The sequence below is a fragment of the Pleurodeles waltl genome, chromosome 11, assembly GCF_031143425.1.
Source record: "Pleurodeles waltl isolate 20211129_DDA chromosome 11, aPleWal1.hap1.20221129, whole genome shotgun sequence".
Lineage (NCBI taxonomy): Eukaryota > Metazoa > Chordata > Amphibia > Caudata > Salamandridae > Pleurodeles > Pleurodeles waltl.
The window spans coordinates 919,867,643-921,016,617 of record NC_090450.1 but is presented as its reverse complement, the minus strand read 5'-3'; the positions used below and the strand labels follow the sequence as shown (position 1 = coordinate 921,016,617).

Below are 1,148,975 nucleotides of genomic sequence, written 5' to 3'. Positions count from 1 at the left end.
TGTACCTCACTCTATACCAGTCCACTGTATCACTCCATTGTATGCCACTGCACTGTAAATCACTCCACTGTACACTGTTCCACAGTATGCTGCTCAGCTGTACGCCACTTCACTGTACAGCAATCTACTCTACACTTTTCCACTGTACACAACTCCACTGTAAAACACTTCACTATTCCACTCTGTCATTCCACTCTAATATACGCTATTAAACTCTGCCACGCCACTCCACGTTATTGTACTGTATGCCACTACATTGTAACGCACTCCAATGTATGCTGCTCCAATGTGTGCCACTCACACTACTGTGCCACTAATTCCTCTGTACTGTATGCTATTCTACTGTATGCCAGTCCACTCTACAACACTTCACTGTACGCTATTCCACTCTACGCCACTCCATTGTAATCCACTCTGCGCAACTCTACTGTACACCACTTCACTCAACTATACGCTGTTCCTCTGTATGCAACTATACTGTGTGCCACTTACTAAAACGCTATTCCACTCTACCACACTCCCCATTCAATGCCATTCCACTCTACAGTGTTCCTATCTATAGCCGTCAACGGTGCGCCACTCCATTGTATGCCGCTACACTACTCCAGTTTACGCTATTTCTGTCTGCTGCTATACTTTATACTACACTGTATGCCACACCACTCTACACTATTCCATTCCACTTTGTTTCTATGTACACTCCTCCTCTCAACAGTCTCTCTCCACTGTACTACACTATACTTCACTATATAGCACGACACAACAATGTATTCTTCTCAATGCCACTGTACAGCACTCTACAGCACTTGACCACTCTACCGCAGTCTGTGCAACTTCTTTTCTGCAGTTCCACCCCAGTTAATACACACTATTCTGAGACAGTACTCGCTGTACTCCACTCCTATACTGTATGCCATTCTATGCTACTTTATGCCACTTTACTCTAAAACGTTCTATCCCACTCCACTCATTGTACAACACTGTAATCCACTAAGTGACACTCTGCTTCCCGACAGTTTCCTACAACATACCAGTTCACTTTACTCTACTACACACCACTCAACTCTACAACACTTTACTCCACTGTATACAACACCACTCGACTGCATGGCACTGTACTATATAACACTCTATTCCACTCTGCTACGCCACTCACCTCCACTACACTTTGCCCTACTGTACAACACTCCACACCCCACTGTACCACATTCTATGCAACTCCACTCTACACTATTCTACACTTGTGCCACTATACAACACACCCCACTGTATGCCCCTACGCTATACTGTGCAACCCTCTCTTCCACGCCACTACACCCCAGAGTACAGCACTCTACGACACACCACTCAGTATACTGTGCAAAATGCTACCTCGGTTTATAAAAATTTACTCGAGACTATGCCTGTCCACTGTAGTGCACTCCATGTCACTATATTGTACAACATTCCAGTGCACTATGTAACAATTTACTCCAATGTATGCTGCGCCACGTCACTCAATGCCACTGTTCCACCATACATTATACTCTAAACAGTACACTGTATGACACTCCTCCTCTACCACACTACTTTACGCGCAGTTGTAAAAATAGAAGTATAAGGTGACAGTTTTTAAGGTTTTTTTCTTACGTAGTTTGGTTTGTAGTTAAACAATAAAAAACATAATTTATGGTTCAGCTGCACTTTCCTGTTCAAGGCCTTCAGCTGTGTATGGTTAATGTTAGCTGCAGGCCCAGGCCTTCTTCAACTCCTCATGTGTGCAGCAGTAGTTCACTGAATACATATATATGTTCGATGGCATGTGTAGCTGCAGATACACATGCTGTGCACTGTTCATGCCATCTAGTATTGGGCTCGGAGTGTTACAAGTTGTTTTTCTCTGAAGAAGTCTTTTTGAGTCACGGGACCGAGTGACTCCTCCCTTTCGGCACCATTGCGCATGGGCGTCGACTCCATCTTAGATTGTTTTCTTTCTGCCATCGGGTTCTGATGTGTTCCGCTCCGCAATTCTAATCGGGAAAACATATAAAAACATCGAAATCCATCAGTATTGTTTGCGTTTGGGACCGGTTTAGTATAAATACATCGCACCGACAACAAGGCCCCTTCGGGGCTTCCACATCTGAGGCCTGGTCGGCCCGACCACACCCGTTGTCGAAGACTCATGGACTGGACCCCCTTCCATTTCTGTCCGACGTGTCACGCCAAGTATCCTTATACAGACCAGCATCGGGTCTGTAACGTGTTTGTTGCCCGAACACAGAGAGGATACTTGTGAGGCCTGCCAAGCTTTTCGATCCAAGAAGACCCTAAGAGATCAATGCGCAAGACGTTTGCCGATGGCAGCGAAGCAGACACAACACCTCGATGTCGAGGAGGAAGAAATTAGAATTTCCATTCAAGGTTCGGACTCGGATGACTCCGGGGATCGACCACCGGCGGTGCAAAAAGTGAGTACACCTGCCCCCGTCCCAGACCCAAGGTCAGATAAAGAAACAAAAGGCCTCAGGGACGCCACTGCCGGAAGGCCATGGCTCGACCCACAAAAAAGGTGGTGACCAAATACCATCATCGGCACCGAAAAAGGCCAAAATAATGCTGAAGTCTTCCGACTCGGGTCGAGAAACCGGCACTGAAAAGAGTCGACATCTATTGGTCGAGTCGAGCAAACCTCGGAAAAGCCTCTCTGAGCTGAGACCGACAGTATCCATCGGGGTTTCGGTACCGAAAAAAACGGCTTCGGAGCTGAAAGAGACTTCCTATACGGAAGAGCACGGGCTCTCTCAACAGCTCAAGGGAAGGCACAGATTCGAGCAGGAACTGGATTTGGAAGAGCTTGACCAAACTCAACCAAGACTACAAATCCAAAAAGACACAGGGAAAATACAAACCATCCCTCCACTCAAGTTTAAGAGAAAACTGGCTTTTCATGAGACGAAAATGCAACCAAAAGCCAAAGTGGTTAGAGAAAAGTCACCACCACCACATTTCTCACCACAAACGTCCCCACTTCACTTGCCGCAACTGTCACCAGTGGGTACACCAATGGCACAGTCACCCACACATACTGGGATGATGCAGGACGATGCGGACCCCTGGGATCTATATGACCCACCAGTTTCGGACAACACTCCTGAGTGTTATCCTTCAAAGCCTTCACCTCCAGAGGATAGCACGTCTTACACACAGGTACTGGCCAGAGCAACAACATTTCGCAATGTTACAATGAATGCAGAACCACTGGAGGATGACTTTCTGTTTAATACTCTGGCATCCACGCATGCTTCGTAGCAAAGCCTGCCAATGTTACCGGGCATGCTTAAACATGCACAACAGGTTTTCCAAGAACCAGTAAATGGAAGGGCTATCACCCCCAGAGTCGAGAAAAAATATAAACCGCCCTGTCAGACCCTGTGTTTATTACACAACAGCTCTGTAAAGAAATGGCTCCCTGTTGCAGTTACCCCCCACTTTTTGCCTGATACTGATGCTGACTTGACTGAGAAGAGTGCTGGGTCCCTGCTAACCAGGCCCCAGCACCAGTGTTCCTTCACCTAAAATGTACCATTGTATCCACAATTGGCACACCCTGGCATTCAGATAAGTCCCTTGTAACTGGTACTTCTAGTACCAAGGGCCCTGATGCCAAGGAAGGTCTCTAAGGGCTGCAGCATGTCTTATGCCACCCTAGAGACCCCTCACTCAGCACAGACACACTGCTTACAAGCCTGTGTGTGCTAGTGAGAACAAAATGAGTAAGTCGACATGGCACTCCCCTCAGGGTGCCATGCCAGCCTCTCACTGCCTATGCAGTATAGGTAAGACACCCCTCTAGCAGGCCTTACAGCCCTAAGGCAGGGTGCACTATACCATAGGTGAGGGTACCAGTGCATGAGCATGGTACCCCTACAGTGTCTAAACAAAACCTTAGACATTGTAAGTGCAGGGTAGCCATAAGAGTATATGGTCTGGGAGTCTGTCAAACACGAACTCCACAGCACCATAATGGCTACACTGAAAACTGGGAAGTTTGGTATCAAACTTCTCAGCACAATAAATGCACACTGATGCCAGTGTACATTTTATTGTAAAATACACCACAGAGGGCACCTTAGAGGTGCCCCCTGAAACTTAACCAACTATCTGTGTAGGCTGACTGGTTCCAGCAGCCTGCCACACTAGAGACATGTTGCTGGCCCCATGGGGAGAGTGCCTTTGTCACTCTGAGGCCAGTAACAAAGCCTGCACTGGGTGGAGATGCTAACACCTCCCCCAGGCAGGAACTGTGACACCTGGCGGTGAGCCTCAAAGGCTCCCCCCTTTGTCACAGCCCAGCAGGGCACTCCAGCTTAGTGGAGTTGCCCGCCCCCTCCGGCCACGGCCCCCACTTTTGGCGGCAAGGCTGGAGGGAACAAAGAAAGCAACAAGGAGGAGTCACTGGCCAGTCAGGACAGCCCCTAAGGTGTCCTGAGCTGAAGTGACTCTAACTTTTAGAAATCCTCCATCTTGCAGACGGAGGATTTTCCCCTATAGGGTTAGGATTGTGACCCCCTCCCCTTGGGAGGAGGCACAAAGAGGGTGTACCCACCCTCAGGGCTAGTAGCCATTGGCTACTAACCCCCCAGACCTAAACACGCCCTTAAATTTAGTATTTAAGGACTACCCTGAACCCTAGAAAATTAGATTCCTGCAACTACAAGGACTGCCTAGCTGAAAACCCCTGCAGAGGAAGACCAGAAGACGACAACTGCCTTGGCTCCAGAAACTCACCGGCCTGTCTCCTGCCTTCCAAAGATCCTGCTCCAGCGACGCCTTCCAAAGGGACCAGCGACCTCGACATCCTCTGAGGACTGCCCCTGCTTCGAAAAGACAAGAAACTCCCGAGGACAGCGGACCTGCTCCAAGAAAGGCTGCAACTTTGTTTCCAGCAGCCTTGAAAGAACCCTGCAAGCTCCCCGCAAGAAGCGTGAGACTTGCAACACTGCACCCGGCGACCCCGACTCGGCTGGTGGAGATCCAACACCTCAGGAGGGACCCCAGGACTACTCTGATACTGTGAGTACCAAAACCTGTCCCCCCTGAGCACCCACAGCGCCGCTTGCAGAGGGAATCCCGAGGCTTCCCCTGACCGCGACTCTTTGAATCCTAAGTCCTGACGCCTGGGAGAGACCCTGCACCCGCAGCCCCCAGGACCTGAAGGACCGGACTTTCACTGGAGAAGTGACCCCCAGGAGTCCCTCTCCCTTGCCCAAGTGGAGGCTTCCCCGAGGAACCCCCCCCTTGCCTGCCTGCAGCGCTGAAGAGATCCCGAGATCTCCCATAGACTAACACTACAAACCCGACGCTTGTTCTAACACTGCACCCGGCTGCCCCCGCGCCGCTGAGGGTGAAATTCCTGTGTGGGCTTGTGTCCCCCCCGGTGCCCTACAAAACCCCCCTGGTCTGCCCTCCGAAGACGCGGGTACTTACCTGCTGGCAGACTGGAACCGGGGCACCCCCTTCTCCATTGAAGCCTATGTGTTTTGGGCACCACTTTGAACTCTGCACCTGACCGGCCCTGAGCTGCTGGTGTGGTAACTTTGGGGTTGCTCTGAACCCCCAACGGTGGGCTACTTTGGACCAAGAACTAAGCCCTGTAAGTGTCCTACTTACCTGGTTAACCTAACAAAAACTTACCTCCCCCAGGAACTGTGAAAATTGCACTAAGTGTCCACTTTTGAAATAGCTATTTGCCAATAACTTGAAAAGTATACATGCAATTGAAATGATTCAAAGTTCCTAATGTACTTACCTGCAATACCTTTCAAACAAGATATTACATGTTAAATTTGAACCTGTGGTTCTTAAAATAAACTAAGAAAATATATTTTTCTATAACAAAACCTATTGGCTGGATTTGTCTCTGAGTGTGTGTACCTCATTTATTGTCTATGTGTATGTACAACAAATGCTTAACACTACTCCTTGGATAAGCCTACTGCTCGACCACACTACCACAAAATAGAGCATTAGTATTATCTATTTTTACCACTATTTTACCTCTAAGGGGAACCCTTGGACTCTGTGCATGCTATTCCTTACTTTGAAATAGCACATACAGAGCCAACTTCCTACATTGGTGGATCAGCGGTGGGGTACAAGACTTTGCATTTGCTGGACCACTCAGCCAATACCTGATCACACGACAAATTCCAAAATTGTCATTAGAAATTGATTTTTGCAATTTGAAAAGTTTTCTAAATTCTTAAAAGACCTGCTAGGGCCTTGTGTTAGATCCTGTTTAGCATTTCTTTTAGAGTTTAAAAGTTTGTAAAAGTTTGAATTAGATTCTAGAACCAGTTGTAGATTCTTAAAAAGTATTCCAACTTTTAGAAGCAAAATGTCTAGCACAGATATGACTGTGGTGGAACTCGACACCACACCTTACCTCCATCTTAAGATGAGGGAGCTAAGGTCACTCTGTAAAATAAAGAAAATAACAATGGGCCCCAAACCTACCAAAATACAGCTCCAGGAGCTTTTGGCAGAGTTTGAAAAGGCCAACCCCTCTGAGGGTGGCAACTCAGAGGAAGAGGATAGTGACTTGGAGGAAAATTCCCCCCTACCAGTCCTATCTAGGGAGAACAGGGTCCCTCAAACCCTGACTCCAAAAATAGTAGTCAGAGATGCTGGTTCCCTCACAGGAGAGACCAACACCTCTGAAATCACTGAGGATAACCCCAGTGAAGAGGACATCCAGTTAGCCAGGATGGCCAAAAGATTGGCTTTGGAAAAGCAGCTCCTAGCCATAGAAAGGGAAAGAAAAGAGATGGGCCTAGGTCCCATCGATGGTGGCAGCAACTTAAATAGGGTCAGAGATTCTCCTGACATCCTAAAAATCCCCAAAGGGATTGTAACAAAATATGAAGATGGTGATGACATCACCAAATGGTTCACAGCTTTTGAGAGGGCTTGTGTAACCAGAAAAGTAAACAGATCTCACTGGGGTGCTCTCCTTTGGGAAATGTTCACTGGAAAGTGTAGGGATAGACTCCTCACACTCTCTGGAAAAGATGCAGAATCTTATGACCTCATGAAGGGTACCCTGATTGAGGGCTTTGGATTCTCCACTGAGGAGTATAGAATTAGATTCAGGGGGGCTCAAAAATCCTCGAGTCAGACCTGGGTTGATTTTGTAGACTACTCAGTAAAAACACTAGATGGTTGGTTAACTGGAAATGAAGTGTGTGACTATGTTGGGCTTTATAATTTGTTTATGAAAGAACACATTTTAAGTAACTGCTTCAATGAAAAGTTGCATCAGTATCTGGTAGACCTAGGTCCAATTTCTCCCCAAGAATTGGGAAAGAAGGCAGACCACTGGGTCAAGACTAGGGTAACCAAAACTTCCACTGGGGGTGACCAAAAGAAAGGGGTTACAAAAACTCCCCAGGAGAAAGTGGGTGACACTAGAAACAAAGAAAAAGAGTCCTCTGTAGGCCCCCAAAAACCAGAACAGGTGGGTGGGCCCCAAGACACAACCCAAAACAAAGGTGCGTACCAGGGTAAGAACTGGGATGCCACTAAGGCATGGTGCCACAACTGTAAACAGTCTGGGCACCACACCAAGGACACTTCTTGTCCCAAAAACAAACCCCAGAACAAAATTCCAGGGGTAACCAGTGTAGCCATGGGAGATGACTCCTCAGATGAGGAGGTCTTCATAGCCTTCAACTGGAAACAGGGCCCAACAGGTGAGTTGGAGATTCCAGAGGGAAGTAGACACTTCCACCACCTACTGGTGAATGGAATCCCAACCACTGCCCTGAGAGACACTTGTGCCAGTCACACTATTGTGCATGACAGGCTGGTGCTCTCAAACCAGTACATCCCAGGTGAGACTGCCAGGGTAAGAGTTAGCCTAGACAGGGTCACTAAGAGGCCTGTGGCTTTAGTACCCATAGAAGTGGGTGGCACTCTTAGCTGGAGAAGGGTAGTAGTCAGTACAGACCTCCCCCTTGATTGTCTCCTTGGAAATGACTACCCAGAGGTTAGTCAGAGCCCAAGAGAGGAACTGGTCCAGTGCCAGTCCTCTCCCAAGGATTCTGGAAGTCCTGCCTCTGCAGTAAATGCAAGCAGGCCCCAGAAGAAGAAGAAAAGAAAACAGAGTAGGAAGGGTGGACAACCTTTAGCCAAGGTTACAGCAAGCCAAGGAGATTCTGCTCCAGTAGGGGAGAACTCCAAAAATGGCCCTGATAAAGTCCAACCTGACCCACAAGAAGTCCTGGCTAGTCAGGCAACTGTTAAACCTGAGTGGGTGGCTCCTCAGCTAACAGAAGAAAGAGTGGAAGAAGGGTGTTTACTACAAGATGTGGTAACCCCCCACTCTAATACAGCAGACAGGCAACCTGAACCCAAAGAGGCCTGTAACTTAGCCCCTTCCCTTTTAGGTGAAGAGCTAAAGGTGTGGTTCTGGGCACTGACAGCTGTCAGTGGCCTCTGCTGGGTGTTAGCCTTTATGGCTGCACTATCCTTAGCATGGTGGTCTGACCCCATGCCAATAGCAAGTTAGGCCCCCTGACCCTATTGGTCATGGTGGGGTTACTCCAGCTCTGGGTAACCTCTCTGGGTAAGCTAGGGGTAACCCTGGCCAAGATAAGGTTAGCAGAGGTGGATACCTCTAAGACCAAAATAGAAAGAATGGGTGGAGACATTGAAGAGGCAGACAAGAGGCAATTCAGACTAGGTCCTATCACTGTGGAAGTAGGTCAGTTCCCCAAAGGGAATGACCTGAACAGAAGGATGTAAGGCAGAGTAGGCCCTGCAACTAACCAGCCTATTTCTCCTACTCTTCCTCGCCTGACAGACTAGGAAGACTCTCCCAGCTTGGGCTGAGTCTCCTGGCCTGTGGGCTGGGGGGGGCTTGTGTAAAGAAATGAATCCCTGTTGCAGTTACCCCCCACTTTTTGCCTGATACTGATGCTGACTTGACTGAGAAGAGTGCTGGGACCCTGCTAACCAGGCCCCAGCACCAGTGTTCCTTCACCTAAAATGTACCATTGTATCCACAATTGGCACACCCTGGCATTCAGATAAGTCCCTTGTAACTGGTACTTCTAGTACCAAGGGCCCTGATGCCAAGGAAGGTCTCTAAGGGCTGCAGCATGTCTTATGCCACCCTAGAGACCCCTCACTCAGCACAGACACACTGCTTACAAGCCTGTGTGTGCTAGTGAGAACAAAATGAGTAAGTCGACATGGCACTCCCCTCAGGGTGCCATGCCAGCCTCTCACTGCCTATGCAGTATAGGTAAGACACCCCTCTAGCAGGCCTTACAGCCCTAAGGCAGGGTGCACTATACCATAGGTGAGGGTACCAGTGCATGAGCATGGTACCCCTACAGTGTCTAAACAAAACCTTAGACATTGTAAGTGCAGGGTAGCCATAAGAGTATATGGTCTGGGAGTCTGTCAAACACGAACTCCACAGCACCATAATGGCTACACTGAAAACTGGGAAGTTTGGTATCAAACTTCTCAGCACAATAAATGCACACTGATGCCAGTGTACATTTTATTGTAAAATACACCACAGAGGGCACCTTAGAGGTGCCCCCTGAAACTTAACCAACTATCTGTGTAGGCTGACTGGTTCCAGCAGCCTGCCACACTAGAGACATGTTGCTGGCCCCATGGGGAGAGTGCCTTTGTCACTCTGAGGCCAGTAACAAAGCCTGCACTGGGTGGAGATGCTAACACCTCCCCCAGGCAGGAACTGTGACACCTGGCGGTGAGCCTCAAAGGCTCCCCCCTTTGTCACAGCCCAGCAGGGCACTCCAGCTTAGTGGAGTTGCCCGCCCCCTCCGGCCACGGCCCCCACTTTTGGCGGCAAGGCTGGAGGGAACAAAGAAAGCAACAAGGAGTCGTCACTGGCCAGTCAGGACAGCCCCTAAGGTGTCCTGAGCTGAAGTGACTCTAACTTTTAGAAATCCTCCATCTTGCAGATGGAGGATTCCCCCAATAGGGTTAGGATTGTGACCCCCTCCCCTTGGGAGGAGGCACAAAGAGGGTGTACCCACCCTCAGGGCTAGTAGCCATTGGCTACTAACCCCCCAGACCTAAACACGCCCTTAAATTTAGTATTTAAGGACTACCCTGAACCCTAGAAAATTAGATTCCTGCAACTACAAGAAGAAGGACTGCCTAGCTGAAAACCCCTGCAGAGGAAGACCAGAAGACGACAACTGCCTTGGCTCCAGAAACTCACCGGCCTGTCTCCTGCCTTCCAAAGATCCTGCTCCAGCGACGCCTTCCAAAGGGACCAGCGACCTCGACATCCTCTGAGGACTGCCCCTGCTTCGAAAAGACAAGAAACTCCCGAGGACAGCGGACCTGCTCCAAGAAAGGCTGCAACTTTGTTTCCAGCAGCCTTGAAAGAACCCTGCAAGCTCCCCGCAAGAAGCGTGAGACTTGCAACACTGCACCCGGCGACCCCGACTCGGCTGGTGGAGATCCAACACCTCAGGAGGGACCCCAGGACTACTCTGATACTGTGAGTACCAAAACCTGTCCCCCCTGAGCACCCACAGCGCCGCCTGCAGAGGGAATCCCGAGGCTTCCCCTGACCGCGACTCTTTGAATCCTAAGTCCCGACGCCTGGGAGAGACCCTGCACCCGCAGCCCCCAGGACCTGAAGGACCGGACTTTCACTGGAGAAGTGACCCCCAGGAGTCCCTCTCCCTTGCCCAAGTGGAGGCTTCCCCGAGGAACCCCCCCCTTGCCTGCCTGCAGCGCTGAAGAGATCCCGAGATCTCCCATAGACTAACACTACAAACCCGACGCTTGTTCTAACACTGCACCCGGCTGCCCCCGCGCCGCTGAGGGTGAAATTCCTGTGTGGGCTTGTGTCCCCCCCGGTGCCCTACAAAACCCCCCTGGTCTGCCCTCCGAAGACGCGGGTACTTACCTGCTGGCAGACTGGAACCGGGGCACCCCCTTCTCCATTGAAGCCTATGTGTTTTGGGCACCACTTTGAACTCTGCACCTGACCGGCCCTGAGCTGCTGGTGTGGTAACTTTGGGGTTGCTCTGAACCCCCAACGGTGGGCTACTTTGGACCAAGAACTAAGCCCTGTAAGTGTCCTACTTACCTGGTTAACCTAACAAAAACTTACCTCCCCCAGGAACTGTGAAAATTGCACTAAGTGTCCACTTTTGAAATAGCTATTTGCCAATAACTTGAAAAGTATACATGCAATTGAAATGATTCAAAGTTCCTAATGTACTTAACTGCAATACCTTTCAAACAAGATATTACATGTTAAATTTGAACCTGTGGTTCTTAAAATAAACTAAGAAAAGATATTTTTCTATAACAAAACCTATTGGCTGGATTTGTCTCTGAGTGTGTGTACCTCATTTATTGTCTATGTGTATGTACAACAAATGCTTAACACTACTCCTTGGATAAGCCTACTGCTCGACCACACTACCACAAAATAGAGCATTAGTATTATCGATTTTTACCACTATTTTACCTCTAAGGGGAACCCTTGGACTCTGTGCATGCTATTCCTTACTTTGAAATAGCACATACAGAGCCAACTTCCTACAAGCTCCCTCCGGACTCAGTTGTAGTGGGGGCTGCAAGAAAGAGGGTCAGGGGATGCGCTACCCCCTGATAAAGAAAGCCGTATGTTCGACGCGGCCGGGAAAAGAGTGGCATCGCAAGTGGCCAATCAGTGGCGTAGCGCCAACTCACAAGCCCTCCTTGCCCGTTACGACAGAGCACATTGGGACGAGATGTAGGACATTATTCAACATCTGCCAAAGGAGCATCAAAAACGTGCTCAACAGGTGGTGGAGGAGGGACAGGCCATCTCCAACAACCAAATCCGCTGTGCACTAGACTCTGCTGATACAGCGGCACGGACTGTCAATACAGCAGTTACCATCAGAAGGCATGCATGTCTGCGAAGTTCTGGTTTTAAGCCAGAGCTACAGCAGGCGGTATTAAATATGCCGTTCAACCAACACCAACTATTCGGGCCGGAGGTGGACACCGCAATAGAGAAAATGAAGAAGGACACGGCCAAAGCCATGGGCGTGCTCTATTCTTCTCAATACAGGGGAACATTTAGGAAGCCACAGTTTAGGGGATGGTTTAGACACCAACCCTCATAGCCATCCACCTCCCAAACAAAACCCACTTACCAATCTCAGTACCAGAGAGGGGGGTTTTGTGGTTCCTACAGAGGACAGTTCACAAGAGGAAGATGAAAATTTCAGCCTGCCAAACGGACACCTAGTAGCAAGCAGTGACATCAATGTCACACTCCCCCAACACACATCATCAGTGGGGGGAAGATTAACAAAATACCACAACAATTGGGCAACCATTACCACGGACACATGGGTTCTATCAATTATCCAACATGGTTACTGCATAGAATTCACAAAAATCCCTCCAGATGTTCCCCCAAGAACGCACAAAATGTCGGTACAACACCTAGACCTTATACAAATAGAGGTCCAAGCACTACTAGCAAAACAAGCCATAGAACTAGTACCTCATCATCAGAAAGAAACAGGGGTTTACTCCCTATATTTCCTTATTCCAAAAAAAGACAAAACGTTAAGGCCAATTTTTAGATCTCAGAACGTTAAATCTCTTCATCAAATCAGATCATTTCCACATGGTAACACTACAGGATGTAGTTCCCTTACTAAAACAAGGGGAATACATGGTAACACTGGATCTAAAGGATGCGTATTTTCACATACCCATTCTTCCATCTCACAGGAAATACCTCAGGTTTGTAATACAAGGCAAACATTACCAATTCAAAGTGTTGCCTTTCGGGATAACAGCACCCAGGGTATTTACAAAATGCCTAGCTGTAGTAGCAGCTCATAAGGAGACATCACATGCCCTTATTCCCGTATCTGGACGATTGGCAATGGTGTTGAGTGTTGGCTTTTATTAGCCAAAGTCACGCGCACTATGTAATAGATACTCTACACAAACTAGGGTTTTCTATAAATTACCGGAAATCTCACTTGCAACCATCCTAAATACAACAATACTTGGGAGCCACACAACACACAAGGCGATTGCCACTCCAAGCCCACAAAGAGTTCAATCGTTTCAAAATATAAGATCAAGCATGCAACCAAACCAACAATACACGGTCAGGTTTGTAATGAAACTATTAGGCATGATGTCCTCATGCATAGCTATTGTCCCAAATGCACGACTACACATGTGGCCCTTACAACAGTGCCTAGCAAAACAATGGACGCAGGCACAGGGTCAACTCCAAGATCTAGTGTTGATAGACTGCCAAACACACTCTTCGCTTCAATGGTGGAACCCTGTAAATTTAAACAAAGTACGGCCATTTCAAGACCCAGTGCCTCACGCCATTACCGCAACAGACGCCTCCATGATTGGGTGGGGAGCACACCTCAACAATCACATTATACAGGGTCAATGGGACAGTCAACAAAAACAGCTTCACATAAATCTCTTAGAACTGCCAGCAGTCTTTCTAGCACTAAAAGCCTTTCAGCCCCTTCTAGTCCACAAACACATTCTTGTCAAAACAGACAATATGACAACAATGTATTATCTAAACAAACAGGGAGGGACACACTTGTCACAACTGTGTCTCTTAGCACAAAAAACTCGGCATTCGGCAGTTCACAACATCATTCGCCTCATAGCACAATATATACCTGGCATTCACAATCAGCCGACAATCTCAGTCGAGATCACCAGCAAACTCACGAGTAAGAAATACATCCCCACATTCTACAAGATTACTTCTACCGCTGGGGGACACCAAATATAGATCTGTTTGCAACAAAACAAAACGCAAAATGCCAAAACTTCGCATCCAGGTACCCACACCCTCAGTCCAAGGGCAATGCTCTATGGATCAGCTGGTCAGGGATATTTGCTTACGCTTTTCCCCCTCTCCCGCTCATTCCTTTCCTGGTCAACAAACTGAGTCAAAACAAACTCAAACTAATACTTATAGCACCAACGTGGGCTCGCCAACCGTGGTACACCACACTGTTGGACTTCTTGGTAGTACCGCACATCAAACTACCAAACAGACCAGATGTGTTAACGCAACACAAACAACAGATCAGGCACCCCAATCCAGCAACGCTTAACCTAGCAATCTGTCTCCTGAAATCTTAGAATTTTGCTATCTAAACCTTTCAAATGAGTGTATGTAGGTCATTAAACAAGCAAGGAAACCGACAAGGCATTGTTATGCTAATAAATGGAAAAGGTTTGTTTTCTACTGTCAAGCAAATCAAATCACGCCGTTAGAGGCCTCCATACAAAACATTGTGAGTTACTTACTACACCTACAAAAAGCAAATCTCGCTTTTTCTTCCATCAAAATTCATCTCACTGTAATATCTGCTTATCTGCAGACTAAACATACAAAGTCACTTTTTAGAATCCCAGTTATTAAAGCCTTTATGGAAGGACTAAAAAGGATCATCCCTCCAAGAACCCCACCAGTACCCTCGTGGAATCTTAATATTGTACTTACACGACTCATGGGCCCACCATTTGAACCCATGCATTCTTGTCAAATCCAATTCTTGACTTGGAAAGTAGCTTTTCTAATAGCCATCATTTTACTACGAAAAGTTAGCGAAATACAGGCGTTTACTATCCAAGAACCCTTTATACAAATACACAAACATAAAGTGGTTCCCCGTACAAATCCAAAATTTATACCAAAAGTCATATCACTGTTTCATCTAAACCAAACAGTTGAACTCCCAGTCTTTTTTCCACAACCAGACTCAGTAGCAGAAAAAGCACTGCATACATTAGACATAAAAAGAGCGCTAATGTATTACATAGACAGAACAAAAGCATTTAGTAAAACTAAACAATTGTTCGTAGCTTTCCAAAAACCCCATGCCGCTAACCCTATATCCAAACCGGGCATAGCCAGATGGATAGTCAAATGTATTCAGACCTGTTACCTCAAAGCTAAAAAAGAATTACCCATTACACCAAGGGCACACTCCACTAGAAAGAAAGGTGCCACAATGGCTTTTCTAGATAATATACAAATGACAGATTTGTAAGGCAGCCACTTGGTCTACACCCCATACATTTACTAAGCATTACTGTGTAGATGTGTTAGCAACACAACATGCCACAGTAGGACAGGCTGTATTGAGAACATTATTCCAAACAACTTCAACTCCTACAGGCTGACCACCGCTTTTGGGAGGATTACTGCTTTGTAGTCTATGCACAGCATGTGTATCTGCAGCTACACATGCCATTGAACGGAAAATGTAATTTACCCAGTGTACGTCTGTTCGTTGCATGTTGCGCTGCAGATTCACGTGCACCCTCCCACCTCCCCGGGAGCCTGTAGCAGTTTTAGTTGCATTTAAATTGTATATATGTGAATAAATATTCCTTTACCGCAAACTATGTACATACATATCTACTCCATTGCATGGGCATCTTTAGTATCCTTATCCTATCAACTCCTACCTCACCCTATGCGGGGAAAACAGTCTAAAATGGAGTCGATGCCCATGCTCAATGGAGCCGAAAGGGAGGAGTCACTCGGTCCCGTGACTAGAAAAGACTTTGAAGAAAAACAACTTGTAACACTCCGAGCCCGTCACTAGATGGCAGGAACAGTGCATAGCATGTGTCTCCAGTTCCTGTCCAAATCTATGTGTTCATTTGTGAGGACAGGCCTTGTTCCTCTGTGTAGGAATTTGATTTCGGTTCCGAGGCCGGATGTTTCGGTATCAAAACCTTTTCGGCTGCCTTTCTTGGTTCCGACGACACTTTTTTGCTCTTCGGCGTACATATTTCTCAGTGCGACTTGGTTCGGTGCCGCTCTCTCGGTGCCGAGATTGCTCTGACCCGGTGACTCGGGGTCGAGTCTGCTCTGACCCGGTGTCTCGGGGTCGAGTGTGCTCTGAGCCGGTGTCTCGACCCGGAGTCGGATGACTTCGACACATGCATGCCCTTTTTTGGTGCCGATGCCCGGTCACCTATTTTTCGGGTTAAGCCATGGCCTGTTGGCAGTGGCATCCCCTGGGCTTTACTGGTTTTTACGTGAGTCTTCTGTATTGACGTCTTACTCACGGTTTTCGGCGTCTGTTCAGGATCGACCTCTTCCGAGTCCGAATCCTCGATGGAGAAGGCTTCCTCTTCTTCCTCCATGTGTTTTTGTCCTGTCGGCACCGACGCCATCTGTAATCTCCTTGCTCTTCGGTCCCTTAACCTCTTAAGTGCGGGCGTCGGCCACTGGCCGACGCCCACACACCCTCCCTGGTGCGGGTCACGACCAGTGGCCGACACCAGGAAGGGCATTAATAAATCCTCGGGTGCGTCGCACCCGAGGATTTTTTATTTTTTATTTTTTCCCCGGGAGACACGGAAGCTACCGTGTCTCCCCCCGCCCCCCACCCGCCCCTTTGTGACGTCAGCGCGCCACGAGGCGCGCTGACGTTGCAAAGGTGTTTTCCCCATGAAAGCAGGAAGCAGCCTTGCGGCCGCTTCCTGCTTTCATGGGGAAAACGGCCTTTTACACGTTCGGGAAGGCCTCGTAAGAAAGGGGAGTGTCTCCCCTTTCTTACGAGGCCTTCCTGAAAGTGTTTCCTGGCCCCCGGTCGCAGCACAGCTGTGATCGGGGGGGTCAGGAAACATTTTGAAAAGGCCTCGTAAGAAAGGGGAGACTCTCCCCTTTCTTACGAGGCCTTCTGAAACTGTTTCTGGCCCCCGATGGCAGCTGTGCTGCGATCGGGGGCCAGAAACAGTTTCAGAAGGCCTCGTAAGAAAGGGGAGAGTCTCCCCTTTCTTATGAGGCCTTCTGAAACGGTTTCCTGGCCCCCGATCGCAGCACAGCTGCGATCGGGGGCCAGGAAACCCCACTAGACACCAGGGATTTCACTTTTGGGGGGCGGCCCCCCCGGAAAACGGGCCGCCCCCGGCATAATTTTCTTTAAAAAAAAAAAAAAAGGTAGGTGCCCCTGGGGAGGGGGGGGCGCAAACGGCCCCCCCCCCCCCCAGAGGATTTTTTTTTTTTCAAAAAAAAAAATACAAAAAAAAAAAATGAAATGACAGGGGGTCGCCCGTGGGCAGGGTGACCCCCTGTGGGGGCAATTTTTTTTTTAGATGTTGTAGGGTTTCCCTGGGGGCCATTTTGGCCCCCAAGGAAACCATACAACAACTAAAAAAAAATATATGTATATATCTATATATATATATCTATGTAGATAGATATATCTAGGTACATGGATATATCTATAGATATATCTATGTAGATATATATTTATATATATATATAGGTAGATCTGTATCAAAGAGATTTATAAAGCGCGCTACTCACCTGTGAGGGTCTCAAGGCGCTGGGGGGGGGGGGACGGGGGGGAGGGAAAGGGGCTAGGAGGTTCACTGTTCAAAAAGCCAGGTTTTGAGGCCCTTCCTGAAAAGAAGTAGGTTTTGGGTCTTGCGAATGTGGGTTGTGAGTGCGTTCCATGTTTTGGGTGCAATGTAGGAGAAGGATCTGCCCCCGGTGGTGGTGTGTTTGATGCGGGGGTCAGAGGCGAGAGAGAGGTCAGCTGAACGGACGTTTCGTGTGGGGGTGTGGAAGGTGACTCTCGTTGAGGTAGGCAGGGCCTGTGTTGTGGAGTGATTTGTGTGTGAGGATGAGGATCTTGAAGGTGATCCTTTTGTCAATGGGGAGCCAGTGGAGGGATTTGAGGTGTGGAGAGATGTGTTCGTGGAGGTGGAGGTCGAGGATGAGTCGTGCTGCTGAGTTCTGGATGCGTGTAGTTTGCACTTGAGTTTTAGAGTGGTGCCGGTGTAGAGGGCGTTTCTGTAATCAAGCCTGCTGCTGATGAGTGCGTGAGTGACAGTTTTTCTGGTCTCTGTGGGGATCCATTTGAATGTTTTTCAGTATACGGAGTTTGTTGAAGCATGAGGAGGTAAGAGCGTTGATTTGTTGGGTCATAGAGAGGGAGGAGTCTAGGATGATGCTGAGGTTGCGTGCGTAGTTGGCGGGGGTGGGTGCAGGGCCTAGCGTGGTGGGCCACCATGGGGGGTCCCAGGTTTTTTTGGTGAGGGCCAAAGAGGATTATTTCAGTTTTGCTTGAGTTGAGTTTCAGGTGGTTGGCTGTCATATATACATCACTTTTGTCAATATGTGTGTGGTTTCCCTGGGGGGAAAAGGGTCCGACTTGTCTAGTGGCAGTTTTAGTGCCATAAAGAAGCGCAGAAGGTTTATATGCCTACTGCAAAGAGCACATCTGTATTTTATGTAAATAGCTGAGTACATTAGTAAAGTCTATGGAGAGATGAAGGGCACTTTTGCTGGGTGGTAATGAGGGAATCCGAGGAGGAGGGAGTGGGAGCACCAATAATGATTGTTGGACTGGGCGCAGGAGGTGCTAAAGACTGTGACGAATGGTATGTGACAAGGTGTTTTTTGAGTGTCTTGAAAGTACGTGCTGATTGAGGGAAGAAGCGCAGGTAAGGTGGCCTCTACTGTTGCACGTATCTCACACACACCATCGATTTTGTGACTGTCTACGTAGGCTAGTGTTTTAGAGCAACAGTTTAGCCAATAGCAGAGATGGCATCTTGATGGATGACTGCTGCCTGCACTCGGGTTATAGAGGACCGCTCTGACATAGGATCAGACACTGAGACATCAGATACTGAGACAGCATCTGAGGGATAGGACAATGGCGCAGACTCTGGGAGTGATTTTTCAGTCAGAGGAGTCCCATTCGAAAACTCCTCTTCCAGTACATTATGAGGGAGGTGATGAGGACAGTCCTGCTGTCCCTTCGCAAGCTGTTCGTGCAACTGGGTAATAGTGGGTTAGGCCAACCCAGAGAGCAGGTGAATGCGGCAGCAAGCAGAGAGAGAGTGCTCTCTTGGGAGCTCACCAATTTAGTTCAGCCCCAAATTCCACCACCCAAATCATATTGTGGAGACATCAAAATTGTCTATGGCAAAACAAACTGGTTTTGTAAGGCAGGCACCTGTGTTTTTGGTCCTGGATTCGGCGGCCATTTAGAGAAACACACTAAACCCAAACATTTCTGGAAACTAGACATTCGGGGGAGTCCACAGAGGTGTGACTTGTGTGGATTCCCCAAAGTTTTCTTACTCAGAATACCCTGCAAAGCTGAAATGTTGAAAAAAAACTATTTTTCTCGCATTTCTGTCACACAAACTACAGGAATATGCTGGGATCCACAACATTCCTACCACCCAGTGACTCCTCACCTGTCCTGATAAAAACACTACCCCACTTGAGTGCCTACACCTAGTGCCTGTGTCAGGAATGGATCACCCCAGGGTCAACAGCTGCCTCACGTAAGGACCAACATTGACCGTTGTGTGATCTATTCCTGTCGCAGGCACCAGGCCTAACCACACAAGTGAGGTATCATATTTATCGGGAGACTTGGGGGAACGCTGGGTGGAAGGAAATTTTTGGCTCCCCTCAGATTCCAGAACTTTCTGTCACCGAAATGTGTGGAAAACGTGGTATTTTAGCCACATTTTGAGGTTTGCAAAGGATTCTGCGTAACAGAACCTGGTCCGAGCCCCACAAGTCACCTCATCTTGGATTCCCCTGGGTTTCTAGTTTTCAAAAATGTGCTGGTTTGGTAGGTTTTCCTAGGTGCCGGCTGAGCTAGAGGCCAAAATCTACAGGTAGGCACTTCTCAAAAAACACCTCTGTTTTGTTCCAAAAATTTGGATGTGTCCACGTTGCGCTTTGGGGCGTTTCCTGTCGCGGGCGCTAGGCCTACCCACACAAGTGAGGTATCATTTTTATCGGGAGACTTGGGGGAACGCCGGGTGGAAGGAAATTTGTGGCTCCTCTCAGATTCCAGAACTTTCTGTCACCGAAATGTGAGGAAAACTTGTTTTTTTAGCCACTTTTTGAGGTTTGCAAAGGATTCTGGGTAACAGAACCTGGTCCGAGCCCCGCAAGTCACCCCTCCTTGGATTCCCCTAGGTCTCTAGTTTCCAGAAATGCACAGGTTTGGTAGGTTTCCCTATGTGCCGGCTGAGCTAGAGGCCAAAATCTACAGGTAGGCACTTTGGAAAAAACAGCTGTGTTTTCTATAAAAAAAATAGGATGTGTCCATGTTGTGTTTTGGGGCATTTCCTGTCGCGGGCACTAGGCCTACCCACACAAGTGAGGTATCATTTTTATCGGGAGACTTGGGGGAACACAGAATAGCAAAACAAGTGTTATTGCCCCTTATCTTTCTCTACATTTTTTCCTTCCAAATATAAGAGAGTGTGTAAAAAAGACGTCTATTTGAGAAATGCCCTGCAATTCACATGCTAGTATGGGCACCTCGGAATTCAGCGATGTGCAAATAACCACTGCTCCTCAAAACCTTATCTTGATCCCATTTTGGAAATGCAAAGGTTTTCTTGATACCTCTTTTTCACTCTTCATATTTCAGCAAATGAATTGCTGTATACCCAGTATAGAATGAAAACCAACTGCAGGGTGCAGCTCATTTATTGGCTCTGGGTACCTAGGGTTCTTGATGAACCTACAAGCCCTTTATGTCCCCGCAACCAGAAGAGTCCAGCAGACAAAACGGTATATTGCTTTCAGAAATCTGACATCGCCGGAAAAAGTTACAGAGTAAAACATAAAGAAAAATGGCTGTTGTTTTCAGCTCAATTTCAATATTTTTTTATTTCAGCTGTTATTTTCTGTAGGAAAACCTTGTAGGATCTACACAAATGACCCCTTGCTGAATTCAGAATTTTGTCTAGTTTTCAGAAATGTTTAGCATTCCGGGATCCAGCATTGCTTTCACACCCATTCCTGTCACTAACTGGAAGGAGGCTGAAAGCACCAAATATAGTAGAAATGGGGTATGTCCCAGTAAAATGCCAAATTTGTGTTGAAAAATTTGGTTTTCTGATTCAAGTCTGCCCGTTCCTGAAAGGTGGGAAGATAGTGATTTCAGCACCAGAAACCCTTTGTTGATGGCATTTTCAGGGAAAAAACCACAAGCCTTCTTCGGCAGCCCTTTTTTCCCATTTTTTTGGAAAAAACTAAATTTTCACTGTATTTTGGCTATTTTCTTGGTCTCCTCCAGGGGAAACCACCAACTCTGGGTACCATTAGAATCCCTAGGATGTTGGGAAAAAAAGGACGCAAATTTGGCGTGGTTAGCTTATGTGGACAAAAAGTTATGAAGCCCTAAGCGCGAACTACCCCAAATAGCCAAAAAAGGGCTCAGCACTGGGGGGGGGAAAGGCCCAGCAGCTAAGGGGTTAAAGTCTTTCTGGACCGAAATGCTCGACAGGCCTCACAGGTATCCTCTTTGTGTTCTGGCGACAAACACAAATTACAGACCAGATGTTGATCTGTGTAAGGATACTTGTTGTGGCATTCGGGGCAGAAGCGGAATGGGGTCCGTTCGATTAGCCTTGAACACGCACGCAGTCAAGCCGACCAGGCCCCGGCGGGGAATCGAAAACCCCGAAGGGTAGCCGGAGCTCTTCCGAATTCGGTGTCGATCTGTTGTAGCTAACCCATACCGAACGCAAACAATACCGTCGAATTTTCCGAGTTTTTCACTAACTTTCTGAACCGAAGCGCGGAGCGAAAAGGAACACATCCGAACCCGATGGCGGAAAGAAAACAATCCAAGATGGAGTCGACGCCCATGCGCAATGGAGCCGAAATGGGAGGAGTCCCTCGATCTCGTGACTCGAAAAGACTTCTTCGAAGAAAAACAACTTGTAACACTCCGAGCCCAACACTAGATGGCGGGATGTGCAAAGCATGTGTATCTGCAGCTACACATGCCATCGAACATATATATATATATATGGAAAATGTCACTTACCCAGTGTACATCTGTTTGTGGCATTAGTCGCTGCAGATTCACATGCTGTGCACAGTCCGCCATCTGGTGTTGGGCTCGGAGTGTTACAAGTTGTTTTTCTTCGAAGAAGTCTTTTCGAGTCACGAGACCGAGGGACTCCTCCCATTTTGACTCCATTGCCGCATGGGCGTCGACTCCATCTTAGATTGTTTTGCCCGCAGAGGGTGAGGTAGGAGTTGTGTATGCTAGTAATAGTGCCCATGCAATGGAGTGAATGCGTATGTACATAATAAAGTTTTAAATAATATATTTACAAATGTTTAAGATCTACTTCTAAACGGCTACAGGCTCCCGGGGAGGCGGGTGGGCGCATGTGAATCTGCAGCGACTAATGCCACGAACAGATGTACACTGGGTAAGTGACATTTTCCGTTCGATGGCATGTGTAGCTGCAGATACACATGCTGTGCATAGACTAGTAAGCAGTTATCTCCCCAAAAGCGGTGGTTCAGCCTGTAAGAGTTGAAGTAGTTTGAAATAATGTTCTTAATACAGCTTGACCTACTGTTGCTTGTTGTGCAGTTAGCACATCTACACAGTAGTGCTTGGTAAATGTATGAGGCGTAGACGATGTTGCTGCCTTACATATTTCGTTCATTGGAATATTTCCTAGAAAGGCCATGGTAGCACCTTTCTTTCTGGTTGAGTGTGCCTTTGGTGTAATAGGCAGTTCTCTTTTAGCTTTAAGATAGCAGGTTTGAATGCACTTAACTATCCATCTAGCAATGCCTTGTTTTGAAATTGGATTTCCTGTATGAGGTTTTTTGAAAGGCGATAAATAATTGTTTTGTCTTTCGAATTAGTTTTGTTCTGTCAATGTAGTACATTAGTGCTCTTTTGATGTCTAATGTATGTAGTGCTCTTTCGGCTACCGAATCTGGTTGTGGGAAGAACACTGGTAATTCTACCGTTTGATTTAGGTGGAACGGTGAGATTACTTTTGGTAAAAATTTAGGATTGGTCCGTAGAACAACTTTATTTTTGTGTATTTGAATAAATGGTTCTTGAATGGTAAATGCTTGAATCTCACTCACTCTTCTTAGAGATGTGATGGCAATTAAAAATGCAACTTTCCACGTTAAGTATTGCATTTCACAAGAGTGCATGGGCTCAAAAGGTGGACCCATGAGTCGTGTTAGGACAATGTTGAGGTTCCATGAAGGAACTGGTGGTGTTCTTGGTGGTATAATTCTCTTTAGGCCTTCCATAAACGCCTTTATGACTGGTATCCTAAACAATGAAATTGAGTGCGTAATTTGTAGGTAAGCAGAAAATGCCGTAAGATGTATTTTAATGGAAGAGAAAGCTAGGTTAGATTTTTGCAAATGTAGTAAGTATCCTACTATTTCTTTTGCAGATGCGTGTAAAGGTTGAATTTGATTATTATGGCAGTAATAAACAAATCTTTTCCACTTATTTGCATAGAAGTGTCTAGTGGTAGGTTTTCTAGCTTGTTTTATGACCTCCATACATTCCTGTGTGAGGTCTAAGTGCCCGAATTCTGGATGCGAAGTTTTGGCATTTTGAGTTTTCTTTTGTTGCAAATAGATCTATTTGAGGTGTTCCCCAAATTTGAAAGTAATTGTTTAGTATTTGGGGGTGAATTTCCCATTCGTGGGTTTGTTGGTGATCTTGAGAGAGATTGTCTGCCAACTGGTTCTGAATCCCTGGAATAAATTGTGCTATTAGGCGAATGTGGTTGTGAATCGCCCAATGCCATATTTTTTGTGTTAGGAGGCACAACTGTGTCGAGTGTGTCCCTCCTTGTTTGTTTAGATAATACATTGTTGTCATGTTGTCTGTTTTGACAAGAATGTATTTTTGGGTTATTATGGGTTGAAATGCTTTCAGCGCTAGAAATACTACTAACAGTTCTAAGTGATTTATGTGAAACTGCCTCTGATGTATGTCCCATTGTCCTTGGATGCTGTGTTGATTGAGGTGTGCTCCCCACCCTGTCATGGAAGCATCCGTCGTTATGATGTATTGTGGCACTGGGTCTTGGAAAGGCCGCCCTCGGTTTAAATTTGTACTGTTCCACCATAGAAGCGAGATGTATGTTTGGCGGTCTATCAACACCAGATCTAGAAGTTGACCCTGTGCTTGTGACCATTGTGATGCTAGGCACTGTTGTAAGGGCCGCATGTGCAATCTTGCGTTTGGGACAATGGCTATGCATGAAGACATCATGCCTAGGAGTTTCATTACCATTTTGACTTGTATCTTTTGTGTTGGATACATGGCCTGTATTACCTTGTGAAATGTTTGAACCCTTTGTGGACTTGGAGTGGCAATCCCTTTTGATGTGTTGATTGTCGCTCCTAAGTATTGCTGTGTTTGACACGGCAAAAGGTGTGACTTCGCGTAGTTGATCGAGAAACCTAGCCTGTGAAGGGTCTGTATGACGTAGTTTGTGTGCTGTGCACATTGTCTTAGCGTGTTGGTTTTGATTAACCAGTCGTCTAAGTACGGGAACACATGTATTTGCTGCCTTCTGATATGTGCAGCTACTACTGCCAGGCATTTTGTAAAAACTCTTGGCGCAGTTGTTATTCCGAATGGCAACACTTTGAATTGGTAATGTATTCCTTGGAATCCCACCCTATCCTCCACCCATAGCCAGTACCAAAGCCTTCCCATGCTCCCAGGAATGCTAAAACATTCAAAGCAAATATTTCAGGATCCAGTTAAAGGCAGAGCCATAACTCCAAGGGTGGAGAAAAAGTACAAGCCACCGCCAACAGATCCAATCTATATTACAACACAACTAACACCAGACTCAGTAGTTGTCGGGGCAGCTCGTAAGAGAGCCAACTCTCATACCTCAGGAGACGCACCACCTCCAGACAAAGAGAGCCGCAAATTTGATGCTGCGGGAAAAAGGGTTGCAGCACAAGCAGCAAATCAATGGCGTATTGCCAATTCACAAGCACTTTTGGCAAGATACGACAGAGCTCATTGGGATGAAATGCAACATTTCATCGAACACTTACCCAAGGAGTTCCAAAAAAGAGCGCAACAGGTGGTAGAAGAGGGACAAAGTATCTCAAATAATCAGATACGGTCTTCCATGGATGCAGCAGATACAGCTGCAAGGACAATAAACACTGCAATCACGATACGAAGGCCCGCATGGCTGCGCACTTCAGGGTTCAAGCCGGAAATCCAACAAGCTGTGCTCAATATGCCATTTAATGAACAGCAATTGTTTGGGCCGGAGGTTGACACTGCCATTGAGAAACTCAAAAAAGACACTGATACAGCCAAAGCCATGGGCGCACTCTACTCCCCGCAGAGCAGAGGCACATTTCGGAAAACACCTTTTAGGGGAGGGTTTCGAGGTCAACCCACAGAAACCACAACCTCACAAACAAGGCATACTTACCAGGGTCAATATCAGAGGGGAGGTTTTCGGGGACAATATAGAGGGGGCCAAATCCCAAGAAATCGAGGAAAATTCCAAGGCCCCAAAACTCCTCAAAATAAACAGTGACTCACAAGTCACACAACCCCATCACATAACACCTGTGGGGGGAAGACTAAGCCAATTTTACAAACTTTGGGAGGAAATAACAACAGACACCTGGGTCTTAGCAATTATCCAGCATGGTTATTGCATAGAATTTCCCCAATTCCCTCCAAACGTCCCACCGAAAACACGCAATATGTCAAAACAACATATAGATCTTCTAGGACTAGAAGTTCAAGCATTGCTACAAAAGGACGCAATAGAATTAGTGACAAATCTACAAAAAAACACAGGAGTTTACTCACTGTACTTTCTAATACCCAAAAAGGACAAAACTCTGAGACCAATACTAGATCTCAGAACACTAAATACCTACATCAAATCAGACCACTTTCACATGGTCACGTTACAAGACGTAATCCCACTGCTCAAACAGCAAGATTACATGACAACATTAGACCTAAAAGATGCGTATTTCCATATACCAATACATCCTTCACACAGGAAATACCTAAGGTTCGTATTCCAAGGAATACATTACCAATTCAAAGTGTTGCCATTCGGAATAACAACTGCGCCAAGAGTTTTTACAAAATGCCTGGCAGTAGTAGCTGCACATATCAGAAGGCAGCAAATACATGTGTTCCCGTACTTAGACGACTGGTTAATCAAAACCAACACGCTAAGACAATGTTCACAGCACACAAACTACGTCATACAGACCCTTCACAGGCTAGGTTTCTCGATCAACTACGCGAAGTCACACCTTTTGCCGTGTCAAACACAGCAATACTTAGGTGCGACAATCAACACAACAAAAGGGGTTGCCACTCCAAGTCCACAAAGGGTACAAGCATTTCACAATGTAATACAGGCCATGTATCCAAAACAAAAGATACAAGTCAAGATGGTGATGAAACTACTAGGCATGATGTCCTCATGCATAGCCATTGTCCCAAACGCCAGATTGCACATGCAGCCCTTACAACAGTGCCTAGCATCACAATGGTCACAGGCACAGGGTCAACTTCTAGATCTAGTGTTGATAGACCGCCAAACATACACCTCGCTTCTATGGTGGAACAATATAAATTTAAACCAAGGGCGGCCTTTCCAAGACCCAGTGCCTCAATACGTAATAACTACTGATGCCTCCATGATAGGGTGGGGAGCACACCTCAATCAACACAGCATCCAGGGACAATGGGACACTCAGCAAAGACAGTTTCACATAAATCACTTAGAACTACTGGCAGTATTTCTAGCGTTGAAAGCATTTCAACCCATAATAAGCCACAAACACATCCTTGTCAAAACAGACAACATGACAACGATGTATTATCTGAACAAACAGGGAGGAACACACTCAACAAATCAAAGAGCACAGAGAATATGGCATTGGGCGATTCACAGCCACATTCGCCTAATAGCACAGTTTATTCCAGGGATTCAGAATCAGTTAGCAGACAATCTTTCTCGGGATCACCAACAGGTCCACGAATGGGAGATTCACCCCCAAATACTAAACACTTACTTCCAAAGATGGGGAACACCACAAATAGACCTATTTGCAACAAAAGAAAACGCAAAATGCCAAAACTTCGCATCCAGATACCCACAGGATCAGTCTCAGGGCAATGCGTTATGGATGAGTTGGTCAGGGATATTTGCATACGCTTTTCCACCTCTCCCTCCATATCTGGTAAACAAATTGAGTCAAAACAAACTCAAACTCATACTAATAGCACCAACTTGGGCAAGACAACCTTGGTACACAACACTACTAGACCTCTCAGTAGTGCCTCATGTCAAACAAACCAGATCTGTTAACTCAACACAAACAACAGATCAGACACCCAAATCCAGTATCACTGAATCTAGCAATTTGGCTCCTGAAATCTTAGAATTCGGACACTTAGACCTTACACAGGAATGTATGGAGGTCATAAAACAAGCTAGGAAACCAACCACTAGACATTGCTATGCAAATAAGTGGAAATGATTTGTTTATTATTGCCATAGTAATCAAATCCAGCCATTACACGCATCTGCTAAAGACATTGTAAGCTAATTACTAAATTTGCAAAAGTCAAAGCTAGCTTTTTCATCCATTAAAATACATCTTACCGCAATTTCAGCTTATCTGCAAATTACGCACTCAACTTCATTATTTAGGATACCAGTCATAAAAGCGTTTATGGAAGGCCTAAAGCGAATTATACCACCAAGAACACCACCAGTTCCTTCGTGGAACCTCAACATTGTTTTAACTCGACTCATGGGTCCACCTTTCGAACCTATGCACTCATGTGAAATGCAATACTTAACATGGAAAGTTGCATTTCTAATTGCTATCACATCTCTAAGAAGAGTAAGTGAGATACAAGCATTTACCATACAAGAACCATTTATTCAGATACACAAGCATAAAGTAGTCTTACGAACAAATCCTAAATTCTTACCAAAAGTCATATCACCGTTCCACTTGAATCAAACAGTAGAACTACCAGTGTTCTTCCCACAGCCAGATTCGGTAGCTGAAAGAGCACTACATACATTAGACATCAAAAGAGCGTTAATGTACTACATTGACAGAACAAAACAAATTCGGAAAACAAAACAATTATTTATTGCTTTCCAAAAACCTCATACAGGAAATCCAATTTAAAAACAAGGCATTGCTAGATGGATAGTTAAGTGCATTCAAACTTGTTATCTCAAAACAAAAAGAGAACTGCCTATTACACCAAAGGCACACTCGACTGGAAAGAAAGGTGCTACCATGGCCTTTCTAGGAAATATTCCAATGACTGAAATATGTAAGGCAGCCACATGGTCTACGCCTCATGCGTTTACGAAACACTACTGCGTGGATGTGTTAACGGCACAACAAGCCACAGTAGGCCAAGAAGTACTACGAACATTGTTTCAAACAACTTCAACTCCTACAGGCTGAACCACCGCTTTTGGGAGGTAACTGCTTACTAGTCTATGCAAAGCATGTGTATCTGCAGCTACACATGCCATCGAACGGAAAATGTCACTTACCCAGTGTACATCTGTTCGTGGCATGAGTCGCTGCAGATTCACATGCGCCCACCCGCCTCCCCGGGAGCCTGTAGCCGTTTCGAAGTTGATCTTGAACATTTGTAAATATATCACTTTAAACTACATTATGTACATATTCACTCCATTGCATGGGCACTATTACTATAATACACAACTCCTACCTCACCCTCTGCGGGGAAAACAATCTAAGATGGAGTCGACGCCCATGCGCAATGGAGCCGAAATGGGAGGAGTCCCTTGATCTTGTGACTCGAAAAGACTTCTTAGAAGAAAAACAACTTGTGTCATGACCACACAAACTTGCCAAGTCAAATCAAAGAAGTGCATGAGAAAAGCAAAGAGATATCCTCAGTGGAGACCGCAAAGCCCAAACTGGAAGAAGGTTTGCACAGTAATCTTGCGCTTATTTCAAAGGAAGAATCAAGAAGAGAAGATCCAAGATGGCCGCTGTGAGTCCTGAAGGTTAGTTACAGTTCTAGTCTTGCAATCGGTTGGTTGCTAAGTTACGAGCTCTCCAGCTGGAAGCCTTGCACTTCAACTGAGGTCTGACAGGAATCAGCTGTGTGGAGAGAGAGCGCGCTTCAGAACAGAAACTCCTGTGAGGTAAAATTACATTTGAAGATTATATTACAGAAAACTGATAAATATTGTCAAGGTTTATTCGAAGAGTTTTATAGTAGACCGTTCCCGTGGAAGTCGGCAAGGCTACAGAGTTAATGTATGAATTAACCTTATGTTTACAAGGTTCTTGTTTAAGATATTAAAGTCAAAGAAAAAACGAACTTTAAAAGAGCAAGTATCTACAAATGTCAAGGTTATAAACGAAGGCCAAGTTTAAAGGAGAAACGAACTGTTAACAAACAAGCATTTACAAATTCAATGGTAATAAACCAAAATAGAGTTTGAAAGAGAAACGAACTTAAATAAACAAGCATTTACAACCACAAGTTATCGACAGATGTCGAAGTAAGGAAGGAGAAACTAACTGTAATAAACAAGCATTTACAACCACAAGTTATCGACAGATGTCGAAGTAAGGAAGGAGAAACTAACTTTAATAAACAAGCATTTACAAATACAAGTATTGACAAGTCACAATAAGACAGGAGAAATTAAATAACATCAGCTGATTTGAAGAACGCATTATCACCAACTATATATATATATATATATATATATATATATATATATATATATATATATATATATATATATAGCAACATAAAACCAATCTCTAACAAAGGTTGAGAAGTTCTTCCAGAATCAGTAATAAGCATTTTTTTAAGAAGAGCTATCATTTATAGAGAGAAGCAAGGCTACAGAGAACTCAGGGTGAGTGAAGAAATAATAGAATTAAAGAGAATTAAGTGTTGAGAGTAGAAAGTGAAAAACTGATGTTGTATGTCCCTAGTAATTGCGACTGTGACTCTTGCAGGTGCTGTATCCAATCTTAGATGTGAAGAGGCAGACTGAGTACTGGCGTTCATCATCTCTGTGGCAGTCTCTCTACCATCCCATTCCCCTTCCCCCCTCCGGGGTACTCAGCACGAAGGATTAATATTCGTTGTGAGTAGCTCGGGTCGGGACTGAGGAGTTATCTTCTGCTTCTGAGGAAATCGAATTGAAGTATCCTGACAGATTGAAGTGCCATCACCCTAATTTTAGGGAAAAAACAGATTTCCTCCTGAGCAGAATGGCAGAAGGAATTGATATAAAAGCATTAGCCACCGTTTTGGAAGGGTTACAGAAACAATTGAATAACACCATAGAAGAAACAGTCCAAATAAAACAGCGAATAAATGAGTTAGGGAACACCGCTAAATCAAATGAATCTGTGTTTTCACAAATCCCTAGCCCTTCACAGTCTGCAGGTATATCCACTCAAGTAATTCATGCAGTTTCCCCTATTATTGCTTTGGCTCAACCCGAGCGCTTCAGTGGGGATCCAAATAAGGCGCAGATTTTTCTGACCCAATGCTCATTGCATTTTTTATGTAGACCAGTCATTCTTTCCGAAGACCAGTCCAAAGTGGCATTTATATTGTCTTATCTGACAGGAGATGCGGCTGCATGGTCCATGCCAATCATTTCCAGAAATGATCCTGTTTTATATCATTTCCAAAATTTCAAGGAAGAGTTCTTAAGAATATTTGATCGGCGAACTGCAGCTCAAGCCACTGACAATGAACTACTGGAAATCAGGCGAGGTAATAAAGATCTAGTAGCCTATCTGGCTCATTTCAATAAACTCATTGTAGAGACTGCCTGGCCGGAGTCAAAAAGAGCCGCCATATTTTATCGTGGACTGAGAGATGAATTGAAAGATGCCTTAGCACAAGTTCCAAATAGACCCACCAAAATTTCGGAGTTAATTGATCTTGTGTTACAGATTGACCACCGGTTAACTGAACGAAGAGCAGAAAAGAGAAGAGAGTATCGACCATTTCCCCTGAGAATTGATCGTGTAAGAAATTATCATACGAGAGCCGGAGAAGGGATAACGATAGAAGAACCAATGCAAATTGGTTCCATCCGAGGTCCTTTATCTAAGGAAGAAAAAGAGAAAAGAAGAGCGAATCAACTATGTTTATATTGCGGTGCATCTGGGCATTTTGTTAAAAACTGTCCCAAGAAACCCAAAGCTCTTCAGTCGGGAAAAGGCCAGCTTCATCAGTAGAGGGAGTTGCCCTGATGAAAGCAGAACCCAAGACAACTCCTTTAGATCAACGAGCGGCGAATACCTTACAAACCGCAGCGCCACATTTGGTACAAACAGTATCAGTTAAGACCCTTGAGAAGGAATTTCAAGGGATCTCAGTTATGATAGACTCTAGAGCTACGGGCAACTTCTGTGATATCAAATACGCTCGTAAAATGGGTATTCGATTTATCAAGAAATCTACTTTGGAAGTAGTAAGAGCTGTGGATGGAACCAATCTTTCTTCAGGACCCATTTCCCATGAGACCGAACCAATTCAGATGCAAGGTTTTGGTGGACATCAGGAGCAGATAATCTTTAATTTGATAGATGCTCCACAATTTCAACTCATTTTGGGTCTGCCCTGGTTTACAGAACATAATCCACAAATTGATTGGAGCAAAAGAACGATCAAGATGAATGCCTCTTACTGCAAAGAGAATTGCTTTCATGATGGAGTGGAAGTGTCCACCAAGTCCCAAGCGGCCTGTTTATCATCACACTCTTCAGTGATCTGTGCACTAAAGACAGCAGAAATCCCAAAAGAATATGAGGATTTAGTCGCCGTTTTTGATGAAAAGGAGGCTGAGAAATTGCCACCACATCGACCCTACGACTGCAAAATTGAACTAGAGCCAGGTGCGATATTGCCATGTAGCAGAATATACGCATTGACCGAAGCAGAGAATCAACATTTAAAGGATTATTTGGATCAATATCTTGCTAATGGTTTTATTCGTCCTTCTGAATCTCCAGTGTCATCCCCACTATTTTTCATACCAAAGAAGGATGGGAGTCTTCGAACTTGCATTGATTATCGAGCCCTCAATCAGGTTACCATCAAGAATCGATACCCACTGCCTTTAGTGTCAGTTTTATTAGATCAAGTAAAGAATGCTAGAATCTACACCAAATTGGACCTGCGAGGAGCATATAATTTGATTCGAGTGGCTTCAGGGGATGAATGGAAAACCGCTTTTCGGACTCGATACGGATTATTTGAATATCAAGTGATGCCTTATGGAGTATGCAATGCTCCCGCTGCCTTCCAGCATTTCGTTAATGATATATTACAAGAATTCCTCGACCGGATTGCCGTGGTTTATATAGATGACATTTTAATCTTTTCCGACTATCTACAGGAGCACATTTCCCATGTTCGATCCATCCTCACAAGGTTGCAAGAAAACCATCTCTATCTAAAATTGGAGAAGTGTGCATTTCATGTGGAACGAGTTGAGTTCTTAGGATTCATTTTGTCACCAGAAGGAGTTAGTATGGATCCTGCCAAGATAAAGACAGTGCAACATTGGCCTTCTCCTTGCAATGTCAAAGAGATGCAGAGTTTCTTGGGGTTCGCTAATTTTTATCGAAGATTCATATCCAATTTTTCTCAAACAGTTACACCCATTACTCGATTGTTGAAGAAAGGAGTGAAGTTTGAGTGGACAAAAGTAGCTGAAAATGCTTTTAATTTTTTGAAGAATTCCTTCGTCTCAGCTCCAATCTTGCTCCACCCCAATCCAGATAAGCCATATTATGTGGAGGCAGATGCTTCAGATGTTGCCATAGGAGGTATCCTTTCCCAGCGTCATAAAGATACAGGACAATTACATCCAGTGGCCTATTTCTCTCGAAAATTAACACCACCAGAGATAAATTATTCAGTTGCGGATAAGGAGCTATTGGCAGTCAAAGAAACTTTTTGTGAGTGGAGGTATTACATTTTGGGAGCTAAGCATAAAGTGACCGTTTACACGGACCACCGAAATTTACAGTTTTTAAAATCAGCTCGAACCCTAACAGCTAGACAACTGCGTTGGTCCCTATATTTTGCAGACTTTGATTTTGTTATCACTTTCAGACCAGGAAAAGTAAATGGGAAGGCAGATGCTCTATCTCGAATTCATACCGGTGCAGTTAAAGAGCCTCCAGAAAAAGAATTGATTATTCCACAAGAGAAGTTCATATCTGCCATATTGTATGAAAATGTAACCAAAGAAATTCAAGAAAACTTAACATTCGAAGGAATGCTGAAGTGGTCCAAAGAAGGCCAAGGAAGAGAAATCCAAAAAGGTTTGCCATACTTTAAAGGTGCACTGTATGTTCTGACTGTGGAGCTGCAAGAAAAAATTCTTCAGGCTTATCATGACGATCAATTGGCTGGACACAAAGGAATTCAAAAGACTCAAAATCTAATACAACGAGAATTTTGGTGGCCAAAAATGAAAACTCAGATAAGACAATATGTGTCAACTTGTGACAAATGTCAAAGAGGAACATCAAATAGAACAGCTTCACAAGGTCTGTTAAGACCTTTGCCCACTGCACCCCATGCCTGGCATACTGTTACTATGGATCTTATAGTGGACCTCCCTAGTAGCCAAGGTTTTAACACTATCCTAGTTTTTGTAGACACTTTCACTAAAATGGCGCATTTCATTCCTTTGAAAGAAATCCCTCGAGCCCCACAGGTTGCTCAGTTGTTTACACAACACATAGTACGCGCCCATGGTATCCCAAAAATTCTAGTTTCAGACAGGGGGTCCCAATTAGTTTCTCGCTTTTGGAAGGCCTTTAGTAAAAGATTAGGAATTGATTCTCGTTACTCTACCAGTTACCATCCTGAAACTGATGGGCAAACAGAGAGAGTGAATCAAGAGTTAGAACAGTATTTAAGACTCAATTTATTCGATAAAGAGAAGGAATGGCCCGAGTTGATGTGGGCAGCTGAATTTGCTTACAATAATGCTGTTCATTCCACCACTGGGTTCACCCCTTTTTATCTGTACCATGGTAGACATCCTAATGTAATGTTGGGTAAAGAAGATGATTCAGTGCCTGCAGTAGAAGAGATGGTGAGGGATTTGCAGACCATGTTAGTTAGGGCTAGAAAAAACATCATTCAAGCAAAAGACTCATATAAGGCTCCGGCTGATAGAAAAAGAAGGGAGAGCCCCATTTATTCGAAAGGAGACAAAGTTTGGTTATCCACTCGTCATTTACGTCTCAAAGGAAATCGCAAATTTCAGCCACGATTTATAGGCCCATTCAAAGTTGACAAGATGATCAATCCAGTGGCAGTTAAATTGCAGTTGCCAGCTCATCTAAAGATACATCCTGTTTTCCATGTCTCCTTGTTAAAGAACAGTCCTCCAAATTTACGTCAAAACTCCCCTCCAATTCCTATCCAGATTAGCTCTGCAGAATAGCATGAGGTCAATCAAATCTTAGATTCCAAAATCCATAATGGCCAGCTTTATTATCTAATTGATTGGAAAGGTTATGGTCCAGAGGAACGATCCTGGGAGCCGCACGAGTATGTACATGCTTCAAGATTAGTGAGAAACTTTCATAGAACCTACCCAAGCAAACCTAAATTGGAGAACTGTTCCGTGAGGGGGAGTACTGTCATGACCACACAAACTTGCCAAGTCAAATCAAAGAAGTGCATGAGAAAAGCAAAGAGATATCCTCAGTGGAGACAGCAAAGCCCAAACTGGAAGAAGGTTTGCAGAGTAATCTTGCGCTTATTTCAAAGGAAGAATCAAGAAGAGAAGATCCAAGATGGCCGCTGTGAGTCCTGAAGGTTAGTTACAGTTCTAGTCTTGCAATCGGTTGGTTGCTAGGTTACGAGCTCACCAGCTGGAAGCCTTGCACTTCAACTGAGGTCTGACAGGAATCAGCTGTGTGGAGAGAGAGCGCGCTTCAGAACAGAAACTCCTGTGAGGTAAAATTACATTTGAAGATTATATTACAGAAAACTGATAAATATTGTCAAGGTTTATTCGAAGAGTTTTATAGTAGACCGTTCCCGTGGAAGTCGGCAAGGCTACAGAGTTAATGTATGAATTAACCTTATGTTTACAAGGTTCTTGTTTAAGATATTAAAGTCAAAGAAAAAACGAACTTTAAAAGAGCAAGTATCTACAAATGTCAAGGTTATAAACGAAGGCCAAGTTTAAAGGAGAAACGAACTGTTAACAAACAAGCATTTACAAATTCAATGGTAATAAACTAAAATAGAGTTTAAAAGAGAAACGAACTTAAACAAGCATTTACAACTACAAGTTATCGACAGATGTCGAAGTAAGGAAGGAGAAACTAACTGTAATAAACAAGCATTTACAAATACAAGTTATCAACAAATGTCGAAGTAAGAAAAGAGAAACGAACTTTAATAAACAAGCATTTACAAATACAAGTATTGACAGAAGTCACAATAAGACAGGAGAAATTAAATAACATCAGCTGATTTGAAGAACGCATTATCACCAGCTATATATATATATATAGCAACATAAAACCAATCTCTAACAAAGGTTGAGAAGTTCTTCCAGAATCAGTAATAAGCATTTTTTTAAGAAGAGCTATCATTTATAGAGAGAAGCAAGGCTACAGAGAACTCAGGGTGAGTGAAGAAATTAAAGAGAATTAAGTGTTGAGAGTAGAAAGTGAAAAACTGATGTTGTATGTCCCTAGTAATTGCGACTGTGACTCTTGCAGGTGCTGTATCCAATCTTAGATGTGAAGAGGCAGACTGAGTACTGGCGTTCATCATCTCTGTGGCAGTCTCTCTACCATCCCATTCCCCTTTCCCCCTCCGGGGTACTCAGCACGAAGGATTAATATTTGTTGTGAGTAGCTCGGGTCGGGACTGAGGAGTTATCTTCTGCTTCTGAGGAAATCGAATTGAAGTATCCTGACAACTTGTAACACTCCGAGCCCAACACTAGATGGCGGGATGTGCAAAGCATGTGAATCTGCAGCGACTCATGCCACGAACAGATGTACACTGGGTAAGTGACATTTTCCATATATATATATATATATATATGTTCTATGGCATGTGTAGCTGCAGATACACATGCTTTGCACATCCCGCCATCTAGTGTTGGGCTCGGAGTGTTACAAGTTATTTTTCTTCGAAGAAGTCTTTTCGAGTCACGAGATCGAGGGACTCCTCCCCTTTTCGGCTCCATTGCGCATGGGCGTCGATTCCATCTTAGATTGTTTTCTTTCCACCATCGGGTTCGGACGTGTTCATTTTCGCTCCGTGTTTCGGTTCGGAAAAATAGTTCGAATCTCGGAAAATTCAACGGTATTGTTTGCGTTCGGTATCGAGTTAGTTACAACAGATCGACACCGAATTTTGAAGAGCTCCTGTGGCCCTTCGGGGTTTTCGATTCCCCCATCGGGGCCTGGTCGGCCCGACCACGTGTATCTTCAAGGCTAATGGAATGGACCCCATTCCGCTTCTGCCCCAAATGTCACAACAAGTATCCTTCTACAGATCAGCATCTGGTCTGTAACTTGTGTTTGTCTCCAGAACACAAAGACGATACTTGTGAAGCCTGTCGAGTGTTTCGGTCGAGGAAGACATTAAGAGACCGAAGAGCGAGAAGACTGCAGATGGCGTCGGAGCCGACAGGACAAAAACACTTGGAGGAGGAAAAAGAAACCTTCTCCATCGAGGACTCTGACTCGGACGAGGTCGATCCCGAACAGACGCCGAAAACCGTGAGTAAGACGTCGACACAAAAAACTCACGGAAAGATCGCTAAAGCCCAGGGGACGCCACCGCCAGCAGGCCATGGCTTAACCCCAAAAATAGGTGACCGATCATCGGCACCGAAAAAGGGCATGCATGTGTCGAAGACATCCGACTTCGGTCGAGATACCGGCACAGAGCAGACTCGACCCCGAGACAGCGGGTCAGAGCAAGTTCGGCACTGAGAGGGCGGCACTGAAACGAGTCTGCACCGAGAGACCGGAATGCCGAAAATTTAAAAAGTGTTGTCGAAGCCGAAAAAGACTGCCGAAAAAGTTTCCATTCCGAAACATCCGGCCTCGGAACCGAAAACAAGTTCCTACAGAGAGGAACATGGACTGTACTCACAAATGCAAGGACACAGGTTCGGACAAGAACTAGAGTCAATAGAGCCGGACTACACCCAGAGAAGGCTCCACATCCAAAAGGACACAGGGAAGATAAGTACTCTTCCCCCAATTAGGATGAAAAGAAGACTTGCCTTTCAAGAAAAAGACAAGCAGCCACAGGCAAAGGTGGCAAGGCAAGTAACACCGCCACCGTCTCCACCACGCTCAACGCACACATCACCGGTAGCCACTCCACCACTGATGCAGTCCCAAACTCATACTGGAATGAGTCAGGATGATCCCGACGCATGGGATCTTTATGATGCGCCAGTATCAGATAACAGCCCAGACTGTTATCCAGCGAGACCGTCGCCACCTGAGAACAGTACAGCCTACACACAGGTGGTGTCAAGAGCAGCGGCGTTTCATAATGTCACCCTGCATGCAGAGCCTATTGAGGATGACTTTTTGTTTAACACGCTATCCTCCACACATAGCCAATACCAAAGTCTCCCTATGCTACCTGGAATGCTAAAACACTCCAAACAAGTGTTTCAGGAGCCTGTAAAGGGCAGGGCCATAACGCCAAGAGTGGAGAAGAAATACAGGCCACCGCCAACAGACCCGGTATACATCACGCAGCAATTAACACCAGACTCTGTGGTAGTAGGGGCAGCTCGCAAGAGAGCGAACTCACACACCTCAGGAGACGCACCACCTCCAGACAAGGAGAGTCGCAAGTTCGACGCTGCGGGGAAAAGGGTTGCAGCACAAGCAGCCAACCAATGGCGTATTGCCAATTCATAGGCGTTGCTGGCGAGATATGATAGGGCTCATTGGGACGAAATGCAACATTTCATTGAACACTTACCCAAAGAGTTCCAAAAAAGGGCATAACAGGTGGTGGAGGAAGGACAGAGTATCTCGAACAATCAGATACGCTCGGCAATGGATGCAGCAGATACAGCTGCTAGGACAGTAAATACAGCAGTAACCATAAGGAGACACGCATGGCTGCGTACATCCGGATTCAAGCCGGAAATACAACAAGCTGTGCTGAATATGCCATTTAATGGACAGCAGTTGTTTGGGCCGGAGGTGGACACTGCTATCGAAAATCTTAAAAAGGACACTGATACGGCCAAAGCCATGGGCGCACTCTACTCCCCACAGAGCAGAGGCACATTTCGTAAAACACAGTTTAGAGGGGGGTTTCGAGGACAAAGCACAGAACCCACAACCTCACAAACAAGGCCCACTTATCAAAGCCAATATCAGTGGGGAAGTTTTCGAGGACAATATAGAGGGGGCCAATTCCAAAAGAGTAGAGGGAAGTTCCAAAGTCCCAAAACTCCTCAAAACAAACAGTGACTTCGACGTCACAAATCCCCAACACATAACACCTGTGGGGGGGAGACTAACCAAGTTCTACAAACATTGGGAGGAAATAACAACAGACACTTGGGTCCTAGCAATTATCCAGCATGGTTATTGCATAGAATTTCTCAAATTCCCTCCAAATGTCCCACCGAAAACACACAATATGTCAAAACAACACATGGATCTTCTAGAAATAGAGGTCCAAGCGTTGTTACAAAAACATGCAATAGAACTGGTACCAATTCATCAGAAAGGAACAGGAGTTTACTCGCTGTACTTTCTCATAGCCAAAAAAGACAAAACTCTAAGACCTATATTAGATCTCAGAACATTAAATACCTACATCAAATCAGATCACTTTCACATGGTAACATTACAGGACGTAATCCCATTGCTCAAACAACAAGACTACATGACAACACTAGACCTAAAAGATGCATACTTCCATATACCGATACATCCTTCACACAGAAAGTACCTAAGGTTTGTATTCCATGGGGTACATTACCAATTCAAAGTGTTGCCATTTGGGATAACAACTGCGCCAAGAGTTTTTACAAAATGCCTGGCAGTAGTGGCTGCACATATCAGGAGGCAGCAAATACATGTGTTCCCGTACCTAGACGATTGGTTAATCAAAACCAACACGCAAGAACGTTGTTCACAACACACAAAGTACGTCATAGAAACCCTCCACAAACTAGGTTTCTCACTCAACTACACAAAGTCACACCTTCAGCCATGTCAAGCACAGCAATACTTAGGGGCGACAATCAACACAACAAAAGGGATTGCCACTCCAAGTCCACAAAGGGTACAGGCATTTCATAATGTAATACAGGCTATGTATCTAAAACAAAAGATACAAGTCAAGATGGTGATGAAACTACTAGGCATGATGTCCTCATGCATAGCCATTGTCCCAAACGCAAGGTTGCACATGCGGCCCTTACAACAGTGCCTAGCATCACAATGGTCACAGGCACAGAGTCAACTTCTAGATCTAGTGTTGATAGACCGCCAAACATGCACCTTGCTTCAATGGTGGAACAATATAAATTTAAACCAAGGGTGGCCTTTCCAGGACCCAGTGCCTCAATACGTAATAACAACGGATGCCTCCATGATAGGGTGGGGAGCACACCTCAATCAACACAGCATCCAAGGACAATGGGACACTCAACAGAGACAGTTTCACATAAATCACTTAGAACTATTGGCAGTATTTCTAGCGTTAAAGGCATTTCAACCCATAATAAGCCACAAACACATTCTTGTCAACACAGACAACATGACAACTATGTATTATCTGAACAAACAGGGAGGCACACACTCAACACAGTTGTGTCTCCTGGCACAGAGAATATGGCTTTGGGCGATTCACAAACACATTCGCCTAATAGCACAGTTTATTCCAGGGATTCAGAATCAGTTAGACAATCTCTCGGGATCACCAACAAATCCACGAATGGGAGATTCATCCCCAAATACTAAACACTTACTTCCAAAGATGGGGAACACCACAAATAGACCTATTTGCAACAAAAGAAAACGCAAAATGCCAAAACTTCGCATCCAGGTATCCACAAGATCAATCTCAGGGCAATGCGTTATGGATGAGCTGGTCAGGGATATTTGCATACGCTTTTCCCCCTCTCCCACTCCTTCCGTATCTAGTAAACAAATTGAGCCAAAACAAACTCAAACTCATACTAATAGCACCAACCTGGGCAAGACAACCTTGGTACACAACACTACTAGACCTCTCAGTAGTGCCTCATGTCAAACTACCAAACAGACCAGATCTGTTAACTCAACACAAACAACAGATCAGACACCCAAATCCAGCATCGCTGAATCTAGCAATTTGGCTCCTGAAATCTTAGAATTCTGACATCTAGACCTTACACAAGAATGTATGGAGGTCATAAAACAAGCAAGGAAACCAACCACAAGACATTGCTATGCAAATAAGTGGAAAAGATTTGTTTATTATTGCCATAATAATCAAATTCAGCCATTACACGCTTCTGCTAAAGACATCGTAAGCTACTTACTGCATTTACAAAAGTCAAAGCTAGCTTTTTCATCCATTAAAATACATCTTACCGCAATTTCAGCTTATCTGCAAATCACGCACTCAACTTCATTATTTAGGATCCCAGTCATAAAAGCATTTATGGAGGGCCTAAAGAGAATTATTCCACCAAGAAAGCCACCAGTTCCTTCGTGGAACCTTAACATTGTCTTAACACGACTCATGGATCCACCTTTTGAACCCATGCACTCATGTGAGATACAATATCTAACATGGAAGGCAGCGTTCCTCATTGCCATTACATCTCTAAGAAGAGTAAGTGAAATACAAGCATTTACCATACAAGAACCCTTTATTCAAATACACAAGCATAAAGTAGTTTTACGAACTAACCCAAAGTTCTTACCAAAAGTCATATCACCGTTTCACTTAAATCAAACAGTAGAACTACCAGTGTTCTTTCCAGAACCAGATTCTGTAGCTGAAAGAGCACTACATACATTAGACATCAAAAGAGCTTTAATGTACTACATTGATAGAACAAAACAAATACGGAAAACAAAACAACTGTTCGTTGCTTTTCAAAAACCTCATACAGGGAATCCAATATCCAAACAAGGCATTGCCAGATGGATAGTCAAATGTATTCAAACCTGTTATCTCAAAGCAAAAAGAGAACTACCTATAACACCAAAGGCACATTCAACAAGGAAAAAGGTGCTACTATGGCCTTTCTAGGAAACATTCCAATGACTGAAATATGTAAGGCAGCCACATGGTCTACACCTCATACATTCACCAAACATTACTGCGTGGATGTGTTAACAACACAACAAGCCACAGTAGGACAAGCAGTACTACGAACTTTATTTCAAACAACTTCAACTCCTACAGGCTGAGCCACCACTTTTGGGGAGATAACTGCTTACTAGTCTATGCAAAGCATGTGTATCTGCAGCTACACATGCCATCGAACGGAAAATATCACTTACCCAGTGTACATCTGTTCGTGGCATGAGACGCTGCAGATTCACATGCGCCCACCCGCCTCCCCGGGAGCCTGTAGCCGTTTCGAAGTTGATCTTGAACATTTGTAAATTTGTAAATATATCACTTTAACCGCTTTGGTGCGGGCGTCGGCCACTGGCCGACGCCCACACACCCTCCCTGGTGCGGGTCACGACCAGTGGCCGACACCAGGAAGGGCATTAATAAATCCTCGGGTGCGTCGCACCCGAGGATTTATTTATTTATTTTTTACTTCCCTGGGGAGACATGGAAGCTACCGTGTCTCCCCCCGCCCCTTTGTGACGTCAGCGCGCCGCGAGGCGCGCTGACGTTGCAAAGGTGTTTTCCCCATCAAAGCAGGAAGCAGCCTTGCGGCCACTTCCTGCTTTGATGGGGAAAACGGCCTTTAACACGTTCGGGAAGGCCTCGTAAGAAAGGGGAGAGTCTCCCCTTTCTTACAAGGCCTTCCTGAAAGTGTTTCCTGGCCCCCGGTCGCAGCTGTGCTGCGATCGGGGGCCATGAAACACTTTCAAGTTTCCTGGCCCCCCCGATCGCAGCTGTACTGCGATCGGTGGGGGCCAGGAAACACTTTGAAAAGGCCTTGTAAGAAAGGGGAGACTCTCCCCTTTCTTACGAGGCCTTCTGAAACTGTTTCTGGCCCCCGATCGCAGCACAGCTGCGATCGGGGGCCAGAAACTGTTTCAGAAGGCCTCGTAAGAAAGGGGAGACTCTCCCCTTTCTTACGAGGCCTTCTGAAATGGTTTCCTGGCCCCCGATCGCAGCACAGCTGCGATCGGGGGCCAGGAAACCCCACTAGACACCAGGGATTTCAGTTTTGAAAAAAAAGGTAGGGGCCCCCTGGGGGGGGGGGGGTGCGATCGCGCCCCCCCCCAGGGGATTTTTTTTTTTTCCAAAAAAATAATAATAAAAAAAAAAAAAATGAAATGACAGGGGGTCGCCCGTGGGCAGGGTGACCCCCTGTGGGGGCAATTTTTTTTTTAGATGTTGTAGGGTTTCCCTGGGGGCCATTTTGGCCCCCAAGGAAACCATACAACAACTAAAAAAAAATATATGTATATATCTATATATATCTATGTAGATAGATATATCTAGGTACATGGATATATCTATAGATATATCTATAGAGGTAGATCTGTATCAAAGAGATTTATAAAGCGCGCTACTCACCTGTGAGGGTCTCAAGACGCTGGGGGAGGTGGGGGGCCGGGGGAGGGAAAGAGGCTGGGAGGTTCACTGTTCAAAAAGCCAGGTTTTGAGGCCCTTCCTGAAAAGAAGTAGGTTTTGGGTCTTGCGAAGGTGGGTTGTGAGTGCGTTCCAGGTTTTGGGTGCAAGGTAGGAGAAGGATCTGCCCCCGGTGGTGGTGTGTTTGATGGGGGGGACAGAGGCGAGAGAGAGGTCAGCTGAGCGGACGTTTCGTGTGGGGTGTGGAAGTTGACTCTCGTTGAGGTAGGCAGGGCCTGTGTTGTGGAGTGATTTGTGTGCGAGGATGAGGATCTTGAAGGTGATCCTTTTGTCAATGGGGAGCCAGTGGAGGGATTTGAGGTGTGGAGAGATGTGTTTGTGTCGGCGGAGGTCGAGGATGAGTCGTGCTGCTGAGTTCTGGATGCGTATAGTTTGCGCTTGAGTTTTAGAGTGGTGCCGGCGTAGAGGGCGTTTCCGTAATCAAGCCTGCTGCTGATGAGTGCGTGAGTGACAGTTTTTCTGGTCTCTGTGGGGGATCCATTTGAATGTTTTTCAGTATACGGAGTTTGTTGAAGCATGAAGAGGTAAGAGCGTTGATTTGTTGGGTCATCGAGAGGGAGGAGTCTAGGATGATGCTGAGGTTGCATGCGTGGTTGGCGGGGGTGGGTGCATGGCCTAGCGTGGTGGGACACCATGGGGGGTCCCAGGTGTTTTTGTGTGGGCCAAAGAGGATTATTTCGGTTTTGCTTGAGTTGAGTTTCAGGTGGTTGGCTGTCATATATATATCACTTTTGTCAATATGTGTGTGGTTTCCCTGGGGGGAAAAGGGTCCGACTTGTCTAGTGGCAGTTTTAGTGCCATAAAGAAGCGCAGAAGGTTTATATGCCTACTGCAAAAAGCACATCTGTATTTTATGTAAATAGCTGAGTACATTAGTAAAGTCTATGGAGAGATGAAGGGCACTTTTGCTGGGTGGTAATGAGGGAATCCGAGGAGGAGGGAGTGGGAGCACCAATAATGATTGTTGGACTGGGCGCAGGAGGTGCTAAAGACTGTGACGAATGGTATGTGACAAGGTGTTTTTTGAGTGTCTTGAAAGTACGTGCTGATTGAGGGAAGAAGCGCAGGTAAGGTGGCCTCTACTGTTGCACGTATCTCACACACACCATCGATTTTGTGACTGTCTACGTAGGCTAGTGTTTTAGAGCAACAGTTTAGCCAATAGCAGAGATGGCATCTTGATGGATGACTGCTGCCTGCACTCGGGTTATAGAGGACCGCTCTGACATAGGATCAGAGACTGAGACATCAGATACTGAGACAGCATCTGAGGGATAGGATAATGGCGCAGACTCTGGGAGTGATTTTTCAGTCAGAGGAGTCCCATTCGAAAACTCCTCTTCCAGTACATTGAGGGAGGTGATGAGGACAGTCCTTCTGTCCCTTCGCAAGCTGTTCGTGCAACTGGGTAATAGTGGGTTAGGCCAACCCAGAGAGCAGGTGAATGCGGCGGCAAGCAGAGAGAGAGTGCTCTCTTGGGAGCTCACCAATTTAGTTCAGCCCCAAATTCCACCACCCAAATCATATTGTGGAGACATCAAAATTGTCTATGGCAAAACAAACTGGTTTTGTAAGGCAGGCACCTGTGTTTTTGGTCCTGGATTCGGCGGCCATATAGAGAAACACACTAAACCCAAACATTTCTGGAAACTAGACATTCGGGGGAGTCCACAGAGGTGTGACTTGTGTGGATTCCCCAAAGTTTTCTTACCCAGAATACCCTGCAAAGCTGAAATGTTGAAAAAAAACTCTATTTTTCTCGCATTTCTGTCACACAAACTACAGGAATATGCTGGGATCCACAACATTCCTACCACCCAGTGACTCCTCACCTGTCCTGATAAAAACACTACCCCACTTGAGTGCCTACATCTAGTGCCTGTGTCAGGAATGGATCACCCCAGGGTCAACAGCTGCCTCACGTAAGGACCAACATTGACCGTTGTGTGATCTATTCCTGTCGCAGGCACCAGGCCTAACCACACAAGTGAGGTATCATATTTATCGGGAGACTTGGGGGAACGCTGGGTGGAAGGAAATTTGTGGCTCCTCTCAGATTCCAGAACTTTCTGTCACCGAAATGTGAGGAAAACGTGTTATTTTAGCCACATTTTGAGGTTTGCAAAGGATTCTGGGTAACAGAACCTGGTCCGAGCCCCGCAAGTCACCCCTCCTTGGATTCCCCTAGGTCTCTAGTTTTCAGAAATGCACAGGTTTGGTAGGTTTCCCTAGGTACCGGCTGAGCTAGAGGCCAAAACCTACAGGTAGGCACTTCGCAAAAAACACCTCTGTTTTCTTCAAAAAATTTGGATGTGTCAACGTTGCGCTTTGGGGCGTTTCCTGTCGCGGGCGCTAGGCCTACCCACACAAGTGAGGTATCATTTTTATCGGGAGACTTGGGGGAACGCTGGGTGGAAGGAAATTTGAGGATCCTCTCAGATTCCAGAACTTTCTGTCACCGAAATGTGAGGAAAACATGTTTTTTTAGCCACTTTTTGAGGTTTGCAAAGGATTCTGGGTAACAGAACCTGGTCCGAGCCCCGCAAGTCACCCCTCCTTGGATTCCCCTAGGTCTCTAGTTTTCAGAAATGCACAGGTTTGGTAGGTTTCCCTACGTGCCGGCTGAGCTAGAGGCCAAAAATCTACAGGTAGGCACTTCTCAAAAAACACCTCTGTTTTCTTCCAAAAATTTGGATGTGTCCACGTTGCGCTTTGGGGCGTTTCCTGTCGCAGGCGCTAGGCCTACCCACACAAGTGAGGTATCATTTTTATCGGGAGACTTGGGGGAACGCCGGGTGGAAGGAAATTTGTGGCTCCTCTCAGATTACAGAACTTTCTGTCACCGAAATGTGAGGAAAACTTGTTTTTTTAGCCACTTTTTGAGGTTTGCAAAGGATTCTGGGTAACAGAACCTGGTCCGAGCCCCGCAAGTCACCCCTCCTTGGATTCCCCTAGGTCTCTAGTTTTCAGAAATGCACAGGTTTGGTAGGTTTCCCAAGGTGCCGGCTGAGCTAGAGGCCAAAATCTACAGGTAGGCACTTCGCAAAAAACACCTCTGTTTTCTTCAAAAAATGTGGATGTGTCGACGTTGCGATTTGGGGCGTTTCCTGTCGTGGGCGCTAGGCCTACCCACACAAGTGAGGTATCATTTTTATCGGGAGACTTGGGGGAACGCTTGGTGGAAGGAAATTTGAGGATCCTCTCAGATTCCAGAACTTTCTGTCACCGAAATGTGAGGAAAACTTGTTTTTTTAGCCACTTTTTGAGGTTTGCAAAGGATTCTGGGTAACAGAACCTGGTCCGAGCCCCGCAAGTCACCCCTCCTTGGATTCCCCTAGGTCTCTAGTTTTCAGAAATGCACAGGTTTGGTAGGTTTCCCTAGGAGCCGGCTGAGCTAGAGGCCAAAACCTACAGGTAGGCACTTCGCAAAAAACACCTCTGTTTTCTTCAAAAAATTTGGATGTGTCAACGTTGCGCTTTGGGGCGTTTCCTGTCGCGGGCGCTAGGCCTACCCACACAAGTGAGGTATCATTTTTATCGGGAGACTTGGGGGAACGCTGGGTGGAAGGAAATTTGAGGATCCTCTCAGATTCCAGAACTTTCTGTCACCGAAATGTTAGGAAAACTTGTTTTTTTAGCCACTTTTTGAGGTTTGCAAAGGATTCTGGGTAACAGAACCTGGTTCGAGCCCCGCAAGTCACCCCTCCTTGGATTCCCCTAGGTCTCTAGTTTTCAGAAATGCACAGGTTTGGTAGGTTTCCCTATGTGCCGGCTGAGCTAGAGGCCAAAATCTACAGGTAGGCACTTTGGAAAAAACAGCTGTGTTTTCTATAAAAAAAATAGGATATGTCCATGTTGTGTTTTGGGGCATTTCCTGTCGCGGGCACTAGGCCTACCCACACAAGTGAGGTATCATTTTTATCGGGAGACTTGGGGGAACATAGAATAGCAAAACAAGTGTTATTGCCCCTTATCTTTCTCTACATTTTTTCCTTCCAAATATAAGAGAGTGTGTAAAAAAGACGTCTATTTGAGAAATGCCCTGCAATTCACATGCTAGTATGGGCACCTCGGAATTCAGCGATGTGCAAATAACCACTGCTCCTCAAAACCTTATCTTGATCCCATTTTGGAAATGCAAAGGTTTTCTTGATACCTCTTTTTCACTCTTCATATTTCAGCAAATGAATTGCTGTATACCCAGTATAGAATGAAAACCAACTGCAGGGTGCAGCTCATTTATTGGCTCTGGGTACCTAGGGTTCTTGATGAACCTACAAGCCCTTTATATCCCCGCAACCAGAAGAGTCCAGCAGACAAAACGGTATATTGCTTTCAGAAATCTGACATCGCAGGAAAAAGTTACAGAGTAAAACATAAAGAAAAATGGCTGTTGTTTTCAGCTCAATTTCAATATTTTTTTATTTCAGCTGTTATTTTCTGTAGGAAAACCTTGTAGGATCTACACAAATGACCCCTTGCTGAATTCAGAATTTTGTCTAGTTTTCAGAAATGTTTAGCATTCCGGGATCCAGCATTGGTTTCACACCCATTCCTGTCACTAACTGGAAGGAGGCTGAAAGCACCAAATATAGTAGAAATGGGGTATGTCCCAGTAAAATGCCAAATTTGTGTTGAAAAATTTGGTTTTCTGATTCAAGTCTGCCCGTTCCTGAAAGGTGGGAAGATAGTGATTTCAGCACCAGAAACCCTTTGTTGATGGCATTTTCAGGGAAAAAACCACAAGCCTTCTTCGGCAGCCCTTTTTTCCCATTTTTTTGGAAAAAAACAAATTTTCACTGTATTTTGGCTATTTTCTTGGTCTCCTCCAGGGGAAACCACCAACTCTGGGTACCATTAGAATCCCTAGGATGTTGGAAAAAAAGGACGCAAATTTGGCGTGGTTAGCTTATGTGGACAAAAAGTTATGAAGCCCTAAGCGCGAACTACCCCAAATAGCCAAAAAAGGGCTCAGCACTGGGGGGGAAAAGGCCCAGCAGCTAAGGGGTTAAACCACATTATGTACATACATATTTACTCCATTGCATGGGCACTATTACTATAATACACAACTCCTACCTCACCCTCTGCGGGGAAAACAATCTAAGATGGAGTCGACGCCCATGCGCAATGGAGCCGAAAAGGGGAGGAGTCCCTCGATCTCGTGACTCGAAAAGACTTCTTCGAAGAAAAACAACTTGTAACACTCCGAGCCCAACACTACAGGGAGTGCAGAATTATTAGGCAAATGAGTATTTTGACCACATCATCCTCTTTATGCATGTTGTCTTACTCCAAGCTGTATAGGCTCGAAAGCCTACTACCAATTAAGCATATTTGGTGATGTGCATCTCTGTAATGAGAAGGGGTGTGGTCTAATGACATCAACACCCTATATCAGGTGTGCATAATTATTAGGCAACTTCCTTTCCTTTGGCAAAATGGGTCAAAAGAAGGACTTGACAGGCTCAGAAAAGTCAAAAATAGTGAGATATCTTGCAGAGGGATGCAGCACTCTTAAAATTGCAAAGCTTCTGAAGCGTGATCATCGAACAATCAAGCGTTTCATTCAAAATAGTCAACAGGGTCGCAAGAAGCGTGTGGAAAAACCAAGGCGCAAAATAACTGCCCATGAACTGAGAAAAGTCAAGCGTGCAGCTGCCACGATGCCACTTGCCACCAGTTTGGCCATATTTCAGAGCTGCAACATCACTGGAGTGCCCAAAAGCACAAGGTGTGCAATACTCAGAGACATGGCCAAGGTAAGAAAGGCTGAAAGACGACCACCACTGAACAAGACACACAAGCTGAAACGTCAAGACTGGGCCAAGAAATATCTCAAGACTGATTTTTCTAAGGTTTTATGGACTGATGAAATGAGAGTGAGTCTTGATGGGCCAGATGGATGGGCCCGTGGCTGGATTGGTAAAGGGCAGAGAGCTCCAGTCCGACTCAGACGCCAGCAAGGTGGAGGTGGAGTACTGGTTTGGGCTGGTATCATCAAAGATGAGCTTGTGGGGCCTTTTCGGGTTGAGGATGGAGTCAAGCTCAACTCCCAGTCCTACTGCCAGTTCCTGGAAGACACCTTCTTCAAGCAGTGGTACAGGAAGAAGTCTGCATCCTTCAAGAAAAACATGATTTTCATGCAGGACAATGCTCCATCACACGCGTCCAAGTACTCCACAGCGTGGCTGGCAAGAAAGGGTATAAAAGAAGGAAATCTAATGACATGGCCTCCTTGTTCACCTGATCTGAACCCCATTGAGGACCTGTGGTCCATCATCAAATGTGAGATTTACAAGGAGGGAAAACAGTACACCTCTCTGAACAGTGTCTGGGAGGCTGTGGTTGCTGCTGCACGCAATGTTGATGGTGAACAGATCAAAACACTGACAGAATCCATGGATGGCAGGCTTTTGACTGTCCTTGCAAAGAAAGGTGGCTATATTGGTCACTGATTTGTTTTTGTTTTGTTTTTGAATGTCAGAAATGTATATTTGTGAATGTTGAGATGTTATATTGGTTTCACTGGTAATAATAAATAATTGAAATGGGTATATATTTTATTTTGTTAAGTTGCCTAATAATTATGCACAGTAATAGTCACCTGCACACACAGCTATCCCCCTAACATAGCTAAAACTAAAAACAAACTAAAAACTACTTCCAAAAATATTCAGCTTTGATATTAATGAGTTTTTTGGGTTCATTGAGAACATGGTTGTTGTTCAATAATAAAATTAATCCTCAAAAATACAACTTGCCTAATAATTCTGCACTCCCTGTAGATGGCGGGATGTGCAAAGCATGTGAATCTGCAGCGTCTCATGCCACGAACAGATGTACACTGGGTAAGTGACATTTTCCATATATATATATATATATATATATATATATATATATATATATATATATATATATTCCTTTTTTTTTTTTTCTAAGTTGGTGAATTCTCTGGCGGTCCAGGATTCACAAATCCAGCATCTGATTCAGCAGTTTCACAAGAAAAATATTTTTTTTTCTACTTGATTTCCAGAAGTGTCTCTTCCGGGCTACTCCACATAGGTCTCTGGGTTTCACTATATCCCTCGTGCCCTCTCTCTTTTTATTTTTCCTGACAGTGTTTCAAGTAAAGTCACTTCCTTGGTTAAAGTTCGGTTTACATGCCATGTTTGGTTTAATTCCCTCCAGAAAGAATCCTATGTAAGTTAAAATTTGAAATGTCACTGTTGTAGAACTCTTACCATGAGGGTACAACTGCTCAGTTTAGGGCATCAGCACCACTGCCTGTTGGTGACTGAGTCATTTCCATAGCAACTGGAAGCTGTCGGCCTGATCCAGTCGGCTAGATAGCAGTACCTCACCCAAACCCAGAAAGTAAAGGTGATTTGTTGCAGCCTAAAAACATGACACACTGTCTCATCAGGGAAATTGTGGTGGAACAGATCACACCCCTTTCTCTCAGTTGCATAAAGTATCATACATGCAAAGGCAGACAAAGAGATACAGGATAAGTTTCAATACATTTATTGAAGAAACTGCATTTTATGATTAAAGGCATGAGCTGCGATTATTAGGAAGATGAAACATAATAGTGATGATTGTGACCATTAGAGTGAAACAGATAAACTGTCCCAGCGTCCTGACATAATCATGAGCCTACAAATTCCTACCTACACGCTAGCATCTAACACGAGAGCATAGCAGCGTTAGCCCTTCTGCCCACCCTAGGCTTATTGAAAGAGTTCTGACCCCATACCTGAAATAAGGCAAGGGTCTGCCTGTTGTTCTGCTGGCAGTCCTCCCGGTTGGCTGGAAAGACCAGGCCAAGATCAGCAAAGCTGTCAATGAAGTGGTGCACATAATAAGATGTCAGGCTGGATGTCCCCAATATCCTTCTTCGAATTGTGTGGTGTTTATATAACAAAATGTGTTGTGAGAACAGGCCTGAAGTGATAATGTCTGTGGTTAGAAGGTTCTCTCTGTAGTTCTTGAATCAGCACTACCTGGTAAACTATCATGCACAGCCTTGAGCAGGGCACAGAGTGAAATGTGTGCAAGGGCCAGATAAATGTGGGAGACACACAAGCATGTTTTCTAAGTAAAGCAGCTGATAAAATATAAAACAAAAAGCTAAAAGCGAGCTGTGTTAAAATAAAATGAATAAAAGAGAATAAAGTGTTACTGCTTCTTAAAAGCACAGACTATGGGCCTCAGAACTAAAACATGGGTGCCTAATTTAGACGCTAAAAGGAACCAATGACATCACTTTTGGAATATTCCACCCCGTTCCCTTGAACTGCATATTTAACAAATCTGTCAAGAACCTGTGATCCACGGAGAGTTGAGTCTTTGAAGAATGTGTGTAGGAAGTTGGCTCTGTATATACTATTTCAAAGTAAATAGTGTGCACAGAGTCCAAGGGTTCCCCTTAGAAGTAAGATTTTGGCAAAAGTAGCTAATTCTAATACTCTGTTTTCAGGTACTGTGGTCGAGCAGTAGGATAATCAGAAGGTAGTGGTAAGCATTTATTGTACACACACAGGCAATAAATGAGGAACACACACTCAAAGACTTACTCCAGGCCAATAGGTTTTTATTTTGAAAAATATATTTTCTTAGTTTATTTTGAAGAACCACAGGTTCAAGATTTACATTAAACACTTTAAATGTAAGGTACTTCACTTAAATACTTTAGGAACTTTGAATAAAAGCAATATCATATACAGTCTTTGTAAAAATGGCAATAAGCTATTTTCAAAGTGGACACAGTGCAAAATTCAACAGTTCCTGGGGGAGGTAAGTAAAGTTTAGATTGGGAGGTAAGTAAAAAACTTACAAGTCTCAGTTCTGGGGCATAGGCAGCCCACTGTTGGGAGTTCAAGGCAACCCCAAAGTTACCACACCAGCAGCTCAGGGCCGGTCAGGTGCAGAGGTCAAAGAGGTGCCCAAAACACATAGGCGCCTATGGAGAAAAGGGGTGCTCCGGTTCCAGTCTGCCAGCAGGTAAGTACCTGCATCCTCAGGGGGGGCAGACCAGGGGGATTTGTAGAGCACTGGGGGGGGAAACAAGTAGGCACACAAAACACACCCTCAGTGGCACTGGGGCGACCGGGTGCAGTGTGCAAAGCAGGCGTCTGGTTTCAGGTAGGAAACAATGGAGGAACCTGGGGGTCACTCTGGCGGTGCAGGCAGGCACAGGGGTGGGGGGGGCTTCTCGGGACAGCCACCACCTGGGCTAGGCAGAGGGTCGCCTGGGGGTCACTCCTGCGCTGAAGTTTGGTTCCTTCAGGTCCTGGGGGCTGCGGGTGCTTTGTTGGTTCCAGGCGTTGGGTCCCTTGTTACAGGCAGTCGCGGTCAGGAGGAGCCTCTGGATTCTCTCTGCAGGCGTCGCTGTGGGGGCTCAGGGGGGTCATCTCTGGTTACTCACTGGCTCGCCGTCGCCAGGGAGTCCTCCCTGAGGTGTTGGTTCTCTGAATCTCGAGCCGGGGGTGTCGGGTGCAGAGTGAGAAGTCTCACGCTTCCGTCGGTAAACATGCAGTCTTTGGAAGTGGTTTCTTTGTTGCAAAGAAGTAGCTGGTTTTGAACAGGGCCGCTGTTCACAGGGGTTTCTTGGTCCTTTAGTCCAGGGCAGTCCTCTGAGGCTTCAGAGGTTGCTGGTCCCTGTCGGATGCGTCGCTGGTTGCAGGTTTTCAAAGTTGGAGACAGGCCGGTAGAGCTGGGGCCAAAGCAGTTGTTGTCTTCTTCCTCCTCTGCAGGCTTGTAGGTCAGCAATCCTTCTTGTTTCTTCAGGTTGCAGGAATCTGATTTCCTGGGATGGGGAGCCCCTAAATACTGAATTTAGGGGTGTTTTTAGGTCTGGGAGGGCAGTAGCCAATGGCTCCTGTCCTTGAGGGTGGCTACACCCTCTTTGTGCCTCCTCCCTGTGGGGTGGGGGGTGGGCACATCCCTAATCCTATAGGGGGAATCCTCCAAACTCAAGATGGAGGATTTCTCAAGGCAGGGGTCACCTCAGCTCAGGACACCTTAGGGGCTGTCCTGACTGGTGGGTGAAGACTCCTTGTTTTTCTCATTATGTCCTTCAGCCTTGCCGCCAAAGGTGGGGGCAGTGGCCGGAGGGGCAGTCATCTCCACTGGCTGGGATGCTGTGGGGCGCTGTAACAAAAGGGGGTGAGCCTTTGAGGCTCACGGCCAGGTGTTACAGTTCCTGCAGGGGGAGGTGAGAAGCACCTCCACCCAGTACAGGCTTTGTTCCTGGCCACAGTGTGACAAAGGCACTCTCCCCATGTGGTCAGCAACATGTCTGGTGTGTGGCAGGGTGGCAGAAACTGGTCAGCCTACACTAGAAGTCGGATTGGTATTCAGGGTGCATCTCTAAGATGCCCTCTGGGTATATGTTACAATAAATTGCACACTGGCATCAGTGTGCATTTATTGTGCTGAGAGGTTTGATGCCAAACTTCCCAGTTTTCAGTGTAGCCATTATGGAACTGTGGAGTTCGTGTTTGACAAACTCCCAGACCATATACTCTTATGGCTACCCTGTACTTACAATGTCTAAGGTTTTGCTTAGACACTGTAGGGGCATAGTGTTCATGCACATATGCCCTCACCTGTGGTATAGTGCACCCTGCCTTAGGGCTGTAAGGCCTTCTAGAGGGGTGACGTACCTATGCCACAGGCAGTGTGAGGTTGGCATGGCACTCTGAGGGGAGTGCCATGTTGACTTTCTCCCCACCAGCACTCACAAGCTGTGAGGCAGTGTGCCTGTACTGAGTGAGGGGTCCCCAGTGTGGCATAAGACATGCAGCAGCCCTTAGAGACCGTCCCTGGCATCAGGGCTCTTGGTACCATTTACAAGGGACTTATCTGGATGCCAAGGCTGTGCCAATTGTGGGACCAAAGGTACAGTTTAGGGAAAGAACACTGGTGCTGGGGCCTGGTTAGCAGGGTCCCAGCACACTTTCAATCATAACTGGCATCAACAAAAGGCAAAAAGTCAGGGGGTAACCATGCCAAGGAGGCATTTCCTTACATACACGTGGAACATCAGGACCAAATTGAGCTCCCACTGTGGCATCACAAATGGTCTGTGAAGACAAAAAGGTGTCAAACCTTAAAGAAACTGCATTACAACAGGTGATTTAAACAAAGACTGAAGGATCTTACTGGGCTGATATCAAAATGCCAAAAAAAACCTCAAAAAGTTTGGACTCTAAAGGTCTGTTTTGCAGAGACCACACCAGGCCACACTTTTGTCTCCGCATCCGATGGGCCCAGACTTCGCTGACAACTCCACAACTCAGGTTGTAGACTGAACACAGTTAGCTGCAGCTGCTCAATCTCCATGCATGCAGGAGACTGCAGGTTCAGGTAAAGAACCCTGCCTGATGCCAGGGAAGGTCTCTAAGGGCTGCTGGATGTCTTATGCCACACTGGGGACCCCTCACTCAGCACACACACACTGCTTCACAGCTGTGACAAAACAAGATGGAGGATTTCCTAAGGCAGGGGTCACCTCAGCTCAGGACACCTTAGGGGCTGACCTGGCTGGAGGGTGACTCCTCCTTGTTTTTCTCATTATCTCCTCCAGACTTGCCGCCAAAAGTGGGGGCTGTGTCTGGGGGGTTGGCATTGCCACTAGCTGGAGTGCCCTGGGGCATTATAACACAAAAACTGAGCCTTTGAGGCTCACTGCTAGGTGTTACAGTTCCTTCAGCGGTGCTGCACCCAGAGCATGCTTTGTTTCTGGCCTCAGAGAGCACAAAGGCTCTCACCCAGTGGGGTCAGAAACTCGTCTCAGTGGCAGACTGGCACAGACCAAACAGTCCTGCACTGAAGGATTGGGTAAAATACAGGGGGCATCTCTAAGATGCCCTCTGTGTGCATTTTGTAATAAATCCAGCACTGGTATCAGAGTGGGTTTATTATTCTGAGAAGTTTCATACCAAACTTCCCAGTATTCAGTGTAGCCATTATGGAACTGTGGAGTTCGTTTTGACAAACTCCCAGACCACTTACGTAATATGGCCACACTGTACTTACAATGTCCAAGAATAGACTTACACTGTAGGGGCATATTGCTCATGCAGCTGTGCCCTCACCTGTGGTATAGTGCACCCTGCTTGAGGGCTTTAAGGCCTGCTAGAGGGGTGACTTACTTATGCTACAGGCAGTATTTTGTTTTGTGTGCATGACATCCTGAGGGGGATGCCATGTCGACTTTGCCTTTTTCTCCCCATCAACACACACAATCTGCAATGGCAGTGTGCATGTGTTAGGTGAGGGGTCCCTTGGAGTGGCAAAACACATGCTGCAGCCCTTAGGGACCGTCCCTGGTCACAGGGCCCTTGGTACCACTGGTACCTTTTACCAGGGACTTATCTGTGTGCCAGGGGTGTGCCAAGTGTGGAAACAATGGTACATTTTTAGTGAAAGAACGCTGGTGCTGGGGCCTGGTTAGCAGGGTCCCAGCACACTTCTTATTCAAGTCAGCATCAATATCAGGCAAAAAGCGGGCGGTAACTGCAACAGGGAGCCATTTTCCTATACTAATGTACTGAAAAGTCTATTTACCGTCTTTCTGCTTCTCTTTCTGATATTCTTCTCTTCATTCTTACCCTTGCCCAGCAGGGTTTTGCTCTGGGAACTCTCAAGAGTTCTCTCTGCTCTGTCCACTTTCCTGCGGCTGCCTGACCAACCCTCTTTATTTAAGTCTCCTACTGTAAATAGGTTTCTCAAAGGGCTTGTACATGTTTCCTCCTTCGCCCTTTATCATGCCTCAGTGGGATCTAAACTTGGTTCACACCAACCTTATATGTGCTCCATTTGAGCCGCTGCACAGTTGTCCCCTCCAGCTGTTTACCATCAAGACAGCCTTCCTAGTTGCAATGACATCTGCACGGAGGGTGAGTGAGATGCAGGCTTTATCATCCAAGCATTCCTATATTACTTTGCACACTGGCATCTTTCCTCCCGAAAATAAGGACCCCATTCCATCTGGAACAATCTCTCACCCTCACAACCTTTTTTGGCTCCTCCACCTCCCTCTAAAGAAGAGGAGTGACTCCACTGTCTGGACCCAAAAAGAGCATTGTCGTTCTACCATAATCGCACAAAAGAGTTCCGGGTGGATGACCAACTCTTCCTGGGGTATGTTGGAGCGAAAGAAAAGTCAGGCAGTGCAGAAACTAACCATTTCGCACTGGGTCGTTTGCTATATTAAGGTCTGCTATGCCCTTACTAAAAAGGAGCCTTCTAAGCACGTAAGGGCCCATTCCACCAGAGGAAAAAACTGTGACCACGGCATTATTTCATGTAGTCCCAGTCCTGGACATCTGCCTGGCAGCAGTTTGGGTGTCCTTGCACACGTTTGCCAAACACTACTGCCTGGTTAGTCAGGTTTGCAGTCAGGCATTTCGTCCTTTCGGTCCTGCAGGACTTTTTAGTCTAGTTCAGTTTGTCCACAGCCCACCACCAGCATGGTATGGCTTGGGTATCTATTCAAAAATAACTAATCTGCAGCTAGATGTCTCTATCAAATGAAAAAGTTAGTTACCTTCGGTAACACATTATCTGGTAGAGACTGTCAAGATGCAGATTCCTTACACCCACCCATGCCTCCCTGCCCTGCGGATAGATTGCCAAGGTTAAGGTTGATCCATTTCAGGGTCCTAGTTTGGACACACACTCATCAGTTCACTTCCTGGCTCTGCACTCCTGGCGTGGAAAGTTGTGCAAAGTAACTGACGTCCGCTCGCCTGGGAGGCGCCTATATAGATGAATGCAACATAATTTCCCGGGCCAACGACGATGCACGGATCTGAACGAAGCTCACGCAGACATTTCCAGATCAGTCTAACGCCTGGGAAATTCAAAGGTAAGGAATCTGTAGCTAGATATAGTCTCTACCCCATAATGAGTTACCGAAGGTAAGTAACTTGTTCATTATGCCCTGGAACACTTCAAAGGGAGCTGGTCAAGGCACGTTCCTTAAGCCTCTCAACCCCTGCCAGACAGTTTCCTCAGTGGTTTTGTCTCTTTTGGGGGTACTCTAAAGGTCTGGTGCTCAGGCAATATCTAGGCCCGCAAGACCCTCATTTTTATCTCCGCTCCTCTCCTTTGAAAGCTTGATGGTGCAGGGTATCTACAAGCAGGACAAACCTAAATACATTTTCAACTGCTCCCCTTACTAGGGAGTCAAAACTGGTAAAGACATGTGGAAAGATAGCCTTCTCATCAACCAACTTGCCTCTTAGATCAGTGAATGCTAGGTGCCTCCTAAGGTGCTATTCTCAAGCCATTGGGATTCAGTGGCTCAAGTTCTCCAAGGGGTTCTTGAAGATCACTGACCGTTCCTCGCCCAGGCTGTACAGGGCGATTGTTTCTCAAACAAGTTCAGAATTCGTTGTGGCTTGGGCTCCATCGATTCCTTTTAACAGACAATTGGCAGTAGTGTAGCCATTCACTGCCACAGTTGGTTGCTGTCCACTTGTTTTTAAGGTGATGTCCAGTTGTCCCTCATGGACATGCCCTTTGACAGGACTTACTTTTTGCGGGGGGACAAGGCATCACTGCTCTAAAATGGGTGGAGAGTAGAGCCATGGCATGTTCCCTGGGCTTACTTTCACTGGCTCGCCAACCTCATCAGGCATATAGCTTCTTTCACAGATTTGACAGTGGCACCCCACATGTCAGCCTATCCAACCTCAACAAGGTGCCCAGGAGGTTTATGGTCAAGGCTGTGGCACCTACCGCCTCTTTAGAGAATATCAACAGGACAGCCTGCCTACTGACCCCCGCCCCCTCGGCAGTCCCACCTGCCAAACCCCTAATTGTGCCCTTATTGGAGCACAGCCACTCGGTGGGAAGGAGGATCGGCCGATTCTTGCCAGGTAGGCAGGCCATAACATCAGACAGGTGGGTCCTTCAAATTGCTCTTAAGGGGTATGCCCTACCTTTTCTTTCCATGTTGTAGCACATTTCACTGCCCCCCAACGACTAATGGAGGCCCATCTGTCTGTTTTGCAGCAGGATGTACAAGCACGTTTGGCCAAAGAGGCAAGCCATGGTTGTTATTCCTGTTACTTTCTGGTGCCAAAGAAGGACAGTGGCCTTCTTCCTTTTTAGAGCTGCACCCTTTCAATACCTTACTCCAGAAGTAACAATTCAAGATACTCATGCTGACCTAGGTCTTATCTGCCCTCGACCCTAGAGACTAGATGAAGGTGTTGGACCTACAGGATGCCTTTTTCCATATCCCCATCTTGCAGGCCCGTTTACACTACCTGCAGTTCTTTGTGGGACAGGAGCATGGTGTTCTCTCCGTTGCTCTAACCAGTCTGCACATGTGTTCACGAACGTTATGGTGGTGGTAGCAGCACACCTCCGGAGGTCAGGGTTTCCAGTCTTCCCCTACCTTGATGATTTGCTGTTGAAGGCGTGCTCGAGCCAGGCAGGCGTCAACCACCTTCAGACAATAGCAAATCTCCTGTCATCTTTGGGGTTCATTATCAACGTGCCAAAGTTCCACCTGACTCCTTCTCACATGCTATTTTTGATTGAAGCCGTTCTGGAACCTGTTGGGTTTCATTCCATTCCATTCCTCCAGCAAGGAGAGTCCAGGACATTTATCCTTTGATCCTATCAGCCATGGTCCTGGATTCCAGTGAGGTTGACTCTAAGGCTGCTGAAACTGATAGCCTAATGCATCCTGCTGGTCAGGTATGGCAGATGGCACATGCTGGCTCTGCTGTAGGATCTGAAGTCTCAGTGGGCCCTACATCAAGGGACCTCTGTGACTGCATCCAAATCTCAGAGGAGACTGCGAATGATCTGCAGTGGTCGTTGGTGGACCGCGATTGGGTCAGTGGCACACGCCTCTCTCTAACCAACCCAGAGGTGACAGTGGTGACTGATGCATCCCTTCTGGGAGAGGTGGAGATCAGAGGCCTCTAGTCTCTGGCAAAGGCCTGGCTCCATATCAACCTTCTGGAGCTGAGGGCCATTGTCTGAAAGCCTTCCTTCCCTCCATCGATGGCAGGCTGGCACAGGTGCTCACGGACAACACCACCGCCATGTGTGCAACAAATAGGGCAGGTGTTTTGCTTTCATTAATGACCGAGCTGACAAAAAAAATCTCTGGAATGCACTTCTTAGTTCAAAGAAGACATTTATTATTACTTCACCACGAGGTTCCTAAAAAGAGATTAGTAGGTTGAAAGCACACGTTTAAAAATAGTCACAGCAATGAAAGCAAAGTATATCAAAATGATTCTCAACTGAAATGTACACAGCAAATAGGCCTGTGTGGGTAGGCCTAGCGCCCAGGAAAGGAAATTGACCAAAAAACAACTTGGACACATCACATTTTTTCACAGAAAACAGAGGTGTTTTTTGCAAAGTGCGTACCTGTGGATTTTGGCCTCTAGCTCAGGCGGCCCCAGGGGGGGCAGAAATGGCCTAAAATAAATTTGACCCCCCCGCCGGGAGCAACCGTTGCCTACGGGGTCACTCCCCTTGCGTGACATTTGCGCAAAACAAAAAAAAACAATCCCCGGTGCCTAGTGGTTTCTGCCCAGATTGACCTAAAGTCGACCGATCTGCCCCCGAGGGGGGCAGAAATGGTCTAAATACAATTTGCCCCCCAGGGGAGCGACCCTTGCCTAATGGGTCGCTCCCTATCTCTAAAAAAAAAAGAAATTTGCCCTGGCGCCGAGGAGATTCTGCCCCCCCCCCCCTCGGGGGCAGATCGGCCTAATAACAATAGGCCGATCTGCCTGCGGGGGGGGCAGAAATGGCCTAAAATAAATTTGACCCACCCCCGGGAGCGACCATTGTCTACGGGGTCGCTCCCCTTGCGTGACATTGGCGCAAAAAAAAAAAAGGCCCGGTGCCTAATGGATTCTGCCCCCCAGATCGGCCTAATAACAATAGGCCGATCTGCCCCCAGGGGGGGCAGAAATGGCCTAACATAAATTTTACCAAGCCATGGGTTAGTTCCAGTGGAAGAATGTAATCAAACAGGTTGACAGAACATTCATGGTACTCTGTATTATTCCCATGTAGAACTTGAATCAGTGAAGCGCAATTTGCTCAAAATGGATCCATAGGTTTTGTACTTTAAAAGCAGCTGGAGCGTTGCACAAAGGTTATCAATCAGGTTCAGGTTGGGGTTGCGGTCCCTCCCCCGGCCCCACACGCAAACGCCCGCAGGGAGACCACACAGCACACTCATGGTCAGTGGCAAGTCGTAGTAAGATCTGCAAAAGAAACAAGTATGACTTTTCTTGCAAATAACATTTGTCATCTGAAATGTGCTCTCCTTTTTCCTGTCCTTGTTTTATAATCAGCAGGACGTTATTGGGGCCCTTTGCTATGATTTCTGCAGATTCTGGAGGGCCATTTGGGGATTCAACCCACACCTTAGCACTGAGGTTTTTATGTGCTGAACTTCCCTCTCCTTGCACTGTCAGAAGGGCTGGGGCAGTCCCCTTCCTTACCAAACCTCATACACTGCACTTATGACAAGTTGGGCAATTCTGTCTCCAATTTGAATAAATAAATCAACTTCTCCACTATTTAACAGAGTAACTTAGATTTTTCCTTGGTAATCTGCATCAATCACTCCCCCTAAAACCTGAATATCTTTAAGGGCCAACACAGATCTGGAAGCAATCAGTCCAAAATGCTCTGGGGAAATCTGTATTCCAACACCTGTTTCACACAACGCTATGTCTAGGGGTTTTAGTCTGTAAGCTTGTGAAGCATGCAAATCAAGACCTGCAGATTCAGGTGTGGCTCTGTAAGTAGTTAACGCTCCAGGTTTTATTTCCCAGTATGTGATGGTATTGGTGGCCAGATGTGGTTGTATTTGCAAAGCTGGAGTTAACATTTGCATCAAAGGTGTTTCAGCATTTAAAGGTCTATTGTTCAGAATCTGGAGGGCTTCATTTAAATTGTTTCTCCAGTTTGTCAAAGTATCATCAGATAATTTTCGCAATTGAGCTTTCAGTAAACCATTCATTCTCTCAATCAGTACTGAGGCCTGTGGATAATAAGAAATATGTTATATCCACTCAATGTTTTCCTGGGAATAGTAGTCCTGTACCAATTTGTCTTTGAAGTGTGACCTAGTGTCACTCTGGATCTGGAGTGGTACTCCATAGTATAACATTAACAAGTACAGAGTTCTGATAGAATTGTGCTGAGTAGCACGTTTGCAAGGGGCAGCAATCAAGTATTCAGAATAAGTGTCCACTACGGTGCAGGCGTATTGACACCTGCAACTAATCGGTAGTGGTCCAATGTAGTCAATTTGCCATATCTGTCCTGGTAACTTCCCCTCCCCAATTTATCTGTCACTGTTTGTTGGACAGATCTCTGTTGTGTGTGTTGACAAATAGGACATTGCAAAATCACAGTTTTTATCAAATCTAGGGGAATGTGCATCCCTCCAATCTCTGCCCACCTGTAAGTGGCTTTTTCTCCTTGGTGTCCACATTTCTGGTGCGCCCACTTAGCCATCCCCACCAATGCAGAATTCTGGGTTGACACTTCTGCCTCTGAACGTTTGTCTTTGACGGCTGAAAAGGAATTGAACCAGCGTTCCAGTGAGTCAATGGGACAATGAGCCTCTATGACTTTACTCTGTTTTAACATTTCCCAAATTTCCTGCCACAACTCTTTGCTCCACATCCCCTTTGAATGAATGAACCAGTTATGTGCAAGCCATGTGGAAAGCCAAACGGAGAATCCATTGGCAGTGAACCAAGAATCAGTGTAAAAAATGACAAGTCCAAAGCAGCTCTTGCTTTAGAACCTTACACACAGTGTACAACTCTGCATACTGGCTACTTTTTCCTTCTCCTGTGGTAGACAACGACTTTTCAGTAACTGGATTGTATAACACTGCTTTCCATTGTCTTTTAGTACCCACGTATTTCAATGAATCATTAGTAAAACAAACATGCTTTCTATCCTCCGGGGACAAGCATTCAAATAGTGCGCTTCATTTCACTGGTGACTTTTACCTGTGGTACTCCCCGCACCCTCTCCTCATCCTGTACAGGGGCTTGTGACACCTGTTTATGTAGGGCTACAGTGCCTGTCGGTCCTACTCGAGCCCTGTCTTGTATGTACCAAAGCCAATGTATGATACTAGTCTCTTGTGCATGTCCTATACAGTGAGATTTAGGTGAACTCATCACCCACTGCATGATTGATAGTAACAGGTTTAAGAATGACATTATAACTTAATGTGATGTGCTCAGTAGCCACTAGAGCCCAATAACAAGTCAAATGCTGTTTTTCAAAAGGAGTATAGCGCTCCACAAAGTCAAGCAGTTTTCTAGTCCAAAGCCCCAGGGGCACCCGTGTCCTCCCGTTTCTGCAACACACTCCAGTTTGCATATTATCCCTGAACAGTTACATGTAACTCAATGTTTCCCTCTTACACTGTACACATATCTAAAGTCTGTTGGATTATTTCATTTGCCAAATCAAAAGCACACAGCAGCTCTTCACTCCATTCAAACTCATGTTTTTTTTTCGTTTATACCAAAGCATTAAGATTTTGCTCAGATGAGGGCTATACTGTTTCCAAAAATCAAACAATTTCATGAAACTCTGTCTCTTGCTCAGTGCAAATAGTTGCAAACTCCAAAATCTTTTGTTTTACCTGTAACAACAGCTCTCTATATTCTGGATTCCACTGAATTACCAGAAACTGCACATGTTGCAACAGTACATGTTTCTTGTCTGAATTAATTGTACACATTGTACTCTGGAAAAGTGGTCTAAACATACTGGTAACATCGTCAACTTCTTGCTCAGTGTAATCTTTTAAAGAATGCATTTCAACTCCTGCCAAAAACTGTGGGCTGCTCTGTGCACGGAGAACTATGCTCTGCTCATGAGGCTCACACTGGCCCCCACCTTTTTTAACCTCCTCATTATTGGAATGTGAAAAGCCAGATTCTTCTGTAACAACTTGGTAGATTTCAGTTTTACCATACAATAATTTGTTCTCGCTAATTTGCTCACATAAATTCTTATTTTCATGTTCTAACTGTTTGCATCTCTCATGCATTTTTCTGTAAGCAGACAAAAGTATCCAAACCCTCCTGTCAAGAACAAAAGGGACATTATTCCGTTCAAAAAGCACCTTTTCTAAATATGACAACACTTTAGTTTTATCCAAGCACCCATCCCAAAACTTAGAAAGTCCTGATAAACAAGAAAACATGTTTGTCACAACACCATAAGGCAGTTTAATTTCACATGCATTTTCAAACATGGTTTGTGGTGCCTCCTTTAATTCTCTAACCAAAAACATATTTACACTTTTAAATCGTGCACTTCCAACCCCCCCTTTTTTCTTTTTTTTTTATCCTGCCGACTACGCCAAAATGTTTTGCTTTCACTAATGTCCGAGCTGACACAAATCTCTGGAATGCACTTTTTAGTTCAAAGAAGATATTTATTATTACTTTACCACGAGGTTCCTAAAAAGAGATTAGTAGGTCGAAAGCACACGTTTAATAATAGTCACCGCAACGAAAGGAACATATATCAAAATGATTCTCAACTGCAATGTACACAGCAAATATATGTGATTATCCTTTGCTTTGCAATTATGCTATAATATAAAGTAAAAATTCATCACCTCTTGACAAGGCTACAGGCTTCACTGAAAGACGCTGACTAGCCAAGACAACACGCCGTCTCATTTGGCACTCTGGTTCCCCCCTCTGGGAAGTAGTTTACATGCGGACTAATGCCGCTGATCCCAGCGAGGCTCGCCTGTGACAAGGCTATTGAATCGAAACGGGCGTGCCTAAGTTACTGACGCATCACAATACCAGCGGCTGTTTCCTGCGGCGAGAACCGCCTATAACTTTTCCGTTTGAAACCAGGCCTTCTAAGACGCTGCGATCCCCTGCCTGGAGACTGGCTGTAGCCTTGTCAAGAGACCACGTTGTCCCTTGATAGTCCTGATGAGGCCCAGACTGGAGAGGCCGAAACACGTTGACGAGATTGGGTTCTCGATTTGTATTCAATCCTAAAAATGTTTTGCCTCACATGGATAGATACCTCTAAAAAATACACAGGTATTCTAAATAGGCATATACAACCACAAATACTAGCTGTTACCACTATTTCCTGCCAAAGAAATTGAGTTGGGGACAACCCCCGGTTGACAGTCCGTTTGCTTCCTAGGCTCCAACAAGTCTGCTGTTGCCCTAAAAAAAATATATATATATATTAGGCTATGTGTAATGTAGTGTCAATAATGTTTGTGCTATGTGTTGTTATTTGAATAGTTATTGTCATAAAATATTTTTTTTATGAGCCACTGTCGACCTTGCAAAAGTTATTTGTAATACATTTTGGAAAGTAATTGAACCACAAAGGAAGTACTTATCACGTTTCTTTGAAAAAATTCAGAAAATGTATCCCAACCTTTTTGACCAACCCTTTGTTGTGCTATGCACTGGCCAAGAAGCAACCACCTGAAGGTTTGCATGCTCATTCTACCAGAGCGACAGCTGCAACCAATGCATTTGCATATGGAGTTCCAGGCCTTGACATCTGCCAGGCGACCACGTGGGCACCTCTGCCCATTTTTACCAAATGCTACTACCTGGTCAGTCAGGTCCATATGTATGGGTTATTTGCCCGTTTTGTCCTGCAGGACTTTCTAGTTTGATCTTGGCTCGCAGACCCACCTCCAGGGATGGTAGTGCATAGGTATCTATTCAAAAGTCAAGGAATCTGCAACTAAACATTTCTATCAGGATGAACAAGTTACTTCCTTCGGTATCGCTTTATCTGGTAGAGATATATTCTATTTGCAGATTCCTTACTGATCACTAATCTTCCCCTTCTCCCTGTCAGGGTCTTAGTTTTGACACACCAGTGGTCAGTGTTCCTCATGGTTCTGCACTTTTGGTGTGGAAAATCCTGAAAAACTGACATCAGCGCACTGGGGTGGCGGCTATATAGGACCCACAACGTCATATCTGGCATGGATAGCGCCGATGATGGACATAATGCCAATCGATTCCACCTAATGGCACGCAGGGGTACTGCTCAACAAAAATCTCCGGATGCAGTCTGACGCCAGTAAGGAGCCTGCAGATATTACTTATAAGAACAATGTAAAATGATAAGTACATCTAACACTTCAGTTCATCAACAAAGCCGAGCAGAACTGCATATAAACACCACCACTGTGCACTGACATCAGTTACTTTGTTTTTGCACCTTCCGACATTAATCCAGCGGTATAGTACCAATTACATCAGCCTTTTGACAACTCCAAAACAGAAAAATCCAGTGTACTAGAGAATGATGCCCCCTTTTAAGGCTACAGGTTTCAAAACATGCCAAGACCATAGAAAACAGATTTCAGCTTCAGACCCATATGAGGTGTATCACCGATGTTTGAAGTCTGGATGCAATTCGAAGTCATGACACAAGTAAGCCCTCATGCACCCGAAGGTGATCCTGGATCAATAAGTGAAGCTCAGTAGGATGCGTGGGCCTAAGGCTACATTTTTCAAACCGTGCTGTGACTGTAGAAAACAGATGCTGGTCATAGACTGGGACAAGGTATCTGTCTGGTGTTTGGTGTAGGGACATAATTGAGTCCTGTGGCAAGTAAGCCCTTATACACCTAGGGCAATCCGGGACCAAGAAATGAAGCTGTATGTCACTGAACACAGAGGAACTCCCAAGTCTAGGGCATTGATGCTACCACAGATGGTCTACTTCTCAGTTGAAGTCCTCAGGTAAGTAAAAATGGTAGCGCAAACATAAGCACAAGAAAGAGTATCAGTGTTAGGCAGTCTACTTTCAGATCTCCAGTTGCGGAGTAGATTCCACAGTTTGTTCCTGTGTGCGTAAAATTACCTGGGTCATCGCTGATGCTGCAGGAAATTAAACCCATCAAGGAGGCTGTGCCGCAGATATTTTGAAGTCCTGCAGCCAGTGCTTAATTTGTGCCTGTTGTTTCTGGTGCTGAGCACCGGCACTTATTTTTGAGGGCCGGGGCTTAGTCTTCTGTGTAGGAAGTTGGCTCTGTATATACTATCTCAAAGTGAGAGATAGTGGGCACAGAGTCCAAGGGTTCCCTTTAGAGGTTGATAATGGCAGAATTAGATAATACTAATGCTCCATTTTGTGGTAGTGTGGTCAAGCAGTAGGCTTATCAGAGGGTAGTGCTAAGCATTTGTTGTACACACACAGGCAATAAATGAGGAACACACACTCAAAGACTTAACTCCAGGCCAATAGTTTTTTATAGAAAAATATGTTTTCTTAATTTATTTTAGAACCACGAGATTCAAGATTTGAGGTAAGTACATAAAATGCAAGGTACTTCACACAGGTAAGTATAGAACTTTGATTTAAAACAGTAGTACATACAGTTTTGGTTAAAATGGCAATAAGCTATTTTAAAAGTGGACACAGTGCAAAAATCAACAGTTCCTGGGGGAGGTAAGTTTGGTTAGGTTTCTCAGGTAAGTAAATCACTTACACAGTCAGTCTCCTGGGCATAGGAAGCCCACATTTGGGGGTTCAAGGCAACCTCAAAGCCACAGCACCAGCAACACAGGGCCGGTCAGGTGCAGAGGTCAAAGGAGGTCCCAAAACACATAGGCGCCTATGAAGAACAGGGGTGCTCCGGTCCTAGTCTGCTTACAGGTAAGTACCTGCGTCTTCGGGGAGCAGACCAGGGGGGTTTTGTAGAGCACAGGGTAGGGGGGGACACACAAGCCCACAAAACACACCCTAAGCGGCACAGGTGCAGTAGGCAAAGTAGGTGTCGGGTTTGCTATAGAAAGCAATGGAGGGACCCGGGGGTCACTTAGGCGATGCAGGCAGGGCACAGGGGGGCTTCTCGGGCCAGCCACCGACTGGGCTAGGATGAGGGCCGCCTGATTGTTACTCCTGCACTGGTAGGTGGCTCCTCTCGGTCCTGGGGGCTGCGAGTGCAGTGCTTGGTGCAGGCATCGGGTTCCTTTGTTATCAGGCAGTCGCGGTCAGGGGGAGCCTCTGGATCCTCTCTGCAGGCGTCGCTCTAGGGCGACTTAGGGTGTCCACGTTGTTGGAGTCGCCTGGGAGTCCTCTCTGTGGTGTTGGTTGTCCTTGACTCGAGTCGGGGGCGTCTGGTGCAGAGTGTGAAGACTCACGCTTCTGGCAGGAAGTGAGTCTCTTTAAAAGTTGTTTCAAAGTTGCAAAGTTGTTGCAGTTTCTGAACAGTGCTGCTGTTCTCTGAAGTTTCTTGGTCCTTTAGGTGCAGGGCAGTCCTCTGAGTCATCAGAGGTCGCTAGTCCTGCTGGATGCGTCGCTGTGCAGGTTCTTTGAATCTGGAGACAGGCCGGAAGAGCTGGGGCCAAGTCAGTTGGTGTCTCCGTCGTCTCTGCGGGGCTTTCAGGTCAGCAGTCCTTCTTTCTTCAGGTTTCAGGAATCTGATTTTCTGGGTTCAGGGTCGCCCCTAAATACTAAATTTAGGGGTGTTTTTAGGTCTGGGGGGCAGTAGCCAATGGCTACTGTCCTTGAGGGTGGCTACACCCTCTTTATTCCTTCTCCCTGAGGGGAGGGGGTCACATCCCCTATTCCTATTGGGGGAATCCTCCAAACTTCGATGGAACTAGCTGGGATGCCCTGGGGTGCTGTAACAAAAGGCATGAGCCTTTGAGGCTCACCGCCAGGTGTTACAGTTCCTGCAGGGGGAGGTGAGAAGCACCTCCACCCAGTACAGGCTTTGTTTCTGGCCACAGAGTCACAAAGGCACACACCCCATGTGGCCAGAAACTCGTCTGGTTGTGGCAGGCTGGCACAAACTGGTCAGCCTAGCACTAGGAGTCGGACTGGTATTCAGGGGGCATCTCTGAGATGCCCTCTGGGTGTATTTTATAATAAATCCCACACTGGCATCAGTGTGCATTTATTGTGCTGAGAAGTTTGATACCAAACTTCCCAGATTTCAGTGTAGCCATTATGGAACTGTGAAGTTCGTAATTGACAGACTCTAAGACCATGTACTCTTTATGGCTACGCTGCACTATGCAACTATGCCCTCACCTGTGGTATAGTGCACCCTGCCTTAGGTTTGTAAGGCCTGCTAGAGGGGTGACTTTCTTATGCCGTAGGCAGCGAGAGGTAGGCATGGCACCCTGAGGGGAGTGCCATATCGACTTATTCATTTTCTCCCCATCAGCACACACAAGCTGTGAGGCAGTGTGCATGTGCTGAGTGAGGGGTCCCCAGGGTGACATTATACATGCTACAGCCCTTAGAGACCTTCCTTGCCACAGGGCCCTTGGTACCAGGGGTACCATTTACAAAGGACTTATCAGAGTGCCAGAGCTGTGCCACTTGTAGGAACAAAGGTACAGTTTAGGGAAAGAACACTGGTGCTGGGGCCTGGTTAGCAGGGTCCCAGCACACTTTCAATCATAACTGGCATCAACAAAAGGCAAAAAGTTAGGGGGTAACCATGCCAATGAAGGCATTTCCTATCATTCTGCCCAAAGCATTTGCTGTGAGCAAAAGACATATATGGGAAAGACAGAGGAAGGGATCAATGAAAAAGCGTCACAAAGGGTGAAAGTTGAAAGCTGCAAGAGTGAGCTGAAGGGGCAGGCTGTGGCTTTACATGGATTGAAGCGGCCTGAAATGGCTTCAGGATTACGCCGCCTCAGTATTCCGTGTTCACACATTTACTGACAGCAGCCGCATGTTTAAAAGGAGGGCTTTAGGATCCGGCACATTTTTATTTACAAACTAAGCACTGCCTGCAGCTCCCCTCTGGCATGCCTTCAGGCCCAAAATATTCGCAGGGGCCTTCAGTCCAGTGACTGGCAGCGAATAAATCGTCTGCCCTATGTGAGCCCATTGAATTCTTTGCCAGCTCCTTATTGGCTCTGGGATAGACTTTCTCCCTGGCTGAACAACCTTAGTTTGTTGGTCCCAAGCCAACTCTGGTGCAGGTGCAGCCAGATGAGGATCCAGTGCTTGTTCTGATGTCTGAGCCTGAGCTGACTTTAGCATGACCCTGACTGATGCCACACTATAAAATTACTAAGATTCAGGTAGTCACCATAACCTTGATGCTGATCCTGTGCTGCTTCTAGATCGGACACATCATCAGAGGCTTCATTATCTTCTTGGGTCTGATTCGGACCACACATTGCCACCACCCAGGGAAGATGGTGTCTATGGGAATAATTTGCCCCTTCATTATGATAATGACATTTAGAACATGGACTTATAGGAGGTTAGTGGGCTTCGTATTTTCCCTGGTACAGGGTTGAACTCGGAATTTAGAGTCCTGTGGAAGAGAGTGCATCATTTGTAGTGGTCATTTGATGAGCAACTATGGTCTTGTACCTACAACTGCCCTCAGTCGAGGTGAAATGTATTTACAGAAATCTTTAGACATGGGCCAGCCACATTTGAGTTCTTGCTTCCTTTCAGAGAAGTCGTCAATGACACCTTGATGGGCACCTGGTCAAAGACCTGTTCTTGCCCACTGGTGAATAGGCAATGGTCAGAGGTCACAGGCTGGCATCTAAAAGCCCGGTTTTTCTCACTAAACATCCTACTCCATAGATTCTGGTTGTTCTGATGGATAGCTATACCTGTGGATTCCTCACCTTTTGAATATCCCCAATGCACCTGCATTCCACTGAACCTTTTCTTCATGGCTCTCCATGTCGACGAGGATGTCATAATGCCACGGCTCCACAGGCGACTCTGTCTGATGTCATCAGAGCCATAAGAAGCCCTCGTCGGCATGCTGACGTCAGTTCCCTTTTTTCTGCGCAGTTTTTTTCTTCTCTCCCTTGGGTTACTGTTGGTGATAGTATTTCGATTAGGAAAAATAGTGGGTATGTTTTTTTTCTGCAACTATGTCTCCACCAAGTAAGTCCAGATTTAAGCCTTGCTGGTAGTATGAGGAACAAATGTCTATCACGGTCCCTCATGACAACTGCCTTTAGTGTCTCAGCTCTGACCACATCGTCTGTTCTTCGTGCCAAAAGATGAACCCAAAGGCCTTGAATGAAAGAAGCGAAGCTCTTCATGTCCAAGTGAAGGAAGGAGAAGAGAAGTTTTCGAAAGTTTCAACCTCGTTCTAAGTCCCTGTCCTCACTCCTCAAAGTCATCCAAGAGGAAGCACTAGAAGAGATGTCACAGCTCTCGATGTCGATCTTTGAGAGAGGTATCTCCGATGTTGGTGTCTCCATGTCCTAGGTCGGCTGAAGGCTCTCTAGTTCCATCTCCTGTAACCTGTCCTACTTCACCTTCGAGCCCAGTAAGACTACCGACTTCACCTGTGCCTCCCGATCTGGAGCCCGAAGTGGTCCCTCCAACTCCAGTTCTTCCTCAGCCTCCTCAAAAAGGAGCAAGAATATCCAGCTTTCCCTGCTCTTGGAACAGATCCTTCCAGCTTCCTCAGTGCTATGTATAGCATTTTTAGAAGGGCCATGACTATCTGGTGTGCCTGGACTCATGGGTCCAATGTATTTTTCTCTGGAAGGCTTACTGGCGCCATATCAGGAGGCTCTGTTCCTGCATTTCATGCCAATGGCCTAGGTGCCCTTGCCTTCTCCAGCGCGGAGGAAAGTGACTCCTTCACCGACAGGATTCGGCTGGGCTGATTGCACCCTCCCTGACGTCGGAAGGCTCCATGCCGGTGTTGCATCATTAATCTTCAGTTCCTTTAGATTTGGTTGCTCAGGTGTTATTTCTCTGGCGCCGATGCCTGCATTGCCGATTCAGTCTCCACCAGCACCGCTGCTGGAGTCTAGGCATAGATCACTTAGGGATGTTCAACGCCTTCTAGAGGAGGAGCAATATCTGTACACTCAGCAGGATCCTGACCTGGAAGAAGATGAAATTATTGCACATTATCCTGATTTTGAGGGACTGGACCTCAGAAGTGGCTTGGACACTTCATCAGAATGGAAATTGTTGTCTTTAGAGGGTATGCCTCCTCCTGAAGTCACATCATACCATGCAGTGTCAAGGAAGGTGGCAGACATGTTGGAGTTACCCCTTCCTACAGCAGAACTTATGTCTAATTTGTTGACAGAAGTACTTCATTCAACTTCTTCTGTGTCAGGACCACTATTGCCTTTTAATGAGGCCTTGACCGAACCTGTCTTAGACATTTGGCAAAAGCCTTTGTTGACTCCTGCAGTATCTAGACCCACTGGCAGAAGGTAAAAGATTGCTTCAGGGGATCCTGTGCTCTTGAGTAGTCCTCCTTCTCCGGAAAGTTTGATGGTTCAGACTTTGTGTTCTTGGAAGTTGACCCCGGGGTCTTACCCAACTTCTCCAGTGGATAGGAAGTCTAAAAAGATGGAGCAATCTGCGAAAAATATATTTTCTTTGGAAAGTATGGCTTTGAAATCTGCTAATACCACATATCTTTGGGGCTTAAATGACAGCAGCAAGGCAAGTTAGCCAGTCTGGCCTGGATACAACTGATTCGGTGGTTAGGGCAATGGGAACTTCATTCGATACGAGAAAGCATGCCTAGTTAAGAGGATCTGGATTTTCACCTGATGTGCTAGCCACTCTAATGGATTTGCCTTTTGATGGTGCAAGACTGTTTGGCACCAAAGCTGATTCTGCCTTGGAAAGGTTTAAGGGCAGCAACGTGACAGTGAGGTCTTTAATTGCTGCTTGCACTTCACAAAGAAGACTGGATGTATTCAATCAATTTGCAGGATGTGTATTTTCACATGTCCATTTTGCAGTCACACAGGAAGTATCTCCATTTCACAGTGGGATCTCAAAACTATCAGTTTGCGGTCCTTCCGATGTTCTTACTTCTGTGCCTCGAGTCTTCTTGAAGGTGATGAAGGTGTCCTGGCACATCTCAGAAGGTGGGGAGTTCTGGTATTCCCTTACCTGGACAATTGACTGATCGAAGTCAAGTCTCCAGACTTGGTGTTGCATCACTTACAGTCAACAACTCATTTGTTGTACAACCTGGGCTTTTCTATAAACATGCCTAAATCTCACCTAAAGCCTTCTCAGAGTATTCTGTTCATAGGGGCAGTATTGGACACCACAGTGAATTGTGCCTACCCATCGCAGAGAGTTTGGAACATTCAGGCTATGATTCCGATTTTTCAGAGTGGAGCGATGGTTCCAAAGTGGAGCATTGGTTCCGTCTGATAGCTTCCTGCATTCTGTTGGTCGGACATACTTGCTGGCACATGAGCACCATTCGGAGGTGCCTCAGCAGGCGGTGATTTCAGCACAACACCGATCTCAGAGAGTCAGTAAAAATCTCAAGAGGCAGTGCAGCTGATCTTCAATGGTGAGCTGTGGACAGCAATCTATCTCAAGGGAAGAAGTTTTGTCCTCCACCTCTGGTGGCCACAGTGATAACAGATGCCTCCATTCTAGGGTGGGGGACACATTTGGGGGATCTGGAGAACAAAGGACTGTGTTCTCCAGAGGAACAGTTGTTGCACATCAGTCTGTTGGAATTGTGGGCGATACATCTGGCTCTCAAGGCTTTCCTTACTTCCGTTTGCGGTCAGTCAGTGCAGGTTCTGACAGACAATACTACCACAGTGTGGTATGTCAACAAACAAGGAGGTGTAGGGTTGCATCTTCTTTTCAAAGAAGCTCTATGACTCTGGGCCTGGGCTCAGGACCATCAGATCTGCATCATGGCAAATCACTTGGCCGGAGTTCTGAACGTACCTGCAGACAGTCCCAGTCTGCATTTTTTAGTTAATCACAAGTGGGGTCTCCATCCATAAGTGGTGCTTCAAATCTTCTGGCTGTGGGAGATCCCTCAGATAGACCATTTGCCACTCACAAGAACGTGACTACCCATCTTTGTGCAGCCTCTAGTATCCGCTGCAGGGGCCATTGAGGGACACGCTTCAATTGGACTGGGGCTCCCGGGTGCTTCATGCTCCCCTCCACCCCATCCTCCGAACTCAAGGAATTATGGGTAAGATTTGCCAAGACCAGGGCCAAATCATAATAATAGCCCCAGTTTTGCCAAGAAGGATGTGGTACACAGACCTACTTCACCTCTAACTGTGCCCCTCTGCTCTATCTCCCTCACAGGGAAGATCTCTCCCAGACGCAGGGGCAGGTTCTACACCGTTACCTCCAGAGCCTGCACCTACATGCCCGGAAATTGAACAGGGCAACCTGAGCTCTTTTGCTCTCCCCTCTGACATAGAGGATGTTATTTTATCGGTCAGACGACACTGCACCAAGTCTGTGTATGCTAGCAAATGGCCTAGGTTTGTAAAGTAGTGTGGTGAGAATTCTATAGACCCTATAAAAGCCCATTTGTCTGATATTTTAAGTTTTGTGCTTCCCTAGCGCAACAAGGTTGTGCAGTTGCAACAGTTAAGGGTTATTTATCTACCCTTTCAGCATTCCTTTGTTTACCCGATCAGCCTTCCCTGTTTAAGTCCCCTATAAGTGCTAAGGATTTACTAATAGGTATCTTCCCACTCCCTTTAAAATGCCTCAGTGGGACCTTCATTTGGTATTAACTTACCTTATGGATACCCCATTTGAACCCTTACATAGTTATCCTTTGGGGCTATTTACTTTTAAATCTGTCTTTTTGGTTGCCATAATATCAGCTAGAAATGTTAGTGTGTATTACAGGTGTTAAGTGTGAAACCCCCCTGTCACAACTTTTTATGCAGATAAGTTGGTGTTGAGAACCAGAGCTGCTTTCTTACTAAAGGTGATTACTCCCTTTCACTTGGGCCAATCTATCACCCTTCCTACTTTCTATCCACCTCCACATCCATCTAAAAGACTTCATCATTTGGACCCTAAAAAGGCCTATGTGCTTTTGAGGACAGGACACAAGCTCTCTGACTGAACGATCAACTGTTATTGGCTACATGGGAAAAATGAAAAGAAAGGCTGTACTTAAGAGGATATTGTCCAGATGGATTATCCTGTGCATAGATATCTGCTATGCCATGGCTAAGAAAGAGCCAACTGAAGGTATTAGAGCTCACTCCATTAGAGCTAAATCTTCTACTTCTGCTTTAGCTAGAGGTGTCACTGTAGTTGACATCTGTAAAGCGGCAGTTTGGGGTTCCCTCTACACTTTTGCAAAGCACTACTGCTTAGACTCTGAGGTGAGGAGGGACGGTCACTTTGCCCGTTCTGTCTTGAAAATTATTTTTGTCTAGGCAGACAAAGACCCACCTCCGAGTGTGGGGCTGCTTAGTTACACTATTCCAAAGGTGCAGAATCCATAGGAAGATGTATCCATCAGAAGAACAAGTTACTTACCTTCAGTAACACTTTTTCTGGTGGATAGAGTATATATACCTGTGGATTTCTCACTGACCCACCACCTCCCCATTGCTTGTCTGTATATACCAAACAGAAATCTATTTGTATATTATCTATATATTTTTCACTTCATATGCATATTGGTGTATATATGTAAATCTTTGATTAAAGTTTACAACATGAAGTTGTAGTTGTAATGTTGATTTCACCCGTTCACCTCTAAGGCACAAAAAAAGTGGATGGAAACTGACGCCAGCACACCGATGAGGGCTTCTTACGACTCCATTGACATCAGATGGAGTTGTGTGAGTAGTTGTGGCATTATGATGTCCTCATCGACGTGGAGAACTATGAAGAAAAGTGTCTGTGGAATGCTGGCACATTGGGGACATTCAAAAGGTGAGAAATCCACAGGTAGATACTAAATCCACCAGAAAAAGTGCTACTGAAGGTAAGTAACTTGTTCTTCTGGCATCCACCAACAATGTGAACCCCAATTCATCTCCCCCAGATCAGGAGTCCAAAGCTAAGCCTAACGTTGAGGTCATTCAGTGTTGTCCATTTATTTGCCCAATCAACGCATCCTCTCTGGGACGATGGCAAGATCTTGCCTGCAGTCCCAGAAGACCTTAGGGTCTCACTGGTTCAGACCATTCAGGATGGTCAAGATGCAGCCAGATATGTGATTCATGCTGGCCTTGATATTTGTGATTGTCTGGAAAAGGTAGTTCACTCCACTGTGGTGCTGCGCTGCTATAACTCGATGCACTCCATAGGATTCTCTTGAGTCGCACAACCTTCTCTAGTAAGATATGCTTTTTGATGGCTCACCACTGTTCAGTAAAAAAAACAATTCTACCTTGGAATATAAAGAAGAAAATACAGCCACAGCACTCTCCCTGGGTCTGTTGGTGCCTGCCCAACAATGTCCTCACCAGTTTAGGAATTTTTTGGCTACCCTAGGGAGCTGGCGAACGGACAACATCAGTCCCCTTAGCACCTGCTGCAGTCACACCTGTCTTTTTGGGGAGATGGCTCTGGCAGGCAACATACAGGCCCACAAAGTGCATCTTAGTCCCCTTGCCCTGTTATAACAACCACCAAGCTCCTTTACCTCGCTGTTTGTGGCACACAACAACCATGTGGGACTTGGCTCCATATCAATCTGTTGAAGTTGTGGGAAGCGAGACCCATCTAAAGGGTTCATATGCTTCTCAATGGTCACAGAGCATCTGCTGGAAATGTTAGTTGGCAGTGATTTGCACACTGTTGCAAATGGCCCTTTCTGCAGGGTTATCCCCAAACTTTTTGCCTTTCTCCTCCTATTTTTCTGACCCTCTTTTTTTGTTGTCTTTAGGACTCTGGGCACTTTATCAGTGCTAAACATTGCTAAAGTGCATGCGCTCTCTCCCCTAAAACTTGGTACAGTTGACTTACACCTGTGTGGATTATTTAATTTACCTGTAAGTCCCTTGTAAAGTGGTATACCATATACGCAGGGCCTGTAAATTAAATGCTACTAGTGGGTCTGCAATGCAGATTGCGCCACCCACAAAAGTAGCCTTTTAAACCTGTGCAGTTTACTGCCACACTGACTTGGCTAGTTAAACTACTTGCCAAGGCCTAACCTCCTTTTTTGCTACACTTATGTTGCGCCTAAGGTAGGCCCTATATAGCCCTATGGGCAGGGTGCTGTGTATGTAAAAGGTAGGAGATATGTCTTTGTGTTCCATGTCCTTGTAGTGACAAACAGCCTATTTAGTTCTTCACTACTGTGTGTGCTGCTCTTCTCATAGATTTGCATTGGAAATGTCACTACATATGTCTAAGTGGTATCTTGTGATCTACGGGGAATAACGTGGGTATGTTTGGAATGGTGATGAGAAATCCTTCTTTTTGGTGTAGGTAGATTTTTGTATTACCATTGTAGAAATGCCACTTTTAAAAAGTGGGCATTTCTCTGTGCTTATATCTTTAGTGCATTGCAGCCTGACTCCAATCCACGTCTGGGGAACAGTGACAGCTCCACTTGGTGCATACTTTCCAGACAGCCATCACACAGGAGGGGGCTGAGTGTGACAGAAGAGGCATCTGCATACTGATAGGCTGGGGAGAGGGAGGGTTGTTTACACCTTATGTGTTACTAGGCTGTGTCTTGCCCTCACACATTGGACTGATTACCCCCTACTGATGTCTGGAGACAAGGCTGGGTTGAAAGGACGTTGTGCTTCACTTGAAAGGGCTCTTTTGAAGTTACTCCCTGAATAAAGGCATCTCTGAGTATAAGTAGAGGGGTTGTAGCCCCATGATTTTTAAATCACTTGTGGAATTGGGAATTAACCTCTGTCAGAGGGACTGCAGGACTGCACAAAGTACTCATCTCAACTGCTCTTCTTGTGTTGCCCTGCTACCTGGTGTCTGCTGGGTGGCCCAAAGGACTCATCTGGATTGTTTTTCTGTATGTTGTTCTGCCACCCTACTGACTTTGGCTGCACTAAGCACACCAAGAACTGCCATGAGGAACCGCCACCTCAATCCTTGCTTATGTGTGCAGGCCTGCCTGCTTCTATTGTGCCCCCTTTTTGTGCCTCCCAAGCAGCCCAGTGCAAGGAGAGCGTTTTCCTCCTCTGTTATAACCTATAACCAGTGCGTGGGCAAACACTGCGTAACTGTTAATGCCTGAAGAATGCTTCATGTTTTACTTCTATAGTGCCTGGGAAGTGCCTCGACTTTGGAAGCTTATGCATGGTGAGCGCCTCTGATTTCACCAGCCTGCTTAGGGAGAACGTTGTTTTCCTCATCCCCTTTGCCTGCTCATTTCTAGCGCCTGGTGATTACTTCATGTGTTTTCTTTTCTTTGTTGGTCATGCGCATTAAGCACTCTGGGCACCTTACTCTTAAGAAGGGAATGTGTGCTGCAGTCCAGATCCAGCAATCCTGCCTAGTTTTTTAAAATTTATATTTACACTGCTAGGATGTCCTGTAATATGACAGTCCTTGCAATATGTGCACAGTTACCAAGCTCCAAGACTGTCTCATGCTTTATATGTGTCTCCCCCAATAGGATACATTTCATGTTCTCAGTGGGTAGAAATGTCACTAAGGATTACTGGATGCTTCAGTATAACGTGTAACTACCCAGTCATTTTAGAGTGTGCACAACGTTGATTAGGTAAGTCAGTTTGGTCATTGTTATATGAACCGGATTGGGGAACCTATGCACACTGCTTATAGCCAATGTTGTTTTTGGGCTAAGATATACAAATTTACAATATAAGAAGTATATTTTTTGTATAATTCTGTGTGGAATCTCTTTTGTGGTGCTATTGTGTCACAGGTATGAGTGCGTTGTGCAAACAATTTACACATGATCTCTGAGGACAAGCCTGACTACTCTGTGATAAGCTACCGAGGGTGAGTGCATGTTATCTTTGTTGTGTAGCTTACCTGCCCTGACTAGAGTGGTGGTTTCTGTCTGGCTGAGATACCTACCTTAGCAAACCAGAAACCCCATTTCTCACACACCCTGTCCAAGCAGGGATCCTCACTCTAGTCAGGGCAAGGGAGCTACACAGCTAAATAATCCCTGCTCACCCCCTTGGTAGCTTGGCTCAATCAGTCAGGCTCATCTAAGAGGCAATGTGTAAAGTAAACACACTCACACTCTCTGTCTCTACTACAAAAGGAATCCACACCAGTTTAGAAAAATAGCCACTATTTATCTGAATAAAACAAGAGCAAAACGCCAAAAATCCAACATGCACAAGTAAATATATCGCTTTTTAAAAGATGAAATGAGTCTCAATCCACAGGAATCAATGAATGTATCTTTTTAGCACAAAGTACCTGGGATGCGTTGAAAACAAAGACGATGCGAGCCACAGGAGGGTGAGGCGCCAAAAAGCAAAATTATGCATTGGTTCCTTACTGTGCAAGGGAGGTGATGCGTCAATTCTTTGCTTGCAGAAGAGGCGATGTGTCGATTCCTTACTTGGCAGGGTAGGTGATGTGTTGATTCTTTCCTCGCAGGAAAGGCGATGCGTTAATTTCCAGACACAGAGCCTTGGTTCCATTCTGCGGTGCGGGTTTGATAAGAAATTGACATCCTGGGGACAATACGCAGAAAATCCAGATGAACTGTGTGGATGCAGCTGTGGTAAAACAGGTGCTGTGTTGATTTTGCAACTGCGGACAGGCACTGCATCGATTTTCCAGCCTCAGACCAGGTGCTGCATTGAGTTTTTAAACCACGGTGCATCAGTGCATGGATTTTCTCCTTCAGGTCACCAGCTTACACTTCTGAGGGCCCAGTGACTGGAACTGTCACCACTGGCAAGTCAGGACTCTCAGCAGAAGTGCCCAGGCACTGGCAGATGAAGTCTTTGATGTCCCTGAGACTTCTTAACTGGAGGCACGCTCAGTTCAAGCCCTTGGAGAACTTTGGAAAGCAGGATGTAGAAAGCAAAGTCCAGTCCTTTCACTCCCAGGACAGAAGCAGCAAGCAGCAGGTCAGCAACACAAAGCAACAGGCAGAGTGGCAGTCCCTCCTACTGCATCCAGCTCTACTTCCTGGCAGAATGTCCTCAGTCCAGATCTGTGCTATATACTTGGTTTTAGAGGGCCAATACTTCTACCCATTTCTGTCTTTGAAGTAGGCAGACTTCAGAGAAAAGTCTTTGTAGTGCATAAGACCCTTCCCTGGCCCCAGACACACTCCAGCAGGATGGAGGACTGCTTTGTGTGAGGACAGGCACAGCCCTATTCAGGTGCAGGTGTCGGCTCCTCCTTACCATTCTAACTCAGAAAAACCCATCAGCATATGCAGTGCACACCTCAGCTCCCTTTGTGTGACTGTCTAGAGTAAATACGCAAACAGCCCAACTGTCATCCTTACCTAGACATGTATTCCACAGACAGGCAGAGGCACAGAATAGTAAAGCAAGAAAATTCCTACTTTCTAATAGTGGCAATTTCGAACTTAGAATTCAAAAAAATAACTTTAGCAATTGATGTATTTTTAAATTGTGAGTTCAGAGCCCCCAAACTCCACATCTCTATCTGCACCCGATGAGAAATTACACTTAAAAGATATTTGAAGACAATCCCCATGTTACCCTATGCGAGAGATAGTCCTTGCAATAGTGAAAAACACATTTAGCAGTATTTCACTATCAGGACACATGAAAAACACAAGTACATGTCCTACCTTTTAACTACACTGCACCCTCCCCATGGGGCTGCCTTGGGCCTACTTTAGGAGTGACGTACATGTAGTAAAAGAGAAGGTTTGGGCCTGGCAAGTGGGTGCACTTGCCAAGTCGAAATGGCGGTTTTAAATTGCACACACAGACACTACAGTGGCAGGTCTGAGATATGTTTACAGGGCTACTCATGTGGGTGGCACAAATAGTGCTGCAGGCCACTTAGTAGCACTTGATTTACAGGACTTTACTAGGGACTCACTAGTAAATCAAATGTGCCAATCGTGGATAAACCAATCACCAATACATTTTAGACAGAGAGCATATGCATTTTAGCACTGGTTAGCAGTGGTAAAGTGCCCAGTGTTCTAAAGCCAACAAAAACAGGTCAGGAAAAAATAGGAGGAAGAAGGCAAAACGTTTGGAGATAACTCTGCAAAAAGGGCCAGGTCCAACAGGATCCTTTTCAGGATGCACAAGCCCTCATCCACGAGGTGGCATGCTTCATCTTCGGGCCGTGCTTCTCGTTTGGCGACTGCTGCAATGCCCAACGAGCCACTCAGTGGGGGCTCTTTGCTGGAGATCTTTTCTCGTGTCAGAAATGAGGCACAAAACTTCAACCAACAGCCCTGTGCCCTCCGGAATTTTTTCGGTATGGGTGATGGTAGATTGGAGAGCAAAGGTGATCAGTTAAAATTCACTAAGGACTTTAAACCTAAGTTTAATGTATATTGATGTCCTTGTTATGATTAAAAGCAGTGATAGAACCAAGCTGGAAATTATGGGGCCTGATTTGGAGTTTGGGGGAGAGGTTACTCTGTCACAACGGTGACTGATATCCCATCCGCTGAAATCTAAATCCTGTAGGATTTAATGGGATTTATATTTGAGCGGACAGGATATCTGTCACCATTGTGATGGAGTAACCCTGCTGCCAAACTCTAAATCACGGCCCCATGTTCCTTAGGTACACAATGGAGTCAAAATGTTTCTTGCCCAGGTGTTCCACCAGTGAGCAGTGGCACTTCATCAGAACCAAAAGGTATATTCCTAATCTACTTGGTGAAGCTCCTATATATTGTTTTGTGGTGCTCACCCACAATGTTTTCTGTTCCAAAATGGAAATCCTAATTTAGAAATAATCCATGTTACTTGCATGAATTAATAGTAGCCGTTAGTAGGGGATTAAATGTAGAGTTTATGACCTGTAAAGATAAAATAACAAAATAAAAGCATTTTGATATAAGCATCAACTTGTGTAGTTGCTGTTGTATTGGTCATCCAGATTGCGAGATAATAGATCGGTAAGTGTGCACCCTTCATTGTTAGCATGCATTTGCATGTCTAGTGTCATCCAAATACATGTCAACATCACCCCCACACACAAAAATAATAGAGATAATAGACTTGTAGCGGAATAGAAATAATAAATGGAGTTTAAGAGGTGCACAAAGGATGGGTTTACCCCAAGCCCTTGTTAATTAAGCCCCTTGGGTAATCGTGGAGCACTTCCTTATTTTGGCATCTGGTAAGTAAATATGGTAAATTAGTCAATAATGAAATTTGATGGTCTAATAAAAACCGCCGCTATCAAAAAGCCACTTACTTGCCCCTTTTGGAAGACTGCGTAGAGCCTACCCACGTCCAGGACCCTCGGAAGTGAAGTGCTTGTTCGAAGTGAAAATAGGCTAGGATGGAGGTGGAGGATGCTGGCGTGTCATCATCCCGTATGCGTGTTGTCAACACTGTAGGAGGCTAGCCTGGTGTGCAGTGGACACCTATGGTATTGGTACCTTATACCAGGTCCAGGCAACGCTTGTTGGTAAATGAAGACAGTGTCTAGGAAGCCAGGGCTCTCTAGAGGTAGCTGTGGATGAGTAGCCAAGACTTATCTAGGAGGAGTGCAAAGCACTTGCAATACCACAGCATTCACACAGTAGCTTATCACACCTGAAATACCCACACATTGTTGCAAAAATAAAGGTACTTTTTTTATAGCATCACTGAACTAGATTACTTATAAGCAGTCCCCCAACTATTGACAAGTACACACTATATATATATATATATATATATATATATATATATATATATATATATATATATATATATATATATACAGTTCTTATTAGGAATTAGCACAAGAAACAGCAAGCATTGGCAAGAATTAGTGAAAAATAGGACCCTATGGGAGGACCAAACCATATACTAAAATAGTGGAATGCAAAGTGAAGTCCCCCACCCAAGGATATGGAATAGTTAGAGGGAAGCTGGAAGAACTTGGGGCCCCAAGAGGTGAGTACCTAAGTCACCCTCATTGACCAAGAGGTAAGTACCTGGTCTTCCCAAGGACTAACAAGAGGACTTAGAAATTGGATTGTGCAAGGACCAGACCAGAAGAAACCAAAGGTGGATTCTGGAAGAAGATGCCTTGGAAAAGCAGGGGACAGAGTCAGCCCGCGATGGAGAATCCAGATGGGGCAGGAGCCACTACTTACGCTTCTGTGGATGAAGATCGTGGTCGATGGGGGAAGGAGAAGATCAGCTGTGGAGCCCAGGAGCTGCAGAGAGTGGTGCAGATGATGTCCCACATCAGTCACCAGGATACATGATCCGCATAGTTCCAGAGGAAAGCAGATCCACGCAGCCAGATATTGTTGCTGTAGGTGCCTGCAGAGGGAGGGGAGTGACTCCTTTACTCCTAGGGAGATTCCTTTTTGCTTCTTGGTGCAAGCTGAAGTCTTGCTGACCCCAGAGGATGAACAGCTGGGGAAATTTTGAAGTTGCAGGAAGGAGCCGGTGAAACAATGTTGCGAGGTGAGGTCATCTCAGGAGTTGCAGTCTTGTTGGTTCCTGAAGTGTCCAGTTGTGGTTCCGGTAGCCAGGGGCAGAAGTAGATGATGCAGAGGGGTCCTGGTGGAGTCTTGCACACTGAATCTGGGGACCTACCCGCAAAGGAGTCCCTAAAAAGCCCTCAAAGGGGGTTTGGTCTCCTTGCGTGGTGACCATCTATGAGGAAGGGTCTCTGATGTCACCTGCTGTACCTGGCCATTCAGATGCTCCCAGGGGGTCTCTGCACATCTTATTTTCAAGATGGCAGAATCAAGGCACCTGGAGGAGTTCCGAGCACCACCACTGGTGTGATGATGGACAGGGGAGTGGTCACTCCCCTTTCCTTTGTCCATTTTCACGCCAGAGCAGAGACCAGGGCGTCCCTTGACTGGTGCAAACTGGTTTATGCAAGGAGGGTACCAAATGTGCCCCTCAAAGCAAATCGGTGGTTTGGGGAGGCTACCCCTCCCAAGCCTTGTTACACCTATTTCCAAGGGAGAGGATGTTGCCTTCCCCTCCCACAGTAAATCCTTTTTTCTGCCTTCCCCTGCTTGGGCTGGTCAAGCAGCAGGAGGGCCGAAACCTATCTGAGGGGCTGCAGCCGCGCAGGCTACCTAAAAAAACCTGGAAGACTGGTCGGAGCAATACTGACCCCTCAGAATGCATGGAATCATACATTCTGAGCTGGCATTAGTATTGGGGTTGGATTCCGACATGTTTGATACCAAACTTGTCCAGGTTCGGAGTTACCAATATGTAACTGGACACCTGTGTCCAGTATATGGGTAAAATGGCTTCCCCACACTTACGAAGTCCAGTGCAGTGGAACTGGAGTTCATAGGGGCATCTCTGCTCATGCAGGGGTGCCCTCAAACACAGGGACCTGCACCCTGCCCTCTGGGCTAGGAGGGCCTACTATGGGGTGACTTACAGTGACTTGGTGTAGTGATCTGTGGTGAAAGGGCGCATGCACCTTTTCACGCAGGCTGCAAAGTCAGTCCTGCAGATACATTTTGCATGGACTCCCATGGGCGGCATAACGCATGCTGCAGTCCATGGGGGACCCCTGGTGTCCCAATGCCCTGGGTACCTAAGTACCATATACTAGGGACTTATAAGGGGACACCAGTATGCACAAAAGTCCAAGGTAACCAAATTCAGAGGGAGAGCACAATCGCTGGGGTCCTGGTTAGCAGGACCCCCGTGAAAAGTCTAAGCACACTGATAGGCAAAAAGAGGGGGTAACCATGCCAAAAAAGGGTACTTTTCCTACAAACCCGACATCATGATTACGTGAACCATGTGACTTGTTATTACAAGTAGTCCCTTTGTTCCAACTAGTGCTCCAAATGGGAGCAATATTGAGAGGAGAAAATAGAAATACACACCACATCAAGTTGGGGGTATACCACCCATCACAAGTCACTTCCCTTGCAGGAACTGCAATATCTGCATCTTAACAATCACATCAATGGAGGTAGACCTTGGGCTTCATGGAAAAAGGATTGTCTAGGGACATACAAACTCCAGTACAAGGAATTGTATATACCTCATATAGTGTCCCGGCAACCAATGATTCTTTGAGATGTCTACCAGACCTTTAAAGACCAGGATTAATGAACATCAGAGCACCATCAGATGTGGAAGGATTGTGACTAAACTTACAAACCATTTTTAGACAAAAAACATAAACCATGGATCATTTTGGAACATCTACATACAACAGAGACAGTCCAACAATGTTTGTTCTTGAAGGAACATAGAGGGATCTTTAACTGCGCACTCATAAAATAGGCCTGAACAAAGAAATTATTTGGCCCCTAGTCATGCGAGCATAAAGACTCCATTTTGTGACTGAGGGACACAATATGATATTGAGTATGGTGTAGTCTACATAAAACCCTGTACATACATAAGAATGTATTGGCACGCATAACTTGATTCTCAGTAGCCACTAGATCCGGGATACATGATTTTTGCACCCATTGTTTTCCAATATTGCAGTAAAGATAATAAAATTCTAGTCTCTAATAGAGATAAAACAATTGAAGTTAGTATGGCTAAGAACTTCATAGCCTCTATATTCAGCATCCTAGTATCTGAAGGACAGACCAACTTTGCCTGAGCCACTATAAATAAATTACGACAGACTATTCTGATTGACTCAGATTAAGATATCCTTATTAAAATTTAGAAGGTTTGTAAGGAGGAATATTTCATTTTTAGCAAACATTTAGTAAACACACTCCAAATAGATGATAACTTGCACGTATTCTTACAATGAAGTATTTGATGATAGATATATCGACTGCTTATGGGGGAGTAGTCGCTTCCAATATTTGTGTGGGTGGGTGACGCTGGCATGTAATTGGATTACACTAGGCATGCAGTTGAGATTTCATGGCTGGGCCGCATTAATAGTATTAAAATGAACTACCTACCTCAACTACTATATGTGACACACACTGTTCCTTTGTGGATCTCTGGGGCCACTATTTTCCAAACTCAAAAACAGTTGCTATAATTTGGTGGCACAATTCCACGCCTAGAATACCTGGAGCTACATTTTATAGGAGAACGCCTGACGGAGGCTCGGGGTTAACTAACATAAAGTACTATATTCACGCTTCCCAATTACAATCAGCTCTAGATTGGCATAACTCCCTTATACCAAACCATGGGTGCTTTTCAAACAAGGATTGTCCGCCATTCCCCTGGGCACAATGTCATGGGGAAGAAGCCCTGCCACTGCTTCCCATTCCCACAGGCACCATTGTGCGCTACGGCTGATCTCCTGAGACAATCGGATAGAATCAACCACCACCAGTCAGCCATCACATATCCTTCTCCAATCTGTTCTATTGCACGAAATCCAGATTTTATGTTGGGCACGATGGATACACATTTGGAAGACTGGAAGGGGGGGTGCCCCTGCTATTAGGGGACCTTTATAAGGATGGGGTCACGTTAGGTAGGCATATATTTAGGCAGATCTTCCACCTGACCGTAGCAGACAAGTTCCACCTCAGTCAACTTCTATACTGGGCGAATACACTGACTGTGTATAGGTGACAGTGCTGAACACATCTGGAACAACCTTTTGCCCAGGAGTCTACAAAGAAGGGGATCGCCCGCCTCTATCTGGCCCTGTGCAGCCTCTCCCAGACGCAGAGACACCCCTACCAGTCGAGATTGGAGAAGGACATGGATGTCACGATAACAGATGACAACTGGCTAGGAGTCCGGCCCCTGCGCAGCGAAGACCTCCATTTGTTTACAGCATAAAACTAACCCCTACAAAATGCTCACTAGCGGATATTTCACTCCGGCCTACCTTTACGCCATGATTGGGACTTCCGACCTATGCTGGAGGGGCTGTGAAGCCAGAGGTCCTTACCTGCACGTGTGTTGAAAGTTCACCCTTGAAACGATTCTGGTCGAAAGTGCTCCCCCTGAACCATCAAATCAATTTGGTGACTGTCAATGGACCCACTGGTACTTTTGTGGGGCCAGGCTGAGGAGGACCCAGTTTTCCCATGCACTCCCCCTAGGGGAAAAGCGCTTACCCTCTTCCTGGCCAGTAGCACACCCTTGGAAGAGCCCTTCCCTCCGAGCCTTGCATTATGGTGGGCCAAGACGTGTCACAGGTACGTTATGGAACACTTGACTGAGGCAATTACAGTCAGGATGTGTGACCTATTCCAAGAGAGGCAGGGCTGGGGTGAATCTGACCACTAGCAGGCCAGACACCCTGCAAGGGCTCGGTTGGGGGACTCTTCTTGAACAGTACGTCCGAGAGGGATTAAGATGATCTTCAGTGACGTGCTTGGATCACGTGATTCTGTTACAGCAGTTTATTTGTTCAGTGCTTTCATTTTCTGTCTTTGTATTTGCACTGTGAGACCCTGTATAAAGTCCACGCTGCCAATATGATAACAAAGCTATTTTCCTGTGCTGTAATCACCCTGGATCCCATTTAAAATCTATAAATACAATGTTTTAAAAACTCTATAAATGAATGTTGGCGAAGGAAAGGTAAAAGCCCTGAGTGGTGACGCTAACATGGGTTTTAAAGCTTTTCTATTAGTTTACGAGAAGTGTTGCTTATGACCGAGTTCACAAGCAGATATTCCATTCTGCTGTTTGAAAAATATATAAAGATATTTACGAATGCTTTCTGTTTCACCTAGGCATTTCCGTCTTGAACTGTGCTTGGTTTCAGTTGCTCAGTGAATTTGCATGCTCGTTAGACTTTTATGTTCTTTTTTTTTTTTAACAACTTTTCCATTTGTGAAATAATATATATATATATATATATATATATATATATATAATTCACATAAACACTCGGACTGCAGGAACACCACACAGCGGTCCCGGGTGGGCTCCGAGAGGCCCTAATAAATCCTCCAACTCTCCTCCAAATAACAGGAGACCCAGGACACCTCCAAGGTGCAAATCAATTTATTTCAGCACACAAATCCAACGCGTTTCGGCAGCAGCCTTACTCATGGATACATCATTGTTACAGTGCCCCAAGTTAAAAACCATACAATCCTAGACATAAAAAACAGACAACATCTCAAATCCCCACCAAAAGACACAAAATGTGGCGGCCATCTCAAAGTGCATCTATAAATAAGTTTCACAGTAGTTTATACCATAGTCCTATCAAAATACAACTCAAATTATTGTTCAAATCCATCAGAATCTTTAAATTAATGTGATATCATAATTCGCATAATAAATAGAGTAGAATTCAATTGCCAAAATACAAAAATTGTAAATAGAATAATTCATTGCATTATAAAAGTTTGTCAACTATAAATGTTTTCAAAATTTTAAAATTCAATATATCACTTAAATCCTGAACATTATTAACTATGCTTGAATTAATTACATATCATCCTATACCATCCAAATAGACCTGTACACCTACACAAAACTTTTGGGGGATCTCATATTTTTGGGGAATCCCATATTGGTATATGGAGCTTCTCTACCCAAGTGGGTAGACAAACAAATTCTTCTATTGTAGAAACCTTATAGACCCCAACACCTGTACCCTTCTACTAAGAATCAAATAGGATTCAAAAAATCACCCCTACTTCACATTCTGTATCAGATGACCACCCACCAAACAAAGTATCGATTACCCTAGATGGATGCTCAGCTCCTCACTCGAATTTAGCCCTACAGGTTCCAACGTTTCGAAGTCTATTATATATTTAGACTCTAAAACACGTAGCAATCTCTCTCTATCGCCTCCCCTTTTACTCATCCTTACTTGGTCTATAACTACAAACTTCAGCAGATTCTCATTGCCAAAATGATGGTTGAAGAAGTGCCTAGCTACTGGATAGTTTTTATCCTGATTTCTAATGGCTCGTCTGTGTTCTAGAACTCTTTTCTTTGCATTATGTATCGTGCTGCCCACATACAATTTTTCACATGGGCATATCAGACAGTACACACAGTAAGATGTATTGCAATTGTAATTACCTCTAATTACAAAGCTGTCTAACCTTCCTGGAACATATAATGTCCTGCAACTATTGCTGGTCTTGCAGGCTTTACACTTCATACAACAGAAGAAACCTTCCATTCCCGTATTATGTATCCGTCCTACTGATGTTATCTCGTTGCGACACAAATTGTCCTTGAGAGATCTATTTCTCCTAAAGGTTATTTGGGGATTATCACTGATCCAGTCTGCCAAAACAGGGTCCGTCTGCAAGATATGCCAACTCTTACTAAGTAGTGAGCGTATTTTGTACGACTGATTACTATAGGTTGTAATGAATCTAATGGACTCACTTTCCTTCTCTTGCCTTCTGTTAGTTCCATACAAAACATCATCTCTACTTAATGTCACCACTTTGCGTTTGGCTTGATCGATCACTTTAGCCCCATAGCCTCTGTTCCTGAACCTTTCACACATCACATTACACTCTTGGTGAAAATCAGCTTCTTCGCTACAGTTCCTCCGGGCTCTCAACAATTCTCCAAACGGAATACTCCGTATTAGAGTCCCCGGATGTGCACTGTGAGCACTTAGTAGACTATTACCGGCTGTTGCCTTCCTATACAATTTGGACACTAATCTACTGCCCTTCACAGAAATTTCCACATCGAGGAACTCTATACACTTTGAATCCAAATGCTCAGTAAATCTTAGGTTGCACTCATTGGTGTTCAGATCTCGCACAAATTGCATAGCTGCTTCTTCATTACCCCTCCAAATTACAAAAATGTCATCAATAAAACGACACCACAAGACCACATTGGTATCGAATTGGGTAATTTCTTCTGACACCTGTTCCTCCCACCAGCCCATAAACAAATTTGCATAGCTGGGGGCAAAACAGGTGCCCATAGCTGTCCCTTGAAGCTGTTTGTATAGTTGACCATCAAAGATGAATACATTGTTCTTAAGACAGAACTCTATCATAGTGCATAGCATTTCCGAATGGAAGAAAAAAGACAATGACCTTGCTCTGAGAAAGTGTCTAATAGCTCTCACCCCCAAGCCATGATCTATGCTCGTATACAGACTAGTCACATCTAGGGTTAACAGTAAGAAGTCATCTTCCCATACAATATCCTCAATGATTTTTAAAAAATGTGTGGTGTCTTTAACATAAGAGGGTATTGACTCCACAAAAGGACGTAGGAAGAAGTCAATATATTTTGATGTACTTTCCAGGAGCGATTCCATAGCCGAAACTATAGGCCTCCCTGGTGGGTTAACCGCATCCTTGTGAATTTTGGGGAGAAGATACAGAACTGGAATTTTCGGATGATCACATTTAAGAAACAGGAATTCATCCCATTCTATCAACCCTTGATCTTTCCAATCAATGAGCATATCAATATATTTCTCATTCATTGATTTGACATCTCCCCAACTCACTTCTTCATAACACAGAGTATTGCTTAGCTGTTTCATTCCCTCTGACACATATTTGGTGGTATCTTGAATGACTACATTGCCCCCCTTATCGGATTGTCTAATCACAATGGTATGGTCTTCTTTCAATTTCCGAAGGGCTTGCCACTGTTCACTTGATAAATTGCTGTTTCTCACATTCGTCACACTATATCTTAACTTCTTCAATTGTTTGGTCATTTCTCGCTCAAAAACCTCAAGGGCATCACAATGAATGGCAGGTAGAAAGGTAGATTTTGGTTTGAAATTACTCGGACAATTGCTGTTTAAAGCAATACCAGTTCCCATCAGATTGAGGATAGGGTCTTCATGGGGAACCATCCCCTCACATAAATCCATTGCTGTATGTAATACATCAATATCAGAGATACATAGATTGCTCACATTCGTTTCCACCCCCACTTTCTTATCCTTTCTAACCTTAGTGTGGTACCACTTTTTCAATTTTAACTTCCTAATGAACTTAAAGGTGTCAATCCTAGTCTGAGTGTAATTGAAACAACTAGTTGGGCAGAATGACAGGCCCAGAGATAAGAGGTCCTCTTCAACAGCAGACAACACTCTGCTGGAGAGATTTATAATATTCATGGTTTTCACTTGCGTGCTCGAGTTATCATTCCCTGGGGTCTTGTATCGTCTCCTGCGCCCCCTCTTCTTGGCCTGTCTGTTCCTCTCCCTCTTCCTCTGACTCCTCGTCCTCTGCCTCTCTGGGGGTGAGTTCCCTTGTGTTGATCCATCCTTCCCTGGTTCAACAGTCTGAATTGCTTTAAAAAATTCAATCTGTCCACTTCTTTATCTGATGCCGGAGCCCCAGCCACAGCAGTGTCTGAAACATCTGAGAGATTCCCATCCGAAATGTCACTTTCTTCCTGTTCCTCAATTGGTTGGCTAATTTGTTCAAAGTCCCTTGAATTTAGTTCAGTAGCTTCCTCATTGTACATATGATCATATTTCCGCTGAAATGTTAAAATGCGGCCAGCCTGATAATCCTTAAAGTCCCTTATGAATTTTCTCTGCTTTTTGGCAGTGATCTCTTCCTCAAATTTGCAGAGTTTTTTCTCTAAATTTTTCATATACTCATCAAATGTTTCCTGCGTGATTATTGCCAATATCTCCAATCTTACTTTCTCCATCTCTTCTAGGGTCCTACTCCTATCTTTCATTGCATATTTCGTCAATATACGCATCATATTCAATGAGCTCTGTTTCGAATTCTCAGCCCACTCCTCGAGCATTTCTGGATCAGGATCCTCATAAGTAGGTACAGTATAAATCCTCAACCCCCTAGGGACACGCTCCACCTCAATATATCTCTGTAGTGACTCAACTTCCCACCATTTCGACAATTCTCTTCTATGCAGTTTTTCCATTTTTTCATACAAAGTTTGTAGTTTCACTTCCACCTTCAAATTACTACGACTGGGCTGTGTACTGGGCCCCTCATTCATCTGGGCAAAGAATAATTTATTCGATTTTTCCTTTCGTTGGGCTTCCCATCCGGAAGCCATAATTGCTGAAATAAATATATATATATCGGGTAACTATTTAATACGGTCCAGTATTTATATTGACTGGTTCGAGACCAAAGGGCCGTGGCTTGCAAATGTCAACAGGACCCCAAGATGACAATATAGGACTATATTACACGAGTTGCTCACTTATTAGTTTTACATTAAAGGCTTAACTTGCGGTAGCTAGCTTGAAAAAGCTGTTTTCCAGATGCAGCTAACAATGGCCACTGGTTGGACTTAGCATGTTTGCGTTTTGTTTAACTTTCAAGAATACATTTTTGATAAAAACTATGGACAGTGGATTTATGTGATTTTGTGGCTGCAGGGTTTACCATATTTGCAGTACAACATGCAACATAAGTGCCATCACTTTAATTTCACAAAAAGTATTTTTATTTTAAATAGATGAAGATAATACTTTTAGAGAATTTTCCACATACTTTGTGTATTTTGCTGCATAATTTAGATAGACCACAAAAAGAGGGATAGAGGGGTGTTATGGTCCAGTGTATGTCCCCAGATAAAGCTATAAAAAGTATTGTGATACACTGTTCCAGAAGGAAAAAATGAAATGAAAACACACAAGAGGGTCCTCAATTGTAGGAGCAATTAACCTCACACATCCAAAGGATGTCATGCTTCATCATTGGTACAGCTCCTCGTCAGACCGGCGCTGCAATGTCTGACGGGCTCCACCCCAATTGGGGGGGCTCTTTGCCGGAGATCTTTTATGATGATGGTGCCATGCCCCAGAGTTGAGTGGGGGGAGGACAGAGTGTGTAGGAGATCAAAAAAGTGAAAGAGATAAAATTGGCTCTCACAACCCCCAATGGTTAAATACTTTATTGAGCCAGTTGGAAGGTAGGGACCAAGATTAAAAACGTGAAGTCAGACGAGTGAAGTAGAAACAATGATCAATCACTCTAATGAGATCTATGAATCAACGGGAGGTTTTTACACAATTTGCGAACCAACCCTTTACATCGGTCAACATGTTTCGCATCCTAGTGGCCCATACGGGTCCATTGATGCTTCGTCAGGATACCTGTTGATACCTGTTCTATATAGATCTGTGTAGTTACCTGTAATTACTGGTACTCCGATTTAGAAGACACATTAGTTCTGCTTGACTAGGAGATATAGCAAGTCAATTTTGGTCCTGACGAAGCATCAATGGACCCGTAAAGTATTTAACCATTGGGGGTTGTGAGAGCCAATTTTATCTCTTTCACTTTTTTGATCTCCTACACACTCTGTCCTCCCCCCACTCAACTCTGGGGCATGGCACCATCATCATAAAAGATCTCCGGCAAAGAGCCCCCCCAATTGGGGTGGAGCCCGTCAGACATTGCAGCGCCGGTCTGACGAGGAGCTGTACCAATGATGAAGCATGACATCCTTTGGATGTGTGAGGTTAATTGCTCCTACAATTGAGGACCCTCTTGTGTGTTTTCATTTCATTTTTTCCTTCTGGAACAGTGTATCACAATACTTTTTATAGCATAATTTAGATAACCTTGCTGCATAATATGATCCTTCTTGACACAAAATTCTAGTAGCCTGTCAATGGCAAAGCTCTGCAGAGTGGGTCGCTATCCCGACATGCAGTATGTATGTGTGTATATGCATCCTGGTTGTTGGTAAATATTTTTTTAACAACTACACATTGAAATGCCATCACATAAACCATATATGGCCATTATGATGTCATGTTCCAAAGACAATCATTAGGAAAATCATATTGTATTGGTAGAATAAATAATTCCTCCTGACAAAGAATGTCACATGAAAATCAGTGCAAATAAAATTCAGAATAAATTATTGGAATAATCATATTCAAAACTCCTCATATAACAATTCTAACAAATATCAGATTGCTACATGTGACGGCGCAGTGCAAAGGTGATCAGGTGAGATGTGCATGAATATTTGCAGTGCACAACACACAGAAATAAAAAAAGAGAAGAATCAACCAGCAGGACATAAATTGTGTCTACGAGAATAACAAATCCCGTAGTAACACAGTATTGATGGTCCTTCCAATAAATGAACACGTGGTTTATATAAGGTCAACGTTTAAACCCTATAGACACCCAAATATTTTCTGCATACACCACATGCAGATCCCATGCCCTCCCAACCTGACACAACATACATAATTATAGATGAGTAGCTGAGATTTATGGGGGATGTTTTTCGGAGAGGTGTTCTAAGTGACTTGAAATAGACAATGAGGGTAATGCTTCAGTTGTTTACAATGTCATTCAGAACCTCGCGGAGAAAAACACCCATTATTCACAGCTACCCATCTACTGTTTTTAGGGTTGAGGCTGCGAGACACTTTAGTAATTAAAAAGGGCTCGGAGCCCTGCCCACGTCACGTCAGTGGTTGTCATTGGCTTGTGGGCTTGCCTATTAGAATCTGCTTGATTTCATTAGTGGAAGGCATGCATGCGTCATGCCTTTTCCGGTGGATAGCCCTCCTCGAGCGCATCGACCAAGTACAGAAAACATGCAAGGCTCGCTGTTTTCTGTCCGGCTCGTGGACTACTTTTTCTCTATTTTCCCAGCGCGATCTCACTTGGCAGAAGTCGAGCGCTTTACATAATACCGACCCTGTTACACAGTTAATTGCACTTTTCCGGTTAGTACATAAACGCACTTTTGCAGATAGGTTTCATTACCAGTGAAAAGTCGGGTTAGGAGTTTACAACGCTATCAGGTCTAACACTAGCAAACGCGAGACCCGTTGCATTGCAAATGCTTGTTATGTTCTGTATGGGCTCCAAACCCATCCGCTATTGCAACTAGGTTTTTCAGATTGTATCATTATAAATATATATATTAAAAACAGAGTGCAGAGGGCAGACTCCGGCTCCAGTACTGAACATTATCACATCACAGAAGTTAAAAGCAAGCTTGTTTTTCACTCCTGTGACATACTTGCAGTACCTAGTAGCATTTTAAAAAGCCTCTTCACAATAGTAAGACAGCAAGGGAACACATATATAAAAATAGAATTATAGATGGTTAAGAGTAATTTACAGGGATTTTATTTTAACCAAGGGGCTCTGAGTGAAACCAAACAGACATAGCGCTCGAGTTGTCAGTGCTATTCAGTGCCTGAGCTGAAAAACATTCCTGTTATTCACACTCATCCATCTTAATTTTATGTTATGTATGGCCTCTCCAATTGATCTCTCACTTCTGTCATTAGCTGTGAAGGGATAGAGGAGCCATGGGGCATCTGCACTCCCCTTCCCTGTATTGAATTAGTATCCTGCCACCCACCCCTCTTGCCAACGCTTTCCCCCACCACCGAAATCTAACAAATAGTACTTGGCATCGACCCATACTCCACTGGCCCTCTCAAATACCTAAAAAGCACACCTGGTGTCTTATCCTCAACCCCACTATCATCCTCTCCATTTATCTTCCCCTCACCCACTCAAGTTTTAAGAACAAAACACTGATGTGCTGCCACCCCCACCATTTCTGCATGTACCGCCCACTCTTAAACTGAAAGAGTCCTCCTCCCCCAACTTTCCTCAATCCATGACTCCCTAACAAAAATAAATACAAATATAAGAAAGGTACTTGTTCTTCTGCTACTCATCTTAACCACCTTTTATGCTTTCCCTTGTCGGAGCTGTGTTATGTACTAAACGTCCTCTCCAAGCCTGAATGTGCTTTCTGCTTGTTATTGGCACCATTGGTATGCTGATAGTCTCTCTGAGAGACATGCCAACCTGGCCTGGAATTCCCTTATGACGCAGGAACAGTGAGAAGCAACTTTTGTGTCTCACTGTTGCTACATCACAGCTGTGCATAATCAGATTTAGACCCCTCTGTTGAAACCATGTGACCGCTATTGATAACAATAATGTAAACCTCAAGTGTTCTATCCATCCCATGTCCTCATTCCGCCATACATTTGACACAGCCGCAGATGACTGGATAACAGCTGCACTTTGATCGCCACCCCAACACTAAAATATTTTCCATTAAAATCCAACACCTTTTAAAGTAAGTCCTGTGGTGTAGTTTGCTGCCTTTCCACTATACTTTGGCTTCTTGTCTTGTATAATGTGCTATACAACTGCCACTACTACTATGTGTTTTTGATGTGGGTAGCGGGAAACGTCCTTGACATTGCATTGCGAACAACTCGGACCTTTAGTACGCAAGCGTAACCACACTTGCCGGAACAGCGCATGGCTTTTTCTGTGCCTTAATCACGCATGTGCCAAACCACACACATGCGTGGTTAAGGCACAGAAAAAGCCAGAGCGGAATGGGAAGAGGATGCAGTGACGTAAGTGGGGCTATGGATTAAGGGCTTGGGGTGGGTGGGGCTTCGTTTTGGGTTTTTTCAAGGGGCGGGGTGTGGAGTTTGGGTATTTTCTTTAGGGCTTGAGGTGGTGGGGTCGGGCAATTTTTTTTTTTTTTTTAGGGGGTGGGAGTGGGGGGTTTGGGGAGTTTGAGTATTTTTTTTTATGTATTTAGGGCTTAGTGGGCAGGGTAATTTATAGAGGAGAGAAGAGGAGGATGGATCTGGAGAGGATGCTGTGAGGGAAGTGGGGGTGGGTAGTTTTTAGCGGTGGGGGTAGATTTAGGGCTTAGGGTAGGTTGGAGGTGTCGGGGTTGTTTAGTTTTTAGGGGCAAGAGTGCACAGGTCAGGGTAGTTTTTTATTAGGGCTCTGTGTGGGGAGGTCAGTGTAATTTAGTTTTTAGTGGCAGGGTTTGGGACAGGTGGGGTGTTTCGTGGTGTTTAGTTTTATGGGGGTAGTGGTTGGGGTAGGTTTTTTTTGTAGTGTTCAGGGCTGGTGGGGGTATCGGGGTACTTTAGATTTTAGAGGTGGGGGTTGGGATAGTTTTTACTAGGCATGCTTTTTCAACGAAATTCTTTATAAAGGCATGCATGGTAAAGGCATGCATGGAAACAACGCGGACGTGTTTCTGTCCGTGTTGTTAAGGCATGCGTTGTTCTGGCATGCGTGGTTTTGTCACACAACCATCGGTAGCTATTACCTGTTTTCCCAATTCCCCCACCTCCTTTGATCCCAGTCCTGCGTTCCTCAGTTTTGTTAACATGGTGTTGATTATGCTCTTTGCTTTTCTCACCTCCCATACTTTATCTTAAAGCATTGACAACTCTTTGTACTGAATACCAGTTTAGTGCACCATGCTGCATTTGCGCTAAATATGGAGCTTATGCTGCTGCAGAAGCCAAGATAGAAATAAATGAGCATTGGCAAAGCCAATACATCTGAGTTTAATGTTCTAATACATGCAATATTATCCCATTATAGCTGGAGAGGGAGCCAACAGAAGCAGACAGAAAGAATTATAGTTGTAAAGTGGTCCCTCCTGCAGTTCAATGCAAACACAGCAGTGGAGGTGGTAGGATGCACCCAAACAGTCACTAGTATTAGGAGAGAGGCTACTTGCCGAAATGTAATACAAAAAATGTATTGTAATGTGTCTTCAGTGATCGTCAGCGGCTGAGATTAATTCAAGCATTTTTTCCATCACCTTGGTTTTTGATTAAGTTTAATAGCAAGAATGATTTTATCTTTCAATTTACGTTATTAAAGAAACAGGGACTGTTGAGACAGAAAAGTCATCTCCACTGTAAGATACGTGCATCCATGTCCCGAATGCCTAACTGTACTGTTGTCTGGATCCCTAATGCTGATTTTTTTGTCATAGACAAACACGGATCATGCAGTGGGACATGCCATAGGTCTGTCTCGCAGATTGCGGGCTTATTGGACAGAGTAGGGTTCCCAAAGCGCTACTGTCATAGTGGTGGAAGGCTGCTGACTTTAACAAGAGTTAGGCAGCACAAGCTCTGTTGTGGCAGCATGCCATGTACTGATCAGTAGTAGTAAACAGGTCTCTTTTACCTTGTGTCACTGTAGTGAGGCCTGCAGGCTGACTCACCTTTTTAAAAGTTCCTCTGATGTGTGCTTAGCTCACCCTTGGCCTACATCAGGTAGATGTGGAGTGCTGCCCAGCGCACGAGTAGTGATTCTGCGCTGAATGTATGTGTGCCTGGGAAGGATACAATGCAGGGATAGAGCAATACTGTGAAGTATATGTGTGGTTTGTGCATGTACTGTGTATGTAGGCCTGCCAGAAATACATTACATGATAAATGTAGTGCTGTGCGTGTGCAATGGAAGCATGTGCTGGGTGTATGTGTGCTTGTGTGAAGTACAATACATGAGGGGTGAAGTGTTGTACAGCGTATGGTGAGCTTGTGTGTTTGTAGATAGCTCACCCTAGTACAGTACTGGAAAGCTACACTAATGTACAGAGTGCGCAAATTGAATGTGTGTGAGGAATGTATGTTTGTAATGGCACAATGCATAGAGGTAATAGGACAAGAGAGTGTATGTGCTGTGAAAGTACACTTAGAGTAAGTGTGCCTGCAATGATACATTACATGGAGGGCCATGGGTTCTATTTTGGAAAGCTCAGACACACCTGCAGAAGATATGAGGATTAGAGTAATCTACCCAGACAGAGCTGTGTATTGCTGCATTCTTGTGAGCTGGGTGGGGGACACCCTGAAGGAAGGGACTCTCCTTTTACACATCAAAAGGTTGCTCTTTGATTCAAGGATAGATCACAAAGGAGGCGCATTGACACATCTCAGGAAAGAGATGGAGTTGAAAACAGAATCATAAAGGGTAGGGCTGGGAGCCGAAGATTAACCTTTTGAGGCACATATCACTGTTGCTCACATCTAGTTGCGAACTCTGGTCACTGCCAGGAACTATGTTGTAGGGTAAACTACTTTAGAGTTGTGCCTGCTGTGACAGACAAGCTTTCATGAGGAAAGAAGAAAAAAAAGTACAGTTCAAAGAAACCCCATATAAAACTTCAAAGACCAATACCCTAAATCATATTTTGTTGTCTGCAAATGGACTATAAGAGGGGGATTTTGAAACCCCAACATTTGTAATCTGCCAAGCAGGGAGACCTGCTCTGTGAGGAGGGGAAGCTCTGCAAGATTCCTGCCTGTGACCAGGACTGGGGGCCAAAGCCTGCTAGTCTCCCTGCAGAGTGAGGGAACATCACACGGGGGATCCAGGATCACCTTCCCTGGAGCACCAGCCCCTGCCTGTTTGCAAAAAGACCAGTGCGACCTGTGAGGAATTGGAGCCCATTGGAGGGAGCAAAGTCCAGTAAGGAGCCCTACTGAGAAGACTACCCGAATGAGGTGTCAGAAGAATGGCTGTGCACCGATCAGATAGCTGCCCGTGTGCAGGAATGATCCAGCAATCCCCGTATGCCATGGGAGGGCAGTTTTGATCTGAGCCATGCAAGTAGCGCTATGTGGGAAATGCCAGGCCCACACCGCCTCACTGCAGTGACCCCATATGCCAGAGGGGACATGTGACCGGGTAGGTCAATGATGACACAAAGGTAGTGGTATATGAGTTCAGGTGAGTTTTATTTAGTCTGTTAATTCTGGCGTGACATATAAGGGATTTATGCTGTACTGTTCACTCTGCGTCTGTCTTCTGCTGGCTTTCACATCTCCTTCTGTTTCTCTTTCTTACAGGGGCTCCCAGGAGGCGCATGTGGGAAAGAACAAGATAAAGTATCGGTAAGTTCCTTTCCTTTATCCCCTTGTCCTTTGTTTTCCTAATCTTCCCTATTTCTTCTCTCAGGTCTGAAGAGTTTTTCTCTCCCTCTTCTCTAGTACTTTTCCTGTTCTTTATCGTCTAATTGGGTCTTCTATGTAGCTTGTTGCTGGTTCCTGTGTTGTCTTTCTCTCTATGCACAACTTCCTGTTGTACTGTTTTCTTTTATTCTTTAGCTTAACCCTCTTGGGTTGTCTCTCCTCTCTATCTTTAGCCTCTTGGGTCTTTCTCTCTCGCTTTCTGACTCATTCTGTCTCTTATTATTTCTTCATCTGTTGTTGGGTTCCTTTCTATTTCCTTGTAATCTCTTGTCTCTTTCTCGTTGTCTTAATTTGCTCTCTCGGCTTCCTCCTTGTTTCCTCCCCACTCCCCCCTGCCTTTCCTTCCCACTCTCCCCTTATTTTCCTTCCCACACTCCCCTTATTTTCCTTCCCACTCTCCCCTTATTTTCCTTCCCACTCTCCCCTTATTTCCTCCCCGTTCATCCTCCCAACCGCCCTGATAGCCACAAGCCAGTTTCAGGACGCACCTGAGTGTGCCACGCTTCTCCTGAAGCGTGGCTGGAAGCTTCGCGGTGTGCCTCCTGCGCCACCGTCGATGCTGCAGATACCTCCGGGCACTCTTCTGGTTCCCGCCTCCGTTCGCATCCTTGCTCTTTACAGGCTGCCGTGTCGGTCGTTCCTCCTCGTTCTTCCGCACTCCTGCTTCTTCCGCTCCTCTCTCCTCCCTCACCGTCTGTCCTCTTTTCCTTTTCTGTCTTCTCCGGCACGCGAGTCAGTTCCGACTGCCCCTTTGACTCCGGAAGTTCAAAGGGATTGGCTGCTCTGTCCTTCATGCCCCAGGTAGAGACGGCAGCGACTGCACATGTTGCCATTACGGACGGGCCGAGCAGCGCTGGCCCGTCACAGGACCACTGTTTAACTTATTTGGGCCAGGAGCGTGAAACTTGTGTCCATCTATAGCAGCAACTCTGTATTCCAGGAGGGGTCGCATAGTGAGGGCGATCGCACCAAATGATTCTGTACCCAGACCATGAGTAATCCACCAACCCCATATGCCAGGAGGGGCTCCTGGTACAACTGACCACATGTTCAGGTTGTTGCCCAGACAGGAGGACTACTTCTGTGACCAGTGGGTCTAGCCCGCACACTGTGATCTGCACTTGAGAGATTCGCCAAGGACCAGAAAGACACCACCCCTTGCTGTGGTTCCAATCAGGACCTGGAAGATCAAATCACCCCTCCTGCAGCCATGAGCTCCCCCACCTCCTGTTAGGGGAAAAGTGGCTTATCTCATGTTTGTTGAGCGGGAGTAACTCCAATCGCCGGAACAAACTTGCAGTGCTACTGGAATGAAAGAGTCTGCGCCTGCCGGGTGCTGCCCAGTATACCGAAAGCAGCCTGACTTAGCCAAACAGGATCAGAACTTAAAAGCACCTGTGGAGAGGGCACTCGCTGCAACACTGGATACTTCCATACCGCTGGAGCAGCTAAGACTGGAAATTGAGTTTTGGTGCCCGGAGTACTTTCTGCTAATTATGCTGCAGCACCATAGACATTTTTTACTAAACCCTAAGGACTCTAAGCGGAACTCTTGAATACAGCCTAGTAGTAAACATTTCCTAGATGCCGCCACCAGTGAATGGTGAATAACCTGATCATGTTATAAGAAAGAGGGTGGGGCAGGGATTTGCTTAACAACGAGTAGTGCCCTGACCTCAAGGGGGTTGTGTTATTGCTCACAAATGTCATTATTCCTTTGTATGTGTATCATTAGAAATAAGATAATTATTTTTATTTTCAAAAGTAAGTATTTGGCTGGACATTGATTTATTGTCAGGACTGTGTGCACTTTGATTTATGAATGTGTATCTACCCTACCACCCCACCGAGGGACCCTTTGACTGCTCGTCCACAGCTACCACTCAGATTCAAAAGCAGAAGGAGTAGAGTACTTGGCTCAGTTGCTCAGGATCTGTAGTAAGTTGGGCCCTGGGACATCATGAGTAAAATGCCTCCACCATTACGGTTATGCCAAATAGCCCTTGCGTGCTCTGTGACCCTCTGAAAGATGTTCTGACAGAGACCTAGTCACAAATGCAAATTTACACAGGAGTAAGCCTACACGTGTTAATTGACTCTTGAACTTTGTAGTAAATTTACTTTTGGCTGTTCATTATTTCCGAGGTAACATTTACTACTAAGTATAAAAGTACATGTCTCCACCTGTCAGAAAACCAAATGTAGTTCAGCTCTCCCCCCCCCCCCCCCCCCCCCTCTGCTCCATATATTGGGGGTGGTTCAGAGTGGATGGTCTGAAGGTTTGAAGGCCTTGTCGTGGAGAGCCTTATGAAAACTGCAATCTCTCAAGATGGCGGCTGCCATGACTCGAAGTTGCTGTAGAAGGAGGTCTCGAGAACTACAAAACAGTGTGAAGCGCCCTCAGCCTCTCTAGTGGCGCACTTCACTGAAGAGAATTTCAGAGACAGTAGAGCATTTTGAAGCAGTCGCGAATTAGAGTAGAGTTTTAGGGATAGTGTTCGTAGCACTTGTCCGTCGAGCAGCTTACGGTTCTGCCCTTGGTGACAATGGTGTTCCGGTGGAAATTCATCATTTTTTCGGAAAAACTTAAAAGAACTATTCATTCCTGATGTTAAAGCTGAGGTGATATTCCTGCTCTTGTGGAGAATTAAGACTACGAAGTGTTTTCCTCATATACTTGTTTCCAGTCACGCAAGTATTTCTATATAAAGAAAGAGAATGGAGGGCATAGTATTAAGGTTGCAGTCTTGACCAAGAAGTTTGATATTTATTCACTACATGTTATTATACTGTTACTATATTATAAAAACAATTGAATGAACAGAAGAGAAGCGACTGCCTCTCTACACTGGGATAGGTTACAGAACAGTCTTTCTTAGAATGTAATGTTTTGTTAAAAATAAATAGAAACTAGTGAAGAGTGTATTAATGTTCTAATTAATTTTACAGCTCGCGCAACATTATCACTGAGTCCCTAAGAAAATAGATGAAGTGACAGAAGAGCGCAACGTAGAAGACAAGGCAGTCTCTTCTCTTAACCCTAACCTCTTTCCCCTCCTGGAGCCTTTTAGTCTCCTTACATTATTATTAAGAATATTGGAGGAGACTGAGAGCTTGGGAAAGGCATTGGGTCTCTGCATCATTCTGCTCCTCTGAAGTCTGGAAAATTAAGGTACCACTCGTGACACCACCCCCTGTGGCAGGCGGTGGAGCCAACACTATGATTGTAAAGTTGTTACAAGTACTCCACCATTCTCCACCAACTGGACGGAGATTTACCTATAGTAAAGTATAGGGAACATTTTAGAAGTTTATTAAACTTCAAAAATAATTTAGTAAAATATTCTGTTTTAAATGTTAATGTAAATTCATTTTATATATTTGAAATTTCTAACAAAATGATAAAAGCTACAGCACAGGTAACTTAGCACCCCATTTAGAGCTCAGCGGATGGGTTATTACTCCATCACAAAAGTGAAAAGTATCCTTTCTTCCATATTACAAGTGCCATTGGATATACTGCATTTGTATTATTGCAGACTGGATAGCCGACATGGTTGTGACAGAGTAACCCGCCTCCCAAACTGTAAATCAGCCTCTAATTTTTCATTAAATATATCATTAATTTAGATATATTAAAGAAAATTAAAATGTTAAAGTTTTATTAAAAAATGCCACTTAAAGGAAAATGTTTATATTTATTATGTATTTAAATAATACAAAATTTATACATATATATATATATATACGAGAGAGAGAGAGAGAGAGAGAGAGAGAGAGAGAGAGAGATGGAGAGAGAGAGAATGTTAATGGATCCAATTATTTCACAGTCAAAATTACATTTATTTGTAAATGAAAGGGTTATCAAAGTGATTTATCATAAGCATATATATATTTATATATATATGTAAACATTAAATGTAATGTATATGTACAAAATCTAATTGATATGTATTTATTTTAGCATTATTTCCTATGGGGTTCTATTTTAAGTCCCTGCCTCCATTACTTTTCTTGTGGGATGGTGTTGCAATGCCAGTGGTTGGTCATGTGTGGTACTGGACTTACTCCATGTCTGAGCTAGAGTACGTTTTCTACTGTTGAGGTCCTTTTTAGCTGTAGAAACTTTAGAATGGCGCTTGCGAATAACAATGGGTTTACTCTTATGTGGGTGGGTGCCTGGTTTTCCCTAAACCCCTCCCTGTTAATAGTAAGCATGCCCTGTTTTCCAGCCACCCCCCTCCATCCCACATTTCTCGGCTAAGTACTAAACTTACATGTGTGAGTATCTCTCTCTAGAAAAAATATGAGGGATGGAGGTGGATATTTCTACTGTTAGGTATGTACATTTTGCAGTAAGTACTACAAAATGCAATTTGTGAATTAGGCCCACAGACTTACTTCAGTGCTCATTTTTGAAAATAATAAATAAAAACTAGCTTTTTTCTGAGACCAACCACGAGATGGCAGTCACAGCATGTAAATCTAGATTAGTCTCGAGACAGAAAAAAATTATCTTAAAGGGCCTCACAATGTATAATCTACAAATATGCTAACTGCTGCACCTGTTGCTCTACAAAAACATGCTGGTGCTCTGCAAAGCTGTTACACTTCAAATGCAGTATAGAGGTACAGTCACAAGGTTGATTCTCCTGTGAAGCAATGTATATTAGCAAACTTTATCAAATGTGTACACCACAAATCTACTATTATTATGACCTCTGAGTATAAAACAGAGAGTTTAGGGATCCATTGCAGTAATACAAACGTAATTTAACACATTGGGTTGTACAGCACTGGGTTGTACAGAAACAACTGCATACTTGTAACAGAAATTTGTATAATAACCCAATTGTGTGCATAGTTGCACATGGAATTATATAGCATTGGATATTAATATATATTTCTGCATAGTAGCTCATTTTAGTATAGTCACACAGATATCGCCACATAAGAAAAATACGTGTACATTAATGTGGTGATATAAATGTATACTGTAAAAAATGTACTTTAACGTAGTCATTTGTACTGTAACAAAAGGTGTAAACAGCAACACAAATGGACACTTTTGGTCCGTGAAACCATTGTGGGTTGGGTAATACTAGTTTTTGTACGCAGTACCACAGTTCTATGGGGGTAACATAAGCGTATCTATAACTCCAGGAGAGAGAGAGCCCTTGATAGTAGTTAACTGATAATTTAAACACAGTGTGCATTCACACCTCTCGCTTCGCTGGACAGTGGCACAGTGGTACTCTGAGGGCATTTTCATCTGCCCTTGCCCACCAGGGGAAGGCACAAACAATGCTGGTGAGCCCCAGGCTGGGTAGTGGTGCACACCAGTGGCCTCTTATTTTACATAAATAGGATGAAAGTGCATTACACACACGCTAATATATCAAAGTAAACAAACAGCAGCTCGCAGACCTTAAAAATATGATTGTTTTAATAGTATTAGCCGATGCCATTGTATAGCATTAATTAAGCTAGCATACTTGGGTAATAAGTAAACAAAACTTCTGGTAGCCGTTGTCATTGAGATAAGCAAGGTCACCTTCTCGCTATGACCTCCTGGCATCCATAGATTGGCATCTACCTAATCATTGTTCTGTAGTATATGGAGGATATTGTCTTCTACGAGTCCAAGAATTCCTGATGAAACTCGGTGTTTGATTCTGCAAGGTTGAAATGCATTATGTGCCAGTCTCCCATTGTTGTATGTAACAGTTAATCATTTTGACGTAGCAGTTCGGTGCCACTGATCCCCATTGTCCTTGTAGTACCGTCATGTTGGGCAAGCATGCAGAGTACACTCATGATTGTGCCTCTGAAGCACATGCCTACTGCAGTACACATCCACTTTAATGCAGATTGCCATTGCTCCTTTAAGCCATGGTGGCTGGGCCTTCGCAAATGGGGAGTAACCGGAGTGGTATGCTCCAATCGCTGCGGTTTTCACGACTCCCACTGCCGCTGCTTTTATGATACATTTATAATGAAAGAGGTAATGTCAGCCACCAGCACCAGTGCCTTATTCTGGGTATGACTCAAAATGTGTCCCATGATGCTAGCTTTTTAGACGCATGAGCAGCGCATAAAAAAAAAACAGAGTGGTACCCCCCCAAAAGGCTCCGACAGGGCTGCGGGGATGGGGAGCGGGCTGATACAAATGGTATAATTACGAGTCTGGCGGTCTACTGACTGCCAGATTTGCTGTGGCAGTCGGACCGCCGCCAATTCAGCGTTCTGAATGCCACATTATGACCACAACGGTTGCGCCGCGGTTGGATCGCCAGCAACACCAGGATTAGTGGTCCCGGCGGAATGGCGGCCCTAGCCCGCCAGGGCAGAGCTGCCCCCCTTCTCCAATTTCAGGGCAGAAACACTGCCATGAAAAGGCTGGCAGAGACAGGGTGCAGGGGGCCCCAGGGTGGCCCCTGCATTGCCCATGCACTTGGTATGGGCAGTGCAGGGGCCGCCCTGGCCAGCACTGTAACAATGTTCAATGGCTGCTTTGCAGACAGTGAACACTGCGATATGTGCTGGTTCACCCTACGCACTACAGCATTGCCACCGGAAGTACCTCGTAGAAAGCACTGGTGGCTGCCCTGTGCCATGTTGGTATGACTCTTCTCCCTGCTCATGTTTTCCACACAAACCCCGGACAGATTGTTAGATTTGAGACTGCCCGCTCCTCTTCCTCACTTCCTACGACCGTGGGAGGACAGCAGGTGCTATTCTCAGCTGCCACTTGTGTAGCTTGAATATTGAGCCACTGATCCACGACAAGCATTCACACGAGTTCTCTTGAGCCCCCAGCCTTCCCAGGACCTTTGTGAGCCCCGCCGTAACCAGGGGAGGGGAGGCAGGTTTTTGTGATCTGGCCTTTAATCCCTCAGAGGTTATATATCACACAGTTCTTATGACCACATTAACCTGTTTTGTGTTGTGCATATTGCACCCTGAATGTGTCCTGATGAAGACCCTCTTAAATAACGTCAAATGAGACAATGCTTCCTCTTTTGGGCTGCTTTACATATATATTGACCACTGAGGACTAATGGGCGCGTTGTGCCTCCATTACTACCGTACTTGCTGTAGTCAAATTATTGTTGTCTCTTGGAGTTGTTACTTCTCACTCACTCACCTTTTTAACTACTCATGTGTAATGTGCCATCTCACACTTGTTTTTCTTGGAGCACCTTGTCTGCTATGTGATTGTAACACAAACATTTTGTTCGTTTATTATGTTTGGTAGTGACCATGTTCTGTTAAGGATTTTATTCCTTTGAGAGCCTGTACCTAGACTCTCCAAACTAAGGTGAAGGTTTTTTTTAAACAAGAAATATTTTTTTCCTTACCGTTTAACATACCCAGGTTCTGAGAAATAGAGGGTTGCCCCATAAAATGTTAATGTTATTGTCAAGGGCATACCTGTGAGGGTCATTTTTCTTCCTTGAATGTTTAGTGGACAGTTCTTTCTGCCGTTGGTAAGATCTCCTAAATATGTCAGAAAATGAGACTGTTCCCTACACAAAGGATTATATAAGTAAATTGTTCTAGGGTTCTTCCTCTGTCTTTTCAGGACCCCATCATACACAAGTGGATGACGCTCTACAGAGTTGCCTGAATCATTTGGAAAATGTAAAAAGAAATTGGTTAGAACACACACTTATGGTCATTTAGTTACTCAACGCTTACAATCTAATACCATTCCTTTGGGATTGCAGGTTAGGAACAGCAAAATTTGTGAATGATCTAAAATTCAGGGAAAGATTAAGGCCCTCATTATGACCCTGGCAGTCCATGGACCCCCATGGCTGCTGTGGCAGTCTCACCGCTGTGAGACCGGCAGTGCAGATCGCCATTTTACGACCGCAGCATTTTGGCCACTGCCAAACCGCCATATCCCCCCCGTCCCGCTGCTTTACTGCGGCCTGCCAGGCTGAAGATTGCCACCTGCAGCCGAGGTCATTCCGACTATGAACATAGCCAGAACTTTCCTGCCGGTCTCATCACCACAAAATGCTGGTGGTAAGGAGGGATTACCTCCTTACCAACACCTCCGCACGCATGCACCCACACACCCACACACAATCACACACAGAGACACCCCCACTCACAGACGCACTCACAACATTCACCCCCATAGACACACATACATACCCATACACATCACACACACACACGCATACACACTCACCACCCCCTTCAACTACATACATACATACACAACCCCCACCCCCTCACTCATCTTCACACAACCACACCCCCAATCGTACCTCACCGCATGCACACACACATGCACACACCATATACACATCCATACACACATCCATACATTCGTGCACATGCACGCACTCACTCACACCCTCCCTTACCCCTTACACATTCACTCATGCCCGTCCCTTGGCAGATGACACTTACCTCATCCAACGAGGTGCTCCTCCATGAGGGGACGGGACCCGGTGCTCCCACCACCGGCACCGCCACGCCAGAAGAAGACCACCACACAGAATTACTGGTTGTCATTCTGTGTGCAGTCTTTTTCTGGGATGACGGTGTCGACAGTGGGACCACCTAAGCACCACCGACCGCCATGATGAATGCTGCCGGATATCCAACCGCTGGCAGTGTGGATATCCGATGGCAGTCATAATACAGTGGTTAGAAGACCGCCGCAGTCATAATGAGGGCCTAAGTTTTGAACACTAGGCAGATTGCTGGACCATTTCTGTATCTGAGAAAAGTGAGTACTGCTGCTGTGTTCAATCTGTTTTGTCATGAAGAAACATTGATCTTCTGCCATCAGTGCTGCACATCTTCTGTAGCAGCAGTATAAATTTTATGTCAAGAACGGAGGCTCATATTATGCTTCTCTAACTTGCTTTAATTCAAATAGCAGCAGTCAAGAACTACAACTCCCAAAAGGCTTAGAATAAAGAAGCCAATGGGAGCGAAAAACGTAAGTAAAATTGCACCAATCAGAACAATGGAAGCTACGTATCAACTAAGCTTGACTGCGCCCAGCCTTCTTTCTTGCTGCTCGCAGTCAAGATAAGTCATACACTTTTCCTTTCCTACGTTTAATTCTTATTTTCTTATGTATTGTATTTATTTTTATGGTATTTAAGTCTGCGCGTTCGTTTTTCATGTAATTATTGTTACTCCGCTTGCTTCGGCTTAGACGGCTCGGATTTCGACCGTTTAAGCCGTTGAGCGCTCACGCGTGTTCCAGGCAGCGTTGCTGCCTCGAGCGTTCTAACGGTCGCGTTCGTATCGAGCACGTCCGTTTTTCCTCACCTGCTCCTCCGCGGCTTTCCTCTACCTCAGCCGGCCACGTACTGCGGTATTTCGGCGCCCGGGAGTGCCGGGCCATCACACTCAGCTCCTCACCTCGTTTGCGAGGTTTGCAACTCTCCGGTCTCCTTTTCCCTCGGTCATAGGCATTCGGCCACGCCTCCTAGGGCATGTTTATTGATTTTTTCAGCCTGCCCACAGTATTAACTGTTTCCTCTCAGGTTTTTTCATCGCCTGCTATATATTTTGCCCTGCCCTTCGCCCCCTGGTGGTTTTTAGCTAGTATGGAAGGTCAAAATCCCTTTTCTGAAATTTCAGGCAATAAAGATTTTGGAGCCTTTATTAATGAGGCTATGACAAAGGCTATGGCAGCCACTATGTCTAAAATGTCAAAGAACATTGAGAATTCTGTTCAGAATATGTTCTTCAAATCATTTATGGCCCATTCTGCGGGGGATAGCAGAAAGAGAAAGAACAAGGATTTGTCACAAAATTATGGCGCTTTGCTGACTGGTGAAGTCTCTTCACCCATGACTGAGATGAAATGCCTCCCGGGCCTCCTTCACAGGAGGGGAATTCTGAGCAAGTATCTGGTAAACGTAAGGCCAAAACAAGAAATATTTTACCAGCGCCAAAACAAATTGTAATTTCACATATTTCAGATACCGACGATGATGTCGGCGATATGGATGATATGGATGATGATTGCGATGTGTGGGGTTCGCTCTCTCAGGCTTCCCCTCCTAAAAAGCCTAAATTGGAAGTTTCTACCCCTTTTTCCGCAAAAATTGTTCTGGACTCTGAAGGTAACCCCATGTTTGACCCTTCCTATCTCCACCATCCCAACTCCACTGAGTGGATTCCCGCGGCCCATGTGGGTCAATATATAACCTCCAGGTTAAGACTTCCCCTGGATAAGCAAACGAGAGCTAAAATGCGATCAGAATGTCCCAGACCTTCTCTCTCTTCTAATATTACCACAACCCCCGTGATTGACGAATCTCTCTTAACCTTTTTCTCTAAATTTGGCAAAGACCCCCGCAAAGGGGTAGACAAGGCCTGGTCAAATTGCCAGGATAAACTACTAGATTTAGTGGGTCCGTTGGCTCGCATTTTGGACTTGGCAGAAGCAGCCAAAACAGACAATACCGACATCGACCCTTCCGAACTTTCTCTCTGGACCCAAAGGACTTTTTGCATGTTAGGCAACACCAATGCGGCCATCACTCATGAGAGAAGGAAGGGGCTTCTACTCAAATTGGATCCCAAACTATCCAATCTGGCTTCCATGGATCCTGGAGTGAAAGCTGGGGGTCATCTCTTCGGGGACTCATTTGTTAAACACCTTGGAAAGTTCGTAGGCACTTTTTCCTCAATTGACAAGGCACATCAGAATATTAAAAAGGTGTTTAACCAACGGGTTTTCGCCAGGGCCGGTACAGGCAGGAGCCGCTCTACTGGCCGTTTCACTCATCCTCAAGGAATCAGAGGCTCCTCATACGCATACTCCAACTACGGATATCAAGCCTACAAACCCCAGTTTTACCCTCAGAGAGGCAGGGGCTACAGGGGCCGTGGACAACGCGGTTTCAGAGCCAACAAAACTCAAGGTAAGCCTTACCTCTGGCCTTCTTCCAGTGGGGGGAAGGCTAAGTTACTTCATTCAAAATTGGCGCTCCTTAACTTCCGATCCATGGGTTCTGAATACCGTTCAGGGTTACCAAATAGAATTTTATTCCCATCCTTGCCAGGTTTATTTTCCCCCACCGCTGATCTTTTCAAAAGAAATGTCTCTTCTCATCTCAGAAGAAGTGAATTCTCTCCTTTCCAAAAACGCCATTCAAATTTCGATGCCAGATCCCGCCGGGTTTCTCAGTTCACTATTCTTGGTTCAAAAGAAGAACAAAAAGTTCAGGCCAGTCATAAACTTAAAATTGTTCAACCAGTTTGTCATATATCGACATTTCAAGATGGAAACAATTCTCCATTTACGGGATATACTCCTCCCTCTAGATTTCATGGTACGTCTAGACCTTCAGGATGCGTACCTTTCAGTTCCCATTCATCAGGACCACTGCAAGTATCTTCAGTTTCATTGGCTCGGGCAAACTTACCAGTTTTCTTCCCTTCCGTTCGGTCTGTTGTCAGCACCATGGTGCTTCACAAAGCTGATGAAGCCAATAGCGGCGCATCTCAGAGCTTTGGGCATCAGACTGCTGATTTATCTCGACGATATCCTTATCTTGCACCAGAATCGCGAGACCCTTCTTTCCCATCTACAGTTAACTTGTTCTCTTCTCTCCCAATTGGGCTTTCTTGTCAACGAAGAAAAATCAAGCATGGTCCCTTCTCAAAGAATTCAGTTCCTGGGATTCGAAATAGACTCCTCTTCTTCCTCTCTTCACCTTCCCTTACACAAAGTAAATTCTATCAAATCGGAGATCCGAAGAACACTTCGGAAAACCCACATCTCTCTGAGATCTTTGGCCAGGATTGTGGGCCTTTTGTCATCTTTGATTCAGGCCATATTCCCCGGCCCTTTGCATTATCGAGCCCTTCAAAGATTAAAAATCCGTCACCTCAGAAAAGGTCTTGCCTATTCGGACCTGATTGTTCTAGATCAAGAATCTTGCCTAGAGCTCCAATGGTGGATAGACCATTTAGACGCCTGGAATGGCAGAACCATCTTTCCGTCAGCCCCAGATCTTGTGTTAGAGTCCGATGCAAGCCTGACGGGTTGGGGCGCCCGTAGTGGACCAATCTCGACTGGCGGTACATGGTCACTAACGGAGTCCAGATTGCACATCAACTATTTAGAGATGCTTGCAGGTTCCTTTGCAATAAAGAGTCTGGCAAAAGGCAGGGTCAGTGTACCATCCTCCTCCGTATGGACAATGTTTCGGCTGTCCGATACATAAACCATTTAGGAGGAACCAGATCGAAGCCGTTAGCAGACCTGGCAAAAAGCCTCTGGGAATATTGCTTAGACAACGGGATTTCCCTCACGGCAGAATATCTCCCCGGCTCCCTCAATCAAACAGCGGACTGGCATTCTCTTTTCCTCAGAGACTACAGCGATTGGAGACTTCACCCCTCAGTCTTCAAGTCTATCCTCCACAAATGGGGCCCCTTCAGTATCGACCTTTTCGCCTCTCGCCTCAACGCCCAACTTCCCCACTTTTTCAGTTGGCGTCCGGATCCTTAGGCATTGGCCTCCAATGCGTTTCTGCAGGATTGGTCACAAGCAGTCAACTATGCTTTCCCTCCTTTTATTATGATCTCCAGAGTCCTGGCCCAGGTCAGGCGTCCGAAGGCAACCCTGGTCTTGGTGGTACCGTTTTGGCAATCTCAAATTTAGTTTCCTCCTCTCTTGGAATTGGCAATCGATTTTCCCTTTCTGCTCCCCTCCTTTCCCTCCCTTCTCCTAGACCCATTGGGGAATCCTCATCCCTTAGTTCTCAACAAAACTCTCATCCTTTCAGGCTGGAAGGTATCGGGCCTCCCCCATCTACCATCCCAATTTCGGACGAAGCTACCGACTTCATCAATAAAGCCTGGGCTCCCGGCACCAGGAAAGCATATTCTTCCGCCTGGTCTCTTTGGTCTAGCTGGTGCATGGCAAGGGACCTCGATCCCGTTTCAGCGGATATAAATTATATAATTAACTTTCTGGCTGCACAAGCTAGCGAAGGTAAGTCTTAAAGGACAATTATTTTATATAGATCTGCTAATTCCATGCATCACCCCTATGTCAACGGAAAACCGGTGGGTGAACACCCTCTTCTTTGCCGACTGTTAAAGGGAGTAAAATTTTCAATTCCTCCTCTACCTAAATATTCAAAGTTATGGGATGTAAATGTTGTTTTGAATTTGTTTCTCTCTTGGCAAGATAATTCTGACCTATCTTTAAAAATGCTTTCAGCAAAACTTACTATGCTGCTTTGTTTAGTGTCCATTAATCGTTTATCAGATGTTAGAGCACTTGACATTACCTCCCGACAGTTCGCCCCGACGGGGGTACTATTTTCCATTACGAAACGTACTAAAACTAATTTACGCACAGTTTTTACCCATATTTTCCCGATCAACCTAAACTATGTGTAGGACAATGTCTCAAGTGTTACGAAGAACGTACAGCTAATCTCAGAAAGTCCTCTGTTTCTCAGTTGTTAATTTCTTTTCGTAAACCACACAGTCCCGTGTCTGCTGCGACTCTAGCCAGATGGGTTCGTTGGGTAATGTCCCTGGCGGGTATTGATACCTCCATTTTTGGAGCTCACTCAGCTAGAGGGGCCATGGCTTCGAAGGCCTTTTGGGTTGGATCCAGGTTAGAGGACATTCTGAGATCCGCTGATTGGTCCAATGATAATGTTTTCAGGACGTTTTACTGTAAACCAGTTCATACTGCTACATCAATTGTGATTAATGTGCTTTAAAATAGCATAATATGAGCCTCCGTTCTTGACATAAAATGTAGATTTTCCTAGTAATTTATGACTGAAAGTCTTAATTTTATTAAAGACACGGAGGCGAGTATTATCCCACCTCAACAAGGAGATACTTCTGATTTTTTCTCTTGTCTTTCCCTCCCTGCAGCAATCTCCGCTCCAACTCCAACCTCTACCTGATCAGAAGATGGTTTTGTCAAGCAGCAACATATCGTCTGGACGGCCGGATCCTCTTCGATGCAGTTCCGTTACTCCCTACCGGATATCTTCCTCACTTCGTTTATGTTTGGATCTGATCCAGGACTTTTGTTCTTTGTCTCTAGCAGTTGCCATAGTCTTGGTCATTTTACCATTGTTTTCTCCTAATTACTAGCCTTCTCGCATCAAGAAAGAGGGCTGGTCGCAGTCAAGCTTAGTTGATACGTAGCTTCCATTGTTCTGATTGGTGCAATTTTACTTACGTTTTTCGCTCCCATTGGCTTCTTTATTCTAAGCCTTTTAGGAGTTGTAGTTCTTGACTGCTACTATTTGAATTAAAGCAAGTTAGAGAAGCATAATACTCGCCTCCGTGTCTTTAATAAAATTAAGACTTTCCGTCATAAATTACTAGGAAAATCTACATTATACTAACACACAGGTGTGCAACATGGGAAGCATCAATGCAAATATCCTTCAGATTCTGTTAAAGTCCAGCGCAAGCAGCAGCAGTGTAAGCTCTGTTGTCCGGAGATATGCAATTTGCTACAGTTGCTCTGCATGTGAAAGAAACTTGTACTGATGGTCCCTGTACTGTGCTGCCATGTCTGTGTACAAGAGAAACTTGCCCTGCTGGAGCCCCTTGCCATACGTTTCCTTTTTGAGGAAGGATTCCTCTGCTGGGGTTAGTATTGTGTTTCATATACATATAACATTGAAAGGTATGATTTTCGAGGGGAAATCTTGTTTTTATACCCCTGGGATAGAATCCTTAAAAACTTCAAAAAAACTTTTTGCCACTGTCAAAAAACTGACGGGGCTCGCAAAAAAACAAAATAAATTATAGCTAAGCCTTTTGCAATTCACTAGCCTTTTTCTTTCAAGACAACATGAAGGCAGTTTTTCATCTTTTTACGATAAACCACTGATCCATCCATACTGTGGCTGCCCCGTTAGGCGATCCAAGAGCCAATGTCCCCTTAAACAATTTAACCAGTTCCCAGATCGTTCTGGAGGATGATCCTGTTACTCTGTCCACCTTTTCTCCACTTTCCCCAGCACAAGTCATAACTTTACTTGACCAAACTAGATCTGGCTCCCTGTTGGATCCCTGCCTCCCCAAAAATTATTAACCTTGTACCTGAAATCATCTCTGCTCATCTTACGGATATCTTTAATCAAATGTTCAGCACAGGCTACTTCCCCCCCAAAAAAATGGAAGTTAGCCTCAATCCTTCTTCTCCTTAAGAAGCTCAATGTGGATGCCACAGACCCCAATAATTACTGTCCCATTTGCTGCTAAAATCATTGAGAAAGCCATCAACTCTGCGTTGATATCTTTAATTGAGAATCAGGGTCACCTTGACCCTACTCAGTTTGTTTTCAGAAGTCATCATAGCCCAGAACTTGCTCTAATTACAGTATCAGAGCAAATCAGACATACCATTGGCGCAGGAGCCAATGCTGCCCTGATTTTGTTGGCTCGCTCGGAAGCATTCGTCACAGTTAACCACGATACCCTCATTGATCGTCTCTTTTCCAATGGTATTAGGGGAGGAGCACTTACTCTTCTTAAATATTTTCTCTCTGATCATGAACAATTAGGGCCAGATGTAGGAAGCCGTTTGCATGGTTCAAACTGCGAAAATCGCAGTTTGCGCCATTGTAGTGCTTTCCTCTTATTTAGTTTCTAAGCACTAACATAACACAACAGAAATGCACTTCTGAGGTCAAAGAAGACTTTTATTGTTATTTTATTCTTCCCCAACCACAATGTTTATGAATGAATGACGAATTAGTAGCTTTCAAGTCCGCGTTAATCAAACAAAATATATCAGTTTGCAATATACACAGCAGGTTATATTTATAAGATATTGAATGCAAAGCAAAACAAATACTTCACCGTGTAGGAACTATTTACAGCTACATCTTTCTAAGGTCTGCAAGCTGGGGACCCCTGTCAGCCGCGAGAAAGAGTGTCATCTACCCACACGGGATGCTGGCAACTGGCGCCAAGCTCCAGCACGAGGTCCGGCAGATTCGAATCTGACTCTCTGCAGCCTGTTACATTCGTTACAAAGGTGTGCCCCCTCCTCTCAGACCTGGGAAACTGAGCAAGCCCTTTGGAGACTGGCCAGGTCTCCAAGACTACTCCTGTTCCCAAGCTCAAGGGAAGAGAAACAACGCCCATGTACTCTCTCTTATCAGGTCTAGTCTACTGTGAGAGCAAAACATCTTGGTTCTCTGGTGCAAAAACACAGCTTGGAAAAATACAGAACTATTCTCAACTGCAATGTCTAACTCCACGTTAAAGGCAATGGGCAGCTAACCTAAATATCAAATGCAATGTCATGTTAAAGGCAATAGGCAGCTAACCTAAATATCAAATGCAATGTCTAGTGTCATGTCAAAGCCAATAGGCATCTAAGCTGAATACAAAATGCAATGTCTTATATCATGTCAAAGCCCATAGGCAGCTGAGCTGAATATAAAATGCAATGTATAATATCATGTCAAAGCCAATAGGCAGTTAAGCTGAATACAAAATGTAATATATGATATCATGTCAAAGCCAATAGGCAGAATATCTAATAGCATGTCAAAGTCAATAGGCAGCTAAATTGAATACATCATGTCAAAGTCAATAGGCATGCAATGTCAAAGCCAATAGGCGGCTAGACTGGATACAGCATGTCAAAGCCAATAGGCAGAATACAGAATGTAATGGCTAATGCAATGTCAAAGCCCATAGGCGGCTAAACTGAATACAGAAAGCAATGGCTAATGCCATGTCAAAGCCAATAGGCACAATACAGAATGTAATGACTAATGCAATGTCAAAGCCCATAGACGGCTAAACTGAATACAGAAAGTAATGGCTAATGCCATGTCAAAGCCAATAGGCGGCTCAACTGAACAAAACATACCATGTGCTACTGGTGAACATTGAGCAACTAATATGCGCAGTGGTGAAACACAAAGTCATTGGTCAAAACAAAACTCCATCAAATAGCAGGACATTCCGCCCTTTGACCAATGAATTTTTGTTTCACATATCTCATATTTCAAAAAAACAAAAAAAACATCAGCACAAAAAAAACATTATGATCAAAGCAATCCCTGTAAAGCAATAGAAGTGAATTAACACATTGATTTCATAACCTTTCACATCAGATACATCTACATAGAAAAGACTGGGCAATTTTTTTTTTTTTTTTCTCTGAATGAGTCTCTAATTCAACAGTGTTAGCAATTTGATGTGGCATGAGTTCTGCTCATGTAAAGGTGCACGGTCCACCTGAAAGGTTTTCTGGAAGGTAAGCAAAAGTCAGAGTTCCATACGAGAGGGAAAAAAAAAAAAAAAAAACACAGCAAACAAGTTGAACTTGAACTGAAGGCGCAGTTTGCGCAAAATGGATCCATGGTGCTGGCACTTTACTCAGCCAGGTTCAGGTTGGGGATTCGGTCCCTTCCCCGACCCCACACGCACACACCGGAAGGGGGACCACACAGCGCACTCAGGGACAGTGGCGAAACGTGGTCGGATCTGCAAAAGAAACAAGTATGACTTTTCTTGCAAATAACATTTTTCATTTAAACTGCACCCTTTCTCTTTCTTTCCCTGTTTTATAATCAGCAGGACGTTTTTGGGGCCCTTTGTTATATTTTCTGCAGGTTCTGGAGGGTCACTTGGGGCTTCAGCCCACACATCAGTACTGAGGTTTTTATCTGCTGCGCCACAGCTCCCCTTTTCTTGCACTGTCAGAAGGGCTGGGGCAGACTCCTTCTTTACCAAACCTCCATTCACTGCACTTTTGCCAATTTGGGCCATTCTGTCTCCAATTTGTATGAATGAATCAGATTCTTTTCTAGGTATCAGCATAATTTCGATTTTTCCTTGGTAATTTGCAGCAATCACTCTCCCTAAAACCTGATCAATTTGCCATTTCTGTTCTGGTAACTTTCCTCTCCCCAACTGCTCTGTGACTGCTTGCATGACAGATTGCTTTTGTGCGTGCTGCACAGTTTTTATCAAATCTAGGGGAATGGGCATCTCTCTCATCTCTGCCCACCTGTAAGTGGCCTTTTCACATTTCTGGGGCACCCACATAGCCATCCCCACTAAGGCAGAATTCTGGGTGAACACTTCTCTCTCTGCATTTTTCTCATTAACATCTGCAAGGTAATTGAACCAGTTAGGTGCTAAAACATTATCAAAGAACCAAAAATCAGCGTAAAAATGACACATCTCACGTAGCTCTTGCTTTAAAATCTGACACACATTATACAACGCTGTTCCTTCTACTGTGCCAGAAAGCAACATTTCAGTCAATGAATCATTAGTAAAACAAACATGCTTTTTATCTTCAGTGGACACGAATTCAAATGGTGCACACAATTTCATTGATAATTCTTTTATCTGTGGTACTCTAGCCCTGTCTTGCAAGTACCAGATCCATTGTATGATTCTAGCTAGGGGCACTATTTTCTTTCCTTGTTCATGATTTAAATATACATAAGTATTTCCTTCTTGCACTGCGCAGAAACCTAAAGTCTGCATTATTTCATTTGCCAAATCACAAGCGCGCAGCTGCATATTATTTTTCACAGTGACCATGTACAAAAGTGTTAGGATTTCTCTCAAATGAGGGCTATTCTTTTTCCAAAAATCAAACAAGCTAATGAAACTCGGGGTGTCTTGCTCTAAAATCCTTCCTTTTACTTGTGCATTTTGCAACGGTAACTCGTCGTCCGTGTTATCAGTTAAGGAATGCACTTTGGCTGCCAAAAACCCTGGCTCACACGGAAACTCAATGCAGCTCGGAGCTGTCTTAACCCCCTCATTACTGGAATGGGACAAGAAAGATTCTTCATTTTTATAACTTTCAGCATTATTTTGAATTATCGTATCCTGGCTAATTTGCTCACGTAAATTCCTATTTTCATGTTCCAACTGCCTACATTTCTCCTGCATTTCTCTGTAAGCAGATAAAGGTATCCAGACCTTTCTGTCATCATTACTTCCAAAACACACGTTTTCTACATATATACAACAGGAATTATTTCTCAAAACATTATCAGGCCTTTTAGCTACACATGCATTTTCTTCTGTAATTCCCCAAACAGAAAACAATTCACAGTTTTTCTTAGCACCATCAGGCAGTTCATCAACACATGTATTCTCAGACATGGTCTGCCGTGCTACTGTGATTCTCCAAACAGAAAACAATTTCTGTAATTCTCCAAACAACAAAAACAATTACACTTTTAAAGTGTGCACTTAGAAATCTACTAACTCGTCAAACCCCTTTAATCACCTCTTAATGACCGACTCCACGACTCCTGGTACCAATTGTAGTGCTTTCCTCTTATTTAGTTTCTAAGCACTAACATAACACAACAGAAATGCACTTCTGAGGTCAAAGAAGACTTTTATTGTTATTTTATTCTTCCCCAACCACAATGTTTATGAATGAATGACGAATTAGTAGCTTTCAAGTCCGCGTTAATCAAACAAAATATATCAGTTTGCAATATACACAGCAGGTTATATTTATAAGATATTGAATGCAAAGCAAAACAAATACTTCACCGTGTAGGAACTATTTACAGCTACATCTTTCTAAGGTCTGCAAGCTGGGGACCCCTGTCAGCCGCGAGAAAGAGTGTCATCTACCCACACGGGATGCTGGCAACTGGCGCCAAGCTCCAGCACGAGGTCCGGCAGATTCGAATCTGACTCTCTGCAGCCTGTTACATTCGTTACAAAGGTGTGCCCCCTCCTCTCAGACCTGGGAAACTGAGCAAGCCCTTTGGAGACTGGCCAGGTCTCCAAGACTACTCCTGTTCCCAAGCTCAAGGGAAGAGAAACAACGCCCATGTACTCTCTCTTATCAGGTCTAGTCTACTGTGAGAGCAAAACATCTTGGTTCTCTGGTGCAAAAACACAGCTTGGAAAAATACAGAACTATTCTCAACTGCAATGTCTAACTCCACGTTAAAGGCAATGGGCAGCTAACCTAAATATCAAATGCAATGTCATGTTAAAGGCAATAGGCAGCTAACCTAAATATCAAATGCAATGTCTAGTGTCATGTCAAAGCCAATAGGCATCTAAGCTGAATACAAAATGCAATGTCTTATATCATGTCAAAGCCCATAGGCAGCTGAGCTGAATATAAAATGCAATGTATAATATCATGTCAAAGCCAATAGGCAGTTAAGCTGAATACAAAATGTAATATATGATATCATGTCAAAGCCAATAGGCAGAATATCTAATAGCATGTCAAAGTCAATAGGCAGCTAAATTGAATACATCATGTCAAAGTCAATAGGCATGCAATGTCAAAGCCAATAGGCGGCTAGACTGGATACAGCATGTCAAAGCCAATAGGCAGAATACAGAATGTAATGGCTAATGCAATGTCAAAGCCCATAGGCGGCTAAACTGAATACAGAAAGCAATGGCTAATGCCATGTCAAAGCCAATAGGCACAATACAGAATGTAATGACTAATGCAATGTCAAAGCCCATAGACGGCTAAACTGAATACAGAAAGTAATGGCTAATGCCATGTCAAAGCCAATAGGCGGCTCAACTGAACAAAACATACCATGTGCTACTGGTGAACATTGAGCAACTAATATGCGCAGTGGTGAAACACAAAGTCATTGGTCAAAACAAAACTCCATCAAATAGCAGGACAGCCATGCAAACAGCCTTCTGCGATGCACATTCACAAATCGGTACCGACTCGTAAATTGTGAATGCGACTCGCAAATAGGAAGGGGTGTTCCCTTCCTATTTGCGACTCGCATCGCAATGCAGAATTGCTTTGTGACCGCGAATGCGGTCGCAAAGCAATTCGCAGTTACCACCAGTGTCACACTGGTGGTAACTCATTCGCAAAAGGGAAGGGGTCCCCATGGGACCCTTTCCCCTTTGTGAATGTTGGCAAAAAGGTTTTTTCAGAGCAGGCAGTGGTCCAATGGACCACTGCCTACACTGAAAAAACGAAACCAAATGGTTTTGTTATTTTTTTTAGTTTGCAACTCGTTTTCCTTTAAGGAAAACGGGCTGCAAAATAAATTAAAAAATGCTTTATTGAAAAGCAGTCACAGACATGGAGGTCTGCTGACTTCAGCAGGCCACCTCCCTGTGAGTGCAGGAACTCGCTATGGGGTCGCAAAATGCGACCCACCTCATTAATATTAATGAGGTGGGTCTTTGCGACCCCATAGCGAGTCGCAGACGGTCCGTTCTGCATCCAAATTTGCGATTCGGACCTGGCTACATCTGGCCCTTAGTTACTCTTGAAGAGTTCAATTCACTATACCCTGAGGCGTCTCCTACAGTTCCTTCCCTTTTTAGTATCTACATAACTCCACTGGCCAAACTGATAAAATTGTTCAGGTTCTCAGTGGTATCCTACTCTGATGACACCCAAATTTTGGTATAATTTGCCCGTGACCCAACTGACTACACAATTGCATGCTCCAGGTTGGAAAATGGATGTCCCATAATTGTTTGAAGCTAAACTCCAGTAAAACGGAGGTGCTGCTTTTTGGAAGGAACCCTTCCTTCTGGTCTCAACCGTGGTGGCCCCAGGAACTCTGCGCTCTCCCTACGCCTGTCACAAAGGATAAGAACCTTTATGTAGTGTTCGACAATAAACTGTCTTTTGAGGGCCGTGTCAACTCCATCACCGCACCTTCTTTTTATACCCGTGAAGCTTCTTAAAAAGATTTCCCCCTAAATCCTGCTGAACCTACAGAATACCGTGATATCAGCCCTCATCCTCTCAAAAATTGATTATTTCAATGCCTTATTTGTTAACATCCGGAAAAAGTACCTCAATAAAATTCAAGTTCTTCAAAATGCAGCTGCTCGCCTACTCTTAGGTATTCCCCAGGACACATCTGCATACTCTGCGCTCACCCATCTCCATTGGCTCCCGGCCAAGAAGCAGGTAGATGTGAAGGCCCTGTGTATGGCCTGTAGGGCACTCTACGTCACTGGCCCCGCCTACCTCGAGTAAAGTTCCCACTGATAGGCCCTGCAGAGACTGCTCCGCTCTGCTGCATCCTACAATCTTATTGTGCCAATATTTTAAATATCCCAATGGGGTAGATGGAGCTTTGCGGGTGGCACATCCAGACTTTGGAACTCCTTCCCCCTCAAATGAAAAGAAAGACTGATCTTCTTGCCTTTACTAGGTCCCTGAAAACCTGGCGTTTTATTTTGTAGTTCCATTTTTCCCAGTTGCCACTTTACTCCAGTAGGCTACCTTTCTCTGAGCTTAGCGCCTAGACACCCAAGGGTATTAGTGCACTCTATAAGTCGCATTACTGTCTGCAGGAGAAGCAAGTGCTGCAGATGTCAGTGTTATACTTCTCTGCCTGTATGCCCATGGAGCACATGGCCTTTGAGGATAGTCCGCATTCCTGCCTGTGTTGTACCTTTTTTGTGTCCAGCAGATGTTTGAAGTGCTACTTCAGTGCTGGCCTTGTGTATGAAGTTTACAGTCCTGCTGTTTGCGTTGTTCTGGTATGTTTCAAGAACGTTTTCATAACTATCATGCCTGCACTACTACTGCCTTGGTGTGTGTGTCCTGCATTCTTGCTGAAGATATTTGTGTTCTTTGAAGGATGAAAGGTTTCAGTGCTGCTATGTGTGCTGTGCCTTGTCTATAAGTGAGGGAGGCTTTACTACTGCTGCACATTTTGTACCCATGTGGCGTGTGAAGGAGGATTGAGAAATCCTTTTTACTGCAAAAGCCACCAATATGGTCTTTATCATTACTTGAGTTGCGAAGCACTGTGTGTTTCGTGTCATGTGTTGTGAACTCTAACATTGTCTGTAATTGGTTGATGCACGGGTTATTTTGAGTCTTTCACAGTCCATCGAGATGGAACAAATGCTGGCTGAGATGCTTGTTGACATTCGGGCCCCATTCACATGCTGTATTTTGTAGTACATAAAGTAGCACTACAGTAGTAGAACCTACTGAAAAAGCAATTGACAAACCTGCAAGTGGATATCTCTACCTACATCCCTCCTGTATTTTCTATGGGAAGATCTCCACAAATGTATGTTTACCTGGTAGTAGTAAATGTGGGAGAGACCAGGAGGAGAGGTGGGGAAATGGGGAATATCTACTACATAATGGGAGATGTTTGTGAAGTGTAAGAAGAGCCTTAAGACACAGGCTACTCCAAACACCCGCCCACAGAAGAGTGAGCATGTTGCTTCTTACTGATTACACTTCTAGGGTTACTACACCCCTAAATATGAAAATACAGTAGTAAAGGTACTCCAGCCCAGCCTTGTAGTAAATCAAGCACCGCACATGGTCGTTCAGGTACTTCAGCACAATCTCATAGAAAGTAATGGAGACAGGGAAAGTACACCCTATAGGAAATACTATTAAATATACATTCTCTTTAAATTTAAACAAAAATTAGACATCATTTTTATAAATCTTACTTTAAAAATACAGTTCAATTAAATGCTTACACTTTTTGTGAAACATACATAATGTAAATTAGTGCAATACATCTTTTAACAAAACGTAATACACATTCAATTAAAAAAATACTGTGGATGGGTGTTTTAAATTATTCTGCAAGAAATATTATTTATGAATTAAAAAAATGAATTCAAGTTAATTACTTAATACAAATTTAATGTAATGTTATTTTATTTTTTAGTTGTATTTATACATTACATTTTAAATTATTTACATTTATTTATATTTTATTATATATTTTTTTTAAATGTAAAACAATAATACACTTTAATAATTTTCCCTATATTTTCCTGTAGGTATCTCTCGGACACGGCTATGAGTAATATAGTCATAAATTCAATTTGATATGTCTCCATCCCCTGAACTGAGGAGGTGAAGACGTGTAAATCACACATAGATGTAAATCTACTCTCGGAAACACTGACTGCCCCAACAGTGTATGTATACATAGGTGCACGAGTAGAAGCACACATGAGTAAATATACAATTTGCCTTTGTGATAGGTCCCTAATTATACATAGATCCCTATGCAAACTGCACAGATCCAAGTTCTAGTTCAGTTCATGTACCCAAATATAAAAAATGAATGCATTTGATACGCTGAGGGAGCGTTGTTAATCCTGTTATCCAGTTTGGGTATACAAACTTTGTCAGGTTTGCAGGACTGAAGGCTCTGATTGGCTTTTGTGTCCTTTGTGTTTGCCATTACTGGACATAAGTCAGAGTCCCTGCATCATACAAAAAATAACAGTGCCCACAAATGGGGGCAGGGTGGATAAATTCTGCCCACCTGACTTAAGTAAGTTTGAAATTAAAAAAAAAGTTTATTTGCAGGGCTTCATTTGAGCCAGTGGTTGCCAGTGGGTTCCACTAGCACTCATTTTTGTAGACTGGCTCTTCTATTTTTTATCAGATATTGATTGCAAGCAAGAGAGAGAAAAACACACTAGTGGGAAAGAAAAAAGAGGAGAAAGATGGGAAAAAGCAGGAACAAACAGTTGGGACACGTTTTTTGGTTTGGAATAGGGCACATTGTTTTGGGTTGGAGTGGGTCAGATTGTTTTGGACTGGAGAGGGTCAGATTGTTTTGGATTGGAGTGGGGTAGATTGTTTTGGATTGGAGTGGGGTAGATTGTTTTGGATTGGAGTGAGGGAGATTGTGGTGGATAGGACTGCTGTGGAATCGGTGAAGTGGGACGGATTGGATTGGGGTGAGGTGGATTGGAGCGGCCCCAACTGGAGTGGGGCAAATTGTTTTGGGTTTGTATGGGACAGATTGGAGTGGAGCAGATTGGAGTTGAGCAGATTGTTTTGGATTGGAGAGGGGAAGATTTATTTGGATTGGAGTGGGGAGAGTGTTTCGGATTGGAGTGGGACCGATTGGAGTGGGGCAGATTGTTTTGGATTGGAGTGGGTCAGATTGAAGGGGAGCAGATTGGAGGTGGGCAGATTGTTTTGGATGGGAGTGGGGCACATTGGAGTAGGACAAATTGAAGTGGGGCAGATTGTTTTGGATGGGAGTGGGGCAGAGTGTTTTGGATTGGAGTAAGGCAGATTGGAGTGGGACAGGTTGTTTTGGATTGGAACGGGGCAGATTGTTTTGCATTGGCATGGGGCAGATTGTTTTGAATTGGAGTGGGGCAGATTGTTTTGGAGTAGGGCAGGTTGTTTTGGATTGGAGTGGGCAGACTGTTGACTGAGGCAGGTTGTTTGGATTGGAGTGGGGCAGATTGCTGAGTGGGGGCAGATCATCTTGGATTGGAATGGGGCAATTTACTTTTCTTGGAGTTGGGTAGATTGTTTTAGATTGGAGTTGGGCAGATTATTTTGGATTGAAGTGGGGAAGGTTGGAGTGGGGCAGATTGTTTTAGATTGGAGTGGGGCAAATAGTTTTAATTTAGAGTTGGGAATATTGTTTTGGATTTGTGTGAGGCAAATTGTTTTGGATTAGAGTGCAGCAGATTGGAGTAGGGCAGATTTTTCTGGATTGGAGTGGGACAAATTGGAGTGGGTGGGCAGAGTGTTTTGGATTGGATTGAGATTGGAGTGGGGCAGATTGTTTTTGATTGGAGTAGGGCAAATTCTTTGGATTGGGGTGTGGCAGATTTCTTTGGATTGTTGCAGATTGAGGTGGCGCAGATTATTTTAGATTGGTTTAGGCCAGTGGTTCCCAATCTGTGCGCCGTGGCTCCCCTGTGCGCCGTCAAAACCAGCCAGGGGCGCCGCACACAGTTTGGGAACCAATGCATACATATATTGCCCTCCACATTGAGTTAAATGACAATAATAAAAAAAATACATATCAGTGGAAGATCAGTATCAGCAGCCTGCAAAGGGCATAGCCACTTAGGAAGGCTCGCTCGATTTCGAGCACTAAAACAGAATTGTTTAATCTGCATTCCGTTGATTTTCCATTTTATGATTCGGACCTAAATAATGAAAACTAGTTTGTGGTGGATATACGCACTGTCTCCTATTTAGTAAATCCTGCAGCGCCCTCTAGTGGCCATGAACTGTCACGCATAGTCCTGGTGTGCTGCACTTTTCTGGGGTGCTAATTCAGAACACTGGCTCAATCAATGTAAATTTAAATAAAAGCAGTGGCCTAGCAAAGGTGTAATTAGCCCTAATGCGAACAAGACAATGGGAATCCCTTTTCCTCCCCGTTGGTTACTAAAAATAACCATGCTTGGGGTACAGTCCCCCTAGTATCCCTGTGCACCAGCTGCACTTACTGCACTAATGCATCATCTTACAGGGCTCTGAGGTCCTTTTGATTTGAATAATTTAATCATTCTGTGGGCAAATAACGAGGTGCCTTTTAAATATTTTTTTTTAGAATCTGCTCTGTTTTTCAGGTGATAATTTTCCACTTTTAAACTATTGAGACATTTGCAAACCACTGAACCAAAGATAACAAATATAATATTTGTTGCAAACATGCCAACCCGATTTTGACGAGATACTCCCAAATTTAAAAGCAAAATTAACTTTTTTTAGCAGTCTCCTGTCTGAAATTGCTCTCACCTTAAATATGTCAATGAGGAAAATACATTTGCCCGATTTTGTTCTTAAAATTTCCCACTTTCAGTTCTACAATGTTGGCATGTATGGTATGGCAATCATTATTGTGTAATATATGAAATGACCTCACGATGAAGAAAACCGGACAAATGTCTATCAGATATTTGTCAAGTTGCTGTAGGAGGGGAGGAAGGAGAGGAGACAGCTCACTCTACTCGTGAGAATGGGGGTGCTCTTCTCATCAAATGATCCCCGCCTCTTTCACTTATCTCCTCGGCACCATGAATTTCAAGGTCTTACGTTTTATTTTGTAGAAGTGACTTAGCAAATCGACACCTATATGATGCCTCAGTAGGAGGGAGCCTAAATCTTGGTGAGCTGCCTACGTAACGTATACTAGTGGGGAGCATAAAGAGAGCACAGATTTTACAGACCTGTATAGTAATCCCTCAGCATTAGTAGGCCGTGCTCAGCTCTTAGTGAAGCCTGATTAAGGCCTTTCTAGTAAAGAGCCCAAATATCATTTATTGCTCTGCACAAGGAGTCAAGTGCTTAGTATTATTTCCAGTGGAAAAAATGGTAGTACTCCCGAGGCCGTGCATACATCCCCCCCACCCATGAAAAATAAAGTAACATAATGGGGAGCCGCAGCCCACAGCCAATAGGTCAAGGGAGCCACAGGTCAAAAAAGTTTGGGAAACACTGCTGTAAGGAAATGCCTCCTTGGCATGGTTACCCCCTAACTTTTTGCCTTTGCTGATGCTAAGTGATGATTTGAAAGTGTGCTGGGACCCTGCTAACCAGGCCCCAGCACCAGTGTTCTTTCCCTAAACTGTACCTTTGTCTCCACAGTTGGCACAACCCTGGCACTCAGGTAAGTCCCTTGTAACTGGTACCCCTGGTACCAAGGGCCCTGTTGCCAGGGAAGGTCTCTAAGGGCTGCAGCATATCTTATGCCACCCTAGGGACCCCTCACTCAGCACATGCACACTGCCTCACAGCTTGTGTGTGCTGGTGGGGAGAAAATGACTAAGTCGACATGGCACTCAGAGTGCCATACCAACCTCAGACTGCCTGTGGCATAGGTAAGTCACCCCTCTAGCAGGCCTTACAGCCCTAAGGCAGGCTGCACTATACCATAGGTGAGGGCATATGTGCGTGAGCACTATGCCCCTACAGTGTCTAACCAGACCTTAGACATTGTAAGTGCAGGGTAGCCATAAGAGTATATGGTCTTGGAGTTTGTCAAACACGAACTCCACAGTTCCATAATGGCTACACTGAAAACTGGGAAGTTTAGTATCAAACGTCTCAGCACAGTAACTGCACACTGATGCCAGTGTGCAACTTATTGAAAAATACACCCAGAGGGCATCTTAGAGATGCCCCCTGAATACCTACCCGACTTCTAGTGTAGGCTGACCAGTTCCTGCCAGCCTACCACACACCAGACATGTTGCTGGCCACATGGGGAGAGTGCCTTTGTCACTCTGTGGCCAGGAACAAAGCCTGTACTGCAGTGGTTCCCAATCTGTGCGCCGTGGCTCCCCTGTGCGCCGTCAAAACCAGCCAGGGGCGCCGCACACAGTTTGGGAACCAATGCATACATATATTGCCCTCCACATTGAGTTAAATGACAATAATAAAAAAAATACATATCAGTGGAAGATCAGTATCAGCAGCCTGCAAGGGGCATAGCCACTTAGGAAGGCTCGCTCGATTTCGAGCACTAAAACAGAATTGTTTAATCTGCATTCCGTTGATTTTCCATTTTATGATTCGGACCTAAATAATGAAAACTAGTTTGTGGTGGATATACGCACTGTCTCCTATTTAGTAAATCCTGCAGCGCCCTCTAGTGGCCATGAACTGTCACGCATAGTCCTGGTGTGCTGCACTTTTCTGGGGTGCTAATTCAGAACACTGACTCAATCAATGTAAATTTAAATAAAAGCAGTGGCCTAGCAAAGGTGTAATTAGCCCTAATGCGAACAAGACAATGGGAATCCCTTTTCCTCCCCGTTGGTTACTAAAAATAACCATGCTTGGGGTACAGTCCCCCTAGTATCCCTGTGCACCAGCTGCACTTACTGCACTAATGCATCATCTTACAGGGCTCTGAGGTCCTTTTGATTTGAATAATTTAATCATTCTGTGGGCAAATAACGAGGTGCCTTTTAAATATTTTTTTTTAGAATCTGCTCTGTTTTTCAGGTGATAATTTTCCACTTTTAAACTATTGAGACATTTGCAAACCACTGAACCAAAGATAACAAATATAATATTTGTTGCAAACATGCCAACCCGATTTTGACGAGATACTCCCAAATTTAAAAGCAAAATTAACTTTTTTTAGCTGTCTCCTGTCTGAAATTGCTCTCACCTTAAATATGTCAATGAGGAAAATACATTTGCCCGATTTTGTTCTTAAAATTTCCCACTTTCAGTTCTACAATGTTGGCATGTATGGTATGGCAATCATTATTGTGTAATATATGAAATGACCTCAAGATGAAGAAAACCGGACAAATGTATATCAGATATTTGTCAAGTTGCTGTAGGAGGGGAGGAAGGAGAGGAGACAGCTCACTCTACTCGTGAGAATGGGGGTGCTCTTCTCATCAAATGATCCCCGCCTCTTTCACTTATCTCCTCGGCACCATGAATTTCAAGGTCTTACGTTTTATTTTGTAGAAGTGACTTAGCAAATCGACACCTATATGATGCCTCAGTAGGAGGGAGCCTAAATCTTGGTGAGCTGCCTACGTAACGTATACTAGTGGGGAGCATAAAGAGAGCACAGATTTTACAGACCTGTATAGTAATCCCTCAGCATTAGTAGGCCGTGCTCAGCTCTTAGTGAAGCCTGATTAAGGCCTTTCTAGTAAAGAGCCCAAATATCATTTATTGCTCTGCACAAGGAGTCAAGTGCTTAGTATTATTTCCAGTGGAAAAAATGGTAGTACTCCCGAGGCCGTGCATACATCCCCCCCACCCATGAAAAATAAAGTAACATAATGGGGAGCCGCAGCCCACAGCCAATAGGTCAAGGGAGCCACAGGTCAAAAAAGTTTGGGAAACACTGGTTTAGGCAGATTGGATTAGGGCAGACTGTTTTGGACTGGAGTGGGGCAGATTGTTTTGGATCGGAGTGGGGCAGATTGTTTTGGATCGGAGTGGGTCAGAATATGGGGTGGATTCAAGTGGTGTGGGTTGAGAGGATTGGAGTATATTGGGTGAGTGGTTTGGATTGGAGTGGGTGGATTGGAGTGGTCTGAGGAGGACTGGATTGGTTTCCGGTGGATTGGACTGAGTGAGTGGATTGGATTGTGTGGGGTGGATTTGTGTGGGTGAGGTGGGTATATTGAGGTGAATTGGAGTGGGGTGGATTGGAGTGGAGTATGGTGGTTTGGAGTATTCTGCACGAATATGGGTTAAAACATAATTTCGGAAATTACACACAAGAAAGAAACAATGTTGCCTTGCAACATTTAGAACAAGATAGTCGTCATCTTTTGAGAACATTGTCCACAAGCAAACAAAATGAGTGCAAAGTGAGAAAAGAAGACTTTGCAAAATAAAAGAGAAGAGATAACTATAGAAAATAAAACTTTGCAGTTTTGTTTGTCCTGCTGGGCATGTTTTTGCCAGTAGTACCTTCTCTTTGCAGGTCCCTAGAAGTTAAAAAAAAAAAAGTACCTTGGGAGCAGCTGACAGGTACTGATTAAGTTGAATCAATCAGTGTTTGGTCCCTGCTCCACCGACAAGAATGGAAATGATGCTAGGCCTGCAGTGACCAATTACGAGGCTGTAAAGAAAATGCCACACAGGTCAACAAAGGGATACAAACTCCAATGCAAAGACCGCCTCAACAGTCCAGGTGGTGGCATCACCATCTTACACAGGGACACCATCAAAGTCACCACCAGCTCCCAAGACACTATCGACAACACAGAACACATGCACTTCCTGATCCACATTAACAACAACTCCATCCTCAGAGGTACATTAATCTACAGAACACCAGGATCACGCCCCGCCTTCTGCGACACCATCGCCGACACCATCAGCTCGCACGCCCTCACCTCCACAGACTACATTCTCCTCGGTGATTTCAACTTTCACTTGGAAAACCTACAAGACCACAACTCTACCTCCCTCATAGACAACCTCACCAACCTCGGACTCAAACAACTGGTCACCGCACTGTGGAAAAATAGTTTCTCACCCTTCGTGCAACCACTGTTCATTTGATATCAGGACAACCATATTGAATATGGCATCCATTTTGTGAGTGTTTTAAACACTCCGTCGCAGAGGAAATAGGCAGAAAAAGATGCAGCTTGAAAGCAGCTACATCATGTAATATGCCTAAGGCCGAATACCAGACCGGCCACATACCTGCGGTTAAGCCAATTTTGAGAAAAACTAATTTCCACGGAATAACCTGCAATTGGAACAAGGTCATACCTGCCATTTACTACACACTATTATACGCTTCAGCTGTTTGCACATTTTTTTTGTAAGCAATCTCCCACTCCTCTCCCCTGAAACATACAAATGTTTTTATACCTAACTAGTGGAAAATGATTGAACCTCTGCCATTTGTTTGCATGTAGTAGAAAAATGTATAAAAGCTCTATGCTGCGCGAAGTAAGACAGACTACTCCCTAACCCGCTTGGTGAAGGAGCTCTCCCTTAACTCGAGTTATTGAATAAATCCCGATTATTCTCTACATCTCGGACCCCGTCTCTTTCCTTTTTTTTATTATTTATTTAACTTACAAGGCAAATTAAGAGGTATTTTAAATTATTTACCACATTTTGGCGCCCGAACAGGGACTTTCCCTTCTCTACACGCGCCGGTTTTGCCGGTCGCGGGTTTTTCCCCTACTCTCTCTCGCGACGGACTTTAGGTGCACCCGGTGGGGATTTCCCTCCGCCGAACTCCCTCGGAGACCCAGGGGCGGACCAGCGCCCGGCATACACATGAGGCGGTGAGAGACGCGGAAAGTCCATACCCGAGTGCGACAACGAGGAGAAGAGGAGTCCGAGACATCCGAGATCCCTCAAAACGCGCAGCGTCTGGATTCGATCGAAGAATAACGAGTTTGCTTTTCGGTGAGTACTGCTGAAAAGTATCAAGACGTTTTCTGTTTAAACAGAAACGGTACAGATATATATTAAGAATGTCATTATTTACTAAATTCAAGTATCGGGCAAAAGAGAAAAAATTGTTAGAGAAGGCGATTGCACCAAGGACACTCCAGCTAGGTTCATGTATAACAAACATGGTATGCCCGCCATTGTATTTTGGGACCTATGGGTAGAATATACTAGTCAATTAGCGGAACGATTCAAATGGCCAAGTACGGGGACTTTTGATATAGAAAATGTCCAAAGTAGAGGAACAGTTGTTCAGGAGAAAAGCAAGACAGGACCAGTTAGAGGCCATAGAATGGTGGAGGAAAGAAGTCCAACGGAGGCAAGAGAAAGCGCAAGGAAAAGTTGAGAAAGCCCAGAGAATGTCAGGAAAAAATAGACAGGAGGAACTACAAGAGAAAGGAAAAGAGGTAGTTCTCGAGCAGATGATAAGAGAAAGTCAAGGAAATGTTACATGTTTATACCCCGTACTGCCAAGTAGTGAAAATCCCTGCCCCGATAAATCAAAAAAGAATCCTCTCCTTCCCAGTGCACCTATGCCCCATGATGATTCGGCGCTTATAGACTTATTAGATGTGCCACCCCCATATTCTATCAATACACGACCACTCTTACCTGTACATAATCTACCACTATCGGTTTCTCCTGAAACTGTTGAGGATCTCTCCGAAGCCGCGAGATTTCTCTCTATAGCAGAAAAGGATAAGAAAGAAGAAGCGGTAGGGGGAGAACCAGAAGGACAGTGCCCACACGATCCGTTATCCACGATATACCCCGCCTTAGGTGACGAGGGAAAAAGACTAGTTGCCATTTGGAAAAAAATAGAAAAGATCCCCGCTGTACAAAATAATATCAATGGTATGCTAGAATTCATGTTAAGAGGGGGCGACTCTACTCCCTATCAAGATGTTCTGAAAGGAAGAAACAGAAAACAACAAATGTATATATATACCTTCATGTTATATCTATTTGCTCGATACTTCCAATTTAAGAGATTAGGAAATCCGGCGAAATTAGAAGATTTAATGGAAGAGGTGGCGGAGGAAGAGGAAGGGGGGGATAAGGGAGAAGGAGTGGATTCCAAATGAAACAAATTATTAGATCTCATGAGGGAACATAGACATAAATTTAAAGAAGGAACAGTAACTCCCGAGAGGAAAATCAGTAAACAGCACCCTGTACGATGCGTACCACCCCTAAGGGATAGGTTTGCTTCCCTACTCGCGTTCCCAGAACCTCCCAGTAGCGAAGAATTATATGAGGAAACTGAGGAAGCTCTCGACTGGTTCTTTGAACAAGAACCGCCATTGACAGCCGAGGAACAAGAACTGGTCCGTACTGCTACCCTATGGACTTCACAACCGAAGATTTATAATTCGGACATTATAGCCCAGTTATACTCTAGTTTACCCCTCATCCAGCGTAGGTTAGCAAGTCTGTACATGACACAACACTTGATGACACTGAATAGTCAATAGAGTTTTCAGATCCCATCAATCAGCCCTTGAAGACTTGTTATCCAAATGCACCTCCTTGGCCTTCTTGCAAGATCCTGCACACTTCCTTAACATATTTTTAGATGCACGACAGGAATATCATGATGAAGTGGCTAGGACACTCCTTCGGGCCCGCCATACTGATTATCGGGAGAAAGAAATGTATCGACAATACCCTCTCAGAGAGGTCCATCCTAGAGTAAACGCTGCAAATGAATTGCAGAAAGTTTTTGTGTATACACCTCTTACTAAATTAGAAATAATGAAAATGAAAGAAATGGTACCACCGCATTCTAAGGATCCTGTTGGGTTTTTTAAGGAACTCACAGACGTCCTTACTATGGGAATATATACCTTAACAGATCTAACAATTATACTAAAAAATTTGCTGCCCCCAGGTATATATGAGAAATTAAGGGGACAAGACTGGTTAGTGGATAACGCTAATTTGAATTGGGACGCCTTAGAGACAAATGACAACGCCAGGACAGCTGAAGCCGACATACCAGATGATGTGAAATTAGCACCGACCCTCATTCTTAAAGTGTTGCCCCAACTTCTTACCACAAGGAAAGAGGATTGGGATGCTATCTGTGCCTGTAAACAAAAGCCAGGTGAAGATATAGGGGATTATTATACGAGATTAGAGAAATGTTTCACTGCCAATAGTGGTCTTAAATTAGAAAGTGATTCATATGCACATCTTTTTGTATCCAAATTGGTGGAAAACAGCCTCCCGAAGTTAAGGGAAAGAGTTCAGAAGGTAGAGAGCTCCTGGCAAGCACAAAGTCCCTCCCAAGTCCTACGAATATTACAATACCACCAAAACAGGATAAGGGGGGAAGAAGAAAGCGAAAAGGTTAGGGTAAAGGAGACTAAGTTAAGAGCACTAGTGGCACAAACAGTGATGCCCAAATCAGGGCCACAACCTCAGGTACAAAGAAAGGGTAATAATTCTAAAGGTGTTTGTAACTATTGAAAAAAACCAGGACATTATGTTAAAGATTTACAAGGGAACGTTACGTGTCCAGTTCTAAAACATAATGTGGCCACTGGGAAAACTACACCAAGAATACATGTTCCTCGAGATCAGTACAGACCTCAAGAAGGAACGCCCCAAGAACAGAATCAGGGAATACCAAACACAACGCAAATGTACATATCTGATGAAAATACTGGATATGCCGATTTTCCCAGTTTTTTATGAGGCTGCCCAGGGGGGTTGAAGATAAATTGCCCCTTATCCCTATACCTGTGGACCAAACTGGTCCATATGTAGACGTTCACCTCCTGGGACAAGACAAGAAATTCCTATTGGATACAGGGGCAAGTAAGACAACGATAGATCATAACGAGCTTCCGCAAGCTCCACTCTCTGGGAATAAAAATATTTCACTGGGTTTCTCTGGTCAACCCATTACAAGTAATACATCAGAGCCACTACCCTTACAAATTGGCCCCCTTACCACTACGACAGATCTTCTCTTAACTGATGCTTGCCCCGAGAATCTATTAGGAATAAAACAATTGAAAGAATTAGGAGCCATAATAGTGTGCTCCCCCCAGGATGTGCGTCTGTTCCTTCGAGACTTCAAGGGCCATTATACAGTCAGAGATTTAGATCCTCGATTGACCCACCTCCCAGCCGACTTGTGGGCCACCAGTCCCACATCGGTCGGGCGGATGGTCATTACGCCCCACAAGATCATTTTAAAGGAGGGAGCCATACTACCACGACTCCGTCAATATAAAATGCCTCCACAAGCTGAGAAAGACCTTATTTCCATTATAGAGGACCTCATCACTAGTGGAGTGGTGATCGAAGTACCATCAAATACCGTGAATTCACCCGTATTACCTGTGGCAAAGAAAGTACAACAAGGAGAAAATACCAACTATAGACTTGTGGTAGACTTACGGGAATTAAATAAATGTGTTGTGGCACAACATCCTGTCGTACCAGACATATCTACCCTTTTAACAACAATTGATTGTGAAGCCACACATTTTACCGTTATCGATCTCAAAAATTTGTTTTTCAGTGTACCAATACATGAAGACAGTCAATATTTGTTTGGGTTCTCATTATCCGGAAGGAGTTTCCGGTTTACCCGAGCTCCTCAAGGATTTACTGACAGCCCGAGCATCTATAGCCAAGCACTAAAAAGACAGCTAGACACTATACAAATGCCTGATCAAACAGCTCTTCTGCAGTATGTCGATGATATACTCATTACGGCCAGATCTGAACAGTCATGTGTCGAAACTTCATTATTGGTATTAACATTCTTGGCTGAAAATGGCCACAAAGTGTCGCCAAAGTAATTGCAATTCTGTCAACAGCAAGTGACCTACTTAGGGCACTTACTGTCAAAGGAGGGAAGGCAGCTAACAAAGGAGAGAATACAATTGATACAAAATATACCACAGCCAAAAACACAGAGACAGGTACGCGAATTCATAGGACTAACATCCTACTGCAGACAATGGATACCCCAATTTGCACTAATATCAAAACCACTTGTAAAATTGACGACATTAGAAGCCAGCACGTCACCCCAGCTTCCCTGGACAGAGGAACACACGCTCGCTTTCAAAACATTGAAAGAGGCGATGTGTCAGGCCCCGGTGTTGGCCACCCCTGATTATCATAAAGATTTTACACTATTCGTCACTGAAAAGAATGGGACCGCTCTATCGGTCCTGACACAAGAGCAAGCTGGAAAACAAAGACCATGTGGATATTTTTCATCCACCTTAGATCCTGTAGCACAAGCTCTTCCCGCATGCCTGAAGGCTGTAGCAGCAACAGCTCAAGCTATTAGACAAAGCGATGCTATAGTATTGGGACATCCTTTGATAGTACGAGTTCCCCATGCAGTAGAACTATTACTTAACAGAACACAGACACAACATCTAACAATAGCAAGACTGTCAGGGTATGAACTAACACTTTTTCAACCTCACATACAGATCTTAAGATGCAATACCCTGAACCCTGCTACACTTTTACCCATTCACGAGAACATAGATGAAGTACATGATTGTATGGAAGTGATTGAACAAGTGACAAAACCACGAACAGATTTAAAAGACACTCCATTACCAGATGCAGAAGAAAATATTTACGTGGATGGTTCTTGTAAAAGAACAGAAAAGGGGGAGATAAGGGCCGCCTATGCTGTTACCACAAATACTCAAATTTTAGAAAGCAAACAGATACCCATTCTCTCAGCACAAGCTGCCGAGTTGATAGCATTGAGCAGGGCCTGTCGATTGGGTAAAGGAAAAAAAAAAAAAATTTATACTGATTCACAGTACGCCTTTGGAGTAGTACACAATTTTGGAACATTATGGAGAGAAAGAGGATTCATGACATCGCATGGATCAAAAATACAACATGCAGACTTGATAACACAATTGTTAGATGATATACATCTACCAGAACAAATAGCTATAATAAAATGCAAAGCACACACAAAGGGGACAGATCATGTTATATTAGGAAATGCATTAGCAGATCAAACAGCTCAAGACATGACACAGAAAGACGTAGAGAGTACGCTGCATCACGGTCCCGAATTTATGCATATGCAGGTCACACGAGATATAACTATGGACATCCGAGACATACAGAGCCACGCCACAAATGAAGAAAAAGAAAAATGGAAAGAGGAAGGAGGAAGGAGGAAGGAGGGATACTAACTGATCAAGGATGGATGACACCACATAAAGCAGTATGGTATCTTCCCGATGCCATGGTGCAGATTATTATAGATACAATACATGGACCAGCCCACCTTGGGGAAAAAGCTATGCTAGACGCAATACAACATATATGGGACAATAAACATCTTAGGGCAGCAACCAAACAAAGAGTCCAAACATGTATGATATGTTGTCAGTATAATATTGGAAAAGGCTCAACAGTAGGGGCAGGAGGATTTCATCCTCCTGAACACCCTTTTGAAGTTATACAGATGGACTATATACAAATGGAAAGGTGCAGAGGACAGAAGTATGTACTCGTAGTAGTATGTACATTAACACGATGGACCGAAGCTTATCCTGTACCGGACTATACTGCCAGCGCTACAGCTAAACAATTGATTAAGGAGTATTTCCCTAGGTTCGGTGTGCCCCGAGTTATATATTCTGATAATGGTCAACCATTCTCGTCTGAATTAATGAAAAAGATATCGCTCCTGTTGGGATACCAGTGGAAATTTCACTGTGTGCATCATCCACAGGCAGCAGGCCTGGTTGAGCGACATAACCAGACTTTAAAAAACAAGATGGCAAAGATATGTGCTGAAAAGGGAGTTGATTGGATAACTGCCTTACCAGTAGCTCTGTTTTACATGCGTATGATTCCTCATTCCAGAACGGGGCTCGCGCCCTTTTGGTAGGCCTCCTAACATATGGGGAATACCACGTGCGAAAGCTATAACAGATATTGAAATACCTGTACTGACTGATTACCTGGCTTCCTTGATGTCTGCACTTCAATCTTGTCGTTCACAGGTTACAGCCGCATTTCCTGATAATACTGAGCCCAAAGAGCACCAGATCAAACCAGGCGATTGGGTTTATATTCGCAATTTTGATCGAGCAACACCTCTTGAGCCTCGATGGAAGGGACCGAAGCTCGTTCTACTGGTTACCAGGACAGCTGTAAAAAAGTCGAAGGTCGTAAGGGATGGCTCCATGCCAGTCACTGTAAGAAACATTTTCTCAAGGAAAAAAGTGGACAGACATCGCCACTTCAGACACAAAAGAACGCAGAACAATTGACATTACCCACAGAAGAAAGTCTCCAGCAGACTTATAGATCTAAACTCAGGTCATCTACTCGAGCCCAGGTCAATTAAGTCCAAACAAGCTCTACTTGTTGGTGAAACGGCAGGGGCTCTGAGAAGTGTACCTGACAAAAATGACGACGGAGACAGTGAAGCAGAAGATGTTGAGAGACAAATATAGAAAGAAAATGTGTGCGGAAAGAATTTTTTGTATAATGATGTTAATGTTGTTTCTGGCAGCAGCAATGTGTTTAGGTTAGGTTTTACATTTAATTTTTCCATCTAGTCAACTCCCTATATTCTCACCCAACAGTACACAAGAACATACCTATTATGATCTTACGCCTCATGAACGGGCCCACAGATTAGCTATGCAAAATAACTCCTTTGTACGGATGTTACACTATACTCACCAGGTTGCCAATACTACCGATTGCTGGATATGCGGACAGATCCCCCCTCATCAGAATGACGGAGGGATGCCATTGGTACCTTTTCCATTTTCATATAATGGTACCTGTGAGGCTTGGTTTGCCTTAATAACAGCGTACAATACCTCCAATTCCGCATGCCCTGAAGGAGATGCTCGGATATGTAAGAATGGGTGGCCATGGGGAGATCTGAATACCATCCTTAATCAAGTCTGTTATCCCGACGATAATGGAATACCACAGGCTAAGGGGACTATATTCGAAAGTGAAGAGTATAAACAGGAGTATTGGTCTTCCAAATTGGTAAATACCAAGCCTAAAAAGAAAGGTGGACCAACCTCCATATCTGTTTCCAAAATGAAAGGACAGCTGTGTGTCCAGAAGACTGGTATAATCCAGGTAGGACACAGTGAATGTAATATTACTGTGAGTTTCGAGGATAAAGGCCAATCAACGTTTCCAGCGTCTAGACATAAATATTTTGTCTGTGGAGAGATAGCCTATATACGTCTTCCCCTCGGATGGGGAGGAAGATGCTATATATCTTTCCTATTGCCTCCCGTTTTCCTTGCCCCTCCGATGTATCATAAGGATCGCCTACTCCCTAATGAAAGGCATAAGAGATCTATAGATACTTCGGGGTTAGACCAAACAGAGACTACCCTGGAACAGTATACAGACTTCAATAGAGGTTTCTTCTTCTTTATTGGACCGATTCAGAATAGTAAGCTTATCCGTAGGCTTACTCGAACAGTAGAAGCAGTTGTAAATCAGACTATAGCCACTCTGGGAAATTTGACACAGGAACAATCCGCTATCAGAATGGTAGCGCTTCAAAATCGTCTTGTTCTTGATGTCATACTAGCAGAGAGGGGCGGAGCATGTAAAATTATCGGGTCGAGCTGCTGTGTTAATGTGCTGTGATAATGCCCCCTCTGTCTATGAGGCTATTTCTATATTGCACAAAATTGCGTCCAGCTTACACCAGGATCCTGGCAACTGGACCTGGTCAAGATGGTTTTGGGGACTAGTCTCCACATGGGGCTGGAAATTGATTTCTGCTATTGGCATAGCATTGTTTACATTAATGGGATGCTGCCTGTGCATCCAGTGCGGCCCGCCACTCTGTGGATTGTGTGCTACCATGTGCATTCCTAAACCACACATCCAGAAAAAAGAAAATGTTAAGATTATGCTCCAAGATCATATCGATGATCTTATGGCCATTGAGATAGAGGACAATGGTTGCACTCTGGTGCAAGGAGGGAATGTGGAAAAATAGTTTCTCACCCTTCGTGCAACCACTGTTCATTTGATATCAGGACAACCATATTGAATATGGCATCCATTTTGTGAGTGTTTTAAACACTCCGTCGCAGAGGAAATAGGCAGAAAAAGATGCAGCTTGAAAGCAGCTACATCATGTAATATGCCTAAGGCCGAATACCAGACCGGCCACATACCTGCGGTTAAGCCAATTTTGAGAAAAACGAATTTCCACTGAATAACCTGCAATTGGAACAAGGTCATACCTTCCATTTACTACACACTATTATACGCTTCAGCTGTTTGCACATTTTTGTTTGTAAGCAATCTCCCACTCCTCTCCCCTGAGGCATACAAATGTTTTTATACCTAACTAGTGGAAAATGATTGAACCTCTGCCATTTGTTTGCATGTAGTAGAAAAATGTATAAAAGCTCTATGCTGCGCGAAGTAAGACAGACTACTCCCTAACCCGCGTGGTGAAGGAACTCTCCCTTAACTCGAGTTATTGAATAAATCCTGATTATTCTCTACATCTCGGACCCCGTCTCTTTCCTTTTTTTTATTATTTATTTAACTTACAAGGCAAATTCAGAGGTATTTTAAATTATTTACCACAGCACCCACCCACTCAGCAGGACACAGGCTTGACGCAATTTTCACCTCAAGCCAACACATAGCCTACACCCAAACCACTGAACTCCTCTGGACTGACCACCACTGCGTCCACTTCTCCTTCACCAACCCCCCCCCCACACACCACTAACACAACACACCCTACCGCATGTGGGACAAGATCCCCACAGAACACCTGAACTCCCAACTGGCTCACAACCCCCCCACACCAGCGACCCCAACACAGGAGCACACAACCTCTCCAAATGGATCACCACCTGCGCAGACACACTAGCCCCCCTCAGAAAACACATCGCCACCCACAACATCAAGAACGCCCCATGGTTCACCCCCGAACTCCAAGGGCAAATGCCGCCAAGCTGAGAAAATATGGCGGCTAGAACCCTCTACAACCAACTTCTCCACCCTCAAAACCACCATTCACACCCATCACCAACTCATACGCACCGCCAAAAGAGATCACTACAAGACGTGCCTTGACAACAACTCTCAAAACGGCAAAGAACTCTTCACCATCATTAATGAACTTGCCAAACCCAAAGCCAGCAACATAGACCCCTCACACACACAGCCCCTATGTGATGCCCTCTCCAACCACTTCCACCACAAAATCCTGGACATCCACAACAGCTTCATACCACACACACCCACCACACACACCCCTCACTCACCCAACCCAACCCCCACTTATGACCCCCCACCACACTCACCACCTGGGCCCCCACCACACACAAAGAAACTGAAATAACCATGAACTCCATCCACTCCGGATCCCCCTCCGACCCCTGTCCACATTGCATCTACAACAACGCCAGCCCAAACATCGCCCCCATACTCCGCGACATAATCAATTCCTCTTTCGACTCCGCCACCTACCCAGACCCCTGGAAGCACGCAGAAATCACTGCTCTCCTAAAAATAAAAAACAAAGCCGCCCCGAGGAAACTCTCCAACTATCGCCCCATCTCCATCCTCCCTTTCCCCGCCAAGGTTGCAGAGAAACTAGTCAACGCCTGCCTATCCCACTTCCTCGAATCAAACAACACTCTTGACCCCTCACAATCCAGGTTCCGCAAGAACCACAGCACGGATACCGCCCTCATCGCATGCACTGACGACATCAGGACCAAAGTCGACAAAGGCGAGACCGTCGCACTCATCCTCCTAGACCTCTCCGCAGCCTTTGACACCCTCTGCCACCACACACTCTGCACACGCCTCCACAACATAGGAATGCGCCACAAAGCCTTAGACTGGCTCACCTCCTTCCTCACCGACTGGACCCAGAGAGTCCGCCTTCCACCTTTCCACTCCACCGCTACCAAGATCATCTGCGGAGTCCCCCAAGGGTTCTCCCTCAGCCCCACACTCTTCAACATCTACATGATCCCCCTAGCCAACATCCTCCGAGCACACACAATCAATATCCTCTCCTACGCAGATGACACCCAACTCATCCTCTCCCTCACCAGCAACCCCACCACCGCCAAAACCAACCTACACGCTGCTCTCCTCGACACCGCCAACTGGATGACTACTAACCACCTCAAGCTTAACTCCAACAAAACCGAGATCATCATCTTCGGCCCCAACAAAACCACATGGGACGACTCCTGGTGGCCCACCGCCCTTGGCCCCGCAACCAACCCTGCACGCAACCTCAGCATCATCCTGGACCCCTCCCTCACACAGCAAATCAATGCTCAAACCTCCTCCTGCTTCCACACACTCCGCACTCTAAAAAAAATCCTTCAAATGGATTCCCCCAGAGACCAGGAAGACAGTCACCCGTGCACTCATCAGCAGCAGACTAGACTACGGTAACGCCCTCTACGCCGGCACCACACTCAAACGCAAACTCCAGAGAATCCAGAACACAGCCGCACACTGCGTCCTTGGCCTCCCCTGCCACAAAGGAATCTCACCACACCTCAAATCCCTTCACTAGCTCCCCATACACAAGAGAATCACATTCAAGATCCTCATCCACGCACACAAATCCCGCCACAACACCGGCCCAACCTACATCAACGAAAGAGTCAACTTCCACACTCCCACACGCAACCTCCGATCAGCCGACCTCGTCCTAGCCACAGTCCCCCGCATCCAACCCACCACCACAGGAGGCAGGTCCTTCTCCTACCTCGCCCCCAAAACCTGGAACTCCCTCCCCACCAACCTTCGCAAATCCAAAGGCCTCCTGCTCTTCAGAAAGAACCTCAAGACATGGTTGTTCGAACAGTGACCCTCCCTGCCTCCCCTTGGCCCCCTCCCAGCGCCTTGAGACCCTCACGGGTGAGTAGCGTGCTCTATAAAAAAAAAATTGATTGATTGAACAAATGGTAAGCAACGAGCGTGCTCTAAGACCACTGTAAGATAACATTAGTCTCGAAGAGACAGCACATGCACTGTCTAGCCGAGACCTAAAAAGTCCAGTGGTAAATTCAACACCATACCGCCTTGGTATTTAGCACGTCAATTTTTATTAGCACCGCCAGGGCAGAGCTTTGGGCACTGGACCTCATTCATTTGCAAATTAAGCACTGGTTGTTTGTGTCCTGGCATCTATGAGTTCCTCTTGGGCTTGTAAAATGTGACAGGCAGATAACCCCCTGCAATTGAGAAAATAGTCTGCTGTCTCAGTATCAAGAACTGTGGACTGGGGAACTTGTGAATCCTCCTGGGGTCACCTACCAAAACAACCAACTATGCAACTGCAGGACCCTTATTGGATCTCTTGCCTTAGGTGGACAATACAATTCCTGGACTTTTATTGGGTCCTCTACCATAGTCCATGGTCTTGGTATTGAGACCATGGGCAACAAGTGCCATTTTGGGTGTTATATCCTCATAATACTGTCCACATAAGTGTAGGGCTTGCATTAGGTTAAATTTTAGGGGGCAGAGATGGCATTAGAGGGGCACAACATGCCCATACTTTTTTGATTTATGGAAAACCGTTCCCCTGCTTTTCGTAATAAGACAACCCACCTGGGACGGTTAATTCTGACAGTTTATGCTTCAACTTAAGTGTCATTTAGTGAGTCTTCTGTGCTGTGAATCTGAAGCTAGGTGGACAGGTAAACAATAAACAAGCCTTCCTGCCAGGGTGCCTGGTTGCCTGAAAGAAATGCAAATGTGCACTACGAGTTAATCTGCAAATATAAAGGGTAATCTGCAAATGTAAAAGATGCTTGGGAGCAGTGCTGGCTTTAATTTATCGAATCACTTGAGGCTTTGTGATGACAAAGATTTATTATTTTTCAGTGGTAGTGCAAAGAGTTAACAAATGAGCTGTGAAGTTTGTGCTTTTAAATAAAAACACTGTTAGTCAGTGGTAAATGAACTATAGTACATTTGAAACCTCTCTTAGTTAATACACTGCAGAGGTCTGTGTGTAGCAGAAAGCCACCAAATTAAATCTTGGTTGGTGCAGTGGAGAGTAGAGACGTGCATTTTTAGTGCTACGAGGCCACAGCCTGTGACAGAAAGTACTGTGAATATGTAAGTCATTATTTTAAGCTTGTGTTACAACCACTATAAGATAGACTGCAACAAAATGCGCAGAAAGGTTTAAGATGAAATGGTGCTTCCAAAATATTTATTTTAGTAATACCCAGACTGTACGTAATGCCATTTTTTTACATTACTGTCCCTTCAACACCTCCAGGAGTAATAAGCTCTATAAAAATATAATTACAATTATTTTTATTTCAAGGTGCACACTGTTTTTATATGTAGTTACTTGATGGTAAAAGACAAAAAAAGTCCAGAATATTTTGTTTTTTAGCCACACCTTTGACCCTGCCCAAACGCTCACTGACCCCGCCCCCAATGCATCCACCATTACAGTGCACTTTGACCACTGTTAGGGGGTGTTTGTAGTGAAGTCAATTTTACTGTGAACAAGGCCCTTCCTCTATAGACTGAGGGCTTCCAGACAAGTGTGCTGACTATTTAGCAAGTTAATGAGTATTCTGAGCTTTCTTTGTCTGGAAGTTCACATGCTTTTACACCACAAAAAGAGTGCTAGCAAAGGAGGCCTGGTCTGTCCTTTGTTCTTTCAGAGGAAGTAGGCATTGTGGCTTGAGGAGATTATAGGAGGCAGAAAAATACAACTGAGTTTCAGACTTGTGGGAGTTCTTCACACATCCATTGGAGCAAAGAACCTTAATGCGAGGAGGGTCACCTGCAAGCTTTTTGAGAAAAATCTTAGCAGAAGGCAGAGATTACTTGAATTCTTCATATCATCAACACTGTGATGGGCTGGAAAGTGTACATCAGTTGATCTGACTTAGCAAAGAAGACATGAGTTGTTGCTACAGCAAATAAAACAGTTTAAATGGTGTTGCATAGCTGTTGCTTTGTGAAGACTCTCTGTGTCGCTCGGCTTCCCTTGCAACTCCACAGTGCCAGGCTGGCAGTTCTGCTTTGACTCTGTAATAGGCATTAAGATATATATATATATATATATTTTCACTGAAAAAACAAAGGTTATATAACATTATAGTTAGGTGAAATGTTCAGTAGCCATGTAACGTTTTTAAATTCTAAAAACCAAAGAAATTCACCTATTATGGTTAGCTCAAGTAACTATAACTAGGGCCCTAAGGTAACAATATAACACACCCTCGCCATGCACTGCTAATTACCCTATATTTTACATCACTCATGACATCATCTATGACCTTATTGATTATATCACTGCAACATTTGCAATGAAATTATTGATGAGAAAACTATGCTTGGCAGGGGCACGAGATTATAGTTACTTGAGATTACTGTAACTGGTTAATTTCTGTGTTTCTTAGAGTTTACAACATTACGTTGTTACTGAACGTTCTTTTCAGTAAAAAAAAATGTGTGTATATATATATATATATATATATATATATATATATATATATATATATATATATATCAATGCCAATTCAAATTTTGCATCACAGAGTCGAAGCAGGGCTGTGGAGCCTGAAGGGACACTGAGTGAGACCGTGAGTCTTTTGAAAGCAATAGCTGTGCAACACCATTTAAACTGTTTTATTTGCTGTAGCAACAACTCGTGTTGTCTTCGCAAGATCAGATTAATTGACGTACACTTTCCAGCTCTGCCTTGTTGGCATCGGAGGCAATGACTGTTGGTGAGCTGTTTGTGGGAGGTGACGTGCATTCTAAATTGTCCTCTCCTTACTCCTCTGTTTTCGTCATTCCGCAGTGAGATAGGCTCCTTGTGTTAGCTGTGCGCTCATGCTGTTCGCCATAACTTTATGCAAGGTCACGTGTTCGAATCGTGGCACCGCCCGCTCCGATTTCTTTGGTCTGTAAAGTTCAATAATTTGGGTAATAATAGCGCCTAATGTATGCGACTAAAGCTGTGGGATGACGTGGTATTACAAAAAAAGTATATTGTAATATTATATAACGCTTTGCTTTTATAATGTTTCTCTGTTCTTTCGTCTGAAATGGAAACGTGACAGACGGGATGTGTGAGTTGGAGCCTTGAAACGTATATCGTATGCCGAATCGTCACGTGCGTCGCGTAACACTTTTTCGCGCAAATTTACAGCTGTGTACCAACCAGTGGCTCAAAGGAACGGCCGTGCTTTACACATAAAAGTCTAACTTTTGACCTTAGATACTTTTGAAGAAACGTCTCGCAAAGTGCAATTTCTGGAAATCTGAGATTAACGGGTGTATCGACTACAAATGCCATCAGCACTATTTTGAAAACTTAGCATCTGTGTAAATAATTATTTTGTTTGGAAGACCTGCACATTATTAGTGGCGTGGGCTCAGCAAATAAAAAAAAACGTACGTGTTGGTTATCAAGGAGAAAGAAGAACAAAAGGCTGCAGTGTTGTTTCATCGCTCATCTCCCATCTCTAGCATAGTGACCTCTTTTCCTGTTAGCAGTCTGGAGATTTCACAAATGGTTCCAGTTTACCATCTCAGACCAGACTCTGATTTGTCTTGTGAAGATGTGCTTCGGTGATTGTCTTATGATCATAGTCTCGGTTAGGTGACTACCTCTTATTCACAGAGGTGAGGGTGGACTAGGTGAACAGAATCCAGACCGGACAGCAGTCAGCATACATTTTTAGGTTTCAGCCTACCAGACAACACAGTTGTCTGGTTTGCTAAAGACATCTTGGGGACTTCAGAAAGTTGACCTAGACATGCATTCTGCTTGATGATTACCTTTGGCTTTGTAACTTACACTTTCTGGCTTTCCATTTGCTGGCTTTATTTGCTTTAAGCTCTCAAGGTTCAGTTTGTCCCTCTCTTGTCTCAGCTGTGTTTTCTGCCTCCTTCCACAAACTCGCTTTCTGTTAACAGGCCTTTAAATCTTGTTCTCATCTCGTCACATTTGCTGTGCATTTAAAGACCAAGGCCAAGTGTCCTGTGCTGTGTTCCAAGGGCACTTGTTTACTTTTCTTTCTCTGACTTCAGAGTGAGAGGATTTATGCAACAATCTTGCTCGATAGGGTGGGGGGTAGGAAAGATTATTTTCCTAGCACACAACAACGTTTAAATGATCTGTGTAGGTATTTCAGAATAATGAACTATGAACGCACAAATGAAGAACATTTTCTGTCATTTCTGGAGTGTGTTGGAAACAAATACTTTAGTATGATCAAAATGAATCATTAAACTAGGTGATGCAATTTTCACACATGTATGTCTTTGCACTGTGTAGTTTTATTAGTAAAACTGGATGTCTGTGCAAATGTAAAGGTAATTGAAAATGTGTTGTCTGTAATGGCAGTGTGCTACCACACCATGAATACTCCACTCTGCATCACTCCACTCTACACTGCACCAAACCAGAACACTGCACTCTACTCTGCATCATTCCACTTTACCGCACTCCATGCCAGTGCACTCTGAACAACTCCACTCTCGGCCACTGCACTCTTCACCACTTTATGCTATGCCTCACTACTCTACTCTTTACTACTCTACTCTGTACCAATGCACTCTTCGCCACTCTACTCTACACCACTTTGCAACACTGCACTCTATGCCACTACACTGTTTGCCAATACACCATAAGCCTAAGAACTTTACTGTGTAACACTCAGATCTATACCCCTGCACTCTAGGCCAATCCACTGTATGCCACCCTAATCTACTCAGAACCACTGCACTCTACATCACTTCCCTCTACACCACTGCACTCTACACCACTTTACTCTATGCCATTATACTCTATGCCACCCTACACAACTGCACTTAACCCTGCACCACTGCACTCTATGCCTCTACTCTTAAACAATCAACTTTGTCACTCTACTCCACTCTGCACCACTCTGCTCCACTGTACTCTTAACCACTGCACTCTACTCCAGTGCACTCTACATAGCTGCATTCTGTGTCACTGCACTCTACACCACTGCACTCAACTCTGCATCACTGTATTCTGTGCCACTGCTCACTATGCTACTCTACACCACTGCAGCCTGACACTACTTTGCAAAACTGCACTCTCCGCCACTGAACTCTGTGCCACTGCAATTTATGACACTATAGTCTACTCTGCATCACTCTATGCTACTCTGCACCACTGCACTCTGTGCCACTTGACTGCACTCTGCACCACTGCACTCAATGGCACTCAACTCCACTGCCCTGTGCATCACTCAACTCTGCGCCACTCCACACTACTATACCCCACCCCACTCTACTCTGCGCCACTCTACTCTGTGCAGCTCTACTCTGTGCAACTCTACTCTGCTCCACTCCACTCTGCTCCACTCCACACCATTCTACTCTACACCACACCACTTTACTATTCACCACTCTAATCTAGGCTACCGCATTCTATAACACTGCATTGTACGCAGCTGAACAGTGCCACTGCACCTAATGCCACTGTACTCTACGACACTATACTCTGCAATACTCTATGCAAATGCACTCTACACCAGTCCACCTACTCTATGCCAGTCCAGTGTATGCCACTCTATGCGACTCCACACTATGCCACTCCAATACACAACACTCTCTGCCACTCCAAAACATTCTACTCTCCATCATTCCACTCCTACTCCTGCAGATTTGTAGCTATGGATAGAGTGCATTTTTGATTTTTTTTATTCTTGAAAAAATCCTGTGAATTTGTTGAAACAAAAAGTCTTCTGCATGGCTCTAGAGAGCATAGTTTCCTGCCTTTGTTGATCCCATAGCAGTTCACTGAAAAGTTGCTGGTATCTTGTCCACTTATTTTCTCCCTGTTTATATGGATGAGACCCTATAGTTTAGCTCTGTGGTCAAAGGGACATGCACAGTGCACCCCTCTTTTACTTAAAGTAGCCATTGCCCTCTCTGCCCAGGCTGTGGCAGACTGACAGTGGGGGAAGCAATAATCTATACATAGGATGTGTTGCCTACCAGCTCCCTCCTAGTAAAGGCTGTACAGTCTCCTTTATCTGGGTCCTTTTTACCTTTATCCTGTTTGGGATGGGTTTTGACAGCCAGAGGCTTCACTGAGTGAGGATGGTGAGCCATTGTATTTAATGTAAGCTGAACTGGTGTCCTTTCCCTGCCCTCCTTCGTCCTTGTAGAAGTTTGGTTGGTTCATGTAAACACCAACTCTTATTTGTGTTTAGCTAAGAGTCCCACAGGTGGCACAATCCCCCTTTTTGTTGAGCGATGGTCAGGGCCTACTCATATAGAGTTAATCAACGTTCCTCTCTGGGGGATAGCCCAGACAGATACCAAGAGACTAGGAAGGGGGACAGCAGGCCCTCTTCATGCACTAATAATGCAGCGAACATGCAGGAAATATGCCCTGATATCTGAGGGGCATTGAGGATTCAAAAGTAGCCAACTCCTTCATTACATCAGCCTGTCAGGGAAATATAAGTCTACCTATTTATTCAAGGCTGTACTTATTTTCTGATCAGCCACGAAAAGTGTGTTGGAGTAAGCAGGGGCTAGGAGTGGCATCCAAGAGTTGGATTGCTATTTCCTGTGCCAGACCTGAGATGGTGTCTTTCTAAAGGATTACCCATTAAAGGAGTTTGGCAGTCTGATGAAAAGAACTGGGTTGGGCGACATCCCAGCAGTGGTTGGAGTTAGAGAAACAGGGCCTATTGGCCTTTGCAGTCAGGTCACTCCCTCTACTTCACAACACTTGACAAATGTTGGGTATTACATATCTGTAGGTAGACTGCATCTAGGTGTTAGCATACATTTACATGTTGAGACATATCATGATTCCTGGGATTATTTTTTGATATGGAAAGACTTACATACACCATTTTGACTTATGGAATGTGATGGGCCTTGGAAGCTGTGCTGTTGGATGCAACATTACACATTGCCAGTGTTATATCTCAGATACTATAGGTATTGAATGTTGGTGAAGTACATGAACAACACAATGGCAAAAGCTGAGTTGTGGGCATGCAGGACATTGCATTTTTGTGATGGTTTTTGTGTGGTCACTTACCAGACTCCAGTCCCCTAGGTATTCCTGTCACTCCCCCAGGATGCAGGATGACCTAGACATTCTTCTCCCATTTAAAGAATCTAAATGGGGCATGGGGAGGGCCACCGGCAGTCGTGTTGACCCCCATCTGTTGCCTGGAGGCCAGGGAACGGACCTTGCCCCTCAGATCGTTCCACCCCTTCCTAGTGACCTTCGTTGTGTGCAGGGTGGTGCCTACAGCATTCACTCTGTCAATGATCCATTGCCACAGTTGCATTTTCCTACTGAGAGGAGTATGCTGGACGTGGGCTCCAAGCAATTGTGGCTCTACTCTTATGATTTCATCCACCATGACTCTCAACTCATCTTCTGAAAAATGGGGATTTGTGGGATGTGACATGGTGGACAGTGACTTAATTAACAAGGGAAGTGCAGTAGGGAGTGAATGCCAAAAGTGTGTGCAAGGTGTTCTGTGGGATGGTGAAGAAAGGGGTGCCTACTTTTTGAAAAATACCAAAAACGGTGCTCAGGGTTCTTTGGCTTCCAGCGGAAATGCAAAGGTGTCTGGTCTGTGAAGGGGTGTGTTTTATAGTGCGATTTACAGGTGCGTCCACCGGACCAACGTGTCAGCAGTGTCGTTTTTTAATTCATCCAATGTGAACTTGGCTGTTACCATTTGAGAAGTGCTGTTAAGAGGTCACCATTTCCATCATCATTCAGGTGTAATTTTACATGGCAGCAAATCAGTTTACGACTGTAAATCCACATATTTTGAATTACACATAAATCATACCTTTTATGGCAAAGTTGAACTTTGGTGAGAAAATAGCTTTGTGAATCAGACTTGACATATACAGCCTGAACCACCATTTTAATATATGATACATACAAATATACAATGGTGAGTTCAGTTTGTTTAAATCTACTAATAGGCAATAAAATCGCACACCCCTTTCTATTCACGTTTAAATCCCTCACTTATAAGCTTCTTTGGCTGTACTAACCAACCCGCATGTGGAATAGTCTTTACGTGTCGCTTTCTCATTGATGACTCTAAAGTCGAAATGTACACTCATGAGCAAACACATTTGGTTTTTTTTTCGTATATTTGCAAATTTCCTGTAATTCTTTTCTAGGAGTACTTTTTGGATTAAGCTTCCCGTTGATATACATGCACATTTAGTTATGTTTCTACACATACTTTTCCACAGGCAGAAATGCCAAACTAAAGCCCAGTTTCACGTAGTAACTTTCCACCTGAGAGACCACATCCACTACACTGCCAAACAATGCATTTAAGTATGTGGTATTTGTATTGCCGAAAGGCAGCGGAGAGCTGCATAGCGTCAAAAGAAATGAAGGAGTACAGTTTTGAATTTTATAGGTGGGAAATTGATAACTAAAAGTTTTTGTATGCCCCCAAAGCTGTTAGTATGTGGTCTCCTTAGTTTGTTTTAGCCAAATAAGAGAAGGATTAGCCACAAGCCTGGCACTGAAATCCAGGGAACCTGATGTAGGTTCTAAGAAGCTGATCTAAAATACATGCCTAAGGTTATGGGGTACAATACGATTCTGTAATAAGGGGAGGAGCAGTCCACTATTGGCCTTATGGGTCTTAAACGGATCCTTGACAATGCCTCTATTCCGTATTGACAACTAGCATTGAAACTGAAAATGAGGCGAAGCATGAGGACTATGTCTGACTGCAGGAGAAGTGTTCTGGACAGCTAGCAAGCACCGTAGAAGATAGTCCCTCGAAATATACTAAGAGTTGCCATTACCCAAGTTGGATGAGATAGTGCTTAACATGAGTGGGCATCAGCACTCATTTGTGGGTATTTGGGCTTATTCTTTATTATCTGACTTTGACACAGAGAAATCAAGAGAAAGACAAACAGGGAGAAAGAAAAAGGAAGAAAAAAAATAGGAAAATAGTGACATAGGGAGAAAGCAGGAATGAAAAAGAACCTGTAAAAGTGAGCAAAAAAGTTACTGCACCTCTGCCATTTCTAGATAGAGCAAATGTATCATGATGAAAGAGACATCAGGTGGAATCAAGACTAGACATCCTTGATATTCGACATATGGCAGTGCCCGTGATGGCTATTAAAACGTTTGCTCCTGCGCACCTGTTTTCCTACAAATAAAGCACTGATGGAGGGAACGCCTAAATCACACATTTGCTTGTTGAAGTGTCCTCTGTTTAACCTCAGGGTTCCATTTATCCCTGGTAATTTCATCCCCAGAGTTAATGGTTCCTGCAATATCATTGACTCAGGTTTTACAAAATGATCACCCTTCTATTTAGGGACCTCGTGAGGAGATGTCCTACGAGAATAAGATGGGCGAGGTCATTTAGCTGTTCTGTTGTTGCTGACCTACTCTGATATGTCGGTTGCTCACATCTTTACACTCTACTGGTGAAATGTAGTTGGTCAATGCACTCACCAGCGTCAGTGTCTCTTTTTTCAATGCCACTTGCTAGTTCCTCTAAGTTGCTGGGATTGACGATGGTTTAGACCACTTTTTCTCAGATCTCCAGCTGCAGGTCAGGATCTGGTGCTCAACCTGTAGACAAATGACTTGTGGAAATGTCATGCCATTTGGCCACAAACCCACCTCCTAACAGCACTAATTTTGTTTGTACAGCCCTCCCATGTTCTAGCAGGAGAGGATTCTACATTCACTTTGTCAGCATTTGCCTTTCACAGGTGAGCCCTTTATATTTCCAGTAATTTTGCCAATGTGGTGACCCATGAGGCATGGCGTATAAATGGGCTTTGATGAATTGTGTGCAGCGGCGCCCCCAGGAAGGCGCGGCACAGAGGGAAGTTGTGGAATATCTATGTCAAACTGTTAGTAGATCAGGGGGATCTAGGGTCCGCTTTTGTGGCTCCCTGCAGGTCAATCGACATTTCATCCCAGCGTCTTGCTATAGGGGGCTTGCAGAGACCCCTGGCTGCCTCTGTGCAGTGTTGTACTCTCAGCCTCCACCCACCGCACTACTGCCACCAGACACTGCTGCACCAAAGGAGGCAGCTGCTGTTCTAATTCAAGGATATAGTTCTCTTGGCAATTCGAAGAGGCAAGTCCAGAAATTTGGATTCAGTCCTGTGGGTTTTTGAGCGCTTGAAGAGGCCCAGTAGGTTGTGCTAAGCAACCATAGTGCAGGTTAGTCCGGTAATATCAGACAAAAGCTGAAGCACCTTATTCCAGAACTTGGACAAATGTGGGCATCCCCAGAACACGTGTAGCTTCGGGAGTGTGATATCTCAGAGAGCCAGTATTGGGGAACCATTTTAGCATCAGTTTGAGAGTCAGGTATGCTCTATAGATTATGTTAAATTGGATATATTGAAAACGTGAGCTGCATAGAACTTTATAGGGATATTCTACAATCTTTACCCACTCAGACTCAAGAAAGACCCTGCCCAAGTCAAGCTCCCATTCGTATTGTTTCCCGGAAAGGTCCATTTGTCAGGAGTGCTGCGTAAGTAAAAGTAAGGCAGCTGCAGCATGCAACTCCAGGGCTGTGGTAGGCTAGGAGGAGAGGTGGGGCAAAATGGCTTTGGTGTGTGTGCCAGGCACCACTGGTGCGAGGTGAAGTCATCACAGGGCTGCAACGATCTTCTGCATAGGTCCCACAAAGCACCATCACAACCTGGTGCAAGGAGACCCCGGCCGTCCCCTCTGGGGCCATGGCAGAGGTGCAGTAACTTCACTGGAAGGGTCTATGGGAACGGCTCAGACGAGTACAGGTACACCACAGTACGCAGTGCTGGGACCTGGGCAGCATCATATGCCAGGGCCAAAATGGGTCCTCAGACATGAGCAGTGCTAGCACGAGGAGAAGATGTCACAGGGCTGGGATGGTCACCATCGTAGGGCCTCTGGTGTGCTGTCACAAGCTAATACAGGGGAGCCTGCAGCAATCTGCGCTGTGGTAGGGGTGCAGTCATTTCACTCTGAGGCCCAAGGTCCAGAGCTTTGGTGAGATACCATGCAGGAATAGGCAGCCAAAAGCAGTACTGGTGTGCCACAACAGGCCACAATGGAGCCACCACGACCCTTGCAACAGCAGCGGGTAAATCAAGGGTGATGGCCTCGCTCGGGCGACAGATGGAAGGAGATTGGGCAGCCCGGCTGGGAACTCAATGAAAGTGCCGCCGCCATCATGTAGTCAGGCACGCCCACCTGATGAGTCATGTTATAAAGCCTGGATTTTCAACAAGCATTTGCAATGCAATATATCTCACATTTGCTTGAGTTAGAACTTTTGGCATTGTAAATTCATTAATGGATTTTTCTTGCCACATACATTGGTGATCCCTGCCTCATAATTTCACTTTTTCCTCCCATATAATTCCAGTGGCCCTGCATATAACGAAAGCACTTCCATATACCTTATTTCTCTATCTGCAGCAAAAAATGAAAATGTTGCCTTTTAGCATCCTAATTTAAATCTACCATACCAAATCCAATAGAATATCACTTTCACCACTGCACCATCAGAGTTGCCGGGTGGCTAACACAATTTCCCAGAACAAGACACAAGACAGCCACATAGGAGAAATAAACTAGAAGGGTCACGCAAACATATCAAGAGTGTTCAAACAGTCATAGTGTAATAAGGATGTTAAGTGGGCCTGAGCTATGGTCATAATTGTAATAAGAGAAATTACTAAAACATATACAATTATCATATAAACCTTTATTAAAAATAAACTTTTGGCATTAGAATGTAATGCTCAAAACAGCCCCTAGAGGGCCTCATAACAAAAATATAATTTGTAAGAAACATGGTAATGTAACCATATTGTTAGCCCTAAATGAGATAACCCCATGAAAAAAAACAGGAGAAAGTAATGCAGTGTAACCATATGTTCAGCCCCTAGAGAGCATTTTTTAGAGCTAGCAGACCTACTGCAATGATATTACAAACAAAGCCTTTAAAACAATACTTCTCCCAGCTGTAAAACAAAAGTTGTAGCCATGAGAAAGCTTAAACGACACTGAATGGTGGGAGGGGTTATTATATTAGGGTCCCCATTAACCTATTGACCCAAAGATGATGTAGTCACATTTTGGTGGTGGTCCCATTGTCCTAGGACCACCACAGGTTGAGTTACGAGCAAAAATGTTTTGTAAAAGTAATGCCCTGGAAAACATTATGGGTCGAGTTTTCCTGAGTGCAGTGAATATTGTAGTATTAGCTCTCCCGCTGTGCCGGGAGAGTTGCTTTGAGGATTTATGTTTTAAGTTAAGCATTTGCCAATTTCAAGTGTTTTAAGGGGAGAGCCACAAGAAATTACTCTGATTAGGTAACTGTGAACAATGTGACCAGCGCTCCAATACCCCGATTGAGTTCACGCTGTTCTGCCTGTTCGCGCTGTGAGCACCATTGCTGCCATGCAGCATGAAAGGGAGAGACAAAAGAAATAGTTCGCCTATGCTGAAGTATGTTGGCAATCGTGCAATAATCCATGTAACAGGGGCAGACTGCAAGGCGTGACAAAAACAGCTTCAAGGCAAACTTAAAGCATTTATCAATGGCATCAACTGATTTTTTAAAGGCAAGCCCACAAATGAGTGAAAGGGATGAGAGTGGCATGGGAGTGGTTAAAAGCCCACAGTACTTACAACAGGTCAAAGCGCTTGCACGCTCAACCTAAAAATGAGATCTCTCTAAAGTTCTAGATGGTAAGAAATTTGGAGGTGAAACCATACATCCCAAATCCTCTTGTCATCTCTAATAAAAAATAAAATACTACTACTAGAAAATAAAATTCCTTATGACCCCCCGCTATCTGAACTGGCTTCTATGGTGGCCAAATAATAATCCTCAAAATTCGGCAAAGTTCTGCACTCTTTATCTAATTTGATGCAGAACTTTCACTTATACAGGCTACTGGCAAATATTTTTCTGCCCATATTAATGAAGTTATTAGCCCGTTCACTTTCTCATGAAGCAGAGGCTAGTCTGGTAAAACAAGGGTAGTGTGACCATTTTCGCGAAGTTGATACATTTTACTAGTGAAAAGTGGACATCCCTGCACATTTATAATTACTGCTTGATTGTAGAAAATATCTGGACCTAATCCCACTGGTATATCTGTTTGACTGAGTAACCCTCATTCCTATTGTTTAAGTAACAAGTAGTTTAGGCCCTGTAGTTCCAAATGATGTTTTCCATCTGTAGCATAGCTTAATGTCTTATTTTTGTTAATATAGTAACCGGAGGCAGTTGGAAATCTCAATATTGTTAACTTCTTGGCCTTTAAACAAAAAGCTAAATCATCTGCTTAAAGCATACCCTTTGATGTACCCAGCAAACGTATGCCCCTCTGATCTCCACTGCCGAGCTTGAACCGCCATAAAAATAAACCTTAATGGCAAATAACCAGACAAACTGTAGAGTGCGCTATATAACTGAATTAATTACCATTATTAATTTATTATTTTATTATGTAATATTAATTGTGCAATATTTATTGTTATGCATTTGCTATTTGTATTACAGGTATTATTTTTATGTAGTTGTTATTTCTTTTTTATTGATAATTTATTGCACATCTTCAGCTTCCACCAGTCTTACCAACACAAACCACAGTCATGGTTTCCTGTCTTCTTCTTCCCTAAGGTAGTAGACCTTGTTTTTACAGCAGCAGGAGGTTAATACATAATCATCTGTGAGTTCTGTAGACCTAGCTTCAGACAGCAGCAAATGATTACAGACATTTTCGTTGTAGCTTGGGCTTCCAGAACATAAGGAGGTGTACATTGACTATTACGGTGTGTGGAGTCCAGTTGAGACCTGTTTTCATAAACCACGTTGTGATATCGAGGAGATGTGGGGAAATGTAGCCTAGAAAATACATTGTACAGTTATTTGTTACATATTACAGCCTGTGGTTCAGGGCGATAATGACCTTTATACTGAATAAAGTTAAGATTTTTACTCTTCCTTGTACTTAGTAGGCTTGTCCATCATGTGTGAAATGGTGGAGTATGATTGCGTGTATGTATACATTGGGCTGAACCACTATTGCCCTTTAGTTGTCCTGAGCCAGGCCCAAGCTCATGTCTGGATTCCCTTTCAAAAAGCGGGTGGACTTACGTGGGGAGGGTGAGGTCAATGGGAATGGCCATTGCCCAATGCAAGATGCACCTCGCTGGTCCCCTCAGACGCACTAGGCCTGAGCCCAAAGGAGCCTCATCAATAAAAAGAATTTGCCAGACTCAGCAAGAGCTTGGGCTCTTTGATCGTGCCCCACTCAATAGTGAAGGTACACATACTACGAAAATTGAAAGATTGGTATATAAATGGGAAGATTGGTATATCTCATATTATGATGAATGACTGAAACAATTTGCACAGATTATAACATATGAGAGGTCTTTTTTTTAGAGAATGCCAGTTCAAACCACTGTTTCTGAGAAGATACAGGGACCAACACTAGCACACATGTGGAAAGCTTCCATTCATACACCGAATCTTGAAAGCCTAGAAGATCAGCAATACTTGTCACAGTGGCAGTCTTCGTGTGGACTCGCCCTCTGATGAACTGCCTTGCTTGCAACTAGCAATGCCTACTTTTGCATGCTTTTTGATGATTTGTATATAGGTTATAAGTAGAGGATCATTGTGCTTACTGTGATTACCTGCACCCTCATACTACCCACCCCTTATGTCACATCGTCTGCCTTTATCCCCCACCAGACCTCCATTCCACCAATCCTCTAACGCCCCACCTACCCCAACCCTGACATGTTTGTTAGGTGGTAGAACAGTCCATCCAAAGTAATTTCTCAGTTTACGGTTTAAAGCTATATACTGTACCTGGACTTACAGACCGTATGGCCTTTACTTATCAAGACAGTTCTGTTGTATGGTAACGGGGCCCATTGGACCCTAATATGCTAGTCATAATTCATGCAGTTTCAGGCCCATTTTTATGAGTTAATCATTATTCATTGCTAAAACTGACTTTTGTTTTGGCACTGATTGCTCCCTAATCTGTTACTGTGAATTCTATACCAGATAACAACAAATAAATGTTTACAAAATTCTTGTCATCTGCTAACTAGGGGAAGAGAGACATAAGCAAATCCAACGAAGTTTTAGGCTGCTCCTTAAGCTCAGATGCAACAGGATCATGTATATTAGGCTGCTCCTAGTTCACACAAAGTCTTTCACTTGCATATCTGTCGATGCTGATTTCAGTTGCGATACAAGTACCAGGCCCTCAGAAGATGTCAGCAGATAATCTGAACAGAAAATATTGCAGATGATGTTGGCGACCATGGTGGCAAGGAAGTCAGCTCATTCTTTGGACAGGCCGGGAGGTTTGTCATCATCTGAGCAGTGCTTACTTTGTAAATAAGTGCAGGAGCCCAATGTTTTTCTTAGGATCCTGCAACTGGCACTCCCAAATGCGGAGGTTGCTGAATACCAAGGCTACCTATTCTTGACTCCACTTCATGCTGTTTCTTCACACCCTCCCATCACGTGACTGCATCTCACTCTTTCAGGTCATTTTTCATTTGTTTCCATTCTCACTATTTTCTGTTCTTCCACCTTCTCCTCCCTTTTCTGCCTCCTTTCTCTCTTTCTCTGAGTCAAAAGTTATTTGTTAAGCGCGCTACTCACTCAGTATGGTCTCAAGGCGCTGGGGGATGCAACTGCTTGAAAAGCCAGGTCTTGAGACACTTCCTGAAGGTCAGAAGGTCCTTGGTCAAACGTAGGTTGACGGGGAGGGAGTTCCAGGCCTTGGCAGCGAGGTGGGAGAAGGATATGCTGCCGGCTGTGGTACGGTGGATGCGGGGGACGGTGGCGAGGGCGAGGTTGGCGGAGTGGAGTTGGCGTTTCGGGACGTGGAAGTTGAGACGCTCGTTGAGGTAGGCAGGTCCAGCGTCGTGGAGAGCCTTATGAGCGTGGATAAGGAGTTTGGAGATGATCCTTCTGTTGACGGGGAGCCAGTGGAGGTCTCTGAGGTGGGCTGCGATGTGTTTGTGGCGAGGGAGGTTAAGGATGAGTCATGCTGAGGCGTTCTGAACGCGCTGGAGTTTTCTCTGGAGCTTGGCCGTTGTTCCTGCGTAGAGTGGGTTGCCGTAGTCCAGTCTATTGCTAACGAGGGCGTGGGTGGCCGTTCTTCTGGTTTCAACGGGAATCCATGATAAGTACCAGTAGCCACAGATGAGTGCTGGCGTACACCACCTGCAACCACCTGTACAAATTAACCAGTGCAACTGAGACCTGAGATGAGAAATTCTTCAAATAAATCTGACATCAGTGACCTAAGCAAACTTCCTGCTCAAAAACGTTCAGACGCTGAAGCGAGGTGCTTCATGTTATTATAAATGCGGCTTATTTGTACCAAAGCAGTACCTTATGGCAAAAAAAATTAGTCATACAAGAAAGCCATTACTCTCTCTCCTCCTCTGCTTTCATTCCCTCATCTAAAAATAATGACAATTCAGGAAGATTTTACAACAGCGTCTGAGAGATCACGCATGGCCTCCACCTATGTGCCATCATTAACACTTATAGCTGCTTTCTTCCTTTTAATAAAATATTTTTCTATTAAAACAAGCAGGCTTTAATGTGCCAACACGTGTAAAAAATGGCTCACAAATATTGTTTACACGTCTTGCAAGCATAAATGCTGTTTGTTAGCTTAAAGTCAGCCCTACTGACTTTGCCAATGCAGGGTGAAAAATAGAAAACAAAGGATTGTTTTCCGTGAGGTTCCATATACTTGCCCTTTCCGTTTCTTATGTAATGCAGTGACGTCCTCTCTATCAAGGATGTGTCTCCTGTAACTGGGCTATACTAACCCTGTAGTGTCTGAGACATGAATGTAGGAGACAAAATATTCGATGGGAGAGTGTAATGATTGAGTGTACTTTTCAGATACAAAATAGTCTGGTGCATTCTACTTGTTATGGAAACACATTCTAGAAGGCAGCAGGACACCCCTGCCAAAGCATGCAGGGAGAGCGCAGGGCTCTTCTGGGCGGAGCCAAAGCCCACGTTATGTGTATCCAGAGCCCACGTTGTGTATATTTTAAAGAATTGGTAACAATAGGCCTTGGAAAGAATGTCCCTGTTAAGACGAGACCTAAAAAAAAAAGGCATGTTGACTCTTGATTACAAGGCGTGCATGCGTCTTTGACTTTTCACACAGTCAGCCCCCACCCTAGGGCACCCGCCCTTGACCGACGCCTGTCTGTGTCAACCTCTGACTCAGCAGAGGCACCCTTGCTTGTGTGCCTTGCTTGGCTGCAGGTCGGTGCTTGAAGTCGGTGTTTTCAGGACAAAGTAAATGGTAATGTTACCTTCTTCCTATCCACCAGCCTGGAAGCATTTCCTTCAAGAGTGAATGTTTGATTCAACAGTAATATTGAGTTAGAAACATTAACATCGAACCACAAGTTACACCCAAAAAAATTCTTATTTGGAATTCTGAGGTTGGCTCAGCCAATCAGCGTTGTACAAACTCCTGTGGTTTACCTCCATTCTAAGCTCAGAGAGAGCAAGGACAGGGTCGGCTGACATGTTTCCTATGTTGAGTGGAAGAGCTGTGCTTAGGTTGTCAAACAAGGAGTGCCAGTGCCCAAAGTTCTGCTCTGAAACCCGTGGTCGGTGCTATTAAATGTTGCATGCCTAATACCAAGGCTGCATAGACTTTATTCTACCTTATGCCACTTTAATCCACTACCAGACACCCCTCCCCTTTCTCTCACTCTTGCAGGGTCGTGATTTCTTCCTTTGTGACGGTTTTTTAAGTCTTTCTCTTCCTCAGTATTTCCCCTTTGTGTCCTTTTCCCTCTCTTGCGCTCAATTCATTTCTGATGCAGAAAAATAAGCGCCAGTCCCTAAAAATGAGTGCCAGTGACCCCCATCGGCATCCACCATCTTAAATGAAACACTGAGTGACAGTAGAGAGGCGGGTTCTAATAGCTGTGTTGCTCACTTTCTGTTTGGCAATAACCTCTAATAACTGCCTTTCCCCATGTAATATGCCCTCGGCTTGGATCCATAATGAGGAGCAAGCATTTAATATAGCCTTATAGCCCACTGTAAGGAAATGCCTCCTTGGCATGGTTACCCCCTGACTTTTTGCCTTTGCTGATGCTAAGTTTTGATTTGAAAGTGTGCTGAGGCCTGCTAACCATGCCCCAGCACCAGTGTTCTTTCCCTAACCTGTACTTTTGTTTCCACAATTGGCACACCCTGGCATCCAGGTAAGTCCCTTGTAACTGGTACCCCTGGTACCAAGGGCCCTGATGCCAGGGAAGGTCTCTAAGGGATGCAGCATGTCTTATGCCACCCTGGGGACCCCTCACTCAGCACAGACACACTGCTTGCCAGCTTGTGTGTGCTGATGAGGACAAAACGAGTAAAGTCGACATGGCACTCCCCTCAGGGTGCCATGCCAACCTCACACTGCCTATGCAGTATAGATAAGTCACCCCTCTAGCAGGCCTTATAGCCCTAAGGCAGGGTGCACTATACCATAGGTGAGGACACCAGTGCATGAGCACTGTGCCCCTACAGTGTCTAAGCAAAACCCTAGACATTGTAAGTGCAGGGTAGCCATAAGAGTATATGGTCTGGGAGTCTGTCATGCACGAACTCCACAGCACCATAATGGCTACACTGAAAACTGTGAAGTTTGGTATCAAACTTCTCAGCACAATAAATGCACACTGATGCCAGTGTACATTTTATTGTAACATACACCCCAGAGGGCACCTTAGAGGTGCCCCCTGAAACCTTAACCAACTACCCGTGTAGGCTGACTGGTTTTAGCAGCCTGCCACACACCAGACATGTTGCTGGCCCCATGGGGAGAGTGCCTTTGTCACTCTGTGGCTAGTAACAAAGCCTGTACTGGGTGGAGGTGCTTCACACCTCCCCCTGCAGGAACTGTAACACCTGGCGGTGAGCCTCAAAGGCTTACCCCCTTTGTTACAGCACCACAGCGCACTCCAGCTAGTGGAGTTGCCCGCCCCCTCCGGCCACGGCCCCACTTTTGGCGGCAAGGCCGGAGGAGATAATGAGAAAAACAAGGAGGAGTCACTGGCCAGTCAGGACAGCCCCTAAGGTGTCCTGAGCTGAGGTGACTCTAACTTTTAGAAATCCTCCATCTTGCAGATGGAGGATTCCCCCAATAGGATTAGGGATGTGCCCCCCTCCCCTCAGGGAGGAGGCACAAAGAGGGTGTACCCACCCTCAGGGCTAGTAGCCATTGGCTACTAACCCCCCAGACCTAAACCCGCCCTTAAATTTAGTATTTAAGGGCTCCCCAGAACCTAGGAAACTAGATTCCTGCAACCTAAGAAGAAGAGGACTGCTAAGCTGAAAAACCCTGCAGAGAAGACGGAGACACCAACTGCTTTGGCCCCAGCTCTACCGGCCTGTCTCCCCCCCTTCTAAAGACACTGCTCCAGCGACGCTTTCCCCAGGGACCAGCGACCTCTGAATCCTCAGAGGACTGCCCTGCTCTAGAAGGACCAAGAACTCCCGAGGACAGCGGCTCTGTTCACCCAAGACTGCAACTTTGTAACAAAGGAGCAACTTTAAAACTACCTGCGTTTCGTGCCGGAAGCGTGAGACTTGCTACTCTGCACCCAACGCCCCCGGCTCAATTTGTGGAGAACAAACACTTCAGGAAGGACTCCCCGGCGACTGTGAGACCGTGAGTAGCCAGAGTTGCCCCCCCTGAGGTCCGACAGCGACGCCTGCAGAGGGAATCCAGAGGCTCCCCCTGACCGCGACTGCCTGCTTCCCAGATCCCGACGCCTGGTAAAGACTCTGCACCCGCAGCCCCCAGGACCTGAAGGATCCGAACTCCAGTGCAGGAGTGACCCCCAGGAGGCCCTCTCCCTTGCCCAGGTGGTGGCTACCCCAAGGAGCCCCCCCCTTGCCTGCCTACATCGCTGAAGAGACCCCTTGGTCTCCCATTGAAACCTATTGAAAACCCGACGCGTGTTTGCACACTGCACCCGGCCGCCCCGCGCTGCTGAGGGTGTACTTTCTGTGCTGACTTGTGTCCCCCCCGGTGCCCTACAAAACCCCCCTGGTCTGCCCTCCGAAGACGCGGGTACTTACCTGCTGGCAGACTGGAACCGGGGCACCCCCTTCTCCATTGAAGCCTATGCGTTTTGGGCACCACTTTGACCTCTGCACCTGACCGGCCCTGAGCTGCTGGTGTGGTAACTTTGGGGTTGCTCTGAACCCCCAACGGTGGGATACCTTGGACCCAAACTTGAACCCTGTAGGTGGTTTACTTACCTGCAAAAACTAACAAACTCTTACTCCCCCTAGGAACTGTGAAAATTGCACTGTCTAGTTTTAAAGAAGCTATATGTGATTTATGTGAAAACTGTATATGCTATTTTGCTAATTCAAAGTTCCTAAAGTACCTACCTGCAATACCTTTCATTTGAAGTATTACATGTACATCTTGAACCTGTGGTTCTTAAAATAAACTAAGAAAATATATTTTTCAATACAAAAACCTATTGGCCTGGAATTGTCTTTGAGTGTGTGTTCCTAATTTATTGCTTGTGTATGTACAACAAATGCATAACACTACTCCTTTGATAAGCCTACTGCTCGACCACACTACCACAAAATAGAGCATTAGAATTATCTCTTTTTGCCACTATCTTACCTCTAAGGGGAACCCTTGGACTCTGTGCATACTATTCCTTACTTTGAAATAGTGCATACAGAGCCAACTTCCTACACCCACCATAGCGGGCTCTACCGGCCATTAAAGGCTGCTCCAGCGTTAAATGCCTGAGCTGAAATTGGAGAGCCTTTAACAAGGGAGTGGGACTTTAATGCCAGTATAGCCCAGCTACTGAGGGCTATAAGCAGGGCCACTGGAATTATGCGGCAGGAGAGGACCAAATTATGCAGCAGAGTTCAGTAAATTATGTAGCAAGAAAATGCAAATTATGCGCCATAATGCGGCACAATTTGTAATAGTATTACTTCATTATTTTATCATTTGTAAGTGTGGTAACACTGTCTGGGCATTGGTTGCACCTCATTAGTACCAGTTTAACACCAAAATATAACAAGAAGCAACAAGAAGGTGACCAGTCTTGCTATGCAAATAGCCTTACATGGCATGGCTAGACATGTCGTTGCATTTTTAGTCACTTTTGAACCATTTGAGCTAGAAACATTTTTTTGTTTAGTAAAATCTGCAGATAATGCAGCAGATGACAGATTATGTGGCAACTGCAGCAAATCTATAATCATGAGAAGATTGCCGCATCCGCACAATCGCATTGTTCCAGTGGCCCTGGCTATCAGAACATTCTGCCACTAGAGGGCAGAATGTTCTAATAAATAAAACAAAGGCCTCAAGGAGCCTGACGGATTTGAAGTCCTCTCGGACTCCGTGAGGCAGTGCTTAATTTTAGCCGATGGTTTCCAGTGTGGAGCACCGGCACTTAGTTTTATGTATCAGGCATTTACAGGGAGCAAAAGATACCAATAGGAAAGACAGAGGAAGAGAAAAACGAAAAAGCGCCACAAAGGTAGAAAGCTGCAGGAGTGAGCTGAAGGGGCAGGGAGTGGCTATAAATAGATTAAAGATGCCAGACATGGCTTTAATAATATGCTGCCTCAATATTTGGTGCTCGCACATTCACATGCAGCAGGCATGTGTTTCAAACAAGGTCACCAGCACATTTTTATTTACAAATTAAAGTGAACAAAAACATTGGAATGTTGGAGCTCCGGGCTTCTACTGGCCATAAGAAGCCCAGAGCGCTCTTGTTTTCAGTGGAGCTCCCAACATTCCAATATTCTAATATAGCCTTAGAGCACGCCGTAGCGGGCTATACCGGCCATTAAAGGTCCGCTCCAGCGTTAAAGATTTTTAATAATTTTAGCACTCCTACCTCCTACCAACATTGCATGTTTTAAGCTGCCCACGTGGCCTTTCATCAGGAAATCATGGAAGTTGAAGTGCTAGGCATTAATATAGCCTAGACTATATTCCAGGCAATATAGTGCCCTTAGTCTCTTTCATTTATGTAATTTTAAATTGTTTGGTTTCTTTGTTATTTGCAACCTTGCACCCCTCTATGCCTTGGCAAGACAGTTGCTGTGTGTTTTCTTTATTTTGTTTTTGTTTGGCACTGAATATTGTTTTATTTTAATTGATTCATTGAGTTGGCAGTTTCTTTCCACTTTTCCTGTCCTTTTCCCTCATAGGTTTATTTTTGTGGTTTGCTGGTGGTGAGTATCGCACACCAGAGATCAACTTCCATCTGAAGCCCACCTGATGCCAAACGAAACCAGGTCCTGGAATGTTGGAGGAGCTCCAGAGGTACATGATTGCTGGGTACTAAGGTATGATAGGAGTACCCTTTTTAGGTCTCGTTTCAAGACAGCTCGCATGTGCTGTCTCGAAAAGAGACCTGTTGTATGTACTTTGTGGGTTTGAGCCCACCGATAGGCATGCCATTTACTGGCTCCCACGTTGCTCTATTATTCTGTCTCCCCATTTATCCATGGCATGCATGTGTCATGCCTCTGCCCTTCTTTAGCCTTACCCAAGAGCAGGAATCAAGTAATACTATTCATACACGGCGGCCATGTAAAGAAATGTTTTTGAGCCTTTTTTAATTTGGTTTAACAGCACCCTAGACCGTGCTTGTGCTTTCTGCAGCTGCTCACTTTTTTTGCTTTTATGAGCACTTAAACAGTTCCAGCATGCCAGCATAATGTTGATGCTCCAGTTTATTCAACGTTTCCACATGGCACACTAGTCATGGTCTTTCCATCCACTCCAGCCTGGAAATAAGCCCATCCGAACCTATGGCCCCCATTACCTATCCACTAGTCCCCATTCAGGGAAGCTTTTGGTGCAAGTATTATTGTCTGCTCGCTACCCTCCAGTATACTCCCAGATTTTAGCTCAATCTTCACAGTGCTTCTCCCGTTCAAGGGAGCCTAGTATCAGGGAGGTCTGCCACGGCCTGTATCAAGTGTGTCCATTCAGTCAAATCATCTGCTAATCCCTTATGATATTTTTCACCCCTACCTCATCTGCCGGTGCGCACTCTAGGACATCCTGGACCGAGGCCTCCTTCTGAGCCACCAGCGGGCTAGTGCAATTGATTACAGTGCATTGCTTTGCTATTATTGTGCCCCGCCGAAATAATTAGTTTCATTCGTTTCCATCTCCCTACTGTCTGCATGGCTCCCAATATATAGTATTCAAGGGTAGGTGTCCTCCCCCAGCAATGCATGAGTCAATGTGTCAGCAGAAAGCGTGTAAAATGGGGCAGTGCCAAACCATGTGTAAAAAGTCAGCCTTTAAGTATCTGCACCTGTCACAGTTTGAGGAGGCAGTGTAGTTAATTCTGTGCAGAACAGGCGGGGTGTAATAAGTCATATGAAAATAGTTATACTGCACCACCTTAAACCGTGCGTTACTCAACACTGTCTTCACCCCTCAGAGTCCCTTGTCCAGTCTTTTTCAGTGAGCTTCCACAGTAGATGTGTACGCCACCGGTCCTGTACTGCCAATGTTTTTGTTGGTTTACCTGCTCGCAGTGAGCAAAATATATCGAAGATCAGGCGGTGACATCCGGGTAAGGTCAGCAGCATTGTGGTTTTTGCCATGTGTTCTAAATTGGCGTACTGGAGGAACTGCCCAGATCCCAAAATTCTCCTGCACTTCTTCAAATGACAGGAATCTATTCTCAGTGTACAGATCTGCCACCACTAAACAGCTCCCTTTTTTCCAGTGGTCCATCAACATAACTGCTGAAATTTGCCCGAAGGGTGGTATATGCCACAGACACATCTTGGCCGCTGCTGGTGCTTACTTAAGAATGGTCTCAGTCACTCTTCCCCACACCAGGCACACATAACTAATCACATAAGTTAGACGCTCTAAGAGGCCCATGTCCTGCATCAACAAGGCTGGGAGTGGTCAATCACTGTGCATATTCTGGAGGAGACATTTCTCCCAAGAATCCCCATTCTGCCAATGGACTGTATGCTGCAGCTGAGTTGCCCTATAGTATAACTCTAAATCTGGTACCTCCAGCCCCCTAAGCTCCCATGTTCTTTTCAGTGTGTTTAATTTAGCCTTGCTCTTCCTGTCCACCCATATCACTTCCTGCATAAGTCTATCCAAGGTCGCAAACACCAGTCGTGGGATAACAAAAGGTTGTCTCCTGAAACATATAGAGGCATCTGGGCAGTACAACCATCTTGGCTGCTGCTATCCTTCCCATGATGGACAACTGGAGTGCCTTTCAGAACTTTACGGATGAGTGGAACTCTTCCTCTATCCTATCCATATTTAATCTGTGACTATTTTCTTCGTCTAATGTGATACAAATATTTAGGTATCGTAAATCCAGTTTTTCCCAGGGATTCTCCAGCTAAGGCAGTGAGTCGGTTGTCTGTCCCTGAGGGCACCCATTGGAAACCATTTTGATTTGCATTGATATGAAAGCTCAACACTTTGCCATATTTTCTCAGGAACTTTGGTAGAATTGGGACTGAATGGTCCAGGTGTTTCAGATATATTAACGTTTAATCCGTGTACATGAACCCCACATGCATATTATCCCCAATTGTTATACCCCACAGGCGAGCACCTCCCTGAGCCTGCAAGCTAAGGGTTCTATTGCGAGCACAAAGACTAAAAGTGATATTGTGCAGCCCTGCCTCATTCCGCGTTCCATCCAGAACCACTCATAAACCATTTCACCTGTCTGAACCCTGGCCACTGTCTGCATACACAGTAGGTTGATCCATTTAATTAACGGTTGCCCTAGATTCATCACCTGCATCACCTCCCACAGGTAGGAGCAGTTGACCTTGTCGGAAGCCTGTTCATAATCCATTAGTGCCAAGGCATAGTCAGGATCTGAGTTTCCTGTCTCATGCAACACATGTGTGATCTGTCTAATGTTCTGCATAGTGCTCCTCCGCAGCATGAATCCACACTGATGCTTATGTACCACCCCTGGCAGTACCTCAAGGAGACAGTTAGTAAGCACTCAGTATTGTGGCATCTACATTGATTGTGGAAAGTGGGCGATAACATTTAATAAAACCAGGATCTCTTTCTGACTTCGGTATCAAAACTATATGAGCCTCTCTCATCATTGATCAGAATGTGGCCTGCCACCTACGCTTCATTATACACCTGTAACAATTTGTTCACCAGTAGTTTCCTGTATTGTTGGTAAAATTCCACTGGCAGCCCATCCATCCGGTGTTTTCCCTTTAGGCATCTCTTTTATAACTGCCAAGAGCTTGTCTCTGTTTAAACAGACAGAGAGGACCTCTTGTTGCTCGGAAGTTAGTCGGGGCAATGATAGGGCCGGCAAATAGGCAGTTGTGTTCTGCTCCTCTCCCCTCCCTTGGAGCTTTCTCCACAATATGTTGGGCAAACGGTCCATTTATGCCTTCTTGGGTACAACATTTGCACCCCTTTGCATCTCGGCAATCGGTCACCAGCACTCTGAGAATTTCCCTTTTGGAGCAGCCATGCCAGTAATTTACCAGTTCTGTCACCCTCTCTATTCAGATATTGTCTGTGTGTCCTGCTATTGTATTCCTCTAGCCATTCCCATGTTTCTATCAGCGCTGCCTTGCAAGCTGCCCAGTCAGCTAATGTTTGTGTCTTTGTAGCAAGGTTGGCCTCCAGTGCCTGTAGTTTGTTCTTCTGCCTCCCTATCGATTGCTTTAGTTCTGCAGTTACCCCACATATATTCACCTTAAATTCACCACGGACCCCCACCTTCATAGCCTCCCATTCCACTGTTCTGTTGCTAGCTGTGTTCACATTGACTTCAGGATATTCCCTGATGGCCAGCCCCCTCAGAAGAAGTGACATCCGTCAGCACCTCCGTATGGTGGTGCCACAGCAGCCGTCTTTTGAAGGACCCACTCTGTTACTATACTCATTAAAAACAGGGGTTGTTCTGATAAGTATCTGGCTAGAAATACTAGGTAGGCATGTAGCATGACTATGTTTTGGTTGTTGGGTTCAAAAGTCTCCAAAGGTCCACCAAAGCCAAGCCAGAGATCACCCTCACCACGGATAAACTCATGTGTGGTTTACCCGCTAGTCTAGCGGGATGCCTACCAAGATCCCCGTGTAATATGCAATTAAATTCACCTGACAGGTTAATATCTGCCACTAGGTAGGGGGAGAACGTCCAAACAACATCTGCGATAAAGCTTCCTTCATCCATGTTAGAGACATACACATTTACTACACAAATATTATGCGATTTATGTGATCTGTTCACCTCTAGATATCTGCCCTCACTGTCTACAACCAGGTCTTTCAGAAGGAACAATACTCTGGGTGCCACCCACATCAGCAGCCCCTCACATATTTGGAGTAGGTGGTTCCATATACTTGCCCTTTCCGTTTCTTATGTAATGCAGTGACGTCCTCTCTATCAAGGATGTGTCTCCTGTAACTGGGCTATACTAACCCTGTAGTGTCTGAGATATGACTGTATGCAATAGCACTTTATGGGGTTATGTAAACAACGGATGTTCCAGGTGAGCAGTATGCTTGCCATGCCCTACTCAATGTCTATATCCTGTGGGCCCCCCTGTGGTGTGTCATTGTCTGCCTTCTTCTCCTATGCTGTAATATCTGTACTTCAGCGATGGACATAAGGCTGTAAAAACATCCCCAACACCCACCCTCAGGTAGTGTTATGTGCCCCCCTCTGTCTCCACAACAAAACATAATATGCTAGGGAAATCAGTACTGCCACCCCCCTAAACAATAAGAAGAACCCTGTTGGTTGCACCTCAGAGGAACACTTTCCTTCAGCAGCCACACTGTCTCCCGGCACTTGCAAAGTGACCAGGGTGCACCATTCCAGGTCTTGCTACACTCAGCCCTCCGTCCGTGAGGCGCATATCTTACCAAACTTGTTTTGAAACATCAGTTTGAACATTATTGAATCCAGAGCTTTCCAGGCACTAACCTAGACACTGCATCTCTTCACTCATAACATTCCTCCCCCGAAATCCTGTCCTAGTTGCTGATCGGCATGGGACTTCCCACTCTACAAACAGACCACCATCAGTGCTTGGCAAGTCCATCTAGCCGCTGTTCCTTCAGGGGTCCCCCTGTGTCGGGGTGACCTCTTTTCCAAGTTCTTCTCTTATCCACTTTCCTGGGAAGACCGACTTCCCTCCAGGTTTCAATCATATTCTCTCAGTGTACCATTTACTTGCACTCAGATCCAACCCATTGCTGTCCAACTGGTCTACGCTCTCGATATTCCATGACCCCCTGGGGCAGCAAAGTGTTCAGTAACCCAGTTTGTGAGGGTCTTGTTGTGACTCCTGCAGTTGCCCCTGCCACAGAGTCCAACCACTCCCATACCTGCTCAGGGAAATTGAAAATACGGGCCCTCCATGCAGTACTCAAATCTTTGCTGGGTAAATACGGATATACTTAAAAGTAAGCTCTTGCAGCTCTCTCTTTATCGCAAGAAACATGTTTCTCTTGTCCTGGACCTTTTTGTATAGTCTGGAAAGATCTGTATCACTGCATTCTCGTATTGCAATAGCCTGCCTGTTTTGCCTGTTTTGCATACTGTTTTGCATACTGCAGTATGACGTCATGGTCTCTATAATTAAAGTGTCTCACAATTAAGGCCATGGAGGGGTCCCAGGCGGTTGGGGCCACCAGTGACCTGTGAGCTCTCTCGATCGTAAAAATTGTAGATTGCCTTGGTGGGCTCAATACCTCCGTGATTGACTCCTCCAAGAATAACTCAATTGAGGGGCCCTCCACCCATTCCGGGAAGCCTGTGAACCGTAGATTATTCCACCGTGACCTCCCTCATATATTCTCAAGGCACTCACCCATCATAGCTATTTGCAATATCAGCGAAGCAAGCCTCATTTTCAGGGTTTTCACAACCAGTTGCAGTGTTCCAATCTGGTCCTCTGTTTCCGATATACAGTTGGCTCCTTTCCGCTCATCGGTTCTCATCAAATTCAGCCATATTATCACTGTGTCCATGTTGCATTCAAGTGCAGTTCTTTTGTCCCTGATTGCCGCTATGATGTCTGCTGGGCATGGCTCGCCCCACCTCACCTTGTCCTATTTGGCCACTTCCCCCTTGTGCCTCTGTCATGTCCATCCTGTGAGTGCCATATTGCGGGATTTAGTTGGACTGTGGGGGCCTGGATATTTTGATCTTCCCCATCTCGTGATGTGCAAGTGGCCCCCAGCCCATTAGCCCTCACACATAGCTGCTCCACTCACCAGGCGCTCCACCACCGGGGGCGGGGATCTGCTGTATGCTTTGACTCTGGTGCTTTGCAGGGACCTGGTTCTTCTTCAAGACAGGAGGCGCTGCCAGGACAGTGGTTCAGTCCAACTCTACAGCCACTTAACAGTATCTTGGCATGAGCCACTCACCACAGCCCTCCTCCAATGCTGCCGTGGGGGTTCTCACAGCCTGCGGCCTCCTCCTCCTCCTCACCAGCAGGGGGTATATAGATGTCAGTTCCAGGGGGCAGGCACCCCTCCTCTTTCCACGTGGCCGGAGGTGTCCACTCCACTCTTCCATGGCCTCCCTAGACCTGCTCCAGCCACGCGGTGTCACCCTCCCGGACAGTTCCGGTCATTACACATGGTTCCGGCATGCTCCTCTTCCAGGGTGCTGTGAGGCTCCAAATTGCCCCGGCTGCCCGTTGCATTGCTGACACACTCTTCGCAGCGCCACCGGGCACAGCCTCACCAGGTCAAACCAAGGCTCCTCCTGTGCGGGCTCTCCCCTGGGCCGCCTGCGCTGCAGCTCCAAGGCCGCAGGTCCCAATTTATCACCCGCTGCAGTCCTCCTGCACTTGATTCTTGGCTTGCAGCAGGCTCCTCCACCACCCGCAGACTCTCAGGCCAGCGCGACCACTGAAGGTGGTGTCAGGGACTCTCTGAGGACAGGATTTACCAAGCGTTTATGCCTTGAGGAGCTGAGCAAAGTCAAGAGGCGTCTACAATGCCATTTTGGCGGGCCATTCTCTCCAAGTTAATTAGATTAGAACTTCCATTAGACAAGGTGTTTTTTTCCTCCCCATTCTGTAGCCGAATTTCTGCCTTACTTCCTGCATGCCTTTGCACCTTTGGAGAAATCTGACGTTTTGTAAACACTATGGCCCGTATTTATACTTTTTTTAGCGCCGCATTTGCGCCGCTTTTTGACGCAAAACGGCGTAAACCTACAAAATACAATGGTATTTTGCAAGTTTGCGCTGTTTTTGCGTCAAAAAACGACGCAAATGCGGCGCAAAAAAAGTATAAATACGGGCCTATAATCTCTTAAATTGGGCACGACTCTGGTCCGGTGCTCTACCTGTACTTTTAGAGATTTGACACAGAAATTCTTAATCATTTGTGTGAAATTGTAAACTCTTCTCTAAGTAATGGAACAGCATTTGCTGAATTTAAGAAGGTGATTGTTCTTTCCTTAATGAACAAAACAAGGGCCAACCTAGCCAATGCTTCTATCAACTGATTTACTCCAGATACCTACTAATCACTTAGAAAATATGTTTTGAATCATCTGTCATCTTAGGCTGGAAAGAACTACATTCTAGACAATGTCCAAACATGCTTCAACCTTCTCCGAAGCACAGATGCACTCTTGGTGTTCTGGATGATCTAAATCTGTTTCCTGAAGTAAGCAGTGTCAGTACACATCCTTTTGTTTTTATCAACAGCATCTGGCACAATTGACCATGGGTATTACTAAGCAGACTCTTTGAAATAGCACTGAAAAGATTGTGCACCAATTGGCTTTAGCTCCTTCTTCGAGGGACTCCTGATGGCACGTTAAAATCATGTGTGGATCCCTCAGGGTAGTGCGCTATCACCACATTTGTTTAACCTTTAGGTTCCCTCTCTAGCTGGCCTCATTTGTTCCAATGGCCTTCAGTATCCACCTATGTTAGACAATACACAGATTCTTCTGCATTTATGAGACATTGGATTAGCACGTCAGATTTTCCAAGATGTCTTCTGAAGGTCAGGTAGGTGGATGGGTGGGCCAGAATGATAGAATTAACTTCTTTCCCAGTGAGAGTGGTGAAGAATCTGGACATTAATATCGATGACAAACTGCAAGTTGATGTCCAGTTTAAAGTCTTGATATTGTCCTCTACTTTTTATCTAAGAAATGTATGCAGACTTGTTTCTTATCTGATTCGAGTGGAACTGAAGATGGCTGTGTTGACTTTTATAAGCACATCTGATAGGGACATCTAGTTGCAGATTCCTTCCCTTCGAATTTCCCCCAGGTGTCAGTCTGGATCCAGAGATTTTTCTCAAGCAGTACCCCTGCAAGCCGTTAGGTGGCATCGATTGGCTCTGCATCCGTCACCAGCACCGTTCCTGTATAGGTGCCATCTCGGCACGCTGACTTCAGTTCTTTTCTTTCTGCACCAGCCAGCACTGATCCGAAGAAGAGCTATCCCTCAGTTGCTTTTTGAATTGTCTTTTTTGACTTTTTGTCGAAGCTTTTTGAGTGTCTACACTCCTAGTGTGTCAAGGATGTCATCGCAAAAGACCGGGTTCAAGCCCTGTGGGTCCTGTCACCGGGCGATGTCTATGACGGATCTGCACCTCGTGTGCTAGTGATGTCTGGATCGTCACCACAACCCAAAGTTGTGCTTCGAGTGCCGGACCATGAATCTGAAGGCTTTGAGGGAGCAGTCCTTAATGCTCCTTGTGGCCCGGTGATCGGCTACGCATAGGTCCCCATCTTGATCGAGAGGAAGGTCCTGGGATCAGTTGCGGAGCCTTCCACTCTTTGTCGTCCCACTTCAAGTCCTCAGGACAATCGGGTAAGTCAATGCAGAAGAAGAAGTCAGAGAAGAATAAACGTTCTTTGACTTCACCCCATCCGTGAGCCGGTGAGACAATGGAAAGGAGCCTTGTCGCTCTAGGCCTCCGTCCACTGAGCCTACGTCTGGGTCTGCTCCACGCCTCCCTGAGTTTTCGGGTGCCGGAACAACCCCTGTCCAACTCAGAGTTTTGATGATGCCAATGCGCCTCATTTTTGGGCAGTCTGACCCCACTGGAGAGCCCTCTGGCCCCACAGGGTAGGGGAGGCCCCCTGGGGTTCCGCACCAGTGGCTTCAGCCTTGGCTCTAGGGGGACACCCACAGATGCATCCCTGGATCTGAACTTACATCAGTTGTGCCACCTTGACCTTCCCCGACGCCGGTTCCGACATCGACGCTCCAGACGCCATCCGTCCCCTGGGTGGCATTGACCCCATCCTCATTGCCAACTCAGACACAGAGCCGTATCAGCGTCGCACTATGCCAATTCCGACTTCGACAGGGGCCTTGCCACCCTATGTTGGATACTGACCATTATTCTTATGGGTTGGGGTACGAGGAGGAATGGGAGGGGTTGCTGGACCATTTAGAATACCAGTTTCAAGATCCTATGGACTAGTGGACGGACCTGGGTGAAGCCAGTGGTCTGGATACTTCCCTACTGGCTATGGAGAGGGGAGCATCCTATTCCATGGTGGTGGGAAGAGTGGTCGAGGTCCTGGGCATCGAGCTGTGTTCAGTGGCAGTAAGGACTAACCTCCTGACAAAGGTGCTTCAGCCTGGGGGTTTCATCCTCTGAACACCTATTGCCCTTGAATGAATCCCTTACTGATGTCCTGCTGGGTACCTGGTCCAAACTCAGCACAGGGGCTCCTGTGAACAGGACAATTGCCCGCCACCATCGCCCTGCTCCAAACTGACCTAGCATTTCTGATGCAACACCCCACCCCTGAGAGCTTGATTATCAAAGCCTCTACATCCCAGGGCGAGTTCCCTTCTGTACCCCAGGATAGGGAATCCAAGACGCTGGACCAAATTGGGAGGATGTTTTCTTCCTCCAGCCTGGCATAGTGGTCTTTGAACACTGCATGCCTTTTGGGCCATTATAGCCCTACCCTATGGGATACAGTTTTGCAAGTGTTGCCAAAGGTCCTGGAGGAGGTCCGTGCTTTACTCTCTCAAGCTGTTGCTGATGGGAGGGATGCAACAAAGTACATGATCCGATGTGGACTGACAGAACCGACTCACTGGGCAGAGTGGTTGCATCGATTGTGGCGCAGGGGCACTGCTCGAGAAAAATCTCCAGATCCAGACTGACACCTGGAGGAAATTCTAAGGTAAGGAATCTGCAACTAGATATTGTCTCTTCCAGATAAGGCGTTACCGAAGGTAAGTTACCTTTTCCTTCAATACAAAAGACTATCCTACAATCCGTGATCCAGAATGATGTTTTTTTTTAGCACAGTGAAGCTTAATAGCAGGTAACCCTCACTTGCTATCATAGACCCTCACCCACTCTAATAGCGGCATGCTTCATCATGGGGTCCTCACATACTCAAACAGTGATCTACATAAACATATAAACCATGACCAGCTCTAAGCCAAAATGCACCAAGTATGCTCCATTAGTCCAAACATACTATTAGCCCACCTTTCATGTGCATGCCATTACTATGCAAAGCAGAATATACTTGCTTGAACACCGTCACACACGAGTGGGTTTTGTGCACGAGGTGTCATCAACAATGCAGATGTGTGGCTGGGGTAACCCCCTACTGTTTCCAGTAAAGTGGTACGTTCCAAGAGGTCCCTTAGGGATGCTTTCCTGGGCAGGAAATCGTTTTCCCATCCAATGTTGATGTGTTTGTTTCTGTATTGCTGCTGTCCCCTCTTGGGCATGTTTTTTTCCAACTGCTGCATAATTGTGGAGCTACAGTCATGCAAGTCTGCATCTTATGTTGGCTGAGTATACTTACCTTGAGTGGAGAACATGGATGTGAATAAGGCAGCAGCAGCTCCTCCGCTATGGGGGAGGAGCGTTGTCCCCCCTGCTGTCAGCAGCAGCTGCAAACCTTTAACCCATTTGGGTGCTGTGGACGTAATGGTTACGTCCTGGGCAGCACCGCTCGGGTGCCCAGGGCATAACCATTACGTCCTGCACCAGGCCCAAGGGGGGAGCGCCAGTGCTTCCCCCATGGGCCTCCCACCCACCCCCCAGGGCAGGGTTGGAAGGGGAATCGCTTCCCCTTCCACCACTACCCCCCAAATCACGCTGGAAGCTCGGCTGGGGTTTGCTAGGTTTTCCTAGGTGCTGGGTGAGCTAGAGGCCAAAATCCAGAGCTAGGCTGTTTGTGAAAAACAGGTCTGTTTTCTTTGGGAAAATGTGATGTGCCCATGTTGTGTTTTGGGGCATTTCCTGCCGCGGGCACTAGGCCTACCCACACAAGTGAGGTACCATTTTTATCGGTACACTTGAGGGAATGCTGGGTGGAAAATAATTTGTGGCTCCTCTCAGGTTCCAGAACTTTGCAGTACCGAAATATGAGGAAAAAGTGTTTTTTTGCCAAATGTTGAGGTTTGCCAAGGATTCTGAGTAACAGAACCTGGTGAGAGCCCCACAAGTCACCCCATTCTGAGCTAGAGGCCAAAATCCACAGCTGGGCACTTTCCAAAAAACACGTCAGATTTCAATGTAAAAATGTGATGTGTCCATGTTGCGTTTCCTGTCGCGGGCATTAGGCCTACCCACGCAAGTGAGGTACCATTTTTATCGGGAGACTTGGGGGAACACAGAATAGAAGAACAAATGTTATTGCTCCTTGTCTTTCTCTACATTTCTTCCTTCCAAATGTAAGACATTTGTAAAAAAGACATCTATTTGAGAAATGCCCTGTCATTCACATGCTAGTATGGGGACCCTGGAATGCAAAGATGTGCAAATAACCACTGCTTCTCAACACCTTATCTTGTGCCCATTTTGGAAATACAAAGGTTTCCTTGATACCTATTTTTCACTCTTAATATTTCACCAAATGAATTGCTGTTTATCTGGTATACAATGAAACCCCATTGAAAGGTGCAGCTCATTTATTGGCACTGGGTACCTAGGGTTCTTGATGAACCTACAAGCTCTATATATCCCCACAACCAGAAGAGTCCCGCAGATGTAACGATATATTGCTTATAAAAATCTGTCATAGCTGGAAAAAGTTTTAGAAGAAAGCATGGGCAAAATGGCTCTTTTTTTCAGCTCAATTTCAATATTTTTTTATTTTAGCTGTTTTTTTCTGTAGGAAAACATTGAAGGATATACACAAATGACCCTTTGCTGAATTCATTTTTTAAATACTTTTCAGAAATGTTTAGCTGTCTGGGATCCAGCATTGGTTTCACACCCATTTCTGTGACTAACTGGAAGGAGGCTGAACGCACAAAAAATAGTAAAAATGGGGTATGTCCCAGTACAATGCCCAAATTGTGTTAAAAAATGTGGTTTTCTGATTCAAGTCTGCCTGTTCCTGAAAGCTGGGTAGATGGTGATTTTAGCACAGCAAACCCTTTGTTGCCGTTTTCAGGGGAAAAAACCACAAGCTTTCTTCTGCAGCCATTTTTTGCAATATATTTAAAAAAAAACTCAATTTTAGCTATATTTTGGCTAATTTCTTGGTCTCCTCCAGGGGAACCCACAAACTCTTGGTGCCTCTAGAATCCCTGGGATCATGGAAAAAAAGGACGCAAATTTGGCATGGGTAGCTTATGTGGACAAAAAATTATGAGGGCCTCAGCGCAAACTGCCCCAAATAGCCAAATGGCAGCGAAGGGGTTAAAAATAACATGATAATAAACAATGTTTATTATTGTTTTATTTTTAAATAGTCGGGCCATGGGGGATGACAGGGACAGAGGGGGAGTTCTGTGCACTCCCCTCAGTGTGCATGTGTGTTTGGTCAGCCGTCTAGGGGATGGTCGAACACACATGCGCACTGAGCTCTCTCCAACCCGTCACTGTGTTGCTGGGTTGGAGACAGCAGGCCCAGGCTCGCAGTCTGCCTGGGAGCGCAAAGCCAGGGCACTCCGGCCTATCCTAACGCTGCTTTCATGCTGTCAGCAACATGAGAGCAGAGTTAGGATTGGCCGCAGGGCAAGCTGGGAGCCTGTGCCTGCAAGCGGAGCCAGAAGAGCGCACGGTGGTGGCGAGTCAGGTAAGTTATATATTTTTTAAATTTAATGTTTTCCTTCGTTTTGTCCTCCCGCTAGGCCCCACACCACCCCGCCCCTTTACCGTGCTGCACCTTGAATTAGGAAGTTTTCCAGTGTGCTACAAAGTAACCATCTCTGTAGGTTTACTGTGTCCTATAGATAGTGCAAAACCTAACTGTGTCTTCAACATAAACAACCCCAAGGCTCTGCTTCTTTCTCACATAAAACGTTAAAAGTCACTTATTTCCAAAATTATTTAAAAAGAATAATTGTAAGTAATTGGGACACTATTTTCCTTAACTGCTGAAGAATTTTAATAATTTCAGCACTTCTACGTCCTACCAACATGGAATGTTGTAAGCCGCCCCGTGGCCTTTCATCAGGAAATTAAGTAAGTTTTAGTGCTGGGCATTGATAGCTGTTATTTGTCCGCCCCTTGATCATGCAACCTTAATTTCGGTTCTGACCTCTATTTTCGTGGCATAATTCTTCTTTTGCATGGCCCTTACACCTCACGCTGTGTTAGTTTAAACCACAGCATGTAAACACAGCCTTTAAAATAGTCCCCAGAGTCAATTCTTGACAGGACCAACATCTGCACCAGTATTCTAAGGTCATGGCAGTTCAGGCCACGGGCACCCCTCTACCTCGACCCTTACCACCAATTGCCACCACTCCAGGGTGTTGGGTCTGCACGGTGGATCAAAAGCTTCAGGCTGGACTGGGCTTTTATGCAGAACAGGGAATGGGCATATGCCACATCACTTTGTGTTCCTAACATAACTCTCCATAGGTATCTGGTATACTGATGCACAAGCATTTGTTGGTCAACTCCTTGACGAATCATGCTCATTGGGAAACGCAGTGCTCATGACATCTGTAAACCTTGAGAACGATAGGGGTCATGAGTTAGGAATATCTAATAAGCAATGTCCTGTTAATATTGGGTCGTACTTCTACTGGGCAGGTAATTTCTGGATGGGAGGGCATTTTGTTTAACTTCAGTTCATGAGTGCTTCAAGGTCACTTCAGGCGTTTTGAGTCAGTGACATCTCAAAGAGGCTTCAGGGATGGATACCCACGCCACCAGAGAGAAAGAAGGCTTCATCAACAGATATTTAAATAGATGTTATTTTACCTTCACTTGAAGGTCACAGTGGGCTTCATTCTGTGATGCCAGTAGTTTGAGTCGGTAATTTAGTGATGCTGCCAGTATACCAGGTCTGGTACTACCTCTTCGCCCTGCACCTCATTTTTTTTTTTTTGTAAACAGAATTTATTGAAAAAAAAGGCTGAATAAAATAAGTCTTAGTCATCCATACAGAAATGGGAAGGATAGCACCAGCAGATCTATGTTACATAGCATGAAGTACTTCAGCCAGTTATGTCACAATTCCACATCAATTTCCGCTTGCTGTTGTTTATACAGTCAATATTGCTATACCCTTCCGTTGGTGTTTATTCTGAACCAATTTTCTCCCCTCCCCACTAAGTTAGTAGATAAATACGTGTAGTATGGGGTAGAGATCTTAATATGGCTAATCCTAATCACTGTGCCCTTCTAATTTAAGAGTCATGAAACTCAACTTATGTGTAACTACTACCCCTACCCCCCTTCAAACTTGCCTCTTGTAGGAGTGATATGTAGTGTCCGTGCATATGAGGTCGCGTGAGCCACGTAAGATATTCTAGTCTTTGTGTCTCAGGGTTCCGCTCTGTTTGTTCCAACTGCAATTCTGCAGCTGTGTGGATGTCAGCCATTAGATGTGTCGATCTGCGTGACTCCCCTCCCGCTAGGGGCTAGTTGTTCCCTTTGCAGCGCTATAGTGATCTGTTCCCAGGCCTCCTTCAAATAGGGGGGATCCCCTTCCCTTTTTAATTTCGGTATGCAGTGCCGATCCTTCACTATAAGCCTATTTCTTTAGTTCCCTTCTACAGACCCAGGGGTTGGGGCCACCCAGGCTTTTCCAACTCCTCTTCAGCTCTCTCCTAGCCATAATAAATGCAAGATCTTGGAACCTGATAGTGGCCTTATTTTTGGGGGTGTGGGGAAACCAATGCAGCAAGCATCTAGCGGGAGTGCGTGCAATCTCAATTTCCGTGATGTTCGCCACCTCCGCCACCACCATGTCCCAGTAGGACTCCAGTCGGGGGCAGGACCACAGCATGTGGAGAAAGTCCGCTGCCTCTGTGCCACATCGGGGGCAGCTCGCGTTCTTTACCCCCAAATGGTCCCGCAGTCTCCATGGGGTAAGGTAGGCCCTATGAAGCACATAGAATTGGATGAGCTGGAATCTAGCGTTCCTGGATATTTTGGGCGTTCTCTAGAGGATACACCCCCAGTCCGAATCTGCTATCTGATTCCCCAGATCCAGCTCCCACCTGCACTTCAGGTCATCTAAGGGGGTCACTACTCCGGCTCTAATGGTCTTGTAGAGTCTGGTGACTGCTTTGTGTGTGCTCCCTGTAGATAGTAGGTAGGCGCTGAGACTGTGAGGGGGGTTCAACCGTACCTGACCCCCAGAACTTCCCAATGGAGCGGGTGAGTGCGTGGTGCAGTAAGAAGTGGCCCTGTGGAAGATCATGTTCCTGTCGATAGTCCTCGAAAGGTAATAAGCTGCCCTCCTTATACAGGTCCCCCATCCGTGTGGCCCCAGTATCTATTCATGTAAGCAGCCCCCTCCACTCTCCCGCTCTGGGCAACCAGCGAAGCCAGGACATTGGAATATAGGGGGAGTACGGCGCAACCAGGCCCGCCTTCCGGAGGCATCGTCTCCAGCACCGACGAATAACAGTGGCCTCAGTTTCGCCCTGCACCTCATAATAGAGATAGCATGGTAATACTGAATGAGGTCCTTATTCAAAACTGGAAAACAAGGAGATTCTGGTCTTTTCCCAGCACAAATTCTCCCAGGCTTTACCTCCCTACAGGAGTTAGGGCCTGATTTCTGAAAAGTTAGCACCACCTTTGTGTAATTTTTTGATTTGGTGCAAACTTACAAAATATAATTATATTTTGTAAGTTTGCGCTGCTTTTGTGTTAAAAAATTACGCAAAGTGGTGCTAACTTTTCAGAAATTAGGCCCTGAGTTTGGTTTGGCCAAGGTCTCTCAGCACTATCACAGCCACATAACAGAGAGGCAGCAAATGCACAGTTAGTAAGGTCTTATGGCTCTCACGCTTGGTAATGGTCTTACCTGAAACCAGATGGTTTCAAAAGAGTTGCTAGATGTGGACAGAGTTGAGCGTCCAGAAGTGAAAACAGCAGAACTCCTAACAGAGAAGCATCAGATTACTGTAAGTATCTGGCAGAGGTCTAATGATGAAATGTTTTTTATAGGCACCAAATCTTTCAAAATGTCTTTTGCTTGGAGTAGGCGAGTGATCTTCTACAATAGACCCACACATATGACCTTGAGGATGACCCAGCATAAAACATGACAGCTGTGAAGGATTTTCAGATTTAAACAACCTTCCATGGGCTTAAACAAAAATTTATATCTAAAATGAAATGTTAAGATTGAGATTGTGTCTTAATGAGCAGTGAAGAAAAAGAGCCGCAGAAAAGAAAACAGGTACTGCTGCCCGCCTATGTCTGCACATCTTCGTGTGTGGACATCTCTTCTGGCTTTGTTATATCAGTCTCAAAGGCATAGCTATTGCAATTATGTGGCAAATACAGAAAACAATTATTAAGCAGGGTCGACTAAATAATGTGTCAAAGGAAAGACAAATTATCCATCAGAAAAAGATAAATTGTGCTGCATATTATTCAGTTAAAAGCAAATTATGTGCTGTTCTGTGGCATTATCAAGTAGCTATATTGACATTTAAACACGCTCAAAAGGGATCCCAGTGCAATAGAACATAGAGTTTTAAGGAACATGCACATTCAGCAGACCCTTTTCAAAATGTTATTCATCAACAAGTAATGATTTTGTCTTGCACAGAAGCAGAGGAACAACCTTTTATGAGCAGAAACCTTTCTACCTACATGTACATCGATCCTGTAAGAAAAGTAGTGCCTGTTTTGCTTAGCATAGAATCACATTAAAAAAACTGGCTTCTGTTTTGGTTGTTCTCTGTATACACAATAGGGCCCATAAAAGATCCTAATTCCAGCCTGGATGAACAGCTTTGTATATTAAATATTTAGGCCCTCATTACAACCTTGGCGGTAAATGCCACCTACCGCCGTGCTGACGGCCGCCAAGACACAGTGACCGCGGCAGTATACCGCTACTGGTATTATGACCCACACAAAGAAATCCGCCACTATACAGACACCCACACAAGTCCGCCAGACCAAAGGTCAGTGATAAACTGGCGGTACCAAAACCCACACCGTTACGCCAACAGGAATACGCCCACAGTATCAGGACCCACGAATCACTGCGGCAGTCTTTCAACCTGCAGTATTCTCTCCGTATTGAGGCAGGATTCAAGTGTGGGCTTGGCCTATGTGATATGGCCCTGTGGTCCACGGACATTTTGAGTGGACAATGTACCGCCTTTTGTACATATTGTAAATACTGTTTTTGAATTTGTAACGTATATCTGATTATTTCTAATATGACACTCATTTTACTCCTTGCGTTATTCCAGAGGGTTACAGGGTGTATATGTAATGTTGTTGCATGTGTTTGTGTGTATGGTGGTGGGGGTGGGGGTGAGGGTGGGGGTGTTGCATGTGTGTCACTCTCCTTTTCCTCCCCCCTCCCCTGTGTGCTAGGTGCAGTACTCACTGTGGTCGTTGCAGATGACGTTTGTACTCCTGGTAGATGGGAAGATACACCAACATCGGAAACACCTGTAGTTTGGGCTCCATGGTGTCCTAGTTCTTCATTGGGTGTTGAGAGGTGAGTGGTTTCCCTTCTGTGTACTGTTTCCGCCGTGCTTTTGATGGCGGCCCCGGAAAAGCTGGCGGATGGGCGGGTTGTAATGGGGTGGGCGGTAAATTGACTTCCGACTGTCTGTTGGCGGTTATTGCTGCAGTGTTTGTTGCTACCGCCGTGGGGGTCGGAGTGTTAAAGTGTCTGTCTGTGTTGGCGGTTTCCGCCATGGTGGTGATTCCATTTTTATTACCGCCCGCCTGTTGGCGGTATTACCGCCGCTTTAACACCGACTGCTGTAATGAGGGCCTTAGTATCTTTCTGCATGTGTCCCACTAGACGGCACATTAAGATTGAAAATACCGCATCTTAAAAAGAAACGCAACATTCTTTTAAATTCTAAAGGTCTTATTTAGGGTTTGTCAGAGGAGGAACCTTGCCGAAAATCAACAGGGCGGCTGCTCGGTAAGTGTGTGGTCCCCATCTCCGTTTAGAGATGAGCAAATCAACTCTTTGTGGGTGGAGCAAGGCTGGCACGCAAGCATTCACAGCAGTCTGTCCGCCAAAAAAACAGCTGCCTTTAACGCATCTGGAGGTCTGGCGTATTTAGGGCAGCCCTTCTGATGCTGAGTTTCCCTGACAAGATCTGCCACGGAGAGCATGGTGGACCTTGGCAGAGAAAGTGCACAAATACCCAAAAATGCAGGAAAATAACTCCATAGATTTCATGACCATTGTTTTTTTGTTTTCCAGAACTGAACCACGGATTTGGGAGTTTCTTTCTGAAAAACATATATATATAATATGTATATATATATACATACTGTAGGAAGTTGGCTCTGTATATACTATTTCAAAGTAAGAAATAGTGTGCACAGAGTCCAAGGGTTCCCCTTAGAGGTAAGATAGTGGCAAAAAGAGATAATTCTAATGCTCTATTTTGTGGTAGTGTGGTCGAGCAGTAGGCTTATCAGAGGGTAGTGTTAAGCATTTGTTGTACACACACAGGCAATAAATGAGTAACACACACTCAAAGACTTCCTCCAGGCCAATAGGTTTTTATATTGAAAAATATATTTTCTTAGTTTATTTTAAGAACCACAGGTTCAGGATTTACAAGTAATACTTCAAATGAAAGGTATTTCACTCAGGTATTCTAGGAACTTTGAATAATCACAATTTCATGTACAGTTTTGACAAAAATGGCAATAAGCTATTTTAAAAGTGGACCCTGCGAAAATCAACAGTTCCTGGGGGAGGTAAGTAAATGTTAAGTTCACAGGTAAGTAAAACTCCTACAGGGTTCAAAGTTGGGTCCAAGGTAGCCCACTGTTGGGGGTTCAAGGCAACCCCAAAGTTACCACACCAGCAGCTCAGGGCCAGTCAGGTGTAGAGGTCAAAGAGGTGCCCAAAACATATAGGCTTCAATGGAGAACAGGGGTGCCCCGGTTCCAGTCTGCCAGCAGGTAAGTACCCGCGTCCTCGGGGGGCAGACCAGGGGGGTTTTGTAGGGCACCAAGGGGGACACAAGCAGGCACAGAAAGTACACCCTCAGCGGCACAGGGGCGGCCGGGTGCAGAGTGCAAACAGGCATCGGATTTCGGATAGAAAGCAATGGGGAGACCCAGGGGTCTCTTTAACGATGCAGGCAGGCACAGGTGGGGCTCCTTGGGGTAGCCGCCACCTCGGCTAGGCAGAGGGTCGCCTGGGGGTCGCTCCTGCACTGGAGTTTGGTTCCTTCAGGTCCTGGGGGCTGCGGGTGCAGTGTTGATTCCAGGCGTCGGGTCCCTTGTTACAGGCAGTCGCGGTCAGGGGGAGCCTCTGGATTTCCTCTGCGGGCGTCGCTGTGGGGGCTCAGGGGGGTCGTCTCTGGCTACTCTCGGGCTCGCAGTCGCCAGAGAGTCCTCCCTGTAGTGTGGGTTTTCCGCAGGTCGAGCTGGGGGCGTCGGGTGCAGAGTGGAAAGTCTCACGCTTTCGGCGGAAAACGTGATTTCTTCAAGTTCGTTTATTTGTTGCAAGAAAGTTGCAGATTGTTGAACAGGGCCGCTGACCACAGGAGTTTCTTGGTCCTTGGTTGCAGGGCAATCCTCTGAGGCTTCAGAGGTCGCTGGTCCCTGTTGGATGCGTTGCTGTTGCAGTTTTCTTCGAAGTTGGGAGACAGGCCGGTAGGGCTGGGGCCAAGCAGTTGTCGTCTCCGACTTCACTGCAGGCCTTCAGGTCAGCAGTCCTTCTTCTTGTTCAGGTTGCAGGAATCTAGTTTCCTAGGTTCTGGGGAGCCCCTAAATACTGAATTTAGGGGTGTGTTTAGGTCTGGGAGGGCAGTAGCCAAAGGCTACTGTCCTTGAGGGTGGCTACACCCTCTTTGTGTATCCTCCCTGTGGCGAGGGGGGCACATCCCTAATCCTAGTGGGGGAATCCTCCATCCACAAGATGGAGGATTTCTAAAAGTAAGGGTCACCTCAGCTCAGGACACCTTAGGGGCTGTCCTGACTGGTGGGTGACTCCTCCTTGTTTTTCTAATTATCTCCTCCAGCCTTGCTGCCAAAAGTGGGGGCAGTTGCCAGAGGGGCGGGCATCTCCACTAGCTGGGATGCCCTGTGGCACTGTAACAAAGGGGGTGAGCCTTTGAGGCTCACCGCCAGGTGTTACAGTTCCTGCAGGGGGAGGTGAGAAGCACCTCCATCCAGTACAGGCTTTGTTCCTGGCCACAGAGTGACAAAGGCACTCTCCCCATGTGGCCAGCAACATGTCTGGTGTGTGGCAGGCTGGCAAAAACTAGTCAGCCTACACTCGAAGTCCGGTATGTTTTCAGGGGGGCATCTCTAGGATGCCCTCTGGGCGTATTTTACAATAAATTGCACACTGGCATCAGTGTGCATTTATTGTGCTGAGAAGTTTGATACCAAACTTCCCAGTTTTCAGTGTAGCCATTGTGGAACTGTGGAGTTCGTGTCTGACAAACTCCCAGACCATATACTCTTATGGCTACCCTGCACTTACAATGTCTAAGGTTTTGCTTAGACACTGTAGGGGCATAGTGCTCATACACTTATGCCCTCACCTGTGGTATAGTGCACCCTGCCCTAGGGCTGTAAGGCCTGCAAGAGGGGTGACTTACCTATGCCACAGGCAGTGTGAGGTTGGCATGGCACCCTGAGGGGAGTGCCATGTCGACTTAGTCATTTTCTCCCCACCAGCACACACAAGCTGTGAGGCAGTGTGCATGTGCTGAGTGAGGGGTCCCTAGGGTGTCATAAGACATGCTGCAGCCCTTAGAGACCTTCCTGGGCATCAGGGCCCTTGGTACCAGGGGTACCAGTTACAAGGGACTTACCTAGGTGCCAGGGCTGTGCCAATTGTGGAAACAAAGGTACAGTTTAGGGAAAGAACACTGGTGCTGGGGCCTGGTTAGCGGGGTCCCAGCACACTTTCAAGTCATAACTTAGCAGCAGCAAAGGCAAAAAGTCAGGGGGTAACCATGCCAAGGAGGCATTTCCTTACACATACATACACAGTATGCCCCCTTGTTGTTGTTGTTGTTAAGGCATTTGTTTTTTGTTTTTCAGAAAGAAATAGCAGACACACTCTTGGCAAAATGATCCCTGCACACATGGCAGGGATCTCTAAATGGGGACGACTGTCAGGACTAAGGGTAGGAAACACTCAGCACAGGAGAAGAAACAGTCTTATCCATTATTCCCATATTGATCCACACTCATACAAAGGGGAAGGAGTTGGAGGCTTTGGAGAACTACTCAGTGGAGACGAGGGAGAATAGACTAGACCACTAACCAGTTTTAAGATACTTACTTCTGGGTTGGTGTTTCGCTTCCGGGATGACAGAGGTAGCATAAGTATTTAAATGCTTCAACTCTAAAGGGAGGTGCCTGGCAACACTTTGGTTAGTTATAAGGGTTCTTCGCTTGCCATTTAGTTTGTCACCCTGCCTCCCCTTCCTCAACTTTGTTGTTGTGCATCCCTACTGGTCCCCTCACATCCTAGTGTTCAATAAAATTTGCCTCTCTCTCTGTTTATATGTTTGTCTGCTTTCTCTTGTTGTCTTTTGCTTCAGCCTGTTTTTTTGGAGAACTTGGGTCCTTTGCTAGTTCACAGTTGGTGGGAGGGATCCTCAATGATTCATCAGACTTTCACATCATATGTATAATTTAACTATAATCTTCTTATAACATTGTGTTGACTTTTTCCTACTGTGTTACCCCATATTCTGAAGACCCTATAACTGAACTGCCTCCCCTTACAACTGGCTTCTGTGTTGTCTTCCCTTACCCATTTTCTTCTTGTGTTAATTGACTTTAATCTCTTCTTGGAGAGTGGGTGGGAAGGCTCTGCAAATCCATCTTCTTCAGCCAAGCTTCACACAAATGGCCTGGAGGGCGGAGATGGGACTCGTCAAAGGGCTTCCACTGCGCCGATGGCCTGGTCGGCTGCCTGCCCAGTGTTTAATGAGGTCCTGAGGGTCCCCTTGAATTAACTGTAGGTTTGAGTGTCTGTGAAATATCTGCTGCTTTCAGAACAGTGGCTGTGATGTAAACATGAATTTGTGAGACTAGTGAAACAAAGCATTTTAATGACAAAGGAAGGATTGTAATAGTACTTATATATCGCTTACTACCCCTGACGAGGCGTTTATGCGCTACTCCGGAAGCCAAGAGGAATTAGTGGTGGATTAGTATAGGGAAATATGAGTACAGTTTTAGCATTATTATGAGTTGATTTGAGCTGAGGATATGTGAGTTTGTTAGTTGGATTGACTAGAGTAATGGAGGGGTAGAGGAGGGAAGAATCCAGAAGTGTTAATTGGACGTTTATAGTAATAGGATGAGGCTTGGGATGATAAAGGAGAGATGGAGGAGGGAAGAGTCTGTGGAAAGGGTTAGGGAGATCATAGTAGCAGGAGGGGTTTTGGATGAGTCAAAGGTGAGATAAATGAGGGGGAATTTATTAGGGTTGTTTGGGAGATCGTTGTAGTAAACTGAGGCTTGGGGTGAGCTAAATGTGGAAGAGGAGGGAAGAGCTCAGGCAAGGTTATTTTTTAGATGAAAGTTTGGGATGAGTCAGAGTGGGGATGGAGGATAGACTGATAGAGACATGACAGGGTGATGGGTAGACAAAGTAAAGCTTACAAGCGAGTACATTTATTTAATATTTATTTATATATATACATTTTTTAATCATTTTTGTTTTTCTTTAATGCAGTTATTCATTTTTTACTTTAATTAACTTATTTATAATTTGAATGTTATTTATAGATTTTTATTTTTATTTAATTTTCTCTAGTACAGTAGGACTAGAGTAATACATAATTAGATATGTAAATACATAGTAAGGGAATATTTGTTCAAGGAATATAATAATGGGTACAATAATATGAGAAGAAAAGTAGAATTATATAAACACAGACTTTCAAGATTTGTAATATTTGTGTTTAATTAATAAGTTTACTTTTCTAACATTTATTTATGTTTCCTCAATTTTAAATAGCAAAATGCTTATGATAAATATAAAAACGAGAGCAGGGATTCATAAGTAATTAATAGAACAACTTATCTGGGAGCTATGCAATGACCTCTGAACGTGTCAAGTATAGAATGGCATACACATATATATGTATATACACACACATATATACATACACACACATATATATTTAACTATGAGTAAATATACATTTGTTAAACAGGTTTAAAGAGTATGTGTATAATTTATTGTTATGACATAATAGCGATACATATTTCCTAAATAACTATATTAGTCTAGAATATACACTTAATCAGATTACAAATATTTATCAACACAAGCATATACAGTCCATTGCTGTTTGAATATGGTGATTATTCACAAATAGCCAACCCTTGAGTAGTCTTCTGAAGATAAGCTAGTTATCTGTGGATCTTATATTTGGGGGTAATGAATTCCATAGTTTGGCTGCTTGAAATGGAGAAGGATGTACGACCTATAGTCTCTTTCTTGTATGGTGGTGTTCAAAGGCTGGGTGCCAATCTTGAACAGAGTTTTCTTTGTTGAATGTAGTTGGTTATTTTGTTTCTGGTAATAAGCGGTCCTGATAGCTTTGTGGGTGATACAAAGCAGCTTGAAGGTGGATCTTCTGGCAATGGGTAACCAGTGTAGTGCTCTCAAGACAGGAGAGATGTGGGCTTATGGCTTTACATGTAATAGTCGCCTGCCAGCGGAGTTCTCAATACGTTGTAGTTTTTTCATAATAGATAGAGATGATCCATGGTAGAGGACACTGGCATGATCCAGTTTGGATAGTACAAGAGAGATAGTAGTCTGCGCCTTGTGTGGAAATCCGAGGTGGGGGAAAATGAGTCGCAGAGTCTTCAAGGTGATGAAGCTTGTTTGTGCTAATTTGTCCACTTGGGCATTCATTGTTAACTTGGAGTCCATGGTAATCCCAGGGTTTTTAACTTCCTTGGATAGTTGAGGAGGTGGTCCGAGACAGTGGGTCATAATTTTTCCAGTCACCCCATGAGTATTTCCGTTTTGGAAGCATTTTGTTTGAGATGGCTCCAAGTCATCCACCGATCAACGGCTCTGAGGCAAGAAGATTTGTGAGTTTTCAATATCTTTGAGGCATTCCAATTTAAGTAGTATTTGTGTGTCATCTGCATAGTTGTAGCATGTGAGTTGGAAATCATTGATCAGTTCTGGTAATGATATCATGTAGATGTTGAAAGCAAAGGTGAGATGATTGACCCTTGGGGGCTCCCTGCTTTTGTGAGGTAGGGTTTGGACGAGAAGGGGGAGAATAGATAATATAGATAATATTAGTTCTGTTTTGAAGGTAGGATGTAATCCAGTCGAGAGCAGTCCTTTCTATGCCGGCTTTGTGGAGTCTTTGAATTAGGGTGTCATGGTCAACCGTATCAAATGCAGCCGAGAGGTCCAAGAGAAGCAGTGCAGCAACTCCATTGCAGTCAACTGTGTTCTTAAGATCATCCCAGATTGATAGTGCCAATTCAGTGCCTCTTCCTGGGCGAATCCAGTTTGGTAGTCTGAAAGTATGGAATTGTCTTCAATGAATTGTGACATCTGGGCGAGTGCTGCTCTTTCTATCAGTTTGCCCAGGAAAGGTCCATTTGTGATTGGTCTGTACTTGTTGGGGTCCTGTGGGTTTAGGTTTGTTTTCTTTAATACCGGACATATGTATGCTTTTTTCAGGTCTACAGGAAAAGTTCCTGTAGTTATATAGTTATTGATGATTCTTTTTTACAGGTGTGGCAGCAAAAGTAGATACAAAAATGTTCTTGAAGATGTGTGGTGGGCAAGGGTCAGAATTGCAACCAGAAGGCCTGCTTGCTTTGACCATATTCATAAATTCACCTTGTGATATTTGTTTGAAGGAATGTAGAGGCTGAGTTGGTTTATTCTCAATGGGGATTGTAGGAAAGGGTTTGGTGCTGATGGTTTTCTTCTGTCTTAAATAGGAGTCCAATGTGTTTGCCTTGGTTGTGTAATGAGTTGCCAGTTTGTTTGTGAAATCTTGAGTAGTGGGATGACTTCCTTCTGTGCATTTAGGTTTTTGAAATTTATTGGGAATTTTATAAAATTCTTTGGTTGCAGATTTAGCTTTTTTGATTGATTATTTGTATATTCTGTTAAGTTTGTGTAGCTGCGATTTGTCTTGAATGTTGTTTGTTTTGAGCCAAGTCTGCTGCAACTCTCTTATTTGCTGCTTTATCTTTTTATGTTCTGTGTTTCTCCAAGGTGTTGGTTTTCTTTTGTCCTGTTCGGTTTTTCTTAAGTGGTATTAGGATATCAAAAGCTTCTTGTAGCCACTCAGAAAGTTTTGGAACAGAATTAATTGTATCTAGATTTGTGTTGGCTGTTAATTGTGTTTCTAAGTCTTCAAAATTGAGTTTGCTCCATAGTCGATAGGTGCATGTATGTAAGTTGCTGTGGGGTGTGTTGATTTGTGGTGTTTTATGTCGGAAAGTTATCAAATGGTGGTCTGACCATGTGATTGGCGTGATGCAATGAACGGTAACTAGTTCAGGCTTTGCAAAAATGACACCTAGGATGTGTCCAGCGATGTGTGTGGGATTGTGTACAATCTGTTATAAGTTCAATGCGACTAGGCCAGTGGTGATAGCTTTTGGATGGGGCATATTGGGTTTGTCCTTTCCACCCAGTTTGAATTACATTTACCAATGTATGTTTCCTGCTACAAACAAAACCCCTTCTGTTCCAGTCTATCAATTTGGGAAGTTGACCAATTAACTCTTGCAAAGTATTGAGCAATGTGTTGCACCTGAAGGACTGCAATTTAAAGAACTCTTGGTCCATTTGAACTAGAAACAATGTTTTATTGAGGCATGCAGATTATGCAGTGGATAGTTGATTATGTGGCAAGTGGATAATCAATTTTTATGATATGGCCAAGAAATCAGGTCATTCCTGGGGCCGTATATCTCTTTTACACTGGGTAGTCCTAGAGGGTTTCAGAGCACAAGCCAGCAACTATTTAATCGGATGGCCAGCCAATCAGCACATAGAACAGCAGTTCCTTCTCCTATAGGGACAACATACTGTAACCGTTGGTAAATTCTATCCTAAGGAATCTATTGATCCGTACATACAGGCAAGCAAAAGTTCTAGGACTGCACCTAGTGGTGGTGACAAATTACTGGAAAAGACCCCGTAATTCTCTTTTGTTCAGTGTTGGGACAGCTAAGGCTATTTAAATTCTATTTTGCCTGGAGTCGGGCGGCTCCTTCACAATGGCGAAGGAGCGACGCCGCACTGGCTGAACCAGCAGCTGAAAAATAAAACAATAGTTTAATATTTCTTTATTTTTCAGCTGCTGCCAGCGTGTGCAGGGAGGTGTGGGGCTGGACCATGTGAGCGGGAGGAGGGTGGAGTGAAGTGAGTGCAGTAAGTGCGCATGTCAATTTGGCCAGCCATCTTAGACATGCACACTTAGGTTTCTCCAATCCCGCTGTGAGCACAGACTCCAGTGCACTGTCTGAGTGGCAGACCAAGCCGCTCAGACCAATCCTGACACTGCTCTCATGCTATACATGCATGGGGAGCCTGTGCTGGTGTCCCAGGGACTGCTGGCACACCAACACCATCGGAAGAAGAGTGAGGCGGGTAACGGTGGTAGGAACAGGTACTTTTTTTAAATGTTAATATTATTTTATTTCCCCCCGGTACCCACCGACCTGTCCCTCCCCTTGAGATTTGCGACAGTCGCCGCTGCCTGGAGTGCGGAAAACCCTGCTCGTTCCTGCAGACTGGTAGTAACTCAATACTGAATGCAGCCTTGAAGCTTTTTTTTTATACACTCCAGTGACCCTCTGAAAGTATCTGTGACTTTAGACTTTCATGCATTGAGACAGCAGCATCAGCACCTATTGAATTACAGTTCGTAGGAGCTGGGTCTGGAATGCTGACTCTGTGGTCATTATTATTTCATGAAGTCTAATGATGACAGGAATGTAATCAAATCATAGCAAGGTTACTGATGACATATCACTACAGCTGAACATTGTAAGTGCCATTTGGCTAATATGAACTGTAATAAAAATGCACTGCTTGATAAAAGGTGCTGCCGCGGCTCCTTATTTAAAAGCTTGTTCACTGCACCAGCCTGCCATAGGTAGGATTGCTCTTCTTGACAGCGTCTGTGTATCTGCCAAGATGAGAAACTGAGCGTGAATAGATTCCAATGAGCGCCGATTCTCATTAACTAGATGATTAATACTCTGGCTACTGAGCGGGTAGGGGCATGCCCATTTTTAAATAACTTTCAAATCATTTTACTGGTCCACTGAAAGAGAATTCTGCACAAACCACAAAACTAAAAAAAAGTACACTAAAACATATTTCACGGTTAAAATGCAAAGTAAGAGCATTATTAAAGACCAACTATTGGCAAAGCAAATAGTTATCTCCTTGTACACTTCTATGCTATGCCAATGTTTTTCGCTGATGCTGCATAGTATCAGTAAAAAAGAAAGAAAGAAAATGTGCCATGACATGGCCCTGTCGCGTGTAGCATCATTCTGTAGGCATGTGCATACTCTATGATGTATACATGCATGTGTCACCATGCCTTTAGACAGACGCAGGCACCATTTTCTTTTTTTTTATCACTAATCTAAGATGGTGGGCACCACTTAGTTTGATTAAAAAAATATGTGAGCAAAATCATTTTTATTGTAGTGGAGCCCCCGAGAGTATATGGAAACTACTGGGCACTCCGAAAAAAAGGTTTAAGTGTCCATGAGGAGTGGGGGAACAATGGAGGATCGGTTAGAAAAAGTAACTGGGAGTAAGGGGTAAATTAAAAATAAAGCTGGGTGTGATGAGGGGAAAGCAGCACACAAGTTTGACAGCAGTGGGGGGCAGGATTTTCGTGGGGGAGAAGCACACGTGAGCAGCGCACAAGGGGAAAAAGCACAAAAGGGAGAGCCAGAAAACACATGCACTCTCATGGAATGCTTAACGAAAAAGAAGTAAGTAGTTCCCTAAATGAGAGCCGTGGAATGATACAAGTCAGCCAGTCAAAAGGTTGGTAAAGAGGCATTGCTCCAGGGGAAGAACAAACAGTAGAAGAGAAAGGAAAGGTATTTAATAAGAAGCAAGCAAATGAGAGTGACAACAAAACCAACTAAGGAGCATTGGGTGGGCTCTAAGCCCACTGTAAGTGTGTTAGTTAACGCTGTGAGTTGCAGTCTCAAAATAAACGTTCATTTATGCCTCCATCACACACTGGATCCTGAAAATATTCCAACACTGACTCGTACATCTCCCACACCTGAGTCACAAATACAAGAATTTATTTTGACGTTGCAACTTACAACGTTAATGTAAGGATTTAATTATATTTTGCACACAGGCTTGTACGATGCCTATATTTAAGCTCTAACACAGGGGTTTACTTTAATGCGGAAACTGACAACACTTACATACAGTTTACAAAATATTTTAGTTATTGAAGGTGCCAGTACTTGGCGAAGTCGATTTCATTCATAATAACCATACACTGACAAACTTGGTTATCTTCTTCTTTTGTATTACCAATTCTCTAGTTTGAAATCAAACTCAGAAGAGACTGAAAAGAGACAGCTTCTATGACTTCTTATTTTTGGTAGACATATAAGCCCTGCTGAAGTCAAGGCAATGCACGGCCTGACAAAACATGTGTTGGCAATGGTGGCTAGATAGGTCTGATTAAAATTAATGAAAAAAGAAGCTTCATTTTATGTACTACAAGAAGGACTCATCGTTGTACTTTGGTGTGCTTGCAAGAACTGCCTTCTTGGAATTCTGGTTTTCTGCAAACATTCTCTGAGTGCCAGCAGAATAGAATCCGGATCTGTAGCTTGTACACAGTTTGGAATTTATTTCGTGTTTTTAATTCTCTTGTTATTTAGGCCAGAACTTTGCCATCTTTGTCTCTAAATTCAAAGCATTTTTGTCATGTGGCTAATACTGCTTGTGATTGTTTAGCTTTTAAATAGGTATTTATTGTGGCCTTAGTTGACATTAATTCTGTGTATGGCTTTGTTTTAGATTTTTGATCTAGATTTTTGATCTTCATTCTGTATAGCTTCTACATGTAACTTTTCTAACGTCTCGATATGTCATTCATTAACTTTGCACTTCTTGTGTTAGTATGAGATAGGCCTCTTAAATGTACTATGAACATATTCCAGGCAATATTTATAGGAATTGTTGCAGTGAAGATTTTCATTTTTATAACCAAATAAGAAATGTATTTGTTTAAATATAATAGTGAGCATTTCAAGGTTGAAGTCGAAGTTGGGACTGTAGGCATTGTTTACCCACTGTCAAAGACAATATAGAATACAGAATGGTCGGATACTGTAGTATTTACTATGGCCATTTCTCAATTCTCTGCCCTTATTAGAGGAACTAGAAAAATGAATTCTTTAATACTGATCATGTTGAGCAGAATAGAATGTATACTACTTCATTGGAGGGTGCTTACACTTCCAAGTGTGTGCTATATTTAATGATTATTTAAGATAAACTTGTGCTTTTACTTCTTTTACAGCCTTACCAGACTGAGGCACCCATTTGAACATCCTGGATACTCTTACATTCACTGTTTACTGTCACAGACTCCTCCCAATTGGAAAGCTGTAATGTTAGTTGAACAAAAGATGTAGAAGCATCTGCGTACAGACCATAGGGGGCACATACTGTTAAGAACATGTTCTTGACTTGTAGCTAGGCACTGCCATCAACCACTAGGATCTTCTTGTGATTTGACAACATTGTTCAAACCTCTTACGAATTATAATTGCTACTCCACACGTAATGCTCTTTTGTTAGGTTGCAATATACCAATGTAAGGGTTTGTCTGCTTGTTTGTTTTGCATAGCTCTCATGATTCCCCCCATTTGCCTTTATTCTTGGGTCCTTCACTTGTTTTTGCCCCTTGCATTCCGCTATCGAACCACCTTTTATCCCTGTGAACCTTCCCTCCTTCTCACTGCATAGCTCCCTTATCCTTCCCTGACTTAGTGTGGGAGAGACCTCTGTCTATTTGGGCTTTGCCAACAGCTCACACCCAGCAGTAGAGAGGGCTCTACTAGAAAGCCTCATCCAACATATTTCCTAATCTTATACTGTTCGCCAGTACTGACATTCTAGCACTGTACAAGCATTTCACTGTGCCTTTTCCCCCAAGGCTCCTGAATCCATTGTCCCCTCAGTGTTCTTAGCATAGTTAACTATTTGTGAGAATCTCCAGCATACATTTAGGGTTATTCTGTGTTACTATCTATCCGAGAAACACATGTTCTGATCCTTGCATTGTGGCTTGGATACTTGTGTTTCTTTCAGATATCTAATTACCACATTCTTGAATTGAAAATAGTCTGTTGTTCCTTGAAATTCCTTTCTTTACTTTTGTGGCATTTTCTACCAATTGGTCTATCAATTGTAAATGCCACCCCCTTTCTAGCATATTTTTAAAGCAATGTGGGTGAACGAAAATATTGTCACGATTTATGTGATTTTTTTCGATTAGCAATTTGATATAGTAACTCATCCAAGTGAGAAGTTTAGGAAATTCAGTAGAATTGGCCTAAGTTTATATGAGATCCTGCAAAGTTGCAAAATTTAAATGAATTTATGTGGGCTCTTTGTACCTTATTGTTGAATTTCAATTCATTTTTTGTTGTGGATTAATTTTCACCAACAGGGTCTTAGAAAACTCAAAGAATCAGAGCTCTCTGTGCCTTCTGGAATGACAAAAAAGTACAAATTTGTAGTTGATTTTCCAAATATTCTAACTTCTCATTGATCTCCATAATCTGTTCTTTAGCTGTTTTGTTGTTCTTGCTGATGTACTTGCCACTACGTCCTCTTCTGCTATTCTTCTTCTATTTCTGAGATTTTTTAGCTCATCTGTTCTATATTCCGGTATGTATCAGTTAGAGATTTATTTTTCTTCATTCCTGCTATCAGTGTTTTTTTTAATTTCTTTTTATTTCTTCCTGTAGTGTCTTTATACTCTCCACAATAGCCAGTAATTATGAATTGGGTACTGATACTGGATGTTCAATGCTGTTTTCTGGATGTCTGTGCATTGGTCTCACATGTATAGCAATTAAAAGCCAGGGTCATTTGTGAGGAGCAATTCATCCTTCATTTGCAACTTCGTCTTTGACCTCAGTTTCAGACAAAGGTTTAGACCTCAGAGTATCCTTACCAATTTCTTTGTCTGATGATTCTGGCATAACTGAATCTTTTGAGATCTCTTGCAGAGAGTAGACATGTTCCTCACTTGTCAAAACTGAATATAGCTTAGTGGTGGGTAGACTTGGGCTCAGATATTCCCATTCCTGGTCCATAAGGAGACAAGGTTTGAGCACATTCTCAGCAGGGAATCGTCTATTTCTTCTGGAATTAATCCTACATCACTTCCCCCGTGAGACTGTTTTCTGCCAAGAACTCAAGGATTGGGGTTAAGCTTAGTCTGCTGAGAGAATCTCCCCTGAAACATCGACCACAAACTCAGAGTATTGTTTGTGAAATGGCACCAGCTCTTGCATAGCGCTCCACAAATTCAAAGGGAACTTTGTGAGGGGGGCCATGCAGCCCCAGATATGCTCAAATACTACTGTGCAACACAACTGGTAGTAGTCAGTGATTGTATGTTCTCTGACCAAAATGAACTGGCCAACCGAGTGGACAGAGAGGCAGTGGGGCATAGGGGCCCGGTTGCGGTCCTTTATCAACGGTAGAAGGAACGGGTCTTGCTGAGACACACTCAAGTACTGGTTAGTTCATGGAGAAATGCCACTAATTTATATGGCTGGGGGGGCAAGCTCACTAGTCGAACCCCACAAGGGGACAGCGACCTCCTCTGGGAGGTAGGCAACCTGGAAGTTTTTTCCAAATGGGTCCTGACTGAAATCAAACACTTAGGAGAGATGGAGAGAGCAAACACATTACATTTGAGGACTTACACAGGGAATATGTTATGGCTGAAACTGAAAGATACATGTATCTACAGCTCCGGCACACCTTTAAAAGACACATAGTAGTGGGAGAGCAACTGCCAAAGGCTATGCTGCTCAAAGACCGCTTACTGGCAGATCCCAAAGCAGAAAAGGCAATCTCCACTGTTTACAAAAAGCTTGTTAATAACCCCCCTGACCCCACTAAGAAACTGAAAGAAGCCTGGAAGGGAAACCTGGGTGCACTGGATGATGATGATTGGGCTGAAGCCTTACAAAGCTCCCGGAAGGCAGCGATATGTATCCATTTCAGGCTGATCCAACTTAGAACCCTGCACAGGTCATATTCCTCAAGGATACTACTTTAAAACATGGGGAGAATGGATTCTGCATTGTTACTCTGAGGTTGTGGGCAAGACGCTAGCTTTTATCGCATACTTAGGGAGTGCCCAGTGGTGCAACACTATTGAGGAAAGGTGGTACGGAAAATGACTCAGGTGCTTGCAACAAAGGTCCCCCTAGACATGAAGTGGCTCCTACTGACTGTAACGGGGAAGGCCTCCTGGACACAATATCAAAAGCTATTGTTAATGATTGCAGCGGGAGTGTCTAAATGCAATATTGAATGAGCCTAGGGTGCAGCAAGTCCACCACAGGTGGAAGATTTGGAAGCTGACCTCGAATGGTGCTGCCCAGCAGAACTGGTTGTCTATCAAAGTTGAAGATGCACTAAAAATTGGGAAAAGGTGTAGGCAATTGGCACTCTTTCTGAGGTTACTGAGTCAGGGGTGTGGGGCTCGGGTGGGAGGGAGGGAGTAGCAGGGTTTCTTTGAAATGTTTCAAGTGGTTGAACAAAACTGCATATATCCACGATGATCATGCTCCAGATGTACAAACCTGTCCCAAATGTAATGTTCCTTATTCCACTAAACATATATAGCACCAAACTTATGCAAGTCTGACTCCATATCTACTGTGTATTGAGCATTGTTTGACTGCTGAGAAGAATATTTTGGTAAGGGCGCTCTTAGCTTGTTGAAAATTTGAGCTTCATCTTGTAGTATATCCGTGGCTATTACTTAGGCTGATGGTGGGATTCTTTTATTTAGTTTGTGGGCTGGCGATACACCTGAGAGTGTCTAGCTCTCACTTTCAACAGAAACAGCACTTTTTGCTTCAGCCATTTCCTCTCCCCGCCCATCTGCAGGGTTTCTTAAACCTCAGTTATACAAAACACATACAAAACTTCGCTCTTTTATGATTTTTGCCCAGTTGAGATTTTCATTATTAGATTCTAGTTTTGAATTTGGGAGTGTACTTGGTCTCACTATTTTCACTCTGTTGCCTATGCTCCTTTGCACTTGTTTGTGGGGCAGTATGGTCCTACATAAAGGATTGAATGTGCTTGGCAGCTAGTTTATTATCCTCACTAACTGGTGTGTATACAGGATCTACACCTCTTTGGTCCTTGGGTATTAATGAGATCCATGTTAGTTGATATCCTTTATTTACTCCTTGATTTATGTTGTGATAACCACCAATTTGAAAGATTTGAGAGATTTACAGGTTACATCTGGGTGGGGTTCTGCTGTTAAGGGAGAAACCACACTGAGTCTAGTATAATTTCCTGCCATGACCTTGGGTGGCATGTTATTATATTAGATGTACTGCTCATCGGAGCTTACCGAACAGTTTACAGACTTAGGGCCTGATTACAGCTTTGGAGGAGGTGTTAATCCGTCCCAAAAGTGACGGTAAAGTGACGGATATACCACCAGCCGTATTACGAGTCCATTATATCCTATGTAACTTGTAATACGGCTGGTGGTATATCCGTCACATTTGGGACGGATTAACACCTCCTCCAAAGTTGTAATCAGGCCCTTAGACTCAAGTTTAAATGTTTCACCTGATAGTGCTAAAATATTAGATGGGGGAGTTGGTAAGAAGCCATGGTGAGTGTGGGTGCTTTAAACATAATTAATGCTTTTTCAGCCTGCTTTAGAGCCATACCCCACCCCACTTTCCACTATCCTTACCTTTTCATAGCACAGTTGCCTGGCGCGTCTCTTCTGGTCCTGTAGGAAAGAAGTTGGCAGTGCTTTCAAGTCCATAATGTTTTTTCAGTGCCTCTTTGCTTTTCCTGGTATTTGGCCTTTTCTTTGGGGAACTCTTTAGGATCCTGTCATGAGCAGTAGGACATTTTGAGGAACTGGAGTTCACTGGACAGTAATGTGGGTATCGCTGCTCTTTAAGTCTTGCCTCAGGTTCTGTATTCTTCACAAGGTTGCCTCTGGGTTGCGGACTGCAGCACCACCACCAGCAATGCCAAGGTGTGTAAGACGTGATTATCGGCCTCTCACGTCAGCAGGAGTTTCTGGTTGCTGGTGGATTAGGAGGGGTGGCTTGAGGCAGGAGCAGTGGATTAAAGATTTTCTAGCTAACGCGTCAAGAATTTTAGATTCTATTAAGAATACGGAGGTGAGAATTATGCTTTCTCTTTTCTTTACTGGCAAAACAGCAGCCAATGAAATGTAATAACATTTTAAACTATATATTCCATGAGTACTTTTCGTCATCCAATCATCCCCCTTTCCTCATTGATATATAAGCTCCAAACACCAGAGTTCATCCTCTTTCTTTGCGATAGAACCATAAGAACAGGAAGTCAACTTTAAAACAACTTGCAGACAGCTGCTCTGATCCATTCGATCCTGGGAGAACTGTCAGCCACTGATGAAGCCAATCTCTTTTGAGGACCTCCACTGAAGACTAGAATTCTTTAACTTTAGCAAATCGACACAGCGGATACTGATCCCAAGAAGAGGTAGTGGTTGTCCCTGAGGAAGATAACAAAGAATAACTAATATCCACACTTATATAGGGATGGGTAATTTCACCAACAATCAACATATCTTGGAATACAAAATATTCATAAGAATTTACATGCACAACACAGTTTTCTAGGGTGGGATAATCCTCGCCTCCGTGTTCTTAATAGAATCTAAAATTCTTGACGCGTTAGCTAGAAAAAGTTAAATTCTATGGCAGAACCGTAGGCTTCGGATTATGCTAGTTTAAAGTTTATTCAACACCTCTGACACTTTAGCCACAATCGGTTTATGATAAAACACCTTAAAGGTAGAATCATTTGACCAATCTGCTGCAGCCATGATATCCTCCAGTCTTGACCCAGTTGAAAAAGCTTTAGAAGCCATAGCTCCTCTGATAGAGTGAGCCACAAAGATAGTCACATCTATACCTGCTTCAGCCAATAGCCATCTGACCTAACGTGCCAAAGTTGCTGCCATAACTGGGTGGAAAGGTTTCTGCAAAGTAATAAGTAATTGTCCAGAAACACCCTGTCTGAATTCTTGAGTACAATCTTCATAAACTTTGATACAATTAACCACACATAACTTGTCATGCGGAAAAGACGGGTATGCAATACAACGTGATGATGTTTTTGTACGACTTGTAATGGAAAATGATAAGCCTGAGGGAGTAAATACTCTACCTGCTAAATCCAATGCCCGGTCATCAGAAACTCGTCTACAGGAGAGTAAGCAAAGCAACATTGTAAGTTTTGCTTAGAGTTGCTTACGTGAAAAATTCTCATTACAAGGCCAGTTCTTATTAAAACGAAGCACAACATTAACGCCCCATAATGTAGAATATTTCGGCTGAGGGTGTTTAACCATATGAATGCCCCTAAGAAGCTTACAAATTAATGGGTGTTCCCCCACAGGTTTACCTTGAATATGGGGATGACCTGCAGAAATAGCCGAGCAACATTTATTAATCATCCTGTAAGCCAAACCTTGCGAGGCTAAATCTGAGAGAAAATTGACTATGACATGAATTCCTGACCCCAAGGGATCCAAACTCCTTTTACCGCACCAACATAGCCACTTCCTCCAGGCCTACTCATATCTTTTATGAGTGAAGGGGGCCCATGATTGTGATCAGAAAAACAATGCTGATTCCAAAACGCCAGCGTCTCCATAAGTGACAACTGATCCTGTGGAATCAGAGGGTGCAGACAGCCTGACGGATCCGTTAAAAGATCCGTGCATACCAGAAAAATCACCAGAGATTCGCATGAGAGAGCCATCGCTGATGGGAACCAAGCCTTCACCCTCAAATACGGAGTCACCAAATCATTTCTGTCGCTTGCCGAAATAACTGGGCCAGATCTCGCGGAATCATGGCGAATGGAGTAAATGCACACAAAAGACCCCCTAACCAGGGTTATAGAAATGCATCCGTTCTTGCTGCATGAAGGTCCGGCCTCCAACTGAAGTAAGTCGGTAGTTGATTGTTTAGCCGGGAAGCAAACAAGTCTATGAGACATCGCCCCCAATGCGTTGAAGTGCTTAGAAAGTATGTGGTTTGAGCTTCCAATTGCTGAAATCCAGAAAGAAACAAGAATTCCAATCCGCTGTCGTATTGCAACAAACCAGAATATATTCCACTATTACTGAAATTTGTTGTTGCAGACAATAATGCCAAAAATCCTTTGCGATCTCCGCCAACAGACGAGATCTGGTACCTCCCAGGCGATATATATAATTGACTGCAGACACATGGTCCATCCGGAGAAGAATACAACAGTGGACTTTGAGTTGGAATACCGCAAGATCTCCAGGCAATTGATGTGATAGTTCAACTCTCCCAGGGACCAACAACCCCCCCGTCTCTACTGAGCCGCAACGTGATCCCCAGCCCCACCGGCTGGCATCTGACTCTATTATTACATCTGGAACTGAGGTAAAAATTGCTCTGCCGTTCCACGCTTCCATGTGGGAGAGCCATCAGGAGATCTCGGTCTTGGCTTCCTCTGAAAGCAAGACCAATTCTGAATACTGTAGACCCTTCTGAAGATGCAAGGTCTTCAATCTCTGAAGAGTTCTGTAATGCAGAGGCCCTGGAAATATAGCTTAAATTAAGGACGCAAGAAGACCCACTAACTGTGCCAACGTCCTCAGTGATATAGTTGGAGAGACAAGGACTGTCCTCAACTCTTTCTTGATCGATGCTCGTTTGTATAGTGGGAGAAGTAACTGGGCTTTAACAGAGTCTATCTGAAAACCCAAGAACTCGATAATTTGGGATGGCAGCAGTCCCAACTTCGTCACAGAGTGGGATGGGGTCAGTGAGACTTCTGACCCCACCCCACTCTGTGACGGGGTGTCACTGATTGACAATCGCCCTGGGCGCTTCATGGATTAAACCTGAAGCACCCAGGTCGAAGTCAATGGGCGACGCTTCCCCTCATCACCGATGGGGAGGGCCTTGAGGCACCTTTGCTGAGCTGAGGAGGTCACACCAATAGGAGCTGTGACCTTTTCAGCCCTCTAAAATTCAGCTCAGGTAGCCAGTAGCCTGCGCAAATCGTGCATGTCCAGCTCCTGGCTGCCTGATGTGAAAATGAAGAGTGTCTGTCAGGCTGACCTTTGCTCAGCCTGACAGACACTCTTCTTGAGGGGCAAAAGGTGGTGGGGGCATGGCCCCTCAGCCCCAATGGATGGGCCGCGGCTGCTGTAACACTCATGGATTTTGTGTGATAGTCTGCCATGCGGTCAGAAACTAACGAATGTTGCCCCCCAATACCACCTCCAAAATGGGAATAATCCTTACCTGTGATATTGGTGTCAGGAGTGAAACCACCTCCACAGTAGCCTCTGGAGGAACGTCCACGACCACCTCTGTAGCGGGTAGGGTAGAATGTTGAACCATAGGTACCTCCTCTGCCTCTTTGAGTGGCAATTCGTGAAGCCTGGAAACCACAGCCTGGCGCTCGGCTCTTGAAGCATCCGGCCCGGGCAAAAAGAGCGTTACTGAAAACTTTCTGTATGGTAATTTGTGCTTTGTCTAGCGCTGTGAATGTTGCTACATACTTGCCGAGGTCCTTGTCGAACTTGTCGCCAAAAAGAAGGCCATTAGCTAGGGTCCCGGACTCATTAGAGGCCAAATCTGCCAACTTAGGGTCCAGGCGCATGAGGAAAGAGCACCGACGCTCAGTGGACATAACGCAGTTCGCATTGCCCAAAAGGCATATAGCTTGTTGCGCCCACTCCAAAATGACCTCTGGATCCAGGATCGTATTTGGTTCTTTAGCCTGGATTGCCAAATCAAATATTTTTGTTAGGGGTCCTGACAAATCTAATAATTGATCAACTACAGAGGTGGTCGTGGACGTTCCTCCAGAGGCTACTGTGGAGGTGGTTTCACTCCTGACACCAATATCACAGGTAAGGATTATTCCATGCGTGGTCCAAACCTTTTACGAATTTCTTCAAAAACATCGCCATACTGGGATCCAGCTCTGGAGGGGAAACATCCTTTTTTACGACTTTTTAATTACAAAAGTCGTGGTTAACGAAAGCGTAACAACGCTTTTTTTAACCACGACTTCGTATTTTTGTGCCTTAACTACGTATGTTCTGAACAACGAACATGCGTGGTTAAGGTACAAAGAAGGGAGTTGGCGAAGGTAAGTGGTGGGTTTAGGTTTTGGGGTGGGGGTGGGGGTGGGGGGTCAGGGGGTTTTAGGTTTTGGGGTGGGGTTGGGGGGGTGGGGCGTTTTTGGTTTTGGGGAGGGGGTGGGGGTTAGGGGGTTTTAGGTTTTGGGGTGGGGTTGGGGGGGTGGGGCGTTTTTGGTTTTGGGGAGGGGGTTAGGGGGTTTTAGGTTTTGGGGTGGGGTTGGGGGGGTGGGGCATTTTTGGTTTTGGGGAGGGGGTGGGGGGTCAGGGGGTTTTAGGTTTTGGGGTGGGGTTGGGGGGGTGGGGCGTTTTTGGTTTTGGGGAGTGGGTGGGGGGTCAGGTGGTTTTAGGTTTTGGGGTGGGGTTGGGGGGGTGGGTTGAGGGATGTAGGGTGAATGGTGCCTATTGCTAATGATTTTATCAGGAATGCCTTTACAACGAAATATCGTTGTTAAGGCATTCGTGGTAAAATCATTAGTAGTAAGGACGAGGTCGGTGTTCCGACCTCGTTGTTAAGGTTAGTAGTTGTTTTTAATTCGGTGTTCCGTCATATAATCGCTCTGGAGTATCTGAGACTTTGCCTACCAAAGATGGCCGAGGGCATTCAGATCTGAGTGTTGCGAACTTCTTTTTTGAAGCTTTTGCGCAGTCTGTTCCGCACATAGTGAGCCAGCTCAGGACTCAGAACCCACTCAGTGGAGCGGGATGAATGATGTCCTGTGGTTTAAAGAGAAGATTCTGACCACCCGGAGCCAGTATGTCTGAGGATACGTGATGAGACTCCCCCCGTTTCTTCTTCAGCGGGGGAGAGTCTTTTTGCAAGCCCTCTGATTCAGAGGTAGAAGAAGAACGCTCCTGTGATTCAACCTGAGGCTGTGAAAGCATGGGGAAACAATTTGCAACCTCACAAGGAGTAAATCCTCCATATTCATGATCATGCGCCACTGAAGCTGCCATTTGTGCCAAGATCTCAGCTGATGACGATCCCCCTGAGCGCTGCAGCTGAAGGTTGGGGGCTCGTATAGGATCATATGATTGTGAACGTGCTGGTTGGCTGCCCTCACCCAGCAGTTCTCTACTGCCAAAATTAGCCAAGGGTTGAGTGAATGTCCTTAAGGCTTTTCTCAACATGATGACCAAGTGCCTCCACTAATCTCTCCTCCATTTGGTGCTCCAGGGGCACCTCCTGCAATTCTTGAAATTGATACTTCTCATCAGTGTAGTATGCCAGTATGCTGTGACACGGAGGTATGGAGGAGTTCAAGGGCGGGGAACCCTGCAGCAGGTGTAAAATGGATTGCAATAAGGCAGTAATACAACTGCTTGGCCAGGTCAAAGTAAGTAAGCGTGGAGGGAGCCACCTGATAAAATGAAAATGATCAGTTTTCCTCTGGGCCAGGCCCTGACACGTTTATTGCAGCCCTGTCGGGCGATCACTGAGGCGCATGAATTGCCCTCGCTCTGCAAGCACGACGAGCCGATCGGAAAGTGAAAGTATTCTGAAATGTCTCGACACGCATGCGCGTCAAGCGCAATAGAAAGAGGACTCCGTCCTCAAGAACAACATGCAGAGAAATTCCGCAATCCTCACTCCCGCTCCTCAACTGGCCCGGCGCAAGGGATCGGAGATCCCAGTGACCGCGATGTAAGCGTGATGCACACACATATCAGAAATGAAGCAAAACAAATAAGAAATCACCACAAAGCCATATAGTATAATGAATATTAAAACACTTAACTGGCTGCTGCAGCAGCAAAGAAAGAGGATGGACTCTGGTGTTTGGAGCTTATATAGAATTGAGGGAAGGGTCATGATTGGATGACGATATGTACTCACTGGTTATGTAGTTTAAAGTTTTATTACATTTAACTGGCTGCTGTTTTGCCAGTAAAGAAAAGAGAAAACATAATATGAACCGCCCGGTAATGCCAAAGCATCATACTCCTGTGTGGCCGCCATCTTCCCTTAAATCATTTTTTAAAAGCAACAACTTTATCAATACGATTCTTTAAGGCTACAGGTTAAATTGAGTACCTAAGACACAAAGTCAAGGTAGCGGGTGACAGTTTGAGTATAAAACAGTACTTAATTTGCAAAAAAAAATAGATGCCAGGGCCCTCGTCAGGAGGACACCACAGACTGCACCACACATTGCCACTGCCAGCCCTGCCAGTGACAGTACTTACACAACTACAAACCATCACACTGCAACAAGTGTGACAATTTAGGCTGCTCAAGGCCCCCAAAGCTTTAAGAATAGCTTGGGTGGTAGGTTTTCGTTATTTTATGTGTATTGAATTAATAAACAACTGTTGTTCTGCTCATCTTTAAATTACACAAACAGCGCCACCATGTTGCCACTGTCATAATTGCCGGTGCTGGCAATTAAGTGCGGTGCCAAGTACCGGAAGCCACAGGCTCAAATTAAGCACTGGTATAAACATTCGGATTAAGAGCCTGTTTTGTAAGGAGTCTTCTTGACCCATCCCACAAGAACACCACCTATTATTGGTGGTTATGTCACCTGGTGTTCTCTGAAACGCCGTTTAAGGGAGACCTAACCACAATCTATTTGGGGTTAGACACAAGTATTAAGGGCCCTGTTCACAAAGGTAAATTCTGTCTCAAACGTAACTTTACATCGCTGAGTGCACAGTCCATCCTTCTTTCTGCAACTGCTTGTTGTATAGCGTGCACACTTATCACTGTGCTTTAATAAACGTTCACTGTGCGCACTGTTCATTGTGCAATGTACGTTGATTGTTGTGTACAGCCGATTGCTTGCTTCACGTGCTTCATTGGTCATTGCACACTCCATGTGGTCTGCATTGCACACAAGCCAGTGCGCACCAGGGCAGGACTGGGAATCGAGAGCAGTTTTGGCGAAAACGTTCAACAGCCCCCTCCCCTCCTCGCCTCTTTCTCCCTTTCCCTCATTTGTCTTCCCCTCCCCTTTTTCTCCTTTCTCTCTCGTGTCCCTCCTCGCCACTGTCTGTCGGTCTCTCTTCCTCTCTTTTCTCTCTCTCTGTTCTCCTTTTGCTCCCGCTGTGCCTCAGGGAGCTGCGTAAAGGGACAGAAGCGACAGCAGCCGCGCAGGGCATGGGCGTAGGAAGTGTGGGGGACGCGGGGATGTATCCCCCCCAGATTTTGGAGGGTGGGGGACACGGGGGACGAAGGTGGGGGGGACAAGGGGACAAAATAATTTCCCCTTTTACATATATTATTCAGAGGGCCATTAGCGCACAAAAGCGCTACTTATAATAGCCCTGTACCGACCATCCTCCAATCTGATGGTAACAGTATGAAGGTGAGTCAGGAGGCCCCCTGCGCCCTCTGCCCTTTTGTTTGTCCTGTTTACAGCTGTGGGCATTAAGGGTGCTCATAAGAACAAAGGGCACGAGGAGGAGAAGAGTTTTGGATGATTACTATCTGCATCACCTGCTGCCGCCTTGAAGAGGAGCACTGCAGGAGGCCTTTAAGAGGAGCTGCAGGACAATGAGGAAGATCTAAAGAGGAAACAGAGTCCCACTCAGCCTGGTGCCTGCAGGCTAGAAAGGAGACTCTGTGAAACACAATATTTGTATTTGACTAAGATCACACCAGTTGGTGAAACAGTGAAGTCGAGATTGGGCCCAGATTTTTCCTTTTCACACAACAATTTAGCTATTAGAAGGGTATATTTTTCTAAGATTTATGTTTAATGTTTTGTTATCTAGGTAATGAAGGGCATGGCTAACAGGGAGAAGCCATATTTTATTTTGGCCCGTTATGCCTAGCATTATTATTTATGTTGTTGTTATTGTTACATACTTCAGCATATTGAAGTATATTATATTTTCTCTATCTTTTCTTTACTGTACTCTGAAACAATCTACCCTATGCCACTGCACCCTACACCACTTTTCTCCACTCTGTGCTGCTCTACGCCACTGCAATCTATGCTGTACCACTCCACTCTACATCACTCTACTCTGCAGCACTCTACGCTACGCCACTGCAATCTATGCTATTCTACTCTAACCATTGTACACTACACCCCTGCACTCTCCCAGTGCACTCTTCACCACTTTACTCAAAACCAATGCACTCTATGCCACTGCACTCTATGCCAATCTACTCTGCTCCACAACACTCTATTCCACTGCTTTCTATGCCACTGTACTCTGCGCCACAGCACTCTAGGCGACTGCACTCTATGCCACTCTACAATACACCACTGTACTCTGCGACCCTCTAGTCTGCAACATTGCACTCTGCCACTGAACTCTACGCCACTCTACTCTGCACCACTGCATTCAATGCCACTGTACTCTGTCCCACTGCACTCTTTTCTGCACCACGGCACTCTAATCTACTCTACTCTACACCACTCCAATGTAGGCACTTCACTCTACTTTGAAATCATCTCCTCTATGCCACTGCAATCTACGCAACTCCACTCTATGCTATGCCAGCCTAATCTACCCTGCACCACTCCAATGTACCCTGCACCACTCCAATCTGCTCTGCACCGCTCTATGCTACTGCACTCTACATCACTATGCTCCACTCTGCAACAATCTACTCTTCACCACTATACTGTACTCTGCAGCAATCTACTCTATGCCACGGCACTCGATGCAGCTCTATTCTACTCTGCACCACTGTACTCTAAGCCACTCTTCTCTACTCTGCATCACTCTACATCACTGCACTCTACACCAATTCATTCTATGCCACTCTACTCTACACCACTGTCCTTTATGACACTCTACTCTGCAACACTGCACTCTGCCACTGAACTATACTCCTCTCTACTCTGCACCACGGCACTCTACTCTGCACCGCTCAACTATATGCCACTCTACTGCACTCTACACCAATGTACTATATGCCACTACACTCTATGCCACTCTACTCTGCATCACTGCACTCCACCACTGCACTCTACACCAGTCTACTCTACCTTGCACCACTCCACTCTACCATGCACCGCATCACTCTATGACACATCACTCTGAACCACTGCAATCTATGCTGTGCCACTCCACTCTGCTCCCATCTACTCTTCACCACTCTACGCTACTGCACTGTACGCTAAACCAGTGCAGTCTTCGTCAATGCACTCTACACCACTTTACTCAAAACCAACGCACTCTATACCACCACACTCTACACCAATCTACTTTGCACCACTGTACTCTATGCCACTTCACTCTAGACCACCCAACTCCACTCTATGACACTTCACTCTGCCATTATACTCCACGATACTAGACTCTGACACTCTATTCCATTAAACTCTAACACTTTCTCCACTCTGTAACTCCCTACACAACTCCCTATACGCCACTCCATTCCACTTTACTCCACTCTATGCCACTCCACACCACTCTATGCCACTTCAATCTATGATACTCTACTCAACACCACTGCACAACCCTCTATGCCACTCCACTATACAGCAATGTACTATGCTCAACAACTATCTACCCAACTTTCTCTATGCTAGTTCACGTTACTTTACTTCACTCTACTCCAGTTCACTCTTATTTATGCCTTTGCACTCTACAACACTCTGCCACTCCACTCTCTGACACTCTATTACACTGTGACACTACTCCACTCTACTACTACTTTATGGCACTGGCGCTTGATTAGAGATTCAGATCTCCATTGATTGCCTTCTCACTCATATGAGACGTGAGTCAGATTTATCCTCACCGTTTTGGTTACAAGCACTCTGTAACCCCCTTTAACTCAAGCTTAGCGAAGGCTTAGGATGATCCTGATATTTGTCTAGGGGATCGAAATATCGTCGGCCAAAGTACCTTGACTTGAATTTGTGATATTGTACATAAGTTGGCATAAGCATAGGCACTATGAGCTAATGACTTCTTGATTCACTATTTGAGTCATTCATGTAAAAGTGGGTGTATAAAAGCTTGTAAATCATTACTGTGGATGCTAACCTTGTAGGAAAGTAGCCTCTTTCTAGCTTGGTTACCCCACATTTGGTCTGTTTTCCAGTGTGTTTGAGTGGGTCTACTGGGATCCTGCTAATCAAGACCCCAGTAGTTATGCTCTCTCCCTTAAATTATGGTTGTTGCATACTGGTAACCCAGTATTTCACCCAAGATTGGCATACTGGTGCCCCCTTATAAGTCCCTATTATATGGTACTTGGGTACCCAGAGCATTGGGGTTCCAGGAGATCCCTATAGGCTGCAGCATTTATTTTGCCACCCATAGGGAGCCCATGCAAAGGCTTCTGCAGGACTGCCATTGCAGCCTGCGTGAAAAGGTGCATGCACCCTTTCACTGCCAGTTAAACTGCACCAGGTCACTTATAAGTCACCCCTATAGCAGGCCCTCCAGCCCTGAGGGCAGGGTGCAGAGTACCTGTGTGTGAGGGCACCCCTGCACTAGCAGAGGTGCCCCCACAACCTTCAGGACTATTTTCCCAGACTTCAGGAGTGCGGGGATGCCATTTTACACATGTACTGGAAATAGGTCACTCCCTATTTCCAGCTACATAATGGTAACTCCGAACATGCTGCCACCTCTCAGACAGGTTTCTGCCCTCCTGTTGCTTGAGAAGCTCAAGCCCAGGAAGGCAGAAAAAAGGATTTCCTTTGTGGGAGGGGTGTTACACCCTCTCCCTTTGGAAATAGGTTTGGAAGGGGTAGCTTCCTTCCCCAGGCCACTGGAAATGCTTTGAAGGGCACACTTGGTGCCCTCCTTACATAATCCAGTCTACACCGGTTCAGATACCCCCAGTCCCTGCTCTGGCAAGAAACTGGACAAAGGAAAGGGGAGTGACAACTCCCCTGTCCATCACCACCCCAGGTGTGGTGCTCAGAGCTCCTCTAGAGGGTCCCTGGGTTTTGCCATCTTGGATTCCAAGTTGGCAGCAAACTCTGGGAGCATCTGAGTGGCCAGTGCCAGCAGGTGGTGTCAGAGCCGTCCCCTGATAGGTGCTTACCTGTTTAGCTGACCAATCCCCCTTTCAGGGCTATTTAGGGTCTCTCCTTTGGGAGGTTCTTCAGATTCAGATTTCAAGACTCCAGCAGGAATCCTCTGCATCCTTTACTTTACCTTCTCACCGAAGAAACTGCATCTGGACCCTCCAGGAACTCCACAAACTGCAACAACGAAGCAAAGACGACTTCTGCAATATTGTAACTTCAGCTCCTGCCAGCAACTACAGCTGTTTCCCGGTCGTGCATCCTCAGAGGACAGCCTGTCTTCAGTCTGCACCAGAAGACTGAACGAATCTCCCTTGGAGTGAAGGAGTCACTCCCCTGCTTCAGCAGGCACCTCTCTGCAACGATGACCATCTGCATAGGTCCCCTCTCCTGACGAGTTGCATGGATCCTGCATCACGGGTGGTAGAATGCAGTGGTCCTGATGGTCCTGACGTCCTACTGTCCAACTTTGGTGGAGGTAAGAGCTTGCCTTCTCACGCAAGACAGTACCCCGTGCACCACGTGTTTTTCAGTTGCCAAGGCGTGTGGCATCCTTCTATGAAATTCTTTGTGCACAATGTAGCTCCGGCCCCCAGCACTCCTTCCTGAGATGAACAGCTTCCTGAGTGGTTCTCTGGCAGCGTGGAATCCTTTGTTTTTGTGCTGCGTGGGCCTCCTTTTGCAAATCCTTTGTCCCCGTGCTGGGGGACTCCTGTGTGCGCTGGCTGGTATTCTGTGGGCTCTCTGAATTGCTGAGAGCCCCTTCTGACTCCTCCTCCTGGGTAGAGTCCACCAGATCCCTCCTGGTCTCGGGCAGTGCCATTTTCCGCTAACCATGAGCTTTGCCTGTGCCAAGGCTTGTTGGTGGAATCCAGCGATGCAAACCAGACTGCAATCATCCATCCGGTGTGGGATATAATCTGCACCAACCACGAACCCGCATCCATCTTCTTGGGTGCAGTACTGACTGTTGTTCTTCACCAGTGGTTCTTCTTTTGCACCTTGATTCGGGTTAGCAGGGGCTCCTGTCCTCCCTGGACTCTTCTGTGCTTCTTGGACTTAGTCCCATTCTTCCACAGGTCTTTAGGTCCAGGAATCCACCCTTTGTGTCTTGAAGTATCATCTGGTTCTTGTATTTTCTTCTTTCTCGTGTTCTTGTGTGTTCTAGGAAAGTTACTGTGATTTACTCCTGCTTTCCTGGGCTCTGAGGTGGGTTCTGTTACTTACCTTTGGTGTTTTCTAATACTCCCAGCGCCCCTCTACACACCACACTTGCCTAGGTGGGAAACTGACATTCGCATTCCACTTTCTTAGTACATAGTTTGCGTTTCCCCTAGGCCCATTTCTAAACATTGTGATTTTCACTAATTGCACTGTTTTCTAAATGTTTTTATTGCTATTGCTGCATACTAGTGTATATAATTGGTGTATTACTTACCTCCTAAGGGAGTATAGTCTCTATGGTATTTTTGGCATATGTGTCACTAAAATAAAGTACCTTTATTTTTGTAACACTGAGTATTTTCTTTCATGTGTGTGAGTACTGTGTGACTACAGTGGTATTGCATGAGCTTTGCATGTCTCCTAGATAAGCCTTGGCTACAGCCACGCCTAGAGAGCCTGGCGTCTAGACACTGCCTACATTTCACTAATAAGGGATAACTGGACGTGGTATAAGGTGTAAGTACCATAGGTACCCACTACAAACCAGGCCAGCCTTCTCCAAACCACTGTACTATATAGGTTACTTTTTACATTTTTCTTGTAATTGGCGACATTGGGTCATCCAGATAACTTGTGTAATGCTTGAATACCAGTCTTTCTCTATTTCCCCTGTTGATGTTTTCCCACTACATTTGATCTTTTATATTTTGATTGAATAAATGCATAAAACATTCCATTTGCATACTACTTTAATATCATTGTTTATGGGAGTGGTGTTGCATTTTCTTCAAGGGACCCCTGTTCCTTTAAAGTTAAGTTTACTGCTCCATTATAGGATACTCTACTTACTCCATGATACTACGCCACATCTGATGACACATCATTCTCCTTTATGCCATTAACTTTGAGCCATGCTGAATAGTAGTCTCACTAGTGTACAGCATGGCTAAAACACATTGGCAAAGGCAATAGAACTTGCATAGGCGAGACCTATTGGCTTTGCCAATGCTTGTTTATAAGGTATGAACTTTAAGGTGACTTGCAATATCCTTATGTACACAGTGGGTATTTTACCCCATATAATACATGGTCACACCACCAACTTTCCCACAAACCACTTAAGACCTTAGTTCATAGCTTCTGTCATTCCAAGCTATTAAAGTAGAGCAGAAGAAAGAAAAGCAACATTCCATTTTTTGCTTTAAACTGCTGTATTAATTATGCTCCGTGACCTGATCTGCCTTTTACCTTGGCTGCGAGCTCTGGCAGAAGGCATTGTAATGTCAGAACTCTACTGTAATAACCCTATCATAGTCATTTTCTGATGTCTTTTCTTTATAATCAGCGAATGGCTTTTCTTTACACGCTGTGACTTGCTGTGACTTGGTGCATCACAAACAGCCGTTTCTAAAGAAATTAGTGACTGCAGTTTATACAGAGATTAGAGAATCCATGTTTATAGCCTGTAGCTCCAAGAGCTTCTTCAGTTGAAATGCTCCTAGTTATGACTGATGTGGAGCTGAGCTTCCCAAGATCACACACAGGAGTAGAAGTGTCATTAGTATTATGGTTTCCGAGCACAGTTTACAACTATTGTACCTAATCGCTTTTGATCTCTCCAGTGCGGTTCCAATTGGCATGAGGTGAAGGGCATGATGGGTGTGGGGTGCAAAGGGTATGTTCTTCCTCTTTACCCTCCTACCTTGATTTGCTTGGTGCATGAAGATGCAAGGTTAGTCAACATGTTATTTTCACATATGAGCTAATTACTTTGTGAATGTAAATAACAATAAAAGATACTTTCAGACTGTGAAAACATGCCTTCCTTTCTCCCTATTTCACTTCCAATATATATGATTGTGTATATTTATCGGAGCCTGCAGTTCGTAAACAACAAGCGATTTGTGTAGGGTTGATTGAAAGTCCCCAAGGCTGTCCCTGTCCCCCCCAGATATTTATGGTCTCCTACGCCCCTGGCGCAGGGCATCCCGAGACCGTCCTCCAGGGGCCCCCGGAAGTGCCCAATAGGACAAGTGGTCAATCCGACCCTGTGCACCGTACCTACGCCTCGTTGTGCACTGATCAGTGCTTACTTGCTCACAGCACATACAATATTACTACTTTTAGTGCTATTCACAACCCCCAGAATTGGCTCAGCCAACAGGAATCTGTATTGACTCTTTGGTCTCAATTTCTCTAGGCACTGGCTGCCCCTTCCACAGGGCTTAATTTGAGCCGGTGGTTGCAGGTAAGGCCCATCGTCACTCATTTTGGGGACAGGCACTAATTTGACCTCATCGGACATTGACACATAGCAAGAGACAAAAACACACACAAGGCCACAAGAAGGAGGAAGAAAACAAACTTTAAGCTCCAGCACTGATTATTGCCCAAATTAAGCACTGCTTCCACCTTCTTCACTCCTTCCCATGCACTTGCCCACATATCCCAGTTTGACCTCCTCACTTTGGTTTGACAGTCCTGCGCCATCTGCTGCAGGATGAGCCTGTTTCCCAGGGGATGCTCCGTCTGCCAACACTACTGGTCCTATAAGCCCATTGGTGCCTGCACCAACTGCACTCCTTCGTCCCTGCCGGGCCGTGCTTAATTTGTAAGTAAAAACGTGCCACTGCCCACAGCCCTCCTCTTAAACACGCGGCTGCTGCAATTAAATGTGCGAACACGGAATACCGAGACAGCATAATCCTGAAGCCATCTCGGGCCTCTTTACTCCATTTATAGCCACTCCCTGCCCCTTTAGCTCACTCCTGCAGCTTTCTACTCTCGCCCTTTGTGACTGTTTTTCGTTTTTCTCTTCCTCCATCTTTCCCAAATGTGTATTTTACTGCAATAAATGCCTGAAGCAGAAAATTAAGCGCCTGCCCTCAAAAATAAGTGCAGGTGCTCCGCACCGGACACAGCAAGCACAAATTAAGCACTGCCTGGGCCCTCAATCCTGCCTGGGAGGAGCGATGTTAGCAGCAAAGAATGCCCAGCCCAGTACTGGCCCAGCCCACATGACGTCTCCTCTTTGCCCACACTTTGTTTCTCTGTTCTGCCCATACACTGTATTCCTGCTCTGCCCATATAATGCATCGCTAACCTGCCTGCAGCCTGTGTCACTGATCTGTTCGCATTCTATCTCTGACCTGCCTGCGTTCTCTGATCTGCCTGTACTTAGTATGAATCCCCCATCAGTACTATCTTTCTAGTCCCAATTATGTATGATTATTGCTATTATCATCATTAGTTGTAGAATAATTATTCTGATCATTATTACCTAAATAATAATGATAACTTTCATTGTGCCCACCACAGACTAAATAGTTTCTTGGGTCTCTCATTGCATCATCAATTGTGAGTGTGTTAATCCAGATCGAATTTGAATGGTTTTGACAGATTTTGGCAGTATTACAAATGAATGATCATGTATTCCTCTTTACATATCATAGGGTGTTTATTACAGTGTGGAGCAGCGCATGCAATATAATGAGGGTAGGTGTAAAAAATGTACCTCACCTATGTCGCCAAAGTATTTTACCGGGGCCTTTACTACCTGTAATGAGCAGTAAAATGAAAAGAGAATTCGCGAACAAACAATGGAGCCACTGGACGCCAAGTACAGAGCAGCTGAATTAAGTGTGAGCACATCCTGGGACAGTATGTTCTGCTCTGCCAGCCCAGTCTGCCTGGTTTGCTGCCCTGCCTGTGTAATGAGGTGCATTGGAAATGTTGACGTCACTCTTGGTGAATGTTTTGACCAGTCATTCTACTTGCTAAGTTTAGCATCCGTCTGCTGGCCTGAGTTTACTCTGCACAGGAGGCCCAGGCAGCACCCACTGCAGGCAAACACAGGCTGGCGTTTAGCACAAGCAGACTGGCTGCTGGGGAACTGGGATATTTGATGTCCAGCCAGTGCATCTCCAAGCAGTTACAAGCACGTCATTCTGTGAAATCACAAACCTCAACACTACACTAGTGTCTAACAAGCACTGCCAATGGTCTGGCTTTAAAATAATGTTGTGTGGTAATGTGAAGCATTACAAAAAGATAACAAGTGAATTGATAAGTATTTGTGTGGAAGCAAAGAAATGTAGATTATTATTGGTGTATGTTAAAAGGTCAGGTGACAGTTGCCTTGTCAAACCAGACCTAAACATCCATGCAGGTTAATGGCTGCCCTCCTTCCCCCCATGCTGCTGCCAGGGAAAAACACCATAAATGATCTAATTATGTAAGAGACTTTAAATTCATTGCATTGTAATGTGTGTGTATGTGTTTGAAAGTTCAGCTCAAGCAGCTGGGTAAGCACTTATTTGTGGTGGCATTCAACTTCTTCCCCATCGAAGCATGTGCTCCTGGCTTCCAACATGTGGATAAAGCCTAAACCCCTCTCTTGTGATGCTCACATAATTGTTTGCAGACAGCTCAGCTGTCAAACCAGACAATAACAAGTATTGGCAAAGCCAATATTTCTCACCTATCTAAGAGCTATTGACTTTGCCAATATGTGTTAGCCATATTGCACACCAGTGTGGCTGCTGGTTAGCATGGCTAAAAGTTAGTGGGGTAAAGGAGAGTGGCATGGAGTGAAGTCTCATAAAGTGAAGTAGAGTGAAGTGTTATGGAGTGGCATAAAATGGTGCAAAGTTAAGTGGCATAAATCAATCAGGAATTTGTAAAGCGCACTACTCACCCATGAGGGTCTCAAGGCACTGAGGGGAGGGGGGGTTGGGGGGGTGCTGTTGCTGCTCGAGCAGCCAGGTCTTGAGAAGTTTCCTGAAGGTAAGGAGGTCTTTGGTCTGGCGCAGGTGGGTGGGAAGAGTGTTCCACGTTTCGGCGGTGAGGTGCGAGAATGATCTACCGCCGGTTGTAGTGCTGTGCATGCGTGGGAAGTTTGCGAGGGCGAGGTCGGCAGAGCGGAGATGCCGGGTCGGGGTGTAGAAGGAGAGCCATCTGTTCAGGTATTCTGGTCCGGGGTTGTGCAGTGCTTTGTGAGTGTGGGTGAGGAGATTGAAGGTGATTCTCTTGTTGACTGGGAGCCAGTGCAGTTTTGTCAGGTGGTCTGTGATGTGGCAGTGGCGGGGGATGTCCAGGATGAGGCGTGCGGAGGCATTCTGGATGCGTTGCAGCCTCTTCCGGAGTTTGGCCGTGGTTCCTGCGTAGAGGGCAATGCCGTAGTCCAGTTTGCTGCTTACGAGGGCTTGGGTGACTGTTCTGGTTTCAGTGGGTATCCATTTGTAATTCCTTCGAAGCATGTGCAGGGTGTTAAAGCAGGAGGGGGAGATGGCATTGACTTGCTGGGTCATGGATAATGAGGAGTCCAAGATGAATCCTAGGTTGTGTGCGTGGTCGGTGGGAGTCGGAGCGGCTCCGAGAGTGGCAGGCAAACAGGAGTCATCCCATGCGGAGGGGTGGAGCTGAAGATGAGGACTTCCGTCTTATCGGAATTGAGTTTGAGGCAGCTGCTCTTCCTCCATTTGGCGATGCCCTTCATTCCTTCATGGAGGTTGGTCTTGGCGGAGTCCTTGGTGAGGGAGAGGATCAGCTGGGTGTCGTCGGCGTATGAGATGATCTTGAGTTTGTGGGATCGGGCGATGTTAGCAAGCGGGGCCATGTAGATGTTGAAGAGGGTCGGGCTGAGGGACGAACCCTGCGGACCGCCGCAGATGATTTTGGTGGCCTCCAAATGGAATAGGGGGAGGCAGACTTTTTATGGGTTCTGCTGGTGAGAAAGGAGGTGACCCAGTCTAGAACTCTGTTGCAGATTCCTGCATTGCTGAGGTGTGAGCGTAGGGTGTGGTGGAAGACGGTGTCAAACGCGGCCGAGAGGTCCAGGAGGATGAGGGCCACAGTTTCGCCATTGTCCAGTATGGTTCAGATGTCGGTGGCAGCGATGAGGGCGGTTTCGGTACTGTTGTTGCTGTGGAATCTGGATTGGGAAGGGTCCCGGGTGCAGTTCTCCTTGAGGAAGCAAGTTAGTTGTATGTTGACAGCCTTCTCGATGACTTTTGCCGGAAAGGGGAGCAGGGAGATAGGCCGAATGTTCTTGAGGTCCTTTGGGTCCGCCTTGGTTTTTTTGAGGAAGGCGTTGATCTCAGCATGTTTCCAGCTCTCCGGGAAGGTGGCGGAGTCGAAGGAGCTGTTGATGATCTTCCGTAGTTGGGGTGCGATGACAGAGCTTGCTTTGTTGAGGATGTGGTGAGGGCAGGGGTCAGAGGGAGAGCCGGAGTGGATGGTGTTCATGATTTCGATGGTGTCATTGTCATTGACGGGGGTCCAGGAGAGCAGGAGGTTGGTCGGAGGTGAATCTGTGGTGTTGGTGGTTGCCGGGGGGGGTCTGGGTGCTGAAGCTGTCGTGGATGTCTGCAATCTAGCGGTGGAAGTAGGAGGCTAGGGAGTCGCAGAGGTCTTGGGATGGTTGGCGTTGGAGCTGGAGCTGGGGTTGGAGAGTTCCTTCACGACGTTGAAGAGCTGCTTGTGGCTGTGTGCATTGTTGTTGATTCGGTCTTTGAAGGCGGTTCTCTTGGCGGCTCGGATGAGTTGGTGGTGTCTGCGGATGGTGTTTTTAAAGGCTATGTGGTTTTCCAGAGCCTGATCTTGGCGCCACTTTTTTTCGAGTCTTCGGCAGGTTTGCTTAGATTCGTGGAGGTCAGCGGTAAACCAGAAGGTCTTTCTGTTGGTGCGTCTCTTGGATGGATTCTTGATTGGGGAGAGAGTATTGGCACAGGTGTCGACCCATTGCCTGAAGGTGCGGGCAGCTGCATCAGTATCTGTGGTGTCAATGGGTGGGTTCCGGGAGAGGGTCGCGATAAGTTGGTCTTCGGTGATCTTGTTCCAACTGTGGTGGGGGATGCGTTGTGGGTGGTGGTGTGTTGTGGGTTTCTTGAAGGAGAAATGGATGCAGCAGTGATCTGTCCAGTGGAGTTCGGTGGTGTGGCTGAAGGAGACGTGATTGATGGCGGAGAAAATAGGGTCGAGTGTGTGTCCTGCGGAGTGGGTCGGTGTCGTGAAAAGCTGTTTGAGGCCGAGGTTGGAGAGGTTGTTGAGCAGGGTGGCGGTGTTGTTGTCATTGGTGTTCTCGAGGTGGAAGTTTAAGTTCCTGAGGAGTATGTAGTCAGTGGATGCAAGAGTGTGCGTGCTGATGATGTCGGTGATGGAGTCGCTGAACTGCTGTCGGGGACCGAGGGGGCCTGTACACGAGGGTCCCTCAGAGGGTGGTGTTTGGGTCAGTGTGGATCTGGAAGTGCAGGTGTTCGGCAGTTCTGAGGGTGTCTTCGGCATGGAGTAGAGTGGAGTGTCATGGAGTGGCGTGATGTGTCATGTAAGGAGTAGAGCATCAGTGGAAGGACATATAGTGGAATAGATTTGAGTGACATAGAGGGTCAGTGTGGAGTAGTGTTGTGGAATGGAGTGGCGGAGAGTGGTGTATAGCAGAGTGGAGTGACGTAGAGAGCTTTGCTTGGAGTGGAGTAAAGTGTTGTAGAGTAGAGTGGCGTAAAGCAGAGTAGTTTGTGGTTGAGTAGAGGGGCATAGAGTGGAGTAGTGTAGGAGAGTGGAAAGGCAGAGTGGAGTTGAGTGTTATAGAGTGGAGTGGTGTAGAGTACAGTAGAGTGGCATAGAGTAGATTGGTGTATAGTGGAGTGGCATACATTGGAGTGGAGTGGCATACAGTGGAGTGGAGTAGAATAGAGTACAGTGGCATAGAGTAGAGTGGTGTAGAGTATAGGGGTATTGGCATAAAGTAGAGTAGAATGGGGCAGACTAGAGTGGCGTGGCATAGAGTGGAGTGAAGTTAAGTGTCATAGAATAGAGTGGAGTAAAGTGGCATGGTGGGGCATAGAGGGAGTTGTGCAGGGCCTCATAGAGTGGAGTAGTGTTTTAGCATGGCATAGAGTGGAGTAGAGTTTAATGCAGTAGAGCATCATAGAGTGGAGTACCGTAGAGTGTAGTGTTATAGAGTGTTGTAAAGTGGCCTAGATTGAAATGGCATAAGTGCAGTTGTGCAGAGTAGATTGAAGTAGAGTGCAGGTGCATAGAGTGCATTGGTTTTGAGTAAAGTGGTATTGAGTGCATTAATGTAGAGTGCAGTGACATAGAACGGTGCAGAGTAGAGTGCAGTGGCGTAGAGTAGATTGTTTTATGGATCAAATCTGTTTATTGATTTAAACATATCAACATATAAGTACAACACATCATGGTGTGATAAACACAATGCAAGACCTGTTATTCAAAAGCTCTCAATCGGCCCCCATGAAACCGTCCCTCTTGTGGCCATATCAAAAGGGATCCGCTATCAGTCTCTTCCTTCCCACCCAAAGAAAAGTTGGGCACTACGCAAAGGTCTGTATCGTTGCGAAGCAAACCTCATACATTGTAGTACATAACAAATACTTAACAAATAAAACATTAACAGTGCTTCCCTTGAAAGGCCTCGTCCTTTCATCTCTCTGTTCCTCCACCCCACCCCCCCCGCATTGCCCCCACTCTCCGCAGGATCCCGCCAGACAGGCACACACCCAATAGTTCAGGTCAGCCCTAGTACTCGCAGATAAGCAGGGCATGTTAACTCAGTAAATTCTGTGGATAAAATCTGAAGGAACGGCCTCCACAAAGTGGTCAGGCCACCTATCCTCTGCTGAGAGGCCAGAGTAAGCTTCTCCATCGCCAGTATAAACCACAGTTTCTGCAGCCAAGATACATATGTCGGTACTCTGTCTGTGCCCCACAAGGCTAGGATCAGCTGCAGCGCCGCATTAAGGGCCAAGGCCATCTGCCGCCCTTTCAGCGATCACAGGGGAAAGGTGAGGGGATTAGGCAGACCCAGCAGTATATACAATCGAAATCTAGGAATCGTAGTGTCGAACGCTGTATCGACCCCGTCCATAATACTCTCCCAAAATCTATGGAGCTTGGAGCAATGCCATAATAAATGCACAAGTGTACGCCTCTCCCCACAGCCCTTCCAACAGAGGTTAGATCTAGTGGGGTCCCATGTGTGCATCCTTGCTGGAGTGTAGTACCAGTAGGAGGTCACCTTATATGCTGTCTCCATCCCTGCCGCATTATAGGCCGTATGATGTATTCTATAAAAGATACTGTCCCAAACTTCATCAGAAAGCTCCCTTCCCAGCTCCTGCTCCCATCTCAACTGTCCCTTAGATTTGGGCGGGCCTGTAAAGCTCTGAAATTACTCGTTTATCATCCTTCTACACCAGGAGCCATTTCTCAAACGGTGTTAATGGCCTATCTATTAATGCCCTATTAGCCGGCAACAGGGCCCAGTGCCGGACCTGATAGTACATCATCCTATCCGCCTCTGTCAAGCCATATGTCTCTCTCATCTGATCAAAGGGAATCACCCCCTGCTCATCAAAAATGGTCCCCACCCTTTTACAGCCTCCCTCATGTCAACGTCACAAACCCTCCACGTGTAGCCCCGGTTCAAAGTCAGGATTCGCACCTATGGAGGTCATCGGAGACGGAAACGTTGTCAACCCCAACCGGCCCACCACCGCGTCCCATATGCGTAACGTCGCTCCCGTGATCGGGGAAGAATAGAGTCCCCCCGCCCTGTGCCGACGCCGGAGCCAGGGCTCCTTCCATATATGAGAGCCCGCCACCGCCTGATCCATAAAGCACCAATGTTTCTCAGTAAGTGGGCGACTCCACTCTAAAAGGAAACGCAACTCTGTCGCCTGATAATATCGCAGGAGGCAGGGAACCGCCAGTCCCCCCTGCCCCTTGGAGCAATACAGGACTCGTCATGGGAGACGCGCCGGACGACCCTCCCAGACAAATCTCATAACCGCCGCTTGAAGAGTCACTATCGTCCAGGGCGGTGGGGTCAGGGAAAGCACCTGGAACACATACAGTATACGCGGCAAAACTGTCATCTTTACCGCTGCCACCCTGCCCAGCCAGGACAGTTTTAGTCTCCCCCAAGCCTCCAGGTCCCGCTTCACTTCACAAACTAACTTCATATAGTTCAGGCTCACCGTCTTTACAGCAGAAGGTGCCAGTTCAACCCCTAAGTAAGAAAGCCGCGAAGACGACCAAAGAAAGGGGTAACGGGCCCTCAGCACCTCCTCATGCTCCAGGCTTATAAATCGACTAAGGACCTGGGACTTCTGCATATTCACTCAAAATCCTGAGACCTGGCCAAACTCATCAAGTATCTCCAAAAGCGCAGGCAGCGATGCCACGGGCTCCGCTAGGGTAAGGATCACATAATCTGCATATAAGGTGATGAGATGGTGATCGCCACTAAACTTTATGCCAGAGACTGAGGAGCTATCTTGCAGGCGCTGCGCCAGAGGCTCCATGTATAGCGCAAACAAGAGAGGAGAGAGCGGGCACCCCTTTCTCGTCCCTCGGCTGATTGGAAACGGCAAGGAAAGCGTACCATTGACTCGGACCGCAGCCCTGGGGGACTGGTAGATACAACGAATCCATGTCATAAAGCCGGGGCCCAGTCCGAACCGCTCTAACACTCTAAAAAGATACGGCCAATGAACCCTATCAAACGCCTTCTCTGCGTCAATAGAGAGGAAGAGTGCTTCCCGGCAAGAACAATCCGTTTTATCTAGCAAATAAAGCAGCCGCTTCGTATTATCACTGCACTGGCGGTGCGGTAAGAAACCTGCCTGATCTGGGTCCACAAGACCTGGCATATAGAAATTAAGGTGATGGGCGAGTATGCCTGTAAACAGTTTAGCATCTATATTCAGGAGCAAAATCGCCTATACGAAGTGCACTCCTCTGGGTCCTTCCCTGGCTTATGTATAACTGCAATGGTAGCATCACGCATACTGGGCGCTAGGGTTCCCGACGCCCGGAAGGAATTAAAGAGTCGCACTAAAAGCGGCACGAGTTCTGCACAGAAGGTCTTGTAAAAGAGTGCCGTAAAACCGTCTGGACCGGGGGGCTTCCCCACCTTTAGGCGTGAGATTGCCGAAATGACCTCTTCCGCCCTTACCGGTTCATCCAATAAAGACGCATCCCGCTCCCCAAGAGGGGTAATTGCTATGCCATCCAGAAATGGATCTAGAGCCACGTCACCCCGGTCATCCGCCGTATAAAGCCCCCGGAGTAGATTGTTTTAGAGTAGAGTGAAGTGGCGTAGAGTGGAGTGGTTCAGGGTAGAGTAGGGTGGTGTAGAGTGCAGAGGTGTAGAGTGGCATAAAGTGTAGTGGTGTGGTGTGCAGTGGTGCAGAATAGATTACAGTGATGCAGAGTGTAGTGGCATACAGTGCAGTAGAGTGACGTAGAGTTAGGTGGTGTAGAGTAGAGTGCAGTGGCATGAAGTACAGTGGTGCAGAGTAGAATAGAGTGGTGTGGAGTGCAAATGGTGTAGAGTGGAGTAGTGGAGTAGCATGCAGTGACATAGAGTGGAGTGGTGCAGACTTGAGTGAACTGCCTAATAGGATGAAATAGGGAAATTGCGATTGTGCTACTAGCAATAATATAAAAAGAAAGTGCAGAGAATGAAACAGGTGACGCTGGAGCGAACGTCCCTTGTTGCAAAACGCCAGTGGTTCACCTCAGAGGAACAGGCCACAGTATGGCCTGAACTAGGGAGAGGTGCCGAGGAGGAGGCAGCACAACATGGACAATACAAAAAATGGGAGCAACCCGAGAACCCCAAGTATTCAATGGCACTCAAGCATTTACGTTTTGCTCAGAGGATGAAGCTAGAGGACAAGAAACATCCACAAGCAGTGAGCAAGGCACCTTATAACTATGACCCCCACAGGAAGTCATGGTCCACATTCAGGAGGAGGGGAAACAACTTCATCCTCATTGATGAAGAGGCTGCAATAGACTAGGATGGCAAACTAGCACCCTAGGTTTGAGCTGTCCCTGTAAAGACAACATTGATATCAGAAATCACAGAAAAGGCTCCCTAGAAGGGAGACAAGTGATCCAATGAAGTTCTGCATTACAGATGTCCAAGTCCGAAGGGAAAGAAAGATGGTACCCTCTGGAGCGCAACATGTATAGCTGTCTAGGAAATCTGGGCAGGGCTCCATTGGAAGGTCTGAAAGGTTTTGCAAACACCAGAACGGGCCAAGGGAAAATACATTTCAGTAATAGGCTGTGGCTCGTCATGCATGATTGCATACATGTTTGTGTAAACATAGTGGGAGTAAACACTCACTATAGATTGGGGCCTTGAGCACATGTAACAGAAATTGTCACCTGCATGCTACAGGCTCCAGTCCTGACGGGACAGTGCAGGAGATTTGGCCTCTGTTTTCATGATCTCTATATAAGATACTGGTTATTGGTGCCAATGGCAGTAAGACAACTAAGCGGGTTAGTGCAGCTGTGGCTGTTGTAATAATTAGAGTGTTTGTGGTTTTTGTATTCTGTGGGTTATTTGCATGGACCTTACTCCAAGGAGCCACAGAGTGCCCTACATTGAGCATCCTAATGTCAGCACGAGCATCTGACCCCTAGGATGGTCTACATAGAAATGTTTTCCAGAAAACAGAACGTAACGAGATGAGGGATGATAAAATTGTATTGCAACATTACTAGGCAGCACAATGCACAGTTAGCTTTAACATTGCACGCATTTACAAGCCCACAATCACAAGATTTTTGTTCACATGATGAAACAGATTAAAATCATAAAAACTGCACGTTCCCTAGTCAGAATGGGTACATTTGATTATAGTGGTAATTAAAAAATAAGTCCGAATGTCAGGATAATCTTACTAAAGATGGACGGGTGGGTTGTATAGGCCGATATAATGAGAGCTCTAAGAACATGTTCTACTTCTCTCTATAAAAGTACAAATGCAACAAAAATGATGCGATATAAGTTAGTTCTGCTATTTCACTCCACTGCCCATTCACCTCCCCCTCTAAAGTACAGATGTGCTGCCAAACCTGAAGCTTTTGGTATTTCTCTTCCCTATTTCCAGCACACCAAACGTAATTCAACACTGTGGGGCTAATTTAGAGTTTGAAGGAGAGGGTACTCTGTCGCAACAGCAACTGAGTACCCTCGCCATCAAACTGAAGGTACAACCATCTGATGTACAAATAGACAGATCTTAAGCATCCCTTTCGGTCACTGACATACTCCTCCAACAGCCCGACGGGGTAAGGTCTGTAGGTGAAAGGGCAGTCGAATGGCCAGTTTTCATCATTACTTTCCACCACGCAAAACCTGGCAGTAAGGGGCATTGAAAATTGCAAAATGACCCCCAGAACATGGCATACAACTCTCAGGGTAAGGGAGTCTTATGTTTTTGTATTTTCAAAAACAAAATCCAGCTTTGGGGTTTTGTTTTTGAAAATACAAAAACATGTTAAATGTTTGACATGCAATACCTTCATTTTGGGGGTACCAGCAATCAAACGTTTAATACATTGGAAGGAACCCCCTTGATGGGAGTTCCTTCCAATGTTAAATGATGCCTGCTGGGCCAGTGGACATCTCTAAATTTGGTTAGCGAAGGGCCCTCAGTTTGGCGGGAGTACAGTACTCCACCATACCAACAGTTTACCTCAGTCTGCCAAGTCTAAATCAGGCCCTGTGTATTTGTGCTGCCCTCTAAAATGCTAAACAAAAAGCAGGTGAAAAGGAGGAGACACATACTTTTAAAATATTAAAGATTTACAGACATCTGCTGGCTACCAAGCTATCAGTTTCCCGTGCTTGGGTATTATCCCACTTGTTTCCCCTAGCAGATTTTGTATATAACAAGGAAAGGAGTATTGGGTCAAAACAAGAGCACCCATGGTTCACGGGGACACGCTCCTTTGGTGTGAATACCCATCCCAGTGAAAATTCAACAGAAACTACCCCACCAGATTCTCAAGCCTCAGACCTACCCGCTATGGAGGAGTAAGGAGGGGAAGGGTCTAACAGATCATCCATAAACTCAACATCCTAAACAGGAAACCCACCATTATTGACAGCGCACAATCCCTAGGAGTCATCCTAGATAAAAGATGTAATCTTCAATTGCAAATCAACACCATGGCTAAAACTGTGCAATAACAACTATGCCTTTTCTGGGGAATCCGCCGCTTCGTTCCAGAGCAAGACTTGAAAACTCTAGTACTTTCCTTGTGCTCTCAAGACTCGACTCCTGCAACTCTCTCTTGACACGTCTACCCAAGACATGTCTCTTTTCCCTTAAATGTATCCTACATTTTGCTGCATGCTTTATTTACGAGACCAAAAACATGATCACATCACACCAATGCTGCGTTTTGCCCCCTGGCTACCCTTCGAAGCCAGGGCCTTAATCAAGGCTGCTTGTATTACACACAAGGCTCTACATCAGTGGTTCCCAACCTTTTGACTTCTGTGGACCCCCACTTTATCATTACTGGAGCCCGGAGACCCCCACTGACTCTTTATTGGAATCCGGGGACCCCCCACTGAGCCAGTACTGAAAGTTGGGGACCTAATCAATTTTTTTTTTTTTTTTTTTAAGCAGACATGGGACCCCCTTAGGAGGCTTCGCGGACCGCCAGGGGTCCCCGGACCACAGGTTGGGGACCACTGCTCTACATACTTCCACTCCATTCTACCTGCCACCTGGCTGACAAACTGAAGATCTGTGGAGCACCAGACCATCGCAAAATGCAAAAGCGCTGCTACTTAAACCCCAACCTTTAAAAAGAAATGACTCTTGGCATAATCATTCTCAGGAAGCGTGACACAAATTTGGAACTCCTTACCTCCAAACCTGTGCACCACCAATTCGACTGTTGTCTTCAAATCAGAATTGAAAGCCCTCCTCCTTCAAAGACATCTTTGTGTAGTTTTAGTAATGACCTTTCATGACTTTAACTACTCTTCTTGATTTGGGCGTCTTTTGGCAAGCTGATACCGCCAGTACAGTACATACATCTCAGAAATATCTAATCTTCACCTTTTGTATGACTTTATAATCATGTACCTTTGTAACAACCCTTATTCATTGTAAAGCACTCTAGCACCTTTGGGTGATGTCTGCGCTATGTAAAAATACATCAATAAACAAATCCATGATTCAGGGGGGCGTGCTTCTTTGCCGCAAATGATGCCCATCCCAGGGAAAACCCAAAACCTTATTACCCCCACCAGACTCACAGGCCACAGAACCAATTACCAACCCTTGAATACACTGATTAGGGGGCTTCTGTGTCTGTTCTGTGTGTCAGTGAAGGTTACTGATGACCAAATGGTCTCAGTATCTTGCTGAAGATTCAAAAAACATTTACTTTGTACAAAACCCAATAATTGCTCTTGTAAAGATAGAAAGTGGTCTGCCTCTGGACTGACGCTACACCTTGCAGAGTATGCCCCTTGGTTCTGCCCCTCACCTGAAGGGGTGGGAGATATGGCTGGACCAGGGGCTTTAGTAGAGGTCACCCCAAGAGCGCAGACCCAGGACTGGTAAGGGGTAATGAGGTTGAGAAACGAAGCAGGGAAGTTATTTGGTGGTGGAGGAGGACACTGAGTTAAGCTGAGCTGCAAATGTATCTATTGGAATGTGGCCTCGGGGTAGAAGGTATGTAACTGCAGGAGAGGACAGAGTGCCCTACAGCATTGAAGTTGATCTGGCCACGGGGGAGGAGGCAGGAATTAGCAGGGGAGCCTCTGAAGGTGAATCCCCTGGCTGGAGAGATCCAGAGCAGTTTTGGACCCGTTTTGCAGCAAAAGTAAATGTTGGAAGGGGTGGGAGCTGGTCATGGCCCATATGTGGGTGTCCACCTCCCACGGAAGTGGACATTCCAAGGAAAGGGGGAATTACAAGACAAGGTTGGGCTCTGGACAAGACAAGAAGAGCAAGGATGGGAAGAGGGTTAGACCAAAGGAGAATATAGTGAACTGATGCATTTGCTTTGTTAGCAGCCATAATTTTAGAAAAATACCCTGAGCAGTGTCCAGCTTTAGGTACAACCAGGCTATTCAGGAGAGATTCGGGCGTTTTGCGGAAATGGGTTGGCTGCAATATGATTTAGCCTTCCACCAACACATGGAGGGGGCTCTGGCCATGTCTTGGGATCAGAGAGAGCCTGAAGAATGGATGGAGCTTATGGGGTCAGGTGCAGGATATGGGGTAGGGTTATCTGGGGTAGGAATTGGTTTACAGTAGTGGCCCATGTCACTATAGGGGCATGGATTGCAAATAAGCAGTACGCCAACCCAGACTCTTGCAAACACACAGGTCTGGCACCTCAACTATTGGCTACAAACCTAACCACCATCTGTTGAATATGCACTCAATCCGTGGGGGGGTTCTCAACACCAGGTATTGGGGATTGGCCTAAGTCATCCGTCTTCTTTAGTGGGCCAGGAGCACCACCACACCACACCACACTTGGATGGCTTCAGCACAACAGCAGCCATTTGGAGAGCAGGCCCAACAGCAATGGTTAGGGATGGCGGGAAGTCAGCTGGTACAGGGGGTTCCCAGCCAACAGCTAGGTAATCGATTGCAAATGTCCGCACTGCAGGACGGGGAACAGTTACAACAAGTCGTAAATGGCCAGCTCAGTTTGCGGTTCAACTGAAATAGAGACCAACAGCCGTTGGCAGAGGTGAGACTGCCATCTGGATCGGTGCAGGCACCACCAATGCAGTACAGTGATTAACCTCAGGATGGTTTGGCAGCGCTGGCAACTACTCAAGGCAAAGCTGCAAGCCAAGGGCAGTTAATGCCAGGTCACGCACAGCCACCTCAGGAACAAGTGCAGTCATTTTGGACATCAAAAGTGGCAGACAGGTTCAAGCCTCAGCTTCAACGGAAACCACAGGACAACACCTGCCAACAGTTCCTGGGGTGTGGCATGTATATTCCAACATCGGTGCACACAGTATGGGGTGAGCCACCTGGTCTTTTCTTGTAAATCCCTAGCCAGATCTACACCAGGCTCCATATTCGATAGCCAGCCGCAGTATTGGTCCATTAGGCCCATTACTGATTCACTTTGGCATCCTAGCAACACTTTTGCATGAGTACCCAAAGGAAGAGGAGATCGAATTACTTTTTTGGAGTTTTAAGGAAGGGTTCAGAATCCCCTTCTCTGGCCCCGTGTCAGGAAGGTCATCCAGGAACCTCCGCCCAGCTGACGACTTGCCAGATACAGTGGCAGAAAAAATTGAAAAGGATCTACAGTTGGATAGGGTAGCAGGAACGTTTGGCAAACCTCCCCTAAAGAATGTTATCATCTCTCCACTAGGGATCGTCCCCAAAAAAGTCAGGCAAATATCAAAAGATCCATCACCTTTCTTATCCCAAAGGGAATTCAGTTAAAAACTGGCTGAACCAGGACATGTGTTCAGTCTCTTCTGCTTCATTTGATGAGACTATCGAATTAGCCAGGGAGGCAGGAGTGGGTGCCCTCATGGCTAAAAATAATGTGGAATCTGCTTTCAGGCTGTTTCCAGTACATCGGGAAGGCTTCCACTTGTTGGGGTTTCATTTTAAGGGAAAAATATACCACAACAGTTGCATGCCCATGGGATGTTCAATATCAAGCACCAATTTTGAAGCATTTAGTTATTTTGTGGAGTGGGCAACAAACAGGATACAGCCAGTGGGGGGCAAGCTCCACTACCTTGATGATTTCTTGTTGTGGAGAACTCAAACTTATATTAACTTCATGCAAGCATTGGCTGTCTTTGAGGTCACTTCTCAACAATTGGGAGTACCTTTGGTAGCAGGGAAGACAGAGGACCCAACAACTAGAATGTCATTTTTGGGGATCGAGCTTGACTCTATGGAAAGGGTCTCACACCTCCCAGCTGGAAAGATACAGGAATTTGCAGAAGCCATTAAGAGGGTACTAGCACAGCAGAAAGTGACACTAAAAGATATACAAGTGCTTCTTTGGAGGCTCAATTTTGCATCCAGGGTCATTCAGGTGGGGAGAGTCTTTTCGAGTGGTTGGCATGTGCAACAGCAGGCATTACTCATAAGCATCATTTTGTAAGGTTGGGGGCAGGGCTGAAAGAGGACCAGCAGATGTGGCTGTCTTTTCTAGCAGGTTGCACTGGAGTTAGAATGTGGCCATCACCGTGGACAACAAATGAGCAGTTACAACTGTACACAGATGCTTCCAGGCATGAAGGGTTTGGAGCAATAGTGGGTACCGCTTGGTGTGCTAGGGCATGGCCAGCTGCTTGGTGCAAGTCTAGCTATACAGTGAATATCACAGCATTCTGGTGTAATTGCTGCTTTCCTTGGATCACCAGGCCAACAAGAAATTAGTCATATGGTCCGACAGCATGGCAGCTGCCCATGCCATGAATGTGCAAGCAGCATCATGCCCCACTATATTGGACTTGTTAAAGCATCTGATGCGCACATGTCTCCAGTACAATATCAAAGTTAGGTCAAAGCATGTGCAGGGTGCTTAGAATCAGGCAGCTGATGCTCCTTCTCGCTTGAGGTGGAAAAGGTACTGGGCAGAGTGGCCGAAGGCAGAAGAGAAGATGATGCCCTTCAAGGAAGAGTTCTGGGAAATAATGCTCTAGAACTGAAACTTCAGAGCATGGCGAAGGCTCTAGCTGTTGGAAAAAGACAAGAGTTCTGTAGAGTTTTGCGGCCATTGACCTGTGGTTTCTAGTATGGAAGAGGATTTTGAGGTATTGGTGGTGCGGGTCAAACAATTTGTTGTGTAGGCGAAGGGTGCAAAGAAATCCAGGGGTTGGGTCTTTGCGGCAACCTAACTATTATGGTCCAGATGGCAGACATTGGAGTGAATGTGTTTCCAGGGAGCAGAAGGGAAACACTGAATGCAAGGGGTTGTTGGTAGATTGAAAGAATTAAGGCACATCTATGGTGTCAGGGGAGCGATCCTAAGAAAAGATGCCAGGTTGCCAGAGGGGAACAGGTCACAATCAGGTGACAGTCAGAAACCAGAGGGTATTGGCAGGCTTCTGCAATGGCCTTATTGGTTGAAAAGCAAGAAGACAATCAAGGGCAGAGGATGTGGCCCAGAAGAAGTTAGTATATGGGTGACTGGGTCACCTGGCAAGGAAGGGTGGAGACGTTCACCCAGGATATCATTTCATGCATGGACTGGAAGCAGATGCTTGCCCGGAAACGAAAAGGTTTGGTTATGCCAGAAGTGAAAGGTCATCCAGCTGGGTTGGAAGCCGATGCTTACCCGAAAGGAAAAATGTGGTTGCACTCGAAGTGAAAGGTCACCCGGTTGGTTTGGAAGCAGACTCTTGCCCAGAATGTGAGTGAATAGTTACACCAAAGGTGAAAGGTCACCTGGGAGACTTGCCTGCACTGAATGTAGGGCACACTGCTTGTGGCTATAGTAAGGAGAGCACAGGCTCTGTGAATAAAGAAAGAAATTGTGGTTGACGGATCGCTTGTAAGTTGAAAAAATCCCTAATAAACTGCACTCTCAATTCTTCCATAGAAGTGAAATTGGTGTGGTCTGAGTTTGTGGGATCTGGGAGGGCGACCAAGTGGGGGTTGCCGCAGAGACGAGGAAGACAGACAATGATGCATGGTCCAGTGGTAACCTTTCCCACACAAACACACAGACTTCAGTAGTTTGTTAGAGTGAAGCACTGAGCCTGTGCTGTGTAGGTGTTGGAGGGCGTTGGAAAAGCTGTTCTGTTTTATCACTGGGCTGGGCCTAGGGTGAAACCACATTCCAAAAGTTCCTGCCTCCTGCTGGAGCACCGTGGCGTGTAATAATATGTGAGCTGCACACTAGCATCTTTGTTTCACTCCTTGGCAAAGTCCCCATTTCCCTTGTAGACTGAAAAAGTAGGTGACTAAGCCGTGTCACCCTAAGGATTTTGGTGCACCCCAGCAAGAAATATATTGGGGGGCCTTGTTTGGAACAATTTTTTTTACCCATCTTTTGCTAATTCAAGCCCTATGTTGCCTAACTATGTGTTAAAGATTAGATACAAAAACACACAGAAGTGAGCTAGAGAGAAAGTTCCCTTTCCCCGGGGTGGACCTTGGAAGGCGGGGGCCCTGGGCAATTGCCCACTTAGCCCATGCCTTAAAACGTCTCATTGAGTGCGTGTTTATTGTAAGTAGAATTATACAGGAAAGTGCAATAACCCGTCTGTAGTTTGTAATCCAAGGCTCAAGTCAGCTAAAAGATGGCAAACCCATATTCTTATTGTGCATGAGAGTAGAGGGCGCCTGAATAGACTCTGGAAACTCAGGGTGCCTTGAATGAGACATGACAGGCGCCTGGAGGGAATGCATCGAGGCGTGGATGGGGGTGGGGGGCACTGAAGGAGGTTGTTTACTTCAGACAACACGTTACACCAGTTTCCATAGAGAGGGCCTGGCACACAAAGGTATTCCGCTTTCGTAACGCGTTTAAAAGCCATTAGCGACAATACAAAGTGAGCTTGTAGTTCACAAAGACTTGCGAAGTGTGAAATGTAGAAGCATCAAAATGCTACGGTATGATTGTGCTGCAAGCTCCTGTCCGAAAATACAAAGTAATTAGCAGGTACTACTGGCTTCATTTACTCACTTGTTGACACAAACAAATGCAATAATTGTACATTTCGCTAAAATAAGGGGAAAACAAAATAGAAAAAAACCGGCACAAGCCCAAAGGAGGGGCAAAACACCGTAAATGATTAAAATATATCCCATCCATGCATCATGTAGCAAGCTCAACATGGGCATTGAAAATTTGGTGGAGGATGATGGGGGGACAGAGAAAGACGACTAGGATGAAAGCAGCTCCTGTGCGTGATTGTGACAGAGCCCTGGTAGCACGTGCAGGCAGAATGAAGTTACGCAGAAAAGGGTTACGTGTCACAGATCTTGCTGCCTTAAATTATCCAAATGAACCTGTGCATCTTTCAAAAATGGACCTCACATGAGCTGAATCCTGCACTGCCATAGCCTGTCATCCGTCTACACGTCTATGATGGCACGTTGAAATTGACCAATTTGCCATCCTAGGCATTACCTAATCTATGCCCCATCTTCCTTGATATACATTATGCATGTTTATGATGTCATCTCACCTAAACAGCACCTAATGAAATTTATTTCACACAACATTTGCTACTATACACATAACTTTGATGTTTGACAAGCAGAAAGCTTTTGCTGGGTAACATTTTGCTCTTGCACTCTTGGGACCAGGGCAGTTAACATTGGTGTATGCTATTTTTGCATGTGTTCCATTATGTGGTGTTTGTGAGCTGACCCCTACCTACCTCGGCTTGTTCGGTTCAAGAAGTGGGTCAGCACCTAGTGGAGTGATGCCTTTAACTTCAGGGTTCCTTCATCCATGGTTTCATCGTCTGGTGCATTCTCAGACAAGGAGCATTGACTTGAAAGAAAGTGTAACATTTTGAGTGACTTGCCGTATGCGGCACATGTTTTGGATAACTGTGCGGCACATGTTTTGGATAACTGTGATTTACACAACAGTTGTTTGAAGGGCAGTCATTGTGGATGTGAACATTGTCTTTTTTCAACTGTAAATACCAGAATGCATTTCATTGACACCCTTACATCCTAGATTTAACAAACCTTCTGTGATTCAGAAATGTATTTCACATGTATTCCTTATGCATCTAATTTGAATACACTATTGTTAGACCCGTCAGCCTGAGGGTGGTCTTCCCCCCGACTTTTTGCCTTCACCCCTCTTATTTTTCAGAATTTGTTGTTGTTGGCTTTAGTGGGGGGAAGCGTCTAGAAGTTTCTCCCATTTCAAAGTAGGTACCCGGTGTAAAAAAGGGAGCCTCAGACCCACCCTTCAGTTTGCTTTCTCAACCTGCTGAAGGTCTCTTAGAGGACTGCCCGTTTCTGTGGCTTGATGAGTACTTCAGAAGGCTGCTTTGCTGCACCAAGAAAGACTGTCTTCTGCCTGAAGCCTGCTCTGAGCCCCCAGAGGACTGCCATGTGCTTGATCCCTGCATGTCTACTTGAAACCAGGACTGCCAGAGTGACCCCAAGGTCTAGTTTGCTGGTCTTGTGATAAGAGCCACAGGGACATATCGCCTCCAACCATCTTCAACCTGCCCCTAGATCCTGTCTGACTGAGCAATACCTCTCTCAGTGGTGCCTCTCCAGTCATGTACCCTCAGAAGTGCTGCTAAAGGTGTCCATATAGCCCAAATCGAAAACTTAGGAATTACATTTTTTTTAACCAGAAGTGCTCTGAGAACCGAGACGAGACCAGGACCTACCTGCTTGCCAATCCACCCAAAGGGCAATGTCGGTTGCCTGACTTTGCACCAGCTCCTGCTACATTCTTCTCCACAGCAGCAAATCCTGTTCAGTGGCTCCTGCCAGAAGAGGTATCTGGCCGCTTGGAGCCTTGTCAGCTACAGCCTGCAGCTTCGCCCCTCTGGAGATCTTTGACTTCTAAAAAGGAGATTATGTCTGAATGAAGGAATCTCCACCCCGACTTCACCCGGCAACTCCCTAACAAGGACACCTCCTCCTCAGACAAAACCTTCTGCCTTGCCCCACTGAGCGTTACCTTGTTAGAAATTTTCCTTCAAAATTTCTTCTAAGTCCAAAGTTAAGCAGAGACTGGGCCCAATCTACTTCGTGTATCCGACTTGCGCTCCATCGCAGTCGGCAATAACTAATTTTTGCCCTAGTCTCATGCAAGCAGTTGTCCGCGGGTGGTTTTTTGTTCTTTTAGGTACTATATTCCACTTTAAACTTTAAAAATTCATAACTACAGTTCTGCTGATTGGATATTTGTTGTTTTTGTGTCATATAATGTATTAGATTTTACTCTATTTCTAAAAATTGGAATGGGATTTTTCTTGAGTGTGCTTCCACTTTATGGCTGTTTGAGTTGTGCATAAATACTTTACACATTGCCTCTAAGTTAAAACTGACTGCTTTTGTGCCAAGCTACCAGAGGGATAAGCAAAGGTTAATTTAGTATCTGTTTGTGATTCACCATGGCAGGAATTGTGGTTGGGGCTTGAGAAAGGTTCACACACCCCTCAACCAAAAACCCAATTTTTCAACACTATAGTATATGCTCTACAGAAAATGAACACCACACTCAGCTTGTGTGTCAGCTGTTATCTCAACTTGTTCCATGGCAGTTGAAGCCACATCAGAGTAACCTGCATGACTGCCTCTTTGGATATGAATGTAATGTTCTGTGAGGGACCGAAGCCCGTGAGGGAAGTGGAAAGTGAGCAAGCCCACCCCTCTTTGGGAATATCTGGTTGAGGGTACTCCATAAGAACGTTTTGAAACACATACAGAGTTTCGGTAGGTTCCCTACATAACTTGTCATTTAATTTGGTTAGACGGCTATATGTATTATAAAGGCATTTAAGAAAACCTGGGAAGGTAAGTTCATGTTTTATCACAATACCTGGACAGCAGAGCAAGATAAACCTTACATCCGCATAAAACAGTGCTACAGTTCAATGTTTACTTATAGATTACTGGATCAAACACGCTACATCAATCGTATATACCGAGGGCTAAGACAGCATTAGTGATGTGCTAAAAGCTTTATCAGTATAGATGGTGATATGCCTCTATGCAAGACACTATAAAACAGCCATAACAATAAGTGCAATTTAGTACCAAGAAACCACAATCGGCAATAAGTCTCCTAAACTCAGCATAACGTATCACTCGCATATCAGCTTTAAATATATTTCAGAAATACTGTTATTTGGTGTGAAGCATCAGTGTGACAGTTTCTGTAACTACAAATACTACATTAATATTACCTCTTTTGGATAAATATGCTCCATTCCCCTAAATGGAGGTGTGTATTCGCATTGGAGAAGAGTTTTGTCCCAAAATATCAACATTTCGTTTTTAGTAAATATGTTTTGTTTTTCAAGCATCAGATTTTCATTTTCACTGTAACACCTGCACAGATTTCACCATGTCCATTCATCATCATCATCATCATAAAATGCAACGACACTTCATCATATGGTAAGGTGTTTCACCACCACCCTGCCAGAAACAGCCAGTATTGTGCCAAGAATTGCACTATAAGTCAAGGGTGGGCCACTGTTATGCCACAGATAGTCAGAATGTTGCCAGCAATGGCCATATCTGGCAAGGATGTTAGAATGTCACACAGAATGAGCGCATCAGAGCCACAGTGGGCCACTGTTATACAGAGGTAGCGTCCAGTAAGCAAGAATGGCAACAAGGCAAGAATATGCCATAGATTTGGCAAAAATGCCCACAACATGCCATGGCATGTCTATCATAAAGGTATGGCCAGCATGTTGCCCCGAATGACAACAATATATCAATGAGGAGCCAGTATTATACAAGGACTGGCAGCAGGTTCACAATAATGCCACAATATGTAATGGGTGGGTCACTATTACAGAGGGATGTGGCAAAGAATGCCCTCAATATGCCATGTATGTCCCTCTATTATACAGGGATGAGCAGCATGTTGCCCTGAATGGCAACAATATATCATTGACAGACCCATATTGTACTGGGATAGCCCGCTAGTTACCATGGATGCCTACGGCATATCATGGGCAGGCCACCATTTGTTTGGCTATCCAGCATGCCCCTAGCAGTACTCTGCAGCCTGCAGAAAAGTGCATAAGGAACAGCAAAGCTATGAGCATTATCAGTGTTCACTTTATTGTTATTGCTTGTCGCATACCTGTAAGGAAAGGGTCACACACCTCTAAATATGTAGCTTTGCTCTCTCTGTGGTGAAGACCTCCTCATACTGAAGGCCTGATTCACAAAGGTAAATTTACACTGTTGTGTACGTCTATGATTGTTTGCCGTTCACAAAGGTGTTTTATGAGTAGTATCTTTACGACTGTGGAGTCTCCACACATAAAAAGATAGAAACGTTACCCTTCATGTGGCTTTCAGTTTTCTTGTTGTTTTCTCTAAATGGAGAAAATACATATCTCAGGATACTAACCCCGCAGAGCCTAGGGCTGTAGAGTAGATGGGCTGTGAGATGTGCAGAGGAACAAATGGAATGTGTTGTCTACCAAGTACAGGTGATGCATTTATCTAGCAAGTCCTTATATAGACTATAAGATCGTAAGACTTAGGGGGTCATTATGAGTTTGGCTGGTGGAAAAGGCTGCCCACCAAACTCCCGCAGTCAGGTTGTCGCCAGGGCTGCTGCCTTCCCGTGGGCCCCATTACAAACTCCCCACTGGGTCAGCTGGCGGAAATGGTGTTTCTGCCCACTGGCCCAGCGGGGAACAGCCCACAACATTGATGCCGGCTCATAATTGAGCCGGTGGTAATATTGCGGTGCGTAGGGTGCAACAGCACGTGCTGCGATTTCTACTGTCTGCAAAGCAGACAGTGAAAAGCACGATGGAGCTGTCCATGTGGGCCCCCTGCACTACCCATTCCAAGTGCATAGGCAGTGCAGAGGCCCTCATGGGGCCCCCTGCACCCAGTCTCTGCCAGCTTCTCATGGCGGTGTAACTGCCATGTAAAAGCTGCCGGAGAGGAGGATCGTAATCCCCAGGGCGGTGCTGCATGCAGCGTTGCTCTGGCAGATTAGGACTGCCAGCACCGCCAATCCCTCCTGTGGAGGAAAATTGGCAGTGCTGGCGGTCCGATCATGGCCAACTGCCATGGTCATAATGTGGCGGTCAGACCGCCGCCAAAGGAGTGGGAAAACTGCTCTGGCCGTGGTCAGACCGGTCGTAATGATCACCTTAATGTGTCCCTATTCGCATTCCAGACCTACCAAAAAAAAACGCCACGGCTGCCTAGTGCCTTCAAACCTTTCCATTTAAAATAGCATGGAGATCAGATTCTAAAGCACAAGCACAAACACACTCACTCTCTGCCCCAACACATTATGAATGGTGTGACCAGAATATATTCTGAAAACATGAGTTACCGTTGGCAGCATCGTTAGCACCCTTAAAGCTTATTAATACCTTCTCCCGATGGGATTTGTACTGCAATTTGCACATGCCCCCTCTTTGTAACAGAAACAAACGAGATTAATAGATTTCCGTCACGTGAGTAGCTGGAAAATAAAATACCTCCTATTTATACAATATGGCTCACAGTGGGCGTTACTAAACCAGTGGAACTTTTGTTACCCTCGGAAAGGATGATCCCATATTGCCACCTCGTTTTCCACTACGAGTTATACTCGGTGCTGGCCAATATTCCATTCCAATGCTTTATTTGTGCTTGTTGCTTCCGGTGCGGAGCACCGGGAGGACCAGCACTTATTTTTCTGCCTCAAGCATTTACTGCGAGCAAAAGACACATAAGGGAAAGACGGAGGAAGAGAAAAACGAAAAAGCGTCACAATAGGAGAAAGCAGAAAGCTGCAAGAGTGCGCTGAAGGGGCAAGGAGTGGCTGTAAATGGATTGAAGAGGCCGGAGATGGCTTCACGACTACGCTGCCTCAGAATTCCATGTTCGGACATTTATTGGTAGCAGCCGCATGATTACGAGGAGAGCTTTGGGCACCGGCACGTTTTTATTTACAAATTAAACACTGTTCCATTCAAAACTTTGCTCTCGTCTTCTTTCTTCTGGTTTTCTCCTACTACTCTCTCTCAATTGTAGGGTGAAATATGATTACATTTCAGTGCCTTGGCTGGTGTCTCCATAATGCAAGGCACGGCAGCGGGTTTAGAGTGCTACAAGCAGTCGAGAGAAAAGGACTGACATTTGTTTCTTTATTGCGAAACAGCAGGCCCCTTACCTGCAAAATGTTATATTTCCTGAAGCACTGAAAATCCTCGCACTATTCCTATCCACCGTTTTAGCCCTAGAATCTAAACTGTGCATGTGACACTGGATTAAATGCGGCCCCAGGTGATCCTCGCGAGTGTGGTCCTGCAGCAGGTGTAAAACTGTTACATTACAGAGTACATGTCAACATCTGAGCAGACTGACCAAGGAGGTGGTTGAGAAAAATGGCTCCATAAACAATGCAACAGGGAACTAATAACCGCAAAACAGGAAGATAGAGAGGAAATGGAGACCGGCCGCAGGGATGATGAGGGGTCCAGGCTGCACCACAAGAAGGAGGAACGGATCTACATCAGAGGAAGTCGTGGAGAGGAGCACATTACTTACATTTGGTCATGTTTTTTCGATGGATGCATCCTTCATCCTACAGATGTTCTATTTCATGAAATAGCTCTCAAGCACAGGTTGGATCTGCAATGTTCAGCCCTGCCTGCAGGAGGCATCATGGTGGCTATTGAGTAACACTGGGCCTGATCTATGTACAGGCAGGTCGCAAATAGGGGGTGCAAATTGTGCACTGACTTTTGGCAACCTCCCTGTCAATTTGCAGTGAGAAATATGTGCTAATAGGATGAATTGCACAACAGCCATTCAGAGCTGGTGGCAAAATGGCCAGTAAATTAATATTGAAAGAAGAGTGGCCAGGGCACACCAGTAGCATGAATCCTGATCCTGATAATGTTCAAGAATAAACAGAAAGTTCGTTCTTGGAGGATGATGTGTAGATATTTATTATAAGTGCAGGTAGAAAGTAGAAATCTCAATCAAAAGACTGCGTTGTACAAAATGACCATGAGTCCAGAGCAGCCAGATGGTGATAAATGGTCAAAGTTACAATAGGATGTTTGAATGTAACAATAAGTCCATACAGCAAAACAGCCAACACATGTTTCGTCTTCAAGACTTTGTCAAGGCTGTGGGAACATAGATGAAAAATACATACATGTCGGTATAGTATAATTGCGCAAGGTGACTTCACAACGTCTAAAATTCTTTGTACAGAGGTAAAGAGAACAATCCGAGCGAAGGTGTAATAGAATTGTGTGAATTAAGTGCAGGGATGCGTATAGTTAATGTGACGACCAGAATGTAGTGTGAATGCCTCAATAGGTCTTATAGGTGACTAATTGAATCACGTTCCAGAAGAAAAAGGCAAACAAGTCAGTCTAGAGTGGAATAAAACGGCAACATCATGCAAGGTGAGATTGTCATAAACGTATCTACACAGTGTGATACAGTACATGTGCTTTAAAATTTTAGAAAACATTGAATCTTAGTGGTGAAGAAACAAGGGGGGATGCAAAGTGTGTTGTGATGTGGATAGAAGATCTATAAACAGTGTGAAGAAAAAAGTGTAAAGAAAGAAGTAAGAAGTAATTGAAAGGGGGTAAGGTACCTTCAGATGTATATAAAACGTTATATGTAAACACGAAAGGTACATAGATCAAGCTGCTGGTAGTCATGAGTCCTTGGGAGAAGTCAAATAGTATTGGCAAATGATGGCCATGATAAGCCTGGGGTATAAAACAACAAAAAATAAAATGTAATGTAAAGCAGGTGTTATGCAGGAGAGTAGAATGCAAACTGAGTAGGTCTGGTAATGAAAACATTTGTTGGGCATCCGGGGAGACCAAGAATCAGTGGCCCCTATATGGAGTAAAACATACCTGTTGGTGTAATGTGAGACAAAAACTATAAGTCTAAGCTGAGAAAGAACTAAAATTCAATTTAAAATAGAGCCTGTTATTCAGAAGCTGTTGCTCCAGGGTTAAGCCTAATAAGGTCCATGTGACTGTGTGAGTTTTTCCTGTCATATGCTATTCCCAGGAGTGGTATGGAGTAAAAGGTGAAATGGAGCGCGAGGTGAAACCAACGTGTGAGCAGCGGCGCTCCATGTATCATGGCAGCCAGGATACAGGTGCGGTCTGTGCACCGTAAGGAAAAATTGTCCAAAGGGTGTTGCAGGCAAGCGGCACAGCGGAAAAGGTAAAGAGTGAAAAGTAAAAGGCAGCGCGATGTATGACATGGCATGTGCGGCTCTCTGTTAGATGGCAGTACAAAGTGTAAAGAAAAGTCTGTCAGGAGACGCATAAAAACGCGTCAGTTCCCCGTAAGTGGGAGAAAGTAGTGAGACAAGCCAGCAACGCTGGCAGTACCTTACCTCGAGTATTTGTGGAGCGAATAGACCCGTGCCGTGCGCGTCGGGGTTTTGGCAGAGTGTTTGGCCCATGTGTGTGTCAGCCTCTTTTTAAAGGTTAATCGGTTCAGGCAAAAGAGAGTCAAAATAGAAAAGCGACTCTAATTAAGACGGCGAGCAGTTTGAGCAGCCCAAGGTGGGGGCCATTTTGAAACGGAGTGAGTCCATATAGAGACTAGTGCTACGGGCAATGAAGGCATTCAGAAAAGGAGAATGGTGTAGAGATCAGACGTAAGAGTCATGCAGAAAAGTGTGTATAATAAATATAATACAACTGTAGTTTGTTAGAAGTACCATTGTCGCAAGGTAAAGCATAATACACAAAAGGTGGTATGAACTACCGTCAAACAATGTATAAGTATATAAAACAGTAAGCATGATACAAGACCAAGATGAGTGGGTTACAGAATCATCTTGTAAGTCAGAGAACTTACTAATATAGAGAACAGAAGTTATAGCTGGACACATAAAACTACATCTTAGTGTATAAAATATATGGAGGTGAGTGTTTTTATACAGCTGAGTTTTAAAGAAAGGTGTATAGATCCTTGTCAATGTTAATGCCCTGCTCAACAGCTCTGAGTCTAATAATCCAACTGCTTTCCAGTTGTCTAAGCCGTAGCGTTTTATTACCGCCTCTGGGTAGTGAGTTCACTGTGCCAATGCCATGTACACTGATGCCCAGTATCTCTTGTTGTCTATGCTTGGCATTGTAGTGAACCGCGAAGGGGTAGTTGACATCATTGTTGCGGATGGCCCTGATGTGTTCTTGCAATCTCTCCTTAAGAGGTCGGATAGTGCTCCCCACATAGATGAGACTGCAAGTGCAGATAATGCAATACACTACAAATTTGGTGTTGCAGTTAATTAATTTATTGATTTTGTAAGTAACTGGTGAGTTGTATTGGAACTCTGTAAGTTTATCTTTGATGAAGCAGCAAATATTGCAATGCCCACATTTGTAGGATCCATGTGGGGCTGTTGGTAACCAAGTGTTTGCTTGTTCAGGTGGCAGAAAGCTGCGACACAAGTGATTTCGAAGGGCGGGCCCCCTGCTATATGTGATGTTAGGTTTGGGAGGAAGGCTGGTTTTAAGGAATCCATCAGCTAGGAGAAATGACCAATGTTTATGAAGAATCCTATATATGTTTGAACTGAGTGCATTGTAGGGGGTAATGAAGGATGGAGGTCTGGGTGGGTTATTCTTGTTGGTGGAAGTAACCAGCAGATCTGATCTTTTAACATGCTGTATTCTGTTGTTAGCTCGTGATAGTGTGCTGGGTGAGTAACCCCTCCGTACGAATCGTGTGTTCATTACTTTGGATTCTTCATGGAAGATGATATCTTCACTGCAATTTCTCCTGATCCTGGTGAGCTCTCCATAGGGAATGGCCTTAATTTGAGAGGCAGGGTGTGAACTGTTAGCATGTAAGATGGCATTGCATGCTGTAGGTTTTCTGTATAGTTTAGAGCAGATTTCATTACCTCTTATGTAGAGTGTTAGGTCCAAAAAATTGACCTGCGATGTACTGTGTTCCCCAGTAAAAGTAATGTTAAAGGAGTTGGTGTTGAGATGTTTTAAAAAAAGGTCAAATGTATCTAAACTGCCTGACCAAAAAAGTAAAACGTCATCAATGTATCTGCCCCAGTATAGTATGTGTTGAGTCAAGTCCGGTGGGCAATCTCTCCATATATGTTGCCATTCATAAAAGCCCATGTACAAATTTGCAAAAGAGGGGGAAATTTGCCCCCCATTTCCACACCTTGGATCTGTTTGAACCATGTGCCTTCATGGACAAAAAAGTTGTTATCCAAAACTAGCACTATTAGATCTAAAAGCATATTGGAGTGTTCTAGGAGTGAAGCTTCACGTGTATCAAGAAAGTGCTGGATGGCAAGTAGACCCTTGTCTCTCGGTATACAAGTGTATAGTGAGGTAACGTCTAGGGTTGCTAGGATGTGCCCCCCTGTCCATTCAAAGTCACTAAGTTTGCTGAGGCATCCGTGCTTCTTGAGGAAATTTTTCAAACAGGCACTGGCCCATCTACCAGCCATAACGCACCCATTAAAAAAGAGGGCTTGAGAATGAAATTTGTTAAACTTGAACGCCTCAAAAAACAAGAGCTTTCAAGATGGTGGGACTACATCATCTTACAAAAATATATTGACAACAAACAAATTCCCAGGGGCTTACGTGTGATTCTGTTCCCCTCATTCGAAGACCTCAGTCCTGAACTCCTAAAGGAGTGGGAACACCTTTTGGTTACCTCTTCCTTTGGTATGATGGACACACTAATCAGGGATGCCCGGGCCAAAAGAGAGAAACTCATTGAGGAAATTCTCACCTTGGAAAAAGAAATGAAAGAAATTAACCTACCTGAGGCCAAAGAAAAAAACTATAGAATCCTTAAGGAAATATTACTTAAACACCAAGAATACATTAAAGAGAAAAAAACACGTAAATTTAAGAGGGATGAAGGGGATTACAAGAATGTGAGCGTTTTCACCTACTCGCGTAAATTTGATAACATCAAACTAGATAGACAAGTTACCTCTTCACACCCACCTGACAACGGGGCCACCTCCACCTACTCTACAAGTGATACGGATCATTCTAGCACCTCTAGTATCAGTGGAAGTGACACTTGCATCTCCACACTACAAACTACGGTATCAACCACTCACAAATCACCTTTTTAGTGGAATTAGAGAGATACAGAAAGGGCCAAATATTCAACCGAAGGAGAGAGGACTCTCACACCATCCCATTAGGAGAGGCAAGAGAAAGGCATACAGACACAACAAGAGAAAGAGAAGGGGTTACAACGAAATCCACCACCCGCAATCAGAAATGACTGACTCTATCTCGAGTACCAATAATAAGATTTCTATTGTAAACCTGACAAACATTGAATTGAATATGCAACAAATAAATATTTTGAGCAAAGGTTTGGGTTTTGTGCCATCAACTTTACCTAACTTGACTGAACTGCATATCAATCTCTTTAAATTCGTTCGTAAATGCCTGTATTTCAAAAGCGAAGGATGTCCCATGGTCCCAGCTTCTTCCTTGTGATCAGATACCCCTCACTCTGGGGTCAGTACCTGATGAATAGTTTTCTACCACAAACCACTGATAAATGTCATTGCTAATTGCAATTAAGAGAGAGAGTGTTGGATATTTGATGAGTGTTGTGAATGGATGTGCGTGTGTGAATGAATGAGTGTGTGTGCTTCCCTTCCTCCTAAAATTACAGGCTGTCACTGCCATCAAGAGAATCAAAACTAAACTCAAGTCCCAGTGTGGGAGCACAAACTGTGGGTAACATTATTTAGTACCCCAGTCTTTTAAAAAATTGTGCAACAGGAAAATAGTGACAATGTACAGTACTCTGATTTAGACTTATAGAGATGTGCCAGCTGACCTACAGAAGTGCCTATATACAGGTTTGGGGACCCAGAGGCATCAGTAAATGCACATCTGTAGCCATGAGAGGTAAGAAGGAGAGAAATTATTTTAGACGCCACCAGCTAGAGGAGTATCTGTGCATAAACTGCTGTTGTCAACGACAAGAGAGCAAAACATCCCTCAGGTCCTCCATGAGATAGCATTCCTAGTACCTGGACCTCTCCGAAGTCAGGCATGAGGCGTAAAGAATCTGACCTCATCTGCAGAAACCCAGCATCCCTTCCGGATGGTCCAAGGCCATAAATCGAAGTTGTGAACCTAAAATATGTCTCCAATGATGCAATATGGCAGGAAGGAGGGTCTAGGAGTCCTAGGGATACCCAGGGGCCATAGGAAAAACTAGAAGAGTGAGAAAAAAAAAGAGAGGGAGAGACTCAGTTTGTTTACTTGATATCCAAAAGGCGCAGCCTCTGAAAGTGGAAACAATTGTGCAGCCTGCCCATCTCGGTTGGGCTACAGGTTTGTGAACGCCTTGTCCCTTACCTTAGCTCGGCTCACTCGTCCCACAGATAATTACATTGGACTTTGCACTCTTCCCTTCAACGAGGTGTGTTCAGGCTGTGGTACATTCACAGTGATGAGACTCTCCTTGGAATTCTCTGCCGCGGCTGAGGCCTAAATTAAGGATCATCCTTTCTCTCCGCCTCTCACTGTGTTATTTTAAGTGCACGAGGTGCTCTATAAAGCAGATGTTTTTATAACTTCCAAACTCATCCTTCACTTGGAGGCTTCTAATCTCGTCGAAGTGTCGAGGGGTGTTTTTAATGTAAGAAACTCTGTTCGGACCGGTTGGTTTTAAATGCATTGCTAGTTGGGCTCTCTGAGGCATCCGTGCTGTGTGCAGGGTTGGCATGGCACTTCCAAGCCATCAGTGGTCATTTAAATCAGGCCTGGGTGAGTTAATTGTGCTTACCTGCTTGTTTGGATTTCTCACTGCTCTAAAAATACCATCAGTGACAATATCTGGAATATATGTGTGTACCTCCCAAGCTAAACACAGCGTGCCAGCACTGTGGGACTGTTGCGTCACACGGATGGAGTTCACCAACGCATGTTCTTTGGGTGGAGATGCGAGCAGGATTTCTAATTTATTCCTTCACTATGTCAAGTATCAGAGATTTGTCGGAGTATTTATAGCAGTGAAAGAGATCTAAGTGTAAGGTATTTTATTCATTCCCTTTGCAGTGGTAGTTTGTGTAAGATATTGGCGTGGGTACAATAGGACATAAACTACTATTGTGAATAGTTATTTCTGGTTTTCGTTATGTGTAGCATGTTCTAAGCAGTGGGAGGTGTAGGAGGCTGGCTCTCTATACAGTGTACAAAAAATGATGTGCACTGTGCAGAGAGTCCAAGCAACCCCATCTTGGTATTCAGAGGTAATAAATAGACCAACTAATGCTCTATTTTTAGTGATAGCTTGGTCGATCAGTTAGGCTTATCTTGGAGATGTGCAAAGCATTTGTTGAACCCCTTGTATCAATAAATGTGTTCACACACTCAAAAGAATAACGCGAAACCAGTTTTACAAAAATACTTCAAATTTTTATATAATATTAAGACTGAGATCATCAAAATTGGGTAAAGTTATGATTTTTCAAAGTTTAGCACCATTGGAATCAGTGGGAAAAACTTTAAAAAATGCATATAAAATAAGGCAATGCTCTCACAAGTGTCACCTTCTGTTTTTAGGTCGAGGTCGTCAAGATGTCCTGTGGGCCAGCTGGAGAAGATTTGGAGGTTCCCGTTTCGAGCGGGAGCAGCGGTTGAAAGTCAAGGAGCTGGTGCAGAATGAAGAAGGGGACCACTTGGAAAAACACTACACAGGAGGAAGGACTTAAAGATAAGTCCAGTGGGTCCCCTTGGAGAGTAGAAGTTGCAAGGCGTTAAGGACCCCTAGAGCACAGCTGGTTGTCCAACGCAGCAGCCAGGGAGGCCGTGTGCAGTGCAGATAGGTCAGCCAAGGGTTGTGCGTCGTAGGGTCCTTGGAGCCAGGTGCAGGTCACTTTGAGGGTGGATTGCAGGTTGGAAGGCCACTCTGGGGGTGGTTCTTGGGTGTCCTGAAGTCCCTCGACTGGAGCTTGCTTCTGGTCCTTGGAGAGTCCAGAGTGGACTTTTCTTCTGGGTGTCCGACACTGGGGGTTAAGTACCCTCGGCTATGGCACATCTCAGCCACTGGAGGTTGCAGTGCCACCAAACTTGGCACACTGACAGGGTTTGTCCTCTAGGTCAGTTGAGTGGAATTTGGTTGGGCTGCTATGTCTGATTTGTTGGTCAGCACCTGGTCAGTGAACTGGACTTCACTGGTTTCATGCCTGGGGTGTGCAGGAAGTAAAACCTTCACTCAGAGGGAGGTTCTTGGTGATTTTCAGAAGGTTGGAGGTCCTTCAGGCTTTCTTGGAGTCTGTCCAATGTCTAGTTGACCCCTCAGCGGTGATTGTCAAGTCCTGGGTGCAACACGCAGGGTCTGGCGCCTATATCTTCTTGCAGCAGGACTTCTGTTCTTGAGCCTTGCGTATTATTTGTCGCTGGTCTTCTTGTGTCAGTTGGATCTGATCAGCAGGTCTATGGATTCCCTCTAAATACTGCATTTAGTGGGTATTAAGGGCAGTACCTGGTAGTGGCCAATAGGCCCCTTACTTTAGGATGGCTACATCGACTATGTGCCCACTTCCTCTGGGAAGAGATCACATCACTAACCCTGATAGGCTATTTTCCTGTCATTCAAGATGGAGGAAAATTAAATGGAGTGGTCACCTTGCCTGCCACCCCTGGGGGGTGGTGCAGGCTGGGGGTGGTCACTCCTCCTACTCTGGCTAAGTTTTCCCACCGGTTTTCCCACTCAAAGTGTGGCAAAACCATTGGGCAGCCATCTGCTGCTGGCAGCAGAGTCAGAGGTCAGATTTTAAAGGTGGTAAAGCCTTTGAAGTTTACCGCTGGGCCTGGGTGCCTGCCTGGGGGAGGAGGTGCAACACCTCCACCAAGGAAAGGCTTTGTGTTCTGGCCCCTGAGAGCAAAAGGCCCTCACCCCAGGACAGTGGCAGGCTGGTAAAAAACAGTCAGCAACTATGCCAGGGCTGTTAGGTTTTTGCGGGGGCACCTCTAAGGTTTCCTCTGGGTACATGTTATAATAAATCCAACACTGGCACCAATGTGGGTTTATAATTCTGAGTTGTTTGGTACCAAACAACCCAGTACTTCAGAGAGGCCATCATGTAGCTGGGGAACTTGTAATGACCAGTGTCCAGCATATGTATTTGCTATGGCTTCCCTGTGCACTTACTATGTCTTAAGGTTTTGTAGAGACATAGTAGGGGCATATTGGATCATGCAAACATATACCCTCACGTGAATTATAGTGCACACTGCCTTAGGGCTGTAAGGCTTACCAGAGGGGTGACTTACCTATAGTGCATGCAGTGTTAGTGAGTTTGCACTTTTAAATACACCTTATCATGTATTTGCAATGGCAGTCAGCATGAGGCTGGTGTGGGGCCTCACAGAGTGGCACAATTGGTACTGCAGCTCTGGGGGCCCTCTTCAGTACCCATGCCCTAGGTACCAAGGGTACCATTTACTAGGGACTTACAAGGGTGTCTTAAGTGCCAATGCATAGTATAGTTTTGGGGAAAGAGATCTGGCCTTGGGAACTTGTGTAGCAGGGGCCCAGGGCACTTATAGTTTGAAACCACATCATTTTCCAGGCACAAAGTAGGGGACTAACCATGCAAAAAGATGCCCTTCCTCACAGAAGGACATGACAGTGTTCAAGTCTACTCAGCTTTGCACCAGGCTTGTTGGCTGATGGATCTAGCCTTATAAACATCATGACAGGAGCCACACATAATTCTCTTATAGCCACATCCATGATTTTCTTCTGCAGTAATAATAACGTTCCTTGGTATTGTACCACACCATTAAATATTGAAATATTTAATTCGTTTTTCTTCAGAACTATCTGTAAGAGCTATACAGTCTTTTATCGGCGAATAATGGAATTGTGTGCTGTAAAATTAATCATTAAGATCCAATTTTTAGAACGATAGAATTATTGAACGGAAGTCTCCCAATCAATATCCCTCCATACCTTCTCGAGAGGGTCAGATTAGTTATGCTCACTTGTTCGGTACTGTATGTGGTTGATATTAAAACACTGTGGCTCCCACAGCCCTGGAGCAACCTTACAAATACGTCATCAGAAACTGCAAACAGACACACAAGTCACTTTCTGCATTGAAGATCAATGTGCTCAACGAGCTGAATGTGTTTCTGCAAGCCAGACGGCTGCCTCCTTTGTAAACTCTGGTATCGCCTGGCAAAGCTCAATAATACATATATTTTCATCTGGTGTAAAAATGTGAATTCTCCTGGAACCTTATTTTTGTCATAAGGTATAATTTCTCCCGGTGCCAAGAAATAGAGGGGTGACATCATATGTTATATATAAAAATACTTAGGACTTGCCAACTGGGAGCGGATTAGATGCTGTTTTTGTGGTTAGTGGCAAAACAACAAGACCATGCCACGTACTGGTGATTGTGTTGATAGTTCAATCCACATGACTGAGTAGGAGATATTAATTGTTATGTTATTGGGTACCTAAAGCAACTAAATCAATCCCATGTAAATAATTCAGTCTTAACCAGCCTGCATGCTCTATAAAATCTTCTTTGGAAACAGCCCCAAATGTTTTACCCAGAACTTTGTAAAATATGCTCCATCCAGCACTCTTAGACCCACCAACAACCACGATTTTGTGGTTAAAAGCATACAAATGTGAAAAGGTGGTGGTAGAGCTTTCCAAATTCAAGGACCCAATCTGTGGAACTTCTAACCCTTACCCTGATATCTGAAACTAAACTTTTCAGATTCAGGAAACTTCCAAACCTGAGTTCTTCCAGTTTACCCGTCCATTTGGATATCATACTATGCGCTTGGAGACTCTGACTTGAGTGACACAAATAAAAATAAAAAATTGAACAGGTGCATGTAGTGAAAACTTCAGGGATAGATGAACAAGGGAATGTGACGTGTCATAGCGCTGGTGTGTAGCACAATAGTCTCAGTTGTGTCATGTCATTGTGTTCCATGCAATAGTCAATAAAAGGGTGTTCCTTCTGTATTAACTCAGTACACATATAGGTGGTCATTCTGACCCTGGCGGTCTTTGACCGCCAGGGCGGAGGACCGCGGGAGCACCGCCGACAGGCCGGCGGTGCTCCAATGGGGATTCCGACCGCGGCGGTAAAGCCGCGGTCGGACCGGCACCACTGGCGGGGTCCCGCCAGTGTACCGCGGCCCCATTGAATCCTCCGCGGCGGCGCAGCTTGCTGCACCGCCGCGGGGATTCCGACCCCCCCTACCGCCATCCAGATCCCGGCGGTCGGACCGCCGAGATCCGGATGGCGGTAGGGGGGGTCGCGGGGCCCCTGGGGGCCCCTGCAGTGCCCATGCCACTGGCATGGGCATTGCAGGGGCCCCCGTAAGAGGGCCCCTACATGTATTTCACTGTCTGCTGCGCAGACAGTGAAATACGCGACGGGTGCAACTGCACCCGTCGCACAGCTTCCACTCCGCCGGCTCGATTCCGAGCCGGCTTCATCGTGGAAGCCTCTTTCCCGCTGGGCTGGCTGGCGGTCTGAAGGCGACCGCCCGCCAGCCCAGCGGGAAAGTCAGAATTACCGCCGCGGTCTTTCGACCGCGGAACGGTAACCTGACGGCGGGACTTTGGCGGGCGGCCTCCGCCGCCCGCCAAGGTCAGAATGAGGGCCATAATGTTTTTTGCGAGAGGCTACTGTGTCCCAGAGTGACAATGGCTATGACTTAGCTTTACACAAAGCATAGAAAATATCTTCCTTTAGGCAATCCAAATGATCAATTTTGCATTTTCCTTCAAGAGTTAATTCTCAAGAAACCCCTTTTTAGGTCTGGAGTTAGCCAAGACCTTTTAATTTCCCCAAAAATGAATGTTTGATATACTTACTTACAGGGGCTTTCAGCCAGCCTACTTCAACCGTTAGACTGTTTTTATGTCATTAAATGTTTATCTTCTGTCCACTACAGCAGACAGCATAGGGAATGGGACACCCCAGTTCATCTGCTGGGTAACTTCATTGTGAATGGTGCCATTCTGTTCTTTCACAAGCAAGAAGTACATTATTAAGCAAAGTAGTTCCATGCAGTGCCAGGAACTACTAAGGCAATGTGTTGTTTTTCAGACCAAAAAATATTTTGGATTTTAGATTATAAAAAAAATGTGGGGGCAAGGCAGCTCCTCAAACAACAATGTTTGATTAAACAAGCATTGACAAAGTCAAAAGGCTAGCAGCCAACTCCAGGCCTATTACCCTAGCTAATGCTGTTGTTATGCGGTTTCCATTTTAGTAATAGGACTGTGTGTTTAGGAAGGCAGCATCACCGAGCGTGGGGGACTGAGTGCACCCAATTCTACTTGGCAGCTGTCAGCCTAACTCCTGGCTAGCTCGCAGTGCCTTACCCTGACCACCAAACCTGTTGGGGGAAAAGGTGATTATAGCAACCTCAACATGACACTCTGACTCCTCAGGAAGTCGTGGAAACACATCGTACCACTTTTGCTAAGTTACTCATGCATGCTAAGATGAAACACAAAATGCAAAATGGATTTCAATGCATTTATTGAAGTAATCACATTTGAGTATAAAAAGCATGTGTTGCAATAATTAGGCAGATGAAACAGAGCACAGTAGCCAACATGACAGCAATAGTGAAGAAGATCAACAACCCCACCATACTGTGTGTTGCCACAGAGTCTAGATGTTCCTACCAAATCCCCATCTCTAAATCTGAGACCATAATGGTTGTTACCTAGTCCGACCTAAAGGATTTTCCCCACCCCGTACCTGAATAGAATGGCACGGATCTCCCTATGATGCAGATGGCAATCTCCTCAGGAGGCTGAGAAATCAGCACCAGCGTCAGCAAAGCTGTTGTTCGTAATTAAAGCGTCCCAGGATGGTCATGACCAAAATGCCTTCTACCCCCTTTGGGCCCAAATGTAGTTTATATAATGACCCATGCCTCATTTGGGCAGCAGCTCTAGGGTAATGCTGTGTCCCGGAGATGGAAGCTGGCTCCTGGCCTGGCAAATACAAATTAGCATATAATGTCCTGTACGTCCCAGCCTTGAACAATGAGTACAGATTATATGTAGTACAAGGCTGATTAAACGTGCAACTTGAACTCGGTCCTCCTAGAAGAAGCAGCTGATAAAATATATAAAAACAATTGCTAAAAGCAGATTTGCTAAAATATGAATAAAATTGCATGTAATTGTGAAATAAGTCACGAGCTGTGAAACCAAGCTAAGACTGGGGTGCTCAACCCGGGTCTTTTAAAGGGCCTTATGACACTGTCTAACCATTGATTTTTAAATGGTCCAGATTCCCTTGGTTTATGGGGAACCCAATCACATAAGAATATTTTCTGTCATGCAGCATAAGAATAAAGGATTTGGAAGTCAGCAAAAGAGTTGGAAAGGATCATATCTGTGCAGTTGTAACAGCCAACATTGTGATGCATTCTATACTGTGGAGGGTAGGGGGGAGCTCTGGCGGACTTGTTTATCCCACGGTGGAATAGGGGGTAAGCAATCTTGATTACACTGAGTAGGCCTTGGTTGGAATTTTTGCAAATACGTTGAATTTTAAAAATATTAAATAACCTTTGCAAAATTTGGTTAATTTAATCTTTTCTTCTTTTAAAAATGTTGATGGATTGAAAAATATTTTTTCTATTGATTTGTGTAAAGAAAGTGTAATTGTGTCAGAAAAAAAGCACATTTCTGATTTATCACAGCAGGATTTTATCTGGCATTCAATTTTCTGACAAATTCAGTCAGGAATTTTTTTTGTTTCCGTTCCGCTGAAACGTTTGTGGAAATTTCAGAACATCTGAAAACACGACCTCTGATGCTTAATGTGAAAAAAGAGATGACATAGCACAAAGCTTCTTAAAACGAAGTACATATTACATTTAAAAAAGCATTGTGGGATAGAAATACTGCACACAACAGACCTCTTTGGGAACTATGGCCATCTGCATATTTGCCTTTTTACTGTCTACTTGGTACACAAAGGTATTTTGAAGTATGTAAAGTACTGCTCATTGTATTTTTAGGTACTCTTTCATACATTTATGAAATGACCCTCAAACATCTAAAATGTAAATAAAATTGGAATATTCATATACAATTGGTACAATTAGGAAGAACTGTGACCTCTTTCCACTTTTACTATTAGGAAGTAGGCGGTTTATGAGCTGCTTCACAAAGTACTCAGTGGCGGCAGCCAGGAGGGAAAAGTGCTGGGGCAGTGCGGGGACAATAACAAATATATTTGAAATAAAACTTACCTGCTGCCTCGCTGCCTGCCACCTTGGTGCTCTTCTGATAACAGGCTACCAGACTTATCTGCGGAAATCCAGATGCTGCTCTTATGTTGGTAATACTATTACCCAGCATGAGAGCAGCGCTGGGATTGGGAGGTGTGTGCCTAGGAGTCTGTGCCTGCTGATCTCCAGCAAAAGCCTGGAGACATCTAAGTGCGCATGACGGTTTGTCCGTCCTAAGACAGCTAGTCAAACCGTCATGCGCATTTGCAGTGCCCACCACTGCAAGTGCCCGCCACGCTTGCCTAGGCCCCGCCCCCATGACTCAGCTCGGCCCCGGCTCTGGTGATGTAAAATAAAATGATAACAAAACTGCTTTATTATCATTTTATTTTACATGTTTTTATGCTGCTGAGGCAACGCTGGACTACTTCCCATATTCATTAATACTTTTCGGAGTCGGCCCCTAAATGTGTTCTACATACCCAAGTGTCACTTGCAGCTTTTACTGAGACTGTTCAAATGGGATTGGGTTGCACGGCCCCTCCATCAGCCCTCTTCACATCTGCAGTGCACATGCGTCAGCAAAGTGAAACATTTCCTGCCCCTTCCCCCGTAATTCCCATTCTTCCACATCCCCTTCTATGGTCCTTCGGCTCCATGTGTTACACCGATGCAATCACTGCAGAATGTGCTGTCTGTTCCCTGCCGGCCCTCCGTGGAGGACCGCCAAGGGTGCAGCTCAGCTGTCAATTAGAGACATGTGGAAAAGTCGAGTTTGCCCTGGTCGACTAGCCGCCCACCTGGAAGTTAGAATCTCAGATCACAACAAGCCTACTCTACATTCCATCCCTAAAGGTTAGCAAAAGAAGTTCCACTATAATAATAATACCACCATTAACGCCCTTTATGAAATGCTAAAACTGAGCCAGCCAACCAGAGTATTGAAATGATGTTCTTAGCTACTAATTATTATTTCTTCTAGAGTGTGAACCAGACATGGGCAAAAGGGTGCTTGTCTATTTGGCATAAGATTAAAGGGAAGAGTGCTAATAATATCTTCCCACGTGTTATTGGGCATTAACAGTTGTTAATTGGATTTTGCTCTCCTTGTGCCTTCCTACTTTTGACTAGGCCCATAATTGAAGACTGGCCAATAACATCAGTTAAGAGTCTGAATGGAGGGCATTAGTAATCACTGGTAATGCCCCAATTAGACTGAATTGACGCTTAATCATTCTAACAGAAGTACACAGTTCAATTTGTGATGTGTGCTACTTAACTAGTCAATATTGTTATTTTAACTTCATGGTGGAAAACCACAGCTATCCACTGTAACCAGCAAACTCCACACAATTTTGCGTCGGTACCTAGTAGAGTGACGGCACCTATGCTTGATGGCATATTAATCATTTGAGCTTCTGACCAGTACACACCAGCGATCAAATCCTGTTCTTAAGCAAAGGCATGGATGACAAGTTATCTATCAATACTGTACCGACAGAGGAGAACCAGGCTGCCTCGTTATGTAGCAAATGTTGCCCTTGTGTCAGGAATCTAAGGTCCGAATTTATACATTTTGCTGCAAAATTGCGAGAATGGTAAAAGCACATGGGTGGTTTGTGAAAATAATTTACTGGTCGGTTACAAATTTCGACCAGTATTTTATAACCAGTAAATAGTAGACCTGGCCCAGGTTTGCAGCTACCATCATGCAGCCTGTAGATAAATTGTTCTTTGGTTGAATGGTGCCAGAATATCACAGACTAATATTTTCAGGCAAAGGTATTGTGTCCTAAATATTGTTTACAAAAATATTACTGTACTCGAGTTTATAACCGAAAAGCTATACTCAATGGAATGATACCATGGCCAACAATATTTAGGACGCAATAAATTTGTCGGACATTATAGTCAGTGATATTCTCACATACGTCCACCATCAGTCTTTGGTTTGAATGCCAGGTAGTATGGAGTGGCACAACAAGTGGGTGCTGTTGAAGCCGACAAACCCCAGGAGTGGGCAGAGCAACGAAAGTTTCAAAAATATACCTTACTTAAGACTCAAATAGCATAGCAGCATAACCCTAAACAAAAAGGCAACATCTTAGTGGAATGGCGGAGCTGCAGCTGAGAGAGGGGATTGGGTGGGAGTGTGAACTATTCAGAGGGTGATTACCCTGTGATAAGGTGTTGCTTGGAGGTGTGGGTCCTCAGCTGCTTCCAGCAGTGGGAAAGGGAAGGAACCTGGAGAAGAACTGAGATGGTGCTTCTTGGCCTATCAGAAAGCAGGAGGGAGAGAGGGTGTAACATCTTGTTTTTTCTGTCCTGCAGTTGCTGATTTTATTTACAGAATGGCAATGCTGCTGTCTGCTCCAAATGAGGTCTAACTCTTTATTGTCAGACATAGAACAGTGTCAGAGATGACTAACTTGGAGGCCTCAAAGATGATGATCTTGTAGCAAGCAGCCGTGACTTCTGTGATGAGCTACGCAACCGACCGTAAGGAAACACACCTACCTGTGTCATTGTGCTCAAAAAAAGATTGTTGCGCCGTCATCCACATGATATGGGGGTCACGCTATGGGCACCAAGAACACATGTCCCAGTCCAGAATCTTTCACAAAAAAGGACACATTCACATTCACAAAACACCGCCTTTGGGCAGGTCACTCACACTGCACCGCAATGCTACACACAACACGCTCATCTCAGGCACAGGGACAGTGAAGTGTACACAACATTGTGTCACACAACACCAACAACACACCAACAACACACATCTACAAATAGAACTGACACACTCACATTGCACACATGCCATGGACTACTGTCACATTCAACACAAATATCTATGGATGTGTGATGGAACACAAACACCACTCGCATGAATCAGCCCTGCAAAGGACACACACATCACCCACATTGCAACACAATGGAAGGACGATGGGAGCACAATAGTCAGAGACACCTCTATCCCAAACTCAGTATGCAAACAATACCTGCACAATAGCTAATGGGGGCATCAGGATCACTCAGGAAGGGATACTGCACTGGGACACATTACACTTTGCACATGCCCCTTAAACAACATTTGCACAGGAACTGGCCTTTCAGGTATCTCAGGGATGCATAATACTAGAGTCAAGTGACATGCTTATCTGCACAATGTGGAGATGCAAGTCAACAAAGCAATTACAACTCCAACTCATGGGACATATATCTACATGAAGTAGCTGCAAGGTACACACAGCTAAATGGACACATGCACAATGAAATGTAAATAAAGGTAGCACAATTGAACACACTCCATGTCTGCACAAAGCTCAAGCTGCCACACAGATTAATCTATAATCCATATCAGGGGGACAAGTCTAACACCATACATGCGCACATTGGACAACACAAGATAAAATACTTACCATACCAAACAGAACACAATGCAGTGACACCCCAATCACATTAACACAGTCAACAGCTACCTTTGTCTTGGGTGACACCAGCACTGCCCGCAAAGCCAGATACTGCAAACAACAGCAAATGGATCAGCAAGCAGGCTGAAACACACACACACACAACTGTAGACAGACAACACAAGTTACTCAGGAAGAACATAAAGGTAGAAAAAGAATTGCAGGACAAATATGTACCCAAAAACAACAACTGTTTGGGTTTATTTTAAACAAAATGAAAATGAGCAAAGGCCATTGACCAGTAAATTTTTTCCATTGTACATGCACATCACTGTGCTCAGACTTGACTCCTTTACTGTCAGGGAACTTCCATAGGAAGGGCTGTCCTTGGGGTGGAGTTCAAATTTGGGGGGGGTGTTGGGTTTAGGTTTGGGAGGGGTGGACTGCTTCTTTGGAGGGGTGGGCTTCTTCTTGGGGGTATGGGTGCTTGCAGGGGGGACAGGTGTGACAGGGGAGGACTTGGAGGTGGAAGGGATGGGTTGAGAGGTGGGTCGGGCCTCTTGGGTTTGGGACAGGGGTGGAGGGAACAGGGGAAAGGGCAAGTTAAAAATAAAATTCCTTAGGAACACAGGGATGGTCATCAGTAGGGGGTGGGGATTTGGAGGTTGAGGGAGTGGTTGTCTGCTGTGTCGGTGTGGATATCTTGGATGTGTGTGTGAGGTATGCTTCTATTTGGGTGGTGTCTGGTGCGTGTGTGAGTGTAGGCATTTGCATGTCTTGAGGGTCTGAGGGATGGAGGTGCTGGGTGATGGAGTGGTGGATGTGTGTATGTCTGTTGGGGTGGTATCTGCAAGTATGCTTGTAGTGGTGAATATGTGTGTGCCTGTTGGGGTGGTGTCTGCAGTTATGGTGGATGTGGTGGTTGTCTGTGTGTCTGTTGGGGTGGTGTCGGCGGGTATGGTGGGTGTGGTGGATGTCTGTGTGCTTGTTGGGGTGGAGTCTGTGGGTATGGTGGGTATGGTAGATGTCTGTGTGTCTTTTTGGGGTGGTGTCTGTGGATATGGTGGGTGTGGTGGGTGTGTCACTGCCTATTGTGGTGGTGCCTGTAGGTATGCACTGATGTGCTGTGTGGGCCGGTGGTGGTAGTGGGGGTGTCTGGGAAAGTGGTGGCTGATATTATGTGTGTGGGTGTATGTTGAGTGCTTATGTGCCAGTGTGTCTTGTGGTGTTTGTGTTTATGGGTGCTACTTTTGTGTGTTGAGGTGGGTGCATGCACATCTGTCTGTGTACTTGGGATAGGTAGGGGATTTGGATTTGGATTGGGAAGAGGGAGTTGTAGGTGGGACAAGAGGTGGGGGGTGTAAGATTGCTGTCAGTGAGGAGGCCAGAGCCCGAAAAGATCTCTGGCAGTCTGAACCTCAGAGATATTCCCTAGGAGGTCAATAACCTCTTCACTCAGGGTAGCAGGGGTGTCAGGGTCTGTGGCGGAGGTGCCTGTGGCAAAGGAGACACCCACCTTCTTGGGTAAGCAGACAAGGCCAACTGGGTGGGGAGCAACAGGGAGGGTGGCGATAGAACTGGGGGCAGTGGACAAGGATGGTACAGGAGTACCTCCCAATGGGTCCACCTCCACTAGGGAGTGGCCACTGGAGGAAGAATCCGATGATGATGACGATGTAGATCATGTCTCCCCTGTGGCACTCCCCTCATCCTCCTGGCCACTAGGTCCCTCTGTGTCGGTGGTGTCTTGACCCGAGGTCCGTGGCCAGATGCATCCCCAATTGGCTGTGCTCTGTCTCCTTCACTTCCTTGGGCTGATGCTGCAAATGCAAAGAGAAATAGGGTCATCACATGTCCATGATCACATTTGAACAACAGCTCTGATTAACAAACATTACCATGATGTCAACTTGGCCCCAGCAACAAACTCCACCTAAGTGGCCCCTACAGGTACCATATCATATGCATGCATGCATGCCATCTGAACTGTCAACAGTCGCCCACAGGAAAATCAGGATCTCAGACAACTACAATTGCATGGCTGAAGTTGTGCAATCACAGTAACCATTGAACAAGTAGGAGACCACATCACCTTCAATGTTTTGCCTCATGGAGCATACATCACTTACCTGTTGTCAAACAATAGTAGGCCAATGCCAACTGCGTTCCCACAGATCCTACACAAGGCCATGCAGACATCTATTTGTTACATACACAATCACACAACATTACATGATGCTCCCAAAACCTGCTATGTTGCTGACAACAGTACAATGGCCTGGAGAAGGTGACATGGAAATACTCATATCACACTGGAAACATATCAACAATGCACACTTCACCAAGTGAAATATGTCCCAATGGAGTAATGGAGGTAATACTAATGTTGCTCAGATATGCCACATATTTAGGATGGAAATGTACACTGTAGACAGAATGTGCAAAATGTCAGGGAGGAATGTCTCTAAAATCCACAACACAATGAATTAGCAAATCCCAGGGAAATCACCATTAATGTCTGGCACCCCTCACAATGACATATTCAGAGTGCATCATAAGACGCCATTAGTCCTTTGGATGTTGGAGAGGGCCAGAGATTTGCAAGTACTTGTAGAAGGACCGCAACATGTTGTCCAATGGGAAGCTATACCATTGTCTCTATTTTGGTCATGCAAACCCAGATGTCTGTGAATGAGTGCTTGTACCCAACCACATGTGATTCCAACATAACTGCAAGTCACTCCATGTTGCATGTCAACAGTCAGGTTACAAACCTTATCCACTTCACATGTGCTAAACATTTTGCTACATGATTCTACATCAATGGCATTGAAAAACATATTGTGGTTAAAAACTTTATGCCTACCTGTCATTTCCCTCATTGCTACTGCAGTTGTACATGCCAAATGGCATGCTATGATGGTTGAGGGTGTGTCAGTCAATAATTAATGGTGACACACTCCTGTCTGTGGCATCACATGGAATGTACCCCCATTGTGAACGTCCTATTCCACACACAGGTTGGCATGCACATATACGTGAGGGAATACAGAAATTATCCCATCAACACAGGTAAACCATGTATGAAACAGCAGCTTACAAATTATTTTCAAAAGAGAAAGGGACACATGCTGCCATGTGGGCACAAGGAATGTTGGCGACAGTAATGGCACATAAAAACATTTATGCACTGTCACATGCATCATGGCCATCTTCACATTACAGACAGTAGTGAGGCACCAGCACCCGTCATTTGCTGAAGACAAGTAGCCTGTGGGTTGCAGATGACAATATACTCATTTCACCAGACGCCTGGCTGAGGACAGTGATCCATCACTACCTTTCTTTTGGCCTGTAACACTGAAGAGTAGTGTTCTGTTGTATAGAATTCACACCCACTACAACAACAAACAGTACTTGATTGGTAGGTTTATCACCTGGCAGGAGGCACAGGGATCGTTTCATCTAGGCGGAGGCCAATTTCTACAATACACGGATATTGCTGCAACAGCCAGGTAATTTTAGTCTTCATTCCCAGAGGCTCCAACACTGTCTCATACACTGGTCACCTTACTGACAATGGCTTGGGTGCATAAACTCATCATACACCTACATCGGGAGTTACATGCTCTTAAAAAAGCACCTTCACTACCAACAGAGGACACCTGGCAAAATCTTACTGAGGGCCCCTTAAGTCCACAGGATTGTGGAAAAATACATTTGGGGTACGGAAAATAGCTGTAAGTGCCCACTTTAAACAAATTAATTACAATTGTATACACATGACCTATCTCTCCCCTAAACGCCTACAAACAATATATTCCTCCAGAGTTCAAAGTTGCCCTAGGTGTTCCGTAGAACCCTGTGACTTTATTCATATGACATGGTACTGTCCTCTCATAATTAATTACTGAACAGAAGTTCTTGCCCAACTCCACAGTGCCAATGGATGGGAACTTACGCAAATGATTGAGATTTGTCTCTTGAGTTTCCTCCCGATTAATCTACAGAAAAAACTTAGCAGATGCTACGCCCTCTCAGGTCTGATATTAGCGAAACTGCGTATAGCTATTCACTGGTTAAGCTCTCGTGCCCCAACTAGGAAAACCTGGGAAGGTGATTTGGTGGAAGAGGCAGTGGCAGAGGAGGTACATATGAGGCGAACAGGGACAGATAGTAAAGCCCAGGAAGTCTTGATGACATTGGCCCAGATGACACACACCTTGCTGGAATACAGAAGTCTGCAAGATGGGGATACACACATGCCGCATGATACGAATGATTGAATTCCCACCAGAGGGGGCAGACTGATCCCAGCTCCTGCCTACAGGTCACTAATGACGCATTGCTGTAATGGCTACGACCCACATGTGATAGCAATGATGACAATACTTTTCTGTGTCTCTTATGTCGAAGCTCGGGGGGAGGGAATGGTTGATTGTTAATGGGTGTTGACTATATGATTGCGGGATCGCACTACTCGCACAACAATGTAGTTCCATTGAGACTTATTGTTGCCATATTGTGATAACCAAAAGATTGCTGTGTGTCTGTGTATCCTTCTTTACAGTTAATAAAATTAATTACAAATTTAAAAAAACAGTACTTGATTGATCAATGTACACAACCATATGTTGTCCCTGGAGAGGAAATTGTTTGTGAATTGTACACAGTGGTGTCCTAGGTCCCTACGGCCAATCAATTAATCAATCAGGGAATTTGTAAAGCACGCTACTCACCCGTCAGGGTCTAAAGGTGTGGGGGGGGCTGCTACTGCTTGAACAGCCAAGTCTTGAGAAGTCTCCTGAAGGTAAGGAGGTCCTTGGTCTGACATAGGTGGGTGGGAAGAATTTTCCACATCTTGGCGGCAAGGTACAAGAATTATCTGCTGCTGGTGGTTGTTCTGCGGATGCGTGGGACAGTGGCGAAAGCAAAGTCTGCGGAGCAAAGCTGTCGGGTCGGGGTGTAGAAGGAGAGCCGTCTGTTGAGGTATTCTGGTCCAGTGTTGTGAAGTGCCTTGTGAGCGTGGGTGAGGAGTTTGAAGGTGATTCTCTTGTTGACGGGAGCCAATGCAGGTCTCTCAGGTGGGCTGTGATGTGGCAGTGGCGGGGGATGTCCAGGATGAGGCGTGCAAAGGCCTTCTGGATGAGTTGCAGTCTTTTCTGGAGTTTGGCCGTGGTTCCCGCATAGAGGGCATTGCTGTAGTCCAGTTTGCTGCTTACGAGGGCTTCGGTGACTGTTCTTCTGGTTTCAGTGGGGATCCATTTGTAGATCTTCCGCAGCATGCGGAGGGTGTTGAAGCAGGAGGAGGAGATGACATTGACTTGCTAGGTCATAGATAGTGAGGAGTCCAGGATAAATCCCAGGTTCCGTGCGTGGTCGGTGGGTGTCGGTGCAGTTCCCAGCGTGGCAGGCCACCAGGAGTCGTCCCATGCGGAGGGGTTGGAGCCGAAGATGAGGACCTTAGTCTTGTCGGAATTCAGTTTGAGGCAGCTGTTCTTCATCCATTCAGCGATAGCCTTTATTCCTTCATGGAGGTTGGTCTTGGCAGTGTCCTTGGTGGGGGAAAGGATCAGCTGGGTGTCATCGGCGTATGAGATGATGTTGAGGTTGTGAGATCGGACGATGTTAGCAAGTGGAGCCATGTAGATGTTGAAGAGGGTCGGGCTGAGGGACGAACCCTGGGGTACGCCGCAGATGATTTTGGTGGCTTCAGAGCAGAATGGAGGGAGGCGGACTCTCTGAGTTCTGCTGGTGAGAAAGGAGGTGATCCAGTCCAGGGCTCTGTCGCGGATTCCTGCTTTGCTGAGGCGTGTGCGTAGGGTGTGGTGGCAGACGGTGTTGAACGCGGCTGAGAGGTCCAGGAGGATGAGGGCCGCGGTTTCGCCGTTGTCCAGTATGGTTCTGATGTCATTGGTGGCGGCGGTGAGGGCAGTTTTGGTGCTGTGGTTGCTGCAGAATCCGGATTGGGATGGGACCAGAGTGCTGTTCTCCTCAAGGAAATGGGTCAGTTGTTTGTTGACAATTTTCTCTATGACTTTTGCCGTGAAGTGGAGCAGGAAGATGGGCTGGAAGTTCTTGAGGTCCTTTGGGTCCGCCTTAGGTTCCTTGAGGAGGGCGTTGATCTTGGTGAGTTTCTAGCTCTCTGGGAAGGTGGCGGACTCGAAGGAACTGTTGATGATCTTCCAGAGTTGGGGTGTGATGACGGAGCTTGCTTTGTTGAAGATGTGGTGAGGGCAGGGGTCGGATGGTGAGCCGGAGTGGAAGGTGTTCATGATTTTGATGGTGTTGTTGTCCAAGAGAGCAGGAGGCTGGTGGGTGGTGAGTCTGTGGTGTTGGTGGTTGACAGGGGGTCTGAGTGCTGAAGCTGTCATGGATGTCTGCGATCTTGCGGTGGAAGAAGGTGGCTAGGGAGTCGCAGAGGTCTTGTGATGGCGGGATGTCGTTGACATTGGAGCCGGGGTTGGAGAGCTCCTTCACGATGTTGAAGAGCTCCTTGTGGCTGTCTGCGTTGTTGTTGATGCGTTCTTTGAAGGCGGTTCTCTTGGTGGTTCGGATGAGTTGGTGGTGTCTGGGGATGGCGTTTTTGAAAGCTGTGTGGTTGTCCAGTGTCTGATCTTCGCGCCACTTCTTTTTGAGTCTTCGGCATGGCAAGGCACATCATGTCCACACAAACAATCACTCATCTACTGTGTTACACATGGCTCTTCCCTAATTGTCAGGGGGAGATGTCAGAACCTAACACCTCCCCTCTTGGCAATATGACAGTCAGGAATATGCCCTGTTCTTACCCCCTTGTGGCTGCTGTGCTGTCCTCAAATACCCATCAAGGCCTGGGTAGGCCACTGCCAGAATGCGGGCCATTTGGGGGGATCATGGCCTGACATGTGCCCCCTCCACGTTGGGAGGACATCCACAGCTGGACCTCAGCGATCTTCTGGGCCCAGTGTCTCAGGTCCTCCCACCTCTTCCTACAGTGGGCGCTCCGCTGGCTGTGGACCCCCAGGGTCCGCACCTTCCAGGTGATGGCTCTCCGTAGCTCCTTCGTCTGATGGATACAAAAGACAAATCAAGAGATTACAATCACAAGTTTTGGCACAAATTGTTGAGTCACATACATGTCAGAAACACCAAGCTAGAACCTTTCAATGTGTTAACACTCCACAATTGTGAAACACACAAGCCAATAAATGCAGGGACATTAGTACAGACATATGTATTTCCATCTGCAGACTAACTCACTACCTTGCTCAGGGCCTACAATGACTAAACAAGCTTACTGACACTGAGTAGCCCATGCTCCAGCAACATGTACTCTGATATGAGCCACAATGAAACACTACACACCTATGTGGCTTTTGAAGAGTAAACTCCTTAGGCCTGAATGGACCAACACATTCACACTCTCTGCGATTGATTCACTGCATACAGTCTCTATAGGCAACTGCCATAGTACAAGTTTCACCATTACACTTGAGTGAAAATCAGGGGGCTGGCATGGTGGGTACAGAAAATGTATTCCTTGTCCATGTGTGGACATGCGGCCTACCAAATGCAGACTCATGCCTCTTCAGGAGGTGGGTTCTGTAGTATGTACCTCAACCACAAAACAGTCCTTTGGACATATGTGTCTGTCCTACAGAGAAGGCACCCCACATTCAAAGTCATGCGTTGTACAATTTCTGCTATGTGGCCAAGCTATTGACTCACATATCATGGCCTCCCAGGAATCAACGCACTGCCTGGGCAGGTTTTGCCACTTGAGCATCGTATTTTCCACATGCCAGGGTCTGCTGGTGTACAGGTAGTGGGGACAGTGCTCCAGATGCAAAGCCATAGTGATTCTCCCACAGCCCGGAAAAGTTCCCATACTGGGAGATACATTTGACAGGCCCTGGTCTCTGCAGGCTGAGCAGACAGAACCTACATGACACTCCATTTCCATCACTTCCATGCATGACATCATGTGCCAATCAGCAATTTGGCATGTGGCGTGTGTGTGAACCTGAAGGGCAGAATGAGTCATGCTATGCCTTCCACACAATAGTTTTGCAAGGCCAGATCTGGTTTGAAAGATCTGTGGCACTATACACATTGCTCACATGATCTCAAATGACTCATACAAGATGCATACACAGCTCATGCTGTCATGCACATACATGTTGTCCAACATTTACAACAGTCATGGAGAAAGAGATGTCATTGTATGTCAGTAATGTGTTCTTAGTTATGTGCATCCAACACAAGGATGATCTTGGACCCCCAAAACCTCACAAAACACAAGGTGACTGAACTTAACATATGGTACTGGCCACCAATACCTGCAGATCGTACATCCTATTGATGACACACAGACTGCAACAACAGGCACTCAAGAAGTCTGACTGGCACACAGGGGCACATTGTAGCCTGTGAGGAGGGAAAGGATGGTAAAGTACAGAGAAAATTGTGCACTTGAGGTACTTACCTGCTCCTCTGGTGAGCCACAGAGCTGTTCATACAGGAGTAGGACCGCATTAACAAGCCTCTCCTGCTCTTTTGGAGAGAAGGCAGGGGCCCTATCACCTGCTTGACGTGGCATGATTGCTCCCAGAGGCGGAACACAGCAGCTCAGGTTGCGAACGTGTTGCTGGCAGCAGTGTCAGGAATCAAGAGAGTGAATGTGCACAACATGGTGGTCACATCCTCCACATCCGCGGTCCTCACCACCGGCGGACACAGTCATTGGGCCGCGACTGCCACTGATTACAACGTTAGCCTATGGCTGTATCCGCTGTGGCTGCAACCGCCTTCCGCCAAGACAACTTCCACTGACGGTCGCTGGCGGCTCCTAATGTCCAGTGGAGTAGGTCACTAGGTCAGTAGGGCTTTATATACTGTGTCACACCTACAAAACATGTTTTGTTACCTCATAAACATCCTTTTCCTGTCTTGTACTGTAGGTCCTCCTACTCAACCAACATTGTAGTATGTTGCAGGACACAGATGGCATTTAACAACAGCTCACAATCAGCCACTAAAGACGGTAATTTTGGCGGTCGGAATATACAGTCACATTTCTAGGGGCTATTGTGTTGCACATCTTTGAGTTTGGTCCAAATCCATGTTGTGGACACGTGTTGAAAACCATGGGGGTCATATGTGACCTTTGTGTAGTTGCCAGGTGGGATGTGTACTGGGTGCCATGTCTATACAGTCAGAAATGCTTTGTCACGTGATATTATTGGCATGCATCATGTATGTTGCTGTGGACACACTGACTAATGTTACAAATCACGTCTTGTCACACATAGGTAAGAGGAAGGATGGGACAACCTCCTGTCTACTGTTCACTGCCAGACCTTCAGACCATGGAGCAATACTACATTATCATGAACTACCGCCTGGATGGGCAAACAATAGTGGACTTATGTCGACAGTTGGAGCCAGATCTGATGCCAGGTATTAGTTATCCAACCAGCATGCTACCAATTGTACAAGTCATGTCAGTTTTGCACGTCCGAGCCACAGGGCCCTTCCAACATATAGTGGCTCTAACTGCTGGTATGGTATGTCCCAACCTATGTTCAGTTTGGTGTTGAAGTATGTCCTCTCAGCAATGTTGAAACACCTTGACAGCTATATCCAGTTTCCTGAACATGAGGATTTAGCCAATGTGAAGGCTGACTTTTATAGTTTTATCCGCCTCCCACATGTGGTGGGGCAATTGATGGCACAAATGTTGGCTTGGTGCCACCATAGGCCAATGAACAAGTTTATTGTAAAAGAAAGAACTTCCATTCCATCAATGTGCAAGTTGTCTGTATGGCCGATCTCTACATTTCACATGTCTGTGCCCGTTATCTGGGTTTAGTCCATGATTCCTTCATAATGCAGAACAGCACCATACCCCAGCTGATGTCGCAACTGTATCCAGAGAGGGCCTGGCTCGGTGGTAAGCCACATCTGTCCTGATCGTGTGTGTACAATGTCAGGTGCTACAATCATGAATTGAGTGACTAATTGTTGCACATATAACCCATTCTTGAACAGGAGACTCCGCATATCCAAACTGTCCTTGGTTGTTGACACCACTTAGGAATCCAACTACGCCTGGGGAAGTCCGCTTCAATGAGGCCCATGAAAGAACACTGCGGGTAGTGGGGTTGGCTTTGGGCTCCTGAAGGGCAGATTTAGGTGTCTGGACAGGACTGGTGGAGCCCTACTCTACTCACTCAGAAAAGTGTGTCAGATCACTGTGGCATGCTGCATGCTCCACAACAGAGGAATATCCTGTAAATCCCAGAGGAGGGGGAGCCTGCAGTGCCATCGGGTGAGACCCCTGAAATGCCAAGCGAGGGTGGCAGTGGTGAAAAGGAAGGAGCTGACGTGCTGGAAGATCTCATCAACAGCTACTTTTCATGAGTGTAAATATATCATGTTATATAATGACTGTGACTGTACAATGAGCTGTAGTTGTGAGAACGCGTGGAGTTTATTGTTTTACAAATAGGTAGGGAGCTGATACTCTGCAATATTCAGCCAAAGGCTGCTTGATGAGATAGCTTTTGACACATCCCCACCTTGATGATGTTGCTTTGTTTGTGTCAATTTCCTTGCAATATTTTTTTTCCAGATGCTTGCTATATAATTTGTGCAATAGGTATGTTTCAAGCCTATGCTCCTTGTTTTGTCTTTGTACAGGTACCTTTACCATGACATCCTCATGTGGGCATTTCAGAGTTGTGACATTGGCAGGTATCTGGTGCTGTTCTGACATACAAAGTGGACATGGACTGTTCCAGGTAATGCAGGTTACAAGGTTTGGGTGTATGAGACTTGTGCCAAAACAGCTTGCACAGTGTTTGGGTGGAAGGTCAGAAGTGCCCATTGGACTTGTTCTGTGTGCTTTGGTGGGTCGATTGCATCATATATGTCATCATGTGGGCATGAAATATGTAGTCATAGATTGTAACCAAATCATTTTACCTTCACATAGGCAAAACACTTTTTGTATGACCGGTATGTAGGCGTAGATGTGTTTCATCATTACAGGCCACAGTGTCTGTGTCACAGCACTGACATATGTTTGCGTCATGCAACCAGATGCATGGTAACTAGATTATGATGGGCCTGTGAACAGGGACTGTTGTACTGCCATGAGTTTGCATCTTGGATTATGCGATGTTGGATTACTTTGGTGTGGTATGTGACAAGGCTCAAGCTGGTGACATCCACTTTAATGTTTGCCTGTTCTAGAGGACAATGTCAAACAAATCCCTTCCTTCAGTGGTCTTAGGGGCTATACCTTGGAATATGCAATTTTTGGTGTGACCAGACACTGTGTTGGTGTGTCATGGTTATAATCCTGAGCAGAACACTGTGTGCCTGTTACGTATCCCTCCTTGCACAAGTAGCTTGTGTCTTCATCATATGGTTCACATGGCCTTACATCTCTACATAGCAAAATGTGGAAATTAAGCAAGCAGACAATGAGTTTGTGATAGGTGAATTTATTACAATTCTAATGCAGAAAATACATTTTGGACAGAAAGGAACAAAAATGTAAGGTGAAGGGGTCAGTCATGGTGAATGAAATCATTGGAGTAGATGCCACACCATTGGGATTCCAAAGTCCAGAGCATGCCTCCCATTGGAACTGGTAGGTGTATGAGGCTCAGTCAACAGAGTGAATGTGTGGCACACAAAGGAGGTCCTTTAGGAAGAGGTCACTTGCTGGCAGTGGTGAGTGTCTTGCCATCTGCATCTCCTGGATTCTTTGCTGGACGTCCCCGTTTGCCCTGGGGGGAGGAGTCTGCTGCCACATAGGCAGGGGTGTCTGGTTCTTCCTCTAGCAGGTCTCACTTCCAGTGGCTGACACCGATGTTGATGGGCCTGATATTGGTGAGCCAAAGGAAGGGGAACATTGGTTTTAAAAAGCCCTGCTCAGGGCTGTGTGAATGTCACTCAGCACTTCTGTTAGGGAGTACATGTTTGTATTGTGGGCCTCCATCTGTTCTCCTAGGTCCCTGTATTGCTACATGCACTACGTGGAAGTGCACTACGTGCAAGTTGAACAGTGGTGCAGGGTAAGAACAATGAAATATACTATGGACCATTGGCCTTTGCTTCCATTTTACATTGGTTCACAACTCAATTTCGTCGAGTCTGGTTCTGGCAGTAAAGCACTGCTCTGTGTTTTTCCACAAGCTATGTATATATAATATATGTATGTGTATCTACATAAAAAAGCATTGCCACTTTATTTAGATGTACCGTCACATTATAATTTATTTTTTCAAATTTGTAAAATTTGCAATAAGTTGTGGAATTAATTAGAAATAGATTGATATCCCAATTTACTACGTAGAATTAGTGTAATTTCAAAGCATTGCAGAAGTGTACTTTATAGCTAAAAGATTATGGGCCTCATTATGACCCTGTCGGTAGAGAACCGCCAGGGCCAACGGGGGCGGGAGCACCGCCGACAGGCCGGCGGTGCTCCCTTGGGCATTCTGAACGCGGCGCTTTGGCCGCGGTCAGAACGGGAAAACCGGCGGTCTCCCGCCGGTTTTCCACTGCCCCTAAGAATCCTCCAAGGCGGCGCAGCTCGCTGCGCCGCCGAGGGGATTCTGACAATCCTTACCGCCATCCTGTTCCTGGCGGCTCGCCCGCCAGGAACAGGATGGCGGTAAGGATTGTCGTGGGGCCCCTGGGGGCCCCTGCAGTGCCCATGCCAATGGCATGGGCACTGCAGAGGCCCCCATAAGAGGGCCCGCTAGTATTTCACTGTCTGCGTAGCAGACAGTGAAATACGCGACGGGTGCAGTAGCACCCGTCGCACCTTCCCACTCCGCCGGCTCGATTACGAGCCGGCATCCTCGTGGGAAGGGAGTTTTTCCCTGGGCTGGCGGGCGGTCTTTTGGAGACCGCCCGCCAGCCCAGGGAAAAACTCATAATACCCTCTGCGGTCTTCTGACCGCGGAGCGGTATTATGGAGGGCGGCATCCTGGCGGGCGGCCTCCGCCGCCCGCCAGGGTCATAATGAGGCCCAATGTGTGTAGTCTGGATTATGAAACAAAGTTTTGATTCAGGCTTGCCCACAATCAATATGTGTTTGAAATTAATCATGTATCATAACTCTTGCGATTGTATTAATGAGGATCAAGAAGTTTACATAGGCACTAGTCACTTTACCATACTGAGATTTAGAAACAAGGTAATTGGCAGCTATGACAACAGTAATGTTTGCATAAATAGTACTGTTACTTTTATGCATAGAAACACTGTCACTTTAAGGGAGCACTGGCAAAGAAAACCTTAACTGTATCCCACAAGTGAAAATATATGATGACAAGGTCACTTTCAAGGACAGTGTGGACTATATAATATAAATACACATACTTGTTTATGTATTAAGACAAGTATTGTACAGTGTGCTTTTAAAAGACTTTTCCATGCTCTAGTCATGATGATGATTGCTATGCTAATAGCATAAATGTTTGGACCACACATTGATGGTGAATGCCTTTTGGAATGAATGGTTACTGCACATTTCTTTATCCAAATATGATATATAAAAATGTGTGGGTCCCACTTGCTTTGATTAAAACACCTGCGTGATCAGAACAAATTAGAAATGTTAAGGTTCACGATGCCCTGATGTGTTCTCTGCTTCTATTAATGGGAGGGGCGGTCAGCCTCTTTTTAAACACACTTGCACTTTATTGGTTTCAAGGCCGGTTGAAGGCTATGGCCAAAATGCGTCGCCATGTTCTTTTGGATGGCACCACCCGCATGTTTTGATTAAAAAATAAATAAAATAATAAACTGCACCTGACTCTGACGCATTTTGTCTGACAGTCATTCTGGGCCCCTGAAGCTGAAGCGGGCCCAGGCAGGAGCGACCCAAGAAGAAAAATATATGTATGTGTGTATGTAGATAGATAGATAGATAGATAGATAGATAGATAGATAGATTGTTTATTAATGTGGACCCCCCCCCCAAAACCTTCGAATCTTTTCAATTATTATAAAAATAAATATACTCTTTTTGGGTTGGGACCCCCCACCTTACCATCATATTCCCTAACCCACCCCTGACCCTAAAAACACCCTTACCACCCAATACCCTTACCCACCCCGAAACCCTAAAAACACCATTACGAACATATATCCTTACACAAAAAAGTAGAGGGCTCACTTGCTTTATATACACTTATCCTGCATTGTAAGAACATGCATGGTAAAGATATTTGCATGGTAAAGGCAATGAGTAGTAAAGCCACTGATTGGTAAAGGCATATTGTTGTAAAGACAGCATTGTAGAGGCTGTCTCCCATTATGGCTCTACTATGGAAAAACCCAATAGTCACCAAACCAACGACTGACTGAATGCACTGTAGCAGACAGCCTGCGGGCAGGGTAGGACACCAAGACATCATTAGAGAGTTGGATTGAAGCAACAGGACAACAGGAGTAGATGCAATAACGGTCTGTGTAGACCTGGGCAAGTCACAGCAAAGGGCAATGAAGTTGTAAGTCAATTGTTGAACCTGAAACATTTGGTCACCGAACTCAACATCAAAAAAACGTTCACCTCCCTGTGTCCAAGGTGCTGGAGTTCAGTGCTGAGACTGGAGAGAGCTTTTGGCCGTCACTAGACATAGGTTACATGGGCAATTTCTTGTGGTGTCACTTGCTGGGGGCTTCAGGGCCACAGAACTGTGTATTGGCAAAAATGATACCTGCAACGTTTACTTTTTTTCAATTCTGAAGTGTTCAGTAAATGTGTACTTGTAGCACCTTCTGTTGCCAGAAGCAGAACACTTATCATGCACCAAAATGATCAACAAACATTAACTTATACCTGTCAATAGTTGCTCTTTCATCATTTTAGATATTTGCTCAACTAACCTACTGAGCAGCTCAGCTCCTTGAGAAATGATTTGCTAGATCCTATTATGACTGTTTTTGATTGAACTTATTCATGACTGCTTTGTGGTCCAACTGACATCTGACATCTTAAGTCAGTCCTAACTTTTCAGCGAAGTCACATGTGACGTCTTAACTCGCTTCTAACTTTTCAACTAACAGCACTTTGCATTCAGGTATTTGTAAGCATATATTTGTAAATACAAAAGCAAACCTCAAAGCCCTAGCATACAAAATGTGTGGAACATGTAATATGCCCACTATACAGCCATGTAAAAAATACGATAGCACTAAAGAAAATGTAAAGACATAAAGAGCAAAACATATCTCTCAGCCTCTCAGGTTTATTTGAAGCTTTAAAGCGGTTCAAACTTGAACTTGGTATTCAGCTAAACTTAATAAAATCTTTGGATCTCTGGTCACACCTTTGTATCTTCTCAAGTAACATTCAGCCTGGTCAGTGGGTTAAGGTGTTGACTGCAGTTTTCTGTGTAGCTTACAGCTCACATGCATCAAATCAACAAAGGTACCTCAGTGAGTTCATTCCATCAGTGTTCTTAAAGATTCTTAAACTTTTTTGGTGGAGAATCCAGGCTTGTTTTGATATTGGCAAGCCGTTGGAGCTTCCACTGCCAGATATTGGAGACTGGAGGATACCTCACTGAGTGTAAGGTTTTGAGATTGCTTGTGATGGGCATGTGGTAAATATTTAGAGCGTTTTCATCCATAAGGGAATTCAAATTACTCCTTTCTTTTTTCTTTTTTTTTAAATGGCCCTGCGGATAAAGAGGAATATTCTTTAGACAAGCCGACAACAGGATCTTAAGAGAATTAGAAAGAAGAAATGCCTGAAATAGGGAGTTTGATCATCTGGAAGTGGAATTGTCTCCTTAGATGATTATAAATTCTCAAGTGGATTTAAAGTAAAGACACTGTAATGCTTTCAGTGAGCTTTTTTGTGGGAACGCTAAGTTAAGAGTTATCTGCAGCAGTTCATTAAGATATGACCGGAAGAAGGTGAGTTACACCAGCAGAACAACCAAAACGAAGAGTAAAGGGTTTGGATCGTTTCATCACTGCCATTTATTTGTAAAAAAAAAACCTTGATGATTGATTAATCACATGTTGTACTATGATAGAAACAGCAAGAGGACACTGAAGGTATCATGTTCTGATGCCTGCACTTCCAACCATTGTAAGAAAGGAATGGAGGGGAATTTTATGTATTGTCAAATTTGATATATGTCAACATACATAAGTAACATTGATTTTGTGATAAATTATTGTATTAGAGTATTTACGTTGTAATACACAGTGGAAACATTTTGTGTAGGATATTTTACAAATTGAGGGAAAAGGCAAAAGGCTCTATAAAAATGAAAATAGGCTGGACAAAGCAGATGCACTGGGAGCAGCCCAAAGTCAACATTTTTCAGGAAATCTAATGATTTGTTTTAAGAGGTTTACGTTATGGAGCTTCGGTAACGCTGGGTATAAAGGATTCTGTGTTTCACCTTCCGACTGGCTTGCATCTATCACCTTTTTCAGATTGTCACAACGTCATTGGTGGTTCTGGAATCATGACACTTCAATGGGCTTGCCCTGTCCCCAGTTCCCAGTGGGTACTTTGAGCATGGATAACAGGCACTGAGCCTGGATGCAGAACATATCTTGTGCCCACTAGGCATGTCTGCAGACCATACACAACAGCTTCTAGGAAGAGGGGTAATGGGTTTAAGACAGCGATTACGAATGGTAGTTGTATCTTAGATACATAGCATGTCTCAAGTGCGTGAGCAGTCAATTGGGAGTGGTGTGGTAGCATAGATAAACTACCTGTTGATGAAAATCAATGTTTTTCAAGGTTTTGAATCGTAAATGCAACATCCTTTCAGCAGTGCTTTCAGAGTGCTTAATTCACAGGAATTATATCATACCAAGACTTTTTTATTTTCCATGATACACAAAAGTACACTATCCACGTGAATTACAGATCTCAACTAATCATAATGATTCAAAAGAGTACTCTAGGAAATACAGCAGTATTATGTAGTATGGTTTTCAGTACACATTTATTTAAAAAACATACAACATAAAATATATAACAAATAATATTAGGGGATGCTGATGAAATTTACCAATCATTTGCCTCAAGGTTGAGCAAGCAGCTGCCTGCAGACCATGTCTCTCCTGCATGAGCAATGAAATAGTAGATGCTAATGTCTTGGAGCTAATTCTACCTGAAGAAAATCAATATTCTAAAGTTTTAGATTGTAATTATGAAGTCATTTCAACAGTGGTTTCAAAACCTTTATTTCACAGAAATGATGCTTTACCATGAATTCATTATTTTCTATAATCTGCAGAAATTACACTATTCCCATGAATTGCAGATTTCAAACACTGAGAAGGATGGAAACTAGCATAGTATCATAAATAATTATACGTATTATTAATATAATAAATAATACATAACAAGTAACTTCTTTTGGAGTTTTGGTTGCATTTGCAAACCACTACTCCTCGTGGTTGATTAGCATCATTAAAATCTCACTTTGGCATTATAAAACTATGAAAACAGATCGCCTTTTGTATTCCTCTATGTATTCAGACACAGTATTATAGTGGCACAATCAAACCAATGTATTTAAGATTAATATACACTTTCAAGAGTGGATTCAAATTCCATTTTTGAATATACCTTTGAAATCCTCAAATAACGATCACCATATTTCGAATAGCCTCCTGAAAACCAGAAGTGTTTACACATATGAAGTTTGGTGAACATTGAACAAGGATTTTACTGTCTAAAACAGTGGCTGCTAACCTGTGGTCTGGGAACTTCGAGGATCCACAACCGCTACTTAGAGGGTCTGTGACTGTTTAGAAAATAAATTAATTTTTACAGAATAATAAAGTATACATAAATAAAGAAGCAAAATGCCTAAATTATTTTTTTTAAACGATCTGTAAATGTGGGAACTTGGGAGGCTAAAAGTTAAATTGGTATTAAAAAATGTGGTATTGAGCTTGATTCCTGGGAGCGGATAAGTACTAAAAACCGAATAGAGTATGGACGATAAGTTGCCTCTATTGAAGTTCCAACATAAAGAGAGCATGCATTAGGATAAAAAAATAAATAAAGTGATATGTTAGAGTCTAGAATTAAAACTTGAATTCAGAAAAGCTCCTACCTTCCCAATTAAATAAAATTTTCTTTATTAGTTTCTACATATGTTAGTGAATTAAAGAAAATATTTAGCCATTTATGTATTTGTTTGATGTATACTTATTTATGTACTTCTGTGTATTGTTTTGAGGTTCAAGTAGCAGCACAGGATGGGGTTCCCGGCTTCCGCTAAGGACTGTATTCTAGTGTGGGAGTTCACAGAAGTGAAAGGGTTAAGAACTGCTGGTCTAAAAAAATATTTTTCAGTCAGTTTTGAGCACTATTTGATGATGATTATTGTTCATATTGCAGCATAACTGTGTGCATGAAAAAAGTACTGTGTTTTTAGGTCTCATGTACAGACAGTTTTAGTTGTCTTTTGTTGAAGATCTATTGCCTACAACAAAATTTAGGTCAGCTTCTTGCTCATGATTGGATGACTTTCTTGTCTCTGTCCTTTCCCTGCTCTCTAAATGATGGTTCCCCTCCCTAGTCCTGTGTTTGTCCCGCCCATGAAATATTTCTACTTTCCATTGTTTTTGATTGGATGAGTTGTATCTGCCCACTGCTGATTTAAGAAGACTATTTTTTATATTTAGCACTTCTTGGCTTTCCTTCTCTGCCATCTCCCTCCTCCTGCCTCCTTTATTTTTTTCCTTATAGCACTTTATTGGAGTGGATTGCTTTCTTGTACTCTTTCCCCTGTCTCCGCCTCCCCTGCCTTCTTTCATCCCACTTCCCTCAATACCCAACACCCATGTACCCAATCAACTCCTGCCTCCATCTGCTGGACACCCACTCTCTATTTTTTTGTTTGTTTGTTCTTTTAAAAGTTTTAGCAAGGTCACTGCAGCTGCACACTACTATTGAGCTACTAAGTTCAAATATTTTTGCTATAGCTTCACAAAAAATGTGAATGAATATGAACTTATGTGATAAATTATTACAGCAACATTTTAAAGCAAATGGTTAATTCTCTCAAATAAAACAGCACATTTTATTTACTTTGCATAGCAGTTCAGGTTTACTACACAGTGATATTTGGCCTGTAGGTTTGTTGTGGTGAAGAGCAAGCTGACATCCAGTTGACTCAAAATCACCCAACAATACCTCTTATGCCCAGCTATCGAACTGGCATGGAGTAAGGTTTGTTTGATCCAAGAAACATCCCCCGACTTATCTCCACTTAGAGGAAAGCAGTCCCGAAACTCCCTACAGAAGAGACAAGATGGTGCCCCTCCACTGCTACTAGTAATTGTGGAGATTGCTAACACCCTCTAATGCACTCTGGACCTCACCCTCTACTTGGAATGCAGGTAAACCATATAGCGGTAAGCAAAACACTCTGAGTAAGATATCCTGGATTTTTCCTGCACCCTCCAGTCTCCAGTTGTAACCGCAATGCCACTCTGTGGGGGCCACGCACTAGAAACTAAAATAGCAACCCCCCCCATGCTTAAACAGTGAGCACACCATTAGTAGGAGAGGCACCCAGATAACAGCTCTATACAAGCTGTCCTCCCATTGCCAGACAGGATGTGGCCATACTTCTCAACAATGCACATCGCACATTGTGGGCAGGAGCAGGAACCAAGAGTGGGAGTGGGAACCGTTACCTAGATGATCCCGACACAGTCTTCATTGCTCCCCAGTCCTATCTCCCACAACGACCTCCACTAAATGACGTACCGCAGCACAGTGGCCCCCTATTTAGTCCTGCTAGCTCATACGCTGACCTGTTTGTTTGGCAAGCATCATCATCCAATAAATCATTAAGGGTCAAAATAGACATAATGGTGCCTTATCAACGAGTAATCGCAGCACCCACCACTAGCTACTAAATCGCTCTAATTTCAACCATCACACGGCCTCCTGGTTTTATGGATGAATAGCAGCAACCAGGTATCTACCACAGCATAAGCTCCAGTCGTACAGGAATGTCTCTGATGCCATATGAAGCCAGACCAGCTCTAACCCCGGTGATGAAGGCTACATGTGATATGAGTGAGTACAACAGACCAGGAACTTCATGACACGCATGTGTAACTAGCAGCACAGAGCACAACTAGCGCCAAGACCGTCAACTCTCTCTGTGGGCCCTCCTCTTCGCTTCGTCTGCCGCCCAAGTAATAAACCAGACCTTTGGCCTGTGAAGACAACCTTGATCCCTGCGTGTACTGCCCTGAAACATACAGCTATCCATAACAATACACCAGCTCTTCAGCAGAAACCCATCCTATTCACCTATAACATGATCAACTCAAAGGACAAAGAAAAAAAAACAAAGACAATAGGGAACAAAATTCAGCACAAAGAAGGATCAAACCTGATCCACCAATCTTTTATTCTCCAATTAAAAGCAGGTCTGACTCAGGGGAAAACATGGATTTTCATTCTGGAGAGGTTGAATGTCCTACACGATCTAACTAGCTCAATCCAAACTAACAATGACATCCTACAAAGGGAACTACAAGGCCTTAGGATAGAACTTCAAAACAAAACATAACCTCCAGAGTTGATGAAGCTGAATCCAGAGTGAGTAAAGGCTAAGACCAGACCTCAGCTCTCCTGAAGAAAGCCAACTCCAACCAAAAACAGATCACAATCCTCTAGAAAGAGATCACAAACCTGGAAGATAGGAATTGTAAAGGAAACCTTAGGATTTTTGGCCTGACCGCCGAGAATGAAGTCGACAAGAGTGTGGCATTCTTAGAATCTTGGATACTTCAAACACTTTAAAAGAGAGCCCACAGAGTCCCAACCAGAGTCTTATACCATCTAAAAACGCTAACCAATGATCTTCAGACCACTGCTTTATGAACATTCTCATAGAATCCTAACCCAAATAAGAGCCATGAAATTTATCAAATGGGAAGGCCACAAAAATTGGTATACTGCAGGACTATGTTCATAATACCTGTAAGATTGCACGAGCAGTGCAATCAAAGCAGATCGAAATAACACACACGCAGCCTGGTTGGGGTCTCAAGGGGAACTGCGTCAGCGCAGCCCCAACTTTATTACTAGACCTCGGTTCCGCCCTACGTCAGGATGTGCGGAACCTGGTCCCAACAAAAGGAGAGCCCGGGTGGCTCTCTACATCCCTCCCATGTTTTACTTCACACAGAAGGGAAAGAAAGAATGCAAGAAAACTAGAAACACAAACATGAAACAGAACAGACTAGTACCAGAACAGATGCAAAGAACCAAAGTCTCAGGGGCAACACCCCTCTGTCAAACAGGCAGCGATGATTTGACGTCACTCCTCAGGGATCCAGGGTACACACAAAGTCTTGAAGCTGACTGTTCAGCACCGGGTTGGGGCACAGATGATAGTGTCCACCTCGGGGAAGTGACTGTCCCCGACCGACGCTTTCAACCGGAGAGTGTTGTACACGGGGCGTCGCTATCTGAGCCCCCTCGGCCTGCATCTCCTCACCCGGTGACTCAAGCAGCAAGTCATCACTCTCTGCCTCCTCCTCGGATGTGATCGCAACCCCTGCCTTTCTGAAGTGTGATACATTCCTGGTTACCCTCTGCCGGCCTCGAGCAGCTGTTATCGTGGTATCCCGGACACTGACAAACTGCCACAGTTCAGGCTCAAATGGAGTTTGGAATTTCCCACCTGGCCGGCGATTCTTCACTACAACCACATCTCCTTCCTCCAAACCCCTGTATCGACACCGTCTACGTTCAGTGGCTTTCCGATTAGTGCGTTCTCTGCACTGCTGAGTGGCTTCAACATCCAGCTCTGGTGGTGTCCACTGAGGACCAGACGGGATGTAATCCCGCGGCGGAACTTTAAACATCAGGGCAGCCGGGGCACACCCTGTAGTGCTATGAGGGGTCTGGCGATAAGCACTCAAAAAATCTTGTAGACATTTCTCACTGTCTTCTCTTTGATCAACTCCTATTCTGAGGGCATGGTTTAGAGTTCGCATAAACCCTTCTACATCCCCATTAGCCTGTGGCCAATAGGGCATGACCCTGCGATGACGTATAGCCAAACTATCAAGGTAAAACCGAAACTCCTGTCCTTGGAAGGGCGAGCCATTGTCTGTTCTAACTTCATCTGGAAGGCCAAACATGGCAACAGTTTTCTGAAGCACCGGCCTCACATTCTCAAATGCCGTGGAAGATACGACGTCAACAACGGGAAACTTGGTGCAAGAGTCAATGAGGACAACAGACAGCCCCCCATCCGGAAAACTCCCAAAGTCCATGCTCACTTTTGTCCATGGCTTCACACTAGCTGGCTCAGTGACCACGGGACAGCAGGGTGGTTTCCCTGAGGTGATTACACAGGAATGGCATTTTCCCACCAATTCGTCCACTTGACTGTCCATGCCAGGGAACCACACCTTGGCCCGCAATCTTGCTTTAGTCTTTGCAGCGCCTTGATGGCCTGGATGTGCTAGCTCCACTAATTTGGCCCATAAACTCTGAGGCAGCACAATTCTCCTCCCACGCAGGATCAGTCCTTGCCCATCTGTAGACAATTCATCTCGCACCCTCCACATCCCTTGATTTGCTGCTTTACATTCATGATTAGCCACGTTAGTCTTTTCCAGGAAGAGCTTCCATTTCCTGTGATCAAGTGCTTCTTTGACCTGGGTGAGTGTTGAATCCCCCTTGGTGGCGTCCACAATTTATCCTACACTCAGGGCATTAGGGCATGCCGACTTCACCACCATGTTGACAAATATTTCCGTGTTCTCTTCATCTTTCTCTTGAGAGTCATCGGGCGTGGTTAGCGACGGGTGACGAGACAAATAATCTGCTGGGTTGTTCACTCCCGGGCAGTAGACGACAGTAAACCAGTACGGTTGCAGCAGAACAGTCCATCGTTCTATCCGCGGGTGTGGCAGGCGAGGACAACCTTCAAACAGTGCGACTAAAGGCTTGTGATCGGTCACCACCTGAAATTCTTGGCCATAGAGATACAGGTGAAAATGCTTGCACGCCCACCGAATCGCCAAAGCCTCTCATTCTATTTGGGCGTATCGTGTTTCGACCGACGACAATGCTCTAGTGGCATACGCAACCGGAACCCACTCCTGCGGGTTCTGCTCCTGGAGAAGAACAGCACCCAACCCCACTGGACTTGCATCTACCACCACCTCCGTTCGTCGGCGAGGGTTAAAATACGCCATCGTTGACTTGTCCAGTAAAGCAGTCTTGATGTCGGCAAACGCCTTGTCTGCCATCGGGCTCCACTCCCACTGATGCCCAGTTTTCGTGAGCTGCCTGAGAGGTTCTTCCATGGTTGCCAGCTGTGGGATAAACCTTCCACAATAGGTTGCCATACCCAGGAAGCGTCTAACTTCTGTGGTGTTTTTCGGAATTGGGGCTTGACGGATAGCATCTGCTTTTCGAGGGTCCACTTGTAGACCATCCTTTGAAAACACATAGCCAAAAAACTCTACTGACGTCTGATAAAACGAACACTTTTTCTTGTGGAGTGTTAGTCCAGCCTCTGATAACCTCTGCAGTGTAGCCCTTAGGTGTCGATGGTGTTCTTCTTGTGTTTTGGAGTAGATGAGAATGTCGTCACTCAAATTGATTACCCCCTGCAGTACTGAGAGCGTCTCCCTAATCACATTTTGGAATACTTCAGCGGCCGAGGATACCCCAAAGCTTAGTCTCTTGTATCGCCTAAGTCCCACATGTGTTGAAAAAGTAGTGATGTTTCTACTGTCAGGCTCCAGCTGATGATACCCAGCATTGAGATCTAATTTCGAGAACCACTGGGCAACATTCAGATCCGTTATGATATCATCCATCGTAGCAGTTATGTGCCGCTCTCTTTTAATAGCCTTATTGGGTAAGCGCATATCGACACACAAACGGATAGCTTCAGGTTGCTTAGGTTTCGGTGCTATCACCAACGGCGACACCCACGGTGTGGGCCCATCTACCTTCTCAATCACTCCCTGGTCTTCCAGCAACTGTAGTTCCTTCTCCACAGCTGGTCGTAGGTGAAATGGAACGCGTCTGTGTCTGAGGGCCATGGGCGTAACTCTATGATCTATGTGTAGCTTGACCCTTTTACCTTTGAGTCGCCCCAGGCCTTCAAAGAGCTGTGGAAACTCGTTAATCAAACGTTCAGCGTGGGAGTCATACACTTGTCTATCAAAGAATACCAATTCGAGCTCTTCCGCGGTGTGACAGCCTAACAGCGTACCTCGATCTACATCCACCACGTAGAATCTTGCCAGCGTTGATGCCTGCCAGCTGGACACCGACACCTCCACAGTGCCCCTCAGAGGCAGTGGTTTCCTGCCCCCATAGTTGTAAATTCTAGTGGTAGTTGGGGTAGGCGATGGTGCTGGGGTCAGCTGCCTGAACAGAGTCTCGTCCATCACATTCACTGACGCTCCAGTATCTATGAGTACTGTTGCCGACCTGCCGTTGATCTGGACATTGCTCATGGGTGGAGATCGTTTATTTTGTTGCCTCCCACCGGTGAACGAGATCACAAAGATGTCTTCATCTTCGTCCTCTTCAAAGACTGGGGTATTCTGAGTGGTGGTGTCACCAGAATCATCAGCTTCTTTAGTCACACTTCAGATTTTTGTGTCCCTTGCCTTCTAGTTCCCTTGCCATCCTTGGCCAGACCGGCATACTTTCGCAAAGTGGTTATCTTTGCTGCATTTGATACATGTTTTCCCTTTCGCTGGGCACACCATTGATGGTTTGTGATCATATCCACAGCTTCGGCAGGTGCGTGCGTTTTGTCTGCCAGAGTTCACCTTTCGTCCAGGTGGTTGACGAGTTTGGATGGCCTCTACCTGCTCTTCCTTCACCTGTACTGGACGTGTATTTGACGCAGCGGCCAGTGATTGTCCTCTTACTGCCGCCATGGCATCCGCGCGCACTGCTGATAGTTCGTGTGACCGTCCCAAAACCAGGATGTCGTCAAGGGGCATGCCTTGCTGGCGTAGAATGAGTTTCCTTAGTGCGTTCGACCGGCATCCTTGAATGATCTGTGCCCTAATCTCTTCCTGTTGATTAAGGCCTACGCACGAGCTTGCTAGCTTTCTCAGTCGTGCATAGAACATATCCATTGACTCAGCATCCATTTGCTGAGCCTGCATAAGTTTGAAGCGTTCAAAGTCTGAGTTCAGATGTGGGTCGAAATGCTTGTTCAGGGCTTCCACTGCTGCATTGAAATACGCCTTATCACCTGTGTTTGGGAGTGCATCAAACAGCTCTTGCAGTTCGTCTCCCCCCATGAGCAACATGAGAGAAATGCGCACGGCCCCATCTGTCTCATGAGTGGCGCAAAAGTAATTTTCTAATCGGTTTAGCCACAGGCGCCATCTTGGGGATGCTGTGGCCGGATCAACCAGTTGGCTGAACGGGGGCAGCGCAGTGACTGAGGAGTGGGCACTTGCGCCTGCTTGCACGGGCAGTTGGGGGTTTTCTTGTGGTGGGGCACTCATGATGCCCCTAGTTATGTAGGCGCTTTTGCTGTTATGATTACTGTTGAGTATTATCTTCCATTCCTCTTTTTTTTTTTCTCAGGGAGCCGCAAGCGCCGGAGATAAGCTGCCTCCTTTCTCTTGGTTGCTGCGCGCCGTTCAGGCCGCGGCAGGGCTTTCCTTGTCTTGTGTCACGGCTTTCCTTGTCTTGTGTGGTTGCCGCGTGCCGTACAGGCCGCGGCAAGGCTCTGTGGGGCGCCGGGGCTTTCCTTTGTTTGTGTGGTTGCCGCGCACCATTTAGGACGCGGCAGGGCTCAGTGGGGCGCAGGGCACAGCCGGGGAAGTCAGGGTGGCGTACCTTTGAAGTTGGGCGCAGGGTGCCTCTTCCACACTCAGTCGGGTTTCGCCGGGCCACGTGCCCTTGTGCGCTCTTCCGGCACAGCACTAGGTCATGGAGTCGGTAACGGTTTCGCCTTCTTTTTTTTTTCTCTACCGTGCTCAATGTTGTTTAAGTGCGACGCGGAGTATTAATCCCGCTCGTCGCCATTGTAAGATTGCACGAGCAGTGCAATCAAATCGGATCGAAATAACACATATGCAGCCTGGTTGGGGTCTCAAGGGGAACTGCGTCAGCGCAGCCCCAACTTTATTACTAGACCTTGGTTCCGCCCTACGTCAGGACGTACGGAACCTGGTCCCAACAAAAGGAGAGCCCGGGTGGCTCTCTACAATACACACTAAAGTTAACGGATTTTAATGAAACATTATTTTATTTTAATCTCCACAAACAATATCACAAACCGAAACAAACTCTAACACTGTCTACACAAATGCACAAACCTTTTCACTGCCTGGATGGCCTCAATGAACCACACGTAATGTTGAAACATTCAACACTGGTCTGATACACTTTCTACATTTACAGAATATGTACCGCCTAACATACCTAAGCAACCATTTGCTCAATAATGACAAAAGTCTGTCCACAAAACTATGTTCTGATATACCTTACCATCTTATGCTGTGCAATGCTATACTCTTTACTATATATGCAATGTTATGCTGTTTACCAAGATGCTGATCAATATGTTTATAATTGCAAATTGATAAATATTTTCACTAAACTCCTCACCACCTCTACTGCATCTTAATACTGATCACTTTCAAAATAAGTTCCCAACACAATTCAAACACTGATGTCTGCTCTCTCCTCATAGCTGCAGCCTCGTCTTCCTCATCCAACCACACAGGCCTTGGCCTTCAGTGTCCTCCATTGCATCATCTATTCCAGGAAGGTTTGGACTGGGTGGGATGTAGGTTCTATTTCTTGGTTTATCCCTACCCTTACTCTTGTTTGACATCTTTACTCTCCTCAGATACTCATACACTGAGCATCTGCCCTATGCACACCATCACAATACTCAGCAAACTATGCTGTCCATACAGCAAATACTTTCTGCCCTGACATAATTGCACACTGCCTTATTATTCTCTTTGGGATATACCACTCACTGCCCTTCCTCTCCCAATCCAAAAACCAAACACTGGATATACTTGTTTACGACCACGACAGAAGGACATCCTCTACACTCACTTATACCATCTCTCAATCTCACATGGTCTCGACCAATAACAAGCAATTTATGAGCACAGAGGGATTGAATCCACTCCCTTAAAACTGTGGCCGATAGCACGTTCAAAGTTCTCTCCCTCAATACAAAAGTATCCATCACCCTGTCAAGTGCAAGAAAAGTTTGGACCACTGTGCCAAACGAAAAGGTGATGTAATTCTCCTACAAGAGACCAAAATTGGCCCTTCTGATTGCAACTCCATACTTCATCACTCTATACACAGCACTTCCTTCTCCCCTGACACTAAGAAAAAGGTCCGGGTCATTACCCTTGTAGCTAGAAAAGCTGGACTCGAAGTTCTGGACAACTACCACAACAATGAAGGCTGATGGCTAATCACAAAAGTAAAGAACACCACTGCAACATTTTACATAAGTAAGGCTTCCTGTTTTCCGTTTTTACTGATTTTTACAGATAAATACAGACATAAAAAACATTTATTTCCCTTTCTGTATTTATTTTTAAACGTGGATAAAAACAGAAATCAGGAACATTTCTGAGCAATTCTAAATACTGTCAGTCATGACTGTCAAGCCAATAGTTGTGCAGACTGACAGGTAAGTAAGTTTAAAATAAAGACATTTTAATAATGCTTAAAGAGTAGTATATATGCATAAGATTGATACTAAAAGTATCATATTTTCATAAGAGTGTACTGATTTATCATCTACTGGTCTTAATATAATTTTGAACCAGCAGACATTAAAATAAGAATATACATTTTTTGGTTAAATAAATATGGAAATATATCAGTTTCAGCTTCATTTTTTCACACAACCTAAAACAAATACGAATAAATATAGATACAATTATTCCCAAAAAATATGGATAAATATAGACAGAAATGCCAAACAGATAAATACCATAAAACCGGGAGCCCTATACATAATCAACCCATATGCCCCTATGGCCAGTGAACTCCAGCTCTGTATTACCTTAAATAAAAAAATATGCAAATTGTCAAATGATTCTGGCATTATAGTTGCAGGTGACTTCAACCTTGTAGGAAGTTGGCTCTGTATGTGCTATTTCAAAGTAAGGAATAGCAGGCACAGAGTCCAAGGGTTCCCCTTAGAGGTAAAATAGTGGTAAAAAGAGATAATACTAATGCTCTATTTTGTGGTAGTGTGGTCGAGCAGTAGGCTTATCCAAGGAGTAGTGTTAAGCATTTGTTGTACATACACATAGACAATAAATGAGGTACACACACTCAGAGACAAATCCAGCCAATAGGTTTTTGTATAGAAAAATATCTTTTCTTAGTTTATTTTAAGAACCACAGGTTCAAATTTAACATGTAATATCTTGTTCGAAAGGTATTGCAGGTAAGTACTTTAGGAACTTCAAATCATAAAAATTGCATGTATACTTTTCAAGTTATTGACAAATAGCTGTTTTAAAAGTGGACACTTAGTGCAATTTTCACAGTTCCTGGGGGAGGTAAGTTTTTGTTAGTTTTACCGGGTAAGTAGGACACTTACAGGGTTCAGTTCTTGGTCCAAGGTAGCCCACCGTTGGGGGTTCAGAGCAACCCCAAAGTCACCACACCAGCAGCTCAGGGCCGGTCAGGTGCAGAGTTCAAAGTGGTGCCCAAAACACATAGGCTAGAATGGAGAGAAGGGGGTGCCCCGGTTCCGGTCTGCTTGCAGGTAAGTACCCGCGTCTTCGGAGGGCAGACCAGGGGGGGTTTTGTAGGGCACCGGGGGGGACACAAGTCCACACAGAAATTTCACCCTCAGCGGCGCAGGGGCGGCCGGGTGCAGTGTAGAAACAAGCGTCGGGTTCGCAGTGTTAGTCTATGAGAGATCTCGGGATCTCTTCAGCGCTGCAGGCAGGCAAGGGGGGGGTTCCTCGGGGAAACCTCCACTTGATCAAGGGAGAGGGACTCCTGGGGGTCACTTCTCCAGTGAAAGTCCGGTCCTTCAGGTCCTGGGGGCTGCGGGTGCAGGGTCTCTCCCAGGCGTCGGGACTTTGGATTCAAAGAGTCGCGGTCAGGGGAAGCCTCGGGATTCCCTCTGCAGGCGGCGCTGTGGGGGCTCAGGGGGGACAGGTTTTGGTACTCACAGTATCAGAGTAGTCCTGGGGTCCCTCCTGAGGTGTTGGATCTCCACCAGCCGAGTCGGGGTCGCCGGGTGCAGTGTTGCAAGTCTCACGCTTCTTGCGGGGAGCTTGCAGGGTTCTTTCAAGGCTGCTGGAAACAAAGTTGCAGCCTTTCTTGGAGCAGGTCCGCTGTCCTCGGGAGTTTCTTGTCTTTTCGAAGCAGGGGCAGTCCTCAGAGGATGTCGAGGTCGCTGGTCCCTTTGGAAGGCGTCGCTGGAGCAGGATCTTTGGAAGGCAGGAGACAGGCCGGTGAGTTTCTGGAGCCAAGGCAGTTGTCGTCTTCTGGTCTTCCTCTGCAGGGGTTTTCAGCTAGGCAGTCCTTCTTCTTGTAGTTGCAGGAATCTCATTTTCTAGGGTTCAGGGTAGCCCTTAAATACTAAATTTAAGGGCGTGTTTAGGTCTGGGGGGTTAGTAGCCAATGGCTACTAGCCCTGAGGGTGGGTACACCCTCTTTGTGCCTCCTCCCAAGGGGAGGGGGTCACAATCCTAACCCTATTGGGGGAATCCTCCATCTGCAAGATGGAGGATTTCTAAAAGTCAGAGTCACCTCAGCTCAGGACACCTTAGGGGCTGTCCTGACTGGCCAGTGACTCCTCCTTGTTTTTCTCATTATCTTCTCCGGCCTTGCCGCCAAAAGTGGGGCCTGGCCGGAGGGGGCGGGCAACTCCACTAGCTGGAGTGTCCTGCTGGGTTGGCACAAAGGAGGTGAGCCTTTGAGGCTCACCGCCAGGTGTGACAATTCCTGCCTGGGAGAGGTGTAAGCATCTCCACCCAGTGCAGGCTTTGTTACTGGCCTCAGAGTGACAAAGGCACTCTCCCCATGGGGCCAGCAACATGTCTCGGTTTGTGGCAGGCTGCTAAAACTAGTCAGCCTACACAGATAGTCGGTTAAGTTTCAGGGGGCACCTCTAAGGTGCCCTCTGTGGTGTATTTTACAATAAAATGTACACTGGCATCAGTGTGCATTTATTGTGCTGAGAAGTTTGATACCAAACTTCCCAGTTTTCAGTGTAGCCATTATGGTGCTGTGGAGTTCGTGTTTGACAGACTCCCAGACCATATACTCTTATGGCTACCCTGCACTTACAATGTCTAAGGTTTTGTTTAGACACTGTAGGGGTACCATGCTCATGCACTGGTACCCTCACCTATGGTATAGTGCACCCTGCCTTAGGGCTGTAAGGCCTGCTAGAGGGGTGTCTTACCTATACTGCATAGGCAGTGAGAGGCTGGCATGGCACCCTGAGGGGAGTGCCATGTCGACTTACTCGTTTTGTCCTCACTAGCACACACAAGCTGGCAAGCAGTGTATCTGTGCTGAGTGAGAGGTCTCCAGGGTGGCATAAGACATGCTGCAGCCCTTAGAGACCTTCCTTGGCATCAGGGCCCTTGGTACTAGAAGTACCAGTTACAAGGGACTTATCTGGATGCCAGGGTCTGCCAATTGTGGATACAAAAGTACAGGTTAGGGAAAGAACACTGGTGCTGGGGCCTGGTTAGCAGGCCTCAGCACACTTTTAATTGTAAACATAGCATCAGCAAAGGCAAAAAGCCAGGGGGCAACCATGCCAAGGAGGCATTTCCTTACACAACCCCCCCCCCAAACGAAAGAGGATGAGACTAACCTTTCCCAAGAGAGTCTTCATTTTCTAAGTGGAAGAACCTGGAAAGGCCATCTGCATTGGCATGGGCAGTCCCAGGTCTGTGTTCCACTATAAAGTCCATTCCCTGTAGGGAGATGGACCACCTCAACAGTTTAGGATTTTCACCTTTCATTTGCATCAGCCATTTGAGAGGTCTGTGGTCAGTTTGAACTAGGAAGTGAGTCCCAAAGAGGTATGGTCTCAGCTTCTTCAGGGACCAAACCACAGCAAAGGCCTCCCTCTCAATGGCACTCCAACGCTGCTCCCTGGGGAGTAACCTCCTGCTAATGAAAGCAACAGGCTGGTCAAGACCATCATCATTTGTTTGGGACAAAACTGCCCCTATCCCATGTTCAGAGGCATCAGTCTGCACAATGAACTGCTTAGAATAATCTGGAGCTTTGAGAACTGGTGCTGAGCACATTGCCTGTTTCAGGGTGTCAAAGGCCTGTTGGCATTCCACAGTCCAGTTTACTTTCTTGGGCATTTTCTTGGAGGTGAGTTCAGTGAGGGCTGTCACAATGGATCCATATCCCTTCACAAACCTCCTGTAATACCCAGTCAAGCCAAGGAATGCCCTGACTTGAGTCTGGGTTTTTGGAGCTACCCAGTCCAGAATAGTCTGGATCTTGGGTTGGAGTGGCTGAACTTGGCCTCCACCTACAAGGTGTCCCAAGTAAACCACAGTTCCCTGCCCTATCTGGCATTTGGATGCCTTGATAGAGAGGCCTGCAGATTGCAGAGCCTTCAAAACCTTCCTCAGGTGGACCAGGTGATCCTGCCAGGTGGAGCTAAAGACAGCAATATCATCAAGATAAGCTGTGCTAAAGGACTCCAAGCCAGCAAGGACTTGATTCACCAACCTTTGGAAGGTGGCAGGGGCATTCTTTAAACCAAAGGGCATAACAGTAAACTGATAATGCCCATCAGGTGTGGAGAATGCTGTCTTTTCTTTTGCTCCAGGTGCCATTTTTATTTGCCAGTACCCTGCTGTCAAGTCAAAGGTACTTAGGAATTTGGCAGCACCTAATTTATCAATGAGCTCATCAGCTCTTGGAATTGGATGAGCATCTGTCTTGGTGACAGAATTGAGCCCTCTGTAGTCCACACAAAACCTCATCTCTTTCTTTCCATCTTTGGTGTGAGGTTTCGGGACTAAGACCACTGGGCTAGCCCAGGGGCTGTCAGAGCGCTCAATTACTCCCAATTCCAGCATCTTGTGGACTTCCACCTTGATGCTTTCCTTAACATGGTCAGATTGTCTAAAGATTTTGTTCTTGACAGGCATGCTGTCTCCTGTGTCCACATCATGGGTACACAGGTGTGTCTGACCAGGGGTTAAGGAGAAGAGTTCAGGAAACTGTTGTAGGACTCTCCTACAATCAGCTTGCTGTTGGCCAGAGAGGGTGTCTGAGTAGATCACTCCATCTACTGTGCCATCTTTTGGGTCTGATGACAGAAGATCAGGGAGAGGTTCACTCTCTGCCTCCTGATCCTCATCTGTTACCATCAACAGATTGACATCAGCCCTGTCGTGGAAGAGCTTAAGGCGGTTTACATGGATCACCCTCTTGGGGCTCCTGCTTGTGCCCAGGTCCACCAAGTAGGTGACCTGACTCTTCCTCTCTAGTACTGGGTAAGGGCCACTCCATTTGTCCTGGAGTGCCCTGGGAGCCACAGGCTCCAGAACCCAGACTTTCTGCCCTGGTTGGAACTCAACCAGTGCAGCCTTTTGGTCATACCAAAACTTCTGGAGCTGTTGGCTGGCCTCAAGGTTTTTGGTTGCCTTTTCCATGTACTCTGCCATTCTAGAGCGAAGGCCAAGTACATAGTCCACTATGTCCTGTTTAGGCTCATGGAGAGGTCTCTCCCAGCCTTCTTTAACAAGGGCAAGTGGTCCCCTTACAGGATGACCAAACAGAAGTTCAAAGGGTGAGAATCCTACTCCCTTCTGTGGCACCTCTCTGTAAGCGAAAAGCAGACATGGCAAGAGGACATCCCATCTCCTTTTGAGTTTTTCTGGGAGCCCCATGATCATGCCCATTAAGGTCTTGTTGAATCTCTCAACTAAGCCATTAGTTTGTGGATGGTATGGTGTAGTGAATTTATAAGTCACCCCACACTCATTCCACATGTGCTTTAGGTATGCTGACATGAAGTTGGTACTCACAGTATCAGAGTAGTCCTGGGGTCCCTCCTGAGGTGTTGGATCTCCACCAGCCGAGTCGGGGTCGCCGGGTGCAGTGTTGCAAGTCTCACGCTTCTTGCGGGGAGCTTGCAGGGTTCTTTCAAGGCTGCTGGAAACAAAGTTGCAGCCTTTCTTGGAGCAGGTCCGCTGTCCTCGGGAGTTTCTTGTCTTTTCGAAGCAGGGGCAGTCCTCAGAGGATGTCGAGGTCGCTGGTCCCTTTGGAAGGCGTCGCTGGAGCAGGATCTTTGGAAGGCAGGAGACAGGCCGGTGAGTTTCTGGAGCCAAGGCAGTTGTCGTCTTCTGGTCTTCCTCTGCAGGGGTTTTCAGCTAGGCAGTCCTTCTTCTTGTAGTTGCAGGAATCTCATTTTCTAGGGTTCAGGGTAGCCCTTAAATACTAAATTTAAGGGCGTGTTTAGGTCTGGGGGGTTAGTAGCCAATGGCTACTAGCCCTGAGGGTGGGTACACCCTCTTTGTGCCTCCTCCCAAGGGGAGGGGGTCACAATCCTAACCCTATTGGGGGAATCCTCCATCTGCAAGATGGAGGATTTCTAAAAGTCAGAGTCACCTCAGCTCAGGACACCTTAGGGGCTGTCCTGACTGGCCAGTGACTCCTCCTTGTTTTTCTCATTATCTTCTCCGGCCTTGCCGCCAAAAGTGGGGCCTGGCCGGAGGGGGCGGGCAACTCCACTAGCTGGAGTGTCCTGCTGGGTTGGCACAAAGGAGGTGAGCCTTTGAGGCTCACCGCCAGGTGTGACAATTCCTGCCTGGGAGAGGTGTAAGCATCTCCACCCAGTGCAGGCTTTGTTACTGGCCTCAGAGTGACAAAGGCACTCTCCCCATGGGGCCAGCAACATGTCTCGGTTTGTGGCAGGCTGCTAAAACTAGTCAGCCTACACAGATAGTCGGTTAAGTTTCAGGGGGCACCTCTAAGGTGCCCTCTGTGGTGTATTTTACAATAAAATGTACACTGGCATCAGTGTGCATTTATTGTGCTGAGAAGTTTGATACCAAACTTCCCAGTTTTCAGTGTAGCCATTATGGTGCTGTGGAGTTCGTGTTTGACAGACTCCCAGACCATATACTCTTATGGCTACCCTGCACTTACAATGTCTAAGGTTTTGTTTAGACACTGTAGGGGTACCATGCTCATGCACTGGTACCCTCACCTATGGTATAGTGCACCCTGCCTTAGGGCTGTAAGGCCTGCTAGAGGGGTGTCTTACCTATACTGCATAGGCAGTGAGAGGCTGGCATGGCACCCTGAGGGGAGTGCCATGTCGACTTACTCGTTTTGTCCTCACTAGCACACACAAGCTGGCAAGCAGTGTATCTGTGCTGAGTGAGAGGTCTCCAGGGTGGCATAAGACATGCTGCAGCCCTTAGAGACCTTCCTTGGCATCAGGGCCCTTGGTACTAGAAGTACCAGTTACAAGGGACTTATCTGGATGCCAGGGTCTGCCAATTGTGGATACAAAAGTACAGGTTAGGGAAAGAACACTGGTGCTGGGGCCTGGTTAGCAGGCCTCAGCACACTTTTAATTGTAAACATAGCATCAGCAAAGGCAAAAAGCCAGGGGGCAACCATGCCAAGGAGGCATTTCCTTACAAACCTCCTGGGGACACTATTAGACAGAAGCTCCTCATGTAAATACAGGCCCGATAAATCACATAAACAAATGAGCAACCTATGCAAAAACACTGTCTAGATGACATAAGGTGGTCTCCACAACCCTACAGCAAGCAAATTTACCTTCTACTCACATACTCACAATACACTATCCGGATAGATTACATACTCACCAACAACGTTCTTACACCGAAAGCCTCAACACCGACCATCAAACCTATATGAGTATCAGATCATGCATGCAAATTATCCCATAATATCCCCAAAAGGAAACATTGGTGATTAAATGACGAAATACTACAGGACCAAGCACTCATAGACAGAATAGGGTTAGCCACCAGTAAGTTCTTTCACAAAAGCGACACCAACGAAATCCCGCAAGGAACCCTACGTGATGAAATGAACACTACGATTAGAGGAGAACTCATTAACATTATGTCTAACATAAACAAATGTAACAATAAAAGGCTAAATTAACGAGAACACTCAAATTTTAAACATTTAGAAAGCAAATTAATTGAATTAAAAAAGCAGGAGTTCCTATTCTAACTACGATAAATTATGAGTACACACAACATTATAAACAGCAGGGTCCACACCTGGGTCCAAAATAATAAAATGAAAGCAATGAAAGTGTCCAAAAAAGCAGGCAAGCCACTGGCAAACCATCTAAAATTTACAAATAACAACAACCATTTCTTCACAATTAAGAGTAAAATGGGAGTAACCACCCTCGACCCACTGAAAATAGTCAGGATCTTCTAAGAATACTACAAAGATTTATATAACCCAGAGATTATGTCCTCTCCTGATAAATGCCTAAGTTATCTTAACAAAATTAATCTTCCAATTCTCAAGGACTCCAATAAAATAACAATTAACCAGCCCATTTCCACTACTGAGATCAAATGTGTGATTGATTCTGTAAAACCTGGAAAGGCACCTGGGCCTGACGGCTTCCCAGCCAACGTTTATGAAACTTTTCAGAACAACCTATTAGCTCATGTGGAGTCCTTTTTTCACCACTTTAATATTTTCTCAGTCTTATCAGGCACAACCTCAGAAGCCACTATTACAGTGACTCATAAAGAAAGGGAAAAGGCCCATCTCCCTTTTAAATGTTGATTGTAAAATCTGTGCAAAAATCTTAGCAACAAGATTGGAAAAGGTCCTTCCTTTCCTCATATGCCATACCCAAACTGATTTTGCGAAAGGCAGACTAGGATCAGACAATATTAGACTGTTCTTCAACATCACTGAAAGAGCAAAATCACTACTGTTCCCCACAATTGCCATAACCACAGATGCAGAGAAGGCCTTTGACAAGGTTTCATGGCCCTTTCTACATGCAGTAATGCGCAAACTAAATCTAGGTAAAATCTTTATTTCCCAGGTCTTTGCCCTATACACACAACCCTCAGCCTGCATTCGAGTCAATGTCTATCTATCAGATAAAATTAATCTGGCACAAGGGACATGACAAGGCTGTCCCTTAACCCCTTTACTCTATCTTCTAACCATAGAACCCATTCTAGTTGCAATCCGATCCAACCTAAATATTGAAGGATTACCAATAGGGAATGACACATACGCAGCGACGTGCTGATCTTTTCAAAAGATGCTGAAACAACTAACCCTATAATACTAGATGAAATCAACTCATATGCGCTAGCCTTTGGTTACTCCTTAAACTTCAAGAAAACAGAAGTTTTTCTATTGAACAACCTAACCATGCCCTACATAGTGAAGAATACAAAACTAGGTTGGCAGTCATCTCAAATTAATTACATAGCGATTCAGTTAAAAAACAACTTACAAGACACAAGAAAATTAGCTGAAGAAACCCTTATTTAAAAAATTAAAGATCTACTTTCAACATAAACACCTACATTTATGACATGGTGGGGACAAACTGAATGCATGATGGTTGGCCCACAAATAAAGTTTATCACCTCCTTGCTACCCCTACAACTATCAATCAACTTCTTTGACAGCATAAATCCCTTTTATGAAAGGGGAAAGTAAGCGAAACCCCCCTAAAAAAACCTGAAACTAGACAAACCCAATTGCGGCTTAAATATTTCCCATTTTCACAAATTTCAACTTGCTTTTTTTAATCAAACAAGCTGCTTGGTGGTCCCGCCCTCTCCCCGAAGACAAACCTCTTTGACTACACAATGTAGAATTCCTCACAAAACCTTTCACCATACCATCAACGCTAACTATGAAATTGATCAATATACAACACTTTCAGACTATAATCAAAGACACCATCCCTGCCCTCAAAACCCTTGATGAAAAATTTCCCAACAAAATCCAACAATCAGACTTTGCATCTCTCTGGAACAACACTAAATCAAAATATAAGAGAAATACCCCATATGGACATCCTGGGTAATACAAAACATTTGATATTTTAATGACCTAGACCCCACAACCGAACCCAAATCATTTGCTAAGTTGAAGACATCCTACAACTTATATAACATTGACTTCTATAGTTTCCTCAAGGTCACCATGAATAAGTGTAATAAATCACACAAATCTGATCTCATTCCCTTGCTTGCAAAATTGTCCAAACTTTCGCATTCAGCAGCCGTAACTGACAAGATTTTAAACTCCTCCAATATCAATAATAGACTCACTGCTGAAATCCAAAACAAATGGCTAAAACCATACCCGAAACTTAATCACACACCTATAACTGATGATGCATGGATGAAAATCTAAACTGTTGCACCTGAAAATAAAATATTCCTCATCCTCTCACAACGCAAATTCTGGACCTTACACAAGTCTCACTGGACACCAGAAACACTCTTTAAGCGGGGTCTCCTAGTGTCATGACCACACAAACTTGCCAAGTCAAATCAAAGAAGTGCATGAGAAAAGCAAAGAGATATCCTCAGTGGAGACAGCAAAGCCCAAACTGGAAGAAGGTTTGTGCTTATTTCAAAGGAAGAATCAAGAAGAGAAGATCCAAGATGGCCGCTGTGAGTCCTGAAGGTTAGTTACAGTTCTAGTCTTGCAATCGGTTGGTTGCTAGGTTACGAGCTCTCCAGCTGGAAGCCTTGCACTTCAACTGAGGTCTGACAGGAATCAGCTGTGTGGAGAGAGAGCGCGCTTCAGAACAGAAATTCCTGTGAGGTAAAATTACATTTGAAGATTATATTACAGAAAACAGATAAATATTGTCAAGGTTTATTCGAAGAGTTTGATAGTAGACCGTTCCCGTGGAAGTCGGCAAGGCTACAGAATTAATGTATGAATTAACCTTATGTTTACAAGGTTCTTGTTTAAGATATTAAAGTCAAAGAAAAAACTAACTTTAAAAGAGCAAGTATCTACAAATGTCAAGGTTATAAACAAAGGCCAAGTTTAAAGGAGAAACGAACTGTTAACAAATAAGCATTTACAAATTCAATGGTAATAAACCAAAATAGAGTTTAAGAGTTTAAAAGAGAAACAAACTTAAATAAACAAGCATTTACAACTACAAGTTATCAACAGATGTCGAAGTAAGGAAGGAGAAACTAACTGTAATAAACAAGCATTTACAAATACAAGTTATCAACAAATGTCGAAGTAAGAAAGGAGAAACAAACTTTAATAAACAAGCATTTACAAATACAAGTATTGACAGAAGTCACAATAAGACAGGAGAAATTAAATAACATCAGCTGATTTGAAGAACGCATTATCACCAACTATGTATATATATATATAGCAACACAAAACCAATCTCTAACAAAGGTTGAGAAGTTCTTCCAGAATCAGTAATAAGCATTTTTTAAGAAGAGCTATCATTTATAGAGAGAGGCAAGGCTACAGAGAACTCAGGGTGAGTGAAGAAATAATAGAATTAAAGAGAATTAAGTGTTGAGAGTAGAAAGTGAAAAACTGATGTTGTATGTCCCTAGTAATTACGACTGTGACTCTTGCAGGTGCTGTATCCAATCTTAGATGTGAAGAGGCAGACTGAGTACTGGCGTTCATCATCTCTGTGGCAGTCCCTCTACCATCCCATTCCCCTTTCCCCCTCCGGGGTACTCAGCATGAAGGATTAATATTCGTTGTGAGTAGCTCGGGTCGGGACTGAGGAGTTATCTTCTGCTTCTGAGGAAATCGAATTGAAGTATCCTGACAGATTGAAGTGCCATCACCCTAATTCTAGGGAAAAAACAGATTTCCTCCTGAGCAGAATGGCAGAAGGAATTGATATAAAAGCATTAGCCACCGTTTTGGAAGGGTTACAGAAACAATTAAATAACACCATAGAAGAAACAGTCCAAATAAAACAGCGAATAAATGAGTTAGGGAACACCGCTAAATCAAATGAATCTGTGTTTTCACAAATCCCTAGCCCTTCACAGTCTGCAGGTATATCCACTCAAGTAATTCATGCGCTTTCCCCTATTATTCCTTTGGCTCAACCCGAGCGCTTCGGTGGGGATCCAAATAAGGCGCAGATTTTTCTGACCCAATGCTCATTGCATTTTTTATGTAGACCAGTCATTTTTTCAGAAGACCAGTCCAAAGTGGCATTTATATTGTCTTATCTGACAGGAGATGCGGCCGCATGGTCCATGCCAATAATTTCCAGAAATTATCCTGTTTTATATAATTTCCAAAATTTCAAGGAAGAGTTCTTAAGAATATTTGATCGGCGAACTGCAGCTCAAGCCACTGACAATGAACTACTGGAAATCAGGCAAGGTAATAAAGATCTAGTAGCCTATCTGGCTCATTTCAATAAACTCATTGTAGAGACTGCCTGGCCAGAGTCAAAAAGAGCCGCCATATTTTATTGTGGACTGAGAGATGAATTGAAAGATGCCTTAGCACAAGTTCCAAATAGACCCACCAAAATTTCAGAGTTAATTGATCTTGTGTTACAGATTGACCACCGGTTAACTGAACAAAGAGCAGAAAAGAGAAGAGAGTATCGACCATTTCCCCTGAGAATTGATCGTGTAAGAAATGATCATACGAGAGCCGGAGAAGGGATAACAATAGAAGAACCAATGCAAATTGGCTCCATCCGAGGTCCTTTATCTAAGGAAGAAAAAGAGAAAAGAAGAGTGAATCAACTATGTTTATATTGCGGTGCATCTGGGCATTTTGTTAAAAACTGTCCCAAGAAACCCAAAGCTCTTCAGTCGGGAAAAGGCCAGCTTCATCAGTAGAGGGAGTTGCCCTGAAGAAAGCAGAACCCAAGACAACTCCTTTAGATCAACGAGTGGCGAATATCTTACAAACCGCAGTGCCACATTTGGTACAAACAGTATCAGTTAAGACCCTTGAGAAGGAAATTCAAGGGATCTCAGTTATGATAGACTCTGGAGCTACGGGCAACTTCTGTGATATCAAATATGCTTGTAAAATGGGTATTCGATTTATCAAGAAATCTACTTTGGAAGTAGTAAGAGCTGTGGATGGAACCAATCTTTCTTCAGGACCCATTTCCCATGAGACCGAACCAATTCAGATGCAAGGTTTTGGTGGACATCAGGAGCAGATAATCTTTAATTTGATAGATGCTCCACAATTTCAACTCATTTTGGGTCTGCCCTGGCTTACAGAACATAATCAACAAATTGATTGGAGCAAAAGAACGATCAAGATGAATTCCTCTTACTGCAAAGAGAATTGCTTTCATGATGGAGTGAAAGTGTCCACCAAGTCCCAAGCGGCCTGTTTATCATCACACTCTTCAGTGATCTGTGCACTAAAGACAGCAGAAATCCCAAAAGAATATGAGGATTTAGTCGCCGTTTTTGATGAAAAGGAGGCTGAGAAATTGCCACCACATCGACCCTACGACTGCAAAATTGAACTGGAGCCAGGTGCGATATTGCCATGTAGCAGAATATACGCATTGACCGAAGCAGAGAATCAACATTTAAAGGAGTATTTGGATCAATATCTTGCTAATGGTTTTATTCGTCCTTCTGAATCTCCAGTGTCATCCCCACTATTTTTCATACCAAAGAAGGATGGGAGTCTTCGAACTTGCATTGATTATCGAGCCCTCAATCAGGTTACCATCAAGAATCGATACCCACTGCCTTTAGTGTCAGTTTTATTAGATCAAGTAAAGAATGCTAGAATCTACACCAAATTGGACCTGCGAGGAGCATATCATTTGATTCGAGTGGCTTCAGGGGATGAATGGAAAACTGCTTTTCGGACTCGATACGGATTATTTGAATATCAAGTGATGCCTTATGGGTTATGCAATGTTCCCGCTGCCTTCCAGCATTTCGTTAATGATATATTACGAGAATTCCTCGACCGGATTACATTGGTTTATATAGATGACATTTTAATCTTTTCCGACAATCTACAGGAGCACATTTCCCATGTTCGATCCATCCTCACAAGGTTGCAAGAAAACCATCTCTATGTAAAATTGGAGAAGTGTGCATTTCATGTGGAACGAGTTGAGTTCTTAGGATTCATTTTGTCACCAGAAGGAGTTAGTATGGATCCTGCCAAGATAAAGACAGTGCAACATTGGCCTTCTCCTTGCAATGTCAAAGAGATCCAGAGTTTCTTGGGGTTCGCTAATTTTTATCGAAGATTCATATCCAATTTTTCTCAAACAGTTACACCCATTACTCGATTGTTGAAGAAAGGAGTGAAGTTTGAGTGGACAAAAGAAGTTGAAAATGCTTTTAATTTTTTGAAGAATTCCTTCGTTTCAGCTCCAATCTTGCTCCACCCCAATCCAGATGAGCCATATTATGTGGAGGCAGATGCTTCAGATGTTGCCATAGGAGGTATCCTTTCCCAGCGTCATAAAGATACAGGTCAATTACATCCAGTGGCCTATTTCTCTCGAAAATTAACACCACCAGAGATAAATTATTCAATTGCGGATAACAAGCTATTGGCAGTCAAAGAAACTTTTCGTGAGTGGAGGCATTAAATTTTGGGAGCTAAGCATAAAGTGACCGTTTACACGGACCACCGAAATTTACAGTTTTTAAAATCAGCTCGAACTCTAACAGCTAGACAACTGCGTTGGTCCCTATATTTTGCAGACTTTGATTTTGTTATCACTTTCAGACCAGGAAAAGTAAATGGGAAGGCAGATGCTCTATCTCGAATTGATACCGGTGCAGTTAAAGAGCCTCCAGAAAAAGAATTGATTATTCCACAAGAGAAGTTCATATCTGCCATATTGTATGAAAATTTAACCAAAGAAATTCAAGAAAACTTAACATTCGAAGGAATGCTAAAGTGGTCCAAAGAAGGCCAAGGAAGAGAAATCAATAAAGGTTTGCCATACTTTAAAGGTGCACTGTCTGTTCCGACTGTGGAGCTGCAAGAAAAAATTCTTCAGGCTTATCATGACGATCAATTGGCTGGACACAAAGGAATTCAAAAGACTCAAAATCTAATACAACGAGAATTTTGGTGGCCAAAAATGAAAACTCAGATAAGACAATATGTGTCAACTTGTGACAAATGTCAAAGAGGGAAATCAAATAGAACAGCTTTACAAGGTCTGTTAAGACCTTTGCCCACTGCACCCCATGCCTGGCATACTGTTACTATGGATCTTATAGTGGACCTCCCTAGTAGCCAAGGTTTTAACACTATCCTAGTTTTTGTAGACACTTTCACTAAAATGGCGCATTTCATTCCTTTGAAAGAAATCCCTCGAGCCCCACAGGTTGCACAGTTGTTTACACAACACATAGTACGCGCCCATGGTATCCCAAAAATTATAGTTTCAGACAGGAGGTCCCAATTTGTTTCTCGCTTTTGGAAGGCCTTTAGTAAAAGATTAGGAATTGATTCTCGTTACTCTACCAGTTACCATCCTGAAACCGATGGGCAAACAGAGAGAGTGAATCAAGAGTTAGAACAGTATTTAAGACTCAATTTATTCGATAAAGAGAAGGAATGGCCCGAGTTGATGTGGGCAGCTGAATTTGCTTACAATAATGCTGTTCATTCCACCACTGGGTTCACCCCCTTTTATCTGAACCATGGTAGACATCCTAATGTAATGTTGGGTAAAGAAGATGATTCAGTGCCTGCAGTAGAAGAGATCGTGAGGGATTTGCAGACCACGTTAGTTAGGGCTAGAAAAAACATCATTCAAGCAAAAGACTCATATAAGACTCAGGCTGTTAGAAAAAGAAGAGAGAGCCCCATTTATTCGAAAGGAGACATAGTTTGGTTATCCACTCGTCATTTACGTCTCAAAGGAAATCGCAAATTTCAGCCACGATTTATAGGCCCATTCAAAGTTGACAAGATGATCAATCCAGTGGCAGTTAAATTGCAGTTGTCAGCTCATCTAAAGATACATCATGTTTTCCATGTCTCCTTGTTAAAGAACAGTCCTCCAAATTTACGTCAAAACTCCCCTCCAATTCCTATCCAGATTAGCTCTGCAGAAGAGTATGAGGTCAATCAAATCTTAGATTCCAAAATCCGTAATGGCCAGCTTTATTATCTAATTGATTGGAAAGGTTATGGTCCAGAGGAACGATCCTGGGAGCCGCACGAGTATGTACATGCTTCAAGATTAGTGAGAAACTTTCATAGAACCTACCCAAGCAAACCTAAATTGGAGAACTGTTCCTTGAGGGGGAGTACTGTCATGACCACACAAACTTGCCAAGTCAAATCAAAGAAGTGCATGAGAAAAGCAAAGAGATATCCTCAGTGGAGACAGCAAAGCCGAAACTGGAAGAAGGTTTGCAGAGTAATCTTGCGCTTATTTCAAAGGAAGAATCAAGAAGAGAAGATCCAAGATGGCCGCTGTGAGTCCTGAAGGTTAGTTACAGTTCTAGTCTTGCAATCGGTTGGTTGCTAGGTTACGAGCTCTCCAGCTGGAAGCCTTGCACTTCAACTGAGGTCTGACAGGAATCAGCTGTGTGGAGAGAGAGCACGCTTCAGAACAGAAACTCCTGTGAGGTAAAATTACATTTGAAGATTATATTACAGAAAACAGATAAATATTGTCAAGGTTTATTCGAAGAGTTTGATAGTAGACCGTTCCCGTGGAAGTCGGCAAGGCTACAGAGTTAATGTATGAATTAACCTTATGTTTACAAGGTTCTTGTTTAAGATATTAAAGTCAAAGAAAAAACGAACTTTAAAAGAGCAAGTATCTACAAATGCCAAGGTTATAAACAAAGGCCAAGTTTAAAGGAGAAACGAACTGTTAACAAATAAGCATTTACAAATTCAATGGTAATAAACCAAAATAGATTTTAAAAGAGAAACAAACTTAAATAAACAAGCATTTACAACTACAAGTTATCGACAGATGTCGAAGTAAGGAAGGAGAAACTAACTGTAATAAACAAGCATTTACAAATACAAGTTATCAACAAAAGTCGAAGTAAGAAAGGAGAAACGAACTTTAATAAACAAGCATATACAAATACAAGTATTGACAGAAGTCACAATAAGACAGGAGAAATTAAATAACATCAGCTGATTTGAAGAACGCATTATCACCAACTATATATATATATATATATAGCAACATAAAACCAATCTCTAACAAAGGTTGAGAAGTTCTTCCAGAATCAGTAATAAGCATTTTTTAAGAAGAGCTATCATTTATAGAGAGAAGCAAGGCTACAGAGAACCCAGGGTGAGTGAAGAAATAATAGAATTAAAGAGAATTAAGTGTTGAGAGTAGAAAGTGAAAAACTGATGTTGTATGTCCCTAGTAATTGCGACTGTGACTCTTGCAGGTGCTGTATCCAATCTTAGATTTGAAGAGGCAGACTGAGTACTGGCGTTCATCATCTCTGTGGCAGTCTCTCTACCATCCCATTCCCCTTTCCCCCTCCGGGGTACTCAGCACGAAGGATTAATATTCGTTGTGAGTAGCTCGGGTCGGGACTGAGGAGTTATCTTCTGCTTCTGAGGAAATCGAATTGAAGTATCCTGACACCTAGGCTCGGACCGAAGCTGGAACTGTCAGAAATGACCAGAAACCCCCAGACACATGCTGTTTCACTGTAGGATGTTAAATTCATTTTGGAAAGAGATTTAAAAAATAATAAATTACATTTTTAACATTGAGATCAATCTTAAATTCTATACAGTGAAAGTAGGACAATTGTCTCACACCCCTGTTCTGAAGCTAAACACCCAGGACATGAGTCTCTTAGACCTCTTACTAATAGAGTCAAAAATAGTCTATGTGAGTCGAAATCGTTACAAATCAAGCCCACAATACCTGGTTGGCGTGTTTTTTGTTTTTTCACAAGGAGTGCGGACAACCCAATATTCAATAACAACTTCAAATCCCACAGCCCACATAAGCCAAGCCTATACATCCGAAATTTTAAGCCACCCTAAACACACATTTTCAATCTTTCTTCAATTCTACCGTGAAATGAGCACTGAGGTATACAAACTACCTATTGAGCAAAACAAAGCACATACATACATTTTTCAGAGAAGTACCAATACTTTCCTCCATTTACATAACACTCTGCCTTCTGACTTTACTCTTCCCCTACCCGCCTTCTTGCCTGATTTTACTTCCATTGGGACTTTAATTCTTCCCTTTTCCTGCCCCCTCCCCTTTTTCCCATACCTCACTTACGGCCTTGTTATGACATTGGTGGTCCTAGGACTGCCAATGCCACAGTGGCGGTCAGACCGCTGCACTCTAGGCAGACTGACTGCCACATTACGACCCTGGTGGGATCGCCGTCCCTGCCAGGAACATGGTTCCCAACAGGTTGATGGCGGCCAGAGTCATGGTCAGCCATCGCAGGGGCTGAGTTCAGCGCTGCTGCGCTGACCAGGAGTCCAGTTTCCATCAGCCTTTTCATGGCAGGGTCTCCAACATAAAAAGGCTGGCGGATACACGGTGAAGGGGCCCACAGGGAGCCCCCGCACTGTCCACAACAATGTCATGGGCAGTTTAGGGGCTCCACTGCCCAGCACCCTCGCAATGTGCACTCTCTATTTTGCAGACAGTGTGCATTCCGAGGGTACTAGTGTGCTACGGTATTGGCCTTGGCACTCTTACAGGAACTGATACCAATACCGTAGCACTGTTACCGCTGGGCAGACCAGCAGGAAAGTCATAATACGATGTTCCCGCTGGTCAGCCTGGTGGGAACATCGTAATACGGTAGGTGTGAGGCAGCCGGGTTTGACGGTCGGCTCCTCTGACCGCCAAACTAGTAATGAGCCCCATAATTCTTTCAACAAGTGGTTATAATCAACAATGCTTTGCTCTAGACAGCAGTCCCTGTGCCACACTGATGAGTATTACATTGTGCCACCTCATGTTACATGTGTTGTAAGCATTGTATACATCATGAATGTATTTCTTTCTTTTTTTTCTGTACAATTAAAACCAATAAAATATTTTGAAATTAAATAAGCAAATATGCAATGACACATGTTCTCTTCTCATTTTTGTGCAATCAGGTTAATCTGCTGTTTTGCACACATGAACACAGGAGGACACTTCAATGATCACAAATCTCGTACACTATGCCACAAGTTCAATATATTGCAAATATTTACCTTTAACCTAATATATAATCCCTGACATCCCTCACACCATGTTGATTGGTTCTGAGTATAAATGATGACCTTAATATCATGTTGCTTCTTAGTCAATATCTGTGTTTAACAATGTATTTACACATCAGGACCTGTGTTACAAATAGTGTGCACCTTCCCTGTTTGCACCATGGCACACGCTTAAACAGCTGCGCCATGTCCAAGCAGAGAAAATGTGCCTGGCACCACAAACTTGCTCTGCCCTGGGGTTGCAGAATCAAGTGAAATTCTTAGCAGCTACATCAAACAGGCTCCATGTTTCTCTGAGCAGGTGGCAACCCACATGCACTTTAAAAAGGGGGGGGAGATCATCCTGCAGGTGGGTGCAGTGAGTGACTGCACCTGCCTGCAGGAGGATGTCTGGGGGTCCATGGGACCGCCTTTATACTTTACAGAGGGCTCCTTTCAGGAGGCACATTGGCAGTGCACCACCTTTTTGTGGTGCACTGTTGGTGCATCTCCCAAGGGTATATTTGCCTCTGTGCTTGTGTCTGTAATACTGTGCGGGAGTAGAGGCAAAGTGACTCATGGAAACACAGGAAAGTTCTCTCATGATAGGGCAGGTGCTACATGTACAACAGCACTATCAGTATTACAGAAGGGGCCTCATGGGTGTCTGTGGTCCCTTCTGTATTACCAAAGTGCACCAGTGGTGCCCTAAAGCAGGCGAGCGCCCCCGATGCAGCCCCCTCCCCCATCACTTCCCATAATACATCCTCAGGTATATATATATATATATATCCACTATTCAAATGAGTAAATGTTTATAAATGCATGGATTATGCTTTAAACAGAGACTACCATATTGTCTAAATTATGCACTATTTTGTATTCACAGACAAGTAGATGCACATGTAAGTTTGTTTAGCTATGCATACAAACGTATACGTTGCACAGTGGCAGTCACTCAGTCACACTTTCCCGAGCTGCCCGAGGGCCCGGACTGCGGCACTGAGGGCTGTGTCTGCTGGAGTGGGCTGCACGCGCTGTGCCCCGACCAGACCCGGCCGCGCCCCAGCCCGGCGACCTAGGAGAATACGTGCCGCGGTCGGGCACACGCGCGTGGCGTGTGGGACCCGGCTCCTCGATCTCCTTGCCTGACCGACGCGCTTTCGTGGGGACCGCGCTGGGCTTCTTTCGACAGGACGCGACCTCCTGCCCCCGTCTGGACCGGACGCCGCCCGCACCGGGGCCTAGGCCGAGCACTCGGGAGCGGTGTCGGGGGCCGACCTCCAGGTTGCAGTGGAGACCCAGGCAACGGAACATACAACAAACGGACACCAGTCAAATCAGTGGCTGCAGACACTACTAGAAGTTAAACAACCAGTGGCAAAACGCGCAGCCTGAAAGGATGATAAAAACCACAGGATACCATGAAGGATAGGAGGAAGGCAACAAGAAGGAAGGTGAGCCGGGAGTGGAGCGGGCTCATACACTAGATGCTCCTTGGGTGTACTGGGCTGAGGGCGCAACAGCTACACAAGGTGAATTGCCGGTAACTCTCCAAGTAGGCGCATAATCTGCTTTCTGAGGCACTACCTCCGGCCCACAGATCCTAAGCGCTACCAGCCGCATTAACAGAGCACTCCCTCTCATTCGGTGCATTGCAGGGGATACATCTTACATGCCTGATCGTATCCCGTAATACGGCAACGACGACTAGTCGCTGAGGAAAGCCGTGAAGAATCAAACTAACACATGGGAGACCCAAGTGGCCCTCATCAATCCAAAATCGACAGTAAATACAAGGTCTTTCCCTGGGACACATATCAAGTAGAAAGCCGGTATCCTTAATTAACACGATTCGGAAGGCCCAGCAGTGAGCTTAATCAGCGCAGAACATATCTGCACTTCTGACAGTTCTGAATTGCCTGCTTGTTGCGCTGGGGCCCCCGCAGACGTCCTACCTGTACCCCCTGGCATCTTCATCCAACTGGGCCTTGACTCGCGGATCGGGCGGGGCAGCACTCGGGAAAAGACATGGTTAAGCCAAAACACCCCAAACCAGGGATATACATGGGTGGGGACCCACCCCCGCCTGCAGCTCAATCGGACATGCAATCAGCAACACTTCTCCAATTGAATGAAACTCTGCGCATGCATTCCCTCCAATTTGATAAAATCATGCAAGCAATAATGGACACTGAGGGCCGGATGTAGCAAGCAGTTTTGCCCATTCTGTGTCTGTGGGAAAATGTGTTCGTACATATGGCCCTAAATCCTCATTGGAGGGGAAAATCAACGCTGCGGTACTGGAAGTCCCACTGCTCCGCGCTGACCACCGTAAATTGACAGAAAGGGTACACAATACAGAATCAGCATTAAAAACCGTCCAACCAGAAGTGGCAGACATGAGAACCAAAATCCAACAAATGGAAACGGATTTAGCTTAACTGCAACGTAGGGCTGAAGATGCGGAACGTCGATCAAGACGCAACAACATCAGATTCCTCGGCATACCAGAACGACTTGAGTCCCCTAAAGCAGAGGAATTCATAGAGAATTGGCTGCAAAACATACTGAACACACAAGACTCCGCTAAAGCCCCAGTGATAGAGAGAGCTCACAGAATTCCGGGCATACCCCCTCAGCCCGGAGCGCCACCTCGCCCCTTGATAGTGCAGTTCCTAAATTATAGAGAAAGAGACACGGTCCTCCAACACTTTAGAACCTCAAACCCAATTAGCCTGGAAAATAGCAATGTAATGGCTTACCCAGACTATACGATGTAAGTACAGCGTAAAAGAGTTGCATATGTTAAGATCAAACAACTATTGCGTGAACACAATATCACCTACTCTCTTATGTTCCCAGCACGCCTGCGAATAGTAATAGATAAAAAAAACTCTTATGTTTTCCACACCAGACGACGCATGGACATGGATCCATGCTAAAGGATTGGTAGACCCAGCCAAGGAAGATGCAGCGAACGAAGAATGGACCACCACCAGCTCCAGAAGGAAAAATAAATCGAAAGCAATGTCGCGCCCAACCTAATCACAAATGGCAGCAGATCAAGCACAAATTTTAAAGGAAACCAGCTCTTTCACCCGATCATTAATGGATACCAGGAGCGAAACAGATACTAATGACACAAACTCACATGGAGGGGACTCCAGCCCATCCCCCTCCCCGCTGCTGGTCGGCCCTAGCCTCACTCCGCGCTCGGCTGATGAACTCTAGGGGACCGGAGTGGGTGCCCGTCGTGCCTGTCCAGGCGTGGCGGAGACCGGGGCGAGATCTCCCCCCCCCTCCGCAGGTGCACACCAGGGTTTGTGGCGGTCTTGAGAGGGGAGCCAACTGATAGCCGATCTGGCAGCATTAACTGTCATCCACCATATGACACGGCCACACACAGGATCACGCAGGGAAAACATCATCCTGGAGGTGGGCCAACCAGGGACCCGACCTCAGTCAATCTACGTCCCCCATTACCTGAACGGTACCCGAATGGAACTGAACTGCCAGGACGCTAGCTTAGGCACCGGTTGTGCCACTCTGTTTAAAACCGGGATCTGCCCGGAATATCCTTTTTGTTGTTATTCCTTTTCTTTTTCTTATCTTTCTCTCTCCCATCCTGGGATTATTCCTCCTCTTTTGGGATCGGAGTTGGGGACAGGCAGGTGCAGGGGGGCAGGTGGGACAGCTGGGGCGCGCACTTTGGACTGGCGGCAAATGGCGGATGAGTGCAGGACTAGGATCTTGGGAACATCCCACATAGTTCTTCATAACACCACTCAAAATGATGAATAAAGAACCAGTATATAATATAATAACGTGGAACGTGAAGAGTATGGCAGGAATAAATAAAGGTAGTAGGATACACGCATATCTAAAACGCCACCATATTCACATAGCAATTCTCCAAGAGACTCACATTACCCCAGAAGATATTATACGGCTAGAAAAGAGATGGGCGGGACGAATCTATGGCTCTGGTAACTCGTCCTTTGCCAGACAGGTGTTGATATGGATAGCCCCAGGGGTTCCCTACACGGTACAACGCAGCACAACAGATAAGGATGGCAGATTTATACAACTGCTGGGGCTGCTAGACAGGGAGGCATTAATGATAAATGGCCTATATGTCCCGAACGTTAGACAAGGTGAATTTCTACAAAAAACGATATCACAAATAACAAATGATCTAACCATGTCTTGCATATGGGGAGGGGACATGAATTGCGTACCGCAAATAGAGATGGACAGATCACATCCCCCCTTGGTGACTACCCCAATAGCGAAAAATTCTCAGACGCTACAATCATGGATGACAGATCGACGCCTGATAGTTATATGGAGACACCTGCACCCACATGATAGAGAATACTCCATACTCTAGAGCTGTTGAGTGGGATGCACACAAGGCTGTCATAAGGGGGATATGTATATCAACAACAGTGGGAGTATGTAAAACATTGACACGCGAGCTCCGTAAATTAGAGCAAGAGGTACATTCCTCAGAGTGCAACTTTGCAAAAGGCACGACCACACAAGTGGAGCTCGCCGATATTCGTGGTCAATGAAACGAGACACACAACCGACTCAGGCACTTCGACCATCGACATTACATGGCCTGCACGCACGCAGAAGGGGACAGATCCGGCAAATTACTAGCTTGGCTCATAAGCAATGAGCGTCGGAATTCCCCTATAGGCGCCATCCGCCTAGATACGGGATTAATAGTCAATACACAAGCGGAGATAAACAGTGCCTTCAGAGAGTACTATGACTTACTATACAAAGCGCGACCCCCTCCTACAGCAACACAATTAAGCGAGTTCTTTAACGGCATTGCCCTAAACCGTTTAACGGATAACCAGGTGGCAGACCTAGATAGACTGATAGATCTTACGGAAGTACAACAGGCGCTACAACAATTAACACATGGCAAGACGCCCGGTAACAACGGTATATCCATCGAATATTATAGTACGTTTTCCTCCCATATCTAGCAATGTTAACAGAAGCCCTAAGACTAGGCCAGCTTCCCGACACTTGCCGAGAAGCACTGATAGCGGTGTTACCCAAAGCGGGACGCGATCCATTGGATGTACACTCATACAGGCCATTATCGTTGCTAAACATAGACTGCAAATTACTGGGTAAAATTCTAGCCAATCGACTGCTCCCATACATATCAGAACTGGTCCATCAAGACCAATCTGGCTTTATTCCTGGCCGCAACACTTTCAGCAACATTCGGAATTTACTGCACCTAAAGGAAAACTGCCCAGTGGGCGATTATCACCAGGTTGCAGTATCGCTAGACATAGAAAAAGCGTTCGACACATTAGGATGGCCCTTCCTGATTGAAACGCTCCGTTGCATGGGATTTGGACAGACTTATATTGACTGGGTGAAAGTATTATACGCTAATCCAATGGCGAGGGTCAAGACAGGCATAGAAAGAGGTACCAGGCAGGGATGCCCATTATCCCCGCTCCTGTTTGCTCTGGGCATTGAGCCACTGGCTGCTTGTCTCCGTACATTGGCCCCGTCCTGGGGAGTCCATGATGGCCGGTCACATCGGATAGTGTCCTTGTATGCGGATGATGCACTAATTTTCCTCCGCGATCACACAGAATCCCTACCTGACCTATTGAACCTACTTCAGCGATTTGACTCTGTGGCCGGGCTGAGGGTGAACTGGTCAAAATCATGCATATTCCCCATGCGCCCGGTTCCTGAAACTCACAGGATACCCTCCATACCGGGTGACTTGTAGTGGTGTCACGCCACCTTTAAGTACCTAGGAATAAACATATATCACGAAAACCGGGACCTAAGGGACGGCAACCTCGGCCAAGCGATCAGATCCATAAGCCTTTCTGGTGCTCGCTCCCACTATCGCCTATGGGCAGAGTGGCCATAGCAAAGATGATAATATTACCACGCCTCTTGTATTTCTTTATGGCCCTGCCGTTGGTACTACCTGCTTCTTTCTTCAAACCCCTGAATAGTTTACTGACTGCTTTGATATGGGGCAATGGTCGAAGACAGGTAGCATTATCCAAAATATATCAACCACTTACTCTGGGGGAACTAGGGGCCCCCAGATTTGAATGATATTATGCAGCCGCTCAACTGCAATGGATATCTACTTGGCTCAGGAACCCCACCAACGCAGAAACACAGATGATTCTATCGGATCTCTGCAATACCGAGGTACTGCATTATCTCTTGAACCGCAAGTGCCCTAAACACCCACACAGTATCCTACTGACTATTGCGCACTGGATATGGGGCCGATTCGCATTATTAGGCGATAAAACTCCACAATACTCCCCTAAGATTCCACTGTTGGCTCTCCCGAAGCTTGCAAAAATAGCAACCAAGGTGGGTTTGCGCGCATGGGGAGACAAAGGCGTACGTACAATCGGTGACATATATAATGACGGGCAACTCCAAACATACGAGAAACTGGACGACAAATATACCCTAGGACAAGGTCGCTTCATAGCCTACGGAGCAGTGCGACAAGTAATACAGTCTCGGTGGAGAAGTGGCAATGCGGAACCTAATGTCTCCCCCATTCTCCACGACTTGTTAGAAAGCACAGCCGCTCCAATAAGCGTATCAAATACGTACAAAACTCTCACCACACATATCGAACATACACAGGAACAAGCAAAAAGCAGATGGGACCATGTGCTATCAGCACCCCTAACACAACACGCATGGAACCAAGCCATGAGAATGATCTATAAAGTATCCCGTAACCCCCGCTTCCGATACACACAGTTCAATTATGTGCACCAAACATACCAGTCACCGCACCGCATAACGCCCATGTTTCCTCAATCACCGCAAACATGTCCCAGATGCGGAACCACAGAAGCGACTTTCTTTCACATGACATGGGACTGTCCCCCAATTTGAAACGTATGGAATGACATAATAACCCTGCTAGCCGAATGGACAAACACTACACTAACTCCCAGCCCCGAATTATGCTTATTGGGAATAGGGCCGTGCCCCAAAAAACACAAACACACGTTTCGATGTATCGCCCTAGCACTGGTGATGTATAGGCGCCTTATAGCCATGCAATGGAAAGCACCGAGCGCCCCAAGTATTGCCCAGTGGCGGGCTGAGCTGTTGCGGTGGGTAAAGGCTGAAGCACAGACGCTGCAGCTCCTATTGGACAAAGGAATCCTGGTCAAGGGCCTGGATACTTGGAACTCTTTTGTGACTACTGTAGAAAGCAAGGATGACGAGCGTCCTCCCTGAAAAGAGTAAATATCAGATAATACCCGACACTTAACTTATGACTCGAAGACGCCAACACAAGTGTTCATTGACACACACACCACAAGCCGTAAACCAACTTACGTAACTAAGAGATGAGATACGAGGACATCCCAAGTACACTGCTAAACAAAATGTGAAAAAAAAAAAAATATATATATATATATACCCATAATGGGTCTCTAGGGATGACCTAAACTAAGGGGACTGAGCACCTACTTATACTATTTGTGCGGGTGGAGCCGGCTGCCGCGGGTGCTTCCTTTACTTGGGGACTGCCATACCACCGCCTTCTCTCCGGGTGGGAACCGGACCCCCGGCCCCTCCCTGAACTACTATGGGACTGCAGGTATTGTCGTGCGGCCCTGGCTAGGGGGCTGACTTGTCGGACCTTAGATGGGGGGGTCACATTCCCCCTGTATCTCGTCCTTCTCCTTTGCTTTCCACCCCTCCCTCCTCCCCTACGGTTCTCGCTCGACCCGCTCCCACACTATTCTTTATGTTTTTCCTCTGTACCTTAAGTTTTTCTATCACTATCTCACATGGTGTGCCAATTATGCATTACAAATGTACATTGTCTCCTTGCCCTTTGGCCCGCGCGAACGGGGGGCCAAGCGCCTGGGCATGCATGGGGGGGGGGGGCTTCTGCATTGGAGCAGGAAATGTGGCAATCAAGAAAACTTCAATGCACCTATTCCCTGGAGCAAATTGTATGCACCTGTATCTCTCTTAAGTGTTGCCTGTTGGCAGATATAACAATAAAAATATATTTAAAAAAAAAAAAAAACTTTGCTGGTCACGGACAGACCTCAACCAAATTTGGCATTAACATAGAAAATGCAAATTAGATCTGACATTCCAATTTTTCAATTTTTTTGAAGTTCCATACAAAGCAAAAAAAGATAAAACAAGGGACGAAAAAGACATGTTTTGCATGTAAACCCGACACAATATTTTGGTTGTAGCTCCAGAAAAAAATGCTAATTAGACATAAGACAAACTTGGCATGAAAATAGACATTTTCTCAGAAAGCGTGCTATTTGTGGTTTGATGTAAATCTGTTCATTCGTTTTTGAGATATTAGCATTTGAAAAAAGGTACTTAGTGTGCTTTAAAGGGTTAACACTTTTCCATAATTTTGTTCTTTAAATTGTGATTTCCAAAAACCGAATTTCTGTAAATCAAATTTGATTTTTTGGGGGTAAATGGGGATTTATTTTTTACAGTCATCTTGAAAATCATGATTTTGTACTGAATCATGAATTTCATGCTTTGGAAATAAATTTCTACAGCAAAGGGTGGGTGGGCACTAAGAAGGATACCTGACCCCCACAAAGAAAAGTTAGGGGACACTCAGATGAGTGGAAAATTGTGACAAATGCACACTTAAAAATTGCTGCAGTAAAGGAGCAATTTTCATTAAAATATGTGTTTGCTATTTTGTATCTGTAGTAAAGGCACTATTTAGTCACAAACTCATGATTCTTACAAAACTAGGCTGCAGTTAATAAAAACCATGGTAAAATGCACAGGGTGGTGAAGGTCTGGCTGAAGATCAGGCCCTGCAGCCACCTCGTGCTGCACACAACAAAGGTTGTGTGTAAAGGAAGTAAGCTGCAGGATCTGACTCAGGCCAGGCTTTGCAGCCTACCCCTATGCCAAATGGGTACATGACAGGAGAAAGAAGTACATACTAAAAACGAAAATATACAAATTCACTGAAAAATCAAGCTGAAGAGTTAGTTAGGGTTCGGCTAATGCAAACCCTAAAACATGAAATGTGTCAGTTATGGCATGCAACGCACACCATACCTCACTCCACCACCATGTTTTCCTCTTGGTAGTCAGTTGTTTTTCCCTCTATACCAATGGTAAAGTGTACATTGAGCATGATGGGCGGCATGAGCTATGGTGTGTGTTGGCTTACGCAACTGGTGAATTTCAATGATTTCGGGTTTGCATTAGCTGAACCATAACCAACTTCTAAGTGGGTTTTTTTCAGAGATCACATTTACATTCTAAGATTTAGCAAGTACTTTATCTCAGATGTGACTGCAAAACCAGACCAGTTCCTTTTAGAGTATCAATGTCTTGGGGTGTGACATCACTTTTGTGCTGTCACTGCATCTGATGTCATTGCAAATTGCTTATGATATTCAGTCCCCCACTATGTTCAGTAAGCTGAATGTGCGTGTTGTTAATGTAAGCAGGAGTTGTGCTGGGATTTGGTGTGAGTTAGGTAGTGTTCTGTGCATTGGAGAATATGGTTTGCCATCTTTCACAGAGAAAACTATCAGCCATTTGTTACGTTTTTAAGATTCTGCAAAGGCCGGTCATGATATTTAAATATTACTTTATATAAAATCACCCTATATTAATTTTCAATATGGCTTTTCTGTCTTTGTTTACTTCAACTAGCAGTCGTGGATCATTAAGGCTGCTCTAAAGCACTCCTTAAAGTGCTTTCTTCTTTTATTTGCTATTTTAAGTATGTACTGATAAGAGGATAAATAACAGCCTTAGGTAACTTAAATAATATTTGTACTGCTAATGCTAATTAAAAAAAAAAAGGTCAACGTAGAAACCTATTTATTTTATGTGGTTCTCTTAAACCTTGAATATGACTAATAACATTTAGAATCCATTGCTATCTAATAAAAATGCCTCCATCAAATTAACTCAGTCAAGTATTTCTTTATTCATCACATTTCTGTAGCATAAAAGGTTAAAGCATAAAAGCACAGCAATACATACATAATAAATATAATTCATTAAAAACGAATATACATCTTAACTGAAAGCAAAAATTCACAGTATTACACATTTTTTTAGTTTTAGTGCATGTCAGATAAAAAAGGCAACCGAGCAGCAAATCAAAGAGCAGTGTCATTGTGGTAAAAAATAGTTGGGCTGGTCTGCATTGCAAAAATGTAAAAGCTTTAAGAATTGGCAACAAAACCTTCCTTCTGTGTGCTTGATAAAAGGAACATAAATTATGTGCATTGTAGACTGAATAGAGCTCCCGTCACAGGGGCAGGGGGGCAGATTTCATAAAGTGCAACATTTAGCAGGGAACCTAACCAGCAGGGGTAAGAGACTGAATCAAAACCTGGTAAGAACATACCGCTGCTGTCTGTTTAGGATAAAAGAAAGATACTGTTGAAGGCCATCATGTACATGAACTAAGTTGTAAGAACACACTGTTATTTTTTTATTGTCAGATGTAACTCTGCACCATGTAGTCTAGTCATAAAAGAGTTGTTTTACTTTCCTTGTATCTAGTCTATGACAAGACTCAGGAGTGGCAAATAGTTTTGAGTGACCAATCTTCTCACAGGCTGTTTTCAAAGACATCAGCCAAGAAATATCTCCGGCAGATGGGAGGCAAAGACAATCCTCTATAATTAACTTATCAAGAACAGTCTCCTCCCTTACCCAGATGGTGCGCCACCATAGGAGGGGAGCTAATTTAATTCTGTCATATATATAGGGGATACCCAATTCAGCATGGCACATGGCATTAGGGCAACTACGTGGAACCACCAGTAAGTTCTTCAGAAAGCTGTTGCATCTAAAAGGGATATGGGGCTATAATTCTTTGGCTGGGCTTTATCCCCTTTTTTAAGGATGGGAACTATGACAGATCTATTCCATGTGGCTGGAAGGTGAAACTTGGCTACAGCATTAAACACATTAGTTAGCAAGGGGCCCCACAAATCCAATGTATCCACAAAGGTATCAAGGGGAACCCCGTCTGGGCCTGGTGCCTTACCCTTCATACTTTCGGCCACTGCTCAACAGACCTGAGCATACTCAAACACCAGTGGTGGATTGGTGACCTCCGAATTTTCCCTTGGACAGTTAGTCCGCTGGAGGACATGAGTATAATAAATATTACTGAAATAGTCAACCCACAGGTGTGCCAGAAATGTAGGCATCTACAGATGGGCCTATTCTGTTACTAAAATATGGAGCATTAACCACCTGCCAAATGGCCTCACTAGCTTTTTGTAAATTGGCCTTGCGTAAATCTTTCCAAGCGTCCTCCTTAATTGCATTTTCCTTGGAGCCAAGGCATATTTATAAAAGTGCACATGTTGCCTGATTGCTTCCCTTGTCCGATTAACTGAGTCAATTAGAGTAGCTGTGCATGGTGTACAGTTCTGCTCGGAACTCACTTGAAACAGTATAACTTCAGAAGAGTGGATCAATGTGTTCAGCCTTTTTTTCTACTTTTCATTAAACATCTGTTTCAAGTTACATAATTTTTACTTTTTTTTTTTTTTTTTGCGATTTTCGGGAAAAAGAAATAAATAAATTCTTCCCAGAGTGGCCGCCTACTATATGCTGCACACGGCCGTGTGGATTTATGAGGTTGCACGTCACTTTCAATAAATTATATTAGAATGCAATCGACAGTAATGATAGGTAGTCAAATAACTAAAATATAAAAAATGCAATCAAACAACAATGGGTACCCAGACAGAAAAGGCATTCCAGAGAACACATGCCAGTGTTTGCACAGATTTGGTAATCAATATATAGCATACTTACTTCATCTAACTGGTTGTTTACACCTTCTTAACCCTAATATCCTCCTGAAACTGTTCAAGAAAATAACATTAAAGTGATGAACGTTTGAAATCAGCTTGACCTGTGTTAACATAATTTATTTGCTGTAGATCAGTGGTTCCCAAACTTTTGACTTCTCTGGACCCCCACTTAATGATTACTGGAACACGGGTTCCCCACTGAATCATTATTGTAGTCTGTGGACCCTCACTAAGTCATTACTGAAAGCTAGGGACCTAATCTGTTGATATTGTTTAATTTTCTAAGCAGTCGCGGAACCCCAGGGGTCCCTGGACCACAGGGTGGGAACCACTGCAGTAGATTCTTAAGCACGTTCATAGAATCGTTTGGTAACCGTCTTTCGTACTTGAAAGTTGCTTTCTAAACGTTAGGTCGAATGTTCGGTCTGATTTTGTGTTGCAGTTGTTGCTTTTGTCCGTCCTCTAGACGAGGCTGGCTTTCACTTTCCGTCCTTCTTTTGTTTCCACGGCCTGCCTGCCTACACAGCCTTTCGCGCGCCGCCTTGCGGAATGCCGCGATGACGACACGAAGAGCCAGCCCCTCTGCTGGCAGCCTGAGGGGTGGGCGGGGCTTGGTGGCCGGGGGGCGGGGCGTTCCATCACTCCTGGAGACAGTCTGAGCACTGGCTCAGGGAGGAAGAGGCGGCGGGCGGAGGAGGAGTAGAGCCCGGCGGAGTCACAGCCCGGGCACCAACGGTAAGCAGAAGGTGCTGTGAGCCGGTGACAGGTGGGTGGGGACCTATCAAGTCTCTAGGGACTGCTGGCGGGGTCCGGCGAGGTGACCCTCCCCATGTGGGCGCTCACGTTACCTCTGACAGGTCTGGGCCTGAGACAGGATAGTACCCTTGACCGCCAGCTCCCAGGCCAGTCACACCAGCGTAGTGCCACGCTGGACATGTATGTGCTTCCTGTAACTGCACAATGCCTCCATGCGAACTTGCCACCTCTCTCGTCGACCAGCTCCCCCAAGGCCTCGGTAAACCTACACAGTGCCCCCAGGCCACCTTCGATCTGATGCATAGCTTGCCATTTACTCCCGTTTCAGGAAGATACTGTGTAACACTGCACACAGTAGGGCAGCGTCTTGCTCCCGCTCCTTCCAGTACGTGCGTAGCGTTTCATATGTCACCCCAAGTCTCTGAAGGAGCCTCCGTGCCAAAGAATGTACTTGATGCCAGCACATTTCATTACTCTGTTAATAGCATACCTGGCCTCCCTCTCGTCATGGAGACAAGCAGTATACACGTCCGTTGCCTCCAATCGCCCTTACTCCCTGCCCTGGCCTCCTATAATCAGTGGAGATACCGATCCTTCAGTCTTCTACTCGCAGATTGCTCCCAGCGTTCCCTGTACCAGCAAAGACGACCGGTTCTTTTTCTTCTGTCACATGACGGCATCATACCAGCAATGCCTTGGCATCCGTGCACCGGCATGGAGCCCCTGCTCGTCTCTTGCCAACAGATATCCCAGAATCATGCTCCCCGTGAGATGAAAACATTTTTCACTCTCCGTGCCTGTGACTTCCGTGTATCATCATGGTGCCCCTGCGATCTTTATACCAGCAGAGATCCCAATATCCCCTTCCTGTTCTGTAGGATTGCAGCATTATAGACGCAGCACCGCGGTCCTCCTTATAGTGAGTGACACGGTGCTCCTGTCCTCCCTGTAACCCGTATTTGTGAAGCGCTTGCCACACACTTGATGCGTCTTGGCTTTAAAGACCAGGAGTTTGTTGTTACCCAACTCAGTAGTACTGATTTTATCGATCTCGGGAAGGGTAAGAGGCCGAGCAGACTCTCTGGGGTTTGAACCAGTGACCATGACATACAAAGGTTCGTAGGGTCGATGCGTTAGTCCACAGAGCTGCTACACCCACCGAAGATCCTCCAACCTTCCCCCTATCAAATGATAACATTACATTAGCAGTTACCGGTGCCTCTTTATATTAGGACCGCACAGGTCTGAGGCCTCGCGTGTCTTTATTTTTTATGTTGGGGCTCATTATACTACCACTGTATGTACCAGTATAGTCTCACTGGCCTTTCTGAACCAACTAAGTGCAGCTGCACCCCATTCCAACAGCGGTGCCTGGACCGTCCTTTTTTTCTTTTCATTAGAGAACCGTATTGTATACCAGCACCTGAAACAGCCCCGCATGAGACCAGAGTGCACCCTCTGTCCTTGGTGCTGGCACAATTTTTAGAGTGGAGATGCTGGCTGATAAATCACCTCAATGAAGCTAATAAGGAATGCGTGACGGTCTGTATTTGAAAATACAACAAATGACGCTTATGAAGGGCCTCGCAATTGTCCTTTCTCCACCCATACTCCCAGTAGTTACGGAGTTACTCCAGCATCCCACGCGCTAGTCTCACCGCCACTGCCATGTGTCATTAATGATAAGACCTCCTTATGTTGGCAAATTGACATTTTTCCTCAGACCAACACTCTGCCTTAGTAGAAACTCTATCTGCACAATTCAGACAGCTTTATATCGACGCTATACTTGGGCCTTGTTATACTGTCGCTGTGTCCTTGCTTTTCTTGCAAATAATCTGAGTCGTTCTACTCTATCAAAGGACTGTATTATAGTATCAGTCCTTGGACATCCACATAGTAGCTGGGTTCCACTGCAAATCCCATGTCAGTGTTAGTTAGGCTACACTATATCAGCACATGTACCTTCACTCCGTGGACCAACACACTGTTTCCTGTCTTCCATTAATTGTCAGTGACACCTTTGCATCAGCACAGTGACCTGGCCTTTTAACATTGGTATGGTGTTTGTCCTGTATGTGCTGGTGTAGTGACAATCCTTCCCTCTTGTCTCAGCAGAGATCCCAGAATCTTCTTCCTATGACAGACGATCGAATTACTCCAGGTGTACTTGCGGCGCCTTCCCCGTATCGGGACAGTCCCTATACCAAGTGATTCTCCCCTAGAACCACCTCTTACCACAATTGCCTGTGCCAGATTTGCCAACCCCAGCATATTTTTTCTGACCAACAGAGGTGCTCAGTACCACCTTTCTTTTTCAGATTAAAACATTATTAGCACTGTCTAGACCCATGCCAACCATCATACCAACACAATGACATATTCTCCATGTAGCAACATACTTCCTCATAGGTTCTGTTCTGTCAGTACCAGTTCTACACCAATACAATGCCATGTCCTCCGCATACCGTCACAGAGCATCTTGGCCTTCCGGTACCACTTTCGAACCCGTGCCTCCTTCCTCTATTATTCTGCCCCACTGGTCTGGCCCTCCCTCCCTGGTTTGTGGGCAGCATTATCCAGGGTCTTGCAGTACCTTCCCCACATCAGCAGAGGCCCATTGCTTCTTTCTTGGTTTGTGGCCAGCACCGTGTCCTATCCCCAGTTACATGTTTCACACCTGGAGGATCTTTCCAACACGGGACAGTGAAAACAGTACTTCCATATTTTCATAAGCACACTTCTGCCCCCTCATCCGATACCAGCACTATGCCTCGAAGCAGTCCATGGTATCCTACTGCCTTCTTTTCCTCTTCTCCAGCATAGTGCCATCCGTCACTTCTGTCATAGCAGTTGACCCCTAGTCATTACTACACCAACACAGTGCACTCCTCATAATGCAGCATAGCACTGTGTGTCCTTACATGCTACACCATCATTAGACCCCCATGTATCTCTGTTCTAGCACAAACCACCCCCAGACAATTATCTCATGGCAACAGTAAGCTGGAGCCTCCGAGTCCAATATGTAATATCCGGATACTCTGAGCAGTTACCATATTCAATGACTAAGCAATGTTCCCTCTTTTTTATGTGTTTCTAATAAAACATGATATGCACCAATAGCACTGAGTAATTTATGCATAGAATAGATAGTTAACAATCCACCCTATACGTTTTTTTCTTGTTATGATCATGAACAATTAATGAGTAGGCCCTGACATATACGGTAGGAATACCACAATGTGTGGGTAAGCATGAACAGCTCAGTACATTATTGTTTGGAGAAGGTGATATAGTAAGTCAATCTCCGTTTACTGTGACTTGATACAATTTGCGTTTTAAGGAGTGGTCCTCTACACTGAAGTTAAATAACTCGTGTTGCGGGGCTTAATGTTGACATGAAAAGGTTATGCCCTGCACAGTATTACATATCCCATGTCTATCAAGCAACTATAATGATGCAGTGGTAAACAAACTGTGTACAACAATCCACAATGATGTGCACAGTGGTGCATACGTTAATGTGCTTAAGACAAGGAGAATGTTTCTTTGTAGTGCCTTTGTGTTACTCGAATCCATATTGTGCGCATAGGATCAGATAACGTCTTGAATTATACAATACCAAGCCACATGTTTCTGACAGTCACAATTGTATTGTAATTTTATAAAATGAGCATTATTAGGTAGCGATGACTTTGAGATTTCTTATGCACGTTTGGATATTGCTTTTATATGATTCGTAAAGTTAGTAATCATACAACCTTCAGGCCAGGAATGCCTCCAATGCTCCTCAATGAAAAGATGCAAATCAACTCAAATGCTATTGTTATTGGTGTAGACCTCTGCTGAAGTCAACAACAGTACAAAATATCATAATTATATAAAATACACCCACGAAAAGATGCAGCTGTTTTGAAGATTATAGAATGTCAACATCACTTTTATAAATACAATGAGAAATACACACTTCCCTTTACGTACAAGTTTCACACGGCCCCAACTGTTTGTTTGGTCGGAGGTGGGTGCATTTAAGTGGGCGCATTTAAGGTCCCTGCTTCTAGGCCTTTGCTTTATTCTCCATGTAGAAGTGTGTTAGCGCCAGTCGAAGAAAATACTGAACTGATATTTCAAGAAGTATGTCCAAGAACAGAAGTGATGCATCACGTGTGCCGTCACTGTAATCATGACGCACTGCGGTTTTATTTACGTCAGTGCTTGTCTGGAAGCAGCATGATGTTGGAAGTGTTAGAACGTGAGGGAACTGACGAATGAAGTCTATTTTTTTTTTTTTTTTTAACCTTATCGAACAACTGTTTCTGACGTAAGCCCATTCATTCGTGGCATCGGCCCTCAAGCTTCTAGTGCCTCCTGTGTTTGCGTTTTCCCCGCTTCTTCCCCCAAAACGGCGTCCACTCGTCCTCCATTGCTTCCACTCTCGCTGACATTAGTGATTAGTCTTGGATTGCACCTTCACACGTGTTGTGGACTTGGACAACTGCATTTGTGCCTTTCCTTTTTAGCCTTCCTTTCCATTACTAAAGAATAAGCTGTGTATGCGCTTTGAATAATATTGGAACTGAGTAAAGGGTTTTTAAATTGAACTGTTTCATTCGTCAGTACAGTTTTCATTTTGCTGTGTGGAGGGGAGCAGTTTGTGTAAGACGTGGTCGATTGATAGGAACATGTTATGACTGGCTTCCTGGACCCACGCCGTGGAGGAAAGAGAGGCTCTAAGCACAGAAACTGCAGTACTGAGCATTCCACGGCAGCCATAATCTACAGCATTTACAACATAATAGTTGAGTTCTGACCTACAGAACTGGTATCATTACACTAGAGATAGCATCCCGAAGTGCACACATGTCCGAATGGAACGCAGTACACAAGAGGTAACCCACCTGAGCTTGCACCACATATCTAGCTAGACACATTATATCTGAACTGTACACATCACTACAGATGTGAGCATCAAAACTAAGCCCAATACTCGAGATTAGGCCTCCAGAACTGGGATCTGCCTCTGATAAGAAGATAGTGCTTCAGAGGTAGCCTCCTGAGGTGGGATCAGTATCTCGGAGCTTCCCCTAGGTCTGGGCACAGTATACCACAACTGAACACATATTCCAGAACTAGATCTATCACTGTCGATGTGAGCTTCAGAACTGAACACAGTACCCAGAGGGGTCTATGGAACTAGGTGAAATGTTTAGAACAGGACCAAGTACCTTGGAGAAGGGCTTCAGACTTGTGTGGAGTTTAGCAGAAGTGGTCTTACCAATGACTAGTTTAGTGGTAACACGCATCAGTTTTCTGCTGGCTGTCTCTCTCTCCCGGCACACTTCCATTCCTCATGCTTTCCATCAGTCTCTTTGCATGAGCATTTTAAGGTCGGTGCATGTGAGAATTTGTATATGATCGTGGACAATGGTAGTCTACATTTATGCTTTCTGTGCCCTATATGTTCTGTCTCACTGTAACACACTTACACCTCTACTGCAGATGCTGTGCCTGTCTTGTGCGTTTGGATAGCTTGCACCACCACTACTCTGCTATTCTATAAATTATGTTGGTAAAAGATAATCTTACACTGCTACTGACTATGCATGTGCTGTGTTTTCGGAAAGTTTACGTTTATAAAGTATAGGCGCATTTTAATTTATAGAGGAGCATTGCATGTGCAAAATAATATAGCATGAAAAGCCCAAAAACATTTCTTGGTAATAATGGGCAGTTAAAACGTAAGTGAGCCCCCATCCTCCATGCATTTAATTCTGCTAAAAGGTAATGGCAGCAAGTGCTAACTTCTGCATAGCTCACCTTATAAAAGGTGACCGCCTCCGATTTGTGGTAGCGTGTATCTTGTTTGTACTTGCAAACAATACAGGGGTTGGCACCCTAAAGCAGCGTGCGGGTGGCACTTAAGAAAACAGCCACAAGTAAACAGCTTCTTTGAAATTATGTTGATTGTGTAGTGCAGATATTTTGGAGAAAATATTCTAAAACGAACCTTTCCCTTATTATTAAAATGTTCAATGTTAAATGGGCGGCCGTTATGGACGTCTCAGCAATCGCCTCCATGATGAAATGCTTCCAGCCGCATCCATATGGATTATAAACCCGCCTGTAGGTGTACACCTTTTACTGAAAGTTATTTTTGTGCTGTGAAAGCAGGTCACGGGACTTGGGACCTTTCACCAGTGAGGTAATGACTGCGTAGAAATTGTCCCTTTTGACCCTTGAGGTGATTTCTGGTGAGAGAAAGAAGGCATGGACAGTCCTTGTAATCTAGTTAATCCGCGATTATTGTTCGCCAAAACTGAGCCTTCTCTTTTCACCCTAAACTATTATTTCTTGTGGTGTACCCGCAGATCCAATTTATGTGTTTCGGTCCGCCTTTCAGTTCCCTGGTTGAATATCTTCAAGATTTCCCTCATTGAGTTTCCTGTGCTGCCTTGCTGGAAGGCTGCCAGCATGGTCAGATGACACCCAGATGTTGCCAATTCACAGGGGCCAGTGTTGTGCCAGAAGCTACTGCCTTTATTTAGAGTGGGAAACAGTCATTCTTTCTCGGAAATAGTCGTTGCTTCTCTGGTAGTAATTGTTGTTTGTGCTTTAGTGGCATATTATTTCCACTTACTTTTCATTCGGCATTCGAAGTGATGCAATAAGTAGGATTGCCAAACATAGCTACAAATTATCCCCGAGTCCCTTCCCTGTTATGACTCTGCTATTAAAATATTTTGTCAACGTTTTCTTGGCTTAAATATATCCCGTTTATAAGCATCTAAACCGAACTGTTCGAGGGGGAAAATAAGTCAGTTTATGTAACTAAGCAAACAATTCAGTTCTTTCGAAATAAAGATCAAGTCCTTTCATAAGGAACCAGTGGGCGATATGTTGTGAAATATTAATCTTTATTCTTTGTCGTTGTATACCAGCCGCGTAGAGAATCTGAGAGCCTGTGTCTGTGTACAGTGCAGTGCTTTCTTTTACATTTTAGAGGCCTGCAGTGTTTGATTAGGTTTGGAGTTCCAGGTTTTACTAAACGAGTTTGTTGGATGCAGAACATCTGCAAAAAACAACAAAAAAACTGCAGATGTCCCTTCTTTAGCAACACAGAAGGATGATGGATGGAGTGCTGAAACTTTTCAAACACTCCACCAAGTCACAGATCTGGGTTAAATCCATTGTTCTTTTGCTCACCATGCCATCCCAGTTTGACCCAGTCATATGCAAACCAGTCTTTTTTTTTTGTCCTCATACACCTCACAAAACTCCTATATCAGCCCCATAGTTGATCTTTGCATCCTTTCCAGAGTGAAGCTGATCATGCCAAGGAGCCCCATTTCCTCTCATATAGACATCGAATGGTAGATAGAATACCCACACCAGCCAGTCTAACCAAATAGGGGGAGGAGGAGAAATAATCATTGGATGTTAGTATACAAGACCTCACTTTATACCCTCCCTATTGCAATAAAGCTGTACTTAGCCTCCTCGCCACTTGAGCAAAGGGGCCCACATTTCCTCTTACTTGAGCCTCCCACCGCCAAATCCATTCTTGCAATATAGAACAGGGCCTGCAGCCAATCCTTGGGAAGAGGACGGGTATTCACCATCCATTTTCGACATATTTCCCTCCTGGCCACCAAGATAGAATAGAAAATTAAGTTCTTATGAGCTTTATGTCTGTTGTGACTTTCACCACCTACCCCTTGTGTCTGCCCAAAAATAATCAGAGGGAGATTTACCGGAATTTCCTGTCCCAACACGCTAGAGAGAAAGTTACACACTCATCAGTCTTGATCCTGCTCTCCATGGGAACTGTCCAGCCTGAGCTTCCAGGCCAGGTCCTCCCTGAACTGGAAACAAGCATCCTAGGACTGGTTTCAGGGTATCGCCCCTCATCAGCCAGGCTAGCTTGAATCCAGTGGCACAGTGAGCAAGGGACCCATGTCTGGGCATACCCTGGCTACTTAGGGCGACTTTAGAACACAAAAGGATGATAGGCGGAGTGCTGAAACTTTTCACTCACCTCCAGTCACAGATCTGGATAAAATCCCTCCTTTCCTATTTAGAGTGTATAAACAGGTATACAATCTAAAGAGGGTGGACAGGACATTCCCGTTATTTGACAGATGTCCTGAGTCCACCAGACACATAAAAAAAGGCCCCTTGCTCTCAATACGGTGCAGTAGTATGGAAATATTTATTTGGTTCAGGAAATCTTTGGACCATCATGAAGAATGCACTGGTTTAGTTTATTTCTGTACCTGTTCCTCTTTGATAATTAAACCTTAATTAAATCTTATTTCTTTATTGAAAGAGTCATGGATATTAATTAAGTATTAAAAAACATTAGTTGGAGACCATTTTTGAAGTTTGCGCTTTGCATTCCCCAACAGAGGGCCTTTAATTTCACAAGATATATAAAGCTCATGCTGTCTGTAGAGTGTCAGTTGAAGTGCCTTATTTAGCAATTCCCTAACTTTTAAGTTGTCACTGAATATCTAAAATGTAAATTTTATCACCTACTGTCACAGTTTCTCGCAAGTGTTATACTCTTAAACGTCACACTAAAGCAACATTCCAGCAAAAATCACAAATTAGTTTTTTTTTTGTCACAAAGGAATTTTTTGTCAAACTTTCTTTACTGAATGTTCAAATTAGAACATATGCAGGTGGTACACTTTCCATGAATTGACATCCGCATTAGGGTTCATTGCTAATGAGTCTCAGTTTCGAATACAATCTATGTCAACAATCAAGTGAATAATAAAAGTGTTACCTGTACAACATATCGTTTCACTCTATTTTACCTTGTCACTGCTTCATTGCAACCCCTTTGGGGGTCTCAAATATATGTAAATTACAATAAAAGTGAAAGAACAGAAGACCGAAACATAGAAAGCAAATCAAGAAAAGAAAACAACTTAGACTATGAGTGCTAAACAGTTGGTAGTTGATCATGTAGCACACTAGAGCTTGCACTTGTTTAAGAAAGGAATTTTTAAACAACAAAATCCAGACCAATTAGCAGTTCTGTCACTCTTTTGCATGCTGAAAATTGCACATTGCTTTACTTCACGGCAAACCTAGAGCTGGTCTAGAGATTTGAACAAACGAATGTTTGGGTTTTATCGCTTAAGCGAATATGCAGCTATACCTTTTAATGCTATGGTCCATTAAAAGATAATGGACATTGGACTCGCTGTTCATGCAATCCTATTTGATGTTGACGCAGACAATTTAGTACATCTGTACCTTTCAAGCACATTGCTTGAAAATGCCCATTCGACCCTCACAAATATGCACGCAGTGAAAAAAAGAAGTAATGATGTTTTGGTTTGTTTTTCAGCTAGCTTGATATTTTTTTACGTTGTGAAATCTTGTCAAGCAATGTTAGATTTTATGGACGCTTGCTAAAGTAATTCAGCACATGTGCTATCAGAATTGCTATATTTTCAAATAAATCTGTTTTGAAAAAAAAAGCTATTATCGGAGATCAGCCTGGACTTAACTTGTCTAATGTTGCTAAACAGAAATAAGCAATTAGTCTCCCTGATCATATTTCTTCTTTTAGCTGAAGCTCAGCGGATTTGAGCTTTAGCGGGTACTAAGGCTGTGAAAGTCCATGAAATTCTTAATTACGGTAAGATGAAAAAGTAATGCCATTGACTAAAACAATTGATGTTTTCAAAGCACATGGTAGTGTGTACTATTGTTGAGCTAGAAATATCGTCCTACGTTTTGTTTGACTGTCTCGCTGTTGCATCAGGCAGAAGAATAGTCACCTATTCTATTTATACTGAGTGCCTCGCAGTACATGTCTGCTGCTTCTAAGCACTGCAACCAAGAAGTGTTGTCACTCACATTATGGTGCATCATTTGCTAACTGATGTAAAAATGAAAGGTAGGTTGGGCTTGCTAGGAAGAGCTGAAGCTAAGTCTTTTTTGGTGTCGAACATTCAGCTCACTGAGCCATCCTGTTAGCACGATGGTGAATATTGACGAGTCAGCTCAGAAAAGGGTTGAATATTTTGCATACTTAAGAACGGATTTTCTAGGGAGGTCTGTAAGTTTTCAGTACCAGACCTTTGTCTGTGTTGTGTAATATTTTCAGTCCTATCACCCTTAATAGCTTTTGTATGTTGGAAATGAAAGCTTACAGCATTATTGCAATTACTGAATACAGATGAGCAATCACATCTGATATCTACTTTGCATGCATTTTAGCTATATGTCTTGCACATAAAATGAATGTTCAGAGCCTTTAATCCAAACCACTTATAATTAAATTAATTTGAAATGCAAAAGGGAACATAGCACCGGTGTTCCCACCTACCGCTGTTTGTTTAGTGTTGTGTTTGGATATCTTACTGGAGTATAGAAATATATTCTAGTATAAAATGTATCAGTGGAGTCTAAGGGAGCAAGGTTTTTTCTGAGATTTCTGAATGTAAGGAGCATAGTTTGCAGCTATTTTAGGATACACAATCAACTCTACATTCTTTACACCAGTCTCAAGAATGTGAATCTGCAAAAACGACTTTCAACACTGCAATTTGTATAGAATGGTGGAATCTGGTATGTGGGACTGTCTCTTCACGGATAATCTTCCAAGGTATTCCACTAAAACCGGAAACATCCTGTTAAGTGAAATGAAGTAAGATATGGAAAGGTGGAATTGTATGAACTTAGTTTTAAGAGGAAAATAAACCCCATTAGGGTAGTCTTTCATCATAACCTGTGTATTTAACAAAACATTCTTAAGAATCTTTTATTACTTTTGTACATGATTTTAGTGGGCCAGTGCCCTTTTCCCAGCTTCACTGAGTGTCTGTGTCTGCAGAGTTAAAATTCAGGGTTCTGTATGTGCGAGCAATATTCCCTCAAGTGAGAACTTGAGATATGCTCGGTTTTGCCTCACGAGCACTGAAGTCAGGTAGGCCTTTTAAGGCTGTAGCGTGTGAGGTAGTGATAGAACTGTATTTATAGAAGTCCACATTCCTCCTTGAAATGAAGTGAAGGAATTTAGGGCCAGATGTAGCAAAGGGTTTTTCCCATTCTGTGTCAATGGGAAAATGTGTTCGTACATATGGCCCTTAGTGTTCTTTCTCATTAATGAGATCCAAGTTATTCCCAGCCCTCAAAACCCTACAGTGAGGCAACCTCTGATAAGGTGGTAGCCATCTGTAGGGGAGTTTGGCCTATTGTACTTTTCTGGACCAAGTACTTAGACTGTATGAGGCCATTCACATACCCATCGCCACCTTTGCTGCTGGGAGTACTCCTGGTGGGAATTTCACTCTATAAAAATATTGGATTGGAGAGCCCTCACCCATTGACCTTAGTTGGGTCGCATATGCAGGCTCTGCAAGAGAACCTACTTCGGATGAGTAGTTCCATTTATTTTATGTGGATCACAGGCTCTCAGCTCTTTAGTATGAGGCAGGATCAATCCTTTCCAGGCAACAGTCAAATGTTGATTTGCAGGACATGGTGAATGGTATTCAAGGTTGGTTCTTGTGCCACAATAAGGTCCTCAGCAGGGATATCAACGTAGATAGCAATCAGAGTGGGAGGTCAGAGGGATAGTTCTGTGGTGTGCAAAGGCTTTTAGGGAAGATAATCCTCTTTAGTAGTGCAATTCTGCCCAATATTGACAGTGGTGAAGATGGCCAGACATATATATCACTGCAGATGCATTACTTTAACTGAGATATGTCATCTGTTTGTGTTGTCTCCTCTATATGAGAAAGCTGAACACCCTCATATCTGACACTTTGCATGTTCACACGAATCCCGATGGCCTCAGCCCAGTGTGAATATCTGTTGGCGGGAATAGGTGGAAAAGCCTAGTTTGGACCAATTAGCTATCACCCACAAGTAGTGACCACATTCCTCTAGTGTCTCTGTCAAGGCTGGGCCAAGGTCTAGTGGATATCTTAAGTATGTATGTAACTGTCCATGTATCACAATACTTTGCTCTCCAAAAACTCAGGCCATCTGAATACAGGTATCCATTTGTTCTGTATAATCATGTGAGCCAAAAGTTGAATGGCAATAGCAAATAATAGTGGATGGAATGGCTGCCTTGCCTCACCCCTTTTTCTAACAAGAAGTTGTGGGTCAGTGTCACTCCAGCTCAAACTTGAACCCTAGAGTAGAGCATGCAGGTGTAGGCTAGAAAGCATAAGCCAAAGCCCATATGGCCCAATATGGCGAAAAGGTAATCCCAAGAGATGTTGTCAAAGGATTTCTCAAAGTCCACCAATAAAATGCTACGGGTTTCTTCAGTTTGCTGCCCATTGTCAGGGCTTTAAAAGTGCAGCCTTGCCGCTTCAATAAGGGTGTATTAGGTTTGCTATAAGTGTGGTCAAGTAAGTCACCAGTATCTGAGCAAGGATTTTAGCCTTGATATTGTATCAGCAAAATTGATCGTTATGGCTCACTTTCTTCTGGAGGCTGGTCTGGTTTCAAGATAGTCACTATGTCCACCTCGCTCAGTGCAGACAGGAAGCTACCAAAGACATGGCTTCTTTGAACAAGTCTAAGAGTGGCTGCGCCAGTAGGGTGACCAGACATTTGTAGAACTCTGCTTGGAATCCGTTGGGGCTCAACTATTTGCTTGAAGAGAGTTGTTTGATTGCCTCTAGAATCTCCTATACTGATATGGGATTGTCAAGTTGTATTTTTCCTTTCTCAGACAACCCTGACATTAACATGGAGGTCACGTAGATGTTGAAGTGAATGTGTGGCATACACTTTATACATAGAGCTAAAATATTGTGCAAACCCATTGGCACCATCCTGTGATTGGGTAAGGATGGTTCCATCTCTTTCTGATTTGTTTAAGTTGCAGTTTTATGTGGGTAAGCTTGTGCAGGCAAGCCTCGGTTGTGTTAGATCTGCAGTCCTTCTCCTCCTCTTGGACTGCCACCTCTGATTTGTTGAGTTTGTGCAGTTGTGCCCCTTTGATACTTTACTGTACAGATCGATTGTCTCTTTATAATCACTTTGTAGACCTCATGTAACACTGTTGGTGATTTCAGTGTACCATTATTGACAGCTTGTAGGGAGTCACTAACCACTTGCTTTTTAAGCCACTACAGGCTCATTCGTCATCTGTATGGGGTAATTTACCATGAAATTGAAGTTTGCTATGGGTGTGGTCCAACAAGTTCCTAGGAGTGTATTATTCTTATGTTGCCTTAAACCATCAGTGGGCCCTAGAAAGTAATCTCCTTAGGAAAAAGGCCTAGGCTTACTGGAGAAAAAGTTGTATTCCCCTTGCAGAAAAACGATGGTGTTGCTATACATTGGTGAGCCTCATGTATCCCAGGAGTTGGCAGGGTGTCGTAAAAAAGTGGTGGGCATGATCTCTCTCTCATTTAGTGCTTGAGCCTATTGAAGTCTCCTCCCACAACAGTTAAACCTGATTGAGCCTCCAACAGGACAAATCCTACAGGGGAAAGAAAACCCTTGGACAATAGGGGTGGTTCATAAGTGTTGCATAGTGTGTTCTAATTACCGTGAAAGGTACCTGTCGCCGTATTCGGACATCCCCTGGTATCTCTTTATATTTGTGCAACTTCTAGTGGGAGGTGTTTGTTTGCCAGTATCGCTATACCTCTTTGGAGCCATGCCAGAAGCAGCATGTGACAGTGTGAGGAAGCAGCAGATATTAAGGCATCTACAATGATGACCTTTTAAATGTGTTTTTGGCGGCATGAGTATTCCAGCCCCATATTGTCTAGCACCACAAAGCATTCTCCCTCTTTATACCTTGTCCAAATGGGCATTTACATTTCAAGAAATGCATCTCTCCAGGGCCTGGGGTTGTGATTATGTGGAGTCCTCTGCCACGGAGCATTGCATTATATGTAGGTGCATTTGGTGTCATGTACCCGTGTGTTAGGTGTCTAATCAACTTCAGCCAGATAAGTAATGAATAACCACTTTATCCCCCCCCCCCATACCTAGGAACATGAACCATCTGCCACAAATTGATGGTCTACTTACCATGCCAGAGGGAAGTGGAAAAGTGCAGAAAACACGGTCTTCTCCCTTCAACCCAAACACAACTCAAGAACCAAAAAAGAGGAGGGGAAAAATAAAAACAGAGCTGGCTGAGCCAGTCCTTAACTCCTGCAGAAGGGTGGTGGACCATACAGGCATGAAGGTCACTATCTCAATTGGGCCATTGTAAAGAATAATGTTCTGGCAAATCACTGCAGTTTTGCTGTGGAGTATGTGCTTTTACCTCTCCCTGCAGTGTAGCTGTTCATTATCGCTGGGATTGTTTCTGATCTTTTCTTTACTTCTCATACTGGAGAGTTCCATCTTATCCATGTCTTCTTGCCTCTCATGAGGCCCCAGTTACAACTGTGAACTGTCTCCTTCTGAGGCACTGTCCGCTTCAGATTCTGTTATTTACTGTTTGTTTGGGTCGACTTCTGCTCCTCCTGATCCAGCGCTGTTCCCTTGGTCAAGTTGCTGTCTCTCTCCTTTGCTCATCTCATACTTACTACCCCATTGAAAAAAGCAGTCTATGCTCTACTCCAAGATAGCATCAGTGCTAACCAAATCCTGGACGATAAAAGTCTGGCTTCAGATCACGCTGCAGCATGGAGACCACCACCTTACACATTGTGTACCAATGATGCCCTCTTAACACTGATGAAAATGACCCCTGCCTTCTGATATTACTGGACCTGTCAGCTGCCTTTGACACAGTTGACCATCCCACCCTCATACTCACCCTGGAGTCGCATATGAGTTTCACAGACTGTGTCCTTTACTAGTTCCTCTCCTACCTTTCCAACCAACACCAGTTTGTGCACATGGATGCCTCCAAGTCACAAAATATCCCTATTGCATCTGGACTGTCTCAGGTTCCATAGTGTCTCCGGTCACCCTCAACCTTTACATTGAGCCACTTTGTGCTCTACTCACAAATAACAGTATTACAATTCACCAATATACTGATGATGCATAACTTTACTTGAAAGTCTCATCTGTTTAAGACATTCTTCACCTCAAATACAGAATGCACATCATCCAGACCTGGATGTCCAGCACCTAGCTGATGCACATCTCACCCAAGACACAATTCCTTTAACAAGATACTGTACAGACCTGGCTCAATGACATGGACCTTGGCTGCTACCTCCGATTTGTTGAATATGTGCAGTTGTTTACATTTGTGATACTTTACTGTACTGATCATTTGTCTCTCTTCATAATTGCCCTGTAGCCCTTCCATATGGTTGGTGCTTCCACTGTACCATTATTGATTTCAAATTATTGTGTCAAGCTGGTAGATGGGAAGTCCCTATCCTCTTGCTTTTTAAGCCACCACAGGCTCATTCGCTGTCTGTGTGGGTGGTTGCCACTCACTAGAGGTATGGTCCATCAAGCTCCTAGCAAGGAGTGTAACATTCTCATGCTGGTTTAAATGTCAGTGGTCCCTAGAAAGTAATCTATGCAGGAGAAAGACCTGTGCAGCCCAGTGAAAAAGTTGTATCCCCCCCCTTAGGAGAATTATGGTGTTGCCATACATTGGTGAGCCCCATGTATCCTAGAGATTCAAACAAAGGAGTTGACAGGGGCATTGTAACAAGCAAGTTCACCAACTTGCACCAAATGCTGAATCACTTGGATTCCCTATGGACACCAACCTCCCCCTTAAAAAGTACGTTACGAAAAAATATAGGTAGAGCTCTCTTCTAATAAAAGTCAAACTGCTTCATCCAGAATGTGGCTTTAGAACTGTTGTTCAAGTCGTTGTCCTCTTGTATCTGGATGGTGGTAAAGACCTATTCCATCGCCTCCCAAACTCCACACTGGCACCCCATAAGAACATCCTACACGCTGCAGTAAGTTTCCTCCAGGGCCTGAAGAACTGTGATCATATCACCCCCCCACCCAGACGGCAATCCATTGGCTTCCCATCTTCAAAACTAACTGCATCATTTGCGAAGCCATCACCCCTGCTTATCTTGCAGATAAGCTCACCATCTTTGGGGGTTCTTGACACTATAGCAACCAGGACACCACCAGTCTGCAGACTAAGAAGTGTAAAAAAGGAGAAAACAAGACAGCAGGCCTTTTACATGCATGCACCTAGCTCCGCTGACTTTTGGCTAGGTTTGCGTTATATAAATATCATATACATACATACTCTCGTGGGGACGCCAAGGTTTCCAACTCACTTCCAAGCTTATTGAGGGATTTCCAAGAAAAAGGTACATTTTTGGACTATAACTTTAAGCGTAGGAGGATAAATCAACATTTACCAGATGTCCATTTCCTTTAGCTTCTGATTTGCTTAGTTCTTGAAGGTTCTTAATGAAGTTACTAAATATGAGATAGATTGTGATTCTGTAGAGTACTGTTCCCTTTCCTCTGGCCACTGTCAGAATTTCAAACCCATCTTTATAGTTCAGTATCTGGGTGATAAGCTGAGGAAATGAGTTGCTAATCTGCTAAACTAAGTCATTTGTGTGTGTCCCAGTGTTGGTGTTCTGTCCTGCTTGCAACCTGTCCAGACTAGAGTCTCAGAGTCCGGCTGAGTGGTTTTCACCCCAGGGGGAGGTGTCTGGAGAAGATCAACTGCTCGTCTCTTAGGTCAAGTCCTGTTGTGTGTCCCCCATGCTGTCCATCAGGGTCCCAGTCCAATCTAGGGTCGCTTGGCTAAGTTGGGTGGTTGTCACCTCAATCTATGCAGCCCTGTTTGCTGGGTTGCTGGGTTTCGCGTCCCAATCTGTCCTAAGTGTATGCTCCAATCTGTCCTAAGTGTATGCTCCAATCTGTCCTAAGTGTATGCCCCTTACTTCTTGGGAGGAGGGCAAAGATCCACCTCACCCCTGACTGAGAAACCCTCAACAGCCAAGAAGAATTTCAGGGACGGGATGAAAGCAGTCACCACCTGGATGAAGAAGAGCTTCCTTAAGCTGAACTCTGACAACACCAAGATCCTCATCCTGGGACCTTCCTCCTCAGCCTGGAACGACCCCTGGTGGCCCTTAACACTCGGCAAGACCCCCACCCCCATCCCCACAGACCGTGCATGAAACCTTGGTGTTATCCTCGACTCAGCGCTCACCGTGACCAGACAGGTCAGCTCCATCGCATCCACCTGCTTCCACGACCTCCGACTTCTACAGAAGATTTTCAAATGGATACCAACGACTGCTGAAAAAAACGTGACATGCGCCCTAATCACGAGGAGACTTGACTACGGGAAGGCCCTCTATGCCGGAATCTCCAAGACAAACATGAGCAAGCTGCAACAAATTCAGAATGCCGCCACCAGACTCATCCTGAACATCCCCCACCGCGAACACATCACAGAACACCTGAAAGACCTCCACTGGCTCACCGTTGAGAAGAGGCTCAACTTTAAACTTCTTGTACACTCCTACAGAGCCCTCCAGAACATTGGACCCAGCTACCTCAAACACCGTATCACCTGTTACTCTCCTTCAAGACCTCTCCACTCCTCCCAGCAGTTGCTTGCCAACGTACCCCACATGAAGTTCTCGCCTGGAGGAAGATCTTTCACCTACCTGGCAGCAAAAGGTTGGAACACCTTACCTCTTGACCTCAGACAGCCGCCATTGCTACCTCAATTCAGGAAGGACTTCAAGACCTGGCTCTTCGACTAAACTCTGCGCCTTGAGACCCTGTGGGTGAGTAGCGCGCTTAAAAAATATTTGATTGATTGATTGACTCCTGTCTTGTTTATTCAGTTGGCATGGTACCCCTATCTACTTATTCATTAATCTTTTGGCACCATGCCTCTGAGAAAGCATTGTACCCTTCCCTCTTTTCATGTCTTCTTTTCCTGGGTGTTAAGCTCTTGTGAAACAGGGGTCGATCAGCAGTCATGCTCCTCTCTCACAAGGCTACCCCAGGCAGTCAGAGACAGAAACGCCTTGCATGTTTGGATCCTCTGCATCCAGATCAGCACACTCCTTCTGGGCATCTCACCTGTTGCAGTGCCCCTGGGCTCTCCACCTCACCGAGGGTCCCTCCTTTCCCACCCCATGACCACCTTTTTATTACACTGGGCCTTCTGACACTCTAATCCAATTGTCCCCCCAACCCCCTCCCCCTTGCCTCCCCCCTCATTGCCGATCTGACTCTAGCCTTGTCCTGGGTCCAGGAGGGAGCTTTAGGGTCACTTTGGTCTCTCAGCTTCCAAGGTCCTCCAAAATGGCCCTCACAACTGCCCAGTGCTGCTGCGTTCACTTCTACTGCCCCCCCCCCCCCAATTTCACAGGATCACTGAGGTCCTTTAGGTCATTGTCACTGGCCCATAAGGTGACTGATACCCTTGTGCAGATGCCCAATACAGGATGATGTTAGATTTATTTGTGCACTACGAAGAGCTCTACAATAGTGCATCCGCCATGATGGCTTCCCTTGCCACGCCTCAGTTTATTGAAGAAATTGATAATATTGTACAACAGCTTGAATGCTTTACTGGAAAACATCAATTGGGAGTGCAAAATATTGCAGCCTCGTTAGAGAATTTATACTCTTTTTATACAAGGGCTGTCGTAGAGCATCTTTTATTAAGTAATAACTGATGATGATTTATTCAGTTGGGGGCAAACATTGAATCATACAGGAGAATCTGGGCTGACTTTAGGTTTGAAACTCTCCTGATATAATTTTTTTTCATTTTCGTTCTAATTTGTTATTGAAGGAGCTGGATCAGGGTTAACATAAATGAAGTCCATATGAAACAACAAAGACTTGTATGAACTTATGTGACAGGTTTATAGAGCAACATCTATTGCACCAGTTTCACTATGTGTCTTTTTAAGTGGTGCCTGCAAGTACCCTCAGGGTGTGTACATCAATCTAGTTGTGTCAGCTTCTCTTCCTTGAGTCCTGAACGACTACTGTTTGTGGTGGGAATCTTTATTTCATATCAGCTTGCAGCACTGCTTCAAAATGTTTTTTATATGGGTATGCTTCTGAAAATCTGTAATTAAATTGTTTATAAATTCTTATTTTTCATGCACATCTACGGAAGGTACAGAGCTACAAGGTTGGCTGGTTAAATGTTAGCCTTATTTTATGTATAGAATTTTATGGGCAACCGTGAAGCATCATTTTTGCATTTAACTCTCAGTTGAAGCAGAAGTTCAGCATCTTCCACTTTCTTTTATGTAAAGAAAGCAATATCAAAAGAGTAGCAAACCAGAAAGTGACTTCTTAGATCCCTCAGCAGAACAAAAAGTAGATAATGTTCCTGCATAGTAGCAGTATGGTAAATACTCTACAGCATACTTGACCAACCTGGAGCATGAAAAATGACAAATTAGAAAGGATTGTACACTAGAGTGAACTCTTTCTTCAATACAATTAGGATTCTTCATCATGGTTTACTAGGATTATCTGGGGTATTTGGCAAGAGCAGAGGACTTCACATTTGACATGTTTTTAGGCATAGTTATTACTGACCCTCACTTGTGCAGTTGGACGTGTCAACTTCAATATATTTGGGACAACTTTACTATTATAGCTTCTGTTAAGGAGCAGTCAATTAGTTGTTTTGCAAAACAGAAGTGTCCTGCAAAAGAAGCACTGTGAAATAATGTTGTTTGAGGGATATATCACTGAATTTAATTGGAACCTCTGAGATTGGTAGTCGTGCTGCAAACACCATTAAATGCTTTGGTACACACAATTGTAAATTATCACAAGGTAAGAGATGTAATTAGGAAAATATCTAGAGCCTTACAGTATACCAAAACTAGCCCATCTGGGAAGAAAAATCAGTGTAATACCATACAAAAATAAATTTACCATAGTCACATAGGTTATATTTTTTCTAAGGGTAACCTGTGAGTTTCTGGCCAGCAAAAATATGTATAAGACGACAATAAAATCTTTTGGGATCTATATGTTAGGCAAATTATGTTCTTGACTCTGACAGTTTTCATTAGTCGATCTGTCAACAAGCATTTTCCTAGCGTCTTTGTTGATTTTGTTTATTATGATAACACTGAAGTCTTTCTGCATGTTGCTCACAATATAAATGCTGAGGTGTTTATTTCCTACAGCACAGTGTTAATAATCAAGGGCAAAAATAAGTGAACACAAGGATTAAAAAAACAGATTCAACACGTTGTTTTAGGTCCATCCTATCATAAAGGCAACTGATAATCAGATACATAAATAGGGAGCTAAGTGTGAAATCTTCCACCTGTTTTTTTTTTTTTTGTTTAACTCTGATAAGCATTTAGGCTTTTGTGCTTTCAGCCTCCTTCCAGTTAGTGAGAGAAATGGGTGTGAAATCAATGCTGGATCCCAGAAAGAAACATTTCTGAAAAGTAGACAAAATTCTGAATTCAGCAAGGGATAATTTGTGTAGATCCTACAAGGGTTTCCTAAAGAAAATAACAGCTGGAATAAAAAAAATATTGAAATTGAGGTGAAAAAAAACCAGCCATTTTTCTCCCTGTTTTACTCTGTAACTTGTTCCTGCGATGTCAGATTTTTTTAAAGCAATATACTGATACGTCTGCTGGACTTTTCTGGTTGCAGGGATATATAGGGCTTGTAGGTTCATCAAGAACCCTAGGTACCCAGAGCCAATAAATGAGCTGCACCTTGCAATGGGTTTTCATTCTATAACGGGTATAGAGCAATTCATTTGCTGACATATAAAGAGTGAAAAATAGGTATCAAGAAAAAATGTGTATTTCCAAAATGGGCACAAGATATGGTGTTGAGAAGCAGTGGTTATTTGCACATCTCTGAATTCTGGGGTGCCCATACCAGCGTGTGAATAACAGGGCATTTCTCAAATGGACATCTTTTTACACACTGTCTTACATTTGGAAGGAAAAAATATAGAGAAAGACAAGGGGAAATAACACTTGTTTTGCTATTCTGTGTTCCCCCCCCAAGTCTCCCGATTAAAAATAGTACCTCACTTGCGTGGGTAGGCCTAATGCTCGCGACAGGAAACACAACATGGACACATCACATTTTTACATTGAAATCTGACGTGTTTTTTGCAAAGTGCCTAGCTGTGGATTTTGGCCTCTAGCTCAGTTGCACCTGCGCATTTTTTAAAACTAGACACCTAGGGAAATCCAAGAGGGTGTCACTTGTGGGGCTCTCACCAGGTTATGTTACCCAGAATCCTTTGCAAAACCCAAAATTTGGCCCAAAAACACTTTTCCTCACATTTCGGTGACAGAAAGTTCTGGAATCTGAGAGGAGCCACAAATTTCCTTCCACCCAGTGTTCCCCCAAGTCTACTGATAAAAATGGTAGGCCTAGTGCCCGCGAAAGGAATTGCCCCAAAACATTATCTGGACACATCAAAATGATCAAATACAAAACTACCTGTTTTTGCAGGGGGAGGGGGGGAGCACCTGCATTTTTGGTCCTGGGCTCAGCAGCCATCTAGGGAAACCTACCAAACCCAGACATTTCAGAAAACTAGACACCCCAGGGAGTCCAGAGAGGTGTGACTTGCGTGGATCCTCCTATGTTTTCTTACCCAAAATCCTCAGCAAACCTCAAATTTAGCTAAAAAAAATCAAATTTTTCCCACATTTCTGTGTGGGATCACCACACCGGGACACATTTCCTACCACTCAACATTCCCCTCAGTCTTCCAGTAAAAATGATACCTCACTTGTGTAGGTGGGCCAAGTGCCTGTGACAGAGAAGAGCCAAAAACATGTCAAAATTAACGGGGAACCAAAGCGGGTCCAAAAGGGTAGTTTGAAAAAAACAAACATTTTTAGGCTGAATTTTTATCGGTATAGATGAGACAATGCTGGGTGGTAGGAATTTGGTGGATTCCTGCAGATTCCGGAAGGTTCCATCACAAAAATGTGGGACAAATTTGTGATTTCCAGCAAAGTTGGAGGTTTGCAGGGCATTGTGGGTAAGAAAATGGTGCGGGTGCATGTGAAGCACACCACCCTGGAATCACCCAGCTGTTTAGTTTTCAGATATGTCTAGGTCCTGTGGATTTTTCTACGTGGTAGCATCCCAAAGTCCAAAAAGTGCAGCCCCCTCCTTTTCGAGTGGGATGATTTTGAGAGTCAGCCTAGCTCTCATGGCCCAAATGTAAAACCAAAAACCAAAATAATCAAATGTCCTCTTGCTTGCAGTGGGATAAGATGTTTGTGTGCGGGGGGAGAGCTGAAAGACTGTTACCCAATTCAGTTGAGGAGGGGGCATAACCAGGCCCATACTGGTTAGTAGCCACCACCCCACTATTTTTTTTTTCTTCTTCTTTTTTTTTTTTTTTAATTCCCTGGCCATACCCCGCCCTCTTATTTTGGAAAAAAAAATCTTCCCTGGTCTCTGGTGGGCTTTCTGCCCCCATTGGGGCAGATGGGCCTTCCAAAAATAGGCCGATCTTCCCCCATGGGGGGCAGAGATGGCCAACAGTAATGTGCCCCCTCAAACAAAACACACACATACACAGAAACCAATCCCTTGTGTCTGGTGGTTTCTTCCCCCTTTGGGGGCAGATTGGACTAACAAAAATAGGCCGATCTACTCCCACGGGGTAGAAATGACCTAAATATAATTTGCCCCCCAGGAGAGTGACCCTTGCCTAAGGGGTCACCCCCCATACATAAAAGCATAAAGTAAATAAAAATTATATATATATCTCCCTGGTGTCTAGGGGTTTCTATTTTATATTAGGCTGATCTGCCCCCAGGGCAACAGAAATGGCCTAAAAATAATTTGGCTCCCTGAGGAACGACTCTTGCCTAAGGGGTCGCTCCCAACATATAAAAAATAAACAAACAAAAAATTATCCTGGTGTCTAGGGGTTTTCTGTCCTCCATAGGGGCAGATCGCCCTAATTATATTAGGCTGATCTGCCCCTGAGGAGGCAGAAACGGCCTAAAAATAATTTGGCCCCTGGGGAGCGGCCCTTGCCCAAGGAGCCGCTCCCCTCATGACAATTACCAGCATAAAAAAAATTACCTGGTGTCTAGTGTGTATTTCTGCTGCCAGAACGCATCGCGATCGGGCAGCAGAAATGCTGAGAGAGACATGAAAGGAGAGGAAAGGCTTTTCCGCTCCTTTCATGCCTCTCTGCCCCTTCCACGTGATCGGAGGAGAAATGCTTTTTTTAATATGCGGTGTTCAGTTTGGATGAAGGGCGGTATGAGGACATTGCCCAGGGGGACCGCCCAGGTTTTAATAGTGATGTCACCAATGCTTCCCTGTTAGTAGGAGGGAGCCATTTTCGCGGGTCGAATTAAATAGTCGTACTAATTGTGGACTCAGTTCAGTGGCGTATGTGGTATAAAACTCCACTGGGAGCCGATCAGACTCCGGTGTTTTATTGCATGCCATTTCCTTGAGGGCTCCCCTGATCTAATTTACCGTGATGGGAACGGAGAGGGCTTCTTTGTCGGTGCCCTATACTTTAGGAAGTTGTGCCCGCTGCAGGTACTCCTGCATAGTGTCCGTGTCAAAAGGATCGTAGGGTGAGTATAACTCGGTGTAGTAGACTCGAAAGGTCGTAATAATCCCTAGCTGGGTCATCACCGGGCCCGGGTTGGGGTGTTGATTGCCAGGATCAGTGTAGGGATGAGTCGACAACGTATTAAGCGTGCAAGGAGTGTGACCAATCTATCTGCTTCAGCATGCACCCTTTGTATCTATATATAGACAATACTCTTTCACCCGGAGATGTTCTAATAATTCAGCATACTGTTCTCTAGCTTCCTGTAATTGGGTCACCATGTCTGCATTACTAGACATTGCCTTTTCCAGGCGGTAAGCAAATCCTTTTTGTCTTTTTTTTGCATTATCCCCATGCCCCGTTTAATCCATGTCATTAAATTATACTGTTTAGTTATCAATGTCGTGTATTCTTGAGTGTTGGTATAAGACACAGAGCTCTTCTCACCCAGCATTTCCCCTATCCCTCCACTCCCGGTGACACAGCCAAAACAGTTGTAACATTCTCTAAATACTCGGTCCGGCAATTGTCCGTCGTTCAACCAAACCTGTAAACAAAAAAATAAGGATACAAACAATGAAAACCAGTGGCATGCGCTTTGGGGTTGCATGCAGCAAGATTTACAACAGTCGTTACTATAATGTTGCCTACATTAAAGGCTACTCTTGAGCCACCCGGTGGCTGGGCCTCAACCCAGTACAATTCCGAAATAAAAGGATATATATCAATGTTTTGTCAAGGCTTCTCAAATGGCCAATTATTAAAGATCAGCAAGCACTGTGTGTAGGAGCATGCAGTGAACAGCATCGGCCAGGAGTAAACGATCTTTGAGGGGCAAGTAATGGATCACCATTGGTTATCAGTATGGTACTGTTTTTGATATCTACGCCCCTGGGTAGTAAATATGGTGTGGAGCCTTCTTACAAATCCTCCGCAGAGTTACTGTTTGGAACAGCACCACAATCCCATTTATTTCAGAGCCAGAGGAACTTTCTTATGATGAACTGGAACTGATGGGCTGTCATGGGGTCCTCAGAGTAGTCGTCAATGGTATAGCCTCCAGTTGTCCTTCCATCACCAGCTGGGTGGGAAGGAACCCCCCCGTCCAGTTCCACCAGGCTGTGCCATTATGGTTCATCTTTGGTGCCTAGTGGCGTGTTTTGCTTTAGATGACGTGGGGCCTGACTGCTCTTGTTTGAAGGAATCAGTAAAGTGTTGCTCTAACCAATGCACAGCGTCCTCTGGAGTTTGTAAAAAATAGCACGTTGATTATGAGGTACTTTTTAGTTTTGCAGGGAAAAGGCGTGAATATGTCAGGCCCACTATTCAAAGCATCCTGTTGACCTTCTGAAAGGAGGCCAGCTTGTGTTGCATGACAGTGGTGTAGTCTGGAAAGAGGGAGACGTTCATATTCTCCACTAAGACAGGTGCTCGCTCTCTGGCGTCCTGCAAGAGTGTAGGAAAGCACCCTTTTTGACATGGATGCCCCCCACTTTTTGCCTGGTTTCTGATGTGGGTTTGACTGTTAGTGCACTGGGTTCCTGCTAACCAGGTCTGCAGTCCCAGATCTCTTTCCTCAAATCAGCACAGTTGTTTTGATCAATTGGCAAACTCTTTAGCTACCACTGTAAGTACCTAGTGAATGGTACCCTTGGTACCTAGGGCCTGGGGTTCTAAGGAAGGCACCTTAGGGCTGCAGCACTAGTTGTGCCACCCACAGAGACCTTTCACCAAACCCCCACAGTGCTGCCATTGCAGACTGCTTGTGTTGGTACAGGCTAAATTGAAAACATGACCTGTTGCACACCCCTGTGTGCCAGGCCCCCTATCACTGCATGGGCCAAGCGTAAGTCACCCCTAAGGCAGGGTGCATCAAGGCACATGTGAGGGCGTATATGCATGAGCAGATATACCCCTGCTATGTCTCTGTCGATTCTGAGACCTAGTAAGTGAACAGAGAAGCCATTTTAAATTAATACGCTAGACACTAGTCATTATGAGTTGTCCAGCTACGTGATGGCTTTTCTGAATGCTGAGATGTTTGGTATCAAACATCTCAGAATAATAAACCCTAACTGATCTCAATAATGGATTTATTAAGAAATGCACACAGAGGGCACCTTAAAGGTGCCTCCTGGAAACCTACCAGCTACTAGTGTGCTGACTGACTGGTCCTTACCAGTTCAGCCATCACAGACACTTCCTGTCAGGGGTGAGAGCCAACGCTCTGAGGGCTTGAGACAAAAGTTTGCACTGGGCAGAGGCGTTACCATTTCACTCAGCCAGGATGGATATTCCAGGGCGGGGAGCTTAAAAGGGCTTGCAGCCTTTGTGGTGCGACCCAGGTCTCTCTAAACAGAGGAAATGACCAACCCCCCTGCCCTGACCCCACTTTTTTGTCAGCAGCACCGGCAGGAAAATTAGTTAAACTAGGAGGAATGCCCACTTCATGCCAGTTCCTCCCCTAAGGTGCACGAGCTTAAGTTGACCCTACTTTCCAAATTCCTCCATCTTGCTTGGAAGGAATTAGGTTGCTAGAATTAGGTCTATGCCCACTTCGCAGCGGAGGTGGTTATAAGAAGGGCGTAGGGTGAAGGTGGTCAGCTCATTGGCTACCACCTGGCACTCCCTGTAAGACCCCTAAATTGAGTATTTAGGTGGCACCCCTGAACCTTAGTACTCAGATTTCGACAACCTAAGACCCAGACAAAGAAGACATGCTCCTGCAGAAGAGGAAAAGCAGAAGCAGATGACCATGCCTGCTGACCTCAAAGGACTGTGCCCAAAATGCCAACTCCTCCAGCCTTCAACAAAGGCTCAAGTCTCCTGTGAGCAGCGGACCTGCTCTGCAACAAGGAGCACCAAAGAAAAGACACTGCAGCTTCTGGACCACAGAAACCCGACATCAGAAGTGACCACTGCACTCTATGTCCACCACCGGAGGTGAAGCCAACCAACTGGGTCAACATGGGTCCCCAGCTGCCTAGAGACCAAGTCCAGTGTGGTTTCACCCATCTTGGACTCACCAAAGACGCCTGCAGTCTCTGCACGCAGACCCCCTCTCACACATACTTGTGGTGAGAGAAAAACCCGACACCCCCGGCAACCACTGCACCTGTCACCCCTGACCCCATCTGAGGTGGGTGACTGGTTCCAACAACGACCTCCAGTTCCTGAGAGCTTGAGTTTACCCTGGGTCCACCCGTGCCAGAGTCCCCGACGATGCTTGCAGTCTCAGCACGCCAGACCCCCTGGCTGCAAGTGCTCCTGGACAAGAAAACCCGGTGTCTACAGACACCCCTGCATCCATCGTCCCTGGGCACAGGAGGAGAGGACCAAAGGTGCACCCGCGTCCCTCAGCACCCCAAGTTTACTACTTACCATCTTGCTGTCCCTGACTGGCTTCCTAGCCAGAGCCTGCAGCCTGTTTGTCACGAAGTCCAACTCTCATAGAGAACCATTGGGCACCAGAAGCTTCACTGCACCTCTGCACCCGGCCACCCCAGTGCAACCTGGTTTGACCTGTTGGTGTGGTTCTGATCAGTGCCCAGTACTTACCTTTGCTCCCTGAGATTGGCTTTGTATGCCGTTGTTAACCCTGTTTGCTGAACACAGTTTTTCCTCCTTAGTGCAACTTTCAGAGTTTTCTCAAAGTTATCCTAAGTGTTGTCCTGTCTTTTTGTTTGGGAATTAAATCTAGTTGTTGGAGCATCACTCAAGTGACTTCTTACTATCTGCTATCGTCTCTCCTTCCCATCCATCTTCTTTCCTCCAATTTCTCTTCCTGTTGTAAAATAATTTTTACAACTGCTAGTCTTGTAAGTTCCGTTTTTCCTTTCATGGTTTATTATATTAATTGTTTTTGTAGAAAACCCAGCCCCATTTGAGCCCCCTCCTGTTTTTGCCATTCCTTCATAACCTTGGATTCTGGATATCAATTGTCATTTTCCCCACTATTTCAGCACTGTGACCTGCAGTTTGTGCATCCTGTCTGCATTATTTTTGTGTGAAGTAGAATTTTCATCGAAGGAGAGACTCTTTATGTTCCATGATTCTCTGCTTGACAGCTGAGTTTCTCTCACATGGAAAAAAACATATGTTGCTAGCTCCTGGGAGATCATGTATCCCTAAGTCAAGGGCTAACGTGGGGTCTCCAGATGAAACACAAATATAGGAAGCGTATTCTGACTCACTTACTCAGACTGTTTAAGTCTTCACAAATTGCACCTGTTTTATTGTTTCTGTAATGTGGACGAGGAGGATTTCCAAATTACTACCAAGACTCTGAATCTGGCATCCTCACAACAATTTTTAATTCCTGTTGTCCTCTGTAGCATGAGATGCAGCTTTCCTCTCTGGAGTTTCTGCAAGGTCCTTTCCAGTTTGGCCCTGTTCTCCCTCCAGCAACTCCTCAAAGTCATGCATTTACTATTGTGGAATGTTCAACATGGCTACCACCAGCTAATTCTCCATCCCCATTCCCGATGACTGCCCACATACTATGGGCCTGATTCTAACCTTGGCGGACGGCGGAGGCCGTCCGCCAAGGTTACGCCGCCAAATGACCGCACCGCGGTCACAAGACCGCGGCGGCCATTCTAACATTTCCTCTGGGCCGGCGGGCGCTCTCCAAAAGAGCGCCCGCCGGCCCAGAGGAAATGCCCCTGCAACGAGGACGCCGGCTCAGAATTGAGCCGGCGTAGTTGCAGGGGTGCGACGGGTGCAGTTGCACCCGTCGCGTATTTCAGTGTCTGCATGGCAGACACTGAAATACTTTGCGGGCCCTCTTATGGGGGCCCCTGCAGTGCCCATGCCATGGGCATGGGCACTGCAGGGGCCCCCAGGGGCCCCGCGGCACCCCCTACCGCCATCCTGTTCCTGGCGGGAGACCCGCCAGGAACAGGATGGCGGTAGGGGGTGTCAGAATCCCCATGGCTGCGGAGCGCGCTCCGCAGCCATGGAGGATTCCCCCGAGCAGCGGAAAGTCGGCGGGAGACCGCCGACTTTCCGCTTCTGACCGCGGCTGAACCGCCGCGGTCAGAATGCTTGTGGGAGCACCGCCAGCCTGTTGGCGGTGCTCCCGTGGTCGGTGGCCCTGGCGGCCACCGGCCGCCAGGGTCAGAATGACCCCCTATGTGTTGAACAGAAGGGAAGTTGGTGCATCATTAGCTTCACTTAACTCCTTCAGCTGCATATGTTCCCATCTACAAACCCCACCTGGCTCCTGCTCTATTCCTCTTAATCTTTGCTTCTGATCTCTATGCAGTGTTTTGTCTCTAATCTCTCAGTCAAAACCTAGGTTCTCAAGCAAACACCCACTATTTCTGGTTAATGAGAGAAAGAGTCCTGGATAGTACTGTTGGTTACTCTGAACACAGGCATCATGCCAGCCCCTACCGATAACTAGACACAAAGGGGAGGATTCCAGTACTTGAGCAGATTTGCAGGTGCACACCATATCTCTCTTGGTTAATTATTGCCAGCACCTGTACCATACTGCTCTCAAGGTTACCTTTCATATACATTTTACCTTCATGGTACAGCAACATTCATTTGTGTAATGCTTGTTAAAGAAGTAGTGGTGATGGGGTAAATGGAGTGCCACCTCATGTGCCAAACTTTCAAGTCAGTGATGTCTTTGAGCTTGGCGCATCCCACCACTGTGAATCTATTCAAGTAGGTTTAGTCCATTTTAATTTCATTTGTTAGATACATCATTCCAGCTGGTGGGATGGGGGGGTGGGCAGAGAGGGAATTGTCAAGGGAATTCACAACCCCCAGGACTTTGCTTTTGCATCCCTTAGTGTCTACCTTTTGGACCATACCTTCTTTATGGCATGTTTACTATGTCCTCTGAGGATTCTGTACCAGACGATACTGTGTTACTTAGTGTGAAGCCCTTCTTTCAAATTTTAGAGGGTTAGTGGTAAATGTAGTACATGGTGAGCACAATTGAAAGAAAGACTTAAAGAGAAAACAGGGTTGAACTTGTAATATTTCAATGAACTGCGAGTAATTAAATAGCTATCAGATTTTGGCTTGGAAGAGACATGATAAGCTCCGTAACAAAAACCTGAGATGTTATATTAATAGCTATTTCGTAAATACTGCTCTTCTGCCATGCCTCAGATTAGAGGTGCTGATATTAAGACATTTTACCAATCTTGAAAATAAGTCGGAGTAGCCTTGTCGAGATTCAGTTTTGTGTTTTGCGGCTCACACAGTTTCCATCAGCAAGCGTTTAACTCTCTGAGGCATCTTGCTTTTTGTGCAGGCCCTGTATGAGTGGTGGGAGAGTTTTGGGGTAATGCTGTGCCTGAAAGTCTTGTTTTCCTTTCATTTTAAATTAGTATTTGGCGAGAACGTAATGGCCTGCGAGTGGGTGAGCTGGGAGGTGGTGCAGGTGTTTGCCTTGGGAGTGAAGTGTCTCACTGTGGTGCACAGGCACCTTGATTCTCCTCGCTGAGCAGAAGTACCAAAATAAATGAGAAGAGCATGACTTTATCAACATAACACTTGAAAGATCATCACTGCAACAACTGTATAAAGAGGGAGGAGTTGGAATGGTCTGATACGGTTGCAGTAGTTCTCAAGAGCTCTTGCTGCTTACTATCAAGAGGCAGTACATCTCATGACCAAAAGCAGGGCCAAAATTTGGATAGGAAGTGCAAGTACAATTGCAATGAGAGCAAAAAGAAACCAGGTGCGACAAAAATAAGGGCAGGTTAAAAAACACATCCAGGTTAATCGGATAACTTTCAAGGCCTCGAAGTTGTGGTCCTCACTGGTACAAGACCTACTGTAGGCGGCACCTCAGCAATCTAGAACCACTTCTCACCATTTAAAGGATAAGTTTATGCTAAATGTCAGCAGTATTGCACCAGAGAACAAAACCATGCCGCTGGAGAGTAAAATGCACTGCATGGGTAAACGAAAATCACACAGAGAGCTGAGTGGCAGAAGCTTTAAAAAGTTGAGTTCAGTGTTAAGAGAAAGCAGAACCATGCCAACCCTAGCGTTTCTGACTCTTTAGATTATTTCCGGTAGACATACACACAATGCTCCATTGGCTCTGAAAGGTAGATATGAGCTTTGCAAATTTACTAAATAAAATAGAATAAACATTAATTTCTGAACTTCTGAGTAATATATTATGTATCCTAGTGAATTACATCATCCGGAGTACTGTGTCTTCCTATTTCTCTGTAATGCCCAAGAGCGGCTTGTAATTCAGTTTCCATTGAGATTTGTTCTAGGCTAGTGTTATCCGCTGTTTGTCCATTGGGCGACAGGACAAGCTACAGGTCACCAATGTTTGCCATTTGATGTATGTATGAATGTTTAGCTCATTGAATTACTGACAATCTAAAAAGATCGCACCACATGGGCTAAAGTTGGACTCCACGCTAGAAAAACCTGTCATACAGAGTCTGAACTGATTCCTAGTCCTATTGCATGCTTTGCGACTACCGGCTGGTTAACATTTATCAGTGAATTGGTTTTGTTACCTTTTATCATACATGCATGGTTTTCGAACTCCCTAAAATTTCTACTTGTCCAGTGGACGAGATACTTTAGAAATGTACTTGTGTTTAAAAAAAAAAAAAAAAAATCCACATCATTTTGGTGACATGCATTGGGATGACAAAATATGGCAGTTTCTCATTATCAAAGCTGACTGCACCTTTTCTGATTTATGTCGTAATCATATTATATCAGGGTTTGTAGTCTAGCAAGGCTCTGATTTTGCCACCTTTTCGCAAAGCCACATACAGGAGTTTGAAGTAGTTGAAAGCAGTAGTTCCGAAGTTGGAATGCTTTATGAGTCTGTGCACACCAACACATTTTAGTTTTTTTATGTTTAAGAGTATTTAAACGTTGTACAGGATGGGGAAAGGGTGGTATAGTTGGACTGAATTTCCAATTGCCGAGCAGAATTTTGCATGAGCAAATACATGCATCTTAACTCATGCAAAAAGGGAGTTTACAAAAGAATTGCTATTCCATAATGTGAATTCCTGAAAGTCGTAACTGTCCATTACTGCAAGGACATATAGCTGCAGGTGCACTTTTGGGATCTTGCTTAAGAATTGGGCCCCTAATTTACTTTCATGTCACCTGTAACGGTTTTGCACCATTTCCCCATTATTGTTTTTTTTTTTCTCCCAGTAATGATACCTCCGAGAAACGGTCTCTAAAGTTGCACATTAGTTTACCAAAACAATGTGTTTATAGTTGATAATTTTTTTGTGTACAATTTAGGATGAAAGCAATCACCATCATCCGGGTTTCTGTGTATTGTAGTAGCATATAATCATGGAGTATTCCTTGAGCCTTACAGGTAGCCTCAAATAAAATGTGCATATATACGCATTTTTATTCTGGAATTACTGCAGGGTTGGCGGCTGAATATAAGCGTCAGGGTTCCGCCCTTCCACTTTTCGGAGTCATGTAGAATCTACATCTAAGATGATAACTGCTGACAGCAATTACATCTGCATTTCTAATATCTATGCCTGGCTGTCATTGTCTCTTGAACATGAAGGCAGGCAGTTTTCAGAGGCAAACCAGGCAGAACACATGTGCTACCTATGTTTGATTTATTTGTTTGGGGGGTATGTGTAGGTAGACTAAGGGCTGGCCTGTAATTCTCGGGGGGGCTGGTGGAAAACCTTCTAATGACATGCAGCTGTGTCACGCGTTAAGGCAGCCCCGGCTCTTGGGCCATCAGCCCAGTACTCCCGTGGACTGTACTTCACTCGACTTGCTCTGACTCCGTCCGATGCTCCCTCACAGCCCTTAAACTTTCCAATGTCATCACATGGCGGGGTAGGGTCAGCAAGCATCACTGCCCCACCACACCCTGAGACGACTTGGGAAGGCTGCCTGTGTACGAGACTCATGAGCGGGACCAATCCTTGAGCATCTGCCTGACGTCACAGCCAGAGAACTCACAAATCATGATGCTGTTGTGTTGGATACATATATAATGTATGCAGAGACACTGTGCATGCTTCTGCTGTGTCACGTGTATTTGTTGACAGCATTTCCAGAGCTTCGAAGTGGCCTGCACTCACCAGGCAATCCAATTGCATTGAAGCACTGACGGCAAAGGACACGCCACATGCCAGAAGTGCCCAGCAGCCTTCCTCTCCCTCTTCTCCCTCTTTTCTGCTGGGGAAGTAAGCCTGTCTGCCTGCTACTGCCAGTCTGCATCTGCCTAGAAGTCCAGGATGTGCTACAAAAGGGGCCATGAAATCAAAAAATTCTCATGTATTTCAAGGCGCCTTGAAATACATGAGTTCAGGATGTTCGCTGTACAAAAATAAATTCGTTTTGTACAGCGCACATCTAAAGCTCATGTATTTCAAGGTGCCTTAAAATACGAGCTCGGGATCTGTACTGTACTACATATGATCGCAGGTCGTGCTCTGCAAAAAGAGGGCGTGTCATGCTTTGGGCCACCCAGTGCACTACAAGCACTAAGAGGGTGGCTCAGTACTGGATATTTGACTCTGAAACTAAGGCAGTCCAGCTAATGCTAATAAATCAACAAAGAGAAAAGTGTTGTTAATTGTTAAGATCTGATGTCACTTGTTCATGGTGGCATCTCTTCGGACCTGTTTTGCCCCTTACGGTTGTATCACGGATCTGTGACTGACCCCGGAGCAACACCACCTGGAGAAGAAGTATTTATGTATTCCAGATTTGCAAATGAAGCATTAGAACTTTGCAGCAAAATAGTGGCAAATTAAATTAAATGTGTTGGTTTTCTCTGTTGAACACACCACTGTTAAAAATTGGTGTTCGTACAAAACACGGAGATGTTAGAAACGTTGAATTTCCCCTATGGCAAATTCCAACAAGTGAGAATTTCCCAAGCTACAAGGTTAGATTTTTTAAATTGTGCTAAGTGTCACAATTCTAGATTCAAACATTTCTTAAACCAATGTCAACATGCATTATGTGCAGAATGTGTCACAAAATGTTGCAGGTCGCATTGAAGTAATTTGGTCCCCATTGCTTGCTCCAGTTGTTCCCAGACGACTAGATTATGAACCTTCATATTAATATAAATCAAAAAAAGCTTTGCCACCCCCCTTTGTTTCCTCCGCCCCCAACTGTAGAGTGGACTCGTCAGTTTGTGAGCGCACATCCAGAGATCATGTAGTTCAACGCGCCTTGAAATAAAAGAACTTGGGATGTGCGCTGTAAAGCTGCTGTTGGTATTTTTGTCCCTCAACCCAAGAGACACGAATAGCCAACATCAGTCAGCAAATATGAGAGCACCTAGAAATGCATGAGCTCAGTATGTGCGCTGTACAAAATGGATTCCTTATACATCTTGTTTTTAACTTTGCTGCAAAGACATTGGCAACAAGAGCAAATGTGACAGTAAAACTATTCTGGCTTTTTTAATTGGTCAGAAATGTCACCTGCTGCTGGAATTTTCTGTGAGACCCATAATTTCCATGCTATATTCACCATAAGATAACTCTGGTGGTTAATGCACTTGCTCAAAAATGCGTTCTGTCTAATTACTGTTAGGAAAATCCTAGAGCGTTAATATGCCTGTTTAAAAGCACAATGTATAACATGCAATTCACAGATTTGTATTTTGTGTAGCTAGAACAGCCCTTACTTATCGCTACTACCCCTCCTGGGACATAGGGCATCAACTAGGACTCTCCAGCCATCTGGCTTTTCTTTCAATCTAACACCAGTTGTAACCCATCTCATTGGAGTCAGCTTCGAGGCCTTGGCACCAGGTGCTTCTTGGCCTTTCTCTAATACTTTTCCCTTGAGGGTTCCAGGTCAGGTCTTGCCTAATGGCGTTTGATGCTGGCTTGCGAAGGGTGTGAGCTATTCAGCTCCAGCGTCTTTTAAGGATTTCTTCATAAGCAGGGATTTGGAAAGTCTGCTGCCATTGTTGTTGCTGATGGACAGATCAGTGGGTTACTGCTTTTGTCACAGAAATACTTTTGTTACTCAGCAGTTCATAAATTATAATCATTTTATTATAGCACAGGAGCTGCATGCAAACTACAAGGCACAGATTTACAATCTTATTTTTCCAATCATCTGTAAATAAATGATTCCTTTGGATAATAATAAAGTCATGTTAATACAGACAATCCCAACCATTGCATTATGTATCTATCCTGACTTTGTGTTAAATGCTTGGCATATAATGCCTACCAGTATGGATGATGTGTGACTCCTATTTATAACCCTTATTGTTCTTACAACAGGACAATTTATTACAAAAATGTTACTCCATTTTACACTATCCTTTTAAGTTTTTCTCCGGGGGAAGAGCCCCCGAACTCCACTGGGAAAACATTCAGCTTGCTTGCTTCTCTAGCCTGCTAAAGTTTAAATGGTCTTATGCCCCACCATTTTTCATTTCCACCAGCTGCCAGTGAACTAATGAATCTGGCTTCGGCTGCAGACAATCCTCTTTTACAGAGCCATACTGTGGTACTGCAGACTGGAAGCAAAGAGTTTGTGCATCAGGGAGTTGCCCTACTTGTCCAGTGGCCAAACCATACATTAAAGATTGACCCCCATACTATATATCCTGAGTTTCAGCTGTATGAATTCGAGCCCCCTGATATTTCATTGCCAAATCGAACATGAGCTGTTGTCCAAGCGTGACACTTAAATGTCATTAAAAAGGCATACAGGAGAGCCACTGAGTTGAGTTTTGTAGCCATTTCCAGTAGGGGGCAATACAAAAGGCACCTAGTGCGTGTTTGCACAGTTCAAACTCAAAATACTGTAAACCAGATCAAACCCATTCTTATGAGGCAGGCCATGTTTATAACTATTTAGGTATTGCAGACCATCAATCATAATAGAATTTCATGTCTTTTCTTCACATGAGACCGTACTTTGAGAAGTTTTGATTTAAATTGTTCTTCTGGGACGTCCAAAGTTGAGAATTAACCTGCATCTGTTTGCTAAACAGAAAAAATATCAAACCAGTGATGAATCACAATATCTATGCTACCAATACTTCCATAAAGATAACACATGAAATTTGGAAAATGAGGAGTAATGGGAAATATCTGAGAAGAATGATGTCAAAGTCTGCATGTGTGAGTACAGTATTTTCAGTCATGCAGTAGGTTGTCTGTTAGTAATAATGTATTAAGCAGCTAGGCCAGATACATTTAATCTTGGATTGATAATTTTAGCTAGAGGCAATACTCCATTATTTTATATTCCATGCTCGATACTTAGGTCTTCAAATAAAAGTCCTTCCTTGATTCTGTTCCAGTACTGCCAGAGTAGTGACAATCATCCAAATGAAGTGTCACTCAACTTTCTGTGATCTTTTCATCCCCATTCTTAAATTTTGCATCTCAAGGGCTATGCTTGCAGTTTACTAAACATGTTTTGTTGCATATAAACAGCAGAGCTGGAAGTCAGCGTTCTTCTTGGAGATTTGCAATAAGTAAAATGACACTTTCTCGGAGGATTGCTTTCCTCCCAAGGCCAGACATATGAACCAAAGGCAGACCTGGACAAAAATTCTCAAATCACCCCTCTCGCCACCTTTCCATTCATCCATTCTTTTTCCTTCTTTCCTTTCACTTCTCCCTTTCTGATCACTTTGTGGTGAATCCATTTTAGGTTCCTATTGGGCACCAGAGTCAGATTATTCTTTGGCTTGCAGGCCTGTTGCCCCTGTCACCTAGTGACCTTTTACCCACTTAGCATGCTATGTTTTATTACAATTATTTTATTATTTCTTTTAGCACTTTGCAGCTGCCTTAATTTTAAAAGCAGTGTTTTGCTTTTGCTTATCAGTGACATTCTGAGAAGGTGTCATTACCAGTGATGTACTAAGGTATTGTCATCCTGTCCCTTTCTCACTTACGTTTGACAGGAACATGATGCCCACTTGTTGGGGATTGTTTATGTAATTGCCGACACAAGGCTTCCTCATTATCAGCTGTTTATGAACATACCTGCATCAGGGATCCTACATGATCAGTATAAATACACCTCACATGGACAAGGTCTTTAGAGGAGTTCCTTACAGATGCCATCTATGCTGCACATCAGCTTTCTGCAGAACACAGCCTTTGTGTCTTCACAGAGTCTGATCGAGAGACCTCATTCCAAAGTGCTGAGCAATCCCCCCTCATTGCTCGTCACCCCCGTGGCCCCACCCCTTTTCACCCAAAACTATAATAAACATAGTTGATTATAGTTTTTGGGGAAAAGCTTTGCTGCTGCTGGCAGGGGGGAGTGTGAGTTGGAGGTGGGGGGGGAGTGGGGAGTTGGTGGGGGAGTGAGGGGGTGGCGCTCCTCCGTCCTCATGGAGGAGCCGCCCCTGGCAACATGCTCCTTTTGCTTATCATTTGATCATTATTTTACCATGTAACCAAAATTTCAGATTTGGAGATAGCTTGATTAGCTATCCATTTACATGTAATTTACCTATACAATACTGTACCAGTAAGAAACCGTTCCCTGTGCAAAAGCCCATATTCTAACAATGATGTTAAAGTCACACCAGTGACCGGGATTAGATTTTCAAAATCTCACATATTCAGTCCACAAATCAGTGATATGCTGTATTATGGAATTAGCTGTACATTTTATTTACTTTGGTGCCTTTCTTTAAATACATTCAAAATGATAAAACAAATTTGAACATTTTAAACATGCGTTCAAAAAATCAATTGAGTCTATAAAAGTTCCTGCACATTAGAACTGGTGTGGTTTTCCTCCACATTGCCTTAAAGTGGTTACTACAGATTCCAGTATGTCAACATCTGTGATAAAGTACTTTGGCCCTTGATGAAATGAAAAAAAAAAAAAAAAGTATTCAGTGGTGCTCAAAACTTCAACATTAAGTTTTTCTTTTTTTGGCTGACACGAGAATATTTGCATGGGACTGTCCATAGAAACCACTGGTCCCTGTGGCTAGCTAATTTAAACGTGTGTGTGTGTGTGTGGGGGGGGGGGGGGGGTGGGGAGGGTGCTGTGTTTCACTGGTTCTTTGGCTTCTCATGTCATAGTGTGGCAAGGTTGGTTGAGGAGGGAAGGGAGAGAATGAAAGAGGACATCCCGTTGCCTGTCATTGTATTAAAGTGTCAGTCAGCCATGAGCACTTGGGCTACACTGGATCATAAACTATAAACAGACAGTTAATCCACCCTACTTTAAAAACTTCTACACATACCAAAGATATATTCTCTTCTGAGCATTTGTATTGTCTTTAACCACTGTCACACTAGTTCCAATACTGTATTACACATCCTTTTAACTACAGTTTGGAAGGAATGACAAGTTGCAAGTAAGCATATCTGCATGTAGTAGCAACTAACTGTAATGCCATCTTTCTTTAGCTGTGCTCTCAGTTTTGAGATCATGCTCACCCAATCTACCACACCATATGCATTACACACTTATGGAAAGAGTTCACAAATGACACAACACTCTGTATGGTGCTCGATGAGCTGCCCAGTATAATAAACACTAGTGAGTATTGCCAACAAAACCCTGAGTTAGTTCTGTTACAGTGTTATAGGTGTAATCTGTATGTTTGTTAGGCTAACTTGTATCGTTGCATCATTTTACCAACCCAAATCCATTTGCATCCAAATGCCAAGGTGTCACCAAGCAGTCCCACACTTTTGATTGTTGTGCGCATAGATGCTGTTCTTAATTGAAATCTTTCTTTTAGCACTATTTTAGGAGTGCATAGAGCAGTTTCCGAATGTCTAATCTGAAGAATTTGATGTGATAGAGACTTCTAGCTGCAAATTCATTACCTTTTGAATTTTTCCAGACGCCAGACTGGATCCATTAGAGTATTGCGTGAGCAGTACCCCTGTGCACTGTCGGGTGACTTTGTTTGGTTCCATGCGTCGACTCCTTGGAGGTCTCGGTCCTGATTGAGGAAAAGGTCGCTGAGCCGCTCCAGGAGCCTTAAGTTCTATTTATCCCATTCTAAATCTTTGGGACATTCGGGGAAGAGGCACAAAAAAATTAGAAAGTCTAGGTGGTCTTAGACTTCTTCTTGCCATCAGCCGACGCACCCAAACTTCAGAACATCGGCATTCCAAGCACGGTTCTGCAGAGCCATTGCCAGGTCTGACTCTGCATCTCTCCCCCATTTCCGGAAGCCAGAGCAACCCCTGCTCAGATGAAGGAGTTCTACGAGGCCATGTGCCATGTATTTGAGTGGGCCGACCCATCTGGAGCACCTTCGGGCCCCGTGGGGACTGAGGAGGCCCATCAGATTCTGTGGCGACAGCTCCATCCTAAGCTCGGATGGGGTCTCGTGGATCCAGTCCCGGATCCAAATCAGCCCGGTTGTGCCGACATGACCTTCTCCAGGGCCAGTCCTGATGCTGTGGTATCCACCAGCGATGCCAGCCCCATTCGAATCCCAGATGACTCGCAGTCTGAATGGCGTTGCTCGATGTTGATTCCGGTGCCGCCAGGGCCCATTGGTCCTAGGTTATTGCTTGATCATTTTATAGAGCAACCAGGCATAGGGGAGAAATGGGAAGGGTTTGGGCCCCTTGGAATACTAGTTAGACACCCTAACATCAATTTCCCAGGCTTCAGACTGCATCCAAAAGATTTTTGTGTGAGTAGTACCCCTGCACACAGTAGGTGGCTTCAATCGGTTTTGTGCGGCAGCATCAGCGTCATACACTCCCGAAGTGATGTCACGGTCATGCGACCATTAGTCCTTTTCTTTCAGCGCTAGTTAGCAGTGATCTGGAGAAGAGCTAGCCTGCTCTCATTTTTTTGAGAGCCTTTTTTCGAAGTTTGTTGAGTTCTTTTTAGAGGTTTTACCTCCTGGTGTCAAGGATGTCTTTGAGGAAGATGGGTTTTAAACTGTGTGGGGACTGTCACAATGCAATGTCTGTTACGAACACCGTATAGCCTGTTTGTGGAGTCTCTAGCACAACCTCGACTCCAAGTTGTGCTCGAACTCTCGGGCCATGGCACCGAAGGCTTTGAGGGACCAGTCCCTGAAGCTGATAGTGGCCAGTCAGGCAACATGTTGCAAGACTTCTAGAAGGTTTTGATCGAGAGGAAGATCACGGAACTGCTGCCGGAGCCCACTCTAAGTCCTCGGGACATTACAGGAGGAGGCAGAAGGACAAGAAGTCGAAGTGTGCTTTGTCTTCTCGTTCGTTGGCCGACAGGAGCCAGAGCAACCCCTGCTCAGGTGAAATAATATTATGGGCCATGCGCTGTGTATTTGAGTGGGCCAACCCCTCTGGAGTGCCTTTTGGACACATGGGTTGGAGGGGCTCCCATCCGGTTCTGTGCTTGCGGCTGATGAGCTGCTGTGGTTCTGATCAGATGGATATCGGCACCGGTCCTGCCACTCCGACCTTCCCTGATTTTGGCCCCGACTCACATGTTCCTGGCACCCACTGGTGGTCCCAGGACCATTTGGATTCCCCAAGCCGGGGCGGAGATGACCAACTTCAATTCCAGTGCTGAAAGAACCCACGTGTCCTAGGTTGGTACCTGCTAGGCCTTGAGGAAGAATGATGGGGTGGGAGGGTCCCAGGACCCGTTAAAATAATAGCTATAAGGCCAGGGATCCATGGACTCGTGAGAGGTTTAGGGTGATGCCAGTGGACTGGATGCCTCTCCAGATACTGGTTTGCTTTCGCCCCCTACGGGCTGTGGAGGAGGGAGCATCATACTCTATGGTGGTGAAGAGTGTGACTGAGGTCCTGGACCTTGAATTACCCTCTTGACAAACATCTTGACAGAAGTGCTTCCGCCGGGAGCTTCCTCTTCCAAACCCTTGCTCCCTTTTAACAAAGCACTTACTGATGTCCTGCTGGGAACCTAGTCAAAGCCCAGCAAAGGGCCTCTTGCAAACAAAACCATTGCCTGCCGTCATCGCCCTGCACCTGGGGAGTCATCTTTCCTTACCCAATGCCCCACCCCGGAGCGCTTGGTTGTCCAAGCCTCAGCCTTTCATGGCTCATTCCTTGCCACTCTTCCGGACAGGGAATCCAAGAGGCTGTATACTTTAGGCAAGAAGATGTTTCTTCATCAGCCTGGCATTGCAGTTGGTGAAAACTGCATGCTATTGGGCTGCTATTCCTACACTTTGTAAGACACGGTTGCACAGGTTTTCCCACAGGTCGTGGAGGAGGCCTGGGCCATTTTCCCCCTAGCGGTCAAGGACCAGAGAGACACAGCCAAGTTTACCATTAGGTATGGTTTGGATCCCACCGACTCACTGGGCAGAGCGGTTTCCTCAACGGTGGCGCGTCAACGCCATGCCTGGTTGAGAACATCTGGATTTTTGGGGGATTCCAACCCTTTGATGGTACCTGTCTCTTCAGAGAGAAGGCAGACTCTGCGCTGGATAGCTTTAAGGACTCGCGGGCTACGGCCAAGTTCTTGGGCCTCTCAGTTGTCCCGCGGGCCCAGTCTGTCTTTGGCCCCTTTCGTGACTACAGAAGGGGCACTCCACTGCACCAACCCTATGCAAGCCACCATCCTGCGCAAGCTTTCAAAGTTGGTGAGGGCGCGGTGCACACCGGCCCTACGGGTCAGGTAGCCAGAGGTCTGCCACAACCTCATACTCCCCCAGCAGCTGTAGTCCCCAAGCCCTCCTAATCTTGCCCTTCAAGATCATGGGTGTCCAGTTTGTGGGAGAATCCACCATCCTCTCCGCCACTGCCAGTCCATAGCATCGGACAGGTGGGTTTTGCAGATCATTCGGATGGGCTGCTTCCTCCCCTTCGACTCTTCCTTTCCCCCGTACCTCCAACACAAGATTGGTTGACAGAGGATCATCTATCCTTGCTCTGCAAGGAACGTTTGGCACTCTTGGCCTTAGAGAGCCAAAGAGAGGGTTCCAGCATCCGAAGTAGGCAATGGTTGCTATTCCCGTTACTTTCTAATACCCAGAAAGAACAAGGGTCTTAAGCCTATTCTAGACCTCTGAAGGAAAGAAAAATTCATCATGCTCACTTTGGTTCAGGTCTGATCTGTCCTAGACCAAGGAGACTGGATGGTAGCATTGGACTGGCAGGATCCGTATTTCCATATTCCCATCCTGCCTTCCCTCAGTCATTACCTGTGGTTTACAGTAGGCCACAAGCACTTTCAGTTAACCGTGCTCCCCTGTGGCCTTACCAGCACACCTTGGGTGTTCACCAAGGTGGTGGCGGTGGTCGTGACTCATCTGTGGAGATCAGGGGTGGCAGCCTTCCCCCTATCTCGACGACTGACTGTTGAAGGTGGGCTCCCCTGGGCTGTTGTTTCCCGCCTGCAGAATATGGCGGACCTCCTGCATTTGCCAGGGTTCACTAAAATGTCAAAGTCACATGTGACTCCCTCTCAGACGCTCCCTTTCATCTGAGCATTTCTGGACTCAGTGCAGTTTCTGGCTTATCCTCCTGAGCAGTGAGTTCAGGATATTCAGGCCACTATACCAAATTTTCAGCCTTTGTGCTAGATTTCGGTGAGACTGACTCTGAGGGTGCTGGGCCTCATGGCCTCCTGCATCCTGCTAGTTACACATGCCAGATGCGATATGCGGTCTCTGCAGCGGGACCTGACAGCATCGGGGGAATCTCCCCGACATAGTCCAGATCTCGGAGAGAACTGCAAAAGACCTGCACTGTTAGGAACAAACCAAAATGAAATCAGGGGCAGACACCTCTACCTTTCCCAACCAGATTTCACAGTAGTGACAGATGCGTCACTCCTGGGATGGAGTGGCCAACTGTGAGAGGTGGAGTTCAGAGGACTCTGGTCTCCGGAGTCGGGCCTCACATCAACTTGCTGGCACTCCGAGCGATCCAATTGGCATTGAAAGTCTTACTACCCTTCATCAAGGGAAATCTGGTGCAGGCGTTCATGGACAACACCACCTCCATGTGGTACTGCAAAAACAGGGCGGGTAGGGTCGTGGACCCTTTGTCAAGATGTCATTCATCTCTGGACATGACTGAAACAACAGGGCATTTCCCTAGTGGTTCAATACCTGGGAGGTTGTCTGAACTCTAGGGTGGAAGAACTCAGCCTTTGATGCTTAGCAGATCACGTGTGGCATCTCCATCCAAAGGTAGTGCAAAGTCTCTTTTCAACAGTGGGGTGAACCGTGGTTATTTCTGTTCAACTTCGAAGAGAACGCGCAATGTCAGCAGTTTAGCGTGCTGGAGTTTCCAAGGTGGCTATTGCGCAGAGATACTTTTTGTCTCAAGTGGAGTTCAGGCCTGCTCTATGCCCTTCTGCTCATACCATTCCTGTTTCTCCCCTTCACCTTTCATTATACCTCAGTAGAACCTTACCTTTGTTCTAACGTTCTCAATGTGTGCTCCTTTTGAGCCTCTCCACAATTGTCCCCTCTGGCTGCTCATCATCAAGACAGCGCTTCTCATGGCAATAATATCTGCCTGGAGGGTGAAGGAGCTGCAGGCTTTGTCATTCAAGCCTCCATTCCGGTCTGTTTTTCCAAACTGGTGCTTCGCATTAGGGCCTCTTTCCTCCCGAAAGTGGTGACTCCATTCTATATGGCCCAATCAGCCATCCTGCTCACCTTTTACTCTCCTCCACTCCACCATCTACACCCAAAAATCGCATCTAATAGGCTTCTATCTGCAGATTCCTTACCTCTGAATTTCTCACGTCTGGAAACTTTTGCTTGAGCAGTACCCCTGTGTGTTCTGTTAGGTGGCTTAATTTGGTTTTGCGCATCATTGTTGTTGGTACCAGATGTGACATTGCGGTCACCTATACAGGTGCCACCCAGGTGCGCGGATGTCAGTTATTTTCTTTCCGCTCCAGTTAGCACAGATCTGGAGAGAGTTACTCCTTTGTCTCTGATTGACAGGCTTTTTTGACTTTATTTGAAGATTTTCTTTTTTTGTTTGTGAGTGTGTGAAGATAACATCTAGGAAGGTAAGGTTTAAGCTGTGGCACCATCTTGGTTACAGACCCTCACCTAGTCTGCCCACGGTCTCTTGAGCGCATCCATGACTCCATGGCGTGCTCGGACTGCTGCTGAAGGCTTTGAGGGAGCAGTCCCAAGCTGCTTGTGTCCCGGCAGTCAGTGTCATCCGGTGCGATCCCCTAGAAGGTCCCGGTCCCGATCAAGGAGAAAGTCGTGGGACTGCTCCAGCAGCCTTTTTTTTTTTTCCTTCCCCATTCAAGGTCCTCGGTAAAGAGGTACAAAAAGATGGAGAAGTCTAAACGGACTTCGCCTCGTCCGTTGACTGACGCAACGACTTCGGGACATCAGTATTTCAGGCACGGTTCTGCAGAATCGATGCGCGGTCCGACTCCACACTTACCTCCATTTCCAGGAGCCGAAGCAACATCCCCCTCAAGTCAAGGACTTTTATGAGGCCATGAGCCATGTTTTTGACCATAGGTGCCAGATCGTTGCCTGAGTCTTATTTTCAGCATCCAGACATGGAAGAAGAGTTTGAGGGGGTCACAGAAGCCTTTAAAACACCTGTTCGAGAGGTCTGTGTACTGGTATGAGGATCTAAGAGAGGCCAGTGGACTGGACACCTCTCCAGATACTGGTTTGTTCTCTCCCCCCTCTGTGGCTATGTAGGAGGGAGATTCTTATGCAGTGGTGGTGCGGAGGTCCTCAACCTCGAACTGCCCTCAATAGCTATTAAAACAAACTTATTGATTGAAGTGATTCAGCCTGGTGCTTCTACTTCCGAACCCCTTCTGCCATCTAGTGAGGCACTTGCTGAAGTCCTGCTGGGAACTTGGTCCAAGACCAGCACAGAGGCCTGCTGTAAATAGGACGATTACCCGCTGCTATCACCCTGCAACGGGCAACCGTAGTTTCCTCACCCAGTACCCCATTCCAGAGAGCTTGGTAGTCCAAGCCACAACTGCCTTTTGTACATTCCGATCCACTCCCCCGGACAGGGAATCGAAGAGGCTGGACCAGTTGGAGAAGAAAATGTTTTCTTCCACCAGCCTGGCATTGAGGTTGGTGAACACCTCTCCCAAGTGGTGAAGGATGGGAGAGAATCACCGAAGTTCACCATTTGATGTGGCCTGGTTACAACAGGCTCGCTGCACAGAGCAGTTTTGTCAACGGTGGCCTTACAGCGCCTTGCCTGGCTGAGAACATCTGGCTTTTTGGGGGATGTCCAGGCAAACCTTATGGACATGCCCTTTGAAGGGACTCGCTTGTTCGACGAGAAGGCAGACTCTGCGCTAAAGTGCTTTAAGGCCTCTTGGGCTATGGCCAAGTCCTTGGGCCTCTTGGCAACCCCTTGTCCATGTCTGACTTTCGCCTCTTTTGTGGCCACGAAGGGGTGTGCCATTGTACAACACAATCTCCACAAGCTATCCAATGATGTGGGTGTGTTGTGTTAAGACCTAGAGGGTCTGGAGGCCAGAAGTCATCTGCCACCCAGCCCTTGGCAGCTGCAGCCTTGGAGCCCTCCTAGTTTGGTTATGAAGGGCCATGCTTGCACAGTTGGAGGGAGAATTCAGCATTATCTCCTCCACTGGCAGTCCGTTACAATGGACGCTTGGGTACTGTAGATCACTCGAAAGGGCAATGCTCTATCTTTCCAATCCTTTCCTCCCCCAATACTGCCAACACTTGAATGACTGGTGGAGGATCATTTGTCTTTGGTCTGAGAGGATGGCACACATCTCCTCGTCCAGGGAGCTATAGAAAGGGTCCTGATATCAGAAGTAGGCAGTGGTTCTTAATCATGGTACTTTCTGATACCCAGTTTTAGCAGCCAGGTGTTCCTCCACACAACAGTACACGCCTGCCGTTGGCAAAGATTTGTAAAATATTGTACAGAGAAGTCTTAAGATCCTCTTTCTGCTTCTCACTCTGATGATCTTCTTTTTATTCTCTTTTGCCCAGCAGAACTCTGCTCTGGGCACTCTTAAGGGCTATCTGTCTGCCTTATTCGCTTTTCTGTGGCAGCCTGATCAACCCTCATTAAGTCCTCTATTGTAAATAGGTTTCTAAAAGGGATTGTATATATGCCCCCCCCCCCTTTTGCCCATTATTAAGCCTCAGTTGGATCTAAACCTAGTTCTCTTGTACCTCATGTGTTTCTTTCCAGCTGCTACACATTTCATAATTGTCCCCTCTGCTCACCATCAAGACAGCCTTCCTAGTGGCAATAACCTCTGCCTGGACGGTGAGTGAGCTGTAGGCCTTATCATTAAAGCCTCCATACCTCACAGTGTTTCCTGACAAAGTGGTGTTTTCCACTTGTGCCTCTTTCCTCCCAAAGGTGGTGACCCCGTTTAATATGGGACAGACTGTCACTCTGTCCACCTTCTTTGCGTCCTCCATCCCTCTAAGGAAGAGGAGCGGCTGCACCGAATGGAGCCAAAAAGAGCATTGTCATTCTACCTTGACCGCACAAAAGAGTTCTTGGTGAATGACCAACTCTTGGTGGGATATGTGGAAACAAAGTAAGGTGGGGCAGTACAGAAACAAACCATTTTGTGCTGGGTCATTCCCTGTATAAAAATCTGCTACGCTCGCACTTAAAAGCAGCCTCCTCAGGGTTTACGGGCCCACTGCCAGGAGGATTTGGTGTGGGTATCTATTCAAAAGTAAGGAATCTGCGGTTAGAAGTCTCTTTCGTAGCGCATTTTCTGGTAGAGACTATATCTAGCTGCAGATTTCTTTCACCCACCCATGCCTGCCGTATGGACAGATTTCTAGGGTCGAGGTGATCCCTTTTCAGGGCCCTAGATTTGATACACAATTGTCAGTTAGCTTCATGACTCTGCGCTCCTGGCGTGGAAAGTCATGAAGAAAGTAACTGATGTCCGCGCACCTATGTGGCACCTATAATAGGTTACCTTGACGTCTGATCCAGCGCTGCCGATGTCACTCAGAAACTAACAGAGCCATCTGATGGAAGGCGCAGGTGTATTGCTCAAGCAAAAGTTTCCAGAGCCAGCCTGGGAAATTCAAAGGTAAGGAATCTGCAGCTAGATGTACTCTCTATCAGATAATGCATTACCGAAGGTAAGTAAGTTGTTCGTTGTCGTTCTACCTTAATCACACAAAAGAGTTCCGGGTGGATGACCAACTCTTTGTAGGTTACGTTGGAGCAAAGAAACTTTGCGCAATTCAGAAACAAACCAATTCATGCAGGGTTGTTCTCTACATAAAAAGTTGCTACCCATTGGCCAAAAAGCAGACTCCTGAGGGCCTAAGGGTTCATTCCACCAGAGGTACATTTGTGACCACTGCGTTAGCAGGTGGAATCCAAGTCCTGGACATCTACCAGACAGCAACGTGTGGGCATATCTGCACACGTTTACCAAACACTACTGTCTGGACAGTCATGTCCGCAGGTAGGGGAATTTTGCTCATTCGGTTCTGCATGACTTTTTAGTCTAGTGAATTTGTCAACAGCCCACCGCCAGTGACAGTATTGTTTGGGTATCCATTTAAATGTAAATAATTATTCTGCGGCTAGATGCCTCTATCTGACGAACAAGTTACATACTTCGGTAACACATTATCTGGTAGAGGCAATATCTAATTGCAGATTCCTTATTGACCCACCCATCCTCCCTGGTTTGCAAATAGATTTCTAGGGTCAAGAATGTTCTCTTTCAGGGCCCTAGTTTGGACATACCAGTGTCAGTGCACTTCATGGCTCCATGCTCCTGGCATGGAAAGTTGTGAAAAAAGTGACGGACTTCTGCGTGCCAAGGTGGTGCCTCTATAGGTGTCTGAAGCGTCACTTCAAGTGCGTAGGCCACCAGCACCCCCACATGGAACTGATGGAAGCCACCTATTGGTGTACAGGGGTACTGTTTGCGCAAAAAATACTCCGGATCGAGTCTCGTGCCTTGGAAATGTAAAGGTAAGGAATCTATTGCTAAATATTGTCTTTACTAGATAATGCGTTACCGAAGGTAAGTAACTTGTTCATTAATATGTATGTTGAAAGGTGTGTAGTTAACTTCCTTTGATACATTTAAGCTATATGAATCCCTAAAGGGAATCAACAAATCATCTAATACTACATCTGCATGTGCAGCCATTTGGGCCAAGCATGGACAATACATATTTTTGATCAACTGGCAACAAAGTATCGAGGTACGTTTGTACAACGCCTTTTCATCATAACACATTCATCTATTTTATGTTGTTTCTTCAGAAAGCCAACATTATCTGCGTTACATGCAGTAAACATAGAAACAAACCACTTACCCCAGTTCTGTGAAAAGTTAACATTTAAGAAACCTTCGTCTGACCTCGCATCCAAAACACAAATCAGAAGGATTGACATCTGAGTCGCCGGAGGAGGGAGAGAGGGAGTTGGAGGTGGAATAGTGGGGGTGGGGGGCCGGGGTGTGTCAGGTGGTTGGGAGTTGGGGTGTCAGGTGGTTGGGAGTTGGGGTTGGAGCTGGGGCTGAAGTTGATGGGTCTTTAGTTTGCCCGCATATAGACCTTCTCCATGGTGAACATCGCTATAGACCGGGAAAGCAGGCTGCATGTTCTCTCTATGCCTAACTGCAGCCGCACCCGCGCCACGTATGTCATCTGCGTGGACAGCGGGGCCGTTGATCGCACCTCTGCGCATGCACAGCAGATTCTTCATCTAGTAATGACATCAAATCATCAAATACCATATTGGGTAGGGACTCACTGTTGACCAGTGGATTACTTGATTTGTGAGAAAGCCTTGTAATCATTGTCTTGATCGTGATGTAAACTCTCGTGTTTCACACAGTCGGCAATATAGACGTTGTTAGCAGCCAAAAAGGGGGATACTGGGGGCAAGTATTGGCTCAATAGATAAACCATTTAGTTATTGTGTACAAACATCCACCGTCCTGAAGCACATTCCGGAATTTCTCTCATATTGAGTGTGAAATCTCTTGCATTTTAAAAAAAAAATTCTGATGTTATGACCTTATTGGAGTCTTTCCAGAGCCCTTTTGTACAGTATTCGATTCATTCTAAATGTTGGGTTTTATTACATGTGTGGGTTAAAGGTGCTCAGAAGAGGCAATTGGTGGTACAGGTGCTCTGCAAAAATAAAACAGAATGCTTTGGAGTTTTGTGGGAGGGTGTAATTGTGTCTGGTGTGCACCTTAGTCTCTGAGCAACATGTCACATTTCAACAAACGTTGAACTGTACAAAATACAATGGAACAGTTCATGGACAGGCTGCATGGATATTTAACTGCTGATCTTAGGGCCCCAGTTTCATTTTGTTGGATAATTAACAACTTGATAATTTTCTAAGGTACATCTTTCCTGGTGTTCTGAAATGCAGGATTAAACCTCCGTGCAGTTGTAAGAAATTTGAAAAGGTGTGACTGTGACTTTTTAGACTTATTACTACTTCTTAAGCCTTCTGTGGCGTTCCTTTGATAATAGGTTGAGTTTCACACTACATGGATGCACGCAGATCTAGAGCGCAAGAATAAATATCAAGGTGTGGCCATTTAAAGCAGCTGAACAGGTTACATTTTAATTTTAGCTGTGGTACGCCCAACTTGTTTTCACTTGCACCTGTACCTTCTCAGTACTTTTAATTTTCTTTACAACACTTTTTCACTGCAGTCATATTTTCCATTTGTCACAAGTTTAAGCAGTGTCATCAAGCTTAGATTTTCACATAGTGGCCTTTTGGGGGTACCATGTCGAGTTTCAGTTGCCTGCAAATACACATGCATGGTTCATGGGTCATTAACACATCAAATATAACAGGATATTATTGGAAACGTCTTTATAGACTGCTAAATTGAAATTCCAATCATTCATTAATATTTCTCCTATCGTGGGGTTCATAGCACCTTTTTCATTCTTTTACAAAATATGTATTTTTATTCTACTTTTACATTTGTACTAATTGCGGAATTTGTGTGTTCTGTTACATGTATAATGGCATCAGTATAGTAGTCTGGTGTGCTAATCCCATTCAGAAACTTTAAGGTTTGTGCCCTATTATAGTTTATTGCATTGCAGCATTTACATGGCGCTAAATACCCCCTTGTGGGCTGCCGAAGTGCATTATTATTGAGAATTATAATGCTTATTACAGATATTGTGCCCTGGAACTGTCCTTCATCGTAACAACTTGTTTTTAGATAGTGCTTTATAGCATTCTGTTGCCCTTTTGAAGTGTTGGAAAAACAATTGTCAATATTCCTCACTCAGTTTACAACTGTGCATTTTCATGCTCATAGCACTTTGAGGAAAAGAGTGCTGTTGATTGCTATTCCTCGGATAGCCTTTATTACTGGAGTTTTGTGAATTGTGCCTTTGTAATTATTGGTCATTATTTTGAAGAGATCAAAGATCGGATGGGCATTGAGATGTATGCATTCCTTTTCTCTGTGGAAGTAAGAAGCCAGTGATTAAACTGGCAATCTTGCGCGGGTGCCTGTGTGTCTGTTGGACGCTGTGCATGGTTGCCTGTACACAAGGTGTGCTATGTCTGCAAGCCAGCCTGTCTGTAGTGTTTGTTTGTTCTATTCCAAAGGCAGACCTGTTGGCTTTGCCATTGTTTATTGTGCTGTGGATACAATTCAATCTCCCCAGAGATTATTTAGGGTTGAGCGTGCAAGCGTTGTGGCCTGTTGTAATCTCTCTGTGGGCTTTTAACCATGCCCACTCTTGCTATTCATTCTTTGTTGTGCTTGTCTTAAATGCTTCATTTTTATTGGTGCATTTTGTGAAATGTGCCTTCTTTGTGTGCGGAGTTCCCTCTTGGGCGGTTTCACGAAGTGAACATTTTTGTTGGCCATCACACTACATCATGTTTCCTCCTGTTACAGCATGTGATGGCCCCTCCTCTGGTTTTGGTTTGCCTTTCATCCCAGCCGTGATCCTTTCTAGACATTCACGCAGGGAGCCAATAACTCTCATGCTCACGCTCATGGCGGCCGTGGCCCTTTGAATCGGCTCAACTGTTTTCTTTTTCTTTTTCAATTTATGTGGCATGAAACGTCCAGTATGGAATTTACAACGCTTATAGCTCTAACTCAAGCAAGCGCAAGACCCATTGCATTGCAAATGCTTGTTTTTCTATGCTGTTTGCAGTTCATACGTCTTCGAGCAACCAGTCTGCTCTAAGTAAACGGTTGAGCCTTGCTCCACAGCGAAGTGATGGAAAGGAGTTACTTAAGCAACAAAATTTGCCATTGTAAGTTAAGTGTAGAAAGGTACATGGAAACATGTTACTTTTCCATAAACTTTTTTGTAAGCAGCATCATCTGTAGAACAGATAACAACTTGCTCCTTCCAGTGACTGCTAATGAAGTATTCGGTTACTTCTACATGTTTTCAGAATGGAACTGGAACTATATATAACTTAACTTTGCAAGCTACTGACCTCGCTTGAGAAACCGAACAGTCTTTTTGCCTTATGTTTTTGCTGTTGGCAATAAACGTGCTGGGCAGTGAAACAGAATTAAGCAACCACTGTTTGCCTTTTGACTTCCTGACTGTGTCGTGGACGTGTTGCCAATATTTCTTATGAAGCACATCCGTTGTGTGACTAAGAAAAGGCAGCAAGCAACCTCAGAAGCAGGATGTTTTCCTTCACACTATGATGAGCTCATCTCTTCGAGAATTCAATAACAATGAAAGTCTCCTCACCCAACTGCTGGGTTGATTCGTTCAACAGAAAAGCAGACTTTCACTTCGTTTTTATCACATAAAGAATTTTTTTTACAATAACGAAAAAGTAATTGTTATTGGCTCCATATAAAAGCTGTAACGACATTAATGGCCTGCGGTGCAGGTAAAGGCCCGGGGGAGATGGGTGGGGGTGGTCTTGGTTACATAAAGCTGTTATTCCACGCAGGGAAGGCACTTAGGCTACCAGGAACTTCCACAGGGAAACAAGCATTTGCAATGCAACGGGTCTCGCGTTTGCTCGTGTTAGAGCTGATAGCGTTGTAAACTCCTAACCCGACTTTTCACTGGTAATGAAACCTATCGGCAAAAGTGCATTTATGTACTAACCGGAAAAAGTGCAATTAACTGTGTAACAGGGTCGAGATTATGTAAATTGCTCGACTTCTGCCAAGCGAGATCGCGCTGGGAAAATAGAGAAAAAGTAGTCCAGGAGCCCGACGGAAAACAGCGAGCCTCGCATGTTTTCTGTACTTGGTCGATGCGCTTGAGGAGGGCTATCCACTGGAAAAGGCATGACGTATGCATGCCTTCCACTAATGAAATCAAGCAGATTCTAGCAGGCAAGCCCACGAACCAATGACAGACACTGACGTGACGTGGACGTGGCTTCGAGCCCTTTTTAATATTAAAACGTCTCGCTTAGCGAAACGCATGCGCAAGCGCATGCGATGCAGGCTCGACCCTAAAAATAGGGTCTAACAGCCTCACAGTGGCTGTGCGGGATTTAATGTGCAATCAAACATTGGAATTGTGCATGGAATTGTGGAGGGCTCCTGATCCTCTATGAGATCCTGTTTTGTCTCAGAATGGATCAATAGGGTGAGGGACATATAAAAAACTCAAGATAAAAAAGCTCGAGATGCTAGAGCGTGACCAAGAAATGGAAAAAGTCACACTCTTTGCTCTGCCAGACGCCAAGGTGCTTCCAGGCATTACTGCTTCAAGCACCGACATTTCCCGGCCACCGTCCTTAAAATAAACTCACTGGAGACACTACGATTCGAGGTGAGAGATCTTTCTGCTCATCTGAACTCAAGTAAGGTGAGAATAATTGGGGAACTGCCTCGGGGACCAGGGACTGGCAGCTTTATATAGGTTCTGATTGGACTATACACTAGTTTATTAGTCGCCAGGTATCATTCCGATTGGCTGTCCAAACCTGTACGTTCCTTTCCAGGTGCTAAAAGGATTTTAAAAATAACTAATAGGAAGGAATTTTAGAATTTTTGTGTGTGTGCGTGTATCAGGTTTAGAGTGCAGCATAAATTATGCATCCTGTTTTCCATTAATTCTCAAGTCTAGGCGGAGAGTAAATCCTTTATACTTATCACTCCTCAACACCACAGACACTCTTAATCTGATCACCTGAAATGTCTGCATTTCTAAGAGTTTTTAAGCTTAGGGATAGCATAGTGCAGTTCACACCGATATTTACAGTAAATCACTGCCAGGAAGTGTAATATTTTAAATCAACATGAAAATCTCTTTCACAAAAACACAACTTCCTCTCATCCGATTTCCATCTAAATACCTTAAAGGCATACATTTTTGCACGTGTTCCTAGCCTAACCTGAACCTTCTCTCTTCAAAAACTCCGCAATGCATAATCTGAAGTGACTCAAAATAAGGACTCTGGTATAGTGTTTGGAGAACATCACCAAAAAATGTTCCCTTCTCAAGACTCCTTGAAACCCATGGATAGCCCAACAAAATAGGATTCATGCAGTCTTCTCTGCCAGATCAGCTTGTACTAATTAGTAACTGCTACAAAAGGGCATCGTAATGTAAAGCAGTGTTGGTCAGTTCTAAAATTGTTTAATTTTTTTAATTAGTATTCTAATTAAGAAAGTAATGTTTTAATAAATGTGTAGTTAATGGAAAAACGTGTCTGGAGATATACAGCACTAGCTGCACCCACTAAGGTGAAAAACTACAGACCATAGATGAAGTAAGCATGCATGTGTACTGCATTTGCCATAATGCAATGGGGCAAACTGCACGCTGAAGTGTGAGGCAGTGTGCTCCCAACTGTACCCTATGTGCTCAGCAAGTGCAGCTTGTCCTTTAGTGTTCTGTAGTAGAGTGTAAAGGTAGTGATTTAAGCTTATATTTTGTCATTTAGGTGATCTGGCCATATATCCAGACCTCAACCGTTATGCTGAGGAAGCCATTTACATCTGTAGCAGGGATATTCTTGAAATGATGTAAATCTTGGCTATGCAAAGGCAGATATTTTCCTGGTAGTCCTGATTTCTTTAAAGACGAAGGCCAATGTTATGGACTCGAGTGCACTTTTGCAACCACCAGCCTCAAAGTTATTCAAGTAGATTATTCCAACCATGAGTAGCAGAAGACATTTTGTAAGATCATAGAATCCCAAGCTTTGAAATGCCAACAGTTCCCTACACGTTGAAGTCCATGATGCTTGTAAGTGTGAAAATGCCACCAAATTAATTTTCTCCAGGTTTTCTTCTCGTGTCACCGGTCTCCATAAATGTGACATCACCCACTTTGTAGCATGCGTCTGAATGTTTGAATTTCTCATGGTCTTTCAAGCTGCAAAGAGACACTGAAGTTTTTGATGTGCAAGGTTCAACATAAAGGAAGAGGCAATATTAGCCTGTTTGTCTGAAGTACAATCCTAATTTTCTTCCCACCTACTTTGGAAAGGTCTCATTTTATTACAAGCCACTTAAGCCTGGTAAAGATGTCAAAGGTCTCCCACCTCTCTCATCCCTTTAGCTGGCAGACCAATGTTCAACAGATGTGAAATATGAAATGGGAAATACCCATTCCGTAATTCAGAGGAAGTACAATAAATTGGGTACAAGTAGCTTTTGTTTTTTACAGTGCTTAGAAACAACAGATACGAACACAGTGCTGCATATAAAAACTTGTTAGTTCCGTTAATAGTTCGGAAAAGGCGTCGTCAAAAAATAGCCTTTTAAAAACAGATGTTCACCCTTCCGCTACTCATAATGCATCTGAAAGGAAATAAATGTTTAATTGGCAGAGATCAAGCATTGAAGGGTTTTGTCTGGTTAGATTTTTTTTTTTTTTTTAGATTGAACTTGTGCTCTCTGTTAGGTAAAGCCGTATTGTCCACTTACCAAGGCTTACCCCCCAGCCCTTGCTAACCACTGGTTGGCTTTTTGTCACTTTCATTTACTTGCTTCTTATTCGATGGTTTACCTTGCCTATCTTGTGTTTGCCCTTTCCGTGCAGCAGTTCCCTTTTACCTGTGCCCTTCCATCCCTCACTTTTAGAGAGCTGCTTTTTTTTCTGTTCTGCGTAAGCTTTCCATGAGAGTGCATGGGTTTTCCAGCTGTCTCTCCCGTGTGCTTGTCTCCCCGCCCAGCTCCCTGTTGCTTTCTCGTGTGTGCGTGTCCCTCCTGTCAGTTTTCACCTGACAGCCTTTACCTTTGGAAAGCCTTTTGCATATCTCTCTCTGCCTTTTCAATGAAGGTCCCACACATATTTTTGTGTTCCATATTAAAGCACTTCTAAAAAGAGTCCCTTGTGTTCCTGCGTCATCTTCATCGCTGGCCTCGTTAGCTCAGAATCTATATTTAGCAAGATGCCTTTGCATCGCACTGCTGACATTAACTCATTTGCAAGCAGGCACAACTCTTGCTGAAGGCAGCTTTTTAGCAGCAGTACATACAGCAGCACCCCGCATATCCCGTATGTGCAGGCCTCTAGCTACGCAGATGGGGTAAGAATATCGAGGCCATTCGCTCAAGTTTTCTTTCCCCGATCAGCCTTTTTTCAGTGCCCAGCAAACACTTCACGGTGCAGCCATGGACGCCAAGGCACAGAGGGGCACCTCGGAAGACCTGTTGGGCGGCCCTGCGAAGTCTAGTGCCACATCCTAGTCCCGAAAAAACTCCACCTGTATCCTTTACTCTTTCACTCTCCTTCACTTTATTGGCTGGGTTGGAAACTAACATCAGGCCTGGCAAAAATGCTCAAACATTGAAACCTGGCTGCCCACCCTGATCTGAAAGCATTCGCCACGGAAATGCCAGAGTGGCAGGATGCCCAGTCTGATCCTGCCTGCTTTCTGCCCCTCCTTGTGGCGCTTCTGCCTCCTTAGTACCAGGCCCACGAGTCTGTCGTGTTGGTCTCGCCTCATTCTTTTCTACGTAGCCCAGTCTTTGTTCATCTTTCTCCATATATTCTTGCACCCTCTGTTCTCCGGTGCTCCCTTTGCCTTCTTTCTTCTGGTCCCTGGTAGCCACCCTTTTCTGCCAGTTCTTCCTCCCTCCTGCCCCTCCCTCTCCTGTATGCTCTTCCCCTTCGTGTAAAGCAGCATGGTTCCATCGGGCCGGCTTTAGCACTGATGGGGCCCGGGGCGACAGTGTTTTTTGGGCGCCCCCACCCCATGACCTCCTTCTCGAGGAATTCCCTCACTACCACCCGCCTGCAGTGCCCTCATCTCTCCATAACCCCTCTCTGCCATGCATTTCATTTTTCTAGAGCTACCCATAGCTCAAACACTAATTTCGGTGATCTGCATGGTACACATTCTTCGCAGCAGACTCTTTAACCCTCTACGCTACTTTATAAACTGTAAACTTTGCACTTGTATAGCGCACTACTCACCCGTTAGGGTCTCAAGGCGCTGTACTCATACCGCTATGGAACCCCTCCTGGCTTTTCCCTGTGAGGTGCCCACTCCTGGGCACCCCCAGGGTGAAGCCAGGCATCCAAGCGCTGTTGGGGCCGTTGTGGAGATTAAGCAAGCTATTGCCCAGAGTTGCAGAGTGGGACCCATTAATTAGATTAGGCACTGAGGCGAGAATTATCTGGTCCAAGGGAATTGAGCCCAAGACCTGCCGAAGCAGGACTTGAACCCTGGTCTTGAGCCAGATCTCTGCTTCAGGGTCTGCCACTCTAACCATTGTGCCAGTGAAAACCGCCAGTGGACACACTCCTGTCTCTCCAGCAGAAACATCGATCACTACAGCTATCTTGACATTTTGATTCTTGCCTGAAAACTGCCTGACACGCAAGAAACTCTGCCGCCTGCTTTTAAATCGCTAAGTAACCACAGCACACTGGTTGCACCGCCCTAAAGCCAGACCCGCATCGGGCCCTTAGCACGCCACGGATGGCTGCTCCATCCTTCCTCAGTGTTGGAAGTTCTGTCTTGTTTTCTCCTGCTCTGCGCTTCATCAGCCCTTATCCTACACACCCTGACCGCTTACACACGTGCATCTAGCGCTTACACCGTGCTCTCCATAGCACCTTGCGCTCCGCCTTGCACCGTGCGCGTCTTGTACCGTTCTCTCTTTTACTCCACTTTTCCCTCTTTTACCCTGCGCATCCCTCTTTTCTCCTCGGTTTCCCTTTTTTATCCTACTTTTGCCTCTTTTACCCCGCGCTTCCCTCGTGGACTCTGCGCTTCCCTCGTGCACCTGAGCTTCGACCTCGTGCTTCCTTCTTGTACCCAGCACCTCCTTGCACCCCGCACTCTCCCACTTTGCATCTCTTCCATTCACCCTCTTGCACCAAATCCCCAGTTATTTTGACTGTTCAATATTGAACAAGCGACTAGTTCAACATTGTACAATCAACTAGTAATCCCGACGCCATCTCTGTCCTATATACGTATTTTCACACCATATTGCTAATGCTTCATTACTTTACCTGCTGGTGTGGATGAAAGGTTTTCGGGAAAATCATTCGTTTCACTGTGCTCATTGCTCACCCACCTTACTGTTGTTTTTCATTCACCTACTATGACCCTATTTTCTTTTTCTCAAACTTCTGACATGAATTCACTACATTAACACCTACTGTACTGTTCGTCGCTCAGAACACGAGTAGACCCTCAGACTAAGGCTCACAAAGGCCCAGGTTTACAACACGCCCTGGTAAAGTTAAAGAAAACTTAATCCACTAGGATTCCTCCTATGTTTGGTTTTCACATGTGACATTTGATTTGGAATTCAAAGTATTTCAGCAATACTCCTTGACACCTAACCGATTCCTAGATATGAAATAATACTCTACGGTAACTAAGTCATAGAAATATAAAATAAATAAACCAGTGTTTTCCTCTTTTCTTGCCAGGGGATTTATTTTTCTCTAGAAAGGGTTACAATTCTTTAAAGCTCCATTAATTATGAAGGTTGTTCCCCTCTGCTCTCATCCGGATATTGCAATTAATTCTGACCTATAGACAAGTGTTTTGATGGTGGAAAGCTATCTGCAAATTGTTGTTCGATACACAAAACCATTTTTTATGGATTGACTAATTTTGGCTCACCTGCAGGCCAATCTCCTCATCTACATTTCATCACTCTGAAATTCCACCACATTGGTCAAATTTTCGAGTGGGGGGAAATCCAATTTGTGAAGATAAAATCTCACAATTGTGAAACCCTAAATCAGGAATGAGGTTTTTACTCTGATACATGGCATTTTTTTCGCACCTTGAGCTTCATTGCAGTTTAAGAATCGAGCTGAAACAAAATGAAAGTTAGACCGTGCAAGACTGGAAGTTGTTAGTTAAACCTCCTTTGTTGCAAGAAGTATCTTTTGTGGTAGAGCTACTGGGCAAAGTGAACAGGAGTTTCTAACTCGCACATACTATGGTTCTCATCCTCTTCATAATTTTTGGTATCACCATCACAATATATGCAGGAAAAAAGACCATGATTACTGATGATATCTGAGAGCCATTGAGTGGCCTCACTACTTTCAATTCAAATGACGGCTGTCCAGTGCTAGTCTACAAGGGTCAGGGCCATTCTAGATTTTCAGGACACCCACCTTAGACAAATCTACACAACATCAATCTTAATTGGAATCAATAATATTGTCAGTTTCTTGAAAACCCTTGGCGCATGCTGCCTTATCGAACCAACATTGGGCGCTCTCTTTAATGTCTGACCCCTCCGTTTTATTATAGTTTTCCTTCTGTTCGTTTCTTACGTATTTCATGGATTTGAGTATAGTTATGAAATGTGTTACGCACTCATAGGCTCTTATCAGCGTCACAAAATTTCCAGGCATAGGGCTTTAAAAAGGGCTGCATATCAGTGGTAGGGTGCTGGCTTCTTATAAGTGACTTCAGTTGCCCCTTGTCATGTCACCATGCCTGCAGGTAGTTGATATTCCACCACAAGTGAAAGCCCCCTTTTTTACTTAAAAAAAATATGATGAATATAAAACATTTCAATATTGAACCTAGCTCAAACTTATACTGAGTTTAAGTGGACTTACAAAAGAAGTAACAAAAATGCTGAATTTGTGTGGGATAATTAGACTACTGTTTTGGGACAGAACGAAGTATGTCGGTGAGCCTGACTGATACACAACTCCTTAGGCCTGGCAGGCACCAAATTCTCTGATTTCTCCACAGGCCTGGTCCACTTGATATGCAAATTGCATCACACCATTTTAGCCCCTCAGGCCTTTTAGTGACTATTTTATAATCCAATGGATTAAAATTGTTCACACACTGCCGTTCATGTTTGGTAAAGCCCAGTGGCACACACTTTACAGGAAGGGTTGGATGGTCCTGTCAGAAGGATCTCAATCACGTGGGTGGTTTCATAGGAAACTGAGCTCACATAGTGCCTTCCTCGTGCTTCACTATGTTATTTGGAGAATTAACGCATGCTTTGGAAGGAATTCAATCTTGTGATTGTTGGACTCTAACCGAGTTTTGTGATCATACACAGTTCATTGAATGCCCCCAAGACTCTTTCCTTATCTGGACATTTCTAATCACCCACTATGAAGTGCTGAAAAGTCACGGCATTGTTATCACAGCGACTGGGGACTTTAATACCTTGGGTTTTTGATGATTCTGCTAGCTCTTGTAACAAAAAGTATTCACAGTGTAAGTGGCTCGGCTTGTGGAAGCAGGAGTAAGTGAGCAAGCATTGAACTCCTTTCATACTTTTCTGACTGGTCACAGTCCTACTTTTTAAATGCCCCCTTTGAATCCTACTCTATTTAATTTTTATTTGGCCACCCTAACAGCTTTACTCAAAGACTATCAGTTAAGCGTTTGTTAAACTGATGACAAGCAGATTCGTTTTAGGTTTGATGACAAAGGTAATGCTGTCCATAACAAATGTAGCTAGGAGCATAAGGCGGTGGCCGACTGGATGTCTGCTGTGTAAAGCTAAGTTAATGGAAAACAGAGGTGATGGTATTGTTTGGGGTGATTCTCCTTCCTTTTGAACTCTGGATTGGTGGCCTGACATCCTTGGCTAACCACTGATTCTGGTCCAGTCTGTTAAAAGTGTAGGGGTTGTGTTTGAGGTTCTTTCTTTCCATACATCGAAAACGTTACATTTTGATTTTTATATTTGAAGTTGTTGAAAATACTTCCCTTTCTCCCTAAGTCTACTCACTATCTCATTATACTAGCTGTGGTATGAGTTTGGCTTGTCTTTTGTATGTATATGGTATTTATGTAGTGTAGACGTAGCCAAAAAGCAGAGAAGAGCTGTACATGCCCAAAGATGAGCATAAAGTGAACGAGTAATAGGAGAAGAAGCTGGGTTGTGGACAGTTGATGTATTGTGATATAGTGTTAAAGAGGGGAATCCTCAACTCTTTCCTAAATTAGAGCAGTGTTGGGCCAGTCTTGAGGCAGTCTTGATGGGTGAGGGAATGTTGTTGTAGGTGGAAAATTCCTGATGTCTTTTTTTTTCCTTTTTAAACTTCTTAATCTGCAGTCTCGTTGTTTACTGGCTACAGGTTTGCTGAGAACCACACCTGAGCTGGTGAGCTTATCTGCAAGAAAAGCAAGGGTACTGTTTGCAATGGCTTTGTAAATTATGCAGCTAGTTTGGAAGATGGTACAGACCGACAAAGGGAGCCACTGGAGTCATGCGTTTATTAATCATCACTTGTAGATCTTGCACTTCTCCCAATCCTGAAGAGAATTTTGTTTAAAATCCTCTTCCTGTTTTCTTATGTTTAGGAAACAGTTTAAGAACTGGTTATTTATTGTATAGGGTACTTCTAATTGAGATAGTATATTCTCTTAGTGCAACAAAGCCTTTTTGGCAATAGCTAGCTCTATAAAAACTGTAATGAAATAAATAATACAGTTATGGTACTTGTATGTGTTGACGTAAATGCCTTTTTTAATAGTGCTGCTCTGTGCTATACTGTTTAGGATGGCAGTAGGATCTACCAGCTGGGAGCTGTAGTTAACTAGTCTGCCCCACATTCTTGAGGCTCAAGAAATCACACTTTTCATTGTGGAATGCTTTATAACCCCAGGGATGGTAACCCAAAGGATTTCCACGGTTCATTGAAACCCCTAGGCCTGGAAGACCCTTGGAATTCGCCTGCTCACTGTGACATCATCTTGCATACACACAATTACATCAGCTCTCACACACACTCATTCCAGCGTCACAACCTCGACCCATCACTCACACTATCACTTATACACTGTAAGAGGAGCTTGCACTGCTGCATCCCATGATGGATGTGCTCTGTGTGTGGAATTCGTGCACAGGATCTGATTGTTTGCTTCTGTTTCTCATGCACTGCATGTTTTGTGTGTGGACAAGATCCTGCGCTTAGGAAGCTCACATATGCTGTTGGTTCTTTTTGTGAACAGAAGCTTGCACTTAGAATGCCCATGATTGTTGTGCTCTGTTTGGTGGGATGCTTGGCCTGCTGATAACCATGATCACAACTGTTTGTTGTGAGCGGGGAGCTTGCACTGCTGTTGCTCATGCACTGCCTGTTCTTTGTGTGGACAGAAGCTTGCACTGCTGATGCCCATGTGCAATTAGGCCTGTGTGTATATAGAAGCATGCACTTCAGATGCCCATGTTCTGCTTGTGCTGTGTTTAGAGGGAAGCTTTCTCTGCTTCTGCCCGTGCCATATCTGTTCAGTGTGTGGAGGGTGCTTGTACATCTAATACGCATGTGCTCCCTTGTACTTTTTTAATCCCAATTTTGTATCCGTTCAGTGTTCTCTGTATTCTTTGCCAAAACCTGAGATGGCCTTTTCATTATATGAGGGCCATAATGATTGGTATTGCCAATGCCTGTTTTTCAAAGCACATCTTTGAATCCTACCTTCAACCAACAGCTGCCTTGCACGTCCTCCGTGTAGTGCGTTACTTGTTATTGGTGTCTGTAGAGTTTGATGAATGCCTGCTTTTTGTTACCACGTTGTTGGAGCCTGATGAGGTTTACTTATTACTATCTCTTACAAATGAAAATTAACCCAGTGGGAGCTTTCAGGAGACACCCCTCCACAAACAGCATTTCTGCCTTCTACAAAAGTGTAAATGCATAGGGTGTGCCAGTGATGAGGGGGCATTGACGCTGCTGTTTGTGGGTGCTATATTGTGACATTTTACTCCTGAGCCTCACCTTCTGCAGGGAAGGATGGTCAGTGGCCACCTTGACAAGGTTCTCTGTGCACTGTGACTGTTCGGGTGGGATGCTGGATCTTACCTAGTTGTAGGAACAGATCCTATCTAGTTGTAGGAACTGTGGTGGTGGGAGAAGAGCTTACGGAACCACTTAAGATGAAAGTCAGTTGCACACTGGGTAGAAATCAAGGGAATCTACTCGCTCTACAGATTACTTTCCCCACGTACTGTGCACATGCACTCCTGACTCCCATGTGCCCTCAACACACATTGACATCATGTGCCTCCACGTAGACTTTTGAACCCTCTGCTTTCTGCTATCATCAGTTTGTCTTTCTTATGCAACCTGATTCTGTCAAGAAAGCAAGCTTAGTGTTCATTGTAAACGTAAAAGGAATAAAGCATGTGTACCCTGTATTGCCATGTAAATTATATCAGCGTTCTTAATATTGATAATAGATAACTGAAACACACAATACGTATTTATAGTATAATTTTCATCTTCATGTTACTATTAGTGTATGCTACCATCACTGGCATTGTAAGGACGTATAAAAGGAAAGGGAAAAAATAGAAAAAATATAACATTCTTACTTTGTCCAAATACACCAGAGCCTTATCCAGACTAAAGGATACTGTAACTAAAATAGAGTAAAAGATGGAGTTATTACTGCGCTTGAAGCGAGTGATGGAACAATGGGTCTACATCAGAAATAAGGGAGAACATAGTTGTTCTAGCTCACAATGTGATGTCCAGTGAGGCAGGGAGCCACCCACCAATTCACAGTCTTGGGATCTTGATTTAAATTCCAAGGATTGGCATGCTGTCATGGTGCAACACTTCATACTTTCAGTTCTAAACACACTCACACCACCTTCCTTTTAAAATCATCAAAATAAGAAGACATATTTACAAGTTACGATATAAAACAGGCAGCTGTTCTGTTTGGCATCTTTTTCCTAACCCATTTGCAAGAGACAGTCTGTCAAGCGCACAGCTTTTCTGCTTTTTCACACATTGTCATCACTCAACCCCACAACACTCCGTCCTGCCCTCACCAACCTTGGTTGCTTTGATCACCTTGCCAGTCCCTTCGTCACCAGCTGTGACCGCCTCACTCTCCCCCATTCTCCCACTTTGATTCAGTTAGAATTATCCCTAACTCTTTAAGTTAGGAATCATTCTTCTTTCCCCTCATCTCATAAGGTGTTCTCTCCTCATTTCAGTGTGATGTAGTGGGTTGTGTTATTCACACAGCATTGTCTGAGGAAATTGAGTGGAGAAAGGCAAATTATAAACCTTCTTGCAGCACCCGATTCCAGTGTTCCACAAGTCGACTGCTTAGGAGAATAGGAAACTGTCTTGAGCATGTGTGTGGAGCCTTCACACAAAAATGTATCTCCAGAGACATACATTGAACGTTGTTCTCTTCGCTAACCCCTGTGGGAACTCTGTCAACTCCTTGGTTTTGATATGCTACACATTTATTTTTGGCCAACGTGAATGCAACTTTGTTTCTGCGACTGTGACATACTTGGGTACACCCCTAAAGTGCCACATGGTCCGAAATATACAAAGCAATTTTCTTTCTTGACCTTTTAGTGTTCTCTGCTTTTTTTAAAGGACAAATCGCAGTCTTGTGTGACTTATCGCTATAGATACACAGAATATATTTAAACACATTGTCTTTCGGTCAGTATCTGACCTCCATGGCAAACAGATCTGTTGGTCGCATTCATTCCTTGGCGACCCTCAAAGTCTAATGTTAAAACATGCGCACCTGAACATTACTAACACTCTCCCTTTAATAAATTGTATTGAAATTATTTTGTTTGTCTCAATAAAGGATGGTAAATGCTCCTCCCCCACACCTTTCTTCTCAGGCCTGTATTCTTTAAAACAAACGAGGATACCTTTCTCAATATTTCATCCTCTTCTGTTGCCTAAAAATTCCACACTGACGTTTCGTTTTTCATAGAAGTCACACACCCATCATCCTTATTTTTTTTCTAGGTGTATCCTCGTGAATCCTAGAAAGACAGTCTGCCATGACGTGTCTTATTCCCAGGCACATATTCCAATCGAAAGTTTAATTCCTGCAGCCTCCTGTGCCCTAAGCAATCTTGGGAGTTGCCTGCCTTTCACACACACCCCTGTCATGGTAAGTAGGTCAATTAAAACTTTATGATCAGTCCTCACAGTAAATGCTGTCCCCAGAACATTACCGGTTGTCGAAAGCAGAAACGCTCCTCCAGTAAACCAATGCCCCCTTTTTTTAGTAGTTAAAAAAATTAGCTCCACTGCCTGAAATAGTCTTGAGGAATACGCTGCGGTCATTTCTCTTTATATCCTTTCTTAAATCAGTCTAGCTACGTTGTTGCTGACATCGGTGATTTATGTCAAATGGCTTTAGCACTGGCGGTGAGGCTATATGTCCTTTTACAAGTAACGATCACCACAGCACTCAATCCATGCAAATGTATTTATTTTTCTAATGAGTTTACACATTTTCATTCCTCGAACTTGGCTTTGCATTTTGAATGGCTAGTCTTTATATGAAGGGCTGACTGCATCAACAGTGACTTTAACTTTAACTAATTCACTTTAATTAAACTTTCCTTAGGACCACTCCATTCTTACATTTATGACATCCTTAGTAATACACACTCCTTGGGCTGAGTTTTCTTTTGAACTTTCAAAAATGTATCAGATGCAAGGCCGTGTTCTGTTAGTTTCAGATATCTTCTACAAAGTGTGACATTTGCTAACCCCTTGCACGGTTTGTACTTTGAAACACAGCTGACACTAAATCGAAAGGGTATGTGCTTTTACCTGTATACTCCTTTTTATTGGTGCTACAAATGCTGGGTGCACCTTGAGGTTTGCACGCATTGCAATATGTTGACACGCTTATGACAAATTAAGATTGATATGCAATATAGCACCCTTGTAAGTCATATGCATATCATCGATACTGGGCGATGGTATCCAAGCTGCACAAATACCAGCATTCAAACCCGTTATCCACACTTAGCCTTGTGGTACCATTCGGTTTCTTGGTAAACTCCACTTGGTCAAATTATTATGTTTCGATTTCCTTGATGACAACGTCGCTATACTCTCCTTTTTTTTATATAATGACTTTATGTACATGAACAAAGCACTTGTAACTTAAATGTGGATGTGCTAACATCTTAGGAATTCTGGCACCATCCTGTTTTCTGACAGAATGTAGTATTGTTAATTTTAAAATTTCCATGTTGAGATGTGCGGGGCCTCTGGAGGCAAGATGTCTAGGTTTCCCAAGGTCTCAGTGAGAGCCCTGACCCTTTCTGATCCTGTTGCTCCTACATCCTGTGACGCCCAGCTTTCTGCATGGGAACCAGAACCTTCAGGATTAAATAGCCATCAACTATTTTAATCATAGCAATGTGCCTTATTTTATAAAGACTGTTGGTACCTGCACCAACAGAACGAAAATGGATTAAACCCACAGATGTACAATACTACACTGTGTGCAGCTACTCTGTCCTCATTCTGTATACCCTGTAGCAGCCTTTCAGATGCTTTGGGGTTCAAACTAGAAGCCACATGTCCTCCAAAGCACATGGCTCACCTTTCACATTTAGTGGCTGTAACCAATATTATAGTCCTTGGGTGGTGATTGTGTGGATATACGTACATAGACAAACGCACTCACACTTTCTCATTCATATTATATATCTCTATATATATACACACACACCAATCTAAAAATCAATTTTCTAAAGCGTTTATCTGAGTTCCAGTGGTTAAAGTTCTCCAGTACATGTCATTTTTCCTTCATAACCTATTTGAGATAAGTTGTATTGTATTACCTTTGGAACTGAATTTAAAAATAATCGAATTTGCCATCTGTCCTTAAAATTGACCATAATATCGTCAAGGTTGGGCATTGCTCATAGTTTAAGACCAGGTGGAAATACATAACACACTTGGGCTTTCCCATAAGTCTGTCTGCACTGGGTGAAAATATAGGCGTGTGTCTGAAATTGGTACCAGGAGGCCTGGTTTCTAAAATCTAACTTCTCCACTTGACCATATCCTGTGAACACTGACAAATGCTTGCTGCTTCTATATTCCCATATCTGACAAAGTTGCGAGCACTTTGATACTACATTAAGAGTACTATGAATGAGCTGCCATATAACTAATTGACTATTTACTACTTTTACAGTCTTTTTTACTTCCAGGAAAGGCCAAGCTTGGAGGCAGTTATTCTCTGATTCCCATAAACCTGTACTGTAAAGTTAGATGGCACTTGTAGGAATTGAGAAGATTGTGTGTTTCTCACTTTTGAAATCCGTTACAACAAGGCACTTCGCAAGGCATCTTTGATACTAGAAAAGTTGTCAATGCTTTTAGTTTGGAAAATAATTGGAAACTACATAAGAAGCAGGAAGTTGTTTCGGGACGGATGCCCATAACCGAAAATGTCTTAACACAGGTAGAGCATCACATTTTCTTGGTGCCGAGCTCGTCTTTTGACTGGGTGTGGGTGGCAATGAATTTATTGACACATTTGTTAATAGAGTCAAATGATAATTTTGTAAATATGTAAAATGCATTCACCATTTTATTGGCACAGATGGCTTTTTTATATGAATATTTAAGAGCCTAGGATATCTGCCAACAATTTGAATCCACTGGTTATTTTTGAATTATTTTAGGAAGGAACCAGATGCATAAAGACAGGATGCATTCTAGACTTAAGTTTTAATAAAGCTGAAGGAAAAAAATGCATGTAGATATGAGTTATTTGAAACCACAAACCTTGCCAAAAGGCAGTGGAGTGCTGTACAGGGTCAAAGGCAAGGATACAATTGAGTGATTGGAAAGGTAGCTGGTTTCTGCGAGCAGAACAGTGTACTGTTACCCCATCAGAATGCAACGTTCTTTAAGGAGGCGCTTCTTCAATTATTTTCTTAATTGAAGCAGGGTTTAGGTGGTTCTAATGGACACAGGGTTTTTCTAAAATCTGGATGCGTATGTGGAAATGCCTTTTCCCTTGCTTTTGCTGTTTTACATATCTTTGTTTCCAGTCTAATTGTGTTCTGGCTGCCTGTGTGTGTTGGGAGCTACCAAAGATGAAGATCTTGTCAGTCAGGTAGGCAGAAGTGCTGGTAGTGATGGCTTTGTAAATGTTGCAGCTGGTTTTGAAAATGGTTTGGGCCGACACGGAGATCCAGTGGAGTTCCATCAGGATGGAGAGTAATGTGATCATATTTCTTCAGGCCATGGGTAAGACAAGTTGCAATGTGTAGGGTGCACGTAAGGCTGGGCTGTTGTGGAGTCCGTGTTGCCATGTAGCAGGGTCGTTTCTGCCATCCCAATGTAAGAGTGTGAGGGCTTAAACATCAGGTTTAAAATTGCTTTCAAGAAGGAATGTTTTTACCTTTAGTAGAGAGAGGTGGTACCATGCTGCCTTTGTTTTCTTTGCAGTGTGTTTCTTGAGACGGAGGTTGTTTTCCAGGATAAGTCTATGTGATTAGCATTGGGTAGAAGAGATTTGAAGCTGTCAAAGTTCATGTAATTGAGGCAAGTTTTATTTCTTGCCTGTTGTTCTTGGTAGATAAAATGAATTCTGTCTTGGTAGGGCTGAGCTTCAGGAAGTTGCTTAATATGTAGGTCTGGATGAGACAGCAAGTGTTTAAGGTATTAGATTCATTAAACAATGCAGACTTTCAGGTGGAGTTGTGTATGATCGACATTTTGATTCATTTTGAATGTAGCCATCGATATGTAGAGCCCCAGGGTGCTCCCTGTAGAGCCTGAAGATGTGTGTTATGTTTCTTCAGTAAAGACTCCAGTTTGCTTAGAATAGCTTCTTCATTAATGTAGACATGGACACAAGGAACCTTCTCATCACAGCTCCCTCCAACTGGCAACTGATCTACAATTACAACTTAAAAATTATTCTATAATGTGGTACATCTGACACGTGGAATGCTTAGAGTGGGTCAGGAAGCTGCCAGTAACATCACTTTGTTAGAACGTTGGTCCTGCTCATCGGTATTGTGATGAGTTCCACAATTTAATCTCTTTGCAGAACATCCATCACTTACAACAAATTAATGTTCTTACTTTTAAAGGTTCAAAGCCCTATTTGTACTTCCCTCAGACAAGGCAGCCTTTTCGTGCCCCCTTTGCATTCTTCGGTGAAAGACTGGAAATGTTTCTCTCGAGTGAATGCAATCCATACCCAGCACCTGCATTATCTCAGTTTGCAAGGACAAGTGGAACTTAAAAGATTTCTTGCCGACAAGCTTTCTGTTTAAACAAGCATTTAACAACAGGAACAGCTTCAAGAAGATACAAAATGGGAAAGCATTTAAAAATGGTTGAACAACGTTTCACATATTGTTTTATGCTTTGACACAGTTTAATATGACATCATAACAAACCTGTCAGTAGCTCCCCGAGGTCATGATACTCTGTTGCTTTATATTGTGAAGTGTTTCATAATGAAAGGAGTACCCATATTTTTCAGATCCAGTAATCTTACCGTAGGGTAAGAACAGAGTGCATCAATTCACGCTTATCTTTTAAAGTGACATTACATTAACTTAAGTCACCACTCCTAGCACAGGCTGTTCATGCATTCTAGAGTTTGTGAGAAGGGGCACGACGGGTTACACCAGTCCATGCTGCAGTTAGAGGAAGCAGTGCGTAACCTTGAAACCTTCACTAGCTATGACCTGAAAGTGGTGATCTTTGATTAAACTTGGAACTAGGCAGCCAGATCCAACAGCCTTTCTAGGTCCTGGGCCATGTGAAAAGCAGTGAGCTTTGAGAGGGGACCTTGAGGACTGGGGCAGCTTTGGTAGATACCTGTTAAAAGACAATAGTGAGAGTAATCTGCAGGCCTGTAGATCCTAACAGTAAGGAAGGTAGGTGGGAGGGTTATAGTTTATCAGGCTGACCACATGCCTGAATCAAATGCCAGTTGTGTGTGAGAAGCAGATGATTTGAGAATCGGGCAGTATTTTATGAAAAGCAGTTGGGAATTTGCTACCTATGAACAAATATATGGGCACCTGTAGAGTGATTTCCCCTGTCAAAATTTGGCATGGCAGGCTCAGGAAACATCAGACATGTGGAGAAGTGTGGCACAATGGTTAGAGAGGCAGACCCTGATGCAGAGATCTATCCCGGGACCAGGGTTCAATTCCCGCTTCGGCGGTTCTTGGGCTCAATTTCCCTGGATAGGAGATTTCTCGCCTCGGTGCCCAATCTAATTCATGGGTCTCACTCTGCAACTCTAGGCAATAGCTTGCTTAATCTCCACAATGGCCCCAACCGCGCTGGGATGCCTGGCTTCACCTTGGGGGTTGTCCAGGAGTGGGCACCTCACAGGGAAAAGCCGGGAGGTGTTCCACAGCGGTATGCGTTCAGCGCCTCGATACCTCAGGGTCGGAGTGCGCTTTACAAGTACAAATTTACATTTACATTACATATAGGAAATTAAGCGCCTGATTTAGAGTTTGGCGGACAGAGTACAGTCTGTCAGGGTGGTTGAAGACATTATATTCACCACGATGGACTACTGCCCACCAAAATAAGAGCCCACCCCCAGTCACTGTGCCTTCGTAGGAACTGCTGTCATAGCAGCTCTGTTGAGGCACATAAAGTGTGTTGGATGTCCACTGTTTGTTTTGACTGCTGTTCACCAAACTTTACAAAAGTTTTTTTTTTCTCAAAACAAACTTCCAAAATGGTTAGTTATTGAAAAAAATATAACAAGTGACTCACAAGCCTAGGGAGGTTCTTCCCTGGGGTGTTATGCGTAACTCCCCAACCCCCTCTCACTGCTGAAGTTTACGATGCGGTCATACAAGGAAAAAAAAGGTCTTCGCACAGCCTAAATAAGGCTGGTGGGTTATAATCTTCTTCCGATGGACCCTACTGTGTTAGGCCCTTGGAGAAAGCTTTCTCCACAGAGCCAAGGGCAGCACTGAGAATCTGCAAAAAGTGATACCTTTTGCCGAAAGAACTAGGGATTCCTGACTTCAGTCCAGTAAACTACAGTGCCCTTAGTAACATTTGCAGGCAACAGTGGACCACATACCATTGAAGTCATGGAGGTGGGTGAGTGGGAATTAGAAGGGTCTTGGTCTCCTCGCATAACGTGGTCATGAAAGAGTGTGTGTGAACGAGAATTAGAAGAGTCTTGGTCCCTGTACAAGGAGGGATCTGTAGGCAGGAATTCTCTGAGTAGCTCACCTTCGGTGTAAGAGAATGAGAATGCATTGCAGGACTGTGAAAGATCAGCAGCATTGACCCAGGGTTTTTGGAAGCATACACGGGCCTGGCTAAGCACTGACCCAGCAGCCCCCATGCAGACAAGAGAAGATGTTGAGATGCAAAGGAAAAGTAGCTCAATCGGCCTGTTTTCGTCCACCCGATGCATGAGTATCACCAAAATACACCCCCCACCCCCCGTATGTTTCAGCCGTTCTCCTGCGTTGCATCTCATGGCCTTCTCTTGCTATGTCTCTACTCTCCATTATGGGCTGATTCAGAGGTCTGGCTGGTTTACCAAGTGACTGAATAATATGCTTTCTGTCGGTCTTTTGTGGTTGTATTGATTATATTGGTACAGGCACGGGTGCTGCTTGATTTGCTCGAGTCTGATCTTATGACAGAAACGTGTGCAGTGGAAGGGCTTGTGGTAATCCTCCTAAGTGGTAGCAAAGCGCTGCACTTGTGCTGGGGGGAAACAGTTTAGCAGACTTTGTTGTGGGCGGTTTCTTGTGGGAAGTGTGGAATGCCGTTGACTGCTGTCATTATTCGTGGCTGAAATTCGACGAGCCTTGATGGTTGAGGCAAACGGAAATGTTTCTTCATACACCATATTAAAAAATATCAAACATTTATGAAATTGAAGCAACTCTTGAATTGAAACGTAAAACAACTTGCCAAACAATGTTCTGGAAGTTAAACTTCCATCATCCTATGCTCCATTGATTACTAAAAATATATAAAGCAGCGTTTTCTGAGTGTTTCCTAATTACAATAAAGCTTGACTTTACAACAGTAAAGACGCTAGTGTGAACACTGAGGGAGGCTGTTCCTCTGCTGGATTCCTTTGGCCGCCTTCTGTGCGCTATCACCGCAGTTGGCTCTTACTAAATAAAATCCATTCCCAATTTTTCCAAAGGCTTTCAGTTTCACCTCCCAGGATGTCCACCAGCACCCTGTTTACTTTTACATTATCTCGGATGAAGCACGAAACGTTTTGTTTGCTGTGCTGTCATTTTAATGCGGTGCTAATCTAGCCCCAGCTAGTCCAACAGTGATTACTAATAATTCATAATTCCAGTGCAACACCACCTCATCCCAAGTGCAGGGCACATTCCTCACATCCTCCCTGGGAGAAGGATGTCCCTATAAACAAACTCTTCCATAAAGTTTAAACAATATTTGGTGGGCAGGAGGACAGGTAGAGGGGTCCACGCTTCTTCTCCACACTGGATACAGTTAAAGCTTGTGGCTTTCTTATGTAAAAGATACTGGTGGTACGCTTAGGGGTTTCCATCTTATTACTTCTATTAATACACATGGATTCCTTGAGATCCAACACCAAGGTGGAAAGCTGGTCTGTTCACCTGTGTAAAACATGTCCTTTATTATACAAGTAGGTTACTAGTGAAAAGGAAGAGTGCTCCACCAGGGGTAGTATCTACCCTGAGTAACCATTCTGTCTTCACTGATGAATTGGCCTAATAACTGATGCACCCAGTATTCCACATGACCTCACCAGCTCTGACTGAGCAGTGCTGTGCACACATGTTGGTGTACAAGACATTGGCTAAACAGTTAACTTGTACTGGAGTCTCTACCAATGGGATAACCTACTTTGTGGTGCACAATTTTAAAAAGTAGGTAAAGTATATCCATAATTCATGGAGCATTATTCACCTTTTTGTAGCTTTGTAAGGAGGCCTCGATGGTATATTGTGGGGAACATGCTGTAATGCCTGATGCTGTGCATTAAGCAAGGTGTGGAGAAATCGCTGAATTCTAGGAAAGCGTGTTCTCTCTATGGATGGTTAAATATGAATGAGCACTCTTGTTTCTGGGAATTAAAAGGCAGATGTAACTGCAAGCGATATAAATGCCCTCTTTGTTTTTCTTAGTAGCTATGAATTATTTTTTTATGGCTGTGCCTTATTTAGGTTTTGATGCAAGAGAAGAGAGGGGTAGGATTTTGGCACCTTGGGATAAAAAAACATTTATTCTAAAGGCTGTGAGAATGGCCAGTTGAACAGCTGCCTTGTTGGGTCAAAGATTAATATGACAAAGCTGGCAGTCTTTAAGAATTCCTGTGAAGTAATAGGCAGCAGGAGGCTGTCTATAAGGCTCTATCAAGAAGTCAAACCCCTTTTTAATACACTTCTTAATGTTTGATATATCAGTCTTGCTGTGGAGGTGTACATCGTTACACACATTTGAGTTTCTCTTTTGGTTGTGGGATGACTTACAAACCTTCGTTGGTCCTCTTAGTTGGCCCATTTAGGGCAGACTTCAAACATCATCCACAAGTCCCTGGTCTTGTTCTACAGCTGACTGCTAAGCACTCTTTTATTTTTCGCACCCCATTTACAATACTAACGGCACTTGGTTCATTTTGTGTATCCTGCTACTGAGTGACTGAAGGTTTGGAGTCCTCCGAAATCTGGAGTCCTTCGTATGTATCTGTGATTTATTATGAGCTGCCATGGGGAGTGTTTGTGCATCCCACCTTTCACAGTTTCAGGAGGAAGTTGCAAGCCCCTTGTTGCGTCAGCACTTAGGTTACACACAGTAAAAGCACCAGGTTGCTGAGAACTGTTTGCAGGTCTTTGCATCAAGCTGGGATTTACAGACTAGGAGATCTGATTTGTCCCTCAGTAGTTGAAATTTCTCTTCTGGTTGCTTTCATTTGAAGCCTGTTTTGTTGCCCCCTTCTTGGTGGTTCCATGTCTTTTTATGTCCTCATTGTAGTTCCACCTTGGATTCAAGACTGTATTGACCATACAGGATTAGGGGAAGTCCTAGTTAAACAGGTGAGCTGAACAATGGGCCCTGAAAGTACACTACGCATTCTTCTTAAGAGCACATGCATGATCTGTTGCTCTGCAGGAATAAGACTACTGGGCACTGTGCCATACCTTGAAGTTTTGGAGAGGATTGGGCTTGCTCCCTTACTTGCTTATAGTTCAAGAGGTACTCCAAATTGAGCTCTTCTTGCATTATTGCCTTACCCTTGATCAGTCTTCTGTGACTGACTTTAAGAGAATCGTCAAACATCAGAAGTATTGTGCTTTTCTGGTCGAAGTAGAGATTGGAGGAGGAGTTCTTCCATCTGAGTATTTTTTTTTTTTTCATAAGGTGGGAAAACCAGCCATTAGGATTCTTTCTCCACTCAGAACAAAGTACAGCCAACTACTCCTCTTTTAGGTGATTAGGATTCATTGATGTCGATGTGATTTACCAGTGACTCTTGGCATCAGTCCAGAAAGTGCAAGGCCTTTTTGTTTTAATAAAGCACATTTTTTTTTTTCTCCACAACCATGAAAACATTATGGCCTTCATTATGACTTTGGCGGTCTCTCAGCAAAACCGCCAAAGCCACGGGAGCCAGAAGACCGCCAGTGCTGGCGGTCTTCTGCCTGCCGTATAATGGGTACTGCTGGATTTCTGCCACACTGTGGGCGGATATCCGGCAGTAGCCATACTGGTGGGCGGTGGCGTTCTGGCGTTGCTACCACCTGCGCCATCCCGCCAGTAGGACGCCGCCAGCCGTATTAAGACCATTAATACGACCTGGCGGTGTCTTCCTGGCAGGGCGGTGGCAGCGCCCCTTCCCTGCCGGACTACCTCTTCGCCTGACAAAGTAAGTCGGGCGTCCGACAAGGGAGGGGTGGGATGGTGGGGGGTGTTTTGTGTGGTGTCTGCGGGTGTTTATGAATATATGTGTATGTGTGTGTGTGTGTGTGTGTGTGTGTGTGTGTGTGTGTGTGTGTGTGTGCGCGCGTGTGTGAATGGGACTGAGTGTTGTAGTGTATGCATGGTTGTATGCGTGTGAGTGAATGCGTGTATGAATGTTGAAGTGAGTGCGTGTCTGCATGTCAGTGTGGATGCGTGTTAATGGTGCTTTGGTCCCTACCAGTGGGAACTAGGAGTGACTTGTTCCAGTTTATTTTAAAGCCAGACGCTGACTCATATAGGGACAGTGTTTCTAGGATGCAGGGTCCTGGAAGATGTGGGTTAGTCTGAACGAGAACGGCGTTGTATGCCTTTCCTCCTTAACCCACAAGCCTTAGCTCAGATTTTAACTTGTGCAAAGTTGAATCGACCACAAGTTCAAACAGCAGAAGCTCCAAGAGGAGGTTAAGACCTTGCCCTTGCATATGGAGACTGCAGGTAGCCCTGGCCCATGCTGGGGCATTACCGGATCTGAGCACCCGCCTTTTAACTGATTTCGAGAAGGCGTTCGACTCCGTGGATAGGTCTTGTTTATTTGAAGTGCTAGAACGCATGGGCTTTGGCCCCAAATTTTGAGCCTACGTGTGAATGCTGTACAATGCTCTGATGGCTCAGGTCAGGCGGGGTTACCCTCTCTCCCCCTCACTTCTTTTTGCCCTTACCATCGAGCCTCTGGCTCATCTCGTCCGCTGTGATACTCGGGTTAGGGGGTGGCTGGGGTCCTTTCAGGAGGAGGACAGGATCACCCGCTATGCAGACGACTTCCTCCTCTTTCTCACTGACCCACATCAAGTGTTTCCTTGGGCAAGCCATAAGGAAAGTTGAACGTTTCAGGTTCTGCTGTTTTACAGCACATACATTCCAGTCCATTCTTAAGTTGGAAGTGACTGAAAAAAGGCCAGCTGTGTGTACCGGCTAGTCTGAGGTCGATTCAGTTGTGTATTTATCTAGGGGCTCCACCGGTGTTGTTATGTGTCCACTCTTGCAACATGACTGAAAATGGTTCTGCTCCTGGCACACGTCTTTGTCATATATCACCCATTGGTGTGTTTACATTAGATTGTATTTGAGGTTTATTTGGCTTTATTGGCAGTGCTTTGCATGTGTTGAAAATCTATCCACAAACTAGCCCCTTGCCTGTCAGAGAGCTGGTATGGTTTTATAAGCCCCCAAGAGCATGGCGCTCAAATCTGGACCCCAAACTGTTCATTCTTGAATGGGATTGCACTGGGCGCCTGATGTACTATTGGTTTCTGCTGCAGCAATGCCTACATGCACAGAATTGTAGGCTTTCCTACAGCTAAAACCATACTCACAATATTCGAAATGTAAATTGCATTTAACTCATGGGTTAGTGAACAGCGTTGTCCAAGTTGAGAGTCCTTAGGATTCACGTTTTGGATGTTCGGGGCTCTGAGACAGTACAACAGTGACTCTGGTTCAGTTTTTTTGCCCATTGTTTTATATTCAAAGTAGTATAGCGAATGAATCCCTTAATCTTTCTAATTTCAAAATGTAAGGGTAATTCAGGCAGGCTCCCCAAATGTGTTGCACTTTATTTTAAGCTCCTAAGAAGAGACGATTAAACGTGTAGATTTCAGTACATTTGAACAGTATGAATCTGGGGCATTTATAAATTCGTTATGTAGCATTATATAGTACTAACCAGTTTGATATGTTCTACTATTACTTGTACGAAGAAAGATTGCTCACCAATTTCAGCTCAGTCGATATTTTTAATATGCTACCTCTTTGTTTACACACAAAAACATGTTCGAATTTGATGGGGAAACCCGGCAGATTGTGTCATAACTGAATGGAGACTTTTTTGTGAGGAGAATGACCTGACTGAGAATGCGATTTTTTTTTAATGGAACTCCCTCTCCAGCTACTAACTGACAGCTATATCAACATGCATTGTGATTCGGTATTTTGCCACCGGGTCTTTAGATACCGAGGCTTGCGAGATTTGAATAGAAAATACCTGTTTTTTCTGTTTCTCGATGTTTTTCCTAGAGCAACATAGATTGTCATTACACGCCTTTCTGTATTGCCACGCTGTACTGGATAGGTGCAGATGTGGAACTTCTAAAATGAACGTCATTAGTGTAAACTGATGGTTAGTGCACCATGCCTTATGCGGTACGTGAAAACCTTTTGTTTGGAAGCACACTCATTTGAAGAAAAATGGGTTATCCTGTTAATCAAAGACTGAGATATCATGCTTGCCCTTATATTAACTCTTTAGCCTATGTAGAACATGAAGCGGCTCACTGGGGTGTTAATACATATGCAGTTGCTTCCCATAAATAAATAAGTGTATTCATGTCTGAGGGTGGCTTTATGCAAGGTGGTCTGCACCTGATGGAATCTTTTGTCCAGCACTGTTAGTGAACTCCAAGTAGGCTCTAGAGTTCACAGATATAATATTAACCCATTTTTACATACTTCTGACAACCAAAAATACATAGCATTTTTTACTGAAATATAAGGAGGTTGAGTGATGTCACTTTTATAGTCTCAGTGGTAATCAGTTTCTCGAATTTAAAAAGATGAAGCATTTGGTGGACTCTTGAGCATACAAACCTCCAACCTTTATGAAACGCAGAGTTCATTAACCCCCTTAGCTGTCATGGCCAGTTATTAATCCAAGGCAGCAGTTAACAGCCATAAATGCCCTATTATGTGAATAATGAAACTCCTTCAGACGATCATTGACTGCTCTGCTAGAAATAATAGAATTCAGGCATTAACTGACAGTAAACACCTTAATTCCATTACTTACTTTGTTCAGTCAGCATTCCTAAAAGGTGCCCTCTGACTAGACGTCCAACCAGAATTAGACCTTCGGAACCTTTGGCTGCATCAACCACAGTGGGCTGGCAAAGGTGGGGTGAAAATAGGCCATGTTAAGAAAAGACAAAGCCTAAGAGATAAAAGAGAGAGGAGAGAGTGCGAGACAGGACATGTTCCCTGTTTTATTTAGTTTGAGTAGGGTTGGTAGACCTGCCCTTTTCAAACGACCACACATGGAGTTTATGGTTTTTAATTGAAGGAATTTGTAGAATTCTCTGAGGTATGAATGCAGAGCTTGCAAGTCCCCAAAGGAAAGGGGCCTGCCCGAGAGTTCTACCTCTTTTAATCATTAAAATGCCTTTATCCATCCAAGCTGGCCAAAAATAGTTTTATTATTGATCTTCATTTTCCTGTTATGTGAAAGTGTCTATATATTGGATTTAGAGATGCTTGCCCTTATTTTTTTTAATAAAGCTAGAGTAGTAAGTTGGCTGTGTCAAGTATAGTATCCTTGGATTAATTTTCAACAAGTGGATTCATAGTGAGAGAATACACCATGTGAAGCTGGTGAACCAATTTATTTTTGATGTGTAGCCACACTGGTTGGTTAGGAGAGGGGCTATGGAACCATAGGACTTCATGCCCTCCTGGGAAGGCTAACTGGTAATTATTCCAGTTGGTGGGGATGGGGGGTCACATTCACTGAAATGGTATTCTGTGCTGAGCTTTTTGATTGAAATTCTGACTTTGTTGAGGAAAATAATAATATCCAGAAAGGAAAGAAATGCGGGTGAGAGTCTGATCAGAAGCCTGTTTGAGAGAAAGTTGTCAAGTGGTGTGATTATAATTTTTAGCATTTCAAGTCTTTTTCACCCAAGATACATTCTTGGGTGATGAAGTTTCTAGGAGATCTTTAATTTTGGCCAACATCTTCTCCTTGTTATGGTTCACAGATTCAGACAGTTAGTTCGAGAACCATACCTTAGTATTCAACTAATTTTGGTTGCAATTGTAGACCAGGCTTTTTTATTCAATCAGAGATGCATAGCACGTTAAGAGGGAGTGATTTAGTTTTGTCTTTTCAGGCAGTACTCTGGGCCTTCTAAATATTCATGAATTATGTTTAAAAGGATCTGGATGAATTTGTTTGCATTGGGGCGTAAAACCTAATCAGCATAAACTGCGGTTGTCGGTGTGGATGATTTGAAATTATTACTGTTGATGGCAGCATGCTTATTGATATATTGCAGAAGGGTATCATAAAAATAATAAGGGTGAAACGGGCAACCAGAGCATTTTCTGTACAAACTCTTGACAGGTAGGTCTAGAGAGCCTTCACCATTTATATAAAGTCATCACCTAATTCAAAATGCTATGCTGTAGTGGTGCAGTTAGAGATCTTGCAAAGGCCTTTTCTGCGTCTAAAGTAATGGCAGTTGCTCGTGAAGGGATAGGTATGGTCCGTTTGATTACATGGCACAACATGTGGGTGTTATCATTTGCCATTCTACCTTTAGCGAAACCCGATTGTGAGGGGTGAATTAATTTGGTGATAATGTTCTCCAACCTCCCACCCGAGATTTTCACATTCACTTGGACTTCCGTATTATTAAGCAAGATGGGTCTAAAGTTTTTTGTTTGGGTGTGATCTTTGCCCTCTTTTGGTATAACTTTTATGGATGCCTACACTACTGTGTGTGAGATGCTTCCTTCATTCACAAACTGGGCTAGCAACTTTTAAAAGGAGTCAATGATTATATCCGAACACGTTTTATTACAAGTCTTTTGGGAAGCTGTCAAGCACTGAAGCTTTTCCATACGATACTTAATGGGAGAGTTAGCTTTCTATTTCTCTGTTTATTTTATATATATTTTTATATAATATTTTTTTTCCAATGATTTTAACGTCTAACAGACATGTATAGCAGACATGTGAATCTCTTGGTAACACATAATTAGTTTATTATGAGATTCTACCTCCCGTCTAGATGTTTATTGACTTTGATTTCCCTTTAGGAATGTAGATACCTTCTCTAAGTTGGTTTGAGAGTTTGTAGCATAGAGGTTTGCATAGAAGTATCTGAAAATACTTGCATTCATTTTTTCTTTGAGTGGAGGGTACCTGATGTAGCTTTGACTGAAGATAGAAAGAAATTATTATTTTTAAATTTGTAGTAGCATTTTACTTGCTTCATTTGATGCAACCTTTTTGCTATTTGCTCTTGCACCCAGCATGGGCACATTTGTTTAAAACCTTTTGATGTGCCATTGTTGAGCTTTAAGCATTTTTTTCCACAAGGTTTAAATTTCCCATCAATCACCTCATTTTTAGTGGCTGATCAGTGTATCATAATGTGATGTTTATGGCATCCCACAGGAATACCCAGGACGTTTCAAGAGTGCAAGCTCTTCTTGAAAAGAAGTTGAATTGCCATAACTCTGTTATATCCAGATTCATAGATAGATGTGTTTTTTACTGGTGGTGGACCGACTGTCAAATTAATTGAAATACAAATGATCCGTTCTACTGTTTGATCAGAGATGTGCTGTAGATGTAACACCACAGCTGAAGTGTGTCAGAATTGAGTGCACATATATTTACAGTGTAAATGTAATTGCTCTGTAGTCGAGTAATCTTAATTCGATATCTGCCTCAGACATAATTAAAGATAGCACAGAGTGTTTAAAAAATTAAACTAGAATGATGACAGTTTTCCCTAAAGCAGTGGTTCCCAACCTGTGATCTGGGGATGCCTGGGGGTCCGCAAAGCCTCCTCATGGGGTCCGCGACTGCTTAGAAAATGTAATGATAGTAACCGATAAGGTCCTCAGCTTTCAGTAATGACCCATTGGGGAGCGGGGGGGCTGGGTTCCTGAAATTGATTAAGTGGGGGTCCCCGGGTTCCAGTACTGAAAGTGGGGGTCCACAGAAGTGAAAAGGTTGGGAAACACTGCCTTAAAGGACTCTGAGTAGGTAAGGCTGTAAATTCAACCACCACTTAGTGAGATGGCTTCATGATCTGGATTTCTGTAACACAATAATGTCTTCTTTAAGTTTGTGGTGGCAATCAAGTATTATCCTTTAAGTATTTGAAATATATTCGAAGGACTCTGAACATACGCTCATGTAGGCCAGCCATTATTAGATGGTTAAGTGGCAATTCAATTCCTTTTTCTTGTTGAGGGACTAAATTCATGGTACAGATCTTCAGAGAAATTGTGAAAATAATTGAGTAAGGTAGAATATAGTTAAGAACTGACCGTTGCATAAATGTTTATGGGTCTATGTTAATGAGTATTGAACTGGCAAACCTTAGTATAATGGGTGAATGGAGAAAACAAATGCTCAACTGGAGAGCACATGCAAGTGTTTATTTGGTGCAATTTTGTGACTAGTTCCTGAATTGGTATTGGTTTTAATTAACTATGCTAATTAAATTTATTCAGTTACTTACGTTATCCAGCTTTTAACAGGATGATTATGGTTTGGCATTTAGTGATCAGATTTTAAAGGTAGACATAGTGAGCCTGTGTTGTTTGAGGTATTTGACACGAGGAGGTACTTTTGAGAGACTAAAATATTAGCATACTCACATTCAGTGATTCAGGGATATTCAGCTGTGTTGTTGCATCTTGCAAACACTGTCCTGTGAGAAAGTAGAACTTTGTGAGTGTACATATGATCGTCATAGGCACTACAAGGCTGAGGTGCGCAAAGAACTATCCTAAAGAATGTTAATTCTGTCAAAGAAAAAAGGGACGTGAAAGAGCAGTAAAGCAATTTAACTAAATTGAAAGAATATAAACTCATTTTTGAGCTGACCCAAAACAAACCACCCATACACAATCATTCCCTTAAGTCATATGGAGAAACGTGGGTTTGGAGAGATCAAACAGGAAGTGGCTCCCAACTCTTAATCTTTGAAAAGATAGCAATTATCAGCAGCAAAATGGGCAACCTATCAACAGTGATCTTTGCCTACTATTGATGCTTAAGTAGGTTACCCTATCCAAAAAGCTCCTAGAAGTGACAGACAGGAGAGGGACTAGTGGTCTGGGAATGTATATGCAACACCTTTTAATAGCTGAGTTGTGACCTCTGATACAAACACTTGGGCCCTCACAGAAACAAGAAGTTAGAACAGGCTGTAGTTCAAGGCCCTTATTTATACTATGGATGGGGTCGAGGATAAGTGGGTCAGGAGACGTTAGTATATCGAACTAGAGGTTGTGAATGTACAAAATTAGTATGTTAGTAGGTGATAATGTTGCTTACAGTGTTAAGAGGAAAACAACATGCTTAAACCATGGTGAATTTGAGATATGTAACTATGACACAAAGACATGTAGTGCTGGTTAAGTTTTCGAACAGCAAACTAAGTCATATAGAGAAGAGCAAGATGTATTACAAATTATGTGTGTATCTTAGATTTGTTAGCAAATAATGTTTACAGGTCATCTGGTTTAGGAAACACGTAAGACTTCCTATTGTGAGTGACTCTACAGCAGCAGTCAGGTACCACAAAGGAGTGTTGAATTGACATTGCTGTCAGTTTACTAGTAAAACTGGGAAGACGCTTCTTCTTACACAGCCTTTCTGACAAAGTCCACTGAAGTATTCATTTTGGCACCTTCTCAGTTTAGCAATTCTATCTTACTCATATGGATGAGGATTTGTTCAGTGGTTTGAAGATTAGCAGCCATGGTGAGTTGCGATTGTTGCTTCTCCTTGTTCTGGCATGATGGGCTTTCTCAGTTTCAAAGGCTCTGGTGAATGATATTCTCAAAGTATTGGCAATCCAATTTTCAAGGAATTAGATGCAAGTAGAGTCACTGCTTTCTGCATCCTCTGGAATCCTAAAGATGCAGAGTTGTCTTATCTGTTAGAGCTCCTAATTCTGTAAACCCACTGTGTAGTTGGGTTATACTATTGAAAGATTTTTTTGGTTGAAGATGCAGTTGATTGGTGTTACCCTCGACTCTATGGATTCTATTTTAATTTCCAGTGGCGCTGAGTGACAACACCTTGAAGTCTTTTCTTATGTCAGCAATTTCTTCTTGCCGTTAATTAGTGTTTAATTATGTTGTACTATGTGGTGAACGGCATTTAACTTTTATGGACTAATATCTAAAGTTTGGTTGCGTTCTGCATTTTATTTTATTGGTGAATCATGAATTGGTGACCCTGGTATGGGGGTGTTTTGCCTGGTGGGCTTATGCCTGGTTTTGGCTTCTTTTTCCTTAGTCTTTCCTGCCCGTCATTGTGGAGGTTACGATCTCTTGATTTCTTCAGGGAGAAGGACCCTAGATTAGCCAGAGACAGTGTATCTGTCCCTGCTTGCAAGTTCATATTAATGGAGTAGTGTAATTGCATAAAAAAACATGATGACACCTTTGTTGCCTTGATGGCCTTCTATATTTACTCTATTGCTTTATCTGTATTGTCTTATTGGGAGTAAACAACTGGGGCAAGGTGAGGTTAATTATTTTTATACACCTAGACAGTGTGAAATTGTTATTGTTGTTAATATTCTTATATTTATTAAGTGAACACCCACCAACGCGTCTTAACGTAGGAAGAGTCAAAGAAGGAAGAGTTTAATACATCATAAACATCTACCATTCCAATGGGTGTTTGCTTGTCTACGTTGAGTCTAGAGATGATAGTGTAGTGACTTCCTAAACGTAGCAAAGTTCTTAATTGCATGAATATGCAAAGGTGGTTCATTCCAGAGCCTAGGCTCCAGTGACTGGAAAGTCCTTCCTACTGCATGTGCCTTTCACTCTCAGGCAATGTAAGCAGACTTGAGTGGAGGGGACTTACTCGATGGTGGAGGATATCCATCTCCATGAGAAAATTAGGCCAATTTTATAATAAGCCCTGTCAACAAGGTAAGCTGTATTAACCATTATCTGCTTTCCTATAGTCAGTCAGTTTAGATGGTGTTTAGCATGTGAAACGTTGTCTACTTTTCTTAGTCCCATCACTACTTTCACTGCCATGCATTGCAGGCACTGTAACTTTGCAATAGAGTACTTGGGAAGGTCCAAGTTGATTGCATTGTAGTAGTTCAGATTAGAGAACCTGCACGTGGCAGTCACTTGGTCAGACCTCTCAACTGGGAGGAAAAGAGTAATACTGAGTAGGCCTTCTGTATTTGGGGACCAAATGATAGTGGATGGTCTAGCAACACTAGCGTTTTTTTTATAGTGATCGATTAGCAGGCATTCCCAGTTGCTTTGGCCAGAAATGTTCTGCATTTTGTAAGTTTAAAAAAAAATGTTTTTTGTTAAAAGAAAGTCAATATATGAACAATTGGAACAGTATACCTTTGTATTTAAATACGTTGCAATCTTCGGTTTTTAATCTATAACATTGTAAAAAAAATACATATATTTAAACTGAATTCTAACGTGCCCAGTCTTCCATCTACAATAGCCAATACATCCTTAATATGAGTTTCAAAAATGTATTTTGTTCTATTTATATGCCACGCAAACAATAAGCACTGGCAATGAATGACAAACAGTCTGGCTTTAATGTTGTAGTGACCGCAAACATAACTATGCACAAGTTCACATTTGTGAATACCTGTGATGTTTGCATTAACCTACTAGGCCAGAACTGTTGAAGTGCTCTGTGGATCTTCGTTTTACAGAAAAACAAAAACAGGGTTATTTTGAAGGCTCCCTTGCCTTTATTTTTGTTCTGTTTTTTTTGTTTCTATGTGAAATGAATGTCTGAGGGCAAGATAACCTTCATTCATTGTAGAGCATTGTGTCTGTCTGTTTAAAAAAAAAAAAAAAGGCTTATTTAGTGGGGAAAAAAAATACATTGATTAACTGAGCAAACTTTTTAGATGTAAAATAGTCCTTCGTGCATTGCAATCTGATGATGGTGGCATGTGGTGAGTGAGGGCGTATATTATCTCCTGGGGCAGAGCTGAAGGCCACTCCATGTGTACGTTAAAGGTTTGGTAGAGTAAGTCTGCTGATACTTCCTCTGTCAAACCAGAGCGGAGGACGTGCCCGTGCAGAGGGTGTAAAATTGTTCTGGAGAACGAGAAAAAAGGCTTGCAATTTGAAGCCATGTATTGCATGAATTGCCACGAATTCGCAATGAACATCGGTTGGAATCTGAAAGTGCGCCTAAAGCTCCCTTTTGGTTATACGTTTCAGTGCCTTTTATTTACAAGACCTTCCTAGCACTGGCCTGGTTTTCCAGTTTGAGATGTTGTTTATTCTTGTACATGTACCGCTTCCTTAGGGTACTCTCGCCACAGACACTTATATTTGCTTGAGGCACGATTTGGTTAAGTCGTTGGCCTGGTTTTAGGACTATTGCTTGAATGTGACATCTGTGACCTTCTTCTCGCGCATTAACTTTGCAGCTTTCAGGCTTTGCCCACAAGGCACGCTGCTCGATACTACATCTTCTGTTTCACAGCGCATTGAGATACACGGGTTCTGCCTGGCAGTGCATTAATAATGCATTAAGAATTCAGTTACATTTGTAAATAGAATGTCTTTGTCTTGCACATTGTCGCACTTCCAGTTAAAAAGCTAGGGAAAGGAAAAATGAATTTTGTTTAGCGTTACTGTAAAGCGATATTGCTGGGCATTGCTATAGGTAGCTATTGTAATCACGTGTTCGTTCTTTTACTTAATGTGTCGGGGGTTGGAATGCATTTTAAACTGAGTTATAAGTTTGGCTGTGTGTCATTGGGTGGCACATGCAGCGGCTTGGTAATAACATGTCTGTGCCTTGCCTTTAGAGATTCTGTTCAGTGAGTGCTGTGGTGTCTGGAGTTCTAGATGCCGGAGCATTTTGGCTTCCAACGTTAGGTAACCAGGCCAGTGACTCATAGCAGATTTTAGGATAACCACCAACTTTATAAAAGCAACGGGTTCGATCAATCTCATGGCTATCCTGAAAATGTGGCATAGGTCTGTTTCTCACGGGCCAATGTTGGGCCCCCTTATTCCATCTCCTAAGAATATGGCAGAGTTCATGTTGATTGTCCCATACTGATCTGAGCCTCGCAGGTTTCTTTCGTTGTGTCTAGTTTATGATTCTGAAGTAAAGCAGAGTTGAAACGTGGCCAGTATCTAATTAACGTAAACGGCCCAACTTGGATCTACCACTTGGAAATGGGAACCAGCCTTGCAGAAGCAGCCATGACGTGTGCTGGCCACAGTGGCGTGTCACCTGCCTAGAGCGGTCTAGTCGAGCAGAGCACAGCAGCCAGAGGAGAGCCCTGCAGTTTGAAGTCTGTTCACTAGAAATATAATGAGTTTACATCCAAAAGTGGATGCCTGATCTTCACAAAGTGGGTTCGCTGCCGTCGAAAACGGCCATCTCGCTGCCCTCTCACCTCCCGTGTGGATTACTTCCGCAGCGCCCAGGCAGCAGCCTGCATCCGGAGTCGGGGCCTCGCCCTGGTACCTTCTTGGTCTATGCTTGTGTCGGGGACTTGGGCCGTCTCACTGTTTATACTTGGAGAAGTCACTCCCGTTTTCGCCCCTTAAAAGGCCACTTCAGATATTATTTGCTGTTTATCCGGCGATTCTCACTGGCATAATAGTCTCCGTGATCTAACCCAGTTTCCTAGATCCCCATGAAGGTTTAACAAGTGTTCCTGGACACTGACAGCTCCTGGAACCAGGTGCCAGTGCGTGCTAACATCCCGTGACGCGTGTGAATACTGTCCCCTTCCCCAACTCCCCCCTCCCCGCTGGTTTTAATTGAACTCCATCATCCCGCCCCACATTGCTTCCATTCTCCGTTTTCTCACAAGACAATGCCCATCCGTATGCGTTCTCCGAACCCCCTTATAGTGACAGGAGCTGTCACAAAATACTAGGATAACATCTGTAAAAATAAATACATAAAAGGGTCAAGTAAGCGAGTCCGTTGCATCATATTGATCAACTTTTAATATTGTTCCATACTTGTAGGAGGCTGGCCTGGTTTGTAGTGGGTACCAAGGGGTACTTACACTCTGCACCAGGTGCAGTTATCCCTTATTAGTGTAGAAGAGGTGTTCTAGCAGCTTAGGCTGATAGAAAAGGTAGCTTAGCAGAGCAGCTTAGGCTGAACTAGGAGACATGCAAAGCTTCCACTATACCACTGGTGTCACATGCACAATATCATAAGAGAACACAATACACAGATATACTAAAAATAAAGATACTTTATTTTTATGACAATATGCCAAAAGTATCTCAGTGAGTACCCTCAGTATGAGGATAGCAAATATACACAAGATATATGTACACAATACCAAAAATATGCAGTAATAGCAAAAGGAAGTAATGTACAGTCACAATAGATTGAAATGAGAGCACATAGGTATAGGGGCAACACAAACCATATACTCCAAAAGTGGAATGCGAACCACGAATGGACCCCAAGCCTATGTGAGCTTGTAGAGGGTCGCTGGGACTGTAAGAAAACAGTGAGGGTTAGAAAAATAGCCCACTCCAAGACCCTGAAAAGTAGGTGTAAAGTGCACCTAAGTTCCCCAGAGAGCACAGAAGTCGTAATAGGAGAATTCTGCAAGGAAGAACGACACCAGCAATGCAACAGCGATGGATTTCCGGACGAGAGTACCTGTGAAACAAGGGGACCAAGTCCAAGAGTTGCGACAAAGTCGAGATTGGGCAGATGCCCAGGAAATGCCAGCTGAGGGTGCAAAGAAGCTGCCACCGGATGGTAGAAGCGGTGGATTCTGCAAGAACGAAGAGGACTAGGAACTTCCCCTTTGGAGGATGGATGTCCCACGTCGTGAAGAAGCTTGCAGAGGTGTTCCCACGCAGAAAGAACGCAAACAAGCCTTGCTAGCTGCAAGGGTCGCGGTTAGGGTTTTTGGATGCTGCTGTGGCCCAGGAGGGACCAGGATGTCGCCAATTGCGTGAGGAGACAGAGCCGCCCAGCAAGACAGGGAGCCCTCACAGAAGCAGGCAGCACCCGCAGAAGTGCCGGAACAGGCACTATGAAGAAGAGTGAACCGGAGCTCACCCGAAGTCACAAAAGAAGGTTCCACGACGCCGGAGGACAACTCAGGAGGTTGTGCACTGCAGGTTAGTGTCGGGGACCCAGGCTTGGCTGTGCACAAAGGAAATCCTGGAAGAGTGCACAGGAGCCGGAGCAGCTGCAAATCACACGGTACCCAGCAATGCAGTCTAGCGTGGTGAGGCAAGGACTTACCTCCACCAAACTTGGACTGAAGAGGTCACTGGACTGTGGGAATCACTTGGACAGAGTTGCTGAGTTCCAGGGACCACGCTCGTCGTGCTGAGAGGGGACCCAGAGGACCGGTGATGCAGTCTTTTGGTGCCTGCGGTTGCAGGGGGAAGATTCCGTCGACCCACGGGAGATTTCTTCGGAGCTTCTGGTGCAGAGAGGAGGCAGACTACCCCCACAGCATGCACCACCAGGAAAACAGTCGAGAAGGCGGCCGGATCAGCGATACAAGGTTGCAGTAGTCGTCTTTGCTACTTTGTTGCGGTTTTGCAGGCGTCCAGAGCAGTCAGCGGTCGATTCCTTGGCAGAAGGTGAAGAGAGAGATGCAGAGGAACTCTGATGAGCTCTTGCATTCGTTATCTAAAGAATTCCCCAAAGCAGAGACCGTAAATAGCCATAAAAGGAGGTTTGGCTACCTAGGAAGGAGGATAGGCTAGCTACACAGGTAAGAGCCTATCAGGAGGAGTCTCTGACGTCACCTGCTGGCACTGGCCACGCAGAGCAGTCCAGTGTGCCAGCAGCACCTCTGTTTCCAAGATGGCAGAGGTCTGGCGCACACTGGAGGAGCTCTGGGCTCCTCCCCTGGGAGGTGCAGGTCAGGGGAGTGGTCACTCCCCTTTAGTTTTGCGCCAGAGCAGGGCTGGGGGGATCCCTGAACCGGTGTAGACTGGCTTATGCAGAGATGGGCACCATCTGTGCCCAGGAAAGCATTTCCAGAGGCTGGGGGAGGCTACTCCTCCCCAGCCCTAACACCTTTTTCCAAAGGGAGAGGGTGTAACACCCTCTCTCTGAGGAAGTCCTTTGTTCTGCCTTCCTGGGCCAAGCCTGGCGGGACCCCAGGAGGGCAGAAACCTGTCTGAGCGGTTGGCAGCAGCAGCAGCTGCAGTGAAATCCCGGGAAAGGTAGTTTGGCAGTACCCGGGTCTGTGCTAGAGACTCGGGGGATCATGGAATTGTCTCCCCAATGCCAGAATGGCATTGGGGTGACAATTCCATGATCTTAGACATGTTACATGGCCATGTTCGGAGTTACCATTGTGACGCTGTACATAGGTATTGACCTATGTACAGTGCACGCGTGTAATGGTGTCCCCGCACTCACAAAGTCCGGGGAATTTGCCCTGGAGAATGTGGGGGCACCTTGGCTAGTGCCAGGGTGCCCACACACTAAGTAACTTAGCACCCAACCTTTACCAGGTAAAGGTTAGACATATAGGTGACTTATAAGTTACTTAAGTGCAGTGGTAAATGGCTGTGAAATAACGTGGACGTTATTTCACTCAGGCTGCAGTGGCATGCCTGTGTAAGAATTGTCAGAGCTCCCTATGGGTGGCAAAAGAAATGCTGCAGCCCATAGGGATCTCCTGGAACCCCAATACCCTGGGTACCTCAGTACCATAGACTAGGGAATTATAAGGGTGTTCCAGTATGCCAATGTAAATTGGTAAAATTGGTCACTAGCCTGTTAGTGACAATTTGTAAAGAGAGAGCATAACCACTGAGGTTCTGGTTAGCAGAGCCTCAGTAAGACAGTTAGGCATCACACAGGGAACACATACCTATAGGTTACAAACTTATGAGCACTGGGGTCCTGACTAGCAGGGTCCCAGTGACACATAACAAACATACTGAAAACATAGGGTTTTCACTATGAGCACTGGGCCCTGGCTAGCATGATCCCAGTGAGACAGTGAAAACACCCTGACATACACTCACAAACAGGCCAAAAGTGGGGGTAACAAGGCTAGAAAGAGGCTACTTTCTCACAATACTGTTCCGAAACGAGCCAAACTGCTGCGCGCCTTTTTAGAGTCTGCACGTGCATTTCTGACCAGAGTTAATGTTGGCGTGCCGCTTCTATTTCAGTCCTAAAAACTAGTTTGAGCAAATAGACGGTTATTTTTAAGTAACTCGTGTTCTTTGTGTTTATTTTATAGGTTCCACTTTTGGCTTCGAATAGCAACACAAACTGTTCCATCAATGGTTTGAAAAGCATAGTTACCGCTGTCGAAATAAGCAAACCTCTATAAAAAGATGAGTACGGCAAAACAAAGTGGAATTAAGGCTCCTTCGAAAATAGGCAAGCCTGGAATACCGCCCCCCAAAGCAACTGCAGCGGTCGCTAGTGGTAAGAGAGACTTGCCCGTGCTTGCTTTTGATTTCTTGCCTAAAATCTTTGAGTAGAACAGTGCCAGACATTTAAAAAAAAGTTTTTTTTTTGCTGTGCTCTGTTCTTTCTAGATCATCTTTGTTTCCTACTAATACTGTTCTGTTTCATGTACCAATTTGACATTGAGGATGTTTGCTTGTTTTTCGATCTGACCAGTACACAGGTATTGAGCAATCTCGACCGAGGTTGTCACTTTTCGAGTGTTTGTGATGTGTAGTTTGCTGTAATGCACAAGAGTCCAGGGTTCTCTTGTGAAGAGTTTTTCTGGCATAGTAAATATATTTTTTACTGACATGGCTGATTTTATCGACAGAGAACTGTCAACAATTTGTTTTCGCCTGATCAGTTTCCCAGGCCATTAGTTAAAAAAAACGTCACTGCAAATCTTTCGACGTAACATGAAGGGATGTCTTGATTCTCTTAAAGGTAAAAAATATGTGTTGTCTATTTAGTGCTCTGAGGTTTGAGCAAGCAACAAATGTGACTAACTAAAAAATAATTTGAATATTTCTCGCAGAAATGAAAATCACAATGTAGCAACCTCTCCTAATATCAGAATACTGAAACGCATAACAGAATGCAGGCTCTTCCTACATGGTGAGCATCAGTAAGGCATGGCAGGTCCTAAGCAAGTGTGGAAAAGCTAAATAGTAACCTTCATTCTAGAGAATCTAGAGCAGGCTTCCATGCCTGAGTAGCAAGATACCCAGGGTCAGTGCTTAATTTGAGCGGGTGGTTGCCAGTGGAGTCCACCGGCACTTAGTATTGGGGGCCAGCACTTATTTTTCTTCATCAGATATTGACCAGGAGCAGGAGAGAGTAAAACATGCAAACTGGAAAGGAGGAAGAACAAGATGAAAACACAGGGACAAAGGAAGATAGCAGGGACCAGCAAGAGTGAGAGAAAGGGGCAGCAGTGTCAGCTAGTGGATTACTGAGGCCTGAGGTGAATTCAACAATATGCAGCCATGGTATTCGGTGTGTTAATTTTTAATAGCACCAACAGAACAGAGCTTTGGATTCCGGCACACTTTGGATTAAAAATTAAGTACTATCCAAGGGTCTACCTGATGTTCAGAAATACTTTAATTCTTAACAGTTATGAGGATCTTATATTTAACTCCAGACTTCCTGATGGATACTTCTACTTGCAGATTCCTCATTGTAGAATAATCCCAGCCGCCAGACTGGGCCCAGGAACTTCAAAGCTCTCACATTGCCAGTAGGGGTTGTGATCTTCGTATCAATGCCGAAAGTGGTGTTGGGTGATGTCATCATTGCATCTAGCACCCACGCTGGTATAGTAACGTCAGTTCCTTTTTAGTGTGTCTTTGACGCATGTCTCAAGTTTGCTCTTTAGAGTTGAGTTTTCCTCACAAGAATTTTTTTGTTGTGCAGTACCTTGTCTACCCAAAACGATTAGTTTTTAAGTCTTGTAGGGACTGTGAGGGACAGACATCAACCTACTCAACACAACTTCAGGCCCAGTGGTAAAGTATAGCCTGCCAATGTTTATGCCATTGGCCTGATGCCCTGTGGCTCCATCCCACCAGGATCTACACGGGCTCGCCCTTCCTTTGACCCCGCGCTTTCATATACTGCTCCTCATCAACCTCCATCTCCATATCCACCAACACCACCTTCACCAACGAGACCACCTCCTCCACCTTTGTTACCATTGCCCTCAGAATTTATATGCTTTAGGAGAAGAGTCTGGGCCAAGACCTTTTAGGACTGCCATCTGTGAATGTTGTGGTCACTTTTCCAGAAGTGGAAGTGGACTTTCCAGCAAGACCCCCACACTAGAGATGATTTATTTCCACTCAGTGGTTAAAAAGGCAGCTGAAGTGCTGGAAGAGCAGCTTCCAACAGTGGAGGTTAAATCCGATGTTTTTACTGAGGTGGTACACCTGGCAGTCCAATCTCTACTGCCCTTTTAACAAGGCCCTCCTAGACTCCGTTCTAGCAGTATTAGAAAGATCCACTGCAGCTCCGGTTGTTGATAGACAGATAGCTTGCCACTACCACCTGGCTACTGGATATAGTGTTTCTCTATTTTCACCCTTTTCTAGAGAGCCTAGTCATACAGGCATCATGTTCATTGGAACAGTTGGCTGGTAACTTCCAACTATGCCATCTGATAGCGAGTTAAAGTACATAAAAGCATCAAGGAAAAATACTTTCTCTACAGGGAGCATGGCTTCGAAGTCTCTGTATGCAAACTGCCTTCTAGCATGATACACCCATGCCTGGTGGAATATGTCTCAGATGGTGGTCCCTCATGTACCTGAAGACAGGAGAGCACGCTTTCAGTAAGTAGTCCAGGATGGCCAGAATGTGTCAGATCACATCATAGAATCAGCACTGAATACCCCTGACTTTGTAGCCCGAGCCATGGGTATATTGGTCTAAATTCGCATCCATGCTTGCCTATGCACGTCAAACTTATTCTTTGATGTCCAAGATAATTTAATGGGCATATCTTTTGATGGGACATGCCTATTTGGGGTTAAGGCAAACTTGGCACTGGAGCGTTTTAAAACTGGTAAAGCAACATCCGCTTCTTGGGAGCTAAAGTTATCCTTCCCTTCCATGAATTATCCCCAATGTCATTTTGTGGCTTTCTCAGAGGATTCTCCTTTAGCCAGTGACAATCCTATCAGCCACAATCTCAGCAGTAACACTATCCAGAAACCCTCCTGTGCACCATCAGGCAAGCAGACCTAGTTCACTTCTCCAAACTCAAATGAAGGCTGTGGTAAAGCAAGTGTCCTCCTTTCTACTGTCCTGAAAGTCCATTACCTTGAACCAGTGGGTCCTACAGATCATATGAATAGGTTACAATCTCCTGTCCTTCAGACTCTGCCCTCCCTTATCGTCCGAGCCTTCCTCCAACCTCCTGGATCACCTCACTATCCTGCAAAAAGAAGTGGCAGCACTCCTACAAAAATGAGCTGTCAAAAAGGGATGGCGGTGGTTGCAGCTCACCTCTGAAGGTCAGGCATTCCAGTTTTCCCCTACTTGGATGACTGGCTAAACAAAGCTGGGTTTGCTGGTTGTGGTGACTGTGTGTCTGCACCAACAGCATCCATACTATTTGACCTGGGGTTTTCTATCAGCGAGCCCGAATCTCACCTAAAGCCCTCCCAACTACTCCAGTTTATTTGGTCAGTGCTGAATGTCACACATCTCAATACCTTCCCACCTCAGAGAATAACTGACATCTGGGAAATGGTCCCATAATTTCCTGCAAGACAATTTCTGAGAGTTCTCAGATTTATAGATCTCCTACCTTCCTGTGTGCAGGAGACCTGTCAAACCCCATTGTAATCTTCCCCCCAAAGCAGTAGCAGAGTTAGCTTGGTGGGGGAACAATACAAACCTGAATTGGGGGATGGCCTTTGATCCTCCAGCCGTGACTACAGCAGTGGTGGATGCTTCCACCTCTGGGTGGGGAGCTCATGTAGAGGTTCCGGAGATCAGAGGCCTCTGGTCTCTGGAGTAGCAGGTTCCTCACATAAACCTGTTAGAATTGTGGGCAATTCAGCTGGCGCTCAAGATCTCCCACCCCGCCGTCCAAGGTTGTGATGGACAACTTGACAGAGATGTGGTACATCAACCAGTAAGGGTGGGGGGTATGGTCCCACCTCCTTTACCTAAAAGTGTTGAGACTGCGGTCTTGAGCACACCACCAAGGGATCTGGTTGTGGGGTAGCAGGGTCTCTGAATCTCAGAGCCGACAGCCTGAGCCAACGTTATCTTGCCAATCAAGAGTGGCGCCTCCACCTGGAGGTAGACCAGGGCATCTTCACCTAGTCGGACATTCCTCAAGTGGCCTTGTTCATATCCTTGGAAAATGCTCAGTGCCAGCAGTTCTGTGCCCTCCAGTTTCTGTTGAGGGAAGCATTTGGGTCAGTTTTCAATTGAAGCACAACGTGTTTAAGTCCTCAATTATCATGTTTTTCCTGAAGAGATTGACAAATCTATCTCCCACAGCTCTATTTGTTGTTCCTTAATGACATATCAACCTTATTTAAACTTTTCTTATGGGGGACTCCATTTGAGCCCCTGCATAGGTATCCTTTAAGAATGTTGATGGCAAAAACAGTGTTTTTAGTGGCCATTGCTTTGGACGGACTGTTAAGTCAGTTGCAGGTTCTGAGCTCTTCTTACCCTCTTTTATCGTGACTGTTAGAAATGGGGTCTTTGGTTGACAGTCAGGTTACCCCCTGTCCAAGCAAGGCCCCTCACTCTAGTCAGGGTAAAAGAGAATCACCCTCAGCTAACCCCTGCTTACCCCCTTGGTAGCTTGGCAGAGCAGTAGGCTTAACTTTAGAGTGCTAGGTGTAAAGGATTTGTACCAACACACACAGTAACTTAATGAAAACACTACAAAATGACTCAACACCAGTTTAGAAAAATAGGGAATATTTATCTAAACAAAACAAGACCAAAACGACAAAAATCCGACATACACAAGTCAAGATATGAATTTTTAAAGATTACATTAAAAAATAGCACTTAGAAACAAAAATGCTTCGATGAGGTGTTAACACGGTGTCGTGGCTGAGTCGTTCCCAACAAGCCGACACCAGCGGCGCCGGACACGGAGTCGCGTAGACCCCCAAGTACAGTACCTTTGGTCAATAGTGAAAACAAGCCGATGTGCGAAGTCTGGGATCGCGGCGTCTGTGCGAAACGTTGAATCCGCGCACTTCGAGCGATGTCGATCACGACGTGGTGTGGCGACTTCCACGGAGTCGCGGACTTCAGCGGGGCTGCAGTGGCGTCGGGCCTGCGAAGAGCGTCGCGTTCCAGCGAAGGTCACGGAGTCCGGTGCAGGCGGCGTCACAGGATTCAGCAGCGGCGTCGGTCCGAAGTCGATTTCCTTGGATTTCCACCAGCTTTCCTTTCAAGGGCCCAGGGACTGGATAGGGCACCACTTGTCAGTGCAGGAGTCTCTCCAGAGACTCCAGGTGCTGGCAGAGAGAAGTCTTTGCTGTCCCTGAGACTTCAAACAACAGGAGGCAAGCTCTAGATCAAGCCCTTGGAGATTTCTTCTCAAGATGGAAGGCACACAAAGCCCAGTCTTTGCCCTCTTACACTGGCAGAAGCAGCAACTGCAGGATAGCTCCACAAAGCACAGTCACAGGCAGGGCAGCTCTTCTTCCTCAGCTATTCAGCTCTTCTCCAGGCAGAGGTTCCTCTTGGTTCCAGAAGTGTTTCTCAAGTCTGTAGATTTGGGTGCCCTTCTTCTACCCATTTTAGTCTTTGAAGTCACCTTCCTTCAAAGGGGACTCACACCTACTTGTGAAATCCTGCCTTGCCCAGGCAAGGCCTCAGACACACACCAGGGGGTTGGAGTCTGCATTGTCAGAGGCAGGCACAGTCCTTTCAGATGAGAGTGACCACTCCACCCCTCCCTCCTAGCAGAGATGGCTAATTAGGAAATGCAGGCTACACCCCAGCTCCCTTTGTGTCACTGTCTAGTGTGAGGTAAAAAACAACCCAACTGTCAAACTGACCCAGACAGGGAATCCACAAACAAGGCAGAGTCACAGAAATGGTATAAGCAAGAAAATGCTCACTTTCTAAAAGTGGCATTTTCAAACGCACAATCTTAAAATCAACTTTACTAAAAGATGTTGTAAGGAAATGCCTCCTTGGCATGGTTACCCCCTGACTTTTTGCCTTTGCTGATGCTAAGTTTTGATTTGAAAGTGTGCTGAGGCCTGCTAACCAGGCCCCAGCACCAGTGTTCTTTCCCTAACCTGTACCTTTGTTTCCACAATTGGCACACCCTGGCATCCAGGTAAGTCCCTTGTAACTGGTACCCCTGGTACCAAGGGCCCTGATGCCAGGGAAGGTCTCTAAGGGATGCAGCATGTCTTATGCCACCCTGGGGACCCCTCACTCAGCACAGACACACTGCTTGCCAGCTTGTGTGTGCTAGTGGGGATAAAAAGACTAAGTCGACATGGCACTCCCCTCAGGGTGCCATGCCAACCTCACACTGCCTACAGGTATAGATAAGTCACCCCTCAAGCAGGCCTTCCAGCCCTAAGGCAGGGTGCAGCATACCATAGGTGAGGGCATAAGTGCATGAGCACTGTGCCCCTACAGTGTCTAAGCAAAACCTTAGACATTGTAAGTGCAGGGTAGCCATAAGAGTATATGGTCTGGGAGTCTGTCATGCACGAACTCCACAGCACCATAATGGCTACACTGAAAACTGTGAAGTTTGGTATCAAACTTCTCAGCACAATAAATGCACACTGATGCCAGTGTACATTTTATTGTAACATACACCCCAGAGGGCACCCCCTTAAACCTTAACCGACTACCCGTGTAGGCTGACTAGTTTTAGCAGCCTGCCACACACCAGACATGTTGCTGGCCACATGGGGAGAGTGCCTTTGTCACTCTGTGGCTAGTAACAAAGCCTGTACTGGGTGGAGATGCTTATCACCTCCCCCTGCAGGAACTGTAACACCTGGCGGTGAGCCTCAAAGGCTCACCCCCTTTGTTACAGCACCCCAGGGCACTCCAGCTAGTGGAGTTGCCCGCCCCCTCCGGCCACAGCCCCACTTTTGGCGGCAAGACCGGAGGAGATAATGAGAAAAACAAGGAGGAGTCACTGGCCAGTCAGGACAGCCCCTAAGGTGTCCTGAGCTGAGATGACTCTGACTTTTAGAAATCGTCCATCTTGCAGATGGAGGATTCCCCCAATAGAGATAGGAATGTGCCCCCCTCCCCTCAGGGAGGAGGCACAAAGAGGGTGTAGCCACCTTCAGGGCTAGTAGCCATTGGCTACTAACCCCCCAGACCTAAACACACCCCTAAATTCAGTATTTAGGGGCTCCCCAGAACCTAGGAAAGTAGATTCCTGCAACCTAAGAAGAAGAGGACTGCTGAACTGAAAAACCTGCAGAGAAGACGGAGACACCAACTGCTTTGGCTCCAGCTCTACCGGCCTGTCTCCCCACTTCTAAAGACACTGCTCCAGCGACGCGTTCCCAGGGTCCAGCAACCTCTGAAGCCTCATAGGACTACCCTGCATCTAGAAGGACCAAGAACTCCCGAGGACAGCGGCTCTGTTCCCCAAAGACTGCAACTTTGCAACAAAGAAGCAACTTTGAAACAACACACGTTTCCCGCCGGAAGCGTGAGACTTTGCACTCTGCACCCGACGCCCCCGGCTCGACTTGTGGAGAACAAACACCACAGGGAGGACTCCCCGGCGACTACGAGACCGTGAGTAGCCAGAGTTGACCCCCCTGAGCCCCCACAGCGATGCCTGCAGAGGGAATCCCGAGGCTCCCCCTGACCGCAACTGCCTGCTTCAAAGACCCAACGCCTGGTAAAGACTCTGCACCCGCAGCCCCCAGGACCTGAAGGATCCGACCTCCAGTGCAGGAGCGACCCCCAGGTGGCCCTCTCCCTTGCGCAGGTGGTGGCTACCCCGAGGAGCCCCCCCCCCCCCTTGCCTGCCTGCATCGCTGAAGAGACCCCTTGGTCTCCCATTGATTCCTATTGCGAACCCGACGCTTGTTGGCACACTGCACCCGGCCGCCCCCGTGCCGCTGAGGGTGTATTTTCTGTGTGGACTTGTGTCCCCCCCGGTGCCCTACAAAACCCCCCCTGGTCTGCCCTCCAAAGATGTGGGTACTTACCTGCTGGCAGACTCGAACCGGGGCACCCCCTTCCCCATTGAAGCCTATGCGTTTTGGGCACCATTTTGACCTCTGCACCTGACCGGCCCTGAGCTGCTGGTGTGGTAACTTTGGGGTTGCTCTGAACCCCCAACGGTGGGCTACCTTGGACCCAAACTTGAACCCCGTAGGTGGTTTACTTACTTGCAAAAACTAACAAACACTTACCTCCCCCAGGAACTGTTGAAAATTGCACCGTCTAGTTTTAAAAATAGCTATATGTCATGTATGTGAAAACTGTATATGCTATTTTGCTAATCCAAAGTTCCTAAAGTACCTACCTGAAATACCTTTCATTTGAAGTATTACTTGTAAATCTTGAACCTCTGGTTCTTAAAATAAACTAAGAAAAGATATTTTTCTATACAAAAACCTATTGGCCTGGAATTGTCTCTGAGCGTGTGTTCCTCATCTATTGCCTGGATGTGTACAACAAATGCTTAACACTACTCCTCTGATAAGCCTACTGCTCGACCACACTACCACAAAATAGAGCATTAGAATTATCTCTTTTTGCCACTATCTTACCTCTAAGGGGGACCCTTGGACTCTGTGCATACTATTCCTTACTTTGAAATAGTGCATACAGAGCCAACTTCCTACAGATGTATTTTTAAATTGTGAGCTCAGAGATCCCAAACTCCACATGTCCATCCGCTCCCAAAGGGAATCTACACTTTAATCAGATTTAAAGGTAGCCCCCATGTTAACCTATGAGAGGGACAGGCCTTGCAACAGTGAAAAACGAATTTAGCAATATTTCACTGTCAGGACATATAAAACACATTACTATATGTCCTACCTTAACCATACACTGCACCCTGCCCTTGGGGCTACCTAGGGCCTACCTTAGGGGTGCCTTGCATGTAAGAAAAGGGAAGGTTTAGGCCTGGCAAGTGGGTACACTTGCCAAGTCGAATTTACAGTGCACATTTACACACACAGGTCTGAGACATGATTACAGGGTTACTTGTGTGGGTGGCACAACCAGTGCTGCAGGCCCACTAGTAACATTTGACTTACAGGCCCTGGGCACCTCTAGTGCACTTTACTAGGGACTTAACAGTAAAGCAAATATGCCAATCATGGAGAACCAATTACATACACATTTTAAACTGGAGCACTTGCACTTTAGCACTGGTTAGCAGTGGTAAAGTGCCCAGAGTAATAAAAATAGCAAAATCAGAGTCCAGCACACATCAATAACCTGGGGAACAGAGGCAAAAAGTTAAGGGAGACCACGCCAAAAAGTCTAACACTGACAAAATACATTTTGTGAACCAGGACTGATTTTCTGCCAAAAGTGGTGACTCTCGTCCACCTCAGTCAGTCCATCATTCACCCATCCTCTTATTTTCCACCCCATCCCACAAACGAGGAGGAGGAGGAGGAGGAGGAGGAGAAGAAGGAGTTGGACCTTAGGTGGGCGGTCAACTACTACCTTGATTGTACCGAGGAAATGAGATTGGATGACCACCCCTTCGTGGGCTGTTGTAGTGCCAAGGAAGAAATGGCTGTACTAAAAATTACTCTATCCTGATGGATAATCCTCTGCATTAAGACTTGCTATTCTTTGGCCAAGAAAGTCACTTTGTAAGGGTCCAGAGTCCATTCCACTAGAACGTTGTAATGGAGTAATTCCTCTCCAGTATCTAAATCAGGCCCAAAGGCATTAACATAAACAATGCCAGCAGGTGTCTCGCAGAGATGGGGTAGTTATGTTCAAGCAATGCAGTAGATGTACATGTGCAAGTAATAACAAATAACAGACCCTGACATGAGGGCTCTTCACCCAGGAAGGGATACATGGAAAACCACTGGTGTTATGACCACCTCAAGGGGATGAACAAACAATGCCATCTCCCCTCTGTACTTCCCCAATGTGTGAACCCCTGGGGCAGGCACCAAATCCGAATGGTATAGGTAAAACCAGGAGAGAAATGAAGTTGAGGGTCATCAGGGGGCGTCTCTCAGGGCGGGGCTTAACGCTCCTGTGTCAGAAGCCTGCTCGGAGACATCAGACGGAGAATCTTCTGCCAGCACCCGACCCCTTCGGTCTACCCTTGGATAAGCTAACAAAATAGCATCCCTCCCAGGTAAGATCAGGATCTTCTGGACCCCCCTAGGTTCCTCATGGCGAATTGCCTCCCACTCACAATCCGCCCACGTCCTCAGTTTAAACCACCATTGATACGTGTCCGGTCCCTGGGTGGATTTCAAAGACATTGTCAGTTGTCTGTGGGCAAGGATCAGAGCCAGATCTAGAAACCTATTAGTGACCTTCCGAGCCGCTGCCCGTTCATAAAGACCCAGCAAGCAAGTGAGGGGCTCAGGGAGAATTCCCTATCCTTGGCATTTTAAACCACATGAAGGGCCATTATCCAATAGAGCAATAGGACTGGACAGGACCAAACCATATGAAAAAAAATAATAATAATCTGCGGTGGCACACCAGGGGCATTCCAAAGTCGCGTCCGGGAACGTAACCTGAATGAGCCAGGTATTTAAATAAGCTGATGTAAGTAAAAGAATTGAATACGTTTGAAACGGGCATTGCAAGATACCTTAGGGCTAGCGTTCCGTATCTTCCTCCAGGAGGAATCAAAGAGAGGTGTCCCAGGTTTCGCCTCCCAGCGTGACCTAGGGGTTGAGAGAGTAGGCCTCAATTCTTCCAACAAGGCGCTACATGGCAATGTGAAAGCTTTCGTTTAAACAATAACGAGGAAGAGGAGACATAGGCAGCCATGCTCTGAAGGTTCTGCAGCACCGGCACCCTACCACTCCTGTATCTTACAAGTCAAAGCTCCATGTAGAAGATGTCATAGGACTCCTGGAATCCCCAGAGAGGACACAGTTCTCCCTGTGAAAAGATTGCCTAGAACATCAATCTCTGCTGCTGCCACAAAACCAAGAAGCAAGACAAAATAGAAAAGTTATCTTGGTCCCTAATCTTACAGTAAAGTTCCCAGTCTCGACTATTGAAGCCTTTAGTGGATACTTCAGGTACAGAGGATGTCTCTTCGTACCAGAAAACCATCAGTGTAACCAGTAGTTTTTGACATATGGATAACTAAGGACAAATAACCCATTGGAATTCCACAGTAAATGTTGAAACACGGCTGCCTCTATCTCCTGCAAATATTGTGAGGACTTAAATGCTCTTGGAGAAAAAGTGACCTTTGTGCCTGCAAAACATTGGTGACTGAACTGCTGTCACCGTGGACTTCGATATGAGACTTGGCACTCTGAACCTGTACCGTTATCTTTACTTGGGTGGACCAGGGATTTTTATTATTTTGATCACTGGAAACTCTGCAGCTCGGGATTCAGATGATGATGATATGTTCAGTCTTTAATCCAAAGCCATTAGAACAGATTATCTGAGAAAACAATCTAGAAGGTCCATGGCTCGTTCCGGACACAACTGCATTGGGTAACCTTGGTTGAAGCACGTAAATACTATAAAACATTTGGGTTTGTATCACAGCTGAAGATGGTGCTAGCACCTTCTGGTTTTCTTTGTGTCTTACTTTTAACTGTGCCTTTAACTCAACTGTAAATTAACGAACATTTGCACCAGCTGGACATTGAGGTTACTGAATGTTACTTTCTGTGTTGTGATAAAATGTGTAATGAATATTTATTTCTGCACATTTTTTTAAATGAACCTCCTTTCTAGGCCCCAGACTGGCGTCAGGACGATTTTAGCACTAGCATCTCACCTGCAGCTGACGGTGCAGTACAGTGTCCTTGAAATTGTGCAAAACCTACAGAAGTATAAGGCATCACAGAAGCTGGAGGCATCAGTTTATTTTTTCTTCGTATTTTTAGATGTGTACTCCAGACCCTTTCAGTGTTTTGTTGGTCTTTCTTTCTTCATCATTTGAGGCCTTTTTTCTTCTCTCAAAAGGAGAAAACAGAATAGGAGGTCCATGAATTGTCAGGAACAGATTTAAGCAAGTTTTCCCCTGGTTTGGGTCTTTCAGATATAAATTAATGTTTTTTAAAAAGGCATGATTACTATTTTCCAACAAAATCTCTCTGGTGTGCCTCTCCAGGTCGCCAGCTGCCCTTTTCTTCCGACCATGACCTGTTTCCACTGTATACATCAAAGGGAGTCTACTATCAGTGTGAACCTGGGTAGACTGTCTAGAAGCATGCAAACAGTGGTTCTTGAAATCCCTTATAGGGTTCCATCACCTTATTGGTTCTTATCCCGATTCCTTGCGATATAAAAATGTCACGTTCACAGAGATGAGGATGACATCAAGAGGGAACTTTGTTGCTTCCTTTGCAGAATACTAGACTTCTTGCTATCTGTAGATTTCCTGTGAATTGGGCACTGTCTAGATGTGAAATTCTTCAAGTATCGAGGTTCAATCACAGGTGACCAGGTCCACTTACAAGCAGCGATAGAAAAGGTGTTGTAGACCTTGTAGATGTCCAGGCACATGGAACAACCCCAATTCACCCTCTTTTCATAGAATTCAGCAGGCAAGCATATATCAGAACAACACCACTGCCCTTGGTATTTGTCACTCCAAATATATATCTCTCCAGGGCACCACCCTCAAGCCCAAGTCTTTATTAGGGGGTGGTCATATTCCTGTAGCACTTCAGAGTCCGACCCTATCACCAGATGTGATACTTTTTTTTCAAGCCCAGTGTCACGGACATACAATTAAAAAAAATTACATCAGAAAAAATATGTGCAATATATAAAAAGTGCCTCACGTAAGCGACCACTATGAGCTAGTTGACTATTACTGGTTGCCAAAAGTTTTTAGGTTTGGCCTCCAATGCCTTGACCATCTCAGTGACCCTAGTAGCAGAAGAAACACTGTATATTTGGGTACTGGGTTCATTAAGGGATTTAGGCATTGTTCCCAACATACTGATGATGCTCAGGCGATCTCTGTAAGTGTTATCTTTTATTTCACCAACAGCCATGTCGATTTGTGGATTCACATGGTCATTTACCTACCACAAAGTCAATGTGAGGTGCAAAATAAATTCGAGAAATACAAATCATTGAAATAAATATGAATAAAGTAAACATATCACATCTTGGGTCTTAGTACACTCACTTGTGGAAAGAGAGTCCCTTATTCACTGTAGGTACGAGGTGGGTTACTGTGGATGACTTATGTCATTGTTTGGTCCGAGTTCAGACCCATTTTTATCTTTTCCCTTCCCTCCTTTCCTCTATATGCACATACCAGTAACAGTTAATAGGAGTTCGGAAGTTGCTAAAACTGAGTGCTTGCTGCAGGACTGTGATGAAGTGTTCACAACAGCATTTTGTATCCTGAATAGGGTCATTAGACTAACCTGGAGCTCCCTCTCCAACATTTTCTTTCCAATTAATCTTGTAAGAAGGTGCAAATCCTTTCTGTATTGCAGTTCCAAAGTGCGGTGTTGTACACAGCAGCCTGTGATTAATAGAGTCCCTCCTCTCTTGTTCCACCACAGAGAAGAAAATCAAGTTTCTTTTCTTTTTCTTGTTTTTTTCAACAGAAAGGCATACTTTTGGGTTAACAGTGTGCTATGGCCACACAGTCCAGACACACTCTACCCGGTCCCTTTTTGCTCTACTTCAGATGTCAGAGTTTTGAAAACCAACATTGACCCGTAATCCAAGTTTATCTACATTCCTCAGTGATGGAAAGCTTGTAGTGGTGGTCGCCCAAGAACAACCTGGTCTTTCTTTAGACCAGAAAATAGCCATGCAGTAACTCTTGATTATGTCTGTTACCAGTTTCCTGTAAACACAATTGAAGCAATCTCCTTGATACTGCAAGCATTTCTCATCTTCTTGCAGAGCACGGACCTTTCTGATGTACACTGATATTATCTGTGTAAAATTAGACCTGAACAATTTGCTTGCCCACTTTGGCATTAATGAGATGGGTGTTAGAAACAGAAAAGTGGTTGTCTAAAGTCCACCTTTGGGTGTTCAGAATTTGTCTAGGACAGATGTTTAGCAGACTAAATTAAATTATTCCTCAGTGGAAATTACATGACAGTGGGATATCTGTGATCTTCCAGTTCTGAAGGTATTCCTTTTATATATGTTCTTTCCTCCAGAATCAGTGTAAAATGTTTTTGGTTTGCATCCTGAATAAGAAAAGTTGTCTCTGTCTTCTTTGTAGTTGAGGTTCTCCTCAGCATAGTGTGCACGCTTCAGTTTGTATTGACACTAGCGCCCTCATACCAAAATGTTAAAAAAAAAAAAAAAAAGAGACAAAAGGGGCATGTTAGAAATACCCTGACCCCATAGGCCTGTTGGTGAGGTCCCCCCAACGACCAAAAACATACAAAAACAAAACAATGCAGCAAATATGTGGATAAACTGTAGCACAGTTTTAGGAAAAAAGAAAAAAAGAGCACAGGGAGGGGGACAAGGCCTTTTTTGACCTAAAGGGGTCCCATCCACGGGAGCAACTTTTGTGTGTGGAGGAGGGAATGTGGGGGGTTTTAGGCGGGCACATGTGGCCCCCCTCCCCAAGGCGAATTCGGCCCCGAACTCTGTCCACCAGTGCCTGACATCAGGAGGGGTGGGCACACGGTCCCCCTCCCCAGGCTGTATTTGGGCCCGGGGACCTCATCTCCCAGGACACACTGTGTTTTTTTTTTTTTTAAAGGCCCAAGGGACCCCATCCCCCGGGCCACTAAGCTAAGTAAAAGTGAGGGGTAAACACAACCCCCTTCCTGAGCCATTAATGGCCCTGGGGACCCCATCCCCGGGGCCAGCTCACTAGCTATGTCCCGGATGAGCACACCCCCAGGGCATAGCCGTCTCCCTGCCAACACTGGCAGAGGCAGGGAAACACGTGTTTGCTTCTGCATGGCAGGAGCATTTTCCAAACTCCCACCATGCGTAAACAGAGAATCTGCACCCAGCTGGAGGGAGCTTTGACAATGCTCCCGCTGTCCTGGAGCAGACTTTTGATCTGTTTTACTCCCCTCATCACTGCAGATCAAAATATTGCTCTTGTCTGTAGGGAGCAGAATAAGTAGCTGTTACCTGTGGGCGGGAGCAATACTGGCTCCTGCTGCTTCTGAGGAGCTGGCGGGGACCTTGGGGGTCTTGGGGGCGGGCACAGGTTACCCACCTTTAATGATGCAGGCCCCAGGGGATGGGGGGTCTCCGAGGTCGGGAAAGGCTCAGGGAGCTGAGCAGTTCCCTAGCTTTTAATTTTAGCAGTAGTGTCCCTGGGGGTGTGGTCCCTATGGCTGAACAAGGCTGCCCCACCCTTATTAAAAAATAAAAATAAAAAATAAAAACACAAACAAAAATCCCTGGGGCATTGGGTCCCCAGGGCCTAAAGAGACTAACTATAACTTGCGTCCTCACCATGCACTGCTAATTACCCCACATATTACATCACTCATGACCTCTTCTATGACTTCATTGATAAAGTCACTGCAGCATTTGCAGTGAAATTATTGACGAGTAAACTGTGTAAGGCCGGGGTGTGATTTATAGTTACCTTAGGGTACGAGTTATAATTCCTTGAGATAACTATAAATGGTGAATTTTGCTGGTTTTTAGAGTTACAAATGTTACGTTGTTACTAAACATTTCACTTAACTATAACATTACTTTAACCTTTGTGTTTATTTTAGTGAATATATATATATATCAATTTGTATCTTTGTTTTGAGAGCAATATGTCACTGTGAAGTCCCACATTATGGTCCAAACTACATCTATCTAGTTTCATTTATTTGGGGCCTACAGCATCTAGCATTGTTTGGCATTTCACATGATTTTTTTGTAGCATAATAGTAGGACTGTTCCTCACAGCAACTGAATTATCAGCTAAGGAATATAAATATGCTTATTTGTTTGACTGCCAACACTTGATTATCATTTGATCTGAGAATAAGGATAGAACATTCTTACCAAAGTGTGATCTGCCCAGGATATGAGAATAGGTGATTGCCTCACAGTTTGATTTGGAAAGGAATGACCAGCTGCATTATTAAGACCTGTCCGAAGAGAAAAGTCAAGCAGATCTCTAGCTAAAATAGGCTGCGCATCGGCATGAATATTAAAGTCACCTAGAAAAATTCCCACTCCCCTTTTGTAGTGATATACTGCAGAAGTCTTTAAAACAGATGAGAAAAGTTGAATGTTTTGAGGGATCTGTAAATTACGGCACAAATACAAGAAAAGTTTAATTTCTACCATACATATAGTTGTCAAAATATTCAAATGAATTGTAGAATCCAACTATATTATATGGGTTCACCTATATTTGTTAGAATCAAAAAGTGTCACTGCCCCACCTTGCTTTTCTATAAAAGGCTTGACACAAGGCAGGACAACCATGATTTAAAATGACCTGGGAATTCTTAGAAATCCAGGTCTCTGCTGTCATTTATTTTTTGGGAACTCTACCAATTGAAAGACATTTTTTACTAACTGATCTAGTGTTAATCAGAGAAAACTAAACTAACTGGTTTTCTGCCATGGTCTGCTCTATAATAGTGGTATTTAAAGAAAGACTGTTGGAAACAAATCAGAAAGCTTGGCTCAACTCAACTCTATCAAATATTCAAGCAGTCCTCTTTAATGCTGCCATCTAATGGGCGTCCAGATGATGAGTGTCCTTGATCTGAGAGCTTTGTAAAGATTGCAAGAATCCTTCAGGTGAGGCAGCAGCCCTTCAATTATTGTGAGGCTCTGAAATGGTACTCATAGTTAATAACACCCTTAAAGACCTATCTGAACTTGCTGCATCTCTCCATTACAGTTGTATGTGCTTTATCATTTCCCGCTGGTCTGGAGTAACAGATGATGGGTAAAGTATTGGGTGCAGTGTACCTACTGTATTGACATCTGTATCTCTAGTCCTATTACCAGTCTGCTCCCTTCCTCCAGGAGACTAACTTACCATCTCAAATATAAATATATCTACAAATGAAGCAAATGTGCATAAAACACCTGGGCAAATGTATGGCTGTGGGTGTGCTGTAGGAAGAACGTGGGTACGGAAGAGTTAGTGCATGGACTTTTTGTTGGTGACATGTTTTATTATATGTGAAGAAGTTCAGCAGCCTGAATCTGGTGGAAGTGTTCTACATAATTTGAAGTACATGAATTACTACGATGAGCACTTGGCCTTTTTCTTGACTAGATGATCTCCAGTAAATTGAATCACTTGTAACTTTAGTTTAAATCAGTAGGTTTTTTATGGGTAGAGTAATGCATAACTGGAATGAAGATTGGAAGCAACATTGGTTATCCATCTATTTAATTTGCTTACGCTTACAAAAGTAAGAAGGTATGACAGTTTAATTTGCAAGATTATTTTTCCTTCTCATTCTGCATCATATTTGTAATTGTGCTTTTATTTATTCACCTATAGTGCCATCATTAAAAGCTGGAGCAGGTGAGCGACCATCAAGCTCACCATCTTCGGACACACAGGAAGCGTTTGTGGATGATTTTAGAGTTGGGGAGCGTGTCTGGGTCAATGGTACTAAACCTGGATTTATTCAGTTTATTGGTGAGGCTCAATTTGCTCCAGGACAATGGGCAGGCATTGTTTTGGACGAAGCAATTGGCAAGAATGATGGTTCAGTGGCAGGAGTTCGTTATTTCCAGTGTGATTCCTCAAGAGGAATTTTTACTAGGCCTTCAAAGTTATCCCGAAAACCCTTAACAGATGAGGAAGCTAATGGTTTCCAGGCAGCATCTGCATCTAGAGCTACATCACCAACATCTGCGTCATCCATCAGTATGGTGTCTTCACCGCCATCAGCAGCACTTAATACATCTACTCCTCTCAAATCACCTGTAGCTAAGGAACCAGTCACCCCCTCTCCGATAAGCAATCTAACAAGAACAGGAAGTGAATCCATATCTAACCTGTCTGAAGCTGGATCCATAAAAAAGGGAGAGCGGGAACTGAAAATGGGAGATCGTGTTCTGGTAAGTTATTTATGTATATGTAAACAACGTCTAAGAATAGAGTGGGTGTTGTTCTGAGAAAAAGAGAAAGTTCAGCAGTTTTCATGCTATCAATGAGACAGTTGGAGCAAAGTTATGTTTGCAGGAATCTTATTGAAAAAAGGGCTGTGAAATAAAAGGTGTTGCGCGTCAGCTAATGAGACTGAGACAGGAGTGGGGCGTTATGCTACTTTTTGTGACCAGGTGGTGCGGGAGGCAATGTAGAGTTTGCATAACCTGCTAGCTCCTGAGAAATTATAGTAGAAACACCTATTAGTGGCTAATCCACTTTCAACGGTAAACCAGCAGCAGTAAGGATAACTCTAAGAGAAGTGAAAAGTAAAGACAGGACATTTAGGAGCACCATTGGCTAAAGAAGCTGCTTTTAGATGCATTCATCTCTGGCACAAATTATAGTTCATTATTTATCAGGGTACTCATATCCTTAGCTTAAAGATCTATTAATTGTCTTCTTTTCTTAAAACCTAGAACAACCTTCTAATCTATTGCAGTACGTTGAACTAAGTGTATTTTTATATCCTCACTGCCCTTGAGTCCGGAAACAGTGAATGCTTAAATGCCCCATTAGAGTTTCAGCTCCATATTCATTTTGCTTATTTGGAAGCTGACCTGTTTGGTTAAAATCACATCTACCAGAAAAATAAAACATGTTCTTCAGGCTTGACCCTTTAAAGAAACCTACATTGTCTTTCTCAAAGATGTGATGATCGTCTCGATGGTCTCTACCTTAATTCTCGAAATGTTGATGAATTGTATTTGATTCAGGAAATATTTATTTTAGGTACCCGAACTAGATCTTAGATCAGCTGAGGAAACAAAGTACAACTGGGATGATTCCAGAGCATTTTTATTTAACCTCAAATGTCCAAACCACTTTTAAATCAGTATTTTTACCCCAGGCAACAACATCAGGAATTGATAGTGAATACGTCTGTTGTATTTTCAGATCTTATGTAAGTAGAACAATTCAGACGTATACCACTTGATCATGTTTTTCCCATGTTACGCTCCGGAAGACCCTATTCTAGGTTCTGCATTTATATTGATCAAATGTCTGTTTCCAAAGCAAAATGACTAACTGCAGTTTTTACCTCAATACATCACCAACAACAACAAAGCCACAACTCCACTACTATGATAAATCACTTGCTCTGATCTATAAAATGCTAATTCATAACACAAAATGGCCTGAAAGGTCTCTAATCACTGTACCTCATCCTGATACGGTGCCCAGAGTAAGCTCCCTCCCCTGGCCTCGCTGTAGCAAGCAAAGTAGTGTATCTGATAGAGACTTCTAGCTGCAGATTCCTTATCTTAGAGTTCCCTGGCGTCCGCTTCAAATCTGGAATTTTTCTGCTGAGCAGTATCCTGTGCGCGCCGTCAGGTGGTATCGTTCGGATCTGCGTGCGTCATCTGGCTCTGCGTGGCATCGTCAGCATTGTTGGATGCGTCTGTGACATCACGGTCTTCTATATAGGCACCACCCCGGCGCGCATACGTCAGTTCTTTTCCTTCCGTGCCGGTTAAGCGCAGATCCAGAAAGAGCTACCCTTTTTCTTCGACGTTCCTCAAGGTTTTTTGGCTTGATTGTTTGAAATGTCTTCTAGCAAGACTGGATTCAAACTGTGTGGTGTATGTCATCGCACCATGTCGGTCACAGACCCACACAGAGTGTGTCTCTGGCGTTTGAAAAAGGATCACGACTCAACTTCGTGTTCTGACTGTTGGGCCATGGCTCCGAAGACCTTGAGGGAGAGATCCCTCAAACTTCTTGCGGCCCGACAGCAGTCTTCTATCGGCTCGACTTTGAGGAGGTCACCGTCCCGCAGTAGGAGGAGGTCGCGGCACCACACACGGAGCCCCAAGTCCTCTTCCTCGCATTCAAGTGCATCTGATCATTCAGATAAGAGGCACAAGAAGAAGAAGTCCAAGCGGACTTCGACTTTGCCATGCCTGTCGGTCGACAAGGCATCTAGGGAACGTCGACGTTCTGAGCGCGGTCCAGTGGAGCCGTTGCCAGGGCCGACTTTGCGTCTCCCCCTTTTCCGGGGACCGAAGTGACCCCCACTCAAATCAAAGAATTTTATGAGGCCATGTGCCTTGTTTGTGAGCGGGCTGCACCCTCGGAGGGTCTTTGGGCCCCGCGGGGTCAGCAAGGGCCCCATCGGGTTCAACATCAGTGGCCTCAGCCTCTGCGCCGTTGGGGACCCCAGTATCTGATAGCGGATCTGGACCGGTGTTAGTCCCACACAGTCGATCGCCTCCGGCGCCAGGTCTGACGTCTATGCTTCCTCCACCACCGGCACCCACTGGTGGTAGCCCCATCCTCATTCCGGATGAGCCGGAGCGACGTTGTACGACGCCGACTTCGACTGCGCCAATTAGGCCCAGATCATTGCCTGAGCCTTATTTTGAACAGCCAGGCACAGTAGAGGAGTGGGAGGGGTCTGAGGACCCTTTGGAGTGTGAATTGGAGCAAGAGCAGGACTGGTATGAGGACCTAGGGGAAGCCAGTGGACTGGACACGTCTCCAGATACTGGCATTCTCTCTCCTCCTAATGTGGCTACTGAGGAGGGAGCATATAGTAGTACATAGGGCAGCCGAGGTCTTGGACCTAGACTTGCCCACGGTGCTAGTCAGGACGAATCTCCTGACTGTGGTGCTTCAGCCGGGGGTGACTACATCAGAGCCGATGTTGCCCTTCAATTTTATTTCTTCATAAATCTGTTTTATTAAATTTTGTTAAAGCTTTATATTTTGTCATAGTTGGGGTTCGTTTCAGTACAACGTATCTTAATCTGTGGTATTCACATTTTTAAACGATGTTGGAGTAATGACAACATAGTTATATTACATATGTTACATAGTTCTTCTGTGGTTATTCAGTTTTCCAATGTAGTTGCAATTTTTATTGGGATACCATTTTTACTGTCTGAAATGTCCGGCTATTGCGATTGGTTGAAGGAGGATAAAAGCAGATAATATGATTTTTATATTGATTAACCTTAACAAGAAAACAGAAAATGGAAAAGGAAAAGGGAAAAAAAGGAAACATCTATAATAACTTTGTGTGCCGAGATCATAATCTATGTGACTATTTCAGGCTTAGCTGGTTCATGTCAGGTTGTGGGTCTGTTGTGACAGTTCTGTTTGCAGGTGAGGGGGGGTCGTGTGCCAGGTTTAGTGCATGCCATTTTCTACTTCCTCAATGTCATAATGTGTCCGATAATGTTCTACACTCTATCTTCCTATATAGTGTGGTTTTCTCACTCCTAAATACTGGTTCGCCTCCGTCCAACCCCTCCTCCATCTAATGTGCTTCCGTGTTATTTAGCTGTAGTAAGAACCCCTTCCAACAGGTGGAGATCGGGAATTGTCGTAGTCCCAGAGTTTCCTCCCGTGTAAGTGCTAAACCCTCCGCACCCGCCCACACCTCAAACGAGCGTCTCCAGGCCTGTATCGGCGGGGGGTCGGGGGACTTCCACCGTCGGGTCACTAACCGTTTCGCAACAATGAGTCCTAGATCTATGAATCGCGTCTCTGCTCTGTGTTGTTTATCTCTTGGAAATAGTCCCAGAATACATGTTTCCCATGTGAATGGTATGTGTTGTGTTGTACAGTTAGATAAGTTGTCAATTACCGCCCTCCAATAGGCGTTCAGGCTGGGGCATGACCACAGCATGTGTAGCATATGCGCCCCAATCTCATGGCATCTGGGGCAGGCCGCGTCCTGACCAGAAAAGTATTTGTTTATTCGTGCAGGTGTGAGATAGGCTCTGTATATAATATTGGATTCATCTGAATCGCACGTTACGCAGTATGTTGAGATGACTTGAGATAGCAGTTCTCCATCGCGGAATCGCAGTGGGATCGCCTGTGTCCATTTCCCATGCTACACGCAGTGCATCATTGTCAAAGGCAGTTTGGATTCTCAGGGCGTCCGCTAGCCAGCTGATTTGGTGTTGGCCGCGGCCCACCACTTGTAGGTATTGGACCAGTAGGTGGGTAGGTGGAGCTGTAGTGATTTCTCCCCATTTGGAGTTCAGAGCCCTCACCAGTGAGCAGTACAATAGGAATTGACTAGGCGGGAGTCCCATTTCACGGAGTCTAGCGAACAGCAGCAGTTGGTTTTCTTCATAAATGTCACCCAGTGTATGTATTTCTAGTTCGTGCCATGTACTCAGTTCGGAGTAGGACGTGATCCTAGCACCCCTTGGAGTACCCGCCAGTGCCAAGGCAGGCGCAAATGGGACTATTGATCTCGTGAGGTAGAGCAATCTACGGAAGCATTTATGAGCTGTTTTTAGAAACAGTTGCCGTGGGGTCTGTGTGCGTGTGAGCGGGTGGAATAAATGCTGTATTTGTTGGAGTAGGCGTGGCCTTCCCTTTGTTGTTGTGTCTGTGAGGTGCATACCAGCCAGCCATCTAGACACCCACTGGAGTTGAGCTGCCAGATAGTATTGTTCTAGGTTAGGGACTGCAAGTCCGCCCTGATCAGGCGGTAGGTACAGTTTTTTAAGGGCGACCCTACAGCGGCTGCCGTTCCATATAAATTCCCTTAACCCTGTCTCTAGTGTCCTGAAGTAACTGGGGGGGACGTAGTGTGGGAGGTTAGAGAAAAAGTACAGAAGCCGTGGGAGTATCACCATTTTTAGGAGTGCTATCCTGCTTGTCATGGATAGTGGCAATGTCCTCCAGAACGCCATTTAGGACCTGACCGAGGTTACCGCACTTACAAGGTTGCCCTCAAATATGTCTTCTTCGTTATGGTAGATTCTGACACCCAGATATTTGAATGTATTAGGTTGCCATGGGACAGGGTTTCCGGCCAGCACCAGTCTCGGGTCTTGTAAGCCCGGATCAAATGGGAAGAGGCATGATTTCGACCAGTTGACCTTCAAACCTGATATTGATGCGAATTGTTGTAGGATTGAGCCGGCTCTATGTGGTATCTGTGTAATGTCTCTGAAGTATAGCAAGAGGTCGTCAGCGTATAATGACACTATGTGTAAGCCGTCTCCCAGGGGGATTCCCCAAGTGTCCCCTTCTTCACGCAGGGCCACCGCCAGGGGCTCCATTGCAAGTGAGAATAATAATGGTGATAGGGGGCAGCCCTGTCTCGTACCTCTACCCACTCGGATTGGTTCCGATATCTCGGATCCCAGTCCCACCCTTATCGTTGGTCTGGTGTATAATAATTTAACTAAACGAATGTAGGATGGTCCCAAGCCGTATTGTTGCATCACCCTGAACAGGAATGGCCATTCCAATGAGTCAAAGGCCTTCTCTAGATCAAGGACGAGGCAGCCCGCCCTCGGCCAATCACGCCTCGTATATTGCATAACCCAGAATAGTCTTCTGATATTATGAGAAGTGTCTCTGGCCGGTACAAACCCGTTTTGGTCGGGTGTATTAGTTCTGGCACGTTAGGCGCTAGCCTTGTCGCTAGTGTTTTGGCTAATATTTTATAATCAGTGTTTAACATTGCCAGCGGTCTGTAGGAGCTCATGTCTGTTGGGTCTCTTCCGGGTTTGGGAAGGGATATTAGTAGTGCCTCCCTTTGTGTGGTCGACAGGTGGCCCTCCTGTTCAGCGTTCTCGTATACTTGAAGTAGTTTAGGTGCCAGCTGTAGTGCGAAGGCTTTGTAAAAGTCGACCGGTAACCCATCTGGGCCCGGTGTCCTGCCGGACGTAAGTTCTCGAATACTGGCTTGGATCTCCTCAAGGTCGAGGGGTGTCTCAAGTGCCTCAATCTGGTCACTCTCTAAGTGCGGAAGTGTCACCCTGCCAAGGAACTCAGCACTGGTGTCTTCTCCAGTGATTGTCCTTGAGGTGTAGAGTGTCTCATAGTGTCTTGTAAATTCGGCCTGTATCTCTGTGGGCGTGTACACTAACTCCCCTGTTTGTGAGCGAATTTCCATTATCGGTTTCCTCTCGCAATCCCGACGTATCAGCCAAGCCAGTAATTTACCTGCTTTATCTGCTGATGCATGAGTTCTTGCGGAGTGCGCAGTGTAGTTAAGGCATCTCAGACGTTCTAGTAGTGTCTGGTGTTCTGCACGTATTATTGCTAGTTTTGCTTTTTCAATTTGGTTGTTAGTGGTTTCGTCTTCCGACTGCGGTAAAGTCCGCTCTATTCGGGTCAGGTCGCGTTCGATAGAATGTCGCATGTTACACTGGGCTCCCAGACAGTGCCCTCGGGGTAACAGTCTTGAATGCATCCCATTCAATCAGCCTCGAGGTGGCCGTGCCTTCATTTTGCTCAAAATATTCCAGAATTGCGGTACCTAATGGTGCTCTAAAGTCAGGGTCCTCTAGGAGCTCTGGTCTCAACTTCCACGTGGGAATGGGCGCGTGGGGGGATCCCCAGCACATTCGTGCTACCAGAGGGTTATGGTCTGAGTGTGTGCGACCCATGTATTCAGAGCTCGCCACTAACGGAGCAAGGTTCGCAGTGCAGAATATATTATCTAGGCGTACATTTAAGGAGTGTGGGTTGGAATAGAAGGAGTAGACTCTTTCCTCTCTGTGTCTCTGTCGCCACACATCCACCAGCTGCCACCGCTGTGTCCATTCTGTCAGACCGCGTGAGGCAGTTACCACTGGGGATGTGGGAGCAGTGGGAAGGAACGATCTAGTTCGACGTCTAGTACACTGTTGAAGTCTCCCCCCAGTAGCCACGGTATTGTACTCCAGTTTGCTAAGTGGTGTGATAGACTATGTAGGAAGGTGGTTTGGTCTGTGTTGGCAGCATATATAGAGCCCAATACAATTGTGTGACCCGCCAGTTTCCCTTTGACGAGTGCGAATCTACCCTGCGGGTCTGTAATCTGTTCTTCAGCCGCGAAGGGGGTGCCTGCCCTAATCCAGATCAGCGCGCCTCTAGCATAGGCCGAGTGGCCTGTCACGTATAATTGCCCTCTCCAGCGCTGGCGTAGCCGGGGGATCTCCTGAGTTGTTAGATGTGTTTCTTGTAGAAGCGCCAGGTGAACTGAGTGTCTTTTGAGGTAGGAGTAGATAGCATAGCGTCGCTTGGGAGTATGTATGCCCCTTACGTTCCAATTAATTGTTGTGTATGTAGCCATATCATGGGTGTTGGGGCTTTTCTCCCTTCCTTTACCCTCCCGCGCACCCTACACTGCATTATTTCCATATCCTTCCCTTTCCAGCTAAGACTCGGGGGGGGGGGGTTATAGCATGACCTTCGGCAAAAACAAAACACAATCAATACCATCAGAGCAGTTAAACAACGGGTCACCGCCCAAACGCTACAACAAGAATAGTGATAACTTGCAGTTGGGTGTTTGTACATTACGTGGCTCCACTGATAGGAGTATGGGGGTAGGCCGGATATAGCGGGAGATGGTGTAGCCAAGGGCCATTATGTCCGGTTGTGACGGATAATTGGGATAGTAGGCACGAGCACGGGGGGCCTCCTCTGCGTTCGTTCATCAGAAGAAAGAGAAAGAAGGAAAGGGGGAACGCATCGTGTAATGTCCGGCGCTGCTTTTATCTACGTGGTCGCAATTCTCATGTGTCCGGTGTGTGTAATTCTTTGTTATGGTGTTGTTGCTCGCTTTGTAAAATAATTTGTGTAGGCGTCTCTAGTTGGATTCTGCTTGCGGTGTTTTGGCTCTTTGCTTTGTTCAAGAGTCTTTTTAGAAAATTTCGTCTGCGGTGGCCGGTGTTGCAGGCGGCCCATCAGTAAGGCCCAGTTCTGATAGACGATCCGGTGTGGGGGGACGGTCGCTGGTCTGTTGCGAGATTTCGGTGTCGGATCCCGAACCCGGGGGGGACATACCCATCGCCGACGCAGTGTGGATCGCCTCTCTTCTCTCCTGGATTAGTTGTTCCAGGTCCGGTGCACACTTTGTTGGCCCTGTGCGGGTTGTGTTCCTTTTCCGATCTCGTCTGCTTCGGCTGCGCTTGGTCCGGGGCATCTGTTCAGTACGCTCCGGGGCGCCTCCAGTGGATGGTCCTGACGATTCAAGCCATTCCCAGGCCGCTTCCGGTGTGGAGAAGAAGTGCGTTTTGTCCTCCATCACTACCCGCAATTTGGCTGTGACCAGCAAAGAGTAAGTTAGATCCAATGACTGTAGCTTACGCTTCAGCGGGAGATAGGAGGCACGGTCTCTTTGCACCGCCAGGGTGTAATCTGGGAATAACAGTATTTGCGTATCATTTATCCGGAGTGGTGGTGCAGCCCTTACAGTCCTCAATATTATATCTCTGTCTGCATGGTGGAGGAGGCGAATAATGAATGGCCGTGGAGCGCTTCCCGGTGGTCTCGCCCGAGCCGGGTCTCTGTGCGTGCGTTCTACAGAGAAAAAGGGGGTAAGTGTATCATCTGGGACCAGCCCGCGCAGCCAGTTCTCCGAGTAGGTCGTCGGGTTTCGGCCCTCCGTGCCTTCCGGTAGGTTTACCACACGAATGTTGTTTCTTCTGGAGCGGCATTCCGCGTCTTCCGCTCGGCGTTCCAGTTCAGCCACTCTAGCTTGTATGTCCTCCATCCCTGTTTTCAGCTGGGCGGTCACAGGTGTTAATTCCTTTACTGTGGCTTTGATCATGTTAGTCTTGTCTGTTAGTTTGCGGTGGTCCGCATGTAGTAGGATAAGATCACTTGCCACACTGTCTATCTTGGCTTCCAATGACGTGCAGGCACGCTCAAGAGAATCTCCAATGCGTTCCACTGCTGCAAGCACCGCATCTAGTTTTTGGTTATCTTGGGTTGAGGGGTCTCGCGTTTTCCCAGTTCCAACTCCGGAGCGTAGGCGTCCAGTTCCAGCCATGGTTCGAAATTATTAATGAGATCTGTTTGGTTTCTGGTCAGTATTTTTTGCTTGACTAGTATTCACTTGCAGTACAGGACGTATATCAATTTCCGTCGAGATGGTGTAAGGTGAGTATATTGTTCTTCGGTGTTTCCCAACTGCTTGGTGGGAGGTCTCGCTGCCCGTGGTCGCCCCCGGATCTTTAGTATGGAGTTCCCACAGTGCCTGGTCTCATGTAGGAATGCGCCTAGCATAGGCTTCACAGGGGCGTTTCATTTGTCTTTATTCGTCAACAGACTACATGGCTTCAGTGCTGCTCCCCTTCAGTTATGTACCAGAGCTTATGCAGGGAGAGTCTGGCCCGCTTGTCAGGGGTCACTGTGTCACAGCCCCACGACAGCACGAGCAGCCCGGGTGGTTAGCCTTTCTCTCTGCGGGTGTTACGCCGCTCACCGCTATTTTTGTGGTGCTCCACTTACAGGCCTGGTGGGGGTCCCAAGCTATGCCACTCCGGTTGTTTCGCGTTGTTTCCCAGTCAATAGGAAAGGTTCTCCTTCGCTCAAGATGTGTCTATTGCTGGTGGGGGCAGAGACTTTCGGGTCACATTAGTGCAGGTAGAGGTTTTTGTGCGTCTTCTGGACCCACCTTTTTATGCGGCGCAGAGTGTGAGTGGGTTACGTTTTTGTTTCGTCCCTGGCAGATCAGTCGCTGTCACAGCAGCTCCTTCCTCCGCAGCACCTGAGTCCCTCAGCAGTCGCCCAGCAGGTCCGGTCTATCATCTCCCACGTAAGTATATTGGTTGTAGTGGATAGGAGAGGCTACAGCGCGCCGACCGTCATCCCGGGGGCCTGTCCCCAGGCGCGGCCGAGGCGCCGCAGCCAGAGTCTGCAAGCTAGGCCGCCGGAACACCAGCCCCCGCTTCGGGGGACACTGCCACAGATTGGGTGCGGGCCTCACCGGCTCCGGAGGGGTCGCCACAGGTCCGGCACGTAGTCCCAGCCGAGACAGTGGTTTTCCCGGGCCCAGTGGAGTCTCCGGCCCTCTCGGTCTCGCTGCCTCTCCCCGCGTGGGTCTGGAGAGGGAAGAAGGGGAAAAGGGACGGGGGCGGAATGCCCCCCACGTCGCCACTCACCGCCTTAACGTCGCCCCCCAGCGGGGTGTAAGTCACCTCTCCTCAGCTTGTATTCGGCAGCCGCGACGGGTGCATCAGGCCATCTCAGCCTCTGGGTGCGGGCGCGACTGCGCCGGGCATCTTCTCTTTCATCCGGGCACTGCCCAGCTCCAGCGCACGGCCCGCTCCGCAGGTCCGAGAGCCGAGGTCGCCCGGGGAGCTACGGCGCTCCACATGACGCTGGCGTGTCCCCCGCTCCCATACGGCCTGCGAGGGTATTATACCCCCTCCGCGTTTCCCCCTAAACTCTGTTTTTGGCCGGCCGTGGCGTGGAGCTCTAGCAGCTCGCGCCCGCCATGTTTGGTGGCTTAGCCACGCCCCCGCCGATGTTGCCCTTCAATGAGGCCCTAACAGACGTCCTTCTGGGAACATGGTCCAAACCCAGCACAGGGGCTCCTGTGAATAGGATGGTCGGCTGCCACCATAAACCCGCTCCAAATGACCCTAGTTTCCTTACCCAACACCCCACCCCGGAGAGCTTGGTGGTCCAAGCCTCCACTTCCCGTGGTGCCTTCCCTTCCGTTCCCCGAATATTTTCTTCCTCCAGCCTGGTATTGAGGTCAGTAAACACCTCTTGCCTATTGGGCCGTTTTTCCCATACTTTATGAGATATGGTGGCACAGGTGCTGCCCCAGGTCCCTGAGGGCGTACGGGATGCTCTCACCCAGGCTGTCAAGGATGGGAGAGATGCAGCCAACTTTACAATCAGGTGTGGATTGGACACGACCGACTCACTGGGTAGAGCGATTTCGTCGACAGTGGCCCTACGTTGCCACTCCCGGCTACGTTCGACTGGCTTTTCAGGGGATGTCCAGTCTAGTTTGATGGACATGCCCTTTGATGGCTCTCGCCTTTTTGGTGAGAAGGCAGACTCCGCGCTTGAGAGGTTCAAGGTTTCTCGAGCTATGGCCAGATCCTTGGGCCTCTCAGCGACAGCTCGTCAGCAGTCTGTCTTCTGTCCCTTTCAAGGCTTTGGAAGGGGCGCGGTACCATGCCAGCCACAACTCAGCCACCGTCCTCAGGCTTCACCCCATCCCGGTAGAGGGCGTGGTCATGGTACCGTCAGACCCAGAGGGTCTGGCCAGCAGTCGGCCACCACACAGCCCCCCTCCACAGCTCCTAAGCCCTCCTAGTGTGGTTCTGCAAGACCATGTCCGTCCAGTTGGAGTGAGGATTCAATTTAATCTACCTCACTGGCATTCCATCACAACGGACAAATGGGTCTTGCAGATCATACGGAAGGGCTATTCCCTCCCCTTCCAGTCTTTCCCTCCTTCTATCCCTCTGACAAAAGAGCGGTTGATGGAGGACCATTTGGTTTTGCTCCGCAAGGAAGTTATGGCTCTCTTGGCCAAGGGAGCTATAGAAAGGATCCCAGCGTCAGAAGTAGGCAGTGGTTGTTATTCCCGCTACTTTCTGATTCCCAAAAAGAACAAGGGCCTTCGCCCTATCCTGGATTTAAGGGACGTCAATCTCTTCCTCAAGAAGGAGGAATTCAAGATGCTCACTCTTGCTCAGGTCTTGTCTGCCCTAGACCAAGGAGACTGGATGGTAGCGTTGGACTTGCAGGATGTGTATTTTCACATTTCCATCCTGCCTGCCCACAGGCATTATTTGCGGTTCAAGGTGGGCCACGAGCTTCGGTCTCACCAATGCCCCTCAGGTGTTTACCAAAGTGATGGTGGTGGTGGCAGCTCATCTGCGTAGGTTAGGGATTTCAGTCTTCCCCCTACCTAGACGATTGGCTGTTGAAGGCTCTCGCATTCGCTGGGGTTTACTATAAATGTGCCGAAGTCACACCTGACTCCCTCTCAGAAGCTCACTTTCATCGGAGCTGTTCTGGACACAGTGCAGTATCGGGCCTATCCTCCAGAGCAGCGAGTCCAGGATATTCAGGTTATGATACCGATGTTTCGGCCTCTATCCTAGATTTCGGTGAGACAGACTCTGAGGCTGCTGAGACTCATGGCTTCCTGCATCCCATTGGGCAAGCATGCCAGATGGCATATGAGGGCTCTGCAGTGGCACCTGAAGTTTCAATGGGCACAGCATCAGGGGAGTCTTACCGATGTGGTTCAGATCTCCGAGGGAACTGCAAAGGATCTGCATTGGTGGTTAGTGAACTGCGATTGGGTCAAAAGCAGACTCCTCTCCCTTCCCCAACCAGATCTCACTGTAGTGACAGATGCATTACTTCAGGGATGGGGCGGCCATCTGGGGGAGGTAGAGATCAGAGGTTGCTGGTCTCCGGCAGAATCCAGGCTCCATATCAACTCGTTGGAGCTTCGGACAATCCGGCTAGCATGGAAAGAATTTCTTCCTGTTGTGAAAGGGAAGGGAGTGCAGGTATTCATGGACAACACTACCGCAATGTGGTACTGCAACAAGCAGGGCGGTGTGGGGTCGTGGACCCTTTTTCAAGAAGCTCTGCGTCTCTGGACATGGCTGGAACAGCAGGGCATATCCCTGGTGGTTCAACACCTGGCAGGTTCTCTGAAAGCCAGGGTGGACACACTCAGCCTGTGATGCTTAGCGGATCACGAATGGTATCTCCATCCGGAGGTGGCGCAAGGACTCTTTCAGCAGTGGGGAGAGCCTTGGTTAGATCTGTTTGCCTCTGCAGAGAACGCGCAATGTCAGCAGTTTTGCACGTTGGAGTTCCCAAGGGGGCTATCGCTAGGCAACGCTTTTCATCGCAAGTGGAGTTCAGGCCTCCTGTACGCCTTTCCGCCCATACCACTTCTGCCCAGAGTTCTCAAGAAAATCAAGAATGACCGGGCCCAGGTAATCCTAGCGGGCTCCGGATTGGGCATGGAGAGTCTTGTATCCAGAGCTTCTGAAGTTGAACATCAGTCCTCCAATCAGGTTGCCTTTTCGGGAGGATCTTCAGTTGCAGCGTCAGGGGAAGGTTCTCCACCCGAACCTGTCAACTTTGGGACTTCATGCGTGGAGGTTGAGCGGCAACAGTTGATGGTTTATGACCTACCTCCTGAAGTCAGTGATGTCATTATGGCAGCCAGGCGGCCCTCTGCTAAGTTGATTTTTGCCTGCCAGTGGAAATGTTGTGTTTCATATTGTACAGAGAGGTCTATTGATCCTCTTTCTTCTTCTCTATCTAATGTCCTTTTGTTCATTCTTTCACTCGCCCAATAGGTTTCCTCCTTAGGGGCTCTTAAGGGCTATCTTGCTGCCTTATCGGCTTTTCTACGCTTGCCCGACCAATCATCTTTGTTCAAGTCTCCCATTTACAGAGATTCTTAAAAGGGCTTGTGTATATGTTTCCACCTGTGCCTTTTGTCATGCCCCAGTGGGATCTTAATCTTGTACTTACTTTTCTAATGTGTGCTCCTTTTGAGCCTTTACATAACTGTCCTCTCCGGCTGCTCACTATCAAAACAGCCTTTTTGGTGCCCATTACATCTGCCAGGAGAGTGATTGAGCTGCAGGCTTTATCATTGAAACCGTTGTATCTCACAATATATCCTGATAAAGTAGTCCTCAGAATTCATGCCTCTTTCCTCCCCAAGGTGGTGACCCCTTTCTATCTGGGTCCAAATATCACCCTGCTCACCTTCTTTGCGCCACCGCATCCCTCTAAGGAAGAGGAGCGTCTCCATCGGCTGGACCCAAAAAAGTGTTATCGTTCTACCCTGACCGCACAAAAGAGTTCCGGGTGGACGACCTACTCTTTGTGGGATACGTTGGTGCAAAGAAGGGTCGGGCTGTACAGAAACGTTCCATTTCGCCCTGAGTCATACTCTGTATAAAGATTTGCTATGCTTTGGCCAAGAAGCAGCCTCCTGAGGGCTTGAGGGCTCACTGTACCAGAGGAAAAGCTGCTACTACTGCGTTAGCTCGTGGCGTGCCGGTACTTGACATCTGCCAAGCGGCAGCGTGGGCTTCCTTGCACACGTTTGCAAGACACTACTGCCTGGACAGCCAGGTGAGGAGAGAGGGGCATTTTGCCCGCTCGGTCCTGCAGGGCTACCTGGTGTGAGATATATCCTTGCGACCCACCACCAGGAGTTATAGCTAAGGTAAGGAATCTGCACCTAGAAGTCTCTTATCAGATGAACAAGTTACTTACCTTCGGTAACAAATTATTTGGTAGAGACTATCTAGCTGCAGATTCCTTACACCCACCCAGGCCTCCCCGCTCTGCGGAAATATATACATGCATCATGTTTTTGTATTTTTGCCTTTAAGGGCATGTCTTTTTCTTCAGACAATCAAGTGTAAAACTAAAATGTTTGTTGGTTCTTCCATGACTCTGCGCTTCTGGTGTGGGAAGTTGTGGAAAAGAACTGAAGTACGCGTGCCGGGGTGGTGCCTATATAGAAGACCGTGACGCCAGAGACGGCTCCAACGATGCCACGCGTAGCCGGATGGCGCATGTGGATTCGAGCGACGCCACTCGACGGCGCACGCAGGTTACTGCTCTGCAGAAAAATTCTAAGGTAAGGAATCTGCAGCTAGATAGTCTCTACAAGATAAATAGTTACTGAAGGTAAGCAACTTGTTCATCTGGCATTGTGACTAGTCTAACCTGTGTAAGAAACAAAAACCTGGTGGGATGAGCAAGTGTGCCATCATTTTCTTTCTGGTGATGAAAAGGGCTAGTTGCAGAGAGCAATACAGTGAGCATGAATTTTAATGCCATGTGACTTTGTCATGCTAGGGCCATTCCAGTGATGAAAATCCCCTTCTGCAAAACCATTTTATTAGCATATGAAGGGTGATGATCTGGGTGGGTATAATTATTAAAGCGCAGCTGCGTCCCAAAAGAGGGTCCGGGCACTCGTTTTCATCATACAGTACAATTTAAGGCACGCAGGGTATACGTTTGACCCCGAATACCTGCTTGTAACAAGTTCTCTATTTAAAAAAAATCTTTTACATTTGTCAAGTTTCTTCCCTACCGTTAAACCATGGGCCTGGTAGCAAACAGAACTCGTTGTTTTACTTCACTTAAGCATAATTACACCACTTTTGCTTTTTTTCCTGGGTAAACCCCATAGTTTCCATACAATGTTCTTTGAAAAATTGTGTTTCAGTGTACCTTCTGAAGCCATATTTTAGGGCTTCTCCCACTTTTGGGCAGTGTATCTTTGCAATAGCCGAAACAGTTAATATCAGATATTGGTTTGCTTCTGTGTACTGAAGTATACGCTGCAGAATGTGCTTTGCGCCTATTCCATTCATTACTTTTTTCCATTATTTTTTTAACTTTAGCTTACATAAATTATAAACTTAACTTTGAAACTACGGGTTACAGCAGTCACACGGACCTATCATAATAAAACATTGAAAGTATTGGGTCTTATCACAAGATTTTCCATTGCATCTTTCCCACGGTAAATTGATAAATAACACTCGAGGTTATGTTAACTGTACATTAATGCAGTAAAGCCCTCCAGCATTCACATAGGGCCAATTAGCTATCCACGCCCCCCTTATTTTATCAAATTTACCTGGACTACTACTACTCCAGTTCATTCACCAGTCTCGATTCCTGCTCCATTGATAGTCTGAAGGTATTAATGGGTTGCCTCATGTTTGAGCTATATCCCGTTTTGCCATCATGAAAGCTAAATTAAGAAATATTTTAGGAAGCCAGGAAAATCACCAAATATCCCTTTTTCAGAAGTCCGATCTCTCGTAGTAACTCCTGAGCGGTGCCCATAGTGTCATCCGTCCTCCAACCACAATATGTGGTAGAATATGCACACGCACAAGCACAGCGTGGACTCTGTTTAACTAAACTGGTCATGATGTGTTCTGGAGGAGAAGATCCTGTGTAGGACTTTGAGATGAATATTTGTAAAGCTGGCTTTAATCGTCACTTCTGACAGATGCTTTATTACTTCTTGCCAGCCACACCACTCCAGTATTCCCACATCCTTTCCCCATTTGGATTTTAGTTTTACCTGTGTAGGTAGGGCACAAACTGGGTGTTTTGCATGTGAAGGACAGTGCCTGGATTTCATTTCTTCAGTTAGGAGAACATTTTCTAATGAGATGTCGTCTAGTTTGTTGTCTCAGGTTCCAACATACAGATCGGATATTTTTTCCTAAATTGTGTCTTAAGCATTTCATGGTCCTTACGTATCTGGGAGATGCACAGAAAGGCATTCGACTCCCATATCTCTCTCCCTCTTGTTAACACACTTGGGTACCATTTTACAAATTCTTGTAGTCTCATCACTTTTGCCATTCCGGTGCCCACCCAAAACGGTGATTTCGTTGTCACCTCCATATCTCCATGTCGCCTTCCTGCATGCTTTCACTGTCACCTCTGTAAATGAAGGTAGGAGAGATTCCATTTTGCCATCATACAAGTAATGCCTAAATCTTCCTTTGCGCCTCCTGTATCTATCCGCTTTCAATGAAAGTCCACTGAGTCCCCCCCAAAGGCCCACTCATTTACTATTACCAAATATGTAGCGAGTTAATTGGAGCGCTATACTTCTATCATACATTCCTTTGCATAAGGTTTCAGGCCAATTTTGGATGGGCAGCCGTCCCAAAGGGTGCCCAGGGATATGGAATTTTATTAAATAATTACTTGTCCGCTGGGCAAGATGCTTCAGAAACCTACTTATCCTGTTAAAAAAAAAAAAGTATATTTGTTCTTTTTGGTGTAAAACGGTGAAGCGATCAATAATGATCGTGTTGTCACTATATCAGAGCTTTGACCCACTCACGGCATGGTTAGCATTTAATCAAGGTTCTGATTATGCTGCTATTCTGATTATACCAAATGCTAAACATACCAGGGCTTTATTTAGGTCAACCCCTTGACCATTTGCACACCGCGTATGCAGAGGCCATTTTTGTTTCATAGTTCTGCTTGGATCAGCTTTCAGTTCACATTAGGGCTCTGAATATACTACCACTTTCATTATGCAGAGGTTCTGATTATGACAGAGTCCTGGAATTGCCAGTTTTCTAGTTAAACGTTTGCTTCCTTTCTGTTTCAGGGGAAGAACCTTGTGAATGTCAGTTACTGGGCAGTTGCACTTAACTAGAGGAACCATTCATGTTTTGTTAGTCAGAATGGTATGTGCTCAGTTCTATCTATGGGTACATGAGATTACGCATGCAAAAAGTGGTCTTGCACTTGTAAAAGGGTTTGCTCATTCAATGATTTAAAGTGAGTAAATTTACTGCAGGAAGTGGGTGCTCTGGGGCTCAAATGGCATTGAGTGTTTGTACATCCACAAGGTTAGTCGTTTGTGTGTGCTACTTAGCTATTACCCCTGACAAGGCAAATGTAAAGCTTTTTCCGAAGTGGGAGAGAACACCTCTGAAAAAGGTGGGGGAGTGCAGGAGAAGTGGTTGCTCCACAGAGAGAAGTGAAAACATCGACTTCTTCCTCCACCCCACACCACCTTCCACAGCGAAGCACATGATTCATACAATTGGTCAGATGTAGGCGTCTAATGCACTCGGACCTCAGCAGCTACTCTCACGTGAAGAAGGTTGCAGCAAGGATGCCGAATGATAATAGACAGGAAGCGGTGAGTCTGATGCTGGCCTCCATTTGATCTGGCTTTCCACTCAGTAGCAGCCTGTGTAGATGGATTAGCAGAATGCTCAGCTGGTAGGCTAGCAGGATATGGGCAGGCAAGTTAATCTTGCTGTTGCCCTCTATCTTCAACTGTCCCACTTTTGGATATTTCTGTCTGCGGCAAACTTTGGAGATATTGTCAAGATCAGTATGAACCACGGTATCAGGCAGATATTAGGATTTCTTCGTTTTTTTAACATATCAGAACATTTCTCTTTTCCCAGAGGGGAAAGCACAAATCCATTGCGTAATAATTCTGTTGAATAAGCTGCAGACCACATTGTCTGTCCCTTTGCCCCTCTACTTGTTACTTCACCGTACTGTTTGCTTTATCATGATCTGACATAGTTAGCCACGTTATTTTCTTAAGTATCTTCAGTTTTGGGTTAATAAGTATGATGGATAATATGACTGTGGCCAACTCTGTCTTCCTTCCAAGGTATCACTGTGTTTTTTTAATCACAATGGCATTTTAAAGTATCAAGCAAAGTTAAATTACCTCCCTTTATCTGGTCCTGCAAGCTAAGTCTGAATTTTTACTAGTTTCCATGTGAAAACATTTTATGTAAAATCTCAAGTATACATAGCATTGAGTGCAGAACTTGTAATAATTGTTAACCCCTTTATTTACATGCAGTCAGATATAACACTTTTCGTTTTAAACCTCAAAATCAAACAGGGGAGGTAGAAGCATAGGGTTAGTTTGCTTCTGTGAGTGGAATGTTATCAATCAAAAGGAGAGTGAACTGTACTGGTACACAAAGCCGGGGTCCCTTAGGTGTTGTCTTGAAACCCTCAACCAGTAATTACCACTGCTGGTGTAAGTGATCACCACTATGGTGTCTTATTGGATGGTGTCATCATTAGGTTTCACACCTGGGTACTTACTTCTCCAGGTGAGTGCCGCCTCTATCTGGGAGGGTACTGGTGGGATCTGTGCAGTGAAATATCAAATCACTTCCTATACCTTAACTATGAAATTTCCTGTAAATAAAAAGTACAAGGGGAAGATTAAAAAAGCAAAGTGGTGATGTTATCCGGATGTCCTATCTGTCCATAGCATCACACTTGAGGTGTCAACATGTTTCGGTCTTCGTTGTCCTAACTGGTCCTAGGCCTTCATCAGGACCTTTTGTAATCGTCCTCAGATCCCTGCTGTCACAGTACAATACATGTTTGGTAAGTCAAATTTACTAGCGCATCTTCGTCATTACTGTTTAACGAGATGTTTCACAGGCATATATTGAGCCTGAAACTTTGGTGAAAAAGAGAAAAGTAAAAGATAGGATAAAAAGGCAATAATTAGTATGTACACATTTCCTCAGTCCTGTGTGCACATACCTTCATCACGGTGACAAACTTTCCAAATGCGTAGCTTTAATGTGTTCATACAGCTTTAGCTGAGTCATGCAAGGTGCACTAGAATTGTATTGTGACCTATGCACTTTTATGGGTGACATGCAGTACATCCAAATTCTGGAAGTGTACAGTATATTGGCCGTTCGTAACTGTGCAGAGTACTTGCAAATGAAGGTGAAAAACCAGTCATGGACTGGTGAAAAAACAGGAAAACATGAGATACTCATTTCTGAATGTATCAGGGAATTGTGGGACCATTTTTTTGTTGGTTTGTTCTACATACATTGTGCAAACGGGTAAATAGCTTTAAATTTCCAAATGGTCTAGGCCTGTGATAAACCATATCAATCAATAATATGTTAAGTGTGCTACCCACCCGGTAGGGTCTCAAGGCGCTGGGGGGGGTGCTACTGCTTGAAGAGCCATGTCTTGAGACACTTCCTGAAGGTCAGGAGGTCCTGGGTCAGTAGGTTGACGGGGAGGGAGTGCCAGGTTTTGGCGGCAAGGTGGGAGAAGGATCTGCTGCCGGCTGTGTTACGGTGGATGTGGGGGACTGTGGCAAGGGCGAGGTTGGCGGAGCTGGCGTGTCGGGATGTGGAAGTTGAGATGTTCGTTGAGGTAGGCTGGTCTGTTGTCGTGGAGAGCCTTGTGAGCATGGATCAGGAGTTTGAAGATGATCCTTTTGTTGACGGGGAGCCAGTGGAGGACTTTGAGGTGGGCTGAGATATGTTCATGGCGAGGGAGGTTAAGGATGAGTCTTGCTGAGGTGTTCTGAATGCGCTGTAGTTTTCTCCAGAGCTTGGCCGTTGTTCCCGTATAGATTGCGTTGCCGTAGTCCAGTCTACTGCTGACGAGGGCGTGGGTGACCGTTCTTCAATGGGGATCCATCTGAAGGTCTTGCGGAGATTGGAGAGGGTGTTAAAACATGAGGATGAGATGGCGTTAACTTGCTGGGTCATAGTGAGCGATGAGTCCAGTGTGAAGCTGAGGTTGTGTGCGTGGTGGTGGGAGTTGGAGAGGCTCCTAGAGTGGCAGGCCACCAGGAGTCGTCCCTGGCTGATTTGTTGGGGCCGAAGATGATGATCTCGGTCTTCTCCGAGTTCAGTTTGAGGCGGCTTGCCTCCATCCAGTTGGCGATGGCGTGAAGTCCCGTGTGGAGGTTGGTCTTGGAGGTTGCTGGGTCCTTCGTGAGTGAGGATGGTACGGAACTGGGGGGGCGATGATTTGGCTGGCTTTATTGAAGACGTGGTGAGGGCAGGGGTTGGCGGGAGAACTGGAGTGGATGGTGCTCATGGTCTTGGTGGTTTCCTCGTCGTTGGTGTGGGTCCAGCCATTCAGGATGTTGGCGTGGATGGGTGCGTTGGGGTCAGCGTTGGTGGTGGGGGACGGTGGTGCGAAACTGCCATGGATGTCTTTGATCTTGCAGTGAAAAAAGGGAGTCGCAGAGGTCTTGCGAGTGAGGGGGGTCGGCAGAACAGGACTTGGGGTTGGTGAGTTCCTTGATGATGCTGAAGAGCTCCTTGCAGTTGTGCGCGTTGTTGTCAATTCGTTCTTTGTTCCTTGTAGAATTCTCTTTTGGTGTTCCGTATGAGGTGGTGATGTTTGCGGATGGCAGTCTTGAGGGTGGCGTGATTGCTTTTCTGTTTGTTCTTTGCGCCAGGTCTTCTCGGCTTTCTGGCATTCCCTCTTGGATGTCTGAAGGTCGGCGGTGAAACAGGGAGCTTTCTTACTGGTGCGGGTGTTGGTAGTTTTCCTAAGTGGAGCAAGAGTGTTGGCACAGTCGTCGAGTCATTGTTTGAGGTTGAGGGTGGCGGTGTTGGGGTCGCTGGTGTTGGGTGGTAGGGCGAGGGTGGAGATCAGTTGGTCCTTGGAGATCTTGTTCCATTTGCGTCGAGGGGCCTGAAGCTGGTGGTGATGGGCGGTGGGTTTCTGGAAGGAGAAATAGACACAGCGGTGGTCAGTCCAGTGGAGTTCGGTGGTGTGTATGAAGGTGATGTGACTGCTGGTAGAGAAGATGGCGTCGAGTGTGTGGCCGACTGAGTGGGTGGGCGTAGTAACGAGTTGCTTGAGGCCGAGGTTGTCGAGCAGGGCTGAGGGGTTGCTGTCGCCGGTGTTCTCCAGGTGGAAATTCAGGTCGCCGAGGAGCATGTAGTCCGTGGAGGCGAGGACGTGGGTGCTGATTGTGTCGGCGATGTCGTCGCAGAATTGTGGGTGAGGTCCCGGGGGTCTGTAGACAAGGGTTCCTCTCAGGGTGGTGATGACGTTGACGTAGATCTGGAAGTGCAGGTGTTCTTTGGCGTCTAGGGTGTCATGGGTGGTGGTTGAGATCCTGATGGTACTCCTGTGAACGATGGCGATTCCTCCTCCTGGTTTGTTGGAGTGGTCTCTGCGGATGATTTTGTAGTCCTCGGGGATGGCTATGGCGATGTCTGGTTCCGAGGAGGGGTTCATCCAAGTTTCGGTGAGGAAGGCGATGTCTGGGGAAGTTGATGTGAGCAGGTCCCAGAGTTTGATGGCGTGCTTGTGGACGGAGCGAGTGTTGAGGAGGATGCAGCTTAGGTGGTTGTTGTGGGTGGCATTCTTGTGGTGCTTGGTGGCTTGAGCGCAGGTGAAGTTGCACATCCGGCATGTGAAGGGTCCATGGGTTTACCTAGGGAAGGTCTGGACGCAGGCGGTGGGACGGCCAGGGTTGAGCGCGTGGAGTTCTTTGGTGGTGTAGCGGTGTCTGGTGGTGTGGGGGGCGCATGGGACGGGGGACTGCCGCTAGGTGCTGTCCAGGCGCGGACAGGCCTATGTATTGTAGTTATATGTAGTTGATTCAATAGTTGAGATCTGTTTTAAATACCCCTAATAATTTCCCTCATAAGAGATGCTTCCAAATTGGATGTATGTAGTACTTAAAAACATGACCTGCATTACAGGTGGTGTAAACATTCTCCATCCATGAATCGGACTCGGATGAGATCGATCCCGAGGAAACGCCGAAAACCGTGAGTAAGACGTCGAAACACAAAGCTCACGAAAGAACAACTAAAGCCCAGGGGACGCCACCGCCAACAGGCCATGGCTTAACCCGAAAAATAGGTGACCGATCATCGGCACCGAAAAAGGGCACGCTGGGGGCGAAGTCATCCGACTCCGGTCGAGATACCACCACACAGCAATCTCGGGCTCGAGATAGTGGCTCCGAGCAGGTTCGGCACCGAGATATCGGCAAAGAAATGGGTCGACACCGAGAGACCACGACGCCGAAAGTAAAGAAGGTTTCATTGGAACCGAAAAAACCAGCCGAAAAGGTTTCGATACCGAAACATCCGGCCTCGGAACCGAAAACAAGTTCCTACACTGAGGAACAAGGACTGTCCACACAAATGAAGACACATAGATTTGGACAGGAATTAGAGACAATAGAGCCAGACTATACACAAAGAAGGCTCCATATCCAAAAAGAAACAGGGAAGATCAGTACTCTCCCTCCTATTAAAATGAAACGCAAGCTTGCCTTTCAAGAAAAAGACAAGCAGCCACAGGCAAAGGTGGCTAAACAAATAACCCCGCCACCATCTCCACAATGCTCTCCGCAACCATCACCGGTAGCCACTCCACCAATGATGCAATCCCCAACTCATACAGGAATGGGTCAAGATGATCCTGACGCATGGGACCTTTATGACGCACCAGTGTCAGATAATAGCCCTGAATGTTATCCAGCCAGACCGTCGCCACCAGAGGATAGTACAGCCTACGCACAGGTGGCGTCGAGAGCAGCGGCATTTCATAATGTCAGCCTGCATGCTGAGCCCATTGAAGACGACTTTCTTTTTAACACACTGTCGTCCACACACAGCCACTATCAAAGTCTTCCTATGCTACCCGGAATGCTAAAACACTCCAAACAAGTGTTTGAGGAGCCTGTAAAAGGAAGGGCCATTACTCCAAGAGTGGAGAAAAAATATAAACCGCCACCAACAGACCCCGTGTACATCACACAACAGCTAACACCGGACTCAGTTGTAGTAGGGGCAGCGCGCAAAAGAGCGAACTCACATACTTCAGGAGATGCACCACCTCCAGATAAAGAAAGTAGAAAATTCGACGCAGCAGGCAAAAGGGTGGCGGCACAGGCAGCAAACCAGTGGTGTATTGCCAATTCACAGGCTTTGTTGGCCAGATACGATAGGGCCCATTGGGACGAAATGCAACACTTTATAGAACATTTGCCCAAGGAGTTCCAAAAGAGAGCGCAGCAAGTAGTAGAAGAAGGACAGAGTATCTCCAACAATCAGATACGGTCCGCAATGGATGCTGCAGACACAGCTGCTAGAACTGTCAACACAGCAGTAACAATACGGAGACATGCATGGCTGCGTACATCAAGATTTAAACCAGAAATACAGCAAACTGTGCTGAATATACCATTCAACGGGCAGCAGTTGTTTGTGCCGGAGGTGGACACTGCGATCGAAAAACTTAAAAAAGACACTGACACGGCCAAAGCCATGGGCGCACTCTACTCCCCACAGGGCAGAGGCACATTTAGAAAAACACAGTTTAGAGGGGGGTTTCGAGGACAAAGCACAGAACCCACAACCTCACAAACAAGACCCACTTACCAGAGCCAGTATCAGCGGGGAAGTTTTCGGGGACAATATAGAGGGGGACAATTCCAAAAGAATAGAGGAAAGTTCCAAAGTCCCAAAACTCCTCAAAACAAGCAGTGACTTCCAAGTCACACATCCCCAACACATAACATCTGTGGGGGGGAGACTAACCAAATTTTACAAACAATGGGAGGAAATAACAACAGACACTTGGGTCCTAGCAATTATCCAGCATGGTTATTGCATAGAATTTCTCAAATTCCCTCCAAACGTCCCACCGAAAACACACAATATGTCAAAACAACATATAGATCTCCTAGGACTAGAGGTTCAGGCATTGCTACTAAAAGAAGCAATAGAATTAGTACCAAAACACCAGAAAGGAACAGGAGTTTACTCTCTGTACTTTCTCATACCCAAAAAAGACAAAACCCTGAGACCTATATTAGATCTCCGAACATTAAATACCTACATCAAATCAGATCACTTTCACATGGTGACATTACAAGACGTAATCCCACTACTCAAACAACAAGACTACATGACAACACTAGACCTAAAGGATGCATATTTACATATACCGATACATCCTTCACACAGAAAGTACTTAAGGTTTGTATTCCAAGGGATACATTACCAATTCAAAGTGTTGCCATTCGGAATAACAACTGCGCCAAGAGTTTTTACAAAGTGCCTGGCAGTCGTAGCTGCACATATCAGAAGGCAGCAAATACATGTGTTCCCGTACCTAGACGATTGGTTAATCAAAACCAACACGCTAGAAAAGTGTTCACAACACACAAAGTATGTCATAGAAACCCTCCACAAACTAGGTTTCTCAATCAACTACACAAAGTCACACCTTATACCGTGTCAAAGACAGCGACAATCAACACAGCAAAAGGGATTGCCACTCCAAGTCCACAAAGGGTTCAGGCATTTCACAATGTAATACAGGCCATGTATCCAAAACAAAAAATACAAGTCAAAATGGTGATGAAACTCCTAGGCATGATGTCCTCATGCATAGCCATTGTCCCAAATGCAAGGTTGCACATGCTGCCCTTACAACAGTGCCTAGCATCACAGTGGTCACAGGCACAGGGTCAACTTCTAGATCTGGTGTTGGTAGACCGCCAAACATACACCTCGCTTCAATGGTGGAACAGTATAAATTTAAACAAAGGGCGGCCTTTCCAAGACCCAGTGCCACAATATGTAATAACGACAGATGCCTCCATGATAGGGTGGGGAGCACACCTCAATCAATACAGTATCCAAGGACAATGGGACACTCACCAAAAACAGTTTCACATAAATCACTTAGAACTATTGGCAGTATTTCTAGCGCTAAAAGCATTTCAACCCATAATAAGCCACAAACACATTCTTGTCAAGACCGACAACATGACAACAATGTATTACCTAAACAAACAGGGAGGGACACACTCAACACAGTTGTGTCTCCTGGCACAGAAAATATGGCATTGGGCGATTCACAACCACATTCGTCTAATAGCTCAATTTATTCCAGGAATTCAGAATCAGTTAGCAGACAATCTCTCTCGAGATCACCAACAGATCCACGAATGGGAGATTCACCCCCAAATACTGAATACTTACTTCCAGAGTTGGGGAACACCACAAATAGATCTATTTGCAACAAAGGAAAACGCAAAATGCCAAAACTTCGCATCCAGGTACCCACAAGATCAGTCTCAGGGCAATGCGTTATGGATGAGCTGGTCAGGGATATTTGCTTACGCTTTTCCCCCTCTCCCACTCCTTCCATATCTAGTAAACAAGTTGAGTCAAAACAAACTCAAACTCATACTAATAGCGCCAACATGGGCAAGACAACCTTGGTACACAACACTACTAGACCTCTCAGTAGTGCCTCATCTCAAACTACCAAACATACCAGATCTGTTAACGCAACACAAACAACAGATCAGACACCCAAATCCAGCATCGCTGAATCTAGCAATCTGGCTCCTGAAGTCCTAGAGTTCGGACACTTAGACCTTACACATGAATGTATGGAGGTCATAAAACAAGGTAGGAAACCTACCACTAGACATTGCTATGCAAATAAGTGGAAAAGGTTTGTTTATTACTGCCATAATAATCAAATTCAACCCTTACACGCATCTGCTAAAGACATCATAGGATACTTACTACATTTGCAAAAGTCAAAGTTAGCTTTTTCTTCCATTAAGATACATCTTACAGCAATTTCAGCTTACCTGCAAATTACGCACTCAACTTCTCTATTTAGGATACCAGTCATAAAAGCATTTATGGAAGGCCTAAAGAGAATTATACCACCAAGAACACCACCAGTTCCTTCATGGAACCTCAACATTGTCTTAACACGACTCATGGGTCCACCTTTTGAGCCCATGCACTCTTGTGAAATGCAATACTTAACATGGAAAGTTGCATTTTTAGTTGCCATCACATCTTTAAGAAGAGTAAGTGAGATCCAAGCATTTACCATACAAGAGCCATTTATTCAAATACACAAGCATAAAGTAGTTCTACGGACAAATCCAAAATTTTTACCAAAAGTCATATCACCGTTCCACTTAAATCAAACAGTAGAATTACCAGTGTTCTTCCCACAGCCAGACTCTGTAGCTGAAAGAGCGCTACATACATTAGACATCAAAAGAGCGTTAATGTACTACATTGACAGAACAAAACTAATTCGGAAAACAAAACAATTGTTTATTGCTTTCCAAAAACCTCATACAGGAAATCCAATTTCTAAACAAGGCATTGCTAGATGGATAGTTAAGTGCATTCAAACCTGTTATCTTAAAGCAAAAAGAGAACTGCCTATTACACCAAAGGCACGCAACTAGAAAGAAAGGTGCTACCATGGCCTTTCTAGGAAATATTCAATGACCGAAATATGTAAGGCAGCTACATGGTCTACGCCTCATACATTTACCAAACACTACTGTGTAGATGTACTAACGGCACAACAAGCCACAGTAGGCCAAGCAGTACTACGAACTTTGTTTCAAACAACTTCAACTCCTACAGGCTGAACCACCGCTTTTGGGGAGATAACTGCTTACTAGTCTATGCACAGCATGTGTATCTGCAGCTACACATGCCATTGAACGGAAAATGTCACTTACCCAGTGTACATCTGTTCGTGGCATTAGTCGCTGCAGATTCACATGCACCCACCCGCCTCCCCGGGAGCCTGTAGCCGTTTAGAAGTTGATCTTGAACATCTGTATATTTGTAAATATATTACTTTAAACTACATTATGTACATTACTCCATTGCATGGGCACTATTACTAGCATACACAACTCCTACCTCACCCTCTGCGGGGAAAACAATCTAAGATGGAGTCGACGCCCATGCGCAATGGAGTCGAAATGGGAGGAGTCCCTCGGTCTCGTGACTCGAAAAGACTTCTTCGAAGAAAAACAACTTGTAACACTCCGAGCCCAACACCAGATGGCGGGATGTGCACAGCATGTGAATCTGCAGCGACTAATGCCACGAACAGATGTACACTGGGTAAGTGACATTTTCCATATATATGTGTGTGTGTGTATATATTTATTGAAAAAGAGAAATGTTACAAGTTAGGTGAAAATGTCAGTTAAAACATACCATTTTAAACTAGCAAAAGCACTGAAATTCACCAGTTATAATTATGTCACTATAACTTATGCCATAAGGTAACTGTAACTTTTGCCCCCATCATGCACAATTTTGTCATCAATGGTGTCAATGCAAATGTTGCAGTAATATTTTCAATTACGTCATAGAACATGTCATGAATAATGTAGTATGTGGGGTAATTAGTGTGTGGGGAGGATGCAAATTATAATTACCTTAGCACACAAGTTGTAGTTACCTGACAGAACTGTAACTGATGAATTTCAGTGGTCTTGTTTGTAGAAAATGTTATGTTTTAACTGACATTTTAACCTGATTATAATGTCCCTTTTACCTTTGTATTTTTTCAGTGAATTTCTAAGGCTTTAAAAAAAAAGTTTTTTAATGCAAAGTAAGATATTCTTACCATACCCAACTAGAACATTACTTTTTTCCAGTGAATTTCTAGTGTTTCTTTGACTTACAATACTAAACCAACACCTCCCAATGCTCGAAGCCATGCACAGCGTTGGGTTGGCTGCAGGACCTGGCCTGCAGCCAGGCCCTGCAACTCAGCAGGCAGCCAACCCAAAGCCATGCAAGGCCTTCATCCATTCACTGCACGGGGTTGGACGCAAAGGCTGGCCGCAACCATCCACAGAGGGGCTCTGCACCCAGCTGAAGAGCATAGAGTACCAGCCAGGAATGCTTTAAGCGAATATGGCAAGCTATCCCAGTGTTATTAATTTAATGACCCTGGAGACTTGTTAATTTCCCCTCACCCCCACCCCCACCCAAGTCTTTAAGGCTCTGAGGAACCCATACCCTGGATCCTTATTCTTTTCTTGCACCTCCCACCCCCCCTAAGCCTTTACAAGCCCCAGGGCTTTTTATTTTTGCTTTTTAAGCAGAAGGAGTTGTGCGGGCCTCCTCCTTGATCCTTTATGGACCCCAGAGACCCTATTCCCCTGGGGACTAATGTGGGAGCTACAGTCCCCAAGACACAGCATTGTGTGCGGGGCAGCCTCAGGGCCCCGAAGTCCCCTTACATACACCCATCCTAAATGCAGGGGGAGCTGGCATTGCTCCCACCCTCTGTGAGCAGGTATTCTCCTGACGGGTGGGAGCCAGTATTTTTCTATGCTCCTGCCAGGCAGGAGGCCAGTATTTTTCAAGGCTGCTGATGGACGGAAGCAGTCTGTTTCCCTGCCCCCAAGAGCGCTGGGAGGGAAAAAGTATTTTGTGCTCCCACCTGACTGGAGCATTTTTGCACCTCCTGCCAGGTGGGAGTGCACACTTTTTTCTCTGAGTGCTCTTGTGAGCAGGAAAATTGTCTTGGGAGTGGGCTTTCTGGGACATATCTTTTGAGCCGGCCCCAAGAAATGGGGTCCTCAGCACCTTTGCAGGCTTGGTGAGGACGGGGGCTGCTTGCCTCCCTCCACTTTCATTCTGAATCAGCATCGGTGGATGGGACCCTGGGGGCCTCAAAGAGGTTTGTCACACTATAGCCACGCTCCCTTCAGATGTGGGTTATTTAGATATACAAAGGGTGCTAACGCAATGTGGACATGTGCAAAAGGTGCACCAAAGGCAAGCCCGTCTGCACCCAGACACCGCCCGAGGTAGGAGCCTTGGTTGTTCTGAATCAGCCCTTACACATTACTCCTCTACAGAACTAAAGAACCTGGGGCCACCCTACAGCATGTCTATCACCACATGTTGGATCTTTTTTGTGCAGCACCATTTTGTGGCAAGGGTGGATTTGTACCCCTGATTACACCAAGACACAGTATGAAGGTGAGCATGGTTTCTCAGACTCCGCACATGGCCCATTTTTACTCCCTCAGCTGTCTCATTAGTTGAGCATAAATTTGAAATATATGACTTTCTTGCAGACCACACGCCGACCTCAGTTTTCTTGTCGGAAACTTGGCTTACTTATAATTGTGCACCAGATATTCGTTCAGCTGTCCATCGCAAGGCTTTGCGGGTGCAAGATTGGATAGACAATCTTAAAGAGGGGGTGGAATTGCCATTTATTTTTAAACAGTCTGTGCAATTTATGTTTTTGGAATTAGTTATTTCAGGTTGTGAGGCAGCATTCCCCTCCCGCTCCCCAACCCTATCCAGCAATTTCTCCTTTTCTGGATTCTTGATCTATCTCCCCCCCGGGTCAGGCATCCACCTTTATTACATTGTGGAGCTGGTTGCATGTGGAGTGGTAGGCCACAGGGCCTGGCCAGAGGCCAGGTAACATACAGTAATTACATAATACTTTATTACTTTATGTTAGAAAACAAATTCACTGAGGAAACAAAAAGTTACAGGGACATTATAGTTTAATTGACGTTTTACCCACAAAAAAAACATAGAAATTCAGCAGTTATAGGTATACTTCTAGTTATACTTATCTGAAGAAACTATAACTTGTGGAGTTAAGTAGCTTTAGGCCATGAGTTATAGTTTCTTACAGAAGTATAACTATAAGTATAACTATAACTGCTGAATATGTGTTGGTAAAATGTCAGCTTAACTGTAAGTTTTGAATATATATATATATATATATATATATATATATATATATATATATATATATATATATATAAATATATATGTATATTACATGCAAGGTAGACAGATATCAATGCCGCACTCCAGTCTTCTGTTGTCAAAGCACTTTTATTTTCCAAGAGCAAACAAATGTTTGCTCTTAGAAAATAAAAAAATGAAAGTGCTTTGAGTACAGAAGACTAGAATGCGGCATTGACATTTGTCTACCTTGCATATAATATAACTGGGAAATCGATCTTTCCCTTACTCACTTCACCGATAGTTGAGTGTGCCGCGAGAACTGCTGTGAAGACCGCTTTTCTTTCAAATATATAATATATAATTTCGGGACCAAGACTTGTATTTGTTAAAGGCCTGTCTGATGGTATTACAGTCTGATGTAATGTCAGCGGGGCAAAGCTGTAAGTTGTAAACTCTGATATTTGAGTGAAGTGATTTATAGCCAAAGGCTCTGGGCTAAGACAAAATACCATCAGAAGTCTTTCGAACTAAGGCATTTGTATGGCAGCCTCTCCTTAAAACCGTCTTTAATGCGACTTGGAAATTCAGGGAAGACTTACGCACATGGAGAATAACAATCATAGTTCCCATCTTCATAAAAGATTCCGGTTTAGACACTGGAAACTATTGTCCAGCTTCCCTGTTGGATGGGGCAAAAAAAGTTTATAGCAAGCTACACCTCATGTGTATTCAAGATTGGTTCAAAAGGGACCAGAGTGTAACCGATCTCCAGGCATGCTTTAGAAAAGAAATGGGCAGTGTAACCAGACAATGAGGCTTTACTTCACCTGCATTAAATATGTGAAATGTTAAAGAAATCTACCTTGTTTTTGTCATTTTAGACCTTAAGACAGTATTTGACCTGGTAAATAGAACTCTCCTTTAGTCTACCTTGAAGGTACAAGGGATACCCGATAATCTGCTAGTAGGTCTGCAACAGATCTACTAAAGATCACAGCCAGTGTCAAGTTTGGAACGATGTTGGGGGGGGAAAGTACAGCTGTCTTCCCGATCCCAGTAGGTATCTGTCAAGGTTGCGTATTGGCGCCTATACTGTTTAACTTCCTCATAAATGATGTAGAAAGGCTCCTGCTTGATCTGAACATATTAAAAATGGAGGCTTATAGCAAGAAGAGAGATGACAATGCTCTGCCTGTTGAGAGACTGTGACTGAGACTGAATGATATTGTAACTCCTAAAAATTGCCATCAATGTTAACAAAACACACGGTCATGAAACAAAAAGTCAACCTGAAGAAAGCAGTTCAAATTAGTAGATCTGCTCTCGAGTGTTTGGACACCTTTGATTACCTAAGAATACACTTTGACCATGAATTGTCGTGGGTCAAGCAACCAACACAAAAACTGTCATAAGTCAGAATTTGGGAGCTGTATTTTAACGAAAGAGCAGCCTTGGTGGAATTTCAGGAATGTCCTAGAGGTCTATAAAGTGAAAGCAGTGGCCTCAACCATGTACTGGGACAATTTATGGGGTTTTAGGGAGGTAAACGAGACATAGATGCTTGAAAGCTGCTCCCTTAGAAAAATACGTCATCTTGGAACTGGTACCTTGATGGAGGTGTTACGGTCTGAACTGCATTGAGTCTGCAATCTAGCTAACACCTGTTCTCTACTCAGCTAGACTGTGGACAAATCCTGCAGTGAATGCCTATTTAACCCCTTGACTGCCACGGCGCTGAGGCGCAATGTGTAACCATTTCGTTCTGGTAGAGGCCCTCGGGGGAACACTAGTGCTCCCCCCCAGGGCCTCCCCCCCGAGGGCAGGGCAGGGCTGGGGGGAAAAGGCCCAAAGTGGCATCGGATGATGTCAGCACAAGATTGCATGCTAACCCCATCAGATGTTGCCTCCCATGCTTCCAGCCCGACCAAGGAGAAAGATTAGTTTCTCCTCAGTATGGGGGCAGGGGAGGCAGAGAGGCATGAGCATAGTGATCTTGCTGCAGGAATGCCACTAGACACCAGGGATTTGTTTATTATTTTGAAATTGTTATGAGGGGAGCGACCCCTTGGGAGGGTGGGGTTGGTGGGTGCAAATTGTTTTTAGGCCATAGATCCCCAATAAATGGGGACACCGGTGGGCAGATGGGGCACTTACCCCCGATCCACTCGCTGGGGGGCAGAAAGCCTACTAGATGCCAGGGAATTTAAAAAAACAATAGTGGGGTGTGGCTACCAACCAGTATGGGCATGGTTATGCTCCCATCCCAACTTAAAGGAGTAACAGTCTGTCAGCTCTCCCCCTCCACACTAAAATATCTTAACCTAATGGCAAGCAATAGGACATTTGATTATTTTGGGTTTTAGTTGTACAGTTAGGCCATGAGAGCTTGTCTAATTCTCAAAATCGTCCCACTTGGAATGGTGAGGACTGCACTTTTCAGACTTTGGGGCCTCTGCCATCTAGAAAAATCTACGAGACCTAGACACATATGAAAACTAAACATTTGGATGAATCCAGGGTGGTGTGCTTTACATGCACCCCACACCATTTTCCTACCCGCAATGCCCTGCAAACCTCAAACTTTGCTTGAAATCACACATTTTCCCCACATTTTTTGTGATGGAACCTTCCAGAATCTGCAGGAATCCACAAAATTCCTACCACTCATCATTGTCGCATCTATACTGATAAAATTTCTGCCCCACTTGTCAGCCCAAAAAGATTTTTTTCAAACTTCCCTTTTGGACCCGCTTTGTTTCCCCCCTCATTTTCAACATGTTTTTGGCTCTTCCCTGTCACAGACACTTGGTCCACCTACACAAGTGATGTATCATTTTTATCTGGAGACTAAGGGGAACATTGGGTGTTAGGAAATTTCTGCCGGTGCAGTGATCCTGAGGTTTGCGGAGAATTCTGGCTAAGAAAACACATTGGGATCCACACCAATCAACCACCCACTCTCAAAAAAACCGGTTGTTTTGTATTTGATCCTTTTGATGTGCCCATGTAGTGTTTTGGGGGCATTTCCTACTGCAGGCAGTAGAGTAGGCCTGCCCACACAAGTGAGGTACCATTTTTATCGGGAGACTTGGGAGAATGCTGGGTGGAAGGACATTTGTGGCTCCTCTCAGATTCCAGAATTTTCTATCACCGAAATGTGAGGAACAAGTGTGTTTTTTGCCAAATTTTGAGGTTTGCTGAGGATTCTGGGTAATAGAACCTGGTGAGAGCCCCACAAGCCACCCCATCTTGGATTCTCCTAGGTGTCTAGTTTTCAAAAACGCACACGATTTGGTAGGTTTCCCTAAGTGCCGGCTGAGCTAGAGGCCAAAATCCACAGCTAGGCACTTTGCAAAAAAACAGGTCTGTTTTCTTTGGGAAAATTTGATGTGTCCATGTTGTGTTTTAGGGCATTTCCTGTCGCGAGCACTAGGCCTACCCACACAAGTGAGGTACCATTTTTATCGGGAGACTTGGTAGGAATGCTGGGTGAAAGGAAATTTGTGGCTCCTGTCAGATTCCAGAACTTTCTATCACCGAAATGTGAGGAAAAAGTTGTTGTTTTGCCAAATTTTGAGGTTTGCAAAGGATTCTGGGTTACAGAACCTGATGAGAGCCCAACAAGTCACCCCATCCTGGATTCCCCTAGGTGTTCAGTTTTCAAAAGTGCACAGGCTTGGTAGGATTCCCTAGGTGCCGGCTGAGCTAGAGGCCAAAATCCACAGCTAGGCACTTTCCAAAAACACGTCAGATTGTAATGTAAAAATGTGGTGTGTCCATGTTGTGTTTCCCGTCGGGGCATTAGGCCTATCCACACAAGTGAGGTACAATTTTTATCAGAAGACTTGGGGGAACACAGAATAGCAGAACAAGTGTTATTGCCCCTTATCTTTCTCTATATTTTTTCCTTCCAAATGTAAGATAGTGTGTAAAAAATACATTTATTTGAGAAATGCCCTGTAATCACATGCTAGTATGGGGACCCCGGAATTCAGAGATGTGCAAATAACAACTGCTTCTCAATACCTTATCTTGTGCCCATTTTGGAAATACAAAGGTTTCCTTGATTCCTATCTATATTTCACCAAATGAATTGCTGTATACCCAGTATACAATGAAAACCCATTGCAAGGTGCAGCACCTTTATTGGCTCTGGGTTCCTAAAGTTCCTGATGAACCTACAAGTCCTCTATATCCCTGCAACCACAAGAGTCCAGCAGATGTAACGGTATATTGCTTTTGAAAATCTGACATCACAGGAAAAAATTAGAGTAAAATGTGGAGAAAAAGGGCTGTTTTTCACCTCAATTTCAATATTTTTTTTATTGTAGCTGTTATTTTCTGTAGGAAAACCTTGTAGGATCTACACAAAAGACCCCTTGCTGAATTCAGAATTTTGTCTACTATTCAGAAATGTTTAGGTGTCCGGAATCCAGCATTGGATTCACACCCATTTCTGTCACTAACTGGAATAGCACAAAAAATAGTAAACATGGGGGTATGTCCCAGTAAAATGCCAAAATTGTGTTGAAAATTGTGGTTTTCTGATTCAAGTCTTCCTGTTCATGAAAGCTGGTAATATGGTGATTTTAGCACTGCAATCCCTTTGTTGATGCCATTTTCAGGGGAGAAACCCCAAGCCTTCATCTGCAGGCCTTTTTCCCATTTTTTCTTTAAAAAACGATTTTATTGCTGTATTTTTGCTAATTTCTTGGTCTCCAGGGGAAACCACAAACTCTGGGTACCTCTAGAATCCCTATGATGTTGGAAAAAAGAATGCAAATTTGGCGTGGGTAGCTTATGTGGACAAAAAGTTATGAGGGCCTAAACATGAACTGCTCCAGATAGCCAAAAAAGGCTTGGCACCTGATGGGGAAAAGGCCTGGCAGCGAAGGGGTTAAAATCACTCCTTGATGTTATGGCATGCAAAAGCTCTACAAAAACAGTTTGACTGTCCTAGATTGAGAACACTCTTAAAACAATAGAATGTCCACCCACTGGGTTAACTTGAGTCATCCAAGCACGTTACTTGGAAAATATATGGATTGTATGCCATTAGACCGCTTTACAAGACTGTTTGTCATTGCTTTATCTAAAAGCAAAGACTGTAAAAGTCCACAGACCTATAGCCAGAGATCAATGGAAGCATTTACATAAATTCAGGCAGGTAGGGGGTTCTACTAGTTTTTGCCTAGATATAAAATGGCATACAACAGGAAGCCAAACGGCTGTACACCTGTGATTTGAGCGGACTAGAGATATTGGATCGTTTCATGCTGTTATGCACAGCAACTTTGAAGTTAAGAATGCTCCGTCCTCTATTCTCGAAGCCTGATGTAAGGTAATGTAACGAGATCCCGACTCTGTCCTAGCAGGTGTTTCTTGCTAGTTGCCTCCTATATTGCCTTGGCTTGGAGATTAACGAGAGATGGCTGAATTTACTTCTTCTTTAGAATTGATAGCTGGTTTGACCAATTACTAAATTTTTTAATTTATGCGCATTTTAGCTGAATTGTACACACCTTTTAAATGGTATTTTTTCATTCGGGCATTAACCAAAGAAATAAATTAGTGAATCTACCTTATCATAAATTCAACCCCCCACTATGGCTAAGAACTGTCTGCAGATTGGCGTTCCCTGCGTTTTATAGTTTATCCCATAAGATGCTGTTTGTGTTTCCTATATTTTATTATTTCCAAATGTATTTAACTACGTTAGGCCTACAGACAAGCTCGTGTGTATTCTGCATTAAACGAGCCGTACTTTGAATACAACCGCACCCTCTTTCTCCCCACAGTACTGTACTTATCTCGCGGCTGTTCCATACAGTAATCTTTTACTTCAGGCGGTCTCGAGTCCCGGGACGCTGGCGGATACAAAACAACCACAGCAGAAACTTGAGACCCTCATAACTTGCCGGGCATTAGCAACTAAGCAAATTAGAAAGCTTTACGAAAGAATGTGTCAACTCTTTCTGCGCCGAGTCGTTTTTCGACATGAGGTTGTTTTATTATGCTGCAGAGCTGTCGGGTACTTGACTGTAGTTTGCAATTTGGGCCTTTAAAATTTGGAAGGACGATTTTAATACAGCTTCCTTTGCGAAGATGATGGGCGCATACCACTTACACTCACCAGCTGACCGAAAGAATTCCGTTTGTGATAAAAGCTTTTTGCGCACTTTAATTTTATGACGCTGTGAATTATTTTTTTTGACCCGGCTGCGCTGCAGAATGCAATACACCCTTGGCTAGTAGACGAAGTTAGCTCCTCTGCTCGATTTAGGGGATTAACAAGTGGTTTTTCAGCCACCCAATGTTTTTTTTTTTTTTGCAAATAAGTTTTCTGTAAGGAAGCATTTTCTGAAGTCATCGCTGGTGGAAGAAACTGGGCGGAATTGTTTCATGGTTTTGTTAATTTTTAATGTCAATGATAATTAAAAAAACGTGGTCATCAGTCAGTGACAACCTTTATTGTTATTTTTGGATCCTGAAAGTGTTGCTCAAAAGGTAAACAAGCCCGAGAAATTAATGTATTTAACATGAAGTGAAAGTATTTTGTTTGCTTTATTAATATGTTTCTTCAGTCATCCTGAGACATGTGTTTATTTTATTTTAAGGCTGATGAAGTAAAAGTTAATTGCATAGGAGAAAATGCACTTGGGTTTTGGCAGTTATTTTCTTTCCAGTTGTGTCTTTTGTATAAGCATGCAATTGTGCTCTTTCTTCTTGGTGAGTAATGCCGCTGAGTATACGGAATCCGTTGCCTTCATCATACATATTTATTTTTTCCATTTAGGTTGCTGGTACCAAAGCTGGAGTGATACGGTTTCTAGGGGAGACGGACTTTGCCAAGGGCGAGTGGTGTGGCGTGGAATTAGATGAACCGCTTGGAAAGAATGATGGCGCAGTGGCTGGGACAAGGTTTGTTTTTGTTGAGGTCAAGTTATTCTTTCTGGGATGGAGTGGACTTATATAAATGCATATAGGCATACTTGTTTTAGTAGGCTGTTGCCCAACTTCGAATAACAATCGTGCATGGCACTGCTCTCTCTGATCCTGGGGTGAACCCTACCCTTTTGAACCTTCTTTTTAGACATAGGTTCTTTTTGTCCTCCAACAAAGAATCAGTTGTTAGATCGAGGACTTTTTGTGTATACTCAATATTTCTGTGTTGTGTTTCGAAGTAGCAGCAGCTGTGGTCACAAATTCCGTAAATTCTGCACTAGTAAAATCAAGATACCCAAACATGTGTTAAACAAGCATTTGCAAAGCAATAGCTCACACATTTTCTTGAGTTAGAGCTATTGGCATTGTAACTTCATAACTGGACTTTTCTTGCCACATAAATTGGTCAACCCTGCCTCATAATTTCGTCTTTTCCTGCATAATTCCAGTGACCCTGCATTTAATGAAAGCACTTCCATTTACCTTCTGCCTCTATCTTAAAACATATACAATTATCATATAAACTGTTATTAGAAATAAACTTTTGGCAATAACGTGTAAAGCTCAAAACACCATAACAAAATTATCATTTGGGACGGATTGGAGGGTGTAAGGAAAGAGGGAGTCTGGAATAAAGATTGAGAAGGGGAGGGGCATGGTAACGGTGTCAAGGGCCCTGGAATAAGAAAGGAAAATGGTTGACTGGAATTCCAATTGGAAAATACAGCAGTAAGTTCAGTGAGGCCCGTAGGTCTCTGGGCCCCGGTGCCATTGCACCTGTTGCTCCATTGATAACTAGGCCTCAGGAGAGAAAGCGGATGGGGCAGAAAAAGAAAAACAAAAGCAATACAACAGACAACAGTAAGAAAGAGAAGGGGTCGCAAAGAAATAAAAGAAAGAAGGGAAAGAAAGAGCGAGAAAATGAAAACACACCTAAGAAGAAATAGAGCAAACGTGTGAAACAAAATAAAAAAGGGAAGGAAGCAAGCGAACGAAAGGTTAAGAGGAAAAAATAAGTGTGAAAAGAAAGAGAAAATTGAACATTAGGGAAAATAAGAGATGGTGAGAGAAACAAGCAGCGAAAGAACTAGGGCATGTATGTACTGACACATTTGCCACAGAATGGGAAAACCACTTTGACACTTCGGATCCCGACAAGTAACTTATGGCTTCCACATACAGACGGGAAAAAGAGGGATTTATAGTAAAACATTAATTGACAGATAAAGGTAAAAAAACACCAGAGAAAGGAAGGAAGAAAGTTGTTAAAAAATAAAAAAGTGAAAGGACGCATACCGAGTCAAAGGAAAGAACAAATAAAAAAGACAAAGAAAGAATGAAGGGAAAATAAAAAAATAATGAAAGAATGAACGCCTGATGAAGAAAAAAGAGAGGAACGAAACAACAAAAGAAATAACGAATTTTTTTGCAAGTTTGAAAGAGGAGGTAACAAGAGGGAAATAAAAAAAAAAAAAGGAGAGGAGTAGAAATAAACAGTTGAAAGAAAGAGCGAAACTGTTAACGTGGATTTTAAGAGCTGGAAAGAGAAGTGGATAAGAAAGAAAATATATCGCGAGTAAACAGAGTAAAGGAAAGAATGGAGTGAAATAGGTGAAACAGACCCTCCCAAATAAAGATGGCAGCTAAGAATAGATTTAATTGGCCCCTCCACATCCTCAAATAGAAGTCAAAGTGTGGAACAGCACGGAGCACTGCAGAAAAGCAGGGGGGTGCATTAGCAGAGTTGTATGTGAACCCAAATACATCAATATTGGGACACTTCAGATCAAGATTGAGGGTATAGACAGAGCTGTGTCCAGGCCCAGTGATGGAATAACAGAAAGGAAGCGGGTGAGGAATAGGGTGCTGCAGGTTGGGGTTGAGGTGCACTGACAGAGTTGTATGTGGGCTGCAGTAATTGAATAGTACTGGGCACACAAGGTCAGAAGTTAGGGATGTTATTAGAGCTTTGTGGGGAACCTAGTATTGGTGTGCCAGTGTTGCCAGGTGTTAGCTTGGAGGTGCCTTGGTGAAGCTGCAAGTGGTGCCCAGCATGGGCATGGCATTGCCACTGAACCACAGAAGTGAGGATTCCTGAAGGGTGTTTGTGTGAGCCTTAGTACGGAGAAGAAATGTGCACTGAATGTTAGAATTGATGGATTCTGGCAGAGCTGTGGTGGTTCCCATCAACAGTGGCGTTGAATGTTAGACTTGAGGTGCACTGACCGAGCTGTGTTTTTAATTTTTGGGTCCAGTATTGGCTTGGCAGTGGGACTGAATATTAGAATTGAGCTGCTGTAATGGCACTGTGTGTGAGCGGGGTCCCACTATAGGGAAGGAAGTGACCTTGCCAGGGTAGAACTATGAACTGATGAAGCTGTGCCCGAAGTCCCAGTACCGGAGCAGCAGTGTGTACTGACTGTAAGAACTGAGGTGCTCTTGCAGACAGCATGCATGGGGTTCCTGGCACTAGCATGGCTGAGGGCTTGGAGTGTGTGAACGGAGGTTCACTGATGGAGCTGTGCCCGAGATCCCAGTACTGGAGCAGCAGAGTGTTCTGACAGGAAGAACTGAGATGCTCTGGCAGACAGCATGTGTGATGTGCATTAGTGCACCTGAACGGAGGTGCACTATTGGAGCTGCGCCTGAGGTCCCAGTACTGGAGCAGCAGAGTGTACTGACTGAAAAAGCTGAGGTGCTGAGGGAGTGAGTGAGTGAGTGAGAGAGAGAGAGAGACAGAGAGAGAAAAAAAGTGCCTTACAGACCAGATAACCATGACAAAGTGTAATTATACTGTAGTTGGTCCCTGCTCCCACACAGAAGGAGGAACAAAGAGACATGACTGACCAGTAGCAAGCAAGGATTTTTAAAGGGTGGAAACTAACAAATGAAATAGCTGGAAGGCCACAGAAGAACTATACTTAAAAGTATACAAGAGGTCGTACGCTTACACTCAACCTAAAAAATGAAATTAAGAGCAGGAGGAAAGTCAATGTTCATAAGAACTGGCTTGTGTATAACTTTACTGTTATTAACAACGAAACCCTGTTTTGACTGATTGAGTAACACACACATTGTGACATTTCAGAAAACAAGCATTGACAAAGCCAAATGTCTTTTCTTAGCAATCAGGTGTAATGTTTTATTTTTTAAATGCAAGTTTATAACACTTAAATATTAATAAAGAAATAGTGACAAAAGTGTGCTGCTCCAATACCTCTTAGCCATATACTTGCAATAAAAAATGTAAATTTAAAATTAATTAACTATTGCGTATCGTTTTAAAACCTGACATTTGAAATGTAGCCTTACATCAATCTAGAGAATGAAGCTAGGGCCAAAGACTACCTTTGAGTGCCTTGATCATTTTTACTTCAAGATTTAGTGGCCCAAACACTGTGAACTCTTCTGATGCTGCTGAGCATTGGGACCTGTCCCTGGTCAACAGTTAAAATAAAAAGCTGGGACTTCATATTCAACTCTTGCTTGCTTTTAAACAGATAAGAGGTGGTCAAGACCTCCAACAATTTCCACAGCATTCCCGGAGCCAAACCACCACATAGTGCTAACTAGATCTCTGGTGACTGCTTAATTGCACTGCAATATTGTTTGTCAGTCTCCATAAGGAACTCCAAAATAGTCATCAAGGCATGCAAAACCAGGTGGCTACACTGAGTGTCAATCTCAGAAGACTCCGATACATGATACTAACCCTAAAAGCCCTCTGTTGCCCACCATTGGCTACCAGCATAAAATTGAATGTTCTATGTGTGATACACCAGGCCTTTTAGTGCAAAGGACCAAAGATCATTTAAAATCTGCATACCAGACATAACCCTTTGATTTCATATCAAGACCGGAGGCAAATGGCCGAAACCTTAACTCAGAACAATGTGAGTTGGTTGCCGAAAACAGTGGAGTGCCCTCAGTATTAGCAGAGAGCACAGGCTGATCATCTGCAGCTCAAGACTATGTTAGCAACACAATTGTTTGAAATGATGTTGAACTAACCTTTATCATCTTAAATTAAAACAAATACTATGGCAAAAACGGCATGTGTCTGATGATCATTGAACCTTTAGAAATGGGGCCCAATGATGGAATTGGTGAGGTTGAACTCTAATTACCAGACTGAGCACTAAGATAAGTTTAGTATACTTAACTGCTTGTCTGATGTTACACAGGAGACAGTGATAGATGAATACCAATCAGTGATTCAGTTTTGTTTTTTAAATGAACTGCCTGCAAGAGGTAGTCAATTTCTTCTACTCTTTTCACCCCACTGCGTACCCCCTTGCTTCCAACCCAGACACTGCACCCATTATTTAACCCCCGAAGTGAAGCAGGTGGATCTTACCAGCACTTGTACAAATTGGTGCCTGACTGGAATGTGCTAACACTATTGAGCTCTGAAACAGCTAGGACTTCACTAGCCACGTTTGCCCCAACCTTAAAATGAAGAACTAGACGATGAGTTAGACACCCAAACTTGACTAATTTCCTCCTCGTTGTCAGGGTTCTGAGCCCGATCTCCCCCAAATGCAACTTCTCATCACAGTAGCAAGTGATGATGGGCTCAATAGAAATAACGGACCCAACAGCGATATGTAGATACTGTACAAAATCCAAAGAAGATACATTTATACACTGACATTTGTGACTGATTTCACAGTAGTGCAATACATTCAGCATGGGTTGTACTGCAGTACCTGGAAAATGCTAACAGTGTGGCACAATGCATCAACTTTGAGCAAGACAAACTGCATGTACAAATTTACCTCAGTAAAGCTTGCATTTATTGTAGAAGGTGGAGTACCAGAACGAATATTGTCTCTTGCTTTGTGACTAATTAAATGTCCTGAGTTTTAATCTCTAAAATTCAGGTTGTAGCTCAGTTAATGATTTGTACTTCAGTCCAGTTAAACTGCATGCTTTACAATAATGGTATATTGGAACGTGTTATGTGGCTGTACTGCCATTTGATAAAGTTTGTTTTGACCAATGACTTTGTGTTTCACCACTGCGCATATTAGTTGCTCAATGTTCACCAGTAGCACATGGTATGTTTTGTTCAGTTGAGCCGCCTATGGGCTTTGACATGGCATTAGCCATTACTTTCTGTATTCAGTTTAGCCGCCTATGGGCTTTGACATTGCATTAGTCATTACATTCTGTATTCTGCCTATTGGCTTTGACATGCTGTATCCAGTCTAGCCGCCTATTGGCTTTGACATTGCATGCCTATTGACTTTGACATGATGTATTCAGTTTAGCTGCCTATTGACTTTGACATGCTATTAGATATTCTGCCTATTGGCTTTGACATGATATCATATATTACATTTTGTATTCAGCTCCGCTGCCTATTGGCTTTGACATGATATCACATATTACATTTTGTATTCAGCTCCGCTGCCTATTGGCTTTGACATGATATTATACATTGCATTTTATATTCAGCTCAGCTGCCTATTGGCTTTGACATGATATTATACATTGCATTTTGTATTCAGCTCAGCTGCCTATGGGCTTTGACATGATATAAGACATTGCATTTTGTATTCAGCTTAGATGCTTATTGGCTTTGACATGACACTAGACATTGCATTTGATATTTAGGTTAGCTGCCTATTGCCTTTAACATGACATTGCATTTGATATTTAGGTTAGCTGCCCATTGCCTTTAACGTGGAGATAGACATTGCAGTTGAGAATCCAAGCTGTATTTTTCCAAGCTGTGTTTTTGAACCAAGATGTTTTTCTCACAGTAGACTAGACATGATAAGAGAGAGTACATGGGTGTTGTTCTCTCTGCTTGAGCTTGAGCTTGGGAACAGGAGTAGTCTTGGAGACCTGGCCAGTCTCCAAAAGGCTTGCTCAGTTTCCCAGGTCTGAGAGGAGGGGGCACACCTTTGTAACGAATGTAACAGGCTGCAGAGGGTCAGATTCGAATCTGCCGGACCTCGTGCTGGAGCTTGGCGCAGGCTGCCAGCAATCCCGTGTGGGTAGATGAATCTCTCTTTCTCGCGGCTGACAGGGGTCATCAGCTTGCAGACCTTAGAAAGATGAAGCTGTAGATAGTTCCCACACGGTGAAGTATTTGTTTTGCTTTGCATTCAATATCTTATAAATATAACCTGCTGTGTATATTGCAAACTGATATATTTTGTTTGATTAACGCGGACTTGAAAGCTACTAATTCGTCATTCATAAATGTTGTGGTTGGGGAAGAATTAACAACAATAAAAGTCTTCTTTGACCTCACAAGTGCATTTCTAGTGGTTTATGTATGTGCTTAGAAACTAGAGAAGAGGAAAGCACTACAGTGGCACATGTTCATAGGACATTCTTTTTTCCGTAAGAGATTCTTACTCTGCAGATGTGTGACTGATAGTGCAGTAGGTGTTCCGCAGTTGAAATGCCAGGTTGTCACATTTCATTGTGTTTGTTATTTGCAGTGAAGTGTAGTTCTGTAAATCTGTCGCACATCTGGAAAAAAAATCTCTTGGTGTAAGTGGAACGCCCCTAAAAAAAGAACATTTGCCTGCTTCTCTCCTGTGAAGTGGTTTTGAAGACCACTTAAATGGTTTTATTTGGTACAAAGTTAACTTCAGTCCTGTTATTCCTTCTGTGGCTGACAAGGACGTTGGGTTGGGCTAAGCCTGCTTGATCAGCTGCAGCAGCACTACTAAGTGGCTTCCTTCGCAAGACAGCACTTAAGGAAAGAAATGAACACATCTTGTGTGCTGTGTTACCAATCTCTGAATTAATTAATGATTAGGGGACAACGTTAAGAGCGTATGTTGGCAGTTGGAGAGTTCTTGGTAATTAGTGGCTCCTTGAAAAACTACAGTACTCATAAGTTCAATTAATGGTAAGTCATAATCAAATGAAGAACTATAAAGTTGGAATGCCGGATTCGTAATGTACACCTTACTCTGCGAGTTGTGGAAACAAATTGTATTTGCTCTGTTAACTAATAGAAAATAAAATGTAAGTAATTAAAGCATCCAAATGCTACTTAAAATGACAATTAACCTTTTTATATATAAATGTAACAAACATTTTGATTAGCAGCATGTGTGCTATTTAGAGGCAGTCAGATACAGATGATGATGGTGCATTAAATGCCTACTTACAATCTTGTTAACTTTTGCAACTGTTTTCAAGGTATTTTCAGTGCCAGGCGAAGTATGGGTTGTTTGCGCCGGTCCACAAAGTGACAAAGATTGGATTTCCATCGACCACACCAGCTAAAGCCAAGACCACTGTACGGAAGCTGGCCGTCACGCCTTCAACCCCGGCTACTCTCAAGCGCAGTCCAAGTGCTTCATCCCTCAGCTCTCTCAGCTCTGTGGCATCGTCTGTGAGCAGCAAGCCAAGCCGCACAGGACTGGTACGTTCACATCTGCTTTACTGCTCTTATCCATTTGATACTGCTGCAGTTACACCAGTGCATGCAGGAATGTTATACACAAACAGAAAAAATGTCCAGCAAACATTGCGTAGCTTGCAATTTGTTCTCTTCTGGTTTGCTTCTTGTTGATAGATTTAACCAAAGTACACCTGCCCTTGGCCACATCCACACTCTTCTCCTTGTTATATTGCTATTGGATCATTTTATGTGGGTGTAACAAACTGGGTACAATGCTGGGCTTCCCGGTGCAGTCTCACAGACTTGCTTAGGAAAAGGTTTACTTGTAATTTCCAAATGTGTGCTCTTACACCTGTAAACAGTCTAGTCTTCAGAAGGCAAGACAAGCGGTTTTCAGCTGTACTGCAGGTTACCCAGATTTGCCCTGAATGAGCCTGCATCTGTTACTAGATGATATGAGTGGAGTGGTCTTGTTCTGTGCAGGCCTGCATACCAGAATACTTTACCTTGTCCCAAATCAGACGTCCTGTCTTCTAATCCCGGAGTTTCTGTGAGGCAGTGTTTTTTTAATAAGTCCTCAAGGAGGTTGGGAGAGCAGGTCCACTCTACCATAAAATTATTGTGGCTGTATACATTTGGGGATACAATAAAATGTGAATTAGCACACTAAAGAAGAAATGTCTCGCCCATTCAAAGGAAGCCTGTTTTTCATTTCACAATGTGATCTGGACACAGTCTAATAAGGAGTAGATCCACCTTATACAAAGAAGGGAATGAGTGATGATATCCTGTTTCAAACTTTGATTATTGGCAAGAAATTGAGAGGACTGAAAATAGGATAGCAGATTTTTAAATTACTATTTAGTAAGTAGTTTATTATAAAATATATCTAAACAACCATAGTAAGTTATTTGCAGTAACATGGACTGAGTAATTGGGTTAAAGGTGCTGTTAAAGACTTTAGAGATTCCCATAAGGAAGAGCTTTAATTCATACAAAGAAAAGAACCAATCATAAGGCAAGTGAGGAAGTGCACTGTCCTTTTTTTATTGTAGCACAATTCCCTCTTATCAGCTCGGTCTTGATACAGCTAACTTTGAAGTCAGAAATATGATGTTTTGGAAACATGTTTGGAATCCTTTCTAATAACTGTGGAAGCTGACTAATGATTTAATCTCAGTAAATTGTGCAGAAATGCTTTCAATTGTAGGATGTATCAAACCAAAGTTCACAATGACAAACACAAGGGTGATGAACAGAATCGTTGATTTAATCTTAGACTGGAATGTCACCCTGAGTAATTGCCAGTGGCTATCTTTTTTTTGTCCACTATGCTATAATAGACCTGCTTCATGCAAATTAGTACTGACCTTGTTCCTCAAGGAAATAGTTCATCACAAACTGCCAGGCCAGCCCACCTCCAGAAGTGACATAAAAGCAGCCCCAGACCTGTTTTGGCCAATTTGGGCCTCATTCGGAGGGGGCAGCTTGAGTGCTATGATCCAGTGAGCAGAGGACCCATGTCTGCGCATAAACATCTCACTTGGGTGTCAGCTGCAACAGACAACAAGGTTGAGGGATGGATTGCTTGAATTAATCTCAGCCTCTTTCAATTGCTCGGGTTGCATTTGTGTCCATTGTTTTTCATGCACCATGCAACGCTAGCCTGACACCACCTTTTGCAAGTCAGTAATGAATTTAGACCTCATGTGAACAGTCCATCCTGAACTGCCAGATAATGCCCCCTTCCAGAAAGTAGGAACGCAAGCAACCTCAGATTGGTTTCGGTGTATTTGAGCATCGTCAGTAGGGTGCAGCTTGAGTCCAATGGCAGAATCATCCAAGTGTATTCAATGATTTTATGTCACACTTGCCATCCAGTTTGAGTATAGCAAAAACGCTAAAACCACCCTACTTGTGCATCATGTGAGATGATTTTATGATGTGTAAAGATGACCATGAAACAAACCTAAAAACCCACATTGTGCTTTTAAGAGTCTAAAACATCTTCTCACTAGGAATTGAGGGCCTTGTAAAATAGTGTCTAGTAAGGACAAACATCTCCCTGTCAGCATGCTCAATTGTTTCCAACTGCAGCTTGAGGGAGATAGAGCCTACAGATGAGGCACAACCCACCTCCTGCCTGAACAGAGAGAGCACATAATGCTTCTCCCAATCAGGACAGCTGTTCCCCTCTACCCGGATACCCAGCCCCACCCATTGCCCCCTCCCTGGAATCGAGGAAAAAAACAGTGCAAAAAAGCCAGTAATTCTCTGTTAGTGTGGTAGGTCTCCATTCCATGTACACAAGCTCGTAATGGCCGGATTGAGGTGCAGGGATACTGGCCAGAATCGCAGATTCCAGGTCCCCGAGTCCTTGCACCTTAATCCAGCCAACCTGTAATAAGGGCTTACGTCAGTGTCTTTCTGTGAGATTCTTAATGCCTTTTTCATCTAAGTCTAAAAACAGATTCCTTAGATCTTCCATTGACTTATCTTTCTTGGTTCTGGCTCAGGCACTCGCACCAGAATGTTGAAAAGTCTTTGTCCTGAAGAAGAGTATAACCACCTTATCAGGCAGTAATATCTTATTATTACCAAGGGCATTTAGAACCTCTGTCTCGGGGACCACTTGCTGAACAACCCTGTTTTAAGACATACTCTAGCAAACGTGCTCTACATTTTTTATGTACTTATCTCGATATCTGGCAAAAGCTTGTGGCGTAGACCTTTTTTTTTGTTGTTGCTGATTTACATATAACAGGGCTCCCCTGTAAATGAGAACATCTTTCCAGTGAACTCAAACTCAATGAATGGTGATCACTACTGCACTATGAAATAGGGTAGACATGTCTCCATTCGCCATAGGACACAAGGCAAAACGTTGTAATCTGCTAAGTCTGAGTTAAATTCTCTGTAATGTTGGGATGAAACAGTATTACGTTTCCAGCACGACAGTCTCCTCATCTCCTTCACAGGATCCTTGGTAGTCCTCAACATTGAAAGTCTCTGTCCATGTGCAGGATTCTGTATCACTTTATAAAAAGAAAACTTAAAAAACACTCATTGTTTTATGAGCCTGTATGAAGGCAACATTAACTAAATATGTACTTATTATTTTAAAAACAATCCAACCAGAATGAAAATGACCCTAGACTGAAAAAACAAGGCTCATTTTACTCTTTTTAAGTTCTTTTTACGTGCAGCAAAATAGAGCTGCTTAGGCAGAGCTGAAAAGAAATACTGTTCCTTCAAGGAAGTCAGCTGCTGCACTGCTCATCTGTGACCTAGTAATTTTGCACTTCTGTGTGAAGTGTCTCTGAGCACTAGACTCTGCCCTTGAAAACCTATTGAGGCAGGAAAACTACCAATTTGTAACTCTTCTAATATTAACTACGAAGCTTTCAGTGTTTACGCTTTTTCCCACATATTTTTTTAAAGCAATCTTTTCATTCTGTTTTTCATGATGTTTCCACTCGCAGGCATTTCACCTATTGTATACTGTCCCACTTGTGAGCAAAGAGAAGTACAAATTAAGACGCTGAGTGTACTGTGACTTCCTAATTCACACACTCGGAAAGAGAGTGGCTTGTGCTTAGGCCCCATGAGGGCATCAGGGTGTGAGGCAACCTAGAGAGTCCTTAATGATTTTCTAATCAAAAGCTGGTTCAAGGTCATAGGCTTCTGATCAGACTAGTGGATGCGTTCCTTCTGCCTCCCTGTCTTTGCCATCCCAGAAGCCGAAATGGCAACACAGTACTGCCAGCTGCAGTATTACTAGTCCCTCCTTTCTCTCTGAAGATTTTTAGCATCGAAGAACAGGTAACCAGCTACTTGACTGCTGCTGCATTGGTCATAATAGCAAATACACTGTACACAAAGGACCTATTCGATGATGAGGCATATTTTGCCTTTGAGGCAAACATCATTGATGGCTGTTAACATTATCTTTGCATAGAGACATTCTTCACTGTGGCATGGAGAGGAGGGTGACGAGAATTAAAGTTTTCTTCCGTGGAAGCCTGCATTTATTATTCACTGAGGCAATAGCCAGGTGCAAAGCACATCTCATCTAGAGATGCAACATCCTGGCTGGTGAATTGAAAAGGCGCCTCATACAGTTAAAGAGGAGGAAGTCACTGGCATCCATGGAGCCTCTGCCTAGTTAAAAAAAAGAACTATGCTTTAAGAAGATTTACCTAGAAAACAAAGGATGCATGGCTCTTGGCAAAAACACATCTTCCATTAAGATACAGGTCTCACATTCCTAGACAGTCTTGGATAGAAAGAGAGTCTTGTGCAGATGATATGTGACTGCTTATGCAGACATGTCCCCCTCTTGTCCTCTCTGAATGTTTGTTACTCATGTAACAACTTTCCAGTGTGTCTTGGCTAGAGGCCACCTCTATAACAAGATCGTCTGGGATCTCTGAAACATTTAGTAACACTGTGCACCATTCAGTCACTCCTCTTACCGGTTCCGGGTCAGCACTTACTGCATCAGCGCTGGAGTTTTTTTTTTCCTTCTACCACCAATGGAGTTGCTTCACACTTATTGATCTGTGAGCCTCTTGAGAAAGGCCCTCATTTTCTGAGAATGAATTCTGAATGAATTAGCCTCTCAGCCTTCTCGTCATTGGCACCTGCAGAAAATCAGAGTAATAGATTACATGTAGTGGGCAGCGAACTCTGGCATTGTGCTTCTAGTGCAAAGAGAGCAACTACCGTCCATTATCAGAAAATATGTCTGCACTAATCAAGAAATATTAAGCAAAATACTCTTGTTTTCTAGCCATATTATTAGTGCTGCATTGGACCCCATGCATCTGGCAGCTCGTGGGTATTGTCATGGCATGCCCATGAGAAGATCTTCTGGTCTAAAATTGACTGGTCTCAGACTTGATACCCTTTGAGTTCTGTTTAAACCACATTAAATCAGAGATGTGACAAGGAAGGGTGGGGGTTGCGAAAGGGGCATTATGCTCCAGGCCCAGTGCTACCTAGGGCTCTACTCTCTTTAACCCCTTCGCTGCCGGGCCTTTTCCCCTCCTGTGCCGAGCCTTTTTTTGGCTATTTGGCAGTTCGCGCTTAGGCCCTCATAACGTTTTGTTCACATAAGCTACCCATTCCAAAATTTGCGTCCTTTTTTTCCAACATCCTAGGGATTCTAGAGGTACCCAGACTTTGTGGGATCCCCTGAAGGAGACCAAGAAATTAGCCAAAAAATTGCAAACATTTCGTTTTTACAAACAAAATGGGGAAAAAAGTGCTGCAGAAGAAGGCTCGTGTTTTTTACCCTGGAAATGGCATCAACAAAGGGTTTGCGGTGGTAAAATCACTATCTTCCCAGCTTTCAGGAACAGGCAGACTTGAATTAGAAAACCCAATTTTTCAACACAATTTTGACATTTTACTGGGACTTACCCCATTTTTACTATTTTTTGTGCTTTCAGCCTCCTTCCAGTTAGTGACAGAAATGAGTGAGAAACCAATGCTTGATCCCAGAAAGCTAAACATTTAAGGTGTCATTTGTGTAGATCCTACAAGTGTTTCCTACAGAAAATAACAGCTGAACTAAAAGAATATTGAAATTCAGGTGAAAAAACAGCCATTTTTCTCCACATTTTACTCTGTAACTTTTTCCTGCGATGTCAGATTTTTGAAAGCAATATTCCGTTACGTCAGCTGGACTCTTCTGGTTGTGGGGATATATAGGGCTTGTAGGTTCATCAAAAACCCTAGGTACCCAGATCCAATAAATGAGCTGCACATTGCAATGGGTTTTCATTCTATACTGGGTATACAGCAATTAATTTGCTGAAATATAAAAAATGAAAAATAGGTATCAAGAAAACCTTTGTATTTCCAAAATGGCCACAAGATAAGGTGTTAAGAAGCAGTGGTTATTTGCACATCTCTGAATTCCGGGGTGCCCATACTAGCATGTAAATTACAGGGCATTCCTCAAATAGACGTCTTTTTTACACACTGTCTTACATTTGAAGGAAAAAAATGTAGGGAAAGACAAGGGGCAATAACACTTGTTTTCTATTCTGTGTTCCCCCATGTCTGCCGATAAAAATGGTACCTCACTTGCATGGGTAGGCCTAGCACCCGCGACAGGAACTGCCCAAAAACACAACATGGACACATCACATTTTCACAAAGAAAACAGCTGTTTTTTGCAAAGTGGCTAGCTGTGGATTTTGGCCTCTAGCTCAGCCGGCACCTAGGGAAACTAGCAAACCTGCGCAGTTTTGAAAACTAGACACCTACGGGAATCCAAGATGGGGTGACTTGTGGGGCTCTGACCAGGTTCTGTTACCCAGAATCCTTTGCAAACCTCAAAATGTGGCCAATAAAACACCCTTTCCTCTCATTTCGGTGACCGAAAGTTCTGGAATTAGAGAGGAGCCACAAATTTCTTTCCACCCAACGTTCCCCCAAGTCTCCCGATAAAAATGGTACCTCACTTTTGTGGGTGGGCCTACTGCCCGCAAAAGGAAATGCCCCAAAACAGTATCTGGACACATCAAAATTATCAAATACAAAACTACCTGTTTTTGCGGGGGGGGACACCTGCGTTTTTGGTCCTGGGCTCAGCAGCCTTCTAGGGAAACCTACCAAACCCAGACATTTCTGAAAACTAGACACCCGAGGGAGTCCAGTGAGGTGTGACTTGCGTGGATCCCCCAATGTTTTCTTACCCAGAATCCTCAGCAAACCTCAAATTTAGTTACAAAATCACATTTTTCCCACATTTCTGTGTGGTATCACCGCACTGAGACAAATTTCATACCACCCAATGTTCCCCTCAGTCTCCCTGTAAAAATGATACCTCATTTGTGTAGGTGGGCCAAGTGCTTGTGAAAGGGAAGAGCCAAAAACATGTCAATATTGAGGGGGAACCAAAGGGAGTCCAAAAGGGCAGTTTGCAAAAAAAAAAACATTTTTAGGCTGACAAGTGCAGCAGAATGTTTATCGGTATAGATGAGACAATGCTGGGTGGTAGGAATTTTGTGGATTCCTGCAGATTCCGGAAGGTTCCATCACAAAAATGTGGGGGAAATGTGTGATTTCCAGCAAAGTTGGAAGTTTGCAGGGTATTGTGGGTACAAAAATGGTGCGGGGTGCATGTGAAACACACCGCCCTGGAATCACCCAGATGTTTAGTTTTCAGATGTGTCTAGGTTTTGTGGATTTTTCTACATGGCAGTGTCCCAAACTCCATAAAGTGCAGCCCTCACCATTCCAAGTGGGACGATTTTGAGAGTTAGCCAAGCTCTCATGGCCCAAATGTAAAACTAAAACCCAAAATAATCAAAAGTCTTCTTGCTTGCTGTGGGATAAGATGTTTTAGAGTGCGGGGGAGAGCTGAAAGCCTGTTACCACCTTCAGTTGGGGTGGGGGCATAACCAGGCCCATACTGGTTGGTAGCCACAACCCCAATATGTTTTTAAATTCCCTGGCATCTAGTAGACTTTCTGCCCCCCCAGCCCGGGGTGTGGATCAGGGGTAATTGCCCCATCTGCCCACTGGTGGGCAGAACAACTTTGGCCCCATTTATTTGGGGTGGGTGTATGAGCTGTCAATGTGTGAAGTAAATCCCTACAAGGTAAACATATTATATTGTGGATCATACGCCCTTACGCATAAATACTGCCACCAAAGCCACATGGGACTTACAATTTGATGAGGAGACCGCATGGTCTCAAGGAGCTAATTGGCCAAGCATGCCGAGCAGCAGTTGCTTCGTAAAGTTAAAGCAGCATGCTTTCCGATTCTTAACTGTTGATAGAATTATAAAAGCAATCAATGCAGACTCAGGCCAAGCAGCAACCACTCTGTAAGATAAAGCATCACTCTTCAAATTATTATGCCGATTCTTAATTACAGATGAGATTAAAAAATCATTGAGAACTGATTAGGTTCATTAATGCTGAGTGAAGGTAAATGGGGGAAAAAAGGAGAGAAAACACTGAATGGCACGGCGTTAAATGTATGCTCAATTTCCTGAGGAATAAGGTCCCGTGTAAAGCGCATGGGTACCGTGGCTCCATCAGATAGCGGGGTTATTCAAGGTGGGGTAGAAGCTGTGCCACAAATCAAAATGATCTGAACTCGATATACAGTGAATTACTTACAGATTCTTAAAGACCCCATGTGATTTAACGCGTGCAGAGCTTTCACTTACTTATGAATTAAATGACAGAACACTGATCCATCCAATTGTGGTAATCCCAATTCTGAGAGGGAAAAATACACAAAATCATACCTAGACCATGAATAACTGTATCTGGAGTTACCTCAGCCATCACAGCTTCCATTGAATGGAAGCCGAGGTATTCAGCCATGCTGTCCTATGTTCTTAGACTGATCTTCTTAAGCAATATAACTGTGAAGCTAAACATTTGAGAGATGGCTTCAATCCTTTCCCTGCCTCAGCTTCTGACAGGAATTCAGGTCCTAACTTGTCTTCTGGCAGTGTCCACCCAGCCCCATATACGAGTCTGCGTCCTGCTCTTTTCACTGGTCCAGTGGAGCTGGACCACACTCCTGTGCTTCTCGACTCCATGCAAATAGCTGTCGGTGGTTGAGTCGGACACTGATTTGTGTATTGATCCAGGTACCAGTCTATGCTAGGCCAGTAAAAAAGACCTTGAGGACTTTCATCCTTGGCTTCCTGTAAGACCTGACAGCCTTGGGGTGGTCACCCCTAACTTTTTGCCTGCCTCCTTCCACTTTTTGGACACTGTTTTTGCTGGTTTTTAGACTCTGCACACTTTACCACTGCTAACCCGTGCTAAAGTGCATATGCTCTCTCCCTCCCTTTAAACATGGTAGCATTGGATCATACCCAATTGGACTATTTAATTTATAAGTCCCTAGTACTGGGCACTATATGTGCCCAGGACCTGTAGATTAAATGCTACTAGTGGGCTTGCAGCACTGGTTGTGCCACCCACTTGAGTAGCCCCTTAACCTTGTCTCAGGCCTGCCATTGCAAGGCCTGTGTGTGCAGTTTCACTGCCAATTCGGCTTGGCATTTAAAAATTACTTGCCAAGCCTAAAAGTCCCCTTTTTCTACACGTAAGATACCCCTAAGGTATGCCCTAGGTAACCCATAGGGCAGGGGGCTGTGTAGGCAAGAGGCAGGACATGTACCTACGTAGTTTACATGTCCTGGTAGTGTAAACCTCCCAAATTCGTTTTTACACTGCTGTGAGGCCTCCTCCCTTCATAGGCTAACATTGGGGCTGTCCTCATATATTGTTTGAGTGGTAGCTGCTAATCTGAAAGGAGTAGGAAGGTCATATTTAGTATGGCCAGAATGGTGATATAAAATCCTGCTGACTGGTGAAGTTGGATTTAATATTACTATTTTAGAAATGCCACTTATAGAAAGTGAGCATTTCTCTGTACTTAAATCTTTCTGTGCCTCACAATCCACGTCTGGCTGGGTTTAGTTGACAGCTCCTTGTGCATTCACTCAGGCACACCCCAAACACAGGATACTCAACCTCACTTGCATACATCTGCATTTTGAATGGGTCTTCCAGGGCTGGGAGGGTGGAGGGCCTGCTCTCACACAAAGGACTGCCACACCCCTTACTAGGACCCTGGCAGACAGGATTGAACGGAAAGGGGACCTGGTGCACTTCTAAGCCACTCTTTGAAGTCTCCCCCACATCAAAGGCACATTTGGGTATATAAACAGGGCCTTTGCCCCTTCCAACTCAGACACTTCCTGGAGAAGAAACTTGTAACCAGAACCTGCATCCTGCCAAAAAGAACTGTCTGGCTGCCCAAAGGACTCACCTGACTGCTTTCTGTGAAGGACTGCTGCCTTGCTGTTGCCCTGCTGCCTTGCTGCTTCCTGGCTGTGGTGAAGAAGTGCTCTCCAAGGGCTTGGATAGACCTTGCCTCCTGTTCCCTGAAGTCTCAGGACCAAGAAGACTTCTCTCTTGCAACTGGACTCCTTGTGCAGCGAAAATTCGACGCACAGCTTGCTACAAACGACGCACAGCCTGCCCCGTGGTGAGAAATTCGCCGAACTGGAACGACGCAGCCCAACTTCAAGGAAGAGCAAGGAAACTGCAAGGAAAAGATCGACGCTGTGCCTGCATTGCGACCAGAACTTCGACGCACGGCCCACCGGATCGACGCACAGCCAACCTGGGACGACATGGCCCGACTTCCAGAGGGGAAAGCGACGCAGCGCCTGCCGTGCGGAAGAAATTTCCACGCAACGCCCACCGGAACGACGCAGCGCTTGTGACTCCACTCCACAAGCCCAGGATTCCACGCACAGACCCCGGGGTGTCTGAAAATCACGCAACCCGAAGGGGATCCACGACCGAGTGCCGGAAATCGACGCACAGCCGTCCCTGCGTGGAAACTAAACGACGCATCACTGTGTGCGGCCCGAGAAATCGACACACCCCCCCCCCTTTGTCCCCTGCTATTCCTCCTCGGCGGCCCATTGTGGAGATTTTTCACGCGAATCAGGTACTTTGTGCTAAAAAGAAACTTTGTTTGCTTTTAAAAGACTTAAGACACTTTATATCACTTTTCAGTGATATCTCTACATTTACTTACTGCATCTTTGATCGTTTTGACCTGCAAATATCCAGATAAATATTATATATTTTTCTAAACACTGTGTGGTGTATTTTTGTGGTGCTATATGGGGTTATTCTATGATTTATTGCACACATATTTTACACATTGCCTTCTAAGTTAAACCTGACTGCTCAGTACCAAGCTACCAGAGGGTGTGCACAGGATAATTTGAATTGTGTGTGACTTACCCTGACTAGAGTGAGGGTCCTTGCTTGGGCAGGGAGTAACCTGACTGCCAACCAAAGACCCCATTTCTAACACTTCCCTACTGGAGTCTGTGCTGGTCATCAATTCCAAAGTCCTCCTGCAGGCTTAGGAGATCCTGGACCTGCTTATTTTGCCTGGACAATATGTAGTTGGCTTCCACAGATGTCAGTGTTTGTCTATGGGATACTCCAACACTCTTTTTGTGGTGGTTTGCAGATCACTTCCCCGTCTGGGAAAGATTTGTCCTCCTAGATTGACAAGAAAGCTTAATGTCTACAAAACAATCTGGAAAGGATGCAATAATCCAGTGGAAATTTAAAGACTCCTTTGTAGGTACAGCATAGCTGGTCCTGGCCTATGAAAGCCGGCATATATAAAGGAAAAAGGGAAGAGTAGTCCTGCCTGTTCTGGAGCTCTCATTTCAACAAGCTTGTCCACTCACAGAGTTTCAGGATGCTGACTTTGGCTTACCCCTTGTAGGTATCCATAATGACTGGCTGCTTTTGGACTCATAGGACGCTTAATTCCATATACTCATCCTGATGGATCACAGGAGGGAATCTCATTTTGTGATGAGGAACCAACAAAATCAGTAGAGGGTGCTGCCCCTTAGCCTCTGGGTATTTCCCAAAATTGTGGCCCAAGTGACAGCCTGTCTTCTATTCCTACCTGCATGAATACCTGTCAGACCCCGTTTGAGGTGTATGTGGGGGGGTGTCTATTAGGCCGTGGCAATTTACCACTAGTGTCCTGGCACCTGTGGAGTTATGGCTGATAAACTGAGTAAGTACACCCCTCTCTGCACTTGCCTCTCAGGGTAGCAAATGCGAACAGGTAAAGGCTTTCAAGGAGGTAGTATGCGGGACAGGAGCTCAGAATCACAATATAGCAACTAAATCCTCCTGCATCCTTCTGGTCAAACATGCCAGATGGCATGTGCTGGCTTTGCAGGGGGATCTTGTAGTTGCAGTTGTGGGGCATTGGCTTGACACTGATAGCATTCCTGCCATCCATCAAAGGGAGTCTTATGCAAGTTCTCATGAACTCGACCACCATGTGGTACTGCAACGAGCAGTGTGGGGGTAGGGTAGTGGACCCAGTGTCAGGAAGACACTGTTGCTGGAAGTAGCTGGAACATTGGGGGATATTCCTGGTGGTACACTACCAGGTGGGATCTCTAAATGCCAGGCAGACAAATTCAACTGCCAGTGCGTAGCTTGTCAGGAATGAGTGTTGGACCCAGAGGAGCACAAGGTATCTTCTGTGAGTGGGGAGAACCTTGGCTCAATCTGATTGCCACCGCCAAGAACGTGCAATGTCAGCACTTTGGAGTTTCCCAGACAGCGGTCTTATGGAGATGCATTCCACCAGGAGTGGAGCTCTGGACTCCTGTATGCCTTTCTGCCTCTACCTCCCTTGCCCCGTGTTCCGAAGAGGGTCGGGAATGAACTCCTGGGCTTGAGCATCTGTTGTCCAGTCAGGTTGCCTCTTCAGGAAGGTCTTTTATGTTGCAACAGCAGGGCAGGATCTAGCTCCCGGACCTGCTCAATCTTTAAGGCCATGCTTGGAGATTGAGTTGTGGCAGTTAACTGCATTCCGCCCTCCCTCCCAACGTGGGTGATAGCATCTTGGCAGTCTGATCACCCTGCAGTAAATTTGTACACACCTGCCGGAGGGACACATTTGTGGCTTAGTGTGATACTCGGCATATAAAACCCACTTCCGGCCTTGGGCACAGTCAATGGTTATTTGTCTACTCTTTCTGCCTTTTTGCAGTTGCTGATTGTCTGCTTTATTTTAATCACTTGCTGCAGTGCATTTTTTTTAAGGTTTGCAGTATGTGTTTCTGCATACGCCTTTCATTACACCTCAGTGAGACCATAATCTAGTCCTTATATCCCTTTTATGCAGACCCTTTAAATCTCTACACAACTGTCTATTATGGCTTCTTGTCCTCAAGACAGTTTTCCTTACTGCCATAACCATGGTGTGACATGTGAGTGAGCTGCAAGCCCCTCCACCAACCTGCTATGCACTACTTTTTCCTGTCAAGTTAGTCCTGAGGTACCTAGCCTTCTTCTTCCAAAGTAGTGACTCCTTTTCACACTGAGCAAAACATCACCTTTCCGCCGTTCTTCGCTCCACCTCATCCTCCTAAGGAGGAGGAAATGCTCCATCGGTTGGATTCTAAAAGAGCTTGCAGATTTTAGATCAATTGTACGAAACCCCATTGGCTGGACTATCACCGATTTATTGATTGAATTCACTGGAGCGAAAACGGGCAAGGAAGTGCAGAAGAGACCCATCTCTGGTTTGATATTGCTCTATATCAAAACCTATTTGCCAAGAAGCAGACTCCACGAGGCGTACGGGGTCATTCCACGGGAGCCAAGGCTGCATCCACTGCGTTGTCACATGAAGTGGCTCCCCTTGATAGTTCCCAGGCTCCTATGTGGGCATCACTTCATACATTCACAAAGCACTGTTGCATGGAGAGCCGGGTCTGTCAAGAGGGTCACTTTTCACACTCTGTCTTGAAGGACCTGGATGTTATTGCTTTGCTGTCCATTTAAACTGTGAGGAATTTCAGTTAGAAGTATCCATCAGAAGAACAAGTTACTTACCTTCATTAGCACTCTTTCTGGTAGATACGTTAACTGCAGATTCCTCACTAAACCTCCCGTCTACCTATTCTGTGAACTGGACTCTTTTCCATAGGTCACAAATCTAGAGATCTGCACACTGGTCACACCCAGTCTGCTAACAGGCTCTTTGGTGGCACAAGCAGCCCAGAAAGCAAATGACGTTGGGTCAAATTGGTGGATCTTATATACAGCTCCACTTGTCACTTCCGCAGTGGAATGGTGTCGACATGGAGCCGCACAATGGCACCTTTTAGCACACATGGGTACAGCAGAAAATGTTCTGGATCTAGTCTGATGCCTGGGGAATTTGCAAAAGGTAAGGAATCTGCAGTTAGATAAGAATCCACCAGAAAGAACATTACCAAAGGCAAGTAACTTCTTCTCTACCCTCAGGGTCACCACATCACCACAGATGCATCCCTTACATTTGTGGAGCACATTTGGGCTACCAATCTGCAAGGCCAGTGGTTTTTTTGGTAACACAATTTGCACATCAGTCTCCTGAAGCAAAGGGGGATCCTGTTAGTGCTGTGGAATTTTACAGACTCCTATGCAGAAGAACAGTATTTACTCAAATAGATCAAATAACCGCAATGTATTAAATTCAGAAGCACAATCAACCCTGCTCTCCAACTTGTGTAGAAGATCTGGCTTTGGGCAGTTAAACACCAAGCCCTCCTCCTGGAAGAATACTTCTCTGGAAAGGGCAGAAAATCTACTGACCTGTTAGCAGGACGCATCAACAAACACATAAAAAGATAAATCAGTCCACAAGTACTTCAGGGATACTTCAGTTGCTGAGGGACCCCAAAGGCTGATATGTTGGCAGTGTGTAAAAACACAAATTGCTAAAGCCTCTCCTCCAGGCTCCGATACCCACAGCAGTGCAGGTGAAGAAAATGTGACCGGCACCCTTGAGGATCATCATTAATAGTACCTACCTGAGCGAGGCAACCATGGTATTGAGTGCTATTAGAAATGTCCATACATCTGGGTCAGCTCCAGCATCCCAATCCCAGGGAATTGAGCCTTGTGATTTGATCCCTGAGGTCTTAGTTTCCTTCAACTTCCTTATGAATGTATGATAATTCTTATGGAGGTCCATGAGCGTAATACAAGGGCTTTCTACGGCACGAATATTCAAAAGCAACCTTTAGAAGCCTTGATGCAAGAGATTATCTGTTACTTTAACATACTTATACAAATCAGATTTGGCATACACTTCCATAAGTGTTCAGTTACCTGGGGGCCTGGCTAGGCATTGGAGTGAGGAGTGCTGCTTCTGAGCTCCCACTGCTATACCCCATCCATAATCATCCTGCTTAATTTAAGAGGCCTGGGGGGGCACTACAGGCAGCTATGTTCCCCCTGAATCCCCCTCCCCCTAGCACGACCAAGGGGAACCATCAAGGCACAGTAGACAGTGCGGACCTGATTGAGCTGCCTGAGCCCAAAAGAGACGAAGTTGGCAACCGCAAGCCGGGCTTGAGGGTTGCGTTACAGCCACTGGGCAGGCTGCGGAGAGCGGTGAGAAACAGGAGAGCTAAGTGGAAGGCTCTGAACTCTGCCAGCCCATAAATTGGGACAGAGGGCTGAAGGCTGGGAGTGAATGATATTTGTTGACCGCTGGCCTGCGAACAGAGCAGATGGGTCCGATTAATTTTCCTTGAATCAACAGGCAGACCACGAGGCTCGATTGGGGCCCCACCCTTCTGCGTTACTCCTACAATAGCGGCTAGCCAGGGTAATTCTTTATGCCCTCACAAAACATTGGAGAAAGACCAAACCGACCATCCCGCCCCATGGAGACTGAGGTACAATTGAGGCGGTACAGTGCTGGGGAGCAGCTTGCAGGGTCAGCCCTTGGAAGAACTGAGACCAGAACATTCTGCACCCCCTGTAGCTGTAGGAGTGAGCCTCCGGAGGACCGAACAGCCAGCATGATCACTGCCGAGCTGTGGGAACAAAGAGAAGGATTTCTTTTGCTGCCATCGACTGATCCTGTGGGTGTTCACCATACAAACTGAGCAACCCTTTGCTGTGAGTACTGCACGCTCTCCCACACCGCAACTATCCAGGCCTCACACACCCATCCTGCAGCCTGAGCGCGTAGGAGGGCCATAGTTCAGGCCACTGACCAGCACCCGTGCAGTGGCACTAACACTGGGGGACTCTAAAGTAGCTGAACGCTGGACTGCCGGTCCCTAGGGCCACTTCTGATCTTGAGATACTGGCTGTGGAGGAACCGAGGGATGGAGGACCTACTCCCCATTGCTGATGACACCCTTAATAAATTGTTGAGGGCTTGCAGAACACTCCTTTGAGCAACTACATAATACAGCTTCCCTGATTGTTATACATGGCTGATTGCAACTAGAGAGAGGTGCTCAGCACAGAGCCCTGGTTGACAATTACTGCGTGGGATGGTCGTGCTGTGAGCCCTGGTGGCATTGCTGTTCTGTCGGGCCCTGAATCTGTGCACCCTGCTAGAGTGATCAATTGGAGCAGTGCCTGGGGTGGCGCCCCTGTCTACCTGTGTCACAGCAGCAGGCGAGAGAAGCTCGAACACAATGGCATTTGTTTGGAGAAACCTAAGCAGCCCTCTGTAGTATAATGAAAGGGTAACCACACTCTACTTCGTCAGACCCTTGAGCCAGTCTCCCAATGCTGCCACGGGCAAGGTGACCAGAAAGAGGGACCTCTATACTGCTGGAATGCCGACAGGTGGCTGCACATTAACCGTAGAAGATGATGGGCTCACCCCACAGCCTCAAGGGCCTGCTGAGGGTCCTACCTTACAAGACATCCTCTAAGCCATCACAGCCTCCAGAGAAGTCCTTGAGACCAAAATTGACACCCTCAGAGCGGACTTGGGCTTCCTTAAAGATGACCACCGACGGCTGGCAGAGCAAGCCGCAAGAATGATTACAGAGCTCCCCCGCAGATAAGGCGGCCCTCCACGAGCAACTGATTACTATGGAAACGAAGATTCAAGCATTGGAATTAAGGGCAGAGGGTGCCTAAAATAGATCAAGGAAAAATAGTATTTGTGTATTGGGACTATCAGAACGAATCGAAGGGAAAAACATGCTGTCCTTACTGGAAAAGTGTGAGTGACAAAGTAGCCCCGGAGGGTCTCTCACCTTTTTATGCCCTGGAGAGCCCACAGAGTTTGAACGTGACCCCCACTGCCCGGGTAGCTCCGAGACCAGTGGCTGCCAGACTTACATTATAGACTGGTATCATATCCTAGCCCAAGCCAGACAGAAGGGCGAATTTAAAATAGAGAATAGTAGGTTTATGATATTCCTGGACTTTACCAAAAAAGTACAAAAGCAGCGGACAACATTTCTAGAAGCAACAGAGCATTTTTGACTAATGGGGTTGTCCTATGCCATGTTGTTCCCAGCTAGACTGAGAGATGAAACAATGGACGGGATGTAGTTTTTTAAGACCCCGCAAGAAGTATGGGAATGGATTTTCCTAGAGGGGGGCTTGGCCTAGAATACCCCAGGCAGAAATGTGATACACAGAGTATATCCTACACCATGGCACATTAATCAATATTTTCACACAAGTCCTAGATGCCCAAGCTGTGGGGAGGAGGGAGATGATTATTTTTGCATGTGTTCTGGTCTTGCTTTGAAGCTCACAGCATATTGGGAGAACATTACTTGTATACTTACTGATATCACTGAAAGGGAGGTCCCATGTACCCCACAACTTTTCCTCTTAGCTGGTTCCCACACAATGCTAAAAACAAAGCCACAAGCAGATTTCAGGACTTGGCATTCCTACTTGCAAAGAGGGAGATTATCCACAATTGGAAAGCTCAAAATGGGTCCCTGGTGGGAGTATGGCGGAAGGAACTTGAGAAATGGGCTGGGTGGAAAGGGACAATACTATTAGAGAGGCTACAGGTGGTCGGGGGATCAATGGAAATGGCCAGAGCTTGGGAATCATTGGTGGATAGTGTGATGCACACGGATCCCTCCCCACTGGGAACACCATCTGGATCTCCCTGATAGCGGACTTGCATCCCACGAATGTTTTGGCACCTCTGCAACAATGACCTTGGTGTAGACCCTCCAGTGGGAAAATAGGACCTTTGAAGTTTGCCAGAAAAACCTAGAAGCAGCAGACCACATCTGATCCATATCATCATAAAGCATTGATAGAGGGGGCATGACCGGAAGGATTGGGAGGGAAATGTTTAACGGGTTTGTAATTTTTTGATGGTAGTTAAAATGACAGACGTATCTGAATACCTAAATGCCTCGAGCTTACTGACAATGATTGTTTAAAAAAAGAGTTCACTTACCTGTTGTAATAGCTTCCTAGTTTTCTGCGTCCCATTCCATGTCAATTAAACCATCGACATACCAGTTTTTTTCACCCAACATCAGTTAGTTGCAGAAAGGGCTTTACCCGCTTTGTGTCAACAGAGCACATATGTATTACTTTGATAAAACCAAAGCTTTTAGGAGAACTAAACAACTCTTGGAAGCTGTTGTTAAGCCCCACTTAGTAGAAACTATTTCCATGGATATTAAGTGCATCGACATCTGTCATGCCAAAGCCAAATGCACACCTCAAGCTGTGCCCATAGCACATTCCACTCGCAAAAGGGGAGCTACTATGGCTTTTATTTTTTGGCAGCATCCGAATTGCAGACGTTTGTAGAGCTGTCACATACTAGTGTGTGAACATTCATGCCTGCCAAGAAGCACATGCTGGGCAAACTGTTTGTTTCAAACACCTTTTACAATAGCTCACAATTCAGAGCCACAGAAGGAAGTGCAATGCTTTTCAGTTTTATGCAAAGCAGGTGGAAACACAGAATGGGTTGAAGTGTGTATTCCGGTGCATTGTGGGTTTTGGGAGAAGAGGGATCATGTGTTTCCAGTTTCCTTGAAATCAAAATCTCTGCTTCTGAGAAGAACGGCTTTCAACATCCATGCCAGGAGTGTGTAAAGCATGTTGTCTTCAGCAATACGAGCTGAAGACCTATTGTTACAGGTTTTCCTTCTCACACCAGGTAGCACTTGGACTGTCTTCAAGCTGGAGCTTCCAAAACATGGGCACAATGAAGTGTGAGGTTTCTGCACTCTGCTGTTCCCAGCCGTCCTGAAACCATAATGGGGGAGTACACAAAAGCACAGGCCTGACTTAGAAATGTCCTTTCGCACCTCGCAGTCCCACCCACCAACCAAATGCTGCGGCTCAGGAAGAACAAATCAGCAGCCCCTTTCTAAAAGAGTCTTTATTAAGTTTGAAAGGTAGCTCTGTCTCCAGTCTCCTCAATTCAGTGACTGACTTCCCACCCTCGAGCTACAGGAAACTGTCTGGGAATGCTGTCCTCATCCTCCATCTTGTGCCATGTCTAACCAGGTGCATCCAAAATGGATCTCACCGGCTTCAGGACTCAGAGGCATACCTGCACAGATTTCCACTACCACTCATGGACTACAAGCATACCATTCTGACATGGACTAGGCATACACACAGAATGTCAATTTAAGGTTCTTGGTTTCAAATAACAGTGGAACTTTACAAAAGAGGGTCAGTCAGTAGACCACACTGTCACTGACAGATAAAAACAGTTTGGTCAACTATAAGATCAAACAATACAGCACATTACCACCACAATTGTATGTGCTAAACCCAGGACAGGGGCAGCAGTCCTTAGTTAACTCTGAGAGCACACTTAGTACTCCCCCTCCCCCCCGGTTCCAACCCCCCCTCCCCAGTCGCAGGACAAGTTCTGGACCTTGCATTGTCATGGGCAGGCCTAGACCTCAGCATTCACACTAGATTAGCATGTTGCTAGGGATAGAGCCAAATGTCCAGATATGAGATACATTAGCCACTAGTTGCACTATTCAGTGTTGGGACATTCACCCCTCTTGATCTGCCTGAGGACTCAGTTTATCAGAGTAAATTGAACTGCTAGTGAAAACGTTTCCTACCGCACACACGGTGGCGGCCACCACCCAGACGCTGCAGCATTTCCTTATGAGTGAGACAATTTCTTCATGGTGTTTTGGAGAATTCAATGTACAGGATACCGGTGATAAATGTGCCAAGCTTCACAGTGGGTTCCTTGCTCCTCCTTCAAGCTATTTATTGACATATGTACAACCCTATTTCATCCCTGCATCCTTGGTTCAGACCTCTGAATAACGGGCCAATGAAGACTTCCAGGAAGGTACGCTTGTGTGATAGGGTTGCCTGTTTTTTTAATCAATCAAAGCCACTTGACATTATTAATCCTGTCAAACTGGTATAAGCATCTACCTTCGTGAAACATGCTATGCTGTGGTGCCCATGCATTATGTATTCTTATATATTCCAGATCTTCAAATTTAGAGCCTCTTATGGAATATTTTGGTTTCCACTTTTTAATTCTCTTGAGGATCCCTCCTGTTAATGATGAGTAAGACATTTTGTAGTTTTCACCGTAAATTAATACTTGAATGATAAGTACGATTAAAGGCTTTTGTTTCACCTTTTCCTTGCCTGCCCTCGGGGCATCATTATCCCACTTTATCGTGGACTCCATACTAGTTAATCTTTTTCAAGTGGCCTTTAAAAATCATTATCAAATTAGGACATACACTCACAGTTGTGTATTGGTGTATTTTTTTTTTTTTAAGGAACAGTCAGGTAACTACAAAAAGATATTAGATCAACAATAAGCATTCTCCGGAAACTGTTTCTAGTTCTTAGCGTCGATGTTGATGCCCAAAATAAATCATTGAGCTGAAGCAATGCCTGACCTGGCCTTTACTGAATGAGTGTCGTTTTGGAACAAAGGCCAGCATGCTAGAATGTTATGGTGACTTGTCGGTATATTGTCTGCATCCTCTATGTGCTTTTAGTGGTATTTTATGTGCTAGTTGTTAGTCTGGCTTGGAAGAGCTGTTAAGGTGTGGCACGAGGATGTTGTTTTTCAAGTTAAGTCCTTTTTTTAATCAAATGATTTACACTTCTGCTCCCTCGTCCCAGTTCCTTAAGAAGACATTTTTCTTTTTTTTGGTTTCCGATTTTTATTAAGTTAATTGTTCACTTCGCTTTTCATTTAACATATAACCTTCTGCTGTTACATACAAACCGATAAACAATGAAGCGAGTTTATAGGAATGAAATAAAATCTTCAAACTGATCAAATAGCAGAATATACTGACACAGTTTACAGCTGGCTTGCTGTGTGGGGAAACACTGGACTGGTGTTAGCCTGTGCTTGAAAGCATAATAATCCCGTTTGGTTTTTAGGGTGGGGAGAGGGAGGGTAGTTCTTCTGCTTCCGTCCCACGTCTCAGTTTCTTGGGTCAGGTTGATGCCATTTTACGCTCTCCTGTAACAAATGTTCTTCCTTTTTTTCTTGCCTTCATCTATCTTCTATCTTCAGTTGATGTATCTTCACGTTTCGTTGTTTCATGAATTTCTAAGTACTCCTACATCATTGATCCATGGCTAATGGTTGTCACGTAGGAAAGTTAGTGGAACTTTGGCTGTGATATTCAGTGTCCTCTCCAGAAGGGCACCACTCTCCATTTCAGTGGCTGCTGAAAATTAGTGGGTATGGTATAGGTTTTATTATTATATTTATAACTGCAGATGCACCTGGGACGCTGCTCTTTTCCATCTTCGAATTTGTTGCTACTTATAGCTTTGTGTAAGGGCGTCATCTTTTTTTCATGCCACATAAATAAACTCTGTGTAGTGGGGCCCTGCACGTTTTACTTCCTTGCCAGATATTTCACACCATATATTTTTGTCTCTTTCTTCCAGTAGCCCTTCATCCATATTTTTGGTGTTTTTCAACTGAGCTGACAAATTACGTTTTGCATATTAATCATTGTTTTTTTTTCTTGAGCTGTTTTTTAAGGAGGGGCTTCCACTATTTTCTTCAGAAAACGTCCACCAAATATTTTTGTGTGGAAAAGCTTATTTTGCATTCCTAGCATATGCTAGACTTCCTCATTCTTCAGTGGGCTAATTTTTAATTGCTTTCTTGTGCCATCATATGTTGCCTGTTATGGGGGCTGTACTCTGCAATTCCAGTTGGTACTGTCGCACCAGATAATAGGTATTCAAAGTTATTTTACCCAGACTGGGGAATAACATGTGAGCTCAAGAATATCCATCCATTTTCATGAGAACTTTGTGCTTCTAGGTCAAATAAAGTACATTTTCCTCTGCTATTCACCACCTGCGTAGACGGATAATGGCATCATCGTTTGCTCCAGGTCTGGTAGTGGTGTAAGGGCATAACAGGGCAAGGAAATGCTGAGGTAGCCTTGCATTGCCTTGTGGTGCTGCATATGCCTCTAGGCCTACCCGCAGTTTCACCAGTTTTGCATCTGGTGTTCTGGTTTAGAAACATCGGACCACACTCAGTTGCTCTAAAGGATAACGCACTGGGTGATCCCTTTGTCATTTTTTGTGTATGCTTAGATGCAGTCTCTCATTGATGCATTATCTCATGAATATTCACTCTTGGTGAGTGCCATTTGTCTTTTGGAAGGAGATCTAGAATGTCAATGTCATTCCACATCTGCTGTTTGTATCATCCCAAAATCGCAAGAGCATTGATTTTATTGGGAGACGATGCAGTCATGGCCAGTGAAGCAGGTTTGGGTGATATTCGGTGTACAATATTTCTTCCACAAATATGAAAAAACAAAAGTAATGGTAGTTAACATCTACATATAGCTCTACCCTCACTTGTAAAATCAAGTTAAGGAAAGGAATAGTATTTATGAATTTCTTATGTTTTTTTTTTCCTTGAACTCGTACAAGTAACATGATTGTTTTTTTGATGTCATGGAAAGGTCAAACTTCTTTGCAGCTTTCACCAAAAGCATATGAAACTTGGATATGTAATCCAGCAGGCCTTCAGCCGAGCATGTGTCTTATGAGCATCACCTGTTGTGCGAACCTTCTCATAGTATTCTGTAGTTTAACCTTTGTTGCCCTCAGTGGCTTCCGATTCAGAGTAATCTCACTATTGGCAATGACACCCATTTCCTCTGGATTGAAAGGCACAAATGACGGTGGAACTGTAGGTCAATGTGGTGGCATAGGTTGCTGTATGGAAGAAAGGATGTTGATATACAATTGGAGGCTGCTGAGGCTGAAACAGGGGTGCCAAATGATAATATAATGTTCAATAAGTCTGACTCACAGGAGGCATAGGCTGCCATTGGATCAGGGCTGTAGTCACCAGTTTTGCAAAGGGATGTAGTCTCCAGTTTTGCACACAAATCCTTCATCATTTCCTGAAAAGACAAAGAAATCTATAGAAACTAGCACTCTCTGTGGTGCTCTGAGGCAGTATCTGCAACCAGGACGGTATCGTTTGTAATGTGGTTCATAGTCTTCATAACATCCTCAGTCGTTATAATGATCTTAATCTCCATAATGACACTCCTATAGGGTGAATTATGATTTATTCTAGCCCCAGTTTGAAAAGACATCATCTACGCCTTCTTCATCCTCTGTATCTAAAATATTGGTAAGAAGATGTTCCAAAAACATAAAGGGCGAAGGGCGCTGTGTAAAACTCAAAGGCACTAACAGTGACTGTGGAATTGCAAGGTCATCAAAATCCAAGTTTCCTGGCGCGATCAGCGGCATCAACGACTAGATGACTGCCATCAAGGAGGTGCCTGACAATGACATGCCTGTCTAGGAAGAGGTTCCCTTCAATTGTGCTTTCACACCACACAAGATTTTGCTCGTAGATACCAGTATAGAAAAGGTAAAGGCACCAAAACATCTGGCACAGCGGTTTTCACGCCATTTTTGCATAGCATGTGTCACCATCAATAGAGATTGACTGACATTTTACTGCAGATATTAATTTTACAGATGCATTCTTGGTGAACACCTCTGGCATTTCAATTTGTTGTCTTCTCTACACTTTTTTAGTAGAAGTTGCTGGAGGGGCACTTCTTGTAGATTCATCCGAGGAGGGTGCATCTGTTATGTGCTCTTACAGGAATAATGCTGTGCTTCTCCCCCTGTTTTGAAGCAAAAGGCTTACAGAAGTTGAATTTAGATGCATTTTGTTTTGGATAAAAGCAGTGAATGCATTTAAGATGTAGTTCAATCACAAATAATTACTTCAATCTACAAACTGAAGAGACTTTGAAAGGAGATTTCTTCTCCTGAAGAGAGCTTGGTATTGTCACTGACTCCTCATCTGGCACAGAAAAAACATTCCAAATAACGACTGAGATATAGCAGTTAGACCTGTGAGAGCATCAAGTGGACATGATTTTTGTGAAGTGTAAGCATCAGATAGAGCACATCTGTGTCCAGGAACACACTGCCACTTGAACTCTGGTACAAAATCAGACCTATGATGGCATCTGGGGGCGTAAAAGTGCTCCTTGCATTCACCTCATTGGATAATATTTTGCAGCTCTTTAATGAGGTGAATGCACTGCTGAATAAACATTGTTCTTAGGCCTATGGCCATTTTAACAACGTTCATTGCCTTTTTAAACTTCCAGAGATTTGTAGCCCAACAAAGGGGATTCATTCACACAAATTAATTTATTTGAGATCCACTGTTATCGAACACAACAGCTTTAGCTTATTGTGTGTAGATGGGTAAATTATTTTAAATATGGCTAACAGAGATACTGAGGTTCCCTCTGCAGTTCATATTTAATTGCCTTAATGTGGAGACCCTACACAGCGTTGTAACAAAAAGGCAAGGAAGCAAGCAAGAGAGCAAGGAAAATTGATGGCACACGCCACCAAAGGCAATTGCTCGACGTTTTGTATGTAGAAGTACCTCTGCTGAGAATCTGTTTGGCTGCAACCTTTAAGAGCAGACATATTTACCAAGCACTACTGCCCTTATAAAGACGTAGTGGCAAATTCTTCAGTAGGACAGTCAGTTCTGTGCAAACTCTTTACATAAGGTGACTCTGCTTTCTGATTCCAAAGGTACTATGGACTGCTAACTATTCTAATTCAATTTTGTGGATCTATGAAAGATCTAATACTGGACAAGAAACATGTTATCTATAATCATAATTCTCCAGCATTGGTTAAAAAAAAGTTTTGCATGAGGCCCATCCTCCTCATCGGTCAAAGGCTCACTTCTTGATTTCTTTTGCTGTCATACTTCGACAATCTGGAATGGTGAAGGCCTGTAGGGCAGTGGTTCTCAACCTTTTGACACCTGTGGACCCCCACTCAGTCATTACTGGAACCCAAGGACCCTCAATGAATCACACATAGGAATCTAGGGACCCCCGCTGAGTCAATACCTGAAGTAGGAGTCCCCAGCCTCAGCATTTTCAATGATTTGATCCGCAACAGTACACAAAAAAATTAAAAAACAAGCTTTTTTCTGATAAACATACAAACTATTTAATACTTTATTTAATGCTCAAACAAATATAAAAAATCAAAGTTTTAATGGGAAGGTTGGACTTTTTCTAGATTCAAATGAGGCCACTAGTTGCCTTTTCTACATTCTGTTTGATGCACTTGCACTGCTTCTATGAATCAAAATGAGGACACAATCTTAATTTTTAGCCTCCAGTTTTAAATTCTTTCACAATTATAGAACATTTTAAAATGTTCAGAAATACATTTTGCTTTTTTTAATTGATATACCCTTTGTTAATCTGTTAATATTACTTACTTTTCTAAGCAGTCGTGGACCCCCTGAGTAGACTTTGCGGACCCCCATGGGTCCCCGGATCACAGGTTTGGAACCACTGCTGTAGGGAAATTGAGAGTACTCTGTGCATTCACCCCATTGTCCATTGTTTGGGTGTTTTAAAATGACGTGAATGTGCTACTAAATAAGCTAACTACTGAACTAAAATAGGGGAATATTTAAACTGAATAAACACTTTTTTAATTTATTGACAGTATTTTAAACATGTAACATCTAGACATAATCAAGCATGTGAATCTATGAAAGACACCTTTGTTGGAGAACAGTAGCTAGTTATTTAACTTCTTTGCTCTGTTAGATGAGATCATCAAGCAGCTGTCCTTTTTGTATTATCGATTACATAAGTTACAAGTCTTGTCTGATAAAAAAGGCAAAAGTGAAATGTGTTTCTGGCATTGATGCCTACTTAAGCGGTGTGAGAATGCTAGCACACAAATTACACCTGATAAAAGGTTTAGATGAAGGCGCAGACTGCAAACCTGGTAACAAGTGGTTAATGTTACCCAAAAGTTACATTAAGTTATGTAACACATCTGTTATATACAGTGCCATACCAGTGCAAGACTGATAACAAGTAGTCAAGACTACCTAATTTGTTCTCTTCAGATAGTTAATACACCTTTTATTTACATTACTACGACGCTGTAACTGTGTTAACAAAGAGTAGAGGGTGCTCAAATATTTCCGTTGTGTTATTTACTCTGCATTTCTGAGCGCTTGCTAACAAGCAGTTAGGCTAACACAAATAATTCTGTTGAGTTTGAAACCTCTAATCAACAGTGCTAAGTCCGTGGAAAACTGCTAACAAGCATTCAGGGTTACCCATTAGTTCACCTTAGTTGAGTGATACTCTGTTATGCGGTTCCTATTTTGGTAATAGGACTGGGTGCTTAAGGAAGGCAGCACCTCAGAGTTTGGGATAATGAGTGTAAACCACACCGTAAGTAGTTGGCTAGCTCGCAATGCCTCACCCAAACCTCCAAGTCTCTTGGGTGAAAGGTGAATTGTGGCAACCTGAACCTAACACTCTGACTCCTCAGGAAAGCCATGAAAACAGATCGTACCCCTTTCGTTCAGTGACTCATGCATGCCAAGGTGATACACAAGATGCGAAATAGATTTGAAAAACATTTATTGAAGTAATCTCATTGTGGTATAAAAAACATGTGCTGCGATAATTGGGCAGATGAAACAAAGCAAGGTAACCAACATCATGATCAAAGTGAAGACAATAAACAACCCCACCATGTTGTGTGGTTCTACATGTTCTAGAGGGGGTTCCTACCTCACCCTATGCCTGCATCTGGGAGCAAAGTGCTTGTAACCCTTCTGTCGGCCCGATCCAAGGGATTAGCCCCAGCCCCATATCTGAATAAAATAGCAGGGGTCTGCCTGTTGTGTCGATGACAATCCTCTCGGGTAGCTGAGGAGTCCGCACCACCAGTCTGTCTGTCTGTTGTGTTGTATGTGTCCCAGGATGATCATGACCGGAATGCTCTCCTTGGGTCAATGTGTAGTTTATATAATAACCCATGCCTCATTTGGAACACAGTTCTGATGTAGTGCAGTGTCTTGGAAATAGAAGTTGTCTCCTGGACTGGCAACACGTAAGCATATTATGTACTGCATGTAACAGCCTTGGACAAAAGTACAGTTTATAAGTGATTCAAAGGCTGATTAAATGTATGGCCTAACCCTTGCCTTCCTAGAATGAAGCAGCTGATAAAACATGTAAAAGCCATTACTAAAGTAGTCTTGCTAATTCATGAATAAAAATGTAAGTAACTATAAATAAGGCACAAGACGCAAATTTATGCTAAGATAGGGGTGCCAAACCCGGGTACTAAAAGGGTCCGCACGACACTTTTTATTAACAAAGCTGCATGAGTGAAAGACTGAAGGCAAGCAGTCAGAGTTACATAAATAGTTCTCATGAACTGACCTTTATTTGCTATTAATGGTGCTACGTCAGTGAAAAAAACTGATAGCAGTAGTTCAGATAGTTCTCTTGAGCTGAGTGATAACCTCCTCACAGCAATGCTAAATCAGTGAAAGACTTATAATAGTCTGGGTTACACAAACGTTCTGCAGAGTTAAATGATGCCTGCGGTTAACAGTGCCACTTCAGTTAAAAACTGATAACAAGCAGTTAAGGTTACACAGATAGCGGGTTTGAGTTGAGTGATACCTGTTAACAATAGTGCCTCGTCAATGAAAGACTTACAACAAACAATCGGAGTTGCACAGAAGTTCTGCAGAGTTGAGAGATACGTAATTAACAGCACCACTCCCGTGAAAGACTGAGAACAAGCAGTCAAGCTCACACAAATAGTGGTAGGTCAGTAAAAGACTGTTAACAGGCAATCACGGTTACGCCAACAGTAATATCTGCCAACAACAGTGCTAGACTGTGTCAGTGAAAGACTGATAACAGAGGTCAAGATTAAACAGGAGTTCTGCAGAGTTGGATGATGTGTTATTAACAGTGCCACGCCAGTAAAAGACTTTCAGGGTTATAGATATAGTTCCTTTGAGTGTTACTTACAATCAGTGAAAGACTGATAACCAGCCAGGGTTACACAGTTAGCTCTGCCTGTAATTAACAGTTCTACGCCCGTAAAGACAGATAACCAGTCAAGGTTACACTGATAGTTCTGCCTGTTACATGAGCAGGTGTTCGTCAGTGAGACTGATAACAAGCAGTCAGGGTTGCACAGATAGCTCTGTTGAGTTGAGTGATGCCTGCTAATAACTGCTGTGTCAGTGCAAGAGAGGTAGCAAGAGATAGAGGTTACACAAGTGGAAATATGGTGCCCCTCTATTTGTGAACAATATCAACAGCTCAGCAGCTGTAGAGAGCAGTTTCACTTAAGTCAAATAACTGCTCAGTCTGACATAGGGTGACCAGCTCCCTCCGTGTCATTAGGGCACAGTTCCCAGCTCTGGCCTTTGTGCTAACCTAATGCATTCTTGATGTCAGGCGGGTTTTGCTTCCATCCAACTAATTATACTGACAGATCTGAAACCAGTGGTTTCGAGACGAAAAGTTCAGAACTAGAGACAGTGTCCATAATGACCTGAGGTGAGATTGGCACCTTACTTAAATGCGTCCTTACCCACTGCAGGACTTGCTCAATCAGTTTAAGAAAGCTGGGCCTATTTCTAATGTTTTGCAGTAATATATTATGTCTAGCCAACACTTCAAATGGCACTTATGCTGCAGTGGATATTTTAGTTGAAGAAGCGCCTCGATAAGCATTCATTACAACAGTCCTCCAAGATTTCCCTTTCTGGAATTGTTACTTCGTCCGTCAAGCTAGGCGCTGGACTCGAGTAATATCTGAATGGATGGGTACCTGATAATCTTTCCCAAAAAAGCTGTTCGCTCCATGGAAGTATCTGCCAGGCAACGAAGAACCGGCCTTCCCTTTGTCTAAGCAGTTCTTCGGCGGAAGGCGAATGTGCCCGTGCTTTTGATGTGTGATAAACATGCTTTAATTCCCGCAGCTCTGTTTATTTTGGGCCTTTTCGTCCTTGCACGTTTCCTCGTTGCCTTGGTAACAGGGACACCATCATGTATGCGCAGGTATTTCGGTTACCGAGTGCGTATGCGCCGTGTGATCTATTCTCCTAAAGGTAGACGCGCTGTGTGTGTCGTTACTGTGGGCCCGCGCACATGATTTGTACGCATGGCCCTTCGGCAGACTGCCCACTCGGGTCGTTGTCAGGGCACATCGAATGATTTCTGTCTTCCGTTTATTCTGCAGCTCACCGAAACTTCCTCCCGCTATGCACGAAAGATTTCTGGGACCACGGCCTTGCAGGAGGCTCTGAAGGAGAAGCAGCAGCACATTGAACAACTGATGGCTGAGAGGGACTTGGAGAGAGCAGAAGTTGCCAAGGCAACCAGCCACGTTGGAGAAGTGCAGCAGGAGCTGGCAGTGACACGGGACGGACATGATCAGGTAAGCGCTTGAGTTTCAATCAATGGTGCTTCTTCAGCATGGCATCTTCTGAGGCTTGGCATCTCTGCGCCGTCCCTCGCTAAAAGGCGGACAGTGCTGGCCTGATATGCTGCCACCGTGCCCCACTGAGACGGGAGGGTACCGGCTTGACATGCCTCCAGAAAGCCCCACTGAAAAAGGAAGGAGGTGGGAAAACTTAAATTAGTTTGTCTTCGTCAGTGCAACTAGAATGTTATTGGGTCTTCGTGGCACTGGGGTATTTTAGAGAGATCAGCCCCGTAAATCATTCCAGTAAGCACTTATTCCACGATAATAACGTGGATTGCCATTGCAATGCGAGTCTCTCTCTCTCTCTCTCTCTCTCGTATACATACTCACACTCTCGCACACTTTCATGTGGGCATACAAATGCATATAGGGAGCGCAGTCCAGCTGCTTGAAAAAAAAAAGCTTTGGCAAAGTCAACATATATGGCTTTAATGTGGTAACGGTTGCAGACTTGGAGCGATGCACACATGCAGTTTGCTTTAGCATATTAAAGTCAGACCTATTGGCTTTGCTACTGCTTGTTCACCTTGCATCAACATGAAGCACAACCAACTTGTATGATTAAAGATGGACAAATACTGTGATATCTACTGGTGAATCTTGCTGAACAGTGAAATCTCAAGGATTGTGAAGTTAACTAGCTCCCAATTGTACCTCAAGCTAACCGGTCACGAAGATCATTTAAACCATACCACATTTTATCACCCCTCCTACATTCTCTTACCTCTGCCCTTGCATTCCATCATACTTGAAATGAAGCACCTTTCACACAATGCACTTTTCTGCTGTGTATCTTTGAATAACAGATTTGCTTGCTCTCTGAAATCTTAGCTTTGAGGATTTTGTGATTGTGGCTCAAATAATTGCAGTTCCCTCACATGCGTTGTTATAAGTCATGACACCCCCCAGCTAGTTTTCATTTGTAATCCCCAGTATCAGTATTTAAGGATATTCTGTTTAGTGGCTAAGTTGTGAGCTTGAACCAAAATTCCAGTACCCTAACCTCCTCTACTTCAGCTAGCCAATATGTGTGATAAATGGCAAGTCCCTCATTTCCTGTATCAGGTTCTAGTTATGCGTCCTGGCCCTTTCTCATTCTCAATTTTGTGGGTAGCCTGCCAGCTAGTTGTAGGACTGGAAATCACCTCTGGAGCTGCTTCTTTCCCACTCCGTGATCTCCTTAAATGGTGCCTCGCTCCCCATATCATTAGGGTCTTTCAACCTTTATTCATTTTTTTATTTTATTTTATTTTGACTGTTTTCCCCTCAATCTTAGTTCTTCCACTAGGGCACCTGATGCACTGACACTTTAGGTTAATCCCTGTGCATTGCGCAATATGCAACAGCAAACCTCAGTACTACGACTTTGTTACTACCTTGGTAGCAGATTCCCCTAGAACAGTCTGATTTCCATGTAGAGTATGAATACACAAATCACACAGAAAATCTACTTCATAATTTGTAAGTGAAGTCAAGAGTACCAAGTCTCGGTCATTGGGCTCAGCTCTAGCATGCTTTCTGTCGATGAGATGGTGATACATCCTACCTAAGGTCTGCCAATCGTCCTTTGTTACGGTCACTGTTGCTGGTTGTATGCAAGAAGGGCATAGTAACTCTCTGGGACAAACTTATTTCCTCTAGCAGGTGATATTGAAAGAGCTCTGAAGCACTGTATAAAACAAATGTCACCAGCAGTTTATCTGGTATTGTGTTTCGACAGGCTAAAGTTATAAAATATCAGCAAGAACCATCTGCTCAGACAGTGGTTATGTTGGTAGGTACTTGCGTGGGTTGGATTGACCTTCCTTGAAGTTAGTACTTTGAACATTCCAAGGTACGTTTTGTCTCAGTTGGTTGTACACAGAATTGCGTTTGTTCAGTAGGTTGTGTATTATGTATTCATTTTAGGGAACCTTGCTCCACATATTTTTGTTTTCAAGGTCCTTTTTCTCCATAAGCAGTATTTCTATCTTAGTGGCAGTAATGCTTAGTTTGTTACCCATTAGGCAACCTGACAGTTTCTCCTCCAGCTATGCAGAGAATAGCATATTTTATTTAGTAAACCATTTTCTGGGCTTTGAGGTGGTTCTAAGACTAGTTTGATGGTTCTAAATGGAAATTGTCTTGTAGAGTTTATTGTTGACGTTTCACTCTCCCTCTCTTCAGGAACTTCATCACGAAAACTATGTAAGTGAATAGTTTAATTCATGTTTTAGAGGTGATAACAAGTCTCTTGTTAACCTTACACCATTTTTTCTTGATGTCACAAGTGATTTACTGCATGCCAAAAACTAGAGGTTACTGAGGTGTCTGTTCAGTTTTTCCTATGGTCGGGAAATTTATTGCATTTCTGAGATGTAGTCTCCTTAATAGTTTTTTTAGGTTGAGTGCGCAAGCGCTCTGACGTGTTGTAATCGATCTGTGGGTTTTTAACCATACCCACTGCACGCCGATCACTATCAGTTGTTCATGGGCTTTCCTTTCAAAAATTCTTTATCATCATTGGTAAATGCTTTACGTTTGTCCCTCCTTTTATTACCTCCTTGGCCATCGACCCTGTTACATGGATAATTGCTTGTTTGCTAATACGTTTGACTGCAAGCAAACTTCTTTTTCCTTTTCTGTCTCTCATTCGCGCTCATGGCGGCCCTGGCACTTTGAATTGGCTTGCTTATGTCAACTATTTTACTTTTCATTTTCAATTTATGTGGCAAGAAAAAAATCCAGTAACATGGATTTAGCCCAAAATGTTAATCTAAATTGATGTTTGTGTTGGCATATGATTGCAAATGCAGTCAACTGTCTTGTGAGACCTTTCTGAGCATTAGAAGTGTGTACACACTTATGTCTACTTATCCAGATCCATCAATTCCCTCAGAATAGTAATATGTAATCTATCAAGGCTACTGCCGAAACGAGTTGGGAGTTTACCGTCTGCAGTATTAAATTTGACTTCAATGCATCCACGAGTGTCCGGGCTTCTTTGTGATTGAGAAGGTGTGACGTTTTATATATATATATATATATATATATATATATATATATATATATATATATATATATATATAATTCCAGCAAAACCTTGCTGATTACGGACATCACAATGATAGATGGAGCAAATAGTCCATCAGTTGACAGCATGGCTCCTAGAATGTATATATTTAGATAAACCATCAAAAAATATTTCACACATGCTTTGACTAAAAGTATTATACCAAGAAGTGGAAAAGTGTTTGTTCCATAGGTCTGTACCCTTTAATACCAAGACCCTGTTATCCTGTGCAACATTTTCCGCACTTGGACCAAATCCTAGCTAGAGTAGCCTTCTTTGAGATTACACCTGCAGCAGTTTTCTGTACTTTGAAGTCAATCTTCTAAATCATATTTTTTCTAAAAGTATGATGGAATCACAAAGATTGCTCAGGTCATCCTCTCCTATTTCTCAAGGTGGCCTTGCTTAAGTATTAGATACAGTTCGTTGAAAGCTAATGAAGCATCCCTTGAACTTTATGCATAAGACAATAGAAAGTGCGCATTCTGAAAGGCTGCATTCATTTTGTCTCTTGCATTTGCCAGGTGTGTAAATGAGTTGTAAGCATTAACAACAATGGTCATATATGAATCATATTACAATTATATCCCAAATTCCCCTTCGTTATTCCAAACCAACAAAACAATCTTTGTCTACTTTCTTTGAAGAGCCTGTTTCGTTGGTGTAGAAATCCTTATATAACTTAGACCCTAGCAGGGTATAATGATATTGTCTCAAACTAATGCCTCAATATGCACCTTTGCTTCCAGTTTTCTGTACCCTGTTTGGCAGTGGCAGCAATGGGACCTCCAAATATGTGGCAAATTAACAAGCATGTTTCAAGTCCTATACCTAAACCGCACTTCTTATGCCGGATGGGCGTTTTTGTCACTCTCATATAGTATGGCTTGTGAAGGTGTTGGAGACAGTGTCGTATGTATGTATGTATATACGCATATATCAGTACAGGTGTAAGACATCGTAGGTTATGATGATCTCACTACACTGTGTTACTAATAATCAGTGGTTTAATATGAGAATCTGTTTTTTTTATGTCTGTGTGTATTTACGTTACAAAGTCTAATGAAGACTTAACCACATAAATTTCTTTAGATGGATTACAGTTTTTGAATATTTAATAACGTTGGTTTCATTTGACGAAATTGCACAAAACTTTATTATAGATTGATTTATTTTTAAATCACGTTGACTCAATTTTAATGTGTACAGAGAAAGGTATCTTGCAGCCCCAACAAAATACTCTGATTTTCATGAAACTTGGATGTGATGCACCTACCAGTTCCATCTTGCAGCCCATTTTGGTGATCTGAATTATATGACACGCAACACCGTAAGTGCTGCACTAAGTTATGATTTTGGAGTAACTCTACAAGGTGTGCCTTCCCATCCACCCAGGGGTGCCAGGTGTGAACTTGGTTCAAAGCACCAGCGATGAACGTGAAAGACAGGTTATTGTAAGCCCGCAAAACACTCTTCAGTATGTAATTGAGAACTAGGCTTTGCTTTTGGGTTACTAACAATCCCATAAAGGAATCAGGGGCACCGTGGTAACAGTCACAAACCTTTTTTTGTTATTTACAGAATCGCATACTCACTGTACTAAGAACAATGAACACTTTTACTAAAAAGTATTTGTTACAAAATAAATGTTTCTCAGTACATCTAAAACTACACAAATATATACTCGCAGCAAAGAAGACACATTATGAATAACAAGAATAAAATAAACATTTCTAGCATGTTTTAAAACGTCATCTTAAATCGAACATGTTAATACCTATTTCTATACACTAAACTAAGCAAACATGTAACGCAGAGCAACTTAGCTTCTTAGGGAGAAGAGATACACTGAAAACCTTGTTGACAGCCAATGCTGTCTTTATCTTCGGAAGTGTGAAGACGGTGTTCCCTGGGAAGGGCAAACGCGTGGTGTGGTAGCAGTCAGTCTTCTTTCAGGACTCAGCTGTATCAGCCTCAGGCAAAATGTAGCATCTGCGAAGTGTGCTGGCAGTAGGTGAGACAGTCTGAAGCTGAATGTCTGGCAATAATCTGGGTGAAGAACCTCTCCTGACTAGTGGTCAAGTGGATTCCTTATATACTAAATCTTATAAAAAATTGGAATATCTGACATAAGTTTAGGAATGTCTGACATAGATTATTTGTATCAAGGTGTGCGTTGCAGATGTTTCCTTATGAAATATAACATAAAAGGAAGTCAATTCAAACTATGTTATTTTGGTTATATGTTCTTATTCAACTCTCTCCCCTTTTGTCTTCAGGCCATGAAGGATGAGGGCTCTGTCAAACGCAGCCTTAATACCTGGCAGTTTGGTCTGTCATATCACTCATTTTCCCAGGTTTTTAACCAGGAGGTCAATTAGCCTTAGCGCTGGGACACTTGCTGAGTAACCATGCACTCGGTAAAAACCTTGGTTGATTGATAAGCCCTTGACATTTGACCCAGACAAATGTCGCATTGAGTATGGTATCTGTGTCATCAATCTAATGACTTGACACTTTCACAGTTTTAGAAAGACAAGGTCAGACGGCATCTGAGTTTAATGGCATACATGACAATGATTCTGCGTCATCTGGAAAGATGGTGACTTACATTGTTTGAGAGCGTGACGATGTCGACCTCCATTAGCCAAGGTGGAGTTGGGGCCTGCATAAAGTGGAAGCAGACCTTGAAGACTTTACATCAATGGCAGGACCAATGCACTGTTGGTAAATAGGTTTAACAAACCTAATGGATGATTGTTCTCCAAAGCTCTGACACCTACCCACTAAAGCTACATGTCTTTTGAAGATCACCAACTACAAGATGCATTTAGCAAAAAGCTTTCAACAATGCATGTCTCGGATGCAGACAATCATTTTTTTTGTCTGTTTTCCTGGGATTATAATTCTTCTCTATGGAATTCTATCTGATGTATATAAAAAGTAGAAGATCTGCGCACAAGTGTGAGATCCCTGAACACACTGTAATAAAATGTTTTCTAGAAAAACATTTCGAATTAGACAAACATTTCTGTTTTTTCGAATGTATCCACACAGCCAAATTGGAACATAAACACGCATTTGGCAGAAAGCACCACTGCACATTGTATTGTTAAAAAAATGATGCATTATACTTAACCAAATAGAGCTGTAAAAATGTGACCCTGACACTCAATGATTCCAGAAGGCTGCACTATCCCATCATGCCCAGCAGGAAAGACAGGCGTTTGTTTTTACGCCCTTTGATGCTGATCCCTTACGCTTTCTGCCATTTTTGCATTCTCTACCTTTTTGTTTCCTTTTCTATCTAGAAACCGAACAGTTTAGCTGGGTTTTTTTCTTTGACATTTGCTCACACTCCTGACTTTTGACCATCAGGTCTACACTTTTACTCAAGTGTCCAGACTGTGATGATAAAGTGTGTAAGAAAGACAACCATGATGTATGTGTGCTCTGTCTCCCTGGCCTGCATTCCATCAGGAACAGTAACATTTGTAAAATGATGTTATGGGCTCTTATGGAATAAAAAGTGAGTTTGTCTCAGAGCTAAAAGAGGCGAAATTGGAAAGATTTCTTCAGCACCATAGACATTCACCTGAGGTGAGACGGGCAGTTGCCCCCATTTCTACTGCATGTAGCAATACTTATTCCTCTTCAGGAGATGGGTATGCAGAATCTTGAGGTCACCAGCACTCCTGTTCGTTGTCGATGTCAAGGCAGTGAAAGTAGACAGGCTCTACAGAACATTGGGTAGCATTGAATTGTTTCCTTGCTTCAGCGTTCAGAGGTTCTGAATATTCTGGGTTGATATTAAGAGATAAATTGATGTTGGAAGGCTCGCCGTTTCCTAGAGTTTCACTATCTTTGATGCAATTTGGAAAATAAAGTGCCTCCTGATTGTTCAGAACCCATGAGTAAGGTGGTTAATATGGAATCTGTAGAAGAAGCCTATTCTAAAGAACCTCCTGTAACAGCTATGTCACCTTTAGGCCCTTAGCCTCGCCAGATACCTGCCTAGTTTTTAAACCTAGAGACAGTAATTTATCCATATGCGACTGAGAAACTTCCTCTTCAGCTGCCTTTTGCAATGCAATATTCAATTAAGACAACAGAGCGAAATTACTTCTAGTTTCAGTGAGCTCTCCAGGCCATCTCTTCTGCCAGTGCCACTGGAATCTGCTATGCCAAGAGTCCTGCATATTGCCGACCTCATCTGTTTTTATGAGCTTTCAAGTAGAGTGGCACAGAAGTTCAGTATTCAAACCGCACCAACTGGGGTCAAATTTCAGTTATATTTAAAACTATTGAAGTCACAGGTTCGGCCATTAGTTGGTTTGCTTCCTGGATTTTGGAGCTTATGATGGAAAGGTGTGTCACTTCTTTCTCAGTTTATCCGTTAAAAAGACGACTAGAGAAGAGGATCTGACCAATGGATTCTGGTCCAAAGAGAAAATCATTTGGTAGACTCTTTGATGTTTGCAGCTTTCTCCTGAAAAAAATCTCCCTTTTGCTGCCCCCACCATTTAGCACCACAGTTTGTGGAAGTATTTCCAGCTGCAAAACGTTCTTAACGATTTTTGTGGGTGCTAGATATTGTATGCAATAGTACAAATCAAGCTTTCCTTTTCTTCTCCACATAGCCCACCGAAAGTAAACAAAAAAAAAATGCTTTACTGGATTCAATAAACACAATGATTATTAGAGAAAGCTGCTGTAGAGCTGGTTCCAAAACTTTAATGGAACAAACGTGTTGTTTATTTCTGGTACTTTCTGAGCACAAAGAAACGTCCCAAACAAGAATTTTCCCTATTCTAGACCTCAAGATGGCAAACATATAGGCCAAACTGTAAAAAATGTGAATGTTATCACTTCATCAAATTTTCCTTCTTCGCCAGCAAGGAGATTGATTATGGGCCTTTTGAATTTTGCATTTTTTCTTGCACCAATCTCCACCCAGCTCTTTAGTTTCTTCAAAGCTGGGGCTTCATATTACAGTTACAAGGTATTGTCTTTTGGACTAAAATCAACTCGGAGAGCCCTTACAGACAGACTTAGCAGTGGTATCTGCTTTTCTACACAGAAAAGCTGTCTTCAATTATTCCTGTCTGGACAGTTGGTTGCAAGGAAGAGTCACCTCAAATTCTTCTTTGTGGGCTCCAGCTGACAGTAGAACTCCATCACAAACTAGGTCTTCACATTGCCTTCAAGGAGTAAAATCTCGAGCTAACAACCAATTCTTGGGGACGGCTCTAGATACAAAATTATAAGTGTCTTTTTTGCAAGAGAGTTTTTTCTTTACAATAGAAATGCCTTCAACTACATCTTACACAATCGCAGTGTCTTCTCTCTTGGGCTCTGTGACCTTTTCTGTAAAAGGGAAGTAAGACTACCCCATGCGACCTCTACAGGAATGTCCCAAGGATCAATTGTACTAGAAGTCAGGAAATTTGACACCAAGCCACTACGTTCTTTCCTGGGCCTTGCAGTCCCTCAAGTGGTGGTTAGAAAAATGGCTTACTGATAGAAGTTTTGTTTTGGTCTTTAATTCTATCAGAGTGTGGTTATGGATGTGTGCCTCAAAGGCTAAAGGATTTACATCAGAGTTCTTACAACTCAAGGTGTGTGGCTCTGGTAGAGAAATCTTACCATATAAACATGTTGGTGATAATAGCAGTATTGAAGTAGTTCCTAGCAGCGATCAGGTCAGTTCCCATACTACGGCAGATAAAATTAATGTTTTACTGTCTGTTCTAGAAGGGTGGGATGAAATCTGTAGTACTCTCTCAGGAAGTTGAGGCCACTTGGCATTGGATGTTGGTTAGGGGCATTTGTCTCAAGGCAATTAATCTACCAGCTACACAGAAAGAGTCACCATTTGTTAGAACAATTTGGGTCTTGAATGACAACATGTTAGACATCTTCTGGGACTACGGAATCTTGTAGATAGATCTTTTTCCATTTACACTTCCTGATCTCTCTAACCCCATTCTCCATAAAATGCCATTTCAGTGACTTGGTTGAAAGGATTTCTGTATGCCTTTCTGTAGGAAAGTGCCTCTTTTTGATATGGTTACCCCCACTTTTTGCCTGGTATCTGATGTGATTTCGACTGAGTGTATTGGGTTCCCAATAACCAGGTTTCCAATGCCAGATCTCTTTCCCAAAACTGCACAGTTATTTCTTCAATTGGCAAAACATTTAGCACCCTCTGTAAGTCCCTAGTAAATGGTACCCATGGTACCTAGGGCCTGGGGTACTAAAGAGGGGCCTTAAGGACTGCAGTACACATTTTGTCACCCTAAGAGACACATAAGCAAGCACATGACAGGCTGTGTGTCTGGTGCAAACAAAAGTGAAAACACAACATGGCACACAGGCAGCCTGTGTGCCTTGTCCCTTAACACTGCATGCAATATATGTAAGGCACCCCTCTAGTAGGCCTTACAGCCCTAAGGCAGAGTGCATTGTATTATATGTGAAGGCATATCTGCAGGAGCAGATATGTCCGTGTTATGTCTTTGTCAATTCTCAGTATAGTAAGTGACCAGGCAAGCCATTTTAAACGCATGTGCTGGACACTGGTCAATACGAGTTCCCCGGCTACATGATGGCTTCACTGAAGATAGGGATGTTTGATATCAAACATCTCGTATTGGTGAACCCACACTGATGCCAGTGTTGGATTGACCAATACATGCACCCAGAAGGGCACCTTAGAGGTGTCCTCTGAAACATGGTGTGCTCACTGACGAGTTTCTGCCGGCCTGCCACCCAAGACACCATTCTGGACCCCTAGGGTGGGAGCCTTCTGCTTTCAGGAGGCTAAGACCAAAAGCCTGCCTGGGATGACCTGCTGATTAGCCTTCCTAACTTGGCAAGCCTCAAAGACTTGCCGCCTTTGAAATGCAAATCTGGCTCCCCTCACAACAGAGGAAGTCACCCCCACTCTCCAGAGCCTATTTGGCACCTGGACAGGTGGGAAAATTATCTAGACAGGTAGGCATGCCACATCCAGGATAGTACCACCCCCAAGGTGGGCTCCTGCAAGGTGGAAATGTTTTTTCAGAGGTAGCCATCTTTGAGTTGGCATACCTAAAATTTCTAGGATAGGGTTATCCCATTTCCCACAGGAAGTGGTCATATAGTGGGCATAGTGACCCCAAGGGCCCATTGGCTACTTCCCTACACACATCCCTAATGCTCTTAAAATGAGTATTTAAGGGCACTCCTGGCACCAGAGATGCAGATCCTTGCTGTCCTGAAGAAGAAGGACACTCCAGAAACTGAAAAGGCAAGAGCTAATGATCCGTGACTGACTTAGTGCCATCCCTGCCTGCCTGTGGATTTCAACAATTGGAAGAAAGACGCCTCATCCTCCAGCTGCTGAAACTTCCAAAAGGCCGGGAACACTGCCAGCCTTAACCCCAGCACAAGGAACTCCTGTGGAGTAGCGTCCACCAGGCTCGTAAGACTTGAGCCCATTTGTTGGTACACCCGGACTGGTTCCCCAGTCCATACCGACGGTCCGTTCTGTGGGCCCCCTCCACAGCGACCACCACTGGGTCCGGACACCCGACAGTCCAAGGATCCTCTGCATCCAGACGCCTCGGACCGTGGAGAAGAGGACCACTGGAGTCCCTACGTCCCGAGCATTGCAAGACCTGAGCCCATTATGTCTCACCCAAACTGGGTGCCTAGTCCTAGCCTGCAGCCTCTTTCCGCAGTGACCGATCTCCATAGGAAGGCACTGGGCACCCGGCTCTGTTTAGCACTCTGCACCTGGTCGCTCCGTGCCACAGAGGTTGTACTGTTGGTGCTGCCTTGTACCTTGCCCACTACTCACCTTAACCCCAGAAGATTGGTCTTGTAAGTCACTGTTTTCTACCAGTTTGCAGAATGTGTCTTTCTTCCTATGGATAACATTGCAGAACTCAGAAATTGCACTGTGTCCACTTATCAAAAGTGAAAAGAATTCTTATTCAAAAACGTATTTACCTGAACGATTTTTCTTTGATGTCTAAACGTATATAAAGATACTTGCTATTTTTATAAATTCGTATGTATCTCTGTTTTGAGTCATGTGTCTTATTTATTGACTTTTGTGTGTACTTGTAGATGTGTTGCACTCCTCTGTATTAAGCCTAAGGCTGCTCGACCACACTACCCTTAAATAGAGCACTTTGGGATTGCATAGCAAGCCCTGTACACTAACTGCGGAACCCCTGGACCTCTTACACATTGTTCTCCTACTGCATGAAGGGCCAGTTCCTACATTTTCCACTAGGTAGTCTCACTTTAATGTTGACTGCCAATTTCAAACATAACAGCTCCAAGATGATTTTGATCCAGATTGTCACTGACAACATTTTCCCAGCCTGTTATGGATGTGTGTTCTGAAGAATATTGCCTTTTATTTCGTTCTGTTGCTATGCATTGTTATATGTTTGGCCCAAGAAGGCTCTTCAGCATCAGAGTAGGATGCCAAACAATTAGACAAGGGTGGCAGTAATCTCTTTAGATTTTCTTGACCCATCTCTGCCACCCTCTTGACAATAAGATAGCTGGTGTAGATTCTTATGTGTCTTAATGCCAGTATATAATGTATATCAGATTCCAGTGGGTCTTTGCCAAAGGTAATAACGGTATGAGCATACATTACTACTTATATTTGTCTTTACTATTTAAGAGCTTATTGGTCTCTCTTATAGGAAGCTAGTGAATTCACAGGTGTGGCCATATATATTTTCTGTCTTTGGGGTAGGTATGAATACTGGCTAAATACTGTGTTCTTTGAATTTGCCAAGCCTGTTTTTATACCACTGCTAATGTGTGCTTCTGCTGAATATATTTTTGTAGTCAACATGATGAAACATTTCTAGACGTTTTTACTTTCTGTATAATACTTTAAATCGAGTGTCACTTCTTAAATCTTTATAACAAATCTATTCTCCAACTTGATTAGTATGTCATTGAAATGGAAGCAAAGATGGATCAGCTGCGATCAATGGTAGAAGCTGCTGATAGAGAAAAGGTGGAGCTGCTCAACCAACTAGAAGAGGAAAAAAGGTGACTAAGTTTACAATGTGGCCTTTAGGAAGACTGAACCTATTGTGTTGCATGCTTTTACACTGTGCAGTTAATCAAGCATCCACAGATAACTTTGTTTTGCCATAATATTCTTGTCATAATGAATATTTCTCACTTTATTATTTTCTTTGTTGTAGTGCTTCATATGTATAAGCTATCCCCAGCCTTCCTTCTCCTTTTGACATAATTTAAACCCAGTCCTGGATATACTCAGAGCATGAAATAACTTTACTCTACTCCGCATATCCTGTGCCTGTGCCCTTGACTATGGACTTCATCTCTCCCTTTCCTTATATCCCCCCTTCCCATGGGGAGGGCAATATGTGTTCCATTTTTAAATGTCCTATTTAAGCGCAACATTGTGGATTCTCAGCACAATGCGGCTGTTGAACCAGTCATTTTTCTTCCAGCAAAGAGGGACTGTATATGGTGAACGGCACAAAGTCCATGCCATGAAGGTTAATGTGTGGGTTTACTGTAACTACCCTTTTGAGGAGAACAGTGCAAGAGGTGTGGGCAAGCACCTTCAAGTGACCATGTTCTCTAGTTGGTGCTTTTGTTGTTGAAAGCTACATTTAAGTTCCTAAATTCAGACATCCAACCATCTACATGTCGCTATCTAAGGGAGAACACAGACAAGGGCGTCACCTGTTCAGATCTGGATGGATTTAGCACCAGAATACTTCCTCCAGGTGAATTAGCCTTATCATGTACTTAGGAAACAACAGATTTCACACCATTCCAACGCTCTCACCGAGGCCATGTGAACACATTCATCTCTTTTGCAAATCTGAAGCCCCTAACCTCATCCAAAGAGTAGAACTTTCACCCCTCCCAAAATTAAACACACTCAATTGATGCTTATTGGTGCACACTCTGCAGTCCTACTCCGTACAGTGCTGACATCACAAACACAAGATCGATGCACCCTTCATCGCTGAAACACGGCTCACACCTTCATCCAATGACATCCTGGACAACATCCTTGATGCTTATTGCATCCAACACATAGATCATGCTTTCAAAACAGGGAGGGATCTTACAGTCATCCACAGGACACCCTGGCCCTGTACTCTTATCAAATACTGCACCAGAGCCTTTTGAGATCCTCTCCTGATACTTCTTTTTCAAGTCTCTCATCTGATCTGCCTACCACCTGGACCAAGTAAGACCTTTCTACAAGAAATCTGATACCTCATCACCTTTGTCTCCATCCAACACACCCATCCCACATACTTCAGAGACCTCAACTTTACCAGCAACTCCAACATGAAATACATGAAGAAAGCCTACCCACTTATCAATACTTAGAGAATAAAAACAACTCGTTGTTAACCCAGTTCTCTCCAAAGACAACATACTAGACCTTACCCTATTACTGTCTTCAAATATGTACTCTCAGGTATCTGTAGACTTGGTCTGGACCTACAACTTCGACATCCCCTTCGCCATCTCATTCACTACACCCATCATCAACGACGGTCGAAAAGAGGAATAATAACCATCCGCTACCTCAATGACATTGTTCTGGAAAAAAGCACAGAAGAAGGGAATAAACTGACAGAACACTTCCAGCCTGCCACATATGTCAGTACTCTTTCTGATGGATACAACTACCTGTGGATTCCTCACCCAATGAATACTCCCATGGCGCCAGCATTCGACGGAAATCTTCTTCCTAGCTGCTGCACGTCGACGAGGACGTCACATTTGCCCACGCGACGCCGTCTGACGTCATATAGGCAATAAGAAGTCCTCGCCGACATGCCGACGTCAGTTTCCTTTTTTCCGTGCCATTCGAAACGGTTATCTTCGAGGGAGCTACTGTTGCCTTTCGGTTACAGTGTATTTTTTCTGCTGCGTGTCTTTTTCTCTGAGGTTACTATGTCTCAGAGGAAGTCTGGTTTCAAGCCCTGTCGGGAGTGTGGGGGCAAGATGTCAGTTACTGACCCACATTCGGACTGCTTGTGGTGCTTAAGTTCAGACCACGACGTCGCCACGTGTGATTCATGTCAACACATGAATCCAAAAGCCCTGAAGGAGAGAGAAGCCAAACGCTTTGTGGCGAAGTCAAAAAGAAAGGAGAAGAAACATCATAGGAAATCCTCCTCGCCGAAGTCGCACCGACGTCATCAAGACTCCCGGCGCCGTCGGGACTCACGGCGCCATTCGAGCAAGGAGAGGTCTTGATCGAGATCGCCATCGGCTCGGCGTCGGAAGACTTGGGAGGTCAGTCCCACAGTCACTCCTCATCCATCGACGCCGTTGCCCTCTCCGGCTTCGCCGACTTCGCCTGGGCAGACGTCTTCAGTGATTGAGATGCCACAGCCTCAGGTGTTCTCTCCGACGTCGCAGACGTCGAGGCCGGCGTCGGGGTCGCCTTCGATCCAGGCACTCCAGTATCCGGCTTTTCAGGCTCCTGGAGCCGATAATACCGCATTTTTAAATGCAATGTTTACCATCTTCCAGCAGATGGCTCCAGGCAGTGCTCCGACTGGTCCTTCGGGGCCGTTGGCTTTCAGCTTGGGTGCTCCGGCGCCGATACGGCCAGCACCCTTAATGCCCTTTCTCCCCTTGGGGAATGTGGGCTCGGTGTCGGCTCCGGTGGCTCCAGAGGTTTCGGCTCCATCGGCTTTGGGGTTTTGGCCAGTGACCCCGGCGGGACCATCTGAGACTCCGAGGGGCACTTCTCTTCGTCTGGCGCCTGGCTCGGCGTCGAAGATTCCTGTGGCGCCTGACATGGCGTCGGATGGATCCGGTGATCGGCGTCGTTCCTCGACTTCTGCAGACGCCATGTCGACGCCGCGTATTGAAGAGAGGTTACATTCGAGGAGACGTGCTCTCCACCTCTTGGAGGAACAGGAATATCAACGAGTCCTGGAGGAAGGGGAAATTGAAGATTCTAGCGAGGGTCTTCATGGACTGGATACAGCTAGTGGCCTTGATACTTCCCCTGAGTGGGACTTGCCATCTCCAGGGGAGTATACTGAGGAGGCGGCCACTTTTCATGCTGTAATAAGGAAGGCGGCTAATTTCCTCGAGCTGCCTTTGCCGGTGGCTGAGGCGAAACAGAACTTACTAACTGAGGTCTTACATCCGGCCTCTACATCGGCAGAGCCTCTTTTGCCATTTAACGAGGCTCTGCTTGAACCGGTATTGGAGGTCTGGAAGAAGCCGGTATCTTCCTCGGCTGTTAATAGGTCTGTGGCCAGGAGGTATCGGGCTGCACCATCTGACCCTGGCTTTCTTTCCAGACACCCTACGCCGGAGAGTTTGGTGGTCCAGGCTTCCTGTTCTGCTAGATCTGCGCCTGGATCTTTTCCAACAGTGCCGGGGGACAGAGACTCCAAAAAGTTGGACTCACAGTCTAAGAAACACGTGGACCTCCTTCAATCCAGTCTCGCACATGGATCTTTCCAAGATCCTGAACACTCTTGTGGCAGATTCCTATGAAGCTGACACCCTTCCTTTTTCCATCATCAAATCATTCCACTGTCAGTACCCCCTGAAGCCAAAGAAAATTCCCAGACACAAGACCGGTCAGACTCTTCCCCGCTAAAGAAACCATCCCTGGGCACAGCTGACCACACCAACATCTGGTCTATCACCCACCTTCCATTCTTTGGGAAAATCATCAAAAAAGGCGGTCAGGACATCATTAATGGGTACAGAACTACCAATCTGACTCAAGACCACGAGGTAGTTCTGAGACAGCCACACTTCAATTAGTTGCTGATGCCCGCCACAACATCCTCAGCTTTCTTTCCTGTAACCAGTGGAGGTCTTTGCCCAAAGGCCTGCATATTCCGCAAACATAGCTCTTTCTTTTCTTGATTGTTAAAACAACCCATATTTACATAGGTACATCCTCCTGCATCAAGAGGGGTATATACTTTAGATCATGGGTACTCAAAAACATTTTCCCAGGGGCCAAAAAGTTTGGTCTGTGATGTGACCGAGGGCTGCTTCAATGCCAGCGGAATGGCGGTCAGGCGAGGGGGTTGGGAGGACTGTACGGTTAAGTATTGGTAGGTGATGCGAAGGGTATACATCTAGTGGCTGAATTGAGCAATATGAAACTAGAAAACCTGGGATTAATCTTAGCTTCCCCACTTATCCAAATTTGTGAACCTTTCGGAATTGCTTAATTTTAGGTTCAGGGTGTGCACCGTACAAATCTGCTTCTGTGTTTGATTTAATAAACTATAATGTCATTCATCTATAATAGGAACCCAGGCCACTCAAAAAGTGCACATAACATCTGACTTGCTTGTTTAATTCACTATTGGCGTATTTGTCAGGGTAGAAGTGAAAATTAATGTTTCTAAATTCTTGTTAGAAAACTATCACATTTAAATTAATACTTCTCATTACACTGATACAATAAATTATACTTAGGTGAAATGGACTGCGTGTTGACTTAATACACTTTTTGAATTTTGATGTGACTGTTATATTTGTACACTTTTGCTGCAAGATGTCTTTAAAAATGAACTTTGTTCTAAATTGAATCTCAGGTCTCCCTGGTTACTTTCTTTCCTTAACACCAGTTAACCTTGAAATAAAAAATTGCCTCTTTATTTACGATCGAGTGAAGAGCAACCCTGTACTCCTGTTGTCCAGGGGGGCCACATGTAAAGGTCAAGTGGGCCACATGCGGCTCCCAGGCCGTACTTTGAGTCTCCATGCTTTAGATGATGATGTGGAGTGCAGACTCCATGATGATTCAGACGTATGTGCAGGTGAATGGGATGATTGTGGCACCAACAACTCCACATACCCCACCATTGGCAGATTTGCTACTTGACCACATAAACAAATTCGATTCTTTGATCAAGAGTGTTTCAACACTTTTCACACTGCCTTCTGTGTCTATCTTTATGATTTTCATGAACCTTAAAAGTAAGCCAGTTCTATATTCAATCATATATGACAGGAGGGACATAACATCAGCCACAGTTGCATCCATTGTACCACACATGTACGAAAAAATGCAACTGCAGGATACTACTTTCTGCCTTACAGACCACTCCAAAGCAGACTCAGTAGTGAACCGGCAGCACAGAGGTGCTTGAGAAACTAAACATCACCATATATACCACTTCTGATTGGAAGGCCACTGATTGGACAGCTATTGCAAGCTTATGTCTCCAGTGGGTGCTGTTTTCTTCATGGCAGCATATTTGTTGGCCATCCTGAGTTTCTATCACAGGCAAAAGTGGTGTAACTGTGTCCAATATCTATCTAACAAGGTGCTATCGCACATTGCAGCAACCACAACAAGATCACTGGTATCTTTGTAGATGAGATGACAGACACATTTTTGATGAGCAAGAGAAAGAAGCCAAATATCCTACAGGCAGTATATCAGTCATATAGATATCATCCTTAAACTTTCAAGGGGCACTTTTCTTTCAACAGCCTTACTATCCACAACAGTAGCAATATTGAGCTCTCTCAGGAGCTGCCTACTGCAAGCTTCAGTCAAGAAGACGAGGTGAAGCACAATTGAATTCCCATGAATCAGGACTAAGCCACTGACTCCTTTGGACACCAGTCAATACATTTGTCCCAATGAACGGAGTTCACATTGGAGGTAGAATTTCCTTCTTTCCTCAGTTGTGACCAGAAATCAGTGGGCCGTGAAATCAGTGGGCCCTGGACTTGTTAACAATTGGTCATGCCCTTGAAATGACCTAACATCTTTTGATTACACCGCCACCCAGAAACAAATATCTGTACCTTCACATGCTGAAGATCAATATTGAACGAATGTAAGGAAAGGAACAATAGAGGTCCTAATCATCTTGACACACCGAAATGTGGGATTTAACTCCGGGTTATGCCAGATTAGAAAGAAAAAGCCTGGAGATTGAAAACTGTTATTGGATCTTTGGAACTCATCATTTGTTTGAGAAAACTATTCCAGATTGTAACAAACGTTACACAGCTCTTGATGAAAGGAGAGTATATAACATCACAGCAGCTGCAGGGCGTACGCTTTCATATTCCAAAATACACTAACATTGAAAAATCCACTAATTTAAGTTGACTGGTTTTCATTACCAATATTAAGTACTTCAACTTATCCTAAAATCCACTCCAAGAGCCTTTATATAATGTTTAGTCTCCTCCTCCGCCATACCCCCCTGCAGTTTTTCTGTGAAGACAAGGCTAACATGTCCCCTTATTTAGATGAATGGCTGATGAAATAGCATTCTGCAACCAGTCCATTTTGGCATGTATAAAACCATTCCAAGACTTGGCTATTATTCTCAGTACATAAAAATCCACCCTACACCACCTTACCGCAATACTGGGTACAATGACAGCAAAAGCTTATCCTTCTCAGGAACACCTCATGCTCCTGTCAACACTACCGACCAAGATCCAGACATTACTTACAGTCAAAGTGTGCCTCTTCAGATGACTGCTAAGGATGCTGTTAGTAACATCCCCTTTGATCCCATTTTACTGCCTATTGAGATCCCTTTTGAAATAGGCAGTGAGCTGGCAATGGGTCCCAGATGGGGGTTCCTTCAACAGCCCAATCAAGATAATGCTGAAAGTAAGAGGGAACTGAATAGTGCACCTCAAAGTTCAGTAGTGCTGCAATACATCTGTAGCTCTTTTAGTTTGTGGACAGGAAAGGAAACTGTTTAGAGCATGGATGTGTCTTGGAAGATTAGGAACACACGTATTGGAGCACATTATCCAAAGTACATTGTCTCCAAAGGAAGCCATATTCTGTATCCACATTGAGGAGAGTTACGGCTACAGACAAGGCTGGCCATCCTTCCTGTTGAGTTTTGAGGGAACAAGCACACTCCTTCCAATAGGCAGCACTACCTCCATGCTTTATGTAAACAAGCACCAATGATTGAGAGAGCATGCCCTGTCAACAGAGGCCTAATTACTACAGAAATGGGCAATATGAAACCAGATATTGTTAGACATGGAACATGTGCCAGGGTACCACAACAAATAGGTTGAGAATCTCAGTCTAATGATGACTGTGTGTCATGAATGGGCACCCATTAGAAGGGTACTGGAAAGTATGTCAAGATACTTTAGAAATCTGAGCTAGACCCAGGGGCGGCCCCTCCACTATGGCAGAGGAGCATCACCTACCTGCTGAAAGGAAGCAGAGAAACAGAAAAATAAAATATAATAAAAGCATTTTATAATCATTTTAACTTTCCGCTTAGGTAGGGCGGGGCCAACATCCTCCACGCCAACTGAGGTGAGTGTAAGTGTGCATGTTGGTTTGACCAGCTGTCTGAGGCTGGCCAAACCGACATGCGCACTTAGAACTCTACACCCTCCTGTATTTCACAGCCGGGTACACCAAGCCCAGGCTCCCACTCCCTCAATGAGCAGCATTTTAGCCCGCTCAGGCCAATCCCAGCGCTTTTCTCATAATGTTTAACAGCATATGAGAAGCTTCTGGTCTGGGTGGCGAAGGGGAGCAAGGCAGAAGCTCTGAGGCGGCAGGAGCGGCAGAGGCGATGCAACTGTGCGCTGCCCCACCAGCACTTACTGCCAGCAGCTGCCCCTGGCTGGACCTCTGTGTGACTTGTGACAAACTACTCATTCTTCGCTAACAAATCAAAATTCTTCAGAAAAGGTTATAAGGCTGAAGGTTCACTGCGAAGGTGAAAGCAGAGCCCTACCACTTGATATTGATATCCCCTACCTAGCCTCGCTTCAGACTCTGTCCTGATGACCACTGGAAGCTCATTCAGATCTTCTTCACAAATACCAGTCCCAACTTTTCTGTCATTACCCTGGATCACTGAAATTAATCAGTGTGGCTCCTAAATACAACAAATTTGCACATCTCCTTCCCCGGAAAGCTGTAGAGAAATATTGGCCTACATTAGGGCAGAATCAACCAATACCACATGCAAATCAAAATGGCAGCATTCTGCATATGTTAAGCTGCGAAAGATAGTTTGACCATTTTAAATCTCGCTGCACATGCTACTGCCAGATTTTCTGGCATTTGAGAGGCATCAGGACTCTAAACATTCATCAAAGTTCACTTTCTGTCCTTGTGGAGATTTCAATCCTCCAACTTACCACCCCCATGGACCAAAACAGTAATGAAATAAACAAAGCTGTGTTAAAATTTTCCTTTGAGTTGAAACTTAAAACTGTAATAATCACACTCATGAAGAGTCTCTTTGAATCAGTCCACAAAGCAGATGTGAAATATCTGTCTTATAAAGTAGTATTCCTTCTGGGAATAGCTTCAGTGAGAAGAGGTAGTGAAATAAAAGCTTTTTCTCTCAATTACTTTTAAATCTTGGTTCACAGTAACAGAGTGATATTACAAACGAGTCTGAACCTTATTCATCATGTAACTTTTGAATTTCCCTTGAACCAGTAAGCGGTGCAAAGAGTTATTTCAGAATCCATCTGAGAAAGCAGAGAGCTTTGCACTCAAGACAGATGTCTTAAATCTGCCTTAAACAGAGAAAAATATTGTAGAAAAAGTAGTCATCTGTCAGTTGCATTTTCATGCACACAACAAGGACAAGCATTGGGCAGGCAAGGATTCTGTGGATGGATAGCTGCAACTGCCATGCGCAAGTGTCCAAGACAGGGCACCCTCGTCATTTACGGTAAAATCACACTTAGTGTGGCAGTGTCAGGAGACATCTATGTTGAGGATTCACCTTCAGAAATCTGCTGAGCAGTGAAATGGAACACCAACCTCACCTTTGTGAAACACAACTGCTTGTGAGTTAAACACCTGAGGGTGAGGTTTCTATTTCTCCATTTCCAATCTTTCATAGATTCACATGCTTGAATCATTCCCTGTTATCAAAGTGGGAGTCCTATGGTACAATTAGACAAGCAGTGTAACGTTAAACATAACTTTGGAAGGCCATAAAGCCTTCATTTTAGTGAAATATCACTCTCATTTAAAATAAAACAAACGTCAACTAATCAGGTTGCAGCACCCTCTAGAACTCTCCCCTCAAAGACTTCGCTCTGAGCTCTCCTCAGTTCAACATACTTTTCTCTTCAGAGAGATTATATATCTACTACCGGTAGTCATCTGCTTAAAATTTGACTCCACAATGTCAGAGCTGTCTAAAAGAGGTCTTTCTAAATCATGTGGAACCTGTGGGAAGAAGAGGCTGCAGTCTGAAGACTAACACAAGGGCTGTATATACTGCCTTTACCCTTCTCACACGGTAAAATATTGTAAAATTTGTTGTACTTTCTCTTCAAAAACCCTAAAAGACAGAGAAGGGAGGTTTGTACTGAGGCTCCGAAAGCTAAAAACCAAGGAAGACCCTGTTTCTGGAGATGACAGTGATGATTCTTCCTCATCTTCCAGAAGAGTTCCAAAAAGAGAGAGTTCAGAAGTTTGGCCACCTCAGGAGCCTCCCAAGAACTGTTAAAAAAATACTCACCATGGGTCTTCCAAGGAGCGCAGTCCCTCTGAAAGCCATTCTCACAAGCATAAGGGGCATGATATTTCTTCAAAAAAACTAGAGAAATCAAGACCTGAACCGTCTACGCCTTCCCCTCAGATTTCTTATAAGTTTTAGGAAACCGTCATCAGCACGACTGACGGAGAAATTATCAATGAGCACACCATTGATGGAAAAAACATCTGCAATGTTGACGACCATAATGTCGACCAAAACAATGGTCTCTACAATGAAAGTGGTCCTGTCACTGACTACAACTACATTATCAACAGCGCAGTCTAAGGAGCTCATCCCATTAATGGTTAAACTGGTCACTGCCTTGACAACAATGACACCATCAACGGCGAAATATGTTTAATTGGCAGTACTGGCCAGACCGCTGTCTAAGACATTGTCGATGAGAGGAAAAACACAGGAAAAATAAAAGAAATGCGGGAAACCATATCTCTGATGCCAGAACATACTTCCCCAAGCAAGGTGTCACCCTACCACCCAGTCATCTCCTTGATGAGGATGACTCGGATGATAATGACCCATTCGGGGTCACAGACAGCACATTGGAGCTGCATGTAAAATATCAGCAAGATGATGATGATGATGAGGAGGAGGAAGAATATTATTGGCAGGAATATTACTCTCCTCAACAAGTGAGCTTACATTATCAAGACCAATTCTAGCCATACCCGCTGTAACAATTCAGGAGGCTGTGGTATGTGTACAAAGAGCATTGGTCTCAGACCTCCAAGTGATGCTGGTGGATTACTACAAGCGATTTCCGCCTACAACTACCTCACCTAAACAGGTTAAAGCACCTCCTAAAATTCCTTCAGTACAGCCTACCATGTCTCAAACACCATGGAATATACCAACAGTCGTCTGAAGGCATACACCACAGTCCAGAACCGTGCCAGTGCATGATAGCTTGTCTTCCGATGATGAAAGGGAAGAGGAGGAACTTTGAGATATCCACACTGAGTGGGATGATTGCCTCATTCCGACCCCGTCATCCCCAATGCCACCACCCATAGATTCACCCCTTGAGGATATGGATAATCTCCTGGAGATGGTGGCTATAGGTTTGACCTTCCGATAACAACTAAGCAAACTGACTGTTTTTTTTATGCAATTTTAAAGAAACCTTCCGTAAGACTGTCAGATCTATTCCTATTGTTGACTACATCTGGGAGGAACGTATAAAAAACATATAAAAACCCAGCCACAGTAGCTGCCTCACCTAGGCAAGAAGTATAATGCCCCAGAAGTTTCTCCATGATGCCTAATTAGACATCCAAACCCTGACTCTGTAGTCACCCAAGTGGCCCAGTGTCATTCCAAAAATCTATCTGCACACGTTTCAGCACCTTGTCATAAGGAAGGCAGGCCCCTCGACAGATTCAGCAAGGGATTTTCTTTGTCATTGGCACTCACGGTGCGAGCAGCAAACTCACTGCCAGTGCTCAGAAGGTATGACCCCCAAATGTGGTCAGATGTATATTGATTGTTTACCAGAAGATGCTAAAGCTGAAGCCGAGAAGATCCTACAAGAAGGCGAGCGTGCCTCCTCTGAAATAATTGACTGCGCCATGGACATTGCCTCCACACTTTTAGCTGGCAGGGGCAGGAGTCCTACAGAGGTGGGGGTGGTTAAAAGCCACTTTTTAGGCCAGAGGTACAGAGCACAATTTTAGACCTCCCATATGACGTTGAAGCCCTATTCAGGAGGCTTATTGATGAGGCCCTCCAATCCATCAAAGCGGATAATAATACCGCAAAGTCACTGGGTACTCTGCAATACCAAAAGATTCCCTTTTGTAGTGCACATGGTAGAGGACAATTCTTTTATGGAGGAGGTTATCAACAATACAGCTACCTAACATACCAACCTGTGTTGCAACAGTTTCGTCCCCAATACCAACAGCTATAACATCATCAGGCAGCCTCCACAAGGCAAACCCAGAATGGAAAGATGGGTCGACAGAGCAAGGGCACAGGACGTCGACAGTGATGTATTACAAGCACTCTCTACTCCTTTATCTCCTCCAGCATGTCTCAGAGGCAAAATATCCAATCACCTCACTGAATAGAGAAAAATACCAACAGACCAATGGGTATTGGATTCAATTAGATACGTCTCACACTGGAATTCATTCAGAAACTGCCTCCAGCCCAACCCCAGAAGTCCCCGCCAAAAGATCTCAGGTTAGAAGTCCAGACTATGCTCAGCAATATAGATATAGGTGCAAACATATTCTAATGTTCACATGATGTGCTATTTAATCTGATTCAAGCATATGAATCTATGAAAGATCTAATAATGGAGAAGAAAATAAGTTACTTACCCGTAACTGTAGTTCTCGCATATTGGTATCTTTCATAGATTCACATGAACCCACCCTCCTCCCCTGAGAGGCTCACCTGTTCTTTAATATTAATATATAGTCACTCTTGAGCGCTGAAAATCTGAGAGACTGAAGCCTCTGAGGGAGTGTTCTAGAGGGTGCTGCTGCAACCTGACTGGTTGAAGTTGGGTTTATTTTAACCCCTTCGCTGCCAGGCCTTTTTCCCCTCAGGTGCCAAGCCAAATTTGCGTCCTTTTTTTCCAACATCATAGGGATTCTAGAGGTACCCAGACTTTGTGGGTTCCCCTGAAGGAGACCAAGGAAGTATCCAAAATACAGCGAAAATTTAGTTTTTTTGAAAAACTGTGAAAAAAGGGCTGCAGAAGGCTTGTGGTTTTTTTCCCCAGAAAATGGCATCAACTCAGGGTTTGCAGTGCTAAAATCGCCATCTTCCCAGCTTTCAGGTACAGGCAGAGTTGAATCAGAAAACCCAATTTTTCAACATAATTTTGGGCATTTTACTGGGACATACCCCATTTTTTTTTTTTTTTTTTTTTTTTTTTTTTTTTTTGTGTGCTTTTAGCCTCCTTCCAGTTAGTGACAGAAATGGGGGTGAAACCAATGCTGGATCCCAGAAAAGTAAATATTTCTAAAAAGTAGACAAAATTCTGAAATCCACAAGGAGTAATTTGTGTAGATTCTACAAGGGTTTCCTACAGAAAATAACAGCTGAAATAAAAAAAATATTGAAATTGAGGTGAAAAAAACTGCAATTTTCTCCACGTTTTAATCTGTAACGTTTTCCTGCAATGTCAGATTTTTGAAAGCAATATACCTTTATGTCTGCTGGACTCTTTTGGTTGCGGGGATATTTAGGGCTTGTAGGTTCATCAAGAACCCTAGGTACCCAGAGCCAGTAAATGAGCTGCCCCTTGCAATGGGTTTTCATTCTATACCGGGTATACAGCAATTCTTTTGCTGAAATATAAAGAGTGAAAAATAAGTATCAAGAAAACCTTTGTATTTCCAAAATGGGCAAAAGGTAAGGTGTTGAGAAGCAGTGGTTATTTACTCATCTCTGAATTCCGGGGTGCCCATACTAGAATGTGAACTACAGGGTATTTCTCAAATAGACGTCTATTTTACACACTGGGTTACATTTGGAAGGAAAAAATGGAGAGAAAGACAAGGGGCAATAACACTTGTTTTGCTATTCTGTGTTCCCAATAAAAATGGTACCTCACTTGCGTGGTTAGGCCTACTGCTTGCGACAGGAAACGCAACATGGACACCTCACATTTTCCCAAAGAAAACAGAGCTGTTTTTTGCAAAGTGCCTAGCTGTGGATTTTGGCCTCTAGCTCAGACGGCACCTAAGGAAACCTAGCAAACCTGTGCATTTTTTTAAAACTAGACACGTAGGGGAATCCAAGATGGGGTGACTTGTGGGGCTCTCACTAGGTTCTTTGCCCAGAATTGTTTGCAAACCTCATAATTTGGCCAAAAAAACACATTTACCTCTCATTTCGATGACAGAAAGTACTGGAATGTGAGAGGAGCCACAAATTTCCTTCCACCCAGCATTCTCCCAAATCTCCTGATAAAAATGGTACCTCACTTGTGTGGGTAGGCCTAGAGCTTGCGACAGGAAATGCCCCAATACTCTTACTGGACACAGCAAATGTATCAAATACAAAACTACCTGTTTTTGCAAAGGGGGGGGGCGGCACCTGCGTTTTTGGTCTTGGGCTCAACTGCCATCTAGGGAAACCTACCAAACCCAAACATTTCTGAAAATTAGACATCTGAGAGAGTCCCAGGAGGTGTGACTTGCGTGGATCCCCCAATGTTTTCTTACCCAGAATCCTCAGTAAACCTCAAATTTAGCTAAAAAATCTAATTTTTCCCACATTTAGGTGTGGGATCACCGCACCAGGACAAATTTCCTACCACCCAACGTTCCCCTCAGTCTCCCGGTAAAAATTATACCTCACTTGTGTAGGTGGGCCAAGTGCCTGTGACAGGGAAGAGACAAAAACATGTCAAAATTGAGGGGGAACCAAAAGGGGTCCAAAAGGGCAGTTTGAAAAAACATTTTCAGGCTGACAAGTGCAGCAGAATTTTTAACGGTATAGATGAGACAATGTTGGGTGGTAGGAATTTTGGGGATTCCAGCAGATTCCGGAAGGTTCCATCACAAAAAGTTGGAGGTTTTCAGGGCATTGTGGGTAAGAAAATGGTGCGGGGTGCATGTGAAGCACACCACCCTGGAATCAACCAGATGTTTAGTTTTCAGATGTGTCTAGGTCTTGTGGATTTTTCTACATGGCAGCGTCCCAAAGTAAAAAAAGTGCAGCCCTCACCATTCCAAGTGGGACGATTTTGAGTTACCAAGCTTGCATGGCCCAAATGTAAAACCGAAAATAGTCAAATGTCCTCTTGCTTGCCGTGGGATAAGATGTTTTAGTGTGCGGTGGGAGAGCAGAAAGACTGTTACCCCCTTCGGTGGGGGTTGGGGCATAACCAGGCCCACACTGGTTGGTAGCTACCACCCCACTATTTTTTTTTAAATTCCTTCCACCTAGTAGACTAAAAATATTCCCCCCTGCCCCTTCCGGGGAGCAGCCCTTGCCCAAGGGGCCACTCCCCTCTTTACAATTACGTTAAAAAAAAAAATCCCTGGTTTCTAGTGGGAAATGATTGCAGAGAGCTTTTCTCTTCTGCATCGCAATGGGAGGTGACCTCTGATTGCGTGCTGACATCATTGGAGGGAGTTGGGGGGGGGGGGTGCTGTCCTCACTAGCACTAGAGCTTCCCCCGAGGGCCGGTACCTGGACGTAATGGTTACGTCCGTGGTGTCTGTGCGGCTCAGCCACGGACGTAATCATTATATCCACGGCCAGGAAGGGGTTAAATGATAGTGATATGTTGCTAAGGTGAAGGCCTGATGACCTTTTCAAGCTATGTTTAACATTACACAGCTTTTCTAATTCTACAGTGGGACTCCCACTTTGATGACGGGGAATGATTCAAGCATGTGAATCTATGAAAGATACCAATACTGTGAGAATTAGAGTTGCAGGTAAGTAACTTCTTTTCTTTCCTACCATCCACCGTATTACTTGTTTGCATCATCATAAGGCTTTCTGTTCTGATACAGATGTAAATGTAGAGCAACCCAGTGCTGAAGATGAAAAACCTTATCTGTAGCTGCAAGCTTCTAGTCTTAGTATTGTTCATAGGTTAACATGCAATCCCCCTCCTCCACAGTCAGGTCTCACCATATGTAATACCACCTATAATTTCCTTTACCTTTATGCTATATGGAGATTACCGTAGGATTCCCAATTGAGCGATGGGGAAAGATGCAAGCATGTGAATCCACTGATGATACCAGTGCTGGAGAACTGCAGTTACAAGTAAGTAAATATCTTTCTTCTCTAGAATATGCAAAACATAGTTGGGCAGCAGTCTATAGATGACTGCTTTTCATACTATCTCTTTGCTGAGCATTGGGCTCTCTAATGTAGTGTACTCAGCTAGTCGCTCCACTGGTTTAATATATTTCCTTACGGCATGACCCAATTGGAAATAAAAAGCTGTGTCCAAGGCATCTGAAATTCTTGACTCAATTGGAAGAACAGAAGCATTGCATCCTTGCCCCACTAAACTTAGACATTTCATTCCTTAAATTATAAGAGTTCAGTCACCGCCTTCATTTTATTTTTTCACCATAGCGGGATAGTTTGTGTAATCGTTCCTTTCTAGGAAGAGGAGAACTTGCTACTCTCCATGCCTTTTAAATCACCACAATTGATAAAGGTTGTACTGATCGCCCCCAGTTAGTATGTTGGAATCCTATTTCACTCAGTTAATATTTGTCCAACCTTAGTAGAGGACTCTCACTGCTCCTTAAAGGCTTAGTCATTAATGGCCACTTGCCCACATTACTTATTCCTCTATTCTCCCTTCTGGATTATGTTTATGAGATGCATAGACACTACCTTTCTGATTCTACGTCTACTTGTAGAAGTAATCACACAAGATTTCTAAGCTCAGTAGTCAGACTTTCTAAGGAATACTCACTTTTGCATCTTCCTTATGTGATCTCTTGCTCCAGGCAGAAGACCTCATCCAGAAATGTTGTAGCTGTTCTTTGTCACTAACACTGTGGGGCAGTTTCTGGTGTCACTAGAAGGGGGAGCAACATGCTTTGGTGCATATAGGATGTGCAGGCTCCAGTAACATTTCGTAAAAAAAAATTTAACCACTCCACAAACGTGATCAAGAGCTTTTAGTGACATAGACCCCTACTACAACCCACACCTACTAGCCCCACAGGGTGATCCTGATACACTTAATGAGCTTTGGGAGACTACAACGTCGACCCTCAAATGAATACGACCCTGATTTATACCCTCCCAAACCCTCACCTCCTGATAAACCACCACATGCTATGAAGTATTATGCAGGGCTGTGGAATATCATAACGTTGATATGCACACAATAGAGGATGAAGATGATTTTCCAGTAGAAACACTATCTAAAACACAACATACCCTGCAGTTCTTAGTTATGCTTAAAGACATGCTGACGCCCACTACAGAGTGTTTTAAGCTGACCATTAAATCAATGGTCCTTATACCTAGGGTTGTTTATATATATATTTTTATATATATATAATATCCCCTCTCCAATTGACCCGAAGTACATTAAAGAACATGTCCCCCTGATTCTCTCGTAGTACAGACAGCAAGAAAGCAAGCCAACGCTCAAGGCACAGGGAGCGCTCCTCCTACAGACAAAGCACGAAATTGGATGCTGCAGGTAAAGGAGCTGCAGTGCAGGCGTCAAACCATCTTAGTATCGCCAACTCTATAGGCCTTTTCAGAAGGTACAATAGAGCACAATGGGATGTGAGGCAGGAACTATTACAGCACCTCCTTGTACAATTTAAACAAAGGGGAACAGAACTATTAGAGGAGGGGAAAATCATCTCTAACACAACAATTTAATGTGATTTCGATGCTGCTGACATCAGTGACAGGAAAGTCAACACTAGCATCATAATCCGGCACCACATATGGTTAAGAGTATCGGGCTTTAAACCAGATGTCCAGGAATAGCTCCTCAATTTACCCTTTGATGGAGAACACCTCTTTGGACCACAGATTGATGAAATGTTAGAGAAAATAAACAAGCATTGGCCAGGCTACTAGGTCTCACCTTTGGGTGAGCTACTATTGGCTTTGCCAGTAGAGTGGGTAACGGAGTGGGGTAAGCAATGGGTGGGGTCTTAGCCTCATGTAAAGTAACAAAATGTCTCACAAGCGACAGTCTCAGGACAGAACCTTAAGAACTCTTTTGGCAGCAGTACTGCAAATACAGCCTTGATAGATCTGGGATTGGCGCATGGCAAAAGAAAGGGGTAAAAAAAAAAAAAAAAAAACGCTATTAACATTATACAGTTAATGCATTGCTTCAAGCAGATGTTAACATTATGGCAGTGCAAAGTCAGAGTCAGCAGTTAGGATGGGGGGGTGTTGTCTGGACTGGAAAGGAACTGTAGGTTGATCCAAAATGCCATTGTTCACAGTGGGATATTGAACCAACAGGCTCAAAGGGCATGGGCGGGAAGGAAATGGCTTCATCTACAGCCAAAGAAAGTACCTGGGATCGAATGCCAGCAAGGCTTAGTTCTTTAGAGTACTTGTGTCTTTCAGCAAGTTACTGAGTTTAAACTGTGTGAAACTTGAATTTTACTACGGAGTATTCACAAAAAACAAATATCATGGGATTATAAAAGCAATGCCCCATACATCAGTACTTGAAATGGAAATAGAAAATGGTAGGTACTCACTATAGCAGAACAACTGTTAGTTACTTAGACGTAGTGATATTTCCTTTCATATTAAAGAAGTTGCTTAGAGTACCTGCACTTTAAAGCTTGTGCTTTTGACATAAATTGTTTTTTCTGATAGCGCTTCATACCATCGTTTAACTGTTTCTAAGAACTATATATCACGTATTGCTTTCACATTTGCAATTTCATACCTGAAGGAAACAGGTATAGCTTCTGCTACAAAACTAAAAGCAAAAGGACAATGTTAAACGTAAAAATGTGTGTTAAGGATTAAAAAAAAAAAAAAATAGCTAAAAGCTGTGCAGTGTGGGTAATAAACAGGATTATTTTAGACTTTGACAAAAAGAAGCTATCCCAGTGAAGTTGTGAGGCTTTTGAAAAACAAGTTAATCTGCATCACTCTAGTGATTTCTCTCTTGCAGGTGTCCAGCACCGTGGCCATGCTCCAGCTTGTGCAAAGGTTTTTCGATACAGCTCACTAGGTGTGGTGCAGTAGTCATAGCAAGGTTATCTTTTTTTAAATGAGTGTTTTACTGATTCATGGGGGGTTGCACAGTGCACGGAAGTGCTCATAATTTTAACAGTGACGCACTAGTGCCATCCTACTTTGCTAATTAGAGGAGTATGAAGTTTAGATTAAGTGTTAATTGGACGAATGCATTGAACAGTGACTGCATGGAAAATACAGACAACAAAAAGGAGGGACCAGGAGAACAAATTAACCACTGGCAAGCAAGATAATTTAAAAGACAAGCGATTACACAAATCAAAAGCGATGGGAGGAGTCCAAGCCCTCAAAGTACATACAACAGATCATCCTGACAGCGCAAGTGCTGTCTAGGCTTGACCTAAAAAGGACACCTGCAGTGGCAAAGCCATGGATGCCTTACAAACATAGCAGCACAGAGGGTCCTTTCGAAGGGGTCAGTACAGAGGTGCATCTAAACGTACACCTCTACAGATACATGTACGTTTCAAAAACAGCAAAGCCTCAATCAGTGGCAGTTTACTGGAGGGGCCTACCATAGAGCACACTACAAAGGCAGAAGTAACGGAGGTCAAAGTCGTGAATCCACTATCAAATTAACCACATCCACTAAGCAGTGACCCTGATTACTCCCACCCCCAAACACCTAACACCTGTGGTGGAAGGCTGCAGTATTACCACTCCGATTGGGAGAGAATCACCTAAGATCAATGGGTCCTATCTATAATAAAACACAGATATTGTCTAGAACTAAAATCATCTCCGCCCACTATTTCACCTAAGTCACAAACAATGTCAAAAGAACTCTGAACTCTCCTACAAGAGACAATTCAAGCCCTGCTTCAAAAAGGAGCCATAGAGCCAGTTCCAAAGCAATATCAGGGAGATGGAGTGCACTCACTATATATCCTGATTCCAGAGAGAGATAGCATCTTAAGGCTACAGCAAGGAGACTTCATGACCAGCATAGACCTCAATGATGCCTACTCTACTTTCACCTACCAATACACCCAACAAGTCGCCGCTATCTGCATTTCCAAGTAAGTAGACGACATTACTAGTTCAAAGTGTTACCATTCGGCGTAACTACTGCACCACGTATATTTACAAAATGTCTTGCAGCTGTAGCTGCTCATCTCAGAAGGGGTGTGGGGGGAACACGTGTCTTCCCATATCTAGATGGTTGGCTGATCAAGATTGCAAGCAAACAGCACGAACTGCAAGATACTCCGAAGGTAATCAACCTTCTGCACAATCTGGGCTTCTTGCTCAATCTTAATAAATCTCACCTACAACCTTTACAAATGCAGCTATTCCTCGTTGCTACTCTAAATACCATTTGAGCAATGGCTTATCCCAGTCTTACCAGGGTACAAAAGATCCAACTTGCACGATCTCTTTTTCAACCAAATTGCCACAGTAGAGTAAAAATAGTGATGATCCTTATAGGAATTAAGGTTTAATTTATCTTCATAGTACCACATGCAAGACTGCACATCTACAGTCACAACAGTCTCAAGCGGAGTGATATCTACAGGATCTACTGGGGATAGTGCCAGCGACCCATCGCTCTATGCAGTGGTAGAACAGCAACTTTCTGTTACAGTGTCGGCCCTTCAGAGCTCCCAATCCACAGGTGAACAGTACAACAAATGTGTCCTCACATGGTTAGGGAGTGCACATGCAAGATCTCACAGTCTGGGCCAATGGTCTCCAATGTAAAAAGTATCTACATATCAGTCACCTAGAACGTCTTGCAATTCATTAAGCTCTTCAACAACATCTTTACCACAAAGTGGTTCTAGTCCGCACCAACAACATGACTGCGATGTATTACATACAAAAGCAGGGAGGCCTTCACTCCATACAGCTTTCACACACAGCGCAGCTCATATGACTTTGGGTCATACATCATACCATCCACCATCATAGCAGAATATCTACCTGGGGTGGACAGCGACTTCGCAGTAATGCTCAGCAGAATGCACCAACAGGTACACAAGAGGGAAATTGACCCAACTTTGCTCTACTCATATTTTCAACGATGAGGAACCATGCAGGTGGATCTCTTTGTCACACCCCAGAATGCGAAATTCCAAAACTTCGCTTCCAGGTTTCCTCACCCCCAGTCCAAGGGAAATGCCCTATGGATCGACTAATCAGAGATATTAGCCTACACTTTACCTCCTCTGCCACTTGTTCCTTATATGGTTCAGAAACTCAGGCAAACATCCCTCACACTAATTCTAACAGCCTCAACATAAGCCCAACAAGTTTTCCTCCTAAATGATCAATTAGAGCTCATCCCTTTCTCTCAGTTACGTTAGTCTCACACAGGCAAAGACAAACAGAAGCAGAGCATAGTTCAATAAGGTTTATTGCAGTAACTGCATCTTAGATAAAATGGCATGTATTGCAATAACTAGGATGATAAAACGTGCTAGATGCAAATTGTGACAATAAGAGTGAAACACAAATACAGTCCCACTATTCTGTCAATAGGAATAATATAGATATATTCCCTAGCTAAGCTGTGTTAGAGAACATCATGATAAACCCTAATCCGCCCTTCAGGTTTCTCCCCCTGGGAAGACATCATCCCCCATACCTGAGCAAGGAAGCCTGTTGTCTTAAAAGGCACTGTCCCCATATAGGCCAGGGTGTTCGCCAGTCTAAGCAAGCAGCTGTAGTGAAGACGTTCAGTAGTCAGCATGCAGTCATGGTCATCTGGCTGGACTCTCCCTCTAATGCGTATGGGACAGAGAAGTGTTTTCATAATAAAAAGTTGAAAAGGTCCCCACGTAAGGAAATGTATGTTTCTGTGAATGTCAGAGACACAGCGTGCCACTTTTGCCAGCAACCTTATCTGACTGCAGCCTTAATGCTTTCCTGAGTGAAAGAACAACCAGATAAAGTAAATAAAACAACACCACAAATGTGGCTAAAACTAGAAAAACAAAGCAATGCTGAATAAAATGAACTGTGCTTAAGTGCACCACGGCAGGCCTAATTTAAATGGGGTCTTTGGTTGGAGGTGAGGTTACCCCCGTTCAAGCAAGGACCCTCCCTCTAGTCAAGGTGAAAGAGAATCACCCTCCGCTAACCCCTGCCCACCCCCTTGGTAGCTTGGCACGAGCAATAGACTTAACTTCAGAGTGCTAGGTGTAAAGTATTTGTACCAACACACACAGTAACTTAATGAAAACACTACAAAATGACACAACACAGGTTTAGAAAAATAGAAAATATTTATCTAAACAAAACAAGACCAAAATGACAAAAATCCACAATACGCAAGTGAAGTTATCACTAAAAATGCAAAAAGAGTCTTCATGTAATTTTAAACATAATGCTAACGCTGTTAGCGTGAATATGTACCTTGGGTGCGTCAAAAATAACCCTGCACAGGCGAGTGTGCTTCAAAAAGGGCTTGCAATGCTTTGTTTTCACTCACGAGCAAGACCTTGATTTGTTTCTCCCTTAGTCGGGTCAGCGTGCGTCGTCTCTTCTCTCCGCAGGCGAGCGATGCGTTGATCCGGTCAGCACTATCTGGTCCGGGCACGCCTTGCGTCGTGGTGTTTGCGTCAGAAATTCAGCCGCACTATGGTCAGAAAACCACACAGCCTGGGTTGCGATCTCACCCGTCTCTGTCAGCGATGCTGCGTGCCATTTCTCCAGCCGCCGGCGTCGATCTTCCGGTCGCGTTGCAGGCCGCAGATCGGAGTTGCGTTGATCTTTTCCCCGCACAGCAGTCTGTGCATGGATTTCTCACTCTTGGGCTGCCAGCTTCTCTTCTCAGGGTCCCAGGAACTGGATGGGCACCACTTGGCAGAGTAGGAGTCTCTCCAAATCAAGCCCTTGGAGATGGTCACAAGAAGGAAGGCAACACAAAGTCCAGTATTTGCCCTCTAGCACAGGCAGAAGCACCAACTGCAGGATAGCTCCACAAGGCACAGTCACAGGCAGGGCAGCTCTTCTTCTTCAGCTCTTCAGCTCTTCTCCAGGCAGAGGTTCCTCTTGGTTTCCATAAGTGTTCTAAAGTCTGTGGTTTTGGGTGCCCTTCTTATACCCATTTTGCCATTTGAAGTAGGCTTACTTCATAGGAAAGTCTCTCTTGATTGGGAAATCCTGCCTCGTCCAGGTCAGGCCCCAGACACCCACCAGGGGGTTGGAGACTGCATTGTATGAGGGCAGGCACAGCCCTTTCAGGTGTGATGACCACTCCCCTCCCTCCTAGCACAGGTGGCTCATCAGGAAATGCAGACTGCACCAAGCTCACTTTGTGTCACTGTCTAGTGAGAGGTGCAACCAGCCCAACTGTTAAACTGACCCAGACAGGGAATCCACAGACAGGCAGAGTCACAGAAATGGTTTAAGCAAGAAAATGCCCACTTTCTAAAAGTGGCATTTTCAAACACACAATCTTAAAATCAACTTTACTAAAAGATGTATTTTCAAATTGTGAGTTCAGAGACCCAAACTCCATGTCTATCCGCTCCCAAAGGGAATCTACACTTTAATCATATTTAAGGGTAGCCCCCGTGTTAACCTATGGGAGGGACAGGTCTTGCAACAGTGAAAAACAAATTTTGCAATTTTTCACTATCAGGACATTTAAAACACATTACTATATGTCCTACCTTAACCATACACTGCAGCCTGCCCTTGGGGCTACTTAGGGCCTACCTTAGGGGTGCCTTACATGTAAGAAAAGGGAAGGTTTAGGCCTGGCAAATGGGTACAATTGCCAAGTCAAATTTACAGTCAAAAACTGCACACATAATAGTGCGTTTCAGTTCCTTTTCAGGGATCAAGATTAATTGGTCCAAGTCGGTGGTGCTGCCGCTGTCCGCGGGGGTAATGAGATTCCCCTCCCAGTACCCAATTGAATGGGCAGATGGGCCAGTTCGATATTTGGGAATCTGGCTGAGCTGTGATGTGGATACCCTCTGGTTGGCCAATGATGGCAAGGTGCTGTCATGGCTTGAGTAGAAAGTTGAGGCGTGGCGCACCTTACTGCTTTCGCTGATTGGGCGCATTGCGATTGTGAAAATGTTGATTTGCCAAAATTTCTAGATCTGTTTGTTAGTCGGCTTCGTTCGGCTCTGATACGATTGGTTTGGGCCGGGGTGCAACCTCGTATTTCCTGGGAGAAGCTGACGCTGCCCTTTGAGCTGGGTGGCCTTGCTGCCCCTGATCTGGAGCTTTACTATTTTTGTGCCCAGGCGCACTTCACGTACTACTGGCTGCGGCCCATCCGATACTTGCCGCATCTTGCGCCTGAGAGCGACTCAGTGTGGCCAGACGATTTGACTCGAATCCTGGGCGGTTCTTCTCGACCTCGTTCGCGAGTTATTGATACAGTGGCGTGTACCGCTCGGGCCTGGATGGTACTGCTGCGTCGCTCCGCGGCGAGCTCTGCCTTTGCCTCTTCGCTGTCCGTTCTTTCAGTCGCGGATCTTGAGATGTTCCGCGATAGACCATTGCGCGACTTCCTCCGGGACTCGGGGTTGGTTACTTTGGAGGATTGGTTTGAGAATGGGCGACTGATCTCCATTGGGAATGTGTTAGAGGGTCGATGTGCTACAGCGCTGCAGCGGCTGTACGTGCTGCGTGTCCGCGCACTGTTGCGGGCGCGATTCTCTGGAATTACGGACCCTCCATTGGAGTGTCGGCCTTGGAGGCCCTGTGCGGAGCTCAGTCGCCGCGTAAACTTATTACTAAACTGTACAGTTTTATGCAGGAGCAGAGAGGTGATCTTGGTTCGTCTGTTAGAGTGAGAGGGAGGTGGATGTGGGCGAGCCTATATCTGAGCAGATGTGGTGAGGATGTTGGGCGCATATGAGAACACTGTCCCCTAATTATGGGCTCCGCCTGATTCACTTTAAATTCCTGCACCGCTTATATTATACTCCTAAAGGCCTTTGTTCGATGGGCTTGCGTGCTGATGCCAGTTGTGAGTGGTGTCGGGCGCCCAAGGCTTTTTTTTTTTTTTTTTTTGCATCTAGTGTGGGAGTGCGCCGAGGTGCGTGTCTTCTGGATGGAGGTCATGAGGATAATTGAGGAGATGACCAGATTGGAGTTGCCCTTTTCCCCTAGACTAGCGTTGCTGGGATGTGTGGACGAGGTGCGGCGACCTCACAGACAGTTGGTGAGCCTTCTTTTGTTGCTAGCTAAGCGCAGAGTTGCGATGTGCTGGGGTCGGGGTCGGGCCCCTCGGGGCTCGGATTGGCTGCTTGACACCTCCTTTTGTCAAGAGCTGCTGATGATTTTTTGGGAGCTGACCCTGGAGGGTTCTCAACCTAGGGATATGTGGGCTCCGCTGCGCACTTATCTGGATGCCTTGCAGGGTGGCTGAGGTGGTATTTTGTGACTAAATCCACAGCTAGGAGTTTGGTGTGCCTTATTAACCAGTTTCTCCAAGATCTTAGTGCAGGTAAGTGCAAAATCTGTCTAAAGTAACTTAATATAGTAGGATCAGCCTCCGACTTCTTCAGTAGGGGAAGTAGTATAACCTGTTTCTAGCACTAGGGAAAATGTACAGTTTTCAAGAAATTATTAAAAATATTATCTAGCACTGGATTGATGGTGGAGGAAATTCAATTGATAGATGATGCACGGGCCACATGGATCACCAGGGCTTCCAGATTTTCATTTGGCCGTTTCCTTGGCTGAGTCTTCATATGATACAGGATGAAAGGTAAATAATTTAGGTTCAATATGTAACATCTGATCAATATAGTTTTTAGGAGAAGTCTCTCCTGAAAAAAAAAGAATATATATATATATATATATATATTTATTTATTTTTTTTTTTTTTATTTTCTCATGAAAAAATTGACATAAGCCATTACATAATTCAGCTGACGAAATGTGTTGTTTTCCATACCTTCAGTAGATAAGAGAGTGAACGATTTTAGACTATTAAATATGGGGTGTTGGAAGCTGATAAAATTTGAGATGAGAAATATTGTCTTTGAACCTTACATATTGATTTATGAAATTCTCGTAAGAATAATTTATATTTATTTTTTACATCATTATTATTGGATTTTCGCCATATTGTCGCCAGAATTTTACAGCAACTTTTTTCTTCTTTAAAGAAGTCGAAAACCAAGGGGCTGTTGGTTTAGCCATTCTTTATATATTATTTGTAAGGGGGTAGATGCATCAATTCACCAGTTATTAAAAGCTACCATGCCAATATCAGGAGTGCCTGTTACGTTTAAAGGAGTAGATCGCAGTCTTTCTGAGAGAAGAGGTTCTGAAATTGTGCGTCAAGCTCTAGAAAAAGTTGGTGTTTTATATTTAAATTCCTGATTCAACTTGATAGCTTACATTCAGCTTGACATAGCATGAATTATTATTCTTAATCAACTGTCTTGGTGGTTCTATCAAATGAATCATGTAGTGATATTCCTATCAAACAGCCTTTATAGAACAGAAAGAAAATAACTACTACCTGTTCTAGTCCAGTCTCTAGAGAATCTTTTCACCAGTGGTTGTCTTCATAAATGTGAAGGGATCACTCTCGTTTTCAAGTGGGTCTTTATGCTTGATACTACTTTATCAAGCAGCTCCTTGTAACATACGTTTCAGGCTTTGACAAAAAGTTACAGGATATCGTTTGTAGTGGTCTAGTACTTGAAAGAAGTCAAACTATCCATGAGTATTTTGGTGTTCACTACAATGTGCTTAGCTTTCAAGTATGCTCTGATCCAAGCTCAAGATAAAGTTGTTTTTTCCAGATAGATAGCACCACTGCTAATCCATAAGACTGAGGTTTCTTGAATTTCAGATCCAACAATACTTTGTCTATGTAGTGAACAGAGTCTTGCAAGGATGTAAGGCACACTACAGCAGTCTGTTTTCTGTTGGAACTGAGAGGATTCCCCTTATCTCTTCAGGCGATCGGAGTAGCTGTGAACAGCATACAACGTTTAGTTCTTTTTATTCTCTCTCACTACATAGTCAGGTTAATTTAAAGGTAAATTAAACATATGTGATTAAGTACCAGATGAGTCTTACAGGACACTTGGGGCCTCACTACGAGTTTGGCAGGTGACAGAGGCCTCGTGCCAAACCTTTTGAGTCGGAAGACCGCCGGTTTGGGTTTCCGCTCCCTGGCCTTATTATGAGTTTTTCCGTCCGCTGGCCCAGGGGGGAAACTACCCACAACATTGACGCCAGCTCGTAATTAAGCCTGCGGCAATGTTGCAGTGCATCCGGTGCAATAGCACCCGTTGCGCTTTTCACTGCCTGTAATTCATGCCAAGTGCGTGGGCAGTGCAGGTGCACCCCGTCTCCGCCAGACTTTGCATGGCAATGGTACCGCCTTGCAAAAGCTGGCAGACACACGACTCGTAATCCCCAGGGCTGCCCTGGCAGATTAAGACTGCCGGCACTACCAGGCTGTCGGCCGGCGAAAAAGTGCCAGTGTCGGCAGTCAGACCGCGGTGCTTTCGCCACAGTCATAATGTGGCTGTCGGGACACCACATTGGCGGCGGTCCAACTGCCACTGCGAGTCAGGCAGTTCTAGGACCGCCAGACTCGTAATTAGGGCCTTTGTGCTGACTGAAGTGCTGTATGTTTTGTACGCCTCTGCTTCATTCCTCATGTTACTTTCCTTCTGCTGGCAATAAAAGGAGGAGACATAGGGGTGTTAAAAATTAAAAAACCCAAGTTACAAAAAAATACATAAATAGTTGAGCTGTGTTACCCAAGCAGGGAAAGCAGTAAGAGTGGTAATTGGATTGAGGTACAGTAAGATATTTTATTGCTATGTGTTATCTGATAATGGTCCTGTTTGCAAATGTCATTGTTGTAATCTGAATCATTTATTTTGTGCAGGAGAGTTGAAGACTTACAGTTTCGGGTTGAGGAAGAGTCCATTACCAAAGGCGATTTAGAGGTAAAAAGCAATGTCCTAAATAAACGTAATTTCCCATTTTGTTCCGAAATAAAAAGGATGGCCAAGTTGCAGTTCATTTTCAGGACGGTTAATCAAATATAAAATAACACACCGACGGTAAACATTTCATATGTAAGGTAACTGCTAAACCAATGGACTTGTATCATAAGCAGATATAGGAGGAAGAAGAGCCTTCAGTGACTGAACATGTCTGCTGAAGCTGGATGGCTGCAGTGGTGTCACAGTAATTAATTCTTTGTTCAGCTCCAACCTTTCCACTGATCGTTAATGTGCCTTGCTATTGCTTTTTAAAATCTATTAAAAAATAAAGTAATAAAATATATAAACAATGTAAAACTGGCAGGTATTTTCCAAACATTTCCCATGATGGAAATGCTTTACTTATCTATCTATCCATATAGCTAGATAGATAGATACAAACATACATACATGAAATCCACATCCTGGAAAAATTGTGCTAAGATTAACTATTGAATGCTGATTTGTTAGTGTTCACCTAGCAAAATTATTTGCTTTGCTGAGATTCTACACAAAATGGAATATATCAGATTTAAAATGATATATTTTGTTCAGTGCTGTAGTTTAATGAAATGTGCAAATTAAGATCCTCAGATCTTACAAAAGAGACAAGACGTCAATCTGCCAGTTTTATCACACAGAATTATTAAACGATAAACGTTGGATGTCTTCAAATAAAAGGGGAAAATATTTCAAGATACAATAAATGCATGGAAATTGAACACCAGTTATTTGGGTAGAAATTCTCGTTACTCATCTCAACCATTCTCAAACAACTAAGATAATCTCAAGCAAAACTGATAATTCACTTTCTATGCATTTCTCAATGTTATCAGTTTCTTTAAACCCACATAGGATTGGATTGTTTCCATAAAAATGGTATGTGCTTATAGTGAGAACTTTTAGATTTATTTTTAGTAATTCTTAGATGAGAGGGTGAAGACATCCTGCGTTATTGTTATTCTACAGATTGTTTTTATTCAAAATGCTTATTGATACACTACATCACTAACTGCATAATTGGTTTGTAAAGCGTTGACATATAATTGCATGTTGCTTTCAGATCAAGTTAAAGAATTGTTTAAATTAATGTTTTTATTAACTCTGTAAACCCCTTTATTTAGAAAGATAAAAAATCTAAATGGATGTTTGCCTGGTATCATTTGATGCATGATAAATCACTAACAGATGCAGAATACCTTTTAGATTTTGGAACTGGGAGCACACATTTTTGTTTTCAAGTAATACTTCTGCCTAATGTGCATTTGAAAATAGTTCATAGTTACACGTTTTATATCTTTTAATCACCAGATACAGTCAGATAAAGTTTCTGTAGAGGTAGCATAGCGTTCTGCAGTTCCTCACTGCAAAGAACATGTATAGTGCATTCCTTCCTTTCATTTATTGCCACCTTCCCATGTGTTGAATTGTAGACTGCCTTTTAAAAACTCTCTCCTTTGATGTGATCAAGATTTAACTCAAAGACCGCTTAACTTCTTCCAAGTGAAAAATTAGAGCAGCGATGTCAAACTGAGATTTTTCAACAACATGCTTGCAATAATTTAGTAGTGGTACTTCATAGTTTTTGTGGCAGGACAGCGGTGAAGGCACAGACACTATTTGGTTGTTTAACATGTTTTTGTTTGTCAGATTCATCTCCATAGGAGTACATCATTGTGAACATTAAGGGCCTTGTTTAGACAGAGTAACCCCCTCAGCCAAACACTAAATCAGGCCCTACGTTCTCTTTTACTTTATTTATTTACATTTTTCAAATTTTGCTAACAAATAATATACACCTGAGGCATTTGATATTATTAAAGATAGTTATTTCAAGCATTTATATCTGTTTTTCGGCATGTGTGGTCTAGAAAATGTTTAGTGTTGTGCTACGCTATAAAATACAGGTTAGAGTTCTGTAGTTCGGACTATGCTGTTTATTTACAGGTAATGATTGTAAATCCAGCTCTCAACTTAACTTGTGATCAGGTGAAGAACTTTAAGAGGCATGATCAATGAACTCCCCTAGTCTACGAAGACATGTTAAAATAATAAACTGCCTTTATGCTTTTCACTCTTAGATTGTGTTGAAGATCCCTCTTTGAGAGACTCTTGGCATGTTGCAACTCAAGGAAAAATCTGTAATTTAAATTCCATGAGATCCCTGGCCACAGTATTAAAAGCCTTATACATTTCCTTTGTGTTTATTGATTAAACTGTTAACGTTTCTCTAAGTATGTAGTGTCATTCTTTTAATCATGACTCACAAACTCTTTTAAATGTTAGCACTTTGTAATTGGCTTGTGAAAGTGAAGTGAACTTCACTATTGTTAGCAGACTTGCGTAACCTGTGAGCAGTTAAGTATCATTGCCAGCAGTGAATGAAGATTCTTTGAAGTGAAATTAATATTACAGTTAAGCTGTCTTGCTTGGCACTTCAGTTGTTTCCTACTCCCAGTTGTTTCCTACTCCTAGTTTGTTACTGATTTTAAATAGTAATTTTGTTGGGCTATACAGCAGAGATGAAATTTTAAAGAACAATAGCCTTGAGGTTGTGAGGATATTGATCAGTGACATCTGCACTTTTATAAATTTACATTTTTGGCATTTTTAAAAGTTGTGAGACTGAGTTTTTAGCAATAGTGTATAGTTTTTGGTATGTTTAACAGCTCATGCAAATGTTATCAAATATAAGCAGCTAGTTTAAATGTTCATATTATTTTTTCATAAGCAGGAATATTTATTGTGACTACATTAAGGTACCTGGTAAGAATGATTAAGGCACCTAGTAAGAACTTGCTTGCAGACGTACTGCATTACATACGAGTAGTCCTGATTGTTTTGTGCGATATAACTGGTATCCATTTTCCTTATGGCCCACCTTCATATCTAGCTTTGTCTGTGTAATAAAATCATTGCTTTAAATAATAAGGGGGAGAGTTGCTTTCCTTTTAAAGTGTTCTTGTTCCAAGAGTAATGCTAAAACAGTTCCTTAGTTTTGAATATCCATTCCCATCCAGCTGTGAGTTGAGGATAACTTTCCTTTTAGGTATTCATATTAGTTGGGAAGGAAAGTTAAATATTCATAACTTCTTGAAATCCTGAACCAATATATCCTCAAAGTTTAGATTGTCACCTTGAATAACAAAGGCTAAACAGTTCATGAGTCTGGTATTATACAGAGTTGTTTTATTTAAAATGACACATAAAATTGCTGTTCGATCAGTTAAAATGTTTTGTGTCAATTTTTCGTTAGTATTTTTTCTCCCTGATCTTCTAATGTAAAAATTGGCCTTTAATATGCAGCATAAGTTCTAATCGTCTTTGGTGTTCATTGGAAGGTTCTAGGAATAAATGAAAGGAAGCGGAAATGAGCATGTGCAAACATCCATGTTATTCAACCACCTAGCTAGAATATTTGTTTACTTTTCAATATCATTAGCATTTGACAAAATTTATATGCAGTCTACATTTTGATAGATTGTGACAAGTAATATTTTTTGTTTTAAAAATGGGAATACTACATAGTAAAGACATCCATATTGACAATTTTTAGCTGTGCTATTGTAACAATAACAAAAGAAATTTGCAGAAGTTTGCAGTTTATGTTGTGTTGCAATAACACATATGTACAAGGCAACAAATGTACTTATTCTTTCCAGTGTAAAAGTGTAGGCAAGCAAGGAAAAAGGGGTTTATTGCTTATTAAAATCTTAATGTTTTTAATTTGTGCTGATACAGTTTTACTTATAAACTTAACTTACGCTGGCTGCATGGATCTTCCCTACTTTTTCTCCATCCTTCCTCTTGTTGTTTGTCTCTTCCACCATGTCAACCCTTTTCCCATTTCTAGTCTTCTTCCTCACCCATTGCATTTTCATGTTAATTTTCCCCTCTGCATCTTCTCTGCTCATCAGTGGTGGAAGGTACTGCGGCACGGCCTGCATGTGGCTCCCTCCTCTTGTGCTGGCATGTGATGGTGGCACTGTTGTGTTCTCTTCCTTTCCCTTTTTACTAACAGACGCAGACCAAACTGGAGCATGCCCGCATTAAGGAGCTTGAACAGAGCCTGCTCTTTGAAAAGACCAAAGCTGACAAACTTCAGAGGGAGTTAGAAGATACTAGGGTAATGGTTTTAACTATTTGATTGAACTAGTTCTATTTTGTTGTGGAGACTTTCAAGTGAAAACTTCTAGTAGCACCATTCTTCCCTAATCAGAACTCAGGCTAACAAGATGACCGTACAGTGGTTACAACCGTAAGAAGCATTTAAATGGAGGTCCTATAATGTGCTGCTTTACAGATTTAAGGTAAAGAAACAAATGCTTTGAGATTTGTTATCTTTAGCTGAAAAAGGTGAATTGCTATTATTCATCATAAAGTGTAAGGTATTCTATATTTTATTTTCTGTTCACAGCCCTTCTTAGATTTTTCTGTTAATGTTGATATTCAGAGCTTCTCAGTTCTATGTTCTGTAGTCACCAGTTTAGAAATGGCCTGGTGGCATTTTCTGATCCTCCGGTATCAGCCTTTTACTGAAATCATAATTAAAAAAACTTGGTTTAGAATCAGCTTGTCCCTGGAAGGTTAATTTTAGACTTATTCTTCTTTTGCGAATGTCATTGACCACAGAGTTCCCTGATAGCTCTCATCTGAACATAGTTTTGTTTTTTTTAGTACTGGTATATATTTCTTCTTTAACTATCTAATTTCTGTTTTGAGTATTATATACTTCTTACAGTTATTCACAGAGACCATCACATCAACAGAGACCGTGTAATTCACACACTCAGTGAGCTTCAATACGAAGTGTCTTTTTGAATAATGTTTAGGGTAACAGCTTTTGTGAGAGGACATTTATACAGCCGTAAACACAGACAGTGCAGAAACAAGCCACTGAAATAAATAGTTCCTGGAATCCCCGGGACTCTTAAACTAGCAGTTCTTTTCCCTACCACTAAAATAGGAAAATATGTGTTGTAGCAGCCTTAAACAACATCAAGGACAAAACGACTTCCTTTTCTCTCTCTGATTTATGGTTCTTTTATCCCAGCATTCTGAGTTAAAGAGAATATATGCCATATGCTGAAGAATCTGTTTCCGATGCATACTTCTATCTGCAGATTCCTCACTTTAGAATATCTCCCTGGTGTCAGACTGGATCTGAAGAATTTTATAGCAGTGCTCCTATACTTATTGTGCAGCTCTATGGTGACTCCATACCTCTGTGCAAGTGACAGAGCAGCACTTCATATAGCGCAACCCATGCTCGCTGACATAATTTCTTTTCAGTGCTTTCTGGCGCCTATTTGGTTCTTTGCTCCCACATCTGTCAATCTCCTGACTACTCCAAACAACACTTTGAACAGTGTGCTAGAGAATGATCTTCTACGGAAAACAACTGGATTCAAGCTGTGCCACAAAATACAATAGTAGATTTCAGTCACAGACCCACATGAAGCTTGCCCTTGGTTCCTGGGTTCCAGACAGGTCTTAATGATGTGTGACAAAAGTGCCCTAATTCACCTGAAAACATTTTTAAACCTGGAGGCAAAGCTGTATATCACTGAACTCCAGACTTAGTTTCGGTCTTCACCCTTGTCCTGCACCTGTTCCAAGTCGAAGGCCCCAGACCATTTCTAGTGCCTGTTCCACAACCACTTCACTTCCCACTCAAAATATATGGGTCTGCCCAAGCACAAGCATATGAAGCAAAGACTATCTCTTCCACTGTGGTTCCAAAGAGAAACCTTGAGGGTGTTAAGATTTAGACTAAGATTTAAGTTACACTCCCTCAAGGTCACTAACGACCGGACGGATTTCTCAGTTGGTAGTGACATGCCTAGAGTTCCCTGGACCTTTGTTGACCTAACAGCAGATCAAGGCCTTCAAAAAGGCCCTACTGCACATCTTCAGTGTGCTTCTGGTTTCTTCTGGTGTGCCTTTGGGCCCCACAGAACTGCAGTGTCTTGCATTTGGGGTGGATCCTTTCCTATAAGACTAGACACTGGGCCCACAGTAACTCTGGTACAGCCTTTCACTCCGGCCCTGCGATTAGAGCCTGTCCGTGACACAGATACTGACATCACTAGCACCAGTTGATGAACTGATGCCAATGTCCATGTTGGACCCCGAACCGATGTCCACCTGAGGACATGGTGTAAAATTAAAAACTCGCAGCCAGTTGTCATGCAGCCTTACTCCAATTCAGAGCCTCTGCCACAACACAACTATCAACAGAGGCCCCTCAAAATACTTATGATGATGGAGAGGAGGATGGCTTGCTTCTCCCTCATTACACTGATGATGCCTTGTACTTTAATTTCCAACCCCCCAGTGGGCTTTATACCTCCCGTGAAACAGAGCTTGAGTCACCACATCGGCTGCCTACAGTATAAAATGCCATATTTACAGTGATAGTTTGGAGGGTGGCTGAGGTACAAGAGTTACAGTTGCCTTCTAATGAGACTAATTCAAATGTTGTGACAAAAATGTGCAGCCTAGGCCAGCTATTTAGGAACTCTTGCTTTTATTTAATGATGCCCTATGGTTATTTTGATGCCTCCTGATGGAAACCATTTTCTTTTCTGTCTGATAGGTGACATAGGCCAATGTCTGGTGACCCAGATTTTCTCATCAAGCACCCTACTCTAGTAAGGTGAACGCTAAATCATTTATGCTCAATCCCCTGGATAGAGAATCCAAAAGGATTTGTGCCTTTGGGCAAGCAAATATTTAATTCTGTCAGCCTGGCACTGAAGACCGTAAACAAAGTACGTCTTATAAACAACATACACATGCCTTTGGGACATGACAAGTGAGATCTTGCTGATGGTTCCAGAGGACCTTAGTCACCCTTGACTCTGACACTCAGGTGTGTGAGGGGCAGGATTCAACAGTTCCCCAAGGGTTCCTTCCACAGTGATCTATCAGGTCTGACAGATGGGCCTGGCAGATTCAGCACGGTTCTACGCCCTAGCTTTTTTCTCCTCTCCACCAAATACTACTCCTGCACCAGAATGAATTTCTGAAAAGCATCTATCCATCCTCCTGCAGGAGGTATTCCTTTTTCTTTCCAAGCATACCATGGAGCAATTACTAGGTTTGGAGAAAGGCAGAGATTATTCCTGCTATTTCCTTGCCCAAAAAAAGGGGGTGAAGGCCTCGACATATCTTAGACCTTTGACCCTTGAACGCCTTCCTTAATAAGGACAAATGCAAAATATTCACATTGTCTCTGATCCGTTCTGCTGTGCTCCCAGAAGATTAGATGATGTCCTTGGACTTGCATTATGCATATTTTCAAGTACCTGTCGTGCACTCCTATAATAGTTATGTGCGGGTCAAGATGGACCAAGAGCATTTTCAATTTGCCTTTGGCCTCACCAGTGTCCCTCGAGTGTTCATGAAAGTGATGGTGGTTGTCGCTGCCCATCTTCAAAGATCAGGCGTTTCTGTATCTTGATGACTGGTTGCAGAGGGCAGGCTTGCTGCAGTCTTTTGTGGGCTACCTCCAGTCAACAGCAGAACTTGTGACATTGTTGGGGGTTCACCATAAACAAACCAAAGCCCCAAGGCTTTTTCCTCTATTTTAAAGAGTCCCAGACATTTGAGCTGTGATTACGATACTTCATGCTTGATCCTGTATTCCTGTGAAGGTGACTCTGAGGCTTCTTGATATTTTAGCCCCATGCTTCCTCCTTGTCCACTACACAAGGTGGCACATGTGATCCCTGCAGTGGAGCCTGAAATCCCAGTAGGCTCAGCATGTAGGTTATCTTTCGGACACTATCCATGTTTCCATGGAGACAGCCCAAGATCTAGACTGGTGGCTGTCCTGCAGCAGGCCTCTCTCCCATCTCCACTTAGAGTTGAAAGTGGTGACTGGTGAATCACAACAAGTTTTGTGGTGTGGAAGGGATTATCATCTGGGGTAGATGGCGATTAGAGGCCTCTGGTCCCTAGTAGAGAGAGGGCCAGCTCCCCATTGACCCTCTGGAGCTACAGGCTATCCCTTTGGCCCTGAAGGCTTACCTGTCACCCATCAAGACGCACCTGATGCAGGTTCTCACCAACAACACTACTGCCATGTGGTACTGCAGCAAGCAGGGCAGACTGGGGGGTGGTGGTGGTTTGTTCAGGGTCACTGGGGGCGGCTGAAGCAGCAGAGCATCTTTTTGCCTGCTGGCAGGGTCCATAAATGCCAGATAAGAAAAATGAGCAGACATTGTCTGCAACATTGAAAGGTATTAATTCTGTCTGTAACTCTGTTAGGATTTTAAAAATGTTGGACAATGTCTAAAATAACACCAGCTATGTGACAGTGCCAGATTTAACCTCATGTTAGCAGCTTTACCCCATGTTTTCAGTGAAAGACAGGAAGGTATTTAGCTAGATCAGACTGAAGATAACACATTTAGCCTTCATGAAGTGCCTATCCCAGGAGTATCATATCAAGGTCAAGGATCAATCCGGGTCACTGACATCCTGATTTGAGTCCCCCTCCTTTTGATTAGACTTGATAATGATGCTGAGAAGAGGAATTAATGAATTTAGGATGTAAATTGAAGTCTGAGGGTATGGAAAACCCTGTACATGGGCTTGAATCAACTGCAGTTGCTCAGTTAGGTTCCAGCTAGTTAACTATAGATAGCAGGTCTGATTGCTTTATTGTAGGTTGTCCCGTAGCTACTGTATCCAGGGTAAATCATAGAAAGATGTAGGTCACAAAATACATTACATTAGGATTAGGATTTCTTGGTTAAAGAATTAGAAAATTACGGAAATTCAGACCCTTGCTTCCGCACTACATTAAGAATATAATTCTGAAAAATTTGACATATGGCTGACTGTTCATACTCTACTGGTCTCCCTAAAATGTGACTTGCACCAGTCAAAATAATTCTATTTGAAGGAGCAAGGCTTATATGAGGCTTAAGATGCTTGAGCCACATTTCTCAGGTAGCAAGCCTCAGCCAAGAATCCAACCAACGACTTGTAGCACTAGTCATTCCCTTGATGAACAGACAGTAGAAATACTCTGCTGCAATTGAAAGCAATTCTATTTCTAGCAGGGATGCATAGTTCTATAATTTAAGTCTTATTTTGGCTACAAATTGAAGCACAGTGCATCTTCCAAATAGTGTGTCAGTATTTAAAAACTCTCTAATCTGCACCCCAAGAAACCTGGTAGATAATCCTAAAACTCTGGAGACAAGCAACAAAGCAATGTGCACTAAAGAAGGACTATTTCTACAAATCCAAAAATTCCAAAAAGAAACAGACTCTAGACAACTGAGAATTGAGATATATTTCTACCTATATTGTTCAAAAGAGTTGTTATTCATAATGTATTCCTGAAATAATATCCTCTTCAAAAGGCACATCACAGGCAAAGTCCAATAATGGACAACATTTAGACCATAATGTCTGTGTTTTTGACTGATCACTAAGCAAAACCGCTCACCCTCCCTAGTCTTGCAGCTAAAGCTCACTCTCAAACACCCATACACTACACAATTGAAGTATCTCACAAACATGTAAATTTATTTGGCCTTGTCACCCACATGTTTAGTAGATGCCTACCCCCAGCCTGGTGATTCTTTCCCTTCTCCATTTCTCAAAACCTGCAACTTTCTTATGCCTGTCCACCAGCTTCTCTAAACTCAGTTCTCAATAAAGTAGCTTTACGCATAAGCAGCATGCAACTAACTATTTGCTTAAAAGATCAATTTTTGTTCTGTCAAATTAACCTCTTGGCTTGCTAGGAGTTATGTATTTGGATGGTTTACCCAGTGTATCTACTAGCCAGAAGATTTATTTACTTTACAAATTTACATCCACACAAGGATCTCTGCCTCAGATTAGATTCTGCCAGTAATCTGCGCTCTGTCATTTTAACATACTTCCTTACACCAGTGCCTTTCCATGTACAACACATCTTTCATCAATTGCTGGCATGGTTTATTATAAATTGAGTATTTAAAAAAAATAACAAAGGGAACATAACATGTCCCATTAGCACTAGCCCTCAGCAGTACAGCACCACATTTTCTAATCTCTTGGAATTTGAAATTAGTTGCTGTTAATATTCTTCTTGATTTCAGGCAAAATCAAAACCTGTCTCTTTAAAAGTAAGTATCCTCTATAGATCCCTACTCTTGGTTGATGAGTTGAGGGATTGGTTGAGAACGGATTGCTGTGGTAAGATGATTGTTTACATTTATGTGGCTTTGCTTTATTTAAAATGGAAAATCTGTTCTCACATGCATGCTGTTTTGAGTTTGGTGAAGGTGGAAGTTGTGTTTTGCCTGTTTAACAGAGAAGGCATAAATCAGTACTTTGCCATACCTACTAAGCAATTGTTTCATCAGGTTTGACCTATTACCTCTAATACTCTGTGTTGCATGTGCAATTTTGTGTTGTGGGCCCTATTTGATTAAGACAATTTTTTTGTACTTAGTACCTTTCTCTCCTAGTTAACACTCAATAAAAAAAACCTGTGTAATATTAGCTTGCATCAGTGGCTCTTCCATTGTAAACCAATTTTTTTTCTTTTTGTGAGCTTTCAGAACAAAGCTATGCTAATATTCGTTTTGCTCATTTTACAACCTGGTTAGTTTTGTGTAGGCTTCTTCCTCGTAAGATAACAGCATGTCTAATTTTGTTTACATTGTTTACATTGTTTGGGCAATTAAATCCTTGCTTGAAGGTCAGAGTTTATTTTCATATGCCTTGAATTGTATTGCCATTCCTTTATCATGCTTTGGTGTTTAAATGACAGTTTTCAAGTAATTCATTCCATAAGGCAGAATTTGTGACCTTCGGAAGGTTTGTGCTACCCTTTTAAGCTTGCTGTTTATGCATAGGGGATGCCTCACTCACTCCTTAGACTTTTAAATCGGGTTAGTCAGTAGCTGTGCTCAAAGTCAGGAAATGCTTTAAGCTGCCCACCCTCTTTGTGTTGACAGTTTGTTTAATTATAGAAAAGTCACCTTTTTATGATGTGCAACAGCTTCCCATCTTTCATTCCAAGTCTTATTGAAAAAGCTATGAGCAGTTAGTTTACCTTAGCTCTTTCAAGCAACACTTTCCTTTTGTGCAAATAGATGTTGTAAGTATTGTGAGGGCACCTTAGCTGAGTAAAACTTTAAAGGTTTCCCTGTCTTCAAGAGACAACTGCCTTTGATTAGTCACTTGAATGAGGAAAAAACGTTTGCTTCTTTAAGTTTACTGGAAACTATTGCTTAGGTATTTTATTTGCTAGTTTCATGATAGCATTATTCCCTTAGCAGTTTGTGGAAATTATTGTTATATTTCATGTATGCTGACGACGTGGGAAAATTATAGTTAAGATAGTTTTTCCTGTTAATTGGGACATACTGTTGAACATCAGTGCACCAATGTAAATGTTGTTCTAAAAGGTTTGACTTAAAGGTACATACTACATACTTCAAAAGGGACTTTAAGTGGGTCAGATTGCATTGGGTGGAATTCTTAAATATGGAAGCATTTTCCCATTATTTTTACTAGGTGGTGAACATTTGTATAATGAAACAAAAGATTGTTTGTTTAATTTTCCTGATATTAGTGAAGCAGTTAATTTAGTGTAACTAGATAGTTTGTTACATTGGTTGTAAAAGTGGAGGTTGCAGCGAAATTAGGCTTTCAGTTGCATTCTCTTTAGAGCCTTTCATTGCACCTTTTATGTTACACAGGATATATTGGGTTCTCTAACAATTGAATAAGCATATTATGGTAAAGAGTCTTTTATTGACTGGTGTGTTGATTTTAGGATTATCACTTTCAAAACAAGTTGAGCGATACCTGGAACTCTGCCACTAGTTCTGATACTAGGATGTTTTTCACTTTGTGTTTAACATAACTCACAGGTAATGTAACAATCTGTAAGGGAATGAGCTCATATAAAAAAATGGATATGTGACTTTTTCATCTGTAATCCCTTTGTTTTTTTCTGATCTGCCCATTATTGTAGTCTATTTATAATACTGTGAAAATGTTTCTCTCCTGCACATACTTTTCCAGAGTTTTTGAAAAAAGTCAAGACATGGCAATGGGTATAAGTAAACAATTTTCTGAAGAGTCCCTGGCCATTAAAACACTAGCACCTTCTGTTGTGATATTCACACTGGTGTTTCCCCACGATAAATACCAAAAGGGCTTCTTTAGATTTAGCAATATTGAAACATGAAATATTTTTATTTTGCGTTTAGTAGTGAAACACAGAATTAATGGCATTTATTTTTAGTTATAGTTGATCTAGGGGACACATTGACCGGTTGTAAGTTATTTGTTAAATGTTCTTGATTTGACTTCACATGGTCATTTGCTAATAGAGGGACTATTGAATTTATAGAAGTTACAGTATTTCAACATTTTCTGTAAATTGGTATTAATTTAAGGTGCATCCAATTATACATGCTATCTATTAATATAATCATGAAAATGGCCATTGTGAGTTTCACAGTCCACATGCTATTTTGAGTTCACTAGACACAAACTATGATTACCCTTCCTACTTTTCATTATTATACTCTCCTGTCAAAGAGAGAACTTGTATCTGCACTTTCTACAGTGGCACGCCATACAACAGTCTCTCCTCTACATTATACAATTTGTGCAATACATGAAGATCTTAAATCATACTATTGAGGACCTAAGTGTCTTTTTTTAAAGAAGTTTCTATAGCTCTTCGGTCACCAAGAGTATTGATCAATGGAGGAAGCTAATATTTTCAAGGAGTTGACTGATAAATTAAAAAGATGTAGTGATTCAACTAGTGCTTCAGATATTCTTGTTGTAATTCAGATCTTTGGTGCAATACAGTGGTATTATATTATTCACTAGGGTGCATATCTGCTTACATAATGCTTCACATGTTCAAATCAATTAGTTGCTATAGTTACATAAATGGGCAAAGAAATTTCATTTGACAGACCTATATTGTTGAACTTTGTCATTCAAGATAGATTCAAAAGTTTGTTTTGGATACTTTGCACGTGCATTGGGGCTTTGGTTTGAGTCTTTGTTTACTAACACATTTTCTGTATATTAATGTGTTGTTTATCTTGTACATGTTTTAAGATCCATGTGTCAGTTTCTCAAATGATGTGACTTCTAGGTAGCAACAGTATCCGAAAAGTCTCGTATTATGGAATTGGAGAGGGACTTGGCTTTGCGAGCTAGAGAACTGGAAGACCTGCGGCAGAGGGTTGAGTCAACAAAACTACCTGAGAATGTTGATACTTCGTTATCTCTTTTACAAGAAATAAACTCTTTACAAGAAAAAATTGAGGCTTTGAATAATGAGCATCAGCATGAGATTACTTTGCTGAAAGGAAAATTTGAAACAACTACAGAATCATATCAACAGGAGATCATGACTCTTAAATCCAACACCGAGAAGATTGTAAAAGATAATGAGGCCTTAAAAACAAAGCTTGAGCAGGCAAACAAGGAAAACTCTGATGTTACTGAACTCTGGAAGTCAAAACTAGAGTCTGCTATATTGTCACATAAGCAATCCATGGAGGAACTACAGTTGTCTTTTAGTAAAGGTGTTGACACTCAAACTGCTGAATTTGTTGAACTGAAATCTAGGCTTGAATCTCTTACAGTGGAACACCAGAATGAAATCAAGAGTTTAAATGCAAATCGAGAGGCTGAAACATCATCTCTTGCGAAAGAAATAGAAGCATTAAAAGCAAAACTATTAGAAACAACAGAAGATAGGGATAGGGAGCTTGAGAGGTTGAAGTCCAGCCTGGATGCAGCAGAAAATCAACACTTGATAGAAATGGAAGATATGCTCAACAAAATGCAGGACACCGAAATTAAGGTAAAGGAATTGGAGGCACTACAAAGTACATGCAAAGAACAAGCAAAAGTGATTGTTGATTGTAAGGAACAGATCAAGGCTGCTGAAGAGAAGATTTTAAGTCTTGATGTTTTGCAGAATGCCAATTCTGAGGCCATTTTGGAAACAGAAAAACTTAGAGAGAAACTTGAGGCAGCTGAGTTGCAGATAAAAAATGTTGAAAGTGAAAATCTTGCCCAACGTAGTAAGGTTTGTACATCATGTAATTTAATTTTTGTTTATTATTATTTTTTGCATTTCATTGTTTTTATTTTTCTCAGTCATTCTAAAGCCTGTGTAATCAGTAGTATAGGTTTAATGAGAACATGGTGGAGAATGAAAACAAATGCAGTACTGCATCACGTAGTCCAAATCTGTTGTGTTTTCTGCAATACTTAGCATTCTTCATCAGGTAATCCCCTAATCCTTTGCTTCAAATAGTTGTTTATGAACACCTCCTCTTCCATGTCTGCTCCTCCAACTTTTCATAGTCACCCTTTTCGGGTTTTCTTTTTCATGTGTAGTGGACCCTATCTCTGGATCCTCTTGTTTCCTTTGCTGTGGGTCTTGTTTTTGCTGATGCTTCACTTAATCTAGATTGCCCAGCACCATTTTATACTGGGGAAAAACTAAAATGGAGGGCAGCAAGAGATACTGTGGTGCCAGCAGCAGTAGAGGGTAAAGGAAACCCCCTTGAGAAGGGGCGAGGAGCTGGTTGGGTATAGGAAGAGTGGTAGAGGGAGGAAAGAAAAGAGAGGATTGGTATGAAGGGTTTCTGAGGTGAAATGAGCATACAAGAGACTCAAAGGATTAATATAATGTTAGAAAAAAATCTGCAGAGTTTTTTTTTGTGTGCGTCAGGCGTTCACCAGGAGTATGGGTCAACCTAAAAATGCCATTTATTTGAAGGAAATGGGTATGTGGATAGTATTTCTCAAGAAAAGGCTGCCCGTTTTGTTCAGCTCCAGTCTAATTTCTTGACTGCTCACCTACATTACAGGGCATCTAAACTCTGCCAAGAATGAATATTGAAAGCAGTGCCACTCCCACCAAATATTTTTTATTTTATTTTACCCATTGTGTCTTCTCTCCTCCCTCCTGCCTCTGTTTCTTTGCTGGTCGTGCGCAACTGGTTTTCTTTCCACTGGCCTTTGCGGCTTCTCTTGCCCCTCGGAACAAGTCCTTCTCTTTTCTCTGGACCCTGCACCATCTGTTTTCCTTGGGCCAGTCTCCTTCTGTGTCCCATGGGCTAGGCTCTTTCTGTGTCCCCTGGGCCGGGCTCTTTCTCTGTCCATCTGGGCCATCTGGGCCGGGCTCTTTCTCTGTCCATCTGGGCCGGGCTCTTTCTCTGTCCATCTGGGCCGGGCTCTTTCTGTGTCCATCTGGGCCGGGCTCTTTCTGTGTCCATCTGGGCCGGGCTCTTTCTGTGTCCATCTGGGCCGGGCTCTTTCTGTGTCCATCTGGGCCGGGCTCTTTCTGTGTCCATCTGGGCCATCTGGGCCGGGCTCTTTCTGTGTCCATCTCGACCAGGCTCTTTCTGTGTCCCCATGGGCCGGTCTCTTTATGTCTCCCCATGGGCCGGTCTCTTTATGTCTCCCCATGGGCCGGTCTCTTTATGTCTCCCCATGGGCCGGTCTCTTTATGTCTCCCCATGGGCCGGTCTCCTTATGTCTCCCCATGGGCCGGTCTCCTTCTGTCTCCCCATGGTCCGGGCTCCTTGGGCTCCGTCGGTCTCCCCATAGGCCGAGCTCCGTCGGTCTCCCCATAGGCCGAGCTCCGTCGGTCTCCCCATAGGCCGAGCTCCGTCGGTCTCCCCATGGGCCGAGCTCCGTCGGTCTCCCCATGGGCCGAGCTCCTTCGGTCTCCCCATGGGCCGAGCTCCTTCGGTCTCCCCATGGGCCGAGCTCCTTCGGTCTCCCCATGGGCCGAGCTCCTTCGGTCTCCCCATGGGCCGGGCTCCTTCGGTCTCCCCATGGGCCGGGCTCCTTCGGTCTCCCCATGGGCCGGGCTCCTTCGGTCTCCCCATGGGCCGGGCTCCTTCGGTCTCCCCATGGGCCGGGCTCCTTCGGTCTCCTCATGGGCCGGGCTCCTCCGGTCTCCTCATGGGCCGGGCTCCTCCGGTCTCCTCATGGGCCGGGCTCCTCCGGTCTCCTCATGGGCCGGGCTCCTCCGGTCTCCTCATGGGCCGGGCTCCTCCGGTCTCCTCATGGGCCGGGCTCCTCCGGTCTCCTCATGGGCCGGGCTCCTCCGGTCTCCTCATGGGCCGGGCTCCTCCGGTCTCCTCATGGGCCGGGCTCCTCCGGTCTCCTCATGGGCCGGGCTCCTCCGGTCTCCTCATGGGCCGGGCTCCTCTGTTCACCCCCAGGGCCGGGCTGGCCCGGGCTCCTCTGGTCCCCCCTATCGGCCGGGCTCCTCTGGTCCCCCCCATCGGCCGGGCTCCTCTGGTCCCCCCCATCGGCCGGGCTCCTCTGGTCCCCCCCATCGGCCGGGCTCCTCTGGTCCCCCCCATCGGCCGGGCTCCTCTGGTCCCCCCCATCGGCCGGGCTCCTCTGGTCCCCCCCATCGGCCGGGCTCCTCTGGTCCCCCCCATCGGCCGGGCTCCTCTGGTCCCCCCCATCGGCCGGGCTCCTCTGGTCCCCCCCATCGGCCGGGCTCCTCTGGTCCCCCCCCCCTGGGCCGGGCTCCTCTGGTCCCCCCCCCTGGGCCGGGCTCCTCTGGTCCCCCCACCCCTGGGCCGGGCTCCTCTGGTCCCCCCCCCCTGGGCCGGGCTCCTCTGGTCCCGCCCCCTGGGCCGGGCTCCTCTGGTCCCCCCCCCCTGGGCCGGGCTCCTCTGGTCCCGCCCCCTGGGCCGGGCTCCTCTGGTCCCGCCCCCTGGGCCGGGCTCCTCTGGTCCCGCCCCCTGGGCCGGGCTCCTCTGGTCCCGCCCCCTGGGCCGGGCTCCTCTGGTCCCGCCCCCTGGGCCGGGCTCCTTTGGTCTCTCCCTGGGCCGGGCTCCTTTGGTCTCTCCCTGGGCCGGGCTCCTTTGGTCTCTCCCTGGGCCGGGCTCCTTTGGTCTCTCCCTGGGCCGGGCTCCTTTGGTCTCCCCATGGGCCGCAGAGCCTCCTCTTGTCCACAGTCTGACTCCTCTTTTGTATTCCATGACATTTGTTGTTTAACTCCAAGTGTAACACCATGTGGTTTGAGAACAGTGTAACATGCTAATTGCCACTTAGTGTGAATTAGAAAAGCCTGTTGAAACATGTTTGGCAAAAAGTTCCTGGAATGAATGACATTCAAGTACAAACAACATTTCATACGGTAATTCCCCATTCCTCCGGCTCTAACTCATAATGGTAGCGTAAAAATGCACTGGGCAATCACAGTGCCCCATGATATTGCATTTCTCGGGTGCGGTATTACTGCATTTGTAATCAAGAGGCCCTTGTAGTTAGGCCCATAGCATTTGAACCTGCAAGTGCTTTGCATAAGTACCAAAATTATTGCTCAAGTTGTTGAGATATCTTCCACAGTACTTTAATTGATTTGCAACTTTAAAATCTACACAGTTTGGGTGTTTCTCTTTTGATAACTCTGTAACTAAATGCCTGACATCAGTTCATTATCTAATCCTAAGCCTATGATGTAGCTCCATAAAAAGGCAAACTTCAAAATGCAATTCTCTTATTTAATTTTTTTAATTTTTTTAATCCTTTTCTTTCAGTGTTATCATTTTTTGTTATTATGTTACCCATGCAATTGTTTTTCATTAATTTATGTTCACATCGTATAATATCCTTGTTAGGCCACTGACTTAGCCATAGAACTACAAGGGCGTGATGAAAAAATTGTAAACCTTGAGAAAAACCTGGAAGCAGTGAGTCAAATCAAAGATTCATTGGAAAAAGAACTGCAGAGCTTAGTAAGTAAATGTTTTTTTCATGAATTATCTGATAGCGTTTAAATACAGTCTTCTTATGGTCTTTGTGACAAAAGTGAGATTTCCATTGAACCTTGAAGTTAATGTCTTGTAGTTGTCTTTCTGAATAGTCATTAATACTTATTTTCAGATGTAGTTTTATTGCAGGGTAAAGGGCACAAGAACATGTTTTAAAAACAACATAGTATATGTGCCATTTTATGTTAGCATGTTTGACTGCACCTGTCTACTTTTTTTGTAGTTTTGAAAAACGGAGTTAGAACTATACTGTTGACATTTTCCTGCTTGATGTCAATTTCCTCTTTTCTTTGCCAGTGCAACCACATTTTGAACTGGTGGATATGGGGAACGCATTAATACTGTGAATGTTACAGTGCTTTTCAATAGATCAGAGGTTCAGTTTATATTCAATTTTCACTTGGTACAACAGGCAGCAGGAAGGACACACAATGTGCCTGAACCCATTGCACATGACCAGTAATATTGACATGTCCAATAATATTTTTCTGCTTGACACGGACTGGTTTGCCCAGTACCTGTGAAGTCCGATGAGCTACTGACTATTTGTACCAAGTGATAAGTTTTCTCAGGCCGCCTCCACCATAAAAAGACCAAATAGACAGACTCTTTGGATGCTGCTATTCTCCTCTGTTCAGTCTAGAGTATCTGATAGAGACTTGTAACCACAGATTCCTTACCTTAATATTATCCCTATGCTTGAGGCTGGATATGAAAATTGAGCAGTACTCCTGCGTGCCAGTAGGTGGTGTAATCCGGCTATGTTTTGGGATCATCTGCGCTGGAAGCGATGTGTACGTGCCTGTACAGGTGCCAGTCATGCACGCTGATATCAGTTCCTTCCTTTCTACACCCGTCAGTGGTGATCTGGAGAGATGCCCCTGGTCAGTTTTGTTTCTGAAAACAATTCTCCTGGTGTGCTAAGGATGTCCCCTAAGAAGCCAGTGGGTTTCAAACCCTGTGGTGTCTGCCAAATGCAGACCCATATTTGGTTTGTCTGTGGTGCTTGGAAGCAGTCCCACGACTCCAAGACCTGCAAGGACTGCCGCATCATGAATTCCAAGGCACTGAATAAATGCTCCCTGAAGCTCCTTGCTGCACGAAGACCCCACGATGTTCAGTATCCCGGTTGCGCAGAAGGTCTTGTGACCACTTGCAAAGCCACTCCACACATTTGTTGTCCCATTCCAAGTTGGTGGATAGGTCCCACAAGCAAAAGAAGTATAATTCGAAGCCTCTTTGACTTCTCCGCACTGGCCCTAATCCTTGAATGAGCACGAGAATGGCAACACCATTCACAGCCTCGCTCCCCCTCAGAGCCTGTTCCTGGGTTGTGTCAGATACTCCCAGAGTTTTCTAGAACCAGAACGACCTACCCGCACTCAAAGAGTTTTATGAGGCAATGCATCTCATATTTGGGCAGCCCTACCTCGACAACTAGCTGTTGAAAGCAGACTCGTCCCAGGCAGTCGTCTCCCACCTCCAGACTAAGGTGAACACCCTGCACTTGCTGGAGTTCATTTTCAACGTGCCGACGTCACACCTGACTCCCTCTCAAATGCTCCCTTTCAATGGAGCTGTTCTGGACACAGGGTGGTTTTGGCCTCTCCTTCTGAACGGTGAGTCCAGGATAAACGGGCTACGATTCTGACTTTATTTAGCCTCCATCCTGGATTTTGGTGAAACTGACTGTGAGGCTGTTGGGCCTCTTGCCCTCCTGCATCCTGCTAGTATGCATGCCTGTTGGCATATGTGGTCTTTGCAGTGGGGCTTGAAATTCCAGTGGGCACAGCATGAGCAGAATCTCTCCGACCTAGTCCAGATCTTTGAGGAAACTACAAAAGCCCTGTAGTGGTGGCTGTCAAACCACGATTGGCTCTGCGGCAGACCCCTCTCTCTTCCCCAGCCAGAGCTGTCTGCAGTGACTGATGAGTCTGGAAAAGGTGGCTGTTGGAGGGCTCTGGTGGATTCAGGGCTCCATAACAGCAAACTGAAACTAGGGAAGGCTAGTGCAGGTGTTCATGGACACCCCCACTGACTGCCATGTGATACTGCAACAAACAGGGTGGGGTAGAGTTGTGGACCCCTTGTCAAGATGCCCTCCATCTCTGGACAATGCTGAAACATTGGGACATTTCCCTGGTGGTGCAACACCTGGCAGTCTCTGAACGCCAGAGCGGACAAACTTGGCCTTCAATGCCTAGCAGGTCACGAATGGCATCTCCATCAGGTGGTGATGCAAGGTCTTTTCCGAAATTGGGTAGAACCTTAGTTAGATCTGTTCGGTACCACAGAGGAAGCGCAGTGTCAGCAAAGATGCAAACTGGAGTTTTCCACGCAGCTCTCACTCAGAGATGCTTTCATCTTGAGTAGAGCTCAGGCCCTTTGTGAGCCTTTTCACCAATACTACTCCTGCCTAGAGGTCTCAAAAAGATCAGGAATAACAGGTCCCATGTAATTCTTGTGGGTCCAGATCGATCACAGAGAGTTAGGTATCTCGAGCTCCTGAGCATGAGCTTCGGTACTCCGATGAGGCTGCCCCTTTGAGAGAATATTCTATTGCAGCAGCAGGTAGGGGTGCTGCACCCAAACCTGTGCACACTCTGCGGTCATGCTTCAGACGTGGGTTGCAACAGTTGAAATCTTTCAACCGTCCCATCTGAAGTTTGTAATGTTATATTGGCAGCTAGATCCTTCCACCAAGATGGTTTACACCTGCTATTGGGACAGATTTGTAACAGGGTGTGCCTCCAAAAATGTTGAATTTCTTTCTGCAGCTTTATCCCACGTTTTGTGTATTCTATCTCCGGCCCGGCAGGGCTCTGCTCTGGTCATTGTCAAAGGTTATTTTCCAGCCGTTTTGGCTTTCTTATGATTGCAGGGCCAGCCTTCTTTGTTTAGATCCCCGTTGTGACTCCTTTCCTACAGACACTCCAACACTTTTTCCTTCTAAAACCATTTATCATGTCACAATGGGATCTCAATCTAGTCTTGACCTTTTTAAATTTAAATGCCCTCTTCAAGCCCCCCCACACAACTGTCCACTCCACTTACTTTCCATCAAAACTGCTGTCCTGGTGATCGTAACATCAGCCAGGATGGTCAGCGAAATGTGAGCACTCTCTGCGCCCTCCCTGCATTACCTTCTACCCAGACAAATTGGTTCTGAGAACTCGTGCCCCCTTTCGAGAGTGATGACTCGGTTTTGATGTGGGTCAAAATATCTCTACCTATCTTTGCTCCACCTCACCCTTTTACAGAAGAGGAGAGACTCTACTGCCTGGCCCCAAAACAAACATTATCGTTCTACATTGATCGAACTGAAGAGTTCTGGATGAACAATCAACTCTTTGTTGGCTACATCAGACAAAGAAATGGAAAGCTGTGCAGAACAGGGCCATCTCATGATGGATAGTTCTCTGCATAAAATTATGCTATGCACTGGCTAAAAAGAAACCACCTCAGTGCTTGCACGCTTAGTCCACTAGAGCGAAAGCTGCGACCATTGTGGTAGCTTGTGTAGTCCCTGTCCTGGGCAGCTGTCATATGGCAATGTGGATGTCTTTGCACACGTTAACCAAGCACTATGCCTGGACAGTCAGGTCCATTGTAAAGGACGCTTTGTCCATTCTGTCCTGCTGGACATGTTGGTCTAATATGTTTGAAGATCTGCCACTGGGGAAGTATTACTTTGGTATCTATTCTAAGGTAAGGAATCTGCTGTTTAGAATTCTCTGTCAGATTAACAATTTACCTTCAGTAACGCCTTAACTGGTAGAGACTCTATGTGGCCACCAGGTACTCAGCCTCCTATCCTCCAAGCTTTACGAATGGGCTCTATGCATAAGATCACCATTCTGAAGCCCTTAGGGCTGCCCACCAGTACATCAGCATCCTTTGTGGCTCTGCACTTCTGGCCTGGAAAGGTTGCAAAAGGAAACTGATGCCGAGGTGCATCTATATTGGCACCACGCACATCACTTCTGGTGCGCATGAAGCCGGCAACTCAAAGCCATCTACAGACATGCAGGGGTACTGCTCAAGCATTTCTGGATCCATTCTGACACCTGGGGATAATTCTTTGATAAGGAATCTGTGGCTAGATAGTCTCTGCCAAATAAGACGTTACCAGAGGTTAGAGATTGTGTTTTGGTCGTAGTAGCTCAGCCTTTGTTTTGGTAGTAGTAGTTCAACCTTTACACAGATGTTGCAAGTGAAGGGGAACTACAGCACCTCCAACATAACCAGGCTAGAATTCAGAAGGTGACTGAGCAATAAAGATGGCTTAAAATTCTGTTTTTCTCATTTGCAGTTCTTCAAAGACTGATGTCAAATGTCAGACTACATCTTAGGACAAAATGCTGCATATTCTTTTACTTTGGGAATTGGTTTTCACTTTCTCTGACTTCAAAGTGAGAGGATTTTGTAAAGTGAACCATGAGACAATCTTGCTGAGGTACAGAGATTGTGAATTGAAAGGCTGTAGGATGTAATTTCTTTCTATCACACAACAACATTAAATACCAGTAAATAAACTGTACACATATTTCAGGATGTCAGCAGTTAGGAAAGCACAAATGGAGATTTTTTTGTAATTAATTTGTGTGATGGGAACAAATATTTTAATAGAATCAAAATTAAGACACTTTGCTTAGTGATTTACAAATAATAAATCTTCATTGAAACTTGATTTTCACACATTGTTTGTGTGCGATATTGTTTTATAAGTAAGAATTACATGCTTGTGCAAATTTAGTGGCTGTTGCTTTGAAAAGTGTGTTGTCTGTAAATTACAGTGCACACCACACTTTGCTTTAGTAATATATTTACAGCAGTATGTTCCAGAATGCACAACCAGCTACATACTACATCCCTATCACTCTCTTGATGAATGCATTTGTTACACTTGTTATTTGTATGAAACTTGGATTTTTCACCACTCCTCCTACTTCAGTAATGTACCATTGATGGCTGCAGCTCTACTCTAAAAAGTGTTCCAGCACCACTGCACCTTTGTGGAACTAATTTATAAGTTGATTCTCTGTCCTGCTTTTCAGACGAGAAGTCACACTTTTGTTTTTCTTGCTGACGTTTGAGACACCCAGGCAACCACTCATATATTTGGTGGTTGCTTAAAGCATCTATCCTCTAATAACAAGGATCCATGTGGACTTGTTCGACATCGTTAACACTCAGACATTTTTTACTGACTTCTTTAAAACATCATCCTTTTTGGAATATTAGCCTTTAACTCTTGAATCTGATTCTGTTTTAGAAAATAACATTTACCAAATCGACAAAAGATGCAGAGTGTCTGCAACTGACTATGCAAGGTAAGGTTTGAATTGTTCAAATGACTAAGAAGTTTTTAGTTTTCCTTTGTTGTAGAATGGTTTGGATTTAGGAGGCTAATAAAACCATTAATTGTGCTTATGCCCTAAGATCTGTTTGACCTGCGTGCAGTGTTATACAGATTTAATTAAAAACAGCCAAACATACAGTGTTTTGTCTATGTTCTAAACTACCTATCCGTTCCTGGTTTCCGTGATCTGATTTCAACCAAAAAACACATATTTACTGCAGTTCTTTGCATTGTGTAGCTAGGTGTAGTCACGACTCAATGCAATCAAGTGTGTTTATCAAAAGGATTTATGATTAGAGTTCTATATGAGTTTTAAGTAAGGTTTGGAAAAAAAAATGTCCATTGTTTCGTCACACGGGCTTCTGGGTCTCAACTGGTTTCTCTGTTGTTGATGGTCCCATGGTGTCGGGGAGAATATACACAGTGTCATTCGGAAGAACATACACCTAACAAAAGGTTGAGGTTCTGGTTCAGCACATTAAAGCCAAAAGAAAAGAAACAGCCTAAATGAACCAAAAAAACAATACCAGGGTTTTTGTCTTCCTCACCCTGTGAACCGTGACATAAAATAAGAAATAAACACGGAGTGGCCGTCAGATATGAGTTAACTAGTTCCCTCCCCTCTCTCCTGACTGTCTCAGTCATGTTGTGCACTTACGAAAGGTAGTTCTCTCTGACGTCACTCCCCAGACCGTGTAGGCAAACTCCTTCACTTGCCTGAGGGGGCGCAGGTGGGATACCAGCTAACAGTATGGTAGCGCCTCGCTCCCTCAGGTTGCCGTCGAGACCCTAATGCTCTTCGTACTTCCCTGGCGACTTCATTTCTGCTTTGCTGGCTTTGTAGTGCTTCGTAATGCTGTGGCTCTGCTCCTCATCTTTTCAATCTTCTGGCTTCATTAGATATTCACACATTGCACATCTAGTTGAGCTACTTTGGCTGCAAATAAAATATTATTTGTGTGCTGTGTTCTTTGCTCTAATACACATTAGAGTAAGGTTTATACTGTCAGAATATTGCTGGCACATCAATATTGCAGGCAAGACAGCAGCCTTTGGACGCTGCTTTGTGCTTTCAGATTTCAAAGCTCCAAAACATTGCCTTTTTATTAGTGGATAGATTTCAGAGGCAAATGCTATTTTCCTTCCAGCCCAAAACACCTTTGCACTTTTCCTGGTCACAATAAAGGAATCTCAAACGAAAATGTGCTGTTAAAAAGCATTGTTATAATGTACTACACCCCCTCTAACTTGGTTGGTTTTTGCTAATATTTAGTGAATGTCTCGCTGTAATTTGAACCAGCATGCACATTCTAGCATTTCCTCCTAAACAGTGGCAAATAATGGTTTTAGATTTAAGGGATTGGTCCAGTGTGAAGTGAAATAATGTTACATCACAACATTAAACCGTTTTTTTAATCAAATATAGAATTTTGTAAAAATAAAAAACAGAAAAGCAAAAAGGGTGAGGACTAAAATAATACCCACTTGTAGATTGTTCACACATTGAAATAGATTTGAATAATAATCATTCAAATGATCACTTACTGTACTTCACACCATAAGTACAGTCAAGAAATGGGTTCAGAGCCATGTTCAGGTTATTGAACTCCTTTTGCCCACAAGTAGTGGATATGGCTATGTTGTTATTGACCAGATGAGCAATTTGGATAGGAGTGCAGCAGTTTATAAAGAATGTGGTTTTGTTCACCTGCTTTTCTCTGAGTGACCTGCTGATCTGATGGAGACTTCTAGTTGCAGATTCCTTACCTTTGAATTTCCCCCAGGTGTCGGATTGGACCCGGACATTTTTCTGAAGAGTACCCCTGCGCGTTGTTGAGTGTCATCGAATGGCTCCGCGTCCATTGTCCGCGTTGTCCATGCTGGAAATGACGTCGCGGTTCCTGTATAGGCGCCACCCCTGACGTGAGTTATTTTCTGTCCGTGCCAGCTAACGTTGATCTGAAGAGAGCTACCCCTCAGTCATTTCTTAACTGCCTTTAAAAAAAAAAAAACTTTTCGTCGAAGATCTTTTTTCAAGTTTTCAACCCCTGGTGCATCAAGGATGTCATCAAGGAAGACCGGGTTCAGGCCCTGCAGTTCCTCTCATCAGGCGATGTCTGTGAATGATCCACCCCTTGTGTGTCTTTGGTACCTGGAGTGCGACCACAACCCGAAGTTGCTCTCCGAGTGTTGAGCTATACATCAAAAGACTTTGAGGGAGAGGTCCCTGAAGCTGATGGCAGCCTGATCCTCGACTTCCCACAAGTCGAGGTCTCTGTTGAGAGGAAGGTCCCAGGATCAGTCAAGGAGTCCTCCATCATCGGTGTACCACTCCAGGTCCTCGGGCGATCCGGTAAGTTGAGGCATTAGAAGTAAATCATTCTTTGACATCTCCTCATCCGTTGGCCCATGAAACAAGGAAGTGTCAACGTTCTAGGCCTCGCTTTGCTGATCCTGTGCCTGGGCAGACTCCGTGCCTTCCCGAATTTCTTGGACCTGGAGCGCCCCCTGCTCATTTCAAAGAGTTTTATGAGGTCATACGCTTCATTTTTGGGCAGACTGACCCCACTGGAGTGCTTTACGGTCCTGTGGAGCCGGAAGGAGCCCTTCGGGTTCCACGCCTGCAGTTTCGGCCTTGGTGCTGAAGGGCACCCATGGATCCAGTCATGGATCTGGACCAGCGTCAGTCGTACCACTCCGACCTTCCTGGATGCTGGTCCTGATGCTGACAATCCAGGCCGCTTCTGTGCCCAAGGGTGATGCCATCCACATTCTTATCTCTGACACAGAGCTGGATAGGCGTCGTATGATGCTGACTCAGACGCTGGCAGGAGCCTTGCCGCCCATGTCAGATCCTGAGCCCCTTTCCTATGGGCTAGGTTATGATGAGAAATGGGAGGGGTCGGAGGATCCTTTAGAATATCAACTTCAAGAACCTGTGGACTGGTGTACAGACTTGGGTGAAGCCAGCTGACTGGATGCTTCTCCAGATACTGGCATGCTTTCTCCCTCTACCATGGCTACTGAGGAGGGAGATTCCTATTTTATTGTGGTGAGAAGAGCAGCCGAGGTCCTGGACCTTGAATTGCCTTCAGTGGCAGTCAGGACTTACCTCCTGACAGAGGTGCTTCAACATGGAGCTTCATCCTCCGAACTCGTGCTCCCTTTTAATGAGGCCCTCACAGATGGTTTACTGGGTACCTGGTCCAAACTCAGCACAGGGTCTCCTGTGGACAGGACAGTTGCCCATCTTTGCCCCGCTCCAGGGGACCCAAGTTTTCTGACACAACACCCCACCCCTGAGAGCTTGGTTATTCAAGCATCCACTTCCTAGGGCGCGTTACTTTCCACACCACGGGTAGGGCATGAAAACAGCTGGATACACTTGGGAAGACGTTTTTTTCTTCCACCGGCCTCGCATTGCAGTCCGTGAAGACCACATGCTTTTTGGGCTGTCTGTATGCTATTTCTGCTTTTTTAAGTTTGTCTGTTCAACCTTCTTTGTTTCAGTCTCCTATTGTACGTAGGTTTGTCAAAGGTCTTACACACTTTTTGACTCCATCCCCATTCATTATTCCCCAGTGGGATCTGAATTTGGTTTTGACATTTCTGATGTGTGCTCCTTTATAGCTTCTCCACAATTGTCCTCTCAGGCTTCTCACTTTGACAACAGTCTTCCTTGTGGCCATTACATACATCTGCCTGCAGGGTGAGTGAGCCGCAGGCATTGTCATCTAAGCTGCCCTACGGTTACAATCTAGACTGAGAAAGTGGTGCTTCGCACTAGGGCTTCTTTTCTGAAAAAAGTGGTTATGCCCTTTCATGTAGGCCTATCCATCACCTTGCCTACCTTTTACGCACCCACTCATCCTTCTAAGGAAGAGGGAAGACTCCACCTCCTCGACTCAAAAAGCCCATTAGCTTTCTTCCTTGGTCGTACAAAAGAGTTCTGGTTGGATGATCAACTATTTGTTAGTTATTTGGATGCGCAGAAAGGTCAGACGGTGCTGAAGCAGGCCATCTTCAAATGGGATGTGTTCTGCATTAAGATCTGCTAGGCATTGGCCAGAAAGCAACCACCTGATGCATGCTCATTCTCCCACTGTTAGCATGTGGAGTTCCAATCCTTGACATCTGTCTGATGACAACGTGGGCTTCTCTGCACATGTTTACCAAACACTACTGCCTTGCAGAGGCGGCTCTTCTGTTATGGGGGAGCACCGTCTTCCTGTAAAACCCACCTACCCCCAGAGCCAGCAGAGAGAAAAGTGAAAAAGTAAAATGATAATAAAAACATTTTAATATCCTTTCATTTTTCGTATGGTGCTAGAATCAGCCGAGTGCAGGGCGGGCCGTTAGGACAGCAGGGAGAGGAGTAGTTACTTATCTTCGCGAAATGCCTTATCTAGTAGATACAATATCTTGTTGCAGATTCCTTACCGACCCTCCCATCCTCCCCACTCTGTAAACTGATTTCTAGGGGTGGCAGGGACTCAGGGCCTTAATTTTGACACAGTAGTCAGTGTTCTTCATGGCTATGTGCTTCTGGTTTGGAAAGGCCTGAAAAGAAACAGATGTCAGTGTGCCAAGGAGGCGCCTATATAGGAACCACAAAATCATATGCGGCACGGATGACGACGGACGTGAAGCGATCACCGCCACCTAATGGCACTTAGGGGTACTGCTCAGAAAATTCTCCAGATCCAGTCTGACGCTTGTATGAAACTCAAGGGTAAGGAATTTGCAAGTAGATATTAACTCTACCAGATAAGGTGTTACCAAAGGTAGCTAACTTGTCCTTCAGTTCCTGGTGGTGATGATACACCAGTGGAAAGATCAAAAAATGTTTGAGGTAACAAAGTGGAGATAACTCAGTTGCATAATTTCTTTTCTTTGTTGAAATTTAGAGGTGGTGGAATTGTTTTGTCTCCTCCGTGGCCATCGATGTCTACAAGTGTAAGTGTAGGTAGTCTTCCAACAATCGATAAACAGCAGACCTATTTTATTAGTCCATTTTCTCTTGTTCTAGTAGAATGAGTTATAATCCTTGGGTGATTATCAGCTGATATTTGGTGTTTTGGCCATATTTTGTGTACGTCATGGCCACTGTATGCAAATAATAGTATATATTTATAGCTATCAGTGATGGTTTTATGAATTGTAAGTTATGTTTTGAACAGGGGCGGAGAAAAGGTTACGAAAGACTAGTACAAACTCTATTTTGTTGGGATTAGATTTAAAGTTGTATGCTGTCTTCCAAGAGTTTTAGCTAGATGAGAAATATCGGGGGTAGAGGGAAGATCGTCAGATAAAGTTCATTGTCATCCCTTTATTGGTAATGTACCAGAATCCTTAATGCTACCTCCCTGATTGTCATAGATCGGGCTTGTGAGTTTGGAGAACTCCTTGGAGAGCATGACTGTGGTGCAAATGCTGCCTTCCTTGATCTGTTCTATTGGTTATTGAGGTAGGATAGGATTCAAACCAGTTTGGGTCATTAACTTCAAAACCAAGGAGGATTCCTAAGGTTTGTATTACGATGTTGTGGTTGAAGGTTTCAAATGCTCTTGATAGAGTAGACTCAACAGTACACCTTAGTCACCATTGTTGAGGAGTTGCAAAGGACCAATGATTATTTCATGATGATGGGTCACTGCTGCACCCAGCTCTGACACTAGCTTGGAAATTATACTGGAGGCTGTTTTCAGTGGCAAACTTTTTTTTTTAACTTGATTGTTAACACAGCTCTAAAGGTTTTTTTTTGTTGCAAGGAATGGAAGGTGGGGACCTGGCCACTAATTATTAAGGTAATCCTGCTCAGCACATGCTTTTTTTGTTCTTTAAAGGGAGGAGAGATGTCTTCTACTTTCAGGCAGTCGAGGAACACACTCTGGAAAGCAAGAGATTTAGTAAGGTTGGCCCATTGCACTACCTGCATAGTTATATCTTTAACGCCGGTTGCTATTTTGAGATCTGAGAAAGGGGTGGATAGTTTAAGTGTAGAGATTTTATTTAAAAGTTTGAATTATAATACTTCTGTGATGATAGGTCTATTGTTTGTTGTTTTACTACACTGTTTTAACCTTTATTGCTTAAGAAGCTGGCTGAATCCTTGCTTTTTGTGTAAAGGTCTTCCACTTTAAAAATAGGACCATGGCTGGTTGATTTAATTTTTTTACATGATTTTATCCTAATCAATTTAGAATTCGATGCAGATAGACAGAACTTTGTAAATATTTTTATAGAACCTCTATCAGAGTGAAGATTTTCTAAATAATTGTCATCATAATATGATGCCAAGTGTGTTCGTTTGTTCTAAGGTAATTTTCTTTTAGCTTTCAGTTCATAATAGTACCTCAAGATCACTTAATTTTATCCTTAAGAGTGGTATAAGCGTTTATAATTTCAGACGTGGTGCTATTTATTGTAACTAGTGTTTGATATGTTTACATTCTGATATTCCGCAGTCCAAGAGATTAGACAAAATTCACGAGCAGCAGTAAGTCTGATATATATTCTTGTTATCTGGAATCTAAATGTTTGTCATTTTTGGCTGGGCATTGCTCACAGGTTTGGAAAAAGACCTTGAATATAGAGTTTATGTCTCCATCTTTCCACTCCAACAGTGGTGTGTTACCTATTCCACAGCCAATTTATTGCTTTTTTCTTATATGGTCTTAACGTTACAAATCCAATGGGCAGCAAAAAGCTTCACAAAACGTATGTTTCAGTGCCATGCATTTTCCCTACAAGCAATAAAACTTGTTATTACAATTTAGCCAATTATGGGTTTTGACAATAACTGTAAATTAATCTTGAATTGTAGTCCTTTAAAAGGTGAATAGCATTCTTTGCTGCAGTCAGTTTGAAAGATTATTTTACCAAATAGGCTGCTTTGCCCTTTGCAAGATCCAAGATTGCTGTTATCAGCTGTAGTTTTGTGCTTTTCAAGAAATGTACAAATATTTCACTTGGCCTTTCTTTTGCACATTAAGCAATAATTATGGATTCAAATTCCACATGCAATTACAATTTGGAATGTTTGTTTCATTGTCTTCATTGTGCTTTTCTCTTAATAGGAACTCGTTTGCAAAGTACTTGAACTAATGAGCCAGTGTAAAAAAAAAAAAAAAAATCTGTAGGTGATAAAATGTAGTTACACATAATTGTAGATTTTGCTGTACAGTTGTTCAGCTAAGGTGCAAGAGCACTCGCCTCATCACCTTTTGAATTGGCTTTTGCATATCTGGCTGTTGAACTATGGTAAAATAGAAGTTGATTACAGCAGCATTTTACCAGCCACAAAGAGGAGACTTACGTAAGATATTGATGTGATATGATTGCTCACATAGGTATTGCTTGACAAAATGAGACACTGAACAAACATGGAAACAATTACTTGGAGATGTAGTGTTAAACTAAAGGGCAACCTTGTTGGGACAGATTCAGTTCAATTCAATTCAAATTCTTTGTTCAGCAGAAATACTGATACCATAAGAGATCATAAAATATATATCAACCATAAAATAATAAAAAATAAAAAACAATAATTTTGTACTACAGTACAATGCTCTTCCTAAGATGAACAGCGCCCCATGTTTATAGTGCAGTACCAAGACATACAAGAGGATACTCAAATGCAGATATATCTTGTGCACCAATTTTGAAAACCCCTGAAATTTTGCGCTATAAAAATTGTTTGTTAAAAAACGTCTCCTTAAACCTTCATAAAAACCATAAAATAAAGTGCTTCGTACTTTGTATCGATACACCATCACAGGGAGTCATATTTGAGGGACATTTCTTCATTTCGGGAATGGCAAACAAGTGATGGACTATGCCCAACCACAGTCTGGTTAGGACAAAACGGTGCTGGCTATTGATTACCCAGGTAAGATATGACTGGCAGCTGTCTGGCAGATTGCTCAGTAAATGTCATAAGTGTTTGTTTCCTAGATTCTTTGCTCCAATCTAGAATTCATAAAGGAGGCCTGAATTATACTTTTCTCAGTGGAGACACAACTTTTAGGGTCACTCAGAAAAGGTAAATTAAACAATGCACTAAACTATGTAGTTATGTAAGACAACCAGGAAAACTTAGAGGCATGATCTAATGCAAGGCAGTCTAGAATAACAGACTTCGTAAAACTGGTTTCGGTTTTCGCCCAGATAGACTGCAATAGTAATAAAGGTTTTAAAGCTAAAATATTCTCCAAAAAAATGCAGGTCAGTTTCCTTATGAATTATAAAGGATGATGCAGATCTAGGTGCACACAACAGATGCTTGAGGGATCAAGCCTCCTCTGTCTGTAGGGGTTTACTGGGTGTATAGCTGATAGACCTCCCCCATAGATAGCAGTAGATACACATCTTGTGTTGTATATTTCGATCATCTCCTTAACAGACCAGCTACCGACTTTTTGGGAAAACCTGAATATTCCCTTACATATCTGACTCAATTTTAGCTGGGTATTTGAAACTTGTTGCACCCATTGTCCAGTGTTCGCAAACAAGATGCCTAGATATCAAAAGAAAATTACACTGACTATTGGAGAACCCTCAATGTAGACTGTCCTGCTTTTGTGCACCTTCTTCCCACACACTGTTATGAATGTTTTTTCCTTATTTATTTTCATTTTCCTAGATGCTGTGAAATACCCAAAGGTGTCCATTAATCTTTGTAGGCTGTTTAGATTCATGGATAACAGGATGGCGTCATCGGCGTACAGTAATATTGGGACTGAATGACCTTTGACAATGGGTACATCAGCCTGCAACGTCTGTAGGGTGTCATCTACACCATTAATGAGGAGTGGAAACTAAAATGGCACTAGATTGCAGTCCTGTCTAATACCCCATGGGGGCCATACTGTACCAGAGCCTGTAGGTTCGCATACAAGCTTGCAAGAAAGCTATTAGCTACCAAGGAAAGCAAGGTAGTCCAGAGTATTGAATGGTCCACCAGATCAAAGGCGCTGCTTAAGTCAACAAAGCATTGATAGAGAGACCCAGCTTTTGCCTTAGTGTACTTCCCTATAAGTAGTTCAAGGTTTAAACATTGGATCTGTTGGTTTCATCCACAAGACTTTACTTGATATGGGAAACTTGATACACATTTAAATTCACGAAGGCAAACAGCCAACGCGTTTCGCCCTATTCACATGGGCTTCTTCAGGGCTGCAATATAATATATAACCATAGAAACAAATGACATAATATAATAACATAAAATAAAATAGTACAAACACACCAAATTAACAAACAAGTCACTGTACAAGTAAATGATGTGGTATTTTGAAGTTACAAACAAAATTTATAGAGAAAACATTATGTGGTGAATAGAACCAGCAAGGGAAAAAGATGAACTAAAGAAGAAAGAATCCTAAAACTCCCATAGTCCAATGTGCACTGAATATGATAAAGTAAAATAAAAAATAAAAAGACAGTGCAATCACGGTATAGAAACTAGACAAAGTGAAAGTATTTCCAAGCCACTAAAGTAAGAACTCCAATCCCAACCGCAAAGTGACAAAAGGTAAGAAACAAAAAAGCGCACACGTACCTATAAAATTCCAATTAGAGGAATATCGTTATCCATATTGTGCATATATGCACAAACGTGGAAAAATTCTGAAAAATTAAAGAAAAGCGCTGATTGCCGATATTTGCATCGATACTCAAGTATGTGAGAATAAAAATATATACGTTCGGGTTGATAAAACTCAGCCTGAACAAAATTATAAAATGGTCAATGAGTAGTATAATTAAAGCAACTATGAAGTCAGCGAGCAGATCAGAAATAACTGTCAAAAGTAATGAAAAAATTGCGTGGCTTTAATAAACAGCTGCTCCATTCTTACCTGAATTTCAATAAAGAGTATCACATACAGCGGCCAGAAAGGTTATTAAGGCCAGTAGCAGCAGCGTAAGACGGGCCCGGTCGTGTGCCGCCGTCAATAAGAAGAGCCCGTATACGGCATCCGAGTGATTAAGCTTGTCAAGCGGGAATTGCCATACCTTTATAATCCCGCCGTGAAAGAGAAAAAAACTATGACAACACAAAAAACGGACTATCGACGCCCGGCAGCATACTGAGTGTAACAAAAGTATGTTGCGGCCATTTTGAAATGGAAAAGATAATCTGTAAAAATATGTAGAAATCGGATTGAAATATAACGCACTTGTTGTAATGAAAAGGGGAACGCCAAAACCAAATAAAATTGGTGAAAGTTCGTAGGCACGGATAATGAAGAAACAATAAGAACAAAGTGAAAGTGAACTGGAAGTAAGATGAAAATAGACACTATAGTAAAAGGTAAAAGATGAAATGTGCAGAAAAGAGGGAGAAGAACAGGGATAATAACTGAATGCTAGTGAAAGATCCCGCACCATACCAAAAGCAGTAAAAAAGAGAAATACGTAATAATAAAACAACATATGTGATAGTTGCAAAATAAACAGTCTAAGTAATAGTTGAATCACCAATTATAATAAAATTATTAAATATAAAAATCAAACAACACCTACGTTACAATTGACATTCGATTTGTCTTTACATATATTAACCAAAATGGGTATACAAAGACACCAGATCGAAACAAACAAAAAAAATATATATAAACAGAATATTTTGGAATATTTCAAATATTACTTAATTCGATTAGAGATGCTGGGCCAATGTAAAGAAAGAATAAGTACAACATAAAATTAAATAAACACAAAGGCTAACGATACATGGAAACAATGTAAGGAAACCAATTAAATCTATCATTCAAAAAACCAAGAGAAAACTGTTGTAACAAGGTAAGTCTATTCATAGTGTAACAAAATTATCATAAGTAATAATGCAATTCATGGTCTGTGTTATGTCCTAGTTCAACTGTACGTAAACGACAGATCCATGCTGCTTCCCTTTTGCGTAATTGCAGCTCTCTATTACCCCCTCTGGGGTTAGATGGAATATGGTCAATTCCATGAAACGAAATTAAATCATCATGTGAGTGGACCAATGTCATATGTGATGACAGCGGATATCTGCTGTCATTGTTCTTAATAGCACGTATATGCTCCTGTATTCGGTGTTTGAGGGGTCTTATGGTACTACCCACATATATTTTATTACATGCACACTTCAAAGTATAGATCACAAATTTAGTGTTGCAATTAATAAAACTCTTGATAGTAAATGTCCCAGTGTTGTTATAACAAAAGGTACTAGTTTTGTCCAAACCAAAAGCACATACATTGCATTCACGACATGTATAAAAGCCCAAAGGTGGTGCGGGAAGCCATGTGGATATAGCAGATGCAGTAACATAACTGGGACAGAGGTGATCCCTCAAAGTCCTACCTCTTCTATACGTGATCTGGGGTGACCTAGAAAGGGATCCTTTAAGTGCCTGAAGATCCGTAAGCAGATGCCAATGGCGTTTGAGTATCTTATAAATACCCTGGCTATAAACCGTATATTTGGTCACAAAAGACAAACGTTCAACATTTTTTGTGTTCTTTCTTTTAGGTTTTACAGACAGTGTCCTTTCTTGATATGCTCATAATGCGTTGTTCAGCTTTACAAAGGGTCTGATGTTTATAACCTCTATTAACAAACCTCTGTTTAACACATCCAATTTGTTCACAAAAAAGATCATCAGTACTACAATTTCTTCGGACGCGTGTCATTTCAACAAAAGGAATGTTGTTGATAACAGAAGGTGGATGTGCACTAGTCGCGTATAGGAGACTATTACAAGATGTAGATTTCCTGAACAATGTACTTTGTACAGAATTATTGTATATAAAAAAATCTTATGTCCAAGAAATCAATACAGTCCCTGCTATAGTGGAGGCTAAGTTTCACATGGTGGGGATTGTCATTGAGGAAGGCATGATAAAGAGTAAGTTGTTCAACGGAGCCATTCCAAATCAGGATGATATCATCAATATACCTACCCCAGAATACAATAAATTTAGTCCAGGGGGAGGCACATTTCCCCCATGCATGTATCTTTTCAAACCAACCCATAAAGAGACAGGCATACAATGGGGCAAATTTAGAACTCATTGATGTCCCTTGTATTTGTTGGAACCACCTGGTATTGTGTAAAAAATAATTTCTGGACAAGATAATATTGATCATTTCTAATAGCATCTGATTATGATCATATTGATTAGCAGGACGAGTGTTAAGATAGGAAGTGACTGCCAATAGGCCAAAAGATTTTTGAATACAGGTATACAGACTATTAACGTCCATTGTGACGAATAAAAGATAGTTTGACCACGGAAAGTCATCAAACTTGTTCAAGATATCCTTGCTATCCTGTATATACGATGGTAAATTACAAACAAACTTTTGTAAAAAGAGATCCACGAACTCTGATAATCTCTCCGTCGGGGAATTATTTCCCGATATAATAGGTCTACCGGGAGGAAAATTACCTTCTTTGTGGATTTTCGGAAGAATATAAATACAAGGATATCTGGGACACTTCACAACTAGATATTTATACTCCTTGTCAGACAATAGACCCTGTTCATGCCAACCCCACAATTTATTGTTGATGTATTCCGTCAATTCAAAAATAGGGTTATTAGTAAGACATTTATAACAGGTAGTGTCAGCCAGTTGTCTGTCGATTTCCAGTACATAAAATATTTTTATTCATAATGACTACATTTCCACCTTTATCTGCTTCACGAATTACAATGGATGGATCACTTCTAAGGCTAATTAGAGCCTTCCGTTCCAAAGTTGACAGATTATCAATTCGACGCCAATTTGTCTTAAACAGATTAAAGAATTTAAATAGGTCAGAAGAGACCTTATTTGCAAACAAGTCAATATTACTATGTACATTGACAGGTATAAATTTAGACTGTGGTCTAAGGCCACTGGTAATATTAAGGTCTTCCATGATTCCTAAATCTGTTCTTATATCCTCAATGTCAATTTCACTACCATTTTGTAAAGACATCAGAAGCTGTATGCCATACAGGTCTGATATGAATTCAGATACTGTATGGATATCATCAACAGAGTATTCCACAGTCTCAGGGGAGTGGAATTCACCACTAGAGAGCCCCCCCCGAGTGGGAGGAAAAGTAATTCTTTAATTTGAGTAGACTGGTGAATTTGAATAAGTCAACAAAAGTTTCTACCGGGTCATTGGTCTGAGTGGGACAAAATCCCAAGCCTTTGCTAAGCAAGTTGCACTCCATTATACCTAAGGGACGATGAGATAGATTAACAATAGTCAGGTCACCCCCTGGTTCACTTGTGCTTGGGGCAGGACATTCTAGTCTTTTTTGGAGCGTGTACGAACCCCCTGTTTTTCTGAACCTTTTTCTCCATTGTTTCCTACCCCTTCTAGTCTTGTTTCTCTTCGATTTCTTTTAGTTCCAAGGCGTAATCGTTCCATCTCGACTAAAAAAATTAGATGAACTATGGGGTGTTTGCTTAGAGGAACCACTTTCCTTTGAGATACTGCTATCTAAGGAGGACATGGAACTACCGCTAGAAAGGTCAGTTTCACTTGTCAATGTATCCCTGTTATTACCGGATCCAGAGACCTTTACGTTGTCATATTTCCGAGCAAAAGTATAAATTCTACCCAATTTTTTGTCAAGATCATCACGCTTAACCTTACGTAGTTTCTTGTCACGAAGATAAATTTGGTAATCTTCTAGTATTTTATTAAGAATCTCATAATTCTTATTTACTAAATCGTTTTGAGGAATTTCATCAATTTCTTTCTCCAAAATTTCAATCTCACTCTGTAATTTGGCAACTTTTTTATCAGTGTGTTTTATTAGAATACGCATCATGTTAAAAGATGCGTTCTGCAAATTGTCCTCCCAGTCCTTAAGTGCTTCCTCATCTAAATCCTCATAAGTAGGTAATATCAAAATCCTAAGACCTCTAGGTATCCTGTTGTTATCTAGGTATTTTTGTAACGTGATCCCATCCCACCAACCAGCTAGTTCATGTTTTTTCTATTTTTCAAATTTTTTAAGTTTCGCTTTTAAACTGTTGGACTGCCGTGTAGATGTACTGGATGGTACTGAACCAATAGAATGTGTAAATAAGACCCTTGCCAATTCTTCCCGATTGTCCTTAAAGCGTGACATGTTGAGTACGGAATGGGAGTGCGTATTGGCCTTAATAATATATTAAACAAACAGAGTGCAGCAAGCCAAAAGGAAACGCACCAATCCCTATTGTTTTCCAATATACGTAGCAATAATGTCTAGTTGAAACACGTGTGGTGTGCAGCTCCACCGAGGCCACTGCTGCACAAAGGGAGCCTAAAGGGTACAGAGAGAACCCGATAAATAAACACAATATGGGGGTGCACCACTTCAATGCGTCAAATAAATAACAGTAAATGCCAAGAGTCCAATGTAATCAGGCAAATAACAATACGATGGATCTGTTGGTTTCATCCACAAGACTTTTCTTGATATGGGAAACTTGATACACCATTAAATTCACGAAGACAAACAGCCAACGCGTTTCGCCTTATACACATGGGCTTCTTCAGGGCTGCAATATAACATATAACCATAGAAACAAATGACATAATATAATATAAATAAAATAGTACAAACACACCAAATTAACAAACAAGTCACTGTACAAGTAAATGATGTGGTATTTTGAAGTTACAAACAAAATTTATAGAGAAAACATTATGTGGTGAATAGAACCAACAAGGGAAAAAGATGAACTAAAGAAGAAAGAATACTAAAACTCCCATAGTCCAATGTGCACTGAATATGATAACGTAAAATAAAAAATAAAAAGACAGTGTAATCACGTTATAGAAACTAGACAAAGTGAAAGTATTTCCAAGCCACTAAAGTAAGAATTCCAATCCCAACCGCAAAGTGACAAAAAGTAAGAAACAAAAAAGTGCACACGTACCCAAAAAATTCCAATTAGAGGAATATCGTTATCCATATTGTGCATATATGCACAAACGTGGAAAAATTCTGAAAAATTAAAGAAAAGCGCTGATGCCGATATTTGCATCGATACTCAAGTATGTGAGAATAAAAATATATACGTTCGGGTTGATAAAACCCAGCCCGAACGAAATTATAAAATGGTCAATGAGTAGTATAATTAAAGCAACTATGGAGTCAGCGAGCAGGTCAGAAATAACTGTAAAAAGTAATGAAAAAATTGCGTGGCTTTAATAAACAGCTGCTCCATTCTTACCTGATGTTCAATAAAGGGTATCACATACAGCGGCCGGAAAGGTTATTAAGGCCAGTAGCAGCAGCGTAAGACGGGCCCGGTCGTGTGCCGCCCGTCAATAAGAAGAGTCCGTATACGGCATCCGAGTGATTAAGCTCGTCAAGCAGGAATTGCCAAACCTTTATCATCCCGCCGTGAAAGAGAAAAAAACTATGACAACACAAAAAACTGACTATCGACGGCCGGCAGCATACTGAGTGTAACAAAAGTATGTCGCTGCCATTTTGAAATGGAAAAGATAATCGGTAAAAATATGTAGAAATCGGATTGAAATATAACGCACTTGTTGTAATGAAAAGGGGAACGTCAAAACCAAATAAAATTGGTGAAAGTTAGTAGGCACGGAAAATGAAGAAACAATAAGGTGAAAGTGAACTGGAAGTAAGATGAAAATTGACACTATAGTAAAAGGTAAAAGATGAAATGTGCAGAAAAGAGGGGGAAGAACGGGGATAATAACTGAATGCTAGTGAAAGATCCCGCACCATACCAAAAGCAGTAAAAAAGAGAAATATGTAATAATAAAACAACATATGTGATAGTAGCAAAATAAACAGCCTAAGTAATAGTTGAATCACCAATTATAATAAAATTATTAAATATAAAAATCAAACAACACCTACGTTACAATTGACATTCGATTTGTCTTTACATATATTAACCAAAATAGGTGACAAAGACACCAGATAGAAATAAACAAAAAATATATATATAAACAGAAGATTTTGGAATATTTCAAATATTACTAAATTCAATTAGAGATTCTGGGCCAATGTAAAGAAAGAATAAGTACAACATAAAATAAAATAAACACAAAGGCTAACAACACATGGAAACAATGTAAGGAAACCAATGAAATCTATCCTTCAAAAAATCAAGAGAAAACTGTTGTAACAAGGTAAGTCAATACATAGTGTAACAAAATTATCATAAGTAATAATGCAATTCATGGTCTGTGTTATGTTCTAGTTCAACTGTACGTAAACGACAGATCCATGCTGCTTCCCTTTTGCGTAATTGCAGCTCTCTATTACCCCCTCTGGGGTTAGATGGAATATGGTCAATTCCATTAAACGAAATTAAATCATCATGTGAGTGGACCAATGTCATATGTGATGACAGCGGATATCTGCTGTCATTGTTCTTAATAGCACGTATATGCTCCTGTATTCGGTGTTTGAGGGGTCTTATGGTACTACCCACATATATTTTATTACATGCACACTTCAAAATATAGATCACAAATTTAGTGTTGCAATTAATAAAACTCTTGATAGTAAATGTCCCAGTGTTGTTATAACAAAAGGTACTAGTTTTGTCCAAACCAAAAGCACAGACATTGCATTCATGACATGTATAAAAGCCCAAAGGTGGTGCAGGAATCCATGTGGATATAGCAGATGCAGTAACATAACTGGGACAGAGGTGATCCCTCAAAGTCCTACCTCTTCTATACGTGATCTGGGGTGACCTGGAAAGGGATCCTTTAAGTCCCTGAAGATCCGTAAGCAGATGCGAATGGCATTTGAATATCTTTGTCTAGTTTCTATAACGTGATTACACTGTCTTTTTATTTTTTATTTTATTTTATCATATTTAGTGCACATTGGACTATGGGAGTTCTAGGATTCTTTCTTCTTTAGTTCATCTTTTTCCCTTGCTGGTTCTATTCACCACATTATGTTTTCTCTATAAATTTTGTTTGTAACTTCAAAATACCACATCATTTACTTGTACAGTGACTTGTTTGTTAATTTGGTGTGTTTGTACTATTTTATTTATGTTAAGTCATTTGTTTCTATGGTTATATGTTATATTGCAGCCCTGAAGAAGCCCATGTGTATAGGGGGAAACGCGTTGGCTGTTTGTCTTTGTGAATTTAATGGTGTATCAAGTTTCCCATATCAAGTAAAGTCTTGTGGATGAAACCAACAGATCCATTGTATTGTTATTTGCCTGATTACATTGGACTCTTGGCATTTACTGTTATTTATTTGACGCATTGAAGTGGTGCACCCCCGTATTGTGTTTATTTATCGGGTTCTCTCTGTACCCTTTAGACCCCGTTTGTGCAGCAGTGGCCTCGGTGGAGCTGCACACCACACTTGTTTCAACTAGACATTATTGCTACGTATTTTGGAAAACAATAGGGATTGGTGCGTTTCCTTTTGGCTTGCTGCACTCTGTTTGTTTAATAAGGTTTACACATTGCTCTACAGTCCCCCGCCCTCTCCTAAACCCGTATTGTACCTCGTATATGATGGAATGTTCATCCAAGTTCTCCAATCTTTGCAAGTGGACCTTTCCCATCCACTTAGTTGAAGTATCTAAGAGGGAAATAGGCGGATAACATTTTGGGTCAGATTTATTCCCCCTTTTAAAAATGGGAATTATTGTGGAAGTAGCCGTGGATGGGGGAATCGAGTACCCTCGTCAAAATGAGACCCCATAATTCCCCCTCCACGTTATAAGCATCAACTGGGAACCCCGTCTGACCTAGGTGCCTTCCCTCCAACACTTGTACTGATGGCAAGAAGGACCTCCTCTAAAGAAATGTCTAATGGGGCATGAGATTTGATTAATATTCCTTTGTCCTCTACTCAAGATTTAACTACTGTATGGGAATCAAAGATACCCATAAAGTGGGTCACCCATGCATCACATGAAACCAGTGAGGTGAGTTCAGGCCGAGTGTCAGGCGTTTACTGTGCCTCCTCTTGCAGTACTCTCTTCCTGGCTGCAAGAACCTGCTTGCAGTTTTTAAGAAAGTCTCTAATAGCTGAGCTATCCCTAGGAGCTTCATGAAGAGCCCCCCTTAGAAGTTTTGATGCCGGTGTTCATGAATTGTCAAATCATTCCCGTTATCCTGCCTTACCAGCTCTAGTGGCTCTTGTAAGCAGTGATTTTAGTGTCCTGTGGTCTTGCCAGAGACATTTAGCACCCCAAACGGATCTACCTCATCTTCTAGACAATACCTAAATTCATCTGAGTTCAAAGGTAACAATTCTCATAGCACTTTACATGGGTCAATCCCTGCCCATTTGATCTGAACAGCATTAGGCCTAAAAGGAATGACATTGGCAACAGTTGAATTACTTACGGTAATTGGGTGTGAAATTATTAAAGGCTTGTGATCACTCATTGCTGTCTGGGATATATTAATAGAGCAAACTAAACCCCTATCAATAGCAGGAATCAAGACATGGTCAATGGTGGCATGTGCACCTCTACCAATAAACGTAGGGATCGGTACACTGGTACGCATGCAGCACTTTCTAAGAGCATAAAGTCATACTTAAAAACCAGGGAATTCAGAACTTTCCCATAGTCATTGCGGTGAAAATGCAGAGCTCCAACCCCATGCCATTAATTACGCTGCCAACCCTTCTTGCTGGTATGGGACATTTTGTGATTATTAAAATAACCCAGCCAAACAATTGTGTACTTAGTATGAACCATTTGCAAGAGCTCCTCCAACCCTGCGTCTAAGGCATACATAACAAAACTACGAGGTGACACAAAAATATTATAATAAAAATAATCAGCCCTACTTTTAAATGATAACCAGAGTTGTTGTGCATAGGTAAGGACAGTTGCAACCCTCCTGATGGAGACAGATAGCAAATTAGAGACTAGTGTCAGCAGCCCCCTTTTGGCCCCCTCCTGCGTTAGGTGGTATAGCTCCCAAAAAAAAGGATGTAAACCCCTCAATGTGTATAGGTTCCACACTCCAGGTCTCCTGAATACAAATTACATCGGAGTCTGAAATAATGCAACACCAATCTGGGGAATTCAGTTTGCTTTGAAGCCCGCACACATTCCAGGTCACAAATTGACATACTCCCCGGTATCATAACCATTAGGTGTCACTGATGGGCCAGAAAGATCAGAGACTTGCAAACTAAAATGTGTAATTGATTAAATTTCAGGACCGCAGAATTAAAGGGACACTCAACACAATCCGATAGTGGGATAATTGAGATAACATTCTCCTTGCTAGAATTAGATAGGGCTGATTCACCCACCCAATTAACTATAAGACAATCATCCACTGAGAACCTAGATACCCATAGTTAATCGATTTCATTGAGGTCAGAAAGAGGTGCAAATCTGTTGCTGACTGGCATAGATAGTCTCAACTGATGACTGATGTTAGGAAGGGATACAAATGATGGCTGAGAGGGGGATTTATAAAAGTATCCCAAAAGCAAAGCATATATTCCGGTGGGGATTAAAGACCTCTCCTTGTGATGCCTTAAAAGCCATCTCACTGTTGTTGGGTGATAAATTCACTACCAGGTAATCTCTTCAAACAGATTTGTAATGCTTCTCTTCCAGTTCGCCAAATTATAGAACCACAACTGGCCAATGATGTTTGATAGAATGTTTGTATAATTTGAAAATTTAAAATGGATTACTTTTTAACATTCTTTATTTTTTTCAGAAACAATTGTAGAATTAAGCAAAAAAGATGAACAATGTGCACTTATTACCTCTGAATTAGCAGCATTAAAGTCTCAGTTTGCAGGTGAGGTTTTATGTTTATAGTATGTTTATCTATGCTGTTTAAAAAGCATAAACAAACAATCTAAAAACGATTTGCTTACCTTATTAGTTAAATGGTCTTGTTGATGAAAAACATCTCTGCAATTTCTTAACTGATAGGTATGAGTTTAGTACCATTGGACTCTATTTATGCATAAACATTTGCTCAAAATATAATGTTTTAGGAATCAAACTTTATACTGACTTTGTAGCGTTTGTGTTTATTGCTGTGAAGTTTTTTTATGAGTATAAAATTTGGAGAGCATCTCAGATTTGAACATTCGAATACACAAAGCTTATAGTTGAACATTGCGTAGAAGTTCTGCAGGATATTTTGCAATTTTAAATAAACCACATTGTAATTTAGAGTGATTTCCAATCGTTTGAAAATTAGGCTGTGTTTAAAGGTGACAACTCAAGTGAACCGACCATTAGTTAGAACTTGTGAACTTCATATTTTCTGAGGATATGTTATTGTTGGCCCAAATATTTTCTCAAATAGAAGCTAGTGGAAATTGACCAAGGGGGAGGGAATATTTAATTACAATCCTGCACCCTTTAAATAGTACACAGTATTTGGATGCCCATGTCATGAAAGCTTTCTGACATCATGGCAGCCCCCTTGGTGAACTTTACCATCTTATTAACAGGGTTCAGCATCCATGCTGTCCATAGTGTACCACAAAATGTCTTAATCCTCCCGAACTGCAACAGTATTATACATGTGTGCAAGTTTTGTATTGAACCACTTTCTCATAAAAATAACAATAATACTTAACAAATGTGACAGATATATCAGTTACTATGCCATTCCCCTTTCCCAGCTGGTTGGGAATTACTTGGCAGGACATAAAAAAAATTCTGTAAGAGAATGCTGTCACTTTTATGTCAATGTATTTGGGTGCACAATCAGCTCCTAAGCCTTAGTGTCTCTAATACCACATGTTTATCTCTTTTCCTGCTATAATGCAAGAGGAAAGCATACATTTATCTGGCACTTCCTTCCTTTGAACAAGGTTGTAGTGTTTTTATTACCTCTCCTTTCTGGATGGGGCATGCTTTTTAACTTTTCAAATTCTAATTGACTTATCAAAGCACTTTTACTTCCTCTGCTAAGCATACTATTGGTTGGGGAATCACCACCTAGCTGCATCCACAACATAATTAATATGGAATAGGAGCTTGGACTTGTGACTAAGATGGGAGCTGGTAAAGCAAAGAATGCCACTGACTGAGGTGACTCAGCACTGTTACGACCGGTTCTTAACTTCCTACTTGCAGTGTCCTTTATTGGCCATATTACAGGTTTAGTTCAGTAGACGACTCGCTAACATCCACCGCACGAGACTTCCAATGGTTCACCCACCATACTGTAAAAGAAAATGTTTCTGGTGTTCTTATCAGAAATATTTTCTTTTCTTAAACCAAAGTCTATAAGCTTGGGAAGAGTGTGCTGATGTCACGTACGGATAAAGGTGAAAGCAGAACGTGCTAATGGTGTGGTCTGCGTTCACCTTTCATTGGTGCAAGGCAGACATAACTCTGCCCAAAGCATCATTCAACACAGGAGAGGCAGCATTGGAAAGAGTAAAAATTTTCTAGTGGATCACTGCTTGGGGTCACAACAAAAACACAATTTCCATGTAGCGATTCACTCCTCAACACCAAGGCGACCCATGCCCCCTCAATCCCTCCTCTCTGGCTTGGGCAAGTGCTCCCTGGGTTGTGCAGGTGGCCAGGATGTGCTCCTACCCGCTGCTCCTGTCTTGACACTGGCTTCACTGGGTGCTGGTCTGTATCGGGTGAAAACATGTCCGGTATCTATGGACCGAGTCCAGAGACACTGGGCTATTTTTAATAGTTGTGAGCTGTATTTCCCTATAAGTGGTATCCCTCCCCAAGTGAATGGTCTGTGTGGGCTACTGCACTTCTGAGGAGAGCCTAAGAATATAAAGACTCAATGGTGAATACTTTGTAGTTTTCAGAAATTTAAGACATGCTCCTCCATTTAATAGTTATGGGTAAAGTCCTGAAAAATAGGTTTTCTAGGAAACAGAAAAGTGTCCGTGTTACTCTTCAAAGCATAAGAATACTGAAAGCCATGTATGAAACAATATTTTGTTTTCAGAGAATGTTTTGACATATATTGAGAACATGCATTTTTGTTTCCGTGCTACTTAAAGTAACTGTTTTGTAGAAAAGTGTTCATGTGTACTTGGTGAACTACTTATGTATCCACATTTGGAACTAAACTACTTGCTTATGACTTGCATCCATATACTGTTTAAATGTAATCATAAGAGTTGGATTGATTGTTCTCAAAGGAATCTGTAGTAGTAATTTGTGAGCGAATTTCAGTCACACTTATGATGTTCACTTAGTACTTGGTTGTAGTTTCCTTCTTTAATTGCAATGCAGTATTTATACTACTTTAGTCCACTAAAAACCAGAAGCTGCTCCTCTGTAATAGACCTCCCTGCAGGATCATCCCCACCCTATTTGTCTTCCTCCTCTTATTTTCTCTGACTTCGTTTTTTTGCTGCTGTTAGGACTCTGTGCACTTTACCAGTGCTAACCAGTGCTAAAGTGCTTGTGCTCTCTGCTTAAAAAATGGGAACATTGACTTATCCCCAGCTAGCATATTTAGTTTTCTTTTAAGTGCCTAGTAAAGTGTACTATGTGTGCCCAGGTCCTGTAAATTCAATACTACTTGTGGGCCTGCAACACTGATTGTGCATCCACTTAAGTAGCCCTCTAACCATGTCTCAGACCTGCCATTGCAGAGCCTATGTGCAGTTTTACACTGCCATGTCGGCCTAGCAAAACAAACCTTTTGCTAGGCCCAAACTTTCCTTCTTAAAACCCAGAGGACAGAGCGCAGTGTATTTAAAATGCAGGATATGTACATTTAAGTTGTACATGTCCTGGTAGTGGAAAATTCCCAAAGTTGTTTTTCACTACAGCAAAGCCTATTGCTCCCATGGGACAGCATTGGGATTACCTTGTTCTATCTTATGAGTGTAATTCACAATCTGGAAGAGATAAACGTTTTGAGTTTGGTGTCTCTGGTATCACTTATGGTGAAGTTGGATTTAAATTGCAAATCTGTAAGTGCCACTTTTAGAATGTTGGCATTTTCTTACTTTATCCATTTGGTGCCTGCTGCCTGTCTCTGATCACTTGTCTGGGGTGCGTGACGCTGGGCTTTGTGTATTCCTTCTAGCTAGCCTCACACAATAGGAGCTTAGGAGTGGCTTGATGGGCCATCCTGGGAGGATGTGAGGGAGGAGCTGGGCACAGCCTCACCCCTGAATAGGCTGTGTCCATTCACCAGACAAAGGACTGCAGAGCCCCCTATAGTGAGTCTGGAGCCAGAGCAGGAAAAGCAAGACATCTGTACACCTCAAAGGCCTGTCTTTAAAGTCTCCCCCACTTCAAAGGCCCAACTAGGCATAAGTACTGGACCTCTGAAACTACCAACTCCGAACACTTCTGGACCTGTGAATACTCTGCCAAGAAGGAGGACTGCTGTGCTGCTGAAGGACTGCCACTCTGCTGGTCTGCTGCTTTACTGGACTCCTGCCTTGCTGTGCTGCCCTGCTGCCTCCTGTTCCCCTGATTGGGTGGGAAGGATTGGACCTGCATACCTTGAAGCCAGGATTACTCGAGGGACTAGCTGGCTGGCCTCCTGATCTGAAGTCTCAAAGACATAAAAGTCTTCCAACCACCCTGATCCTGCACCTGAACTCTGCCATCTGTGCCACCCTAGTCCTGGACCTTTGGAAGTGGGCCTAAGGTGTTTGCTCCAGCGGAACCGATACATCCTCTGCTGTGGGGACAAAATCGACACATCACTGTTGCTGCTTGGAACAGAACCGGTGAATTGCCTTTGGAACCGACACTGCAGCTCTTTTCCCAGCACAAGGTCCTCGCATCCCCATTTACGGCAGCCTTGATGACAATGCTGAATCTCTGCATTGCTGCCTCTGCGCTTACTGGAGTTGATGCATTGCCTCGGCTTCACAACTCATCCTCAACACCAGACTTCCCATTGCAAGCCCCAGCACCTGGATCCTCAACATCGACGCAGCCGGAACTCGCTCCCTAACTCTGCTGCCTCTCAGAACCGATGCATTGCCACTGTTGCATGGAGAAGATCAACGCATCCCCTCTACTTCATGGTTCGGAACCAACGCAATGCTCCACAATCAGGATTTAAGGTACTTTGGTTCACCGGGCCTAACTGGGTCTCTGTAGCTGGCCCTCACTCTATTGCGGTCGGCCTGAACTTTTGACTTTGTCCCGGTCTGGCGCCACTAGATATCCTAGGTTGATACGTATTTTACAGTTTATTCTTTGAAAATGTATAACTCCGTTCCACTTATTTGAGTTTTGTTGTTTTGGTCTAACCTGTTGAGGAATCTTTTTGTGAGGTGTTTTCACTGTTTTACTGTTTAAAGTGTTGAACAAATACTTTATACATTGCCTCTATGTTAAGCCTGACTTCATTGTGCCAAGCTACCAGAGGATGAGCACTGGTTAATTTAGTTCTTTTGAGAGAGTTATGACACTTCGCTCATGACATTTAATATATTTTACTTCCATATTGTAGGAAGTGCTTCAGGTGAGATATATTACGAAATTTGCAAGTTAAGGATGTGTTTTCTTTTACCTAGAAATGGAGCGATCACTTAAAGAGGCAGAGGAAAAGGAAAAACATTTACACGCATCTAAAGCAAAACTTGAAAATCAAATATCTGAAATGATTACCTCTTCAGGGGACAGTTCTGCCCAGCTCTCTAAGATGAATGAAGAATTGCAAGCTAAGGAAAGGTATGTTGGTGCAGTCCGCATTTCATATTGTTGGACATTTTGACTTTATATTTCCTTCTGATGCACTGATTTAACAAACATTGAACAAATATTTTGTTTTATTAGATGAAAGAATAGTCTAGCTCCTAAAGGTGTAACATAAGATGCAATGGAAAGTTGTCCCACTCTTTAAGTCCAAACTTTTGGTGGCATTTGCAAGAGAGCAAGCATGTGCTGGTCTAAGCTATTGCATAGTCTATGCAGGTGCCAAAAAACACACAAATACCAGCGCATCCACAACCCAAAGGGAATTAGTTGCAAAAGGCCATACAACATGTTCTCTGAAAGCACTCTATCAGGTACCAGTTAAACAGAAAATCAAGGAGCCTTTACTTTGTATCATATTCATTTTCATTCATCTTTATCATTTAGTTCCTTGTATTCCCAAATGTGCAACCTGAGGTGGTGCCTGGCTCCTGCATTGTCACTCTGTGCCATTTTGGAATGCATTTAGGCTGCTTTTAATCATCGTTTCTTTTATGATTTAATCATTTATCACTTTTTATTTAGTTTATCTTAAGTTTCCAGTATTCATATGCCACAAAGGATCTTGCAGGTGTATACGTGGGGTAGCTGGAACCCTGTTTGCATTTAATTTACTCCAGTATTGGAACTTTCATAGATTCACATGTTTGAATACTTCTCTGTCGTTGAGATGGGAGTCCCCACAATACATGGACTAGGCCTCAATAGAATAACCTATCATAGTCATTTTGTAAATAGACTCAAACTTTAACCAATCAGATTGCCTCACTCCTTTAGAACCTCCTGTGAGGAGCTGCCTTCCCTCAGATTTTCCACTGCACATTGTGCTGAGGAGTCTCCTTTGAGCTCTGCTCAAGATTTTCTCTCAGAAGATCTGTTACTATCTTTTGTTTTCTGGTGCTTCAAACTGGCTGCCATGTCAGAGACACCAAAGAAAGGCCTTTTCAGATCCTGTGCCTCATGTTTAAAGAAAAGACTATATGTGGAGGATCCACATTAGGAATGTATTTATTGCCTATACCCCAGCCACAAGACAAAAGGCCTGCAAAATCTGTAGAACATTGTCTACAAAGACTCTGAAGGACAGGGAGGGTCGCCTGCTGTTGTGGCGTCAAAGAGGTAAGACTGGACACCCTGCCTCTAATGAGGACAGTGCTGCTTCTATTTCTGCCCCTAAAACACCTGTGAAGAGAAAACAGGAAAGCTCTGAGATCCAAGAGCCACAGAGAAAAATGTCACAAAAGACAGCAGGAGCCTCTGCTAGGAGTCATGGCTCTCCACAGAAAAAGAAAGCAGGCGCAGCACCCCTAAAAAAAGCAGCAAAAAAGACTGCTTCTGAACCGTCAACTCCACCTCCTAAAGTGCTACACAAGTTTAAGAAGCTTAGTTCAGCACCGTCGACGGCGCCATCGTCGACGGTACCCTCAACAACTGTTTCATCGGTGACGCCGGTTGTAGTCACTATCTCCTTGTCGACAGCAGCGTCGACAGCAGGATCTTCGTCGACGACGTTATCATCCTAGTCAACGGGGCACCCCATCTCATCGACTCTTTTCTCACCGACAACACTCCTGGCGACGATTGACCTTACGACACTCCCGGCGACGGGGCTCTTGTCGACGACATCTCCGTCGACAATGATTCTGATCACGTTCTCGGGGTTCAACCGCCATCGGCTACAATGTTTCCAGTGACAATGATATTGTCGACGCCCCCGTGAACAACAACAGGTTTCTTGTTTTCAACTGTTAAAATGTTTCCAACGAAGAGGCAAAGACCATCTACATTGCCTTTGAATCAATCTACGCAGCATACTCCTCTCAAAAGGTTCTCAAAGACTCATTTGACACAGTCTGTCACATCACCAAGCAAGGTGTCAAGGCTCTTGCCATCTAGGTTTTTGGATGGCAATGATGACGAGGACTCAGATCAGGATACACTGTTTGGAGTGGCTAGGAGTCCATTGCAGTTGCACGTTAAATGCCAGGAGTACTCGGATGATGACTCGTATTATGGTTAGCAGTATTATGACCCTGTCCCACAGCATCAACAGGGAAAGGTATGCTTGCCTTCCGGTCTCGTGTCCAATCTCCAGGCCATGCTGGCAGATTATAGAGAGTGCTTCTACCCTCAATCAGGAAAGGATCCCACGCCAACAGTGACTGCCCCAGCTACTCCAGCACCTCTCCCAGCTTTTCCTGCTATGCCACAAATTCCTCCTCAGGCTCCACAGAGTCCCCAGGTCCAGGCCTCTTCGTATAAGGTGGCGGACGAAGGGGAAGTTCTCTCAGACCAGGACGAATGGGATGAATACGTACTCCCAGCAACCCCTTCACCGGAGCCATTGGCAGTTGAGTCTCATCCTGAGGATATTGGCTCTTTTCAGAACCTCTTGGAAAAAGCTGCGGTGAGGTTTGAGCTGTAGATGCCATCTACGCAGCAGGACTGCTTTTTGTATGACTTCAAAGAGCCGCACAGGAAATCGGTCAGGTCTATACCGATTATTGACCATGTTTGCAATCAAGGACTTAAAATAAGGAAGAACCTAGCGACAGTGCCAGCGGTGTTACCAAAGCTGGACGAAAAATATAAAGTGACAGAGGACGCTCCTGCTTGTCTAGTGGGTGACCCAAAACCAGACTCAGTGGTTTCTCAGGCTGCCCAGAGACGCTCCAGAAGCCCTTCAGCACCTCTATTGCACCTCCTGACAAAGACGGAAGGCACCTTGACAACATCGGAAAGAGGTTTTCTTCTCTGTCTGCTATTGTGGTCTGTGCCGCAAATTCCCTGGCACTCCTGGCCACATACGACAGACAGCTGTGGTCGGACATCTCACACTCTGTCGATGATCTTCCGGATTCCAGCAAGCCAGAAGCAAAAAAAATCCTCATGGAAGGTCAGCGGACGTCTGCAGAGGTGATTGACTGCGCCCTTGACATTGCAGCCATGGGATTTCGGCTACTGGTTGGTTCAGCCGTCTTAAGACGCCAGGGATGGCTTAAGGCCACAAATTTCAGACCGGATGTCCAAACCAAGATCCTGGACCTCCCTTACGATGGCCAAGACCTGTTTGGCAAGCATGTTGGCGACGTTCTCAAGTCAATTAAAGCTGATACCGATACTACCAGGTCTTTGGGGTTGCTACAGTATAAACGCACTCCCTTTCGAGGAGCCAGGGGTAGAGGCCACTCTTAATTTCGAGGTGGCTACCAATCTTTTAGATATCCAGCCTACTCCTCCCAGTACCAATCATCCAGACCCCAGTACCACCAGAGGCAACCTCTGGCGGTGGCATACAACAGGCCTTCTCCTAGTGGAAAGTCGGGAAGACAGCCTAAGAACGCCTCGCGTAGGCAATGACAACCTCCAGGGGCCGGCTACCTCTCCCTCCATGACTCGTCACTTGCAACGTTGGCGGCAGATCACTAGCGACAAGTGGGTTCTAGATATCATAACTTATGGTCATCTGCTAGCCTCCCGAGACGCCACCTTCCTGGGAGCATCAACAAAATTTGCATCTCCTCGTCCTGGAGATAGAGGTCATGTTATCTAAAGGGGCGATAGAGGTAGTCCCTTCTTCGCAACGAGGAAGCGGTTTCTATTCTCACTTCTTCCTCATCAGAAAGAAGTCTTGATTGTGAAGACCCATCCTGGATCTGAGGCAGCTCAACAAATATCTCAAGAGGCAATCCTTTCGTATGGTAACGTTGAAGGATGTCCTACAGCTTCTCAACAGAGGCAATTTCATGGCCTCCCTAGATCTGCAGGATGCCTACTTCCACATACCTATTCACCCCAAACACAGAAAATGTTTAAGATTCACCGTAGCCGGCCGGCACTTTCAATTCAAAGTGCTACCTTTCGGACTCAAATCCGCTCCCCGGATTTTCACAAAATGCTTAGCCCCTGTTGAAGCATATCTGAGACGTTTCACACACCAGATATTCCCATATCAGGATGACTGGTCGCTGAAAGCTCCAGACATCTAAACCCTACACCACTCTCTCAGGACCACGTTGCGTCTCTTCCAGCTACTAGGTCTCACTCTCAACAGAGACAAGCCCCAGCTTCAGCCTACCAGAAGGATAGTATTTCTGGGTGCTATATTGGATCCGACTCGTGAAGGCTTTCCCAGCCGAGGAACGTCCGCTCAAGCTTCTGACCCTAGCGGATACAGTTCGAAGAAAAAAGTTTCTTTCAGTTCGAAAGTTCAAGTCATTACTGGGGATGATGTCCTCCTGTAATAATCTAGTTCCACACTGTCGCCTTCGGATGCGCCCTCTTCAGGAAGAGCTCGTCAAACATTGGAAGCAGATGCAAGTTTCCTTCGGGGACATCATTCAGATAACGACAAAGATGGTTGACTCCCTCCATTGGTGGTCAACACTGGCAAACATCTCAGAAGGTCTAGAATTCTTGGCTCAGATCCCTCCATTTACAATCACAACGGATGCTTCGATGGAGGGATGGGGAGCATGTCTCCAAGATCTTCAGGTCAGTGGCAGATGGCCCCATTCTCATGCTACCCTGCACATCAACCTCCTCGAGCTCAGAGCTGTGTACCTTGCACTGCAAGCGTTTCTACTGAGATCCGAGGTGCATCAGTGCTTGTCCGGACGGACAGTACATCCACCATGCACTACATAAACAAACAGGGCGGAACTCGGTCTCATTTGCTGTCCACAGAAGCTCAAGTCATCTGGACCTGGTGCATTCAGAATCCGGTGCACATACAAGCGGAACATCTTCCGGGAGTCAGCAACACCACAGCAGACTCACTAGTGGGAACTGAACCAGACAACACTGGATGCAATATTTCGCAAGTGGGGAACACCACACCTGGACCTCTTCGCAACGTTTCAGAACGCGAAATACCGGTTTTATGCAAGCTGGCATCACCAACCAGGGTCGTGGGGAAATGCCCTTTCGATAGCATGGTCATGGATTTATGATTGCGCCTTTCCTCTGATACCTCTTCTTCCACAGGTCATCAAGATCAAATCGGAGCCCTGCCAGATAATTTTAATTGCTCCAGCCTGGCCACGTCAACTGTGGTACACAGAACTTCTGTTGCTGTCTTCGTGTCCTCCCATCAGGTTAGTACCTATATCTGACCTGTTCACCATTAGCCAGGGCCAAGTGAGGCATCTGGATCCCAAGTCTCTCAGATTATGTGCATGGCTCCTGAGTTCAATGAATTTGGCCATCTAAATATTCCTGTTGACTGTCAAACCATTTTAGCCAAAGCACGTGCCAATAGCACTAATAAAACGTATATCTTAAATTGGAAACGGTTTTGTTTAAGTTGTGCTACAAATGGCATTCATCCGCTTACATCTGCTTCAAAGAAGGTCTTACTGTACCTTCTCCATCTGGCGCGGTCTGGTCTTGCGCATGCATCCATTAGAGTTCACCTAGCTGCCATCTCCAGATATAGATGACGATCCAAATGACCGTCCCTCTGGTCTCATCAGCTTATCAAGCAGTTTATGAAAGGTTTGTTCGATCCTTTACTTCAGCCAAACGATCTCCTCCATCTTGACAGCTGAATACAGTCCTGAGTCAGTTGGTGAAGGAACCATTCAAGCCTATTCATAAATCAGACATTAAGGGCCTCATTTCGACCTCGGTGGTCTTTTAACAAGACCGCCGAGGTACCGCCGTGCTGAAGACCGCCAGTGCAGGCAGTTTTCCGCTCAGTGGATCATGACTGCTGGCAGCCCTCTGCCCTTTTCTGGACGGAGAGCCGCCAGCAGCCATACTGGCGGTCGGCGGTGAAGTGGAGGCTGCTCCACCTCCACCGCCATGTCATCAGAACACCGCCCACTAAATCACAACCCATGATTCGGTGTGGTGGTGTTCTGGTGATGGGGAGCTGGTGGCGGAGCAGCCCCCATGGATCCCGTTCCCTCCCAGAGGATCACCGGACCAGGTAAGGTGATCGTCCGTTAGGAGAGGGGGTAGGAGGTGTTGTGTGTTGTGTGCGTGCATGGGGGTGCACTCGTGAGTGTGTGAGTGCGTGTATGCATGCGGGGGAGTGTTGTGTGTATGGAAAATGTCTGTGTGTATGTGTGTGTGTGTATGTGTAGTTGGGGTGTGTGTGTGTGTGTGTGCGTGTAGGGGTTGTGTGTGTGTGTCAATGTTGGGGGTGGTGTGGGTAGGGGGGGTCCTACCACCTTTGGGGGGCAGTATTGGGGTTGTAGGTTTGGGGGAGGACTCTGGGGAGGGGATTGGGGGAGACCCCTTTCAGTGCCAGGGAACGTATTCCCTGGCACTGATAGTGCCTACCGCCATAGATTTTTATTATTTTTTTTCCACCGCCCTGTTTGCGGTATTACCGCCACTTCTCCACCGACCGCCAGGGTTGTAATGCGGGCCTAAGTATCTTAACTGGAAGGTAGCGCTCCTCTTAGCGTTAACATCTGCTCGTAGGGTATGCGAGATCCAAGCCTTTACCATCAAGGAACCTTTCATGAAGTTTACAGTTGATAAAGTCACCCTATGGACGAACCCAAAATTAATTCCCAAAGTACCACCTGACTTCCACATTAATGAGCCAGTAGTACTAAAGACTTTCTTTCAACGGCCTCAGACTGGGGCAGAAAGATCGCTGCATTCCTTGGACGTCAAATGGTGCCTTACATTTTATTTGCAGCGAACATCCTCGATCAGGAAGTCCAATCAACTGTATGTAGCATTTAGTGCACCCAGAAGAGGGCATCCTGTTACTAAACAAACCATTTCTAGATGGATTTCAAGTGCCGTAGCCTTTTGCCATCAGAAGGCTGGTCGACCCCTGGACACTAAGGTTCGTGCACATTCTACCCGATCAGTTTCCACTTCTTGTGCACTCTTCTCTGGGGTATCTTTGCCAGACATCTGTCGAGCAGCCACGTGGAGAACAATGCACGCCTTCACGAAGCCTTACTGCCTGGATGCTGAGATGCTCCGTGATGCTGCGGTGGGTCAAGTAGTTCTTAGACATTAATTCAGATAAGGTGAGCTGTTTGTTTCCCACCATCCGTTTCTGATATATCCTCACATTTTCTATTCAGTATTAACGTACCTTTCTTGCATATTCATGTATGTTTAAAAAGGTTTACTTTTATTGCTTTGCATTTAACTGTCTAATGATAACGTTCTCTGATGATTCGGATGAACAGTATTTGTTAATACAGAAAATGCATTAGTTACTGCTTGCTACTCTTATTCAAGCATGTGAATCTATGAAAATTCCAATAATGGAGTAAGAAATAAGTTACTTACCTGTAACTGTAGTTCTCCAGTATTGGAAGCTTTCATAGATTCACATGCAGCCCGCCCGCCTCCCTGGAGGAGCTAACCTTCTCTCTGCTCAGTGTTCTTTGTTATTACAGCAATTATGCTTGGAAAATCTGAGAGAAGGCAGCTCCTAACAGGAGCTTCCAAAGGGGGGAGGCAATCTGATTGGTTAAAGTTTGAGTTTGGGTCTATTTAAAAAACAACTATGATGGGTTATTCTATTGAGGCCTAGTCCATGTATTGTGTGCATACATTTTCAGGCCTATTTTTTATATTCCACCGGGGACTCCTATCTCGACGACGGGGAAGTATTCAAGCATGTGAATCTATGAAAGCTTCCAATACTGGAGAACTACAGTTACAGGTAAGTAACTTATTTCTTCCCCACTCTAGCTTTTTACTTGCTGTGACAAGCTCCGTTGTCCTGCAATGACATGCCCCCTGGATGCCAGCCTACAGAGCCACTGGGGCAGGGCATGTGTACAGCCTTTACCCAAGGTACCATTTGTGCCTTTGTATTTTATTAATTTTCATACATCTTTTATTTCCTTGTGCAACATCAAGTGCAAGAACGCTCTGCGACATTTTGGAATGGCTTAAGGCTGCATTTAATTATCGTTTCTTTCATGATTTAGGCATTTCTGATTTTTTATGTAGTTTTACTTAAGTTTCCAGTAGTTGTACGCCGCAAGGGAGCTGGCGGGCGTATACTTGGGGTTGCTGGACCCCTGTTTGCATTTAATTTTCTCACCCTCGCTTTTTACTCGCACTGACAAGCACCATGTGTTCACGCCCTGACACGCCCCCACGAAGCCAGCCTACAAAGCCAAAGGGACATCGCGTCCGCGCACAGCGGGCGCACCGCTGGCATGCTAAAGGCAAGCCCACCGCTCGCGGCCAGCACCAGTCCCTCAGCTGTTTCTCTACCCATCTATCCATTACCTGTAAGTATTCCAGAGAGGGTTGATGCAAGCTTAATACTCTAGACAAAATCCTATTTGCTCTACTTTAGATCTACTTGGTTCTCCTGAGACCATGAGAAGTCAGGCTTGTGAGCTAACACTAACCTACCATACTGCAACAACAACAACAACTTACTGAACGCCATCACGTCACATAATGTGAACACACACCACAGCCTCGATTCTACACTAATTAATGCCAGATCACTGATAATAAAAAAGAAGAGTTTAGGGAGTTTCTAGAAACCAATAAATTGGACTTAGCATTCATAACTGAAATCTGGGCTGACTCCTATTCAGGGCCTGTCCTGGTAGTTGCCATTTCATCAGGTTTCAGTATTTTTAAAAAGACCGAACTGAGAAAGGAGACGTAGGCCTCGCAATGACATACCTCAACTGCCTAGCCACCAAATTCTCTGCACTTACCACAGTTGACAAATGTAAAGCCCTAGCATTTAAAATCGAGTTAAATAAAAATGATCCTTTTAACGTTCTTTTTATATACTGACTGCGAGGACCGCGGTCTTCATTTATTCAATCATTTAGTCACCATATAGAAGCAAGAGTCAGCTCTGCAGACTGCACAGTTCTCTGGGATTTTAACTTTCACTTATAAAAATCGATTAGATAGTGATATCGCATTCGTAACTGATATTATGGCTAGTATGGGCCTTGCACAACTGATAAATAATGAGCTGGCCGCACACAGGCTGGGCACTTCTCAGATAACTCAGTACTTAATCTGACAAATATATTACCATTGACATGGATTGATCACGTGGTTATGTTCAATTTAAATGTCCTAAACAAACTATTGTTGGTAATAGGTCCCAATACAACTAGAAAGTCACAATCCATGGCATAAGATTGAAACTGAGGCACTGACTTCTGTTATTTTTAGATCTAAGCTTAGTTATGCTAAAGATCTCGACACAGCAGTATCTGAATATCATGAGTGGCTAGGTTTGGTGATAAGCCAATTAGGTCCAGTGAAAGAAAATTCCATAGCCGTAGGGTAACGCCATCATAACCATGGTTCTCTGATAAACTCGGGCCCCAAAGCAGCTCTGCCACATGCAGGAGCGCAAATAGAGAAGGAGATATGAGGACAGTGAGACAGTGAGAGAGAAATCTATAAACAAAAAAATAAAGTCTAAAAAGATTGAATTCAAAAAGAAAAATCTTGTTTTATTGCTGAAATTGACGAGGCTAAAAAATCTACTAAAGAATGATTTAATATAGTAAAGCTGTTGGCTAATGCTCCAGACAACAAAAATACTAATGTTAGCCAGTCCTTTTGCAATTCACTAGCCTTGTTTTTCCAGACTAAAGTGGAGGATGTGTATAATAGCTTCACAGCCAATTCCACTCTAAATCCTCATCTTTAACATAAAGATCAGTCACCTTCTAAAACTGAATTTCTTTCCTTTTCACCCCGGCCTGCGGAACAAGTGATTAGTCTGATAAAGTCCACTAAGTCAGGCTCCCCTATTGACCCATACCTGCCAAAAATAATTCACCTGGCCCTGGAAATAATATCAGTTTATCTGGCTGTTTTTAAGAAGATCTTTTGTTTGGTTATTTTACCAAGGTGTGGAAAAAAGCATCTATTCTTCCACTAATAAGAAAGGCAAATATGGCTCACACTGAACCTAGCAATTATACAGCGATTTCATGTTTGCTGTTCCCAGCCAAGTTAGTTGAAAACGCCATGAATTAAGAACTTAGACTTCTATACATGCAAACAACTAACTAGATGTGACACAGATTGGCTTCAGAAGTGAACATGACAAAGAATCCACGCTGATTTCGGCATCCGAAGAGATCAGATCTATTTTGGATAAAGGAGGAAATGCCACGCTGAGCCTCTTAGGTCTTTTGGCTGCATTTGGCCCAGTCAGTCATGATCTTCTGATTGACTGTCTGCGCTCACTAGGAATCATAGGTATGGCTCTGGCACATCTGAATTCCTTTCTGGCAGAGCAAGAACAATTTGTTGCTCTCAACAATTTTGTCTCTGACCAAGATTTACTTCCAAGGGGAGTACCTCAAGGATCTTCCTTGAGCCCCACTTTTATTCAATTTATAGGTCACCCCTCTGGCCAGACTAATAAAATAATTTGAGTTTTCAGTAATCTTGTATGCCAGCGATAACCGAATAGTAGTTTCAGTATCTAGTAGCCCGGATCATTCAGCAGCCAGATTCCATGACCATACAAGACTGATTGGCATGTGGATGAATAATAATTGTCTAAAATTGAATTCAGGAAAGACAGAAGTCCTTCTGTTCTGAAATAATACCTTCTTCTGGTCTCCGTGTTGGTAGCCGCAAGAATTGGGCACATTGCCCACGTCGGTTGAGAAGGTGAGGAACTTAGGAGTACTCTTTGACAATCAGTTATCCTTTGAAAACCCAATACCTCATCTGTCTTTCATATTCTAAACATTCTCAAAAAAATACTCCCATTCTTCCCAAAGGAGCTTCAAAAACGTCAATTTCGGCCTTGGGATTATGAAGCCTGGATTACTGTAATACCTTATACTCTAATCTACAACAAAGATTGGTAAACAAACTACAAATCTTGCAAAATGCAGCAGTCCGAATTTTGTTAGAAATTCCTAAGCACCATTTAGCCACTATGACACTGAAGGAGCCTCATTGGCGATCTATAAAGAAACACATTGTCTTTAAGACATTGCACCTAATTATGAGTGTGGCGGTCTCAAGACCGCCACATTCGCGATGGCAGTCGGACTGACCTACTAAGACCATGCCAGATGGGCCTCGGTCCAACCGCCAGGTTGCCACCTGTTGACAGTCTGACGGTCTTGGCAGACGCAATCCACCAGGGCAGCGCTGTCCTGGGGATCACGAGGCCCCTTTCCACCAGCCTTTGCATGGCAGTAGCCCCGCCATGCATAGGCTGGCAGAAAAGGGGTGCCGGGGGCCCCTGCACTTACCATGCACTTGGCATCGGCAGTGCATGGGCCCCCCATGGACAGCCCCGTTGTGCTTTTCACTGCCCAAATTACAGGCAGTGAAAAGCGCGACGGGTGCTGTCGCACCTGACGCATCTCAACATTGCCGTTGGCTCGATTACGAGCCGACTTCAATGTTGTGGTGAGTTTCCGCTGGGCCAGCGGGCGGAAACGCTGTTTTCACCCACTGGCCCAGCGGAAATCTCCTAATAGGGTGGGCTGCATACCGCCAGCACTGGCGGTATGCTGGCTGCGGCAGCTAAGGACTGCCGAAGATGTAATGAGGGCCATTATAGATTACCTTTATAGCTCTTCTTAATTCTGTACCTGAGTATCTAAAGAGCAACGTCTTGTGGTTTGTACCATCTAGGTCTCTACGCTCTGTCTATGCAAAATATCTGGTTATACCGAGGTACAAGAAGGCTCTTTAGGGTTGCAGAAGCTTTGTGGTCAGCACCGCTAAACACTGTTACAGGCTCCCCCTTAAGTTTAAAGAAATGACAAGAGTTACGCCATTTTAGGGAATCCTGGCTGTTTAGTCAATAGGTATTCTATCTTGTATCACATCTTATCTTTAGCTAAAGGGAGCGTCAAGACACCCCTAGGCATTCCAGCGCTTTATAAGCGATCATTTTATTTCAGTTCAAAACCCAATGCACCACACATCTCCTAAATACAGGCCTACAAAACCTGGTTACTTATAAACCTCGACCAGGACATCATATGCAGAGCCACTTGCCGGTTAGAATTCAACCTTCCCAAACACGGCAGCAGCACCAATGTGCAGTGCTTTCTGCATTTAGAATGTGCGGGGTTCGAAAATTAGAAAGCTCTGTGCTTGCAAAAATGGCCCAGAGTGTCTCTTTCATGTAGGCCTGCCTCCAAAAGCTTCTTAGATTTTTGGCCACCCAATAAATGAGCATACTCTGCTTGAGAACATTTCTGTTCATTTCTTCCTGACTGGGACTGCCCAAGTCACCAAGCAGAATGGTATACAATCATAATGAATCAATAAGAGAAGAAGATTATACTTAATTCAAAATTGGTAAAGGTAGTGCTGTGAACTTAGACACAAGGTAAACATGTTGGAGCTTAACAACCTGCCATAGTAAATACATTTCGTAAACCTGGTTCTTGTGCTGTCTTGTGAAATTAGGTTTGAGTTCACTCCATAGATTTGTTATTGAACCCTCACAACCCGGCTTACCTTTACAAATACCCAAAATGTGAGCATCAGAAGCCTCTATATAATTGTTAAAATTATTCAAACACCAATGCTTAAATCAGAGCCCTCAAGAGGAAAAGATTACTTAGACGGACAACTTCAAGATTAATGGAATGTCTTCTGTAAGTTAGAACTACAGCAGTGTTCGTCTATAATATTATCTAAACATAAAAGGCCTTAAAAAAGCAAATAGCAAATACTTTAGAATCTGTAAACCCACAAGCATTCATATCTAATGGCAAAATCATTGCTATCAATATGTATATATGTTCGATGGCATGTGTAGCTGCAGAAACACATGCTGTACATTGCTTCTGCCATCTAGTGTTGGGCTCGGAGTGTTACAAGTTGTTTTTCTTTGAAGAAGTCTTTTTCGAGTAACGAGATCGAGTGACTCCTCCTTTCGGTCATAGTGCGCATGGGCATCAACTCCTTTGTTAGATTGTTTTCCTGCAAAAGGTGTAGGAACGAGTGTTATAGAGTGAAAGAAAATGTAAATGTGGTATAAAAGTAATAAGTAAAAAAGTAAATAGGCTGTCAGTGTAATTGTATATACATATGTACAAATAGGAAACTGCAACGACTACAGGCTTCCGAGGAGGAGGGAGGGTGCATGTGAATCACATGTGACAAACAAATGTACACAGGGAAGGGACATTTTCTGTTCAATGGCATGTGTAGCTGCAGATACACATCTTATGCATGGACTAAAAAGCAGTTGCTCTCCCCAAAATAAGAGGTGGCTAGCCTGTAGGAGTTGTTTGAAATAATGTTTTTAGGACGGCTAGAGCCAACATTGGCCTGTTGCTTTGAAAATACATCTACACAGTAATGCTTTGTAAATGTATGTGGCGTAGACCATGTGGCAGCTTTGCATAAGTCTGCCATTGGTATGTTTCCTAAAAATGCCATTGAAACAACTTTTTTCCTAGTGGATTGAGCTTTAGGTGTTATTAAAAGTTGTAGTTTTGCCTTAATGTAACATGTTTGAATACATTTAACAATCCATCTAGCTAATCCTTGTTTAGAGATAGGATTACCTTTATGTGGTTGTTAAAAGGCAACAAAAAGCTGTTTGGTTTTTCTAAACTCTTTTGTTCTATCCACATAATACATTAGAGCTCTTTTAAGGTCAAGAGTGTGAAGGTCAGCAGTTGAATCTGGCTGTGGGAATAAGACTGGCAATTCCACTGTTTGGTTTATGTGAAAAGGCGACACAACCTTTGGCAAAACGTTTGGATTAGTTCTACAACTTTATGCTTGTGTACTTGTAAAAAAGGTTCCTCAAGATTGAATGCCTGTATTTCACTAACTCTTCTTAATGAAGTAATTGCTACTAAGAAAGCAACTTTCCAAGTTAGAAATTGAATCTCACACAAATGCATGGGTTCGAAAGGTGGGCCCATTAGCCTTGTGGTTACAATATTTAGATTCCAAGCAGGAACTGGTGGTGTTCTCGGTGGAATAATTAGTTTTAGTCCTTCCATGAAGGCTTTAATAACTGGAACTCTAAAGAGAAAGGTATGTTGTATAGTCTGCAAGTATGCTGATATGGCTGTTAGATGAATTTTAATAATTGAGAAAGCTAAATTTGACTAATGTAAATGAAGTAGGTAGCATACAATATCTTGTATTGATGCTGTAAATGGGTCAATATTTTTAGATTGACAGTAGGAAACAAATTGTTTCCACTTGTTAGCATAGCATTGTCTAGTTGTAGGTTTGCATGCTTGTTTGAGAACTTCCGTACATTCTAACGGAAGTTGTAAATATCCAAATTCTATGACTTCAGGAGCCAAATCGCTAAGTTGAGAGCACTGGGATGTCTGATTTGTCCTTTGTTTTGTGTTACGGGCGGTGTGTTGGGAAGTTTGCAGTGAGGTACTACTGACAGGTCTAGGAGTGTTGTGTACCAATGTTGTCGTGCCCACGTGGGGGCTATGAGTTTTGTGGTGAGAGAGGTTTGATAGTTTGTTGACCAGAACTGGAAGTAGTGTGAGAGGGAGGAAAAGTATAAGCAAATATTCCTGACCAGTTGATCCATAGAGCATTGCCCTTGGACAAAGAGTATGGGTGCCTGGATGCAAAGTTTTGCCATTTTGCGTTTTCGCTTGTTGCAAATAAGTCTATTTCTGGTCTCCCCCACTTTTGAAAGTACTGTTGAGGTACCGGAGAGTGAATCTCCCATTCGTGTATCTGTTTAGGAGATCCGCTAGCTGATTATGTATTCCTGGAATGTATTCTGCTAGTAAGTGAATGTGATTGTGAATTGCCTAGAAGGGACAGCTGAGATGAATGTGTCCCGCCTTGTTTCTTTAGATAATACATGGTTGTAATATTGACTGTTTTTATCAAAACAGTCTTGTGTTAGAGAAGTGGTTGAAACACTTTTAGGGCACGGAACACAGCTAATAATTCTAAATGGTTTATGTGATAATTTAACTGTTTTGAATCCCATTCCCCTTGTATGGTAAGGTTGTTGAGATGAGCTCCCCAACCTATCATTGATGCATCTGTTGTTATTGTGGTCTGAGGTACAGGGTCCTGAAATGACCGCCCCGTCATTAAATTGCAGACATGTCTGTTTTTTTGTACTACTCCATTATCTATGTCTAAACTGCTCTTTGCTAGATACCAGTCTCTCCTGGGATAATAATTACAGTGTGGATACAATCACAATTTGAATCAGCAGTGTGGCAAACAGTGCACTCTAATTACCTCACTCTTTAAAAGAGCAGCCTTTTGTGACGATGGACAATCTTTTTTTTTACTGTCTGCCATTGTCACTGTGGCTTTAAGGAAGCACATGACACCTACTTCTTTCTTCAGTCCTAAAAAAAAAAGCATGTGTGTGGACAGTTACCAAATGCCATTCTGTCCTTAAGACTACTGAACACTTTCGTAGACCTGTCCTGCTAGAACTGCAGCTTGGGTTCAGCATTATGTTAGTTGTGTAACTGTGCATTTCAACAGAGAGATAGGGGAATTTATTTTCTGAGCATCAGATATGCAATAAGCATCTAAAATTAATAAGGTTTTGATCAATAATACAGCCAGATTAATTACTGGCTAGACGAATACATACAGACATGCCTGGCCCAGAACATCATCCCTCCGTTCAAGCGTGCAAGATAAAGGAATAGTTTCTAGCAGTTCATGGTACAACTTTTTCTGCTATGATCTAAAAAGTCCTAGAGAAATTAAAGTCAACAGTGAACCTTCTTTCCCCGACCCTAAGGAAAGCGAGGAGGCTGGCCCTTCAGACCTTCTGCTCCAGCAATCGTCCCCTAACCCAGAAGCCATGTTCTCCTCTGACGCAGACCACAAAGACCAACAGACTTCCATCAACTTTATGAGGTCTAGACATTGAGTCACGACCTTGGCACGGACCTCATAAAAGGCTCAGAATTGAGGCAGAGCATCGTCCCTGTGGCAATCTGGTGTCAAGCTCTTCAACAAAGACTCAGCTCTTTCGGGCCCCACTGCTCTCTGGCACCAGTCAGCACTGACAAAAAGCCTCAGACCTTATACTGCCCCAGGCTGAGGGCACCACCTCAGCCTTCCAGCCCGGATATCCAACAGAGACTAAAGCTCCTCTCCACATAGGTGACCAAGCCAGCCTCTGCTTCGAATCCACCACCTGCGCCCAAGACACATTCGAATCCAAATCTCCCTTCGGTTCCTAAACAATTGGGGTTCAAGACACCATCTCATCCGAGTACCCCGTCTCCACCCAAATCTTTGGTGCTGAAGACGATTTCTGTGAAAGCCTACATAGAATATGAGCAGCTGATCCTTCAGCACCTTCATAAGGAAATGGATGCAAGTCAAAAACGCCTTTTTGTCCATCCGTATGGCAGCAAAATCTCCACTAGACTGCCTCCCAAGCCTGTAGAGACTTTGCTTTGCAAGTGGGAGCTGATCTTCAGAGCCTCCCCCGGTTCTCAAGCACAAGAAACACAAGGACAGGGACATTCGACTTATCCCCTTTATGCCTGTACATCCTCCTCCTCTACCTGTCTCCTCTCCACCACCCACTCTCTGTTCTCTCCACCTCCCTCTCCCCACCATGCCACATTTCACCATTCGCAAATTCACCCCTCACTTTTTATATGGGCAGGGCAGCCGCCTGGTGACAACGAAGCACCATTCAACCAAGTGCCCACTGTGAGACAACTATGGTGTTAATCTTCATGGTGATCCAGACCTGGGTCCTTACCCAGCTAAGCAGGCACCTCCAGATGACACAACTGCATACTAAAAGGTCATACAGAGGACCGCTGCTTTCCACAAAGTGGATATGCATGTTCTCCATGAGGACAATCATTTCTTTGTGGAGACATTGTCTAAATCAGAGAAGACAGTCAAATTTCTGCCCGTGCTCAAGGGGTTAAAGTCTGCTACAGGCACTTTTAAGGAGCCTGTCAATGCCAGGGTGGTAATACCTACACTGTATAAAACATATAACCCCTGCCCCAGGTTGTCCTAGATTCTCTAGTGGTCAATAGTGCATGCAAGCATGCTAACTCTGAGCGCACAGTTGACTCCCTCCCAGACAAGGAAAGTAAAAAAAAACTAGATGCCATAGGGAAGAAGTAGTAGTAGAAGCCACTGCCTAATGAAGGATAACAAGCTCTGTTGGCCTATTCTCCAGTTATGACAGAGCTCATGGGGACGAAATGAAGGAACTCATTAAACACCTGCCTGCATTCAAACTAATGAGGAGGAGCTAGTGACAAAAAGAAAGGCCATTTACAATGCCACAATCCAGAGTGCTCTGGACACTGCAGATACCGTTGCTCGGGGTGTCAACACCAGTGTCTTAATCAGGGTGCGCACATGGCACCACAGTTCAGGTTTTAAATCTGAAATACAACCGCATCTGTGCAACTGATCCTTCGATGGTGAACGCCTTTTTGGTCCACAGGTTGAATAGAGCCTGGAGAAGTTAAAGAAAGACACTAACAAAGCCAAAGTTATGGGTGCCTTCAAGACATCAACTCCTACAGACTCCTTTTGGAGGCATCAGATGAGAACAGGTTGAAAACTAACTTCTCTGAGTCCACCCTCCCGTCAGAGACCACAGCAGCAGAGCTGTGAGCAGTATGCACCATAGGGCTACAACAAGGGTGTCTACAGAGATACTAACAGGGGCTAAAGGGCTTCAAGTATGGGTGCCGACAGCTCTAAATAATTATGGCCTTCTACCCCCTCTTACCCCTCCTCCCCCCAACCAATCACATGCCTCAACACCCGGAGGGTGACATGTAAGATTTCCTTCCCTGCTGGCGGGAAATCACATCCAACAAGTTGGTCTTCGCAAAGGTTTGCCAAGGCTGCTGTTTATAATTTCTCACGTCCCCGCCCAACATCCAAGACTGCGAACACAGCATCTGTAGCGACCACCTCCAGCTGCTAGAGGAATAAGTCCCCAAGGAAGACAACTGCCTCAGGCCCATCTTGGACCTCCGGCCCCTCAACCGGTAGGTACATCCTGTCCAAAAACTTCCACATGGTAACCTTAAAGGAAGTTATTCTGTTGCTGCAACAAAGCAGCTTCATGCGACATTAGACCTCAAGATATCTACTTTCACATTCCCATCTATCCACGCATGAACGCTACCTGTGCTTTATGGTAAGTGGCTGCTATTATTAATATTTCAAAATATTATCATTCAGCTTTACCACTGCCCCAAGAGTCTTCATCAACAGCTGGCAGTAGTTGCTGCATGCGGGGGAGGGCATCCACATCTTTCCCTACCTAGACGATAGGCTGCTCAAGAGCACAAGCAAGCCCTAGTGCTTACTGCACATCCTAGATACTGTCTTTCCTCCACTTCCTCTGTTTCACCATCACTGTCTCCAAATCCCAACTGGTACTTTTGCAGATATAGCTCTTCCTAGGGTTGAGACTAAATTCAATCACAGGCAAGGCCTGTCCTACCCCACAAAGTGTATCGGCATTCCAGCAGCTAATGGCTGTTTTCAAGCCAAATTGTTATCTTACATTTAGAACTTCATGCGCTTTCATGGCATGACAACCTCATACATTTCCATAATGCACCCAGCCTGATTACACGTGTCCTGTACAGCAGTGCCTTTCTGCTCAATGGTCACAAGTTGAAGGCCTAATGGACTGTCTAGTGTTGATAAAAGTTGGCATACATCTCTCTCTTCAGTGGTGGAACAGCAACAACCTGTTGCAGAGCAGGCCTATTCCCCATCTCACAAATCACCATTACCACAGTCTCTTCTCAGGCCAGCTGGGGAACACATCTCAATCTCACAACAGTACAGGGAGTGTGGACCCCTTCTCAACAGGGGCACCACATCGACTACCTCAAGCTCTTAGCAATATATCTCGCCCTCAAAGCCTTCCTTCCACTCATTTGAGGCAAAGTAGTACTAGATAGGATAGACACTTATCACCATGTACTACCCAAAAAAGCATTGTGGCACTCACTCTCTTCCCTTCTCCTTATTAGCCCAGGCCATTTGACATTGGCCACTCCGCCACCGCGTTCACCTGATGGTGGACTACCTATCTGATAGAGACTTCTAGTTGCACATTCCTTAGCTAAGATTTTCTCCCAGGTGTCAGTCTGGATCTGAAGATTTTTCTTGAGCAGTACCCCTGCGTTCCAACAGGTGGCATTGGTTGGCTCCGCATCTGTCGGCATCGGTCTCAGATATGACGTTGTGGGACCTATATAGGCCCACCCTGGCATGCTGATGTCATGTCTTATCTTTCCACACCATCCTATGTGCAGATCTGAAGAAGAGATACCCCTAAAGTCACTTTTTGACTGGACTTTTCTTCTTTTGGCGAAGCCTTTTTTGACATTTTGGTACATCCAGGTATCACAGAAAATCGGATTCAAGCCTTGCAACTCCTGTCACTGGATGATGTGTATGACTGATCCGCACCTTGTGTGTCTTTGGTGTTTGGAGCACGACCACGACCCGAAGTTGTGCTCAGAGTGCCGGGCCATGAACACAATAGCTTTGAGGGAGCAGTCCCTAAAGCTACTTACGGCCCAGTACTCGGCATCGCTACTAGTCTCAGTCAAGATGAAGGTCCCAAGACCGCTCGCGGAGCCCACACTCTTCCTCATCCCCCTCCAAGTCCTCTGGACGTTTGGGTAAGCACAAGAAGAAGTTCTTTGTCTTCACCCTGTCAGTCAGCTGACGCAACGCAGTAAAAGGAGCGTTGTCGCTCTAGGACTCTGCCCTCAGAGCCTAGTTCTGGGTCGGCTCTGCACCTCCCAGAGCCACCCCTGTCAATCTACGTGAGTTTTATGAGGCCACGTGCCTCATTTTCCAGCATTGCCATCCCTGCCAGAGCACCTATGGGTCCTGCGGGGTCAGCAGGGGCCCCCTCGGGTTCCAAGCCGGTGGCTTCAGCCTGTGATCTGGATGGCACCCAGGTATCCATTTCTGAATCCAAACCAACGTTGGTCGTGCCATCTCCACCTTACCCGACGATGGTTAAGATGTCTAAGCTCCTGACGCTGCCCGACTCCATGGTTGGCGTCGATCCCATACTCATTCAACACAGAGCTAGACTGGCATCGCGCGATGCTGATTCAGACTTCGGTGGGGACCTTGCTCCCAGAGGCGGATCCTGACCCTTATTCTAATGGGTTCGGGTAATTTGGAGGGGTCACTGAACCCTTTAGAATACAGACTTGAAGACTCCATGGAATGGGCTGTGGACCTGGGTGAAGTCAGTGGTCTGGACACTTCCCCTGGCACTGGCATGCTTTCTATTCTTTGCTACGGAGGAGGGAGCGTCTTATTTCATGGTGGTGAGGGGAATGGACAAGGTCCTTTGCCTCGATCTGCCTTCGGTGGCCGTCAGGAGTAACCACCTGACTGCGGTGCTTCAACCTGGGGCTTCCTCTTCAGAACCCCTTTTGCCCTTTAATGAAGTGCTCACTGATGTCCTAATGGGGACTTGGTCCAAACCCTGTACAGGGGCTCCTGTTAACAGGGTAATCGCTCGCCGCCATACACCAGCTCCTAATGACCAAATGTTAACCTAAACCCTGAAAGCCTAGTTATTCAGGTCTCTTCATCCCCAGGCGCATTCCCTTCCGCACCCCCGGATAGGGAATCCAAAAGACTGGATCAGCTTGGGAAGAAGATGTTTTCTTCCTCCAGTCTGGCATTGTGGTCTGTGAGCACTGCATATCTTTTGGGTCGTTACTCCCATACTTTGTGGGACACTGGTTGCGCAGGTGCTGCCACAGGTCCTGGAGGAGGCCCAGACCGTACTCTCCCAAGCTGTTGCTGATGGGAGAGAGAGCGAAATTCACCATCAGATGTGGACTGGATACGACTGACTCACTAGGTAGATCGGTTGTATCGACCGTGGCCTTGAGGCGCCACACTTGGTTGAGGTCATCTGACCTTTCAGGGGATGTCCAAGCTGTGCTTATGGACATGCCCTTAGATGGCATCCGTCCCTTCTGAGAAACAGCAGACTCTGCGCTCGAGCACTTTAAGGAGTCCTGGCTACAGACAGGTCCATGGGCCTCGCTGCAGGCCCTCGCCCCTTCAGTCTGTTTTTTGCCCCTTTTGTGGCTCGGAAGGGGCGCCTAACCACGTCTCATTTCCCACAACCGCCGTGCATGCTGCCCAGCCTTTTTGTGGCCGGGATGCGGGATCCAACACGCTTGTGGATCAGGGGGCAGTGGTCTGCTCAGTCCACTGCCCTTCCTGCTGCAGCCTCCAAACCTTCCTAGCCTGACGCTTCGCCATCAGGGGCCTACCCTGCTGGCAGTCCATCACGTCAGGCAGGTGGGTTTTGCAAATAGTCGAAAGGGGCTGCTCCCTCCCTTTCGAGACTAGCCTTCCATTCTTGCCACCATCCTACAGTCGGATGATGGAGGATCACCTGGCACTTCTGTCCAAGGACGGTATGGCCCTCCTGGCTAAGGAAGCCATAGAGAGGGTCCCAGTGTTGAACATACGTTGTGGTTGTTATTCCCATTACTTTCTGGTGCCCAAAAAGGACAAGGGCCTCCACCCTATTGTAGACCTCTGATCCTTCGATCTCTCTTCCTTAGAAAGGAGAAGTTCAAAATGCTCTCTCTGGCTCAGGTCCTTTCTGTCTTGGACCCAGGAGACTGGATGGTAGCATTGGAATTGCATGACGCATATTTCTATATTCCCGTCCTGCCTGCCCGCAGACGTTACTTGCATTTCACGGTAGGCCACAAGTATTTTCAGTTTACCATGCTCCCTTTTGGCCTTACCAGCACCCCTCGTGTGTTCACGGCGGTGGTCGAAATTTATCTGCGCAGGTCAGGGGTTTCAGTCTTCCTCCTTGTATGGAGATTGAGCGGTGGCAGTTGACAGCTTTTGACTTTCCTACCGAAGTCTGTAATGTTATCTTGGCAGCTAGGCGTCCCTCCACCAAAACGGTATGCCCCTGTCATTGGAACAAATTTGTGGTATGGTGCACAAACAAGGTCCTCTTGTTTATTCTTGCTCTAGCCCAGCAGGGCTCTGCTTAAGGCACCCTTAAGGGTTACTTGCCTGCTGACTGCTTTCCTGAGATTACCTGACCAACCCTCCTTGTTTAAATCTTCTGTTGTTGATAGATTCCTCAAGGATCTTACCCGTATGTTTCCTCCTTCACTGTTCATAATGCCCTAATGGGGTTTGAACCTTGTTATTAGTTCTCTAATGTGTTCTCCTTTCGAGACACTTCAGAACTGTCTGCTCAGTCTTCTCACTTTGAAAACTGCCTTCCTTTTGGCTATCACTTCTGCCTGCAGGGTAAGTGAGTTGCAGGCCCTTTTGTTTCCATCCATCCTGACAAGGTGATGCTTTGTACTAGGGCTTCCTTTTTGCCAAAAGTGGTCACGCCCTTTCATGTAGGACAATCCATCACCTTGCCTGCTTTTTATGCACCCCCACATCCTTCTAAAGAAGAGGAGAGTCTCCACTGCCTGGACCCAAAAAGAGCATTGGCATTCTACCTTGATCGTACCAAAGAGTTCAAGGTGGATGTTCAACTCTTTGTGGGTTATGTGGGTGCGAAGAAAGATTGGGAAGTGCAGAAGTAGCCCATCTTCAGATGTGGCATTCTCTGCATTAAAATGTGCTCCACAGTGGCTAAGAAGCAACCCTCAGTGGGTTTGGGTGCTCACTCCACTAGAGCAACAGCTGAAACTATTGTGTTCGCATGCAGACTTCCAGTCCTAGCCATCTGCCTGGCAGCAACGAGGGCATCGTTGCACACATTCACCAAACACTACTGCCGGTACTGTCCGGACAGAAGGGACTGGTACTTTGCCCTTCAGTCCTGCAGGACTTCCTAGTATGATCTTGGTTCACAGACCCACCTACGGGAATGGTATGGCTTGGGTATCTATTGTAAGGTAAGGAATCCGCAACCATAAGTCTGTCAGATAAACAAGTTACTTACCTTCAGTAACAAATTATCTGGTAGAGACATATTCTAGTTGCAGATCTGAAGAAATATGTACTCTTACGTGTAAGGTGGTTAGAAGACATGTTTATGTTCTGTTGATTTGCTCCCTCCCATGAGAGATGTTTCCCTTAAATGATGTCTGAATTTAGTAATAGGCAATTTGATGCACACAATATTTGAAACTATGGCATCTTGTGACATTAACCACTTAGCATGCAAAACTTGCTTACTTAATCACAGGTTACCTCAGCAAGGACGATTCAAGGCATTTCATTAAAATATCTGAATTTGTTATTATTCGAGGACAAAGCGGAATTAAGAGCAACTCTCCCCTTTTTCGTTTGTTCCAAATGTTTTATGAGGCTTTTATGTAAAAGCTAAAAATAGTCTTCCAGTCCACCAAACAAGGCCTGATTTTGGGGGAATGGGTATTGTCTGTTCTACTTGGAAAGAAAAACTATTTTCAGAACGTATTGCCATTACTGTGGTGGTTCTATCTCAGGCAATCAAGCCACAAACACTACTGTTGCCATGTGGATAGTCTTCATTATTTCCAAAACCTACAAGACGTGATTGGTATTGCTTCCTTTGTGACTCATTGATCTTTTAGTAACTATGTGCCTTCAAAATAAATATACAACCTGTTGCCGTGAAGATCCGTCTCTGACTCTTGAGTATTTTAAGGGTATAGAATCATGGTCCCATTTAGGAAGGAAGGAAAGCAGGCCAACACTCCATGATTATTGCATTACTCTTTATTCTTTTTGCCCCTCTTTCACTCGCTACACCACAGCTCACTTATCCCATACAATGATGCAGCTTACTAGAAAGGGAAAAACCATATAGGAGGTGGCCTTGGATGGTTGAGGATGCAGTGGTAGAAGTGAGCCTATGTACATTGTTCACACAGAGGGCTTTTTATGTCAGCAGCATTTTTGCAAACACTTCTTCCAGTCAGGCCAGCAGAGCAGACACACAACGTTTTTAAAAGCCAGCAATGGCACAGAACAAGATTTCATGTCAACATTGCACGTTGGACTCTGACCTCAGTCCTGAGAATGGCACTAGGCAGGGCTTTGAGGGAGGCAGTGTTGCAGTGTAGTCATTCTAAAATCATAAGATGGGAGCAGAACCTGCTCTGCTGAAGATAAACAACCCATAAAACAAAATTGGGGCTGATAACACTGGCACTTGCAACCAAAAAAGGTTTGTGAGTCAAGTGGGGTACGGCAACACAGCAGGAAACTTCATATACTTAAAATTCTTTCCTGGACCATGGCAAGAGTGTAGAGGCTCTTGGAACATGGCAACAATGCATTGTGCTGGAACTGTAATAATACATGAATATTCCTAGTGGGAACCTTTATCTTCAAGCAGTCTGACTTAAGGGTGTGTGTAAAGATTAAAAGGCCATCTCCATAGTGTGAATAAAAGCTTTGCTTAAAACCAGATTGACTCTCCACAAATGGTATATCTAGTGCACTGATGGACTGTCTAGCCATTTTAACCTTTAAAAATTGTTACAATGTACTTTCAACTCATTGGAATTTCCGATGCCACAATCCTGCTTACAATGAAGTAGTAACTCAGAACAGCATCTAATGAAACATTCCTCAACCCTTGTAACTAGTTCAGGAGGCAGATCTTAGTGTCCAAAACTTAGTTGCATCACTGCATGGCCTGAGATGAAAGACTCTGAAAGCTAAACTCCTTCCAGATATTTCCCATCCTTTACATCAGTTCTCGTTAGGCTGCTGCGCAGTGCTGGGCTACACCTTAATTTCTTTCCTTCTAGTTCAGCTTTACACTGGTATCTGGGTATTCCCCAGAATAGATATTGATTTTGCTCCCAGATCAATCTTGTTGGATATACCGAACACTAGAGAAGAGCAAATATCGTCAGTCAGGGACCTCTGTGAGGGATCACTGCTAAAAAAAAAAAAAAAAACTACATTTTTTTTTTTAAATGTCCAACTGCTACCTCTGCTGCTAAGCTGGAAAGATGACTTGGTTGTAAAAGCTTATCTTATTAATCTTGCCATTCCATCAATAGACATGAAAAAAGCAGTATGGCAATTCTTTGTGGAATCCCTGCATGACAAATTCCAAAAGGAGATGAATGACACAGGTTCCCCTTCCCATTTCAAATGTCAACCATACTTCACCACTGATCTAAAAAAAGAAAAAATGCAACTGAATACAAAACTGCAACAACTTTCAAAAACCTCCCATCTCTCTGAGAATAAAACAAAGGTCCAGCTGCTGAAATGCAAATATAAAAAAGAAGTCTCAGCCACTAAACAAACTTTCCAACAAAAACAGTGGTTCAGTGTAGCTGGGGTTGCAGACAAAAGGAACATGTCTTTGGTGTCTAAAGGCAATAGTATTCCCCCACACGCATGGAACAAACACATAACAGCACTATATGTTATAAGAGTAACACCTACAGTACTTGCATGAATCAGCCTGTTAAAACCAACATGTACTCAGAATACTGTATTCTGATGGATATTTTGAATCGCAGATTCCTCAACTTGTGAATTCCCTTGGTGCCAGACTGGATCTGGAGATTTTTGTCAGTGATTCCTTTGTGCACTGTTAGGTGGTGCTGTGCAGATTTGCGTTGGGTCTGTCCCACCCTCAAGTGACGTCAGTTCCTGTCTTTACATGCCTTTTGATTCTGGAGCTTGCTCCCTCGATTTTGTTATCTGACAGAAGGCTTTAAAAAAAAAAAAAAAAAAATCCAATGTAGAAAAGACAACCCCACTCCCAAAAATAACTGAAAACTACTGAATTTAAACCCTGCAAGGATTGCCACAGACAAATGTCAGTATGGACCCTCACAAGATCTGTCTCTGGTGTCTGGGCTTCTCGCACAACTCTTAATTGGGTGACGACTGCGCTTGAATTAATCCAGTGGCCATCTGTGACCGCAAGGCCAAACTTTGTTGCAGAACACTCTGGAAGCCATGTCTGGGTTGAAGTGGAGGAATCGTATGAGTTCAGGCTCCCTATGCAGAGTCTGAGAAAGATTGTCATCCCAGTCTAAATTAGATAAATGAGAATCCTAAATGAAAAGTAAGACGTAGTGTGACCTCTTTTCCCACCGTCTCGTCAAGAGAAGTCACACCTCCGGGTCTTGGTCCTAATCTCCTACCACAGAACTGATTCCTTAACTGCTCCCGATTACCTAGTTTCCAGGGCTATTGCTGACTTTACAACAAATCCAAGCCTTCAAAGAGGCTATATTGCTTGTGTTGGAAATGGTTCTTTTTGCAGGGTTATCCCCAAACTTTTTGCCTTTGATGTCCTGGTTTTGACTGTGCTGCATTTAGTTTTTGCTGGCTTTAGGACTCTGGGCACTTTACCACTGCTGACCAGTGCTAAAGGGCAAGTGTTCTCTGTCTAAATTGTGTTGGTGATTGGTTTATCCATGATTGGCATATTTTATTTTCTAGTAAGTCCCTAGTATAGTGCACCATGTGTGTCCAGGGCCTGTAGATCAAATGCTACTAGTGAGTCTGCAGCACTGATTATGTCACCCACATGAATAGCCCTGTAGACATGTCTGAGACCTGCCACTGCAGTGTTTGTGTAGGCAGTTTTAAACTGACACTTCGACCTGGCAAGTCCACCCACTAGCCAGGCCCAAAACTTCTCTTTTAGTACATGTACGTCACCCCTAAGCCAGGCCCAAGGCAGCCCTATGGGCAGGATGCAGAGTATTTAAAAGGTAGGACATGTACTGGTGTGATTTACATGTCCTCATGTCCTGATAGTGAAAAACGAATTTAGTGGTATTTCACTATTGCAAGGACTCATAGAGTAACCTGGAGATTGCCTTTAAATATCTCTTAAGTGTAATTTCCCATTGGGAGCAAATAAAGATTTGGAGTTTGGGGTCTCTGAACTCACAATTTTAAATACAACTTTTGGTGAAGTTGGTTTTAAAATTGTACGTGTGAAAACACCACTTTTTGAAAGCGGGTATTTTCTTGCTTAACCATTCTGTGCCTCCGCCTGTCAGTGGACTACGCGTCTGGGTCAGGCTGACAGTTGGGCTGCTTGTGAATTCATTGTAGACAGGTTGATGGGTCTTCCTGAGCTAGAGAGGTGACAGGAGCTGACACTTGCACCTGGCTAGGACTGTGCCTGTCCTCACACAAAGCAGTCTACAACCCCCCATTAGCCCCTAACACCCCCCAACCCCTGGAGTGTGTCTGGGGCCACATCATGGAAAGGCAGGGTCTTGTGCACAACAAAAACTTCTCTTTGAAGTTTGCCTACGTCAAAGACAGAATAGGTATAGGTACTGGACCTCGGACCCCACAAAGTTAGAACACTTCTGGACTGAGGACATTCTTCCAGGAAGAAGAGCTGAATGCTGTAGAAGGGACTGACACTCTGCCTGTTGCTTTGTTGTTCTGGCCTGCTGCTTCTGTCCTTGGAGTGAAATGACTGGACTTTGCTTTCTACATCCTTCTTTCCAAGGTTCTCCAAGGGCTTGAATTGAGCTTGCCTCTTGTTAAGAAGTCTAAGGGGCATTAAAAACTTAATCTGCCAGTGCCTGGGCTCTTCTGCTGAGAGTCCTGACTTGCCAAGTGGTGCCAACTCCAGTCTCTGGGCCCTTAGAAGTGTAAGCTGGTGACCTGAAGGAGAACATCCATGCACTGACACTCTGCAGAGGAGATATCCACGCAGTGCCTGTCCTGTGGCTGGAGAATCAACGCAGCGCCTGTCACACGGCGGTGGAATGGACACCAGGCCCAACCGTTCCCTTTTAGTACATGTACGTAGTTCCTAAGGTAGGCCCAAGGCAGCCGAATGGGCAGGGTGCAGTGTATTTAAAAGGTATGACGCATACTGTTGTAATTTACATGTCCTGATAGTGAAGTGCTGCTAAATTCGGTTTTCACTATTTAGATTTTTGCCCACTGAACAACTTCTTCAAAGGACAAGTTCAAGACACTCTCTGTGGCACATGTTCTGTCTGCTCTGGATCCAGGAGACTGGATATGTGGGCATTGAATTTGCAGAATGCCCTTTTCACATCAGCGTCCTGCAGACCTAGAGTCTTTACTTGCGGTTTCAGGTAGGCTGCAAGGAAGTTCAATTTTTGGTGCCCCTCCTTTGGCCACACCAGTACTCCTCGAGTGTTCACAAAAGTTATTGTTGCTGCACATATCCGGAGGTTGGGGATACCAGTCTTCCCATATCTTGACGACTGGTTGCCTCAATGAGTAATGAACCACCTCCAAAAAACAGCCTGCATGTTAACCTCTCTAGGTTTGTCCATCAATGTGCCGAAGTCACACTTGACTTCTTCACTAAGGCTCCCTTGGAGCCATCCTGGACACAGTGCTCTTCCAATCTTTCCCTCTGCTTCAGTGAGTCCAATATATTTGGGTTATGATCTCAGTGTTTTGTCCCTAGACCTGGGGCTCAGTGAGAGTGGCTGTGAAGCTTCTTGGCCTATTGGCCTACTGTATCCTGCTATTGGACTGCGCAAGATGGCACATGCGGGCTCTGCAATGGGATCTGAAGTCTGTTGTTTCAGCACTAGGTAAACCTGTCAGATTCCATTGGGGTATTGGAGGAAATTTGTGGACTGCAGTTGGACTGGTTGAAGACCCATCTCTCTACCCCACCCAGAGCTAACAGGTGTTACGGAAGCATCATTGCTGGGTTGGAAGGTCATCTGGGAGAGGTTGTGGTCACAGTACTCTGTTCAGGCGAAAACCTTCACATCATTCTGTTGGAGTTCGCCTGGCAGTAAAAGCCTTCCTCCCAACCATTAAGTGGGGGGAACGGATGCAGGTCCTCACGGATAAAACCACCGCCACATAATACTGCAATACGCAGGGTGGAGTGGGTATGTGGTTCCTGTGCCCGGAAGCTCTACGTCTCTGGAACGGTCAGAGGCATTTCCTGGATTGCAAAATCCTTAATTGCCTGGGCGGTTTTACTCAGATGGCGTTGCCTAGGGAATCCCAAATGGTAATTGTACTCCGAGGTGGCGCCTAGCATCTTCCAGCAATGTGGAAAACCCTGGCTCGATCTGTTTGCCACTGCCAAGAACATGCAGTGTCAAAACGTTTGAGTTTAAGAGTTCCCAAGGCTCTTTTGCCTTGGAGATAATTTTCAGCTGGAATGGACCTTGGGACTCTCGTACACCTTCCTACCGCTGCCCAGAGTTCCGAAAAAGATCCGGAGCGACCAGGCCCAAGTCATCCTAGTGATTTGGGATTGGACCAGGCAATTGTGGTATCCAGGTCTCCTGGCCAGGAGCATCTGTCCTCTGATTCGGCTGCCACCTCGTTAGGACCTGCTGTCAGCAGCAGGCCAGGGTCCTGTACTAGAATCTGCACTACTTACACCTCTGTGCTTGAACATTGAGCAGCGAACGTTAACTGTCTTTGAACTCTGACCTGAGGCAATGAATGTAACTTTAGCAGTCAGTCATCGCTCCACCAAAACCATCTACGGGAGACGCTAGGAGAGGTTTTTTGTTTGGTGTTTTTCTGGACATATATCCAACACTGATAAACCAGGTTGTCAGATGTTCTTCCTTTCTCCCTATCCTTAGCTCAACAAAGCCTGCTTTGGCTACTGTTAAACATTTTTTTCAGCCTTATCTGCTTTTTTACAATTGCCTGATCAGCCGTATCTGTTTAAATCACCTGTTGTGATGTGTTTTCTCAAAGCGCTGATACGTGTGTTTCCATCTGCCAAAACCTTATGCAATGCCATTGTGGGATCTGAATTTGGCTCTCATAGGTCTGGTGTGCACCCCATTTAAGCTAGTTCACAGCTGCCCTCTGAGGTTACTAACCCTGAAGATAGTGTTCCTCTTAGCGATCACGCTAAATTGTTGCATAAGTGAGCTGCAAACACTCTGCCAACAACTGTATACCAACTTTTTTCCCAGACTGGCTAGTGCTATGGACTAAGGCAGCGTTCCTACCAAAAGTTGTGACGCCTCTTTACATAGGGTAATCGGTCACCTTCTTGGTGTTCTTTGTCGCACTTTATCCAACCAATAAGGAAGAAATACTCCATCCTTTGGACCCTAAGAGAGCCCTTAACTTTTATATTGATCACTCGAAGGCCCATCAGGTGAACAGTCAAGGTCTTTGCAGGCTTCTCAGGGACCAAGAAGGAAAAAGTGATGCAAAAACAGCCCATCTCTAGATGGACTGTGCATTGCATAAAGACCTCCCATGCACTGGCCAGTAAATAGGGCTCATTCCACCAGAGCTAAGGCTGCAACCACCGCCTTGGTCCGCGGAGTGCCTGTCTTGGACCTCAGCCAGGTAGCTTTGTGGGTGTCAGTTGACAAGTTCATGAGGCACTACTGTCTGGATGGCCAGGTTCCACAGAGGGGCATTGTGAACATTTGGCCACGCAGGATTTTTTGGTCTGAGACATTTCACAGACCCACCACCTGGGGAGTTCCTGACAGAATGTATTCACAAGGTGAAGAACCTGCTGTTAGAAGTATCCATCAGAAGAACAAGCTACAGCAACACTCTTTCTGGTGGATGCTCTAACTGTTGATTCCTCACCGGCCCTCCCATCTCCCTATTCTGTGGAATGGACTCCTTTTTCCACTTTAAAAAGGATTCAGTTAGATATCTGCCCATTTACGAGGTCCCCGCGCCCAACGGCGTGGATAGATATCATAAAGAAACAAATTGCCGCATGGAGGTGCCACCTTCTGACATGCAAGAGAAATGGTGAGAAAAATCTCCCAATCTAGTCTTGTGCCTGGGGCTATTCTCAAGATGAGGAATCTACTTTTAAATGGACTATCCACTTAGAAGAGTGTTACCAAATGTAAGTAACTGTTTTTGTGAGACAAATCCAAACTCTGCAGTCGGATGGTGCGCTAGAATCAAAGTGTCTTCCTGCTTCGCTTGTCGAAAATGACTCCCAAGTTCTAGGCCAAACATCTTTGCAGAGTGCAGTTTCAACAGAAATCATAAACCATTCCAGGAAGGGCCCAGTACTGCACTCTTTATCTAAGAACAGGCACTTAAACATGCCTGTGAACTTTTGCCCACTCCTTGTTATGGATTCCATGTTATTCACCTGGACTGCACTTTACTTGACGAGTTGGAAGATTGGACGACCTTATCATACTTCTTGCTCCCTGTCTTGACAAACCGGTTTTAGACCAAAGAACGAAACCACTGTAGGTATAGTACCAATACTCAGTAGGAATTATGCACACATTAAGAAACTAGCACTTCTGATGGATACATCTAATAGAATATTCTTTAAGTTTAGATTACCCCAAAACGCCAAACAGTTTCTGGATATTCAGCAACAATTGCTCCCCTTAACAAGAGATGGTGCTGTGAGGTTCTGCAACAGCCTTGCGCCACCCTGGAAGTGACAAGGTGGAGTCCCATATAGTTGCCACCTCCCTAGCTCTGACATCAATTCCTTTCTTTCTACGCCCTTCAAAGTAGACACAGAGATCCCTTCCTACGTTTTTATTTGTTGTACCAACACCTATAATTATCAAATTCTACAGTGTGCCAAGGGAAAATGTCTTTCCTGAAGACTGCAAGGATTAAACTGTGCTGCTATTATAGAAAGCAGATATAATTCACAGATCTACACAATGCTTACTTGTGGTGCATACGTTTGGGCCATGACTCAAAATTTTGAGAACACAAGAGGTGCTAGCTCCAGAAATAACCTCCCAACTCCAAGATAGCTTAATCCCTGTCCAGGTCATTGGGTAAATCCAAATCGAAGTTGTGCCTTAAGCACAAAAAGGCAAGGAGAGATTTGTCACCCTCTTGCCAATGCTGCACAGGTGAGAAACGGCACTCCAAGGGCCTGACTCCTCAGGTGTCATCCAACTCCAAGCCCTTTCCAAGACTAGTCCCAGGGCGCTCTGAATTTCCTGGGCGGTTATCAATCCCTTAGAATTTCCTGGGCGGTTCTGTGGAGCTGCAGGGGCCCCCACCACTCCCACTATGCCATCAGATCCCTGTGGGCCTTTCTAGGTTCTTGCCAGCTCTGGCCTTTATTGTTACATCTTCAACCATTTCCCAGCTACTTTCAGTTCTCCTTCCTGGACCTTGCACAGCCACGAGGGGGAAGGCTTTGACATTTCTTACATGATTGTAAATCCATAACTTCAGATCGGTAGGTACTGCACATTTTTTCAAGAAAGATATGGCATGTTCATCATGCAGCTTCTCTTCTGCAGGCGAAGAGTGCAGCTGAGAGGGAACCGGAGTCAAAAATGGGTGAAGAGTTTTTTTGCTGCTGCTAGAGGACGCATTTCACCTGCAGTGAAGTGTAGTACTCCTGTACCTTTCCACTGCTGCCTCCTGCCTTGGGAAGAGCAGGACAGCCTTGAGCCAACTCATTTTGATAGCCAAAGGTTGGACCTGGAGAGTGTGGTATCCTGGCCTCTTAATTACACTTGGTCATGATCTTTCTGGTAGTTCCTCTTATCTAACCTCATGCCACATTCTGTGGAGTGTACTCCTGTATCTGTTAAAAAAAAGTCTCAGGCTATTTTTGGCAAACTCTCTCTTCCAGTCTGTCATGACTGATCTGCATCTTAGGTTATGGAAAAGCGTAATATAAAACTCATGTCAGCCCTGAGGGGTAGCGTCCATATGTGACTCCGAACCATTTTTTCTAGACTGGGTTGAGGCCGTTGTGGAGTCAAACAGCATAAGCTGAAAATTCAGATCTGCTCTAGTGCCTAAGTAACTAACTTGATACTCTGATGGATCCTTCTAAATGTATATTCTCAAGTTTTTGAACATTCTGCAAACGTCAGATTGGATCCAGAAACTTTCAGTTATTACACTGCGCGTTGGTAGGAGGCGCCATGCAGCCAGCTCCGCACCAATCTCGATTTGTTCCATAAGTGATATGCAGAATTGCATGCAAGTGGCAACCATGCACCCTTACATCAGTTATTTTCTTTCTGGGCCCCCAGACGCGTATCCAGAGCTACCCCTCATCTCTGGTGAGTCACTATTTCTCTCCAAATTTAGATTAAATCCAGTTTACAAAGGAAATTGTCTCTTCACCAGGCTACAGGGTCTAAAATTTGCATGGACTGTTGTAAACAAATCTCTGGCTGATTCCCATCAGGAATGCCTTTGGTGCTTTGGGTCCGAACACGACTCCAAGGCCTGCAGTGAGTGCACCCAGATGAACCTTAAGTCCCTACTGGACCACAAAGTGAAGCTGTATGTCACCAAGCACTGGAAGACTCTGCTCCATGTTGAGGTCAAAAGGAAGGTCCTGTTACCGCTCCAGACCTCATACCTGCAGCAGATCATCGTTGCAGTGAATGTCTTTGAGTAAGACTTAAAAGAAACATAAGAAGTCCAAGTAAGATTCACTCCCTTCCTGCCACTCACAAACACTAAGGAAGGTGGGAGGGCTTACACAGGCCCCTTAGTCTCACTCTCAAAGCTGATTACCTTCAGAACTAATCTTGAGTCTCGTCCCGATACAACCTGAATTTCTGGGCTTATTGGTGACTTTGCACCTGATAATGCAATTCTTTGAAGCGATGGTGCACTATGTTTGCTCCTATTCTGTCCCAGGGCATGTTTGTGGTTTGGTGGCGTTTTCAGCAGATTGACCCACGTCAAGGCAAACTATCCGAAGGGTTGATTTTTGTGTTGTTCCTAGTCCATCAAGGACTTGCTTTAGGCACTGTAAGAGGTCTGTTCTTTCATCTTTTTTGCTGTTACTTGATCAGCCCTCTTTATTTTAATCACCCACTGTGATAGCTTCTTAAAAGGTTTAAAGCATATGTTCCTGTCTAGTCCTTTCATCATGCCCAAGTAGGATCTTAACTTCACCCTCACATCCCTATTTTTTTACTCCTTTTTAACCCCTGCACAGCTGTCCATTAGGTCTTCTCACTCTGAAGACAGTTTCACTCATCGCCATAGCATCAGTGCCGTATGAGTGAGCTACCTACTCTGTCAATCCGCCTTTCATTCTTTCCGGATAAGTTGATGATGAAGACCTGAGCCTCCTTTCTCCCAAAAGTGACTCTTTCATGTTGGGTAGAACATTACTCTCTGGCTTCCTTCATTTAACCTAACCCTTTAAAGAAGGAGAGAGACTCATGGGGCTCTCAGCTTTTACATTGATCATACCAGGGTACATTGTGTGAATGATCAGCTTTTTGTTGGATTTGCGGGAACAAAGCAGAGCCATGCAGAAGAAGACCATTGCTTGCTGGTTCGTTTCCTGTAATGGCAATGGTTATGGTTATGGTTAATGTTAATGTCATTGTTATTTTATGTTTTAATGAGCACATAACTAAAAAGAAGTGTTTTGGTTCTCCTCTTGCTCGTCCTATACCCTGCAGACCTGGTAAAAGAGCTACAGGCAACTAGGGTTTTCTGCCGCTATTTGGAACAAAAACATCTAAACCTCACTCAGTATACCGATGACACTGTAACCCTAGATCTCACCTCGATTGTGCTGCAGCATCAGTTATAAGCCATAAAAAGCAACCATGCCAAACACCATCTGGTGCCTATGATAGTGAAAATTAAAATAATCATCTTCTGCAGGAATGAACAATTTCCTAGCTATTGTGACAAAGTTTAAATTCTATTGAGGACACGGAGGCAAGGAATAGGCTGTTTTTTTCTTCACTTATTTTATTACCAGCAGCCACTAAAACATTATGCTAGCAGAGCAAAATATCAAAGGGCTTCATTTCCCATAAAACATTTAGAAAAACAGGGAAGACAGTTCATCCAATCCACATCCAGTATGAGTTCAGGTCCTACTATTTATGAAAAATTATGTATGATGATGTTGAATATTTTTGAATATGAATGAATAAAAACAATCATGTTTATCACTGCCCTTGTATGTACAACATTAATGCTTGACGCCTAGATATACATTTAAGGGATTCCATAGTTAGAACCTTGATTGGAGGTTGGTTGTTTTCTCTTTATAGTTTGGCCTGGCAGTAGGTCCAAAAGCTTTGGCTAAGTTAGAGAGTGTCTTTGATCTTGTTCCCTTGAGGTGATTGATTTAGCAAACTGCTGCTACGTTGGTCATCTTGAGGAGGACACAGCATTGGACCTTGTCCTTCTTCCAGCAAATCACTACAAAGGAGCCTGCCATCAACTCCAGGCAGTTTATGTGAAAAGATTTCCCTGCGGAGAACACCCACAAAGTGCTCCCCAAACCAAGCCGCTGGTGTCTGATTCTATCACCAGACTGGCTTGAGAGCCAAAGATGGCGTGACTGTTGAAGGCTTCCATGTGGGACATATACCATTGCTATTCCTCTTGGGCCTCCTACGAGAGAGGAATTGACTGAGTGTATGTGAGGCCCCATTGAAGGTGGAAGATCTTGAGGCTGCATAAAGCTTGACAGTGTAGGGGTTTTGGAAAGATGGCAGTGGATGTCAAAGTGAGGTAGTACGTTTGGACAGAGTCTTTCTGAGTTAGTGTTTTATCTTGGTGAGGTTTTTGGGTTGGGAGATTCAGTGTGGCCTTGACTGAATCCACCACAAAACGCAGGAATTGTAAGGGTTGGGTTGGAGTAAGGGAAGACTGATTTTCATTGGCAACAAAGATGAGTGACTTCAGAAGATTGGTGTCAGCTGCAGATGATTTTGACACTCTCTTTGGCTATTGATCCATAAGGAGGATATCATCCCGGTAGTCAGTGAGTCTGATATCTCAAGCTCTCAAGTTTTCCACCACAGGTTTGAAGACCTTGTTGAAATACCATGTAGCGGACGATAGGCTGAAAGGAAGGGAGGTAAATTCGAAGATCTGTGACTTCCAGTAAATTGTAGAAAGCACCGGTGAGGAGTGAAGATGGGAGTTTTGAGATAGGTGTCCTTCAAGTACAGGCGCACCATCAATATGTGTGCCTGCAGCAAGTCTTTGAGGAGATGAATGACTTCCATCTTTAAGTGGTGGAAGACCAGCCACTCATTGAATTCCCTTAGATGTATAACAGGATGTTGACCCCCATCCCTAATCTCCACGAGGAAGAGGTTGGTGAGAAAACCATAGGGATGTAACTGCATTTGAACAATGGCCTCTTTTTTTCCATGAGTTGTACAATCTCCGAATCCACAAGATCGGCTTGAATTGGAGAGAAGGAAAGGGGTCTCAGTGGTTGACATGGCGAACCGTACAATTCTGTTTAGAAGCCCCTTACTGCTTGAAGAACCCAGGTGTCTGATGTAAGAACCTCCCAGTTGTGAAATAATTCTGATAGTCTGCCCCACAAGTCTAATCCTGGAGGGGGATTTCACACTCACCTTGAGGGGTCTTCTAGGAGCCATTGCCTCTGGAGTTCCTCTTGAACCTCACTGGCGGGGGTTGCGTCTAGTGGTAACGGGATGAGTCTTGCCACTGTACCCTTTGTGTCCCAGAGCTTCTGGCGGAGACTTAATGGAGAGCACGGCTGGTCGAGCCCAAAAGCCCTGCCCCCACCCCCAAACACCTATACCTACTCCCCCCTTCCACTGCCTGTAAAAACACATGGGGCAAACATTCTTCTAGTAGAGGTTTGAGCTTTATCGAAGAGTTGAAAGTATTTACAAATTTCCCCTGTGTGTGAATAAAGGGAACCCCAAAGAGACCCTGTTGTGCGATGGAACCTGCTTCAGATATTGCTAATTCTCCCAGTTTTGGATCCATTTTTATTAGAAGGAATCTGCGCCTTTCAGTGGAAATCGCACATTTACCGTTTCCTAGAAAAACTATGGCTCTCTGAGCTCATCTCTATAATACCTCATGGGAAATCAGGATGGCGGAAGCCTTAGCATCTTCGTCCATGTCCAGGATCTTGTATAGGAGTCCCTCTATGTCCATTAACTTATCCTGATATGAGCGTCAGGTACGATCTGTCCCCTTTTTTGGTCTCGTATGAATTTTGCCAAGAAGGTGGCAATCCTGGCATCAATTTCGTGAGTGAGGGCAACTTTGCCTTCCAGGAAGGGGGCGAGGACACTCAGCCCGAAGGCAAGCAGACTTCTTTGTCCAGTGGTTTCCGCAAATGTCTCACCACATAGGAGGCAACTTTGGTGATGGAGACCTCTCCGCAGAGGATGGGTGTAATAAATCATCTGGGTCGAGCTTGTCTGAATCTGGGGCTTGAGAGGCTTTATCTGGCTTGGACTCCCCACCACCAGAGAGGAACTGCCAAAAAGGGACCAGCTTCTAGTTGGCTCGCCATCCGACACATTAGGAAAATCATCCCCATCCAATGGTTTGGGAGAAGGAGAGGTCCTCCGAAGTGGTGGGAGATGTGATGACCGGAGACTCAGAAGATGTGGTTGGTAGTCCATGAAAGCCTTTTTGAGGCAGGCAAAAGCATCCAGATCGACACCCTGGGTCATCTGCATGTTTGTGCTTAGTCTTTATTAGTAGGGCAGTGGGCTGCCCTGGAGGTGTGGGGGCTTGAGGCCCTGAGGAGTCTTTCTTCAGAACGAGGGGTTGTTGACCCTGCTTGGCCATCTGGAGGAGTTTCTTCTCGAAGGGCACCACTTCTTGAGATACTGACGTAAGGATGGAGGCATCCATTGTCTTAGTTGGACTCTCACTCCTTAGCAAGACTGTTGGTTTAGGGGTGACAGCACTTTTGTTTGTAGGCAACTGAGTCACTCCTACAACAAGTCGCCACTGTCATCCTGACTCTCCCAGCTCACAAGCAGTACCTCACCAAAACTTAAACAGCAAAGGTGATTTCTGGCAGCCTTGCGCATGGACTCCAGATAAGACCTCTCAGGGAAGTCGTGGCGGAACGGAAGTTACCCTTCTTTCTCGTTGGCAACAAATCTCATACACACAAAGGCAATGAAGGAGATGCAGGAGAGTTTTCAATAAATTTTTTTAAAAGACTGCAATCTACAATAAAATGCCTGTGCTGCAATGATTAGGATAATGAATGATAATAAAAGCAGAATTGTGAAGATGGGAGTTGTGAATATAAACACCCCCACCATTTGACAATAAACATGAGATATAAAATTCCTAACCAAGAAAGCTTCATTCTCTACCCTAGTGAGAGCTAGGTATGATAAACCTGGTAATGGTAATGGACTGTTCACAGACCGTTATTGAAAGAAGGCAGTATGTATACTGGGGTGAGCCAGGAGAATTTTAAGAAATACTGTAAGGTATATAGAGTGGGCAGGCACTGAAAGAGGCCCCGGGACACCAACACTCCTTCCAATTCAATGAGCAACACATATACCACTATGAAATGCCCCCAGGGTTGTTTCCCAATTATGCAGCCCAGCGATGCAAAATCCTACCTACACAGGTTATTAGACTCCAGGCACGCGCTCGATTACTCTGTTTAATTGCACTGTCAGCCCCCTACAGTATACAGCCGGTCACACTTTACTAGAGAAAACCAAGTGAAACTGACGCGCCGGCCGCTGGGAGGTAGAAGGTGCCGAGTGTGATGAGGAAGTTAAGTGCAGGGCCCTCTGACGGTCAGCTCACCGCACCTCGCTATTGAGCTACGAATTGACAGTGAGTGTCCGCGAAGGAGTGATAAACCTTTCTGCGGCTGCGCTGCAAAGAAAGCAGTTGAAGTGTCAAGCACGTATAGCCACAAAATGGCAATAAATTACAAGATGTTAAGGCATAACCCATAAGCACCAATACAGCGGTAAGAAAGTACTTAACTGAAGGCGGCCTGGAGCTGCGAAGAAAGATGAGAAAGGAGTCTTCAAGGGTGTCACTGGATGCGTATTGGATGAACTGTCACCTGTTTTTCCCAATTTTTAATGGGAAATGAAGTACTTTGTTATGTTCTGTTTGCATATGTTTTAATGGCTGCTGGTAATAAAAGAAGTGAAAAATGAACAGCCTAATCCGCGCCTCTAGTCCCGGCATAGAATCTAAGGACCAAGAGCCAAAGGCTGATTGGAGAACCTAGGATTGAGCAGTTGAGCTTTTCCTATCCTCAGTTCCCCAATTCTACACTAGAACGATTTGGCTTTTAGTGTCGATTACACCAGTGTCAGGCAGTCGCACTTTTGAGTTCCAGTGAAATAATCAGAGCAGCCATATATTGCTTTATTCTAGCCCTCTTTACATTTTAGACATTACATATAGGGTGGGCACATATGCAGGGGCAGGAATGGACTTAGAAACAGGTTGCTGTTTACAACACAGTGCATCCATATAGAATCGCGCTTCAGAGCTATCGTGGTTCTAATTCGCCTTTCCTGAAAAAGTATTTTGTGCACCAGTTTCTCCAGTGGCCCTCAATAAAAGATGGACACTGTTGCTGAAGTAAGTGGACATTATTAAACATTTAATTTTTGAACTCTTTTCAGGTCGATTGAAGAACTACGAGGGAATCTGTCAAAGGAAACTGAGAAAGTAACTACTCTTCAGCAAAGTGTAGAGCACTTGACAAGCAAAGAGAAGCAAATCCAGCAAGAGATTAATGATAAACACTCTGATTTCAAAAAAATGCAGGACAAAATGGAAGCTCTGGTAAGAAAGGATTATTTCTTTTGCAAACAGCTGGTAATGTTCACATTGGATCTCCAGTTGCATGCTATGGCAGGTTCAATACCTCTAGAATTGGTGATGTGACTCTTTCTTGAACTGATGTGTTTTGCAGGAAAGAGAGATACAGGACACACAAAATCATAGTAAAGAGCTTGAAAGTCTGCATGAAAGTCGTATTTCTGAATTGAGTGCCAAGTATGAATCAAGCATCAGAGATCTGAAGCATAGTATGCGCGATACTGAGGAAATACTGAAGACTGCTCAAGGGAAGAACACGGACCTCGTGAAACAGTTAGAAGACCTGAAGAAGCAAGCTGAACAAGCTCAAGTAAGTATTGTACTTACTGTAATTGTTTATCCATTTACCTACTGGGGCCTTTTTTTTTTTAATAGACACCTGTCTTTGAAAAGCAGATGAGCACAGTATACATTTGGGGATGGTGTATTATTGCTGGAAACATGCAAAAGTTGAAGGAATGGTTTCAGTCAGAGGTGTGACAAGGAGGTGATTACGAATTTTAATGGTGCATTCATAATGATCAGTTATAGCTGTGCAGATTATAATTCTGTCATACATTCACAGATTATGCCTTTCATGTCATAACACATTATTATATTGTTATGTTTTGAATGGAATATTAGCTGTGTGAACTATATTCCTGAAGCGTATTAGCCATATGAGGTATTTGAAGAACAAGTCACATATGACTTTCTTACCTTTTCACAGTTGTGGAGTTTTATTAAACAAAGTTATTTTTCAGCGCAGTGTAATATGAGAAAACCCTTCAATGGGTATTTTAAGTTGCCCTTTTCTACTAACGAATTTGACCTCAAATCGGGTTAACTCATGTTAGGAAATTTCTCTAAGGCTTGAACAATCTCTTAAAGATCGTTTGTATACTTTAGAATGATTTCCATTAAAGGGACGTTTCAGCGTTGAGGAAAAAAAAACAGTTATATTTGGCCAGTCCTGCATGCAGTGGTGTGTAGTGTAATTTGAAAGTGGTGTACACAGAGCAACTAAGCAAAGTTTTACATGCAGAGTCTCTAGGGTAGGGGGTTGTCATCCTCAAAAAATCATGAAAAGAAAGTGCAGCAAAAGAACAGCGCAGTTTGCTAAAGAAACTGAAACTTATACATTTAAGTCGCTGTCTGTCATTGCATCAGCTTTTGTGACCCTCGATGACGTGAACATTATGTAAATTGGCCTTGCAAGCCCTCCCAAGGCAATAAACAAACCGAAAAATGAGGCCTGGAACTTTAATATACTCACATTCTAATCTCAGGTTTCCCACTTGGCAGAGTGAGTGATTATCAGAAAATCAGTTTATCGTCCTGTGCCTTTTTGTAATTTTCTGAAAATGTTTAGGAAAATCCACATGCAGTAAGAAACATATGCATCAAGTGCATTGTAAAAACAAAAAATATATAAGGTGTGATTTAGTTTAAGGAAATCAGTGTTGGTTCTTATTTACTTTAAGCAAAGCAAGGCAGGGATTAAGCATCTTTAAAACGTTCTCTATAACCTGATTTCTGAAAGCGTGACATTGCTCTGTGACACCCAAAGCTTTTGGAGGAGTAGCCGCCTTCTGGCTCCTCTCTAAACCGAAAGTGATTGTTGCTTTTCTGTACACTATATATTTTCAGGCTATTATGGAATACTATCCTTATTGTGAAGACTCGATGGGGGAAATGTCACTTGGATCTGAGTGGGATTGTCATTAGAGTTCCCTCGTTCTCCCACAAGAACCACAGTGCACTTCTTTACTTTCAGATATAGTATATGATAATCAAAGGCAGACTGTGGTTGCACATATACTGTTCACCATTTGCTGTAACCAAATTTCTCTCTTTTGACAGTACAGAGTGCATGTCATAGGCCTCCAAATCGCATTGCAGATCGAATATGCACATCATGGATATCACAGGAATGACCTTACTAAGTATCTGGTAGAGATTTTGTGGCGAGTCAGTATCACCAGATAATCAAACCTACCCCACTCCCAAGCTACTCATACATGTAAATAACTTCTTCTAATCTTCAAGCAATAGCTCCAAATACACATTTTTACCATTATTTACTTTTCAGATTAACTTAAAGCTAATGCAAAGATAGCCAGTAGCTGCATGATGCAGTGCCTCCCTGGCCCTCTGAGCTCCAGGGCAATAAGGTGCATTCAAAGTCTGCTTTCAAAGGTCAGGGAGATGGTGCATTGTCAGCACCAAGGCCTGGCCAGGCCTCAGACTTGACGCAGGAGGTAGGCCCTACTTAAATGAAAACAACCCTGTTTTAATTTGAGCTGTGTGTACGGAGAGCTTCCATTTATGACTGAAAAACAGTGCTCCACAACACATTTTCATAACCACATCTCAGAGTAACAAAAGGAAAAGTAAGGATGCTGGGACTTGTTGTTCATTTGAAGTCCATTTCGGCAGCAGCATTTAAACAGCTGTTAACTTGCTGTACTTGCTGCTGCAGGCAGTTTACGTTTATTGAATAAACTGAGTAGATTGAAAGAAAAGCATGTGTGGAGTTAACCAAGACACTGTTTTAAAAGGTAAATCACGTTGTAAGAGCACACACTGGTGAGTCAGCCTAGCCTAAGAAGGACAACAAGAAGCTTTTCTCTAAGACCTCAACAGCAGCCCCTGTACATTGCAGCACTTCTTGCCTTCAAGGAAGTTTTTGTGGCAGTCAATAGAAAAAGCTGCCAGACTCCACCCCTGAAGGTGGAAAGCACACAAGCAGTGGTAGAGGCGGATCCTGTATTTCCGTGGAAGACACCCACTCCTTCATTGTTCTCCTAGGTCTGCCCCGCCCTGCCTCATTATATGAATGGAACTTTGCTGACCTCTGCCCTGTGCCAGAGCATTAAGTGCCCAAAATCAAAACGTAAGTATACAAAACAGGGATGGATGGAATGCTTAAATTTATCTCAGCCACTGGTAATCACTCGGGCCACATCCCAATCCATCGTTATTTTGCACACTGTGGCACATCAGTTTGGACCCGGCTATATGCAAATCAGTCTTGACCCTGCTCCAGTAGGAAAAGTGCAGCCCGAACTACCAAGCCAAGTCCTCCCTGAACCCGAGCACAAGCAATTCAGGACCTGTTTCGCCCTAGTTATGGGCTTATCAGCCGAATAGAGCTTGGTTCCAGTGACAGTGTTCACAGAATCCATGTCTGAGCATACCCGTCCCACTTTGGATTGTGACAGTCACACTAGTCCAATTCATACCACATCAAACCATTGGGCATTTCTTTAGTCCATGAGCTCTTAAATTTGGACATTTTGCTGTCTGTGTTGAAACATTTCTTTCTTCTCTGAAATATCCACTTAGTGAAATATAAATCCCACATGTGATCTTGATTGGAATACAGCTGCTGTACTGATCTTTTACCCACTTGATTATGAGTGCCAGTAACTGTCAATTCTTATTCTGTCAACATGCTACGTGAAAGAAAATTAAAGACTCATGTCCTTAGTAAAGTTGACAAAGTGCCTGAGTCACTAAAACATGTCAGATTTATCTCCTCCAAGACACACACAATAATTGAAGCAAGGTAATATGTTTCTGTTGATGCCAAGTGGATGAATGGCTACAGTTGTGCTGATCAGCTAGTTCTTTTATGCAGATATAATTTATTTGGGCACTTCGTCGTGAGTTTTTGGGAATTCTCCTCTTGCACTTCTGATGTTGCTAATTTGCAGCGAAATGCCATGTGGGCATTTATTTTGCAATACAGATTGTGTGACATAGCATTTGATATGTCTTGAGATTGTCCCTGTCTGCATACTTCTCAAGAATACACTTTTGTTGTGCCTTAAGCAGTTTACATTGCATGAGTGGTTTATCTTCTGTGAAGGTTGGACCTAAGCATTCTGATTCACCTCTCAGCTACAGTATTCAGAAGCTTACCAGTTTGAAGAACAGCATTTCTCTAGTAGGGGATTGCCATGTATAGTCATAAGCAATTAATTGTTCCGCCCGCCTGTGGGAACCCCGGGGCATTTATTCTAATATGTCTTCTTAAGTGTTCATGTTAGCCTTTCTTCAGGAAGGCCTGCATGATCACTTAAGAATGTTATTATGTAGCTAAAGCAGTGGTTCCCAACCTTTTGACTTGCGTGGACCTCCACTTTATCATTACTGGAACCTGGGGACCCTCACTGAATCATTATTGGAATCAGGGAACACCTTCTGAGTCATTACTGAAACCTGGGGACCTAATCTGTTAATATTATTTAATTTTCTAAGCAGTCACGGACCCCTTGAGGAGGCTTCACAGACCCCCAGCGGGCCCTGGACCACAGTTTGGGAACCACAGGCCTAAAGAATAGACTACAATGGCCAACATTCTTCACCCTGTTGATGCAAAAGGTAAATAGACCAAGGAGACATGCAGTAAAAAGCATGACTAATTTGAATAATACAAAAAAAATCTTCACAAACTCTTTTGTAATGTAAGGTAAGGATGAAAGACTGCAGGGCAGTGTAGCCCATAGGCTGCCAATATAAAGGAAGCAAAAGTAGACTGTGTCTTTAAGATCCCTGAGACTGCCACTATCCCATTATGCCTAGTGAGAGGCAGTTACCTCAGTTCTTTTTTCTGGCTCCTGCTGACAGGACCCCGGAGCATTGAGTTCAACCTTTTTTTTCTTCCAAAATTTGCTATAAATATCAGTGACAACAGCTTTACTCAACGTCTTTTTCCTTGTCTTTTTGTTTTTCTTTTTCTGACAGGAATTAAGGCATTTTTGCTTGAAAGAATGCCTTTTTCTTTTTTACATCCACCTTTCAAATGGACATGCAATTTCCTGTATCCGTTGGTTCTTCATGTCAGCTTTCTCAAGTCCACTGCATGACTAGTCCAGAAGATGCACTGCTTAGGAGCTACCATCGACACGCTTCAAGAAAAGGTGTGTACTTCAGAGGAACAACGCTTATCCTTTCTCCAGAAGTGTCGCACTTTCAAAACAATGCATCGTCCAACAGTGCGCACAATCTCCTCACTTCTCGGCTCCATGACCTCCTGCATCTTTCTTGCTCACAACGCTCGCCTGGGAGTGCCTAGACGACCAGTGGGACCAGCTGCCTGGAAACTTGGAAGACAGGGTATCTCTATGCAATCAGATCCCTCTGCAGGTGGTGCTCTCCAAGCAGTCTCCTACAAGGGATTCCATTTCGTCAACAGGTTCCAACACAGTCCATTGTGATAGATGCCTCTCTCCTTGGATGGGGAGCCCATATGGATTACCTACAGATATCAGGTTCATGGTCTCCAAGGGAGACGACATATCAATCTCCTCATACTCTGTGCAGTTCACCTAGCTCTCAAGCCGGTTCCCCCGTCTTTCAACACTGACACCCTGCTGGTTCAGACAGACAATACAACCACCATGTTTTACCTGAACAAGCGGGGGGGCAAATCCAGAGCCCTGTCACAAGAGGCCCAGACAATATGGCACTGGCTCCTTGCCAGGAATTTGAAGGTAGTAGCAACTCGCCTTCCAGGTGTTCAGAATGTCCAGGCAGATGCACTCAGCAGGGCTCTCGAGAAAACCACAAGGGGGTATTAAGGTGTTGCTCAAAATGTTTTCCGATAATGGGGGTACACCTTCTATCGACCTCTTTTGCCACAGTGGAAAACAAAAAATGCTGCAGCTTCACCGGTTGGTTTTACCATCCAGAATTGTTGGGGAATGCCCTATGGATTGACTGGTCCAAACAAATTTCTTTCACTTTTCCACCAATTCCCCTGATCCTGGCAGTCCTGCTCAAGCTCCCAACGACGGCAAACAAGGATGATCCTTATCGGACAATCATGGCCAAAGCAATGATGGTTCCCAGACCTTCTTCCCCGGTCGCTCTGCCCACATCTCAAGCTGCCATGCAAGCCAGACCTCCTGAAAAAACTCAGGGGCCACATGAGACACCCCAACCTCTCCTCTTTGAATTTGGCAGCATGGCTCCTGAGCTAGTACAGCATGGACACCTTAACCTACCACAAGACTGTATGGAGGTTCTGAAAGAGGCAAAGCGGCCTTCCACCTGATCTGCATATGCCTTCAAATGGAACAGATTCTGCTTCTGGTGTTCTTCCAAGAATATAGACCCCACATCTTGCAGGGAGAATATCATTCTTCAGTATTTGTTGCACCTTGCTAAATCTGGCCTGCAATTCTCATCCATGAAATTGCACCTGGCAGCCCTCACTGCATACGGGAAAAGTCCTTCACAAAGCTTTTTCTTTAAACTCCCAGTCATCAAAGAGTTCCTAGAGGGGTAAAGAAGGTATTTCCTCTTATTAGGTGCCCTTGTCCTCCATGGGAGCTTAATGTGGTCCTTTCAAATCTCATACAACAACCTTTTGAGCCCATACACAAGGCATCTCTCCAACACCTCACTTGAAAACTGCTTTCCTGGTGGCAATTACATCAGCACACACGGTTAGCGAGATCCAGGCTCTCTTTGCTAATGAACCATACAGTCCTCTACTCTTCCAGAGTAGTTCTAAGGACACATCCTAAATTCCTACCTAAGGTTACCTCTGATTTTCATGTGAACCAGACTATTTCTTTACCAACTTTCTTTCAAAACCCATCTACTCCTGTGAGAGACCACTTCACTCTCTAGATGTAAAGAGGGTTTTGAAACTTTACCTAGAAAAAAACAAATCTATTTGCTGATCACAGCAACTGTTTGTTAACTATGGTCCGGTTCGCACAGGTCTTGCCACCTCCAAGCAGTCACTCTCTAGGTGGATTGTCTTGTGTGTCCTGTACTGTTATCAACTAGCTAATCAAACTCTTGCTGGTAGACCAAAAGTACACTCCACCAGAGGCAAGTCAGCCATGACTGCCTTCATGAGAAATATCTCCTTATCAGATATTTACAAAGCTGCTAAATGGAGGTCTGTCCACACGTTCACTAAGCACTACTGTCTTGATTCTGATGCTAGAACAGATGCTCAAGTAGGGCAGGCTTCTCTCAGAAATATCTTTGCATGACTAACTATCTTGTTATTGTTCTGTCTTCTCCACCGCTTTCAGTGGGGATGGTCTTGCTACTCTATTAATTCCTTATGACTATACATGGAAATTCCCTACGAGAGAAGGTATAGTTTCTTACCTGTAACTTCAGTTCTCTCGTAGGGGTATTTCCATTATAGTCATGAGCAGCCCTCCCTCCTCCCTGGTGGACTAGACAAATATTCAGGCTCCTCTTTAAATCAACCAGTACCACCTACCAAAAGAACTGAGGTAACCTTTTTCTTGCTTTATAATGGCAGCCTATGTGCTATCCTGCCCTGCACTCCTTCATCCTTATCTTACATTACATAAGGGTTTGTGCAATATTTTTTCTATTGTTTTCAAATTATTCATGCTTTTGACTGCATGTCTCCTTGGTCTGTTTCCCTTTTTGCATCAACAAGATGACACATTTTGGCCACTGTAGCTCTTCTTGAATATGTTGGGCATGTGACTGTAATATGGCCAGGTGTTAGGTTAGAGAAATAAATTGGTATATGGCCCACTTGAATATCAGCATCTTCTTGTACTGGAGTTGGTGCAGAGGATATTGAATTTCCTCTGTGACGGAGAGCAAACTTAGATTAATAGGATCTGTAGTTGATTGATGGTAGTGCTCAAATGACCATTTAGGACATTCTTCGCACCACACACCATAACTGCTTCTTGTTTAAAAAGTATGTTTGTGCATATGTGCAAAAAGGAGGTAGGAATTGTCTCATCCCATGCCATCAGGTTTCTGGACATATATCTGAAGATTTATTTCTAGTGGCATCCTAAATGTCATGCAAGATTGTATGGAGCATAACTGGCACCTTGGCAAACAGAGGTTAGTAAAGGTTTCTCCACTAAAGACCCAATCTAGTGCCTTAGCTATATTGTCAATAAATAAAGCATTCAGAAACAAATGGTGCTCTAGCTGAACATCATAGCCCACATCGAGGTTCTCGCAGCCCAGGCTCACCGAGGAAAGACGCCTGACACTGTGGGCATACTGATGCCCTAAAAAACGGGTTCCATAGAACTCTGGGAAGGAGGCGGGCCGGCGGGTCCAGTGCCGCGTGGAGTGCCCTAGCCATCGTGTCGGGGGAAGCGGAGGACATCCTGAGCAGAGCCGGCTACCCGTAGGTGCCAGCAGACATTTCCAAAGACTATCACTCATCGGCGAAGTTCAAACTATCCGCACCCACAAGTTGAGGCCATCTTAAGGAAAGGGGAGGGCACTAGGGGGAGGGCAGGGCTCAGGGGGAATTTGAAAGAAGACTGTGTGGGTGGCCTCAGAGCCATTATAGCCTGGGGGAACAAGCAACATGGAGTGGTTACTGCGAACAAAGCTCGCCCAGTGGCAGTAACCAAGAGAAAGCAGCCCCGGACACTAGATAGGCCCAATCTCAGGCTTGCTGCTGGAAGCGGGCCCACCACAGATTTTTGCCTGGGCGAGCCTTGTTGATAAGTGCAGCACAGACACTCTGCTTGAGAGGCAGGCCTCATGAGGGAGGCGTTGGTATGAAGGCCTTCTCTGAATGGGAACGAGACCAATAATGTAAAGGATGGTGCAGTAGACCAGATTTAACTGAAGACCACAGGGCCCCCCTTTGTCACAACGCTAACCATAGGAAGCCCATAAACTTTGTTTTTGCGGACAGAGCCACCCTCTTTTATAAATCGAGCAGATCGGGTGGGAAGGAGGTGGTTCAAGCGTGGCGGTAGAGTAATGCTCCCCCGATGAACCTCTCACTAATATTCACCACAACAGTTCAGCAATGGGCATACAACGGCACTACATTACATGGCCACGCTACTGACCTATTTGGTGGATGCACGTCACCTGTGTGCACAGGATCACACTTGCAGCCCCATTGAAAGAGGGAAAACAAGGCAGCCCAGTTAACACCTACAGATCTTGCTTTCCTTTTCCTGGGCAGTATGAAGAGTCTTTAGAGGGAAAACTGACAGAACGCAGAGGGATCAAAACTGACCTCGGGCAGGTGGTGGTGATTAACCTTTTGGGACTCAGACCCCTCCCACCCCCCACTCCCACGCCATCTACAGTGGCAAAGAACGACAATCCATTATCACGATCGAGAGAAAGGAACCCAGACTGTCACGGCAGTCCAAACGAGATAAGTTCACCCTCCCCCCATGAAGAACAAGGCCAGCTTACTACGAAGACCCAAGAGACGCTGAAGCATCGCTGGAAGAAGGCGCTCCTACTCTCACGGGCATGATGGCAGTAATCCAAAGAATATGGAGGACCCTAGAACTTTAAACACAGTCTCCACTAAACTTACCCTAGCGTGGGCCAATCACTGCAACATGAGTGTGTGGAAGAATCTGAGGACTCCGTGGCCTCTTTACAGGCTGAAACTGCCCTTCTAGAGCAGCAAGTAAAGGAAATGCATGCCACAACAGATGCACTAGAAGCAAAACTTGAAGACTTTGAAGGGCAGAATAACATTTGTTTGGTTGATCTTCCTGAACGGGCCGAAGGCCCTGCAGTTCAGCTAATTGGGGAAGATATAATCCTCAATAAATTGCAACCAAAGGGTCTCTCCAACTACTTCTCTGTGAAAAGAGCACACACAATCCCAGGCGCCCACCGAAACCAGGGGCTCTTCCACCAACAATCATAGCCCGGGATGTCTTTCTCCAGGCAGCACGCAGAGCCCACCAATCCAAATTGATAACGTGACCGTTTCCATTTTTCCAGAGTACACCCTACGTTGAAACTTCACGGAGGTGAAGTGAGTCCTCAGAGAGCGGGAGTTGAAATACTCAATGCAATTCCCATCAATCTTAAGAGTGGGGGCAGAAGGTAAGACCTGCCACTTCAATACCCCAGAAGCAGCATGGAAATGACTGGCGGATAAATGAGCGGCCACGACCCATAAAGCATCCCCACCGACTAAGCGACGCGCCTCACCCACCCAATGGCAGGCAGAGCGACAGGGAATCCCACAGTCCTGACTAAGGGCAGTCACTGCCACATCAATCGGAGCCTCCACCCTCGGCAACGCAAGTCAAGAATAAAAAAGGGACTGAGGGTCAGACTTAAGCAGTATGTGAACAAACTACTCTCGATTCACAGGTGACTACCCACTTGCATTACGGGCTGTTTAGGGTCTCTGTGCCAAACATGTAATTTTCTTCTCCTTCGTTGGGGGTGGGGGTGGAGGAGAGGGGGCCATATCGCATTGGCTCTCATTATCCTAAATGAGACTACTGGATTCCTAGGCAGCAGGATCGATAACGGTGTGGGGGACTGAGTCTGACCCACGTGTAAAGAACTCTGTCACCATAAATCCGTTTGTTGCTCCGGCTAACTAGCAGTGCCTCATTTCTCCCCTGGGGAAGAGATGATTGGGCAGCCGAGCGCATGACATCTTTGGAACTTCTCAGGGAAGTCGTGGTCTCTCAGATCCAAACCAACTCTCTCATTCACAATATGGTCTCATATACAAATGACAAAGACAGTATAAGTTTTATACAATGTTTTAATAAAACAACTGTATTTTAGATATTAAGGCGTGAGCCGCAATAACCAGAACAATACAACATATTAGGATTGATATAGTCACCAGGAGAGTAAAACATAAGAATAAAGCTATCATAATTCCTAACCGTTTCTACTCTCCCTCTGCTTGTTCTATTTAGAGCACAGCATGTTAAGCTTCTAGCTTGCCTTTCTGAATCACTATGGAGACAGACGCCCTCATACCTGAGCATAGGACTGTGATCTGGTTCAGCATCTGCAACAAGGCAGTCAGCGTCTAGTTGTGGTTCCCTGGTCGGAATCTCTGGATCCGGTTGGGCGAGAGCAACAGAAGCAGACCACTGTTCCCCACTGTTTGAAGATAGTTAAAGGGTGGTAGGCACTTTGCACAGCTGAGGAGGCAGGTGGTTTTAGACCTGTTATGCAGTGGGTGTACTAGGGAGTTTTGTTTGTTATTGTTGGCTCCGGACCACGGAGTTTGTAAGTTGCAGACCACACGTATCACACTACACAAGGGGTATACTGAATCCCTCACTATGACACAGGGAAGGAGTCAACCAGTCCCAAAGCGTCCGGTTGGCTGTTCCAGGAATCATAAGAACAAACATGATTAGACCCACCCAGTCTACAACGTTCCCATCTTGGAACTTCAATGGATTAGGCGATTAAAAAGGCAGGCACCAGATATTGCCCTGCTACAGGAGACCCATCTGATAGGTAACACCTGCAAGATACTTAATAGATAAGGGTATAAACTAATGGCCCATGCAGGATATATACAACAGGTTCCAGGGGTGTTGAAATTCTCCTTAAGAAATCACTGTCTTTCACGACCCAAAAAATCTGGCCTGATGTGCATGGTCAGTTTGTAGCCCTCATGGGGACCTGGGAGGGGCAAACAATCAATATCTGCTCCGTATACGTTCCACCACGTCTGTATGACGGGACCCTGTCTGATCTGGGAGGCACAGCTCTTTAAGCTACCACAAGGAAAATTAATCATAAGGGGATACTTTAATTTAGCTCTGTGACACGTGGGATCGGCACCTTCCTAGGCTGCCGACCGCATCCAGAGACCCATTAGCTGATTTCTTGGGGGCGATGGGACTACAGGACTTTCCATTTTGGAGTGCATGGCAATTGGTCTCGTATTGATTACATTCTCAAACTTGCTGGCATATTCCTCTTTTTACAGAGGTGTGCCACCTGGCACGAGACATATCAGATCACTCCCCCTTGAAGTCACAAAGCACTATTTTAATAAAAACAAGGAGTCTATTGATTCCCCCCAGATCCTATGTGAGGCCTACAAGATGTCATCAGGGCTTAATAGTGGGATATAAAAAAGAAAAACTGACACACCTAGACATGTTGGAAAAAGATCTTCAAGTCCTTGAAAGTCTCTTGCACAGGAAGTGACAACCGATCTCTTACACCAGCTCCACCTCAAGTAACAATAATAAAAAAAATTGGCGACTTAGGCCGCATGACTCTAGTATAGAGCAATGCAACATTGCCTATATGAAGTAGGGACTAAGTCCAATAAACTACTGGCCTGACTGGACAAAAGAGATCAAACCAGTAATTGGGTACTGAAGGTACGGACGTTAACAAGGGACCTAGTTCATGAACGAAAACACATAGCGGATGCATTTATGGCTTATTACGCCAAGCTATGTACCTCTGCAGTAACATCTACTCCCGGAGATGCAAGGGGCTTTCTGACCGGCATACACATGCCATCCTTGTAACCAGACGACAGGACATTCCTCTGAGAAGAAATCACAGAGGCAGAAATAGCAACTGCAATTAGGAACTTGCCTTTGGCAAAGCAGTCACCCCTAATGGGCTTCCGGCTCAATTTTATAAACCCCTGGGACAAAATTAGCCCTACATCTCCTAAAGATGTTCCTTGAAAGCAGATGACTATGGATCTTGCCTGAAGATCAAAGACTAGTAACAGTTGTGGTCATACCTAAGGGCAAGAAGTCACCAGATGACTGAGCATTCTATAGACCTATATCTCTTCTTAACATCGAAGCTAAGATACTTGCTAAAGTCCTAACCACCCGCCTCTTGAAAGTTATACCAACCCTGGTCCACTGAGACCATTCGGGCTTTAGGCGCCGCTGCAGTACAACTCTGAACTTGAGGCGTTTGCACAATGTCCTCAGCAGGGCCCCACAAAGCAGAGAAGAGGCAGAGGTGTTTGCTCTAGATGCCTGAATGGCCTTCAATCTATCGAATGGCCCTACCTGTTTTAAGTGTTACTTAAACTGGGCTTCTGCCCAGGATTAATTAATTGGGTGGGGCACTGAACCTCTGGCATGCGTGAGAGTAAATGGAGGTCTATTGCAGACCTTAGCCTCTACTGAGTCACGAGACAGGCTTGCACTCTGTTTCCACTAATATTTGCCCCAACGCTGGAACCCCTGGCGCCCTAGATAAGACAGGACCCCTTTGTCTTGGGAATCCACTCGATGGAGCATTGGGAGCATAAAATCTCCCTCTATGCGGGTGATCTTCTCTTATATATTTCTGACCCAGAACATGCGCTACTCAGATTAATGCATATCTTCCACATCCACATCCACAGGAGCGTCTCAGGATATACCATCAATTGGCGGAAATACCAAATCTATGTCCTTCATGGGAAACCGCCACGGCGGCCTCGGGACTGCCCAGCTGAAGTGGTGACTGAGGGTGTCTGCTTCCTGGAGATCCACATTCTTTTATGAAGCAAACCTACGGCCCCCCCTCGAGATTAAAGAGAGATGTCCAGCATTGGAGAATGCTTCCACTGACACTTTAGGGCAGAACAGCACTTTTTAAAAATAATGCTGTTTCCCCGATTACTATATGTATTACAGAACACACCCTATCCCATCCCCGCTGCCTACGTTAAGGCCATTGACAGCGAGGTGGCGACGTTGCTGTGGATTGGGGTCCCGCATGGATCAAAACTCTGAAGGGAGTGGTATGATGGAGGAGTGGCTTTGCCAGACATCCAGAAATAAAATTGGGAGGCACAACGTACCACCATCAACGATAAGGTCCTTAGGCCATGGCTTGTCGTATGGACCACCTTAACCTACAACCCGTTGGCTACCTAATAGCCCTCTATGGGCCACCCAGGTGGCTGAAACTTCAAGAACCAGCAGCTATAACTGTCCAGATTTGGCATATGGCCACCAGATTCATATGATGGTCCAAGAATGTAACACTAGCCACACCCCTATGGTATACAGCAAAACTGGGAAATCCTCGAGATATCCCCGGGTTCTCAAAATAGGACTTTATAGGTATCTACAGTGTGGAAGATTTATGGAATCAAGATGGGATTCTGTCCTTTACAGACCTTAAACGAGAATACCAGTTGGCCCCCACAGAAATATACTGATACTTGCAAGTCCGTCATCCGCTAACTACCGCCATACCCAAGTGCACACAGCTCCCTGATTCAACGCCACTGGAAGACAGTCTATTAGGCGACTACATGAGATGCAAAGCAATCTCCCTCACATATAGAAAAATTATTTACAACTTGCCCGACACCCTCTTATACCCCCGTGACAAGTGGGCACATGACCTGGTGTGATTGGAAGACTCAGAATGGGTAGAAGCTCTGACCTCCCCTAGGGAGACAGCCATCAGCCATCAAATCCAGATTCCAAGTTGTACAATTAAAAATATGACATCGCCCCTACTACTTTCCGACAACACTTTACAAAATGGGAAGAATTACGATTAGCTGTAGGCGTAGTTGTCACCAGGTGGGCACACCTTCTACCATGTGATTTGGGGATGCCCAAATTTCCAGGCCTTCTTGAAAACGGTATTGAATTGTATAAACGAGGTATTGGGATACTCCCTGGTCCCAATAGCGAAGTGGTGCCTTTTGAATGTATGGGGGGACCTGTCTCTCTCAGGTGGTGCCCAGCTATGGGTAATGCAGGGTTCATCCATTGCCAAGCAAAACATTGCCAAGTTCTGGGGGCCAGAACTAGACCACGATTAGCTAATGGTTAAAAAGACATTGACTTGTGAATGATGGCAGAGAAAATTATATATGAGTGACGAGGATGCCCACGAAAATGGGACAAACTTTGGGGTGCCTGGAACACTTACATGGGTAATATGTGTAGAGCCCTCTGTGGGAGGACATTTCAGAGGCATAGTTCTGGGGGACAATATGGGCAGGTCAATAACCATGGTGAAATCCAAGGTGGGGTGGAATAAGAGGGGGTATTCTGGATTGATGATTATACAAAATCTGGTGTGATGGTTTTATCTGTACTGTTGGTGTTGATTTTCTTAAATTCACTAATAAAAATATTTGGAAAAAAAGAAGGGTACCAGCACAATATTTGAGAACAGGGCAACACAACAGTAATACTTATTGGACCACAACATAAGAGGCCTATTTCAAATCGAAGGGTGATGGAGACGGTTAGGGACTGCAAAGGCATATTTGTTGTCTGTGTAGAGGTATAAGTGACAGTGGATTTTGAGCAATCAACCTGGATACATATATGGCATCAGAAAATTCTAAAGAAGCTGCAACATCATACATAACATTTTAAAAAAAAAGGCAACGATTAAAATAATTGGAGTTTTCGTATAGTGCTGAAATTTGGCAACAGGGAAAGCTGCATAACCGATTGGTAAGTTTGAAATAAAACTGGGTAATAATTGCGATACAGCACCGAGGTCGCTCATATGTGACCCTGGAAGCACCTGTGAGGTATACTTCACGTGCTGAAAGGATGCTTAGGTCCTCCCTAAATTTAATTAGGTGTCAGGTTGTCCAAAAAGTGTTCCTTCTAGGCAGCTGGTGAAGAAAAGCATTGAGTCTGTCCTTATTAAGCTGAAAAAATACCTTCTGAAGTTGTCCAAAGGTGTAAATTAAATTTGGCCACTTCCTGGTTCTCCAACCCCCTGTAGAGATAGTTTGAAGACAAATGTGAAACATAAGTCGAACGTTCTGAAAAAAGATAGTACGGCAGATGTGCTGATGATGGCCATATGCAACTTTACCCTATTGACTTGATATCCTTTTGAAGAAAGGGGTCTCCTTTTTGCAATCAAGAACAGTACTCTACAGTAATGAGGCAAAACAAATATGAGCAAAACAGTTGGAGGCTCTTGTTCTTGTGGGTCTTCAGCTGAGACATTTTCCAACTCCATATTAATATGTAAGCAGTGTGTGCCAGTTAGAAACACTCTGACTTAAGAGGACCAACACAATACTGCATTTATTCTCATGGGACCACAAAATGGAAGTCACTCTAAGAGTGACTAGCTATTTAGCAAAGCCTGGAACCTGATATTATGTTGGGCCCAGGCATAGTAAGTGAGACTGATAAAATCAGCCCATAGAGGAGAACCGTAACAAGGAGAAACAGAGTCCCACAATGCTTACACATATTGGGGCACACTGTGTGCATAATACATCCAATAAAGCAAGAATGCTTTGCGAATAGAGGGCTCATTCTTTGTCCTATTTTGTGTGTGCTTTACCCAACAGTAATTGCGCTTTGTTACTTTCTCCACAACTGACCTCAGTATGGGAGCATGCACCATTTTACACCCACATTGTGTGATATTTGGCTGTTTATGTTGAAGATCTGAAGGCCTTAAGTTCATTGGTGGTGTTCAGATTCACAGACACTTTAACACACTTTAAATAGGGATAAGGATGTCTGCGTTCCACACAGCAGGCACCAAGTGAAAGTGTTTTCTCTTGAATTAAGTAGTTAGTGGGCATTCCACAAATCGAATAGAATAATTTAAACTGAGTACCCCCAAATTAGTAACAGATACATATTTGAGGGTGTCAGAATTCGAACTGCATTCCATAAATGTTACTTTCACTATAAGTAATTTTAAGAAAAAACACTTTCCGTAAGCTCAAAATGATTTGACTGGAAGCCTGTGGATTTTTTTGGTGCATATGTAGTAGTCATTTCCATCCATATCTGTTTAGATCATAAGTTTAACAGCCTTTTGTCTAAGCTCACAATGCCTAGTGGGTCATGACCCTTTTGGTGGGCACCCTGAATGTGTGTCTCTACAGTTTCCGTCAGCAACCATGAGTAGTATCTCTGCCCAGAGGTAGGCCAGTCCATCTTCAACCTTTGGGGCAGTTCTCTGGTTGATCTATTTGCCACTCACAAGGAAACTCACTGCTTGCAGTACTGTGTGCTACACTTCCCACAGCACGGAGCCTTAGGAGGTGCATTCCGTCTGAGCTGGTACTTTTATTGCCACTGTGCATTTCCTCCCATCTGTCTATGGAAGCTGTGTCTGGATCATACACAGATAATCCTGACTGCGCCAGACTGTTCAGAGGGTGTGGTCCTCACATCTGCTCTGCCTGTTCCTGCACCCTCCTCTTCCATTTCTTTCGCACCAGTTTGAAAACATGCTTCAGCCAAACGTCTAGAGCCTCCCATACATGCCTGAGATTGAGTGGGGCAATCTGAGCTTTCTTGACCTGCCTGGAGAAAGCAATACGTAATTTTGTCAGCGCAACACCCCTCTGCCAACTCTGTTTATTCTGATTAATTATCTTGTTTCATCACTTAAAGCAGCGAGGAGGAAGTTGGTCCTTTCAAGGTACCTGTACCAGATAAGTTGCGCTTTGCAGTATCTCTTGCCCAGTAAGTTTTTTTTTTTCAGGGACCTCTTGAAGATTATTAGTCAATTCTTTCTGCCTTTCTTTGGTTGTCCTGTCACCTTTGCTCTTAAGTCTCCTATTATGAGATTTCTGATATGACTGATCCCGTTGTTTCCCTTTCCCTATTCGTTATACCGCTGTGAGACCTTAACTTGGTGATCACTTTTCCTGATGTATTCACCCTTTTAGACCAAATGCATAGTTGACCTTTGAGGCTGCTCACTCTGCAAACTCTTTCTGATTGCCATTGTCTAGGCTCGGTGTGTCAATGACCTTCATTCATTGTCTACACATCATCCTGTCACTACATTTTTCATGACATGATGTTTCTGCCAGTGAAGGCTTTCTTCCTGAGGGTCAGTTGATCACCTTGCCCATCTCCCTGCTTCCTCGTCCCACGAAGCAGGAAAGGTGGCACTGTCTAGAGCCTCATAGGCTCTCCGTTTTTATATTGTCAGGGCCCTTTGAGTATCGGGTTAAACACCACCTCTTTCTGGGCTCTCTGGCTCCAAGAAGTGAAATGTTTCTCACTGGAACATCCTGTACATCAAACTCTGTTATGCCTTTGTCCAAAGAAGCCTCCTAAATGCTTCATGGTCTGTTCCACCACTAATGCTACCTCTTCAGTGCTTGATGCATTCCAGTTTGGACATTTGCTATGCTTCAGTGTAGGGTTTGCTCTAGGCATTAGTGGCTTGACTCCAAAGTCTGCAGAATTGGTCATTTTGCAATATCTGTATTGTAGGACTTCCTGGTTTGCCCATCTCCTCAGACCCATCACCTTGAAGGTGCCTTTGGCGTATTTGTTCAAGAGATGAGGAATCTGCAGGTAAAAGTACCCCTCAGAAGAACAAGTTAGTTAGTTACTTACTGGTGCTCCTGTGTGGTGCCATGAATGGCTCCAAGATGTCATATCTTGGGTGGATCAAAAAGCTAAGGCACTCCATAGTGGTTCAGGAGAGCTGTTTCAAATTTCCAGATCCAGTCTGATGCTTCCAGAAAATTCAAGAGGTGAGGAATCAATGTATGAGGAATCTGAAAGATTGTTTCCAGAGATAAGTAACATTTTCATTAGGAAAGATGCACCAGTTACTTGCAGACTTTTGTCTCATCTGTTTATTTTATTATGCACTTTGTTAGCTTTTCTTGATTTTGAAGTCCTACAACATTTCCAATAGAAATATTTTTCTCTTACTTCCCCAATTGAAAACATTACACCAGAAAAAGAGTGATAATATTTTTTTCCGAAGTTCTGTAATATTAACTAGTGCAGGTTTCATTGCACATTGTTTAGTTCGGTGCTGAAATGATCCGGGGTACAACTTCTGAAGGTAGTCATTTGTGGGTTGAGTGCTGATCAGTGTTTTAACTTTTATATAAGGCACAGTAATGAAGATTATCCGCTTTGGTCTTTCTGGATCCACATGAGGGAGAGAATCCTGTTTTTGATGAACTAACAGACATTTTTGGGTGCAAATGTAATGAAGTAAGACTACACATTGGGGCGAGAAATGTCTGATGTGTCAACGAAGGTTTCAAGATTTGTCACATTCGTGCTTTTCTATAAATTGGTTTATTGATATCGGCAGACTAAAGATTACATCACAGGACCATGAAAATTGGTTGCATGAAAATAGATTTTGCAGAGTACAAAATGTGGAAAGTTAACTCTTTCTCCACAGGCAAAGTAACATGTAACATCTCTATAGGTGTCCAAACTGAGTGCAAAAATTGGAAGAAAGATGTATTCATTTTGAGTTTCTGGTACACATGCATTTGCCTCAGTCGCGTACTCATGCAGGATATCATCCTTTCAAATGTACAATTGGTGACATCATTCTTTAATGGGAAAATGTGTATTCTGTAATACTGACCTACATAATAGACAGGAGCATCAGCTCTTACTGCTCTACTGTTGGAAAGGTGTTTTGCTTAATAAGAACATACTTTACATCTACATAAAATAACTTTGTTTCTTGCCTTTATGTTGCCTGCTGGCGATACTTATGCTTTGTGTTTAACTTCATTTTTATGCAGATATTCCTTGTATAAATTGACACACTGAAATTATGCACTATTACAAATGCTTTCTTAATTGAAAAAGTAGAGAAGCTGCACATATATTGTCTTGTCAAAGTATGGGGTCTATATCATAGTGTGAATTGTGGATGGAAAGTAGGTTGTGTTTAGCAAAAACTTTCCTGATGAGTGGCCCCTTGGTGAGGCTTGAAGCCCATTATTGCAACTCTTCTGTTTCTGTTTGCATCACAGTTTTTCTAGTAGTCACAAACACAAATGTAAAAACAAAGTTGTTTACTCCCTCCTTAGATTGTGTGCCTTTCCTTCCTTTGTAGTTGTGTTGGCGATGAAGCGTTCAGTGCAGTTGTCATTTGATGTCAGAAGTGAACTTCCAAAAATCAGGAAAATTGGAACCACATGTAGATTAAAGGGTTAATCTTTTTTTTGGGGCCCACTTCATAACCTTGAAACTGTAGTCTAAAAGACAGCAACATATTTAATGAGTTTCTTTGCTAGTTGGGGAAAAACTTGCTGAGGAGCCCAGATGATCAGTGAGACCAAAATATAATGATGATGACTGCTCAGTCACCATGATGTGTGCCCTGCCAGCTCAAGAATATTGGCCTGTCTGGTGGGCAGGCGTACTAGTGGATGTATATCTGTGCATGATGCTCAATGGTGACCTGCCATGGAATTTGTGTGACTGGAGCCAGCAGAGTGTCTGAGTGAGGTTGAGGAGGATTGCTACAACGTGCCTGGCTCCATTGTACTCATTTCCCCAAGGATGGTGCTGCAGCCTGCCAGTTCCCTCTCCTCCCACAGTTCGTCTATAATCAGGATTGATCCACAGCTGTTTATTGTCCACCTGTAATTTGGCCTTACTTACACATACGTTGCCATAAGACCAGCAAGGCTCCACTTAAGGAACAAAAACACTGTAGTGTTAATTGTTATTGCCCATGACTGTCAGTTACATCTTCAGAGGTTTATTAAACCGGTTATCCTCGCTCAGGAGTGGATTGAACAGGGTGGAGGGACATTGGCTTCTTCACAGAATTTCATAAGGGCCCATATATAATTTGGGTTTACATCTGGCTGCCCAGTGTTTTAAAGGACAGTAATATACTTACCTAAGAGACCAGGAATGCATTGTGTCTTTGTCTTGAAGGTGAAAGACCATTTGCCTTCTATTAATTATTAGACTAGTTATAAAAATGATTTTACATCTACTTGTTTTTAATAGATTACTCGATTAATTAGGTTGAGTTTTGAATAGCCATGAGCTTGTGTGTCAATATATACATGTTTTATTAAAAGCTTTAGCACACTTATGCTTAATCCACACTTTTTCATTTGCCTGCTTGACTTCATTTTGTTCCCTTCTTCCCAACTTTTCTTTAGTCTTTAACCTGTGTGTTAGCATCAGCCACAAAAGAGATTGAGCTAATATCAGAAGAGATGAGGGGTTTGAAAGATGAGAAAGTACATTTGACAGAAGAGGGACATGCTTTAAAATTAGAAAAAGATTCAATGTTGTCGAAACTTTCAGAGATGGGATCACAGATTACTTTCTTACGCCAAGAACTGACTCTGCTAAAGTCGCTCAATGAGGAACTCAGTTCTAATAATGAGAACATTTTAAAATCAAAACTCGACTCTGACAATGAAAAAGAACAAGTAAAGATTGAAAAAGAGGCACTGATTGCTGAAAAAGAAAAATTGCTCCTTGAAATCGAAAATGCAAAACAAGAACTGTTAAAGGTTAACTGGGAGAATGAAGATCTACAAACTACACTGACAACTTTGAATGAAAACATAGAAGAACTTCAAAGTAGTAACAGTGCTTTGACTGCTGAATGTGCAAAATACCAAAAAGAGAAACAGGAACTACTGGATTATCAGGCAAAGATTGCAGATGAAAAACTTACCATAGCTAAAGAAAAAGATGAAATTATTCAAATGCTAACCTCTTCTTCTGAAGAATTAGCAAATAACAAAAACAGGCTTGTCAATGAAATAGCTGCTCTTACAGAAGAGAAAAAATCCCTACTTGAAAAGCATTTAGAGCTTGACAGTAAAGCTGCAGCTCTACGATGTGAAAGGGATGACCTGCTACAAAAACATGTTGACCTAGAAAATGAAATGATTTTGAAACAAGCAAATTTACAAGATGAGCTAGAAACATCTCAAAATGAGCTGCAAGCATTACATTTGAAAAATAGCACTTTGCAATCAGAATTTGATGCTATTAGGAAGCAGCTTGAACATTCCTTAAAGGATAATGTAGAGCTTCAAACTTCCAAGGATAGTCTTTCTCAACTTCTTGAAGAAATTAAGGCAAGTAGAACTTTAACAGATCTTGAGCGGGTTCAGCTGGTGGAAGAGAAAGAGATACTTCTCTCATCTGAACTAAAGCTCTTGGCTGAAAAAGAGGATCTTCTCAATGAAAATAAAAATATTACAGAAAGACTCCAACTGTCTTTTGAAGATGCAGCACTTGCTCAGAACATATTAAAGGATGAAATAAACTCTCTCATGGAATTGAAAAAAATTGCAAGTCAGAAGTTATCAGATCTAGAAAAGGAATGTGAAGCTGTCTTCAAAGAGAAAGAACATTTTGAAACAAAATGTGCTGAGCTCATTGCTGATAAAGAATTTCTTCTAAATGAAATAAATGGTCTCAAAGCACTAAACTTGCAGGAAACCTCAACAAAGACAGCCTTGGCTCAGGAGAAGGAGGTACTTTTAAAGAATATTCAAGACCTAACTGGTGAACTAGAAGAGACCACTAAAGAGCATGAAAAATTGCTTGCTTCCAAGCAGAGTCTTAATGTCCTTCTAGGTGATATTCAAACTGCCAAAGCATCTTTAGAGTTAGAACATAGTACTTTGTTAAGAGAAAAGGAAGCGTTGCTTGGTAATTATTTGAAATGCTGTTCCGAAAAGGAACTAATGACCAAAGACCATGTTGACTTACAAGAAAAGTATCAAAAACTAAATGACCATTTACAAACATTGCAGCAAAATTTAGTTAAGCAAACAGAAGGTCTTCAGAGCAAACATAATAGTCTGTTGCTGAGGTACACAGACCTTCAAAATCTGTTTGACCTTGCAGTTAAAGAAAAGGAACAGCTGGCAGCACAAACTACAGAACTGTCAGAGCAAATCAAAGACCTAAAACAGCAAAATCAACAACTACTTTTAGAGAGACAAACTCTCTTTTTGGAAAAACAAAAATGTGAATGTGAGCTGGAGAACATAGTCAAGGAAAGGCAGATAATACTGGGTGAAAACAGTGTGTTAACATCCAGTATTGAGAAAATGAAATGTGAGACTGTTTCATTGACTCAAATGAATTCAGAACTTCAGGATAGTCACAGTTCCCTATCCAAGATCCTGGATGATCTCCGTAGAAGACTTGATGTGACTGAAGAAGAGAGAAATATTTTATGTATAGAAAAAGAAGATTTACTCACTGCTAAGGAGGATTTAGTGCGTGCAAATGAAGAGATCCGGGTTGAAAAGTCAGTGCTTTCAGAAAATAATACTAAGCTCTTAGTGGAAGTAAATCTTGTTACTAGAAGCCGAAATGAAATATCAGCAGAACTGTTTGAGTTGCAGAAAGTGCACCAGGAATTACTGAAAGAAAAGGAAGAACTTACACTGAACTTGAAAGAAATTGAGGCTCTTCAAACCTCTACATTAACCAAAAGGATTGAGGTATTGAACGTTTTAAATGAACCAAGTTTAGTTACTAACACTGAACACTAACTTCCAAATTATGTTGGTACCTGCACTTTAATTTGCACAATTAGTCCTTTGTGGTGCTTTTAACTTTCTCAGCTACCAAGTTATGCACTGGAATGAATTTGACACTAACACATTTTCTGTTCTCTTTTAATGTTGGCTGTGTTTTTTAATTATTAGTATATCGAGACCGTGTCTGCGAAATATTTGGAAGCAAGCACTCTGCAAAGCATTTTGGATTGAAGTATAGCCTTAAACTAGTAATTTATTGTAAATGTTAGCTGGTATTCACTACTGAATTTGTATATCTCTGCTACCTGAATTCTCCTTATCATGAGAAGAACTCTGCAAACGTGTACTCATAAAAGAACAAGTTTGCCTGTTACTGGCTGAACTTACTCATTCCTCCCACAAGCTTAGAACCATTTATGTCAAACTCCACGAAAACCTGACTTTCTCTTTTTTGACAAGTAGAACCAAAAGCCTCCAATATTCTCTGTGTGATTTCTGGTGTGCCAAACCAGATATCTGTGCAGAAGCCCAGTCACAAAACAAGCTTGTTTTTTCCTTTGGGCTATTCTGAAATAAGGTTCTTCTTACAGTCTCAATACACTCTTCTATTTACTGTTAGGTTTTCCATTTTAAGTTTTACTACAAGCAAACATACTTCTGAGAATATTTGTTGTTTTTTATCTCCTCCTTTACATGCTATCAAATATTTCCATTCTTAAATCATTTATAAAACGTAGTAAAGCTTGTTTTTGCAGTGATAGTTCTTGTTCACATTGTTGTAAGATTCCACCACTGCCGTTTTATTTTAGAATTAAGTGGTATTTGTGATTTGTTCTTCCGATTTTTGGTTTAGTCTTTCATTAGATACCTGTTGCTGAGTAATGTTTCCAATTGATAGGAAGGCCAAGATTGGCCGGTACATTCACTGGAAATTTCCATCCTTGCAACGGTGACAGGAACAGTGAAAATACTGTTTTACTAGAATCATCCCTTTGCTGTCAGTGAGCACCTTCTCTGCCTGTTAGCATCAGTCCATAGTAACCTGGCAGCTGGTATACGACAAGGCGTACCGTACAGAGACAAAAAGAGATTTCACTCCAGATGTATTCTGTTGCAGAAAACCAAATACTACTGTCCTGCAGTAGACAATCATGTAAGTTAACTTCTTTATTGACGAAGGAATCTGAAAAAGTCCATACAATCCATTTTTGCAGAGACCTAGATTTAAATGGAGAAGTTTATACGTGTGTGCACGTCTTTCCTTTTCCAGCATGCCTCCTATATTTTAGAAAGACCACCCACCCTAAATAGTTTGGGTTGAGCTCTACATGTACTTTTGCAAATAGTTGTACCTCTGTTTTTAGCTAAGCTATTGCTGGTTGACACTCCTCACTTAACTTTACCTGGATGTGAATTTCTAAAGACCCTGCCATTAAAGCGAAAACTATTTTAGACCTTGTCAGGATGCTTCACGTAAGACTGTCATACTTGTCTGTGCTTCAGTCAGAAATCTTTTTATTGTTGCAACATTCAGCTTGACCTGATCTTTCTGGGGAGTTGTGACTTTCCGACTCCGGTCATGTCCATATTTATTTGAGCTCATTGCAGATCCAGCCTTCTAGTTAAGATTTTTATGATCCAATCCGCACTTTGGACTAGATTTGAAGGGGTCTCTTTAGCTTGGCTTTTCTCGTTTAGCCTTTATAGTGGCAGTGTTCCTGCTTTTGTTTGGCATTGTGCATCTTATTACAGAGAGCCTCTGTGCCCCTTTCTGCTTTTTTGCCATCTGAGGTAAGAGGACACATATTGTCTCAGATACAAAACGTTTTGACGCAAGGAACTTCGGTTTCAGAAAAAAAATGAAAGCGCTCAATATTATGCTCAGTAGTGCGGAAAGTTGGATGCCTGCTTGGGTACCGGAATGTGAGATTGGTTCTAAGCTCACTTTAGGCTTGACTTGTCACCTAATTGTGATATGTGACGTTTAAACAAAGATAAGTGATCTGTCTGTCTGTGGGCCACGTGAACCTTCCCTTGGTCGTGCGTGCCAGCTTTCATTTTGACTGAGACGTCTGAAGTAACAACTTCCACTGATCCGTTCGCACTTTAATAGTGAGCACCTCAATCTAGTCATTTTCGTTTTCTTCTGTAACGCCAGGCAGTTACTCTTTATTCCTTGCTGAGCAGTGGCAACATTCCCTGTGTTACTTGTAGAACAATTGTTTTGTTTGGCATTAGTCTGTTTCTCTGAGTAGCTGTATTTATGTATTGTGCACCCTTACTTTGTTCTTAAGACGTCAAATTCATATACCCCCTCTGCTGTTGCCTAATATGATGGGGAAGTTCACCACGGTCTCTATTTTAACTATTGCTGGTCGATGGCATGGTTAAAAAAAATTGCTAGCTGCCGAAGATGCTTTTCCTTTCACATGACCTCACAATTTGACTACAGTGTGGGTGTTTTCTTAGGTGTTTCTTTATCCCGGCCCTCCATTTCTAGGGCGCACAGATTTCTGCTGAGACTTGTCTCTGTCGGTTTAAAAGACAATAATGTCTGGGATTCACTAACTCCAGTCATTTGCTTGATTCAGGCCTTGTCCGCCTTTCGGTTTCTGGAAAATGTCCTGTCTTCACATGCAAATAGCTGTAATCCGTAGGCATCTGAGACCCACCACGTATCTTTGACCTTCTCCCTGCGATCATTAGTGTCTTCGTTCATTCATCAGCAGGTGGGATATACTGTGCTCCTATTACTAGGGCAGAGCATCGACAACACAGGGTACATGCAAACGTGGGGCCTGGGGACGCATAGCTTGTATCATCTGAGTATATGTTCAGACATGAAAGGAGAATTTAGGCCATGTTTCACTGTCTTTGTTGTTAACGTGGCGATACATTACAATTTTGTGCGTACAGAATTATTTTTTATTAATTTCTCAATTTGATCTTAATACACAGAGCACCCTGGTTGTGCACATTGTAATGGCCGTGTGGCAGCACAGACTTTGCATTGAAAGTTTGCTTCCATTTTATTCCCTCTTAATTCGGTCTACACCACTTTTTCGTTGTATTTTAATTTTATAAAATTATTTTTTGCACCTAATCAGAATCAATGTTCAAATTGTCTTTGTCCTCGGGGCAAGTCTGTTGTAACCCGTTCACTTTCTTTTTGAAATATGGTTGATTGTTTTTCTAAAATGTTTGCTTTTTACAGGTGGTTCTTGCACTTTTGATTATTTTGTGCGCTGTCAACTTGGGCAAAAGTTTTCAAGCTAATTACCAAGTGACAGCATTGGAAGGGCATGGTTAATACACCTTATTTCTAAAGCCTTTGCAATTAAGGTCCAGTTTAAATAGACGTCTAGCATGTTTTCTTGTTTTTTTCTTCAATAATCGGTTGTGTCGTATATTCATTCTGTAGTTGTCACATGCAAAGCAGGACTGCGGTATTTCCTAGTGTAAATATCTGCATGCACCGAGCTGCTTTACATTATAAGAAAGATTAATCCTAAATTGGCCTGTTGTACTGTTCATAGGCTTCTCTTGCCAGCAGAATCCCACCTTACATTTGTCAGCTTGAAAATAATGCATATGAGAAACTTAAGTGCACATGTCCTCAAATATTGTTATTTTTGTAAGAACCCTAGCATTTCGAAGTTTGTGTTGTGTGCTTTATAGGTTTGAACCGACATGTGCATATCAAATGCCCCATTGATCAGTTTCGTTCTACATCGTAGGGAATTTCATTCTTTTTGATCACAGATGTCCAATGGCTTTAAAGTATTATGAAAGTGTGAACTCTAGACTGTCTTCAGCATAGTACAGCATCAGACAATTATTGTTGAGATGGTGACATCAGGGTCTTGGGTATTAGGAAACTAAGACACGTCCTTGTTTATTAATGGCCTATTTGAAAAAAGGGCCCAGTGTTCCCCCAGAATTTACTAGGGCAGTCACTACTGGAAGGGGTGCCTTTTGTCAAATCCGCTAGAACTAGCACATCTGAATTTGGGAACAAGTACAACACTTGTTGCTCATGTGATGAACGAACGTATTTTAAAACCTTGTTTTGAATTTAGGCTGTTAAGACGGCAGAAGATGCTATGCAGCTGGCGGAACTGGTGTCCAGGGAGAAAGAGGACCTTCTGAAAGAAAAATCTGAAGCCTTGGCCTCTCTGGAGGTCTCAAGAAAGTTAACCCAGAAACTGCAGAGTGAAGTAAGTGCTATTAATTTGTTTTCGTTTTTATGAGTAAACCTTGAGCATTTCTTTTATCACAGGATGCAGTGAACATTTTTGATGGAGGTGCTGCTGGGAGTTGAGTAGACTGTGATTGGAGGCTGCCTTTTCTATTCTACGTCCAGTGGATGCTTTAGCCCAGTTTATTACTTGCCGCGCCATAAAAGTTTGTTATAGTGAGTCCTGACTATTTAAAACAAAATGATTAAACAAAGACCCAATTTATGTTTAATGGAGGTTTATAACGCCCTATTGCCTTATTAACAAATTCCTGTATTTCCACGCATATAGTAACACTGATGCCATTAACCGTTAATCACACTTTCTCCTTAAAAATAATGCAAATGCAGCAAGTAAATAGTGTGAAACACGTGAAAGCATTTTGTTACATTGTTTGTCCACATAGTGGCAGTGTTGCACTATCTGAATCGGACGGTTGTTATTTTTTTTTTTGCAACAGATTTTATTGGATTTTAGAACAGTTACTCAATAAGAGCATTGGCATACAAGCGACAGTCAGTTGCTCAGTGGATGCAACAGCAACAACACCACCACCACTCCACCCCCAACCACGAGTGGATTGTGATTAAGTTGCACAGATATTGTACAAATAGCAGTCAGTAGTGCCCACGTGTCCCCTCTAAGCTGTCTTCTAGTAGCTGCAAAAGCCCCTCATCACTCCAGAATTCCCAAGCAGGAAAAGGGCACCCGTTCGTCCATCACCATAGCGTTTAAGGTGCTATTGTGCGGGTGATCCATGTGAAACTTTTCGCAAGCCCATCGGAGGCTCTGGCTCAGGCTTTTTTAAACTTAACCACAAGTGCCTTCCAGGCCCGAGCCCCATCAAGAGTGCCCACCCCATTTCTCGCCTCTCGTAGCAGCACCCTCCACACACAGGCTGCCCATTTTTCCAGTTCCCTATGACAGGCAGGAATGCGGGTCCCAACGAAGATTTTCCATTTCTGGTAATTTCTCACTTCGCTAAGATATACATCAGATCTTGGAATTTACTTATAATTTTGTTTTTGGAAGTGTGTGGGAACCAGCTGAGGAGACAGTGACCAAGGAAACAAGGGATGTCTTTCTCGATTATTCCCTCTGTCATTGTCATCACCTCCTCCCAGAAGGCCTGTGGTGATGGGCAGGAACGGAGCATGTGCAATAGGTCGCGTCCACCTCCCTGCATCTCGGGCACATGAACGTATCTAAAAGTACGTTACGGGGTAAGATGTGCCCATTGAAGGACATAGTAGTTAATCACTTTGAGTTGAGCAGTCCTGGATATCTTAGGTTTCCTGTCCAGGATGGCTTCCCGAACACCTTCTGGTATGGGGATGTTCAGATCATCTTCCCATCACGCCCTTAATCTCTCCAGTGGGCAATGCAGGTCCTCATAAATCACTCTATAGAGGTTCATAACTGCCTTGACAGTACCCACTGAGACAGCTCCTAAGCTTCGGCGGCTCAGAAGCACCATTGTTCCAGTGTTTACAAAACGTTGTGGTGACAACTCTATGCAGTAAGAAGTGGTCCTGTGGAAGGTAAAATTCAATTCGGAAGTCTTCACATGGGAGCAACTCGGACATTCTAAAAAGATCTCCCATCAGGGTTGCTCAAGTTGCAGCCCATTCCTCAACTCCTCCCCAATGTCCCCCATGTAGGAGTTCCCTAAGCATAGTAATGGATGCGTAGGGAATTTCCACATTCAGTTTGTGAAAGCATCTGGCCCAACATTTAAAGATCACCTGCAATTCCTGGGTATCCTCAGCTGAGGATAGTCTCAACCTCAGTAGCACTCTGGTCAAGTCAGAGAGCCCCGCACAAAAGGTCCCAAACCCCTGTTCCGGGTCTGTCTATCTGCCAGCCACCTCACCAACCACTGGAGTTGAGCTTCTATTTAGTATGTTTCAAAGTCTGGGACTGCCAGCCTCTTAGCCATTGTCGGTCGTGGTAAAACCAAAAGTGCCACTCTCCATTGGCCCATTCCCAATATAAATGTAACAAGCAAAGAGTCCATGTCTTGGAACATTGTCCAAGGGACCTAGACAGGGAGCACCCCAAAGAAATACGGCCCACCGTCTCTGGTAGGGATATGCATCCCACCACCGGGAATGACCTCCAAAAGTCAACGCTTAGCCGGAGCGACCGAATAGCCAGTCCCGCCTTACTGTCCAGGAGGTCAGCACCATCGGTAGATCTTGAATCCCAAATAAGATAAGCATTGAGTTTCCCACTGCAGCTGTTCCAACCCCTCAGGAAGATCTTGGGCTGGTATTACTCTGAAGAGTCTGGATTTCTGCCAGTTTACTTTTAAACCCGATAAGGAGCCGAACCGCTTTAGCTCTGGCTCCTTCTAGGTTCCCCGAAGCTTCTTTAAGAAAGATCAGGAGATCATCTGCATATAAAACGATGTGGTGAAATTGGCCTCCGATCTGCAGGCCCTAATAGGCCACCCCTGCTCTTGCATAGCTGGCCAGGGGCTCCCTGGCTAGAGCAAAGAGTAAAGGTGAGCGGGGGCACCCCTGTTGTGTCCCGCGTCCCACCGCAGATTTCTCAGAGATAGTCCTACCTGTTCGGACTCTGTATATAACAATTTAGTCCATTCCAAGAACCCCCTCCACAGCCGCATATACTGCATCACGTCATATAAATATCCCCATTCCATGCTATCAAAACCTTTTTTATGTGTACCGCGAATACTGCTGCTGTTTTCACGATCACAGATGTTATCCTCCTGGATGGCTAAGAGGCACCTGGTGTTAAACGCAGTATTGCAGCCTGGGATAAATCCAGCTTGATCAGGGTGTGTTAATGTGGTCATAAACGGGGGGGTCTAGTCGCTAATATTCTACTCAGGATTTTGTAGTCGATATTTAGCATCAACAGTGGCTGGTAAGTTGTGTTGTCAGTCACAGGTTTTCCCGGTTTTGGAATTGGGACTATCAGCCCCTCTTTGGTAGTGTCAGGTAGGCTCCCAGATTCTCTCGTTGTTCCATAAAGTGCCACAAGCTTTGGGGTCAAGTCCCGGCGTTTTACCGCGAGCCAGCCCTTTAATAACAGCTTTTTTTTTCCTGTGGGGTAATGTCGCAACCCTGTCTATCGGCATCCTCAACAGTGAGGTGTGGAATTGGCGTTGACTCTAATTATACAGTTCAACGTATGATCGTTAGAGGTTTACCCAAAAACGGTGTATCCCAAGGATGTCGGGCTGCCGTGGGGGAGAACGGTTATTTACAAGGTACACAGCCCAGTCCTAAGGCGTTTTTAAGTTATCTTAAAAGTACATCTGCTGTTGAAATTAAACCCGCACCCCAGTGATGTTTAACAGGCAGCGTTTAAATAAAGTTGCAGCACCCTCTCTACGCAGGATTGCGTTTACCCCTGCAAGGTACTCTCCAGAGAAGCCTGGGTGCATCTTTGTAGAGTAGACGTCATTGCAAAGGGACTGTGACTATACGATGGCCAGAAGATACTTCGAGGTTGCAGCTAGCCTCTTAGTACTCCAGTGCTGAGTCGGGCACAGCATGTTTGAAAACTACTGCTCCAGACGGTTGAAACCTCGCAATTAAAAGCAATTTCCGTGCATCACAGCGCTGCAGCTGGGCTGGCGGCAGGATGATCTTGATGAATGCACATCTCCTCTTCCTCAGATTTCTGCAATGGGTTTGTTAAAGCTCAGGCATAATGAATGAAATGGTTTATATAGCACACAAAGCAAATTACAGTCAGTTTTTACCATTAATCGTTTTGGGTAATGCACTTTCGTCGTCCCCCTTCCCCATCCCTCAACCCTCCTTCTCACGATTAGTTATCCAATTAATGTTCTTTCCGCTAATATCTCAAAGCGTGCTGTTTTTGCTGAGAATGACATTGGATGTTCTTTAGCGTAATGTTCAGTTAAACTGAAAGCACCAAGAAGCCGGTCACCTTAAAGCACTGTGAAGGAAATATAATGAGCATGTGTGCTGCAGAACGAGGGCCTGGTAGCATCTGGGGGCTGCCACTTGTCTAGCATGCACAGGGTGAGGATATGGATAGGGAAAAGCTCCGGGAGAACTTGTGTTAACTAAGCGAGCTCATTCCTGTCTCGTTCTCCACAGATGTATGTGCACGCGCAGCAAGGCGACGGTCGAGGTGAAGTGCAATCCCAGATTTTCCGTTTCCGGTTCACTCCTTTGATGTCGTCCGTTCCCAGCATGGCTCGTGTTTTTATTTTTTTATTTTTATTAAGAAGTATGGTACAAACTGAGGCTCTAGACCTGCCAGGAAGGGAGAACCCTGAGCTAGGATAATCTGTTGGCATCCCATGTGTCGCCTAAATACAGAGATAGAGACGTTCGTACTGACCGCAATGAGGGGAGCAAATGGTTTAGTTCTTAGCATCCAGCAGCACCGGATGCGCTCTCCCCTCTGCTGTGCCTCGCAGGCCCCACTGCTGTCTGAAGCTGGCGGGTGATTCGCTAGATTGTTTTAGGATTAAGCTCTAGTGGCCTGTAATAGTTTTAGAGTGGTTTAGGATTATCTGTTGCATAATGTAGCGTAGGCAGTCCCCCTGAGCCTTCGGCTGGGCTGCAGGCTCCGGGCTCACTGGAAGTGCTTCTTTATGGTACGAAGGGCATGTGGTTGATGCAGCGGGAGGCACTATTAAACGAATGGACTGCGCAGTGCATGGGACAAAACCAAAGGCTGAGGTAAATAGAGCTTTAGATCACTTTTGGATGTGTTTTATAGTTGAATGTAAAATTCAGAATGAAGTAGAGATTGAGTCCGGGTTTATTTTGAATTTGGATGTTGTCATTATTTCTAAAGTTAACATCAGACATTCGTATGACTGTTGAATAAATGTATGTCCTTCTGCTGCTTGCCTCCACTAACTGCAGCTTTGACACGTGGGTATCTTTTAAGTATTATGGTGTTATCCACAGCACAAGCATATATTGCCTATCGGCCATTTCAGGGCATTTTGTTGTTTCCGTGAATCCGAGCGGTACATTGTATGGTGTTGTATGATAGGCTACTACAGTTAGAATATTCAGTTCTGCGTGGCAGGTTAAACTTCAGTAGTGGCGGTGGGGGGCATTTAAGGGTAGGTGGTGGTCATCGTTGATGAAAATGGCAGATTCTCTTCTTCGGTCAGTCATCTATCACTGCTTTGTGTGGTCTTAAATCTCTGCCATATGCTTCTTTACAAAGGTATTTTCTCTGTCTAGACGTTGCAAGGCCTTTGACTAAATTCCTACAAATGCAGGATGCACCCAGCAATTCCACATTTGGTCTACAAAGGAAATGGAGAACTCGAGGCTGCAACCTGTGCCATCACCAGACTCTGCGATTTTGCATACTGATAATCAAAATTGTAGCGGTCCAGGCCACTGAAAGATATTAACCAAACCTGTGGTATCTGGCTAAGGATCGCAATCTTCTTTGTAAGGAGACTCCTCCCAATTTAGAGCCAGGTGTTCCTAAAGCATTGTTATTTTTAACCTTGCCAAAGTATAAGATCAGGATACCATTAGGCCAAGAAGTCTTTTAAACCATTGCACCAACACTGCAGCATAAGTGGACAAGTACTGAATGGCTTGCTCAGTAGCCAAAACTCTCTGCTCTCAGAAAAGCTTGGCCTTGCTATCCCGTTACACAGTAAATGACCAATGCTCTTTTTGACTGTTTTCTTTGCCTTTCCTGAATATTTCAGGACATTCAGTTGAACCCTGGATTTAGTTCTGCCAGATACATTTTAGCTTGTGACCTGCACTTTCCTGAATTGCCAATTCTGCATTGAAACATGTGCTGGCCATTTAAAACGTGTCCTATGTCCTTTGCAAAATGGTGCAGTTCTAGTGAATCTCACTGAAATATTTTCGGTAGAGGTGTCAGGAGTTAGACTAAGGTGGTGTTTGTCGCCAGAGAGGCATCAATTGTTAAACTTTGTCAGATTACTGAAATAGATTGTGTGATTCGTCTGAATTGGTGGATGGTGTTTTCTGAAGGTCGTTGGCTCATGTGAAAGTGGTATATCCAAATTAGGGGTTTTAATTTCCAAATTTACCATTAAAATGTGATAGGGTGATAGGGTGATGTAGGTGAATATATATACTTCCCTGTATCTGGCCCCTTTGACATTCCAAAGGGTCAAGTGCATGTTTCTTTTTGACATTGTCACCCCACAGGTTGAAATCTTCCATAATACAGACTGTATGGCCTATCGTTTGGAATGTCACGGTCAAACCATGTATTTCTTCAATGAAGGTGGTTTCTTAACCTAGCCTTCGTGGAACTTTGGGCTTTGGCATAATAGTTGTTTTAATGGAGCGCTGTGAAGCACTATATTAATTTGAGATACTTGATGCACTGCTAATCGTAGACCTTGTCCTATGAGCTTTGCTCCTAGCACACCACCATTTTCAACCCTTGCTGTTCTCCAAGTTAATTTTGTGGTATAAAGAGAGCAGCTAATCTGTTATGGACTTACATTTGTCTGTGAACAAAATCTCTGTGAGGTCTAATAGGTGGAACCTATTTGATTTATTGATGACAATTACCTAAAGTAAGTGTTTGGTTACTAAACTTATTAGACTAACCTTAATTGTCATCGTGGTGGTTCTGTTCCATTTCCATTGCTGGTTGGTGTTGTGCAGTGCCAACTTTTAAAACGCTGTCAGACATCTTGATGTTTTGGACGTAGCCTGAGGGTGATGATAATGTAGATTAGCTAAATTGTCCCTTGGTAGATACGTTAGACCTTTGTGCAGACAGTGCTGAATTGCTCCGGATTGCCAATAGGTTTGGGTTCACAGAAAGGCAGTAATGGGTATTGCAGCATCGGTGCAGGCAGTGGTAAATAATTAATTCCCAGTTGTCAGTAGGTTTTGTTGCATCCCTGTGGGATTTACAGAAAGTTGGTTTCCTAACTATTTGAAGCAGGCGAGTGTTTCTAGGTATTGCAGTGAGTTGTCTAAGTCTGTTTTGGGAGGGTTCTTTGAGCGCCAAGTGAGTAAGTGATGGTTTGTAGAGACAGTACTGGAGCCACCTATTTCCATGGTGGGGTCGCCTAGCACTTGAAAGAGGTGTCTCTGTCCTCATTCCGTGTGGAGTCTGGTATAAGGAGGATCGCCGCAAAGACCTGCAGTTGAGCAGTTGCTTCCCATTCCAATAGCTTTTCAAAGTTTGAAGGGAACAAGATAGAATGGCACGTGGAGGAATCAGCAGGACCCAGTGAAATTGTTCATAGTTTTAATTGCTGCTACTGTTTTAGCTTTCAGGGAATTGCTCCTGATGTGCGGCAGTGGTTGATTCTAATATAATCTGTTTACATCTCCTGGGCCTATCCTTACTTTAGCTGGACTGGGACAAGGTAGCAAACCCGATGACGTGGGCTATTAACAGTTTTTTTTTTTGTTGTTTTTTTTAAGGAAAAAGTCTAAAACTGAAAAAGTAATGATCACACACTAAATTAGTGTTTTCCTCTGTAGATAGCTGAGTGGCAGATTGATTGCATGTATATATGCATTGTATGTAGATATGCTAAAACTCTGGCTCTATCCGCCCTTCTGGGCCTATGTTGGATCTCCCCCCCACCCCCCAACCAATACTAAATATGTAACATGTGGGACGTGTTCAGTTTTTTCTTTATGCCTTAATCTTGGTTATGTCAGTGTTGAACGCGTTTACCGTGTGCACATCTTGGCCCTTCTTCAGGGATTGGGATGATATGGTTAGCTAGATGGCTCTTTGAATCCTAATTGTTTGTGGGTAGGTGATGTACATGTGTTGTATTTTCTACATAGAATTAGATGTTTGTTTTGTTGAGCTCCTGTGATGAAGTATGTGGCCTGCTAGCAAGGTTTCTCGGTGTTTGACTAGAAGTCATTCTTTTTAGAATTATCTTCTCATTGTTTTATATTGCATTGTTGAGATCAGTGTTTCCAAACTTTGTGGTCCCACTTTGGATAGATAGCATCCTGACTGACGGTAATGCATTTTATTTTGTGACATTCAATCTCCCTTTCCTTTTTCTGGTGCGGAAGGGGGCTCCCAGGCCTACGCCAACTTTCTCATTATTCATTGTTTCCCTGGTTCTAATGTTCACCAAGCGATTTGGTCTTTCATTGTCTGCTCGGATGTTGCTTAGATTGCTTGTTTGTCTAGCACCCTCTAATTGGTATGCATTGTGACTGTGGTGAAATTTCAAACACACAGAAGATGATGGGATGAATGCTTCCAATTTGTCTAAGCACTGGCAATTGTTTTGGATAATATTCCAACCCATTGTTCTATTGCCCACTATGCCACTTTGGTGTGGACCCAGCCATATGCAAACCAGTCTTTAAGTTTTGAACAAGAGGTTTATTGAACACGATTGCAACAAGTTTCACATAACTACCGTAAATATTGCAAGCATAAAATTAAAAATAGGGTACTTTGTAAATAGACTCATTACAGTAGTGTTAAAAAGGTTGCATGTAAATCATTTATAGCATAATAAGAGGAGCGAAAGAGTGGAAAAGGGAAGGAAGGATATGAGAAGTGTCAATAATACCTGTTGAAAAGATAAGAGACAAGTGAAACATAGGTGTATAAAATGTATAATTATAACGTCAATATTAACATATCAGTTGGTGTCAAAAGGAAAGGTATTGCTGTATGATATCTGGAATGGATTCAGGGGTAGAAAGGGTACTATAGTATGTTTTGAATTCGTCTAAAATTTCTGCATCTTTAAAAACAGGATGGGAATTTGCTGTTAGAGTAGATTCAATCCTAGTTGGCACCTTTTTAATTAAAAAGTAAGTAGCAAGTCATTTACTGGCTTTGTTTTGAGCTCTATAGTAGTTAGCACTTCTATTAACCCTTTTGCTGCAAGGCCTTTTTCCCCCTCAGTTGCCAAGCCTTTTTTGGCTATTTGGGATAGTTCACACCTAGGCCCTCATAACTATTTGTCCACATAAGCTACCCACCCCAAATTTGCGTCCTTTTTTAACAACACCCTAGGGATTCTAGAGATACCCAGAGTTTGTGGTTTCCCTGCAGGAGACCAAGAAATTATCCAAAATACAGCTAACATTTCGTTTTTTCCCCACAAAGATGGGAAATAAGTGCTGCAGAAGAAAGCATGCATTTTTTCCCTGACAATGGCATCAACAAAGGGGTTTGAGTTGCTAAAATTAACATTTTCCCAACTTTCAGGAACAGACAGACTTGAATTTGAAAACCACATTTTTCAACACAATTTTGGCATTTTACGGGGGCAGACCCCATTTTTACTATTTTTTGTGCTTTCAGCCTCCTTCCAGTTAGTGACAGAAATGGGTGCGAAACCAATGCTGGATCCCGGACAGCTAAACATTTCTGGAAAGTAGACGACATTCTGAATTCAACAAGGGGTCATTTGTGTAGATCCTTCAAAGATTTCCTAAAGAAAGTAACAGCTAAAATAAAAAACAAATTGAAATTGAGGTGAAAAAAAGAGACATTATGTCCACGTTTTCTTCTATAATTTTTTCCAGCCATGGCAGATTTTTGAAAGCAATATACCGTTACGTCTGCTGGACTCCTCTGGTTGTAGGGATATATAGGGCTTGTAGGTTTATCAAGAACCCAGGTACCCAGAGCCAATAAATGAGCTGCACCTTTGCAATGGGTTTTCATTGTATACCAGGTATAGAGTAATTCATTTGGTGAAATATAAAGAGTGAAAAATAGGTATCAAGGAAACCTTTGTATTTCTAAAATGGGCACAAGATATGGTGTTGAGAAGCAGTGGCTATTTGCACATCTCTGAATTCCGGGGTTCCCATACTAGCATGTGAATTACAAGGCGTTTCTCAAATAGACTTCTTTTTTACACACTGTCTTACATTTGGAAGGAAAAAAATGTAGAGAAGGACAAGAGGCAATAACACTTGTTCTTCTATTCTGTGGTACCCCAAGTCCCCTGATAAAAATGGTACCTCACTTGTGTGGGTAGACCTAGTGCCCGCGACACGAAATGCCCCAAAACACAACATGGACACATCAGATTTTTCTTATGAAAACTGAGCTGTTTTTTGCAAAGTGCCTAGCTGTGGATTTTGGCTCTAGCTCATCTCGCACCTAGGGAAACCTAGCAAATCTGAACATTTCTGAAAACTAGACACCTAGGGGAACCCAGGATGGAGTAGCTTGTGGTACTCTCATCAGGTTCTGTTACTCATAATCCTTGGCCAACCTCAAAATTTGGCAAAAAAAAAAACAACACTTTTTCCTCATATTTCGTTGCTGCAAAGTTCTGGAATCTGAGGGTATCCACAAACGCTCTTCTTCGCAGCATTCCCCCACATCTACCGATAAAAATGGTACCACACTTGTGTGGGTAGGCCTAGCGCCAGGTATCAGAAAATGCCCCAAAGCACTACGTGGATACATCAAAATTATCAGTTACAAAACTATCTGTTTTTACGGGGGCACCTGCATTTTTGGTCCTGGGCTCAGCAGCCATCTAGGGAAACCTTCCAAACCCAGACATTTCTGAAAACTAGACAACCGAGGGAGTCCAGGGGGGTGTGACGTGCATGGATCCCCCAGTGTTTTCTTTGCCAAAATCCTCACCAATCTTCAAATTTAGCTTAAAAAAAAAAAAATCAAATTTCTGTGTGGGATCACCGCACCGGCACAAATTTCCTACCACCCAATGTTCCCCTGTAGTCTCCCGATAAATACCTCACTTGTGTAGGTGGGCCAAGTGCCTGTGACAGGGAAGAATCAAAAACATGTCGAAATTGAGGGGGCATTAAAGCGAATCCAAAAGGGCAGTTTTGAAAAAAAAATAAAAAAAACATTTTTAGGCTGACAAATGGGGCAGAATCTTTATGGGTATAGATGTGACTATGTTGAGTGGTAGGAATTTTGTGGACTCCTGCTGATTCCAGAAGGTTCCATCACAGAAATGTGGGAGAAATGTGTGATTTCAAGCAAAGTTGGAAGTTTTCAGGGCATTGTGGGTAAGAAAATGATGCAGTGTGCATGTGAAGCACACCACCTAGGACTCACCCAGATGTTTAGTTTTCAGATGTGTCTAGGTCTCGTAGATTTTTCTAGATGGCAGCATCCCAAAGTGCAGCCCTCAACATTCCAAGTGTGACAATTTTAAGAGTTAGCCAAGCTCTCATGGCCCAAATGTAAAATCAAAACCAAAAATATTCAAATGTCCTCTTGCTTGCCCTTGGTGTAAGATCTTTCAGTGTGCGGGGGGAGCTGAAAGACTTACCCCTTTCAGTTGGGGTGGGGGCATGGGTTTGTCTCCCCAAGTGGGAAGGGTATGCCCAGACGTGGGTCCCGTGCTCACTATGCTACCATATTCAAGCTAGCCTGGCTGAAGAGGGGTGATACCTCGAAATCGGTCCCAGGATGCATGTTTCTGGTCCAGGGAGGACCTGGCCTTGCAGTTCGGACTGGACTGTTCCCTTGGGGAACAGGGTCAAGACTGATTTGCATATGGCTGGGTCCAAACTGGAATGGCATGGTGAGCAAAAAAAACTGATGGATTAAACCCAGATCTGTGACTGGGGGTGAATTTTTGATTTGGTCTACATTCCGTCCATCAACTGTTCTTTTTGCATTTGTCGCCCCTACCGGTTGGTAGCCACCACCCCACTATTTTTTATTTTATTAAAAATTCTCTGGCATCTAGTAGGCTTTCTGCCCCCCATGGGGAGTGGATCAGGAGTAATTGCCCCATCTGCCCACTGGTGCCCTACGGAGTTGCCCCATCTGTCCGCTGGTGGGCAGAACAACTTTGTCCCTGTTTATTTGGGGTCTTCCCTGGTGTTTAGTGGGCTTTCTGCCTCCCTTGGGGGCAGATGCACCTTACAAAAGTAGGCCAGACATGGCCAACAGTAATGTGCTCCATGGGGAGGGACCCTTCCGCAAGGGGCTGCCCTCCCAAACAAAAAACACACACATACCAATCCCTGGTGCATAAGTGGTTTCTGCGCCCCTTGGGGGCAGATGAGCCTAATAGAAGTAGGCCAATCTGGCCCCAAGGGGGGCAGAAATGGCCTAAAATAATTTGCCCCCATGGGGAATGGTGCTTGCCCATGGGGCCACTCCCCTTATGTAAAATAGTAAAGAAAAAAAAATCCCTGGTGTCTAGTGGTTTCTGCCCGCCTTGGAGCAGATTGGCCTAATAAAAGTAGGCCCATCTGCCCCTAAGGGGGGAAGAAATGGCTTAAAATGAAATTGCCACCCTGGGGAGCGACTCTTGCATAAGGGCCTCTCCCCTTGAGTGAAGGTGACGCAAAAAATCCCTGGTTTCTAGTGGTTTCTGCCTCCCTTGGGGGCAGATTGCCCTAATAAAAATAGGCCGATCTGCCCCAAAGGTGGGCAGAAATGACCTAAAATAAAAGTGGCCCTTCCCAAGGGTCGCTCCCCATCTGTACAAAATAAATAAAATAAAATAAAAATCCCTGGGGCCTAGTGGTTTCTGCCCTCCTTGGGGGCAGATCAACTTAATTAAAATAGCATATATCGTCTAAAAAAATGCCCCCCCTTGGGGAGTGACCCTTGCCTAAGTGGTCGCTTCCCTCATATGTACATTTAAAAAAAAAAAAAAAAAACTCCCTGTTGTCTAGTGGCTATTCCTGTAGCACGATCGCTTTTCCTTTCCCTTAATGCCTCTCCGATCGTGCTGCAGGAATGTTGAGAAAGACATCAAAGGAAAGGAAAAGCCTTTCCTTTCCCTTGATGCCTCTCTGATTTCCATCTCCTCCCGCTCTCCCCTTCACACCCCCAATCCCCACTACCACCAACCCCTGGTTTCTCTTCTGAGCTTCCAGCGCAATGGGACGACCTCTGAGGAGGTTAGCACGCGAATGCGCGCTGATGTCACCAGACCTGACCGGGGGTGGAGGGGAGGGATTGCTTTCCCTTGCATCCCTGCCCAGTGGAGGGGGTGGGAGGCCCACGGGTAGCGCCAGCACTCCCCCGTGGGCCAATACCAGGATGTAATGGTTACGTCCTCGGCACAGGAACGCTGTGCCGCAGGACGTAACCATTACGTCCCTGGCACAGAAGGGGTTAAGATGATAGGAAGCAGCATTTTCTATTTACATTTTTTCCATAATATTGTTTTTAATTTTTTCCTCAATTGGATTTTTGTGGTGAGTTGTAAAAATTAGTGGTAGTGTACAGGGTTTCCAAATATTTAATGCGTTTTAAGATATCAAGTGCTTTCTTGGAGTTTAATGTTTTTTCTTGGTAACCAAGGTGACAATAAGAGCTCTAGCTGATGCTTTAAATACATTCCATGCAACCTGAAAAGGGAAACTGGAGGACGAGTTAAGGGAAAAGAACTCCGTAGTGAAAGACACAAATGAGGAGGTGAAAACTGGGCCTAATAACGAGGAACACCATCTTCTATTACCAGTAGTGATCAGGCGTAACCCCAAACCTAATTTTACCAGGGTGTGGTCTGAAATCAGTATAGAGCTAGTGTCTGCGCGTAGAATGTGTTGTACTAATGGATTGGAGACAAATAGATAATCAATTCGAGATTGGGATAGATGTGTGTGTGAGAAAAATGTGTATTCTCGTAGTAGTGGATTACATAATCTCCAACAACAGATCGTTGTTCAGTGGTTTTAGTGAATTGCTGATTCATGGCAGATTGGATAAAATTTGTCTTAGAGGTTTGATTTATATAAGGATCTAAAACTAAATTGTAGTCACCACCAAATATTACATATTCTGTGGATATGGACATTAGTTTAGTAGAGATAGCATGCCAAAAGACATTATCAGTTTTAGTAGGTGCATATATGTTAAACGGAGAGATAGGAACATTATTAATCCGAAGATAAGTGATCACCCATCTTCCTTCATCTTCTGTCTCTTGGGAGAGAAGAGTAACACAGTTTTTTTTTATGGCAAAGAATAATAGCTCCATTTCTTTTCCCTGAGCCCGAAGAAGGAAAAGTATTTCAGACACATTTATGCTTACGTTTTTGAACTTCTGAAGCAACCACACATGTTTCTTGTAAAAATGCTGTGTCTGCTTTAAGTTTAGATAAATGGGTGAGCAGTCATTTCATTTTAATAGGCAAACACAAACCTTTAACATACCAAGAGATAACACGTAATGTCATTTAACATCAAGCAATAATTGGTAAATGCAAATTACATTTTCAATGATGAATTGAGCATACAATATAACATGGAAAAACGCTCTCAGAAAAGAATGAAAGGTGATAAATAGTAGATGCAGTAGGAATATGCGAAAAGACATGACAGAGTAAAGTGGAAGAGAAAGAAGGAAAAGAGGAAAGAGAGAGGGTGATATAGTACATATAAAATGTAAACAAAATGACATGCCAAAAACACAAACGGAAGGTGAGGGTGGTGAAGCCACATCGGGAAGATGACACAACTGACTCAAACTCCAGGGTAGGTCTAGAAGGAGGTCAGACCATCCAAACAGAATAGGAATGACAGTGATCAAATATGAAGACTTTGCCTAACAAAAACAAAGATAATAACAATTGTTAGTCAGAACATCTATAAAGAGAAAAAAAGACAAACAGTTAATAGTTGTGATAACAGAACTTTGTTTATTGTTTGTAAAGGATTATCCAGTTGTAGAAAGTTTAGCAACTTCCATTTCTTCGTGTCTACAGTTGTCCAAAACAAATGTTGTAATAGAACAAGTTTGTTATAGGTCGTAGGCTTATTTTTGTAGGTTACTTTAAAAAGGCAAGGATTAAATAGTCTGAATCTAGCATTGAGGTTCCATAGCAGTGGTCACATGTCTAGAAATGTCTTTCTCTTATCTGCCACAGCTTTGGCATAGTCTAGAGTTAATAACAGTGTTGCCCCTTCCCATGATATTTGACCTTCTAGTTAAACTGCTTGTAAGGCTTTCAATAAATCAGTATATTCCAAAAAGTAGAGGATGACACCTCTTGGTTTCTGAGAGGAGGATGTAGTATGTGGGCAGTGACCTAGACTATGTGATAGTTGAATATTCAAAACTATTGTTTCAGGAAGACCAAGAGCTTTTGGGAGAAATGACTGAAGAAAGGAGATAGGGTTGGATCCTTCTAAACCTTCTGCTAAGCCGTAAATCTGCAGGTTATTTAGTCTGTTGTGGTTTTCAAGATCCTCAACTTGTTAATTAAGATGAGAGATTTCGGTTTGTTAAAGAGGAAGCTGTTGAGCAATAACCTGAATTGACTCCACCCTTTTGTTCCATTTGAGCAGCTTGTTGTCAGTGGTGGACCATTTGGCATAAAGGTTTTAAATGTGTCTGATTTTTGCTTCCACGTATGGTTTGAGAGCTCTGATGTCCTCTAGAAGTAGTTCCATGGAAATAGGTGGAGCAGATTTAGCAGGTGAAGGGAGGTCTTTTATTGAACCCTTTTGTTTGATGAAAGTGTTGATGAACCAATCTATTTAGTGGCATCTTTGGTATTTGGAAGCAAAATGTTTGACAATATTGCTCCTCAAGAGGAAGGCAGGATATCAAGCCCTGAATCCTCCGTATCTTTGTGTAGTAAAGAAAATGAATTAGAGTTCAACAAAACAGAGGATTTACTTTGGGGGTTGAAGAAGAGGAATTGTATCTAAAAGATCTTGTTTTCCTCATAAACACAAATAGCTGGATAGCAATAACTCCTTGGTTGGTTGGGGAATGTTTGCACAAAGATTGTGATGGTTAACAAGGTATTACGAGGCAAGGGGTTGTCATTCAAGGAGAAACTGCAGTACGAAAGGCAGCGTATGGAGGTATATAAAGTGACAAATTTCAAATTCTCTCAGTACCGCCTGTTTATTAAAACCAACTAAGTGGTGTAACAGAAGTCGCAAGATGAAAAGGATGACCTTCCTCATCCATGTATAATTTCATAAATGGAACAAACATATGATGCCACTACTTAGCATTATGAAATATCAAATTTAATCTTCTGTTTTATGCAGGTGAAATATATATAAACTGAAGATAGTGTTGTAAAAAAGCTAGTTATTCACCCTGCATGGCGATGGAAAGTAGAAAAAGCTGAGGTATTGTTGCCTTAGATATGTTACTATGAGTCATATTTTCAGCTTTAAGGGGATATTAATGATAATGTTGCCACCTTTGGAGAGAATGTCATGGTGCATAAAAATACTGTCAAAATATTCTCAGGAATATTTTTTAGGTGTCTTGGCTGTTGTTGTGCTGCCCGTAGTGCGTTGCACACTGTAATTTGAGAAAATTAAATGTGGGCAAAAACAAAATGTCAGATGCAATTCCAGTCAGGAGAACGTGCTGGCCTAAAGGTTGAAGAAAAGCAGTATTCACCGCTTATCAGGAAGAGATGGGGCCATTATTGAAGTCAGGAGACGTTCATGCACCAAATGTTCTTGTTCAGGAAGGTGCAAACATTGCAAACAGACCATAAGGGTCAATTTCAGACCGAGTACATCCAGATATCTTTAAAGATACTTATTCTGCAAGCTGCTTAGAGATGTAGCTGGAAGCTCACTCAACAAGCCCCTGCACATAGGTTCATTCTCACTTGAGCTAAAAGCCTTCTACATTAGACCACTTCCCAGGGAAAAACATGACCCATCCAACGCAGAAAACTACAGGTCTACAGGCCTATATCAAATGGAAAATTCATAGACAATATATTTGAAAGGGCAGTAATGCTCAACCATCAAAATTTACATGTGAAAATGCCTTAACACAGATTGCCTAAGGGGGTGTGGAGAAGTAGGGACCTTCTTGCATGTACTTTAGGGATGTCCTCAAATACAACACTACCTGAAGGCCACTGCAGAGGTTATGCAGGCAGAAACAGGGTTTCCATCCCAGTTACAGCTCAAGGGTGTGTGCTGGGCATTTGTGCAGAAGAACCACCTTCGCAGTACTGCAGATTTTATTTATCCCTGGGTCTGGTAGTGGCTAAAAGAAATCTAGCTCGTAACTGGGGTGGGGGAGGAACCGCCACAACTATGCGAGTGGCAGCAAAGTATGGATTGGTTCATAGCTGCTGAACGTACGATATACCAAAGTAGGGGGTGCCTCAAAAAGTGGAACAAGGTCTTGTCACCATGGAAAAGCTATTGAGGACGTGGAATAGAATCAGAAATGTTAAGACTCACTACGCGTATGGAGACTTAAGGTATACACACTTATCTGAATATAACAGTGTTTGAGAGTACTACCTACCTTCCACGGATATGGAAATGCTTGCTGATTCCCTGCCACGCAAAGTTGCTACATGCTTATTTGTATGTTTGTAATGAAAAACCAATAAAAAGATTTGTTAGAACCATTTAATATTTACAGAAGAAAATTACTTAATGTCAGACTGACAGTCCATCTTCAGACCAGGTAGAGGTAATGAGTCAGCAATCGTATCCATTTAGCATGCTCCAAAACTATTCTATCAGTTCTAGATTTATCAGCTGCATTTGGTACTGTCCATAACCACACACTATTACAAAGACTCCAGCTCTACGTGAAAATGTTCTAAAATGGATTGCTTCTTACATCAGAGTCAAAGGGCCTGATTACGATCTTGGCGGATGGAATACTCCGTCACAAACGTGGCGGATATCTAGCCTACCATTTTACAAGTTCCATAGGATATGAAGGAACTTGTAATACGGCAGACGGGATATCTGTCAGGTTTGTGACAGAGTATCCCATCCGCCAAGGTCGTAATCAGACCCAAAGTGTGGTTTACCTACTACCTTTCACATCAGCTCCTCATGCTCAGCACTGTGGCATCCCTCAAGGGTCCATCACATACCCTTATTCAACATTGAGTTAACCCTCTTTCCAAATATGATTAAATCATTCAACCTCACCAGCTACAAGTGTGCAGATGACATGCATATCATTCTAAAAATGGATGGTCCAGAAGACCTCTAAAACTTAGAGCTTGACAGCTGCCTTTGCACCATGAACATGTAGATGATCAGTAACTACCTAAAGCTCAACTCCACAATGCAGAGTCCGAGATCATGACCTGTGGACATTGGGAAGATACCAGCCTACCATGATATGGCTCAAGGAACCTGAGGCCCCTACTACATAATCAAGAGAAGTCTGGAACCTATGGGTGACCATGGAATCAGAACTATTGTAGACACCACATATCAAGAATATCACAAAGAGCCTTCTAAACAATGAAAACACAACACCCCCTTTTCCCATACCTTGGATACTACAAAAAGTACAAGCTATCCTCACTTATAATCTCCAATCTTAACTGTGCCAACAGCCTATATCCTGGCACACCCAGATTCATCATACATAAAATACAACTATTCCAAAATGCTGCTGGAAGGCTACTTCTCTGACTTCACCCAGGAGGACTCATGACTGCATCCCAGGGAAAAGGTCACTGTACCTACAATTGAGATTTTCCTAGCCTTGGTGTCTGAAAGGCTAGATTTTATTAAAGACACGGAGGCGAGTATTATGCAGTCTTTTCTTGCTTTAATTTTTAATAGCAGCCAAGTAAAAGGACTACAGTACCCAGAAAAAACACAAACTACAACAATGACATCATAGCTGAACAGCCAATAGGGTATCATACAGCAATACTAATATCTTAACTGCGAGCAACAAGACCTCTTTTCTTGATGCAAAACTAAAGAGGAGAAGTAACAAACAAAACGGCATAGAAAATAGAAACCAAAGTCACAATGTCCATGCAACAATCTCGAAAATGGCGAAAGCGGAGTGCCGTCTGGGAAGAATAGACGTTGAAGGGCGAATCCAAAATCGGTAGGAGTTGTTCGTGTGAATCATGACGAGCCAACGCTGGAAGAGGGAGTTGGCACTGAAACAAAGATAGAGGGCGGGTTAAAACAGTGGTGGGATAATACTCTCCTCCGTTTCTTTAATAAAATCTAGCCTTTCAGACACCAAGGCTAGGAAAATCTCAATTTTATTACAAGACTGGAGGCTCATATTATGCATGTTCAAAGCATAGCAATGACTGAATCTGAAACATGAGAAATCGGATTACAATAAAAAGTTCTAAACGTACTTTCATTCGACCAATCTGCAGACTTGAGAATATCCTGTAAAGAGGATCCTGCCCAAAAGGCGCGAGAGGCCATAGCACCGCTAGCCGAATGGGCCCCGAAGGAACCTATATCAATGCCAGCTAGGGACATGACCCATTTAACCCAACGAGCCAGAGTAGGGGAAGAAACAGGATTATGTGGTTTCTGGAAAGAAATAAGTAGTTGGGAGGCAGAGGATGATCTCAAATCTGCAGTACGAGTCACATAACTTTTCAAACAATTTCCAACACATAGTTTGGGTTGAGAGGGAAAAAATGGATAATTAACACAAGCTAAGTTAGTTTTTGTACGTCGCTTGACCTGGAAAGAAACACCAAGGGGGGAGAAGAAAAAGGAAGTAACATCCAATGCCTTAACGTCTGAGACACGTTTGATAGAGACTAGACATAAAAGCATGGTTAATTTGGCCGAAAGCTGTTTGAGAGAGAGCAAATCATTATCGGGCCAAGAGGTGAGAAATTGTAATACCAGATTAACGTCCCACATGACATTATATTTAAGAGACGGTGGAAAAACGTATCTTACTCCCTTTAATAATTGGCAGACGAGAGGATGTTCACCAATTGGCCTACCATCGACTCTTTGATGTTCAGCAGAGATGGCAGATCTGTAAATGTTAATAGTGAGATAGGCCTTACCTTGAGAGGATAAAGAAGCCAGGAAATTTATATCTAAAACTACATTAGCTGAAATGGGATCTGAATTTCTGTCCAAACACCAGCTGCTCCAAAGGGCCCATGCGGACTTGTAGGCTCTGGAGGTTCCAGGGACCCTGGCCTGCTGGATGAATTTAGCAGCATCTTCCGAAATTCCTGGGGTTCTCCAGGACGACCCGAAATTCTCCAGGCTATGAGGGACAGGGAGCCGCTGAGAACTAACTGATGTTGTTGGCCTTGGGGATCTAAGAGGAGGTCGGGAAAGTGAGGAAGCCAGACGGGTCGATCGATTGCCAACTCCAATAGAGTTGGGTACCACGGTTGGGTCTGCCAGAAAGGGGTTACGAGTACCAGAGTGAACAGTTGTCTGCGTACTTGAGCAAGAACCCGGGGAATGAACAGGAAGGGAGGAAATGCATAAAGAAGGGATGATGGCCAAGTCTGAAGGAAAGCATCCGTGGCTAGAGCCTGCGGATCTGGCCTCCAACTGAAATAGGAAGGAAGGTGAGAGTTGAGGCGAGAAGCGAAAAGATCTATGGACATTTCGCCAAAGATGGAAGTAAGATGCCTGAATATTGAAGGGTGCAATTGCCAATCGCTGGAATCTTGAAGATGTCTGGAATACCAATCCGCTACTGTATTCAGCCTGCCTGGCAGAAACACTGCCTTGACCGAGATCCGACGAGGAAGACAATACTCCCAAAGATGCTTCGCCAACGTGGAAAGAATCTTGGATTTGGTACCGCCTAGGTGGTTGATATACCTGAACGCGGACAAATTGTCCATCCTGAGGAGGATGTTGCAACTTACTCTGTTATTTGCAAAAGTGCGGATGGCAAAGGAACCTGCAAGCATCTCTAAACTGTTGATGTGCAAGAAGGACTCCTTCAGAGACCATGCGCCCGCAGTCGAGAACTGACCACATCTTGCGCCCCAACCAGTCCGACTTGCATCGGATTCTAATACAAGATCTGGGGCGGCAGAGAAGATAGTTCTGCTGTTCCAGGCATCTAGATGTGTCAACCACCACAGAAGTTCTTCCTTGGATTCGGCGTCTAGGACCAAGGGATCCGAATAAGCGAGACCCTTGTGAAGATGACGGATCTTGAGCCGCTGAAGGGCGCGATAATGTAAAGGACCTGGGAAGTTGGCTTGAATAGAGGAAGCCAAAAGTCCTACTAGACGTGCCAGAGTCATGAGGGAGGGATAGGGATTGACGAATCTCTTTCTTGATTAAGGATACTTTGTGTTGAGGGAGCTGCAGCACCGACAGAGTAGTGTCTATTAGAAAACCGAGAAACTCTAACTTTTGAGTCGGAATTAGGACCGACTTCTGAAATTTTATAAGAAAGCCTAGGCTGAGAAGAAGGCTCTGACAAAGTTGAAGATGGTCTAGAAGCAGACGTTTGTCCTGTGCCATCAACAGAAAGTTGTCTAAATAAAGGATTAGACGAACTCCGTGAGAACGGAGAAAGGCCGCGACGGGTTTGAGAATTTTGGTGAAACACCAAGGTGCGGAAGAAAGCCCGAAGGGAAGAACTCTGAATTGATAAAAGGAGTCTAGCCACTGGAATTGAAGGAATTTCCTGTGTGAGTGATGAATTGGCACTGTGAGGTAGGCATCCTGAAGGTCTAATCTGACCAGCCAATCGTGCTGAAGCAGAATGTCCCTGAGATGGAGAATAGTTTTCATCTTGAAGTGTCGATAAATGATAAAGTTGTTGAAAGCCTTTAGGTTCAACACCAAATGAAATTTCTGATTTTTCTTTTGGAGGAGGAAGATGGTGCTGAGGAACCCCGAAGGGTCGAACGGGACGGGTTCTATCGCACGCTTGGAAAGGAGAGAGTGGATTTCAACGCGCAGACGCTCGGTTTGATCTTGGGAAAAAACCAGGGGAAGAGAAACACAGGATTGAATTGGGGTTTGATAAAATTCTAACAGGTACCCTTGAATGGATTGAATTACCCAGGGATCTGAGGTGAGAGAAAACCATGAATTTAGAAACAGAGCCAGTCTGCCTCCTACTGGAGGAAGGCCAGAACTGGAAACACTTACCGGAGGTTTGGTCTCCCCTGTTGGCGTAGCCCCTGTGACGGTAGCCTCTTGATCGACGGGGATAGAATCTTGGTTTGTATCCCGTGTAGGTCTCAAGCTGGGATTGCTGATTGTAGGAGTCTCTGTTGGCGTATTGGCCTCTGATGGAGCGGCCGGCAAAGCGACTCCTGCCTTTGCCGGCCCTGGCAAAAACCCAAGATGAAAAGATCTTTTTCATAGAAAGTTGGGCCTTGTCCAGGGAGGCAAAGGTGGACACATATTTCCCCAAATCTTTGATGAAAGAGTCCCCGAATAATTGGCCCTTAGCCAACGAGTCATCATCCTTGGAGGCTAAAGAGGCCAGTTTAGGATCAATCTTTAATAGGAGACTTTTCCTCCTTTCAATAGATAGCTGAGTATTGGCATTCCCCAGCATGCAGATAGCGCGTTGCGCCCAGTTCGAAAGAACTTCAGGATCTATAGGACTGTTGTCCATTTTAGCCTCTTCCGCCAAGTCAAAAATTCTGGTGAGAGGGCCCACCAAATCCAGGAGCTTGTCCTGACAACCTGACCAAGCTCTATCGACGCCCTTCTTGGGATCTTTGCCAAATTTGGTGAAAAACATCAGCATGTTAGGATCAATAACCGGGGTTGAAGTCATGTTATCCGGTAGAGAGGGACGAGGACACTCAGACTTAAGCTTATTGCGAGTAGCTTTGTCGAGGGGATGGCGTAAAAAGAATGAAACATAATCAGCCACATGATCAGATGGGTACCACTCCTTTGAATTTGGATGAACCATGAAGGAAGGGTCGAATAAGGGTTCGCCAGCATGGTCAACCAAAACATGAGACACAGGGTGAACGTCACCACCGTCACTCGGAGAATTTTTACGCCTTTTCTCCAGAGGCCCACACAAAAATGGATCTGCAGATCCGTCCATATCATCATTATGACTGGAATCATCATCGTCATCATCAGTGTCTCTCAATTGTGTAACATGCACTGGAGAAGGAGGGGGACCCGATTTAGATACCTCTTGGGTGGAAGGACCAGAAGAAACGCCTTTGGACGGCACCAGGAGGGTGGCCGCACGTTTCTTGCCTTTGTTAACAGGCAACTTGGAAGAAGACGTAATTTTGGAAAAGGAGGCTTCTAAATTTTTTGTGATATCTGACATGGAAACAGCCACTGCCTGTTGAACAGAGTCCTTAATAAAGGATTTTACATTTTCTTGAAAGACTTGGGAATCTTCTTCCTCAGTCATAATGACAAAGCCAGTAAAATATACTAAAATAAGTATATAAAATAAGTATATAAAAAATAATAAACCTGAAATCTATAGGAAACTGGAGAAACAGGGGTTAAATGTGAAGAAAAAGGGAGGGAGTGGCTGAAGGGGCAGGAACCAGGAAATAGGGGCGGTTACTAAGATGAAAGCAGAACCTGAGAGGAGACCGAAAGCATCAGAGCGGCTGAAACGAGGTGCAGAGACCAGCCGGGAGAAAAACGAGCGAAAATACACTCGAAATGCCGGACGCGGTGCGGGCCCTGTCAAGAAGGTATGACAGGAATGCTAAGAATGCCTGCGCGTGCACGCGCGCGCCTACAACGGCCGAAAAACGACCATTGAAAGACGCGCTGCAGAGAAAATAGAAGATGCGCGTTTAAGCAGGAACACCAAACGCGCGTTTACACAGAAACATAGAGCAATGAGAAATAAGTGAAAACAGTTGGTATAACATAATACGGAGAAAATAATGGAGGTACTTATCTTGACTGCGCGCAGCAAGAAAAGAGGACTTGTTGCTCGCAGTTAAGATATTAGTATTGCTGTATGATACCCTATTGGCTGTTCAGCTATGATGTCATTGTTGTAGTTTGTGTTTTTTCTGGGTACTGTAGTCCTTTTACTTGGCTGCTATTAAAAATTAAAGCAAGAAAAGACTGCATAATATGAGCCTCCGGTCTTGTAATAAAATTTAAAATTAAGCAATACATACAAAACATGACATCACGCACCCGGCTTTCACAGTACAAGCCTCCAAACTCTAGAACTCACTATCAGCCAAAATTCGAAGCATTCAGGAGCATATACATTTCAGAAGACAGTTGAAAACATGGCTGTTTATGAGATATCTATATTACTTAACAACCCTTGGATAGAACCCCAAAAGAGAATTGCTCGTTCAAGTACAATCTGCGGTTTACATCCCACAGATATGGAGTGACCCATCTCACACACTACTTTCTAAACATAGATAAACTAAGAAGCGCTTATCTGTGGTTAACCTGTGTGTTATATATTAACATCAATTCACATATTACCTTTCTGGCCCTCACTAAAACTAACATCAACACTCAGCAGTCAGCAGCCAACCATTGTGGAATAGTCTTATGCTCACATTAAACTAATCTGCTACAGGCCTTGTCCACTACCTAGTACTTTACCAGCCATTAAACCAGACATCAACAACTGAATAGGCATGGGATAACTAAAAGATCTGTCAGATACTGTTGGCCAATCAGAGGTCTCTAATGTAGTCTACTACTGCAGGTCTCAACTAAAAACACAGTATGACCTCTTCTTTATATCTCACATTTTTACATCACAGAATGGCATTAAGAAATGGGATAGTATTTACAAAACCCATCCCAGTAGATTACCCCACTAGATTTCCCTCACCACTCCAGTCATACCTGCTCAAGTCCCAAAAAAAGGTAAACAAAAGATCAGCTTGGATAACCCAATGCAGTAACTATCTGAGTAGACTGTGATCATAAAATATATCGTAAAGTGACCTGCAGAGTTGCTCACAGCTGACAGCTAACTAAAAATCATAAACTGTGCGTCTATCTCTTACACCTCTTCATTCACTACACTGCTAACCACTACTTCCTATAACATGATAACCACACCTCGGCGGTTATTGTGCACAACAAGGGAATACTTCCCACATAGAAATACAAAAACAAAGACAGTACCCTTCCAGCCACACACACTGCAAGGCTCAGTTTACTGTTCAGGTAGAGAAGTGCTTGAGTGCTCCACTTAGGGGTAGTAAGTGATATGTAAATTCTGCACTGCAATACAATACAGTTGGTTGTAGCATACAAGCAGCAACGTAGTGCTACTGTAGAAAATGAACTAAAAACCCACATTACTCTTTATATCAAAAAGTTACATGCTCTCATTCAACAACATGCACTGTGCTGGACAGCACTACCATAACTGTGAAATGTTGATATGCACTAAATAATTTACACTTTATATCTGCAGGTGCTGTAGAAAACATAAGATAGGTGAAATTGAAGTAACTGAGAATACTCCTAGATCAGTCTACTTCGTCAGAATATAAGGAGCCAAGGTGGCTCGTTGGTTAAGGAAAAATTTGGGGTGGGGGGAATATTTGTTTAACGAGATTATCTTAGTGACAAGGGTTAAGAAATTGAAACATGACCTGCATAGCCCTTATTCAGATTGTATGGTCATACATTTTCGATCTCCAAAAGTAGTGTCTGCATTACTAACCAATCTAACTCATATGCAAGCTTTTACAATGGGTATACAAACTCTACCGTTAGGCTTTTTCTACAAGTCTTTAGGTCCTGTTTATAAGCCCTCAAGCCAGACACGGGGCGGGCCGGGAGGATCACTGAGAACCATTACTATTCCTACTCAAAATCGCTTCATGTCCCTTACAGATCTGGAGAACACAAATTGACAACTCTGGAGACAGGCACCTTCAATTCCTTGGAAGGGGGAGATTCAACAATGTGAATTAGACATTCAGAATAAAAGAAATGTTAATACCATGATAGCTAAGGTGGATGCTACGGAAGGTTTGAAGAATTTTCGGGGTACTATTTAGAGTTTTATCTTGGAATACAGCATTTTGCGGGGAAAGTTGAGTAACCCTGATTGGCTTACTTATGTTGCTGAACATGATTTGATTCTTTTACAGGAAACTGATGATAAACCCCTTTTATATCAATGGATTTCACATGTATTGCAGCTCAGCGGCCCCGTCGGTTAGGGGCAGTGGTAGAGGGGGGGCTGGCTGGTTTATGTTCTGTAAAATTTCCATTGCTAAAAGTAGCAGATTTGTAAATCTTCATCGTCCCAGATTTTGTAGTTGTCAGTCAAGGCATGTAGCAATTTGGTGATAGTTAATTACTATCACAATATTTTTGATAATAGTATGATGAGGTAGCGGAAGACTTAGATAAGTCTCTTTCAAAAATATTTTTTCAAACAAATAAACAGATTCAAATTTTATGGGCTTGGGGTTTTAATGTAAAACGTAGTGAATTTAGCCACAGCCCGGTATGCGCTTTTACTGCCCCAAATGGGGAACAAATCACGCACTTATCACGCACTTTGTGCATACTGCTTATGGGGAGACTCTAATTAAGATTCTGCTAAAATAAGATTTGCTTTTCGTTTTGTATTTACCGCCCTCTACACCCCCCAAACTTTTCATGGCCACAATGAGCCCAGCTCTATTGACCACGTTATTGTTATAGCTGATCTGGTCTCGCTAGTCAGGGATCGCTCAATTGCGAGAAATTGTAGGAGTGATCGTAGATCGTTAGTAATGGTGTTGGGAGTGGATCTTTAAAAACGTCCACTAAAAACGGAGGGCAGTTTAACTCTGGGGTAAGAAGGAAGTGGGAGAGGGTAAACGGTGAGAATCTTTTACTCCATTTGCTTAAAGAGGAGAGGTAGGCAATTTTCTTTTGTCTGTCCCCAGAAGCTGTGCCGGAACAAATCATCTCTGGGTTTTCCTCCATCTGTGTTAAAGTATCCATGTTATTAGTGCTAAAAGAATAATTTGGGGTGTGGGGAAATCGTGGTGGTAGCTGGTTTGATGAGACTTGCACTGCTGCGCACCAAAATTTGCAAAGAGCACTTAAGTCTTCTCCAAGGGATAAGGTACAGGTTTTGCTTGTAAGGAAATCATATAAGGAAACACTAGCTAAAAGGAAAGTGGATATTCAGAAAGAAATTTGGTATGACCTAGAAATGGTGTTAAATCAGAGGGATCGGTGCCGTTTTTGGGAAATAGTAAATTGTCCTTTGTTTTATTCCCTGAGTTCAGTTAAACTTGATCCCAGCAGAAACCTGGGTAGCGTCGCTATGTTAAATTATTTGGGTATGGGGATGGAGTGGGGTGAAATGGTATGAATGATCCTGGACTGGATATTGTAAAGTTGCTGGTGGCCGTGAGCAATACTATCGCCCTTGGGGAGGTAGAGCTTGCTGTGAAAAAAAAGCCCTTCCCATAAAGCACCAGCCCTAGATGGAGTGTCTATGGACCTCTCTAAGGCTGATATAGAATTATGGGCTCCCCTTGTCACAAATGTTGTTCGTGCTGCAGTGAGGGGATATTTTCCCCCTTATTGGAAAGAGTCTATATTTGTTCCCATTTTTAAAAAGAGTACTGACCGGGCAGTTATAGACTGATTTCTTTGTTGGACACTACTTCCAAACTTTTTGTCCAGGTTCTCCTTGCATGCCTAGAGGCATGGGCAGATTAAAATAACATTCTCTTGCCCACACAATATGGTTTCCGGCCAGGAGTAGGCACAGTAAAACAGAGTTTAAATTTGGCACTCCTGACAGGGAAAGTATGTTAATTCCCGGGGAGGGGCCTTAGATTTAGCATTTATGGACCTCTCCTTTGCATTTGATAAGGTCATCCATGCACAGTTGTGGTCCATATTGGATTCCATGCGGGGTAGAGCCATCTTTATTATATCTGCTGAAGGGAATTCATGCAAACAGCAATATTAGAGTTCGCTTTGGCACACACGTAGGATGCACTGACCCGATTAAATCAACTAGATGGGTCAGGCAGGGTTGCATTTTGGTCCCATTTCTCTTACTGTTATGTATCAGTGGACTGGATAGTTAATTAAGCAAGGGAAAGGACCTACCTGTGGAGTGAGGCATCAGGTTCCGTGTCTGCTTTATGCAGACAATGCGGTACTTATAGCTCAGACAGCAAACGGGCTACAACAAGTCCTGGAATCTTTGACTGAATTTATGAGAAATTTGGACCTTAAGGTAAATTTTGCAAAATCATTCAGGTGGAATATGGGTCCAAGAATGACCAAATCGAGGCTGCATGTGGTAGAAGGGGTGACCATTAACAGAGTTCTGAATAAGTATTTGGGTATTCTGTATGATGTTGTCCGAAACTGGTCACATCTACTCAAGACCAGGGTGCACCAATTCCAGGGTGCTGTGAAAGCAATTTTACACTTCACATCCAAGCTAGGTGTAAAATTGATTATAGAAACAATACTCTTAAACAAGAGCACATTTATCCCGGTGGGGCTCTACGGGCAGCTTACAGACCATCGAAAATAGATTTATCAGTCGTCCTTTTCACACACCCTCCCTTATTAGCTGCCTCCATTGGCCATCAGGAACTTGGCTTTCTGCTTTTTGACCATGTGATTCGATTGGCACCTTTACTTGTGTGGACCAAGGTTTGGTCCATTCCAGAAGCAGCCTTTTCTAGATTGATTCTGACAGATTGCCTTGGATTACTTGGTATGGAGAGAATCCCCTGGCTGAAGTACATTAAATATTCTCTGGCGGGAATAGGTTTGGGAAATTTGTTTGCTAACCCTACGATATGTACACCTTACTCTAAAGAGAGGGTTAAGACACTTTTCCAAGAAAGTGTACAAACTCAAAGATTCTCAAGAGAAATAAATATGTACCCGATAAGAGCCTATCAAGAGCTAGCCCCATCTGGTGGTTTAGAGCCGTATCTTGTTCTCATTAGGAACCTACATTACAGATTTTATTTGACCAGGTTTAGCTTGAGCACTGTTAATTTTCTGTGTGCTTTTCCCAAACCAGGAACCTGGTTTAAGTCATTTCCCAAATGTCCCTGTGACAGTTGTACTGTACAGAGCATCATGCGTTTTACTCTTTTGTGCCCATTACATACCAACCCAAGCAAGGTTTTTATTACCAGTGTTGAAAAAAGGAACATTAGGCAATTCCAAAATGCTCTTATTTTCCTGTAACAATTGGAACCGTATGTTTTGCAGTATTGAATTTCATAAGAACCGTCCTGGGCATTAGAGCCCGATATGCACTGTAATTATAAAAGTATTACTATATAGGGTCATTTGTGAAAATTGTGGTTATTCAGTAGCCCTATTCAAGTAACCATCGTTAAATAAGAAGTGATAACTTTAATTTCCAATGCGTGGGGTTTTATTGACATAACACTCCTGGAAAAGAGAATACTAATATCTTGCCTCTCTTTTAGGTCTATCATGACATTTTCATGCTTTTAGTATGTTTACCTTGTGTATGGCATAAATGCACTGTTTCTTACTAAATTTGTTATCTTTTTACTGATACTGTATTTTAACTGTGCTTTTATGGTCATACAGCGTAACTGAAATCAAGTTATTTGTGATTGATATATTATTGTTTCTTTCTCAGTTGAAGGAGCAGGGATGTTTACTCCACTATCAAATGCGATTCAGCACATATTTGCTCTGATCACTCACTATTTAATTTACTTTTTCCATTTGGATAACTGTACGTAAAGACCTCCCTCAAACTATTGCAATGAAACTCCTGGAAGTGTTTTCTTTTCCTGGATGCAGTGATTTATGGAAAGTTATGCTTGTTTTGTCGAAATCCCTTCTTATATTTTCACTAGTGCTAATCTCCCCACTCTTAAAGAATGCACTAAGAACCTTTTGTACAGGCTGTCATTAGAAACAGCTTAATGTTGACCACGTGCTATTTAATAAAGGTTGCTCAGTTAAGCAGCACTGCATCCGTTGTAGATCTAAGCAGTAGCACTTGAGATACCATAGTAAAACCCTTTTTTCTTCTTGTTGCTTCTACTCGAACTGGCTGTGTTGCTATCTTTGGAGAATGGCAAAACTAGGTATAATGACATAAAATAAGCACTCAAATTGGCCCATGGTTGCCAATTATAAATGGCGATTGGATAACCTGTGGTACTGTCTGTTTGTGTGTGCACCCTTTCTCTTGATTCCAAATGGGTTATATATTTATTACTGTCACATGGGGCTTGAGACAAACAATTACTTCCACAGTTAAATATAAGTAGTTAAAGGAAGAAGTGTTTTTTTTTGTAATCATTGTTATGTTTCCACTACATACTTTCCAGGAGTTGAACTAGCTTCCATTGGCAACCATATTGCTGAGCAAGGAAGATCGCAATAAAGCAAATAAAACTGAGTTCAGAATATCAGAACCATAACATATATACAAAGGGTTGTTTCTTCAAGGCTAAAACAATATTTAATTGTTTTAAACAGCTGATAGGAAGCAAACACAACTTGCATAAATTCCCAGTCAGAATGGCGAGAAAACCCCAGTAAATTCCGGAAAAATATTCTAAAATTTCCTCAAATAAAACCGTATGCTTTTTTACCAGTCCAGCGTAAGGGGAGGGAGCATAGAACATGGGACCCTTCGACCACAGAACGACTCCCAAAGGGTGCCCCACAAGCCTGCATTTCACCACAGAAGAGGACGAAACATCAAACAGCCTTAACAGCGACGCTTGTATATGTATCACAAAACAAAGTCACAAAGAAAGACCTGCCTCTTCAGGATCACCACTCCTGCCTGTACCCAGACACTCATGAGATGCCTTTGTGTGGAAGAAGAATAACCTTTGCAGTGTGCCTCACTGAGTTTTACAGGACATCACATTGATGCTTCATAAACTCAGGAATCGGTTTGTATTTATGCAGCAAGCTTCTAACCCAGCACAACATTTTAGTGGATATGCATTTAAACTCGCCACAAATCGAATGAATTCTCGGTAAGACACGCAGCTGATTCCAGAGCCAAATTCAGCAAATGTCAAGCACTTTACTGATGAAAGAATCCATAATAAATGCAAATCCCACAAGTCCATCAAATAATAGCACTGAAGCAGCGGTAAGGCTCACTGTCATGTTCTGTTTTGTTTGCATTAAGGCATAAAAAGCCTTCTTCATACACACTTTATCAAGGATGGGCAGGTAGCGATAGTATTGATGCTACTGGACTCATCACCCACATCTTACAACATTTTAATGCCATCGGCATGTTGGCCAGATGAATCCGTTGCACAGCAGACTATGTATAATGCTGTATGTACTTTCCCGTCAGTCATTGTTTGCTGTGCTAATATGGGATGTAATGTAGTTTTCTGACTAAGTGTGTTCAGGCTGTGTTTAAGACTCTGATTTTACCCATGCACAACTAGATAACTGTTCAGTGAATTCTCCTCTTCTTTGCGAGAGTCTTCATTTCATGAGAGTTACTTTATGTTTGCAAAACTGGCAACTATGTCTGATCTTAAGATTTTACTTTAATGTCCTGAGGAAGCTTATACTTGACCTTTCATCTGGAAAGTTGTGTTTGTATTACCCAAGCACCACCGTATTGATCTAGGACACAGAGTATTTGTCTAAACATACCTTAATTAAATGGCAGACAATTATGTTCATAGCCACCAACCACCTAGAGTTCATTAGTGGAAGCCCCCTCCTGGTGCCCCCCTTCCCGATGGGAGATGCCACAGTCTGTGACCATCCATCATTGTGTAACGTGCTGTCAGTGCCACTGGGTGGTGCTACAGATAACCTACTTACGTAGTGGTGGACCATATCTTTCCTTCCCTCCATGAATTGCACTGATTGCTGTGCTGTGAATGGTCATGTTGACACACATACACATGCAACATTAAAACAGAGCAGCAGTCTTCTAGCTCAGTGGTTCCCAACCTTTTAATTTCTATGGACTTTATCATTACTGGAACCCTGGGACCCCCACTGAATCATTATTAGAATCCGGGGACCCCCACTGAGTCATTACTGGGAGCCGAAGACCTAAACATTGTTGATGATTTGAAACACAAAAAAATACAGAAGTAAGTATTCATCAAACACATGCACAAATGATAACGCGTTATTTAATTTGCAAACAAATATAAGTTTAAAAAAAATGATAATTTCAATAAGAAGGTTGGAGCTTTTCTAAATTTAATTGGAGCCACACATCATCCATACTAGACTTTGTTTGATGCACCTGCACTGTTCCCATAAATCAATCTGAGGATACTAATTTAATTTTTAGCCTCCAGTTTCAAATTCCTTGACATTTACAGTGTGTTTTAAAATGTTAAATTGTACATGTAGCCACTTTATTTGTATGCACTTTATTAATCTATTAATATTATTTAATATTGTAAGCAGTGGCGGACCCCCAGGGGTCCCCAGACCACCGGTTGGGAACCACTGTTCTAGCTGATGCAGACATTGCCCCATTCCACAGTAATTTAATACTTCACTTTTGGGTTGCTCTTAGGCAGTGCGGTCTCTCAACATGTTGTAATCTAGATCTGTGGGCTTTAACAACTCCCATCTCACATCTTTCACTTTCATTCGTTCCTTGGCCTGCCTTTCAAACTTCCCTTGATTTCGTAGGTAAATGCTTCACATTTGTCAAGCCTTGGGGCTGCTTCAACTTTCAGACTGACCTTGTTACATACATGATTGCACGACTGGACATATAGCTTAGTGTGGTGCACTATTTTTTTCATTTGCTTCGCTGCTTTCTGCTGCGTGCTTGTATGTTGTTTCTTCCTCTTCCTTGTTTTGGGCTTGCCACTGTTTCTTTGTGCTGTCTGAGCGCTTTACCTGAGAACGTGAAGTTTCATATCGTTCAAACTCGATGGGAAGAGCGCTTTACACTACTACAAGAAGTTGCAGATAGCGTGACCTTCTACTTATTTTATTTTTTTAATTAAAACAGCATATTACTCTTGTCTCCCCTCCCTCATAACCTGAATGCACAGCGTAAAACTTTTCTCATAAAGGGTGCCGCGTTTCATTTATCTGATAGAGACTTCTAGTTGCAAATTCTTTACTTTAGAATTTTCTCCCAGTTGTCAGAATTGATCTGGAGATTTTTTCTTCGATCAATACCCTTGTGCATCGGTAGGTGGCGTCGGTCGGCTCCGCAGGCGTCATTGGTGTCGTAGTCACCGTGATGACGTCGGGAGTAGCACATAGATGCTGCCTCACTGCAGTTACCTCAGTTTCTTTTCATGACTTTCCACGCCAAAGTGCAGAGCCGTGAAGAACACTGAGATTGGTGCGCCAGAGCTAAGGCCCTGAATAGGGAAGCCCTGTCCCTAGAAATCAGTTCGCAAGCGGGGAGGATGTGTTCGGTCAGTAAGGAATCTGCAACTAGAATATGTCTCTACCAAATATTTTGTTACCGAAGGTAAATAACTTGTACTTCAGCACGTGCCTGAAAATCATAGGGGATGTGTTGAATTCAAAATTGCAGGGTCCAGTATCTTATGACCTAAAGAGCTCCCACAGGACACGTAGGGTCAGCCTGTGGTACTGCACCCTTCTCTGGCTTTGTGCACATTAGAACAGCAAATGTTGCAGACTTTTTTCAGCAAGCATAGTAGAAGTGTAAAAGCGTTAATGTAACCATGTTGTTCCTGCTTACATTTCACATGTTTCACTTAATTTTGCATTCTCTATAAGTTTTTGTTTTTTAAAGCATGTTGTTACTTATTTTGTTTTTTCAGCCAGGATATTACTCTTGTCTCCCCACCCTCATAACCTGAATGTACAGCGTCAAACTTTACTCAAAACAGGCACCGCGCTTCATCTTTCAGCAAAGCACCTGAAAGTCATTGATGATGTGTGGAAGTTAAGATTGCAGGGTGCAGTACCTTATGGGGCCAAAAGAGGACCAAAAGGACACCTGGTGGTACTGCACTCTTTCTATGCTTCGTGCTCATTACAACAGTAAATGTTCTATGAAAATATCATCACTCCACTGCATACAAATAAGAATTTAAAAAAAGCAATTTTCAACGCCAGAAGCTCAAACTTTCTCACATGCTATACCCATTGCATTGCAAATACTTGTTTGTTTTCTGGTATCTCATTTGTTCTTGTATTACTTTGGTAACGCTTACTTACATGGTGATTGGTTGGTTACTTCACTACAGAAATCATATTCATATAAATGAATCATATGTTACAGGGGATTCATAAAATCAACAGAAAGTTCCATTTCTGTTTTGTGTTAAGAATAGAGTACGAGACATTGGTGTCCTCCCTAACCAGGTTAGTTTAGTGGAATTAAAAAATTACCAAGTTTTGGCAAATCAGGAATAAACATTAAAACAGCCTGCTGCAACTTGCAGCGTCCTCACCAAAATAGACAGAAGTGTGAAAAACACGTGACTCCATAGCACTGTAAGCTACAAAAAATAGTTACAAAGTAAGTAACCTTTTTTCCTTTGTGTATGCAATGCCTCTGTGAGATAAAAAATGAATCTATGATGATTTGTCATTCTTGTGAGATGTAAAATAATCCCATACAAAACGGAATCCTGCACTTAACTTTCAATAGCATGAGGTGAGAGAACTACTCGTCTGGTTATATGCAAAGCCTACTCCTTGTATATTTTTAAACATTGATAACCAGAAGAGAACAGACTGTAAAAGATGTGGTGAAGTGTTAAGTTTTTTCCAGTTACCACTCTGCTTCCTGAAAGTTTTTCTGCAAAGTATTTTGTGATAAATAGTGTGCACTGTGTGCATCTCACATCAGTGTTATTTGTTTTACAGTTGGATACACTCCGAGAACAAAGAACAAAAAATGAAGAAGACCTGGCCCGCTCAAAAGAGTCCCTTGCATTGGAAGCTGTGAAACTGGAAGAGTTTAAGAAAGAAATGTAAGTGGAGATATTGGTTGTAAAATGTTGAATAATTTCTCAAATAATAGAAACAACAGCCAATATGTTGCGTTAACTCTGCTCTTTACAAAGCTCTCTCATTGACTCTTGAGTTCATTAGATAAACTTAGTGTTATTTGTTTTTATTACTTTAGGTGTGGCTGCATTTATTTTCAAATTGGTGTTTCTTTTTTTTTTGGTAAATCGATCTCAAAGACTGCCCTGATCCCCCTCTGCAAGTTCAATGAAAATCCTGTTGCTAATTTTGCTTCCCAATCGAAAACCGCTATTATCTCAGAATCTGATGGTTCACTGTTAGGTGCGTAAAATGCTCACACTCTTCATGGGTCACAAAGCCTAAAACAGTAACTTTTTTATTTTTAAACACCAAGATGTTGCATCCAGTTGTATTTACCATTTCCCCTACAAAAATTTATATCAATACAAAGCACAGTGGTTGATTTACACTTTTATTGTAGATAGTCACAACATATTGATGCTTTGAATTATACATGTATTTGTATATTTAATTTAAACGTTTTAGTTTGATTAGAAACTCTTTGTGAGAAAAACAATGCCAGTGGACAAAAAGATAAACATTTGCTCATCAAACATTTTTCAATAGAAAAGTTTTTGACTAAAAACTAAATAAGAATACACTACACCATCATTTGTAACGTCACTATATTGACCATGGTTTCTCTTGGCATAACCATCTCTTGGGACTCTACATTGCCTGGATCAGCGATAGCCAGGAGCGTCACCACCCTCCATACCCCGCCCCACCCCCACTCCCATTTGCCGGGATGTAGAGAGCCTGCATAGGCTCCCAGTCTGCCTGGGAGCGCCCTGACTGGGTTCTCCCATCTATTCCTGACGCTGCTCTGAGAAGCGTCAGGATTGGCGGCAGGGCAGGCTGGGAGTCTGTGCCTGCAGCCGGCTACAGCAAAGATGGAGGAGAGGCGCGTCCTGCGTTGAGGTAAGTTTTTAAAACATTTTTTTAGATTGTATTAATATCCCCCCCTCCCCCGCCATGCCACCTCTTCTCCCCGCATCGCCCCGCCCCATGTAAGAGCCACAACTGGCAATAGCGCACAATATGCTTTTGATTGGAGCTAGAATAGTAAGGTAGCCAATTCGTGTAATGGTGAGCTGGTGATGGCTAGTTCCCACGCCTAGGGTAATGATACTAGAAGTAAAAGTGGGGAAAATATGAAGATTATAAATAAAGGATGTCCCACAACACCAGAAAAACAGAACAGTTGGCAAAACAAATTGCCCACAAGATCAGAGCATACATTTTCAGTTACTTGCTGTTCCCTTAAAATTGTCTTTACTAGCAAGTAAAAGTTTACAGCAAGCGACAGTGTGTTGGATGCTGGGGAAATTAATGCACACTTCAGAATAGAGGGGAAAGTCAGCCAATTAATTGGGTAAGTCGAACCAAGAGCCTGACTTACCTCTAGGTGCCAAACCATCCAGAGATTTGACATGTAAATCAAGCAATACAAGTTATGTAAAATTATTATAAGAACCATTAATTTTTTGGGGGGTGGGGGGATGGGTTTCTTCAACATTTGTGTTTACCTTTAGTAACATTTGCTAAAGATGGATCCTAAGGGCTGCAGCACATATTGTGCCAGCCTAAGGGACCCCTCACCAAGTCAAGCACATGACAGGCTGCCACTGCAGCCTGCATGTCTTGGTGCAGACCAAAGTGAAAACATGATATGGCACACAGCCTGTGTGCCATATCCCCTAACACTGCATGCAATATATGTAAGTCACCCCTCCAGCAGGCCTTACAGCCTTAAGGCAGGATGCATTATATTACATGCGAGGACATATCTGCACAAGCTGATATATGCCCCTGCTATGTCTTTGTCGCTTCTCAGACATAGTAGTGGCCAGGGAAGCCCCTTTAAATGCTTGTGCTAGACAATGGTCAATACAAGTTCACCAGCTATATGATGCCTTCACTGCAGATAGAGATGTTTGGTATCAAACATCTCATATTGGAGAACCCACGCTGATGCCAGTGTTGGATTTGCCAGTACATCTACCCAGAGGGCACCTTAGAGGTGCCCCCTGAAACCTACCAGCCTCTGGTGTGCTCGCTGACCAGCCTGCCACCTGAGACACCGTTCTGGACCCCTAGGGTGAGAGCCCTCTCCTCTCAGGAGGGCCAGAACAAAAGCCTGTCTGGGAAAGAGGGTGTAACCGGCTGATTAGCCTTCCTAAGGTGCCAAGTCTCAAAGGGCTCCCCTCACAGGAGAGGGAGCCTCCTCCCCTGTCCAGAGCCCATCTGGCACAGGCGAGAAAATTAGCTTGTCAGGTAGGCGTGCCACCCCCAGGCTAGTACCTCCATGAAGGTGGGCTACTGCGAGGTGGACATGATTTTTCAGAATTGGCCATCTTGGTGATGGCATACTTAGGTATTCTGGGACAAGGTTATGCCCACTTCCTATAGGAAGTGGTCATTTAGGGGTCATAGTGCCCCAAGGGTCAGTAGCCCATTGACTAATACCCTACACACCCCTAAAATCCCTAAATTTGGTATTTAGGGGAGCCACTGGCAGCAGAGAAGCAGGTCCTGACGGCCTAAGAAGACCAAAGACACCAAAGAGCCGTGACATGAGATGAAGAGAAAAGTAGCTGCTGACCTGCTACCAACCCCCGCCGGCCTCTCTGCATCCCTCGTCGAAATCTGCAACAAAGGCGACTCATCCTGCAGCTGTGACTCTAGAAACCAGAAGAACTGCCTGCCTTTGAAAAAAGACTCAAAACCTCCAGTGAACAGCGGACCTGTTCCTCAACAAACTCTAAAGAAAGGACTCTGAAGCCTCCAGAATCACAAAGACCAGACTCCTGAAGTCCTCACTGCACCCTCTGTCTCCAACCAGAGGCGAAGTTGACCACAAGTGCCAACAAGGTTCCTCAGTTCCCCAAAGTCCGAGACCATTGTGGTTTCACCCCTCCTGGACTCCCCAAAGTCACCTGCAGCCTCTGTCCGCAGGTCCTGTGGCTCCCTCCCTCCCACCAGACTCCCTGACGATGCCTGCAGCCTCAGACCACAGGACCCCTCAACCATGAGTGCTCCTGGACACAGAAACCAGACACCAAAGGACTCCTCTGCACCAGATGCCCCTAGCCCGTGGCGAAGAGGACCAAAGGTACACCTATGTTTCTGAGCACCCCATGTTTGTAACCTACCTGTTGGTTGTCCTCAACTGGCCTCCTAGCCAGAGTCTGCAGCCTTTTTCCATAGACACCGATCTCCATTGAAATACATAGGACACCCAACGCTGTACTACACCTCTGCACCTGAACGCCCCAGTGCTGCCCAGAGTGACTTGTTGGTGTGATCCTGACCCTTGCTCAATACTCACCTTAAGCCTCGGAGATTGGTCCCATAATTCGTCATACAGCACCTGATTGCAGAACTTGTTTTTCCTCCCATAGGATAACATTGCAGAGCTCAGAAATTGCACTTGTCCCACTTTTTAAAGTGAAAAGAATTTTAAAACATACTTACCTGAACAAATTTAGTCTGATAACTAAATATGTATAAAGATACCTGCTATTTTTATAAATCGGCGTGGATCTCTTTCTTGAGTCGTGTGTCTCATTTATTGACTATTGTGTGTACTTGTAGATGTCTTGCACTCCTCTCTGTTATGTTAAGCTGTTCAATCACACTACCCCTAAATTGAGCGCTTTTGGATTGAATAGCAAGCCCTGACCACTCACGGGGGAACCCCTAGACCCTTTACACAATATTCACATACCACATACAAGGCCAGCTTCCTACAGTAATTGATTCCACATTTCTCTGTTTTTTTTTTAACAGAAAGCTTTTTACGTTGTTGTCTATTAAACAATGAGTTAGGGATCCATTATTATATTTTCTTTAAGATCTGTTTGAAATTAATTCATCTCCATATGATTTATTTCATGGGGGCTTAATTTCCCAAGGTTCAATAAAGTAATTAAAGGATATTGCTAAGGAGAGAAGTCATTTTATACCAGTTTCGGAGCTAAGATGATTGGTTATCTTGATGTGGATCTGTCTGTTGCTACATTACCATATATGCTAGGTTATAGATTATATCCTTGCCAAGCGATCATACTTTTTTGACTAGACATTTTCTTAACAAGAATTACTTCAGTGCCCATTTCAGAGCATACCATGTCATGCTGCTGGGTGTATTTTATGACAAAGTTTCCATATTCCCATGATGATTAACATGCTGCAAAGCTTTTTAAATAGTATTGTAGGGCAACTGTTCTTTTGATTAGTAAAGGGTGTGCCTGTTCTTACATGTTGAAGTTAAATGACTGTTTCAGACCAATCCTTAAAAATTTCATATGCTTTTGGAGTACTATGATCTTTCATTGTAGGTTCTTTGAATTGATGGAACATGAAACACTTACACAAATCCATTATTAATCCACTCAAACCCAAGACCAGAAATGTAAAGACCAGTTAGAAACTAGGTTCCTGATAATTAAAAGAAAATGCAAGGTGATTTGACAACAGTCGCAGAGAAATCCTTTTCGAGAATTTGTTGAGTCAGCCATATTGAAGCAGAAAGTGTTTAAGACAGAAACATAGGGACCGGCAGTATCAAGAATAGAAAGTATTAGTTGTGATGCTGTTTTACAAAAAACAATAAACTACGTTTAAACAAAAAAAAAAGAATAGAAGGAAAGAAGAAAGAGAAGTCACCAATAGTACAGGAAATTGAGGCACAGTTGGTAAAGCTAGAATAAGAATGTCTAATCAGACAAGACATAAAACATGGAGACTGGGTGAGGTATTGAGGGAAGAACACAAAATTGAAACACAGACATACTTTTGTAATATCCAACAGCAGGTGTATGAGGTGGTTACTTTAAGGCATGAGTTATAATTACTAGGGCTAAATATAACTGGTGAATTTCAGTTAAAATGTTAAATGGTCACCAAAATTATTCACCTTAAATATAACATTACTTTAACCTTTGTTTTTTTCATTCCATTCCCACGGTGTTTTTTAAGTAAGATATATTTACAGTTCCTAACTATAGCATCATTTTAACCTTTGATTTTTCACTGAATTTCTAGGGTTTTATTTAACATGAAATAATAGTTTATTACCATTCGTAACAGCAACCTAACGCTACATATGGCATTTGTCCATGCACACGCATGCTGCCAACCCCATGCACCACAAGGGCTTTAGCTGTGCTCCTGGTGTGGTTGGTAACCGGGCCTGCATCCAACCTGCCTTGGAAGAAGGGGGGGGTGTACACACACACAGACACACCCCCACACACACACATCAGGCACCATCTTGTTTTTTTCCGCTATCCCGCAGGAGTCCTGAGGCATTGCGGACCCCCGCTCCAGTTTTTTTCTTTACATTTTGGCAAGGGGGTGAGTTCCTATTCAGCCCCACCCACCCACAAGGGCTGGGGGGCAGGTATCCTTACCCTGCACCCTTATATCTTTTTTTTCTTCTTTTTACCCATTTTCAGGACAGGGGACATATTCCCTGGAGTTATGTAATAGCTGCCACAGTATTGTCTTTTATATTGCCGCCAGCCAATCGAGCGAGATGGCCCAAGTGGAAGAAAGCCCCCATGCCAATTAGGACGCTGTATTTTTTAAGTTAAGCTTGCTGGACTCTGAGCTGTCAGGCCCACGCTGTGCACAGCCTTCAACCGTGTGTGGCATTGGGTTGCCCACTAGATAGATAGATAGGTATATATATATATATATATATATATATATATATATACCTATCAGGTGCCATCTTTTTTTTCGCTGCCCTGTAGGAGTCCTGCAGCATTGCGCACCCCCCCCTCCAATTTTTTTTTTATTTTAAATTTTGTCCTGGCGGTGAGTTCCTATTCACAACCACCCACAAGGGCTAGGTGGCCAGGTATCCTTACCCTGATCCCTCATATCTTTCTTTCATATTGCCGCCAGCCAATTGAGTGAGATGGCCCAAGTAGAAAAAAAGCCCCCAATGCCAATTAGAACGCTGCATTTTTTAATTTAAGCTTACTGGACTCTTGCAAGAGTCCTTCGAACCCAGTCGCCCAGATATACAAATATTTTTAAACTTTAATTTCACAAAAACTATTGAATGGATTTACACCAAATCACAAAAAGCATGCTTTCTGAATTCTGTTCAGCTGTTTTGGCTGTAGCCCTTCTCAAAAGTCCCTATAGAAATTGCATTGAGAATTTGTGTTTTGGGAGCCAATTCCTTCCACTCTCCCCAAAACCCCTGGATTTTTTTTTTTTTGGTCTCGACCCCCCTCGTGACGCATCACCCCAAAACTTTCTATGAAGAAACTGAGCAAAAAAGAGCACTTTTTTATAGTTTAATGAAGATTCATCAATCAACATCAGTTACTAGAAAACCAAAAAAGTAATCACTGATGGATACGAAGACCTAACTATAACTGCCCAGTGGCGACGTCCACCAGGTAAAATAGCAATAAACAAATATATGTATATAGAGATATAAATTTTATGTAGATTTATCAAAACAGCAAGAAGAAACACAATACATAAGTATGCCAAAGTTTGGTAAAAATATGCAAGGCACACAGATCAGTCACCAACAACCAGCAGAATCAGGTGAACCAACCACCAGCTCACAGCATAAAGAAAAACCTAGACACCAATTATTGTGACAGAGACTCAGTCTAATAAGAGGATAAAAAAAAATACTTATATATATGGCAATATATCCATCCTACTTGACTGTCAAAAGTGGATTGGAAATATTCCTGTATTAAGCAAGAAATAATCATTAATTTTGCCATACAAGGTCAGAGAATCCGAAAAGGCCCCATGAAAAGAGCCATCAAGACAGGGAGTCTAACCTTTTCATACAGGGGATCACGGTATCATAGATGGTAAATCAACACTGTAAAAAGTCTCACAGTTTATAGACTGGACTGCACTGCAAGAAAGCAAACACCCAACAGCGGACGCTTGACAGATTCAGTCCAGACGTCAGACTCACTGAGTAGCTGGCACTGCTTAATTTGTAAATACAAAGGTGCCGGTGCCCAAAGCCCTCCTCTTGAACACGCGGCTGCTGTAATTAAATGTGTGAACATGGAATACTGAGGCGGAGTAATCCTGAAGCCATCTCGGGCCTCTTTAATCCATTTAAAGCCACTCGCTGCCACTTCAGCTCACTCTTGCAACTTTTTACTTTCTCCCTTTGTGACGCTTTTTCGTTTTTCCCTTCATCCGTCATTCCTATATGTGTCTTTCGCTCCAGCAAATGCTTGAGGCAGAAGACTAAGCGCCGGCCCTCAAAAATAAGTGCCGGTGCTCAGCACCGGAAACAACAAGCACAAATTAAGCACTGGTAGCTGGTATGCTATGGGAAGTACAGCTCTTTGGAAATCCCGAATATCGCTAGCCTTTGACTTGTGGTATGACAGTATGAATTAATGCATGATGGGAGGTAAGATGTTATTTATGAAGACAGGATACTAACAAAAAATTTAGAAAATGTCGGGAACTTGGGAGGAGAATCAAGTCTAGACAAAATACGACCAGAACGGATTAAGGCAGATGTGAGAAGAAAAACGACCTCACTCATCTAAATATTGGGGACTGAAAAAACAAGCATTTTCAATGCAACAGGTCTCGCATTTGCTCATGTTAGAGCTGATCGCGTTGTAAACTCCAAACCCGACTTTTCACCTATCGGGCAAAAGTGAATTTATGTACATAACCCGAAAAAGTGAAATTAACTATGTAAAGCGCTTGACTTCTGCCAAGCGAGATCGCGCTCGTAAATTAGAGAAAAAGAAGTCCACGAGCCCAATGGAAAACAGCGAGCCTCGCATGTTTTCTGTACTTGGTCGCTGCGCTCGAGGAGGTCTAGCCACCGGAAAAGGCATGACGTATGCGTGCCTTCGACTAATGAAAGCAAGCAGATTTTATTAGGCAAGCCCACGAACCAATAAAAAACACTGACGTGACGTTGACAGGGCTCCAAGCCCTTTTCTAAACACTAAAGCGTCTCACTGCGATAAGCATGCACAAGCAACGCAGGCTCGACCCTAAAAAACGGGAAGCCAGACAAAAACTGAAGCATGTGTTAAGCCTGACCGTAAACACTGTAGCCTGCAATATTTATGTGTGATTAACATCCATGTGTGTAATTCATATTGCAAAATCAAAAGAAAAATATTTTAAGACTGTACTTTTGCTGTCACTATATACACATTGTTAGAAATGGGTTATTTGGTTGACAGTCAGGTTACCCCCTGTTCAAGCAAGGACCCTCACTCTAGTCAGGGTAAAAGAGAATCACCCTCAGCTAACCCCTGCTTACCCCCTTGGTAGCTTGGCAGAGCAGTAGGCTTAACCTCAGAGTGCTAAGTGTAAAGTATTTGTACCAACACACACAGTAAATTAATGAACACTACCAAATGACACAACACCAGTTTAGAAAAATAGGAAATATTTATCTAAACAACACAAGACCAAAACAACAAAAATCCGACATACACAAGTCAAGTTATGAATTTTTAAAGATTAAACTCAAAAATAGCGCTTAGAAACAAAAATGCTTCGATGAGATGTTAACACGGCGTTGTGACGGAGTCGTTCCCAACAAGCCGACACCAGCGGTTGTTTAGACCCCCAAGTACAGTACCTTTGGTGAAGAGTGAAAACAAGCTGATGCGCAAAGTCGGGGATCGCTGCGTCTGTGCGAAACGTTGAATCCACGCGCTTCGAGCGGCGTCGGTCACGACGTGGTGCTGCGACTTCCACGGAGTCGCGGACTTCAGTGGAGCTGCTGCGGCGTCAGGCCTGCGAAGAGCGTCGCGTTCCAGCGAAGGTCACGGCGTCAGGTGCAGGCGGCGTTACCGGATTCAGCAGCGGCGTCGGTCCGAAGTCGTCCGAAGTCGATTTCCTTGGATTCCATCAGCTTTCCTTTCAAGGGCCCAGGGACTGGATAGGGCACCACTTGTCAGAGCAGGAGTCTCTCCAGAGACTCCAGGTGCTGGCAGAGAGAAGTCTTTGCTGTCCCTGAGTCTTCGAACAACAGGAGGCAAGCTCTAACTCAAGCCCTTGGAGATTTCTTCTCAAGATGGAAGGCACACAAAGTCCAGTCTTTGCCCTCTTACTCTGGCAGAAGCAGCACTGCAGGAAAGCTCCACAAAGCACAGTCACAGGCAGGGCAGCACTTCTTCCTCAGCTATCAGCTCTTCTCCAGGCAGAGGTTCCTCTTGGTTCCAGAAGTGTTTCTCAAGTCTGTAGATTTGGGTGCCCTTCTTATACCCATTTTAGTCTTTGAAGTCACCTTTCTTCAAAGGGGACTCACACCTACTTGTGAAATCCTGCCTTGCCCAGGCAAGGCCTCAGACACACACCAGGGGGTTGGAGCCGGCATTGTCAGAGGCAGGCACAGTCCTTTCAGATGAGAGTGACCACTCCACCCCTCCCTCCTAGCAGAGATGGCTAATCAGGAAATGCAGGTTACACCCCAGCCCCCTTTGTATCACTGTCTAGTGCGAGGTGAAAAACAACCCAACTGTCAAACTGACCCAGACAGGGAATCCACAAACAAGGCAGAGTCACAGAATGGTTTAAGCAAGAAAATGCTCACTTTCTAAAAGTGTCATTTTCAAACGCACAATCTTAAAATTAACTTTACTAAAAGATGTATTTTTTAATTGTGAGTTCAGGGACCCCAAACTCCACATGTCCATCTACTCTCTAGGGTAATCTACACTTTAATCATATTTAAAGTTAGCCCCCATATTATCCTATGAGAGAGATAGGCCTTGCAACAGTGAAAAACGAAATTGGCAGTATTTCACTGTCAGGACATATAAACCACATTACTATATGGCCTACCTTATCCATACACTGCACCCTGCCCTTGGGGCTACCTAGGGCCTACCTTAGGGGTGCCTTACATGTAAGAAAAGGGAAGGTTTAGGCCTGGCAAGTGGGTACACTTGCCAAGTCGAATTTACAGTGTAAAAATACACTTACAGACACTGCAGTGGCAGGTCTGAGACATGATTAAAGAGCTACTTATGTGGGTGGCACAACCAGTGCTGCAGGCCCACTAGTAGCATTTGATTTACAGGCCCTGGCACCTCTATTGCTCCTTACTAGGGACTTACTAGTAAATCAAATAGGCCAATCATGGATAAACCAATTACATACAATTTACACAGAGAGCATATGCACTTTAGCACTGGTTAGCAGTGATAAAGTGCTCAGAGTTGAAAAGCCAACAGCAACAGGTCAGAAAGAAATAGGAGGCAGGAGGCAAAAAGACTGGGGATGACCCTGCATAAGCAAAAGTCCAACACACATACACACACACCCTCCCCCCCCCTCCAATATTTCTAAAAGCCTTCCGCAAGGCCTCTGTTTTAGCCACAATTGATAGACCCCAAACCCATGGGCTCAAAGAACAGAATGACAAACCTTGTTTATTTGTGCTTCTCTTCCTCCCTTTAAAGAGGACCAGTAGAAAATTCAAGGCTATGAATATCAAAATATATTAGCTTATCTACTTAACTGTCTTACTATGAAAAGTCTGCCTGTGGTCTTGTCCTTAGAGGCAACGCTGACTCCCTTGATGTACTGCAGCGGATGTTGGGTCAGTAAGACAACAACATACTTAGAGTCATTCGAGAGTCATTGAAGGAGACCCCCTCCCCTTATTACAACACGTTCAGCTCAGAGCCTGCCCCCTTCTAGCTACGCCTGAGACCGGTACACCAGTGCGTTATTGGGCACACATTACTTGAAAAATGGAGCATCGTCTGTAACCTAATTACCTGCTATGCCAACCTCAACACGTGGCTGTGTGCCGGATGGAAATAAAAACACGTGTTAGAAGAGAGGGCTCCGTGCTGAACAGGTCTGTGGGTGACGGGCACCGGCATTTATCCTTCAACAAATTAAGCACTAAAGCACATGATTGCCCAAAGGTGCCCTGGAGTTGTGAGATGTAAGCATCCTGCACAAAAACTTTATTGTAATAAATAAGGGTTTTAGGGACTTGCGAAATCTTAGGGGATTAGGTTCAGCACACATCGGGGTAGGCTGTTCGATGCCTGTGCGGACTTTGGCGCACATCAAAGAGGTCACAAGCCAAAGAACGTAACGCTCTAGATGCATGGACGTCAATTCACCGAACTTTCAGTCACACACTTGCTTACAACACATTCACTGATATACACACTCTCACCCGCAAGCATGCACACAACATACATTTAAAAGGGTTTTTAACTTTCCTCAGCTACCACGGAGGGTCATATTCCAGCTAAGTGTAGTTCATTTTTTATTACACGAATAGTGAATAATAAACTCCAAGCAAAGTCTATAAGGACGAGCTGCCCCTGTATCCCCTGCACTGATTTTGACACGTCTGAGACCAGGAGCGGCAGAGGCAGTGTCAGGGGTCGCAAGGGGGTAGCTGGGGGTCGTATCTGCGACCCCTAAATGACGTCCATGTCTAGTGGGCATATATATTTTAATTTAAACATTATAGATATGTAATTAGACTGGAATGTAGGGTAGGTGGCCTTGTGGCCAAAAGAAATGGCTATAAAAAGACTTATTTTCTGTGCTAGGACCTAGTGCAGACTTTTAAGATGATGAAGAAAGTGTGATATTTACGTATGCTCACTACATGTGTAGCTGCACCATGCAGAACCTTATGCAATCTGTGCATTGGGTAATCCAGGAAGCTGGCCAAAAGGGCATTCCAATACTCTAACCTGCTAATGATCAGCGTCCGTACTAGTAGTAGCCTAGATTTCTGTGGGATGAAAAAAGCCGTTTTTGAACACTTTCATGAGTAAAAGGTAAGTGGCAGTGAGTTTTCTCACAAGTGGTTTCAAGAGCAGCCTTGGATCAAATGCGACTCCCAGGTTGCGAGACTGTACTGGCGGGATTGGGCAAGTGCCTGACGTTTGAGGCTACCAAGAGGGAGACCAGCAGGAAGGGCCTCCGTTCTGATCATAGTCATTTTGACTTTCAGAAAAACTGCGGGATCCTACTGTATATTGTGAGTTTGATTTAACATTTAGTTTACTTTTTTTTAGGTGTTTGCACAAATTCTGAATGCCTCAGATCAAAAATAAGATCTATTTCGGCCATGAGAAGACGTAATTCTTCTTGGACAATTACCACGAGAACACAAGGGAAGGTGTGATACCGTTATAGGCGCATTAATTGTTCACTTCTGTTAATTTTCTTATTTTTGCCAAGGCCTCTTTATTACGACGTGGAACATATTAATCACATGCCCTAGATATCTGTTTTTTTGAGCCGTGAAGCTAATTCTCTCCCCCACTTTTTCTTCCCTGTCGTGTTTCTATAGTAACCATGCACTCACTGTATTCGCAGGGAAGACCTGATGCTGGCAGCTGCTCAGAAATCCCAGGAGCTAGCAGCACTTCAAGAGGAGAACGTGAAACTTGCTGACGAGCTGGGTCGCAGCAGGGACGAAGTCGCGAGTAACCAAAAGGTGGGTGTCTGCGGCGCACTCGGGCAAGTTAAGATGCTGAAAGCAACATGTGTGCTCTTATAGCCATCCATGTACTTGGAATGGAAACTAGGATTCGAGATGAGATTTGAGACTAATTCCTATGAATTGATACTGTCTTGTGTGTTACAGTAGCAGAAGTTTAAAATCCTCTCTAGGAGGGTGATTTAAAATGGTGCTCTGAGAACTACTGCATGTTCAGCCTGATGAGAACGGGGTATTGAGTGTGTGGTGGGAGACGCAATCTGATGTGGGCCGGAGATTAATTTGCTGAAGCCAGTTGTTAAACAGAAAAACACAGTGCAGCTGCTAGCATTTATTTCAGCATATGCAAGATTTTCATTGCACACTGTAGAGTTTGCTTGGGCTTGTTTTCCTTCCATGCATGCTTGTCCGTGACTACAAAACTGAGAGTGTGGACTCGAGAATAACCACCGTGTGGTGATGATCACAAAGTACTTGTCTATGAAAGCTTCGCCAGCAGGGCAACTGTTCAAGCACAGAAATAAAAAAAAATGGCATTTAGCTCACCTGTTTGCTGAATTTAAACTTCTGTCGCGCGCGCGTGTGTGTCATTGTTGATTTTGGTGTTTTCATCATTTCACAATTTCCTTTCTAAAGCATATATAAGTAATTTAAGTTATGTACTTTTTAGAATCTGTAGAAAGAAAGCCCACACTTTTTCAGCAGTTCATGTGATATTACTACTTTGTACAGCATCTTTTATGGCTTTTCAGAATACATTGTGGTATTGATTGTGGCGTGAAAGCATTTCCTTTATAACCCGTAAGGTCCTTTTTCGGATTAAACAGCGCGAGAATGAACTGGGAGTTTAATCTTGGGGAGCGCAGTTCGCCAGGCGGGCAGGTGTCACAAAACCTCGACGTGCCCCTACTTGCACTCGGAGGGGCTAAAAATAGCCCTGTGTGGAGATTGCATTCGAGATGCTTGTTTCCTCCTTTAAGTGGTGATGCTTTTCTGATACAGTTTGAAATCAGTGCTAGTGCTTTGCTGGCCTGTCACTATGGCAACCCCATCTGTTTCAGCAAAATTAGGTGAACGCTCTTGCCCATTTCTGTGACCTTGATGAGGGCTCACTGCTAGATTCAAACTGTCCTACGAACCTTTTTAAAGACGAGGTCATTGCAGCAGCTCAGTGTTTTTGTTGTGATTTCGAGGTATATTTTAGGAAGTGTTCCCGGATGCTTTTATTGGGGCTGAGCCGTAAGGAGCCATTTCATATGGGCAGGTATAGATTGTAAGCATGCAAGGCTTCAAAAAGTAACCGCATCCACTTGAGTGAGTAATTGGCGCGAGGGTTGTGGAATGAGCGCTTCCGTTTCGTGAAGTGCTTCTTGCTTCTGAATGAAGTCATCGGCCCTGCAGGGTAGAGGGTGGTCTGTTAGTGGCTTTGTTGGCTGCTACATTCATGCTGCTCAGAGTAGAGGTGTGCGTGGGAGCTAGGGAACAAAAGCTCTCAAGCAGGGGGTGTGCACTTACCTGCCAGGAGAGACACTTCTCTTTCCAGCTACTAGCGGAGCCGAGTGTCATCGACCATTGTAACGTGACGTGCCATGGGATATTGTTCAGTAGGTTTTCAGTTTTTCTGTTTTCCCACATTCTTGAGGTTGCACGGTATCGGGCACTTCTCATAAATCATAACTCTATTTGCGTTGCACTGATGGGAAGAAATGCGTTTGTGGTTAATAACTAACTGTTAGAAATGGGGTTTCTGGTTGGCTAGGGTATGCACCTCAGCTAGGCAGGACCTACCCACTCTAGTCAGGGCAAGGGAGTTACACGTCCAAGATAACCCCTGCTCACCCCCTTGGTAGCTTGGCACAAGCAGTCAGGCTTAACCCAGAGGCAATGTGTAAAACATTTGCACAACACACACAACACACGTGATGCACTATCCCCACCACAAAGGGAACACAACACCAGATTATATGAAAATATACTGTATTGTACACAACACAATTATTAGACCAAACATCATATATCAGTAGTACCCTGCTACTTTAACAGTTGTTAAAACGTTACACATTAGTTACTCTGCAAACTAGCAGTAGTCACGTATAACACACAGGTTACTCAGTATCCTGCAACATAAGCAGTAGTCAGGAAACACATTACTACACCAAAACACTTGTCATAAGAATATCATAAACACCCATAGTAGGAACATTATAAACCATATGGCAAGTCATAAAGCATATTAGTATGGTATGCCCATAATAGAAACATTTGCATACATATATAAAACATCATAAACAGGTAGGCAATATATGCATTAACAAAGTCTGTAGCAAGAACTTAGAATGTATATATTGTTCCTTTAGGGAGTACCTGTTCCTGTGATAAAGGCACCTCCAGTGCATAGAAGACAAAAGAAAATGGGGCCCCCAGCGCTCCTCCGCGCCAAACAGTGGCCTCTTGTATCCTTGAGGCAGAGGAGGGCAGTACGCACCTCCTCTGTACTATTGACGCCCCCTCCCACTCCCCAGGCCTCAGCCGGCCCTCACGAGGGGCCAAAGTCCTCCAAAAATGTTGTAGAGGGGAGGTGGTGCCACGCACCCCACCCAAGTGGTGACGGGCCCCTCCTGGGGCCTGCGATTGCTTGGGGTCCCCTCTCCGCTCACCCCCCCCCCCCCCCCCCCCCGGGCCTGCACTGGCCCACCGAGTCAGGGGAGTGAGGGGGGACCACAAAACTGACACTAGCCAACAAGGGGTCTGCGGCGTGGGTGAGGCTGCCGCTCCGCCCGCAGATCAAACAGGAGCCCTCCGGGACTCGGCAGGCAAAGGAGAGGCGTCCTCCTCTCCTTACGTGCCTTTTGTGACATTCCTAGCCCGACTCCGGGCCTTCCGGTGCCCCGGGGGTGCTCTATAGAGCAGACCTCGCCCCGGGGGCACCAATAGGAGCACACTTGCTCCGTTCCTCTAAAGAAAGATTTTCTTCGCGCCCCGGGGGCACCGTGAAGCACGCTTCACTCGCACTTGAGTGGAACAGCCTCCCCGCGCTGCAGCGGTGATCTTTGCCACCACGACACGCTTTCAAAAGTGCTTGAGCACTAAATTATGCCCGGGTCGCGGCGGTGTATTCCAGGCACCAAGACAGCTGGAGAGCGCTTTCCCAAAGCGCTGGGCGAAGAGCAGAGGGAGCACTCCTCATATAAAAAAAAAAAAATGAATGCAGGGGTCACGGGCCACAGCACCCTGCCCCTGGGGGACAATGTTACGGAGAAAGGCCCACATGTGGAGGGGCCCAGCAACAGGTCGGCACAAAGAAGATGCAGCAGGTGACAAGTCCTTCACAGTGACCCAGCAGGTCACAGGTCAGCAGAGGAGCAGTCCATGGTGGTCCCTGGTGAGTCCTTCCAGCCTTCTGTGTCCAGTTCCAAGATGATTCCAAGAGTCTCCAAATTGTGGGGAAAATTCCCCTGTACTTATACTCAGTCCTTACGGTGTTTTACAATGGTAGGGCGAAGAGGTTACAACTGGTTCTGGGAGTGCCCCCTCTGTCCTCTAGCACAGGCTCTAAACATCAGTGGGGGGTAAACAACCCTATTGTGTGAGGCCAGGCCACAGCCTTTACAAATGTAGGTGTGCCCCACCTCTCCCTTCTCTCAGCCCAGGCAGACTATTCAGTATGCAGATGCACCTCTGTGACACCTCCACCCTCCCTGTGTACAGGCTGTCTGAAAATTGTGTACAGGCTGTCTGAAAAGTATGCACAAAGCCCCAACTGTCATTCTGCCCAGACGTGGAATGGAGTCAAGCTGCAAAACACCAGAAAAATAAGTACAGAGAAATGTACATTTTCTAGAAGTGGCATTTCTGTAATAGTAATACAAAATACACCTACACCAGTAAGCAGTATTTATTATCACCATCACAACCATACCAAACACGCCTATGCTACCCCTCATAAATCAGAAAATACCCCTTACACATAAGGCAGGGCATTTCTAATGCAATCCTATAAGAAGGCAGCACTTAGAGCAGTGAGACACCAAGTTTAGGCTGTTTGTCACTACCAGGACAGGCAACACAACCTGGCACATGTCCTGCCTTCTACATACATGGCACCCTGCCCATAGGGCTAGCTAGGGCGTACCTTAGGGGTGACTTACATGTAGTAAAAGGGGAGTTCTGGGCCTGGCATGTACATTTAGATGCCAGGTCCCTGTGGTAGAAAACTGCGCACACAGGCCCTGCGCTAGCAGGCCTGAGACAGGTTTGAAAGTCTACTTTAGTGGGTGGTGCAAGCAGCTCTGCAAGCCCACCAGTAGTATTTAATTTACAGGCCCTGGCTATAGAGATACCACTGTACAAGGGACTTACAGGTAAATTAAATATGCCAATTAGGTATAAGCTAATCATACCAACTTTAGATGGGAGAGCACCTGCACTTTAGCACTGGTCAGCAGTGATAAAGTGCTCAGAGTCCTAGAGCCAACAGCGACAGGTCAGAAAAAATAGGCGGAAGGAGGCAAAAAGACTGGGGATGACCCTGCATAAGGAAAAAAGTCCAACACCAACGAAGTGCAGTGTTTCTTTGACTGACAGTCTCATTTAACGCAGCACCGACTTAGGTGACAAACAGTTTTTTCTCTCATAAAATGGCAAATTTTGGGAGCCAAAACTTACACAATGGATTTGCCGTCATATTCTGTACAAAAATGTAGATGCAGTTGTACAACGTTACACTCAAATTACATTAATTATTTTTAAGAAGACTATATGAACCATAAACCATACTCAAGCAAAGCATTTCTAATGGCCCATAGGAGATACCCTTTAAAAAAAATAGACACATGACATACTTAACCACAAGAATCCAAAGAAACTGAAAACATGAAATAAGGAAACCGCAGGATGAAATGATATTTTTTCCCACACATCAAGCATTTGCAAAACAAAACAAAAAAACGATTCCTATGAATGTTCTTATCAGTTACGTGACGGGGAAGCAAATCCCACCAATGAGTGAAACTGGAAAACTGTTGCTCAACAGGTCTCGATACTCTTCAGTGGTGATTTATAAAAGTACATCATCTTCCCTGTACATTAGCAACATTGTATTGTTTTTCTTTGGTGTTGTATTCCGTTCTCAAGACATTCGCTTGAGCCCCCAAACGGTGAGCTGCTGAAGACTTCGACACGCAGTTCTTTAGATTGTGCACATGCAAAATGTTACTATTTGGATTTCGGCTGCTCATAGCATCACCTCTACCGATTCACGTATGCAGACTTGAAAATGCTGGGGAAAAATGTGTGATTGTCCCTCTGTGAGACACTGACTGCAGTTAATTCTATGAATAATTCTGGTTTTGAAATGACACACTTCTCCTGTTTTGGGAAACCAGACCTCCAATTGAAGCTTTGTAGAAAGGCGTGGGGAAGCCCAGCCATTGTAATTGGCTGCAGAGCAACCAATTAGAACTCCTTAATCGCTGGGGCCAATTCTGATGTAAAGACATGGGAGATAAGCTACTCCAGCCAAACAGTGGGCTGAATGATGTGGCAAAGGGACAGCCCACTTGCATGCTCACCTGAAAATGAGGATGCATGTCATGCATAATTGGAATAAGCAATTGGTCTCTTCATTCCCATAGTTATTGACATTGTTAATGTCTTTTAGCCATGTTTAGCCAAAGTCCCTTTAACAATTAGTCTGTGGGCTATGTTTCAAGCTGCCTAAAAACTGGGAGGATATGAAACAGTAAGTGCTTAAGTGACTTAAAAAATTATTGTGCAGATAGATAAAAGATAGCTAGGTAAAAGATAGATAAAAATAGATAAAAGATAGATAAAGAAAGATAAAAGACAGAGAGATAAAAAATAGATAGATCAAAGATAGATAAAAGTGTTTGCATTCTGGAGGAAGTCTGGAGTTTATGGCACCATCAAAAACCGCGTCTGACATTTGATCTCGGTCTTTGAATGCTCTGCAAATGTTTGATATCGGTTTTGAGTACTGCACCTATGTCAGCCTTTTAAAGGAATGTAGCTCCTTCACCCTAAGTGTTGTAGTGACGCCACTCCATTGAAGAAAGGAGAGCACAAAAGGCAAGCCAGACTCACCTTTCTCAGCACCTGCAGGAAGTGAAGGTAAAATAGTTCTACAAGAAAGAGGTGTAGGGGACGTGGCTTGGCCAACTAACATGGTGGTCGCATTTTTTGAGCAAGAGGGCAGTGGCGCAGTCATGAATTCACACATCCATCGGTCCCGCACCGCTTCAGTGAGCTATACGGGCTGCTTGGCCACAGCCACTGCCTCCTGCGTGGTGGGGGAATTGAAAGAGGCTGGCAGCTCCTGCGAGGTGGGCCAGCGGAGTCTCCGGGGGCACAGGTCGGGAGGAGGGGGTTCAAATCTTGAACCAGCTGGGCCTAAAACTGGTTACTTAAGGCGGGGCCTTGGGAGAGACTGAGCGGCCCTAAAGTGGATATGGCGCCTGTGAGGAGTTGGAGAGGTGAGACGTGGCGCTTGACAAACAGCGCTTCCTGGTGAGTATCTTGGAGCTCCACCGTGACAGTGGATCGGCAGAGGGGTGGGGGGCCATACTACGGTTGTGACTGAGGGGGTGAGGAAGGAGACAGTACCCCGCCCCCCTCCCTCGCCATCAAAGACAGAGGATACTGCACCCAGAGACAACCCTGGTTGCCTGTTGAGAGCGCCCCTATGGACTGCGGACATACAGAGAGGGCAGGCGGCCCAGCCTGGCCCGACAGTGGAGGGAAACCTGTGAATGGGTGGGCTGCGGTGGCCTTGCCTGGGTGCTCTGGATCTCAGGGACCGAGGCCTGCCTTGGTGACAATCGGCTCTCACCTTGATCCAAAACAAAGACCGCCTCTGCGGGAGTGGAGGAGCATGCGGCCCCGTGAGATGTTGAACCAGGCTCTGCAGACATCTGGGCCTCCAGTCCCCGGAGGTTCCCCCTGGATCGCGCCGACATTTTGCCTGACCTGGGGAGCCCCGTAGCCCCCTGACGGCGGTGGCCCGAGGCTGGAACGGTGCACCCACACTACCTGACTGGGGCTTACGGTGTGGGGAGCTGCGTGGAGGACCAGATCTTACTTCGCCTGCTCAATGGACAGCTCACCTCAGGGGGACAACTCTGCTTTGCCGGGTCCGGGTGCGCTGCCAGAAATGGTGGCGATTGATCTTAGACCCAGACTGCTGCCGGGTCGGTACGACTTCCACGGCCTTCCCGTGGGTGCTGCCCTGGTGACTGGCGTTCGGAGGGTCGCTTCCTTCTGGCTTTGCAGATATGGCGAGAGATAAACAGTCAGCGGCTACCTCACAACAAAGAATGGACAAATACACCAAACAGCAGACCCCCACTGGTGGATCTGCGGCGGGTGGGGGAACTTGTGGGCTGAGACGGATGGAGACCCACAGACCATGCCAATCCTCAGTGCCATTCAGGACCTCAAGGTTGCCCTAGAAGGCAATATGGGGAAACTCAAGGTGTATATTGCCTTGATCAGACAAGACTTAAGCAACACCATGCAAAAGATAACCGAGGTGGAGGGCAGAATGTCGGAGGCTGATTTCACGATCAAATCGCACGGGGGGAAAAATGGCCGCCCTGCAACGATTGGTGCACCAGCTTGAGGTCCGCACGAAGGATGCGGAAGGGAGATCCTGCAGAACCAATCTCCGAGTGGTTGGCATTCCGGAGGGGGCAGAGGGCGCCACGCCACCGAAATTCATATGGGACTGGTTGAACAGCAGGTCCCTAAGAACAAAGTTTCGGGCTGCTTCATTGTGGAATGGGCATACAGGGCATTGATGGCTAGGGTGCTAATTGGTGCTCCCCCTCACCCCCAGGCCGTTCATTGTGCGCGTCCTTACCTGTGCCAACAGACACAGTCCTCAGGGTGGCCTGTAGAATCGGCAAGGTGACCTTCCAATCCTTCCCAGTGATGATCTTTCCTGACTACACCTTGAAGGTGCAATAACAGCACTGGTCCTTCCTAGAGGCTAAACATAAACTGAAAGCAATGGGCCTTCACTACCTGCTCCTGTTCCTGGCCCGCCTGAAAGCAATTTATCAGGGTAAGAGCCTTTTCTTCGATTCTCCCGAGGCAGGGTGCAAATGGATAGAGGAGAGACCCCCAAGGCACCTGACGACTGCTTCTTCTCCCGAAAGGGGAAGGGAATCCCGAAGGGACAGTGAAAGCCCGGTACGGGAATGGCCTTGTGCAAATGCTCAAGGAAAAGGGGACGGAAGACCGGGTTGTTCGGAACTGCACTCGTGGACTCCGACGACAACTAGTCTAATGGGTGAGACAAGCCTTCAGATGCTGGGGCTCTATCACAGGAGACACTGGCCACACCGTGATGCTCTTGAGGTAGAGGGCAGTTATTGATTGGGAGTAATTCACACGTTATACATGTTCAGTTTTGTGGCTCGTGAGCTTTATTTTATAGGCCAAGTCCCTCAATATTGAAGTTAGTTGGGATTAGTTCTTGTTGAAAGTGAAGGAGTTGGGTGTTGAGGGCGGCATGTATTACATGATAGCCCAGTTCCATCTCTGGTTCCTAGCCACACCACAACAGGTATTTGTAGTTCATGAAGTATTTGGGGGAGGAGTTGGGAGGGGGGGGTGTAGGGGATGTTAGGGCGGTTTGGGAACTTTTTTCAGGTGCAACAGTTGAGCACAGTTATAGGCAGGACACACAAGATCCTTAGGCATGGTAAAGATACACGCTTGAGCCATGACTGTCCCTGACTCTCAGCTGAGTATTGTGCAGGGATGCGGAGCCCCAGGCTTATTGTCCATATTATCTTGCAACGTAAATGGGATGCTGGATGAAATCAAACGTGGGGCAGTACTCCGGGCTGCAATGAGGACCAACACAGACATAGTGTTACTCCAGGAAACCCACTTACTGCACAACAAGTGCCCCTTCCTGGGCTGTAGTGGCTATGCACAAGTGTACTACTCGTGGTTCCTGAGGCCGGCGATTTTGGTAAGGAGACATACCCCCTTGGTGGTCTCCAAAATATGGCATGATAGACTGGGCCATTATGTCGCTGTAACTGGTACACTCCATGGGAGCCCCATTTCTCTAATCAGCATACATGCTTCGCCACTGTTAACCCTGGAGTTCCTTGTCAAGCTGGGGGACCTCATGCCGAAATTGCCTGATGGACCATGGTTAATAGCTGGGACGCTTTAATGGGGTGTGCGATGCAGACCTTAACTGCTCTTTGGTGTCCATGGGGTTGGATTGGGGATTTACCCCCGTGCCACCTTCTTGCATAATTGGAACCTGATGAATGTGTGGAGAGCACACCATCCAGGGGATAGAACACACACCTTTTACTCAGGGGAACATTGTTCTTTCTCCCTCTTGGACTACTTCGTTATTCAAGACCAAGAGGGGCACAGGGTCGCTGATGCCCGATTGTTAGGTCGGGGGCTGTCCGGTCACTCACCAGTGGTGGTGGAGTTGACTTTGGGTCAGTGTGGTACTGAGATGCAATGGTGTTTAGACTGGCTGTGTACCCCAAGAGATGGGGGAGCTCCAGTAGCGTTTTTGGTGACAGACGGTTGATCTCAGACGACAGGGAGCCGGCCCATTGTGAATACCTTCACAGCCTATTACCAGCAGTTATATAAGCCCCCGCGGCATCCTCCTTCAGTTTGTATGTGACATGCCGAGGCCTTGTCTGACACTTGAGGACTGAGAAGCACTAGAGGCCGACATTTCCTGTGATGAGTTGAGAGCAGCCCTTGCTCAGCTTCAAGCCGGTAAAGCCCCAGATCCCAATGGTTTCTCAGCTGAGTTCTGGCACCTGGTTTGACTGCAGACCAGCCTGCTACTACTGAAGACATTCCGGGAGGCCATGGAACGGGGGAAGCTACCCCTGACCGATGGACGGCAGAGATTGTTATAATCCCGAAACCGGGCACAGGTGGTACACATTGCAGGGACCTTAGGCCCATCTCGCTTTTGAACTTGGTGAACGTGTGAGCGAAAATGCTGGCCGCCTGCTTGGCTACAGTAATTACTTATCTTGTCCTCCCCAACCAGTCGGGGTTTATGCCCCATCGGCCTACCTGGCATAATCTGCGGAGAGATCATAATGCCATTGCCTGGAGCAAGGCCTTGGGAGGCCAGAGAGCCCTGTTATCCATTGACTTCCAGAAGGCCTTTGACTGATTAGACTGGGCGTTTTTATTCGCCCTTCTTGCCTGGGTGAGATTCAGGCTCAAATTTCTGAGTTATGTATGCCTTTTGTATATCAACTTGGAGGCAAGGGTGCGAATTGGGGTCGTGACATCGGAGTGGTTTCCAGTGTAACGGGCAACTGATTGGTGCCCCCTATCGCCCCTGCTTTTTACGCTGGTGATCAAGCCCCTAGCCACCTGGGTACGGGTTGATGTGCTCTTCCGATGGATAAAGAGGGTATGCTGACGATGTTCTCTTATTTTTAGATGACTCCCAAAGAGAAAGGCGCTAGAGTGCTTCAGATTCTGGGAATCTTTGGATCGTACTTGGGCCTCCAGATCAGTGCCCAAAAATGTGCTCTATCCCCCATAGCACCTTGCTTGGTGGATATGCCTTGGACAGCAGGAACACCGATCCTCCCCCTATACTTCAAATACTCGGGGTATATGTTACTGACGATGCAACATGATCCTATGATCGGAACCTAGCTCCACAATTGGTTGCCCTGCGGAGAGACGTCAAGTTCTGGTCCAGTTTTCCCCTCTCTCTTCTGGGTTGCTCGGCCATATTTAAAATGATGGCCTTGCCGCGCTTACTCTACCAACTGCAAAACCACCCATTCCTGATTGCAAAAAGCTTTCTTCAACAAGGTGAATGGACTACTTAGACAGTTTAACCGCATTCCCTTAGCGAAATATTATCGACCGACATTCGAGAGGGGCTTGCCATGCAGGATATGAACCTTTGTTACCAAATGGCACAGTTGATGGTCGTGAATGAATGGTAGTTGGGAGCTTTATGGACCTGGTAGATGTGGCAAAGGGCTGCCTGATCGGCAGCCGTGACCTCCCTCACCTATTGTACAGAGGGATGGTATTGAGGACTCAATTTGCTATCAGTTTGTGTTAGGTCACGGACTACAAACATGCAGATAATAAGGCAGAGCCAGCTAGTGGTTTGAAACTGGGATAGAGCAGGTGCAAGGGGAGGGTACTACCGAGAACAGGATATGAAACAAGATTTCAATAAAAAGTGAATAATATGACACCAGGAACGGCTGCAAAATGAAGATGGGGCACCAAGAACATGCAGTGCTGTAAGCCTGGCCAAAACCAGGTGAAATACTAACAACGCATACAGAAACATCTTATGAGATGGGTCTGGTGGCTTAGTGGACTAATACTTCCACTGTAGGGCCCTGTGTTGGACCTCATAGACACAGGTTCAAATCCCGGCAGGTCCACCCAGCCTTTCATCCTTCTGAGGTCGATAAAATGAGTACCATTGAGTTTAGTAACAATAAATACGTTATTCAGCGCCAAGATACCCTTCTAGGTGAACGTGCGCTTTACAAATACACGTTATGGAGAATATTGTGTCTATTGAGGAAGTTAGACAAGTATTTTCTAATTCTGTGCACCTTAAGGCACGTATTGTTGGATTTTGGGTCACGGTTGCTATGTTTAGCTCCCTGGGAGATGGTGCATAACTTTCAGTATAAGAACTATTTTTTAGAATTTTATTGATTTTAAAAATGGTGACATTTCCTCTCTCACTCCATTGAATTGGTGCTTGACAGTAGAAAAGGGTAACTCTTAAACTTTCTACTTGGGTCTACTGAGTATGGGGATTCCAGACAAGCATGGGTGAGCATAGTTCTGGTTACCATCTGTGCATAATCGTTGCACCTCCATAATATCTTTCAGGCACTTTTAAACCTTCAGTCCCTTTTATTTGAACAACAAGCACCTTGTAATGGGGGTAAAACACATATATTCGTAACTTGCCTTGTTTTTCCCATACTGTTGAGATTATAGAGTTTTAGGAATTTTTAATTTTACCAAAAAACATCTGACCAGATATTCTGGAAAAATGTGGCTCACTGCCTGAAGATGGACTCTTTGAATGTGCAGATCCAGAAAATATAGCTTGTGAAATGTTTTTCTATGGTCACTGCGTTGTTATCTCAAAGAAAGGAGTGCTGGGACCTCAATAGATTCTTTCCAAAGGAGGCATTGTTTGGGCAAACGTAGGCATATCAAATATCCATGCACCCAAATATTCTGGCCCTGGTTTCTCGCTAACACTTCCCTTTTATAAAAAGGCCAGAGAAAACCATCAAATTTATGGACATTCAATGGGTTAATCTCCTTATCAGTCACTCAGTAGTAGAACTCACTACCATTATCAGTCACTCAGTAGTAACAAAATCAACTACCAGTTATTACACTCCTTAGGCTATACAAAATCAGATATGTTTTTAAAATTGTGTTATTGATCTATCCAAAAGAACAGTAGGAGTAAAGTTTTTTTATTTCCAGTGAGAAACTAAAATACCTATGCACATACATACTTGTCTGGCATCCCTACTCTTGCGATGGTTGGTTGTTTCCACATCAAACTGATGAATATCACCCTCTCAAGATATTGTGGCCATAATATCGGCTCCTGATATGTCAAGGTAATTGTAGATTTCTTCTGATTTCTCTTAGGTGTATGAACAAATAACATGCATAGGTGTGCACTAGTGTTCTGGCCTCAACCTCCACATAAACAGTACCCCTTCATAAAACACACCCGTCTGCGCCTGAACTGCATACCTTTCTGCCTCATATCCTGTGCCTGGTTGCCTCATCTCTCTCCACTGTGCTGCAGAACCCTTCATCAGTAACCTCAAATTGCTGCCAGATCTCATTTAGCAACATCATTGCCAGTTCCTAGCAAGCACACATTGGCAGTTCCCTGATAGCGCATTCATAATTATCATTTTCTAAGTGTAGCAGTTCATCCTTGTCTAATAACAAAACACTATTGCCAGCCATCAGCTGACATAAAATCTCTGGTATCAAATGGATGAGAGCAAGAGGGTCCTAGTGTGTTGCCCTGCCTCACCGAGTTCCATTTATGTACATTATCACGTGCGATGACTACTGTCAAGCTAATTGGAGAATTTCTTACTGGATCCTCTGAGAATCGGATTGATGAGCAGTAAGGTGTGAATAATGGGTCAGTGATCTCAGTGATCACTGCTCCTAACTCTTTCTGCTACCTCGCATTCTTCAGATGCTGTGGACAGGGAGAGGAGATAGAAAGAGCTTAGGATGGGGAAGCCCATATGTAGAAAGTTGGCTCTGTATATACCATCTCAAAGTGAGAGAGTCCAAGGGTTCCCCTTAGAGGTTGCTAGTGGCAAAATTAGATAATACTAATGCTCTATTTTGTGGTAGTGTGGTCGAACAGTAGGCTTATCAGAGGGTAATGTTAAGCATTTGTTGTACACACACAGACAATAAATGAGGAACACACACTCGAAGACTTAACTCCAGGCCAATAGTTTTTATATAGAAAAATATATTTTCTTAATTTATTTTAGAACCACAAGATTCAAGATTTGAAGTAAATACATAAAATGCAAGGTACTCCACACAGGTAAGCAAGGAACTTTGAATTAAAGCAGTAGTACACACAGTATAGGGTACAATGGCAAAAAGCTATTTTAAAATTGGACACAGTGCACAAATCAACAGTTCCTGGAGGAGGTAAGTATGGTTAGGTTTCTCAGGTAAGTAAATCACTTACACAGTCAGTCTCCTGGGCATAAGCAGCCCACCGTTGGGGGTTCAAGGCAACCCCAAAGTCACCGCACCAGCAACACCGGGCCGGTCAGGTGCAGAGGTCAAAGGAGGGCCCAAAACACATAGGCACCTATGGAGAACAGGGGTGCTCCGTTTCCGGTCTGCTGGCAGGTAAGTACCTACATCCTCAGGAAGCATACCAGGGGGTTTTGTAGAGCACTGGGGGGGACACAAACAGGCACACAAAACACACCCTCAGCGGCACAGGGGCGGCCGGGTGCAGTGTGCAAAGTTGGCATTGGTTTTGCTAAAGAAAGCAATGGAGGGACCCGGGGGTCACTTAGGCGATGCAGGCAGGCTACAGTGGAGCTTCTCGGGCCAGCCACCGACTGGGCTAGGCAGAGGGCCGCCTGATGGTCACTCCCGCACTGGAGTTTGGTTCCTCTCGGTCCTGGGGGCTGTGGGTGCAGTGCTGGGTCCAGGCGTCAGGTTCCTTGTTAACAGGCAGTCTCGGTCTGGGGGAGCCTCTGGATCCTCTCTGCAGGCATCGCTGTGGGGGTGAAAGGGGACCGTCTCAGGTTACTCACAAGGTCGCAGTCACCTGGGAGTCCTCTCTGCAGTGTAAGCTCTCTGGAGCTCAAGCTGGGGGCGTCGGGTGCAGTGTGTGTCTCGCGCTTCCGGTTGGAACAGTGAATTCTTTAAAAGTTGCTTCTTTGTTGGAAAGATGTTGCTGTTGGTGAACAGTGCCGCTGTTCTCAGGAGTTTCTTGGTCCTTCGGGTTCAGGGCAGTCCTCTGAGTCCCCAGAGGTCGCTGGTCCCTGTCGGATGCGTCGCTTTGCAGGTTCTTTGAATGTGGAGACAGGCCGATAGGGCTGGGGCCAAGTCAGTTCTCGTCTCCGTTGTCTCTGCAGGGCATTCAGGTCAGCAGTCCTTCTTTGTGTAGGTTGCAGGGATCTGATTTCCTGGGTTCTAGGTCGCCCCTTAATACTAAATTTAGGGGGGTGTTTAGGTCTGGGGGAAAGTAGCCAATGGCTACTGCCCTGGCGGGTGGCTACACCCTCTTTGTGCCTCCTCCCTGAGGGGAGGGGGCACATCCCTATTCCTATTGGGGGAATGGTCCAAACTCAAGATGGAGGATGTCTAAAGGCAGGGGTCACCTCAGCTCAGGCCACCTTAGGGGCTGTCCTGACTGGTGGGTGACTCCTCCTTGTTTTTCCCATTATCCTCTCCAGCCTTGCTGCCAAAAATGGGGGCAGTGGCCGGAGGGGTGGGCATCTCCACTAGCTGGGATGCCCTTGGATGCTGTAATAAAAGGCATGAGCCTTTGAGGCTCACCGCCAGGTGATACAGTTTCTGCAGGGGGGAGGTGAGAAGCATCTCTACCCAGTACAGGCTTTGTTCCTGGCCACAGAGTGACAAATGCACTCTCCCCTTGTGGCCAGAAACTCGCCTAGTTGTGGCAGGCTAGCAGAAACTGGTCAGCCTAGCACTAAGAGTCGGACTGGTATTCAGGGGGCATCTCTAAGATACCCTCTGTTTGCATTTTGCAATAAATCCCACACTGGCATCAGTGTGCATTTATTGTGCTGAGAAGTTTGATACCAGACTTCCCAGAATTCAGTGTAGCCATTATGGAACTGTGGAGTTCGTGTTTGACAAACTCCCAGACCATATACTCTTTATGGCTGCCCTACACTTACAATGTCTAAGGTTTTGCTTAGACACTGTAGGGGCATAGTGCTCATGCAACTATGCCCTCACCTGTGGTATAGTGCACCCTGCTTAGGGCTGTGAGGCCTGCTAGAGGGGTGACTTAACTATGCCACAGGCAGTGTGAGGTGGGCATGGCACTCTGAGGGGAGTGCTATGTCGACTTCGTCATTTTCTCCTCACCAGCACTCACAAGCTGCGAGGCAGTGTGCATGTGCTGAATGAGGGGTCCCCAGGGTGGCATAAGACATGCTGCAGCCCTTAGAGACCTTCTGTGCCAATTGTGGGAACAAAGGTACAGTTTAGGGAAAGAACACTGGTGCTGGGGCCTTTGTTAGCAGGGTCCCAGCACACTTTCAATCATAACTGGCATCAACAAAAGGCAAAAAGTCAGGGGATAACCATGCCAAGGAAGACATTTCCTTACACCATATTTTACCTCAACCCTTGTAAGAACTGGGAGGTGGGGGCAAGAAGATAAAATGTGTGGTGTAGTGCCATTAATTGAACCTCCTGGTCCTGTTACCATGCCCTCTGGGAATATAGGTGTGGTGGAAAGACTCTGGAAAGAAAGGTATAAAGTAGCCCCTTCCCTGCCTACTACCTCCCTGTAATTATCTTGGAGGGTCTGTTAAGAGATGAGGAACCCCCCTCCTATTGCCTTGCTACAGGCAACTGTGTGCACATTTCGCAATGCACTAATCAAACTGTTTTACTTTAACTATGATGGTTGGATTGAATTAGAGAAAAGAAATGCATGCTTCTGCCTCCATATCCTTTCTGCAGGTGTAAACACTGCAGTCTCAGACCGAGGTAGGTTATGTAACAGAGAAATAAAACATGCATTGTCACACTCCGTTTGGGGGGCCCTGGGGCAAGCAAGGACTAGAGGGCCTCAGCCGTGAGGGTGAGTTGTTTGCATTTGATACCACGAGCCTGTCCTGTTAGGCTCTGCAAACTGTACCAAGTATAAACCCTTCAGCAGTTGACACTCAGTGGTGGCAATGGTGAACAGTCACAGGCTTCCCTGGGAGCTAGTGTGGGTGTGTGAAAACTTCGCACTTACCGGTCCCCTAGCAACTCAATAACCCAGTGTTCAATCCAGTGGCTTACTTTGACAAAATCAGGGGCATCCCTGAGCATCCCCAATAGAAATAGGTATTTATCTAGGTAAATGTGATGCGCCGTCATGTTGGTTATCTATTAAGTATGGATCCTCAGACAACCTCATGCTAGGTGAAAGAAGTCGGCGGCCAGGGCCGACATTTTAGACTTGACACATTTTCTGTAACATCGCACTTCATCAGACTACAAGGTGTGTGGTAAATCCTTTGCAAAAACTTGAAGTTAATTATGACAGTCTGCTCGTAAATGACAGCTTTAAAGTCTGCAAGTGACAAAATGACCATTCTGCTTCAGAAAGAGGGTGTCCTGCACTTGATTCCACCTGTGACACGTGACTGACATAACCAGTGCCTCTCCCTGCATGAAATTATATAAGCATGTGACTAACCTATGTGGGATGTGGTGATGAGGAGTAGTGAGTGGTTATTAAAGTGATGGGATTCAAGAAGGAAGGTATTGAATGCAGCTCTACTGGCCTTGGGGAGTCTATAGAGGGGCATGGGCTGCATAGTCACCCTCAGTCGCCAGGTGTAGTGCAAATGTAGGTGAATAGAACCTGTAATTTTGTTTATTAGACTAGGACACAGAGGTAATGCAGCTCCAGATCTGGTGTAGTAAAACCCATGTTGCTCATATAGTAAAGTGAGAATTTCCCACTGTAGCCTGGAATGCTTGCCAGCCCATGTCAGCTTGATCAGCAAAGACTGCATGGTCTTGAAGAATTGTTAGGTAAGTATAAGTGGTGTATTGCTGAATAAATATAAAACTTGGGGAGGATATTAGTTTTTAACAGTGCTATTCCACCTTTGATAGCGAGTACCAATGCAATCCATCTTTTAATTTGCTTTTTAGTGCATCAGTTGCTGTGTGATAGTTCTCACATATAACAGTTTCTGGGTCCTCACCAACCCGCATCCCCATGTATTTCACTGAGCGATCACAACATTTATGTGGATACTCGAGCAGACATTCCTTGGTAGACGAGGGAGTGGGGGGGAACACTAGAGACGTATTTCAATTTGTTTGTAGGCCCGAGAGGAACTCAGATTTTTTGCATGCTCTGATAAAAGGGTAAATGTTGTTTCTGGATTTCTAGACATATGCAACCATATCATCCGCATATAGAGCCACAATTAGTTCACAACTAATGGCTTTCACGGTGGAGTCCGAGTAGTGATGACACAATCTACATGCCAGAGGGAGGTTTGTGTTCAATGATAACTGGCATTGAAGGATCTGACCCGATTTCCTTTTTATGTTTTGCCCTGGAGATCTTTAGCTCCAATTTCTTCATGTGTGCCCAAAGCATCCTGTGTTGTTTTGCTATATATGCTTCCCTGTGCCGAAATTATTTGGAAATATTCAGAGCATCATTTTGTGCGACAATGCACACATTTTGTTCTAAAGCTCTACATAGAGGTCTGAGTCGTCAACATTTGGACCATATCTATTCACTAGTGTTAAGTGTTGCCTGTACACACTGTGCCCTGCACCACCACAAAGCAACCTTGCTGATCTGAAGTTGCATGTATAGGCTGGCAGGGGACACCCTTTTTAGTTAGGATGATCAATCTTCCATAATAAGGTGAAAAAGAGGATGAATTGGTAACATAGGCCTGGTGCTTAGCAACTGATATTGCAGTAGTCTTAGTGAGCTGGGTCTCCTGCAAGAATTCTTCTTCAGCATTATGTCGATCAAGGTATGCCAGCACCTGGCAACTTTTGTGGGGATTATTTAAGCGCATGATATTCCAGGTGAGGAAGTTAGCAGATCTGGTGCACATGTTTGCTGAAGGGTTTAGATGGTACTTAAGACATCATGGACAGCGATCACAAATCCATGAAGCCACCACATCGACAAACCCAGTTATGCCAATGCAGAGTCCCACCGCCACAGTACAACTATTTTGCTTAAATCTGATACCAACACACAGAGTCAAAGATGCCGCAGCACATAAGCAGTGAAAGCAAAATGGGTATTTTCCTGTGGGAGCACTGTGTGAGCTGGAGTAAATCCTCAGTTTGATAACAGGCCAGGATGTATGCAGCATCACACAATGACAAATTGCTTTATGCACTCGTTGTTAGCTACCAAGTACATGTACTGCAAAGGCGATGGCAAACCGGGTCCCTTGGTTAACCAGCATCACAATAGTGAAACTGATGCACTCAGAAGTAGCCTTAAAGATACACAGGTGCATGTAGAATTAGGCAAGGCAAACAAGCAAAAGAACAGCAAGAAAGACTTCAAAATACTCATGACATGGCTCAGTTATCACTCATTGTCACTTAAGTTGGCAACATTGGATGTAGCGGTGCAAGTGCGTGGTCGCTGGGATTTTAGTCTCCCCTCTCTCTTCAGGAAAGCGGGAGCTTGCTGTGGGTTAGTAAATAAGTATTGCTTGCCCTGAATTGATAATTTGAGCCTGGCTGAGCAGAGCATTGTGTATTCAATACCACCCTGCTGTAGTTTGCGTCTGGCTTTCTGCACGGCCAGGTGAAGTCCCAGAGGAATCCATTGTAGTTCAAGTCTTTTTTTTCTCTGCCCAGGAAAAAGACAGTGTCCATATCCATGAAGTTGTGGAGATGGGTGATGATAGGATGTGCATTCAGGGGAAGTCTGGGTGCAGGGGAGAGGTGGGTGCCCTCCACTGTAAACAAGCAAGAGAATTTGTCTGCTTTAAACACAGCTGTGGGTATGGCCTTGACAACGTCTTCCATTTGCCCATATTTGTGGATGCGAGGATAAGCCATAGCCTAGCTTCTAGGTTTTCATTCTTTTGATGATGGATAGGACATTTTCCATGTTGAAGAGTTTCTCATTCTTTCCTTGTACAAGCAGACATCCACATCAAAGCTACTTTTTTCAGTCATTGACAAGCGTTGTTCTTGTTTATACATTGTAGAAGATCTGAGTTACATTCGAGATGTGAGGGAGTCAGTTTTATTGTCAATGGATAATAGTCTCTGCTGCATCACGTTTAGTGGAAATCTTACATCTTGGATTTTTTTCTTGTGTTTGGGGGCATTATGCACCCTGTCCAGCCACTTGGGGTTCAGCGTTTGTCATTTCCTGTGTGTGTCTGGATGTCAAAGTCAGGCAGGACTGTATATTATTTGTTTTGTTCAATACCACACATCATCGAGGGGAACCCAGTGGCCCACTGTCAGTGGGCTCAAGCAGCCTACACCGGGCTGCCCTAGGAACACAGCCAAGCTATACAAAAAGATATGAACAATCTGACAGTTCTGTAGTGGGCAACCTCGAGGAGACTATGTACAATCTGACGCAGCATGAACAGAATCCAGTTGAACACTCAGGGAACCATGCAGCACCTTTGCCACAGTGGCGGTGTAGATCCCGCCCCAACTATGTGTTTGCAACCTTTGAGTGGCACATTTAGATCCACAGGTGCAATTCTGAGCACCCACCATACACCCAATGTTCCTCTGTGCCACAGTGTTACAGGTGTGGAGGCCCATCTGTGTGCTCTATGCTGGTTGTATTTGAGTGATTTCAAATGTAACTTGGTCCACTCATGAAAACAGTTTACATTTAGTTCATTGTGTGTTACATTCCTGTTATAATGTGGTGGTTTGGGCAGCCATGTACACGGGAAGGAGACTCAGTCTACTGCTTGCACAAACCCACACCAGGGGTGTCCCCTCACATTACGAAAATTGCCCCGGTATCAGTGATGCTTGTGAACCATGCGGCCTCCCTTCATCCACAGGTCCTATGGCCACATAGTATCTCCAGCCGTCTGACCCAGGCCAGGCTCTTTCTGTCTAGTCAGGTCCAGAAGTGTGAACCGAGGCTACGCTTTCAACTTTGTCACTGTGCACAGCCCTAGAGCCAGGTCATACCCCGGATGGACAGGATTCACAGACGGCCAGGCCCCAGTCGTCCAATCTGAGGTCCTGGCCCATGCAAAGTTTGATAATTAGCACAGACCTGGTGAGTCAGTATCTTGCCTCCTCTCTCCCTGCAAGAGCTGGTTGTTCGTATGCTGCTGGAGGTATGACATTACCGTTTTGGGCCTCTTAACCTCTGGAGCTGCTTCAGAATGCGGCCATTACAGATTTTGATATTCTGGGCCCTCTGAGTTTGTCGTTTTTCAATGTATCATAAAAATTCTTAATTCCCAGACTGATCCAGATAGACCAATTGATGACTGTATTGCATGCATGCAATATTTAATTTTATTTATTTACAGTACTTATATAGTGTAGAACTCACCATATGGGCAGTGGACCACTTCATGTGAATCAAGTAATCAATCAGTATAGACAATGTAAATTTAGTAAAAGCAAATGGTATATTGTCCTGTTGGTCTTTCAGATAGGATCTCAATAGATGCTTTTCATGTTTTTCTGAAGGAAAACCAGTTTTGATTAAGTTTGAGGACCCTCAGGTATGTGATTCCAAAGCCTTGGGCCATGACAGAAGATGGTTTGGATTAACATTTTCATTCTATTATTATTAGTGTTTAACTTTTTATAGTTTCTAGGCTTGGGTTTTAGATTAGATTAGTTTAGATTTGCTTCTAACATTTCTTTTCCTTCATGTGACACAGATGTATTTTCAAATAATTTGGAAGGCCTAGATGTAAGGTTTTATCTGTAATTTAGGCCATTTCGAAGAGGGTTCTGACTTCAGGGGGAAAACACTTGATGTCTCTCATAATAGAGTAGTTGTGATCTGAAACTTTTGTAGTGCTGGCAAGGTGGGCTTCAGTGTGATTTTGAAAGGGGCTGAATCCATTTTAGAAATGGCAGGTAATATTTTGTTACTGCAGTGATTTGTGAGAGTAAGGGTTTAAAAAGTAGTTGGGATATTTAAGGTAGGAATGGATGGTGTGAGGTTTCTAAGAAGGTGTATTTGGAGTCAGTCAACCTTAGTAAGGTTAGAGATGTGTGGCACCATACCCATATTATATTCCACAGTAATGTTTAAGGATTTGGCAAAAGGGGACCAGTGTGGAATGCCAGCTTATAAATATTTGCTAGCTATTTTTGGACTGAAGGTGGGGAAGCTCTGGAGTATAGGATAAAGAATTAAACATGTTGGATTTAGTTTTAGAAAACATGAGTCCATGATACTCGTACAAATGTCCAGGAAGAGGTTAAGATTGTTCTGAGGATCTGATTATTTTTAAGATAAAGTTGATATTGTTGGCTTTCTGGTGATGCTATTGTCTTGTAGCATTAGGCCGGGTCCATGTAGAGGCTGAACAGTAACACATACTGTGCTGCGGTTTAGAGGCATGGCAGAGATCTGAAAGAATGTATTTTAGAAAAGTGTTATCTTTATGTAATGAAGGATCAGAACCTTTTAATTAATCTTGCTACATCTCCATTCTGTGAGAAAAGTGTTTGGGTAAATGCTTTGGGTCAGTGGTATTGAACACCGGTGATATATCTCCTAACTTTAGTAGGCAAACTTCCTCTTTTCCAGTTTGACTATGGTGTTCTGAATTATTTGAAGAGTTTCAAATCAACACCATGCTCCTTAGTGCTGCATCTGTCTTTTGCACTATTTGAAATTAAATTGCTGTGCCTGATCCTTCATGGTAAATACCAAGGTTTTGAACTTTACTATCATATATGATGTGTAGTATACCATCCATTTTTGTTGTTAATGGTATGTTTTAGTCCCCTGGTCTTCCTTTTTTTGTGTGACTTGCATTTTGATATTCAATTTCTTCAAGAGGTTAATAACTGGTCTGATGGAAATCTGTATGTTGTCATTATGCACAGTTTTTATGCCTGCTGCTAATGTTATATGAATTGTGGATATATACCGCCCCTTAAAAATAAAAAATAATAATGAAAAAGTACAAAAAATGTTTGTTTCTGTTCTGCATTTAGGATGGAATGCACTTTGAACAAAGCTGAGTGGGTTGTTGTTTGTAAAGAGACTTTGGAAGCCATTAGAGTTTACTTATTTATGTGTTGTCAGAAGTGTGATATGACCAGCCTTACAAAAGGAGGGGAAATACCTTCTGATGAGGAATTGATGCTTTTAAGGATTAGAGCAGCTATGTCATTAGTGGATTATAATATCAGGTTTGCCGAAATAGTCCTCTACGCCTGATGAGGGGTTTGTGAATGCCAATGTCTGCAGGAGGGGCTCAGTGTCTACTATGAATTATTTCTCTTTGTCATGTGAGGTGTGGAAGCTTTTTATAGACATTTTGTTCTTACTTTTCGTTGCAAACAATTACAAGTAACCAAGTGAAAACAATACAGCCATCTTCAACCAATTGACATGAGGCGCTGTTGATTTATCACAGATCGAAGTCCATTACAGAACGCATCAATTGCAAGTGTATCATCATCTCCTAGCACCCTGGATAGCAGTACCTGCACTGCAACAATCACTCATTCCACATCCTCTGAGGATTCATCCACGCCTTCTATCCCACCCTCCTATTTTGCTAACAATAGGGTTAAACTCTATTTTCCTGCCTTTACGCTTCTTAAAGGCACCTAACAGGCAGACTGTTTGGTCTTGTTCTGTGCTAGCACCACATATCATCATTAATTGTTGTAATACCATGTCCCAGAACCTACTGACCGGATCAGTATCATACTACATGTAGGAAAGTTGCATTCTGTTCCTGACAGCGATGACATCCACTCGTCCTAGCAGGATCTGTTCTATGTAATAACACAGAAGTTGTATATGTTTGAAGAAAATAATTGAAATGTAACAATTTAAAACATGCCATGCGCAGACATCCACTTAACTTGCAAGGTTATGGAAAGCCGAGAGATCTCAAAAGTGCTCATTCCCACAGAGATGCAATACATCTAATGAGATAGGGTACTCTGACTGTGTCTCTCCTGCCACTGTGTAACAATTGGGACAGGGCAGTGTTAGTTGCCTCGTCTTCCTGCGAGGCATGGAAGCTTGATGAGCGTTTTTCTTGTGTCCAATGTGCATTAATATGATCTATTCCAAAAAGAATTAGGCAATACTCACATTTTTTCTTTCTAGGAGTGTTTAGTGGGTTGAAGTAGTATTTGATTTGGCTCAATTCCTCGTTGATCTGTTTTTGTGTGTTTTTTAAATAGTTGTCTTTGTTGAGGAGAACTAGATTATGGTGCTTTTGTCTTTGATGTTTAAGTTTAGATATATTTAGGAGTGTTAAATGTTCACATTTCCTGGTTGCTATTTTACTGTTGGCAAGTTGTCATGTGTACCTAGGTGTTTGGGGTTTTCCCTTTTGCGTTTTTGGATTAAAGGTGCTATGTGATTGATGGCAGTTAAGGTGGCACAATTGTAATACTTTCTCAGATAAAGTGGATTGAGAACATTGAAAAATGTTGCTAGGACTTTGACTTTGAGGGAGTTGGTCAATCCAGATGTCTCTTAATGAGCTCTATGATTTTTCTGAGTTTAAATTGTTCTTTGTTGTGGAGTACCGGTGTAGTAGAGCAAAATGAAGCGAGCTTCTGATAAAGCCTGAGAAGGACAGTAAAGTGGATCCACATTTCTAGGACAGTAGTGGATACCCTTCTCTCTTATTTGTTCTCTTATGAAGGTCCCTTTTTGGCCTCTCTAAACACTAGTGACTTAAATTCTTCGGCTATGGTTGACTATGGTTTGTCCATCGACTTACCATTCAGAGGGTATTCTTTCTTTAAGACGGCCCTTTGTAAAGCGGTTGAGGTCCTTGAAAAACCTTTACCATTTGTAGAGATGTAGACTGACATTTGACAGGACTTCTTCTGCCCAGTTCCTTAACATGGGAACCCGTATTTAATTTCTAAGGTGGCCCTCTTATTGGGGTAATATGGCTAGCTAATCTACAATTTCCACCCTCTCATACTACACCTGACAGTCTGGTTCTTCTGGCTCCATGTTGCTGCTAAATTAATACAGGTTCCTTCTCCTCCTCTTCTTCCAGTGGCTAGTCGTAGTGGATCAAGACAGTAGGAAATATATTTTTCTCAGTGGGGAGAATGGCTCTTCTTTCATGCATGCATCCCATGCTCTTTGGGAGGTAGTGCTGATGATGGATCCCCTTCTTCCATATCATCTGAGAGAAACTTTGCAGAAGTGGTTCACAATGGATTTGAGTCTGCCAAATTAATACATTCTTTAAGCTGGTCTTGACACCGTGAACTTGGTAACAAGCATAGACACAAATAGGTGCTCTTCACATAGTCTCAGTCGGTGTGCTTAGGCAGACCTGGTGGATGTGGATTTTGTTTGTTCCTGCCTCTCATATGAATAGGCATTTGTGGCTTTAGATGGAATTGACTGCAATGCACAACTGGCCAACTCTTCAGGGTTTGGATTCTCATGTGTGACTTTCTCATCAGCCATAAAAGTGGTTCAAAGGCTATACTAGGATACAACCTTAAAGGTCATGTCAGCCTTCCCAGCCTTATTGACAGCAGTATATGCCTGTGGTTATGGGGATGCGGTGCCTTCAAGGGTTACTGAAGCAAACAAAAACTCTTCCTCCTCTTTCGTCTCCCCTGCCAGACCCTCTAAATGCATCACTGTGGAAAGGAAGTTTATTTATTCTTGAAGTGCTGACACTCCATCAGTACACACCAGTGAGGACTTTAGGTTGCTCCTGGGGATTTGTCCTCACTCTTCAGTACATTCATTCTATTTTCTTTATGTCAATTTTACAACCATGTCCTATTTATTGACATAGCTATAGACATTGTCTCTTTGCTCTTTGAGTGGGATGCAATAAACTGGATTACAATTCTTGAGAATTCCTTCCTCTCAGTAAAGATCAAAAGAGATAGTCCTGGCACAGGTTATTCTAACCCTGAAGTCTAGGGGCTGTCTACCTCGCCATGCAGAAGATGTGTTTCATTCGTTGGTCCTGCAGGCTCATTGATCAATTTTGTGTTCTGTGCTCACTTTCACCTATTTTCAACTTGCAGCTCCTCTATTTCTCATGGAATGAGTACATTGTGATCACTGAGTTACATTGATAATGTTTATTCATCCTCATGAATCGGGCATACAAGTATTTCTTTGTCTCAAGCCCTGGTTATTGGTGGTGGACTCGCCACAGATGAAATTGATTTCCCCATCTCGAAGTGTAGTTGTTTTCTGTGTATCTTTGTTTTTTTCTTCATCCACGTCAAACCTCTCCTTCAGCTTGCAGAGTGTGCTTATCTGTGGAAAGACTGTTGTCAAATGCATTCAAGTTTTCACCTTCTCCAGGAGGAGCTTTTTGGATGACCTTCTGCTGCTTTAGATAGGGTTGCCTACACACTGATTGTAAGACATTGACGGCTGTGATTCTTCCGACGGTTAGCTGACTGGAGGTGCACACTATCTTACTTGTGCATTTGTGTATCTTTCTCTTTTTTCATCTCACCCTATGTATTCCTTACGTTTGTGTATTGTAGTAGCTTTTCCCCCGAGAATGTTGGGTCTATAATTTACATGGTTTCTCCTATCATCTAGTTTCTAGTGTACAGAAGCAGCCTCACTAGAGCTAGGGCAAGTAATATTACTTACAATATAGTTACTGTTGTATCTTCCACTTCCATTCATGGTGGTCCTTTTTTGTTTAGGAGTGATAATTTCGCATAAGAACCTCCAGACATGAACTGTATCATGTACAGTATAGGAAGCTGGCCTTGTGTGTGGTAATCACTTACGTGTTATCACCTTATACCAGGTCCAGGTATCTCCTATTAGTAAAGTGTAGGCAGTGTCTAGGACACCAGGGCTCTCCAGAGGTAGCTGTGGAAGAGCAGCCAAGACTTATCAAGGAGATATGCATTACCACTACAGTCACACAGCACTATCACACCTAAAGAACCACACTGTGTTACAAAAATAAAGGTACTTTATTATGGTAACACAAACACTAAAATACTATTGGGCAGCCCTCCCCCCCCCAACTGGAGGTAAATAAACAGACTAATTATACACACATTAGCAATCAGTAAAGAGCATAAGCATTGGCAAAACTATTAGAAAACAGTGTAGGCCCTATGGGAGGGCCAAACCATATACAAAAAAATGGAATGCGAGATACAGTTCCCCACCCTAGGATGTGTAATTGGTAGAAGGGAGCTGGAGGAGCTAGGAACCCCCAGAGGTGAGTACCAGAGTGACCCCCAGCGACCAGGAGAGCAGAGGTAAGTACCTGGTTTTCCCGAAAACTAACAGGAGGACTTAAGAAAAGAATTGTGCAAGACCCACACCAGACTGGAAGAACCAAAAGGTGGATTCTGGCAGAAGGGGACGTGCAAAGGAAAGGAACCAAGTCCACTTTGTGATGGAGTGTCCGGTTGTGACAGGAGCCACTACCCACCCTTCTGTGGATGCAGGACCAGGTTGACGGTTGACGGGGGAAGAAGACCAACTGTGCACGACGGCTGACCCAAGCGACCTGAAAAACTTCCGCCTCATCTCTCTTCTACCTTTCCCAGCCAAGGTAATAGAAAAGACCGTCAACAAACAGCTGACCACCTTCCTGGAAGACAACAACCTGCTCGACCCTTCACAAACCGGATTCCGAACCAACCACAGCACGGAAACCGCCCTCATCTCAGTCACAGACGACATCAGAACCCTGATGGACAACGGTGAAACAGTCACCCTCATTCTCCTCGACCTCTCGGCTGCCTTTGACACCGTCTGTCACCGCACCCTAATCACCCGCCTACGCTCCACCGGGATCCAAGGCCAGGCCCTGGACTGGATCGCCTCCTTCCTCGCTAACCGCTCCCAAAGAGTTTACCTCCCTCCGTTTCGCTCAGAACCCACCAAGATCATCTGCGGCGTACCTCAAGGCTCATCGCTCAGCCCGACACTCTTCAATGTCTACATGAGCCCCCTCGCCGACATCGTACGCAAGCACGACATCATCATCACCTCCTACGCCGACGACACCCAACTTGTACTCTCCCTCACCAAGGACCCCGCCAGCGCCAAGACCAACCTACAAGAGGGTATGAAGGACGTCGCAGATTGGATGAGGCTCAGCCGCCTAAAGCTGAACTCTGAAAAAACGGAAGTCCTCATCCTCGGCAACACCCCGTCCGCCTGGGACGACTCCTGGTGGCCCACGGCCCTCGGCACCGCACCGACCCCCGCAGACCACGCCCGCAACCTCGGCTTCATCTTGGACCCTCTTCTCACCATGACCAAGCAAGTCAACGCCGTGTCCTCCGCCTGCTTCCTCACTCTCCGCATGCTCCGCAAGATCTTCCGCTGGATCCCCGCCGACACCAGAAAAACCGTGACCCACGCCCTTGTCACGAGTCGCCTGGACTACGGCAACACCCTCTACGCCGGGACCACCGCCAAACTCCAAAACCGCCTGCAACGCATCCAAAACGCCTCGGCCCGCCTCATCCTCGACGTACCCCGCAACAGCCACATCTCCGCACACCTGAGACACCTGCATTGGCTCCCAGTCAGCAAAAGGATCACCTTCCGTCTTCTCACCCACGCACACAAAGCCCTCCACAACAAGGGACCGGAATACCTCAACAGACGCCTCAGCTTCTACGTCCCCACCCGCCCCCTCCGCTCCGCTGGCCTCGCACTTGCTGCCGTCCCTCGCACCCGCCGCTCCACGGCGGGTGGGAGATCTTTCTCCTTCCTGGCGGCCAAGACCTGGAACTCCCTCCCCACCAGCCTCAGGACCACCCAGGACCACTCCGCTTTCCGGAGACTCCTAAAGACTTGGCTGTTCGAGCAGCGATAACCCCCCCTTTCCCCCCTAGCGCCTTGAGACCCGCACGGGTGAGTAGCGCGCTTTATAAATGTTAATGATTTGATTTGATTTGCAGCGCAGGACCTGAAGAGGAGTCCCTGTAGCGATGCAGATGGTGTCCCTCGTCAGCCGTCGGGTTGCAGTGGGTCAGTGGTGCCGGAGAGCCTTGGCAAATGCAAAAGAAGACGAATTGCAAGGCTGAAGAGGACCAGCAAGGCCCAGGGGACTCGACCCAAGGGGGGGAGTCCGTTGTGACCCTCTGTAGTCGGGAGAGTCACCAGAAGAGGAGGCAGCCCCCACAGGCCACCCACTGGCAGCAGGCATAGTAGTCGCAGTGAGGCCCACTCAGCACACCTGAAGAGGAGTCCTAAGTCGCTGGTGCAGCAGAGAGGAGACTGTGCCTGGCAGGAAGAAGTGCGGGGGGGCAGGGCTACACGGAGCCCTGATCCCTTGGAGCAGGAGCAAACAAGCCTTGGTAGCTGCAAGAGTTGTGGTGCACAGAGGCACTGTCCTGCAAGGGGAGGCAAGGGCTTACCGTCTCCCAAGTTGGACAGCTGGCAGAGAGGACCAAGGGGACCACTCCAGACTACCACCTGTGATGCAGGATCCACGTAGTTCCGGAGGAGAGCAGATCTACGCAGCCGGTCATCGTTGCAATTGGTGCCTGTAGATGCAGGGGAGTGACTTCTTAACTCTAAGGGAGATTCCTTCTTGGTACAGGCTGAAGTCTCGTCGACCTCAGAGGATGCACAGCCGGGGAAATGTTGCAGTTTCTGGAAGGGGCCGGGGAAACAATGTTGCAAAGCGGAGTTGTCGCTGAAGTGGCAGATTGTTGGTTCCTGAAGAGTCCAGTTGCGGATCCAGTGGCCAGAAGATGAAGTAAACGATGCAGAGGAGTCCTGCTGGAATCTTGCACATTGAATCTGAGGACCCACCCAAGAGGGAGACCCTAAATAGACCTGAAAAGTGGCTTGGCCACCTGCAGGGTGACCACCTATCAGGAGGGATCTGTGATGTCACCTGCCTGACCTGGCCGCTCAGATACTCCAAGGGGCCTCTGCCCATCTTGGATTCAAGATGGCAGAATAGAATGGCCACCTGGAGGCGCTCTGTGCAACACCCCTGGGTTTGTGATGGACAGGGGAGTGGGCACTCCCCTTCCTTTGTCCAGTTTTGTGCCAGGATAGGGACCTGGGATCCCTGGGCTGGTGCAAACCGGTTATATAAGGAGGGCACCAAATAAGCCCTTCAAAGCATACCAGTGTCTTGGGGAGGCTACTCCTCCCAACCCCATGTAACAACTATTTCCAAGGGGAGAGAGTGTTGCCTCCCTCTCCCACAGGAATTCCTTTCTTCTGCCTTCCCCTGCTTGAGTTGGTCAAACAGCAGGAGGGCAGACCCCTGTCTGTGGGATGGAAGCAGCGCGAGCTGCCCGGAAAACCCCAGAAGGCTGGTAGGTGCGATGCTGGGGTCTCGCTCTAAGGAGATCCCAGAGTGCATGGAATTGTACAACCAATACTGGCAACAGTATTGGGGTATTATTCCGACTTGTTTGATACCAAACATGCCCAGGTTCTGAGTTACCATTATGTAGCTGGACACCTGTGTCCAGTACACGGTTAAAATGTCATCCCAGCACTTACAAAGTCCAGTGCAATGGAGCTGGAGTCCGTAGGGGCACCCCTGCATGGGTACACAGATACCTGTACCCTGCCCTCTGGGCTAGGAGGGCCTAGCATAGGAGTGACTTGCAGTGACCTGTAGTGAAAGGATGCATGCACCTTTTCACACAGGCTGTAATGGCAGGCCTGCAGACACATTTTGCATGTGCTCCCATGGGTGGCACTATACATGCTGCAGCCCATGGTGAACCCCTGGTGCCTGAATGCCCTAGGTACCATATACTAGGGATTTGTATTGAGGCACCAGTATGCCAAATGTGGGGTGTGCAAAGTCCTAAGCAACCAAATTTAGAGGGAGAGAGTACAATCACTGGGGTCCTGGTTAGCAGAATCCCAGTGAAAACAGTCCAAGCATACTGACATCAGGCATATAGTGGGGGTAACCATGCCAAAAAGAGGGTACTTTCCTACACACAGGACTTGGCGGATGTCAAATGCAGATTCCTTACCAACCCGTTCACCTCTCCCACTCTAAGGGTTAGTCTTGCATGTTTAATTAGGTTCTGTGTTAGTTGCTGGGCTGCATTTCTGCCAATTTTGACAGTTGTCACCTTTGAAGACTTGGATAAATGGACAGGAACATACGTCTGAGTGCTGGAGTGATACTATGTACGGGTCTGTGCTGTCACATCCGGGGACATAATAAAGTTGAGTTGGAGCCAGGATGCAGTCTACTGGCACAGGAGAGCTGTTTCAGTTTTTCTGGGTCTAGTTTGGTGCAGATTCATGAGGTGAGTTATCTAGATGAAGTATCCACCAGAAATAGTATTACCAAAGGTAAGTAGCTTATTCTTTAGGTTCATACCTTCAGAGTTAAATCCTGAAGGTAGAAAGTGGTTTTGAACTGGGTTAGAATTTTGCCTTGGTTTTAAGTAACTATGTGTGTGTCTCTATTGACTGAAGGATGGTCATTGTTCATTCAGTCAATCAGGATTTATAAACGTGGCAAATCACTCATGAGGGTCTCAAGTCACTGGAATTGCTAGCTGCTTCGCAGTGCTCTGTTCGTTCGAACAGTCATGTCTTGAGTCCTTTTCTGAATTCCCGGAGCGATGTGGCGTTCCTGAGGTGCAGGGGAAGGTTTGGCCGCCAGGTAAGAAAAGGAGCATCCTCCACTATTGGATCAACGGATCCGGGGGTGTCTGCGCAGAAGAGGGAGGCAGATCTCAGGTGTGTGGTGGGTTGGTGGAAGTTCATTCATTCATTTGTTGATGTATGCTGGTCCTACATTGTGTCAGGCCTTGAATGCAAGGATCAGCATCTCGAACTGGCATCTCTTCTGGATCGGGAGCCAGTGTAGCTTCATGAGGTGTGGGGATGATGTGAGTCCATCTGGGGAGGTCAAGGATGAGTCTTGACGCTAAGTTTTGTATTTTCTTTAGTCTGTTCAGGAGGCGTGTAGTGATACCTACGTGAAGAGTGTTACCATATTCCAACCTGCTGGTAACAAGGGCTTGAGCGACAGTTCTTCTGGTGTTGATGGAGAGCCACCTGAAGATCTTACATAGCATGTATAGGGTGTGAAAGCAGGTGGATGAGACAGTGTTTACCTGTTTATGCATAGATAACTTGCTGTTCCAGATGATACCGAGGTTGCGGGTGTGGTCTATCATTGGCGAGGAAAGGGCCGAGTTCAGCAGGCCACCAAGTGTCATTCCCGCATAGTGGCGAGGTGTTGTTCCCACATATGAGGACTTTCATCTTGTCCGTGTTGAACGTGACAGTTGTCCTTCATCTAGTCGGTGACATTCATCAAACATTGGTGGAAGTTGGTCTTTTGGTGGAGGAGTCTTCTGACAGCAAGAGGATCAGCTGGGTGTCGATGGCATAGGAGATGACATTGAGTCCGTGCGATCTGACAGTGTTGGTTGGGGGAAGGGGTTAATGTACATATTGAAGAGGGTGGGGCTGAGGGACCATCCTTGTGGGACGCCAGAGATGATCTCCGGTTCAGAGGTGAATGGAGGGAGATGGATTCTCTGGGTTCTTTCAGTGAATTATGAGGCGATCCATTTGAGGACGTCTCCCTCTATTCTGGTTTTGTGGAGTCTGTTGTTCAAGATGTGGTGGGAGACGATGTTGAAGCTGGCTGACAGATCCAGGAGGATGAGGGCTGCTGTTTTGCCGTGATCTAGGAAGGCCCTGATGATGTCGGTGGCTGCACTCAGAGCTGTTTGGGTGGTGTGGTTGCCGCAGAATCTGGATTGAGAGGGGTCCATGGGGTTGTAGTGTTCCAAGTGTTTGATGAGTTGTTGGCTGATTGCCTTTTCGCGAACCTTCGCCGTAAAGGGGAGCAGGGAGATGGCCCGGTAGTTTTTCGGATCTTTTGGGTCAAGTGGATGGTTTTTTCAGGAGAAGCCTCACTTCAGCGTTTTTCTAGTCTTCAGGGAAGGAGGCTGTGGTAATGGAGGCGTTCAGGACTTTCTAGAGCTTGTCATCAATTGGCTTGCCAATTGGTTGTCTGATTGATTTCCATAAACACCTTGTGCTGAGAGTAAAATGAAATACAGAATTGGATAAAACCATTAAAGAAAGCTTCACTTTGGGAGCAGAGGTAGAGGATAATATTTTGTCCTCAGGGATTAAAATACTGATGAGACAAGTGCTATATAGGTATAAGCTAAATATAACTAGAACGTTTAGTGAGGGAGGATTAGCATGGGTCGGGAAAGGTTCCACGTTGAGGGTACGCCCTAAAGAGGGCAGGAAAGTTAAGCTAGATCTCCAAGAGATAGAAACTACAGTTTGAGAATGGGTGTTTAATAAGTGTGTATTGGGTGGTTATCACAATTAAAGTTAATAATTGTAGTACGATGAGAGAGACCCCAACATGTATTTGAGAATGTATTGGAAGTGATGGAATAGATTGGCTAATACAGAGATATTTATAGTGAACGGAAGTGACAAGGTGTTGCTGTCTAAAGAGCATCAGTTGAAGGGACATTTTCTAAATGACCGCGCTATTCAGCTGTGAAGCAATTCATGTCCAAAATATTATTGATAGTAACGTGGGGCCACTGAATTGATCATTTAACAGTACTTATAAAATGGTCAGCATTCAAGTTTAAGAACGCGTTGTAAAGGCATGAAAGGCTTTGACAGTTGCATAGAGTATTACAAATGTGCCAATGCCCTTGCATTTCTTGTGCAGTGTGTTGCATTCCAGGGGCGCCTTAAGACCATCTGCTGTCAGATAACCTGTGCTCTGGGTGCTTTAGGTACACAATGATGAAACAGAGACCAGTTAAATAAGACTCATGGATTGGCATGAGTGGTCCCTCTCATCGCAGTAGTTTGTGGCGTTCAGGAAAAGGAGGTCTTTCATTCAGCATTTAGGAGGAAGCCACCAATGTCTGTAGCAGGCAAAGCTGACTCTTATCTGCCTGCAACACACAAGATGAGTGTGAGTTCGTTAAGCATCTGAGTCCAAACACTGATCAATAGCACTATCGTTGAAAAAATAACTAAATGGGGCCTTCTTTACTGAATGTGGGGACTGTGCATTCAGCGCTTATTTTTGTATCTGGCATTTAGATGGATCAGTGGAAACTTGGAATCTGGTTGGAGCACTGAAATAATAGAACCACAATCAGTGTCCTTTCCCGAATATACGGACTGTTTGTTTTGTCTAATTGCGAGAATTGTGTTGGGATTGAGATTGCCAGAAGAGAGTGCTGCTTCTGAAGGCTCAGACTATATCTGCATTAAACTAGATCAAAGTAAATGTATGAGGTTTCTGAAGTAATTTTGTAACTGTCTCAGTATCCTATAAACATATAATCCTCATCAAGTCCTGAGGATGGTCCCTTGAAATTATATAATTGAGACTGAAACGCAGACTGAAAATTAAGCTCTGTGGGGTGTTATAGATGCTCTATTAAAAGCAGAGTGGGTTACTATATTGAAACATAAGGATGGTGTTTCTCCCTCTTGTTTAGACTTTGTCACCGTCAATCGTCAACTTCTCTGGTTTGATTTTTAAGTTGTCTTAGGTGTACTATATTTATGTTTTTTAGAAGGGAGTTTTTGCTGGGGTTAATGTGACTCTAGTCTGGGGGTACAAATAGTCTTGTCTGTGTTATTTATATATTGGATTTTCTTTTCTATATAAAATAAAAAATGTTTTCAAATAATTAGTCACTCTTTTGTAATTTTGAACCATTTTCCTTTCTTCACAAAAGACCATCATGATTATTCAATTCATTTTTTGTGTAATGTCTATGAGACATTTTCTTGGTATCCTAGCGGCCTGAATCAGCACCAGTACAAAGCAAAAATACCTTGAGACCCATACTGCTCCGCAGTGTCGATGACAAGGTGGTCTTGATGAAGCCGACCCATTCCACCTGCAGGGTACCAACCCCAGGCACAAAGCGGTGTACTGTGAGAACTCAGGCTGCTCTCTGGTGTCTTTGATGAGAAGGACTGAAAGGCCAGGAATGGGAATGTATTGCAACCTGCATAGCAAAAGACCACTCATATGACACGTTATGGGCAGCCGTAGAGTGCGGGGCAGCCATTCCCTGCCCAGATAATCATCTTGGCAATAGTTAGCAGCCTAGGTGGAGAAAGATGAGCTTGGAGTGTCCATAGATGTCCCCTTTCAAGCCTCCAGTGTGAAGTCGGCTGTCCAGTACTGTAGGTCTAGTTCGTGACTGATGATAATGGTGGATGACAGATTTTGTTTGCCTCAGGTGGTTGTCAAATTAGGCTACTGTTGACTCCTTGAGAAGCTATTTGGAAGTAGGCTGGTCTAGGCAACCTTATGAAAGTTATGGTAGGGGCGTGGCCAAGATGGCAGGCAAGTAGGACGCAACTTTGTTGCTCTTCCCCGCCTCTGGCCAGCCAGGTAGAAATACTCCCTCTTAGAGCCATCTCACCGTACACAGTGCTCCCGCATGCACCAGTGACTACTTCGGGTGTGCAACGAAGACGTTGAAACCCATGGCCGAAGACCACAAACCAGAAGATGGCCGAGCGCGACAGCGACTCCAGAGGCAAGAGAGCGGGCGCTGTTTGGCTGTGACGGGCCGACGAGGGCCCGCCTCTAGGTATCCAGCAGACCTGCCAACGGCGACATGGAGGAGCAGCGCTGCAAATATGGGACCTACCAACGTCGTGTAGAGACAGTGCTGATGAGTGGGCAAGCTGACAGGCGAACCTGGGAGGGGTGCAGCGGGACTCTGAGGGAGGCAGCCGCAGTGGATGAGGAATCACCACGTTTGCCCAGGACTGGTTGGTGCCTGACAGAGAAAGAGGTGAGACACATGCTACCCCTCACATGGGATTGGGGTAAACTGGCCCTTGTGAACATTGAGAGCCTGCCGAAGGCAATGTAGACCTCATGACCCTCGACACACGGATTACCTCTCCTCTGAGTGCAGGCTGGCGGCTTGCACAATCTTACAAGGCCGTAAGGCGGTCAGGAGCAAGAGGCACAGAACGCAACCTCAGGACGTGCACCGGGGTGCTCCTTCCCATGTGGCTCATCTCTCACTGATAGGACACTGGCCGCGCGGGGGCCAGAGTCATTAACAGGGTACAGTTAATACAGTCCATGCTAGTGACAGAGTTGTGGGTGCCCTTCGCAACACCCCTTGCCCCCTCCACCCAATGACCCATTCCCCCCTGCTCTAACACCTATTGATGCCACCACTGGAAGTTTCTGCTGCCTAGTGCAATGCTCGGGGGTTACCGGGGCCCCCTGGGTTTGCCACATTGGGGGCCCCCACAAAGCGAGCAAGGATGGCACCTTATGCACCGCTTACTCAGACACCCATGTAGGAGCTGTTGAATTCTGAGCCAACGTGCATGTGTCTGACCATCTAAAGCAGGCCGCAAGACCGGCCCTAGGCTGACGACCCCTCCGGGTACCGGGGATTCTGGGTTCAACCCACAGCTGGACCCCCGCTTCTGGTCCCCTGCCAGCTAAGGGCGTGCTGTGCCGACAGCGCGCAGAAGACATGTTGTGTAGGCTGTCCACAGACCCCACTGTGGCCCAGGAAGCACACCCTGAGGGCCAGGACACCAAGGGCCCAGTTAACCGCTCCTTTCTTGAGGCACTGTTTGCCTCCCTTAGGGAGGATTTGCAGACCTTTAAGAGATCTCTCCCAAGAAATAAAGTCAGTCTGCACATAGGTTGCCGATCTAGGGGAGCGGGTCTCTGCTCTAGAGGACCAGGAGACAAGTAGGGCGGAAGAGCTGGAGCAACAGCAGCAGGAGGTTGTTCGCCTGCGAGACCAGCAGATAGATCACCAAGCCCATGCAAAGGATCTCTAGAATTGTTCTAGAAGGAACAGCAGCTGCCTCTGTAAAGTCCCCACCGGGGTGGAGGACAGCAATACAGTGGGCCCTGTTTGCACACATCCTAGAAGCTCCAGCCGCCTCTACCATTCAGCTAGACCGCATACACAGAGACAGTCCTCCACGGCCCAGCACGCCCAATGCGGACATATTGACCTGTGTACATGAATTCCAAGTGAAGGAACTGATCCTCTGAAGGGCCTGGGAAGTGCACCTCCTTCTGTTCCAAGGTCTCTCCCTGGTGTTGTACCAGGACCTTTCTATCTTGACTCTACAGAAGCGCCAGTCTTCAGCACTTTAACCTCCTTCCTATGGGACCATGATGTCTCATACTCATGGGAGCATCCCTTCCGCCTTATCTTCAGGTGGGACAGTAGACTACTTCAACTACACTCTCTCGCAGCTGCGAGGGAACTCCTGGAGACCAGGAAAGATCTTGTGGGGGCCCAGGAATGAGCCAGACAATATGAAACACCACAGAAAGAGACGGCAACCTTCAACCACAGGGAGCTTCCACCCTAACCCATAGACAATCGCACAAGAAAGCAAGTCTGTTCTCGAATTGGTCTCCCAGGACTCCAGCAACTAGCGCTTCCCGGAGACAAAATAGCTGTTATCCATCCGAAAGGAAGGGGGAGAGGAACCCCTTCTCCAGCAATCTGGGTCATGGTCAGAAGACGCCAAATCGCTGACCCACTTGTCCAAGACAATACCGATTCTTCCAGGGCACCTTTCAGGACCCCAGGGATACCAGAGAAAATAAGTTTGTTCATATTGAGTTTTGTTCATTTAGAAGGGTACTCTGCTTTACGCTTAGGGTGCAAGGGCAACTCCGTATACACAGAGGGCAGACTCTGTGCTGCTGAGCCCTCTGTTACTGTGGGGGAGGGCAATGGGGGGCCTTGAGGGTTCATTTCAAAACCTTTAATATGCCTTATATGAATACCACACTACGCATCGCCTCTATTAACGCTAAGGGTCTGAATAATCTGGTTAAAAGAAGGGCCATCCTGTCATACATAGAGCAGACGTGGACACAGATTTGCGTAATTCAGGAGACTCACCTCATCTCTGCCACCTTAAATCCTGATCATTTCCATGTCAATTCTTCTCTTCCAGCGCTTCCAAAAAAGCAGGATTGGGGATTCTGGTCTCTAACAAATTCAAAGGATCCACAGGCGACAAGGTAGCTGAGGTCCGGGGAAGAATCCTGGCCTACCAAATACATGTGGAGGACTGTACGTTTATACTGGGATCCATATACGTCCCCAGTGACAGTCAGGAGCTCTTCTTGCGCAGAGCAATAGAGAACGTCATGAGTGTTAAATGCCAGACGGTCTGATTGGGCAGGGATCTTAATATAGTTTTCAATACTGACCTAGATCGATTCGCACAGCGGCAGGGGAATACAGGGGCCCTATCAGTGACCATGAAAAGGTGGTTAGAGGATCTAGACATTGGGAATATCAGGAGGCTTCACAATCCCAGGGATGAGATAATGCATTTTACTCACACGCACACAAGATGCATGCCAGATTGGATCACTTTTTGGGGGCTCACGAGGTGCAGGACGTGGTGAACTCAACAGATCTAGAAACCTGCTCTCCGACCATGCTGCGATCACTGTGGATTTGAACATTCCACCCCAAACATTCTTCCACCGCTCCTGGCGGTTACTCACCACATTTCTACATAAACCTGCAGTGCTCAAACAGATTAAGGGGGCTATTAAATCATACTTGACACTTAATGACATGGCTGACCCTCCTATACCATATCTATGGGCTGCTTTAAAGGCAGTAATAAGAGGGGAATTTATGGCCATAGCTGCAGTGGACAATAAGATGCGTTGGGAGAAAATGGAGTCACTCTCCAGCCAGACGAAGGAACTAGAAAGCATACTTCAGGAGCTCAGAGAGACTGGTGGCAACTGGAGGTCATTAGGAAGCAATTGGCAGGGCTAGATATGAACAGAGCCGAATACGCGCTCCTATGCCTTTAATAAACCTATTATACTGGCAGCAATAAATGCAGTAGGTTGCTAGGAAACCGCCTCCAAGCCCACCGAGTGGTGATGAGTCACAGCCCTGGAGGGCTAGTCCTATGAAACTCTCACGTCGGATATTGACATATCGGCGCGGTTCCAGCAGTATTACACAGATTGATATGCAGCCCAGAGCCTGCCAGAGCAGGCTTCCTTTCAATACCTACAAGGGGTTCCAATGTCTTGTTTAACTCCAGACTCTTCTGAAAACTTGGATGCTCCAATCCAAATCGAAGAAGTAATATTAGCTATAGCCAGACTTAAACACCACAAATCCTGGGCCTAGATGGGTTTCCGGCTGAATATTATAAGGCCTTCTGTGCTGACTTAGCCCCAATACTGACCAGATTGTTTAGTGCTTTCAAGAGCCCCAGATCAGTCCTGCCCGAAATGGCAGAGGCATCGATCATTGTCCTACCAAAGCTCAGCAAAGAGAGTAACCAGTGTGGCTCATAGAGGCCCATTACCCTCCTCAATGTCTACTTTAAAATCTTTACAGGCATCTTGGCTGCCTGCCTAAACCCACTCATGCCAGGCTTAACAGAGGAGAACCCAGCTTGGTTTGTGTTGCACAGGCAATGCTCAGACAGAACTTAACAACTCCTCCACATAATAGACAAGGCACACCGTTCTGGTCGGTACATCATGTTCCTATCCATAGACGCCGAAAAAGCGTTTGATCGGGTGCACTGGCCTTACTTAATGGCGACCCTGGTCCTCTTCGGCTTAAGCACTCAATTCCGCCCCGGGATCTCCAGCTGCTATAACCGCTCCAGGGCAACAATTGAGTTAATGGCCACTCTTCTAAGGCCTTCCCTATCAGATAGGGCACTAGACAGGGATGCCCCTTGTCAACCTTTTGTTTGCATTATATATGGAACCGTTTGCCCAATGAATGTGCAACAACCCAGATATCACGGGGATCCGCTTTGGCGGAGACATACACACAGCCTATATACCAATGATGTTCTGTGGACCCTGGATAATCCCATTACCTCACTGCCGGTTTTCCTCTGAGAGGCGAGCAACTTCAGTGATGCAGCAGGATTTTGCATTAACATACATAAATCGCAGGCTATTAATCTCACGGTTCCTTGCTTTCATAAAGAACACTTATCTCACTGTTTCCCTATTCACTGGGCTGAGCAATCAATCACATACCTAGGCACCAAGCTTGCGTGTAGGTGGCAGCCACTGCGTCACTTAATTTCAGGCGTCTCCGCCAACTGGTGGCCTAAGATCTAGGATTATGGTGTTTCTGCTGCCCCTCATGACTGGGACAGATTGCCATTCTGTTTATTTTCCAAACTATTCCGGTGGCCCCCCTTAGGGAACTATTCGATTCCTCCAGCAGGCGCTTTGTAACTGTATATGTGCAGATGGAAGGCCCAGAATGACCAGAGTCCTGAGCTATAGACTGCCAACCGAGGGAGGACTGGGCATCTCGAGCCTCCTGCTATATTACCAGGTAGCCCAACTCTGTTTTCGCTTGGAGCAGTCTAGACCAACTTCTTAAAAAGACTGATTGTTTATGGATCGGGCGATCGCGGTCCTACACTTCTGGAACGTCCCCTTCCTGAGGAAGGCCCATTGACCCAAAAGGCTGTATGTCTACCAGTCACGTAGGCCCTTCTGCATGTATGGGGCGCAACAGCTATGCGCAAGGCTCCCGCCACATTCCCATTGCCCATTGTCCATTGTGGGGAATCTGGAGTTCTCTCCAGGCATGGATCAGACCGCCTTTAATCGCTGGCAGGAGACTCAATACCGCTCCATTGGCCATTTCTTTGATGCCGAAGGCCCCATTCCCTTTGAGGACCTGAGAGATTCTTATGTTCTCCCAGAGACCGAATGCCTCCATTTTGCGCAGATTAGGCATTGGCTTACTAACCCCTAAAACCATAGTGCAGCAAGCTGCCACATGACTGCTTTTGAGCAGTTGCTTCTAAGGAAGTCAGATGACAAACATCTGATTACTGAATTATACAACATTTTCTTGCACTCCATCCCAGCCCCTAAGCCACTCAGTCAAACTCACTGGGGAAATGAACTTAGTAGACCGCTTTCGGCAAAAGAATGAAGTGAAATATGTCACCGAGCACGTCATGGGGCCAATAACATGGCGAGCATAGAAACTGCCACTAAAATCACCTCTTAGTGGTGTCTCACACCAATTGGGCTCCGTAGAGGCAATTGCGCAAGCGTTCCCCACTGCTGGCACCACTGTGCCCAGCTGGGCACTCTACTCCATATATTATGGGAATGCCCCCAAATTAGCCACCTTTTAAGACTCCGTCATAATCGACATAGATGACTGCCTCAATATTACATTGCCGTGATTTCCGGCTTACACAATGCTAGGTCTCCCAAACACTCTCACATTACCTCTCAAGAGCCGCAGAGACCATCAAATCAGCATAGCACTAGGACCGGCTCATCAGTCGATTATGGCATATTGGGGGACAGATCCCCCAGTATGCATTGTGGCTCCGGCGCCTGTGGCACACGCTGGTAATGGAGAAGCTGACCCAAGTACTAGCCTCACAGAGTACCTGTACTAAGCCCTATGAAACCTTACATATCGCTCCTATTGACTTGCCCTAAATATCTCTGTCTCCTTCGACTAGTGGAGGATTAGGATAGCCCACTAGTGTGGTGGACCTTCTGCCACCTACAAGTTGCACACCACATCCTGTGCTTACATTCTAACTTCTGACTAGTGGGAGTATCCAGGGGGTAGGGAAGGGGGGTGTTGGGTAGGGTTCTCTTTTCCTTGTTTTCCTTTATATTTTGTACTATTTCTTAGAAGTTAATGTGATTTGTTGCCTCGCATGTGTGATATCTAACTGATTAAGTTCATATTCCCCACTGGCTGATGGTTGTAGGTGGGCGTATGTGTAGGTTTCAGCATACTAAATACAAAAGAGTTAAAGCATAAACGTTATGGTAATTTCAGCATTATTAACGTTGCTTCCCATTATTTATTCGTTTTGTAAAGTATCCTTTTGAAGATGAATAATGTTGACGCTATGTAGGCAGAGAAGCCATATATTGCTTAGCTGTAATGATTCTAGGTATGCCTGCAACATGGTCATTTCATATGCTGCTTTTAAGAAATTGTTTTTTTGATTGAGGGGGGTGAAAACCTTTCTTAAGCAACAACCACAATCCTTGTCGGGGTGAACCACAAAAATTACTAACTTAACCTGTGCTTTACCCTCTGGTGGCTCAGCACAAAAACCGTCAGGCTTAACATAGAAGGTACTAAGTTAGGGATTTATGCTGTAAACAAACAGAAATAAAGTGAAAACACATTACAAGTGATATCCCACACCAATTTAGAAAAATAGAGGAAGACGTATTAAATAAAATGAGACCAACACAAAAAATATCCAACCAAGAGAACCAGAGATATGGAATTTTGAAATTAAAAATAGCGCCAAGAAGCAGCAAGAGCTAACTGGTTGCGCTGGACCAGGGCAGTCACAAGCTCAGGCCAACTATGATGACATGCAAGCTGGATATAGGGACCAGGTTACTCCTGCTGATAAAGTTATCTTCTCAAAGTCCGGCACGCAAACTTCAAAACTTCAGGATTTCATAGGAGGAGCTCAACTTATGCCAGCCTAGGGTCCAGGCCATGAGGAGGCACTCTTGGGGATCAGGAACTCATTCCAGCGGAGGCCAGCAGGGCTTTGGCAGGTCAGCCTGCCGGTCCAGGCAGAGCTTGTTGTAGTAATTCAACTGGGCAGTTGTAGGGAAGCCTCTGAAGCTTTTGTGTTCCCTCTAGCTCAGAACAGGAGGTCAGCCAACTGATGTTTGTAGTCACTCAGGTTAGCTTAGGATGATGTAAGCAGGTTCAGGCTTCCTTCTCAGACAGCAAGGCAGTCCTCTGGTAGCAGCAGGGCAGTCCCCGGTAACAGGGCAGCCCTTCTTCTGTAATGTCCACAGGTTGGTAGTCCTGGATTCAAGGAGATGATCCTCTCTTCTTCAGCAGCAAAGCAGCGTGGCAGTCCTCTCGTAGCAGCGGGGCAGTCCTTTGAGAACAAGGCAGGCCTCAATCAGCAGGACAGTCCTCTAAAGTATAAGGCAGTCCTTCTGATGTCTTCCACAGGTTCAGGAGTGTACTAATGAGTGACTGAGGAAGTCTAATTTTTAGACTTAGTGTCACCCTTTGAAATGAAGGAAACTTCTAGTCCACCCCCACATGTGGTTCTGGAAAGTTTCTTTCTTCCTCTGCCCAGGCTCCAAGATATCTAGGATGACAAAAGTCTGGTGCCATGTTCCTTTATGCTGTGCTGGATGCAACCCTTTGAAATGTAAATGGGGCAGGGAACAACTCTGCCCCTCCCATCCTGGCAGGACGGCCCTCTCCCAGCTACACCCAAGTCCTACTGTTTACTTTCTGGGCACACTACATTCCAGATGGGAATCAATTAACAGGCCCATGCAGCTGGAAATTCCTAGAAGGCCTCTGAACGTTTAGGACAGGAAAATGCCAACTTTATAAAAGTGACATTTTAAACAAATGTAATTTTAAATTCGAATTTAGAATTAAAGAGGATTTTTAGTTTTAATTTACGGTTTAAAACAGCACTACAGGCTGCAATGGCAGGAATGAGATGTTTTAAAGGGCTACTTAAGTGGCTGGTACAACAAGTGCTGCAGGCCTACTACTAGCATTTAATTTACAGGCCCTGGGCACATATAGTACCACTTTACTAGGGACTCATAAATACATGTTGAATATCCCGATTGGGTGTAGACCAATTTTACTACGTTTAGAAGAGAGCCCAAGCACTTTATCACTGTTTATCAGTGATAAAGTGCATTGAGTCCTAATGCCATCAAGAGCTAATTTCAGAAACAGGAGGGTAAAAGACAAAATGTTTGGGGGTGACCCTGCAGCGAGGGCCAAGTCCAACACTGCTTATTCACAGTAATAGATACTGCTTAGAGATCTAGGCGGCCAAGGAGAATGAGTTGTGTGAACCAGGAATGCGAAGTGTGTCATCTCTAAATAGAGCAGTGCAGTTTCAGTGCTGCAGCCCTCTGAGTCTTGACTGAAATTTGTATATTTTAATTTAGTATATTTCTTGTCTATTTCCATGGCATATTAATACTTGACAGTGTTAGCACAAAGAGCACGCAGAAAACATCTCCATCTGAGAGAACAAGCTTATTTACTACAGAGAACCAGATTGACCACAACAGGTCCTTACCTACAGCTTGAAGACCTTTTCTCTACGACTGTTCTCCTTTATGGAAAACCTGTCGGGGATTAATATTCCATAGTGAAGGCATATTAATCCCCTGCAAAACTCTGCAATATTGCTAGTTCAAAACCTTCTAGCCCTGAAGAAATCCCACGGGGACGAAACACATTGGCTTTCTGGGCCTGATTTAGAACTCAACGGAAGGGTACTCCGTCACAACGCTAACAGATATCCCGCCTTCCGAAATCTAAATCCCATTTTATCCTTTGGCATTTAGATTTCTGCAGACAGGATATCCGTCACCATTGTGATGAAGTAACCCGTCCGCCGAGTTTTAAATCAAGCCTTCTGTTTGGATATCTCTTGTGGCTACAACTGAAAGGATTTCGCACGAGAAGAATTAAATGATAACATTTGGCCACATACTTCATTAAGGATTATTCCTTTTGCTTATCCACTGTCACTGATCTATACCATATGTTTATTTTAAGCTGGCACATTTGAATAAGTTAGGAGTGCAGAGTAATCATTTTCAAGTTAAACCCCAGAACTGCTTAACCTCATAGAAATTTGTGGGAGTCCAGCGGGTGCCTGTAAAGGATGTTTTAGGTGTGACACTGTTGTCCCTCCAAAACTGTTCTACATAAAAATGAGTCTGCTCAACAAAAGCGTCCAAAAAAACATCATCAGTAAACAGTTGGAAGAAATTGATAGGCGTATAGTTCTCTGTATTGACTCTTCACTCTGCAACACTACTAAAGGCAGTCAAAACAGGCTGCACCATTTTGGGGGCCAACCATGGTTCAGCACTACCAGTGGGAAGCCTTCCAGGACCTGGCTACAGTCCAGCTTGCTCTTACTGTGCTAATGATATATCAGTATCCGCCTCTGAAATAGGCACATCATCAGCACATCATTATCTGATAATTACTCTCAGAAAGAAAATTCACTGCCAGAATCTTCATCTTGGTCCTCTGCCTCAGATGCAGAGTCAGAGCCATGTTCAGAGGCAGATTCAAAAAGCAAACTCACATTCTGGGTGGTCAGTCTGTGGGCACACTTCATGCTTACTAATGAAACCAACACAACAAATAAGACAACAAACAAGACAACAAACAGTGTGTCAGATTAGAAATCAACAAACTATGGCTGTGTCAATCAGTAAATATAACTATTTACATGTAATGATCTGGAAAAAAAACTATCAGTACAAACCACACATTGTACTTTATACCGGTCACTTTCCACACACAGCTAGACTGAGAATCAACTGCACCTACTCTGCATAGACACAGTAAGCACCATAGATATCCCACTAGACTGGAAAAACAAAATAAATTAATTACACACAAGACAACACAATACAGATCTTTCACAAGTCCAAACGTGAATTTGGAACACAATGAAATATAAGCTAAATATGGTACTACAGTTAAAAAAAAAAAACATTCAAGCTGGGAAATAATACTCATTTAAAGAAATCATTACAAAAATGATTCCTTCCCAAACACATGCAGGAGTTGCCACAAAGGAAATCAAAAGCTTTGCCATTCAATAAAAAGGATAAATAAAATATTAGGTTCACAACTGTAAATGATGACAAGAAATAAATCTGATAACATTATAAATACACAATGAAGTCTGCCCTTGGAGGCAGATCAGTATCACAAACATCAGCACTGCCCCCAATGAGGGCCCAAAGCAAAGGCAAAAAATTGGCACCCAGAAGGGAGTGACCCTAACCCCAAACACGAGCCAAATGCCACTGACGCACACCACAAGCCAAAAATCTGTTCTCTCTCTCTCTCTCTCTCTCTCACACACACACAACCACCCACCTCTCCCTGATTGGCCTAGAAAAAAAAAAAAAGTAGGTCTGCCCGAGAGGGAGTGGAAAATAAAGGACGTGTGGTCAATACTGAGTAGCACCCCTTGGCCTAAGGGGCAGCTTCCCCAACTTATATAGATGCTAATTTCCCTGGTGTCTAGTGGCTTTCTCCCCCCAGCCATTCCCCGATTCCCTCATCCCCCTTTTAAGGCTGGTTCGACCTAAAAAATAGTCCATCTGCCTCCGGAGATGGGTACTGGGGACAAACCAGGTGCCATTTTTAAAATGTTCCTTGCCCATGGGCCACTCCACTACAAACATAAATAACAAAATTCCTGGTGTCTAGTGGTTCTCCTCCCCATAGGGGGGCAGTTCAGACAAAAAATTGCTGATATGCCGGGGAGGGGGAATTTTGGTGAAAAATGGTCAATCCTGTGTTCCCATAAATAGCTAGCGATCCTTGCCCAACGGCCAATCCCCAACGTATGCAACAAAATCCCTGGTGTCTAGTAGTTTTCCTCCTCCTTGAGGGCAGATTGTCCTAAAAATTTGGCCATCTGGCCCCAACAGAAAATGGCCAAAACATATGCCCCCATAAATAGGGAGTCACCCTTGCTCGAGGTGCATTCCTGCTAAGCAGTCGTAGTCTCACCTGTGATTCTGCAGCAGGAATGCAGTGAAGAGAGACTAAAAAGAGACACCAGAGGAAAGGATAAACTTTCCTTTCCCCCGGTGTGCATCTTCCACCCCGATCCCTCCTCTAGCACCCCCCTAACACAGGACTTACCTAGAGAACTCTCGCCGGGCCATGTTAGAAGCAAATGGCTTCCAGCTCATCCCGGCTGTCTATGATAACGTCTGCACAATCGTATGCTGACATCCTCATTGCATTGGGGGTGGGGACAGGGGTGGTAGCACAAGAGCTTCTGTTGCCACCCCCCAAGGGGCTTGTGGCAGGGAGGCAGACACGGGGAGCGCCAGCACTTCCCCTGTGAGCGGGTGCAAGGATGTGCTGGAGCCGTCCTGAGCACTGGTACCGTGGATAGCTCCAGCAATTCCTCAGCACGCAAGGAGTTAAATGAAAAGAATGGACATACTTAAAGCTAGTTGAATGTTAAAGATGCGTAGCTGGAGCATGTGGGATCACCATGCTTGGTGGATACCACAGACTGGGACAGTTGTGGTTCAGTAAGTTGTGTTGAACCTACCCACAGTAATCTTGTAATACAATAATATAAACAAAACAACAATCAAAAGATAAAACATTCCTGTATATTTTTGAGGACGTCTGTGAATATATCTGTTGGACCAGAAAGGATCTATGATAGTCTCTGATACTTCTTACTCTTTTAAATAATACTTAGTAGTTCAAGCTAACGTTCAGCCCAATCTGCTGTTTTACAGGTGGGTCCCACAGTTTTGATTAATGACTGAAGTCTGGCCGAAAGAACAGTTGCAAACTTTAACCCCTTTGCTGCCAGGCCTTTTCCCCCTCAGGTGCTAGGCCTGTTTTTTGGCTATTTGGGGCAGTTCACACTTAGGCCCTCATAACCTTTTGTCCACATAAGATACCCACGCCAAATTTTATTTAAAAAACGGGGAAAAGGGGCTGCAGAAGAAGGCTTGTAGTTTTAACCCTGAAAATGTCATCAACAAAGGGTTTGCGGTGCTAAAATCACCATCTTCCCAGCTTTCAGGAACAGGCAGACTTGAATCAGAAAAACACATTTTTCAACACAATTTTGGCATTTAGCTGGGACATCCCCCATTTTTACTATTTTTTTGTGCTTCTAGCCTCCTTCCAGTTAGTGACAGAAATGGGTGTGAAACCAATGCTGGATCCTGGACAGCTCAACATTTCTGAAAACTAGTCAAAATTCTGAAATCAGCAAGGGGTCATTTGTGTAGCTCCTACAAGGTTTCCCTATAGAAAATAACAGCTGAAATACAAAAATATTGAAATTAAGACAAACAAAACGGACATTTCACTCCACCTTTTACTATGTAACTTTTTCCTGCCATGCCAGATTTTCAAAAATATACCTTTACGTCTGCTGAACTCTTCTGGGTGCGGGATATATAGGGCTTGTAGGTTCATCAAGAACACTAGGTACCCAGAGCCAATAAATGTGGTGCACCTTGCAATGGGTTTTCATTGTATACAGAGTATACAGCAATTTATTTGGTAAAATATAGAGTCAAAAATAGGTATCAAGGAAACGTTTGTATTTCCAAAATGGGCACTAGATAAGGTGTTGAGAAGCAGTGGTTATTTGCACATCTCTGAATTCCGTGGTCCCCATACTAACGTGAATTACAGGGCATTTCTCAAACAGTCATCATTTTCACACACTGTCTTACATTTGGAAGGAAAAAATGTAGAGAAAGACAAGGGGCAATAACACTTGTTCTTGTATTCTGTGTTCCCCAGGTCCCCTGATAAAAATGGTACCTAATTTGTGTGAGTAGGCCTAATGCCCGCGACAGGAAACGCAACATGGACACATTTTTACTTTGAAATCTGACGTGTTTTTTTTAAAGTGCCTAGCTGTGGATTTTGGCCTCTAGCTCAGCCGACACCTAGGGAAACTTACCAAACCTGTGTATTTTTTAAAACAGATACCTAGGGAAGTCCAGGATAGGGTGACTTGTGGGACTCTCACCAGGTTCTGTTACCCAGAATCCTTTGCAAACCTCAATTTGGCCAAAAAAAAACACTTTTTCCTCACATTTCGGTGATGGAAAGTTCTGGAATCTAAGAGGAGCCACAAATTTCCTTCCACCCAGTGTTCCCGCAAGTCTCCCGATAAAAATGGGAGGCTCACTTGTGTGGGTAGGCTCAGTGCCCGCAACAGGAAATGCCCCAAAGCACAACGTAGACACAACAAAATTATCTATTACAAAACTACCTGTTTTTGCGGGGGAGGGGGGGGCACCTGTGTTTGTGGTCCGAGGTGCGGCAGTCATCTAAGGAAACCTACCAAACCCAGACATTTTTTTAAACTAAACACCCGGAGGAGTCCAGGGAGGTGTGGCTTGCATGGATCCCCCAAAATATTTTTACCCAGACTCCTCTGCAAACCTCAAATATAGCAAAAAAACATCACATTCTCCACAATTTTCTTTGTAGGATCTCTGTGCCGGTGCAAATTTCCTACCACCCAATGTTCCCCTTGGTCTGCCGATAAAAATGATACCTCACTTGTGTGGGTGGCCCAGGTGCCTACAACAGAAAAAGGCCAAAAACCTGTAGAGATTGGGGGGATCGCATAGCGAGTTGATAAGCGCATATTTTCCTTTTATAAATCTTTAGGCTGACTCTGCTGTGGGGACCCACACATATGAGATATCATTTTACTTGGGACACTGAGGGGAACGCTGGGTGGTAGGAAATATGTGCCAGAGCAGTGATCGTACAAAGAAAAGTGAGGAAAATATGCTTTTTTAAAGCAAATTTTGAGGATTGCAGAGGAGTCTGGTTAAGAAAATGCTGGGGGATCCATGCAAGCAACACCTCCCTGGACTCCTCCGGGTGTCTGGTTTTCAAACGTGTCTGGGTTTTGTAGGTTTCCCTAGATGAAGGCCGCACCTGGGGCCAAGAACGTAGGTCCCTGCCCCCCCCCCCCCCAACACAGGTAGTTTTGTAATAGATCATTTTGATGTGTTCACGTACTTCTGTGATGTTCCAAACACTAAAATTGTGACAAGAAATGCACTTAGATTATGTTTAAAAGACCCCTCACCCACCAGCCGATTTGGTTGCATGCTTTATCATCGGGGTCCCACCCGAGACACCTAGCATGTCACAGGTGTGCTACGACGTCTGATTACAGCGGAGCAGGCTTTGTCATTTTTACCACACATGCTGGTTGAATTTGGCATGAGGGTGAGTTATGGTTCAGTAGATAAACTTCTATTAACAAGAGATTTCCCCAAAATTAAATGCACTGTTAATAACTGAAAGGCTAAAAAACTGAACCAATGACTCACAGCTTGTGAGCTGTAAAGTTGCATCAAGGTACCAACCGCTTTACAGTCCATTCACACACCTTTCATACATGACATGCACAAGGCCATTCACGTCGCCAACCGCAGGCCCAGCACATTACAATACTCGCATCAACAGACAGCGCCATTCAAGGGCCCATCACTTTCATACGCCCACATGCCTGATACAGCAATCACACCAGCTCATGGGAGTGTGTGGACTGGCGTTTGGCTGGCACTCTACACCCTGGGAGACCAGTAAAGGCAGGCAACTGTGGCTGCTCCATGTTTGGGGCAACACAGAGTTCAGATCTTCCAATTGGAAACCTATCAGCCCCAGGCTGCTGCAATATTGGCACATCAGTGTCCTCCTCTAAAACAGGCCCTTCAGCTGCACTGAGAGTGGTTTCCTCATCAGAAGATTCCTCTCGGACAGAAAACTCACTGCCAGAATCTCTCACTTCCTCCAGTCTCATAATCATGGTCAAAAGAGGACTCAAAAAGCATGCCAACAAATCTGCGGCTAGCCATGATCCTTTCTAAGAAGTGTAACTTGACAAATGCACCAACAGCAACCAGCACTGTCTAAAATAGGTAATAAATGAGGTATGGCTTTATCACAAAGAGTTATGTACTCAAAAACTATACCACTCCCTTGCCTGAAAAAGCTAGGCTACTCTGCACAGACTCAGCAATCACCAATGATATCCCACTAAAAAGAAAAAAGAAAAGCAAATTAGACATAAGACAACACAAATATCATTGTGCACAAATCTAAGGACAATTTCACACACAATCCTGCATTTAGTACACCACCTACAAACATGTCATTCATGCATGGCAACAATACTCCTAAAAGATGCAACTATACAAACCGCAAGTCAACCACTGCCAAAACCACAAGGAGCCACAGCAAAGGAAGCAAAAGCTTTGAACTAGAACAAAAAAGAGAAATAAACCGTTATAATCACTAATGCAAAACCTTCGCCAGTTGACAAACACCCCACCACCAAGCATTTAGAAATTATCCATGGTGCCTAAATAGATTCTGCTCCCCTTGGGACAGATGAGCCTACAAAAAAATACTTGCCAAAGGGGTCGCCCTCCCCCAACAAAACAAACACGGGGGGGGAAATCCATGGTGTCTTGGGGGCAGAAATGGCCATCAGTAATGTGCCCCCTTTGGGGGGTGCGACCCTCACCAAAGCTGCATTGGTGGTTTTATGCCTTATGGGAAAGCCCATAGCTGCACTGGTGGTTTTATGCCTTATGGGAAAGCCCATTGCTGCACTGGTGGTGTATGCCTTATCCAAACCATCAGATGCCAGATGTTGTTGTGAATTTGCTCATGTGCCTTGCTTGAATCTGAAAACTGCCAGGGCCTGTGCTAACACTCCTAGAGTAAATGTGTACATGTTCATTATTTAACACTCCTAATTGAATGGAAGCAACAGAATTGGAAAGTGGTGCTGGTAGATGCCCAGGCATAGGTGGGGATTCGTTATTTCTAGTAACAACAGTAACTGGCTTGAGATCAGGCATGTGACAGAAAGGATCGAATGTTATCAACCATTGCCACCTTTTCCCTCCTATTCAAACAGCCTGATTCAAGGACAGATTGCTTTTTTAGAAAGTAGTAGTTATAGTCACCAACATGGTGTAATGCTTACACTTGTTCCTGTGTTTGGATCAATTTATAAATAATTTCTAGCACAAAGGTACACGCCATAGAATTCCTAAATAGCCTTTTAACATTTGTAAGTAGCTGTTCCTTCCTATCATGTTCTGCACTTGTAGTATAGAAATCTATAATTAATTAGCTTCTGTTTACCTCCGTTCCTCCAGAGGCAAATTAGGGTGGAAATAGAGGGCATGAGCACGAAAGGAAGGGGAGGGAGACGAAACAAACACTAATTACTTCCTCATCAAGAGAGAAATCTCAGTTTAACGAGTATGAACATTGCTTTCCCTAAGACTGCATAATTCTCTTCTTTGGTCTTCATGCAAAGCAGCCACTAGTTGTGGGAACCATATTTGGTAGGGAAACAACATTTATACAGTAAGTCATTATTGTAAGTGACTCTTAAATGCAGTGTGTGTAGCGCTTTCAGTTGCTAAAAGGACAGTGTCTCCGGTATTTGCACCCTGTTTCCCAGTGTCTCTCTGACTGAGCGAACGCTGGTCTATGTACTCTCCAGTTCTGACTCTCACCGGCCACCCACATTTGCCAAACACATCCCCTTTGAGAGTGCATCTTTGTAAAACCTAATTTTAGTGGGGGCAGACGTTGCCTTAGCAAGGGTGTTGTGCAAGAAAGAAAATGGGCCAGTTGGCCGCTAGTTAGGGGTAAAATATATCAATAATTAAGGTTCAGTAGGCCTCTCAGGCTCCTGGGCCCTGGTGCCACTGCACCTGTTACACCATTGATAGAGTGATCCTTGGCAGCAGGACTTTCGTGCTAGATTTTATGCACCTTAGTTCTGCTCTTATTGTTTCTCCTTAGAAGTTCTCTTAACAGTCTAAGTGGTATGACTTTTTTTTGTGAGCGTTATGACGTTTTTTGTTCACAACGTGCCATCTTGAAGCCAGGTGATGCGGCTAGAACTGCTGACCTTGGAACTGGAGAACCTGGTTTATCTCAGCCTCAGCTCAACATCCTGTGATTCTGGGCAAATACTTAAACTACCTGTGCCTTCAAAACATATGAAGTGTGCCTTACCTTGCTTCTTCTTCCCTGCCCAGCCAGTGGCTTGTCCACAAGCTCCCATCAGAGAGGCCCGCGTCTGCACACTGACTCCTGGTTAGCAACATCTGTTTTGCTTCACTAATGACTGAGCTGAAATACTCATGCACTGACAAAAATGTCTGGAATGTGCTTCGTAGTCTAAACAAGGCATTTATTAATTACACATCGCAAGGTTTATAAAGGAGATTAGCATGCTGACAGTACACGTTTAAAAATGGTCACAGCAGTGAAATGAAAACATGTACAACTGATTCTCCACTGCACTATACACAGCACGTATATTTACCTATATTATAATGCAAAGCAAATAATGAATTAAACAATGCATCACCATGAGGCAAGGGCAAATCTGCATCATTTCACTCCTAAGCAGCATCAGATCGCCAGATCCCAGAATTGATCGTGGAGAGAGAGATCAGTTATCCTCACAGGAAGGATAACACCTCTGCGTCCTGAGCATGTCCGAGATCTGAGTCACTCCCCGGTCTATCTGGTCTCGGCCTCTTATACTTTGAACAAACAAGAGAGGAGAATTCTAGAAACTCCCTCCCACTGCATAAGTTTATTATTCAAAAAATGCTGATTAATTTAGATCAGCTTTGAAAAGAACATGTCGGGAATTGGCCAAAATCCCAAGGTGCCCTCTTAAAAACAAAACCGTTCCCTGCCGTCCTAGTACATTCTTATCAGCCCAAGCCCTTGGTGAGAAAGAATACACAAGCTCGCAGAATAAAAACATGAGCACATTGTATAACATGGAAAAATACTTGCAGCTTTTAACTTGGCGGTGACTAATGCTAAAGTAAAGTCAATAGGAAAAATTAAGTTGGTGGTCACTAAAGTGGCGGTGTGCTGTTAGGCTAAGTGCAACGTGGAGTCATTGGCCAAAACACAAATATCATTACACTCCACCCTTTTGACCAATGACCCATATACCCTATAGTCCTAAAATCAAGTTCTCTCTTTTTTTTTTAATTTTTTTTTTTTACATTACAAGCAAGTGAAGTATGAATTGTACACGGCAACCTTATGAATTTATAAAAGCAATCACTATAAAGCAATAGAATATTTTTTAACCATTGGACATGCTAACTTATTGATCATTCAGATATTATGAACATCTAAACCAGGAACACCTACAATAGAAATAATTAAGCTTATATATTCTGATTGGAATAATAATTGAATCACAGTCTTCACTTAATTGAATAGTGTCTCTAGGATAATGAATTGGTATAGAGTTATATGGAAACATCATGCGTCCTCTTCGTGTAAAGGTACACAGTCCACCTGTAATGTTTGCTGGAATGTAAGTAAAAGTGACGTTCCCATACGATAATAGTCAGCCAACTGGTAACTTAAACATGTTTAATGTGACTGGCTGCAGTCACCAGGTGATAACAAGCCATGATGGTTCCATTAGAATTGCAATCAAACATATTGATAGGACATCCATGGTACTCTGCATTATTCCCATGCAGAACTTTGATCTGTGAAGCACAACTTGCGCCAAGTGGATCCATAGGTATTGCCCTTCAAAAGCAGCAGGGGTGTTGTGCAACGTAATCGATCAATCAGGTTCAGGTTGGGGGTGCTGTCCCTCCCAACCCCACATGAATGGTCACAGGCAAGTCGTAGTGTGATCTGTAAAAGAAACAAGTATGATCTTTCTTGCAAATAACATTTGTCAGCTGAAATGTGCCCCCATTTTCCTTTCCTAGGTTTATGATCAGCAGGACATTATTAGGGGCTTTGGCTATAATTTCTGCAGGTTCTGGAGGGCCATTTGGGGATTCCACCCACACTTTAGCACAAGGGATTTTGTCAGTTGAACCAAAACCTCCCTTTCCTTGTACTGTCAGAAGGGCTGGGACAGTCCCCTTCCTCACCAATCCTCCATACAATGGACTTACAACACCTTGGGCAATTTTGTAAGTATGTAGGTCAAGACCTGCAGATTCTGGTGTAGCACTATAAGGAGCTGAAGCTACAGGTTTTATTTCCTAGTACACAGTGGTGTTGGTGGCCACATGTGGTTGTATCAAGAGAGTTTCAGCATTTTGTAATGGTCTGTTATTCAGAATCTGGAGGGCTTCATTTAAATGCTCTCTCCAGTTTTTCAGAGTACCATCAGATAATTTTTTGTAGTCCAGAACCCCAGGGAACTTCTGTTCTTCTCTGCTTTTGCCACCTGCTCCAATCTACATATTGTCCCTAGATAGTTACGTGCAACACAATGTCTCCTTCTTGCACTGTCCACAAGTCTAAAGCCTAATGAATTATTTATTTTGCCAAATCAAAAGCACACTGCTGCTCTTCACCCCATTCAAACTCATGTTTTTTTCTAGTCACTTTGTACCAAAGGGTTAAGATTGTACTCAGATGAGGGTCATGCTCATTCCAAAAATCAAACAATCCCATGAATCGCTGTGTCTCTTGCTTAATGCGAGGAGTAGCAAACTCCAAAATAATTTGTTTTACCTGTAGCAACATCTATGTCCTGGCCACATTTTACTCTGTAAAAGCTCTGTGAATATATCTTTAACACCCTTAACTTCTTGCTGGGTGTAATCTTTTAAAGAATGCATTTCAACTCCTGCCAAAATCTGTGGGTTACTCTGTATTGTTCTTCTAAATATTGGCTGAGCACACACTACGTTCTGCTCATGTAGCTCACATTGGCCCCCAACTTTTTTAACCTCCTCATTACTGAAATGTGAAAAATCAGCTTTCCCTGCGACAGGTTGGTAGATATCCGCCTTATCCTGTAATAACTTACTCTGACAAGACAGCAGATTTACAGTATTTGTGTCATCAAGTTGTTTCTCTAATTTCTTATTTTCATATTCTAACCGCTTACAGCTCTCTTGCATTTTTCTGTAAGCAGACAAAAGTATCCAAACCCTCCTGTCAAGAACAAAAGGGACATCATTCCTTCAAAAAGCACCTTTTTTAAACATATAAGTACAGTTATTAATTCTGTTTTATCCAAGCACCCATTCCAAAATTTAGAAAGTCCTGATAAACAAGAAAACACATTTGCCAAGACATCATAAGGCATTTTAATTTCACATGCATTTTCAGAAAAGGTTTGGGATGCTTCCTTTGACACTCTGCCACACATATTTTCATTTTTAAATCGTACACTTTCAACCTCCAAACCTCCCTTTAGACTGTCCGACTATGGCAAAATGTTTTGCTTCACTAAGGATCGAGCTGAAACACTCATGCACTGACAAAAATCTCTGGAATGCGCTTGTTAGTCTAAAGAAGACAATTATTAATTCACTGTGCAAGGTTCATAAAGGAGATTAGCATGCTGAAAGCATACGTTTAAAAATGGTCACAGCAATGAAATGAAAACATGTACAACTGATTCTTCACTGCAATATACACAGCATACATATGTATCTATTCTATTATGTAAAGCAAATAATGAATTAAAAAATGCATCACCATGAGGCAGGGGCAAATCTTCTTCATCTCCCTTCTAATCAGCATCAGATCCCAGAATCGATCGTAGAGAGAGAGAGATCAATTATCTTCACAGGAAGGATGACACACCTCTGCATCCTGAGCATGTCCGAGATCTGAGTCGCTCCCCGGTCTATCTGGTCTCGGCCTCTTATACTTTGAACAAACAAGAGAGGAGAATTCTAGAAACTCCCTCCCACTGCATAAGTTTATTATTAAAAAAATGCTGGTTACTTTAGGTCAGCTTTGAAAAGAACACATTGGGGATTGGCCAAAATCCCAAGGTGCCCTCTATCAAAACAACCGTTCTCTGAAGTCCTAGTACGTTGTTATCAGCCTAAGCCCGTGGTGTGAACGAACACACAAACATGCAGAATAAAAACACGAGCAGATTGTATAACGTGGAAAAATACTTGCAGCTTTTAACGTGGCAGTGGCTAATGCTAAAATAAAGTCAATAAGAAAAATGTAGTTGTTGGTCACTAATGTGACGGTGTGGTGCTAGGCTAAGTGCAACGTGGAGTCCGTGGTCAAAACACAAATATCATTACGCCATCATTACTCCGTGATCGGGTCTCCGTGAGAGGACAATCTCATCTCGCCTCTGCATACAGTTGGTTCTTCGAATCCACCGAGGGGAGCTTCCATTTTGCCTGCAGTTCTAAGCATCTAGTACCTGCAATTTTCTTTTCTATTGGAGACACTTGTTATGCTAGACGACACTGCATACGGAACAACAGTACTAGAAAAGGGATGCATAAGTGTTTCATAGAAAAGGTCATACCTACATTTTTCAATGGTCAGACAGCATGAAGATGTTAAATACTAGTTTATCTGAGCCTGACTCAACATCCTCTTTCATTAAGACTATTTAGCATTCCTCCCCCGCTTATGTACCCTGCGACTGCCCATTTCAATGTTTTTACTTGATTACAACCTTTGCCTTCCGTGGAGGCAGTGAAGATAGAAAGCTGGTGTCCTGTCCTTAAAAACGTTTCTTTCGCTGCCACTCTATTTTGCTAGGATTTTCGCAGTCAGTTCAAAATTTGCTAGCCAACAGATGGTTTCAATTTGTACTGTGTAATTGAAGATAATTTCTGTAATTGAAAGCCTCAGTGTGAGCATGCCTTTTTCTCCAGGTATCCTTTGGAAGACTGCCTATTTAGAGACCTTTTGTGCTTTTAAATAGGATTTCAGAGCGGTGATCTGCGAAGTGTGTCCTCAGTGAACCAGGATGCAGTTTTTGTTGCTAAAGGGTGGATGAATTCAGTATATTTCAAAAGGGAAAAATGTACGTTGCAAAAGAAGAACGTCTCTTGGAAAGGATGGGAATGCTTTACATTTATTTAGATTTTACATCTTGCTACATTTTTTCCAGCAAGCTTACGCTTGCGGAATTTTTTGAATTAGTACAGCCCATCTTACGTAGTATAAAACAGATTTATTCTTGCAGGCTGTCTTTCAAGCTCCACTTTGAAGAATTTGTGATAATTAATCTTCCTAAGCTTAAATTATATTTTCAAAACCCACACAAAACTGTTGGTAGCCATAAAAATAAATATAGGTAGGAAATAAAATGTTGTTGTGTTCTTAGAATACAGGACATTTCCATACTTTTTATTTTGAAAGGTGAGTTTAGAAAAGCGTACTGTACAATGATTCTACAAATATTGAAATTCTAGCACATCTGTAGTTCAATTTACCCTTCAGATAATTATACAATATTTTTATGTTTCACTTAGCTTGAAGGAGAACGATCTGTACTAAACAATCAGCTGCTAGAAATGAAAAAGAGGTAAGTTTTTTTTTATTTTTTATTCAACTGTTTTATAAAACTTGCAAAATACATAATGACTAGTCGAGCTGAGCACAATCAGCAGGTGTTTATGATGTGCCAAGGACTAAACAATATATTATCAAGTCTAATATTTATTAATGTAGAACTTATTTCAGTTTGTTTTCAGTGCACAACTCACAAAGACAAATGACTAATCCTAGATTCCCAAAAAGGTTGCACAGTATTTGCTGTGCTATTTAGACGGGTGACAAACTAATTTTATATCAAGGAGTCTAACCTGAAATATTTATGCAGTCCCCTATTTGTAGTTAGTATATTTTGTTTTATTTTTTTACCGAAGGTATTTATTACCATCCTCTTTATTCAGATTGTTTTGTTGAGTGCTAAATTGTAGGGCTGCATTATCTCATCAATTTATCAGTCTTTGTGTCTGTCCATCTGTAGGCTTATCTACCCGTGTTGTGGTTTTTTTTGTTTTTCTCCAATATTGGATCTTCCGTAGATTTACATGCTTGAATTAATTCTGACATGAGGCTCAGTAATTAATATTATACCTGCGATATTCCAGTAGAGAAACCAATATAGAAAACAGCCTTTAGACTACCAATAGTCCATCCACCTCATTTTATGACCCGAAGCCTAACAAATCAGTTGGAAGGTGTCAGAGATTCAACCTTCCATAGAGGCACCAACTGTCAGATTTTCTTCCACATTTCTGACCAACGAATGGAGATCCTCTCTGCTCTTCTTCAGAGTTTTTTTCAGTATAATTTCGATTTTTTTCTGTCTCTGGTAGTACACCTACCTTTTCTGTAGAGGGTGAGTCTTGCACTTCTTTTTGTGCTTGGGTGAGTGATCCAGATACTTTGTGTTCTCCTTCAGTATGGCCAGGTCTTCCAAGAAGAGATCTTTTCAACCATTTCCACTCATGGAGGAGGGGGCAGGAAAGGTTTTTGCGGGTCATCAACCACAAACCTCATTTGGCTTAGAAATATCTTGAGTTTAGGAGCTCATCCACATGATTAGTTAGACTTAATGTCACAAAATTAGATGAATAGGCTACTGAGTTTATGGCTTTTTCAATGTTGGTTGTTGTAGTGGAATACTGTTGTGTTAACATGGACTACCAAGGGTTTCAAGCCTGACATTGGGGTTAACTCAAGCATGAGAGTCTATGAAAGATAACAAAGCTGAAGAACTGTATTTACGTTACAGGTAGGTAACTGTTTTGTTTTTTAATCATCAGTGCAGCACTATCCTTTCTGGTGATTGTTTTCAGTTGTTGCCACCTATTTCTGCCATCCTTTGTTTTTGCTACATTTATTTTTGATTGATGGTTGCATGCTTATTTAAACTGCTGAATGAATCAGTTGAAGCCATCTACAAAGAATTGTACTGTCTGATTTGTAGTTCTTTGTAACAGTGTCTGCTCTCCATGCACGCTGAAGGCAGACCCAACTATGAGTTAGCAAGCAGTTGTGCTGGAATTTGTTCTCCTTTCCATCACTGTAGTCCTTTTCCTCTTGGAATAGTGGGCATCCACAACAAAGGCCCCCCTGCTTCTGTAGTACAGTGGGGTCAAGATGAGGGGAGAGTGTGCAAAGCATGAAATAGTTATTTTGATATAGTATTGATAGGAATGATAATGTCACCACCCAGTCTTCCCCAAAAACCTTCAGCCTTCAGCAGTCATTTGTTGGGACTTTGTTCCAGTTGATGAAATGCCAACCTGTTGCATTTCTAAGATTAGGATTCCCCTTGAGCATTAGTTAGTGGCTGACATGACTAGTTGCTCATCTCTCATTATATTTTTGCCAAAAGTGCTCCGTTTGTGTCGACAGAAGCTTTTATGGTGAAAATGCATCACCAGAGTGGTGGAGACAGGGAACTCTAATATGTGTTTGGGGGAAGGGGGTGCTCTGCTGCCATAGCAGTTTTCAGCCTTCTTTGACAAATCCCCAATTAACGTCACAGACGTCTGAAGAACTTCTGATTGCCAATCTCCAGTGAAGAAAGTGAATGTGCCACTGCAAGAGTATAGCGTAATGTTTTTTGTTTGTTTGAATCTGTTTTATTGCATTTTTCTTTTTTTCAAACATTATATTGTGTGACGGTGCTTACATTCTTACAGTTAGTGGAATACACATAATGATACTTATGGAGTAGAGGTCCGTTATGGCGTACAGCGTGCACGATTATAGACTACCCATCTTTACATTATAGCATATATTGGAAAGAGAGAAAATAGGCAAGGTTCATGTCCATATCGGGAGTGCATAAAATATCTGAGAAATAAGGTACAGTTTGAGCAGGAGCGCATACATGTCTTTGTGGTTAGGAATAACACCATTGCACTGCGACAGAGACATTTTAAACGTTTCAAAGTGAAAGCGTCACATGGCTAGTTGAACTAGGAGTAGAGGAAAACCAAAGAAAAGGAGGCAATTTATAGCTAATATTGTAGGCAGGCAAACCACGAGGTCAGTACTACTCGATTATAGGAAAAACAGAGTACTGTTCAACTGCAATGATAGTAGGAGAGTGACCATTGAATTATCTGGGGCTTTGTGAGGTGCATGGAGAAGGGGATAGTTGGAATGGGCATGGTGTTCCCGGCTGTGTATGTAGTAGCAGAGATCCCGTCAGAATCGCTGTGTTTCTCAGTGACCGTATGTTTAAGTGCTCAGGATTGTCAGGTATGGTTGTTTGCAGATCCGCCAATATTGCATCCCTGCTGGGGGCTATTGGGTATTTGAGCAGTCTGAGATTATCTTCCCTGTGGAGGGCGATGCTCTCTGCCTGTGCCCAGACCGACATGGATTGCAGCCACACATCATCGCGTGGTGGGTCAGAGGCTCGCCACTTACGGGTAATAAATCATTTAGCTAGTAAAAGACCCAGATTCCAAAATCAGGATGTGACTCAGTTTTTTTACCCTGTGAAAGAGTCCCAGTATGAAAGAATCCCAAGTGAATGGAATGCTTTGGTTCATGCAGTGAGATAGTCGGTTCGTCACTACACTCCAGTAGTGATGTAAGTATGGACGTGTCCATAACATGTGTAGCAAGTCTGCATGTGTTAAGTGACAGCGCAGGCATTCAGCATCTGTACGGTTAAAGTATTTATTGATTTTGGCTGGGGTGAGGTAGGCTTTCTGGGTAATATAGTATTCTATCAGCCAAAACCGAGCATTATACAGCACTCGTATTGGACTTTCTAATAAGGTAGACTCCTTGTGCGTAAATGGTCTCCCGCGATCAGTCTCCAAGTGATCACAGAGAGGTGTGAGTGGTAGAGAGGTATGGTGGCGTATTGAGTCTGTCAACCAGCGTACCAAATGTCTACCCCTGCCAAATACATACAAGTATTGCAGGGTAAGTTCTGTGGGAGGTTCCTGAGTTAGGTCTCCCCATGACTGTCCCAGCACTCCGATGGGGTAAGCCAGTTCCCTCCATAAGGGCTTTGTATTGGAGGAGTGTTCCATAGTCTTTTTAAGTCACCCAGTGTATGGACTCCCATGGCGTGCCATGTTGTCAGTTCCTCTGCTATATAGGTGCGTGGGCCACGTGGTGTCCCCAGGAGAAAAATGGCAGGGGCATAAAGGGTTGTTGCTTTAGTGAGATTCAATCATCTGCGAAAGCAACGATAAGCCACGCGCAATAACAGAGGTTGAGGAACGGGGATCTGGCACAGGTGTATAACAGGTGTAATATATTAGAAAGATTCCAAGCTGGAGACATCGCAGCTGTTGCTCAACTGACGGGAGGCCAACCATTGCGATACCCATTGCAGTTGGTCCACCAGTCAATAGTGTTCCAAGTTAGGAAGTGCCAGGCCTCCTTGGTCGGTCAGTCGGCCTGTAGAGTTTGGAAAGGGCTACTCTGCAATGGGAAGCGTTCCAGACAATTTCTTGGATATGTTCAAAAGAACGGAAGAAGGAGGAGGGACGTATAGAGGAAGGTTGACAAAATAGTACAGACGACTGGGAAGGACTACCATTGTAGTGAGAGCCACGCGACACGTAACTGCCAAAAGCAGAGTCTTCCAGAATGTCATCTGGGGTTTGAGTGAAGTGAAAGCTTGTGGCAGATTCCCATCAAATAAGTCTGGATTCAAATGATAAACATGAACACCCATGTATCGGAAAGTATTGGGCTGCCAGTGTAAGTAGGGGGCAGCTTGGAGCGGGAGGGGGTTTGGATTGTTGGGCCTTAACGGGGAAAAGGCATGACTCAGACCCTATTGACTCTTAGTCTGAATAGGGATGCACAAGTGGTGAGGATGTCAACCATAACTGTGGGGAACTGGGAAAAATCTCTCAAATAAATAAGGAGACTGTCTTCATATAAGGACATTGAGTGAGTACCATCTCCCAAAGGCATGCCCAGGCCAGATTTAACCCTAGCTGTTGGCGAAGTGTATAGTAGCCGCAGGAACCAGTGTCCCAGGCCAAACCTTTACAGGGTCCTATGTAGAAAAGACCATTCTAGTGAGTCAAACGGTTTCTCCAGGTCGAGCACTAAACAGCCCAGCCCGCCTGTGGCCAACGGGGTGGCGCATATTTAAGGATGCTGAAAAGTTGTCATATGTTAAGAGATGTGGAGCTGCACGGTACAAAGCTGTCCTGGTCTGCTTGTACTAGAGTGGGGACCAGAGGTGCTGTAGGCGATTTGCTATGATTTGGGCCAATATCTTGTAATCTGAGTTTAATAGCACCAGCGGTCGGTATGAATTGAATAAAGAATATATCTTTGTGTGGTTTGAGTAGTGAGATCAGCAAAGTGTCAGGAAGGCGTGCGGTGGAGAGGGCTTCCTCATAGAGTGAGTGCACGCGGGGTACAAGCAGCGTCACTTATGCCTTGTGAAACTCTGCTGGTTACCCGTTTGGACCAGGTGATCTCCGGGTGGTTAGGATTTTAATAGCCTCCTGTATTTCGAGCAACGTAATGGGCTCGGCCAGTTCCGATCGTTGGTCCAGTATAATTTGGTGGAAGGATGTTTTGGAGAGAAAGGATTCATTATCGTCTAGAGTGGACAATGTGACAGAGTGATAAAGTTCTGTGTAGTGGTGTTTTAATTCGTCGTGTATGTCACGCTGCGTAAAAAGTAGTGGACCAGCATCCAACTTGTAGCATCATAATGGGTCGGTGAGGCTGGTCCTGTCTTATCAGTCTGGCAAGGAGGAAGCCAGCCCTGTTCGCTGTGGTATGTGTTTTTGTAGAGTGAGCAGTGTAATTTAGGCAGCATAGTCTTTCAAGGATCTCTGAATGTTCTTTTTGGGCCTTAACAAGCGATGGCCAGCTATTGGGGTCTTGTATCAGTGCATGTAATAGCCAGTGCTCCACAGAAAGTATCTTCTTGTCTAATTACCTGCAAATGTTCCAGGTCAGTCCCAGACAGTGTTCCCGGAGGGTGGCCTTGAAGGCATCCGACTCCGTGGAACATGAGTTAGCGGAACCACTGTTAAGGTCAAAATAATTGCCAATCATCTGGCTAACAGAAGCACGAACTGCAGGGTCTTCAGGTCCTGCAGGCTGTATTCGCCGCATAGGGACGGTGTGGTGGGCGGAGGGGATAGGCATCCCAGACAAGTTGCAAATATTGGGATTATGGTCTGCATGAGTGCGGCCTAGGTAGTTATGTGTTATGGCTGGGGTAAGGTAAGCAGTGCAAACCAGTCTATCAATCCACACATGCAGCCCATGTGGGGCTGAGTGGAAGGAATGCACCCTGGAAGAAACATTGCAAGAGCACCAACCATCCAGTAGATGTCAGTTGTGCAGCCAACCTGCAAGGGATAGGATGCAGCAGTGTGGGTCAGAGGTGGAGATGTGTGGTCAAGTGTTGTGTATAAAACACTATTAAAGTCACTTCCCAGAAGCCAAGGGATCCCACTCCAGTGGGACAGCACATCAGAGAGTTTACCTAGGAAAGGGGCTTGGTCTGTGTTTAGGGCATATATGCTGCCGTTCAGGATGTTCTTGCCGTCTCAGTGTCCCTTAACTAATACATGTTGCTCCTCAGGATCTATCACCTCTTTCTCCCTTACAAGTGGGATCCCAGGTCGGATCCATATCAGGGCCTCGCAAGCATAGGAGGAGTAATCTGTGAAGTAGACCTGTCTGCGCCGGCGTCCTTGGAGCTTGTCAGTTTCTATGCGCGTCAGGTGGAATGCTTGTAATAGGGCAATGTGTGTGGTCTGTTGTCTGAGGTAGGAATAGATAGTATATTGACAGGAAGGGTCCCCGCACATTCCAAGTCAGTACTTTAATGTGAGGCATATTGCTGTTGGTGCGCTCTTCAGACTCTTGAGTATACAAGTTAATACTGGACAGTATCGAACATGAACAAACCTATATTTGTGGAAGGTTGGAGGCTCCTATTTTATCCCAAGCCTTGCATGAGGGAATTGAGACTTGGAGACTTGCTGTTTATATAAATGGAGAGCTTAGAAATTAAGTTTCAGTCTCTCACATAGTGGTCTCGGCTCTAGAGAGTAGTTCTTGATGGGCTCCAAGAACAATTATACTAGTGTGTCCATACAACCACTTGTCAGTTTTTTAAAATCTTCCTTCCACCTCTTTGCGTTCTTCCCTTCAGCAGTTCCACCCCAGCTGCTTGCAAGTGCCCTAAGTAGTATGCATGCACTGTGGTTCCATAGAAGTCCTATATCAGTGTTAAAGCAGTTTATTTTGAGGGAATAACATCACTACTGTCACTATTATCCTGACATAACAATCGCCATTCTCGAATATTACTTCATTAGTGGCAAAATACAGCATATCCAGTGAATTCCTATTAGATCACTATTATGCATTGTATAGATAATGCGTAGAGGCTATTCACGACCTCAACCGAGATAATCACTGTAGAAGGCCCACCTTGTAGTTGCAAATCATTCACTTCCAAAATGGTTGTAGACATTTATTCAGTTCTTTCCTTTCTTCTTTGGGAGATCCTAACGTTTGCACAAAGGAAAGACTGGCAGATCAGCGACAACCATTTTAATTAATGTGTTAGCAAATCAAATAGACAAGTGATTGTATGTAGATGAGAGCAGAATAAAAGCCAGCTGTTTTCTTTTGATATCAGGCTCGAATATGCATTTCTGGTGGTATTTTTTCACAACACCAGTGTTCAGACTTATTTTTCTAAAGTTAGTTTTGCATTTTCTTGTCAAACCTATATAGGTAGTATAGGCATTAGGTGGAGTACACACCTGTTTTACCAAAATTAAAACGCAGTACATTTTATGTAAACACAGTTGCGTCTTCTGTCAGTGGTATACCATTTCCAAGCTGCCGGAATGACGCAGTCCCCAGCACCCTCCCGCAGACTCCATAAAGGTCAAAGAAACTCACCTACTGAGCGAGGAATTAGTTGTAATTGGACTGTAATTGAGTTAAACAGGATCAGTGGAACTGCTCTTCGTAATGCAGGCTGACTTGGGGCTGTATTTATACCAAGGGGTTATTTTTGGAATGTGGTGTTCGTCTTGAAACGCACATTTATCGGTACTGCAGATGCATTACAATGGCCTGCCACTTAATATTGAAATCAGTACATTAATAGTTGATGCAAAGTAAATGTATGAAAATCGATGCTTAAGGCACGATAAACCTAAAACATTTCTTTAAGAAGAGCAGAGTATGTCATGTGAATCTATGCCATGTGATTTTTGTATGAACTAAAACCTACATGTGAAAATGCAAGCACTGCCGATGTATGAGTTTTTGGCATATACCACAGTTTACACATTTAGCATATTTAAATAACATTTATAAATCCTTCTTGCTGAAGTGAACATACAATGTCTATATACAATTATAAATTAAATTCTAAGCCACTGACAAGTATCACATTTAATTTGGATTATGAGGAGTGCAAGCTCTAATCATGGAATTGTTGCATTATACGAAGACCTTTAATGCAGTAGTCCTGTTTAATCTGATGAAGGTCTTTTTAAAATGGGATTGCAGCCCTTTTTTGTTTTCCTCAGTAGGCACAGCGCTTGGGAGTTGATAGACTTGATGTTTGTGACCAAGACCATGTGTCAGGGCGTGATCTAGTGGACTAAGGATAGGAAATTGCTGTTTAAAGTACAGTAATTTGCTTTGCTGGTTGTTAGTTTGTCAGCTGTGCATTAGTCACAGTCTGAATCTAAAGAGCTCGTGTGAGCTGCCATGAGCATACAACAGCAAACAACTTCATATAAATCTGTTGGAGCACAGGGCAATGGGATATGGATTAACATGTTTAAGTACCAACGGAGATTTAGGACTTTGCTTCTTGACAAAAAACGTTGCATCTAGTTAAGAGGGTTTTTGTACTGAGAGCAGTCGCCAAGCTTTTCTGAGCCAGTCTGAGCGCCACGCTTTAATTTCCACACCATCTGCTTCCTCTTTATTAGGGTAGTCTCTCTCTGCACGTACACACACTTATAAGTAATCCTTGGAGTCAAAGCACCAATCTCTTATACCAGGTGACATTTTCACGCTCTATTGAAAGTGGAGTACCGATGCGATGAGAGATGCTCCTGGCTTTGTACAGATCTGAGGATCTTAGTATTGATTAGACTCATGCAGCTAGACCCCCCTAACAGCTTTAGAAGCCTTTGGCCAAATCTATCATCTTAGAGATAGAATTACTAGTTCTTGGTGCCTGGATTGTTCATGAATATTTCCTTTTATCAGATTGCAAACCCTCGGAATCCAGTGTTACAGAGCAGTGTACCTAAACACAAATGAACATTGGAAACATCCATAGACCACATACATCCTACTACCTCATTACATGGCTCACGTTTTGGACAACCAGAGGCGATAGGCAACCGTCTCTACTCTCCTGAAAGGCTGCAACTGACAGATTTTCTGAGTTTGTTGGTATCAATACCCACGTGCAACAGTCACATTAAAAACGGGGTGAGGGAGTTTCATATGTGAATCTGTGAAAGATACCAATGCTGAAGAACTGCAGTAATGGTTAACTTTTTCTTCTTCAACATTGGGTCTGTCATATTTTAATATACTTTAATCAATACTATCAAGCAGTAGCAAACATATAAAGCAGAAAGCAGAAAGCAGAAATTGTACACAACGACTCCAAAGCAGTCTGTTCAATCTCTGACTGTGTCCTGAACTTCATTTCAGTGCAGTTCACTTCTAGCTGCAGATTCCTTGCCTTAAAATATTCCCCAAGCATCAGACTGGATCCAGAAAACCTTGAGCCGTACTCCTGTACTTCGGTAAGTGGCGCTGAGTTCCGGGCACAGACCCCCTACTTGATTTGCTTGTGGTGCCGGAGCCGGACTATGACTCCAGGCCCTGTTCCAACTGCTGCACCATGAATCCTAAGGCTTTTCGGGAGCAGGCAATGAAGATCCTGGTGGCTCAACATAAGGCAAATCCACACCACTCCAGATCCCAGTAGTGTGGAAGGTCCCAGGCCTGCTCTCAGAGTCATTCTCATTGACTATTGTCAAAGTTGAAGAGCACTTCAACTTCCTGTGCCAGTTTAAGTCAACAGACAAGGGGTGGGGATGATGCCACCAGTCTAGGCCCCACTCCCGCACTCCACCTGTGTAGCCTGAGTCTGGGTCTTGTCTTTGCCTCTATGGATTTCCAGGAGCTGATGCGACCCCCCCACCCAACTCAAGTGTTATTAGGCCATGCATATCATATTTGGGCATCCAGATCACTGTGGAGCACCTTTGAGCCTCATGGCTCAGGAGGTGTCCCAACTGGGTTTCTTCCAGCAGGTTCGCACTTGGCACCAGTCAGGCTGTTTGAATCCAGATCAACACTAGTTGCAAATTCATGACCTTTGCCAGAGTTTGGTCCCCAGGCCCTCTGGCCCCATAATCATTCACAGCTCCGATACAGAGCTGGATCGGCATTGTGAACCAGACCACCCGGGTTGGAAACGGTGCTTACTTTCTTTGATAGGCCGTATAGGGGGTATGACTGGGGAGGATCCCTCTGGTTACGCTGATCCTCTTGAAGAACCCTTTCCAAAGATAACTAGTATGAGGACCTCAAAGACAATACAACCATAGCACATTATAGATAGATAGACAGGAGTCCAAGAATGTATCCCTTTGATTGATCCCAATGGTATTCTCAAGTCTCCATTGCTACATCTGTGGCGCACAGTCACAACGCCTGACTTGGATCAGAACATGTCTGGGCATCCCTTATGGATATGCCCTTCGATGGCACTTGCCTGTTTAGCTATAAGGCCAATTTGGCGCTTACTCCCTTCAAGGAGCGTGTTGTCACCACCCAGTCGTTGGAACTCACCATGGCCCCACACCAGCCACACTCTTCTTTTCACTCCTTCTGTGGTTACAGTAGGGGCTACTATCCGCGTCATCCTTTTCCACCTAGTCAACAAGGCCAGCAGACTTCTCAGTCCTTTCGTAGCCACTGATGCGAATCTCTTAGCTGCCAAGTTTTCAGTATGCTTAGGTGGGGCATTTCCATTACTTCAGTGTTTCTATGAGTGACATTTATTTGCTACATAGGTCACAATTTGAGTGACACAGTGAGAGAAAAAAACGACTTATAATGTAATCAGTCAGAGGAGACATTACTTCCTTTTGTGCAATAATCTGGAATGTAGGTCTCCAACATATATTTTCAAATCATTTGTAGCATCCTAACAAATATAATAACCCCATGTCTGTGGACATCTCGATGTAGAAATTCATATAAATGGGCACCGTTTATTTACATAGGATAAAGGGACCCTATCACACAAGATGTAACCTAATATTGCTGAATCTATGCTAAGCAACATCGTACATCTGTACTTAGTTCTTTTACGCTATGGATATGCAGTTAGGGATACTTGTAATAACCATTTTATTTAAGAGTAGCACATTTCCTCGTTGAGGTTTTTTTTTTTTTTTTTTGTCTCTTTCCTTGGTGCTGTATGGCAGACTTTGCCCTGACATTACCAACAGCGCAAACTCCATCAGTGGTGTTGGAGCGCTGGTCACATTGTTCACACTGTTACCTAATCAGACATTTATTTTGGCTCTTCCCTTCCTGTTGTATAGCTTTCCCAAAAACACTTATAATTGATAAAAGCTTTACTAAAAAACACAGAAATCCGCATCGGGTCTCTCTTGGCTCAGCGGGAGAGCCGTTCTACAATATTCACTGCACTCAGGAAAAGTCGCCCAAAAATGCTTTGCAAGCATTCTTTTTCAAAACATTTTTGCCCATAACTCAGACTTTGGTGGTCCTAGTACAATGGGACCACCACCAAAACATTCAGCATGCCACACTCTTCCTGTTCAGGTCATCTGTGGGTCCCCACACTAGGTTAGTGGGAACCCCAAAATAATAACCTCTACCACTATTCAGTCCCTTTTTAAGCTGTCTTCTGGCTGGAGCTTTTGTTTTACAGCTTGGAGTAGTTTTTGTTCTAAGTGCCTTTTTATTAAAGTCGGCCTGCTAGGCCTGAAAATGTGTAAGGCACTACGCCTTCTAGGGACTAAATAAATACATTACTTTGTGCCATTCTTTATTCATGTGGTTATGGCCACTAGGGACTATGGGGGTCATTCTGGGAACCGCCAGAAGACCATACCGCGGTCAAAAGACCGAAGCGGTCATTCTGACTTTCCCGCTGGGCTGCCCAGCGGGAAAGCCCCAGCAACGAGGAAGCCGGCTCCGAATGGCAGAGTTGCTGGTGTGCGACGGGTGCAGTTGCATCAGTCGCGATTTTCAGTGTCTGCCAAGCAGACACTGAAAATCTTAATGGGGCCCTGTTAGGGGGCCCCTGCAGTGCCCATGCCAGTGGCATGGGCCCTGCAGGGGCCCCCAGGGTCCCCACAACACCCATTCCCGCCATTCTGTTTCTGGCGTTGAAAACCGCCAGAAACAGGATGGCGTGAAGGGGGTCGGAATCCCCATGGCGGCGCTGCTTGCAGCGCCGCCGTGGAGGATTCCCTGGGGCCGCGGGAAACCGGTGGGAAACCACCGGTTTCCCTTTTCTGACCGCGGCTGTACCGCCACGGTCAGAATGGCCCCAGAAGCACCGCCAGCCTGTTGGCGGTGCTTCCGCGGTCATTGGCCCTGGCGGTCCATGACGGCCAGGGTCAGAATGACCCCCTATGTTTCTTACAAATGATATTTTTATTGTGGTGTCCTCTAGGGGCTGTTCTGAGCATTGCAGTCAACATACTACAATATTTGCTGCACTCGTTTGTCCCATAATGCTTTGCAGGGCATTCTTTTAGAAAACATTTTTGTTCATAACTTAGCCTGTGGTGGTCCTAGGACAATGGGACCACCTTCAAAACGTTCACCACAACAACCTGGTCTTTCTGTCTGGATCTTCACACTAGGTTAGTGGTGACTCTAAAATAATAACCCTTCCCTCCATTCAGAGACTTTTTAGTTTCTCTCATGACTGGAACTTTTGTTTTACAGCTGAGAGTAGTTTGTGTTTTAAGGGTCATGTTTGTAATATTGTTGTAGTAGCTCTACTAGTTCTGAAAAGGGTAATGCACTACTCCCTCCAGGGGCTAAATATATGGCTGCACTGCAGTACTTGGTCATTTTCGTTTCATGTAGTTATGCCCTCTAGGGGCTAGCTATATGCTTCTTACAAATTCTATTTTCATTGTGGTGTTCTCTAGGGACTGTTCTGAGCATTAAAGTTTAATGCCAAACGTTTATTTCTGATAAAGGTTTTTATTGGGCTTATATGATGATTGTATATTTTTTATTAATCTCTCCTTATTCAAATTATGACCATGATTCAGGCCAACCTAATATCCTTGTTACACTATGACTGTTTGAACACTCCTGATATGTTTGGGTGACCCTTGTAGTTTATTTCTCTCGTTATTCCCCCGTGGCTGTCTTGTTTTGGGAATTGTGTTAGCCAGCCAGCAAATCTGATAGTAGGGTGGAGAAAGTGGTATTCTATGGGAATTAACAAGGCAGATTTAAATTAGATTGCTAAATGGTAGCATTTATATTTTTGGCTGCAGATAGATGAAGAAGGTAAATGGAAGTGCTTTAGTTAAATGCAGGGCCACTGTAATTAGTTGGCAGGAAAAGACCAAATTATGAGGCAGGGTTGACCAATTTGTGTCAAGAAAATTCCGGTTATGAGTTTACAACGCCAATAGCTCTAACGCAACCAAATGTGAGACCCATTGTATTGCAAATGCTTGTTTTAATAGCCTACCAGAAATTACATACTTTCAGCCACAAAGTGTTTCTCTAGAGAACACATAACATGTACATACCAACATTTAGACCCATTAAGCAGTCTTGTCACCTAAAAAACTAAATACCATGGTGCTCACTGGTACAGCATTGCTGTAGACAGGACTCATGCTGCAGAAGAGAGCTGAGTCGGCTGAACAGTGTTTCCTGTTCCTTTCTGGTTCTTCAAGCTGTAGGTATGGGCATTGGTAGGATACGGTCTTAATCACCGAGCAGCCAGCCAAAATTATATCTGGAATGGGAGATTGCAGAGGGGACTGGCAGGGTTTGAAATGTAGTGGAAGGCAAAATCCTTAGAGCATCAAGGCCTTCTGTCCGCTACAGTACAAAGCAATGTGAGGAGTCATACGTGAAAGGTGCCACTTATCTGTTTTGGTGGCAGGCGCGTCATGGAAATAAAACAAAGCTGCCATCTGTCGCCTCAGTCTGCCTTGGCCAATCGAGAGACACTGCCATCCGAATAATAATGATCCAGCTGTTGAAAGTTCAAACGAACCAAGCTTACGTTATTTAGCCCACGTGGTACATCCAGAAAGGCGTCCCCTTAGATAGACCATGTGGTCCATCCAGAGAGGCACAGAGGCCACATTTACTGATTAGAAGACTTTCCGCTTTCACACTGACACCAGTGCTCACCTCTCCCATTCCTGTGAATTAACGTAAGGCAATTGTCTGAGGCTCTGGGCAGCATCAGCAGCACAAGCACTGCCAGAGCAACAAAATTTTAGCACGCCGACGTTTGTTAAATGTAGCCCCCTAGTGCACGCCTCATCGTACTCAAGTGGTACCCAGGGCTCTATTATGCATGACTAAGCATTTTAGTGCTGTAATGCAGACACCAGCACCAAATGCGTTAGTCTAACCCCTGATGAGTGGCACTTGGTATGGCTAGTCTGTTGCTTATGTGGTCCCACCATTTTGAATACTCCACAAATCAACAGCGCTGCTGTAGTCAGTGTAGGCAAGGTTTTTTTAACACTCTAGCCTTCCCCCTGGTGTCCTTACCCTCTGTCATATTAGCTGTTAACACAAGACACCAATTGCAACCCAATGCACACCATATTGACTGAAAGTATCTAAATTGGCACAACTGCATTTTCAATTACATTCTAACATTTTTTCCTTTCTAATTACAGTTGAGCTTAGGACATCTTTTTTAATCGTTGGTGGTTTACTCTTTTTATGCAAGAGCACCATGACTATGAGGGACCATTCTTTGGAAAGGGAGCTCTGAGAGACTTTGTTTTTAGGGACGAGCACACAAGTGCTCTATCCTACTGTAATCTCTCTGTGGGCTTTTAACCACACCCACCACACGCCCATGAGTTTTGTTGGTTTGTGGGCTTGCCTTTTAAATATCACTTGATTTTATTTATGAAAGGCATGCATACGTCATGCTTTTTCCGTTGTTTAGCCCTCCTTGAGTGCACCGGCCAACTACTGAAAACATACGAGGCTCCATGATTTCTGCGTGGTTTCTATACTACTATTTCTATTTATTTCCAGTCAGCGCAATCTCATTGCAAATTTGCCAATATGTTTGACTGCGAGCGAACTTCTGTTTCATTTTGTGTGCTCTGACACGCTCATGGTGTGGCGCTTTAAAACGGGTCACTTATGTAAAACTGTATTACTTTTTATTTTAAATGGCAATAAAAGTCCGGTTAGGACTTTACAACGCTAATAGTTCTAAGTCAAGCAAATGCGAGACCCATTGCATTGCAAATGGTTCTCTAAATTACTGCTCTGGAAGAAGCACAGTGTGTTCCTTGTTCTGATTTATACATCTGCACTTCCTTAGAGTGCAAACTCTTTTTGTACATCCGTCCTGCCGGTCACTTTTTAGTAGCTTATTTGCAGTGCATACTATTGTTTTCCGAGAAGTGTGGTGCTTACTTGCACACGCTCATCAGAAGAACAAAGTGAGGCCAGCATATAAGCAAATTATTTTGGATGCTTGAAAAGAGATGGTGCACTCTGCCACCAAAAGCCATGTTGCATGAATATGCATTATTTCGCTGTGAAAAACGTGTTTTTATTATCAAGAGGTTAAGTGCGTAAAAAAACTAGAACATACCTGTGATCCAACAGAATATCTGGTACAGGAAAAGAAGTCCAACGACCCGTAGCATGACCATAGTTTCAAGCAAACCTCCCCTTCAGAGTTTGGAAGTAACAGGCGCTTATGAAAACATAGAGAATAACTTGTCACATGTTGTGGCATTTTCCCTCTCAAGGTAAATCAAGTATGGCAAACTTATTGGGAAGATCATATACACAGTGTTTATATTCAGGATAACACTGAACAGGTGATAGTGTAGGAGTACATAACCTGTGCACTGATAGCTAGTTCCTTAGTTTTCATCTCCTAATTTACCATCTCTTCAGGAACACCGTGGGTCTTATTTAGAGTATGTCAGTCAGGGTAGTCTGTCAGAAATGTGATATCCAGTCCGCTACATTACAAGTGCATTATATACTCAGTGGCATTTAAAATATGTTTGATGAAGAATTTTGTCTGCCGAACTCTAAGTAAGGCCCAATCCTCTCAGGAACTACGCCTTTCAGGTCAAGCTTTTGGTAGAACACAATAACAACATGGATTAATGCCTGAGGATTCTACTTTTGTGTTCTTTCTCAGATTTTTAACACTGACATTTTTCTAGTCTATGAAGACAGAACGTTTGCTCAGAACAATGGGCACGCCATTAGTTGGTGGACTTCTTTTCTCCTTTTCCTGTTTCTGTAACACTTTTTATTTGCCACAGATATTTTAGACTTTTCATGTGCAATAAATCTGCTCATAATAAAAAAATTGTATCATCTCCTATATTTGAGCAGGATAAGTACTTGCATGATTTCTATGCTTTATTGTCACTTAGCTTCGATGACTTCTTTCTTTGGTTTTTGTGGCACGTTTTGAAGCTGCATTTTAGGTTTGTGAAGTCAATGGCTGCAGTCTATTTTGCACCGGGTTTTCTTTTGTGCTTTACGTTCCCGATGTTCTTTTTGCCCCATTATTATATTTTTAAGCAGCACTCCATGCTGTATGTCGGTTTTTCTTTTTTTTTTTGTGTATCGTGGTTTCATGCACTCATTGTGTGCAGACATTATCCTGACTGCATTTTGTTTCAAGCATTCTTCTCTGCACTTGCTCTTCCGAACTTGGCTCCTCAGATGGTTTGTTTTGCTTGAGAAGGTTTTTGGCCGTCTGGGAGAAAAATTCCCATGTACTGCTCTTGCCCTTTACACATCTCTGTATTCTGGTCTTTGGACCACATTTGCACACATCTGATTGTCTGCTACCAAATGTTCACATCTCTGTTGCCTTTTTGATAGTCTGTGGTTTGCAGGATGCCATTCTAAATCTGGTTCTACCCATAGAATAATGTCACACAGGTGTTTTGTACCTTGCCACTTAGTTTAGGTGTTAAACTGTCCATAGTGTGTTCCCTAATGGAGGACCCTCTTTCCCTGTTCTCTTAAATAGTGAAAGAGCTGGATGCATGAAGTATAAAAGAGATGCCCACTCGTACCAACTACTGTACTCTCAATCGTTTTACTGACATGGATCCTCAATCCTCAACCTGTCTAACTCAACATTTGTCAGCAGTGGTGTATGTAGGTGACTTTCAATATGTGAAATGAGGAGTGATCGTCAAGAACTGTAAATGCAGACAGTGCGTGGGCACTCACGGATGGGTGTCACACTGTCTCCTGACATGCTTTTTAAAACGTCTAAGACAGTTTACAGCCTCCATGCTCACACTGGGGGGCTCTCTGCAGTCACAAAATATTTAAAGAAAACAAACATATTAAAATTGTTTTGTAGCGTGGCAATAAGGCGTAACTAATACCCATTGTTAATCCCTTGCTTGTTTCCGCAGAGCCAACCGCATGATAGTTTTAAACATTGCTAAAGTGTTAAAAAATCTTAACATGTTTTATTTAAGAATTTCTGTATGATATGTACATGTACAAAGTCTTGAAACTAAATATGCATTAAATCTGGTTAAGTCATTTTTAAAAACTTCTGACCAAATATGTCAAATAACCAGAGTTCCTATTGAGAAGCGTGGTTAAAGTGACAGGTTGAGAGTAGCGGCCTAGCTGGGCTTTTTCCTTCAGCTTTTATGCATTAAGTCTTGTGGATGCTAACTGTCTGACTGTCTTTGCACTTGCGCTGCTTATCAATGCTCATTTCACCCCTTTCTTTCCCTTTCCACTCTTGCTTCCTTTGCTATATATGTGTGTCTTCAATGGTAAGACTCAAAAAAGTCTATCCACGTTACAATAAATAACTATTTTTGTTAGTACAGCATTGTACATATTTTGGCTGCATATGTTTCCTCAGTGTCCTGCTTTGTTTTGTAGTTTTCACGAGACGCTTTTTTTTTTATTTTATTTTTTTAATACAAACAACATTTGATACAGTTACCTTCCGTATTGTATTTTGCCTTTCTCTTTCATTGTTCTAACGTAGTTCTTGTTATCTTGCATTTTTTAAAGCTTGCCAAGTAGCACTTTAAGGTACTTGCTTCATTACTGAATCTCTCTTTTGTGATAAGTGAAGAATCTGGGTAATATGGAAGAACAGATCAAATGAGAACTAGTGTGTTTATGATTGGACAATGTTAACAATGCACAATAACTAAACATTATCTCCATGTGAATCTGACTCCTTTGCTTTTTATACCAAAAAGAGACGTGAATTGTCAGACATGCAAAACCTCAGATAGTCCGATTACAGCTTAGTGTTTTCTTTTCAAACCTTACTCACCCATTGTTTCCCCAATGGATAATTCTATAACTTGACACAATGTTTTTTAATCATAAACCTACTTATTGGTGATCTGTTGGTAGCATGTAACCATGGCATTTATTAGTTGAGTTGTTACCTATGTTTTTTACTTCCGTAGAAAAACACTTAGCACTTGAATAAATAAGCGGTGGCACTGCCTACTGAACTCAGTGGTTCTATAAAGATTTTACTCTTTTGCACACTTTAACAATTCTATATCTGACAGAAAGGTGTAGCTAGGCATATAACGGCCATGCTAGAATTTATCACAGTATTTTCTCATCTCCTTTACGAATACAAAATATTTCTAAACTATTCTTTCCCTCTACATTAAGCACCTTAATAACTAAGTGGAGGCCTAGGTACAATCCCCATCACAAAGAAGGAGGCAAGGCTGACACAGTAACAGAGAAACCATCCCTACTAGACAGTCACTCTCCAAACTACCTGCACTTGAGAAACGAACACAGTAAAAAGTGCTAATGGCATGGCAAAGAAATGTATATAGAGGAAAATCAAGAAATCACAAAGACCACACCACAAAGAAACCCCTCAAAAATCACTCTGACCAACCCCTGCTTGGACACATGACGAGGTTGCTATAGATTTCTTAATCTTCCATCAGGGAGAGAGTTCCAAGACCTGTCCTTACACAGAATTGATAAATATATGGAACATAATGAGTCAGACGAGTACCCATGGGGAAAACATGGAAGACGCTAATCCAAACACTAAAGAGAGCTTACAGCCCCGGCAAGCGCACCTAGAGGAACCTGCATTGAATACGAAGAGAACAATGCAGAAGAGGAACCAAGATCTGAGGATGGAGCCCATCCATCTGACACAGCCTCACCAATCCTACCGTCTAAAAATGTAACAAGCAATTCTGAATGTCAAAGGGGAATGCAGCCTATTTGATACCAATAATCTGATATTCCTGCAAACCATTGGTAGTATTCTTATCTTGCAAAATAGGTAAGTGATGAAAGTAACCTTAAAATTCTTAAGGTCCTTAGACTTAGCTGAATAAAGGAAGACTTTCCTAAAAAACTGTCTGTAGATGGCTAACTGACAAACTGGGGGAAGGGACTGTGAAGATGGATGACCTTCACTCCATTACGTGTGATATGCTACCACCCCAGAGGCCAGTTAAGATTCTGTTTTAGTTGGCACAAGGACATCAAGCCTAATAGTATACATACGAAAAACAGAACTCTTGACAAATACTTTTCAGAATATAGAAGAATAATCGGTTTGTCTCAGGCTGAAAGCAGCAGGGATGTAGGACCAAGCCTTGAACTGGCCCATAGCATTGGCAAACTTGAAAAACAAGCTATTTTATTAGTGATCTATCAATCTAAACTAGCTTACACTAGCAAACAGAAGTTAAGTAAATGCCACAACTGTGCCCGATTTTCTTAATTATACTACCAAAGTCCAGCAAATCAAAGCTATAGGAAATGATACACAAGAGACAGCCAAAGAAAAACACCATGACAGTTCCAAAGAAAACATCTCTTCTGTACATACAAAAGAAGGAACTCTCCTCTTCATCCCAGAGCAACTAAGCTCATAAGCACAACAAACACCCTGATAGACTAACTATCAAAGACCCATGAAGAGAGGAGTAATTCCTGTCATGACTGATGTACAAAAACCACAGTATTATCATGGAATGTCCCCAGCATATCCCAAACTTTGGGGGACACTGGCATAATTAACTATTTGAAAGAAGCAGAAATTCAGGCACTACAAGAAACATGGATAACATCACTTTGGGTGATTTCAGGATACATAAACTACATTAAATGTACCATCCCAAAGACTGGCATGTGAAGAAACAACAGTCTTATTATAACATGTAGAGTAATTGCCCCAAAACCAAAGATTGTGAGAACATAAATGAAAACATCTTGATGGGTGGCATAACCATACTAGAAAACTACTTATTAAGGGTAATAAACGTTTTTACATGCAACAATAAAATTAGAGGGTTTCCTCAGATTGCCTGAATCAAGCAAAACAGACGTTTACAAACCTGCGATTTGGTGACAATGCATTTTCCTTTTATAAAAGCCTTCATTTGATACTCATAGTATGGTCTGATTCAGACTATCATTACTTAAGGGTTGTTCTTCAGTAGCCACTTCCACTTGAATATGACAATAAAATTAATAACATTTTAGGGTCCTGCTGCCTTAGTGACTTAGGACCTGATTTAGATGTCGGCAGAGGGAATACTCCGTTGCAGATCCCCCATAGGATAAAAGGGATTGTAATACGCTGGATGAGATATCTGTCACGTCTGTGACAGAGTATTTCCCTCCGCCAGCATCTAAAACAGGCCCCACATCTTTTGCCCAGTGCTTGGTTTTACCACCGACCCCTGCCACAAGCCATTGTATATTTAATTTGTATTAATGCCGGAAATAATTGCAGTCTGTAGTATTGCATTATTTTCCTTGTGACCTGAAGCAGAGCACTAGTTTTTAGTTTCAAAGGAGATTTAAATCACAGATGGTTGGCAGATCTATGTAACGTTTCTCTCTTCTCCTATGTTTTTTGTCTGATAGAGACTTCTAGCTGCAGATTCCTTACCTTAGAATTCCGTGGCGTCCACATCGAATCTGGAATTTTTCTGCTGAGCAGTACCCTGCGCACGCCATCGAGTGGCATCGTTCAGGTCTGCGTGCGTTGTGTGGCTCCGAGTGGCATTGTTGGGCTCCGAAGGCCTTGAGAGAGAGATCTCTCAAGCTTCTAGCGGCCCGGCAGCCGACTTCGGTTAGCGCGTTTCCGAGGAGATCACGCTCCCGCTCTAGGAGGAGGTCGCAGCACCACCCCAGGAGCCCCAAGTCATCTTCCTCACATTCAAGGTCTTAAGGGCATTCAGGTAAGAGGCCCAAGAAGAAGAAGTCCAAGCGGACTTTGACTTCGCCACGCCCGTCAGCTGACAAGGCATCCAGGGACCGTCGATGTTCTGAGCGTGGCTCCATGGAGCCAGGGCCAACTCCGCGTCTTCCCCCTTTTCCGGGGACTGGTGTGACCCCCGCTCAAATCAAATAATTTTCTGAGGCTATGCGCCTTGTTTTTGAGCGGGCTGCACCCAGGGATGGGTCTTTGGGCCCTGCAGGGTCAGCAGGGGCCCCATCCGATTTGACGTGGGCAGCTTCGGCGTCGTTGGGGACCCCGGATCCCATAGCGGATCCGGACCGGTGCTGGTATCTCACAGTCAACCTCCTCTGGCGCGCGGCCGACGTCAATGCTCCCTCCACCACCGGCGCCCACTGGTGATGGTAGTCCTATCCTCATTCTGGATGATCCGGAGCCAGAACAACGTCGTAAGACTCAAACTTTGACGGCGCCGACTAGGCCTAGATCAGTGCCTGTGGCTTATTCAGAACAGCCAGGCACAGGAGAGGCGTGGGAAGGGTCTGAGGAACCTTTAGAATATGGATTGGAGCATGAACAGGATTGGTATGAGGATCCAGGGAAAGCCAATGGACTGGATACTTCTCCAGGTGCTGGCATTCTCTCTCCTCCCGCTGTGGCTACGGAGGAGGGTGCATCTTGTGCCATGGTGGTGCGTAGGGCAGCTGAGATCTTGGACCTAGACTTGCCTACGGTGCCAGTCAGGTCTAATCTCCTGACGGAGGTGCTTCAGCTGGGGGTTGCTACATCGGAGCCGATGTTACCCTTCAATAAAGCCCTCACAGATGTCTTTCTGGGAACATGATCCAAACCCAGCACAGGAGCTCCTGTGAATAGGGCAATTGGCCGCCGCCATAGACCTGCTCCAAACGACCCTAGTTTCCTCATCCAACACCCCATCCCGGAGAGTTGGTGGTCCAAGCCTCCATTTCCTGTGGTGTCTTCCCTTCTGCCCCTCTGGATAGGGAATCCAAGAGGCGGAACCGACTTGGAAAGAAGTTGTTTTCTTCCTCCATTCTGGCATTGAGGTCGGTAAACACCTCTTGCCTAGTGGTCTGTTTTCCCCATACTTTATGGGATATGGTGGTACAGGTGCTGCCCCAGGTCCCCGAGGGCGTACGGGACACTCTCACCCAGGCTGTCAAGGATGGGAGAGCTGCAGCCAAGTTTACCATCAGGTGTGGCTTGGACACGACCGACTAGCTGCGCAGGGCAATTTCTTCGACAGTAGCTCTCCATCGCCACGTCTGGCTACGTTCTACTGGCTTTTCGGGGGATGTCCAGTCGAGTTTGATGGACATGCTTTTTGATGGCTCTCACCTTTTTGATGAGAAGGCAAACTCTGCGCTTTAGAGGTTCAAGGATTCTCAAGCTACTGCCTTGGGCCTTTCAGTGCCGGCTCGTCAGCAGTCTGTCTTTTGTCCTTTTCGAGGCTTCAGAGGGGGGCGTGGTACCATGCCAGCCAGAGGTTAGCCACTGTCCTCCGGCTTCACAGCATCCCGTGGGAGGATGTGGGGGTAGTGGTACCGTCAAACCCAGATGGTCTGGCCAGAGGTCGGCCACCACACAGCTCCCCTCTTCCCCAGCGCCCAAGCCCTCCTAGTATGGTTCTGCAAGACCATGTCAGTCCAGTTGGAAGGATGATTCAATTTCATCTCCCTCACTGGCAGTACATAACATTGGACAAATGGGTTTTGCCGATCATACAGAATGGCTATTCCCTTCCCTTCCAGTCCTTCCCTCCCTCCAGTAGAAGAACGGCTGATGGGGGATCCTCTTAGGGAAGATCTGCTCTTGCAGGAGCAGGGGAAGGTTCTCCACCTGAACCTGTCAACTCTGCAGCTTCATGCGTGGAGATTGAGCAGCAGATGATGGTTCATGACCTCCCTCCTGAAGTCTGTAATGTCATTCTGGCAGCCAGGCGTCCCTCTACTAAGACGGTTTACACCTGCCATTGGAAATGTTTTGTATTATATTGTACAGAGAGGTCTATTGATCCTCTTTCTTCTTCTCTTTCTAATATCCTTCTTTTCATTCTGTCACTCGCCCAACAGGGTTCCTCCTTAGGGACTCTTAATGGCTATCTTTCTGCCTTATCGGCTTTTCTTCGCTTGCCTGATCAACAGTCTTTGTTTAAGTCTCCTATTGTACTGAGATTCTTAAAAGGGCTTGTACATATGTTTCCACCTACGCCTTTTGTCATGCCCCAGTGGGACCTTAATCTATTGCTTACTTTTCTTGTGTGCTCCTTTTCAGTCTTTACTTAATTGTCCTCTTCGACTGCTCACTATCAAAGCAGCCTTCTTAGTGACAATCAGATCTGCCAGGAGAGTAAGTGAGATGCAGCCTTTATCATCAAAACCGCCATATCTCACAATATATCCTGATAAGGTAGTCCTCAGAACTCGTGCCTCTTTCCTTCCCAGGGTGGTGACCCCTTTCCATCTGGGTCAGAACATCACCCTGCCCACCTTCTTTGCTCCACCGCATCCCTCTAAAGAAGAGGAGCATCTCCACCGTCTGGACCCAAAAAGAGCATTGTTGTTCTACCTTGACCGCACAAAAGAGTTCCGGGTGGATGACCAACTCTTTGTGGGGTACGTTGGTGCAAAAAAGAGTCTGGCAGTCCAGAAACTAGCCATTTCGCGCTGGGTCATTCTCTGTATTAAAATCTGCTACACTTTGGCTAAGAAGTAGCCTCCTGAGGGCTTGAGAGCTCACTCTACAAGAGTGAAAGCTGCTACCATGGCGTTAGCTTGAGGCGTGTCGGTACTAGACATCTGCCAGGCGGCAACGTGGGCTTCCTTGCACACGTTTGCAAGACACTACTGTCTGGATAGCCAGGTGAGAAGAGAGGGGCATTTTGCTTGCTCGGTCCTGCAGGACTTCCTTGTGTGAAGTATATCTTCGAAACCCACCGCAAGGAGTTAAAGCTTGGGTATCTATTCTAAGGTAAGGAATCTGCAGCTAGAAGTCTCTATCAGATGAACAAGTTACTTACCTTTGGTAAAGAATTATTTGGTAGAGACTTTGTGTAGCTGCAGATTCCTTACACCCACCCAGGCCTCCCCGCTCTGTGGATATATATACTATCTTTTTTCAGATTTGTACCCTTTCTCAAGGGCATGTCATTTTGCTCAGACAATAAGAAAAGAAAAAAAAAGTTGGTTCTTTCATGCATTTCTGGCGTGGGAAGTTGTGGAAAAGAACTGACGTATGCGCTCCGGGGTGGTGCCTTTATAGGAGGCCGTGATGTCACAAACGACTCCAACGATGCCACGTGGAGCCGGACGACGCACATGGATCTGAACGACGCCACCCGACAGGGTGCGTAGGGTAGTGCTCAGCAGAAAAATTCCGGATTCGATGCGGACGCCACAGAATTCTAAGTAAAGGAATCTGCAGCTAGATTGTCTCTACCAGATAATTTGTTACCGAAGGTAAGTAATTTGTTCTTCAATCCTAAACTGCATTTATGGCATCCTGAATAGAACCAACCCAAATGACATCCAAATCCATACGTCCTAGAATTCATTGAATTTGTAGATTTGTGCTACTAAGAAAAAGGATAAAGGGACTTATATTAAGGGAAGAGTGTCTCTCTTGGAGTTTTACTTCCAGTAAGAGTTTCCCAAAGCAGCCTTCTGTGGAGAACTAGCACATCTGTAGGAATTGCAGTCATTCCTTACCAGATTATTTTAATTTCCCTATGGATTTTCTATCACATCAAGGTGTATTCTCCTTCCAAATTGTGTTTTAAGAAATATCTACCATTCCTGCTCCTATATTTAGGCTTTCTATCCAGACAGCCACTCCACTAAGTGCAGATTGCAGTTACTTTTCAGGGACTGCAGTATAGAGGTTGTTATAACCTCTTCTTTGCCCCTTAAGACCTTTTGTACAAGTTCAAATCTCCCCTTAAGACTATGGGCCAGATGTAGCAAAGTGTTTTACCCGTTCTGTCCTTATGGTAAAATGTGTTCGTACATATGGCTCTGTATGCCTTACAGTATAGCGTAGATTATGTTTCTTATGTTTGCCCAGTTCTCTCCTCAAATACAATCCAAATATCATGCTCGATCTGGCGACAAAAGAGCCATGATTCATGAAGATTACGGGACTTGTGGGGGAACACTGTTAATTCTGAAAACAGTTTTGATTGGCCCTAATGTATAGAAGGGACGAAGAACACTTTGTTTTGAGGTGATCTTTGTATTATAGATGTTTATCTTCCTGCTTTTGAGGATTTCAGGACTAACTTCAGTAGAGAAACATATGTGCAGACAACATTCTCATCTGTAAAGGAAATGGGTACACTTTTGTACAAAAGTACAATTACTTTGATTTAAATAAAATATTAAATTTTACATCAGCAGTGCAGCAGTCTGACGAATCTTCCCTCATACACAGAAAGACGGCAGCTATGGTGTAAGTGTTGCACATCCCCCTAGAATAGTAAACGACAAAGTTATATGCTCATATACTATTAACAGATCTGCCAAGCTTCTCTGACCAGTATCTTTGATTTACTGCTTTTGAATTGTGACTTTTCTGCAGTCTGTTCAAAGATGACCACCCTCTGGCACTAGGTATTTCACAACCGGCAAGCTTCCCCCCATAGTATTCTCATCTGCAGTCAGAACAGGAAAGTGGCAGAGGAGGTGGTCCACCTCTTCCTGCAGTCCGCATAATCATCTGTGCTGGGATTCAGTGGTAGTGAAGTTTATTCTGGTTGCCACCATTCTAATTAAATGCATTTTGTACAAATGCGGATCTTGGACTTCTTAGGCAGAGTCAGCAGCACATAAATCAAGTTAACAGTGGTGGTGCTATATGTAAGCCCTCTGTAAATGGGAAGGCCCACCAAAAGTTGTAAAGTATGTGAAACCATAATATGTATGAGTATCAAAAGCACAACATCTTAACACAGTAATTCACGTATTTGTGCACACTATAGAAAGAAATGTCAGTGTGCTCCAGCTGAACCCGAACAGGGGTAGAATAGCAATGGTTTAACAAGCATTGACAAAGCCAGTAGGTCTCTCGTTTGGGCCTACTGATTTTGCCAGTGACCTTAACAGATTCTGCACATCATGTCCAAAACAGAACTCAACGAAAAATGCACCATGACACTGCTGACATCTCATTTTGACGCAGGTGCATTTGTTTTTAAACAAAAAAAAAGATATTTAGCAATCCATGTTGAATTGGTAATTTTTTTTTTAAAAAAGTACAAAAGCCGTTTTATTTTTAACAAAGCAGCTGGGGGGAAATAACACTGGGGTGCTCGTGGGGCGAAGCAACAAGAAGAGTGTGGGTGGAGGGAAGCAACATGGAGGATGCAAGTAACCAGGAGAACCGGGCAAGAAATACACAACAGGTGAGGGAAGAGCACAGGGGTGAGATAGAGACATAGAGAGAGCAACATTGAGTCTGGCAGGAGGGAGAAGAGAAGTACACGAGTAGTGTCAGAAAAGCAAGCAGTAGAATGTCACAAACAATAAGCACAAGCTGAAACACACTAACAAATAACATCCAGTACAAGGAATAATTTTAGTTAAGGCTGGAATCGGAGAAAGAAGAGATTGCTATCAAATGCAAGAATGTAAAAAGAATAATACAGCCTGATTAGTCGTAGACAAGGTAAAGCAGAATTAGTGCAGAAGGATCACACTCACCATAGCACATATTTCAAAGTTCAGAGCACCAGATGATGTACACAAGGTTGTAATTGCCATCTTTTTGTATTCATTACTTAGTATTTATCCATTTAATGCGTCTTTTTATATGTAATCATTATTTTCACTTCTCTTTAATGATTTGTTTTATTTGTTGTAATGTATTGTGTGCTGAAATTTTATTTCCATTTGATGATTTTCTGTTCCACTTATTGTGTAGTATTGTCTGCTTTTATTGATTTTGCAACATATTTACGTTTGATAATGTAAAACCATCTTGATTATTTTTTCCTGTCAGCTTTATTTGTGTTACGTGGGATGTATCCACCCATTCCATTTTTCTTCATCTTCTGCGAATTTCGAATTCTGGGTATTGATTGCTATCTTAAGACTACGGAATTCATATACCAAGCATTACATTCATTTTATTTTTAACCTTAGTTCAACGTATGTGGCAGAATTTCTCACAGCCATCTCCCTTTTTTACTATTTCCTGGGCTATCACCTACCCAACGCTTCAGGATGCATGCTTTTTCAATGCTGCTACTAGGCTATCGTGCACGCTGCGCTCAATTTTCACACTAATCACCTATCCAGTGTTTGAGCATGCTTGCTTCATGTATGTGGATCTTTTTAACCCACCATTTTCTTCCGGGTCTCTCAGAGACACCAAATGCATTCGAGCCCCTTGCAGCCCTGAGGACATTTGCTTCAAGGGTGATGAGTAACCAATACTAAATTGCCAGCACTGTGATTAGTACGCTGCCCGGACTCGCCTTTCGCCCAGTGATTTTACCTGCACTCCCAATAGCCCTCTAATACGATGTAAGATTCTCCTCCTCACAATCAGGCTGTTGAGCGCTCACCACCTCCTGCAAATATTGTCTTATGCAGAGCAAGACGCTTAGGCATTTGATGCCCTAGCACATTTTGCACACTTTACAGTTGGTGTAGGTTCTCAATGTTTGTTTAGGGGTGCTGTTAGAAATGGGGTCTCTGGTTGGCAGTTAGTTTGCACTCTGTCCTAGCAGGGACCCTCACTCTAGTCCAGGTAAGAGAGATACATAGCTCAGATAACCCCTGTTCACCCCCTTGGTAGCTTGGCTCAAGCAGTCAGGCTTATCTCAGAGGCAATGTGTAAAGCATTTGTACAACACACACAGTAACACAGTAAAAACACCACAGAATCACTCAACACCAGTTTAAAAAAATAGGCAATATTTATCTGAGTCAAACAAGACCAAAACGACAAAAATCCAACATACACAAGCAAAGGTAGGAATTTTCAAAGATTAAACTTCAATACAGGGCTTAGAAACACAATTGCTTCAATTTGGTGTTATCACGGCCTCATGACAGTCTTTCCCAACAATGCGACGCCAATGGCGCCGTTCACAGGATCGAATGGACCCCCAAGTACAATTCCTTTGGTAGCAAGGAAACAAGCCGGTGCGCAGGGTCGGGGAGGTGAGGCATTGCTGGATCAGGTGCAGTGTTGGATCCTTACTGCAGAGCAGGGGAGGTGATGTGGTGTCGGTGCGATGTGTCGGTTCCTTACGCTCCAGTGAAGTCGATGAATCCTGTGGGTCAAGACGCGTTGGGGCGAACTCACGGGGTCGCGGTCACGCCACTATGCTGCAGGCCTCCCGGTGGAGTCGGGTATTACGGACTTTGGTGACACTGTGCTTGTGACTCACGAAAGTCACAGGACGTCAGCGGCGTCAGGCCTGCAATGTTTGGCGGGGTCGTCACACTCCAGCGAGGACCAGGGCTTCAGTTGCAGGCGGGGTCAAGCAGCGGCATCGGTCCGGGTGTCATATTGAATCAGTGCACTGTTTTGTTTTTCAACCAGCTTTCACTCCCAGGAGCCCAGAAACTGGAGTAGGCCCCACCTGACAAGCTAGGATCCACAGCAAGTAGACCCAGAGGATGGTATGTGAAGTCTTTGCTGTCCCCGAGTCTTCTTAACAGGAGACAAGCTCAGTCCAAGCCCTTGGAGACACTTCACAGGCAGGATTGGAGAAAGCAAAGTCTAGTCATTTCCCTCTTAGGCAGAAGCAGCAGCAGCAGCTGGCCAGCACAGCAAAGCAACAGGCAGAGTGGCAGGTCCTCCTCAAGCATTAAGCGCTTCTCCTTGGCAGAGGTTCCTCTTGATCCAGAAGAAATCTAAAATTCTGGGGTTTTGTGTCTACTACTTATACCCATTTCTGCCTTTGAAGTTGGCAAACTTCAAAGGAAAGTCTCTGGTCTTTACAAGGTCATGCCTTGCCCAAGACACACACCAGGGGGCTGGAGACTGCATTGTGTGAGGACAGGCACAGCCCTTTCAGTTGCAGGTGTGAGCTCCTCTCTCCCCACTCTAGCCCAGGAATGTCACCAGGATATGCAGGACACTCCCCAGCTCCCTTTGTTTCACCGTCCAGAGGGAATTAACAAACAGCCCAACTGTCCATCTGACCCAGACGTGGATTCCACAAACAGGCAGAGCCACAGAATGGTTAAGAAAGAAAATGTCCACTTTCTAAAAGTGGCATTTTCCAACTGACAATCCAAAAACCAACTTTATCAAACAATGTATTTTTAAATTGTGAGTTCAGAGGCCCCAAACTTTAAATCGCTATCTGCTCCCACCGGGAGACTACCCTTAAAAGATATTTAAAGGCAATCTCCATGTTTTCCTATGAGAAAGATAGGCTTTGAAATAGTGAAACACGAATTTGGCAGTATTTCACTATCAGGACATGTAAAACACACCAGTACATTTCCTACCTTATAAATACACTGCACCCTGCACTTGGAGCTACCCAGAGCCTACCTTAGGGGTGACTTACCTGTAGTAAAAGGAAATGTTAGGGCCTGGCAAGTGGGTACACTTGCCAGGTCGAATTGGCAGTGCAGGGCTGCACACACAGACACTGCAGTGTCAGGTCTGAGACATGTTTACAGGGCTAGTCATGTGTGTGACACAATCAGTGCTGCAGGCCCATTAGTAGCATTTGCTTTACAAGCCCTGGGCACCTCTAGGGCCCATTACTAGGGACTTACTAGTAAATCAAATATGCCAATCAGGGATAACCAATCACCAACACAAGTTAGACAGAGAGCACTTGCATTTTAGTAGTGGTAAATGTCTACAGTGTCAAAACCAGCCAAAATGAATTACAGCACAGGGTCCAAAAACAGGAGATCAGAAGCAAAAAGTGTAGGGAAACCACTCCAAGAGCTGCCAAGTCGAACATGCCATGTACAAATACTTTGATGTTTGAAGTTTGGGAGCATGCAGAGCAACCACTATATTGTAATGGTCTGAGTGGTGGTAGGACCCCTGGAAGTTGTGATAGATCATTTCATGGATATAAGAAAGGTATGTTTTAACAACTTTGGGGGTTATTCTAACTTTGGAGGAGGTGTTAATCCGTCCCAAAAGTGACGGAAAAGTGACGGATTTACCACCAGCCGTATTACGAGTCCATTATATCCTATGGAACTCGTAATACGGCTGGTGGTATATCCGTCACTTTACCGTCACTTTTGGGACGGATTAACACTCCTCCAAAGTTAGAATAACCCCCTTAGTGTTTGATGTCTTGTAGAAGGTAGTCTTCTGTGAAATTCGTAATTATCATTCACATGCACCTCCTGTAACTTTTCATGCACACTCCCTACACCCCCGCAGGAACAGCATCTAGCACCCTACTCACTCACACAAACCAGCCACATGCTCACGCTAACACAGACCAAACATAACAAACAAAATGGCACACTAATATGCGTGCTAGTTAATACCCACTTGCTCACCAAACACACCACAGATATATGAGACTTGCTGTACAACCACGTTCCAGACCTGCTCTTTAACACATAAATATGGCTGAATCCAACCTGGTGACCAGACATCAATACAGCTTTCCCCACTGGCTACAGCATGGTCAGGCAAGACCACCAGCACAACCCCGAGGTGGAGTCACCATCATATTCAAAGTTTCCATCAGCTGCCCCAACCTAAACTGGCACCCCTGCCTTCTACTGGAATGCCTCACATTGACTATGTGCATTACAGCCAACTTCTCCCTGGGTGGAACCCTTGTATACTGCTCGCCAGGACCCTGCACCAATTTTGCCAGCAGCATCACTGACTTTGTCGCACCCCTTGTCATCACCACTATCACTTTCATTCACTTCACAGACCTTAACTGTCACCTAGAAGACCCCACTGAACCAAAATTTATATCTCTTCTAAAACACTTTGGAAACCTTTACCTCACCCAGAAGGTTACTGATACCACCCAGACTCCTGGAAACCTATTGAACCTGAGTTTCTCCTCAATCAGTCAAGAAGTCAGAACCTATGACCTAGACAGACTAGGGCCTTGTCAGTTTCAGGCATACCCATCCCACACCACCACAGAACCGCCTGCCACAGCTGGAAAAGCATCTCAAAAGAGTACTGAGCACAAGCTGAAGCACACCAGCGCCTTGTGGAAAGCCATCAAAAAACTAAATAGCTGGATCACCACTCAATTACAACCCAAGGGCAAGAGCTTGAGCACAGGTCCGCTGGTACACAGAGGAAATCATTCTGACGTAACACCATTACAATGAACTGGAGCCCAAATGAAGAACAAGTTACGACACCCCAGATAAAGACATCTCCTGATCAGCCCTAAGATGCTACTACCAGCAGATACAGAACACCGAGCGCACAGCTCTTGGAAATCACTCCAACTCCAGCACTACATAGCATCAATTACATCTTCACTATCGTCAAAAATTTTACAGCGCCGCCACCAACATCACTCCCTCTTAAGACCCTTGCAACAAACTCACAGAAATTTTCTGTAACAAAATGATCTCCATTTACGGCAACCTCGATGCTCGACTAGTACCCATCACCGTTCCAGCTTAACTTGCAGTCACGGCTGATGAACTGAAACCTGGCCTCCTGGCCTGCAGTCACCACTGCTGAAGTCACTGCTAACATGAACACCATTCACTTGGGGGTTCCATCTGACCTCTACCCCCACCACGTCTTCACCAAATGACTCCTAATGATCATCAAAGCACTAATACCCATCCTCATTTCTTCCGTCCACGCAGCCACATATCTGGCCACCTGGAATCATGCCACTGTCATGGCGCTGCTCAAGAAACCAGCCAGGCTTTCTAACTACTGACCCATCTCCTGTCTAGCATACCTGGCAGAGGTCTTAGAAAAACTAATCAACCAATGCCTCAAAAACCACCTCAGCAACCGCAAGCTCCTCCACACCACACAGTCCTGATTCAGGCCGAACCACAGTACAGGAACATCACTCATCACCACAGACGACATCCATGTGATCCTTGGCAGAGGAGATACAGAAGTCCCCTTTCTCCTGGACCTGAAAGTTACAGACGTACCATGGGACTCCAACTGGCGGCCAACCAAACTCGGTCCCACAGCTACACCCAGAACCTCAGAATAATCAACAACCAACTGGATATGGCTACACAAATCAATATCGTCACTGCTCTCTGCTTTCACGCCTTCAAGATGCTAAGGAAGATCTTGAAATGGCTCCCGAACAATACTAGAAAAGCTGTTACTCATGCCTTAGTTATCAGCAAGTCAAATTATCGGAACACCCTCTATGCCAGGATCACCAAGCGTTTCACTAGAAGACTACAAACCATCCAGAATATCGGTAGTCAGGCTCATCCTCAACCCCTCACACAGAACTCACATCACACCACTCCTAAGTGAACTACACTAGCTCCCGATACACAAATGTGCTCGATTCAATCTCCTCACACACACACGTTCAAGAAACACAACTTAACCTATCTGAATAGTTACATCTACGTTCACCAGCCACCCAACACCTCCTCTCTGCAGGACTCCTAATTGCACACATCCCACGCATACACACAACCACATTAGGAGGATGAACGTTCACTTACATCGCTCCTAAAGCATGGAACGACCACCCACACCACATCAGAGCCTCCTTTTCTCATCTTGAATTCCACAATAAACCTATGACCTGTTTTCTTTCTCAACCCACCTACTATAGGCAGGGCTAAACACACACCTGCTCAGCGCCAGGACATCTTTACTGGTGATGGTGCACTCAACAAATACATACATCATTGTGTTAGTCCCTTTCACAGACCTAATCCCTAATTAGTGATCATGCAGAAGATTTGTGTCATGTTCTGCTGTAGTCCTGTTAAAGCCTGCCCAGTAAGGTGGCCTAGAAAGACTTGCAAAAGACCAAAAACAATTAATAACTCAGAGCATGCTTTTGGCTTTTTCAAGAATGTGGTGATAATTGGCTGTTTCAGAAGTTGTATCTTGGGGAGGGACACATTTAGCATATCTGTGATTTCTGAGGCAAGAGTCGTGCAGAAGTCCTTCATGCACGTGTCTAAACATGGCTGTGTGGACACCCTGAAGGCTTTGATGATGCTAGCTAGTTTAATGCTCTCAGTCTCTGAACTTGTTAAATATCTTTCTTTAAAAATTTAAAAATAAAAGACTGACCAAGCACAACAGTCTGATTGTTTTACCATTCCCATAAAGTCATTCACAGTAGACTGAAAACCTTAATTGTTTACAATAATTTTACCAGAGTGTTTACTTTATAACCAGTATTTGAGACCTCTTGTGTTTTTAGTAAAAGAATCACGATGCTGACTTGTAGTTAAACTATGGAAAATTTGACAACATTTTAAAATATCCCAGTATTTAGTTGAACTAACATTTGAAATTAATGTTATAGTTTGTATGTTCTGTGCAGTATAAATAGTGCACTTTACATTAACATTGTTTAAAGGTTGTTGTAAAATAGCAATAGTGTGTGTAAAATGGTGTCACTGGCAAACAGCACAACTTTTTAAATTGTTTTATATTCAGTAGCTCATGATTAGAGGAAAACTATTTGAACTTACAAAAGAAATCTGTACAAATGGTTTAAAGCTAGTTATTTGAAACCCAGATTCTCCACTTATTACTATCGATTCCAGATTGACATATCATGCTAGGCTTGAAGATCACTTTTTTGCAGTTGTGTTATCCATGCTGGAATTCATTTATTCAAGTATTGTCTCTCATGTGCTGCATATATTTAGCTCTCTTTCTTTTTGCACCAGTAATTTACATAAAGTAAATCAATTCTAGCTTCCAAAAAAAGGTGGCGTGTTGTACATTGCCATAATATTTTGAAAAGTTATTCATTTCACTTATCTTCTGTCAATGTAAACCTTTTCCTTGGGAAGGCGTGTGCTCAATGATATGGGGGCTGTGGTCAAAGTCCAAATCGTAACAATGTTGTTGCCACACACAAGACTATAAAGTAATTATAGGTGTGTGTAAAAAAAAGTAGTATTGTGTTCAGTGTCTGACTCCTCCAACTCTCTTACTTCATGATCTTTTAACTTTATGTATCTCATCTTATAAGGAATAGCAAGACTGCAGGAAGTTACTGGTCTCTCTGACTACTGCAGTAATAAACCTCAGCAAACATATATGGAACGCTCTGTCCATATCTAAAACGGCTGATACATTGTGGCAAGCTCATCATTAGTGATCCACTTGAATAGTCTAGACATGAGCAAGCAAATAGAAAAAAAACTTGAACAACGACTATTCATAATGCAATTGATACCACCTAGCGAGATCTATGCTTATAATTTTGAGAACATAAAATTTTGAGTCTGCTCCGCTGTCATTTGTTTTGACTTGCTTCTTCTGAGGCAGTCACTTCAGACCATGAAGTACCTTGTTTATTCCGATCACCTGAAGATACTACAGTGACTTACTTTGCCAGCTTACCTGTGCTTAGGAATGGTGCTGATAATGTTCCACGAACTTCAGTAGCCAATTAAAGTTCCGAACCCAGGGCGAGAATCTGAGGAGGTGATTTGCTCTCAGGAAAACTTGCATTACACCCTATTGCCAAAGAAAGTTCCTTTGGATGATGTCAGATCGTAAGATTCACTGCAGTAGAAGAGCCCTAAAGACAAGCTGCTGACAAACTAGAAAAAATGTGAATTTAAAACATACCTTTGATAGCTCATACTGCTGTCAGAGGCATGATTATCAGTGTCTTCGGGACAAACTAGTGCCTTCGTCATCCCCCACTAACCATTGCTATTGCCATCACATGTGGTCCTGTTACCTGGGGAGTAGGAGATGCACATAGGGTCGGGTACTGGCTCACCACGGGCAAGACCCTCCTCTGTCGCAAAGGCTCAGGGTTATGCTGGCAGCCACAACCATGAGGGAGTTAACAAGTCTGTGTAACCGCTAAATTACACCAAGAACCCTTCACCCTTGCATACGAAGACTTTGGGAATATTTAAAGTAAGCATACCTCGTTGTAACCATGATATGTATGACTAAAATCTATGTTTAAAAAATCCATAGGACTAGAAAAACACAGCATGACTTAAACAGTATTCCAGAGACAGAAAATTATATACCAAGAAAATGAAATAAAAAGCTTTCAAGACTTGTGTCCAACAAAGACCAATAAATTGTGATATCTTTTGCATCCTATGGGTTTTCTTAGGAACTAGAGTCGGAAGGTGACAAACTTATTTTAAAATATTTTGGCAACATTATTTTAAAAATAAAATGGAGGCAGTCGGGTTGTCTGCCTCCACAGTGAGAACTAGCCGAAGTGCTCCACAGAATATTTTTTACTACTCTCTTTTGCTCTGAATCTTAATACCAAGGGCATATTTTAGTTGATTGCATGAAGCTCTTGAATGCAATTTGGTAACTGGACGCCTCTAGAATGTTTATATTCACAGAGATAATTTAAACCCATACATTATTCAACTGAATGACTTTTCTCCAAAACGTTTACAGTTCTCTTTTTTACGAAGTCGATAATAACTTTTACAGTGATTTTTAAGAGAGCTATCTGATATTTCCAGCAATGTGAACAATACTTTGCATGCCAGTAGCATATGAAAGCTTTGCATGCACTTTGTCACTTTAGAGAACCTAACTCTAATTCAAACTCATGTGAAGCTTTTCAGATCATCCTGTGCAACATGTTTTCTACTTCTGCATCCTCTAAAGATATTAACATATTTCTTTAAGTTCAAATGGACACAAAGGTATGCAGATTCTGGCATGTGTATACGTAGGTAAACTTTTAATTTGCTGGTTTTGTTAAAATAAAACATTACATTTATAATACATTTCAAATAAAGTACAGAGCACTAAATTGTGTTCAAAATATGTACATTGTATTGTTCAACTCTAGATATCCATGCTTATCTTTTGCACGTTTGGGTTCTTTTCTCAGTTACGTGTTTTGATTTTTCAAACTTGGTATTTTTTCATACAGAGAATCGGACTTGCAAAAACAGTTTGATGAAGAAAAACTTTCTTTGCAGAAATCCATTGGTGTCACTAGTGCCTTAATCACAGAAAAAGACAAAGAGCTTGAAAAACTCAGAAATGAGGTAAAGATTTGTATTTCTTCATTTTTGTTTATGGTATTTATGTAGTACAATGGGGTGGTGTGTATATCTAACAACTAGTATAATAGTTTCTGTGAAAAGAATGATCAAGAGTGCTAAAAAGTAAAATGATCAACTGAAACTCCCAAACTAGGTTCAGTAATTTAGGAAGATTAGGGGTGAGGAATGTTTGATCTTGTTGAAAATGTAGAATGTTTCTTTGACACACCAGTCCCTCTTCAGCGTAATGTAGTTATATATCTGTCTGGATGCTGCACGTCCACAAAGGTCGAACATTAAATGCTTTGCTTACTTTATATCAGTGCATGTGCATAGCGTTCTATGTAACGCATGTTTCTACACATTTCCTTCATCTTCATGCTTAAATGTTTTCACATTTTTGTATAGTAGACATGTACATCACCGATTTGCACTGCTTCTCAAAAACAGTAGGGGAATACTTAACACATCACATACATTGTGTAAGGTGTGGGGCTAGAAAAATCATGGCAGTTTGTTACCATTTCAAAACCATTTCATTTGTTTCTTCCCCTGTGAATACCGTTGCTGTTCATTTTTCACCTCCTACTCTAAACATGTAGTGTGATTGAATACGGGGTGTGCATTGCATAATATTTTTTAACCCCTAAAATACTTGGGGCGTGAGTCCTGAAAAAGTACACGTATTGGTAGACCAGGCTTTTTTCCCCCAATTCACAGCCCCTCTCAGATTTACCCCTTGACACCTGCGGACGACACAGGTTTCCATGCACACTACTGGGAATATCTTTTGACTACTACTGCCCAGTGCTGAAATTTATATAGTGCTGATTTCAGTATAAGCCCGTTGTGCAAATATGATTTGTTTTTTTCTTTTTTTACCTCCATGGGAAAACATTTTCCCTGTGGAGAAACGCCCTTACACTGCACCCTCCTAAGTGTGAGGATGATCTGTTCCCTTTCCTATCCTAGTGTAGAAGCTTCAAAACTCAGGAAAAATCGAAGACAGGAGCGCGCCAAGAAAGGTAAAGAAAAATTTATTTTAACGTGACACAGAGAACCTGACTGGCAAAACCAAGTTCAAGAGTCCAATTTGCGGAACTAACACACAATCTGTTAACCCCTCAAACCACAAAGGCGTAACCAGGTTTTTTACATTTGGTCCTATTACTTATCGCCACCTGATCAATTTCTCGAACATTACAACCAAGATTCCAGTTACAGTTTCATAACATTGGTACATAAGGTCAGATAGGCAAAAATAGTTACAGTACTTATGAAATAATGGCCTATGTTCGACACATGTTGATCATGGGGCTTCCACTCAGATAAACAACACATGCACAGGAAGATAAATGTCTTAATGTATTGCTCAAGCTAGCATGCAAGAGAGTACATCATGGTGCTGTCCTCGTGGCAAGCCTTGCATCATAACTGCGTTCCAAGCTTACAAAGTGAAAAACAGTAAACATGGTCCTTCAGAGTTGTGAGCTTTTTCAACAACAAGCCTTGCTTACCATTGAGTATCACAGGGTCAGGAAATCCATCGTGGATTCCATTCCTAATAACATAATTGCAATTCTACACTGGAAGGGGAGTTATTCCAGCTCTTCAGTGGAAAGGATCAGATAAGAGTTTGTGAATGCTGACAAACATATGTGTTTATAGGTGTTCACAAACTTACAAGACAAACACCACCTTGTCATGCTCACGTCCCACCCCTTGCATGGGAGTTACCTCTGGGGATTTTCTGTACTGGTGGAAAAATCCACAGTAGTAAATCATTTTACTGCTGCCAGGGTTTTTATTATTATTACTTAAATGTGTAGATGAGGTGTTCGGGTGCTTCAAATATAGGTTTATGGATGACAATATTGTGTGGTTGGTTATCTCAATTGTATTGCACTTCCATGACTATTCACCTGACTTGCTCAGGAACCCCTGTCATCTATCTGAAGATAAAGGGCAATTTTTTTCAAGTTAGTGTGGCTTACCCCAGAATTATGTTAACATTGGTCCTGAATTTCTCTAACTCTGACTCAAAAAGAATTACGCCATGACTCTCCATTAACATGTGCATGGGTTGCACATGCGTAAAGTGCATCTCGATTTTTGTGAATCATGTGCAGTGCGGCCAACGTTAAGTTACGCCTTTTTGGTCAGCTGTCAAATTAAATTGTAATTGGCAAACGTTTTTATATTCAGCCACACTGCTGCCAACAACAGCTTGAGGCTTTTGTGATGCTAAGAATTCCTTAGTGTTCCTAATAAAAATGAAAATCAGTGTAGAGTACGAAACATGAGAAAAAATATTGTTGCTTTGTAGAATGAAATGCTTAGTGCCATGCATGCTACTGATTGTTGCTAACAAACTTTGACCAGGCTCAGGGTAGGAAAGAAAGGTTTAGTTTTCAGCCTTCAGTTTGTACTTGACTCCACCATCAACTAGCGTGCCAGTTGTGATTCTGGTAATTTGGATCCCTCGCCACTGAGTTTGCTGAGTCATCTCCCGTAAGTCAGAGCATAAATGATCCGAAATAAGCGATACATATGTGATGACATTCTACTACTATTGGGCTAGGTCAAATTCAAACCAACATCTTTAGGTTGTAAGGTTATTTTGCCCATCACCAACTGCTGAAGTCCCTGAATCCCACCAAGACCCAAATTGTAAACTTTGAGAGCATTTGAAGTGGTGCTGATCAAAGAGTAGCAATTAATCAGGATGTTAACTTCATCAGATGCAAATGCCTAAAGACCCCAGCATTGGTGGTTGTAAATTCAATATGCTTGAAAGCAAATGATTTGGGGATTTATGGGCTGGGGCTGCTTCACATTGATAAGATTGTGATGCTTAAAGACCAGCGTTATACATTGTTTTAAATAATTTCAGATCGCAGAGCTCCGGGGTGAAAATGCCTCAGCTAAATCTTTGCAGTCTGTCGTTGAATCACTGGAGTCTGATAAGATGAAGTTGCAGAAAAAGGTGCAGAGCTTGGAGCAGGAACTTAATGAACTTAAGCGACAGCTTTACAATGTAACAAATTCCTCAGGTAAACAGAATGTTTTTTTGATATCGCACTTAACCAGCTAAAGTGAACTCAGAAAATTGTTGATGGTTTTATGTTCTGAAATGGTCATTTAAGGAAACACAGTAATAGTTCATGTTTGCATCATGTGGGTTTGAGGGACAAGGCGCTTAAACTTTTGAAGTCTTTTCTTACAAATAGATGGACCACAGTTAGCTGTGGTGATTTTAAATCTAGACCTTATCTTCTGTCATGTGGGATTCCGCAGGGATCTTCCCTCAGCCCCACATTTTTTAATGTGTATGTAGCGCCTTTGGCTAGTCTAATTCGTACTTTTGGTTTCATTCCATCTTCCTATGCTGATGGCTCCCAGCTTATTATTCCTATTAATCAGCCATGGGAGGAGGATGCAGATCGGTTCAGTAATAGTATGGTGGAAGTGAGTAAATGGATGAAGACTAATTGGCTAAAAATGAATGCCACCAAAACTGAAGTTTTATGTTTTGGACCTGGAAAGAATTTATGGAACTCACGGTGGTGGCCCTCTGAATGTGGTAACTGTCCTGTGCCCACTACTGTTACTAGAAACCTAGGCATCTTGTTCGACGAACATCTGTCTTTTAAAAAACAGATTAATCATGTGGTAAACATCAGTTTATGGTCAATTAAAATGCTCAGAAAAATCTTCCCCTATCTGTTACATGAATGGAGAGTATCTGCTATCCTGGCATTGGTAATGTCCAAGATAGACTACTGTAATGCACTGTTCCTTAATCTGGATAAGGGGCTGATAAAAAGACTCCAATTAGTTCAGAATTCCGCTGTCAGAGCGGTTCTTAATCTTCCACGATGTATATCAGTTAGAGAAAGTCTCAGGACATTGGTTACAAGTAGCGCAGCGTATCCAGTTTAAGTCGCTTTGTCTTAGTTTTAAGGCAGTTCATGGAATAGGACCACAGTACCTGACTTCCAGACTCCTCCTGCATGTACCTAAAAGAAGCTTGAGGTCTTCCCAAGCTCACTTGATTCAGGTCCCTCGCACACATAAAGCCAAATGGGGAGACAAAGCTTTTACAGTAGCTGCAGCCAGAGGATGGAACTTTCTCCCACAGAATATTAGGCAAGAATCAGGTTATATGAAATTTAGGAAAATGGTGAAAACTTGGCTCTTTCCTCGTAAATTTTTTGGTACATCAAGATCAGGGTCTTTGATTCGGTTCGTTTCAGTTTCTTCTATTCGATGTTTCTATCTTCATTATTTCTGTTATTTTGCTTATCCTCTGTCTATTTTTTACTACGTGCTTTCTTCCCAGTGCTTCGATGCTCTTTGAGTAGGAACGCGCTTTATAAATCTCGAATTACATTACATTACATTACATGTTGAATACAACAGCGGTTTCACTTCAAGAAGGCAAGCTGTCATGCACACGACCAACTATTGTACTGTGCCGATACTGAGAATGGCACTTGTAGTAGTAATACTGAGCACGAAAGACAACCATACCCAGGGTCGGTAATAAATCATTTTCCTCTGAAAGCATGTATTCAGAATCATTCAAGACAGAGAGCACTAAAATCAGAAATAAAATGTGATTGGTTAAATAAATTTAAAATGGGGTAACCTGTGAAGGATCCCACCCACTCTCAGAATTCACCACATCATCTCTGATAGACAATAATAAGACATAGGATGCTAAAGATCTAACATTTGCTATGCAACTAATATTTTTCTATCATAGAATGTATTTTAATGTTCATAAATCATGAATGTAGGGACTGAAAAGTTCCCTGCATGGTGATAGATGTGCCTAAGCTGCATGCATATCGGTAGCCCTGGTAGTGATTTTTGGTCATGAGGGAAACGGATCAGGTGTGTGCGCGCCATGCCCTAGGCTTGTCTCATGGTAATGCAGCCTTCTTAGACTGAGAGGGGAGCACCAGTGCTACCCTCAGAGAGGTCACGGGTTGCTGCCCTTACTGGGTGGTGGCAGCATAACCATTTTATGTTTTATAGTGAGCAGTAGTGTGAACAGGCTGTGTGTGTTTGAGAAAACGGGACTGCAAAGGGTAGGAAGGGTGAGGACTGCAACCCCCAGTCAGATTTGTATTGCTGACATTCCTGAGAGATGGAATTGGGAACACATGCTGAAGGGTCCGGAGCAGAACATCAAAGGTCTCTTTGATTCCAGGAAGTTACTGGCCCATGGGGACTGCGCTCATTGTCAAGGTTGGCACTGTGGACTAGGGAATCTTGATGGAGAGGAAGGCTCAGGCCTTTAAACCTTTACAAGGCATATTTCAGTGGAGGCTGACAGCCAAGTGTAATCCCGGGTTATTACCTTTGACTGTGTGGCGGTTCAGTCAGAATTGGAGCCACTCGTGCTGTGGCAGACTGTCCTTTGACAACGGACAGTGCAGAAGAGCGAGCACTTCAAAGGAGCCTACACCTTTAGCCTTAATTTTGAAGGAAATAGTAAATAACCTTTGTGTCTGGATTTGGACTAGAAAAGCGGGAGCATGAGTCCCACACTCAACAGCACTTTTCAACGGTAGAGAAGATAGCTGCGACTTCTAGCTGCTGGCACTAAGGTCTGCTAGCCTACCTGTTTAGTTAGGGTCCATCACCTAGAACGTCAAGACCACTTGCCCTGGGCTGGAGCACCAGCCTTCTTCCTATCAAGACCAGTGGATGCTGTAAAGATTTGGAGAGTGTCTGGAGGGAGGATGTCTCAGCGAGGAACATGCTGAGTGGATCTCCAGTTTGAGACTCTTGGTCCTGTTGAGACAAGTCTGTGCCAGGAGGGAGCCACTGTGAAGTAAGGACATCACCTTTGTGCAGAACCAGTCACCCCTCCCCAATATGCTATTGGGGGCCACTGAGAAGTAATGACTGTTGTCCTTGGGCAGAACCATTTGGCAAGCTCTGCATGCCAGGTGGGGGCCACGATGAAGTAAAAGTTGTCTCACTAGTGCAGAGCCAGCCAGGGAGCCCCATGTGCCAGTTTGGGACCAGTGTGAAATAAAGGCCGTTGCCCTTGTACAGAGCCAGTCGGAGAACCTGTAAGCCCGGAGGGGGCCCACCATGAGGTAAGAGCTACCATCCTTGAAAGGAGAAAGGGTGATCCCCATGCACCAGGATGGGGACCACCATGAAGGCAAGGCCACCCCCTGGATCATTGTGCCCAGGCTGCTATGAGGAACACTTATCAAATGTCAGGAGCTGCAGAGGAGGATGTACGACTCTAACGTTAGCCGTCTAGAGACTAACGGAGGGTCAACGCATCATTGGGAAGAGACTAAACGAGGTGCAGAACCTCATCATCAGGAGACAAGAGTCCGCAGGGAAGTGCCCTGGTCCCCCTGCACTTGCCAGCAGACATCAGGTAAGATAGTTTGAGACCGTAGGCCTGTTGAGGACTTACAAGAACTTTGCACGTAGCACTGTTGAAGTTTACTATTAAGAGCAAACTTGGACTTTGTTGCACGGGCTCTAGTGTAGCACGCATCTCAGTCATTTCTAGTATCAAATGAGGAATAACCAACATTACTAGTAAGGTATGGAGAGACTCCACTATACAGCTCAGGATGATGCTAGCTTGCCGACCTTACAAGACTGTGGTTGTTATTTACTGCACTGCATCTCTCCTTTGTATACTTATGTTAAAACACAGATTTTTCATAAAAGCAAGTATTTGGATAATTACCTTATTGTGGCTAATGTTTCTGCTTTGAACTTTGCGCCTGTTTGTGCCTCACACCTATCTCCCCCTTGAAAAGCCTAGGATTGCTCAACCCGTGCTACTGCTGTGTCAAGTCCTGGAAGGTGTAGTACTTTAGTTACTCAGGACCCACAGTAGGATGGGCCTTGGAACATCAGAAGTAAAAGACCTCAACCCTTGCTGCCCTGTGAAAGGGGGTCTGGTGACAAATATCTTGAATTTATGGGTGAGATGCTAGATTAGCTTTTGAAAGGAAATAGCAGAAAAATCATGTAAACAAATGCTTATCTTAATACAACATTTTCTATGTTTAAGGATTCAGTGAAATTAAAAAACGAAACCGAACAAAGTAAGAAGACTAGGAAGCCTTTTTTGGCTGTGGGTTGGTTAAAGCTTGAGCTGCCTCCCAGAACCTTTATCATAAATACATAAATATAAACATAACACCACATTGAATAAGATCTCTGAATCGACAGCAATTGCTGCAGCAAAGCTCTGGGCCTAGTTGGCATCCCTTACATTGTAATTAAAGCTAATAAGTATTTTTACACATATGCGCTACAAGGGAGTTGCCCACAGTTGAAGAGGAACTGTTATCTACCCCTTCTATACAAAGCATGGTAGCCCTAAAGATCTGCAGTCTCTAAGGCTTAATTCACTTTTGAATTGCACTTTTCAAGTCTTTGCAATGGTTGTACTGAAGGGACAGGGGAACTAAGTACAATCTGTCAACTTCATTGCTTTGGAACCAGTCGGTTCTTAGTACTATACATCATATTTTGCCTTGTGCACCTAAATTCTATTCTGAAGGAACTGTATTTGCGTGTTTTGTGGATATCCATGTACGTTTTAAGTGTGTGGACCACAAATTACTGGTGAAGAAGCTTCATTGCTTTGGAATACCAGCTGGGGTGTTGGCTGTTATTCAGTGTCTGCATAGTAAAACATAGTTCTAGTACAGCTAGACCCTTTGGGAAATGGTTATGAGAAAATTTAAAATAAAAATTGCTTAAAACAGGGTTGTATTTTAGTCACACTAGTTTTAGCAGATCTGCTCATAATTATCAATAAAGTCAAAAGAAAACCTCCAGGGATTGCCGGACTCCCTGTTAATATATTACTGTATGATGATGAGTAGGTCATAATAGACCTAATTGTTCTCCAGTGCCACTTAAACGCCTTAGCAGGCTGTTGTAGCTGGAAAATGTCAATATATGTGACCACAACTCAAATCTTGCATTTTGGTTAATAATAATGCTTTACCCATGTGTGCTCAGCAGTGAAAGGCTATATAAAGCAACAAGTTATAAATATCTAGGTCTCAGATTTGATTCCACTCTTAAGTGGACTGAGCACTGTTCATTACAAGGAACCCCTTAATTACCACCAAGGAGTTGTGCTTTTTCAATCTGCGATCTCTGACAAAAATCTCACAAGTAATATTATATGAAGCAGTCGCCTTAATCACCAAATCTAATATTAATTTCAACAAATTAGACAACAACTTATAAAAAAAAAAAGCTATTAGGTACGCCAAAGTCTATTTCAGTAGAGTCTTTGATTTGAGCTTGAAGTCATAATACTTCATCTGGAAGCGTAATCATTAAGAGTTAAGTTTACTAACAAGCTGTCCTACAGTGGGGCTCATTCAATTGCTCAACTTAATTGGAATGATTTGCTTAAATCTGAAAGGGAGAAGTATAAGAAAATAAGGTTATACCTATTTGAGCTGTTTACCAAATAAGATATACCTTTTTTAATTCAGAGAACTCCTGTAAATCACTTCATGTTGCTAAAAATAGTAAGCGAGGGCAGATTTGATATTTTACCTGACAATACTTCAACCGAAAAAATCTTTAACGTCCTTGGTTTGAAACATAACTTTCCATGGGTATCAGGCTATATGTTGCATCCATATACTCCATTATTTTGTTAATGTGGTTGAAGAAATAGAAATATCCTAACAAACCTGAAAGACTAACATGCATCTTACTGAAAAGAAAAACAGATCTGTTAAGTCACACAATTTTGCTCTGCCGATTGTTTTGACAACAACATAAAAACACCTTAGAACAACTGTTTATTGATAACAATGATTATGAAGTTGGCATAAGTGTTGCATTTACTTTGTAGGTGTGTCACTTTTACAGCGTGCATGGATGTTGGAAATTTTACCAAGACTATTAAGGCAAAATGATTTTCATTGCTCACAACTGGATGCTGTTAGGCTGTATATGTTACAGTGACATATGTCTCTCAATAAACTAGGGGGGAGGGGGTGGAGCCAGCTACCATACCCTGAGGATGTGGCGGAGTGAGCTCCTTACCGGACGCGATCCCCAGGCTACTAGCAGCCGGTGCTCCTCCTGCTCACCCTGTAGACGCACCCTCATGTTGCCTTGGAGCCCCCGGATGTCCTTCAGACCGCCTAGTGAGGCAGGAGGACATCGGTGCAGAGTCGCAAGCAGCACTCTGCAGGTTCAAGATGGCGGCCCGCATTGTTCACAGAGGCCCCGAAACCACCTGACACAACCTTGCCACAGCTGAGCCGCACACCTTCCTCACCCAAACGGAGTACTGCCTGATCCTGGGTCCCAGTGGGGCCACCTAACTCACTGGGGATCTACCCACTACGTTGCATGGTGAAAGAGCCCATTCAGGTGAACATACCACTACAGCCAAGATGCTGCCCGACTCCTCTATTTGGTTGCGGCCCTCCTGGTGGAACTCCAACAGAAGTTCGTTTGAGAGCTGGATGGTATTCTACTAACGTTATATTTGGGTACCTCACAACGCTGTGTGGCACTGCAGAAACTGCACTTCCCAGCAGCTGCACCTGATTTTAAACTTTACTATCTAGCGGCAGAGCTGCAGTGGGTTTATTTGTGGGACAGTATAGGTCATTAAGAATGTAGCCTACCCTCCAAAGAATTTTTGACTATTGTTTTGATGGAACCTGTGCCCACTTCAGTATATGAATGTATTGATTAGAACAACATGATTCGTATGAGTTAGGGTACTACAGAGGACGTGCACTAAATTAACATATACATGCAAGGTGTTATTTTTAGCTGCCCAGCGTTGGTGGCGAGTGGGGGGGTTGGTCAGGGCTTCGCCGATGGACGGAGGCAGGCATCCATATAATGGGTGACTTATTTGTGGGGAACGAGGATTGTCCTTTCCAGTGGGACACATTTTGCTTCACGGTGTTCTTTTGCATGGAGTGCGCGAGTCGTGGGGCCAAAGTATTGTGGGACTGCCAGAACACTAATGCTTGTGTTACTTTCTCATCACTGGACAGATGAGGATGATCACATTGCTATACAGGGCGCAGTTGAAGGCGCAGCTGGACCTGACAGTCACCGTTGCACGCATGCCGCCCAGCCTCTGTGTGGCCAAGGGTGTGAGAGCCACTGACCTCGTGGATCAGGGAGCCAGCGGTCTGGCCAGTATGCCCCCCGTGGCAGCCTCTATGCATTTCTAGTCTTACTCCCAATTAAAGTGGGGGTCCCTATCCATGTACTTTGCAGGGGGCCCCCCCCTCAAGTTTAGTTACACCACTGCCATGGAGGTGGCAGTTAGAGGTAGGATCCACCATCACCTTCTCTGCTGGCAATCCATCACATCTAACAGGTGGATATTCCAGATAGTTTGAAAGGGCTACTCCCTCCCCTTCAAGACTACCCCTCCATCCATGTCACCACCCTTCGACCAGATAACAGGGTCACTTATCCCTCCTCCACGAGGAAGTTACATCCACCTCGGCCAAAGGAGCTGTAAACAGGGTTCCTGAGCCAGAAGTAGGTTGTGGTTGCTATTACTGCTACTTTGTGGTACCCAAAATAGAATGGGCCTCCACACTATCCTAGATCTTTGATCCCTCAGTCTCTTCCTCAAAAAGGAGAAGTTCAGAATGCTCACTCTGGCTCAGGTTTTATCTGCCCTGGACCTAGGGGACTGTATAGAAACGTTGGACTTGCAGGACGCATATTTCCATATTCTCGTCCTGTCTGCCTTTAGACATTACTTGTGGTTCATGGTAGGCAGCGAGCAATTTCAGTTCACCGTGCTCCCCTTTGACCTTACCTAGGTGATGGCGGTGGTTGCAGCTCATCTGCGCAGATCAGGGGTTTCAGTCTTCCCCTATCTCGACGACTGGCTGTTGAAGGCGGGCTCGCCCTCGGCTGTCATCTCCCACCTCCAGACTAGGGTGGACCTCTTGCATTTGCTGGGGTTCACTATAAATGTGCTGAAGTCACACTGAACTCCCTCTCAGGTGCTCCCTTTCATCTGAGCTGTTCTGCACACAGTTTCAGGCTTATCCTCCTGAGCGGGGAGTCCAGGATATTCAGACTATGATACCGATGTTTCAGCCTCTATCCTGGATTTCGGTGAGAATAATTCTTAGGCTTCTCGGCCTTAGGGCCTCCTTCATCCTGCTGGTGACACATGCTAGATGGCCTACGCGGCCTCTGCAGTGGGACCTGATGTTACAGTGGGCATAGCATCAGGGGAATCTCCCAGACTAGGTCCAGATCTCGGAGGGAACTGTGCAAGATTTCCCTCTCCCTTCCCCAACCAGATCTGGCAGTAGTCACAGATGTCTCACTCCTGGGATGAGGCACCCACCTGGGAGATGTGGCGATCAGAGGCATCTGGCCTCCGACAAAGTCCGGACACCACATCAAACCTGTTGGAGCTCTGTGCGATACGGCTAGCATTTAACACATTTCTTCCCTCTGTCAAGGGGAAGATCGTGCAGGTGTTCACGGACAACACCACCATTATGTGGTACTGCAGGCCAAGGTAGGGTTGTGGACCCTTTGTCAGGAGACTCTGCGCGTCTGGATTTGGCTGGAACAGCAGGGTATATACCTGGTGGCTCAACATCTGGCGGGCTCTCTGAATGCCAGAGTAGATGTACTCAGCCAAAAATGTCTACTGGATCACAAATGGCAACTCGAAGGTGTGGCGCAAGGTCTCTTTCACAGTGGGGAGAACATTGGTTAAATCTATTCCCCTCCGCAGTGAACGTGCAATGTCAGCAGTTTTGCTTGTTGGAGTTTCCAATTGTATACGCCTGTCGCTGGAAGAAATTTGCTAAGGTTGCCTGATCAACCTTCTTTGTTTACATCTCTTATTGTTAATAGGTTCTTTAAAGACCTTACACATCTCTTTCCTCTAACCTCATTCATTATGCTGCAATGGGATTTGAATTTGGTTTCGACCTTTCTGATGTGCGGTCCTTTCGAGCATCTCCATAATTGTCCTCTCAGGCTTTTCACTTTGAAAAGCCTTCCTTGTGACCATAACATCTGCCTGCAGGGTGAATGAGCTGCAGACATGGTCATCTAAACCGCCCTACCTTTCCATCTATCCTGACAAAGTGGTGCTCCGAACTAGGGCCTCCTTTTTGCCCTTTCATGTAGGCCAATCCATCACCTTGCCTACTTTTTACGCACCCTCCCATCCTTCTAAGAAAGAGAAGAGACTTCACAACCTGGACCCAAAAAGAGCATTGGCGTTCTACCTTGATTGTACAGAAGAGTTTCGGGTGGATGATCAGCTCTTTGTCGTTTATGTGGGTGCGAAGAAAGGTTGGGCAGTACAGAAGTGGACCATCGCCAAATGGGTCTACTCTGCATTAAGATCTGCTACGCACTCGGCAAAAAGCAACCTGAGGGCTTGCATGCTTATTCTACGTGAGATACAACTGTGACTACTGCGTTAGCATACGGAGTTCCAGTCTTTGATATCTGTCAGACAGCAACGTGGGCATCTTTACACATGTTTACTAAACACTACTGCCCAGACAGTCAGGTCCGTGGGACGGGTACTTTGCCCGTTCGGTCCTGCTCGACTTTCTAGTATTGTCTTGGTTTGCAGACATATCTCCGGGAATGGTATTGCATTGGTATCTATTCAAAGGTAAGGAATCTACAACTAGAAGTTGTTGTGTGGGCTCTCCTTATCCTAAAGAGGCTGCAGGATTTGGATGGCAGCATCACCTGAATTGTGGGGAACTGAGTCTAATTCCACACCATGTGACAACTGTCGTCCTAATCCATTTCTGGACAACTGGCAGTGAATTGTGGCAACTGGGCGCATGACATAATGACTTTTTAGAGAAATTGTGGTGGATCAGATCTCATCCTTTTCTCTTAGTTACATTAGTCTCACACATGCAAAGACAAACAGAGGCAGAAAAAGGTTCAATAAGATTTATTGAATCAACTGCATCTTAGATAAAATGGCATGAAATGCGATAATGAGAATGATGAAATATACTAGAAGCAAAATGGTGACAAGGAAAGTGAAACACAGGAAAAGTCCTACCACACTGTCACTATGCACACTATATGCGATTCCTACATAAGCTGTGTTAGAGTACAGCAGGATAAGCCCTAATCCGTCCTTCAGGATTCCCCCCTGGGAAGACATCATCCCCAATACCTGAATTTGACATTAGCAAAGAAGCCTGTTGTCTATAGAGACACCATCCCCAAGTAGGGCCAAGGAACCAGTAGTTTCAGCAAGCAGCTGTAACAAAGTCAGCCAGCATGCGGTTGTGGTCATCTGGCAGGAACCTCCCTCAAACGTCCATGGGACAGGGAAAATGTTTTATAATAAAATAACAGACGTTCTGAGAAATGTGCCTACGTAAAGATACTTATGTTTCTGTGAACGTTAGAGACGGTGTACCACTTGTGCCAACAATCCTATCTTGCTGCAGTGTTGAGGAAAGCACGTCGTGAAAAGAATATTGTGCTAAGAACTGTAATGCTATGCTAGGGAAAAGAACAATTAGATAAAGAAAAGAAAACACCACCATGAATGTCGCCGATTCTAAAATAATAATAAATGTTACTAGGCTAAAGGACACAAGCAGCAGGCCCAGTTGTTAAAATAACGTGCCCAAAGATATCACTAAAATGGCTATACAACAAAGTCTGTATCAGATGAACAAGTTACTTACCTTCAGTATCTCCTTATCTGGTAAAGACATTCTAGTTTCAGATTTCTTATTGACCAGCCCATCCTCCCTGCCATGTGAACTGATTTCTAGGGACAGGAACTCCTCCCCCCACCCCCCAATAAGGGTCTTAGTTTTGACATACCAGTAGTCTGTTCTTCTTGGCAGTACGTGTTTGGCGTGGAAAGTCGTGAAAAGAAACTGATGTCAGCGTGCCGGGGTGGTAACTATACAGGACCTGCAACGTTATATATGGTGTGGACTCTTTATATTATCCTGTCGACACATTATGTAAATTGCAGTAACACAACAAGTGTAACGATAAATTGCTGTAATAATGTGTGGATATATTCAACTAAATGCAAACAATGATAAACTAATAAACAGATTAAAAAATATATATATATATGGTGTGGACGATGTCGATGACAGATGGGGAGCCCATCAACCCCACCTAACGGCATGCAGGAGTACTGCTCAGAAAATTCTCTGGATCCGGTCTGACCCCTGGGGGGAGAGTTCAAAGGTAAGGAATCTGCAACTAGAATATATCTCTACCAGATAAGTTGGTACCGAAGGTAAGTAACTTGTTCATGAGGAAAATAACATAATTCTCCAGCCACTGCGAGGCACACTGCACCCTAGCCTGTAATTTCTAAGGCTGGGGAATAGCAGTGCAGCCTCCCTCTCCCTTTCTTTCTCCCCCACCCCACAGACAGACAGTCATGACAGCAGTAAAAAAAATAGCCTCTTCTCCCCGTATAAATATGTAGATTTGCACTCAATCTAAGATGATTACTTTAGTCTTGCATGTCATGAAGATGACATAGCAGTCTAAGTAACTGCTCTAACACCATCCCAAATATGAAAGTCCTGCCTTGTAAATGTTTACTGGCACAAATGGCCGACAGAAGTAATTCTTTTACTTGAAATGTGTATAGTGCCACAGTTAATTTTTTTTTATTTGACTGCGCGATAAGAGAAATCAAAAGAGGGTCTTCTGATATATGTAAACAAATAAAATTAAACATCACAGACTAATCAATTATAGTCCTGTAATGCACTTTAGAAGTAATGGACTATTTCCTTACATTTGGCTGCCAAAATGAACAACTAGAACAGCATTGTTTCTTGCATTCAGGTGGAAGGACAGAATTAGTGTAGGTCTGTCACTACTATGTGTTTCTGATGCCTGAAGTAACATGCAGCAAGTTTGTCTTTTTGTCTCAAGACAAATGAAGAAACACAGGCCAGAGTGCAACGAGATACCACCAGCCAGATAGAATATTTGACCCACGCTGCCCACAGTGAAACTAGAATCACCTGGAGCATAAAAACGGCGCAAGAAAATGTTACTGTTGCACGCTGAACAGAAAATGGAATCTATCAGTCAGCTGCTGTGGTTGCAAAACTGCTTTCTCAAGATGGTGGTTTAATGCTTAGGTTCTTCTCAGCACATTCTAGTGAGTACCATCTGCAAGAAGCAATCATCCGACAGAGTTCTACTTTGATTGTACAGAAGAGTTTCGGGTGGATGATCAGCTCTTTGTCGTTTATGTGGGTGCGAAGAAAGGTTGGGCAGTACAGAAGTGGACCATCTCCAAATGGGTCTACTCTGCATTAAGATCTGCTACGCACTCGTCAAAAAGCAACCCAAGGGCTTGCATGCTTATTCTACGTGAGATACAACTGTGACAACTGCGTTAGCACACGGAGTTCCAGTCTTTGATATCTGTCAAACAGCAACGTGGGCATCTTTACACATGTTTACTAAACACTACTGCCCAGACAGTCAGGTCCGTGGGACGGGTACTTTGCCCGTTCGGTCCTGCTCTACTTTCTAGTATTGTCTTGGTTTGCAGACATATCTCCGGGAATGGTATTGCATGGGTATCTAGTCAAAGGTAAGGAATCTACAACTAGAAGTTGTTGTGTGGGCTCTCCTTATCCTAAAGAGGCTGCAGGATTTGGATGGCAGCATCACCTGAATTGTGGGGAACTGAGTCCAATTCCACACCATGTGACAACTGTCGTCCTAATCCATTTCTGGACAACTGGCAGTGAATTGTAGCAACTGGGCGCATGACATAATGACTTTTTAGAGAAATCGTGGTGGATCAGATCTCATCCTTTTCTCTTAGTTACATTAGTCTCACACATGCAAAGACAAACAGAGGCAGAAAAAGGTTCAATAAGATTTATTGAATCAACTGCATCTTAGATAAAATGGCATGAAATGCGATAATGAGAATGATGAAATATACTAGAAGCAAAATGGTGACAAGGAAAGTGAAACACAGGAAAAGTCCTACCACACTGTCACTATGCACACTATATGCGATTTCTACATAAGCTGTGATAGAGTACTGCAGGATAAGCCCTAATCCGCCCTTCAGGATTCCCCCCTGGGAAGACATCATCCCCCATACCTAAATTTGACATTAGCAAAGCAGCAGATTCCTTAGCTTGGAATTCTCCCCAGGTGCCAGACTGGATCTGGAAAAAAAATGTTTCAGCAGTATGTCTGCGCCTCGGTAGAGGGTGTCGTGCGACTCTGTACTGACGTCGTCCACCGGATATGACGTCGACAGAGTCCATATAATCCCTTCTCCAACGTGCTGATGTCATTTTTTTATTTTCCGTGCTGCAGTGTGGATCCGGAGAAGCAATTCCTCCCGCCACTTTTTGGCCTCCTTTTTCAACGGTTTTCCGTTGGTTGGAACAGTGGGTATGCCTTCTGGCTTTAGGCCTTGTGGGTCCTGTGCTGAACAGATGTTGTTCAAAGAACCCCATTCTGTCTGTATGTGGTGCTTAGGCACCAACCACGACTCAGAGGATTGAGATGCCTGTCAACATCTGAAGCTGAAAGCGTTGAGGGAGCGGTGGATGAAGCTCCTGGCAGCGCAGTTGTCACAGTCTTCCCAGGACTCCTGTAGACGTCAGAGTCCTTCTCCATCCAAGGTCCGTCTGTGCGAATATTCCAGTGGCCGTTCACATGTGGCTCCATCGGCGTTTCAAGGTAAGCATCGTCCGCGGTCGAAGTCGCGCCATCCTCCGACTTCACCACCTTCACGCGGCTCTTCTCATTCTTCTGAGGAAGAGTCCATGCAGAAGTCTGCCCCGTGCTTTCCTGTTTTTCCTGACGCCATGGTGACTCTGGCCCAGATGCAGGACCATTACACATCCCTGCACATCATTTTTGGGCCTACCCCTTCCCCTGGAGTGCCTTTGGGCCCCAGTGAGGTGGAGGGTGCCCTGACAGGATCTTCACCGGCGGGTTCGCCCTCTGTGCCTGTTGGGCCTCCCGATTCCGTCTCTGGAGTCGTTTTGGTGCCAGTGCACAGCCTTCTATGGCTTCCACCTCCCGTGCCTGACTCTTCCCTTCCAGCTCCATTGTCAGCATTGTGTTCTGCTTTGCCGGGTCCGGGGTGGTGATGCGGTCAACTTCGATGGTAGTCTCACCGAATTCGACCGACACACCTTCCGATATTGTGGTCTCACCCTCTCGACTTCTGTCGAAATTGATCTTGACGCCGGGAGGAGCGCCAATGGAGTCAGCTATCTCTGATTCTTGCCCTTTGTCTTCTGAAGCCCATCCTGCAGTTCCCCAATTGGAGGGGCATGGTTTGGATTATCGACCTCCCCTCTCTGACACCATTCCAAATACACAATCAGATTGGTTATTTGAATTGGGCAACGCTAGTGGCCTGGACTCCACCCCCTGGATTGGCTACAGAGGCAAGCTCTGCTCTAGCGGGTATGTTTAAAACATGTTTTGGAGGTGTTGGATTTACAGATTTCTACTAGACCCTTTACTTGTTGTCCTACATTCTGATAAGCCTTCTGTAGAGCATGACCTTCCTTATTGTGAGACTTTTTATAATATCCTCTTGGGGGCTTGGGCCCAGCCGGAATCTGGCCCTCCTGTAGAACACTCTATTTCACATAGACACTGACCACTCCCAGAGGGATCCATCTTGCCTCCGTCGGCATCCGACTATTCAAAGCTTTTTGGTGCAAGCTGCTTTAGCTGCACAGAGTCTTACTCATGTCCCTCCAGAGCAAGAGGCAGGGCAGCTTGACGCTTCTGGTAGGTGTTTTTTTTGCTTCATCTAGCTCTGCCCTTCACTATCAACACTTCTTGTGTTCTTGCTCGCTTCTTCGACTTCTTGTGGGACTCTGTGGAGCGTATTTTGCCTTCTCTTCCAGAGGAGGCTTGGAATATTCTGGTTCCCTTAGTACAGATGGTCTGCAAGCTGCCAAGCTTATTATCAGATGTGGTGTGGATACCACCAATTCTGTTGGAAGGGTTGTGGTCTCTTCAATGGCTCTGAGTCAGCGGGCATGGTTGTGGCCCTCCAATTTTTTGGAGGATGTGCAGGCAACTTTACTTGTCATGCCTTTTTGATGGCACATCACGTTTTGGTGCACATGCCGACTCAGCTTTACGCCAATTTAGTGGTACAGGATCTCACTTTATATAGGTTTCCTTCCATTGTTCAGGGGCGATTTCTATTCCCCTGTTGCTTTTCTTTCCGCCTCTAGGGGTAGAATGCTTTTTTCCTTCCAGTACGACACCCGGTGTGGTGGGCCTGCTTGCTGCAGTTTCTTTTCTTATTATTATGTTCACTCTGACTAGCACCCAAGTTGGTTTTCCTTAGTTTGCAGGTATTGTGTTTCTTTTTCCACTGTCTTGGACAGGTTCCATTATTTCTTTGTGACCCTGTTTTGGTCTGATACCTCTTAAAGGTTTTGTTTTATTATCCCTGCTAATGGGTTTGTCACTTAAGAGACTGCTCTCTACAGGGTACTTCTGAGAGTCATTTTCACTTCCCATCTCTGCGGGTCAGTTGGTGTAGGCTTTTAGCCATATTTCTACATTTAATTATACCTTACCGGGAACTTGTTAGGTGCTTCTTTTGGGAGTAGTTACTATATAGTTCCTTCTATAAGTAAGGAATCTCTGGGAACAACCTATGTTTTTAGGAATGTCCTTTCCCACTGGAGCAGTGGGATAAGGCGATTCTGCTTTCAAATCCATGTTCTAGGTCCCCTGGGGGGTTTGGTACATCTTCGATTCTCAGCATCCCTAGTTCTGTCTTTATTATGTACGACCATACTCAGCTTTTTACATGCAGGGGGCACATTCTGTTATCCTTATAGTGCACTGGTTTCTATCCCTTATTATGCTTTTCTCATGAACTGCTATATCCCCTTTGTGCACTGACCCACATGCTTTCTGTCTCGCCATGTGCCACAGTCATCTTTTTCTTCTTTATGGTCGTAGTCCTCCTTCTGACTTTTCTGACCGATCCTGGATGCAGTTCACTTATTGTTTGTGTGTGTATAATATATATGTGTGTATATGTGTGTGTGTATATATATATATAATATGTATATGTATGTATATCAGCACTCTCCTCCTTCTTCAAAGAAGATCGGCACTCCAAGGCGACTAAATGAATAATGTTTATTTGACAATTTCCACAGGGACGTGTTTTGGCATCTCTGCCTTCATCAACCTGTTAAGCGCCATGTTTGTTTACAATTGATAGCATCACATGATCGCATCGACAATGTGTTCACAATCGAACAACATTTCTATTTTAATAAAAAATGGCAGCATTTGATTATATATATGATTTTAAATGTATGCTGTATATTAATTGCAATTTTATTATTTTTACAAAATCCTCACTCGTACAAATGTCCCAAAAAAACATAATGACGAGGATAACTACACAATTTAACCATCAGCTGATCTGTGCAAATCAGTTTCTTTAATATTGCTCAATTGAGCTTTGTCTCTCAATAATTGCAATCAACAAATTGGATGAATGCACTAGAATATGACTGTTATCTTTTCGCAAAACATCCAAACACATGATTATCAGAACAGATATAAATATAGCCTGTTGTGAGTTCTATTATTCTATGAGTCTATACAAATCAGTTATGTAATTCTTCACTCCTATTCAGTCCATTCGGTTCCTTAGTGTGAAGAGCTATTATATATCTTGATTCCAAAATCCTCAGCTTCTTCTCTCTATCTCCTCCTCTTACATCCTTTGATATTCCATCAATTACACTATATTTTAGATCCCTTGCATCCCCACCATGTAGCTCATGAATATGTCTTGCAACTGGATAGGTATCATCTCTATTCTGGACAGCCCGTAAATGTTGTAAATATGTTTATGAACTTGTAACTTAGTACTTCCTATATATATTTTAGGGCAGCTACACTTCAAATGCTCTCTACTATTTTTGCCCCAGTGGGCTCACTTAATTACACTAAATTATTGCACCCAACAGACCATCTAAAATTAAGATTAAAATATATCATTGTTTCTTATACAAAATACTAAACATTTTGTTATAAATCAATTTTAACTTTTTAGGTGTATATGTAATTCTTCACTCCTAATCAGTCCATTCGGTTCCTTGATGTCAAGGGCTATTATATATCACGATTCCAAAATCCTCAGCTTCTTCTCTCTATTTCCTCCTCTTGCATCCGTTGATATTCTATCAATTACATTATATTTGAGATCCCTTGCATCCCCACCATGTAGCTCATGAATATGTCTTGCAACTGGATAGGTATCATCTCTATTCTGGACAGCTTGTAAATGTTGTAAAATACGTATATGAACTTGTAACTTAGTAATTCCTATATATATTTTAAGGCAGCTACATTTCGAGGTATGTATTACTTAGTCACTGATTTAATCCCCTGATCTTATGCACAGTTCTACCTCTTATCTCAGCTGTTAACTGACATTTCCACCATTTTTGCATGCCTTACATTTCAAACATTTGAAGAAGCCATCTTTCTGATTCAACCAGGCTTTACTCTTTTCACTCTGTCTGATATCACTTCTCACTAATACATCTCTCACGGATTTTCCTCTACGATAAGTAGTGGATTTTTCTTAATATCCCCTCCTATATTAGGATCACTCTTCAACATGTGCCAATGTTTCCGCGATATCATTCTTACCTGTGTATGTGCAGTATTATAGGTAGTTATAAAAAATAATTTTGCTGTTTATCTCATTTTCTCTTCTTATCTGCTTGTGTATTAAACAGTATACTATCACTTGAACAGTGACCTACCTTTCTACTAGCATCTGCTAATGTCATACTAGAGTATCCTCACTCTCTTAATCTGTGTTTCCGGCATTTAGAGTGTAGAATTCGAGTCCTAGCACTTGCTTAATCCTTTCTATGATGGATGCACAAAGACAGTTATGTCTCCTCCTTCTGTTGGGCATTTAATCCTCTCTAACTAAATATTTTTTGTTGCTTAGAGCTGTAGACCACTGGTGTAGACACTTGAACCTTGCAGATTCCTGCAGGTGCAGTGTTCGAATCCCATTCTAAAAGTCGACGCCAACTATACCTTACACGTCAGGATATTTTTTTATTTGGTCCACATTTGAACTGCTTTTTTTTTTTTTACACAGGTTTTGTCCCTCCAAGATTATGCCCTTTGTCCCTTGGGTCCTTTCTTTCAGCGACTTTTTTCTATTTACTAGTCTTATCATTGCTATTAACTTGGCCTTTCTGTGGTTGGTGTCTTCTCCTGTGGCAATTCTTTTTGCCAGGTGTTAACCTTGTTTCATATACCGCAAGGTTTCTATTGTTTTCTGTCAGCAAATTGTTCTACCGGACTCTTTTAGATTTTTAATCTGCTAGCATTGGTTTTTCTGCTTGGCCGGCTTTTATCTTCTTTAAGGGGTGTGATTTTTCTCTCTCCCCTCTTTTTTTGTTGCTACTGTGTTGCTGTTTACTCAGCCTTTTCATTCTATATTTCTATATATTATGTGTGTGTGTGTATATATATATATATATATATATATTTCTCTATATTTATGTATATCTATATATGTGTCTAGCTAGGCTCCAATCATATCTATAGATACATATACACGAACACATCCATGTCATTACATCTATATATGTGCATGTGGTTGTTTCAGCATATATCTATTCAAATCTCCTCTTTTCTCCATCACATGTCGTACATATGCCACGACTTTCGTGTCGCCTGTCGACCCCTTCTATGTGTATTAGTTCTGTTACACCTCTCCACAGGTTCTCCTTTTGTTTTCCTGGAGGTGTGCATTCTGTGTTTCAAGTAACTCTTCCTACCAACGTTGAGTTTTCTGCTTGTTGTTGGTTTTGCCTATGCATCCTGGTTGAGGCAGCATGCATGCATTGCTCCTCCTCTTTTCTTGTCCTCTGTGGATCCCCTTAGTTAGATGTTACGTCCAAATTATCTCAGTGACTGTCGCGGTGGTCTTGCATCTTAGTCCTCAGCTCTTCATCAATACCGCTCCTACCTTAGGCCCATACATGTTTATTTCATATTTCTTGTTCAGTACCAACAGATTCATTTTTCATTGCCATGTGCTCCTCTCTCCATGGTGTGCCATGTCTTCTTAACATGTTCTGTGGGTCTTTCCACTGCTCTTCTGGTGAGACGAATATTCTTTCTCACCTTTATCTCTCTTGTGACTGGTCTTTTCTGCCTTCAGTTAGACCTGTTGCTTATGTGAGACTTGGTTAGGATATGTTCTCAGACCCTCCTCCTGGCTTGATATTGCTTTGGCATCTAATTCTAAGGTAAGAATCTGAGACTAGTTGTCTCTATCAGATGAACAAGTTACTTACCTTAGGAAACGTCTTATCTGTTAGAGACATAGACTAGCCACAGATTCCTTACTGGCCCACCCATGGGTACTATCTTACCAAGCATTTCGATTTAGTAGTTGTAAATCAAATATACATATTTCTCTCTTGTTGGCACACTGTTCCATTGCCAGTTTCTATGGTGGCTCTGCGTTGTTGCACAGAATTCTAGTCCCAGACGAAACTGACGTCAGCGCGTCGGATGAGGGATTATATGGACTCTGTCAACGTCATATCCAGTGGACAATGTTGATACGGGGTCGCACAGTGCCCTCTACCCACATGCAGAGGTACTGCTGATTTTTTTTATTCTGGATCCAGTGTGGTGCCTGGGTAGCATTTTAAGGTGAGGAATCTGCGGCTAGTCTGTCTCTACCAGATAAGGCGTTACCAAAGGTAAGTAACTTATCCAATAATGCATATTGGACACCAGGAAGGCAGTATACTAGAGGGAGGCAAAGGAGGTTCATTCTAACAGAGAAAAATATGCTATGGTGGACCGTGACAAGAAACACTACATTCTCCCTTTGTTGAATTTGTGGTGTGTCACACTAAGTGTACAAGATGTACCTGAATCTGTAAAGTTTTTCCTCTTCAAGAGGAGAAGCATGCACTGCAGGACAGTTCACATACTGCTTGATAGTCCTTCTGCAACATTTAACAGCTGTTTCTCCATGATTGGTCAAGGTTAACTTAGAACAAAACAGATGATAGAGCTTTCTTCAGTAGGACTGTAGGACTCATTTAAATATACATATTTCTCCTTAAGCAGCCTGATAAATTAATACAGTGCCTATTCTCTTCTGTGGCATGAATCAGTATACCATCTTTATACAATCCAAAGTACAGACATTGCAACAGAATACATTCACCTACTATAGCTCAGACCTTTAAGCTTTGTAAATGCTTAAACCTTTTATTTAGAACATAAAGTGCAGAAAATTGAGCCAGATAGGCATCCTCATTTGTTCTGCTCTGTGAAGCTTTATTTCTGAAAACTTTGTAGTGCCTTATGGCAATATTTGTTGATTCTAAATTTTGGTTGAAAAATACTTTTTTCCATTGACTGACATATGTTGATATTTTCCACCTTCTCTAATTCACTGTGGAGGAAGGCTTGAATGTCGTAAGGATGAATTATGACATCTGTTGTGTCGTACCTTTTGGGGATGTTAAGGATACAGAGAAAACTTTCCTGCTGGCCTCCCAAGTATGAAAGAAGAGTGATGGGTGCTTTGCTTTAATTAATCTCAGCCACTGGTAAATACTCAGGATTGCATCCAAGTCCGTTGTTACTTTGTCAATCATGCCACCTCAGCTTGAGCCCAGCCATATGCAAACTGGTTTTTTACCCTGCTTCAGTAGGTTCAGTCCAGCCCAAACTGCTGGAACAGGTCCTCCCTGACCCAGAACACAAGCAAACGAAGATGGGTTTTGCCCTTTTTGGGGCTCAGCGGTCAGCTGTTGCTTGGTTCCAATGGCACAATAAGCATGGGATCCTCGTCTAGGCACACCCATTGCACTTAGGGTGTGACACTGAAGTATATAAAAAGCGATCTATGGAGTGCTTGAAAGAGCATTGTTAACTTGGTTTGAGGTACAGATCTACAGACACTATGACCTCCACCTCAGAAAACACTGATATCAATTGTTATGCCTCCATAAAGTCCCTCACCATTACAACCTTTGGCATGGATGGCCTTGTTGGTGATTTGCTCGACGTGGGCTCTCACTTTGAAGCTCACGGTGTTGGACAAAATTCCAGTGTCAGTGTCAAGGCACATGTGACACCAGTGGCAGATCCATCACCATTGAGACCATGCTTGACATAGGGGACAACCCATGCACATTCAGCCCAGGATGCGCCACAGCCTATTGCAGAAATGAAAAAGTCAAAGGAACCTCCCACACCAGTCCCATGCTGGTCTGTGGCCATTATTAAGATTAAATACATATATGCCTCTTAAAGCAGCAGGACATAAAAGCATCACCATCCTAGTCCAGGATTACCCCCTTTCCCCAGGTCAAGGAACAGCATACCCACACCTCACTTATCTAAAACTGGTTGAAAAACTCCCTCATAGATACACCAGCTCATTTTTGGAACAGTATAGCTATATAGCTATTTTTGTATGCCCCTAGATTATTAATTGAATATATGACTAACTGACAACATTCAGTGATGTTACAATCTAAGCAGTTCTCCTCTAGATTCATTTGTTGTATCAGTGGCCCATAGAGGTATTCAACATTGAATAGCAACTTCTGCATCTCCAGAGAAAGACAGCAGCTGGATGAACATCATAGGAAAGACCATTCTTCCAGCTCAACTTACCATGCTCAGAATTGCTCACTCTTTGGCTTTGCCAGATCACTTTGCAAGATACTTATGAAATTCCCAAGAACTGTTCTCCGTTATGAAACAAGACTATAGGGACCGTTTTAAGAAAACTGCGGTGATTTTTAGATCAGAATATCTGTGTTCCTTATATCCAACACCTTGCTAGCAGAAACCACAAGATAAGAGGAAAAACTTCTTACAACAAAGGCAAAAACACTACACCATTTACAAAGAGGCACTGATAACTTGTATGCAGTGGCTTACATGTCTGTACAATAGCTTTATTCCTATGCCCCATTTTCAATTACCATGTCTTCAAATAGTCCTCACTGCCCAGCCAACCTCTTCACCTTGATCTTTTACTTGAGAAGGTCTAATGTGAGAGCAAGTTGTACACAAAGATCAAGGCTCCTCCCCCCAAAAGGACAAAAAGAACAGGTCCTGGTGCTGAGAAAAAGGGACCCAAGGGAGAAGTTGAGACACATCTTACACATCAAAGCTTCAAATATAAAGATATACAATTGGAAGTGTAATGGACGTGTAGCAGATGGCTGTTCATCTACACCAGAATAACTGTATGTAAACAACAGACTTCAAAGAGGTATCTATATTGATGTTTAAGGTCATGGTGACCACTGCCAGTAAAAGGTACTTCAGCCCAGTCTGAAGTCTGCTCCGTGCTTCTTATCTTAGGACATGGTAGTGTCTTACCTTACCTGTGCTTGGATGACTGGCCCCTGAAGGTGTGCATACCAGCGAGGCACACACACGTTTGCTCCTGTCCAAGCTTCTACAAAATCCGGTGCCCCAGATAAATCACAATAAATGGACTTCTGTTCTAAGCCAGATAGTTGAGTATCTGGGGATTACATTAGGCACATCATACTTATCCATCAGAAATGTTGGTTACACCAGAAAAGTCTCCACCACTTCTAGGATCATTGACATTATCTGTTCCTCGTGTGTGGTAGGTTTTACAAAGGCCCTGTGGTGTAAGTCAATACAGAATTCCAAGACATTTTCCATAGTCCTCGTTTATGGAAACTGACACATTCACAAGAATCCATGCTTTAGTTGAGTAATTTGTTTGGTGAAAATGTCTTTCTAATCCTCTACCACCATTTACCGTTTTGGTTCAGATACAATTACCACCAGTTGTCTGGCAAACATCAAAAGCTCCCCAACTCTAGTCTTTTTCTGTAAAAGCAGTCAGATCCTTAGTTTATTGTTAATGGCAGTGGTAAGAATAGAGCAACCATGTTTGCTCCAAACTTATGCAAACAACGTTATTAGTTTTGCAGTGGTCAAGAAAATGCAACCAACGTTTTTTTTTCTTGTGGTTGCATTAGGATAAATGAACAATATATATTTTACACTCTGATTTCATTGTTTTAGACAAAATGGGTTTTACTCAATTTCTAGTAGGATTATTCTGCAGTTCTATCACAGAGCATTAATAGACCTTCCTCTGTACATAAGCATGTTGTGTGCAGTGTGAGCTGTCTACGTTTGCTGTGCATATTTTAATTCTATGACTCTGTTAGGCCTATTATGAGTGGTTTGGTATCTGGCCCGACATTATATTCTCCCTTCTTGATACTGTGGTCAGGCATGATTTCAGGAAGAAGAGGGATAACCGCTGATTATGGGCTCAGGGGGAATAACATGCAGGAGTCTGAATGAAAATCTCATAATTTGCTGTGTTCTCGTGTTAATTTTAATCCCAACAAGGCCTTTAAATCCTATACCAGCACAATGGAGAGGAACGGGGCACTCGTAATGAGGCCAGTGCACTCACTTTTTGGGGACCTTTTCCGCAGCAGATATTGACCAAAAGCAATAGAGTATAAAAACACGTAAATATGAAAGGGGGAACAGAAAGACAGAAAAACAGCCACAAATGGAGAATGCAGGGACTGGTAAGAGAGAGCTAAAGGGGCAGCAGTGCCTGGAAGCGGATTAAAGAGGCATGAGGTGAATTTGAGACTACGCAGCCTCGCTATTTTAATAGTGCCCACCAGCCAGCTGTAGGCTTCTGAGCACATCTTTGGGCACCAGCACCTATTCTTTTACAAACTAGAACTGAATGGGCCCCTCTTAGTTAGGATATGAGCTGCTAACTGCACATCTCTATTTTTCTGATATTTCATGTCTGCAACTCGTGGACTAACTTCCAGTATTACCAAGTTAGTATGTGCACTGTAAATAGAACCGTTTGATGCATAGCAGGCATGCAAGTCTGTTCTGCATTTGTGGGCAGCTTTAAAATGTGTGCATAATACGTTCTGTGTTTTCTTTGAAAACTCTGTGCACAATTATAAAAATACACCCACTCATATATATATATATGTTCGATGGCATGTGTAGCTGCAGATACACATGCTGTGCACAGTCCGCCATCTGGTGTTGGGCTCAGGGTGTTACAAGTTGTTTTTCTTCGAAGAAGTCTTTTCGAGTCACGAGACCGAGGGACTCCTCCCATTTCGATTCCATTGCGCATGGGCGTCGACTCCATCTTAGATTGGTTTTTTTCCGCCATCGGGTTCGGACGTGTTCCTTTTCGCTCCGTGTTTCGGGTCGGAAAGTTAGTTAGAATCTCGGAAAAAATCGTCGGTATTGTTTGCGTTCGGTATCGGGTTAGTTAGAACAAATCGACACCGAATTTTGAAGAGCTCCGGTGGCCCTTTGGGGTTTTTTTGATCCCCCGTCGGGGCCTGGTCGGCCCGGCCACGTGCGACTTCAAGGCTGATGGAACGGACCCCATTCCGCTTCTGCCCAAAATGCCATAACAAGTATCCGTATACGGATCAGCATCTGGTCTGTAACTTGTGCTTGTCCCCCGAGCACAAGGAGGATACTTGTGAAGCCTGTCGAGCGTTTCGGTCGAGGAAGACGCTGAGAGACCGAAGAGCCAGGAGACTACAAATGGCGTCCACGCCGACAGGTCAAGAACGTTTCGAGGAGGAAGAAGAAGCTTTCTCCGTCCACGAGTCGGATTCTGAATAACTCGACGCCGAAGAAACACCCCAAACCGTGAGTAAGACGTCGAAAATCAAGACTCACGAGAAGTCCACAAAAGCCCAGGGGACGCCACCGCCAACAGGCCATGGCTTAACCCGAAAACTAGGTGACCGATCCAAGGCACCGAAAAAGGGCATGCTGGTGTCGAAGTCATCCGACTCCGGTCGAGATACCACCACACAGCAACCTCGGAGCCGAGACAGCGGCTCCGAGAAACTTCGGCACAGAGACAGCGGCACCGAAGAATTTCGGCACCGAGACACCACGCCGAAAACAAAGAAGGTTTCTTCGGAGCCTAAAAAGACTTCCGAAAAGGTTTCGGTTCCGAAACATCCAGCCTCGGAGCTGAAAACTAGTTCCTATACAGAGGAACAAGGATTGACCTCCCAATTACATAGATTTGGAGAGGAGGTTCAAGCTGTAGAGCTTGACTACACGCAAAGAAGGCTTCATATTCATGAGGACACAGGGAAGATAACCACTCTTCCCCCAATCAAAATAAAAAGGAAACTTGCCTTTCAACAAAAGGACAAGCAACCACAGGCAAAAGTGGCAAGGAAAACAACCCCACCACCGTCTCCACCACCATCAATACATGCATCACCAGCAACAACTCCACCACTGATGCACTCACCAGCTCATACTACAATGAGTCAGGATGATCCCGATGCATGGGACCTTTACGATGCTCCAGTGTCTGACAACAGCCCAGAATCCTATCCTACAAAACCGTCACCACCTGAGGACAGTACATCCTACACACAGGTGGTCGCAAGGGCAGCCGAATTTCACAACGTCACCTTACATTCTGAACCAATTGAGGATGACTTTCTGTTTAACACCCTATCCTCCACCCATAGCCAGTACCAAAGCCTTCCCATGCTCTCAGGAATGCTAAGACATTCAAAACAAATATTTCAGGATCCAGTTAAAGGCAGAGCCATAACTCCAAGGGTGGAGAAAAAGTACAAGCCACCGCCAACAGATCCAATCTATATTACATCACAACTAACACCAGACTCAGTAGTTGTCGGGGCAGCTCGTAAGAGAGCCAACTCTCAAACCTCAGGAGACGCACCACCTCCAGACAAAGAGAGCCGCAAATTTGATGCTGCGGGAAAAATGGTTGCAGCACAAGCAGCAAATCAATGGCGTATTGCCAATTCACAAGCACTTTTGGCAAGATACGACAGAGCTCATTGGGATGAAATGCAACATTTCATCGAACACTTACCCAAGGAGTTCCAAAAAAGAGCGCAACAGGTGGTGGAAGAGGGACAAAGTATCTCAAATAATCAGATACGGTCTTCCATGGATGCAGCAGATACAGCTGCAAGGACAATAAACACTGCAATCACAATACGAAGGCACGCATGGCTGCGCACTTCAGGGTTCAAGCCGGAAATCCAACAAGCTGTGCTCAATATGCCATTTAATGAACAGCAATTGTTTGGGCCGGAGGTAGACACTGCCATTGAGAAACTCAAAAAAGACACCGATACAGCCAAAGCCATGGGCGCACTCTACTCCCCGCAGAGCAGAGGCACATTTCGAAAAACACCTTTTAGGGGAGGGTTTCAAGGTCAACCCACAGAAACCACAACCTCACAAACAAGGCCTACTTACCAGGGTCAATATCAGAGGGGAGGTTTTCGGGGGCAATATAGAGGGGGCCAATTCCCAAGAAATCGAGGAAAATTCCAAGGCCCCAAAACTCCACAAAATAAACAGTGACTCACAAGTCACACAACCCCATCACATAACACCTGTGGGGGGAAGACTAAGCCAATGTTACAAAATTTGGGAGGAAATAACAACAGACACTTGGGTCTTAGCAATTATCCAGCATGGTTATTGCATAGAATTTCTCCAATTCCCTCCAAAAGTCCCACCGAAAACACACAATATGTCAAAACAACATATAGATCTTCTAGGACTAGAAGTTCAAGCATTGCTACAAAAGGACGCAATAGAATTAGTACCAAATCTACAAAAAAACACAGGAGTTTACTCACTGTACTTTCTAATACCCAAAAAGGACAAAACTCTGAGACCAATACTAGATCTCAGAACACTAAATACCTACATCAAATCAGACCACTTTCACATGGTCACGTTACAAGACGTAATCCCACTGCTCAAACAGCAAGACTACATGACAACATTAGACCTAAAAGATGCGTATTTCCATATACCAATACATCCTTCACACAGGAAATACCTAAGGTTCGTATTCCAAGGAATACATTACCAATTCAAAGTGTTGCCATTCGGAATAACAACTGCGCCAAGAGTTTTTACAAAATGCCTGGCAGTAGTAGCTGCACATATCAGAAGGCAGCAAATACATGTGTTCCCGTACTTAGACGACTGGTTAATCAAAACCAACACGCTAAGACAGTGTTCACAGCACACAAAATATGTCATACAAACCCTTCACAGGCTAGGTTTCTCCATCAACTACGCGAAGTCACACCTTTTGCCGTGTCAAACACAGCAATACTTAGGAGCGACAATCAACACAGCAAAAGGGATTGCCACTCCAAGTCCACAAAGGGTTCAAACATTTCACAAGGTAATACAGGCCATGTATCCAACACAAAAGATACAAGTCAAAATGGTAATGAAACTCCTAGGCATGATGTCTTCATGCATAGCCATTGTCCCAAACGCAAGATTGCACATGCGGCCCTTACAACAGTGCCTAGCATCACAATGGTCACAAGCACAGGGTCAACTTCTAGATCTGGTGTTGATAGACCGCCAAACATACATCTCGCTTCTATGGTGGAACAGTACAAATTTAAACCGAGGGCGGCCTTTCCAAGACCCAGTGACATAATACGTCATAACGACGGATGCTTCCATGACAGGGTGGGGAGCACACCTCAATCAACACAGCATCCAAGGACAATGGGACATACATCAAAGAGAGTTTCACATAAATCACTTAGAACTGTTAGCAGTATTTCTAGCGCTGAAAGCATTTCAACCCATAATAACCCAAAAATACATTTGTGTCAAAACAGACAACATGACAACAATGTATTATCTAAACAAACAAGGAGGGACACACTCGACAAAGTTGTGCCTCCTAACACAAAAAATATGGCATTGGGCGATTCACAACCACATTCGCCTAATAGCACAATTTATTCCAGGGATTCAGAACCAGTTGGCAGACAATCTCTCTCGAGATCACCAACAAACCCACGAATGGGAAATTCACCCCCAAATACTAAACAATTACTTTCAAATTTGGGGTACACCTCAAATAGATCTATTTGCAACAAAGGAAAACTCAAAATGCCAAACCTTCGCATCCAGGTACCCACAAGATCAATCCCAAGGCAATGCTCTATGGATGAACTGGTCAGGGATATTTGCGTACGCTTTTCCCCCTCTCCCTCTCCTTCCATATCTAGTAAACAGGTTGAGTCAAAACAAACTCAAACTCATACTAATAGCACCAACATGGGCAAGGCAACCTTGGTACACAACACTACTAGACCTTTCAGTAGTACCTCATGTCAAACTACCCAACAGACCAGATCTGTTAACACAACACAAACAACAGATCAGACATCCAAATCCAGCATCTTTGAATCTAGCAATTTGGCTCCTGAAATCCTAGAATTCGGGCACTTAGACCTCACACAAGAATGTATGGAGGTCATAAGACAAGCTAGGAAACCTACCACTAGACACTGCTATGCAAATAAGTGGAAAAGATTTGTGTATTACTGCCATAATAATCAAATTCAGCCATTACACGCATCTCCAAAAGATATAGTGGGATATTTACTACATTTGCAAAAATCAAATCTAGCTTTCTCTTCCATAAAAATACATCTCACCGCAATATCAGCTTACCTGCAAATTACTCATTCAACTTCACTATTTAGAATACCAGTCATTAAAGCGTTTATGGAAGGCCTAAAGAGAATTATACCACCAAGAACACCACCTGTTCCTTCATGGAACCTCAACATTGTCTTAACAAGACTCATGGGTCCACCTTTCGAGCCCATGCATTCTTGTGAAATGCAATACTTAACGTGGAAAGTTGCATTTTTGATTGCCATCACATCTCTAAGAAGAGTGAGTGAGATTCAAGCATTTACCATACAAGAACCATTTTTTCAAATACATAAAAATAAAGTAGTTCTAAGGACAAATCCAAATTTTTTACCAAAGGTTATCTCACCATTCCACTTAAATCAAACAGTAGAATTACCAGTGTTCTTCCCACAGCCAGATTCTGTAGCTGAAAGAGCACTACATACATTAGACATCAAAAGAGCACTAATGTACTACATTGACAGAACAAAACTAATTAGAAAAACAAAACAACTATTTATTGCCTTTCAAAAACCTCATACAGGAAATCCAATTTCAAAACAAGGCATTGCTAGGTGGATAGTTAAGTGTATTCAAACCTGCTATCTTAAAGCAAGGAGAGAGCTGCCTATTACACCAAAGGCACACTCAACCAGAAAGAAAGGTGCTACCATGGCCTTTCTAGGAAATATTCCAATGAACGAAATATGTAAGGCAGCAACATGGTCTACGCCTCATACATTTACCAAGCACTACTGTGTAGATGTGTTAACTGCACAACAAGCCACAGTAGGTCAAGCTGTACTAAGAACATTATTTCAAACTACTTCAACTCCTACAGGCTGAACCACCGCTTTTGGGGAGATAACTGCTTACTAGTCTATGCACAGCATGTGTATCTGCAGCTACACATGCCATCGAACGGAAAATGTCACTTACCCAGTGTACATCTGTTCGTGGCATTAGTCGCTGCAGATTCACATGCGCCCACCCGCCTCCCCGGGAGCCTGTAGCAGTTTAGAACTAGATCTTGAACATTTGTACATTTGTAAATATATTACTTTAACCTTTATTATGTACATACGTATTCATTCCATTGCATGGGCACTATTACTAACATACACAACTCCTACCTCACCCTCTGCGGGGAAAACAATCTAAGATGGAGTCGACGCCCATGCGCAATGGAATCGAAATGGGAGGAGTCCCTCGGTCTCGTGACTCGAAAAGACTTCTTCGAAGAAAAACAACTTGTAACACTCCGAGCCCAACACCAGATGGCGGACTGTGCACAGCATGTGAATCTGCAGCGACTAATGCCACGAACAGATGTACACTGGGTAAGTGACATTTTCCATATACTTGCAGTGCCTTTGAAATCAGTTTGCACCATTTTTGCCTAGACCTAATATCAGGAGCTGGTATTTTTGTTGTTTTGTGTTAAACATCATACATTAATAGTGAAAAACTATTTTGCCTCATTTTCTATCATTATTTTAAACTATACAGAATATGCACACTGTCCTTTCATCCAGTTAGTGAGGGTGCCAAAAGTAAAGGTCTTGGAGTGGATACTGACATTTTGCCTTCTTCAGCCACATTTCTGTTGTTTTAAGCAGGAAATTAAGGTACCTAATGCTTTCGCGTATATTTCAAGAGAGAGCTTTAGAATCTATAGCCAACTATTCCTTTGAGGCTATAATTGACTTTATAAGCATTCGCCTTCTCTTCATAGGTTACCGCTTTAGAAACACTCACAGTCGTGAGATATATTGAGACTTAAACACACAAAAAGAAATATTCAACAGTAGTGCTTGTTCTCAGGTCCTTAAAGCTTATAAACTGAATATTGATTGTCATCTAGCCAAAATGGGACTTTCTAAAATGAGAAATTTAAATTCCATAGACAGAGAGTTTAACAATACAACTTTCCGTGATTACCGACAAAACTCCCAGATTTCCATTTTACTTACATTTGTACATAAATTCAGACAGAACGCAATATGTTTTCTATGTGTAAATAGGTTTTAAAATGGAAATATAAAGGAAATAGTTATTCTTTTGGTTGACTCTATGATTTCAGTCATAACTGGCAGGCCCAAATCTGTGCAGCTAGGCAGTAAGAGGATTTAAAGAAAGAAAATAAATGTCCTTAAATAGATGTGTTTGTGCATGTGTGTTCTACTGTGCTTTCAGCTGTGCATTGTTTTGTTATTTGGTTGCTTTTTGTGCTAAAGCCCAACAGGCATCCACGTAAGATTGCATATATTATAGGTTGGATAATGTCTAAGTATGCTACCTGCATTTTCTTTTTATCTACGGAATTTAAAATTATTATAGATCAATACTGATAAGATGAGCAAAAATAAATGTTATTAAACAGAAACAGGTTAAAGGCACATACAATAAAACTTGTAGCCCTAATTTCAATTTTATAAACCTATCGTCTGCATGATGTGCCTATACTGGTTTTTGGGTTGTTGCTGAATGGCATAGCACCATTACTGAATAATAGATATTGTGGCATGTCTCCTTATTTATTGTTTACAATCAATCAAGAAAATACACTGTAATAAGTTGTTGTAATAGAATAGGAAGTGTCCAGTTTATTGAGAAGTATTATTGGATCATTGAATAAGGAATATAATATACAAGTACACAGTCTAAGTTCAGTGCGTCCTCCACCGACCACATCTTGCCTTCAAACAAGTTTTGATTGTCCAATATGTGCATGTCCTAATATGTTGCACCTTTTGTTTAGGTGATGCTGTTTTCAATAGTCAGCTCCAAGAAGAGAAGTCATCAGTGGATAGTCAGGTACTGAATGTAATTTTTTTTAATTTTTTTTAGATGATCCTCGATTGCATTAATTATAATTTGCTTATAAAACTACACCTCTACTGCTATAGTTGTATGAATGTAATGAAGAACGGGCATCAAGGGGTGGGTAGGCAACTTGGGTAGACAACCAAGCTAGTTGCTTTGAGATGACCAAAATGCCTTGTTTGGTTAGACAATCTAACCCTTGCAAGTTCCTCATTGGAAAGTAGACAGCAACAGAATCCATTGGCAGGCTCTGGACTGGACCGCACCCCATTGTCCTGAAAATCTGTGGACATGTAAAGCTCTTTCTTTAGTTGTGAACCGAAGGCTGCTCCTGTAAATGCAACATGCCTAATGAATGCTTTTAAAGCTCTTCAGGAAACTGCTGCAGTATACATTGCTGATATATTGTTTGTAATGTAATGTTTTTGCATTTTGTACTTCTGTGTTTAGGATTTAACTTTTAATAATATTCCGATTAGCACATTACATACTCACTGATATATTTATAGCATCAAATGGAATTCAGAAAAGGGCAGCACAGAACAGCTTGAATTGTACAATAGTTGCATTAGAATTTTCATATAAAGATGCCTACATAAAACAGACAACATCCGCCATTCAGACAAGTTCAGTCTGTTATCACAACTTATGCTGCAGTAGTTCAGTACCATGACAGGTGACCATTGTTACATCTCATTTGCTTTCGGATATTGATTAATTCACTACAGCATTATCAGTCCCATGGTAATGTGTACCCCAGAATGATTTGGATGGTAATGAGCACCTCTTTCAAAACACCTGTTAGTGGACAAGGCTGTCATATGTGCTTAAAATTATCCCTTAAAGAATACACCGCATGAATGCTGGTGTTGCTGATGAGATGGTACCAGGTGTGATTCTTAAACTGGACACTGATACTTTGTCACTCTGCAGTGACATTTATTGTCTAAGCAGCTATCAATGCAGTTTGCCAGTTGTATAAAGCTGCAGTATAGAGGAAATGTGAGATTACAATTTGATACTGTTTAATGCCCCATTACATACTGATAATTTCAACACCTACTATTCCTCAACACAGCCTTTAAAGAAGCAAGTTAGAAAAAGGTTTATCAGTTTGTTATCTACAAAATGAGTATAGAGCTCCTCTGCATCAACCCATCAAACTGTGAGTCCAGTATACAAGCCAAACAACTTGATTAAAGGCAACTGAATAACAGAAGTAGGGGCAATGGGAATGGGGTAAAGTGAGTTTTAATTAAGGAACGCAAGCAATGTGATTAAAAACTCAATATAATGAATACTACTTGCAAATAGTTGGGACACCCTTCTTCCTTATCACAGTCTGGAATCAAATCAGAATAGTCCAAATACTTAACCCCAACAAAGTATGATGTTATGCAATAACTATGATACACTAATATTGCTGAATTAACCACTCTGTCACGGACTGAGGGACTGTGGTGTTATAAACATGACCCTGGCCTGTCCCAAACATCGTCCTATAATGCCTCATCATGTGAGGAAATTAACATGTATCACCTTTGTAGATGTTGGGCAGTTCCAGTATTTGCTGTTCAGAAGTACTGTTCAGAAGTACTTGCTGTTCGTGGCTGACACAGATTTTCCCTATGGCTTACCCACAGAACACCTTCAGGAGATTGTCCTAAGAGCAGGCATGCATTGGCAGTCTCAAAGCACACTTATCTGCACAACATAGCTTTGGATGTGTTTTCATGCCTCTTTGACTCCAAATTGACAAAAAAAGAATCAGATTTCAGGAATTGCGCTGTTCGTTCCACTTACAAGTGTAAACAAAATGAACATCTAACTTTTGCCTCAGCACTCTTTCAGATGAGTATACATGGAAATGGTCCCACTGAAAAACTGTTGTTGGCTCTGAAATAAAAGGTGACTTGGGCCTCTAAATGAGGTGATCAGGTGAATACTTTGGGTCACCAGCAGAACAGCCGTATTTCACTGCTGATGTAATGACCAAAGGGAAATAGTTTACTCAGGTAAAACAATCAAGATTACCAATTGTATAGCCCAAGGAAGTGGAAGGGGATACTCTTGATTTCCAATAGCGTGTGATTCCCCTTATGTTTCATTAACTGCTTCTTCTCAGAAAACGTTTTCTGCGTTTTCCTAGTACAGCAATATTTTCTTGCCGAAGGCCAAAAAGCTGGATTTATTTTTTCCTTAGTGATTTGTTTAGCCTCATACTTCTTTTTCTGCTTTTATCTTCCGAATTAGACAGTGAAAAAACTCTTCTGGGTCATTTACCTACACTATTTTGTTCTATTATGCTTACTTTTTAGTAGTTCAGTCATAAATGCTGCCTTAAAAAGCTTTAGCTACCATTTTTCCCTTAGCTGCTATTTTGTTTCTGACTTGTTCTATAATCAAAGCATTCATGGCAGGACCTGATGCACTCATATTTGCTAGACGATTGTCAAAAGTATATCTACTTTAATCAGAAAAGACCTGTGTATATCTCAAGGTACTTGGGGGCGTGGTCAAGATGGCGCCGTGAAAGGACGCTCTAAAGTGAGCTCCGTCCACAGCCGGCAAAAAGATCCTGATAAAACACCAAAATCCCAGATATTGCACATGAAAACTACTGAATATGAGTGCAAGAAGGACAGCACAATAAGGAAAACCGAACAACGGAAACCCACAACGCAGCAAGTGCGAACCGGATGACCCGCGAGGGAGCTGAGGCGGTGCCCACGCGTGGGCCTACCCGAATCCGAGAGAAACCTGACCGGTGGAGCTGAGTGAGACAGAGGTGAGGAGCGCGCGACCCCGGGACGTATATCGGGGCACTGTCTCGCGCCGCTGCTAACGCCGTTACCCATGCCGAAACCACTTGCGGAGCTGGGTCCAGGGCGGGCGGAACCACCTGGCGACGCGGACTCAGACTCGCTTGAACCTCGACGGGATCAGCGGGGTGGTACGGAGCAAAGGGCCTAGAGAAATGCTGGATGTGAGGTCGAGCCCTGGCCGCGCTGAGAACCGTAGACGACACCGACATCGGTGGACGTGCGCAATAAGCGTCAACGCTTAATTCAGCCCGACAAATCGAACGGGGCCCGTGGCGCGACGCCGCTCCACTACAGTTGAACATTTCCATAGTTCCTCTACAACTTGCACAGAGAAACTCACTAGTGCGAAAGACGTCGGAGGGCGCAATCTGGATGTCACAGGAAGACAAGACTAAATAAGGAACTAAGCGACTCACAAAGTGACCACTGCACATACACGCAAAATAACAAGGATTTCGACCTCATTTAGCCCTAAAACGCGACATATCACCAAACACACGTGCAGATACATCTACAAAATCAGGGCTTCTGGATGGAACAACGCTGTTGCTCAACGGTTCCGTAACAAGTTGCCACCGCGGTAGACAAACTGCATAAACTTAAAATCTGATACGCATGAACTTAAGGTTAATATAAAAATGGTGAAACCGAAAACACAAAAAACACAAACTGAAACTGGAACCTCATCAGCCTCAGAAATGGACGCAGAACTTCACGCAAAAGTCTTACATAAAGTGACGGAGACCCTAGCCGCCCACTCCGTGCAAATGGAAAAGGTACTCCAAGCAATACTCGACACCAAAACATTGCTTGAAGGAAAAATAGACACCGTAGTGGCCGAAGTTAACACGCTTCGAATGGAACAACGGAAACTCGCAGAAAGGGTTGCAACAGCTGAAATAACCCTTAAATCGGCGCAACCAGACATAGCAGACCTAAAACACCGGCTTCAACAACAGGAAACTGAAATACTACGCCTAAAAAAGCGGGCTGACGAGGCGGAAGGACGATCTCGCCGCAATAATGTGAGATTCCTCGGTTTTCCGGAAAAGATCAAACTCCCAAACGCAGAACTATTCCTGGAGCGCTGGCTTAGTGAAAACATATTTACAAACGACCCCCCACCACTATTAACAGTGGAACGTGCACATCGAGTTCCAGGGGTATTCAAGGAGTATTATTCATACTCCTTGATGTACCCAGCTAAACTGCGGGTAGTGGACGGTGAAAGATCACACATATTCCCAACATCAGAAGATGCATGGACCTGGATACACGCGAAAGGCCTGATAGACCCTACAGCCGAGACCCGAACACAAAAAGAGTGGCTGACTCCACAACCACGCCGCAAGAAAAAATCAACACGCAAGACTGAATCGGGTCCAACGAAATCGCAAGCAGAGGCGGAACAACTCCAAGTCTTAAAACTGGCGAACAGGTTTTCATCCATAAAGCCTCGATCCAACCAAGACACAAACAATTCAGATTCCGACTCAACGAACAGTCAACAAGGCCTAATCACGTCGGTACTCACCACAGGGCCAACGTTTACCCCACGTTCGGCGGATGACCTTTAATTCTGAAATAGCAGGACTTACTTTATGTGTACTCACGAACTCAAGAAACAAAAGCAGAACAATGAAAATATCACAGAAATTCTTCCCCAAAAATCAAGTAAATCTGGAAAAAAAAAAGGGGGGGGGGGTAAAAAAACAAGAAACATGCAGAAACCAAACCAGGCACTACACGCGAGCAACAACCAGACTTGGCACAAAATGGAACACGAGAAGGGATGCAAGTACAAACAACCGGGCTGAAATTCGGAGACACTCCAGAAAATATAACAACACCCCCCCCCCCCCTCCCAACCCAATGGGTTACCGAATGAACCTTGCAGTAACTAATGTAAACAGTTGCACCAGTTGTGCCTTGCAGCCCCCAGTTAGATTAACCAATGTAAGTTTTACTTTCTCTTTCACTTTCATTCTCTCCCACAAGATGCTTAATATCCCACACAAAGGAGACTCGGGGTGTGACGTGCGTAAAGTCTCGGGACCCGGGACTCGTGAAACACACTATACCAAGCAATCCACACAAAATTACGGTATATAATATAGTAACCTAGAACGTTAGGGGACTGGCAAATATGACTAAAAGACGTAAGATACACTCATACCTGAAACGACACAAAATACACATAGCTATCCTACAAGAGACGCATGCCACAGCGCACGAACTGTGCGAAATAGACAAAAACTGGTCGGGAATAACACACGGAACCAAAACCTCGACATATGCGAAGGGAGTATTAATATGGATAGCTCCGGGTGTGCCGTACACAATCAAAAACGTACACACAGACAATAATGGAAGATACACTAGCCTGGATGGAGAGTTAGACGGGAAGCAACTAACGATAATTGGACTATACGCACCCAACACAGGACAGGGAGAATTCCTCCGAACCATCACCACACAAATCCCATTTGACCCGACCATACCCACTATATGGGGGGGTGACTTTAATAGCGTAATTGAGATGTCATTAGATAGATCACACCCCCCAACGAGAGACACCCAGTGCAAGACATTGTCCTGTGCATTTAATAAATGGATACAAGAAAGAGAACTACAAGATATATGGCGGCGTTTACACCCCACAGATAGAGAATACTCTTTCTACTCACCAGTACATCATCTCCATACGAGAATAGACTTATTATTATGCACTAACGGGCTAGCACATATGATACATAACGCAACATACCTGGCCAAAACTCTATCAGACCACTTCCCGTTACTCGTAACATTAAAATGGGGCAGACAATCAACATGCATACCAACATGGTGCCTACAACCCACCCTACTACGAGATCCCCCTTTCCGTGGTAAAATAGCAGAAGAAATAGAAACGTACTTTGCAATTCACACAAAGACAACAACATCACATGCTGTAGAATGGGACGGACACAAGGTAGTTATAAGAGGCATGTGCATAGCAACGGCAGGCGGGGTCCGCTGAGCATTAAGTGCAGAACTACACGAAACAGAAAGTAAAATTCGCAACACAGAATGTGAATTGGCTTTGGGGAGAGGCAAGAATATTGAATTAACTAACCTAAAAAATCAATGGAATGCAACCGAGACACGCTTGCGTAAATTTGACCACAAACACTACATAGCACGTCTACACGCCGAAGGCGACCGTTCTAGCAGGCTACTAGCGTGGCTAGCAAAAGGGGCACAGAAAGTCACTCCCATAAACACTATACGCCAAGATACAGGCGCAATGGTAAATACACAACAAGAGATCAACCACACATTCAAACAATCCTATAGTACACTGTACGCAACTGAACCTCCCCCACACCCGACACACCTGGCAAAGTTCTTTCAGCAAGCCCCAATGAAGAGGTTAAATGCAGAACAAATAATTAACCTTGATAGACCAATCGAAAGTGAAGAGATACTACAGGCATTAAAACATTTGGCACACAATAAGACCCCAGGGACGGATGGACGTCCCATTGAATACTACCAAACTTTCACACCACAGATAATCACATCATTCCAAACTATGCTACAAGAAGCATATGAAAGAGGACAACTCACAGAAACACAAAGGGAAGCGACAATTGTAGTCCTACATAAAAAAAGTTGAGACCCTTTAAATGTCCACTCATACAGACCTTTATCTTTATTAAATTCAGATTATAAAATATTGGAGAAAATTCTAGCCAATCGCCTCCTGCCACTAATGACTACCCTGATACACCCAGATCAATCTGGCTTTATACCAGGGCGTAATACATCTATTAATATAAGAAACTTAATACGCATCATGTCTATGACTCCGGAACAGGATCACTCCAGTGTGGCGGTGTCACTAGATGTGGAAAAAGCCTTTGACACTCTGGGCTGGCCATTTCTGATGACAACGTTACAAAAAATGGGATTTGGCGCTGGCTTTACACGTTGGATATCCATAATATACACTAATCCCAAAGCACGGATTTAAACCGGTGCAATCATTTCAGAGAAATTTGACATAGGGAGAGGAACGCGACAAGGTTGCCCGCTATCACCACTATTATTTGCACTCGCAATAGCACCACTTGCGGCAAGACTACGCAATGAAACAGTAGAATGGGGTATCCCAGATGGCGAAGAATTCCGCATAATATCACTATATGCAGACGATGCACTAATATACCTACGCAACCACACAGAATCCCTCCCACATATCTTACAACTACTTAACACATTTGGAGACCTATCTGGCCTGCGTGTCAACTGGTCCAAATCATGCATATTCCCCATGTGTCCGTCCCCAACACTGCACGTCGAAACGTCAACTGATGATGCCTTACAGTGGGAACATTTACTTTTAAATATTTAGGGGTCCATATTTATCATAGCGCTACAGATCTAAAAGAAGGCAACCTGAACAGAACCATTAGATCAATTAAAAGCTCAATACCCTTTTGGTGCTCACTACCCCTCTCACCTATGGGAAGAGTGGCTCTGGCCAAAATGATAGTACTACCTCGACTACGCTATTACTTCACAGCACTACCACTAATACTACCAAAAACACTCTTTGCACAATTAACCAAATTATTGATTGAACTGATATGGGCGAATGGTCGTAGCAGGGTAGCTATTGATAAACTTTATCTCCCAATAGAAAAGGGGGAAATGGGGGTACCTCACCTCGAGCATTACTATGCAGCAGCACAGTTGCATTGGATCATGACTTGGCTACAAGACCCCCCAAGCCCAGAGGGGCACAAAGTGAGAACACAATTAGGGAAAACAAAGATACTAGATTAGCTCATAGGAGGGATACACGCCTCACATCATAAAAATACAATAATGACAGTTGCCGAACGTACCTGGAACCGATATGTATCTCAGGGAACCCGCGTACCACTATACTCACCAAAGATTCCCCTACTTGCCATACCAGGGATAAATAAACTACACGACACACTGAATCTAGCGACGTGGATAGCAAAAGATTTACAGCAGATCGGCGACCTATATGTAGACGAGCAATACATAACATACACAAAACTGGCAGAGGCATATAACCTAGGACTAGGGGAATTCATAACATACGGGGCACTCAAAGGACTGATACGCAAAGTATGGGGCCAAGGCAACTCAGAACCACCAACAGCCCCCACTTTACATGAACTACTAGCAGATATTAACACAAAACCAAGTATATCTCAAATATACCAAATACTACAAGCCTACCCCGCAAAAACACAAACACAAGCTAAATCACACTGGGATAAGGCCCTGCAAACACCTCTCACAGAGAAACAATGGTCCATGGCCCTAACAACCACGCGAGAAATTTCCCGCAACGCCCGCTTCAGATACACCCAACTTAATTATTTACACCATACATATTTAACCCCACTTCGCATAAAACGCATATTTCCACAAGCAACGTCTGAATGTCCACGATGCGGAACCATGGAAGCAGATTTTTGTCACATGACCTGGAACTGCCCACCACTACTTCGCACATGGCACACCGTTACACAACAGACAAACAAATGGACGGGTCTAAAGCTGAATCCTACACCCGAATCCTGCATACTGGGCATACGTCACAGACGCAATAAAGACAGGCAAAAACATAGATGTGCAGACCTAGCGTTTATCATCTTTAAACGTCTCATCGCAACACAATGGAAGTCCCCTGGCACCCCAGATATAAACAGATGGCATAAAGACCTAATACACTGGGCCAATGCAGAAAAACATGTATTGGACTCATTTAAAGACATAGGGATAGTGGTTAAAAGTGCGGAGATATGGGACACCTTCCTAGAGCAGTTACTCGAAAAAGATGACACCCGCACGCCTTAGATCATTGACACAAGCTAACAGCAATTGACAACAGCAACAAGACACTACAACCGTAAACCCTATACAGGTACCCGCAATACTCCTATAAAGGAAACACACAAGACTGCAATATAGAACCCCCCCAAGTCCCACACGATCCCTGCCGCTCTAACAAACACCCACAAAGAAACCGTCAAATCCCCCACCAATGCATCTCCACCGCCAGCATCTTTCTCACCCCCCCAACCCATTATATATAGCTTTGTTCTCTCAGCCCCATTCCGGTTTCTTTCTCTTTTGTTTTCCTCTTTCCAGTTTTCTCATTACTTTTACAGTGCTCCTTTAACCAAATGCAATAAAGATTCCAACTATAAAACATGTAAAACTAAATGTATAAATTGATCAGAAGCAAAATAATGATAAAAGAATCACATAACTGCATTATAATAACCCTGTTTATTAAATCAATGTAAGTGCTGTTCACTGTAAAATTCAATAAAGAGATTTAAAAAAAAAAAAACACTGCCCTAAACTATGCCCTCAATGGAATATACCAATCAAGCATAGGGGTGTACCCTACATATTTCCCATGTTTTCCTTCTGAAAAATACAACAAAACTGTGGTTTGACAGTCATGCAAAGTAGGTGCAAATCTAGAGTGATGTTCAGTCTCAGAAAGCGGACATCATCAAAGATAGTAATAGTCCCAATATTTAAAATGCTTCATTTTTAGGGTGTTGCACAGTACTATTGTTTTAACCAATTGACTCTAAATGATTGTTATTGTTATTTTTTTTTGCATGATTTATATGGCAAACACATCAAACAACATTGCACCATGGCATTAGTAGATCACACAATATACACCTGCTAATTTTTTGTGATGTGAGGTGTTCTGCTTTTTTCTTTAGTCTGAATGTGAATTATTTTATATAGAGCATGCTTTTATTGCTACAGCCTCTTAACTAACTTTATTTCTTTTTCCTTTCGCTTTTTTCATACCTGCTCCGGGCAATTTTATCCTCCAATCAGGATATGGTTTGTGTCTGCTTCCTAATCTTTTATTCTCTATTGTTATATGCTTGTTATAATAATTACGGATGTCAGCTTGTCATAATGCATTTTGGCTAACCTTGAAATTGGGGAAAAGGTCAGTCTTACCAAATTCATATTAAATATAAATGTGAGAGAAGCACAGAGGGGCTTTTCTCTATATTAAACTTCCTTAATGATGAAAAATATGTATTTGATCCAGAATTTAGAACTAAGTGAACACATTTCTTTCAAGAATATTAACATATTCAATTCAGTTAATCCCGCTAAAAGAAAAACAAATTCTTCCAGCAATACATACCTAATAGTATTATACCACATTCCATTTAAATGAGAAAACTCTGACAGCTGTACATCCATAATTTCAATTTAAGTGAAGCTGTTACTATAAATGCTATTGCTAGACTATGTACTCGTTTTAAAGGTTTTGTATGCTCTGTTAAAGTAACAAAGATGGCAAGTTGAGAGAAGCCAATGGACCTGATTTTGCTGTGGATCTTGCTTTTCCCCGTCCCTGGTTTCAATGCAATGAACCTTTGGGAAATGCGCTTCAGCCATCTTCTTACCAGCGAACTGTAGCCGGGATCTTGAGATAAGACCAAAATGATGATCCATGTTGGGTGCCCCCAAATACATTTAAGGCCTGATTACTACCTTGGTGGAGGGGATTACTCCGTCCCAAAAGCGACGGATATCCCATCTGCTGTTTTACGAGTTCCATAGAATATAATGGAACTTGTAATATGGCGGGTGGGATATCCATCACGTTTGGGACGGAGTAATACCCTCTGCCAAGATCGTAATGAGGCCCTTAGGCTTCTATCCTGAGATGTTTATTAATACTCCCACTGTGATGCAATTATAATTTATGTACAAAGTAGGTCATAAACAAATGCATCATGGCAGGGTGTCCATATCTCTTTGAGGCATTCTATTCTGCTGCCCATTGTTTTGGATCCAGTGCACCTAATGTATTTCTAGCCAATCTCCGAGTAATGTGGAACTCTTACTCATCTTTGCTTGCACACTTTTAATTTTTCTCTGTACGACTATTATGTGGATCGTTATCTGTGATATTCTGCTTAGAACTTTAAACTGAGGAGTGAGGAAAGATATGCGGAAAATTAGAACACTCCCTTTGTTCAGTTTTGCCCCATGTTCAGTGTCCTGAGGTGTCGAGAAGAAGCAGGACACCATACCAGAGCCAAGAGAGGGAGATGGCCTACTAACACCCAACGTCCCACCTTTTCAAACTGCTGCAAGCTGCCCTCCTTAGTTAATTATTTCTGTTCCCAAAAGTATTGAAGTCTTGTTCATTTTTTCCGGTACTTTTACAGTGTATTTTTTTTGGTTTTTGTTTGCGAGCCCACCAACAACTGTTTTCTGTGGGAATTCTTTACTAGCTCACAAGACTACTATGCATGCCACAGTTTTTCTCCCAGATTTGTACGAGCTAAGTTTGGACTGTGCGTCCACTCCTCTGCACCTTTGAGCTCCAGTTCTAGAGAATCACGTTGTGAGGGGCCTTTTCTTTTCAGTTTTCACCCTTCACAGTCACTCTTATACTTTGTTGTTGGGACCCAAAGTTACGTAAGTTAAAACTACTTCTTTTTCACAGGTTTGTCCACTATTAGACTAATTCTAATTGGTCTGGAACTCCCAGTTAAAAGGAAATGTGGGTGGCTCCTTAGTTTGTGATAATGTGATCAGACTCGGTGACATGCTAAAGCGGTCTCAGTCCTGCCCTGTTCCTCATGGGAACAGTCCGGTCCAGGGAGGAACTGGCTTGGCAGTTCGGCCAGGACTTTGCCCATGGGGAGCAGGGTCAAGACTGATTTGAATATGGCTGGGTTCAAACTGGGGTGGCACGGTGAGCAAAAGAACAATTGATTCAATACAGATCTGTGACTGGGTTGAGTGTGAAAAGTTTCAGTACTCCGTCCATCTTGTTGTGTTGCTATTTTCAGTTTCAGAAACATCTTTCAGTAAGGATAGCCTATTTGTTTATATGAAAATCTTTAAGAACCTCCATCACTTGTGGTTACAGATCACAGGAGGAGATGGACTACTAATTGTCATGTGACCAAAAGGACACTGCAACATCAGCACAGTGATTTCTTGCATTTTATGTGTTTACTTCCAATTGTAATTCGATTAGCAACTTGGGATAGTAGGAGCCAGAACTAAAACGGAGTCATTCGTAGGTCTCTATGCCTTTATTTCAATTGATTAATTTACTTGAATGTGCTAATTATTAAAAGATGCTCACCATAGTTGACTGCTATTCAGCAGTACATATTCTCCATTGCTAAGTATTCTGGGGATATCTGGACCAGCTGTTCAGAAAACAGGAGCACATTTATCTCTCTCTCTTCCTGCCCCCCAGCCCCCAACCTTTAGGTGAACTGCTAAACCCAAGTTTGTGTTACATTGCAACTGACAGTTTAAGCATGTGTTGCCCGATGCGCACACTTTCAGGTTTACCTCCTGAGTCCCTTATCACACCATCTATAACTGATACAGAAAGTTGGATTGGTGGGAGAGTCATGCGGAGGAAGGAGCAACTTTGGGACTAGGAGTACAAGAGTCACTCGGATAAGACCACTGCTACCAGACTCCAGTGATAATGTAAAAACAGCCATAACTGATAAAGGAGGCATAGTAAGGTGCAGACAAAAATGATACTTTAACAGAGTTACTGAAGAACCTTGATCTGATATCCACGCCATGATACTGGTTTATAGAATGCAGAACATTTATTGTGGCTGCATTCTATTTAGATTTGTTTGCTGAACATTTAGACCAAAAAGGCCATCCAATCAGCTTTTACCTAGAATCCACGACTTACAGCACATTTTTCACTCAAATAGGCAGGTTTGCAAATAAAGTGGTAGGTGGAATCTCACTAAAGCTGCCAGGACCCTTGCTGCTTTGGCATACACATAATAACCATAAGCTTGTAATACTGCAACAGATATGGGATAATCAAGCAAGCAAGGAAGGATGGATTTAGAGAGGAGGATCAAAACAAGTGACAATGAGCGATCTCAATTTTCTGAACATTTTCTGTTCAATCCAAACAAAATTTGAGAAGCCTCATGACATGATGATAATGGATATCAAAAAAGCAGGAAGATTTTGACGAACCACAGTCTCACTGCAGGGCGGTACACCTCTAAACTGAGGATAACACAAGCTTGTAGAAGTGACTGCTGCAAGACACAAGTTGAAAAGTCACTGGCAACAAAAGAATCAGTATGTGAAGTAGACAAAACTAAATTCAGCTTCCAAGCTAGCTAGAGTGTTCAGATTTAAAGCTCTATTTGAAAAATCCCTTCAAAGTACCACGCAGTTCTGGAATTTCTATGCAATAGCAGATCAGTAGGAACAATAGGCACCCAAATAGATAGGTGGGTTTGGCGGTTGGAAACCGAGAATATATTGTGTAGGTAGCAAGACCAGGGACTTATCTTAGCAAGGTGCCTCTGGCAAAACCTGAGCAATTGGTCCACCTCCTGGAGAGACACATGAGAAATGTTTAGATTTTTCAAGAGAGATAGCCTCAGTTGTTCAAAAGCTTACTGCTGATGAAGCAGGTGTCTGAGCTCAAGGATGTTGAACCTGCCTTGCTTCTCAGCAGCAGGATGTCCTAAAATGAAAGCTAGGAATTACAATGGAGGCACCACTGCTAGCTGTAACATGTCAAAGGACCAGGCCCTACTAGTCCAGTGAGAGGCCACTAGAATCACTTGTCACCCTTTTGATGTTCGCTGCTTCTGCAGAACCAGAGGATAAAAGAAGTAGCTGAAACATATATGTGAATCTGCCCGAAATCTGGGCATAAAGGCATTCCTCCCCGTCCATCCAGGCAGCTGATTATAGACTGATTTACGTCTGTACAGTACACAATGAATCCATGTATAGTGTAGTGTGTCCCGACACTGGAACTGACCAATAATGTACAGCTGGCTAACGTAATGTTATCTGTGTGTGAAGAATGCAGGTCCTAACGAAACAAGCAAAGAACTTTGAGCAGACTTTTTTTCTGGATTGGTAGCAAGTGAAGAAAGTTAATGAGGGAGATCCTTGCATGCCTATTTAGTCCAAGAACCGCTGCATTGCATTCTGAATTCAGTTCTGCCAGAAGTTAAATAATGAAACGAAAATAAAAGCATTTGCAGTAATCCAGTTGAGTTAATTTGAGAGCCTGTAATACTATTTTCTGTAAATTGGGTTTAACTACCAGAATCAGTGAAGCACAAAAAAGCAGATGATCATGAACTTATGGATTTGTTCCCCAAAGGAATGTTGGGAGTCAAAGATAATGCCTGAGTTTGAGCTAAGGTCACGGGACCAAATGGAGGACCCAAAGCAGTATGTAACCAATTGAGTTACCTATTTAGGAGTTCACAGATACCAATCGCTCTGTTTTGTCTGAATTCAGAATAAGTGAGTTAGCATCCATCTATCTGCAATCGGCAAGTGCAGGCAGTTCCTAAATGAGGCCTTGTTGCCATCTAAGTGTAAAGTAAGTGTTGTTATTTGGATTCTGTGAAATCAATATCGGGAGTGAAGTTGAGCTCGACTTCAGGAGCTGTGTTGAGGCTGCATTTTCTGAAATACCTAGTTTGTCTCAAGAAGCTTACACATTCTTTGACAACATTTTTTATTCTGATACTTTAGGGTTCAGTTAGCCAAAGTTTCACCAAAATTATGGTTGTAGTGTGGCAGAGAATTTGTTGCCTCCTCCTCATATGGATGAAAGTGTGTATTTTTGGACATGCCAGTGATCTAGATACACACCAGATCTTTACAGTTACGGAGTACTGTGGAATATCTGATAATGTATCTTTTTCTCCAGGTGTGGGGAAAACCGGTGAGGTACAGTATATTAGTGTTATTAAAAGTAGCACAGGTTTAATTTGTTTACATAGGTTTAGCTATAGAACCTCCTTTTGCCCTTTAAATAAGGCATTGTTAGAAACAGTGATCAAAGTATGAAACAAGACTGCAGTAGATTTCAGCAGTGGCAAAACATGCTGCTCCTCAGTAAAGTCCAGCTCCATTTGGCCCATTTTTAACACATCCAACACCAGAGAACTTAGTGGTTCGGTCTTCATCAGCAAAAGTGAAGTAGGACACTTTACCTACAGTACTGATTTGACAGACAGTCAGAGGTTGGATACTTAATAAAAGAAGTTGTATGCATCAAGAAGTCTGACATTAAGATCACGCAGTACCATGTGTTTTATGGCAAAGTACAATTTGCTCTGTGGGAGCTTTCTTCTATGATTGTACCATCTTTACCTGATCACATGTATGACCAGTTTAAGGAATAATCGAAAGCTTGTGTTGAGAAAGGTAAACCAACAAGCAGACTAGATTGCAAGCAGTTGATACAGTTACATGCTCTGAGAGCTTGGCTGGAGAATTACACGTGCATTTGTGGATGCATGCTACTGGTGAAAACAGGCAAGTGGCATTCAGCAACTGATTCAAGAAGAAGGAGGTTATTCAGCCTCATCTGAAATATAGTTGAAGTTCTTTTGGTGCCACCTGTGTGATGGGACTTAGGACTGTAGGCTGACTGTACTGGTCACATTAAAACACACAAATCATTGCAACAAAACTAACCAAGGCACTGAGGTTATTCAGCTGGTATTCAAAGAAAGCAGGTCAACCTTTCCTAGTTTTCTACAAACCAGTAGTAATTATTAGGGAAATGGCTGCCCTTGGATTGAATCTGCACTTGACTTCTTCAGATGTCGTGGACTTTATATGATTCTGAGCATTGTGGCACCCCGTATTCTCTAGCTGCTTTACTTGTTTTCTTCCAGATGGAATATGGACACTCAGTGCAATGTACACATCCTGCCTAGGTTTGCAACTCATCTTTATGCTCCTGCATCCACATCTCCAACTTTGCTACCTGATATGTTGAATCATCTTCTCGATGGACCCAAAAAAGGGTGACCTCTCCCAGTAGCCTTGGTGACTCCCTGTAGAGAATATATGTAAAAGGTTTCAACTGTTGCTTCATAAGTCTCTCAACTAAGAGGACGCCCCCATAAAAGGGAGAACGTTTGCAGTCTTGTAGCTCTTATTTGGAGATGGAGTTTAGTGTAGGAGGAATCGGTAATGCACCAAACTCCTCCTCACATCTGTAAGGATGATAGAGCATATTAGAATCCCTGTGTAGAAATCCTGAATGAGGTCAAAACAGCTATTTTTTTAGAGTCAAAAACAGTAACAAGGGTCAAAGGACATCACCAAAAATAAGGCGTACAAATATATTGTGACACATTCACTTTTCGGAAATGAGTCATTTTATGTTGCAGCAACAGGGATTGACATCACAAAAAACAGCTGTCCATTTTAGGTTGGAAGCCTTTGTTAACATTCTTTGGACAACGCACCATCTTGGGGAGGCCTGGTCATGCAGCTTTGCTATCCTGCTTTCTGGAAATCATGGCATTCACCAGGAAAATGAAGAAGTTTGCTTTTGAGATCTCTTGACAAGTGTTGCATTTCGTGATTCCTTCACTACCATCTTTGCCCTCTACTCTGGCTAGTTCAAGGAGAACCCCTCTGGGCAACTGTGGTACAGAGACACTCAGGTGGATCAGCTGGTGTAGGTGCTTAGTGTGCTCTGAGAGACTGTGCTCGGCATGCTGCTGTCTGTCAGTGCAGACCGTGCTCAGTCCTTTTCAACATGAAGGAGTCATATAAAGTGTTTTAAAGAGGATGCCTGGCAAGATATGAATAATTCTTGTTCCTTACCCCGGGCTTCTTTCCATTTCTACAGTCTGGGAGACTTAATGGCAAAAAGCCCAGGTTGAAAATTCTTCCTCCCAATCCTTCTCCTTGACATTATTAGCACACACGGAGATATTGTAAGCCACCTTATTATGCTTTCCACCAGCAAGCTGCTACAATCAGACCAGGTTCTAGGCCGCCTTAGCTCACACTTCTGATTTTATTGACTTTGTGCCAGTGTTTTGATCGAGTGGACTCAAACTCAAGCACGCCCTCAAATTCAGGTAAGCATAATTTTCCAGACTCCACTCGCCACCCTAGCTGCTAAGACTGAAGTGGTAGCCATGCTGGAGCGCTGCAGAGAAGTAACTGTTCTGGAACTGTGCAGACTTTGATCCCCAAAAGTGACCTGTCTCATCATCTTTGTGCTGGAGACATGGTGGAGGAGATAATCTGGGGTGGAGATTTTAATTCTGTCATGAACTTCTCATTATTCAGACATCACTACCCTAATAAGCACTTACAGTACACCTAATGCACCCTTGCAGGGAATTCAGGTCTTGACAAATATTGATACCTTGGCTGTCTCCACCCAGGCAAATTAGATCAGATACACTTCTTAAATGTTTATATATTGTATTCCTTACTCAGCTATGTTTTTGTAAGTCCAGGCCTATTGAACTTCATTGAAACAATTCAGTAAAGAGAAAATTCATATCTGCCCATACTTCCTAAATTTGTTCTAGTTCAGGTGGGTGAACACATCCACTTTAAATGACTGCTTTTGTGTTTTAACTTAATGCATCACACATTTAGATTACTTTCCGTGAAACATCACAGATGAAGTGATATGGGAATTAGAGTGGGAAACAGCAAAGTTGTAAGGGGTGAGTTTGATCTCCCAACCGCTCTTAAATCCGCATACATTGAAAGAGCAACAGATTTTGTCACTTGAATCAATTTCTAAAAAAAGAATGAGTCTGAAAGGTTTTCCTGGGAGATACGTGGAGAACTTCACTAAATAAAGGAAAGATGGGGCCAGGCTCATGTGTGCTAAAAAACAAAAAGCAACAAAGGTGATTGTCCCCAGGCCTGAAAGTTGCACACAGTTCAAACACTGACCCTTATTGAATCGAAAGACCTGGCAGGACTAAACCACACAGAGGACAAAGGGAGAATGATCTCAACATTACTAACGTCACTGAATATTATTATTCTCTATTTTCTCTATTTACCAGTGACTAATCCAACTAAAGAACTCAAAAATATGTTTGGATAATCTTACTCTACCTATGATTTCAAACTTAATGAGATTTAATTTTGAATACCGGAATCTCTGATGAGAACGCCAAATTAGACTTTTCCAAGACATATTGGCAAAACTCCTGCCCGAACCTTAAAACCTATTGTTTTTTTTTTTTTTTTTTTTTGCAAATGGCTAGCGTCGCGATTGGAATGCCTGGATTGACCCTCGCTCTCTTGCTTAAACCAGGGAAGGTGCTGAACCCCTTGGTATCATACAGAGTTACACCGCTTTACTGAGTAACGTTGCCAAGGGTCCTGACACATCCAGCTCAGTGTGAATATATTAAAAACAGACAGTTTTGACACTATAAAGAAAATACTTAATACCATCGATAAGGTATACATCACAAGAATCTTGTTCTGGATTTTCTCTTTAGATACCAAGAACCGCTTAACTGCAGAACCTAGTGTGTTTTCTCTCTACGTCTTTTGAAAAGTGCATACACCGATGTCTTCACTAAAGCAAGCACTACAAAACCCTCACTTCAAGTTAAAGTTTATAAAGCCTCTCTCAAAAAGTAATGCTTTTTATATACAGGTTAAAACTGAACGTAGACACTTTGGTCAAGTGCAGCATTAACTTGCGATTAATGGTAATGATGTAATCTAATTGTGAAACACAACCTTACCTGTTTTAGGGCCTTCTTTCAAAGGCCCTGTCCTGTGACTAAGTGGGCCCAACTCCTATAAATTACAGAATAGTCAGGAGTAAGAAAAAGCCCTTCATGGTAAAAAAGCTTTGTGGAATGAGCCTTTACTGACTGTATTGAAGCCTTTTTGGAAGCAGGAGGTCTCGGAGCTCACTCTAAAACATCAATAGCCCTTGACGTTTCAGAACCTGCAATAATTGTAATGAGACTAAGTAATGTATCTTTACTTGTGCCATGCGCAAGAAGTAAAATATCAGGAGGAATCTTACAACCTAATTTACGTCTTTCTAACATAAAATGGCTATAAGCCTCTTAGTATAGCGATTTTCACAGGTAGGAAAAACTAGAGATAATCATTGCAGAACAAGGTAGTATGCATCACCATTTGTTATATTTTGTTGTTAAAGCTTAATTTTCCTGGAGCTTCTCGGTACTATCATAACACAACTGCAAAAAACTCAACTGGCAGAGGAAGAAGTGGAAACAGCCTAAACGTAAAATAAGATAAAAAAGGAAGACGAGAGCTATTGATCAAAGAGCCAGGCTTCAATTGCTGTAGAATATTTAGAGGAAAAGGTCTTGGAATAAAGCTGTAGAAAAGGCATTTAACGGTTTGGCTACAGCTGCCGAAAAATCTCTCACTAATATGACTTTTTTTATTTTATTTTTGTATTTCCAGCAAAGCTGGATGGGCAGAATGCAGATAACACTGGGTAGTGCTAAGTTGGAATTTAGCCATAACAAATGTGACAAATTTGCTCTTGTAAAAATAGCAACGATTTGAACAGCACTGAAAGTGGCCATCAAACCAGATGCAGAGTATGAAAGATCAGAAGATGCACAAAACTGACATATGAGCTGTGCTGTTGCTTTGTGAATCAGCTGCAGCCTCTTCAATAGTTTGATAGGAGAGCATACGTAGATTAAGTTGATACAGTCAAAGACTACTAGGATGCCAACGTTTACCACCAGAATGTGGTAGTCAGTATGAATGAAAGCAATATTTCTTTTTATAGTTGTGATTTAGAAAAAAAAAGAGCTGGAAGCTTAGGCAAACAGGTTTCCACCGAAAGGTAGGCCTCAGTTAGGATACCCAGATCACTGACCTGTTGAGATGGTTCTGGTGGCAGGCCCATCACTTCAGAATGAATCTGGATTCCATCTAGAGAAGATGTTTTTTTGTGAAGAGAAGCTGTTTTAGCCAGATTCAGCTTCAAGAACTTGACATATACCTACCTACCTACCACTTAGCAAGAGCTAGAAAATTCAAAACATCATCATCTTGAATGGTCCAGTCTCATCGGGTATCATTTATTTATGTCAAAAACCAAAAAATGGTTTGGTCTATAGATGTAGAGTTGTTCCCCTGTATGGTGAAGCAGCTTAGTAATTATTATATATATATATATATATATATATATATATATCTATCTTTCAAAAAGGATTTCAACCACTCAAAGACCAGGCCACAAATGTCAACGTGTTTTTAACCTAGTGAGGAGAGTGAGAAGTTCGATGGTATCAAGGGTGCCTGAAAGATGTAGTAAGACCAAAAAACCCTGACACCAGCTACCAGTCTCCTTAGTTCACCCAAAACAGATGTAGCTTCCAGTTCGCTGCATCGCCATGGATGAACGTTATTCATATCTTATGGTAGGAATGATGGCTTCTGTAGTAACTATGACCTTTCTACCTTCCATTCTCTTTGTTAACCAGAACATACCCATGAAGTATGTACATTATCTATTTTCCATGTATCCAAAACGCAACATAACTCCTGAAATACATGCAGTTGTTCATTTTATTGTTTTATTTCAGCATATGATCTTTTTAGTCAACAATGGCAGCTACATTGTCCCTGGCTTAGGATGAAATGTAGCTTTTGCTAAACTACACTTAGTTTTGTAGGAGGAAATTGCAGAATGAAGAAAAGACTGGATATTCCATCAAGGATCTGGTATTGTTCTATCACAAGCACAGATCACCAGAAGACTCTTACTTTGAATGGAAGTCAATCTGTTCAAATACTGCCAATTGGCTTCTGCACAATTCAGGATTTCCACATAGCTGTAGCCTTGGACACCGATTAGTAATAATCCTGATTTTTCACAGTTTGTTATATTTCAAACTTTGACATTTGGGAAGCTGGAGACGTACATACACTCAGTCAGTTTTTGAAAGGTGGACCCTACCAGACTTCCAGCTGATGAACAGGCCCTTAACTTTAATTTGAGGGAAAACTACTGCTATGCATGGATTTATCACTGGATATCCCATCTAAAATTCCATCTTGATACAAATGAAAGTTTTTTTCAAGAACCCTTATTGCACAAAGCTCTTTCTTGTATCTGCAAGGATTAAAAGCCCTTAACTGAAGACATGTAATTGCCCTGTGTGTTAAAGTTAGAATTGGATCTGGTTAAGAACCAAACTGAAGCAGCTGGGCAGTCAAGTAGAACATGGGTGGCAAAGATGGCCATGTGTGTTCAGAATAAGGAAAATGGTTATGGCACTGTATCAGTGGTCTCTACCCACAGCAACACTAGGCACTATATATCCTGAGATTGCTAGAGATGCTGTAGTTGGTTGAGTGATACAATGCACGTTTGGTGGCCTTATGACATTATCGTAGACTAGGAAGAACATTTTATCTTAGTGAAGGAATGTTACTGATATGCAACTGCTTCAGATCCCCAGTGTATTTATGTATGCATGTGTGTGGTATATCTATAGTGTGAAGCTAGCCAAAAGGGAGCATAGCACTATACATGGTCAAAGACCAGCATAAAGACAGTGTGTAATAAGAGAGGAAGCTGGTTTGAGGACGGTTAATGCATTGTGATGTAGTGTGCTTTAAAGAGGTAAGTCTTCAAATCTTTTCTAATTTGGGGTAGGGTTGAGGCAGTCCTGATGGACATGGAATGTTGTTCACATCTCGGGTGCATAGCTGGAAAGGGCCTGCTGTCTTTTTCTTCTTTACTCTTTTTAGTTTTCAGTCTGATGATGATGTGGCTGTCGGTGTGTTGGGAACCACTAGAGATTGTGAGCTTGTCTGCAAAATAAGCAATGAGGCAGGAGCTGGTTGTGATGGCTTTGTAAATGTTGCGGCGGTTTTGAAGATGGTACAGGCTGGCAGAAGCAGCCAGTGGAGTTTCATCAGAATGTGGGTTGATGCAATCTTATTTCTTCCGACCTGGATGAGATGTGTTACTGCACGTAGGATGGCTCTGAGTGGTGCCAGTGTGAAGTCTGGGAGGCCATGGAGTAGGGAATTACCACCATTCATATGCAAGGGTATGAAGGCTTGAACAGGAGTTTGGAAGTCATTTTATGGAAGAAACAGTTTTGCTTTTGTTTAGAAGAGGGAGCCGGTACCAAGCTTTCTTTGCCTCTTTTTTGGGGGGGTGAGGAGGTTGGAGGGTGTTGGTGTCCAGGTTAAATCCAAGAGACTTGGTATTTAGTGAATCTTTGAGTTTGAAGCTGTCAAGATTCATGTCATTGACCCAGGTTTGTACTGAATCTCATTTGTTGTTCTACACAAATATTAGGAATTCTGTCTTGCATGGATTAAGCTTCAAGTATGTGCTGGACAACCAGGTCTGGTTGATCTGCAAGCAGTGTTTGAGGCATTGGATGTGTGAAACAGAGGAGACTTTAGAGTTGTAGAGCTGTGTATCCTTTGCATATTGGTGACTAGGTTGTCTGTGGAGAAATCTTTGAAGCACCAGGTTTGTTCTTCTCTTTGTGTTGACCTTGGTTCATTGATAGGATGGTAAGCAGTAAAATTAGAATAGCTAAGTGATCAGTTAAGTCCAGGAGTATGGGTCATGTTAGCAGCTGCACTATGTCATCCCAAATAAGGGATCAAATAACCCATTTACTATCAGCGGCTAAGCAGTTGGGCCCTTATTGGAGCCTCCGCATAAAACCCTCACTAGGATTTTAATGGCCCAACATATGACAAAGTGTTGACAAGAAAGAATCACAATGTCTGTAACACATTTGACAACTATATATGCAACTTGTCAATGATCCTTATTGCTTTACTTTGAGTAGAGAGTTTACACAGGGAACTCAGTCAATTGACTCAGTTTCTCTGGTTTATTGAGGGATTTCATTTTAGGAAGTGCTACAGATTCTTTGGTACAGCTGAACTCTACTGTCCATACAGTCAGTAACATCTGGATGCACAAGAGATGTGCAGTTAGACCTGCAAACGGAACTGACAGTCTTAAGTCACAATTGTAGACTTAGTAACAGCAGTGTGCTGTGTTATCTATATCTAGCATTTGTATTGCTGTGACATCCGCACAATTATTTGGTGACATGTAAGTATTAAACAGTTTTTAAAGACATGACAGAGCAAGAGTTCAGCATCAATAACATTTATTCAAACATACGTCATGCACTAATAATTCGCAGGAATATATGGGCAGCCTAAATTAGTGGAACCACTCAAATAAACAAATATATCTGATAGAGGCTTCTAGTTGCAGGTTCCTTACCTTAGAATTTTCCCCAGGCGTCAGACTGGATCTGGAGACTTTTCTTCAAGCAATACCCTTACGCGTCGGTAGGTGGCGTCTGTAGACTCCGCAGGCACCGTGGTCTCCGTGATGACGTCGGGAGTAGTACATAGACCCCGCCCTTGCACAGCGACGTCAGTTCTTTTCTTTCCGCACCACGCGCTGATCCGGAGAAGAGCTACCCTAGCTACTTTTTGGCCGAATTCAACCGTTTTGTCGAGTTTTGTATGTGACTTTGGTGCGTCAAGGATGTCCCCGAAGACCGGGTTCAAACCTTGTGAGGCCTGCCATCGGACAATGTTGGTGACGGATCTCGTTTGTCTGTGGTGCCTCGAGCGCGACTTGACTCCGCGTAGGTCGCGGTCTCGCATGAGAGGAAGGTCTTGAGATCGGTCGCGGAGTCATCACCACTCGTCTTCTTCTAAGTCCTCGGGTCAAGTTAAGAAGCAGAGGAAGTTGAAGAAGTCTCATCGCTCTCCAACTTCGCCCCGTCGCTCGGCCGATGTGACGCGGGAAGAGCGTCCACGCACTAGGCCTCCGTCCTCAGAGCCTGCGCCTAGGTCAGCTCTGCGCTTCCCCGAGTTTCCCAGAGCCGGAGCGACCCCCACCCAACTAAAAGAGTTTTGCGAGGCCATGCGCCTCATATTTGGGCAGATCAACCCCGATACGGTGCCTTCGGGCCTTCAGGTTCCGCGCCGGCGGCTTCGGCCCTGGCCACCGAGGTCACCTCCGGATCCGTGCGCGGATCCGCACTGACGCCGGTCGCACCTTTGAGACCTTTCCCGGCGCTGGGTCGATTATCAACGCTCCCGATGTCGGTGGTGCAGGAATTGGGCGAAGCCAGTGGTCTGGATACTTCTCCTGACGCTGACATGCTGTCTCCTCCTACCATGGCTACGGCGGAGGGAGCAACTTATGGTATGGTTGTCAGTAGGGCAGCTGAGGTCCTTGGCCTTGAGCTTCCTACTGTAGAGGTCAGGTCTAATCTCCTGACGGAGGTGCTTCAGCCTGGGGCTTCTACTTCAGAACCCCTTTTGCCATTTAATGAAGCCCTCATCGATGTCCTTTTGGGTACATGGTCCAAACCCAACACACGGGCTCTTGTGAATAGGACGATCACACGCCACCATCGGCCCGCTCTGAACGACCCTAAATTCTTGTCCCAACACCCCACGCCTGAAAGTCTTGTTATCCCAGCTTCCTCTTCTTCAGGCGCGTTCCCTTCCGCACCCCCGGATAGGGAATCCAAAAGGCTGGAACAGTTTGGTAAGAAGTTGTTTTCTCCCTCCAGTGTAGCGCTGCGGTCTGTGAACATTGCATGCCTTTTGGGCCGATATACCCACTCCTTGTGGGTTACGGTTGCGCAAGTCCTGCCGCAGATACCAGAGGAGGCCCGTGCTATCGTCTCCCAAGCAGTGAATGATGGGAGAAACGCGGCAAAGTTCACGATCTGTTGTGGGCTGGATACAACGGACTCTCTGGGCAGATCGGTTGCTACGACAGTGGCCTTACGGCGCCACGCATGGTTATGAACTTTTGGTTTCTCGGGGGATCTCCAACAGTCACTCATAGACATGCCCTTTGATGGCATCCATCTCTTCGGAGACAAAGCAGACTCTGCCTTGGAGAGATTCAAGGATTCCTGGGCTGTGGCTCGGTCCCTCGATCTTTCCTCAGCCCCTCTCCCACCACAGTCCGCTTTTCGCCCCTTTCGTGGACATGGAAGGGGCGCCCTGTTGCGTCCTCCACACAGCAACCGTGCCACGCATGCTGGTCAGCCTATGTGTGGCCGAGGACGTGGAATCCCACGTGGCCGTGGGACAGGGAACCAAAGGTCTGTTCAGTCCACCTCTGCCCCCGCTGCAACCTCGAAACCCTCCTAGTCCGTCCCCGCACTCCTGTCCAGTTGGTGGTAGGATTCACCATCACCTGCCCCACTGGGAACATATCACCACGGACGGGTGGATTTTGCAGATCGTTCGAAAGGGCTACTTCCTCCCTTTAGAATCTGCTCCACCACACATGCCACCATCCTTCAATCACCTTCCGGAGGATCATTTGGCGCTTCTCTACCAGGAAGTCGCAGCTCCCATGGCCTAGGGAGCTATAGAAAAGGTCCTGTGCCAGAAGTAGGTTGTGGTTGTTATTCCCGCTACTTTCTGATACCAAAGAAGGACAAGGGCTCATGTCCTATCCTAGACCTTCAGGACCTAAACTACTTCCTCAAGGAGAAATTCCAAATGCTCACCCTGGCTCAGGTTCTGTCTGCCTTAGACCCAGGAGACTGGATGGTAGCGTTGGACTTGCAGGACGCTTATTTCCACATCCCCACCCTGCCTGCCCATAGACGTTACCTACGATTCATGGTAGATCACAAGCACTTTAAGTTTACCGTGCGTTCACAAAAGTGATGGTGGTGGTTGTAGCTCATCTGTGCAGGTTAGGGGTTTCAGTCTTCCCCTACCTCGAAGTCTGGCTGTTGAAGGTGGACTCGCCCCAGAAAGTTGTCTCCCACCTTCAGACTACAGTGAACCTCCTGCACACTCTGGGGTTCACTATCAACGTGCCGAAGTCACACCTGACTCCCTCTCAGTCGCTCCCTTTCATCTGGGCAGTTCTAGACACAGTGCAGTTTCAGGCTTATCCTCCCGACAAACGAAGCCAAGACATTCAGGCTATGATTCTGATCTTTCGGCCTTGGTCTTGTGTTTCGGTGAGATTGACTCTAAGGCTGCTGGGCCACATGGCCTCCTACATCCTGCTAGTAACACATGCCAGATGGCATATGCGGGCTCTGCAGTGGGAACTGAAGTTCCAGTGGGCGCAGGATCAGGGGAATCTATCTGACCTGGTCCAGATCTCGGAGGGAACTGCGAAAGACCTGCAGTGGTCACTTTCGAATCCAGATTGGGGAAGGGAGAGGGATCTGCCGTGGACCCAACCAGATCTCTCTATAGTGACAGATGCGTCACTTCTGGGTTGGGGTGGCCACATGAGAGAGGCGGAGATCAGAGGCCTCTGGTCTCCGGCGGAATCGGGGCTCCATATAAATCTGCTGGATCTCCGGGCGATCAGGCTTGCGTTGAAAACATTTCTTCCCTCTCTCAAACAGAAAGTAGTGCAGGTCTTCATGGACAACACAACGGCCATGTGGTACTCCAACAAACAGGGCGGAGTAGGGTCCTGGACCCTTTGTCAGGAGGCACTATGCCTCTGGACATGGCTGGAACATCAGGGCATTACCCTGATGGTTCAACATCTGGCGGGCTCCCTCAACGCCAGAGTGGACGAACTCAGCCGTCGCGTACAGCCGATCACGAATGGCGTCTCCATCCAGAGGTGGCACAAGGACTCTTTCAGCAGTGGGGAGAGCCTTGGTTAGATCTGTTCGCGTCCGCAGAGAACACGCAATGTCAGTTGTTTTGCGTGTTGGAGTTTCCACGGCGGCACTTCCTCTGCAACGCTTTTCGTCTCGAGTGGAACTCCAGCCTCCTTTACGCCTTCCCACCTATCCCTCTTCTGCCCAGAGTTCTCAAGAAAATCAAGAACGACCGGGCCCAAGTCATCTTGGTGGCTCCGGACTGGGCTAGAAGAGTGTGGTATCCAGAGCTATTGAGCATGTCCATCGATCCTCCACTCAGACTGCCTCTTCGGGCGGATCTTCTGTCACAGCAACAGGGGACAGTTCTTCACCCGAACCTGTCCAACCTCCGCCTTCATGCGTGGAGATTGAGCAGCAACAGAAGACTGCTTTTACCCTTCCACCCGAAGTCTGCAATGTTATCTTGGCAGCCAGGCGTCCCTCGACTAAAACTGTATATGCCTGTTAGAATAAATTTGTGGCATGGTGTACCAACAAGTCTGTTGATCCCCTTTCTGCCCCTCTTTCAGAGGTTCTTCTGTTCATTCTTTCTTTAGCCCAGCAGGGCTCTGCTTTGGGCACCCTTAAAGGGTATTTATCTGCCATTTCCGCCTTTCTTAGGCTACCTGATCAGCCCTCACTCTTTAAATCTCCTATTGTGAGTAGGTTCTTAAAAGGGCTCACCTATTTATTTCCTCCCACTCCATTTATCATGCCTCAGTGGGACCTTAATCTTGTACTTACTTATTTGATGTGTACCCCCTTTGAGCCAATACATAATTGTCCCTTGCGGCTCCTCACCTTCAAAACTGTCTTTCTGGTCGCTATCACCTCTGCTCGCAGGGTGAGTGAGCTTCAGGCCCTTTCCTCAAAACCTCCATACTTGTCTGTGCACCCTGACAAAGTAGTGTTGTGCAGTATAGCTTCCTTCCTTCCTAAGGTTGTTACACCCTTTCATGTAGGCCAGTCCATCACTTTGCCTACCTTCTAAGCACCCCCACATCCTTCTCATGAGGAGGAGAGACTCCACCGTCTGGACCCAAAAAGAGCGTTGGCGTTCTACCTCAATCGTACTAAAGATTTCCGGGTGGACGATCAACTCTTCGTTGGGTATGTGGGTGGAAAAAAGGGAAGGCGGTGCAAAAGTGTACCATCTCTCGATGGGTGCTTCTTTGCATCAAAATGTGCTACGCTTTGGCCAAGAAGCAACCTCCTGAAGGCTTGTGTGCTCATTTCACCAGAGCAACTGCTGCTTCCACTGCGTTAGCACGCAAAGTTCCTGTCCTGGATATCTGCCAGGCAGCTATGTGGGCATCGCTGCACACATTTGCTAAGAATTACTGCCTGGATAGTCAGGTCCGTCGAGACGGCTATTTTGGTTGTTTGGTCCTGCAGAACTTTCTAGTATGATCTTGGTTTGCAGCCCACCACTGAGGATGGCATTGCTTGGGTATCTATTCTAAGGTAAGGAATCTGCAACTAGAAGTCTCTATCAGATGTTACAAGTTACTTACCTTCGGTAACAAAATATCTGGTAGAGACATATTCTAGTTGCAGATTCCTTACCGCCCACCCATCCTCCCATCTTGAAAACTGATTTCTAGGGACAGGGATGCCCCCTTTCAGGTTCTTAGCTCTGGCGCACCAATCTCAGTGTTCTTAGCGGCTCTGCGCTCTGGCCTGGAAAGTCGTTAAAAGAAACTGACGTCACTGCGCGAGGGTGGCATCTATGTACTACTCCCGATGTCATCACGGCGACCACGACGCCTGTGGAGTCGACCAACGCCACCTACCGACGCGCAAGGGTATTGCTCGAAGAAAAAACACCGGATCCAGTCTGACGCCTGGGGAAAATTCTAAGGTAAGGAATCTGCAACTAGAATGTGTCTCTACCAGATATTTTGTTACCGAAGGTAAGTAACTTGTACATTTATGTCCTAGGGTACTTGCCATTGTTTTTTTTTTCTCCTCTTATAACGACATTACATTCCCTTCTCTGAATCTCTGCTTAGCCTAACGCTAGATGTAAACACTCAGATAAGGGAAGAAAAGCACATCTGTAACCCTCTTTCACTCGAAGGCACTCCTTCCGTGTTGCTTAAAAAGAGGGATTGGACAGTCTTTTAGTTTCATCAATGCGTGTCTTGTTTTGAGATGGCTTTTGTAACACTTTATTGTTGTGGGAGCTACCAGGCCCTCAACATTGTAACAAACACTGGCAAAAAAAAACCCAAAAAGGTTCTGAAATCTAAAAGCACACGTTGCCACCAGTGGCATAACAACGGCCCCGCAGCCGCCCTCCATGGGGCCCCTTCAGCACAGCACCTGCCCTGAGTGAGTCTGGAGAGGGGGCTCCTCCATGTTCTTTGCAAAGGGGCACCCTCCAGTTTCGTTACGTCACTGATTGCCACTGTAGTTCCTGACACTGAACAAAACTACTTTGTGTGCCAATATGCTCCTTGTGGTAGAGCAGAATGCGATCACACATAGTAAAGCCAGCCGAAAGAGAGAGAAATAGAAGTTTAATAAAAACAAAATGTCTTTGTTAACACCAGACCTAATTATGGACCAAGACCCACATGTAGGTAGCTTTTTGCATGTCGCAAACAGTGACTTTCGCTGTTTGCGACGTGCAAAAAGCACATTGCGATGCACAAACCCAGTTTTGCGATTCGGTAACCTGGTTACCAAATCGCAAAACGGGTTTGCGACTCGCAATTAGGAAGGGGTGTTCCCTTCCTAATTGCGACTCGCAGTGCAATGTAGGATTGTTTTGTGACCGCGAACGCGGGCACAAACCAATCGCAGTTTGCACCCATTTTAAAAGGGTGCTAACACTTTCGCAAAAGGGAAGAGATCCCCATGGGACCCCTTCCCCATTGTGAATGTCACTGTAAACATTTTTTCAGAGCAGGCAGTGGTCCTGCGGACTGCTGCCTGCTCTGAAAAAATGAAACGAAAATGTTTCATTTTTCGTTTTTGTAATGCATCTCGTTTTCCTTTAAGGAAAACAGGCTACATTACAAAAAAAAAAAAAAACTGCTGTATTGAAAAGCAGTCAGACATGGTGGTCTGCTGTCTCCAGCAGGCCACCATCTCTGTGAGGGCCGCCATTCGCAAGGGGGTCGCAAATTGCGACCCACCTCATGATTATTCATTTAGTGGGCATTTGCGAAGCCCTTGCGAATCACAGATGGTGTCCGGTACACCATCCTACATTCGGATTTGCAACTCGCAAATTGTGAGTCGCTCTGACTCGCAATTTGTGGGTCGCAAATCTGAACCTACCTACATGTGGCCCCAAATTCTTAAACAAAATGTCACAAAAGTGCACCCATGGTATATGTCGTACCCCTATCAAATATTTGTGAACTGTATTTTAGCATGGGTAAATACGCATGTGTAGATTTGCTCATGTGAAAATCTACTGAGCATTTGCAAGTTCATTTTCTCTCCAGCCACTTTCTTCCCAACCCTGGAAGAAGTTCTAATTCTGCCATTGTCAGGAGTAAATGTCCAACCTTTCTTATTATGGGAAAATATTAGAGAGAAGCTGGTGAAAATCTTTAAAACATGCAGGTTAGTAGGTTTGCAGACTCAAAGGCATTCCAGCCCTGGAACTATTGCTTACTGCTTCCTCCAGCCCCAGTATGCAGATCTGCAGAAAGGTGGCAAAATAAGGAAATTGCTACAGTAGGGATTGAAACTGCAAGTATTCAAGCCCTACTATGGTAGTAGCCCTGACATAATCAGAGAGGCTATTATCAGAGCTCTTACATAATGAGATTGCTGCCATAATTTGTCGCCACACTACATGGCACCAAAGGGACAAGTAGATCTTTTTACAGGACAAGTAGATTTGAGAAGCAACCTGTCCCCTGGACAAGTAGATATTTTAATAAATTCCACACCCCTGCTTAAATGCACACTTCACTCATGACAGACGCTCTTGGATTACAGGTGTTTGCATATATACAAATCCCAGTATACGGCCTAATTTTCCCCTTTTCCTTCCCTGTTTTAGATTGATTTCCTCAATTCTGTAATAGTTGATCTCCAACAGAAGAATGATGACCTGAAAAAGAAGCTTGAAGCAATAGCTGAAGCCTCTCTGAATGGCAATGACGTGGATAACTATGACAGGTATTTAATTGGGAACAGCGAATCTCCTTTGTCTCTTTTCATAATCAAGGTAGTTCCTAGTAAGAAGTTTCATCTTCATAGCTAGAAAGAAAACTGCATGAAAGTGATAAGGCTGAGTCCAAGACTACTTTGCAAAGACCATGAAAACATGTAAAGAAGTTACACTGATAGCAAACGTGTGTTTTAAACACTGAAATCGTGTTGCTTTGAGTTCGATTCAATATATGTGTGTCTGATTTATTCTTTGAGAAAGGTTCTCAATAAGGTTGTGACATGGGATTCATCATGTCTGTAGTGTAAGGATGTCCCACCCGGGCACAGAAATTGGCATCAAAATATTTAGAGTGCAGGATAGCTGATATGAAGTCTTCTCTGTCACACATTTGAACAGTTTGTACTGTAGCAGACCACAGAAGGGGCTATGTATGGTTATTGCTTACAGAAGAAATATCCCTTTTATGTGTACCACATTTAGGCAGTAGAAAATGATGACTGTAGCAGCCACACTAAGAGTTGATTTAAACAAAGCGCAGCTATTTAAGGCCTTCCATAAGGCAAGCAGGAATTCCTTCTGAACTAGACAATGATAGCTCGTTCAGAAAGTGGGAGACATGTTTCATCTTTCAGAGCCCAAATACCAGGCAAACTGCAGCAATTGATACCAGTTATAACCAGGCTAATTGTGTTTGAGGAAGATCACCAAGTAGGACATTACTGCTATCTAGTTTAAAATTAAGACGCACTGTTACTAATAGTTTGAGTTTCTGCCGTTAGAAAGCATAATATCCTTTGCAGTTGTCACATTTTAAACAAGAAATCCTTGATTGTTCATTAATATGGGGGTTAAGCACCTGCCTCCATCCCAAGTAACCCCAAGATTCATAATTTGGTCTGGAAACATGAGAGAGCTTTAAACAACTTTGAAGGCTAAGGGTACAATGGCAGTGAAGCACAGTATGAGCTGGCCCATACCCTGTGTGTATTTCCTACTGTAAATACACCTGTGGAAGCTGGGCTGAGTTATCAAAGAGCTGTAAGGCCCACATGCCTCATTTTCTTAAATTGCATTAGATTTAGTCAGGTTGAACCCACTAATGTGAAGGGGATTAAACAGCCTGGCCTTAGTTGATAGTGGACTCTCACAATGGCATTTGTTCCGTAGGTGAAGCTGATAGTTCTAACTGTCTGTGCATTTAGTAAATACCAAAGCTCTCCTCTTCCTCAATTCACCTATGTTAGCAAATCCAGTATATTCTACATAGCCTTAATCACTTTCCCATAATGGTAGGAGTGTAGAAAACTATTGGATGCAGAACTTCATCCTATTACCTTCACGCGTGTTCAGTTATTGCAGCTATATTTCCAATGGTCCATGAAATTAGAAACCTTGTAATCTCTATGATGACAATTAATACGTAATTATTTAAATAAGTAAATGTATAATCCTAGCTGCGTAGTTAGTGACCAGCGTTGCAACAGATGGTAAGGGGCCGTATATTTACAAGGCCTTGTATTTTTCTTCAAGAATAGCAACTTAACTAAAATAGAACGTTACTCTCTGCAGTGTGCTTTATTATAAAAATGTGGTTCATACAGCAGCTCACTAGTTTTAATAAACTGTATCGATAGCATTATCACATGGGGGAGGGTATCATGGACATAAGGGCCCAAACTGAGTGTGAGTGGTAAAGGCCAGAGGTGTGGGAAACTGAAGAATAGGCTGCCAGTGCGTCATGCAAAGATCTGGCTGAGTGAGGATTTAGCACTGTATAATGAACGTCCAAGTAATGTGTAGGGGTGGGTGAAAAATGTTGCTCCACCTGCAAAGTTTGCAGAATGTTGCCCACTCCACGTTCCACTTGGAGCACGGAGTTCCGGAAATATTCCGTCACTGCTTCTTGGCAGAGTTTCTTCTCATACACGGCTCACCAATGTTAAGTTGGGTAGCGCGAACAAGAATTTGCGTCCCCTAGCACAATTTTTGGGAGCTAGAACACCTCCCGGCAAGATTTATCAATGCGAGCCATCACAACAGGTCACAACTGTTCAGATTGAGAAAGCTTCTGCTCGAGTAGAAAATCTACTCAGGCGGCAAGGAAAAAGTGGCGCCCTCTGGCACGCTGTGTGGTGTCATTTGTGTTGATTTAGCAGCGCGGAACAAGCTCACAGCACTAAAAATCAGCGCAAGCAACACAGCATGCCTCAATTCTGCCCGCTCGTGGAAGCCTGTAGAATCTCACTGAGTTTTTATGCAACTCCGCGGAATTCCATGGAGTGATACTGCGAGTTCCGCCCACCACTAGTAATGTGCAGCCCAGTCGGCATCACAGAATAGAGGGCCCCATTCACACACTTGTGGAATTGTTATGGTAGCAGTTTAGAACTTAAGCGTAGGATGTTGAAGGTAACCAGCTTAACTGAAATGATGGCTGAAGCTACTTTCTATTCATTTTAAGCCATGTGGAACTTATTAAAATGTATTTATTTGTTCTAGCCTAAATGGAACCCAGACAAAGAAGAAACCACCGCCGCGCCTTTTCTGTGATATCTGTGACTGTTTTGATCTCCACGACACTGAGGATTGTCCAACGCAGACACAAACGCCCGATTCTCCTCCCCATACTGCTTATCATGGCAGTAGAAACGACGAGCGCCCCTATTGTGACATATGTGAAGTGTTTGGGCACTGGGCAAGCAACTGCAATGATGATGAGACCTTCTAATACAGTATAATGTCTGTAAAAAAAAAAAAAAAAAAAATGGGGAAGCTATTGTCTTCACTTTGGACGGGAAATACCGATGGTGGAGTGTGCAGTCTACAGGAACAGCAACCGCTTTATTTTTAAAACCCTTCCTATATACTTAGGGAAATGTAATAATATTTCCATGATAAAAATAATAAATAAATACATTGGTGTAATCTGTGCTTGAATCACTTGACATTCAAATATGGCTACCAGAGTAAATTACTTATCATTTCAGGTGACGGTTTGTTCCCTTCGTCCCTGCTGCTTTCTGAAATCTAACCATCAAGGTAATCAGTTGCCCTCTTAAAACCGTGTTTGCCTATAGGACAACAGGACTTTGACTGCTGGAACCCGGTTTCATTTTTATCTAATTTAAGCTCTTTAAAATGATGCTGTTAATTATTTTCATATTTGCACTACAGTATTTAATAACTTCATTTGTACATTAAACGTTTTTAAGCTTTTGACACTGGAAGGAATTGAGAAATGTTGCACATACATTACACTAGATTTTTTATTTTACCAAGCACAAACTGTGCACTATTTAAATATATCACTGGCCCCCATTCACTAAGGGTTTTTACATTTGGCACAGATAGTGATAAACCATACAAAGGTGTTTATTTCTGTCCACGTTTGATGTTAATGTGTAGAAATATGACATCAACACACATGGAGAGTTCCAAAACAGGTTCAAATAAAAACAAGTGCAATAGTATGTTTGAGGGGGCTTTTTTAATACCTAGGTGCTGCGTACACTAACTACCATTTGTGTGATATCTCTCTCTGCGTTATTTTGGTTTCTATGTAGTGTTTATATAAATAAAGTTATATTTTGGAAATGAGGTGATGGAAGCATTCACTTTCTAGTTTTTAAATATAATAAACAATTTTAAACATTATCCTGAATGTGAGGAGCCACTAAATACCCAGAATAACAACGTGTGTTGTTTGCTATTCAGCAAGTCAACTTTTAAAACCTCAGTGTTGGGAGATTTTTCCCAATGTGTTTTCTGTAAAAAAAAAAAAATATATATCTCACCATCAATGTATCCTGTAGCAGGTATTCATGATTAAATTCAGAAAGCGGTATTTCAGCCGTTTTTTCCTAGACACCCTTTCCCCTTGCGAATGTTCTATTTGAATGTCAGAAAATACTGCAGTTGTAATTGTAGATTTTCTAAGAAGCCAGAGCATTTGATAAGCTTAAAACAGAAGAAACTAAACTAAAGGCGTATTTCTGATGGTTTAGAATGTTTATCCAAATGTGTTCTAGCATATGTACAAACGAGCAATCAAAATATTGTATTATTTCCATGTTTCTTGTACAAATTTGTGAGTCTAACTCATTCATAAAACTGTATATATGTCTTTGATGTATCTTTCTCAAGAAAATTGAGTACTTGAACCTGAAGATTTTCTTCTTAAAATAATTCTACATTTTGGAAATGAATGTATTATAGTTATAGATCTGTTGTGGGAAGGATAACTTGGAAAGCAGTATTATTTGGTCAAATGAGTGTATTGTATCTACTTTAATAAATTATTATCTTTGAGCATTTGTTTTGGTATTTTCATGGCAGTAAACCTGATGATGTTACGATTTGTTTTACGGTATTCACAATTTAGGTTTGGTAAGTTTGGATTAGTTATTTTTGCAATGGAGATCGCTTTTAGTATTGATTTTAGTAGGAGAAATACGTGTGAAAACCTCCATCACATTACTTGTTACCCTTTTTTTGGAAAGTAATTGAAATACATATAAGAAAGAAAAATGTCACTCACGCCCCTGTTTCTGTATTTTTGGTCACAGAAACCAGCATGTTTTTGTATCTCTGGTTATGAATGTAACCTAACTGGGTTTATTAATCCTGTTTACCGACTTTGAGTACATAAGAAGCACATAGCTGGTCTGCAAATGTATGTTCGTCAGTGCAATTCTTGAAGAAAAATTGGTTATGTTGTATTTTATTTTTTTGTCAGTTTGTGTATGCGTTTGATCATTTAAAATACCCAAAATCCCAGGAGGGAAAGCTATTTTGAAACAAAAGTGAATATATCCTGAGGGAACATGGCAGCTGTGTGAGCTCCGCAGTTGGGAGCTCTCTCGGTTAGCGCACTGAGAACGACACGCCAGCGCTGTGCCTGAACGCTGCGAGGCTCTGCCGTCTGATGAGCCTCTTTCCTGGTCTCAGCCCCCTGTGAGTTGCAGGGCGGGGCACGGAGACGAATTCCTGCTCAGAGACACCGAGGCTCAGCTTCTCAAGCGTTAGGCCTTGGGCAGAGGCTGCTTGTGTTCTTCACCGGGGGAGACGCTGTCTCACCTTTTGCTGCTTTCGGGGGGCCACATACCGCAGCTGTTTTTTGCATTTCCTGGAAGGAGGTGGGGAAGGAACCCCAGGCTTGCAGCAAGCTTTACTCGGCCATCACAGTAGGAGGCAACTTGTTTATAACGCCAGTCAAGTTGAGGGCTCGGGCAACCAGTAGAGGCCCCCCACTGGCACGGAAACAGCAGCAACACTACACAGGGGAGGGTAAAGAGGCCCCACGAGAGGTGGTTATTGGTAACTTCACAGCAGCCGGTAAGGGGGTTCCTGTAACAAGAAAGGGGAAGGGGGTTATAAAAACTAAAAAAAGAGTTTCTCGGCACCCTGCCACCTAATACTAAGTTAATACAGAGGCACAGTAACAAAGCAAGTAACCTCAGTAAAGTCTCCTGCGCCCAAGATCATTTAACAGAGGAGGGTAGGTTGGTATCTCCCCTTATGCTCTTTTTAAGAAGAATTACTCACAGTTCTGAGATGCAGTCCTCACAAATTTCTGAGAATTTTCTTCTCTCCCTGGCCTCTTCCCTTGGGAATGGGAAGCAGGGTAGTGAGAAAGGGGCTGCGCAAGCTCAACCCGTCGAGTAGGGTGGGGTACAGGGTCCTATGTTGATGAAGGCGCTAGAGCCGAGTCCATCCTCTCATGAGTCTGTGGTGCAGAACCTCTTGATTCCTCTATCAGAAGAGATTAGGGGCAAATTTGAGGTATCTGAACACAACCAAGCAAAAATGAGAGAATCTTGTGCTGCATTGGAAAGTAAACTTAATGCGCTGGCGGAGACGATGAGTAAATTGGAGACTGCAGTCTCAGAGCAGGAGGCCTGAGTACTGTCCAATTCCCAGGACATCTCCCAGTTGACACATAATGGCAAGATCGTCCAGGAGAAGCTGGAATCTTTGGAGAATAGTTTACGGAGGAACAATATCAGGCTATTGAATGTCCCTTAAGGGCTGGAAGGAGATGACATTAAGGGTTACGTAATAATGCTGTTTAAGAATTTTTTTCCCTCTATTGATCAGTCCAATTTGGAAGAAGACATTCAGAGAATTCACCGTGACCCTTTCAGAAGGAAGCTCGATAGGAAGACAACCAGGAAAATACTTGTTAACTTTGGCACTTACTCTGTAAAAGAGAAAGTTCTATCTGACACCCTCAGGGCGGGCAGTTTTTCAATGAGCGATTGGTCCTCTCGGATATGCACAGATCTCTCCAAAGCAACTTTAGACAGGCAGCGGGAACTGGGGAAACATATGCAGGACCTCAGGTCTTTTGGTGCCACGGTTCAGATGAGGTTCCCGGCGTTCTTGAAGATTATGTGGAACAATACCATGTACAATATTAGAGATCCTGCAGAAGTTCAGGCATTAATTGAAAAGATGAGGATTTCACATTGATGGTCTATTTCTTTTTCTTCTAGAAGAGACGACCGGAAACTGAGCTCATATGGGTGGTAATTGTCACCCTATCAGAAGGCAAGGGAGGGTTCCCTTGGGTGGTGGTGGGATGGGGTTTACTTGGGATATAGGTTGGTGGTGTTTTTTTATTAGGGATGGGTTATGGGAGGGAAATGGGGAAATATGCATATGTTTGAAAATGTCCTCAGTAGTGTGGTTTGCGGTTGTGTGAGGGGTTTCAATTATTTTCCAAGCTCATGGTCTTTTTCTGATAATGGCTAGTCAAAAGAGGGCTTCGATTAAATTTTTAATTTAGAATGTTAACGGTTTGCGGATTCCCGGGAGGAGGAGGAGGATCTTTGAGTTCTTAAAAAGGGTACAAGAGGAGGTGATTATCTTACAAGAAACTAATTTGTTAGAGTCTGAATGGAATGAGTATATTAAGCACTTGAATTGGGTGGGCTTTTGCGCATGTACTAATCAATCATGTGCTGTGAAGGGGGTGGCAATTCTCATTAAGAAGCCGGTAAGCGTGAAGGTTGCAAATGTCAAACAGGATCCTAAGGTTAGGTGGTTGATTGTGGAGGCCGGGCCTGTATGGAGTCTGGTTCATGATTGCTGGGTATTATGGGCATAATGTCGACGACCCCTCACCTTTTCAAGATCTTTATAGCCATTTATTGGTTGCCAAGGACCCGATTGTAGTTGGTGGGGATTTTAATGTTTTATTGGACCCAATGTTAGATAAGTCCACGTCAAGACCAACAGTGAATTCACCTAAAACTTGGTTGCGGATAAAACAAGGAATGTTAGATCTCGGTTTGATAAACATTTGGCATCAGAAGGGCGGGGAAGGTCTTAGGTTCACATTCAATAACAAAAAGTATGGTCATCATTCTAGGATCGATTTTTTTTTTCCTAATACAGTGTCAGTTAAGGGACATGGTGAGATCGGTTAGCCATTCTCCGGCACATCTTTCAGATCATTCAGCTGTAAAAATGCACGACTCCCTTAATATTCAACTGTCTACTCCTAGGTGAACAGCTAACCGCGCTCTCTTTTTGGATGAGCTGATTGTGGATGTTTTGTGGAGGGATACCAAAGAATTTCCTGAATTTAATTATGGATCCACCACATTGTAGATATTGTGGGATGCTTCTTTTAATTATGGATCCACCACATTGCAGATATTGTGGGATGCTTCTAAAGCATTTATTAGAGGCAGGCTTGTGGGTTTGGCCACCTATAGTTAAAGCAACTTGAGTTTCAGGTGGCCTCCCAGGAGGCTACTTTAAAAGGTGAGGAGAGCCAGTTGGGTTATTTGAATGCTCAGTTAGAATCGGCCAGAACCGAGCTGGGGCTATTTCTTGAGAGGAAAAATAGAAGGACGTGGGATTGCAGCAGGTTTGCCCACTATGGATACGGGGAAGGCTGTGGGAAGCTTTTAGCTTGGAAAACCAAATCAGACCACTCCAAGAATATTAATTCTTCAATTAGATCAGAGATTACTGGAGCTTTATCCACAGCTGAAACTAAGATAGATAAGGTTTTTGTTGGCTTTTTTCAGAATCTTCACACTGAAGATTTGTACTTTTCTGAAACGTTGTTAAGGGCTTAATTGGACGTCCTTCATCTCCCTCGGTTAACAGATATGGATCAGAAACAACTGGTTAGGGAGATAGATTTTGGGGAGGTGAAGGCAGCAATTCAGAACTTAAAGAAGGGTAAGGCCCCAGGCCCAGACGGTCTGCCTAATGAGTTATATGGCAATCTCTGCGAGGAGCTAGTGCCAATTTTGACAGATTTGTTTCATCTTCTTTTACAGAAGGGGGCCGATATGCCTAAGTCTTGGGGTGAGGCTGTTATTAGTCTCCTTCTAAAACCAGGGAAAGACCCGGCCTTTTGTAGTTCGTATAGGCCAATATCTTTGTTGAATTCAGAGTATAAGCTTTATACCCATATCCTGTCCAAAAGGCTCCAGGGCGTGATTAGCAATTCGATCCATGTGGACCAGAAGGGGTTTGTCAGAGGTAGACAACTGCACAAGTTAACTCATGACTTATTAGGTGCGGTGGATCTGGCGATCTCTGAAAAAGTTCCTTTATCGGTTCTTACTTTTGACCTGATGAATTGGTGTTTTTTACAACGTGTTAAGTTGGGTTTTAAGTTGGGTTCAAAATGTATTGGGGATATTCAGGCTATTTATAAGGACCCGTCTGCTTGTATTTTGATCAATGACAGGCTCTCCTCCAGATTCAGGATTGAGAGAGGGACGGGTCAGGGTTGCCCACTATCCCCCCTTCTTTTTGATTTATACATTGAACCTTTAGCTGCAACAATTAGGGCGGATAGAGAGATTCTTCCTTTTCAATGTCTAGGTTGGGAAAAAAAGGTTGTTTTGTACGCTGGTGACCTTATGATCTATACTGGTGACATGACATATGTTTTTTCCAGAATTCTACAAGGTTTAAAGGATTTTGGTGAAGTGTCGGGCTACTCTGTTAACCCCCGAGAAAACTGAAATCATGTGTTGGAATACTACCTATGATAGCCCTCTGGTTAAGCAACAGATCAGATACCTGGGGGTTCAAGTTATCCCCAACCTTAATGAATTAGCCAGGATTAACTTTGATAAGCTTTGCAAGGAGAATCGTAATTTGCTTAAAACTTGGGCACGGCTTCCTCTGTCTTTTATAGGAAGAGTCAATGTTCTTAAAATGATTATTCTCCCTAAATCCCTAAATTTACTTTCTTGTTTAATGCCATCCCCCTGGAATTTGTTGGTTTAAAAAGATGCAAGCAGATTTAACTTAGTTTGTGTGGTCCTCTATAGGGGTTAGGATTGCTTGGCAAAAATTGTGCAGGCCCAAAGGAAAAGGGGGGATTGCAGCTCCAGATTTTTATAAATACTACTTGGCTTTTCATCTGAAGAATTTTCGGATTTTGTTTAGTGACAGTTCTGAATATACGTCCTTTTGGGGTGCAATGACTCAAGAGTTCTTAGTGGCTGGCAGTTTCTTCTTGTATATGTTTGGTCATCCTAAATTCTTTAAAAAGATTTGTTTGAAGCTTCTTAAGGATGCTGCTAGAGTGTGGTGGTTGACACGGCAAATATTGGGTATCTATTATTGTAGTCCTCGGGCCCTGGTCTGGGATTCTCCTGGTACTCCCTAGCTTTTTTAGATGAACTGGCTCTTCCATTAAAGGGAGTGACGAGGTGGGGACAAATCCTGGAGGAGTCCAAGTTGGTGTCTTGGTCAAGGCTCGAGGAGTTAACGGATTATAAGCTTTCAAAGTTCAAATATTTGCAGTTAGCAGAGCTGGGCGGCCTCCCTCCAAGAGAAATGGGATGCGAACAATTATTGGGAAGAGAAATTATCTTCGGCCTTGGTTCATAAAGAAACCTCAGTCTGGTATCAGGCGTTACTTGATGCTTCAGATTCAGTGGGTTTTCTTCCCGAGAAGAAATGGGGAAGGGTTCTGCCAGCCCTAGACATAGCACATACTTGGGAATCCTCATGCTCTCTGCTCTGGTCAGTAACTAGATTAGCCACTTTGAAAAAGAATCACTTGTTTACGATGCATAGGGTCTATTGGTAGAAGTTATCTACTTTAGGGAAGTCAGAAAGAAAGTGTCCACGTTGTGGTGAGCCTAATGCGAATGACATACATATTTTTTGGAGCTGCCCAAACCTTTGTTTCTTCTGGTCTTCGATCTATGGTTTTCTCAAACAGATTATACGTTTTGAGGTGGAAGTGACCCCCTCTTGAGTGTTTTTGGGGGGTTTTCCTGACTCCTCATGGGACCTTGAGCTTTCTAGGCCGTATAAGTGCATGATGTTTTTATTGATGCTGTTGGCCAGAAGACAAATATGTTTAAAGTGCATCATGCCCACACCTCTGAATGTATTTGATTGGTTGTCATATATAGATTATTTTTCTGTTTTGAACGTATTGGCCCGATGGGTAATAGAGATGAATGCTGGGCCACCTGGGAAAACTTTCAGCAAAATGGTAATACTCTCGGTATATAGTCCAATGATTACTACCTTTCTCCTCTCCCCTCCTCCGGGGCTTGCTGGGTGGCTAATTCTTACAGTTCTTTCTGGTCGCCTTGGAATGTACTGGGGGACTGCCATGCCCATGAGCATAGGTGCTGTCCGGGAGAGGTGAAAATCTGTGTCTGCTCATGTTTGAACCGTTTAAATTGGATCACCTTGCTGGACGCAGGTTGATGACCCTCAAGCAGAGAGGCAGGATTTCTTATGAGGACAAAAAAAAAAAGTGAATATATCCTATTGTGTCACAGGATAGAAAGACGGTTGTATTTTCTTCACTGTCATAGTTTTAAAGTGATTTCCTAGTGACTTATTGAGTAGCAGAAAATGCCCCTTTGATTAAGTAGATAGGATTATTTTGTTTATATTGGGTATGTACAATGACACATTTTCATTACCTATAATTAAAATGGGATGTTCGAGGAGATGGTGACACACCCTGAATCACAAGTCTTTTTCTCTAGCACAAACATAAAGATTAGGATCCCAGTCTTTGATGCAAAGAAAGCACATATACCTGTAGACCAAATGTCCACCTGTGATCTGAATGGGAAATAGAAAAGGAATGAAAGAACATTTTAACTTGCAGGTGGAACGTATCAGAGTGTAAAAGAATGCATTAGCATTTTATGTTGTTGGTCTGTTCTCCTGTGTACCAAGGGAGCGTGGAATCTCATTTTGTTTTGAGAAAATTGCACCTAATTTTTTCTCTTTAATCTTTCTTAGTTGGATAACATGACACTTCTGATCCAACAGAACAGATAAAAGAGTGACTGTGATAATGCTGGTATAGTTGTTACAAGAGACATCCGATGTGATGCCTGCCACTTTACAAGTTAGAAAAAGGTTCATGGGAGCACAGTACATGAAAATTAAAAAAATGTAACAGGGCACAAATCTTTTTTGTTCACTATACCGGACACAGCAAAGACGAGAAAGCTTTCAAGCAATAAGAACATGTCAAACTTTCACAAAAAGTCAATTTTCCAGCCACCATACTTTCTATGTTGCCCATGTCACGTAAAATACCAACATTTATGGGTAAAGGCCTGAACATCTCACCCTCCAAAATGCTGCGGACCAAAACCTCAGCTTGTGCTAGAGTGTGGCCGTTTTGTACATTACTCTCTGCCCACTGATTCATAACACCATGTGTGTCCAAAAAACACACTACCTTGTGCTATCACTTTGTGCTCATCACCTTGTGCTCCTATACTATATTTCACTCATCATCTTGGCTACTAAGAATCCTGTGCTCCCCTGATGCACATCACCATATTCCCATTACCGCACATGGTTATATATTATGATTGATCTTTGTGCAGTGGTGGCTATATGTGTTTGTTGGTCTTTGTGCCTGAATGCCTTTGTTCGTTGATGTGGGTGCCATGTGAATCATTATGTTGTGCGCTTAAGGTTTCGTGGCTGAATGCAAAAGCCAAATTAATTGCTGAATGCTCTAAACGCCTCATGCTAACGTTCTATTTTTCTGCATCAGGCACTATACCTTTCTTATTCTCCTAATGATTTGGTAGTTTCAAACGCCCTTCTTGTATTCATTGCCTTTCTTACACTGAATTTTAGTTTACTTTTTTCTTTAGAGCTATTGCTCTTTTTCTTGACTATTGTTTTTAGATTATGTTTTAAATATATATTCAAAAAAATGTTCAGGCTACCATAATACACCTTCAGTGCACATATAATGTCATTTTCTCACAAAAAGCACCTCCTGGTTTAAAAAGATCAAAAATAACTCCCCTTCTTGAAACTTTCCACATCACCCTTCGGAATATCATATACTCACACGGCTCTGTCGCATCTCTGACCCCAAAGAATACTCTTGATTATGGTTCATGCATTTAGTCTCTTAAGGACATCTTTGTGCATTCAGGAGTTGAGGGAAAAACGTTCTCTGTCTAAGAAAAAATATCTACGTGATGCTGCAAGATCTGATCGTCGTCATCGGTGCTGCTTTATTTCTGATGGATATTTATAACCGCAGATCCCTCAGCTGTAGAATATACAAGGGTGCCAGAAACAGATAAGACGATTAGTCAGCAGGACGTGCTTTCACTGTGGTCTTTTCATGGTTTTTGGATTAGCATAATGTCTGCCTCTGCAATGGGAGGAGTGATACCTTGTTCTTAAAGGTACTGAGTAGTATTTTGCGTGGAGAGATCATAATTTCACTAAAAACCTTCGTGGTTATTGCCTTTAAAGCCATCTCAGCCTGTGATTTTCCTGACTTGACATTTTACAGAGCTTCCCAACCTAGGTAGCTTCAGTGGGTCTACCAATGGATCCTTTCTGAGCTTCTATAATTGTTAGTAAATAGCAGGTTCATGAGCATTTTTCTCCCTCAACTTTACAGTCTGTACAATAGCAGGTAAAAGCTTCTGAAGACCGTTAGCTTTCCAACCTCATCAGTAACTTTATCTCCCCATGCGGTGCAGAGCTCTGTAATGTATGACCTGCTTTGTTTTTTTACTGCAAGGCTAGACTTTTGTCTGCCTAATAACTTTTGGTCTAGTGTTTTTGCTTTAGCTCCAGAAGCGTGTATTCAACATGTTAGTTTGCAGAAGGGTCAGTTGGCCTGCCAGTTGGTTAACTATACTCTCGTCATTGAGGTACAGTTTGTTTATTACTTGTGAATCTCTTAATCAGCATTTTGTCAGTCTCGATCCAACACTTTCTTCTTGTAAGGACTTCCAGTGCAATCAGTGTGCTCCTAACAGGTGCCTTCAGCACCTCCCATTTGGTGGCTAAGTAGGTGTTGTCTCCTTTGTGCAGTAATTCCCCTATCCCCTTATTTCGTCTTTAATCTCACCACACGCTGTATGTCTACAAAATACTTCCTAAGCCTCCACCTCCTTTGATGGCCTTCAGTCTCTCCATTTCAATGATAATTGTTACATGTGCTGTTTAAGCTTTCTGGCACCTCCCCAATAACGTCTAATCAACCAAGAGGTAATAAGTAATTGTATAAGTCCTATGAAATACAGAGTCAATATGCAACTGCGTACACACATTGAACAGTCTTAAACCCTCCATCATTCTCATTTTTTTACTTGCTGCTCTACTTGACTGCCCTGTGAGGTACAATCTGTTTATGCCGTCATCCCAGACCACGTTTAAAGCTACAACTATTGATATTATCATAAATGGTGGTCTGAAAACACTATAGGACCAATACTAGTCGATAAGACTAGGGGACCAAACTGTTTCTAACCAGTGTGTACTGTGTCCATGAAAATGCCCTTTGACTATCTGAGCAGAACATGTATTCCTTTTCCTATATGTTGTGGTCTCTTGATGACCTTCAGATCCAAATCTCCCAGTGTAGCCTACAGTTTTTTAAAGCTTTGCTAGAACCATTGGAATAACCCTATCTGACTTTGGACCCCCAGTAGCACTTTGTCTCGCTCAACAATATCCAAAAACTGGGACAGAAAATCAAGGAGCCAGGGTTCCTGTGTGGTGTCCGGGGGCTGTAAAGTGGTGATCGTCAAGGGGAGCCCTGCAAATCGCCCCATAGCATGACAACCATAACCTACTTTTCTTTCCTAACATCTGACATGTTAAAGTAGAAACCATGTCGAAGAAAGATGGCTACTCCATTGTGTTTAGTGACAGATGATAAGTAAAATGCAATCTGGATTGATCAGCAAGTCATTTGTGTCTCCTTCAGCCGTGGGATTTCGGGGTCTTCACTCTGACATATTTTCATTTCAGTTTTCGCTTTGAGTGTGAGTTTAGACCTTTTACATTCCCTAAATTACAGATTAACCATAGGAAAGATATAATCAGATTTCTACTCAATGTAAGCAAACATGACCCTATCTATCATTCCTTGAATCTTTTGTCTTTTCCCCAAAATATACCTCCAAGACTTTCAATGCAGCCATGCTTCAGATCCAACAAAAACTTCCCTCCTGTACCCATGTCTCCAGAATTTACGAAACTCCAATATGGGGTATAGCAGCAGGATGGTCCTAAAGTGGTATTCAGATCCTTCAAAGGTATGTCTACCATTCTGGCCTAAACGTGGGGATGTGATGTTATTGTCTGCTCAATGATACCCTCAGCGCTAATCTCATTTTGGCTAAATTACATTCTAGCACCATACCACTCCTAAGCCAACTATAATGCAAAATTGTAACAGCTTCTCAGATACCATGTTTCCCAAAACTCGAGGAGTAGAATGAAACCAGATGGCACTTTTTTCAGTCATTGATCATTTTCCCACCTCTTTGATACTCATTGGTCGACTCCGCATCAGTCATTAGCGTCATGCTCATCGGATATGACCTCTCGGTCGTACAGAAGCGCCACCACGACCGGCTGACGTCAGTTATTTTCTATCCGCGCCAGCCTACGCGCAGATCCGGAAAAGAGCTATCCTCTTTTGTTGATGTTTTTTTAGACTTTTGTGGTGCGTCGAGGATGTCCAAGAAGACCTGTTTCAAGCTCTGCTACTTCTGCCACTGCATGATGTTGGTGACGGATCTGCACCTGGTGTGTTTGTGGTGCTTGGAGCATGACCACAACCTGAAGTTGTGCTCCAACTGCAGGGTCATGAACCCGAAGGCTTTGAGGGAGCAGTCTTTAAAGCTGCTCGTGGTCTGGTGTCTGGCTCTGTCTTGCTCCCTGTCTCGGCTGAGAGGAAGGTCCCAAGACCACTGGCAGAGCCCCGACTCTTCTTCATCCCATTCCAAATCTTTGGGACACTCGGGTAAGAAGTCAAAGAAACACAAGCGCTCTTCGACTTCACCCCATTGGTCGGACAACGCAACGCTGGATAAGGAGCATCCACGCTCTAGGCCTCAGTCTTCGGAGCCTACTTCTGGGTCGGCTCCATGCCTTCCTGACATTCCAGGAGCCAGAGCCACCCCTGCCCAACTCAGAGTTTTACGAGGCAATTTTTGGGGAGGCCAGCCCAGATGGAGAGCCCTCAGGCCTCACTGGGTTGGCAGGGGCCTCTTCGGGTTCTGAGCAGGCGGCTTCGGCCTCGGCTCCGAGGGGCATCCAAGGATCCGCTCCCACATACGAACTGGCATGGGTCGTACCTCAACCTTCACCAACGTAGGTTCAGGCGTTGACGCTTCCAACGTCGTCCTTATACTCACCACCGACTCTGACACAGAGCCAGAACAATGTCGCTCGACGCCACTTAATTCTACGGCAGGGCCTTTGGTCTCTAGTTTGGAATTATGCCCTTATTCTTATGGGTGTGAATGCGGCGAGGGTATGGAGGGATCGCTGGACCCTTTTGAATTTCAGCTGGAAGATCCTATGGAGTGGGCTGAGGAACTGGGCGAAGCCAGCGGGTTGGATATTTTAACTAACGCTGGTATGCTTTCTACCCCGACCGTGGCTACAGAGGAGGGAGCTTCTTACTCCATGTTGGCAAAAAGAGAAGCTGAGGTCTTGGGCTTCGTGCTGCCTTCGGTGGCTTTCAGGACTAACCTGGCAAAGGTGCTTTAGCCCAGAGCTCTCACTTCCGAACCCCTTTTGCCGTTAAATGAAGCCCTCACTGATGTTCTACTGGGAACATGTCCAAGCCCAGCATAGGGTCCCCTGTTAATAGAACAGTCGCCCGTCGCCATAGGCCTGCGCCGAACAACCCGGGCTTCGAGCTGCCTTCGGTGGCTGTCAGGACTTACCTCCTGACAAAGGTGCTTCAGCACAGTGCCAGAAGTAAGTCGTGGCTGCCATTCCTGCTAGTTTCTGGTGCCCAAAAAGGACAAGGGCCTCTGTCCAGTCCTAGTCCTCCAGTCCATCAATCTCTTCCTCAGGACGGAGAAGTTCACAATGCTCACTCTTGCCCAGGTCTTGTCTGTCCTGGACACTGGATAGTAGCGTTGGACTTGCAGGACGCTTATTTCAATATTCCCGTCCTGCCTGCCCATAGACTTTACTTGTGGTTCGTGGTAGGCCATGAGCATTTTCAGTATACTGTGCTCCCCTTTGGCTTTACAGAGCCCCTCGGATGGTCACTAAAGTGATGGTGGTGGTCGCAGGTCATCTGCGCAGGTTAGGGGTTTCAGTCTTCCCCTTCCTCAGTGACTGGCTATTAAAGGGGAGCTTACCCCAAGCTATCACCTCCCACCTCCAGACTACGGAGGACCTCCTGTAAGGAGGTTACAGCTCTCTTGGCCAGGAAACCATAGAGAGGGTCCCTGTGCCAGAAGTAAGTCGTGGTTGCTATTCCCGCTACTTTTTGGTGCCCAAAAAGGACAAGGGCCTCTGACCCTTTTCTAGTCCTCCGGTTCCTCAATCTCTTGCTTAGGACGGAGAAGTTCAAAATGCTCACTCTGGCTCAGGTGCTGTCTGTCCTGGAACCTGGAGACAAGATAGTAGCGTTGGACTTGCAGGACGCATATTTCTATATTGCCGTCCTGCCTGCCCACAGACATTACTTGCAGTTCGTGGAAGGCCATGAGCATTTTCAGTTTACTGTGCTCCCCTCTGGCCTTACCAGTGCCTCGCGGATGTTCACTAAAGTGATGGTGGTGGTTGCAGCACATCTGCGCATGTTAGGGGTTTCAGTCTTTCCCTTCCTCGACGACTGGCTATTGAAGGCGAGCTGGCCCCAAGCTGTCACCTCCCACCTCCAGACTACGGCGGAACTTCTGCATTCGCTGGGGTTCATTATAAACGTGCCAAAGTCACACCTGACTCCCTCTCAGATACTCTCTTTCATCTGTTCTGGACACGGTGCAGTTTTGGGCCTATCCTCCCGAGCGTGGAGTCCAGGATATTCAGACTATGATACCAGTGTTTCAGCCTCAATCCTGGATTTCGGTGAGAATGACTTTTAGGCTGCTGGGCCTCATGGTCTCCTGCATCCTGTTAGTGACTCATGCCAGATGGCATATGCGGGCTCTGCAGTGGGACCTGAAATTCCAGATGCAGCATCAGGGGAATCTCTCCAACATGGTCCAGATCTCGAAGGGAACTGTACAAGTGCAATGGTGGCTTTCAAACCACGATTGGTTCACAGGCAGATCCCGCTCCCTTCCCCAACCAGATCTGACAGTAGTGAAAGATGCATCACTCCTGGGCTGGTGCAGCCACATGGGAGAGGCGGAGATCAAAGGCATCTGGTCTCTGGTGGAGTTATAGCTTTACAAGATTTTGGGGCTCAGGGTGATCAGACTCTCATGGAAGGCATTTGTTCCCTCTCTCAAAGGCAGAGTGGTGCAGGTGTTCACAGACAACATCACTGCCATGTGGTACTGCAACAAACAGTGCGGATTTGGGTTGTGGACCCTTTGTCAGGGGGCTCACCGCCCCTGGAAATGGCTGGAACATCAGGGTTCAAAATCCGGCAGATTCCCTAAACATCAGAGCAGACAAACTCAGCCGTCAATGCCTGGTCGATCACGATTACATCTTGTTGGAAATGGGGGTCTTTGGTTGGCAGTCAGGTTACCCCCTGTCCAAGCAAGGACCCTCACTCTAGACAGTGTAAAAGAGAATCACCCTCAGCTAACCCCTGCTTACCCTCTTGGTAGCTTGGCACGAGCAGTAGGCTTAACTTCAGAGTGCTAGGTGTAAAGTATTTGTACAAACACACACAGTAACTTAATGAAAACACTACAAAATGACACAACACAGGTTTAGTAACATAGAGAATATGTATCTAAACAAAACAAGACCAAAACGACAAAAATCCACAATACCCAAGTCAAGTTATCAATTAAAAAGCAAAAAGAGTCTTCGTGTTGTTTTAAACACACACTAATGCTGTTAGCGTGAAAATGTACCTTGGGTCCGTCAAAAATAACCCCGCATGGGCAAATGTGCGTCAAAAAGGGCTTGCGATGCATCGATTTCACTCACGAGCAAGACCTTGCGTCGTTTCTCCTTTCGTCAGGTCGGGCACGTCGTTTCTTATCTCCACAGGAGAGCGATGCGTTGACCCGGTCAGCACTCTCGGGTCCCGGCAGGCCTTGCGTTGTTTTTACACGCCCAACAGTGCTTGCGTCAAAAATCCAGCCGCACAATCCGAAAACCACGCAGCGCGGGTTACGATCTCCCAGCCTCCGTCAGCAATGCTGCGCGTCATTTCTCCAGCTCCGTGCGTTGATTCTTCGGTCACAGTACAGGCGAGCGTAGATTTTCTGCTGCAAAGCCGGCGGCGCCTTGATTTTTCAGCCACAGATCGGAGTTACATCGATCTTTTCCCCGCACGGCATTCTTTGCGTGGATTTCTTCCTCTTAGGCTGCCAGCTTCTCCTTTCAGGGTCCCAGGAACTGGATGGGCACCATAGGGCAGAGTAGGAATCTCTCCAGAGACCCCAGGTGATGGCAGAGAGAAGTCTTTGCTGTCCCTGAGACTTCAAACAACAGGAGGCAAGCTCTAAATTAAGCCCTTGGAGATCTTCACAAGATGGAAGCCACATAAAGTCTAGTCTCTTACTCTGGCAGAAGCAGCACTGCAGGATAGCTCCACAAAGCACAGTCAGAGGCAGGGCAGCTCTTCTTTCTCAGCTCTTCTCCAGGCAGAGGTTCCTCTTGGTTTCCAGAAGTGTTCTAAAGTCTGTGGTTTTGAGTGCCCTTCTTATACCCAATTTCTCCTTTGAAATAGGTCTACTTCAAAGCAAAGTCTCTCTTGATTGTGAAATCCTGCCCTTCCCAGGCCAGGCCCCAGACACTCACTAGGGGGTTGGAGACTGCATTGTGTGAGGGCAGGCACAGCCCTTTCAGGCGTGAGTGACCACTCCTCCCCTCCCTCCTAGCACAGATGGCTCATCAGGAAATGCAGACTACACCCCAGATCCCTTTGTGTCACTGTCTAGTGTGAGGTGCCACCAACCCAACTGTCAAACTGACCCAGACAGGAAATCCACACACAGGCAGAGTCACAGAAATGGTATAAGCAAGAAAATGCTCACTTTCTAAAAGTGGCATTTTCAAACACACAATCTTAAAATCAACTTTACTAAAAGATGTATTTTTAAATTGTGAGCTCAGAGACACTAAACTCCACATGTCCATCCGCTCTCAAAGGGAATCTACATTTTAATCAGATTTAAAGGTAGCCCCCATGTTAACCTATGAGAGGGACAGGCCTTGCAACAGTGAAAAACAAATTTAGTGTTATTTCACTGTTAGGACATATAAAACACATTACTATATGTCCTACCTTAACCATACACTGCACCCTGCCCTTGGGGCTACCTAGGGCCTACCTAGGGGGTGTCTTACATGTAAGAAAAGGGAAGGTTTAGGCCTGGCAAGTGGGTACACTTGCCAAGTCGAATTTACAGTTACAACTGCACACACAGACACTGCAGTGGCAGGTCTAAGACATGATTACAGAGCCACTACTGTGGGTGGCACAACCAGTGCTGCAGGCCCACTAGTAGCATTTGATTTACAGTCCCTGGGCACCTCTAGTGCACTGTACTAGGGACTTACTAATAAATCAAATATGCCAATCATGGATAAGCCAATTACATACACATTTTGTAAAGGAGCACTTGCACTTTAACATTGGTTAGCAGTGGTAAAGTGCCTAGAGTAACAAAAACAGCAAAATCAGAGTCCAGCACCCATCAACAACCTGGGAAACAGAGGCAAAAAGTTAAGGGCGACCACGCCAAGGATGAAGTCTAACACATCTCCATCCGGAGGTCGTGCAAGGAGTCTTTCAGCAGTGGGGAGAAACTTGATTAGATCTGTCCACAGAAAACTCATAATGTCAGCTGTTTTGCTTGTTGGAGTTTCCATGACTGTACTCGCTTAGCAATGCTTTTTGTCTTGAGTGGAACTCATGCCTCCTTTCCACCAATACCCAATCTGCCCAGAGTTCTCAAAAAGATCAAGAACGACCGGGCCCAAGCCATTCTTGAGCTCTGGACTGGGCACGAAGAATATGGTATCCAGTGCTCTTGAGCATGGCCATCAATCCTCTGATCAGACTGCCCTTTCGGGAGGATCTTCTGTCGCAGCAGCAGGGGTCCATTCTCCAGCAATACCTGTCCAGTCTCTGCCTTCTTACGTGGAGATTGAGCAGCGGCAGTTGACAGCTTTTTACCTTCCACCCAAAGTCTGCAATGTTATCTTGGCAGCCAGGCATCCCTTCATCTAAACGGTATATGCCTGTCGATGGAACATATTTGTGGCATGGTGTACCAACAAGTCTGTTGGTCCCCTCTCTGCCTCTCTTTCTGAGGTTCTTTTATTTGTTCTTTATTTGGTCCAGCAGGGCTCTGCTCTGGGCACCCTAAAGGGTTATTTGTCTAATATCTTGGCTTTCCTCCACTTGTCTGACCAACCCTCCCTATTTAAATCTCCCATTTTTGGACGATTTCTTAAGGGTCTTACACATCTCTTTCCCCCTTCCCCGTTAATTATGCACCAGTGGGATTTGAACTTGGTTTTCACTTATTTGATGTGCTCTCCTTTTGAGCCACTTCATAATTGTCCCCTTTGCCTGCTTACCCCAAAGACCACCTTCCTTACGGCTATCACCTCTGCCTGCATAGTGAGTGAGTTGCCAGCTCTTTCTTCTAGGCCACCTTTCCTCTCCATCCACTCTGACAGGGTGGTACTTCGTACTAGGGCTTCTTTTCTCCTTAATGTAGTTAGGCCCTTTCCTATAGGCCAATCCATCACCTTGCCTACTTTTTACGAGCCCCCACATTCCTCTAAAGAAGAGGAGAGACTCTACCGCCTGGACCCTAAAAGAGTGTTGACGTTCTACCTCAGTTGTACTCAAGAGTTCCGGGTGGATGATCAACTCTGTGTGCTATGAGAGCACGAAGAAAGGTTGGTCAGTACAGAAAAGAACCATCTCCAGATGGATTGTTCTCTATATTAAAATGTGCTACACATTGTCTAAAAAGCAACCCCAAGGGGCTTGCACACTCACTCTACTAGAGCAACAGCTGCAGCCGCTGCCTTAGTAGCGGAGCTCCAGTCCTGGATATCTGCCAGGAAGCAACGTGGACGTCCTTTCACAGATTCACTAAACACTTCTGCCTGGACAGTCAGGTCTGCAGGGTTGGCTAAATTGGGCATTTGGTCACCAAAGGTAAATACTTGTTCTTCACGTAACTCTTGTATGCACTTGGATAAATGATGTTTAACAACTTCTCTTAGTTACTGTTTTCCAGGCATTGTGTCTGTGTCCTGGTAATTATGTAATGACTTTCCTTTGAACTGCGTATCACCAAGTGCTGCTTCCTTGACCACCTCTGTCGGGATCCGATAGTTCTACTTTATCTGTGTCATTTGAAGCTGTAGGACTTGGCTCAAATACCTTGATCTCAGACCATCTGGCAGCTGATTCTGATGTTTTACATCAGAGAGGGACTAAATGTAGGCACACATCTCAGGATCAGAATTCTTGCAGTGTCCCTATGCTGCATCATCAGAATTAAAAAAACAGAAGCCCTCCTACAGTGGAAATACGTAGATCTAAAGTGGTATCACTTATACAATTTGTGATCTCTCTGAACAAAGGGGATCAAAGGTGACCTATGTCAGACTGAAAACAGTGTGAGGAGGGGAAGCCAGCAACGCTTTATAGCCATTAAATGTTTCCTAGTAGCTCTACAAGCAGTAAAGCACTACTTTCAAAGGCCTTCTCCAGTTTGCTTATCCCTAGATGTACTCTGCTGATACCTTAAGCACTCACAGAAAGGCCCCCAATGTACTCATTGCTCCCATCCCTGCCACAGTGGATCATCTTCAAGGTGCCCATTCTTGAAGTACACAAGCCCTACCAAGATCCTACATTGGCTTCACTAGAATTTTTTTCTAGCCATATATCACAGCAGAAGCATCATTCTGATCCTTGCCTTCCATTAGTGCCACCACTTGGGTCTTTGACCATGGCAGAGAGGCAAATCACATAAGAGCCTCCCTCCATTTTCCTATGGGCCCTGAGGACTGCACAAACCCCCCCTGGGGTGGCATCTGCTTCAGCCAGTGTTCAGTTCACTCCCAGTTCCTTTCTCAAGTGGTGATCACCATCTTGAAAGTGTGCTGTCATCCAAGGAGAATGAATCCTCTCAGTTTTGGTTCGCCCGGTGGAGCACATCTAAACTGAAAGTGATAACAATCAGTTCCACAGTGATTCCTCTCCACAGAGGTGTGATCTCCGTGGGCGAGTGTCCGATATCTGATAGAGACTTCTAGCTGCAGATTCCTTACCTTAGAATTTCCTGGCGTCGGCTTGGAATCCAGATTTGTTTTGCTGAGCATTATTCTGTGCGCACTATCAGGTGGCATCATTCAGATCTGCATGGCGTCATCGCCGCCAGTATAACGGCACCACCCCAGTGCACGTACATCAGTTCTTTTCCTTCCGCCGGTTAAGCACAGGTCTGGATTCGAGCTACCATCTGCCTTTTTTGGCAGGCCTTTTTTTACCTTTTTGTTGAAGCTTTCTGAAGTCTGTGCGAGGATGAAATTGAGGAAGACTGGATTCAAGCCATGTGGTGCACCCCCATCAGGTATGTCTTTAGTGCCTTGACAGAGACCAGCTTTGAGAGAGCAGTCTCTAAAGCTCATGGTGGCTTGGCAGTCTACTTCGGTTGGAGCGACTCCTAGGAGGTCACGGTCCCGATCGAGGAGGAGGTCGCAGGACCGCTCCAGGAGCCCTAAGTGCTCTTCTTCGCTCTCTAGGTCCTCTGGGCACTCGGGGAAGAGGTGCAAAAAGAAGAAGTCCAAGTGACTTTGCCACGCCTGTCAGCCGGAGAGGTATCTCGGGATCGTCAACGTTCCAGGCATGGTTCCACAAAACTGATGCCAGAGCCTTCCCCCCCTTTCTGGGAGCCGAAGCAAACCCTGCTCGTCTCAGGGAGTTTTACGACACCATGCACCTCGTATTTGAGCGGATTGGTGCACCTTTGGGCCCCATGGGGTCAGCAGGGGCCCCATCAGATTCCACACCAGTGGCTTCGGTGCTGTTGGGGATTCCTGGATTCGATACCGACAGTCGCCTCCTCTGGTGTCATTCCTGACGTTGACGCTCTGCCGACGCCCACCCGTGGAGCAAGCCCCATCATCATTCCAGATGATCTGGTGCCGAAACGACATCGTACGACGCAGATTCTGACTTCGACAGCACAGACGGGACAGAGCAGTGTCTGAGGCTTATTTTGAACAGCCAGGTACGGGTGAGGAATGTGAGGAGTCTCAGGACTCTTTAGAATATAGTTTAGACCATATGAACTGGTATGAGCAACTAGGGGAGGCCAGAGAACTGGATACTTTTCCAGATACTGGCATGCTCTCACTTCCTACTGTGGCTACCGAGGAGGGAGCATCCTATGCTGTGATGGTGAGTAGGGCAGCTGAGGTCTTGGACCTAGATATGCCTACGGTGCCAGTCAGGACTAACCTCCTGACTGAGGTGCTTCAGCCAGGGGTTTCCACATCGGAACCAATATTACCCTTTAACAAAGCCCTCACTGATGTCCTACTGGGGACTTGGTCCAAACCCAGCACAGAGGCTTCTGTAAATAGGACAATCGGCCATCGCCATCGACCAGCTCCTAATGATCCTTGTTTCCTCACCCAGCACTCCACCCCGGAGAGCTTGGTGGTCCAGGCCTCCACTTTCCATGGTGCCTTCCCTTCCGGTCCCCCAGAGGCTGGATCAGCTTGGCAAGAAAATGTTTTCTTTCTTCAGCCTGGCATTGAGGTCTGTAAACACCTCATGCTGATTAGGCCATTTTTCCATACTTTATGGGTTACGATGGCACAGGTGCTGCCACAGGTCCCGGAGGGCATGCAGGACACTTTCTCACAAGCTGCTAAACATGGGAAAGATGCAGCAAAGTTTACAATCTGCCTTTCGCCCCTTTTGAGACTTCGGAAGGGATGTAGTACCATGCCACCCACAAATCAGCCACCATCCACAATCAACTCAACATTCAGTGCGAGGACAAGGTCGTGGTACCTTCATACCCAAAGAGTCTAGCCAGAGGTTGGCAACCACCCAGCCACCCTCCTCCACAGCGCCCAAGTCTTAATATGATTCTGCAAGACCACTTGGGTCCAATTGGAGGGAGGATTCATTTAATCTCTCTCCCTGGCGGTCCAAAACATCAGACAATTGGGTCTTGCAGATCATACAGAAGGGCTATTCCCTCCCCTTTATGCCTCGATTAAAAAAACGGCTGATGGAGGATCATTCAGTCTTGCTCCGTGAGGAAGTTACTGCTCCCTTGGCCAAAGGAACCATAGAAAGGGTCCAATGCCAGAAGTAGTCAGTGGTTGTTATTCCCACTACTTTCTGATTCCCAAAAAGGAATAAGGGTCTTCACCCCAATCTGGATTTGTGGGACGTTAATCTCTTCCTCAAAAAGGAGAAATTCAAGATGCTCACTTTTGTTCAGGTCTTGTTTGCCCTAGACCAAGGAGACTGGATGGTAGCGTTGGACTTGCAGGATGCGTATTTTCACATCCCCATCCTGCCTGCCCACAGGTGTTACTTGCGGTTCATGGTGGAACACAAGCACTTTCAATTTACTGTGTTCCCTTTCGGTCTCACCAGTGCCCGTCTGGTGTTCTCGAAAGTGATGGCGGTGGTAGCAGCTCATCTGCGCAGGTTAGGGATTTCAGTCTTCCCCTACCTCGACGACTGGCTGTTGAAGGCTCCTACGCCCCAGGCTCTCGTCACCCACCTTCAGACTACGGTGAACCTCCTGCATTCGCTGGTTTTCACTATAAATGTGCTGAAGTCAGACCTGACTTCCTCTCAGAAGCTCCCTTTCATTGGGGCTGTTCTGGATACAGTGCAGTTTCAGGCTTATCCTCCGAGCAGCGAGTCCAGGATATTCAGGTTATGATAACGATGTTTCGCCTCTAACCTGGATTTCGGTGAGACAGACTCTGAGGCTGCTGGGCTTCATGGCCTCCTGCATCCTGTTAGTCAAACATGCCTGATGGCATATGAGGGCTCTGCAGTGGGAAATGAAGTTCCAGTGGGCACAGCATCAGGGGAATCTCACCGACATGGAGGGAGCTGTAAAAGACCTGCAGTGGTAGGTAGTGAACTGCGATTGGGCCAGAGGCAGACTCCTCTCCCTTCCCCAACCAGATCTCACAGTAGTGACAGATGCATCACTTCTGGGATGGGGCAGCCATCTGGTGGGCACCCCAAAGTTTTTTGACCCAGACCGGTGGTGGCCTGATTTTGCTCTCCCTCCCCCTGCCACAGTGGAGACATTTAGGAATTTGGGATTCAAATGTGATGCTGCCATGTCTTTTCGTCCACAAGCAGTCACAGTAGCAGGGATGTGTTTTAATTCAATAAAATAATTAAGGGAGTACTTTGATTATCTTCCACTAGCAGCCAGAAAGACAGTGGCTTGTGCTTTGATAATGTCCAGACTGGACCGTTGTAACAGCCTGTATGTTGGCTCCTCCAAACAGGCTATTTACAAACTTCAAATTATACAGTACGCAGCCGCCAGAGTAGTAGTAAGACTTCCAAGGAATTCCTCAGCATCAGCTGTGCTGATGGCTTTACACTGGCTGCCAGTACACAAAAGGGTACTTTTCAACTACTTCTTTTAACTTTTCAGAGAATGCTGGTCCAGAGGACCAAGATACTTATTGGTTAGATGTATTCACCACACAACAAGTAGGCCCCTGAGATCCTCCCAGGCAAACCTCCTTAAGCCTGCCTTATTCAGACTTAGGACACAAGGTGGCAAATCCTTTTCAGTCCTAGATCCTAGGGCTTGGAACAAACTACGTATTGCCCTAAGACTTATTGATTCAGAGGAACGCTTTGAAAGGCAGTTAAAAACCTGTCTTTTCACTATTCCAGATTTGCTCTGCTACTCCCTGATTTTTTTTTACCTTGAACACTCCGGAGTTCAGTTCTTATGATTGAGTGCCTTCTTCGTACAGCACCAGGATGCTCCTTGGAGAGTGGCAGTTGCGCTTTATAAGAATTTGATCCAATTCAATTAAATTCAAAATGCTATTCCAAAAACGCCCCAGATAATATGGGGGCAAGTAAGTAAAATCTACGTTAAAATAAAAAGTAGATAATCCGAATTAGCTATATTTATCAAGGCCAGCTGTGCTACTTTTTACTGTTTTAAAAATAAAAATAGTAGCCACCCTTACTGGTTCAGGGAGGACCTGGCCTGGCAGATGGGGCTGGACTGTTCCTAGTGACGCAGGGTCAAGTCTGATTTGCATGTGGGTGGGTCCTAACTGAGATAGCATGGTGTACAAAATATCGTTGGACTGGGATGAGGCCCAACGTAATTTTACCAGTGGCTCAAAATAATTCAGGCTTTCCATCCATCACTTTTTTGTATACTTCAGTGAGATGGCAAAAGTGGGACGGGTATGCCCAGACATGGGTCCAGGGCATGCTGTGCCACAGGAACCAAGCTATATCTGAGTGATGATCCCTGGTAAGGGTGAAACTGGTCTGTGGTTACTTGTGTTCCGGTTCAGGGTGGATCTGGTCTGACAGTTCGGGCTGAACTGTTTCTACTGTAGCAGGGTCAAAACTGATACACATACAGCTGAGTCCAAACTGAGGTGGCATGGTGTGAAAAATAATGTTGGCCTGGAATGTGGTCCCAAGTAATTACCAGTGGCTGAGAATAATTAAAGCATTCACTCCATCACTTTTTTCGTATATATGTAGAAAGTTGGCTCTGTATATACTATTTCAAAGTAAGAAATAGTGTGCACAGAGTCCAAGGGTTCCCCTTAGATGTATGATAGTGGCAAAATTAGATAATTCTAATGCCCTATTATGTGGTAGTGTGGTCGAGCAGTAGGCTTATCAGAGGGTAGTGTTAAGCATTTGTTGTACACACACAGGCAATAAATGAGGAACACACACTCAAAGACTTACTCCAGGCAAATAGGTTTTTATACAGAAAAATATATTTTCTTAGTTTATTTTAAGAACCACAGGTTCAAGATTTGCAGTAAACACTTTAAATGCAAGGTACTTCACTTAGATACTTTAGGAACTTTCAATAAAAGCAATATCATATACAGTCTTTGTAAAAATGGCAATAAGCTATTTTCAAAGTGGACACTGCAAAACTCAACAGTTCCTGGGGGAGGTAAGTAAAGGTTAGTTTGTGAGGTAAGTAAAACACTTACAAGTCTCAGTTCTGGGGCATAGACAGCCCACCGTTGGGGGTTCAAGGCAACCCCAAAGTTACCACACCAGCAGCTCAGGGCCGGTCTGGTACAGAGGACAAAGAGGTGCCCAAAACACATAGGCGCCTATGGAGAACAGGGGTGCTCCGGTTCCAGTCTACCTGCGTCCTCGGGGGGCAGACCAGGGTTTTTTTGTAGAGCACTAGGGGGGACACAAGTAGGCACACAAAACACACTCTCAGCGGCACAGGGGCGGCCGGATGCAGTGTGCAAAGCAGGCATCTGGTTTAGTACTGATTTCAATGGAGGGACCCGGGGGTCACTCTAGCGGTGCAGGCAGGCACAGGGGGGGCTTCTCGGGACAGCCACCACCTGGGCTAGGCAGAGGGTCGCCTTGGGGTCACTCCTGCGCTGAAGTTCGGTTCCTTCAGGTCCTGGGGGCTGCGGGTGCAGTGCTGGTTCCAGGTGTCGGGTCCCTTGTTACAGGCAGTCGTGGTCAGGGGGAGCCTCCGGATTCTCTCTGCAGGCGTCGCTGTGGGGGTTCAGGGGTGTCGTCTCTGGATACTCACGGGCTTGCAGTCGCCGGGGAGTCTTCCCTGTGGTGTTTTTTTTCTAGATCTCGAGCCGGGGGCGTCGGGTGCAGAGTGTGAAGTCTCACGCTTCCGGCGGGAAACGTGCAGTCTTTGGAAGTTGCTTCTTTGTTGCAAAGAAGCTGCTGGTTTTGAGCAGGCCCACTGCTCACAGGAGTTTCTTGGTCCTTTAGTCCAGGGCAGTCCTCTGAGGCTTCAGAGGTCGCTGGTCCCTGACGGATGTGTCGCTGGTTGCAGGTTTTCAAAGTTTGAAACAGGCCGGTAGGGCTGGGGCCAAAGCAGTTGTCGTCCATCTTCTCTGCAGGCTTGTAGGTCAGCAGTCCTTCTTGTTTCTTCAGGTTGCAGGAATCTGATTTCCTGGGATACGGTGTGTTTAGGTCTGGGAGGGCAGTAGCCAATGGCTACTGTCCTTGAGGGTGGCTACACCCTCTTTGTGACTCCTCCCTGTGGGGAGGGGGCACATCCATAATCCTATTGGCGGAATCCTCCAAACTCAAGATGGAGGATTTCTAAAGGCAGGGGTCACCTCAGCTCAGGACACCTTAGGGGCTGTCCTGACTAGTGGGTGACTCCTCCTTGTTTTTCTCATTATCTCCTCCAGCATTGCCGCCAAAAGTGGGGGCAGTGGCCGGAGGGGCGGGCATCTCCACTAGCTGGGATGCCCTGGGGCGCTTTAACAAAAAGGGTGAGCCTTTGAGGCTCACCGCCAGGTGTTACAGTTCCTGCACAGGGAGGTGAGAAACACCTCCACCCAGTACAGGCTTTGTTCCTGGCCACAGAGTGACAAAGTCACTCTCCCCATGTGGCCAGCAACATGTCTGGTGTGTGGCAGGCTGGCAGAAACTGGTCAGCCTACACTAGAAGTCGGAATGGTATTCAGGGGGCATCTCTAAGATGCCCTCCTGGTGTATGTTACAATAAATTCCACACTGGCATCAGTGTGCATTTATTGTGCTGAGAAGTTTGATACCAAACTTCCCAGGTTTTAGTGTAGCCATTATGGAACTGTGGAGTTCATGTTTGACAAAGTCCCGTACCAAATACTCTTATGGCTACCCTGTACTTACAATGTCTAAGGTTTTGCTTAGACACTGTAGGGGCATAGTGCTCATTCACATATGCCCTCACCTGTGGTATAGTGCACCCTGCCTTACGGTTGTAAGGCCTGCTAGAAGGGTGACTTACCTATGCTACAGGCAGTGTGAGGTTGACATGGCACTCTGAGGGGACTGCCATGTCGACTTAGTCTTTTTCTCCCCACCTGCACACACAAGCTGTGAGGCAGTGTGCATGTGCTGTGTGAGGGGTCCCCAGGGTGGCATAAGACATGCTGCAGCCCTTAGAGACCTTCCCTGGCATCAGGACGCTTGGTACCAGGGGTACCACACTTATCTGAGTGCCAGGGCTGTGCCAATTGTGGAAGCAAAGGTACAATTTAGGGAAAGAACACTGGTGCTGGGGCCTGGTTAGCAGGGTCCCAGCACACTTTCAATCAAAACTTAGCATCAGCAAAGGCAAAAGGTTAGGGGGTAACCATCCCAAGGAGGCATTTCTTTACACAACCCCTCCCCCAAATGAAAGAGGATGAGACTAACTTTTCCCAAGTGGAAGAACCTGGATAGGCCATCAGCATTGGCATGGGCAGTCCCAGGTCTGTGTCCCACTACAAAGGCCATTCCCTGTAGGGATATGGACCATCTCAACAGTTTAGGGTTTTCTCCTTTCATTTGCTTTAGCCATCTGAGATGTCTGTGGTCAGTTTGAACTATGAAGTGAGTACCCAAAAGGTATGGTCTCAACTTCTTCAGGGACCAGACCACAGCAAAGGCCTCCCTCTCAATGGCACTCCAACGCTGCTCCCTGGGGAGTAACCTCCTGCTAATAAAAGCAACAGGCTGGTCAAGGCCATCATCATTTCTTTGGGACAGGACTGCTCCTATCCCATGCTCAGAGGCATCTGTCTGCACAATGAACTGCTTAGAGTAATCTGGAGCTTTCAAAACTGGTGCTGTGCACATTGTTTGCTTCAGGGTGTCAAAGGCCTTTTGACAGTCCACGGTCCAGTTCACTTTCTTGGGCATTTTCTTGGAGGTAAGTTCTGTGAGGGGTGTCACTATTGATCCATATCCCTTCACAAACCTCCTATAGTACCCAGTCAAGCCAAGGAATGCCATGACTTGAGTCTGGGTTTTTGGAGCTACCCAGTCCAGAATAGTCTGGATCTTGGGTTGGAGTGGCTGAACTTGGCCTCCACCTACAAGGTGTCCCAAGTAAACCACAGTACCCTGCCCTATCTGACATTTTGATGCCTTGATAGAGAGGCCTGCTGCTTGCAGGGCCTGCAAAACCTTCTTCAGGTGGACCAGGTGATCCTGCCAGCTGGGGCTTAAGACAGCAATATCATCAAGATAAGCTGCACTAAAGGACTCCAAGCCAGCAAGGCCTTGATTCACCAACCTTTGGAAGGTGGCAGGGGCATTCTTTAAGCCAAAGGGCATCACATTAAACTGGTAGTGCCCATCAGGTGTAGAGAATGCTGTTTTCTCTTTTGCTCCTGGTGCCGTTCTTATTTGCCAGTACCCTGCTGTCAAGTCAAAGGTACTCAAGTATTTGGCAGCACCCAATTTGTCAATCAGCTCATCTGCCCTTGGAATGGGGTGAGCATCTGTCTTGGTGACAGAATTAAGCCCTCTGTAGTCCACACAGAACCTTATCTCTCACTTGCCATCCTTTGTGTGAGGTTTGGGGACCAAGACCACTGGGCTAGCCCAGGGACTGTCAGCGTGCTCAATCACTCCCAACCCCAGCATCTTGTAGACTTCCACTTTGATGCTTTCCTTAACTTGATCAGACAGTCTGAATATTTTGTTTTTGACAGGCATGCTGTCTCCTGTGTCCACATTATGGGTACACAGGGGTGTCTGACCAGGGGTTAAGGAAAAGAGCTCAGCAAACTGCTGGAGGACTTGCCTGCAGTCAGCCTGCTGTTGGCCAGAGAAGGGTGTCTGAATAGATCACTCCATCTACTGTGCCATCCTTAGGGTCAGTGGAGAGGAGATCAGGGAGAGGTTCACTCTCTGCTTCCTGGTCCTTATCTATAACCATCAACATTTTTACATCTGCCCTATAATGGAAGAGCTTTAGCCGATTAGCATGGATCACCCTCTTGGGGATCCTGCTAGTGCCTAGGTCCACCAGGTATGTAACCTGACTCTTCTTCTCTAGTACTGGGTAAGGGCCACTCCATTTGTCCTGGAGTGTCCTGGGAGCCACAGGCTCCAGAACCCATACTTTCTGCCCTGGCTGAAACTCAACCATAGCAGCCTTTTGGTCATACCACATCTTCTGGAGTTGTTGGCTGGCCTCAAGGTTTTTGCTTGCCTTTTCCATGTACTCTGCCATCCTTGAACGTAGGCCTAGTACATAGTCCACCACATCTTGTTTAGCCTCATGGAGAGGTCTCTCCCAGACTTCTTTTACAAGAGCTAGTGGTCCCCTAACAGGATGTCCAAACAGAAATTCAAAGGGGGAAAACCCTACTCCCTTCTGAGGCACCTCTCTGTAGGCGAAAAGCAGGCATGGCAAGAGGACATCCCATCTCCTTTTGAGTTGTTCAGGGACCACCATGATCATGCCCTTCAATGTCTTGATTAATCTCTCAACAAGACCATTGGTTTGTGGATGGTTTGGTGTGGTAAATTTGTAAGTCACCCCACACTCATTCTACATGTGTTTTAGGCAAGCTGACATGAAGTTGGTACCTCTGTCAGAAACCACCTCCTTAGGAAATCCCACTCTGGTAAAAATACTAGTGAGTGCTTTGGCTACTGCAGGGACAGTAGTGGACCTTAGGGGAATTGCCTCAGGGTACCTAGTAGCATGATCCACTACTACTAGGATGTACTGATTCACTGATGCTGTGGGAGGTTCAAGTGGACCCACTATATCCACTCCCACTGTTTCAAAGGGGACCCCTACCACTGGAAGTGGAATGAGAGGGGCCTTTGGATGGCCACCTGTCTTACCACTGGCTTGATAGGTGACACAGGAGGTACAAAACTCCTTTACCTTCTGGGACATATTGGGCCAATAGAAATGGTTGACTAACCTCTCCCATGTCTTGGTTTGTCCCAAATGCCCAGCAAGGGGAATGTCATGGGCGAAGGTCAGAATTAACTCCCTAAACTCCTGTTTGGACTGTTATGGAGACATTATGTCGGGGGGAAGGGGGTTACAGTGTGTGGGAATCTTGCTCTCACACACCCATTGCTTAATTCGACCTAGTGGTTTCCGGTGGGAGGCACCGGCATATATCTGCATCAGCAATTACCTTGCGCAAAAGACACATATGGGAAAGACGGAGGCAGGGAAAAACGAAAAAGCATCACAAAGGGAGAAAGCAGGAAGCTGCAAGAGTGAGCTAAAGAGGCAGGGAGTGACTGTAAATGAATTAGAGGCCCGAAATGGCTTTGGGGTTAGGCTGCTTCAGTATTCTGTGCGCACACATTTAATTGCAGCAGCCTCGTGTTTCAAAGGAGAGCTTTGGGCACGGCACAAATTAAGCATCGCACACGCCCAGAAATATGACTGGGCCTCACAACGCAGTAGTTAATAGTTAGGTGTTCGCCTCCCAGGTGAACATTCCTTGAGGAAACACAGTAATCAGCTATTTCTGTATGCTATATGGAAGTAGCAGTGCGGGTGCTCGTACAGCGCCTATTGAAGCAGTGGTACAAGCATGATGGGACAGAAAGGCGAGGTTGCTAGGGACCTTCACTACAGGTAGGTAGGGTTATGAAAGATGTACCAAAGTTGCATAGGAGATAAGATCTTATAAGTAGATCGTAGACTTTTGGGGGGCAGATTCTATGAGGTCACTTGAACAAATGCAGAAGGAATTCAGAATGCTCCGAAGAGGTTTTTTTTAAGGTATCTGCAAGACTATCATACCATTAGTACGTAAGCCGACATTAATGCAAATATTATCGATGATGCACCAATGGAAAGACAATTGCTACAGGACTGACTGATAGATAAGGCGATATGAAGGACGTAAAAAACACTGAAGTGGTAACTCCCTAATACCCTCAACAACCTGAAGGGAATTTGGGAGAAAAACAATTGGGAATGGTAGAGGAAACGGAGTGGAGGAGAAACACTTATATATCTAAGGGAGGGAGCAATTAGAGCCTGTTTCTGGTTGGTCTAGCCTAAGTCTGCGAAGGGTATATTATATGAGCATCGAGATACAGACATTTGGGAAATATCCCACAGATATATGTATTCAAGCATGTGGACCTATTCTTTTATATGTTCAGGGAGTGACTGAAGATGCAGTCCTTTTAGAGTGGAGTGATGGCTAACTTACACGATGTGATTGGTACTCCTAGAATCCTCTTGGACAAAGTGGTTATACTGAGGAAATGGGAGAGGTGAGTCTCTCACAACATAGGAAAATGTTTGCAAATTATGCACTGACAGCGGCATCCAAGAATATAGAGACACTGGTGAGGGGCAACTTTACCTACCACTGGGGCTTAGATGAATAAATTACACTGGTGTACTGAAGCTGAAAGAGTGATTTATATCAGTAGGGCTTATGCCAAAAAACTGAAAAAATGTGGGGCACATGGTTTAGAGATAACAGTGGGCTCGATCCTGTCCCACCAGTCCTCCCATTCCTGTGTCCTTTTGAAAGGTTTTGATAACATTGATGGCATGTAGCTTTCAGTATGCTGAGAGGTGTTTGAAATGATACTGTAGAATTTATGGTATTCTGCTCCAGTTGGGTAGTATTAGCGTGGACTGTGACTGTAACCTCTGATTTATGTTGCTACATGGTTTATGTTTGATAAAATCAAATGCAATATATAAAAGATGTTAAAATCACCACTATGCAAATAACACACAACTCTGCTTGAAAGTCTCCCCTGCTCCAGAAGTCCCATGCCTCACTCACTGTCTGCATCTCATACAGGCCTTACCGAAACTCAACTTCACAAAAAAAGTGTTTTACTACCAAGAACAACAAGCAACAACTAGTTCAAACCTGGCTCAGTAACTTGAACCGGGTCAGATTCAACCTTCACACATCACCATGTCTCTCTGATTCACGGTTAACACTGACATTAATTTCAAGGAACATATCACCAAGAAAGACAGTCTGGTCTTAGTTTGGTATCACAGGTATTCGACCTTGGGAAAATTGGAATGACAGATTATTGGTAACCATCCCAAATTACAAGGGCTTCATCTATGTATCTTCTCCAGATTTTTATCTGGCCACCAAAAAGGGGCGGGTGGCACAAAGGATGATTTTCTTCTCAAAATTATCCATATACAGCCCTGCTGGCTTGGGACAATTATGTAAACTATTGATGTTCCATTTGTGTGTACGAATAATGTTTCTTTGTACTAAAGTGATTATTGGTCAGAGCTAACCTGCTGCATTCTAGGATTAAGTGTCTTGGGGCTGTATACTCCCGGTTTTCAGAAACTAAATGTTCCTCTAGGACTGTAAGAGTTTGTTCTTGAGGTAAGCTTGTGTACAAGCTTTCAATGTCGAGACACATTAATATTTTTTTGTGGATGGAAGAGGATGTCTTTTAGGAGGACTTAAAGGTCTTTATGTCACAACATGAAAATGGTTCCAATGCCTGACACAATTGGGAAATTCGGTGGTGGTATTTCTTTTTTTTGGTGTTTTGAGGAGGGTATAGAAGATTTGAGTTCACCAAATATTCTGCCTCTTTTTTCGATATACGTCCCCCTAATGCTGCCTCATCCACATGTACATAATTTCTTTCAATAGCGTTGGCTCCATGTTTAGAATAGTGTAGTTTTTCTGATCCCCCAGACTTTGTCTGACTCTTCAAAGTCTATGTTAATCATACATTTTCTGCAATGGTGTTGCGGGATTGTTTACAAAGATTTGAATCAATTAAAAAAAAAAATCTGTGCCCCATGGGCCCTTTTATGTCCCCTTTACGTTCACCTACTATCCTTCTGTTTTGGGGGGTTGATGATGTAAACAGACATTTTAAGTCCCATAGTTGTGCGCTGCTTGTATAACTGTAATCAAAATGAGGGAGGGAGAAGTATTCAAGAGGGTCAATTCGACTTCCAGATTACATGCAATCAAACATTAGAGAGGGGTCTCACTCACAGCATCTCCTTATCTCTCTACTCTTAATCTATAAGGGCAGCCCTAAGGTTTTACTCACCCACTCTCACCCACTAGGATTACTAGTCGCATGCTTCATCAGAGAGTCCTCATCAAGATACTTACTGTATCTGGACGTGCTCGACCTTGAAAGTCAAAGAAGCTCTTTTATATTATTTTGGGGGGGGTTTCAGGAATACAACTGTCTATGGTGCCCTAATACTGATTTATTAGAAGTGCCCCTTGGCAATGTTAAAACCAGGTGGCAACACTGTTTGAGAACATTTGTATCTCCAGCATTTGTAGGTCAACATATTTCAACCAATGTATATTGCTTCTCAGCATCACTTGGCCTTCTTTAGGACCAATTATGAATTCATAAATATCTCTGAGAAGAATGTTTTGTATTTTTACATTACTCCATAGAATACTAAAACACGGCCTCCTTTTGAAACATGGTACCTTGAGATTAGGAAATATATCCCAATACTGAGAAAAGCTGCCTTTCCCTTTTAGGAAGTTCTGCAGTCTGTTAGCTTTTCAAAACACTTTCTAATGATTTAAAGTTCACAAAACGAATACAGGCAGTGCAATCCACATTACAGCCTTGTTCAAAACATAAAACCAGTGACATACAAATCTGAACTCTTCCTCGAACAGAAAATGGGGAGTTACACCATTCACCCTTCTGTGCCAACACACCTCTCGCTGAAATGAGAAACTGCAATTTGAGAGTAGTCCCACCACTGTCCCTATACTCTCTTGTGTGTTTTTGGCACCCTCTATGATTATATGTTTATACACCACATTTTCTGCTTTTGCTAAGACATCCATGTCTCTGGAACCTCTTCTGAGTGCTAGGACACTGTTGCTATCAGTAGCTCGATGGTTATGAATGCTCTTACACTTCATGAGTTTCCCCCCCCCCCACCCCCGCCCAAAACCTTCCTGATTTCCAAATGCATCATTTTTGGGTCTGGTTCCACTGTTTCTCTCACTACTTGATACCAAGGTGTCACTTATCAGGTCCTTACCTGGACAATTCCATATCATGTGAAAATAGCTGCCAGTACTAGATATGCATCTCCAACATTTGGGATCTTGCATTTTGCCCATTAATCAGTCTTAACTATAGTCGCCTCTAAAGGATTTTATTTTGTCACTACCTCTGGTCTATTCCTGTACTAACCCTGGGCATGGCACAGTTGCAGGTATCTAAAAATCTTGGCGCTGCAACTAGTGCAGCGCCACTTTTCTTGGGCCTCTTAGTACCTCCTAACGCCACCATTGTAGCGCCTTATTTAAAATACAGTGCACCATGGCGGTTGTTAGGGTGACTAGCGTCATAATTTTTTATGCTAGTCCTGCGCTTTGCTGGATTAGCATGAAAAATTATGACACTAATCCTGCAAAGCACCCAAAGGCCCATTGTAATCAATGGGAACCTCTTTTAAACACCTGCACTTAGCAGGCTGTTAAAAAATGCAATAAAAATCGCACAAAGGAATCTTATACATTCCTGCGCGCCAATTTTACGGGCCCTCTAGTGCTGGAACGCCCCCTTTGCATACATTATGCCTGGCATAGGCATAATGTGGCGCAAGGGGTTACAAAGTGGCGCAATGCAAGCTTTGCCCCACTTTGTAAATATGGCGCAGCATTTTTCCCCTTCCAGTGCCACATTAGCATAAACATATTTTTGCTAATGTGGCGTTAGAACGGCGCAAGGCCAGCATAAATCTGGCCCTTGGTTTTCTAACGCATGAATCCGCTGCCAAGTCACCAAATTATTTCATATGATAATGGGCCCAGACCTTGCAGAGACTTGAGATTCCTTTTAAGTCTCAGGGGTGGAATCTAGATAGTCTGGCTAAGTAGGCAGACCAGGTGCTCTGACACAAAGGGTGCACAAAAAGACCGGACAGTGGATGGAATGCTGGGGAGCAGGGTCAAGACAGATTTGCATATGGCTGGGTCCAAACTGGAATGGTGTGGTGAGCAAAAGAATGATAGATTCATGCCCAGATCTCTGACTTGGAGTGAATGATTGACATTGTTCAGCATTCCGTCCATCATCTGTTCTTTTTGAACCTGACATAAAGGAGTCACATTATTGGGGGTGTAACATGTCACCGGATGTGCCTCAGTGCATTGTGCCAACACAACAGTTACTCTAATAATTGGTTGCGGGGTGTTCTGAACTGTCTCCCCATAAGGCAACGTAAACAAACCATGGCTTTACAACAATTCCAATAGAGATGTTATTGTTATTGAGTAATTTGGTTGCTGTGTACATATTGTATTTAGTTGGGTATATAATTATGCATGGTGGGTATATTTTTCACTGAGAGGTTCTGAGTGACATCAAATAAATGAGTGTGAAGCTCGAGTTCTCTAAGATGTCGCTCACAACCCGAGGTGGAAAATATCCCATTCTTGAGTTAGGCCATCTGCAGTTCAATGTCATGCATGCCCCCATGCCTTCCTCTAATGCTTATAAGAGCAGCATGGGGGTTAGAGGACTAATGATGAGCCTTTCATAACCCAACCACCATTGGCATTAGGATTTTCTCCTCTTATCCGTCCCTTCTGTAAGCAAAACCCATACCTGGTGTCCTAGCACCTTCCAACACCCCGCCTCTGCGCATTTCCTCCCCCATCATTCACCTATACAAAAACAGAAATACTCTCCTGTCAACCCCAATATAAAATAATCCCATAAAGTCATCATGCAACCCTCCCATACCACTCTCTGAGCATTTCCTTCCTTCGCCCATGAAAAACAAATCCAGCTTAGCATCCTGCCACCTTCCCCCAAAACAACAGAAAAAAGCCTTAAGCCATCCTGCTACCCTCCCACACCAGGCCTTCTCTCACCCTCTCTGCCCAACGCCGCAATCTCACATTGAGAGTAGAGATGGTGCTGACCAGGCACCAGTTCTGTGAGAGTCTCTGGTCAGCATGGCATGTTTTCTCTGTCTGCTTGGGTCAGGAGAGACCGTCAAGAAATGTGGCATTTGGCACAGGCAGTACGTTGCTCAAGTTCTTCTGCATGCCTCGGGTCTGGAGCGACCTGAGAGAAGCTAAAAGCAGGTGGGTGAGACTGCCATCTGCCATCGAGCTGGCTTGCTGGATCTCTAGACACACAGGGAGGCAGAGCAACGCATGGGAGTGAGAGCTTCCCTTATGACATAGAACTTTTATTTGCCACTGTTACTATATCAAAGCTGTGAATGTCTTGATGTAGAATCCCATTATTCGTGTAAATGGCCCTCAAGAAACCCATGCATAGTATGGTTTCTATGATGAAGTGTTTTTGTAGGATTTTGTGCTCGTGTTTCAGGGTAAGAATCTTTTGGCTTATATGTGGCTGAGAGAGGTGTGTGGCATGCTGTTCTGGATAAGCGATGGTATAGTTATTCTGGAATGGAAATAGCATGTAGCAGAGCGAGAAATGTGGAGTTGAATTTTAATTCAGATTTTCCTAGCTTTAGTAAAGGAAAGTCTAGATTTTATTAAAGAAGCGGAGGCGAGTATTATGCTTCCTTTTCTTGCTTTATTTTAAATAGCAGCCAAGACAACCAAACAAAACTACATATCCCATGAAACATAGCGAATGATGTAAATGATGAGGTCATAAAGAATAACCAATGGAAAACGTTCAACCACAATAATTATCTTAACTGCGAACAACAAGTCCTCTTTTCTTGCAGGAGCAGATCAAAGTGGACGGAATAAAGGAATAATGATCAAAATAATGGAAAAAGCCATTAATAACGTGAAGAGGTTCTTGGCAAAGTCCAGGGAAGAAGGAGGAGACGATTTCAGGTGAATGTCACAACATCCGGAAAGCATTGTCCGCTGATCGAGGGAGGAACCAGAAGATAGATCTTTCAGAGGAAGGGTGTTCGACACAAAACCAGCATGTTCAAGACGAAGCGGTTGGTGCAGGGGGAACCGGCACTGGAAAAGAAAGGGTGGGTTAATAAAAGCGGTGGGATAATACTCGCCTCCGCTTCTTTAATAAAATCTAGACTTTCCTTTACTAAAGCTAGGAAAATCTGAATTTTATTACAAGAACGGAGGCTCCTATTATGCTTGTTTAAAGCATATTAACAACAGAATCAGCCATCGAAGAAATAGGTTTGCAATAAAACGTCTTAAAAGTGGAAACATTAGACCATTCTGCCGATCTAAGAATGTTCTCCAATCGAGCTCCAGCCAAAAGAGCTTTAGAAACCTCTGGTCGAATGTGCTCCAAAAGAAGCAGTGTCAATACCCGCAAGGGCCATGACCCACCTAACCCAGCGAGCAAGGGTAGGAGAGGAAACAGGTTTATGAGGTTTAGAAAAAGATATTAGCAACTGGGAGAAAGAGGACATTCTTAAATCAGCAGTTCTAGCAATGTAAACTTTTAAACATTTAGCAACACAGAGTTTAGGATGTGAAGGGAAGCATGGATAATGAATCACAGAAATGTTAGTCTTAGTTCTTCTATGAATCCTAAAAGACACATTAGAAGGAGAAAACTGGACAGAGGAGACATCTAAAGCTCTAACATCAGAAACACGTTTCAAAGAAACTAAACATAACAACATAGTTAACTTTGCAGACAGATACTTCAAAGAAAGCGAATCATTATCAAGCCAAGAATTAAATAAATCCAAAACCAAATGCACATCCCATAAATATGTGTATTTAGACGTCGGAGGATTAGAAAATCTTACTCCCTTCAAAAGCCGGCACACCAAAGGATGTTCCCCAACAGGTTTGCCATCTATTCGGATATGTTCGGCAGAAATGGCAGATCTATAAGTATTCACCGTTCTGTATGCTTTCCCCTGGGAGGCTAGAGAAGCTAAAAAATGAACGATTAAAGTCACATCGGCTGAAAAGGGATCTGAATTCCTGTCCAAACACCAGCCACACCAGGCCAACCAGGCAGACCTGTAAACCTTAGATGTTCCTGGGGCCCAAGAATGGCGGATATACTGGGCAGCTTCTTCCGAAATTCCGGGGGTTCTCCAGGCTGACCTGAAATCTTCCATGCCACAAGGGTTAGAGTGTGGTTGAGAACCATATCGTGAGGACGACCCTCTGGATCGAGGAGGAGCTCTGGAAACGAAGGAATCAGAACCGGATAATCTATTGATAATTCCAGAACCGAAGGGAACCAAGGCTGTGTCTGCCAAAAGGGGGTCACTAATACCAGGGAGACTCGTTGACGACGAACCTGGGCGAGGACTCTGGCTATCATCGCAAAAGGAGGAAAAGCATAATTCAGATCGGGAGACCAGTCCTGGAGAAAAGCGTCCGTAGCGAGAGCTTGAGGATACGGTCTCCAGCTGTAAAACTTTGGGAGGTGAGAGTTTAACCGTGAAGCGAACAGGTCTATTGACATGATACCGAACTTTGAAGAAAGATTGTTGAACACTGAAGGATGAAGCTGCCAATCGCTGGAGTCTTTTAGATAGCGTGAACACCAATCTGCTATTGTGTTCATTTTCCCTGGAAGATATTGAGCCGTGACCGACAACTTCCGAGGGAGGCAAAACTCCCAAAAGCTTTTGGCTAGATCCGCAAGAGGCTTGGATTTCGTTCCTCCCAGATGATTGATATACCTTACTGCGGAAATGTTGTCCATCTTTAAAAGAATAGAACAACTTACCTTGTCCTTTGCGAACGTCCTCAGAGCAAAGGAGCCTGCAAGCATCTCTAAACAATTTATGTGCAAGACAGACTCCCTCTCTGACCATACGCCTCCAGTCGAGACGTTGCCACATCTTGCGCCCCAACCTGTCCGACTTGCATCGGATTCTAATACTAGATCTGGGGCCGAAGAGAAAATAGCTCTTCCGTTCCAGGCTTCCAAATGATCGAGCCACCACCGTATCTCTGCACGAGAGTCTTGATCCAACAGGACTATATCCGAATACTGAAGACCTTTCCGGAGATGGCGAATCTTTAACCTTTGAAGAGCCCTGTAATGTAACGGACCTGGAAATATGGCCTGAATGGATGAGGCCAAAAGACCTACAATTCTCGCCAGAGACCGAAGAGAAACATGGGAGAGACTGAGGAGCTGTTGTAATTCGCGTTTTATTCGCGTCACCTTCTGAAGCGGTAGTGAAAGAGATGAAGTTTGAGAATCTATGAGGAAACCTAGAAACTCTACTTGAGTGGAGGGAACCAGAGAAGACTTCTCCATGTTTACCAGAAAACCAAGGGACTGTAACAGATGAAGGGAAATATGTAAGTGTTGCAACAGGGTATCCTTGTTCTGAGCCATTATAAGAAAATCGTCTAGATAGATGATTAATCTTATGCCCTGGGCCCTTAAAAAGGCTACCACCGGCTTCATTACCTTTGTGAAGCACCAAGGAGCCGAAGCGAGCCCGAATGGGAGAGCTTTGAACTGGAAAATCGAACCTTCCCATTGAAACTGAAGGAATTTCCTGTAAAAGAGATGGATCGGGATCGCAAAATAAGCGTCTTGAAGATCCAGGCGGACAAACCAGTCGCCCTCTAACAGAATGTCTCTGAGATGGAGGATTGTCTCCATTTTGAAATGGTTGTAAACTACGTAGTTGTTGAACAGTCTTAGGTTTATAACTGGCCAAAACTTTTTGTTTTTCTTTTGAACCAAAAATATGGTACTGAGAAAACCTGAGGGATGAAAACATGTCTGTTCTATCACATTTTTTGAAATCAAAGTTAAAATTTCCAAATTCATCAGACGGGATTGTTCCTGAGAAAATCTTAGAGGAGGAGGTGGGGAAGCTTGGGAGGGAATCTGATAGAGATCTATGCAATACCCCTGAATGGTTTGAAGAACCCAAGGGTCCGCGGTAATTCGATACCAATTTGAAAGAAAATGGGCTAACCGAGCTCCCACCGGAAGATGGCCAAAATTTAAAACTCTTACCTGAGACTTGTCCCCCTCTCTGACGGTAACCTCTGGTCCTGAAACCTCTCCCTCTTTGAGGATAGAATTGAGGTCTGAACTCGGGGGAGTAGAAAGAGGAGCCTCTGAAGCTGCCACCACGGTAGGTGAAGCGGCCGGTAAAGCGGCTCCTTCCTTTACCGCCCTGCCAAAAACCCTAGAGTTGAAAATCTTCTTCATCGAGGATTGAGCTTTATCCAGTGTTGTAAACGTAGAAACATATCTACTGAGTTCTTTAATGAATGAGTCCCCAAAAAGAAGACCGTTAGCCTGCAGTCCTTCCTCTCTGGACGCCAAACTGCCCAATTTAGGTTCTATTTTGAGCAACAGACTCTTTCGTCTCTCCTGGGACATGGCAGTGTTCGCATTTCCTAATAAACAAATTGCCCGTTGGGCCCAGTTGGACAAAGCATCAGGATCAATTTGTGTACCCTCCAGCCTGGCATCTTCAGCTAAATCGAAAATTCTGGTTAAAGGACCAACCAAATCTAAAAGCTTGTCCTGACACACGGACCACGCACGATCAACCCCTTTTTTCGGATCTTTTCCAAATTTAGAGAAGAATAAGAGCATATTAGGATCTATCGCAGGAGTGGAAGTTATGCTGTGCGGGAGGGAGGGACGGGGACATTCTGATTGCAATTTATTTCTTGTGGCTTTATCCAAAGAATGTCTTAAATGACACAAAACATACTCCGCCACATGATCAGAAGGGAACCATTCGGTGGAATTTGGGTGGTGTATCAAAGTGGGATCAAACATTGGTTCCCCCAGAGCATCGAGAACAGTATAATCATAAACACGAGAAGAACTCGAATCAAAAGGAGAATTTTTTTGCCTTTTCTCCAAAGGCCCTTGCCAGAGATCGTCAGGATCCTGAATATCATCAAACTCTCCACCAATATAATCCATATCGTCATCAGTATCCCTCAACTGCGTTATTTCAAGAGGAGAGGGATCCGTTTCCACCGTATTAAGCTCCTTACGGGGGGAAGGACCAGCAGCCTGGGGAGAGTCATCAGCGCTTGACTTCGCCTGAGTTTTTGAAAAAGTGCGTTTTTTGCCCCTGATAGTTTCAGAAACATCAGAATTTTGAGCGGACAATTTTTTAAAAGATGATTCCAATTTTTTGGACATTTGTAACATAGAAGTAGATACAGCCTGTTGAACCGTATTCTGAATAAAAGAATTCAGATCTGCACGCAAATTGTCCAAATCAACCTTACTGGAGCTATCCTCTCCTTTTTTAGCCATTATTAGCTAAGAAGGTAAATAACTAGTTAATAAATGAAGATGCCAGGCAGAAAAAAACACAAATTGAAAAGAATGCTAAATATAATCCAAAAGGAATGCAGTGAAGAAAGGGTTAAGTTTTAAAATGACACGAAGGAAAAGTGGGCGTGGAGAGGACGACACTCTCACTGGAGAAACAAAGAGGCGTGTCTGGCCTCGAAAACCTCGAGCCGGAACAGACGGGGAAAGGAAATCTCCTTGAATTCCCTGGAAACGCGTGCGTCCGACGAGACAGAAACTCTCCGATAAAGGGAGAGTTTCCCGAGAGCACAGGCCTGCCGAGCTGCTCCGAGGTAAGCGCTGAAGTGAGAGAACGCTTACCTCAGGAGTGCGAGGCGGGAGAGCGGAACGTTCTTCAGAACGTTCGGCTCAGCCGCGAAAGCGCGACGCGAGCGCTAGAAAACGGCAATAAAAAAAAAAACGTTAAAGAAAACAAAAGGGAAAATGATTCAAGCATATATGTTAAACAAAAGGTACTTGAAATAAACAAGTAATGATTATAAACCATACAAAGTACTAGAAATATAACAACACACGACAAGTACAAGTAAGGTGAGGTAAAAGAACTTATCTTGACTGCGAGCAGCAAGAAAAGAGGACTTGTTCGCAGTTAAGATAATTATTGTGGTTGAACGTTTTCCATTGGTTATTCTTTATGACCTCATCATTTACATCATTCGCTATGTTTCATGGGATATGTAGTTTTGTTTGGTTGTCTTGGCTGCTATTTAAAATAAAGCAAGAAAAGGAAGCATAATAGGAGCCTCCGTTCTTGTAATAAAATCCTGCGATCAGAGCCGTCCTGCCTGCAGGTCTTTATAGTGGGGCATGTGTGTGACACTCAAGGGGGGTTTGGACGTTGTTTTGTTCAGTGTTTCCCTTGCATACCAGGGTTGCTTTGGTTTAGTGCACGGTGATGTGTGCAGATTCATACAAGAGCTAAAAGCACATGCCTACGGGCACCAGGCTAACCAGAGCATTCCTGCTTTGGAGACACAAACAGTGTGGACCTGGCCTAGCACATGACATACCCATCCTACCAAAGGGGGAAAGAGACTGCACACCACAGCATTCTCAGGTTGGCCCTGCACCATTCATCAAAAGGCCTTAAAGCACATGTAGACAAGTGGTTGTTGCACCCCGTGCTCCTGGAAGTATGGAAGAAGAGGCACACAAAGTCTAACAACCCTTGACAGCTAAGAGACCAGTCAAGATAAACACCACACCCAAAGCTCTAATCCAAAGGCACTCAATGCTGACCCACGGAGAGCTGGGGAGGAAGCATGTCCTCTGTACTTGCAGTTGGCCCATTCCTGGTCGCTGAGTAAGCCTTGTCACAAGCACCTAAATGGAAATTAAGGGTGAACGGACTTAAAAAATATTTTGCTGCAACATGGGTTTCCGCAGAGAGCAAGAGGCCCCTAAATGCAGCAAGAGAGGACTCTTTCCAAGAGTCATGCAATCTTGTTGAAGCTGGCCTGCCTCATACTTAGTCCACGCTGGTCACTGCCATGAATAATTACTTTGCCCCAATGACAAACTATGACTATAAAAGATTGTAGCTTCAACCATCTCAGAAAGGTCAGAGGAATCAGTGGACACATTCTACGCCTGCCTCAATGAGCTACCCTGCGTGTGCACTTGCTGGACGAAACAAAAGAAATTAGGGCCCAATTTATCCAGGAATGTGTGTCACAGAAATTGAGAGAACAAATATTCCAAGATCCAGGTAAGTCATTATAAGATATTTTAACACTGGACGACTCAAAAGAACTCTCGAAAGAGAGGGGCTTGCATATGCAAGCAGCACTCAACAAACCTATTAAGGTGGAACCTTTAAATCAAATCACCACTACAACCAGGTGGTCCAAAGTGACTCCATGACCAGCATCAAATAGTCCTTGCAGAGACACTGCAGTAGCACCTTCCCTCAACCAGGTGACTGTCTAGGTAGAGGCAGGTAGTGCTCTGATTGTGGGAGGATGAACTACTTCACTAAAGTCTAAGGATTATAAAGATCACAGCAGGGTTGGAGTGACCTGTAGGGCAATCAAGCAGTGCTTGATTGGCTGGTCTAAGAGGTCAGTGTGTGGGCCGGTTTTATGTTCTGTTGTACCGGTCTTTATTGTTGATTTCTCTGATATTAATACAACCATTTGCATGCAGAAAGCTCAAATCTATGCAGTCTTCCATACCTTGCAAAACACTTATGCAGAAAGTCTTCACATGTTGAAAACTGCTCCCGTTTGAAAACCAAGGCCACTTTTTAGCTATCTAATTCACTAAAAAGGGCCACTTTTATTTTGGTGCCTGGGCCTATTTTCTGCCCCAGTCCACCCTGGACCACAGAAACCAAACTCAAAGAAGACCATCAACGCAGTAGCATCTCTCATCTGAACCTCTTGAGGACGACATGGAAGATGATGAGGAGGAGATGAACACTGTGGAACAGCACCTCAATGTATGCACCCCCCAGCTAAATAACAGGTGTGAATGGAATACCAATCAGTGACCACACCCATTGGCATCGGCACATCCATTAATGTCATGTCTAAAAACAACTTTTGACCTTATGAAGACTGCACCAGCTTTGAAATCCATTAGGGTGACAGTCTATGCCTATGGATACCCAAACCCATTGCTGCTGTTGGGGGCATTCAAAACTGGGCTTTCTCACAAAGATACTGTTATTCAAGCAAACATCTACTTCACACGTGGATGTACAGACATGCTCTTGAACTATCAGTCTGTGCAAAACCTGCACATCAGACCCTTTATAAACTGTGTCCATGACATTAAGACAGATGATCTCCTTTGGGAGTTTGAAGAACTGTCCAAGGCACTGGCTGTTAGAAATGGAAAATGGTATGGCTCCATATTAACCATTTCATCCAACCCACTTTACTCAGACACCGCCAAGTGGCTTTTTGTCTCTGGCCGAAGGCAGAGACTGAGCTACTAAAACTGGAGGCCGCAGACTTCATCAAACGAGTGGAAGGTCCAATTGCACAGGAGTCACCATTGTACTCACACAAAACCAGGGGAAGTGTGCTTGTGTGCAGACATGTACCTCCAAACCCAGGTGATCCAACATATCATACCAGCTGTGGACAATCTAGTGAGTGAGATCAAGGGAGCATGCTGGCATTCCAAGATCGACCTGAACTCAAGCTGCCATCAACTAATGCTTGATCCCTAGTCAAGGTACCTCACAACATTTTCCCTCCCTTGATATAAAAGACACAACTCCGGTATCTCCACTGTGGTGGAGGTTTTCCAGAACTTGATTTGTCAGATTCTCTCCATGGTACCAGGTGTCTTCAATGTCAGTAATGGCCTCACTCTCTACACAGAAAATGATCAGTTCTTGAAGCAGAATATCAGCTTCCTTGGTAACAGATTTTTCACCCAGAATTGATCCTGAACCTGCTGGAACACCGGACATTAAATCAGCTCCTCCTCTGACATCAATCACCAAGGTGAGACGCTTCTTCTGGATGGTCACCTTCTGTGGGAGATTCATAAAAAAACCCTGACTGGGCTTCTCAGAGAGTTCATAAAGACATCAAATGCTGGGGAGTGGAATGAAGCAAAACAAGCATCAGCGATACAACCATACCTTACTTTCATCTTGACAAAGATACAGAGCTGGCCACTGATGACTTCCCAATAGGCTGGGGGAGGTGTGGTCTCATTGACAGCCATGTGGTCAGTCCGACCTTCACCCCTACTGAACAGAGATACTGGCAAATTGAAAAGGAGGCCATAGCTATTCCAAGGCTTGAGAAGCTAATGGCAACTCAAGGCATGGTCTAAGTACTCAGGACTGATAAAGGACCTCTGTTTCAGGGACAGTAAGTCCTGAGTAACGGAATCAATTTCACCTCAAACAGTGAAAGGTGCCTCCCAGCTGGCTGCAGGCAAATGAGGAAGCTCAGTGCTTCACAACAGCTCTCACCAAAGTAGTTAGGACTGGTCAGGATGACAACCAAAATACTGAACAAGTGATATACTAATTGCACGGTGAGTACCAACAAACGCCACTCACCACCACTTGAAGATCTCAGAGTCAGCTTTACATGGGGAGTATAGTGGCAGATGTAATCCCTCACCATCAAACATGGGAGAATGCTCTGTCTAATGGTGAAGAAATCACACAGAGAAGAGTGACTCAGAACCAAAATGTCTGTGTAGCACGGAAGGCAAGAGAAGCTGACCTCCAGGTGGGAGACCTAGAACTTACAAAGGACAGACAGCCAGGTAGCATAGTTCTGACGCCCATTTGAACTGAACCCTTGAGAGAGAGAGAAGATTTGTGGAACCATTGTGTTAGCCCCAAAAGGTAGTGAAGAGGTGATTAGGAATATGCCACTATTCTGTAAATGTTATGATCTGGGCACTATGGTCCCCAAGCAAGCCCTCGTCTCTCAGCGAGAAGATCGCTCTACAATGTGATTCGCAAGAGACCTCCAAGGAGAGGGTCGAAGGACCTCACCCACAGCACCCATGTTCTGAACTGGCCATGCTGCTAGATGTTTGAGCACATGGGAGAAACGTGCCTTCCACTGCTGAGAGGGGAGCATTACCTCAGCATCTGGGCTTTGATCATCCACATTACCATCTGAGAATACACTCTTTACCATCAGAATGACTATGTGCAATAACTACCAGTGAAGCTGGTTAACTGTTTTAATATTTCCATTATGTTTTGGGAGAAATGTGGGGTTGCTGCCTCGACTGGTCTTTAAAGGCCTGGCCAGTGTTTTTCTGTGGAAGCCATCAAAAAAAGGTGGCAACCCTACAGGAATGTAGAATGGTGGCTATGCAACACTTAAGGGTGTGTGGTGTTGGACGTGGTCTGTCCTGATGTTTCCCCTTGCATGCCAGGGTTGCTTTGGTTGAGCCCTTGGCGACGCAGGCAGGTTAATAAAAATGCCTAGACCAAAGGTGCATCAGCTCTTGGGCGGTCAGAAAAGCAGACAATGTCCTGTCATATTTATACCAAGACATAACAGTCATGTCCCGAGCTGCACCTTTATTGCATACCTTTCCACTCACCCTATTTCGGACGATTTCAACCTCTATACACCTATCTTCATTCTCTAAACAAATTAAATTCCTCCAATGCACTAGAAAAGGTTTCATCTCCATTGATTTCAATAGATCGCCATCCAAAATCAAACAAACAGACCTTATGGGATGATGAAAAAGTTGAAAGGTATGCTGTTAATCAACGTATCTGATTAAATAAACGCTTAACCTTATCAGGGTGTACGGCCCCTGCTACGGAACAATGATATTAGCAGAAGCTGTTTATTTATGCACCACCCCTACGATCTTACGTACAAATATTACATGTAAATTAATTTGCCTTGTCAACGTTTGTTACTAAGCCGTCTCTCGGAAAATAGCTTGAATGAAATGAAGGGCTTGCTGACGCACCACTCGTCTCCATCTTGTACATTACGCAGGTAGCTACCACGAAATGGTGAGATTTTAGAAACTATGAATAGGAAGTTACACTATCTTAATTCTCCTAAAGCAAATCATAATAAAAGACATAGTATCACAGATTTTCAAGGCGAAACAGAAATATGGAACTAAAACACATTAGTATCCGTCATTTATGAAATTAACACAGGAGACAAAATATGTATGTACATTAAAGAAAAACAGCAGCTTTCGAAAGAATCTTAAAACACCATCTATTTTAAGGGTTTGTCGTTATGTTTTCACCATCGGTTGGCAGTCTAAAATGGCCGCCACATTACGATACAATCTAGAATGGCACTTTTTCCCAGTGCACCGGCCTGCCCAGCAGAGTCACGTGACCTTCTGGTCACCTGACCTGTCATTTCCTTGGTCCGTGGGAGATGGCGGCTCACCTGTCCAGCGGGAGGGTGAATCTGAATGTTCTTCGGGAGGCTGTGCGCAGAGAGCTGAGGGAGTTTCTAGATAAGTGCGCGGGGACCAAGGTAAGGGATGACGGGTACTGAAGCCCTCCTTCCTATTTGACAACACTTCTAGAGTCAGTGTTGTCCCGTATACTGTCGAATGCAGATATATTTTAGACTGCTTGCGCTGGGCCTCGTTATTTGTTGCATTGCCATCTCGTTTGTGAACTGTGGATATCTCACGCTGGAGTATATTGTTTGTGTCCTTTTAATTATGATTCGTCGTAGATCTCTGTATATTTGCTCTTTTTGCCTTGTTTCTGTGTATATGGCTATTCTGGGCTCTGTCTTTTGTGTGTGTTATAGCCAGTGCGTTAAATGAAAATGTAGAAGTGCAATGTTAACTATCTAGAGTACCTGTTTGCTCCAAAGAAGTGCCGCTACCCTCCCATTAAATGTATTGCAGGAGTGCTGAGAGGTGCAGGTACTTTTCCTTTCAAATTAAAGAAGCGCCAGTAAACCATACTAAACAGTACCCGTCCATTTAAAGCACTGATAATAGCATAACACCTTCCTGGTAGGTTATGCCTACTGTGAGGCACATTGTGGCTTACCAAGAACTTAGTGGGACTTGGAGCCCACCCACAGCATACCATTACTTAGCTTACCTGTCACTCTCATGTGCCTGCTTCTTATTCTGTTACAGCTTGTCAGTCTTTTGTTTTTCCCCTCTCATGTAGGCGTCTTTACCATCTGTTTGATTAGCTGACATTTCTGCTTCCATTGCTTGCTATTCAAGTACTACTTTTTTATGTTAAGCACTCCATGAGAGTCCATGTGTTTTCAAGCACTCTGCCTCGTATGCTTCTTTCCCCTTGCACTTGTGTTCCTCTCTGTCACCGAGTTCTTCTCCCTGCCAACCCCTTCCTGTTGCGCTTGCTATAACCTTCTCCCCATTGCTTTCTCACTACCTATGTGCTGCTTTCTCCCACCTGTCCTCCTTCGCTCTCCGTGTTGTTCATTATCCCCACCTGTGCCCTCTCTGTTGCTTTTTCCCACCCCCTGTATTACTTCCCTGTATGTGTGGTGCTTTTGCATCCCTCCCACCCTCCTCTGTATTGATTTAGCCTGAATCTTACCCTCCATTGCTTATGCCTAACTACCACTCTCTCTGTTTTGCTTTCATTTTCCACCCCATGTTGCTTCTGCTCTCTTGTTGCTTTAGTTTCCACCACCCTTTAATTTGTTTAAAAATGGTTTTGCACATTTTCTTTTCTTTTTAGTTCCGCATCCAACTCGGATTGTCAACTATACCTATCAATCAGTGGTGTGGAATGTACTAAAATATCTGCTTGTCTAAGGGACCGGTTGCTTCATAAATCTATTGTAAAAAACAAATCTACTTGTCCCTTTGGTACCATGTAGTGCGGCAACAAATTATGGCAGTAATCTCATTATATAAGAGCTCTGATAATAGCATCTCTAATTATGCCAGGGCTAATCCTATAGTAGGGATCGAATACTAGCAATTTCCTTATTTTGCCATCTTTCCGCAGATCTACGTACTGGGACTGGAGGAAGCAATAAGCAATAGTTCCAGGGTTGGAACACCTTTGAGCCTGTGCAAACCTAGTAACTTGCATGTTTTAAGGATTTCACCAGCTGTTCTCTATTCTTTCCCCATATTGGAAATGTACTCCTGACAAGGGCAGGAGTGGGTGTTCTTCCAGGGTTGGGCAAAATGTGGTTGGAGGGAAAGTGAACTTGCAAACGCTCAATAGATTTTCGCTTGAGCAAATCTACACATGCGTATTTGCTCGTGCTAAAATAGTTTTATTTTATTTTATTTTATTAGTTAATTAAAACCATAAAAGTAATCTTTCTACATAAAACATAAACAAAACCGTGCTCATACATTAAAACATATAAATTGCATAACATTTTTAATAACTGAGAGGAGGTATATTTCACAAAGAAGAAGAATCCCTACTTGACTCCGGGTTCTAATACAGTACTTCATAGTGGTCTGGCCGTGTGTTGAATATTACCAACATACCTTTCTATCTTTAGCGTTTTTGCTCAAAGTGGGTGGACTATGTCTCTATTTGCGCCCTCCCTATCCCAGGCTTCTTCCAGCAGACGTTATTTTCCCGGAGTAAATTTCCAAAAATTTAACCAATCTAATGTTCAATATTGTGTTTTGTGGGTTGAATGCTTCGATTAGTGCTTGTCTGCAGGATCTAATCCCTAGGCCGTTTATTTCTTTTTTCAATAAACGTTTTCTATCTTCAGCCAGGGCCGGGCAAATGCAGACCACATGCATCAGGTTTTCTACCGCCCGATGACAAAGGCGGCACTCCTGTGCACCCATTTGTGGCCCTTTCTTCCAAATTGGGAGGAGGTCTGGCGTTGGGACATCGCCCAGCCTAAGCCTTAAAAAGCATTGCTTGATTTTCCGAGAATAGGAGGCGGCCAAGAGTGTAGATTCTTTTAGAGTTTTATACGAAATAAGGGTCAGCCAGCCATGCGACCTTTTGGTCAGAGCCTCTTTGTCTTTTAACCAACTAAGCAGTTTACATGACTTATTGACTGCTTTGTTAAAAGCCGTCGTGGTAAGTGACTGATCCCAAACCCCACCTAGATTCAAGAGGCTTGCATTCCTTTCCAGATACCTTTTGTAGTTTCCATTACCTCTTTCCAGGATGATTTCCTGCCAGACTAGTTTGGCTAGAGACCCTTCTTGGGCGCAGCTCAGTTTGTAACAGCATTTGATGAAAGCTCCCGGTCGAGCCAGTGATTGTTTAACCAACATGAATTCTAGTCTGACCAGGGCAGCGGGAGCATGCCTTGGGTAGCCGAAAGACACGCTTGTACGTCTTTATCAAAAGTTTCTCCAAAAGAGTTTCCTCCATACCCCTCATTATTTCTGCCCCATACGAGAGAGTTGGCAATAGTTTGGCTCTCATTATGGCTGTTAAGGGATTCAAGGCATAACCACAGATTGAATTAGCGAGTTTACAGAATGTGTAAGCAAGGGTCTGCACCCTGTTTTTTATTGCTTCTTTTTGAGCAACAAAGTTGCACCTGGCGTCGACCACGACTCCTAGATATCTGTAAGAGTTTACTTCCTCCAGGATCTTTTCATTTAGGAGCCATTTACGCTGTCCGGTATGCCGGCGATTGATGGTAATAATTTTGGATTTTTTGTGATTGATTTCTAACTCGTTTACCCTGGCAAACTCACCTAATTTATTTAGCAGTTTCTGCATGCCTATACTGGTGTTACTAATTAGTAGTAGGTCATCTGCATATAACATATTAGATAATTGCTGGCCGCCCAAAGAGAGGGAGTAGGATGGATCCACGTTTAGCTTTGTAGACAGATCCGCTATATACAGGTTAAAGAGTGTTGGGGCCAATACGCAGCCTTGTTTAACACCAGCTGTTGTTTTAACTGCCCTAGATAAATGAGAGCCGCCCCCTAATTTTACCTTCACCCATGTGTCAGAATAAATTAATTCAATGGCTTTTAAAATAGTAGCTGGACGTCCCCAAAGCTGTAGTTTAACCCATAGTTTACCACGGGGAACACAATCGAAGGCAGCTTTAAAGTCAACAAAACTCAGGTAGGTGAGGGTCCTGGTTGCTTTTGCTCTATTTGTGATGAGTCCCAGTGCCATCAGGTTCGTAAGTGTTCCTTGATGTTTGGTAAAACCGCTTTGATTTAATGGCAAAATGTTATTGTCTGTAACCCAAGACTGTAGATGTTTTAACACACAGGATGAAAAATACTTAAGGTCGACATCTAGGAGAGCTATAAGTCTGTAATTGCTTGGGGAAGCTGCGTTCCCTCCTTTGTAGATGGGATGAATTATTGAGCCTCTCCAGGTGCCGGGACAATTCCCGTTGTGAGCATGTAGTTGAACATCTCAGCCAGGAAGTTGGCCCATCTTTCTGTTTCCTGTTTAAACAGGGCCTGCGGTAAACCATTAGGCCCTGGGGCGCAATCCGTTCGCGACTTCCCAATGATATTTATTAATTCTGATGCTGAGATCTTTAGGCATTTTGCAACCTCGGGTTCTTGACTCTCCGAGTACCCTTGGGATTGCGGAGAGATTTCGGTGTCCAATTCCTTTAGATGTGACTTTAGATGGTGTACCCAAGCTTCCTCAGAAATATTTGCGTTATTAGCTGCCACTGGTCCCTTGTCCATTGTGTTGATGATTTTCCAGAATCTTTTGGAGTCTGATGATTTAGATGCGTAATGTAGTTTTTGCCCAGAGCGTCTCCTGCTGCAGTTTTTTTAAAAGACCATAATTCGTTTTTTAAGAGTTTTCTCTGCTCTCGCAGGGCGGCCAATAGTGGACCGTTGTCTGGGAGTGTTCGCATTTGCCTTAATAATTTGGCTACAATTGCTTTCCTTCTCCGTATAGGCTGTGGAAGATATAAACGCTTTTGGTGGCTCAATTGCGCTCCCTTTCTTGTGCTTCCTACGTTGACTGCGTTAATGAGGTTGGTGGCAAAGTTCTCCCAGACCGTTGTCAAATTCGCCCTGCCTGTGGCCATTAATTCTAGCCTTAGTAGAGCGTCTTCTGCTTGGGTTACGATGGTATCGGATGACCATTTAAGTCGTTTTAGGTTTTCGGTGCCAAAAGCCCCTTCCAGGGCTACTTCTTTTTCCGGTTTGAGTGGTGATGAGTGGATCCTATTACCTGAGGCTTGTGATCACTTTCCACTCGGTCCACAATGCTGAAGTTACTCACTAATATGTACAGGGCGGGGGTTACCAGTGTATAGTCTAGGTAGGAGACTGTTTTCCCAGAGGATCTTGTCCATGCTGGAGGAATGTCGAGCAGCTTTCTACCATTTACTGCGAAGAGGCCTATACCTTCACAGGTGCGGATGAAACTCTCACCTAATTTGTCTTTCCTGATTTTAGTTGGGAGAGATTGGGCGGGCACTGTTGCCACTGTTTGGATGTGATTTTCGCCAGGCATGTGGAATAGATTGAGATTAAAATCGCCCGATATTAGCCAATATGCTGAATGTACCATGCTTTTCATCCTATACAATTCATAAATATTTTCTAGGAGTACGATTTCGAGGTCTACTTCTGTACATTCTTGTGAATTAATGAAAGCCATAATTATGTGATAATGCTAAAACAAGTATCATGGGTGCACTTTTGTGAATTTCTTTAAGAATTGGGCCCCTAATTAGGTCTCATGCTAACTAAAACCTTCTGTTTTATTAAAATTCTACTTTTTTCTCTGTCCATCTACCGGCTGGCTTTACTGTGAGTGAGAGCATTCTATTCTTCCACAAGGAGCATATTGACACACAAAGTAGTTTTTTTGTTCAGTGCCAGGAACTACAGTGGCAATGTGTTCTTTTTGAGACCAATATTTGTTTCCTTTTTGCCAATGTTTGTTACAATGGTGAGGGCCTGGCAGCTCCTACTCAATGAAGGCTTACAAAATCCATGTCAAAACAAGACACGCATTGAGAAAACCAAAAGACTGACCACCAATGTCGGATCGGTTGGCTTTGCTTGTTTCTATTTGTGTTTCCAATAATTTTGTTAAAACTGGTTACACTGATTTTCAGATATTAATATTTTGGAACTACTAGCATGAATCCACACATCTTAGTAAATGATGCTTTAAAAAATAGTCCCTAAAATTTCACAGTAATTTGGAAAGCTTTTTTTTTTCCTACTTGCATTTTTCACTGAACATCTTATTTTGAAAGCAAAGAATCATCAGTCTTACAAGCTTCTGCAAATACGTGTATCTAATCAGAGTGTATCCTGGGAGCATTATATGTAGCCTTATATTGTTCAATGTTTTAAATGTGTGTGTACACATTTTTTTCAGTGGAACCACTGTCAGTAGTGCAGTGTGAGTGTACAATATTTATTTAGAGTCCTTACCCTTATAACAAAAAGCTTTGCATTAATGAACCATAAATACAAGTTTGAATAGCACTAACATATGGACACAAGTATTACTTAAGCTGCAGACAGTTCCTTTCCTTGTAAACTGGCAGCCAAAGGATTTATCCCGCAGGGGGTTGGGTCTACTTGTCCCACTGAAAGTCCTTGACCCCAAACAATATGTCCTTGGCGTCGGCAATAGGAATTCTACATCACTTGGGGTGGTGTGTGTGTGTATAGTTATATGGAAAACAGTATTTCTTAAAAAAAAATCTTTATTATTTACAGGTTTCCGCCCCTTTTTTTTATCCTCATTTGGAGTATCAGCACTGGGTCTCTACCAACCAAGTGCCAGTGCCCTTTACCTGAAAATGACAGTTGTTACTCAATTGGCAAGGATTGTGGCACCCCTATAAGTTCCTAGTAAATGGTACCCGTAGCACCCAGGGCCAGGGTAATAAAGAGGGTCCCTAAGGGCTGCAGCTTGTATTATGCCAACCTAAGGGACCCACACTCAAACGCATGCAGACTGGCATTGCAGAATGCGTGAAATGGTGCAAACAACCACTGCGTGTAATATATGAAAGTCACCTTTACAGCAGGACATAGGGCCCCAAGGCTGGGTGCATTATATTACATAGGCGGGCACATCATGAGCAGATGTACTCCTGTGATGCCTAGTTCCAACACTGGACATTGCAAGTGTTCAGTAAGCCATCTTAAGGACATTTATGGGGTCAAACACATTGTCTTAATAAATCTGTACTAATGCCAGTACCAGATTTATTAGGACATGCACTCAGAGGGCACCTTAGAGGCTGGCTGACTGGTATCGGCCAGCTTTCCACCGCAGATGAGTATCTGACCCCCTTCAGGTGAGAGCCCACAATCTCAGAGGCCAGAAGCAATGCTTGCTCCTAAGGAAGGTGACCGCACCTCGTCCAGCAGTCTGGCTAGTAATTTAGCATATGAGAGCCAGGGGCTTCAAAGACCCTCCTGCCTTTGATATGCGACCCTGGCTTCCCCCAGACCTGGGGAACGCTATCCCCAAGACCTATTTGGCACCACAGCAGGCAGGAAATTAGGCATTCAGGAGGTATTTTGTACTTCTAGGCTAGCCACTCCCCTAAGGTGGGGTACCTGAAGTGCCCAGCTAAGGAAGAGTTTCACTATCATGTTTTTGGTGAAGCTAGGAACTCTGTGTCAGGAATATGCCCACTCTTCACAGGATGTGGTCATATAAGGGGTGTTAATCACCCCATGGGTAAGTAGCCTATAGGCTACTACCCTACACTCCTCTAAATTCAGTATTTAGGGGTCCACCTGGCACCAGGAATGCAGATTTGTGTACCTGGAAACTGAAGAAGGACAAAGAACAGAGGACTTACCCTATACTTGACACCAAACCCTGCCTTGCGCTGGGTCTTCAAAAATTGCACCGACCAACGCGTCCAAAAGATGTGCAACCATCCTCCCCAGACTTGGAGGTCTGTCCAGAAATTCAACAGCCAGCTAACATCTGTGAGAAAGTAGCCTCTTTCTAGCCTTGTTACCCCCACTTTTGGCCTGTTTGTGAGTGTATGTCAGGGTGTTTTCACTGTCTCACTGGGATCCTGCTAGCCAGGGCCCAGTGCTCATAGTGAAAACCCTTTGTTTTCAGTATGTTTGTTATGTGTCACTGGGACCCTGCTAGTCAGGACCCCAGTGCTCATACGTTTGTGGCCTATATGTATGTGTTCCCTGTGTGGTGCCTAACTGTCTCACTGAGGCTCTGCTAACCAGAACCTCAGTGGTTATGCTCTCTCTGTACAAATTGTCACTAACAGGCTAGTGACCAATTTTACCAATTTACATTGGCTTACTGGAACACCCTTATAATTCCCTAGTATATGGTACTGAGGTACCCAGGGTATTGGGGTTCCAGGAGATCCCTATGGGCTGCAGCATTTCTTTTGCCACCCATAGGGAGCTCTGACAATTCTTACACAGGCCTGCCACTGCAGCCTGAGTGAAATAACGTCCACGTTATTTCACAGCCATTTTACACTGCACTTAAGTAACTTATAAGTCACCTATATGTCTAACCTTTACCTGGTAAAGGTTAGGTGCAAAGTTACTTAGTGTGAGGGCACCCTGGCACTAGCCAAGGTGCCCCCACATTGTTCAGGGCCAATTCCCCGGACTTTGTGAGTGCGGGGACACCATTACACGCGTGCACTACATATAGGTCACTACCTATATGTAGCGTCACAATGGTAACTCCGAATATGGCCATGTAACATGTCTATGATCATGGAATTGCCCCCTCTATGCCATCCTGGCATAGTTGGCACAATCCCATGATCCCAGTGGTCTGTAGCACAGACCCTGGTACTGCCAAACTGCCTTTCCCGGGGTTTCACTGCAGCTGCTGCTGCTGCCAACCCCTCAGACAGGCTTCTGCCCTCCTGGGGTCCAGCCTGGCCTGGCCCAGGATGGCAGAACAAAGGACTTCCTCTGAGAGAGGGTGTTACACCCTCTCCCTTTGGAAAATGATGTGAAGGCAGGGGAGGAGTAGCCTCCCCCAGCCTCTGGAAATGCTTTCATGGGCACACATGGTGCCCATTTCTGCATAAGCCAGTCTACACCGGTTCAGGGACCCCTTAGCCCTGCTCTGGCGCGAAACTGGACAAAGTAAAGGGGAGTGACCACTCCCCTGACCTGTACCTCCCCTGGGAGGTGCCCAGAGCTCCTCCAGTGTGCTCCAGACGTCTGCCATCTTGGAAACAGAGGTGCTGCTGGCACACTGGACTGCTCTGAGTGGCCAGTGCCATCAGGTGACGTCAGAGACTCCTTCTGATAGGCTCCTTCAGGTGTTGCTAGCCTATCCTCTCTCCTAGGTAGCCAAACCCTCTTTTCTGGCTATTTAGGGTCTCTGTCTCTTGGGATTTCTTAGATAACGAATGCAAGAGCTCATCCGAGTTCCTCTGCATCTCTCTCTTCACCTTCTGCCAAGGAATCGACTGCTGACCGCGCTGGAAGCCTGCAAAACTGCAACAAAGTAGCAAAGACGACTACTGCAACTCTGTAACGCTGATCCTGCCGCCTTCTCAACTGTTTTCCTGGTGGTGCATGCTGTGGGGGTAGTCTGCCTCCTCTCTGCACTAGAAGCTCCGAAGAAATCTCTCGTGGGTCGACGGAATCGTCCCCCTGCAACCGCAGGCACCAAAGAACTGCATCACCGGTCCCCTGGGTCTCCTCTCAGCACGACGAGCGAGGTACCTTGAATCCAGCAACTCTGTCCAAGTGACTCCCACAGTCCAGTGACTCTTCAGTCCAAGTTTGGTGGAGGGAAGTCCTTGCCTCCCCACGCCAGACTGCATTGCTGGGAACCGCGACTTTTGCAGCTACTCCGGCCTCCGTGCACTTCCGGCGGAAATCCTTTGTGCACAGTCCAGCCTAGGTCCACGGCACTCTAACCTGCATTGCACGACCTCCTAAGTTGTCCTCCGGCGACTCCTTTCTGCGACTTCGGGTGAGCACCGTTTCACGCATCCTTGTAGTGCCTGTTTCTGGCACTTCTGCGGGTGCTGCCTGCTGCTGAGAGGGCTCCTTGTCTTGCTCGACGCCCCCTCTGTCCCCAGACGCAATTGGCGACATCCTGGGCCACCGCAGCATCCAAAAACCCTTACCGCACGATTTGCAGCTAGCAAGGCTTGTTGGCGGTCTTTCTTCAGGAAAACACTTCTGCACGACTCTCCACGGCGTGGGGGATCCATCCTCCAAAGGGGAAGTCTCTAGCCCTTGTCGTTCCTGCAGAACCTTCAGCTTCTACTGTCCAGTAGCAGCTTCTGTGCACCCGCAGCTGGCATTTCCTGGGCATCTGCCCATCTCCGACTTGCTTGTGACTTTTGGACTTGGTCCCCTTGTTCCACAGGTACCCTCGACTGGAAATCCATTGTTGTTGCATTGCTGGTTTGTGTCTTTCCTGCAGAATTCCCCTATCACGACTTCTATGTCCTTTGGGGAACTTTAGTGCACTTTGCACTCACTTTTCAGGGTCTTGGGGTGGGCTATTTTTCTAACCCTTACTATTTTCTAATAGTCCCAGCGACCCTCTACAAGGTCACATAGGTTTGGGGTCCATTCGTGGTTCGCATTCCACTTTTGGAGTATATGGTTTGTGTTGCCCCTATCCCTATGTGTCCCCATTGCATCCCATTGTAACTATACATTGTTTGCACTGTTTTCTAATACTATTACTGCATATTTTGGTATTGTGTACATATATCTTGTGTATATTTGCTATCCTCATACTGAGGGTACACTCTGAGATACTTTGGCATATTGTCATAAAAATAAAGTACCTATTATTTTTAGTATATCTGTGTATTGTGTTTTCTTATGATATTGTGCATATGACACTAGTGGTACTGTAGGAGCTTCACTCGTCTCCTAGTTCAGCCTAAGCTGCTCTGCTAAGCTACCATTATCTATCAGCCTATGCTGCTAGACACCCTATACACTAATAAGGGATAACTGGGCATGGTGCAAGGTGCAAGTACCCCTTGGTACTCACTACAAGCCAGTCCAGCCTCCTACAACATCTCCCTTGAGGTGGAGGAGCCATACCCCTGCATCTGCAGGGGCACCAAATGCATCTGCTCAGTACTCTGTTTTGCTGGCCATCGGGCCCATCAAGGGAGCATCTCACCAGAAAGAGGTTGTTGTGAGTCCAGGAGGTCAATCCTGTCGCTTTCACCCAAGTCTTTAGATGCTGACCTCTCCAGGAGAACCTCAGCACCAATACCCTATATACTTGAGCCCTTGCCTCTACCAAGGCTTTTTGCATGTCCAGTCCGGGTCTGAGCGACGCCAACACCGACCTGTTATCGAGGGACATCGGGATCCAGGAGGCTTTTGAGAGCAGCCCTACTGCCCCGTTTTCTTCCCCTCTGCAGGTTATGAAAGCCAAGTTAGAACCTCTACCTTCAGCGACCTGGCGAACTAAACACCTCAAGCGGTCCAGCGAGGGGTCAGGATAGGCGCACAGCGAGCGCCTCCTTTGATGCAAGTGCAACAATAAGGGGACACTCCCCCTCCTGGAAACTGAGGCAAATTGCCTCTTTCATTAGGGCCTCCGCGAGGTAGTTCCTTGCCCAAGGTAGGCCCGTTCTATCAACGCATGATAATATTTTGTTGTTTCTCCCCCCTCCCCCGGTCTTGAGGGGAGTCTTATCTATCTGCATTTTGCATGATGGTTAGGGATCCTATGCCCTGAAGAATGCCCTGAGACCGTCCACGGCTCCCAGTAGAGGGCAGAAACATGTCGGCCAACTTTTAGTGAGGTGACCCAGTGAGTCCTTGTTCTCACCGTGGTGTCCCGTCCCGTTTTTAGCCGCACCAGCAGTTACCACCATTAAAGTGTAGACTGCACACAGGTGACTGCCTAGGTGCTTTTATATCCCCGTAGTTTAACTGGATCCCATTATCTCCAGACAAAATATATTTATGCACTCCCTCCCGTTCTTTTAACGGCGAGGTTGAGTCCGCCCAAGTGGTATTATCCTACCTGGGTGGGGCTAGGTGGTCAAATGATGAAGCATGACACTATATAATGTGTGAGACCACCTAGTCCGTAAAAGGAATTCCCTCCCCCCGACTTACCACTACACCCACACCACGCATTCTCTGAACTCAACGAGGTCCTAGAGCCCAAGGACAGTCTCCCGTATACTGAGCTCTACACCTACCGGTGAACCCCATACTTTCTTGTGGTAACTAGTCTTTCGTTGAGGGATCTAGTATGGGTCGCTTGCCACCTAATATATATTTCTGATCTCCCCCACCACTCTCTTTTAGTGTGATTGAACTAAACACCTGCACCCGAGCCCCCTAGCCCACGTTCACATAAACCAAATGTGTCCCTGTGCTCCAGAGACCCTTTTGCGCCGAGCCCTCCTTTGGGTTCTGCTGACTTGTCCCCAAGCCCCCACTTGCAGTCTTTCTTCAGCAGGTACTTCTTCCTTAGACTTTAACATGTAGCGCTCAAGCCTACCAATGCGACCAGCATCTTTGCACCTGAACACATCAGACAGGTAAAAACAAACTGCTGGTGGTTTCTTGGACTTTGGCCCTTAAGTCCTAGAAGGCTCCCTCCAAAAATGTTTGTAAGTATACTAATGCAGTGTATGTTTCTCGATTACCGCATTCAAGGCTCATGCCTCAAATCTGACAGCTCTGTTATGTTTACTGTTTTCTTGTAAAATCTATAGCTCCTAAAAGAACTTACCCAATATTGATGATCTTGTTGAAATATATATTAAAATCTCTGTTATTTTTCTAAATTGGTCTCGTATTTCTTTTTGAATGTGTGTCTCATTAATTAGGTCGCAGCAAACCAGACAGAGCAACTGTGTGGTATGCAAAAGACATCTTTTGTAGTTACAGAAAGTTGACCTGGAAATGCGTTTTGCCTGTTTCTGGCCATAGGCTTTGTGGTTTGTAACTCACACTTTCTGGGTTTGCATTTGCTGGGTTTATTTTCTTTAGTCTCTCCAGCTAGAGTTCGTATATCTCCCCATGCCAAAACTGTGTTTACAGTATTCTTCCCCAAACTTGTTTTCCTTAATAAACATGCCTGTAATCTGGTTATCTCCACACATTTGCTGGGTATTCAAAGACCGAGGTCAAATGTCAAGCTGTGTCTTGCAGGGAGCCTCGTGTTGATTTTGATAATAGGTAACTTCAAAGTGAGAGCGTTTTTAGGCAATAGGAACATAGCATATTTTCTCCATGGAGCCTGCTTGTGCCATTTAAAAAAATGTTATTTTAGACAAAGCCATCTCAAAAGGTATCTCGTTCTTCAGCTGCACAAAACATTTGCCTTTTATCATGGGGCATGAAGTTCACTATTGGCATGGGCAGGGAGGGTGGAAACATGAACGTTTCTAAAATCATGTTTGGAAACTATTACTTACGGAAAAAAAAACTTGCACTGATTTAGTCTCGTAATAGTACTATTCAGATGAAACAGTTCTGCATGTAAATGAAATACATTTTTAGAATTTTTGCACAGACTTTTTCATATTTAACACATTTTTGGCAAAATTCCTCTTCTTTGGTGAGTCCATTTAATATGTGAAACTACCTTTTTACGAACAAAGTACAAAAATGCATTTCAGTCTCCGTCTCAGCCTAACATATGGTGATCTTGGGTAATTTATACTGTTTAGGACCCATTCACTGTCAAGCACAGGCTATGATCTTTTCACAGGAAAGACCCGGCCACATTGTAACACAATTTAACTATGCTTGGTTTTTACTTTGATGTGTAAAGCATATGCTTTATTTATCACACCTGTGGCAACTCGTTTTGGAGAGCTGGATAAATGTTAAGGGACTTTTTTTTTTTTAAAGCTTTTGTGTTTGTTTTTTTTTTTTTTTTTTTTTTTTTTAACCACACAGTTTTGTATTCCGTCTGCAACTGTGCCTTTTTCAGAACGCATATATTACTGGATATAAATGGTTTTCTGATTTGTCCTTGGAGGCACGAGGGTCACGATTTGAATGGTGCTGCAGGTGCAGTGGCACAGGGCCCAAAAGCTCTAGGAAACCCACTGAACAGAGTTTTGCAAAATTTTACTACTAAACAAGAAGTCACACGTGCAGTTACCTTGCAGGCAGTAGGGCCATGATTTGAATGGTGCAGCAGGTGCAGTGACACAGGGGGCCAAAAGCTCTAGGAAACACCAATTATTGCTATAGTTTACTACTACCCCCAACTCAAAACCAGCTATGGCCGATATATCCCCACTCCTTTGCTACTGTCTGCTGTCCTGGTGCTCCCTGTGGCGCACTGCGAGCTCTGCCTCCTTCACTGCTGCCGCGCTTCCTCACCCTTGCTCTCTCCCCTCACAGGCTTCTTCCCTCGCAGGCTTCCTTTTCTCACCTACGACACTGAAACACCTGAAAAGTGTATGGATCACATTTTTCACAGTATGGGCAGATTTTGATAAAAATCACTTAAAAGTTACTTGAAAGTATTTCAGCGTTTTAGAAGAGCACCAGTTGTATTGCACAAAGACACTTTTTCATGGCATTGGGGAGATTGCATGACTTGGCCAGGATCACAGGATGTTCAGCTAACGTCGAGACTCGAACCTGGTTCCCAAGTCAGCAGCTCTTTCCATTACTTCACCACATTTTTACAGTCATCTGCAACATGTATAAAAAAACAAGACAACTGCAATAGCTTTCACCAAGGTTAAACCTATTGGCGTTGCCAATGCTTGTTCTTTATTATTATTATATATTATAAATGTGGAAATACATACCTTCAGGATCTGCGCTGTACGAAAACTTCTCCAACATGTGATTATACTAAAATGTTGTCCATGTAGAATAGCCATTCAAAAGGTGCTCATACCTGACTTGCCTCTTAGTTTACTGTTGGCTTTGTCAGGGTGGGTGGAAACATGAAAGTTTCAAAATTCATGTTTGAAAACTATTCCTTAAAAAAAAAAAAAGTGCTCTGATTTGGTCTGCTGCACTACTATTACTATAATGAAACAGTTGTGCATGTGAATAAAATACATTTTGGGAATTTTTTGAAGAGACTTTTTCATATTCTATACATTTGCTGCAGAATATCTTTAAAAATGAAGGTGGTGTATGTATATATGTGTGTGTGTATATGTGTGTGTGTGTGTGTGTATATATATATATATATATATATATATATATATATATATATTATACACATACATACATTTATATATGCATACATACATTTTGGGGAAAATATTGCTTTTAAAAATAAAAATAAAAAGCCTTTTTTTCCCTAGCGTGGTCCCCAGCACCCAGGCTAGGGATACCCGACCCCTTTTCATTTACATTTTAACTTTTTGTTTGGGACTCTGCTGAGTCAGAGTCCCAAAATAGCTGCCAGCACTTCCTGGTTAAAGTGTTGGCAGGCAGTCAGATCTCTGCACGAGATTGGGAGGATTTGCGAAGTGTTTGCACCTCTAGATATACATATTTGTTTATTTTTTAATATCTCAATAATTACTGAACAGATTTAGACCACATAACAAAAAAGTCACTTTCTGGACAGAGAGCTACCTTCCTGCCAAATTTGGTGTAATTCCATCCAGTGGTTCGGGCTGTAGTCGTGTTCAGAATCCCTATGGGAAATTGTATGGTGGGGACAATGCGGTTGGGGATCCCCCCTTTTCTCTGCCCCTGTTTGATGAATCACCCCAAAACATTCAAGACAGCAGCTGAAGTGACTGTTGTACTCATTTTAAAAATGTTGTGAAGGCAAACTGTGCCAGTTATTGGCAACACTAAAAACGCTTTTCCTATGGAAACTAGGTCCTAACTATAACTACCTACTGACGACCACTAGTAGGTGTTTATATAGATACAGACAGGGGGGATGATTATTTATATATATATATATATATATATATATATTTGGAGAGAGAGAGATCCATCTATATATATTTATAGCTATATATATATATATATATCAGAAAGACACACAATGTCGTTATATGGGGCTGAAAAATAAATTAACTATTGACCCGGAGTTATGTGACCCTCTAGTTTATTTTTCAAAGCCCAAGCAGACTAGTTTCAGTCTCTCAGAGGGCTATTTAGTTCTGACAGCTCCTAGTAGCTTATCTAATTGTAAATCCTGATATTGTGACTACTGCTCAGAGACTAATAGTGTTTTGTTTGTGGAAACCCTACCCCCCCCCTAAACTCGGATCCTAACTGCTGCTTGTTCTTATCTACCTTGAGGTGCTCCCCCTCAGACGTTTGCACTCCTTATCGAACCATGAACCCAAAGGACCTTTGCTCTCCCTTCAGGGTTTAGTTGATTTGGTTAGGTCAGATGCCACTGATATACATATGCTAAGGTGAAGCAAAAACATTGAGTGTGATCAGTTGTGTCAGTACAGAGGTGTAACACAAAATGATTGGATCCCTGCAGAGTTAAATGAGCTGCCCATATCTCACAAGTGTTCATTGGGCGAAATGGCAGCCACTTGAATGGTTAAAGGCCCCCCTGCGCTGCAGAGGGCAGCGTTATCTCCTTGACCAAGTAGGATTACTTGTGATCATAACATTACTATATGATGTCTCAGAAGAAACTGAGGACATAAAGAAAACACAAAATTCTGCTTCTGTGAAAGAAACAAGTGATCATCTTGATCGCTTACTATTCTTGTGATCACATGCATATCTCCCTGTGTGTGTCTGAAGAGGTATAACTTTGGTGGTCCTATGTATACATATGAATAAATTAGTAGCTAGCTGTAACATATCTGTATATAGACATGTTGTTGCTGCACCATCTTGTGTGTATTTAGGTCAGGATATCGCATAGCTTGGCATTGCTTTCTGTGTTTAAATGGGTATCTCGTTGCTACCCTTGATCTTCGGTATCTATTTATAGTCCTCTCAGTGCTGGGCTGTGTCATATTTATTTATTTATTTATGCAATTTCATAAAGTGCCAACAAAACCCAAGCGTGTTGGGTTGCTTTCTAGTTCAATGATTTGTACCTTCCCCTACTACTAGCTCTTACCTGCTTGGCATTCCTATCTTCCTTCTTAAGCATACTAGTGCCAGATGTTTTATTTTATATATATTGCTGTTTATTGATTTTCCTAAATTTATAGTGTACACAAAGTGTCACTCTTTTGGGGGCAATGTCTTCCCAAACTTTGTATTTTCATGTATTTTGTATGCTGTGTCAAACTCTGGTGATTAACTTGTAAAGTGGTCTTTTTTATGTGTTTCTGCAGGCAATAGTTTGGGATGAGTACTTGACCGGACCATTTGGATTAATAGCTCAGTATTCACTTTTGAAGGTAATGAATCAATTCATTGATTTTCAAACATTTATTGTATTTTGCTTCAGTCGGTAAGACCGTAATATATAGAAATTAACCGCTTATTGCCTTCTACGGTAGAGACATCTAGCAGTATACGTTTCATGCTGCTGTAGGTGTGAAGGTTAATTTGGTGGCCTTATGCTTCCATAACCAAAGATGAACTCTCTACCACACCCCAGTAGGAGAGCTAGGAAAACAAAATCATAAACGTATAGAGAAATCATATTGGCTAATTGAGAAGAGTCTTTACTTTCAACAAGTCACAATTTTGCTGGTGACAAATAAAATGCCTTGCATTCTTATACTTGTTTTAAGCTCGGTCAAATGTACACTTTCATTAGATGTAGTTTTCTTAGTCTTGCTCAGGGTTCACGCCTCCTAGCTTTGTTTTGTCTTAGCATAAATGCAGGGACTGGAATAACTACATTCCTAAGCCAAGACATCCAGGTTAAAATGTACAATGAAGGCTTTCAAGTGAGCTAATGACTAGTGAAAATTTGAGAATTCCCATGCAAACATATATTTAATCTCTACTCTCTGATGTAAATTCTCATGTGTTTCACTTGTTGGTTATGTCCTTATTCTATTCACCTAAAATGGGTTAGCTGTAAGATGGTTAGCTTTGATTCACACTTCTTCAGACAATATAGTAAACTGCTTCAAAAGGAACATGGCACTTAGGTAAGCCTTATCTAAATATATTGCAACTCTTCACAAATATCTGCCATAGCAGACTCTGCCTCATGCCTTGACCAAAGCCCATATTGAAAGCTAGCCCTGATTCTGATATGTTACGTCCCATGTTTGAAATTGTTATTAGGACCTTCTCGTTTGTAAATTGCCTGAATCTGTAAGCTCTTTGACTTGTTTTGCCTATAATCCCTTGTGACTCGCTACTTTCCAGGCAATATATAGGCATAGATGTGTAATTGGCACCATCCAAAGGTCAATTCATCACAACAACAAAAGATTCCCGTTTAATAAAAGTTCTGGTTAAGAACAAAAAAAAACTTGTCTTTACGCTTACAAATGTATGCAGTAAAATTGCTAATATGTAATTATCTGATGATCTAGTAGGAACAATCTTTCTGAGTGCAAATGTACGTGTTGCTCATGCTTTCTGTAATGCTGCAGAACCCGTGGGCTGAAGATCAGACAGCACAGAGATTTAAAGAGTCTGTAACTTTTAGAATATATTTTTTTCACTTTAGATATGGAATGCCTTGCACAGAGTTTAATGGACTGGGCAAAACTTTTTTTGATTGATATTTTGTTTTGACTTGTCACCCTGCTAGATGCTCACAATGCAGAGCGTTGCTTGAAGTAGAACAATTGAGTTGTTGGCTATTCAGGTTGCTGCCATATCCTCCCTGATCTATTAGTACATATGTTTGTGTTTCTTTTCTCTCCAAGGAACATGAAGTGGAAAAGATGTTCACCCTTAAGGCTGGCCGGCTGCCTGCCGCTGATATCAAAAACATCATTTTCTTTGTCAGGCCGAGATTGGACTTAATGGATATCATTGCTGAAAATGTGCTCAGGTAGGATTTAGGCTTCTTTGCATCCCTCTGCTTTTTTGTATATATTTATGGAGCCTTTTATGTGTGCATCCATCCTTCAGTTCAAACGGCTGAACCTTCAATTACACCACATAATGTATGACCCGTGATTTGCATGCACCACAACCCTTTTGGAAATTGATTGAAAACTATTTGCATGCTTACCATTGAGTAAGTCAGTGGTCCATTGAGTGAAACAAGGCCCTATGAATTGTATTTCATAGTACTCATTACTTGTTTTGCAGCGAGGATCGGAGTCGTTCTCCTCCAAGGGAGTTCCACATCTTGTTTGTGCCACGCCGAAGCTTGCTCTGTGAGCAAAGACTGGACGATAGAGGGGTCTTGAGTTCCTTCACTCATAGAGAGGAGTACAGCCTTGATTTAATTCCATTTGATGGAGACCTCTTATCCATGGAGTCTGAAAGTGCTTTCAAGGTAAGTGCTGTTATCAGACCTTCTTGAAATAACTGAGAGATTCTATTCCTTGTTAACATTGTATGTCTTACCTCATGAGTGATCTGTTGTTATGGGCAGTAATGCTTATATGGTTAATACTGATAATGCTGTGTGCGGTGTTACCTCCTCCTTCAGGCTATGCACTTTAAAATAGGGACTGCAGAACTCTGGATGTTGGGTTGTTTTTCCACAGGAAGTTTCCAGGATTGTTTGGGAGAAATTTGTGCTAGGAAAAACTGTTCTTCTCACCACTTGGTTACCTTATTTGGTCATGAAATGCCTAGTCGGATTGTCACTATCATCGCGCCCCAACTCCGCAAGATCGTCAACGCCTCCTTCGAAACAGGCACCTTCCTGGAAAGCTGGAAGCACGCAGACATCAACGCCCTCCTCAAGAAACCCAAAGCCGACCCCAAGGACCTCAAGAACTTCCGCCCCATCTCCCTCCTCCCCTACCCAGCGAAAGTCGCAGAAAAGATAGTCAACCTTCAACTGACACACCACATCGAAGACAACAACATCCTCGACCCCTCGCAAACCGGATTTAGACGCAACCACAGCACTGAGACCACCCTCATCGCCGCCACAGATGAAGTCAGACGCCAACTCGACCACGGCGAAACCTCCGCCCTCATCCTCCTAGACCTCTCAGCAGCTTTCAACACGGTCTGCCACCGCACCCTACTATCACGCCTTCAAGAAGCCAGAAGCTAGAATCCAGGAAAAAGCCCTAGCCTGGACCTCATCCTTCCTCTCCGGCAGAACACAGACCGTCCGCCTCCCACCCTTCCGCTCAGAAGCCAACAACATCATCTGCGGCGTCCCCCAGGGCTCCTCCCTGAGCCCGACGCTGTTCAACATCTACATGACCCCCCTCGCACAAGTGGCCTGCCGTCACGACCTCAACATCATCACCTACGCCGACGACACCCAGCTCATCCTCTCTCTCACCAACGACCCCGCCACCGCCAAAGCCAACCTCCACGAAGGAATTAAAGCAGTCGCCGACTGGATGAGACATAGCCGCCTGAAACTGAACACCGACAAGACAGAAATCCTCATCCTCGGGACATCCCCCTCCGCCTGGGACGACTCGTGGTGGCCCACCACCCTTGGAACAGCTCCGACGCCCACCGACCACGCCCGCAACTTGGGATTCATCCTAGACTCCTCACTCTCCATGGACAGACAAGTCAGCGCCATCACCTTCTCCTGCTACAACACCCTCTGCACCCTCTGCAGGATCTACAAGTGGATCCCGACCGACACCAGGAAGACCGTGACCCACGCCCTCGTCAGCAGCAGATTGGACTACGGCAACGCACTCTATGCAGAAATCCCAGCAAAACACCTCCAACGACATCAACGCATCCAAAACGCCTCAGCCCGACTCATCACCAGCGCACCCCGCCACAGCCACATCACCCCACACCTCAAAGAGCTCCACTGGCTTCCCGTCGACAAGAGGGTCACCTTCAAGCTCCTCACCCACGCACACAAAGCACTCCACAATGCCGGGCCCACCTACCTCAACAACAGACTCAATTTCTACACGCCGACCCGCCAACTGCGATCCGCGAGCCTCGCCCTCGCCACCGTCCCCCCATCCAACGAACCACCTCCGGTGGCAGATCCTTCTCCTACTTCGCCGCCAAGACCTGGAACACGCTCCCTACCCACCTCCGTCAGACTCAAGACCTACTCGCCTTCAGAAGACTCCTCAAGACCTGGCTCTTCGAGCAGTAGCAGTCATCCCCCCCCCCCCCCACTCCCTCCCAGCGCCTTGGAACCCTAACGGGTAAGTAGAGCGCTTTATAAATGTCTGTGATTGATTGATTGATTGATTAATAAGGGTCTGCAGCTACTTTCACGTAAATGTTTTTATTTTGACAGTAGCTTAACAGGCATCATCTAAGTTGCTCAATCCTCAAAATAGAAATATAAAACTTACATGGTCGGTCTGTCTGTGTAAAATAATATAGGGCATGTGTGTTTTGGCGAACTGAGTCCATCTATGTTTTGGTTTTACTATCTGAATCTAGTCAGTTTCTCAGTAATCAAAAATAATCCAAAAGGGAGTTGGTTCAAGCAAAATGTATCTCTTTATTACAAGGATGTAGGGTTTCAATCTAAAATGTGTAATGATTGAATGCTATAATCTTAAATGTGCATAATTTGAGCACTTTGACATAGCTGTAGTTTGGCCTACTTCTAGTGTTCAAGGGGGGTGAAGAGGATGCTATTATTTCTGTTTTTTAAAGTATTGCACTGCTAAAGGCATTATAAAGGCCACCTATCTTCCATTTTCTTTTTATTAAAGGGCTCAAAGTATAATTTTTACTGCAGAACTGTTTGTCATTTCAGATCTGAAATTGACATATACTTTAAGTAAAACCCAGTGCCCTCTGAGTGTGCTCCCAAAACTGTCCCCATATGCCATTGTCAGATCTACAATTTTTCATTTTCTTTTCTTTCATGTTTTTAATTTGATGTTTGTATTGTATTACTTTCCTCCAATCTCATCCCCATCCCCCACACTACTGCTGCACAGCACTACACAGAACGAGCTTTCGCTTGCACCCACTGCTGCTTCACATGTAGCATTTCGCCCACCACGACCACACCTTTCACACAAACTATTCACATCACACCTCCCTCTCCCATGTACCATCACAAACCCCAAGACAAACCTTTGAGGATGCTCCTCAACACCTACTCACTCAGCATGGAATTCTGGTACATCCTGGACAACAACTCTCTGGGCCTCCTCTTCCATACAGAAACATGGCTGACCACTCAGTCAGCACCCAGCATAACCACGGCTGTCCCGGCAGGATAAAAGCTCATGTGGGATGACCATCAATAAAAACCAGGAGGATTTGCAATTCTATTCAAAGAATCCAGCAACTTAATCACAACCTCAGGGAAGGCAACCCTTTACATGGAGCACCTACATTTCAAATTACTCGCAGCAACCTACACACTGAATGAAACCCTTGTCTACCGACGACCAGGAGCTATTTTCACCGACAATATCTCAGACTTCGTTGTCCCCCTCACGATCGACTCTAAGAACCACAACGTACTAGGAGACTTCAACTTTCACATGGAACACAATAACAACACCAACTCCACTGCATTCCCTGAAAGCCTAGAAAACCTCAGACTGACACATGTCACTGACCCACACACCGAGCTGGACACACCCTTGACCCTACCTTCAACACAATAAAAATTACCACAACCACTCAGCTCACCTATACTGATAACACCATCATCCATTTCCAAATCAGCGTCCCCCTCCAATCTAAGCTCGCCACCACAAGCCTGACTAAGTGCAGTTGGAGCAGCATCTTGGAATCCAATAAGCCCTACACCCTGCGCCAGAACCAGCCCAATCCCACCAATAACCCAAACAGCGACATCAAACGTCTCAATGAGTAGATCACAAAATACACTGACCCTCTGCTCCTCTCCCTCCCCCTGAAAACACAATACATAAAAAAGGACCCAGAAGCAGGCTAGTTTATACACTGAGGAACTCCTCACAACCACACAACTCTGCAAACAACCGGAAAGAAGATGGAGAAAGAACCACTGTGAAAATGACAAGGAGATTTACAAAGTAGCACTGAGATGCCACCACCAGCAGATCACAGAAACCAAGAAGGTTCTAGCACACCGTATAGACGACAGCTCCAACAGCTGTAAAGTAATCTTCGTGTTCATCAAAGACTCACCAGAGTCCACCTTGAACAGCATCACCCCTGTGCAAGAACTATGCAACAACCTATCAGAATGCCTTAGCAGCAAAATCAAAACCATCTACAAAAACTTGGACACTCAACCAAACTCTTGCACTCTCTCCTTCAAGCTACCCACAAATAACCACAAACTCTCTGGGAAATAATCACCACCAAAGAAAATGCCACCATCATGAGGACATCTTCGAGGCACCAATAGGACGCTCTCCCCTCCCCATCTCCAACATGGACGTCTTCCCAATCAGCATAATCCTCACCCACATCCTGAACAACTCCATCACCACTGCAACGTTCCCGGATGCCTGGAAACACACAGAAGTCAACATACCTCTCAAGAAACCTTTGGCAGATCCAACTCTGCTAGCAAACTACTGCCCAATTTCAAACTGCTGCGTTACCTAGCAAGGGTCCTAGAGAAAGCCATCAACAATCAACTCGCTCACTACCTCAACACACACCAATTCCTAGTCACCATGTAATCAGGTTTCAAACCCAACCACAGCCACAGCACCAAGACAGCCGTCATTGCAGCAGTAGATGACATCAGTTTGACAGAGGAGAAACAGCAACCCTCATCTTACTCAATCTCTCAATGGCCTTTGACACAGTTGTTCACTCCATCCTGATTAGAGGACTTCATGAAACAGGCATCCAAGGATCTGCCCTGAACTGGATCTGCTCCTTCCTCAAAAGTAAAGCACAAAATGTCAGCCTGCTACCTTGCATGTCGTAAGCCAAGAACCTCATCTATGGAGTCCTCCAAGGATCCTCCCTCAGTCTGACCCTATTCAACAGTTACATGACCCCAATGACTGACCTCATCAGATCACACAGCATCAACATACCTTCCTATGCAAATGACACACAACTGATGCACTCACTGTCAGACACGACCCCCACAACAAAAAACAACTTCGCCACTTGCATGACCTCAGTAGGCAACTGTATGAGATCCGACTGACACAAATTCAGCACATACAAAACTGAAGTGGGGATCTTTGGAAGGAAAACCGCTGCACAGGCCTCTACCTAATGGCGAACCCACACCTACCCCCACCCACCAACGCCAGCAATTTAGGTCATTTAGCAATCCTTCATGTCAACAAGCTCGACATGAACGCCCAAGTAAACACAGTGACCTCCATCTACTTCTTATGCCTGAGGATGCTGCAAAAGGTCTTCAGGTGGCTACCAGAGAATACTAGGAAGACAGTCAAACAGGCCCTGATTACAAGCAAACTTGACTACAGCAATGCAGTCTATGCAGGAATCACCAAGAAGCTCCTGAACGGATCCCCAAACCATCCAAACTTTGCAGCAAGACTTATCCTCAACCTACCTCAACTCACATCACCCCACACCTCAGAACTTCACTGGCTCCTCATACACAAACATGCTCACTTCTCACACAAACATACAAAGCACTACACAACATTGGTCCTGCATACCTCAACAGATGAGTACACTTCCACCTACTTCCAGGCACTTCCGCTCAGCCGGAGTGTCACCAACACATGTACCTCACATCCACGAAACCAAAGCAGGAGGTAGCACTTTCTCTTATACCCCCTCCCACCAGAGTGGAATGACCTCCCAAATCACATCAGAGCGTCCTCATCACTGCTCGAGTTCCATAAGAAGCCAAAGACCTGGCTCTTCGAACAAACTCACTACTGGACAGTTGCTTTCCCACCTGCAAGATGCCTGGATACCCTCACAGGTTATACAAATAAACATACCATAACACAGTTCTTAGTTTTGGGAGATGTCATTGCTTCGTTGACACTGTTTTTGGATATGCTCAATTGAATGCACGTTACTGTTCTAGTGACCGTCTAGAGATCTGTGACTCAGTTTCCTCAGTTTCACTGGATTGTTTGTGCCTTTTGATCCTGGCTCAGATTAGTTACTCTGTTTCAAACAAGGTAAAGACTAGAGTGATAGAGAAAGGGACCCCAGAAGAAGATTGCTGCCAGTCTCAGCCGCTGCTCCTGGTAGCATCATCTCAATAAATAAAATGTGCCCTTAAAAGATCTGAAGTGTTCCTCGACAGGATAGCTGAAAGGCATGACTGGGACAAAGCAAACACAGAATGTTGTCCAACATCTCATCTTCATAATTGTTCATAACTGTTAGGATAGTCTCAAGGGTTGAGGGTGATCCCACAACTTAATCAAAAAATAAAAGGCACACCTGCCGAGGCAACATTGGGTTTAGGAGTTGCTTTTGAAATCCAGGTGTTCTTTTTACATTGAAGTGTGCTTCTGTGAACAGTTTCTTTTCCACTCTGTTAAGCATCTTCACTATTTTTTTTTTTCGTATCATGTGTCAGGTTTGACGTTTGCCAGGACTTTTACATTTTACTAAATGTATATGTTTTATAGGAGCTTTCAGCCTGCCCTGTTTTTAGTTTACTACTTTAGTGTTTGCCTTTTCGTTCTGTGGATAGAGCCCAATGTGATAGCAGGGTGCTTTCTACTAGCTTTTCTCACTTTTCATGTTGTTTTTAATGGGAGTACTGGGCACATCCCAGCTTTATCATTTCTTATTTGCTGGTCATGCTGTTGCAAATCCCTTTTTGGAGCAGCCTTTGTTTTTTTGACGGCTGCTTTTTCACAGCAGGCCAGGTTGCACCCATTTGAAACAGTTCCTTATGAAGTTGTCGTCTTCTTAGTATGCACGCATTGAAGTGCATTTAATACTGCACTCCCCTATGTCATACTGGTGTGTATTTTAATTGAAGACTACCTTTCTTTGTAAATCAACTTAGTTTGGTTTCAAAGCTTCTTGTCTGTTGAAGTGTGGCTGGTGTAATTTTCTTTTCTGAATAATCTATCATGTGCGTTGTATATTTAGCTTGAAAATCCTAAATGTAATTAATTATATTTTATTTTGTAATTTATTTGTGAGGTTGCATTCCATGTTTTTTTATTTAGGACAACCCTTGAAACATTACATGTTAAATAATGAATTGTTTCAGGCTTCAGTATAGTTTACCGTTCCCATGGGCTACAGTGAATAGGCAGATAAAATGGCCTTAAAAATGAATTGAGGAAGAAACTGTTTTTAATGGATGTTACCTTATCGCTCAAATAATGCCACTGTAATAATCCCAGCATTTTCTGCGGTTCGTTATACTGAAGTTCACTTAATGCCACGAAGAAGTCAGACGCACACCAAACAATCCATGTTATGTGGCGGTTTTTTTTTTTTTTTTTTTTTTTTTTACTTGTGCTATGTGCACTAATTTGTATTTACACCGATTCACTAGTAAGCTAATTATTTTAAGAATGTACTGAAGCCTTATGTTTGTGAACGGTCTCTCACGTTTTTGAGCTCTGCCTCACCTTTTCTTAAGACTGCCTTATGAATGTTATAAATGTTCTTCTAGGGGTTTTGCATGTGCAGGTACATGTATTTCATTCTGATAAAACACTTAGGCTCATTTCCCCCTGTCTCTATCTGTCTACCTATCTGTCTTGTAATAACTGCACCTTTTATCTTTTTTCATCTAACCCTTTCTATCTTCCTAACACTGTCTACCCATTTTTCTTTATACTATTTGAAATTAATTGAAATGTGTATTTATTCTAGATAATTCCCGTTCCAGAAAAAAAATCCTGAGAGCAAGCTTACAATCTATTAAGGGTGCATCTCTGGGGGCTTATTTATATCTTGTAGCTCGATTTGTTCTTGAACATAGGTATAAATATATATATATATATATATATATGTATTTATAAGTATGCATGGCTCTGAAGTATATAATATATCATCTATCATCTCCTGCTGACAGTCGCCAGTAGGTAGTTGTTAGGACCATGTTTCCATAGAAAAAGCTTTTTTTGACTTGCCTTTATCTTTGCCACTGTTTGACAAATCTTCATGCAACTTTCCCCAAAAAAGTGTGCAATTATTCTTGTTGTACATGGAAAGTTCCAGGGTGATCCCTCAAGCGGGGACTGAAAAAAAAAGGGGGGTCAAAAAAGCATGCGTTTCCAATGTTAATTCTCATAGGAGTTTTGAACATGACTACAGCCTAAACCGCTGGACGGAATTACACCAAATTTGGCAGAAAGGTAGCTTTTGGCACACAGAGTATGCTTTTTGTTATTTGGTGTAAACCCATTCAGAAGTTTAAGAGAAACCAAAGGAAAACCTAATTTGTATTTCTAGGGCCTTGGTCCACCAACGCGTTCGCCAACATGAATGCTGTGATTGGCTGGCCGCAACCTGACCAGAAATTTGTGGCTGCCGTTTTAAGTAACCGGAAATGGTCCCCGGGGCTGAAAAATACAATGACAAGTGGCCTAAGGGGTCAGGTTGAAGGTACCCTGACCCCAGAGCTGTGATATAGGGGTCTTTGAGAGTGAAATTATGACCTTAAAATTAAGTTTTTTTCATGACATGCGATGTTCGTGAATACGTTGCAATGCTCAGCCCAGCCCCCCGTGTAGAGTTGCGACAAATTCACGAATATCTTTGAAAATAAAAAATAAACATTGACAGGCATTCATACACTGATTCAATCACTCATAGTAGCACTCAGACACTCATGTAGCTACTGACAGAGCCACTCGCACTCAAGCACCCACCCACTCATTCATTCACTCACTCACTCAGACCCCTTGGCACTCAGACCCACTCAAACACTGACGCACCTGCTCACAAACCCTCTCTCACTCTGATGCAGCCACTCCCAGACCCAGACGGTCACACATCCATTCACAGACCCATTTAGACCCTCATGCGCCATCTGAGACATACTCAGACCCTCATGCTTCCACCCACAGACCCACTCAGACACTCACACACCTGCTCACAGATCCACTCAGACCCTCACGTACCCAATCACAGACCCACTCAGACACTGACACACCCACTCACAATCCCACTCAGACACTGATACACCCACTCAGACCATCACACATTCACTCACAGAACCACTCAGACCCTTTCACACCCAGACAGACACTCTCACACCTATTCTCACCCCCAGAGAGACAGACCCTTCGCCATGCATGGTGCAAGTTAGGGGGTTGGGTGCAGGGCCTGGCTGCAGGCCAACCCCCACCACGCACAACCAAAGGCCATGCACAGCGATGGTTGGATTAAAGTATAGTAATTAAAATTAATTTGCGTTAAAAAAAAATAGAAATTTACTGAAAAAAAAACAAAGGTTAGAGGGGCGTTATGGTTAAGTTCTGAATTCACTCGTACAAAACCTTACAAATTCAGCAGTTAGAGTTATTTCAAGTCACAATAACTTGCACCCTAAGGTAACTATAACTCACACCCTCGCCATGCACTGCTAAGTATCCCAGATATTACCATACCATTATCATGCCAACTTTTATAACGTTATTAAAAATATAAATGAAGCATTAGCAGTCATATTAATGGGGAAAAAACAAGGCATGGCGGAGGCGCGATTTGAGTGCCTCTGGAGCGTTGCAGACCAAGGAACATTATATTGAGAGATGCACCCACGGCCCAGATGTCCCATCATTAACTGAGCTTCCATTGGACTGAATCCTGGTAAGTTTGTAAATGCAGTGTGTTGCATCGCAAGGGCATGCCTTATTTGCAAGACTTTGTGGAATTAAGTATGTGAGAGTTGTAAAGTGGACTGTACGTCTTGGAAGGAGAGCATGTGAGAGCCAGTCCAGACACCCCCTAATGTGGTGATCCTAATCAAATCCCATCCTCTGAAACTATCTAGCTGCGTTGCATGGCTGAGCCAGCAGTCTCCCAAAAGGGACTGTTGTGTTGTGTGTTAATCCCATCCTTTAAGTCGGTTAGCTGCCTGCCAAACGACGGAGATTGTTTTAGTGACCTCAGGGGTTTTTGAGGGAATGGATCAGCCGTACAGTAGGTGCATAATCTTGTCTAGGTCCAGATGGGCTACCTCTAATTGAAATGTGGGGCCACACTGGCCCTCTGTCTGCCAGTTGTTAATAAAAATGAGTTGAGATGCCTAGTACTATAACTCAGGGCCAGATGTGCGATGCAAGTTTGTGGTCGCAAAAGGCAAAAATCACTGTTTGCGACAGTAACGCAGTAACGGACATGGTGGTCTGCTCACTATCCCTGTGAGTGCGGCCATTTCCAAATGGGTCGCAAATTGCAACCTTCCTCATGACTATTCATGAGGCAGGTCCTTTGCGACCCATTTGAGACTCGCAAACAGTGTGATTAACACTGTTGTACATTTTGTTTTGTGACTCACAATTTGCGATTCAGAAACTGATCACAAATTGTGAGTCGCAAAACAAAAGGTCGTGAGCTCGGGTAATGTAGAAATGCGGACACCCATTATTTAAAACTAAGACAGCGGACCAGAATATTCGACTGCCATGACAGTGCTTTGTGGAATAGAAGTGATTTGTTGCAGTTCATACGGAGGCCCGAGGCCTCTTCAATCACCTTGAGAATGTCTAGGATCCTGGGACCAGATGTGTTAGGGTCAGCAAGGTAGAGGCAAACATCATCCTTATACAATGCTATCCTGTCCTCAAGCGTCCCGTCCCAGTTCTATCTCCACACCTGGGCATCACACCTGATAATCCTAGCCAAGGGTTCAATTGCTAGGGCAAAAAGAAATGTGCAGAGGGGACATCCCTGCCTTGTTCTGCGTTTAATAGGGAAGGGGCGCGAGCAGACCCCATTGATGAGGGCCTGTGCCATGTGTGCATTGTAGAGGAGCTGGACAGATTTCCAAAAATTAGGGCCAAAGTTCATGCGTTGAAGGACTAGGTCCAGTCAACTGAATCAAAGGCTTTTTCAAAATCTACAAGGAGCGCTGTGGAGTCTGGTATTTCATACACATTGGCTAATGCTGTATGGACATGTCTGATGCAGTGCTGAGTGCTGCGATGGGGCATGAAGCTGCATTGGTCCAGGTGCATCAAAGAGCTCAGGACATGGTGAAGTCTGTTAGCTCGGGTTTTGGCAGAGATTTTAATCTCTGTGTTTATCAAGGAGATGAGACAATTGGATGAGGACCATTTGAGGGGGTCGCCCGGTTTAGGAAGGACCACTATATTGGCTAAACCATGGTCAGGGTGAAAGGAGCCCAGTTGATCTGTTTCAGTGTAGAGTTTGGGGGTAAGTAGGGAACAAGGGTGTCCTGGAATTTGCAACAATATTCAAAAGGGAACCTGTTGGTCCAAGAGTTTTCCTGGGCTTTAGTGCATGTATGGCTGCTTGTTACTCTTCATCTGTTAGCAGAGAATCAAGGTCTTCCCGCTGGAGCTGGGTCAGGCTGGGAAGCAGGATGTCATCATGCCGGGGAATTCGGCTGACGTGAAGTGGGGCCCTGGACGTGCCAGTGATAGAAGGGATTTGTTTGGAACCTTGGTCTGTGGTGGCGAGCCAGTAAAAGGTTTGCAACTTTTGTCGTGGAGTTTGTATACATGCCGGACTGATTCTCTCCAGCACTGGCGAGCTTCACGAAAAGCAAGTTGTTGCATGGACATTCTATCAATCTCTAGTTGGCGGCGCAGGGATTCGGTCGCAAGTCATAGTATGCAAGGTTCAAGCTCCCCCACACAGGTAAGTCCATTTCGGTTGCATGTTTCATATATGATTGGGCCATTCCCTCCCCCAATGGCAGCTTTGCTAGGTGCCCACAAGGAGGCCAACTTCTCGCCCGATTCATCATTAATCTCTAAATATGTTTGAAGTTCTGGGGCTAAATAATGTGTGACTTGACTGTCAGTTAGGAACCATGCTATGAGGCGCCAGAATGATGTTGGCTGACATCAGACCTAACTATTTATTTGATCTCAATGTTTGTTTCTGGGACTATCTGTGTTGCTTGGAATGTAAGAATCTTCAATCTAACATTTCACACACACATAATATATCTGCAACTGCTTAGTTGCAGATATTTAACCAAACCAAAACCATCCATGCCAACCACTTTTGACTATACTTTAAGGTGCAATATTGATTGAATAGAACATATACGACTGCTCCAAGTATTGTGTTCTTTAAAAACAAATTGTAGTTTGTGAAACATTGAAACATTTCTGAAACTGCAGTGCCACAAATAAGTTCATTATTGATTCACTGGCTGACAGAGAAAGTGGCTGTGTCTAGTGCATCCTACTGAGAGGTGTGGGTCATTTGTTTAGGGCCTGTGGGGTTAACCAGAACTTCAGTTGTTCTATCTTGCTAGTGAGGATCCATCACTGTTTAACGGTACACAGATTTACTTGCTCATTTAGTACCCAAATAATTTGATACCCTGAACTCTTAGTCCTTCATATGAAAATGCAAAATACATTCATTATACATCATACATCAGTGTTTGGCCTGTCTGCTCTTGACGTGGTTTCTCCTGTCTTTTTGGCTTCTGACCTCCTGTTTTTGATCCTGTGCTGAATTTCGTTTTTGCAGCCTTTACCACCCTGGGCACTTTATCACTGCTGACCAGTGCTAAAGTGCAAGTGCTCTCTATCTAAATTGTATGGGTGATTGGTTTATCCTTGATTGGCATATCTGATTTACTAGTAAGTCCCTAGTACAACGCACAGTGTGTGCCCAGGGCCTGTAAATCAAATGCTACTAGTGGGCCTGCAGCACTGATTGTGCCACCCACATGAGTACCCCCTGTAAACATGTCTCAGACCGTTCACTGCTGTGTCTGTCAGGTTTTAACTGCCAGTTCGAGTTCGACTTGGCAAGTGCACCCACATGCCAGTCCCAAACCTTCCCCTTTTACTACATTTAAGTAACCCCTAAGGTAGGCCCAAGGCAGGCCCATGGGCAGGGTGGTGTGTACCTAAGAGGTAGGACATGTAATGGTGTGTTTCACAGGTCCTGACAGTGAAATACTGCTAAATACGTTTTTCACTATTGCAAGCCCTATCTCTCAGATAGTTTAACATGGGGATGGCTTTGAAATATCTTTCAAGTGTAATTTCCCATTGGACACAGATAGAGGTATGGGGTTTGGGGTTTCTGAACTCACAATTTAAAAATGCATCTTCTGGTGAAGTTGGTTTTTAAATTGTGACTTTGAAAATGCCACTTTTAGAAAGTGGGCATTTTCTTGCTTATCCATTTTGTGCCTCTGCCTGGCTGTGGAATACACGTCTGGGTTAAGATGACAGTTTGGCTCTTTGTGTATTCACTCTAGGCAGTCACACAGAGGGAGCTGAGGTGTGCACTGCATATCCTGATGGATCTTCCTGGGCTAGAGTGGTAGGAGAAGATGAGACTTGCACCTGAACAGGGCTGTGTCTGGCCTCACATAAAGCAGTCTCCAACCCTCTGGAGTGTGTCTGGGGCCAGAGCAGAAAAGACAGGGTCTTGTGCATTACAAAGACTTTCCTTTAGAGTTTTCCTACTTCAAAGCCAGAAATGAGTATGAGTACCGGACTTCTGAGACCACAACTTTTAGAACACGTCTAGACTGAGGACACTCTGCCAAGAAGAAGAGCTGGGTGCCATAGGCAGACTGCCATTCTGCCTGTTGCTTTGTTGTGCTGGCCTGCTGCTTGTTGCTTCTGTCCTGGGAGTGAAAGGACTGGACTTTGTTTCCTACATCCTGCTTTCCAAGGTTCTCCAAGGGCTTGACCTGAGCTTGCCTCCTGTTTGAAGTCTCAGGGATATCAAAGGCTTCATCTGCCAGTGTCTGGACTCGTCTGCTGAGAGTTCTGACTTTCCATGTGGTGCCAAATCCAGTCCCTGGGCCCTTGGAAGTGGAAATTGGTGTCCTGAGGAAGAAAATCCATGCATCGACGTGCCACAGCAGAAGAATTGACGCAGCGCCTGCCTTGCGCCAGATGAATTGACGCAGCACCTGCCTTGCGGCTGAAGAATTGATGCAGCGCCTGTCTTGCAGTGGAAGAATTGACAGAGTGCCTGTATGACTGATGCAGCGCCTGTCCCACCACAGCTCCATCATCACAGCGTGTCTGGATTTTCCCCACACATGGTCCCTGGGTGTCACTTTCTCATAGACACCACAACAAGGAACTGAGGCTGAGTGACTGGAAACTGAAGCATCACCTTTCCTAACAGTAAGAAACCAACGCATCACCTCCCCTGCCAGTAATTACGTCTCCTGCGCAGTAAGGAGCAGACGCATCGCCTTGTTTTTCCAGCTGTTCACTTCCTCTGCAGCCTGAATTGTCTTTGTTTTTGACGCAGGGTGAGCAGGGGTTATCTTGGGTTTGTGGCTCCCTTATCCTGACTAGAGTGAAGGTCCCTACTACGACAGGGTGCAAACCACTGCCAACTAGAGACCCTATTTCTAACGATGATAGTTCTTTTGGAAAGGGGTCGACCACTTCAGGCTGGCTTATCCCATGGTAGTCATAAGATTTGACTCGCTCTAGGTGGCCATTTTTCTATCTATATTAGAATTGCTATTGCATTGGTCTCCAACCCATTCTGTTTGCTTTGTATCCCTGGTGTTACCTCCATACAAAAGAAACCCTACTACCTACACTAATACTCTAATGTGCCAGATACCTGCAATGTCGATTCCCATCCGGTTGCTTCTGGCTGGACTATGACTACATTTATACTGAGAACGCCCCCACGTTGCTAACTGCCCCTTCTGGATGGACCTCATGGATTAGGCTAGCAAATGCTGCATCCTCTGTCACTTTTAATTGTTGTTTGCTCTTTCTATGCAAAAGCTGATTAGACGGAGCCGGTTATTGAGAGTCCAAAAGGACGAGGGCCCGAGGCAAATAAAGAAAAACGATAGAAGACAAAATGTAATGCCCAAACCACGAAGGTCCTAGTTAGAACTAAGAATCCTTACAGAAAGCAAAACAACTAGTCCGGTATTTCAATAATTCTTTCTAAGCAAGAGGATAACATAAGGTCAACCACCAGAAATACAGTAAGTATAAAATCTTATCACAGTCCATCATAGAGACTTCTGAATAAGAGTAAGGAGAAAGCTCTGGCAAACATTCCATATAAGGCACTTTTTATAGGTCCAGAATAACAGAGAATCATGCTCTCGACGTAGCATGAGGTGGTGACATGAACTAATTAAGTTACATCACACAAAACAATCAGCATTGCAGACATTATGTTCCATAAAACAGGCTACTCTAAAGGCCACCTGAACTATGAATAATAAGTTGTCCACTTTACCATACATGCAAGTTTAAATAACATTACGTGATTGAACAGTGAACTATTAAAAAAATTATTAAGAAGCACAGTTAGACCAGCAGGCAGCATCAGTCTTGAAAATGTGCAACATTACATGAACATCTCCTGCAGGCTTTCTCCCTAGCATGTTATTTTATGCATTGGAAATAAACATCACCACGGACCGTATCACACATTTGCCTAATTTATGAAAAAAGGAAATTAACAGATCATATAGTGCAACATTTCGAAAGCTATGTTTCTTTAGCTGTCAAACCAACCAGAAAAGAGGAGCAGATTAGTTTTACAGCCTACTTAAACACACAAAAATGAACATTGATGTTTATTAATAAGTCTACTCCAACATCCTGCCGATAATTCTTGTAATCATCACAAATCCCACTACACTACTTTACAATAAGTTACTCATTTCTTTTTGCTTCTTCGTTTTCTCCAAGGTTTTCATTTCATTGTACAGCTTCGTTATGGTCACATCCAGTTCTGTATCTTCTCATTTCCTTTTCTGGTCATCACAATCTTCTTTCCTTAATCACGTTACAACTCATTTCTCAAGCAGAGAACATAAAGGAGATTTCATAGTAGAAATACATCAGTTAGACTTAGAATAATTATAACAATTGGGGTTAATATTCTTTTACATTAACCACCATCCACATCGCCAAAAAGCTCACCAATACTTGCAATTCCCTTTGCAATCGTAATGAACCATGGACCAATCACTTCCCAAGCATCGCTCTCTTCCAAAGTTTTAATTTCTTGCTAAATATTAGTTATATTAATATAATCATTAGTCAGTGTGTTATCGGAAATATAAATCCATTGCTCATGGATATCAATTTACAAAATGCCTGGGGTAGCGGAAGTGATGTCACATGCCCTTTGATTCCCCTCTGATGATGTCACCAGAACTTTGACCTGGTGACATCACAGAAGCTAACCTCATGTGATCTTGAAAGCCCGCCCAGTGGCATCACAGGAAGTGACATTTGCCCTTGTGCCAACAATGATACATTTGACGTTTGGCTAGTTACCTCACACAAAGTCATTGGAAAACCTCTAGCCTGTACAAATGAAATATACACAAACATACTTTACTTAAATCCCTATTCAAATACTCCCACGTACAGCGTAAGTACCAAACATTATCTTCAGATACTGGGCTGAGATAGTGGAACCTGCTGCACGAACCTTTTAAAAAGTTTTCTGCAATTGAAAATGTGCCAGCCAGGTTGAAATCACCGAATATCAAATAAATGTGCTATACAAAAGGAAGGTCTGTGGGCACAGAATGCTCAGCACAAGTTCGCTTTGCTATTGTTTTAGAAACAGTGTCAGGCCCAGTCTTGGAATGTAGGTCACGTTGCTGTTATTTGCAGGCCATGTTCGCCCAGCAACCTTATTTTCCGTGACCTGTCCTACATCCTTCCCCAGCCGGGGAGCCGCAGCTCCTTCTAAGGTTTACCATGATTCATTTATTCTACAGATAGAAGTGTGCATCTCTTGCGTAGCATGTGTCTATTAAAGGTATGGAGTCAAAAAAGCAACCAACGGTGCATAAGGTACCAACCACGTATATCTTAACAGGATATTGGCAGCCACAATGGATAGTTGCTGTACTGATGTTGCTTGGCAGTATGTAAGAGACAAATGCTCTGTACACAGGAGGTTTTGCTTGGGTGACATGAATTCAAGAGGAGGCCTCTAGTGATCGGCAGAATGATAAATGTTGTTACATTTTCCTGGGTTGTGGGTACAGAGCTCTGTGCAGTGCGGAGTCACAACTTATTGTGTGGCTTTCAGGGATCAAAGGAGAATGACTGTTCTTTGCAAGTGGTAAAGCTTATTTACGAGTTCGTGGCCAGATACTGGCTCCTGCCACAGCTAGTGGTGGTACTGATGATGATTGGGCTTCGTATTAATAGACGAACTGAAGAGCAAGTTGGTGCTTGGATACCTCAAAACCAAGAGAGAGCAGACAGCACTGGAAGGTGTGTTACAAAGTTTTGACAAGTGGGCTGCTGCAAGGCTCTTATGTACACGTACTGTTTGTTTGTCTTGAATGAATGAGACCGCACTGGACAGCAAGTTGTTGCTTGGAATACCAGGAAATACTGCTTGGAGACTTAACAGTGCTTACTTAGCATTGCTGTTTTCATATCCCAACACATCAGAGTGACCCCCTGACCTGCTTTTAGGGTCAGAGCTTGCCCCTCACGCCACGCAGCTCCACCTGACTGCCTGTGCTTTCCACCCCGCCCTCGCTGCTGTGCGAGTTCGAGGCCCTCCACCACCCGCAGGCACCTGCCTGCAGCTCATCCCTGGTGTCTAGTGGGGTCTATAAGTTATGTAAGTGTATTTTTGTATCTGCTTGTATCCTTTTTGAATTGTACCATTTCTGTGCTTTTCTGTGCTTTTTAAAAAAAAAAATTTGTTGCCCTTTTTCTGCTTGCTTTGCGCTCCCCTTTCCGCCTGTTTATCGGCTCTTCTGAACCGTTCTTTCCTGCCACTGCGTCCCCGCCCCCCTCGCGCCCCCATTCGCCCTTAGCTCCCGCCTCCCAGCTGCTCCTCCCTCCCACCTCCCCTTCTTAATGGCGGGTGCTGTGCGGCTGCGCCGCTAGCACGCCGGAGGCAAGCCCATCTGCGCCCAGCGACAGTCCCCCCTGGCCCTGGAACCCCCCACACCACCAGACGCTGCTACAGGGCCAATGATCTCCACGCCTTCAACCCAGGCCGTTCCACCACCTGCGTCCAAGCCACCCCTAGGCACACCCATGGACCTTTCTCCTATCGGTTCTGCAGCTACACCTGCTGCCAAGCCACCAAGCACCACAACAGCTCCACACACAACCACCTCAGCTGCATCCTCCTCAACACCTGCTCCGTACACAAGCATGCCGTCGAACTCTGGGACCTACTCACCTCAGCCTCCCCAGACATCGCCTTCCTCACTGAAACCTGGATGAACCCCTCCTCGGAACCCGACATTGCCATAGCCATCCCTGAAGGTTATAAGATTACCCGCAGAGACCGCACCAACAAACTGGGAGGAGGAATCGCCATAGTCCACAGGAGCACCATCAGGATCTCAAGCCGCCGAACACTTACACTTCCAGATTCACGTCAACACCAACACCACTCTCAGAGGAACCCTTGTCTACAAACCCCCAAGCCCGCGACCACAGTTCTGCGACGCCATTGCAGACACAATCAGCACCCAGGCCCTCGCCTCTACAGACTACATGCTCTTTGGTGACTTGAATTTTCACCTAGAGAACGCCAACGGCAGCAAATCCTCCGCCTTGATCGCCAACCTTGGTCTCAAACAACTTGTCACGACGCCCGCCCACTCAGCCGGCCACATGCTCGACCCCATCTTCTCCGCCAGTAGCCACATCACCTTCACCCATACCACCGAACTCCACTGGACCGACCACTAATGTGTCCACTTCACCTTCCAGAAACCCACCGCTCACCACCACTCACAACAGATCCCTCGCCGTAGCTGGAACAAGATCTCTGAAGACCAGCTGATCTCCACCTTCGCCGGTGCCCCGCCACCATGCACCATTGACCCAAACACTGCCGCCCTCAACCTCAAACAGTGGTTAGATGACTGCGCCGACACCCTCGCTCCACTCAGGAAACCCTCCAACAACTGCATCAGCACAAAAGCACACTGGTTCACTGCCGACCTTCAGGACTCCAAGCGGGAGTGCTGGAAAATTGAGAAGATGTGGCTCCACGAACAAACAGAGAGCAACCACGCCGCCCTCAAGGCAGCTATCTGCAAGCATCACCAGCTCATCCGGACTACCAAAAGATCCTTCTACAAAGACCGCATCAACAACAACGCACACAACAGCAAAGATTCCTTCAGCCAACCCCAACTCCTGCTCCATCGATTTTCCCCCCGCCCCCCCCCTCTTCGCAAAACCTCTGCGACTCCCTCGCCACCTTTTTTCACCGCAAGATCACGGACATCCACGGCAGCTTCAACTCCTCGACCTCCACAACCACTGCAACCACCACTAACTCCACCACTAACCCCAACGCACCCAGCCACACCAACCTCTTGAGCACCTGGACCCAAACCAACGACGAGGACACCACAAAGACCATGAGCACCATCCACTCCGGATCACCCTCCGACCCCTGCCCCCACCATGTCTTCAACAAAGCAAGCCAAATCATCGCCCCCCAACTCCGTGCAATCATCAACAGCTCCTTCGAGACCACCACCTTCCCGGAGAGCTGGAAACACGCCGAAGTCAACCCCTTGCTCAAAAAACCCAAGGCAGACCCCGAAGACCTCAAGAGCTACCGGCCCATTTCCCTCCTTCCCTTCCCAGCGAAGGTCATTGAGAAGATCGTCAATAGCCAACTGACCCGCTTCCTGGAGGACAACAGCACACTAGACATCTCCCAATCCGGCTTCCGTAAGAACCACAGCACCGAGACCGCACTCATTGCCGCAACCGATGACATCAGGACCATGCTCGACAAAGGCGAAACCGCTGCCCTCATCCTCCTAGACCTCTCGGCAGCCTTCGACACCGTCTGTCACCACACCCTCCGCGCATGCCTCTACGACGCCGGCATCCGCCACAAGGCTCTGGACTGGGTCACATCCTTCCTCTCCGGTAGAACTCAGAGAGTCCGCCTCCCTCTGTTCCTGTCTGAAGCCATCAAGTCCATCTGCGGCGTCCCCCAAGGATCCTCTCTCAGCCCAACTCTTTTTAACATCTACATGGCTCCGCTCGCCAACACCGTCCGATCTCACGCTCTCAAAATCGTCTCCCACGCAGACAACACCCAGCTGATCCTCTCACTCACCAAGGACCCCACCACCGCTAAGATCAATCTCCACAACGGACTGCAGGCCATCGCCAACTGGATGGAGATGAGCCGCCTCAAACTGAACTCATCCTCGGCTCTAACCACTCCGCATGGGATGACTCCTGGTGGCCAGCCACCCTAGGAACCGCACCAACTCCCACCACCCACACACGCAACCTTGGTTTCATCCTAGACTCATCGCTCCCTATGACCCAGCAAGTCAATGCCGACTCATCTTCCTGTTTCAACACCCTCCGCATGCTTCGCAAGACCTTCAGATGGATCCCTATCGAAACCAGAAGAAAGATCACCCACGCCCTCGTCCGCAGCAGACTGGACTACGGCAACGTCCTCTACGTGGGAAGCTCCAGAAGAAACTGCAACATATTCAGAACGCCTCCGCATGCCTCATCCTCAACATCCCACACCACAAACACATCTCAGCCCACCTCAGAGACCTACACTGGCTCCCCGTCAACAAGAGTATCACCTTCAAACTCCTCATCCACGCCCACAAAGCTCTCCACAACGCAGGCCCTGCCTACCTCAACGAACGACCCAGCTTCCACGCACCCATCCGCCAACTCCGCTCCGCCAACCTCGCCCTCGCCACTGTTCCCCACATCCATCGTACCACAGCCGGCGGCAGATCCTTTTCACACCTTGCTGCCAAAACCTGGAACTCCCTCCCCGTCGACCTACGACTGACCCAGGGCCTCCTCACTTCAGGAAACGCCTCAAGACCTGGTTATTCGAGCAGTAGCAACCCCTCACCCAGCGCCTTGAGACCCTTACGGGTAAGTAGCGCGCTTTACAAGTGATTGATTGATTGAAAGTGATGTATTTATGTCATTACATATTTATAACATAATGACAACTTAGTCGTAATACAGAATGGCTCTTTCCTGTGATCAAGGCACCCTAACATGTAATGCAACTTCCTATGACGTTGGCCCAAAGGTGTTATGGTGTCATTGCCTGAGGTTTTATTTATGTACTAACTAGTGGCTTTAAAACATGAAAAGCCCTACCTGGAAATGTTGGCGTGTATGTAGTACATTAGACTGTATCTATGCATTATGCCTAATTTATTATTAGGACAATGTATGTCCCTTTCTGCAGTGCCATGATTAGTGAAGAAAGAGCCAGCTGTTGTGATACTCTTCTATATGCCCTCTTGGTATTGTAGATGGAGCAACATTAAAGTCTGTTGCAAGAAAGATTTTTGGACAGTGCACGTTGAACCTTTCTATTTCAGGGTGCTCTCAGATGTGGTGATAAGGGGGCTCAGTGAAATAAATTATTTGCCTAGAATCGCACGTGGGCAGGTGGGTAAGCTGGGCTTGATCCCTGTTTTCCTAGTTTTACGTTATGCAGTCCAGTCACAAGATGAGTATCACTTTTCCTGTTCCAATTCACACAAATTTTAATGAGGTGTCTTTAATTATTTCCCACCTCCATTAAAAATGCAGAACCATAATTCCAGTGTATGTGCATGTGGTGCAAAGTATGCCATGCAGACGCGTCCTCACGTATACTTCCTTTTCTGCTGCAGCTTGTGAGATGAAGTGATCACGTACATTGGTTTAACTCAGCCCAGGAACAGAGGATGCTTTATGTTCCCTGATGAAAAATCCTCCCAGGGAGATGAAGCATTACTTCATCTCCTTCATGGTCTAACATATGTGCTCTCCTGCCTGTTATAGCACGGAGGTTAGTGCACTCACGCTAATGTTAAGTGCACTGATGGTTATGGCAAGGCATGAAGTTCTTCTGTACGAGACTCACTTTCATGCAAACACATTCTTCCACAGGGCACAATATCCCAATGTACGTTTCACTTATTTACACTTGGCATTACAGAAATGCTTGGTAGAGTATTTGGTGATCCCCAAAGTACAGGTGATACAAAATAGGTTGCACCCAATTTAACATCGTTTTGTGGTAGGCATGCTTTGAGGAATATGTGTCAGATTCTTAGACTTTCCAGCCATGCTACTCGCCTTAGCAAAATGAGAACGTTTGTTCCTTGTGATATGAGATTTCATGAAGTAATGCTATGGGACCACAGTTTTGAGTGTTGGATGGATCTGGGAAGTTGTTGAGTTTGCTAATTGGGCTTAAATGGACTAGGTAAGGACTATACACTTTATGATGTCATGTATTTTGAAGTATTTTAGCTACTTTAAAATTGCATTGCATAATTTTGGCGGTCTTTAAAACACATTCTTCACATTGCTTTTACTATTCCATCAAAGCTGATAACATTGCTCAGTGGGTTAATCAACTGCTGCGGACTTACATAAATGTGGAGATTGTTTTACCACCAGCAGATTTCAATCTCAGGTAGGTAAGCCTGTGATCTTTGTGAAATCGAGATAGAAACAACAATGAGTTGTGATAATAACACATGCTAATTACATTGCTTTGAAGCCATATCCTTCAGATTGCTCTTTGAGTTAAACCTGCTGCAGAGTTCATTGTACATCTTGCACATTATAGTTCACATTCCTGTGTAGTTAGGGCAGGTTGTCATCTTTCTGAGGTCAATATAGAAAGTACCTTTGAGTGGAGGTCATACTCCCTGCTACCTCCTGTGCTTTTGCAAGCCAGTAATTAAAATGGCACTACCTAGACTTCCTTTACAATATTTACAGACCACTTGATGGCAAAGATCCCAAAAGGTGCACACAATTCATGCTCCCTCTTACTTGGCCTGCATTTGCTGAGTGTGCTAATGCTGAAATGTGGAAGTGATGGTTTTAGTTCTTTGGCAACGTTTTAAATATTGTGCTTTGGGCATTTGACATGTACAGGGAGTGCAGAATTATTAGGCAAATGAGTATTTTGACCACATCATCCTCTTTATGCATGTTGTCTTACTCCAAGCTGTATAGGCTCGAAAGCCTACTACCAATTAAGCATATTAGGTGATGTGCATCTCTGTAATGAGAAGGGGTGTGGTCTAATGACATCAACACCCTATATCAGGTGTGCATAATTATTAGGCAACTTCCTTTCCTTTGGCAAAATGGGTCAAAAGAAGGACTTGACAGGCTCAGAAAAGTCAAAAATAGTGAGATATCTTGCAGAGGGATACAGCACTCTTAAAATTGCAAAGCTTCTGAAGCGTGATCATCGAACAATCAAGCGTTTCATTCAAAATAGTCAACAGGGTCGCAAGAAGCGTGTGGAAAAACCAAGGCGCAAAATAACTGCCCATGAACTGAGAAAAGTCAAGCGTGCAGCTGCCACGATGCCACTTGCCACCAGTTTGGCCATATTTCAGAGCTGCAACATCACTGGAGTGCCCAAAAGCACAAGGTGTGCAATACTCCGAGACATGGCCAAGGTAAGAAAGGCTGAAAGACGACCACCACTGAACAAGACACACAAGCTGAAACGTCAAGACTGGGCCAAGAAATATCTCAAGACTGATTTTTCTAAGGTTTTATGGACTGATGAAATGAGAGTGAGTCTTGATGGGCCAGATGGATGGGCCCGTGGCTGGATTGGTAAAGGGCAGAGAGCTCCAGTCCGACTCAGACGCCAGCAAGGTGGAGGTGGAGTACTGGTTTGGGCTGGTATCATCAAAGATGAGCTTGTGGGGCCTTTTCGGGTTGAGGATGGAGTCAAGCTCAACTCCCAGTCCTACTGCCAGTTCCTGGAAGACACCTTCTTCAAGCAGTGGTACAGGAAGAAGTCTGCATCCTTCAAGAAAAACATGATTTTCATGCAGGACAATTCTCCATCACACGCGTCCAAGTACTCCACAGCGTGGCTGGCAAGAAAGGGTATAAAAGAAGGAAATCTAATGACATGGCCTCCTTGTTCACCTGATCTGAACCCCATTGAGAACCTGTGGTCCATCATCAAATGTGAGATTTACAAGGAGGGAAAACAGTACACCTCTCTGAACAGTGTCTGGGAGGCTGTGGTTGCTGCTGCACGCAATGTTGATGGTGAACAGATCAAAACACTGACAGAATCCATGGATGGCAGGCTTTTGAGTGTCCTTGCAAAGAAAGGTGGCTATATTGGTCACTGATTTGTTTTTGTTTTGTTTTTGAATGTCAGAAATGTATATTTGTGAATGTTGAGATGTTATATTGGTTTCACTGGTAATAATAAATAATTGAAATGGGTATATATATTTTTTTGTTAAGTTGCCTAATAATTATGCACAGTGATAGTCACCTGCACACACAGATATCCCCCTAACATAGCTAAAACTAAAAACAAACTAAAAACTACTTCCAAAAATATTCAGCTTTGATATTAATGAGTTTTTTGGGTTCATTGAGAACATGGTTGTTGTTCAATAATAAAATTAATCCTCAAAAATACAACTTGCCTAATAATTCTGCACTCCCTGTATTTCCAAGAAAAGTACATAGTCATTTGTAGTGTGGTGTCTCATAATGGTGCATTTTTGCTGCATTTTCTTCTGTGATATTGTGCTTACGCGATATTCTATGGAATATGCAACATTAGAGAATGATAAACATGCCTAGCTAAAGTAACCATAAGACAGTGAAAAGAGGAACCATAGGCGCCATTTGGAACGAAAGGTATATACATTTCAAGACATTAATTATTTTGTAGCTAGAGATGCATTTAAAGAAAAATAACATTTTTCATCATTGTAAATATAATATGATTGTTGAGGAATGGATTCACAATAAGAGCTTGTAGGCTTTTCAGGAAATATTTTAGACAGTGGGCAGCATGCACCGCTGTGGCAGAGTGCAGAGAGAACATGCTGTTCCAACTCTGCCTGGCGGTCGCCCCCTTCACATGATCATACAGTGAAAGGTGAGCCCGTCCAGACTGTAGGAGGCTGGACTGGCTTGTAGTGAGTACCAAGGGGTACTTGCACCTTGCACCAGGCCCAGTTATCCCTTATTAGTGTATAGGGTGTCTAGCAGCTTAGGCTGATAGATAATGGTAGCTTAGCAGAGCAGCTTAGGCTGAACTAGGAGACGTGTGAAGCTACTACAGTACCACTTAGTGTCATATGCACAATATCATAAGAAAACACAATACACAGTTATACTAAAAATAAAGGTACTTTATTTTTATGACAATATGCCAAAGTATCTTAGAGTGTACCCTCAGTGAGAGGATAGGAAATATACACAAGATATATATACACAATAGCAAAAATATGCAGTATAGTCTTAGAAAACAGTGCAAACAATGTATAGTTACCATAGGATGCAATGGGGAAACATAGGGATAGGGCCAACACAAACCATATACTCCAAAAGTGGAATGCGAACCACGAATGGACCCCAAACCTATGTGACCTTGTAGAGGGTCGCTGGGACTATTAGAAAATAGTGAGAGTTAGAAAAATAACCCTCCCCAAGACCCTGAAAAGTGAGTGCAAAGTGCACTAAAGTTCCCCTAAGGACAAAGAAATCGTGTTAGAGGAATAATGCAGGAAAGACACAAACCAGCAATGCAACAACTGTGGATTTCCAATCTAGGGTACAAGTCCAAAAGTCACAAGCAAGTCGGAGATGGGCAAATGCCCAGGAAATGCCAGCTTCGGGTGCAAAGAAGCTTCTACTGGACAGAAGAAGCTGAGGTTTCTGCAGGAACGAAAAGGGCTAGAGACTTCCCCTTTGGTGGACGGATCCCTCTCGCCGTGGAGAGTCGTGCAGAAGTGTTTTCCCGCCGAAAGAACGCCAACAAGCCTTGCTAGCTGCAAATCGTGCGGTTAGCGTTTTTGGACGCTGCTGAGGCCCAGGAGGGACCAGGAGGTCGCAAATTGGACCAGCAGAGAGAGGGGACGTCGAGCAAGACAAGGAGCCCTCTCCGAAGCAGGTAGCACCCGGAGAAGTGCCAGAAACAGGCACTACGAGGATGCGTGAAACGGTGCTCGCCGTAGTTGCACAAAGGAGTTCCACGTCGCCGGAGACCAACTTAGAAAGTCGTGCAATGCAGGTTAGAGTGCCGTGGACCCAGGCTTGGCTGTGCACAAAGGATTTCCGCCGGAAGTGCACAGGGGCCGGAGTAGCTGCAAATGTCGCGGTTCCCAGCAATGCAGCCCAGCGAGGTGAGGCAAGGACTTACCTCCACCAAACTTGGACTGAAGAGTCACTGGACTGTGGGGGTCACTTGGACAGAGTCGCTGGATTCAGGGGACCTCGCTCGTCGTGCTGAGAGGAGACCCAAGGGACCGGTAATGCAGCTTTTTGGTGCCTGCGGTTGCAGGGGGAAGATTCCGTCGACCCACAGGAGATTTCTTCGGAGCTTCTGGTGCAGAGAGGAGGCAGACTACCCCCACAGCATGCACAAGCAGGAAAACAGTCGAGAAGGCAGCAGGATCAGCGTTACAGAGTTGCAGTAGTCGTCTTTGCTACTATGTTGCAGTTTTGCAGGCTTCCAGCGCGGTCAGCAGTCGATTCCTTGGCAGAAGGTGAAGAGAGAGATGCAGAGGAACTCGGATGAGCTCTTGCATTCGTTATCTAAAGTTTCCCCAGAGACAGAGACCCTAAATAGCCAGAAAAGAGGGATTGGCTACCTAGGAGAGAGGATAGGCTACTAACACCTGAAGGAGCCTATCAGCAGGAGTCTCTGACGTCACCTAGTGGCACTGGCCACTCAGAGCAGTCCAGTGTGCCAGCAGCACCTCTGTTTCCAAGATGGCAGAGGTCTGGAGCACACTGGAGGAGCTCTGGACACCTCCCAGGGGAGGTGCAGGTCAGGGGAGTGGTCACTCCCCTTTCCTTTGTCCAGTTTCGCGCCAGAGCAGGGCTAAGGGGTCCCCTGAACCGGTGTAGACTGGCTTATGCAGAATTGGGCACCTCTGTGCCCAACAAAGCATTTCCAGAGGCTGGGGGAGGCTACTCCTCCCCTGCCTTCACACCATTTTCCAAAGGGAGAGGGTGTCACACCCTCTCTCAGAGGAAGTTCTTTGTTCTGCCATCCTGGGCCAGGCCTGGCTGGACCCCAGGAGGGCAGATGCCTGTCTGAGGGGTTGGCAGCAGCAGCAGCTGCAGTGAAACCCCAGGAAGGGCAGCTTGGCAGTACCAGGGTCTGTGCTACAGACCACTGGGATCATGGGATTGTGCCAACTATGCCAGGATGGCATAGAGGGGGCAATTCCATGATCATAGACATGTTACATGGCCATATTCGGAGTTACCATTGTGAAGCTACATATAGGTAGTGACCTATATGTAGTGCACGCGTGTAATGGTGTCCCCGCACTCACAAAGTTCAGGGAATTGGCTCTGAACAATGTGGGGGCACCTTGGCTAGTGCCAGGGTGCCCTCACACTAAGTAACTTTGCACCTAACCTTTACCAGGTAAAGGTTAGACATATAGGTGACTTATAAGTTACTTAAGTGCAGTGTAAAATGGCTGTGAAATAACGTGGACGTTATTTCACTCAGGCTGCAGTGGCAGGCCTGTGTAAGAATTGTCAGAGCTCCCTATGGGTGGCAAAAGAAATGCTGCAGCCCATAGGGATCTCCTGGAACCCCAATACCCTAGGTACCTCAGTACCATATACTAGGGAATTATAAGGGTGTTCCAGTAAGCCAATGTAAATTGGTAAAAATGGTCACTAGCCTGTTAGTGACAATTTGGAAAGAAATGAGAGAGCATAACCACTGAGGTTCTGATTAGCAGAGCCTCAGTGAGACAGTTAGTCACTACACAGGTAACACATTCAGGCACACTTATGAGCACTGGGGCCCTGGGTTACCAGGGTCCCAGTGACACATACAACTAAAACAACATATATTCAGTGAAAAATGGGGGTAACATGCCAGGCAAGATGGTACTTTCCTACACAACCCCCCCCCCAAACGAAGGACAATAAGACTAGCCATGACCTGAGGAGTCTTCATTGTCTAAGTGGAAATATCTGGAGAGTCCATCTGCATTGGAGTGGCTACTCCCAGGTCTATGTTCCACTGTATAGTCCATTCCCTGTAGGGATATGGACCACCTCAACAACTTAGGATTTTCACCTTTCATTTGTTTTAGCCAAAGTAGAGGTTTGTGGTCTGTCTGAACAATGAAGTGAGTGCCAAACGGGTATGGCCTCAACTTCTTCAGAGCCCAGACCACAGCAAAGGCCTCCCTCTCAATGGCAGACCAACGCTTTTCTCTAGGGGACAACCTCCTACTAATAAAAGCAACAGGTTGATCCTGGCCCTCAGAATTAAGTTGTGATAGGACTGCCCCTACTCCTAATTCAGATGCATCAGTCTGGACATAGAATTTTTTAGAGTAACAAGGGCTTTTCAGGACAGGTGCAGAGCACATGGCCTGCTTCAGCTCCTCAAAAGCTTTCTGACAGTTTGCTGTCCATAATACCTTTTTAGGCATTTTCTTGGATGTGAGGTCATTAAGAGGGGCTGCAATGGAGCCATAGTTCTTAATGAACCTCCTGTAATACCCAGTGAGGCCTAGGAAGGCTCTCACCTGAGTCTGAGTGGTAGGGGGAACCCAATCAATAATTGTTTGGATTTTCCCCTGAAGTGGTGCAATCTGTTCCCCACCAACAAGGTGTCCCAGATAAACCACTTTACCCTGCCCTATCTGGCACTTTGAAGCCTTGATAGTGAGGCCTGCCTTTTGCAGGGCCTCCAACACTTTCCATAGGTGGACCAGGTGATCATCCCAGCTGGAGCTAAAGACAGCTATATCGTCCAAATATGCTGCACTGAAAGCTTCCAGCCCTTGCAGGACTGTGTTCACCAACCTCTGAAAAGTGGCAGGTGCATTTTTCAAACCAAAAGGCATTACAGTAAACTGGTAATGTCCTCCAATGGTAGAAAATGCAGTCTTAGGTTTAGCATCTTCTGACAATTTGATCTGCCAATACCCTGCTGTCAAGTCAAAAGTGCTTAGATACTTGGCAGATGCCAGTGTATCTATGAGCTCATCTGCCCTGGGTATAGGGTGAGCATCAGTTTTGGTTACCAAGTTGAGACCTCTATAGTCTACACAAAACCGCATTTCCTTCTTTCCATCTTTGGAATGGGGTTTTGGTACCAGTACCACAGGAGAAGCCCATGGACTGTCAGAGTGCTCAACCACTCCCAGTTCTAACATTTTCTGGACCTCTTGCTTTATGCAGTCCCTGACATGGTCAGGCTGCCTATAGATCTTACTTTTGACAGGTAAACTGTCTCCAGTATCTATAGTGTGCTCACACCAAGAAGTGGTACCTGGCACAGTAGAGAAGAGTTCAGAGAATTGATCTAGGAGATTTATGCAATTGTCTTTCTGCTCAGCAGTAAGACAATCAGCCAAAACTACACCTTCCACAAGAGCATCTTGTTCTGTGGAAGAGAAGAGATCAGGTAGAGGATCACTGTCTTCTTCCTGTCCCTCATCAGTTGCCATGAGCAGGGTGAGATCAGCCCTGTCATAGTAGGGTTTCAGGCGGTTGACATGGAGCACCCTAAGGGGACTCCTGGCAGTGCCTAAGTCAACTAAATAGGTGACTTCTCCCTTCTTTTCAACAATTGTGTGGGGTCCACTCCATTTATCTTGGAGTGCTCTTGGGGCCACAGGCTCCAAGACCCACACTTTCTGCCCTGGTTGGTACTGAACCAAAACAGCCTTCTGATCATGCCATTGCTTCTGGAGCTCTTGGCTGGCCTGAAGGTTTTTACTGGCCTTTTTCATGTACTCAGCCATCCTTGATCTGAGGGCAAGTACATAGTCCACAATATCCTGCTTAGGAGCTTTTAAAGGTTGTTCCCAACCCTCCTTTACAAGTGTGAGTGGACCCCTAACAGGGTGTCCAAAAAGAAGTTCAAAGGGGCTGAAGCCCACTCCTTTCTGGGGTACCTCCCTGTAGGCAAAAAGGAGGCATGGTAGAAGGATATCCCATCTCCTGCGGAGTTTTTCAGGGAGACCCATAATCATGCCTTTGAGAGTTTTATTAAATCTCTCCACCAGTCCATTTGTTTGTGGATGATAGGGTGTTGTGAACTTGTACGTTACACCACACTCCTTCCACATGGCCTTTAAGTATGCAGACATGAAATTGCTTCCCCTGTCTGATACCACTTCCTTTGGGAAGCCCACCCTGGAAAATATTCCCAGGAGGGCCTTTGCCACTGCAGGTGCTGTAGTGGTCCTTAAAGGAATAGCTCAGGATATCTTGTGGCATGGTCCACTACCACCAAGATAAACCTATTGCCTGAAGCAGTAGGAGGGTCAAGGGGGCCAACTATGTCAACCCATACCCTTTCAAAGGGAACCCCAACCACAGGCAGTGGGATAAGGGGTGCCTTTGGGGTGCCACCTGTCTTGCCACTGGCTTGACAGGTTTCACAGGACTTACAAAATTCCTTTGTGTCCTCAGACATTCTAGGCCAATGAAACAGGGGAACAAGCCTGTCCCAAGTTTTCATTTGTCCTAGATGCCCAGCTAAGGGAATGTCATGTGCCAGTGTTAGGAGGAACTTTCTGTACTCCTGAGGAATCACTAATCTCCTGGCAGCTCCAGGTTTAGGATCCCTATGCTCAGTGTACAAGAGGTTGTCCTCCCAGTAAACTCTGTGAGAGTCACTGACATCCCCATTAGCCTGTTTGACAGCTTGCTGTCTGAGACCCTCTAATGTGGGACAGGTTTGCTGTGCCACACTCAGCTCCTCTCTGGCAGGCCCCCCTTCACCCAAAAGCTCAGCAGTGTCTGCTTCCAGCTCCTCTGGTGTAGGTTCTGCACAGGGAGGGAATTCTTCTTCCTCAGAAGTAGAATCCACTGTAGAGGGAGGGATAGTAGGAAGTGGTTTGCTTCTACTAGCCCTAGCTTTAGGGAGCACTTGGTCCATTGTTCCAGGATCCAAGCTTCCCTGTCCTTTTTGCTTTTTGGCCTGAGCCCTTGTCAAAGCAAAAATATGCCCTGGGATGCCCAGCATTGCTGCATGGGCCTCCAACTCCACATCTGACCAAGCTGATGTCTCCAAATCATTTCCTAGTAGACAGTCTACAGGTAAATCTGTGGCTACCACAACTTTCTTTGGACCAGTAACCCCCCCCCAGTTGAGATTAACAACAGCCATGGGGTGGCTAAGTGTGTTGTTGTGAGCATCGGTTACTTGGTACTGGTGACCAAGTAGGTGTTGTTCAGGGTGGACCAGTTTCTCTATGACCATAGTCACACTGGCTCCAGTGTCCCTGTAGGCCTGAACCTCAACACCATTTATTAGGGGTAGCTGCTTGTACTTATCCATATTAAGGGGACAAGCAACTAAGGTGGCTAAATCAATAGCCCCCTCAGAGACTAACACAGCCTCTGTGGCCTCCCTAACAAGGCCAACCCCAACTAAGTTACCAATAGTGAGCCCAGCTACTCCCTTGGATTGGCTATTAGTAGGTTTGCTCCCACCACCACTGCTATTAGTAGGGACACTAGGTGTAGCAGTAGGGGTTGTAGTGGTAGGAGGCTTGGTGCCTTTCTTTGGACAACTGGGATCTGTTGTCCAATGGCCTTTCATTTTACATAAATAGCACCGTGGTTTCTTTTCCTTGTTCTGATTAAAAGAGGATTTGGGCCCACCACCCCCACCAGAGTGTTTTTGTGGGCCTAATGAAGACTAATTTTTAGATTTGTCCCCACCCTTGTCAGAAGACTTACCATCCTTCTTTTTGTTGCCATCTTTGTCACCCCCTGTATGAACTTTTCTGTTCACCCTTGTTCTGACCCATTTGTCTGCCTTCTTTCCCAATTCTTGGGGAGAGGTCAGATCAGAGTCCACCAAGTACTGGTGCAACAAATCAGACACACAATTACTAAGAATATGCTCTCTCAGGATCAAGTTATACAGGCTGTCATAATCTGTAACTTTACTGCCATGTAACCACCCCTCCAAGGCCTTCACTGAATGGTCAATGAAATCAACCCAGTCTTGTGAAGACTCCTTTTTGGTCTCTCTGAACTTTATCCTGTACTGTTCAGTGGTTAAGCCATAACCATCCAGGAGTGCATTCTTAAGAACTTGGAAATTATTAGCATCATTTTCTTTTACAGTAAGGAGCCTATCCCTACCTTTTCCACTAAATGATAGCCATAGGATAGCAGCCCACTGCCTTTGAGGGACATCCTGTACAACACAGGCCCTTTCAAGTGCAGCAAACCACTTGTTAATGTCATCCCCCTCCTTATAAGGGGGAACTATCTTATGCAGATTCCTGGAATCATGCTCTTTTGCAGTATGACTATGGGGAATACTGCTGCTGCCACCATGGGTTTCTAAACCCAGTTTCTGTCTCTCCTTCTCTACTTCTAAAGTCTGTCTATCCAAATCCAGCTGTTGCTTCTTGAGCTTCAGTCTGGTTTGTTCCACTCTCAATCTATTGAGCTCCCTTTCTAACAATCTGTCATCAGGGTGGGTGCGAGGGACATGCCTTGAAACAGAAGTATGGTGAGAATGGACAGAAGGAGACCTGTCCCTTACAGAAGCCACCCTAACAGCTTGGCTAACAGAAACATCACTACCAGTATGGTGAGAATAAATGCTTTTGCTATGATGTGAGACAAAACTATTTATATGGTGTGGCTCATCATCATTACCAACTATGCTAGACTGTCTAGTAATGGGCAGGCTAGGAAGTTTCTTTCCTGAATCTTTTCCTGGGGGAGTCCCTGGATCAGATTGAGAACCATTAGCTACTTTTTCAACAGATTGGGCACTTATGGCCTTATCCTGTACTCTAAGCATGTTAATTAACAGTTCTAAGGAAGGATTCTTCCCTACACTCAAACCTCTCTCTATGCAGAGACTCCTTGCTCCTTTCCAGCTAAGGTGATCATATGCAAGTTTGGACAGATCAACATTTTGGCCTGTGCCAGACATTTTTAGAGAGAGTTAAAGTGATAGAAAAAGAGAAAAAGTTTGTCAGAGCTTTTAGAAAGACAGAGAAAAAAACTTTTAAAACTTTTTAGAACTTTTTAGAAAGTTAGAAGTACTTTTCAGCACTTAGAAAAGAGTGAAAAGAGGAAATGCAAAACTTTTTGGCTATGTGTATATACACTGACCTTGTTTTGTATATTTTTCTCTTATGAAAAGTACAATGACAAGAGTGGTAAGTAGTCTCAAAGCACTTATCCCACCGCTGCACAACCAATGTAGGAGGCTGGACTGGCTTGTAGTGAGTACCAAGGGGTACTTGCACCTTGCACCAGGCCCAGTTATCCCTTATTAGTGTATAGGGTGTCTAGCAGCTTAGGCTGATAGATAATGGTAGCTTAGCAGAGCAGCTTAGGCTGAACTAGGAGACGTGTGAAGCTACTACAGTACCACTTAGTGTCATATGCACAATATCATAAGAAAACACAATACACAGTTATACTAAAAATAAAGGTACTTTATTTTTATGACAATATGCCAAAGTATCTTAGAGTGTACCCTCAGTGATAGGATAGGAAATATACACAAGATATATATACACAATAGCAAAAATATGCAGTATAGTCTTAGAAAACAGTGCAAACAATGTATAGTTACCATAGGATGCAATGGGGAAACATAGGGATTGGGGCAACACAAACCATATACTCCAAAAGTGGAATGCGAACCACGAATGGACCCCAAACCTATGTGACCTTGTAGAGGGTCGCTGGGACTATTAGAAAATAGTGAGAGTTAGAAAAATAACCCTCCCCAAGACCCTGAAAAGTGAGTGCAAAGTGCACTAAAGTTCCCCTAAGGACAAAGAAATTGTGTTAGAGGAATAATGCAGGAAAGACACAAACCAGCAATGCAACAACTGTGGATTTCCAATCTAGGGTACCTGTGGAACAAGGGGACCAAGTCCAAAAGTCACAAGCAAGTCGGAGATGGGCAAATGCCCAGGAAATGCCAGCTGCGGGTGCAAAGAAGCTTCTACTGGACAGAAGAAGCTGAGGTTTCTGCAGGAACGAAAAGGGCTAGAGACTTCCCCTTTGGTAGACGGATCCCTCTCGCCGTGGAGAGTCGTGCAGAAGTGTTTTCCCGCCGAAAGAACGCCAACAAGCCTTGCTAGCTGCAAATCGTGCGGTTAGCGTTTTTGGACGCTGCTGAGGCCCAGGAGGGACCAGGAGGTCGCAAATTGGACCAGCAGAGAGAGGGGACATCGAGCAAGACAAGGAGCCCTCTCCGAAGCAGGTAGCACCCGGAGAAGTGCCAGAAACAGGCACTACGAGGATGCGTGAAACGGTGCTCGCCGAAGTTGCACAAAGGAGTCCCACGTCGCCGGAGACCAACTTAGAAAGTCGTGCAATGCAGGTTAGAGTGCCGTGGACCCAGGCTTGGCTGTGCACAAAGGATTTCCGCCGGAAGTGCACAGGGGCCGGAGTAGCTGCAAAAGTCGCAGTTCCCAGCAATGCAGCCCAGCGAGGTGAGGCAAGGACTTACCTCCACCAAACTTGGACTGAAGAGTCACTGGACTGTGGGGGTCACTTGGACAGAGTCGCTGGATTCGGGGGACCTCGCTCGTCGTGCTGAGAGGAGACCCAAGGGACCGGTAATGCAGCTTTTTGGTGCCTGCGGTTGCAGGGGGAAGATTCCGTCGACCCACGGGAGATTTCTTCGGAGCTTCTGGTGCAGAGAGGAGGCAGACTACCCCCACAGCATGCACAAGCAGGAAAACAGTCGAGAAGGCGGCAGGATCAGCGTTACAGAGTTGCAGTAGTCGTCTTTGCTACTATGTTGCAGTTTTGCAGGCTTCCAGCGCGGTCAGCAGTCGATTCCTTGGCAGAAGGTGAAGAGAGAGATGCAGAGGAACTCGGATGAGCTCTTGCATTCGTTATCTAAAGTTTCCCCAGAGACAGAGACCCTAAATAGCCAGAAAAGAGGGTTTGGCTACCTAGGAGAGAGGATAGGCTACTAACACCTGAAGGAGCCTATCAGCAGGAGTCTCTGACGTCACCTGGTGGCACTGGCCACTCAGAGCAGTCCAGTGTGCCAGCAGCACCTCTGTTTCCAAGATGGCAGAGGTCTGGAGCACACTGGAGGAGCTCTGGACACCTCCCAGGGGAGGTGCAGGTCAGGGGAGTGGTCACTCCCCTTTCCTTTGTCCAGTTTCGCGCCAGAGCAGGGCTAAGGGGTCCCCTGAACCGGTGTAGACTGGCTTATGCAGAATTGGGCACCTCTGTGCCCAACAAAGCATTTCCAGAGGCTGGGGGAGGCTACTCCTCCCCTGCCTTCACACCATTTTCCAAAGGGAGAGGGTGTCACACCCTCTCTCAGAGGAAGTTCTTTGTTCTGCCATCCTGGGCCAGGCTTGGCTGGACCCCAGGAGGGCAGATGCCTGTCTGAGGGGTTGGCAGCAGCAGCAGCTGCAGTGAAACCCCAGGAAGGGCAGCTTGGCAGTACCAGGGTCTGTGCTACAGACCACTGGGATCATGGGATTGTGCCAACTATGCCAGGATGGCATAGAGGGGGCAATTCCATGATCATAGACATGTTACATGGCCATATTCAGAGTTACCATTGTGAAGCTACATATAGGTAGTGACCTATATGTAGTGCACGCGTGTAATGGTGTCCCCGCACTCACAAAGTTCAGGGAATTGGCTCTGAACAATGTGGGGGCACCTTGGCTAGTGCCAGGGTGCCCTCACACTAAGTAACTTTGCACCTAACCTTTACCAGGTAAAGGTTAGACATATAGGTGACTTATAAGTTACTTAAGTGCAGTGTAAAATGGCTGTGAAATAACGTGGACGTTATTTCACTCAGGCTGCAGTGGCAGGCCTGTGTAAGAATTGTCAGAGCTCCCTATGGGTGGCAAAAGAAATGCTGCAGCCCATAGGGATCTCCTGGAACCCCAATACCCTAGGTACCTCAGTACCATATACTAGGGAATTATAAGGGTGTTCCAGTAAGCCAATGTAAATTGGTAAAAATGGTCCCTAGCCTGTTAGTGACAATTTGGAAAGAAATGAGAGAGCATAACCACTGAGGTTCTGATTAGCAGAGCCTCAGTGAGACAGTTAGTCACTACACAGGTAACACATTCAGGCACACTTATGAGCACTGGGGCCCTGGGTTACCAGGGTCCCAGTGACACATACAACTAAAACAACATATATTCAGTGAAAAATGGGGGTAACATGCCAGGCAAGATGGTACTTTCCTACACAGACTGGCCGACACTATAAGCTGCAACCACAATTGCCACCCGATGTAGCTCAACCTGGCTACGTGCACATGCGAACTCTAAAGAGCTGAACAGCAGCGCAGCCCCCTCCCCAGCAGAACATTTTCTAAATCAAACATAGCTTATAAACCTGTGTCCTGCTGGAAGCATGCCAGCACTGGGCGTGTGAGTGTATGGTGCAGCAGAGTTGACCCTCAGACTACAAGAGGAAATGTATAGGCTGAACCAACGAATTTGATTAGCTGACAGTGAGAGGTTGCAAGCAAAGTGACCGGCATCACAGTGGTGTGCCTATGGGTCGCGGTTATGACCCGCAATTGACGTCCATGACAATGCTGCTGGACCTTTAGTACACTGCACACACTACCCTCTTTTGCAAGCAAAATATCCAAAGGCGTACGATTTTGTTTAACCATTGCATGAATGGCTATCATGTGTTCATTAATCTTAGTTACAGCCCCTGAAGTTGTTAGCAGCTAAATGATCCACTAACTTAAACAATCTTCAAATCTTCACAACATTCAAAGCCACACTAAAAGGAGGAATTATCCAACATAATCTCTGCTAAATATAACTACACTCATTCATTCCAATCATCTCTGAAGTTTCCCATCTGTTATGTTTCCCATGCATCCTACAAATCACTCCTTTCTACTTTTGATTAGGTTTAAGTCTAGGACTAAGTTTTGAACTTCTAAATCCCTCCTCAGCTTTTTCTTGCAATTGAATAGCTCTTGCTTCTTCAACAATTTTACTAATTTTCACTGTCCTTTCTTTAAAGTTCCTAATAAAATTACGTTCTACATCTCTAATTTACACACACTCTTCTTGTTAGTTATATTAGATTAATGACCAAGCATAATAGGTCTATTGGTGTTATTGTTATCAAAAATCAAACTCTTAATTTTAGGTAACTCTTAATTAAAGCTCCCAGTTTTCTAGTTTTACTGATTATTATTTTTTGCAGATAAAAATTGACAGAAAACAGTGTTTTTACTGTTTGTACTTATTTGAAAAGCAGAAAAAATAACGAAAATTGTTCTTTTGTGAGAGACTCTTCATGCTGTCCTTCATGAATTCCAGGCCAACCTCCGAGGAGATAGACAGCATGGGAAGTTAAAAGACAAGCTGGCATTTCCTTAAATACAGGCATATGTTTATGTTAACTTATATTTGTATAAAATGCTAACACTTATCTGTGGGTGTAGTGTTTTCTAATATTTGTCAGCTTCATTTGCTAAAAAGCGAAAGGCATACGAGTTTGAGTGCATGTTTATCAGTTAAATATGGAAATATACCATTTAATCACCCCATTAATTCTCAAAACACTACATAAATATGGATAACTACCAATAAGACAGCCAAAAAGTAAATGTGGATAAATAAACAAAAATGTAAAAAAAAAAAAAAAATACCATGAAACCAGGAGCCCTAGTCATAATCTGTTTTGAACTCCATCAACAAATGCTGTTCCAATAAAATTGAAAAATATATACTGCATGAGAAGCGTAGCTCAACGGAAGATGTTAGGTCACCCCTTTGTATCAGAACCAGTTAAGTATGTACAAATATAAAATGTTCTCACATTTGTAATATCCCTATACCCAGCAAGCAAAATATCATAAGTAACCTCCTTAAAATTTTGACCATACACATCTCTATGATCTAATCTACTATCTTTTTCGAGCATTACTATGACTTGAGTCATTATTATCTTCAGAAGCTTATGCAAAGGAACATATAGACCCACTACAATTTCAATTAAAACGAATACAATCAAAATTATAAACTATTCTCAGAACTAAGCAAAATCTGTTACAAGTAACTGTCTTCTTTTTATAAAATCTTTAAAAAACAAAAAACTAAGTGGCTTATTTAATTATTGCTGGACAGAGTAATTACCATTGCCATGTTGAAGTACTTAACTCCCGTCATGGCGAGGGTACTCCACCTGGCATATGAGGATATCCAGACCTAATTTACATCATTTGAACAACCTGCTTTTTTCCATCTTTTCCTTTCATCCTCTGGCACCTTGGTCTGCAGTTCCCTCAACTCCTATAGTGACTGACAAAAAATTATTGATATTTTTTTGTTTCGCATTCTGATGTTTTATTTATTCCCAATGTACCGGACTAAAGAGCTCAGTACTCTGCAACTTGATCAGCAAAATTGTTTCCTGTTGAAAACATGTCATCTCTGCTCATATGTGCGGATATGACAGCATTCTTTGAAAACCTAAATACTTCAAACAAATCTAGAATTCGTAGCCCAATTCTGCCAGAGAATGCCAAGAAACTGATTTGTGACCATAACTGCCCATAATCATGGACTGGCTATCTGTATAGGCTGTAACACTCGGTCCATTGTCTATGCAGCATGCTCTTGTAATTCCACTTAATTCTGCACTTCTACTGAAGTTACATTACAAAAAACAATGCTTCAACAATAAATGCTGCTGTGCTGACTTGATATGCTACTTGAAGAGTTTCCGTAATAGTACCTCAGACCAGAACCATCAACCAATAAAATCATATCAGCCAATTCGAGTGGTACATCTTGATTATCTGGGCTTGGTTTGGTACACACCTCTGTCACATCAATGCAGACATGGTCACTTTTATCAGTCTTGATGTCAGCTTCATACTTTGGCAACTGCATACCTGTAGCAGGTTTCAGGTTACTACAGTATTTAACTGAAATGTTTAATTGAAATGTTTTCTGCTGTCAGTATTACTGGCTCATATTTAGTCAAACTAATATTTGTAAAATGCAGAGTATGAATATGAGCCAGCAAGATCCCAACTGAATGCGGAACTAGCACAATAAGTGTGTGTCCCATCACAATTATTTCACTCTGCACAACTGCCAGGGAAGCACTTGCAATGCTTTTCATGCAGCCAGGACGCACAGTGGCTACTGCATCCAGTGTAGCAAAAAAATATGGAATTGACTTTGTTGCCCCTCTGTGATTATGAGTGAGAACTAAAAGTGAGCACCCTTCTCTTTCATGACAGAATAAATACACATATTTCTTGTAATCTAGCATTCCTAGAATAGGGGCCCTACGTAAATTGCGTTGGAGCTCCAGGAAGGCTTGCAAACATACATTGTCACAAGGCACCAGGTCCCTCACATCACTGTTAGTAAGCCTCTGCAAAGGCTTTACAAACACGGAAAAGTTTGGAATCCACTGATGAGAGTAGCCATTCATCCCTAGAAACATCCTCACTCCTCTCTGTGTTCAAGTTGGGTTCATTTTCAGATTCACAAAAATATGTTCTTTGGACACCTTTTGTACTGCCTTCTCAATCTAGTATCCCAGATTAATAATTTCTTCTTGACAGTACTGTAATTTAGCAGGGGGCACTGTACGCCCTTTTCGGCCAGGTGATTTAGCAAAACTATTGTGCCAAGTTTACAGCCATCTCTTGTTTTAACTACAACTAGCAGATTCCCTGTGTGCTAAACAAGCACTGAGTCACAGGGCAAATTTAGAATTTCCATATTCTTCAGGATTTTTAAGAAGATTGAAGGGCTTTCCATGTGGTGCTGTGGGATCTTACCCCAAACTAAAACTGAATCTGAACGCAAAGAGATAATGATTACCCTCACAACAATGAGCTGAGAAAAATGGTTAACACTTATCTGTCACTGGTAACCACAGGGCCTCTGCTGAAATGTGGATCAGGAACACTGCAAGATTCCGGACCATGGGACTATAAGGAATTACTACATCAATGCTGTTGTACAGGTCATGGCCTATTCTCCATTTTCGGCTCCACTTCTTTATTTCCATGATCGGAGAGCTATGCGTGCTCCTTAGCACTTGTTTTAGAGTGCCCTGTTCAATCATCTTATCAACAGCAGGTACAATACCCTCCTCAGCTTCACATGTAAACTTGTTCTGAGGTGTACGGGGATATTCTGCATTCGGTTTCACAGTAATTTGCACTGGCTGAGCACTTTTGATCCATCCAGTCTCTTGTCCTGAAAAATGCCGAACCTCCTTGTTGATAGTATGTATTAAATATGGGGGTAAGTCTTCTTCTGTAAAGACTAGTAACATTTTAACTCTTGATTCTTGTGGTTTTATTTAAAAATCTGAGTTTTCATCCTTTTGTTTTAATCGTCACACCACCTGGTGTACAATAATTTACACAATTCAGTTTGCAGAAAAGTCCTCTCATAACAGCGTAACTAGACTTGTCTCGCTGATTATAAATTCATGACTATTTGTAATGGGACCAGTTTTTACAGCGACATTAGCTAACAACCTATTACTCAGTTGTTTAAAATTGTTACAACTTGGATTTGATTTCCATGGGTTGGGAACCTCTACAGGTTCAACCTTGGAGAGAGTGTGATCTGTATCAATCACAAATGATCATTGATGGCCATTCACTTTACCTTCCACAAAAGCGCCATTTTTGTGTCTGTCTAAGGCTGCACTGAACATGCAAACCTGCTTTCCCCCCTCAGTCACCGTTGTTGTGCCAAATTCGGTCCTGTAGAAATTCTGATTGTAACTACAAGTTGTAGAGAAGCATCAGTGCTCACTGAAGGTCTTTGCTGAAACCTGAATCTGTGTTGGAAGCCTTGTATATTATTTAGCATAAATGGAGCTGAAGGTGTATTCTCATTGAGCTACCATGGATTATGCATGTTCTCCACATAAGTCAGTAAGGATGGGCGGCTGATTGTACCATCCCTTTCTGTAACATCTGATTCATATATCGCTGCATTTGGGAAGCCATTTGCAACTCATTTTGAAACCCATTTCAATTAGACCTGCCATTTCGTTTCCATTTTCTAGTCTTTCCCCAGATATGGCATGGACCATTTCTCAACTGTGCAATATTAACATTCTGACTAGGCATGCTGATAACAAAACCCCTGCCTCTACCATGAAGACCACCATTTTTAAACTTGCTCACCATTGCCTTGTGCATTGACACATTGCACGCTAACAACAGCACAAGCATCAAAACCAGGATCAGGTCCAAAACTAAGTCCAGAGCCAATACCAAACCCAGGTCCAGAGACCTGAAAACAACTTTTGGCCATGGCTGCTGTTTTGAAAAACCCTTGAGTCACCATTAATTCCTCTTCTGTTGTTTTCTTCTTGGCTTCACAACAATCACTTCAATACTTTGCATAGGCCAGGATCTCATCTAAAACTTTGCCCTGCCAACATATCACATTTTGTTGAATATGTAAAGTAACCTCTGGATGCAATCTGCACACAAAAGCTGGAACGAATGCAAAAACACCCCCTTCCATGGGCCTATCTTCCATAACATGCATGCATGATTCCTCTGGGTCTCGTGTCACTATCATGATCTTTGACTACTTCTTTATATTTCTCATAACAACCGGAAATGGTTTATTTAGAGGCACATCCATCTGGGGTTTCTACACTTGGCCAATTTATAATTGACTTACTCTTTTTCCATAAATTTATTGGAACAGTGATTTCAAATAACACATTTACATCTGTTAAAATACCTTTGAAACAGTTACAATTCTCTCCACCGCTGTATAGCGCTTCTCTAGTTCTTCTCAAAGCTTGAGAAAAGTTATTGTGAAAGTACAGAAATCACACCTTGTCCTTGGCACATACACATGCACTCCTCCATGCACTTCTCTCAGCAGGAACACTTTTTTGGCAATCTCTTGACATTCTGAATCACTTGCGCTCACATTTTTCTTTATTTTACTCTTTTTCAATACCTCTGGCATATCCGGCGGTTCCCTCTATTCCACATTTTGTTTTATCTTCTCATTTTATAATCGTGTCTAATAATTCTATGACAGTATTTTGCAGTGTTTGGGGATTTTTTTTAGCCAATTCCTTACATTTCTCAAGTGCTTGATGAGTATGTTTTTCTGCTTCTGCACTCATTTAAGCCATTTCGTCCTTATTATACTTTTTAAAATGTGCCTTTATGAACTGCTGTTTCTGCCATTATTACCAAGTCTCCTTGTAGGTTAAAAGTGTTGTTTTTCGCTACCTTTATTGTCTCAGTTTGTGAAGGTGAACTACGCACCACCTCATCTTTCCTCATACTCTGCTCTCCTACTCCTGTATCCTGCATCTGTTCTTGAAAATGAGCATCATTATACGGAGGTGGTCTCGCTTTAGTCCGTAATCTGTCCATCAATTTATAGTCTCCCTCAGAATCTCTCTAGTGCTTTTCCATTTTACTTATCTTTTTGGCACCCTTAGTTTTCTTTTTGTCTGATTATTCAGTAATCACCGGGAAGGCACCTATAGTGTATAACACTTCCAGTGTCCATGCTTTCTTCCACAAACACAATCTTACATCCATCGAGTGGTTGATAGCCCTACCAGTCTGTTTTTTTAGCATTTTCTCATGTGCTCTCTCATTTGTCACGTAATCCCACTCCTTCAAGGCTTCAAACTGCACACGTCTAGGCTGTGGCTTAATCTCAAACATGGCAAGCCTCAAATTCTTAGACTTTTTAACTTAAAACGAACTGTATATCCATCAATAGGAAACTGTAGACTTTTATTGTCAGCAGTAATCCTATTACCTTCTTAGAGCCGTAGACATATATAATCCATGGTCCCTGAGCATCTTGTGGGTGGGAGGGTAGTAATCCGGGGTGGAGGTTCTCCCCCCATTAGAGGAGATTGCTGGCTAATTCAAACATGCACCAATTATGCTGAAAGCTCAACTCACAAAAATAATTCAACCATTCCCAATACGATTTCAAACTGAGACTTGAAACATAAAAGCAATACCTTGTTTGTGTACCAGGTCACGAGACAAAAAATTAAATCCATCACTACAGTAGACAACCTTAATATTTTATCTTGAGATCTTGGGTTTCCACAAATCCGCTAACCTTATACATAAATCAAAAACTTTTGCCTTTAAATCTCTTAAAATGACAGTATTTTCATCAAAAGCACAATTTTAAACAACTGCAGCAACTCACACAAACCATAATAAGGCAGATTTCAAGTTTTGTTTTCAAGGCATGCACTACATGAAACACAAAACACCATTGACATAACACCACAATTTCCACGTGCTGCATAACAAATAACTGGTTCCGCACGCAGCAAGACAAATATGGTGTCACAATCCTTATAAATCGAGCAGACTATTCACTTCACAAACGCCCTATTTGTATCCACGTAATGCAACTCCTGACAGCCTCGACAGGTCAGGAGCATCTGATGTACTACTGCTGGTGCATTTGTATTAAGCCACACTGTTCCAGATTTCAGTTTAATTTTGCGCCAAATGTGCCCCAATTAGCAAACCATCCTATTTGCCTGTAACCCTAATCATCCTCTGTTACCAAGATCTGTCTGACCTTTCTGCTCAGAAAGCCAATTAGACAGATCGAGGTCGCCTGAGTCCCAAAGCACCCAAATTATGAATAATGCGTCGCGCCCTTTACCCTACATACAAGGGGAATGACATTAGGTGATTGAACAATGAACTGCTAAACATGAATAGAAGAAGCACAATTGAACCAGCAGGCAGCGCCAGCCTTGAACGTCTGCGGCATTATATCAACGTCTCTGGCAGGTTTCCCTCGAAGCACATTATTTGATACATTGGAAATAAACAATTCAATGAAAAAGATCACATTTTCGGCTATTTTAGGAAAAAGGAAATACACAGATGGAAAAAATCGTGCATGCAGTGCAGTTTTATAAAAAGTCACGTTTCTTTAGCTGTCACTGCAACCAAAACCGAGGCCAAGTTAATTATTTTACGACCTACTTGTGCTAACTTAACGACGCCATAATGAGCATTCATCTTTATTAATCTGCTTCAGCACTGCCGAGGCTGCTTGTAAGTAGTGCATGTCTGTCTATTCACCCCTTGTTACTCCAGAGTCTGTGGTCCATGCATGCCTGTGGGCTGCGGCCTACTCCTCTGTGTCTGCTGGACAGTCCCTAAAGATCATTGCTACGGTTGTCTTTCGTTTGTGCACGCCTCTGTGCTACTCTTCCTCGTCTCCCCGGTGGCCTCTTCGATCATTGACTATGGTTGCCTGCACCCAGGGCAGGGCAGGGTTGCCCATCACTTTTCTGGATGAACTACATATACATCAGCTGCCAAGGCTGCCTGCATCCAGTGCATGCTTAGTTTTCTTTTCCAACCCAACCTTTATGGTGCTTTCTCGCATCCAGAACAGTCCTAGCGTTTGACCATTATCACACATAGTTCGATTCTCGAGAGCATTGATTTTAGATGCCTGATGCACATTCATTTAAACAAAACTATTCAGTAGTGAACTGGAAAAAGCACGTCCAGTGGACAAAACATTGAGCTGCAGTGTTATAAAGTACACTGCTAGGCCGCTTCCACAAACTCGAAGGAAGGAGCTAAAAAAGAAATCATTTCCGATGCACCCGGACAGCACCTCAATAAAATATAATTTATCCTTAAAGGCAGTTAAAAATGATTAGTCACCTGCAAACACAAATAGCCACACTTTATTTAAACTTAAGTCCTTATTTTGCAAAAGAGTAATACATAGGGTGACCACCTGGCATTGAGGCAAATTCTGGACAGGACTGTAAAATATTCAGGACAAAGGGTCAAAATTCAGGACAAAAATTCAGGACAAAGGGTCAAAATTCAGGACAAAAATTCAAGAACAAACGTCAGTTTTACAGACACTTGCAAGAGAGGCCATGCCTCACTATGTTGTCAGTGGATTTATTCACTCTTTTTTAACATACCACTATTTATTCACTGTGGTCTTTTTGTGATTCCCTCCTGGTATGCTACATTCAGGTGTCACATTACGTCCTTGTTCAGTAGTAAATTAATGCCCTTCAATACTGCGGCAAGGCCATCACCCCTACCCAAATCTAGCCGATCTTTCCTGAAGAGAAAGTAACAGCAACATTTTGATTATGTTTCTGAACATTTTAAAACCCCTGGCAAACAGTTTGGGAAACATTAAGGAAATTAACCTTATGCTAGTTTAAACAAATTGAACAAAAACATCTGGCTTACACCAACCGCCCATGGACTTTCAACCTTATTTTTTTTAAAAGAGGCAGGGCAGATGGTGTGGGCTACAGTCTCACACCTAATGTCAGGATGTGATGTACCCATAACTTGTCTGTAGTCTCACTGCACTAGAGTGTATGCCTGGGACTCTACATTTATCTCAGAAATGGGAGCCCGGACTACCAATCGAAGATAATAAAAGAGGAGGATGAAATCGAGAGCAAATGGGAGATCCACGGCAAGTAATTCAAAGGGTTGTTGCTAAAAACTGGATAAATAAAGAAGAGAAGAAAAAGGTGGGACAATTCCTAAAATCAGACAAGATGGGTCCACCAAGACTATTGGAAGGTATTGGGTACCTGGGGAGTTGTCTCTGCACACAGGAGCGAAACAGAAGGGGCACTGTCAAGTGGTTGAACAAGCAACACCCATCCACCTTGGCAAACTCTTCTGGTGCAATGGTCCGCTGTTAGTGCTTTTGAAGGGTGAGCAGGGGCCAGACCCCTTGCAAGGTTGTGCAAGGCAATTGCCCGCTTTGTCCATGGCTTTATATGGTTTTGAAATTGAGCAAAAGCCAAACTAGAGATCTGGGTTATCCCTAAGTGTCAAGTACACATAGAATCTTCAAAATATTTGGTATGTATATTGCACAAACAAAATTTACAAATTTGATTAGTGTTTCTTTAACATATGGCACTGTTTTTGCCTTTTAAATACAATTGGATCTCAGATTGAACTGGGAACCAGTTACCTTTTGATACCTAATGATTAATATCTACCATTCTTACACTGATTTCCAGGATGATAATCTCAGCAGAGCGAACGGTCCCTCCAAGCCCAGTTTGCTTTTTGGTCTTCTCTTCTGCTTTCTGTAGAGGCCATGTGGCACTAGTCAAGATGGTTTGCTACCCCAATGATAGTATTATTTTGCAAACCTTCCCCTGGTCATCCTTCTTCAGACAGGCCACACATCTGATTTGGTCACTGCGGCGCCATCTGGAGCTCTTTCCACTCTAAAGCTAACTGTGACTGCGGGTGGATTAGGTCTTCTGGCCTTTGAATGCTATTATTCAGCTGCACAGGTCCAATGGGTGGCTCACTGGCTTTCTGCCCACCTCCCTGCATGAGATGGGGTTTACCAATAAAGACTTTTAAGAAAGGCTTAGTGCACTGCTCATTGTTTCCTACTGACCATTCTACGTCTCACCATGCGGGGTTATCATGCACGGCTTTCTCTTGCCTTGCCAGAACCTGTAAACTCACTGACATGAAGAAACCCTATGCTCCTGCACTACCTTTGCTAAGCCTTCCCACTCGCACAGGATGGCTGTGCTCAGAGCAACTCCATCAGTGACATGTTGCAGGTGTCTTAAAATTGGGGACTTTGTTTCTGAACACTGAGCCACAAAATTTCCAAACCCCTGTGGCAGACTACCATCTTCACCCCGGTCAACTCCTTACTTACAACCACCTTAAATAATCATTAAATGCCCTATTTCATGTCTGCCACCTAGCACTAACCCTACAAGAGGTGTGCCAGAAGCTCTGTATCATAGGAAATGGTGGCAAACTGATAGAATGGGTGTACAGACCTATCCTGCAACATGGAAACCACTCCAGGTCTTCTCGTCATACTACTTGGGTGATTGATGTGGCCAAACCTCTGCAAGATGTGGACTAAAATACCGGACTTTCCCCACAAAGTATCCCACAGCTGTCACTTTAAGTAAATTCATAGTGCTTACTTGTGAATGCATTCTGCCCATTGCTTGCCATTGGCCTTGTGGTTTGTAACTCACAATTTGTTGCTTTCAATTTGCTGGCTTTATTTATTTTAGGCTATGCAGCTTGAATTCGTCCCTTCCCTTGCCAAAACCTTATTTACAGTATCCTGCAGAGTGCTCCCTTTCTGTAAACAGACCTGTAAATCTTGTTCTTATCTTGTTATATTTGCTGTGCATTCAAAGAACAAAGTCAAATGTCAGGCTCTGTCTTCGGTGGGAACTTAGTGTTTACTTTCCTTTCTCTGACTTCAAAGTGAGAGGATTTATGCGACAATCTTGCTGGATACTGGGGTTAGGAAAGAGTTTTTTCTATCACATGACAACATTTAAATAAACCTCAGAATAGATCAGAATTAGAAGTACAAATCAAGCACATTTTTGTTAATTCTGAACTGTGCTGGAAACAAATACCTTTACATGATTAAAACAAATCATTGCATTAGGTGATGCAATTTCCACACATCGTCTGTGCACAGTATAGTTTGACTTGAAAAATTGTATATCTGTGCAAATGTAATGGTCATTTCAATAAAAAATGTGTTGTCTGTAATGGCAGTGTGTTGGCATACCATCCATATTGCACTCCACTCTGCTCTGCACCACTACACGCCACTGCACCCTACTCTGTATCACTCTACTTTACTCCACTCCATGCCACTGCACTCTTGTCCATTCGGAACCACTCCACATTATGCCACTGCACTCTATGCAACTTCACACTATGCCTCTCTTCTCTGTACCACTCTACTCTATGCCACTGCACTTTACGCCTCTCTACCATTTACCATTTTTACCATTTATTTAATTGTTGTCAGCCTATCCGGCCTTAACAATAGTACACAATAAGTATCAATTCATCACACGCAATAAAATTACATTAAATAAAACATTGTAATAAAAGAAAGACTATACTTGAGTTTTTGATTTTACATGGCCCTAGGTGAATCCAATATACCCTGCAATATCATAAAACTTGATAATTAGCCATGATTGGCATAAGACTCTTTAATTATTCTAAAAGCATTATAGATCTAAAATTTAAATATCCTATTCTTGCACTAATCATTTGGGTTCTTGCGATACCTGCCAGCAATATTATAATAACCCAGGACCTAGCCCGGTTTGATCAGCAACCTTCAACGGTTTCCCATATAAATGATAGCTAGAATAACACAAGTAATTATACTTAGGCCAACTGTGAGTACATTAATGAACGTAGCTTCCATGCTTCCAATATATAAGTTGAAACCTTCGCCACAATATGTTTCTCATCTGATCGCATACAAAGCACTTCCGCCTCATTACATTTCCTGATTCCGTATGATCTAAAAAGTGGACGTAAGTACAGTTTGCGGAGTTTAAGCGTAAAATTACATAATAAAAGGAAGTGGGATAATGTTTCTTGACCACCATGAAGGCAAGGACAGCAGTCTGAACCGCGCTGTGAGACGGCTTGCCATCTGTTAGTCACCGCCGTCACTGGTAATGTACCCATACGAAATTTAAAATAGAGAGCCCTTTTTCTTCCGGATAAATGCAGTCAATGAAAAATGCTGGTTTAAGCTCTTGATTGAACAAAATGTACTGCTTGAGTAGAGGGCTAAGTATCTCACACATACTCTGGGTCTTTTGGTCCCAGTATGCCTTTTTAATGACAGATAAACTTGGCCTTCTGATTTTCCCTGGATGAAGCCAGAGGTCTTCTTGGCCAATAGCAGCCAGGGTAGTTGAGATGTGTTTAAACCAAGGCAATTTTCGATGATTTTGTAGCTTCATGATGTCCATGAGTGTATCTCTGTATGGTTTGAGTTCCTCTTTTGCCCAGATACGGATCCAATATCTTATTGGGGCCAATGCAATGTAATCCTCGACCTTTCTCATTTGTAGATCAGTTCTCAACGCAATCATTGGTACGGCAGTGCCTAAGCAAAGTAATCGGCGTAAAAAATTATTCTCGGTTACTTGTATTAATGGGGTCTTTCTAAATCCCCAGATCTCTGCGCTGTAAAGTGCTGCAGTCCTTGCTTTGGTTTTATAAGCAAGCAGTGCAGAGCTCACAGAATGATTACCTGTGGCTTTAGCAAATCTAAGTACCGCTCCAGCGTGCTGGGCCAAGGAGATGTTACTTTTGTAGATTTGTGATTTCCATGTCTGTTTTTCATCCAGTCTGCAACCCAGGTAGTCATAGGTAGTCACTCGGGCCAAGGGCTTGTTGTTTACCCTAAAAGTCGAATGCATCGCTTGTTTTGGGTTGAGAATCATAAACTTTGTTTTCCCCTCATTAATTACCATGCTCCTTGAAGTGCAAAATGATTCGAAACCCCTAAGTAGACGATGCATTGCTATCTCTGTTCTTGCCAGTAGTACAGCGTCGTCAGCAAAAAGCAGGATAGGTATACTTTCGTTGGCTAGTTTTGGCACATCCAGATTTAATTTCCTCAGATCTTGGCTTACCTTATTTATATAACAGTTAAACAAGGTTGGGGCCAAGACACATCCTTGTTTTACACCACGCTGGATTGGAATTTCTGCTGTATAATCATTTCTCATAGAATATCTAACCCTAGCAGTATTCCCTGTATGCAGTAGAATTAACAGCCTTAGAATTTTTCCCTGTATGCCCATTTCCGACAATAACTGCCATAATGTTTGGCGGTTGACGCTATCAAAAGCTGTTTGGAGATCCACAAAGACCAGATATAATGCACAATCTTTTAGGGTGGCGTATTTCACGCAGATCATATTTAGCTTAAAAAGTTGGTCTATTGTACTTTGGCCTCTCCTAAAACCAGCTTGGTGTGTCGATATTAAATCTCCATCCTCCAGCCATTGATCTAAACGCAGCTGGATCAATTTGGCGAAGATTTTTCCAACGCTGTCAAGCAGTGAGATAGGCCTATAATTGCACACCATGTCCCGAGGTCCTTTTTTGTGAATTGGGACAATTATTGATTTCTTCCAAGAGGTAGGAATTACCTCGTGGTGCCAAATGCTGTTGAATATGCGTGTTAGAGCAGGCAGCCATAGCGTTAACTGATTACGATAGACGTCTGAAGGGATACCATCTGGGCCTGCAGCCTTGTACGGCTTTTGAAGGAGAATAACTTGTTTAATCTCTTTCTCGCTGAATTCCGGTATCAGCTCCATTGCGCAAGGGATGGCATGGGTTACTTGCATGGCATTTGGGCCGGGGAGTTCGTTTGGGACTAGTTCATTCTGGGTTCCATTTGTCGATCTAACAAACCTTTTTGATAATGCTACATAGGTCGTTTGAAGTGGAACTGCCTTGTTTGATCTTTGATTACTACCTTCCAGTCCTTGGATGAGGCTGGTTGAGTTATTTGTACTCCGGGATGCCGTCTTGACCTCATCCTGATACAAGGCGGTAAAATGCTCTACCCAGAGTTGTGGGTTGATATTCAGTTCTAGGTTTTTTGAGGGGCCTTCGCATCCCCATCTGACTATCTCCCAAAACTTTTTGCAGTTTCCTGCCGATATTGCCTGCAGGAGGGATTTCCAGAGCTTATGTGGAAATGTCTTCCTTTTATATCTTAGTAATTTTTTGTACTGTTGCCTGCATTCATAAAAGTATTGCTCATTATGGTTATTCAAATGCCGTTTCTTTAGTGCTTGCGATAAGGTATTTTTTAGTTTCAAACACTCTTCATCGAACCAGCCTTCCATCGTATTAGGGTTAGTTTGGGGATGCTTAATTCTTTCCTTTGTTGTTTGTAATAGCAAGTTGTTAAAATTATCCAGGAGGGGTAAAGCTTCATTAACTGGTAGGTTTAAAAACGTACTAAGTGATAGAAACCAGGTTTGACTAGGTACGCTCAAATAGGGTTCATCTACGTTTGACCTTAGTATGTTTTTCCTATTTGGTCTCATGGTTATAGCTAAGCAATTTCCGTTAAATGGAAACTCAACCTTCCCCAGACTTGCGTCCGGATGGATTATCTCCATTAGCAATGGGTCGTGGTCACTCTCAATCCTGTCCCTTATTTCCATATCGATAACATAATGCCAGGCTTCGATGTTTATTGCCATATAGTCAATTATACTATGTCTTTTTCCAGTTCGAAAGGTAGATTTAAAACTTCTATCTGAGTTGGTTCTTCCGTTTACTGTGCGAATTCCGCCTTCTATTAGTACTTCAAAGATTAGTTCCCCTTTTTTAGAATCTTGACAGCGTTGGATGGGGGGCGTTGGTATATTCCAAGCGTGATCTTCCTCTACTACTTGTTCATCCCAAAGGATAGAATGGGGTTTAGTGTTAAAATCACCACATATTAGTAGAAGGGTTTTACAAAACTGTGGGGGACGGTTGTTCGCGTAACCTAGTATTGGGTTCCTCCAACCCTTAGATCTTTTATTTAAAATATGTTCTTCGAGGAGCCGCACACCAGGCGTGACTTGGGCCCGGCTAATGGGAGGGAAGTACACGTTTACTATTTCAAGTGACCACTCCTCATGTTTTACTGCAAGCGTCTGGATTTCCTTGCTTAGTATGGCATGGGTTACAGCAGAATTTCCCAATAGCGAAGTTCTGATCCAAATGATCAGACCTCCCGATGGTCTTCCTTTTTTTTGTTTGATAGCGGGTATGTAAAAAGTGGAAAACCCGTCTAGGTCAATGGCGTTGGTAGACCAAGTTTCTTGGAAGCAGCTGATATCTTGCTGTTTAATAAATTCAACCCAATCCTTATCTTCCATTTTGCTTTTTAGGCCTGCAATATTCCAGCTTAAGATTTTTAATGTAGGACGAGTACTATTTTTTATGTTTGAGCTGCCCATTTGTTGCTACAAATTTCTAGATGGTTGGTCTTCATCATTCTGCAACTGTGGGGGATGGCCCCTGCTGTTTCTAGGGGAGTTAACAAGCAGGCAGAACCTCATATTGCTCAGGTTTATTCGTTCAGGGAGTTGTTGTTTGGAACTAATTGCTCCCTGTAGTATCGAACCAGAATTGCCTTCTACCTCTTGCCTGCCCGAAACATTTTGCTTTGGAGCTTTTTCAAGAAATATTATTGGATACGGTTCCTTTTGCGGAGTAGCAGTAGATATTCCCCATGTCTTCATCATGTTAGAACATTTTAAAATCTGTTCTACTATCCAGGGTGAGGCCCAGATTGTTTCTGTTGATTCCCCGTTCTCCAATTCTTTCCTTTGCATAAATCTTACTGAGAGGAGGTCTTTAGTTGTTACATTCTGCAGAGCTGGCAGAGAATTGACCAAATGTAGGATGTTAGTCCTATTTAGAATGTCATGACTTCCTCTTGAGGAGTACTCGGGAATAAACGTGATTGTGGCATCAGGCTCTTTAATTATTGCAGTGCGAATCTCGGTATGCCCTTTACCTCCCTGTGACCATCTTCCTTGAGATTGATTATCTTCCTTTGCTTTATTGTAAATAGTAGCTGCCCGACTAGTCAATGTTCGTTCTACCTGGCATTTTTCCCTCCCAAATTGCAACTCCTTGTTCCTATGTTCCTCATGAGGTTGTCTTTTTGGAGGCCAATTATCCTTTTTTCCTTTAGTTTCCAAGTCGAGCACCGGACGCGGTGGGGCAGGTGGATCAGTCACCCACCCTGGCTGGCTACTAAAGTTGTGGTTTCCCGGACTTGCCTGGGAGCAGTGTTTTACTTTTGACCGAGGTGCGGGAACCGGGGCTATTGTGTTATCCACGCACAAGGTTTTTCTTGTGCTTTGTTCGCTTCTTGTGCATTCTGGGCTCTCTGCCCTTCCGTTTTCACTTTTGCTGTTTTCTTGTTCTACCCCCTCGGTAATAAAGTTCAGAGGCTGCTGACGTTTTCCATTATGGATTCCTACTGTATTTGGATAATGCGCCTGAATTGAGTGTTCTATTTTTATGGCTGGGAGGTGCTTATCAGTGCCGGTGCTTAAATTTGTTGTCTCTGGGCTCCATTTGTATTGTCCATTGGCTAGGTGATCGTTTGCCTCATTGATCCCGTGATTTGTACCGGGGTCTTTTTCTGGCCTCTTTCCTTTGTCGAAGTCGTGCCCAGATACTTGGTAGCCCCTAGGACCAATGGGAATTCGGTTTATATGAGAATGGTGGGTGCAGCTTTTGTCGCACAATAATCCAGGATTTTTATTTATAAAACTAATATCTTTGTCAGTTGGTTTCTCGAGACTCTCGGGCTTGATGCACTGATCTTTAGGCTGCTGTTGAGTAGACTCATCGCCTGTGTTCCTGGTCTGCCCTGTTGGGCTTGCCTGTTTCGGCATATTTTGAGCCTTTTTTGCTGGTACTTTCTTGTTTCCTCTAGGTTTTTTCCATGTGTATTTCCATCTACCTGTTTGTTGATGCCCTTTACTCAGAGTCTTTTTTTTTACTATATTTGTGATTTCGATTGCTGATACAGGATTTTTGTTGATTCTCTCCGTCTTGTCTATGTGGGTTTTTACGTCTGGGTGCTCGTCTCGTCCCGTGCCAGAGGGTCCTTCTTTTTCTTCGCTATCTATTGGTCTTTCAGTTAATCTCGGTTCTATTTTTGCTGACTCGTGATTGCATGCCTGTGTGTTTTTGAGACTAGATTTGCAATCTTCGATTATGTCTTTAATTACTTTCGGAACTTCCAGTAATTTTTCCAGCAGTGGGCCACAAGCTTGCCTGTCCATCTTGTCCATTTTTTCAGCCACTGCCTGATGTAACAGATTTTCCCTTATTACACCCTCTACTAAGGCCATCCTATGGTCTATGGTCTGTAATGAGTTAGTAAATTGTTTAGTTAGCTCAAGTTGATCATCAAATTTTTGAGACTGGACCATGATCGTTGTTGCAATTGAGTCCAATGTTGTGCATATAACTTTCATGATGCTTAAGATTGGTTGATCTAATGGGGGATCGTCTCTATTTCCCCAGGTTTGCTCACTTTGCTCATTATTTGTCTGGCCTTCTAGGTTCTTATCATCCTCTCCTCTATGACCTAACATTATGCTACCTTCCAAGAGGTTTAAGTCTTCCGATGTTATACTGTTTAATTGGGGCTCTATACTACCAATTACGGAGATGTCAGGCGAGGAGAGCTCCAGACTACAAGAACTATGATCAAATCTACTCAATGTTATGTTCGTTTTTACAATTTGGCTTCCATGATGAAGCTGTGGCGTAGAGAGCTTGTGTGAGCATTTCTGTGGTGATTGTTCTATTTCAGGCCCCTTTACATTTTGGAGGATTGTAGGTTCTACTTTTAGATGAGGTAAAGGGAATGTCAGTGGAGAGCTCCCAGAATGTAGTGGTCCCATTAGGGCTTCCGAATGAGGTGATTCATTGCCTTTTCTTTTTCTTTTTCTTTTTCTTTGTCTTTGTTCTTCCGAGAAACTGACCCATTTTGGGGAACTAATTAACCCCACTTCACTACCCACAAAGGAGTCGTTTGTTCCACAGGGTAGTCGTGATGGTCGGGCAGGTCGCTGCTGGGATGGACAGGAATCCTGATGCCCGGTCTCTAAGAGCTCCAGCTCACCCTCCACATTATTGTCACCTTTTTCCCCTGATGGCTGTGATGGGAGGTTGCTAGCTTTAGAGCTTTGCATCTGCAGCCAATCAGTATTTAGATTTATATGATTGTAATAGTTGGTAATAGTATTTATCTTTGATTTAATTTTCCTTGGGTCCAGGTGCGTTGGTATATACTGTTGTCTCCTAAGTGGAGGACTTGCAGGGCCCCCCGCCGTTTCACCTGCATTCAGTGATACATGCCCCATGTCATCAGAGTCAGTATGGACTAGCAGCATAGACAGCATAGGCCCTGGTGCCGCTTCGGGTGTCCCACCCGGTTCTTCTCCTGGTTTGCTTTCATCGTTGGGAATCCCATTATGGGCTTCCTCGGCTGCTGCGACCACTCCTTGGTTTATAAATTCCCCTCGGGATGACTTAGTGGCTCTAAGGTCCAGGTCTTGGTCTGACCCCAGATCTTGTAAGCTGTTAGGTTCCTGCTCTGATCTTTGGGGTTTCACTGGATTACCGAGTGCCTCGTTGGCCTGTCTGGCTTTCTTTGTTTTCCCTCTTGTTCCAACCATTTTTTTTTATTGTTTGAGAAGATCGGGATCAGCAACTTCAACAATTTCCGGGATCTGTAGGATCTGTAGGATGCTTCTCTAGAATATATAGAGCTTGGCTTTGCTTGCCTTGCTGTGTGGTGACGCGCAATGTATGCACAATATGCACAATACGCCGTACAAAAGCGCGATGTTCGAATGATATCTGTCCCTCTAGCGCAGTTTACTGTGTCGATTAATGGCCTCCCTCTGGTTCTCAGGTTCTCTCTATCTGGCCCCTTCAGATCCTCTCTGTCTCTGTCTCTGTTTGTCTGTCTGTGAAGGCTACTTACGCCTACTTGCGTTACTTATGCGTTGTTTATGCACTGCTATGCATTACTTAATGCGCTACTTTGTATGGCCCACGCTCACGGCCAAGCCACAGGAACCACTTAGGTCACTTAAGTCACCCAAGTCACCTAGGTCGGGGTAATATCCTTAGGTTGGGTCAGATCAGAGAAAACTAGATATGGCTAGGTACCGCTGTGGTGGCTGAAAAACAGCGAATACCCTCCTTGGCTCACCTCCTTGGCTTCACCTAGTCCATGTGATGGCAGGGCAGGGCAGGGCTGCAACTCCAAGCTCCTCTGGTACCCCTCTAGTGCTCCTCTCGCGCTCTGGGTCTCCGGTACTCCTCTGGCGCTCCTTCTGGCTTCTGGCCTACTGGCTTACTGGCTTACTGGCTTACTTTGTGTCCAGACCACGCCTTAGTCCGCACCGTGACAGCGTGACGGCGCTGATGAGAAAACAGGCAGCAGCCCTGGTTACACCCGCCTGCTCGCAGAAGCTGCTCCCCCCCTGCCAGCAGCTTCTGCCCCCCCGGACCGTGCTCACTCGGCTTCCCGGCTTCCAGCGGCTGTTTCTCCTGCTAGCACGGGGAGCGGCTAGCAGCGGCAGCCCCCAGACCGTGTGCCGTGCGCCGGACGCCGCGCACCTCGCGCTCACACTTGCACTCGCGGTGAGCAAACCGCGACGCGAGCCACCCGGCACCAGCGCCGTGCGTCTGAGCTCCTCTCTCGTCTCTCTCGTCTCTCTCGTCTCTCTCGTCTCTCGTGAAGCGAGGGGGCTGTAGCGAGGCAAACAGAATCCTCTCTACACCACTGTGCTCTGCTCGTCTGCACGCCATACCACTCTAGTCTAGGCAACACCAATCTAATCCGCACAACTCCACTCTCTGCCACTCTGCAACACTGCATTGTACGCCACTGCACTCTAAGCTAATACACTCTATGCTGATGCACTTTACTCTGTAACACTCAACTCTATGCCCCTGCACTCTACATCAATACACTGTACATCACTATAATCTACTCTGCACCTCTGCACTCCATGCCACGGCACTCTACACTACTTTACTCTATGCCATCACACTCTATGCCACTTTATGCAATTCCACTCTACCCTGTACCTTTCCACTCTAGGCCACCTCACTCTACTGTGAAATAATCTACTTTATGCCCCTGCACTCTGTGCCACTGCATTCTATGCCACTGCACTCTACCCTGCACCTCTCTACTCTATGCCACTGCACTCTACTGTGAAACAATCTATTCTACGCCACTGTACTCTATACCACTCTGACCACTGCACTCTAGTTCATTTCACTCTACACCACTGCAAGCTAACACTCTGCAACACTGCACTGGCCGCCACTATACTCTACACCACTCTGCTCTGTACTACTGCACTCTGCACCAATATACTCTATTCCACTGCATTCTATGCCACTCTGCTCTGCCCAATGCCACTCTATGCAACTGCACTCTACGCCAGTGCACTCTAAACAACTGCACTGTATGCCACTGCCCTTTACTCTGCACCACTGTACTCTATGCCACTGTTCTCTGTACCACTCTACACCACTGCACTGACACTCTACTCTGCACTCTACACCACTCTAGTCCATGCAACTGCACTCTAGGCACTATACTCTACTCTACACCACTCTACAATACTACAATACTCCACTCTGCACCACTCTACACCACTGCACTCTATGCCACATGAGTCTACTCTGCACTCTGACACTGCACCACTCTGCATTACTGCACTCTGTCACTCTATTGTATGCCACACTACTCCACTGCACTCTATGTAACTCTACCCTGTTCCACTCTATGCCACTGCACTCTGCACCAATGCACTCTAAACAACTGCACTGTACTCCACTGCCCTCTACTCTGTACCACTGTACTCTACGCCACTGCTCTCTGTGCCACTCTACATCACTGCACTGACACTCTACTCTACAGCGTTGAACTCTCCACCACTGTACTATACACCAATGTACTATGTACTACTGCACTCTATGCCACTCTACTCTGCATGACTCCACTCTACAGCACTTTGCTCTACTCTGCACTACTCTGCACTACTCTATACTACGCCACTGCACTCCCTGCAACATGAGTCTACTCTGCAATCTATCCCACTAAACCACTCTACACTACTGCTCTCTCTGCTACTCCATTGTATGCCACTCTACTCCACTCTATGCCACTCTACTCTGTCCCACGCCACTCCATGCCACTGCACTCTAAACTACTGCACTCTACGCTAACGCACTCTAAAAACTGCACTGTACCCCACTGCACTGTACTTTGCACCACTGGGCTCTACGCCACTGCTCCTATGCCACTCTACTCCACTCCACTCCACACAATTATGGCACTAACTTTAAGCCATGCTGAACAGCAGCTACTCTGGTGTATAACATGGCTAATGGCTAAAACACATTAGCAAAGCCAATAACTCTTTTGTAGATGAGACCTATTGGCTTTGCCAATGTTTGTTAGTACTATGAGGTACTGAGATACCTGAAAGAACTGTGAAAAATACAATTACATCATAATAAAGGCTGCTACAAAATGTGCAAATACATTTTGGTTAGATAAAAAAAAAGTGCTTCTCAAATACAGATTTGAATAATATACAGTTTATACCTAGTACAAAAAAAAATTATAACACTCCATTATAACCACACACTCCACAGCTCACCTTGGAACACCATTACAATACCTCTCTAAAAGAAATATCTTTGCCACCAGAAAACTTCAAGTGACTCCTTTTAGTAAAGTCAATGAAGGTTTTCAAGCCCCTTTGCATTTGTAGATTTACCAGTTGGGCACATTTGCATGTCTTTAGGGAAGGAGACCCCCTGTCAAGAAGGTCTGATTCTTATCTGTCTGCCCCTCCCTCAGAGTACAGGAGACCCCCTGCCTTTCAGTCCGGCTGGGGAAACTGATATGCCTGTAATTTCGCCCTGCCTCAGTTGCCCTTTAGGTGAAAGGCTAAAATAACGGACAAATGCCGTCCGTTAAGGCTTTCATCACGGACAACGGACAGCAGGGCAAAATTACGGACAGTCCGTGAAATTTACGGACGGGTGGTCACCCTAGTAATACATGAAGGACAGGGCGGGAAAGCAGAGAAAGCACAGTCTAGCACCTTGAAATGACACTTTCCAGGGAGCGCCACATGTAACAAACCCGCCGGGAGAGGTGCGAATTGAGCGAGCTGAGGTTAGAAAGTAAAAAGGGGATGTGGGAAACAGGGAGGAAAACAAAAGGCGTGGTCGGTGAGCTAGAGACGGGGAAAGGTAGTTATTAGACACAAACTGGGTAGGGCTTACTGCAAGGAGGTCCAGAAAAGAGCTGCACTGGGGTGTAGTCTCCCCTCCCCCAATGTAGAACAGGAGGGGACCAAGATGAAGACTTATTAAAAGGAAAATGTAAAAACTAAAAGGCATCTTGTTTAGCTAATGGTATTTGGTTTATAGTTAAAGGAGCACACAACGTTATTTTCTCAATTTAAAAAAAAATAGTAAATAAGCAAAACGTTGAAGACTTTTTCACATACACTCAGCTTCCTGTAATCCAGTATATTCCTGAGGGTTTTTCCTCCTGAGATCATTTATTGACTGCCTATATATAACCAGCGTTGCCTAAGGGCTGCATTTTGGCACTTTTGGGTACATTCAGTAGTTCATTTCCCTTGGTTGCCTATAATTGAGTGCTATTATTCGTGCTGCTTCATCGTTTTTATTGGGTGTTTCTTAACCTGTGGTCCTGGAACCCCTTGGGGACTCAGAGGGCCTGCGACTGCTTAGAATATTAAAAATTAACAGATGATTAAACTTTATATAAATGAAAAAGCAAAATGCACACCAGAAAACATTTAAAACTTTCTGTATATATGAAGGAATCTGAAATTGGAGGCTAAAAATGTATTGCGTATCATCAAATTGATTTGCTGGAGTAGTGCAGATGCATCAAACAGCCTGTAGCATGGACGATGAGTGACCTCAGTTGTATTTAGAAAAGCTCCAACCTTCTTATTTAATCCCTTTAATGCGGGTGTCGGCCACTGGTCGACGCCCACACTACCTCCCTGGTGCGGGTCACGACCAGTGGCCGACACCAGGGAGGGGGTTAATAAATCCTCGGGTGCACCCCGGAGACACGGAAGCTTTTCCGTGTCTCCCCCCACCCCCCACCCGCCCCTGTCGTCGACGTCGGCATCACCTTGTTGATTTCCCCATCGGAGCAGGAAGCGGGCGTAAGGCCCCAAACGGCCTTCCCCACGTTCGGGAAGGCCTCGTAAGAAAGGGGAGACTCGAGAGGGGCTAAATTTTATTTAAGAAAAATAAAGAAATTAAAAAAATAAAAAGAAATGGACAGGGGGTCGCCCGTGGGCAGGGCGACCCCCTGTGGGGGCAATATTTTTTTGTTGTTGTTTTCCTGGGGGCCATACAACTACTAATTTTTTTTAGATCTATATAGATATAGATATAGATATATCTAGATATAGATATATCTAGATATATCTATGTAGATATAGATATATATAGATATATCTAGATATATCTATGTAGATATATATATATAATATATACATACAATATATACATACATATATATATATATAGATCACTTTTGTCAATACATGTGTGGTTTCCCTGGGGGCTGCGATCGGCCCTCAGGAAAACCAGACCCATATATAAAAGTGATATATATATATATATATATATATATGTATATTTGCCACCAGTTGTCTTGCAGTTGCAGCTTGCGTCTTCAAAGCAATGCACATACTTCAACTGACGCATTTCAACTGTAGCTTTTACACCTCGGTTGAGGCCCTGATTACCTTAGACGTTGAGTCTCTGTACACTAACATTCCCCAGGCAGCCACTTTACAGGTGGTTGAGGCAGCCCTCCTCCAGCACTCTTGGACCTCTCCTACTCCCGTGCACTTTGTGATGCACTGTGCTTCCCTGGCTATGACACAGAATTACTTTCAATTTGAAGAAACGCTGTATCACCAGATTCTAGGTACTTCGATGGGTAGCACGTTTGCTCCCAGCTTGGCATGTCTTTATATGTACCAGTTTGAGAAACTGTTCATCTTACCGACAGAAAATCCTTTCTTTGACAACATTAAATTATGGCGTCGATATATCGATGATATTCTCATCATCTGGCAAGGTTCCCTGCAGACCATTGACTCATTTACAAACTGGATCAATACGTTGGATCCTTTTTTGAGATTTACTACACGAGACCCGTTTCTGGACTTAATGATACAAATTGTGAACGGTAAATTAGTCACCAACACTTATCATAAAAGCACTGATCGGAACAGTTTACTCTTGTATGAGAGCCACCATCCTAAGGCCCTACGCGATAACCTTCCATTTGGCCTATTCTTGAGGCTGCGTCGGAATTGTTCCACAGCCCAGTTATTTGTAGCTCAGGCCTGTGAATTGAAGGATAAATTACGGCATCGCCATTATCTGACTAAGATCATCAATCCAGCCTATAAGCGAGCCCGCCATAACCATAGAGAAGCCCTTCTAGCACCCATTATGCGGGAAGAACAAATGCGACTGACATGTGTATCTACTTACAATCCTATGTCAAATACTGTCAAAAAACTTATCAATAAAAGATGGAACATTTTACAAAGTGGTGGGATACACATAGATAGACCTCTGTTTGCATTCAAGAGATCCCCCAACATTAGGGACCTAGTTGTCCATACACGGCCTCACAAACAAGGTGGTTCATGTGAACAGTCCACCTTATGGAATTTACCTCCTGCTTCCGGACATTTTCCTTGCGGCTCCTGTAATGTCTGCTCACTGACCAAACGGACAGACGTACTAGATCTTAAATATGTTGGCGTTTGGCGATTGATCAAACATACAAATTGCAATACCCGACACTGTATTTATTTGATCACGTGTCCTTGCGATTTACAATATGTGGGCATGACGACCAGACCAGTTAAACAAAGAATCAACGAACATTGCAGTAACATCAGATGTTCACGCATCACGACTAAATTAAGTTCGCATTTTCTGGAAGCGAACCATGGCCCGATGATCTGTGGTGGACGGTTCTACAGGTGCCCCAACGTAATGACAATGACCCCAAATATCTGTTCAGGATTGAACAGCGTTGGAGTTACAAACTCAAAACATCCAAGGAGGGCCTCAATGATGATATTCCTTGGTGGACCTTATCACCTTAACCTATTTTTGACAACATTTGTTTTCTGACTTGTGCTAATTTAATCTATCCAATTTTTGCGACTTTGTTCATTCTTTTTGGAGCATATCTGTATAGTCTAGATTGTAGACCGAAATATAAAATATGTTTTTGGTTTTCCTTTATTCAATTTTTCTTACCACAAGTTTATCTGACCTCTGGCTGACCCTCTGACTCATTGGGACATTTGGGATCCGGTTCTCCCTTTATCATTCAAAGATGGCCGCCGGTTTTTCTATGGTGTTCATCCTTTCCTGATAGTCCTTTTTCAGTGTTTACACGGGTGCTCGTTGTTCCGGCCATCAGCCCTGATCTATTTATAACCTCCCGTGTGTTCTATGCCTTGCTTTCCAGACACGCGACCCCGGGTAGGTTGGATGGCAGGAGTCAAGGAAGACATCATGTAAGCCGTGTTTCCGAACTCTTTATTTTATTTACTTTTTTTAGGGCCTGACCGTTGCCCTCTTCGATGTCTTCACGCTACCGGCCCTTTTCCAATTGTGTTAGTACCGGTCTCACCCCATGGCTCACACTACCTTTAGACCGCTTGTTACCTGCCTACTCCGATGCCATCGTGGCCATTGACAGGCACACTTGTTTTAGTGCGAGCCGCATTGTCGGCATTTTTGTACTCGAGTGTTGACATATACGCAGTGTTTTGGCGGCCCCCGCGTAGCTGGCATGTTGTTTTTTCATGTTATTGTTTTAGCGCGAGCCGTATTGTCGGCATCTCTTTACTCGAGTGTTTACATATACACAGTGTGTGACGGACCCTTCATAGCTCCCATGTTGGTTTTTCATGTTACTGTTCATTTTACTGATATCAGCACCGTACATTAGCACCTTTAATAAGTTACCCTTGCATTGAGAACTCTGCCTGTTCTGTTTTAAATGAAGACTCTGTGTTCATGGCGGATGCCAGTAGGGTTATTTAAACTCTACGGTTACCTTTACTTAAATTTTTCTCTCCCTGTATACAATATTATCTGTGCTACCTCTGCACGATTAGAGGCTGCGGTAGTACATTATGAAGTGAACAGGAGTATGTGTCCCTAGACACCATATGTGACATGATTGTTTTGACAATACACTTTATTGCCATTCTTGAATATAGTGCATTCTCCTTTTGTCTGAGGGTTACGCGTCCCTAAGATGCCTGACTTCCACATGGGATGGTAAGCCTTCTATGTTGTGTCTATTGTGCCTGACGATGCTATTTAGGTATGATGTCTATCTCTTTTGATCACGGTGAATTTAGTTGTGCACAAACATCAATGTATGCTTCTATGTTTTCTGTCTTTTTTTAGGGCGACCTACTGTTTGACTGAACTTGACGAGTAGTCTACGCATAGTAAGTGACTTTACAGCACTCACTATACCTTTTTATAGGAGAAGTCACGAATCACGGTCCTGATGAAGCGCCACTGGATCATTGACTGACCACATGGGCGCGAAACATGTCGACCCCTTAGTGTTAGGATAGAGTATATCTCTTCCTTCCCCTTATGTAGGAGTATCGGTGGCCATTATTTCCTCCAAGTACTTCTCTATTGATTTTAATCTTGGCCTGACCGCTAATTTGAGTAATTAAGTTTAGATACCGGATGTGCAGAGCCAATTTTAACTCACTTTTCACTCTCCTCCCTTTCTACTGTCAGCACGTACTGCAGATATCATTGAATCTGCATCAGCACCTTCGGTTTAGTGCCACCACCATGAGTGGCGACCCGTCAGATAATGCAGTGCCGGTCTGACGAGGAGTTAGCCCAATGATGATGCTTAGCGTCTTCATTGACGCGTGAGGGCACTCCTATCACAATACCGATACTTGGCATCCTTTTTTGACATATCTCCTTGGAACAGTGTACTCTTTTCATTTATTGGTAACTGTAGCTTTTAGGCAGCAATAAAAAAGTCAAGTAAGTATTTTGATTATGTTTCTGCTACAAAAGAATCAGACTTTTATCTAGTGGCAGTTTTAGTGCCATAAAGAAGCGCAGAATGTTTATATGCCTACTGCAAAGAGCAAATCTGTATTTTATGTAAATAGCGGAGTACATTAGTAAAGTCAGCCATTACCTGGGCTATAATACAAATGAAATGTATGTGCGGGGTGGGGGCGGCTATGGAGAGATGAAGGGCACTTTTGCTGGGTGGCAATGAGGGAATCTGAGGAGGAGGGAGTGGGAGCACCAATAATGATTGTTGGACTGGGCGCAGGAGGTGCTAAAGACTGTGACGAATTGTATGTGACAAGGTGTTTTTTGAGTGTCTTGAAAGAACGTGCTGATTGAGGGAAGAAGCGCAGGTAAGGTGGCCTCTACTGTTGCACGTATCTCACACACACCATCGATTTTGTGACTGTCTACGTAGGCTAGTGTTTTAGAGCAACAGTTTAGCCTATAGCAGAGATGGCATCTTGATGGATGACTGCTGCCGTCACTCGGGTTATAGAGGACAGCTCTGACATAGGATCAGAGACTGAGACATCAGATACGGAGACAGCATCTGAGGGATAGGACAATGGCGCAGACTCTGTGAGTGATTTTTCAGTCGGAGGAGTCCCATTCGATAACTCCTCCAGTAAATTATGAGGGAGGTGATGAGGACAGTCCTGCTGTCCCTTCGCAAGCAAAGTCTGTGCAATGGGGTAATAGTGGGTTAGCCCAACCGAGAGAGCAGGTGAATGCGGCGGCAAGCAGAGAGAGAGAGTGCTCTCTTGGGCGCTCCCCAATTTAGTTCAGCCCCAAATTCCACCGCCCAAATCGTATTGTGGAGACATCAAAATTATCTATCACAAAACAAACTGGTTTTGTAAGGCAGGCACCTGTGTTTTTGGTCCTGGGTTCGGCGGCCATATAGAGAAACATACTAAACCCAAACATTTCTGGAAACTAGACATCCGGGGGAGTCCACAGAGGTGTGACTTGTGTGGATTCCCCAAAGTTTTCTTACCCAGAATACCCTGCAAAGCTGAAATGTTAAATAAAAACTCTATTTTTCTCGCATTTCTGTCACACAAACCACAGGAATATGCTGGGATCCACTAAATTCCTACCACCCTGTGATTCCTGACCTGTCCTGATAAAAACACTACCCCACTTGAGTGCCTGTACCTAGTGCCTGCGTCAGGAATGGATCACCCCAGGGTCAACATCTGCCTCATGTAAGGACCAACATTGACCGTTGTGTGATCTATTCCTGTCGCGGGCACCAGGCCTACCCACACAAGTGAGGTACCATTTTTATCGGGAGACTTGGGGGAACACAGAATAGCAAAACAAGTGTTATTGCCCCTTGTCTTCCTCTACATTTTTTCCTTCCAAATGTAAGACAGTGTGTAAAAAAGACATCTATTTGAGAAATGGCCTGTAATTCACATGCTAGTATGGGCACCCTGGAATTCAGAGATGTGCAAATAACCACTGCTTCTCAACACCTTATCTTGTGCCTATTTTGGAAATACAAAGGTTTTCTTGATACCTATTTTTCACTCTTTATATTTCAGCAAATAAATTGCTGTATACCCGGTATAGAATGAAAACGCATTGCAAGGTGCACCTCATTTATTGGCTCTGGGTACCTAGGGATCTTGATGAACCTACAAGCCCTATATATCCCCGCAACCAGAAGACTCCAGCAGATCTAACGGTATTTTGCTTTAAAAAATCTGACATTGCAGGAAAAAGTTACAGAGTAAAACGTGGAGAAAAATTGCTGTTTTTTTCAGCTCACTTTCAATATTTTTTTATTTCAGCTGCTATTTTCTGTAGGAAAACCTTGTAGGATTTACACAAATGACCCCTTGCTGAATTCAGAATTTTGTCTACTTTTCAGAAATGTTTAGCTTTCCGTGATCCAGCATTGGTTTCACACCCATTCCTGTCACTAACTGGAAGAAGGCTGAGACTGTCCCAGTAAAATGCCAAACTTGTGTTGAAAAATGTGGTTTTCTGATTCAAGTCTGCCTGTTCCTGAAAGGTGGGAAGATGGTGATTTTAGCACCAGAAACCCTTTGTTGATGCCATTTTCAGGGAATAAACCACAAGCCTTCTTCGGCAGCCCTTTTTTCCCATTTCTTTGAAAGAAACGACATTTTCACTGTATTTTGGCTAATTTCTGGGTCTCCTCCAGGGGAAACCACAAACTCTGTGTACCATTAGAATCCCTAGGATGTTGGAAAAAAAGGACGCAGATTTGGCGTGGATAGCTTATGTGGACAAAATGTTATGAAGGCCTAAGCGCGAACTACCCCAAATAGCCAAAAAAGGGCTCAGCACTGGGTGGGGTGGGGAGGGGGGGGGCAGCAGCTAAGAGGTTAAGCTAAAATTTGGATTTTCTTTTATTTATTTACAAATTAATAAAATGTCATCACTCGTGTATTTGTGTAATGACTGCCTGTTTCTGTATGTGCTGTGTATTTTTGTGTGGTTCAAATCATCGAAAATGCTTACTTAGGTCGGGGTCTCTGGCTTCCAGTAATGACTCAGTGGGGTCCCCAGATTCCAGCACTGATTCAGTGAGGGTCCCTGGACTCTAGTAATGACGAATTGAGGGTCCACAGAAGTAAAAAAAAAAAAAAAAAAAAAGTTTAAGAACTACTGCTATTGAACAAATAGATTTGCAGCTGCAATGAGCGTAACCCAGTTTTCTCCCCGCCCCCCCCCCCCCCTTCATCCCAGCCACTCAAATCCAACCAAGAACCGGAAGATTGTCCTCTCTTGGATAGTAGTCAAGTCTTCATGTATGCTTAGGTATCACTGTACCTCATTCCACTTCACGCAGCGACACAAGAATTACATTCCAGTACTCATTCATGCACAGCATCAAAGCTCTTCTCACATAGAAGGCACTCATTTCACACACCCTTTCAACCAGCCACCACAATAAATATATTTTAAGTGCATGTGTTCTATCAATCACACTTCATCCCTCTATTACACTCTTGGGTGCAGCAGTCTTTTTGAAGAGTTGTTTCACAATGACTTTCATGAAAGGCTTTTTGACAGTGCTGTCAGCATGGCCTTCTCTGCTTTGACTATCTCTGGGATGATCTGATCTGAATAAGTGGCCTTGTCTGCTTTTTGTAGCTTTGAGGAACAGATAGGATCCTGCATATTCCTACTTTAATGGCTATTTGGTTGATATAATTCAATGACACTTTTGACTGCCTCTACCGTACTCAGTTTGGGCTTTTATATGTAGATTCAAAATGAGCCACTGTCTATGTGCATTGATGGAGAGACATTCCTCGCCGTATAATCTGAACATTTATTTGCTGTGATTCATCAGATTCAATTTTATTGTATCTCTCCTGCTGCCTCAATCAAGGATTCCGAAATTCCAATATGGCTTTTCTCTTTCTGTGTGATTGATTACCTGAAAACCTTTCTTGTCTTGTCAATTGGCCACCTTTCCCCCACTCTCTCTCCCTCTCTTTCTCTTGCTCTCTTTCTGCATAATTGACTTCTATTAGGCCTTTTGCTCTACGTTTTAGTGCCTACTGAGAAATCCTTTTCCTTTTACAATATGCTTATTTGGCTTTACTTGGGAGTCTTTTAAATAATACACACTTTCCACCATTTTGCAAAAGGTGTTTTGGATAGTAGATTTTTAATTTCTTCGAAGTATTGTTTTTGAAATAGATTATGGTGTTTTAAAATATCCTCATTTAACTCTTATTTGAAGTTGTGTGGACATTCTCACATTCAATGAGCTCAGTGGCTAGATTTTTTGTTTGAATGGATCCTGGCAGAAATATATGCTATCATCATGGTTCTAGAAGCTCAACTTGCCAACAACAATGTTGTGGCTACTTCCATTCTTGTTACCACTTCAGACTCACGACCTATCTTCTGCCCAAGTATCATGTTCTACTAAGTTGGTGGGCAAAAATGCAGATTTTTTTCCACAACTGAGAAAATTTCACCACTAGGAGAATCCTGTTTTGCACGTCTATTTTTGGTTTTTAAACCATGTTCGGCACAATTCCAGGATGAACTTCCCCAATCTTACATGTTAGTAATTTTATAAAACGTTGGCACAGGTAATCTCCTCCTCAAATCTAACCTTCCAGGTCAGTTTCCTTGCACAGGAGTTGTCTCAAGTCAGTTGTGTGTAAACATTGCAAAGCTCTATTATTACACCTTCATTGCTTCAAGTAGAAGACATTTATTCTAAATTAGAAGCTTTCAGATCCAGTTGACATAGATCTATTTTCATGCAGGGGTTTGTAACAATTTATATAGAAGATTATTGGACCAGTGTCTCCTGACTTGAGCTGTGCGGAGCAAGCAGAAGGGTGCAAGGCTCTCACCCAGTTCTACCAGTGCCCATTTTGCCACAGATTGTTTTTTATTTGGATTTCCTATTTTCAGTGTCTACCTTTTAATATTTTGTTTGGAGCCCAGGTGTGCCATCTATGACTGACCAAACCCAATTGCAAGATGGCTGTTATGCACTATCGTTTTGAAAAGTATTGTGATCACTTCAGGAAAGCAGCCAGCTTCCTAGACGTTTTTATACAGGAATTGATGGCTTTGCAGAAGATTTCCAGGAAACCCTCGCTTTTTAGAAACACTTTGGGCTTGTTTAAAAGAAGTACTTTCAGGTCCACTCCTAAAAGTGCATCCAGGATGGTAGTGAAGTATTTGTGATACTTTCATGATCTTTGTGGTCATTCCCAGATAGCCACAAAAATGCATCCTACTTCTAAGGTCTCTGAATGCCTCTAAGGGAAATGTATATTTGTTTTGGGAACATATTTTACCCTTCTGCGTTCTGCCAGCGTTCTTTGGAGCCAGACTGTGCTACCCCTGTCTCCTCAATCCTACATGAGCCATCAAGGGTTCCTTGTTGCAAAACACTTAAGGCACATCACCCATCAAATTACAAGTATCTTTATACTCCTCTCTAGTCTATGTGCTTCAAAATATTAGGTGGGTAAGTAACTCTTATAGCCAGTGTGATTCATTTTAAGTTTGAGTAGCTCTCTGAAGGCTGTCTAGATTACTCATTCTTTAAATTCCACATGGCACATGCAGAGATCTCAAAAACAACCAAATGGATCTACACAAAGCAAGCATGTTTTCTGAGTTAACATTGTTCTAATTTGATGTAATTCTTGTCAGCAGTTTTTGCTGTAACAAAGAGCACGGAGTTAAACTGAGGAATTCTACTTTTATTTAGTCTCTATTAACGTTGTCTCCTTCAGAAGAAGAAACGGGAGGCCAGTCAGCGGCCAAATGTCATGCACATCATGAAACAACGTAATAGTTAATAATAAAATGTAAAATGCATTACTCTTACATGTGATTTTGTGTAAACATATATATTTTTAAACATTATGGCTCTGAACAATGTATTGTACACATGTATCTGGCTAAACCTCCTTTAGCCATTCATTGCTTCAATCTTTTTCTTCATGCAAAGTTAGTCTCTTCAAATGCAATGATAACCTTCCCAGTAGAGTTTCAATTAATGTCTCAATTTGCAGTCACACTTATTTCTTCCCCTCTGCTTTGTTTAGGAGTGTTACTTAGAGAATGACCAGACTTGCCTGTACCATGCAGCAAAAGGACTGATGATGTTGCAAGCACTCTATGGAACAATTCCCCAGATCTTTGGAAAAGGAGAATGTGCAAGGGTAAAAAACATGTTTCCTCTGCCTCATTAGTTGTGACGTGTTGTATTAATTTACAGCTGCCGTATTAGCTTCACTTCTCCACTCTATGTACACGCCTTGACTGGTTTGTAGCTCCCTTGATAACATTCTTTTGGAAGTACTTATCACCCTTGTGTGTCAGAAGATTTGCATCTTTTCCATTTTGCATTATTTATGATATTTTTTTATCTCTTTGACAAGACCACTATTGGGAAGGGGCGAAACAGCGATATTTGAACTGTGATGTAAACATGTAGGTTGATCTCCCACAGAGGGAATGCATGGTTCCTTACCCGGGATAATAGGTAGGTATTTTTGATTCCAGTTGTATCAGAAAAACATTTTCAGTGCTGGTACAAATCGAGTTCTTAGGTGATCAACCTTAGCTACATGAAAAGGTTTCCGGACAATGTTAATTAGTCAAACTAAATAAAGATCCACTCGCTCATGCTGGAAACCATTTGGCCATAAAAGTAATCGACTTTGCTACCAAGTTTGGAGATACAGTTGATACAAGTGGTATCATCGACCATTACATTCACCTGTTTTTAGGTCTTCAGGTATACATTGGAAGCAGATAAACACATGCTCCTGTGATGTAATAAGGGTGAATTAGCGTGTGATATTTCACAGTAAAATATCATGCACAGCTTCAAGAAATCAATCAATCAATCAAAAAATTTTGTAGAGCGCGCTACTCACCCGTGAGGGTCTCAAGGCGCTGGGTGGGGGGGGGGAGGGAGGGAGGTAGGGAGGGAGGGAGGGTCACTGATCGAACAACCATGTCTTGAGGTTCTTTCTGAAGACCAGTAGCTCTTTGGTTTTGCGAAGGTCTGTGGGGAAGGGATTTCCAGGTCTTGGGGGCGAGGTAGGAGAAAGACCTGCCTCCTGTGGTGGTGCGTTGGATGCGGGGGACTGTGGCTAGGGCGAGGTCGGCTGATCGGAGGTTGCGTGTGGGAGTGTTTAAGTTAACTCTTTCATTGAGGTAGGTTGGGCCAGTGTTGTGGAGGGATTTGTGTGCGTGGATGAGGATCTTGAATGTGATTCTCTTGTCTATGGGGAGCCAGTGAAGGTATTTGAGGTGTGGTGAGATTCGTTCGTGGCGGGGGAGGCCAAGGACGAGGCGTGCGGCTGTGTTCTGGATTCTCTGGAGTTTGCGCTTGAGTTTGAGTGTGGTGGCGGCGTAGAGGGCGTTACCGTAGTCCAGTCTGCTGCTGGTGAGTGTGTGGGTGACTGTCTTTCTGGTTTCTGGGGGAATCCATTTGAAGGATTTTTTTTTTCGAGTGTGGAGTGGGTGGAAGCAGGAGGAGGTTAGAGCATTGATTTGCTATGTCATGGAGAGGGAGGGGTCAAGGATGATGCCGAGGTTGCGTGCGTGGTTTGCGGGGGTGGGTGCGGGCCTAGGGCGGTGGGCCACCAGGAGTCGTCCCATGTGGTTTTGTTGGGGCCGAAGATGATGATCTCGGTTTTGTTTGAGTTGTGCTTGAGGTGGTTAGTGGTCATCCAGTTGGCGGTGTCGAGGAGAGTGGCGTGTAGGTTGGTTTTGGCGGTGGTGGGGTTGCGGGTGAGGGAGAGGATGAGTTGGGTGTCATCTGCATAGGAGAGGATAGTGATTCCGTGTGCTCTGAGGATGTTGGCTAGGGGGATCATATAGATGTTGAAGAGTGTGGGGCTGAGGGAGGACCCTTGGGGGACTCCGCAGGTGATCTTGGTAGTGTTGGAGTGGAAGGGCGGAAGGTGGACTCTCTGGGTCCGTTCGGTGAGGAAGAAGGTGAGCCAGTTTAAGGCTTTGTGGCGAATTCCTATGTTGTGGAGGCGTGTGTGGAGTGTGTGGTGGTAGACGGTGTCAAAGGCTGCGGAGAGGTCTAGGAGGATGAGTGCGACGGCCTCACCTTTGTCGACTTTGGTCCTGATGTCGTCAGTGCATGCGATGAGGGCGGTTTCCGTGCTGTGGTTTTTGCGGAACCCGGATTGTGAGGGGTCAAGAGTGTTGTTTGCTTCGAGAAAGTGGGATAGGCGGGTGTTGACTAATTTCTCTGCAACCTTGGCGGGGAAAGCGAGGAGGGAGATGGGGCGGTAGTTGGAGAAGATCTCCGGGTCGGCTTTTTTTTTTTTTTTTTTAGGAGAGCGGTGATTTCCGCGTGCTTCCAGGGGTCTGGGTAGGTGGCGGAGTCAAAAGAGGAGTTGATTATGTTGTAGAGTATGGGGGCGATGGTTGGGCTAGCTTTCTTGTAAATGCGGTGTGGGCAGGGGTCGGAGGGGGAACCGGAATGGATGGAGTTCATGGTTTTTTCGGTTGCTTCGTGTGTGGTGGGGATCCATGTGGAGAGTGTGGTGGGGGGTCATGAGTGGGGGTTGGGTTGGGTGAGTGAAGGGTGTGTGTGGTATGAAGCTGTTGTGGATGTCCAGGATTTTGTGGAGGAAGTGGTTGGAAAGGGCGTCACATAGGGGCTGTGTGTGTGTGGGGTCTATGTTGCTGGCTTTGGGTTTGGCAAGTTCATTGATGATGGTGAAGAGTTCTTTGCTGTTTTGAGAGTTGTTGTCAAGGCGTGTCTTGTAGTGATCTCTTTTGGCGGTGCGTATGAGTTGGTGATGGGTGCGAATGGTGGTTTTGAGGGTGGAGAAGTTGGTTGTGGAAGGTTCTAGTCGCCATATTTTCTCAGCTTGGCGGCATTTGCGCTTGGAGTTCAGGGGTGAACCATGGGGCGTTCTTGATGTTGCGGGTGGCAATGTGTTTTCTGAGGGGGCTAGTGTGTCTGCGCAGGTAGTGATCCATTTGGAGAGGTTGTGTGCTCCTGTGTTGGGGTCGTTGGCGTGGGTGGGGGTTATGGGCCAGTTGGGAGTTTAGTCGTTCTGTGGGGATCTTGTGCCACATGCGGTAGGGTGTGGTGTGTTGATGGTAGTGTGTGGGGGTTTGGTGAAGGAGAAGTGGACGCAGTGGTGGTCAGTCCAGAGCAGTTCGGTGGTGTGGGTGTATACTATGTGTTGGCTTGCGGTGAAAATTGCGTTGAGCGTGTGTCCTGCTGAGTGGGTGGGTGCGGTGACCAGTTGTTTGAGTCCGAGGTTGGTGAGGTTGTCTATGAGGGAGGTAGTGTTGTGGTCTTGTGGGTATTCTAAGTGAAAGTTGAAATCACCGAGGATGATGTAGTCTGTGGAGGTGAGGGCGTGCGAGCTGATGCGGTCAGCGATGGTGTCGCAGAAGGCGGGGCGTGGTCCGGGTGGTCTGTAGATTAGTGTACCTCTGAGGCTGGAGTTGTTGTTAATGTGGATGAGGAAGTGCATGTGTTTAGTGTTGTCGATAGTGTCTTGGGAGCTGGTGGTGACTTTGATGGTGTCTCTGTGTAGGATGGCGATGCCACCGCCTGGCCTGTTGAGGCGGTCTTTGTGTTGGAGTTTGTATCCCTTGGGGGTGGCTATGGCTATGTCTGGTTCTGAGGAGGGGTTGGTCCAGGTTTCCATGAGGAAGGCGATGTCAGATGAGTGTGATGTGATGAGGTCCCAGAGTTCTATGGCATGTTTGTGAAGGGAGCGGATGTTGAGGAGCAGGCAGTTGAAGTGGTTGTGGTGGGTGGCTTTGGTGTGGTGCGTGGGGGTGTTGTTGCGGGATGTGTTATGGTTGTGGGCTGGTGTGCTGCGGGGTTGGTTGGTGGGGGCAGGGTGGGTGAGTCTTGTGTTGGGGTGTTGTGTTTGTTGAAGGTGGGGTCGCTATGGTTGGTGTGTGGTGTGAGGGATGACGAGCAGGAGAAGTGACAGGTGTGGCAGGTGAAGGGGCCATGAGTGTGTATGGGGCTAGATGGGGTGCATGTGGGGCGGGGGACTAGGTTGAGAGAATGGAGGGTGAGGGGGGAGTAGGTGTGTCTGAGAGGGCCAGGGGGAGTGGCGCTGGACACGATCTTGACACGATCTTGGCGCGGTCTTGGCGTGGACGGGCTTGCCTTTGGCACGCCTTCGGCGCGCAAGCGGCGCGGTCGTGCCGCGGCTGCCATAGGAGGAGGGGAAGGGTGGGAGTGGCAGCTGGGAGGAGGGAGGGCTTGACAAATGAGAGGGCTGGGGGGGTGGGGCCGCAGGGGACGCAGCGGCGAGGAAAACAAGGAGAAAGAGGACAAAGAGATGGTGAGGAGGAGGGGGGAGGTGGGAGGGGCCGCAGGGGACATAGCGGCTGGGAAAAGAAGGAGAAAGAGGACAAAGAGACAGTGAGGAGGAGGGGGGAGGGGCCACAGGGGACGCATCGGCGGGGAAAAAGGAGGAAAAAAGATACGGAGTGGAGGTGGCGTGGATGGCGGAGCGGGGAGCGACAAGCCTGCAGAAGCAGGGTCAAAGGTTGCTCCCTGTTACCGCGCCGCAGCTGCCATAAGCAGAAGGGAGGGTGGGAGTGGCACCTGGGAGGAGGCAGGGCTTGATGAATGAGAGGGCTGGGGGGGTGGGGCCGCAGGGGACGCAGCGGCGGGGAAAACAAGGAGAAAGAGGAAAAAGAGACGGTGAGGAGGAGGGGGGAGGCGGGAGGGGCCGCAGGGGACGCAGCGGCGAGGAAAACAAGGAGAAAGAGGACAAAGAGAGGGTGAGGAGGAGGGGGGGCGCAGGGGACGCAGCGGCGGGGAAAACAAGGAGAAAGAGGACAAAGGGACGGTGAAGAGGAGGGGGGAGGCTGGAGGGGCCGCAGGGGACGCAGCAGCGGGGAAAAAGGAGGACAAAAGATACAGAGTGGAGGTGGCGCGGATGGCGGAGCGGGGAGCGACCTGCCTTCAGAAGCAGGGTCAAAGGTTGCTGAGTCTTTTAGCACTCTCACAAGCCCGGTCTCTTTGACATGCCCATAAAAACGAAAGCAGCCAAAGACGTGGGGGTAATCTGTTGAATATGTATCCACCCACCAAGAACCCACCCAGTCGAACATCAGGAAAGGCCTGAAGACCACACCACTCCCGAATCACCTGGCTATCACTTCTTTCACCCTCCACATGAAGCCACATCTTTTGTCTACACTCATTACAAATGCGATACAAATACGTATTCTAGGTATCAATCAACAGGTCCTTTAAATAGTGGAGTTACTGACCCCTACCAGGAGATCATATCCAACATTATTTAAATTATAAAATTCAGCATTGTTGTCTTTCTAGACCACTTTGCTGTGATGGCTACTCATCGCCCCAGCCTGCCCCTCCAAAATGAAGCAACCAGTAATGCAGAATGCTCCTAAAGTTCTGACTAAATTGAGCCAACCTCTTCTCAGAGCAATGAGATGAATGGAGTTAAACTGTTTGACAAAGGAACATCACAAAACCAGCAAACTACTTGTTTAACTTTACTTCCGTTTGAAAGATGTTCGTATCAGAAAATTAACCAGTGTATTAGAGATTTACCAGAAAACCGAAATGCATGCTACAGGAGTCTTCCCTTCTCCTTGTGTAGTGCTGCACAGTTGTTGGTACTTTTCAGAACGTTTGTGATGCAGATGGTTCTGGGTATTTAAAAACGGTAGTCACAGGGGCTACTGTCTTCAAGACAAGGTCTTTGCTTTTTCTGCCTTATGGCCTTTAAATCTATTCTTTTGCCCAAAGCAGAGTTCTAGTTTTCTTAATTGTCTTCCCTTTTTAACTAGATGTAATATAGTTTCTATTGTTAATTACACTAGAGGTCACCCCATCTTGGGTATCAGTAGCAGAGTTGTACTTTAGCCTAGACACTGGGTGTCTACAATCTTCTTGGTGCATCAAAAAGCACCAAGGTAATGAAGCACATGGTTGTCCTTGGAAACACAATAGAATATGGGGGAAATAGTGGGCCCATCACTGACTACCATCATGAGGGTTTTTTTTTTTTTAATGCAAAATGATCATCTTGTGTACTGTTATGTTCCAGAGTCACCTGTCATTGCTGTGTATGTTGTTTTGGAGGATACTTATATTCAATAAAATCTATTTATCAAAACCACCAAGCTTTGCCTTTCAACAGAAACAGCATTTGTTCATCATGAGGTCATTTAGCTATTTTTAGGTTTACATTTATTTTCAAACTGTTAACCAATCTGACAAACTTGTATATTGTCTGCTCTCTTTCTGAACATTTTTGTGAACTGTTGAGATGTTTTTTTACCAGAACCCCACCGTCCAATTCACTGCAGTGCCGTCTTTGATTGCAATTAGCATGAACTGAAGTCCCAGAGGAAGCATGACTTTCCATTTGCAAGTCCCTATCTGTGATATGATTCTCTATTTGTGTTCGACAGTTTGATTTAGTTTTGGCAGTCCATGATGTACCTAGGCATACTTGAGTAAATGTTCTGAACCAGCCCTGGTCTTTAGAAGCTGTTGTTTCAGTTACCAGCTCATTGGCTCAGTATGTCTAGCAATGCAAAGTAAGCTTGTGTTTAGCCTCCTGGGCCTTGAATCAACAAAGCATTGAGTGTTTGTGTACTCTGTTTGGGGTGGATGAACACCTGGGCCTTGAATCAACAAAATATTGTGTGTTTGTGGACTCTGTGTGGGGTGGATGAACAGAGTTAGATTCCTCATATGACCTCACTATTACATATTTACTTCCAGCATGTGGCAAATATGATGATCAGGATGAAGCGAGAAATCACTGGGAGCCAGAACTCCATATTTCCTGTTTTTGATACACTGTTGCTGCTTGACCGGAATGTAGACATGTTAACGCCATTGGCTACACAGCTGACGTACGAAGGACTTATTGATGAAATCTTTGGGCTCCAGAACAGTGAGTCCTGCAAGATCTTACAATAAATTTGATGCTGTTCAAACTTGTGTTCAATTCACTCCTCTCCTCACATTTTGCTCTCTACTCTGACAGTCCTTTCCCATTGTACAAACTCAACTATTTAAGTGCTTAGATGGTGTTTTTCTACTTATTTGGCTTAATGTTAGCTCAGCTTTATTTAGAAAGAGAATTTCACTTCCTGGTTGGAAATATCTTGGAACCCTTTCCAAGCATGGTACTGTTTTTACTGGGAGAAATGTGGGATCGCTGGGTGGTAGGAATTTTGTGGCTCCCTGCAGGTTCCGAAGGTTCCCGTCACAAACATGGGAGTAAAATGCATCATGTTAGGCAACGTTTGAGGTTTACAGGGCATTGTGGGTAAGAAAACATTGTAGGGTCCAAACAAGGCACACCACCCTGGACTCCCTTGGGTGTCTCTAGTTTTCCAATATGAGTATCAACAACAAGAGAGTGAGAGGAAATGGGGCTCACTCCACCTCTTGAATATATTAAAACAATCACAAAGAGAGAGCCTGCTATCTATATCCTGCGACACCTATTGATCAGATGAAGCAGGGACTCCTTTTAGTTTTTAGAAGAACCTTCATCCACTAACATCAGTTCATTATAGGGTTCCCACCCGAGACGCCTAGTGCGTCTGAGTGGGCTGCGACACCTGATATGCAGTTGAGCAGGTTGTTTATGTATAGGGATCTTGACGACTAAAATTGCCTTAAGGTTTCTCTATCCCAAATAGGAAACTTTTATTCCTTGGAACTTTAGGTATGGTTAAAAGCAAGAGTTGATGTGGGCGAGAGTATTATGATCTCCCTCATCTATGGTCTACATGTTTCAGCAACAGTCTCTGTTGTGTCAATGGGTCAGATTCTTTGGTTGCTTGTTTTCTGGTTCAGGGAGGGCCTGGCATGGCTATTTGGGCTAGAATTTTACGACTGAAGCAGAGTCAGGGCTGATTTGCATATGGCTGGGTCCAAACTGAAGTGGCATGGTGGGCTAAAAACAGTGAAATGGGATGTGACTCGAGCGATTGCCAGTGGCTGGGATTAGTTGAAGCATTCCATCCATCACCTTGTAGTTGGTACAGTTTCCGCTCTAAGTTCTACAAGTGTGCGAGACGTCGGTCCCCTGCTCACTGTACCACTGGAATCAAGCTGTACCAGGCTGAAATGCCTATATTAAGGGTGAAACCAGTCCTGGGTTGTTTGTTTTCCAGTTCAGGAAGGACGTGGTCTGGCAGTTTGGGCAGGACCATTCCGACTCGAGACAGGTCAAGGCTGATGTGCATATGGCTGGGTCCAAACTGAAGTGGCATGTTGGGCAAAAACTGATGTATTGGGATATGGTCCGAGCAATTGCCAGTGGCTGATATTAATTCAAGCATTCCATCCATCACCTTGTTGACTATAATGCATTTATAATACAGTTGACAGAACATCCATGTCTTGACAGAGAATCAATGTGGCAAACAAATCAATATGTACCACTTTAGTGAAGTCATTTGAGGTATGGTGGCTCATATTTAATTTAGGAGGAGACCGTCTTGCATTATGGTCCTTCTTTCCAAATTATATGGAAGAATTTAAAAAGTACACAACCGCTCAAGTAATAGGCCATGGAAGGTATGTATTCTTGAACAGCTATTTGGGGCAGGTGGTAACTTTTTCTTTCTATGCCCCACTTTAGTCAGGTTCCCAGAACTTCACTTTAGCATGGCACCAATTGAAGCAAGGTGTAAAATACACCAGCAGGCTGAGATGGGCACTGGGGACAATAATACTACTTTCCTGCATCAACAATATCAGTGTGTCAATCTTGCAGCCTTGCGCCGTCCTCCACAGCAGATGAGTAGAGGCTGCTGCTAATCCAGTAGTACGTTTTTCAATAAACTGGAACTTAAGCAAGGGCATTAGTTTTCCCATGGTGGTCTGCCAGTAGAAACATACCAGTTGTATGTTGCTATCTGCATCAGGTGTGTAGCCAACTTCTCATACCATGTGCACTTTTTACGACTCATTATATTGTTGAAGGACCTGACTATTTTTATTCACTTTACCCCTGTACCTGTTGAAATCAAGTGTACAGGTCGCCTTCAGCCGTTTGTCCTCTGCACAGAAGGCGTAAAGTTCATATGATTGTGTTGACATGAATGGTGCTTGTGCAACATAAATATGTTTCCTCAGCATACCCTATCTTACAAGTGCGTCCTTCAACTACCAGTAGTGCAGCAATGTTGCTGCAAGGTAAAATGTCATCACTCACCAAACAGAAAAATAAAGTATTAATGATGGGTGAGATAATGTTTGCCATCAAAGAAAATGGCAAAGATCCTTCAAATAAACTACATACTACACTGTGTTTTGCCCTAAAACCCATGGCATCAAGTTGTGCAAGTATCATTGAGGATCCCAAGCCTTCATGGATTGTAGAGAAGTCCATTCTCCACCTGTTTCCATCTCCTCAGCCTTACCTTTGTCTTAAAGAGAAGTGAAAGTCTCCTTTCTGTAAGGATGTTAGTGGCTGCCCTATTTTGGCCAGCTCGCACACTTCCTTGGCCTACCAGCAGGTGTTGCCCTTATGATTTGGAGTTTTGCACTCACCCTTTCGCACTATACAGCATGGGTGCCCCAAATCTATTGTCTGTGCAGTTATGATAAATGCAGCATACTGTAAAGAAGTGAAATTCAAGGAAATTTAAAGACAGTGAAACTAGTGATTGCCTTGCATTAAACATTGACCAAATGGTTTTGTATGCTTAGTATTTGAAAACAGTTCCTAGGTTTATAGAAAGATGTTGCTATTGCTGAAGTACAATTCCTTGGACCACCTGTATGTAGTCTGGAACACCACAATGTTGTGAATAATAACAGAGGCCAACCAGTCTATTTGAGGCATCTGACTGAGAAATGTATATCTTCTCTGCAGTTCTTAGATGGGCAATGATAGGATGCTGCTTTGAACAGCACCTGTGGTCCTTCACAGCCTGCAGATGCGGAGCAGTGTCACTCATGGGCATAAGACCATGCATGATTGTGTCACAGATTCGGACGGGTCTGATCAGGACTCTGGTTGGGGCACCCCTTGAGGTCACAGAATATCCCAAAGAGGTAGTGTACTGGGGCAGAGGAGCAGCTAAAGGCATACACGGGAAGGACAGCTATGGACAGGCACACGAAAGTAAAAGCAGAGCAACCCTTGTGTGAACAAACAGGAAACTGATTACTAATGGACAAACAAACTGGGGTTGTACACAGGGTAGGGCACAGAACCTCCATCAGCGACAGGGAATGTCAATGCCTCTGTGCAGTTTGCTCTTACAGATAGTCACCCCACAAGCCCCATAGAAAGGAGGCAGCAGAAGTGATTCTGTCCCTGGACCCTAGAGCACAAACAAGGATAGTACTTACATACACAAGACAAGCTCTTGTGGGGCCAGCTGGAAACACAGTGGCGATTCCTGGAAAAACAGCAATAGCACACGGTCACTGTTAGGCACGAAAGACAATGTATAACACTAGACAAGGATGGGGGCTGGAATTGCCTCCTGGAACCCAGCAGCCAACCCCAGTACAAAGGAAAACACTTATACACTGGTGAGGACTGACAGAACACTTACCAGACGCAGATACCCAAGAGGAAATGGAAACAGAAGGCACAAACTAGGAGACGGGCGGGAACTGGGAACAGGCTCAGGCTGAAGCAAAGGCAGGAAAGGGACTGGAAAACAGAGCGGTAAACTTCTGGCTTGAACAAACAGAGACAGGAATGGGAAACAGAGAGCAGGCTCTGGCTGGAACAAGCAAGGACAGGGCTGGAATACAGGGAGTAGGAATAAGCAGAAAACAGGACTGGGAAACAGAGAGCAGGTTCAGGCTGAAACAAGGCAGGAACAGAACAGAGAAACAGGGAGCAGGCTCTGGAAGAAACAAACGGGTACAAGGCTAAGAGATAGGGAGCAGACTCTGGCTGGAACAATCAGGAGCAGGGCAGAGAAACAGGAAACAGGTTCAAGCTGGAACAGAACAGGACAGGAAAGTGACTGGAACACATCCGATAAGGGGTCTGTAACACAAAGGAATCGAACTCCAATGCACGATGGGGATCTTGAGGAAATGGCTGCTTATAAGCAGTTCCAAGCTGCAGAAAACTCCAGGTGGAATCACATAACTGGGCTGCACAGGAGAGGTCTCAGGTGTGTGTAATTTCAGACACTCGCTAGTCCTGGAGGAGAGGACCCGGTGAAAAGGAGCAACTGGACTTCTCCCATAGAAAACAATGGGAAACAGAATCCAGGCTTTCCTGACTACCAGGCTGTGCATTATGGGATTTGCAGTCCCAGGAAGCAAATGTAATTCTACAAAAGTATACCATGGCGAAAAGGGAAACAAACGGAAGTCAGCAAGGGACTCTGGATAAGTGTCTAAGGTGATTCCCATGCTTCTGACAGCACCCCCTAGAAATGGGACGACAGAGTCGTAACAGATTGGACATGAGTTCCCCTCTACATCATGCATTAGTGGTCTTCCATTTAGGTGGCTGCTCCTGTATCGGCATTGCCCGTTTTCTTGTTTGTTCACTGTGTTTAATGTAATTACAACATAAAAACAGCAGGCAATACAATAGAACTGAAAAGGATAGTTCTATATAAAGCTCAAGATACACGGTCCGACCATATTGATGGCAAGATGAGATTTTGTTTCCTAAGGAAATCTTTTATTGCTAAAATAAAATAAATATGTGGTGAACCTTTGTTGCTATGTGAAGTAAAAGATAAGCAGGTTCCATATGGCAGCCCTGTTTTCTCTAGCCTAACTTAATTTTCCTGCCCATAAGGCATTATCAAGTATGAATTAAATTCTTAATTACTTTTTTGGTTTTCGATATTAATTGCAGTTCTAATAATTCTAGAATTCAACTTAAGTGCATTTAATTTAAGTTGGCGCTGAATTGAGGCATAGTCCAAAGTGACAAGGTAGTCCACTTATAAAAGGGTGCTTATGTGGTCATTTCCTGCTTTAGCAGAAAAAGATGAATGGCCTCGAAGACACCCGCTAGGTCTGGCATTGTCTCTTGTATTCCTTTTATTGCGGGCCACTGGATATACTGACTTAGTGTACTGAAGTATGAACTCTTTTGTAATGTTGGGAGCATTGCTGTCTTTTCTCTATGGTCCTCCTACTCTTTCAGTGTCTTGATTAGGTGAAGCATAGTGGAACTACTAGCACTAAGTCACAGTTACTTGAACGCTGGTCTGAGGATCCTTTCTTTGTCACTGAGCTGTCTCCTATTTATTGTCATGGTTAATGTTCTTCTTTGTAGTGGTGTTCCTTCTTTGCTTCCTACCGTGAAAGTGGGTGCTTTACAATATTACTACATCTCTGAAAGAAAGGGGACTGCACGTTTTGCTAAATACAAGTTGTTTACTGAAATGAGGTACTGGTAGTCTCCCTTCATTGAGATGACATGCCCACCAAGTGTGCCTTGGACACCTTCTGGGCAGGAATGAGAAATGGAGATTGGGTCACCTTGGTGCAGTTGGCAGGGAGGCTCTGGAACATGATAGGTCAACATGTACACCTGGAATTCTTCATAAGCAACATTCTTGTTGGGCAAAAGTGGCTGTGATGAGGACTATCCATCATATTACACCAGTTTTCAGTAAGGGTGGGGCAAGGACTACAGGTACAAAACTGTGAGGTAACTTCAGCTCCTAGTTGCTTTTTAAAATCTTTAGTCATTGAGCTATTTCCAAAGAAGAAAGTAATCAAAAGCAAATACCTATTTATTTCCTGAAGCTATATTTCCACTCACATATGTCGAAATGTTTCTTTTTCTCTTGTCTATCCTCACAATTTATACATTGCCTTTTCCGTGGACCTCCTTCCCTCATCTGCCCCACTATTTGAGTTAGTTCTAGTTGTGCGTTTTGAGGTTTATAATCCAGTAATATTGTGAGAGAAGAAAAGCAAATTTTGTGAAATTTAACACAATAGGTATCCATAGGTCACAGAGTAGAACATGTGCTCTGTGCAAACTACAGAACGTTATATTTTGGGTTTACATAATGGTGCAATAGGGGTAAAACAGTCACCATTCAAAGAGCATGCTTTTTGAAAACTTAATTGAATATACATATTTTAGTGGATCTCTTTTGTTGACAAGTAGACTCCCATTCCTTAAGACTCCCGTGATGGATTTTCTTCCTTTCACAAATGATGATTTGTAAATTGAATGTGGTCTTTGTGGATACCATAGTGCAGCACTTTTATATCTGTATCTAGCTTGTTTTTTAGAGGTTAGCATTATTATCTGCCCTTTTCTACTTGTATCTTCAATTGCCTGTCTATAATTCCTTACTTAAAAACTCATGTTTATTGCAGCCCATGTGAAACTACCACCAGAAAAGTTTGCTCCTAAAAAGCAAGGTGATGGGAGCAAGGAACTTCCCACTGAGCCAAAGAAACTTCAGTTGAATTCTGCCGAGGAGCTCTATGCTGAGATCAGAGATAAAAACTTCAACGCCGTGGGTCCAGTGTTGAGCAGGAAAGCTAAAGTCATATCAGCAGCTTTTGAGGTGAAGTAATAGCATTACTGTCTGCTCCTAGTTAATTTCAGCTCAGTGCATAGCAATACATATCTTAGTCCACAATCTCACTATACATAACAATATAGTATGTGATTTATTGCACGTATTAAAACTGAGAAACCATATTTAAGGAATCGAAACATGGAAGTGACAGTCGCCACTCTGTAGTTATGGTTATGGTTCAACCGTACTTTCCATTGAAAAGCCATTTTTTGACTTTCGTATAACTTTTGACCACAAGGGCAGATCTGCAGGAAATTAGAAAATTGCTGGTATACGCAGCTATGTTCTGGCGTGGCAATTTTTGTGAAGATCCATGCAGGTAAAAAAAAAAAAGTTATGGGGTTGCACCTACAGCCAAAACTGCTGAGTGGTTTTAACTTAGCTTGGCATGAAAGTAGAACTTCATCCAGAAAGTGTACTTTCATTGTTTGGTGTAAATGTGTTCAGTAGTTTTTAAGATGTGAGTGTGTAAATAAGGTGCCGGCTAAGCTTGAAAAGGTCACTTTATTTTTTTTATTTTATTTTTTTACACCAGTGCCGTTTTAGTCCACGGGGTTAGATAACCAGGTCCACAGACTTAAATTTAGAAAACGAAGGCCTCCCATTGTCGAAGGGGAGTTGTTACCTCAGTTCGACTACTTCAGGTTTGCAGACACAAAACCAAGGCTGTGAACCGTGATAACTCTGATTTGCTGGCCACAGGAGTAAAAGTATTGTAGCGGCTCCCATTTCGGGACGCAAGGCACAGTTTCCTCTTTAAAAAAAAAAAAAAAGCAAACAACAGCAAAAGGGGGCAGATAAGCCAAGATACAGTAGGGAGACCCTCAGTGGACCCCAACATGTGTACATATATAAAAAAAAAAAAAATTACAAAATGATATACTGATATCCGGGGACTATTTTTCTGAGGCCATGGACTAAATACACATAAAATGGCACCTAAGTCCCCCATTTAGCTTTAAAGGGCGCAGTCTGTGGGAGCCAACTTGGGTGTATTGTGACCGTGGCCTAGTTTTGTGGCCCCTGGAGTGGTATTGGAATTTGAGGTTTAGTCCGTGGGCTACCAGTACTTCAGAAAATAAATAATTAGAAAAAATTAGAAATATGTACATGGAAAAGACACAGGAGTGCTGTAGGTCAATTTTTGAAAAAAGAGGTCCATGAAACTCCCACAGACCCTATTCTTAGTCTGAGGTATCAGGAGCTAGCACTGAAATCTGAAATTTCTGTGGCTTCCCCAGTCTATATTTTACATTTGGAGGTGCTAATTGGCTGCCTGCTCAGGTAACCATTCTCGTGGAAAAAGTGCTGTTTCTGTGGCTCCATTTTGTAAGCATCAGGAGACCAGAAGTGGTGTCCCTTGAAGCCTCAGCATTAGAACTTGGACAGGACGGCACAGTCATGTGAAGCTAAGTTCCCAGTATCATCAAATGCAGCAACACCGGAGCAGGAGGGACAATACGGTGCCTGTAGATGGGCAGAGAGAAAGAAAAAGGAAGCAAGGACTTTGACATATGAGAGTTTATCACCCATCAAACCACTGAAAAGAAATGAAAGCCGAAAGGTCACTAATAAACCCTGCCTGGCTGCAGGGCCTTGCTGCAATCCAGACCCTCTAACAAACCCCGCAGTGCACTGCTAAAGGCGCTGCTGAGAATTGGGGAAAGAATCGCATTATATTTAATTATTATTAATATATTTTTTTTTTTAATGGACGTTTACTGAAAAAAGCACTCTCTAATTCATACTGTCCACTAGGCTCAGTAACAGGAAGAGGTAAATAAGGCAATCAAGAGAAAAACAGTAGTAGCCACGTGAGCTATGCCATGTGTTGCTTACAATAACTAGTAGTGGTTTTAATATATAAAAAAATATTTTTTGATTTGCTTCAAATATTCATAATGGAAAATCAGTGTAACCATTTTCAACAAGCTTATGGGAAACATGAAAATAAACAAGCACTGGCAAGGCCAACCAATGCAACATTGGTTGTCAGTCTTTTGGGTTTGTCAATACCTGTCTTGCTTTGACATGGCTTTTGTAACACTTTATTGGTGTGTGAGCTGCCAGGCCATCGGCACTGTAACCAGCATTGGCAAAAATCAAAAAAAGGTTTTTGATCTCAAAAAGCACACATTGCCACAGTAGTTCCTGGCACTGAACAAATCTACTTTGTGTGCCAATATGCTCCTTGGGGAAGAGGAGAATGTTATCACTCACAGTAAAGCCTGCCGATACATGGACAGAGAGGGAGAAATAGAATTTTAATAAAAACAAAATGTCTTGGTTAACACCAGACCTAATTAGGGGCCTAATTCTTAAGGAAATTCACAAAAGTGCAGCCATGGTATAAGTCTTTGCATTAGTGGCTTTCGCAAATTCCCAAGAATTTACAGGAGTAGACCAGGAAACCATACTCCTGGAAAATATTTGTGAACTGTATTTTAGCAAGAGCAAATAGGATTGTGTAGATTTGCTCAGGCAAACATCTACTGAGCATTTACAAGTTCACTTTCCCTCCAACAACTTTTTTACCAACCCTGAAAGAACTTTTACTTCTGCCTTTGTCAGGAGTAAATTCCCAACCGTTCTCCGTATGGGAGAGATTAGAGAAGAGCTGGTGAAAATCCTTAAAATATGCATGTTAATAGGTTTGCAGAGACTGTAAGGCATTCCAGCACCAGAACTATTACTTACTGATTCCTCCAGCCCCAGTATGTAGATCTGTGGAAAGGTGGCAAGATAAGGAAGCTAGCATTCAAGCCCTACGCATTAAAGCTATATGGCAGAATTATTAGGCAAGTTGTATTTTTGAGGATTAATTTTATTATTGAACAACAACCATGTTCTCAATGAACCCAAAAAACTCATTAATATCAAAGCTGAATATTTTTGGAAGTAGTTTTTAGTTTGTTTTTAGTTTTAGCTATGTTAGGGGGATATCTGTGTGTGCAGGTGACTATCACTGTGCATAATTATTAGGCAACTTAACAAAAAAAAATATATACCCATTTCAATTATTTATTATTACCAGTGAAACCAATATAACATCTCAACATTCACAAATATACATTTCTGACATTCAAAAACAAAACAAAAAAAAATCAGTGACCAATATAGCCACCTTTCTTTGCAAGGACACTCAAAAGCCTGCCATCCATGGATTCTGTCAGTGTTTTGATCTGTTCACCATCAACATTGCGTGCAGCAGCAACCACAGCCTCCCAGACACTGTTCAGAGAGGTGTACTGTTTTCCCTCCTTGTAAATCTCACATTTGATGATGGACCACAGGTTCTCAATGGGGTTCAGATCAGGTGAACAAGGAGGCCATGTCATTAGATTTCCTTCTTTTATACCCTTTCTTGCCAACCACGCTGTGGAGTACTTGGACGCGTGTGATGGAGCATTGTCCTGCATGAAAATCATGTTTTTCTTGAAGGATGCAGACTTCTTCCTGTACCACTGCTTGAAGAAGGTGTCTTCCAGGAACTGGCAGTAGGACTGGGAGTTGAGCTTGACTCCATCCTCAACCCGAAAAGGCCCCACAAGCTCATCTTTGATGATACCAGCCCAAACCAGTACTCCACCTTGCTGGCGTCTGAGTCGGGCTGGAGCTCTCTGCCCTTTACCAATCCAGCCACGGGCCCATCCATCTGGCCCATCAAGACTCACTCTCATTTCATCAGTCCATAAAACCTTAGAAAAATCAGTCTTGAGATATTTCTTGGCCCAGTCTTGACGTTTCAGCTTGTGTGTCTTGTTCAGTGGTGGTCGTCTTTCAGCCTTTCTTACCTTGGCCATGTCTCTGAGTATTGCACACCTTGTGCTTTTGGGCACTCCAGTGATGTTGCAGCTCTGAAATATGGCCAAACTGGTGGCAAGTGGCATCGTGGCAGCTGCACGCTTGACTTTTCTCAGTTCATGGGCAGTTATTTTGCGCCTTGGTTTTTCCACACGCTTCTTGCGACTCTGTTGACTATTTTGAATGAAACGCTTGATTGTTCGATGATCACGCTTCAGAAGCTTTGCAATTTTAAGAGTGCTGCATCCCTCTGCAAGATATCTCACTATTTTTGACTTTTCTGAGCCTGTCAAGTCCTTCTTTTGACCCATTTTGCCAAAGGAAAGGAAGTTGCATAATAATTATGCACACCTGATATAGGGTGTTGATGTCATTAGACCACACCCCTTCTCATTACAGAGATGCACATCACCTAATATGCTTAATTGGTAGTAGGCTTTCGAGCCTATACAGCTTGGAGTCAGACAACATGCATAAAGAGGATGATGTGGTCAAAATACTCATTTGCCTAATAATTCTGCACTCCCTGTAGTATTAGCTCTGGCATGCTCGGTGAGGCTATTATAATAGCTCTTACATAATGAGATTGTTGCCATAATTTGTCGCCGCACTACGTGACACCAAAGGGACAGGAAGATTAGGTTTTTACAGAACAGGTAGATTTAAGAAGCAACCTGTCCCATGGACAAGTAGATATTTTTTTAAAAATCCACACCCCTGAGCAAGGTATGACACAGGGCTGCCTCCTATCACCCTTGACCTTTTCCCTATCCCTGGAATTCCTCGCAGCCTGAATCTGTCAAGATCTGCTAGACTTGGGTGTCGCAGTGAACTGAACCTGGGAGGATAAAATATCCTTGTATGCTGATGATGTCCTGCTCTACGTCACAGACCCTGAGAACACCCTGAATAAATTGATGCAGATTATCACCATCTTTGGCAGGTACTCTGGCTATACTATTTATTGAAGAAAATCTGAAATATATAATCTACAGGGTCAACTGCCGCACTAGCCTCGTGACTCCGAGGTACTCTGCTACCTCAGGATCTATGTGAAGATGGACCCTGAAATATTTTTTCAAAAGAACCTCCCGCCAGCTCCAGAGAGATTGCAGCTGGCTGTCCAGAACTGGGGATCCTTACCATTGTCGCTCCTGGGTAGAGCTACACTTTTCAAAATTATATCCTTGTCAACTTTCCTCTATATTCTACAAAATACAAAATCCTATACACACCTCATATTTACATCAAATAGAAAGCAAAATTAGTACACCGCTTTGGGGTGGAGGTCAGGTGACAATAGCAGTTAACAAACTCATGAGGGGATCATACGATGGAAGAATCGCTCTGCCATATATTCATAAATACACACAATCAATCACCATAGATGTGGCTGCAGCCATTTTAGGACTCAGGAGAACTGAGTCCCCTGTCCTGCCAAAAACTGTAAAATAAAAAAAATGAAAAAAAAAGGATTTTGGTTAGGATGCCACCTTATGCCAGATGGGGGATGCAGGTTAGGATGCTACCGTATGCCAGATGGGGGGTGTCCCAGACTACACCCCATGGCCAAAATGTCTTTTTTTTTATTTTTATTTTTCAGCACCACAAAACCCCCCAAAAAATTAAAATGGCGATCCCCAGCCTTTTACAAAAAACAACCCAAAAAACTAGGGTGCACCAGGGCCTGGGTGAGGCAGCACATTAACATTTTAAGGGGAAGAGGTATGTGTCCACCCTACCATGTGACTTTGTGAGGCCCCACGGATCATAGCTGTGCAAATTATGGATTGTGTTCCTATAACTTGCAAAGTTATTTTGGTTTTGGTTTTAATTTGTAACCATGATTGCACTTCAATTGATTTTTTTTCTTTTTTTCTGTGAATTTCAGATTTTTTAAAAATATATACTTTGAGGTCTTATAACGACCACTAACCATACATTCACTTTATTGTTCTTGCAGTGAATTTTGGGAGCTTTTTGATCATTTACTACTTCTAAGGGTTCCCTGCGTCCAACTCTGTGCATGAGGCCAACCCCAGTGGCATGCGGCCCCCAGCTGTGCGCAGCGGGGTTTAGCCACAGGGTCTGTCTTCAGCCAAACTGTGCGCCCAACTGTCAACTGTTTCTCTACACCTGCAGCAGAGGTTGATCAGTGGGCCTGGCATCTATCCAAGCCCTATGTCCAGCACTCAGTGGGTAGGCAACCCATCAGCCATGTGTTGCAGTTTCCCCGTAGTGCACAATGTCCGTGTGCAGTGAGGGTGGATGCAGGGCCTGGCCTATGGCCAGCACCTCTACCCATTGCTCTGTGGAGGGGCAATTCCTGCTGTGTATGGGCTTCCAGAGGCTAGGCCCTTCTTCCAACACTCTGCTGGCGACTAAACCCTGATGGACACTGCTGGCCAGCCTGTAACCCAACCTGTGGGTGGCCAACATCTGCAGCCAGCTGCAGCTTATGACCTTCAGCTATGTGCAGGGAGGGTGGGCTGCCACCCACACTTTGTGGGCAGCAAACCCCAGCTTTCAGCCATGTGCAGCGGTTGGTTTGCCATAGGGCTTGTACTCCAGCCAGGCACAACACCTCCATGGACAGCCAACACCAGCAGCACAAGTTCTTTGGCTGTGTGCACCGGGGTCTGCTGAAGGCTCTGGCCTCCAGCCATGTTCTGCACCCAAACAACCGAAGGTGGCCAACCTACATTGCATAAGGCCTTTGACCTAGGGGCATGAGTGTGGCAACAGGGCCTTGCCTCACACAAGCCCCTGCTCACAACTATCCACAGGCAGCCATCTCCAGCTGTTCAGAACCTTTGACTGTGTGTACCAGTGGTTGGCTGCAGGGCATGGCCAAAGCGCCCAACTCCAACATTTCCCTCTGAACTCTGTGGTTAGCTTTGGCTAAACCCTTCAGTGTATATTTTTAAAAAATAACTCATTCACCTGCATAAAACAGTTAGTGCTAGGATGGTTACAAATTAAAACTGAAAATCCACTAATGTTCACAAGTTATGGTTAGGAGCTAGGTTTGGTGTTGGCTGCCTGGTGCGGATTGGGCGTAGGGCCTGGCCTCTGGACTGGCCCTGCGGTAACATCCCTGCCCCTCTGTGCAAGGCCAAAGGCAGCACAGCCGGGGCTCCTTTAAGAGCCTGGCCAGAGGCTGAACCCTGTTTTTAACCAGTGGCTGACTGCAGAGGGTTGAATGCAGGGAATGTCTGGAGGCCAGGTCCAATGGCCCATCCCCAGCTGCACAGCAGAGGTTGTCCACTCATGGAATGTTGCTTTAGTTATAACACCTCAAATGTGTTTTAAAAAACCTAAGAAATTCACCTAAACACCACAAATGAAGTGCAGTTAGGGTTATGAAATCAAACAAAAAAAACACTGATTTTCAAAAGTTTTATTTAGGAGTGCAATTCATAATTTGCGGAACACCCATGCAAACCATAACACTCATGATCGTAGTGCACTGATAAGCCAATAGCGAGCTCTCACAAGGATCACATAACTGTTTTTTGTGTTGAAATTATCAGAACCCTTGCTTGGCCTTTGTCATCAGCCTTTCCAGGCTGTATGCTGGTTGGAGGGAGCTACATGTTGGTGAACTATTCAGTTATTGTCTGATGTAGTCTAATGGCTTTGTTGTGGATGTACTAACCTGGATACTTGGTTGTGTGACTTTGGATAAATGATTTCGTCTCAAATTGCAAATGTGTTCAAAATGCAATGCAAAAATGTTTAAACAAAAAGGGTAGCTTGTGGTCTAGTATTGTTCAAATTAGATGTTTAGATGAATTAGATGTTCTGACTCCCCCTTCTTATCCACATCTTACCCGCATTAGTGTTCTATGATCAGCATCTCTTGCTTCAGGTGTTACCTACTGCACTTCTCTGTAAAGCTTCTGATGCTGCTTGGGTGTCTCTGCGCCCTATAACAAATCCTTGAAAATGTGTCTGTGCTTACAAAGGTACCGAATTGAATTGTTCGATAGTCGTTGTCTGAATACCGCCGAGCACAAAGCGAAGTAAAATTGTGGATGATTTTATTTCTGTTTCGCTGGGCAACTAACAGAGATCGTTAGGGACCACATCCCCTGGCGAGGTTAAAACACGTCCTTACTGGAGGGGTGCAAAGATAATTGAGAGATTTCAGGAGAATTAGGTGATAATGGAACTGCGACTGAAGCATCATTAAATTGACTTCTTCATTATCACCCTCTGCACAGGCTTGCCCGCTCGCATGACTTAAAGTTTTACAGACTTCAAACGTACATAAATATGCAAACTTTCTTATTCCTTAAAAGAATGAAAACAGGAAATTGATTTTAAAGAAGCAATTCTTATTTTTTTAATTGAACAACTTCTTCTCCAAGTGGGCTTTCCATGCTCCCCAGTATAATACTAGAATTGTGCATCTCTGGGCAACTGTTTTTTAATTTGTTTACATTTTCTATTACCTTTCTCGATTTTTAAATATCTATGATGTTACATTCATTAAAAACAAGGATTTACAAGGTCTTATCCAGACAGCTATCCCTCCTAGTATTCAAACATTGGCTTCTCTAGGAAATACATGATTGGGAGTTAAAGGCTGGTAGTGAGAAAGGGGTATGCATCATTTGATAATTGTGCATGCATAATCTGTTGTTGGTTGATCCAAATTAGAGATGACGGGCAGGAGAGCTCTAGTACTGGATGTAAATTCCGTTGCTGTCCAATGCATAGGACCTCAGATGGCATATACAATACAGTCATAAATGGAAACCTTTGTGCAAAGGCAGGTCCTTTTGTGAAGGCTTATTTTAACAAGCTTGCTATTTTATTGGGCTGGTCGTCGCATTTGTTTCCAGCAGATTAATAATGGCAAACTTTTGTACAGCGCATGCGGCTGAAGGCATTGCTTGTGGTCCTTTCTGTAATGAAGCTCCATATCCTGAAAAGGAGGGCCAAAAAAACAAAATAATTAGAATGAGCAAAGCCAGGTCTTCAAGGCTTACCTAAAAGACAGATGATTTTGCAGATTCCTCAACGAAAGAGAATTCCATAGAAGCGGGGCTATAGCTCGAAACGAGCGGCCTCTCGCATGAGCTCTCTTAATACTGGGAACAATAGCCTGCCGAAGACAATATCACATTGCAATGTGCACAGAGGATCTCCACAAGCTTTCTACCCTTAATGTGTTGTACAGACTGGGCCACGTTTCATGTGTTTTTCTTAGTAATTTAAATGTCTTTTTCAGGTATCTCCAACCGGTTGGTTGTGAGCTACCAGTAGCTCCCAGGCACCTTCACAGTAGTTCACAGCCCTGAATTACTTTTTAAATAAGCACATTTTCCTTTTAAACTTATGGGAACACTATTTATTGCACACTATTATCAGACTGCAGATAGCAGGGCCTGATAATGAGCAGTGCTCAGTCAGATTTATGACCCAGGCTCAGGCACAGAGGTGAAGAATTGAGGTATTTAACTCTCAAATAAAAGTCCTTGTTAACTCAGTATTGGAGCATAAGAGCAAAATGATTTTTTGAATGCTTTTAAATGGGAGAAAATTAAGAGGTAACTTTATGAATAAGTTAACTCTTCATTATAGTTTTCTCTCATTTCAAAGCGTTGCATTTACAAACGGCAGACATTTTGCTTCCAGTGGCCAACAGGCACTGTGACATGTTTATAATTGAAAAATACAGTCATTTTTAAACTGGAATTATTTAAAGTGAAGAAAAATATTTCTATGAAACATTACATCTTAATGATTTTCTCCACTTACTATTAGGCCAATTACCCTAAATGTTTTAGGAAGCATGTTTCTTCAATTTGACTTTCTCCCAATTATCCAAATGGCTGTATTTTTTTGTTAGAAATATTGCACTGTATATACAGTTCACTGGGAGCAAGATACCTGCTGTTTGTAAAAGTGACATTTTGAAATAGGTGAAAGGTGTTTTTTATGGAATCCATATAAACATAACGTTAATTCTTCAGTTTAATTTTCCTCCATTTCAAACTGTCTCCTTTAGACGCGGTAGGCATCTTGTTCCTATGGCTGGTAGACACTGTGCTGTGCCATATGTATAATTGAAAAGTACAGGCTTTATTTTAAGTGGGAGAAATTTTAAGTGCAAAAAAATATTTCATTTTATGTACATTTTTGCAGAACATTTTCTGCACTTCAAATTTCTCTATTGTAAAAAAAAAAAAAAAAAAAAGGTATGTTTGTGTTATTCATGCAACAGTGCCACATATGGCGAAAGTTGTGTCCTGTGCCACACATATGTTCGACACAGGCTCTGTCACCCATACAAATATATCCCATTCATATGCTCACATGTTCATACACCCCTAAAGACCACACTCACTAAAACACATAGCAGCCTGGTTGTAGTGTCCCTAGTCCAAGTATTTTGTTCAAACGATAGTAGCTGGCGCTGTGAACATTAGGTGTAAAATCAGTTAAGCTGAGCATGGGTGTGTCTGGTAACAATGCACAAGTTGCTTGGCCCTCAGTAGCTCATACTGATTTTTACTGATCAGAAGTAGCTCTCACAAAAAAGAAAAAGGTTGGAGACCTCTGATCTACTGTTTGTCTTCAGGTTCTATTTGTTAATGTATGTTATGCAAACCAGTAAGCTAGCAGCCACCTCCAATTATTGTACAGCAACGGGAGCTGAGTTGTAAAATGTAATTTATGTATGTTTATTACTATTTCCAGGAAAGGCACAATGCCAAGACTGTTGGGGAGATCAAGCAGTTTGTTTCACAGTTGCCACACATGCAGGCAGCAAGAGGGTCTCTGGCAAACCATACATCGATTGCAGAACTTATCAAGGACATTACAAGTAAGTGAATGCTGCCATTCTAGGAGTAGGTCAGGTTCATCCTTGCTCCCTTTAATTTGTAGACACCATGATCTGAACATCAACAGTCAAGTCAATCGCATGATTGTGTCCCACCAAACAATGAGGATGTGCATGTAGGGGAAATCATTGCTTGAAATAGGAGTTTCTCAAGAACTGCCCCAAGATATCTAATGGGTCTCTTTTAATTTCATAATGGACAATTTAGTCCTGAGTGTAGATTGGGACACATGGCTGTCATGACAACTTTGTCCCCTCCAACTACATTAAATCCAAGCCTACTAATAGTGTCCCTACATAATACACAACCTCAACTAGAGTTGTAGCACATGAAAACATCTACAAATGTGGCTAATACTTGGAATGTGAATTGAGTTTATTTTCTAATACGGGGACTAGCACATTGGAAACATCTGCCCTAACATCAATAACCCCTGTATTAGTAACAACTTGATAGTGCAAAAAGTGATGTTTGGAATAAATGTATTAATTTCAGCCACTGGTAGTTATTCTGGCTTGCATTTCATTCCATTATTTTTAACTCGTGTGGCAGGGGCTAGCTAAATTCAAATCAATTTTGACCTTACAAGAGAGACCAGACTGTTGTGTGTGTAGGTAAATACATATTTCCTTTTTTAATGTGACCTTTGCCTAACAGCCGGAGCTGCCGACTTTGGAACTGGGGAACCAGGGTCGAGATCTGGTGTTGGCAGAACATCCTGTAACTCTCCCCATGGCTTAAAAACCAGCATTTGCAATGCAATGGGTCTCGGGTTTGCTTGAGCTTGAGCAATTAGGACTGTAAACTCCGGACATTTCTTGCCCCATAAATTGAAAATGAAAATAAAACAGTTTCACATAACTAACTGGACTTTTCTTGCCATATAAACTGAAAAGTAAAAGTTTCACATAAGCGAGCTGACAGCCACCATCAGTGCAAAGCAGACACACAAATGGAAATAAATGTTCACTCGTAGTGAAACCTATCGGCAAAAGTGCAATTAAATACATATCCGGCAAAAGTGCAATTGACTATGTAACAGGGTCGATGTCATGCAAAGCGCTTGACTTCTGCCAAGCGAGATCGCGCTGCGAAAAAAGAGAAAAAGTAGTCCAGAAACCGACGGAAAACGTGGTGCCTTGTATGTTTTCAGTACTTGGTCGCTGCGCCCGAGGAGGGCTAAACACCGTAAAAGGCATGACTTATGTATGCCTTTCACTAATGAAAGCAAGATCTTGAACCAATAAAAGAGACTGCCGTGACATGGGCGTGGTTTGAAGCCCAAAGAGAGCTTACAACACTGGACGGAGCGCTTTGCGCTCGCCCCTAAAAATTAATTGCACTTTGTGAAGTGTAATTCGGTGCTCATGTTAAGTACTCTAATATCATTGGGCCACGTTTATGAAATTAAACTACAACAACTCATTTTATGTTCAAGCAAGATTTAGAATAGTACATGGGACAAATCAAAAACCATACTGAAAACAGTTGTAGAACAGAGGCTATTCAGTCTGTGGAATTGAGATGAAGGCGAGTCACTGTCAGAGAAGACGTATACCTGTCAAGCTTATGCAAAACACACCACAGAATTTGTTTGTAATTACATTTTGTTACACATTGGCAAATATCACTTTGGTTTTTCGTGCAAACATCTTCCTGATCCAGCCAACTGAAAATGTCAAGACGCCATTTTAGACAGTAATGAAACTTTGAATACACTGCCTAAGGTGGCCTTTTGGTGAATGCTCTCTTATGTTAACAGATTTATGTAGTGCTGTATTTCCATTAGTATGGCCTCGCAACTCTGTCAGGTATATGGTGTGTTGAGAAACCTATTACGCATATGAAATATGTCTTTCTGATGGATACAACTACCTGTGGATTCCTCACCTAATGAATACCCCCCTTTGCGCCAGCATTCGACGGAAATCTTCTTCCTAGCTTCTGCACGTCAACGAGGACGTCACATTCGCCCACGTGACGCCGTCTGACGTCATACAGGCAATAAGAAATCCTTGCCGACGTCAGTTCCCTTTTTTCCGTGCCATTCGAAACGGTTATCTTCGAGGGAGCTACTGTTGCCGTTCGACGGTTACAGTGTGTTTTTTCTCTGGGGTTACTATGTCTCAGAGGAAGTCTGGTCGAGAATGTGGGGGCAAAATGTCGGTTACTGACCCACATTCGGACTGTTTGTGGTGTTTAAGTTCCGACCATGATGTGGCAAGGTGTGATTCATGTCAACACATGAATCCGAAAGCCCTGAAGGAGCGAGAGGCCAAACTTTTTATGGCGAAGTCGAAGAGAAAGGAGAAGAGGCACCATAGAAAATCCTCCTCGCCGAAGTCTCATCGACGTCATCGAGACTCCCGGCGCCGGTCGAGTAAGGAGAGGTCCCGGTCGAGGTCGCCATCGACTCGACGTCGCAAGACTTGGGAGGTCAGTCCCACAGTCACTCCTCATCCTTCGACGCCGTTGCCTTCTCCAGCTTCGCCGTCTTCGCCTGGGCAGCCGCCTTCAGTATTTGAGGTGCCACAGCCTCAAGTGTTCTCACCGACGTCGCGGACATCGAGGCCGGCGTCTGAGTCGCCTTCAATCCAGGCACCCCAGTATCCGGCTTTCCCGGCCCCTGGAGCCGATAATACTGCATTTTTAAATGCGATGTTTTCCATCTTCCAGCAGATGGCTCCAGGTGGTGCTCCGACTGGGCCTTCGGGTCCGTTGGCTTTCAGTTTGGGTGCTCCGGCGCCGCTGCGACCAGCACCCTTCATGCCCTTTCTCCCCTTGGGGAACGTGGGCTCGGCGCCAGTGTCGGCTCCGGTGGCTCCAGAGGTTTTGGCTCCGGAGGTTTCAGCTTCATCGGCTTCGGTGTTTCGGCCAGTGACACCGGCAGGGCCTTCTGCAACTCAGAGGCAGACTTCTCTTCATCCGACTCCTGGCTCGGCGTCGAAGCTACCTGTGGCGCCTGACCCGGCGTCGGACGGATCCGGTGATCGGCGTCGTTCCTCGACATCTGCAGACGCCATGTCGACGCCGAGAATTGAGGAAAAGCTACATTCGAGGAGACGTGCTCTCCGTCTCTTGGAGGAACAAGAGTATCAGAGGGTCCTGGAGGAAGGAGAAATTGAGGACTCTGGCGAGGGTCTACATGGACTGGACACAGCTAGTGGCCTTGATACTTCCCCTGAGTGGGGCTTGTCATCTCCAGGGGAGTATACTGAGGAGGCGGCCACTTTTCATGCTGTGATAAGGAAGGCAGCTAGCTTCCTGGAACTGCCTTTGCCGGTAGCTGAGGCGAAACAAAATCTGTTGACATCCGGCCTCTACATCAGCAGAACCTCTTTTGCCATTTAACGAGACGCTGCTAGAACCTGTATTGGAGGTCTGGAAGAAGCCGGTATCTTCCTCGGCTGTCAATAGGTCTGTGGCCAGGAGGTATCGGGCTTCACCAACTGACCCTGGCTTTCTTTCCAGACACCCTACGCCTGAAAGCTTGGTGGTCCAGGCTTCCTGTTCTACTGGATCTTTTCCATCAGTGCCCGCGGACAGGGACTCCAAAAAGATGGATATGCAGTCAAAGAAAGTGTTCTCGTCATGTAGCATGGCGTTAAAGTCCACCAACGCTACGTGTATTTTGGGGAGGTACATTTATGCTCTGATGGACGAGATAACATCTTCGCATACAGAGGTTCCTCAAGGACTTTTGAATCTCGTGTCAGAAGCTCAAGCTGCTGCAACCCAGGTTATCCAATCTGGGTTGGATACAACTGACTCGGTGGCCCGAGCGATGGGCACGGCTGTGGTTGCGAGAAGACAGGCTTGGCTTCGCAACTCAGGGTTCTCTTCGGATGTGCAGTCGACCCTGTTGGACCTCCCTTTTGATGGGGACAAGGTCTTTGGTGCCAAGGCGGATTCGGCTTTGGAGAGGTTTAAGGAGAGCAGGGCCACGGCCAAGTCGTTAGGACTGCAAGCCACTTCTTCTGCCTCCTCCAGATTTTTTAGGAGGTTTCGCGGATTTGGTCGTGGCTCATCCTCCTCTTCCTTTCGGGGGAGATTCCAACAGCCTACCTCCTCTCTCACCTATAGATCATTTAGAGGGAGGGGTAGGGTCCGTACCAGGGGAGCCTCTCAGCAGCATTCTACCTCTTCCTCGTCCTCTGGAGGGGTGCAGCAGGGGAAGCAGCCTTAGGCTTCCACCAATTCCCACTCACTCCTCTCCTGTAGGGGGAAGGTTACTGTATTTTCTTCACAAGTGGGAGGTCATCACATCAGACGCCTGGGTTACCAGCATTGTGGGAAAAGGCTACATCCTTCCCTTTCAGGAGTTTCCCGCCCCTCATCACGCCCCACCCATCTTATTGTTCAGCATATCACCTCCGGTTGTTAGAACAGGAGGTTCAAGTCCTCCATTTAAAGGGCGCAGTGGAGTTGGTTCCAGAGCAGGAAAAGGGTCAAGGTTGTTATTCCAGGTACTTCCTGATTCCCAAAAAGGATGGTCGGTTGAGACCAATCCTGGACCTGAGGATTTTGAATTGGTTCCTCAAACAGGAAAAGTTCAAGATGCTGACCCTAGCTCAGGTGCTTTTGGCGTTGAACAAGGGAGATTGGATGGTGTCTGTCGACTTGCAGGATGCTTATTTTCATATCCCGATACTCAAGTCGCACAGGAAGTATCTCGGGTTTGTGGTAGGGTCGCAGCACTATCAGTTTGCGGTCCTCCCGTTTGGTCTTACTTCAGCACCTCGAGTCTTCACGAAGGTGATGTCGGTGGTTGCGGCAGAGCTCAGAAGGAAGGGGATAGCAGTATTCCCTTACTTGGACGACTGGTTGATCAAAGCCAAGTCCCCGGAGCTTGTGCTGCATCATCTGCAGTCGACAACTCAGTTGTTGTTCGACCTGGGTTTTTCGGTGAACGTGCTCAAATCTCACCTAGAGCCCTCTCAATGCCTCCTGTTCATAGGGGCAGTACTGGATACAACATTGGATCGAGCCTTTCCTCCGCCTCAGCGGATTCAAGAAATTCAGGCGTTGGTTCCAATGTTTAAAGGTGGAGCGGTCATTCCAGTCCTCAAGGTCCTACGTCTGCTCGGTCTGTTTGCCTCCTGCATACTGTTGGTCACGCATGCTCGCTGGCATATGAGGGCTCTTCAGTGGTGCCTCAGAAGGCAGTGGTCTCAACACAAAGGAGATCTCGAAGGTTCTGTCAAGATCTCCAGAGATGCTGCCAGGGATTTGAAGTGGTGGATTGCGGACGACAATCTTTCCCGGGGAAGGCCGTTCACGCAGCCTCCACCAGTGACCACGGTCATAACGGATGCTTCCACTCTAGGGTGGGGAGCTCATCTGGGGGATCTGGAGATCAAAGGTCTTTGGTCTCCAGAGGAACAGATGTTTCATATCAATCTGTTAGAGTTATGGGCTGTACGTCTGGCTCTCAAGGCCTTCCTCCCATCCCTTCGCGGTCAGTCGGTTCAGGTCCTCACAGACAATACTACCGCGATGTGGTATATAAACAAACAGGGAGGAGTGGGGTTGTACCTTCTCTGCAGAGAAGCTCTTCGGCTATGGTCCTGGGCAAAGGACCATCAGATTTGCTTGGTAGCAAATCATCTGGCCGGAGTCTTGAATGTACGTGCGGACAGTCTCAGTCGCCATTTCTCGGCCGACCACGAGTGGTGTCTCCATCCAGATCAAGTCTGTCTAATCTTCCAGATGTGGGGGTTTCCCCAGATAGATCTGTTTGCCACCCGGGAGAACTCGCACTGCCCGTTATTCTGCAGCCTCCAGTATCCGGTGCAAGGAGCGTTGGGGGACGCGTTTCAGAGAACCTGGTGCGACCAGTTGCTTTACGCGTTTCCCCCCATACCCTTGATTCCTCGAGTGTTGAGGAAAATTCGCCAAGACCGGGCCCAAGTCATCTTAATAGCTCCGGATTGGCCAAGGAGAGTATGGTACACGGACCTTCTCCAACTCTCACTGTGCCCTCCGCTCCGTCTCCCTCTCAGGGCAGACCTCCTCTCGCAGTCGCAGGGGCAGGTTTTACACCCCCACCTCCAGAGTCTGCACCTTCATGCCTGGAGATTGAACGGGGCAACCTAAGTTCTTTCTCTCTCCCGCCTGATGTAGTGGATGTTATCTTAGCGGCCAGGCGACACTCCACTAAATCTATCTACGCTAATAGGTGGTCTAAGTTTGTGGTATGGTGTGGAGAGAGGCAGATTGATCCCTTACGTGCTCACTTGTCAGATGTTTTATCTTTTGCTTTGTCTTTAGCACAGAGGGGTTGTGCAGTTGCTACTGTTAAAGGTTACTTGTCTGCTTTGTCAGCCTTCATTTGTCTTCCAGACCAGCCTTCGTTATTTAAATCTCCTATAGTACTTAGATTCTTAAAGGGCCTTATGAATAAATTTCCTCCAAATCCTTTCGTTATGCCTCAATGGGATTTGTCCTTGGTCCTAACTTTCCTTATGGGGTCCCCTTTTGAACCTATGCATTCTTGCCCCTTAAGGTTGTTAGTTCTTAAAACAGTCTTCCTGGTGGCTATAACAACCGCAAGGAGAGTGAGTGAGTTGCAGGCTTTATCGGTAAAACCCCCTTATACAACTTTTTATGGGGATAAGGTGGTGTTGAGGACCAAGGCTGCTTTCCTTCCGAAGGTTGTTTTCCCCTTTCATTTGGCCCAGACAATTACTCTGTCCACGTTCTATCCTCCGCCTCATCCTTCAAAGGAAGAAGAGAGACTACACCGCTTGGACCTAAAAAGGGCGTTAAGCTTTTACATAGACAGGACGAAGGATTTCAGGCTGGAGGATCAGCTTTTCATCGGATACGTGGGCAAGAGGAGAGGAAAGGCAGTCCACAAGAGGACACTCTCCAGGTGGATTGTTCTTTGCATTAAAATGTGTTATTCTTTAGCAAAGAAGGATCCTCCTGATGGTATTGGAGCTCATTCCACCAGAGCTAAGTCCGCCACTTCGGCCTTGGCCAGAGGTGTTCCTGTGGTCGACATCTGAAAGGCCGCAACTTGGTCGTCCCTTCACACTTTTGCGAAACATTACTGCTTGGACTCTGAGGTCAGAAGGGACGGCCATTTTGCACGGTCAGTGCTGCAGGATTTCTTGGTTTGACCATTCAGGCACCCACCACAGGGCGCGGTACTGCTTTGGGACTCTATTCATTAGGTGAGGAATCCACAGGTAGTTGTATCCATCAGAAGATCGAGTTACTTACCTTCGGTAACAACTTTTCTGGTGGATAAATTAGCTACCTGTGGATTCCTCACGGTCCCACCCGCCTCCCCGTTGCCTGTTTGGTCTCACCAAGTAATTCTTGAGTGTGCTCCTCTTGGTTTTGAGGACTGGTATAGATTATGTATATATGTGCATGTGTATATATTTATATTTATATTTATATATATATATATATATATATATTTATGTTTAGTGTATATATTTATTTATTTATTTTTTGGGGAAAAAAAAATATATATTAAATTAGTAGTCCATCTTCTCGCAATGATGTGTTGTTTACAATGTCATGAGATATTCCTTTTGTCTTTCATCTCATTGGATTATTGTTCTCAGGCACGTAAAAAATGTTGGTACTGACGTCGGCATGTCGGCGAGGACTTCTTATTGCCTGTATGACATCATACGGCGTCGCGTGGGCGAATATGACGTCCTCGTCGACGTGCAGAAGCTAGGAAGAAGATTTCCGGCGAATGCTGGCGCAAAGGGGGGGTATTCATTAGGTGAGGAATCCACAGGTAGCTAATGTATCCACCAGAAAAGTCGTTACCGACGGTAAGTAACTCATTCGTTTTGCAGTACTGTCTTTAAATATGCCAAATGACACTGTTTTTTAAATGGTTGGGTCAAAGCTAGTGGGATCACGTTTGCATTCACACTTTAAATGTGTGTATTTTATTTTTCAGCCTCCGAAGCTTTCTTTGATAATTTGTCTGTTGAACAGGAGTTCATGTCGGGAATAGACACTGACAAGGTAAGCCCCTTGGGGTATGGATGGGCCCTGCAAATACTTTTTTTTTTTTTATATCGTCTCTCCACTGGGCTTTGATGCAATCCAAGAAGGATAGTTGGCATTTTGCTCCTTCGGGTGCAAGAGATCTTGTGCAACTATGTAGAATTTGTACAGTGGAAGTCATTTATTTCAGTGTTAATCAGTTTTAAATTCTGCATGTGGTTTATACGCTTGGGTGCGCCGTTAAATTCACCATCCGAAAACAAGTGTGTTAAAAGCAAACAACAATAAATGTCTCCCTCAGAACGTTAAGCAAAATGCACCCGAAAAACTAGTCATACTATTAAATGTTTTAAAGACTGTGTGTATAGGTTCCGTAGAGCTGCTTTTCACACCGTCGGCTGCCTATGGTAGCTGTCACAACTCAGCTGTAATAAATAATTACAGTAGAGTAGTGATATAACTTTATCTTCATAGGTGAGTAGTGAGGTAACTATTACTGTAATAATAAGCTTAGTGGTTGTACACGTGTATGTGCATGTATGTAAATAGAGCTGAGTGTCATCCCTCTATACCATGGACGTCATTTTTGGCTTGCCCCTTTTGACCCCTGGCACTGCCTTCACGACCCCTAACCTCAGAGGTGGCAAATTCAGTGCCTAATGGACGTCGTTTGAGGCGCCGCTTTCCTGACATTTTTTTTTATTGCACAAATAGTGAATAATATTTACTATGTGTGTAATAGAAATGGAGCACTACTAGCTGGATTAAGACCATCTGGCAGCTAATGTAAGTAAAAATATTCTCAAATGTATGAAGGCTTGCGGGTGAGAGTTTGGTTGTGTGAGTGAGAATGCGTGTGTATGTGTAAGCATGTGTGTGTGAATCACGGTAAAGATCAGGTGGCATGTGATGTCACTTCCGCTACCCCTGCCATTTTGGTTAATTGACGCCCATGCTCTTTACGGGTTTAGTCCTATGTTTTCTAACAATCAAACTCTGATATTGTAACTTGCTTGTAATATGAAAAAAGTCACAGTCACCCATAATACCTTATTATAGGTGACTGATTATGTGGCAATGCCTCTGCAGGGACAGCACAGCTGGTACACACCTCTCACTGTCTCAGGCCTTCAATAAAGGGAATCCCACTGTAGCATTTTACGTACCATTGCGCTTATATGTACCATATTTAAACGTCATGCATTATTAGTGAATGAAACACCCACAGATCTATTTCATGAGGCTACTGCAAGTACCTTCGGTGTTCCTTGGCAGTTTGTGGCTCTGTGCATGTATATGGTGATGGGACATATTAGTGATATGCAGTTTTGTGATTACGTACAGTTGTGAGTTATGTAGTGCTTGCTGCCAGTTTTCCCATTTTGCATCACTGTAAACAGTAGAGGGTAGTATTACCCAAGTGAGCGGTACTTATTTACAAATTTAGAAGGCAAAAACGGTTTGCAACCCTGGTTGGATTCGAACCTGTGACAGGTTTCAGGTAGATCTTTTCGGTGAGTGGCAGATCCACTGAACTATCCCACTGGCTTCTCGCAGTTCCACTTCTTGAAAGCATAAGTTCTTTAATTTATTTTTCTGGGCACCTGCAGTTTGTGCAGCCATCATGCAAGGTTCCTCACCGCACTCACCAGTTTGCCGTTAAATTTCTCTGAATAATCCTCGGTTTTGTGGTCTCTGGAGAGGTGTTCTTCTCTTATACCATGCAGGTATTTCACCTCTCGGCTGCTTCTGCATCATTTAGAGGCTGCAGAACAGGTAGCCGATGGGAACAATGTTGTACTGGATTCGCAACAAGCCCCTTGCGAAGTGTCTGAACCCTGTTCCAAGCGGTTTTGTTATTTCTTTTACTTGTGGTCCACTCTGAATGCCTCAATGAGCTTATCATGAGATAAAAGTACGACTTATTCATAACAAGCATAGTAAGTTAAGTATATCGGAAAAGTGGCTATGATGGAGGGGCGGAACCAATGGCATAACAAAGGCCCCGCTGCCCCGTGGTGCGGAGGGGGACCGAGCTCCAGAGGGTCCCCTCACACAGCAAGTGGCCTTAGTGAGTCGCCCCCCCTCCATTTGTTCTTTGCCGGGGGGAGGGATGAGGAGTCCAGTTTCGTTAGGCATCCGGGGGAAGGGGGGGGCGCATTCTTTATACAGTAACAACAAAATCTAAATATAGGTGTTTAGGGGTGATATGAGAACAATTCGGGGGGGGGGGGGGGCGGGGGGAGTGGTTTCCTCGGTATTGCCAAATCTGATCAAGTAATGAAACATATAAGTGAACTTTGACTTCGTATGTCCACTTTTGGCAGTGCAGCTACTGAACTACATTGCTTTCTACATTTTAGACCCCGTCCTACTGATACCAAGACGCACTCCTCAGAGGCCCTCTGTGCTGTAGGAATGTTCTTGCTCGCAGAGCAGAGTAGACGGAGCTCAAAGTTACAGTTCTCGCTTTATTTTGCTGTAGGGGGATCACTGGTTTCGTATTCACATTTTTTTCTACCCACGGTTAAAATCAAGAGGATTTTTCTAAGCATTTGATTCCCATTCTGCAATAAAAAGTGGTTCTGAAGGCTCTGTGCTCTCTACAACCGAATGATCTAGAACACCAGAATTTTAGAGTGGGATATCAAGTGCTTTACCTCAAGGCCCCACACTGTTAAATAACTGTGTGCAAGTCATCAAGGAAGCAAAATGAAATGGAAAGTTAATAACAGAGATCACTTGAATCCCTTATTTTGCAGTAGTGTAAATGAGCTTGGGAACCCTTCTAGGGTGTAAGAGGATAATGTACACATGTGAAATGGAATAAACACGTTTGATGGTATCTAATTTGTTGGGATTTTTTTTAGGTCAACACATACATTGAGGATTGTATTGCACAGAAGCACCCTCTGATAAAGATCTTGAGGCTGGTGTGTCTACAGTCTGTGTGCAACAGTGGGCTCAAGCCTAAAGTGCTGGATTCCTACAAGAGAGCCATCATTCAGGTGAGGGAAGGCTCTGAACCAAGCAGGTGGAAAATTGCAAGACTTCCCTTTCGTAAACTTACTGACTTCTTTTGGCTACTTCATGGCCTTCCTGAAATGTAAGCTTTATTTTTAATTGTGTGACAAAAAGAGAAGTAGGGTAGGTTTAGTAGGAAACAAACTTTAATTTGCCTTTGTTGCTGTTTTTTCTCTAACATATTTTGCTGTGAATACAAATCCTGAAAACTTAGTTTTTGCAGGCTAGTTTTCTCACACAGATGGAAGTACTTTACCAGAAGTCTTATTGTAAAAAATCGAAAGTGCATGATTTGTTGACATATCAACTCACCCTAATTACGCAGATAAAACAATAATTTCGCAGCCCTCAGACTCTGAACTATGAGCACAACAGAAGCTTAAACTTGCATTCAGTCTTTCATAGTATGACATATACCGACCTTTCTTTGGGGAAAATTATTTGCAAGTGCTGACCATTTTTACCTTCAGAAATGCACAAGCCACACACATAATTACCGATATTCAAAATTAAATGTATTTTCTATTTAAAACGTACCCAATCATCTTATCACAATTGTGGCTGAACATCGTATAAATCAGTCATTAGGATTACAGGATACGCCCAGGAATGGGTGGAAATGTTATTTTTGGCATCTTGGCATCATTCTCTGTAGTGATGAGAAGGACACCTAGATGATTTTCAGACTCTCCACAGGATGAGTGGATATGCATCAACAGCCTAAGAATGAACAAGTATTGAGATAATTGTTGTTGGTGCGCCTCCCCATCCCGCCTACAGCTCTAGACTTTAGACATCCTATCAGAATGGCCTTGTAGTCCATGACCATTGACTATGGTATATAATCTAAGTGTCCCAGTAGCAGCTGTGGAGGCAAATGCTTGTTTCTAGCTGAAGTTGCTGGAAAAAACGTTGCCTAATAACCTCTTGTACGTTTTGGCCTGATTCATAAACCAGTTGAGGAAATGGTCTGATCCACAGAATTGGCTCAGTGGGTATCACTTCCAGGTGTCCACAGATCTGACTTGCTACCAAGGACGTCCACTAGTCTGATCACTGGTTTACAATCGTAAGCATCGGTGTACGGGTATACATATGGATGTCTTCCCTGGCAGAGGAGGTGACCGTGTAAAATGGGAACACCAAGAAATGTACAGCTTTGTGGCTGTTCACAAACATTTTTCAGGTTGTTTCACACCCTGAAAAGACACACAAATTTACTTCAGTAAAAAGCCGAAGTGTCTTCCTACGGTGGGGTAGGAAAGTGTACACCCTTACATATCATTACATATCATTGAGGAGTGAGGGCAGCGATTTGCTTATGGATAGAAACAATTACAAGGTCAAAAAGACGATCTGGGGCCTGCCTTCCAGAGCTACTGTCTTTGCATCTGAAGAGGCATATTTGAGTCCCGGCCTCGCCTGAACATCCCTTGTATCTGGACAAATCACTTAAGCTTTCTGTGCATAAAAAGAAACAAAATGTGTAATGTAGTGCACTAGTAAAACACTCTAGTGGCCCTGGGCCAAGTGGGTGCTATATAAAACTGAAACACAATTGAAAACAAAAATGCTTTTGAATATTTCTTGCTTGTGTACCGTGATGGGTTTTATCCACCATGGAGACAATCCACAAATGTTATGCACCGTGAACCAGAAGTATTCCTGGAAATGTAGTGCTTGCATACTTTCACATGTATACTTCTGCTTGATTCTGTGAATTAGCAATCTGTGTAAACTGTGTTTTTGTCATGAATCTATATTTGTCACACAATATTTATTTCCTGGTACAACATTTGCTCAAAAAAGGGTAGCTTTGCTGTTTTAGGCCCTACTCCACGAAATGCATCTTTCTGGAGCTAAGTCACCCACTCTGTGAGATAAACACCTTCCCTACAACATTCAATGCCAGTGTCACTTGGTCTAGCTGACCTTTTCATACAATTGAGACCAATTGCCATTGGCAGTGCTTGTTAATAGTAGTCGTTAATATCTGACAAGGTCGATTTTGTAGCTGCCCCATTTCTGTTGCATTTTTGTTGCAGTTTTTCTGGTGACCACTACATGCAGTAGTTAATTTGTTAGAAATAAATAAAACATTTAAAAATTGCCAGTGCCCAAATATTTTTCACATGGGTACTGCAGCTCATGCCAACCACTACCCCTACCAGTACTGCCAAATGCAAGCCCAAACGCTACCCACTAACCTTCACGCTCCTAAAAATGTGACGGTTTGGAATATTCCAGCTCACCCATAGAGGTAAGCACGGCCTGGAACACATTGGTAGTATTGTTTTTTTAAGGCATATCACCTCAAAAATAGGCAGACAGCGCCACCATGTGAAATTTCATAAGTGAGTGCCAGAGTTAACAATTAAGTACTGGTTCCAAGCCCAAGCACCTGAAAATACCGGCACAATTTAAACAATGACTGGATGGTAATGAAATTCAACAAATTGGTGGTATATAGCGTGGCTCTCCTTTCGTAGATGCAGAACAATTCATAGCAGGATGGAAGAGAAATCTACTAATGGCAAAACCAAACATTCCTGTGGGCTAGTCAAACATAGAAAGGGAGGAAAGCAACAATATAGAGTAAGACAACTAAGATTGCCATCCAATAATTAGCAAAGATTGACAGTATGGAGTATTCTATACAAAGCTGTCGTTGACAGACAGTTGCAGCTGTCTGTAGCAAGACTGCACAATTTGGTGTGGTTCGAGCTTTGGAAAAGTCATGGGGCATAACTGTATAAGATGAGGGAACTGTAAAATGCATTTGACTTCCCAGATTATGCAAAGTGTATTGAGTTTCTTAATTACCTTTTTCACAATTTGTGAATCCTTCCACAAAGTGGAAACGCATTGAGTGTCATTTCACAGTTGTTTGTTTAATTTATTAAAGACATATTTCCGGTTACATATGAAAAAAAAAGAATTAACTCATAAAAAGTAAACCAGCGTTAGTATGATTTATTTACAGACTATAACTTTGTTCCTTGCAAAGATACCAGGATTTGTGAAGCATGTGCAAGTGTACCTGAGCTTCTTATGCAAACTTTGCCTTTTTGTGCAAGTCACCCAATCCCTGTAATGCATATGGAGGATACACACTTGATTACTGCACATTCACAAAGGCTCTAACCAAGTAAGAGTCTCCAGATCTGTTGGAGCTAGTAGGCTTTGTTACCAGGTACCGGCGATAGCAACAACTGCAGAATGTATAGTAAGAAGTTGGTCTGTTAATTTCACATGACTGTTTAAAGTGTTAAGATTAAAATGGTAAGAGGAGTGTTGAGATTAAATCTGTTTCGGCATGAGCATAGCTTCAGAGTGGAACACACAGATCATAGTTTATCCCTGTTGGCTGTGCCCATCCTTTTAAGGGTATTTGAAACTGGAAGTGCGAATAGGACGGCACACACAAATGAGCTACATTCCCTTTTGTATCAGGATGCAGCATAAATGTGCACTATCGTGTCCACATCCCACCCAAATATTAGGATTTGCACAGTTCTCAGTTGCAGATCTACAAGTCATTCTTCCATTCTTCAACTGAAATGTGTATGTTGCATTTGAATTGTTTGCTGAACACACGAATTAACTTGGTTTTATGTCCTTGTACCCCATGCAGAATTACGGTTATGAACATATCTTAACTCTATACAATCTAGAAAAAGCCGGTCTTTTAAAGCCACAGCTTAGCAGTCGAAACAATTACCCCACAATCCGGAAGACGTTGCGCTTGTGGACAGATGAAGTTAGTGAGCAGGTGGGTTTGTCATTTTAGCTTTATCTAAAGTAGCCATACCAAATAATGATCTCAGTATAATTTCTCTCAGTATAGCTAAAGGTTACATTCATGTGGATGTTAGGACAAAACATATATTACAATATCAAAGTTAGTTATGTTACACACGTTTACAGCTGCCTAACCCCAACTTGAGGCGCATAGAGTTGTGCAGCAGCAATCACTTTATTTTTCCTCATTCTCCCTCTGATTCTGTGATTGTGGCACTCTGTGACAGCAGTCAGCCATGACTGGAAGAGCCTGGATGTTATAGAGTAAGCAAGTGGAATGATCAGATGGTCTCCTCGGTGGGCCTCTTCAATGCAGGTACAGAATCATGAAAATGGAACTTGGGCCAGGGGGTTCACTTAATACAAATGGTCCAACATTCTAGTGTCCAGTGTGACTTACACTCTTGATAAGATATTCAAACTTCGAAAAGCTGCAAAATAATGTATCTTATCACCAGTTAAATGCTCCAGAAACATAATCTTTAAAAGAATGATATGGCCTTCAAGTGCCTTTTCATGCCCCTGAAAAGCTAACTAAATTTAATATGAGAAACATGTTATGAATGTACAATTATTTTCGATCAACTCGTAAATTGTTATAATGAACCGAATGTGACATGGTTACTGTATCCTATTCTGTCATGGGTGTTATTACCCTTGCTGACACAATAACTAATATGTCTCCCTATCTTATGGCGGCATTTCAAGAGCCTCTTGTCCTGCCACTTCTAGGGCAGGATTTCACTTAACGTCATTGTCCTATAAAAAGTTCTTTATACTTTTTTGTTTTTCAGTGTTTTTTTTTAATTTTCAGTCATTTAAGCTTTGCCTTTTGTTTTTGTGATGACCAAATAAGTTTTATCAGTATTTCTTCCTCTGCAGAATCCAAATGATATCTCCTACGTGTACAGTGGATATGCACCACTGAGTGTTCGGCTTGCCCAGTTGCTCACTCGGCCAGGGTGGCGTAGCATTGAAGAAGTGCTGAAGATGCTTCCAGGCCCCCACTTTGAAGAGAGACAGCAGTTACCAGCTGGACTTCAGAAGAAACGTGGGTGTATTGTAATGAACCCTTTTCCGTGGGTGCCCTCTGCATGACAAATGAATTTGATTTCTAAATAAGACTTCTGTTTCTTACGGTGACAGTAGCAGTACCAAAGGTCTGCCAGTACATTTTCATATAGAGACCTCTTGTGTCTTACACTGGCTAGGATCCAGGGTAGTTTTAAAAATAACTTTCATGTTTTGTAAATGTATCAGTTACAGAGGAGTCATTAAGGATATGTATTGAGGCAATTAACAAAACCAGGTGTTATCTACTTAGATTTTATTGCCAGTGGGTTCAGATTTGGTCAGACTGTTGTACTTCGCTTTTGGCGATTCAAAATTAATATGGTTTAGTGGTTAGCAACACTGGCATGAGGCTGGTGTGATATCAAAATAAAATAAAAAAAATAAAGTCCCATCCAAGTCCGTAATTCGACTGTAGTAAATATTTTGGGATATACTCCTAGGAAATTGTGAAGTGTTCTTCAGTGTTGTTTTAAGGGTCGTACGTTCTGTCAGGTGAGTCAGCTGAGAGTTTTTGAATTAAAAACTCAGATGGGAGGTATATAATTTGACTTCCCCAAGCCATTCAGTCCACCTTCACATAAAACAGGATTAGTATCAGAATAGTGTGACCAGGAGATAAGGTGTGCAAACAGCTTACAATGGGTGCAAGTTCAACTACACATATTGGTAACCAGTGACATAGCTTGAGCCTGCAGAGTGGTATGTGGTGTGCACTACAGTTCCATTAATATCAGATCTATTGATTTTTCAGCTTGCTGGTCTGCGGTTGAGTGAACACACAATCATGTTGTCGGCTGCAGCCTGCTATCAGTGTGGGGTTAGGGCACAGCAAGGGTCACTCTTATGACTTCTGTGTTCACTGTAGTAACTGCACTGCCTGCTTGTGTGACCCGTGTGGCCCAGGAACTGGCTTCAGTGTCCCATGTCCTTTTGGGAGCATCTGTATGCTCTCTTTTATGTATTATTCCTCCGACAGGAAATAGGAAATTGCATTGCAAGATGGTGTAGCTGCATACCCAGTGCTTCGCCAGTCCTTGTTCCAAGCAACACTTAATTAGAATTTCTGTACATTTACTTCTACCTCCTTCTGCGACTTTACTAGGCGCATAGGTTGAGCTTCATGTGGACGGAACAAGAATGCTGTTTGCGTAAACATTTACTCACAGTGCTGCCCAGTAGGCTCCTTCTATAAGAACTTTTGCAGACGCTTGTGTTGTAGTGGACGTAACATAAAAATGTAGCTCTCGACGTCTTGAACATTATGTGTTTGTTCCATCAGGTGCTGTGTTATGAGGCTTGTGATCGTGCTATACAAAAAGGATCAAATAATTTGATTGGAAGCTACTGTATATTTATTAGTTCTAACAACATTTCTGAACAAATCTTGTTTTCATTTGTGTAATTAGGACATTTTCTATAATTTTGCAGGTCAGCAGGGGGAGAACAGGGTCACCCTGGTGTTTTTCCTCGGAGGAGTGACTTATGCCGAAATTGCAGCGCTGCGGTTCCTCTCACAGATGGAAGACAGTGGGACGGAGTACATCATTGCCACCACCAAGCTCATCAATGGAACAAGCTGGATAAAATCGCTCATGGAGAAACTTGAGGCGGCTCCTTTCTAAATCCTGGGGAGCAAAGAAGACTTGTTTTTGAGGAAGCTACTGCGCTGTTGCCTTCTATTTCCGTTGTTGGGGCTTCTAAAGGTTATAGACCCACAGCTCACCAGACGATGTGGATGGAATAAGGTCCAGAAGTTGGAAGAACAGCCTTGAGGGGTGGTCTTTGTTTCAAACTGCCCTTCTCCATCTGTGCAGCGGTGATGAAGACCTAAGGTAGTTCAGTGAAAACATCCAAGGTTAGAGGACTGATTCTTGCGTAAGGAAATTGGTGCTGCAGGAAGTGTCCTTCCATTCATTACCTGCTGGTCTGTAACATCGCTGATGGGAATAGATCTTTGGCAGCAGAGATCACACAGGGACTCTTAAAAAGAGCGTGTAGGCACCATGGATGTCTTTCCTGAATGTAGGTGTTGCCATAATCTCTGTTACTTATGGTGAAACACCCCATATGTGCATTTCCTTTTTCTCTGGTCTTGGCAGACGAGCTACTTGCCTTCGTCATGTTACGTTTCATGATGGTGTCAAGTCTTAAGGGACTCTGCTCTGAAATCGAAGGCTAAAAATGAATGTGCACAGATATTTACTTGGCATCGGTGTGTAAATATCCACACCTGGTATAATGCCCTTTAGCCTTCACCCCATGTTGAAAGGAATATTGCTTTTGTAATGAAATTGAAACACAAAGTTGTTACGGTTGGCTGCTTCATTTTTGGAGGCTGTGCACATGTATTCAAATAAATGCTGAAAATGCAGCTCAGTGGTGGCCAATTCATCTTGCATGCTTTTGTCTTGCTCTAACCTAGTGTTCTGCTTTCCCTTATCTCATAACCGAACTTACAGAACCTCTCTGGAATGCACTTCTGAGTTTAAAGAAGACATTTATTGTTGTTAATTCCCCACCCACAAATTCCTGAGAGACGAAATTAGTAGATTGGAAGCACACGTTCAAAAGTAGTCGCAGCAATGAAAGCAAAATATATCAAAGTACTTCTCAGTTGCAATGTACACAGCAAATATAGGTGAAGACATTTATAGCATAACTTCAAAGCAAAGCATAAAAGTCAAAATTCATCAGCGTATGGGCAAGGCGGTAGGGCCTATACTCAGCTTCATCTTTCCTTGGTGCTTGTACTTTAATCAATCAGGTTCAGGTTGGGGGTTCGGTCCCTTCCCCGACCCCACACGCACACACCCGACGGGAGACCACACAGCACACTTAGGGTCAGTGGCGAAACGTGGTAGGATCTGCAAAAGAAAAAAGTATGACTTTTCTTGCAAATAACATTTGTCATCTGATATGTGCCCTTCCTCTTCCTGTTTTATAATCAGCAGGATGTTTTTAGGGCCCTTTGTTATAATTTCTGCAGGTTCTGGAGGGTCATTTGGGGATTCAACCCACACCTCAGCACTGAGGTTTTTATCTGCTGCACCACAGCTTCCCTTTACTTGCACGGTCAGAAGGGCTAGGGCAGACTCCTTCTTTACCAAACCTCCATTCACTGCATTTTTGACAAGTTGGGCCATTCTGTCTCCAATTTGTATGAATGAATCAGATTATTTTCTAGTTATCAGCATAATTTTGATTTCTCCTTGGTAATCTGCAGCAATCACTTCCCTTAAAATCTGACCAATTTGCCCTATCTGTCCTGGTAACTTTCCTCTCTCCAATTGCTCTGTGACTGTTTGTGGGACAGATTGCTCTTGTGCGTGCTGAACAGTTTTGATCAAATCTAGGGGAATGTACATCTCTCTAATCTCTGCCCACCTGTCAGTGGCTTTTTCTCCCAGCTGTCCACATTTCTGGTGCACCCACTTAGCCATCCCCACTAAGTCAGAATTCTGGGTGGATACTTCAGACTCTGAATGTTTCTCTTTAACATCTGCAAGGGAATTGAACCAATTATGTACAAGCCATGTGGAAAACCAAACGGCTAAACCATTGGCAGTGAACCAAGAATCAGTGTAAAAATGACACATCTCAAACAGCTCTTGCTTTAAAATCTGACACACATTGTACAACACTGTTCCTTCTCCTGTGCTAGAAATCAACTTTTCAGTCAATGAATCATTAGTCAAACAAACATGCTTTTTATCCCCAGGGGACGCGAATTCAAATGGTGCACTCAATTTCACTGGTGACTCTTTTACCTGTGGTACTCCCTGCACCCTCTCCACATCCTGAAAAGGGGCTCGTGACACCTGTTCATGTAGGGCTGTAGTGACTCTAGCCCTGTCTTGCATGTACCAGATCCAGTGTATGATACTAGCCTCCTGTACCTGTCCTAAACTGTGACATTTAGGTGAATTCATCACCCACTGCATGCTTGATATTTCAGGTTTCATACTCCAAAGTTCCAGGGGCACTCTTGTCCTCCCCTGTTCCTGATTTACATGTAAATCAGTGTTTCCCTCTTGCACTGCGCAGAAACCTAAAGTCTGAATTATTTCATTTGCCAAATCAGAAGTGCGCAGCTGCTTATATTTTTTCCTAGTGACTTTATACCAAAGTGTTAGGATTTCACTCAGATGAGGGCTATACTGTTTCCAAAAATCAAACAAGCAAATGAAACTCGGTGTCTCTTGCTTAGTGCAAACAGTAAGAAACTCTAAAATCTTTAGTTTTACTTGTGCCAGTAACTGCACATTTTGCGACAGTACCTCTGCCATGTAATAATTTTTCTTTGCAGAAGCGGTCTGTAAATAACATTCTGAGCTCTGTTTCAGTGTTATCAGTTAAGGAATGCACTTTAACTGCCAAAAAGCCCAGCACACACAGAGGCTCAGACTGGCTCACAACTGTCTTAACCCCCTCATTACTGGAATGGGAAAAGCCAGATTCTTCTAAAACAGCAGTTCTATAGATTTCAGCATTATCTTGCATTAATGTGTTCTGGCTAATTTGCTCACGTAAATTCTTATTTTCATGTTCTAACTGCCTACATCTCTCCTGCATTTTTCTGTAAGAAGATAAAAGTATCCAAACCCTTCTGTCAAGAACAAAAGGAACATCATTGCTTTCAAAAGGCACATTTTCTAAATATGCTTTATCACAGCAAGAAAACATGTTTCTCACAGCACCATCAGGCAGTTTATCTTCACATGCATTTTCAAACATGGTCTGCCGTGCTTCTGTAATTCTGTAAACAACAAAAAACAATTACACTTTTAAATAGTGCACTTCCAATTTGACTCCCAAAACTGCAGACTATGCCATAATGTTCTGATTTCCCTCTTATCTCATAACTGAGCTTACAGAACCTCTCTGGAATGCACTTCTGAGTTTAAAGAAGACATTTATTGTTGTTAATTCCCCACCCACAAGTTCCTGAGAGACGAAATTAGTAGATTGGAAGCACGCGTTCAAAAGTAGTCGCAGCAATGAAAGCAAAATATATCAAAGTACTTCTCAGTTGCAATGTACACAGTAAATATAGGTGAAGACATTTATAGCATAACTTCAAAGCAAAGCATAAAAGTCAAAATTCATCACCGTATGGGTAAGGCGGTAGGGCCTATACTCAGCCACATCTTTCTGGGGTCTGCAAGTTGATGACTCCGGTCAACTGCGAGAAAGAGATTCTCTACCCAAACGGGAGACGCAACTGATGTCTGGTTCCTATCTGAAGTCAAGCAGATTCAAATCTAACTCACTGTAGCCCAGAGTCATCCTTAAAAGCAAACTCAGTGTGAGAGCCGAATAACCTTGGAGCGGGGCCAATTCTCCTGAGCTCACTCGCTCTCAGACTGGATTGCGAGGTAAACACAAAATCTACGTGCTCTTATCAGCTAAGGTCTGGTGTGAAGAAAACACCTTGGTCCATCTTGTGGAAAAACAGAGCTTGGAAAAACACAGCTCATCTGCAATGTCTCAACTGCAATGTCTAACCCCACGTTAAAGCCAATAGGCAGCTAACCTAAATATCAAATGTAATGTCTAATGTCATGTCAAAGCCAATAAGCAGCTAAACTGAATACAGAATGTAATGGCTAATGCCATGTCAAAGCCAATAGGCAGCTGAACTGAATACAGAATGTAATTGCTAATGCCATGTCAAAGCCAATAGGCGGCTAAACTGAATACAGAATGTAATGGCTAACTCCAAGTTAAAGCCAATAGGCAGCTAAACTGAACAAAACATATGTGCTACTGGTGAACATTGAACAACTAATATGTGCAGTGGTGAAACACAAAGTCATTGGTCAAACACAATTAATAGCATCACACCTAGTTTGATGATTTAAAATGCATAAGTGTTTACATACGTACTGTGATGGTTGTAAACTAGAACACATTCTAATGAAGGCCTGCCAAACTGCGCACATCAGCTGTTGACTTTTATCTTCCTTAGTGTCTGTGGTGGGGGCCATAAGCCAAGCCTAGAATAGGCTAACCTCACTGTCAAGAGACTGATTTGTGAAGGATCAGCACAGTCTAACTTCCCTCATAGCAACCCAGCGCTAAAGCTGGTGGTTGGTTGGAAAGTGGAAATTGTGCTCCAGTGTCTTTAAGACTTGCTAAACTTTTACTCAGAGTTCCACCACTTTCAGGCATTCGTCCACCCTCTCTGTGTAGGTTACTATTAAATTGCAATACATTATTGTTGACTGAGTTGTGGTCTACGATAAATCTATCTGTATGCATATGGTTTACGGGAGGGAAGTTCGCCTAACTCCCAAATCTGCCGATTTTGGAACTGGGGATCCAGGTTTGAGTTCCAACGTCCACTCAGCATTGTGTGATTCTGATAAAATGAATGTGCTTGTGTGTAATGTAGTATGGTTGTCATGTAGAGCGCTCCAGCACACTTGGGCTGTGTTTGTGCTATAATAAACTGCAAAGAAAATCCTCTACTCGGACCACCATTCATTGCCTGGAATATAATCAAATTATGGAGGAGCATGGTAGTATGCAAGCGAAAAAATTATGAACTTTACAAAACATACAAATAAGTTATGGAAATGTTCTTAGCCACTGCTGCTATTGCTTTCATGCCCTCCGAATAGCATTCCATGACTACTGGAGTGGCCGCTCTAACCCTGCTCCACAAATAACATTTTATGTTCCAAATAAATTTGAACTTTATTTTGGTTTATTTAGGTTGGAAACAATGGCTCACACAAATTTTCTTTTTCTTGGACTGCTGAACTGCATATGTGGCTGAAATAGCCTACTTTGTGATCTATTTTTAAAGAGTGTACTAAATATATACCTAGCTTTGAAAAGCTTAACAGTTGAGGTTTCTAACTGCAACTGGAAGGCCCATTACGGAGCACGTCGCCAGGGCTTGCAGTCAGACTTGGGCACCACTGTTGCTCCCCCAATTCATCTCTGCTTGTGTGTGTTTTTTTGTTTATTATTTTGCTGATGCCCCTAGAATGTGTTCACTTTTTAATCCCCTTCTGTCCCACCCCTTGTCTGCTCCACTTTTGCTCCTAAAGCCCTCTCTGCTTGTGTGTTTGTTTTTCTAGTATTGTTATTTTGCTGTTTACAAGTTAATTTTTAATAACCCACCCACTCCACCGTTGCTCCCAAACCTCTCCCTTTCATGTGTTTTTTTTTTTTTTTTTTTTTTTTTTCTTACTGGGACAGCCCAGCTGCAGTCTGGTCCTGGGTTGCTCTTTTCTTTGGTGCACTTTTTATGTTTTTATTATTTACCACTCCAAGATGGGCATCTGACATCATAAAACGGTAAATTAAAACAAATGGCCTCAGTGTCATGAATGTACGCTTGGTGGCGCTGGGTCCGCCATAGCGTTGTGACTGTGCATGTGTGATAATGCTTGTGTACATTGCAACAATACGCTATTTTTAGGTCGAGCTTAAGCATAAGACCTCTTGTTTACTTTTAAGTACACTTCTTCTGTGGTCTTTCAGCTATATCATTTGTTAGTTTCAGTGTCATTTAAAAATCCTTGCTTGCTAGTGGTCAGTCATGCCTCTTTGTCCCTCCTCCTTCTGTCTGGGAGCAAGGACCAACTTCTGTATAATTATGCTTTGTCCTGTTTATCTGGTCTGTAGGGGACTTTCTATTTTAACTTTGTTTCCTGCTCCTGTCCAGGGAAGCTTCCCTTTTCATTTGCAGAGCATTCTTCCTCTGAGCTTAGCTGTAAACAAGCCTATAAATAAGGCTGTTATCTTGGTCACATTTTAAGTGCACCATAGCTCACACACTCTAAGGCCTCAGCTGTGCCAGCGGCCAGGAACCCCACACATGCTGTTTGTAAGAGCACCTCAGTTCCCGCAGTCAGTACACTCTGCTGCTCCAGTACTGGGACCTCGGGTACAGCCATCAGTGCACTGCAGTTCACTCATTCCAATCCCTCACCTGTTAAAGTACCAGAAACTCCAAACACGCTGTCTACCAGAGCACCTCAGTTCTCACAGTCAGTACACTTTTCTGCTCCAGTACCGGGACCTCGGGCGCAGCTCCATTAGTGCACTGACGTTCACACGTTCCAAGCCCTCAGCCCTGCGAGTGCCAGGAACCAAACACACGTTGTCTACCAGAGCACCTCAGCTCTTGCAGTCAGTACACTCTGCTGCTCCAGTACTGGGACCTCGGGCACAGCTCCATCAGTGCACCGCAGTTCACGCACTCCAAACCCTCAGCCGTGACAATACCAGAAACTCCAAACACGCTGTCTACCAGAGCACCTCGGTTCTCACAGTCAGTACACTTTGCTGCTCCAGTACTGGGACCTCGGGGGCAGCTCCAACAGTGCACCACAGTTCACACACTCCAAGTCTTCAGCCGTGCCAGTGCCAGGAACCCCACACACACTGTCTACCAGAGCACCTTAGCTCTTGCAGTCAGTACACTCTGCTGCTCCAGGACTGGGACCTTGGGCCCAGCTCCATCGCCGCATTTCCCAGACTCCAAGCCTTCAGCCGTGCCAGTGCCAGAAACCCCACACATGCTGTCTGCCGGAGCACCTCACTTTTTGCAGTCCGTACACTCAGCTGCTCCAGTACGGGGACCTCGGGTGCAGCTCCTTCAGTGCACCGCAGTTCACGCACTCCAAGCCTTTAGCCGTGCCAGTGCTAGTGCCAGGAACCCCACACACGCTGTCTGCCAGAGCACCTCTGTTCTTTCAGTCAGTACACTCTGCTTCTCTAGTACTGGGACCTCGGGTGCAGCTCATCAGTGCATCTCAGTTCACACACTCCAGGCCCTAAGCTGTACCAGTGCCAGAACCCCACACGCTGTCTGCCAGAGCACCTCGGTTCTTACAGTCAGTACACACTGCTGTTCCAGTACTGGGACCTCGGGCGCTTCAGTGCACTTCAGTTCTACCCCCGCAAGGTCACCTTCTTTCTAATACTGGGACCCTGCTCACATACAGTTCCATTACAGCAGCCCAATTCTAATATTCAGACCCACTCCCAAGCCAGTACTGGAGTCAAAACAGCAAAACACAGCTCAGCCAGTGCCCCTCAAGTCTAATATCCAACGCCACTGTTGATGCGAACCACCACAGCTCCACCAGAATCCATCAATTCTATCATTCAGTGCACATTTCCTCTCAGTACTAGGACTCACTCATGCCCTTCAGGACTCCTCGCTTCTATGGTTCAGAGGCAATGCCACTTCCATACTGGGCCCCACTCGTAGCTGCACTAGGGCATCTTCAGGCTAACACTCAGCAACATTGGCACGCCAATACTAGTTTCCACACACAGCTCCATTAACATACCTCACATCTGACCTTGTGTACCCACTACTATTCCACTACCGCAGCCTACATACAACTCTGTCACTGCACCACAACCCCAACTTGCAGCACCCCATTATTCCAATTACACGGCGCTCAGTTTCTCATTCCTCACCCTCTGCCTTTGTTATTCCAGCACTGGGCCAGGCTACAGCTCTCTCTCCATACCCCCAATTCTGATCTGAAGCACCCCAATATTGCTGTATTGGGGTTCACATACAACTCTGTGTTTTGCTTTTCGCTAATGACTGAGCTGACAGAAATCTCTGGAATACACTTCTTAATCCAAAGAAGAAATGTATTACTTCACTATGCGAGGTTCCTAAAAGGAGATTAGTATGTTGAAAGCACATGTTTAAAAATAGTCACAACAATGAAATGAAAACATACCAAAATGATTCTCAACTGCAATATACACAGCAAATATATGTATCTATATTACAATGCAAAGCAAATAATGAATTAAAAATGCACCACTGTAGGGTCTGTCAGGTGCTTCATCTTTCTCATGCCAGCAAGACGATGACCCCGTTGGACTGCGAAAGAGAGGGATCTATACCCTCACGGGAAATATATCAGGCATCCAACCTCTAGAATCCTGATTGCGGCCACTGCCCCTCTCACTGTCGCACTGGGTCTCTTTATATCTTACAAAAACCAAAAGGAGCTTTCTGGAAAAAACCCTCATTTTGCGATTCAAACATGCTGGCTGGTTTAGGTATGCTTTGAAAATAACACGTTGGGGTTTAGCCACAATCCCAAGATGTCAAGTCAAAACAAGGCAGTTCCCTGCCGTTTGAGTACATCCTTTTTAACCAAAGCCCTTGGTGAGAAAAAGCAAGACAGAATGCACAGTTTACATTGTGAAAAATTACGGGCAGCCTTTAACATGGCAGTGTCTGAAGCTACAATAAACTCAATAGGCAGAATGAATCTAAGGCTAAACTGAATACAAAATGTAGTCTGTAACTGGTAAACACTGGACAGCTAATCCAGGTGCAAAGTGGTGCAACACAAAGTCAGTGGTCAAAACACACATTTCACTACATTCTGCTAATGCACCTTCCACACACTGACTTCTGTTTGAGGACGTGGGGGAGCCAATTGAATGTATTCTTAGCTGCCATCTTTATTTTGGAGGGTCTGTTTCACTTATCTCACTCCGTTCTTTCCTTTACTGTGTTTACTCTCAATGTTTCCTTTCTCTCCCACTTTTCTCTTTCCAGCTCTTAAAATCCATACGTTAAGTGTCGCTCTTTCTTTCAACTGTTTATTTCTACTCTCTCCCTTTTTTTTATTTCCCTCTTCCTGTTGCGACTTCTTCTTTCAAACACGCAAAACTTGGTTATGCCTTTCCTTGTTTCGTTCTTTTCTTTTTCCTTCATCAGGCGTTCATTCTTTCACTGTTTTTTTTCTATTCCCTTCATTCTTTCTTTGTCTTTTTTATTTGCTCTTCCCTTTGACTGAGTATGCGTCCTTTCACCTTTTTTTTTTTTTGTTTTTGTTTAGATCTTTCTTCCTTCCTCCCTCTGGTGTTTTTCTTATATGTATCTGTCAATTCACATTTTACTATAAATCCCTCTTTTTTACCGTTTTTATGTGTAAGCCACAAGTTACTTGCGGGACCCGAAGTGTCAAAGTGGTTTTCCCCATTCTGACTCTGCTGGAAATGTGTCGGTACATACATGCCCTAGTTCTTTCATTGCTTGTTTCTCTCAACATCTCTTTTTTTCTCTAATGTTCATTTTTCTCTTTCTTTTCACACTTCTTTAATTAATTTTTTCCTCTTTATCTTCCGTTTGCTAGCTTCCTTCCCTTTTTTCTTTTGTCTCGCGTGTTTGCACTATTTCTTAGTTTTTTTTATTTTCTCGTTCTTTCTTTTCCTTCTTTCTTTTATTTCTTTGTGACCTCTTCTCTTTCTTCCTTTTGTCTGTTGTACTCCTTTCTCTCCTCTTTTTCTGCCCCATCCGCTTTCTCTCCTGAGGCTTAGTTACCAACAGAGCAACAGGTTCAGTGGCACCGGGGCTCAGAGACCTATGTACCTCACTCAACTCTAATTACTGCTGTATTTTCCGACCAAAGTTGCAGTCAAAGATTTTCTTTTCTTACTCCAGGGACATGACACCGTTACTATGCCACCTATCCTCTCCATCTTTACTCCTGTCTCACTCTTTCCTTTCACCCTCCAATCCAGCCCAAATTATATTTTTGCTATGGTGTTTTGACCATTACACTTTAATGCCAAAAGTGTATTTCTGATAAAGGTTTTTATGATAACTGTATACGTTTCAAGGTAGAGGAAGAAGATACATGGAAGTGCTTTAGTTAAATGCTGGGCCACTGGAATTATATGGCAGGAAAAGACGAAATTATGAGGCAGGGTTGACCAATTTATATGGCAAGAAAAGTCTAGTAATGAATTTACATTGCCAGTAGCTCTAACTCAAGACTATTGCACTGCAAATAGTTGTTTGTTTTGAGTTTGCTAGTGCTGTACAGATTGGTTCTTAACATGTGGTCTGGGTTCCCATGGAAGTTCACAACACCTACTCACATGGTCTGTGTCTGTTTAGAAAATAATGAATTGATATTAGCAGATTAATAAAGTATACATAAATAAAAAAAAAGTAAAATGTGAAAATGAAAATTGTAAAATGTTCTATAAATGTGAAGGAATTTGAAACTGGAGGCTAAAAGTTAAGTTGGCATAATTAGCTTGATTTGTGGGAGCAGCACAAGTACAACAAACAGAAGATGGTATGGACAATGAATGGGTGGCCTCCATTAAAGTACCAACAAAAAGAGAGTATGCATTAGGAGCAAAAAAGACTAGGCAATATGCTTGACTATAATTTTACAAAAACAAATTTAGAAAATCTCCAACCTTCTGTTATGCTTTACTGCTGACTGAGCCAAAATACACACACTGAGAGGAGTTGAAAAGATTTTCTGGAATGCACCTCTTAATCTGAAGAAGACATTTATTACATCTTTTTGCAAGGTTTGTGAAGGAAGGCCCATACAGCCAAAAGTGTACGTTTAAAATGTGCAACAATGAAGTAAAACACCTATATTTATATATGTATGTGTATATATATATATATATATATATATATATATATATATATATATATATATATTCATACACAATGCAAAGCAAATTAATAAAAATGCAGCACCGTAGGGCCTGTCTGGTGCTTCATCTTTTTCATGCCAGTAAGTCGTTGACCCCGGTTCGACCACATCGAGAAAGAGAGATCTCTACCATCACGGGAAATGTATCAGGCATTCGACATCTAAATCCTGATTGAGGTCTCTGATTGGAGACCTGGTTCTATTATATACCTTAAACAACGAGAAAGGAGCTTTCTGGAACAAAACCCTCCCACTTGGTAAGAAGTATTAAAAAATGCTGGCTATTTTAGGTGAGCTTTGAAAGAAACATGTAAGAACTTGGGCAAAATCCCAAGGTGTCTTTCCCAAAACTAAAAAGTTCCCTGCTGCACCATAAACATCAGTCTAGTATATCCTTATTTTGCTTTCTGACTCCTCCACGTTATGTCCTATCCCTTTGGTGAAAAAAAGAATACGCAGAGTAGAAAACATGTTGCATAACCTGTTTTGTACAGAAAAGTACTCGCACTTTAAACGTGGCAGTGAAGCTAAGGCTAAGCTAAATACAAAATGGAGTCTGTAACTGGTGACCACTAATGGGACGGTGGACAGCTAAGCCAAGTGCAAAAAGGTGCAACACGAAGTCAGTCGTCAAAACACAAATATCACTACACCTTCCCATTAAAATTTTGTTTTGTTTTTCATACAATTGGTGTAGAGTGCAGTGGGATAGACTGGAGTGGGGTAGAGTGGAGTGTGGTAGAATGGAGTTGAATATAGTGGGGTAGATTGGAGTGGGGTAGATTGAAGCGGGATATAGTGGAGTGGGGTAAATTGAGTTGTAGTAGAGTGGGGTAGTTTGGAGTTGAGTGGGGTAGCCTGGGGTGGATGGAGTGGGTTAGAGTGGAGGGGGGGTAGAGTGGAAGAGAGGAGATTGGAGTGGAGTTTGGAGACAGGAGTGGAGTAGGGTATATTAGAGTGGAGTAGATTGGGATGGAGGAAGGTAGTCTGGGGTCGGTTAGAGTGTAGTGGATTAGGGTGGGAGTGGGGCAGTTGGCAGTTAAGGCTGTACTGTTCCTACTGGAGCAGGGTCAAGACTGATTTGCAAATAGCTGGGTCCAAACTGAGGTGGCTTGGTATGCAAAATAACAATGGATTAGGTGCGGCCCAAATGATTACCAGTGGCTGTGATTAATTCAAGCATGCCATCCATCACTGTTTGTATACTGTAGGAAGTTGGCTCTGTATGTACTATTTCAAAGTAAGAAATAGCATGCACAGAGTCCAAGGGTTCCCCTTAGAGGTAAGATAGTGGCAAAAAGAGATAATTCTAATGCTCTATTTTGTGGTAGTGTGGTCGAGCAGTAGGCTTATCAGAGGGTAGTGTTAAGCATTTGTTGTACACACACAGGCAATAAATGAGGAACACACACTCGGACAATTCCAGGCCAATAGGTTTTTGTATAGAAAAATATATTTTCTTTTTTTTATTTTAAGAACCACAGGTTCATGATTTACAATCAATACTTAAAATGAAAGGTATTTCACTTAGGAACTTTGAATCAGCAAAATAGCATGCACAGTTTTCACAAAAATGGCAATAAGCTATTTTAAAACTAGACAGTGCAAATTTCAACAGTTCCTGGGGGAGGTAAGTGTTTGTTAGTTTTGCAGGTAAGTAAACCACCTACAGGGTTCAAAGTTGGGTCCAAGGTAGCCCACCGTTGGGGGTTCAGAGCAACCCCAAAGTTACCACACCAGCAGCTCAGGGCCAGTCAGGTGCAGAGGTCAAAGTGGTGCCCAAAACGCATAGGCTTCAATGGAGAAGGGGGTGCCCCGGTTCCAGTCTGCCAGCAGGTAGGTACCCGTGTCTTCGGAGGGCAGACCAGGGAGGTTTTGTAGGGCACCGGGGGGGAACACAAGTCAGCACAAAAAGTACACCCTCAGCGGCACTGGGCGGCCAGGTGCAGAGTGCAAACAGGCGTTGGGTTTGCAATTGGTTTCAATGGGAGACCCAGGGGTCTCTTCAGCAAAGCAGGCAGGCAAGGGGGGGGGGCTCCTCGGGGTAGCCACCACCTGGGCAAGGGAGAGGGCCACCTGGGGGTAGCTTCTGCACTGGAGGTCGGATCCTTCAGGTCCTGGGGGCTGCGGTTGCAGTGTCTTTACCAGGCGTTGTGTTCTTAGAAGCAGGCAGTCGCGGTCAGGGGGAGCCTCTGGACTCACAGGGTCGTAGTTGCTGGGGAGTCCTCCCTGTAGTGATGTTTCTCCGCAGGTCAAGCCGGGGGCGTCGGGTGCAGAGTGCAAAGTCTCACGGTTCCGGCGGGAAACATGGAGTCCTCTTAAAGTTGTTTCTTTGTTGCAAAGTTGTTTCTCCTTTGGAGCAGAGCCGCTGTCCTCGGAAGTTCTTGGTCCTTTTAGATGCAGGGTAGTCCTCTGAGGCTTCAGAGGTCGCTGGACCCTGTGGAACGCGTTGCTGTTGCAGTTTTTCTTGAAGTGGGGAGACAGGCCGGTAGGGCTGGGGCCAAAGCAATTGGTGTCTCCGTCTTCTCTGCAGGGCTTTCAGGTCAGCAGTCCTTCTTCGTCTTCAGGTTGCAGGAATCTATCTTGCTAGGTTCTGGGGGCCCCTAAATACTCAATTTAGGGGTGTGTTTAGGTCTGGGGGGGTTAGTAGCCAATGACTACTAGCCCTGAGGGTGGCTACACCCTCTTTGTGCCTCCTCCCTGAGGGGAGGGGAGCACATCCCTAATCCTATTGGGGGAATCCTCCATCTGCAATTAGGGGCTGTCCTGACTGGCCAGTGACTCCTCCTTGTTTTTCTCATTATCTCCTCCGGCCTTGCTGCCAAAAGTGGGGCCGTGGCCGGAGGGGGCGGGCATCTTCACTAGCTGGAGTGCCCTGGGGCGCTGTAACAAAGGGGGTGAGCCTTTGAGGCTCACCGCCAGGTGTTATAGTTCCTGCAGGGGGAGGTGAGAAGCACCTCCACCCAGTACAGGCTTTGTTACTAGCCACAGAGTGACAAAGGCACTCTCCCCATGTGGCCAGCAACATGTCTGGTGTGTGGCAGGCTGGCAAAACTAGTCAGCCTACACTGGAAGTCGGGTATGTTTTCAGGGTGCATCTCTAAGATGCCCTCTGGGGTGTATTTCACAATAAAATGTACACTGGCATCAGTGTGCATTTATTGTGCTGAGAAGTTTGATACCAAACTTCCCAGTTTTCAGTGTAGCCATTATGATGCTGTGGAGTTCGTGTATGACAGACTCCCAGACCATATACTCTTATGGCTACCTTGCACTTACAATGTCTAAGGTTTTGCTTAGACACTGTAGGGGCATAGTGCTCAAGCACCTATGCCCTCACCTATGGTATAGTGCACCCTGCCTTAGGGCTGTAAGGCCTGCTAGAGGGGTTACTTATATATGCCACAGGAAGTGTGAGGTTGGCATGGCACCCTGAGGGGAGTGCCATGTCGACTTAGTCGTTTTCTCCCCACCAGCACACACAAGCTGGCAAGCAGGTGCCCCGGTTCCAGTCTGCCAGCAGGTAGGTACCCGTGTCTTCGGAGGGCAGACCAGGGAGGTTTTGTAGGGCACCGGGGGGGAACACAAGTCAGCACAAAAAGTACACCCTCAGCGGCACTGGGCGGCCAGGTGCAGAGTGCAAACAGGCATTGGGTTTGCAATTGGTTTCAATGGGAGACCCAGGAAGTGTGAGGTTGGCATGGCACCCTGAGGGGAGTGCCATGTCGACTTAGTCGTTTTCTCCCCACCAGCACACACAAGCTGGCAAGCAGTGTGGCTGTGCTGAGTGAGGGGTCTCCAGGGTGGCATAAGACATGCTGCACCCCTTAGAGACCTTCCCTGGCATCAGGGCCCTTGGTACCAGGGGTACCAGTTACAAGGGACTTACCTGGATGCCAGGGTGTGCCAATTGTGGAAACAAAGGTACAGGTTAGGGAAAGAACACTGGTGCTGGGGCCTGGTTAGCAGGCCTCAGCACACTTTCAAATCATAACTTGGCATCAACAAAGGCAAAAAGTCAGGGGGTAACCATGCAAAGGATGCATTTCCTTACATATACTTATTGTGTCGCTCTAAGCGAGACCGGTATTCCCATATGTGGGTCCCATGCACACTGTCACTGGAACCAAGATATACCCAGCTGATGAGCCCATAACTAGGGCACAACCTGTCCTGGGATACTTGCCTTCCGGTTTAGGAAGGACATGATCTGTCAGTTTGAACTGGACTATCCCAATTGGAAACTGTTCAACCTGATTTGGATATGGCTGGGTCCAAACAGAAGTGGCATGGTGTGCAAAATAACTATGGATTGGATGCAGTCCTGAGTGATTACCAGTAGCTTTCCATCCATCACTGTTTTATATACTTATTGTCTAATCGTCTCTTGCCAGATCTCTTTGACTCTGTGTGACTTGTTTGATAGCGCTACAGTCTTTACAACTTACCTGCAAGACCAATGTGACTTGAGCAATAGCTCTGTCTGTAAACTCTACCTGCAACACCTATGTGAGCTGAGTGATAGCTCTGCCACAAAACACCAACTTACTTCCCACACAGGGTCACAGCAAATACAAAGGTTTGTGGTTCGCCTCCTCACATAGAGGTGTTAAGTGCTCTATAAACGGTACAGTTACATATAATACAATACACTACTTTAAATATGTTTTTTGAAATGTTTGGACTGTACAACTTAGAATATAAATTGTGGGCATTGCTCAACCCACACCCAAAGCGACTATTTTAGAGTACTACTCAAACAGTCTATTAAATGTAAAGGTGTTGTCAAAACCATGGATCGCCGGCTTGTGATGCAGTTATTCAGTACTAGAATGTAACAACAGGGAAACTATTGTGAGCTTACAATGGAAAACACTCATTTCTTTGCCATTTTGCCATCTCGTTTGAGTCCGTGGAACAGTGTAGAGTCTCATCTACTTTCTACCTCCTCTCCCTAGTAGAGAAAGGATGAAAAATATGGGTGGTGTGCAGCCGGCGCCATCCACCGCATTTCCCAGGTCTCTGCAAACCTGTGCTCGGAGGGAAAGTTATGCCTGCAGACCAGCCTCTCACAGAGCCACTGTCAGCAGCAGGGCACCTCCTCTCCATTCTGAATGTGAGAGCAGCTTTGGGCAGGGAGGAGAGATGGCACAGAGGTGTGGCTGGAAGCCAGTTTTTCTTATTCTTATACTTTGGAGTCTAAATCTAGAGCAACGGTTCCCAACCTTTTGATTTCTGTGGACCCCCACTTTAACATTAATGGAACCCAGGGACCCCCACTGAATCCTCATGGCAATCCGGGGACCCCCGCCTGAGTCATTACTGTAAGCTGGGGACCTAATTTGTCAATATTTGTTAATATTTTTTAATTTTCTAGTCTCTCGCGGACCCCCTGAGAAGGCTTCGTGGACCCCCAGGGGTCCCGGGACCACAGGTTGGGAACCACTGATCTAGAGGGTGTAGGGATCGGTAGCAGATGGCCAGGTATTTCCTTTCTCGCTTTTAAATGTAGAGATGGGTCAGCGTGGGTAGCAGAGGCTGTGTAATTGTTTTAACTTTAAGAGGCAGCGAAGGCCCTCTTATTTGTGGCACCCCATTGCTCCTCTGTTCCTGCGTAGATGTTAAAGGGGGGATGGGCAGATGTTGGGTCCATACATACAATTATAGATGTATAAGAAGTGAATAAGAGAGACGTTTCTCACCTTAGGATCCTATTTAACGTCACTCAAAACCCCTTGGTGGAAATCATCCCAGGTATTACTGATCTATAATTGTATATCTTATGGTTATTATTAATCATGCCATAAATTATTACATGATATAATTTGTAAACTATTGACTTAATGACTGATAAACTCTTAAATTACTTTTCATCACCCCTACCAGTCCTATTCTCATTACATGGTGTCTTACAGCAAACTGAGGAGTGGTAAGTTATTCACTTACCAAGGTAAACGTGTTATTACAGACAGGAGGTTAAATTATGGTATATATTTTTAAACCAAATCCTTCTCCACATGCAGTTTTTTCCTAAGATCCTTGACTGTAGGTATTTTTTTTTAAAAAGCACTAAGATGGTGACTGAAATGCTTACATAAAGACTCAGCCAAATAGTCCCTTTCGGAGCAGGACCTATGGTGCTTTGCATTTATCTGGTCTCTGTTTGGAGAAGCCCAAAAGGTGGAAACCGATAGACTGGGGAGCAGCTGCAAGTGACTACCAGTGGCTGAGAGTTTTTGTAAGTATTCCACCCTTTCCTATCGGGATGCTGCATTTGGGGCAGTAAATTGCTCTCACCGAGATGCAGCCAGGTGTGCCCTATCTGTGTGGAAGCTATGCCTAATGGCAGTAAGCCCCATAATGGAGATTTTATTAGTTAATTGCAGTACAGATTAATGGCGCTTCAGGGGAGGAATAAATTACCGGTCTGGGCTTTCTTCAGTAAAGCAAGAGCGCAAGCCTCAACTGACTGAATACATTAGAAGAGTGATAGTCAGGAGTGAGAGAAACTGAGTGAAGACACAGGCAAAGGTTCTCCTTCCGACTTCCCTACCTTATTGTCACACTTAAACTTCAATGTCTGGCCTGAAAGCAAATCTGAACTTGGCCCGTGCTATGTAGAAGCAGTGCCCTATGGTGCCAGTGTGTAAAATTGGTGAACAGTGGCATGGAATGTGCTATTTGACTGTGTTGATGTCTCAGGCTGGGAGGTCACTTCACTCCCTCCTTACACATACAGTTAAAAACCTGGGAGGGTTGTAAGTCAGAATATTGTTATCAGACTAGCGTCCGACATAAATATGGTGTTCTAAATATTGTTTACACAACTTTCATCCCATTGGGTGTAGAGTTTTTATAAACTACAAATGACTATATTCATGTAAACAGTATTCTGATGGATACTTCTATGTACATATTCCTCACCTATTGAGTAATCCCATGCAGCAGACTGGACCCAGAAACTTCAAAGCTCTTTGACACCAGGAGGGGGTGCTGAAAGCAATGCCTGATGATGTCACCAAAGCCATAAAGCACCCACCACTATGCAGCAACGTCTCGTCCCTTTTTCAGCATCTTCAATGCAGATCCAGAGCTAATGCTCTTTCACATCTTCACACCTTTGTGTGTTACTTCAAACCAAAAATACTCTAATTTCAGTACTAAGATACCTCCTTAAAAGCATTCCGTCCTTAAGCCCTGTGGAGACTGCGAGGGACAGATGCCATTACCGACCCTCACTAAATTTGCATGTAGTGCTTGAGGTGACACCATGACTCAAAAGTCTGAGTCCTGCCCCAGAATGCTTCCTAAGACAATCAAGGAGAGGAAGGCAAAACCTTTCATGGTGCGACCCCGCAATACAAGGGTTATTTCATAAACAAGTCACCCTGCTGGACTCTGACTCCCCTAGGATCTTCATTCTCAGAGCCAGAGTTGGTTATTGTTACGCCTCTTGAACTGGTCAAGTTGCCGCCAGAGCCCAAAGCTGAAACGGTCCGCCAGTGCGGCGTCCAGTGTTGAAGCTGCCTCACCCCAACTTTTCAGCTCCATGGTCAGACCTAGAACCTTAGACTGATTTTCCGGCTCCAGGGTTGGAACTAGTAGTGTGTTTTTTAATCCCATTTTCAGGATTTCCAAGAAGGCAAAAGCCCCCTCTGGAGTACCTTTGAGCTCCACTGGACCGTACAGCATGCCTGAGCTCATTCCTTTTTATGCTACCTTCAGCACTTTTCAGCATCGACCCCTCTGCCAGCCAGGCCCTTCTCTTCCTACCAGTCCAGAAGTACGTGAAGCTCCATGTAGGAGGCTGGACTGGCTTGTAGTGAGTACCAAGGGGTACTTACACCTTGCACCAGGCCCAGGTATCCCTTATTAGTGTAGAGGGGTGTCTAGCAGCTTAGGCTGATAGAAAAGGTAGCTTAGCAGAGCAGCTTAGGCTGAACTAGGAGACGAGTGAAGCTCCTACAGTACCACTAGTGTCATATGCACAATATCATAAGAAAACAGAATACACAGATATACTAAAAATAAAGGTACTATATTTTTATGACAATATGCCAAAGTATCTCAGTGAGTACCCTCAGTATGAGGATAGCAAATATACACAAGATATATGTACACAATACCAAAATATGCAGTAATAGCAATAGAAAACAGTGAAAACAATGTATAGTCACAATAGAATGCAATGGGGGCACATAGGGATAGGGGCAACACAAACCATATACTCTAGAAGTGGAATGCGAACCACGAATGGACCCCAAACCTATGTGACCTGGTAGAGGGTCGCTGGGACTGTAAGAAAACAGTGAGGGTTAGAAAAATAGCCCACCCCAAGACCCTGAAAAGTGGGTGCAAAGTGCACCTAAGTTCCCCAGAGAGCACAGAAGTCGTGATAGGGGAATTCTGCAAGAAAGACCAACACCAGCAATGCAACAACGATGGATTTCCAGACGAGAGTACCTGTGGAACAAGGGGACCAAGTCCAAGAGTCACGATCAAGTCGGAGTGGGCAGATGCCCAGTAAATGCCAGGTGTGGGTGCAAAGAAGCTGCCACCGGATGGTAGAAGCTGAGGATTCTGCAAGAACGACAAGGGCTAGAAACTTCCCCTTTGGAGGATGGATGTCCCACGTTGTGAAGAGTCGTGCAGAAGTGTTTTCGTGCAGAAAGACCGCAAACAAGCCTTGCTAGCTGCAAAGGTCGCGGTTAGGGTTTTTGGATGCTGCTGTGGCCCAGGAGGGACCAGGATGTCGCCAATTGCGTGAGGAGACAGAGGGGGCGTCCAGCAAGACAAAGAGCCCACTCAGAAGCAAGGAGCACCCGTAGAAGTGCCGGAACAGGCACTACGAAGTGGAGTGAACCGGAGCTCACCCGAAGTTGCACAAGAGAGTCCCACGATGCCGGAGGACAACTCAGGAGGTTGTGCAATGCAGGTTAGAGTGCCGGGGACCCAGGCTTGGCTGTGCACAAAGGGAATCCTCGAAGAGTGCACAGGAGCCGGAGTAGCTGCCAAACACACGGTTCCCATCAATGCAGTCTGGCGTGGGGAGGCAATGACTTACCTCCACCAAACTTGGACTGAAGAGTCACTGGACTGTGGGAGTCACTTGGACAGAGTTGCTGAGTTCCAGGGACCTCGCTCGTCGTGCTGAGAGGAGACCCAGAGGACCGGTGAAGCAGTTCTTTGGTGCCTGCGGTTGCAGGGGGAAGATTCCGTCGACCCACAGGAGATTTCTTCTGAGCTTCTAGTGCAGAGAGGAGGCAGACTACCCCCACAGCATGCACCACCAGGAAAACAGTCGAGAATGGCGGCAGGATCAGCGTTACAAGGTCGCAGTAGTCGTCTTTGCTACTTTGTTGCAGTTTTGCAGGCTTCCAGCGCGGTCAGCAGTCGATTCCTTGGCAGAAGGTGAAGAGAGAGATGCAGAGGAACTCTGATGAGCTCTTGCATTCGTTATCTAAAGAATTCCCCAAAGCAGAGACCCTAAATAGCCAGAAAAGGAGGTTTGGCTACCTAGGTGAGAGGATAGGCTAGCAACACAGGTAAGAGCCTATCAGAAGGAGTCTCTGACGTCACCTGCTGGCCCTGGCCACTCAGAGCAGTCCAGTGTGCCAGCAGCACCTCTGTTTCCAAGATGGCAGAGGTCTGGAGCACACTGGAGGAGCTCTGGGCACCTCCCAGGGGAGGTGCAGGTCAGGGGAGTGGTCCCCTTTCCTTTGTCCAGTTTCGCGCCAGAGCAGGGCTGAGGGATCCCTGAACCGGTGCAGACTGGCTTATGCAGAGATGGGCACCATCTGTGCCCATCAAAGCATTTCCAGAGGCTGGGGGAGGCACTCCTCCCCAGCCCCGACACCTTTTTCCAAAGGGAGAAGGTGTAACACCCTCTCTCTGAGGAAGTCCTTTGTTCTGCCTTCCTGGGCCAAGCCTGGCTGGACCCCAGGAGGGCAGAAACCTGTCTGAGGGGTTGGCAGCAGCAGCAGCTGCAGTGAAACCCCAGAAAAGGCAGTTTGGCAGTACCCGGGTTTGTGCTAGAGACCCGGGGAATCATGGGATTGTCTCCCCAATACCAGGATTGCATTGGGGGGGCAATTCCATGATCTTAGACATGTTACATGGCCATGTTCGGAGTTACCATGGTGAAGCTACACATAGGTAGTGACCTATGTGTAGTGCACACGTGTAATGGTGTCCCCGCACTCACAAAGTCTGGGGAATTTGCCCTGAACAATGTGGGGGCACCTTGGCTAGTGCCAGGGTGCCCACACACTAAGTAACTTAGCACCCAACCTTTACCAGGTAAAGGTTAGACATATAGGTGACTTATAAGTTACTTAAGTGCAGTGGTAAATGGCTGTGAAATAACGTGGATGTTATTTCACTCAGGCTGCAGTGGCAGGCCTGTGTAAGAATTGTCAGAGCTCCCTATGGGTGGCAAAAGAAATGCTGCAGCCCATAGGGATCTCCTGGAACCCCAATACCCCGGGTACCTCAGTACCATATACTAGGGAATTATAAGGGTGTTCCAGTATGCCAATATGAATTGGTGAAATTGGTCACTAGCCTGTTAGTGACAATTTGTACAGAGAGAGCATAACCACTGAGGTTCTGGTTAGCAGAGCCTCAGTGAGACAGTTAGGCATCACACAGGGAACACATACATATAAGCCACAAACTTATGAGCACTGGGGTCCTGGCTAGCAGGGTCCCAGTGACACATTACAAACATACTGAAAACATAGGGTTTTCACTATGAGCAATGGGCCCTGGCTAGCAGGATCCCAGTGAGACAGTGAAAACACCCTGACATACACTCACAAACAGGCCAAAAGTGGGGGTAACAAGGCTAGAAAGAGGCTACTTTCTCACACTCCACCTGCTGCCAACACCACAATCAGTGATGTCACTGATGCAGTCTCCTCACTCTTCTGGAGCCCATCAGTGGGTTTAAAAACAGTGAGGAGTGGGGCAATACCGGTGCCAGTAACGCAATACAGGCTTCTATGGATTGACAGCCAGTTCACCCCATAGAAGAACATAGATGCTAAAGGGAGGCCAAAAGATTACTGGAGAAGGAGAGGTATCACCAGGAAGCTTTGCTCTCCTATGGTCACATCATGCATAAACGTTTTGCGTATGATTCGGACTCCCTAAACCTTTATGGATCAGAGGGTCAGGGTTCAGGTAACCTTGCAACTGATTTTGCTGACCTCACTATGGCCAGTGGCCTTAATACCTTTCCTGAAATGGAAATAGAGTTCCCGTCAGGAATTTTTCAGCCAGCAGCATGGCTTAGAAAATCTGTCAACACAACGTGCCTTTTAGACAGGTACACTCATGCCTTGTGGGACGTGGCTGAGCAGGTGGTCTCACATGTTCTGGACAATTTTAATGCTCACTTCTCACAGGTCATTTGGTGTGGCCAGGAGACTTCCTGGCACATCAAGTCTGGTCTTGATACTTCTCACTCGGTTGCACAAGATATGGGGTCTTCTATCTCCCTACGTTGCCAATGCCTGGCTTCGCACATCTTGCTTTTCTATGGATGTCCAGGGGCCCCTCATGGACCTTCTATTTGATGGTACCTGTTTTTTCAGAGGCAAAGCAGAATCAACCCTCGAAAGACTCAAGGCCAGCAGGGCATGGCAAGCTCTCTAGCAGCCTCAATGGGATTAAAGGTAGTTTTACAATTTTCAAGGTTTTTCCAGAGGCTTTACCTTTAGCCAGCGATAGCACAGCAGCCCCGGAATCCCCTGGTCAGGCAATCCAGGGGCAGAAAGCAATGCATGGCCAAGGATCCCAACGTGTCATCACCCCCTTCTCCTCCTCTTCCTCCTCAGCACCACGGGGAAAGCAGCTCTAGTTTATTCCTACTGGAGCACCAGGAGCTCATGGGTGGCCAGGTATCATCCTTTCTATGGGGCTGGAAGGGTATCACTTGGACCAGTCCATTGCCCAGATAGGTTCCTACAGGTACCTCCCTCCGTCCTCCCCCAAATTCCTGTACAAGCATCACCTCTACATAAAGCAGCTGCATGTTGCAGCACTGCTTCTCAAGGCATCAGTGGCATTTGAGCCAAAGGAGGAATTATGCAAGGATGCTATTGCTAATACTTCTTTGTTCCATAGAAGGATGGTGGGCTGTATCCAGTCCTCAACCTCAGGGTCCTGAATGTTTCCTCAGGAAGGAAAAGTTCAAGATGCTGACTCTAGCATAGGTCCTGTTGGTGTTGGAAATGGAAGACTGGGATGGTATTACTTGATCTCTAGGACGTTTGCTTCAATTTCCCAATCCTACTGTTGCAAAGTACCTGTGTCTTGTGGTGGGCTTCACCTATTACCAGTTCAGGGTACCAGTTCAGGGTAGTACTGTTTGGTTTCACCTCCGCCCTTCACCAAGGTAATGCCAGAGGTTGCAGGCCATCTCAGATGGTAAGGAATTCAGGTTTTCCCGTACTTGGACAAGCTGAGTTACCAGAAGTGTTTACATGCCAACTGCAGTCAACAGTGGCTCCTCTGTTTAACCTAGGCTTTTCAATCAAAAGGCCCAAACCACACCTGCAGCCCTCCCATTATCTCATGTTCGTAAGGCGGTGCTGGACAACATGCTTCTCCAAGCCTTTCCTCCCCCTCAGAGAGCTCAGGACATTTAGGCAATGGTTCCATCCTTTAAGGAAGGTGGGCGAGTTCCAGTCCTGATGGCATTGTACCCGATAGGTCTGCTGGTCACACAGGTGCATTAGCACATGAAGGTTCTACAGTTGTGCCTACGCAGGCTGTGGTTTCAACACAGGGAAGATCTGTCGGGCACCACTGTAGTCTCCTGGAATGCTGCGGTGAATGTAATCTGGTGGGGAACCAAGGAGAGCCTTCTCTAAGGGATGTCCTTTTGCCCTCCACCACCCATGACAAAAGCAGTGATGAATGCCTCCACTTTTGGACGGGAGCTGAGCTGGGGGAATCTGGAGATCAGGGGCCTCTATTTCTGGAGGAGCCTAAACTTCACTTTCACCTACTAGAACTGTGGGCAGTTTGGCTGGCTCTCAAGGCCTTCCTCCCCTCCATTTGCAGCTAGCCTATCCGGATCTTGATGGACAATATTACCACAATGTTGTAAGTGAACAAGCAAAGGGCATTAGGGTCTCAAATCCTTTGTCAGTAGGCGTTGTACTTGTGGTGTTGGATCCACCATCAAGAGATCTGGTTAACAGCCAATCACCAGGTTGGATCTCTGAATGTCTGAGTGAGCTGGTGTTATCTTACCAATTACAAGTGGGGTCTTCCAGCGGAGGTAGTGTTTGATATCTTTGCCCCTTGGGACACTCCTCGGGTGGACTTGCTCGCCTCATCAGAACACGTTCAGTGCCACCAGTTCTGTGCCCTCCAGTATCTGTTGATGGGAGCCGGGGCAGGGGGTGCAGTTCATTTGAGGTGGAATGGGCACTTCATTGCACATTTCACACCATACTCTTGACTGATGGAGTTCTGAGGAAGGTTTGCGAAGACCAGAGACCCTTTTTGTGATCAGGTTTCCAAGAGGTTAACTAGTCTGTCCCCCTGACTAATTTTGCTATGCCCCATTGGCACCTAAATCTTGTTCTAAACTTCTTGATAGGAGATTCAGTTTGAGCTGCTTCATAGTTGTCAGTTGTTGGTGTTGTTGACCATGAAGACTATATTTTGGCTGACATTACTTTGATGAGACGGGTCACTGAGCTGTGTCTGCCCGCCATTCACAACATTCTTCTCTGACAAGCTGGAGTTGTGAATCACAGCTGGTTTTGTTCTCAAGGTAGTTACTGCTTTTTATTTCAGTCAGTCCAGCACCCTTCCATCTTTCTATCCACTATTCCACCCCACAAAGGAGAAGAAGTGGCTGCATCCCCTTTTATCCTAGGTATCGGGTTAGTTTGTAAATTGACAGTCACCAAGGACTTCACAGTTGATGATCAGCTCTTTTTTGGCTACTGTGACAGTAGGAAGGGTAAAGTAGTTCAGAGGCGAAAGGTAAATGCCAAAAAGGAACCACCTGAGGGAATCAGGACCCACTCCACCAATTCATAGTCCTTTGCTCTTGCAAGAGGTGTTCCCATCTAAGAGACTTGTAAGGAAGCAACGTGGGCGTCCTTGGAGACGTTTGCCAGCTGCTGCTGTTTGGATTCAGAGTGTGTAGGAACGAGCAACTGAGCATCCATCAGACCACCTCCTTGAGAAGTATTGGTCCGAATCAATTCAACAGCTGTGGAATCTGCAGATGGAAGTTTCCATCAGAAGAAAAAGTTACTTAACTTCGGTAACAATCTTTCTGGTGGATACTCTGTCTACCCGCAGTTCCCTAACCACTCCAACCCTCCTCCCCGTTTGGAGGATTGTGTACAGAGAATGTACTAATAGTATCCCAATTATTTTTTTCACTGCACTGTATCTAACTGACGTTGCGCCATCTGTTTCCCTCAGATGGCACAAAAAAAATAACTGATGAAAACGGAAGTTGCCGTGCCAGGGTGGGCTCTATATGTCTTTGGTGATATCACCATGCATCTCTTATGGAGCAGACATGGAGCCAGTGCCCCTGTACCAGCAAAGAGCTGTTTATATCAGACAATACAGACGTTGATATTCTGGTACCACACCCCCAGGAGTATGGTTTGACAAGAAACTCTTGTTTGAACACCGTGGCTTTATAATGGTTAAAAACATCAACTTCTATATTGTGCTTCTGAGAAGGATCCTTTTACTGTTCCATATAGCTCACCAAATTGAAATAACCAGGGTCTTGTGGTAATCAAGACTCCACAATTGCAATATTACCTATCTCAGAGCCACCAAAAAAGAGATTGCTAAAATACAAACTCTACAAAATCTAGCAATCAGACTTTGTCTTGGCCTCAACTACTTATAAGTGCTATTTCCTCCTTATACATATTTTGAAAAAAGAATTACATATGTGGGTGCTCAAACCAGATACACCTGAAAAAAGAGAAGAAGGGCTATTGATTCATGTGTTGGGCTTTCAGCTCTGGAATCAGGCTGCTTGTGCCCAAACCTCAGGTTCCTGACTAACTTGGTGATGTTAAAAAAAAAAAAAAAATGAAAAGATGCCTCCTTAAGAAGGCATTCCCATCCCTTCTTGAAGCACCCTGAATAACCCTTCCCTTCTCAAGAGACAGGGCTCCTATGAAGAGCACTCTGACAGCCAGTCATAATTTCATTTCAAAACCTACCATATAAAGCATTCAATATTTGCATCATTCCTAACCAATCGCAAGCAACTGGCCATGTTAGGGAGTTTCACCTCAGACCTTGACCCTGTTTTATGTTCTCCTGGGATCAATCCTGGCACGTATATTGTCTACTACGTACATGGAACTGCTGAGAATCTTGATATAGTGACAGGCATGACAATTCACCAATATTGAGATTACACCTCTTCTATTCAGGATTTCTGCACTTTGAAAACCTGTTCTTCCAAAAGTACAAAAAAGGGGGTCATCTTACTTCCCCTATGTGCTCCCAGAGTAGACAGAACTTGTTTAGAATAAATGACCATATACTGAAGACTCTGCCATGACAGCTACAACTATCTCTAAAGAACCGCAAACTATATCTGCAACTAGAAAACTTCTGTCATATTGTCTAGTGTCTTGTACGGATGACACATGATCACAGGAACTCGTTCTGACGCTATGGCATCACTAACCAATCTAGCACCTTAAAAAGTAATTCTTCATTCAGCAGCAAAGCTTAAATCAGTATCAGAAAATATGGCCATAATACCCAGTAGCTAAGGGATCTTCACCAGCTCCCCTTATTAGCGAGAATACAATTTAAATTGTTATGTCTTGCAAAAACAATCTACCTACAAGAACCAGAATATCTCCAGTCTCCCTCAAGATCTCATATGCCAACATGAACCTAAGATAGCTACACAACTTCTACATTGCTATATTATGTTTCTGCTGCTAACTTACCCTTATACCTCTCTACCGTCACTCCCAACCTGTCACTATCAATTCTCTTTCGTTCCTCTTCACTCTTGCCGGTGTAGCTTCCTCCATTCTTCCCTTTTGGTTCTTTCCTGCCCTTTATACTACACCCAGCTCCCTCTATATGCGGTTTCTAAAGTACTCCCATGACCTTGTGCTATATCACACTGTTGGGTCTATGTGCTATCTCAAAATTAATAAATAGAAAACAAAGAATTTTTTTTAACGGGTACATTAAAGTACAGAATCTTGAAAGCGCTGCGGGCATCCAAAATCACTAAATCATTTGGGTGTGTGCCTACAAAGATGGTTAATGTGGTTGGCATATCAATTGAGGTATTTAATAAATTCAATTGTTATGGCTGCACTGATTCATCCTACTTGTAGAAAAAAATGTGTGTTCTAGTGTATGTGTGTGAGCCAAAGTAGGATCAGGTTTCTTTTTATTTTATCTCCCTGCTGGACCCTGGGGCAAGAATAATACATGGTTATGTTAACCCGTCATTGACTGATGTTTCGTAAAGGCCATAGACCAAGAGTCTGTGCTGAGGTATATGGTCCCCTTAGTGGTAATGTTTACATGCTTTGTGAACTTCTGAGACTTTTTTGAATCTGCAGATATGGGACCCTTTGGAAGAAGCACAGTAACAAAGCTATCAATGAAGGACTGCTCAAATTGATAATCTCCTTGTATATAAATAGTTTTGTAATAATAAAGTAGCAAAGTTGGAGGGGCAGTTGAAAAGGAAAATAAAAAACAAGCATTGGCAAGCCAGTAGGTTTCAGCTCTAAAATGCCAAGCTGTTGGCTTTGCTAATGCCTGTTTTCCAACTGTATGCATTAGGATGAATGCCCACTTATGAAAGACAATGGTTCCTACATTAAAACTTTAATTTCTTAACAAAAATGGAGTGGAATGAGCCTCCTCCCTCCTATGATGGTTTATCTGTTAACAAGTAAGAAGAACCAATGGTTTTAGATGAATATACCTTTGTGATACACTCATATAATTGGATTAGTATAAACATTGTATATACAGAACAACATCAACAATAAAAAATAACATCAAACGGCGAGGTGCTTGTGAAGAAAAGTTTATTGTTCAAAGAGTATGGTGCTTATGGTGAGTGGCACAAAGAATAGCAGAAACATGTTGATCCACTAAAAAGCACTGCGATGGCTGCTCCTAGTTTTTTTAGGTGGTTATCAGTTATATATTTCTTTACTTTTGGCTCCTAATGATGAAATTAATTTATGGGATTTTCCTCAAGATGCACCTCAGTCAAAAACTAGGGAAGTCAGTCCAGTAGGCCCAGAAGTTCAATATGGCAATATCACATACAGCCAATGGAAGCAACCTGGTTAATGAAGTGTACCGTGGTTTGCCAGGCCCAGCGGAAGGAAGGTGAACGGCATGTAATGCACCTTTATGGCAGACTTGGAAAACTCAGGAACCATAGTAACAGGTGTTTAGTAAGTTTCACACCTAAATCAGGTCATCAAAATCTGGTACACAAAAATCGAGGCACCTATTCAAATGTAACAGTCAGGTGCCCAGGAGGCGCACTGCTCTTTCTTGTGGGTACTCAATCCCCTATGTGTGTCGCATCTCTCGCTTTCTGTATTCGGTGTGAAGATCGTCAGTCTTGCCCAAGGCTCCCACTGACCATGAAAAAATTAGCTTTCAAAGTCATTGAATTTGATAGTTTTGCAAGTTCTCGTTGTTGGAACTACTCTTTCCTTAACCCGGAAATCATGACATTTCACCGGCACATCTGTAGGTTTGGGCATGTCTCCAGTACACCACTACCACACTCTGAGGACCCTATCTAATTTCACTTTCACCTGGTCGTCCTAGAGTAGTTTAGCAAAGAGTCCTGTTACAAAGGGACAGAGATCGGCCCCTTCTGCAGCCTTTTGCAGACCTTGGATTCGGATATTGTTCCTTGTGCGATTTTCCAAGTATTCAAATTTAAGGAGTGATGTTCAGGTTAGTTACCGTGTCTTTCAATTCTTGACTGGTTACCTCTAGCTGTTGGAGTTTGCCCTCAGCCTCAATAATTCTCGTTCCTGCTGAGTCTATTTCACTGCGGAGAGTAGTGATTGTCTCACGGAGATCAGAACAAAGATCTGTCTACTGTTGCCTTAAGTCATGCTTAACCTCTTCTCGCAGCTCAGTTTCGAAAATCTGTAGAGTGGCTATCTGGTGTAATTTTGTTGGTGCCATTGTGGAGGTAGCAGGCGATTCCACACCTGGGTGTGTCAGGCCCAAGAGATGTGCACTTCTTCTGTAGGGGTTAAAGAAACCTGCCACTGATTTCTAGACTGACTTTGCTGGTGGCCTTTGCCTTTGAGGTATCAATTGCTAATGAGTGGCCCTGAGTGTCTCCTGTTGGGATCTCTCTAGCGAATCACCACCCAACAACACGGGAGCTAAGTGTCTTGCAGTGTCCATGAAGCATGTAGGGGTCACAGCTCCTATAGTCAAAAAGTTCTACAACAGGAGTTCCCAGCCTCTGATATGAGGTGTTCTCCACCCCCCTACTTTTCCACCAAATGACATGCAGGATGCGCATTGATTGTTCTCTGGAAATGTTGCATTTGCATCCATTGTCTCAAAGTGCGATGAAGGGAGCCACAGCCTCTCACGGTGATCTAAATCAAGCCCACCAAGTTCACTCATTTAAGGTGTGTGACTGAGTATTTATTTGATTTTAGCCAAGCCTTTGATCCCCTACCCCACACACATTGACCCCGCCTCCACTGCACTCAGGAACACAGTCCCCATACTTTTTTCTGCACTTCTGCCGCTAGTGGGGAGCATTTGTATTTTTTCATGTGGAACGCAGGCATGCAAGAGGGGTGCATTTAAGTGAGCACAGCATATATATTTTACTGAAATGTGGTTGTTATCCAGTGAGGCATGCATGCAAGTATGACTTTAAATTTTCAGGACTGTGGGAAGAATACGTTTTTTTACTAATCAGAGACGAACAAAGGCCCAGATTTGCAAGAAAGTGGTGCATCAGCTTTGATGCGGCACTTTTCTTGCACCCCCCCCACGACATCATGTGTGCGCCATATTTACAATACAGCACACCATGGCGCTAGTTTCCACAATAGCATTATAATTTATGATGCTATTGTGGCGCTTTGCTGGGTTAGCGCCATAAATTGTGGAGCTAGTGCAGCAAATCACAAGGGAGGCCCGTGGGCTACTTTGGGCCCGTCACTTTCCTCTCCTTTCATATCTCTCTCTGCAATGCGATCCGGCAGCAGAAATGGCACTAGACACCAGGATTTTTTTTGTTTTGTTTATATCATAAGGGGAGCGGCCCCTTGGGCAAAGGCCGCTCCCCAGGTGGCCAAATTATTTTTAGGCCATTTCTGCCCACCCCTGGGGGCAGATCGGCCTAATATAATTAGGCCGATCTACCCCGGGGGAGGGCCATAAACCCCCTAGACACCAGGGGTAATTCTTTTTTTTTGTTTATTTTTTTTTATATGTGGGGAGCGACCCCTTAGGCAAGGGTCCCTCCCCGGGACGCAAAATTACTTTTAGGCCATTTCTTACCCCCTTGGGGCAGAGCAGCCTATTTTTAATAGGCCAATCTGCCCCCAAGGGGGGCAGAAACCAATGGACACCAGGGAATTTTTTTTTATATATATTATTCAATGAGGGGAGCGGCCCCTTGGGAAAGGGCTGCTCCCCGGGGGAGGAAATATTTTTAGGCCTTTTCTGCCCCGCCCTGGGGGCATATCAGCCGATGATAATTAGGCCGATCTGCCAGAAACCCCTAGACACTAGGGATATATCTTTTTTTATGTTTACTTTTGTTTTTTTATATATGGGGAGCGACCCCTTAGGCATGGGTCGCTCCCTTGGGGGGCAAATTGTATTTAGGCCATTTCTGCCCCCCTTGGGGGCAGAGCGGACTATTTTTGTTAGGCCAATCTGCCACCCAGGGGGGCAGAAACCACTAGACACCAGGGATTTTTATTTTTTAGCATCAATTTCACGCAAGGGGAGCGACCCCTTAGGCAACGGTCGTTACCCTGGGAGGCAAATCTATTTTAGGCCATTTCTGCTCCCCTTGGGGGCAAGATCAGCCTATTTCTATTAGGCTGATCTGCCCCCGGGGAGAGGGGGCAGAAACCACTTAGGCACCAGGGATTGGTGTGTGTATGTGTGTGTTTTGTTTGGGGGGCCAGCCCCTTGGGCAAGGGTTGCTCCCTATGGGGGCACATTACTGTTGGCCATATCTGCCCCCCCCCCCCCCTTGGGGGCAGATCGGCCTATTTTTCCAAAATTTCCAAAATAAGAGGGTGGCGGTATGGCCATGCCCCCACCCCAAATAAATGGGGCCAAAGTTGTTCTGCCCACTAATGGGCAGATGGGACAATTAACCCCGATCCACACCCCAGGGGGGTGCAGAAAGTCTACTAGATGCCAGGGAATTTTAAAATAAAACAAATAATTGTAGGGTGGTGGCTACCAACCAGTATGGGCCTGATTATGTCCCCACCCCAACTGAAGGGATTTACAGTCTTTCAGCTCTCCCCCGCACACAAAAACATCTTATCCCATGGCAAGCAAAAGGACACTTGATTATTTTGGGTTTTGGTTTTACATTTGGGCCATGAGAGCTTGGCTAACTCTCAATATCGTCCCACTTGGAATGGTGAGGGCTGCACTTTTTGGACTTTGGGACGCTGCTATGTAGAAAAATCCACAAGACCTAGACACATCTGAAAACTAAACATCTGGGTGATTCCAGGGTGGTGTGCTTCACATGCACCCCGCACCATTTTCTTACCCACAATGCCCTGCAAACCTCCAACTTTGCTGGAAATCACACATTTTTCCCACATTTTTGTGATGGAACCTTAAGGAATCTGCAGGAATCCTCAAAATTCCTACCACCCAGCATTGTCTCATCTATATCCATAAAAATTCTCCTGCACTTGTCAGCCTAAAAATGTTTTTTTACAAACTGCCCTTTTGGACCCGCTTTGGTTCCCTCTCAATTTTGACATGTTTTTGGCTCTTCCCTGTAACTGTAATTGTAATTTGTGATTTATAAAGCACATTCCTACTCAGAAGAGCATTGAAGCACTAGAAGGAGAGCACGTATTGGGAAAAAAAAAAAAAAAGTAGAAAACAGTAGAAAAGGGGATGGACGAGAAAAAAAGTGATATAAAAACTTCCAATGAGAAACAAAAACAAGAGGGTTAAAAACCCTGATCATAATGTACCAGAACGTTAACGAGGAAAAAGCCAAGTTTTTACCATTTTCCTAAATTTCATATAACAGGATTCTTGCCTAATATTCAGAGGGCGCAAGTTCCGTCCTCTGGCAGCAGCCACTGTAAAAGCTTTATCCCCCCATTTAGCTTTATGTGTTCGAGGGACCTGTATCCAATAGGCTTGGGACGACCTCAGGTTTCTTTTAGGTATATACCAGTGGAGTCTAGAAGTCAAATACCGTGGTCCTATTCCATGAGCTGCCTTAAAAGTAAGACAGAGCGATTTAAACTGAATACGCTGCGCCACCGGCAGCCAATGTAATTTATTAAGACTCTCTCTAACTGATATGCCTCGCGGGAGATTGAGAACCGCTCTGACAGCGGAATTCTGGCCTAATTGGAGTCTATTAATCAGCCCCTTATCCAAATTAAGGAACAGGGCATTGCAGTAGTCTATCTTGGACATCACTAGTGCCAGAATAGCAGATACTCTCCATTCATGTGACAAATATCAACTTGGCCCATCTACACAAGTGAGGTATCATTTTTACCGGGATACTGAGGGAAACGTTGGGTGGTAGGAAATTTATCCCGGTGCAGTGATCCTACACAGAATTGTGGGAAAAATTTGATTTTTTAGCTAAATTTTAGGTTTGCTGAGGATTCTGGGTAAGAAAACATTGGGGGATCCATGTAAGTCACACTTCCCTGGACTCCCTCGGGTGTCTAGTTTTCAGAAATGTCTGGGTTTGGTAGGTTTCCCTAGATGGCTGCTGAGCCCAGGACCAAAAACGCTGGTGCCTCACCCGCAAATACAGGTAGTTTTGTATTTGATAATTTTGATGTGTCCAGATAGCGTTCTCGGGCCTTTCTTTTTGAGGGCACTAGGCCTACCCACACAAGTGAGGTACCTTTTGTATCTGGAGACTTGGAGGAAAACTGGGTGGAAGGAAATTTATGGCTCCTCTCAGATTCCAGAACTTTCTGTCACCGAAATGCGAGGAAAAAGTGTTTTTTGGCTAAATTCTGAGGTTTGCAAAGGAATATGGGTACCAGGACCTGGTGCTAGCCACACAAGTCCCCCACATCTTGGATTCCCCTAGGTGTCTAGTTTTCAAAAATGTGCAGGTTTGGTAGGTTTCCCTAGGTGCCGGCTGAGCTAGAGGCCACAGCTAGGCACTTTGCAAAAAACACGTCAGATTTCAATGTAAAAATGTGATGTGTCCATGTTGCGTTTCCTGTCGGGAAAATTAGGCCTACCCATGGAAGTGAGGTACCATTTTTATCTGGAGACTTGGGGGAACACAGAATAGCAAAACAGTGTTATTGCCCTGTGGTAGGCTGCGTTACGAGCGGATCAAGTAGAGTCAGAGAGGGGGTATCTGCTTTTTATATTTGAAGTTTTATTCTCTGTTTTATTCACAGGACATTCTCTTATTCAATGTTTTTATATATTTGGTAAGCCTTGGTTTTCTGCTCTTCTCAATTTCTTTTCCCTTTTCCTTTAGGTTTCTTCTCCCTCTGGTCGGTCCTGGTTAGGAAGGATGTGGGCGTCTCCCTCGAACTCCGGGCATGAAGGGAAAAGAAAGGAACAGGTAAGTCCTTCTGTGGAACCGGGCTGTTTATTGTGCTCGTGAGGGGAAAAGGCAGCAAGCAGGGTGAGTCCGTGAGGGGGTGGTCAGTGGTGGGGTTCAGGGTTCCTGGTGTCCATAAAGTGCCTGGTTCCCTTCCTTCCCCTTCCCTTGTGTCTCACTCACCCTCCCCGTACTTCCTCCCGCCTCCCTCGTGCCTTTCCCGGTGCCCGAGGTTCCCTGTAACCCTCCTGTCCCTAGGAGGGACCGTACCTTGTTAAGCCACGACCCTCCGAGGTCGTGGCGGCACTCTCGTCTCTCCGGCGTCTCTCTTTTCGCTGTTTCCCGCGGTTCTGTACACCTCCGGCGGTCCAACTCCTGTTTCCTCGATGGGGCTGCCGGTGACTCTGTTCTCTCGGTTGGCGTTCTCTCCTCTTCGCACTGTTTCTCCGTCGCGTCTCCTCTCCTTCCCGGATCGTTGTCCTTCTTTTTTATTGCTCCCGGAACCCGGAAGTCGTCGTAGCTGCTCCGGCGAGGCGTCCCCTCGTTGTCAGGGAAACGCAACATCGTCTCCAGGGAGTCTGCAGAGTAATGGCGAATTCGGGGTAAGTTAGACGCGGTCTCCGAGACCCGTCTACATGCCCCTTGTCTTTTTCTACATTTGTTTCTTCCAAATGTAAGACAGTGTGTAAAAAAGATGTCTATTTGAGAAATGCCCCGTAATTCACATGCTAGTATGGGCACCCCGGAATTCAGAGATGTGCAAATAACCACTGCTTCTCAACACCTTATCTTGTGCCCATTTGGGAAAAACAAAGGTTTTCTTGATACCTATTTTTCACTCTTTATATTTCAGCAAATGAATTGCTGTATACCCGGTATAGAATGGAAACCCATTGCAAGGTGCAGCTCATTTATTGGCTCTGGGTACCTAGGGTTCTTGATGAACCTACAAGCCCTGTATATCCCCACAACCAGAAGAGTCCAGTAGACGTAACGGTATTTTGTTTTTAAAAATCTGACATCGCAGGAAAAAGTTAAACATGGAGAAAAATGTGTGTTTTTTTTTTTACCTCAATTTCAATGTTTTTTATTTCAGCTGTTATTTTCTGTAGGAAACTCTTGTAGGATCTACACAAATTACCCCTCGCTGAATTCAGAATTTTGTCTACGTTTCAGAAATGTTTAGCTTTCTGGGATCGAGCATTGGTTTCACACTCATTTCTGTCACTAACTGGAAGGAGGCTGAAAGCATAAAAAATAGTAAAAATGGGGTATGTCCCAGTAAAATGCCAAAATGGTGTTGCAAAATGTGGTTTTCTGATTCAGGTTTGCCTGTTCCTGAAAGCTGGGAAGGTGGTGATTTTTGCACCACAAACCCTTTGTTGATGCCATTTTCAGGGAAGAAACCACAAGCCTTCTTCTGCAGCCCTTTTTCCCCATTATTTTTTTTTTAAACAAAATGTTTGCTGTATTTTGGCGAATTTCTTGGTCTCCTTCTGGGAAAGCCACAAAGTCTGGATACCGCTAGAATTCCTAGGATGTTGGGAAAAAAGGACGCAAATTTGGTTTGGTAGCTTATGTGGACAAAAAGTTATGAGGGCCTAAGCGTGAACTGCCCCCTACTGACCCCAGCATGCCACCATTCCTGTGAGTGTGGCCATTGCCAAATGAGTTGAAAATTGCGACCTGCCTCATGAATATTAATGAGGCCGGTTACTTGCGACCCATTTGGGAATCGCAAATAGTTTGCTTGACACTGTTGCACATTTTTTTTGCGACTCACAAATAAGTTACAAATTGCAGGTCACAAAAAAAAGGGTCATGTATTTGGCCTTAGAGAATTACTTTTAATAGTTATTCAAAATCCAATTCAGTGGTGAAGATACATTTTTAATACAAAATAAGGAAACATAACTTTTAGAAAGTTACCGTTTCCCTGCCTGAAGTTCCTTTGCTATTCAACATCTCCCAGCCAGTGCTTAGCATTTGAATACAGGTGTGAAAAAGGTGTGAAATGCCTCTCGGGAGGAAACAATAGGCTGACCTGAATGGGCAGAGAGGACTCTTCTGAACCTCACAGAATAAGCAGGGTGGAGGTTTAGGCATCCTTTTTGACACTGCAGTATCAAAACTTGCTGGAGTGTCAAATCCTGCTTGACAGGTCTGCTTGGTTTACATATAACACTGGGGGCTTACTTAAAAGGTCAGGAACAGGATAGCAAGACAGTGTTTGTGTAGCCACTCTCTGATTGCTGGAAAACCCTGCTGTTGTTCTACCAGACTTCAGTCTTTGGGTTTATTGGGAGTACAGTGGCTGCTTCGAACTGGATTTTGGTGTCAGATGTGGGAGAACACTATGATTATCATAGTACACTCCCCACTGGTAACCCTCAGAGCCAACGTTTAATGTGGCTGAATACTTTTGCCATCTTGAAAATGCCCAAAGTGGTTAAGGTTGCCCCTCTGGCCCTAGAAAGTTTTACCCCATTTGGTTAGGGTGTGTGCAAGATTCATTCCCACTCACTAGCTCGTGCCAGCGTAAGTGTGAAATCTCCAGGCACCCACCTCAGAAAATTATTGGTCCTGAGGAAAATCTGAGGACGGAACCTAGTGTCTTACCTGAGAAGAGCTCTGAAGGACTGGACTTGCTCTCTGTCTTGTATCCAAGGCAAAGAAGTGGTTTACAAGGGTCATATAGCTGCCCTCCTATTCAAGATACAGGGACACAACCAGCTACAAGAGGCCATTCCTGAAACTGCCCAGCTGACAAGTTCGAACTTGACCTGCCCTGGACACTGCTACTGGCCTCTGCTGGAGTAAGCCTTGACCCTTCTAGTGCTGTTCTTGCAGTCCTGGACCCATGCATTATGTCAAAGTGTACTACTCCTAACACTCTCAGAAACCTGGGACTTTGAAACTTTTTGTTTTCAAAGACCTCTGGAGAATCAGGACAAATTTCGGCTGAAGATTCAGGTTTCCCCCGCTCAGGGATTTTGTGCATTAGCAAATCCAATTCAGCAAGGGTACTAAGGCGGTCATTCTGACCTCGGCGGTAAAAGGTGCTTACCGCCGGTCAGAAGACCGCCCTAACACCGCCGCGGCCGCGGTAAACCGCCACGGTCATTCTGACCCGCAACTGGCAAACCGCCAAAAACCCGACATCCACAAAAGTCCGCCACACTAAAGGTCAGCGAAAAAAAGGCGATGACCAAACCTCCACCGTCACGCCAACAGAAATACGCCCATACCATTACGACCCACGAATCCACGCGGCGGTGTTTCAAACGCGGTATTCCATTGGCGGTACACACTGCCGCGGTCAAAATACACACACCCTTACAAAACACAACCACATTGGACAATTTGAAATACACACACCTGAGACACATACACACACCACCCCCACACACCCAATACAATATAAAACACACACCCACATTACCCACAAACCCTTACTTACACAATTGCGAATCAAGGACAGAGAGAGACAGCACTGCTTAGAGTAGACCATCACACAGAGGCTAATCACAACATCACCCACACAATTACAACGCACAAAACACCATACACCACCACACTCACCACACTCCACAACACATACAACATCCCTCACCTCATCCACACCACCCCATGGCACCCCAAAGACACCCCAGGTTCTCTGACGCAGAACTCAGGGTCATGGTGGAGGAAATAGTACGTGTAGAGCCCCAGCTCTTCGGGGTACAGGTGCAGCATACAACAATTGCTAGGAAGATGGAGCTATGGCAAAGGATAGTCGACAGGGTCAACGCGGTGGGACAGCATCCACGCAATTGGGAGGACATCAGGAAGAGATGGAACGACCTACGGGGGAAGGTGCGTTCCATGGTATCAAGGCACAACATTGCGGTGCAGAAGACTGGCGGCGGACCCCCACCTACTCCCCCAGAATTCACAGCATGGGAGGAGGAAGTCTTGCACATCCTGCATCCTGAGGGCCTCGCAGGAGTAGCTGGAGGAATGGACTCTGGTAAGTCAAATCTTAACTACTACTTCCCACCCCCACCCCATCTGCATGCCAGCACATAGCCCCACCCTCACCCCCACCCCCATCACACCAACTCCTTCCAAATGTACCACCATCACAACCCACCCATCCCAACACCTAGACCTGCATGCGACCACAAAGCATGGACACCCATCACCAAAGCATGCCCACTGCACATAACCATCTCCCCCACAAGCCACCCTCACAAAAGCCCCCACACGGGAATGCCTGCACCTGGGTACACGGACACCCATCCATCCCACGAAAAGCCACACACAGAACCAATAACCATACCCTTATACCCCTGCAGGACCCGAACGCCACCACACCGCCACGGAGGGTCCAGAGATGTCCATCCCACCCCCAGAAGAGGCGATGACAGCAGCTCTGTCGACCTGGACCCAGATGACCAGCCCGGCCCATCGGGGACCTCTGGACAGTCGGTTCCCCACAGACAGCCACAGGCTACACCAGACCTAACCCCCTCTGGGAACACCAGCACAGCTCCCACCCAGCGGGCCCATGCCTCTGTCTCCAGGACACGTCAATCAGCGGTGTGTCTGCCACTACAGGGCACCCAGGTTGACCCACCACCCCAACAACAACAGGGACCTGGGGGCAGTGGTAGTGGGCACACCGTCCAGGGGACAGAGGCCCAGGGAAACAGGGGAACTGGGAGGGCTGCTGTGTGACAGGGGGGGGGGACAGGCCCAGGGAACCAACTCTCCAAGAGGCCCTCACCACCATCATGGGAGCATACCACCACTCCCAGGAGACGATGGCGACGGTACTGGCCAGGTTCCAGGAGATCCAGGCACAGCAGGAGGAACGGTACATGGGGTTCAGAGAGGAACTGAGGAACATCGGTTCCGCAATGGGGACCATCATCCTGGCCCTTAACCAGATAGTCACCACATTGCGGGACCATGTGGCACCCCAAAAGGCCCCTGTCACTAGCCCAGGCCAGGAACAGACTACCACCTCCGCCGGCGCTAGTGGACAGGAGGCCCCCACACAACGTCAGGCCACCAGAACCCCACCTCCTGCTGAAGAACAACCACCCCGCAAGCGGAACCTGAGATCACACAAGAAGACAGAGTAGGATTGCAAGACCCCCGCCAGCATAAGATACCCCCTGATGTCATCCCACTGTCCCACATTGTCACCCTGTCCAACCTTGAACTGCCCCTGCTCCATCCTTCCACAGGCATATGGACAATGCACCTGTGCGACTGAGAACTGGACTCTGCCATGGACATTTCTCCACCCCCACCCATCACCGTTTTACTATCATGTACCTATATGTAGCACTTATAATAAATCACCTATTGCACTTACAATTTCAGGAGTCTGCTTTTATTTTACTATTATGTTTCACACATAACGGTGCAATTATGTTCTGTTACATTGTAATGACAACATACCAATGACAACAAGCTGTAGTTCATGGGCAAACAAAGCAGAAGTCACGCAGTTGGTCAAACAGCTCTGAAAAGTGAAGGGAAAGTCACAATTCAGCTAAAAGGAAATGGTGGGAAACACAGAAAGTAGAGACGCAGGAGGCCTCAAGTAAATGTAAAATGGCGTGGGTGAATCTTACCTGTGTGCTACTGAAAATACTGTTGTATAACTGTATCCCTGTTGTCCGTGTCGTCCCCGTCGTCTTCCTCCTCTTCACTCTCCACAGGCTCCACAGCTGCTACAACATCACCATCTGGACCATCCTCCTGCAGGAAAGGCACCTGGCGTCGCAATGCAAGATTGTGAAGCATACAGCAGGCCACGATGATATGGCACACCTTCTTTGGTGAGTACATTAGGGATCCACCTGTCATATGCAGGCACCTAAACCTGGCCTTCAGGACCCCGAAGGTCCTTTCAATTATCCTCCTAGTTCGCCCATGGGCCTCATTGTAGCGGTCCTCTGCCCTTGTCCTGGGATTCCTCACTGGGGTCAATAGCCAGGAGAGGTTGGGGTAACCAGAGTCACCTAATAACCACACACGGTGTCTCTGTAGCTGTTCCATCACATAGGGGACGCTGCTATTTCGCATAACATACGCGTCATGCACTGACCCAGGGAACTTGGCATTCACATGGGAGATGTACTGGTCTGCCAAACAGACCACCTGGACATTCATAGAATGATAACTCTTTCTATTTCTGTACACCTGCTCACTGCCTTTGGGGGGTACCAAAGCCACATGGGTCCCATCAATGGCACCAATGATGTTGGGGATATGTCCAAGGGCATAGAAATCACCCTTCACTGTAGCCAATTCATCCTCCTCAGGGAAAACAATGTATCTCTGCATGTATTTCCTCAGGGCAGACAACACTCTGGACAAAACCTTAGAAAACATAGGCTGAGACATCCCTGATGACATGGCCACTGTTGTCTGAAAAGACCCACTTGCCAAAAAATGGAGTACTGACAGAACCTGCACCAGAGGGGGAATCCCTGTGGGTTGGCGGATGGGGGACATCAGGTCTGGCTCCAGCTGGGCACACAGTTCATGAATAGTGGCTCTGTCAAGTCTGTAACGAAGTATAATATGTCGTTCTTCCATTGTCGACAGGTCCACCAGCGGTCGGTACACGGGAGGATTCATCCTTCTCCTCGCAAGTCCCAGCGGACGGTGCCTAGGAAGGACAACATGGAGTACAGAGTCAAGCAAGCCACAGGTTCGTTCAAACAGCTTGCACAGTAAATGAATCGCAATGCAGTGAAAGGCGTGTATGAGTGGCAATGCATGGCCTAGGCCTGTGTGACGCAGTCGAAATTAAGCCATGTGGGCCTTTGAAATGGCGGCTGCCTGACCTGTGAAGTGTGACAATGGGATGTGAGGTCAATGCGCTGGCGTGGCACACCGTGGTGGTAGGCGGTCGAAGACCGCGGTGCGAAGCCGCATTGGTTAACATTGAACCCTATGGGTCTCAGTAGCCAATGACGATGTGCGCCGGCGGTCGTGGTACGCACCGCGGCGGTACGCACCGCCACGGGCGTGACCGCCATTTTCTAGCTGCTTAATCACTCGAGACCTGATCATCCACAGGAGAGGACCTATACTGCAAGTGCTGCTGTGACCTCGGTCTGGGAGATACTATGGCTGCTGCGACTGGGGAAAGGGCCCCTGCCTTCACTTCAGAAGAGTTGGAGAAACTTGTTGATGGGGTCCTCCCCCAGTATGCGCTACTCTACGGTCCTCCAGACCAACAGGTGAGTACACTGGGTGCACGTTGAATGAGCTATGCCTGTGTTGAGTGGGGTGTATGTAAGATGGTGGGGAGGGGAGCGAATGAGGACTGCAACGCACGACAGATGAGAGCATGTGCCACATGCCAAGGTTGGGGAGGGGGGGCCACTCACATCTACCATGCAGAAAAGTGATGATATTTTGTTTCCCACCCTGTACATGTCACATAGGTCAGCGCCCATCAGAAGATTGAGATTTGGCGTGCCATCGCCAAGGACGTCCGGGCCCTGGGGGTCCACAACAGACGGGGCACCCACTGCCAAAAGAGGTGGGAGGACATCCGCCGCGGGACCAGGAAGACCGCCGAGTCTCTGCTGGGGATGGCCTCCCAACGTAGGAGGGGTGCCAGCCGCCAATTGACCCCCCTGATGTCCCGGATCCTGGCGGTGGCCTACCCCGATTTGGATGGGCGCGTGGGGACATCACAGCAGACACAAGGGGGTGAGTATCAGCACATTCTGCTATCTTTGCGCGCAGTGGAGGTGTCTGGGTTGGGGAAGAGGGCTGTGGGTGACTTTAGGCCAGGGCGCTTTCTGTAGGCTAGTCCCTTCCTTTAGGTATGGCCCTGTGCCCCCGCCCCCCACCTCTGTAGGGTGCCAAGTCGAGCTATCCATGGTCCTGCATCACCCATGTGTGCATTTGTTGTCCATAGACCTGTAGGCCTAGTCACAAGTACTGAGTAGTGTACCCCGATTGCGCGGCGTAGTGCAGGGGGCTTCTGTGTCTGTCCTCTCCACCAACGGTGTTGCCAATGCATGCACTCAACCTGTCTTTATTTCTCCCCCCACCCATTTTCTTTATCTTCCTGTGCATGTGTGCATTAGCATCATCAGGCGGAGGAGAATTGGCATCGGAGCACGAGGGAGCTGCAACTCACATGGGCCCGGAGGGCCATGCTACAGACACCGAGTTCACCAGTGAGACAGAGGGCGAGGGGAGCTCCACAACGGGGACCCGTGGAGACGTCAGCGACACCGACACGTCCTCGGAAGGGAGCTCCCTTGCGGTGGCGGCAACATCCGTGCCCACCGCCACAACAGGTACAGCCGCCACCCAGCGCACCAGCCCCGCCCTCCCAGCAGCCCCTCGGCCTTCGCTCCGTGCCCGCTCGCCCAGGAAGGCGGGCATCTCCTTCGCCCAAGGCACCTCAGGCCCTGCCCCAGTTACCCCTGCTGCCCTCAGTGAGGAGGTCATTGACCTCCTCAGGACACTCATTGTTGGGCAGTCTACCCTCTTGAATGCCATCCAGGGTGTAGAAAGGGAGGTGCATCGGAGCAATGCATACCTGGAGGGCATTCATTCGGGTCAGGCTGCCCATCAACGATCGTTCAATGCTCTGGCCTCAGCACTGACGGCAGCCATTGTCCCGGTTTCCAGCCTCCTTCTTCTAACTGCCTCCACCCAGTCCCAGTCTCCTGTTCCTCTGCCTATCCCATCCACACCATCAGACCAGCCTGCACACACCTCAACACCCAAGGGCAGCTCATCCAGACATAAGCACCACAGATCCCACAAGCATTCACACAAACAACATCCAGATGCAGACATGGCAACAGTCACTACCACCTCTGTGTCCCCCTCCTCCTCGTCTCCCTCCTCCCTCCCTGTGACGTCTCCACTCACACCTGCATGCACACCACCATCAGCCAGTACTTCCATCACCAGCACACCCTCCAGTACAGTCCGCACACGTGCAGTCACCACCCCCACTGCCATTTACACGTCCCCTGTGTCCTCTCCCAGTGTGTCTGTCACCCCCTCTTCCAAAACACACAAACGCAGGCAGCCACCCACCCAACAGCCATCCACCTCACCACAGCCTACGTCACAAGCACCTGCACCCAAAGACAGCACACTTGACTCTCCTACAACCACATCCTCTTCCTCCACTCCCATACCCACTGCACCTACCCTTCCCATTGCTCCTAAAAAACTTTTCCTCTCCAAAGTTAACCTCTTTGCATCACCTGACCCACCCCCTCCATCTGGTAAGAGTCCTAAGAGCACCTCAGCCACCACCAGCCCTGCATCGAGGGCGAACATTGTGCACGGGTTTTGGAGTCCACCTTTCCCGAGTGCAGATACATCGGCCAGCAGCAAGGGGACAGCCAGCCCACCCCCTGGGAAGAGAACCCGAAAAACAAAGGGCCGGCGCGAGAAGGCTGAGACGGCTGCCACCAAGGAGCGTAGTCGTGGCCCGTCACCTGCCACAACATCAAGGGGAGGCAAGGGCCAGAGAGCTTCATCGAAGGAGGGCAAGGGCAGCAGGGCGGAGAAGTCAGCCAGCAGGCGCGCGGCCCAGGAGGGCCCCACCAGCCCCATACCGGGTGTGACGGAGGACACCCACGGGCCCAGGACTCCATCACAGGAGGGGCCACCAACCGCACGGTCGGAGGGCGACTAAACGGGGAGTCCTGGCCAGGTCTGGCTCCCTTGAAAGACAGGACAAGCACCGCTGAAGAGGGCCCCGCCAAGACAGGCACTGCTGAAGAGGGCCCGCCAAGACAGGCACCGCTGAAGAGGGCCCGCCAAGACAGGCACCGCTGAACAGGGCCCCGCCGTGAAGAGCACCGCTGAAGAGGGCCCCGCCGTGAAGAGCACCGCTGAAGAGGGCCCCGCCAAGACAGGCACCGCTGAAGAGGGCCCCGCCATGAAGAGCACCGCTGAAGAGGGCCCCGCCGTGAAGACAGGCACCGCTGAAGAGGGCACCGCTGAAGAGGGCCCCACCGTGAAGAGCACCGCTGAAGAGGGCCCCGCCGTGAAGACAGGCACCGCTGAAGAGGGCCCCGCCAAGACAGGCACCGCTGAAGAGGGCCCCGCCGTGAAGAGCACCGCTGAAGAGGGCCCGCCGTGAAGACAGGCACCGCTGAAGAGGGCCCCGCCAAGACAGGCACCGCTGAAGAGGGCCCCGCCAAGACAGGCACCGCTGAAGAGGGCCCCGCCAAGACAGGCACCGCTGAAGAGGGCCCGCCGTCTCAAGCACCGCTCCGCTGGGCCCTTCATCTCAAGCACCGCTCCGCTGGGCCCTTCATCTCAAGCACCGCTCCGCTGGGCCCTTCATCTCAAGCACCGCTCCGCTGGGCCCTTCAACTCTAGCACCGCTCCGCTGGGCCCTTCAACTCTAGCACCGCTCCGCTGGGCCCTTCAACTCTAGCACCGCTCCGCTGGGCCCCGCCGTCTCAAGCACCGCTCCGCTGGGCCCTTCAACTCTAGCACCGCTCCGCTGGGCCCCGCCGTCTCAAGCACCGCTCCGCTGGGCCCTTCCTGTCAGGCACCGCTCTGCTGGGCCCTTCCTGTCAGGCACCGCTCCGCTGGGCCCTTCCTGTCAAGCACCGCTCCGCTGGGCCCTTCATCTCAAGCACCGCTCCGCTGGGCCCCGCCGTCTCAAGCACCGCTCCGCTGGGCCCTTCCTGTCAGGCACCGCTCCGCTGGGCCCTTCATCTCAAGCACCGCTCCGCTGGGCCCTTCATCTCAAGCACCGCTCCGCTGGGCCCTTCATCTCAAGCACCGCTCCGCTGGGCCCTTCATCTCAAGCACGCTCCGCTGGGCCCTTCATCTCAAGCACCGCTCCGCTGGGCCCTTCAACTCTAGCACCGCTCCGCTGGGCCCCGCCGTCTCAAGCACCGCTCCGCTGGGCCCTTCAACTCTAGCACCGCTCCGCTGGGCCCTTCCTGTCAAGCACCGCTCCGCTGGGCCCTTCCTGTCAAGCACCGCTCCGCTGGGCCCCGCCGTCTCAAGCACCGCTGGCCCATTGACAGTGCCGGTTCTGTGTCGAGCTGGTGTTCACGCTGCACTCTGAGCACCCTGCCTCCTCCAATACCAGTGGAGTCGGTTATCCATCTGATGGACTGTGCCTTTGAACTCCCCAGGATGGCACAGTGGGCAACCCACCCACTGTAGAGACTTGAGAGACTGTGGCTTTGCACTCCCCAGGATGGCACAGTGGCCATGGAGGCCCCTCGTGGATCTGGCGTCGTGGACTCCTGTGGCTGAGGTGCCCCCCCTTCCCTTCCCCCTGAGGTGCCTGTAGTTTTATCATCTGATGCCCCAGCAGTGTTCTCTCCAACGGTATCTGGTCTCCTGTGTGGGCTTTGCCCATGTGTTTGTGGACATTGGCCCACGGACTGTGGAACTTTAACAAAATGAGCTGGACTTCTTGCCTATGTATTTAGATTTAGCACTGTTCATTTGTTTTTTTTTATATTTGAAATAGATGATTTTCCATGACTTCAATGAACCTCGGAGTTTTTGCTCTGCATTGGTGTGTAGATAGTTGGGGGGGGGGGGTATGGCGTATGTGTGTGCCCGTAAGCTTTCCTCCTCCCCCCTCCCCTGTGTCGTCGGTGCAGTACTCACCGTTGTCGTCTGCGCCGGCGTTCGTACTCGTGGTAGATGAGCAGGTAGACAATAGCTGGTAGGATGTTTAATTCGGGTTCCATGCTGTCCAGGTTCCTCGTGGAGTGTGTATATGTGAGCGTTTTCCCATTCGTAGTCTGTTTCCGCCGTGTTTTTATCGGCGGGGCTCCCGCCCCGGAAAAGGTGGCGGATTGGTGAGTTGTGATAGGGTGGGCGGTACATTGTCTGCCGCCTGCCTGTTGGCGGTGACCGCTGCGCTGTTTGTCTGTCCCGCCGTGGCGGTCGGAGTGTTAAAGTGGCGGGCTGTGTTGGCGGTTCCCGCCAGGGTCAGAATTCCTTTTTTTTAACCGCCTGCCTGTTGGCGGGTTGGCCGCCGCTTTATCACCGACCGCCAGGGTTGGAATGACCCCCTAAGTGTTAAATAGAGGTATCTGGCCTTGTGGAGCCCTTCTCGGCTGCAGCCTTACTCCAATGGAGGAATATGTAAGCTCAAAAAAGTGACTACGTGCAAAAGCAGAATTTTTTATTGGGCGAAGGCCCCAAAAGTATTCGGCCAGTAAGGGACCTTGCTTGAGTGCAAAATTAGAATTTCTCCCATTTTGAGCTTTCACCGACCGCCAGGGTTGGAATGACCCCCTAAGTGTTAAATAGAGGTATCTGGCCTTGTGGAGCCCTTCTCGGCTGCAGCCTTACTCCAATGGAGGAATATGTAAGCTCAAAAAAGTGACTACGTGCAAAAGCAGAAATTTTTACTGGGCGAAGGCCCCAAAAGTATTCGGCCAGTAAGGGACCTTGCTTGAGTGCAAAATTAGAATTTCTCCCATTTTGAGCTTTCTTGACAAAAGTCAGCTGTTTGACTGGAACCTCGTCCAACGACTATCTGACCTTGTGGAATCTTTCCTGGCCACAGCCTGCTACCTTCCCCCACTGAACATTTTAGATTTCCATTTCTGAGATTAAGTCCAAAGGTAAAGCTTTCGACTGGGTCGAAACTGATTTCTGTAGTTGACCCGTGGTCCCTCATGATTGGCCTCAAACTGTGCCTCGGTCATGATCTACTGCAACCAGCTGGCTGTGGTTGGCACTTAGCGCTTTTTGCCAATATTTTTTTGAAAATCTTAAAATTCATATCCCTGGTTCCCTTACTGCATTTTTGCTATCCTGGTGTAATTTTATTTATTCAAATGTACTGCATAAATTGTTTACACATTGCCTCTAAGTCAAGTCTGTTTGCTCTATGCCATAACTACCAGGAGGTTGAGCTCAGGCTTATTTAGTGACCTTAGTGGTACACCCTGACAAGGACTGTGATTATTACTTGGGGTAGGTAGCCACCCCATCAACTAATACATTTCTGACACCACTCTACCATTTTGCACCGGCTATGCATCACTTTTGTGGCACAAAGCATTAGTAAAACTGGGCTGTATGTTACAAATTTTAAAAATATGGATGTGTAGTTCTCAGCCACAGAGGGGTTCCAAGTGACATCAGACAGACACCCTTGGAATTATCCTTCCCTTCCCAAACATTAACAAAACAATCTGGTGTCCTGTCAACCACCCCACCACCCTCTGCACTCCTAATTAAAGTACAGCAAACCTACACTCAACTGACATCAGCTCTGGCAGTGCTGGCAGCTCAAACTACAGTTCCCTATCCAAACACAGACGTGCACAGACTCGGCTCCAACGAGAGATTGCAATTGGTGGCGCCCGAGAACTACTTGGTTCCTCCACCTCCTCTCAATATACCAGGGACATTGATTTATTTTTTGTTCAAAAACAAACAACTGCTTAGAGTCTTAGAAAACAATAAAGATCTGTCTATCGTGATACCATTGCTTGATGGGTCAGCTGACATTAAACTATTACACTTAAATTGCTCCTGCTATGTTGGTGGGGGCTTCTGGGGGCCGGTGAAAGCTTTGCCTCCAATTCAGTGGTTTAAACTAGATCCCTATTGTGCCTGAAGAAGCATGTGATAATGAGGTATAAATATGTTACACGTAATTGTGACTTAACCTGTGGTCCATGGACACCTAGGGGGTCTGTGACCCCTGCTCAGGGGTCTGCAACTGTTTAGAAAATTAATAATATATACACATACAAAATCAAAAAAGCAATATTAAACATTTTAAGAGCTCTGTAAAAGTGAAGATATCTGAAACTGGAGGCTAAAAATTAAGTTGGTGTCCTACAATTGCATCATAGGAGCAGTGCAATCAAAGCAAACACAATCTTGTATAGATGACGGGTGCCCTTGATTGAAGCGCTGATATACACAGGCAAAAGAAAACAAGCAGTAGTTGCAAATAAAAACAGTAATATGCTAAACTCTAGTATATACCTTCATCTTTTAAAAATAAAAACACATTTAATTATGAAAAGCTCCAACATTTTCATTAAGATTAAAATGTCGATTTTTCTGTATTGTTTAAATTAAATATTTCCTATTTTCTGGATTTCTTTGATGTATACTTGTTTCTGTATTTTTATGTATTGTTTTGTGGTTCAAATCATAGAAATTGCAACGGTTGAGATCCCCAGTATCCAAAAGTGATTCAGTGAGGTTCCACAGAGGTCAAAAGGTTAAGAAACGCTGCTCCAGCCCACCTGTCATATACTTCAGCCTACCTGACTGGCTACAAGTATTTGTGCGTCACAGCCCAGTCGTTGCTCTCGGCAACAAAGGAGTCAGTAAAAAGAAAAATAATGCATAATGGATTCCAGTCTTAAGTAACAAGCCGTCTTTTGGAAATAAATGGACAGATGGTCACCCTAGTCTGCAGAATCACACGAGTGGCAAAGAATTCCATAAAATTATTAAACAGCACCATATTCATAGACCCAGTTCCACTGCTGTCATCGGGATACATGTCATGAATGTGCTCTCTAACTAGTCCAGGTTTTCCGGTCAACAACACTAAGACTGCTGGGAAATGTAGTTTCATTTCTTCAATTATACTCATGGGCTGGCGGCTCTCAGTGTGCTCAGTGTGACTGGCTGAGGCACATTGTGGCTGCTTTCTGTCTGTCAATTACAGACTCATTCGTATTTTAACTTTGACTGAAAAGGCCTGCTTCTTTTCAGACGGATTTTTCTCGTGGTTTTGGGGAGAAGAGGCCAGTGAACAGCTCCAACTCTCTAGAGAAGCAATTATTACTGCCAAGTTTCCGGAACAGCTTGTTAATGCCTCTGTGCTCTCTGAGGCTTAGCAGAGGGCCAGGCAATAATTTGATAACAAGAGATCATGATTGGATTAAAGGGCAATTTGCTCTGGGCTGCTAAAAGAGCACGTCTGCGTACTGGAATAGAAAGATTTGATGTGCATTAGATACTGGAGATGCTCCTGTCTAAAAGGCAGTGACGTCTGATGGGGCCTTGCAACAGCGCCGCTTGGGTTTGAACAGTTGTTAGGTGTAGGTCTCACACATGGCACTCATCAAGGACGATTTCTTCAAAATGTAGATATTCACAGCTCTAACATCAAAGCAGTCACCACCAAACTGGTGTCTGACTGTTGTGGCCGTCACAATGATTCCAAAGAGCAGCCCTCTAGTCAGGCTGCTTCCTAAAAGCCAAGTAGTCCTCCCAAGGCGTGGAGTAAAAGGAAAACGCATCCTAAAGGACAACGGTTTTCCCACAAAAGTCATGAAACACAACCTTGCTAAAATACGATTATATTCTAAATGAAGAAATAGTTTAAACTGCAATCAAATTGAAAATATTAATTGTAATTCTAAATTAACTAAAAAAGCATCAAAACGACATAAAAATTATTGTACCACTGTCAATGTAATAATTCAAATAAACATATCATACTCCATTTACAAACATTAGGCTGCCACTTCTAACATTTAACAAAAAGTCAGTTGTTGATAATAAGCATGCATAGGATCCATACACCTCACAGAATCTTAGTTTTATGTAAATAAGCTATGATGAAAGGCTGTTGACCGTCCAACAAGCCAACAGTGCTAGCCAAGTGAGCCCACACACACCTCTAGTTCTTAAACGTGTTGAGTATTGATATGGCTGGATGATATGATGCAGAGAATCCATCTTTAAATCACACCTTGTATGCTGTGCTTGATAACTGGGGCCTAATTCACAGTGATTTGGCCAAAGATCACACCGTTTGTTAGTGTGGGATATCAGGGATTAGAAAACTAATCTCACACAACCTTTTATACTCAACAAATTAGTCGCTAAACAACATCTCCTGCATAGCCATAAACAGGACCTTCACTGTGCATTCGGGAATAATTTATGCATTCTTTCATAACAAATTGTATTAAAAAAATAAGAGTGTTGGGCCATAAAATATTTCTATTGAAAACTCCTAGTTTCCAGCGATTAATATTCTATGCGCCTGTTACCAAATTAATAGATTTATTATCTTTCTAACAACGTATGTTTGTACTTCAAAAAAATCAGTTTAGCAGTGTTCTCCATGGGGCATCCTAAACCCTCAAATGTCTTGACAAAGTGAGGTGTCCACCTTTTACACTGTGCTTAATCCTGGTGGTTAGCCTACTAGTAGGGGCCGAGGTCTCTAAGGGGCATATTTAAGAGCCCCTAGTGACTTCCTGCACCACATTAGTGTCATTTTTTTTTTTTTTACGCTAATGTGGCCCAACAAAGCCAAATCACTGCACCAGATTTACAAAGTGGTGCAATGCATGCGTTGCGCTACTTTGTAACCCTTTGCGCTACATTATGCCTGCGTCAGGCAGAATGTATGCAAAGAGGGCGTTCCCAATGGGAGGAGGAGGGGGCGGGCGAAAAAAATGGAGCAAAGAAATCAAAGGGATTTCTTTGAGTAATTTTTTTCGGCACTTTTAAGACCTGCTCAGAGCAGGCATTAAAAGGAACCTCTCATTGGTTTCAATGGGCCTCTGGGTGCTTTGCAGGATTCGCGGCAGAATTGTTTACGTTAATTATGCAAAGTGCCGAACTAGTGTCAAAAATTCTGACGCTAGTTCACTAACTACCGCCATGGTGCACCGTATATTAAATACGGTGCACACATGGTGGCATTACAGTGGTGGGGTGCTAAGGGGCACAAGAAAAGTGGTACTGCAGTGGGTGCAACGCCACTTTTCATAAATCTGTCCCTAAATATTTTGTGCATGGAAGTCACTGATCCCTATTCACAGAACTAAGATCTACATACTGTTCTGGTCACAGGGTACTAACGGGGGATACGGTGCCAACAAGGTGAACAGACACTAAATTGTAACTTTCTGGATATTCACAAACGTTAGCAATGCTACACTCATAGCACTTCAAAACTAGCACCTTGGCAAAAGTAGCTCAATAAATGCGAGAAAGTACTCAAACACCCCTATTTATTCATGGGATTTAGAGGAAGTGATTCCTTCAGGTAGAAAAACAGGTTTGCAGATGGCAAATAAAAGCGGGAACGACATGTCGTGCTGGGTATTTATCGTAACCTTCTGTGAGTTTTCGGCCTTGGAGACAGTCCACAGTTGTCCAGTTAAGGCTTTAAGGCATACACCACGGGAGTGAGTTTCTGCTGAGGTGGGCCTGTCAGTTCTGGGAATCCCCAAAAAATGAATTATAAGCAACTAGTAGACATACACCTGTTTATATGTTCATGTAATTATGTTTCCATTTGGGAATCCTTTCCTTATGCACACTAAATCTGAACAATCACTGGCAGGTGAAGGGATTCGCTCAGAATCAAACACTGCATTCTGGCGCAGAAGTCGGGGCTAGACCGCAAGTTCTCTGGTTTCGCAGCCTAGGGTGACAATAATAAACCACCTCTTTTCCACAGATCCACCTACCCTTTAGTGCAAAGTAATATAATCCCAAGGAAGAACACAGAATCTTCTCGGGTCCATGGCAGTAAGCGGGATGCATAAGTCAATAATGGAACATACACTAAACAAAATGAGCATTTTCCTCCATGAAAAAAGAAATGTAGAAATATGTTGTAATAGTAGCCTAAAGGACTCTCCCCCGCCCCTTACTTTCAAAAACATGATTTTATTTTTCTGAAACATTATTTAAATATCTTGAAAGATAACATGAAATGACTTTACTTTAAACTTTGACCCCGGTCGAAATCCTAACAGTATCCAAACCGTGTCATGACCCATTCCCGAACCCTATAGTACCATTAACCCTGAACCTTGCATCCACTATGACCCTACTCCACTGTGAGGCGTACATAACACTTCCAACGTTTTGTAATAGGGGCGACTAAAGTTTTAAAATATCAGCCCTAGCTACTAATATTTTTAGTGTTGTAACAGTGGCCACACTGGACAAGATTAACAGGAAAGTGTCAACCCCATGCAAGCATATCAGCAGTGAATAGTGTTTAACCCTTGTTGGTGCAGCCAGTGCTGTGTATCTCTAGACTCGTGTTTCAAGATAGTTGTCCTCCTTCAGCACAAGCTAGTCAGCTCATTAGCTCAAGGGAGCCTTTTCATACCAAAAAAAGGTGGGAGCACCCTGCCTCACATCCCAGCACTCAGTTTGCCCCAAAACTTCATGGTAAATGCAACGCATGATAATAGTTACTGAGCTGACGAGCTTGTGATGCACCAACGCCAAGTGAGTGGCACAGAGACCTGAGAAGACTGGGCAGCATTTCCAGCACCCCCAAAACGACTTGTTGCTCTCTAATGATAAAGGAATTAATCCAGGAACACATGTCTAGAGTTACACAACACAGACGGCACCAAGGATGAAACATTGAAGACTACTGCTGAAGTGTTATCATGCACAGCATTTACAGTGATGCACTGGGGAAAACTGAGTGCTGGGATATAGGGCAGTGTGCTCCCACCATCCTTCCCCTTGTAAACAAACACTAGTCCCACACAGGCACTTTTGCAGAGCTCATGTTCAGGGCTTGTGCGCAATGCTGTGCGAAAGGTAGTCCTTTGGGCTGTGCAAGGCATGCCGCTGCGCCACGCAAAGCATCCCGACATCCCGACAGGCCACTCGCTTCCCAGTCCTCATTTGACCCTAACCCTGTCTCTAGCCCAAATACTGATCCTTTCCCTTACAATAATTCAGTGGGGTGTATTTTGCTCTCATTTTATTTTCCAATTGAATGTTTTTCAATAAAGTGCGTTTGTTGATATGTGAACAAATTAGATTAAATATTATTTCAGTATCTCTGTAACAGATAAGTAATATGTCCGCATCCCAGAGTTCATATACTGATTGCATCCATCTGAGGACAATAGGATGAGCCTCCTGAGATGGCTAATACTAATAACTGTTATTCAAAGCATTAGAAAATATCATAATTGTGGAGCCAAGCCCTATGAATATAATAATATTATATTGTAATTAAATTTATATAGCACTTACTACCTCGGACAAGGCATTGAAGTGCTTTACAGTGGGTGAAATTCTACACTGGAACATAAAATTGATGGCTATTCCAGTGGTTCTTGACTGGGTAATGGTTATCACTGGTGTTGTTATTATTAGTTACTATCAAGGAAACCATTGCATGCATGTACTCCAGTTTCTTTGTGGTAGATTAGATTAATAGTAGTTGGATGTGATCATCTGTTGGGGGTTGAAAAAACTGAGATTTCACGACTACTTGGTGACACTAATGTTTCTAAAGGGCGAACACTGTGGTATCCTCTCCTCAACGGGTGGTCCACACTTTTCTACTACACTCTTGTGCATGTTCAAAGCCTCTTCGATGTCTGTTTCTTCACCTAGCTTAACCATGCCTGAAATTGCAGCTTCGTTCTAGTGTTGGTGCCACTTCAGACTGGTAATGACTGCCAGGAGGATGCGTTACTAAATAAGTTTGGGAACTTCTACACATTTTTACCCATTCACTGTGTGAAAGTGTGTAGAAAGGTGGCTTCAACAAATGGTCTCTTATTTGAGCCTCCTAAAGCTTGAGGTTGCCACAGGTGGTCTCTTGATATGGACAGTCAAACAACACAACACATTCAAAGTGGCACATAAAAGAAAGGTCAAGACAAAAGATCAGAATATTTGTTTTCAGATGCCTTTGAAAGCAAGTATGTTATATTGATTTGTGTAGCGCACTAATCACCTGAGAGGGTTTTGGGGTGCCAGACCTATGGTATTATTTTCAGCCTCCATGTTGATTCATAAATGAATTACTAATCTAATGAGCTATGTGTGATTTGATTACTTGTCCTTAACTAAGAATGCAGATATTACTATCTGCAAAGTAGCCCACATATGTAACGTAAGTGAAGGTGCTCATTCTCTTTGTGGATAGGTTGCTGCCATATAAATCCCAGTTATACATACACACCTCGCCTGTCATGGAGGAAAATAAAAAAGAGAGAAAAAAAGGACATTTCGAAAAATCAGCATAAAAGTGGGCATTGAAGCCAAATAATAAGATACTATAAAAAAAATAGTTTATATAAAAAATAAACGATCTATAACAGAGCCACAAGGGTTATGAGAAGGATTTGAGTAAAAAAAAAGCAGCACTGAGACGTAGGAATCAAGAATTCCCCGAAGCATTTGGAACTTGCTGCACCAGATATTTATGTATTTAGATGTATTGTTCATCATTACCCCGTCATGGGGTCCTCGTCGTCCCAGTCCTCTTCCTCATTGGTTGGGACTGGGATGAGGAGGACCCCCTATTCGGGGTAATGAAAATTACTGTTAGGTAACGGAACATTACCTGTCACCAAACATTCATTTCAGACCTCTTGTCCACCAGGCAGACATAATAAAGCTGAATATTCTGGTTTCCAGTATCGACTTTACTCATGCCTGTAGTTGTACGCAGTGAACATTTACGCAGCCATTAATGTTATGACTTTTTAAACTTCTTTTTTTTCCACGGGTAAATACTTCTGCGAGTGATGAAAAACCTTCCTCTAGCCTCATGCAGAAATTCCTCAATACGTTGAAATGTCCATAATATAAGCGTTTTCAGTTGGACGTAGCTGCAATGCTAGGTGAACAGGTACAATTTCGTAAGCGTGTGGGTACACATCCCTTGCAGGTAGATTTACACCATGGAAATGCGTGCACATGTACTCCTGTCATGAGTGGGACTGGGCAGGGATCACCTTAAAATTTAAAATACGGGTAATGGAATATGTTTATACAGCAGAACCGTACATACTTTCAGAGGAGAAACAAAATAAACTTGCCTGTGCAAATCCACGTATGCTCCAAATATATTTACAGAGAACTTTCGCCTGTTGGACATTTCAGAAATACACTTTTTCATGCAAAGTCAAAAAGATAATCCAAACGTAGGAGAAGCCCACAGTAAGTTATTTTCGTATGTTTCCTCCTTAGGTGCTTTGAGAATTGTGCCCACTGTGCCCGGTTAGCAGTACACCAACTCCTCTATTTTTTTGGTGCCTTCCAAATTTGCTACCTGTTCCTTCAAAATGACAGGGCATTTGCACTATCTTTCCTACCGAAAAAAAACACATTTTCAGATATATATTAAAGACACCTGTCTGGCCCGTATTTTATGCCCCTGCCAGTAAAAAAAAAGAAACGGAAAAGGGAGTAAAATCTGATATGTTTTACTATTCGAATCTAAACCTAAAACAACAAACAGATGGAGAAATCACTTTGAAGGCGTTCAACAGCTAAATTATTGAATGAGTATTAAAACAAACAGAGGTAAACATAACTCCCATGTTAAAAAAGAATATTGAGAATTTTACACAAATTCTTTCTCACCCACCAACACTTTGCTCTTTCAGAACAGCAAAACGTAAACATATTGAAGGCATTGTTTTACTTGAGAAAGGTGGCAACCTTAATGTCACAGTCGGAAATACCCCTGTTGTTGTCTCCTAATCTACCTGGCTGGAGCTCTCAGGTGTTGGCCACGGCTGTTTCAGACTTTCCGAGGGCTCGAGGCGGTGGCCCTTGTTACACACACTTCTAAAAGCCACCCGGTAAAGCTCTGTTTTGGTAATGTGCGCCAGTCACGCGCCCGGCTCGTGCCCCGGGCGCGGCCTGTCAAGCGGGGGCGTGGTTACATCCACGTGGAGCCGTCTACTCTCTGCCGGAGGCGGGGGTCTCTGGATTCGCTTTGAGCTGCAGAGAGCGGCCCATGGGCCCTGGCCTTGCCGGTAATTGCTCTCTGACCACACCTAGTGCATTAGTGATTGCGCAGCCAGGAAATACAGCCTCATTATTCGCGGATCTCCGGATTAGAAGCGGGAGCAGATCAAGCTCTTACCAGAAGCTTCCCAAAAGCAGTCAGTGGAACAAACAACCAGGGCTGGAAACTTTCCAAGAGAAGGCCACCACCACACCTGGGTAAGAAGGTGCAAAATCCATATTATTATTAACATAGCACGTAGTATTTATTGCATTTTCCTTGTTTCTAGAAGTTTCTAATGCGTGTGTTTGCGGGATGTTTGTAGCACAAACCTAGCCACAGGTTACTGTTAGAAATATCTACTTTTCTTAGACAAAAAAAAAAAACATTAGCCATTGGTGCATGTTTTTGGGTTGTGGGAGGTGTCGAGATTTGATAAGCAAATAGCAGTTTTTGTTAAATCTAGTGCAAAATTAAAATGCAGCAGTTACGCCTGTATTGGCTTACTTAACAAGGCGTAGCCTACTCCGCATTAGAACTCTTTTGAAATGTTTTTAATTCCGTAGTTGTTTTAGTTTATATTTCAAAGGGAGAAACGTCTGTATATTCATATTTTTTTGTACCTGTCTTGCTATGAAAATACTGGCCCACCCGATCAGTAAAGTACGGTCAGCTGGCAGTGCTACGTATTACCATGTCACAAACATAAGATCATTTGTAGAATATGTGGGTTGCCAGCTCACTGCATGTTGGCAGGACGTCCCTTTCCTCCTGTTATTTAACTTTCCCACTGATAATTGTTTTCAAATGTGCATTTTTCAGTTGAAAGAAATCATGACCGACTCCCATAAATCACTGTCTTGTTCAATCAAAGCAAAGCTTAGAACTGGAAAAGAGGTGCACACCCACCTCAGAGTGTTTAAGCACCTGTAGTGGGCATTGAAACGTCAAAGGCGGATTTAAAAGATGTCTAAACGTGATATTTTTTTGCACAATTAACAGTTGACTAGCTAGAACTTATTTTACCTGAAAATGTAAAGCAGGATTAATTGAAGAATAAAGTGGTTTATTGAAGTCATGGCTTGTGCGTGGGTAAGAAACACAGTGATTGCAAAAAACTGACAGTTTGTCCCTGTTCATTCAGTGTACTAACAGACGTGCATGGACTTGCCTTTAATTAGAAATCTCTTTGCAGGCCTCTGTAACTGCATTGTTTTCAATTGTAAATTGCCTCATGTTATTTATTATAATTTTATAGCAAGAACCAGTAGCTTTAATAAAATGATGATTTTCTATTAGCGGGGGAAAGCCCGAATTCTGAGTAAGTATTGTTCGTAAATGCAGAAGCTCTTTTAACTAAATTGTGCTCTATCTATGTATTGTGTTGCTTGATTAGATTTGTGCTGCTTAGGGGAGAGGAAAATGCGGAGTAAGAAAAAGTGTGTAATTAAAATACTATATTTAGAAAAAAAAGTACATTTGTTTACTATCGGCATGTGCAGAAAATGTCCCAATGGTGTCTCACAAAATGTCTTATTGTTGAGAACAAAAACAGTACATGCTTCCATGTTGTAATTGTTGCTTATTATTTTTTGAAGAGTGAAGGAGTTCATTTTAGTAATCCACTATGGCACTGCATATGCCAGGGTTCGCCGAATACGACTGCTAACTGGTATTGATTTCACCTCATGCCTCTTTCTTCCACAGCTTCTCACTTCCTGTATCATAAGTTCACCCTTGCAGATTCTTTTCCATGCATGCTTTCCTTCTCCTTTTGTCACAATTTACCTATCTTTCTCTCCCTCCTGCTCTCTCAACTTTCTGCCTTTTTCTCTTCTGCTCTGAATCAAAGTGATGAAAGCAGCTTAGCAAGGATGCCAGGGCTCTGGCGCAAGCAAGGAAAATTTCTCCTTTGATTGCTGTTAGGGTAGTAAAATACAGCAATGACCAGGGTTTCAGAGGGCACCTCAGGGCTCTGGGCACCAGTGCCACTGCGCAGCAGGTAGCTATGCAACTGAGTGATGATGACAACGAAGTCCCGGTCCACAAAAAATATTGTGATCCCCATAACCTGCAACCACTAGCACACATTAAGCACTGGTTGTAACTGTCACAAATGTACCATTTTGTTTGCACCTCGGATCAATAGTGCATGAACTAATCATCTACCAGTAGACAAAGTTGTATCATATTTTTAAAGTGGCCGACTGTTTGGCGTATTGCCAATTATGCACCTCTTCCATTCCACTTTTAATTTTGTTCAGTTATCATAAAAAAATCTTTTTTTTTTTCCAAGAGGAAAATGTTTGGTGAAAACAAGTGAAACATTAAAGCTTGCAGTTTGTGGTTAACAAAACATGTAATTTTTGTTATCCAGAAGTGCAGTTTTACCGAAAACAAATCATGGCTACCCAGTGCTTTGAGCCGGTGGCGGGCACAGGCACTTAATTTTGAGGGCCGGCACTTATTTGTTTTCCTGCACGGGGCATTTTCTACGAGCAGAAGACACTGATGATAAAGACGGAAAAGCGTCACAAAGTAAGAAAGCACAAAGCTGCAAGAGTGAGCTGAAGGGGCAGGGAGAGGGGGTAAATGGATTAAAGAGGCCCAGGATGGCTTTAGGATAACGCTGCCTCCTTATTCTGTACTCGCACATTTAATTGCAGCAGCCACGTGCTTCAGAGGAGAGTTTTGGACACCGGCACGTTTTTATTTACTAATTAAGCACTGTGTCTACCTAAGGAGCACATTTGGTCTGTGGACCTGAAAGGTTTTGTCACTGCACTCGCTGTTCACTTAACAGTGGGCCACTGCACTGCTTGTAGGTAGAATAGTCACCTTTATTGAGGAGCATGATCATTAAATAAAAGGCGATGATCCAGCTGGACAGGGTGAGTTTTGTTATTCATTTTAAAGACCTTATCTTCCTTATCAATTAATTAATTGGGGCAAAAACGAGACGGAGGAATTTATTGTCAAATAATCCTCTTGGATCAAATTTGATAGCCATTAGGAATTCTGCATATTATTATGGAAAATAATTAATTGTAACATAATTGGCGTATAGTAAATGGGATAAAGTAACCCCTGCCAAACATTATATTGCAAATCAAAATCACTAAGGCGTTCCATGACCATGTAGAGGAAGGAGGGCAACAGTGGAGTTGCTTTATAAGGTCACGGAACGCTAAGGTGACTTGCAATATCCTTTTAACGTACAACAGAGTGTGTTTTATTCCTTATAATACATGGTCACACCATCACACATCTCACAAACCGTTTAAATCATTGGTGTCTTGCTCTTTCTTCCGAAATAAATAGTATGATTTCAGCCATGGAGATGAAAAGCAAAATGTGTAATGTGAAATTAAACAACCAAAAGCCATGAGTAAAATGTTGCAAAAAGATAACCATGTCCATTCGATGCAAATCAGATTAATTAACTGCTGTCACTCCAAACATGTTGAAACTTGCAGAGAGACTCTTTCTTGGAATAACCCATAACGCGCAAAACATGAAGATGTTGCCATAAGTATGTCCCTTCCTCTGACTGCTGTTCATTTGAGTAAAGCATATTAGAATGAGAAGCCAGTTCTTGTTTTTATTGTTTAAACTGCAGCTCTGTTGATGTTCCATGACAAGCCTTTCACCCCGGGGACTGGCTCTGCAGCATGTATTATGATGGTACAACTCATCTGTAATAAAGTTGGAGTTTTATTCAGGAGTTGTATGTACATCAGGTTCGAAATACCAATAGTCACAAATGATCAAGTTGAATGAACGTATAGAGGAAAAGTGTATTTTGGATGCCTGGTAAACAAAGCCAGATTTGTGGAAGTTCCACAAAATATTCCACAGGGCCTGTTACCTCAATTCCAATTTTTGTGCAGATTTGTCAAGTAGGTAGTGGTGACGATATCACACGCAAGAGTCAAAAAAGGTATTTTTTTGTTGAAAACAGAAATCTTAGTGTTCATTTTTGCACTGTATTACTACAAAAACTAGAGTAAAGCAAATCACCCCATTTGACAGGAAGGAGTACTTTGGTCCACCTGATAATCCTTTTGTGATTTGGTGAAAATCTGTTCAGTTTTTCTAAAAAAAAAAAAAATATGGAAGAATTTTACTTTGTTTATTTATTGGGTCTGGTAGTCAAAAATTCAGGAACTTTTACTCTTAAGTTAATGTCCATGGTTTATTACCTAGAACAGAATGAATCAAAATAAGGAGTGATTCTTAAATTCACAGAAACAGATTTGAGAATTGCTGTCCAATTTGAGAATAAATAAAACACCCCAGAAAGACCGGCTAACAAATATCCTACCAAAAAACCACTCATCAGAAAGTATACAACACATTAGCTCTGTATGCTCATGGACAGAACATACATTAAAATGTGATAATTCAGGTACGTTGTTAACACTTAGTCTCTGGAATTGGCTGCTGCCATAACCCACCCAAGGTAAAACTATAACTTAAAGTATCATAAATCTGTGGGGCAGAGGCAACCATATTCACACCAAGCTAATATAAGGGTTTTTTAATGTCCACAACATAACTTTTGGAGAGAGGGATGCAACACAGACCACTGACTACTTGAATTGTGTGAAAAAGGCTGCTTCAATAAAACGGGTGCACATCACAATGTTATCTGCAATCCGCCTTACAAAACGAAAGCCTCAGTACACATCAAATGAGCTATCTAATCGCATACCCGATGGTCTGACCCACATACCCTCCCCGCAAAAGTCATCTTCATATTCTACTACCTTTCAACAGTTTTCAGCCTTAACTTTCCCCTACAGCCTATGACTGCATGATTAACATCTAAGCAACTAAACTTCCTATACCTAACCTTGAACTTTCTGCCTTGTCCAGGTGAGAGGTTGTTTACCCCCACCCTTTCCACATGGTCTACCAATGGCAACGACAATTAAACTTCTGTAAACTCATGCAAAAATTTCCAGGCTACTGCCAAGCACCTGTCTCAAGCGACAAACTGTACAGCAACGACCCCCAATTGCGCACCTGTCCCAACAACAAAGCCAGGGTGAAATAAGAAAAATTAGGACAAAAATTTCCCTCACAAAAAGATAAAAATGTGAAGACAGGCGGGGCAAAAAGGTTACAGCTGAGACTCCCTGCCAACAGTCACCAGGTCACCTGTACCAAAAATGGTGGCAGGGAGCCCAAAAACAGCCCGTATATAACTCTTGGGCTACAAAGAGCTCTAATATAGCCCAAACAATGTGTCAGTCGCTGGACTGCACCACCCTCCCAATATCCCACGGAGAGGGGGAGCGGGCATCCGTCCTTGTGGTCGTCTGCCCCCCAAACCTTCATTGAGGAAGAGGGGAGCATCACAGACCACTGACCACTTGAATTGTGTGAAAAAGGCAGCTTTATTCAAACAGGAGCACATCACAATATTTTCCTTGGCAATCCGCCTACAAAACTAAAGCCTTGCTATACATTAAATAACTATCCAATCTCCTACCCCACAGCTATCTCCTTCCTATTGTACTGCATTTCAACAGTTTTCAACCTTAACTATCTCCTACAGCCTTTGACAGCACGTATTAATGTCTAAGCAACTAAACTATACCTAAACTTGAGTTTCCTGCCTAGTCCAGGTGTGTTGTTTACCCCATTCCTTTCCCCATGGTTCACCAATGGCAATGTCAATCAAACTTAAGTAAACTTATGCAAAACTTTCCAGGCCACCACCACCACCTAGAAAATAGTCTGCTTGCTGATTTTCTTTTTTTCTCCCCGCTCCCCACTCCAAGCAGCTCCCATTATTATCCTCCCCCTCCACCTGTGAATGTTCAAAGTCCTTGCCAACACCTCTGTCGGCTCCAGCTAGTATAATTCCATGGCAGTCCATGACATATGCACACCATCTCCCCTGAAAAACTCCATAATGTCATACTTAATATCTGTGTGACTATTGCTCCCATAACCAACTTTCCTGCAAAACCGACTCATCTCCTTATTGTCATTCCTGCACGCTCTATCAATCACTGAGGGCTTGCTGCACCCCCCCCCCCCTCTAATTCCTCCTCAGCATAAACTCCGTACAGAGTACAAAGCAACTGAGCTTTGATCTCCAATAAGTCCTTCTTCTTAGCTTTCAACAACGCCATGCCTTTCTCCAAGACAAGCTAGTTTTCCCCCAAATGTATAAAAAAACACCCGGGCATCTTCCCCCTGCCATCAAGCCATTCAACACTGAATCAACTTGTGCCATCTCATACCCCTTTTCCCCGCCAGGTGAAGGGAAACAATTGACAGTCGAAACCCAGATTCACACTGTATACCCTCTGCACCGCTTGGCACTCCACCCCCTAGATAAACGAGTGGTTCCCCCACCCAAATGCCCATGTCCTCTACTGCCGGGCCAAGAACAGAACCTGAAACGGAAAACAGCAGTGAATAGTCACACATCATGCCCTGCTGCTCCTCCTTCTGACCCCGTAGTCCGCACATAACTCTGAAAGCAGTCCGATGGCCATTGTCGCATCAGCATAATGTCCTCACTTGCCCAGCCCCAGTTGTCAGACTCATTCTCTGCACCAGTGCAGAAAGAATGGGTTCCAAACTCTGCGGAAGGGACCCCTAAAGCCTTAAGCATTTTGTGCAAAACGGAGAGTAATTGGAAAGCTATAACATGTGCCGTGATATAGTGCCTAAAAACCACGCCACTTAGCACCCCACAGCGCTCCCCCTACATGTGGCCCCATGCCACTGGGCATTGCTCTGGCACTGATAAAACTTGTAGAACCATACTCCTACCCTTTGCTCTCTGATCAGTCTTAGAGCTAAACATACCTATCTCCAACCTGTCCTCCACTCTTGTGACATCCTCCCTCAGCACCCCAACAATTCTGAGACATGGAACATCCCAAAGAACATCCATGACATTATGGTGGAAAATAAACAGGCCTCACCAGCCCCCCCCCTTGCAAAGCGCAGTCAACTTAAAAAAAACCCTGCAAAATAACTGTCATGTTAAAGGCCTCTTAAGGCTCCCCAAGCACCCATGTTCTCGTGCCCAACTGTCAAGCATCTTCTGTCCCAATTCTCCCGCTGATGGAGCGTAGCCCACATCCTTTTCCCCATAAAGGTAATGCCTGTGAGTTTCCCTGCGATCTTCACTCAAGACAGACCCTTTTCTGTCAAGCCCAATATAAACTGACGCATGTCCTCTGTCCTGCGTCACCCCGCTGCCCTGCACTGTGCATTGGATGCCATGAATTCACCCAGACCTGGCCATTTGCTCTCTACGTCTACTCAGCTAAAGAACCTACCACTGAATACACCATCCTGTGTTTCCTACTGTGTACAAGTTCTCCGGCATGAGCACCTTACATCTGTCCGCCTCCTTGGCCAACCAACGAAACGTCTTCTACTGTGAACAAGACAAAGCATCCGCAGTGTCACTGTCCACCCCCAGTACATACTGTGCCCTGAATAAAATATCATGCTGCAGGCAACCCAGCACAAAACGCACATCAGATTGAACACCTGTGGTTCCCTGACAGACTGTCTATTCATGATCCGGTCCACCAACATGTCCGTCCTGAACAGCACACTCCGGTGCACTAGCTCCCCACAATGCCACCACCAAAGTAAAGAATTCCAAGAGCGCGTTGATCCTAGGCCCCACTTTCCACTGCACCGGCCATTCTTCTGTGCACCAACGCCCGTGCCAATACAGGCCAGAACCCAAACCTCCTGTCGCATCTGAAAATATCGTAACATCCCAGTCCTGATCGTCCTGCATATCAAATGGAATCCCAGTAAAGGAATTCAAGAAAAAGTTCCACTGATGCCATGCATGCTGATAGTCGCACAAGATGGTGTAGCAGGGAGAAACCTGACAAAGCCAAACCCGACCTCCTACAAAATGTTCTCCCTGCTCTGACCACTCTGCATGCAAACTTTAGGTGGCCCAGGACAACCTGAATCCCCCTCTTTCTTTTGCCTGCATGCCTCTCAACAAAGCCTGCATCACCTCCTTTTGTCCTGTGGCAATCTCGCCTCCATCCTTTAGAATCAGTTTCAATCCCCAAGAAGGACACCACCTCACAAAGCCCCGTTGTCTTCTCTGGCACTAAAGAAACACCCAAGTCACCCATGAGCTCTTGAAAACTTACCAGCATCCTCTAACAGTCCACCAGCCGGGCCCTCACACAAAGAAGAAATTATCCAAGTAATGTGTCACCAGGTTATGGCCCATGCGCCACATGAAATGCACTGCAGAAATTAACTAAAATCCTCAAACAGCGCCCATGATGTTGAGCATCACATCGGCAGGGCCTTGTCCACATACCACTGCCTCTCAAAATGCATGCACAAGAGTTTAAAATCCACCAGGTGCACCGGTAACCGAAAGGTTGACTTCACATCACACTTTGCCATCTGTGCACGTTGGCCTGTGTTCCCCACCAGCGACATTGACCTGTCTACCTATGAATATGACAGTGAAGCCAGTCTTCTGAAATGAAATCATTCACTGACCCACCTTCAGGCCAGGACAAATGCTGTATCAACCAAACCTGCTCTTGTTCTTTCTTGTGCACCACGCAATTTGGTGACACAATCAAAGCATCCATCGGGCAGTTGTTCTAAGGGGTCTGCCAACATGCCTCTGACACTTCTTTGTCCAGCTTATCCTGCACTACCTGCCTGTGTTCCTTTGCGCACCACAAATTATCTGCCCATCTCCTGACCTGAGGCCCTCGTACCCCAATTGAAAACCCATCTAATCTTGTGCCGCAATACCCTTGCCTCTTCCAGCCGAGGATAAAAATCCAACTAGTACTCCAACCTGACCACGGTAACCAGAGTATAAGCCTTTCGCACCAGATCCCTGTATCTCCTACCCCCTCTATTGCCGAGTGGTTGCAACTACTTCTGTGCCCCAGGACCACTAGCATATGGCAGCCGCTGACCCGCATTCTGTCCCCGGTGCCCAGAACTTTCAGTACTTCCTTGTACACAACCCCTTGTAGTCCCAAAAAGCTCCCCACGTTCTGATCTGCTCATTTGATGCATTCCCCACCCCTCCCCAGGTGGGACACCCCTGAAAGGGCCGGTAAACAATCGGCAAACCACTGGCCATAAAACAAAGTCTTCCCAAACTTTGCTGGGCCCTTTGTGTGCTACTATAGGTCTGTGTTAAGCTCCCCCCTACTTTGCCTAGGGTCCCACACCAAACAAGCCCAGAACTCCTCAGCATACTGAGCCCTACCATACCACCCAAAGGTAATTTGAGATCGGCATAAAACATCCATGTATTTGAACAGGCATTGCTCTGTTAACTTCTCACAGTAGACACTGACATAAATCAGGAACGCCGTGGTGCAGTTCTCAGTCTTCAGACGCACCCTCAGCCGCTTGGCCAGCTCATACTCCTCCACTGACTCTTCCTTGGAGTGCAGCTCCCTGTAGCGAGCTTAAATATTTCTGCATAATATCCCTTCCAGATCTTTTATTTTGTAGCCAGGGTCAAATGTGCCTCCATGGGCTTCGTCATACCCATATAGGGTAGCCTCCTAATTGTTAGCTCATTGCTTTCCAGCTCCTCCTTTTTGCCACTTTTGTCTTCTTTTCTCTCCCCGCTGTCCATCCTATATTTGTACCCTCTTTTGATGTTTCCTGCTCTCCTTTCTTACTGCCTTTCACCTCTTCTGTACCTACCATCCACGTCTGCTACGTACCTGCGCGTACGGAGCCGCTCCCCACACCCCTGCGTCCACATCTGTAGACATCAACACCAGGCCCATGCCGGCTTCGTGACCCTTACCTGACTCCAAGTTCAGTGCCCCTACAGATACTTGCTGCCTCGCAAGTGGCCTCCATGTCTCCAACACCATACCCCTTGTCTGCTACACACTAAAAAGGAGCACATTAGTGGGACCCCGTGACTTCACAGGGGCTTCCTGATTCTGCACCTCGCCTTCCTCAAGCCAGTCCTTATCGTAACTCACCATTGTCTCACCCAGAGAGTCCTCTACCCTCACCCAGCTTGGGCTTGCAATCACCATGATCATGTTACCATTGAACTCGACTGTCCGTGGCTGATGCGCAGTGTCCACATGGCCCGTACCATACCCACCATAACACTCAGCTAACCCTGCACATCTGTCCTTCTTGCCGTAGAAGCTGGGGGCTGCCCAGGACATTCTCATTGGTAGTGCTGACGAGGTTGCTCCGGACCTCGTTTTGCCGGCTGTGGAGTGGTCCCCCATCAACTTCTGGCAGACCACACTGGGCCCTGCCATCGCTTCTTCTTGCGGCATGTGAGCCACACCAAACTCTCCCAAGTCTAAAGCTGTTGCTCTTCTTGACCTGTAAAAAAGACAACAGGACAGGTGGACTGGCACCCTGTGCCCTCCGAGCCTGGTCCACATCCTGCTCAGGAACCCACAACCAGCTACCCTGCTCGGCGTCTATGCCCCATATACCACCCTATTTCCGCCTCACCTTCGCAACATTGACCTGCTTCACAGCTGGACGCTGCAGCCACCTGCTCCTCCAGCTCCCCTTCGTTCTCCTCCCCGTTGCACTCAAACATTGCCAAGTGTAACCCCTCTCCCCATGCTATGGTTTGCCTAACCTCCTCTACTCAGTACCAAGCTGCTCATGCCCCAGACAGCCCCTGCCACCCAGCACTCATGCAGCCCCTGTGGAGCCCTTTGGAACTACTTCCAGTGCCCCAGCCAGGAATCAGAACTTTTGTTTGCAGGAGCCCCGCCCCCTTGTCCTTCCCTCCCACCTGCGAGGGCCCCATAACTGTGGAGCCCTCAATATTCATCCATATACACCCAACTCCTCCCCCTCAGCCCTCTTCATCACGTGCACCTGCACGTGTGGGTGGCTCCAAAATGGCTGTCCGTGTTGTCACGTGGCCTTTGGCAGAGGCCCCATATAGGCATAGCATGCGCGGTCAGTCCGCTGCCATTCCTGCAGTCATTTGGCGGTCACCTACACTCACGGCCGATTGCAATGAGCTCCCTGGCCCTTTCCGCTCCCTTTAATTACCGTGCTTTGCCTCCATTTTCAGGTCCACGTACCCTTGAGTGGCTGTTACGGCCAGGCCTGCCCCTGCAGCAGAGGCCTAACCCTTCCCCGCACTACCAGGGGCTTGTCGCCACATTGCTGAGCGGCCCCTTCAACTCTCCTTGCCACTTACTGACAGTGCCACCCGCGTTTTGCGAGGCGGCAAACAGGCCCAGACCCCACACAGTCCGATTCCTGGCAGGATGAGCTCACCATAGACTCATCACCTACAATTAAATCAATGCGCCCAGCCTCCCTCAGGAGCCCTATCGCATCTGCCACTCTAGCCTCATCGAATGCCATAACTGCCTCAATTAAACAAGTGTTACCCTGCCAAAACCTTAATATTACAAAAAGGAAAAAAGATTACAGCTAAGACTCCCAGTCACTATGTCACCTGTACCTAACATGGTGGCAGGGAGGCCCAAAACAGTCCGTATATAAACCTTGAGCTACAGAGGGCTCTAATATAGCCCAAAGAAAGTGGCAGTCGCTAGTCAACCACCCTCCCAATATCACCGGGGCCGACCTTCCTGTGGTCCGCTGCCCCCAACCCCCTTTACCATAACGATTGTGATACATAGAGGTGTAGAGTGTGTGTGTATAGAGATAAATATATATATATATATATATATATATTCACTGAAATAACATGGAAACTGAGTAATGGTTATGGCTCAAGCGTGCAAAATCAATTAAATTCATGAGTTGTTGCATGCAGTGCACAGAAAGCACACCATCTGACATGTCTAGCTCTTAGTAGTCAGTCTTTGTAGATATGCCATTTTCAAATGGATTTTTGGTACTTTCTACATGGCAAACAAAGTGAGCTGTGGCATGCATTGTGTACATTGCATACCGTAACTGGTGAATGTCAGTGGATTTGCAAGTTTGACCCAGTTTTTTTTTTTTGGTGAATTCCATTTTTGGAATAATGCACTCTAGCCACAGCTGTGCACACGCTTTGACCATGTGCAGCAGGGGTTAGCTGCAGAGATTGGCCTTGGTCCCAGCCTGCTGCAGGTAAATGAAACCCGCTTTATATAGGCTTTGACCCACAGAACCTGACAATCCACACAGTGGCACCACTTTTTGTTATAATGTAAATCAGGGTGGGGCCTTTTGAACCCCTTACCTAACCCTGCTACTCACCCTGGGTAATGCCTGGAGGTCAGGATGTAATCACCCTGCTCCCTTATATAGCATTTGCATTTTGTTTTCAGGACCTTGGCACTGTGCCACATGTCCAGAATTGGCAGCTGCAAGATAGTGTTTTTGTCTTAGAGTCAACCAGTCAGAGCACCCAGATCTGTGGTTCAGACTCTGGAACTGCAGATCCTAAAGGGACAGTGAGAGAAAAGGCTCCCTCATTCAATCAGATTAATTAATTGTTTTTCATTTGTATTCATGTATATCCATGGATCAGCTCTGCAAATCCTTTGTGATTAATACAGTCAAGATATACAAAAGAGTTAACCCTTTGAAACCTGCTTGGTAACTTTTATAAATGTTTATATCTTAAAACTTCCTTAACAGGTTTTCATCACCCAATGAAAGCTTTCTTTTTGAGTAAATACTACTGTCATGCCAAGTATGGGGAGATTCAATGAGTGGTTTCGGCTGTGTGCACAAGCAGAATTTCCTTTGATAGCTAAAATGGAAAAACACATCTTTTAGATTCATATGGCTGACGGTGATGGCCTGCAAACAGAGAGTGCTGCTGTAAACTACAGCCTGTGCCAAAGGCCCACTGTTAACAACAATAGCTGCACGCGGGTATATAGGGGCTTTGTCCTGGGGATATTTGAAGGCCTTGTCTAACGTCGAGAACCCGTAAGGCATTGCTGGAGGCCATGCTTGGACAGCTCCGATGCAAGGGAACTGGTTTCAGGACAGAGTCCAAGGCCACAGCATGTGTACTGAGCCCACAACAGAAAGTCATGGGCTTTGGATTTTGGGAATGAGGCATGACTGGGGTCCTTACCCTTGTCAATAGTTGCTGGACACAGCTGACGGGCATGAGATTAGGCCCCCTGGAGCTGGGGTGGTGGACTGGAAGCAGGACATGCTGCCCTAATGTTGTGTCTTCTCCCAAACCCACGAGAAATGATTAAAGGCAGTTCCTTGCAGGTTCTATGGCCTGTGAACTGCAGGCAGGATGTCCTATGGTCCATACCCTGTGATCAGTGAAGAGTGGTATACTGTAAATTGGGAAAAAATCACTGAAAAACTCAGAGTGAAATGAAAAATCATACAATTGCCCCTTATAGGCCTCAGTCTCAGATGTATTTGGGTGCGATCCAAAAGCTAAATAAGCCCAAGCAATTCGCCATTTAAAAAAAATAAAACATAACTCTCCATATGTATGCCCCAGGATCTCGCACATCAATTCACATATCTCATCACTGTTTGTATTACCAATGACATACTGTTGTCATAACATATGACCTAGGATTATTGACGGCATCAGTGAAGTACCAAACAAATGATATTCTCCACATCTGTTAGCCGAGAGTGGAAATGCAAGTTTTATTTTTCTAGGTAACAAATGTAAGGAAATCACATGTTGAAAGTGGGACTGCGGCCTGCTTACTTCAATTTATGGCTTTGAGGCAAGTAGTTGCAGCCTACTTTTCTTTATTTATTCTGTACCAGGTGATCTAGTCCAGCTCACAACTGCATTTACAGGCTATGTCCTGGACACACAGTGCCACTGTTTGCAAGGGAGCAGAGCACTGGGCAAATCTAAAGTCCAGGTTCAGCACTCGGAGCCCCCTGGGCATGAGTGAAGGGCATGTCCAGTGGGCACTTGAGCTACCGGTATTTAGCTGAGTAGGTAGTCAATGGGCTGATGCTGCAACCAGAGTCCTCGAGACATGATGGAGGACTGTGCGAAGACGGTCGAATGGGAAAGAGTGCTGCGTGTAGGACCTGGCTCAAACCGGGTGCTGCACCCCAAGTCTGGTGGGCATGCGAATGGGTGAGCTCTGTGGTTTACGAACAATACGTAGTTTCAGTGATATCATTGAATACGTCATTAAGGATTTATGATGTCACCAGTGGTGCAAGCAGTTATGTCATTAATGAGCCTATCTTGCGACACGTGTAAAACTGTAAAAGCGTTGCATTAGTATGGTTGTATAGCTCACCAGGAAAGACTCATTTCAGCGGGTTTTAGGGTTGTCACCATAACACTTATGGCTCTCAAAGACGGAACATAATTAATATCTACATTTGCACACATAAATGCAGTCCGTTCATTGTTTACAATTAAAGTTTTTGTTATCGCACGCGGTCTGTTGCATTGCACTTTAGTCACCAGAACACTGTTACTGTTGCTTGTTCATCTTAAACATGCAAACATAGATTTTTACTGTATCGATTAACTTGTCACCACCTCAATGTTTTTATATATATAAATATATATATATATAGAGAGAGAGAGACCGACAGAGAGATGGGTATATATATTAAAAGAAAGTTTTGTCTGTTAACTCACATCAAAATATATGTAGTGAACCATTCAAACTGAATCTACACGCCCTTCTATAATTGTAAAAACGTTAGGGCAGTCACATAAAAGGCATGTTTTTCTTCAGCAATTTTGTATATGTTGCAAAGTTCGCTGCTCGGGAGTCAAAGCTTTTTCCTCATCCAGGCATTTTTTTGTTTTTAGAAAAAAAACTGCTTCTAGGGAACTAGCCCTCTCCCATAAGTGCTCATCAAGGCAATTATTGCATCAAATATTCATCACCAGCTCCCTGGCGGCAGCAGGAGACTATCTTTGCTGATGCTAATGCACAAGAACACACAATAAACATGTGGCTGATTGAGTAGTAAATCAATTGATTCAGGACACTTGTTTCCAGTCTTTGCTGATCTTTTGTAATGATTTGACCTGCTGTATACTAAGAGGCCTCTGTCCTTCCGGACGCAAGGTGTACACCACTAGTAAGCAAATATCAAAGGTAGTTAATAATGGTGATCTGACTGGGTTGACGAATCGGGAGGCAATTTAGATCGCAGAGCTACGTTGTACTAGTTCATTCATAGTTTTTTATGGGACCCATAACAGTTTACTAGCTCTAGGTAATGTAACTGGTCCATACATATGCCAGATTAAATTAGGGTGTGAAAATGTATTGTTCAAGTTGCATAGTTGGCGGAATTTCACAGTTTTACATCATCATCAGATTGCACTTTTTAAAATATTACTGGCGAATTTTTCCTATTTCTGCAGGAACATTCTTCAACAAAAAGTCAATTTGCTATTTTTAATACAAATACATTTCTATTTAACTTATTGTACTGAGAAGCACACTACAAAAATGCATGTTCAAGATTTTTCTTGCTCAAAAAGCCTTTTGAATACTAAATGTTCTTTACAGTTCCCTACATTTTTCAATTTTGCAAGACCCTGAAACATAGGCAGGCATGATTCGACCCAGCATGTTCTATTTTACAGGACTCGCTAGTTGTGTAGCCACAAACTGCATCAAAATCTACAGAACCTAAAGTTTATTTTTCTATGTGTGCAAGTGAGCCAGTCATGTCCAGATTTTCACGTTGCATTTTGGTACTTGTATTCCTGAATTTATAATGAATGCTGACTACAGCTACCAGAATGCACAGCAAAAATACCAGACTGGATGAATTACCCACGCATAAAAAAGGGCAACATGAGAACCCTGGGTATTCCACAGATCTATCGTTGCCAAGGCAGAAAAGGGTCATTTGGCTTTGGTATGCCTGAACCGTGCTTTCACAGGCTTCAGCAACATCTTATTTTACCATTGTCTTTGAGGTTTGTTATTAGAACCCAGCACCCTCCTTGGGCCCAACTCTCAAATTCACTTCTATGTATATTTATAACTTAACTAAGGAAACATTAGAATCTTTGAAATGTAATTCGCAAAGTAGGGAGCTGGGAATTTTCTCTGAGGTGGTCACAGCTTCAGAACGTTCACAAGGTGTGCAGATTTTTTGTAGTTGTAAGCATTGGTGGCTGATGCTCCTCTAAAGTAGTGAGGTGAAGCAGACTTGTTTTAGGGAGTTTGGTGGGGTTCTTAAATCTCAATCACCTGCTGTGAAAAGCAGGACCCTGTGCTGAAATACACCAACGTGCATGCTCGCACACATTGACACATTCATTAATGCACGTGCACATGCTCTCAGCCGCCCATACACAAGCACCCACATGCGGTAACCCATACACTCACAGGCACACATGTGCATTCTTGCACGGGTTCACACACAAACATTCGTAAATGCATACATGCATCCAAACATTCATTGTCCCTGCTTCTTGGCAGGCTTTCTGCACAGAGGGCAGCACCAGCGGATGATGGGGGGTAGAAGTTGTGGGCTGTGGGAGCATGATGACCCTAGAGGGAATTGAATTGTGCCTGTTGGGGCAGCAGATGGTAGTGGGACTTCTGCAGCACCCATGTTGCTCATGCAAAGTGAAGGCAGGTGTGAGGGTACAGTTGAACTGGCAGAGAAAACAGAGACTCTGCACAGGCAGTAATGGCTGCAACACACTATGGCGGTGATTCTAACTGCGGCGGGCGGCGGTCGCCGCCCGCCATGCGGTTACCGCCAAATGACCGCACCGCGGTCACAAGACCGCGGCGGCCATTCTGGCTTTCCCGCTGTGCTGGCGGGCGACCGCCAAAAGGCCGCCCGCCAGCACAGCGGGAAAGACCCAGCAACGATGAAGCCGGCTCCGAAAGGAGCCGGCGGAGTTGCTGGAGTGCGACGGGTGCAGTAGCACCCGTCGCAAATTTCAGTGTCTGCTAGGCAGACATTGAAATTCTTTTTGGGGCCCTCTTACGGGGGCCCCTGCAGTGCCCATGCCATTGGCATGGGCACTTCAGGGGCCCCCAGGGGCCCCGCGGCACCCCCTACCGCCATCCTGTTCCTGGCGGGAGACCCGCCAGGAACAGGATGGCGGTAGGGGGTGTCAGAATCCCCAAGCCATGGAGTATTCTCAAGGGCAGCGGAAAGTCGGCGGTACACCGCCGACTTTCCGTTTCTGGCCGCGGCTGAACCGCCGCGGTCAGAAAGCCCAGCGGTGCACCGCCAGCCTGTTGGCGGTGCTACCGCGGTCATTCGCCCTGGCAGTTTTTACCGCCAGGGTTAGAATGACCACCTATGTCTTACTGGAAGATCCCACCGCCTTTCCCATTGGCTGCCGTTGCGAAACTAGCCAACGAGAGGGAGACCTTTCCCAACTCTTCTCGGGGTGATGTGGTATCCATGACCCTCCCCCACTCTATGACCAGTTTGGGAAAGGGTGTTACCAGGCTTCCCTCTTTGGCAGCCTGGCCTGCGCGCTTCAAGGCTTAAATCTAAAGTTCCCATGGGTGATTTTATCAGTGATCTAGTCCCTTGTGATTTGGAGGGAGTCCTTAAAGAGCTTTGCTGGGCTGATGATGATACTCTATCCTGGGCTGTGAAATCTTCAGCCTGGCTGGTTGTGCCTGTGCATGGATTCCCATGGATACAAATGGATCCCCATGGAACCAGAAGGACGGTCACCCATTTCCTCGTTAAGCAGCAGACTGGACTATGGCAACACCTTCCAAGCAGGAACCACGGCCAAGCTCCAGAAAAGACGCATACAGAACGCCTCTGCACGCCTCATCCTGGACATCCACAGCCTCATCACAGCCCACCTGAGAAACCTGCACTGGCTCCCGTCAACAAGAGAATCACGTTCAAACTCCTCACCCACTCTCACAAGGCACTGCACAACACCGGACCAGAATACCTCAACAGACGGCTCTCCTTCTACACCCCGACCCGACAGCTTCGCTCCGCTGACCTTGCCCTCGCCACCGTCCCACGCATCCACAGAACAACCACTGGTGGCAGATCATTCTCCCACCTCGCCACCAAGACGTGGAACACTCTTCCCTCCCACCTGCAACAGACGCAGGACCTACTTACCTTCAGGAGACACCTCAAGACTTGGCTTTTAGAGCAGTATCCGCGCCCCCCTCCCCCACCCAGCGCCTTGAGACCCTCACGGGTTTGTAGTGCACTTTACAAATGCCTTGATTGATTGTGCATCAGTTAATAAAAAGTGCCTGGCCTTGACATGTTGACTCATAATACACTGGAAGAGTAAGGTGGGTGAAGCCCCAACACGCTTATTACTTGTTGTAGGTGGCAGCTTGGTGTCAGAGTGGGTAGTGTAAACAATATGTACAGCCAGAGCCATGACTTTTATTGGTCTTCACAAACATGTACACTGCTATTGCTACTCATTCCTATGCTTCCACTTTACACCTAAATGGAAGAGCTTCAGGCAGTGATGTTGGTGTGGGAAAATGTGTGCAACTCTCCTCTCCTCTGCTGCCTCCCGAAGTTTACAGGTTATACAGGGGAATGATTTCCAATGTCAAAAAAGCTAATATTTTGTAATTTCACAATAACCACAGCACTTTACCAATGCATTTTCTACAATGTGAATAATTATTAAATGTAAGGTATGGGACAACAGGCTCATGCCTTGTATTTTCCCTGGAATATGAGTACAGTGATTTGTGAGTTTGGTAAAAGTGTGAGCTCTCTCCAAGTTGTGGGTGTATACCTCACCCTGCAGAGATCTCAGACCATAATAATCTGTCCTTGAGAGGCTTATCACCCAATAGTGTAGGTAGATACTGAGCAAAAAAGGCAGATTATAGAACTAATTTGGTAAACTAATGTAAAGAAGATCACCAAAGATGTGCACTGTCCCCTTGTACAATGGGTTAATATACTTCTTATGGCTTAAAGCTATTTCATTTGTTGGTTGTTTAAAATCCTTGCTCGCTAGTTGTCAGTTATGCCTCTTTTTCTCTCTCCTTTTTCTCCTTCAGAACAGGCACCAACTGCTGTATATTCCACTTTGATTCTTTATCTGTTGCTTTGAGAGACTACTTTATTATTTCTTCGTTGCTCCTGTTACACTTTGGATGTTTCAGGCTGATAGCTCTGTGGGTATTTTAGGCTGATAGCTGCTTGCATTGTATTGCAGCATTCATCCCTCCCACCTCCCCCCATGTTGTTGACATAAAAAAAAAAAATTGTTTACTGCTCTGTCTTTGGAGCATGCTCATCGTCCTTACTTGTCACGCTAAGCACCCTCCCTTCCCCCATTGGCACTTTCATAACAACGTGACAAGGAAGCTGAAAACTTTTTTGTTTTACAACGGAATTTCCGTTGTAAATGCACCTTTCTTATTTTCTGCATAATGCCCCATTGTTACTTTTGGGTTAACATCAGCCCGGCGCCCACTTCATGGCCGCCGCACTTCATCTTTGATTATGGTGGCCGCTTCGGGAGGTTGCGTGACTTTCTTTTGTTCTGCCCGGCTTGCTATAAAGGCATTACAAGATGAGTCCGCTTCTGTCGTCCCTCGGAAGTTGGCACTCTGGATCCAGTCTCATCTAACCAGAGTTTTGAGTGTGAAGCTTGTCTTCTACGGATCGGAACACTAACTGCTCTGCCTCACTGAGCGCTTTAATGGGAGTAGGGAAATTCAGGGCCATACGTGGCCTGCAGTTCCCAGAGGCTGCCCTGCACCTCCTTTGCTGCTTCTCAGGCTCTGCGGGTGAGGCCATCGCAGGAGGGGGCGGGGTACAGCTGTGGCCGTTTTGAAGGCTTCTCTGTGTTTGTCTCCTTTGCTCTTGGAGATCCCAGGAGGGTAAAAGCAGCCCCAGAAGCGTCTGAGGCAGGCCAGCGCACCAATTCACTCTTGGTTACTCAGCGAGTCGGTTACATTTTTGCAACATTTATCTTGTCAGCTGTTTATTCTTAAATGCATAATGACAAGGGGCAGATAAGATTCTTCCTGTTTTCCTGCTGAGCTACGGCGCAACCATTTGAGGAGGGGGCATGGAAGAGCAAGGGCTGCTCAGGGGCTTGTATTGTTGTTTTTTGTTTTTTTGTTTTTTTTTTTAATGGCTGCTCGAAGATGCTCACACTCTGCAGCACCTCAAGAAGCTTGCAAAATATTGTCATGGTTTGGCAAGAGAAACCGGACAGGGCCATGGAGCCAACCCTTATAACCACCCAACCCTGCACGGGAAGCAGCCTGAACCACGACTCCCAAACAATGAAGTCGTGGGCAACAAAAGCAGAACAATGCTTTCCTTAACCACGACTTCCTTGTTTGGTGCCTTAACCACGCATGTGCTGAACAATGCACATGTGTGGTTAAGGCACAGAAGAAGGGAGTCGGCTGAGGAGGACAACGTGATCAAGGAGGAGGTAAGTGGGGCTGGGACTGCGGGCTGTTTTAGGGGAAGGGGCGGTGGTGGGGGTGTCGGGGTATTTTTAGTTTTAGGGGGTTGAGGGTCGGGGTGGTTTAATTTTAGGGGTGGGGAGAGTGGGTCAGGGCATTTTTAGTTTTAGGGGTGGGAGGTCGGGGTATTTTTAGTTTTTGGGGTTGGGGGGGCGGGGTGGTTTAGGCGCGGGGTGGGGGGTCTGCGTATTTTCAGTTTTAGGGGTGGGGGTGCGGGGGGTCTGGGGTATTTTTACTTTTTGGGGGTGGGGGTTGGGGTAGTTTAGGTTTTAGGGGTGGGATGGGGGTCGTGGTTATTTTAGGGGCGTGGTTGGGGAGGTTTTAGGGGCGGGTTGGGGTAGTTTATGTTTTAGGGGTGGGGGTTGGGGTGGTTTTGGGGGTGGGGGTCACAGTAATGTTAGGGGTGGGGGTGGGGGGTTGGGGTGGTTTTAGGTTTAAGGGGTGGGGGTTGGTGTAATTTTAGGGGCGGGGTTGGGGTGGTTTTAGGGGTGGGTTTGGGGTAGTTTAGGTTATAGGGATGGGTTGGGGTGGTTTTAGGGACGGGGTGGGGGGTTAGGGTGGTTTTAGGGACGGGGTGGGGAGTCGCGGTAATTTGGGGGTTGGGGTGGTTTTAGGGGCGGGGTGGGGTCGCAGTAATTTTAGGGGCGGGGTGGGGGTTAGGGTAGTTTTAGGGGCAAGGTTGGGGGGTCATGGTAATTTTTACGGGTGGGGGGGTCGTGGTAATTTTGAGGGGTAGGTGTGGGGGGCCAGGGGATCGCATGCTGGAACCATGCATGCCGTTCACTAATACCTTTATCAGGAATGCCTTTCCAACGAAAAATCGCTGTTAAGGCATTCGAGGTAAAGGCATTAGTGGTAACAACGCAGTTGTTGTTCCGACCTCGTTGTTCAGGCATGCGTTGTTCCGACATACGTTCACCATGCGCTCCACATGGCCTTTGGCTGTGTGCAGCACTAGTCAGCCGCCAGGCCAAGCCCGGCCCGGCAACCAACCCTCGTACATGCACCCAAGCTGCACACTGCCTTGGGCCGTGCGCAGTATGAGCTTGGATGCAGTGGATCATTTTTTTGGGGGGGGGGTTCCCATTTTTTTATTTTCTTGATCCGTGGATCCACCTGTGGATTCTTGGATCCACGGATCAAGCCGTTGATCCGCGGATTGGGGGAAAAAAAATAATAATAATTGGGCAATAATTTTACCCAGGCAGGGACCCCTCTATGTGTCCTGTGGGTCAGGATACCTGTATCCTGACCCCTTATGTGTTTTTTTTCTCTGATCATTTCCCACCCCGAGCTGGTACGACAAAGAAAATGGCAGCCACAACTTTTCTGTCAGGTTGCAGCCATCCAATCAGGACCTTGCTCTTCCATAGAATCCGTAGATATGAATCAAAATCTGTGGCCCTATAGATCTATATTATTTTAACTCTAATATCACAGAAACTACTGAACGGATTTACACCAACTCACAAAAAGCGTACTTTCGGGACCAAGATCGATCTTACTGCCAAATTTGGTGTAATTCCGTTCAGTGGTTTGGGCTGTAGTCATGTTCACAATTTTGAGAAAATCCCAAGGGGTGCCAGAGTTATTGGCAAAATAAAAAAAACGCTGTATGGTAAATAAAAGTCCTAACTATGACTACCTAGTGGCGACCGCCATTAGGTAAAGATATATAGATATACATTTATATTCACTGAAAAAAAACAAAGGTTACATGGTTCTGAACTTGCTCGTACAAAACAGCAGTTATAGTTACCTGAGCTAACTATACTTGCGCTCCCGTAATTCACTGCTTATGACCTCACATATTACATCACTCATGACATGGTCAGTGAAAAGAGAGAGAAATAATTTTTTTAGGCTTTAATATCTCATATACTTTTGAATTAGATATTTTTGTTGGATTAAATTAAAAAATGTATTTGATATATTTAAAGTATTTTTTTTTCGATTTAAAAAAAAAAGGGGGAGGGGAATGAGTCCAGCTAGACTCCTACCCCCATAGGTCAGTGTGAAGGTCTACGACTTTCACACTGAGCTATAGGGGTTTTCTTTCTGTTTTTTTAGCGCTTTGTGGGATTCGTAATAAAAATATATTTTAAAAAAAAGTAGGGACCTCAACGGCTCTCCCACGGTCCCTACTTTTTATAAAAAATTAATTAATTTTTATATTAAAGGTATTTACAGGCTATGTGGAACCGCGAGGAAACCCTCAAGGGCTTCCCCCGTGGTCCCTGTTTTAAAAAAAAAGTTTTGTTTTTTTAAACAATGCCCTTACGGGCTACCACAGTGCAAATGCTTCAGCAAGCACAGAGCTGTTTTGACAGTAGTTCCCTGCTTGCTCAAGCATTTCATCTCTGTCCTGCTTTAAAGGTCCAGCTGTCAAAACCAGAAGTGTTTGCTGTGGCTTGGCTGCAGCTGCAGAGGAAACAGCTATGTCCCGTGGTGGGCACCCTGGGACATAGCAGAAGCCTGCCCTGGGGAGTGGCAGTCCTCAGGACCATCAGAGGCTCCTCGAAGGGGGCCACACGGCCCCCCTCCAACAAGAACTTGGCCCTGGGGGTTGGTGGTCCCTGGGGCAGCAGGGGGAGAGGGGGCACAGGGCCCCCGCATTAATTACATGGTTGCCCCGAGGAGGTGGTGGTCCCCGGGGCGGGGGGCACAAGGCCCATACGCATTCATTACAAGATCATCCCAGGGAGGTGGTGGTCCTTGGGGCAGCAGTAGGGGGCCAGGAAGCCCCCTCCCGCATATTACAATAAAGCCCTAGGGAGGTGGTGGCAGCACCCTCCAGATCCCAAACATATGAGCCCCAGGGAGGTGGTGGTCCTTGGGGAAACAGCATAATGTGGGGCAGTGTCCTACATTTACAGTGTTTACTTTCACACATTGGGGAGGATTCATTCAAGGAGGAGCTTGTCAGTGTGCTGGTTAACGGGCTAAAAACAGTGCAGCACCGATAGAGATATATATATATATATATATATATATATATATATATATATATATATATATATATATATAATTAATATTTAGACAAGAAGCCGTTCTTGTTGTAGTTGTACCCATGAAGTAAAATGATTTTCGTAGCAGACATAAATTTGTCATTTGGGGAAGGTGAAGTTTTAGACCCGGTTTCTAAGTCACACAGTTTGTAGTTCAGCCACTGGAAAATATTTCCCTCTCTGTTGAGTTTAACAGTAAAGGCTGATGGTCTATGTTTGTCTTTCAGAAGTTAAATTAGTAGACTGTATTCAGACAGAGCTAGCATGCTGGCTATCACATGTTAAATCTATTAGACAAGGTAAACACGATTTAGCCTCACAATATATAAAGAATATTTGGCACATACAAGGTTAAGCTCCCAAATACACTGATTAAAAATGCATTTTGAGGACATCTAGAGTACAAGGTGCAACACTTAAAGTCTTACTTAACATAGACGGTTTTTCGGAGAGCGCTAGACTACAATGAAGGCAGTTGAGTAGAACAGCAAACAAAGATGTTGCTGACATCTCAGGTTTGTCCAAGTTGCAAGCTTGAGAAAAAGCAGATCTGCAAAGTGCAGCTCAGCTGCAAACTGTAGACATGCTTTTGCTAACATATTCTGTAATTGAACTGCCATGCCCAGATTCAATCCTGGATCTAGAGGGAAGCGGGCAGTGGCTGAGATGTTCAGGTCGGCTCTAGTATGTCTTTTTTTTAACGCTGTTTATTGTGCATTTTGTCTTTTAGCAACTTTATCAAACATTCAAACCAGGTAGTTAACCTCATTGTTGCGGCCTGTCCAGTATTTGTATTATTGTATTTGTCTCATGGATGGTAGAGAGTTCGGTACCATATTCGTGTCCCTGCCCGCCCAGCTCTAAATCTAGTATGTCTTGCCACACCGATTGTGCAAGCGCCAGGCCAGAGCCTGACAACTCACTTCTACCCTGCTTCTGCCTTCGTTGGCTCTCCCTGCTGTGCAAATATTACACACACACATATTCGAAATGGGCTTGTAGACGAGGATGTACTCTTGATTGACTGAGAGAATGGGCAGAGCAATCAATAAAGTTAACATGTTGGGCCATTCAAAAATATGTAGAAATGCACTTAGTAGACTTATTCAAGGATCCAACATTTAGCCTAATTTACTTTATACTATGGCCCTCGTGTCTGAAGCTGTTTTACGGTCGGTAAGGCTCTAATTCATAAAATCAGAGTCTTTCTAACTACAAATGGCATTTTTCAATTCATAAAACCCAATATGTGATTTGATAAGATGTTACAGAATCTTACCAAATCGCAATTTGAGAATAGATACCAAGCAATGTATTATGAATACAGTGCACTTTCCCTGTTTGCGCCATAGTGCACCTTTATATTAGAAAGAATACACTGCTCCTAGAGCAGCTGCAAACTCACGCTGCCCTCGGGGCAGCGCATTCAAGGACAATATGGAGCAGCTGTCTAAAAGCTGCTCTGTGTTCTACTGTGCAGGACGCAACCTGTCTGCACTGTCCAGAAGGGAGAGGGATCTCTTTGCAGGCAGGTGCAGTGAGTGCACTCTCCTGCAAGGTAATGTCTGAAGTGTGCCCATGTGAGCCCTGTCTCCCCTCCAGATAGCCGCCTTTAGGAGGTGCAAAGTGTGCCACCTTTTTGTGGTGCACTTTCAGTGCACCTCATAAAGGCATGTTTGCCCATGTCCATAATATGGCTCGGGCTTCGAGGCAAACTGGTTCACTTATTGGATGGGGCCAAGTTCCCAGGCAAATGATGAAACAGCCTCACAAGCATCTGTGGGGCCCTCTATATTACAGTTATGCCCCGGGGGGCGAACAAAGCAGGCGGACACACCCGTTGCACCCTCGGTCCGCAGTATACAATACTGCCCCTAATTGGTATTTGGAAGAGACATGTTAAGGGCATCCATTTTAGATACTCCTTCCAATGGGTATATATATTAATGTTTTGCCTTCGAAATCCAGTGGCAAAACTTAAATATTTTACCACCTCCTCAAAGGAGGTTATAAGCCATTTGAAAATGGGAAGGGGTCACCCAAGGGCCCCTTCCCCTTTATGAGTGTTTGCAAAGCCGTTTTTTAGGAGCAGGCAATGATCCATGAGATCACTGTCCGGTCATAAAAAGGTTTCTATAACTTTATTTGTGTTTTAGCACATCCTGTTTTGCTTTAAAGAAAACGGGCAACATTTTTTAAAAATGGAACATAGTGGTCTACTGACCCCAGCAGGTCGCCACGCCGGTCATTGAAGCCAGTCATAGTGGGTCCCAAATTGTGACCTACCTCATGAATATTAATGAGTTGGGTCAAAATGCAACCCATTACAAATAGGCATTTTGAGAACCAACCTATTATTACATAGACTAGTTCTCAAAATTCCAATGGATTCGTTAAGTCAGTGCCCAAATTGTGACCACTTTCAACATATCCATTTTTGTACATTCCATTTAAAGAATTGAAAATCGTTATTTGTTGCAATTTATGTATACTTAAATTGAATCGTTGTACATGAGGGCCTGTGTTCGTGCTAAGTTGTGCAGAAAGTGGGGCAAATTGTGCCGTGCAATCCGGTATGTATAAGATGTGCACTAGAAGGTGTTTCATGTATGGGGAACAATACCTATTTGTGAGGGAAAAGAAGTTAAAGTACAGAAAAAACATAAATGGCATATTTAATTTTAATCGACCTACACAGAAGGTTACAAAATTACTAGCTCCTGGTGCTGGTCAAATACTTTAGTGAGATAAGCCCCTGCACAAAGTTCTGTTGGTCACCAGCAAGTCAGAGGCCAAAACTATCCTCTGTGTAGAAATGATGCAAAGGAACCCCTTACACTGTTCAGTGGTGTAAGGAAACACAGGGGTCTCTCCTGTAAGGAGTGATATGGGGGCCCCTCTCAGTACCCATACCCTCGAGCTGACAAGCTATGGGGCCCTCTGTTTATTTATAGAAGGCTGGGGGCCCCATGCATTGCAGGGGCTGCAAGGGTGTCCGTTATGCCCCTGCTTACACATTGAAGCTTGTTAAGAACGGAATAAAAATATGTCTGTACCTTTCTTATAACAGTCTAGTTGTAACACCACTAGTCATTTGTAATAAGAAAATTAAGGGCCCTATTACGAGTTCGACAGTTGGGAAAGCCCATCCGCCAAACTCCCAACAGGGTGGCTGCCGCCTTCGTGGCAACCTCCTAGCTGGAGTTATTATGAGTTTCCCACTAGGTCGACAGGCAGAAGCCTCAGTTTCCGCCCGCTGGCATAGTGGGAAATGGGCTATAGCATTGTCTCTAGCTCGTAATTGAGCCGGCGGCAATGGTGTAGCCCGCAGGGTGCACCCTTACCCTCGCAATGTGCAGACAGTGAAAACTGCGAGGGTGCTGGGCAGGGGGGTCCCCTGCACCTGTTCTCCGCCAGCCATTGCACTGCCATGAAAAGGCTTTTGGAGAACAAGGTCGTAATCCGCAGGGCAGTGTGGCATGCAGCGCTGCCCTGGCGGATTACAATCTCTGTCACCACCAGGCCGTCGGGATCATGGATCCTGGCGGAGCTGGCAGTTCCGTGGCGGTCTGACCGCGAGTGTGCAAGTCAGTAAACCACGACACTCGTAATGAGGCCCTAAGTCACTACTGTAATAAATTATAACATTTAAGTTTTGTGTGGGCCCTGCCAGAGCCAGAAGACAGTGTCAAACTTGGATCATGGAGCAGAATTACAACTGCTGGAATGAATGAATGGCTAGCTTTTCAGCTGTCAGTTCTCTGAACTATTTTACCTCCCAAAATTAACAATCATTAACAGATAAAGAGATACTTATTGCACTGGGTTTGTCTTTTATACCGTAGGGTTTATTGCATGAAATAATGCTACCACACTTTCTGAAGTACAAGCATTATTGGAAGTCACTTAAATTAAACTGCCTCAATATCTATATTCTAGATTTGAGGCATGTTCATTTTCACTGTATAGCATCCGTATTGATCCCACATGTTTGCAGCCATGCTATAATTTTCATGAAGCATCAAGAGACCAAGAATTTAAGCAGTTTGGTAGAATAGTGACAGTGTGGCCATGTATATAGGGATATGTATTATGCGTATAGAAGTACACAAGTCACCTTGAAATTCTGTCGACCTAGAAATGTCTTGTTCCTCTGTGTGGTCACAGAACTCTACTATGATTTGCAAATTCATTGTAATGAATAGCAGAGGCACTTTATCCCATATATTTTTCTGAGAGCAGCAAAGAAAGCTAAATACCTTTGAACGGTTATATGGTATTTATGTTCTGAATTTCTCTAAGTGTTCTGTCAAAAGTCATATTCTTTGCTATTGAGAATTAGCACTGACAGAGTTTTTAATGTTGGTCTCTAAATCTTCTGTAAAAACGTAGCTTTTAGAGTGTGTGAAAATAATTCCCAAAGTATTAAAAATATTTCACAACAATATCTTGTTTCTTTCAAATGCAGGAGCATCTTGAAGACACAAAAGCCTGCGTCACCGTGATTCCATCTGTGGCCATCCTGCTGCCTGGACCCCAGAGGACCATGCGGGGCTCTGTGACTGTCCAGGTCTTACAGATGCTGAAGGAGCTTCTGGCCTTCGTGCTGGTCAGCTACACGATGCTCATTGGGGCGCTGCTGCTGGCTGGTTGGACCACCTACTTCATGGTGCTCAAATGATGGAGAGAATCCTATGTGAGGTTAAATGACTAGCTGGGATGCACTTCAGAGACTGCAGCCATTACTTGGGACTCGGTAGTGGCAGTTTTGGATGGTGCAAACTCATTGTGCCCTTGAAGTGCCTGCACTCAGCAACAACCTGCAGTACGGGGCACCATCAAATAGCAGCAGTACACTTTTCAACAGGATCAGCGTTGAAGTTTATGCTGCCATACAGGGAAATGCCCACCTACTTCACAGCATGCTTTCCTCTTTCTCTTCCTGCCCCTCTCTCTCTCACACTCACACAAATGTGCCCGCACACTAAAGCAGATTCAATTAATTATAAACTTTTGGTATATATGTATTATTTCACACTCAAAACAGTCATCGAACATATCAGTGATAACATTAAAACAAAGGGCTAGTTACCTTGGTAAACACATCAAAAATACACTTTTCATTGTCTCCAAGTAGTAAGGTGTGCTGCTTGTTTTTTTATTTATTTGGCTTGGTATATTAAGCGTGAGTGATTCCACACATAACCGTACCATTTTAAATTTGAAATATACAAACAGTGCATTTTTCTTAGTGACAGCATGCTACTCGACGGCAGCCTTCAATCAACTGATCACCCTTACTATAAAGAAGTCCTGCTGGGGTAAATCCTTTCCTTGAATTAAAGATTTTTTACAGCCTTCTATCTCCTGCCTCCCCAGGAAAATGTCTGGGTGTGCCAAGTTTGGGCCAGCCCTGATTTTTAGCACGTGTGTGCTTGTTCTAACAATACGTATCTCTGACACAGTGCCTGGTCTGTATTATTATGGTCCAAGGGTTTTATCAATTGCTTGCTGTGACATTTAAGACCTCCTTTTGTATTAGCAAAAAGGTCATTTTTAGGTAATTTCTTGCAATGCAATCTGGCACCGCAATGTGGTCATTGGTGGCACCACTGTAAGGCAACTTGCAATGGCCTTATTGTATCATTAGCTCTACAAATCATGCATGCACATAGAGTATCAGTTCAGCATAGAATCAATCTGTAACCATTATTAATAGGCACATTAAGGAAAGTTTGACCTGTAGTTGCTGCTACTTGTAGGCCACTCTTCGTATCAGCCAGACATCCATCACCTTTGCCTCCTTTTTTCTGGACTACTAATGCCTACAACAAACACAAGGGGTTATTTATGGCGTTGCACTAGCGCTTTTTTGGCATAAAGTATTGTGGCGACTTAATAAAAAGTGCAGGGATTTTTTAATGGTAACTAACATTAGTAAATCTACCCCTCACAGTTCAGTCCCTCTGGCATCTGTTGAAACACTTTTCTGGCCCAAAATGAAAGCCACTGTCCGCGAAGCAGTAGAAAGGGCGTGGTGAGGAGTCCATCAGTTAATGTAGCCATGGCACAAAATCTTCTGCTCCCTTGTGGGGGAGGGGGAGTTTAGAGTGAGCAAATATTGTCCCTAAGCACACATCTTGCAGCCAGTAATCGCTGGAGTGAAGTAATAAAAGAAGGCAGTACAAAGAGGGTCAAATAAGTTTGGAAGCCTCTGAAAAATGATGGAAGGGTGAAGGGGAATGGAGAGAAAGGTAGTGCATGGAAGAGACCAGGACTGAGTCAGAGGAGGAAAGAAACACAAAAGGGTGAAGAATGGAGGAGAAATAGCGAGAAGGAAGGACTGAGGAAGAAGAGTGTAGCAGGGAAGGTGAATAAAGGAAGGGGAAATTGAAGATCTCACATATTCCATGCACAAACAGGTAAAACAGATAGTTTTAAATAGTAGTTTTGCACTGCTACTTTCAGCAACCAGTCAGTGCAAACATCAACATTTCTACGCAGTGACCAAGGAAAAATTTCACATTTGCCCTCGCCAATCAGTGCAAATAATGGTTCAGTTTTGCACAGTATACTTGTATTCCCTTGTTGGAAAGCCAAATGTGATCAAATGTTTGCAGCAGCATGACCATTATGTTAGGTTTGCCAGGAGGCACTAGAATTCTCTCTGTGACTTCCAGATAACATCTAGGTAATTGTGCAGGGTTACAAAATTTGCCTTCCATTTCATCACATCCCTCGGTTGACCCCCATTCCATGTTTCTGATGCTTTTCTAATTTTTATATTTCTTTAAAAAACAAAGAAAATAAAAACGGAGCACTTAGTCTTATGGCTGTAACTCTAGCATTTGACAATCTTCACCTCTGCAGATGCCATCCACGAGTTTTACACAGGTGTTCATGAGGTGGAGGTTCAGGGACCAGCGAAGAACTTATGCAGTGACAAGGGACGACACTGCAACACTTGTGAATATGCAACCTCCCAAAAGCAAGAGGAATACTCTTGGGCTGAACAATGGCACACCCTCCATGTGCCTAAAGCACACAAAAACAAAAATTGAATGGCCTTACCATCCTCTATAAAAGGGGCTATCTGATTAATGATGTCGCAACAGAACTGAAAACCCAAGGTGAAATCATCAAACAAAAGATAATTCTAGAATGCCTTGCTGATTGTTAGATGTGCAAGACTTGGCAAATAGCCTGTCCATGATACCTTTATTCATTAATAGTCAACAAGTCAAGCTTTGGTTTGCCATGCAAGTTCCCTGGTTACCTCTGCACGTTTTGCAAAATGCAGTTGAGATACTTAAAGCCATTGGCCGATCTCAAGTAGCATGAGGCTCCACGTCTATCAAAAACTTTGTTGAATCTTTAATTCTGTAATCCACAAAATGTAATCTAATATCAATGCACTTCTGAATGGCAGGGGAAAAGGATTAAAGTCAGAATATTAGGATAGGTATATGATAAACTTACATACAGAGAATTTGAATGGAACTTTTTTTATATTGCCAATTGTCCGGACAATCTGCATTGAGTTTGCTCCCCCTGAACGTATGATGGACTGCCTTGATTTTGGGGTGTGTACAGTAATTTCCAATCTAGGATCATCAATAATCATTAATATTGTATTTTGGTTTCTGATGTTAGTGGCTGGTTGGACAGAATACAGCGAAGTGCAAGAAGCTCAGGCAACTCCTATTCCAGGGCTGTGATTGGTTGGACACCATAACTGGATTTGCATAAATACACAAACCAAAGGTGCTAATGGACTAGCACTCTGATGAAAAGAGCCACAGGGCAGAGCACCGAGCAGTACCCAAGGATTTTCCTGTCCTTTCAATAGAACCTCCTGCTTTCCATGTGTCAAATAGATTACCAGCAGAGTTCGGGGTGGGGGAATCCTACCAAATTCATCCTTTCAAGAGCTGGCTGGATTCCTGAGTTACAGGAGTAACTTGGGTAGGAAGGTTACATTTTCTAGTCAGTAACCGAGAAACAGGATTCTTTGAGTTTTTGTGTGCTCTTTCAGGTAGTGAATAACTGTATTTAATGACACTCCCCTGCAGCCAGAGAGACCCTTGTTCAGAAGGTGGATTGGCTCAAGTAGGGATGGATAGGACCTTGCGTACAGATCATGCTTCATTCAAGGACTCTTCAGGTTAGCTGGCAGTGAAGTCTGAGCTTCAACTAGCTCATTTGTAAGGCCACTTGCACAATGTACTTGACCATGGAAACAAAAGGTCCTCTCTTGGGCACCATAAGGATAGTGATGAAGTCCATATATGCATTGACTCCGTAGATTGTGCACATGCGAGCAGAGGAAGTACTTTGGTTTCCAGAGTCCTATACAAAACATAATTAGCATACATATGCAGGCTTGAGGATGGGCGAGGACTAGCCTGTTCCTGGCTTTAGTACGACCAAGGGCCAAACATTTTTTTCCTATGGAAGAATGAGCAGTGATAGCAGCTGCGCAAGGAGTCCCAATCTGACATTGTTCATAAATAAGAACTATTCTATGGTTGGATAATCCTCAATGGTAATTATGTATGACATGTTTATTGCTTACCCTCTAATAAAATTGGTTCTGAGCTTGTTTTGGTTTTGGTATCTTATTTCATGTAAGCATATGATGCCACATAGATTGCCATTTAGAAAGATCTCAGATATTGTACTTTTAGATGACTCGAATGTGATATGGAAACTTACTGTGAACCAGAATTGTAGAGAAATAGTGAAAGATGAAAGAAAATAAGGAGAGAAGGAGAAGGAAATAAAAGAACATGGAATAATTGAAAATATGGAGAATTAAGCTTTGAAAAAAACAGAAAAATAAACGGGGAAACCTGCATAATGAAAAATAGCACTACTGCAAAACAGGAAGAGGAAAAATGAATAAAAGAGAGGGTTAAAAAATGTTAACCAGAGAGAGTGGCCTAATAAAAGCAGTGCATAATAAGAGTAGAGTAATGAAAACCATTGTAGAATAATGAACATATGGACTGAATAATGAAAAACAAGTGCATTGGTGTTAAGGAAATTGGAGTTGGGACTGTAGTCCTATAACACCCCGCTGGGTAATCAAGTCAGTGGAATTGCCACAGCAGTTCACCCATCGATGTGCAGACAGGGTATCCTACTGCATGCTGCCATACTGTGGTATGCACAAAGACTTCCTCTGGACACTTATCCTCTTCGGTGCGTGCCTCGGCCACTGGCCGAAGCACGCACACCCTCCCTGGTGCGGGTCACGATCAGTAGCCACCACCAATGATGGATTTTTTTTAAATTTATTTAAAAGTCCCTCAGGAGGCAGAAAAGCTTCTGTGTCTCCCCTTGAACCCCCCCACTCTCCCCTCTGTTACATCAGCGCGCTGACATCACAATTTGTTTTCACCAACAGAGCAGGAGGCAGAGGTAAGGCCGCTTTCAGCTCCAGTGGGGAAAATGGTCCCGAAAGGGCCACCCCAGCCTTCAGGAAGGCCTCGTTTGAAAGGGGAGATTATCCCCTTTCAAACAAGGCCTTCCTGAAATGGTTTCTTGGCCGCGGCATGCAGCTGCCCTGCAATCCACACAGGAAACCCCACTAGACACCAGGGGTTACACTTGGTGGGGGGGAGAGGGGGCCTTGACCTCATGGTTTAAAAATGAATAAATAAAAAACATTTAAAAAAATGAAATTGACATGCGGTCGCCTGTGAGCAGGGCTGACCCCCAGTGGGGCAATTTTTTTAATAGATGTATGGATTCCCTGGGGGCCACAATCGCTTTATATTTATATATATATATATATATATATATATATATATATATATATATATATACATATGTAGAGAGAGAGAGAGGTTTTATATATATTCGCCACCAGTTGTCTTGCAGCACGCATCTTCAAAGCAATGCACTTACCCCAACCCATGTGTTTGTAGCTTTTAGGCAGCAAGAAAAAATTTGAGCTAACTCTTGTGATTATGTTTCTGCTAGTGAAGTATCATACTTTTGTCTAGTGGCAGTTTTGATGCCAAAAAGTATCACAGAAGGTTTATATTCCTGCTGAAAAGATCAAATGTGTATTTTATGTGAAACGCTGAGTGAATTAGTAAAGCCAGCCATTACCTGCACTATAATACAATGAAATGTATGTGTGAGGAGGGCTATGGAGAGACGAAGGGCACTTTTGCTGGGTGGTAGTGAGGGACTCCAAAGAGGAGGTCATGGGAGTGGGAACACCAATAATGATTGTCAGACTGGGTGCCACAGGTACTAAAGACTGTGACAATGGGTATGTGACAAGGTGAAGTAATAGTGTCTTTTTTGTTTTGTTGAGTGTCTCAGGAGAACGTGCTGATTGAGGGAAGAAGCGAAGGTAAGTTGACTGACCTTTACTGTTGCATGCATCACACACATTCCCACCAGCAACTTTATGACCGTCTGCGTATGTTAGTGTTTTAGAGGGACAGTTTAACCAGTAGCAGAGATGGCGTCTCGTTGGATGACTGCTGCTCAAGACCTAACTCAGGTTATGGAGAACAGCCATGATGTAGAACCAGAGACTGAAACAGCAGATACTAAGACAGCATCTGAGAGATAGGGCAATGGAGCAGACTTGGAGTGATTTTTCAGTTGGAGCAGTCCCATCCCACAACTCCTCTTCCAGTGATTCTAAGGGAGGTGATGAGGACAGTCGTGCTGTCCCTTTTCAAGCACAGTCTGTGCAGCGGGACAATAGCAGGTTAGCCCAACCCAGAGAGCAGGTGTATGCGGCAGCAAGCACAGAGAAAGTGCTCTCTTGGGAGCTCCCCAATTTAGTTCAGCCCCAAATTCTACCGCCCATATTGTATTGTGGAGACATCAAAATTATGTATCACAAAACAGCCTGGTTTTGTAAGGCAGGCACCTGCGTTTTTGTCCTGGGCTCGGCGGCCATATAGGGAAACCTACCAAACCCAAACATTTCTGGAAACAGACACCCAGGGGAGTCCACGGAGGTGTGGCTTGTGTGGATTCCCCAAAGTCTTCTTACCCAGAATACCCTGCAACGGTGAAATGTTGAATAAAAGCTCCAATTTTTGCTTGCATTTCTGTCACACGGACTACAGGAGTATGCTGGGAGCCACAAAATTCCTACAACCCAGTGTTTTTCCAGCTGTCCTGATAACAACACTATCCCACTTGAGTGCCTGTACCTTTCTGCCTGCATCAGGAATGGATCACCCCCAGGGTCAACAGTTGCCCTCATGTAAGGACTAACATTGAACGTTGTGTGATCCATTCCTGTCACGGGCACTAGCCTTACCCACGCAAGTGAGGTACCATTTTTATCGGGAGACTTGGGGGAATGCTGAGTGGAAAGAGGTTTGTGGCTCGTCTCAGATTCCAGAACTTTCCATCGCCGAAATGTGCAGTAAAAATGTTTTTTTAGCCATATTTTGAGGTTTGCAAAGGATTCTGGGTGACAGAACCTGGTGAGAGCCCCAAAAGTCATCCCATTCTGCATTCCTCTAGGTGTCAACGTTCCATAATGTTTAGGTTAGGTAGGTTTCCCTAGGTGCCAGCTGAGCTAAAGGCCAAAATTCACAGCTAGGCACTTTGCAAAAAATGCTTCAGTTTTCATTACAAAAATGTGATGCTTCACATTGCGTTCTGGGGCATTTCCTATCGCAGGCACTAGGCCTACCCACACAAGTGAGGTACCATTTTTATTGGGAGACTTGGGGGAATGCTGGGTGGAAGGAAGTTTATGGCTCCTCTCAGATTCTAGAACTTTGCAGCACCGAAACGTGAGGAAAGATTTTTTTTTGCCCAGTTTTGAGGTTTGCAAAGGATTCTGGGTGACAGAACCCAGTGAGAGCCCGACAAATGACCCCATCCTGGATTCCCCTAGGTGTCTACTTTCCCTAAATGTATAGGTTTGGTAGGTTTCCCCAGGTGCCAGCTGAGCTACAGCCAAAATCCACAGCAAGGCACTTAGCAAAAAACACATAATTTTTCAATGGAAAAATGTGATGTGTCCATGTTGCGTTTTGGGGCATTTTCTGTCATGGGCACTTGGTCCATCCACATGAGTGAGTTACCATTTTTATCGGGAGACTTTGGGGAACACAGAATAGAAGAGTAAGTGTATTTGCCAATTGTCTTTCTCTACATATTGCCTTCCAAATGTAAGACAGTGTGTAAGAAAGAGGTCATTTTGAGAAATGCCCTGTGATTCACATGCTAGTATGGGGAACTCCGAATTCAGAGATGTTCAAATAACCACTGTTTCTAAACTCCTTATCTTGTGCCCATTTCGAATATACTTAGGTTTCACTCTTTATATTTTACCAAATTAATTGCGGTGTACCCGTGATTCAATGAAAACCCATTGCAGGGTGCAGCTCATTTATTGGGTCCGAGTAGCTTGGGTTCTTGATGAACCTGCAAGGCATATATATCCCCGCAGCCAGGAGGGTCCAGCAAACATAACAGTATATTGCTTTATAAAATCTATCATAGTTGGAAAAAGTTACAGAAGAAGACATAATCAGAAAGGGATGTTTTTTCAACAATTTCAATATTTTTTATTTCAACTGTTACTTTCTTTTGGAAAATCTTGAAGGATCTACACAAATGACCCCTTACTGAATTCAGAATCTTGTCTACTTTTCAGAAATGTTTAGTTGTCCGGGATCCACCAGTGGTTTCACACCCATTTCTGTCAATAACTGGAAGGAGGCTGAAAGCACAAAAAATAGTAAAAATGGGGTATGTCCCAGTAAAATGCCAAAACTGTGTTGAAAAATTTGGTTTTCTGATTCAAGTCTGCCTGTTCCGAAAAGCTGGGAAGATGGCGATTTTAGCACTTCAAACCTTTGTTGATGCCATTTGCAGGGAAAAAACAGATGCTTACTTCTGCAGCACTTTTTCCCCCCAAAAAAAGGGTTTGCTTTATTTTGGCTAATATCTTGGTCTCCTCCAGGGCAACCCACAAACTCTGGGTACCTTCACAACAATCCCCAGAATGTTGGGGGAAAAAGGACGCAAATTTGGTATGGATAGTTTATGTAGACAAAAAGTTATGGGGGTCTAAGTGTGAACTCACCCAAATAACCAGAAAAGGGCTCAGCACTGCAGGGGCAGAGGTTATTGGGGGGGGGGGGGGGGGTAGAGCCCCACAGCTAAGGGGTTAAAACCTCTGGTATACTCATGGATGTGAATGATTGCCCGCTCACCCCCACTGCTCCAGGCTTATTAAGATGCCATGCAAGATACAATTAACAGGGGATTGTGCATAGAAGAAGACTGAAGACAACCTTGAAATGTCTGAGAGTGACAAAGATTTTGTACCTTCTATCCTGATTGCCCTTGTACCGTGATTGGTTGAGGTTCAGGTGAAATAGAAAGTACCATCAACCAAAACTCCATAGGATTAATCTGATTAGAAATAGAAAACAGACCAAAGATTTGTGGTCAAAATTGACGCAAAAAGTGTATTGACAGTAAAAAAATAAATATTAAAAGGTGTGGAAGCTTTAACTACAGGTGCAAAATAAAAAGAATGTAATCTTAATTTATCAGCATGTTTTTCATCTTGATACTGGAACAACGTAAGCAGTTTGAATCAGTTACAGAAACAACTTGTTTCTAATAATCAGTAGCTGCAGGAAGCAAATTACTAGTGTTGTGGGGAGGAGGAATAAAACTTGAATGAAATTCTTGGACCATTTCTTGTGCTGCAGGTAATTTAGAGGAGAAAATGGGCCATCTTTGCAGAGGTATCTATTGTTGCTCAATATTTTTTTTTAGGTGAAAGATCCGTTATAATATCTGTATAAATAATTTGCCATGGTTTAAGAGGCACTGGTAATGACTGTTAAATATCCAATGAGTTTAGAATGTAAATATTTAAGTTGGGCACAGATAGGACAAGCAAGAATATATCCTTGGACATCAACATGAACAGGTGGCCACCAGAAAGTTCATAAAACTAAATCCAATGTAGTTTTAATTTCTCTGTGAACAGATATAGGTGTTACAGCTAATTCTTAATACTTCCAGCTGTCATTCCTTGGGTAGAACATAAATATATTGACTCAAATATAGCACCTTAGGTCGAACTAATTAAGTCTTAAAATGTTCTATATTTTTGCATCCATACAATGAGAGGGAAATTCAGGCTGGTGATTTCTGAGTGATGATTTAGGCTTAGAAGGCAACGGAGTGGAAAAATCTATTTCACTCAGAAATGTAAATGATAGTAAAATCATACTGTGCAGAAAGGAAGCTCGTGTAGCTTGTCGGATGTTCTTGCGTTGAGTATTTTGAGAAAACATCAGATTTCTGTGATCTAACGGTCTTCAGTGCCCCCCTAAAAACATGTGTTCAGTTCAATTCAGTATAAGCCATCTTCATGGCTAAAAAATATCTTTCAAGAACTTACTCTGTTTATCTTTTGATACGATGCTACATAAACAAAAGAAGAGGATGGACTTGTGCATAATCTCTTGTCTTTGTAACAAAACTACCCAAGTAGCTTTTTTTAGTGTCATCTGTTTACCCAGCTAAATTATTGGAGGTAGCAGGATGACTCAGAATACTAATCCCATATGATATCTACTCCGGGATTACCTGGAAAATCCTGTTTTGTGGGATGCTCATGACGCACAAATATGCCACTACTTTGCTGAGAATGAAGGCACGGCATCTGCAAAGACTCTAGAATGGGATACCTTCAAGGTGGTCACACGAAGGATGTGCGTTCAGGAGATTGTGCATTTCGTAGAGCCTGGGATAGAGATATACTGCAGTTGGAGCGGCAGGTGGAGTGTGACCCAACCTCAGGGGCTGCCCTGTAGGAGCCAAAGCATTAACATGAGGCTCTCTTAGAACGGCTTTGATGCTATAATCTCACTGCCTATGTAGCTAAAACCTACAGAGGGTGACAAATCTGGCCGCCTCTTCGCTTCGCTGATCCCACAGGAGCAAAGGCATACACCAATCTTTGAACTCCAATCCCCTGCAGGCACAACCCTAAACTTGCAGCTTGACGCTTCACAGGCATTAGTCAGCAATTTACCAAACTCCAACTGGATGTTTCTCGCACATTTGCTTCTACCACATCTCTGCAACACATTAGGAAGCTTTAGATGCCTTCATAACCCCTGCTGTCATCAAACAGGCTATACAGGACCTGGCCTGGAATAAGATTCCCGGCCCGACAGCCTCCCCTAGGAATATTTAAATACCTTCACAAGCAGTCTAGCTCCTCGTTGGACACAATGAGGCATTGCTCCTAGGAGAAATACCTCTGTCCCTTCATCCTTCTATTTCTCCCCAAGCCTACTGGGGACCCCACCAGTGTTTCCTCTTACCGCTTCATTGTCATACTAGTGGCAGACTATAAAATGCTGTCACCTAGATACGCACAAAAACTCGTACAACTTGATCAAAGTAGGTTGTCATAGCACTTCACACAATCTTCGACATTTGTTCCATATGCAGGTTCAGGTATTGGACCACTTCCCACATGCTGCGTACCTGATCCTGGACCTGGAGAAGGCGTTTGACTCACTCAACTGGGAATATCTGGTAAGTGCTTAATGGCCTACACATGTTTGCTGTATACAAGGCCCCCCTCGTATCTGACTGGGGCGATATATCTCTGACTCATTCTCGATTGAACGTTGCACTTGGCAAGGGTGACCCCTCTCCCCTCTGCTATACGCAATTGCAATAGAGTCGTTAGCCATCCAATTGCGGAGGGATGGACAAGATTGGGGCATTCCCCTCGCAGACAGGGCTCATGCAGTGCACCTATATGCAGACGATCTCCTATACCTCCGAGATGCACAGATAGATTTAACCCTTATTCGAGACACACTTCGTTAAATACACTAGCTTGGCAGTAAATTGGGCCAAATCATCTGCTTCACCATTACATCCTGACTCGCCTCCACAGGTATTGTCTTGAAAAAATGGGGCAACCCAAGATTTTTGGTTCCTCTGGGGGAAGGATATGAATTAACTTCCACAACAGTGGTTGTACCATAAAGAACTTTCTTTACCGATGAAGTTCATAAATAATATATCACGTTTATTGGAAACTTATATTCCACAACTTTAAATAATCAAGGTGCTCCTGTGTAACTGAGCAGTGTGAGTCAATTGTGTTAGTATAAGTGTTACAGTGCTATTTACATAAAAACTAAAGCCAAACTGTGGTTAAAAGTTTGAGGTCTCTGAAGAACAACTCTAACATTAGGTGGTGTGAGCCTACTGATTTTTTTTTTTTTTTAATCAACCCACATTTCAAATTAAATGTCAAAGTTTCGATCCCAAAACAACTTAATTAGTTCAGGCAGGTCACCGTCAGGACAGAATATTGAAATAGGAAGCACCCTCCTTGATATCAATTAAACATATCCTAGTTGTGTTAAAAGCGAAACATTGCCAATCGGCTGTCTGTTTCCATGAAGCCTCGGTGCTTTATCGTGCTGCTAAACTACCAGCCAAAATCAGAAGTTTATCCTGATTAAATCAGGACCACGAATCCTTGATCCATTGGTAACTCGGATATAGGCCCCTGCCGTTACATTTTAAAAGGACCTTAAACAAGTGGCTCCTTTTCATGGAACGATTTATTACCTTCCACAAGCCATTAGATGGTGATGTTAAAAAGTGGTACTATTAAGAGCACACAGAGGCGACATGGAAACAGAAAGCCGATTGGGAATGTTTTACTGTTAACACAACTAGGATGTGTCTGATTGATATCAAGGAGGGGGTCATCATACCTCCTCAACGGTAATCTCTGCCCGTGTTGGTGGCAGTCGCTAGTTCAGTTCTGGAAAAACACATCCTCTTGCCACAATGAAGAAGATTGCTCTGACAAAATAATATACTAACCTGCCTACTATATTATTTCATGAACTTGCCTGTGATGCCGCCTAACAATTTATTTCGCAGCCTGGACACATTGCTGGTGGAACTCATTTGGGGCAATGGTTGCCCCTGGATAGCTCTGAAAAAAAAGTGCAATTGCCTGTCGGAGAGGTCAGTCTGGATGCCCTGTTATCTGAGGCATACTACCTGGTCACCCAGCTGCAGTGGGTGGCCAGGTGGTTTGCGAGCCATAGCCTGGAGGGAACATATCACACTGCACGTCCCAGCACTCCCGCCACTATCTGTAGTTTCCTACTCATGTGGCTCGTGCCAGACTCCCCAAACTCCTTACAAGTAGCAATTGCCCGTAAATGTATGGGGGGGGGGGAAATCTCACTCGGCACATCACACAGTATACTACAGGGTCTACCCCCATGCCCAGGGACATACTCCACTTCAGTCCGGAGGAACTGGCATGATCGTCTTTGACCTCTGCCGGTAGTCTCTTTTCTGAAGGCTATCGTCTGACATTGACCAACTCCAGACAGGTGAGACCAGTTTCTCACCTGTCGACACTGATGAAGCAGAAATGAAGGTTTTACATTTATTAGCGCTTAAACGTAGTGTTGAAATAATCATGTGTGACTTTAACCGAACTAATAAAGATTGTACGGGGACAAAATGTGCCCTTAGAGTAGTTTGCCAACATTTACAAGCGTGCTTTATATAACGTGATGTATTAGAATTGCACTAATCCGACATAATCGTAAACGTGTGCTATGATTTGCTTGCTTGAAATGCTTTAGCTTAGCATTACTTTAGTAGAGGCTTTGGCCTAGTTGCCCGGTCTCACGGTTTAGATGCTCGTATTTTTCCAATGTGCTAATAAACGTGTATTTTTGCTTGAAGCTGTACTTTTCCACTGAGATCGTTCACATGCTTATCTTAAAGTTTCGTGCCAGCTTGGCATTTTTCTCTTTACTCCAAGGTCGATCTGCAGGTGCGGACAATGGAGGCTCTGAAAGTGAGCTAATTGGTATAAAATGTTGCAACTTGCGTACCCATCTCCAAGGATAATGTATGCTTAAGTAAAAGCTTGAGAACTGTCGTTTTTGATTGGACAATTTGAAGCTAACCTATGAACCCTCCAATGGAAGACCCTACTGGATTTGAACTGTTGTCTATAAAAACCAGGTGCACGAGAAGAAATTAGGCCATTACCCGGACATTACACCCATTGCGCCATTTTGCAGCTATTATGGCCCACTTTGCTGCGACGCCATTTTGAAAGAGACTTTGATGCTTTCTCTAATCGAGAGAAAGAGACTTTAAATGATTCTTGCCCTAGAGACTTTAACTTTGATCCCTTTGCATGAAGTAGTAGTTTTATTTTGCCGCCGTGAGGCAATTGCCCCGTCCACCCCTGCCCCTTTGCCCCGTCCCATGCTGATCGAAACGGTACCCATGCTGATCGAGAAACGGTACCTGTGAGACAAAGACTTCCTTGTATGCTGATCGTAATTGGTAAATATGAAAGGAAATTGTACAATTGCATTGTGTTCCTTTTAGGTAACCAACTGCTGATTTTTGACAAGATCCCTAGTTAGGAGTTTTTCTAAATTAATGTTGCTAAATTGTTTTTGCATGAAGTCCCACATGCCGATGCTAATTTGAGGTTAGATGAGGATTCCTTTTGTTGCACGATGCAATTTGAGACCTTGTTATGCTGACTAAATGTATGCAATTAGCTCATTACAGATTATCGTATTAGTGATTTGCATTGCTATTATCGAATGTCTTGTGATTCAAATGCTACATAGATTGCACTTGTTTCGCCGTTATGGACAGCTATTAATGTTCATTTATGTTTATCATTTGGTGTTGAGACACATCTATATCGTGCTAGCTTTGTTAATATAGGGAAATTTACTAACTTTGCAATAAACTGGTGTGGTTATTCCTGACTGAAAGGTCAGGATTCTCCGAAATGTATTCTGGATTAATTGTTAAGTGTTATGTTGATCAGGGTATTGCTTATGTTCGTTATTGATTATTGATTTGATAAATTGCTCGATATAGAGTACGGAGAGTCCCACTTAGTCAAAAGATTCATCGGCCTAAAGAGCGTCCGAATACAGGTAAATTATTAGTACGGACCGCTCTATCAGTAGATGGTAGCAGAGGACGGTTTCGTCTTTTGGGACCCTGTACTCTTAAAGTACATGGTGTTGAATTAACGCTTACGCCCTTTCAGACCCTATTCGAGAAATTGAATTAGATTTTTCTTGGGTAAAATAGATTGACAGAATGATGATGGGCTAGGTCCACCGCGACTTTCCCGGGATCTCGGAGCTTGCGAATGAAGAGAATGGAGGTATGGAATCAGCGTTGGCGGTACTAGTGATGGTATGAGAGAAATTAGGGTTTTGCGCTTGCACAGCTTATTGCCGCAGATTGGGTGAAAAGGTTGCGAGGAATTTTTTCTTTATAGAGGATAGCGGAGGTGCGACTCCGAGTGTAGAAGTAGAGAAGTCGTCGAACTTCATAGAAATAGCAGAGGTGCGACTCCGAGTGTGAGAGTAGGGAAGTCGTCGAACTTCATGGCGTGTGGCGCTTTGTGCATAAAAAGGTCCACGTGGTTGTTGTTGTTGAGACGGGCCCTGCGAGGTCAAGAGACTCCGGAGTATGTTGATCTATGTTGTGGTCTGGGCGGTTTAGTAGGTTGATCGGGCGTGGTCAACGAGTCGGTACATGTGTCGAGGGAGTGAAAGGAACTTCGACTTCGGGCTTTGACAAGATTCTAAGTGCACTAGAATAGATCATTGACAAGTTGAGAGTAGGTCTGCGGGTCAGATTTGCTTGCGAAAGTGGGGACCGAGAAAGATGGAATAACTGCAGAGGCTAGTGAAAAATCCCTAAGGTCCTGAAGCGATTGTGTTACCCTTCCTGTAGTAAACCGACAGATCTGTTTTATTTTTTGGTAGCTCGCGATACATGCAAGAAGTTGTTACGAGAGGAGCTGAGTGAAGGAGGACTAGCCGCGAGGCTTTGTCAGCCGCAGTGTGTGTGAGTGTGACGTCACTAGGAGCCGCGCTGGGATAGGTTGGTTGGAGAGAAGGGTCGCGCACGGATTGGACGCAGTCCGTGGGGGGGCTCGATTGGAAGGGGAAAGGCAAGCGAAGAGTATTCCGGGAATCAAAGTCACCTATTGATTACAAATTTTGTGAAATAAAAGACGAGAAAATGAATTTTTTTAAAGCATTAAGGAGTGCAATGAAGGGGGAGTCTTACATTAAAGCGAGCGTAGGAGAGGAGACGCCGCCCGAAGGTACACCAGCTTACATTGTAATGGAGGAAAAAGGGGTAGCTCCGTGCCTTTGGCTAAAGCAATGGCACAAGCTGACAGAGAAACATGGGAGCGTAGCGTTCCCGATTCATGGGACATTCAATATAAGGATCCTAGAGAATCTGAGATTCACGATGTACGACATGAAGGTACCTCCAAGGCCAGCACAGTTTGAGGCTCTAGCGATTTGGGAACTGATGGCTAGACAGCAACAGCAAAATAAGTTCGAGACCAGGATAAGGAAGGTAGAAAAGACACTAGCGGACGCTAGGTGGGATAATGCACAGAAGGTGTGGAGGTCAGATGTACTGCAGGGGATAAAATTGTTTCCCGCAATTACTAAGGAAGAAGAGGAGACGGGTAAGAAAGCTACCTGTAAGACAAACAGGAGGTGTTCCAAGGATAGAGAGGACGAGGAAAAGTTGAGAAGAGAAGAGGAGTTAGAGGATGAGGAGTTAATCATGCAATTGCTGAACGACCGTCCACCACCTTATGCAGAGAGTGGACAAGGTCCAAGTACCAGTTCTGCCCCTCCGGCATCGGTACAGAACGGTGAAAATCAGAGTTCAGGAGCATCATCGGGATCTAAGGACCCGAGTCTACTGTTCACCCCGCAGATACCGCAGGTTAGGAGAATATATCCAGATGTGCCCATGTTGAAACCAGCAGAAAATTATCAGCCGCAGATTCCAGGATACTATAGCAGTGACAACGGTGCAGGAATGATTCTAGATCCAACCGTAAGGGGAGTACAGAATGGTCACAACCCGACATTGGCACAAGTTGAATCAACTCAGTTTCTGATGCCTCAAAAGCAGATGCAGGGGGGAAATGCACATGCTCAGATGACGGGGAGTCAGATGGGCATGCCGGCAATGATGACCCGTAGTGTGGGAATGAACATGCCTCAGAACATGGGAAATGGACAAAACCCAGATGCGATATCGCTACCCATTACTGTAGGTCCACCGGTACCTCTGTACAGTCAGCCTAATTTAGGTATGAGCGGTCAGGGATCAATGCTGCAGAATGGGACAGAGAGGAGGTGCATAGAAAACACTCCAGGGATAACTCCGATAGCGGCTCAGCCAACTGGATCTGGGACCTTGATGGAGTTTAGTCCCATATGTGCTCAGTCAACACTGGTGAGGTCGAGTCCCCCACTGATGATACCGCTGTCATCGAATACTGAAAAGTTGCCGCAACCATCAATGGCAGTCGATGTGAACGCTACACTGATGGGGTTGAATGCGCAACAGCTGACACAGTGGTTCAACAGTCTAAATTCCACACAAAGGTCAGCCAGTGGGAAGGGAGAAGATTATCTGAATAGGGTCAGGTTGAACATGGAAGCACAAGAGTTGGTGGAAGGGACTATGGGTGTGAATAGGTTAGAGTCCTACTCGGAAGAAGAGCTGAGGTATCTATGTCCCAGGATTACCAAGGAAGTGAATAAGGTACATAAAAGCTTGCAAGAAATAGCTGACAAAAACGGGGTGGATATAGACAAAACAAAACACTTGAGCAGGAGCTACAGATTGGATTTTGGGACCACAGATTTTGAACACATGAGGTCGGCAGGCATGAAGGCGCACCTTAGAGAATTGCTGCAGAGTGCACAAGTGTGGAGGTGCTTAGACAAGTGGGAAAGCAGGTGGGTAAAGAGAAAGGAAAAGAGGAGGGACAGTGCTACAGAGCTCAACGAGAAAAGACCACAGAGTAGCGAGGCAGTAACCATGTTACCAATGAGGGAGACAGCAGGGGGAAAATTAATACATGTACCATGGCACAGAAGCGACATTCAGTCATTTACGGATGATTTTCCCAAACTGAGAGAGAAGCTGATTGAATGGTATCAACAGACTGATAGGTTTGTGAAGCTTGCAAAATGTCTCTGGGAAGACCTGAATACTCTCTTTGAGATTGTGGTTCCGGCAGATTTGTGGGAGGATTGCAAAAGGGCTGTAGGTTGGCCGACAAGTGAACCAGAAAGAGACAGGGATACGGGTGCACCATCACCTATGGTGATGAGCTTGTACTACAAGGTGATTGAGCATTTGAAGACGAAAGTTGCCGCGAAAAATGTGGATTGGCAGAAGATCGATCGAACGGCCCAAGAGGCTAAAGAGTCGATTCATAGTTACTATGAGAGGTTGTTGAAGGCGTTTAAGAACTACAGTGGCACAGAGACAATAGAGGCGAAGGACATGCTTCATTTTGTGTTCAGATTTGTGGAAGGGCTGAGACCAGAGATAAGCCAGATGATAAAGTCGCATTTGATTTGTTGGCAGTCGAAACCGATCGATGAGGTGTTGAATTATGCGAAATACTGTAGCGACGAAATTGAAGTGAAACAGAAAAGGTTGAAAGAGAAGGTGATGATGATGCAACTTAAAGCAGCTCAGACAGGTCTGCAAGGTTTGCAAGGGATGCAAGGGTTCCAACAGCAGGTACCGCAACCGCGGCCGCAGTTGCAGGGAAATATGATGTTTCAGCCACAGGCCAGAGGCAGAGGCAGAGGAGGGTTTGTGAATAATGGTCCGGATTTGAACACTGTTGTGACTGGTGTGCAGGCAATGAAGAAGGTGATGCCGTGTCACGTGTGTGGAATTGTCGGTCATTGGAAACGCGAGTGCCCGATGGTGGTGCAGGAAGGTGCAGGTGCAGGTGTTGGTCAGCAAAACAATGATGTCAATGCATTTCAGACAATGAGGGGACCGAAAATGAGAGGTCCAAACCCAAATTTTCAGACCGTAAATCAGTTGCAGGGATTACAACCTATGCAGCCGCAGCAGATGCAGATGCCTCGTATGCAGATGACACAAATGCAGCCAATGCAACAGCAGTTACCCATGGTACCTAATCAGCAAATGCAAATACCTTTGGCACCAATGAGTCAGCAGCAAGTGATGGTTCCTCCACAGGTCTCGGGTCAGGTAATGAGTACAAATGGCACAGTACAACAGTTCCCACTACACAGTGAGAGTGGAATAAACAATGTATGGGAGAGTGAAAGTTCAGAAGAAGAAGGAGATTGTGTGCTTGCAGCATCCTTGGAAGTTGACCAAAAGGGTCCGTACGTAGAGGGAAGAGTAATGGGTCATCGTGTTTCATTCTTGGTTGACACAGGAGCCACACGTTCGACTGTTAAGAGCAGTGAAGTACCAAATTTGCCACTCTCAGGGAGGACAGTTCAAGTGGTGGGAGTAGCAAACAGGCACCTGACGAACCCAATAACAGATCCGGTACCAGTCAGCATCGGTAACTATCAAGGGGTGCATCAGTTCGTGGTATGTGACTCAAGCCCGATAGCACTGTTAGGGAGAGACCTATTGTGCAAATTGGGTTGTTCGATCATGTGTTCGAACGAGGGAATAACAATCCAGACGAGCAGTGATGGGGAAGAAGAGGACAGTGTAGAGGGGGATGAGATGGAAACTGTCGATGAAGAATATCCTCTGATTTGTCTTTTCCCGATGATAACTGAAGAAGATATTCCAGCCGAATTACGGGAAACAGTCGGAAAGGAAGTGTGGGATATGACAGGGAAAGAGGTGGGATTGATGAAAGGAGTGGAACCAGTGAAAGTGACTGTAAAGCCCAATGCAATCTTTCCCCAGACCCCACAATACCACATGGCACAAGATACCCTCATGAAAGTCGCCCAACTTATTGACGAATTTGTAAAACAGGGGGTACTGAAAGAAGTGTTAAGCAGTCCATGTAATTCACCAATAATGGGACTAATAAAGCCAAGTGGAAAGGTCCGACTTGTGCAGGACTTGAGGAAAATAAATGACATCATAGTCAAGTGTTGCCCTGTCGTACCAAATCCAGCTGTGATAATGTTTCAAGTCCCTTGCGATGCCGAATGGTTCTCAGTCATCGACTTGTCACAAGCATTCTTTTCTGTGCCTCTTCATGAGGACAGCCAATTCCTCTTTTGTTTCAAATTCCTAGACAGAGTGTACAGTTGGTGTCGAATTCCTCAAGGGTTTTCTGAGTCACCGTCAATCTTCAATCAGATTCTAAAGAAAGATTTGGAAGCATTAAAATTGCCATTCGAGTCAACCCTAGTACAGTACATTGATGACTTACTGGTTGCATCAAAGACAGAAAGTGGCTGCACAGCCGATACCATTGCTCTGTTGAACCATTTGGGAAGGAATGGACACAAGGTGTCTCCTTCCAAATTGCAGTTTTGTCAGAAGAAAGTGAAATACCTGGGTCACCAGATAGAGAAAGGGTCACGGAGAATAATGAAGGAAAGAATAACAAGTGTACTTCAAATGAGTCCACCAAAGACAAGGAGGGAGGTGAGGAAGTTTTTGGGAATGGTGGGCTACTGTCGCCAGTGGATTCCCAACTTCTCAACTCTAGCAAAGCCTTTACTGAAACTGACCCAGAAGGATGCCTTGGATCAAATTGAACTGAAAGGAGATGAGATGGATGCTTTTGTTGAATTGAAAGAGTGCATGTGCAGGGCTCCAGCTTTAGGTATGCCTGATTACACAAAGCCTTTCACATTGTTTTGTCATGAACGTGATGCATGTTCTTTGTCTGTCTTGACTCAAGCCCATGGTGGCGTAAACAGACCAGTAGTGTATTTTTCAGCTACTTTGGATCCGGTCGCAGCAGCACTTCCAGGGTGTTTGCGCGCCGTAGCAGCAGTTGGTATCAGCCTAACTCAGAGTGAAGGAATAGTGATGGGACACCCAGTAACAGTCATGGTCCCTCACTCAGTTGAGATACTTTTGACCCGCTCCCGAACGCAACACATGACCGGAGCAAGACTCACAAGGTATGAAACGATAATTCTGGGCTCACCGAATGTGCAGCTGAAAAGGTGCACTACGTTGAATCCAGCAACCTTGCTTCCTGGTGAAAATGCTGAAATTGAGAACGCTGAAGACGTCGAGCATGACTGCCTTCAGGTGACTGAATTTTGCACAAAACCTCGACCTGACATTAAGGACACTAAGCTTGATGAAAATGACCAAATTGTTTTTGTTGATGGTTCATGTCTAAGAGATGGGATGGGAATTTTAAAAGCAGGATATGCTGTATGTACTGTAACAGGTGTCTTGGAAGCGGCCTGGCTCCAAGGAGTCTATTCTGCACAAGTAGCAGAACTTGTAGCCCTTACAAGAGCATGTCAACTGTCTGCATTGATGAAAGTCACCATTTACACTGATAGTCAGTACGGGTTTGGAATTGTGCACGACTTTGGACAACTATGGTCACAGAGAGGTTTCCTGACTTCTTCAGGATCCCCAGTGAAAAACGGGGAGAGAATAAGGGAATTGTTACACGCCATTCAAATGCCAGCCGAAGTTGCAGTGGTAAAGTGTAGTGCTCATACGAAAGGACAGGACTATGTTTCTCTGGGAAATGCATATGCGGATCAAGTCGCAAGATTTTGTGCCTTGAACTGTATATTACTCAGGGATGAATGGAATTCGATAAGTGAGCCAGAACTCGAACCAGCTGAAGCATTTGCCTTAAAGGTCGTAGATACAATAGATGAACTAAAAGCATTGCAGAATAACGTCAGGGAGGATGAGAGAGATTCCTGGATTAAATCACAATGTATAAAGAGACCAGATGAGTTATGGGTTTGAAATGAGGGAAAATTTGTTTTGCCAAACAGTCTCTTATCACAGCTTGCGCGGTTCTATCATGGGCAAGCTCACCTAGGGAGAGATGCCATGATAAGATTGTTCAAAACTGATTGGTTTAACCCCAGATTTCGTCAAGCTGCAGAAGCAGTTTGCCATCGATGTGTCACTTGCCAGCAGATGAACCCAGGGAAGGGAACGGTTGTGAACGCGAGCCACATTGGCAGAGCCAGTGGCCCATTTAGTCGAATGCAGATAGATTTCATTGAGATGCCTGTGCATGGAGGTCTGAAGTATGTGTTGGTGATTGTGTGCATTTTTAGTCACTGGATTGAGGCATACCCCACACGTAGAAATGACAGCCTTACAGTTGCAAAGCTACTGTTGAGAGAGTTGATACCACGTTTTGGATTCCCGATCTCTTTAGAATCAGATAGGGGAAGTCACTTCAATAACGAGGTGATAAAGTTACTTTGCGAAGCGCTGAACATTGAGCAAAAACTGCATTGTAGCTATCACCCTGAAGCATCAGGACTGGTGGAGCAGATGAATGGTACACTGAAATCAAGAATGGCGAAAATATGTGCATCGACAAATTTGAAATGGCCTGACGCATTGCCCTTGGCGCTAATGTCAATGAGAAACACCCCTGATAGAAAGACTGGATTGTCTCCGCACGAAATTCTCATGGGCAGGGCTATGAGACTTCCTGCAGTTCCCGCAAACGCGCTTTTGAATATTACAGATGATATGGTGTTAGACTACTGCAAGGGTCTGGCTGACGTGGTTCGCTCTTTCTCTCACCAGGTGGAAGCAACCACCTTACCACCGATCCAAGGTCCAGGACACACACTGAAAGCAGGTGACTGGGTCGTGGTAAAGAAGCACGTGAGGAAGTCGTGTCTGGAACCCCGTTGGAAAGGCCCTTTCCAAGTGATCCTGACGACAACTACTGCCGTGAAGTGTGCGGGGGTTCCCAACTGGATCCACGCCAGTCACACAAAGAAAGTGTTGTGTCCCACAGATGAGGAAGTTGAAGCGCTGAAACTGCCAGTGCCTGATAAAACAGTGCTGAGACAGAACAAAACCGAACTGAAAGCGAACAGGCAGAAGCAGGAGAGAGAGAGATATTATTGGAGGACGAAGAGACAAACTCACCTGGGGAAGACCAAGGAGAAAGTTCAGACAGCGACGAAGCAGCTGAAGGTGACAAAGAGCCTGAGGCAGCTGAGGGTAGCAAAGAGCCTGAAGTAGCTGAAGGTGACAAAGAACCTGAAGCAGCTGAAAGCGATAAAGAGCCTGAAGAAAGTAACGGTGACGAAGGGCTCGAAAAAGGTGAAAAAGCAGGAGAGCATGATCAGAGGAGGGCTTTCCCAGAAGCAGACGATACAGAAAAAGAAAAGGAGAACGTGATTGATTCCCCAGGAGGAGGGGACAAGGCAGAACAGGACGAAAAGGTTCAAGCTTCTACAGAAAAGGTCGCAGGTCCGTCAAATGGACACGGTGCAAAGAGGAGACTAAGTATATCACCAGTAAAACAAAGGACTGGAGAAGGTTTGAACGACGGAGAAAGGCCAAAAGTGAAAGAGAAAAGAAAGGAAGTGTCTGTTGTGGTACCAACCTCGAGTGAAGAAAAAGACTTGACAAAAGAGGAAAGTACCAGCGAGGCAGAATCGAAAAGAGAAGCAAAATTGAAAAGGAAAAGGATACCCAACAGGAGATATTCCGGTCCAGAATGGGCATATGCAGTCAATGACGATTGGACTGACGAGTTTGTATCTCTAAGCATCGAGAACGAAGAAGAAGAGATACCAATAGAAAAGAAAAGTTTTATGGACTCTGTTGATTGAAAGGGTGATAAATGACATTGCCTGCTAAAATTTAGAGTGATAAAACCAGCTGAGACATTGCTAAACCGGATGAGACATTTGCTAAACCGATAAAGACTGAGTTATTGCCGAATTGAGACAAATGCTGCTAACCGATAAGTGACTGGCCTCCTGAAGAAAACTGTGTGAACATTGCGCTCGTTCAGCTTTGTAACTGAATTGCTAAATAGTTTCATTTATAGGTGCTTCTAGCTCTCTGATTCTATACAGATCATGACGCAAAACAGTAGAAAGAAATATTGTAAATATGTGTGTATAGGCTTGATAATTGCATGCGTACTAATAGTAATGGCAATAGTGCTTGCAATGCATGGAAAGGGTAAGAATGAGAAAATTGATGCTTCTACTTTTGCTCCTGTCACTGTCACTGAACTAACTGCATTGAAAAGACTAGAATTAGATGAGAGACACTTGCATGATAAGAAAGAGCTTTCGTATAATGTTTTCTATCGCTTGCTAACAGAATATGTTGAGACTATGGATGCGAAAGATTGTTATGTGTGTACACAGATACCGACATCAGTAAAGGAAGGGGTGACTTATCACCGCATGCCTCTTACATACGGGATTACATGTAGTATAGTAATGTCTAGATTTTATGGTCAAACTAACATACAGTATTTTTACTCAAATTATGATGTTACCTTTGCATATGTTCCTATAATAGCGCAGCTAAGCCAGATTGCTAAAGATTGGGATGCTAAAATAATGAGGGAATTTTTCGAGCCAATGCTACCTTTTGAAACGGCTCACGCTCATAGGGAAAACCTTACCTGCTCGCTCTCTGCAGTAGAAATAAGCTTTTTAGATCGTACAGATGATAGAAGGGCACAAATGAATGCGAAATTAGAAAAGGAACTACATAAGAGGACTTCAGTAGATAATTATGATTTTGTCGCAATAAAGACACAAGGGAGAATAGCTTTAGATGCTTGGCATGTAGGGAAATTTTGTATATATCGAGGTGAATCTTATTATGATAACATTTTCGTAGGAGCGAGTGAGTGTAAACATACGTTTATCTTTAAGGCCAAATGGACATTCATGATGAACGGACTTGACCCTGTCATTCCAGGTGTATATTACATTTGTGGGTATAATGCCTATTATCGTCTTCCAAAGGGATGGTGGGGGAGATGTTATTTGGGTATAGTGTTCCCAAAGGTTTATCAACTGGATGACCTATCGATGATTCAAAAGACATCTGGATCCCATCGTATCCAGAAAAGAGAGACCGCAGCTGCTGTGGTAGGAGATATATTTGGAGCCATGATTCCTTCATTGGGAGTTGTGCTGAATTCCATCAAAATAAGAAAGTTGTCTACTATAGTGGATAACATGTTGACAAAGTTTTCAGGTGCTATAATCCTGATAGATGCTGAACTTGCAGCGGAAAGAGCTATGACTCTTCAAAATAGGCTTGCTTTAGACATTCTTTTAGCAAAGGATGGCGGCGTTTGCAAAATGCTTGGTGCGCGCCACTGCTGCACGTATATTCCCAACAATAGTGTGAAAATTAAAACTATGCTTGCTAATCTAACAAAAGAAAGTGCAGATTTGAAGGAATTGAAAGAACCAGGAGTGTGGGAGAAGGTTGGAAAAGGACTTGCTTCAGTGGGAAATTGGATTGGGGGAATTTGGAATGGAATATTACTAAAAATAATACAGGGAATATTAATTGTACTGATTTGCATATTTGGAATTTGGGGAATAAAAAGGGGAATAATAATGATTATGGAAAGAATTAAAAGACGGAAGGAAGAGAAAATAATGAAAAGAATGGCGGAAGAATACAAAGCGAAAACTAGGGGAATTAAAAGGAAAAGAGAACTGACAGAATTTTAATGGAATAAAATTTGTGGGCATGGTTTGGTGTGATGACAAGTAGTCATCAGAGGAGGGATTGATGAAGCAGAAATGAAGGTTTTACATTTATTAGCGCTTAAACGTAGTGTTGAAATAATCATGTGTGACTTTAACCGAACTAATAAAGATTGTACGGGGACAAAATGTGCCCTTAGAGTAGTTTGCCAACATTTACAAGCGTGCTTTATATAACGTGATGTATTAGAATTGCACTAATCCGACATAATCGTAAACGTGTGCTATGATTTGCTTGCTTGAAATGCTTTAGCTTAGCATTACTTTAGTAGAGGCTTTGGCCTAGTTGCCCGGTCTCACGGTTTAGATGCTCGTATTTTTCCAATGTGCTAATAAACGTGTATTTTTGCTTGAAGCTGTACTTTTCCACTGAGATCGTTCACATGCTTATCTTAAAGTTTCGTGCCAGCTTGGCATTTTTCTCTTTACTCCAAGGTCGATCTGCAGGTGCGGACAATGGAGGCTCTGAAAGTGAGCTAATTGGTATAAAATGTTGCAACTTGCGTACCCATCTCCAAGGATAATGTATGCTTAAGTAAAAGCTTGAGAACTGTCGTTTTTGATTGGACAATTTGAAGCTAACCTATGAACCCTCCAATGGAAGACCCTACTGGATTTGAACTGTTGTCTATAAAAACCAGGTGCACGAGAAGAAATTAGGCCATTACCCGGACATTACACCCATTGCGCCATTTTGCAGCTATTATGGCCCACTTTGCTGCGACGCCATTTTGAAAGAGACTTTGATGCTTTCTCTAATCGAGAGAAAGAGACTTTAAATGATTCTTGCCCTAGAGACTTTAACTTTGATCCCTTTGCATGAAGTAGTAGTTTTATTTTGCCGCCGTGAGGCAATTGCCCCGTCCACCCCTGCCCCTTTGCCCCGTCCCATGCTGATCGAAACGGTACCCATGCTGATCGAGAAACAGTACCTGTGAGACAAAGACTTCCTTGTATGCTGATCGTAATTGGTAAATATGAAAGGAAATTGTACAATTGCATTGTGTTCCTTTTAGGTAACCAACTGCTGATTTTTGACAAGATCCCTAGTTAGGAGTTTTTCTAAATTAATGTTGCTAAATTGTTTTTGCATGAAGTCCCACATGCCGATGCTAATTTGAGGTTAGATGAGGATTCCTTTTGTTGCACGATGCAATTTGAGACCTTGTTATGTTGACTAAATGTATGCAATTAGCTCATTACAGATTATCGTATTAGTGATTTGCATTGCTATTATCGAATGTCTTGTGATTCAAATGCTACATAGATTGCACTTGTTTCGCCGTTATGGACAGCTATTAATGTTCATTTATGTTTATCATTTGGTGTTGAGACACATCTATATCGTGCTAGCTTTGTTAATATAGGGAAATAAATTTACTAACTTTGCAATAAACTGGTGTGGTTATTCCTGACTGAAAGGTCAGGATTCGCCGAAATGTATTCTGGATTAATTGTTAAGTGTTATGTTGATCAGGGTATTGCTTATGTTCGTTATTGATTATTGATTTGATAAATTGCTCGATATAGAGTACGGAGAGTCCCACTTAGTCAAAAGATTCATCGGCCTAAAGAGCGTCCGAATAAAGGTAAATTATTAGTACGGACCGCTCTATCAACACTTACATCTCACATGCTACATCCTCCGGTTCACTCAGGATGAAGAACCACCTACCCCTGCTGTCCTGCAAACACTCCATGGGTGTCATCTCATTATATGGCTTTATCGAGTGCTGCAGACCCACCCTGGTGCTTCTCTTGCTCCCCTATGTGTGAAGTGGGAGGAGGACATGGAGAGGGCCTTCCACGATGCTGAATAGGTTCAAGAGCTGGCCTCCACAAACTGTCCAGGAACAGCAGATTGAAAAACATACAATTCCATATCCTACACGGGTGTATTTAAACCCCTCTCAGCTTTACTGCTATTTTTCTGCAGCTGCCCCTGCCCCTCTCTGCCCCTGCTGTCAGGCTGAAGATGCAGAACTTCGCCATATGCTGTGGTCCTGTCTGGCCCTCTCCGCCTACTAGAGCGGTGTCTACACCATGCTGCGCAAAGTAATTGAACTCATAGACATATTTACCTGGGAGGCTTGCACTTTAGGCATATTTAAATGCAGAAAGAGGCACTCTCTGTGCACTAGTTTTGCGGGATGGTCCTTTTTGCCGAGAGAACACTCACATTGCAATTGAAGGCCAAACACAGACAGATTGATGAACATTGTCAAACATTCACCCCAGTCATAGATCTGAGTTAAATTCATTGTTATTTTGCCACCATGACATGAGTCCCATGCTCGCTGTGCCAGTGGTTTCAAGCTAGCCTGGCTGATGAGGAGTTATACCCTTATTCCAGCACTTGCTGTCGCCAAGACAGGTTTTTGATCTCCTGCCAGGCAGCTTGGGTGCTCCCAGATTTCCAAAACAAAAGGCTGAGACAGGAAGGAGGTCACACCTCCCCCCACCCCCCAACCCCCAGCCGGGCTAGTGAATAGAGCCATCAGGGCAGTGAGCTTCAAAGGCTTCACTGCCCTTGAAAGCCATCAGCACTATTCCCCAGCAAGAAAACAGCTCTTTCCCTGGCCCCAGACACATTTGCTCATGGACTGGCAGGACATTAGGTATGCAGGACTGTGCATTCCCCCAGGAGGCTGACCACACCTCTAGGGTGAGCAGCCCGGTGTGTGCACTAACATTTTAATTCTGCCATCTTAGGAGTGGCAGATTAGAGGGTTCTGGGTAGCTAAAGGTGACCTGTCCCACTGGATGTGATCACCTCAGGGGCAGACTAGCTCTAGGGGCTAGCTGCCCATTGGCCACTAGTCTCCACACTCCTAACTCCCCTAAAACCAGGATATAAGGGGACACCCCTGACACCAGAACGTCAGATTTAATGTACTACCTTCAAAGAAGGACACAGGAACTCTACATCACAGACAACCAAACTCTGCTCACTGCACCAACGCAAAAGGGGGATACTCTGACCCTGAGACAGCAGACTGAAATGCGTGAACGACCCTCGTTCTTGGCTGAAACTCACCACTCCTGACCGATGGACCCCTGTGGAAGCCAGAACCACCCTCAGACTCCCTTCGACTGGTGGCACCAGTCCCCTGCAAACTGCAGGTAAAAAGATGCTCCGGAACCAAAGAATTGCTGGCCATCACGCCCGCCGAAGGATCGACTGGAACCAGTTGGTGAAAGCATTGTGGGAGTCATAGTGCAGCCTTCCCTGAAGTTACAAGCCACTATCATACTCATCCGGACATCCAGACATCTCCAAAGCATCTTGCTGTGCTTACTGCTACCAAGGTTTGTTGGTTGCCATCCTGGTAACTGACCCCTACACTCGACGGTGCAGGGCACAGCGTGCAACCAGCATTTGACATCTGCCACCCAGTCCCAGCTGAGATTTTGCATCCCCTTGTCATCATCGTCGTGCCAATAGCAAAATCAGCACCAGAGCATGCCCCGTTCAGCACCACAGACAGCCAGGACAGCTCTGCACCCGGACCTCACCGACATGGTACAAGTGAACTGACTGTTGGGGCTGGATCCCAGGGCCCATACAACCTTAACCCTGCAAGTATTCCTCGCAGCTCGGCACCGAAGTGGTTGTTTGTCACAAGTGGCATCCCTACCATTGACATCAATGCGACTCCTGTTCAGCACCATGGACAGCCAGAACAACTAAAACTGCACTGACTGTCTTGATCTGGTCCCAGGGATTGCACTAGCTTAGCCCCCCTCCCCCAAGGGTTTCATGTAATTCGGTTTTGAAGTGCATTTTTTGCAACCTGTGACATTTTGCCATTGACTTCAATGCAACCTTTAAATGCCATTCCTGCTGTGATTTTCTATTGCTTCTAAAATTAATATCTCCGGTTCTACTGTACCTATTCTGTTTGATTTGGTGTCTGCATTTATATACAAATAAGTTCTATTTTTATAAATTGGTGTTGGGATTTCTTTCGAGTCGTGTAAATTACTTCTCCATGTTTGTGCTGTGTAATGCTTAACATGTTCCTCTAATTAAAGCCTGACTGCTCTTTGCCACACTTCCAGGACTGAGCTAAGGATTTACAAGTGTGAATCCAAGGACTATCTGTGGGGTATTGTGAGAGTAATACATGGTTAAGACTAACCCCTACACCACTTTCCTACAATGGGGCAACTATACTTCCATAGTTTGTCAGAAAATTCCTGTAAAACCCAATGAGCCCTAAAAAGGCCCTCACTTCAGTCTGGGTACTAGGCACTTCCCACTCCATCACAGATTGAATATTGGCATCCATCGGGCAAATCTTCCTGTTTTCTACCTCATGCTCAATGTAGACCACACAGGACTGTCTCAGCTGATACTTAGTTGCATTGATGGTCAGTTTCGCCACTTCTATTCTGACCAACACCTACTCGAGGTGCCTCATGTGGTCCTTCCATGAATTGCTGAACAACACAATATTATCCAGGTAGGCCACACAAAACTTTTCCAACACTGCAAGAACATGGTTCATCCGCTGTTGAAAACTGGCAAGAGCATTCTTCATCCCAAGGGGTGCCACTTTAAAAAGATACAGCCCCTCTAGTGTAGAACATGCAGTCTTCTCCTTGACATTTGATGCCAAAGTGATCTGCCAATATCCACTGGTCAGATCCAGGGTGCTCAGGTACTTTGTCACAACTAACCGATCCATTGGTAATCTGCTCTGGCCATTGGATGAGCATCAGCATTGGTTACCTTACTGAGAGCACAGTAGTTCACACCAAACCACAAGTCAGTAGACCCTCACTTTAATACTGGAGCCTCAGGACTAAACCAAGGACTACAAGATCTCTCAATGACCCCTGGATCCAAACTCTTGACAACTTACTCCTTAATGTATCCCTAAACCGAGTCAGACATTCTGTACATTCTGCCTTTTACATGCACACAGACAGGTATCAATCCTTGAGTCAGCAAGAAGAGGTTGGCAAACTGTCTGAACACCTTAACCTTTCTCTGTCCCACCCCATATTTCTTCCAGTTTCCTCACATTTAACTACGACTCATAGCCTTGCTTGTTGAATGAGACGGTGGTGGGAGTAGTTAGGTTGTGCGTGACCATTGAAAGGGTGGGATTGTGCTTTGGGTACTTGAAAGTCCTAGACTACTTCTCATCCTACTGGTTTGATTACATCTATAGATATAGACACAAAACAGAACACACCTCCGCACTGCCAGAGTAATTAGTTGTTGTCAGGGTGGGTGGACAGTCACTGGAATGGGAAGACACAAGTTTTTTTACCCGGGGAGGGCATTGGAGATATACTTGGTTAGCACAACTTGTTATTTTGTATTATATCAAAGTGCAGTGGGTGGGAACTTTGGCTGGGTGGGCATCAGGATTGGGGGTGGTGATGCGGGAGGGAGGCAATGTTTGGTACAGATACGACACTCGATGGGTGAAAGTACACAATTCCTTACATGGAAGGTGCAGGGCTTGAACTCCTTTGTTAAGAGATACAGAATACATTCATACCTGAGGAGGGTGGTAGGGCACATCGCACTATTACAAATAACACACTTATTAGAGGGAGAGGCCCAGAAGCTCCAGAGGAAGTGGCGGGGCAGCTATACCCCTTAACATATTCCTTCTGTGCTAGAGGGGTATGCATTTGGATTCCTCCAGGGGTCCCGTTCTAGCACCATGGACATGTGGTAGGGCGATCAGTACTCCTGCATGGTATACTTGATGGCAAAGAGTTGTGTCTGCTCAATGTATATGTCCCCAATACAGATGATGGGAACTTCTAAGGGGCCCTAGAAACTGAACTCCTGCCTTACGCTGAGATGCCCATTGTTGGGGCAGGAGATTTAATTGTATACGGTATGGGCAACTAGGCAGGTTTCCTCCCAAGATGGGTACAAAGAAATAAATGGCAGCAAGACTCCGTGAAACAATGACCAGGTTACAGTTTATTGATATCTGGAGGGCTTTAAATCCCACAACCAGGGAATATTCATGCTACACTCCAACCCATAGAGTGCACATCAGCCTAGATTGTTTCCTGATGAACAACGGTATGTTGGACATCCATAGAGCATGCTATCAGGTGCGCTTCTGTCAGACCACGCTCCCCTACTATTAGAATGTGGACTGCATGTCATTATGTCAGCCATTCCACTGTGGCGTCTGACCAGAGTCACTGGGTGACACCAAATATAAAGCAGACATGCAACAGGCTCTGCAGAGCTATTTTGATACTAACTGGAACACCACCGGATCTCGTGGGACCGAGTGGGGTGTGCTCATCAGAGGTGAAAGCCTCAATAAGACTTACAGAGCCAGAAAAAGAATAGAGCGAGTATTAGGGGAGGGGGTGGAATCCCTTAATAAACTGCAACACTGGTCGCAAGGCAGAGGACGGGACATTAATTGAAGCATGGAGACAAGTGGAGTCTGCTTGGGAAACATCTGACTGCCATCCCAGATGTGACTTTAGGCCACGACTGCACATAAAGGGGAATAGAGTGGGCTGCATGCTGGCCTGGTTATTGAAACGCAAAAGACCAACACCCACGATAATCACACTTAATCGCTCAGGGGTGGAGTGGCTGTGGGGCAGATTGCCATTAATTCTCTACTGCAAGATCACTTAGCGTGTGTGTATACCAGACAAAGGGGTGGTGCAGAACAGGAGATAGCCGACTTCCTAGGCCAGGTCGAACTATCACGCCTAACTCGGGCTCAGGCAGGGGAATTAGATGGTGCGAAACAGTTAAAAGAGGTCCTACGAGACATGGCCTGAGGTTGCTGCGCTGGACCAGACTCCCAGTGGCATATTAGCAACCATATCCTGCCTTTATTCTTCTAGCCCTTTTAGAAAATTTGGGGGGGGGCCCACAGTAGTGGAATCCTGCTGTCCCATGTGCGTGGGACCCCGATAAATATGCTCCCCAAGCCAGGCAAAGACCCTGTGGATCCTGGACTGTGTAGACCGCTGTCTATGCTCAATGTGGACATTAATCTTCTAGCAAAGGTTCTAGTCGAGTGATTACACACTTGTGCACAAAGACTAGTGCAGGTTTGTACCAGGTAGGGGAACCCACATAAACCTTAGGAGACTCTCCCATGTAATGCACGAAACCTGGAATGAAACTTTTGAGGCTGCCCTAGTTCCCTTGGACATAGAGAAGGCATTTGATACCCTTTCCTGGGAATACCTGGAGGTAATGCGGCGGATGGGGATGGGCCTAGGATTCCTAAAGTGGGTCCAACTCTTGTACCAGGAGCCACTGGCCAGAGAGTATCCTCAGACTTCCGCAACGAGAGGGGTATCAGACAGGGGTGCCAACTGTCCCCAATACTGTTTGCCATTGCTATGGAGCCCTTGGTCATTTATCTGTGAATGAGACTGAGGGACTGTGGAATCCGATGACACTTTAATATACCTGAAGGACCCAGAGAACTCAGTTCTTCAACTTCTTGACTGATGGAGTATTTCGGGCAGGTGTCAGGACTCCACCTTACCCACCACAAGGCGGAGATTTATCCTGCAGCGTCCCTAGCAGCACAGAAAGGGGAAGAACTCCCTGAGGTGAGCCTGCACTGGAAAATGGGACACTTTCGTTGCTTGGGGATGCCAATAATACATTACCAAAACCTACATTACGAGCTGAACATGGGGAGGGTAAAGGCGGGTCTCGCCACTTCCATAAGTTTTGGAACACTCTGCCTTTGTCAGTCATGGGCGGAGTAGCGCTGGCTAAAGTGGTGCTTCTGCCCCACTGTCTTTATGCCATGCAGAACTCTCTACCCACCTCCTTATTATTTAAGGAGCTGGATAAATCACTGGTGTGGGCTAGAAAGTGCTGCAGAGTCAGCCTCCAGATCCTAAAATTGGATCTAAGAGAGGAAGGATCGTGCCTCCCAGACCTCAAGCTCTACTACCTAGCAGGCTTACTACAATACACAGCACTGTGGTGCGATGGAGGGCCCAGTTGGGAAAAGGCATTACTGGAGGGCCCAGTTGGGAAAAGGCATTACTGGAGGGCTCTGCAGTTACTGACAACCTTCTCACGATCCTAATGTGAGGACGTAGATCACCCACTAACACCCTCGTCATAGTCCGTCAGGTGGCGCAGGCCTGGAAATCGGCCCTTACCCACGTTATAGGGAAAGTACCCTACACACAACTGCTCCCCATCTGGTGGCTACAGCCACTTGAGCACATGAAAAATTCAATGGATGACACATGCTGGCTAGAGGGAGGATGTAATATTGCGGGCAAACCATATCTGAATGGGAACTACATAAGTATGGAGGAGGCGGAAACGCTATACGGAGTGGGACTGGGGCAGTTCTTTCACTATGCTAGCATGTCCCGTACAACTACGGGAAATATGGCTGACACTCCCCGATGAATCAGGGGAATCACATGCCTTGAGGGAAATGTGGACCCCAGCTCCCCAAAGCCATTATCTCCATGCTCTAGGCAGACAGATTTAGCATCTTCTTGCACTGGATTGGACAATGATCTGGAAACCCCTCTCACTGACGAGAAGTGGAATCACACCTGAGCACTGGTATAGGAAGTTGCCAGCAATGCCCACTTTAAGTTGACCCAGTTTTATTACTTACAGAGAGTATATTCAACACCGCCACGGCTACACAATGTATACCCCACATGTACAGCAGCGTGCACATGGTGTGCCGTGACTCCCTCCAGATTTGCACATGTTATATGGACATGCCGATGTATAGGGCCCTTTTAGGAGACTGTGGTAGGGGAGCAGCGGAGGGTGACGAGTATACACGCGGATCTGGCCAGGAGACACTGCATGTTGGGACTGCTGACACTACCCAAGGAGGGTAGCAAGATGCAATATAGTTTTTCACTATTGCTTGCCAGGCGACACCTTGCAATTCACTGGGCGAGCCCGCTCCCACCAACAAAGATAATATGGATGGCTGACTTACTGGAATGGGCTGTGTCTGAGGAGCGCCGCCTCCAGTATGTCTATACTGATGAACATGCTGAAAGAGATCTCGAGATAGGAGAGGGTTTGGTGGGTCATCCATAGGTAAGGGAGGGAGACACATGGGGCGCTGTGAGCACAGATACGCAACTCGAGGGAGGGCGGTTGGAGCCATTGCAGATCACGTCACCATTGTCTCCCTGCCTCTCCGTGGAGCCCTCATACAACCCTCCTCGCAACAGTGACCTGACTTAACACAATGTGCGACGCAGTGTGCAACCCAACTCGTGATAGCTGGAAGACGAATCACAACGTGAACAAGAGCGAATGACTGGATGGCAGCGCCTGCTCTTCCGCCTTCCCCGTGTCTTCATACCGTAGAGACCCTCTAGCCCTCTCCCCCACCTCCACTCTGATAACATGCACACCCGCACTCAGTGAATACTTGTTTCCTTCCATTATAGTGGGTTCTGAACAACTGCGCGATTGTTGGTTTTTGTTAACAATCAATGTCACTCATATATGATCGCATAAGTTATGCAATGTTTGATAAAATGGGAATAAAGAAAAAATTTTAAAATCATGCCCAAATCCCATTATGTTAGGATGAATTTGCTTGAGCATCTGGGTCCCTCTCCTGAATATCCATAGCTACTAGGTTAAGCGCACCCGGGCCCTTACAGATCCCCTCACTCACATGTAGGATGCTTGCTTTGATAGATGTTGCTGTGTCAGGTTATTTTGTCTGATAATCTCTCTTAAAGTATCCCACCTTGTGGCACTTGAAGCAAGGCACCACTTTAGACTTGGAAGGACTTCCTTGCCCTTCCTTCTTATGATGCTCCTTCCCGGATACACCATTGCTATTCTCATTTCCTGGGCCCTCCTCGAGTCCCATTAGAATTACCCTGGCCCTTACCCTCTGGTTTTGAAACAGTGTCTGGAGAGTTCTTCTCCCCATTGGCTTAGAACTAAGCTAATCTAGCCCTTTGTAAACCCTGTTAGCAAACCAGACAAACTGCATGTTTTGTTGGATCCCTTTCTGTCAAATCTGACCAGTATTGCCTGGGTAGGGTGGAGCACTCCTCCTTGAGTCGCTATGTCACCATCAATTGGTTAAGGGACTGAAAGTCCTTGCCTTCATCCCTCTTACCCGCTCGTTTTAATCACGCAATACATCATGAATCTGAGTGTCAAACAGAACACCATCAGTT

The 1,148,975-nt window shown here is 44.4% G+C and overlaps 3 protein-coding genes across 16 annotated transcripts; all 3 read left to right on the top strand.

Moving 5' to 3' along the window:
• The first annotated feature begins 312,750 nt into the window (after positions 1 to 312,750).
• Positions 312,751 to 855,991, top strand: CLIP1 (CAP-Gly domain containing linker protein 1). 14 transcript variants are annotated; one of them, XM_069214942.1, is made up of 28 exons: positions 312,751 to 312,910; positions 401,415 to 401,605; positions 418,737 to 419,302; positions 455,769 to 455,893; positions 463,088 to 463,313; positions 492,245 to 492,442; positions 504,505 to 504,608; positions 531,618 to 531,678; positions 535,739 to 535,843; positions 544,859 to 545,575; positions 545,693 to 545,803; positions 549,375 to 549,491; positions 554,803 to 554,860; positions 574,593 to 574,676; positions 579,370 to 579,526; positions 618,781 to 618,943; positions 619,074 to 619,289; positions 639,591 to 641,909; positions 646,028 to 646,165; positions 680,603 to 680,709; positions 693,116 to 693,236; positions 750,593 to 750,645; positions 768,405 to 768,425; positions 786,644 to 786,761; positions 789,652 to 789,811; positions 821,140 to 821,195; positions 851,570 to 851,688; positions 854,183 to 855,991. In XM_069214942.1, exons 2-28 carry the CDS (start codon positions 401,512 to 401,514, stop codon positions 854,409 to 854,411), a joined length of 6,543 nt encoding a protein of 2,180 aa, XP_069071043.1. In that variant the 5' UTR covers positions 312,751 to 312,910; positions 401,415 to 401,511; the 3' UTR covers positions 854,412 to 855,991. The 14 variants fall into 14 exon arrangements, with proteins under 14 accessions (XP_069071043.1, XP_069071041.1, XP_069071045.1 ...); XM_069214940.1 differs by lacking the exon at positions 535,739 to 535,843 and adding an exon at positions 541,824 to 541,850 and having other exon boundaries at positions 544,859 to 545,803; XM_069214944.1 differs by lacking the exon at positions 545,693 to 545,803.
• Positions 855,992 to 901,152: 45,161 nt separating this feature from the next.
• Positions 901,153 to 1,031,216, top strand: VPS33A (VPS33A core subunit of CORVET and HOPS complexes). The gene is made up of 13 exons (XM_069214935.1): positions 901,153 to 901,285; positions 917,936 to 918,001; positions 919,439 to 919,566; positions 919,830 to 920,019; positions 988,847 to 988,963; positions 995,524 to 995,698; positions 1,002,097 to 1,002,290; positions 1,012,821 to 1,012,947; positions 1,020,897 to 1,020,964; positions 1,023,817 to 1,023,954; positions 1,027,605 to 1,027,742; positions 1,028,654 to 1,028,822; positions 1,030,274 to 1,031,216. Exons 1-13 carry the CDS (start codon positions 901,184 to 901,186, stop codon positions 1,030,465 to 1,030,467), a joined length of 1,806 nt encoding a protein of 601 aa, XP_069071036.1. The 5' UTR covers positions 901,153 to 901,183; the 3' UTR covers positions 1,030,468 to 1,031,216.
• A 54,703-nt stretch (positions 1,031,217 to 1,085,919) lies between these two features.
• On the top strand, positions 1,085,920 to 1,117,810 carry LOC138266299 (uncharacterized). Its single transcript, XM_069214934.1, has 2 exons — positions 1,085,920 to 1,086,055; positions 1,113,677 to 1,117,810. Exon 2 carries the CDS (start codon positions 1,113,755 to 1,113,757, stop codon positions 1,113,887 to 1,113,889), a length of 135 nt encoding a protein of 44 aa, XP_069071035.1. The 5' UTR covers positions 1,085,920 to 1,086,055; positions 1,113,677 to 1,113,754; the 3' UTR covers positions 1,113,890 to 1,117,810.
• Positions 1,117,811 to 1,148,975: the final 31,165 nt, after the last annotated feature.

Coding starts and splice junctions, on each gene's coding strand:
- CLIP1 (XM_069214936.1), top strand. CDS start 401,512: ATGAGTACGGCAAAACAAAGTGGAATTAAGGCTCCTTCGAAAATAGGC. Junction 535,844..544,858: donor GGGAGTTAGAAGATACTAGG/GTAATGGTTTTA, acceptor TGTGACTTCTAG/GTAGCAACAGTATCCGAAAA. Junction 821,196..851,569: donor AGTCATCAGTGGATAGTCAG/GTACTGAATGTA, acceptor TCCCTGTTTTAG/ATTGATTTCCTCAATTCTGT.
- LOC138266299 (XM_069214934.1), top strand. CDS start 1,113,755: ATGCGGGGCTCTGTGACTGTCCAGGTCTTACAGATGCTGAAGGAGCTT.
- VPS33A (XM_069214935.1), top strand. CDS start 901,184: ATGGCGGCTCACCTGTCCAGCGGGAGGGTGAATCTGAATGTTCTTCGG. Junction 918,002..919,438: donor CTCAGTATTCACTTTTGAAG/GTAATGAATCAA, acceptor TTTCTCTCCAAG/GAACATGAAGTGGAAAAGAT. Junction 1,023,955..1,027,604: donor ACAAGAGAGCCATCATTCAG/GTGAGGGAAGGC, acceptor TACCCCATGCAG/AATTACGGTTATGAACATAT.